We start from the raw sequence: 1,153,433 nt of genomic DNA on the forward strand, positions 1-1,153,433 counted from the left end.
CTTGGATTTGAAGTCTGCTATTCCCAATCTTTCAAACCGCAACAGTGTTATCATACGTGTCCGCCACTGGAGTAAGTGGGATCTTGTCGGGACACCATTCTGCTAATATCACTTGTTTAGCAACTATGATAGACTTATGGACAAAGGCCGTAAAACCCGCCGGGACTGGATGTATAAGTTTCGGGCGCCCCAGTAGTAGCGCAGAATCATATTTCCACTCTGCCTTCCAGGTTTTTGAAATGCAATGAATCAAGTTTGTCCAAAAACGAACTAAGCCCCCACAAGTCCAGAGCATATGTCCCAGTGTGGCTCCAGCTCCTCCACACTTAGGGCACTCCCCCCAGGAGGAGAGTCCCATGTGGAAGGCCCTTCTCGGGGAAATGTATAAACGGAGCGCCACTTTATATTATGTTTCCCAATGCGAGGTTAAAGTAGACTGTTTGCATATCGTTAGGATGTGTGTTTTAAACTGAGAGACCGTCAGATCTATTGGAATGTCCTGCTGCCACATGTCCAACAGTGAAGCATAATCTAGTTCTTCAGCAGTGTCTCTGATATGTCTGTGGTGAAATTTAAGTGGGACCCTTTGTTGTGCCGCCAGAGAGAAGGCCGAAGCCAGCTCCTCCTGAACATCCTCTGCCAGGCCCTCCCACGGCAGGGACTGTACATAGTGTCTCAGCTGGAGGTAGTGGAATTTATCTGTAGGAAGTAATGCAAATTCCTTCTGTAGATCTTGAAACGACCTGAGCCTTCCCTCAGAGGTGATGACGTGATAAATACACCATCCCTTTTTGCCTCCATCGCTGAAACGCTGGGTAAAGCAGGCCAGGCTTGAAATCTGGGTTTCCACATATTGATAGGTACGGAGTGGTTTTTGCCGAGAAATTATGAAGCTTGCAAATCCATTTCCATACTGTTTTTGCTGATCCCATTATTCCGGTTCTTTTCAATATGTAAGGTATCGGGGGACCCTTTGTGTGCAGGTAACTGCTGAAATGAATTTCAGGATATATCTGCAGCTCCATGGACGTGTTCGTGTAGTCTTGGGTGCCTCTAAACCAATCATTTATGTGGCGCATACCACTGGCCACAGTCATGTGCTTAATGTTCAGAAGTCCCAGACCGCCATATTCTTTCGGTATACACAGCGTGGAGTAAGGGAGGCGAGGCTTTTTCTTTTTCCATATAAAAGTCTGCATTATTTTTATCAGCTTCCGCTCATCTGTCCTCTTTAGGTATAGCGGGAGAGTTTGAAATGTGTATAGCCACCTGGGGACTATGACCATGTTGACCAGAGCAATCCGTCCCATCAAGGAAAGCGGTAGTGGTCCCCAAGCTAGCAACTGCTTGCTGGTGTCCCGTAATAACTGCAACACATTCTGTTCGTAGAGCTTGGACAGGTCCATGGGGATAAACACTCCCAGGTATTTCAGAGAGGTCTGTGCCCACTGCAGAGGGAAGATCCCAGGCCATGTTGTGCGCACCTCCGGGAACACTGGGAGGGCTGTAGACTTGTGCAGGCTTAGTCGAAAGCCTGAATATCCCCCATAGTGCTCAATGATCTCTAACAATTTCCCCAAAGTTCTGGAGGGCTCCCTCACTACCACCAACAGGTCATCTGCATAAGCTAAAATCTTTATGGTATGACCCGCCAAAGTAACCCCCTGAAGATCTGGAGCTGCGAGGACCGTCCGTATCAGGGGTTCTAGGGACAGGAGGAACAGCAATGGGGACAAGGGACAGCCCTGCCTTGTACCCCGACCTATCTGGAACTCTGATTCTCTAATGCCATTCATTAGCACTCCCGCTCGGGGTTGATCATAAAGTGTTCTTACAGCTTGCATAAACCATCCCTCCAGGCCCATTACCGTTAATGTTTGAAACATGAAGTCCCACCTGACCCGATCAAAGGCCTTTTCAGCATCTAGGCTCAGGATCAAGGTGGGCACCTCAGCTAGCTGGCTAGACGCTATAGCCAGCAAGGTTTTCCTGACATTGTGAGCTGACTGGCGGCCTCTCACAAACCCCACCTGCTCTGGGCCTATCAACGATGGCAAGCATTGCGCCAGACGCTCTGCCATCATTTTTGCCAGTATCTTTATATCAACATTTAACAGGGATATTGGTCTATAAGATTCTACTTTGTCGAGGGGCTTCCCTGGCTTGGGGATTAATGTTATCAGCGCTGTGTTAGCGTATCTCGGGAAACTTCCCTCCTCAATGACCTCCTGATAGTACTCTAGGAGTGCCGCCAGTGCTTCCCCTGGTAAGATTTTATAGTATTCCCCGGATAGCCCATCCTGGCCTGGCGCTGACCACAATTTTAGAGTTTTAATCCCTTGTTGTAGCTCAGACATTGCTAGGGGTTTGTTTAAGATCTCTAATTGTTCCTCCGTCAGCTTGGGAAGGCCTATCTGCTGTAAATATTCTCGTATTTTTTGTTCATTGGGGGGCGAATTTGCCTGATAAAGGTCTGTAAAGTACTCTGTAAATGCTTGCCCTATCTTTTTGCTGTCTGTGATGAGGTTACCCTTGGGATCTTTAAGTGAGGTCACCGCCCTTGGTGCACCTGCATTTTTTATTAAACGTCCCAGCATTCTACCTGCCCGGTTTCCAAACCTCTGCAGCTTATACTTATAAAACAATGCTGATTTCATTTCCCTCTCATGCAGCAAGCTATTTAATGCTATCTGGGTGGCTTTCAATTTTTCTAGGGTGGCAGGCGTGGGGTGTCGCAAATGTCCTCTTTTGGCCTTTTGCAACTGCCTCTCCAGTAGCAGGATGCTGGCTGCTTTCCTTTTATTTTTTACACTACAGTAGGCTATTATAGCACCTCGTAAAACAGCCTTGGAAGCTGACCAGAACAATTCAGGTTGGGTATCTGCATGGATTTTATTATGCTCTATATACTGTCCCCAGCTTTTCTGTATATGCTCCCGCAAATAGGGGTCAAAGTGTAAATGAGCTGGGTATCCTCCACCCTATCCCCCCTCCTGGGTCTGGCGTGAGTTTGAGGTCTACCCACACTATAGCATGGTCGGATATTACTTCTGGGCCAATGACTGCTGTGTCGACTAGATGAAAAAGAGAGCGGGCTAACATGATATAATCAATCCTGGCAAACGTGCCGTGAGCCCTTGATCTGTGCGTATAATCGCTCTCTCCGGGGTGTAATATCCTCCACGGATCTACCAGATCAAGGGTTCTGTTAAAAGTTTGGAATTCTCGAGCCCGCGTCCCTCGGTACTGAGAAGCTATAGTGTTGGAACAGTCCTGATGGGGGTCTATTACTGCATTAAAGTCTCCCGCTACTATCAGATCTCCTCCCCCACTCTGCAAGCATTTCCCAGTTAAAGCTTTGAAGAACGCGGCATCAAAGTTATTAGGCCCATAAAGGACCAATAACAACAAATCCCTCCTTGACAACCATACTCTTAATAGAATGAAATTTCCTTTGACTCCTTTATCTAGTACTGTGACTTTATACGGCAGTCCTTTTCGAAATAATACAGCGACTCCCCCTTTCCTACCCTGAGGAGGGGCCGCAAACACTTCACTAACCCATAATTTTTGTAATTTAAGGTGTTCTTTGTCAGGTGTGTTTCTTGTAAGCATGCTATGTCAGCTTTATATCTTTTTAGCGTGGTTAGGATCTTAGATCTTTTAATCGGGGAGCTTATACCACCAACATTCCAGGATATTATTCTAGTGGTCATTTTGTCCAATTTCGCTATCCTCATCAATTTTGCCCCTCATTTTTATGGTTCTACTCCCTCTCCAAAGTTTTTCATGGTCCCCCCAGCTCCAGGTTCGCTCACTCCATCTGTCCCCTTTAATATTGGCCCCGTTGTAAACCCTTGTGACCCCGATTTGCCTCCTGCCCAAACTTTTGGTACCTCTGACTTCCTTATTTAACCCATTCTCTAGTCTTTCCCCCCCCCCCCCCCCCCTAATCTCCCCCCTCTCTATCCAACCCTTAGCCATCTGCCGGGCCAAAGCCTGGTTTCGGCTGGAGATCACCTGATTAGCAGGGAGCCCTCTCCCCCATTTAACATGTAATTCCTTACTTACTGTAATTATATTATATTAATACGCTGTCTCACAGCAGGTGCTAAACGTGCCCTCAGTCCTCAGAGATGCCATGTTCCCGCAATCCAACTTTAGCCTCCTCTGGAGTTTTAAACATGCGCCATTGTCCTTGCAGTGAGACTTTCAACAATGCTGGGTATTGGAGTATGAAGCGAGTTTGCTTCTGCGCTAATGCTGCGCATAGTTGATGAAATTTTTTCCGTTGCTCCTGGACCCCGGCGGAGTAATCCTGAAACATGAGGACTGGTCGCCCCTCGTGTTTTAGATCCCCTCTGTGGATCTTAAATCCGTTCAAAACTTCCAATTTGTGGCGATAATTGAGTATCCGTGCCACTATCACTCGTGGCCTCGTCTGGGTATCATTTTTACGTCCCACGCAGTGCGCGCGCTCAAGTACCCAAAGGCCCCAGAGAGTCTGACAGTGCCAGTTCCTTGGTTAACCAGTCCGTGAGCCATGTCACTAAATTTCTATCTGGAATATTCTCCGAGATACCCACAATTCGTATGTTGTTTCTCCGGGAACGATTTTCCAGGTCTTCTAGTTTATCTGTGTGTTCCCGGAGTTGTTGCTTTATTTCACAAATATCTGCGCTGTAACCCTGTGAATCATCTTCTAGGGCCGAGACCCTTGTTGCAAGATCCTCCATGTGAGTCTCCAATCCTTCCAGTTTGGTGTGGTAGGCGTCTATCTTATTCTCTAGAGCGTCCCACTTAGGTTGCCAGGCCTTCGCTACCGCAGTTGTCAGTTGTTCGAGTTGCGATGCTGAGAAAACCCGGTCAGTCTGCAGCGGTTCGCCCGCCATTTTGAACTCCGGGGTAGGCACTTTGTTCTTCTCTTTCTCCTTTTTCCCGGTGCGTAGCGCCATTCCGACTGGGGTTTTATTTATATATTTGTCCATATAGTCTCGCTGTGGCCAGCTGTTGATTTGTAGGCGCTAATGAAGCGATGTAATTGTAATTTCGGGGTGAGGGCCCTCGAGCTGCAGCAAAACACGTCTGCTCAGCTCATTGCACCACGTGATCTCCCATAAGAACTTTTTAAAGGTATAACAGAAGAAAGAAGTTGGTAAAAGAATCAGTTGGACTGTTAGATGATTGAGAGTTGAAAGAGATACTCAGGGAGGATAAGGTCATAGTGGAAAGACTTAAGGGTTCCTTTTACAAACTGGCAGTAGGCTTAATGCAGGCTTACTGTTTCCTAAAACGGAAGTACCACTGGGCTACCACAGCAGCCTGGTGGTAGTTCCCCCCCCCCCCCCCCCCCCCAGCGCACGTCATATTTGATGCTACAAAAATATTTTTATTTTTGTAGCGTCGATGTGTACCTACCTAGTGGTAATTTTATTTATTTATTTATTTATTGCATTTGTACCCCACATTTTCCCACCTATTTGCAGGCTCAATGTGGCTTACAGAGTGTTGTTATGACAAAGTCATGACAGAATAATGGATACAATTGATGGTAAGCTGAAGATGGATGAGGAATTGGAGAATATGGTGTTAGGATAGTTTAGGAGGTGAATTTGTGTCTTTAAGGGTTCTTTTTGTAGGCTCTATTGAAGAGATGTGTCTTCAGAGATTTGCGAAAGTTATTTAGATTATCCATGGTTTTTAGGGCTGGGGGTAACCCTTTTCATATCTGTGTACTTCTGTAGGAGAAGGTAGAGGCCTATGCCTGCTTATATTTAAGTCCTTTACAACTGGGGAAATTCAGGTTGAGGAATTTGCGGGCTGATCTCTTGGTGTTTCTGGGCGGTAGGTCCACAAGGTTAAACATATACAGTGGGGCATCTGCACGGATGATCTTGTGTACGATCATGCAGATCTTGAATTCGATACGTTCCTTGAGTGGAAGCCAGTGAAGTTTCTCTCTTAAGGGTTTCGCACTTTTGTATTTGGTCTTTTCAAATTTTCCAAATTGGGCAGCGCTGCACACTGCTTGGTTAGCGCTGGGTTAGCGTGGGAGCCCTTACTGTCACCTCAATGGGTGGTGGTAAGTGCTCCCCCCCAAAATGGCTGCATGGCAAGTGCTTCACTTGCCGCATGAACATATCCTGAGAAAAACAAAGACCTGCCTTTTACCCACTGCGGTAAAAGGGGTCCTCAGCGTGTGTCAAAAACACATGTGCCTCCTTTTGCCGCAGCTTTGTAAAAGGGGCCCTAAATGAATTCTTTGCTTCAGTCTTCACTGAGGAAGATGTGGGGGAGATACCCATGCTAGAAATGGTATTTAATGGTGGTGTGTCAGAGGAACTGAAGCAAATCTCTGTAAACCTGGAAGATCCAATGGGTAATTTGAAGAATAGCAAATCACCTAGATTGAATGGCATATATCCCAGAGTACTGATAGAACAAAAAAAATGAACTTGCATAGCTTTTATTAGTAATATATAATTTATCTCTAATATCAAGCATGGTACTAGAAGATTGGAGGGTGGTCAATGTAAAGCCAATTTTTTTAAAAAGAAGGTTTCCAGAGGTGACCTCAGAAATTATAAACTGGTGAGCCTGACGTAAATGCCAGGCAAAATGGTAGAAACTATTATAAAGAACAAAATTAGCAGCCCTTTTACAATGCGATGGTAAGCCCAATGCAGGCTTACCACACGCTATCCTAGAACTACCGCTGGCCCAACGCGGCTGCTGGCAGTAAGCCTGGCTCGAGCATGCACCATTTCCAACATGCTGGAAAATATTTTTTTATTTAATAGCACGGTGCTAACCCGGCGGTAATCGGGCATTGCCGTGCATTGACCGGTTACAATCGGGTTACCATAGGAGCCCTTACCGCCACCTCAATAAGTGGCGGTAAGTGCTCCCCCCTCCATGGCTACATGGTAACAGCTATATCCTGTTGCTCTGTAAGGAAACTTTTCCAACTTCTCCTTTCCTTACCTACAGATAGTATACTATCATAAGATTTAAAAGTTACAAGAAAGTCATAGGCGGTCGGTGGCCCAACTGTTTGGGGAGGCTAAAGGGGGTGGGGTTAGGGGTGGGGCTTAAATCCATAATTGTCTGATAACACAGAAAAAAATAAATAAATAAAAATAAAAGTCACAATTAATACCTTTTATTAAATTTAGATATTAGATATGTATCACATGTCAAAGAATAAAGTGGTTGCTCAAAGCATATTCTAAGCACAATCGCTCAACTGCAAAACACTATGCACAACTTTGTGCAAAAACACACTCAGAACCTTACTGTACCATAAATATTACACTGGGCAGAACCTAATACACCAATATACCACCCATACGGAAAATGCAGACCGTCAACAATATGAAAAAAGGGATCATATCATCACAATTCTCATGTAGAGCCACAAAACACCCTAATTCATGTTTAATGTGGGATAAAATGCCATAAATAAGTAAATAAATATAAACTTTTAATGTTGAGCACCTGATTCTCAAAGTGGACATATTCCAAACACTATAATGTTGCCCGGGAGGGAAAGGTTAGGACAGCTGTTGTACTTGGTGATTCGATCATTAGGCATATAGATAGCTGGGTGGCTGGTGGACGTGAGGATCGCCTGGTGACTTGCCTGCCTGGTGCGAAGGTGGCGGACCTCACGTGTCACCTAGATAGGATTCTAGATAGTGCTGGGGAGGAGTCCGCTGTCTTGGTACATGTGGGTACCAATGACATAGGAAAATGTGGGAGAGAGGTTCTGGAAGCAAAATTTAGGCTCTTAGGTAGAAAGCTGAAATCCAGATCCTCCAGGGTAGCATTTTCTGAAATGCTACCTGTGCCACGCGCAGGGCCCAAGAGACAGGCAGAGCTCCAGAGTCTCAATGCGTGGATGAGACGATGGTGCAGGGAGGAGGGCTTTAGATTTGTTAGGAACTGGGCAACATTCTGGGGAAGGGGAGCCTATTCCGAAAGGATGGGCTCCATCTTAACCAGAGTGGGACCAGGCTGCTGGCATCGGCGTTTAAGAAGGAGATAGAGCAGCTTTTAAACTAGAAATGGGGGGAAGGCCGACAGTCGCTCAAAAGAGCATGGTTCGGGATAAGGTATCTTTCAAAGAGATCACCATAACAGGAAGATAGAGTATCCTGATAGTGAGGTTGCAAAAGAGATTGTAGTAGATCGGGTATCTTTAAATAACAATAAAAATCAGACAAAAGATTGCCAATTAATACTGTCAAGTACTAAGCATGATGTACTTAGGAACAACAAACATAGTTTGAAATGTCTATATGCGAATGCCAGGAGCCTAAGAAATAAGATGGGGGAGTTAGAATATATTGCACTAAATGAAAAATTAGATATAATAGGCATCTCTGAGACCTGGTGGAAGGAGGATAACCAGTGGGACACTGTCATACCGGGGTACAAATTATATCGTAGTGATAGGGTGAATCGGATTGGTGGAGGGGTAGCATTGTATATTAACGAGAGCCTTGAATCAAATAGATTGAAAATTCCTGCAGGAAGCAAAACACTCCTTGGAATCACTGTGGATTGAAATTCCATGTGCAAGGGGAAAAGGATAGTGATAGGAGTGTACTAACCGTCCGCCTGGCCAGGACGAACAGACGGATGCGGAAATGTTAAAGGAAATCAGGGACGCAAACAAACTGGCACACAATAATAATGGGGGATTTCAATTACCCGCATATAGACTGGGTTAATGTAACATCTGTACACGCAAGGGACATAAGATTTCTTGATGAAATCAAGGACAGCTTCATGGAACAGCTAGTTCAGGAGCCGACAAGAGAAGGAAAAATACTAGACTTAGTCCTTAGTGGTGCTCATGATCTAGTGCAGGGGGTAACGATACGAGGGCCGCTTGATAACAGTGATCATAATATGATCGGTTTTGATATTGGCATTGAAGGAAGTGAAACTAGGAAATCAAGTACGCTAGCGTTTAACTATAGAAAAGGTGATTACGACAAAATGAGAAAAATGGTGAAAAAAAGACTGAAAGGAGCAGCTCGCAGAGTAAAAAACTTGCATCAGGCGTGGATGCTGTTTAAAAACACCATCCTGGAGGTTCAGGACAAATATATTCCACGTATTAGAAAAAAGGGAAAAAAGACTAAACGTCAGCCGGCGTGGCTAAACAGTAAGATAAAGGAAAGCATTAGAGCCAAAAAACAATCCTGCAGAAAGTGGAGAAGAGAACCAACTGAAAGTAACAGGATAGATCATAAGGAATGCCAAGCCAAATGCAAAGCGGAGATAAGGAGGGGCAAAAAAGGACTTGAGAAGAAATTAGCGTTGGAAGCAAAACTACATAGTAACAAACTTTTTTAGATACATTAAAAGCAGGAAACCGGCCAAAGAGTCGGTTGGGCCGCTGGACGAAAATGGTGTTAAAGGGGCGATCAAGGAGGACAAAGCCGTAGCGGAGAAATTAAATGAATTCTTTGCTTCGGTCTTCACCGAGGAGGATTTGGGGGGGGACACCGGTGCCGGAAAGAATATTTGAAGCGGGGGGAGTCGGAGAAACTAAACAAATTCTCTGTAACCTTGGAGGATGTAATGGGTCAGTTCAGCAAGCTGAAGAGTAGTAAATCACCGGGACCTGATGGTATTCATCCCAGAGTATTAATAGAACTAAAAAATGAACTTGCGGAGCTACTGTTAGAAATATGCAATCTGTCCCTAAAATCGAGTGTAATACCGGAAGACTGGAGCGGTAGCCAATGTTACTCCGATTTTTAAGAAAGGTTCCAGAGGAGATCCGGGAAATTATAGACCGGGGAGTCTGACGTCGGTGCCGGGCAAGATGGTGGAGGCTATTATTAAGAATAAAATTGCAGAGCATATACAAAAACATGGACTGATGAGACAAAGTCAGCACGGATTTAGTGAAGGGGAAAGTCTTGCCTCACCAATCTAATGCATTTTTTTGAGGGGGTAAGCAAACATGTGGACAATGGGGAGCCGGTTGATATTGTATATCTGGATTTTCAGAAGGCGTTTGACAAAGTGCCGCACGAAAGACTCCTGAAGAAATTGCAGAGTCATGGAATCGGAGGTAGGGTATTATTATGGATTAAGAACTGGTTGAAAGATAGGAAGCAGAGAGTAGGATTGCGTGGCCAGTATTCTCAGTGGAGGAGGGTAGTTAGTGGGGTCCCGCAGGGGTCTGTGCTGGGTCCGTTGCTTTTTAATGTATTTATAATGACCTAGAGATGGGAATAACTAGTGAGGTAATTAAATTCGCCGATGACACAAAATTATTCAGGGTCGTCAAGTCGCAGGAGGAATGTGAACGATTACAGGAGGACCTTGCGAGACTGGGAGAATGGGCGTGCAAGTGGCAGATGAAGTTCAATGTTGACAAGTGCAAAGTGATGCATGTGGGTAAGAGGAACCCGAATTATAGCTACGTCTTGCAAGGTTCCGCGTTAGGAGTTACGGATCAAGAAAGGGATCTGGGTGTCGTCGTCGATGATACGCTGAAACCTTCTGCTTAGTGTGCTGCTGCGGCTAGGAAAGCGAATAGAATGTTGGGTGTTATTAGGAAGGGTATGGAGTCCAGGTGTGCGGATGTTATAATGCCGTTGTATCGCTCCATGGTGCGACCGCACCTGGAGTATTGTGTTCAGTACTGGTCTCCGTATCTCAAAAAAGATATAGTAGAATTGGAAAAGGTACAGCGAAGGGCGACGAAAATGATAGTGGGGATGGGACGACTTTCCTATGAAGAGAGGCTGAGAAGGCTAGGGCTTTTCAGCTTGGAGAAGAGAACGGCTGAGGGGAGATATGATAGAAGTGTATAAAATAATGAGTGGAATGGATCGGGTGGATGTGAAGCGACTGTTCACGCTATCCAAAAATACTAGGACTAGAGGGCATGAGTTGAAGCTACAGTGTGGTAAATTTAAAACGAATCGGAGAAAATTTTTCTTCACCCAACGTGTAATTAGACTCTGGAATTCGTTGCCGGAGAACGTGGTACGGGCGGTTAGCTTGACGGAGTTTAAAAAGGGGTTAGATAGATTCCTAAAGGACAAGTCCATAGACCGCTATTAAATGGACTGGAAAAATTCCTCATTTTTAGGTATAACTTGTCTGGAATGTTTTTACGTTTGGGGAGCGTGCCAGGTGCCCTTGACCTGGATTGGCCACTGTCGGTGACAGGATGCTGGGCTAGATGGACCTTTGGTCTTTCCCAGTATGGCACTACTTATGTACTTATAAAATAAAATTATCTTTTCTACCTTTGTTGTCTGGTTGTCCCATTCTGCTGCTGTCTGTTCTCAGTGCAGGTCAGGAAGTCATCCTCCTTAAATATCTCCCTGGCAACCCAGCCAACCCCCCCTCCCTCCCCCTGCTCTCCCAGCAGTAAGGTAAACAAACCATAAACCAATTTCTACAATTGGTTACACAAGGCTAGAGGGCTTTCACTGCAGCTCCTGCTGTGAGGATGGAGGTAAATCAACAATTTAAACCTCTCAGAGCACAGCAGGGGAGGCTTAGCCTGTCCAAGCCTCTTATACCGGGCGCCTATGAAGAAAGTTCATATAATTCTTACCATCTTCTACATGTAAATATGTGTACCTAATATCAAGACCTAAAACTATCCTATCATGTCTAACTATTACAGCAGTAGGTTTTTGTTTGTTTTTCATGTAAGGAGTATGGGGCAGCCCATGAGAGGGTGTGGATAGCTTTTCGCTTATTAAACTGTAGCAGAAGGAAGAGAAGGGCTCTGATCTTCAAAGAGAATGAGCTTTAGTAATATTATGATAGATGCAGAACTAGTAATCTCTTTCAGATGGGAGGTTTGAGAGGGGAGGGGGGCCATGACCTTGATTTTCTGGGAGCCTAGTTTATTGTTGTCAGCATTGTTTTCTGGGGGTGGGGGGGTGTAGACCACTGGGATATTAAGGGGGAGACAACCCCTAATACCACCAGTAGAGCAATGCCCAAAATGAGCAACTTTCTCTAATTTAGACATCCCCAGTAGCAGGTGTAAACCCTGTCATTGATGTTGCTGGACAAACTCCTTAGTCCTGCCAAAACATACCCCATGTCCAAACCACTCCCTGTATATCCCTGGAGTGATTAGTTAAATTTAATTCCCTTAAAAATGTGGAGGTGAATATTTAGCATGTGGTGGTTAGTGTTTGTTTTAAACACCAGCCACCATGGGCTTTTATACCCAATATATTTAGCAAAAGCTGAACTCAGATACCGGTGCTAAATATCATGGTATAATGCGACATTTAGACTAGTACCCAGATAGCTGTTTGGATAAAGATAGGTCTCAGATAACTGCATTGATAAAGGTAAGGCAGCTTTTTTGTCATTGGTGGAGGAGTAGCCTAGTGGTTAGTGCAGCGGACTTTGATCCTGGGGAACTGGTTTCAATTCCCACTGCACCTCCTTGTGAATGTGGGCAAGTCACTTAACCCTCCATTGCCCCGGGTACAAAATAAGTACCTGTATATATTGTGATAAGAGGGTGTCCTATCCGGGGTAGGCCATTAGAGGGCGCTGGTAGGAGAATAGGTGGAGGTCGCTAGGACGGGGAGAGCCTGGGGGATGTCCACAGGTGTAGGAGGTTATGGGCTGGGTCCTGTGTAGCTAATTAACCACTTTATACCCTACCTGAGTTGTGAAAGGGAGGGAAGTGAGCTGGCAGAAGAGGAGAGAGCCCCTGGAAGATACTGGCTAACCCTATGGACTTGTGGTGGATTGTGTGTCCAAAGGAGATCAGCAGGCTGAAAATCCTGGGGTAAGAAGTCCCTAAAGCATTAGTGTTTGACTGTGTGTCCTCAGTACTTATAGGAACTGTGTGTTCAGTGAAAGGACCGTGTGTCCAAAGAAGAAAGGACTGTGTGTCCAGAACTGTGTGTTCAAAGAGGGGTGATTGTGTGTCCAGAACTGTGTGTTCAAAGAGGGGGGGACTGTGTGTCCAGAACTGTGTGTTCAAAGAAGAAAGGACTGTGTGTCTAAAGTACTGAGAGAAGCAGGCTGAAAAGCCTGGGGTTGAGAGTCCCCAAAGTATTGGTGTAGTACTGAGCCCATGTATCTGTGTGGGGAGGCTCAATGTGAAGATCTATGAAAGCATAAAGTGTTAAGCTAGAAGAAGTGTGCCCAGGGGCTGAAATAAAGAGTTGCCTGAGAAATATGCAGTTGGTGAGACCTGTTTAATTTGCTTAGTGAGAACCAGGTCACCCTGAGCGAGAAGGGGTAGCACACTAATTTGCATATGATCTGCATATTGAGAACCAGGTCACCCTGACTGAGAAGGGGGATATCACAATATGTAAACCGCTTTGAATGTAGTTGCAAAATACCACAGAAAGGCGGTATATGAAGTCCAATTTCCCTTTCCCCTTCTATCTTTATTCACAAAGTAATCCAGCTAGTGGACTGCATATTGCTGCTAACTAGGTAACCCTCAGCTCAACCCAGACTCCAACCTCAGACTTCCCTGACACTATATGGAGAGTGCCAAGGTGGTCTGATTGGATTTTAAGGAGCACATTCTCAATTAAATGCTGCAGAGAATTAGGTGTGACCCTATGAATGGATTGATTGATTGATTGATTGATTGATTGATTTATTTATTTATTTATTTATTTATTTATTTATTTATTTATTTATTGCATTTATATCCCACATTTTCCCACCTATTTGCAGGCTCAATGTGGCTTATTTATCTGTGTAAGAGCCTCTCTTACCTGGATAACTCCAGCTGAATATCAGATGCTTATTTTTTTTTAATGTTCTGTCGTAGCAACCTTTAAGAGTTACTTCTATCATTTGTGATAACTACGCTGCCTCTCTCTCCATACATTAAGAAGAAAATCTTAACACAGTGGTTCATGTCATGGGTCATGGTAACATCAAGACTGGATTACTGTATGCTCTCTACATTGGTCTGACTACAAAGGGATTGCATCAGCTCCAACTGATTCAGAATGCTGCAGCAAGACTGGTAGAAGGTTGTAAGTGATGTGACCAGTGCTTTTTTTGTGCCGGTACGCGCCTGTATGGCATGCCGGCACCTTTATTTCCTAGGACCAGCTCATCTGCCTGCCCTTAGCTCCCTGACAGCCCTGCTTCCCGTTCCTGCCACCTGCGTTTACATTTTGTATTTTTTTACCTGAAGTCACAGCGCTAGCGTTAGTGACAGAAAGCAGCAGGCTCGCTTCCTCCAACCTTCCCTTCCCTCTCAGTGTCCCGCCTTCCTCTGACGTATTTTCCTGTTTCTGCAAGGGCAGGACACTGAGACTCGGGAAGGGAAGGCTGGAGGAGGTGAGCCTGCTGCTTTCACTATTGCTGCTGCCGGTGCTGTGACTTCAGGTAAAAATAAAAGATTTAAATGCATCACATGGCGGCAGGAACAGAGAGCAGGGCTGTTGGGGTGCTAAGGGTGGGCAGGTGGGGCTGGGGTTGGTACTGTAACTCGACAGGCTGAAAGGGGGGCAGGTGGAGGCTGGGGTGAGTTACTGGACATGGAGGGGAGGATAGGGGAAAAGGAGAATCGCTGGACATGGATGGGAGGTGAGGGCAGGGGAGAGAGGAGAAATCGCTGGACATAGATGGGAGGAGAGGGCAGAGGAGAATTGCTGCACATGGAGCGGAGGGCAGTGGAGAGAGGAGAATTGCTGGACATGGTTGGGAGGGGAGGATAGGGGCAAAGCAAAATTGCTGGACATAGATGGGAGGGGAGGGCAGAGGAGAATCACTGGACATGGATGGAAAGGGAGGGCAGGGGAGACAGAAGAGTTGCTGAACATGGATGGATGGAGGGAAGGGCAGGAGAAATGCTGGACATGGATGGAGGGGAAGGGAGAGAGGAGAAATGCTGGCCATGGAGTGGAGGGCAGAGAAGAGAGGAGAAGTGTTGGAGGGAAGGAAAGACAGAGGAAGGAGATTAACACGGTTGGAGGGGAATGGAGAGGAGAAATACAGGGCATGGATGGAGGGGAGGGAAGACAGAGGAAGTAGATGCACATGGATGGAGTGGAGGGGAGAGGAGAAATGCTGGACATGGATGGAGGGGAGGAAAGACAGGAGGAGATGCATATGGATGTAGGGGAGAGAGGAGACATTCTGGACATGGATGGAGGGGAGGAGAGAGAGTTGAAATGCTGGACATGGATGAAGGAGAAGAGGAAAAATGCTGGACGTGGATGGAAAGAGGAATGAGATGCATACTGACGAGATGAGGGAAAGGAAAAAGAGGAGAAAAACTGCACATGGATGTAGAAAATAGGCAAGAACTGGATCCACTCTATACCTCCTCCAGTCAAGTCTGGGGAGGACCCAGCTTTTGCCTATGGATGTAGGGCAAGAAATGAAGAAGAAAGGAGGAAAGTAAAGAAATGGAAAGGAAGCCCTGGAAACGGAGTTAAGGGAACAAATAGAGAGCAGCAGAATCAGAGACTGGGACCAATATGATCAGAAAAACAAAGTAACCAGACAACAGAGGTAGAAAAAAATCATTTTATTTTAATTTTAGTGTTTGGAAGATGTCCAGTTTGAGAATTTATATCTGCTGTCTTATTTTTCCCTGGGTATACTGGAGCTGTAACAGCTTATAGAAATCATTTATAATGAAAAAAAAATCACGTTATTTTTTTTCTTCTATACTGATATAGTATTTTCAATGATACTGTTTATATGTGCCACAGTTGGTTTAAGGGGTGTGGCTACCATAGGGATGGAGCCATAGATGGTGACCCCCCACCCATAAAAAAGCACTGGATGTGACCATATCACACTATTTCTGCAATAAATTCACTGGCTACTAGTACAATGCAGAGCTAAATTTAAAACTCTATGTCAGATCTTCAAGGCCCTTAAAGGAAATAGACCAGAGTACATGAAGAACAGGATCTCTCTCTACACACTTCCAGGGTCACTAAGGTCCTCCCAAGGAATATCCCTAACCATACCCTCTCCAAAGGACATCATGCAATGTGATGCCACACCAGTGAGTCTTCTCTGGACTAGCCCCTACACTCTGAAATGCACTACCTGAAAAGCTTCGCTTAACACAAGACTATCTGTATTTCGGGAAGCAGGTGAAAGCTTGGCTCTTCAACCAGGCCTCTAATGGAAGAAGTATTTATTTAATGGGATTTATTAACTGCCTAAGAAGAGATTCACCCGCGTTATTGTATAGATACAGTTTGACATAAAACTTAGAATTTTGTTAACATAACAATAGTAAAATGACCAAAAATAAGCATAAATATAATAAATGAGGTAAACTTGGAAACAGAAAATTGAAAACTAATAATAGGAGTAGCATGAAACAGTATCATAAGTATACACGTTTAACAGCACTTTAGATCATATAACAGAATTATAATAAATGTCAGTACAATAGAAACTATACCATAATAGACAGCATGGAAGAGCATTCAAATAACATAGATATAATACAACACTTACTCCCCTGTAAATTTAGGAGGAGTTCATACTTCCCAAAAGGTATTGTGAAATCAGATATTTGTCTACTTGTGTTAGGTACCCATAGAGTCTCTATTACTCCTTATGGAACTGCATTGGTTCTCTGTAAAAGCCAGAATACAATTTAAGCCATCTTTTTTTCGAAGTCCATCTTAGCCTTCCTTATCAGCCTTCCTTATCAGCGCTTTGCATTTGACTTGACATTCCTTAAGCTGTTTCTTATTATTTTCAGTCGGTTCCTTCTTCCATTTTCTGAAGGATTTTCTTTTAGCTCTAATAGCTTCCTTCACCTCACTTTTTAACCATGTCAGCTGTAGTTCGATCTTCAGTCCTCCTTTTTTAATAAACGGAATATATTTGGCCTGGGCTTCCAGGATGGTGTTATTGAACAGCATCCACGCCTGATGTAATGATTCGATTATTAGGCATGTAGATAGAAGGGTGGCTGGTGGACATGAGGATTGCCTGGTCACTGGCCTGCCTGGTGTGAAGGTAGTGGACCTCACATGTCACCTACATAGGATTTTAGATAGTGCTGGGGAGGAGTCGACTGTCTTGGTACATGTGGGTACCAATGACATAGGAAAATGTGGGAGGGAGGTTCAGGAAGCCAAATTTAGGCTCCTAGGTAGAAAGTTGAAATCCAGATCCTCCAGGGTAGCGCAGAACCCAAGAGATAGGCAGAACTCTGAAGTCTCAGTGCGTGGTTGAAACAATGGTGCAGGGATGAAGGATTTAGATCTGTTAGGAACTGGACAACATTCAGGGGAAGGGAGAGCCTTTTCCGAAAGGATTGGCTCCACCTTAACTGGGATGGAACCAGGCTGCTGGCACTAACATTTAAAAAGGAAATAGAGAAGCTTTTAAACTAAAATGGGGGGGGGGGGGGAGCTGACAGTCACCTAGGAGTGCATGGATCTTTAGAGAATCCCGATAGAGAGGTTTCAATATGCCGGATGTAGATTGGAAGGTTCCGTCTGCCAAATCGGAAAGAAGTAGAGAGATTGTGGATGCTTTCCAAAGTGCTCTGCTCAGACAGATGGTGACGGAACCCACGAGGGAGGGAGCGATGCTGGATCTGGTGCTCACAAATGGGGATAGTGTGTCAAATGTGCGAGTGTGTGCACACCTGGGAAGCAGTGACCATCAAACGGTTTGGTTTGATATAACAGCTGAAGTGGAGGGCGGCCACTCTAAACTCAAAGTCCTGGATTTCAAGCGTGCTGACTTTAGTAAAATGGGGGAATACTTGAGGAAGGAGATGATGGGCTGGGAGGACGAACATGAAGTGGAAGGGCAGTGGTCCAGGCTGAAAGAAGTAATAAATAGGGCCACAGACCTTTATGTAAGGAGAGTAAATAAAAGCAAGAGGAAAAGGAAACTGATATGGTTCTCCAAGCAAGTTGCTGAGAAAATAAAGGCTAAAGAGTTGGCGTTCCAGAAATATAGAAAATCTCAAGAAGAGGAACACGGGGAGGAATACCGGATGAAACTGAAAGAAGCCAAGAGAGAGGTACGTCTGGCGAAGGCGCAAGCAGAAGAACAAATGGCTAGAAATGTAAGGAGGGGCGACAAAAATTTCTTCAGGTATATTAGTGAAAGAAGAATGACAAAAAGGGAATTGTGAGACTAAAAGATACAGCGAACCGCTATGTAGATAATGATGAAGAAAAAGCCAATTTGCTAAATAGATACTTTTGTTCTGTTTTCACTGAAGAAAATCCTGGAGAAGGACCAAGAGGGACTGGCAAAAGTACACCTGAGAATGGAATGGATATAGCACCGTTCACGGAAGAGAGTGTGTATCAACAACTTGGAAAGCTAAAGGTGGACAAAGCCATGGGACCGGACGGGATCCACCCCAGAATATTGAGGTAGCTCAGAGAGGTCCTGGCGGGTCCTCTTAAAGATTTGTTTAATAAATCCTTGGAGACGGGAGAGGTTCCGAGGGACTGGAGAACGGCGGAGGTGGTACCTCTTCACAAAAGTGGTGATAGGGAAGAAGCTGGAAACTACAGGCCGGTAAGCCTCACTTCGGTTATTGGAAAAGTAATGGAAGCCATGCTGAAGGAAAGGATAGTGAATTTCCTAGAAGCCAACAAGCTGAAAGATCCGAGACAACATGGTTTTACCAGAGGGAAATCGTGCCAAACGAATCTCATTGAATTCTTTGATTGGGTAACTGGAGAATTGAATCATCGACGTGCTATAGACGTAATCTACTTAGATTTTAGCAAAGCTTTTGACACGGTTCCTCACAGGAGGCTCTTAAATTAACTAGATGGGCTGAAGATAGGTCCCGAAGTGGTGAACTGGATTAGGAACTGGTTGACGGACAGACGACAGAGGGTGGTGGTAAATGGAGTTCGCTCGGAGGAGGGAAAGGTGAGTAGTGGAATGCCTCAGGGATCGGTGCTGGGGCCGATTCTGTTCAATATATTTGTGAGTGACATTGCCGAAGGGTTAGAAGGTAAAGTTTGCCTATTTGCGGATGATACTAAGATTTGCAACACCCGGGATGGAGTGGAAAGCATGAAAAGGGATCTGAGGAAGCTAGAAGAATGGTCTAAGGTTTGGCAATTAAAATTCAATGCGAAGAAACGCAAAGTGATGCATTTAGGGAGTAGAAACCCACGAGAGACTTATGTGTTAGGCGGTGAGAGTCTGATAGGTACTGAGGGGGAGAGGGATCTTGGGGTGATAGTATCCGAGGATCTGAAGGCGACGAAACAGTGTGACAAGGCGGTGGCCGTAGCGAGAAGGTTGCTAGGCTGTATAGAGAGAGGTGTGATCAGCAGAAGAAAGGAAGTGTTGATGCCCCTGTACAAGTCGTTGGTCAGGCCCCACCTGGAGTATTGTGTTCAGTTTTGGAGGCCGTACCTTGCGAAGGATGTTAAAAAAATGGAAGCGGTGCAAAGAAAAGCTACGAGAATGGTATGGGATTTGCGTTCCAAGACGTATGAACAAAGACTTGCTGACCTGAACATGTATACCCTGGAGGAAAGGAGGAACAGGGGTGATATGATACAGACGTTCAAGTACTTGAAAAGTATTAATCCGCAAAAAAATCTTTTCCGGAGATGGGAAGGCAGTAGAACGAGAGGACATGAAATGAGATTGAAGGGGGGCAGACTCAAAAAAGATGTCAGGAAGTATTTTTTCACGGAGAGGGTGGTGGATGCTTGGAATGCCCTCCCGTGGGAGGTGGTGGAGATGAAAACGATAACGGAATTCAAACATGCGTGGGATATGCATAAAGGAATCCTGTGCAGTAGGAATGGATCCTCAGAAGCTTAGCCGAAATTGGGTGGCAGAGCAGGTGGGGGAAGAGAGGTTGGTGGTTGGGAGGAGAGGATAGTGGAGGGCAGACTTATACGGTCCGTGCCAGAGCCGGTGATGGGAGGTGGGACTGGTGGTTGGGAGGCGGGAAATACTGCTGGGCAGACTTGTACGGTCTGTGCCCTGAAAAAGGCAGGTACAAATCAAGGTAAGGTATACACATATGAGTTTATCTTGTTGGGCAGACTGGATGGACCATGCAGGTCTTTTTCTGCCGTCATCTACTATGTTACTATGATGAAAGAACAAAGGATGCAAATTAACCCATTCTCCGAGGACAAGCAGGCTGCTTGTTCTCACAATTGGGTCGTCGTTGTGCACGACTGCCCAGGAACCAGAAGAAAAATTTTGCCAGCAAAAATGAAGATTTTCGGGAACGTTCCGTTGCGCGAGCAGAATGGACTGCGCATGCGCGAACAGCTTCCCGCCCACCGCATGAGCATGTCTCCTTAGTCTTTTTTTCTCCGCGGTTAGGTGCGGCAGTGTTTTTCGCTCCGCTCGGCCCAGGACGAAGACTTCTCAAACCCTTGTTCGATTCCTTTTTCTTTTATTTTAATATTTAAAAAAAGAAAAATAAATAAAAATAATTAGTTTCCCATAGTTTTCTTAATCCTTTTTTGTCCATTTTAAAGTTTCCTTTCCTTTTCGATGCGGACGACCTTTAGGCCGCTCAGTGGGTTCTCCCTTTTTCTGCCCTTCCTTTTTGGTACAATCGCGCCGTTTGATTTTGCCGAGGCTGTGTTTTCTTCCATGTCACCGAAGACACCCAGTGACTTCAAACATTGTACTCGGTGCAACCAGACCATCTCAGATACCGATACCCACTCTTGGTGTATCCAGTGCCTTGGGCCCAACCACAGCCCAGATGCTTGTAGTCTGTTTCTTCGTATGAAGAAACGGACCCAAGTGTCTCGAGAGGCTCAATGGGAAAAATCATTTTGGAGCCGGGTCCGGTCCTTCGACATTGACATCGGTACCAAGGTCGGTGGCGTCATCGTCAACATCGACAGGAGCATCGACGTCGGGGAGCAAGGTAATGGCTACTGAGAGACCAATTCGCGCTGGGAGCAGTGAGACGTCGAGTGGGTCTCCACCTGTCTTGAGGCCTCCTGCTATGCAGGCCCCCCGGGACCGACTTTCATTCGACCCGGCCCCGAGGAGACGTGAGGATTCCACGTCTTCCTCGTCGGTACCGAGGATGCTCGATGACGGGCGTCGAGCGAAAGCTAAGAAGCACCGTCATCATTCTCCTTCACACGGTACTGGGAGCTCCGGGACATCGAGAGAGTCGGCACCCGAGAAGCGTCGGCGCTGAGAGGACCGCTCCCCCTCGATACAGGAGGTGCCGATGTGTTGGTCTTCTGGCAGCCCGGTACCTGCTCCCGAGCCTCCACGGATTTTGACACCGCCTGTTCCACCGGCCCCACAGTCTTTTCCGATGGCGGTTCTTGACGAGCGTATCCGGGCCTTGTTTCCAGAACTTCTGGAAGGCTTACTGCGACAATCAGTTTCGATGTCGGGGGTGCTTGCACCCCCTGTGCCATCTGTTGTAGCAGTGCCTGGCTCTTTACCTGTGGTGAGGTCTCCAACCCCGATGCCGCCTGCGGCATCTGCCACCCAGGTCAACTTTCCTTCGATGTTGGTGGAGGAAGCTTCGCCACAGTAGGATCGGTCATCGACTTCTCGACATCGCCACGGAGGACATCGTTCCTCGGTGTCGAGACAGGTCCAGTGTCAGAGTACTTTCAATCATGTTGTGTATGACACTAAGCAGGAGCGCTCGTGGGAATCAGAGGAAGATCCCAGGTACTTCTCTTCCGATGAGTCTTTTGGGATTCCCTCTGACCCTTTTCTTCCGCTGGAAAGAGGATTATCTCTACCCGAAAGTCTTTCTTTTTCCTCTTTTGTCCGGGAAATGGCTACGGCTATTCCTTTCCCTGTGGAGGTTGAGGATGAGCCCAGGTCTGACATGTTGGAAGTCCTGGATTATTCTTCTCCACCTAAAGAGACTGTGACAGTCCTTCTCCATAAGGTACTGAAGGAAGTCCTTATAAGAAACTGGTCCGCCCCTTTGTCTGTCCCTGTAGTTCCCAAGAAAGTAGAATCTCAATATCGGATCCACGGTGAACCTGGAATGATGAGGTCCCAATTACCCCACAATTCCATGGTGGTGTATTCCGCTCTCAAGAGAGCCAGGAATACTAGGGACTATGCTTCGGCGCCCCCAGGCAGAGAAGCTAGGACTCTTGACTCTTTTGGGAGAAAGGCATATCAGGCCGCTATGCTCGCGTCCAAGATCCAATCATACCAGCTCTTCACGAGCATACACTTGCGGGACTTGATAAGTCAACTGTCCAGCTTGGTTGATGCAATCCCTGCGGAGTTGGCCGAGCCTTTTCGCCAGGTGGTCAGGCAGCAGAAGGCATGTCACAAGTTCCTGGCCAGGGGTACTTTCGATACTTTTGACGTAACATCCAGGATCGCTGCTCAAGGTATAGTGATGCGCAGACTCTCATGGCTGCATGTCTCTGACCTGGATCATTCGGTCCAGCAGCGGATGGCGGATGTTCCTTGCCGGGGGGACAATCTTTTTGGAGAAAAAGTAGAGGATCTTGTTAACCAGATTAAAAAGCATAATGATGCTATGGATTCTCTCTCCCACTGGGTGCCTTCTGCTACAGCCTCCTCATCTAGGAGGTTTTTTGGAGGGAAGAGAAGTGCTCCCTATTCCTACTCTAGGATTAAATTGGAGGGGGTGTTACGTCTGTGCTTTCCTCGCCCTCTGGTGGCCAGAACGGGTGGCTGCTATGGACCATCACCCGTTCCAGATTTCTGCTTAGTCCGGTCCGGATCTTCCAGGCTGCCAGGTTTGCTTGTGTTGTTTGAGCCTGCACAGCACCCGTAGCTGCCTGGTGACTGCAGCAGCTGAGCCTCAACTGCTTCTTGGCTTATTAGCCATCTTGAAACATTTCTGCTTTGCCTTTGCATCGTCTAAGGCCCTGGTATGTTGGGGTGCTGGTGAACGTCTGCTGTTTCCAGGTTCTAGTTTATTCCTGCCTTGATTCTTGTCTGTTCTTGCTAGTCTGTGGATAGTTAGATTAGATTGTTGTTTGTTTGCTTGTCTTGCTCTGAGTTGTGGTTCTGTGTTTAGTCCTTGTCTATTTGTATTTTACTGGCTGCTAAATGATCAGACAACAAAGGTAGAAAAAAGTATTTTATTCAGAATTTATTAACTGGAATATGTCAGCTTTTGGAAATGTGCATCTGTGATATTTTGCTTGTAAGTTTCAATTTTTCTAGTATTGCTGCATGCTGAGTCTGACTTCTTGAGGTAACTTTCCAGTTTTGCCTTCATATCTGTTGTGTCATGTGTTTTTCATGTGTATTCAAGGTGCAGAATTCTACTAGTGTTTATTTTATTTTATTTATTTTGTTTCATTTGTATCCCACATTTTCCCACCTATTTGCGGGCTCAGTGTGGCTTACAATACGTTGTAGTAATGGAAGTACAATCTGTTACAACATAATTATGGTTACATTGTGAGGAGCTGCGTATGCCTTGTAGCGCTATAGAAATGCTAAGTAGTAGTAGTAGTAGGAGTTAAGTTAAAACAAAGTCCAATTATCGTTAAGGAGAATAGAACAAAACAATGGAAAAGAACAGCTGAACAATAGAATAGTAGCGGATAATAATAGTGTGTAATATTTACAGCCCTTTTTGTTTTTTTTTTTTGTTTCACTAGGTTGTGTACTGGTGTTTTAGAGCCCGGTTTAATTACAGTGCTGCCTTTCCACGCATAAGGTTGTAGCTCGTCCTGTCCTTGGAATTAGTGCTGTTATGGTTTGCTAAGGTTATGAGTGTGTTTTTGCACAAGTTTGTGTATAGTGTTTTGCATTGGAGAGATTGTGTATTGGCCTTACTGAGGTGGCACCAAAACATCAGAAAGGGTTTTAGAGCTTAAATCATGACACACTACCTCTTTGAAGGATCTACATATAGTCGTTAATAAAAGGAGCTCATTCTGAACACTATCCAACCTATAAAAGGGTGTTTTGTGGCTCTATATGAGAATTGTGATATTATGATCCCTTGTTTCATATTGTTGACGGTCTGCATTTTCCATATGGGTGGTATATTGGTGTATTAGGGTCTGCCTAATGCAGTGATGGGCAACCTTTTGAGCTTGGTGTGTCAAAATTCGCCAAAAAACCGAGCATAACTCGGGTGGTGTGTCACTTCGAGAAAAAAACCATAATTTCGCGATATTTATAGTTTAAATAACAAAAATGTATAATTGTAATATAAAACTGTATTTAATAACCAAAAACTAATTATTTAACTTACCTACTTAGTGACTTCTTTGTTCATCTGTCAGTCGGTTTCTTTTGTTGGTCTTGATATTATTTAACTTGTGTGGGGTGCCATGAACTAAGATAAGTGAGGGGGAGGGGGAATTCTTTAACTAATCTGCCTATTAGTGACTTTTTTGTTGCTGAATTTCATGGCTAAATCTTCAATTGAAGGTTGGTATTTTGTACACTTCAAGCCCAAGCAAGCGCTACTAACTTCATCTGTCAATCTGTTTCTTTTGTTGGTTTTGATATTATTTAACGCTGAGAATAAGGTTTCACAAAAGTACGTAGAGGGAAAAAATTGTGAGTAAAGCCATGCTATATTTTTTCAGGGTGCTAAAAGTGTCTGGTAATCGGATCCAGGCACTCCAAATTTCCTGGTAACTCAGATATTCTCTTAATAATTGCATCTTATTCTGCATATCGTGAAATAGAACTGGTGCACATCTTAGGAGAGTTTCTTTAATAAATTCTCCCTCACTGAGTGCTTTTCCATGCTGAGCTATGGAGTGAGCAATGCTCAAACTTGCAGATGTTAAATTTGTAGAACCTTTTACAAATTTAAGGATGGACTTAGATTGGCTCTTATAAAAGTGTAGCTGCCTGGAAATGTATTCCTTCCGTTCATCCTCACTTTTTTTCAAGAGCTGGGAATGATTAGTTTCAAAATGTCTATTTATATTCCACGTTCTGCTTACTACAGTTTCAGTACATAGAACGCAAAATGATTTGCCATTTTTTTCTATAATGCCATACATCTCGGTCCATGTCTCTTGAAAGGGTCGGCTACTGCTACTACCACTTCCTTTACTTAACCTTGGTTTTTTATTTTTTGAGTTCTCCATCAGGGGGGCAGAGACAGAAGATAGAATTATAGATAGCCTGTTAGCCCTAACTAGCCTAACTGACCACCTTATGTAAATTAAGATGGCTGCCGCTATTTCTAATGGCGGGAAACGGCACCCATAGCACCTGCCCTCGCCTCTCCCAGCCTCCCCCTCACCTATCTCAGTAATGGTGGTCAATTACAAATCCACGACACCCCAGAACAGTAGATTGGATGATGGTTGCTGGTAATGGTGATCACAGGGCCCTCAGAGATGCGTCCCCCACGGCATTCCGCTGCTCTCTGCTCCGCCGGCCGGAAGTGAGGAGCCGGGGCAGAGGGAGCAGCAGGGAGGGAGCCAATAGGAGCGCACACGGCACACCCCCAGCGGGTAAACATGCACCGGGTGATTTCGCCGGGGGGGGGAGGTTGCGCTGCACCGGGGGGGAGGGGGGCGCATCGGCGATCCGCCCCGGGTGTCAGCAAGGAACTCCGCTGCTTCTCTGTATGCGGCCACATGCGGCCGCGTGTCACTGAAAATGGCTACGCGTGTCAGTACTGACACGCGTGTCATAGGTTCGCCATCAGGGGCCTAATGTTATGGTACAGTAAGGTGCTGAGTGTGTTTTTTGCACAAATTTGTACATAGTGTTTTACAGTTGAGTGATTGTGGTTAGTATATGCTTTGAGCAACCACTTTATTCTTTGATACATATCTAATATCTAAATTTAATAAAAGGTATTGTGACTATTTTATACATATGATACATATCTAATATCTAAATTTAATAAAAGGTATTAATTGTGACTATTTTATTTTTACTTATTTTTTTCTGTGTTAATTGTGGCTATAAGCTCCGCCCCTGGCTCCACCCTAACCCCGCCCCCTTTAACCTCCCCAAACAGTTGGGCCACCGACCGCCTATGAGTCCCGGCCCTGCCCAGTAAGTCCTGCCGGCCACCTGAAGCCAGAAGCTCAACTTCTGGTGAAAAGTGGCCAGGTGCAGGTGAAGCCTAACTGTTCATTAAAGCTCTGCCTTGTCACTGGTGTGGGGTGGTTTTGCTTGCCGCGGCCGCTCCTCGGCAGTGGCCCAAGGGCTCACAAACCCAGTTTCCTGCTTTGAAAACGTGACAGGGGGGTTGTGCTATATGTTAAAGAGGGAACTGAGCAAACAAAATAAACATTCTACATATAGCAGCATGGAAGGGAAAGAGTGTACTGGTAGGGCTGCATTACCATTCACCAAGACAGAAAGAACAGACAGATAAAAATTTGTTTACAGATATTAGGAAAGCTGGCAAATTGGGCAACATTAAAATAATGGGTGATTTCAATTATCCTAATATTGACTGGATTCATGTTACATCAAGGAGTGCTAGGGAGGTAAAATTTCTAGATGTAATAAATGACTGCTTCTTGAAGCAACTGGTCCAGGAACCAATGAGAAGGGGAGCTATTTTGGATCTAATCCTTAGTGGAATGCAGAGTATAGTATGAGAGATAACCGTGTTGGATCCTCTAAGAAACAGTGATTATAACTTGATAAAATTTGAGCCGATATCTGTAATGAAGTCACTAAGGAAATCTACTGTAGCATCTTTTATTTTTTGAAAGGGTGACTATGACAAAATGAGGAAGATGGTTAAAAAGAAGCTGAAAGGATTGGCCAAAAAGGTTAGGTCTTTAAATAAGGCATGGAAGTTGTTTAAAAATACCATCATGGAAGCCCAGACTAGATATATTCCACATATTAACAAAGGTTTTAAGAAAGAGCAAATGAAAGCCAGTATGGTTAAAAGGTGAGGTGAAAGAGGCTATTAGAGACAAAGGAACATCCTTTAAAAACCGGAAAAGGGAACCAAATGAAAAAATACTAAGCAACATAACCACTGTCAAGCCAGATGCAAAGCATTGATAAAGAAGGATAAAAGAGAATCTGAATAAAAACTTGCTGCGGAGACAAAAACTCTGTAACCCCTAAGGGGTTAAAGAAAAGAATACCTGGGTCCAGTGAGATGCGGGGCCTGGCGTTGGCAACGGGGTTCTTCTGGTGAGGCAGTTGCGGAGTCTCTAGCCGCATTGGAAGCAGCGGCCCGTTTTTGTTTTGTTTAGAGAGTGGGGGGAGCTAAAAATAATCCGGTTCGCGGACATGCTTCGGGGCCGTTGGGAGAAGAGTCGACATCAGCTGTTTGGCGGGAAGGGGCCGTTTTTGTGAGGAACTCGGGGCTGCAGCACCGGAACAGTGTGCATCAGCTGTTCGGCGCTGCAGAGATCGTCGGCATCAGCTGATTTCGAGGTGAGGAGAGACCACGAGAGCTGGGGCTGTTTTCGCGGCCATCGGTGGATGGAGCACAGGCGGGAGAGAGAGCCTGGAAACATAGGAGGAAGCCTGGGCTCTGATTGGCCCTGTGTCGGCGTTTGACGTCGGCGTCTGATGTCAGACGCATGTTTCTGACGCAGGGCCAGGGGATTCCTTGAATTTAAAGGAACCGGCTCAATTTAAGGTGCAGAGCCGGTTCCAGAACAGGAGAGAGTCAGCATGGGACAAAGTTGGAGTTCAGAGAAGTGCTCCGATGCCCTTCTCTGAGATTTTTATTTTTATTTAAATTCGGTGAGCGGGCAGCTGAAGGACACGCGCTGGGAAAGAGGCACGAAGGGGGCAGAAACAGCTGACAGCACGAGCTGGGCGCTGGCTCGCATTGGAACTGCAGGAGGCTCGTGACAGTTAGAAAAAGAAGATTTTCAGGCATTAGGGAAAACAAGGTACTGATATTTATATCTATCTAAAGAGCTGATTATGTATACATGTTTAAAAAGGGTCCATTTTGACTTAGAAATACTGAAATTGAGTACTGAGGGATTTAGAGTGCGGGAGGCTCGTGGCAGGTGCTCGAGCTCAGGCAGTGATCAAAGAAAATTCTAAATGTTGCAGTTGGGAGGTGAGTGTTAAGCTGGACAGACGTGTGTTTAAGGTCTGAGAGCAGCTGTGTGTACAAGAAGTACATTTTCAAACAAATTAAGTTTTATTAAGGGTCACCGAGTGGAGGAAAGTGTGATTGAGGTTAACTATTTTATTTTAACAGCCTTCCGCATGTGTAACAGGCTGATAACGCTGTGTCAGGTGTGATTGAGAGCTGTGTGACAAAGCAGGAAATTATACAGCACAGCACTGCAATCGCACTACTGTAGTTGGTTTGAGGTTGTGATTAAGCTTAAAGTGCTGCACGAGCTGAGACTGGGTATTTCTAAAATGGGTCAGAGAAAATTGTAAAATAATTTCTCTTGAGCCTGATTGGTATTTTGAGGTAATTTTAAATGGGAATACTTCTCTGACGGCAGTGTATGCTGTTGTTACTATAGATTTCAGTGGTGAAGAATTCTGATATTGGAAATTTAATAAAATATATTTTTACCTGATATTTCCTAATGAAATATTTTGTGGGAGGGATAGCATAAGGATTAATAATTATCCATTTTTTTATTGGGGTGAGCTAGTAAGGACAGTACTAAAACCTGAGATATACTAAATTTCTAAGGTGTCTGTATTAAGTAGATTGTAGGGTTTTCCTTCCTTTCATTTATTAAAGTTTAGTGTAGTAGGTTCCTGTTCAGGGGTTCCGGCGACTTCACTTAAACATATGGTACCCAACATTTAAAAGAAAGGAGAAGATAAAGAAGAAAGCAGGAAAAAAAAGTATCCTTTACACCACTGAATGTGCATTGAATAAGGATTCTGCAGAGACTTGATTAAGAGAACTTATACTTACCTTAAAGTAAAGGGGTACCTGAAAGAGAGAAGAAAAAAACACAAAGAATCAATGCTTGAAGGGGGGGGGCATGTTGTAGACAGTATTTTTGTGGGTACATGCATGTTTATATTAGCAGTTGTAGAAATACTTATCTGAGCTGTTACATGTACTGGGGGGGGAGGGGTTGGTTAGCTGAAAATAAAACATTGTCAGATGTAAAGAAAGTGGACTTTCTGTTTACTAGTGTTAAACAAATTAACTTATTGCAAAAGCAGAATGAAGATGTGTAACTGTTTGTTAGTTGCACACTTTCTCTGATAAAGGGATCCTGTGCAAAATTAAAGAAACTATTGTTATGGTTACATTTGTTAAATTGGGAAAAAATAAGAGTTTATTAGTTGAAGAGAGATGGAAACACAGTATTTTTACTGATTAAGGGTAATATCATTCAGTGTGTCTGTGATAATTTCTTCAGTTATTGGGTTCGAAAATTGTGTTAAAGAAACTTTTAACCTATTCCATCTCCATCGTTTTATTTGTATCCCCTCTCCGCTTCTGGGTAAGGTGTTCGTGGTACTCGGTCAGGACTACATTTAAAAACTGAACCAGAACACATTCTGAATTCCATCTCAACCCAGGAGTGGGGGAGGGGCTTACAACTCATACTAACACTTTTTCAGGTATATCAGAAGCAGGAAGTCTGTAAGGGAATCTTTAGGACTGTTAAATCAGGAAGGAGCAAATGAAGCACTCAGGGGGAACAAGGTCATAGCGGAGAGATTGAATGAATTCTTTGCTTTGGTCTTTATGGAAGAAAATGTAAGAGATCTACCTGTACCAGAAATGGTTTTCAGGAGTGACGATGTGGAGGAACTGAAAGACATCGTGGTGAACTTGGAAGACGTACTGAGCCAAATTGATACCCCAGGGTATTGAAAGAAATCAAACATGAAATTGCTGTTGTGCTGCTAGTTAAAATCGTCCATAGTACCTACTACTACTACTTATCATTTCTATAGCGCTACAAGGCATACGCAGCGCTGTACACCATACACAAAAGACAGTCCCTGCTCAAAGAGCTTACATTCTAGATAAGATAGGTAAACCAGACAGAACAATCAAGAGTAAGGGAATAAGAGGTGAGGATAAGGGGACAGGGCAAGTGGAGATAGGAGTCAAAAGCAGTGGTAAAGAGGTGGGTTTTGAGTTTGGACTTGAAAACGGCTAAAGTACCTGAAGACTGGAGGGTGGCCAATGAGATGTTGATATTTAAAAAGGGTTCCAGGGGTGATACAGGAAATTCAAAGCAGTAAGCCTGATTTCAGTGCTGAGCAAAATAGTAGAAACTATTACAAAGAATAAAATTGCAGAACATGGGAAAGAGTCAGCATGGATTTAGCCAAGGGAGGTCTTGCCTTACCAATTTGCTTCATTTTGTAAAGGCGTGAATAAACATGTAGATAAAGATGAATCGGTTGATGTAGTGTGTGTAGATTTTCAGAAAGTTCTTGACAAAGTACTTCATCAGAGACTCCTGGGAAAATTAAGGAGTCATAGGATAGGAGGCAATGTCCTTCTGTGGATTAAGAATTAGTTATTGGTCAGAAAACAGAGGTAGGGTTAAATGGCCATTTTTTCCCAATGGAGGAGAATAATAGTGGAGTGCCGCAGGGATCTGTACTGGGACCAGTGCTATTTAACATATTAGAAATGATCTGGAAATGGGAATGATGAGTGAGATGATTAAATTTGCAGATGGCACAAAACTATTCAAGGTTGCCAAAACGCATGTGGATTGTGAAAATTTCAGAAAGACCTTAGGAAACTGGAAGACTGGACATCCAAATGGCAGATGAAATTTTAATGTGGACAAATTCAAAGTGATGCACATTGGGAAGAATAATCCAAACCATAGTTATCTGATCCTAGGGTCCACTTTAGGAGTCAGCACTCAAGAAAAATCCTAGGTGTAATTGTAGACATTATGCTGAAATCTTCTGCCAAGTGTGCGGTGGTGACCAAAAAAACAAACAGGATGCTAGGAATTATTAGGAGAAGGATGCAAAATGGCAGTAGAGTGGAGGAGTGGCCTAGTGGTTAGGGTGGTGGACTTTGGGCCTGGGGAACTGAGGAACTGAGTTCGATTCCCGGCACAGGCAGCTCCTTGTGACTCTGGGCAAGTCACTTAACCCTCCATTGCCCTATGTAAGCCGCATTGAGCCTGCCATGAATGGGAAAAGCGCGGGGTACAAATGTAACAAAAACAAAATAAGACCAAAAATATTATAATGCCTCTATATCGCTCCATGGTGCGACCGCACCTTGAGTATCGTGTTCGATTCTGGTCACTGTATCTCAAAAAGATATAGCGGAATTAGAAAAGGTTCAAAGAAGAGCAAACAAAATGATAGAGAGGATGGAACTGCTCCCATATGAGGAAAGGCTAAAGAGGTTAGGGTTCTTCAGCTTGGAAAAGAGATGGCTGAGGGGGGTATGATTGAGGTCTACAAAATCCTGAGTGGTGTGGAGCGGATGGAGGTGAATCGATTTTTCATTCATTCAAAATGTACCAGGGGGACACTCAATGAAATTGCATGGAAATATTTTTTAAACAAACAGGAGGAAGTATTTTTTCATTCAAAGAGTAGTTAAGCTCTGGAACTCATTGCCGGAGAATGTAGTAATGGCAGTTAGGGTATCTGGGTTTATAAAAGCTTTGGACAAGTTCCTGGAGGAAATGTCTCTAGTCTGTTATTGAGATGGAAATGTGGGAAGCCACTGCTAGCCCTGGGATTGGTAGTATGGAATAGTGCTACTAATTGGGTTTCTGCCAAGTACTTGTGACCTGAATTGGCCACTGGATACTGGGCTAGATTTCTGACCTAGTATGGCTGTTCTTATGTTCTTATGACGTATGGAGAAATCCCTGAGCATTCAAAAGCAAAGCACATGCTGAACAAAATGCCATTTCATTTAGCACATACTTTGCATGCAAGTCTGCGGACTTACATGCTACTTTCCTGTCATTTTGTTCAGGATGTACTTTGCTTTTGAACGCTCAGGGATTTCCCTGTGCGTCATTTGCATAGTTACAGGACCCCAGAGAGGAAGGCTTTGTAGCTGAAACATGGCCCATGTTGAGACACATGTACTGATGCATCCTGTTTTTATATTGAATAATAAACCTTTTAAATGCTTTTGGTCATCTTATGACTTAGTTCTTTTGGGATCTTCCACCCTCCTCTGGTCATTTTGTTTCATTGTGGAAGTGTTGGTCTCCTTTTCCCTGGCTTTGTTTACATACCAATGTGAACATTGGCAGACACTCACTAAAGTATATTAGATGCCCAAAGGCACACCTGTTTTACCCCACTGCCCATCCCCACTTCCCAGAAGTAGTGCACATACTCCATAGAAAGGTCACCATTCCAGCCTGTCCTCAGCTCATACAACACATGTGCCTATATAATGCATCCCCACACCCTCAGCCCCCCCCCCCCCCCAAAAAAAAAATCTGATTGTTGCCACCTGTCACTGGCTATGTGCGGAGCATTACACAACATATAACAAATAATGCTAAGGCGGCCCATCACCTGAACTCTGTCTCCACCAACTTGTGTTTTGCAGGCGCTTCAGTATCCACCGGAATCTTGAGTTCCAGTGCTGGTACAAGTGCCTCAGGAGAGAAGACCTTGCACAAATCCTGTGCATGAGGGAGTGCTTCAAAGCCCGATGTAAGTACCACTGACATTGCACCCCTATAACAGTTCTATCCTCAATCAAGGCCTGAGTACAGCTACCCCCATTACAGTATGCCCACAACCCCCATATCTACTAGAATGCATTGCAGCCAACCCCCAACCTATGAGAAGACATGGAAAGGAAGGGGGTAGGGGGGAAGCCACTTGGGCAGCATCCTCCAGTGATCAATCGAAAAGTGCCCAGTGTATCACACACCTACCTAGCACACTGCTATGACAGGGGAAATAAGACAGTAACCCCAAATACCCACAGTGAAAATCACACTCATATCATAAGTACATATGTATTGCTATATTGGGACAGACCGAAGGTCCATCAAACCCAGCATCCTGTTTCCAACAGTGGCCAATTCAAGTCACAAGTACTTGGCAAGATCCCAGAACAGTACAATACATTTTATGCTGCTTATTCTAGAAATAAGCAATGGATTTTCCCCAAGCACATTTTAATAACGGTCTATGGACTTTTCCTTTAGGAAGCCATCCAAATATTTTTAAACCCTGCTAGGCTAACTGCTTTTACTACATTCTCTGGCAACGAATTCCAGAGTTTAATTAAACAAGTGAAGAAATATTTTCTCCAATTTGTTTTAAATGTACTACTTTATAGCTTCATTGCGTGCCCTCTAGTCCTAGTATTTTTGGAAACAGTAAACAGGCGATTCATGTCTATCCATTCCCCTCAGCCGTATTTGCTCCAAGCTGAAGAGCCTTAGCTGTTTTATCCTTTCCTCATATGGAAGTTGTCCCATCCGATTTATCATTTTCGTCGCCCTTCTCTGTACCTTTTCTAATTCCACTATCAGGCTCATTTTCGAAAGAGAAGGACGTCCATCTTTCGACATAAATCGGAAGATGGACGTCCTTCTCACAGAGATGTCCAAATCAGTATAATCGAAACCCGATTTTGGATGTCTCCAACTGCAGTCCGTCACAAGGATGTCCAAATTTCAAGGGGGCATGTTGAAGGCGTAGCAAAGGCGGGACTTGGGTGTGCCTAACACTTGGACGGCTTTGACCCATAATCGAAAAAAGCAAGGACGTCCCTGACAAACACGTGGACGTTTTCACCTGGACATGTTTTTTTTACAAATAAGGCACAAAAAGGTGCCCAAAATTACCACATGACCACCGGAGAGAATCGGGGATGACCTCCCGTTACTCCCCCAGTGGTCACTAACCCCCTCCCACCCTCAAAAAAAATCTTTAAAAATATTTCATGCCAACCTCTATACCAGCCTCAGATGTCATACTCAGGTCCATGACAGCACATGAAGGTCCCAGGAGCAGTTTTAGTGGGTTCTGCAGTGCACTTCAGACAGGTGGGCCCAGGCCCATATCCCCCTACCTGCTACATTTGTGGAGGAAACAGCAAGCTCTCCAAAACCCACCACAAACCCATTGTACCCATATATAGGTGCCCCCCTTCAACCGTAAGGGCTATGGTAGTGGTGTACAGTTGGGGGTAGTGGGTTTTGGGGTGGGTTGGGGCTCAGCACACAAGGTAAGGGAGCTATGTACCTTGGAGCATTTTATGAAGTTCACTGCAGTGCCCCCTAGGGTGCCCAGTTGGTGTCCTGGCATGTCAGGGGGCCCAGTGAACTACAAATGCTAGCTCCTTCCACGTCCAAATGGCTTGAATTTGGATGTTTTAGAGATGGACGTCTTTGGTTTCGAAAATCGCCAAAAGTCAAAGACGTCCAAATCTAAGGACAAACAAATCCAAGGACGTCCTTGACATTTTCGAAACGAAAGATGGACGTCCATCTTTTTTCGAAAATGAGCTTTTCCCCGCCTCAAGATTTGGACATTTTACAAAGACATCCAAATCCCAACTTAGACATATCTTTCAAAAGTGCCTCTCTGAGAAACCTGGATTGGCCACTGTTGGAAACAGGATGCTGGGCTTGATGGACCTTTGGTCTGTCCCAGTATGGCAATACCTATGTACTAGTGCTTAATGCTGCTGCTGCTGCTGCTGCTGCTGTGTGTGAGGACCATTTGCTGTTGCTGGGAGAGTGAGTGCTTAGTGCTGCAGCTGTGTTTGTCTGAATTGTTTGTTGGTGGTGGGAAAGTGAGTGTTTTGGGCAGCTGGTGTGTGTCTCATGACTGTGTGCCGGTGCAGGTTCTCATGAAGTGCAGTAGGTGGAGGTGTGCACACTGGTTGCACCTGTGGTGGTGAGACACCTGCATGGCAATCATGCATGCACTGCATACTTTAGTAGCTCATGCCCTGCACCTGTTTCCCAGACCAGAAATACCTTACTATGTTCTGGTTTGACAGGGCTGCCATACAGCACCTCTGTGACCTATCTTCCCCACTACCACCCAGAAACTCCAGAATAAAATGGCTCAGTTCTACACCATAGGCTGCTTCCCCTTGATCACAGCCGTCAACAGCTGCATGCATATTGCACTTAGACCGCCCCCCCCCCCCCCCAGGGCACACAAGGAGACCTATAGGAATAGAAAATCATTTCACTCCATGAGCATGCAGGTCATGTGTGATGCTCAGGGGGACATTGTGAATGTGTGTGCATGCTACCCAGGCTCCACTCATGATGCCTACATCTTCCAGCATTCAGAAATCTACCGCAGGTCTGACTGAGGGGAGATCTCCAGCAGTTGGCTCCTAGGTAGGCAGTACAGAGCTTCCCAAACCCCACATCCCCTCCCCTCCTAACCTTCAATACACTCCCTCTCTCTAGATGCTCCAAGAACCCACAACCATTACCCCACCTCCACAAGGTTACCATACCAGCCAATACACATTTATGTCTGTGATTCTGCTTCCCCCCACAGGTGAAAGAGGGTTACCCCTAGCAAACCTGGCTCATGACTCCCATTAGTCCACCCCAAGATGAGGTGGATGAGAAGTACTACAAGAGGCAAAAGAGCACCTGCACCATCATAGAACAAACCTTTGGTCAGCTCAAGAATCGATTCAGATGTCTGGACTTTCCTGGAGGGGAGCTTCTCTATAGCCATGAAAAGGTTGCCAAATTTTTCATGGCCTGCTGCATAACCTTGCTCTCCGAAAAAGAGGCCCTACCAGAGGAGGGACAGCAACCACAACAACAGCCACCATACCCAGAGGATGTGCTCATTGTGCAGCAGCAGCAGCCAAGAAAGCAAACGGAATGTTAGGAATTATTAGGAAAGGAATGGAAAACAAAACTGAGATTATTATAATGCCTTTTGTATCGCTACATGGTTGGACTACACCTCAAATACTGTGTGCAGAGAAGGGTGATGGAAATGATAAAGGGGATGGGACGACTTCCCTATGAGGAAAGGCTAAAGCAGCTAGGGCTCTTAAGCTTGGAGAAGAGATGGCTGAGGAGAGCTATGATAGAGGTTTATAAAATACTGAGTGGAGTGAAACAGGTAGAAGTGAATCACTTGTTTACTCTTTCCAAAAACACTAGGACTAGGGAGCATGCAAAGAAGCTACTGAATAGTAAATTTAAAATGAATCAGAGAAAATATTTCTTCACTCAATGAGTCATTAAATGCTGGAATTCATTGCCAGAGAATGTGGTAAAAGCAGTTAGCTTAGCAGGGTTTAAAAAGGTTTGGATAATTTCATTAAAAAAATCCATAAGCCATTAAAATAAGATGGGCTTGGGAAAATCCACTGCATATTCTAGGATAAGCAGCATAAAATCTATTTTGCTGTTCTGGGATTAGCCACTGTTGGAAACAGGACACTGAGCTAGATGGACCTTTGGTCTGTCCCAATATGGCAACGCTTATGTACTTATGTGGAGCACCCTCCCCCTCTGTACACAGAGCTGACCAGGAAGAATACTAGCTGGGGGTCTGTGCCAGACAAACTCATTCTCACCAATTTTCAGTAAAGGTAAGTGCACAATTATATGTGTGTGCAGCACCTCTGCAACATCCTCCACCCCCTTCTCCCCCCAGCAACATCCCCATCCCTTTCCCCAGCAAACAACACCCTCCTTTCACCAATACCCTCCTCCCCCACACACACACACACCCTCTCTTCCCAGCACACACTACCAAAACATTGCAATTAGATGACTACATCACTCTTCCCCTCCCCCTCTCTTGTACTCTCTGGGAGCCACCTCTCCTACCCCATCTCTGAGCTGCCGGCAATGGCCCTGGCCTTGCAGAAGCAGAAAGTGTCAAAGTTTTCCCCTGTGGGGCTCCCACTGTCCTTGCAGTCCTGGGCATGCTGTTCAGCAGCTGAAGGGTGCATTGTGTGTGTAAAAGGTTTGCAATTGAGATCAACACATCCTACATAGCTTGCATATTGGTGCAGCTGGCTAGCGGGAGGCAGTGACAGGGACACCTGGGGACAGTTGTTACCCCGAGGACATGTCTGAGGTATGGCTCCAACAAGATGACGTAGCAGGAAACTATAGAGACAATGATATCAGAGGTTGTCTATCTATGGGCACCAGGATGGCTCTCTTGGGGGGCCTTGGGTAAGCAGGCACTGGCTAGGAGGTAGTATGGCACTGTTGCGTGAATGGAGCCATTATTACTGTTTTTATCAGAGACGTGTGTATTTGTGTCCATACCTATGTGCCTTACAGCTGGCTATGAGATGGCAAACAACCCTGTTGAAGCTACCCATCCTTCTGGCCACCTCTGCTGGGACCCCCAGGAGAAAGGCAGTTTCCAGGCATACAGGTGGGAAACCTAGGTTTTGGGGGCATCTACCTGTGGGGTACTCATGCTAGCTGTTTTTGGGCCTTCATTGATTGCAGTGGATGTACATCACCTCATAACTCATGCCCATACTTTGGGGGTAGCTGGAGGGAGGGGAAGTGTACACATAGGTAGGAGTTTCCATAAGGAGGAGTATGGGGGTCCACTATAATGTAGAGATTGCAGAGAACCCAGCTTGGGCCTTGAGAGATGTCTCACAGGACAGTGTCAGGTTTTCAAGGTAGAAACTAGGTTCGTGAGCCCTTGGACCACTGCCGGGGAGCGGCAGTGGCAGGCAAACCACCCCACACCAGAGACAAGGCAGAACTCTGACAGAAACAGCTAGACTTCACCTGCACTTGACCGCCCTTCCCCAGGAGTTGAGCCTCTGGGTGCAGGCGGCCGGCAGGACTTACCAGACAGGGCAGGAACTGGATACCAACTAGGCTGAACAGGGACCAAGGGTCAGAGGGGAAAGGAATATACATGGGCAGCAAGGCAGGAAACAGGGCTAGGACTCACAGACAGACAATACTACACAAGGCAGGAAATGGACAAGCTAAAGGACAGGAACTGAAAGCTGCCAAGCAGCCACTGAAAAACACTGACAGACAAGAGTCAGGACTGAAAGCTGCAGAGCAGCCACTAAGAGAGAGACACAGACAAACAGAAAATAGACCAGGAATACAGACTAGAAACAAGACTAAGAAATAAGCAACAAACCTAAGCTAAACTACACACAGACTAACTAGAACCGGACAAGAACCTCAAACAAGAAACCAGACTAGGCAGAAGTGCAACAAAGCACCAACAAACCAGGGACCTTAGACGATGCAAAGGCCAACACAGAAGTTTCCAGGTGATTAATAAAGCCCATCAGCTCCTGAAGTTCAGCTGCAGGAATCACAAGGCAGCTACGGGTGCTGTTCAAGCACAAACAAGAGAAGCAAGTCTGGCAGCCCGGAAGATCCGGACCGGACTCGGCTGAAGTCTGGAACGGGTGACAGTTCATAGCAGCCACCAGTTCTGGCCACCAGACAACAAGGTGAGCACAGACAAGGAAATGGTCACAAACGTGACAGGACAACATACCAAACTTGGGATCAGACGATGGTATATCCAATGAATGTGGGTTAGGGGGCATGACAGACATATATTTGAGGAGCAGCTGATGTTGTGATGACCCTCTGTGATCAATGTATTATCCTCCTTGATCACTCCTTTGTGTGCCCTGAATTCAGGGGATGTTAAAAAGTGAGGTGAAGGAAGCTATTAGAGTTAAAAGAAAATCCTTCAGAAAATGGAAGAAGGAACCGACTGAAAATAATAAGAAACAGCATAAGGAATGGCAAGTCAAATGCAAAGCGCTGATAAGGAAGGCAAAGAGAGACTTTGAAAAAAGATTGTGTTGGAGGAAAAAACCATATAGTAACATTTTTTTTAGGTACATTAAAAGCAAGAAGCCGGCAAAAAATCAGTTAGACTGCTAGATGACCAAGGGGTAAAGGGGGCACTCAGAGAAGACAAACCCATAGCTAAGAGATTAAATAAATTCTTTGCTTCAGTCTTCACTGAGGAAGATTTGGGAGAGATTCCAGTGCCAGAAATGGTATTCAAAGCTGACGAGTCAGAGAAACTGAAACAAATCTCTATAAACCTGGAGGATATAATGGCACAATTTGACAAATTGAAGAATAACAAATCTCCTGGACCAGATGGTATTCATCCCAGAGTGCTGATAGAATTGAAGTTGCAGAACTATTTTTAGTAATATGTAATTTATCTTTAAAATCATGCATAGTTCCAGAAGATTGGATAGTAGCCAATGTAACACCAATTTTTTATAAAGGTTCCAAAGGAGATCCGGGAAATTATAGACCAGTGAGCCTGATGTCGGTGCCGGGCAAAATGGTAGAGACTTTTATAGAGAACAGAATTACAGAGCATATTCAAAAGCATGGATTAATGAGAAAAAGTCAACATGGATTTAGTGAATGGAAATCTTGACCGATCAATCTATTACATTTCTTTGAAGGGTGAACAAACATGTGGATAAAGATGAGCAGTCGATATTGTGTACCTGGATTTTCAAAAGGCATTTGACAAAGTATCTCATAAAAGACTCCAGAGGAAATTGGAGAGTCATGGGATAGGAGGTAGTATCGTATTGTGGAATAAAAATTGGTTAAAGATAGAAAACATAGAGTAGGGTTAAATGGTCAGTATTCTCAATGGAGAAGGGTAGATAGTGGGGTTCCCCAGAGGTCTGTGCTGAGACCGATGCTTTTTAACATTTTTATAAATGATCTAGAGATGGAATAACTAGTGAGGTAGTTAAATTTGCTGACAACACAAAGTTATTCAAAGTTGTTAAATCACAAGAGGACTGTGAAAAATTACAAGATCTGCGATTCCAAGATGGCGCTCTGAACAGACGCACCTGAGTTTGCTCCTAGAAGTTGTTTTGGTCTTTAGCCTTTTTTTGGTGCCTTCGCTTCGTCGTCATTAATGGAGAAGCGGAGGGGAAAGGTTAAGGAGTACCCCTCGGCTCCTGAAGCCGTGTCATCGCTGAGGCAAACGACCCTTCAATTTTCTAAGAAACAACCGGGTCCTCTGGGTACTTCGACCCCCTCTGCCACTGTCGACACGTTGACGTCGATAGAGAGCGGTGGAATGCATAGCACCGCCTCAGCCTGGGAGTGAGGTCCGTGTGGCAGCCCGAACAGAGACGGATACCGAAGGGGTGCAACCCGACCTGTTTGAGGGGAGGACTGTAGCAGGAGAGAGCGGATCCCAGGTTCGTGAAACACAAATACAAGCAGCCTTAAAGGTATTACCGGAAGACATTGTTTCTAAACTTTCTCGTACTGAGGTCCAATCTCACTCCTCTTTACCAGCAAGTGGTGTGGTTAGACCAGCTATTGTGACGCTTGGGTCACTGTGGGACATGGTTTACAATATTCAATCCTCTATGCAAAATACTTTGAAAGAAAATACTAGTGACATTAAAACTCTTTCTGAGGCTGCTCTGATTCAAGCGCAAGTGCTGCACAGCAATCCTTAAAAATGGAAAATGTGGATAATAAGATTCAAGAAATGGGGACTTTGGAAACTGCTCTGGTTAAGAATAATAATTTCTTACATAAATGGTTGGAACACCTGGAGAACCAGGTTAGAAGACAACCTTAGGTTTCTCAATTTTCCCAAGTCACCACTAATTTCCCCTTTAGAAATGGTGAAAAAATATATGACTGAAATTCTAGGAATGGACAAAGATACATTACCTCCCATCACACGAGCCTATTATATCTGGAATCTTAAGGGGATGGAAGGGACCTCCCCCCCCTGTGATGGGGGAAGGAATGAACCTTACTTCTTTCCTGGAAAGTTCATTGGAAATAATTACTCAGAGGTCAACTATGCTGGTCACTTTTGTGCTGGAGCCAGATCAGAATGCTGTATTAAGACTTTCCCTAAGACACTTAGAAAACCTGTTTTTGGGCTCAAAGATTCGAATTTTCCCTGATCTCTCAAAGCCTACACAGATGCGACGGCAGGGCTTTTTTAGAACTGCGACCCAGAGTTGTGGCATTGGGAGCAAACTTTGTATTACGTTTTCCTTATATTTGTAATGTTTGAGGGTAAGCAATTTCAATTTGTGGAACCTAAACAGCTTAAAGAATTTCTAGATGCTAGAGTTAATGTGAATGTTGTGTGCCCTCCCTAAATTGCAGGCTGGGATCTGAAAACAGAGGTAGCAACTGTAAGCTGTATATTTTTCCTTAATGTCTATTAGATATTTGTAATCTTGGAATCATTTTTTCTTAATTTGTAGACGGAAAGGCCGTATAAATTTTTTTTCCTTAATGTATTTTAGTTTCTTCCTGTAAAATGAATGCCGATTGCATATTCACATTGTTTTGTGATATATTATAAAATATTAATAAAGGAATTTAAAAAAAAAATTCAAGATCTTACAAGACTGGGAAACTGGGCATCCAAATGGCAGATGATGTTGAATATGTGCAAGTTCAAAGTGATGCATGTGGGAAAGAGGAACCCAAATTATAGTTACATAAAGCAAGGTTCCACGTTAGGAGTTACAGACCAGGAAAGGGATCTAGGTGCCATTGTTGATGATACGTTGAAACCCTCTGCTTCTTGTGTGGCTGTGGCTAAGAAAGCATATAGAATGTTAGGTTTTATTAGGAAAGGAATGGAAAACAAAAATTAGGACGTTATAATGCCTTTGTATAGCTCCATGGTGCGACCGCACCTCGAATATATATATATATTTTTACTGTATTTTTTATTGAATTTTTCAACATACAATATGTCAAACCGCCAACTGCATATTTACATATACTTTCTACAGCAATGTGACCCTATCCCCCTCTTTAACCCTCCCTCCCTTCCCCCCCTACCCCGGTGGTGAATGAGCTTGCTCTTTGTATTGTTCATAAAGTGTCCATATTTTGCTAAAGGCCTGCATGGACCCTCTTCGCATGGCTGTGATCTTTGACATTTGGTATAGATGATCCACTTTCCTATTTACCATCTGTATCGAAGGTGGTTCCACTTGCTTCCAAGCTCGAGCCAGCCCAAGTCTTGCCGCCACAAAGTATTGAATCGCCAGCCTGTGTTGCCAGCTAGGAATTGCTGCTGGTCGAAAATGTAAGAGGCAATGCTCTGCTCCCCATGGGTATGTCCTCTGTAAGACTTTATTAACCACCTGCAATACATCTTTCCAGAATCTTTCCACTTTCCCACAAGACCACCACATATGGTAAAATGTGCCCCTGTGGCCACATTCCCGCCAACATTGCCCCGAGACTGTCGGGTACAACTTTTGTAGCCGGTCAGGGGTGTAGTACCACCAATATAACATTTTAAACCCATTTTCATTCACATTTTGTGCTAGAGAAGCTTTAAACAAATATTTGTAATTCCCGTCCATGTTGTTTTAGGGTACGTGGTTTGTAACACCTTCTCCCACTTTGCTTGATATAGTACCTGAGGATCTGTCCGTCCCAGCAGGGCCAGGTATATACGTGTAATCCCTCCCCTTCCACCCCCTCTATTGACTGCTACTTCCAGAGCTGTTTCAGCTAAATCTAGTTCATCCTGTGCCTTCTTCTTAAGGAAGTCGCGCAGGTTGCAATAATATGTTAGGTCTCTTTCCATTAAGCCGTATTCCTCCTGTAGGTCTGTGAAGTGTACCATCTCCCCATCCTTCCATACCTGACCTAATGTGCGCAGCCCTGCTTGAGCCCATCTATCAAATATCTTTTCTGATCTCCCCAGTGGGAATCCTTTCGCCTAGCGAATCGCTGTTTGCCGATAGTATAACCTCTCTGGGGACATGTCTCTCCTTACTAGATACCATGTCCATAGTGGATGTTTCAACCCCATGGGCATCTTTTTGATTATGGGTGTCAGCTCTTCACCCAGTATCCACAGAATTTCCTCTATTTCTTGCCTGCCCAGCCATGCTCTTTCCCAGTGTAGCCATTTCTTAGATGCCCCTGGGGCCCATTCTGCCAAGACTCGTATCTGGGCCGCCTGATAATACAGGTAGAAGTTAGGGACTCCCATACCTCCCCTTTCCCATGTTTGAAACATCATTGTTCGCTTCACTCTTGGTGGACGCTTCCTCCATATGTAGGCGAACATTTTGCGGTTGAGTTTTATAAAGAAGCTATTGGGAAGTGGAATCGGGATAGCCATAAATAAGTAGAGCACTTTTGGGAGCAACATCATCTTAATAGCATGTATGCGCCCTTTCCAAGATATGTTAAGGCCTTCCCACCTATCTAACTCCCTATTCCTCCACTTTCTGGGGGAAATTTGCTGCATATAGTCCCTCCACTTGCGGCGTTATCTGGATACCAAAGTATTTTATAGTTTGTTTCGCCCAGACAAACGGGAACTCTGTCTTAAGGGCTGACAGCTCTGTGGGGGGTATTGTGAGATTGAGAAAGGTTGATTTCTCCAAGTTGGGCTTAAATCTGGACAGTTGCCCAAATTGTGTAAGATGCCCTATTATCCATTTTACCGATGTTTCTGGCTTCGATATTGTCAGCAAAATGTCATCTGCATACAACATAAGTTTATGTTCCCTCCAGCCTCTCACCACTCCTTTTACCTCCTCATCTTTCCGAATCTTACAGACTAGCGGCTCTAGTGAAAGGGCAAAAAGGAGTGGAGATAGTGCACACCCCTGTCTTGTCCCTCGCTGAAGTGTAAAAGTTCTGGTATATGCCCCATTAATCTTTAATGTCGCCAAAGGGCCTTGGTAAAGTAGCCTTAACCATCCCAGAAACCTCCCTTCTATCCCTACCCGCTGTAGAACTGTGAATAAAAATGACGAGTCCACACGGTCAAACACTTTTTCTGCATCAATCGATAACAATATTGCCGGTGTCTGGTCATCTCTCACCTGTTGGATAACATGCATCAGACACCTGATATTGTCAAAGGTTTGGCGTCCTGCTATAAAGCCCGCCTGATCCTCATGTACTATACCCGGTATCTGTTTTTGCAATCTACGGGCCAAACGTTTTGTCAATATCTTATAGTCCACATTCAGGAGTGAGATTGGCCTGTATGAACTACATAGCTGTGGGTTTTTCCCCGGTTTTAATAGTAGGGTTATCGCTGCCAATCTCCATGTGTAGGGCAATTCTTGAGAGTCGGGTAGTGCATTAAATACTTTCAGCAAGAGTGGTGCTAAATATTTGCTAAACAGTTTATAGAATCTGATAGGGAAGCCGTCTGGGCCTGGTGCTTTGCCATTTGTCATATCTGTTATGGCCCACATGACCTCTTCTAGTGTGATGGGGGGCAGACATTTGTTCTGACCCCCCCCTTCCCCACCCGTGGAAGATCCGCTTCGCTCAAGTATTGCTCCATTCCAGCCACCTCTGGAGCTTGTTCTGATTCATAAAGGTGAGTATAATAATCAAGGAACGCTTCATGGACTTGCTCCACCTGTGTGACAATATCCCCTGTTGCTGTTTGTATGCCCCCTGTATGATTTCGCTGAGCTAACTTTTTAAGTTTGCACGCTAGCAGTCTGCCCGCTTTATCTCCAAATTCAAAGCATTCTTGTTGAGTTATTTGCAGTTTGGCGGCCAACTCTGCCAGCTGCAGCTCATTAAGCTTTGATCTCAGCTCATTCATGTTTACCTGTCCCCTATCATCTTTGGGGTTCTTTTTATGTTCCTGGTCTAACCTTAATAGCTCTGCTCTAATGTTGTCTTCCTGTTCCGCACGGGCCTTTGCTAAGTGGGCTCCCAATGAAATTAATTGTCCTCGAAGGACTGCTTTGAGGCCCTCCCACAAAAATTCCGAGGGGGTCTCTCCCACATCATTAAATTCAAGATATTCCTCAATATATTTCTCTATCACTGAGATGTTTTTAATATCTAACAGGATTGCCTCATTTAGCCTCCAGTATCGTATGCCCACTTGTCGGATTCCCATGCGCAATTCTAACACTACTGGGGAGTGATCAGACCAAGTGCGTGGTTCAATATGTATCGCATTCACTTTATTTGCGATTGTCACCTCTCCCATCCACCCATCTATTCTGGAGTATGACCTATATTTAGTGGAGTAATATGTGTAGTCTTTCTCCTCCCCATGCTGAGCCCTCCATAGATCCAGCAATCCCCACCTTGCCAGGAATCCCTTCAGGCCTTTCCTATCAATTTTAGCATACACCGCTTGCCCCGTGGAGTTATCCAAAGGGGGATGAATCGTGACGTTAAAGTCACCTCCCAATAGGAGGTGACCTTGCAGATGGTTTTGCAGGTATTTTTCTAATTTCTCTATAAACATCCCCTGACCTGTATTAGGGGCATACACATTCACAATCATATATTGGACATTGAACAGCGACACTAATAATATCAACAATCACCCTTCTGCATCAGATACTGAGTGGTGAACTTGCCACGGGAGTGATCCTGACAGTGCTATTAGTACCCCTCTCTGTTTCAAATTATCTGCACTTGATGAAAACAATATAGTGGGGTATCGTCTGTGACACACCAGCTTTTCATGACATTTCTTTAGATGTGTCTCTTGTAAGAGCACCATGTCCGCCCGTAGGCACATCATTTCTTTAAATGCTAACTGGCGCTTCACAGGTGAGTTGAGGCCCCGCACATTAAAAATTACACACTTGAACATCTTATCCCCCATTACTACAGGAACCAATTGTTATATATCCACCACCAAACCCTCTTATCCCCTCCCTCCATCCCGCCCCCTCCCTTCCCACCCCAAACCTGTAAGAGCATGCCCCTTTCTCCCTTGGGAGCATGACTCTGATGGTATTGGCTTCCGGTCACGTACTCGCTACCAGCCTGCTCAGTCACTGTCCAGGTGTCTGATGTTGCATCTCTCCCTAGGCAATATTTGTAATCCAAAATGGAATGCTTCATCTTGGGCCTTTTCCGGGAGCTAGCATATGGTCTGATGCCTGTCTGCGCAGCCGTCCTCGCCCCTGTGATACTCGCTGCCACTTCTGCTTGCTTTTCCTCGATGGGCCTGCCACTTGCCATGATGAGTTCGCTGCATCCATCTTTTCCTGCCCCAGAAACTCTTGAGCCTCCTCAAGTGAAGTTACCCGCCGTTGTCTGCCCTCTTTATAAAATATTAGGGCGAACGGGTGCTGCCACTTATATTTGATTCCTTCTTCTCTGAGCTTCTCCATCAATGGGCGTAGCGCTCCATGTCTCTTTAAAGTAGTGGCTGCTAAATCTTGAAACAATTCTATGGGGTACGTCTCCCATGTTATAGGGCTAGCTGCCCTCGCTCGGTGCATAACCTCCTCTTTCACTTTAAACTCCGTAAAGCATGCCACTATGTCTTTAGGCACATTGGCTTTTCTGGATCCTAGTGCCCGATGTGCACGCTCCAGCCGGATTGATTCAGGTGCTATTATGCTTTCTGGGGAGGACAGAAGATGGGCCGCTATAGCCTGCACTACTTTTTTGCAGTTATTGTACTCCAGAATCTCCGGCAGGCCTCGCACCTTGATATTAGACCTTCTGCTCCTATTTTCAAGGTCCTCCACCTTGTCAGTTATGAATCTCCGATCAGCCTGTTGGTCCACCATTTGTTGTTCGATCACTGTCAATATTTCTGCATGCTCCTCCAGGCCAGCTTCCGTCTCATTGGCCCAATTCCCTAGGTCCTTAATCTCTTCTCTTAGATCTGCGCTTAACTGCGCGAAATCTCGCCGCATCTCTTTCATTTCCTTTTTAATCTCCAGGAACCATGTGCTCAGTTGCTCCCACCTATCCGGCGGTATTTCGCTCTCTTCGTTCTGAACCTATGCTCCCTGGCTGCCCGGCGATCACGGCGTGGAGTTCTTCCCCTGCCCGCACAGACAGTTCATAGCACTCAATAATGTCCACTGCTGTATTGTGCTGTATAACGACATCCACTGTGTGATTCTTTGTTAGTCAATTTTCAGCAGCTGCCTCACTAACGTGATGAAGCAGAATTTTTTTCATGTATAATGGTTTGATATTTAAATTTCTAAAGACATTTTAGATAACTAGTACTAGTACATAGGGTGAGTGGTGGTTGAAAGGTGATGAATGAGTGTTTTAATGTTTAAAGTTAATAGCTGGTATAAGGCACAAGTATTTATAATAAAGAGATATTTGCATATATAAGTCGGACTGTTAAGGACAGCAAAGGTATGCACATACACAGATACCTCCAGAAACATCTCCTTCACATACACACCCCTCCCTCCTGCTCTCTCCCCCCTCACCCACAGTACTTAAGACTGTCAGAGCTGGCATGATAGATGAAGGAGGTGAATTCTGTTCACTCTGAAAGTAGAAATAAGAGTGAACAGATCAGTTATAGGTGAGACCTTTTATTTTACTGGACTACTTTATTACATCTAGGACTATCTTCCATGAGGAAAGCCATGTTTATATGTGGAGGGAGGCTGAGATGGTCCAGCTTCAGTAAATGGCACTGAAAATGAGGCACCAGGAAAAATCCGCAATCATAAGTACATAAGTATTGCCACAGTGGGATAGACCGAAGGTCCATCAAGCCCAGCATCCCGTTTCAAGCAGTGGCCAATCCAGGTCACAAGTACCTGGCAAGATCCCAAAACAGTACAATACATTTTATGCTGCTTATTCTAGAAATAAGCAGTGGATTTTCCCCCAAGTCCATTTTAATAATGGTCTATGGACTTTTCCTTTAGGAAGCCAGCCAAATCTTTTTAAAACCCTGCTAGGCTAACTGCTTTTACTACATTCTCTGGCAACGAATTCCAGAGTTTAATTACACATTGAGTGAAGAAATATTTTCTCCAATTCATTTTAAATTTACTACTTTGTAGCTTCATTGCGTGCCCCCTAGTACTAGTATTTTTGGAAAGAGTAAACAAGCGAGTCACATCTACCCGTTCCACTCCATTCATTATTTTATAGACCTCTATCATATCTCCTGTATATTCCTTCCTATGCTAGGCCTGTTACTAAGACCTAGGCCTGAAATTGCTCTGTTTGGTTCTCACATGTTAGCCTAATAACTCAGCATCTTTGTAACAATCAGTGCTTTCTCAGGAGCTTGAGAACAGATACTTTAAAGATGCATATTTGGCTGGAGCTGAGTATGCCTTTCATATAAGCTGGATATAACCTTGGGACATGGTGAGAGACTGAGGAGGATACAGTGAGCCTAAGGAATATTTCAGTCTTGGGGTGAGAGGACACAAGAGTATTGTTATATGTATTTTTTGCTCTGTGACTACAGACACGCAGAACTCATAGCTGATTAGCCAATGGCCACCGATTGTCCATGTGCAAACACGTTGGGAGAGACTGATATGATACAGGAACAATCCATATATGGCATAGGCTATCTAATGATTCTAGTTTATGGGAAATCACATGATTTGGGAGAAATGAAACTTGCAACAGTATATATGTAATGGCTGGGATAGTGTTAGCTATCCATGATGTATTGTAAGCCACATTGAGCCTGCAAAGAGGTGGGAAAATGTGGGATAGAAATGCAATAAATAAATAAATAAATGTATGTTCAGCCTAATCGACCTCCCGCCGAGGAATTCCGTGAAGTCGTCCCGCACCTATCTCAATCTCCACTTTCCCAACTGCAGGAACTTAAGATAGAAGTTGCTCTTTGCCTCGTCTTTTTGCTTCACTTGTCCCCGTTACTGGAACGCTCTACCATCAAAGATAAAAAAGACTTCCGATCACAGCCTGTTCAAGAAATCCTTAAAGACCTACCTGTGTGATTGATCTTACTCCTCTACTGCTTGATCTTCTGCATCCCCTCATTCCCCTCCCCTGTTGATTCCCTCTCTTCCCCTCCTCTACTTTCTACCCTGATTTGCACTTGACTTATTGTGATGTACTTTTCCTTTCATTGTAAGCCACATAGAGCCTACCTTGGTAGGATTATGTGGGATATAAATGTTCACTATAAATAAATAAATAAATATAGTGATTGCGTGTGACTTTGCTGTGTGACAACCTGCTCCAGAGTGAATATTTACTTTGTATTGGCTTAGTGATATATACCAATAAAGCTTTTTACTGGTGCGCCTCTCTTAGTTTCGCTCTTATTTTTTTAGCCCATGGGGCTGAAGTGTTCCCCCCTCCCAAGGGACGGGGGTAATAAAACACATTTTGGCGCCTCCGAACAGGGACATGAGTGCCCCTAATATCCCTTGGATTGCCCCACTAAACTAATCAAAGACATCTGAGCTATTCTTGCAGCAGGACTGTGGAGATTGTTGATAGCACAAAGAAAAAAAAAAAGAGATTTCTCCGGAGCTGATAGTTTGAGGAACCTGCATGCTGTGTTGAAGTTCACCGCAAATGGCTAGGTGGCTGCGGTCACTGGCATAAGCGTGGTGAGCTGTGTGGACGCATTGAAAGCAAAAGTGCACGTATGTTATTTCATGCTGGCTGTTGTATTATTTTTTTAATGTTGATTTTGATGGGGGAAGTTAATTTTTAGTTCTCAACTACTTTCATTGAGAGTAGGAAATAGATAGTGTATTTAAAATTGTGTGCACCAGTAATTCTTTATTGCAGAAAGCTCTTATGTTCTTCCCTTAATGGCTCAGGATATTTATTACTGTTTGTTTTGGAATGAGGTGTGAAAGAGTGCTGGAGTTGTTATGCAGACAGGGAGACTGTTTATCCGAGTTTCTTGTGACGTCATTTAGTTGGGGAAAAGAGAGATTTTTAAAAAAATTGTAAACAGTCTATGTTACTTGATCACCGAGAACTGTTTTGTGTCCTAGCACCTTTGATAAAAGACAGCTGTATTTCTTTTCCTCGCTTCCTGGCAGAGGTGGAGTTAAAGCCTTTTTCTCTCTTTTTTTTTTCCTTTCTGTGGCTATCCTTCATCACTATGTGTGGGCGTGAGTGCAGACTGGTCATTCATTCCTGAACTACATTGTACAAAGACTTTTCCTTTGAAATAAACTGTTTTTCCTGCTTTTTGTTATTTTATTTTAGCTGTGCAGATTTGTTTGCCCATTAATTAAGTCCTGTATGATTTTTTCCTTACTCCCCGTCTTACGGCTGTCCCTATTACGGCTGATTTAATTGCATTTCTATACCTTCCACCTGCATTGTGTTTCAAGGGCCCGAATCACAAAGCAGAAGAGTATTTAAAATGCAATACAATCTTTAATTTCCAAATTATAGGTTATTTCTTGCCTGATCTATATTTTGTAAAGGTCAGCCAGGGATGCAGCTTTGTTTGCTTTATTGCGATTTGTCCTTTTTTACAGCTAAATTTTATTAGATTGGGTTCACAGCTTGCCATTACTTGTTATGCATACTCTGTAGTAGATTTACTGCCAGGCTCATGCTTTCTACCTTTAAATTTAGTTATAACACATGTTTGTCTAATGAAATATTAAATGCAGGGCTGTGCCTAGGGTCTCTGGTGCCCCCCTGCAGACTATCAGTTGGCGCCCCCCCCCCCCCCCCCCGTCTAGCAGAGCAGGAACAGAAGGGAGCAGGCAAGTAAGCCGGACCTCAGGAAAAAATAACACTGTATGTATCCCTCATTGATAAGTCTCTGACTCTAAAGTTTAGCAATTTCATTAAAGCAAAATGTATTTGCATAACACTTCAAAGATTTCCAACTCAAAATAGGAATGCTAATTCAAAATGTGAGCAAGTCCTCTTAGTTTTCCAAAGATTCTTTTTCTAATCTCCTTTGCACCAAAGGATATAATTCAGATCAAACATTTATCTCTGATCAACTATCTCAGATCAAATATTAAGGTTTCCTTGCTTACAGTCACTTAAATCTACCTAGCCTTTATATAGCTTATAGGATTTAAACACTCTTAAACTGAAATTCACCCTTTTCTATTCTTCATAAACTTCAACTAATCCTGAAATATTCAGATCCTTTTCTCACTAGACTCAAACTTCAATCTCCACCAACCTCTTTTCATTCATATTTTCTCATTTACCCACATAATCAGGCACTCTTTTATAATTTCAGTCAACACACACAGGAACTCACAGCTGCATGTCTCTCTTGGCCAAACCAACGGTCAGTTGCTGTCTCACTCTGTTCCCTTCCCGGCAGATTTCTAACAGAAGCTGATTATCCAATCAGAGAGCTCTATTTGAATGCAGATTAACACACAGCCACTGGGAATTTTTAGTCAAAAACACTAGATAAACCCTTCGTTTTTGGACCAAACTTCACACTTTTGATCAGAGCCATAACCTAACATTAAGGCTGTAAACATTCCATCATTTTTATCCATAAATATGCAAATGAGAACCTCCCAAAAACGGACAAATTTGCATACGGACAAAGCAGCATAAGGAGTGTCAAAGCAAATGCAAGGCGCAGATAAAGAAGGCCAAGAGGGATTATGAAAAAAAGATAGCATTAGAGGCAAAAAACATAGTAAAAAATTTTTCGGTATATTAAAAGCAGGAAGCCGGCAAAAGAATCGGTTGGGCCGCTGGGATGACCGAGGGGTAAAAGGGGCGATCAAGGAAGACAAAGACGTAGCGGAGAGACTGAATGAATTCTTTGCTTCGGTCTTCACCGAGGAAGATTTGGGTGGGATACCGGTGTCGGAAATGGTATTTCAAGCGGACGAGTCGGAGAAACTTACTGACTTCACAGTAAACCTGGAGGACGTAAGGGGCAGTTCAGCAACTGAAGAGTAGCAAATCTCCTGGACCGGATGGTATTCATCCTAGAGTACTGATAGAACTGAAAATGAGCTTGCGGAGCTACTGTAGTGATATGCAACTTATCCTTAAAATCGAGCGTGGTACCGGAAGATTGGAGGGTGGCCAATGTAACGCCCATTTTTTAAAAAGGCTCAGGGGAGATCCGGGAAATTATAGACCGGTGAGTCTGACGTCGGTGCCGGGGAAAATGGTAGAGGCTATTATTAAAAACAAAATTACAGAGCACATCCGAGGACATGGATTACTGAGACCGAGTCAGCACGGCTTTTGTGTGGGGAAATCTTGCCTGACCAATTTACTTCAATTCTTTGAAGGAGGTAAACAAACATGTGGACAAAGGGGAGCTGGTTGATATTGTGTATCTGGATTTTCAAAAGGCGTTTGACAAGGTACCTCATGAAAGGCTACAGAGGAAATTGGAGGGTCATGGGATAGGAGGAAATGTCCTATTGTGGATTAAAAACTGGTTGAAGGATAGGAAACAGAGAGTGGGGTTAAATGGGCAGTATTCACAATGGAGAAGGGTAGTTAGTGGGGTTCCTCAGGGGTCTGTGCTAGGACCGCTGCTTTTTAATATATTTTTATAAATGATTTAGAGATGGGAGTAACTAGCGAGGTAATTAAATTTGCTGATGACACAAAGTTATTCAAAGTCATTAACTCGCGACAGGATTGTGAAAAATTACAAGAGGACCTTACGAGACTGGGAGACTGGGCGGCTAAATGGCAGATGACGTTTAATGTGAGCAAGTGCAAGGTGATGCATGTGGGAAAAAAGAACCCGAATTATAGCTACGTCATGCAAGGTTCCACGTTAGGAATTACGGACCAAGAAAGGGATCTGGGTGTCGTCGTCGATAACACGCTGAAACCTTCTGCTCAGTGTGCTGCTGCGGCTAGGAAAGCGAATAGAATGTTGGGTATTATTAGGAAAGGTATGGAAAACAGGTGTGAGGATGTTATAATGCCGTTGTATCGCTCCATGGTGCGACCGCACCTTGAATATTGTGTTCAATTCTGGTCACCGCATCTCAAGAAAGATATAGTAGAATTGGAAAAGGTGCAGCGAAGGGCGACTAAATGATAGTGGGGATGGGACGATTCCCTATGAAGAAAGATTAAGGAGGCTAGGGCTATTCAGCTTGGAGAAGAGACGGCTGAGGGGAGACATGATAGAGGTATATAAAATAATGAGTGGAGTGGAACAGGTGGATGTGAAGCGTCTGTTCACGCTTTCCAAAAATACTAGGACTAGGGGGCATGCGATGAAACTACAGTGTAGTAAATTTAAAACAAATCGGAGAAAATGTTTCTTCACCCAACGTGTAATTAAACTCTGGAATTCATTGCCGGAAAATGTGGTGAAGGCGGTTAGCTTAGCAGAGTTTAAAAAGGGGTTGGACGGTTTCCTAAAGGACAAGTCCATAAACCGCTACGAAACGGACTTGGAAAAATCCAAAATCCCAGGAATAACATGTATAGAATGTTTACGTTTGGGACGCTTGCCAGGTGCCCTTGGCCTGGATTGGCCGCTGTCGTGGACAAGATGCTGGGCTCAATGGACCCTTGGTCTTTTCCCAGTATGGCATTACTTATGTACTTATATGATTTGAACAAATCTGAGCATATGACAACCAAGTACAGACTCCCAGCACCTGAATTCTGCAATTAGATTTAATGCAAATACTTTTAAAACTTATTTTTAGCACTTTTAAATTCAGTTCTCTTTAATTTGAATGCTGTTCAAGCTCTGAAGCTCACCCTGAGTGAGGAATTATCGTCAAACCAAAGCATATATAGCAATCTGGTTGTATTCTCTCAAATAACTTGAAGAGCCTGCCTGCCTCAGTGAATACTGCTACGTTGCTTTCACTTCTGGGTTTACCATGAAAAGGAGGGCAGGGGAGATAGGAGAATCGGAACTCCAGGTAAAATATTTTGCAAGTGAGCGGATGGCAGGGCAGCAGCGCCCCTCAAAGGCAGGTGCCCCCCTGCCTTGCTTACCCTGCTTACCGCATTGGCACGGCCCCTGATTAAATGTGTTTACCTAAATGAGCTTTTACATTATGAAGTTGTTTAGTTTTTATGTGCCTTGCCTGACACTGTTTTGTGCTGCTCTATTGTGCCCTAATTAGTTTAAATTGCCTTCTCTTTCACTGCATAAGAGATAAGATTACCATTATCTGAGTGCAAACTTTCCTACTTTGTTTATATATCTGAATTTGAATCTTTTTATCCAACCTTACAAATATCTCCTTTTTTCCTCCTTATTTCAGCCACCAGAGGGACTACCATGATAAATATTTACAGTTATGTTTTGAATTGTAGGGAGTCTAATTGTGAAGCAAATGGATGAAAATTCCCATTTATTCTTGGGTAATTCTATGTTAAAGGTTACAGAGATGGTAATTCTATGTGAAAGGTTGCAGAGATGTTTACATTGTAAAAGTTGTTAGCAGCTAATGTGCAAGTTGTATGCACTATTTAAAAGTCACATGGCAGAATATCTAGAAAGTGCACTGTATGTTAGAAGGTCTGAGTAAGTAAATATATGTGTGGACGTATGTGTTTGAACAGGGAACTGTATATGAATTATGGTATACTCTTTTGCGATAGGCTACAATGGCATTTGACTTTAATACTTTTATGACCTCATGTTTATAAACACCTATTAAGTTCTCATTGCTCTGCTTTGTTTACTTGTTTTATTGTCTTCCTTCAAAGCACCCTTATTTACTCTAAGTTGGCATCCTTTTGAAGCATGCTGCGAGACTAGTCTCCAAACAGTGACACCTACAGCTGCATTGCTGGAAGGAGAATTTTGTTGGACTCATTAGTGTGATTTAAGACCTGCTCCATTTACTGCATGAACTGTTGAACTTTACCCTAGTAATTACACTGTTGCTCTGATTGCAGGATTTTTGCTTTTATGTAATTTATGTTACATTTTGAGTTATAATGCTTTCTGTCTGCTTACTAGGTGTACACTCATATGTTTATTCCTCTATTCATGTTTCATAATGTTTCTGTTCACATACTAAGCTATGTGCTGTCCATTTCATAGCCAAATGTTTTTGTTTCTAATTTTCTGTTTATGCCCTCTTATCCTTCAACTACTGGATGCTGTCTTCCTTCTTAGGCAGCTCGCCATTTGTAAGTGTGCAGCACTAACTGTCCCTTTCCATGACAGTCTTTTCCAGATGGATAAAGAAATAACCTTCCTGGATCTGGCACTCACCATGACAGATTGTAACAATTTTAACAATCATATTTACAGCATACGGGTTGTCACAATACTCCAGATTTTTCTGTTCATAATGTATGCTCTCTAATAAGTACAATTTTCAGGGACAACAGGTTTGACTCCCTTTGAAATTCTGTTTGTCAGGCAGTATGTAATCCCTCAGTTTGCCTCACTGGAAAAAGAAAAAAGGCTATGAGAAGGCTGAGAAATCACTGGCAACATATATGAAGAAAACATTAACTAACAAAGAAGTTTCTCTGTCTAATGTCATTGCAGTTCAGTTGAAAGATCCTGCACACACATAACTTGGAAGCATCCTATTTACTTTGGACTTTTCTGAATTGAGGCCTTATCAGCTGCTGCTGTGAAGCTGCAAAACCATACTTCCTGCTTCAGATATCTGAAGTCTGCTGCCTGTATGCCGTTTAACAAAACTTGACTCAGCCATACTTTATATGTTGTGATATTGAACACGCCCCCTTCATACTGATCGTTGTCACATTGATGATTGGGGGACTTACGGTTCTACAGTTTTCATTTATTTCATTTTTGTCAATTATTCTCACTGCCTTGCTAACAACAGTTTTGATGATAAAAAGAGGATTTACATTTTGTATTACTCCAACATTTGTGAAAGAAACTGCTATAACCTTTTAACCCTCTCATGTCTGTTTAGAGTTGGGATCCTGGTCCTGATGATAATACTGCCTGGAGTCCTTACCTCAGGTTTCGTATATTGTGTGAACCTTTACTTGACAGTTGGACCACAGGCCCAGGGACTCTTACTTTAGAAACAATCGACCTCTATGGGATTGGTCTACTTAAACTTGAACAGGGAAGCATACCAATACCTAGACCTAACACTGGAGAATTGGTACACTTTGGCTGATCTCATATAAGATACTAGATAGAGATTGGCACCCTTGGTTCTTTTACAGGCAAAGGGGAGATAGTTTTGAGCTGTTTGAAATTGTTCACATACAAACCCACTGGGGGGCCATCCCTTTACCGCTTCTAGTCTGTTTTTCATTTTCTGTTGTTGGTCAGTAGTCTCCACAGATCCTGAACCTATTGAGCTCAGAAAGGTCTAAGCAGGAGACTGGGTCCTAATCACGGTCATCAAGAGGGAAAACTGGGCTTCACCTCGCTGCAAAGGTTCATACCAAGTACTCCTGAGCACCCCACAGCTGTAAAAATAGCTGAACGAAGTACCTGGGTACTCCTATCACACTGCAAGAAGGTGCTGAGATTAAGCAACCAGAGTAGACCAACTTCTCGCAAAGGGTAAGCTCGGCTGCAAAGGGGAGGTGCTTCAATAGGAACCCTTGTCTCAAACCCGGTGAAGAAAACAACAACCCAAGCGAGCATTTAGGGTCAAAATGGAGGCCTTAACACCTGATCCAGATGACCCACGTGAACAATTGACTGAGACAATAGTGTTGAATCCCTTTGGATGACTGGAAAAGAGGAGAGCAATCAGGACCTTGACCGACAGACAGATAACAATCAGGTTGGTCCTAGGAACCATCTGTGGTATCCTTTTTATCATCCTCCTGTGGTTATGCACACAGTCCACAGGACACCAAATCCTGGAGACCAGGAAAGGAATCATTCCCAAGATCACTACAATTGGATGCTGGAGGACTTCACTTAAACGTGACACCAAGTTCCTGCAGCTCGAGTTCTTCACAAAGTTTGAACTACTCCTGTCTATTCTGAAACCTTTCACGTTTGGACTCTTACCACAACATCATCTTTCTTTGAAGGATATTCTTCCTGGAACCATCTATCTGATCTTCGCCCTTAACCTACTGTTTTGTCTGGAACTTGAGAAGGACTTTACATTTTGGACTTTTGCCATAATGAAGTTTTTACCATAATGAAGTATTTGCTTTTTATTCTTACAACTCTTTGCTGTTCCCCTATTCTTGTTGCTCACTCTCCACCCTCTGTTTCTCTTCTTACCATTAATACTACTCCTAATACGTCTGCAGCTTCAAATCACAAAGGGGCATGTCAGGGGCATGTTAAGGGCGGGATCTGAGCATTCCTAACACTTAGAAGTTTTTCAGCCTTAATGGAACAAAACAAAAGTGTCCAGGACTAAAACTAAGATGTTTTAAGCTAGACCTGTTTTTATAATGAATAAGGAACAAAAGGGTGCCCTAAATGACCAGTTGACTACTGGAGGGAGTCAGGAGTGACTCCCCAATACCCCCCCAGTGGTCAGTGACCACTTCCCACCCCCGACAAATGTGAATACAAATATGATTTAGCAGTCTCTATGACAGCCTCAGATGTTAGAGCCAGGTCTATTAGAGCAGCATGCAGGTCCCTGGAGTAGTGTAGTGGTCAGTACAGTGCTGTGCACCATGGAGTCGTGGACTCTGGTCCCTATTTCCCTCTGCCTGTCACATTTGTGGGGGAAACTGTGAGCCCTCCAAAACTCACCAGAAACCCACTGTACCCACATATAGGTGCCCCCTTCACCTATAAGGGTATTGCAGTGGTGTACAATTGTGGGCAGTGGGTTTTGGGGGGCTCATAGTTTCCCTAGTTTTCTACTGTTCTTTCTGAGAAGTTCCAAGAGAAAAGAACATTTTTCTGGTAAGTGAACGCTATTTTTGCTTTGTGCTCTGGGAAACTTAAAGATTGGGGTTTTAAAGGAGGAATTGTAGGTTAGTGTTGGGCAAAATAAAAATATAAAAAGCAAATTTCATCAACTAATCTCCATAGTCTTTTCCACTTAGTTTTAAAAACTTTGTACCACAGCATTAACAGATAGAATCTAACAGGCACTACAGGATCTAGTTTAGTCTTCCCACCCCTAGGACAACTCTTCATTTATAGTCAGTTATTGTAATTAGGGTAACAAGCAAGGAGTTTTAAATACATTTCATTACCATCTAAGAAGGAAACACTAAATAAATCATACAATATACCATATAAACTAAAAGACATAAAATATTAGGCTAATATACTTAATACTGTAGCAAGTTTTAAATTATTGAAAAACTCAAAAACACTAAGATGGAGTCAGCAGTCCAGCAGCGAGAGGGGTGCTATCCAGTCTTTTGCATTGAGTGTCACATGTATGATTATCTCTTAGTTGGTAAGATGTCATATGTGTGTGCCCGATGCAAAAAGCTCCTAGCTCTTAGGGAATGTGTCCATTCTCTTGAGGCTAGAGTAGCAGACTTGGTGGAGCTGAGGAAGACAGAGAGGTACATAGAGGAGACCTACAGGGATGTTGTAGATAGGTCCCACCTCCAGTCTGGTAGCCACTGTGCTACCTTGGAGGAGGGAGGTCTCCTAGAAGGAGAGCATCACCCTGGTGAAGTAGGAAGTACTCCTGTAGCCAGGACCTGCCCACCAGGGGATGTACTATCCTCTTGCACCGAGGATATGTCTCCAAGTGCTGCTCGGGAGGGAAAGGTTAGACAGCTGTTGTGGTTGGTGATTCAGTCATTAGGCATATAGATAGCTGGGTGGCTGGTGGACGTGAGGATCGCCTGGTGACTTGCCTGCCTGGTGCAAGGGTTGCGGACCTCACACGTCACCTAGATAGGATTTTAGATAGTGCTGGGGAAGAGTCGACTGTCTTGGTACATGTGGGTACCAATGACATAGGAAAATGTGGGAGAGAGGTTCTGGAAGCCAAATTTAGGCTCTTAGATAGAAAGCTCAAATCCAGATCCTCTAGGGTAGCATTTTCTGAAATGCTACCTGTTCCACGCGCAGGGCCCAAGAGACAGGCAGAGCTCCGGAGTCCAATGTGTGGATCAGACGATGGTGCAGGGAGGAAGATTGTTAGGAAATAGGCAACCATTCTGGGGAAGGGGGAGCCTATTCCGAAGGATGGGATCCATCTTAACCAGGGTGGGACCAGACTCACTGGCATCAGCATTTAAAAGGAGATAGAGCAGCTTTTAAACTAGAAACGGGGGGGGGGGGGGGGGGGGAGGTGACAGTCGCTCAAAAGCGCATGGTTTGGGATAAGGTATCTTTCAAGATATCACCAAAACAGGGAAGATAGGGTATCCTGATAGTGAGGTTGCAAAAGAGACCATAGTAGATCAGGTGTCCCTAAATAAAAATCAGAGAAAAGATTGCAAATTAGTACTGTCAAGTACTAATCATGATGTAAATAGGAGCAACAAACACAGTTTGAAATGTCTATATGCGAATGCCAGGAGCCTAAGAAATAAGATGGGAGAGTTAGAATATATTGCACTAAATGAAAAATTAGATATAATAGGCATCTCTGAGACCTGGTGGAAGGAGTACTACTACTACTACTATTTAGCATTTCTATAGCGCTACAAGGCGTACGCAGCGCTGCACAAACATAGAAGAAAGACAGTCCCTGCTCAAAGAGCTTACAATCTAATAGACAAAAAATAAATAAAGTAGGCAAATCAAATCAATTAATGTGAACGGGAAGGAAGAGAGGAGGGTAGGTGGAGGCGAGTGGTTACAAGTGGTTACGAGTCAAAAGCAATGTTAAAGAAGATAACCAGTGGGACACTGTCATACCGGGGTACAAATTATATCGTAGTGATAGGGTGGATTGAATTGGTGGAGGGGTAGCATTGTATATTAACGAGAGCCTTGAATCAAATAGATTGAAAATTCTGCAGGAAACAAAACACTTCTTGGAATCACTGTGGATTGAAATTCCATGTGTAAAGGGGAAAAGGATAGTAATAGGAGTGTACTACCGTCCGCCTGGCCAGGATGAACAGATGGATGCAGAAATGTTAAAGGAATTAGGGACGCAAACAAACTGGGCAACACAATAATAATGGTTGATTTCAATTACCCCGATATTGACTGGGTAAATGTAACATTGGGACACGCTAGGGAGGTAAAATTCCTCGATGAAATCAAGGACAGCTTTATGGAGCAGCTGGTACAGGAACCGACGAGAGAAGGAAAAATTCTAGATCTAGTCCTTAGTGGAGTGCATGATCTGGTGCGGGAGGTAATGGTGCTGGGGCCGCTCGATAACAGTGATCATAATATGATCAGATTTGATATTAGCTTTGAAGTAAGTATACAAAGGAAATCAAATACATTAACGTTTAACTTTTAAAAAGGAGACTATGATAAAATGAGAAGAATGGTGAAAAGAAAACTTAGAGGAGTGACTGCGAGGGTCAAAAATTTACATCAGGCGTGGATGCTGTTCAAAAACACCATCCTGGAAGCCCAGGCCAAATATATTCCGCGTATTAAAAAAGGAGGACAGAAGACCAAACGACAGACGGCGTGGTTAAATAGTGAGGTGAAGGAAGATATTAGAGCTAAAAGAAAATCCTTCAGAAAATGGAAGAAGGAACCGACCGAAAATAATAAGAAACGGCATAAGGAATGTCAAGTCAAATGCAAAGCGCTGATAAGGAAAGCTAAGAGGATGGAGGGAGTTCCAAGATGGCTGCTGACTGAGACAGACGTGTTTTAGAGCTCCTCCAGATTTTACTGTTACTCTCTAATTACCTTGTAATGCCGAAGAGAAGGGGCAGAGCTGCTGCTACTGCAGACCAGTAGCAAAGACCTTTGATATCTTCTGGCTTGATTGAATCTTATCTGCAACGAGCTCAGGTTTCGACAGCAGCGTCGGCGAGCAGTTCGCTGGAACAGCCCAGGATAGGAGACCAGGAGCTGAACCTTGAACTGGAAGTTTCTTTGAGCCCTGACGCAAGGACCCCTCCTCCCCAGCCTGTGAGAAGTAGTTCTCCGGTGGCGGCGTCCTTAGCCCTGAAGTGTTACAGGGTGGAACTGGAAGGGAGGCAGTGTTAGCCTTAACGGAGAACGAGGGAGATTTGTCAGCTTCTTCCCTGTTATCTCACACTGCCGGAAAAACACAGGAGGAGTTGCGAGGGACATTAGAAGGTGAGAAACATGTTTCACAGGAAGAGAGTGAGAGCATTGCATTTGCTAAACTTTTTCAGAAACCAGATGAAGTGACGTTGGACAATCTATGGCAGTTGATTGCAGAAATGGGGAAGTTTTTGTGCCCCTAGATGAGGAAAATAAGAAATGAAGTTGTGATATTAGATGGGAAGGTAACAGAAATTGAGAATGAGGTGAAAATAGTTAAAGCAGATTTGGCTAAACAGGAAAAGGATGTTTTAGAGTTGAAATCACAGCAAACAACAATGCTTAAAGACTTGGTTAATTTAAGGAGAAAATCAGAAATGCTGGAAAATACTTCAAAATCTAATAATCTGTGTTTTATAAATTTTCCGCGACAACCACTTATCTCCCCTCGGGAGATGCTAAAAAATTACCTCAGAGAAATTCTAGAGATAGAAGATAAAGATATGCCACCCTTTTCACAGGTTTTTTATATACCCTTTATATTCTGCCCTTCTTGAAATGTCTGATTCAGAACAGATAACACCAACTACTATGTTGGCCACAGTAGCGTTACCTTCGGACAAGATCTGGATTTTAAAGAAGTTTTTTCAGAATAAAGAAAAAACCTTTCGTGGTTTGCAAACTCGTGTTTTTCCAGATCTAGCAAGGGAAAACGCAAAGGCGATGGACAAAAGTTTTTACAGATGAGACAGGAGACACTTCAACTTGGCGCAACTTTTTACCTTAAATATCCTTGTAAATGTTTAATCTCCTATCAAGCCGTGAAATATGTTTATTTTGATCCTGACCAATTGTCATCTTTTTTAACATCTCAGAGAGCTCCTAGTTAAGTAAAGTCGAATAGAAACTCGTCTGTATCTCAAAATTTGATTTATAAAGTTTATTACCTGTTTTCTCCTATTTAGGAATCTTGGACTCCTGTTGTAGACTTTAATGAAGCTATAATATTTAATTTGTGTTATGAATAATCTCTTTAGATTTAATTGTAATAGTGGATTTTTCCTTTACAAGTTTATACTTGTTTACTATGTATACAAACGATAAATAAAATATTAAAAAAAAAAAAAAAAAAAGGAAAGCTAAGAGGGACTTCGAAAAAAAGATTGCGTTGGAGGCAAAAACACATAGTAAATTTTTTTTTTTTTAGGATATTAAAAGCAGGAAGCTGGCAAAGAATCGGTTGGACCGCTAGATGACCGAGGAGATAAAGGGGGGATCAGGGAAGACAAAGCCGTAGCGGAAGAGATTAAATGAATTCTTTGCTTCGGTCTTCACCGAGGAAGATTTGGGTGGGATACCAGTGCCGGAAATGGTATTCGAAGCTGACGAGTCGGAGAAACTTAATGAATTTTCTGTAAACCTGGGAGGATGTAATGGGGCAGTTCTACAAACTGAAGAGTAGCAAATCTCCTGGACCGGATGGTATTCATCCCAGAATACTGATAGAACTGAAAAATGAGCTTGTGGAGCTATTGTTAGAAATATGTAATTTATCCTTAAAATCGAGTGTGGTACCGGAAGATTGGAGGGTGGCCATGTAACGCCGATTTTTAAAAAAGGTTCCAGAGGAGATCCGGGAAATTATAGACCGGTGAGTCTGACGTCGGATCCGGGCAAAATGGTACAGACTGTTATTAAGAACAAAATTACAGAAGCATATTCAAAAGCATGGATTAATGAGAAAAAGTCCACATGGATTTAGTGAGGGAAATCTTGCCTCACCAATCTACTACATTTCTTTGAAGGGTGGAACAAACATGTGGATAAAGGTGAGCCGGTTGATATTGTGTATCTGGATTTTCAGAAGGTATTTGACAAGGTACTTTATGAAAGACTCCAGAGGAAATTGGAGAGTCATGGGATAGGAGGTAGTGTTCTATTGTGGATTAAAACTGGTTAAAGATAGAAAACGGAGAGTAGGGTTAAATGGCCAGTATTCTCAATGGAGAAGGGTAGTTAGTGGGGTTCCCCAGGGCTCTGTGCTGGGACCGCTGCTTTTTAACATATTTATAAATGACCTAGAGATGGAAGTAACTAGTGAGGTAATTAAATTTGCTGATGACACAAAGTTATTCAAAGTCGTTAAATCGCGGGAGGATTGTGAAAAATTACAAGTGGACCTTACGAGACTGGGAGACTGGGCGTCTAAATGGCAGATGATGTTTAATGTGAGCAATGGGAAAGAGGAACCTGAATTATAGCTATGTCATGCAAGGTTCCACGTTAGGAGTCACGGACTAAGAAAGGGATCTAGGTGTCGTCGTTGATACGTTGAAACCTTCTGCTCAGTGTGCTGCTGCGGCTAAGAAAGCAAATAGAATGTTAGTATTATTAGGAAAGGAATGGAAAACAAAAATGAGGATGTTATAATGCCTTTGTATCGCTCCATGGTGCGACTGCACCTCGAATATTGTGTTCAAGTCTGGTCGCCGCATCTCAAAAAACATATAGTGGAATTAGAAAAGGTGCAGAGAAGGGCGACAAAATGATAAAGGGGATGGAAGACTCCCTATGAGGAAAGGCTAAAGCGGCTAGGGCTCTTCAGCTTGAAGAAAAGGCGACTGAGGGGAGGATATGATAGAGGTCTATAAATAATGAGTGGAGTTGAACGGGTAGATGTGAAGCGTCTGTTCACGCTTTCCAAAAATACTAGGACTAGGGGGCATGCGATGAAGTTACAATGTAGTAAATTTAAAACAAATCTGAGAAAATTTTTCTTCACTCAACATGTAATTAAACTCTGGGAATTGTTGCCAGAGATGTGGTAAAGGTGGTTAGCTTAGTGGAGTTTAAAAAAGGTTTGGACGGCTTCCTAAAGGAAAAGTCATAGACCGTTATTAAATGGACTTGGGGAAAATCCACTATTTTCTGGGATAAGCAGTATAAATGTCTTGTACATTTTTGGGATCTTGCCGGGTATTTTGACCTGGATTGGCCACTGTTGGAAACAGGATGCTGGTTCGATGGACCTTTGGTCTTTCCAGTATGGCAATACTTATGTACTTATATACTTAGTATCATATGGTGTCTGCTGCTATACTAGTAACTATTCCTGTATTGTGGTTAACTGTACTGACTTTTTTTTATTTGTCAATTCATCCCTCTCTCCTCTCTTTCTCCTGTCTTTGTAGCTTATTCTCTTATTCGGCTCTTCTATGCATTTCCATTTCTGGAACAGGTCAACACTTAGGTCAAGTATTGTCTTGTGTGACAACTCTTCCTTTTACTTCTTCTCGCCCTGTTTTTCCTTTTATGGATATTTTCTGGCATTGCTCCACACATTTATACCCATCTCTTCCTGGGCATGCTTCTGGTATGTACACTTGATTTTCTATTCCTGCTGCTAGCACTGAACTTGGTGCAGTTTCTTTCTTTACTCCTGGCTTGCAGGCCGCTACTAATGCTAAGTGGTTTCAGAAATTTTGATATTACATGTTGCAATTTATTAATTTAGAATACATCTGCTCATCCTGTTGATTTTTCTGTTGATGCTTGTTCTTCAGGTTTGTGTCCTTGTGTAAGACATATGCCACCATATTTTTCATCATTCATGGACTCTTTTTACTCATGTTACCATACCATTGCTTCATGCTTCCCCTTAGACATATCATTGCTCTCCTGTACCCCATTTTTGTGCTCTTAAATTCTATTTTTTTTTAATCATTAGTTTTTTAGCACAATCATCCCTTGTGACGTTTCTCTCTGAGACACTTCCAGTACTGGCTCTGAGGAACCCAGTCCTCCCCTCCAGTCTTCACCGCTGTGTGTGCTCCTTGTGTATGAAAGGCCTCATGCTACTCGCTTTTCAGCCTTTCAAAAGGGATATGTATATTCCTTTCTATGCTAGGCCTGTTACCAAGACCTATGCCTGACATAGTAACATAGTAGGTGATGGCAGAAAAGACCTGTACGGTCCATCCAGTCTGCCCAACAAGATAAATCATATGCACTACTTTATATGTATACCTGCCTTGATTTGTATCTACCATTTTCAGGGCACAGACCATAGAAGTCTGTCCAGTACTAGCCCCGCCTCCCAACCACAGTGCTGCCACACAATAAGCTTCTGAGGATCCATCCTTCTGAACAGGATTCCTTTATGTTTATCCCATGCATTTTTTAATTCCGTTACCGTTTTCATCTCCACCACCTCCCCACGGGAGGGCATTCCAAGTATCCACCACTCTCTCTGTGAAAAAATACTTCATGACATTTTTCTTGAGTCTGCCCCCCTTCAACCTCATTCAGGTCACTAGTTCTACTGCCTTCCCGTCTCCGGAAAGGTTCGTTGCGGATTAATACCTTTCAATTATTGGAACGTCTGTATCATATCACCCATTTCTCATTTACTCCAGGGTATACATGTTCAGGTTAGCCAGTCCTCTCCTCATATGGTTTGCCATGCAAAAACCCCATACATTTTTTGTAGCTTTTTTTTGACCGCTTCAATTTTTTTTACCTCCTAGCAAGATACGGCCTCCAAAACTGAACACAATACTCCAGGTGGGGCCTCACCAATGACTTGTAGAGGGGCATCAACACCTCCTTTCTTCTGTGCTCACACCTCTCTGAAACAGCCTAGCAAGCTTCTAGCTACGGCCACCGCCTTGTCACACTGTTTCGTCGCCTTCGATCCTCAGATACTATCACCCCAAGATCCCTCTCCCCGTCTGTACATATCAGACCTCTCCCACCTAACACATAGGTCTCCTGTGGAGTCCTAGCCTACTGACTTCACTGTTGCCTGATTAATACTCCACACCTCTGAATCACTGCTAATCTCATGTCCCATTTCCATGCACTATTTCCCGAGTTCAAATGGGATGGAAGCTATTCCAGTCTTCTGCACTGTGTGCCGCAAGTATGATTTATCTGCCTGTTAGGGTGAACATATGTGTGCACCTAGCTCTCAAAGAATAAGCACACTCTGGAAGCTATAATGGCAAATCTGGATTTGTATCTTCTAATTTAATCATAAATTAATGAGCATGTCTGTTGGGCAGACTGGATGGACCGTTCAGGTCTTTATTTGTCGTCATCTGTGTTACTACATAATTGGATTTAGCCCACGTCTTTTCAGTAGTTCAAGGTGAGTTTCATTCAGAGGCAGTAGATAATTCTCTGTCCCCAAAGAGCTTACCATCTAAAGGGCTGCATTAAACATGCACAATAAACTAATGACAAGCAAAATTACCCCAGTATTAAAAAACATGTGCTGACAGAAAAAGCAGTGCACGCCCCTGCGTTAACCTGTCGAGCAGGGACTGTCTCTTCATGTTCAAGTATACAGCACTGCGTACTTCTAGTAGCTCTATAAAATGATAAGTAGTAGCAGTAATAGTAGTTTTTAAATTTGAATACAAATAATTCAGGGCTGTACTGTGCTAAACCCTTCTGAAATTATCACTTGATCTCTGATTTCATGTGGATTCTTTTATTATGTTCAAGCTCAATGCCCATTATTCATATTCTGTTGAATATTTTTCATTATTCATATTCAGCCAAATAGTAAAATATGCTATTCGGTACAGCTCCATTGTTAATTATGTTTTACTGCTCAGATGTGCGCATGGCACTAGCAGTCCTTAGTACAGAACCGGCACCTTCTCTTTTATTTTTTTTTTTTTGAACCATGCTCTCTTCAGGAAAAAGAAAGCAGGCATTAAATCCTCACAGACACCACTGCAAAACAAACTCTTCTGCCCAGTGTGGCAGCAGCAGCCAAAAAAGCAAACAGGATGCTAGGAATTATTAGGAAATTATTATCAGGAAAAACGCAATTCGAAAGCACCAAACCCCTCCGAGAAAAACTGCATTAGCTCCCAATCAAAGAAGTATTGCTTTCAAAATCTGCACTCTGGTTCACAAAATCATCTACGGCGAAGCCCCGGGATACATGACAGACCTCATAGACCTACCAACCAGAAACACAACAAGATCAGCCACGAACATACCTAAATCTCCACTACCCAAACTGCAAAGGACTCAAATACAAATCAAACTTATGCATCCAGCTTTTTCCTACATAAGCACACAACTATGGAACACATTACCAAAAGCCGTGAAAACAACGTATGACCACCTAAACTCCGGAAATCACTAAAAACTAACCTGTTCAAAAAGGCATACCCTACCGACCCAACTTAACGCCTGAACCCTGCAACACAATCGAAACCAAAGAGCGTAATGGACTCAACAACACTCTTCCTTTCTTTCGATTCCCTATTGTGTCTGTACACATGAACCTTATTCTACCTCTACATCACTTTGTAATTGTTCATACCGGAACTGGCGATCGTCATTACCGGTACTATGTCAGCCACACTGAGCTACAAATAGGTGGGAAAATGTGGGATACAAATAACGCCTCTGTATCACTCCATGGTGCGACCTCACCTTGAGTATTACGTTTAGTTCTGGTCACTGTATCTCAAAAAAGATATGTGGAATTAGAAAACGTTCAAATAAGAGCGACCAAATGATAAAGTGGATGGAATTCCTCCTGTATAAGGAAAGGCTAAAGAGGTTAGGGCTCTTCAGCTTGGAAGAGAGACTTCTGAGGGGGGATGTGATTGAGGTCTACAAAATCTTGAGTGGTGTAGAACAGGTAAAATTGAATTGATTTTTCACTCTCAAAAAGTACGAAGATCGTTCAATTAAATTACATGGAAATACTTTTAAAACAAATGGGAAGAAACATTTTTTTCACTCAAAGAATAGTTAAGCTCTGGAACTTGTTGCCCGAGGATGTGGTAACAGCAGTTAGCATATCTGGGTTCAAAAAAAATTTTGGATAAGTCCCTGGAGTAAAAGTCCATAATCTGTTATTAAGACAGACATGAGGAAGCAACTGCTTACCCTGGGATTGGTAGCATGGAATGTTTCTACTATTTGGGTTTCTTCCAGGTACTTGTGACCTGGATTGGCCACTGTTGGAAGCAGGATACTAGGCTAGATGGACCATTGGTCTGACCCAGCATGGCAATTGTCATGTTGTTACGCTTCCTCAGATGTGACACTAAAGCTCCAGAGTTAAGCTCAGCCTTAAATCTTCTGCGTACTTCTCTGCATCAGGGTGGAATAGCTAATAGGTTACCAGTTATTTTAATATACTATGCATTGGTATCTAATGCAAAGCATCGTACTAGGTTAAATTCTGCACAAAACCCTTTTCTGTACTGAGCACCTAAAATATTGTGCACATCTGAGGTATCACGGTGCTAACATAGTAACATAGTAGATGACGGCAGAAAAAGACCTGCACGTTCCATCCAGTCTGCCCAACAAGACAAACTCATATGTGTATACCTTACCTTGATTCGCATCTGTCCCTTCAGGGCACAGACCGTACAAGTCTGCCCAGCACTATCCCCTCCTCTCAACCACCAGCCCCGCCTCCCACCACTGGCTCTGGCACAGACCGTATAAGTCTGCCCACCACTATCCTCGCCTCCCAACCACCAACCCCTCTTCCCCCCACTGGCTCCGCCACCCAATCTCGGCTAAGCTCGACATTGCTCTGTTTGGTTCTCACATGTTAGCCAATAACTCAGCATCTTTGTAACAATCAGTGTTTTCTCAGGAGCTGAGAAAAGATACTTCAAAGATGCACATTGGCTGGAGCTGAGTATGCCTTTCATATAAGCTGGATATAACCTTGGGACATGGTGAGAGACTGAGGAGGATACAGTGAGCTTAAGTAATGTTTCAGTCTTGGGGTGAGAGAACACAAGGGTATTGTTATATGTATTTTTTGCTCTGACTACAGACACGCAGAACTCATAGCTGATTAGCCAATGGCCACCGACTGTCCACGTGCAAACATGTTTGGAGAAACTGATATGATACAGGAACAGTTCATATATGGCATATGGGAAATCACATGATTTGGAAGAAACAAAACTTGCAACAGTATATATGTAATGGCTGGGACAGTGTTAGCTGAGCAGTCTTTGTTATGTAGTGATTGCGTCTAGCTTTGCTGTGTGACAGCCTGCTCCACAGAGAATATTTACTTTGTATTGGCTTAGTGATATATACCAATAAAGCTTTTTACTGGTGCACCTACAACTAAGTCTGATTTTCTCTCTTATTTTTTTAGCCCAAGGGGCTGAAGTGTTCCCCCTTCCCAAGGGACAAGGGATGGGGGTAATAAAACACATTCTCCCCCCAGCCATCTTTTCTCCAAGCTGAAGAGTCCTAGCTGCTTTAGCCTTTCCTCATAGGGAAGTCATCCCATCCCCTTTATCATTTTCGTCACCCTTCTCTGCACCTTTTCTAATTCCACTATATCTTTTTTGAGATGCGGTGACCAGAATTGAACACAATATCCGAGGTGTGGTCGCACCATGGAGCTATACAAAGGCATTATAACGTTCTCATTTTTGTTTTCCATTCCTTTCCTAATAATACCTAACATTCTATTTGCTTTCTTAGCTGCCGCTGCACACTGGCCTGAGGGTTTCAATAATGATGCCTAGATCCCTTTCCTGGTCGGTGACTCCTAATGTGGAACCTTGCATTACATAACTATAATTCGGGTTCCTCTTTCCCACATGCATCACTTTGCACTTGCTCACATTAAACATCATCTGCCATTTAGATGCCCAGTCTCATAAGTTCCTCTTATAATTGTTCACAATCCTCTTGAGATTTAATAACTTTGAATAACTTCATGTCTTCAGCAAATTTAACTACCTCACTAGTTACTCCCATCTCTAGATCATTTATAAATATGTTAAAATCAGTGGTCCCAGCACAGACCCCTGGGGAACCCCACTATCTACCCTTCTCCATTAATAATACTGTCCATTTAACCCTACTCTCTGTTTTCTATCTTTTAACCAGTTTTTAATATACAATCGTGTCCTATTCCATGACTCTCCAATTTCCTTTGGAGTCTTTCATGAGATACTTTGTCAAATGCCTTTTGAAAATGCAGATACACAATATCGACCGGCTCACCTTTATACACGTGTTTGTTCACCCCTTCAAAGAAACGTAATAGATTAGTGAGGCGCTGTGGGCTGAGCACTCTTTATAGAATAGCAGCCAGTGGGATTCTGGCGCCCAACTTTGGGCATGAGGACTTTTAGAAACATATAATGATTTTGTGATGTAGTACTGAAGCCTCCTTGCTCACCTTGTAACCTTGAGTATGGCTCTGACACCACCCATATTACTCGCTTGCCCAGCGCTGAGTTGGAGAAGCACCAGAGAACGACTTGCAGCCTGGGGATGTTTCCACTGCCATTCTTGTGCTTGAAGCAGCTTTCAACTTCTTCTGCTGCCTGCTTCTCCGCATCAGACTGCTTGATCGGTCTCCTCTCATCCTGTTGCCTCTGTCCAATCCACTGTTTTCTCTACAGGCAGCGAAGGAGGGTTCAGCCTACTCGCCCCCAAATATCATCAGAAGTCCTTCCTAACATCATATTTATGGCCCATTTTGGACTTTCTCACCTTTCCTTTCAGTTTCTCTTTTTATCTAATCAATTTCTGTTCTCCCTTCCCTTCTCCCACTGATTCTTCTGCCCTCTTAACTGTCATTGTACTTGATTTCACAGTTCATTGTAAGCTGCTTTAAGTGGTATAAAGTGGGGTATAAATGTTCTGAAATAAATAAATAAATATCGTACGATGTAGTCTCCAGAGTCTGCAGCCCAGGCCTCACTACAGTAGCCATAAGAAAGAGAGACATATCATAGCAGTTCCTGACTTCATTCCTCTACTGATTGTGATTTGCTGGGGAAAATTAATGCCCTTATTCTGGTGATGTTATGGTACCATGGACTGACCTCAGCTTGTCTCGCATGGTCTCTGTGGCATGGCGGATAGGTGCACCCTCTTTTGGTGTCATTTCTCGTGTCTCTGCAAATGAGAAGCACACACCTATCAGCTTTAGGGGTCTAGCATCCCCCCCCAAAATACCACTGCTCAATGCCTGCTAGCCCTCTCCCTCACAATACTCATTCTCTCTCTTTTTTTCCCTTTAAAGGGTCACAAGTATGGCCCAGAAAAGAAGCCACATTTGCCATAGGATTCTCACCTATCAGGGCTAGGCTCCTAACACTGTTCTGGCCAGTGGCGTAGCAAGGGGGGGGGGTACGGGAGGGGTGGTCCGCCCCGGGTGTCAGCTCGGGGGGGGGCGGGGTGCTCCTTGCCAGCTCCCCCCTCGGCGCATCGACACCCCCCAACCAGCTCCCGCACCCTACCTTTAAAAAGAATGTCGGAATCTGAGGCGAGGCGCAGCCCCTCGCGCCTGCCCTGCACGTAAAAGAAATGTGGACCGTCGGGCCTTCCCTCGCTCTATCTGTCCCGCCCTTGCGGAAATAGGAAGTTGCGTCAGCGGAGGGCGGGACAGACAGAGCGAGAGAAGGCCCAACGGTCCACATTTCTTTTACGTGCAGGGCAAGTGCGAGGGGCTGTGCCTCGCCTCAGATTCCGACATTCTTTTTAAAGGTAGGGTGCGGGAGCTGGTGGGGGGAGGGGGGTGTCACTGCACCGAGGGGGGGATGTCATCGTGCTGCACCCGGGGTGGGGTGCAACGGCAAACCACCCCGCCCCGGGTGGCAGCCCCCCCCTGCTATGCCACTGGTTCTGGCTGCTGCTTTTCACCACATCATCCTGTGGGAAACAAAAATATGTCTTGTTACAGTTAGCAGAACAAGTGAAACTTGGTATAAATCCTGGCAGACAAGTTGGGCGTGGATCCCTAGAATTCTGAAACACTGCATACATTGTTTGTGAATGTCACTGTCCTGCCCATGCCCTTCCCATGGCCATGCCCCCTTTAAGGATTTGGGCATTATCTTTATGGAATCATGTGCAACCAGATCCGCACTCAAATCAAAATTAGTGCCAATTAACATCAATAATTGTAAACACCTAATGTTAGTGGCTTGTTATCTAATTTATTTACCTGTGGATCTCAGGATCACGTGCACTTTGGGCACCATTTATAGAATCCAGGGTATGTATCTTTGGGTGTAAAGTGTAAGTATATTTATGTCTGTGCCTTCTATAATCCCTCTATATGCATACATACATAAACAAAACTCACACACATATGTATCTTCCATATACCACACATCACTCCAAACATTCACACACCCCTCTACAGGCATTCATACATCACTTCCACATACACACACAATCCATATATGTTTCTGTTTATTATAAAAACTTAGTATACCGCCTAGCTAACAAAAATCAAGGAGGTTAACAAATTTAATTAGAAAGAACACCATTTAATTAATAGAAAAGACCTCACCACATTCACTCAAAGTATACATAAACATACTCAAGACTATTGCTTTCACAATACAGAAACTTAATAGATTCTAGGCTCCTCCTGTTCTATAAAATTGAATACCTGTCTAAAATAAAGCATTTTTAACATGATCTTAAACTTTAATAAATTCATTTCTATACATATTTCACCACAGTCCATATATACTACTACCTCTTCACATTCCTGGGGTTCTCCATAGTAGCAGCAGGAATCTGAATCTGGAGAGGGCAATTCTATAAAGAGGCATCTATTTCTAAGTGCCAGGAAAGCACCTATCTGGAGCCTATTCTACAAAACAAATTAGGTGCCTACTTTCCTTTATAGAATAAATGCACAGCAGCATAAATACACACATGTAATTTAAGTGCAACCGCCTGGTGTTAATGCTGACAACTTGATTGCTAATAACCACACATAAATTATAGTATTTTATAATTTATGTACATATTCCTGTGCTCCACCCAGATTTTGCACATGTGTATGTCTATGTACTGTTGCATTTAGGCACTCTTTTATACAACAACACATAGCCAGAATACGCACACATGTGCATAAGTACACATATGTGCATATATGCCAGTATTCTGATCATTTATGTATGTTCTTTGCACCTAAATGTTGATACCTTCTTTACAAAATAAACCCCCTTTGTGCCCCAGCATACAGCACTCCGTTCTGGGTCATAGGCCATTCTTATTAAGCAGCAACAACAAAAAGGCACACAATATGTATTGAGGATATTTTAAAACTGAATAACAGAGAGAAGGAAGTGACGTCACGGACCGGGATGGCAGCTTGAACGCGGAGCTCCGTTGGGGCACTATTAAAAGTGAGCAAATCCCGTAGATTTGAGCAGCATCTCGAAGCTTGGATCGCAGGGGAGAGGTCCCAGAGCTATGCCGCCAAAGAAGGGGCTGGAGTGATTCTGTTTCACGACGGAACAAAGCAAAAAAACGCCGGTGGTCTCGGCAGGGCCAAAGTGGAGCGAGTCCAAGATGGTGGCGATTCCAGCTGTAACCGAGGAGCATACTGAAGAAGGACTAGAGGACTCTTGCGAGATTACTAAATCGGTTGTGGTGGATTGGTTTCAGGACTTGAAGGCTGATCTGGCGGGGGTCTGAAAGGATGTCCAAAACGCTCTGACAGAAATTAGGGCTGAAATCCGTGACCTGGGAACACATGTCGGTGAGGTGGAGGAGGGGATGGAGATTCTTAAGCACGACATGGGAAAACTCCATAAAGTAGTGAATGCTGACACAGTGGAAGTGCAACAACTAAAGGAGCAGTTGGAAGATCTAGGTTGCGCCAAAATTATTTGAGATTTAAAGGAATCCCAGACTTGGATATGTTCAGCAACTGTGAAACAGTGATTCGAGAGCTGTGTGGGCACATATTGAATCCCGAGGAAGGGGGTCAATTACCAGACCTCCACATCCAGAGAGCACACAGAGTGGCTGGCCCGCAGCAAGATTCCAACCCAAGGGACATTGTAGTATGTTTCGCTGATTTTCCCACGAAGAAGCAGATATTGTCTAAAGTGAGGCAGCAAAAAGAGATTCTTTGGAAGAACTGCAAGATTGGAGTGTTTCAAGATTTGGCATGGACTACTTTACAAAAGCATCGATCCTTTAGAGAAGTCACGATATTCATGAGGTCAAGGGGATCCGCTACAGGTGGCTATTCCCCTTTGCGATGTGGCTAACGGTGGATGGGAAGTCGTACAACGTAAAGACCCCCGGATGACGCCTAGTCAACATTGTGATCTTTGGGATGTAGAGGTGATCCAGTACAGACGGAGTTACCGGAGACCGCCAAGGAACCCAGAGCGGATTCAGCATGGCAGACAGTGGTGGATCGGGGAAAGAAATCTGATAAGCAGGCTTCCTGAAGGAAAACAGACTTAAGTGGACTGGCGATAGATTGATTAATTCGCTGAGGACATTATGCAGATAAGCAACCATTTAAGGGGGTGCTATGCATAGGGGGTCAGGTGGGGAGAGGGGGGGGGTCAGGCATGGCACCCTGGTGAGAGTGGAGAGCATGTTAGCATGTTAGAACATTGTGAGGGGTGAGCTGAGAGATTGGAGGGATTTTTGGTTGGGAAATATAATTGTGTGGATCTGGGGGTGGAAGGGTGGAGGGATGCTAGATAGGAAGGTAACGGTTAAGTGAATGTAGCGGATTTGGGGGAGTATGGGGCAGGGGCGTAGCCAGACACCCAAATTTGGGTGGGCCTGGGCCCAAGATGGGTGAGCAGAAGAACTCCGCCTTGTCCCACAAGTGATTTCTTGCCTGCATCCATATGGTCTCTCAAACATCCACCCTTCCCTGAATACCTTTTAAACAGCAGATTTTCACCAACAGTGAGCAGCAACTAATACACACTGCTCATGCTGGCCCCACAGCCTTTCCTCTGATGCAACTTCCTGTTTCCGTATAGGCGGAAATACATAAGAGGGAAGGCTGCGGGGCCGGTGCAAACAGTATGTATCAGTCGCTGCTTGCTGCAGGCAAAGATCTGCTATTTAAAAGGTATGCAGGAGGGACAGTTGGGAGTTTTCGGCTGGTGGGGCTTGGGAATCCCTGCCAGCCACATTATAGATGTGTTGCTACTGGGTGGGCCTGAACCCAAAGTGGATGGGCCTGGGCCCACCAGAGCCCACCCTTGGCTACGCCACTGGTATGGGGTGACAGGAGGGCAGGGGATGGGCTGTTGTGAGGCCAAAGCCCGGGAGAGTGTGTTTATTCCTTGTGGGATGGCTGATCTACTGATAGAGAGATTGGCTAAAGGGAGGGGGAGGGTGGGGGAGGATGGGGGAGGGACTGTGGATATGTTAAAGCAAGGGAGAGTGGGTTTGGAGCAGGGGGAGGGATGGGGATTGGCTGGAGATTGGCCGGGGGGGGGAGGGGAAGGGGATGAGGGTGGGGGGAGAGGTTTTACTGGTGGGTACATGGAATGTGAATGGGCTCAATAATCAGGGGAAGCACAATAGAGCATTTAAGGAGTTGAGCAGGCTGAAGTGGGACGTAACATTTTTACATGAAATACATTTAAGACCAAGAGATATTCACATGCTTCGTTGTAGGCCTTTTCCGGAAGTGGTGGTACATCAGGGAGAAGGACCAAAGAGGATGGGGGGAGTGGCCATATTGATAAGACAAAATTGTGGGATTGTGATTAAAAAGGTGTTTTGCGATACTAGTGGGCGCTGTGTGGCCCTTAGAGGGTGGTTGCAGGGCAAGGAGCTGACATTGATCAATATTTATGCACCGAACGTGGGGCAGAAGAAATTCTTTCAAACATTAAAAGGAGAGATTCTGGAATTTGTGGGAGGGCAGGTGGTGGTAGGGGGGGATTTTAGTCTTGCCCAGGATGCAAGGTTAGACCATTCGACAGGAGGAGGGCAGCAGAGTGGTCCTGGGTGGAAGGGGTTGGAAGTGGTGGATTGTTGGAGGTTGCTACATGGGGTGCAGCGGAATTACACCTTTTACTTGCATGCAGCGCAGACCTATTCCCGTATAGATGGGTTGTGGGTGCATCGCAATGGATGACATATGGTGGAGGTGGCTGAGATAGAGACGATTTGTGTTTCTGATCATGCGCCAATGTGGATTAAACTAACTGGGCTGGGTCATTGCAGGCGACAAGGAGTCTGGAGACTTAATGAGTCACTGCTAGGCGATAAGAAAGTGAAGGAAGATATTAAGCTTAATATTCAAGAGTTCCGTCGCTTTAATGATAATGGGGAAGTAACTGACGGGGTGTTATGGGATGCTTTGAAGGTAGTGGTGAGGGGGGCCTTGATTAAATGGGGATTGCGCAAGAAAAGGAAAAAGGACAACACTCGCTAACTTTGCATATGAGGTTATTACACTTAGAAAAATTGCACAAACGAAACCTTACACCACAGATATGGGAAGACCTTAAACAAGTGAGAGGGGAAATAGCACAATTGCAGATGGCAGACGTTGAATTCATGAGAACTAAGCTAAAGCAGCAATATTTTGAGTTTGCTAATAAATCAAGTGCAATGTTAGCCCGTTATTTACAGGCAAGGAGAGGGCGCTCCCTTATCCAAAAGTTGAAAGATGGTGGGGGAGGTTGGCACTATGCTGATTCAGATATTGGAAAATGCTTTGTGCAATATTACCAAGATTTATATAGTGCCTCTGAGGTGCATCGGCTGCAGATATAGCTCGTTATTTGGATCAGGCTCCATTTCAACGATTGGATGAATCTGAAAGGGCTCAGCTTGGGGAACCTATTAGACTAGGGGAGGTACAGGGGTGATAAAAAGGTGGATACTCAGTGAGGTTTTACAAGTGTTTTGTGGCAGAGCTGGGAGATTTATTGGTGTGATTGGGTAATGGTGTTTTGGAGGGCAATGGGCTCCCGGTATCCATGTCTGAGGCTGGGGTAATGGTCCTGCCTAAACTTGGGAAAGACCCCACTGTTTGTGGTTCATATAGACCTAATTCACTTCTGAATGTGGACACAAAGATAGTGGCCAAGATCCTGGCTAACAGATTGGCTAGGGTACTGCCGAAATTGATTCATATAGATCAATCTTAAAAACAAATTACGAATTAATCAACTTCTGTAAATCGCTGAAGACCTATCTATTCAAGAAGGCTTACCACAACGAGCAATAATTTAATGAAAACACAATACCATTCCAACTACATACTTTACACTCTCTCGCTATACCCGTATGCTTAATTCTATATTGCTATCCATGTACTCCATGCAACTCCAATGTATCACTTATTCCAGAATGGCGATTGCCATAACAGAACTTTGTAAGTTAATTCGATATTGTCATCCATGTATTTCATGTACCACCAATTGTTTCACTCTGGAATGGCGAATGCCATAACAGAATATTGTAAGCCACATTGAGCCTGCAAATAGGTGGGAAAATGTGGGATACAAATACAACAAATAAATAAATAAACAAATTTATCCCAAAGAGGCAGGTAGGGGATAACATAAGGCGTACTCTTCATTTAATATGGGAGGCACAAAGATCCCGGTCTAGCACAGCCATGTTAGCCATAGATGCAGAAAAGGCCTTTGACCAGGTCAGTTGGGGGGTTTTGTGAGCAGTGGTGAATCACATGGGCCTTGGAGATAATTTTGGTACCTGGCTGGCAGCCTTATATGCAGATCCGAAGGCATGCCTTAACATTAATGGGGGATATACATCTTTTTTTCCAATTGGTAGGGGGACTAGGCAGGGATGTCCCTTGTCGTCCCTTCTATTTGCACTGTGCATAGAGCCTTTGATACGTCAACATCCAGATTTTTGTGGTATTAGGGTTGGGGGGATGGAACATCGTATTGCGCTGTTTGCGGATGATGTGCTACTTTATGTGGTGGATCTGGAGCAGACGCTACCTACGGTGTTGGAGATCCTTAGGGAATTTGAAAGATATGCTGGTTTAAAGGTTAATATGGATAAAAGTGAGCTATTGGGGATTTCTCTAACCCACATGGAAGACAATAGATTGAGAGCACTGTTTGCTTTCAAATGGGCCAAGAATCACATTCGATATTTGGGGATTCAGATTCCCAGGGATCTGAGAAGGGTGTATAGTTTAAATTATGGGAGGATCGTGGACAAAATTCGGGTGGAGTTATCCCAATGGAAGGGGTTGTGGCTTTCCTGGTGGGGGTGCATGGCAGTGGTGAAGATGAATGTGCTGCCTAGATTGTTATTTCTGTTTCACTCACTGCCAGTGGCGGTTCTGAGACGGACACTTAAACAGCAGGGTTTCTGTCACAGTTTATTTGGGAGGGTAGACATACCCGTTTGGCAGGACGTGTATTGTGGGGGGCTCCTGAGAGGGGGATACAGCGGTGCCCAATATTGAGTGCTATTATTTTGCTGCCCAACTGCGGATGATTATAGACTGGGAGAGGGGAAAACAAAGCCAGCTAGTCATGTGGAGCAGTCCTATAGCCTTCATAGGCCAATGAGTTCCGTACTTGTGGACTACTGAAGGAGTGGGAGTGATTTTGGCTGGGATACAAAATCCATTGTGAGGCAATCTGGTGGAACTGTGGGGAGAAGTGCGGAGGAAATGGGGCCAGACTGAGGGTATCTACACTCGTGTCTTTGCGATGGGAGCCAAATTTGGGGCTGGGAGAGAAAATGCCATATTTCCCCAATCCCTAGGATCTCTTTAAGGTATTTTTAGCATTTTCGAGGGTGATATAAATTTTTGAACAGGAAAATTAATAAAGCGCAAGTTTTTGCTTCTGAATAATTTTCAAAATTTTCAGAATTTCTTCTTAAATACAACAAATCTTTATCATGGTATTTTGGATTTGAACTGTCCTTATGTACGTCTTTTTCTTGCTTCTTCACTTGTTTATCCACAGTTTCCAATTTATTCTCAGTTTCTCTCAAATTTCTTTTCAAGTCAGTTATTTCTTCCGAAATTACTTTAATTTGAGGACAGATATTCTTTGCAAAATCAGCAATTAAAATCCATAAACTATCTAAAGTCACTTCACTCGGTTTTACTAAAGAAAAGGAAAATTAGTTTGGTCGGTACCTGAAGTTGGGTTGTGTGTCTGTCCTTCTCTGATCCGTCAGCAAAAATCCCCCGACTTTGTTCCTTCAGATGGTCCTAGAGGAATTAATATTCTCTCTGCTTTGCTTTCCCACATCATTCTGGACCTCCCGACCTCAAGCTTCTGGATTCTCCGAGCTTGAGGACACCGTAATGGGAGAGCTAGCGCCAAGTGGCTGCGGGGGCGGGGCTCGGGTGTCGGGGCTGAGAGATACTTCCAGCCATAGCTCCTCTCCCGAATCTCCCCTTGTATCGGGTGTGAAGCAAGCAGGCCACCTTCCGACATCGATATTTCCGTGGCCCGCTGCAAAAAAGGTCAAATGGATTCTGGGCGACGCTGGGGGGTAGCGGCAGCGGCCCGACCTCTGCGTTTAGGCATTATTTCCCTGTGGAGTAAGAGCGGCTCACACACATCCATTCCTAGCGGTGGCCATCTTGGGAATCCAGAAATTTTTTTTAAAAACCTTTGTCCTTATCTCCACATTTATCTTTACTTTTAAATAGTAACTGTAGTTCTTTACTAATTTCCATTCTTTGATATTGTACATCATCTTGCCTTTCCCGATGAAAGGCAGTATATTAAATAAAATGAACCATAAATCACAGAATTCTTGCTATGAACTCAGAAGCTTAACATATAAATTGTGCAGTTATTCATTTTGAAAACTGTGTATGTCTACTTGTAAAATACACACTATGAGGGTCTTTTACTAAAGGTTAGCTCGAGTTATCTGCAGCAAGTCCCTTTTTATTCCTATGGGCCCTGCTGCAGATAAGTCGCTAATCTTTAGTAAAAGACCCCCTGTGTAAGATATGTACATATGTGTAGAATAGCTCATAGGTTAATTTCAGCATTTATACATATACTAGTAAAAAAGGCCCGTTTCTGAGAGCAATGAAATGGGCGCTAGCAAGGTATTTGTTTTCCTGTAATGAATGTTTTGAAAGGGATTTTTAGGATAATTGTGATGTGTTGGTAATGAATAATTGATATTTTTGTATTATGTGCAGTGGGTCAGCGTTTGTTGGTTTTTGGGGGGGGGGGGGGGGTTGGCCGTGTTGTTGCTGGCTTGTATTAGTGTGGTGTTGTAGTCTGTTTTTTTTTTTTTGTTTTAAATGTTGGTTTCGGGGGAGGGGGGGGGGTTGGGGGATGTCCCGTGCTGGCAAAGTGGGATGAAGTGGTGTGTGGCTTTGAGGGTGGTTATTGTTACAGGGATGATATAGAGTGAGAGAGAGAGAGATTGAGTGTGCATCTATCCTTGTGCATCTTCTGTGGTTTGGGGGGGAGGGAGGCGTGTTAAAGATCATGTGTGTCACGGAAGCGACATTGTGTGTGTCTGTGTCACAGAGACAGTTTGTGTGTGTGTGTAAGTGACTGAGGGTTGGGGTGATTCGGGAGGTTGGGGGTGAGTATGTTTTTGTGATATTGTGTGTGTCTCACAGTGTGTATTGAACTGATGTTTGGCTTTGAGTGTGCTTATTGTTGAAGGGGTGATATAATATAGAGAGAAAAAGTGAGTGAGTGTGCATGTTGCACATCAGTGTATGTTTGTTTATTTTTTTTAGTGGGGTTTTGGGGTTGGAGGGGGGCGGTGTCTGTGTGTGAGAGTGAAAGATCATGTGTGTCACACAGTGTGTGTGTGTGAGAGAGTGTTGTCTTGTGTGTGTGAGACAGTTGTGTCTGTGTGTGTGTCACAGTGTGTGTGTGTGTGTGAGAGAGAGGGTGTGGGCAGGTCAGGGTGTTTGCGGGGAATGGTGGTGTTTCTGTGGTATTGTGTGTGTGTTTGTGTCTGTCAGTGACGGGGGGGGGGGGGTGTCCGGGGGTTGGTAAAATGTGAGGGTGGTTGGAGGGGGGGTCAGCGTTTGTTGAGGGGTGGAGTGGGTGGTGTCTGTGTTGTTGCTGGCTCTTTTTTTTTTGTGTGCTGGCAAAGTTTGAGGAAGTGTTTTTGAATGAGAGGGTTTTGCAGGGGGTTTGGAGGTGGGTTCTGCGTGTGTTTTTGTTGGGGGGGGGTAGGGGGAGATTCATCTTCATCGTCTGTGTTACGGCGGCCGGCAGCAGCAGTCCAAAGCGTGTAGACTCGGCCCTTTTCTCTCTCATGTCCTGTTTTCACACATGCGGGACCTGAGCTGTGTGAGGAGAGGTGCTGAGCCTGGATGCTTTGGACTGCTGCTGCCATTCGCCATAAACACCGACGATGGAGGGATGGTGCCTGCAAGTGTAAGGAAGGTAGGGACGATGACCCTTGAGCGCGGGGGGAGAGGGTGGGGTCCTCTACATCCGGAGGCGTGTCATGACGGGAGGGCGGAGTGTATGGAGGAATTGAACGCCGATTCGGGAGGGAGGCTGTCGGAGAGGAGGGAGAGGTCCGAAGTCGGAGAGGAGGAGAGGGCGGGGGTCCGAAGTCGGATGAGGGGGCTGTTGCTGGGGACGAGGTCCAGTGGCATCTCGGGAGTGGTGCGAGTGACAGAGCACCGGTGGGGGGGGGGGGCTGTTTTCGAGTGTGTCAGTGAGGTTGGTTTCTGGGCTTTAACGGCACTGTTCTTCATGGCGGTTGTGTGTCGTTGACGTTTGGGCACGCTGTTTGGGTCATCTTGCTTTCTTGTGGTTGGTCAGTGTCGCTTGTGACGTACCAGGAAGTACTGATGTCAATTCATCAGATGGAGAGCACGAATGGCTCAAGGTTTAAGTGCCACGGAGTCAGCTTCAGAACGTTGGAGGTGCTTTTTATTATATAGGATGTACACACATATCCTATACACATAAATGACATGCCTACCCACATTCCACCCAGACTCTGCCTATCAAGGGCATAATCAAAAGAGAAGGACGCCCATCTTCCGACACAAATTGGGAGATGGGCGTCCTTCTCTCAGGGTCGCCCAAATCGGCATAATCGAAAGCCGATTTTGGGCGTCCTCTACTGCTTTCCGTCGTGGGGATGGCCAAAGTTCACGGGGGCGTGTTGGCAGTGTACCGAAGGCGGGACAGGGGCGTGGTTAAGAGATGGGCGTCCTAGGCCGATAATGGAAAACAGAAGGGTGTCCCTGATGAGCATTTGGCTGACTTTACTTGGTCCAATTTTTTTCACAACCAAGCCTCGAAAAGGTGCCTGAACTGACCAGATGACCACTGGAGGGAATCGGGGATGACCTCCCCTTACCCCCCAGTGGTCACCAACCCCCTCCCACCCCCAAAAAAATTTTTTAACATTTTTTGCCAGCCTCTATGCCAGCCTCAAATGTCATACCCAGCTCCATCACAGCAGTATGCAGGTCCCTGGAGCAGTTTTTAGTGGGTACTGCAGTGCACTTCAGGCAGGTGGAACCAGGCCCCCCTCCACCTGTTACACATGGTGGTAAATGTGAGCCCTCCAAAACCCACTGTACCCACATCTAGGTGCCCCCCTTAACTCTTTCAGGGCGATGGTAGTGTTTGTACAGTTGTGGGGTAGTGGGTTTTTTTGTGGGGGGGGGGGGGGGGGGTGGGGGGGCTCAGCACCCAAGGTAAGGGAGCTATGCACCTGGGAGCAATTTCTGAAGTCCACTGCAGTGCCCCCTAGGGTGCCCGGTTGGTGTCCTGGCATTTCAGAGGGACCAGTGCTTTATGAATGCTGGCTCCTCCCACGACCAAATGGCTTGCATTTGGTCATTTTTGAGATGGGCTTCCTCGGTTTCCATTATCAGCGAAAACCGAGGTCGCCCATCTCTAAGGACGACCATCTCAACATTTAGGTCGACCATCTCTAAGGTCAACCTAAATGTTGAGATTTGGGCGTCCCCCACCGTATTATCGAAATGAAAGATGGACGGCCATCTTGTTTCGATAATATGGGATGCCCTGCCCCTTCGTGGGGACATCCTCAGAGATGGGCGTCCCCGTTCGAAAATGCCCCTCCACGTAGCTGCTCAACTGTAAAATGCACACTTTGTAAGATATGCACATATCTACAGAATAGCTGAGGTAAATTTTCAGTATTTATGCACATATATACACATGTGTATACCAGTAATCCACACATAAATGTTAGCCCTAATTTTAATGAATTATCCCCTATATGTGAATTATAGTTACTCTAAAATATAAAGATGTTACTTTAATATAAATGAAGACAGGTGGGATTAATAACTTTATATATTTTGAAATAGAAAAATAATTTAGTATACAGTATTGAAAGTATTTTTAATTTATCGTACATTAAAATAATGAAAGATCCAGAATCAGCAACTGACCCTAATATTTCAGAAACTTTAATGTTTCTAAAATGTGGCTGTTATCTAGAGTGGGGCTTTAGCTTTTCACTGCTCATGGAATACCAGCCACAGCTTGATTTTCCTATTTACCATGTTTGAAATCTCTCACCTGAGACTCTGCTCTGAAGAATTTCCTGCACAAGTGCTGTTGTCTTTGATTCAGTCTGAGATCTAACAATATTTAACTGGTGAAATCATTTTTGCTTTCAGATCTGCGCCTCAAATGTTCTTGAGAGCTAGGAACCTCACAAAGGCTTTATTCATGACATTAAAATCAGTTCCATGGAAACACATCTTGATGACAAAAATATAAAGATTGCGAGGTCACAAGTCATACTTAAGAAGAGGCAGTTGAGGGGAAAAAGTGTTTGTTCAATGAATCATATTAGCTAGTCAGAATACAAAGGAAAGTACAAAAAAAAAACTAATTCCAAAAGTAAATGCCCTTAAATTAGACTTTGAGCTGTGACAATATACTATAGTGACACTCATGGATTTTACTTCTGTTATTTCAATTAAATATCAGAGTATCTGTAGGTGTGATGTTTGTATTTATCTAAAACATCTTTGTTATGGATATTTGAAGTCCCAAGTACTGAGGATATTGGGCAGAAAACGTTTTGTACATTCACCACAGAAAGAACTTTTAATTTCTCTGATTTTCAAAGATCTATCGAGCAAGCTAAATAGATAGAATGTTTTAAAAATGCAATAAAACAATTTTGTAACAAGAAGTTAATGTGAAGATATGTAAAGAGTTTATTTAGGTAATTCAGTGGAACATTACAACACCATATACAGATTCAAATGACCTAATGTTACTCTGTAAATGATGGCAGATAAAGACCAATTGGCCCATCCTATCTGAATACTAGTTTAATTTTTTATGTGTTTTTTAGGACAGAAAAAGTACAGGGAGAGACAGAATTACTAGAAAGTCTTAGTTTCAGGCTGATTAGGATCCTGGGTTGTAATAACTGGAGGTTAATTGCCAGGGCTGCCGAGAGACAGAGCTGGGCACGGGGCAGGGCTGCTGCAGCCCTCCCCTACTTGGGCCGCTGCTGCTGGTCCTCCACTTGGGCTGCTGCCACTACCCCCCACTGGGGCTGCCGCTACTGCCCCCCCCCCCATTGGGGCCACCACAGACTCCCCCCCCCCCCCACTGGGGCCGCTGCTGCCATGACCGCTCCCCCCCCCACTTGAGCCACCACTGCCCCCCCCCAACTCAGGCCTTAGTACATAAGTATTGCCATACTGGGACAGACCAAAGGTGCATTAAGCCCAGCATCCTGTTTCCAACAGTGGCCAATCCAGGTCACAAATACCTGGCAAGATCCCCCAAAAAGTACAAAACATTTTATGCTGCTTATCCCAGAAATAGTGGATTTTCTCCAAGTCCAATTTAATAATGGTCTATGGACTTTTCCTTTAGGAAGCCATCTAAACCTTTTAAAAATTTTGCTAAGCTAACCACCTTTACCACATTTTCTGGCAACGAATTCCAGAGTTCAATTACACATTGAGTGAAGAAACATTTTCTCCAATTCGTTTTAAATTTACTACTTTGTAGCTTCATCGCATGCCCCCTAGTCCTAGGGAGTAAACAAATGATTCACGTCTACCCGTTCCACTCCACTCATTATTTTATAGACCTCTATCATACCCAGGGCTTTTTTTGAGGGGGTACTTGGGGGTACTGAGTACTGGTACCTTTTCCATTGTCTGCTAAAATTGACACATAGACCCCAAGTTTTAATGAAAGAGCTCTGCTTTTACACACCAATTTAATTTTGTCATAGGTTTTGTGACTAGTTGCAGGGGGCCTGGCTATTATGGGATGGGTCCCTCAGTTATCACCCCACTCCTGAGGCCTGCCCTAACATTTGAGTACCGGCACCTTTTTTGCTAGGAAAAATGCACTGATCATATCTCCCCTCAGCCGTCTTTTCTCCAAGCTGAAGAGCCCCAGCTAAAGCCTTTCCTCATAGGGAAGTCGTCCCATCCACTTTATCATTTTCGTCACCCTTCTCTGCACCTTTTCTAATTCCACTATATCTTTTTTGAGATGCAGCGACCAGAATTGAACACAATATTCAAGGTGTGGTCACACCATGGAGTGATACAAAGGCATTATAACGTCCTAATTTTTGTTTTCCATTCCTTTCCTAATAATACCTAACATTCTATTTGCTTTCTTAGCCACCGCAGCACACTGAGCAGAAGGTTTCAACATATCATCAACAACACCAAGGTCCTTTTCTTGGTTGGTGACTCCTAACCTGAAACTTTGCATGATGTAGCCATAATTCGGGTTCCTCTTTCCCTCATGCATCACTTTGCACTTGCTCATATTAAACATCATCTGCCATTTAGATGCCCAGTCTCGTAAGGTCCTCTTGTAATTTTTCACAATCCTCCATGATTTAACTACTTTGAATAATTTGTGTCGTCAGCAAAATTAATTACCTCACTGTTACTCCCATCTCTAGGTCATTATAAAATGTTAAAAAGCAGTGGTTCCTAGCACAGACCCCTGTCACATCCCTCCACTCAGGCCACCACCGCCTCCGCGCCCCTTACCCTCCCCTGTCAGTCACCCTCCTGTTCCTGTGTGTGGGGACCCGGGTTATCGCATTTAATGCAATCACCTGGGCCCCAACATACAGGAGCAGGAGGGAGACAGACCGAGGGAGCCGAACCTTCTGGCTCTGGGCCCCCCTTGGAGCCAGGCCAGGAGCTTGCCCCACCACCTTGGCAGCCCTGTTAATTTCTGCTAAGCAGTGCTGACATGTGAAAAGCATAAATTAGAAGCAGAGCCTGGTCTCCACAGAGAAGGAAGATGAGAACCCAGAGAATTCATAGTGTGAAAGTTACCAGGAAAGCAAAGAATGCTTGATGTGCTTCTGCATGCTTGGTATGAATTATTTTGGTTTAAAGAACCATGTTTTTTTAAAAATAAAGAGATGAAGAATTTTCAAAGACTACTTGAAAGAGAGAAGGGAAAAGAGAAATCTGAAGGTGGGGGGGGGGGGGGGCTGAAGCTGCTGCTGTGGTCTATGCTGTGCATTATTCTAGGTAATCAATACAAATAGACTAAAATAAAACATAGAAAGAATATAAGATGATACCTTTTTATTGGACTAACAATACATTTTTGATTAGCTTTCGAAGGTAGCCCTTCTTCGTCAGGTTAGAAATAAGCAAATGTTGATAAATAACAGTATATATAAGTGAAACATCAAAGCATTTCAGTAACAGGATGGGGGGGGGGGGTAGGTGAGCGACAGGGCGGGCCAGATGGATGAGGGACAGGGAGTAATATGCATGGTGATAGGGTGGACAAAGAAGTAGAAACAGCGCAACAATGATTTTGCTACTTAGGAGAAAAAAATGTGATTTATACTAAATTGAACCGCCGATTCCAAATATGAGCTCCGAATTTACCTAAACACATCTAGATTTTAAGTTATCACATGCAAAGCCTATTCACTTATAATATTAACGCATTATATATTGGAAATATTCCAACGGACATGCCCCGGACCTGTCCAGACGCGCTCAGACAGGTCTATTGGCTGATGTCAGCAGTAAGTATATAAGGCCAGATGGATAGACCCAAATGTGTTAACGAAACGGACAATTTCTGTACAAATATGTGGCAAATACACTGATCAGCGCAAGAATTGACAAAGCGAGTGTGCTTGCTTACAAGTATTACTTTGACTGTCAAATTGGAGATCAAGATAAAAGCTGAGCACCTCATGTTTGTGCACTGTATGTTACTCTGGGCTAACGCAGTGATTGAATGGTAAAGGAAAGGAATGGCTTTTGCAGTGCGATGGTTTGGGCGTGAGCAGAAAAATCACCATTGTGTGGTACTGTTTAAGAGCAGACTCACGTCAGGATACATAATTTGTGATCTGTTTCTCATTGAATATCCGGCGATTTTAGTCATGCAATAATAACAGTCTGAATGGTGATTTTTCTGCTCACGCCAAACCAACGTTCCCAGGAGATAACGGGCTAATTGGAAATACAGAGAATATGTCCTTGGATGAAGTAATCAGGCACTGCTAAGCAGTAATTTTCCTTTCTGTAACCAAGCTGGTTTCTGGTAGTTACCGACGTACTCAGGTCACAGGGTGTAGAATCCATCTTGTTATAAGAATGGTTCAGGCTTGTATAGGCCAAGACCAGCAAAGGTGAGATCTCACATAAATACCCTTACACTCCCAGATATTTCCTCAAGACCATATCCCTTCCATACAATTAGGTACTGAAGTTTGCCGTGCTATCTCCTGGACTTCATAATCCTAGTAAGGGTTCACAGCACAGTAGAAGGGTACAGGCAGACTCTTTCTTTTCCCATTTGTTAATATGGACCTGACAGTTTATACTGGACACGACTGAAGGCCATGTTAAAGGCTGATCAATAGCCTGTCTAGATGTGTAACCAGGCCTCAGAAAGGTTAATAATTAAATGGCGACTTAGAAAAATACTGGAACAGCAATATTGAGTTACTGAAGAAGTGTTAATACCAGTTGCTATGTGAAATGACCTTGTGATATGAAAAACCAAGGAAGTATAGACAGTTTCAGAGTAAAACTTAAATATGTTTTACTGAGAAAGTGATCAATGGACTAGAACGTGTTAAGAGAATAAAAGAGAATAAGGAAGTAGAAAATAGGTAAACAAAACCTGTGGTTGTGTAGTCAAGTGAGAATGACCCTCAGTAATTAGAAGTAGGTCTAATTCTTGTAAATGATAGATGAAGTAAGTGGTAAGATCTAAATATGTCTGCTGATTATGTGGAAATTCAATACTAATATATAGAATAACAGATGGTTTGAAAGAAGAAGTAGAAAATTTCATTTAAGGAAGTAGCAAAAGGCGGAGTTAGTGATGTAAAATGGCAAGTATTCAATAGACTGTAATGGAAAGCTTAAACTATATAAGTTGTAACCAAATCAATAAGAAACAGAGATGTAAGCCTGAGTATTCACGTTCTTGTGACTAGATTACTACTCTCTATGAGAACAAGCTTGAGGCATGTAGTTTGATTGATGCATCAACTTTATGCTGTATTGCCTGATTTGAAATAACCATTGTACTCTTATTTTGGTAAGTGATGGAAATTGTAATGATAAAATTGCTTCTTCTCATACAATCTAACAAACCTTCTGAGTTTGTCTCCTCTCTTTCTTGTAATTATAACCAGTTCTATTTACTTCAGTGGTGGACACTGTTAGTATCAGTAGACATGTGTTAGTAAGATAGAGAGACAGGGGGCTGGGAGTCAGAGTTCTTTACATTTGGTGTAACCCCAACGTATCTTTTTACCCTTTCATATAGTTTAGATGCCGTCCGATTTAGTTCCTGTTTTGGTTGCATTAGTTCTGCACTTGCTACAGTTGATGTGACCCATGTAGTGCATTTGTGGCAAATTTACGATGTGTGCATGTTTCCTTTCTTGCTGCTCTATTAGGGAAATAAATTTGTATTTAACTCCTCCTTTATCTACTCTGAGTTTTCTGCTTACTAAAGCCACTCTGCTTTATAACACAAAAGAAGTACGTCTATTTGTCGGCTGATTAACTGCTGTGCTGGCAGCAGTGGCGTTCCTAGGGGGGCTGGCACCCGGGGCGGATTGCCGATGCGCCCCCCCCGGCAAAAGGACACCCCCACGAAGGAACCCCCCCGGCCTGGTGCACGCCGCCGGGGGGGGGGGTGCGCCTGTCCTCCATTGTTCCATGCTTCTTCTCTGCCCTGGAACAGGAAGTAACCTGTTCCGGGGCAGAGAAGAAGCATGGAACAACGGAGGACAGGCGCGCGCGGCACCCCCCCCCCCAGCGGCGTGCACCCGGGGCGGACCACACCCACCGCCCCCCCCCCCCTAGGAACGCCACTCGCTGGCAGGCTTTTGTTTAACACTGTCACTGTTTTTACTGCGGCTTACTTTGTGTGTTTGGTGTGTGTGAGTGGAGGTGTGGTGCTGCAGATGGAGACTGCATTGCAGGGCAAGGAAAGACATGAAAAAAAGGAGAGAGGTCTCAATAACTAAAGTGTTTAGCTGTTATGTGTGAATGGAGTTTTGCATTGTCATTACATATGAGGAAGTACTGTGCTCTGTGTCGAAGCATTAAATAAATATAACCTTTTGTGTTCCTGTAAAATTGTCTGTACGATTGACCATTATAAGGTTAATGCCGTTTGTTTGAAATATAATGGATTGAATGTTAATTTTAACTTATTTTTGATAATAAGTGAAGGCTCCTGAGTATTGCTGCAATGAAAGGATCTTGTAAATTAACTTTGCTTGCTTCTGTGGTTTACTGTTTACTTCCTGTTGCTTTGAGTGACTGGAGATTGATGTAATGAGGAAAGCATAAAAATCTACTCTATTTAAATGCTGAGATAAGATATAATATGGGACGCATATAAATAGTGGAATTATCACTGCTTTGAACAGAATTGTTGCTATATTTACATCATTTAGGAGTTATGGTTAATTATCCAGATATACTAATGTGAATGACATTTTTTGAAATGTATTTAATTTATACAGGGAAGGAAATAATTTATATAAGAATCACGGCTATCTCAAAAGTGCTTTCCCTTATGCAAATTGCCTGTACTTTATGAATAACAGAGTTCATGCAGAGTACCGGATTTCTTTATGCCATGGTAAAGGAATCTAGGAAAACAGCTGATTATGCTGTTTGTTTGTTTGTTTGTTTTAATAAAAGCCTGTGAATTAGGACAATTTAAGGCTGTGAATATTTATAGACACTGGATAGAGGGGATTTCTAATTTCTATTTAGTTTTTTGTGCACAGTTGTGCAATGTAATTCATGGTGCTTGGAAGCGCATGGAGTAACTGTGACAGAACTGTAGGGGACACTTTTGGGAAGATCTGTGTTGAGGGAAATATGTGGATGGCCATTTTTGCTGAGAGAAGGTTGTGTTGATGGTGGGTAATTGTGATTTGTTGTGGTTTGTTGGTTGCCATTTTGAAGGTAGTGATGGCAGCATGGCATACATGGGATGAATGTTGGAATGTAGATGTGGGTGATGTGGTATGTGTGATGATGGTACAGACAAATGTTGGTATAGACTGTTTAGATGATTATGATATGCAGATTTGGAGAGATGATATATAGTACAGGGAGAGATGAACATTACTGAAAAAGTATTTTCTTTCTGGAAGTAACCTCTTCAGTTTATCAGGACCTTTCAAATTTAGTGTACCCGGCTAGGCTCCTTAAGTAAGGTAGGATTCAAACATCTCACAGAACGTTTTTATTTTGGGAACTGGTTTTTATTGATTTTTCTGCTTTCAAAGAACTGTGTTTTGAATCCTGCTGTGGAGATAAGCCCAAGTTCATAAGTACATAAGTAATGCCATACTGGGAAAAGACCAAGGGTCCATCGAGCTCAGCATCCTGTCCACGACAGCGGCCAATCCAGGCCAAGGGCACCTGGCAAGCTTCCCAAACGTACAAACATTCTATACATGTTATTCCTGGAATTGTGGATTTTTCCCAAGTCCATTTAGTAGCGGTTTATGGACTTGTCCTTTAGGAAACCGTCCAACCCCTTTTTAAACTCTGCTAAGCTAACCGCCTTCACCACTTTCTCCGGCAATGAATTCCAGAGTTTAATTATACGTTGGGTGAAGAAAAATTTTCTCCGATTTGTTTTAAATTTACTACACTGTAGTTTCATTGCAAGCCCCCTAGTCCTAGTATTTTTGGAAAGCGTGAACAGACGCTTCACATCTACCTGTTCCACTCCACTCATTATTTTATATACCTCTATCATGTCTCCCCTCAGCCGTCTCTTCTCCAAGCTGAATAGCCCTAGCCTCCTTAGTCTTTCTTCATAGGGAAGTCGTCCCATCCCCGCTATCATTTTAGTCGCCCTTCTCTGCACCTTTTCCAATTATACTATATCTTTCTTGAGATGCGGCGACCAGAATTGAACACAATACTCAAGGTGCGGTCGCACCATGGAGCGATACAACGGCATTATAACATCCTCATACCTGTTTTCCATACCTTTCCTAATAATACCCAACATTCTATTCGCTTTCCTAGCCGCAGCAGCACACTGAGCAGAAGGTTTCAGTGTATTATCGGCGACGACACCCAGATCCCTTTCTTGGTCCGTAACTCCTAACGTGGAACCTTGCATGACGTAGCTATAATTCGGGTACTTTTTTCCCACATGCATCACCTGCACTTGCTCACATTAAACGTCATCTGCCATTTAGCTGCCCAGTCTCCCAGTCTCGTAAGGTCCTCTTGTAATTTTTCACAGTCCTGTCGCGATTTAACAACTTTGAATAACTTTGTGTCATCAGCAAATTTAATTACCTCGCTAGTTACTCCCATCTCTAAATCATTTATAAATATATTAAAAAGCAGCGGTCCTAGCACAGACCCCTGAGGAACCCCACTAACTACCCTTCTCCATTGTGAATACTGCCCATTTAACCCCACTCTCTGTTTCCTATCCTTCAACCAGTTGTTTTTTTTTTTTTTTAATTAATTTATTTATTTATAAACCTTTTGAGATACATAATATTCAAAACAGAATAATATTACAAATTTGCAAACTTTCTTTCAATAGTAAATACAGATAAAGAAAATTGACAATATACCCATCGTCCACAATAATTAAGAAATGATCCAAGATTCATAGGGAAAAAAAATTTTTTTAGTTGAGCTATCAAAATCAAGCTCAAAAATTCAAATTAAAGCAAGAAACCGCGCTGGGCCCCCATAGATTCACTCCTAAGTGCTATACAGTGTTCATTCGGGTCTAAACTTTCACAATTATACTCTCTTTACTTTTCAAAAAAATATCCAACTGATTAGGTTCAAAAAATTAGTATTGTTTAGTGTGGAATAAAATCCTACACACACATGGAAATTTCAAAAGAAAATTAGCCCCCAGGGCTATAGCCCTTGGGCGCAAAGCAAGAAATAATTTACAACGTTTTTGAGTTTCCCTGGACAAATCCGGGAAAACTCTTATTTTTGAACCTAAAAATAAAGAATTCAAGTGCCTTAAGGATAACCTAAGTACTGCATCTCGATCCAACTCTAGTGCAAAAGTCACTAACAAAGTAGTCCTTTGAGTGACCACCTCCAAAGAAGATTCCAGAAAATCCGTTAAATTCATTGCATTTTGAGGGTCTAAGTTTCCTGGGACTTGCCCAGCAATTTGAATATAATATGCCCTTGTAATTGGTGGCAGTGAATTTTCGGTCATTCCCAGAATATCAACAAGATATTTCTTAAGCATCTGTACAGGAGAAAGAATGGGCGATTTTGGAAAATTAATCATAAGTAGGTTAATTCTTTTGGATTGATTTTCCAGATATTCCATGCGTCTGGAAGCAAAGTTCCTTTCTTTAATTAATGTTTGGTCCACAAGTTGCATTTTTTTCAACTTTTTGAGAGAGAATTTTTACTTCAGTTGCATGAGACTCATTAATTTGAAATTGTTTGAGAGCAGACTGTGCCAAAACTTTAATAGTTTCATTATTCTTTGAAATAACTGATTGTAAGGTAAAGAGGGTTGTGGAGTTCAGTTCCCAAAGTGACTCTAAGGTCACTACAGCTGGTTTCTCAAACTGCCCTACATTAAATACCAGGGGAGCCGCTTGAACTACTTGTTCCAGGATACTCACTGTCGCAGAATCCACAACAGTCGCTGCTTTCTGCTCTGGAATCGCTGGTTGTTCAGGAGATGACCTTTGTGCTGCCGTCGAGTTCCCTCCCTGCTCGCTCCCTTCACCGCTTTGGGCAGAGGCTGCAGGACTCGGATGGAAGCGCTCACTTCCTGGTTGAGGGGGCGCTGCACGAAAGACAGGGCTTAGGGAAGCCCCGTCGACACTGTCGGTTAGCGCCGAGACGCTAGCACCAGCAACAGGGGTAGAAGTCGATGGAGTTCCGGGCGTTATTCCAAAGCGCTCAAGTGTCGGCTGGGAGAGCGGGGGCTTTGCGCCAGGGTCTGAGGGGAAATCCCTGACTTTCCCACGTCGCTTGCCCATCGCAACAACGGGCAAGGTAACTCCCTCCAGCTCTGCTCTAGCGCCACTAGAAACGCGTCCGTAGCGCAGATTCAGACCGTCGCCATCTTGGATGTATGGTTCAACCAGTTTTTAATCCACAATAGGACATTTCCTCCTATCCCATGACCCTCCAATTTCCTCTGTAGCCTTTCATGAGGTACCTTGTCAAACGCCTTTTGGAAATCCAGATACACAATATCAACCGGTTCCCCTTTGTCCACATGTTTGTTTACTCCTTCAAAGAATTGAAGTAAATTGGTCAGGCAAGATTTCCCCACACAAAAGCCGTGTTGACTCGGTCTCAGTAATCCATGTCCTCGGATGTGCTCTGTAATTTTGTTTTTAATAATAGCCTCTACCATTTTCCCCGGCACTGACATCAGACTCACCGGTCTATAATTTCCCGGATCTCCCCTGGAGCCTTTTTTAAAAATCGGTGTTACATTGGCCACCCTCCAATCTTCCGGTACCACGCTCGATTTTAAGGATAAGTTGCATATCACTAGCAGTAGCTCCGCAAGCTCATTTTTCAGTTCTATCAGTACTATAGGATGAATACCATCTAGTCCAGGAGATTTGCTACTTTTCAGTTTGCTGAACTGCCCCATTACATTCTCCAGGTTTACCGTGAAGTCAGTAAGTTTCTCCGACTCTTCCGCTTGAAATACCATTTCCGACACCGGTATCCCACCCAAATGTTCCTCGTGAAGACTGAAGCAAAGAATTCATTTAGTCTCTCCGCTACGTCTTATCTTCCTTGATTGCCCCTTTTACCCCTCGGTCATCCAGCGGCCCAACCGATTCTTTTGCCGGCTTCCTGCTTTTAATATACCGAAAAATTTTTTACTATGTTTTTTTGCCTCTAATGCTATCTTTTTTTCGTAATCCCTCTTGGCCTTCTTTATCTGCGCCTTGCATTTGCATTGACACTCCTTATGCTGCTGCTTGTTATTTTCAGACGGTTCCTTCTTCCATTTTCTGAAGGCGTTTCTTTTAGCCCTAATAGCTTCCTTCACCTCACTTTTCAACCAGGCTGGCTGTCTTTTGGACTTCCGTCTTTCTTTTCTTATTCGCGGAATATGTATGGCCTGGGCCTCCAGGATGGTATTTTTGAACAGCGTCCACGCCTGTTGTACAGTTTTTACTCTCTCAGTTGCCCCCCTAAGTTTTTTTTTACCGTTCTTCTCATTTTATCATAGTCTCCTTTTTAAAGGTTAAACGCTAACGTATTTGACTTTCTGTGTACAGTTTACTTTCAAGGTCGATAATCAAAAACTGATCATATTATGATCACTGTTTCAAGCGCGCCCCAGAACCATAACGTCCCTCACCAGATCATGCGCTCCACTAGAGACCAAGTCTAGAATTTTTCCTTCTCTCGTCGGCTCCTGCACCAGCCGCTCCATAAAGCTGTCCCTTGATTTCGTCAAGGAATTGTTACCTCTGTAAGCGTGTCCCGATGTTACATTTACCCAGTCTATATTGGGATAATTGAAGTCACCCCATTATTATCACATTGGCCCATTTTGTTCGCGTCTCTGATTTCTTTTATCATTTCTGCGTCTACCTGCTCGTCCCTGGCAAGGCGGACGGTAGTACATTCCTATCACTGGTTTTTTTCCCTTTATACATGGAATTTCAACCCACAATGATTCAAAGATGTGACTTGTGTCATGCTGAATTTGTAATCTATCTGAATCAAGGCTCTCGTTAATATACAACTGTCACCCCTCCCACCAGTCCCGGCCCCCTATCACTTACACATATACCTTTGTATCCCCGGTATGAACAGTGTCCCACTGGTTATCCTCCTTCCACCAGGTCTCAGTAATGCCTATTATCTCCACAACATTTTTCATTTTAGTGGCTAGTATTCCAACTCTCCCATCTTATTTCTTAGACTCCTAGCATTTGCAGTATAGACCATTTCGGAGAGTATTGTTATGTTTGTTCCTATTATGCATGCGATGATTAGTACCTCTGACCTAGGATTTGCGCATCTTTTGTTCTGATCTTTAGTTGTATTTAAGGGGCACCTGGCCCTACGGTCTGTTGTGCAACCTCACTATCCAGAAACCCTATCTTCCCGTTTGTGAGGTATCTTTGCAGATACCTTTTCCCGAACCATGCACTTTTGAGCCACAGCCTTCTCACCCATTTCTAGTTTAAAAGCTGCTCTATCTCCTTTTTAAATGCCGACGCCAGCAGCCTGGTCCCACCTGGTTACGGTGGAGCCCATCCTTTCGGAATAGGCTCCCCCTTCCCCAGAAGTTTGCCCACGTTCCTAACCAAATCTAAAACCCCTCCTCCCTGCAACCATGTCTCATCCCCGCATTGAGACTCCGGAGCTCTGCCTGTCTCTTGGGCCCTGCGCATGGAACAGGTAGCATTTCAGAACATGCTACGCTAGAGGATCTGGATTTGAGCTTCTACTAAGAGCCTAAATTTGGCTTCCAGAACCTCTCTCCCACATTTTCCTATGTCATTGGTACCCACATGTACCAGACAGCGGACTCCTCCCCAGCACTATCTAGAATCCTATCTAGGTGACGTGTGAGGTCCGCCACCTTCGCACCAGGCAGGCAAGTCACCAGGTGATCCTCACGTCTACCAGCCACCCAGCTATCTATATGCCTAATGACTGACTCACCAACCACAACAGCTGTCTAACCTATCTCTCCCGGGCAGCACTTGGAGGACATATCCTCGGTGCAAGAGGATAGTACATCCCCTGGTGGGCAGGTCCTGGCTACAGGAGTACTTCCTACTTCACCAGGGTGATGCTTCTCCTTCTAGGAGACCTCCCTCCTCCAAGGTAGCACAAGGGCTACTAGACCTGGAGGTGGGGACTTTTTCTACAATATCACTGTAGGTCTCCTCTAGTACCTCTCTGTCTCCCTCAGCTCCACCAAGTCTGCTACTCTAGCCTCAAGAGAATGGACCACGTTCTCTAAGAGCTAGAGCTCTTTTCATCGGGCGCAAACATACGGACCATTCACCAACTGGGAGATAATCATACATGTGACCTCAATGCAAAAGACGGAATAGCACACCCCTCTCGCTGCTGGACTGCTGGACTCCATCTTAGTTGTTTTGAGTTTTTCAATAATTTAAAACTGCTACAGTATTAAGGATATTAGCCTAATATAAAGTGTCTTTACTTTATATAGTATATTGTATGATTTATTTAGTATTCCCTTCTTAGATGGTAATGAAACTGTATTAAAACTCTGTAAGAGCACTCCTTGCTTGTTACCCTATTACAATAACTGACTATAACTGAGGGAGTTGTCCTAGGGGTGGGAGGGTGGGGTGGAATACTAAATTAGATCCTGCAGTGGCTGTTAGATTCTATCTGTTAATGCTGTGGTCAAAGCTTTAAAACTAAGTGGAAAAGACTATGGAGATTAGCTGTTAAAATTTGCTTTTTAATTTTGCCGAACACTAACCTACAATTCCTCCTTTAAACCCCAATCTTTAAGTTCCCAAAGCACAAGCAAAGTAGCGTTCACTTACCAGAGAAATGTCCTCTTCTCTCAGAACTTCTCAGAAAGGCCTGAACCAAAGGGAGAAAAAGAAAATGACATCAGGCCTCTTATAGGAATAAGTTGTTTTTCTGGGAGAATGATTTTGTTTTTGTTTAGCACTTGTTGTCTTGAATTGATGTTATTTGCTGATGCTGCACTGTTAATCTGTTCAACTGAGTTTCCTCCTGTGTTCTATTTGAAACTGCTATATTCTGCCTGACTTTATAGTTGACACCCCTGAGAAGTGATAAATGTGATGAAAATTTAAACGAACTGGGCTGGTTATTATCAAAGCCCACAGGGAAAAAAGAAAAGGGTTTGGGAAATAAAAGCAAATGTTTGACATTATATACATCTTTTCTTTTAGAAACCCTTTGACAAAAATTCCTATTTGATTGTCAATCATAATCTATTCTAGAGAAACTTGTACAGCTATGTCTTAGTAATTTATAATAATTTTTTAGGATTATACCTTTGTATTATAACCCTCAATATAAAAGGTTATCTAGATTATTAACAGTTATGAGTCCTAATTAGAAAATAGGACATCAATAATAATACCTTAAGCCATCACCAGAATGATATGCTTGAGAAACTTGTAGGAGAAATAAATGGAAAAAAAACCCTGCTAATGCAGACACATTGAAGAAGGACTTGTGGTAAATGTTTTATTCTTTGACTGTATATTTGGTATCCTGAACACACAAAAAACAATGGCGGTCTTTCATCATGGAAAAAGAAGACAAGTTTAAACAGTTTCCCACACTTGCGGAGGCCATTCCTGTTACCTACCAAGCCCTGCCACAGGAGGGGCGGTTAAGTGCTTCAATGTCTGCTTATGGACTGTTTGTAACAAATTTTTACATGAACAACTGATGTCATTTTCTGTTCTTCTTACCTTTGGTAATTTTATCAGTTGATGCTTTGATTTTAATGTCTTGACTTAATACTGTATAGTTTGTACAACCCTGTCTTTTAATATTTGTTGAGGTTTTCCATTCACAGTTTTTTCTATTGGAGGCCAGGACTACATGAAAGTGCCTCAAAGCAAGTCTTCACTGAACTTTAAGCAAAAACGCGAAGAAGACCATGGGTACTGAGGCCCATCATGACTCAGCATGATTTACAACATCAAGATCCCTTCTTCATCAAGTACTTGGAGGAACAAGTGACTGTGGTAGGCTCATCTGCCCTCAGGATCATCCAGCCTACAATTGCTGCCACAGGGTTGCCAGGTGGAAAATTTTTTTCCCACCCAAACCAGCCTAATCCAGCCCAAACCCGCCCAAACTCAAACCCCGCCCCTGACACCCCCACCCCCACGTCATCACCCCCGCCCCCGCCCGTCATCGGCCCCCGCCTCCCCTGTCAGCCCCACCCAAAACATCACTAACCCCGCCCCAAAACGTCACTAACCCGCCCCCGCGGCCGAAAAAACGCCCAAAAAAACGCCCAAAAGACAAAAAAGAAGCCCAAAAAACCGCAACCCCGCCGCGGGCAAAAATTTCCCCGTGGCGGGTCGCGGAAAAACCGCCCACCTGGCAACACTGTTGCTGCACAGTTTTGTGGGACTGAACCTTCCAGGGGCGTAGCTACGGTTGGGCATGGGCCCCACTCATTTTTGGCTCAGCCCACCCAGTCTCAGTGATCACCAATCAGGTGCCAGCTTGCCCTGTACATCACATCGCCGCTGCTCCCAATCGCTTAGCTCAGTCAGTTCAGCTCAGTGGCGTAGCCAGACAGCCAGTTTTGGGTGGGCCTGAGCCCAAAGTGGGTGGGCACAAAATTTTCTCTGCTCCGCCCTACCTCCACCTCAAAATATAAATACTTTAGCTAATGAGGATCCTCAAGCTCAGTCAGCTGAAGACTTTCTCTGAAGGTAGCCAGAACTCTCTTTTACCAAGCTTGGCAGGCAGTAGCAATGACCCTAAGCCACTGATGCCAGCACCCCACACATGCTTAGCTGTCGATGGCTCAAGGATGCTGTTGCCAGAGCTTGGTAGAAGGGAGTTCTGGCCGCCTTTGAAGGAAGTCCTTAGCTGGGGATGCCTGGGAATCCTCACCAGCTATACAGCAAGGGTTAGGACTGTTGTAAGACCTACTTGGCCCAGGTCAGAAATAAAGGAGGGCTCCCCTCCCCGATTCCCTCTCCTCTTTGCCTCCCTTCCAATTTTCCACCTGCCATTACTATCACACCAACAGAACCTCACCAAACACAGACAAGGGATCACAAATTAGAAATAAAAATATTTAGACAAAAATTGAAAAGGAACCCCAAGAAGTTAAACATAGCATACTGCAACACTGGAGACACAAAACATGCATTCCTTTTCTACAGAACACATACAAGACATTTCCTATGCACATTTCCAAAAGCTAACATATTCCATTTAAAACATTTGAATAAATGCTTTGTTTCTACCTTTGTTGTCTGGACATTTATTTTTTCCATCTTGCTGGTTCCAATTTCTCTTTTCTGCTTTCCTCTCTGCCGTCTGCTAATTCTTCTTCAAGTGGCTGTAGTCCATTTGTCTTTTCTCCTCTCTCCTGTCTGTTCCCTCAATATTCTGCCTCTGACATGTTGGTCATTCCTTTGTAGCTTTTTCTGCCTCTCTCTCACCCTTCTTTGTCTCCTTTTACTTTTCAACTACCTCTCAAATTTCCATCTTCTTCTTTCAACCCACTAGCTCTCCCATTCCCCATCTTACTCCTCCCCATCCCTACTTTCTCTTTTATTCTTTAATCTACTCCCCATTACCATATTTCTACCCTCTGTAATCACTATCTCTCATTCATTTCCTTGCCACCCCCTCCTCCCCCTCTTGCCCTCTCCCACGGGGTTCCACCATTCCCATCATCTTCTCCCTCCACCCTTCTAACCAGCATCTGATCCCCTCCCCACCCCACCATGGTAGCCTTATATTTTCCTGCCCCTTCTCTCTTCATTCCTGTTAAATAGTAATAGTAGTAGTCCTCTCCCCCATGGCCCAGCATTTTCCCCCCTCACCACCTACTGTGTACCTCTCATCCACCCCCATGTCTATCTCCCCCTCTCATTCCCACTGTCCAAGTCTCCCCTTCCCATACAGCATATCTACCTTCCTCCCCTCTACCAGCATGTCTAACATTTCTCTCTTCCCTCCACCCCTATGCCCACCATTTTGCCCTCCTCTCCACCCCTATGTTTAACATATTTCCCCCTCTCGCCACCTATCCCCTCTCTATGCAGCATGTCTCCCTCTCCTCCACCTCATATGCAGCCAAGACTTCTCCCTTCCTGACCCCTCCACCCTTTAGTGGATCTCTCCCTTCTTCCCCATGCAGCTTCTCCCCCACCCACCATGCCTCATCATTCCCTCTTCCCTCCTCCCTATGCCAGCATCTTTCCTTCCATCTTCTTCCCTCCCCCCCCACCCCGTACAGCTGCTGTCCCTGTCTTCCATCCCCCATTCCAACATCTTTTCCACATCATCCCCTTGCCCCGTGGCGTGCCACAACTTTCACCCCCATCTTCCCTCACCCTCGCAGGCCCGCCCCAGCAGCGATTCCGATTGCAGGCAGCTCCTTCGGCTCGTACACGCTGCCTGCCGGCTTGCTGCTCAAAATCTCCTTTGCAGCTACTAGCAGCGCTAACCCGAAGCCTCTGAGCCTTCCGGGTTAGTGCTGCTAGTAGCTGCAAGGAGATTGAGCGGCAGCCGGCAGGCAGCGTGTACGAGCCGAAGGAGCTGCCTGCGATCGGAATCGCTGCTGGGCGGGCCTGCGAGGGTGAGGGAAGATGGGGATGAAAGTTGCGGCACGCCACGGGGGAATGGATGATGATGGGACCGGAGCCCTCCGGAATCGCTGTGCTGCTGGGCGGGCCTGACCCCAAATTGGGTGGGCCCAGGCCCACCCGGGTCCACCCGTGGCTATGCCCCTGGTTCAGCTATGTGTAGAAAGTAGTGAAACAAATTTTGTGAGCTGAGCCCTGCAGCTCTGGTGTTTTGTTTTGTTTTTTTTTTAATTTACCAGCACTACAACAGACTTTCAGCAAGCAAAGTAGCAGCCCTCTGCTGCACTGCCCTGTTTGCTAACTTTGCTTTGCTCTGCTCTGGACTCGGGACATCAGGGTCTTTGTTAGTTTGCCTACCCTTGCTGTGCTCTTAAAATTACCTCCATTGGCTGCTCTGCTTCTGTTCCTAATTGGGCAAAAGGTTTAAAAAAAACAGCAATTCCTTTTAGGGTTGTTCGCTCACTGTTTGTTGCTCGATCCTGTACAGCTCAGGTCTCAGCCCCCGTCAGGACCCAAACCTGCTGCAAAGTCAGGGAGTCGGAAGTCCCTGAGCCCGGTGCTGCACTGAACTTAGCAGCTGGGGAAATCTGGGCACTCATTATCCTCCAGCCCCAGGCACCAGGAGTGAGTCAGTAGCCACTGTATCTGCATTGGATTGAAGTCTACTCACCCCATTGCCAACCTCAGCCACTGCTGGGAGCCAACTTGGGCCTTCTCCCCAACACTGAACCACGTGCAACACACTGATGGGGCTGTAGACTTCTCTGAAATCTACAGGACACTTTCTCTGCACTGGACTCGGGTAAAAAAAAAAGAAAGAAAAGAAAAACAGTTTTATATTTAATGGTGGTGGGCTTCTGGGTGCGTGTGGTCTTCACAATGTTCAGTTTAAAGAAAAGCTGTATATTTCCTGTTGGTGGGCTTCTGGGTGGGGGGTGAGCTCTGCAGTGGCCTGGTAAAAAAAAAAAAAAAAAAAAAAAAAAAAAATATATATATATATATATATATATATTTTATGTTGGGCTTCTGGGTGGGGGTGGGTGATTGGGAAGGGAAAAGGGGATGTTAGACTATGGGGGAAGAGAGAGGGAAGGGCAGGACTGTTTCCAGACTATGAGAGTAGATAGAGGTGGGCTGATGCTGAGCTGTGGGGGGGAGGGGGAGAGGAAGGACAGGGCTGATACCGAGCTACAAGGAGGGATGGGGAAAGGGGTAGTCAAGGGTAGGGCTGATGCTGGGATATGAAGGGTAGGGAAGAGCAGGGCTGCAGAGATGCCAAGTTATCCAGTTTTTTTGGAGCAGTCCTGGTTTTGAACTTATATCCCAAACAGTATGGGATTTGTAGTGCCCATTGAGTGCTTCAAGTCCCATAATGCAACAGAATAGAGTGGGCAGAAATGCAGGACAGCCCCAAAATTTCCAGCCTGGAACTGGGTAACTTGGCTGATGCTGGGCTACGGGACAGTTCCTAATTTTTGATCCTTTATTCTGTAACTAGTAAAAAGGCCCGTTTCTGACACAAATGAAACGGGCGCTAGCAAGGTTTTCCTCGGAGTATGTATGTTTGAGAGAGTGTATTTGAGAGTGACTGTGTGTGAGAGAGAGAGTGAATGTGCGAGTGTGTGTGTGTGTGAGAGAGAGAGAGAGAGTGAGTCTGGGTGCGAGTGTGTGTGTGTGTGTGAGAGAGAGAGAGTGAGTCTGGGTGCGAGTGTGTCTGTGTGAGAGAGAGAGTGTATGTGTGAGAATGAGAGTGTGTGCAAGTGCGTATGTGAGACACAGTGTGAGAGAGAGTGTGTTTCACACAGATACAGTGTGTGCGAGAGAGAGAGAGAGAGAGAGTGTGTGTGAGACACAGACTCTCTGTGAGACTGAGTGTATGAGACCAAGAGAGTGTGTGAGTGACTGTGTGACACATAGTGAATGTGATACAGTGTGAGACATTGTGTGAGAGACAGTGTGTGAGAGAGAGAAAGACATTGTGAGAGTGTGTGTGTGACAGAGATACCTGCCCCCCTCTCTGGTGTCAGGCCCCCCCTCCCTCCCTCCCTCCCTCTGGTGTCAGGCCCCCACTCTCTCTCTCGGATGCTGAGCTCTGGCTGTGTTTCACGGAACTGACCAATCCTATTTAATAGAATGCACCTCCAACATTCTGACGCCGGAGAAACCTCATGTGGTTGGTCACTTCTGCTTGTGATGAACCCGGAAGTACATGATGTCAATTCAGGAGATGGATACAGAGAGCAGGAATGCCTCAGCCATGCAGTCAGCTTCAGAATGTTGGAGGTGCGTTTTATTATATAGGATTGGTGAGAGTTGTTCTGTGTTTTGGCATGTGCTTTGTGTGGGGACCTATATCAATCTGACTTGTCTGGCTTTTACAATGGGACATATGTTGCTGTTGTGTATATTCACTGCTGTCTTTTTAAAGGTACTGTTACTGATATTTGTGTGTTCAGAATTGATGGTGTTAAGGTTTGCTACATAGGCTCTAAGAAGCTTCATAAGATTTAATGTTACTTCACAAAGAATCTGGAAGGGATTTTGACAATGTTGCTATTACTGAGGTCCTACCAGAATTTGAATACACTTTTCTTCAGTGGAAAACTGTAAGAGGAAACATCTTAGCTGTGGACTATGACAGATCTGCCAAATATTTTTAGGCCAGTGTCCAATTTGCCATTTTTATCTAAAATTTTAAAATAGGTAGTTTTAACACAGTTTAATCAGGCATTTACATTTGTTATTAAGCAAAGTTTGATGAATATGTGCCATTGCTATAATTATTTTGCAGGATACTGTGATGTGTGTTGAGATGTTTGCCATTATAGTAGACTTATGTCTGGTCAAGTTTAAGTGCTGTTTGTCTAGTAATTGCCTAGAATTGTGGGATAGTGCAGGATAGAAATTTTTTAAATAAATTTAAAATAGTGGTGTTCCATAAGTATATGCGCGGTTTATGTTGACACAGGACAACTGTTGGCCATATTATTTTACTTATCCTTCATCAAGTGCACTCTAAGGCTTATTTTGTAATATCCCATGAAACACTACTCATACCTGTATACATAGTGTCCACCCATATTAGCTCTGGGCCCACCCAAAATGTCAGGTCTGCCTACGCCACTGGAACCTTCAAGTTTGTTTTTCTAGCTTTTGAGGACTTATTCCTATTATTGTTTTAGGAGTTTATTCTTTTCTTTAATACTATACGCATTTTACTGGAAATTAATACTAAGTTTGTGAGGATTAAGAAAAGTGAAAGATCAATGAAAGACATGTGTTTATTGAATGTAGTTCTGAGAAAATTGTGTTTTCATCCTGTCCTAAATCTTATGTTTGTTCCATATTTCATGCTCACTGTATTTTGTGAATAACTGAGTTATAGGACTGATAGGGCACTTTAGTTGTCTTATATATTGTCATGTACTTATGCTAATAAGATTTGTGCTTATATCCTTGGATATTAGTGTAGCATGCTAGGGAAATTCCTTTGCTTAGGGTGGCTGCCTTAGGAACAGTCTTCTGTCTTCCCTATACTTAATAATGTTGTCTCCTTACCTCCTTTATCATTATTATTTAAGCCCAAATGGAGGTATCAAAATTGGAACTAGATTTTTGGAGATACATTAGCTGCTTTTGGCTTTCTAGCTCACTCCTGCATGCTACTTTCATGTTTCAGGGCCCGATTCATGATAGCAGAGGAAGGATGTGATTTAATATAATCTCCAATTTCCAAATTTGCTCAGAAAACTTGCAGAGGACTATCCTGCTTATAATCGAAAGAGAAAAACGCCTATATTGTGACCCAAATCGGGAGATGGGCGTCTTTCTCCTGTGGGCTCCCAAATCGGTATAATCAAAAGCCGATTTTGGGCGTTTCCAACTGCAATTTGTCGCGGAAACGGGTAAAGTTGACGGGGCGTGTCAGAGGCGCGGTGAAGGCGGAACTGGGGCGTGGTTATTGGCCGAGGAGAGATGGTTTTTTTTAACTGATAATCGGAAAAAAAAGGCATTTTTACCACGATTTTGGGTCACTTTTTGTGGACCTTTTTTTTTTTCATGAACAAGTCCCAAAAAAGTGCCCCAACTGACCAGATGACCTCCCCGGACTCCCCCAGTGGTCACTAACCCCCTCCCACCAAAAAAACCCCACTTTAATAACTTTTTCCAGACTGTATGCCAGCCTCAAATGCTGTACCCACCTCCATGACAGCAGAATGTGTTCTATCCTGTGACAGCCTTTCCCTGGTTCTGATGTGGCTCTCGGGTGAGTGTGACACCTTTTCTGTTATGCGCACTGCAGAGTCACATCAGCAATGCATTGTGGTGGGTGTAGGGTATTGTGCTCCGTGATTCACTAGCTTGTGTTACATGCTCACGATGTTGGTAGCTGGTAGGCTCTACTCCATGGTGCTTTTCCCTCTGCTTACTGGGTCAGAGTGTGCCCTGTTTTGTTTCCAGTAGTCCATGAAGTAGTGACCATTTTTGTAAGCCAGTTTTAGATCCCTTTCACTTGTTAGCCACGCTACAGAACTTAGTTCGTACCTTGAATGTGGCTGAAAGAAGGCATTGTACAGCATTCTGCCAGCTCTGACCTATTGCTCATCTCAGTACCAGGGAGACTCGTTGCCAGTGGGGCACAACCTCTGATCTGCAGTTAACTGTGAGTAAGCGTGCTTATTCCAATAAAGGACGTTTTCGGAGAGAGATTAGTCTTCAGGTGTCAACTGGTGTGCCAAGGTTATATAGCAGCAACAAGTCCTAGAGGCCTGCATGTATGCTGGTCCCTGGAGCACTTTTAGTGGGTACCGCAGTGCACTTCAGCCAGGCGGACCCAGGCCCATCCCCCCCTACCTGTAACACTTGTGCTGGTAAATGGGAGGTCTGCAAAACCCATGTACCCACATGTAGGTGCCCCCTGCACCCCTAAGAGCTATGGTAGTGTTGTACATCTGTGGGTAGTGGGTTTTGGGGGAGGGGGGTTGGGGGCTCAGCACCCGTGGTAAGGGAGCTATGCATGTGGGAGCGTTGTCTGAAGTCCACCGCACTGACCTCTAGGGTGCCCAGTTGGTGTCCTGGCATGTCAGGGGGGTGAGTATACTACGAATCGTGGCCCCTCCCACCACCAAATGGCTTAGATTAGGACGTTTTTGAGCTAGGCGTTTTTAGTTTACATTATCGCTTAAAAAAAAACAACACCCAGCTGAAAAAACATCCATTTTTTTTTTTAAATACGGTCTGTCCCGCCTCTTCACGTACCCGTTTTCGGACGTAGACGCCCATGGAGATCGGCGTTCACGTTCGATTATGCCCCTCATATGTTACTGTATTTCTTGCCTGATCTATGTGAATCTTGTAAAGGTCAGCCAAGGGATGCACCCTTTTATATTAATCACAAGTTATGTATGTATAAATGGAGGTAATACCAATCGAGAGGTTTATTGTGATCTACATAACGTCATGCTTCAAGCCCAATTTGAAATACAGGAAGTCCCTCCCCATTCGGTAGTAACGGTAGTCTTCTATACCTCTTTCTGTCATTTTATGAGCATTTAAATTGTTCTAGTGAAGCTAGATTCCGCCTAGACGAGTTTTTAAATTTCTTTAAGTGATTTCGCCTTCAGCGAGAGGATTCCGTCTATGTGAGTATATAAGCAGTCTCTTTTCAAACCTTTCTTTCATCTTCTTTTTGAAAACAAAAGGAGGATGTATGTAATTGAGTTGTTTTCTTTTTATGGGGATTCTAGGGGTTTACAAGTCTTCTTGGATGCAAGAGACTGTAGCCCTTAAGTATTGTGAGTAATGTAAGCTGCGACACCTGTGGGGAAGACCAGTCTGAAGATTTTGTCTATTCTCTGTCGCAGGAGCGTTGGACACATTCGGTGCTTCGATTGGTAAGTTTTACTTTTCTTTATACAAATTTGACTTTTGAGGTATATAATGACTTCCCTCTCTCCTCTTGACACCATCATCAAATTCTTCCCTACTGACAAAATCATTCTTATCCAGATTTGTACCCAGTGGTACAGTAAATGGAATAAAAAGATAATACCCTTGCTTCAATGGATACTGTTATTGACACTGCCTCTGACCCTGTATTTTGGCTGTCAGATACTGCTCCCATTTTATCTAATTCAGATTTGTCCACTACTTTACAATCTTTTGCCACTTAAGCAGAATTGAAACTTTGGAATCAAGCAGGTTGCTCCATTGGTGAACATGGTCTTTGGACACACCCTGCAGGCCAATGATGCATATCACACCAGCATTTATTTTTATTGCTCCATTCACTCCATTATCCTTTACATCTCAGTGCCTCAATTTTATATGACCAATTGTCTTGTAAACTTTGGGTTCCTCAGATGCTTACCATTTGTCATGATACCGTTAAAGCTTGTTACAAATGTTTTTTGAATACTCCCAAAAGAGGTTCCACTGTCCCCGTGGGTTATCTCCCGACTGTGACAGGCCCTAGAATTCACTGGTATTGTGACTTCACTGATATGATCACACCAGTGAAATGTAAAAGGTATTTGCTTGTCTGTATCGATTCTTTTTCTAAATGGGTCAAAGCTTTCCCTTGTACACAAGAAACAGGGCAGGTTATGGCACGTGTTTTATGCAATGAACTTGTTCCCAGATTTGATATACCTTGCATCATTACTACTGACAATGGCACACATTTTGTTAATGAGTTGATTCATACTCTGACTTCTGCATTAGGCATTACTCACAAGACTGTTTGTGTTTACAGGCCTGTGAGTAATGATTTGGTAGAAAGATATAATGGATTACTCAAAACAAAACTGCGCCAACTTTATGGCCAATGGACTTAACTCCTAGCTTGATGCCCTTCCATTAGCACTGCTTACATTGCGAGCTACTCCTTCTGCGTCCCTGAAATTGACTCCATTCCATTATTTAAGGATAATCTTTCAAATTGTCTCCCTGACCGTCATTCTGTGTACAGGGATCAGTTACAAGCTGTTATCACATCTCTGTCTGCCATTTCTAATGATCTGTCAGCCAGAAGGGGGGGGGGGGGGGTACAGACTCAGACAATGATAAGCTCAAATCTTTAAAAAGAGGAGATTTTGTTTATAGAAAATACTATACACACAAAACATGGAAAGACTCTATTTACATAGGACTTTTTTGTATTGAAGCTTTATCCACGGCTGCTGTAAAACTTCAAGACCATTCTTCTTGGGTCCACCTCAAGGACATTCGAGTGTTTCATGACCTTGTCTCTTCTGACAATCCACATTTAACTAGTTCTGCTCCTTCCATAGCTGGAACTAAAACAACTGTCACAGCTGCTGCAACATAGTAACATAGTAGATGATGGCAGAAAAAGACCTGCACGGTCCATCCAGTCTGCCCAACAAGATAAACTCATGTGCTACTTTTTGTGTATACCTTACCTTGATTTGTACCTGTCCTTTTCAGGGCACAGACCGTATAAGTCTGCCCAGCACTATCCCCGCCTCCCAACCACCAGCCCCGCCTCTCACCACCGGTTCTGGCACAGACCGTATAAGTCTGCCCAGCACTATCCCTGCCTCCCAACCACCAGTCCCGCCTCCCACCACCGGCTCTGGCACAGACCGTATAAGTCTGCCCAGCACCATCCCCGCCTCCCGCCACCGGCTCTGCCACCCAATCTCGGATAAGCTTCTGAGGATCCATTCCTTCTGAACAGGATTCCTTTATGTTTATCCCACGTGTGCTTGAATTCCGTTACCATTTTCATTTCCACCACCTCCCGCGGGAGGGCATTCCAAGCATCCACTACTCTCTCTGTGAAATAATACTTCCTGACATTTTTCTTGAGTCTGCCCCCCTTCAATCTCATTTCATGTCCTCTCGTTCTACCGCCTTCGCATCTCCGGAAAAGGTTCATTTGCAGATTAATACCTTTCAAATATTTGAACGTCTGTATCATATCACCCCTGTTTCTCCTTTCCTCCAGAGTATACATGTTCAGGTCAGCAAGTCTCTCCTCATATGTCTTGTAACGCAAATCCCATACCATTCTCGTAGCTTTTCTTTGCACTGCTTCAATTCTTTTTACATTCTTAGGAAGATACAGCCTCCAAAACTGAACACAATACTCTAGGTGGGGCCTCACCAATGATTTATACAGGGGCATCAACACCCCCTTTCTTCTGCTGGTCACACCTCTCTCTATACAGCCTAACAACCTTCTAGCTACGGCCACCACCTTGTCACACTGTTTCATCGCTTTCAAATCCTCAGATACTATCACCCCAAGATCCCTCTCCCCGTCCGTACTTATCAGACTCTCCCTGCCTAACACATACGTCTCCCGTGGATTTCTATTCCCTAAGTGCATCACTTTGCATTTCTTCGCATTGAATTTTAATTGCCAAACCTTAGACCATTCTTCTAGCTTCCGTAGGTCCTTTTCATGTTTTCCACTCCCTCCGGGGTGTCCACTCTGTTACAGATCTTAGTATCATCCGCAAATAGGCAAACTTACCTTCTAACCATTCGGCAATGTCACTCACAATATATTGAACAGAATCGGCCCCAGCACCGATCCATAAGGCACTCCACTGCAACATCTCCGCCTGCAGCCTTATCCAATGACCCTGTTTCATCACAAATTGTAAGCCCTGAAACAGGAACTTCTGCAGTTGCAGTGTTTGACAGAGATAATTCTCTGACTGACACATCAGACTCTGATAATATATCATCAGATTCTGACATTACATTACTTGATAATGATTCCTGAACCTCGGAATAGTCTTTGCTTTATTATACTGCTTGCATATGTTATTATTTTTATCATTGCTTTTATTTTGTTTATAGTTGAAAGACTTCACGACAGGACTACAGTCATCACAAAGCCAATCTGATTGAAGTACAATTGATAATAGACTTATGCTGACTCAAATTTATTTCTAGATTGGGTAAAATACACCACTAAATCTTTACAATTGTCTAATTGCTATGTTTGTACTGCTTCTCGCCCTCAACCTGTAGTGGTTCCTTTTCCTTTGAATTTTCATACTGATTACACTGGTGCCCTCTGCATGGTATATCTACTCCATGGAGAAAAGACTACTAATGCTTCTTGTAAGTCTCTGGCACTAATGTTTCCTGAAATTCCTAAGGATAAAATAAGAGTCCCCAACAGTGTTTCAAATTTCTAATAAACATACGAAGTTTGAACTTTGTATACGAAGAACGAAGGTTACAACTTCCTTTAAAATAGGACAACTGAGTGCTTGCAACCACAGCTTGATTACTAGTGGTACCACGGACTTGTCAGATTTTTCTACTGCTTATGCTGATGTTTGGTGGTACTGTGGAAATAGAACTTCATATTCTACTTTACCTCGTGACTGGGAAGGACAATGTGCAGTTGTTCAATTGGTAATACCATTTACTGTTGCTGCCCTACATAACAACAAAGTTGGTTCCCGAATGAAGAGAGATGCACGTTTTCATTCAGACACTCCTTATGGCTCATTTGATCATCAAGTCTATCTTGATTCTATTGGAGTTCCAAGGGGGGGGGGGGGTCCTAATGAATTTAAGGTCCGCAATCAAATTGCTGCTGGTTTCGAAGCTTTGTTTCCTGCAGTTGAAATTAGTAAGAACGTTGACTGGATTAATTACATTATTACAATCAACAAAGATTTATCAACTATACTAGAGATGCTGTCAGAGAAATTGCCGACCAATTGGATCCCACAAGCCGGATGGCTTGGGAAAATCGCTTAGCTCTGGACATGATACTGGCGAAAGAAAGAGGCATTGTGTCATGATTGGAAGTGGAGACTGTTGTACTTATATTCCTAACAAACACAGCCCCTGATAGAAGCATTACCAAGCTTTAGAAGGACTTACTGCACTTGCTAATGAATTGACTGAGAACTCTGGTATAGATACTACATGGACTGGATGGTTTGAATCTATGATTTAGAAATGGAAAAATATCATTCTGTCTGCTTTGACTGCCATTATTGTTGTAATAGCTATTTTTATGCTTTGTGGATGCTGTATTATTCCATGTACTAATGTTAGGTTTTCAAGGCAGAAACTAGGTTCGTGAGTCCTTGGACCACTGCTGAGCAGCGGCAGTGGCAGGCAAAACCACCCCACACCAGAGACAAGGCAGAACTCTGACAGAAACAGCTAGACTTCACCTGCACTTGACCGCCCTTCCACAGGAGTTGAGCCCCTGGGTGCAGGCGGCCAGCAGGACTTACCGGACAGGGCAGGAACTGGATACCAACTAGGCTGAACAGGGACTGAGGGTCAGAGGGAAAAGGAATATTCATGGGCAGCAAGGCAGGAAACTGGGGCTAGGACTCACAGACAGACAATACTACACAAGGCAGGAAATGGACAAGCTAAAGGACAGGAACTGAAAGCTGCCAAGCAGCCACTGAAAACACTGACAGACAAGAGTCAGGACTGAAAGCTGCAGAGCAGCACTAAGCAAGACACAGGCAGAAAAGAGTCAGACTGAGAGCTGCCACGCAGCCACTAAGAGAGAGACACCGACAAAAAGAAACTAGACCTAGGAATACAGACCAGAAACAAGACTAAGAAATAAGCAATAAATCTAAGCCTAAACTACACACAAAGTAACTAGAACCGGACAAGAACCTCAAACAAGAAACCAGGACTAGGCAGAAGTGCAACAAAGCACCAACAAACCAGGGACCTTAGACGATGCAAAGGCAAACACAGAAGTTTCCAGGTGATTAATAAAGCTCATCAGCTGGTGAAGTTCAGCTGCAGGAATCACAAGGCAGCTGCAGGTGCTGTCCAGGCACAAACAAGAGAAGCAAGTCTGGCAGCCCGGAAGATCCGGACCGGACTGGGCAGAAGCCTGGAACATGTGACACCATAGCAGCCACCGGTTCTGGCCACCAGAGGGCGAGGTGAGCACAGACAAGGAAACAATCACCATCGTGACAACTAGGAGGTTAGTTGAACGTGTTGTCGAGACATCAATTAAGAGAGAACCCCTGGGACAATATGTCATGTATGAAAGAATAATCCATTGCAACTCACCACCACCAGATTTAGACAATGATGATGCTAATAATGATACTGATTCAAATGATACAGCCACTAACAAAACAGTCACCTTTGGTGTTGCTACTAAAACCACGAAAGTGAGGTGTAAGTTGTAAACTGTGGCTTTTCACTAGCGTATATATATATATATATATAAATATATAAAACACTTGCATATATATCACTGTATAATAGATGTCTTACTAAAACCATAATATTCTTTTTCTTCATCAATGTATGCAACCTATAATGGGTTATGGTTACCACATTTAATAATTCTCCCATAAGTTACAGGAAAACAGATGCAACACTTGTAGTCTCACCTGTATCATACCTGTGAAGGCATGACGGTTTGCAATGGCGTTTGCATGCCTTCAAGGGGGGGACTGTTAATATGGACCTGACAGTTTATACTGGACAGGACCTGAAGGCCATGTTAAAGGCTGATCAATAGCCTGTCTAGATGTGTAACCAGGGCCTCAGAAAGGTTAATAATTAAATGGCAACTTAGAAAAATACTGGAACAGCAATATTGAGTTACTGAGGAAGTGTTAATACCAGTTGCTATGTAAAATGACCTTGTGATATGAAAAAACAAGGAAGTATAGACAGTTTCAGAGTAAAACATATTTTTACTGAGAAAGTGAGCAATGGACTAGACCATGTTAAGAGAATAAAAGAGAATAAGGAAGTAGAAAATAGGTAAACAAAACCTGTGGTTGTGTAGGTCAATTGAGAATGACCCTTATTAATTAGAAGTAGGTCTTGCCATGACTCTTGGAGCTTGGTAACTAGAAGCTCCAATATCATGGAGTGTAACCCTGACACACAATCACCCAAAGTCTCTATTATTTTTATGAAGTCTCTTTTATTGAATAAATCATAGATAATTTACTCACAGATAGATGTTCAAAGATGCTGCTTCAGGATACAGAGACTTCTTAATCTGGAGGCTGTGGGAGGTGGAGATCTGAGGAGAGGTAGTTGTATGCGGGGGGGGGGGGGGGGGGGAGGTAGTTGAACAGGTAGAATAGTCCAAAACTAGGTGACTGGAATGTGCAATATCTCATTTGGGAGGAGATATCTTCAGGGTAAAAATCCAGGTTCGTTACTGGGAGTTTCAACAGGACAGAGCTATGTGGCATAGGATGGTGCATGCTCCATGTCTCTGGCTAGATGGTATTAGAAAGCCTCATGGCTGAAAGGACAAAGAGGTGTTGGGGCTTTGCACAGGCTCAGGAGGAGCAGATAGAGGCCAGTGGGAAACAGAGCTGCCATCGGGTAGCAAGGGGTGGTCCTAGAGATAGAAGGAAAGGTCATACCTGGCTGACCTCTCAGGACAGAGATAGTAAGACTGAACAGGAAGTGATAGCAGGAAGACAAAAGAGCCAAGCTCGGCAGAGAGAGAAAGGAGGTCTGGGCAGCCTCACAACCAGTGGTAACAGTTCTTGCACAACCAAGCAAGTGTGGTTGCACTGCCTGTGAACTACATTACTCACAGTGCCTTGCTCATGTATCTTTGCAATGAAAGACTGCAGCAGCGAAAGTCCTTAGAAATGAGAATAACAGTAAAGGCATTACACACATTTCAGGATCACGTTATGAACTAGCGCAAGGCTGTCGGGGAACAGAACAGGTCTACTTCGTTCTTGTAAATAATAGATGAAGTAAGTGGTAAGATCTAAATATGTCTGCTGATTATGTGGAAATTCAATACTAATAAATAGAATAACAGATGGTTGAAAGAAGAAGTAGAAAATATCATTTAAGGAAGTAGCATAAGGCGGAGTTAGTGATGTAAAATGACAAGTACTCAATAGAATGTAATGGATAGCTTAAACTATATAAGTTGTAACCAAATCAATAAGAACAGAGATGTAAGCCTGAGTATTCACGTCTTGTGACCGATTACTAATCTCTATGAGAACAAGCCTGAGGCCTGTATTTTTTTTTGTTACATTTGTACCCCGCACTTTTCCCACTCATGGCAGGCTCAATGCGGCAGGCAATGGAGGATTAAGTGACTTGCCCAGAGTCACAAGGAGCTGCCTGTGCCTGGAATTGAACTCAGTTCCCCAGGACCAAAGTCCACCACCCTAACCACTAGGCCACTAGGCACCAACTTTATGCTGTATTGCCTGATTTGAAATAACCATTGTACTCTTATTTTGGTAAGTGATGGAAATTGTAATAATAAAATTGCTTCTTCTCATACAATCTAACAAACCTTCTGAGTTTGTCTCCTCTCTTTCTTGTAATTTCCAGTTCTATTTTCTTCAGTGGTGGACACTGTAGTATCAGTAGACATGTGTTAGACTGTAAGATAGAGAGACAGGGGGCTGGGAGTAAGAAGTCTTTACATATTCAAAACCAAAGGCTTGAGGAGTGCACTGCAACTGTCCCTACTGCCTTTAAACATGCTGTGGTCACACCTCTCCTTAAGAAGCCTTCACTTGACCCTACTTGTCCCTCTAATTACCGACCCATCTCCTCCTCCCTTTTCTCTCCAAATTACTTGAGCGTGCTGTTCACCACCGCTGCCTGATTTTCTCTCTCACATGCTATTCTTGACCCACTACAATCTGGTTTGCCCTCTCCACTCAACCGAAACTGCTCTTACTAAAGTCTCCAATGACCTATTACTGGCTAAATCCAGAGGCCAATATTCCATCCTCATTCTTCTTGATCTTTCCGCTGCTTTTGACACTGTCGATCACAGCATACTTCTCGATACCCTGTCCTCACTTGGATTCCAGGGCTCTGTCCTTTCCTGGTTCTCTTCCTACCTCTCCCTCGCACCTTTAGTGTTCACTCTGGTGGATCATCTTCTACTTCTATCCCTCTGCCTGTCGGCGTACCTCAGAGTTCTGTTCTTAGTCCCCTCCTCTTTTCTATCTACACTTCTTCCCTTGGTTCATTAATCTCATCCAATGGCTTTTCCTACCATCTCTATGCTGATGACTCCCAAATCTACCTTTCTACCCCTGATATCTCACCTTGCAACCAAACCAAAGTTTCAGCGTACTTGTCTGACATTGCTGTCTGGATGTCTCAACGCCACCTGAAATTAAACATGACCAAACCGAGCTTCTCATTTTTCCCCCCCAAACCACCTCCCCACTCCCCCTGTTTTCTATTTCTGTTGATGGCTCTCTCATTCTCCCTGTCTGCTCAGCTCGAAACCTTGGAGTCATCTTTGACTCTTCTCTCTCCTTCTCTGCTCATATCTAGCAGATCGCCAAGACCTGTCGTTTCTTTCTTTACAACATCCATAAATCCGCCCCTTTCTTTCCGAGCACTCTACCAAAACCCTCATCCACACCCTTGTCACCTCTCGTTTAGACTACTGCAATCTGCTTCTTGCTGGCCTCCTACTTAGTCACCTCTCCCCTCTCCAATCGGTTCAAAACTCTGCTGCCCATCATCTTCCGCCAGGGTCGCTTTACTCATAATTCCCTCTCCTCAAGTCGCTTCACTGGCTCCCTATCCGTTTTCGCATCCTGTTCAAACTTCTTCTACCAACCTATAAATGTACTCACTCTGCTGCTCCCCAGTATCTCTCCACACTCGTCCTTCCCTACACCCCTTCCCGTGCACTCCGCTCCATGGATAAATCCTTCTTATCTGTTCCCTTCTCCACTACTGCCAACTCCAGACTTCGCGCCTTCTATCTCGCTGCACCCTACGCCTGGAATAAACTTCCTGAGCCCCTACGTCTTGCCCCATCCTTAGCCACCTTTAAATCTAGACTGAAAGCCCACCTCTTTAACATTGCTTTTGACTCGTAACCACTTGTAACCACTCACCTCCACCTACCCTCCTCTCCTCCTTCCTGTACACATTAATTGATTTGATTTGCTTACTTTATTTTTTGTCTATTAGATTGTAAGCTCTTTGAGCAGGGACTGTCTTTCTTCTATGTTTGTGCAGCGCTGCGTATGCCTTGTAGCGCTATAGAAATGCTAAATAGTAGTAGTAGTAGAGTGCTATGGGGAGTCTATAATGGACCCGCAGAGTATGAGGGAGCTTCAGCTGGTAAGCCACGGACCCCACCTGGAGAACAATGGGATACATTCCAATGAACCAGGGAGAAAACTTGGTAGAAGGGGACTTAAGGTGAAAGGTTCTGGGTTGATGTTCTACTCCAAAATTGAGGAGCAGGACAGCTCTTCTTATCAGCTTATTTCTTGTATCTCACAGTAGCTTGGGGTAAAAGTTCTTGAGTCTTTTCCCATTGCCTACCAAGGGCTGCAACCATAGCCTCAACGGCAGGAATAGTGGCAGTCAAAGGCAAAGGTACCAGAGGATGCCGTCTGAACAGTATCTGAAAAAGGGAAGATCTGTAGGCTTCGCTTACATGGTTGTTATAGCTAAATTCATCCCAGGGTAGTACATAAGTATTGCCATACTGGAATGACCAAAGGTCCATCAGCCCAGCATCCTGTTTCCAACAGTGGCCAATCCAGGTCACAAATCCCTGGCAAGATCCCATAAAAGTACAAAACATTCTATACTGCTTATCCCAGAAATAAGCAGTGGACTTCCCTCTAGTCCATTTAAGAATGATCTATGGACTTTTTCATTAGGAAGCCGTCCAAACCTTTTTAAAACTCCGTTAAGCTAACCGCCTTTATCACATTCTCTGGCAACGAATTCCAGAGTTTAATCACAAGTTGAGTGAAGAAAAAGTTTCTCCGATTCATTTTAAATTTACTACATTGTAGCTTCATCGCATGCCCCCTAGTCCTAGTATTTTTGGAAAGCGTAAACAGACGCTTCACATCTACCCATTCCACTCCACTCATTATTTATAGACTTCTATCTCCCCTCAGCCACCTTTTCTCCATGCTGAAGAGCCCCAGTCGCTTTAGCCTTTCCTCATAGGGAAGTCGTCTCATCCCCTTTATCATTTTCGTCGCCCTTCTCTGCACCTTTTCTAATTCCACTATATCTTTTTTGAGATGTGATTACCAGAATTGAACACAATATTCGAGGTGCGGTCGCACCATGGAGTGATACAAAGGCATTATAACGTTCTCATTTTTGTTTTCCATTCCTTTCCTAATAATACCTAACATTCTATTTGCTTTCTTAGACGCAGCAGCATACTGACCAGAAGGTTTCAACGTATCATCAACAACGACACCTAGATCCCTTTCTTGGTCTGTGACTCCTAACGTGGAACCTTGCATGACGTAGCTATAATTTGGGTTCCTCTTTCCCACATGCATCACCTTGCACTTGCTCACATTAAACGTCATCTGCCATTTAGACACCCAGTCTCGTAAGGTCCTTTTGTAAATTTTCACAATCATCCCGCGATTTAACGACTTTGAATAACTTTGTGTCATCAGCAAATTTAATTACCTCACTAGTTACTCCCATCTCTAGGTCATTTATATATATATGTTAAAAAGCAGCGGTCCCAGCACAAACCCCTGGGAACCCCACTAACTACCCTTCTCCATTGAGAATACTGACCATTTAACCCTATTCTCTGTTTTCTATCTTTTAACCAGTTTTTAATCTACAATAGAACACTACCTCCTATCCCATGACTTTCCAATTTCCTCTGGAGTCTTTCATGAGGTACTTTGTCAAACACCTTCTGAAAATCCAGATGCACAATATCAACTTGCTCACCTTTATCCACATGTTTGTTCACCCCTTCAAAGAAATGTAGTAGATTGGTGAGGCAAGATTTCCCTTCACTAAATCTATGTTGACTTTGTCTCATTAATCCATACTTTTGAATATGCTCTGTAATTTTGTTCTTTATAATAGTCTCTACCATTTTGCCAGGCACTGATGTCAGACTCACTGGTCTATAAATTCCTGGATCTCCTCTGGAACCTTTTTTAAAAATCGGCGTTACATTGGCCACCCTCCAATCTTCCGATACCACGCTCGATTTTAAGGATAAATTACATATTACTAACAATAGCTCCGCAAGTTCATTTTTCAGTTCTATCAGTACTCTGGGATGAATATCATCCAGTCCAGGAGATTTGCTACTCTTTAGTTTGTAGAACTGCCCCATTACATCTTCTAGGTTTACAGAGAATTCATTAAGTTTCTCCGACTCGTCAGCTTCGAATACCATTTCCGGCACCGGTATCCCACCCAAATCTTCCTCGGTGAAGACCGAAGCAAAGAATTTCATTCAATCTCTACGCTATGGCTTTGTCTACCCTGATTGCCCCTTTTATTCCTCAGTCATCTGGCGGTCCAACCAATTCTTTTGCCAGCTTCCTGCTTTTAATATACCTCAAAAAATTTTTACTATGTGTTTTTGCCTCCAACGCAATCTTTTTTTTTTGAAGTCCCTCTTAGCCTTCCTTATCAGAACTTTGCATTTGACTTGACATTCCTTGTGCTGTTTCTTATTATTTTCAGTCGGTTCCTTCTTCCATTTTCTGAAGGATTTTCTTTTAGCCATAGGCGGTTGGTTTGGGGAGTCTAAAGGGGGAGGGGCAAGGGGCAGAGCTTACATCCATAATTGTCTGACAACACACAGAAAAAAAAAGTAAAAATAAAATAGTCACAATTAATACCTTTTATTAAATTTAGATATTAGATATGTATCATATGTCAAAGAATAAAGTGGTTGCTCAAAGCATATACTAACCACAATCACTCAACTGCAAACCACTATGCACAACTTTGTGCAAAAACACAATCAGAACCTTACTGTACCATAAATATTACACTGGGCAGACCCTAATACACCAATATACCACCAATACGGAAAATGCAGACCGTCATCAGTTTGAAACAAGGGATTTTAATATCACAATTCTCATGTAGAGCCACAAAACACCCTTTTAGGGTGGATAGTGTTCAGAATGAGCTCCTTTTATTAACGACCATATGTAGATCCTTCAAGAGGTAGTGTGTCATGATTTAGGCTCTACACCCTTTCTGATGTTTTGGTGCCACCTCAGTAAGGCCAACACACAATCTCTCCACTGCAAAACACTATACACAAAATTGTGCAAAAACACACTCATAACCTTACCAAACCATAACAGCACTAATTCCAAGGACTGGACGAGCTACAACCTTATGCGTGGAAAGGCAGCACTATAATTGCACCGGGCTCTAAAACACCAGTACACAACCTAGTGAAACAAAAACCCCCAAAACAAACAGGGCTGCAAATACTACACGCTAGCAGAATACTGCATCTTGATCACACATGAAAAACACATGACACAACAGATATGAAGGCAAAATACTGAATTGGAAAGTTACCTCAAGAAGTCAGACTCAGCACGCAGCTATACTAGAAAAATTGAAACTTGCATGCAAAATATCACAGATGCACATTTCCAAAAGCTGACATATAACAATTAATACATTCTGAATAAAAAATGTTTTCTACCTTTGCTGTCTGAGCATTTAGTTTTTCTATTAGCTTTGGTCCCAGTGTCTTTTGTTTTATGCAGTGTCTTCTTTCCATTTGATATTTTTTCTCTCACCATGTCCACCATCCTTCTGTGTCCTTATGTGCCCTGGCTACCATCTGTAGCCCTGTCCCTATCCTTTCTCCAGTTTCAACATCTGCCCTCAAAGTGTTCCAATCCAGTCCTTAAATTCAGCAATTTCCCCTCCATCCATATCCAGCATTTTTCCTCACTCTCCTCCCCTCCATCCATGTGCATCTACTTCCTCTGTCTTCCCTCCCCTCCATCCATGACCAGCATTTCTTCTCTCTCCCTTCCACTCCATCTGTGTGCATCTCCTTCTTTTGTCTTTCCTTTCCTCCATCCTTGTCCAACATTTCTCCTCTATTCCCTGCCCTCCACTCCATCCATGTCCAGCATTTCTACTCCCTTCCCTCCCCTCCATCCATGTGCATCTCCTTCCTGACTTCCCTCCACTCCATCCATGTCCATCAACTCTCCATTCTCCCCTGCCCTCTCCTCCATCCATCCATATCCAGCAAATTTCCTCTCTCCCCTGCCCCCTCCATTCATCCATATCCAGCAATTCTCCTCTCTCCCCTGCCCTCTCCTCCATCCACCCATATCCTGCAAATTTCCTCTCTTCCCTGCCCCCATTCATCCATCCATGTCCAGCAATTCTCCTCTCCTCTGCCCCTCCCCTCCATCCATCCATGTCCAGCAACTCTCCATTCTCTCCTGCCCTCTCCTCCATCCATCCATATCCAGCAAATTTCCTCTCTCTCCCCTGCCCCCTCCATCCATCCATGTCCAGCAATTCTCCTCTCTCCCCTGTCCTCCCCTCCTTTCCTGTCCAGCGATATCTTCTCTCCCCCTCCCCTCCATCCATCCATGGCCAGCAATTCTCCTCTCTCCCCTGCCATCCCTCCTCTCCAGCGATCTTTTCTCCCCCTGCCATCCCCTCCTTTCCAGCGATCTCTTCTCTCCCCCTGCCCTCCCTTCTCTCCATGTCCAGCGATCTGTTCTGTCCCCCTGCCCTCCCCTCCTCTCCTCTCCAGCAATCGGTTCTCTCCCCCTCCCCTCCATGTCCAGTGATTCTTCCTGCCCTTCCTCAGTTCCCCGACAGCCCTCCTCTCTGTTCTTTCCTGCCCCCAAGTGTTTAACCCTACTGTCCATGGCAGCAACGTCAGTAAAGAAGAAGGCACTGCAGACTCGCCTCCAGCTTCTCCATTCCCTCTTCACACAGTGTCCCGCCCTTGCAGAAACAGGAAATGCATCATCGCAGAAGGCGGGACACTGTGTGAAGAGGGAAGGAAGAAGCTGGAGCCGGAGGCGAGCCCGCAGTGCCTACTTCCTCACTGACGTTGCTGCCATGGAAAGTAAAACACACACGCTTGGGGGGGAGGAACGGAGAGGAGGAGGGCCGCCGATCGGGGAGCTGAGTCGGAGGGCTGCCGGTTGGGGAGCTGAGTTGGGATGGAAGGAGCCCTGCGCTTGTGGGGGCAGTAGGGGAAGGTCACGGTTGGGCTGGGCAGGCTTAGCCTCCCCAATCCTCTTATACGGGGCGCCTATGCTTTTAGCTCTAATAGCTTTCTTCACCTCACTTCTTAACCATGCCGGCTGTCGTTTGGTCTTCCGTCCGGAATATATTTGGCCTGGGCTTCCAGGATGGTCTTTTTGAACAGCATCCATGCCTGTTGTAAATTTTTGACCCTCGCAGCCACTCCTCTAAGTTTGTTTTTCACAGTTCTTCTCATTTTAAGCATAAACTCCTTCTTTAAAGTTAAACGCTAATGTATTTGATTTCTATGTATACTTACTTCAAAGCTAATATCAAATCTGATCATATTATGATCACTGTTATCAAGTGGCCCCAGCACCAGATCATGCGCTGCACTAAGGACTAGGTCTAGAATTTTTCCTTCTCTCGGCTCCTGTACCAGCTGCTTCATAAAGCAATCCTTGACTTCATCAAGGAATTTTACCTCCCTAGCGTGCCCCAATGTTACATTTACCCAGTCAATATTGGGGTAATGGAAATTACCCATTGTTATTGTGTTGCCCAGTTTGCGTCCCTAATTTGCTTTAACATTTCTCCATCCATCTGTCCATCCTTGGCAAGTGGACGGTAGTACACGCCTATCACTATCCTTTTCCCCTTTACACATGAAATTTCAATCCATAGTGATTTCAAGAAGTGTTTTGTTTCCTGCATAATTTTTAATCTTTTTGATTCAAGGCCCTCCTTAACATACAGTGCTACCCCTCCACCAATTCAATCCACCCTATCACTACAATATAATTTGTACCCCAGTATGACAGTGTCCCACTGGTTATCCTCCTTCCAACAGGTCTCAGAGATGCCTATTATATCTAATTTTTCATTTAGTGCAATATATTCTAACTCTCCCATCTTATTCTTAGGCTCCTGGCATTCGCATATAGACATTTCAAACTGTTCCTATTTACATCACGCTCAGTACTTGACAGTATTAATTTGCAATCTTTTGTCTGATTTTTATTTTTATTTAAGGACACCTGATCTACTACGGTCTCTTGTGAAACCTATCTATCAGGATACCCTATCTTCCCTGTTTTGGTGATATCTTTGAAAGATACCTTATCCTGAACCATGCACTTTTGAGTCATTTTGTTGCTCTGACTCATGGCTGTATATAAGATCTGACTAACTTGCTCAGTCTGACTGTTGGTTTGAGGATGATAACCAGATGAAAAGTTCAAGTCAGTTCGTAATTAAACTCTGTTATTCGTTGCCAGAGAATATGGTAAATGCAGTTAGCTTAGCAGTGTTTAAAAAGGTTTGGGTAATTTCCTAAAAGAAAAGTCCATAAGCCATTATTAGGACTGACTTGAGAAAATCTACTGCTTATTTCTAGGATAAGCAGCATAAAATCTGTTTTACTGTTCTGGGATTTTGCCAGATATTTGTGACCTGGATTGGCCACTGTTGGAAACATCATACTGGGCTTGATGGACCTTCGGTCTGTCCCAGTATGGCAACATTCAAGTTCTTATGTACATAGACTTTGCCAGAACCTCAAAGTAAACTGGACCCCCTGATCGGATTCACTGGACTCGGGTAACCCATGCAAGCAAAAAACTTCTTTAAAGGAGTGTCAAGCTAAGGCAGGTGCAGATGGTAAACCATGTAATGGAATGAAATAAGCAATCAGTCAATGACCACCCAAATGGTGATAAATCCTTAACAGTCATGAAGGTCTATCACAAAGCTTAGAATTATGCCTTCATCTCAGTACAGCAGGGATGCGGCTGTCAGGATTTTGGCTGGGTCCTGGATAGTCTGCAAGTCAGGATTCTTATCAGTAGGCCAGAAGGATTGAGAGTGGGAATCAGTTCAAACATTCTTCAGTGCCAGATAAAAGACTACCCAGAAATCAAACCCAGTAAAAAACAATGACCATTGAGCATGGATGGGGTTGAGTCTGCGAGCCTCCCGCAGGTAAAGGAGATTCTTGTGGTTGGTGTTCACTGTGAATGGATATCTAGCTCCCTGAAAGAGGTGGCACTACACTTCCAACGCCATCTTAATGGCTAGTAATTCTTGGTTTCCAATAGTACAATTCTTCTCCACAGGTAAAAACTTCTTGGAAAAGAAGGCACAAAGCAGCAACTTACTCTTGGTATCAGACTGAGAAAGGATGGCACCGGCCCCTATGGAAGAAGTATCAACTTCAACAAAGAAAGGTTTTTCTGGATTGGGATGATGGAGCACCAGGTTGGAAGTAAAGGTCTGTTTCAAGCGGTCAAATGCCTTTGTGTCCTCTTCTGCCCATTTCTGGGTGTTGACTTTTTTTCAAGTTAAGGCTTTGAGGGGTATGGTAATGTTTGAATATCCATAGATAAATTGTCAATAGTAATTCATGAATCCTAGAAAATGTTGAAAAGGTTAATCGCCCAATGGGACAAGGCCAATCACAGATGTTGGACAGCTTCGCAGGATCTATTTTAAGGCCTAGATTAAATATAATGTAGCCTATAATGTAGCGTAGAAAAAGCAATTCACTCCGCTTAAATGTGTACTTCTCCAGTTTAGCATACAGGTGATTCTCATGTAGATGTTGGAGGACCTGTTTTACTTGTCCCGATGTTGAGCAAGTGTTTTGGAATAGATCAATATATCATCTAGTTAAACCAGTACACAGCTCTGCAACAGGTCCTGGAAGACATTTATGAAGTTTTGGAAGATGGTTGAGGCATTAGAGATTCCAAAAGGCATGACCAAATATTCATAATGTCCATCTCTAGTGTTAAACGTTGTTTTCCATTTGTCTCCTTCTTGGATGTGAATCAAGTTGTAGGCTCCCTTAAGTACCAATTTAGTGAAGATACAGGCTCCTTGAAGACAAACAGCTTGGATATCAGAGGAAGCGGGTATTTGTTCTTAACAGTGATGGCATTCAATCCTCAATAATCAATGCAGAGGCGTAAGGTACCATCTTTCTTCCCCACAAAGAAGCCAACTCCTGTGGAAGAGGTGGATGGGCGGATGAAGCTCCTCTGTAAATTCTCTGCAATGTAATCAGACATGGCCTGGGTCTCTGGAACAGAAAGCGAGTAAACCCTTCCCCAGGGGTGGCATCGTACCTGACAGATCGATGGAACAGTCGTACTCTTGATGATGGGGAAGTGTTTACGCTTGCTTCTTGGAAAATACGTTGGCATAGGCCACATAGGCCTGAGGCAGGCCATCTGGGATACTTATGTCTGCAGACATCCAAACAACGTTAATGGCAGGTGTTGCTCCAGGCAGTGATTTCACTGATCTGCCAGTCTATTACTGGGTTACGTTTTTGTAGCCATGGTAAACCCAGAATGTTAGAATTTATGAATGTCTGGAGCATGTAGAAGACAATGGTCTCCTTGTGGAGGGCCCCAATTCTCAGGTGTAGGGGTACAGTTTTAGTTTTAAGATGCCCCTGTATACTTTTATACACTGAGGAGACTGAGACAGCCTTGTTTAAGACCAGGGTGGGAATTTTAAAATGTTGGACGAGAGCCTTGTCAATAAAATTCCCTCCTGCTCCAATGAAGGCTTCATGTCTAGCAGTGCTGGTACTAGAATTTGGGTGTGAGGAATCTGGGCAGATGAATATAGCACTGTTTCCCCAGCCAGATCTAGGCCCAAAAGTTTCCCGACTTTTTAGGGCATTTCAGGGCATAATGTCCTGTCTCTCCACAGTAGAGACACAAGTTCAGAGACTTGCATCTTTGCTTTTCTTGTTCTGAAATAGAAGAGCGATCCACCTGAATGGGTTTCCCAGAATCCAGAGGTAAAGTTTCTTTGTTGGGAGGTCGTATAGGATGCTGGAAACTAGGTGCCAGACGGACCATCCTGCAGGAAGATTGTCATTCCTGGGCCCGGATATTTACCTGGTAGCAAAGGCAGATGATGTAATCCGAAGAAGAAGGAAGATCCCATCCTACCAGCTCATTTTTAATTTGAGGTGCTAACCCTTGCTAGAAGACTGCCACAAGACTCTGGTTGTTCCAATTTAACTCCGAGGCCACAAGACTGGATGGCATAACTCCCCAGAGTTTGTGACCCCTGTCTCAATCTAAAAAGTTCAGAAGCTGCAGAGGAAGCCTTCCCATGTTCTTCGAAGACCCTGCAAAATTATTCTAGAAAGCTGATAAGGCTGTTGAGCACTGGGTCAGAGTGGAGTGGCCCATGCCTGTCAGCAAGGAGATGATATAAACCATTTGAGCCCAATCCGAAGGGGAGTCTCTGGCTTAGATTTCTAAAATTAGTAGACATTGGTTGATGAACTCTCTACAGATTTTGGGATTCCCATAGTGTCTAGGGGGGGCCCACCAGGCTGATACCTGAAGAAAGAAGTGGCTGTCGTAACTATTCTGGCCATGGGCATAGTCAGATCTGGAGTTGAGGTGGTCACAACCTGAGGCAACACTGACATCTGTAGCTGGTCCCTATGAATAGACAGGACCTAGGCGAAACCAGACAGCTGCTGAAGCTGAAGGGTCAGTTGCTGGAGAAGCTGCAAGGCTGGTGACTCACCAAAGCTCATGGCCTTTGCAATCTGTCATGACTTGGGGTTGGTGAACCCTTGGGATGCAGTCAAGTTTATGCTGCCCACCCAGCTCAGAGGTCAGGTAGGCCCCAGCTGGCACCAGGTAAGTCACACCCCGGCTAGGATTAGACTGGAAGGTATGCTAGAACTGGAGACTGGAGGATGCATTGGACCAGGGGCGAGGCTACGGGTGGGCCTGGGAATCTCAGCTTAGGCCCACCCAGTTTTCCCTGCTCCTCCAATCAGTGCACAGCCAGCCTTTAGCCTCGCAGCAGACAGGAAAGAGCAGCTCTTCTCTCCTTCCAGCATCGCGGCACCAGCCACCAGGTATTCCCCCCCCCCCCCCCCGAACCTTTCAATCCCCGATCCGCCGATAGCGTCAGCGAGAAAGCAGTACACACGCTGTTTTTAGACCTGCCCGAGAAGCCTTTCTTTCTCCTTCAACTTCCTGTTCCTGTATAGGCGGGAAGTTGTAGGAGAGAGAAGGGCTTCCAGGCAGGGACAGGTCTAAAGCAGTGTTTGTACTGCTTTAATTGAGTGAACAGTTATGGAATGCACTACCGCGCAACTTAAAAGAGATCTACGAACTAACGAACTTCCGCAAACTACTGAAGACCTATCTGTTTAACAAGGCATACCACAAAGATAATCCAATGTGAATATACACAACTCCTCCACATATATTCAGAATTGTCATATAGTATCTACTTCCTATTCCCTTACCCTTAATTGTTCTGTCTGTCTGCTTGTCTTATCTAGATTGTAAGCTCTTTGAGCAGGGCCTGTATTTTTTGTGTATGGTGTACAGCGCTGCGTATGCCTTATAGTGCTATAGAAATTATAAGTAGTAGTAGTAGTAGTATACTACTATCATGTTTTTCTTTTTCATTATCATGTTACCCAAGATCCTTCTGTAACACTAAATGTCTATTTTCTAATATATTTCCACCACTCATGATGTATTGTAAGCCACATTGAGCCTGCAAAGAGGTGGGAAAATGTGGGATACAAATGCAATAAATAAATAAAATATATATATATATATTAACTGCTATTCTGAAAGGGGTCACTGACGTGAAAGAGCACCGCTGTGTAAAGGCTTAACAAACATGAAAAGAAGCATTAGGTTACCATATTTTTATTTAGCTTGGTTTATTGCACAGAAGGGGGATTTCTTGTCCTGTAACTAGTATTTAGAATAGGGGGAACGCCTCACAGTGCACTGCTTGTTCCACTTAGGGTTACCATACGTCCGGATCCGGGCGTCCGGACGGGTTTTGGTCACCCTGCCCATTTGTCCGGATTTCTGGACAAATGGGCGGGCGGGCGGTGGACCTCCCCTCCCCTTACTCACGATCTTCCCTGGTGGTCTAGTGACTTTGGGACAGGAAAGAGCCCCCTTTTTCTTGCCCTGCACGCTGGTCTGCATCCTGCATGCTGCCTGTGACGGTCTCGGTAAGATTCAAAATGGCCGCCGAGAATTGAAGTCTTGCGCGGCCGCTTCAATTCTCGGCGGCCATTTTGAATCTTGCCGAGACCGTCACAGGCAGCATGCCAGCATACAGGATGCAGACAGAGCAGCGCGCAGGGCAGGAAAGAAGGGGCTCTTTCCTGCCCCGAAGAAGTCACTAGACCACCAAGGAAGATAGTGAGTAAGGGGAGAGGTGGTGACGGGGCCGGAGGGAGGGGAGGTGAGGTGAGGGGGTGACTAGGGGGAGGAAAAATGCGACAGGGGGGCGGAGCGAGGTGCAACAAGGGGCGGGGGAGAGAGTGTGAAAGGGGCGGGATGAGGGCGTGAAATGGGGAGGTGCATGGGCGGGGCAAGTGCCCTCTTTTTTTAAGGACAAAAAATGGTAACCCTAGTTCCACTGAAATAGTTTTGCACAGAGAAGAAGCATTATTGTGCACTAAACCCTACATTCAATATATCCAGAACTGAAGGTGAAAGTGCTGTAGCGTGCCTAAGTGCTGGAGGGACTCCCGGACTCCAGGCTGCTTAACCCCTTATTTTTGGATTGTGACTTCAGTACAACTCTCGGTCTGACCACGCAGTGCCTGGTAGCTTTGATTTATTTATTTTCTCCCTTTCTTTTATGACCAATCCATCACATTATTGCAGTTTGATGAAATCCTTTGGGGTCACCATAAAAGACTGAACTTTTGCAGACCAGAGAGGTCAGGTAAACAAAAAGCTGCTGTGCTGTTTTGAGGGTCTGAGCCCCCTGTTTAAGAGCAGCTGGGTAAAAGAATAGTTTTTGTACGTGTTTGCAGTTGAAATCAGTAACCCGAGGAAAAACGAAACTCAAGCCTGTGGCTCTCCAAAGCCTTCAGAAAAATACTTACAAGCAATTAGCACCCTCTTGACCTGTAAAGCTAAACATTAGGATGGTGCATTCAGTTAATCTTACTCTTTCGTAATGGGCTTGGGTCCTAGGTGCAGAGTTTGTTTCAATGGATCCACTGGTCTGAATGGCTGCATGTTAGTCCTTTTTTTTCCCTGATGCAGCATAATTGTACGTGAACTGTAGAATTTGCATATATTTAGCATTTAGAGAAAGTTTACAGTGGTTCGCTGCTTAATTGCCCTTTTCCATGGATGGATTCCACTGTTCCACAGTGCAGCAAATGCCTGGAATCACCCAAAATGTCTTTCCCCACCCGCAGAGGAGGACTTTATATTTCTTTACAGAGATATAATACTTAATTTTCAGTCCTAATAAGAGCTAGGAGTCAGACAGGGGCAGATGGTGGATGGAAGGGGCAGAGATAGAGGGCAGATGTGCATGGAAGGGGCAGGGAGAGAGGGCAGACATTGGATAGAGGGGACAGCAGAGAGGGCAGACACTGGATGGCAGAGAAAGAATGAAGACAAATGCTGGATGGAAGGAAGACAGTGAAAAGAAGGTGAGGAAAGCAGAAACCAGAGACAACAAACTGTAAAAAAATATATATATTTTTTTTTTGCTTTAGGATGAAGTAGTATTGTAGCTGTGTTAAAAAATGTTTATAATAGAACATGTAAATAAGGTAATCTTTTTATTGGACTAATTTTAATACATTTTGACAAACATTCGGAGAACAAAGCCCCCTTCCTCAGGTCAAGATAGGATACTGTAACAGCACTATACTGCATTACCTGAGGAAGAAGGTTTTGGCCTCTGACAGCTAAATGTATTAGTCTAATAAAATGGTATTATTTTATTTTCTATATTTTTTTAATTTCTATTCGTTAATTTGTAAAGTGGTGATTGGTATTTTTTAGTTTTATTCAAATTTACATCTGCTGTCTTTATATTTTGCACAGTGCCTCACTTTGCGTATTGTGTTCAATTCTGGTCGCTATATCTCAAAATAGATATTGTGTTCAGTTTTGAAGGCCGTATCTTGCTAAGGATGTAAAAAGAATTGAAGCGGTGCAAAGAAAAGCTACGAGAATGATATGGAATTTGCGTTACAAGATGTATGAGGAGAGACTTGCTGAACTAAACATGTATACTCTGGAGGAAAGGAGAAACAGGGGTGATATGATACAGACGTTCAAATATTTGAAAGGTATTAATCCGCAAACGAACCTTTTCCGGAGATGGGAAGGCGGTAGAACGAGAGGACATGAAATGAGATTGAAGGGGGGCAGACTCAAGAAAAATGTCAGGAAGTATTTTTTCACGGAGAGAGTAGTGGATGCTTGGAATGCCCTCCTGTGGGAGGTGGTGTAAAAGAAAATGGTAGCGGAATTCAAACATGCGTGGGATAAACATACAGGAGTCCTGTTCAGAAGGAATGGATCCTCAGGAGCTTAGCCGAGATTGGGTGGCAGAGCCGGTGGGGGGAGGCGGGGCTGGTGGTTGGGAGGCGGGGATAGTGCTGGGCAGAGTTATACGGTCTGTGCCAGAGCAGGTGGTGGGAGGCGGAACTGGTGGTTGGGAGGCGGGGATAGTGCTAGGCAGACTTATACGGTCTGTGCCAGAGCCGGTGGTGGGAGGCGGGGCTGGTGGTTGGGAGACGGGGATAGTGCTGGGCAGACTTATATGGTTTGTGCCCTGAAGAGGACAGGTACAAATCAAGGTAGGGTATACACAAAAAGTAGCACATATGAGTTTATCTTGTTGGCCAGACTGGACTATATTACTAGGGGACATTTTCTGTTTCTGTGGTGTTGCATTGTATGCAGAGTCTGGCATCTTGGGGGTTCAGCTTAATTTTTGTCTAAATAGAAAGTTTATGATTACTTATTTTATAGTGGATTAGGGTGTATCTGTGTTTGTGAAAAAGACATGGTTTTCTGTTGGCATTGACTGTGCAGGATCAACGATCTGTACTATTTTGTCTGGTTTCGTTTTACAATAGGTGAATTGATGTTCTAGTGCTCATTGTAGTGTTTAAGATGCTTTCCTTTTCCTTGTGTGACTCGTAGAAATGACTGCTTATAGTATGGTAGAATTGCTCTATAGGTCCTGAGTGTTTTGTATTCTCGGTATGGTGGTTTTAAGGTTTGCAACATAGGTTCCGAATATGTATGTGGTTTATGTTGCTGTAGGACAGCTGTTGGGCAGACTGTTTATTAAAAATTATTTAGGATCCCAAAAAAAAACTACTCACACCTATATATACATAGTGCCCACCCAAAATGTCAGGTCTGGCTACACCACTGATTGGAACTGAAGACTGGAAAATGTACTGGAGCTGGAGACTAGAGGAAAGTGGAACTGAAGACTGGAAGTCATACTGGAGATGGAGACATGAGGAAGCTGGAACTGAAGACTGGAAGCAAGGATGAGGGACAAGGCTGGAGGCAAGGCTGCAACTCACCCCTTGACGATGCTAGATGACCCCACTGCAAAGGCAAGGAGGAAGTGGACCTAAAAAGGGCCCTGGCTTCTGATGTCATCCAGGGGCACCTCCAGATCCTCCTGCTGCTGGTCCAGTAAGAAAAACCTTCTTGTGCATGTGCTCACCTAGGAGCACCGGCATCAGCCAGCAAAGGAACAGCATGTACAAGCGGCAGCAAGCCCCGTGACACCAGGAAAGGTGCTGGAAGTCCTAGAGCGGCACTGTGGAGGGTCGGCTCTTACATCTCCTGGCAAGAGCTGGTATGGTATAGGCACAGCTGCATTGAGGTAGCAGAGGGATCAACTTAGGAGTAACGTCAGGAAGCACTTTTTCACGAAGAGGGTGGTGGATGCCTGGAATGCCCTCCTATGGGAGACAAAAATGGTAACAGAATTCAAAAATGTGTAGGATAAACGCAAAGGATTCCTATTTGGAAAGAGAATGGAATCAAAACAAAATTTAGCAGTGCTTAGACAGTAACTCTAGTAATTAGGAAATAAGGCCAATGCCAGGCAGACTTCTACGGCCTGTGCCCTGATTATGTACAGAGAAATCTGGATGGGCTGGAGTGGTCTTCAATGGCAACTCCAGTAATTGAGAAGTATGTCCAGTGCTAGGCAGACCTCTACATTGTGTGTCTTAAAAATGGCAAGATCAAGAATATATATGTTATATTGCATCATATGCTATGTTTATCTTATTGGGCAGACTGTGTGGACCGTGCAGGTCTTTATCTGCTATCATCTATCATGTTACTATCATCTACACACAACGCATGCATAAATGTGAGCACCTACATAATAGAATGATCCTAAATATGCTTCATTATTCTAATATGCTAATGTCCATGCAAATAAAAGCTAACATATGTAGCAGTCACTATGTAGCATCTGTTTTTTTTAACACAATCACATCTATAAGCATAATTTTCTTTTGAACCTTGTTTCCTTCTAGGAAGGGTAATTTTGAAAAAGTACTTTTACCCATGAAAATTGCCATCCTTTTATTTAATTATGTGGTTTTAGAAGATTGTTCTGGAAAGGCTGTGGTGGTGTCGTCACTAAGTTTATTTACCAAAATCTCAGGGAGGTGTCCTATAATTGAAGAATGCAAAGCTGAAGGTCCTCCTAATCCCCTTACACTGGCCCTGGAATGAAGTTTGGTTGGAGGACTGCATTGAGAAAGAATAATGAGGCTGAGGGGAGCTCTGAGGATGAATGAGGCTAGAGGGGATCACTGGGAAGGCTGAGGAGTAAGCAATAGGTGAGGATAAGAGAGGCCTGGGGAGCACTGTTGGAGGAATTGCAAAGAGACAGAGAATCAGAATCAGAATGTAAAGGTGTGGAGGGATTGAAATGGTAAAATAGAGAATACTAGTTCACTAAGAAGAGTATTTATGATGTATTACTGCCCTCTGTTTATTCTTTTACCGTAAGCCACCCAGACATACGCTTGATGGGCAGGACAGCAAATACTAAATAAACTTGAAACCTGATAAACTTGAGAAGATAGAGGATAGAAAAGCTTAGATACAGCTGAGAGTCAGAAATAGGTGGGAAAATATGAAAGAAGAGACTTGAAGGTGAGATAAAGTAATGGGGAACAGAGAAAAGGTAGGGGATGGAGTGATATATATTAGAGAGGGGAGCTGGAAGAGTTTGAGAGGAAGATAAAAGATGGGCATGATGGGAAGAAGTGAAGAGGCACTGAATAAGAGAAGGATTGATGTATAGAACAGCAAAATGAGCAGGGAGTAAGAGAATATTGGCATGGAAAGTTCGAGAGAGAATGTTGGCAAAGAAGGGTAAAAAGTATTTAGAAGACAGACAAAAAGATTGCTGATGGAAAATTATCCTTAGCCAACAAATGAAGAGAGGTTTGATGTTGTTCGTTACTAGATTATGTATCACTTTACAGCATTAAACAATTTAATTTTTCTCTATAATTTGTAATTAATTCAAGGGGCCTAAGCAATAAAATTCATACTAAAATGTTTTAACCTATGCCCCTCTAAAAGTTTTCATGTGCATATTAAAACCCACTTGACATGTTATATAATACATTTTAACAATGTCACTGTCTTGTGTGGGAATTCTGTGAGCCCTTGGGTCCTGCTGGAGGCGGAGGTAAAGGTAACCGCTAGCCTCCAAAGGACAGCCGAGCAACCCCTAGACTTCACCCGTGGCGACCGCAGTTCACCGGGAGTTGAGCTCCCAGCTGCAGGTGGCCAACGGGACTTCTGGAACCGCAGGGGTTGGCGGACTGGCCAGACAAGAGAGGCAGGAGCAAGCGAGGATAGTCAGGAACAAGCAGTGGTCAGGGCTGGCAGCAAGCGAGGATTATCAGGAACAAGCAGTGGTCAAAGTCAGGCAAAGGTCCAAAATCAGGAACACCTACAAAAGGTCCAAGTGCACTGCAACTACCCAGGAACGGAATAGAAGCTGAAGCACAGAAGGACTGAAGGCAAGGCTTTAAATAGGGAGGCAATCAAAGTCAACCATTCTCAGCTGAATCCAACATGGCTGCCCCCACAGAAGATCTCCAAGGACCAAATATGGGCTTCCTTCCTGTCCTCGTTACTCCAAGATGGCTGGACCCCCTGAGCTAACCAAGATGGCCGCTGCCATTGATTCAACCCAGATGACGGCTGCCAGAACTAGGAAACCGAAACAGACCTTCCTAAGCCTGATCCTTGTCCCTTTCCGATGGAACTGCAGAAGGACCTAGTCAGGAGGAGCGTCAAACAGGTGAAGGACATGACAGTACCCTCCCCGGAAGCCCCCCTCTTCGTCCTGGTCCAGGTTTCAAGGGATACCGGGAGTGGAATTCCCGGACTAGCTCTGGAGCATGTATATTGCTAGCCGGTTCCCAGGAGTTGTCCTCAGGCCCATAGTGCTTCCAGGAGAGCAGGTAGAAGAGTTTCCCCCTCTGCAGTTTGGAATCCATGATCTCCTCCACTTCATATTCGGAATCCGGCTCAGACTCGGGCACCACTGGGTCGCTGGCCTGGGGGTGCCATCTGGACCTCTGGAAGGGTTTTGGTAGCGAGACGTGGAAGTTGTTATGCACCCACAAGGTCTGAGGCAGGCGCAGGCGGTAGGTAACTGCCCCAATCCGGGACTGAACCGCGAGGGGCCCGATGAAGCGGGGAGCGAGTCTTCGGGACGGCAGCCGGAGTCTGAGGTATTTGGTGTTTAACCAGACCTTTTGCCCAGGCTGAAAAAATGGTGCCGCTCGCCTTCGCTGATTTGCGATCACTTTATACTTGGTGGCCGCCTGTTGTAGTTGCTTCTGGACCGACCTCCAGGTCTGCCGCATGTCCGAGAGGGCCTGCTTCAAGTGCGGGATAGGCTGACTCGTGGAGATCGGAGGTGGAAGCCGTGGGTGCCGGCCATATACCACGGAGAATGGTGACTTTTTGGAGGCGGAGTGCATGCTATTGTTGTAAGCTAACTCCGCCCACGGAATGAGCGGAGACCAATTGTCCTGCTTGTCATTAGTGAAGGCTCGGAGGAATCCTTTCAGAGTCTGGTTAATCCTCTCTACCATTCCATTGGTCTGGGGAAGGTAGGCCGAAGAAAAATGCGTAGTTATTCCCAGGGCATCGCACAGTGCCCTCCAGAATCGGGAGGTGAGTTGGGACCCCTGGTCGCTGATAATTCTGAGGGGTAATCCGTGGAGTCAGAAGACATGTTGAATGAAGTGAGAGGCCAAGGTTGCGGATGTAGGCAGCCTTTTCAACGGAACAAATGGGCCATTCGGGAGAAACCGGTCCACGATTACCCAGATCACCGTATGTCCCTGGGAGCGAGGAAGATCTGTGATGAAATCTATGGAGAGCTCCTTCCAGGGACCCTTGGGGACTGGCAAAGGCTGGAGTTCCCCCCATGGTCTTCCTTTCACCGATTTGGTGCGGGCACAGGCGGGACACGACGCGACATACTGGAGCACATCCTGCGTCATGTGAGGCCACCGGTATTGTCGGGCAATTAGGTGCAGCGTCTTGTGAAAGCCAAAGTGTCCCGCGAAGGCCGATGAGTGGGCCCAGTGCATTACCTTCCTTCTATCCTTGAGAGGCACCCGGGCCCTTGCGGGACCCACCGCGGTGGGCATGGCTGGAACACAGTTGGGATTCAACATGGGATGCGCGTCCTCAGGGTCCTCCGGTGTTTCAAAGGCTCTGGAGAGCGCATCTGCATGGATATTGCTTTCGGCTGGCCGGAACACCAGGCGGAATTCAAATCTGGCGAAAAAAAGCGACCAGCGAGCCTGGCGAGGGTTCAATCGCTTAGCCTCTTGCAGGTATAGCAGATTCTTATGGTCCGTAATCACAGTAACCATGTGTTCCGCGCCTTCTAGCAGATACCTCCATTCCTGGAGCACCAGTTTCAGGGCCAGAAGTTCCCGGTCCCCAACGGTGTAATTCCGCTCCGCTGGAGTGAATTTGCAGGAAAAGAAGAAGCACAGGAGTCTCTTCCCGAAAGAGTTGACCTGGGACACGATGGTCCCGGCCCCCATAGCTGAGGCGTCTACCTCCATGATAAACGGCTTACTGGGATCGGGACTCCGGAGGATGGGAGCTGAGAGGAACGCCTTCTTCAAAGTTGCAAAAGCCTCATGCACCTGGGGTGACCACTCTCGGACATCCGCTCCTTTCCGGGTAAGGGCAGTCAAGGGAGCAATGACTAGAGAATAGTGTCAAATAAACTGGCGATAATAGTTTGCGAACCCCAGAAAACGTTGCAATGCCTTGAGGTTCTGGGGTCTGGGCCAGTCCTGGATGGCCTGCAGCTTGTCAGGATCCATTTGGAGACCATGGGTGGATATGATGTAGCCCAGAAAAGGGACCACCGGCTGATGGAAGGCACATTTGCTCAACTTAGCAAACAGCCGGTGTCTCCTCAAACGCTGGAGCACCACGCACACGTGGCCGACGTGTTCCTGAGATGACCTAGAGAAGACCAAGATGTCGTCCAAATAAACGATCACCGAGGAATAGAGAAGGTCCTGGAACACCACGTTAATAAAGTTTTGGAAAACCGCCGGGGTATTACACAGCCCAAAAGGCATAACCAAGTACTCGAAATGCCCTTCGTGAGTGTTGAAGGCGGTCTTCCACTCACCCCCTGTCTAATACGAATGAGATTGTAGGCCCCCCACAAGTCCAACTTGGTGAAGATCCGGGCTCCCTGGAGCCGGTCGAAGAGCTCCGGGATCAGTGGCAGGAGGTATCGATTCTTCACTGTAATTGCGTTGATGCCCCGATAGTCAATGCAGGGTCTGAGTGAGCCATCTTTTTTACTAACAAAAAAGAACCCTGCTCCAGCAGGCCATGAGGATGGGCGGATGAACCCCTTCTGCAGGTTTTCCTGGACATGGGCTTGGATGGCCTTGGACTCGGATCAAGAGAGCATGTATAACCTTCCCCGAGGAGGCATCTGGTCCGGCAGCAGGTTGATGGCACAGTCAAATGCTCGATGTGGCGATAAAGTATCCGCCTCCACTGGGTTAAAGACATCGGCATAGGCCTGATAGTCCTTTGGCAAGGCCGCCTTACAGGGCTGGAACTTTTGGGGAGTTGCCATAAGGACCGGATAGCTAACTGCCGGCCCTCCCAGGCAGTTCTTAATGCAGTGCCTGCCCCAGCGATGGATCTGCCCGCTGGCCCAGTCGATAGAAGGTGTGTGGCGCCGTAACCATGGGAGTCCCAGGACCATGGGGTGAATGGAGTAATGCAGGATCAAAAGCTGGATCTTCTCCCGGTGTCGTTTACCCACCTCCATGTTGAGTGGTGGAGTGATCTGGGTGATAGGGTGAGGTAGTAGCGTACCTTGAATGAAGGTGACCTGCAGAACCGGACTGCACAATTCCGCAGGCTGTCGCCACTGATCAAACAGCTCGGCACTAATAAAATTCCCCCCGCTCCTGAATCAAGCAAGGCCCTGGTGTGGATCATCTTATCTTGCCAGCACAAGGTCACCGGTATGGTAATCAAGTTGTTGGGAAGGGGAGCTGAACGCCCCAAGACCATTCCCCTCACAGGGCCTGGGCGCCGGCGTTCCCGCCGGCTGAGTGGGACAGGCGTGGATGAAGTGGCCGGCCTCTCCGCAGTAGAGGCACAACTTGTTGCGACGTCGGTGAGCCCTTTCAGCGGTGGTCAAGTGATGGCGCCCCAGGACCATGGGTTCTTCCTGCAGACTTCCCCGGGCACTGGTCGATCCCTTAGGCGACAGCACCCGCCTAACACGGCCACTGGATCTCGAGGCTGGGCCGCCTGTTCCTGGGCTGTCTCCTGGAAGCACGTGTCCACCCAAATGCAGAGGGCGATCAAAGCGTCCAGCAATCCTGGGATATCCTGTCCCGCGAGCTCATCCTTGATCCGACCCTGAAGACCCTGCCAGAAGATAGCAGAGAGAGCCTCCTGGTTCCATCGCAGCTCGGTGGCTAGAGTCCGGAACTGGACTGCATACTCGCCCACAGTCCTCTCTCCCTGTTGAATTTGCAGCAACGCCGCTGCGGACGAGGAGGGTCTTCCCGGAACATCAAATACCAGTCGAAACTGGCACTGAAACTCCCCAAAGTCAGATAGAAGAGGGTCCCATTGCTCGAGAAACGGGGACGCCCAGGCCAGGGCCGGTCCAGAGAGGAGAGAAATAAGGAAGAACACCGTCATCCGATCCGAGGGGAACGCCCCCAGCTTCATGTCGAAATACAGGTTGCACTGATTCAGGAACCCCCGGCACTGTGCCGGGGTTCCATCATAACAAGGTGGCTCGGGAAACCGTGGCCCTGCGAATGGACCCCCCGGCCGGGGGGCCGCTGCTGCAGCCTGGGTCTGAGCCTGAACTGTCGTCAGCTGGGAGCAGACATGCTGGAGGGCCCCTGACAGGGTGTTCAGCTGTTCCTGCTGCTGTTGCAGAATCTTTGCCAGATCCCTCAGGTCGGGTTGCGTCGGCGAGCTCATGGTGTTATGACCTGGTGAATGTGAGCCCTTGTGCCCCGACTGAGCACGGCGAAGATGAAGTGGCACCGCACTCGATCAGGCAGCCAGACAACCCCTAGCTTCACCTGGGGAGCGACCACCGTTCCCTGGGAGTTGAGCCCCCAGGTGCAGGCGGCCAGCAGGACTTCTGGAACCGGCGGGGTTGCACAACCGCTGACCAGGCTGGCAGGCAGGCAGACACAGTCCAGGAGCAAAGAGTCAGTGAAGCAGCAAAACAGAGAGCAATCCGAAAGTCTGGGCAGGCAGCAACACAACACATGGTCAGTAAACAATCCAAGGTCAGGAACACAGGAAAACACTGGAACAGATGAAGACCACAACCTCTAAGCGAAGAGAAGCTGAAGCATGGAAGGACTGGAAACAGGGCTTTAAATAGAGCAGGAATTAGGCTCAACCATGAACAGCTGTTCCAAGATGGCTGCCCCCATCAGCAGAGGTGCCTACATCCAAATATGGGCTTCCTTCCTGACCTCGTTACTCCAAGATGGCTGCCCCTTCCTGAGCTAGCCAAGATGGCTGCTGTCCATGATCCAACCTGGATGACGGCTGCTAGGTTAGGAAACAGAAACCAACCCATCCTGGAGAAGTGTAGCAGAGCGTAACAGTACCCCCTCTGGAAAGCTCTCCCCCTCACCGGTTCGGTCTGGGTTTAGCAGGATGATGAGCGTGGAACTCCCGGATCAGATCTGGAGCATGCACATTGTCCGCCGGCTCCCAGGAGTTATCCTCTGGTCCAAAATGCTTCCAGGCGAGGAGATAATACAACTTCCTTCCATGACGCTTGGAATCCAGGATGCGATCCACCTCATACTCTGGATCTGGATCACTCTCAGGCACGACCACCTTCTTGGGTTCAGGATGCCACTTTGACCTGCGGAAAGGTTTCAGGAGGGACACATGAAAAGCATTGTGTACCCGGAGTTGACCGGGTAAGTGTAGTCGGTAAGTCACTGCTCCTATCCTGGATCGTACGGCAAAAGGTCCAATGAACTGGGGAGCAAACTTCAGAGATGGGAGCCGCAGTTTCAGGTATCGGGTGCTCAACCAAACCTTTTCTCCCCGCAGGAATGTGGGAGCCGCTTGTCTTCTATGGTCATAGGTCCCCTTGGCCTTGACCGCGGCTTGTCGTAACTGTTCCTGGACCTTCCTCCAAGCTTCCTGAAAGGAACAGATGGTGGACTGCACCTGAGGTGGAACTTCTGCAGGGGCAATTGGAGGAGGTAGACGCGGGTGGCGTCCCTAGATGGTGCTGAAAGGTGTCGTCCGGGAGGCCGAATGCAGACTGTTATTATAGGCAAACTCAGCCCAGGGTAGCAGCGTAGACCAGTCATCCTGGCACTGGTTAGAGTATGCCCGAAGGAACGCCTTCACCGTCTGGTTGACCCACTCCACCATACCATTGGTCTGGAGGTGATATGCAGACGAGAATAAAGTGGTAACCCCAAAAGCTGAACACAAAGCTTTCCAGAAACGCGAGGTAAACTGCGAGCCTCGGTCACTAATGATCCTCTGAGGCAGTCCATGGAGCCAGAAGATGTGTGTGATGAAGTTTGCAGCCAGGGTAGCGGCAGTGGGTAAAGCCTTCATAGGAATGAAGTGGGCCATCTTGGAGAACCGGTCGATCACCACCCAAATGACCGTGTTGCCCTGCGAGGGTGGCAGGTCGGTGATAAAATCCATGGACAGGTCCTCCCATGGCTGCTGTGGTACCGGCATGGGCTGCATCAGCCCCCACTGCTTTTGATGTGAAGATTTATTTCGGGCGCATACTGGACAGGTAGATACGTATTGTAGAACATCCTGCGCCATCCGGGGCCACCAATACGATCGAGAGATCAGATGTAGGGTCTTGTGGAACCCGAAGTGTCCAGCAAATTCGGAAGCGTGCCCCCAGCGCAGCACCTTCCTACGAAGCCTCACAGGAACGGCCTTCTGGCAGGTGGCACTGGCCCCGGGCATGGAGGGAATGCATGCCGGATTCAACATTGGGTAGGGTTCCTCCTGGTCCTCGGGAGCCTCGAAGCTGCGGGACAGGGCATCTGCCTGGACATTCTTTTCCCCCGGTCTGAAGATCAGATGGAAGTCAAACCGGGCAAAGAACAGAGACCACCGGGCTTGGCGAGGATTCAGTCTGGTAGCATTTTGCAAATAGAGCAGGTTCTTGTGGTCGGTTATTACAGTTACTGGATGTGCTGCTCCCTCTAGTAAGTATTGCCATTCCTCAAAAGCTAGTTTGAGCACCAGAAGCTCCCGATCCCCCACCGTGTAGTTTCGCTCCGCGGGCGTGAACTTCCGGGAGAAGAAGAAGCAGGGATGTTTTTTCCGGATGCCGATGTCTGAGAGAGAACTGCCCCTACTCCCAGGGACGAGGCGTCCACTTCCACCAGGAAAGGCTGAGTAGGATCCGGACTGCGGAGTACCGGGGCAGAGAGGAAGGCCTTCTTCAATGTGGAGAATGCAGAGAAAGCCTCCGGCGTCCAATTCTTTCCATCGGCCCCCTTCCTCGTGAGGGCCGTCAGAGGAGCCGTGATGAGAGAGTAATCCTGGATGAACTGCTGGTAGTAGTTCGCAAACCCCAGGAACCTCTGCAAAGCCCGCAGACCCTGAGGCACGGCCAGTCTCGGATCGCTGTCAATTTACCGGGATCCATCTGTAACCCAGTGGAGGAAATGATATATCCCAGGAAAGGCAAACTCTGTTGGTGGAATGAACATTTCTCCAACTTGGCATACAGCCGATGTTCCCGGAGGCGCTGGAGCACGGTGCGGACGTGAGTAACATGTTGTGACAATGAAGCGGAAAAAATCAGGATGTCGTCCAGATAGACGATCACTGAGGAGTAGAGCAAGTCCTGGAAAATGTAATTCACAAAGTTCTGAAATACTGCAGGGGCATTGCAGAGTCCGAACGGCATCACCCGATATTCAAAGTGTCCTTCGTGGGTGTTGAAAGCCGTCTTCCACTCATCTCCCTCCCGGATCCGTACAAGATTGTAGGCCCCATGCAGGTCCAGCTTGGTGAAGATCTTGGCCCCTTGAAGACGGTCAAACAGCTCCGGGATGAGTGGAAGCGGGTACTGGTTTTTAATGGTAATTTTATTCAATCCTCGGTAATCAATGCAGGGACAAAGTGACCCATCCTTCTTCGAGACGAAGAAAAATCCGGCCCCTGCAGGGGAAGTGGAGGCTCGGATGAACCCCTTGCGAAGATTGTCCTGGATATACTCCCTCATGGCTCGGGACTCCTCCCGGGACAAGGTGTAAAGGCGCCCCCTAGGTGGGTTGGATCCGGGCAGTAGGTCTATGGCGCAGTCGAAAGACCGATGGGGAGGCAGCATGTCAGCCGCCCGAGCACTGAACATGTCACGGAATTCCTGGTAGTTCTCCGGCAGCATGGGCGAACCTTCCTGTGGGGTCTGCAGCTTAGCTGAGCAGAGCGGCAAAGGTGGCTTGACCTGCTGGAGACAGTGCTCGACACATCGGGAACCCCATTTCCCGATCTCCTCGGTGGCCCAGTCGATAACAGGAGTGTGTAGTCGGAGCCAAGGCAGTCCAAGGATCACCGGGTGAATGGCTCGGGCAAGAACCAGGAACTGGATCTTCTCCTGATGTAACGCCCCCACCTGTAGACCCAGGGGCGAGGTGATCCGGGTGATGGTTCGAGGAAGACTATCCCCCTGGATGGAGGTGACCCTGAGCTCCGGTTGACAAGGCACCGTGGAGCCACCTAGCTGCGACAGGAATTCGGCATCGATGAAGTTCCCTCCGGCCACGGAGTCTAGCAAGGCCCTAGTATGAGCCTGGAAACCCTCTCCGAGCAGTATGGGAACAGAGAGCAAGTTGTCCGGAAGGGCAGACAGCCGGCCCAGAGCCACCCCCTTCATAGGGCTCAGGCCGGAGCGTTTCCCGGTCTCCCAGGCTTGTTTGGACAGGAGCCCATGAAGTGTCCGGCCTGCCCACAGTATAGGCATTACCGGTTCTGGAGACGATGGGCCCTCTCCTTTTTGGACAGGCGATACCGCCCCAATACCATGGGTTCCTCCTTGGTTCCTTCCGAACTCTCTTCGAAGGACCGGGGAGTCTCGGGGCGACGGGGAAGGCCTCTGGATCCCTGCGCTGCCGGCTACATGACCCTCTCCTGGGCTCGCTCCTGGAACCGGATATCGATTCTAGTGCAGAGTGCAATAAGGGCGTCCAAAGTAGCGGGACTCTTTCGGCCGGCCAATTCATCTTTTATCTGGCCGTTAAGGCCTCCTGGTTCCACCTGAGTTCCGCAGCCAAGGTACGGAACCGGACAGCATACGCCCTGACCTACCCGGAGCCCTGCTGGATCCGCAGCAGCTCCCCAGAGGCAGAAGAAGGTCGGCCAGGAACGTCGAATACCATCCGGAACTGCCGCAAGAACTCCTCCAGGTTTGCCAGAACCAGACTCCGCTGTTACCATAGCGGGGACGCCCAAGCCAGCGTGGCACCGGAAAGCAGGGAGATGATGTAGGTCACCTTTATTTTGTCAGATGGGAAAGCCTCCTCTTGCAGCTCAAACAGGATCTGACACTGGTTCAGGAACCCCCGGCAAGCTGCGGGAGTACCGTCAAAGCGAGGCGGCTCTGGAAGTCGCAGACGTGCGGCAGAAGTCTCCGCTCTTAGGACTGGAGGAACCGCGGCCGCTTGCCGCTGGAGCCCTGGTAGCTGACTGCAGACCTCCTGCAAGGTACTGGACAGGCGGGTTAGCTGCTCCTGCTGCTGGTGGAGAACCTGAGCCAGGTGAGACAGCTCAGACCTGTCTGGCGAGCTCATGGCTTCGGCTTACTGTTATGACCTGGTGAATGTGAACATTTGTGCCCCGACTAAGCACGGCGAAGATGAAGTGGCACCGCACTCGATCAGGCAGCCAGACAACCCCTAGCTTCACCTGGGGAGCGACCACCGTTCCCTGGGAGTTGAGCCCCCAGGTGCAGGTGGCCAGCAGGACTTCTGGAACCGGCGGGGTTGCACAACCGCTGACCAGGCTGGCAGGCAGGCAGACACAGTCCAGGAGCAAAGAGTCAGTGAAGCAGCAAAACAGAGAGCAATCCGAAAGTCTGGGCAGGCAGCAACACAACGCATAATCAGTAAACAATCCAAGGTCAGGAACACAGGAAAACACTGGAACAGATGAAGACCACAACCTCTAAGCAAATAGAAGCTGAAGCATGGAAGGACTGGAAACAGGGCTTTAAATAGAGCAGGAATTAGGCTCAACCATGAGCAGCTGTTCCAAGATGGCTGCCCCCATCAGCAGAGGTGCCTACATCCAAATATGGGCTTCCTTCCTGACCTCGTTACTCCAAGATGGCTGCCCCCTCCTGAGCTAGCCAAGATGGCTGCTGTCCATGATCCAACCCCGATGACGGCTGCTAGGTTAGGAAACAGAAACCAACCTATCCTGGAGAAGTGTAGCAGAGCGTAACACATGGCTTCGGCTTTCTGTCTTGTGTGGGAATTCTGTGAGCCCTTGGGTCCTGGTGGAGGTAAAGGTAACCGCTGGACTCCAAAGGACAGCTGAACAACCCCTAGACTTCACATGCGGCGACCGCCGTTCACCGGGAGTTGAGCTCCCAGCTGCAGGCGGCCAACGGGACTTCTGGAACCGCAGGGGTTGGTGGACTGGCCAGACGAGAGTGTCATGACTCTTGGGGCTTGGTAATAAGAAGCCCCAATATCATGGAGCATAACCCTGGCGCAGCAATCACCTGAAGTCTCTATTATTTTATAAAGTCTCTTTTATTGAATAAATCACAGATAATTTACTCACAGATAGATGTTCAGGATACAGAGACTTCTTAATCTGGAGGCTGTGGGAGCTGGAGATCTGAAGAGAGGTAGTTGTATTGCAGGGGGAGGGGAAAGTAGTTGAACAGGTAGAAATAGTCCAAAGCTGGGTGACTGCAATGTGCAATATCTCGTTTGGAAGAAGATATTTACAGGGTAAAAAATCCAGGTTCGTTACAGGGAGTGCGAGGACTTAGACGTTACAGGGATTTTCAGCAGGACAGAGCTGTCTGGAGCGAGATGGTGTTGGCTCCATGCCCTGGCTATAATGGAGGAAGAAGCCCCTCGTGGCTGAAAGGACAAAGAAGTGTTGGGGCTTCACACAGGGAGGAGCAGATAGAGACCAATGGGGACAGAGCCTGCTATCGGATAGCAAGGGGTAGTCCTAGAGATAGGAGGGAAAGGTCATACCTGGCTGACCTCTGTGGACAGAATAGTAAGACTGAGCAGGAAGACAAAAGAGCCAAGCTTGGCAGAGAGAGAGGGAGAGAGAGAAGGTCTGAGCAGCCTCACAACCAGTGATAGCAGTTCTTACACAGCCAAACAAATGTGGTTGCACTGCCTGTGAACTACATTACCCACAGTGCATTGCTCATGTATTTTTCCAGTGGGGAAACTGCAGCAATGATAGTCCTTGGGACTGAGAATAACAGTAAAGGCATTACACACATTTTAGGATCACGTTATAAACTAGTGCGAGGCTGTCGGAGGATAGAACAGAGAGAGGCAGGAGCAAGCGAGGATAGGAACAAGCAGTGGTCAGGGCTGGCAGCAAGCGAGGATTATCAGGAACAAGCAGTGGTCAAAGTCAGGCAAAGGTCCAAAATCAGGAACACCTACAAAAGGTCCAAGTGCACTGCAACTACCCAGGAATGGAATAGAAGCCGAAGCACAGAAGGACTGAAGGCAAGGCTTTAAATAGGGAGGCAATCAGAGTCAACCATTCTCAGCTGAATCCAACATGGCTGCCCCCACAGGAGATCTCCAAGGACCAAATATGGTCTTCCTTCCTGTCCTCATTACTCCAACATGGCTGGACCCCCTGAGCTAACCAAGATGGCCGCTGCCATTGATCCAACCCAGATGACGGCTGCCAGAACTAGGAAACCGAAACAGACCTTCCTAAGCCTGATCCTTGTCCCTTTCCGATGGAACTGCGGAAGGACCTAGTCGGGAGGAGCGTCAAACAGGTGAAGGACGTGACAGTCACAAAGTACTGGGGAAACCAGCCTCAGCATTAACACAAAAGTAGTATAACCTCCTTGCTAGCTGCCTATAACCTCCCTCTTCCGCATCCCAAGACTAAGATGAAGGGCAGGTACACCATGATGTAACCCAAAAACAGCCTCCCCCATCTCGCAGGTGGGGGCTCATTGGCACCTTGCCTTCAATCCAGATTCAAAATCAAGATCCAGCAGGTTAGCTCATCTTCTTCCGTCCCCATTCCCACCTGTACACAAGATGAGGAGCCCAATGCCTTTACTTTCCCAGTCATGTTCCCTTTACCCTTTCCATAGTGGCCCAGGTTAGATAAGGGAAACATACGGTGATTCTCTCTTCCATCACATTACCAGCAACTTCTAAAATAACATCAGCTAAGCTTTTGCACCATACCTCATTGCCCCCCCCCCCCCCCAAAGTGGCATGAGAGCTCAGCTGACACCATTTTTGAAAATTCTTGTAAAAGAACATGAAAGAAGCGTGCTCTTTCCTGCTCCATTTGACTTAGGAAACTTTTGAATGGGTAAGAGGGAAGCTTGAGTGGAGCGAGGAAAGGAGCCAGTGTATCATTTACTTTGTATCAGTGGATGGGGGAGGGGTTGGACAGTGACATATTCATGGTGACATATGTTAGAGAGGGGCAGTGGCATGGATGTTGTAGCTACTGAGTCTCCAATGACATAGAAAAATGTGGGAGATAGGTTCTGGAAGCCAGATTTAGGCTCTTAGGTAGAAAGCTCAAATCCAGAACCTCTAGGGCAGCATTTTCTGAAATGCTACCTGTTCCACGCGCAGGGCCCAAGAGACAGGCAGAGCTCCGGAGTCTCAATGCGTGGATGAGACGATGGTGCAGGGAGGAGGGTTTTAGATTTGTTAGGAACTGGGCAACATTCTGGGGAAGGGGGAGCCTATTCCGAAAGGATGGGCTCCACCTTAACCAGGGTGGGACCAGGCTGCTGGCGTCGGCATTTAAAAAGGAGATAGAGCAGCTTTTAAACTAGAAATGGGGAGAAGGCCGACAGTCGCTCAAAAGTGCATGGTTCGGGAAAAGGTATCTTGCAAAGATACCTCACAAAACAGGGAAGATAGGGTATCCTGATAGTGAGATTGCAAAAGAGACCACAGTAGATCAGGTGTCCTTAAATAAAAATAAAAATCAGACAAAATATTGCAAATTAATACTGTCACACATCTTGGAATCCCTATGAATTGAAATTCCACGTGTAAAGGGGAAAAGGATAGTGATAGGACTGTACTACCGTCTACCTGGCAAGGATGAACAGACAGATTTAGAAATCTTATTGGAAATTAGGGAGGCTAACAAACTTGGCAACACAATAATAATGGGTGAGTTCAATTACCCCAATATTGACTGGGTAAATGTAACATCAGGGAATGCTAGGGAGATAAAATTCCTTGACGAAATCAAGAACTGCTTTATGGAGCAGCTGGTACAGGAGCCGAGAAGAGAAGGAAATATTCTAGACCTAGTTCTTAGTGGAGCGCATGATCTGGTGCGGGAAGTAATGGTGATGAGGCTGCTTGATAAAAGTAATCATAATATTTCTTTGAAGGGGTGAACAAACGTGTATAAAGGTGAGCCGGTTGATACTGTGTATCTGGATTTTCAAAAGGCTTTGACAAAATACCTCATGAAAGACTCCAGAGGAAATTGGAGAGTCATGGTATAGGAAGTAGTGTTCTATTGTGGATTAAAAACTGATTAAACGATAGAGTTAGGGTTAAATGGTCAGTATTCTCAATGGAGACGGGTAGATAGAGGGGTTCCCCAGGGATCTGTGTTGGGTCCGCTGTTTTTTAATATATTTATGAATTATCTAGATATGGGACTAACTAGTGAGACAATTGCATTTACTGACGACACAAAGTTATTCAAAATTGTTAAATCGCAAGAGGATTGTGAAAAATTGCAAGATGACCTTACAAGACTGGGAGACTGGGCATCTAAATGCCAGATGATGTTTAATGTGAGCAAGTGCAAAGTGATGCATATGGGAAAGAGGAACCCAAAGTATAGCTACGTGATGCAAGGTTCCAAGTTAGTAGTCACCAATCACGAAAAGGATCTAGGAGTCATCGTTGATGATACATTGAAACCCTCTGCACAGTGTGCTGTGGCAGCAAAGAAAGCAAATAGAATGTTAGGTATTATTAGGAAAGGAATGGAAAATAAAAACAAGGATGTTATAATGCCTTTGTATCGCTTCATGGTGCGACTGCACCTTGAATACTGTGTGCAATTCTGGTCACAGCATCTCAAAAAAGATATAGTGGAATTAGAAAATGTACAGCGAAGAGCAACGAAAATGATAGAGGGGATGAGGAAAGGCTGAAACGGCTTGGCCGCTTCAGCTTGGAGAAAAGACGGCTGAAGGGAGATATGATAGAGATATATAAAATACTGAGTGGAGTAGAACGGATAGACGTGAATTGCTTGTTTACTCTTTCCAAAAATACTAAGACTAGGAGGCATGCAATGAAGCTACAAAATAGTAAATTTAAAACGAATCGGAGAAAATATTTCTTTACTCGACGTGTAATCGACTCTGGAATTCTTGTCAGAGAATGTGGTAAAAGCAGTTAGCTTAGTGGGGTTTAAAAAAGGTTTGGATAGCTTCCTAAAAGGGGAAAAGGAAGTGGGACTTGATGTACCGCCTTTCTGAGGTTTTTGCAACTACATTCAAAGTGGTTTACATATATTCAGGTACTTATTTTGTACCAGGGGCAATGGAGGGTTAAGTGACTTGCCCAGAGTCACAAGGAGCTGCAGTGGGAATCGAACTCAGTTCCCCAGGATCAAAGTCCACTGCACTAACCTCTAGGCTACTCCTCCATGTCCATAAGCCATTATTAAAATAGACTTGGGAAAATCCACTGCTTATTTCTGGGATAAGCAACATAAAATGTATTGTACTGTTTTGGGATCTTGCCAGGTACTTGTGAACTGGATTGGCCACTGTTGGAAACAGGATATTGGGCTTGATGGACCTTTGGTCTGTCCCAGAATGGCAACTCTTATGTACTTATGAGCTCAGCAGCCATTATGGGGCTCTATGAAGAACTCAGGGTCAATCTTGACCCCCTCACAGACAGGTCCCACACTATACCTGGCCTTGTGATACTGCTGAGCGCATTACACTTTTTTGCCTCTGGCTCATTCCAACCATCTACAGCCACAGTCAGTAGGATAGGGTTGTCTTCCTCCTCCAGGTGCTTCCAACAGGTACTGCATGCCATGATGAGCGGGGTTAGGAATTACATCGGCATCCCTAACGATAGGCAACAGTGGCCAGTTGTGAAGGAACACTTCTTTAACATCCATAGGCTACCATAAGTAATGGGTGCAATCAATTGCACCCATGTGGCATCATTCCACCTGGCAACAGAGCACACATTTATTGGAACTGTAAGCACTTCCACTCCCAGGTGGTCTGTGATATCCACATCGGCATCATGGACATGATAGTGAGTTTCCTAGGATGTGCACATGACTGTTACATCCTGCGTCACTCTTGCTTCTTCCGGTCCTTTGAGGAGGCCAGGTACGGCCATCAGAGGCGTTGCCAGGTTTTGATCTCAGGGGGAGCAGACTTTTATAAAATAAGCGCTGGTTGGTGTCAGCTAGACAGCAGTGTCTGTGTTGTTGCTCAAGGACTGTGGCGGGCACTGATTAATACAGGCTGTCTCTGTTGTGTCCTGCCTTCAAGGAAACAGTAAGTTACATCAGGAGGCAGGATGCAGAAGAGGTCCCTGGACTGGCCAGAGCAGGCAACCTGTCTTCTTAACTACAAAGTAAAAATATTCAAATTGTGACCATCACCTCAGGAATAGCACACACATTCCTTCCACTGCTAGACACCTTGTTTAAATCAGATGGGCTTTTGTTTGTGTGGTGACTCTACAGGATGCGGAGACCACTAGTATTCAGGATTTTTATTTTGGTTGACAAGGGCCACCAAAGCCCTTGCCCCAGAGTGGCTGAGCCTACTTTCAAATAGGGCTAGACACTTTGCCATTCAGGTTTTCAGGCTATCCACAATGAATCTGCATGAAAACGAATTGCATGTAATGGAGGAAGTATATGCAAATCAATTTCATGTATATTTAATGTGGATATCCTGAAAACCTGACTGGCAAGGGGGTACTCCAGGGCCAACTTGGGAAACACTGTCCTAGAACACAAAACTTACCACCCCATAACAGCCCTAACCCACCTATGAAAAGACAGTGCTATATATATTAAACTGGGTTCTCGAGCACCAATATACCTACTATTGGGAAACTAGAACAAGCTGCACTGTTACACATTCCTACACAGACACTACGCAGAATTCTTCACCTCAGTCGCACATGCAGAAAATGGACAGACCCTCATCTATATAACATGAGTAGCCATACCGGGTCAGACCAGCATCCTGTTTCCAACAGTGGCAAACCCAGGTCACAAGCACCTGCAGAAACCCCAACTGTGACAACATTTCATCCTACCAATCTAATACAGAATAGGGAGCCACAAAACAACAACAACAAAAGTTGAAATAGAGACCTCCTCCTCTCTGCCCAAGAAAACCAGACTCTATAAACAGTGCAATACTGGTAAAAAGAAACAGAAAAGCATTTTCTCCTGTACTTTGCAAAATAAACATAGAAAAAATATACATTTTACAAAGCAGGTACATCTCAGTCCTTACAAAGTATTAAATAAAAATAATGTTTTTTTCTACCTTTGTTGTTTGGGAATTTGGCTGGTCCCAGTCTTTTTTTCCATGTTCCATGAGTCAGCCTTACAAATTCTTTTCCAGGCTGGCCTTTCCATTTCTTCTCTCACCTCTTGTCTTCTTCCTTTCCTTCTCTATATCTATTTGGCACTGATCTTTCGTTTTATGTCCCCACTATCAAATAGCTATGTATAGAGCTCCCAAGTGATCCAGTTCCAGAAGGGAGATTTTTCAACCAGTCCAAGTGTGAACTCTTATCTCACATTCATGTGGGATTTGCAGTCCCTGATTCTACCCATCAAAATCTGTGCTGCAGTACATCCAAAATGACTTAAGAAAATGCACCCATGTGCAGGGTTGCTAATCTGAAGATATCAGAGATGTGCATTTTCAAATACTGTCATATTCCTAATATCAAATTCAAAATAAAATACCTTTTTCTACTGTTGGAACAATGTATTTTTTTCAATTGCTTTGGTCCCACTGTCTCTTTTCTGTTTTTCTCTGTTTCTTCTGCCTTAACAGGGTTTCCTGCCCACCTGACATTTCTTCTGTCTCCAAGTGCACCATCCTTCTTTCCTCTGCACCACTATTTGTCCTGTCCAGCATCTCCCTTCTGTGTCCCTTGTCCCTACCCTACCCCAAGTTCAGCATCTGCCCTTTCTGTTTCCCCATCTCCCCCCTTTTTCAGCACAAGCCTTCCTGGTCTCCTCATCTCCTCATTTCCCCCTTTTCTAGCATCTGCCCTCTTGGTGTCCCCATTTCTCCCTTTTTCCAGCATTACCCCTGTGTTACCATCTTCCCCCTTTTCCAAAATTACCTCTTTGTCCTCATCTCATCCCTTTTTCACCGTTGTCCCCATATCCCCATTCCCCCTTCCAGTACTTGCCCCTCTGTGTCCCTATCTCCTCCTCCCTTTTTCAGTACTGCCCCTCTGTGTTCCTATCTCCTCCTCCCCTTTCCAATAGTGCCCTCTCTGTGCCCTTATCTCCTCTTCCCCTTTCCAATAGTGCCCTCTCTGTATCCCTATCTCCTCCTCCCCTTTCCAATAGTGCCCTCTCTGTATCCCTATCTCCTCCTCCCTTTTCAAACCAATAGTGCCCTCTCTGTGTCCCTATCTCCTCCTCCCCTTTCCAATAGTGCCCTCTCTGTGTCCCTATCTCCTCCCCCTTTCTAGTAGTGCCCCTCTGTGTCCCTATCCAATCAGTTTTCCCTTCCCAGTGAAGCTGTCATCGCCATACTCTCAAAACAAAGCAAGCAAACCTATGAGCTGCTGCATCCATGTTGTCACTCTTTATTGTTGGTAGCATTTGTATTTAATCTCACTTATATTTTCAAACATGCCAATTTGTGCAGTATATGGATGTGCATAGAAAAAGTGTAATAACGGAACGGAATATAGGTAGAGTAGTAATTTATTGTAAATCGTAATCAGTGTGTCATTTGGAGGGGCTAGTTATAGAGGCACTCTAGCACGTGTTATATTTGTGCAGAGATTTGTTTTTCTCCTGGTAAAGGCCACTAAAACAATATAAGAAAGCCAATGGACTGCATTATGGGCTTATAGCCCATTTAGTTATGTTTAAACAAAAGAGATTTGCATTAAAAAATATTTATTTTTATTTTGACCTATAAAACCACTTGTCCCTGAAACATGCCTAAAAACAGAATAATCCATTTGTGTATCTAAAATGTAAATTCCTACAAATGAGATGACGTGAAAATATGATTCCATGTGCCCCAATGAAAGGCGAGTTTAATTCTACTTCCATTTAATTTCAATATATTCTATCATCTTTATAACACCAGCTTCCCAAGGCACAGTACAACAGTTAAGATGAACTCATCAGGAAACAGGATATCCTCACTGAAATCTTTTGTGTTCATATTATTTTTTGTTGATATCTTATGTATTGTATTAAAATTATTATTTTATTGCATGCATATTTAATCTGAATGTTTTTAACTGATTGATTTGATATTATATTTTATTGTATTATGTTTTTAGATTTGATCTGTTTTTATATGATTTTATTGTGTTTTTAGATATATTTTATTATAAAATACACTATCTGGCTCATTTTCGAAAGAAAAGGGCATCCAAAAAGTGACACAAAAGGCACATGAGCGTCCCCGTGAAAGAAGGTCGCCCAAATGCAATAATCAAAACCAGGCCGTAAGGGCGTCCTCAACGCGAGGACACCCATCTATGGTCGTCCCCACAGGGGGCGTGTTATGGGCGGTGTTACGTGATGTGCGCCCCCAGCGTATAACGGCTTGTGAAATGGTTTCGCATGGGTCTGAACATGAGTGTTCTTAATTAGAACTGAAATAAAAGTGACCAGAGTAAGGGGGAAGTCATCTTTAGACCCATTAGCGATTTTGTGGAGTTGGAGAGTGTGAGAGCGTTGTTGGGAGAGAAAGCTGAATCGTTGTTTGCAGAGAAAGCTGAGAGTTTGTTGAGTACCTGTTACCTTTGTCTGTGTGCTATAGTTGGAACGTTTTCAACCTCACCTGCCTCATTTGTGTTTTACCTCTTCAGCTTTCCCTACCCCTTCTAGCCTCCAAACCTAGACACCACTACTCCTTCCTCTATCTCCCCCATCCCCTCTCCCTATCCCCTCCATTCACTGTCCCCAAGTTCATATTTCATTCCCTTACTTGTTTGTAGTCTCTGTTTGTCTCTTTGTCCTGTGTACTTCTGCAGCGTGTTTGTGAAGACTGTCGTTTACTGCTTGGAGAGTGAGTGGCTAGAGGGTGTGGCAGGAGTAGTTGCAGTGTGGCTCTGCTGTGTGTGACCGCATTGTTTGTCTGTGGTGGGAGAGTGTCAGCTTCTGTTTGTTGCTGCTGTGTTTCACCAAGTTGGTAGGGAGAGGTGAGCACTGGTGGCACTGCATTGCACCTCTAGTGTGGGGAAATGGAGGCACAAAATGCACAAGTGCTTTACATGTTGGAGGAAGAGGGGAGGCACCGCAGGAGGTACGCACGCCCCAAAGTTTTCAGGCCACGAAGCAGTTTCCTAGATTTCACTGACCTCAGTGCCGCTTTGATAGGGTTGCCATTCAGCACCTTTGTGACCAGCTCAAACCCCTCCTGCAGCCCAGGATCCTGTGCACCTAAAGATCACTGCTTCTCTCTCTTTTCTGGCCACTGGGAGTTTCCAGTCTGTCCTAGCTGTGAACACGGGTCTCACCCAGCCTTCCATTTCTAACTGCCTCACCCAGTTCCTTGATGCCTTCCTTACCCACACCTCTGAGTACATCACCTTCCCCACCACCCCCCAGGCCCTGCAGAACAACATGGCTGACTTCTACGCCGTAGCTCGCTTCCCTTCGATCATAGGCGCCATTGACTGCACACGTCACACTCAGACCCCCCCCCTCGGGCATGAGAGGCCACTTATAGGAACAGGAAAGCATTCCACTCCATGAATATGCAAGTTGTGTGTGACACCCAGGGGGAGATTCTAAATGTGTGTGCCCGATACCCAGGTTCCACCCATGATGCCTATATATTGCAGCACTCAGGAATCTTCCGCAGGTTTGACCAAGGGGAGATCACCGGTGGATGGCTCCTAGGTAAGTGCAACATGGATCTGCCCAAACTACACCTCCTCCAACAGGCAGCCCTCAGCACTGTCTCCCTCCAGCTCACTCCACAACCCACTACCACCCCCCCACCTCCACAAGGTACCCGCTCCAAACAATAAACACTCATCTTTCTCATCCTGCTTCTCTCCAAAGGTGACCGAGGCTACCCACAGCAGAGTTGGCTCATAACCCCCATAGTGCACCCACAAACAGGGTCATTGGAGAAATACAACAGTAGACATCGGACCACCCATGGCATAAGTGCCCCGAAGTGCCGTTCTCCCTCCAGCACCGGTGATTCCCATAGTCAGCCTTCTGAAGCATGCATCGTCGGGGCCTCTCCTCAGGCGCATCCCGCCTACTCTGCAACTTCCTGTTTTCCGCAGAGGCGGGATGCGCCTGAGGAGAGGCCCCGACGACGCACGCTGTCAGAAGGCTGACTATGGGAATTGCCGGTGCTGGAGGGAGAATGGCGCTTCTGGGCAGTAAAAGTAACCAGACCACGCAGATGGGGAGAGCGGGCAGAAGAGAGGGAGAAAGATGCAAAACTTGGGAGGGGATGGAGAAGGGAAAGGGAAATGGGACTTGATATACCGCCTTTCTGAGGTTTTTGCAACTACATTCAAAGCGGTTTACATATATACAGATACTTATTTTGTACCAGGGGCAATAGAGGGTTAAGTGACTTGCCCAGAGTCACAAGGAGCTGCAGTGGGAATTGAACTCTGTTCCCCAGGATCAAAGTCCACTGCACTAACCACTAGGCTACTGCCCAAGACCAGAGTAGAAGTGGACCTATCTAGTCCACTGTAAGCAAGGAAGCCAATTTGTAATCTGTTTCCACTTTCTACCCCACTCCTCCCCCACTCAAAACAAAATAAGCAAACTTAAGAGGTGCTGCATCCACCTTGTCATTCTTTAATGTTGCTCCATCTTAAAAGGTGGAGGAGAAAAGAAATAACAATTGACTATCACTAAAACAGCTTCAAAAATGATTGTAGCTGGTAGAAACTGTAATTATAAACTCTATAGTTTGTGCTCATTTTTTTTCAGTGTTCTTATATATAGATGTCCAGATTTCACCAAGGCTATCCTGTTTCCTGATAGGTTCATCTTAACTGTAGTTGTAATCTGCCTTTGGAAGCCTGGTGTTATAAAGGTGATAGAATATACTGAAATTAAATGGAAGTAGAATTAAACTCTCCTTTCATTGTGGCACATGGAATCACATCTTCATCTGTTTTGTAGATGTTTACCTTTTAGATACACAAAGGGATTATTCTGTTTTGAATGTGTTTCAGGGTTGGCCAGTGCAGCTTGGAATCTTGAAGGTAGCGGCAGATTGGCTAAGGGACTTCGGAACTGTCAACAGGGATTCCGTAACCTAGGATACGGAGTCACTGGCAGTTACCAGAAGGAGTTGGGATTGCGGTGAGAGTAGATGTGTGTAGGAGAGGCTGGTGCTATTTGAGAGAAAGAAAGAGAGATAAATGAGAAGGTAGGGTTAAAAAGGGGGTGGATTCTTGGGAAGGAGTAAAAAGAGAGGGAATGAAAGGGGAGGAGGAGTGATTATGGTTCTGTTTTGGTAATAAAGTTTTTTTTAGGTAGTTCAAAGAAATAGGGGTTAGGACTGTATTAGTGATTAATTGGGTTTAGAAGGGTGAGTAGTGCTAGTGGGTTCTGGGTAAGAAATAGATTATATGAAATTATTAGAAGTTAAGAAGTAATGGTAAGGATAGAAGTAAGTGTTTGGGTGATTGGGTTCCTGTACCGCTGAAGGCACTCCTTCATTAGCTCAGGGAACACAAAAATAGTACAGGCTTTTAAAGAAAGGGTGTTCTGATTATTTAATTTTGAGCTAGATCTGGTCCACAGTGTGATAATTAAAGTCACTTTTGCCACCAAGGAGAAGGAAAATTTAATTTATACAGGAAGATAGGGTTTTGCTTCCCTTTTTGTTTATTAAGAGAGGTGAAGGGAGAAGTCAGTCCTGAGAAAAAGTTCGGCAGCGGTGCGTCCAGAAGAAGTTAAAGGGCCCCGACGCAAGAAAGACTTTGTGAATCCGATTAGGAAGTGGAACCTCAGCTAAGTGTTAGCTAATACAGATTAAAGAAAGGAAAAAAACTCATACTTACCTGAACGTAGATAGGAACTCATTTCCTTTGGGAGACAAAAAGGGAAACACAAAGAATCAATTCATTTTTACTAAGATAATTCTGTAAATTGAGTCTGGGATATAGTATAGGAAATAGATGAAAATCTAATACTTATCTGACATTTTTGGTGGAGGTGGTTGCTGATAAAGGGGTTCTGTAAATAAAGAGAAAGGTAATTACAATATTATAAGGATTGTGCTTATTTAGAATGGAATGAAATTAAAATGTTAGCAATTAGAAAGGTTAATTAATACTAATGGTACCATTATATGACAAAAGAATTTACAAGTTTTTTTTATTTGTTTACATTTTTGAGCTAAAGAAACGTTGTTGAGTTCGCTTTAAAAGTCTAGTGTCATTTAAATTCAAGAGTTATCCTAATTTAGTTTTTATTCCTCTCCTGTTCTTTGAGAACAGGAGACGAGGTTAGTGGATTTGTACCCCCTTCCTGTTTGGGTAAAGAGTTCCTGAGGGTGAGTCACGACTATAGACATAATCCTCAGAGAACCTCAGAGAATTGATTACATATTAATATCACAATCCAGGGGCAAGTAGTTTTATAAATCAAAATCAAAATAAATATTTTGTTCCATGCAGATCTCTTTTGTTTAAACATAAATGGGCTATAAGCCCCTAATTCAGTTCACTGGTTTTCTTATATTTTGTTCTTGTGATGACTTATATCATGCCCAAACTGAAAACTCTTATCTCTATCTGGTCGATAATAAAAGGAACACTATCAGGCTTATTTTTGAAAATGATTGCCGGCCATCTTCCGACATAAATCGGGAGATGGCCTGCGATCTTGCAAAAGCAGCGAAATCGGTATAATCGAAAGCGGCATTTTTGACAGCATCGCAGCTTTCCCGTCACCGCGCCGGCAAAAGTTCAAGAGGAAGTGTCGGCGGTGAAGCGAAGGCGGGACATGGGCGGGCATGGGCATGGCTACCAGATGGCCAGCTTTTGCGGATAATGGAGAAAAAAAGCGGCTTTAAGAAAATGTCATACCCAGCTCCCTGACAGCAGTATGCAGGTCCCAGGAGCAGTTGTTAGTGGGTGCAGTGCACTTCAGGCAGGCAGACCCAGGTCCATCTCCCCCTACCTGTTACACTTGTGGTGCTAAGTGGTGAGCCCTACAACCCCCCCCCCCCAAAACCTGTACCCACATATAGGTGCCCCCCTTCGCCCATAAGGGCTATGGTAATGGTGTAGAGTTGTGGGTAGTGGGTTTTGGGGGGCTCAACACCCAAGGTAAGGGAGCTATGGACCTGGGAGCTATTTGTATATATTTTTTTAATTTTTAGAAGTGCCCCCTAGGGTATCCGGTTGGTGTCCTGGCATGTCAGGGGGACCAGTGCACTACAAATGCTGGCTTCTCCCACGACCACATGCCTTGGATTTCGCCGGGTTTGAGATGGCCGGTATTTTCTTCCATTATCGCTGAAAAACAAAACCGGTGATCTCAAACCCGGTGTACTCTGGCATTTGGCCGGGCTAAACCGTATTATAAAAAAAAAAGATGGCCGGCCATCTTTTTCGAAAATACGGTTCCGGCCAGCTGTTGTGCCACCGCCAAAATAGATCGCCGGCGACCTATTTCGCCGGCGACGCTTGATTATGCCCCTCCACCTGCCCTAAAAAGTTGTTTTGTAGCTCTACATGAGCAATTGTGATATTGAATAAATAAGTGTATGTTTGTGCCCCTAGTCATGCATCCTACGTTTATATAATCCTTTCAAGAAATCCAGTTAACTGTTTAACATTAGTGGAACATAGCTACAGAGGCATGGTATGGTTGCATTTTTAATATGGTAATACTAGGGCCCAGCTAAGAAACAGGTTATTTTGAGTTAGTCTTCACTGGCCCAAACTTGCTTTCCTCGTGCCATCACTATCCAGCAGGATAGACAGTGTCTTAAAATGTGGAGGATAAAGGATTTTTTTTAAACAATAAAGAGTGACAACGTGGATGCAGCAGCTCATAGGTTTGCTTGCTTTGTTTTGAGAGTACAGCAATGACAGCTGCGTGGGGAAGGGGAAAGTGAGATTGGCCTAATTGGTTTCAACATTTTGATGTCACTTGGCCTCCTGTCTATTAAACCTCTTTGGAGCTGCCAGAGGATGGACCGTGGGAGCAGGCCAGGGAGATATGTGGCCCCAAGGAGGATGGAGAGCGCTGAAAGAGATGGGGAAGAAGGTTAACATGGGGAGCGAGAAGGGTAAATTCTGGACAGGGAGGGAAAAGGACACAGAGTCAATACTGAACAGAGAGAGGAGAGGGACATTGGAACGCAAAGAGGCAGTGCTGGAAAATTAAGAAATGGGGACACAGGGGCACTACTGAAAAGGGGGGGGGGGGAAGATAGGGGCTCTACTGAAAAGGAGGGGGATAGGGACACAGAGGGGCACTACTGAGAATGGGAGGAGGAGATAGGGACACAGAGGGGCACCACTGGAAGGAGGAATGGAGATATGGGGACAATGGTGAAAAAGGGGTGAGATGGGACAAAGAGGTAATGCTGGAAACGGGAGAAGATGGTAATATAGGGGTAGTGCTGGAAAAAGTACATAAGTAATGCCACACTGGGAAAAGACCAAGGGTCCATCGAGCCCAGTATCCTGTCCACGACAGCGGCCAATCCAGGCCAAGGGCACCTGGCAAGCTTCCCAAACGTACAAACATTCTATACATGTTATTCCCGGAATTGTGGATTTTTCCCAAGTCCATTTAGTAGCGGTTTATGGACTTGTCCTTTAGGAAACCATCTAACCCTCTTTTAAACTCTGCCAAGCTAACCGCCTTCACCACGTTCTCCGGCAACGAATTCCAGAGTTTAATTAAGTGTTGGGTGAAGAAAAGTTTTCTCCAATTTGTTTTAAATTTACTACACTGTAGTTTCATCGCATGACCCCTAGTCCTAGTATTTTTGGAAAGCGTGAACAGACGCTTCACATCCACCTGTTCCACTCCACTCATTATTTTATATACCTCTATCATGTCTCCCCTCAGCCGTCTCTTCTCCAAACTGAAAAGCCCTAGCCTCCTTAGTCTTTCTTCATAGGGGGAAGATGGGGACACAGGACAATGCTAGAAAAAGGGAGAGATGGGGACACCTGGATGGCAGATGCTAGAAAAGGGGGAGATGAGGAGACCAGGTAGGCTTGTGCTGAAAAAAGGGGGGAGATGGGGACACAGAAATGGCAGATGCTGAACTTGAGGGTAGGATAGGGACAAGGGACACAGAAGGGAGATGCTGGACAGGACAAATAGTGGTGCAGAGGAAAGAAGGTTGGTGCACTTGGAGACAGAAGAAATCAGATAGGCAAAAGGCCCTGTACTAGCAGAAGAAACAGAGAAAAACAGAAAAGAGACAGTGGGACCAAAGCAAATGAGAAAATAAAATTTCAAACAACAGTAGAGGGATCCAAGTGCATTTTCTTAAGTCATTTTGGATGTACTGCAGCACAGATTTTGATGGGTAGAATCAGGGACTGCAAATCCCACATGAATGTGAGATAAGAGTTCACACTTGGACTGGTTGAAAAATCTCCCTTCTGGAACTGGATCACTTGGGAGCTCTATACATAGCTATTTGATAGTGGGGACATAAAACGAAAGATCAGTGCCAAATAGATATAGAGAAGGAAAGGAAGAAGACAAGAGGTGAGAGAAGAAATGGAAAGGCCAGCCTGGAAAAGAATTTGTAAGGCTGACTCATGGAATATGGAAAAAAAAGACTGGGACCAGCAAAATTCCCAGACAACAAAGGTAGAAAATTTTATTTAATACATTGTAAAGACTGAGATATACAGTGGGGGAAATAAGTATTTGATCCCTTGCTGATTTTGTAAGTTTGCCCACTGACAAAGACATGAGCAGCCCATAATTGAAGGGTAGGTTATTAGTAACAGTGAGAGATAGCACATCACAAATTAAATCCGGAAAATCACATTGTGGAAAGTATATGAATTTATTTGCATTCTGCAGAGGGAAATAAGTATTTAATCCCTCTGGCAAACAAGACCTAATACTTGGTGGCAAAACCCTTGTTGGCAAGCACAGCGGTCAGACGTCTTCTGTAGTTGATGATGAGGTTTGCACACATGTCAGGAGGAATTTTGGTCCACTCCTCTTTGCAGATCATCTCTAAATCATTAAGAGTTCTGGGCTGTCGCTTGGCAACTCGCAGCTTCAGCTCCCTCCATAAGTTTTCAATGGGATTAAGGTCTGGTGACTGGCTAGGCCACTCCATGACCCTAATGTGCTTCTTCCTGAGCCACTCCTTTGTTGCCTTGGCTGTATGTTTTGGGTCATTGTCGTGCTGGAAGACCCAGCCACGACCCATTTTTAAGGCCCTGGCGGAGGGAAGGAGGTTGTCACTCAGAATTGTACGGTACATGGCCCCATCCATTCTCCCATTGATGCGGTGAAGTAGTCCTGTGCCCTTAGCAGAGAAACACCCCCAAAACATAACATTTCCACCTCCATGCTTGACAGTGGGGACGGTGTTCTTTGGGTCATAGGCAGCATTTCTCTTCCTCCAAACACGGCGAGTTGAGTTCATGCCAAAGAGCTCAATTTTTGTCTCATCTGACCACAGCACCTTCTCCCAATCACTCTCGGCATCATCCAGGTGTTCACTGGCAAACTTCAGACGGGCCGTCACATGTGCCTTCCGGAGCAGGGGGACCTTGCGGGCACTGCAGGATTGCAATCCGTTATGTCGTAATGTGTTACCAATGGTTTTCGTGGTGACAGTGGTCCCAGCTGCCTTGAGATCATTGACAAGTTCCCCCCTTGTAGTTGTAGGCTGATTTCTAACCTTCCTCATGATCAAGGATACCCCACGAGGTGAGACTTTGCGTGGAGCCCCAGATCTTTGTCGATTGACAGTCATTTTGTACTTCTTCCATTTTCTTACTATGGCACCAACAGTTGTCTCCTTCTCGCCCAGCGTCTTACTGATGGTTTTGTAGCCCATTCCAGCCTTGTGCAGGTGTATGATCTTGTCCCTGACATCCTTAGACAGCTCCTTGCTCTTGGCCATTTTGTAGAGGTTAGAGTCTGACTGATTCACTGAGTCTGTGGACAGGTGTCTTTCATACAGGTGACCATTGCCGACAGCTGTCTGTCATGCAGGTAACGAGTTGATTTGGAGCATCTACCTGGTCTGTAGGGGCCAGATCTCTTACTGGTTGGTGGGGGATCAAATACTTATTTCCCTCTGCAGAATGCAAATAAATTCATATACTTTCCACAATGTGATTTTCCGGATTTAATTTGTGATGTGCTATCTCTCACTGTTACCAATAACCTACCCTTCAATTATGGGCTGCTCATGTCTTTGTCAGTGGGCAAACTTACAAAATCAGCAAGGGATCAAATACTTATTTCCCCCACTGTACCTGCTTTGTAAAATGTACAGGAGAAAATGCATTTCTTTTCTACTAGTATTGCACTGTTTATAGAGTCTGGATTCCTTGGACAGAGAGTGGGGGGGGGGGGGGGGTCTCTATTTCAATTCTGTTGTTGGTGGGGGGGGGGGGGGGGGGGTTGGCTCCCCATTCTGTATTAGATTGGTAGAATGGAATGTTGTCACAATTTGGGTTCCTGCCATGTGCTTGTGACCTGGGTTGGCCACTGTTGGAACAGGATTCTGGGCTAGATGGACCTTTGGTCTGACCCAGTATGGCTAGTCTTATGTTTATATAGATGAGGGTCTGTCCATGTTCTGCATGCGTGACTGAGGTGAAGGATTCTGCTAGCATGTAGTGTCTGTGTAGGAATGTGTAACACTGCAGTTTGTTCCAGTTTTCCAATAGTAGGTATATGCTCCACAGTCTAGTGTAATATATATAGCACTCTCTTCTGATAGGTGGGTTAGGGCTGTTATGGTGTGGTAAGTTTTGTGTTCTAGGGCAGTCCTGGAGTACCCCCTTGCCAGTCACCACACAAACAAAAGCCCATCTGATTTAAACAAGGTGTCTAGCAGTGGAATGAATGTGTGTGCTATACCTGAATATTTTTACTTTGTAGTTAAGAAGACAGGTTGCCTGCTCTGGCCAGTCCAGGGACCTCTTCTGCGTCCTGCCTCCTGATGTAACTTACTGTTTTCTTGTAGGCAGGACGCAACAGAGACCGCCTGTATTAATCATTGCCCGCCATAGCACCTGAGCAACAACACAGACACTGCTGTCTAGCTGACACCAACCGGCACCTATTTTATAAAAGTCTGCTCCCCCTGAGATCAGAACCTGGCTACGCCTCTGGTTCCGATGTCTGGACCATTCTGGAGGGGAGCTCCTGTACAGCCCCCAAAAGGTGGCAAAGATATTCCTGGCCTGCTGCATGCTAAATAATTTGGAAATGCGCAGAGGACAGCCACCACAGCAGCAGGCCCCAGATGAACAGGATGAGGAGCCCCCTCCACCTCCCGCCCACAGAGCAGAGTGCACACCAGCTGGGTGTCAGAGCCAGGCAAAGACTGATCGAGACAAGTTTTCTGTGAGAGTAAGTTGGCTTTTATTTATGTTTAAACATTTAAATTTTTATTGGCTTTTCCACATGTATATCATTAGAAACAGGCATGGAACCAACTTCTCAAACAAGCCATGTTACACTCATCTAGATACCTACTGGCCTTCGGCCGATTTTAAACATTTTCTCCCCCCTCCTTCTTATTGTGTAACAATTTTATGGATGACACTGCAATACAACTCATGTCAACCCCTCAACAACATCAGAACTTTGTTACTAACATTTCCAATAACTTGAACAGCGGGCATACACATCAATCAACAATGTGATTACCTAAGACCTCTTACCCCTGCACTCTTATCAAGGACTAGTGCAGTGAACTGATCCCGCACTCTATCCCTGCCCCCCCCCCCCTTGTGTGACCTCTAACCCCCAGCGCACCCAAATCCCTCCCAAGGTCCCTCCCCTCCACTTTATCTCACCCCCTTCCCCCCCATCCTCCTACCCCCAACCCCCCTCCCACCCCCAGACAGCTTCTAAGTCTCCAGCAGTACGATTGAAAGTTAATACTCTAGTAGTGAGGTCTCTTGGTCCCCTGCTCTATACTATACCCAGCCTGTTGATAATAGAACTTCAAGCTCTATGGGCCAGCTTATTAATATATGGTTCCCACACTTGGTAAAATTTTCATTGTATTTTAGGTTTGTAATAAGAGTCTCTCAGCTCTGCCATCAACAGAGCATGCCACCTGTTGCACCACTGCCAAAACGACGGTGCTTCAGTTTTTATCCAGTTTACCAAGATACATTTTTTTCCCATTACACATGCTTTGTATACCAATAAATTATGACAGACAGTACCAGCTCCCAGCAACAAATCCACCCCCAAAAGGGCTGTCTCCGGTGTCAGTGCCACGGTTCTACCCAGGATGTCCCCCAGAAATTTCGCTATCTGCATCCAGTATTCACGGATCCCTTTACAGGCCCACATTGCATGATAATATGTGTACTGAGAATCTCCACACCTACTACATGCAGACGATTCTGCTCTACCCATCTTATGCAGCCTCGACAGTGAAGTATACACTATGGCTTTGCCCCTGCACCCACCATGTGAAATCCTCTTGCAATCCAGTCCCCAACACTCCTATTCTCCCTTCCCGGTTGAAAGTCACCATTACCCTTAATAGGTAAAAGTCTACCAACATGTACCTCAAGGGACCAAAGTTTGTCCCCCCATACCGTCCGCAAGGGACGCACTAAATTACTATTGCGAATGTGTATAGGCAGGCGCAAGGCCGTGGCATGTAAGACATAATTCAAATGTAAGGGTTCCAGCCAAGCTGTTTTCATTCCCACCGGGGTATAACAGGAAGTCCCCATCAACCAATCCCCCAGATATTGTAACAAAAAGGCTCTATTGTACCTCCATAAGATCAAAATACCGAGTCCCCCTCTATGCCACCCATCTAACATATCTTCCATCCTAATTTGTGGCTGTTTCCTATTCCATAGGAATTTGGATAGCAAACCTAACAATTGTTTCCAATCACCTCTAGTGAGGCACAATGGTAAAGTCTGAAAGCAATAAAGCCACTTGGGAAAAATGACCATATTAAACAGTGCTATTCTACCCAACAGCGACACCAGCGTTCCTACCCATCTGTCAAAAAGCAGCCTAGTACTGGAAAACAACTTATCAATGTTCAGTCTATACAACTGTTTCGGATCTGCCGGCAGCTGTATTCCAAGATATTTGAACGTTGCCCTTGCTTTTTTTAATGGGCAGTGTAACTGAGCCCATTCTGCTTCGGAGATATACAGAGTCTGTACCTCTGATTTTTCTAGGTTAATACGAAAGCCCAAGTAATCCCCAAATTCCACAAATATCTCCAGAAGCGCTGTCAGTGAATGCCGAGGGTCCCGTAATATCACCAATACATCATCTGCAAAGGCTGCAATTTTAAATTGTTCTGGCCCCACTACCACTCCCTTCACCTCCTCCATACCCATAAAATCCCTAATCAGCGGGTCCAGTACCAAAGCGAATAGAAGAGGTGATAGAGGGCAGCCCTGTCGCGTGCCTCTTGCTATTGGGAACGAGTCCGAGAAAATCCCATTAATAGCTACTTCTGCCATTGGATCTTTATATAAGGCTTCTATAGCTTCAGTAAAATAACCCCTTATCCCGTATGCTTCCAACGTCGCAAACATGAAATTCCAATGCACACAGTCAAACGCCTTTTCCGCATCGAAGCTCACCATAAGCGAGAGCAATGATGTTCTCTGTATCTCTTCCAATGTTAACAAGATCTTTCTCAGATTTCGTGCGACCGATCGCCCACACACAAATCCTACTTGTGGTTCCGCTACTAACGAGAGTAACACTCTAGCCAGTCTGTTCGCCATTATTTTAGCAATCAATTTTGCCTCAAATGGTAACAGAGATATGGGTCGATAGGAACCCGCTTTATCCGGATCTCTGCCCGGTTTTAACAGTACAATTATCTGAGCTTTCCTCAAAGTTGTCGGCAGTTCCTTTCTCTGTACAGTTGTATTAAAAACTGCAGTCAAACAAGGTGCTATGTCGTTAACCATCATTTTGTAAAATTCTGAGGTATACCCGTCTATCCCTGAGGACTTATGTAGTGGACTATCCTTTATACACCATCTAACTTCATCCTCTGTAATCTCAGCATTAAGCATTTCTAGCTGTTTTTCCCCTATCCGGGGGAGCACCTGTCCTGCCAAATAGGAATCCATTTCAAGACCTGTCTCTTCCTGTGACGAGTACAACTTAGCATAAAAATCTCTAAACACCTTGTTAATATGTGCATTCCTATAGGAATAAGAGCCTTGTTCATTCTGAATCCTATCTACCCATCTACTGCCCCCCGCTTGTTGAACCACCTTTGCCAACATCCTACCCTGTTTATTAGCATGTTTATAGAGTTGGTATCGAAAATATGTCATTGATTTTTGCGTTTTGGCCTGTATCATTTGGTTTAACTCCACTTGTGAGGTCAGCAACTTATTTTTATTCTCCGCTGTCGGTGTACGACCATACACCTGCCTATCTCTTCTCACTCGCCTCTCTAACCGAACCAATTCTGCCTCTTTCGCTCTTTTTTTATGGACCGAATACGAGATAATGTAACCCTCAAGACAGCTTTCGCTGCTTCCCAGAAGAGAACCAGATCCCTATAATAACTGTCTTGATTAAATTCTACATACTCCCCCCATTTTTCCTGTATAAATAAAGGGAATTTAGTATCATAATATAACTCTCTAGGAAATTTCCACCGAAACCCTCCCTTCTCCTCACTACTCCAGTCCAATACTACTCAAATCATCGCATGGTCAGACACTGCAGTGGCACCTATCTCTGCCTGCCCTAAACGAGATATTATATTTCTAGATATTAGTAGATAATCTATACGCAATTGCGTACCATGAGCTCTGGATAGGTGTATAAAATCACGTGTATTAGGATCCAATAGGCGCCATGAATCCACCAATCCCAATGCGGAGCACATCCAGGGTATTCCTCTAGAAAGATTCACTGGAGCCACCCTCCTGGATCCAGTACTGTCCATCAAGGGATCGGATACCAAATTAAAATCCCCCCCTATTATCATTGGAATCTGATCAAAATCATGTATATGCTTACGGATTCCCCGAAAAACTTTTTATTGTATTGGTTAGGCGCATACAGGTTTACTAGAAGTAATGGTTTATTATTCAGGGTGATCTGTTGTATTATATATCTACCTTTTGGGTCTATAACTCTACCATTCAGCTTATATTGAGTCCCTTTTCGGAACTATATTGCTACTCCCGCCTTCTTATTTTGTGCTGGACTCTCAACTAAATCTTTCACCCACCACCTACATAGCTTCTGGTGTTCTTCTCTATTTAAATGAGTTTCTTGTAACATAACAATGTTGGCTTTTTGTCTGTTTAGTGCCTGTAAGAGCTTAGCACGCTTAATTGGTGATGAAACCCCACCTATGTTCCATGATATGACTTTAACCATTACGTAATTCCATCTGTGCTGTGTCCTTTGCTCACTAATGTCAGTTTTCCTGTAGGAGGCATGTCCCAGCTCACCCCTCCTTTTATATATATCCTAAGCTTCCAACGTTCCTCCCAATTTTTTACATGCAATTGTTCCCCGCCGTCTGAGGTGTCTCCCTCCCTCCCACTCCCAACCAAACCACCCCCACCTCCCCCCTGCCTCCCCTGCCCTATCCCATCCCTGTCTCCCCCACAAAACTCCCTGGAACTCCTAATTGAGTTCATCATATATAGGCACCCCACTGTCTCCCCCAAATATTGTTAAGTTAAATCATCTCTTAAACAATCTCTTTGGTACTTGTTCTTGCGATGCACTACTACATAAATATAAATGGGAACAAGTATTTACTCCAGTATGGCAACTGCAATTAGTTATAGAGGAAAAGACTTCAGACTCCCGGTCACAGCTGTTTACGCTCAAAACTAAACTAGCTGACCGCTCTGCTCTGCATGTCTGACATTCAGTTCACGCTGGCGAGAATCCTCATCAGTCATAAAAACCTCTTGCACATCGATCTATCAATTTCATATATTCATTCGATGTGTAACTGTAACTACTCAGATAATACTTAGCTGTGGTTTGTGCTAAGGCAAATCCAACTAGTCCAAGCCCGACGGCGAGCTCCCGCTTCGCTCGTAGCTTCTTAAGGAGCCGGACAAACTAGCCCTTCTCAGCACCTACAACCATATAACAAATCATTAAATCAGTTGTCATCTAATAGAGAAGAGTAAATGAAAAAACTCACATATTCGGGGAACGAAGGAATACCTTCACGGACCACCAGCTTTCAACTGCATGATTACTTCTGCTAAACCGGAAGTATTTATACTACTTCCCGTACATACAACTTCCCAATTAGTAGGGCAAAATTTAAAGGGCAGTACTCTCGCTGTGATCACATGGATCTTAAAGGAACGCTTTCCACTCTACTCTGTTGTTTAAACCTTCTGGCATTAAGGATCTCAATCTGTAGATCCAACGTTGTTCTCTTCGTATTAACTGACGATTACGATCCCCCCCTCTAATGTTTATTGGGATATGATCCAATATTAAACATTTAAGATCTTCAAATTTATGAGAATACTGTACACAATGTTGAACTAGGGGGGCATCCAAACGTGAATATTTCAGATTATGTTTATGATCACTCAATCTATTTTTCAAGGATCGTGTCGTCTTACCTACATATATTTTACGACATGGGCATATCACTATGTATGGATTCACAGTCTGTAGCATATTGTAGGTAATACTCTCGTCCATCTACTGGATTTTGGAACTCTCGTGTCCTTATCATCAGAGGACAAAATATACATTTCGTACATGGTTGATGCCCTGGGTTCCTTTCACTCAGAACTCGAGGTCTGTCTTGTAACATTTCTTTCAAGTTCAATCCTCTAGAATATGCCACTCTGAGTTCTTTTTTATTAAATACAGGATGCAACTGCAAAATCTTCCAATGTTTCTTCATAATTCGAACTGTATTTACTGTGCCTTGCATGAATCTTAGTACACAAGTTTGTAGATGACTAGTATCTTCTTTGTCACGTTTATTAAATAAATGTTCTCTATGATTATATTTAGCCCTAGAGTAAGCCCGTTTAATTAGATGGTGAGGATAGTCTCTAGCTGTAAATTTCTGTTTTATTTGTTTAGCATGAATTTTAAATTCAGACAAATCAGAACAAATTCTGCGTGCTCTTAAAAACTGTGTGAACGGAAGACTTTCCCTAGTACTCTGTGGATGATGACTCGTAAAATGTAACAGCGTGTTACGGTCTATAGGTTTCACGTACATAGAAGTGCTTAATATGCCTTGCTGTTGTATGACCAAAACGTCTAAAAAATTAATTTGAGTGGCCGATTGTTGTTTCGTAAAGCTGATATTTTGATCTCTAGTGTTCAACCAATTATAGAATTGATCTAACTCATCTTGATTTCCATTCCATAAGACAAAAATATCATCAATATATCTATGCCAACTAATGACATGACTTGCCCATGGATTATGATGTAACCATTGATCTTCAAAGTCCATCATGCATAAACATGCTGTAGAAGGGGCACAAGTGGCTCCCATCGCAACTCCTTTCTTTTGTAGATAAAATTGATCTTTAAACAAGAAAAAATTTTTTGTTAAAGCAATCTTTGCTAAACTCATCAAAAATGAAGTAGGAACTTGATGGGGGCGCTGCCTACTCCCTAAACGTTCTTCTAGAATCCTTAAACATTTTGGCAATGGTAATGATGTATAAAGAGATACAATATCAAATGTCACCAGTGTTATTACTTGATTCTTTAAGTCAATAGTATCTAGGATCTTCAAAAAATGTGAACTATCTCTAATATATGTTTCCCCTTGTTGTACTAGAGGCTGTAGATGCCAATCTATAAATCGTGATAATGGTTCTAGTATAGAATCTACTGACGCCACGATGGGTCTACCCTGTGGGGTTGTAAGATTTTTGTGAATCTTCGGGACAGTATAAAAATAAGGAACTAATGGATATTTTTTATTCAAAAATGCAAACTCGTGCTGAGTCAAAAATCCTCTCTCTACATCGATTTTACTGGTGTTGAAGATTAACTCTTGTAAGGCTATCGTTGGATCTTGAGGTAACAACTCATAAGTAGATGAATCTGCTAATTGAGTTAATATTTCAGTTTCACAGTATGTTCTATCTAACACTACCACCGCCCCACCTTTGTCTGCTCTTCTGATAATAATATTTTCATCTGATTGTAATGCTTGAAGTGCTAGCTTTTGACACTTCGTTAAATTATGAGGAGATCTATGCGGATTTGTATATTTTAATACGTCCTCTAAAACCAATTGTTTATAGGCAGCTAACAAGGGGTCTAATGATCCCGGTGGGGACCACATAGATTTATTCTTCAGAATAGATCTATCTACTTGTGATTCTTTATCACTGAAAAATAGCTTCAAATTCAACGTTCTTATGAATCTTTCTATGTCAATCCGAAACTGAAAGAAATCAAAATTTTGCGTTGGGACAAAAGTTAATCCTTTACTTAATACTTCTTTTTCAATATCTGTCAAACATCTAGAAGATAGGTTGAAAATTATATTATCCACTGATCTTGAGAACGTGTTTGTGGTCTGTACTGTTGAAATCCCCTGCGTGTTCTCCCTCTTTGGCGCCTCCTTTGACTTCGTCCTCGCTCTAAAAAATCTTGGCGTGATCTGGATTCTTCATTTGATCCTATAGAAGAGGAAGATCCTAGATACTATTGACTTAAAGAATCAAGTAATAACACTGGTGACATTTGATATTGTATCTCTTTATACATCATTACCATTGCCAAAATGTTTAAGGATTCTAGAAGAACGTTTAGGGAGTAGGCAGCGCCCCCATCAAGTTCCTACTTCATTTTTGATGAGTTTAGCAAAGATTGCTTTAACAAAAAATTTTTTCTTGTTTAAAGATCAATTTTATCTACAAAAGAAAGGAGTTGCGATGGGAGCCACTTGTGCCCCTTCTACAGCATGTTTATGTTCTTTTGAAAAGACTAAGCAGGAATCAGGGTTGCAAATGCAACAAATTCAACAAGAAGTTAAAACCTTAAAAACAATAACTGAATCTTTGACTGTAGATAAAACTATTATACACAAGAAAATAGAACAGTTTGAAAACTTTAATAGACGATTGAATCTGAGATTGTTAAATTTTCCTTGGTTAAAAAACATTGGTTCTACTGAAATGTTTAAAAAATATCTACAAGATGTTTTGCTGTTTCCGGCTTCAGCTATACCCCCTTTAAATAAAACGTATTACTTACCGATACCTGTACAAGCTGAACCTGGGGATAGCGAAGATAGATTGGATCACCTGAAGAGACTACTACCAGATCAACATACTACACAAGAACCTTTAGATATTTCTTTGATACTGGAAACATCATTTTCTGAAATAGAACAGCGTAGAACTCTTTTGGTGTCTTTTGTTTTTGAGCAGGACTTAAATTCAGTATTGAAGTTATATTTCAGAAATTCTTTGAAAATGTTCTGTGGTCAGAGAATTTGGGTATATCCTGATGTCTGTAAAACAACTCAAGATAGGAGGAAAAAATTCCTGACTTTTCGAGAGGAAACCCGAGCTTTGGGGGCAACATTTTTGCTTGCATATCCCTGTAAATGCCTGATTAAATATATGGGTATAAAGTATATATTTTATGACCCAGAACATCTTAAAGCTTTTTTAGAAATGAAAAAGCTAATTGTTAAACCTAAAGAGTAATAAGAATGTTATTATACTGATTATTAGAGATTTAACGGGAATGTTAGGTCAGGCCATATATAGCAGTGCTTTTTTTTTCTTTCTTATTTGGATCTCCTATTGTCCTGATCACCTCCCCCCCTTTTTTGGTATAATTTTGGTTGTGGTCTAAAGAATTGTATAATTTGATATATGAAAAATTTTGTATGGGAAGATTTCATCAAAGAATATGTATTCAAAGATATGCAATGTGTTACAGAAACATGTTAATCGTGTAAAAATATATATGAAAACTTAAATAAAAAAAAAAAAATAATAAAAAAAAAGATCCATGTGATCACAGCGAGAGTACTGCCCTTTAAATTTTGCCCTACTAATTGGGAAGTTGTATGTACGGGAAGTAGTATAAATACTTCCGGTTTAGCAGGAGTAATCATGCAGTTGAAAGCTGGTGGTCCGTGAAGGTATTCCTTCGTTCCCCGAATATGTGAGTTTTTTCATTTACTCTTCTCTATTAGATGACAACTGATTTAATGATTTGTTATATGGTTGTAGGTGCTGAGAAGGGCTAGTTTGTCCGGCTCCTTAAGAAGCTACGAGCGAAGCGGGAGCTCGCCGTCGGGCTTGGACTAGTTGAATTTACCCTAGCACAAACCACAGCTAAGTATTATCTGAGTAGTTACAGTTACACATCGAATGAATATATGAAATTGATAGATCGATGTGCAAGAGGTTTTTATGACTGATGAGGATTCTCGCCAGCGTGAACTGAATGTCAGACACGCAGAGCAGAGCGGTCAGCTAGTTTAGTTTTGAGCGTAAACAGCTGTGACCGGGAGTCTGAAGTCTTTTCCTCTATAACTAATTGCAGTTGCCATACTGGAGTAAATACTTGTTCCCATTTATATTTAAGTTAAATCATCCCAAACAAACTATACTTCTACCTTAACGCCCATATATTGGTCATTAATATGCAGCCTCTGGTTATGGACATTATCAGTCCTACATGCCGCTTCCCACCATATCATAGGCTATACTCTATTATAGACTGAGGAAGCACATCAAATACAGCACTCAATGATGACATTGACCAAAGGCAACCTTCTTCCTCCTGGTATCATTATATTATTCCATATAATCAGTCCAATTACCTTTTTGCTTATGTCACTCTATAAATTCTATAAACTTTTATTTTTTTTTTTCAAAATTGTACCATAACTTTTGATAAACCAAGATCTCACCCTGTAACAGGTATCTTTATTATGAGCTCCCTTCTGTTTGTTATACCTCTCCCCCTTACATTAGTAACAAACAAATCAAATCTCCTGGTATGTGCCAGTTTCTTCGACTGTATCTCCGCAAGGGCAACCGAGGCTCAACAGCTTTGCAACTTCTGAGTCAGAATATCATTATTATACAATTATGACCTTGGTACCTCTTTACCTCATTATGCAACTTTGGTTTCTGTAGGAGCCTTGCCATATTACCCTCATCTACCGGAAATTAAATAAGGTATGTAATCGCGCTATATCATTTTGCTCAAAAAAAAAACTACATTACCACCAAACCTTTTCATATTCAATCCAGTCCAACTGCAAATTACAAGTTAGCCGCTTTTCATCATCTCGTGTTGTAATCAAACTCCCAGCAGACCCACCATATCTCATTCCGCTGCTTTTGGTGGTAAATTCTTGAGAAAGTCTCTAGCTGCTTCCACCGTCTCCAAAGTTTTTTGGTTCCGTTTTGAAAATTTTGAGTTTGGCTGGATATAGTAAAGCAAATTTAAGCTTCCGTTTGTAAAGCTCTGTGCACATGGGCGCAAATGCCCGTCTAGCTGCCGCCAGTGTCATCGAGTAGTCTTGGAAACACATTACTCACTTGCCCTTGTGCTGCAACTGCTTTCCAGATCGTATCGCTTTCATTATTGCCTGTTTATGACCATATTGAAGAATTCGCATGATCACAGCTCTCAGCCAGTCCTCTGCCGCTCTTCTTGGCCCTACCCGATGGGCTCTCTCGATTCTCAAAGGTTCCTTCAACTTAGTAAGCTGCAATTCTTTTGGGAGCCATTGCTCTAAATACTCCACCAGTTCAGAATCCTTAAGGCATTCCGGAAGCCCAATAAGCCGCAAGTTATTGCGTCTCGATCTGTTCTCCAGTTCGTCTATCTTTTGTTCCAGCTCGGTCACTTTAGCCCGCATGGCCTCGTTGGGCCCCGCAGCCTCCGTCATACGATCTTCGATATCACTGATCCTCTGCTGCATATGGTCGAGATCAAGATGAAACCCGTCCAGCCGTTCGTGGGCGGCCTCTGCTTCTTATCTAAGCCTGCAGCTTCTTATCTAAGGCCGCCTCCACTGCTGTTGTGACTTCAGTTGTAAGTTCGGCCGTCCAACATTAAAGTGGAGCAGCGGAATACTTGCGAGAGGGTCGGAAACGGGATAAAAAAGCATAGCGCTCAAAAAGGGTGAGATGGCAACAAAAGCCCCAAAAAAAAAGAAAAGGAGAAGAGCAAGGCCTCTGAATCTAAGATGGTGGATGCACCGGGACAGTTAACTTCTTCGGTGTGTTGACGAAGAAGTTAACTGTCCCGGTGCATCCGCCATCTTAGATTCAGAGGCATTGCTCTTCTCCTTTTCTTTTTTTTTGGGCTTTTGTTGCCATCTCACCCTTTTTGGGCGCTATGCTTTTTTATCCCGTTTCCGACCCTCTCTCAAGTATTCCGCTGCTCCACTTTAACATTGTACACTTTGTTTTGGCATTATTTAGCTTGCTTTTAGGGAAGAAGTGTGGGAGCTCCGCTTTCCAGTGTCTTCACTCCTTCAAGGCACCACGTGATCAGTTGACATTTATTTATATCACACACAGTATTTATACACCACCACCACCCCGTCCCACCACCATCACCCAGCTCTATATATATCCCCCTCCCTCCAACCCTCACCCCCCAGCATGTCCCATCACTTTCCCCGCCCCCTCTCCTGGCCCCGTCCCCTCTCCTGGCCCCGTCCCCTCCTACCCCTCCCACCGTGTCCTTTGCAGATGGTGCTGCAGGGGAACTCTGTTGAGAGTCCTCTGATGAGCTCCCACTCTCCTCCACTGTGTCCATAAGGCAGCCTGCTGCCTCGGCTGCCCTGTGGAAGTCCGGCCACCTTGCGCTCTATAGCTTGCCCTGCAACCTGGGCACAGGACCCAGAAGGGGAGCTGATGTGGTGGCTGCTAGACCAGTGGCTGGTGAGGCTGAGGATCTCAAGCTCCACTTCTTAGCATGTGGTTGCTTTGCAGTGGTGGAAGTCGACGCCAGTTGTTGTTGCTGCATCAGGGCTGTATTAGGTGCTCTCAGGTCACGGTGTAGGCCCTCAATGCTGTGCTCCAGCCGTTGGAGCTGCTGTATCACATCACGTTGGGCCTGTACCGCTTCCCATTGCACCTGGAGCGCTTCTGTTGCACCTGTACCACTTCCCGGTGCGGTTCCAATTTCTGGCACCAGTAGTCTCCCATGTGCACATTCTGGGCCAGCAATTGTGTGGCGAGGCGCAGTAGCTGCCTCCTCTGGCTGGATGGCCTCTGCTGAGGAGGTGCCACCCCTTCTGCATCTTCTGCTTCTTCTTCAGTGCCACCATCAGCAAAGGCTGTGAGTGGTGGAGGGAGAGCCTCTGCTGTGGGTGGTGGAGGGAGAGCCTCTGCTGTGAGTGGTGGAGGGAGAGCCAGCGCTGCTGCTGCTGCTGGGTCCTGTGGTTCCATCCCATGGTCCTGTGTGGTTTCTTGTGCAGGCCCATTGGTTTGGTGTTCTGTGTGCTGGGACTGGTGACCACTAGGGCCAGCTTCTTCCTCCGACTGGCTGTCATCACCTGCATAGCAAAAGGGGAGGAAGTGTGTTGGTCAAAATAACCCACTTTTGTTTTTCAGCATTCATATACATAGCCCCACAGGCAAAGACCCAGCAAAGAGATGGTGAGGAATGGGATTGGCAGGCAAGCCACAGATGTCATTGTTCATGGTACAGAGCTGGAGACAAGGATTGCAGTGTACTACAGAGACTGATGTGCAAGAGAGCCACACAGGCAGATGGGTAGACATAGAACTGTGGAAGGAGTGCAGAGGACACAGTGGCTACAGCACAGAGGTGTGGGAAGGAGATATGCACAGTTTGTGGTGGGGAAGGCCCCCAAAGCTGTGAAACAGTGCTAACCTACACACAGTTTATTTATTTTATTTACATTTTATATTTTAAATATATTATTTCCATATATTATATACATTGCTGGAAACCCTCCCCCTTCCACTGTCCCCCTTCCCCCCCCTTGCTACTCCCTGTGTCATGGTCTGTAATAAAAAAGTGATTTGCTTTGCATGTGGTGGTCCCCCACTTTCTCTACTGAGGAGCACCACACTGTTCCCCGCTTGTGTAAAACAGAGTGTAGTACAGCACAACAGATACCCCAGCTTCCTAATGGTGAACCTACCTGAGCCCTCAGGCTGTGCTGATGTGTCAAGGGACCCAATGCCATGGATCCCCTCCTGGGGCAAGAGCCCATGAATGATGCGCTCGATGGGGGTCAAGTTAGATGCTGGGGGGTTGGCATCAGCCTTCTTCCTGACATCACGCCTCAGCCAGCGCCACTTTCATTTGCAGTCTTCCACATCCCAGTGGAAGACCGCGTTGAGCTGGTCCCTCACTGCCTCCCATTCTCGCTGCTTCGTTGTAGCAGCTAGCCTCTGACCCGTGGGAGCAAAGAGATGCATGCGTCTCCTCTGTATTTCTTGAACCAGCAGTTCAACTTCTGCATCGGTGAAATTACCCTTGCGGGTGGGTGGTTGCTTTGGTGCCATTGTACCAATGCGATGCAAAGAATCGAAAATACAAAGAAGGGCGCTTAAATACGCTCTCAGGGATGCCCATGTGAGAATGAGATTGGTGTCCCTGAGATGGGCGCCCTAATTTTGATTATCGACAAAATCCCTAAACGTTCTCAACTGCTTCGCCGATTTGGGCATCCTAATTTCTATTATAGGTAGGGAACTATGGGCGTCCCCGGCTGCACTGTGTTTTGGGTGTCCTCATTTCGATTAAGGGGTGATAATGATAAATGTCCGCAGCTGCTCTTCCCATTTGGAAGTTTGCATTCCTTTTATTGGTGCCTCTTTAAAACGGCTTTCTCTGTGCTTGCACTTTAGAAGTTTTTTTTTTAATGGGGTGGTATTTCAAAGCGTTTTAGCTCCAGTTATAGTAAACCTTGTTTTTGCCACTGTATGCTTTTGTACACCTGTTTGTTTATGGGTTTTTTTTTGGGGGGGGAGGGGGAACTTTCTTGCCAATTCTTGAAAGATAACTGGTGTGTGGGCTTTGTTTCAGATTGGGTGTTAGCTGATAGCTTTGAATTTTCTACATGTGACCAACTCTCCATTCTCTACCCTCCAGGAGCTCCTTGCTGTGTGTGATGTGCTCCCTCACTGCCCCCCATTCTCTCTCTCTCTCCTTTGTTGAAGCAGGCAGCCTCTGGTCCCTTGGAGCCAACAGATTCTTGCACCACAAGTTCAAGGTAAGCTCATACCTCTCAGCCACCTCTTCCCTTTCTGCATCTTGCAGGACAGCTGGTCAAGAGGATTGCAAGAGACAGCAGTAGACTGTAATACACTGGACTCTGAGAGCCATGATTGTTTCTACCCAATTCATTGTACAGATGTCTTGTTCTCTATTGGACACACTCAGTTGTGGCTGCCTGTGGGGTGGGGGAGGGGAAGAGGCCCTGAGAATGAATGTGTGCATCCCTCATGGTCAAGGGCTCCCCATTCTCTCTCTGTTCTCTGTATTCAAATCTTACCTCTTATGAAGTGCCCACCCATTCTCAAGGTTGTTGGGGGTGGGTGGGGGGAAGCATATATGCACTGAATGTGTTTTCCACATTATTCAACACAGTCCTACAATCCTCTATAGTTATGGAACAACAACATTTCTAAATTCTATCCTGCAAATTAATTTCAAGGTGGCCACAGGTGCATGCCTACCACAGCCTTGAGCCCTTAAGTCATGGTGAGGGAGAGGGGTTCTGGTTACAGTTCCTATTCTAAATTACCTGCAGGTGGCTACAGCCTGGTGCCTATATAATTCCCGTAGCCTGTGTCCTTCTGTATTTGATGTATTATATTGCAATTGTGATGACGTAAACATCCATCTAATGCTTTTACCCTTGTTTTCCCTTTTCTCCTGAGCACTATATACCATTGCTGATACCTTCAATGTGAAAAGATGACCCAGCTGTTTGTATCTCCTTCCTGGCCCTCACCAATGTGGTTTGGTTATGGGTAGAGGTGCCTGGTGGTCAGAGAGCAAACATCGTCTATGCGCTACCTATGGTTATCTGCAAGTTTCTACTTGGCAGATCACTAGTGCTAGACAACATACCTATTATTTACATAACTCTGTGCTGTGGGGCTCTATGATAAGGGGGGAGAGGCTGGATGGGCATACTAGGAGCAGCCTCTGTGCTCTGAAATGCTGCTCGTTAGCCTGCCGCTTTGCCGCCATCTCCAGCCTGATCGCTGACACCTCCTGCAGCAACTGGTTTTGGCTATTCACCAGTTGCTGCAGGAGGCACAGTGCTGGGGATGGGGATGGGGTGGAGAGGGTTGGTGGTGTTGGGCCCTCATCCCCCTCAAGGGGAGGCATGTCATGCCATGGGTCTGCCGCCTGGCGTTGCTGCTGCTGCCTCTGCCTCCTCATGCTGCTGCTTCTGGCGCCCTGTGTATGTAAAAGGATTGTCCTTGAGATCAGCACATTCAACATGACTTGCATAGTGCAGGAGCTGGCTGGCTGGCATAAGGCAGGAATGGGGAAAGGTGGGGTCAGTGGTGAGCCCTGGGCTACACACATGGGATGTGAGATGCATGAGATGACATGGCAGGGACCCCTGGAAGCTGGTCTGAAAAAGGAATACACTGAAGATGTGTTGGCAGGGAACACTTTGAAATCATGCTATGACAGCCACTAAGAGCAAGACATCAGGCAAGAATACCATGGGTTTTTTACAGGCTGCAGCATCTTTACTTTGGTTCGGATCGCACCAGATTTCATGTCCTTCTACTTTATGAGAGTTTCGGAGGAACATCTATATGCATCAATTTGAAGACCCCTGAGGAAGGCCTTTTGGCCAAAACACGGACAGTGTAGGGTCCAAATAAAAACTTCTTTGGTGCTCTTACCATCTGTGGTTTCAGTCTGTTTTTTTTTGGTCGTCTTCCACTTTTTTGTTGTTTTGTGCGTTAAGAATACCATGAAACCATATCCACCCCAGAAAGGGGGATACAGAAGTGAGGCATGTTATCTCATTCATCTCAGAGGAGGTTAGTTGGAAGTTGCAGCCACACTCATGGGAGGGTAACTGCAACCTCAGGCCTTGATCTGGGACAGAGGTGTTATGACTTACTAGTTGCCTATTAGCCACATGGAAACTGATATTGTACACAACATTTACATTAGTAAATACATTTACAAATGAGTACAGGCGCCCTGTTTATAATACTTACGTCGAGCCCTGAGGCGCCGACTCACTGCCCTGATTATGTCAGGGCTCTCTATCTTGGTTCTTCGGAATCTCCGCCGGAGGGACTCGAGGTCCCTCTGAATGCCAAATCTTCTGCAAGATATAAGTTTGTACACCAGGAATCAGGGGATGGCCTTTCTTGCCTTCAGTACACAAATTCATTTGGAAATCAAGCAGGAGATACTCACAACACTGATTGGGGGGGGGGGAGGGGGGACATTACATTGGTACAGATGATGTCATTGAGGTGGACATGAGGACAGAGAGTACTGTTTGTATGCAGTATTGTAGGGATGAGGGAATGTTTTTGCTTTCTAGTACATAGATTCTATTAATGAATGTGCATGTGTACATATCACTGATTACCCTTGAATGCAGACTACAATTTGTGCTTACATTGCTGAGGGAGCTCTTATATGTGTAGCTACAGGAGGGGGCCCTGATAGCTCAGGAGGGGGAGGGGGAGCAAACACTTACCTCTCCAACCTGTCCCTTATCTCAACCCAGGCTTCAATGGAGAGAGTCCTGGGGGGCAGGTGGTGGTGGTGGCGAAAAAGAATGCACCTGTGCTTCAAGCACAGGTGCAGTAGGTACATGGCTTCAGCTTGGCTGAAATTAAGCTCTCTACGCAGCGCCATGTTTCTCAGTGAACAAGCGTTGGAAAGCGTGCATCACCTTATATGGACACCCATGAGTATGGATGTCCTTACATGCACAGCTCCATATATGGATGACCATCCCATATATGGACAGGTCAGTATATGCACGTCTTGGCATCTATAATGGCTCCACACATGGATGGCCGTGACTCATGGACATTCATGGACTGTCGTCACGTGTGCGTGGTCTACGTACGGAGTCTTCCTTATATGGATCATTGTCAGGTTCTAAGGTTCAGAGCCCATGGGGCCGGGCTCTGGAGCAAACGTGAGCCCTTGGGCTGCTGACGAGGAGCGACAGCAACAGGCAAAACCCACCAACCAACGCTGAGCAAGCACACCAGCAGGGACTGCAGGCACCACCCAGCGAGCCGGAACACATGGACTGGAATCCCCCGGACTGGAGGACACAGGACTGGAACACTGGAGTGGAACACTGGACTGGAATCCCCCGGACTGGAACACTGGACTGGAACACACCGGACCGGAACACACTGGACTGGAGCACCCTGGACTGGAGCACCCTGGACTGGTCCGTACAGCTTCACCTGCACTTAGTCACTGCCCCCCAAGGGCTGAGCCCCTGGGTTCGAGTGGCCGGCAGGACTTACCGGATACCGGATGACACAGGGACCAGGACTAGAACAAGCTGGAAACAGCAGTACTCCAAAATCCTAAACTGGCATAAGTGCTCCCAAGCCCTAACCAACAGAAGAACTCCAAACAGAAGCCAACAAAAGTGTTCCCAACAATAAACCCACAAAAGGACTTCCTAAGCCCTATACTAACAGAAGTGCTATCAATAGCACCACTAGGAAAAGCAGGGGAGCCACAGGGAAAGAGCAGGGAACCTAAACACATAAACTAGCACAGGTGCTACTAAGCACCAAGCACAACAGCTCTACAACCCTAAACTAACTACGGTGCTCCTAAGCACCAAACTACCAGCAGAGCTCCTAGCACTAAAAGGGAAGACAGGGGAGCCAAAAGGGAAAAAACAGGGAAGCTAAACACAGAAGACAGCAGTGCTTCCAAAGCACTAAACACAACAGAGCTTCCAAAGCCCCAAACCCAGAAGTGCATCTAAAGCACCAAACCCAGAAGTGCTTCTAAAGCACCAAACACATAAGTGCTACTAAAGCACCAATCACAGAAGTGCTTCCAAAGCACCAAAAGGGAATGCAGGGGAGCCACAAGGGAAAAGCAGGGAAGCTAACACAGATCAAAAGTGCACACTGCACTACCACTAACCTGGACCTAAAGCAAACGACTAAGCAAATGTTGCAAAGGCCCTGAAGGAAAGAACACCACTTCCTTATCAAGGCCCTGCCTGATGATGTCACCACTACCAGACACAGGCAGGTAGCATACTGAAACAGAGCTAGAGCTAACTCAGGCTTAACCCCCACAGCTGCAGTATAGCAGAGCAATTAGAGCCACGCTGAAAGCAACCAGCACACAGAGGCAGCTAGCTCAGGTAACACACACAGCTGCAGTATAGTAAAGCAATTAGACTCATGCTGGGAGCAGCCAGCCCACAGACACAGACCCAGCTCTAGCAGCACAGAAAGAAGAAACAGAAGCCAGCACGGAAGCTGACCACCAGAATAAGGTAAGTCTGGGAGAGGTCACGGCCACAATCGTAACAGCACCTCCCCCTCAAGGCTCCCGTGTCCCCACGGGAGCTCCAGGTTTCCAAAGACAATTCAGGTCTCCATGGGTAACTGTGATGAAATCTACCAATGGGTCTTAAAACATAGACCTGGACTACTGGACAGGAAGTAGCAAGTACATCTGGAACTTGAAAACAGGAGTAGCTCTGGCAGCCACGAGGCTCTTTAGGACAGCTGCTAGGCAGGATCAGAGTTCTGGATGCAACAAGCGGATTCATATTGAAAAGGAACTCTCTCCTGCAGGAATCCACAATTTCCTTGACCTCCTGGCACTCCAATGTAGCAGCAGGAACTGGGCTAGATCCAACACCCATCCTGGCATCTGAAGCCGGACAGGAACTTGAACTGGACTTCAGACTGGACCTCGCCTCTTGGCTAAAGCTGGAACTCAGAAGGAATTCAACATCTTGGCTGAAATGGGGACTTGGAGTAGCCTCAGCCTCTTGCCTGAGAGTGGGACTTGGTCCGGACTCAGCATGTCGACCGGAACTACAACTTGACCCAGACTCAGCATCTTGACCAGGACTGCAACTTGACCCGGACTCAGCATCTTGGCCCGAACTGCAACTTGACCCAGACTCAGCATCTTGGCCGGCACCCCCACTCGATTCAGACTCAGCAGCATCTTTCCTGGACCTGCTGCAACTCGATCCGGACTTGGCATCTTGACCGGAACTACAACTTGACCCGGACTCAGCATCTTGACCAGGACTGCAACTTGACCCGGACTCAGCATCTTGGCCGAAACTGCAACTTGACCCGGACTCAGCATCTTGGCCGGGACCACAACTCGATTCAGACTCAGCAGCATCTTTCCTGGACCTGCTGCAACTCGATCCGGACTTGGCATCTTGACCGGAACTACAACTTGACCCGGACTCAGCATCTTGACCAGGACTGCAACTTGACCCGGACTCAGCATCTTGGCCGAAACTGCAACTTGACCCGGACTCAGCATCTTGGCCGGGACCACAACTCGACCTGGACTCAGCATCTTGTCTGGGACCGCAACTTGACCTGGATTCAGCATCTTGCCTGGACCGTAACTTGACCCGGACTCAGCATCTTGACTGGAACTAGAACTCGGCTTGGACTCATCAGCCTGGCTGGAACTGGAACTCGGAGTGAACTCAGCATCACTGCTGGCACTGGAACTTGGAGTGGACTCCGCATCACGGCTGGCCTCAGCACTCAGTGTAGACTCAGCACTCAGCGTGGACTCAGGATCTCGGCTGGCACTGGAACTTGGAGTGGACTCTGCATCACAGCTGGCCTCAGCACTCGGTGTAGACTCAGCATCACGGCTGGGACTGCCGCTTGACCCAGACTCAGCATCTTGGCCGGGACTGCACCTTGCCCCGGACTCAGCATCTTGGCCGGGACTGCCACTGCTGCAACTCGATCCAGACTCAGCATCTTGGCTGCCACTGCTGCATCTCAATCCGGACTCAGCGTCTTGGCTGCCACTCGATCCAGACTCAGCATCTTGGCTGCCACTGCTGCAACTCGATCCGGACTCCGGATCTTGGCTGGCACTGGAACTTGGCAGCGGCTTGGCTAGCAGGGCCACTCGAACTGGCATCGGAGGCTCTATCAGAAGTGTCCCTTGAACTGGACTCAGGGGCTTAACTGGCTGTGCCACTTGAACTGGGACCGGAGGCTCGGCCAGAAGCGCTGCTCGGACAGGAATCAGAGGCTCAATTAGAAGCATCCCTTGGACTGGACTCAGAGGCTTGACTGGAGGCGCTACTTGAACTGGGATTGGAGGCTCGGTTAGAAGCGCTGCTCGGACAGGCCTCCGAACCTGGTTGGAATTGGGCCTCGGCTTGGACTCAGCATCTGGGCTGGAATGATGGAGCTGGACCCCATCTGGGCGGGTGATCTTGCCGGGCTCAAGGCCTTTGCAATCTGTCAGGTTCTCAGGTTCAGAGCCCGCGGGGCCGGACTCTGGAGCAAACATGAGCCCTTGGGCTGCTGACGAGGAGCGACGGCAACAGGCAAAACCCACCAACCAATGCTGGGCAAGCACACCGGCACTGGCAGGGACTGCAGGCACCACCCTGCGAGCCGGAACACATGGACTGGAATCCCCCGGACTGGAGGACACAGGACTGGAACACTGGATTGGAATCTCCTGGACTGGAACACCCCGGACTGGAACACCCCGGACTGGAACACACTGGACTGGAGCACCCTGGACTGGAGCACACTGGACTGGTCCATACAGCTTCACCTGCACTTAGCCACTGCCCCCCAAGGGTTGAGTCCCTGGGTTCAAGTGGCCGGCAGGACTTACCGGATACCGGATGACACAGGGACCAGGACTAGAACAAGCTGGAAACAGCAGTACTCCAAAATCCTAAACTGGCATAAGTGCTCCCAAGCCCTAACCAACAGAAGAACTCCAAACAGAAGCCAACAAAAGTGTTCCCAACAATAAACCCACAAAAGGACTTCCTAAGCCCTATACTAACAGAAGTGCTACCAATAGCACCACTAGGAAAAGTAGGGGAGCCACAGGGAAAGAGCAGGGAACCTAAACACATAAACTAGCACAGGTGCTCCTATGCACTAAGCACAACAGCTCTACAACCCTAAACTAACTACGGTGCTCCTAAGCACCAAACTACCAGCAGAGCTCCTAGCACTAAAAGGAAAGACAGGGGAGCCAAAAGGGAAAAAACAGGGAAGCTAATCACAGAAGACAGCAGTGCTTCCAAAGCACTAAACACAACAGAGCTTCCAAAGCCCCAAACACAGAAGTGCTTCTAAAGCACCAAACCTAGAAGTGCTTCTAAAGCACCAAACACATAAGTGCTACCAAAGGACCAAAAGGGAAAGCAGGGGAGCCACAAGGGAAAAGCAGGGAAGCTAACACAGGAGTGGAGGAGTGGCCTAGTGGTTAGGGTGGTGGACTTTGGTCCTGGGGAACTAAGGAACTGAGTTCGATTCCCACTTCAGGCACAGGCAGCTCCTTGTGACTCTGGGCAAGTCACTTAACCCTCCATTGCCCCATGTAAGCCGCATTGAGCCTGCCATGAGTGGGAAAGCGCGGGGTACAAATGTAACAAACAAACAACAAACAGATCAAAAGTGCACACTGCACTATCAGTAACCTGGACCTAAAGCAAACGACTAAGCAAATGTTGCAAAGGCCTTGAAGGAAAGAACAGCACTTCCTTATCAAGGCCCTGCCTGATGATGTCACCACTACCAGACACAGGCAGGCAGCATACTGAAACAGAGTTAGAGCTAGAGCTAACTCAGGCTTAACCCCCACAGCTGCAGTATAGCAGAGCAATTAGAGCCACACTGAAAGCAACCAGCACACAGAGGCAGCTAGCTCAGGTAACACACAGCTGCAGTATAGTAAAGCAATTAGACTCATGCTGGGAGCAGCCAGCCCACAGAAACAGAACCAGCTCTAGCAACACAGAAAGAAGAAACAGAAGCCAGCACAGAAGCTGACCACCAGAATAAGGTAAGTCTGGGAGAGGTCACGGCCACAATCGTAACAGCCATTATGAAGTGTGCGAACTTCATATACACACAATAAAATATGTATGTTCCTTTTTTGAGAAACGTTCTAATGCATTTAACCAGATGGACCATTACTACTACTACTTAGCATTTCTATAGCGCTGCCAGGGTTACGCAGCGCTGTACAAGTTTAAACATGGGGAAGGACAGTCCCTGCTCAAGAGAGCTTACAATCTAAAGGTAAAAACTATGTAGTCAGTGTAGGTATCAGGAATGGGAAGGTGGTTAGGCACCAAAAGCAAGGGAGAAGAGATGGGCCTTGAGTAAGGACTTGAAAATGGGCAGGGAGGGCGCATGGCGTATGGGCTCAGGAAGTCTGTTCCAGGCATAAGGTGATGCGAGGCAGAAGGGGCGGAGTCTGGAGTTAGCGGTGGTGGAGAAGGGTACAGAAAGGAGTAATTTGTCCTGAGAGTGGAGGTTACAGGTGGGAACATATGGGGAGAGGAGGGTAGAGAGGTAATGGGGGCTGCAGATTGAGTGCACTTGAAGGTCAATAGGAGAAGCTTGAACTGTATACGGTAGCGGATCGGGAGCCAGTGAAGCGACTTGAGGAGAGGGGTGATATGAGAGTATCGGTTCACGCGGTAGATAAGACGTGCGGCGGAATTTTGGACAGATTGAAGGGGGGATAGGTGGCTAAGCAGGAGGCCAGCGAGGAGAAGGTTGCAATAGTCAAGACGAGAGGTAACGAGCGAGTGGACGAGGGTTCGGGTGGTCTGTTCAGAGAGGAATGGGCGAATTTTGCTAATATTATAGAGGAAGAAGCGACAGGTCTTAGCTGACTGCTGGATATGGGCAGAGAAGGAGAGGGAGGAGTCAAAAATGACTCCGAGATTGTGGGCTGAAGAGACGGGGAGGATGAGGGCATTGTCAACAGAGACAGAAAGTGGGGGAAGAGGAGAAGAGGGTTTGGGTGGAAAGACAAGGAGCTCAGTCTTTGCCATGTTCAGTTTCAGATGCCGGTTGGACATCCAGGCAGCGATGTCTGAAAGGCAGGCCGAAACTTTGACCTGGGTTTCAACTGTGATGTCGGGAGTGGAGAGGTAAAGCTGGGTATCATCAGCATAGAGATGGTACTGGAAACCATGTGATGAGATCAACGAGCCCAGGGAAGAGGTGTATATCGAGAAAAGAAGCGGTCCAAGGACAGATCCTTGAGAGACCCCAACAGAGAGCGGGACGGGGTGGAAGAAGAGCCATTAGAAAATACTCTGAAGGTGCGTTGGGAAAGATATGAGGAGAACCAGGAGAGGACGGAGCCCTGGAACCCAAATGAGGACAGTCCATTGGGAGGAGGTCATTAAACTCAACAAATGTTTAGTCCGTACTGAATTACATTCTCTCACGTTGTTGGAATATTGTCGCAATAAAATGATCCTGAGAGCAGTGGCGTAGCTACGTGGGGCTTGAGGGGGTCTGGGCCCCTGTAGATTTGGCCCTGACCCCCCTGCCGATGATCCCCTTGAACCCCCCTCCCGCCACCAACTCTCCTCTGCTGTCACCGCCCGCCCCGCCGCCGCATCAGATACCTTGTTTGCTGGCGGGGGTCCGTGAACTCCACCAGCCGAAGAGAGTCTTCTTCAGCGCTGGAGTAGTGCCTTCGTTCAAACCCACCTCCCCACTCCCCCTGTTTTCTATTTCTGTTGATGGCTCTCTCATTCTCCCTGTCTGCTCAGCTCGAAACCTTGGAGTCATCTTTGACTCTTCTCTCTCCTTCTCTGCTCATATCTAGCAGATCGCCAAGACCTGTCGTTTCTTTCTTTACAACATCCGTAAAATCCGCCCCTTTCTTTCCGAGCACTCTACCAAAACCCTCATCCACACCCTTGTCACCTCTCGTTTAGACTACTGCAATTAGGACGTCTATCCCGCTCTTATATGGACGTTCTTGGGACGTCCTTTTCAGTATTTTCTTACTTTTGCATCCCATTGTCAGAATGGCACCAAAACAGTCACCCACCCGCAAAAGTAATTTCACTGTGTCCTCTGCACTCCTTCCACAGTTCTGTGTCTACCCACCTGCCTGTCTTCAAGTCTTTGCTTAAAGCCCACCTCTTCAATGCTGCGTTCGGCACCTAACCCTTACCGTTCGGTGAATCCAGACTGCCCCAATTTGACTGCCCCTATCGGACCGACCGTTCACTTGTCTATTAGATTGTAAGCTCTTTGAGCAGGGACTGTCTCTCTTTGTTAAATTGTACAGAGCTGCGTAACCCTAGTAGCGCTCTAGAAATGTTAAGTAGCAGTAGTAGTAGTAGTGAATGACGGCGAAAACGGATGGCTTTTTTCGATGGCCGGCCTCAACTGCACTTTTGTTTTTATTATTGTGGCGGGGGGTGGAATGACTTTTTATAGAGGTTTTTCATCAGTTTTCAATCCTGCGCAGCCCCAACGAGAGGTACAGACCTCTCGTTAGAGTTTCCAGCGTTAAAGCAATCGGAAAAGCTTAGTGCATCTCATTACAATAGGGTTTCTACACAATTTGCTCATCTGCATTCTGTTTTCATTAGCTGCTACTGTCGTCGTAAAATGGCTTTTAGTGCATGCCAGGGTTTACAACTTGCTCATTAATGGCTCGTTATTGGCTCGTTAGGTTTAGTGCATCTGACCCATAGTACACAGGATGTGTTGGCAGACCAGACTCATTGGTCAGCAGCATGTTTGCATTTTGAGTTGTGTCTATGGTTGGATGACCATTTGTTTGGGGGGGAGAGAGGGATAGTGTGTCAAATATCTGAATGGGTGCCCACCTGGGCAGCAGTGACCATCAAACAGTTTGGTTTGATATTACAGCTAAAGTGGAGAGCGGCCACTCAAAACTCAAAGTTCTGGATTTCAAGCGTGCTGACTTTAGTAAAATGGGGGAATACCTGGCTGGGAGGAAATACGAGAAGTGGAAGGACAGTGGTCCAGGCTGAAAGAAGCTATAAATAGGGCCACGAACCTTTATGTAAGGAAAGTAAATAAAAGCAAGAGAAAAAGGAAACCGATATGGTTCTCCAAGCAAGTGGCTGAGAAAATAAAGGCTAAAGAGTTGGCGTTCCAGAAATACACAAAAACTCAAGAAAAGGAACACGAGGAGGAATACAGGATGAAACTGAAAGAAGCCAAGAGAGAGATACGTCTGGCAAAAGTGCAAGCGGAAGAACAAATGGCTAGAAATGTAAGGAGGGGTGATAAAAATTTCTTCAGGTATATAAGTGAAAGGAGAATGACTAAAAAGGGAATTGTGAGACTAAAAGATACTGAGAACCGCTATGTGGATAATGATGAAAAAAAGCAAATTTGCTAAATAGATACTTTTGTTCTGTTTTCAGAGAAGAAAATCCTGGAGAAGGACCGCGATGGACTGCAAAAAGTACAAATGAGATTGAAGTAGATAGAGCACCGTTCACGGAAGAGAGTGTGTATGAACAGCTTGAAAAGCTAAAGGTGGGCAAAGCCATGGGACCGGATGGGATCCACCCCAGGATATTGAGGGAGCTCAGAGAGGTTCTGGCGGGTCTTCTTAAAGATTTGTTTAATATATCCTTGCAGATGGGAGAGGTTCCAAGGGAATGGAGAACGGCGGAGGTGGTCCCTCTTCACAAGAGTGGTGATAGGGAAGAAGCTGGAAACTACAGGCCGGTAAGCCTCACTTAGATTATTGGAAAAGTAATGGAAGCGATGCTGAAGGAAAGGATAGTGAATTTCCTGGAAGCCAATAAGTTGCAAGATCTGAGACAACATGGTTTTACCAAAGGGAAATCGTGCCAAATGAATCTCATTGAGTTCTTTGATTGGGTGACAGGAGAATTGAATCAGGGACGAGCTATGGACGTAATCTACTTAGATTTCAGCAAAGCTTTTGACACGGTTCCCCACAGGAGGCTCTTAAATAAACTGGATGGGCTGAAGATAGGACCCGAAGTGGTGAACTGGATTAGGAACTGGTTGACGGACAGAAGCCAGAGGGTGGTGGTGAATGGAATTCGCTCGGAGGAGGGAAAGGTGAGTAGTGGTGTGCCTCAAGGATCGGTGCTGGGACCGATTCTGTTCAATATATTTGTGAGTGACATTGCCGAAGGGTTAGAAGGTAAAGCTTGCCTATTTGCAGATGATACTAAGATCTGTAACAGAGTGGACATCCGGGAGGGAGTGGAAAACAAGAAAAAGGATCTGAGGAAGCTAGAAGAATGGTCTAAGGTTTGGCAATTAAAATTCAAAGCGAAGAAATGCAAAGTGATGCACTTAGGAAATAGAAATCCTCGGGAGACGTATGTGTTAGGCAGGGAGAATCTGATAGGTACAGACGGGGAGAGGGATCTTGGGGTGATAGTATCTGAGGATCTGAAGGCGATGAAACAGTGTGACAAGGCGGTGGCCGTAGCTAGAAGGTTGTTAGGCTGTATAGAGAGAGGTGTGACCAGCAGAAGAAAGGAGGTGTTGATGCCCCTGTACAAGTCGTTGGTGAGGCCCCACCTAGAGAATTGTGTTCAGTTTTGGAGGCCGTACCTTGCAAAGGATGTAAAAAGAATTGAAGCGGTGCAAAGAAAAGCTATGAGAATGGTAAGGGATTTGCGTTACAAGACGTATGAGGAGAGACTTGATGACCTGAACATGTATACTCTGGAAGAAAGGAGAAACAGGGGTGATATGATACTGACGTTCAAATATTTGAAAAGTATTAATCTGCAAACGAACCTTTTCCGGAGGTGCGAAGGCGGTAGAACGAGATGACATGAAATGAGATTGAAGGGGGGCAGACTCAAGAAAATGTCAGGAAGTATTTTTTCACGGAGAGAGTAGTGGATGCTTGGAATGCCCTCCCGCAGGAGGTGGTGGAAATGAAAACGGTAACAGAATTCAAACACGTGTGGGATAAACATAAAGAAATCCTGTTCAGAAAGAATGGATCCTAAGGAGCTTAGCTGAGATTGGGTGGCAGAGCCGGTGGCGGGAGGTGGGGATAGTGCTGGGCAGACTTATACGGTCTGTGCCAGAGCCGGTGGTGGGAGGCGGGGCTGGTGGTTGGGAGGCGGGGATAGTGCTGGGTAGACTTACACGGTCTGTGCCCTGAAAAGGACAGGTACAAATCAAGGTAAGGTATACACAAAAAGTAGCACATGGACTTGGACAGCAATAGCTGCCTGTCATTATATTTTGCTCTCCGGTACGCATGCTTTAGGACAGACTTCGAATAACCTCTGTCCAAGAGATTTGCCATCAAATCATGAGCTTGATTTTTAAAAGTGGCAAAGTCGGTACAGATGCGTCTCAACCTCAGCATCTGTGAGAAAGGGAGATTGCAATATAATGACAGGCAGCTATTGCTGTCCAAGTCCATGAAACACAAAGCTGAAGACAACACATTTACCATGGTCATGCAATACAATGAACATAGCCCTTTTCTTGCCAACATGATCAAGAATAGATGGGACATTATGAGATCTACACATACATTTGAAAATACCAATCTTCGCATAGCGTTTGCTAGGACCAATAACATCAAAGAAATGATCAGTCCAGCTGATATCAAATCCCACACTAACAAACCAAAAATATTACACTTTAAATGTGGCCATTGTCAAATTTGCAATATCACCAAACAAATTAAACAATTTGTAAATCCTCAAACCAACATAATATACAAGCTAGCGCATTTTTCTAATTGCTCTTCTGATCATGTGATATATTCTCTAAGCTGCCCCTGCAATAAAACATACATCGGGATGACAACGAGACCCTTGAAAGTTAGGATCCTAGAGCATAGATCAAACATTCGGAGGTCTGCAACAAAAGAACCTATAGTGGAACACTGTGTTACTCAGAAGCACAAATTTGAAGACCTGCAATGTTCTGTCATTGATTGGATAGCGCCGTCCAACAGGGGCGGCGATCGTAAACTCAAACTAGCAAGGAGGGAAGCCAGGTGGATCTTTGAATTGGATACTTTAGCACCCAATGGGCTGAACAGCTCCATTGATTGGTTCAATTTTTACTGATGCTTATCACGTCATTTTCACGCAAGTACATCTATCAGCTGTTTGTACGTAAACGCTGAGGCGCCATTTTTAAATTTATGCCTCCAGCTCAAGTATGTCTGTCCGTGGGGTGACTTCCTGAAGGTGTGTTTACCAAAAGATTTCTCGCACATTTACAGGCACCTAATATATATTTTGTCTGTTTCAGATTCTCAGCACTACAAGAGAGCACTCCGTTCCTGATGAAGCCATGTTTCTAGGTGAAACGGTGGTCCCCGTCGAACGGATATAGAAGAGTGCCCGATATAAACCATAAGCTAAGTGCTACTCACTATTTTGTGTGTTGTTGAATATAAAGCACATAAATAATACTACTAAAATTGTGTGCAGAACCTTGAGACTTAAAAAGTAGCCCGGGTTAGTGGAGTTTTTTTGCCCAATGATAGAACCGCTGCGTGAGTTATCTCATAAAACTTTGTATAACCACGCACTAAACCACCAGTATTATACTAGTGGTTTCTGAGGGCTTTTCTCCATCTTACCCAATGAGTATTGCGACCAACAGTTAATTCTGGCTGGAGCTGTTTATTTGATATTAGGTTACACATTTTGCCCCAGCCACGCTGCATTTGTTCTGTGCAGTTATCCATCTGTAAAAGGGCCCCATAGTACATAAATGTGAGGGGGCGTACTCAAGGAAGAAGCATGGGCATATCATGAGTGTTCTGCCTAGCAACACGTGCAACTTATAGAATATTGTCAGTTGTGTGCATTGCAAGGTGAAGTTACACAATTTATACCTGGCATAACTGTTGCGCCTAAGTTTCAGCATGCCAAAGCAGCTTTGCACTATTATTCTATAATGGGTTAGGTGTGCCTTAATGCTGACAAAAAATTGTCATTAAGCGTGCTTCTTCGTAGAAAGTTAATATAGGCACCACTTTATATAATTGGTCCTTTAGCCATTCTCTATAAGGGAGCTATTATGTCCTCTTCATCATTTAAGGGCTCATTTTCAAAGCACTTAGACTAGTTTCACAGGTTACTTTGGGGCTCATTTTCAAAAGAGAAAAACATCCAAAAAGTGGCATAAATCTGCATTTGGACGTTTTTTCTCACAAAAATGTCTAAATTAGTATTTTCGAAAGCAATTTTTAGATGTTTTTCTATGAAGTCCATCAGAAGTGCATTCAAATCACAAGGGGGCATGTCAAGGACATGTTAAGGATGGGATCTGCACATTCCTAACACTTAGACGTTTTTCTGGCATAATGGAGCAAAACAAAAACATCCAGGGATATAAGTTGGACGTTTTTGGTCTAGACCTGTTTTATTAATGACTAAACCACAAAAAAGTGCCCTAAATGACCAGATGACAACTAGAAGGAATCAGGGATGACCTTCCCTTACTTCCCCAGTGGTCACTAACCCACTCCTACCCACCCCCAAAATGTGATTAAAACATTACTTGCCAGCCTCAGATGTTATACTCAGATCCATTAGAGCAGCATGCAGGTCCCTGGTGGGTGCAGTGCACTACACACAGGTGGACCCAGGCCCATACTTCTCCTTACCTGTTACACTTGTAGTAGAAACTGTGAGCCCTCCAAAACTCAACAGAAATCCACTGTACCCACATATAGGTGCTCCCTTCACCCATAAGGGCTATTGTAGTGGTGTACAGTTGGGGTTGGTGGGTTTTGGGGGCTAAGCAGACAAGGGAGCAACCTGGGAGCATGTATTTGAAGTCCACTGCAGTGGCCCCTATGGTGCCCCATTGCTCTCCTGGGATATCTGTGTGACCAGTCTACTAAGAATGCTGAACTTCATCCCATTGGCTTGTGCGTTTTCACTTGGACTTTTTTTTTTAATGGACGAAAAAGAAAAACGTACAGAGCACAAAAACATCTAGCAAATAACTATTTTCGAAAAAAATAATGATAATTTTTTGTGTTTTGAATATGGCTATATTCACTACTTGAATTTTGTTCATTTTTTAGCAAACGTCCAAAGTTGGACTTAGACATCATATCGAAAATGCCCCTCCACGTATCTTTGTAAGTCTAAATGCTTTGAAATTATGCCTTTAAGTCTCCCATGTTTAAAGCAGTTCCACTTACATAGTAGGGCATTGCTTTGTATCTCATGACTTAAATTTCCTAGGGAGTGGAGGAGTGGCCTAGTGGTTAGAGTGGTGGACTTTGGTCCTGGGGAACTGGGTTCGATTCCCACTGCAGGCACAGGCAGCTCCTTGTGACTCTGGGCAAGTCACTTAACCCTCCATTGCCCCAGGTACAAATAAGTACCTGTATATAATATGTAAGCTGCATTTAGCTTGCTATGAGTGGGAAAGCAGGGGGTACAAATGTAATTAAAAAAAATGGCTTCTGAAAATTCAGATACACTATCAGGCTTATTTTCAAAAGTGATCGCCGGCCATCTTCCGACATAAATCGGGAGATGGCCGGCGATCTCTCAAAAGCGGCCAAATCGGTATAATGGAAAGCAGCTTTTTTGACAGCATCGCCGCTTTCCCGTCGCCTCGCAGGCGAAAGTTCAAGGGGGCATGTCGGCGGCGTAGCAAAGACGGGACATGGGCGGGCATGGGCATGGCTACCAGATGACCGGCTTTTGCAGATAATGGAAAAAAAAAGTGGCGTTCATCAGTATTTCGCCAGATTTACTTGGTCCTTTTATTTTCACGACCAAGCCTCAAAAAGGTGCCCCAACTGACCAGATGACCACCGGAAGGAATTGGGGATGACCTCCCCGTACTCCCCCAGTGGTCACCAACCCCCTCCCACACTAAAAAACACAATTATAAACATATTTTGCCAGCCTCTATGCCAGCCTCAAATGCCGTACCCACCTCCATGACAGCAGAATGTGTTCTATCCTCTGACAGCCTTTCCCTGGTTTTGATGTGGCTCTCGGGTGAGTGTGACATCTTTTCTGTTAGGTGCACTGCAGAGTCACATCAGCAATGCATTGTGGTGGGTGTAGGGTAGTGGGCTCTACTCCCATGGTACTTTTCCCCCTGCTAATTGGGTCAGAGTGTGTCCAGTTTTGTTTCCGGTAGTCCATGAGGTAGTGGCCATTTTTGTAAGCCAGTTTGAGATCCCTTTCATGTGTTACCCACGTTAGAGAACTTAGTTATTACCTTGAATGTTGCTGAAAGAGGGCATTATACACCATTCTGCCAGCTCTGACCTACTGCTCATCTCAGTACCAGGGAGACTCTTTGCCAGTGGGGCACAACCTCTTATCTGCAGTTAACTGTGAGTAAACGTGCTTATTCAAATAAAGGACATTTTCAAAGAGATTAGTCTTCAGGTGTCAACTGGTGTGCCAAGGTTATACAGCAGCAACAAGTCCTAGAGGCCTGTGTGTATGCAGGTCCCTGGAGCACTTTTAGTGGGTACTGCAGTGCACTTAAGGCAGGTGGACCCAGGCCCATCCCCCCCCACCTGTAACACTTGTGCTGGTAAATGGGAGCCCTCCAAAACCCACTGTACCCACATGTAGTTGCCCCCTTCACCCCTAAGAGCTATGGTAAGGGTTGTACATTTGTGGGTAGTGGGTTTTTTGGGGGGGGGGGTTGGGGAGCTCAGCACCCAAGTAAGGGAGCTATGCATGTGGGAGCTTTTTCTGAAGTCCACCGCACTGACCCCTAGGGTGCCCAGTTGGTGTCCTGGCATGTCAGGGGGACCAGTGCACTACAAATGCTGGCTCCTCCCACGACCAAATGCCTTGGATTTCGCCGGGTTCGGGATGGCCGGCATTTTTTTCCATTATCGCTGAAATACAAAACCGGCGATCTGAAACCCGGCGAACTCTGGCATTTGGCCGGCCTAAACCGTATTATCGAAAAAAAAGATGGCCGGCCATTTTTTTTCGATAATACGGTTCCGGCCAGCTGCAGCACGACTTATTTTCCGCCAGAATCGTTATGCCCACACTAGCCCACTCCTCAAGTCACTTCACTGGCTCCCTGTCCACTTCCGTATTCAGTTCAAACTCCTCTTGCTGACCTTTAAATGCATCCACTCTATGACCCCTCACTACCTCTCATCTCTCATTTCTCCCTACATTCCTCCCCGTGAACTCCGCTCTCTGAGCAAATCTCTCTTATCGTCCCCCTTCTCCTCTACCGCTAACTCCAGACTTCGTTCCTTTTGTCTTGCGGCACCTTATGCCTAAAACCGACTTCCTGAGCCCATACGTCTAGCTCCATCTCTACCTGTTTTTAAATCTATGCTGAAAACCCACCTTTTCACTACTGCCTTTTGCTCCTAACCCTACTCATTTGCCCTCCTTCACTCCTGTTCCTCTTTACCAATAATTCCCTTGCCTGTAAATGTCTTGTCTGTCTGTTTTTACCTAGATTGTAAGCTCTTTGAGTAGGGACTGTCTCTGTGTGTCTCATGTTCAGCGCTGCGTATGCCTGGTAGCGCTATACAAATGTTAGTAGTAGTAGTAGTAGTCTTTCCTTCCCTCCATCCTTGTCCGACATTTCTCCTCTCTTCCCTGCCCTCCACTCCATCCATGTCCAGATTTCTCCTCTCTTCCATCCCCTCCATCAATGTGCATCTCCTTCCTGTCTTCCCTCCCCTCCATCCATCCATGTCCAGCACTTTCCCTCTTTCTCTCCTACCCTTCCATCCAGTGTCATCCCTCTTTCTCTCTCTATCCTTCCACCCATTACCCTCTCCCAATCCTTCCGTCCATTGTCTCCCTCTCCTTCCATCCATTGTCTCCCTCTATCTCCCCTTCCTTCTAGGCAGTTCTCTCTCTCGACTCTTTTCCATTCAGCAGGTCCTCTCTCTCCCCATCCTTCCAGTGTCTTTCCTCTTTCCCTATCTACCCTTCCATCCAGCATCTTCCCTCTTTCTGCCCCCTCCTAACAGCATTTTCCCTCTTTCTCCCTCCTTTCATTCAGCATTTCTCCATCTGACAGCTAGGGTCTCCCCCAGTTTCTTCCCAGCAGCTTCTCTCTCTCTCCTGCCCATGCCCCCTCTTTCTCTCCCTATCTTTCCACTCATCTCTCTCTGTACCCCTCTTCCATCCAGCATCTTCTCTCTGGCTCTCCCCTGCTCATTTTCATGTCCCCTCTTTCTCTCCCCATCTCTCTCTGACTCTCCCCTGCTCTTTTCCACATCCCTGGCTCTCCCCTGCTCTTTTCCATGTCCCCTCTTTCTCTCCCCATCTCTCTCTGACTCTCCCCTGCTCTTTTCCACATCCTGGCTCTCCCCTGCTCTTTTCCATGGCCCCTCTTTCTCTCCCCATCTCTCTCTGACTCTCCCCTGCTCTTTTCCACATCCCTGGCTCTCCCCTGCTCTTTCCATGGCCCCTCTTTCTCTCCCCATCTCTCTCTGACTCTCCCCTGCTCTTTTCCACATCCCTGGCTCTCCCCTGCTCTTTTCCATGGCCCCTCTTTCTCTCCCCATCTCTCTCTGACTCTCCCCTGCTCTTTTCCACATCCCTGGCTCTCCCCTGCTCTTTTCCATGGCCCCTCTTTCTCTCCCCATCTCTCTCTGACTGTCCCCTGCTCTTTTCCATGTCCCTGGCTCTCCCCTGCTCTTTTCCAAGGCCCCTCTTTCTCTCCCCATCTCTCTCTCTAGCTTTCCCCTGCTCTTTTCCACTCTCTCCCTCTCTCCTCCAGCGTCCTCACTTCCTTACCGCTTCCAGCCATGTTCTCTCCCTCTGGGCCTCTCTACAGCAGCGCTGACATGAAAAAAAAAGAAGTGCAGGGCCGCAGCAACCTTCAGGCATGCGCTGTCGGCTCTGCCGGTCCTCTGCCCCCGGAACGGGAAATTGACGTCAGCGAGGGCAGAGGACGGCAGAGCCGACAGCGCATGCCTGAAGGCTGCTGCGGCCCCGCGCTTCTTTTTGTTCTTATGCTGGCTGTGGAGAGAAGCGGCGGCAGCGGTTCAGTGCGGTGCTTGTTCCTGCCGCCGCTCAACAGAAGTGGCGGCAGCAGAATTCAGCGGGACTCGAGTTGGGGCTACATTTGGAGGAGGAGGCAGGCGGGGAAGGTCACAGCTGGGCTCCTCCCCAAGCCTCTTATACGGGGCGCCTATGGGGGAGTTCCAGGGGCGTGTTCAGGGAGGAACTTGGGTGTTCCTAAGACTTTTTTCAGCCATAATGGAACAAAACAAATCTGTCCAGGACTAAAATTTAGACGTTTTGAGCTAGACCAGTTTTTATTATGAATAAGGCACAAAAAGGTGCCCTAAATAACCAGACAACCACTGGAGGGAATCAGACATGACCTCCCCTTATTCCCCCAGTGGTCACTAACCTCTCCCACCCCCCAGAAATGTGAAGAAAAACATTATTCACCAACCTCTATGCCAGCCTCAGATGTTAGGTCCATTAGAATAGCATGCAGGTCCCTGGAGTAGTCTAGTGTGGGGTGCAGTGCACTGCAGGCAGGTGGACCCAGACTCCTACCTCCCCCTACCTGTTACACTTGTGGAGGAAACTGTGAGCCCTCCAAAACTCACCAGAAACCCACTGTACCCGCATATAGGTGCCCCCTTCACCTGTAAGGGTTACGGTAGTAGTGTACACTTGGGGGTAGTGGGTTTTGGATGAGTTTTGGGGGGCTCAACACACAAGGGAGCAATGGTGAGATGTGTACCTGGGAGCAGTTTATGAAGTCCACTGCAGTGCCCCCTAGGATGCCCTATTGCTGTCCTGGGATGACAGGGGGATCAGTCTACTAAAAATGCTGGCTTCTTCTACATCCCAATGGCTTGATTTTGTGAGTTTTGCACTTGGACGTTCTTTTTTTTTTTTTTTTAAATAGACCAAAAAACAAAACGTCCAAATCAAAAGACGTTGTTTGTAACAGTATTTTCGAAAACAAAAGATAGATTTTTTTTTCTTTTTTGAAAATGACCTTCTTTCCTATTTGGATTTTGGATGTTTTTTGCAAAACGTCCAAAATCGGACTTAGACGTCATATCGAAAATGCCCCTCCACGTAACGTTAGGCTTGCCAGTCTGTAGTTTCTAGGATCTCCTGTGGAGTTCTTTTTTAGGTTGCAATTTCATTTTTCCCTTGTTCTCTCAGAACTCTGAGGACTGTATATCATCTGGTTGTGGTCATTTTATTATGTTGCTCCTGTTTTATAAAGACAACCTTTCCAAATAGCCTGCCTGAAAGCTCCAGCATAAAATTATACCTGCTTTGAGCCAGGAGTAACTTTGTTTGTGTAAGTGCCACTAGAAATTGACATGTGAATATTTTATTAAAATGCACTCATAAGTGTCAATTTTATTTCTGTTCTACCCATTCAATACTTTTGGGAATGCCTGCATGTATATCATATAAAAGCAACTGCTATGATTTCTGAGCACTTCTATGGACATAGATCCGAAGAAATTTTATAAGCACCTACTTCTACATATAAACAATGTTCTACATGCTCAAATCATTTATAAACTTATTCTCTATATTTATGGGAATGATCAAGTTGTGGAAACAAAAATAAACTTACCTGCTTAATTTACTTCCTAAATACAGCTGTTTCGCTTCTCAAAATACTAAGGGATAGGTAAATTGAAATTGTGTAGTAGCGGGTTCAATTCAGTAAGTTATTGAAGACATATTTGTTTGAACATGCATGGGGTTGATGTCAGTATTATTTGGAATATTGTAATTCAGTGTTTGTTATTGTTTGATTGTTTCTTTTATTGTGTATATTGATTTGTGATCCACTTAGTTGTAGACGGACTAGAAAATTTTAAATAAATAAAAATGGATATTAGAAGGAATTTGCACCACTTAAACATTCTACCAATTCATGAAATCTTTATTTTGTATTGAAGCATTTGTGTTTGCTTTCACCAGGTTGAAAAGAGATGTTCCACAGTTTCTTTTGTATTGCTAGTGGAGGAAGGCTCAAAGAATGGAGATATTACAGAAGATTTGTACCAACGGCTCTGCGTGGTATTTGTGCTCTACTCTATTAAGTCTTATATGGCCCATTTGTAGCAACAATTCAGTAGCACTGAAACACCAAATATAAGAGTCATAAAGTCCGAAATCTATTAAGTTTACATTTAGTAGAGAAGTCATAGCTACCCGTTAGTGCTTAGAATTTGATACTATTTAAACATAAATAATATTTTTTAATGTTCACTCAAACAGTTCCAGTGTTACTGGCAGCTGGCAAAAATTCTGATCTTTTTCAAATTGATAGTATCTTTCTCCCTGCCCCATTTTCCCTCATACGGTCAGCCCCACTTTCAATAATACCTGCTCTTTAAAAACCGTAATAATGCAGCAATGTTTGCACTGTCACTTCTGTCCATAAAAGTTTACATTGCTTAAGAAAAACAAATTCTGAATTTCTTGTGAAATTTGCAAAAGATGATTGTATTCCTTTAACATCTTGGGAGTTGTAAGTCAGCCAGTCCTTCTAAAACATATAAGTTAAAAATGTTGAACATTCTGCAATACCCAGTGTTCATTAAAAAAAAAAAAAGCATAGCTGCATAAGTTCACCAAAGCATTACCTTTCTCCACTTTACCCTCTGTTCCAGCATAATCATACCACAACCAGTCAAGACATACTATCTAGAAGGGAGGTATTAGGTTGGATAATAGGGTCTAGGGAATCAATTATCTGAAAAGAAATTCAAGATGTGCAAACAGATGCTGTAGTTGTTTTCTCCATGCCATTTCCTGCAACCACAATTTCTATTTTTTTTTTTTGTTCTGGCTACTTCCACCTTGCTCTGTTATTTGCAGGTGAACACCTCTGTCCGTTCACTACACGTGTTACATTTCACAAAGCAGCACCAGTGAAACTTGCAATTACACTGCCACACTTTGGTGTACTGATGTGTGTTGTAACCTCGTCCACAGCACATCAAATCACAGCCATCAGCGTGAGGGGAAGTGCGATTACACAGTCGCCCTTGGGTTCCCACACTCCCTGTGGCAGAGTCCTCTTCACAGTAGTTTGGGGACCTCTCAATGTACACCAAATCTGTTTCCATGGGTTTCTGATAGGTCCTGGTTTTCTTGATCTTGAGAAATGTAGGCTGACGTAGTCGGCTCGCACGCACCACCTCAACGTGCACTGCTTCATTATATTTTTCTTTTAAAATATATCCGATCTCTCTGAATTTGGGAAGTGTTGTCCAACAGGTCTTGGTTGTGCAAGATCCTGAAACACCATGACATTTGCATTCTAATTTCATTCTTTCTTCAAGAACCTATGGGGCACAAAACAAACAGAATGGGATGTTAGACAAAGCTAATTTCTGAAATATTTTCATTTGCACTTAACAAATCAAACAGAGACAGACTCTGTGGCTAGGTTGAAGAGGGCCATGCAAGAACAATAAACACAAGGCTTATATTCACCATTTATAAAGACAGAGCATATGAAATTAAGGTGATGAGAGTGCTCAACAACTAAGCAATCTGGATGAAACATTTCCCAATTATTTCAATGAGGCCAGTATTTAGAAGAAGAAAACTGGATAGGAGACATTCCCATCCAGTTATCTTCCACTGACCAGGTGATCCCGGGATTTTCAGTGGCAAGTAACCAAAGAGTGAAATTAACAATCAGGGAAGACCACTGCAATTAGTATTAAGGTGGTCCACGGGACAGAGTTGGGGCAGACTGGGAAGTTACCTAGGTACTGTTGATATTCAGTGCTAGCACCTGGAAAACTATCTGGGCAAGTAGGACTGCAGAAATAGCTGTCATAACTTGCCCAGATAACTAGGTACCAGTGCTGAATAACTGCTGACACCCAGATAACTACTGGCGGTAAGGCATGACCTGGATATTCAGTGCCAATGCCAAGATTAGGCCTCACATTGAATATCTGAGTGAAACTCAGCCACCAGCTGAACATCAAGCCCTAAAGAGATCCACTGCTTCCATATATCAAGGGATGTTCACAGGCAAGATGTAATTATATTTTTTTCAGGCTTTTTTGCTGATTGTCAGGTGTTTTTTTTTTTTGGATATTTTGACACATTCATTATAATAGGGAATGTGTAATGCATGTTGAATTGATTTAAAAACACTAACTGAAGAATTAAGGTTCACCAAATTGATTAGTGTGCGTGAAATCAATTTATAATGCACCAAATCTTTTAAGACATACTAATATACTAAATGCACACTAACAAATGCATTTCCCTATTTTTATTTTTGCTGTAAAAAATACTTTTTAAAATCTATAGCAAATTTTGAAAGAGTTATTAAAAGGTTATAATTCCAACCTAATTAAGGCACTCTAATTTAAACGAATAATTGAATGACAGAGTCCTTTGCAATCCTTAAAATGTATTTGCATGTGAGACTGGTCCTTCATTTCAGTTAAAGACAGTGCAACTTGCCTTCTATTGATGGGCTAGATGGACAATTGATCTGACCCAGTATGTCTATTCTTATGTTCTTAGTGTCAGCACATCTGAATCCATACTGACATGAATTAAAGCAGTTTCTTCCAGCCCCACACTGCTTGTTCTACAATTTTCCCCTAAAAAGGGATTTTTGAAACTTGGTGATAGTTTTCTAGTTTGTCCTGATTAAGAGCTTTATTTAATAGGAGTTTGCAGGACATTCTGTAGCAGTACTGCATTTTAAAGAGAGGTGTTCAGTATTTTGATAGCTCATATTCTAAGGCCCCTACTTTCCAGATTATCTGTAATGCCATGGTTGAGGCTAGCATATTTGGTTTGCCTTGCTTTACATTTTCTTGCTGGCTTAGGCTTTCTTTATGAAAATCAATATTTTTGTATCAGGAGTTTGCTGTACCAGAATCCATTGTACAAGAAATAAGACTGCAACTGGATATCCATCAACATCTGCATGAGTCCAACCCACATGTCAAGCACATACCAGTGCAGAGGGGATCACTTATTATATACCTCTACTGGACAACATGAAATTGACAGTTTAGTGTAAGAATTTATTATTTGTGGGCTGATATTCAGTCAATGCATATAGTGCCACTGAAAATGTATGGATAGGGGATTTACCGTATAGTAGCACCCTCACACGGATAAGTCCTTTTGAATATTTGACCTTTGCTGTTTCAGCAACAGCAACAAGTGGAATAAGGTCACTTGTTGCTGTTGCCTGGCTTAAAGCAATATCATTCTATAAAATCACACATTCTTTAACTAGATTTGCAATATCCAACATAATTTCCATTGAAAATTCTTGGCTTCCGTTTGTAGCAGAAGTCTACCATGGATGCAGGTGTTATTTCATGGACAAGGAAAGGGGTATGCATATTAGACATTGTTATATAATTTAAATTTTGAAGTCTAAGGTTAAATTTCTTGATGGGGTGGGGTAAATGTGTATGTCTGTTTAGGGACTAAGGAGACTAGAGATTTTGAAGCCAATACTAAAACCTTGTATGTGTTCAACAGGAGTGCGATCACATAAATTCATTTATTTCCAAGATCACCAGTAGTTCTATGGATAACTTTCCTTCTTTTATTTGGAAAATGGCCAAAAATATGTATACCGCAAATGCGAGTGGTGGAGAACTATCTACAAAATTATATGCATAAGTTGTGTGTGTAAATACTAGTGCACAAACAGCAGGTATAGCTTTATGGGGCTAATTATATAGTCTTTTGCATGTGTATGTGGCTTCTTATGAAATACCAACATCTTAAACTAGATACCTTATCACAGGGATCCATACTGTCTCCCATTTTATTTAATATCTCAACCTCTGGCTGAGCTGTTTCAAAAATTCTATATTTATGCTGATGATCTGTAAGTATTCATATTCATTGAACCAGATCTACCCACAGCCTTGAGTAAACTGACTGGCTGTCTAACTGCAACTCATGAATGAGCAAACAACAACAAACTCTGCCTGAGCCCAAGCAAAACAGAGATTCTTTGGGTACCTAACACAAGTGAACAAATACCTGACTTCAAAATACCTTTTGGGAATTTTGGGATACTGCTAGATTCATCACTCACCCTGATCCCACAAATTCAAACAACCATTAAAAATTCTCTCTTATCACCTGCAGCAGCTACAAAATCTCTGACCACAGTGGTCCAAGTCATGATAAACATCCTGACTAGACTACTGTAATGCCCTGTACACTGGTCAAACCAAAAAGAATTTGCATCTGATCCAACTAATTCAGAATGCTGCAGCACAGCTGATAGAAGGCTGCAAGTGGCGAAACCACATCACACCCTTCCTGCAAAAACTACACTTGCTACCAGTACCTTACAGGGCTAAATTTAAAACTTTATGATTGCTTTTCAAGGACCTCAGACAATATAGGCCAGAGTACTTAAAGAATAAGTTAGCCCTTTACACACCTTTGAGACCTCTAAGGTCCTCTCAAGGAGCATCACTATCTGTACCCTCATCAAAAGAAATTTTAAGATGTGATATCCACTAGCTAGCCTTCTGTTATGGCATCGCCATAACAGAGGAGAAATACAATTGGTGTTACAAAGGGATAATCGAAGGCAGGAGGGTCAGTGAGACATTCTGAATAAAGGAGTGTAAGGGTTGTGTTCTATTCATTATGGATTTTCGTGGTAGGCTTTGTTAAAGAGATAGGTTTTCAAGGCTTTGCGGAAGCTATTTAGTTCGTTGATCGTTATCTGTTGAATCACTTATCTGTTCTATTTCTCCAGCTTTCTTGAATCTTCTTCAGCTCTTTTCCTTTCTTGGTTGTTGGGGCCTTGATTTTCTGCTGGATGCTCTTGAAGAAATTTGTAAACCTGTAGTTTAAAAAAATATAAACCAAAACTGGCTCCCTATCTTTGTGTATGAGATCCCTATTGTTTTCAAGTGTTCCTAAATTTTATTCAGGATCCTTCAAAACTGTGGGCCCTGTTTACTATGGTGCACTAGCACTTTTAGCGTTTGCCAAATGCTAGAGATGCCCATATATTCCTTTGGACATCTCTAGGATTAGCCGTGCTATTTTTTAGTGCACGCTAAAAACTCTAGCGGCTTAGTAAACAGGGTCCTGTGTATTTACTACCTTTAAAGTAATAGATAATCTTATTTGAATCCATATCCAGGAAACTCACTCTGACTAAACTTAGTTATATTAAAGAAGGAAGCTGGCAAAAGAATTGGTTGGGCCGCTGGATGACCGAGGGGTAAAAGGGGCGATCAAGGAAGATAAAGACGTAGTGGAGAGATTGAATGAATACTTTGCTTTGGTCTTCACCGAGGAAGATTTGGGTGGGATACTACTCAATTGCCCTCCCCTTGTCCCTTCCTTCCTTCTCACCCATTACTTCCCTCACCCGTAGCTGTCTTGTCTGTCTGTAAACAGGGTCCTGTGTATTTACTACCTTTAAAGTAATAGATAATCTTATTTGAATCCATATCCAGGAAACTCACTCTGACTAAACTTAGTTATATTAAAAGAAGGAAGCTGGCAAAAGAATTGGTTGGGCCGCTGGATGACCGAGGGGTAAAAGGGGCGATCAAGGAAGATAAAGACGTAGTGGAGAGATTGAATGAATACTTTGCTTTGGTCTTCACCGAGGAAGATTTGGGTGGGATACTACTCAATTGCCCTCCCCTTGTCCCTTCCTTCCTTCTCACCCATTACTTCCCTCACCCGCAGCTGTCTTGTCTGTCTGTATTATTTAGATTGTAAGCTCTTTTGAGCAGGGACTGTCTCTTTGTATCAGGTGTTCAGCGCTGCGTGCGTCTGGTAGCACTATACAAATGCTAATAATAATAATAATACCGGTGTCGGAAATGGTATTTCAAGCGGACGAGTCGGAGAAACTTACTGACTTCACGGTAAACCTGGAGGACGTAATGGGGCAGTTCAGCAAACTGAAGAGTAGAAAATCTCCTGGACCGGATGGTATTCATCCTAGAGTACTGATAGAACTGAAAAATGAGCTTGCAGAGCTACTGTTATCCTTAAAATCGAGCGTGGTACCGGAAGATTGGAGGGTGGCCAATGTAACGCCGATTTTTTAAAAAGGTTCCAGGGGAGATCCGGGAAATTATAGACCAGTGAGTCTGACATCGGTGCCGGGGAAAATGGTAGAGGCTATTATCAAAAACAAAATTACAGAGCACATCCAAGGACATGGATTACTGAGACCAAGTCAGCATGGCTTTTGTGTGGGGAAATCTTGCCTGACCAATTTGCTTCAGTTCTTTGAAGGAGTAAACAAACATGTGGACAAAGGGGAGCCAGTTGATATTGTGTATCTGGATTTTCAAAAGGCGTTTGACACGGTACCTCATGAAAGGCTACAGAGGAAATTGGAGGGTCATAGGATAGGAGGAAATGTCCTATTGTGGATTAAAAACTGGTTGAAGGATAGGAAACAGAGAGTGGGGTTAAATGGGCAGTATTCACAATGGAGAAGGGTAGTTGGTGGGGTTCCTCAGGGGTCTGTGCTAGGACCGCTGCTTTTTAATATATTTATAAATGATTTAGAGATGGGAGTAACTAGCGAGGTAATTAAATTTGCTGATGACGTTAATTCACAACAGGATTGTGAAAAATTACAGAAGGACCTTACGAGACTGGGCGGCTAAATGGCAGATGACATTTAATGTGAGCAAGTGCAAGGTGATGCATGTGGGAAAAAAGAACCCGAAAGCGAATGCTACATACCTGTAGAAGGTATTCTCCGAGGACAGCAGGCTGATTGTTCTCACTGATGGGTGACGTCCACGGCAGCCCCTCCAATTGGAACTTCACTAGCAAAGGCCTTTGCTAGTCCTCGCGCGCCCATGCGCACCGCGCATGTGCGGCCGTCTTCCCGCCCGAACCGGCTCGTGTTCATCAGTCCCATATGTAGCAAACAAAGACAAGGGAAGAGACAACTCCAAAGGGGAGGCGGGCAGGTTTGTGAGAACAATCAGCCTGCTGTCCTCGGAGAATACCTTCTACAGGTATGTAGCATTCGCTTTCTCCAAGGACAAGCAGGCTGCTTGTTCTCACTGATGGGGTATTCCTAGCCCCCAGGCTCACTCAAAACAACAAACATGGTCAATTGGGCCTTGCAACGGCGAGGACATAACTGAGATTGACCTAACAACTTATCCAACTAACTGAGAGTGTAGCCTGGAACAGAATAAACATGGGCCTAGGGGGGTGGAGTTGGATCCTAAACCTCGAACAGATTCTGAAGCACTGACTGCCCGAACCGACTGTCGCGTCGGGTATCCTGCTGCAGGCAGTAATGAGATGTGAATGTGTGGACAGATGACCACGTCGCAGCTTTGCATATCTCTTCAATAGTGGCTGACTTCAAGTGGGCTACCGACGCTGCCATGGCTCTAACATTATGAGCCGTGACATGACCCTCAAGAGCTAGCCCAGCCTGGGCGTAAGTGAAGGAAATGCAATCTGCTAGCCAATTGGATATGGTGCGTTTCCCCACAGCCACTCCCCTCCTGTTGGGATCAAAAGAAACAAACAATTGGGCGGACTGTCTGTTGGGCTGTGTCCGCTCCAGATAGAAGGCCAATACTCTCTTGCAGTCCAATGTGTGCAGCTGACGTTCAGCAGGGCAGGAATGAGGACGGGGAAAGAATGTTGGCAAGACAATTGACTGGTTCAGATGGAACTCCGACACAACCTTTGGCAAGAACTTAGGGTGAGTGCAGAGGACTACTCTGTTATGATGAAATTTGGTGTAAGGAGCCTGGGCTACCAGGGCCTGAAGCTCACTGACTCTACGAGCTGAAGTAACTGCCACCAAGAAAATGACCTTCCAGGTCAAGTACTTCAGATGGCAGGAGTTCAGTGGCTCAAAAGGAGGTTTCATCAGCTGGGTGAGAACGACATTGAGATCCCATGACACTGTAGGAGGTTTGACAGGGGGCTTTGACAAAAGCAAACCTCTCATGAAGCAAACAACTAAAGGCTGTCCTGAGATCGGCTTACCTTCCACACGGTAATGGTATGCACTGATTGCACAAAGGTGAACCCTTACAGAGTTGGTCTTGAGACCAGACTCAGACAAGTGCAGAAGGTATTCAAGCAGGGTCTGTGTAGGACAACAGCGAGGATCTAGGGCCTTGCTGTCACACCAGACGGCAAACCTCCTCCATAGAAAGAAGTAACTCCTCTTAGTGGAATCTTTCCTGGAAGCAAGCAAGATGCGGGAGACACCCTCTGACAGACCCAAAGAGGCAAAGTCTACACTCTCAACATCCAGGCCGTGAGAGCCAGAGACTGGAGGCTGGGATGCAGAAGAGCCCCTTCGTCCTGTGTGATGAGGGTCGGAAAACACTCCAATCTCCACGGTTCTTCGGAGGATAACTCCAGAAGAAGAGGGAACCAGATCTGACGCGGCCAAAAAGGAGCGATCAGAATCATGGTGCCTCGGTCTTGCTTGAGTTTCAACAAAGTCTTCCCCACCAGAGGTATGGGAGGATAAGCATACAGCAGACCTTCCCCCCAGTCCAGGAAGAAGGCATCCGATGCCAGTCTGCCGTGGGCCTGAAGCCTGGAACAGAACTGAGGGACTTTGTGGTTGGCTCGAGATGCAAAGAGATCTACCAAGGGGGTGCCCCACACCTGGAAGATCTGTCGCACTACACGGGAATTGAGCGACCACTCGTGAGGTTGCATAATCTTGCTCAACCTGTCGGCCAGACTGTTGTTTACGCCTGCCAGATAAGTGGCTTGGAGCACCATGCCGTGACGGCGAGCCCAGAGCCACATGCTGACGGCTTCCTGACACAGGGGGCGAGATCCGGTGCCCCCCTCTTGTTGATGTAATACATGGCAACCTGGTTGTCTGTCTGAATTTGGATAATTTGGTGGGACAGCTGATCTCTGAAAGCCTTCAGAGCGTTCCAGACCGCTCGTAACTCCAGGAGATTGATCTGCAGATCGCGTTCCTGGAGGGACCAGCTTCCCTGGGTGTGAAGCCTATCGACATGAGCTCCCCACCCCAGGAGAGACGCATCCGTAGTCAGCACTTTTTGTGGCTGAGGAATTTGGAAAGGACGTCCCAGAGTCAAATTGGACCAAATCGTCCACCAATACAGGGATTTGAGAAAACTCGTGGACAGGTGAATCACGTCTTCTAGATCCCCAGCAGCCTGAAACCACTGGGAAGCTAGGGTCCATTGAGCAGATCGCATGTGAAGGTGGGCCATGGGAGTCACATGAACTGTGGAGGCCATGTGGCCCAGCAATCTCAACATTTACCGAGCTCTGATCTGCTGGGACGCTCACACCCGCGAGACGAGGGACAACAAGTTGTTGGCTCTCGTCTCTGGGAGATAGGCACGAGCCATCCGCGAATCCAGCAGAGCTCCTATGAATTCTAGTCTCTGCACTGGGAGAAGGTGGGACTTTGGATAATTTATCACAAACCCCAGTAGCTCCAGGAGGCGAATAGTCATCTGCATGGACTGTAGAGCTCCTGCCTCGGATGTGTTCTTCACCAGCCAATCGTCGAGATAAGGGAACACATGCACTCCCAGTCTGCGAAGCGCCGCTGCTACTACAGCCAGGCACCGTGAACACTCTGGGCGCAGAGGCGAGCCCAAAGGGTAGCACACAGTACTGGAAGTGACGTGTGCCCAGCTGAAATCGCAGATACTGCCTGTGAGCTGGCAGTATCGGGATGTGCGTGTAGGCGTCCTTCAAGTCCAGAGAGCATAGCCAATCGTTTTCCTGAATCATGGGGAGAAGGGTGCCCAGGGAAAGCATCCTGAACTTTTCCTTGACCAGATATTTGTTCAGGGCCCTTAGGTCTAGGATGGGACGCATCCCCCCTGTTTTCTTTTCCACAAGGAAATACCTGGAATAGAATCCCAGCCCTTCTTGCCCGGAATGCACGGGCTCGACCACATTGGCGCTGAGAAGGGCGGAGAGTTCCTCTGCAAGTACCTGCTTGTGCTGGAAGCTGTAAGACTGAGCTCCCGGTGGGCAATTTGGAGGCTTGGAGGCCAAATTGAGGGTGTATCCTTGCCGGACTATTTGAAGAACCCACTGATCGGAGGTTATGAGAGGCCACCTTTGGTGAAAAACTTTTAACCTCCCCCCGACCGGCAGATCGTCTGGCACTGACACGTTGATGTCGGCTATGCTCTGCTGGAGCCAGTCAAAAGCTCGCCCCTTGCTTTTGCTGGGGAGCCGAGGGGCCTTGCTGAGGCGCAGGCTGCTGACGAGAGCGAGCACGCTGGGGCTTAGCCTGGGCCGCAGGCTGTCGAGAAGGAGGATTGTACCTACGCTTACCAGAAGAGTAGGGAACAGTCTTCCTTCCCCCATAAAAACGTCTACCTGAGGAGGTAGAAGCTGAAGGCTGCCGGCGGGAGAACTTGTCGAAAGCGGTATCCCGCTGGTGGAGCTGCTCTACCACCTGTTTGACCTTCTCTCCAAAAATTATTGTCCGCACGGCAAGGCGAGTCCGCAATCCGCTGCTGGATCCTATTCTCCAGGTCGGAGGCACGCAGCCATGAGAGTCTGCACATCACACCTTGAGCAGCGGCCCTGGACGCAACATCAAAGGTATCATATACCCCTCTGGCCAGGAATTTTCTGCATGCCTTCAGCTGCCTGACCACCTCCTGAAGTGGCTTGGCTTGCTCAGGAGGGAGCTTGTCCACCAAGCCCGCCAACTGCCGCACATTGTTCCGCATGTGTATGCTCGTGTAGAGCTGGTAAGACTGAATTTTGGCCACGAGCATAGAGGAATGGTAGGCCTTCCTCCCAAAGGAGTCTAACGTTCTAGAGTCCTTGCCCGGGGGCGCCGAAGCATGCTCCCTAGAACTCTTAGCCTTCTTTAGGGCCAAATCCACAACTCCAGAGTCGTGAGGCAACTGAGTGCGCATCAGCTCTGGGTCCCCATGGATCCGGTACTGGGACTCGATCTTCTTGGGAATGTGGGGATTACTTAGAGGCTTGGTCCAGTTCGCCAGCAATGTCTTTTTTAGGACATGATGCATGGGTACTGTGGACGCTTCCTTAGGTGGAGAAGGATAGTCCAGGAGCTCAAACATTTCAGCCCTGGGCTCGTCCTCCACAACCACCGGGAAGGGGATGGCCGTAGACATCTCCCGGACAAAAGCCGCAAAAGACAGACTCTCGGGAGGAGAAAGCTGCCTTTCAGGGGAGGGAGTGGGATCAGAAGGAAGGCCATCAGACTCCTCGTCAGAGAAATATCTGATGTCCTCCTCCTCCTCCTCTTCCCACGAGGCCTCACCATCGGTATCAGACACAAGTTCATGAACCTGTGTCTGAAGCCGTGCCCGGCTCGACTCCGTGGAAACACGGCCACGGTGTGAGCGTCGAGAGGTAGACTCCCTCGCCCGCACCGGCGAAGCTCCCTCCACCGACGTCGTCGGGGAGCCTTCCTGGGAGGCGACCGCAGTCGGTACCGCAAGCGGCACCGATGTCGGAGACCTCACCCCGGGCAAGGGGCCAGCCGGTGCCTCACTCGACGGTACCAGTGGCGCAAGCACCCCCAGTACCGGAGGGGAAGGGCGCAACAGCTCTCCCAGGATCTCTGGGAGAACGGCCCGGAGACTCTCGTGCAGGGCGGCTGTGGAGAAAGACATGGAAGTCGATGCAGGTGTCGAAGTCAGAGTCTGTTCCGGGCGTGGAGGCTGTTCCGGGCTGTCCAAGGTGGAGCGCATCGACACCTCCTGAACAGAGGGTGAGCAGTCCTCCTGGTGCCGATGCCTACTGGGTGCCGATTCCCTCGGCGACCCAGAGCTCTCGGTACCGACGCGGGAAGGAGACCGGTGTCGATGCTTCTTTGACTTTTTCAAATGAAGCATGTCACCGGAGCTTCCCGGTACCGACAAGGAGGACATAGAATCCAGCCGTCGCTTCCTCAGGGCCGAGGCCGAAGAAGGTCGGTCTCGGGGGGGCTGTACCGCAGGAGCCCTCAGGGTAGGGGGAGACCCACCCGAAGGCTCACCGCCACCAGCAGGGGAATGGACAGCCCTCACCTGCACTCCAGTCGAAGCACCACCGTCCGACGACATCAGCACTAGTGGAGGTCCCGGTACCACCGACACCGACGCAGCCTTCCAATGTCTCGACCCCGACGATGCAGAGGGTCGATGCCTCGATGCAATCGATACAGTCGCGGCCGAGGGTGGAGGTCTTGACGCTGTTGACGTTGATGCACTCGATACTCCCGGTGCCGATGCCGATGAAGAGCCCGAGAACAACATGTTTCACTGGGCCAATCTCGCTACCTGAGTCCTTTTTTGTAAAAGGGCACAAAGACTACAGGCCTGCGGGCGGTGCCCATCCCCCAGACACTGAAGACACGACGCGTGCCTATCAGTGAGCGAGATTACCCGGGCGCACTGGGTGCACTTCTTGAAGCCGCTGGGAGACTTCGATGACATGGGCGGAAAAATCACGCCGGCGAAATCAAAACTCGTAATTGCGGTAAAGCACCAAAAAGAGAGGGAGAAAAAACTCGACCCGAGGCCTCAAAAGGGCCTACCCCGAAAACGAAAGAAAACTTAACGGGGCAAAAAACTAGAAATACGGGAAGGGGAAAAAGACCGAAAGGCCCTTCTCCGAAATCCCTTACTTTTTTTTTTTGAGAAGCGAAAGTCAAAAGACGCACGAGGGTCAACTTAAGGGGCGCGAACGGCGCAAACACGACCGTACCGAGCGCGGACAAAAGAAGACTGACGAACACGAGCCGGTTCGGGCAGGAAGACGGCCGCTCATGCGCGGGCGAGGACTAGCAAAGGCCTTTGCTAGTGAAGTTCCGATTGGAGGGGCTGCCGTGGACGTCACCCATCAGTGAGAACAAGCAGCCTGCTTGTCCTCGGAGAATTATAGCTACGTCATGCAAGGTTCCACGTTAGGAGTTACGGACCAAGAAAGGGATCTGGGTGTCGTCGTCGATAATACACTGAAACCTTCTGCTCAGTGTGCTGCTGCGGCTAGGAAAGCGAATAGAATGTCGGGTATTATTAGGAAAGGTATGGAAAACAGGTGTGAGGATGTTATAATGCCATTGTATTGCTCCATGGTGTGACTGCACCTTGAGTATTGTGTTCAATTCTGGTCACCGTATCTCAAGAAAGATATAGTACAATTGGAAAAGGTGCAGCGAAGGGCGACTAAAATGATAGCGGGGATGGGACGACTTCCCTATGAAGAAAGACTAAGGAGTCTAGGGCTTTTCAGCTTGGAGAAGAGATGGCTGAGGGGAGACATGATAAAGGTATATAAAATAATGAGTGGAGTGGAACAGGTGGATGTGAAGCGTCTGTTCACGCTTTCCAAAAATACTAGGACTAGGAAGCATGCGATGAAACTACAGTGTAGTAAATTTAAAACAAATTGGAGAAAATCTTTCTTCACCCAACGTATAATTAAACTCTGGAATTCGTTGCCGGAGAACGTGGTGAAGGCGGTTAGCTTGGCAGAGTTTTAAAAGGTGTTAGACGGTTTCCTAAAGGACAAGTCCATAAACCACTACTAAATGGACTTGGGAAAAATCCACAATTCCAGGAATAACATGTATAGAATGTTTGTACGTTTGGGAAGCTTGCCAGGTGCCCTTGGCCTGGATTGGCCGCTGTCGTGGACAGGATGCTGGGCTGAATGGACACTTGGTCTTTTCCCAGTGTGGCATTACTTATGTACTTTAGGATCCTAAAGTTCAGCTAGTCTTCATGGGCTTCTTCTGTGTGCTTCATGCAGGAACCCATTCACACATTACTCTGGCTTACAACAACCACCTCAGAAATTTCTTTACAAATGCCAGCTTTCCTCAAAAACCACTAGTGGAAAGATGTCCACTTATCTGACAACCAGCAGCGCTGCTCTCAAACTTTTCCAGCGTCACTGTCCATTGTCCTCTATTTCTCCAGTGCCTTCACTATACTGGATACTGCCCCACAGCTAAATTCCAAAAAGTGTAATAAAGTCCTCCTACAAGATCGCCTTGTTTCGACATCCACTAATGTTGCTTCAGAAAGAATACCATCTCCACTTGAAATTGTGATCTTGCCTTACCCTGACATAAGATGACTGCAGAGTTCAAAAAGGATGCCAAGAATCCTAAGCATCAATCAACGAACTGATACATTTAAAGGGGCCGTTGTGAGCTAATAAAATGCCTTCCACTCTATTTCTTATTCAACCCCTGTGGCTCCACTGTATCGAGTAAATCCATTGTTCTATTCTCCAAAGAGATTTTTTTATAACCCCTTTCCTCTTACCCTTAGAAACTTGATCTCTGACTATGCATTGCAATTATTAAAACTTATGATTCAATTGTTGGCAATGTTTAACCAACGGAGCTTCAACCTTGATATTAGAAGTGCAATGACCATGTTCAGTAACTCTCGTCTTAAATTTCCTTGTAGTATGTCCTATGTATAAAAAAATCACATGGGCATTTAAATGCATATATAGTACATTAACCAAGTCGTATGTGGTTTGATGTTTCAATTTAAATTCTTTATGTCCTCCTTGCCATATCAGTGTAGAACTCTCTAACGTAACAGAACATATAAACAATGTCCACATTTCCTGTGATACCTTTGAATCGACCAAACGTTCAACTTGCTTAATTTATCCTGCAGATTACAATTGCAAGCATAAGAAACCATTAATTTTTGTTTCTTAAATATTGTATGTGTTTGTAAAATTTTCTGTTTTTTTTATATAATTGAAGTTATAGCTGATGACTGTTTGGTAAAGCTCAAAATACAAGGAAAAACCTGAGATTTTTTTCTAACCCTAGGTTCCAAAAGAAGATCTCTATTTGTTATATAATGCTCTTTTATATGATTTCTTAAATTAATTTCTCCAGGTATCACTTTTCCTAAAATTTAACTTTCAACTTCTCAGAAGATTGATTATATTGTTGGGTAGTGCCACATATTCTCCTATATTTTAAAAATTGTGAAAAGGGACAACTATTCTTAAGATGAACCAGATGCATACTTTTATATGCTAAAAAAACATTTCTATCTGTGGGTTTCGAATAAACTTCCATGCTCAGATAACTGCCTTCTTTTTTAATCCACACATCTAGAAAATTGAAATGTTCATAATAGAGCCGCATTGAACCTGCTATGAGTAGGAAAGTGTGGGGTACAAATGTAACAAAAAAAAAAAATTTACAGTCAAACTTGATGGTAGGATAACATCCATTAAGTTCTTCCACAAATTGGAGTAACTCAGCCAGTAGTATTCCGTAACAAATATGTCATCTATGTAACTCCCCCAGTATACAACTTATTGTACCCTGGTGTGGGATAACCACACCTGATTCACTTGTACCTCATTTGACCACAACACAATCTTGTATTTGTTATCAACCGAAATGGCAAATGCCATTACGGTACTTTGTAAGCCACATTGAGCCTGCAAATAGGTGGGAAAATGTGGGATATAAATGTAACAACAAATAAATAAATTTCCTTTAATATGTTTCTTATACTAAAATTATCCTTTTCACCAAGGTAACCAGAAATAGAGACTTTAAGCTCTTTTATTTATAATTCCTCCTTATTAGTAATCAGAGTTCTTCTAGAGAAAAATATCTGAAAAATGTTAATATTCAGTGAAATCAATTATAATTGTTTAAATTTCTTAAAGCATTTCTTTCCAACTTTCTCAAATTTAAACTTATTAAAATTTCCTCTTACACATCAGTCACACAACCTTCTCCTTCTTCACAGCCCAACTGTTTTCTTCCTCAAACTGTCACCAAGGCACAACTCAAAACAGGTCCCCTCAAGGACTAGTACAGCCAATCAGAATCATGCAATGATATTCTATAGCTGTTCCATGCATGCAGAAATCCAGCACATAATACAGATGTCCCCCAAATCACTAAAATTTCACACAAAAAACTCTTGTTTTAGCTTCTGACCACCTCACATCATGTCCCAGTGATGTCTACATATGAATTATGTAAAAAGCCAGAACGTTTAAGTCCAACATTACCCAAAACGGTTACTAACATTATTCAGAATTTAAGAATGACACCTTTTCCTGGGCAGTGATTCCTAATGTGGAACCTTGCATCACATAATTATGGTTTGGGTTCCTCTTTCCCACATGCATCGCTTTGCACTTATATTAAAAGTTATCTGCCATTTGGATGCCCAATCTTGTAAGGTCCTCTTGCAATTTTTCACAATCCTCTTGTGCTTTAACAATTTTGAATAACTTTGTGTCATCAGCAAATTTAATTCCTTCACTAGTTATTCCCATCTCTAGATCATTTATAAATATGTTTAAAAGCAGTGGTCCCAGCACAGACTCCTGGAAAACCCCACTATCTACCTTTCTCCATTTAACCCTACTCTCTGTTTTCTATCTTTTAACCAGTTTTTAATCAACAATAGGACATTGTCTCCTATCCAATGACTTTCTAATTTCCTCAGGAGTCTTTCATGAGGTACTTTGTGAAATGCCTTTTGAAAATCCAAATGCACAATGTCAACAGGCTTACCTTTATCCACATGCTTATTCACCCCTTCAAGGAAATGTAGTAGATTGGTGAGGCAAGATTTCCCTTGAAAAAATCCATGTTGGCTTTGGGGCTCATTCTCAAAAGAGAAAAAAGTCCAGAAAGTGACATAAATCTGCATTTGGACGTTTTTTCACAAAAACGTCCAAATTGGTATTTTTGAAATCAATTTTTAGATGTTTCTATTAAGTCCATCAGAAGTGCTTTCAAATAAAAAAGGGGCATGTCAGGGGCACCTTAAGGGTGGGATCTGGTTGTTCCTAACACTTGGACGTTTTTCTGGCATAATGGAACAAAACAAAAACAGATAAAATGTAGATATATAAAAACACAATTTATTAAAACAGAACCCTAGAATGTAAGAAACAGATGCAACTAATGGCAAAAAGATTTACAGAGAGAGGATATCCACAAAAATATATAAAAGAAGGAATGACTAGATCTATAAAACATCAAAGGTGTGATCTCCTTCATACAACAAATGATATAAATAAAAATGAGACCCCTCCGAAGGGACACCATCTTGTAGTGGTGGAGGGGCTTCTGTGTTTCAATGACTCAGAGGGCTATGCTGAAGGGTTATCCATGTCAGACAGGCCTCTGAGGAGGAACCAGACAAAGAGTGTCCCAACTTAGGGAGAGTGGAAAGATGGTGACCTGAAGCTCGTACACTCAATGGCCCAGCTGTCCTCTGAAGTTCTGTCTTTGTTTACTTGAAATTTCCTCTCTGCATTTGCAGTTACCTTAACTGAGAGGAAGGAGACAATGGGGGGTCAGCCGCCGATGACCAGCGTTTTGTCCCCTGTGCAGCAAGTTTGGGACCACTGCGCGACGAGCTGCGCACAGATTATTGGGTTGATGAGTCCTTTGATTAGCGCCGGTGAAGGAGTGTCAATGCTCTTGGACCTGGAAACAACTTAATCGCTCCCGAGTCATTTAACCACCATGTCCAAAGGAGTGGAGGAGTGAGTTAGGAGTGTATGCTGAAACGGAAGTCGTTTACAGCTGAACCCATGTCGGCGGTGCCACTCCTAAACTCGTAAGAGCTATCAGCTTGGAGTTTTTGGCTCCCGTGGAGGTTACATTGAATATCATCTGGAAGGCGCTCCAGGACCTAACGGTGGTAGTAAATAATTTTGCTTCAGATATAATCTTATTAGTTAGCCACATGGATAATCGAATCGAATCCTTTGAGAATGAAAAATTGATAAAGCAAATGAAGTGCTACAAGAGTAGGAAACGGTTAAGATTTTGAAAATGACAATAGATCAGAAAAATTTGAACAAAATGAATATTGTTACAGATGATTAATATCGAGATGTTGTTTTCCCAGAGTTCCGGGTATGACTCCTAAAGTTTTTTTTTTCCTCTGAAATGATTCCTCTTAGTATATTAATTCAAAAGGAGTGAAGCCTGTGAAACTGGGATTACCTTAATCAGTGGGAATTGGATTAGAGATGCAAGTGTTTCTATTGTTAAATAATTTCTGGTTTTAAAAGAGAAAAAAATGAAATCAGGTGTATTATTTCCACTAATATTGGACAATAAGTATGTTTCCAACTAAATTAATTGACTGTACACCGTCTTAGGTTTGAAGAAGCCAACCAGACGATCAATGTGGAATAATGATTCAGATAAATAATAACTGGGGTTATTCAGATTAATACCAAGTTTTCTTTGTTTACTGTTGTTTAATTGTCTTGTTTCACTCTCCCTATTTATTTTGTGGTCTAAGAAAGAGAAAGATTGTATATAATCCGTTTATCTAGTTGAGATTATTTTCCTCTAATATTGTATTAATGTACAGTCATCTCTGTATTACTGTTTGCAAGTGACCCTTGTAAAATGAAAAATTATAAATGATTAAAAAAATGAGAAAATTGTGTGCACTTTATTTTTCGATCATATGTCATCAGATTTAATTAGGATATTTAGAAAACATTGGCCATTGGTCAAAAGCATACCATATTTCTCTAATAAGGAGTTATTGATATCATTCAAGAGAAATAAGAATTTGAAAGACTCCCTAGCGCCATCTTCTTTACTGTTACCAAAAAAAATTGACCCAGTATGGGGACATTATCCATGTTTAAATTGTGTCTTTTGCTCAGTTAATTTAAAAACAAAATTCTTCACTCATCCAAAAACAGGAGAGAAATATGAATTGAGCCAATATTCTAACTGTAGGACCCCACAAGTGGTCTATGCAGTTATTTGTCTATGCGGATTGATCTATATTGGAAAAACGATTAGGGCATTCAATTAACGAATTGCAGAACATAAGAGTGCTATCAAAAGGAACATATTAGAGAAACCATTAGTGGAGCATATGTCTATTTTCCAACATGATTTTACAGAATTGAAATTTCTAATATTGCTGAAAGTTAACATATATTGTAGAGGAGGAGATGTGAACAGACAACTTTTACAAATGGAACAAAAATTAATATTTAAATTTAATACAGTTAAGCCTTATGCTGTTTTTCTGTAAGAACCAGTTTTTAAATGAATTAGCATCTCACTATATTCATACACAAAAAATTCTTAGTAAACATTTTTTGATATTTTTAATTGATCTCCATAGATGATTTCTGTTAATTAATATATGGACTTCATCCTTTTAGTATTATCTATTTTATTCTTTTGGCTGCTTCTGGTTTACATTAAATATATTTTTTGGTATCCAGAAGATGGACTGACACATTGGTGAAAACATATTGATGTCACTCATTTAAAGATTTAATATAGGCTTTTTAATCCATTTGTGAATTTTATTCATGAATCAAACTCTGTTTTATATATATATATTTTTAAATTAATTTACAGAAGTAGTAATCCTAATTGTCAATACACTCAATTTTGCACTATGTGGTTTTTGTTATTGGTTGATGACCTCTGACACCGGAAGTAGTGTCTATATAACAGGAAGTGCTAAGCATCTACTTTAGATTGATGACCTTTGACACCGGAAGTAGTGTCTATATAACGGGAAGTACTAAGCATCTACTATAGATTGATTGATGACCTTTGATACCGGAAGTAGTGTCTATATAACAGGAAGTAGTATAGACTCGGTAAAACTATTATCTCAAGCACCACGTTCGGTTTGGTTTGATGCTGGACAAGACAGACGCAGTAAGTTTTTGTTTTAGAATGAACGGTTTTAAAGCAGCTATTTTCACTTGTGCTACATTTTAAGTTGATAGGTTATTATCCCAAGCACCGTGTTGGGTTTGATTATATGTAAAAGACAAAGTAAGTTTTTGTTTTAAAACGAACAGCTCTGAAGTAGTTATTTCCACTGATGTCACATTTTGAGTTGATAAAGGAATTTATATATACTTCTAGATATCTATATGTGGCTATGCAGTCAGACCTTCCTGAAATTTTGAGTGCCTTTGAGTAAAATGTACAATTAACAAATATATATAGAAACGACTTATGTGGAATGGTATGGAATTATGTCCGTTTCTAATTTAAAATATGAAGGTAGTACTATGTCTAGAACTAAAGCCACAGTAGTTTTTATAGGCAGTTATAGGATAATTTTAATAAGAATATAGTGATTTGCTATCTTATATATTTTGTATATTATTTTTCTTATAGGAGGTCTTATTACATGTTTTTGGGTTTTGTAATTTACTGCCCTTTTTTTAGGTATGTATACAATCCATCCACCTCTCTTTTTATATGTTTTAGCTCCAGCTATGTATTTGTCAATTGCTTTTAGATTTTATTTCTTACATTTCTTTTTATTCTTTTTTTTTTTTAAATTCTCTTGATATTATATGTAATTGATTGTCTTGTTTAATATGTTTTATTAAATGTTTGCAACTATACACACACACACACACACACACACACATATATATATATATATATATATATATATATATATATATATATATATATGTGTGTGTGTGTGTGTGTGTATAGTTGCAAACATTTAATAAAACATATTAAACAAGACAATCAATTACATATAATATCATATAATATATATATAATATATATATATATATAATATTTATAAATGTTGAATTTTGTTTTTATTACAATATATATGTTTATATTTTGACCTTATGTTTATGCTACCATTGTATTATTGTTTTATTTTGTAGTTTTACCACTGACGCAGCCTGAGGGCGAAACGTGGCCATGTCGGGTATTGTTTTACATCTGGGGTTCTGTTTTATGTTTTATCATTTTTATTGATGATAAACAAGAAGCACTACATGCAATATCAACAGGAACAATTTTAGCGTCAACAGAACATTCCAGGTAGTTGTCACATGATATAGGGTATCATCAACCTTTTTGTAACATTTCTTCCCCGCTCCCTATCCCCCCCCCTCTCCCCCACCTCTTTATATTGAAATCTGGTTTATTCAGAAGGTCAACCAACAAAATACAATACAACAGTGGCATTTTCTTGCATAACAGTTCACTTTATCCACCCCCCTCTCTTCCTTACTTCCTCTCACCCTCCCTTGTCATCCAACCTCCCCCCACCCTCTACCACCCCCTCCCCTCCCCCGCCCCACACAAGAATGTAATCTGCAGGTGGAAACAAAGACCAATGCCAGGGATCCCTTAGTTTAAAAGTCTACTCCTAGCTGTGGGTTGCAAAGTGTCCCAAAAGTTCGCCCACGTCTTCTGAAGATGTTCCCCTTCCCTGGAGGACATGTCTGAAATTCCACGTCTTTCCAGTTTCAAAATTTCAATCATTTGGGTTCTCCATGCTCCCACAGATGGGCCCTTATGTTCTCGCCAGTGCAACAAAATGGTTCTTTTTCCCATCAGTATGGTTCTCTGCAGGAATGCACAAAAGCCTGGAGGGACTGGTCGTACACATTTGTATTCCCCAAATAGCATCAGTGGCTGTCTTTTGACTGTGCGGCCCCAGTACCGCTGTATCTCTCCAAGAACCTGGGCCCAAAACAGTTCCACACGCGGGCAGGACCAAAACATATGTCCTAACGTGGCTGAGACTTGACTGCACCAAGGGCAGGTATCTGACTCTCCAAAGCCCGCTTTGAAAGCTCGTGCTGGTGAGATGTACAATCTGAGAGTAAATTTGTATTGCATCTCCCAATATCGAGTGAAAACAGACCGTTTCTGTATGGAGGCCAGAAATCTGCACAAAATCTCTTCTGTTACTGCTGGTGTCAAATCTTTGGCCCAGCGTTGTGCTCCATTGCGGAAGTCTATATCTTCAGTCGAGTCTTGTAAAAATCTATGATGAAATTTGAGAGGTATCGAGTTCTGTGCCCCCAGTGTCAATGCTGTGTTCAAAGTATCTTGAACATCTTCACTCAGGTTACTCCAGCCCAATGCTGAGACATAGTGGCATATCTGAAGGTATGCAAAGCGATCCGCCTCTGTGAGTCCAAACTCCCGTTGCAGATCCGCAAAAAGCCGCGCTCTGCCCTCCTCCGACACCAGCTGATAGACATATTGTATCCCAAGCTGCCGCCAGCGATGAAAGGCCACTGAGGAAGATCCCTCTAGAAAGTCTGGGTTGTGAAGCAGCGGCAAGAAAGGGGTAGCCTTCCAATCAAATCTGTGCCGTTTGCAAAGCCACTTCCACGCTGCCCTCGCAGATGCAACTAGTGGGTTCTGATCTTTCCCAGTTCCCAGCCCTCCTCCTAGAGCATGTAACCTCCATCCTAAGTGTACCATGGGGACTAAAGCCCTCTCTAGGTCTATCACCGAAAAGTCCCCTGTCCCCACCAGCCAATCCCTGATGTGTCGCATGGAACACGCTATTGTAAGATGCCGTAAATTGAGCAGCCCCATCCCCCCCTGGGGTCTTGGTTTCTGTATGACATGAATTGGGAGCCTAGGTTTTTTCCCATTCCACAAAAAGGTCTGTATTAAATGATGTAATGTCCGCTTGTCCCCCCTCCGCAAGTATAGTGGCAGCATCTGAAACAAATAAAGCCACTTAGGGGCTATCATCATGTTGAACAGACCTATGCGGCCTGATAGGGATAAAGGGCAGGCTCCCCACAGCTTCAACAATCACCCGGTGCTGGCCAATAATGGTCTTACATTGACCTCATATAATGTTTCCATAGCCCTTGGAATAGTTACCCCTAAATATCGAAGCTGACCATCTGCCCACTGTAGGGGGAAACGGCCTCTCCAATCTGTCGTCAGGGTGTCATCTAGGGCCAATGCCAGTGATTTGGATTGGTTGAGCTTATAGCCCGAAAGCTCACCATATTCCTTAATAATATGCAAAAGGCACCCCAAAGAGGTCTGCAAATCACTCAGGAGCACCATCACATCATCCGCATAAGCAAGCACTTTCAGCTCTCTCCCACTGACCTTAATCCCTTTTATGCTGTCCTGTGCACGAATCCTCGATAGCAGGGGTTCCAGTGTCAACAGAAAAATTAACGGGGATAAGGGGCAACCTTGGCGTGTGCCTCTACCAATGTCAAATCCTGCAGTTTTAACCCCATTGACTCGGATCATAGCTTGCAGATGTGTGTAAAGCGTTTCTATGGCACTGAGGAACCACCCACTTAACCCTATGTTTTTCAAAGTTTCAAACATAAATGGCCACTCCACCTGATCAAATGCGCGTTCTGCGTCTAAACTCACCACCATTCTCTGAGCACCTAGGTGAGGGTTAGACATCATTGCCAGGATCAGTTTACATGTGTTCAACACAGATTGGCGACCTTGGACGAAGCCCACCTGATCCTCTTTGATGATACGCGACATCAGGGGTGCCAACCTCTCTGCCAGTATGTGAGATAGGAGTTTTATCTCAACGTTGATCAGGGAGATAGGCCTATAGGAGTTGGGTTGTAACGGATCTCTATCTTTTTTGGGGATCAAGCTGATTAATGCCGTATTAGCATGAGGTGGGAAACACCCAGCCTCCACCACAGTGTTAAGATACTCTGTCAGCGGCCCTACAATTTGAGTGTTAAGTATTTTATAAAATTCTCCAGACAGGCCATCTGGCCCTGGCGCTGAGTATAACTTCAACGCTCCGATCGCTTTTTGTAACTCTTTGGCCAACACCGGAGCACTGAGGGAGACTAGTTGGGCTGCAGGTATTTTCTCTAACCCTGCTTCCTGCAAGGTACTCCTGTATCACCTCTCGTGTTCCTATACTCTCCTGTTTCCCTTTATACAAGGTGGTGAAGTGTTGATGAAAAGTCTGCGCGATCTCATAGGGGTCATGTGTTATTCCCCCCGCCGGTTTGCAGAGCGCTGTTATGAAGTGAGCTTTTCGTGCGCCTTTCACGAGTCTGGCAACCATCCCTCCCGCCTTGTCTCCATATTTGTGTAACTTATATTTCTTGTACAGGAGGGATTGCGTTGCTCGTTCGTGCAGCAAACTATTAAGTGCTACCCTGGTGGACATGAGTGTTTCAAAATTTGCCCGATTTAGTGCTCTAGCATATGTTTGCCTCGCCACTCGGAGCTGCCGCTCCAGGGCTACAACCCCTTGAGTTCTGGGTTCTGTTTTAATAAATTGTGTTTTTATATATCTACATTTTATCTGCTTTCATATTATTACAATGCTTTTGTAAGCAGATTATTTTTGCCTTTTTTTTGTTTTTACAAAACAAAAACATCCAGGGCTGTAAGTTGGATGTTTTGGTCTAGACCTGTTTTATTAATGAATAAACCACAAAACGTGCCCTAAATGAGCAGATGACCACTGTAGGGAATCAGAGATGACCTCCCCTTACTCCCCCAGTGGTCACTAACCTCCTCCCTCCCCCCCCAAAATATGATTAAAAACATTACTTACTAGCCTGTATGCCATCCTCAGATGTCCAGCATGCAAGTCCCTGAATAGTCTAGTGGTGGGTGCAGTGCACTGAAGGCAGGTGGACCCAGGGCCATACATTCCCCTACTTGTTACACTTGTGGTGGAAACTGTGAGCCATCCAAACCTCACCAGAACGGTAGGTATAGTAATCTAAATAATTCTTATAGGAAAACAACTACCAACAGATTGTTTAGCCAAGGCCCTATGGTGCAGAACTCTGCCCAAGCAAATATTCTGGACTCTGTCTAGGGGAAACTACAAGGACCTTGCTTCTGGCACCTAGCCAGACTTGCCGTTAGAAAACGAAACTAAAGCCAGCTGATATATATTATTTTTATTTATACATAAAAGAAATTATACAAATATATAGAGTAGCTCTGTAGCAAGGCTTAGCAAAATTTAAATAGAATACCTTGTCGCCAATTTGGTACTCTTTGGAGGTAGTCCCTTGATCATAGTAGGCTTTCCTACCTCTAGCACTACTTTCCAAGTTCTTTTGGGCAAAGGCAAAGGCACTTTGCAAATGTTGATGCAAATGGGTGACATACTCATGAGAGGAAGTAGCACTGGACAAGTTCACATCATTAGTCCTGTAAAGCAGTGGTGTAGCTAAGGGTGGGTCTGGGTGGGCACAGGCCCACCCATTCTTGCCTCAGGCCCACCCAGTCAGCAGCCCATAGGGCCTCACTACTCTCTTTCCCTCTATTCCACTCATGGCCTGGCATCTGCCCATCTCTCTCCAGGTGTACCTCAGAGCTACTGCCGGCAGCAATTCCTATAGGCATCCCGTGCCAGCCCTGCAGGCATCTCTCTGTCATGTCCTGCCCTCAATGATGTCACTTCTTGTTTCTTTGCTGGGGACATGGTAGAAGAAGCCTGCAGAGCTGGCGTAATATGCCTATAGGAATTGCGATGGGCAACAGCTCTGAGGTAGAACCGGGGGAGGAGGTTCAGAGAGAAATGGGCAGATGCTGGTTCATTAAAAAAAACCCCCACTATATTGTATGTATGTACAGGGGGGTAAGGGTAGGGGGTGGGAAGGGCCCACCAAGGTTAACTCTGGGCCCACCCAAAATGGCAGGTCTGCCTACGCCCCTGCTGTAAAGCAAATGAATTGGTAACATCATTTCCCTACCTGTCATAATCTCAAAAGGTGACACTCCTGTAGAATGATGGGGTGTGGCACGAATAGCCATGAGGACCAATGGTAACTTCATGTCCCAATCCTTACCTGAAGATGACACACACTTCTTCAGAATGGTGATGATGGAATGGTTAGCTCTTTCCACTTGTCTCGAGGACTGAGGTCGGTAGGCAATGTGCAATTTACTCTTCACGCCTAGCATCTTCCACATATGTTGGATTACTTCTGCAGTAAACTGAGAGCCTTGGTCTGAATCCACTCACATGGGCAGACCCCACCTGCTGAACACATGATTCAGTAGTAAGGTGGCCGGGGTTTCTGCGGTGCAATTGGGTGCAGGTAGGCACTCCACCCACTTGGTGAACAGGCAAGTGACAGTAAGCATATACTTGTTGCCACGGGTGGATCGAACCACAGGTCCAATCCAATCAATCTGGATATCTGACCAGGGCATAGCAATACCCTTCTTCTGGAGTGGTGCTCGATGGGATGGAGACGATGGCTGGAAACGACAACAGGTCAGACAACCTCAAGTATACAGCTGCACATCCTGACGCATGTGGGGCCAATAAGCCACTTGCTTCAAGGTCTCATAGGTGATGCCTTCACCTCGATGTCCGGCACATGGTTCATCATGAGCATGTTGCAACATGATGCCACGATATGCCTGAGGCACAACCCATTGCTCAATGCCATGCTTACTTGTCCGAATAAGCAGGTCCTGATGGATCTGGAACTTCTCTCGGGATATATAGAGTATCCTCAGTTCTTCAGCTTGACACCCCTCTTCTGTCAATGGATGTTCTTGCGGATTCTGGATGTACTCATAAATCCTCCAACTACTGGATCTGATTTCTGAGCCGTGACAAGATCGAATGATGGACTGTCACTACACCACTGGAACACTAGAGTCTCACTAGACTGTTTTGTTTGCCGTCGGGTGACAGCATGAACTCAGACTCTGAGAACTGCCATAATTCTCCTGTGAGCACACCTTCCTTGGCGAGCTGATCTGCCAGGTCGTTCCCTATCTTGTCAGGACTATCAACTTTTGCATGAACCTTGACCTTCTTCCAATAGATGGTCATGTCATGGTCCCGTACCAATTGATCCAAGGCCAGAATCAAATGTCCATGATGTACCGGTTCTCCTTTGGAGTTTAACATGTTGTTCTGCTTCCAGTTGGGTAGATGAGAGACAAAGTTCTGTCTCACATAATCTGAATCTGTACATATGACTAATTCTTGCGTTCCTTTCTGAACTGCAGATTGTACCGCCACCAAAGCTGCAACTATCTCAGCATACTTGTTTGTCTGTGAACCCAAGCTGTGCTTCAAAGTCTCTTCAGGAATGGTTGAATTCCATAACACTCCCACATCTGCAACCAACTCATGGTCTGGGTCACGGCGGTAGGCACAACCATCCACATAGACCTTAGGCACTGTATCACAGATCTTCTCATCATACAGATGGTGTCGATGCGGTTCTTTCTCTTGTGGTGGAACATCTGTTTCAGGAATTCCTGCAAGGGAATCTTGTCCTGCACAGTCATGCAGGTCAGCCATACCTTGGGCTACTACATTACGATGTTTCTGAGCATACCTTACCTCTAAAGGCCATCCTTGCAGAGCTAATGTCCAGGAGACTATCCTGCTGTTGGACACCCAACCGGACTTGATTCGGTCGCTACCCAAGAAACTGATGGGTTGGTGACAAGTCTTCATGATTAGCTTCTTGCCTTGGATATAACTCCGGAAATGTTGCCGAGCCAAACAGTGGACAAAAGCGATTTCTCACAGTCAGAATACTTCTTTTCCACATCGGATAGGCCTTTACTGGCATAGGCCACGGCCCACTTATCAGAATCGTATTTCTGATATAAGACAGCGCTCATGGAGTGCTTGGAGTATCCCAGGTCAACATAGAACTCACGACTCCCCTCAGGGTACACGAGGCATGGAAAGCGGCTAAGCTGATCCCTCAGCTCCTGCATAGCAGATTCCTGCTCTGGACCCCAAGCCCAGGGCGTATCTTTCTTTAATAACTTGACCAATGGTCTGGTAATCTCCGCACACTCATCTATGAACTGTCGGGAGTAATTGCATATTCCCAAAAAGGAACGAAGTTCTGTGAGATTGGTGGGTTGTTTCAGCTGTTGTAAGGCCTGCACTCGCTTCTTCTGAGGTTTCAGACCCTCAGCAGAAATTTCATACCCTAGGTAATTCAGCGATTTCCTGCACCATTGTCCTTTGGCCAGGGTCAATTTAGCTCCAGCATCTGTCAACTGTAAGAAGACATGCTCAATCTCTGCCAAGTATTCTTGAAAAGTAGGACTTTTGATCAGAATATCATCCACATAGCCCACAGTTCCTCGAGCTTCAGCATCTGGAAGTGCTTTGTGTAGGAAGATGTTAAATTCAGCAGGAAAATGAGAAAACCAAAGGGTGTTCTGTTCCACGTATACTGTTTCTTCCCAAATGTAAAAGCCAATTTATACTGATCATGGGGATGGACAGGCACTGTCCAAAACCCTGATGCCAAGTCTAAGCTTGTGAAATACTTAGCCCCTTTGATGGTCGCAAGATTCTGATCTAGAGGAGCCATAGGCCACCTGGACAAAGGTACTTGCTTATTCAGCTGACGGTAATCCAGCGCGATTCTCCAACTGTTGTTCTTTTTCAAGAAGGGCCACAGAGGGGAGTTGTATGTGTTGTTGCATTGCCTAATGTTGCCCTAGGCTGCCAAAGTATCGAGACTCTCTTGCACGGATTCATAGGAAGCCAATGGAATCTTATACTGGCGCACAAAGACAGGCTTGCTATTTGGCTCTGTAGGAACTCTGGTGACATGCAGGTCTGTGAGCCCACAAAAGTCTACAGCAAAAAGGTCCTTGTATTTGTACAGCAACTCAGTCAATTGCATCTTCTCTGTATCAGTCGCACAAGCATCCACCTGTTCCACTTGATCTTTCACCACAGCATCAAACTCTGAGAAAAGCTGGTTCAATGGAATTTCCACTTGCTCTTCAATTTCCTCCTGCAGAGATGAAGTTTCAACAGAATTCACCACTCTAGACCTCTGGGGTAAAGACATCCTCCTAGACAAAATCAAACAGTCATCTTCCAACTGCACTTGTGAACACGTTGCATCATAAGGCCAAACAAACTCAAGAGAGATAAGGCCTCTGGGAGAGGTAAACAGACATTCAGTTGTCTCCCCCCACCGGAAGGTGTTCCAAGAGGAAGGCAGCCTGCCAATAATAGGCAAACTTACCTTGACCTCAGGAAAAGACTCCCACCAGAAATCCAAAAGGGTGGTCTCCTGCAGACACAACCACTTCATCTGACTGCAGATTGGTGACCAACAAGTGAAAAGAAGTACCAGTCACCTCTAAACATGGCAGAACACCGGTAGACAACTCTAGGTCCCGAAAGTGAGAATGCGAGTTGAAGAACACCATTTTGTCCAACAGATGCTGTCCCTGTGCGAGACTAAGCTTGATGGAAAAATCCCTGACTCTTGCCGGAATGGTCACATCTTCAGCACAAACTACCTCACAGACCTGGGGTATGGTCTGTCCAGACTTCAGGCTAACAGGCATAGATTCAGATTCCACTGGGCTGCCATCAAGTCTACTCCACAAGACAAGGTTCACCAGATCCACATAAACTCCCAGTCGCACAAGGCAATCAGAGCCTAGACATAAGGGCTGCTGTAGGCCTTTGACAATAGAGAAGTGGTGGGTGAAAGACTTCTGTCCCACAGTCAAAGGAAGGCTGCACCTTGTCCAGGTACCTGCACAGAAGTGGAGGAACACTTACTGAAGGGAAGTTGCACAGACTTGCGAAGACGATAATACAGAGTGTCATTGATGAAGGAAACATTGCTAGGCAACAGCAAAGTGTACTGAAGTGATTGGATGTCAGCTATCTGGACGGAGATGGTGTAAGCATCCTCCTTCTGGTGAATGTCAGTCAACCTGCATGGATGCGGTGGATCAGGACTGGAAGTGGAAAACGAGGCCTCCTCTGGTATGTCGGGAGCAGCATCTGGCGAGTCACCTGCAGTAGGCGAGTCATTCAAAATAATCTCCAAATTGTCAGCCTGTAGAACAATGTCAGCTATCCGATCTGTCTGGACTCGGATTACTTCACCATGCTGCTCTCCCCCTTCTGGTGAACCATACAACTGGAGCTCCCAAGTATGAGGGTCTGCTGAATTCTGTAAATTAATTTGGATAGGGGTGTCCCTAAGCTCCACGGAGCTGGAACCACCGACTCTGCTCAAGCAGGGCCGGTCCTAGGGTCTCTGGCGCCCTCCTGCAGACTATGAGTTGGCGCCCGCGTGCCCCCCTCTGGCACCCACGCCCCCCAGCATCTCCTTTCTCTCTTCTCCCACCCTGCCCCTGTCCAGCGATTCTCCTTCGTCCCCATCTCCCGCCGCCCTTGGTGCTTTAAATCTTTAATTTACCTCCGTTCCAGCAGCCGCGTCATTTGAAAGCCTTGCCCCATCTCTAGCCTTCCCTCCCTTCGTGAGTTCGTTCTGCAGTCCCGCCCTCGAGGAAATGACGTCAGAAGGTGGGACTGCGGAACGAACTCACGAAGGGAGGGAAGGCTAGAGATGGGGCAAGGCTTTCAAATGACGCGGCTGCTGGAACGGAGGTAAATTAAAGATTTAAAGCACCAAGGGCGGCGCGGTATGGCGCCGCAGTGGCGCCCTTGAAGGCAGGCGCCCCCCTGCGGCGCTTACCCCGTTTACTGGGTTTGACCGGCCCTGTGCTCAAGTGCTTTACTTTCCCATAAGGAATGGGATGGGTGACTTGAGACCAGATAACTTCTTGGACATAATCCAAAATAGGTTGCAATCTCTTCAGAAGATCATTTCCAATCAAGAATTCTTCACCATCACTGGTAGTAATGATGACACGGTGTTTGACAGGCATCTGACCAAGCTGTAAGGAAAGCCAATCCTGTCCCACAGTACCAATGCTCTGATTGCCATAAGCCACCAGTGACAAGTCACAAGGAGTGACATGCAGCCTTCCAACCTCTCCCTAGAAATGCCTCAAGTTTCTGAAACAGGCCCTGGGTAATCAACGTCACCTCTGAGGCTGTATCCAGTAGACCCTGACAGGAAAATTTCTGTTGAATCAACAGATCCATGGTATATCTGTAACCTTTGGGAATAAGTTTACCTAGAAAATACCTGTTTTCCTTACTTTGAGTCCTGTAAAAGAGGCCCTTCCGGGTTCGAGGGCTGGGCATCAGCACTGGGCACGAAGGACTCCTCACTGACGGACATCAGAGTATCCACGTGAACTGTGGACCCAATGGTTGGTGAAGTAGGGGCCGAGTCTAGTCATGCCTGTTCTTCCTCTGAAGAGGACGCAGGCGCCACCTCAATGGCGTAGACACTAGGCCCAGTCACGGTGGTTAGGCCGGGAACTTTGCCCTTATTCTTTTTTTTATTTTTAATTCTTTATTAATATATTTCAATACAACACTAAACAGTGTGAATATGCAATCGGCATTATTTTACAAAAGCAATTATAATACAATAAGGAAAAAAGAATATCTTATCGGCCTATTCGTCCACAAATAACAGATAAAACAAGATCCAAGAATTCACATATCTAGAAATAAATTTTAAAAAGTACAATAACGGTAGCTACCTCAGGTTTCTAGTCCCAGCCTGCTATTTAGGGAGGGCATATAACATTCAAATCAACTTTAGCGTCAAGAAATTCTTTTAATTGTTTCGGGTCTACAAACTGAAACCGTTTGCCCTCAAGCAGTACATTACAAATACAAGGAAAACGTAATACAAAGTTAACTCCCATTGCAAATGCTCTGGGGCGCAGCTCTAAAAAAGCTCTGCGCCTTACTTGAGTAGACTTAGGTCAGGAAAAATACAGGCCTTTGAGCCCAAAAACAGATTTTCTAGGTGTCTTAAGGAAAGTCTTAGTACAGCATTCCGATCTGGCTCCAGCACAAAAGTGACCAGCATAGTTGACCTCTGAGTAATTATTTCCAATAAACTTTCCAGGAATGTGATAAGGTTCATACCTTCCCCCATTACTGGGGGGTTTCCTTTCATACCCTTCGGATTCCAGATGTAATAGGCCCGTGTAATGGGAGGCAGTGAATCTTTATCCATTCCTAGAATGTCAACCATATATTTTTTTACCATTTCCAAAGGAGAAATTAGAGGAGATTTGGGAAAGTTGAGAAACCTCAGGTTAAGTCTTCTAGCCTGGTTCTCCAGGTACTCCAGACGTTTATGTAGGAAATTATTGTCTTTAACCAGTGCAGCTTCCAGACTCCCCCTTTCTTGAAACTCATTATTCACCTGTTCCAATTTCAAGGATTGCTGTGCAGTCACTTGCGCTTGGAGCAGAGCAGCTTCAGAAAGAGTTTTAATATCAACAGTGTTTTCTTTCAAGGTATTCTGCATAGAGGTTTGAATGTTGTACACCATATCCCATAGTGACTCTAATGTCACTATTGCTGGTCTAACCACGCCGGCAGCTGTAGGGAGAGAGAGAGATAGAGCCTCAACACGGGAAAGTCTAGAAATAATATCTTGAGGTAATACCTTTGAAGCTGATTGAATCAATTGTTCTCAAAGCTGAGATCCGCTCTCCGTTGCCACAGTCCTTCCCTCCAACAGATTAGGTTGAACCACTCCGGTTTCCGTTTCTGTTCGGGCTGCTAGCAACTCACTCCCTGGCTGAGGCGGAGCAATTCGTTCCACGGGGCTCAAGGAAGCCCCGTTTACACTCTCTATCGACGCCGATGCGCCGAGAGTTGCAGTAGGGGTCGAAGTTCCCTGAGGACCCTGTTGCTGCTTAGAAAATTGCAGGGTCGTTTGCCTCAACATTGAAGAGGTTTCGGGAACCGAGGGATATTCCTTTACCTTTCCCCTCCGCTTCCCCATCGATAACGAGGCTACAGAGGCACCGATAGAAGCTGAAGACCAAAGCAACCTCTCGGAGCAAACTCAGGTGCGTCCGTTCACAGCGCCATCTTGGATCAATATTGTTACGTTGCCCTTATTCTTTTGGTATGGGCTTCCTCTCTTCTGTGGAGAGGATGTCTGTTGTACAGCTCCAGGATCTGGACTCTGATGTTTCGCCAACAATTGATCAATCTGTGCTTCCAGGGCCCGGATCTTCTCCGCAGCCAACTTCCTCTGATTAAAACGCTTTTTTCAGGTGTTGTTGTTGGCACTCCCGTGCAGTAAGAGGTGCTGTGCCACTGGGCTGGCGAGGTTGGGTACTGCCGACCGGTGACTGTGCAGGAGGACTTGTCGCCTTGTTTTCAAGAGAAAGTGTGGATGTGACAGCACAAACACTAGGTGGAGACCTCGTGGCGCGGCTCATAGAAGCCAATTTGGAAGCAGCCTTAGCGGGCTGCACACGACAGATATCAAAAATCTCATCAGCCTGCTTCAGAAGGCTGGAAAAAGGTTCTTTATGTTTTCCTGCCAAAGAGATTTTCAGTTGGTCAGGCAGACCTTTCAAAAAAAGATTTCTGATTTCACCAAATTCCAGATCTTTTACATCTGGGGTAGCCCCCCCCCCCCCCCGGTAGTAGGCTTGCTTCAGGTGGTAGGCCCATTCACGCAGACTCTCATTGGGACCACAGCACATAGTATAGGCTGCCCATTTCGCCTCCATGGCATCAGCAAACAAACCATAACGCTTCTTTAAAGCTTGTTCCACTGTAAACAGGTCAGGGCAATCATCCAAAATAGCCTGCAAATAAGTCTTGACACTCTTCATCAAATGTCCATTTAAGCAAAGCCATTTTATCCGCATGGACTTGTAAAGTTTGCAAGAGGTCATAAACTGACTGCAGGTGAGCGTGTATTGATATCTTAGAAGTGTTATGATTCTGCCGGTTTGGCAGGGGGAGAGGGGAGACGTCTCTTCTGATTGGCTGCCAGGGTTTGTGCTGATGTCTGTGAGTCTACTTAAGCCTGCGTGTTACTCCCTGCCTTGCTTTGGCGTTACTTACACTCTTGTGGTGACTTGAAAGCCGCAGTTCTTGGTCAGAACGTGCTCTGTGCTCTGACTTTGATCTGAGTTCCCTGTTCAGGGATTTATTTCCTTTCCCTTTGTTTGTGTTAGCTGGGGGCAGTGTGTCTGTGTGTATAATTAGTTCTCTTGCCTCCAACTGGGCTTCCCTTCACTGACTGCAGCTCTCTGTGGGAAGCCAGCTGCTTGTTCCTCAGTGGGGGCTGGGCTTTGTTCAGCTTTCGTTTCTGCTAGGCTGCTTGTCTGAGAGCGTCTTGTCCTCTCCAGTTGTTTGTTTACTTTAAGGATTTCTCTCCCCGTGTGCAGTGAGTAACCCTTTGTGTACCATGTGCTGTGTCCCCGTCTCTTACGGTGTGTTGTTTAGTAGGGCTGTGCTTCCCCAGGAGCTTTCTCGGCTTGTTTGTTGTTATAGGAGCTATCTCTCTCTCTCCCTCGTGTGCTGGCCCTGCTAGCTTAACCCTTTGTGTGCTGTATCTCTGCCTCTGTCTGCTGTGGGAGTAGGCATAGGCTTTTCTGCCTGGGTCTTCCTAACCATTTTGGGGGTTGCTGTGTTAGTTCCCCTGTCCTGCGCTAGTCCCCTGGGTGGGCGTGGCCCGCTCTGGTTCTTTTGTTTCTCCCTCTGCCCTATCGCTGGTGTTCAGCGCGTGTCTGGCATCTTGGGGTCCTGGGGGGCCCTCTGGGTTCTTTCACCCCCCCCTGTGTGTGACTGGGTTCCTGTTCGGCCATGAGGCCCACACGAGTGACTCTGTGTGCATGGGTTCCGGTTCGGCCGCGAGGCCCGCTTGTTTGCCTATTTCCCTTCTTCCTGAGAGACTGGGGGGAGAGGTAGCTTAGGGGTATTGTGTCGCTGGGGGGGGTGTCGGTCTCCCCTTGGCCTGGGTCGGTGCCCTGCTGGCCTCGGCCAGGGCCCAAGGGCTCACGACCAACCCAACGAATTACAGAACGCCAAAGCCATGAGCTCGACCGAACCATCTCCCATGTAGCTGCTCCAGTAGCTGCATGCTCAGCTACAATAGGTATTGGAAGTTGTGAACACGCTGAGACAGCGTGTGGACTCGCTGACCGGCACTGGGGCTGCAGAGGGCCCGTCGGCTCGCACACCGCCGGGTTCTCTCGCATGTGGCCGAGGTATTCGGGTGGCTCAGCCTGCGCGGTATGAGGGCGATAGTAAGACCTGCCGAGGTTTCCTCTATCAGTGCCAAATTGTTTTCGAGTTGCAGGCCTGAGATTTTCCGTCAGATAGGGCGAAGGTGGCATATATCATCTCCCTACTGGCAGGACCTGCTCTGGCCTGGGCCTCTACATTATGGGAGAGGAAGGATCCCCTCCTGGATAACTTGGCAGAGTTTCTGAAGCAATTTCGGCTCATCTTTGAGGAACCTGAGAAGCCCTCCTTGGCGGCGACTCAGCTGTTGAATCTACATCAGGGACAACTCTCTCTGGGCGAGTACGCCATCCAATTTCGGACCCTGGCCGCAGAGCTAGGTTGGGATAATCCAAGCCTTATTGCGGTGTTTTGGCATGGGGTGGCGGCCAACATTAAGGACGAACTCACAGGTCAGGAGCTGCCCTCAGATCTGAACGACCTCATCCGTCTCTGCACCCAGGTGGACTTTCGGTTCCAGGAGCGGGCCTGTGAACGTCGCGCAGGTCAGCAGTGGGGAAGGGCTAACTCAAGAGCTCGCACCGGAGCCCTGCTTCCCAGTTGCTGGATCCGCCCGAGGGGACCGAACCTATGCAGGTTGACCGGACGACGACCCAGGAGAGACAACGGAGACGCTCGAAGGGGCTGTGCCTGCATTGTGGAGTGAAGGGGCACTTTGTCCGTGATTGCCTGAAGAGAAAGAATTTGGGAAACCGGCAGCCCTGATACCGGCTAGGGAGACCGGGTCAGGGCCGAAGTCAGTCTCCCCTTGGACACAGGTTCTGGTTCCAGTTCTACTGGCGATTAAGGATACTCCTTGTTTTGAGGCACTAGTTGACTCGGGTGCGGGAGGCAACTTTATCAGTGCGGACCTGGTGCTGGTTCATCAAATTCCTACTGAGGAGTTACCTCAGTCCATCATGGTCTCAGCGGCTTTGGGACTGGTTTGGGGAGTTCTACGCTCCAGGACCATGCCTATGACTATACGGGTAGGAGTTTTACGCAAAGAACTTATCTCCTTCTACGTCCTTCCGTCAGCCACTGAGGCCATAATCCTGGGATTACCCTGGCTTTGCCTGCACAACCCCTGCATCGATTGGGCCCGGGGTGAACTGTCGGCGGCTTTGGGACTGGTTTGGGGAGTTCTACGCTCCAGGACCGTGCCTATGACCATACAGGTAGGAGTTTTACACAAAGAACTTATCTCCTTCTACGTCCTTCCGTCAGCCACTGAGGCCATAATCCTGGGATTACCCTGGCTTCGCCTGCACAACCCCTGCATCGATTGGGCCCGGGGTGAACTGTCAGCGTGGGGCCCAGGCTGCCAGAAAGTCTGCTTGGACAAGGTCTCGCCAGCACCAGCAACGCTTCCCCTGGAGTGAGCTAATGTCATGTTACCTGGCCCATACCAAGCCTTTGGAGATGTTTTCTCCAAACAACAAGCAGAGATTTTGCCTCCCCATCGCTCTTATGATTGCGCCATAGAGCTATTACCGGGCACCGAACCTCCTCATGGCCACGTATACCCCCTGTCCCGTCCAGAGATGGAAGCCATGTCCCAATACATTCGGGAGAACCTAGCTCGAGGGTTCATCTGGCCCTCTAAATCGCCAGCGGGGGCTGGATTTTTCTTTGTGGAAAAGAAAGACGGGAGGTTGCACCCCTGCATTGATTACAGAGGACTTAATGCCATCACGCGGAAGGACAAGTACCTGCTTCCCTTGATTTCGGAGATGTTTGACCGCCTCCAAGGGGCCCAGATCTTCTCCAAGCTTGATCTCAGGGGGGCCTACAACCTTGTGCGGATTAAGGAGGGGGATGAGTGGAGGAGTGGCCTAGTGGTTAGGGTGGTGGACTTTGGTTCTGGGGAACTGAGGAACTGAGTTCGATTCCCGGCACAGGCAGCTCCTTGTGACTCTGGGCAAGTCACTTAACCCTCCATTGCCCCATGTAAGCTGCATTGAGCCTGCCGTGAGTGGGAAAGCGCGGGGTACAAATGTAACAAAAAAAAAAAAAAAGATGGCGTTTAACACCCGTGACGGGCATTACGAATACCGGGTCATGCCGTTTGGACTAGCTAATGCCCCAGCCGTCTTCCAGGCCTTTATGAATGATATCTTCAGGGATCTCCTGTACAAGTTTGTGATGGTCTACCTGGATGACATCTTAATTTTTTCAAGGGCTGAGGAGGAGCACCAGGAGCATGTGAAGGTCGTATTACAGCAGCTAAGGGAGAACCACCTCTATGTGAAGCTGGAGAAGTGTGAGTACCATCGCTCCGAACTGCTCTTCCTGGGGTACATCATTTCAAACCAGGGGCTGCGTATGGACCCCAGTAAGTTGACAGCCATCCTGCACTGGCAGCAACCCACCGGGAGTGAGGCTCTGCAGCGCTTCTTAGGTTTCATGAACTACTATAGGCAGTTCATTTGGAATTACTCGTCTCTGACGGCTCCCCTTACTGCCTTAACCAAGAAGAATGCTGACGCCCGTGATTGGGCGCCGGAGGTATGTAAGGCCTTTGAGAACCTTAAGCAGGCATTTGTCGGAGCACCAGTGCTACGCCATCCAAATCCGACGAGTAAATTCTTCGTGGAAGTGGACGCCTCATCGGTTGGTGTAGGAGCAGTGCTGTCTCAGGCCCACTCCAGTGGGAAGCTTCTCCCGTGTGCCTTCTTTTCTAGGAAGTATTCTCCCGCTGAGAAGAATTATGCCATCGGGGATCAGGAGCTGTTAGCCATTAAGTTGGCTTTGGAAGAATGGCGTCATCTGCTAGAGGGGCACAGGAGCCCTTCACGGTGTTCACGGACCATAAAAACCTGACTTATTTACGAGAAGCGAGAAGGCTGAATCCTCGCCAGTCCCGGTGGGCACTATTCTTCTCCCGCTTTGATTTCATTCTGACCTATCGTCCAGTGGAGAAGAACATCAAGGCAGACGCCCTCTCCAGGTCCATGGAGGCTGACCTGGAGGAAGAACCCCTGCAGTATGTAATTAAACCTGATGTCATTGTGCCCGCGATGATGCTAGCAGTACCTGCGGGTATGACCTTTGTGCCACCCCGGCTGAGAGAAAGGACACTCCAATGGGGGCATGCCTCTCGAATGGCAGGACATCCCGGGATCCTGGGAACCAAGCGGTTCATCTCCCAGCAGTATTGGTGGCCTTCACTTGATCGGGATGTGCAAGAGTTCATGGCGGCGTGTCCTGAGTGTGCCCAGCATAAAGCTGACCGTCGGAGACCCCAGGGGTTGCTGATGTCTTTACTGGTACCTGAGAGACCATGGACCCACATTGCCATGGACTTTGTTACGGATCTGCCTAACTCTGAAGGGCACACAGTTGTCTGGGTAGTGGTGGACCGGTTTTTTAAAATGGCCCACTTCGTACTCATGCCTGCCCTTCCTTCGGCGGTGAAGCTGCACAGTACTTCATCAGCGCTATTTTTCGTCTCCATGGTCTGCCGGAATCTATTACCTCCGATCGAGGAGTACAGTTTGTCTCAAAGTTCTGGAGAGCCCTGAATTGGGCCTTGAAGTAAAGCTGAACTTTTCATCGGGATATCACCCACAATCCAATGGCCAAACAGAACGCGTTGAACCAATGCTTGAAGCAGTTCCTGCGGATGTATATCAATGAGCACCACAATGACTGGTGTCAGCTGCTGTCTTGGGCAGAATTCGCTCATAACAACCGAGTGAGCTCGGCCACGGGCACTTCGCCCTTTTACATCGTATATGGAAGACATCCGCGGATACCATCCCTCTTGAAAACCAACTCGGATGTCCCGGCAGCAGCTGATGCGGTGACTTCTCTCCAAGCAATTTGGTCGTCAGTTCAGAAAGCGCTGCGAGTGACCTCCGCTTGTATGAAACGCCAAGCGGATAGGTATCGCAGAGTGGAACCGCGCTTCCAGCCTGGCGACTTGGTGTGGTTGTCCACGCTTAATCTTCGTCTGAAGATCCCCTCCTCCCGCTTGGCACCTCGATTTGTGGGCCCATATCCTATTGTGAGGCAAGTGAATCGGGTCTGTTATCAGCTAAAGTTACCCCCTACATTATGTGATTCTGAGAAAAGGGGCTTTGCCTGCGTAGCCTACTAGTCCAGCCGTCTCAGCCTCCCAGGGGGAATACGAAGTCCGGGATGTCTTGGATGCGAGGCGCTTCCGGGGACATCTCCAGTATCTCATTGCGTGGAAGGGATATGGACCGGCAGACAACTCCTGGGAGGAGGCTACTCATGTCCACGCACCAGTCTTAGTCAGACGGTTCCATCGCCTTTTCCCTCACAAGCCTAAACCTCGTGGCCGGGGTAGGGGGGGCCCTTGAAGGGGGGGGTGATGTTATGATTCTGCCGGTTTGGCAGGGAGAGAGGGGACACGTCTCTTCTGATTGGCTGCCAGGGTTTGTGCTGACGTCTGTGAGTCTACTCTCTGCCTTGCTTTGGCGTTACTTACACTCTTGTGGTGACTTGAAAGCCGCAGTTCTTGGTCAGAACGTGCTCTGTGCTCTGACTTTGATCTGAGTTCCCTGTTCAGGGATTTATTTCCTTTCCCTTTGTTTGTGTTAGCTGGGGGCAGTGTGTCTGTGTGTATAATTAGTTCTCTTGCCTCCAGCTGGGCTTCCCTTCACTGACTGCAGCTCTCTGTGGGAAGCCAGCTGCTTGTTCCTCAGTGGGGGCTGGGCTTTGTTCAGCTTTCATTTCTGCTAGGCTGCTTGTCTGAGAGCGTCTTGTCCTCTCCAGTTGTTTGTTTACTCTAAGGATTTCTCGCCCCGTGTGCAGTGAGTAACCCTTTGTGTACCGTGTGCTGTGTCCCCGTCTCTTACGGTGTGTTGTTTAGTAGGGCTGTGTTTCCCCAGGAGCTTTCTCGGCTTGTTTGTTGTTATAGGAGCTCTCTCTCTCTCCCTCGTGTGCTGGCCCTGCTAGCTTAACCCTTTGTGTGCTGTATCTCTGCCTCTGTCTGCTGTGGGAGTAGGCATAGGCTTTTCTGCCTGGGTCTTCCTAACCCTTTTGGGGGTTGCTGTGTTAGTTCCCCTGTCCTGCGCTAGTCCCCTGGGTGGGCGTGGCCCGCTCTGGTTCTATTGCTGGTGTTCAGCGCGTGTCTGGCATCTTGGGGTCCCGGGGGGCCCTCTGGGTTCTTTTACCCCCCCCCCCCCGTGTGTGTCTGGGTTCCTGTTCGGCCGTGAGGCCCACACGAGTGACTCTGTGTGTGTGGGTTCCGGTTTGGCCGTGAGGCCCGCCTGTTTGCCTATTTCCCTTCTTCCTGAGGGACTGGGGGGAGGGGTAGCTTAGGGGTATTGTGCCGCTGGGGGTGTGTGGGGGTGGGTCGGTCTCCCCTTGGCCTGGGTCGGTGCCCTGCTGGCCTCGGCCAGGGCCCAAGGGCTCATGACCAACCCAACGGATTACAGGAAGATTCTTTAAAAGGCTTAATCGTCATGTGAAGTGTCTTCATTATCTGTGAGTGTTGTTCCCTAGATAATGTGGTATCTTTGAGTGTCTGAGTGGAATTCCGCTGCTCACCAGCAGGGGAAGAAAACAGTGGTGCTGGTGTGCTGCTGATGTCATCAGGTAGTGCAGAGGGCTGTGACCTGCCTGGGTAGAGCACAGGCCCACTTGCACTAGTGACATAATTAGGTGGGGCAGGGAGCTGTGGCCTTCCTGGGCGGAGCCCATGACTAATAGAACCAGTGACCTCATCAGGTGGTGCAGAGTACTGTGACCTTCCTGGGCGGTGCACAGGCCCACTTGCACTAGTGACATCATCAGGCGGGGTGTGACCTTCCTGGGCGGAGCCCATGACTAATAGAAGCAGTGACCTCATCAGGTGGTGCAGGGTACTGTGACCTTCCTGGGTGGGGCACATGACTAATAGTGTCAGTGACTTCATCAGGTGGTACAGTGTTCCGTGACCTGACTGGGCGGAGCCTGTGCTCTTGCTTGCTGTCGAAAGCCTCAGGAACTATAGAACTGTACCGGAGAGAAGCTGGCGTAGTGTGATCCCTAGGACAACTTAAAGCTATTAGGCTCCAGCTGCTGATCATATCTTGGGGACCGATCAGGCAATCTGTGCTGTTCCAGCAGAGGGCTGGATGACCTAGAATCATCACTACTTAGCAACTCCATAGGTATGGCAGTGGTGTCATAACCCATGCTACACACCTCTTTTCTCACCGTATCTAAGTCTCCTTTACACTGATTTAATGCCTTTAGACAAGAATCTTTATCCTGCAGAGCTTGGGATAAACGCTGCGAGAGCAATTTATTTTTCTCCCATAAATCAGTCAGTTACAAATTGGCACTGTGCTCTGCCTGATGTGCAGAGCTAAGCCTCCCCTTTTCATGTAGTAACTCTTGGCGCAAAGCAGAAATAGGACCCTCAGATTCCTCTCTCACTTCTTGATAGAGAGCTTGAAACCTAGCTGTGTCTTGTGTCTTCAAACTCAAAGTCTCCCTAACCTCGGCTAACTGTTGATCTTGCGAACACAGAGAGGCATCTTTCTGCTTCATGTCACTCCGCAAGGAGTGGGCATGTCTTTCCCACAGCAATTTTTCATTTATCATTAAGTACAGCACATTCAGAGCATGCCTTGTCATGGGTATTCTCAGAGCCCCCCCCCCCCCCCTCCAGCACTCATTTGAGAGAGTCTGCTTTCCAAAGCTAGTTGTAAATCAAGCCTTTCTCTTTTGAGAGCATCCACATCATCACGCAAGTGCTGGAGCTCCACCTGGAGTGCAGAACGATTACAAGCAGCAGACTCTTTCATTGCCAGTAAGGTACAAGCCAGCTCCACCAGGGCTGTGATAGTAAGCCTAGTGTTGCACTTTAAAACCAGGTTCAACCCAGAAGTGTACACCGCATGACTCTCTGCAGATTCATTCCGAAACAAGGAAAGCAAAGAATCTATAGTATAGTCCGGTATGGACTTAGTTTGTGCTGCAGCTATTAGGACTTCAAAAACAGCTACTTCTAATGCAGTTAGCGTAGTGCTAGTTGACTTATTCTGGCTGAACTGACTGTAAAACAGCTAATGTAAACACAGTTGGCAATAAAATCTTGCTTATCAGCTAAGTCGTAAATCTACCAGTCAGACGCAGTAGTTCTCTGGCAAGAACATTTCAGTGAAAACACAACAAGTTAAATCACAGAAGTACAGATACTATACAGCCTGGCATTTCTCTCTCTAACAGAAAAAAACGGGAATCCGTTTCTCAAATAAATGACATCCCGGACGTAGGTATAGAAATCTAAATAATTCTTATAGGAAAACAACTCCCCACAGATTATTTAGCCAAGGCCCTATGGTGCAGAACTCTGCCCAAGCAAATATTCTGGACTCTGTCTAGGGGAAACTACAAGGATCTTGCTTCTGGCATCTAGCCAGACTTGCCGTTAGAAAATGAAACTAAAGCCAGCTGATATATATTATTTTTATTTATAGATAAAGAAATTATACAAATATATAGAGTAGTTCTGTAGCAAGGCTTAGCAAAATAGAAATATATAACTTGCTGATAATAGAAATACAAAATAGATTCTCACTAGAAAACTAGACAATTGCCCAACCTGATTTGTAACACTGAAACTACAGTTCTTATGTAAATACAGTTAGCAGCTTATTTCCTGACCACGAGTTATGAAGCAACCAATCTTTGCTTAGATAAACACCAATCACTAATCCCAGACTATAGAAAGTAAAATCACTGTATCTCACCATGCTGTCTCTATGGCGGTCTGGATGAGGTATGAGCAGATTTCTTCTTAGACTCGAGAGGTCTCCCCAGCGAGTCTTAGTCTCAGATATAGTGCAGGGTCTCTCTGCAGGAAGCAGGGTCACAGTCACTCCGTGCTGGTACAGCTGAACCAATTGGTTTTTTCACCAGATATACAGTTCACAAGGTTAGAACAACACAGTCTCTTGCTCCCTTCGAGCCATCTAACCGTGCTGGGTTTTTCAGGTCTCTTCTGTCTTCTTGCCAGTTCCAACTCCCTGATGGTCTCCAACTAACTTACTGTCTTCAGTTCCCACTTTCTTAGTACCTCTGCGTCAGGTAACATCAGGGACCCAATCCTGATCCTGTCCAGCTCACTGCATGGGCAAGAAAAGTCCTTTGTTTTGTGACCTTGAAATTGTAACTTTCTGGTCTGCATCTGTTTCTAACCAGGTTTTCTGGAGCCATAGGTCTCACCCCCCTTTCAGCTTCTCAGGGTGATAACAGGGGGTGGTTGTAACACAGAATGTCCTTGGATGGAACATGCCTGCCAGTGATTTTCCACAAGCTGAAAAGCTGGATCTTGCTGACACAGAGATGTTCAGGTCAGAGGTTGTAGCATCCATCTTGTTTGTAACAGGATGCATTAGGCTTGTATGAACCAAGACCAGCTCAGGTGAGATCACAGAACCCCACTGTACCCACATATAGGTGCTCCCTTCATCCATAAGACCTATTGTAGTGGGTTTTGGGGGTACTCAGCCGACAAGATAAGAAAGCAATGGTGAGATGTGTACTTGGGAGCATTTATTTGAAGTCCACTGAAGTGCCCCTAGGGTGGCCAGTCTACTAAGTATGCTGGCTCCTCCTACATCCCAATGGCTTGATTTTGTTAATTTTTCACTTGGACATTTTTTTTTTAAAATAGACCAAAAAGATAAATGCAAAGAGAGAAATCTAGAAAATATTCATTTTTGAAAAATAAAGATAGATATTTTTCTATTTTGAAATGGGTTCACCATTTCAATTTTGGACTTGGACCATATTGAAAATGCCTCTCCACATCTCATTAGTTCCATGAATCCATGCTTATGTATACGCTCTGTAATTTTGTTCTTTATAATAGTCTCTATCATTTTGTATGGCAGTGAAGTCAGGCTCATCGTTCTTTCACGGATCACCTTTAGAACCCTTTTTAAAAATCGCCCACCCTCCAATCTTCCGGTACTATGCTTGATTTTAAAGATAAATTACATATTACTAACAATATCTCTGCAAGTTCATTTTTCAATTCTATCAGTGCTCTAGGATGTATTCCATCCAGTCCAGGCGATTTGCTACTCTCCAATTTGTCAAATTGCCCCATTACATCTTCCATGTTTGCAGAGATTTGTTTCTCTGACACATCAGCATTGAATACCATTTCTGTCACTGGTATCTCTCCCACATCTTCCTCGGTGAAGACCAAAGCAAAGAATTCATGGCCTTGTCTTCACTGATTGCCCCTTTTATCCCTCAGTCATCTTTACATCACCACCACTTTTAGTTTCTTTAGCGTCTTTGCCTGCTTGCGCAGAGGACCATCAGGAGCATCTCTGCCTGTTCTGATTCTTCTTTTTTTTTTCTTTTTTTTTTCTCTGTACATTATTTATTTTTTTCCATATGGTTCTGTCTTGTTCGGTCTTTACACATTTGACATTCTTCCGCCTTGCTCCTATTTATTTATTTTCCCCTCACTGTGTCCTTCACATTGCGGATTTGCTTTGATTAGCCCTTCTCATATATATATATATTTTTTTTTTTTTAATATATTTTAGCACACTTATCAGCTATTATGTTTTTTCATTTTTTATTGTTCAATTTTATTATATATTTCAGCACACCTATCAGCAATTATGTTTTTATTAGGTTTTTAGACCATTTACAACCAATCGCCATTATTTCTGGACTCTCATTTTTTGAAACAAGTACACAGGTCAGCAAAAGCCCTTTTAGATGTAACATCTCCGTGTCACACACACACAAACCTTATTTTTCTACCACATAATCAATCAAGTTTATATTTCATGATAAATTTTAATGTGAAATTTGTTCTCACATCATCACGTTGTCATTTCAGACATTGCTTTATGGTTTTGACACCTTTGGTTACTATGTATCATTTTAATACACTCTAAATTGTGAATGTTTCATTGTAATTGATCAATATCTTTGTGTTGCATATATGTTTTTACTATACAATGTATAATATATACACTCACACTGTATATCATTATTCAATTTCATATGTCTATAAGTTATAAGTTTTAGTTTTATTTTAATTCATAGACCCCTTTGGCCGAAACACAACGTTGTATTGAGTCATTTTGATTTTCAATAAATACTGCTTCACTATAGAACTTCTGTGGTCCTGTCTTTGGATATCCTGGTTTTCATTCCCACTTTCCTCTTTGAGTTTCTCCGTGGGATTTCTTGAGTTCTCTACGCAAGTGGATTTTCTTTGGATACAAATTCATAACAAAAAGAAAAAAGCACAAAAGGGCCTCCAGAATTGGAACGATGACACTATTTTTATTAGAATGACCCAACATGGGCCATGTTTCAGGGCTCAACAGCACCTGTCTCAGGGGTCTGAAGTTGCAGCAGTGCCGGCGGTGGTGGCGCTAGTGAAAGCATAAGTACATAAGTATTGCCATACTGGGAAAGACCAAAGGTCCATCAAGCCCAGCATCCTGTTTCCAACAGTGGCCAATCCAGGTCACAGATACCTGGCAAGATCCCAAAAATGTACAAAACATTTTATACTGCTTATCCCAGAAATAGTGGATTTTCCCCAAGTCCATTTAACAACGGTCTATGGACTTTTCCTTTAGGAAGCCGTCCAAACCTTTTTAAAACTCTGCTAAGCTAACCGCCTTTACCACATTCTCTGGCAACGAATTCCAGAGTTTAATTACATGTTGAGTGAAGAAACATTTTCTCTGATTCGTTTTAAATTTACTACATTGTAGCTTCATTGCATGCCCCCTAGTCCTAGTATTCACATCTACCCATTCAACTCCACTCATTATTTTATAGACCTCTATCATATCTCCCCTCAGCCGCCTTTTCTCCAAGCTGAAGAGCCCTAGCCACTTTAGCCTTTCCTCATAGGGAAGTCGTCCCATCCCCTTTATCATTTTCGTTGCCCTTCTCTGCACCTTTTCTAATTCCACTATATCTTTTTTAAGATGCGGCGACCAGAATTGAACACAATATTCGAGGTGCGGTCGCACCATGGAGCAATACAAAGGCATTATAATATCCTCATTTTTGTTTTCCATTCCTTTCCTAATAATACCTAACATTCTATTTGCTTTCTTAGCTGCAGCAGCACACTGAGCAGAAGGTTTCAACGTATCATCAACGACGACACCTAGATCCCTTTCTTGGTCCGTGACTCCTAACGTGGAACCTTGCATGACATAGCTATAATTCAGGTTCCTCTTTCCCACATGCATCACTTTGCACTTGCTCACATTAAACGTCATCTGCCATTTAGACGCCCAGAGGGGCATAATTGAATGGCGCAGGCCATCTCCAAGGACGGTGCTGCAAAGGGGAGGAGCCAACCGTATTTTCGAAACAAGATGGCCGGCCATCTTTCGTTTCGATAATACGGTCGGAGCCGGCCAAATCAGGGAAGGCCAAAATATAGGAAAAAGGTCGCCATTGGACATTCCATTATCGCGGTTGAATCCGGCCAAATCAGGGGCGGCCAAAGTATACGAAAAATACACGTTACTGTACTTTATACTTCTCAATGTTCCTTATATTTTCCCCAAATCTGGATGTCCGCAACTACCTACACTGTACTTGTGGAATATGCAGCTATGGGAAATGTAAGGAACATAGATATGAAGTTCGCACACTTGATAATGATCCATATAAAGAAAACTTCCATGTAAGGAAAACTCCGCACATAGGCCCCACACGCGTGATGACAGTCCATACACGTCCATGTGTCATGGCCATCCATGTTTGGAGCCATTATAAATGCCAAGACGTGCACGTACTGACCTGTCAGTGGAGGAGTGGCCCAGTGGTTAGGGTGGTGGACTTTGGTCCTGGGGAACTGAGGAACTGAGTTCAATTCCTGGCACAGGCAGCTCCTTGTGACTATGGGCAAGTCACTTAACCCTCCATTGCCCGCCGCATTGAGCCTGCCATGAGTGGGAAAGTGCGGGGTACAAATGTAACAAAAAATAAAAATAAATAAAAATAAAAATATATGGGGTGGCCGTCCATATATGGAGGTGTGCATATAATGACGTCTATCACGCATGGGCGTCCATATAAGGCGCTGCACGTTTTTGCAATGGTTGTTCACTGAGAAACATGGCTCTGAGGAGAGAGCCAAACCTCCGTCGGAGAGAATCTCCTATTAGTACACCTGTGTTTGAAGCACAAGCGTATTCTGTTCTCCCACCACCGCCACCTGCCCCCCAGGACTCTCTGCATCCAAGCCTGGGGCGAGATAAGAGACAGGTTGGAGAGGTAAGTGTTTGCCTCCCCGGCCTATCAGGGCCCCCTCCTGTACTTACACATATAAGAGCTCCCGCAGCAATGTAAGCACAAACTGTAGTCTGCTTTCAAGGGTAATCAATGATATGTGCACATGCACATCCATTAATAGAATCTATGTACTAGAAAGCAAAAACATGCCCACATCCCTACAATACTGCACACAAACGGTAGTCTCTGTCCTCATATGACATCATCTGTACCAATGTAATGTTCCCCCTCCCGCCCATCATCAGTGTTGTGTGTCTCTACAATTTGCCTGCCAAATGAATTTGTGTTGTGAGGGCAAGAAGGGCCATCCCCTGACTCCTGGTGTACAAAATTGTATCTTGGAGAAGTTTTGGCATCAGGAGGGACTTAGAATCCCTGAGGCGGAGGTACTGAGAATGAGGCACAACCCTGAAATAATCAGGGCAGTGAGACGGCGCCTCAGGGCTCAACGTAAGTATTATAAACAGGGCACCTGTACTCATTTGTAAATGTATTTAATAATGCAAATGTCCTGTACAATATCAGTTTCCATGTGGCTAACAGGCAACTAGTAAGTCATAACACCTCTGTCCCAGTTCAAGGCCTGAGGTTGCAGCTACCCTTCCATGAGTGTGGCTGCAACTTCCAACTAACCTCCTCTGAGATGAATGAGATGACATGCCTCACTTCTGTATCCCCCTTTCTGGGGTGGATACTGTTTCATGGTATTCCTGCCTGAGGTCCTACTCTTAGTGGATGTCATTACCTTATATTAAAGTTATGTGCTTCCTCCCCCCCCCCCCCAAAAAAAAAAAACCCACAAACCCAAAATGGTCAGCCAGCCATAGTCACAAATCATAATGCAAACATGCTGCTGAGCAAACATTTTATACAAGTTATTCCTGAAATTGTGGATTTTTCCCAAGTCCATTTAGTAGCGGTCTATTGACTTGTCCTTTAGGAAACCGTCCAACCCCTTTTTACAGGCGGTTAGCTTGGTAGAGTTTAAAAAGGGGCTGGACGGTTTCCTAAGGGACAAGTCCATAGACCGCTACTAAATGGCCTTGGGAAAAATCCACAATTTCGTGAATAACTTGAATAAAATGTTTGTATGTTTGGGTAGCTTGCCAGGTGCCCTTGACCTGGATTGGCCACTGTTGGGACAGGATGCTTGGCTCGATGGACCTTTGGTCTTTTCCCAGTATGGCATTACTTATGTACTTATGAGTGTGGTGTGCCTGTGTACTCTGTGTCAGACCAGCATCCAGGGTTCCCTGTCATGTCATCTCATGCATCTCACACCCCACCCCCACACCTTTCCCCATCCCCCCGCCTAAGGCCAGCCAGCTCCTGCACTATGCAAGCCATGTTGGATGTGCTGATCTCAAAGACAATCCTTTTACATACACAGGGCGCCAGCAGCAGCAGGAGGAGGCGGCCGTGGAGGCCCAGGAGGAGGTCGTGGTGAAGGAGGAGGCCCCACCACTTCCAGCCCTCGCAGCACCTTCCCCCTCGCCAGCCCCATCCCCCTCCACAGCCCCATCTCCCTCCCCAGCCCCATCCCCCTCCACAGCCCCATCTCCCTCCCCAGCCCCATCCCCATCCCCTGCCCCAGCACTGCTCTTCCTGCAGCAACTGGTTGATGAGCAAAACCAGTTGCTGAATATCCAAAATCAGTTGCTACAGGAGGTGTCAGCAATGAGGCAGGAGATGGGGGCAATGTGGCAGGCTGATGAGCAGCAACATAGGGCAGTGAGGCTGCTCCTGGTGCTGCTCATTAGCCTGCTGCACACGGCCATTCAGGGAGGAGGACGTGGCCACCATTAAAGGACATTTGGGGGGGGGGGAATGTAAATAGTTCTGTTTGTTTTATTTTAATACACGTTCCATATTTTTCATATAAAAGGGTGTGTGTCTCTTTGTGCACTACATATTATCAAATGCTGGGGTTGATGTGAGAGGAGGCAGCGGTATGGATTGCATGACAGGTGAACTGTGACAGAGAAACTTTGGGACATATGTGTGATGTGTGGTGATACAGAAGGCCATCTGTTCCTTCCAAACTGCATGGCTGTATGGTAAGGGGGGAGGCTGGGTGGGCGTTTGTGTTGAGGAACAGAAATGCCCATCCAGGCTCTCCCCCCCTTACCATAGAGCTCCACAGCACAGAGTTGTGTAAATAATAGGTATGTTGTCTAGCACTAGTGATCTGCCAAGTAGAAACTTGGAGATAACCATAGGTAGCGCCTAGACGATGTTTGCTCTCTGATCACCAGACACACTTACCCACAACCAAACCACACTGGTGGGGGCCACAAAGGAGCTACAAACAGCTGGGTCATCTTTTCACATTGAACAATGGTATATAGTGCTGAGGAGAAAAGGGAAAACAATGGTAAAAGCATTAGATGGGAGGCTTCCCAGGTGCCCTTGGCCTGGACTGGCCGCTGTCGTGGACAGGATGCTGGGCTCGATGGACCCTTGGTCTTTTCCCAGTGTGGCATTACTTAGATGGACGTTTACTTCATCACAATTGCAAAATCATACATCAGGTACAGAAGGGCACAGGCTAGGGAAATTATATAAGGCACCGGGCTGTAGCCACCTGCAGGTAATTTTGGATTGGAACTGTAACCAGAACCCCTCTCCCTCACAATGACTTAAGGGCTCAAGGCCGTGGTAGGCACGCACATGTGGCCACCTTGAAAATAGTTTGCAGGATAGAATAGAGAAACGTTGTTCCATAACTATGGAGGATTGTAGGACTGTGTTGAATAATGTGGAAAAGACATTCAGGGCATATATGGTTCCCCCCCTCCCCATCCCCACAACCTTGAGAATGGGTGGTCACTTCATAACAGGGGACCACATAAAGAAGAATGGAATCTAGCGGGGAGACACATGCGCTAGAGAAATGCTAAATAGTAGTAGGTGCAAAGCGGGAGAAAAACTACCAGCTGTAGATACCCGTGAACCTGGTGAAAATAGAGGTAAGATTTGAATGCAGAGAACATAGAGCGAATGGGGAACCCTTGACCATGAGGGATGCACACATCCATTCTCAGGGCCTCTCCCCCTCCCCCTCCCCCACCCCCACCCCACAGGCAGCCACAACTGAATGTGTCCAATAGAAAACAAGACATCTGTACAATAAATTGGGTAGAAACAATCATGGCTCTCAGAGTCCAGTATATTACAGTCCACAGCTGTCTCTTGCAATCCTCTTGACCAGCTGTCCTGCAAGATGCGAGAAGTGTTTGTTTAGCACCTACATAGCAGAAAGGGAAGGGGTGGCTGAGAGGTATGAGCTTACCTTGAACTTGTGGTGCAAGAATCTGTTGGCTCCAAGGGACCAGAGGCTGCCTGCTTCAACAAAGGAGAGAGAGAATGGGGGGCAGTGAGGGAGCACATCACAAACAGCAATGAACTCCTGGAGGGTAGAGAATGGAGAGTTGGTCACATGTGGAAAATGCAGAGTATATGCTAAGCTACCAACTAACACCCAATCTGAAACCAAACTCACAAACCAGTTATCTTTCAAGAATTGGCAAAAAAAGTCCCCCCCCCCCACACACACACAAACAAACAAGTGTACACAAGCATACAGTGGGAAAAACAAGGTTTACTATAACTGGAGCTAAAATGCTTTCAAATACCAGCCCATAATGTAATGAAATACCTCTGAAGTGCAAGCACAGAGAAAGCCATTTTAAAGAGGTGCCAATAAAGCCAATGCAAGCTTCCAAATGGGAAGAGCAGCTGCAGATGTTTATCATTATCACCCTTAATTGAAGTGAGGACACCCAAAACACAGAGCAGCTGGGGCCACCCATAGTTCCCAACCTATAATCGAAATTTCCAATGACATCAACCAAAGCCTACAAATCATGCACACATGGGCGGACGCATTCAAGCTGAAACTGAATGCAGAGAAAACCCAATGCCTAGTACTCACCTCACAACACAATACGAACAAATTCACCACCATTGACACACCAAAACTGAATCTTCCAATTTCGGACACCCTAAAAATTCTTGGAGTTACCATCGATCGACACCTAACACTTGAGAGTCACGCGAAAAACACAACCAAGAAGATGTTCCATTCTATGTGGAAATTAAAAAGAGTAAGACCTTTCTTCCCAAGAACCGTCTTCCGCAACCTGGTACAATCAATGGTACTCAGCCACCTAGACTACTGCAACGCACTCTACGCTGGCTGCAAAGAGCAAATAATCAAGAAACTTCAGACAGCTCAGAACACTGTAGTTAGACTCATATTCGGTAAATCAAAATACGAAAGCGCTAAACCCCTACGAAAAAAGATGCACTGGCTGCCACTCAAAGAACGCATTACGTTCAAAATATGCACCCTAGTTCACAAAATTATTCACGGAGATGCACCAGCATACATGACAGACCTGATAGACCTACCACCCAGGAATGCTAAAAAATCATCCCGCACATTCCTTAATCTTCACTTCCCAAACTGTAAAGGTCTCAAATACAAACTAACGCATGCGTCAACCTTTTCCTACCTGAATACACAATTCTGGAATGTGCTACCGCGCAACTTAAAAACGATCTACGAACTAGCTAACTTCTGGATTCTAATGAAGACTCATCTCTTTAACAGGCATACAACAATGATCAACAAATATGAACTCCTGTACACATATCCAGAACTGCCTCCATCTACCTGCCAAAATATTAACATGTTTTTCATTATCATGCTACCCAAGATCCTTTCGCTATTACTAAATGTATATTTTCTTATATATTTCTTATTATGTTTGCTTGTTAAAATACTATCATGCTCCATCATTATCATGTTACCCAAAATCCTTCTGATAACACTAAATGTATACTCTCTCATGTATTTCCACTACTCATGATGTATTGTAAGCCACATTGAGCCTGCAAAGAGGTGGGAAAATGTGGGATACAAATGCAACAAATAATAATAATAATTAAGCCGGCCATCTTTTGTTTCAATAATACGGTCAGGGCCGGCCAAATCTCAGCATTTTGGCCGGCTTTAGAGATGGCCGGCATTGATTTCTGCCAAAAATGGAAACTAATGCCGGCGATCTCAAACCCGGCCAAATGCAAGGTATTTGGTCGTGGGAGGAGCCAGCATTTGTAGTGCACTGGTCCTCCTGACATGCCAGGACACCAACCGGGCACCCTAGGGGGCACCTCTAAAAAGTAAAAAAAAAATTAAAATAATTCCCAGGTGCATAACTCCCTTACCTTGGGTGCTGAGCCCCCCAAATTCCCCCTAAAACCCACTCCCCACAACTCTACACCATTACCATAGCCCTTATGGGTGAAGGTGGGCACCTACATGTGGGTACAGTGGGGTTTGGGGGGTTGGAGGTTTGGAGGGCTCCCATTTACCACCACAAGTGTAACAGGTAGGGGGGGATGAGCCTGGGTCCGCCTGCCTGAAGTGCACTGCACCCACTAAAACTGCTCCAGGGACCTGTATACTGCTGCGATAGACCTGAGTATGACATTTGAGGCTGGCATAGAGGCTGGCTAAAAAAGTTTAAATTGTTTTTTTGAGGGTGGGAGGGGGTTAGTGATCACTGGGGGAGTCAGGGGAGGTGATCCCAGATTCCCTCCGGTGATCATCTGGTCAGTTCAGGCACTCTTTTGGGACTTGGACCTGAAAAAAAAAGGGACCAAGTGAAACCGGCGAAATGCTTGTGAAAGCCAGCTTTCTTTTTTCCATTATCTGGTGAAGCTGGCCATCTCTACGCACGCCCCCGTCCCGCCTTTGCTACCGTGCCGACACGCCCCCTTGAACTTTCGCCGGCCCCGCGACGGAAAGCAGTTGGAGCTGGGCAAAATCGGCTTTCGATTATACCGATTTGGCCAGGTTCATGAGATGGCCGGCCATCTCCCGATTTGTGTCGGAAGATGGCCGGCGATCTCTTTCGAAAATAAGCTGGCCAGTTTCCCGTCTTGTAAGGTCCGCTTGTAATTTTTCACAATCCTCCGGCGATTTAACGACTTTGAATAACTTTGTGTCATCAGCAAATTTAATTACCTCACTAGTTACTCCCATCTCTAGGTCATTTATAAATATGTTAAAAAGCAGCGGTCCCAGCACAGAGCCCTGGGGAACCCCACTAACTACCCTTCTCCATTGAGAATAATGACCATTTAACCCTACTCTCTATTTTCTATCTTTTAACCAGTTTTTAATCCACAATAGAACAGTACCTCCTATCCCATGACTCTCCAATTTCCTCTGGAGTCTTTCATGAGGTACTTTGTCAAACACCTTCTGAAAATCCAGATACACAATATCAACCGGCTCCCCTTTATTCACATGTTTGTTTGTTCACCCCTTCAAAGAAATGTAGTAGATTGGTGAGGCAAGATTTCCCTTCACTAAATCCATGTTGACTTTGTGTCATTAATCCATGCTTTTGAATATGCTCTGTAATTTTGTTCTTAATAATAGTCTCTACCATTTTGCCCAGCACCGACGTCAGACTCACCGGTCTATAATTTCCCGGATGCCCTCTGGAACCTTTTAAAAAATCAGCGTTACATTGGCCACCCTCCAATCTTCCAGTACCACGCTCGATTTTAAGGATAAATTACATATTTCTAATAATAGCTCCGCAAGCTCATTTTTCAGTTCTATCAGTACTCTGGGATGAATACCATCCAGTCCAGGAGATTTGCTACTCTTCAGTTTGTAGAACTGCCCCATTACATCCTCCAGGTTTACAGAGAATTCATTGTTTCTCTGACTCGTCAGCTTCGAATACCATTTCCGGTACCGGTATCCCACCTAAATCTTCCTCTGTGAAGACCGAAGCAAAGAATTCATTTAATCTCTCCACTACGGCTTTGTCTTCCCTGATCACCCTCGGTCATCTAGTGGTCCAACTGATTCTTTTGCTGGCTTCCTGCTTTTAATATACCTAAAAAATCTTTTACTATGTGTTTTTGCCTCCAACGCAATCTTTTTTTCGAAGTCCCTCTTAGCTTTCCATATCAGCATTTTGCATTTGACTTGACATTCCTTATGCCGTTTCTTATTATTTTCAGTCGGTTCCTTCTTCCATTTTCTGAAGGATTTTCTTTTAGCTCTAATAGCTTCCTTCACCTCACTATTTAACCATGCCGGCTGTAGTTTGGTCTTACTACTACTACTTAACATTTCTAGAGCGCTACTAGGGTTACGCAGCACTGTACAATTTAACAAAGAGAGACAGTCCCTGCTCAAAGAGCTTCGGTCCGATAGGGGCAGTCAAATTGGGGCAGTCTGGATTCACTGAACGGTAAGGGTTAGGTGCCGAACGCAGCATTGAAGAGGTGGGCTTTAAGCAAAGACTTGAAGACGGGCAGGGAGGGGGCTTGGCGTAAGTGCTCAGGAAGGTTGTTTCAAGCATAGGGTGAGGCGAGGCAGAATGAGCGGAGCCTGGATTTGGCAGTGGTGGAGAAGGGTACTGAGAGGAGGGATTTATCCTGTGAATGGAGGTTATGGGCGGGAACATAAGGGGAGATGAGGGTAGAAAGATAGTGAGGGGCAGCAGACTGAGTGCATTTGTAGGTAAGAAAGAGAAGCTTGAATGAATGCGGTATCTGATCGGAAACCAGTGAAGTGACCTGAGGAGAGGGGTGATATGAGTATATCGGTTCTGGCGGAATATGAGATGTGCAGCAGAGTTCTGAACAGATTGAAGGGGGGATAGATGGCTAAGTGGGAGGCCGGTGAGGAGTAAGTTGTAGTAGTCCAGGCGAGAGGTAATGAGAGCATGGACGAGAGTTCGGGTGGTGTGTTCAGAGAGGAAAGGGCGAATTTTGCTGATGTTAAAGAGGAAGAAGCGACAGGTCTTGGCTATCTGCTGGATATACGCAGAGAAGGAGAGAGAGGAGTCAAAGATGACTCCGAGGTTGCGCGCAGATGAGACGGGGAGGATGAGGGTGTTATCAACTGAGATAGAAAGTGGAGGAAGAGGAGAAGTGGGTTTTGGTGGAAAGACGATAAGCTCGGTCTTGGACATGTTCAGTTTCAGGTGGCGGTTGGACATCCAGGCAGCAATGTCGGATAAGCAGGCCGATACCATTGCCTGGGTCTCCGCGGTGACGTCTGGTGTGGAGAGATACAGTTGGGTGTCATCAGCATAGAGATGATACTGGAAACCATGAGATGAGATCAGGGAGCCCAGGGAAGAGGTGTAGATTGAGAAGAGAAGGGGTCCAAGGACAGATCCCTGGTCTTCCATCCTCCTTTTTTATATGTGGAATATATTTGGCCTGGGCTTCCAGGATGGTGTTTTTGAACAGCATCCACGCCCAATGTAAATTTTTGACCCTCGCAATCGCTCTAAGTTTTTTTTCCATCGTTCTTCTCATTTTATCATAGTCTCCTTTTTTAAAGTTAAACATTAACGTATTTGATTTCCTATGCATACTTACTTCAAAGCTAATATGAAATCCGATCATATTATGATCACTGTTATCAAGCGGCCCCAGCACCATTACCTCCCACATCAGATCCTGCGCTTCACTAAGGACTAGGTCTAGAATTTTTTCTTCTCTCGTCTAGTCTCGCCTCCTCAAGCCCAAGGCTATACAACTAGCAGAGACCCAAATTATTACCCCAGAAGTAGCACAAATCACCCAATATATGAAAATGAATATCTCCATGTGAGTACATCCTACTTTTGTCTGTAACTGGAACTAGTATGTAAAATGCCCTCGTGAAGGGGCGTATATAGTAAGCTGTGTTAAAATAGCATGCTTCTCTGTTATTTAACCATGAGTTATTCAAAGTAGTATTTACTTGTAGTACCTCAATACTGTGGTTTAATAAATCCTGCATTAGCATCCTCCCCAGGAATGCATGCTGCCATGGCCAGCAAAGATCTCATGTTGCCAGCTGTGGTACCACTTGCTTTCTGGGGGTGGGGGCAGACTGGAATATTTAAAGGGCCAGCATACCTTTTTTTTTTAACCTTTAGGATGCATATTTCCCATTCTACAGTATTACAGTTCCTCTCTTTCCCCGATATAAATAAGGCATTGAGGTCTCATGCCCTAGAAAACTTAACCCAAGTAAACAACATGCATTGATTATTTATATAACAGGCTATTGCTATAGTACAGTTTAGTAAATAGGACCATACAGGTGATTTTTAAATGTCTTCATTTAAAAGTATATAGGGTCAAACAAGTGATGAAAAACAAAATAATGAGAAAGGAACATCTTCGCTATCCTGAGCTTGCCCCAGGCAGTGGCTGAAGCTCTAAACTTATATCATTGTTGTGAGAGAAAAATGGGTTTGTTTCTTTTCAGCTTTATATAGCTAGCAATCAGCCCTATGAAACAAAGGGGTTTCAGTTTTAATGCTGAAACTTTGAATATTTTATGTTTCAACAATTTTATTGATGACTCAAAATAAATACCAAAGACAAGCACCAGAAACTGCAATAATGAAAAAGTGCAAAATCTCCAACATATATATTATTATTATTTATTACATTTGTACCCGCGCTTTCCTACACATGGCAGGCTCAATGTGGCTTACATAGTAACAATATAAAGAATTACAAAGTCATGGAAGAATATACAATTTGTGGTAAACGCAATATTAATGGGTATATATACGATGCTGCTGGTGTGAAATATAAGCTTACATCATCAAAACATTTTTATATTCATCCTCAATCCCATTACCTAGAGCTGCAGTATGACAGAGAAAACAGTAAAGAAAAAATCCTTGCATAGTAAAAATCTCCACCACAATCAAAATCAAAATCCTCCTCCACCAAAATAATTACCTGATGTACAGTCAACACATGCCAGTAAAAGTTCTTCCTAGCACTTCTAGCTGCCAGAACTATTCATAGTTTACAGTATAAGAAAATACTGTATTACCCAAGTAATTGGATAATCCAATTTAAAAAAGAAAACAAAACAAAAACCCTAAAATAATTGCACGTCCATAAAATCAGATTTCATCTTCTTCCAAGCACTCTAAAATCAGCTCAGTGACATTACAAAGAGAAATACAGGGAGTGATTAGATGGAGGGATATTACCAGATCACATTGGCATGCAGGCAAGGGTGTACTTCTGTTGAAAAATACACAGTATTTTGTCCAAACACCCACAGTTGTTGTCTGCAGTCTAATGAAATGATAAAAATAGTTAAAAACTGTCTATCAAAACTATCATCTGCTACCAATTAGCTGAAAAACAAGGCAGGAAAAGGACCAACATTTTCTATATGAATTTACTCACAAAATGCTTTTGAATCTTTACAGAAAAACATGTAGATTAATTACATGTGCTCCTGGATATTGTTGTAGCACTCTTCTGAGTTAAATAATCTGAAGTGGACGTTTCTTTTCTGAGATGGATTAGGAAACTGTCCTTCATAAAACTGATAATTATCCATCTTTTGCTCTTTTAAGAGTGATTTCTTAGGGAGTTTCAATTCTCTAAGGGAACATGATGGCAACAGTCATGGTTAGAGTAGTGGGCTAAGAATCTGGGGGACTGGGTTTGATTCACTTAGGCAAGTTCTTCAACAATGAACAAAACAGATTGTTCCTAGTGGGCTCACAGAGAAAGTACTTGTATATTACATGTAAACCGCCTTGGTTATAACCACAGAAAGGCGGTATTTCAAATACATGACCCTTGCCCCTTAAATTATACCATCGCAAGACTATTCAACACCTAACACAATTCTTATGTTTTAATTCTGTGTTATCTAGGGCTAATTTAGAAATTTTACATGTCTCTAAATTCACTTTTTCTATCAATAATTACAGTAGCTACAGCATGTCATCAACCACAATGACATGCTGTAGCTACTGAACCACACAAGGACTGGCACCGTAAGAATGGAAGTAACAGTAACTTCTATTCTTATGGTGCCAGTCCTTATGTGGTTTATGATCAGACTTGCTAGGAACTCCATATACTCAACATTTTGTCTCCCAAATAGTACTGGAAAATTCAATGGCTGAAAAGTTTGTGCTGATGAAATCATAGTCATATTTCTTTCAGCTTCTGTATTTTCTAATGAAAATGGAAATTACATTGATTTTATGTATACCTCTATGCGTGAAACTCAAAGAATGAGAATGATGTTGAAGTCAACCAATCCAGAAACATGACAGCTAATCTCTCTTCTTGAATGTTAGGCTACACTCCAAATAATGTGGTATTATTTTAAGGAACATGTTAGTCTGATGTAACCTTGTATTAAAAGAAATACACCATGAATGTAACCCAATCTGTTAAACTATTTTTCCCCCTTAAATTAAAGTTCACTTATTATTAATACTATTGTATCCCAAAAGCACCCTTCACCCTTCAGTGATGGCTCTTGCAGACTGTGTAACAGATTTATAGGCAACAGTTATATCAGCTAGAGGCTACCACAAATGTTTTTTCCCTGAATGAAAGAGGGAGAAATTATGTCTTTCCTAATAATTTTCCAGACCATTGGGATTGGTTGCATCCGTCAACCAGCAAACGGAGACGGAGAAACAAAGTGGTTCCTTGTGAGTCGCGCTTCAAGGGTATCACACAGCTATGGAATATTTATCATTTATGGAAACCCTCACAGGATAAGCTGTGGGGGTGATAACATTGACTGAGGCAAAGTCAGTCAAGTACATAAGGGGAAGGGCTGTGGGAAGAAAGGGGGGGAGGGGAAGGGTGGGGGCAGGGCAGGAGGAGGTTAGGCAGGCTGGCAACAGAAAAGGATGAAAAAGGATTGGCTAAAGGAAAAGGGATGGGGATTGGTGGAAACAGGGAGAGGATTAGATAGGGTGAAAGGTTTTGGCGCTCAAGAAAGTATTAGATAGGTGGGTAGGAGAGGGTGAGGGTGGATAGAGGAGAGTTTTGAAGACCCTTCCCAGCCCGCCCGAGGTAGTTGGGGAGCGTGGGGCTATAGGGAAGAGGTTAGGTAGTCAGAGGGGGAGAGGTGGGAGGGGGGGCAGGGCGTTCTTTGGGGGATTGGTAGCAGCTTTTCAAGGGGTGCCTGTATCAGGGGTGAAAAAGGCACCAGAGGTGGTTAAAGGAATATTGGGAAATATATGAAATGGAAAAGAATTCGGGCGCTGCACTGCCACGAGTAAGATGTGGCTTGACGGCACCGTAAGTCACATGGGGAGAAGGGGGATAATGTGGGGGAAAGTGAGCCAGTTTCGTTACCAAATGGCTTAACACTATGGAACCGCTATGGGAAATTTACCTGGTGTTAAAAAAGATTTATATGTTACTAAGATGTTAACTGGCGTTGAGTTATTTATTGATGTTTGGTAAATAAAGCTGCAGCCAAATTTTTATTCCAAAGAAAGTGTTAGTGTGTTATTTGAATATAGTAGCAGTGGTGTGATAAATAGACTGACTGAGGTGCGAATGTCAATGTTATGTTTATTATTTTTACTATACCATAACTTATTGCAAGACAAATCAGAACAGTTCACAAAGTATAATTATACAATAAAACGATAATGAATTAGGTACTCCAAATTAAAATAGGAAAGAAGACCAACATACCTTTCATACAAGAAAACTAAATAATAACATCCCAACCAATCATGTTACCAATCATACCAAACCAAATAAATATTGCAATTTCAAACCTAGTTGCAATGGTTCTATGCAATAAAATTTGAAGGCAGACTAAGTCGTCAGCAAAGATCAAATGTAATTTAAAATAATAAGTCTTTAAAGTGGCATGAAAAAGGGGATAATATTTTTCCAATCTGATTTGTTGTGGCAATGAATTCCTTTGTGCCGGTGACAGGAAATAAAAAGCCGATGCATGAGTAGATTCCCATTTGCATTAGAGGGTGATGGTAGGACCAATCTATTATCGACAAGTGAATGCAGAATGCAGGCTGGTGTATAAGGCATAGTCAGAGCAACAAAATTGGATGGAGTTAGAATATGGAATGTCTTATGTGTCAGGGTTAGAATCTTAGAAAGGAATCCAATAAAATTTATATGGAAATATAATGTTTGATTTTAACAAAATATTTCTAAAAAGCAAGGAAAAGACCTCAAAACACCCAACCGCTTACTTTCAGTTTTCAGCGGCTTTAACTGGGGGCATGGTGTTCATCACTGGTCATAAAAACCTTTGCTTGGAAAGAATTATTTTAACTTTTAATTTATTTCCAAATAGATTTTAACAATTTTGCTCTTTTTACAAGAAAATTTAATCAGTGAAGGTTTTTATGAACTAAAGAAAATTTGAAGTTAGCATTGATATTGTCAATATATTTAAAAAAAAATTTCTTTTAAAATATATGTTCGGTGATCTTACATCTTGGAGTCCTGTATGGTAATCCTCTTACTATTGTCTACTTAAGGGTTAGAATCTTAAACTTAATCAAGAATTCAATGGGCATCCAATGTAAGTGGAGAAGTGGCCTAATGGTTAGTGCAGTGGGCTTTGATCCTAGCAACCTGGGTTCAATTCCCATTGCAGCTTCTTGTGACTTTGGGCCAGTCACTTAACCTTCCATTGCCCCAGGTACAAAAACTTAAATTATGAGCCCTCTAGGGACAGAGAAAGTACTTGCATATAATGTGTACAGCACTGCATATGGCCATAACAAAATTCTGTGTTACCTATTACTATGTAAGCCGCATGAGCCTGCTTTTAGTGGGAAAGTGCGGGATACAAATATATAAATAAATAGTAGCACTATAGAAATAATTAATGGTAGTAAGCATTGAAGAGGAGTAGCCAACTATATTTAGAAGCACAACAGATAATACAGGCTGTGGTGTTCTGATTCAATTTTTAGCCATTTTAAGTTGGTCTTTGTGAAACCAGCCATAAATAATATTACAATAATCATCTCGTGATGGTAATATATATGAATGAGAGAGTACACAATGGATTTAAGTCAAGCATATTTCTGACTGATCGCAGTTGTCAAAGAAAAAAAAGAAAGATTTCTTCAACAACATCTAAATCTGAACACTAAAGAGAGAACAGAATCAATGATAATACCCAAATACCTAAATGAGGCTAAAGGAGTAATATGTCTATCAAATAATGTAGGAACAAGGGATGGCATCGGGCAAGAACCTGTAATTCAGGAGGCTATTGTTTTATCTGGATTTACGACTAGATAATGTTCCTTAAGCCATCCGGCCACCTCCTGGAGACAGGTCTGAACTGAGTAGGGGTCTGTATAATGTATTAATAAAAAATTGACCGTGTAGGAATATGAACTGATTCCAAATGATTGAATAAGCAGTGTCAGGGGACTTACATACAGATTGAACAGTAGCAGAGATAGAACTGATCCTTGTGGAATGCCACATGAAAGAGAATAAGACTGAAAGATAGAACAAAACTGAGAAACCTTAAAAGAGTGAAGGGTAAGAAAAGAAGAAAACCATTTGTAAACCGTGCCAGAAATTTCAAGGGAGTACAAATGTTGCAGCAAGAGATTATGATCAATTAAATCAAACGCTGCAGAAAGATCTAAGAAAATTATCAATGCCATCTGTCCCTGTTCTAAATGGGAGTGCAATTCACTTATGAGGGCTGTTATTACTGTTTATTACTATAACCCAGCCCAGCCTAAAATCAGTTTGACATGGATGCAGTGCATTGATAGATTCTGAAAGAGATTGAAGCTGTTTCCAGAATCTTAGGCACAAATTGAAGATTAGAAACTGACTGATAATTGTTTGGAAAAAGAGGGTCCAGCGATGGACCCTTTTTAAGAATAGGTTTTACCAAAGCTTCTTTCATAGCTACTGGAATATTGCCCTCTTTCAAACTTTTAGCCACCATAGAAAAGAGAGGAGGCACAAGTCCAGTGAAGATACTTTTAGCCAACTGGAAGGGATAGGATCCAACTGACAGTAGTGCTATGCAAGTTTGTTAAAAGCTTTTGAAAAGAACCATAGATGGAAAATAAAAAGAATTCCAAGAGACAGACAGATGAGAAGGGAATGTTGCACGTGACCAGATAATGGAGGGGAAAGCAACCCGGAAATTTTAAATTTTAGAAACAAAAAAGGCAGCAAGAACATTAGAGTTTAGATGAATCGAAGGGGACTTTCCATTTGTTATATTGCCTAATTTGTTTTCATTATCTAACGTTGCCCGCCTATGTCATTACAGATCAGCATGTGATTTAATATGCATGACCCTATTAAGATTCGTGATGTGCTTCATCACATCACTACACTGCAACCGATTTTTTTTTTGTATTTTTTGGTGCTTTTTTCCAATCAGTTCAATTTTTGCTAAGCCGATTGCCTGCGATGCTGTATAGCAGAGCTTTCATTTTTAGATATATCTTCCTACATTTGGGTTTTAAAGATATGTCTTCCTATATTTCAGTTTCTATTCCTTTTTTTGAGTGCATAGATGGTGGTTTTAAGCTTAAAGTATATCATCATATTCAGTGTATGGTTAGTGCGACTTCAGCACTAAACATGGATGTTAGCGAAATTTTCCAAGGGTACTGCATGTAGTTTGAATAAATTTATTTATTTATTATTACATTTGTATCCCGCACTTTCCCACTAAAAGCAGGCTCAATGCGGCTTACATAGTAATAGGTAACACAGAATTTTGTTATGTAAAGTAGGAAAATGAATATAACATAGTAATAGGATGGATGGGCAGTAATAAAGATTGGGTATTTGATTGGGCACTTCTCTATATATGTTCTTCTTTCTTTATATACACTTTGTGCATATATATACATTAAGAGAGTTTGAGTACTTTTTATTTTTACTTTTATTTTTTTATAAGTAATGCACATATACCCACTGCAGGTACATTTATTTGACTGCACACGTTCGAAGCACATACAAGGCTCTTAAAGGAAATGGCCCTGAGTACCTGAAGAATAGGATGACTAAGGTCCTCTCAAGGACTATTACTAACCACACCCTCACCAAAAGACATTTCCACAAGCGAGCCTTCTCTGGAGTAGCCTCCACACTCTGGAATGCACTCCCTGAAAAGCTCCGCTTAACACAAGACTATCTCTCTACTTCAGGAAGCAGGTGAAATCTTGGCTCTTCAACCAGGCCTTTAATGGAAGAAGAAAAAAAAAAGAATGTTCTATGCAATGTGGAGGCTGAAGCATATCAGGCATCTCTTAACTCAGGAGATATTCCGTACCCTTGTTCACTGGCTGGTCCTGTCCCATATAGACTACTGCAGCGGGATCTATGCCGGTTGCTGGGACTATATTCTGAAACAGCTTCAGACGGCTCAAAACACGGCTGCAAGACTTATCCTGGGGAAATCTCACTTTGTTTCTGCTCAGCCACTCCGTATTCAACTACACTGGCTGGCTCCCTGTCAAAGACCGTATTACATTTAAAATCTGTTCACTTACACACAAGGTAATTTATTGTGAAGCCCCTGAATTTATGCTTACTCTAATCGATCTGCCCTCTAGAAATGCCCTACCTCAATCTTCATTACCCCACCTGCAGGCATGTAAAATACAAGACTCTTTATGCTTCGTCCTTCCTCTACATCAGTCCACAATCCTGGAATGTTATGCCACGACAGCTTAAGGAGTCATTGACCATCATCAGTTCAAGAAGACCTTAAAACCTTCTTATTCGCCAAGGCTTATCCCCCTGGCAACTCCTCTGTTTAACCTCTATCTCTTGTTGGCTCTTCACCCCTGTCATTTACCTTTGTCATCCCATGTACCTTCCCCTCCTTCACATTCTGTTTCTGTGCCATCTCTGTATTGAATTGTATCCTCTTGACTTAATGTAAGCCACATTGCGCCTGCTTATATGGAAAATGTGGGGTAAAATGCACCAAATAATAAATAAATAACTTGTTAGTCTCACTCACACACACAAGTAGTGACATGGGCTGCACATACTGCAGCAGGACATGTTTATCCACTCCTACCCTAACCATCTCTCTGACCTAATGTGCACCTTTCTTTAAATTAGTCACCTTATTCTCTAACTCCTCTACCTATCTATACGTTCCATCTTTACTTATACCCTACACTGTCCAATTAAAATGTTCTATTATGTATTGTGTTGACATATACCCTACACTGTCAATTAAAATTATGTATTGTGTTGGCATTGTAAGAAGTATACTATGCCATACTTTGTATTGTTATTTGAATATTTTTACTGCTGCAATTGTCTATTGCTCATGTTTGATTTAGTCTTACTGTACACCGCCTTGACTGAATTCCTTCAAAAAGGCGATAAATACTAATAAATAAATAACACTTTTCTATACATACTTTTATTATATGATCTATATACTTTTCTCTCAACATTATGCCCTAGTTCCGTACCATATACCAAATTTTCTGACACTTTTATCACATGGGTATAGTTATATACCTAGACAGTTTTTGCTGTATGGATTCATCTATTGGTATCAGATCAGGATGGGACGGCTTATACATTAGGCTTATACATTTTTTGTCCTTCCATTTTTTCTAACTACAGTTGATATCTTTAGCACTTTGAAATACTTCCAACTTTCCACAAGTAGCAAAGGTCTCTGGTCTGATCTCCAATGGTATGTGCGATAGATGCATTGTTTATTTTGCACACTTGGCTCATAGTAAGTGTATCACACTCCCACTAGCCCCCTTTATGTTATTTTCATGTGTGAGATGATCCTCTTTCTGCACACAATTGATTATTCTTTATTTCCTACATGAGTAATAGGTAATTGTTTCACTCTTCTATGCTCTTCTTCTCAGGCTGAGCAGTTCTGAGGGCTATTTCTTCTTACGGCTATTCCTTCTCACTTACTGGCCACTTGTGCTTCAGTGCTGATGTGGCAGTAGTTTTTTCTCTTCAGCACATTCCTTGTTGCTGCCTTCCTCTGTTCTTCATCGCACCTTACGAAACTGGAAGACTGGGTATCCAAACTGCAGATGTCGTTTAATGTGAGCAAGTGTAAAATGATGCATGTGGGAAACAGGAACCCAAACTACATGATGCAGGGTTCCACATTAGGAGTCACCGACCAGGAAGGGGATCTAGGCATCATCGTTGATGATACGTTGAAACCCTCTGCTCAGTGTGCTGCTGCGGCTAAGAAAGCAAATAGAATGTTAGGCATTATTAGGAAAGGAATGGAAAACAAAAATGAGGATGTTATAATGCCTTTGTATCGCTCCATGGTGTGACCGCACCTCAAATATTGTGCTCAATTCTGGTCGCCATATCTCAAAAAAGATATAGTAGAATTAGAAAAGGTACAGAGATGGGTGACAAAAATGATAAAGGGGATGTGACGACTTCCCTATGAGGAAAGGCTAAAGTGGCTAGGGTTCTTCAGCTTGGAGAAAAGACAAATGAGGGGAGATTTGATATAGGTCTATAAAATAATGAGTGGAGTGGAATGGGTGGACATGAATCGCTTGTTTACTCTTTCCAAAAATACTAGTACTAGGGGGCACACAATGAAGCTACAAAATAGTAAATTTAAAATGAATAAAAGAAATATTTCTTCACTCAATGGGTAATTAAAATCTGGAATTCATTGCCACAGAATGTAGTAAAAGTGGTTAGCTTAGCGGGGTTTAAAAAAGGTTTGGATGGCTTCCTAAAGGAGAAGTCTATAGACCATTATTAAAATGGACTTGGGGAAAATCCACTGCTTATTTCTAGGATAAGCAGCATAAAATGTATTGTACTGTTTTGGGATATTGCCAGGTATTGTAACCTGGATTGGCCACTGTTGGAAATAGGATGCTGGGCTTGGTGTACCTTCAGTCTGTCCCAGTATGGCAATACTTATATATTTATGTAATGTTGTTCTTCCCAGTTTCTTTTTGCTCTGCCTCTGTAAGGTGGTACGGTGTTAGCGATGCTGTTGGTTATAACTGTTTTGCTTTGACAGTATATACTTTCCACACAGAAATGCTGAAAACATGCCATATAACTGGACGCTGCTGAAGCTATGACATAGAGGTGCATGCTACAGAAAGTGCGATACAGGTCTGGATGGGTGGAGGATCCCGGCAGATGGCAGGTGAGTCACTCCTTCAAAGGAGGCCAACGAGTGGCTCTGAGAAGAGCCCTTGGGGGACAGGCTTGGCAGATCCGGGACCTGGGGTGGATCTGAGAAGAGCCTTTGGGGCAAACCTGGCACTTAAACTGTTCACTAACATTCACCATGAGAAGGGGGATCTAAAGGAGAGGGCAGGCACTCAATACTCGTCCTGGATTTCAAACATGCTGACTTTAGTAAAATGGGGGAATTCCTTTAGAAAGAGCTGATGGGTTGGGAGGACATATGAGAAGTAGAATGGCAGTGGTCCAGGCTGAAAGGAGCTATAAATATGGCTACTAACTTTTATGTAGGGATAGTAAATAAAAGCAAGAGAAAAAGGAAACTGATTTAGTTCTCCAAGCAAGTGGCTGAGAAAATAAAGGCTAAAGAGTTGGCATTCATGAAATACAGAAAAACTCAAAAGAGGAACACAGAGAGGAATACCAGATGAAACTGAAAGAAGCCAAGAGAGATATACAGCTGGTGAAAGCACAAGCGGAAGACCAATTGGCTAGAAATGTAAGGAGGGGAGGCAAGAATTTCTTCAGGTATATTAGTGAAAGGAGGAAGACTAAAATTGAATTGTGAGACTGAAAGATGCTGTGAACTGCTATGTGGATAATGATGAGGAAGAAGCAAACATGCTAAACAAATACTTCTGTTCACGGAAGAAAATCCTGGAGAAAGACCATGATTGACTGGCAAAGGTACATATAAAAGTGGAGTGGATATAGCACCATTCACAGAAGAAAGTGTTTATGGATAACTTGAAAAGTTAAAGGTGGACAAAGCCATGGGACCGGACGGAATCCATCCTAGGATACTGAGGGAGCTCAGAGAGGTTCTGGTGGGTCCTCTTAAAGATTTGTTTAATAAATCCTTGGAGATAGGGGAGGTTCCAAGGGATTTGAGAAGAGTGGATGTGGTCCCTCTTCACAAAAGTGATGACAGAGAAGAAGCTGGAAACTACAGGCCGATAAGCATCACTTTGGTTTTTGGAAAAGTAATTGAAGTTATGCTGAAGGAAAGAATAGTGAATTTCCTGGAATCCAATAGATTACAAGATCTGAGACAACATGGTTTTTACCAAAGGTAAATTGTGCCGAATGAATCTGATTGAATTGTTTGACTGCGTGACCAGAGAATTGGATCAAAGATGTGCGCTAGATGTAATCTACTTACATTTCAGCAAAGCCTGTGACATGGTTCCTCATAGGAGGCTCTTGAATAAACTTGACAGGCTGAAGCTAGGACCCAAAGTGGTGAACTGGATTAGGAACTAGATGCCAGAGGCTGTGATTAATGGAATTCACTCAGAGGAAGGAAAGATGAATAGTTGAGTACCTCAAAATTCTGTTCAATATATTTGTGAATGACATTGCTGAAAGGTTAGAAGGGTTTGCCCTTTTGCAAATGATACCAAGATTTGGAACAGAGTGGAGAACATGAAGAAGGATCTGCAAAAGTTAGAATGGTCTAATGTTTGGCAAATAAAATTCAATGCAAACAAGTGCAGAGTGATGCACTTAGGGAATAGAAATCTAAGGGAGATGTATATGTTGGGCGGTAAGAGGTTGATATGCACAAACAGGGAGAGGGACCTTGAGGATCTGAAGGTGACAAAACAGTGTGACAAGGCGGTGGCTGTAGCCAGAAGGATGCTAGGTGTAACCAGCAGAAGAAAGGAAGTGTTTATGCCCCTGTACAAGTTGTTGGTGGGGTGCCACACAGAGTATTGTGTTCAGTTTTGCAGGCTATTTCTGTTAAGATGTACGAAGATTTGAAGTGGTCTAGAGGAAGGCGACAAAATGATATGGGGATTGTGCCAAAAGATGTATGAGAAGAGACTGGAAGACCTGAATATGTATATCCTAAAGGAGAGACAGGGACGATATGATACAGATGTTTAAATACTTGAAAGGTATTAATATAGAAACAAATATTTTCCAGAGAAGGGAAAATGGTAAAACTAGAGGACATAAACTGAGGCAGTGGTGTTCCTAGGCTGCCTGACACCCGGGGCGGATCGCCAATGCGCCCCCCCCCCCCCCCCGGTGAAATTACACCCTCCCCCCCGGGTGCATTTTTACCTGCTGGGGGGAGGGAGCCTGTCAGCTCCGAGTCCGCTTGTTCCCTGCTGCTCCCTCTGCCCCGGAACAGGAAGTAAATGTGCTAGCTGACAGTGTATAAATGTCAGCTAGCACATTTGCTTATTTCCGATCTGACGAAGAAGGGCAACCTTCGAAAGCTAATCAAGAAATGTATTAAGTTATGTCCAATAAAAAAGGTATCATCTTATTTTCTTTTCCATGTTTTATTTTGTTTGATTTCTATTGATAACCTTAAGAGTGGACTAACACGGCTACCACACTCCTCTACTTAAGAATTTGGTCTGTACATCTTGTAGCTGAAGATCCTGGAAGACATTTTACTATGTTGGAACCCCTGAACTGTGTTCCTAAGTTAATGCCTCTGATAATGGAGTCTCCAAGCAGTAAGAATTTTCTGCTTTTCACCATTCTGTCATTATTTGGGGGATGTTTCTTAGACAAGCTCTAAGGTTCCAGATAGTTTGCCTTATAAGTGGTGCTTAGATGGCAACTCTGGCTGTATCAACTAAGGCCAGTGCCGGGCTGGCTTGTACAGTCTCAGTCCCGCATATAGCAATCCAGTTTTGGATGGGCTGTAGAGAACTTCAACGGAAACTCCGGTAATTTGGAACTTGAGGACAGTGCCGGGCAGACTCTTATGGTCTGTGCCCTGCAAATGACAAGATGGATTGGGATATGCTTTGACTGCAACTCCAGTAGTTGGAACACATGGACAGAGCCGGGCAGACTTCTACGGTCTATATCCCAGAAACAACAAAGACAATGATCAAGTATATAATATCATGTTCATTGTTGATTTAATCTAGAATTGAGAATGAATGTGACTGGTGGGCAGACTGGATGGACCATTCAGGTCTTTATCTGCTGTCACTTACTATATGTTACTATGACATGACCCACCAAGTATCAATCAGCACGAGTTAAGCACTGAGGCTAAATTAAAAAAGAAGCTAAACTTGTTCTATAGTAAACTCCTGCTCAACTAAATCCTGGTAACAGCTGGGTTAAGAGCTATAAGAGAGCGTCAAAGAGGAGCTGCGTGGTCCAGCAACCATCCACTTGGAGACAGAGAACATACCAAACATTTCAGAACTCTGTGATACCCTTGAGGGGTGACTCACAAGGAGCTACTTTTTTTTTTTTTCTGTCTCCATCTGCTGGTTGACAGACACAGCTAATCCCAGTGACCTGGACTGGTCTGGTATGGATGACATGGAAGGAGTGAATAGTTAATGGGAGTAACTGAGGGTAAGCCTTGTTGCTATATAAGTAGGAAATGGGGTACCAGAAAGAACAGCACAAACTTTTAGGGAAAAGCAATTGAATATGTGTGTGTGTGTGTGTGTGCATATGTAAAAGTCCTAAACTGATGGAGGGGCACAATGCCAACCACACCTAATTAGGTGCAATTAATTGCAGAAGGTCTGGCTGATCCAGCCAGCCATAGCCAATATTAACATGGCCTTAAAGGCTATCCTCTTTTATCCTACTTTCTTTTCCCTAGCTTAGGTATTCGAAGCTGACGAGTCGGAGAAACTTAATGAATTCTCTGTAAACCCGGAGGATGTAACAAATCTCCTGGACTGGATGGTATTCATCCCAGAGTACTGATAGAACTGAAAAATGAGCTTGCGGAGCTATTATTAGAAACTAGTAAAAAAGGCCCGTTTCGTAAACAAATGAAACGGGCGCTAGCAAGGCTATAGTGAGAGTGTGTATATGTATGTGTGTCTGTGTGTGTGTGACACAGAGTAAGTGTGTGTGTGTCTCTCTGTGTGAAAGAGAGTGTGCACAGGTAGGGTGAAAATGAAGAGACAGCAGTGAAATTTTACATAGGACAGCTGAACCATTTGAGGCCTGTTTGTGTGTCTGTGTGAGAGAGTGTGTATATGTGTGTGGGTGCGTGTGTGTGTGTGAGATACAGACAGTGTAAGGGTGTGTGTGTGCGTGTGTGTGAAAGGGTAGGGTCTAAATGAAGAGACAGCATTATAATTGTACATAGCACAGCACAAACATTTGAGGCAGTTCTTGCCTTATCTCCCCTGCCGCCCCCTCCATTCCCAACGATTCGTTCCTTGTCCTCCATCCCCTCTGTGTCCCGTGTGTATGTGTGTGTGAGTGAGAGAGAGAGAGAGAGGTGCTAGCAGTCCCTGTGATAGTGGCAGGTCAGTTGCTCATTATAGCCAGTTAAGAGTAAAAGTGTGTGTGTATGTGCTGGTTTTTTCCCTTCCGTCATATGCCCTCCGTGTCCGTTGTTTGTGTGGAGAGCAGAGATCTATATGGTCCTTTTAGCATTGCTATTGACGTCACGTAGCAACTGTTGCTGCTGGTTTTCATTGTTCCGCGATGTGTCTTATGTCACGTTCTATCGCTTAGTAACGGGTTCACGATGCGATTGGTTGAGTGTCATTGCTCCGCCCTCGACATCATGACATTTTACGTGGGGGGTGGGGCCAACACTCATGGGCGAATTCCTGGTTTCACCACCATGCATTTAGAATGTTGGGACTTGTGGAGGCTTCAGAACGTTGGAGATGCGTTTTATATAGAGAGATATGTAATTTATCCTTAAAATCGAGCGTGGTACCGGAAGGTTGGAGGGTGGCCAATGTAACACCAATTTTTTTAAAAGGTTCCAGAGGACATCTGGGAAATTATAGACCGGTGAGTCTGACGTCAGTGCTGGGCAAAATGGTAGAGACTATTATTAAGAACAAAATTACAGAGCATATTCAAAAGCATGGATTAATGACACAAAGTCAACATGGATTTAGTGAAGGGAAATCTTGCCTCACCAATCTACTACATTTCTTTGAAGGGGTGAACAAACATGTGGATCATAGCCGGTGGATATTGTGTATCTGGATTTTCAGAACGCGTTTGACAAAGTACCTCATGAAAGACTCCAGAGGAAATTGGAGAGTCATGGGAGGAGGTAGTGTCCTATTGTGGATTAAAAACTGGTTAAAAGATAGAAAACAGAGAGTAGGGTTAAATGGTCAGTATTCTCAATGAAGAAGGGAAGTTAGTGGGGTTCCCCAGGGCTCTGTGCTGGGACCGCTGCTTTTTAACATATTTATAAATGACCTAGAGATGGGAGTAACTAGTGAGGTAATTAAATTTGCTGATGACACAAAGTTATTCAAAGTCATTAAATCACCGGAGGATTGTAAAAAATTACAAGCGGACCTTACGAGACTGGGAGACGGCGTCTAAATGGCAGATGACGTTTAATGTTATCATTTCTATAGCGCTACTGGACGTACGCAGCGCTGTACACTTGAACATGAAGAGACAGTCCCTGCTCGATAGAGCTTACAATCTAATTAGGACAGACAAACAGGGCAAACAAAAGATAAGGGAATATTAAAGTGAGGATGATAAAATAAGGGTTCTGAACAAATGAACAAGGGTTAGGAGTTAAAAGCAGCATCAAAAAGGTGGGCTTTTAGCTTAGATTTGAAGACGGTCAGAGATGGAGCTTGACGTACCAGCTCAGGAAGTCTATTCCAGGCATATGGTGCAGCAAGATAAAAGGAACGAAGTCGAGTTAGCAGTGGAGGAGAAGGGTGCAGATAAGAGAGATTTACCTAGTGAACAGAGTTCCCGGGGAGGAATGTAGGGAGAGATGAGAGTGGAGAGGTACTGAGGAGTTGCAGAGTGAATGCACTTATAGGTCAATAAGAGGAGTTTGAACTGTATGCAGAAATGGATAGGAAGCTAGTGAAGTGATTTGAGGAGAGGGCTAATATGAGCATAACGACCCTGGTGGAATATTAGTCGTGCAGCAGAATTTTGAACAGATGAGAGGAGAGAGATGGCTAAGTGGGAGACCTGTGAGAAGCAAGTTGCAATAGTCTAAGCAAGAGGTGATAAGAGCGTGGATGAGGGTTCTGCTAGTGTGCTCAGATAGGAAAGGGCGAATTTTGCTGATATTATAGAGAAAGAAACGACAGGTTTTAGCAGTCTGTTGAATATGTGCAGAGAAGGAGAGGGAGGAGTCGACGATGACCCCAAGGTTAAGAGCTGATGAGAGTGTTATCCACAGAAATAGAGAATGGGGGAAGAGGAGAGGTTGGTTTAGGGGAAAAGATAAGAAGCTCAGTCTTGGTCATGTTTAGTTTCAGATGGCGCTGAGACATCCAGGCAGCAATGTCAGACAGGCAGGCTGATACTTTGGCCGGGATTTCGGCTGAGATTTCTGGTGTGGAGAGGTAGATCTGGGAGTCGTCAGCGTAAAGATGATACTGAAAACCATGGGATGAGATCAGAGTACCAAGGGAAGAAGTATAGGCATACCGCCCTCGAAGGCTGAGAGGGAAGCAACGCGAGATCAGAGAAGAAGACGAACCTGCTTGCGCGTGCCCTGCGTTTTCTGCGTGCCTGCATCAATGAGTACCGCTGTCTTCACCGCCGGCCGGTTCGTCAAGACTTGGAGAGGGGAGGGGAGGGTAGGGGAGAGAGGGGACATGCAGGGCAGGGGAGAGAGAGTTGCTGGCATGGAGGGGAGGGCAGGGGAGAGAGGGGAATCGCGACCGGAAATTTAAATGGATGGCAGCGGGACCTGAATAAAAAGGTGCCGGTACGCCGTACCGCCGCGTACCGGCACAAAAAAAGCACTGCTTGCGCCACAAGTTCAAGGTAAGCTCATACTTCTCAGCCATCTCTTCCCTTTCTGCATCTTGCAGGACAGCTGGTCAAGAGGACTGCAAGAGATAGCAGTGGATTCTAATACACTGGACTCTGAGAGCCATGATTCTTTCTACCTAATTTATTGTACAGATGTCTTGTTCTCTATTGGACACACTCAGTTCTGGCTGCCTGTGGGGAGGAGAAGAGGCCCTGAGAATGGATGTGTGCATCCCTCATGGTCAAGGGCTCCCCATTCTCTGTATGTTCTCTGCATTCAAATCTTACCTCTATTTTCACCAGGTTCACGGGTATCCACAGCTGGTAGTTCTTCAAGAGATATGCCCACCCAGCCTCCCCCCACACTTTACCATACAATCATGTAGTTTGGAAGGAACAGGTGGCCTTCTGTATGGCCACACTTATGACACATATGTACCAAAGTTTCTCTGTCACACTTCACCTGTCATGCAACCCAGATTGCTGCCTCCTCTCACATCAATCCCAGCATTTGATAATATGTATTGCACAAAGTAGAGACACACACCCTGTTATATCAAAAAATATCAAACGTGTATTTAACAAAGAAAAATATAACTATTTACTAATATATTTTTGTTTTAAGGTCTCTCAAGGGAGGCCTTGTCCTCCTCCCTGCCTGGCTCTTTGCAGCGGGCTAACGAGCAGCACCAGGAGTGCTGCTCATTAGCCTGCCGCATTGCTGACACCTCCTGCCGCATCACTGACACCTGCAGCAACTGGTTTTGGGAATGCACCGGTTGCTGCAGGAGGTGCAGGGCTGGGGATGGTGTGGAGAGGGCTGGTGGTGTTGGCCCCTCCTCCTCATCCCCCTCAAGGGGAGGCATTTCGTGCCAGGGTTCTGGCCCTTCTGCTGTCTCCTCCTTCTCCTCCTCCACCACCACCACTGGTGCAGGCAGTCCTGCCTCCTCCTGCTCCTCCTGCAAAAGGATTGTCCTTGAGATCAGCACATTCAACAAGGCTTGCATAGTGCAGGAGCTGGCTAGCTGGCTGGCATGAGGCAGGAATGGGGAAAGGTGGGGTCAGTGGTGAGCCCTGGGCTATACACATGGGGTGTGAGATGTATAAGATGACATGACAGGGAACCCTGGAAGCTGGTCTGAAAAAGGAGTACACAAGATGTGTTGGCAGGGCACACTCATTCCTCAGCAGCATGTTAGCATTTTGAGTTGTGACTATGGTTGAATGACCATTTTTTTTTGGGGGGGAGGGAGGAGTGGAAGCACTATTTCTTTACATTACTTTCAAATCATGCTATGACATTCACTAAGAGCAAGAATACCATGAAACAGTATCCACCCCAGAAAGGGTGATACAGAAGTGAGGCATGTCATCTCATTCATCTCAGAGGAGGTTAGTTGGAAGTTACAGCCACACTCATGGGAGGGTAGCTGCAACCTCAGGCCTTGATCTGGGACAGAGGTGTTATGACTTATTTGCCTATTAGCCACATGGAAACTGATATTGTACACAACATTTGCATTATTAAATAAATACATTTACAAATGAGTACAGATGCCCTGTTTACAATACTTACGTCGAGCCCTGAGGCGCCGTTGCAAGCTCCTGATAAGGTTGGGGCTGTTCCACCGTATATGGCGGAATCGGCGTCTCAGGGACTCCAGGTCCCTCCGAATGCCAAAACGTCTGCAAGATACAAGTTTGTACACCAGGAGTCAGGTGATGGCCCTTCTTGCTTTCACAACACAAATTCATTTGGCAGCCAAATTGTAGAGACACACAACACTGATGATTGGGGGGGGGGGGGGGGTAACATTACATTGGTACAGGTGATGTCATTGAGGTGGACATGAGGACAGAGAGTACCATTTGTGTGCAGTATTGTAAGGATGTGGGAATGGTTTTCCTTTCTAGTACATAGATTCTATCAATGAATATGCATGTGTACATATCACTGATTACCCTTGAATTCAGTCTACAGTTAGTGTTTACAATGCTGAGGGAGCTCAAATGTGGTGCTACAGGAGGGGGACCTGATAGCCCAGGAACAGTGGGGGGTGAGAAACATGTCCTTGTTACTGTACTTTGCACTTATGAATGTTCCTTACATTTCCCTTATCTGGGTATCTGCAACTACATGTACTGTACTTGCGGAACAACCAGGTACATCAGTAATAAGGACATCATTCTCGTAGAACTGCTGAAGGATGTTCATATGACAAATGTGGGCAAGTACAGTGAATGTATTTGCTAACCTTTGTATTGGGGATGTCCTTTTGCGGTTCTGGAAGATGGGTGTCCTTTTTTACTATACTTTGGACATCCCTGATTTGGGCGTTTCGCACTGCGATGATGGAATGTCTAAGGATGTACATACTATTTTTGATTATACCTACCTGATTTTGGTCGACTTCACGAGGGCGTCCTAATTCAAACTTGGTTGACCTTTCGAAAATGCCCCTCTATGTGTTCTGTAATTTTATTCCTTATAATAGTTTCCACATTTTACCCAGCACTGAAGTCAGACTTACCGGTCTGTAATTTCCCTGATCACCCCTGGAACCTTTTTTAAAAATAGGGCTACATTGGCCACCTTCCAATCTTCAGGTACAACAGACAATTTTAATGACAGATTACTAAGAACAGATCAGCAATTTCATGTTTGAGTTATTTTAGTACCCTGGGGGTATATACCATCTGGTCCAGGTGATTTATCACTCTTGAACTTGTTGATTTGGCTTAATACATCTTCCAGGTTCACCAAGATTTCTTTTAGTTTCTCTGCATCATCACCATTGAAAACCATTTCTGGTACAGGTAAATCTCTTACATCTACTTCTGTAAGAACCAAAGTAAATAATTCATTCAATCTCTCAGCTATGGCCTTGTTCTCACTGAGTGCCCCTTTTGCTCCTTCATGATCAAACCGTCTCACAGATTCCCTCACAGGCTTTCTGCTTCAGATTTACCTAAAAACTTGTTATTATGAGCTTTTGTCTCTGTGGCAAGGTTTCTTCATAATCTCTTTTAGTCTTCTTTATCGATGCTTTGCATCTAACTTGCCAGTGTTTATGTTCCTTCTTATTTTCTTCATATACTTTTTTCCATTCCTTGAAGGATATTCTTTTGGCTATAATAGCCTCTTTCACTTAATCTTTTCACCACGCTGGCTGTCGTTTGCTCCTCTTTCCACCTTTGTTAATATGTGGAATTCATCTGGTCTGGGCTGGATGGTCATGCCTGATTTAAAGTCCTAACCTTTTTCACCATTTTCCTCATTTTATCGTAGTTGCCATTTTGAAAATTTAATGCTGCTACAGTAGATTTCCTTAGTGACTTCACTCCAGATATCAGCTCACATTTGATCATGTTATGATCAGTATTTCCCAGCGGACCCAACACCGTTACCTCTCATACTATGCCCTACATTCCATTAAAGACTAAATCTGCAATACCTCCTCCTCTTGTCAATTCTTGAACCAGTTTCTCCAAGGAGCAGCCATTTATTACATCTAGGAAATTTACCTCCCTAGCACTCCCTAGTCAATATTGGGGTAATTGAAATCACTGATATCAATATTGGAATTAGTACAATACAAATCAACTATTATCACAAGGAATTTTACCCTAAAAAGGAGATGGTACAAATTGAGATGGAATCAATTTTTAAAGTGTTGGTGGAGATACATAGACAATATTTTCGTCCTCTGGGAAGGTACCCAATGGAATTACAGAAATTTGTGGCATACCTGAATTTGTGTCATGATACTATTAAATTTGAATACAGTAGTAGTTATTCTACCATCTCCTTTTTAGATGTACAAGTGAATATAATTTAGAATAAATTGGAAACATCTGTGTTTGTGAAACCAACTGATAGAAACACAACTTTACATTTTCAGAGTATGCACCCGAGTCATTATAGAACTAATATTCCTTTTGCACAATTTTTGTGGTATCGTAAAATTTGTTCTTCAACAGAGCAATATTTTTATCAGACATCTAATTTACAACAAAAATTAGAAGAAAGAGGATATCCTAAGAACCTAGTTACTAAAGCAAGGACACGGGCATTTTATAACCATAGAGAATGGTTGTTAAACCCCTATGAACATCAAACAGAAGAAGATGAAGTGGTAACATTTGTAACGAAATATAACACACACACAAATAAAATAGTTAAAATAATTAAAAAACATGATTCTACGTTAAGGATTTATCCTTGTTTTTGAAACTTGAGAATTATGTTAGCATATCAACGACAGAGCAATTTAAGCAATTTATTATGTCCAGCAGATACGTGGAATCGACGGAACAATAATGATAATATAAAGGGACATCATAACACGTGGGCAATGCTCGGTGTGTCAAAATATGATAAATGGAGATAATTTCATGGATGTACATACTGGTAGGATGTATGTTCTTAAAGCGCTAACTAATTGTCAGTCTATGAATGTGATCTACCTTTTGAAATGTCCTTGTGATCTATACTACGTGGGACAGACATAGGAGCCAACTTTCCAAATGATTGGGGGTGCTGAATTTTTTTTAACAGGTGGTGCATTCCCCTGCCCCCTCCCTCCCCCTCGCTGCCCCCCCTCCTCCGAGTGCCAGTCCCAACCCCAGCCTGACCTCTTCTCCCACAACAGTCCTCCGCCGGTCCATTCTCGCCTTCCTGCATGCCGCCCAGAATTTTAAAACTCATCTTATCTCGGGGTCCCGGCGGCAGCAGTGAAAGGCGAGCAGGCTCGGTGCTTCAGCCTTCCCTTCTCTCTCAGCTCTGGTCACGCCCTTGCGGAAACAGAAAATGAGAGCTGGACCAGAGCTGAGAGAGAAGGGAAGGCTGAAGCGCCGAGCCTGCTCGCCTTTCACTGCTGCCACCGGGATCCAGAGGTAAGATGAGTTTTAAAATTCTGGGCAGCACGCAGGAAGGCGAGGACGGACCAGTGGAGAACTGAGGGAGAAGAGGGCGGACACCGGGCAGATGGGCTGGCTAGGAAGGGAACTTCCGACTTCTGGCGGGTGCAGAGCTGGTCCTAGGGTTTCTGGTGCCCTCCTGCAGCCTATTAGTCGGTGCCCCTACCCATCCAGGGGTGGAATCACTATGGCTCCGCCCCTACAGTAGTCACACCCCTTTTACCAGCCATGGCGTCATTGAAAATGTTACACCAGTATAGAAGAAAAATAACTTGTGTTTTTTTTGTTTTCATTATAAATAATTTCTGTAAGCTGTTACAGCTCCATTATACTCTAAATGACACAAATCAGATTAGCATATGAGAACAGACAGTCTTGCCAACTCTGAAAAACAATGTGTTAGCAAATCTCAGAATCTAACAAACACATCCCTAGTCAGACACTTGGCCTTGCAGTCACACATGCAGAACAGAGCTAGCCCCTCTTCAAATTCTTCAAAAATTAACCTGAAATGCTAAGAAGTTAGACCCTGCATGCAGCACAATACCAGACAAACAGAAAGAAACACATTGCTATACATTGCAAAATAAGACAGCAGATGTAAATTCTCAAAGTGGACATATTACAAACACTAAAATGAAAATAAAATGATTTTTTTCTACCTTTGTTGTCTGATGACTTTGTTTTCCTGATCATGCTGGCCCAGTATCTGATTCTGCTGCTATCTGTCCTCTTAACTCCGTTTCCAGGGCTTCCTTTCCATTTATTTCTTTACTTTCCTCCTTTCGTCTTCATTTCTTGCTCTATATCCATAAGAAAAAGCTGGGTCCTCCTCTCTCCCCTGCCCCCTCCATGCTCCATCCATCCATATCCAGCAATTCTTCTCTCTCCCTACCCTCCTCTCCATGACAAGCAATTTCTCTTCTCTCCCTGGGCCCTGTTCTCCCATCCATGTCCATCCGTGCTCCTCTGTCCCCTGCCCACCTCCATCCATCTATATCAAGCAATTCTCCTCTCTCCCTGGGCCCTGTCCTCCCATCCATGTCCATCCGTGCTCCTCTGTCCCCTGCCCACCTCCATCCAGCCATATCAAGCAATTTCTCCTCTCTCCATGGGCCCTCTCCTCCCATCCATGCCCATCCGTGCTCCTCTGTCCCCTGCCCACCTCCATCCAGCCATATCAAGCAATTTCTCCTCTCTCCCTGGGCCCTGCCCTCCCATCCATGTCTATCGATGCTCCTCTGTCCCCTGCCCACCTCCATCCATCCATCTCAAGCAATTCTCCTCCCTTCCCTCCCTGTACAGCAATTTCTCAGCTCTCCCTGGGCCCTGCCCTCCCCTCCCATACAGATCCCATCCATCAATGCTTCGCGCCCTACCCGCCCCTCTTCTCTAAATTTTTTAAATTTACCTCCATCGCAGCAGCTGAGCCTGCGCAGCGTCAGTGAAAGCGCTGCCCCCTAGCTCTCCCTTCGCTCGTTCGTTCCTGTCAGTGTCCCGCCTTCTCTGACATCATTTCCGAGAGGGCGGGACACTGACAGGGAATGAACGAGCGAAGCGAAGACTAGCGGGCAGCGCTTTCACTGACGAGTGTTAGCTGCTGCGACGTCAGAGGGGTAAGCGGCGCCCCCCGCCCCCTGCCTGGGCGGGTGAAAACATTGGGGGTGCTCGAGCACCCCACAGCACCTACGGAGTCGGCGCCTATGGGGGACAGATATCCGAATGTTGAAAACACGGTTGATTGAGCATAGACACTGAATACAGGCAAAAAAACTTATGAACCTTTAGTTTCTCATTGCCTATTGAAACAACATGAGTTTTCAGACTTACAATGCATGGTCTTGGAACAGATTCAAGTGACAGAGCGAAGAGGAGATGTCAAGAGAATGTTAAGACAAAAGGGACAGAGATGGATATATTTATTGCAAACAGTAATCCCTAAAGGTCTAAATATAGTGGAAAGCATTTCTCTGAAGGGATTGTTTATTTGTGAAGCTCTAATGCTGATTAAAGTCTTTAATGGTATACGTCAATGAGGAAGTTGGTGGAGATGGAGGAAATGACGTATATATGGTGAAGTGAAGTCTCCCAAAAGCCAAAGACACCAGGAAGAGGCTACTAGCGTGGTGATTCCGAGAAACTTGGGATAGAAATTATGGATGCAGTGTTTAGCCCTTGAAACAGCCCAATAGTGGCGAAACAGGGTTCTCCTGTTGGGCTTTATGGTTAACGTATGCTGTTGAAGATTATGCAGATTGGTTGCACCACTACTATCCAAGTTAAGTAATGAGTTAAGGTTTATTTCACCGGAGGAATGGGCGTTTTATTGAGCCTCTACCATAAGGTATTGTGAAAGGTGTATTTACATATAATTCATGAATAAGAAGAGTGGAGTTTTTTTTGTGAAGACTAGTGATTGAAGAGGAGTACTCTAGATATTGAAAGGTTTTCCTTTAAAGAGACAACTCCATGGTTTCTGAAGTCTTTTTTTCTCCACATTTATATTCATGTAGAATTGTGACTTTATACCTCCAATACTGGGTTTCATAGGGTAGAATTCTTGGTAATTGAAATCATCCATTATTATACTTTTGCCCACTTTGCCAGCTTTCCTAATTTCTATAAACATTTCCTCATCTGTCTGTTTGTTCAGTTCTTCACACATGGAATTTGTATCCTTAAGGATTCCATGCTGCTATCTGTTTCATGTAGAATGTAGAACGTTTATCTTGTTTGTGTGTCCCATGGTCATTTTACTTTTTGAATGAGTGAAAAATCTATTCACTTTTACCCGTACTATACCACTCAGGATTTTATAGACCTCAAGCATATCTTCCTTCAACCGTTTCTTTTCAAAGCTGAAAAGCCGTAACCTCTTTAGCCTTTCCTCACATGAGAGGAGCTCCATCCCCTTTATCATTTTGCTTGCTCTTCTTTGAACCTTTTCTAATTCTGCTATATCTGTTTTGAGATACAGTAACAAGAATTGAATGCAATACTCAGTGTGGTTGCAACATGGAGTGATACAGAGGAATTATAATATTTTTGGTCTTATTTTGCATCTCTTTATTTATAATTCCTAACAACCTGTTTTTAGGCTTCTAGCATTTGTATGTAGTACTACTACAAATGCTCGCAGTCTAAGCAATAAAGTTCATGACCTTCAAGCCCTGATGTTGGAGGCAGGCTTAGACATTGTTGCAATCACGGAGACATGGCTCAATGGTTCCCATGAATGGGATGCAAAAATACCAGGCTATAATCTATTTAGGAAGGATAGAGATGGTCATAAAGGTGGAGGAATAGCTCTGTATGTGTGAAATGATATCACAGCGGCTGAAATGACAGGGGCCTGGGGAAAGGAAGAAGCGATATGGACAATATGTTTTTTCTAGCGAAAAAGGTGCCGGTACTTAAATGCCAATCCACCCTTCAGGGGTGGGGTGATCACTGAGGGACCCACCCCACAATAGCCAGGCCCCCTGCAACCAGTCACAGAATCTATGACAAAGGCAGAATTGGTGTGTAGAGCCTGAGCTCTTTCATTAAAACTTGGGGACCATGGGTCAAATTTAGCAGACAACAGAAAAGGTGCCGGTACTCAGTACCCCCAAGTACCCCCTCAAAAAAAGCCCTGGATCACCTTAAAAAGAGATGATAGAACCTCTGTCCACATGGGTGTTGTCTTCAGACCTCTGACACAATTGGAGGAACTAGATAAAGATCTGATCACAGATATTCAAAAGTTGGGAAAGAAGAGAGAGGTGCTGTTGCTAGGAGATTTCAATCTGCCGGATGTAGATTGCAAGGTTCCATCTGCGGAATCGGAAAGAAGTAGAGAGATCGTGGATGCTTTTCAAAGTGTTCTGCTCAGACAAAAGGTGACAGAACCCACGAGGGAGGGAGCGACACTGGATCTGGTGCTCACAAATGGGGATAGTGTGTCAAATGTCCGAGTGGGTGCCCACCTGGGCAGCAGTGACCATCAAACAGTTTGGTTTGATATGACAGCAGAAGTGGAGGGCAGCCACTCAAAACTCAAAGTCCTGGATTTCAAGCATGCTGACTTTAGTAAAGTGGGGAATACCTGAGGAAGGAGCTCATGGGCTTGGAGGACGAACGAAGTGGCAGGACAGTGGTCCAGGCTGAAAGAAGCTATCAATATGGCCACAAACCTTTATGTAAGGAGAGTAAATAAAAGCAAGAGAAAAAGGAAACTGATATGGTTCTCCAAGCAAGTGGCTGAGAAAATAAAGGCTAAAGAGTTGGCTTTCCTGAAATACAGAAAAGAAGAGGAACACGGATAGGAACACCGGATGAAACTGAAAGAAGCCAAGAAAGAGATACGTCCGGCGAAAGCGCACGCAGAGGAACAAATGGCTAGAAAGGTAAGGAGGGGTGACAAAAATGTCTTCAGGTATATTAGTGAAAGGAGGAAGACTAAAAAGGGAATTGTGAGACTGAAAGATGCTGCGAACCGCTATGTAGATAATGATGAAGAAAAAGCAAATTTGCTAAATAGATACTTTTGTTCTGTTTTCACAGAAGAAAATCCGGGAGAAGGACCACAATTGACTGACAAAAGTACATATGAGAATGGAGTGGATATAGCACTGTTCACGGAAGAGAGTGTGTATGAAGAACTTGAAAATTTAAAGGTGGACAAAGCCATGGGACCGGATGGGATCCACCCTAGGATATTGAGGGAGCTCAGAGAGGTTCTGGCGGGTCCTCTTAAAGATTTGTTCAGTAAATCCTTGGAGACGGAAGAGGTTCCATGGGATTGGAGAACAGCGAATGTGGTCCCTCTTCACAAAAGTGGTGATAGGGAAGAAGCTGGAAACTACAGGCTGGTAAGCCTCACTTCGGTTATTGGAAAAGTAATGGAGTGTGGTAGCCGTGTTAGTCCACTCTTAAGGTTATCAATAGAAATCAAACAAAATAAAACATGGAAAAGAAATAAGATGATACCTTTTTATTGGACATAACTTAATACATTTCTTGATTAGCTTTCGAAGGTTGCCCTTCTTCGTCAGATCTGACAAAGAAGGGCAACCTTCGAAAGTAATCAAGAAATGTATTAAGTTATGTCCAATAAAAAAGGTATCATCTTATTTTCTTTCCATGTTTTATTTTGTTTGATTCTATTGATAACCTGGAAAAGTAATGGAAGCGATGCTGAAGGAAAGGATAGTGAATTTCTTGGAAGCCAAATAATTGGCAAGATCTGAGACAACATGGTTTTACCAAAGGTAAATCGTGCCAACAAATCTCATTGAATTCTTTGTCTGGGTGACCGGAGAATGAATCAGGGACGTGCTATAGACGTAATCTACTTAGATTTCAGCAAAGCTTTTGACACGGTTCCCCACAGGAGGCTCTTAAATAAACTGGACAGGCTGAAGATAGGACCTGAAGTGGTGACCTGGATTAGGAATTGGTTGATGGACAGCCGCCAGAGGTGGTGGTTAATGGAATTTGCTCGGATGAGGGAAGGTGAGTAGTGGAGTGCCTCAGGGATTGGTGCTGGGGTCGATTCTGTTCAATATATTTGTGAGTGACATTGCCGAAGGGTTAGAGGTAAAGTTTGCCTTTTGCGGATGATACTAAGATTTGTAACAGAGTGGACACCCAGGAGGGAGTGGAAAACATGAAAAAGGATCTGCAGAAGCTAGAAGAATGGTCTAAGGTTTGGCAATTAAAATTCAATGCGAAGAAATGCAAAGTGATGCACTTAGGGAGTAGAAATCCACGGGAGACTTATGTGTTAGGCGATGAGAGTCTGATATGTACAGACGGGGAGAGGGATCTTGGGGTAATAGTATCTGAGGATCTGAAGGCTATGAAACAGTGTGACAAGGCGGTGGCCATAGCTAGAAGGTTGCTGGGCTGTATAGAGAGAGGTGTGACCGGCAGAAGAAAGGAGGTGTTGATGCCCCTGTATAAGTCATTGGTGAGGCCCCACCTGGAGTATTTGTGTTCACTTTTGGAGGCCATATCTCGCTAAGGATGTAAAAAGAATGAAGCGGTGCAAAGAAACGCTACAAAAACTGGTATTAGATTTGAGTTACAAGACGTATGAAGAGAGACTTTTGACCTGAAACATGTATACTGTGACAAGGCTACATCCCAGATGGATAGAATGAAGCAGCAAAATCCTAAACTACAGCTACCAGAAGTCATTGGAGGAGGGTAGAGGGTGATCATGAAAGAAGCAAACACATTTCCAGTCCCAGCAGGAGGAGTCCTGGGGATAGGCAAGCTGGCCATATAAGTACATAAGCACTGCCACACTGGGAAAAGACCAAAGGTCCATCAAGCCCAGCACTCTGTCTCTGACAGCGGCCAATCCAGGCCCCAAGAACCTGGCAAAAACCCAAAATTTAATAACGATCAATGGACTTTTCCTTCAGGAATTTGTCCTGACCCCCTTTAAACTCAGCAAGGCCAGCTGCTGTCACTTCCTTCTCCGGCAATGAGTTCCAGAGTCTAACTACACACTGAGTAAAGAAAACTTTTCTCGATTTGTTTTTAAACCTACCACATTCTAATTTCATCTTTTGTCCCCTGGTTCTATTATTGTTAGAAAGCGTAAACAAACGCTTCACATCTGTCCGCTCTATCCCACTCAATTATTTGTTAGACCTCTATCATATCACCCCTCAGCCGCCTTTTCTCCAGGCTAAAGAGTCCTAGTCTTCTTAACCTCTCCTCATAGGGTAGTCGTCCATCCCTTTTATCATTTTTGTCGCCCCTTCTCTACACCTTCTCCAATTCCTTCTATCTTTTTTGAGATGAGGCGACCAGAACTGAACACAGTACTCCAGGTGCGGTCGCACCATGGAGCGATATAATGGCATTATAACATCCTCATGCTTGTTTTCCATCCCTTTTCTAATAATACTCAACATTCTGTTCGCTTTTTTAGCCGCCACAGCACATTGAGCTGAAGATTTCAACGTCCTATCCACGATGACTCCCAGATCCCTTTCTCGGTCCGTAACTCCTAAAGCGGAACCTTGCATGACATAGCTGTAATTCGGGTTCCTCCTTCCCACATGCATCACTTTGCACTTGTCAACGTTGAACTTCATCTGCCATTTGGACGCCCAATCCCCCAGTCTCACGAGGTCTTCTTGTAATCTATCACACTCCTCCCGCGATGAGACGACCCTGGATAACTTTGTATCATCTGCGAATTTAATTACCTCACTAGTTACTCCCATCACAAGGTCATTTATAAATATGTTAAAAAGCAGCGGTCCCAGCACAGACCCCTGAGGGACCCCACTAACTACCCCTCTCCATCGAGAATAATGACCATTCAACCCTACTCTCTGCTTCCTATCTTTTAACCAGCTCTTAATCCATAATAATACACTGCCTCCGATCCCATGACTCTCCAGTTTCCTTTGGAGTCTTTCACGAGGCACTTTGTCAAACGCCTTCTGAAAATCTAGATATACAATATCCACCGGCTCCCCTTTGTCCACATGTTTGTTCACCCTCTCGAAAAAATGCAGTAGATTTGTGAGGCAAGACTTCCCTTCACTAAATCCGTGATGACTTTGTCTCAGTAGCCTATGCTTTTGTTTGTGCTCTGTAATTTTATTCTTAATAATAGCCTCCACCATTTTTCCCAGCACCGACGTCAGACTCACCAGTCTATAATTTCCCGAATCTCCTCTGGAACCCTTTTTAAAACTCGGCGTTACATTGGCCACCCTCCAATCTTCCGGTACCAAACCTGATTTTAGGGATAAATTGCATATTACTAAAGGTGGCTCCACAAGTTCATTTTTCAGCTCTATTAATACTCCTGGGATGAATACCATCTGGTCCCGGTGATTTACTACTTTTCAGTTTGCAGAACTGCCCCATTACGTCCTCCAAGTTCACAAAGAAATCATTTAGTCTTTCTGACTCGTCCGTTTCAAATACCTTTTCCGGCACCGGTATCCCTCCCAAATCCTCCTCAGTGAATACCGAAGCAAAGAATTAATTTAATTTCTCCGCTACAGCTTTGTCTTCCCTGATCGCCCCTTTAACACCACAGTCTTCCAGCGGCCCTACCGATTCTTTAGCCGGCTTCCTGCTTTTAATATACCTAAAAATATTTTTGCTATGTGTTTTCGCTTCTAACGCTAACTTTTTTTCAAAGTCCTTCTTAGCCCTCCTTATCCATATACCGTCTCCGACCACAAGAGGGAGGGAAAATGAAGGAGCCCAGTTCCCCTGGACCCGCAATCAGTATATCATGCAGCCCACCTGTAATAGAGAGGGATGGGGTGAGAAGCAGGATTGGATGGATTGGATGGAAGAGGGGGTTAATCAGGCTAGGCAGGAGGAAGAAACCTCAATGGAATGGGAGCTTGAGAGCACTGAGGAGCGCAGCACCTGAAGGTTTGCAAATCTACATTGTCTTGGAATTTATTTTGATTTAAACCCTGTTTAAATAGAGAAGCCTGTTTTCTTTTGTGGGACCTGTTTGCTTTGGGGAAACCCTGAATGATGGAAAGTTTGCTGGGATAATTACAAACCTGTTTCCCAACTGAAACCTGATTATTTTGAGAAACTCTGTTGAATTTGAAAGGCTTGTTTATGAAGGAGGACTGCCTGGTGGGAAGGGGGAAATCCTGCTTGGGGGCAAGTACTGTTTGTTTGCTACTGACTTTGGCAAAAAGGAGGAATTTCAAAAGGACTATTGCATCCCCCTCAGGGAAGGGGGCAGGTGTACTAAGCAAGGCAGAACAGCCCTGCCTGAGAAGCCCTAACCCAGGGCTCTGGAGTGAAGTTTTAGTCATTAACCTGGAAAATAAAGGAATGTTTTGAAGTATCCACTGGTGGCAGTTTGTGAAGATCTTGCTATTCGCGGGAGGTGGCTTCCTCCCTCATACCGGAGCAGAAGGCCCATTTACAATAGTCTGGAGGAAAGGAGAAACAGGGGTGATATGATACAGATGTTCAAATATTTGAAAGGTATTAATCCACAAACAAACCTTTTCCATAGATGGGAAGGTGGTAGAACTAGACCACATGAAATGAGATTGAAGGGGGGCAGACTCAAGAAAAATGTCAGGAAGTATTTTTTCACGGAGAGAGTAGTGGATACTTGGAATGTCCTCCCGCGGTAGGTGGTAGAGATGAAAATGGTAACGGAATTCAAAAATGCGTGGGATAAACATAAAGGAATCCTGTTCAGAAGGAATAGATCCTCAGAAGCTTAGCGGAGATTGGGTGGCAGAGCCGGTGGTGGGAGGCGGGGCTAGTGGTTGGGAGGAGAGTCTAGTGCTAGGCAGACTTCTACGGTCTGAGCCCGAAAATAGCAGATACAAATCAAAGTCAGGTATACACATAAAGTAGCACGTATGAATTTATCTTGTTGGGCAGACTAGATGGACCGTACAGGTCTTTCTCTGCCGTCATCTACTATGTTACTATGTAATCATTTCTTTAATGCTACTAGATGTACACAACGCTGTACACAGGTACTTTCTTTGTCCCTAAATTGCTTACAATTTAAGTTTTTTGTATCTGGGGCAATGGAGGGTTAAGTTGTGTCCAAGGTCACAAGGAGCTGCAATGGGAATCAAACCCAGGTTGCCCGGATTAAAGCCCACTGTGCTAACCATTAGGCTATTCCTCCACTCAAGCTGGGTTTTTTTCCTTCCATCTACAAGCTGCTTGGAAGTTGATGGATATAGTTTGTTTTCCCATTAAACACTCCTGGTTTTCTTTCACCATTATTGAAACATCTCTATTGGGTTTCCCTAAAGATCCTGTTTCAATAGTATCCTTCAAGGATACTCCACATTGAGCCATGCTCTCTTGGGTGACTGTCAGCGTCCCCTCCGCCCATTTTAGTTTAAAAACTGCTCTCCTTTTTAACTGGTTAAGGTGGAGTCCATCATTTTTGAACAGGCTCCCCCTTTCCCTGAATGTTGCCCCGTTTCTAACAAATCTGAATCCCTCATCCCTGTGCTCATGCCCAGTCCAGGGAGCAGAAACATCAGAGGGGGGAAGATGGAAGGAGAAGGAAGAGCTGTCAGCTGCCTCTCTATCACCGCCTGCGTCAGGGGCTTCATGTGGAGGTTAGCAGCGAGACCAGGTAGCTCTTGGCCATCAGTGCAAGGACAGGTACATGAGAGTCTTATTTTTTCTTTGTTAATTGAGTGCAGAGCAGGCCAAGCATTTATAAAATGGGACATTTTAGTTGTAGCATATGGGCGGGCGCTGCCTCGGGTCTCTTCATGCAGCCAGCTGAAAAGTGCTTCTCCTGCCAGCTGAAAAATGATTCTCCTGTCTCTTTAACACTCTAACACCAGCTGCTGAGAGAGAAATCTATCTTAACACTTCATGGAAACAAATTATTGTGCATGCCACTGAAAAACAACTGATATTTTTTAAAATCAAAATGAGTGTTCCTCAGTTATATGCTATCAGTTAAGGGGCTTTCCCTAAAACCAAGTTCTTACATGATGCTCTCACCAGCTCTGCTCCTCTCAATAAAACATGCATTGCTTAAGGTAGGACACAATCACACCAAGTAATTTTAGTGTTCATTTTGCTTATTTTAGAGAAACTGAACAGCTCAACTAAAGCAATTACTTCAGCAGTGAATATGCTGTAGGATGGAGAATGAATTCTGTATGGTGGAGAGAAAATCTATGCCTTTCCAAAGCATGAGCCTTTCTAGGATTCTTCCAAAGTTTATAATGGCTGCAGTTAAATTTTGGGAAACTTTCTCATGTGGACTGATCCAGTATTCCAGCAGGGGAGGAAAGAAAGAAGGAAGGAAGGAAGGAAGGGGAGAGGAAGTACAGTGTCTACAGTTTTAATAGATGGTAGAGTTCTGAAGGTCAATTTTGACATAAACAAATACACTCTACTGCACTGTCCAAGGTGTGTAGCTAGGCACAAGTGCTTTTCAACTCCTCAAGGTTATTTTTTTTATTCTGACAATGTCAACAAATATTTTCAAAGCCATGTCATACCAAGGACTGTAATATCTGCTTCAGGAATTGTAAAATCACAATCTCCCATTTTTCCCAGTATAACTATATGTCTAGCATGACCTAGTTGCCTGAGAGCCCCTGGCTATGCAACACAGGCAGGGCTTAGCTATTGACTCACAAATGCTTCTCCAGATAGAAGGCAATTTGCAATCTGGCAACTGCAGGAGGCTAAGAGATTTCTCATCAGTGGCAGGCCATGTCCCTACTTTCTTAGCCTCCCCAAGCCTCTTATAGCAGGCGCCTATGGGGCAGGTCCTGGCTTCTATAATGTAAAGGCAGCTATTTCTTTGCTGCTATTTATTTATTTTGACATTTATACCCCATATTGTCCTGAACATGCTCAAGTTCAATGTGACTTACAATAAATAAAACAACAGACAAGGCTTACAATAACATAAGCAACATATCAAGTAAGAGCAGAATAGCACAAATAGATACAAATAAGAACTAAATAATAAACCACTGATGGCCAGTTACAATCTAACACACTCCATCAATGGGTAGAAACCTCTCAAAGAGGTCAGTTTTCAGTCTTTTGTGAAATACCAAGTCATCAAGCTGACTCTTGATTGCCATTGGCAGTGAGTTCTACTCAGTGCTTTTTTTTGTAGAAAAAAAGGTGCCGGTACTCATTATGAGCGGGGTCACCACATATGCCTCCACCCCTAGTATAGCCACACCCACATTGGCCACACCCTTTATACCAGCCATGGCGCATATAAACAGACATCATTGAAAATATTATACTAGTATAGGAGAAAAAAATAACGTGATTTTTTGTCATTATAAATAATTTCTGCAAGCTGTTTTTCTATCCATATTGGTCCCAGTCTCTGATTCTCCTGCTCTCTATCTACATAAGTACATACCGTATTTTTCGGACTATAAGACGCACCGGACCATAAGACGCACCTAGGTTTTAGAGGAGGGAAATAGGAAAATTTTTTTTTTCCTTTTTTCCCTCCTCTAAAACCTAGGTGCTCCGGTGCGTCTTGTCCGAATCCCTCCCTCCGAGTTCAGGATCGCCCTCCCCCCGGCCCTGTCACCACTTCTCCCTACTCACGCGATCTTCCCTGGTGGTCTAGTGACGTCGGGGCAGGAAAGAGCCCCCTCTTTCCTGCCCAGCGCGCTGCTCGCTCTCCATCCTCCTGTATGCATTGCTGCCTGACGGTCTCGGCGAGATTCAAAATGGCCGCCGAGAATTGAAGTCTCGGCGGTCATTTTGAATCTGGCCGAGACCGTCAGGCTGCATACAGGAGGATGGAGAGCAGCGCGCTGGGCAGGAAAGTGGGTGCTCTTTCCTGCCCCGACGTCACTAGACCACCAGGGAAGATTGTGTGAGTAGGGAGAAGTGGTGACAGGGCCGGGGGGGGGGGGGGGGGGGGGGGGCGATCCCGAACTCGGAGGGAGGGAGGGAAATCTCTACCTTCGGACTATAAGACGCACCCCCCATTTTCCTCCCAAATTTGGGGGGAAAAAAAGTGCGTCTTATAGTCCGAAAAATACGGTAAGTAATGCCCACCATGGGAAAGACCAAGGGTTCATCCTGTCCACTGACAGCAGCCAATCCAGGCCAAGGGCACCTGGCGAGCTTCCCAACAGTACAAACATTCTATACGTGTTAACCTCCATTTTCAGGGCTTCCTTTCCATTTATTTCTTTACTTTCCTCCTTTCTTCTTCATTTCTGCGGACCTTGCATGATCTAGCTGTAATTCAGATTCCTCTTACCCACATGCATCAACTTTGCACTTGTCAACATTGACCTTCATCTGCCACTTGGACGCCCAATCCCCCAGTCTCGCGAGGTCCTCCTGAAATCTTTCACCATTCCTCCTGCGACTTGAGACCCTGAATAATTTTGTGTCATCTGCGAATTTAATTACCTCACTAGTTACTCCCATCTCTAGGTCATTTATAAATATGTTAAAAGCAGCGGTCCCAACACAGACCCCTGCAGGACCCCACTAACTACCCTTCTCCCACTGAGAATACTGACCATTCAACCCTACTCTTTGCTTCCTATCTTTCAACCAGCTCTTAAATCCATAGTAATACCCTACCTCCGATCCCATGACTCTCCAGTTTCCTCAGGAGTCTTTCATGAGGCACTTGATCAAACGCCTTTTTGAAATCCGAAACACAATATCCACAGGCTCCCCATTGTCCACATGTTTGTTCACGCCCTCAAAAAAATGCAGTAGATTGGTGAGGCAAGACTTCCCTTCACTAAATCTGTGCTGACTTTTTCTCATCAGCCCATGTTTTTGTACGTGCTCTGCAATTTTATTCTTGAGAATAGCCTCTACCATTTTGCCCGGTACCAACGTCAGACTCACTGGTCTATAATTTCCCGGATCTCCTCTGGAACCCTTTTTAAAAATCGGCGTAACATTGGCTACCCTCCAGTCTTCCGGTACCACACTCGATTTTAGGGATAGATTGCATATTACTAACAGTAGCTCAGTTCTATTAATACTCTGGGATGAATACCATCAGGTCCTGGTGATTTACTACTCTTCAGTTTGCAGAACTGACCCATTACATCCTCCATGTTTACAGAGAATTCGTTTAGTTTCTCCGACTCGCCCGCTTCTAATATGTTTTATGGCACCGGTGTCCCTCCCAAATCCTCCTCGGTGAAGACCGAAGCAAAGAATTCATTTAATTTCTCTGCTACAGCTCGGTCTTCCCTGATCGTGTCTTTTGATTTAGCGTCAGAAGTTTTTCCATCCATGTCTTCTAAGCTACCAGTGGCTTTAATTGCTGTACCTGTACAATCGGACAATCTCTGGCACAGGCACCCATTCTTGGTGTCTGCAGTGTCTAGGGCCTGACCTATAGCCCTGCTAATTGTGTCCCTTGTCTTCGTATGAAGAAAGGATGCAATGTCCGAAAGGTTCATCGATAGAAGATTTTTGGAGCCAAGTCCAGGTCCTCCAGTCGAAGACAGCATGACATCAGGAGCATGTCTTGAGACCCAGAGACACTGGAAGCCAGTAGTGCATTGAGTGGGTCTCCACCCGCCTCATCGCTAACTGCTGGACAGGGACCGGCCAGCATCAGACCCGGACCCCGAGGCAACGTGAGGATTTGATGTTATCCATGTCGGCACTGAGGAAATCTCGACACCAAGCTTCAAGTGAGGCATTAGGAGGATCGCTCCCCCTCATCTAGGAGGTTCCAGCAGGCAGCCGAGATCCAACCTCCCATATTGGCCCCATCTCTTCTGCAGCTTGTCTCGGAGCCAACACTCCAGTCTTTCCCGATGTCGGGCCTCAATAAGCATATCGGGGCCTGCTCTCTGAGCTGCTGGATGGCATCTTGCATGCAGTGTGCATTGGTGTCAGGGGTGCTTGTGCCTACCATACAGACCACTGCGGCCCGGCCTGGCCCTCAGCCGGTGGGTGTGGCCTCCAGCACTGGCACCACCGGCAGCCACAGTATCGACTGCCAACCCAAGCCGGTACCCCCCCCTCGATGCTGGTGGAGGAATCTTCACCAGAGTCGAGGCAGTAGCCAACTCCTCATGCCCCTCTTTGAGGACACAGTTCCTCAAGTGGAGGCAGGCTCGGTCTCATTCCTACCATGAGGAGTTTCTGACTGACACCGATGAGGAATGCTCATGGGAATCAGAGGAGGATCCAAAGGTACTTCTCAGATGAGTCCTATGGAAACCCCTCTAACCCTCCCCTCCACTTGAAAGAAGAAAGTCTCCTCCCAGAGAGTCTTTCATACCCTTCTTTTGTAAAAGAATGCTGAGGCTATTCCATTTCATTTGGAAGTGGAGGATGAGCCCTGGCTAAGAAGCTCAAGATCCTGGACTACATGCCTCCTTCTAGGGAGGCTGTGACTGTCCCTTTCCACAAGGTACTCAAGGAAGACCTTGATAGGAATTGGGAGTCCCCTCTGTTGGTCCTTGTCATGCCCAAGAAGATTGACACTCAGCACCGGATCCATAGTACAGCTGGCTTTGATAGGCCTCAGTTGCCTCACAACTCCGTGGTGGTGGAATCCGCTCTCAAAAGAGCCAGAAGTTATAGAGCCTATGCCTCAGTGCCCCTAGGCAGAAAAGCGAGGACCTTGAACTCTTTTGGGAGGAAGATGTTCCAGGCCTCAATGCTCAGGTTCTGTATACAATCGTACCAGCTCTTTATGAGCATCTATTTGTGGGACTCAGTGCGCAAGTTGATGGACTTGGCAGACTCTCTCCCACCGAAGCAGGCCAAGTAGCAGAAGGTGTGTCAAAAATTCTTGGCCAGGGGTGCCTATCAGGTTCATTTTCGAAAGAGAAGGACACCCATCTTTCGACACAAATCGGAAGATGGGCATCCTTCTAACAGGGTCGCCCAAATCGGCATAATCGAAAGCCGATTTTGGGCGACCCCAACTGCTTTCCGTTGCAGGGACAACCAAAGTTCACTGTTGGGACTTGGGCATGCCTAACACATGGGCATCCTCGACCCATAATGGGGAAAAAAGGGCGTCCCTGATGAGCACTTGGACGACTTTACCTGGTCCTGTGTTTCTTACGACCAAGCCACAAAAAGGTGGCCAAACTGACCAGATGACCACCGGAGAGAACCGGGGATCACTTCCCCTTACTCCCCCAGTGGTCATTAACCCCCTCCCCACCCTAAAAAATCATCTTTAAAAATATTTTGTGCCAGCCTCAAATGTCCTACTAAGGTCCATCACAGCAGTATGCATGTCCCTGGAGCAGTTTTAGTGGGTGCAGTGCACCTCAGGTAGGTGGACCCAGGCCCATCCCTCCCTACCTGTTACACTTGTGGTGGTAAATGTGAGCCCTCCAAAACCCACCAGAAACCCACTGTACACATCTAGGTGCCCCCCTTCACCCATAAGGGCTATGGTAGTGGTGTACAGTTGTGGGTAGTGGGGTTTGGGGGGCTCAGCATACAAGGTAAGGGAGCTACGTACCTGGGAGCAATTTATGAAGTCCACTGCAGTTGCCCCCTAGGGTACCCGGTTGGTGTCCTGGCATGTCAGTGTCATGCCGCTTCGGGTGATCCGGAGTAGTGAGCCCTTGGGCTGCTGCCAGAGACCAGCAACAGCAGGAAAACCACCCAAACTGCTGGAATAGACTTGGCTTGGCAGGACTGGAACCAAATGCCGGAACAGACTTGGCTTGGCAGGACTGGAACCAAATGCCGGAACAGACTTGGCTGGGCAGGACTGGAACCCAATGCTGGAACAGACTGGCTGGGCAGGACTGGAGCCAAATGCTGGAACAGACTTGGCTTGGCTGACAGGATTCAGGATTTTTCAGAGAAGGCAGACACAACGCAGGGTAGGGCAGAAGTAAAGGACAAACAGTGTGATACAACCAGGAAGGGAAGTAAAGCTGAAGACAGACAGAGCAGAGGCACACAGTAAGGAACTGAAACTAAAGACACACAGGGCAGAAACAATAATAAGGAAGCTAGAACTGAAGACAAGCAAGGCAGCTACATACAGTAGGGCAGCTGAAGCTAAAGACACACAGGGCAAATAATAGTAAGGAAGCTAGAGCTGAAGACAAGCAAGGCAGCTACAAACAGTTGGGAACTGAAGCTAAAGACACACAAGAAAAGGACTAGCAGAGCTAGAGCTGCAACAAGCACTCACAGACGAAAGCACATCTGAAGACCTCTGTTGCAAAGGCAAGTCTGACAATTCCCAGGAGCTTAATAAAGGCAATTACAGATGAGGTCACAGGTGAGGCTTGGCAACAGAAACCCCGGGGCAAGTCTGGAGTGCTGGAACATCAGGACCAGAATGGAACCTGGAAGATGTCTGAGAACCAGGAAAAAACAGTCCACCGCAACCACAGGGCCCAGTCACCCGGGGGCAAGGTGAGTATAGGCATGGAATACAGTCAAAATCGTGACAGTCAGCGGGACCAGTGTACTATGAATGCTGGTTCCTCCCATGACCAAAGGGCTTGCATTTGGTTGTTTCTGAGATGGGCGTCCTTGGTTTCCATTATCGCCGAAAATCAGAAACGACCAAGTCTAGAGAGGACCATCTCTAAGGACGACCTAAATGTCAAGATTTGGTCGTCCCAACCGTATTATTGAAATGAAAGATGGACGTCCATCTTGTTTTGATAATACGGGTTTCCCCGCCCCTCCACTGGGATGTTTTGCGAGGACGTCCTCAGCAAAACGTGGGTGTCCCTTTCGATTATGCCCCTCTATGTCACTTTCGATGTGGCTTCCAGGATCTCTGCTGAAAGTATAGCAATGCGCAGTCTCTCTTGGCTGCATGTTTCTGACTTGGAACAGTCATTTCAACAGAGGGATGCCCCATGCTGGGGAGATAACCTTTTTGGAGAAAAGGTTGAGGAGGTAGCTGACCAAATCTAAAAGCATACTGATACCATCTCTTCTCTCTCCCACTGGGCATCTTCTGCACAAGCCTCCTCAGCTAGGAGGTCTTTTGGCAAGTTGAAGAGAGGTGCCTACTACTTACAGAGATGTAGGTACATCACTTCTTCTCACCAGCCTGCTCAGGCTCAACCCCAGCGTGCTCATTTTCATCAACAGTGTGCACCTAAGGCCCCTGCTGCTCCCCAGTCTAAGCAAGGGGCGAGTTTTTGACTGGCTCCAGCAGAGCATAGCCACTGTCAAAGTGTCCTTACCAGATGACCTGCCGGTTGTGGGGAGGCTGAAGTTTTTCCATGATAGTTTGCCTCATATCACCTCTGACCAGTGGGTTCTCGAAATAGTCCATCTTGGATATGCATTAAATTGGTTTCAAAAACCTCCAAATTGCCCACTGAGAGCTCATTACTTCAGCTCTCAGAATGACCAGGTACTTGCAGAGGAACTCTCTTCCTTTCTAAAAGCCCATGTGATCTAACCCGTTCCACCATGGAAAGACGGGCAGGGATTCTATTCCATGTACTTCTTCATGCAAAAGAAGACAGGGGAGATGCATCCCATCCTAGATCAAAGGGCTCTGAACAAATTCCTGGTCAATGGTGGTTTCCCTTGGCACCCTTCTCCCCATGATTCAGAAAAATGATTGCTTTTGCTCTCTGGACTTAAAAGATGCATATACTCACACCCTGATACTTCCAGCCCACCGGAAGTATCTTTGATTTTGGCTAGGAACACATCACTACCAGTACTGCATGTTGCCATTTGGCCTTGCGACAGCTCCTAGGGTCTTTACCAAATATCTAGTGGTAGTCACAGTGTCGTTAAGCAGACTGGGAGTCCATCAGGCTTATTTTCAAAAGAGAAGGGCACCCATCTTCCGACACAAATCGGGAGATGGGCGTCCTTCTCTCAGGGTCACCCAAATCGGCATAATCGAAAGCTGATTTTGGGCATCCCCAACTGTTCCTGTCGCGGGGGATGACCAAAGTTCCAGGGGGCGTGCGGAGGCGGGCGTGCCTAACAGATGGGCGTCCTCGAGCGATAATGGAAAAAAAGAAGGGCGTCCTGACTTGCACTTGGGCGACTTTACTTGGTCTATTTTTTCTTACGGACCAAGCCTCAAAAGGTGCCCGAACTGACCAGATGACCACCGGAGGAATCGGGATGACCTCCCCTGACTCCCCCAGTGGTCACTAACCACCCTCATCCTGAAAAAAAACTACTTTTAAAAACTTTTTTTTGCCAGCCTGAAATGTCATACTCAGGTCCATTGCAGCAGTATGCAGGTCCCTGGGGGGGGGGGGGGGGGAGGTATGTGTGTGTGTCAACAGAGGCATAGTGAAGGCGTGGACGTCCTTCTTTCAAACATTTTGGACGTCCTGAACTGCCCCCCCCCCATAGGGATGGCCAAATTTCAAGGGCGTGGAGTGGAGGAGTGGCCTAGTGGTTAGAGCACTGGTCTTGCAATCCAGAGGTGGCCAGTTCAAATCCCACCGCTGCTACTTGTGATCCAAAATCCAAATAAATAAAGGGAGTGTCAGAGGCATAGCAAAGGCATTGATGTCCTTCTCATAGAAACATCCAGGTATGGACATCCTTGTCACAGAAGCATCCACATTTTGGACGTCCTCAACTGCCGTCGCAGGGATGGAGGCATAGCGAAGGACGTCCTTCACCCATACTCCAAAAAAAAAAAGACGTCCCTGACAAGCACTTGGACGTTTTCACCTGGACTTGTATTTTTCTAAGGTTGTAGATGGAAATTTATTTAAGGTTGCAGACGGCTATTATGCACGCAACTGAAGCATTATGCGTGGCTTCTCTGCACTGGCTTCCCCTCCTTAGGAAGGAAATCGTGTGCACATGAGCTAACAGTGAGCAGCTCATTTGCATGCGATTTCCTTCATGCATGCCCGTCCCTTTCTGAGTCGCTAAGGGATCAGTAAGGGAAGGGCTTTTTCCGTTCAGTTAGTGCATCAGTTAGTCCACTGCAGTGCCCCCTAGGGTGCTCGGTTGGTGTCCTGGCATGTCAGGGGGACCAGTGCACTACGAATGCTGGCTCCTCTCACAACCAAAGGGCTTGCATTTGGTCATTTTTGAGATGGGCGTCCTCAGTTTCCATTATAGCCGAAAACTGGGGACGACCATCTCTAAGGACGACCATCTCTAAGGTTGACCTAAATGTTGAGATTTGGGTGTCCCCGACCGTATTATCAAAACGAAAGATGGACGCCCATCTTGTTTCGATAATATGGGTTCCCTGCCCCTTTGCTGGGACGTCCTGCGAGGTCGCCCTCAGGAAAACTTGGGCGCCCTGTTAGATTATGCCCTTCCATGTGTTTCCTTACCTCGACGATTGGCTGGTGAAGAGCATGTCAGAGGCTGGTGCTCGGGAGTCCATGTGGAGGACTACTTGGGTGCTAGAACTACTAGGGTTCGTTATAAACTACCCCGTCCCATCTTCACCCTGCACAACAATTGGAATTCATTGGAGCCCTGCTCAATACGCAGAAGGTTCGAGTCTTCCTCCCAGGGCCGAGGGCATACACTTTAGTTTCATTGGCCTCTCAGGTTCAAGCCGCTCGACAGATGTTGAGGTTGTTGGGACACATGGCTTCCACAGTTTGTGACATCCATGACGTGTCTTCACATGAGATCAGCCCAATGGACCCTAGCCTCCCTGTGGTACCAGGCTAAGGGAGACCTGAAAGATGATCACTCTCTGCTCTGGTGGACTGTTCAATCAAGTTTGACCCTGGGACTTCCATTCCAAATTCCTCAGCCACAAAGAATGCTGATGACGGATGTATCTCTTCCCAGTTGGGAAGCTCTTGAAGATGGACTTCACACTCAGACAGCATGGTTCCCCCAGGAAACAGATCAATCTTCTGGAGCTTCAGGTGATCTGGAATGCTCTAAAGGCTTTCAGAAATCGGATGTCCAACCAAATTGTACTCATTCAAACAGATAACCAGTTTGCAATGTATTACACCAACAAGCAGCAGGGCACCAGATCATACTCTTTGTGTCAGGAGGCCATCCAGATGTGGCACTGGGCTCCCAAACATGGCAACTAGTGTACCTAAATGTAATTTACCTTATGTTTCTACTGAAAAAAGTGTGAGTAAAATCCAAATAAAAATTAAATAAATAAGTAAATGGTGTTTTTAGAAGCACTATTTATGTTTTAGATATTCATTAACTGGCACTTAGACTGGCCAAAATAGGAATTTTTAAAACTGAAGAATATGCATCTGGCAAGGGGGAATGGTCTGGGTGTGTTCTCAGTGGGCTAAAAATATAGACACACATTCCACATTGCAGAAGGGGAAGGAACGTCCACGTCCATAAAGATCAATGTTGAGAATTGGACCTGAAATATGGAATGTCCAGTAGACCCTTGGTGGAAGGGTCAGTAACTGTTTGCACTTACCCTATGTTCTCTGCAAAACATAATACATGGTAAATACTAACCCTGTGTGATACATGAAAGGTGTATGCCCAGGGCATGTTGAGCCCCCATAATCCCATAGCTCATGGTGGTGACACCATAAAACCATGTCCCCCCCTCCTGACCTCTTTGGCAGGTCCTAAACCCTATCCCCCCCACCCAATAGTTCTGATCTCCTCCCCTATGCCTTCCAATCCCCACTACACTCAACCCCATCCTGGAACAAAGAACAACACCCTTGAACCCTACCATCACCCACCTCCCTCCCAACCTGCTTGGGATTACTTACATGGTAGATGTCCTGTTATAGTTTTCACATGCATCAGTGGTCCTTTTTGTATTGCTGCCTGGGAGGTTCTGGGACTAACTTGGATCCTGGTGCGCCGCAGAGATGCCCAACAGCAGAGAGGAACTGCCGCCACCCGGAGACAATGTAATGGAATATCTACTGTGCAGGTTGATCCCGGTGGGCTGGAGGGGGAGGATGGATTAGGTCTCAAGGGATGCTGAGGTAGGGATATGTGTAGTTAGGATTGGAAGGCAGTGGAGGGGGGGGAGGGGTCGACAGTGATCGGACATAAAGAGGGGATTGTATGACAGTAATATGAACTTGAATGTTGCTATTGCACATTTTAGACATTAATGTGCTGTGCTTGCTGTTTTCCTGTCCATACTTTGGATGGGTTTGTGTCTAAAATGGATGATCATGATGTATGTAGCGGCACACAGACATCCATTTCACCATGCATTTTAGAATGAGCTCTATGCCAGCAGATCCTAATTTAAAATTATAGAGGAACTTCAGATGTTCTGACTTGGATGTCTGATTTCCCACCTAAACGTTCTTTCTAAAATGTCCTCCTGATGGTGCTCATTATTTTAAATGTATTTCATTATAAAATAGGTGCTTCCACTGTACATACCAGAAAATATACATGTATTTCCTTCACCTTTATAGCTATTTTAGAGAAGGCTATGTATTCAGTAACCATTTATAAAATACTCTATGAACTGTGAACATCTAGACTTGGTAAGTGTGCCACCTGTAGGTAAGTACCAAGTCACAAATGACTTATGGGGCCACCACTTGCACAACGATTTCTTAGCAGACTATTAGCAGGATCGATTGTCATTGCTTTTCCCACTCATCTTTACCAACCCTCCACCCCCCCTGGACTAAGGCCAGGTACTCATTTACCATCCAAAACTGGAATGGATGGTGAGTTGGCCAGAGGCATGCATGGTTTTGAACTTAGGTTGTGGGCACAGTAGGCCAACAACCCACCAATTGCACATAATCTGTTTTCCAACTTATACAACCTATATAAAACAGGCTTCACATTTCATTCATTAGAATCTCACTTGCCCCAATTAGAAAATGAATGGAAAGCAGCGGCACTCATAGTGTAAAACTAATATTTAACTTTCTGGGTTAGTATACTGTTGGTATAAAACTAATTTCCAGTTTCAAAATCATCAATTTACTTTTCATGTCATCCTACAGTATTAAGGACAGATACAGTATAGGAGAAAAAGCGCCAACACTGACACATTCTCCCCAATATTCAAAACCATTTAACCGGAGAGGAATGGCACCTGACCAGTTAAATGCTACTTAGCTGGCTGAGCACTAATATTCAGCACAAGATAGCTGGCTAAATATTAGCACAATTTCGGGAATAACATGTATAGAATGTTTGTACGTTTGGGAAGCTGCCAGGTGCCCTTGACCTGGATTGGCTGCTGTCGGGGATAGGATGCTGGGCTTGATGGGCCTTTGGTCTTTTCCCAGTATGGCATTACTTATGTACTTATGATATTCAGTATTTGGCAGGCTATGTTTGGTAGCCAAATATGTGCACACAAATAGGTAGAATATCTTTGACTGATTCCAACTTAACTGGCCAGTGCTGAATATCGGCTTGGCTGGTTAAATTCAAACTGGCCAAAAATAGACCAGATATTCAAGCCGGTAACCAGAAATGGCGCACATTGAATATCCGGGCTCAGCGCCGACCGCTGAAGGTAGCCTGGCTACCTCCTGTGGTCTGAATATCGGGCCCATTGTCTTTTTCTTAGACAGAAAGCACTGGATCAACTTTGGAGCACTTAAAGGATCTTTCATAATTATTGTGCCATGAATTGTTAGTATTCCAAATTAAGAACACACATTTAAAAAAATGTTTAATATATGGTATTGAACTGAGAGTATTCTGGGTGCTGGGCAAAAAGGAAGGTGGTGAAAATATTAGTGTGTTCATCAGCAATAACATGTGTTTGGCTTAGAACAGCTCCTTTTAGCCACACAGGATTCCCATATGCTTTATAGTTGTTATTAGTTTGGAAATATGCATGCAGTCATCACTAGGATGTGTGGTCTGGCAGCCTATTTCTAGAGAAGTGACTAAATAAAAACATTATCAAGAGGAAAAGTGAGATAGAACAGTATTAGAATGACACTAGTCTAATTTACCAAATACTAGGACACAAGAAGATAAACGACTTGCTTAAAAGGTCACACAGAGGAGACTCAGATTTGTAGACTGCAATTTTTACATTTGACCACACCTCCTAATTGTACCAAATGCTGTTCCCCCATCACACCTTATATCATTTCACTCCTGTTCTAGAATACCTTTCTTCCAGCCTCATTGTTGTGCAAGTTCATCAGCCTCCGTGCATTCTTTTTGATTTCTCTGGCATCAACAAACTTCCTGGAGAATTCGATGCCATATCTGATATCCACTGAGCAGCCTCCCCACTTCCAGCCCTCCTCCTGGTTGTAGTAGCCCTGTTTCTCTAGGTCACAGCCACAGTTGCTCAGGTTACCCTGGCTGCAGGCAGAGGTGACAGCATGTGCAACTCCAGCAGCAGTAATGGCATAGGTGAACGCTGCTTCCCTACTTCCTGTGGAGAAAAGCCACAGCTGATGGGTTGGAAAAGGCAATACTCCCTACAGGGAAACATATGAATATAATAAGAGTCACAATAATTTCTCATTACTAATGAACCACATTTCTTCAAAATGGAAGGTCTTTTTTTTTTGGTTTAGAAACAGAGATATATTCTAGGGGAATGCCACATAATGACAGCTTTTATAGAATGGTTTTCATTATTATTTTACATAGTAACATAGTAGATGACGGCAGAAAAAGACCTGCACGGTCCATCCAGTCTGCCCAACAAGATAACTCATATTTGCTACTTTTTGTATATACCCTACTTTGATTTGTACCTGTGCTCTTCAGGGCACAGATTGTATAAGTCTGCCCAGCACTATCCCCACCTCCCAACCACCAGCCGCGCCTCCCAACCACCGGCTCTGGCATAGACCGTACAAGTCTGCCCAGCACTATCCCCGCCTCCCAACCACCAGTCCCGCTTCCCACCACCGGCTCTGGCACAGACCATATAAGTCTGCCCAGCACTATCCAGCCCCGCCTCCCAACCACCAGCCCCGCCTCCCGATCTTGACTAAGCACCTGAGGATCCATTCCTTCGGCACAGGATTCCTTTATGCTTATCCCACGCATGTTTGAATTCCGTTACCGTTTTCATTTCCACCACCTCCCGCGGGAAGGCATTCCAAGCATCCACTACTCTCTCCGTGAAAAAAATGTTAGAACTTTAAAGTTATTAACTATACCTACATGTATGCTAATTTTGATTGTATTTTAACACTGAAAAGTGTTTCAAAGAATAAGAAAATAGTGAGCATAGGAAAAATATTTCATTTTTCACAGTGTGAACTAGGGCTGGACCAAATATTCATATTCAATTTGATTGAACTTCAAACAGTGCCCCAAATACATTATTCGTATTCAACCGAATAGTGATTTAAATTTGAAAACAAATAATCTAGGGCTCTACTGTGCTAAATCCTACTGAAATAAACACTTGATCTCTGGTTTCATGTTGCTTATTTTATTGTTTGATATGTTAAAGCTCAATGCTCATTATTCGTATTTGTATTCAGCCAAATAATATTTTTCATTGTTCTAGTTTGAACTAAATCTGTAAATATTAAGGCAGCTAGAATGTTGCCAGTCCTACCACTGTAGAAAGGAGAGGGAGGTAGTACATGAATATATAAACCCCTTTGAATGTAGTTGCAAAAACCACAGACAGGCGGTATATCAAGTCCCAATTCCCTTTCCCTTTCCATTCATCCTCATTGTAAAGATAGCACCCTCATGGGAGGGCAGTCATCCACATCATTCATCTCCATTGACTTTAGTAATCTCCTCCTCCTAAATCTCATTTTATGTATCATTTACAGCCAAAACATTTAGTTGTATCATTCATTCTCTTATATATCTTCTCTCCCATATCATTCCCTACAAGTAATTTGAATAACATTATGTTTTTGATGACCCTTGTCTCAATTTCTTTCACTTCTATAAAAGACAGGCTCTCACTGACTAAAGTGTGGAAAGGTTTTGCAGTTACCATGTGGTAACTGCCAAAATTAATATACAGTAACTGGAAAACCTCTGAGTTAACTCTTGGGAGTATTTCCAGAATTTTAGAGAGGGCTGCCCTGCAGTTATCACAAAGCAAAGTCACTACCATCCAATAACTGCAAGGCAAATTCTCACCCAGTAATTCTTAGCACCACTCACTGTCACTCCACCACTCCCTGCCCCTCACCCCTCACTGTCACCACTCCCTGCCCCTCACCCCTCACTGTCATTCACCCGCCCCCCAGCCACGCCTCTTCCGCATATAATTCGCAAGGCCAACGTTCTAAGAGGCAGATGCACTAAAGCTTAATGAGCCTTTAATGACCCTCCAACGAGGAAAATTTGATCCGTTGCATGCATCAAAGGGCTTTTACCGAGGAAGCTAGCAGCTAACGAAAACGGAATGGAGATGAGCAATTAGTGTAAAAACCCCATTGAAACGAGATGCACTAACCTTTTTCGATTGCCTTTAAGCAGGAAAAAGGCAGGAAATCTAACGAGAGGTCTGGACCTCTCGTTAGGACAGCTCTGTGCCAGGAAAAATCGTAAAGTGAAACTTTGAGCCAATCCCAGCGCATTAGCAGAGCTAAAAGCGCTGTGATTGATCCAAAGGACGTCAGAAAACACATCAAATAAAAAAAATAAAAAAAGGATCGGGAGGGGGCAAGGGCGCTCATCAGGAGTGTCCTGTATGGACGGCCATCCCCCCTCCCGCTGCTCCCCACTGTCCGCCACTTCCCCCCCCCCCCCCACACGAGAAAGCGAAATTCTAGCAGCCCCGGTTCCCCTCCCTTCCTGTTCTTCTGTTTTGCAAAAGCTAACTCCGCCTCCCATCATTCCTCCACCCCGTGAACCCCCCCGCTGCTCCCCACTTTCCACCGCTTTCCCGCCCACCATGAAAAAGCGAAATTCTAGCAGCCCCGGTCCCCCTCCCTTCCTGTTCTTGTGTTTTGCAAAGCTAACTCCGCCTCCTGTCATTCTTCCGCCCCGTGCCCCGCCCCCACTGCCCCCCGAGGTCGACTACGCCGCTCCCCCCCTCCACCGAGACCCCCCTCCCTATTACCGACCCGAGCAGCGCCTCTCACCTCTTTCTGAAGCACTGCACGGGTAGGAAGATCTGTTGTGTTGGTCGCAGAGTCTCCATGACGTCTCTTCTTCCCTGGCCTAGGCCCCGCCTCCTTCTGACGTACAGGAAGGGAGGGGGACCGGGGCTGCTAGAATTTTGCTTTTTCGGGGGGGGGGGGAAGCGGCGGAAAGTGGGGAGCAGCGGGGGGGGGGGGGGGGCAAGGCCGTCCATACAGGACGCTCCGGACGAGCGCCCTTGCCCCCTCCTGATGCTTTGTTTTTGGATTTTGCTGACCGGGTAGCCACGTGTATGAGTTGTGGCTTTTTTGTTTGTTTGTTTTGACGTTTGCAGCATGCGCAGAGCAGCCAGCAAAACGCTTGGCTGCTCTGCGCATGATTTAGGGGCCGATTACCGATGTGTATTGTGATTCTTTGATACATTGTATGTTTCAATACCGATCTGAGCATGTGTGACTTTTTTTTTTGGTGCATTCTTCGTTTTTTTAAAATCGTTAGGGACTTTAACGATTTTGATTTTTTTACGTTTGGTTGCTGCATCTGCCTCTAAGTGAAGCTGCACTTCCTGAATGTGAGGCGGCATAGATCGGAATATGTCCCCACAAGTGTCCACCCCGCCCTCGCGTCCGAATGTCGTGACATCCACATGACGTCCGAACACCATCGCCGCCCCGCCCTTGCGTCAACACGTCGAGGGCGGCTGAACGCACACTACAAACGCCGCCGTGAGCGCCGCTATGCAGGCAGCCCCTACAAACAACATTGGCGCCCGCCCCGCCCTCGCGTTTACACATCGAAGGCGTGAGAGGACTTCCACAGCCTTCATCTGCGCCTCAGAAGACCGCAACGGTGACAGCGAACAAAATGCAGCGGCGGTAGGTAAACAAGGTGGACTCCTTCCTCCACCACTTCAGACACAACAGACGACATGCTAAGCACGACTGACATCACTCCCCTTCACTCGCGCGCAGGCAGGCAGGCAGGCAGGCAGGCAAGGAAGCAGGGAGGGAAGAGGGGAGGGAGGAGCGACACCCTGCCACACACTCTCATCCACACACACACACAGTCTCTCTCTCTCACAAACACACACTTCCACCTGGGAGGGAGGGAGGGGGGCCACCCTGGCACAAAATCCTCTTCAAGACTTTTATTGCACAAAACAAATACCTTGCTAGCGCCTGTTTCATTGCTCTCAGAAACGGGCCTTTTTTACTAGTTATTCTATAAGATGACACTTAAATGCAATTGTGCATAGTTTGAAGGTGGATATACACATGGACAGAACCTTGGTGGAACGTGAGTAGGGTGCACATTATAGAATACTAAATTTTCTACACTTTTCACCAGCTCTATGGCTCGTATAAGTGTCTGTATCTAAATTATACATGCATATTTGCACTATGTTAGTATTCTATAAAGTACTGTAGACACCTACTTTCTTTTATATAATAGCCTCTAGACTGGTGCCCTCACAGTGCCTAAAAATAGGCACCTGTTTATAAAATTGCCCTCTAAATGTTTTAGGTGCCCATAGGAACTGAATATATGAATAACCCATAATCAACCCCTATAACCAGGCCAGGGCCGCCGAGAGACTGGGCCGGGCCCGGGACAAGGCCGCCCTGGGCCCCCCCCCCCCCCCCGGTCACGGCTGCTCCACCCGCCACCGGGCCGGGCCCCTGCACTATATGTAAATCCTTCAAGAGGTAGTGTGTCATGATTTAGGCTCTACACTTTTTCTGATGTTTTGGTGTTACCTCAATAAGGTCAAAACACAATCTCTCCACTGCAAAACACTATACACAAACTTGTGCAAAACCCACTCATAACCTTACCAACCATAACAGCACTAATTCCAAGGACAGGACGAGCTACAACCTTATGCATGGAAAGGCAGCACTATAATTACACCGGGCTCTAAAACACCAGTACACAACCTAATGAAAAACAAAACAAAAAGGGCTGCAAATACTACACACTAGCAGAATACTGTACCTTATCACACTTGAAAAACACATGGCAACAGATATGACACAAAGAACTAGAAATAAAAAAAAATATGAAGGCAAAATACTGAACTAGAAAGTTACCTGAAGAAGTCAGACTCAGCATGCAGCAATACTAGAAAAATTGAAACTTACATGAAAAACATCACAGATACACATTTCCAAAAGCTGACATAAAAAATTCTGAATAAAATACTTTTTTCTACCTTTGTTGTCTGATCATAGTTTTTCTATTCGCTTTGGTCCCAGTGTCTTCTGTTTATGCAGTGTCTTCTTTCCATTTGATATTTTTTTCTCTCACCATGTCCACCATCCTCCTGTGTCCTTATGCGTCCTGTCTACCATCTGTAGCCCTGTCCCTATCATTCCTCCAGTTTCAGCATCTGCCCTGAAAGTGTTCCGATCCAGCCCTTAAATTCAGCAATTTCCCCTCCATCCACGAGCATTTCTCCTCACTCCCCTCCATCCATGTGCATGTACTTCCTGTCTTCCCTCCCCTCCATCTATGTCCAGCATTTCTCCTCTCTCCCTTTCCCTCCATCTGTGTGCATCTCCTTCCTTTGTCTTTCCATCCCTTCATCCTTGTCCAACATTTCTTCTCTCTTCCTGCCCTCCACTCCATCCATGTCCAGCATTTCTCCTCTCTTCCCTCACCTCCATCCATGTGCATCTCCTTCCTGACTTCCCTCTCCTCCATCCACCCATATCCAGTAAATTTCCTCTCTCCCCTGCCCCTCCAATCATCCATCCATGTTCAGCAATTCTTCTCTCTCCCCTGCCATCCCCTCCTGTCCAGCAATTCTCCTCTCCCCCTGCCCTCCTATTCAGCGATCTCTTCTCTCTCCCCCAGGCCTCTACCCTCTTATCCAGCGATCTCTTCTCTCCCCCCTGCCCTCCCCTCTTGTCCAGCAATCTCTTCTCTCTCCCCCTGCCCTGCCTTCCCCTCTTGTCCAGCAATCTCTTGTCTCCCCTCCTGTCCAGTGATATGTTCTTTCTCCCCCTGCCCTCCCCTCCCTCCGAGATCCAAGGCCCCCCTCCCTCTCTCTGAGATCCAAGCCCTCCCTCCCTCCGAGATCCAAGGCCCCCCTCCCTCCTTCTGAGATCCAAGCCCTCCCTCCCTCCGAGATCCAAGGCCCCCCCTCCCTCCCTCTGAGATTCAAGCCCTCCCTCCCTCCGAGATCCAAGGCCCCCCTCCCTACCTCTGAGATCCAAGCCCTCCCTCCCTCCGAGATCCAAGGCCCCCCTCCCTCTGAGATCCAAGGCCCCCCTCCCTCCCTCAGAGATCCAAGCCCTCCCTTCCTCGGAGATCCAAGACCCCCCTCCCTCCCTCAGAGATCCAAGCCCTCCCTCCCTCAGAGATCCAAGGCCCCCCTCCCTCCCTCTGAGATCCAAGCCCTCCCTTAGAGATCCAAGGCCCCCCTCCTTCCGAGAACAAAGCCCCCCCTCCCTCCGTCCGAATGTCAAAAGCGATCTTCTTACCTCGTGGTTACAGCGCGAGCAGCACACAGTGAAAATCGTGCAGGCTCGCGCTTCAGCCTTCCTTTGTCTGTCTATCAGCTGAGGTCCCGCCCTCATTTCCTGTTTCTGTAAGGGCGGGACCTCAGCTGATAGACAGACAAAGGAAGGCTGAAGCGCGAGCCTGCACGATTCTCCAAAGACAAGCAGGCCAATATTCTCACTGATGGGTGACGTCACGTCGGCCCGGAGGACTTTCCAGCAAAGTCCATGACAAAACTAAAAATGTCCCCCGTCGCGCGGGCGGATGCAGTGCGCATGCGCGCGTCCACTTTCCCGCCCGCCGCGCGGGCACATTCCTCAGTTTTTTCTTCTCCGCGTCTGAGGTGACACGGAGCTCGACTGTTCGTCTTCGTGTTCCTCCTGTGCCCGGAGGTGAAGAAAGAAGAAAAAAGCGAAGTATCCTTTTTTTGTTATCTTAGATTGTTTTCGTTTATTAAGTTTCCTTTATTTTAGTCTGCGATTTTATTTAAATCGCTCGGTCGGGTATTTTTCCCGTCTTTTCTTTTGTTTTCTGTGTCATCTTTTTCTAGACACAATCGCGTCTTTTGATTTGGCAGGGACAATTTTTCCCGAGATGTCAACGAAGACGCCCAGCGGCTTCAAGCCTTGTGCCCGCTGCCATCGGGCCATCTCTGGCACTGATACACACTCGTGGTGTATTCAGTGCCTTGGGCCGGATCATCGCTCGGAGAGTTGTAAATTGTGTCTCGCCATGAAGAAGCGGACACTCCTCTCTCGAGACGCCCAGAGAGAAAAGATTTTTGGGCCCGGTGCTTCGGCGTCGGCGCCGACGTCGACGTCGGCGCCGTCGACGTCGTCTAAGTCGGCGCCCTCCAAACCGGCGCCGGGCAAGTCGGTGCCGGTGAAGTCGGTGCCGTTGAGGATGATGTCTTCGAGGCCGGCGTCGTCGAGGTCGACGTCGAAGGAGGCGTCGGCACCGGGAGACAGGGGACAGGCTGCCATTAGACCCATGCACGCTGGGAGCAGTGATGCATCGAGTGGGTCTCCACCCGCCTCGGCGCCTCCTGCTGTGCAGGCCCCCCGGGACCGTCCTGCGTCGGACCCGGCCCCGAGGAGACGTGTGGATTCCACGTCCTCCTCTCCGGTGCCGAGGAGTCTCGATGACATGCGTCGGGCGAAGGCCAAGAAGCATCGTCGTCGATCTCCTTCGAGACACGGCGCCGGGAGCTCCGGGTCATCGATACACTCGATACCCGAGAAGCGTCGGTGCCGAGAGGATCGCTCTCCCTCTATTACTGAGGTTCCGACGCGTGGGGTCGCTGGCAGCCGAGTCCCCACTCCCCAACCTCAGCAGACTTTGCCTCCGACACCTCAACCGACCCCGCAGCCTTTTCCGACACCAGCTCTGGATGAGAGTATGCAGGCCATGTTCCCATTTTTCATGAACATGATGCAGCAGTGGCTGTCGGCATCGAGGTTGTCGGTGCCGACGGCGTCGACGGGGCCGGTGTCGATGCTTTCAGAGGCACCGGTGCCGACGGCGTCGAAGGTGTCGACATTGCCGATGCCGGATGTTCCTGCATCAGGCCTTCAGCCTGTGGTGAGGTCTGTCTCACCGGTGCCGTCTCCAGTGCCGGTGTCTTTGGCTTCCCGAGTTGACTCTCCCGAGGCATCGGAGCAGGAAGCTTCCCCGGAGCCTCAGGGACCATCAACTTCTCGGCACCATCATAGAGGCCATCAAGCCTCTTCGTCGAGACGGGCTCAGATTCGGGCGGCTCTGTCTGAGCTTTTAGCCCCATCTGATGATACCTCATCCGAGGATGATGAAGGAGTGCATGGGGAGTTCTCTGGCGAGGATTCTCAAGGCATTCCATCTGACTCCACTCCCTCGCCACAGAGGCAGCTGTCTCCTCCCGAGAGCTTGTCTTTTCCATCTTTTGTTCGGGAGATGTCTGAGGCCATCCCCTTCCCCGTGGAAATTGTGGACGAGCCCAGAGCCAAAATGCTTGAGGTTCTGGACTATCCATCTCCACCTTCATCTTCTGCCACAGTTCCTTTTCATGAGACTCTTAAGGAACTTATGCTGAGGAACTGGGAGAAGCCTTTTTCTAGTCCAACCGTCCCTAAAAAAGCTGAGTCCCAATATCGGATCCACGGGGAACCCAGTCTCATGCAGACCCAATTGCCTCATGATTCAGCGGTGGTGGATTCTGCCCTCAGAAGAGCCAAGAGTTCCAGGAATTTCTCCTCGGCGCCCCCGGGGCGAGAATTTGCAACTCTGGACTCTTTTGGGAGGAAGGCGTATCAGGCTGGTCTGCTCGCTTCCAAAATCCAGTCTTACCAACTCTTCACGAGTGTGCATTTACGGAACTCTGTGAGGCAACTTGAGAGTTTAGTAGATACACTCCCTGAGGAGAAAGCTGAACCCTTTCGCCAAGTGATCAGGCAGCAGAAGGCGTGTCGCAAGTTCCTGTCCAGGGGCATTTTTGACACTTGCGATGTGACATCTCGCTTTTCCGCTCAAGGTATAGCGATGCGCAGGCTCTCATGGCTGCGTGCCTCTAACCTGGAGGAACGAACTCAGCGGAAGATAGCAGATATCCCATGCCGGGGGGATCACCTTTTTGGAGAGAAGGTTGAAGAGATGATTGATCATCTCTACCAGCGTGATAACGCTATGGACACTCTCTCCCGCCGGGCGCCTTCTGCAACCACTTCCACGGCTAGGAAGGTTTTTAAGGGGAAAAGAAGTGCTCCCTACGCTTCTAGAAATCGTAGGTACACTCCTTATTCCCGTCAGCCGGTTCAGGCTCGACCCCAGCCCGCTCGCTCTCGTCAGCAGCGGGCACCGAAGCAGCCCCCTGCAGCTCCCCAGCAAAAACCAGGGACGGGTTTTTGACTGGCTCCAGCAGAGCATAGCCGAAGTCAAAGTGCTTGTACCGAACGATCTGCCGGTCGGAGGGAGGTTAAAATTTTTTCACCAAAGGTGGCCTCTCTTAACCTCCGATCGGTGGGTTCTTCAAATAGTCCGGCGCGGGTACACCCTCAATTTGATTTCCAAACCTCCAAATTGCCCACCAAGAGCTCAATCTTTCAGCTCCTGCCACAGGCAGGTACTTGCAGAGGAACTCTCCGCCCTTCTCAGCGCCAATGCGGTCGAGCCCGTACCACCAGGGCAAGAAGGGCTGGGATTCTATTCCAAGTACTTTCTTGTGGAAAAGAAAACAGGGGGGATGCGTCCCATCCTAGACCTAAGGGCCCTGAACAAATATCTGGTCAAAGAAAAGTTCAGGATGCTTTCCCTGGGCACTCTTCTTCCCATGATTCAGAAAAACGATTGGCTATGCTCTCTGGACTTGAAGGATGCTTACACTCACATATCGATACTTCCAGCCCACAGGAAGTATCTTCGATTTCGGCTGGGATCACAGCACTTTCAGTACTGTGTTTTGCCTTTTGGCTTGGCGTCTGCACCCAGGGTTTTTACAAAGTGCCTGGCAGTTGTGGCAGCGTCGCTACGCAGACTGGGAGTGCATGTGTTCCCTTATCTGGACGATTGGCTGGTGAAGAACACCTCCCCGCAAGAAACTTTGCAGTCCATGCGGATGACTATTCAGGTGCTAGAGATGCTGGGCTTTGTCATCAATTACCCCAAGTCCCATCTCGTCCCAGTTCAACAATTGGAATTCATAGGAGCTCTGTTGTGCACACAGACAGCTTGTGCTTATCTCCCAGGACCCAGAGCAGACAGACTTCTGTCTCTGGTTTCCAAAGTACAAGCATCTCAGCAGATCACAGCTCGGCAGATGTTGAGATTGCTTGGCCACATGGCCTCCACAGTTCATGTGACACCCATGGCACGTCTACACATGAGATCGGCTCAATGGACCCTAGCTTCTCAGTGGTTTCAGGCCACAGGGAATCTAGAGGATGTTGTCCGGCTGTCCAATTCCACAATTCCCTCACTTGGTGGACCATTCGATCCAATCTGGTCTTGGGGCGCCCATTCCAAATTCCTCAGCCTCAAAAAGTGCTGACGACGGATGCATCCCTCCTCGGGTGGGGAGCGCATGTAGATGGGCTTCACACTCAAGGAGCTTGGTCTCTTCAGGAGAAGCATCTCCAGATCAATCTCCTGGAATTGCGAGCGATCTGGAACGCTCTGAGGGCCTTCAGAGATCGGCTAGCCAACAAAATTGTTCTCATTCAGACAGACAATCAAGTGGCAATGTATTATACCAACAAGCAAGGTGGGACCGGATCTCGTCCTCTGTGCCAGGAGGCCGTGCAGATGTGGCTATGGGCCTATCAAAACGGAATGTTTCTCCAAGCCACTTATCTAGCCGGTGTAAACAACGGTCTGGCCGACAGGCTGAGCAGAGTTATGCGGCCTCACGAGTGGTCCTTGAACATGACTATTGCCAAAAAGATCTTTCGAGTTTGGGGAACTCCATCGATAGATCTTTTTGCTTCCCAGGACACTCACAAGGTTCCTCAATTCTGTTCCAGACTCCAGGCCCACGGCAGACTAGCGTCGGATGCCTTCCTCCTTTTTTGGGGGACAGGACTCCTGTATGCTTATCCTCCCATCCCTTTAGTGGGGAAGACTCTCCTGAAACTCAAGCAGGACCACGGAACCATGATTCTGATAGCGCCTTTTTGGCCCCGCCAGATATGGTTTCCCCTTCTTCTGGAACTTTCGTCAGAAGAGCCATGGAGATTGGACTGTTTTCCGACCCTCATTACTCAGAACGAGGGGGCGCTTCTGCATCCCAACCTCCGGTCTCTAGCTCTCACGGCCTGGATGTTGTGAGCATAGAGGTTGCCTCCTTTGGTCTCTCTGAGGGTGTCTCCAGAGTTCTGTTTGCTTCCAGGAAAGATTCCACCCATAAGTGTTACTCTTTTAAATGGAGGAGGTTTGCCGTCTGGTGTGACAGCAACGGTCTAGATCCTTTCTCTTGTCCTGCACAGACCTTGCTTGAGTACCTTCTGCACTTATCCGAGTCTGGTCTTAAGACTAACTCGGTCAAGGTTCATCTTAGCGCAATCAGTGCTTATCATTCACATGTTGATGGCTTGCCGATTTCTGAACAGCCTTTAGTCATGCGTTTCATGAGAGGTTTGTTTTTGTCAAAGCCCCCTATCAAACCTCCTCCAGTGCCATGGGATCTCAATGTCGTTCTCACCCAGCTGATGACAACTCCCTTTGAGCCACTGGATTCCTGTCATCTGAAGTACTTGACCTTGAAGGTCATTTTCTTGGTGGCTGTTACTTCAGCTCGTAGGGTCAGTGAGCTTCAAGCCCTGGTAGTTCATGCACCATTCCTTGTCTTTCATCATGACAGAGTAGTCCTCCGCACGCACCCAAGGTTTCTACCGAAGGTGGTGTCGGAGTTCCATCTGAACCAGTCAATTGTCTTGCCAACATTTTCCCCCCCCCCTCACATGAGCCCGGGCGAAAGCAAGTTGCACACTTTGGACTGTAAAAGAGCACTGGCCTGTTACGTGGAGCGGACACGCCCCTTCAGAAAGTCCGCCCATCTGTTTGTTTCTTTTAATCCCAACAAGAGGGGAGTTGCTGTCGGAAAACGCACCATCTCTAATTGGCTAGCAGATTGCATTTCCTTCTCTTACGCCCAAGCTGGGCTGACTTTGGACGGTCATGTCACGGCTCATAATGTTAGAGCCATGGCGGCGTCACTGGCTCATCTAAAGTCAGCCACCATAGAAGAGATTTGCAAAGCTGCGACGTGGGCTTCGATCCACACATTCACATCACATTACTGCCTTCAGCAGCATAGCCGACGCGACAGTCGGTTTGGGCAGTCGGTGCTGCAGAGTCTGTTTGGGGTTTAGAATCCAACTCCACCCCCCTAGGCCCATTTTATTCTGTTCCAGGCTGCACTCTCAGTTAGTTGAATTTGGTTTCAGGTCAATTTTGTTTTGTCCTCGCCGTTGCGGGACCCAATTGACCATTCTTTGTTGTGTTGAGTGAGCCTGGGGGCTAGGGATACCCCATCAGTGAGAATATTGGCCTGCTTGTCTTTGGAGAAAGAGTAGTTACTCACCTGTAACAGGTGTTCTCCGAAGACAGCAGGCAATATATTCTCACAACCCTCCCACCTCCCCTTTGGAGTTGTATTCCTCTAATTCTTGTAATTAACTGAGGAATGTGCCCGCGCGGCGGGCGGGAAAGTGGACGCGCGCATGCGCACTGCATCCGCCCGCGCGACGGGGGACATTTTTAGTTTTGTCATGGACTTTGCTGGAAAGTCCTCCGGGCCGACGTGACGTCACCCATCAGTGAGAATATATTGCCTGCTGTCTTCGGAGAACACCTGTTACAGGTGAGTAACTACTCTTTTTCACTGCGTGCTGCTCGCGCCGTAACCACGAGGTCAGATAAGAACAAGAAGATCGCTTTTGACATGATTCGGATGGAGGGAGGGACAGAAGGTGGGCCCTGAAACTCGACGGATGATGGGTGGGCCCTGGAACTCGGAGGGGAGGGGCGGAGCTATGGGCATGCGGCGTCGGGCCCCCCTGGAGGCCCGGGCCCGGGGACTTTTGGCCCCCCTGTCCCCCCATCTCGGCGGGCCTGACCCAGGCAGAAGGAGGGTGATGACCTTGGCTCCCTCCAACAGCGGTTCACATGCTAGTATGTGAAGCTGTGACTGAACAGCAGGACTAGCAAGTGAAATCAGTTTTTAATTTAGGGGGGAAGTTATCAATGTAGGATACTAATAAATGGTTATTTTAACACAAGTCATGCATAGCATCCCATTTTAAGCATGAGATCCTGTGCTAAAATAGCATGATTGTGGTTTTATTATGAGTCCATAGTTACCTTAGGGGTAATTTTATATGGAATTGCCTAGTTTTAGGTAGTGGGAATGCACATAAATGATGGTATTCTAGGCATTTATGTGTATAAATGCTCACCTATAAAATATCTAGGGAAGTTGGTAATGAAGAATAATGGTGCAAGATCCCAGATCTAGTTTCAACCATGCTGGAAGTACAAAAGTGAGGGAGAACATTGCCATGTCAAAACATCAGGGGGCAATTCTATAACTTGGTGACTTGATTTAGGTGCTATAATGGTGCATGCTTAGCACTCATTCTATAATGTCAAAACCATTATAGAATACTAGAATAAAACCTCATTGGCGCACCAAAATGTAGGTACCCCCACCTATGTGCACCATGCAATATGTGTAACTGGTATTCTGTAAGTTGCACATATCACTTACTGAAATGCCTCTACATTTTGCTGGCATTAGCAGTACAGCTATTAGCAGAAATCCTTATATTTATTCTCTGCTGAAGAAATATTTCAAGTATTTTACAATGTCCTGGGCAAAAGAAAGGTGAGTATAACCACACATTCAAACTAGTTGATTGCGCAATCAGCACATGAATGTCTCTAGTATTTCCTTTTTAGTATAGTCAAGTCTGTTGAGGCAATAGAAATTCTTACATACCTAGCATTGGCAGACAACCTGGTGACAACAAAACAAGAGCTCAAAGAATAATAATCTACTAATAAGGGAAAGGGAAGGGAAATGGGACTTGATATAAGAGCTTAATCCACACAAAACAAACAAAGATAACACTCATTAAATGCTCTTCAGTAGCCAGAGTATGCTCTCCTTGCAAGAACATAACTGCTCTGACAATATTGCTTGTGTTTTATAATTTTCTGTACATCAGGTGTTCTTTCTGCTTTGTAATATTTAATACTATATATCTCATCTGACTAAATATTTCAGGTTATATCAAAATATTAAGGAATGAACCATACACAAGATCCAGCAGGAGCTGCGTTCCTTAATTTTTATATTTATGAAATCTCTCACATATTTTTTGGATACAGCTCATTCATAAAAAGTGATCCATAAAAGTACTACAAAAGCAGCAGTTCATTATAACTGACCAAAGAGATAATTTTAGTGAAATGCTCTTATAGAGGTAAAAAAAAAATGACACCATAATCTAAAGAGAAAGTAACTTAAAAAGTAATGGCATTCATTTCAGAAGCAGTATTCATGTTTTAAATATGGATGTCCTGGCACATAGACATAGAAACCCTCAAAATTCATAAAGCACCATTTTAGAAAAGGCCAGAACAAAACGTATATGCTGGAGGTCCCAGCAGCCAATTTGTCTGAGGATCTAGCGTGGGCAGGAGTGACTGGGGATTGCTCCTGTCCTGGCTAGCCACTACACCACCAACTATATGGTAGGCGTGGAGAACAGGTCTATGGGTGTGTCTGGGAAGGGGCAGACCTATGGGTTGGTCCAGGAGGGAGCTCTTTGGAGGGGGAGGGAGGCTTCTTCTGTTGGGGAGGGGGGCTCTACAGTGAGATCTGAGAGGAGGCTCCTGTGTGTGTGTGTGGGGGGGGGGGCTGGGCTGTTCCTATTTGGGGGCTAGGCCAAGGCGGGGCCAGTTTTGGTTGAAACCAAGCTGTGAATTTTGGCCGCAGATTTGGTTTGGGCTGAGACTGAAAAACCTGTTTTAGGTCAGGCCTCTAGTGCAATGTCCTCAATGTCTATCTTTGATTCTGGGTAGCACATCAATATACAGGCAACACAAGCTAAACGTTGGGACACAGATCACCTATGAAGGATGAATAAATGCTGCTGCAGCATGTCCCTGTGGCTTCTTGAATTGGTGCTGACTAGAGGAAAGCTGATATGAGAATCTGTGAGCCTGATTGCCATCTCTGTCCACCCAGGTCTGTCTGGTGCCATCTGCTTCTCAGTTCCACCTGTGCTACTGGATCTTACTCCACAAACACTCTCCTTGCTACCCGTACCCATACCCACCCAGAAACCCTCTCCATATCCATCCCTGATACTGCCCCATCCCAGCCTCTGTCTCCATCTGACTAGTGTCATGGGTAGACTAGCCTTGGTGCTAATGCTCTCCTTGTATCCCGCTGACGACTTCTGAACAGCACTCTGATCGCCAGCCACCAATTTAATTATGTTTCAAACATTTTATGTTATTTAGAAATAAGCAACATTACATAGAACTTTGAGTCAAATTACTGCTTACAACAATACATTTTAACAGGAACACAGCTTCATCAGACAAGGTAACACAGCAGTACTCTTTCCATACTTTGCAACTACGGGCCTATCTTATCTTTAGCAGTCCCATTAACTCAGCAGTACTCCTTCCAGCAGTCGCTTCCAATGGCCCAATTCCTTCAAACAGCTTTACTCACCAGAGTACTTCTCCTGCACCTCCCAGCCATCGGACTTCTGCACAGGGGCTATCCTCTTTAATGCCCTTCTGGTGGATCTCACCGTTTCCCACCAGCTCAGTACTTCTCTGGCCCCCAAAGGCACTTATTTGGCCCTTTGCCCTGACCTCTGCTTTCCAGGGCTAATGAAGACAGAGGGGGAATGGTCCTACCCTATATTCCTAGTGATATCAAGCCTCTGGGAACCTAGTGAATGTCATCCGGGTGACATAGGAGTTGGTTCAGTTCTTCCTGTGGTGGACAATTCAATCCAATTTGACCAAGGGACTTCCATTCCAAATTCCTCAGCCCCAAAAGGTGCTGACAACGGATGCATCCCATCAAGGGTGGGGAGCTCATTTAGATGGGCTTCACACTCAAGGTGCCTGGTCAGCTCAGGAGACAGATCTTCACATCAACCTTCTGGAGCTATGGGCAATCTGGCTTTTAGAGATCGGCTGTTCAACCAAATTGTACTCATTCGAATGGACAATCATGTTGCACTGTGTTACACCAACAAGCAGGGGGAGGGGGTACTGGATCATACCCTCTGTGTCAGAAGCCGTCTGCCACATACCTGGTGAGCAAATCCAACAGCCTGGCTGACAGACTGAACAGGGTCATTGAACTGCACGAGTGGTCACTCAGCATGAGCATCACCCCCGTGAGATTTTCTGAGTTTAGGGCATCACCTTGGTGGATCTCTTTGCCACTCTGTACATTTATAAAGTCCCTCAGTACTGTTATATCATCAGGGTACATGACAGAATAGTGCTGGATGCCTTACACCTCCATTGCGGAATACATACCTCCCATCCCTCTCGTGGGAAGACTATTATTTTCTTTAGATTTTTCATTCTCTTGCCTTTTTCTTATTTATTCATGTTTCCTTTTTCCATATTTTCTCTCCCCTCTGATTCTAAGTTTTTTTTAAATTTCTGTTATCCATTTTGTTCTCTCAGTATTTTATATTTTTCCATCCTGTAGTAATCTGTCTTTTGCTTACGTTATGGGCTCCATTTCTTTTGTTTTCATTTTTTCCGTGTTTCCCTTTATCTCACCTATATTCTTCCATTTTCCTCGCACTCCCCTCCTGATCTCTCTCACACACACCTGGCTCTATGCCTCCTTCTCCATAATTCCCTCATCCCTTCCTCCACCCTTCCCTTGCATCTCCCCTCCACACCATCCTTTCCTCTCTCCATTTTTGCCCATTCCAATCTTCACTCCATACTCAGCTCTTCTTCCTCCTCTTTCTCTTTCCTCTTCCCTCCATCCTCTCTCCCTTTTCTTCAGCTCTCTATATCATTCATCTCCTCAGACCCTCCCCTCTTATCTCTCCACTACCTCTTTAGCCTCTCCCCCAACACATTTTCTCTCTCTCTCTCCTTTCCCTTCCTCCTCCCAGTAAACTCTCTCCTCCATTCCTCTCAGAGCTCATTAATTCTCTCATCCTTCTGGCATAGATGGAGTGGAGGAGTGGCCTAGTGGTTAGAGCACCAGTCTTGCAATCCAGAGGTGGCTGGTTCAAATCACATTGCTGCGCCTTGTGATCTTGGGCAAGTCACTTAACCCTCCATTGCCTCAGGTACAAACTTAGATTGTGAGCCCTCCTGGGACAGAGAAATATCCAGAGTACTTGAATGTAACTCACCCTGAGCTACTACTGAAAAAGGTGTGAGCAAAATCTAAATAAAATAAATATATGACACCTCTTTAAGTGCAATGCTCTTTCATTATATCCAAGAGTAGTAATTTGTTTTTGTGTTTAGCACCTCCAATCATTTTGAAAAGTTGACATCTATGCTTCCTGGAACAATTTTTCTCCTATCCCCACCAGGACCCCTCTCTTCCCCCAGCTCCCACCAAGAACACTCTCTTTCTCTACTTTGACAGTCACTATGGGAAGTAACACAAAACCTTGCAAATGGACACTCAGAAGCTCACCATACCATACTAACACCAAATCCAAAAAATAAAAACTGCACCTATCCTACATAAGAAAAGTCAAAACTAAATCTATTCTAGAATATCAATTCAGTTTCAGTGAACACACTAAACTGCTACAGAACCTATATCCCTTACCTTGGCTAGATCCAAACTTGATAAGGTCAGGAAAAGGATTCCTCCACAAACAATTTCTCCCTTAACTTTTCTTCAGTAATTAGATTTATTTGATAAATCAATTAATGCAGATAGAATCTGGAATAGGTTCTCCATTCTGGATGGAATAGCAGTTCATCAATGTCTGCATAAATATTCAAAATCTTACTGTTTAGAAGATATCTGTCCAGTAAATTTTATTTTGTTTTTGTATCAACTTTTAGTGGAGATGCTTGAGAGAGGTCAATTTCCTGTGGAAAAAGGATACATTTTACCCACTCTCATTCCCAAAAAATTCCTCTTTGCCATCTAATGTTTTGAATTATAGACCAGTGGCCTCCATACCACTTTTGTTGATGGTGATTGAGGGACTGATGGCACAACGATTGATAAATTATCTGTCCCTTAATGAAGTCTTGCACAAATCTCTTTTTTTTTCTCCATATTTTTATTAAGGTTTTCCAAACATAATACAGAAAAGCAAACAAAAACAACAATCTATGGCAAACAAACAAAAGTAACAATCAGAACAACACCTGGGCACCTGGGGAAAGGAAGAAGCTTTATGGATCGTCCTGGAAAGAGAAGATGGAACCTGTATCCAGACGGGGGTTATCTACAGACCTCCGGCACAAATAGAGAAGCTAGACAAGGATATGATAGAGGACATTCAAAAGATTGGTATGAAAGGGGAGGTGCTACTGTTGGGAGATTTCAACTTGTCTGATGTGGATTGGAATGTCCCGTCTGCGGAATCGGAAAGAAGTAGGGAGATTTTGGATGCCTGTCAAAGTGCCTTGCTCAGACAAATGGTGACGGAACCCACGAGGGAAGGGTCGATGCTGGATTTAGTGCCCACGAAATGAGGAATTGTTTCTATTATCCGGGTGGGTGCCCACCTATGTAATAGTGATCATCACACGATATGGTTTGATATAAGGGCGAAGGCGGAGTGTGGACGCACAAAACTAAAAGTACTGGATTTCAGACATACTGATTTTGATAAAATGGGGGAATACCTGAAAAAGGAGCTGTTGAAGTGGGAAGGCGTAGGAGAAGTGGAACATCAGTGGTCAAAGCTGAAGGCTGCTATAAATATGGCGACTGATCTTTACGCGAGGAAAGTAAACAAAACCAAGAGAAACAGGAAGCCTATATGGTTCTCCAAACAAGTAGCTGAAAAAATAAGAGCAAAAGACACTTTGTTCAAGAAATACAAAAGAACGAAACGAGAGGATCACGGAAAAGATTATCGGATTAAACTCAAAGAAGTGAAGAGGGAAATATGGCTAGCGAAAGCGCGAGTGGAAGAAAAAATAGCTAAAGATGTAAAAAGAGGTGACAAGACCTTTTTCAGATATATTGGAGAAAGGAGAAAAGATAGGAATGGAATTGCGAGACTGAAAGATAATGAGAATGGTTATGTGGAAAGTGAGGAGGATAACGCGAATGTGCTAAACAATTACTTCTCTTCGGTGTTCACGGAGGAAAATCCTGGTGAAGGACCACGGTTGGCTGCTTAAGCAATATTTGGGAATGGAGTGGATACTGTGCTGTTTACGGAAGAAAGAGTTTATAAACAGCTTGAGAATCTGAAGGCAGACAAAGCTTTAGGGCAAGATGGGATACATCCCAGAATACTGAGGGAGCTCAGGGAGGTCCTGGTGGGACCTCTTAAAGATTTATTTAATAGATATTTAGAGACGGGAGAGGTTCCGTGAGATTGTAGACGAGTGGATGTGGTCCCTCTTCACGAAAGTGGAGACAGGGAAGAAGTGGGAAACTACAGACCAGTAAGTCTCACATCGGTGGTAGGAAAAATAATGGAGTCGCTGCTTAAAGAAAGGATAGTTAACTTTCTAGAAGACAACGGGTTACAGGACCTGAGGCAACATGGCGAGATCCAGAAGATACAAGCGAATGAGAAAAGTGGGGTATACTAACACCTCAAGTGACTCCTCCGGGGAAGAAATGCTGACTACTGGCCCGGGACTGAAGACACAAGCCGGGTACCCTAATATGGAGAGTAGAAGCGAGACGACCATCCCCCCCTACACAGTCTTTTTTAGTAGAGGACAACCCACAGCAGGGAGTGCAACCACAGCTGACTATCAGACCAGACAGGGGACGGCGCAAGGGGAGGAATCCACGGGATTAGTGTTCAATCTCTCATCGAAGTACCTCACACCGGCCCAATTAGAAGTCATACAATATGGATTGTCTTTTGTGCCTTCTGCAAAGTATGACGGATTCGCGAACCGCCAATACTTACATAAATTTTTCAGAAAATTATGTCTCCGCACATATGTTGAAGAACCACAACCAACAGTGAACCAGCATGAGCAAGTAACTACGTTTACTAAGAAATATCACATTCCGTCTGTTTGGATGCCGCCGGGCCCTCCCGACCCGGTAGTAGAAACATTCCAAACACTAGTTCTTCATGACATCACTGCATTGGAACAGCATTATCGCTACACACTATTATCATCCAAAAAGCTGATAATGGGGGGGGGGGGGGGGGGGTGGGGGTCATTGTAGTACAGGATGTGGAACAATATAGATTTGAGGCACACCGACAACTGCAAGATGTTAATTTTTATCAAATGTTGAATGAAGATCCTACTATACAGTTTCAGGCTGAGATTAAGGAACTCTTGCAGGCTGCCAACAAAGAGGGCATTATCTCTACAAAAGAGTACCAATATTTATATATGGCACATCCACGGTGCCCACAGATTAGATTTGTGCCCAAAATTCATAAAACACTCGAGAACCCCCCGGGAAGACCTATAGTGGCCAGCATAGGATCCATTAATGAGCCACTGTCTCAATTTTTAGATTTCCACCTACAACCCTGCTTGTTTAAACCCCCGTCATATGTGCGGGACTCCACACACTTCATGTCCATGCTCAACAACTTACCTGGGACTAAAACTTCAATCACACTAGTAACACTGGACGTGAGGTCTTTATATACAGTGATTCCACAACAACAAGCGTTGCACCTGGTAAATGAACATCTACAAATGTGTGATCTATCGTATGAGAAAGTGACTCTACTCAATTCAATAGCGAGACAGGTAATTTTGAAAAACTTTTTCCGATTTGAAGGACAATACTAACTACAAGTATGTGGCGTAGCCATGGGGACCACGGTAGCTCTGACTGTGGCCTGTTTGTACATGGCGAAGTTTGAGAATGAATTTTTATACACGTCCAGATTTGCTAGACAGGTCACTATGTGGAAACGTTTCATAGATGACGTGTTTATGGTGTGGAGTGGCAATGATGAGGAGTTGACACAGTTCTTGATGAACCTTAATTCTAGTGATCCAAATATCTCTTTTGAGCATAAGAAATCTACTACTACTACTACTATTTAGCATTTCTATAGCGCTACAAGGCATACGCAGCGCTGCACAAACACCAGTATCAATTTTTTAGACATGAGGATTGACACATGCCATGGTGAGATGTATACACAAATCTACAGGAAACCTACGGACACTAATGCTATTTTACACTACAACAGTTTCCATCCCAGATCCCAGAAAGAGGGGATCCCCATGGGTCAATTTCTGCGGGTGCGACGAATATGCCATATGAAAGATCTTTATGACCATCATGCCGGAATGCCCCAGAAGAACGCTGAAGAAAGCCAGCAAGAGAGCTCACAATGCTGAACGGAATTGGTTGTTAAATCCCCGTACTGACATACAGGCACGGGATAACATGGTATGCGTCCTGCCCTACTCACCTTTGACTAGCCAGAATAAAAACATCATTAGAAAACATTGGTCTGTTCTACGGCTAAATGATATAACCAACGAAGTGAGTTTCGCCTATAACAGAGCAAGGAACATCGGGGAGTTATTAACTTATGGACGCACCTCTAAGACCGCGGTGAATGTAGGAGGGCATGACAGTTGCTCAAAGTGTGTATATTGTCGTTATGCCTGGAAGACTTCGCCAGTCACACATCCTGTGACAGGGCGCAAGTATACCCTTCGAAACAACACTGATTGTGAGTCCATGCGAGTTATATATGGGATCATATGCCCCTGCACAAAATGGTATATTGGGCAAACATGGCGAAGAATCAAAGATCGGATTGTGGAACACCTAATCAATCTTAGGACCCAGAAGAAAGAAGCTCCGCTAGTGTCCCATTGGGTGGAAATGAATCAGAGTCACACAGACCTCAAATTCACAGTATTAGATCAGATTGCAAAGGGTCTAACAGGTGACATCACATCCATGTTGATTTGGAAAGAACAGCGGTTCATTTATTATTGGCAGACTGTCAGCCCACATCTCTACTATAATAAAAGGCACCGTCAACGTTCTGAAGCTGACTCCGTGGCTTCAAGTGAAGGGTTCGTAAGGATCGTTAGGTTCGTCGCTCTGTCACCATCTCGCTCGGCCCCGCCCTCGCGCCTCTGATAGGTCTGCCGCCCTCGACGTCATCGCGTTTTGACGTCCTCGACGTCATCACATTTTGACGTCGAAGGCGGCGGACCTATCAGAGGCGTGAGGGCAGGGCCGACAGAGATGGTTAAAGAGCGACAAACCTGATGAAAATTACGAACCCGTCACTTGAAGCCACGGAGTCAGCTTCAGAACGTTGCAGATGGGTGGCTGGAGGGGAGGGGAGAGGAGGAAAAGAAAGGGGGCATCTACCCTGGAACTGGGAGGGAGGGAGAGAGGGGGGGCAACGATCCTGGAACTGGGTGGGAGGGTGGGCGACCCCTGCAACTTGGAGAGTGGGCGGCCAGACCCTGGAGGGGGGCCAGGTGCACCCTGAAACTGGGATGGATGGAGGGGGGTGACCCTGAAACTGGGAGGGAGGGGGCCAGACCCACAAAATGGCAGGGATGGGGAGAGGGGGGAAAGACCCTGGAACTGGGTGGGTGGGAGGGAGAGCGGACCCTGGAACTTGGAGGGGTCCGGACCCTGAATCTGGGAGGGAGGGGGCCCCTGGCACACACTCTCATTCTCACATACACACACACACACTCTCTTTGTCACACACACTCACCCTCTGTCACACACACTCACACATTCACTCTTTCTGTATCACACACTCACTCTCACACACTCTGTAAAACACACACACTCCGAGGAAAACCTTGCTAGCGCCCGTTTCATTTGTGTCAGAAATGGGCCTTTTTTCCTAGTGGTCTAAATAAAGAGATAGAATGGGTACTGTGATTTTAAATAAGGGGTGGGGAAGCCACGCCAATATATAAATACAGCGCATGCACCAGCGTCCGTCCGAACGTTGGGCTGAATAATGGCTAGGTCCCAGCACAGGTCAGCTGAAAATTACGACTTTGAAAAGAATGTAGTCTGTTAGTTTATATAATGCTTTATGCAGACATTAAGGACTAAGTGCTCTTTATACTTTTGTGATAGGATAGGCGTTAATGTTATAGGGTCGTCACATATGATTTTATAATTTCAGCTCACGTACAATTCCCCTGAGGACGCACAGCGTGAAACATGCCGAGCATGTAGGGAACCAGGGAATTAAGAACGTCATTCCCATACCAAGGGAACCACGGAATTATGGTTGAATTTTAACGTCACTCCGGATGGGGATCCCCACAGGACAGCAACATCAATAAAACTGAGCAGCACAGACTCTGGAATCAAGCTAAGTAGCAACATTTAGTACATTATTAATTATTAACAACAACAAAGAGATAGGAAGGAAGGAGGTGTGCAATGATGTTTATACTGTATGTGAGTCCTGTGGAAGATACCCCCTCCACTAAGCACAGCATATTTAAAAATAAAAAAAATCAGTTTTGCACAAGAACACTGGGAATAGATATTAGTGGGTTTTAAACAGAAAGGTATAAGGTTTCCTAATATAGGACTTAGAAATAAACGGGTGGAAACCGGACAGTACTCAGCTACCCAGAAAAGAGTGTATTATAGTTAAATTTTAATGCCAAGAAGTGCAGAGTGATGCATTTGGGGTGTAGAAACCCAAAAGAGAGATACCGAATAGGAGGTGAGAGATTAGTAAGCTTGACTCAGGAGAGAGACCTTGGGGTGTTGGTGTCAGAGAATCTGAAGGTGAAGAAACAATGTGACAAGGCGACGGCCGTGGCTAGAAAGATGCCAGGCTGCATAGAGAGGGGTATAACCAGCAGAAGAAAGGCGGTATTGATGCCCCTCTACAAGTCATTAGTGAGGCCCCACTTGGAGTATTGTGTTCAGTCTTTTTTGAGATGTGGTGACCAGAATTGAACACAATATTCGAGGTGCGGTCGCACCATGGACCGATACAAAGGCATTATAATGTCCTCAGTTTTGATTTCCATTCCTTTCCTAATAATACCTAACATTCTATTTGCTTTCTTAGCTGCAGCAGCACATTGAGCAGAGGGTTTCAATGTATCATCAACAATGACGCCGAGATTCCTTTTTTGGTCGGTGACTCGTGGAACCTTGCATTACGTAGCTATAATTCGGGTCCGTCTTTCCCACATGCATCACTTTGCACTTGTTCACATTAAAGGTCATCTGCCATTTAGACACCCAGTCTTCCAGTCTCGTAAGATCTTCTTGTAATTTTTCACAATCCTTTCGCGATTTAACAACTTTGAATAACTTTGTGTCGTCAGCAAATTTAATTACCTCACTAGTTACTCCCATCTCTAGATCATTTATAAATATGTTAAAAAGCAGCAGTCCCAGCACAGACCCCTGGGGAACCCCACTATTTACCCTTCTCCATTGAGAATACTGACCATTTAACCCTACCCTTTGTTTTCTATCCTTTAGCCAGTTTTTAATCCACAATAGGACACTACCTCCTATCCTATGACTCTCCAATTTCTTCTGTAGTCTTTCATGAGATACTTTGTCAAACACCTCTTGAAAATACAGATACACAATATCGACCGGCTCTCCTTTATCCACGTTTGTTCACCCCTTCAAAGAAATGTAATAGATTGGTGAGGCAAGATTTCCCTTCATTAAATCCATGTTGGCTTTGTCTCATTAATCCATGTGCTCATTAATCCATATGCTCTGTAATTTTGTTCTTTATAGTAACCTCTACCATTTGCCCGGCACCGACGTCAGGCTCACCGGTCTATAATTTCCAGGATCCCCTCAGGAACCTTTTTTAAATATTGACTTTCCAAGGGCTACCTCCAATCTTCCGGTACCACACTTGATTTTAAAGATAAATTACATATTACTAACAATAGCTCTGCCAGTTCATTTTTCAATTCTATCAGTATTCTGGAATGAATACCATCCAGTATAGAGATTTGCTGCGCATAAATTTGTCAAATTGCCCCATTACATCATCTAGGTTTATAGAGATTTTACTCAGTTTCTCTAACTCGTCAGCTTTCAATACCATTTCTGGTACCGGTATCTCTCCCAAATCTTCCTCAATGAAGACCAAAGCAAAGAATTCATTTAATCTCTCCACTATGGCTTTGTTTTCCCCGATCACCCCTTTTACCCCTTGGTCATCTAGCGGTCCAATCGATTCTTTAGCTGGCTTCTTGCTTTTAATATACCTAAAAAAAAATGTTAACTATGTGTTTTTGCCTCCAATGCGATCTTTTTTTTTCAAATTCCCTCTTTGCCTTCCTTATCAGCGCTTTGCATTTGACTTGACATTCTTTATGCTACTTCTTATTATTTTCAATCGGTTCCTTTTTCCATTTTCTGAAGGATTTTCTTTTAGCTCTAATAGCTTCCTTCACCTCACTTTTTAACCATGCTGGCTGTCGTTTGGTCTTCCAGCCTCCTTTTTTAATACGTGGAATATATTTGGCCTGGGCTTCCAGGATATTATTTTTAAACAGCATACACGCTTGATGTAAAGTTTTGACCCTCACAGTTGCTCCTCTAAGGTTTTTTTTCACTGTTCTTCTCATTTTATCATTCACCATTCTTCTCATTTTATCATACTCTCCTTTTTGAAAGTTAAACGTATTGTATTGTATTTCCTGTTTATACTTACTCCAAAGCTAATATCAAATCTGATCATATTATGATCACTGTTATCATGCAGCCCCATCTTCCCTGTTTTGGTGATATCTTTAAAAGATACCTTATTCCGAACTGTGTGCTTTTGAGTGACTGTTGGCCTTCCCCCAGTCTCTAGTTTATACGCTGCTCTATCTCCTTTTTAAATGCCAATGCCAGCAGCCTGATCCCACCCTAGTTAAGGTGGAGCCCATCCTTTTGGAATAGGCTCCCCTTTCCCCAGAATGTTGCCCAGTTCCTAACAAATCTAAAACCCTCCTCCCTGCACCATCGTCTCATCCATACATTAAGACTCCGGAGCTCTGCCTGCCTCTTGGGCCCTGCGTGTGGAATGGGTTGCACTTCAGAAAATGCTACCATAGAGGTTCTGGGTTTGAGCTTTCTACCTAAGAGCCCAAATCTGGCTTCCAGAACCTCTCTCCCACATTTTTCTATGTTATTAGTACCCACATGTACCAAGACAGCTTCTCCCCAACACTATCTAACATCCTTAGTGATGCGTGAGGTCCGCCATCTTCACACCAGACAGGCATGTGACTAGGCGATCCTCATGTCCACCAGCCACCCAGCTATCTACATGCCTAATAATCGAATCGCCAACTACAACAGGTGTCCTAACCCTTCCCACCTGCAGACACATCCTCGGTGAGAGAGGATATTGCATTCCTGGTGTGCTGGTCTTGTCTAAAGGCCTACTTCCAGCCTCACCAGGGTGATGCTCTCCTTTTAGAAGGCCTCCCTCCTCCAAGGCAGCACAGGGGCTGCCAGATTGGCAGTGGGACTGCTCTACAATGCCCTTGTATGCCTCCTCTATGTACCTCTCTGTCTCCCTCAGTTCCTCCAATGCTACTCTAGCCTCAAGAGAACGGACTCGTTCTCTGAGAGCTAGGTGCTCTTTGCATAGAGCACATACATATGATATCTCATGAACTGGGAGATAATCACACATGTGACACTCAATGCAAAAGACTGGATAGCACTCATCTTGCTGCTGGACTACTGACTGCATCTTATTTATTTATTTATTTATTGTTCGCTTATATCCCACATTTTCCCACTCATGCAGGCACAATGTGGCTTACAAAACGTTAAATAAAATTACAAAAACAGGAGACTTAGAAAAGTATACAAGGAGTAAGCAGGGGGAAAAGCATCTAACAGGGAGAACTAGCAGGGTAGGGGTCAGGGAGGGTGCATCAGTCAGCGGTATAAAGTGAGCAGTAGGTCTTGGCAAAGAAGTAGGTCTTCAACAACTTCTTGAAGAGGGCGTGGTCCACTTGAGTTTTGAGGTGTTGCAGGAGAGCATTCCAATAGCGGAAGGATGAGGTGAACATCTTCTTGTACTTGACACCCTTACAGTTTGGGAAGTGAAGGTGGAGGTAGGAACGAGCAGCAGGAATGACATTCCTGGGCGGAAGGTCGATCAAGGGGTGCATATACTCCCCATAGATGATTTTATGGGTCAAGGAGCAGAGTTTAAAGGCAATGCACTCCTGTACAGGCAGCCAGTGTAATTTGAAACGCAAGGGTTTGGCATGTGCAAAGCGTCGCTCTCTTAGTATGAGTCTCGCGGCAGTGTTCTGAACTGTTTGGAACTTTTTCAACACTGAGGCCTGGCAGCCCGCATAAATTTCGCTACAATAGTCCAGGTGGGAGAGGACAAGCCAGTGGACAAGTGTGCGGAACAAATCTCTAGTAAGGAAGTATCTTATGCGCTGAAGCCTCCACATGGCGTGAAACATTTATTTGGTGACCAAGTGCACGATTGTCCAGCTGGAGGTGTGTGTCCAGTTGCACTCCTAAAAGCCGCAGGCTTGTGGCAATCAGAAGGGCAGAGCCCATTACTGGGAGCACTGTGTCAATTACTGGGGTGTGGATGGATGAGAGGATGAGACCCTGTGTTTTGTCCTTGTTTAATTTGAAACAGAAGACCTGAGCCCAATGTTCTATGGTGGAGAAGCAGGCATCAATGAGGCAAACAATTTCCGACACGCTGGTGCGAAAGGGGATGTAGACTGTAATATCATCAGCATAGATGAAAGGGTTGAGGTCCAGTTTTGCGAGAGCAGCAGCTAAAGGCATCAACATAATATTGAATAAGGCAGGTGAAAGTGGAGAGCCCTGCGGAACCCCACAGGAGGCCTTCCATGGGTCAGAAGTAACCGAGTTCACTGAGACCTGGTAAGTTCTTGTAGTTACAAAGCCCACAAACCGGTGTAAGACAGGACCTCCTATGCCAAAAGAATCCAGCAGATGAAGCAAGATTTCATGGTCCACCATATCGAAGGCACTAGACATGTCAAATTGAAGCAGTAAAACCTTCCGTCTGATGGATAGCTCTCATTTAAAGTTAGATAAGAGGGTGACCAAGACAGTCTCGGTGCTATATTGAGCTTGGAAACCAGACTGAGAGTGGTGTAGGATATCGAAAGCAGTCAGGAATTCGTTGAGCTGGACGTTGACCATACTCTCCATTAACTTGGTAACTAGGGGTATCGAAGCCACTGGGCGATAGTTAGAGATGACGTCTGGTTTAATCTTTAGGTTCTTCGGAACGGGGGTGAGAAGGATGGCCTGGAGGGAAAGATCCAGTACTTAACATGAAGTTGAGGTGATTAGTCAGATCTTCAACAAAACACTTCGGTGCAACTTTCAGGAGATGAGTCGGACAAACATCCAATCTGCAGGGTTTGTTGGAGAACTTAAGTAAAGCAGTGGATACCTTGTCAAGTGATAGCCGGTTGAAGTTGATCCAAAGGCGATCAGCCGGGCAGACACCTGTTGGCATAGTCAAAGATTCCAGGAAGTCGTCCACATCGGAGAGGCAGCTAACAGTTGAAGACTGTAAGGTCAGGACTTTCTCATTGAAATAAGTTGCAAGTTGGGAAGCAGAAGGGAGATCAGCACTGGAGAATTCTAGAGTACGGGTGCCAAGGAAAGAGTTTATCAACTGGTATATCTTTGTGGTGTCCCGGCCAGCAGACTGTAGTGTAGTGGAAAAGTATTTTCACTTTGCTTGCCGGATGGCATACTTGTACCTGCGGTGACAGCTTTTCCAAGCACCCAGCGCAACATCCGATTTTCGTTCGCGCCAAGTTCTTTCCAGATGTCTTGTCTCTGTTTTTAAGGCTCTGAGATCAGCTGAGAACCAGGGTGTAGAGTTGCGGGTGTAGGAAGTCTTGAGATGGATAGGTGCAATATGATCCAGCACAACCTTGCAGAGGTTTTCCCAGTCAGCGAGATAGGTGGGCGTGGTTGGTTGCAAGTCCATGCCGCAACTGTAAAGGGACTTCCAGAATAGGCTTGGGGGTCAATGACGCCTCTAGTGAAATATTGTCGAATATTGTCTTAGTATTATAGAGTTGTTTAATTAAAACTTCTTAAGGTACTAGTGATATCAGATGAATATAATGATCCTTTTGACTGTTGTAATTTGTAATTCATTTAGGGTTTGCTTCTTAGAAACTAATTAAATATAATTCAAACTCTAATGAAAATTGAAAATTCCCCTCTTGCTGTCTTAATTTGAATAATTGACTATAAATGAAGAGTTGAGCTAGGGGAGGGTGGATGGGGATGAGGACTGATCTGGGCCCTTCTGTGTCTTCTAGAGACTATCTGTTAATGCTGTGGCAGAAACTTCAAGTTTTAAAAACTATGGGGAAATGGGCATGGAGACTAGCTAATAAAGTTTGCTTGCTTTTTTTTTAAAAAATTCTAACTGTGTTTGTCAGTATCCTACAATTCCTCTTTTAAACCCTAATCTTTAAGTTACCAAGCTCAGAATAAAATAATGTCACTTACTGTCAGGTTCTCAAGGGTAGTCTGGAATCGTGAGCCCTTGGGCTGCTGATGAGGAGTGGCAGCAGCAGGCAAAACCCTCCAACCAGGACTGGACCAACAGGACTGGAGTAGAAGCTGTAGGCAGGCGAGGCAGGAATAAGCAGAACCGGAATGGACCTGGTTTGGCAGGGACCAGGAACAATACTTCACCTGCGCTTGACCACCGTTCCCTAGGGGTTGAGCCCCTAGGTGCGGGCAGCCGGCAGGACTTACTGGACCGAGTGGGGAGAAACAAGCTAGACGATACAGGGTCTCAAACAGACAAAATACAGACACAAGATTGGCTAGAACAGGATTCAAGATACAGGGTCTCAAACAGACAGGGATACATACACAAGCTTGGCTAGAACAGGATTCAACATACAGGGTCTCAAACAGACAGGAATACAAGGTTCACAAGCAAAAGGGAAAGGAAGCCAAAAGCAAACAGGGAAGGAGCAATCAGGGCTGGATTCAAGACAGGATTCAGGAGACTCAAACAGGCAAGAAACACAGACTAGGAACACCATGAAACAAGGGAGAAGTGCTAACTGCACAAACACCAACCTGGACCTTTGGCATTGCAAAGGCAAAACAGAAAGTTTCCAGGTGGTTAATAAAGCCCATCAGCAGCTGAGGCTCAGCTATCTCAAGGCAGCTAAGGTTGAGGCTAGCTGCCAAATTTCAAACCAAGTCTGGAGGGCTAGAACATCCGGACTGGACCGGAAAGTCTGGAATGTTTAGGGAGACAGCAAGACAGTCTATGGCAGCCACCGGCTCTGGCCACCAAAGGGCGAGGCGAGCACAACCAAGGAAAACAATCACAATCGTGACACTTACCCACAGAGATGCTGTCTTGGGATCAAGGTGTTTTCTAATTTTACAATATCTGGACCCAAAAAGGATGGTTTATAAAAGGTTTTTAATAGTACTTTTGTATATTTGGCTGCTAGCCACTGGAACAATCTACTAATTGATATTAGATGGCAATCAGATTATAACGTTTTTCAAAAACTATTGAAAACATTTTTATTTAGAAAGTTTTTAAATAAGTAGTGATTGTTTTGTATAGTGTGTATGGATTTTATTATTGTACATAAGTCCTGGAGATGTTCCAGTTTCTCTTATGGTTAGCCACACTGAACTTTGATGGTATGTGAGGGATACAAGTGTCAAGTAATGTTAAAAGATCATCTCCTAGTAAAGAATACAATATAAAATGAAAAACCCATGGACCCAGAATCTGTGAGCAGTGGAACAGTAAAGAAAGAAACAGAAATGCAGTTTCTTCTTTATAGAATAAAATACAAGAAATGCACAGTTTTGAGGCTGACATATTCCATTTTCTAAAAACTAAATATTTTGTGGTTTTTGTCTAATCATTTTTATTTTTCTAATTGGGTTGGTCTTGGTTTCACTTTACCACTTTCTCCTAAGTGCAGGAGTCTGTGCTGCGACCGCTGCTTTTTAACATATTTATAAATGACTAGTAAAAAAGGCCCGTTTCTGACACAAATGAAACGGGCGCTAGCAAGGTTTTCTTCGGAGTATGTATGTTTGGGAGAGTGTATGTGAGAGTGACTGTTTGAGAGTCAGAGTGAAAGTGTGAGTGTGTGAGAGAGAGAGTGAGTCTGGGTGTGAGTGTGTTTGTGAGAGAGTGTGTGTGTGAGAATGAGAGTGTGTGCAAGTGTGTATGTGAGACACAGTGTGATAGAGAGTGTGTGTGTGTGGCCATCCATGCTCCTCTGTCCCCTGCCCCCTCCATTCATCCCTTTCCAGCATTTCCCCTCTTTGCCTGAGGCCTGCCCTGCAATCCATATCCATCCATGGCCATCTGTCCCCTCCATTCATCCCTATCCAGCAATTCCCCTTTCCCTGAGCTCTGCCGTCCCAATCCATGGCCATCCATGTTACTCTGTCACCTGCCCCCTCCATTCATCCCTATCCAGCATTTCCCCTCTCTGCCTGAGGCCTGCCCTGCAATCCATGCTCCTCTGTCCCCTGCCCCCTCCATTCATCCCTTTCCAGCATTTCCCCTCTCTGCCTGAGGCCTGTCCTGCAATCCATATCCATCCATGCCCATCTGTCCCCTTCATTCATCCCTATCCAGCAATATCCCCTTTCCCTGAGCCCTGCCCTCCCAATCCATGGCCATCCATGTTACTCTGTCCCCTGCCCACTCCATTCATCCCTATCCAGCATTTCCCCTCTCTGCCTGAGGCCTGCCCTGCAATCCATGCTCCTCTGTCCCCTGCCCCCTCCATTCATCCCTTTCCAGCATTTCCCCTCTCTGCCTGAGGCCTGTCCTGCAATCCATATCCATCCATGCCCATCTGTCCCCTTCATTCATCCCTATCCAGCAATATCCCCTTTCCCTGAGCCCTGCCCTCCCAATCCATGGCCATCCATGTTACTCTGTCCCCTGCCCACTCCATTCATCCCTTTCCAGCATTTCCCCTCTGTGCCTGAGGCCTGCCCTGCAATCCATATCCATCCATGCCCATCTGTCCCCTCCATTCACCCGTATCCAGCAATTCCCCTTTCCCTGAGCCCTGCCGTCCCAATCCATGGCCATCCATGTTACTCTGTCACCTGCCCCCTCCATTCATCCCTATCCAGCATTTCCCCTCTCTGCCTGAGGCCTGCCCTGCAATCCATGCTCCTCTGTCCCCTGCCACCTCCATTGATCCTTTTCCAGCAAGTCCCCTCTCTCCCTTCCATGACCCCCCCTCGCATCCATGCTCCTCTCTCTCCCATGTCCCAGCCTGGCCCGCCCTCTTCTCCTCCCCCCCTTCGCATCCATGCCCCCCCCCCCTTCGCATCCATGCATTGGGTTTGGTTTTTTTTTTTTTCTTCTTTTAAAATTTACCTCCGTGGCGGTTCCGGCAGCGAAGCGTCAGGGAAGGAGGCGGCGCTCCCGACGTCTAGGTTTCCCTTCGCTGTGTTCCGCCTTCTTTTGACGTCATCCTTGACGTCAGAAGAAGGCGGAACACAGCGAAGGGAAGGGTAGACGCCGAAAGCGCTGCCTCCTTCCCTGACGCTTCGCTGCCGAGCGATGTGATTAGTTGAGTGTCATTGCTCCGCCCTCGACGTCATCACGTTTGACGCGTGGGCGGGGCAGACACAATGGGATCTCACCCCCTTCACTTTTGGCTAAAAGAGGCTTCATGGAACGTTGGAGGTGCGTTTTATATAGAGAGATCTAGAGATGGGAGTAACTAGTGAGGTAATTAAATTTGCTGATGAGTTATTCAAAGTTTTTAAATAGCTAGAGGAATGTGAAAAATTACAAGAGGACCTTACGAGAACGAGACTGAGAGACTGGGCATCTAAATGGCAGATGCCATTTAATGTGAGCAAGTGCAAAGTGATGTATATGGGAAAGAGGATCCCGAATTATAGCTATGCAATGCAAGGTTCCATGTTAGGAATCACTGACCAAGAAAGGGATCTAGGCGTCGTCATTGATGAAAAGTTGAAACCCTGTGCTCAGTGTGCTGCGGCGGCTAAGAAAGCAAATAGAATGTTACGTATTATTAGGAAAGGAATGGAAACAAAAATGAGAACATTATAATACCTTTATTATCGGTCCATGGTGCGACCGCACCTCGAATATTGTGTTCAATTCTGGTTGCCACATCTCAAAAAAAATGTAGAGGGTCATTTTCGAAAGAAACGTCTAAGTCAGAATTTGGATGTTTTACAAAGATGTCCAAATTCCGAAGTGGGGAGAAGGTCATTTTCGAAAAAGATGGACATCCTTCTTTTGTGTTCAAAAATACCATGGACGTTCCGCGATTTGGATGTCTTCGATGTTTGGCCATTTTTGAAAAAAAGACATCCAAGTCTAAAACGTCCAAAGTCAAGCCATTGGAACGTGGGAGGAGCCAGCATTTTTAGTAGACTGGTCCCCCTGACATGCCAGGACAGCAATCGGGCACCCTAGGGGGCATTGCAGTGGACTTAATAAAATGCTCACAGGTACACAGCTCCCTCACCTTGTGTGCCGAGCCCCCCAAACCACACTACCCCCAATTGTGCACCACTACCATAGCCCTTGCAGGTGAAGGGGGCACCTATATGTGGGTACAGTGGGTTTCTGGTGGGTTTTGGAGGGCTCACAGTTTCCTGCATGTGTAACGGGTAGTGGGGGTATGGGCCTGGGTCCACCTGTCTGAAGTGCACTAAACTACTCCAGGGACCTGCATGCTGCTGTCATGGACCGGAGTATGACATCTGAGGCTGGCAAGTAATGTTCTTGAACACAATTTTTTGGGGTGGGAGGGGGTTAGTGACCACTGGGGGAATAAGGGGAGGTCATCCCTGATTCCCTCCAGTGGTCATCTGGTCATTTGGGGCAGCTTTTTGTGCCTCATTTGTAAGAAAAACAGGTCTAGCTCAAAATGTCCAAGTTTTAGTGCTGGACGTTTTTGCTTTGTTCCAATATGGCTCAAAGATGTCCAAGTCTTAGGAACGTCCAAGTCCCACCTTGATCACGCCCCCAATATGCCCCCTTGAGATTTGACCATCCTTCTGACGGTCTTCTAAGAAAGACGTCCAAAATGCGGTTTCGATTATACCGATTTGGACGTTTCTGTGAGATGGACGTCCAAATGCTAATTTATGTAAATTTTTGGATGTCTATCTCTTTCGAAAATGAGCCTGATAGTAGAATTGGAAAAGGCACAGAGAAGGGCAATGATAAAGAAGAGGATGGGATGACTTCCCTATGAGGAAAGGCTGAAGCAGCTAGGGCTCTTCAGCTTGGAGAAATGATGGCTGAGGGGAGATATGATAGAGGTCTATAAAATAATGAGTGGAGTGGAATGGGTAAAATGAATAAGAGATAATATTTCTTCACTCAATGTGTAATTAAACTCTGGAATTCACAGAATGTAGTAAAAGTGGTTAGCTTAGTGGGTTTTAAAAAAAGGTTTGGATGGCTTCCTAAAGGAAATGTCCATAGACCATTATTAAAATGGACTTGGGGAAAATCCTCTACTTGTTTCTAGGATAAGCAGCATAAAATGTTTTGCACTGTTTTGGGATCTTGCCAGGTACTTGTTACCTGGTTTGGCCACTGTTGGAAACAGGATGCTGGGCTTGATGGACCTTCAGTCTGTCTCAGTGTGGCAGTACTTATGTACTTATTAATAACCTGATATCGAAAATGCAGACTCAAGCTTAGTCTGTCTTTCAGTGACAAGCTTATTATTTGCTGATGCTACGACATTGCATATAGATGAAGACTGCTGACAAATGTCCTGATGTGCTAGAATAACAAGGTTGTTATCAGTATCGATATAATGGCCAGAATAGGCAAGGACTCTTGGAATTACCCTTGCAGCTGGGAAGACACTGTGGCTGGCAAATTGCACATCTACTATAATAAAACTCACCCTCAACGTTCTGAAGACAACGTTCTGAAGTCACTCAGTCACTCACTGGAAGGGTTCATGGATTCATGGTGGTGAAGCCAGAACACTGACCATGTCTCTCTGCCCCACCCTCGCATGACGGACCAATCAGAAAAAACACCCTCAACATTCTGAAACACAAAGGACCATCACAACACTGTTCCCAGGCAACACTAGGCAACGTAAGACGGACCAATCAGAGGAAACTACGTGACAATAAGGGAGGAGCATTCCCCAGCAGAATGGCTCATTATCTGTGCAGCACGGAGAGCACAGAACCACCGCTGGAACGAGAGAAGAATATTCCCGCTGTGGGTATGTGCAAAAATAGGCCGGGGGAGAGGGGGGGGGGGGAATTTTTTAAATGCCTAATGCCAGTACTGAAGAGTGCCAGAGGGCCTATAGCACAGACTATATTTGGGATCGCTTGACATGGAGTCAGAGGAGCCGGAAAACAACGTGCCCATCACCATCTGGGACATGGGCGAACAGGACAAGCTGCGGCCCAGCTGGAAGGATTACCCGCGACCCAGCCAGCAGCAAACAGCGACCAAGGAAGGGGGAGGAGTAGGGAAACACGCGGAGCGTGTTTCCCTACTCCTTCCCTGCCTAGGAATCGCTGGAGACTGGCTGCCAAACTAATGAACCAACCGCACACCGACGCACCACCTCCATCATTCGAAAGGCATCCACTCTTTCTTCAACAGAAATGCAAACTAATAATACAAAACAAACAAAGAATACATGGTTTCTCAGGCGGCTGCAGGTAACTCCCCACCCCCTTCCTCTTCCCCTTTTGCCGAAGCGGCCAAGGACGTGCCCAACCATCCCCAACCTCAGGCAAGCTGTCTCCCACCTCGGGGATTCCCCGAGCACCCGGAAAAAGACGGCGCTGATTCCTGCAGCGCATAAATGTTCCAGCATTCCCCTGCAGCCGGTCTGAAATGGACCAAACATACCGGATCACTCCCCGATGGCCCGAGACCGTGCTCTTCTCCCTTCCGCCAACTTAAAACAACCATCCCCGTCCTCAGGCAAGCCGTCACCCACCTCCAGGATGCCCAGAACCCCAGCCCAATGGAAAAAGATGGCGCTGCTTCCAACAGCACATTTCTCTTCCAGCATTCCCCTACAGCAGCCCTGAAATGGCCAAAAAATACCGACAAAGAACGTGCTCCTCAACCTTCCGCCCATCTAAAACAACACTGCTGCCTCAGCACAACACACAAAAAAAAAACATGGAAAAAAAAACAACACTCAACAAAGGCTGACCCCCCCTACAACCACATTTACATTTCACCAACAGAAAGACCCCCCTCCACAAACCTCCTTGATAGACAAAACCACACACACACAACAGAAACACACCCTCAAAGCCACACACCAATCCAACCCACTTTGCAAGCAAAGCACAGCACATCCCCCAACCCCCAAGCAAAAAACAAAACAAAACAAAAAAAGACACACATCAACAACCTGCACACACACCGCACCCTCACACACACACACAAAATAACTCTGTGACACATACACACACACACACAAAAAAAAAACCACATGCTAGCGTCCGTTTTATTGGTTTCGGAAACGGGCCTTTTTTACTAGTTGTTTATAAAACCCTGGCTTCATGTCAATGTGATTTCTTCAATGTGGTGCCAATGAGATAATCAGTTGTCCCTTGAAGCCACAATATTTGGTGTAAACAAAGTTATGTGTGGATCACCCCCAAGGCCAGAATGTATATTATTAGCACAGCTGCAGCCCATGATGTCTGTATAAACAGGGGTTCTTATCTGAGGCAAGGGGCTGCTTTGTTGACATTCCATCCGAGGAGCAGACTGTGCTGAAGCTGATTGAACATCTAAGGAACATGCTGCCACTAGAAGTCTGCATCAGGTTCTATGGGTGCCATGTACTTTTGTATAAGTGCTCTTACTTAGGGGTCTAGCTTAGGGATTTAGGTGTGTTTAATCTGAGCTGTTTCTATGATAAGACTTCCTGTGTCTTTATTCTTGCCTTCCTGGCAAATTATCTTTTACTGCTATTGTAAATAAATGCATACTCTATTGTTATAATACTTAGTTGTGGAGTTAGTTCTTTCTTATTTAGGGCGTAGTGAGCTTGGATCTAAGGGTAAGAGGGAACAAATTTGTTCCTGACATTTCACTCACTGAGGCTGGTATTAACAGAGACCCATTCCTTTTAGAATTTATGCTAAGTGTCAGGTACCCCAATAACACCCCCAAAACGGTTGTATCTGTTTGTGCCCACAAATTGGAGGTTGAAGTGAGCTCTAGATTAGATCTAGATAGGTTAATGACTAACCAACACCCCAGTATTAATTTCTTAGGGTTCTGACCTTCAGCTAACTTTACTTTCATCGTTCAGGTTGTTTTTGCACAGCTACTGGAGGTTTGGAACTCTTCCCTGTCTGTGCTATCTTTGTTTATGCTTAACTGGGAACACAGTTTGTCAACATTCCTACTTTTGCAGGTTTCCTAGATTAGAGGTAGTTGAACACAAGGTAACAACACCAGAGTCTCTCTCTCTGAGTCATCTGTTTTAACAAGGAAATAGAGCAAGAATTACATTTAGCCTGTCCCTTTAAGGAGGATAACACTGTGTGTGGTCTAACAGGAGACACAGAACTAGAGGAGAGTTGTGAACCAAAGCAGCATATTGTGTTAGCTTTTGTTTCCCAGTCAGGATACAGTGCCCTGAACCCAATTGAAAATGGCAGATACAAATCAAGGTAAGGTATACACAAGAAGTAGCACATATGAGTTTATCTTGTTGGGCAGACTAGATGGACCGTGCAGGTCTTTTTCTGCCGTCATCTACTATGTTACTATGTAAGTATAATAACAGAATCACCTCAAATCTCCGCTGGTAGCAACAACAGTGTTGATTTACTGCCTGTGCAGACTGACAGCATTCCTGGACATAAAAGCTCTAGTATAATGTTAAAACAAACTCTGTTGTTATCTAACGCTGACAGGAATAAACACAGAGCTGAGAATGAAAGCCAAGTATATGACCCCCTACTTTCAATGTCATGAATGAGAAAGGGGTAACACTGCTTCTTTGCTTTTATCAGAATATGATTTAATTATGCCAGTCTCTTCCTCAATTAAAGACAGTGAGGGAATGTCAACCACTGTTCTCTCTCTTGAAGGAAGCACTGTTGTTAGCCTGGCTAAACCCAGACAGACAGAAGTTATAACACTGCAGGAGTTAGAGGGAGGAGGGGCTATGCAGCCACCCCATCTGCCCAGTGAGTTGCGGTTGGATATTCAGTACGGTAGCAATTCTGGCTGTGGCAGACACTGAAATAGATTCTGAGGTAGAGAATTTTGTTATTGAAGCCATATACCTTGGTAAATACTAACAACTCTCCCTCTGTGTTGAAAGCTGATTCTATTTCAGAGAGAAATTCTCATGCTGTCCCTTCAGATAATGATGAGAACCTACCTGTTATAAGTAGCCATGGAACCAAAAACATGTATCTCTTTCTTCCAAGGTAAAACTACAAGACATTCAGAGTAAACCCACTAGTCAGACAAATCTGCTTAAATGTTCCTCAGATGGTCACGTCAGAAAAAATAAGCAGAGAAAGGTTAGGAAAAGAAACACACATACCAGAGGTACTGCTGAAAGGTTGTAGACATGGAAAGGTCCAGGTCCTGGCTTTAGCCAGGAAAATGGACATACCAACCACTCCAGACAGGTGGGGAGGGTAGGATTAGAACACTTGTGCCAAGTATTACAAAACTTGGACTCAAGCATGCATGAAAAAGTTAAAAGCTTTATTTTTCATGCTTCTACTGTTTTGTCATTTCTTTGTCTGAAGTAGTGAAACCTGAGCTTGTGAAACCAGGCCTAAATCAGGTGTGGTATTGCAAGAGACCCCAGGATTTTTGATTACCCAGTCCCAGATTGTTACACTAAAAGTTTACATGTGGTTAGACCCCTAACATTTTAATGTCACTACCAAGCTTTCCTCTAATACACAGCAATGGATGAGGGATCATTTGAGTCAAACCACTGCTGATGCTCAGAATATTCTCAGTCAGCTAGTCAAGTTTTTCTGGGTTCATGACCAGGGCACTTGTATTTTCAGTTTTAGGATAATTGTTCAGTTCAGCTGTATCAGCCGCAAATGCAATATCGATCTACAATCTGAAAGGGGTTGTCCAAGATCTACAAGCAGACATGAAGTGTATCAAGTGCCAGGTACAAACACAATAAGAGCATCTGATATCACAAGATCTTGAGTGACACCATCACGGTTGTCAATTTATATGCCCAGCAAATCACACAAAATACCAATGATTTAACTATCATTAAGGGTTTGTTAGATGCGGAGTATGCCTTTGTGCATCTTATAAAGGAACTCACTAATGATTTGTTAAGGGAATTGGATGGTGGCATTGACAACTTCATTAAAGGACAGATACTAACCTATCTGGTGTCCCCAGAAGTCATTAGGGAAGCATTCAACAAGATAACCAAGAGTAATCTTGAACCCATTCAAGCTCAGCTTGCCTATCATCTGGGAACAGCTGTCCCATTATATGTCAACATAGTAAGGATGGAACTTGCCTTAGTGCTAAGTTTGCCTTTTATTTTACCCAATAATGTGTATCAGCTAAAACATGTGCTTAATGTGGGATCTTGGATCAACAATCTATTTGCCAAATTTGATACACCTGAATACTTGGCATACCATCATGACAACCCCCAGCAATACCTGGTATCTAAATTGGAGATGTGTCAGCACACAAAAGGCATTCATTGGCTTTGCCCCAGTAAACCTTTTCTTAAGGACACCACCAAAGCCCTTTGTGGTATATCCTCTGTTCAGGCCAAAATATGATGCATTCTCTGAGACTAATGTGATTGTGGTAAATGATATGTGGTTGGTCAGCACACCAGCAAAAGAACCAGTGTGTGTGTTCTAGCAAAAAAGGTGCCGGTACTCAAATGTCAGGCCACCCTTCAGGGGTGGGGTGATCACTGAGGGACCCACCCCACAATAGCCAGGCCCTCTGCAACCAGTCACAGAATCTATGAAAAGGCAGAATTGGTGTGTAGAGCCTGAGCGCTTTCATTATAACTTGGGGACCATGGGTCAAATTTAGCAGACAATAGAAAAGGTGCCGGTACTCAATACCCCTAAGTACCCCCTCAAAAAAAAGCTCTTAAAGAACTCACAGTTACCATGAGTAAACATGATGTTGATAACTAGAGGCTACTACCTAGTAATGTATGTTATGTCTGTGTACTTAAACATGCTATTGTCAATATAGGGGTGACTTCTTTGTTTTACTTGGACTCCAGTTCAGACTGAAGTGGAAGTACTAAATGCTTACCATGGTTATGCCATAAATTTCATGCATGAGTTACATAACCTCCTAGATCACAAGGACTATCATTCCTGTTAATTCAGAGAGGGCACAAGTTGTGGATTATCATTACAATGCACATGATTATGCTCTGTTGAGTAATGACTTGCTAACCACTTTTATGATTCCACTCTTTGCCAGCCTCTGGATCTTGTTGTTCATGATCATGGCTTATCAGAGAAATCAGATTTCTAGATTGCCTCAGGTCTTTCAGCCAGTGGGTGGATTCCCAGCAAATTTCAGCGGCATAGTGTATAGGATCCATGCAGTTAAATAGCTGCCTGTCTGGATATACAGAGAAATATATCATGCTAGCCTTGGAAAGTGCAGCCTTACTGAGATGTAAGAACAGAGAGAACCTGAAGAGAATATGCAAGTAATCTGATATTTATAATGAAAACAAAAAACAACACAAGTTATTTTTCTTCTATACTGGTGTAATATTTTCAATGATGCCATGGCTAGTAAAAAGGGTGTGGCTACTGTGGGTGTGACTACTGTAGGGCCGGAGCCATAGTGATCCCGCCCCTGGATGGGTAGGGGCGCCGACTAATAGGCTGCAGGAGGGCGCCAGAAATCCTAGCAGCAGCCCTGCTTCATGGTCTCTTAATTCCTATCCTGTGTATGTGTGTGGGGGACCTCCCCTCAAGCTGTCAGGCTCTAGAAGAGATGTCACTGTGTATAGTTCTGGGTATGGACTAAAGAGGAACTGCCTTATCTTTCAGAAACCTGCCCTTTGTGGTGAGGACCTGAGTTTCCTTTTACTGATACACATAATATACCAGTCACAGGTCAATTAATTGAAAGGCATATACTTGTTAAACCATCCCATGTTATGTGGAACCACTAAGGGGAAAATGTTCCATTCTTTTATTAGGGGTGGGCTCTATTGATTTGGTCACCATGTGACCCTTTGTGTGCTCTAGTTATCAACCGTTCCTTCTGCTACTTTCTGAATCCAGCGATCTGAGTTGCTTTGTTCCTGTTCTCTGTATCCAAACGTGTCTCCTTAATTCAGGTTACCACCATGCTCAGGACTTACAGAACATCATTTATTTTTTAGAAATGTCTAGCCTCTAAGCACCAAGCAGACTTTGGGATGAGACTTCCCCATAGAAGTCATTGATCTTGGGAAGAAGGAAATTACTGGTTATCTGCAATATCAGGTGCATATTCATCACTAATTCTGTTCTATTCTGTCTTGTTCCAGGTTACAAACAGAAAGCAAGTAGCATCATCTCATGATTCAGAAGAGGCTTACTAATGATCTTTTCTTTCTTTACAGAGCTTACTGCTTCTCTGGGGGGAAGGAGTGTGAAAAAGTTTACATTACTAATTTACCAATTCTCTTTAATGTTAAAGAGTGTTATGTCTAACACCTCTGGGTGGTCCCATGACTAACCAAGTAATATCCTGTAAATACTGTTATGTTATACTGTTTAGGTCAGTATTATTATCCCTTGTTGGGTTTTGTTAAGTGTACACTGTCCAGCTGGTTGCTGAAGTAGTTTTTAAGCAACATTTTGACCTTCCATATAAAGGAAGTGTTTGTGTCATGGATCCTGACTACAAACTCAAAATCATTTGTGCCAATGGGCATCCCCGTTTTTCATTTTAATTTTCATTGCCATGAGTATGTGATCACTGGTTTTATTATGCTACAGAGGCATAAGGTACCAGTTTCCTTTCTATATTACTCATCTATACCTATTATACAGGTTTAGGGCCCTGTTTACTAAGGTGCGCTACAGTTTTTAGCATGCACTAAAATTAGAATGCGCTAAATGCTGGAGACACCCATATATTACTATGGGTGTCTCTAGCGTTAGCATGTGAGAAAAATACTAGCATACCTACAAGTACACCTAGTTAGGTACATATGCGCTTTTATACCTGTCTTTCTTAGGTATTACACATATACGTTTTTACATTTGATATCTACACTGTTTTTCTTAAAGGATTTTTTTTTATGTGTATGTTTTTTCTTAGGTCACATATATGTATTCAGCATTAGGTAGTAGATTTAATTTACTTTCCTATCACTCATTTGAGTGTTTTTCATATCATAATGTATATGCTTGTTGGTACCAACACTTGTTTCAGCATTTATATTAATACTTACATAATTTCACACTGATTGTGTTAATTCACTGACAATGGTATATATTCTAAATGATACATTCATCTTAAGCTTTTGCTTGTCTTGTTTGTTGTTATTTGATATGATAAGAGAGAAGGTTCTCTCTATTTTTATGGTTTTACTTATAGTACATACATACCTTGTATAGTGCAGTTTTATAAGATAGACCAAGTATTACTATTTTATGCATTGTCATAATACATATTAATTTAAGTTACTACATTCCAATGATGTTTACTGTCATTTTAGTGCAAATAACTGTAGTTTTTTTTTACATGAATAGGTTTTTCCTACACTTCCATAGTATTGTTAGTAGCTTTGCTTGCAATACTTATACACTATTGATATTTTATTGCACATTTTTTGTGTGATTATTACAATATTATTTTCTGTAGTATACTTTTACTCCATGAACTATAAACTGCATGCATTGTCAGAAACTTATAAGAATGAGTGTCTATATTTACTGTGGCATGAACTTTTTAACCCACTGAAAGAAGTGTGTTGTATGCCACACTCAACTTTTGTTACACCTTTGTTTATTCCTGGTTGCAAGTTTTGAGTGCAATGCCCAGCATTCACTGGACTTGGTTTCCAATGGACTGTTTGCACAACCATACACTGCCTGCAGCCCATGCTGTAGACATTAAAGGTGGTCAATCACTCAGTTGTTGCAATGCTGATGTACCTTTTTTTCCATGAACTCGCAAGTCATCTGACTTTTATGGACATTTGGTTATGCATTTCTATGTCATCATCACATACAATTGAATGTGCTTTGCTTCATTGCATAATGCTATATTCAATTATAATATATTTCCATAGTTGTATGCCTATTACTACTTTAAGCTATTGTTTAAAGCTTGGTTATAATGTTATCTGTTTAAAGCGAATGCTACATACCTGTAGAAGGTATTCTCCGAGGACAGCAGGCTGATTGTTCTCACTGATGGGTGACGTCCACGGCAGCCCCTCCAATCGGAAACTTCACTAGCAAAGGCCTTTGCTAGTCCTCGCGCACCCATGCGCACCACGCATGCGCGGCCGTCTTCCCGCCCGAACCGGCTCGTGTTCGTCAGTCCCATATGTAGTAAGACAAAGACAAGGGAAGACACAACTCCAAAGGGGAGGCGGGCGGGTTTGTGAGAACAATCAGCCTGCTGTCCTCGGAGAATACCTTCTACAGGTATGTAGCATTCGCTTTCTCCGAGGACAAGCAGGCTGCTTGTTCTCACTGGTGGGGTATCCCTAGCCCCCAGGCTCACTCAAAACAACAAACATGGTCAATTGGGCCTCGCAACTGCGAGGACGTAACTGAGATTGACCTAACAATTTATCCAACTAACTGAGAGTGTAGCCTGGAACAGAATAAACATGGGCCTAGGGGGGTGGAGTTGGATTCTAAACCCCGAACAGATTCTGAAGCACTGACTGCCCGAACCGACTGTCGCGTCGGGTATCCTGCTGCAGGCAGTAATGAGATGTGAATGTGTGGACAGATGACCACGTCGCAGCTTTGCAGATCTCTTCAATAATGGCTGACTTCAAGTGGGCCACTGACGCAGCCATGGCTCTGACATTGTGAGCCGTGACATGACCCTCAAGAGCCAGCCCAGCCTGGGCGTAAGTGAAGGAAATGCAATCTGCTAGCCAATTGGATATGGTGCGTTTCCCCACAGCCACTCTCCTCCTGTTGGTATCAAAAGAAACAAACAATTGGGCGGACTGTCTGTTGGGCTGTGTCCGCTCCAGATAGAAGGCCAATGCTCTTTTGCAGTCCAATGTGTGCAGCTGACGTTCAGCAGGGCAGGAATGAGGACGGGGCAAAAATGTTGGCAAGACAATTGACTGGTTCAGATGGAACTCTGACACTACCTTCGGCAAGAAATTAGGGTGAGTGCGGAGGACTACTCTATTATGATGAAATTTGGTGTAAGGGGCCTGGGCTACCAGGGCCTGAAGCTCACTGACTCTACGAGCTGAAGTAACTGCCACCAAGGAAATGACCTTCCAGGTCAAGTACTTCAGATGGCAGGAGTTCAGTGGCTCAAAAGGAGGTTTCATCAGCTGGTTGAGAACGACATTGAGATCCCATGACACTGTAGGAGGTTTGACAGGGGGCTTTGACAAAAGCAAACCTCTCATGAAGCGAACAACTAAAGGCTGTCCTGAGATTGGCTTACCTTCCACACGGCAATGGTATGCACTGATTAGACTAAGGTGAACCCTTACAGAGTTGGTCTTGAGACCAGACTCAGACAAGTGCAGAAGGTAGTCAAGCAGGGTCTGTGTAGGACAGGAGCGAGGATCTAGGGCCTTGCTGTCACACCAGACGGCAAACCTCCTCCATAAAGCGAATGCTACATACCTGTAGAAGGTATTCTCCGAGGACAGCAGGCTGATTGTTCTCACTGACGGGTGACGTCCACGGCAGCTCCTCCAATCGGAATCTTCACTAGCAAAGGCCTTTGCTAGTCCTCGCGTGCCCATGCCCACCGCGCATGCGCGGCCGTCTTCCCGCCCGAAACCGGCTCGTGCCGGCCAGTCTCATATGTAGCAAGACAAAGAGAAGGGAAGACACAACTCCAAAGGGGAGGCGGGCGGGTTTGTGAGAACAATCAGCCTGCTGTCCTCGGAGAATACCTTCTACAGGTATGTAGCATTCGCTTTCTCCGAGGACAAGCAGGCTGCTTGTTCTCACTGATGGGGTATCCCTAGCCCCCAGGCTCACTCAAAACAACAACCATAGTCAATTGGGCCTCGCAACGGCGAGGACATAACTGAGATTGACCTAACAATTTATCCAACTAACTGAGAGTGCAGCCTGGAACAGAATAAACATGGGCCTAGGGGGGGTGGAGTTGGATTACAAACCCCGAACAGATTCTGAAGCACTGACTGCCCGAACTGACTGTCGCGTCAGGTATCCTGCTGCAGGCAGTAATGAGATGTGAATGTGTGGACAGATGACCACGTCGCAGCTTTGCAAATCTCTTCAATAGTGGCTGACTTCAAGTGGGCTACCGACGCTGCCATGGCTCTAACATTATGAGCCGTGACATGACCCTCAAGAGCCAGCCCAGCCTGGGCGTAAGTGAAGGAAATGCAACCTGCTAGCCAATTGGATATGGTGCGTTTCCCCACAGCCACTCCCCTCCTGTTGGGATCAAAAGAAACAAACAATTGGGCGGACTGTCTGTTGGGCTGTGTCCGCTCCAGATAGAAGGCCAATGCTCTCTTGCAGTCCAATGTGTGCAGCTGGCGTTCAGCAGGGCAGGAATGAGGACGGGGAAAGAAAGTTGGCAAGACAATTGACTGGTTCAGATGGAACTCCGACACAACCTTTGGCAAGAACTTAGGGTGAGTGCGGAGGACTACTCTGTTGTGATGAAATTTGGTGTAAGGGGTCTGGGCTACCAGGGCCTGAAGCTCACTGACTCTACGAGCTGAAGTAACTGCCACTAAGAAAATGACCTTCCAGGTCAAGTACTTCAGATGGCAGGAGTTCAGTGGCTCAAAAGGAGGTTTCATCAGCTGGGTGAGAACGACATTTAGATCCCATGACACTGTAGGAGGCTTGACGGGGGGCTTTGACAAAAGCAAACCTCTCATGAAGCGAACAACTAAAGGCTCTCCTGAGATCGGCTTACCTTCCACACGGTTATGGTATGCACTGATTGCACTAAGATGAACCCTTACAGAGTTGGTCTTGAGACCAGACTCAGACAAGTGCAGAAGGTATTCAAGCAGGGTCTTTGTAGGACAAGAGCGAGGATCTAGGGCCTTGCTGTCACACCAGACGGCAAACCTCCTCCATAGAAAGAAGTAACTCCTCTTAGTGGAATCTTTCCTGGAAGCAAGCAAGATATGGGAGACACCCTCTGACAGACCCAAAGAGGCAAAGTCTACGCTCTCAACATCCAGGCCGTGAGAGCCAGAGACTGGAGGTTGGGATGCAGAAGCGCCCCTTCGTCCTGTGTGATGAGGGTCGGAAAACACTCCAATCTCCACGGTTCTTCGGAGGACAACTCCAGAAGAAGAGGGAACCAGATCTGACGCAGCCAAAACGGAGCAATCAGAATCATGGTACTACTACTACTATTTAGCATTTCTATAGCGCTACAAGGCATACGCAGCGCTGCACAAACATAGAAGAAAGACAGTCCCTGCTCAAAGAGCTTACAATCTAATAGACAAAAAATAAATAAAGTAAGCAAATCAAATCAATTAATGTGAACGGGAAGGAAGAGAGGAGGGTAGGTGGAGGCGAGTGGTTACAAGTGGTTACGAGTCAAAAGCAATGTTAAAGAGGTGGGCTTTCAGTCTAGATTTAAAGGTGGCCAAGGATGGGGCAAGACGTAGGGGCTCAGGAAGTTTATTCCAGGCATAGGGTGCAGCGAGACAGAAGGCGCGAAGTCTGGAGTTGGCAGTAGTGGAGAAGGGAACAGATAAGAAGGATTTATCCATGGAGCGGAGTGCACGGGAAGGGGTGTAGGGAAGGACGAGTGGAGAGATATTGGGGAGCAGCAGAGTGAATACATTTATAGGTTAGTAGAAGAAGTTTGAACAGGATGCGAAAACGGATAGGGAGCCAGTGAAGGGTCTTGAGGAGAGGGGTAGTATGAGTGAAGCGACCCTGGTGGAAGATGAGACGGGCAGCAGAGTTTTGAACCGACTGGAGAGGGGAGAGGTGACTAAGTGGGAGGCCAGCAAGAAGCAGATTGCAGTAGTCTAAACGAGAGGTGACAAGGGTGTGGATGAGGGTTTTGGTAGAGTGCTCGGAAAGAAAGGGGCGGATTTTACGGATGTTGTAAAGAAAGAAACGACAGGTCTTGGCGGTCTGCTGGATATGAGCAGAGAAGGAGAGAGAAGAGTCAAAGATGACCCCAAGGTTTTGAGCTGAGGAGACAGGGAGAATGAGAGAGCCATCAACAGAAATAGAAAACGGGGGGAGCGGGGAGGTGGGTTTGGGGGGAAAATGAGAAGCTCGGTTTTGGTCATATTTAATTTCAGGTGGCGTTGAGACATCCAGGCAGCAATGTCAGACAAGCACGCTGAAACTTTGGTTTGGATGCAAGGTGAGATATCAGGGGTAGAAAGGTAGATTTGGGAGTCATCAGCATAGAGATGGTAGGAAAAGCCATGGGATGAGATTAATGAACCAAGGGAAGAAGTGTAGATAGAAAAGAGGAGGGGACCAAGAACAGAACCCTGAGGTACGCCGACAGGCAGAGGGATAGAAGTAGAAGAGGATCCATCAGAGTGAACACTAAAGGTGCGGAGGGAGAGGTAGGAAGAGAACCAGGAAAGGACAGAGCCCTGGAATCCAAGTGAGGACAGGGTATCGAGAAGTATGCTGTGATCGACAGTGTCAAAAGCAGCGGAAAGATCAAGAAGAATGAGGATGGAATATTGACCTCTGGATTTAGCCAGTAATAGGTCATTGGAGACTTTAGTAAGCGCAGTTTCGGTTGAGTGGAGAGGGCGAAAACCAGATTGTAGTGGGTCAAGAATAGCATGTGAGGAGAGAAAATCGAGGCAGCGGCGGTGAACAGCACGCTCAAGTAATTTGGAGAGAAAAGGAAGGAGGGAGATGGGTCGGTAATTAGAGGGACAAGTAGGGTCAAGTGAAGGCTTCTTAAGGAGAGGTGTGACCACAGCATGTTTAAAGGCAGCAGGGACAGTCGCAGTGGAAAGTGAGAGGTTGAGAATGTGACAGATAAAAGGAATAAGAGTAGGAGAGATGGCATTAAGAAAGGTGGGTGGGAATGGGATCAGAGGTGCCTCGGTCTTGCTTGAGTTTCAACAAAGTCTTCCCCACCAGAGGTATGGGAGGATAAGCATACAGCAGACCTTCCCCCCAGTCCAGGAGGAAGGCATCCGATGCTAGTCTGCCGTGGGCCTGAAGCCTGGAACAGAACTGAGGGACTTTGTGGTTGGCTCGAGATGCAAAGAGATCTACCAAGGGGGTGCCCCACACCTGGAAGATCTGGCGCACTACTCTGGAGTTGAGCGACCACTCGTGAGGTTGCATAATCCTGCTCAAACTGTCGGCCAGACTGTTGTTTACGCCTGCCAGATATGTGGCTTGGAGCACCATGCCGTGACGGCGAGCCCACAGCCACATGCTGATGGCCTCCTGACACAGGGGGCGAGATCCGGTGCCCCCCTGCTTGTTGATGTAATACATGGCAACCTGGTTGTCTGTCTGAATTTGGATAATTTGGTGGGACAGCTGATCTCTGAAAGCCTTCAGAGCGTTCCAGACCGCTCGTAACTCCAGGAGATTGATCTGCAGATCGCATTCCTGGAGGGACCAACTTCCCTGGGTGTGAAGCCCATCGACATGAGCTCCCCACCCCAGGAGAGACGCATCCGTAGTCAGCACTTTTTGTGGCTGAGGAATTTGGAAAGGACGTCCCAGAGTCAAATTGGACCAAATCGTCCACCAATACAGGGATTTGAGAAAACTCGTGGACAGGTGGATCACGTCTTCTAGATCCCCAGCAGCCTGAAACCACTGGGAAGCTAGGGTCCATTGAGCAGATCGCATGTGAAGGCGGGCCATGGGAGTCACATGAACTGTGGAGGCCATGTGGCCCAACAATCTCAACATCTGCCGAGCTGTGATCTGCTGGGACGCTCGCACCCGAGAGACGAGGGACAACAAGTTGTTGGCTCTCGTCTCTGGAAGATAGGCACGAGCCATCCGAGAATCCAGCAGAGCTCCTATGAATTCGAGCTCTGTACTGGGAGAAGATGGGAGTTTGGATAATTTTTCACAAATCCTAGTAGCTCCAGGAGTCGAATAGTCATCTGCATGGACTGTAGAGCTCCTGCCTCGGAAGTGTTCTTCACCAGCCAATCGTCGAGATAGGGGAACACGTGTACTCCTAGCCTGCGAAGCGCCGCTGCTACTGCAGCCAGGCACTTCGTGAACACTCTGGGCACAGAGGCGAGCCCAAAGGGTAGCACACAGTACTGGAAGTGACGTTTGCCCAGCTGAAATCGCATACTGCCTGTGAGCTGACAGTATCGGGATGTGCATGTAGGCGTCCTTCAAGTCCAGAGAGCATAGCCAGTCGTGTTCCTGAATCATGGGAAAAAGGGTGCCCAGGGAAAGCATCCTGAACTTTTCCTTGACCAGATATTTGTTCAGGGCCCTTAGGTCTAGGATGGGACGCATCCCCCCTGTTTTCTTTTCCACAAGGAAGTACCTGGAATAGAATCCCAGCCCTTCTTGCCCGGATGGCACGGGCTCGATCGCATTGGCGCTGAGAAGTGCGGAGAGTTCCTCTGCAAGTACCTGCTTGTGCTGGAAGCTGTAGGATTGAGCTCCCGGTGGGCAATTTGGAGGTTTCGAGGCCAAATTGAGGGTGTATCCTTGCCGGACTATTTGAAGAACCCAACAGTCGGAGGTTATGAGAGGCCACCTTTGGTGAAAAACTTTTAACCTCCCCCCGACCGGTAGGTCGCCCGGCACTGACACGTTGATGTCGGCTATGCTCTGCTGGAGCCAGTCAAAAGCTCGCCCCTTGCTTTTGCTGGGGAGCCGAGGGGCCTTGCTGAGGTGCACGCTGCTGACGAGAGCGAGCGCGCTGGGGCTTAGCCTGGGCCGCAGGCTGTCGAGAAGGAGGATTGTACCTATGCTTGCCAGAAGAGTAGGGAACAGTCTTCCTTCCCCCATAAAAACGTCTACCTGAGGAGGTAGATGCTGAAGGCTGCCGGCGGGAGAACTTGTCGAAAGTGGTATCCCGCTGATGGAGCTGCTCTACCACCTGTTCGACTGTCTGTCCAAAAATGTTGTCCGCTCGGCAAGGGGAGTCCGCAATCCGCTACTGGATCCTATTCTCCAGGTCGGAGGCACGCAGCCATGAGAGTCAGCGCATCACCACACCTTGAGCAGCGGCCCTGGACGCAACATCAAAGGTATCACATACCCCTCTGGCCAGGAATTTTCTGCATGCCTTCAGCTGCCTGACCACCTCCTGAAATGGCTTGGCTTGCGCAGGAGGGAGCTTGTCCACCAAGCCCGCCAACTGGCGCACATTGTTCCGCATATGTATGCTCATGTAGAGCTGGTAAGACTGGATTTTGGCCACGAGCATAGAAGAATGGTAGGCCTTCCTCCCAAAGGAGTCTAAGGTTCTAGAGTCCTTGCCCGGGGGCGCCGAAGCATGCTCCCTAGAACTCTTAGCCTTCTTTAGGGCCAGATCCACCACAGCAGAGTCGTGAGGCAACTGAGTGCGCATCAGCTCTGGGTCCCCATGGATCCGGTACTGGGACTCGATCTTCTTGGGAATGTGGGGATTACTTAGAGGCTTGGTCCAGTTCGCCAGCAATGTCTTTTTTAGGACATGATACATGGGTACTGTGGACGCTTCCTTAGGTGGAGAAGGATAGTCCAAGAGCTCAAACATTTCAGCCCTGGGCTCATCCTCCACAACCACTGGGAAGGGGATGGCCGTAGACATCTCCCGGACAAAGGCCGCAAAAGACAGACTCTCGGGAGGAGAAAGCTGCCTTTCAGGGGAGGGAGTGGGATCAGAAGGAAGGCCATCAGACTCCTCGTCAGAGAAATATCTGATGTCCTCCTCCTCCTCCCACGAGGCCTCACCATCGGTATCAGACACAAGTTCATGAACCTGTGTCTGAAGCCGTGCCCGGCTCGACTCCGTGGAGCCACGGCGGGAGCGTCGAGAGGTAGACTTCCTCACCAGCACCGGTGAAGCTCCCTTCGCCGACGTCGTCGGGGAGCCTTCCTGGGAGGCGGCCGCAGTCGGTACCACAAGCGGCACCGATGTCAGAGACCTCACCCCGGGCAAGCGGCCAGCCGGCGCCTCCCTCGACGGTACCGGTGGCGCAAGCACCCCCGGTACCGGAGGGGAAGGGCGCAACAGCTCTCCCAGGATCTCTGGGAGAACGGCCCGGAGACTCTCGTGCAAAGCGGCTGTGGAGAAAGACATGGAAGCCGATGCAGGCGTCGAGGTCAGAGTCTGTTCCGGGCGTGGAGGCTGTTCCGGGCTGTCCAAGGTGGAGCGCATCGACACCTCCTGAACAGAGGGTGAGCGGTCCTCCCGGTGCCGATGCCTACTGGGTGCCGACTCCCTCGGCGACCCAGAGCTCTCGGTACCGATGCGGGAAGGAGACCGGTGTCGATGCTTCTTTGATTTTTTCAAACGAAGCATGTCACCGGAGCTTCCCGGTACCGACGAGGAGGACATAGAATCCAGCCGTCGCTTACTCGGGGCCGAGGCCGAAGAAGGTCGGTCTCGGGGGGGGGGGGGCTGTACCGCAGGAGCCCTCAGGGTAGGGGGAGACCCACCCGAAGGCTCACCGCCACCAGCAGGGGAATGGACAGCCCTCACCTGCACTCCAGTTGAAGCACCACCGTCCGACGACATCAGAAACAGTGGAGGTTCTGGTACCACCGACGCCGACGCAGCCTTTCGATGTCTCAGTACCGACGATGCAGAGGGTCGATACCTCGATGCAGTCGATGCCGAGGTCGAAGGTCTTGATGCTGCCGACGTCGATGCACTCGATGACTCCGGTGCTGTTGTCGACGAAGAGCCCAAGAACAGGACGTTCCACTGGGCCAATCTCGCTACCTGAGTCCTCTTCTGTAAAAGGGCGCAAAGACTACAGGCCTGCGGGCGGTGCCCAGCCCCCAGACACTGAAGACACGACGCGTGCCTATCAGTGAGCGAGATTACCCGGGCGCACTGGGTGCACTTCTTGAAGCCGCTGGGAGACTTCGATGACATGGGCGGAAAAATCACGCCGGCGAAATCAAAATTCGTAATGGCGACTAAGGGCACCAAAAATAGGGAGAGAAAAAACCCGTACTGAGGCCTCAAAAAAGGCCTACCCCGAAAGTGAAAGGAAACTTACGTCGGGGAAAAACAAACTGGACACACGGGAAGGGACAAGACCGAAAGGTCTTTTTTTTTTTTTTTTTTTTTAACAAAATCGCGAAGACGCGCGAGGGTCAACTTTGAGGGGTGCGAAACGGCGCAAAACACGACCGTCCCGAGCGTGGACAAAAGAAGACTGATGAACACGAGCCGGTTCGGGCGGGAAGACGGCCGCGCATGCGCGGTGCGCATGGGCGCGCGAGGACTAGCAAAGGCCTTTGCTAGTGAAGTTTCCGATTGGAGGGGCTGCCGTGGACGTCACCCATCAGTGAGAACAAGCAGCCTGCTTGTCCTCGGAGAACTAATTTATTAAGCTTAGATCCATCAATGACGCCAGACTGGTGGAGGGTGGTGGTGGCAGATCAGTGATTTCTGTGCCTTACAAGGCTGCTGTGTACTTCTGGAGATCCCAGAGGATCTCCAGAAGCTGGAGCCATATGTTCTCTGATGCCTAGTGGCTCTTCTGCTGCATGTGCTGCAGCTGATCAGTGCAGTCCTGTTGCAACTGCACCCCCTGACACGGCAGTTCCAATTTTTGCCAGCGGTAATCTGCCAGGTCAAGATTTTTGGCCAGCAGTTTACTGGCCAGACATACCACCTGACACCTCTGTCAGAGGAGCCCCCTCCGGACGGCCTGTGGCTCCTCAATAGCCTTGTCAGTTTCTCTGGCCCCCATCTGCAAATTCTGGTGGGGGGTGGGGGAGAGGTTCCACAACTAATTGACCTGGATGGTGTCATCTGCTTGCAGTTGTTCTCCCCCAGTGCCCTCGTGTGAGGCCACAGCTGCCACTGTTTTGGCATCCTCCTCTTCAGCATGTGGCTGCTGGCTGAGGGTTCCTGGCTTACCATCTGACTCTTTGTCATCACTTGCATAGGGAAAGTGGAGGAAATGCGTTTGTTGCACTACCTAATCTAGCACTGTGCGGCAGCATTCCTGTACATACCCTCCATATGCATTTTCAGATCACAGATGATGAGGATGGTATTGTTTGTGTTTATGGTTACTGCAGTACTTATATACCGCTTTCCAAAGAAAGTCAAAGTGGTTTTCAATATCAATTGGAAACAGAAAAGAACTACAAAATTGATAGTACAAATGGACAATGATAAAAAACCAAACAAAGTAAGTTAGAGAGAGAAAAAAATAAAAATACACAACATAACATACTGTTGCTGCTAAAGCAAGCCAGGGCCAGACACTCCACAGGTCTAAAAAAAAAAAAAAAAAGGCTAATTGGGAAACGCTTGGACAAATAAATGGGCCTTTATAAGTTTCCAGAAATTAAAATAAGAAAGTTCTGAATGAGTTTCCAGGGACAAAGAACCAATGGTCCATCTAGCCCAGTATCCTGTTTTCCAAACAGTGGCCAAGCCAGGTCACAAGTACCTGGGAGAAACCCAAATCATGGCAACACTCCATACTACAAATCCCAGGGCAAGCAGTTGCTTCCCATATCTGTCTCAATAGCAGACTATGGACTTTTCCTCCAGGAATTTGTCCAAACCTTTTTTAAACCCAGATATGCTAACTGCTGTTACCACCTCCTCCGGCAAAGAGTTCCAGAGCTTAACTATTTGTTGAGTGAAAAAATATTTCCTCCTATTTGTTTTTAAAGTATTTTCATGTAACTTCCTTGAGTGTCCCCTAGTCTTTGTACTTTTGGAACGAGTGAAAAAAATCAATTTACTTCTACTCATTCTACACCACTCAGGATGATGTAGACCTCAATCATATCTCCCCTCATCCGTCTCTTTTCCAAGCTGAAGAACCCTAATCTCTTTAGCCTTTCCTCATACGAGAGGAGTTCCATCCCCTTTATCATTTTAGTCACTCTTCTTTGAACCTTTTCTAATTCCGCTATATCTTTTTTGAGATACGGTGACCAGAACTGAATGCAATACTCAAGGTGTGGATGCACCATGGAGCGATACAAAGGCATTACAGTATTTTCGGTCTTATTCACCATCCCTTTCCTAATAATTCCTAGCATCCTATTGTTTTTTTTGGCCGCCACCACCACACACTGAGCAGAAGATTTCAGCATATTATCTACAATGACACCCAGATCTTTTTCTTGAGCACTGACCCCCAAGGTGGACCCTAGCATCAGGTAACTATGATTCGGATTATTCTTTCCTATGTGCATCACCTTGCATTTGTCCATATTAAATTTCATCTGCCATTTGGATGCTCAGTCTTCCAATTTCCTAAGGTCTTCCTGCAATATTTCACAGTCCGCACATGTTTTAACAACCTTGAATAGTTTTGTATCATCTGCAAATTTGATCATCTCACTCGTTCCAATTTCCATATCTTTTATAAATATGTTAAATAGTACCGGTCCCAGTACAGATCCCTGCAGCTCTCCACTGTTCACTGTCCTCCATTGAGAGAAATGACCATTTAACCCTACCCTCTGTTTTATGTTCACTAACCAATTCCTAATCCACACTAGAACATTGCTTCCTATCCCATGACTTTTAATTTTCTCAGGAGTCTCTCATGAGGAACTTTATCAAAAGCTTTCTGAAAATCTAGATGCACTACATCAACCGGCTCACCTTTATCCACATGTTTATTCATGCCTTCAAAGAAATGAAGCAAATTGGTGAGGCAAGATTTCCCTCAGCTGAATCCATGCTGACTCTGTCCCATTAAACCATGTTTGTCTACGTGCTCTATAATTTTATTCTTTATAATAGTTTCCACTATTTTGCCCAGCACTGACGTCAGGCTTACCAGTCTATAATTTCCTGGATCACCCCTAGAACCCTTTATAAAGATCAGTGTCACATTGGCCATCCTCCAATTTTCAGGTACTACAGACAATTTTAACGACAAGTTACACATTACTAACAGCAGATCAGCAATTTCATGCTTGAGTTCTTTGAGTACCCTTGGATGTATGCCATCTGGTCCAGGTGATTTACTACTCTTTAATTTGTCAATTTTGCTCAGTACATCTTCCAGGTTCACCGAGATTTCTTTCAATTCCTCCACATCATCACCATTGAAAACCATTTCCAGTACAGGCAGATTTCTTACATCTTCTTCTGTAAAGACAGAAGCAAAGAATTAATTCATTTTCTCCACTATGGCCTTGTCCTCCTTGAGCGCCCCTTTTGCTCCTTCGTGATCTAACAGTCCCACGAATTCCCTCACAGGCTTTCTGCTTCTGATGTACCTGAAAAAGAGTTCTAGAGAGCAGGTGCTATGTTAAAAAAAAGGCTGAGTATGCGTTATCTCAAGCCCAGTGAGGCACGGGGAGCGGGGGTAGCAAGTTGATGTCCAGAGGAAGAACGGAGTGCATGGATGGGCCTATAGGGAATTATAATGCAAATTAAATAAAGGGGATTACTTGTCACACAGCCCAAATATGTCTGCCTGTATATGCAACATTGCTGGAGCCAAGGGGTATGGTGCACTGTGTACCTCAGAGACCAAGGTGCCAGACGGCCACACAGGCAGGTGGGTAGAGAAAGAAGAATTGTGGAAAGGGTGTGGAGGGCACAAGTACAGGAACCACAGAGGTGTGGAAAGCAAACATATGCACTGGTTGGTGATGGGTCAGGTGAAAGGGGGAAAGAAGGCACCTAAACATGACAGATACAGGGGCCCTCCACCTGCTTAGCTGACTGGCCCCAGACCTGACCACCAGGGCCGCCAAGAGACTGGGCCGGGCCCGGGGCAAGGCCGTCCCCGGGGCCCCGACCCGAGGTCGCCGCTGCCGCTCCCCCCTCCACCCCCCTGAGGTTGCCACTGCTCCCCCCAAGATCGCCACAGCCACTGCTCCCCCCTCCACCCCCCCCCAAGGTCGCCGCTGCTCCCCCCTCCATCCGCCACCTGGCCAGGCCCCCTGCATTGAAATCGCAGTCTCACCTCCATGAAAACAGCACTGCAGGCAGCAAAACGCCTCCCTTCTGCCCTCCTTCTCTCCTTGTGTCCCGCCCTCGCGGAAGTTACGCAAGACAAGGGCGGGGCACAGGGAGGGAAGGAGGGAGATGTTCTGCTGCCTGCAGCGCTGCTTTCACGGAGGTGAGACTGCAATTTCAATGCAGGGGGCAGACGGTCGACGACGGAGGGCGGGTGGGACTGCGGCGCTGGGCCCCCCTTGGAGGCCTGGTCCCGGGGAATTTTGTCCCCCCTGCCCCCCTTCTCAGCGGCTATGCGGACTACTAACCACTACTCCCTGCTGAATTGTTGGGTCATAGCCCCTGATAACCTGCATTTCACCTTGTCCTCTGATGTGCATTCTTACCCCTCCCCCACCTACCTGAGAACATGGGAGTGGTATCAATGAAGCCCCTACACTGTCCCTGCTTGTGGAAGAGAGGGTGACACAGAAAGAACAGACAGCACAGCTTTTTTCTCCCAAATGTACCTGATTCCTCAGGCTGTGCAGAGGTGTCTTGGCTTCAAACACCATGAATACCCTCCTGGAGAAGGAGCCTGTGCACCATGCACTCAAGAGGTGTGAGGTTTGCTGTGACTGCACTTGCCAAGTTTGCCCCAGCCTTGCTCCTCACCTCATGCTTCAGCTGATGCCATTTGTGTTTGTCCTCCACCTCTTAATTGCTGCCACAGGTAGCATTAATACGCTGGCATTTGGCTGCCCACTCTCTCCCCTTGGTATATGCACTGATCTGTTGCACCTTGGGGGCAAAGGGATTGGAATGTCTGGCTGTTATCTCTCTGATGAGCAGTTCAATTTCCCCATCTGAGAAGTTCCCCTTGTGGCTTGGGGTCTGCCATAGTGATTATGGCATGTGGAGGTTGAAAATCCCAAGATAGACAGTTATATAATCCAATGTAGGTGTTTCAGCTGGGGCCAATTTGACGTTTGGAAGATGGACTTTATTATTATTATTATTATGACCCACACATGAAAACATCTTGGGGAGATTGTGTGGGACTTTGTTGTTTGATTATGACACACACATGGAAACGTTTTAAGGAGAATGATGTTTACATCCACTAATTTAGATGCCATTTTTGAACCTCCCCCTTACCTTAACGTTTCCAAGGGAGGAGGTGGCTTATTATCAATTGGGAATCTTCAACACCTGTGAAACTGTTTTGCTCTCATTCTGTCCCCCCCAGAATCAGGAAGCCATGAGTGAGCTGGACTCCACTGTTGCCACTGTCTGTAGGTAAGCAGAGACCCCTGATCCTACCCTTCCCCTTCTGCTAGGGAGCTGACCTGAGACCTGGTCTGCCTTATGCAGTGCTTTTGTGTGCTGGTACGCACCGGTACAGTGTACCGGCACCTTTTTTCTGAGGTCCTGCTCCCGTGCTCCGTTCGTGATTCTTCTCGCTCCCCTACACTGCCCTCCATGCCAGCAATTCTCTCCCCCCTGCCCTCCCCTCTCCAAGTCGCGGCGAACCGATCCGGAAGTAAAGGCAGCAGTGCTGCTCACTGGTTCGCAGGCAGCCAGGTTCGTTTCCTCTCGCGTTGCTTTCCTCTCAGCCTTCAAGGGCGGGACGCGCTGAAAGGGAAGCAACGCGAGAGGAGACGAACCTGCCTGTGAACCAGTGAGCATTGCTGCCTTCACTTCCAGACCCGTTCGCTTCGCTGCGACTTGGAGAGGGGAGGGCAGGGGAGAGAGGGGACATGCTGGACATGGGCAGGGGAGGGCAGGGGAGAAAGAAGAATTGCTGGGCATTGATGAGGGGAGGGCATGGGAGAGAGGGGACATGCCGGGCAGGGCAGGGGAGAGAGAATTGCTGGCATGGAGGGGAGGGCAGGGGAGAGAGGAGAATCACTGGAGATGGAGGGGAGGGCAGGGGGGAGAGGAGACATGCTGGACGAGGGCAGGGGAGAAAGGAGAATTGCTGGGCATGGATGAGGGGAGGGCAGGGGAGAAAGGGGACATGCTGGGCAGGGCAGAGAGAATTGCTGGCATGGAGGGGAGGGCAGGGGAGAGAGGAGAATCACTGGATATGGAGGGGAGGGCAGGGGGAGAGGAGACATGCTGGACGAGGGCAGGGGAGAAAGGAGAATTGCTGGCATGGATGAGGGGAGGGCAGGGGAGAGAGGGGACATGCTGGGCAGAGAGAACTGCTGGCATAGAGGGGAGGGCAGGGGAGAGAGGAGAATCGATGGACATGGAGGGGAGGGCGAGGAGAATCACTGGACATGGGTGAATGGAGGAGAGGGCAGGGAGAGAGAAGAAATGCTGGACATGGAGGGGAGGGCAGGGGGAGAGGAGACATGCTGGGCATGGGCAGGGGTGAAAGGAGAATTGCTGGGCATGGATGATGGGAGGGCACGGAAGGGAGGCGACATGCTGGGCATGGAGGACAGGGGAAGGGAGAGAGAATTGCTGGACATGGATGGGAGGGCAGGGGAGAGAGGAGAATCGCTGGACATAGAGGGGAGGGCAGGGAGAGAGGAGACATGCTGGACATGGGCAGGGGAGAGAGGAGAACCACTGGACATGGGTGGCTGGAGGGGGGCAGGGGGAGAGGAGGGTTTCTGGACATGGGTGGATGGAGGAGAGGTCAGGGAAAGAGAAGAAATGCTGGACATATGAAGAATTGAAAGCTATTGATGATTTAATTTTCACAAATCTCTGAAAACTCATCTCTTCCAAAAGGCCTACAAGGAAAATACATAGCCTACAAACTACCTCAACAAATCACACAATCACTACAGCTCACTTTTAACTTACCCAACACTTCCCGTCTATCCTCCCTTACCCAATCTTTAAACAATAATAATTATATGTTATCATGAAATGACTATGCTTATCTTCTCTTACCAACATTCAAACTATAAGAATTGTACCTGTTATTACAAAATGATCATGTCATAACCACACTCTGTAAGCCACTTTGAGCCTACAAATAGGTGGGAAAAAGTGGGATACAAATGCAATAAATAAATAAATAAGACATGGATGGAGGGGAGGGAAGAGTGAGGAAGGAGATGAGATGAGGGAAAAGGAGGAGAAAAACTGCACATGGATGAAGAAAATAGGCAGAAGCTGGATCCACTGGACAGTCAAGTCTGCGGAGGACCCAGCTTTTACTTATGGATGTAGGGCAAGAAATGAAGAAGAAAGGCGGAAAGTAAAGAAATAAATGGAAAGGAAGCCCTGGAAACGGAGTTAAGAGGACAGATAGCAGCAGAATTGGATACTGGTGCTTGTGCTCACCCATTCCCTGGGTTGAGGGGGGACCATTTTATGTATTGCTTGTCATTTCCTAGAGTTCACTCACCCTTACAGTAATCAGATTTCATGCATTTTTTCCTCTTTCCTGTCCTGCTTCTCATGTTCAGTAGGCCCAAAGGTGGGGCCTCTTATCCTCTACAGGCTCATCTGCATATTCCAGAGGGCGGAGGTGTGGGCTTCTTCAGTAACAGTTTCTGTTCTTCATCCCCTGCAGGTGGCTTCTGCCTGGTGCCTACACTATTCCCCTGCTCTCTTGCCTGCTAGATTTAAGGCTAGTCTTGTCCTTTGGACAAGCTCACCTGCTGGTTACTACCTGACAGATAGCTATTGTGAGAAAACAGACATGGATATAATGGTTCCTTTCCTTCCTCACTTATACAAGCAGTTGTTTGTGCATTGTCCCAAGCCCTCAGCCATGTTGGTTGTGGGTAAGGAAGTATGCAGAACAGAGAGTAAACCATAGTCTAGGCACTGCCTATGCACATCTGCTAGTTGGTACCAGACAGGTGGCTAGTGGGAGACAACATACTTTAACTTTGAGCAGCTCTGTGCAGTGTGTCATAATGGCTTGGGGCTGCAGGGAGAATGGGGGTTAGAGTAGGCAAATTGTGGCCCACATCAGTACATATGGAGGGGCATAATCGAACACGAACGCACATCTCCATGGGCGTTTATTTCCGAGAACGGGTACGTGAAGGGGCGGGACAAACCGTATTTTGGAAAAAAATGGGCGTCCATCTTTTTTCCAATAATACGGTTTGTGCCAGCCAAATACTACTACTGCTACTTAGCATTTCTATAGCGCTGCCAGGGTTACGCAGTGCTGTACAAGTTTAAACATGGGGAAGGACAGTCCCTGCTCAAGAGAGTTTACAATCTGTGCGGATTTGAGCTGGGCGGTATCGTTTTTCAGCGATAATAGAAACCGAAGGCGCACAGCTCAAAAACGAACAAATCCAAGACATTGGGTCATGGGAGGGGCCAGGATTTGTAGTGCACTGGTCCCCCTCACATGCCAGGACACCAACCGGGCACCCCAGGGGGCATCTGTAACAATTAAAAAAAAAAGTTAACTACCTCTGAAGTCCATAGCTCCCTTCCCTTGGGTGCTGAGCCCCCCAAACCCCCCAAAAACCCACTCCCCACAACTCTACACCATTACCATAGCACTTATGGCTGAAGGGGGCACCTAGATGTGGGTACAGTGGGTTTTGGGGGCGGTCTGGAGGGCTCCCATTTACCACCACAAGTGTAACAGGTAGGGGGGGGGGATGGGTCTGGGTCCACCTGCCTGAAGTCCACTGAACCCACTAACAACTGCTCCAGGGACCTGCATACTGCTGTCATGGAACTGGCTATGACATTTCCAGCATACAGGCTGGAAAAAAAAGTTTTTAAAGTTGTTTTTTTTGGGTGGGAGGGGGTTAGTGACCACTGGGGGAGTCAGGGGTAGTCATCCCCGATTTCCTCCGGTGGTCATCTGGTCATTTAGGGCACTTTTTTGGGACTTGTTCGTGAAAAAAAAGGGTAAAAAAAAAAGTGACCCAAATTCATGCTAAAAACGCCTTTTTTTTTTCGATTATCAGCCGAGGACACCCATCTCTCCTCGGCCAATAAACACGCCCCAGTCCCGCCTTCACCACGCCTCCGTCAACTTTGGCCGTTTCTGCGACAGATTGCAGTTGAAGATGCCCAAAATCGCCTTTCAATTATACCGATTTGGGCGCTCACGGGAGAAAGACACCCATCTCCCAATTTGGGTCGAAATATGGGTGTCTTTCTCGTTTGAAAATAGGGTGGATGGTCTCCTATTTGGGGCCAGCAGGACAACTATATACCAAGGGACACCTGATGGGACCTAGGTTCCAGTCTAGAGCATGGAGTTGAACTGAGGGACCAGCATGCCAGATGTCCACCAATGCTTATGTTACGGAGCATGCAGCCCCATCCACCCTAGCTTTCCAACAGACCAGATATCTGATAGCAGCATTGTTTTGGGAGAAGGGCTAGCTAGTGAACCTCCAGGGGACAGATGGCTACTGTTACCCACATTAAGAACAAAAGTGTTGCCATACTGTGATTGGGGATACTGAGAGCCCTTTGCACATTCTCCTTCCCTGTCTGGTAACCCTCCCCTTCCCAAGATTCTGCAGTCTCCCTTTCTCAGGGTTTGCCTAGTAGTGTTGGCAGTACAGCACCTGTCAGCTTTGCATGTTAGGCTACCCGCACATTGTGTACAAAGTACAGAGACAGGGCACTGTATGGCAAAATATCTAAAAATGTTTTATTATTATTGACATTGTCAACAGAACAACTATATTCATGGAGGGAGATAGTCCTTGGCTCTCACTAAGGGTGTGGCCACTCCTGTTGTACTCTCTGTAGCAGAGCTACAATTTGCAGCAGGATTTGCTGCTGTTATGCCAGTTCCTGCATCACGTCTCTGTGCAAGTCAGAGACATGCTGCAGGTGCTGGAGTTGGGGGTCTGGATGGGTAAGCCCCCCCCAAAGGCATGCCCAGATGTGCCTTCCAGCGGAGGGGAAGGGCTGCTGTTCCTCCTCCTCTTCATCCCTCTCCAGAGAGGGAATGTCCCTCCAGGGGTCCTCCCACTCTTCTTCCTCCACCTGGGAGTGGGTGACTGGAACCTCCCAGCCCCCAGGGTCAAGTTCCACTGCCTTCCATGCTTCTTTGGGGGCAGGCTGGTCTGGGGCAAGCTGGGGTGTGGTGGACTAGTCTGGGGCAAGCTGGGATGCAGTAGGCTAATCTGGTCAAGCTGGGGTGCGGCAGACTGGTCCTAGGGAGTCTGGGGTGCAGCAGGCTGGCCCTGGGCCAGCTGGAGGGTGTCCTGTGTGTATAAAAGGTTTGCAATTAAGATCTAGACATCCTACATGGCTTGCATAGTGGTGTAGCTGGCTGTCGGGAGGCAGGGATGGGGAAACATGTGGGCAGTTTTTGTTATCTGGGGGACATGTCTGAGGTGTAGCACCAATGAGATGACACAGCAGGGAACCGTAGAGGGTGGTCTGGTAATGGGAACACAGGATGGGTTGGCACTACGCTGTTGGACAGATGGGGCCACTGTTTCCATTGCTGACAGGGATGTGTGTGTGTGTGCCCATATGTATGTGTCCTAGAGCTAGCTGGAAGATGTCAGGGGATCCAGTGGTATGGGGTGATCATTCTGGTCACCTCTGCTGGGCCCCCCAGGAAAATGGAGTTTATAAGAAGTGAGGGTCAGAAAGGTAAGTCTGTGGGGCATCTAAGTGTGGGGTAGTCATGCAACTGTTTTAAGGGGCTGACAGTAGTGGTTGCATGTTCTCCTTATAAGATCACATAAGTCACCTAGACATAACACGGTCCACGTTTCGGCTGTTATGCCTTCCTCAGGGGTTACAGCTAGATGCAAAAAATGTAAAAAGTAACATACATATATAAATGTGTAAAAAAATGTAAAGATTATATTCAGATCTAAATATGTTATGTAAAATGGTGAATATGTGAACATATGCAAAATTGTGAAAAAATCTCAGACAAAAGAAATGTTATGTGCAATGTAATGGTATAGTGACCTTTATAGAGAAATTAACATACTATGGAAAGAAATCAGCAAGTAAAGAAGAAAGATCATGAGATAGAGAAATATAAAAATAGAGATAGAAATAGAAATTGGAAGACCAATAGAACAGGTTGTGTAGGGAAAATGGAGTATATAAAGTGAGAACTGTAAAAACACCGGGGAAATGGATTGCTGAAGTGAGAAAGATACTGTGAAAATAAACTATACCTCAGGATGTGTGATCATAGGTAACGAGGAGAGAATACTTCATCAGGAGTGTAACGAAAAAACATAATCCTAAACAAGAATATGTTAAATTTTTTTTAAAGACTTAGAACATGCTGAATAAAAATGCAATAAAGAAAAGCTTTTAAAACATATATTAATTGTGATAACAAAATATTTATACATCTAATGAAACCATTCAGAACAAGAGCTATATGTGGGTGACTATTAATCAGACACTGTATATTTTGTATAATGTGTTGATATCTAAATTAAATGAACATCAGTCAAAATGTATAATAAAGTATGCAAGTGATGTTGGGTTGTCCAGAATGGCATAATTGGATGAGAGCACTGTAAATATTAAGAATGTAAAAACTGGAAGACAGTAGAACATGTGTCAAACTATTGTTCTTAGAGAGTCAAACTGGTGTATGAGAAAAAGCTGCCATTGAAGTGCAGCTGTAAGTGAGAACAGTGCAAAAAATAGAACAAAAATTAAGACAAAATTCCTCCAAAAGTACTGGGTATAACTGAACGACCAACAAAAAAGACTCTACAATACAACCAGACTTCCAAATAAAAAATGTGTAAAGAAAGAAGTTTGGCTGTAGTTTAGAGTCCTTTATTTATTCTTCATTTAGATATCAACACATTACACAAAATTTACAGTGACTGATTAATAGTCACCCACATATAGCTCTTGTTTCTCTATACACTCCATTTCCCCTACACAACCTGTTCCATTGGTCTTCCAATTTCTATTTCTACCTCTATTTTTGTATTTCTCTGTCCTGTGCTCTTTCTTCTTTACTTGCTGTTTTCTTTCCATAGTATGTTACTTTCGTCTGTTTGCGATTTGTTTTCACAATTTTGCACATGTTCACTTTTTCACCATTTTGCATCACATATTTAGATTCGTACATAATATTTACATTTTTTACATGTTTATATACAGTGGGGGAAATAAGTATTTGATCCCTTGCTGATTTTGTAAGTTTGCCCACTGACAAAGACATGAGCAGCCCATAATTGAAGGGTAGGTTATTGGTAACAGTGAGAGATAGCACATCACAAATTAAATCCGGAAAATCACATTGTGGAAAGTATATGAATTTATTTGCATTCTGCAGAGGGAAATAAGTATTTGATCCCCCACCAACCAGTAAGAGATCTGGCCCCTACAGACCAGGTAGATGCTCCAAATCAACTCGTTACCTGCATGACAGACAGCTGTCGGCAATGGTCACCTGTATGAAAGACACCTGTCCACAGACTCAGTGAATCAGTCAGACTCTAACCTCTACAAAATGGCCAAGAGCAAGGAGCTGTCTAAGGATGTCAGGGACAAGATCATACACCTGCACAAGGCTGGAATGGGCTACAAACCATCAGTAAGACGCTGGGCGAGAAGGAGACAACTGTTGGTGCCATAGTAAGAAAATGGAAGAAGTACAAAATGACTGTCAATCGACAAGATCTGGGGCTCCACGCAAAATCTCACCTCGTGGGGTATCCTTGATCATGAGGAAGGTTAGAAATCAGCCTACAACTACAAGGGGGGAACTTGTCAATGATCTCAAGGCAGCTGGGACCACTGTCACCATGAAAACCATTGGTAACACATTACGACATAACGGATTGCAATCCTGCAGTGCCCGCAAGGTCCCCCTGCTCCGGAAGGCACATGTGACGGCCCGTCTGAAGTTTGCCAGTGAACACCTGGATGATGCCGAGAGTGATTGGGAGAAGGTGCTGTGGTCAGATGAGACAAAAATTGAGCTCTTTGGCATGAACTCAACTCGCCGTGTTTGGAGGAAGAGAAATGCTGCCTATGACCCAAAGAACACCGTCCCCACTGTCAAGCATGGAGGTGGAAATGTTATGTTTTGGGGGTGTTTCTCTGCTAAGGGCACAGGACTACTTCACCGCATCAATGGGAGAATGGATGGGGCCATGTACCGTACAATTCTGAGTGACAACCTCCTTCCCTCCGCCAGGGCCTTAAAAATGGGTCGTGGCTGGGTCTTCCAGCACGACAATGACCCAAACATACAGCCAAGGCAACAAAGGAGTGGCTCAGGAAGAAGCACATTAGGGTCATGGAGTGGCCTAGCCAGTCACCAGACCTTAATCCCATTGAAAACTTATGGAGGGAGCTGAAGATGCGAGTTGCCAAGCGACAGCCCAGAACTCTTAATGATTTAGAGATGATCTGCAAAGAGGAGTGGACCAAAATTCCTCCTGACATGTGTGCAAACCTCATCATCAACTACAGAAGACGTCTGACCGCTGTGCTTGCCAACAAGGGTTTTGCCACCAAGTATTAGGTCTTGTTTGCCAGAGGGATTAAATACTTATTTCCCTCTGCAGAATGCAAATAAATTCATATACTTTCCACAATGTGATTTTCCGGATTTAATTTGTGATGTGCTATCTCTCACTGTTACCAATAACCTACCCTTCAATTATGGGCTGCTCATGTCTTTGTCAGTGGGCAAACTTACAAAATCAGCAAGGGATCAAATACTTATTTCCCCCACTGTATATACTAGTAAATGAGGCCCGCTTCAGAGACAAATGAAACGGGCGCTAGCAAGGTTTTCCTGGGTGTGTGTTTGCTTGAGAGAGTGTGTGTGAGAGTGACTGTGTGAGTGAGAGAGTGAATGTGCGAGTGTGACAGAGAGAGTGTCTGTGTGACAGAGTGTGTGTGTGAGGCAGAGAGTGTGTGTGTATGTGAGACACAGTGACTGTGAGAGAGTGTTGCACACAGATACACTGTGTGAGAGAGTGTGCGAGAGTATGTGTGCAATTCACAGACTCTCTGTGAGTCCAAGAGAGTGTATTTGAGCGAGTGTGTGAGACCAACTGTGTGACACATAGAGAGTGAATGTGATTCAGTGTGAGACATAGTGTGAGAGACTGTGTGAGAAAGACACTGACTGTGAGAGAGTGTGTGTGTGACAGAGATATCTCCCCCCTCCCTCTGTGGTCTGAGGACCCCCCCCCCCCCCCCCTGTGGTTTCAGGACTCCCTGGCTCTCCCCCCCTCTGCGTGGTTTGCAGCACCGTGCGAGTGTGTGTATGTGAGAGAGAGTGTGTCTGTGAGACAGATAGTGTGTGTGTGTGAGGCAGAGAGTGTGTGCGATTCTGCTGTCTCCCCCTGCCCCCACCCTGCGTTTCTGCTCTCTCTCCTGCCCCCCCACTCACCCAGCAAATCTGTTCTCTTCCCTGCCCTCCCTACAGCCACCCATCAATTCTGCTGTTTCCCTTGCCCCCCCTTCAGCCACCCAGTGATTCTGGTCTGTTCCCTGGCCCCCCCCCCAGTGATTATGCTGTCTCCCCTGCCCCCTTGCAGCCACCCAGCGAATCTGCTCTCTTCCCTGCCCCCCTTGCAGCCACCCAGCGATTGTGCTGTGCCCCTGCCCCCCCATCTTCCTCCTCTGCATCCACCCAGCGATTGTGCTCTCTCCCCTGCCCCCCCCCCTTCAGCCACCTATCGGTTTTCCTCATCTCTCTTCTCTCTATTTAAAACGCACCTCCAGCGTTCTTTTGAAGCTTTCAAAAGTTCCAACGTTTGTGTAGTGGTGTAGATAGATGTCTGCCCCACCCTCGCGTCAAACGTGATGACGTCGAGGGCGTAGCGATACGATTGGTTGAGTGCCATTGCTCCGCTCTCGACATCATCACGTTTGACGCGAGGGCGGGGCAAACACTCATGGGCAAATTTTGATCTACACCACCATGGATTTAGAACGTTGGGACTTGTGGAGGCTTCTTTAGAACGTTGGAGGTGCGTTTTATATAGAGAGATATGTTACTTTTGACATTTTTTCTGTATAGTTGTGATCCCCTGAGGAAGGCATAACAGCTGAAACGTGGACTGTGTTGGGTCCAGCTGACTTATGTGATCTTATAAGGAGAATAAACTTTTCAGAAGATATTGGCCTTCTGTCCATTCTTTGGAACATTCCTCCACTCTGTTTGATTGCTGTGGGAGGATTTTCCTGCCCCGTTTGCTTTTGATGGTGGTGGCTGCATATCAGTCCATAACTTATGGCCATACTTTGGGGGTGCCCGTGGGAGAAAGGAAGTGGGGGTTCCCATGGGGTGAGTGCACTATAATATGGATATTTCAGGGGAAACCCATCTTGGTCCTTGAGTCATATCTCACAGAGCAGCAGCATATGGACCTTTGGAGCTGACAGTGCTCTATCCAATGAGTGTGGGTTAGGGGGGGCATAAGAGACCATCTATTTGAGGGGCACTGAATGTTGTGAGGGCTCTCTGTGGTCAGTGTACCATCCTCCTTGATCACTCTTTTGTCAGAAGCATGTTTGGCTGTGGTACCTGCATGCAAGGGTTGAGGGTTTGATTCCCATTGTAGGTGTTTGTGGTTACTCTTTTATTTCCCCCAGCTGCAATGTGGTAGGTAGGAGTGTGCAACATGGTGAGAGCTTTTGGATTGGAGGCTGGTGACCAAAGTGCTTCCCCCCTCCTCCCTTACCATGTCGTCTCTTAGGTTGGGGGTTCAGTGCAATGCATATGAGGGGTAGCTTCACACTCAGGACTTAATGAGGGACAGAGATGTTATAGGGCTGCTGTGTGTGTGGTACTTACGTTTGGCCCTGAGGCACACTCTCATAGACCTATACCGGTGTCACAGAGAACCTGAAGTGCCTGCAAAACACCAGTTGGTGCAGATAGGGTTCAGGTAATGGGCCATCTTGCCTTCACGTACATAATTCTTTGTAAGGACATGCTGTGCAATGCTCCTCACATGTCCTGGGACAGATTGCAATAGGCATATTGGAGGGGGGCTGAGGAAGTGAGTATGCATTACACGGCACAGGTGGGGTGTGAGCTGAGGTTGGCCTGGAGATAGAGGGTGGCATAGTGGCCTTTGTTGGAGCATGTGACCTATTGCTGGGAGGTGGGGATGGTCATTGGGGTAAATCAAGTGTGCTTTTGGATGACAAGATCTACACGATCAGTGGCTCCCCTGTTAAACTGGTGAATTCATTGAATTATTTAGGCATTATTCTTGATACCCACCTATCTTTCTCACCTCAAATCTCATCTGTAGTCCGTTCCTGTTCACTGTTATCTATTCGATGTCGCTGGCTTTTTCTGGAGGGTGATGCATGTGCAATTCTTCTGCGTGCTCTGGTAATATGAAAACTCGACTATTGTAATATTGTTTATGCTAGCATTCCATCTACCCTAATTAAAAAGTTACAATCTGTTCAAAATACTGCCATTTGTATACTCTCTAGAGTCTGCTGCTATGACCACATCACTCCATTCCTCAAACAACACCACTGGCTTCCAGTTCCTTTGAATACAATACAAAATTTTGACGCTTACAAAGTTCTCTATATTCCTCTGGTTATCTCTAATCCTTGATAGTGCCTCATAGGCCTATCTGCACTCTTCGTTCTGCTATATCTAACCAGCTCTCTATTCCTGTTCTATCACATACAAGACTTCAATCCACTTCGCACTCTACTTTCTTTGCCTTGAGTCCCTCCCTTTGGAATTCGCTGCCTTTTTCACAACCTCACAAACAAATTAAGACTGCCCTAAAAACATAGCTTTTCACCAAGGCCTTTGTGGGTCCTTCTGGTTAGCCCCATGTAGTTGACCTTGACATTACGTATTCTGCAGATTGTGGGGGTTTTTTTCTTTCTTATAAAAAAAATCAGTTACATGTAATTCAGGCATGGGCATTGTTTAAAAATATCATCTTGGAAGCCAGACCAGATGCATTCCACATATTCATAAAGGTGGAAAGAAGAGAAAACGACCGTCAGCATGGTTAAAAGGTGAAGTGAAAGAGGTTATTAGAGACAAAAGAATGTCCTTCAAAGAATGGAAAAAGAACACAAATGAAGAAAATAAGAAACAGCATAATCACTGTCCAGCTAGATGCAAAGCATGATAAAGACGGCTAAAAGAGAATATGAAGAGAAACTTGCCGCAGAGGCAAAAACTCAGAAGCAGAAAGCCTGCGAGTGCATCCAAAAGGCAGATGAAATTTAATGTGGACAAATGCAAAGTGACACACATTGGGAAGAATAATCCGAATCATAGATACCTGATGTTAGGGTCCACCTTGGGGGTCAGCACCCAAGAAAAGATCTAGGTGTCATTGTAGATAATATGCTGAAATCTGCTCAGAGTGCAGCAGCACCCAAAAAAGCAAACAAGATGCTAGGAATTATTATTAGGAAAGGGATGGTGAATATGCCTTGAGTGCTGACTGCCAAGGTGGACCCTAGGGGGCGCCTCATGCTGAGACTCTTGCAGTCAGTCTGAGCTGAGCAGTTGAGGAGGGAGGAGTTTTTATTTTTATTTTGTTACATTTGTACCCCACGCTTTCCCACTCATGGCAGGCTCAATGCGGCTTACATATTATATACAGGTACTTATTTGTACCTGGGGCAATGGAGGGTTAAGTAACCTGCCCAGAGTCACAAGTAGCTGCCTGTGCCTGAAGTGGGAATTGAACTCAGTTCCCCAGGACCAGAGTCCACCACCCTAACCACTAGGCCACTGTTTGTAGGCTCTGAGAATGGAGGTGGAGGAGAGGGAAGCTCAGCCTGTCTCCCAGCTGGGAGACAGGATGGGTCCTGGGGAAAAAGAACTGGCAAGTCCCAGGCTACAAGGCCAGGTAGGACTAGAAAAGAACCCCAGGAAGGGAGGCTGGAGGGCCCAGGCACCTCTGGCTTGAAAGAGAGAGGCCTGGGGAAGGAAGAACAGGATCCAAAAGCCCAAAGTAAGTCCCAGAAGATTCAGGAACAGGTCCAAGAAAAACCTCAGAGGACCCAAGCACAGTTCCAGAAGGCCCTGGAGTTGGAACAGTGGGACTTGCAAGTAAGTCTGCAACAGCAAACAATGACACAAGTGCTGTCATGGCAGCGGGAAGAACAGGGGAACTTTGTGGAGAAAGGCAGAAGGATCCTGTTTGGAGGAGGTGGGGAAGAAGAGGATCCCACTAGAGAAGTGAGAATAATGGAGAAGACTAGTGGGGATTCTGATACTGAATCTGAAGACCTGGAGGAGGTAGGTCATATGTGGCCCAAAGAAGGAGAGAATATGTTCAAAGCTGTTGTAGAAGGAGTCAGAAGACTAATGAGTTTAGAAAAAGCAATGGAAAGTTTGAAAAAGAGACTTAAGAAAGCAGAGTCTATAACAAAATTGGTTCCAAAAGAGTTCCAGAAACAGTATAAAGAAGAGGAAAGAGCTGTGCAGAAAAAGCTGCTGGAAACATAGAAATGGCTGAGGCTCCAGGCAACCCACTGAGGAACGTGTACATTAATAGAGCCAGAATGGCAGCCATGTAAAAAAGAACAGTGGTTTTTAGAACTGAGAAGGCAAGCCAGAATTTCCAGGAGGAAGGAGAGAGGGGAAAGGAACAGAAATGCAAAGGCAGAACAAAAGGTGCAGCATCTGTGGAAAAGCTGACAGAGGTTGTAAAACAGCAATGCACTAAAGAACAACAGCTTGCAAAAGGAACAAAAAAAAAGGGTAAGTAGTAGTAAGTCACAGAGGCAGGCTGTGGAGAGACAGACCAGTCAGATTCCCAGCTGACTGGCCGTAAAACAAAAGACAAAAGAAGGAAAATAGCTTTAAGAGACGTACCCAGAAAAAACAAAAACTGTTTTGCAAGAAAAAGAGGAGAATCAGAGGGTAATGGAAGTGGAGGTGCCCCACAAGCAGGCAGTAGAAACTGTGGAATGGTTGAGCAGTGGAGAATCTTTGTTGGATGGTCTAAAAGGTCTGGAGGAGGCTTGGAAGGAGGAATCCAGACAAGGAAAAGGTACTGAATCAACTGATTTGACAGAGGGAAAGATGAAGCAAGCACAGTGTCTGTCAAGTGTTTTGAATGTAGCTGGAGAAAAAGTTGGAGAAAAAATGGCAGAGGAGAGCGGTGTTTCCCAGCAAGGTGAAGTTTTGTTGAGCAGTGGGGTTTCTCTACTTGCTGGGCTGGAGGAGAACGAAGCACAGCAGTTGGAGCCAGAGGGACATATTGTCAGCTGCAGTGACATCAGACAAAGGAATTCCCAAGCTGTGAAAGTGAAAGTTTACAGTGCTGCTATAAAGGGAATTGGAACCCTTATCCTTGCAGTATGCAGAGGAGGTAGAGACTGGCAGTCTTTTCTGGACAGGTGCAGGTCGGACGGCAGCAGGAGGAGAAGTGAGAGGAGACCCATCGCAGAGGACAGGGGTAGCAGCAGGCATGCTTGCTGGTGATCAAGAGAAAACAAATACAGAGGAAAGCAATCTGAAGTGGAGCAGTGCGGGGAAAGGTACATCTGATCCTGATTGTGGAAGAATGAGGAGTGTTCCAGGAGTCCAGGAGCAGAACAACATGGTGGAGGAGTGTATACTTCACCTGGATACAGGAATGGATTGGGCCAAGCAGGAGAAACCAGGAAAAAGGAAGGAGACAGTCGTCAGTGCTGTGGAATGCTGTGCTTTGGAACAGAGAACTGAGAAATCCCAAGTAAGTTCGGTGGAATGGAGGGCAACAGCTGGTGAAACATCAGATCAGAAAAGGACAGAAATCTGGAGGACTGTAGGAATGGAAGAGATACCAGGAAAAAGGGAGGAGACAGTCAGTGCTGTGGAACGCTGGGTTGCAGGTACTTTGGAGCACAGAACAGTGAAATCCCAAGTAAGTGTGGTGGAATGGAGAACAGCAGATGGTGAAACATCAGATTAGAAGAGGACGGAAACTAGGGGTTCTACAGGAATGGAGGTATATAGAACTGTGACTGAGGGGCATCGGATGGGGGAGGAGGGGAGAGAGGGTGGCAGCAACAGCATGGGGGGCAGTGGGGTGATGCAAATATTATGTGAAGGACAAAATGTGCCAGCGATTTTGGGTGAAAAAGATCAAATGTGTCAGCGTTTTTGTGGGAAGGAGGAGAGGGGGAAGGCGGCAAGAGGGGGAAGCAAGGGAGTTGGTCAGGTTGGGGAAGGAGGAAGGGACTGTTTTTTGCAGAGGTGGTGGGAGGGGGAAATAAGGGGGGTTGGGGGGACGAGGTACACACGAGAATTGGGGAGGGCCTTCAGTTAGACGCCAGAATGTGGTACAGTTATGGTGGGTGGGGGAAGGTGTGATGCCAGGGAGGGAGAGGATTTTGAGTTTGGTTTTGAGCCTTGGTTCTCTCCCGGAAGACCTCTTAGCATGTATACACCCGGTCAATGTGCCTGAATATGATATCATTTTTTTGACGCAGAATGGCATGGAAGTCTTTTGGGAGAAATACGAGGGGGTAAGGAACAAGGGGGAGTGGAAGGGTTTTAGGGTAGCACCAATAAGCACACCAGAACTAGTGGAGGTCACTCTTCTAGTAAGGAATGAGTCAATCCCAGGTGCAGACCTGATGTATTGGTTAGGCAGGCATGTAGATGTTAGGGTCCCATTGAAGAAAATTCCAGACCCTAGTGGGGGGTTGGAGGGCATTGGTAAAGTTAAAGCAAGTTGGAAATATTGTTCAGCACATTCCAGCAGCTGCATTTATTGGTAGAGACCGTATAGTTCAAAACAGAACTAGAGGGTACTCCTTGACCGACTTGAGAAACACAGTTTGCAATCAGTCGCCTCGGAGCAGAACATTCCAAGTACACCTCCAAATACTTGTTGAAGGACACACACCATAGAAGTCCGCCCAGCACTGGCCTCATGTCGCAACTACCGGATTTGCCATCGAAATCCATTCAGGTGTATCCTGATTTATCTTACCATTTACGCGACACAGACCGTAGAAGTCTGTCCAGCACTGGCCTTAGGTCCTCACAGCTGAAGTTTACAGTCTAAGCACCACTTAACACATCAGCATCCATGAGGGCAACATTTTTCAACTGGTGTGTCGCAGCTACTCCCCAGGTGTGCCATGGGAATCCCGTCCACCAAGTCAACACGCATTCGGTTGCCCTCACACACTGAGCACCCATCACACACATTCGGGGACCAGTCTCCTCCCCGTGGTCTGCCATCTGTTCCCCTCTCCTCCCCATCCGTGATCCGGCACCACTCCCCTCAATCTCAATCTCAAACTGCTCCCCCATCCTACCTTTGAACTCATGCGTGAGGTACCCTGCGGCTTTCCTTCTCCATCCAGTGCCCCACCCCTTCAGACACAACTTCTCTTCCTTGACTGCACTGTTTTATTAAAATTCTATTGACTTTGTATTTCAAATTACTATGTAAGCCGCATTGAGCCTGCATTATGTGGGAAAGCGCGGGGTACAAATGTAATAATAATAATAATAATACAATGCTTTTATAAAGTCCAGCCTAGGCAGTGTTTTAAAGTGGATCTTTTAGGCATTACAGCATGTCATGCCCTATGCAGAAATGCACTAAATGTGGTAGCCTGGAGCATGGAACAGAAGACTGAATTTCTATACCCTGTAACCTGTGGGAGGTTAGAACACCCTTTCAGGACGTGTACAGAAGCTTTACACAACAGGCGGAGGGGACAAGAAGGGAAGGAGGGGGAAGGGATGGATCAGGATGGGCAGGACAAGGACAGTGTAGATCAAGGCGGGCAGGAGCAGGGAGGGCTGGAGGGGTCAGGAGGAAGAAAGTATGACAGGAAGGGAAAGAGAGGAGGAGAGAGTCCGAGGAGTTCCAGGGAAGGGAAGGAAGGAAGGAAGAGGGGAACAGCAGGAGACAGGGGAGGACAGGCAGGTAGGGGGGAGGGAGGGAGGAAAGAGAGGAGAAGGGGGTAAGGAGAGAAGAAGAAGGAAGAAGGGAGGGCGTCAGGAGAATAGGGAAGGGTGGGTTCAGGTGAAAAGGGGAAAGAGGGGACAGGGTAGGAGGGTTTGGGAGATTGGGTGAAGGGGAGGTAAGAGAGGGGAAAAGGTTTCAAGTTTTGGAGGTGGTGGAAGTGGGAGAGGAGGGGGAAGATCAAGGAGAAGGGGGAGAGGCAATCAAAGCAGTACGGTTGGTTAGGAAGAAAAAGGGAGGGAAATTAAGGGATATTCCTGTGGTAGAGTTGGAAAGGTTGGGAAGGAGGATCGAGAAGCAGACGAGAAGGTAGGGGGATCTAAAGGGAGGGGAAGGGAGAGAAGGGGAAAGGGGGGTCTGGGGGAGATGGATGGTGGAAGAATCTAAAAAGAAATAGGGAAGAAAGAAAGGGGGGAAGAAGAGGAGCTAGGGGTAGAGGAGGGTTTGGAGTGAGAAGTATTGGTTGAGGAAGAATTTGAAGTTGGACCTGTTGAAATACTCCTAGCAGGGGTATCAGCAAAGAGAGAGTGAGGGATTAAAGGAAGGTGAGGGAGGTCAGAAGAGACAAAGAAAAGTGTGACAATGGCTGTATAGGAATGCATTAAATTTGCCATCCTGAATGTAGCAAGTGTGAAGTCAGGGAGAGCAAGGTTCATGGCCTTCGAGTATATGAAGGAGCAAGAAGAAGTGGACATCTGGTTAATCCAAGAAACCAGGGTGGATTCACTGGTTGCCTTGAATCAGGCAAAAAAAGAGTGGAGGGTAGGACCTTCAGTCTAGTCAATAGCTGGGGAGCCAGGTGGTGGGGTGGCGATTTTATTCAGGGGGTGGGGGTAGATATTCAGAAGGCGATAGAGGTAAGAGTAGGTAGGTGCCTGATTCTGGATGTGGGTATGAAGGACTGGAGTATAAGGATCATTAATACATATGGTCCTCAGAAGAAGTGGGAAAGGAAACAACTGTTTCTTAGGGTACAACCCTTCTTATACACATCCAGTCAGGTAACGAGAGCAGTGGACCGAGCTGGGAGGGTGAATGGGGTGGAGTATGATGGGGTAACGCTAAGGGGGGTGGCAAAGGGAGTGGGTTTGGTAGATGTTTTTATTCAACACTGCCCAGAACAGAGGGGATTTACATATTTTAGGGGTGAACACAAGAGTAGAATAGACAGGATCTTTATGAAAGAAGGAGCTTGTGTGAGGATACCAAACACGTGAGTATGGACCACTTGATGGTGGAAGCCTGTCTGGGGGGACAGCAGCTTATCAAAAAGGGAAGGGCTTGTGGAAGCTAAATGCAAGTTGGTTAAAGAAGGAGGAGGTTTACAAAGCTATGAGGAATTTCTGGAGGACCAAATGTCTATTATGGAAGGCTTTGAGTTTATAGGTGACTGGTGGGAAATATGTAAGAAATGAACACAAAAATGTTTCAAAAAATTAGGGGAAGAATATTAAGGGAGGAGAATGAGATCAAGTGCAGTATTGTGGAGAAAACTGGATAGGATGATTTCTGACCACAAGGACCCAGAACTGATAAAAGAAGTACAAGAGCAGTTAAAAGGCCTGCAGTATGATAGGTGGGAATCTTTGAAAATGGAAAGGAACTACGGGAAGTTTGTTTCTCCAGATCTCTATCAGAGTTGTAAGCAGAAATCCGGGGCGAGCAGGGTTTGGGGCTTCAGGGACAAGGAGGATGTACTCTGGGAGTCTCAGGAAGGGATTCTGCAAGCAGCCAAGGAATTTTATGAGGGTTTTTTTTTCAAGACAGGAAATTCCAAAACTGGTTTGGAAACAATATGTGGCAGAAACACTGCAAGAGGTAAGGATGCAGGTGGAATTGGACATAGCTGCTCCCTGGGAGGTAAGGGAAATAGAAAAAGCAATTGAGGGCCTAGCTAAGAAAAGGACCCCAGGCCCAGACGGATTGCCTACAGAATATTATCAGACTTCTAAAAGACAGCTAGCACCTTTGTTAGTCAAAGTATTTGAGGAGGTAGCAGGGAAAGGGGGAACTCCCCCAGGCTTTGAAGGGGGCTGCATTGATCCTTCTCTCCAAAGGGAAGGATCAAGTGTAGCTGGCCAATTGGAGACCAATAGCATTGCTAAATCTAGACAGGAAAATTATGGCCAAAGTTTTGGCTAAGAGATTGAGGGGAGTGTCTCACTTGCAATGGGGTGCCAGGGAGGGGAGTCTTGGAGGTGGCTGCGACAGTGAGGGAAGGGGTGGAGAGGAGCAAGCTGGAAGAAGAGGGGCGAGTCCTGTTAACTCTTGACCAGGAAAAGGCATTTGATAGGGTGCAGCATGAATACTTATTATGGGAAGTGTTGAAGCAATATGGAATACCATCGCAGTTTATTCATTGGTTGAGGACTTTGTACCAGGGGCTACATGCTCCATGCCGATCAATGGTTGTCTGGGGAAGGAACTTCCAATATCAGCGGGAATACGACAGGGATGCCCACTTAGCCCCCTCCTCTATGTCTTCGCAATCGACCCATTGGTGAGGAGAATGGCGAGGTCCTTGGCAGGAATCAGGTCCTGAGGACAGTGGTTTATGCAGATGATATCACTATATGGGTAGCAAAGAAGAAAGAGGTGGGGAGTCTGAGCTCCAAAATGATAGAATACTGGAATGCATCAGGATCTAAAATGAACAGAGGAAAGTGCCACTCGCTGTGGCTTGGCTCTGAGGAGCACAAGTTCCAGCTGGAGGGGGGGGGGGGGGGGGGGGGGGGGTCCTGACACAGAAGAAAGGGTAAGGGTATTAGGGATTGAATTTCAGAAGGCAGGAGATGATGTGCACAATTGGGAATTGAAGCTAAAAGATGGAAGGTCTGGAGAATTTTCAAGAGAGGATTTGCCTCATGAAGATCTTCCTCCTGCTCATTTTCCTGCACATTAGCTACATTTGGTTGTTGCCAGAGAACCTTTACACAGCAGTACTTAGTATCTTCTTCCAAATGCTGTGGGGAAATTGTTTGAACATGGTGAAAAGGGACGTGATGTACCTTCCAAGGGTAAAAGGTGGCCTGGGGATGGTCAATCCTGTGCTCTTCCTGTTTTTTTTATTTGTCCAATTTAATTTGGGGGCAATATTAAGGCAGAATCCTCCAGGGTAGGGCGTAAAATATGGAAAAGGGGTGGGAGAGGGTCTGGATAAGGTGAAAATGGTGAGGGTCAGTGAAAGGGGTGAATACAAGAAAAAGGAGAGTGGATTATCAGTTAGAGTAGTGAATAGGTGGGGGATCACAGCAGGAGAGGTGGCAGAAGGGGATAGGAAGGCTATGGGGGAAAGAATTTTACATCAGTATTTTTTGTCTAGATTTTAGCCTCAGGGATTGCCCAGGAGCAGTAACGAAGAAGGGTTTGGAACTCTTAAACTTGAACAGGTTGCCACATAAGGTTTTTGATCTCACCTGGCTGGCCTTTCAAGGAAAGCTGTTTGTGAGGGGAAATTTGAAATGCAGGAAGCTGGAGGAAAGAAATTGTCCCAGAGCAGAGTGTGGGCAGAAGACAGAAACAATGGATCACTTTTTGAGGAAATGCCCCTTCAACCAGGAGGTGGGGAAAAAAGTGTCTTGGGAATTCCTAGTTTTCAATCTTTCTCCTATGCAGAATGGGTGCGGGATAGTGCTGGGCAGACTTATACGGTCTGTGCCAGAGCCGGTGGTGGGAGGCGGGGCTGGTGGTTGGGGGGCGGGGATAGTGCTGGGCAGACTTATACGGTCTGTGCCCTGAAAAAGACAGGTACAAATCAAGGTAAGGTTTACACAAAAAGTGGCACATATATCTTGTTGGGCAGACTGGATGGACCATGCAGGTCTTTTTCTGCCGTCATCTACTATATTACTATCCAGCTCATAATCGAAAGTGATCGCCGGCCATTTCCCGACACAAATCGGTAGATGGCCGGCGATCAAGGAAAAGCGGCGAAATCAGTATAATCAAAAGCTGCTTTTTTTTTTACAACATCGCCGCTTTCCCCATTGCCTCGCTGGTGAAAGTTCAAAGGGGCGTGTCAGCGGCGAAGCGAAGGCGGGACATGGGCAGGTATGGGCGTGGCTACCAGATAGCCGGCTTTCGCCGATAATGGAAAAAAAAACGGCGTTAAGCAGTATTTCGCCGGATTTACTTGGTCCTTTTATTTTCACGACCAAGCCTCAAAAAGGTGCCCCAACTCACCAGATGACCACCGGAAGGAAGCGGAGATTACCTCCCTGTACTCCCCCAGTGGTCACTAACCCCCTCCCACCAAAAAACCCCCACTTTAAACACTTTTTTTTCCAGCCTGTATGCCAGCCTCAAATGCCGAACCCATCTCCATGACAGCAGAATGTGTTCTGTCCTTTGACAGCCTTTTCCTGCTTGTGATGTGGCTCTGGGGTGAGTGTGACACCTTTTCTGTTATTTGCACTGCAGAGTCACATCAGCAATGCATTGTCGTGGGTGTAGGTATTGGTAGTTGGTAGGCTCTACCTCCCTGGTGCTTTCCCCCTGCTTACTGGGTCAGTGTGCCCTGTTTTGTTTCCTGTTGTAGTCCATGCGGTAGTGGCCATTTTTGTAAGCCAGTTTTAGTTCCCTCTCCTGTGTTACCCACGTTAGAGAATGTAGTTCTTACCTTGAATGGTGCTGAAAGAGGGCATTGTACACCATTGTGCCAGCTCTGACCTACTGCTCATCTTAGTACCAGGGGGACTCTTTGCCAGTGGGGCACAACCTCTGATCTGCAGTTAACTGTGAGTAAACGTGCTTATTCAAATAAAGGACTTTTTCAAAGAGATTATTAGTCTTCAGGTGTCAACTGGTGTGCCAAAGTTATACAGCAGCAATAAGTTCTAGAGGCTGTATGCAGGTCCCTGGAGCAGTTTTAGTGGGTGCAGTACATTTGAGGGTAGGGGGTTGGGGGGCTCAGCTCCCAAAGTAAGGGAGCTATGCATGTGGGAGCTTTTCTGAAGTCCACCGCAGTGACCCCTAGAGAGCCCGGTTGGTGTCCTGGCATGTCAGGGGGGCCAGTGCACTAAAAATGCTGGCTCCTCCCACGGCCAAATGTCTTGAATTTGGCTGGGGTTTGAGATGGCCGACATAACTTTCCATTATCGCTAAAAAACGACGCCGGCCATCTCAAACCCCGGCCAAATCCAAGGCATTTGGCTGGCCAGAACCGTATTATCGGAACAAAAGATGGCCGGCCATCTTTTTTGAAAATATGGGTCTGGCCAGCTGTTTGCGGTGCCGCAAAAATACATCGCCAGCCATGTATTTCACCGGCGCCGTTCGATTATTCCCCTCCATGTTACTATGGTTGTTATTGAGCAGGACTGTACCAGCATACTGGGATATTATTTGTGATCACTGCTATTTTGAAATACGTCTTGTGGATAGCCAGATATCAATTGACATTACAGAAACGTTTACTGTCAGTGTACACAGTGGTGGGGGATGTGCTGCGGGAGGTTTGGGAGGGGGAGGTGGGAAGGGTATTGGAAACATGTATGTTTTTGTTATTTTAGTGGTTTTTAATTTTCTTTTTGAACTTTTGTATAAAAGTAGGTTTGTTGTAATCAGTGGCGTAGCCAGACCTGAGATTTTGGGTGGGCCCAGAGCTAATATGGGTGGGCACGCACTGTCTATATAAGTTTGAGTAGCGTCTCTTGGGATCCTACAAAATAATGCCTTAGAATTCACTTGATGCCCAACAGCTGCCCTGCATCAGTATAACCACATACATACTTAATGGAAAAATTGATATTTTTAAATATAATTACATTATCCCACAATCTCTCCACTGCAAAATGCTATACACAAACTTGTGCAAAAACACACTCATATCCTTACTAAACCATAACAGCACTAATTCCAAGGACAGGACGAGCTACAACTTTATGCTTGAAAAGGCAGAACTGTAATTACACTAGGCTCTAAAACACCAATACACTACTTCATGAAAAAAAAAGCAAAACAAAAAGGGCTGCAAATACTACATGCTAGCAGAATACTGCACCTTGATCACACAGAAAAACACATGACACAACAGACATGACACAAGGAACTAGAAATCAAAAAATATGAAGGCAAAATACTGAACTGGAAAGTTAACTCAAGAAGTCAGACTCAGCATGCAGCAATACCAGAAAAATTGAAACTTACATGCAAAATATCACAGATTCACATTTCCAAAAGCTGACATATTCCAATTAATAAATTCTGAATAAAATACTTTTTTCTACCTTTGCTGTCTGATCATTTAGTTTTTCTATTCGCTTTGGTCCCAGTGTCTTCTGTTTTATGCAGTGTCTTCTTTCCATCTGATATTTTTTCTCTCACCATGTCCACCATCCTCCTGTGTCCTATGTGTCCTGTCTACCATCTGTAGCCCTGTCCCTATCCTTCCTCGAGTTTCAGTATCTGCCCTCAACGTGTTCCAAACCAGCCCTTAAACTCAGCAGTTTTCCCTCCATCCATATCCAGCATTTCTCCTTACTCCCCTCCATCCATGTGCTTCTACTTCCTCTGTCTTCCCTTCCCTCCATCCTTGTCCAACATTTTTCCTTCTCTTCCCTGCCCTCCACTCCATCCATGTCCAGCATTTCTCCTCTCTTCCCTCCCCTCCATCCATGCGCATCTCCTCCCTGACTTCTCTCCCTTCCCTCCATCCATCCAGCAACTCTCCATTCTCCCCTGCTCTCTCCTCCATCCACCCATATCCAGCAAATGTCCTCTGTCCCCTGCATTCATCCATCCATGTTCAGCAATTCTCCTCTTTCCCCTGCCCTCCGCTCCGTCCAGCAATTCTCCTCTCTCCTCTGCCCTCTCCTCCATCCAACCATACCCAGCCAATTTCCTCTCTCCCCTTTTCCCTCCATCTAGCCATGTCCAGCAATTCTCCTCCTTCCCCTTCCCCTGCCCTCCGCTCCGTCTAGCAACTCTCCATTCTCTCCTGCCCTCTCCTCCAGCCATCCATCTCCAGCCAATTTCCTCTCTCCCCTTTTCCCTCCATCTAGCCATGTCCAGCAATTCTCCTCCTTCCCCTTCCCCTTCCCCTGCCCTCCGCTCCGTCCAGCAACTCTCCATTCTCCCCTGCCTTCTCCTCCATCCATCTCCAGCAAATTTCCTCTCTCTCTTGCCCCCTCCATCAATCCCTGTTGTCCGGCAATTCTCCTCTCTCCCCTGCCCATCCTGTTTATTTCAAACCCCTTCCCCATTCTATCTGGCATCTCCCCTGCCCCCCCCCCTTCAAAAGAACGACAACGTGGATGCAGCAGCTCACAGGTTTGCTTGCCCTGTGTTTTGAGCGAATGGCGATGGCTGCGCGGAGGAGTGGAAACCAAATCGCTTCTTTCTGGCTGGCTCACTTCCACTCTCGAAGTTGCAGCGTAAAAGCAGCAAGCAGCGAGCCAGTCTCGACTCCGTCCTTCGCTTCCTGCCCTCTCTCTGTGCCGTCCCGCCTTCCTCTGATGTCATTTCCTTTCAGGCGGGCGGGACGCTGAGAGGGCAGGAAGCGAATGACGCGGAGTCGAGACTGGCTCGCTGCTTGCTGCTTTTACGCCCGCTGGCCGCTGCGGGCAAAAAAACGAAGTCATCGTCGTGGTAGGTGAGGGTCCCAAAAGACAGGCCGAGATTGGGTGGGCCTGGGCCCACCCAGGCCCACCCGTAGCTAAGCCCCTGGTTGTAATTGGTTGCAAGTTTCTCCAATAAAAACATTCCCCAGCATCAGGTAACTATGATTCAGATTATTCTTTCTAATGTGCATCACCTTGCATTTGTCCACATTAAGTTTCATCTGCCATTTGGATGTCCAGTCTTCCAATTTCCTATGGCCTTCCTTCAATATTTCACAGTCCGTTCGTGTTTTAACAACCTTGAATAGTTTTGCATCATCTGCAAATTTAATCACCTCACTCATTGTTCTGATTTTCATATCATTTACAAATATGTTAAATAGCACTGGTCTCAATACAAATTCCTGTGGCACTCCACTGTTCACCCTCCTTCATTGATAGAAATGACCATTTAATCCTACCCTCTGTTTTCTGTCCAATAGAAAAGTCCATAGTCTGTTGAGGTGGACATGGGGGAAGCCACTTCTTGCCATGGGATTGATAGCATGGAACGTTGCTACTAATTGGGTTTCTGCCAGGTACTTGTGACCTGGATTGGCCACTGTTTGAAGCAGGATACTGGGCTAGATGGACCATTTGTCTGACCCAGTATGGCTGTTCTTATGTTCTTATTTATTTATTGCATTTGTATCCCACATTTTCCAACATATTTGCAGGCGCAATGTGGCTTACAATGCTCCGTTATGGCTTTCGCCATTCCAGAGTAGAAGATAACAATTGGTGTTTCATAAAGATCATGGATGACATAATAGAATTAAGTAAACAGATATAGGAAGAAACAGTTCAGCATTTAAGGTAAAGTGATGATGTGTTACATTTACAGTTCTTGACCGTTGTGGTATGCCCCCCTCCCAAACCTCTCCTGCTCCAAACGTGCCAGAAAAAAACCCTCCCGCAGCACATCCCCCACCACTGTGTACACTTTGATAAAAGGGCCCCTGTATGTCTGTATAGCTGCAACCATCCTAGCTAAAATGAAGATTTACATCTGCTCAGTAGCAGATATAAATATTTGCACATAAAGTACTTGTGAACAAGCATGTACAATACACTTGTAGGACCAGGGCCGGTCTTAAGCAGGGGCGACAGGGGCAGTCGCACAGGGCCCTGTGCTCCTAGGGGCCCCGCATCTCTGGCACGTCTGCCCTCCTTTCTCGGAACGCCTCCCTGCTCCGTACCTTAACGTGCATCCGCATATCAGTAGAGAGCATCGGGCAGCGGCAGCGATTTTCATATTCCGTCAGCTGCCGAGCCCAGAGCCTCCTTGCTGCTGTGTCCTGCCCCCATTTGTGACATTCCTGCTTCTGCATGGGCAGGATGCAGCAGTGAGGAGGCTCTGGGCTCAGCAGCTGATGGGATATGAAAATCTCTGCTACTGTCTGCTGCTCTCTACTGAAACGTGATGGATGCACCTCAAGGTATGGGGTGAGGTGGGGTTCCGAGAGCTGTAAACCTCCTTTTAAACTCTGATAAATTATGGCTTATTGTGGAGGATGCAGGCGTGGGAGATGCAGGAGCGGGCTTGGGCAGGGGGCCCCACTGAACTGGTCTGCACAGGGCCCTGCAATTGCTAAGACCCGTCCTGTGTAGGACTGGATTCTGTAAATGGCAACCAAATCTGGGTGCTGAAAAAAATAAGCACTAAATGCTATTCTATAAAATGTTTTAGGCATCATTTATAAACTAGTGCTTTAACTGGATTGCCTTTATGAGGAGGGAAATGGGTAGGTTATGTGTGAGAAATAGGCATGGACTGCTAATTTCACTTAGCAACTGGTCATTTACTACATGCTATCACTTAAGAGCAAAAATGTAATACTTTTACAGTAGGCATGCACAGGCACAGAGTTAAGGCAAATCGTGGACAGAGTCACAAATATGCATGTACTTTACAAAATACATGCATACACATATAAAGAAACCACTAACATTTGCACCTGCTCTGTACAGTCACTGATGTGCAATCTTCTAGTTATTAAAGATACAATAAAATATGCAGAATCTTTTACCTTCAAGAAGGAAGAATATCCCCAAAACAGCAATCTTAACCCTACCATCAAATTTTACAATCAAGATGCTAATTTATTTAAACTACTTTCTATAACCATGCCCAAAATGGTAAGATGTTAACACAATAAAATAATTATGGGAAAATGAAACAGGAAAGGTATGTAGAAACAGATACATCACAAGCATATAGAAATATACAAATGACCAACTGAGTTTTCAAAAAGTTCCCACATCCTCCCCCCCCCCCCCCCCCCCCCACAACACAGGATAAGGAAAACACTGCATGGAGATGTCTCTGCCAACTTCCAATGCAAAAGTCAGATATTAAGCAGGCAGCTACAGTGGGGGAAATAAGTATTTGATCCCTTGCTGATTTTGTAAGTTTGCCCACTGACAAAGACATGAGCAGCCCATAATTGAAGGGTAGGTTATTGGTAACAGTGAGAGATAGCACATCACAAATTAAATCCGGAAAATCACATTGTGGAAAGTATATGAATTTATTTGCATTCTGCAGAGGGAAATAAGTATTTAATCCCTCTGGCAAACAAGACCTAATACTTGGTGGCAAAACCCTTGTTGGCAAGCACAGCGGTCAGACGTCTTCTTTAGTTGATGATGAGGTTTGCACACATGTCAGGAGGAATTTTGGTCCACTCCTCTTTGCAGATCATCTCTAAATCATTAAGAGTTCTGGGCTGTCGCTTGGCAACTCGCAGCTTCAGCTCCCTCCATAAGTTTTCAATGGGATTAAGGTCTGGTGACTGGCTAGGCCACTCCATGACCCTAATGTGCTTCTTCCTGAGCCACTCCTTTGTTGCCTTGGCTGTATGTTTTGGGTCATTGTCGTGCTGGAAGACCCAGCCACGACCCATTTTTAAGGCCCTGGCGGAGGGAAGGAGGTTGTCACTCAGAATTGTACGGTACATGGCCCCATCCATTCTCCCATTGATGCGGTGAAGTAGTCCTGTGCCCTTAGCAGAGAAACACCCCCAAAACATAACATTTCCACCTCCATGCTTGACAGTGGGGACGGTGTTCTTTGGGTCATAGGCAGCATTTCTCTTCCTCCAAACACGGCGAGTTGAGTTCATGCCAAAGAGCTCAATTTTTGTCTTATCTGACCACAGCACCTTCTCCCAATCACTCTCGGCATCATCCAGGTGTTCACTGGCAAACTTCAGACGGGCCGTCACATGTGCCTTCCGGAGCAGGGGGACCTTGCGGGCACTGCAGGATTGCAATCCGTTATGTCGTAATGTGTTACCAATGGTTTTCGTGGTGACAGTGGTCCCAGCTGCCTTGAGATCATTGACAAGTTCCCCCCTTGTAGTTGTAGGCTGATTTCTAACCTTCCTCATGATCAAGGATACCCCACGAGGTGAGATTTTGCGTGGAGCCCCAGATCTTTGTCGATTGACAGTCATTTTGTACTTCTTCCATTTTCTTACTATGGCACCAACAGTTGTCTCCTTCTCGCCCAGCGTCTTACTGATGGTTTTGTAGCCCATTCCAGCCTTGTGCAGGTGTATGATCTTGTCCCTGACATCCTTAGACAGCTCCTTGCTCTTGGCCATTTTGTAGAGGTTAGAGTCTGACTGATTCACTGAGTCTGTGGACAGGTGTCTTTCATACAGGTGACCATTGCCGACAGCTGTCTGTCATGCAGGTAACGAGTTGATTTGGATCATCTACCTGGTCTGTAGGGGCCAGATCTCTTACTGGTTGGTGGGGGATCAAATACTTATTTCCCTCTGCAGAATGCAAATAAATTCATATACTTTCCACAATGTGATTTTCCGGATTTAATTTGTGATGTGCTATCTCTCACTGTTACCAATAACCTACCCTTCAATTATGGGCTGCTCATGTCTTTGTCAGTGGGCAAACTTACAAAATCAGCAAGGGATCAAATACTTATTTCCCCCACTGTATATACCACATTTGGTAAAGAGGTCCAAAAAGGTTCCCAGATGGAGCAAAAGACTAACAATTCCACCAACTGGCGCTCCATCATGAGCAGAGATATCATATAAGAACGCCAATGTGTTGCAGACTCCTTGGACTACCAGCAGTACAATATTATCTTTTTACCCATAAAAACATCCCTTTGTAAAAATCTTTTATAGCCTTTCGGGGCCAAAGATGTATTGTGGAAACGTGTGAACAAAAGAATTGGGTTATCCAAACAAGTGCAATTTCATGATCTGGAGATCAGAGTAAACATTAGGTTCCAATATCTGTGTATTGGAACTTTCATCCACTCTCTCATTACCTCTCGCCTTGACTACTGCAACCTACTCCTCACTGGCCTCCCACTTAACCATCTATCACCCCTTCAATCCGTTCAGAACTCTGCTGTGCGTCTTATCTTCCGCCTAGACCGATATGCTCATATCACCCCTCTCCTCAAGTCACTTCACTGGCTTCCGATCAGGTACCGCATACAGTTCAAGCTTCTCCTACTAACCTACAAATGCACTCAATCTGCAGCCCCTCACTACCTCTCTACTTTCATCTCCCCTTATGCTCCTACCCTTAACCTCCGCTCACAGGACAAATCCCTCCTCTCAGTACCCTTCTTCACCACCGCCAACTCCAGACTCCGCCCTTTCTGCCTCGCCTCACCCTATGCTTGGAATAAACTCCCTGAGCCCATACGCCAAGCCCCCTCCCTACCCATCTTCAAATCCTTGCTCAAAACCCACCTCTTCAATGTCGCTTTTGGCACCTAACCATTGTACCTCTATCCAGGAAATCTAGACTGCCTCAATCTTGATTGACTGCACTTTTTGTCCTTTAGATTGTAAGCTCCTTTGAGCAGGGACTGTCCTTCTTTGTTAATTGTACAGCGCTGTGCAACCCTGGTAGCGCTTTAGAAATGTTAAATAGTAGTAGTAGTAGTAGTAGTATTTTCAGACAGTGCCAGAACATATGTCCCAGTGAAGCCTCCCTTGAAGAGCATTTTGGACAACAAGTTGAACTGGAAATTCCCACTCTGTGGGCTCTTTTCAGAGCAATATATAACCTCTGAAACACTTTATAATTGGTTTCCCTGACTTTGCCTATACCTGGATTACTCTCTTGACCTGCTGCTTGCCTGCTGACTTTGCCTGTGCCTAGATTACTCTCTTGCCTGTTGTTTGCCTATTGACATTGCCTATACCTAGATTATTTCCTTGCCTGCTGCCTGTCTATTGACTTTGCCTATACCTGGATCGCTCTTTTGCCTGCTGCCTGTCTGGCCGTTACGTTCACCACCCCACTTCCTGCTCCATCTCGTAAGTCCTGCAGGCCACCCACAACTAGGGGCTCAACCTCTGGGGAACGGCAGTCAGTGCAGGTGAAACCTGGGGTTGTCCGGCCACCAAGCAGAACCTGGTCCGAGTACTGGGCTCAGCAGTGCTCTACTTGGTACAAGAACTCATAAGTCTGACAGTAAGCCGAAGCCATGAGTTCGCCGGACAAACCCGACCTGTCTGAGTTGGCCCAGGTTCTTCAGCAGCAACAGGCCCAGCTAAACCATCTGTCCAGAGTTCTACAGGATGTGTGTTCCCAGATGTCAACCCTTCAATCCCAACTACAGCCTCCTACTGCATCGTCTGGATCTGTGTTACCTACTTCAGGGTTGTGGCTTCCTGAGCCTCCCCGGTTCGATGGCACCCCTTCTGCTTGCTGAGGGTTCCTCAACCAATGTCTTATGCTGTTTGAAATGCAACCAGCAAACTTTTCTACGGATAGATTCAAGATAACCTATATCATCTCTATACTCTCCGGATCTGCTTTGTCTTGGGCCTCTCCTCTCTGGGAACAACGGGACCCTTTACTCACTGATCTTGGAGAATTTCTTCGCCGCTTCCGGTTAGTTTTCGATGTGCCGGGACGGCCCTCCTCTGCAGCTGCAGAACTTCTACGAATTCAACAAGACAATTGTTCTGTTGGTGCTTATGCCGTTCGCTTTTGAACCCTAGCTTTAGAGGTAAGATGGAACCAAGAGGCCCTTATGGCCATTTTCTGGCAAGGACTCAATGACCGGATCAAAGATGAACTGGCCGGCCGGGAACTTCCGAATGCTTTGGATGCTCTGATCACCCTCTGTGTCCGTATTGACGTGCAGTTTCAAGAAAGGTCACTGGAACGCTCTACTCAGCGCCGTTCTCAAAGACCATCTCCTTGGACGCCGCACCCTTCTTCTCTCAAAGGTGCAGCAAGCTCTACTTCTGGAGTCCCTGAAGAGCCAATGTTTATCGGATGGCATTGCCTCTCTGAGAACGAGAGGGCACACCGTTGGGACAATTGATTGATTCTGGGGCTGGAGGAAATTTTATTGACGCAAGTCTCCTATTCCAGCTAGGAACTCCCTCGATTGCCTGTAAACTAACGTTACAAGTGACCTCCATTCATGGACTAACACTACCCTACTCTATTACCCATGTCACTCTGCCGTTGCAGATGCAAGTTGGGATTTTACATAAGGAAGAAATTCAGCTTTTGGTTCTTTCCTGGGCCATCCATCCTGTTATTTTGGGCCTGCCCTGGTTATGACAACACTCACCTAATATCAACTGAACCACCAGTGAATTTGGTAGTTGGGGTTCCCAATGTTTTTCTACCTGTCTCATGCCATTGATTCCTTCTCCGAGGACTATTACTGCCTCCCCAGGGCTCTTGCTCCCCTGTGATGCTTCCCTTCCTGTGGAATATCGTGATTTCCAAGATGTCTTCAATGCTCAGGAGGCTGATTCCCTTCCTCCGCATTGTCCTTTTGACTGCCCCTTTGAATTGCTTCTCGGCAAGACTCCACCTCGGGGCTGGCTGTATATTTTCTCCCGGGAGGAATCTACTGTCATGTGGGAGTACATTCTAGAAAACCTCCAAAAGGGCTTCATCAGACCCTCCTCATCTCCAGCGGGGGTAGGTTTCTTTTTTGTGACCAAGAAAGACGGCTCTCTGTGACCCTGTATCGACTACCGGGGTCTTAACCATTAAGAATCAGTACCCGCTTCCCCGTATTCCGGAGCTTTTTGACCGTCTGCAGGTAGCATCTATCTTTGCCAAGCTGGATCTCCGAGGCACCTGCAATTTGGTCCGAATCTGCCACGGGGACAAATGGAAGACCGCTTCTAATACTCATGAAGGACATTTCGAATATCTAGTTATGCCGTTCGGCCTTTGCAATGCACCTGCGTTTTTTCAGGAATTCATAAACTTCATTTTTCAAGATCTTCCGTACTCCTCAGTAATAGATTACCTGGATGATATTCGGTTTTTTTCTGCTTCTGTTGAGGACCACCCTCTTCATGTAAGCACAGTTCTCCAGCACCTCTGGGACTACTGTCTCTTCGCCAAACTAGAGAAGTGCTTGTTTCATCAACGGTCTATTCCATTTTTGGGATATATCGTCTCTTCGGAGGGCCTCCAAATGGACCCCACAAACTCCGAGCTATATGGGATTGACCCATGCCCCAGGGTCTCCGGGCCTTGCAACGATTTTTAGGGTTTGCTAACTACTATCGACAATTCATCCACAATACTCCCTCATCACTGCCCCTCTTACTGCACTGACCAGGAAGGGTGCTGATGTGAAGAACTGGACACCAGAGGACCAAGAAGCCTTTGCCACTTTAAAGCAAGCCTTTCTGTCTGCTCCGAAGTCCGGATATCAAAAGATCATTAATCTTAGAGGTGGATGCCTCTTCTCTGGGGGCAGGGGCCGTTCTGTTTCAAGCCTCAGACTCTGGCAAGTGTCACTCCTGTTTCTTTTTTTTCCAGAACATTTTCTTCGGCAGAGCGTAACTACACTATTGGGGACTGGGAATTGTTAGCCCTTAAATTGGCTCTCCAAGAATATTCAAGCTGATGCCCTATCCAGGGCTTTCAACCCTCCCGAAGAACCTGAGGAATCCTACCCCATGTTTAATCATGCCTTTGTCGCCTCCACCACCGTGGTCACTCCCACAATCACGAAGACTTCTGTACCACTCCAGTCTAGGAAGAAGGTTCTCAAATGGGGACACTCCTCCACGTTTGGATTCCGCAAGACCTTTCACTTGATCTCTCAATATTATTGGTGGCCAAACATGGCGCAGGATGTCTTACAATTTGTTTCCACCTGTCCCATCTGCATCCGAAACAAATCCTCTCCTGTCAAGCCTTGGGGATTTTTACAGCCACTGCCAGTTCCACAGCTGACTTGGCAGGAAGTATCTATGGATTTTGTTACGGATTTAACACCTTCCCAAGGCCACATGGTCATTTGGGTCGTGGTGGACTGATTTTCTCAAATGGCCCTTTTTATTCCCATGAGATCTCCCCCTTTGGCCGCTACTCTTGCCAAGGCTTTCATCCAGCATATTTTCCATTTACATGGCCTCTCTCTCAGAATCATAAGTGATCAGGGATTGCAATTCACTTCTAGGTTCTGGAGAGCTCTGTGTTCTGCTGTTGGCATCACCACCCATTTCTCATCTGCATACCACCCACAGACCAATGGACTGGTGGAACGGGTCAATCAAACTCTCAAGACCTTCCTGAGAATGTACACTAATAACCGACAGGGTAACTGGTCTACATTACTCCCCTGGGCCGAATTCGCCTATAACGGCTTCCACACTGCCTCTCATATGTCACCATTTTTTACGGTGTATGGGCGCCATCCATGACTACCACTTCCAATCCCTCAGACCCAAGCCTCATCTCTGCTCCAGCAGACCCTCACCGATATCTGGGACATTTGGAACAGGGTCCAACAACATCTTCAGCGAGCCGCTGCTAGATACAAGCTTTTCGCAGATCTTAAAAGGCGGGTCTGCTCTGATTTTTCAACCTGGACAAAAAGTTTGGCTTAGTACCAAATACCGGACCTAGGCAGAGGGGGGTCCTTAAGGAGGTGGTACTGTCATGTCCCCTATCTCAATGCACTTGGCATCCTCGGGCTGCGCGGGGTCCCATCGACACGCACACTTGACTGGCACAGCCCTGAGCCATGTGTGTGTAGTTCTTCTCTGGCTGTAGGCTTCATGATTGCTTTGCTTCCATGCAGCTGTGTCTGCTCTCTCTCTGCCTGGCTTCCAGGCTCCATGATTGCTTTGCTTCCATGCACCTGTGTCTTCTCTCTCTCTGCCTGGCTTCCCTTGTTTCTCTATTAATCTTGCGGTTCCTCCTTCCCCTGCTCTTGTCCTATGGCTGTGCTCCTTCTCCCTGCTGGTTCCTGCTGATGTCAGACGCCAGCACTTTATCAGCTGAGCTCTTCCTGGACTCCATGCTTCGGCTTCTACTTTGGTAGGTGTTACTTGCTCAGTAGTGTGCTTCTTCTCTACTTTGTCCCTCATTGCTGACTTTGCCTGTACCTGGATTACTCTCTTGCCTGTTGTTTGCCTATTGACATTGTGCTGGCTAAATTCCTGGTTATTCCTACCCTTTGGCTGTGTTTTCTCTGGGCATCTCTCCCTTCTTTCCTTGTCTATCATTGTCACTGCATTTATATCTTTCCTAAAAAGAAAAAAAGAAAAAAAAAAACTCTTGGCTCTGCAAATAGAGTGATCAGACTGTTTCAATCTGCTCTGCAAATGGTGTGATCTGGTTTAATCTGCTCTGCATATAGTGTGCTCTGACTGTTGTGATTTGACTGTTGTTTCTAACTGGTTTATTGATATCTGTAAATCTGAAAAGGAGATTTCAGATTTCAAAACTGCTAGCAAGTATTAGAACTTTTTTCCTTTCCTGGAGATTGTTTTAAAACCTAACACATTCCACAGGTTTTAAAAGATTAGGAACTAATTAACACCTGTTTGCAGCTGGATTATTATATTCCTATAACTAATTGATTGTACGTGCCTGTTGTCAATCACTGATTTGACTTGTATCTTGGCAAATAAACTCCTCATCCCAAATTATGTTCTGTGGGCTTCACTTAATGATGAAAGGCTGTAAGTATAAATGCTTTTGCTGTATCAGGCTATCTTTCGCTGCATTGTATAACTTGTAATCTAAATCCAGTTTGTCATAAGGCTGGTATCTTTTCCTTAGACCTAACATCTCTCTTAGTGGCAATTCCTTTTAGAACTTTACAACTCCTTGATTACCCCAGTACTAGTGCTATTTAGAGATGGAGTCAGATTTAAGGTCACTCCAGCCTTCTTGGGGGTCTCTGAACCCTAAAATTAAAACATTGGTGACACCGCGTTCGATTTAAACACGACACCAGAATTTTTGTCAAAGTGGGGGTTGATTATAGATCTTGACTAAAATTCTGTTGTTTTATCTTCCAATTGAATGTTGCCCTTACTAGCATAATTTTTGGCTGAATTTGTAAACTGCTGTTTTACTTTTGCTTTCTGGTCTCTTTCTGAAACTGTTTCTGGGACTTTCAGAATTAAGATGCTATATTTGGCAATCTAATCTGTTGCCCGGTTTCGTTAAAACTCAGAGACAGATTTTCTTATGCTGCACGAAACAGCCTGGTAGATCTTATCGTGTTCCACAATGTGGTTATAAAGTTTTAAAAAGTTTGCTTCTTTTTCCCTTAATAGAGGAGTTTTCAATACTAAATCTTATCTCTATTTCTCCTGCGTAGTCCCTTTTTTTTAGATACTTCCTGAGAACACTTCCTCTGTTGCTACAAGGTTTTTCTTACTGTGACATATTTTCTTACACTTCCCCTTTTCTACTGGGGCATTTCCCTCCCCATAGAAACTGTTTCTAAGATGCTCATTATTGCTTGGCAGCAGTTTCCGCTACTTGTTTCCTGTTTCACTGAATCTATTGGCAGTCTGTCAGCCTGAACTTCTGAAGTTGTTTCTTAAGATTAGAGATTTCAATTTGTTTCCACCTGGGGCTTTCTCCTACGTCCCTTACATTCTATTTTTCAAGTGGGTAGAGCCCCTGCCATTGCTGTATGTATTTTATGGTTTCTGCATGTTCGGGATTGCATAAACAATTTGATGATTGCTTTTAACATTTTAACCCTTAGCTGGTGATTGTTTTAGCAGTTTTTTCAGCAGGTGCCTAGCCCGAATATATTATAGTGTTTCAGTCACGAGATTTACCTCCAGCTCCTTTCTCTTTCCGCTATGGGCTCTAGCTAAAATGACTCTTCAAATAAGTCCTGATAAGCCGTCCTTCATATTAAAACTTTCTTCTCTTACTTTCTTTCCTCCGGCACTGCCCCTCCCTTCCTTGATGGTTGTCTGTCTACTTTTATATCCCGCCCACTTCCTCTTCTACAGTATGTCATTTCTCTTTGAGACTTCAATGCTAGAATAGCAGTACTCACTTTTGTATTTAGATTTGTTGCCAAGCTGCAAAACTTTTTTCTTTCCTTATTTATCATAAATAGTTTTCTTCTTTTACTACAGGTATAACTGCATGAATGAATTTATTTGTAGTGTTTGCCCTTGCATTGCAGGCTTCCTTACTGTCAGCTGTTCCGTTCTAATGCTTTTGAATTTCCTTCTCGTGGTTTGTTGAATGGAAAATATATTGTCTAGTGAATGATGAACGTGGAATTTTTCACATTTTTTGTTCTGGCTAATGTGTTCCAACTAATGGCTCCTTTTATGGTTGTACCTTCCCCCATGAGCTTACATATGTTTTGTTTTGCTTTCCAATATTTATTTTCCTTTTCACTCTTTTTACTCTTTCCTGCTTTACTATTTCTGAAGTATGTTTCAGGGACTTCTCCTTAGGACATGCTATGCCCTTATTTTTCCTTTTACCTGTGTCACGCTAGAACCATTGGCTTTAATACCGATGTTTGAGGAATCGCTTATACCCACCTATGGGACTCATATCTGCCCCTTAGGTGGATGATGGTATAAATAGATTTTTAGAAATTGAGCAATATCCCACTTCATTCTTGAAGTGTGCTAGCTCCACAGCTTGACCTTTTGCCCCTTCCGGAGTTAGCTTTGTTCTGATACGCGCTGTGCTATAAGGGGACGCTCAATGCATTAGTTGCCATTTGGACAAGCTGACTAGGGGATTTTAAATTTTTAGACGTATATTTAAGCATCTATTGGGGGGGGTTAGCTACAGTTTGGCGAGTGTATTCCCATTCTCCTAACCGGCGAAGACCCATTAGATCACTGCCCTTCGGTTTTAGGGAACTTATTTTTGCTGTTCTCTGAAATCTTTCAGGGGTTTTAGCTTCCCCCGCTTTTTGGGGTTTCATTATGACGAGTGTAATCCCATATTATGGCGAGTGTAATCCCATGCCAAATTCATGGCGAGTGTAATCCCATGCTTAATTCATGGCGAGTGTAGTCCCATGATCAATTTCTATAGAAGCATACTCTGGAGGGCAGTATTTTTAGAATAGGATACATACGTAAGCTGACACTAGCCAGCTTATTTTCGAAAGAGAAAAACGCCCAAATTCCGACCTAAATCGGGAGATGGACATCTTTCTCTTGTGGGTGCCCAAATCGGTATAATCGAAAGCCGATTTTGGGCGTTTCCAACTGCACTCAGTCGCGGGAACGCATAAAGTTGACGGGGGCGTGTTGGAGGCATGGTGAAAGCGGGACTGGGGCGTGGTTATCGACTGAGGAGAGATGGGCGCGCTCGGTCGATAATCGAAAAAATAAAGGCGTTTTTAGCCAGAATTTAGGACACTTTTTCTGGACCCTGTTTTTTCACGAACAGGTCCCAAAAAAGTGCCCTAAATGACCAGATGACCAACGGAGGGAATCGGGGATGACCTCCCCTGACTCCCCCAGTGGTCACTAACCCCCTCCCACCAAAAAAACCCGAACTTTAAACACTTTTTTTTCCAGCCTCTATGCCAGCTTCAAATATCATCCCTAGCTCCATTACAGCAGTATGCAGGTCCCCCGAGCAAATTTAGTTTAGTTGGTGCTGCCTGGACCCATGCAGAGAGCAAAAATCGGAAGAAAAAAAAACATGCAAGTGCAGTTGGGGACGTCCAAATTAAAATATAGTTAAAGGAAGATTCAAACCAGCCACCTTCTGATTCCCAGGCCAGTGCTCTAAGCACTGCACCACATGAATCAGTTGTTTAGATGTCCTTCCCTTTCCATTAAGTCCCTCCATGTTTCTGTCAGCCAATCACAACTCGTTTAGCTGACATCTCAGGGGGACCAGTACACTACCAATGCTGGCCCCTCCCACGACCAAATGCCTTGGATTTGTTCGTTTTTGAGCTGGGGCGCTTTGGTTTTGATTATTGCTGAAAAACGAAAACGCCTAGCTCAAAAAACGCCCAAATCCTATGCATTTGCCCGGCACAAACCGTATTTTCGAAACTAAAGATAAACGTCCATCTTTTTCGAAAATACAATTCGGCCCGCCCCTTCACGGACCCGTTCTCGGAGATGGATGTTTTTACAAATGGGCGTTCGCGTTCGATTATGCCCCTCCAAGTATTTATTTACTTATACACCCACTTTTCAGGTACATATCTGTTTGCAGTTTTTGTCTTTCTTTCTTTTAATGTCACTAGCGGTTAAAGCGTGGAGCTTTCCGCCAATTAGTAATTTTTATTTTAGGTCCCTACGTTGGGGCACATTAGCAGATGCGTGAGTATGATTGTGTTATGTCTCTGCATGTTTTACTATCAGGATAATCATTGCATGTTTTTGTAACCTGTTAGCACATTATCATTTCTAGGTCTCCCTGCTATATCTGAAGCTGCCTTTTGAACCACTGACCTTGTACCAGGTTCTAGGTCTGGTCAATATATATATATTACTACTCTAGTTCATTTTTCTATAGCAGATTACAGGTCTGAAGCTTATTTGTAGACCACTTGCTCACTAGGTCCCGTCATATCATGTCTTCCTCTCCGGCCCCAACACCAGATACTGGTGATCTGACATCTATTCAGATCTCTGGTAAGGACTTTCTGAAACAGACCTTTCTATTTTGCGGTTGACCCCCCCCCCCTCCCTACGCCACCGAGAGTTCGGAAGGGCGTAGTGATCCCGCCAACTGTCCTCTTTCTCAATTGATTTTCTGCGCTGGAGAGTACATTGCACGAATCGTGAGTATATTTTCATTTATTGCATGTGTTACTATTAAGCTTGCCATTGTATACTTTCATGGCCTGTTGGATTAACTCTAATTTAAATGTTTTATTTTACCAAATTTAGGATTAAGATTTTGTCCTCAATACACAGGGACACCTCTGTATGTGGGACAATAACTGTGTATGTGTATGAGTGTGGTTTTCCTTTTCTATTCTGTCTGTGTGCTGTGACTTGTGATTGGCTACTGGAATATTTATTTTTATGTCTTTTGTTTTGAAACCCTAAACAATTCCTTAACCGTGCACAATTCCAATGATTGGTTTTGAACTACATTTAGAAATATCTTGCTTCCTCTTCTAAGCTTTAAGTTTTCTACTTATCAGGATTAGGTTACTGTTTTAATTTTATGTCTGTATGTTCCTGTGTGTCCTGTGGTAAATGGCATAAACTAAACCAGCTAGTTATTAAGGAATCATTTCTTTAGTTTTAAATTAGTGCTCTAAGGTTACCCCGCGAGATTGCCTATCAACTGCAGTGGTAGTAAATCTCAAAGGAGTGTTTGTTTTTTTTTCCTTTTTTTTCCAGGATTGTATATTATTTCATTTAAGCAATGTTTGTTTGATTTGTGACATGATATTAAATAGATTGTTGTTAATTACTTCCGGTAAATTGCTTTCACTAGAAATGCAAGCACTTTTTAGTTATAGTAGCTATAAATAGATTAAGGGTTTTCGATAATTTATCTTTGTACTCACATCCGGATTCTAAATCTAGATAAGATAGATATACTGGACATACTTGTCATTCTTATTCAGCTATCATATGACAGACTTCTTAGTTAAAGAGATCCACTTATAGATTTAATTTTATAGGTGTGCGTCTGTGTATGTGTTCTTTGAAAATTGCATAATTATTCCAGATATTTACTATGAAAGGTTCTATATTATATGCCATCTAAAACATTGTTTATTTGTGACGTTGTTTAAAATAACTAGTGCTGATGTTCACTTCCTGGCTCTCTATTGGGGATGTGTTCCGTAATAATGAATTAACTGTTTTAATTTTCCTTTTCACGTCTTATCTACTACTTTCAAACTTCCTTCCCTGCCTCTTAAAGATTTATAGTTTTAAGATATATTATTGTATAGAATTCCAGCATTTTTTGTTCTCAAACCCCAAATGGCGCAGTTAAATTTCATTTCCGGATTCCATAATACTACAGTGCCCGCCTTATTACTTTTGCAATAGGGTTTAGAATTTGAATGTGTTAAGCTAAAACGACCAGGACCCTCCGGTCTGGCAAATAGAGATAGTGAATGATACATACCTGTAGCAGGTGTTCTCCGAGGACAGCAGGCTGATTGTTCTCACGACTGGGTTGACGTCCACGGCAGCCCCCACCAACCGGAACAAAAACTTCGCGGGCGGTCCCGCACGCAGGGCACGCCCACCGCGCATGTGCGGCCGTCTTCCCGCCCGTGCGTGACCGTTCCCGCTCAGTTGAATGACAAGCAAAAATGATCAAAACGCAACTCCAAAGGGGAGGAGGGAGGGTAGGTGAGAACAATCAGCCTGCTGTCCTCGGAGAACACCTGCTACAGGTATGTATCATTCACTTTCTCCGAGGACAAGCAGGCTGCTTGTTCTCACGACTGGGGTATCCCTAGCTCTCAGGCTCACTCAAAAGAAGAACCCAGGTCAATTGAACCTCGCAACGGCGAGGGCATAACAGAAATTGACCTACGAAGAACAACTAACTGAGAGTGCAGCCTGACCAGAATAAATTCGGGTCCTGGAGGGTGGAGTTGGATTTACACCCCAAACAGATTCTGCAGCACCGACTGCCCGAACCGACTGTCGCGTCGGGTATCCTGCTGGAGGCAGTAATGTGATGTGAATGTGTGGACAGATGACCACGTCGCAGCCTTGCAAATCTCTTCAATAGTGGCTGACTTCAAGTGAGCCACCGACGCTGCCATGGCTCTGACACTATGAGCCGTGACATGGCCCTCTAGAGTCAGCCCAGCCTGGGCATAAGTGAAGGAAATGCAATCTGCTAGCCAATTGGAGATGGTGCGTTTCCCGACAGCGACCCCTATCCTGTGAGGGTCGAAAGAAACAAACAATTGGGCGGATTGTCTGTGGGGCTGTGTCCGCTCCAAGTAGAAGGCCAATGCTCTCTTGCAGTCCAATGTGTGCAACTGACGTTCAGCAGGGCGGGTATGCAGCCTGGGAAAGAATGTTGGCAAGACAATTGACTGGTTAAGATGGAACTCCGACACCACCTTCGGCAGGAACTTAGGGTGAGTGCGGAGCACTACTCTGTTGTGATGAAATTTGGTATACGGAGCATGAGCTACCAGGGCTTGAAGCTCACTGACCCTACGACCTGAAGTAACTGCCACCAAGAAAATGACCTTCCAGGTCAAGTACTTCAGATGGCAGGAATTCAGTGGCTCAAAAGGAGGTTTCATCAGCTGGGTGAGGACGACGTTGAGATCCCATGACACTGCAGGAAGCTTGACAGGGGGCTTTGACAAAAGCAAGCCTCTCATGAATCGAATGGCTTTACCCTCCACACGATAATGGTAAGCACTAATCATAGTAACATAGTAACATAGTAGATGACGGCAGAAAAAGACCTGCATGGTCCATCCAGTCTGCCCAAGACAAACTCATATGTGTATACCTTACCTTGAATTTGTACCTGTCCTTTTCAGGGCACAGACCATATAAGTCTGCCCAGCAGTATTTCCCGCCTCCCAACCACCAGTCCCGCCTCCCATCACCGGCTCTGGTACAGACCGTATAAGTCTGCCCTCCCCTATCCTCGCGTTCCAACCACCACCCCCTCTTCCCCCCAACTGCTCCGCCACCCAATTTCAGCTAAGCTTCTGAGGATCCATTCCTTCTGCACAGGATTCCTCTATGCATGTCCCACGCATGTTTGAACTCCGTTACTGTTTTCATCTCCACCACCTCCCGCGGGAGGGCATTCCAAGCGTCCACCACCCTCTCCGTGAAGAAATACTTCCTGACATCTTTCCTGAGTCTGCCCCCCTTCAATCTCATTTCATGTCCTCTCGTTCTACCGCCTTCCCATCTCCGGAAAAGATTCGTTTGCGGATTAATACCTTTCAAATATTTGAACGTCTGTATCATATCACCCCTGTTCCTCCTTTCCTCCAGGGTGTACATGTTCAGGTCAGCAAGCCTCTCTTCATACATCTTGGAACGTAAATCCCATACCATCCTCGTAGCTTTTCTTTGCACCGCTTCCATTTTTTTAACATCCTTCGCAAGGTACGGCCTCCAAAACTGAACACAATACTCCAGGTGGGGCCTCACCAACGTCTTATACAGGGGCATTAAAACCTCCTTTCTTCTGCTGGTCACTCCTCTCTCTATACAGCCTAGCAATCTTCTAGCTACTGCCACCGCCTTGTCGCACTGTTTCGTCGCCTTCAGGTCCTCAGATACTATCACCCCAAGATCCCTCTCCCCGTCCGTGCCTATCAGACTCTCCCCGCCTAACACATACGTCTCCCTTGGATTTCTACTCCCTAAGTGCATCATTTTGCATTTCTTCGCATTGAATTTTAATTGCCAAACGTTAGACCATTCTTCTAGCTTCTTCAGATCTTTTTTCATGTTTTCCACACCCTCCGGGGTGTCCACTCTGTTGGAAATCTTGGTGTCATCCGCAAAAAGGCAAACTTTACCTTGTAACCCTTCGGCAATGTCACTCACAAATATATTGAACAGAATGGGCCCCAGCACCGATCCCTGAGGCACTCCACTACTCACCTTTCCTTCCTCCGAGCGAACTCCATTCACCACCACACTCTGGCGTCTGTCCGTCAACCAGTTCCTAATCCAGTTCACCACTTCGGGTCCTATCTTCAGGCCGTCTAGTTTATTTAAGAGCCTCCTGTGGGGAACCGTGTCGAAAGCCTTGCTGAAATCTAAGTAGATGACGTCCATAGCACGTCCTTGATTTAATTCTCCCGTCACCCAGTCAAAGAATTCAATGAGATTCGTTTGGCACGATTTCCCTTTGGTGAAACCATGTTGTCTCGGATCTTGCAACTTATTGGCTTCCAGGAAATTCACTATCCTTTCCTTCAGCATGGCTTCCATTACTTTTCCAATAACCGAAGTGAGGCTTACCGGCCTGTAGTTTCCAGCTTCTTCCCTATCCCCACTTTTGTGAAGAGGGACCACCTCCGCCGTTCTCCAATCCCTCGGAACCTCTCCCGTCTCCAAGGATTTATTAAACAAGTCTTTAAGAGGACCCGCCAGAACCTCTCTGAGCTCCCTCAGTATTCTGGGGTGGATCCCATCCGGCCCCATGGCTTTGTCCACCTTTAGCTTTCCAAGTTGTTGATACACACTCTCTTCCGTGAACGGCGCTCTATCCACCTCATTTTCAGGTGTACTTTTGCCAGTCCCTCTCGGTCCTTCCCCAGGGTTTTCTTCAGTGAAAACAGAACAAAAGTATCTATTTAGCAAATTGGCTTTTTCTTCATCATTTTCTACATAGCGTTTTGTTGTATCTTTTAGTCTCACAATTCCCTTTATAGTCTTTCTCCTTTCACTAATATACCTGTCTCCCCTCCTTACATTTCTAGCCATTTGTTCTTCTGCTTGCGCCTTCGCCAGACGTACCTCTCTCTTGGCTTCTTTCAGTTTCATCCGGTATTCCTCCCCGTGTTCCTCCTCTTGAGATTTTCTATATTTCTAGAACGCTAACTCTTTAATCTTTATTTTCTCAGCCACTTGCTTTGAGAACCATATCGGTTTCCTTTTTCTCTTGCTTTTATTTACTCTCCTTACATAAAGGTCTGTGGCCCTGTTTATTACTTCTTTTAGCCTGGACCACTGTCCTTCCACTTCTCGTATGTCCTCCCAGCCCATCAGCTCCTTCCTCAGGTATTCTCCCATTTTGTTAAAGTCAGCTCGCTTGAAATCCAGGACTTTGAGTTTAGAGTGGCCGCCGTCCACATGAGCCGTTACATCAAAACAAACAGTTTGATGGTCACTGTTTCCCAGGTGCGCAGCCACTCGGACATTTGACACACTATCCCCATTCGTGAGCACCAGATCCAACGTGGCTCCCTCCCTCGTGGGTTCGTTCACCATTTGTCTGAGCAGAGCACTTTGGAAAGCATCCACAATCTCTCTACTTCTTTCCGATTTTGCAGACGGAACCTTCCAATCTACATCCGGCAGATTAAAATCTCCCAACAACAGCACCTCTCTTTTCTTCCCCAACTTTTGAATATCAGCGATCAGATCTTTATCTAGTTCTTCCAATTGTGTCGGGGGTCTATAGACAACACCCACGTGGACCAAGGTTCTATCCTCTCTTTTTAAGGTGATCCATATCGCTTCTTCCTTTCCCCAGTTCCCTGTCATTTCAGTCGCTGGGATATCATTTCTCACATACAGAGCTACTCCTCCACCTATACGTCCCTCTCTATCCTTCCTAAAAAGATTATAGCCTGGTATGTTTACATCCCATTCATGGGAACCATTGAGCCATGTCTCTGTGACTGCAACTATGTCCAAGTCAGACTCCAAACTCAGGGCATGAAGGTCATGAATTTTATTGCTTAGACTGCGAGCATTTGTGGTCATTGCTTTCCATGTACATTTCCTAGTATGTGTTTTGGTTTTAGTGATTTGTGAGGGTGTTTTCTCTTTGGGTACCTTCTCATATTTTTGTTCCCCATTCCTTGCTTTTTCTTTTTATTCCGCTTCAGTTTTATTTTCAGGAACATCACAGTGCTGTAGTGGAGCAAAAGAATTTTGTAGTGGCAACACTTGTGCGGGCGGATGCTTCTGTGTCACATGATGAGTCTGCCTGAGCCTACTGTGAACCATCTGTTCTTATGTGGTTTTATTCTTTGAGGCAGTGGTGAGAAGTTATGATTCTGCACAGTCCTATAAGTTGCTTTAATTGCATCTAATTCTTGCATTACTTTACAGAGCTCTTGTTTTAAAGTAGATAGCTGTAGACAGATAGGACAAGCTTTAAGTCTCCAGATGATTGGCCTTGAAACTAAAGCATCACAATTATTGCAGAGAATAAAAGTCATCCTGATTGGTTGAAATGGGTATGAACAGGTGTACTATGTTGGAGTAATAGCCTGCAAGACTGCCTGTGTATGATTGCGTAAAGTTAATGAGGACTGGTTTGTCTATAAATGAGTGGCAAACCCTGGGGTGGGTGGGTTGTGGGGGGGGGGGGGGGGGGATTATAAGTCCCAAAGTGTCAGCTAAATGCTGCTGTTATCAAGGGAATGCTCTAGTTGAATGGACCCAAATGGTCCAGTCTGAGCAAGAATTTTCACTTGATTTAACTTTTAAAACTGATATTGCTAACTTTCCTTTTCACTAAGTCTAAATATTCCCAATAATTATAGCAGTTCCTCTCTATCAGAGTTTGGCAGGAACAGAAAGAAAGCCAGAAAGAAAGAGAGAGAGGTTTCACAGAGCTAATTAAAATTATTAAGCAATAAGCATTAAAATTTAAAGAGATTATCAGGTAGCTCACCTTAAAAGACCAGCACACTAAGGTGATTCCTTACTGAGTTGGTCTTGAGGCTAGACTCCGATAAGTGCAGAAGGTATTCAAGCAGGTTCTGTGCAGGACAAGAACGAGGTTCTAGGGCCTTGCTCTCACACCAAACGACAAACTTCCTCCACTTGAAAAAGTAACTCTTTTTAGTGGAATCCTTCCTAGAGGCAAGTAAGACACGGGAGACACCCTCAACAGACCCAAAGCAGTGAAGTCTACGCCCTCAACATCCAGGCCCTGAGAGCCAGGGACTGAAGGTTGGGGTGCAGCAACGCTCCGTCGTTCTGCGAAATGAGAGTCGGAAAACACTCCAATCTCCACGGTTCTTCGGAGGACAACTCCAGAAGAAGAGGGAACCAGATCTGACGGGGCCAAAAGGGCGCGATCAGAATCATGGTGCCGCGGTCTTGTTTGAGCTTCAGTAAGGTCTTCCCCACCAAAGGTATGGGAGGATAAGCATACAGGAGGCCGGTCCCCCAATGAAGGAGAAAGGCATCCGACGCTAGCCTGCCGTGTGTCTGAAGTCTGGGAACAGAACAGAGGCAGCTTGTGGTTGGTCCGAGAGGCGAAAAGGTCCCGAGGGGGTGCCCCACTCTCGGAAGATCTTGCGTACCACTCTGGAATTGAGCGACCACTCGTGTGGTTGCATGACTCTGCTCAGTCTGTCGGCCAGACTGTTGTTTACGCCTGCCAGGTATGTGGCTTGGAGGAACATGCCAAACTGGCAAGCCCAACGCCACATCCCCGACGGCTTCCTGACACAGGGGGCGAGATCCGGTGCCCCCCTGCTTGTTGATGTAATACATTGCAACCTGATTGTCTGTCCGAATTTGGATAATTTGACAGGACAGCCGATCTCTGAAAGCCTTCAGTGCGTTCCAGATCGCTCGGAGCTCCAGGAGGTTGATCTGAAGATCCTTTTCCTGGAGGGACCACAGTCCCCGGGTGTGAAGCCCATCGACATGAGCTTCCCCACCCAGGCGAGATGCATCCGTCGTCAGCACTTTCGTGGGCTGTGGAATTTGGAATGGACGTCCCAGGGTCAAATTGGTCCGAATGGTCCACCAGTGCAGTGAAGTGCGGCAACTGGTGGAGAGGCGGATGACATCTTCTAGATTCCCGGTGGCTTGAAACTAGGGTTACCATATGGCTCCAGAAAAAGGAGGACGGCTTGAGCCAGCCGGGTTTTACTTCCATTGCTTTCAATGGAAGTATTTGAGCCGGCCGGATTTTATTTCCATTGCTTTCAAATGGAAAGCAATGGAAGTAAAACCTGGCTGGCTCAATCCGTCCTCCTTTTTCTGGAGCCATATGGTAACCCTACTTGAAACCACTGGGAAGCTAGGGTCCATTGAGCAGATCTCATGTGAAGACGAGCCATGGGAGTCACATGAACTGTGGAGGCCATATGACCCAGAAGTCTCAACATCTGCCGAGCTGTGATCTGCTGAGATGCTCTGGTCTGTGAAGCCAGGGACCGGAGGTTGTTGGCCCTCGCTTCGGGAAGGAAGGCCTGAGCCATCTGAGTATTCAGCAGAGCCCCTATGAATTCCAGAGACTGGGCTGGCTGGAGATGGGACTTTGGGTAATTTATCACAAACCCCAGCAGCTCCAGGAGGCGAATAGTGCATTGCATGGACCGGAGAGCTCCTGCCTCCGAGGTGTTCTTGACCAGCCAATCGTCGAGATATGGGAACACGTGCACTCCCAGCTTGCGTAGATACGCCGCTACCACCACGAGGCACTTTGTAAACACCCGTGGGGCAGAGGCGAGCCCAAAGGGCAGCACACAATACTGAAAATGCCGTGTGCCCAGGCGGAATCTGAAGATACTGTCTGTGAGCTGGCAGTATCGGGATGTGAGTGTATGCGTCCTTTAAATCCAGGGAACATAGCCATCGTTTTCTGAATCATTGGCAGAAGGGTGCCCAAGGAAAGCATCCTGAACTTTTCTTTGACCAGGAATTTGTTTCAGGCCTCTCAGGTCTAGGATGGGACGCATCCCCCTGTTTTCTTTTCCACAAGGAAGTACCTGGAATAGAATCCCTGCCCTTCCTGCCAAGGGTGGTACGGGCTCGGACTGCAATGGCGCTGAGAAGGGCGTAGAGTTTCCTCTGCAAGTACCTGCTTGTGATGGGAGCTGAAGGATTGAGCTCCCGGAGGACATTTGGTGGCAGGGAGGCCAAATTCAGGGTGTCTCCGCACCGCACTATTTGGAGAACCCACTGGTCGGAGGTTATGAGAGGCCACCTTGGTGAAAAAATTTTAACCTCCCTCCGACCGGCCGATCGTCCGGTACGGACCACTTTGAGGGCGGCTATGTTCCCATGGATCCAGTCAAAAGCCCGTCCCCGGCTTTTGCTGTGGAGGCGCAGTGGGCTGCTTAGGCGCACACTGTTGACGAGAACGAGCGACGCTGGGACTGTCCCTGTGCCTGACGAGGCCTTCGGGCCGGCTGGTGTACCTACGCTTGGTAAGGCATAGGGTGCAGCTGCCGGGCCCGGGAAAAACGTCACCTGCTGAGGTGATGCTGAAGGCGCACGGTGGGAGAGCTTGTCGAGGGCGGTTTCCCGCTGTGATGCAGTTGGTCCACCAGCTGCTCGACCTTCTCGCCAAAAATATTATCCCCCCGGCAAGGACGCGGCTAGTCTCTGCTGGGTGCGGTTGTCCAGGTCAGAGGCACGCAGCCATGAGAGCCTGCGCATCACTATACCTTGGGCCGCAGCACGAGATGCCACGTCACAGGTGTCATATATACCCCTGGACAGGAACTTTCTGCACGCCTTCAGCTGCTTGACCACCTCCTGAAACGGCCTGGACTGCTCCGGCGGGAGCTTGTCGACCAGGTCCGCCAGTTGCTTCACATATTCCGCAGTGGATGCTCGTGTAGAGCTGGTAAGACTGGATGCGGGTCACGAGCATGGAAGATTGGTAGGCCTTCCTCCCAAACGAGTCCAGAGTGCGAGACTCCCGCCCGGGGGCCCGAGGCGGTATCCCTCAAACTCCGTGCCCTCATTGAGAGCACAGTCCACGACCACCGAGTCATGAGGCAAATTGGGGCCGCCTTAACTCTGGGTCCGAGTGGATTCTGTATTGGGACTCTGCTTTCTTGGGGATGGTGGGATAGATAGTGTCTCAACCAGTTCCGAAGCAACGTCTCCTTGAGGACATTGTCGCAACGGTACCGTGGAGGACTCTCTAGGTGGTGATGGATAGTCGAGGAACCTTCGAGCATCTCAGCCCTCGGCTCATCCACGGAGACCACGGAAGGGAATGCAGATAGACATATCCCTGACGAAGGAGGCAAAGGAGAGGTCTTCAGGTGGCGAGAGCTTTCTCTGGTGAAGGAGTGGTGTCGGAGGGAAGGCCCACAGACTCCTCTGAGGAGAAATATCTGGGGTCCTCCTCCTCCCCCACGAGGCCTCTTCCTCGGTGTCGGACATGAGCTCGTGCAGCTCAGTCCTCAACCGGGCCCAGCTTGACGTCGAGGCACCGAGGCCTCGGTGGCGTCGTCGAGCGGTGGGACTCCCGCGCCGGCGGGATGAAGCTCCCTCCATCGACGGGGACTCACCTGCGTGGCGGTCGAGACCGGCGCCGCAAGCGGTGTCGGCGTCAAAGGCCTCGGCACCGGGCTAGAGCACGCCGGCGCATCAGCCCTTCCAGGATCCCCGGAAGGATGGCTCGGAGGCACTCGTCCAGGCCCGCTGTCGGGGAAAGGCGAGGGGGCCGGTAGAGGCGTCGGTGCCGGAAGCTGCTCGGGTCCAGGAGACTGCACCGAAGTGCTGGCACCCTGACGTGGCGGTACCTCTACTATAGAGGGGGACCTCTCCTCTCGACGCTGCCGCTTCCTCGGCGTCGACTCATCTCCGGCGCCGGGAGCCAGATGCATCGAGGGCGACCGATGACGGTGCTTCTTCGCCTTCTTGCGGTGCCCGTCATCGGCGCTGGTTGGAATGGAGGAGGAGGAGGTCGATCCCCCTCGGTCCTCGAGGGACCGGGTCCGACAGAGTTCGGTCCCGAGGGCCCTGGGTAGAGGGAGTGACCAGGGCCGATTGCCCACGCGGCCTCTCACCCCTGCCTTCGCCGGGAGACCGGCGGGCCGATGGGACCTGTGCTCCTGGGGTCGATGCCATCGGTGCCGATTTCGTGGACATCGATACCGGTACCGAAGAAACCGGCCGTCGATACCGATGCCATCAAAGTCGACGTCTAGGGGCCGGCACAAGTTCCAAAAAGACGGTCCCGAAGAACTTGCCTCGCTACCTGAGTCCGTTTCCGGAGACCGAGACACAAAGAACACGTCTTGGTATCGTGCTCCGGCCCGAGGCACTGGAGGCACCAAGCGTGGGTGTCGGTCTGCGAGATATGCCGGCCGCACCGACCACACTTCTTAAATCCACTCGTGACCTTCGAGGACATCGACGGAAAAATCGCGTCGGCGAAGTCAAAGTCATCGATGGTGGCGGTGAAAATCACAGCTCGAAAATAAATCGACCGCGCGGAGGCCACAAGGCGCGTAACGCTACGCCCCCGCTAAGAGACGAGGGAAAAACAAAGTTCGCGGTTATTTTTTTTTTTTTTTATAACTAAAGAAAAACGGCGAAAAGCGAAGGATAAGAGGAAAAAAAGAGGAAAATTCGCGGTTAAAGCGCAATCCGGTTTTCCGGGGCTGACAGATGAGAGAGACGAACACGTCTCTCTCCAGCGCGGAAAAGAAAAGACTGCGCGGGAACGGTCCACGCATGGGCGTGAAAGACGGCCGCGCAGCGTGGTGGGCGTTGCCCTGCTGTGCGGGACCGCCGCGAAGTTTTTGTTCCGGTTGGTGGGGGCTGCCGTGGACATCAACCCAGTCGTGAGAACAAGCAGCCTGCTTGTCCTCGGAGAATAACCTTTGCATAACATAACTAAGTGATACACCAGAACTAAAGAAATCAGGTTGCTATTTATTTCACAGCAATGTTCAGATAAGACTTTTTGCATTACAGAGGCTGCAGTACTAGCTACAATTGCCAACTTCCTTTTTATTGAGAACCGTACCTCTGGGAAACAGATAAAGTAATAACCTTCTCCTCTTTCCTCTCCTGAAGTATTAATTCTATGAAGACTAATTACACCAGCATGAAGTTTTAATACGAAACTTAAACTTACAGTTTTTATTTGATGTATAGTCCTATTTTCAGTCACCATAATATCCAATTGCTTGCATGGTGAGCAGTAACTCAATTAGACACAGGAAACACCGTTATTCGTGATTTCCTTAGGACCGAATGACAGAGATTAACCCTGTAGTTCTTATTTTCTCTAAAGTTCATTTTTACAAAAGCTTTGAACTCAGTTATGATACATGAATTCATACGTGTTTCAGATTTTTAATAACTAGATGGGTTACTCTATGATTCTGTGTTATCCTTGCTACTCTTTGTTTAGAATTCAATTTACAATGTAGGCTTATGGTGCATTGGCTGTTCCATTTATCATACTGGTCTATAGGAAATATCCTACTGGTCAATTTGTGGCATTTATTGCATTAATAAAAATTGGTTATTATATCCTTGATTTTGAATTTTACTAAAATGTTTTAAGAAATGCTCCTACTGGTCTCCTGCTTATAAAGCGGCTCCTCCTCTGTATTTAAAATATACTCCAAAGTATGATTAGATTTCTGGGGATATATAAGCTTATTTTGGCTTTTCCTCTGTATCTAATATTGCTCCAATAATTCAGGCCCGAAGTATGCGAGCATTGAGACGGATCAGATTACAATTTAATATAATTTTCATTTTCCAAATTGGCTCTGAAACTAGTACAGAGGACTATAGGTTATTGGTCCTTCTCATTTGACCTATTTAAACCTTGTAAAGGTCACGTGGGAGGCCTCATAGAAATATATAGTTTTTACATTTCTGATATTGGCTTTTCTCTATCTCTCTAAATATCATATTAAAAGCTGTATTTTCCTGGAGCAGTCTCTGACCACAATGTTTCCTCAGACTCTGCTGACTTCCTGTGCCAGCAAACTCTTATCTACAGAGAAAAAATTGTTTTCTACTTGTAACTTGTGATTTTATATGTTGAGACTATGCTCCATATACTGGTGCCCCAAGGAACTAACAGTGCATTAGTGCATTCTTTGACTTTTCTTTCTACTGATCCTGTGCTAAGATTTAACTACTAGGCATTACTTGTATATCAGCTCTATTTATTAAGTCCTGTAGGTTTGACCTGAAGACTGCTAATCCAATTCCTGATCTACCGCCCTCCATTCCAGTTTGGTACTTCTGCTACAACTGACCTCTGACAAGAAAAGACAGCACCAACTTCTCCAATGAGAATTTTCTTTTGTCCAATGATGTCATTAATTTAGACCTTCTTGGTTATGCTCTTAAATATTCTATTGTATTGAATATTTTTGCAGGCTGCGCATCTTTTCCAGAACCTGCATGGCGCTTCACATATGAGCTCTCTATTACAACAGACAGTGACCGTGATTTCAGAAGATACTTCCATCACCTGGACTAGTTATGAGTTTTAAATTTCTGCACATTAGTGTTTTGCTTTGACAATGACTATTTCCTAAGCTACCCTTCTTTCTGAATCATCTAACTCGTAATTCCTGCTGGCCTCCTGCAGCTGAGGGCCCAACCCTGGTGAATGGAAGTCATCGCAGGGAAGATTCCATACCTATGGCGATAGATTGCAACACATTGCCCGTGCCTTTTGACTTTTGTGTGCACCATATTCCTGACCCTCCATATATTCAATAACTTGAACAATCAACATCATCTCCAAATTTTATTTTATTGTTTTTTTTTGGTACCCTTTTCTTTTGTTCCATATACTTAACTATTGTTATTTGATCATCTCTTAGTAGTAATTACCAATCTGTCTTGCACATTATGCAAGCCAGAAGTGGGGATATATTCTGCAAATCCCAATTCCTAGTATTAAGACAATAAATTTTTTTTTTCTCATTTGGGATGGTTCCACTCTGTATGAGATATAAAGGCTGTGTCGCAGAGAAAAAAAAGAGAAAAGCAGAAGTGTATAGGCAGGAAAGAAAGTGTATAGGGGGCTCTGTGGGCTGTCAGTTTTGAAGAACAGTTCAGAAAACACACAAACCAGAATGATTTCAAAGGAGAGATATGGGATTTCCAGTGAACTGCAGTGAATAGGAGCGCAGACAAAGTAGGAACACAAGATCTACAGGTAGGGATGGAGGGAAACATAACGGGGATCAACTTCAACATACACCTAATAGGCAAAAGAGACAGAACAGGTGCATTCACGGGAGGACAGAGAGTTTAGAAAGACAGAGATAGGGCGGCAAATAAATTGAGTAGCAGAGAAAACTTGGTACCTCAAGGAAAGAATCAGTGGAGTGTAGTAAAGAAGACGGCACTTGGACTAACAGGAAGGCTCCAATCACGCATCAATCACACATGTAGAGACACAAAATGTAAGTATAAAGGACAACAGGTAGAAGGACGGCGACAGGAACCCGTCAGAAAAAGGACAGAACAGCGTTAGAGAGAGAGAAAGAGACCAGAAAAAGAACAGAATCCATACAAAGAAAGTGACCACAGATAAAAAAGGAGTAGAACTAAAGACAGAGAGTAGTGTGAGAAGTAGAAAACGCACAACCTCTTAGCACCGTTCAGCGAGGGGCTGGCATAAGACCGGTGGAAAGAATCGTACGTGATATATTCAAACAGCATAAGCGAGATCGCAGTCGCCTGGTCTCGCAGTTATGCGCCATTCATACAGCAATCACACACTTGTGCACAACACGCAAATCAAAAAGGGGCAGAGGAGAAGAAGGAAAAGGAGATGACAGGACACAGAACAGAGAAATAAAAGACATGAAAGAGCCCACAAACGGCTAGGGACATGAACCCAGTAGGACTAAGGTCAAAGACTGGGGACAGAGAGTGAAGGAAAGAAACTGTAAAGGAAGACAGGTCAAAGAGAGAAGATGAAAGAAAATGAGAAGATAGTAAAATCAGTGTAAGGAGATGTAGTAGATCTTGGACGCCCAGAATCTCCCCTCTGCGTCCAAGGACGGACAGCAACAAGGAGTGAAAAGACAGGAAAGCTTGGAAACAGGGAAAAATACCAGCAGTCAGGCTCACCACTGTTTTTAATTACCCCTCTCTAGACCCCCGCAGGACCCTTGCCCACGGAGGTGGAGAGAGGGTTCAGAAGGCTCATAATAAGTCTCCTAAATATGACCTCTGTTTTCTGGCTCCTAATTTCCAAGGACATCCTAGGGCATCTATTCTCCCACATGATGTACTAGAGTTTATGTGATATAAGGTGTGAAATGAAACAGAGAAATTAACACAGAGACTAGAGAATATTGAGATAGAAATAGTCTTTTATTCTCACCAATCAGGACTTCAAGTTGGTACACACATCAGTCAGATTCTGGGTCCAACCGGCCAGAGCTTCGCCTTCTGAGATTCATTGGGGAAAGACTCCGAATTCAACTCAGATTTGCATTTCTTATATACTATTTGGTCCCCATACAAGTCTATGGAGAGGGACTTTTTTATCTTAACCACAGGTCAGGTGTCCACCTGTTTCTTAATCTTTTTCCTGTCTTGTAAACAACTCCTAATATGGTCAACTCCTAATATGGACTGTTCCTAATCTTGTGCAACCATCTCTTCTAAGATGAAGAGATCAGTTCCATATCTTGTGACTCTGGCTGCCATTTTACCTGTATCAGCCTCCATTTTGTGAACTTAACTTTTTAGGATTTTAGCTATTAATTCTTTGTTTTTGGCTTTTGTACTGCTTTTGAATGTCACACTAAATTCTAATAAGGCTTATCAAGCAGCCCTGCTTCTGCAGGTGCTCAGCAACAAGGCCATCATCAGATTTTTAGGCCTAGTCAGTGCTTTTCAGCAGTTTAAGCTATATAACTCGGCCCACCACTATTCCAGTGGATGGGTCTCAAGCTGGGACACATATTAACTTGCTGGAAAAGCAAGTCCTTGCTCAGCCAGTCATAGATTTTTAAACCTAGCTGGTATTTTTACAGCCTGAGTCCTAAAATCTGGCTTTCCACCCTTCCGGTGGGCATCCAGTGAGGGCCTCTTGCTGTACTATAATTATACATTTGGCCTTTTTTTCAGGCCCAAATGATGTTAGATCCCCCAAGGTTGTGGCAATAATCTTTACACCTTGCAATCTACTGGACCACAAGTCTTGGGTCCATGTGAAAGATATACGGGTTTACTCAGCTGTAGAACCAGATGTTACCGGCCCAACCATCTCAAGACCAACCACTTCCTTCAGCTGGTCAGCAGCGACTGTCACTTGTACTGATTCCTTGCCCAAGTCGCTGTGAAAATCCAGCCCTGTTAGATCTTCCAGATCTCCGTCCAGATTCTTCAGTGCTTCCACCACCTCACCATGATCGAGGAAAGAGAATTCAGAACCAACTGATACTTAATTTGAGATTTACTGTTGCTGTTTATGGACATTATAGATTCATATTTTGTTTTATTTTCAGTTTAGCAGTAATCCTGTCTATATATTGAAAAGGTTTTATTTTTATTTTCCTATTATTTCCTTTATTGGTCTTATTGTTTTTCTAAGAGTTTCCCCGTTATTTCTGTTTATGTAATTTAAATTGAAGTTGATATTGCTCAGACACAAGGGTAACATCAAACCCTAATACTGGCTAAGATATCATAATGTAGGTGTAAACCCTGTTAGTATCAACCAGTTATGCATTTGTTAACTTGGTGTAGGCTTACTTAAGTTGCATGTCTTTCTGTAGGTTTGACTAAGCTCCAAGTGGGGTAACGGATATATAAAATGCTTCCCATACTTCCAGGTCATTATGCATATGTCATGATCTATGCATGACCTTTGTTAATATAAAATTTCCTAGGATTGACCATTTTTGCTGTATGAGGCAACCTCATACTTGCTATCCACTTTTTAGTGCTCATGATTGGATGCCAATGATGAGTAATAGTAAGGTCCAGGAATTCCGACCTGTTTAAGGATTCTGAATACCTACAACCTAAAACAGCCTTCAATCAGAATACTAGCCATATATTTGTTGAGCCCATAACAATGCTTAATCAAAACCACTATTCCTTCCCAGAACCACTGAGACAGATACATTAGATTATCTTCACATGCACTATGCTACGATACAATAGAAGCCATAGAAAGACCTGAAAGTGTTTATTAGTATGATCCACCTGAAATTGCTATTACCCACATACCGATACTTCATGGATTTTGTAGATGAACTCATGGATTTGTCCCATTCATAAAACCTTTCTCACTACAGGTTGAGTAAGTCCTCAAGAGGGGTGACATCATGATTGAGGCCCAAGGGGTTGGGTAATATAACCGAATTCCATAGCCCCAAATAATATATCACCTGAGAATAAAGTTCCTATCTTGCACCATACCTTCTAGCAATTTGTAAGACCAAAACTCGCCCTCTCGTTTGATAGCTTGCCACCTTCTGGAATGGATGATGACAAGCTTGACGAGCTTTGTGTCACACCCCCCCCCCCCCCAGATGGGGTGACAAGTGGGAATGTATAATTATGGTACAGCCAGAGACCCCCCACTGGAATGGTGGCGGGCCCAGTCATAGAGCTCAGGCCATTATAGACCTTGGCTGAGTCAGAAATCTGATGGCTGACATAACTGGGAGCTTACTAGAAAAGTATGGCCTAGTTGTAGCCCGGATTGAGGCCTAAATAAGCTAAATTAGGAAAAGTTAGGTCAATAGATATGGAAACAACAATGGAGGATTTCAGCACAAATGGAAGCCGTATCTGTTACAAAGTGGAATTTTCTCTAATGTAAGTTAGAAAAACAAGTTGAGAAATGAGTGAGTCATGCCAGGTGCAAAGAAAATAGGGAACTAGCTGTCCAAGAGGGGAGGGAGACTTTCCTGTGAGCAGGATTGTGGTCAGCCATGGTGTGAGAAAGGAAAGGTGTAGCTGGATGCAGGGTCTTGCTTAAGATTTGTGGTCAAGTGAGCTAAAGACAAAACCATGTTAGCAAGATAGAAGCTACTCATAGCATGAGCCAATCAGTGACAACCATGACATTAGCATAGATCCAATCAGGTATATCTACTGTCATATTATCCATATCCTGAGGGCACCTATAAAAATCAGGGTATTTCCTGGTTTAAGTTAGAGAGAAGGGTTGCCACTCTCTCTCTCCAAGGGAAACCAATGTGTCCAGCAGAATTGACAAATTACCTAATTGCTTTCCCTTGTAAAACCTCTAATTGGTAAAAGAAATGATAAAGATTAGGAACTAATTAACACCTGTGCAGCTGGATTATTATATTCCTATAACTACATAAGTACATAAGTACATAAGTAGTGCCATACTGGGAAAGACCAAGGTCCATCTAGCCCAGCATCCTGTCACCGACAGTGGCCAATCCAGGTCAAGGGCACCTGGCACGCTCCCCCCAACGTAAAAACATTCCAGACAAGTTATACCTAAAAATGCGGAATTTTTCCAAGTCCATTTAATAGCGGTCTATGGACTTGTCCTTTAGGAATCTATCTAACCCCTTTTTAAACTAATTGATTGTACGTGCCTGTTGTCAATCACTGATTTGACTTGTATCTTGGCAAATAAACTCCTCATCCCAAATTATGTTCTGTGGGCTTCACTTAATGATGAAAGGCTGTAAGTATAAATGCTTTTGCTGTATCAGGCTATCTTTCGCTGCATTGTATAACTTGTAATCTAAATCCAGTTTGTCATAAGGCTGGTATCTTTTCCTTAGACCTAACATCTCTCTTAGTGGCAATTCCTTTTAGAACTTTACAACTCCTTGATTACCCCAGTACTAGTGCTATTTAGAGATGGAGTCAGATTTAAGGTCACTCCAGCCTTCTTGGGGGTCTCTGAACCCTAAAATTAAAACACTTTTATTCTCTGTAATAATTCTCTGTAATAATTGTTTCAGTTTCAAGGCCAATTATCTGGAGACTTAAGGCTTGTCCTGTCTGTCATCAGCTTGCTAGTTTAAAACAGGAGCTCAGTAAGGTAAATCAGGAATTAGATGTACTTAAAGCAGCTTCTAAGACTACACAAAACCATACAGCACAAAATCAAGCCAAATTCACACCACTGCCTCCAAGGATAAAACCACCTAGGAATAGATGGTTCACAGTAGGCTCAGGCAGACTTCGCTATGTGACACAGAGGCATCCGCCCTCACAAGTGTTGCCCCTACAGAATTCTTTTGCTCCATTACAGCATGGTGATGATCCTGAAAATAGAACTGATGCAGAAGAGAAAGAAATGAAGTTGGAACAAAAGGATATGAAGGTACCCAAAGAGAAAAGACAACCGCAAATTACAAATGTTGAAGCACATACCAGGAAATGTACATGGAAAGCGATGGCCACAAATGCTCGCAGTCTAAGCAATAAAGTTCATGACCTTCAAGCCCTGATGTTGGAGGCAGACTTAGACATTGTTGCAATCACAGAGACATGGCTAAATGGTTCTCATGAATGGGATGCAAACATACCAGGCTATAATCTATTTAGGAAGGATAGAGAGAGTCGTAAAGGTGGAGGAGTAGCTCTATATGTGAGAAATGATATCACGGCGACCGAAAAGACAGGAACCTGGGGAAAGGAAGAAGCGATATGGATCACCTTAAAAAGAGAGGATAGAACCTCTGTACACGTGGGTGTTGTCTACAGACCTCCGAAACAATTGGAGGAACTAGATAAAGACCTGATCTCAGATATTCAAAAGTTTGGAAAGAAGAGAGAGGTGCTGTTGCTGGGAGATTTCAATCTGCCAGATGTAGATTGGAAGGTTCCGTCTGCGGAATCGGAAAGAAGTAGAGAGATCGTGGATGCTTTCCAAAGCAGTTTGCTCAGACAAATGGTGACAGAACCCACGAGGGAGGGAGCGACGCTAGATCTGGTGCTCACAAATGGGGATAGTGTGTCAAATATCCGAGTGGGTGCCCACCTGGGCAGCAGTGACCATCAAACGGTTTGGTTTGATATTACAGCTAAAGTGGAGAGCGGCCACTCAAAACTCAAAGTTCTGGATTTCAAGCGTGCTGACTTTAGTGAAATGGGGGAATACCTGAGGAAGGAGATGATGGGCTGGGAGGATATACGAGACGTGGAGGGACAGTTGTCCAGGCTGAAAGAAGCTATAAATAGGGCCATGGACCTTTATGTAAGGAAAGTAAATAAAAGCAAGAGAAAAAGGAAACCGATATGGTTCTCCAAGCAAGTGGCTGAGAAAATAAAGGCTAAAGAGTTAGTGTTCCAGAAATACAAAAAAACTCAAGAAAAGGAACACGAGGAGGAATACCGGATGAAACTGAAAGAAGCCAAGAGAGAAATATGTCTGGCGAAAGCGCAAGCGGAAGAACAAATGGCTAGAAATGTAAGAAGGGCTGACAAAAATTTCTTCAGGTATATTAGTGAAAGGAGAATGACTAAAAAGGGAATTGTGAGACTAAAAGATACTGCGAACCGCTATGTGGATAATGATGAAGAAAAAGCAAATTTGCTAAATAGATACTTTTGTTCTGTTTTCACAGAAGAAAATCCTGGAGAAGGACCGCGATGGACTGCAAAAAGCACAAATGAGATTGAAGTGGATAGAGCACCGTTCACGGAAGACAGTGTGTAAGAACAACTTGAAAAAGCTAAAGGTGGACAAAGCCATGGGACCGGATGGGATCCACCCCAGGATATTGAGGGAGCTCAGAGAGGTTCTGGCGGGTCCTCTTAAAGATTTGTTTAATATATCCTTGCAGACGGGAGAGGTTCCGAGGGATTAGAGAATGGCGGAGGTGGTCCCTCTTCACAAAAGTGGGGATAGGGAAGAAGCTGGAAACTACAGGCCGGTAAGCCTCACTTCGGTTATTGGAAAAGTAATGGAAGCGATGCTGAAGGAAAGGATAGTGAATTTCCTGGAAGCCAATAAGTTGCAAGATCCGAGACAACATGGTTTTACCAAAGGGAAATCATGCCAAATGAATCTCATTGAATTCTTTGAATGGGTGACAGGAGAATTGAATCAGGGACGAGCTATGGACGTAATCTACTTAGATTTCAGCATAGCTTTTGACACGGTTCCCCACAGGAGGCTCTTAAATAAACTGGATGGGCTGAAGATAGGACCCGAAGTGGTGAACTGGATTAGGAACTAGTTGACGGACAGAAGCCAAAGGGTGGTGGTGAATGGAATTCGATCGGAGGAGGGAAAGGTGAGTAGTGGTGTGCCTCAAGGATCGGTGCTGGGACCGATTCTGTTCAATATATTTGTGAGTGACATTGCCGAAGGGTTAGAAGGTAAAGTTTGCCTATTTGCAGATGATACTAAGATCTGTAACAGAGTGGACACCCGGGAGGGAGTGGAAAACATGAAAAAGGATCTGAGGAAGCTAGAAGAATGGTCTAAGGTTTGGCAATTAAAATTCAATGCGAAGAAATGCAAAGTGATGCACTTAGGGAATAGAAATCCTCGGGAGACGTATGTGTTAGGCGGGGAGAGTGTGATAGGAACGGACGGGGAGAGGGATCTTGGGGTGATAGTATCTGAGGATCTGAAGGCGACGAAACAGTGTGACAAGGCGGTGGCCGTAGCTAAAAGGTTGTTAGGCTGTATAGAGAGAGATGTGACCAGCAGAAGAAAGGGGGTGTTGATGCCCCTGTATAAGTCGTTGGTGAGGCCCCACCTAGAGTATTGTGTTCAGTTTTGGAGGCCCTACCTTGTGAAGGATGTAAAAAGAATAGAAGCGGTGCAAAGAAAAGCTACGAGAATGGTAAGGGATTTGCGTTACAAGACGTATGAGGAGAGACTTGATGACATGAACATGTATACTCTGGAAGAAAGGAGAAACAGGGGTGATATGATACAGACGTTCAAATATTTGAAAAGTATTAATTCGCAAACAAACCTTTTCCGGAGATGCGGAGGTAGAACGAGATGACATGAAATGAGACTGAAGGGGGGCAGACTCAAGAAAAATGTAAGGAAGTATTTTTTCACAGAGAGAGTAGTGGATGCTTGGAATGCCCTCCCGCGGGAGGTGGTGGAAATGAAAACGGTAACAGAATTCAAGCACGTGTGGGATAAACATAAAGGAATCCTGTTCAGTAGGAATGGATCCTAAGGAGCTTAGCCGAGATTGGGTGGCAGAGCTGGTGGCGGGAGGCGGGGATAGTGCTGGGCAGATTTACACGGTCTGTGCCCTGAAAAGGACAGGTACAAATCAAGGTAAGTTTTACACAAAAAGTAACACATATGAGTTTATCATGTTGGGCAGACTGGATGGACCATGCAGGTCTTTTTCTGCCGTCATCTACTATGTTACTATGTTACTATGTATTGCCTGTACCTGGATTACTCCCCTGCCTGCTGCCTGCCTATTGATTTTGCCTGTACCTGGATCGTTCTCTTGCCTGCTGCCTGTCTGGCCGTTACGTTCACCACTCCGCTTCCTGCTCCGTCTTGTAAGTCCTGCAGGCCGCCCGCACCTGGGGGCTCAACCTCTGGGGAACGGTGGTCAGCACAGGTGAAACTCAGGGTTGTCCGGGCGCCAAGCAGAACCTGGTCTGAGTACCGGGATCAGCAGTGCTCTACTTGGTACAAGAACTTACAAGTCCGACAGAAGCGGAGAATACTTGCCACTACCACAAAGGTCTTTAAAGACCACCACCCACCAGTTTCTACACATTGAGGATTTTTATCTTCACAGACAGAAAACAAGACTCCTGAAGTGTGTGCCGAAATAAGGTACCCTGTTGAGTCATCCTACAATGGGAAAATTAGGTTCCTTTAGTCATAGCAGATGAAGCCATTACGTATGGGTTGTGTCCATCAACCAGCAGGGGGAGATACAGAGCACTCAACTTTTCACAGTGCCTCATGGCCAGCCAGCTCCACTGCCTCTTCAGTATTTGAAGCTTCCAAAGCAGTATGGCAAACCGCAATGGGAATAACATGAACTTTCCTCACAGCGAACGATGGCCCCTTAACAAGGGCATGAACTCAAAAGGAGGGAATGAACACATCCTCCTGGAGGGAATAAACTTGTCCTCCTTATTGTATTACTGGAGGGGATACACGCAACCTCCTGGAGGGAATAAACTCATCCTCCAAAACATAAACTGGAGGGAATGGACTCATCCTCCTATAAGTGAACATGAATCCTGAAGACTGTTTTCCAACTTTCTCCCAAGGAAGGAAATTCAGGAAACAAGAACAGAACCTGAAACAGATTCACAGCATACAGGGAGGGCTCATGGCTTCATCTGCTATGACTAAAGGAAAGAAAATTACCAAGGTAAGAACCTAATTTTCCCTTCCTTGTCATCAAGCAGATGAAGCCATTACGTATGGGATGTAACAAAGCAATCCCTATATAGGGTGGGAACAGGTCACACCACGCGCTAGCACTTGTGTTCCAAAACGCGCATCCCTCCTAGCAGCCACATCCAGCCTGTAATGTCGGGCAAAAGAGAGCTTAGAAGCCCCTGTTGCTGCACTGCATCTTTCAGGTCTAGAGACGTGAGAAACTGTCCTGGCTGTACCGCAGCAATGACGGAGCGCAGGGTTTCCATGTGGAAACATGTTATTCCTGGGAAAAATCCACAATTCCAGGAATAACATGTATAGAATTTTTGTACGTTTGGGAAGCTTGCCAGGTGCCCTTGGCCTGGATTGGCCGCTGTCGTGGACAGGATGCTGGGCTCGATGGACCCTTGGTCTTTTCCCAGTATGGCATTACTTATGTACTTATGTAAATGCCGCACTCTCAGGGACTTGTTTAATTCTTTTAAGTCCAGAATAGGGCGAAAAGACCCACCTTTTCGCGGCACCACAAAGTAGATGGAGTATCGGCCGTAGCTGTGTTCGGCGGGAGGTACCGGGGACACGGCCCCTAACTGAATCAGACCTTGCAAAGTCTCCTCTACTGCCGCCCGTTTGGCGGCAGAACCGCATCAGGACTCCACAAACACGTCTCTTACTGGGGCGTTGAATTCTATTCTGAAGCCATCTCTGATCAGGTCCAGAACCCACTAATCTGAGGAAATATTGGCTCACTCCTCGGCAAAGAGGGAAAGACGTCCTCCGATGACAGGAAGCGAGGAGGGGGCCGGCGCACCATCATTGAGAGGGTCGCCCCTGAACTCCAGGCCTAGAGCCGGTGGCTGCGGAACGCTTGTCCGAGCGAAAGGAGTTCCTCTGCTGAAAAACGGGCACGAGAAGTGAACCCAGCAGAACGCCCCAGGCTCTCCGTCTCTACAGAGGCCGCGCCATGCGGAGAATTCAAAATGGCGTCCGCTGCCAGCTCTGAGTGGGAAGAATCATTGCTCGCCATGCTCGGGCCGGCTCTTACACCTGTACAGCACGATTTACAGAGCCCCGCTGCTGATTTGCGCTTGCCACACCGGGAACAGCGCTTTACATTCTCTGCAGCCATCACCAAAAACGGCGGGAAAATTCAAAATGGCGGTTTCGCGCCAAAAACGCCTCGATCGCGGGCCCACCCTGGAGGAGTTAGAAAACACTCTTACCTCACCGGACCGAGTATCACAGATACGGTCCCATAGAAGAATCTGTTCCATATATATATATTTTTTTAACACTGTGAGGAAAGCAGAGGTAAGAACTCTGGAGGCTCAGATGAGTGGGAAAGGCATGGAAAGGCGAACCAATGTGCCTGCATCCACTGAGTGGGAAAGGACAGGGAAAAGCAAGCTAATATGTCCACATCCATGGGGGCATGGGTAAAGCAGGGAAAGGGCTAACCTATGTGCCTTCAAAGTTGATATTGTGTATCTGGATTTTCAAAAGGCGTTTGACAAGGTACCTCATGAAAGGCTACAGAGGAAATTGGAGGGTCATGGGATAGGAGGAAATGTCCTATTGTGGATTAAAAACTGGTTGAAGGATAGGAAACAGAGAGTGGGGTTAAATGGGCAGTATTCACAATGGAGAAGGGTAGTTAGTGGGGTTCCTCAGGGGTCCGTGCTAGGACCGCTGCTTTTTAATATATTTATACATAAATGATTTAGAGATGGGAGTAACTAGCGAGGTAATTAAATTTGCTGATGACACAAAGTTATTCAAAGTCGTTAAATCGCGACAGGATTGTGAAAAATTACAAGAGGACCTTACGAGACTGGGAGACTGGGCGGCTAAATGGCAGATGATGTTTAATGTGAGCAAGTGCAAGGTGATGCATGTGGGAAAAAAGAACCCGAATTATAGCTACGTCATGCAAGGTTCCACGTTAGGAGTTACGGACCAAGAAAGGGATCTGGGTGTCGTCATCGATAACACACTGAAACCTTCTGCTCAGTGTGCTGCTGCGGCTAAGAAAGCGAATAGAATGCTGGGTATTATTAGGAAAGGTATGGAAAACAGGTGTGAGGATGTTATAATGCCGTTGTATCGCTCCATGGTGCGACCGCACCTTGAGTATTGTGTTCAATTCTGGTCGCCGCATCTCAAGAAAGATATAGTAGAATTGGAAAAGGTGCAGCGAAAGGCGACTAAAATGATAGCGGGGATGGGACGACTTCCCTATGAAGAAAGACTAAGGAGGCTAGGGCTATACAGCTTGGAGAAGAGACGGCTGAGGGGAGACATGATAGAGGTATATAAAATAATGAGTGGAGTGGAACAGGTGGATGTGAAGCTTCTGTTCACGCTTTCCAAAAATACTAGGACTAGGGGGCATGCGATGAAACTACAGTGTAGTAAATTTAAAACAAATCGGAGAAAAGTTTTCTTCACCCAACGTGTAATTAAACTCTGGAATTCGTTGCCGGAGAAAGTGGTGAAGGCGGTTAGCTTAGCAGAGTTTAAAAAGGGGTTGGACGGTTTCCTAAAGGACAAGTCCATAAACCGCTACTAAACGGACTTGGAAAAATCCAAAATTCCAGGAATAACATGTATAGAATGTTTGTACGTTTGGGAAGCTTGCCAGGTGCCCTTGGCCTGGATTGGCCGCTGTCGTGGACAGGATGCTGGGCTCGATGGACCCTTGGTCTTTTCCCAGTATGGCATTACTTATGTATAAAGTGAAGCTGCTATAGCCTCTAACACCCTGGCTAACAACTGGCAAGCCAGGAGCCACCCCCAGGCAGATTTTTGATGGAGCTCGAAGAAGCTGCAGCCACCCTGCTTGGGGAGATAGAGAATACTGAAGAGGCAGTGGAGCTGGCTGGCCATGATGTGAAAAGTTGAGTGCTCTCTATCTCCCCCTGCTGGTTGATGGACACAACCCATACGTAATGGCTTCATCTGCTTGATGACAAGGAAAAAAGCTTTTGATTTACATCTAATGTCTCTGGTCTGTTTTGAAGAGCCTGACTCCATTCCCACTCCTTGCGTTTTCCTGTGACTCTTCCTGGGATTCTGTGTTCTTTCCACTTCCTGTGGTTTTGTTCACAAAGAGATTAATGCCATCTGAGTAGATAAGAGGATGTCTTTAGTGGCTGATGAAGGCTGTGCTAGATAAGCATCCTTAGCCTTAGCGTACTGCTTTTCCAAATGAATAATGCCCTGTGAAATTCACCTGGCTTGGGTTGCAGTGTAAGAAATAATATCCTCATGCAGTACTGTTTTCAGAGCATTCCAATACAACTGTGGATTTGAGACGTTGGGTGTTGAAGGTAGCATATTCGTTCAACAGATAGTCATGGAAATGTTTGTCATGAAATAGATAAGCAGGGAGTCACTAGCTATTGAAAACCACTGGAGAGATTCAGGTCAACATCCAGCCATATCATGGAGTGGTCAGAAATTGAAATAAGGCCAATATCTGCTGATTCAATCTTGGAAAACAGCGTTTGGGAGATAAAGTCCCTGTCTGTGGGGTGTAGTAATCTCTAGGGGTCCTCCAAGACTAAAGAAGTGCAAAAGTAGATGATGCCCTTTGTTGATCCCAGTTCCGCACACGCTGAGGGGGGAAAACGATCCATCTCAGGATTAGCTACCTGGTTGAAATCACCAACCATGAAAAAAGGGATTGTCATATCTGTCAGGGCCACTTTAACCAATTTTTGAAAAAAGGCATGCCAATAAATACTAGGAGAAGAGATTACAAGGAGAGGAAATGCATGCTCCTGAGTTGCAATTTTTAACAAAACGAATCTACCACGTCTTTTATAACCAAGGAGGTCTGGCAATGCAATCCTTTACAGATCAACACTGCCACCCCATCATGCCTACAGGTGGTGGAAGAGTAGAAGGTCTCTCTCACCCAACCCTTACTCAATTTCTGGTGTTCCTGGTGTGTCAAGCAGGTCTCTTGGAGACAAGCAATATCTGCCTTGCATGATTTCAAATGAATTAGAATCTTAGTCTGCTTGACAGAAGAGGACACACCAGAAACATTCCATGATTCAATCCTGGTGGAGTCTATATGCATAGAAAGATGTAAAGTCTACTGTCAGTTCCAGGCACCCAGCCTCGCCTAGAACATGGAGAGAATAACTCAGCCTATACACCATATGTCTAACGCTTAAGATAAATAGATCGTCTCATACAGACAAGAGAGGGACCTTCAGAGCTGCTTCACAGAGACATACCACCTTTCTCATATAGTGAACACACATTTCATCCCCCCAAACCAATTCCAAATGTTCTTGTAAAATGAAAAAACGTTGCACCCTCATAGACCACTTTAAAAAAACACCAGACAATGAAAAAATAACTTTGCCCACCCCCTCCCCACACTCCTCACATTTTGTAGGCCCTGTGTAACACCCTCTGTGCTGTGAAGAGAGTCAAGCCATCACGTTTGTGATGCTAGCTGAGGTTTCTCCCTTATTACAGATTAGATAAATGGATGCAGAATATACACTCCTAAAGGGACACAAATCAGTGTAGAAAGTTGTATTAAAAGGTTATTACGTATAGCTTCATATGATACACCATAGTGTATGAAACCACCCTTAAAGATTCACATAGTTGAATTAGGAAATGTATAGCTTGGGTCTTTACACAGTTTTGCATCCCGATGCTCCCAGGCCACTGAAATAATGCTCTGGTATTGGGATCCTGCAGGTAGCTGAATCCCATGGGAAATTAAGGTGCAGTAAAAGGAGAACTTTTACTGCACCTTGGTGAATCCCCCCCCCCCCCAAAAAAAAAAAAAAATCTACATGTACTGTTTACCTACCTGATTTAAACATGTCCCATGAAATGCTTCTTTTTTTAAAGCGTGCACATTGTGAAAGACTGCATACACTTTTAGCCAATGAGAGGAAAACTATTTTTAGTAAGGACTATCTATCCAGGTAAATGCCTATGAATATTGTCTGTGTAGATATCCTTATTTAGAAAATCTCAGGGCTTGATCAATGGTCTACAGTTTTGTTTTTTTGGAGTTTTTTTTTTTTTTTTAGCAATCATCTGCTTCAGAGATAAAGAAGGCATTTTCAATTCTGACATCTAAATCCAATTTTGGACATTTTGCTGAAAACGTCCAAAAATCAAGTGGTAAACAGTGATTTTCAAATCAGAAAAATGTCTTTTTAAATTCAAAAATGGACATTTGCTAGATATTTTTGTGCTCAGGTGTCTATCTTTTTTTTTTTTTTTGCATGAAGTCTTTATTAACTGTTCAGACATGAAATGAAACATACAAGTCATCTCCAACATCATTCTCTTACTTAAACAAATGTATAATAGTAATATAAGAAGTATACAAACCTTTCCACCCCTAATACAGCTTACTGTAACTTCAAGTCTTTTTTTAGAATATTTCGTATCCCACCACCCTTCCACCCTCCCCAACCCATTATCCTATCCAGGTCACACATTGTTCAAACTGAGCACTGAGAGATGAAAGGTTCCCAGATGATCTCCCATTTACACCTCTGATGTCGACGCTCTGCTAAGAGATGCTCCATTTCACAAATATACTATGTCTTATTGAGCCATTTCACCAGCAAAGGCACGGTGGACTGTTTCCAATTAGAAGCAACTATTACTCGGGCTGCACTCATAGCGTGCCGCACCAGGACGGTGTTAATATGTGTCCCGGCTTGAGACTCATCCACTGGAATAGTGGTGACCCCGACGGGCCACCAAGTGGGTGATCTGGTGCACTGGCGCTACTATACGCACAAGACCTGGCGAGATACCATCTATATTGGGCCCTTCAAGATTGAAGCTCTGTCAGCTACAGCTGCCCAGCTCAAGGACCACTCATCCTAGGTCCATCTGAAAGATATACGAACCTACCCGGATATCGAGTCAGGCCTTCTTGATGTTGCCAGCTCAGCAGCCCCTGGTGAAACCAGCCCCATCACGGACCCCATCTCCACCGCCACTGAGCCCAAGACCTCCGACACCGCACCCAACTCTTCTCAATCACCTTGACCAACCTTCCCCAGAGTCGCAGTTCATTGATCTCTCCGACATCACCATCCAGAAGATCGCAGACACACCTGAGTCACCACCTGAGTCACCACCGCTCCTTTCACCTCAACTTGTACCTGCGCCACATGAGTGGGCCTCCACACCTCCACCTTCCAGTGTTCCAGAATTTCCACTTCCTTACGTAGATCTCCGTATTTGTCTCATCCAAATCCGCAATTTAGCGGCAGAATTGGATTTGGGTGAACCTGAGTCTGTCGAGTATTCTACCCTGCAGAATCTATACCGCAACATCACCGACTTGCTCGACATTTTGCATCTGTATTTCCCGAACCAAGCCAGATAAATGCCATAGCAACCTAAGCCACAGTTCACGCCAGAGGCTATTCCCTTGCAGAAAGTTTTAATCCCATCACCACCTCCTTTGTGCATCCAAGCTGTGGTACCACCACCTCCAGTTTCTCTCGTTGGTGTTGTACTTCGCAAGGAACCAACTGCAGAAGACCTAACTGCCCTCGACAACATCAAGGAACCTGACCCTCCATACATCAATAACTTGAACAATCAACATCATTTCTAAATTTTAATTTTTATTGTTGTTTTTTTTGTACCCTTTTCTTTTGTTCCATATACTTAACCGTTGTTATTTGATCATCTCTTAGTAGTAATTACCAATCTGTCTTGCACATTATGCAAGCCAGAAGTGGGGATATATTCTGCAAATCCCAATGCAAATCCCAATTCCTAATATTAAAACAAAAACAAATTTTTGTTTTGCCCATAGAGAGGGTTGAAGTTGAAGCTCTGACCCCTACCAATCAGGAGATAAATAATTTCATATATATTATTGCTATTTATGTAAATGGCCTTTCATTACTGAACCCTTATGGTTTCCCTTTTGCTTTTGCACTTAATTAGCACTCTCTTCTCCATGTTTACATTGTCTTTCACGTCTCTTGACGTCTATATATTATTTTTGCTTATTCAATTCACGCTGATTATGCCCACCAAGATATAGCAATGTATCATTCAAGCATACAGTCATTTCGCTTATTCTTTTGCCAGCCTCTGACGCTTGATGGACTAATTATGATTGTGCATGCCTAGGATAAAGACATGGAAAGATCCAAGTTTGTACACCGCGAGTACGTCTTCAAGATCTATCCAGGCCCAAATGATGTTCGATCCCCCAAGGTTGTGGCAATAATCTTTACACCTTGCAAACTACTGGACCACAAGTCTTGGGTCCATGTGAAAGATATACGGGTTTACTCAGCCACAGGACCAGATGTTACCAGCCCAATCATCTCAAGACCAGTCACTTCCTTCAACAGACCAGCCGTGACTGTCACTTCTACTAATTCCTCGCCCAGGTCGCTGTGAAAATCCAGCCCTGTTCGTCCAGATTCTTCAGAGCTTCCACCGCTTCAACCACGATCGCCGAATGAGAATTTAGAACCAACAGATACTAAATTTCATATTTTCCGTAGCTATGTATGATTATTATAGACTCATATTTTGTTTTAATACTAGGAATTGGGATTTGCATTGGGATTTGCAGAATATATCCCCACTTCTGGCTTGCATAATGTGCAAGACAGATTGGTAATTACTACTAAGAGATGATCAAATAACAATGGTTAAGTATATGGAACAAAAGAAAAGGGTACCAAAAAAAAACAACAATAAAAATTAAAATTTAGAAATGATGTTGATTGTTCAAGTTATTGATGTATGGAGGGTCAGGAATATGGTGCACAAAAATAGTCAAAAGGCACGGGCAATGCGTTGCAATCTATCGCCAGTAGGTATGGAATCTTCACCTGCGATGACTACCATTCACCAAGGGTTGGGCCCTCAGCTGCAGGAGGCCAGCAGGACTTACGAGTTAGATGATTCAGAAAGAAGGGTAGAGGCCAAAGCTTCTTGCAACTCCAGTAAGTGGAGAGCCTGTCTTTTTCGCTCATGGACCAATTGATGCATCTGTTGAAACTCACACTCAATGATGTCCCGTATCTCACACCGGGTAATGTTGGGGTCTGTGCATCTGTCCGTTAATCTGGCGATTCTTTGCTGCAACATAGCCTTCAGATCAGATACATTATCCGGTAGCTCTTCTTTGCTAGCAGTTGTCTCCTCGGTGAGGGACGTCAAGGGGATTCCTGTATCCATCTGGGAAAGGCAAAACTTAAACAGACCAGTAGTGCAATTTATGTGGTTAATTTATTGAAAGAAGTCATAATGCTAGCGAGAGTCATGGAGAACAAGTGCGTAAATACAAGAATCAGAAAACGAGCAGTCCAGGGGGAGAATTTAGACAAGGGGTTAGGAGGCGGGTCGTGGGTATAAATGGGGGCCAGGAAGGAGGCAGGGTAAGAAACAAAGCATCGAGAATAAAAAATAAAAAAAATTTAGAAAACCACCTGGAAGGGTGTAAGATAAAAACAGGCTTAAAAAAAAGAATGTACTGGGGAAATTAATGTATAACCGAAAAATTCCCAATCAATGTCTCCCTTAGAGAAGAAATATAAGAAAGTCAAAATGGATTTGAATCATTAAATGTATAACAAATATTATACATCTGAATTGCAGCAAGGCATATTCAGATTGCAATGCAAGAAAAAGGTTCCTTGAAAAAGATAAATGGAAGAAAAAAAACATTCAAAAGTGCAGACACCCTTGATTGACCTTCACATAGAGTTCAAGTAACCCTTTTCAACCAGTCAAAGAAGTAGGAAGAAGCATATCGCTTCAAGACAAAACCGCCACGTGACAAGAGTTAGTTGAAGCAAGGTGTTAGTCAAATACACAAAGCATAAATTCCAGGACCGCTGCACACGAATAGTTTACACCAGTTTTTCTCACAATCACTCGCACTGAAAGGCAGAGAGATAGAAAGCGCACTAGTTGGCATTCCAAGGGTCATTGTGATTACCTGTGTTAAATAGAAAGTAATCAGAAAGTGGAGTGCATAATTTTCCTTATTTATGTCTGAAAGCTTCACCAAATCTCTGTTCAAGAATACTACAAAATCTAAGAGCAGCGCAAAATGCTCCCCCGAATGGCCAGTTCAAGGGAATATTTCTCGCATTTATTCTATATAACGGCTAATGGTTATTAAATATTTCTTCTTCCTTAGACAAGGAAATAATGAAAAGCTTTCAGATATCACACACACCATAAAGAGATTTCAAAAATGAAGGCTTTATATTCATGGGAAAAAACTAAAGAAGTGAATGTCACGTCAATTTAAACAGCGCAACAGTCAAAGCAGTAAACATTTTAACAATGAGCAATACACAGCTTTTATTTAAAAGGGATCCCGTATACAGTAAAATGGCATAAATAAGTCAGTTAAGGTATATATAAAAAAAACATAAAATGAACACCCTCTGGGGATCGCTCATCCCTGCAGTTGATAAGATCTCCCCAGGGAAGGTATGCATAAAAGCAAATAAATAACTTGCTGATTCAGTTAGGTCATTTGTATGGTACCATAAATATACACTTGCAATTAAACCTTGAAAAATATAAAATAAAGACTTATGTCACCTGTAATAGGAACAGAAACATCACACCAACACATATACAGAGAAATGTTTTCTGGGCATTAAATGAGGAGCTTAGTAGTATGAGTAACTGTGAGCAACAAAATCAGTCCGGGTTCGGATTACGCCTAGTCATTATGGGGTGGGTAATATTGATCCCTAGGTCTGTGGTCACTGCGGACGGCGTTGATCCGGGTTCCACAAAGGGAACGACCGGCGATCTGGAGGATTTTGGCGGAATTGATTTCTAGGTCTGTTCCGTGGTGGTTGTGGACACTGAGCTGCGTAATGACCATATTGGTCACACCGATAACATAGGACATCAGGATGGCGATCGGGACTAGTCAGAGCACGGCCGTCCTTGCGACGCCTATTATTGTCGGGTGGGCCTCTTTGAGGTTGAGACCGGCGGCCATAATCATCAGGGTAATCATTTCTACGGTCTGGGCGGTCCGTGTTTGGGGTCACCACGTCGGGGTCACCACTGTTAAGATCTCCCTTAGGGAGCCCCCCCCTTGACCCTTGCCGGACACCGGTCTAGAAGGGTGAAGAGGGTCTTTCAGAAGGCTTGGAATATATCCCACCAATAGGACCTCTATTACCTGACTCCTGTCACTTATGGATATCAGTGTGTGAATTCTTTTCCCCATAATGTGTCTGGTGAATGGTATTTAGTGAAGAGTAGATTTATGAAAGAAATTATTCTATCACTGTAGGAAATAAAAGGAGTGAAACTTTGAGTAATACCAAGATACAGCTGAAAGTTCAGATATGTAGAAACTTTTATTTCTTACATCAGTCTGGTACGCTCATCACAGGGTCTTAGGACATCCGTCCGTAGCTTTACATCTCTGGAGAGTTGGGGATCGAATCCAAACTCCTCCCAGATTCACCTTTCCTATATACCCTTTTTCCTCATTATTCACTTCATTAAAACTGTATAATTATATGCAAATCTTGTTTTCTTACAGTAGCTGACCACAAGCTAACCACAAGCTAGATCGGAAGCCCAAATCTCCCCCCCTTACACATTTCCCAATCCTCTGCAATACCTTCTTGCGATAAACAATTTTTTTCCCTCTTTTCCTATCTTCATAGGCATCCATCTTAAAAAAGGATTCCATCTTAGCCTAACCTAACTTGTCAATTCAGGTTATCTAATTCTTCATTTAAGCTTTAAAACTGCATTTGCTTGTTAGGCCAGATCCTGATTTGACTTGCCAACTAGACACTGCTTCAGCAGGTGCCCAGTGTTAAGTCTTATCTCAGTTTTACTGGCCTAGCCAGTGCCTCTCAGGGCCTAGGCTTCATGACAGAGCCCACCACTATTCCAGTGACGGGGGCTCTGGCTACAACATATATTAACAACGGCTTGAGAAGGTGCTAACCCTGGGACCTTTTTGGGAAAAAGGGAAAAAACTGGCGCCCAGCCATTTCTGCAGTCTACAATGTATCATTTTCCAAAAAGCCCAGAGTTTTACACAGGACCACCATATATGACCCATTGTACCAATTTCACCACATTCGCTCCAACACATGCCCGACACTGCTGGGTATATGTGCTGGAGACGAGCAGGTGTTAAGTACCATCTAAATAAAACTTTTACAGCATTTTCCTTAAAGGGCACATAAACAGACACCTTCGCCGAAGCCTTTTCCATTGCCTCCCACTCGTCATCTCTCAACTCCAGATCCAACTCCCGCTGCCATCCTCTCCTGTGAAGAATGTAAATTGGAGATTGTGTACAGAGGTACTTATATAAGCAAGTTATCAGGCCTCTAGTGGTCTTGGAATCCTCGCATAAGTCCTCCAGAAAGGAATTTTCCTGTATGATTGCTGAGCGGACAGATGCTGCACTGAGGGAGTGAGATACCTGGATATATGCATAACTATCCTTTCCTATAGCGGGATACTCCTCCACAAGGGCAGGAAATGTTAACATGGAATCCTCCTCAAACAATTGACCCCAGGTTTTAAGGCCCTCATTGTACCATCACGTGAACACACCCTGCGTGTTGTAGGGGTATTTACCTGAGATCTCACCTTTGCTGGTCTTGGCCTATACAAGCCTGAACCATTCTTATAACAATATGGATTCTGCAGCCTGTGACCTGAATCCATCTGTAACTATCAGAAACCAGTTTGGTTACAGAAAGGAAACTTACTGAGAAACTTACTGAGAAGTTCTGAGAGAAGAGGACATTTCTCTGGTAAGTGAACGCTACTTTGCTGGTGCTTTGGGAACTTAAAGATTGGGTTTAAAGGAGGAATTGTAGGTTAGTGTTAGGCAAACTTAAAAAGCAAATTTCAACAGCTAACAGAAAACAGCTAATCTCCATAGTCTTTTCCACTTAGTTTTAAAAGCCTTGTACCACAGCATTAACAGATAGAATATAACAGCCACTGCAGGATCTAATTTAGTATTAAGGGCAAATAAAGAGAGAGAGAGAGGGGGAAAAGCAAGCAGGGCCTAGTTTAGAGGAATAAAAAGAGAAAGAGAGAGAGAGAGAGAGAAAAGCAAGCACCATTAACTAGTTGCCATAGTGTATAAACCCCTTCCCCACAGTTTTAAACTGAACTTTTCTCTAGAAATAGGCATTTTCCACATAGTTTTAAACTGAAACTTTTCTAGAGGTAGGAACTCCTTTGTTCTAAACAGCAGTTATTTTTCTTTTCCTTGGCTGCTGGAGAGTTTGCTCATCCAGTGACCTAGTTTTAAACTGAAACCTTTTCTAGAGGTAGGAACTCCTTTGTTCTAATCGGCAGTTATTTTTCTTTTCCTTGGCTGCTGGAGAGTTTGCTCATCCAGTGACCTAGTTTTAAACTGAAACCTTTTCTAGAGGTAGGAACTCCTTTGTTCTAAACGGCAGTTATTTTTCTTTTCCTTGGCTGCTGGAGAGTTTGCTCATCCAGTGACCTAGTTTTAAACTGAAACCTTTTCTAGAGGTAGGAACTCCTTTGTTCTAAACGGCAGTTATTTTTCTTTACCTTGGCTGCTGGAGACTTAGCTCATCCAGTGACCTCAATTAAGTGATAATTAAGGTGTGGGGGAAGTAGAATACTTACATAGGTTGCTCAAAAGAGGCCCCTTAGATTCAAAAGTATATAAAGAGGGAAGGTCCCACTGAACTTTCTTTCTGAGAAGTTCTGAGAGAAGAGGACATTTCTCTGGTAAGTGAACGCTACTTTGCTGGTGCTTTGGGAACTTAAAGATTGGGTTTAAAGGAGGAATTGTAGGTTAGTGTTAGGCAAACTTAAAAAGCAAATTTCAACAGCTAACAGAAAACAGCTAATCTCCATAGTCTTTTCCACTTAGTTTTAAAAGCCTTGTACCACAGCATTAACAGATAGAATATAACAGCCACTGCAGGATCTAATTTAGTATTAAGGGCAAATAAAGAGAGAGAGAGAGGGGGAAAAGCAAGCAGGGCCTAGTTTAGAGGAATAAAAAGAGAAAGAGAGAGAGAGAGAGAGAGAGAGAAAAGCAAGCACCATTAACTAGTTGCCATAGTGTATAAACCCCTTCCCCACAGTTTTAAACTGAACTTTTCTCTAGAAATAGGCATTTTCCACATAGTTTTAAACTGAAACTTTTCTAGAGGTAGGAACTCCTTTGTTCTAAACAGCAGTTATTTTTCTTTTCCTTGGCTGCTGGAGAGTTTGCTCATCCAGTGACCTAGTTTTAAACTGAAACCTTTTCTAGAGGTAGGAACTCCTTTGTTCTAATCGGCAGTTATTTTTCTTTTCCTTGGCTGCTGGAGAGTTTGCTCATCCAGTGACCTAGTTTTAAACTGAAACCTTTTCTAGAGGTAGGAACTCCTTTGTTCTAAACGGCAGTTATTTTTCTTTTCCTTGGCTGCTGGAGAGTTTGCTCATCCAGTGACCTAGTTTTAAACTGAAACCTTTTCTAGAGGTAGGAACTCCTTTGTTCTAAACGGCAGTTATTTTTCTTTACCTTGGCTGCTGGAGACTTAGCTCATCCAGTGACCTCAATTAAGTGATAATTAAGGTGTGGGGGAAGTAGAATACTTACATAGGTTGCTCAAAAGAGGCCCCTTAGATTCAAAAGTATATAAAGAGGGAAGGTCCCACTGAACTTTCTTTCTGAGAAGTTCTGAGAGAAGAGGACATTTCTCTGGTAAGTGAACGCTACTTTGCTGGTGCTTTGGGAACTTAAAGATTGGGTTTAAAGGAGGAATTGTAGGTTAGTGTTAGGCAAACTTAAAAAGCAAATTTCAACAGCTAACAGAAAACAGCTAATCTCCATAGTCTTTTCCACTTAGTTTTAAAAGCCTTGTACCACAGCATTAACAGATAGAATATAACAGCCACTGCAGGATCTAATTTAGTATTAAGGGCAAATAAAGAGAGAGAGAGAGGGGGAAAAGCAAGCAGGGCCTAGTTTAGAGGAATAAAAAGAGAAAGAGAGAGAGAGAGAGAGAGAGAGAAAAGCAAGCACCATTAACTAGTTGCCATAGTGTATAAACCCCTTCCCCACAGTTTTAAACTGAACTTTTCTCTAGAAATAGGCATTTTCCACATAGTTTTAAACTGAAACTTTTCTAGAGGTAGGAACTCCTTTGTTCTAAACAGCAGTTATTTTTCTTTTCCTTGGCTGCTGGAGAGTTTGCTCATCCAGTGACCTAGTTTTAAACTGAAACCTTTTCTAGAGGTAGGAACTCCTTTGTTCTAATCGGCAGTTATTTTTCTTTTCCTTGGCTGCTGGAGAGTTTGCTCATCCAGTGACCTAGTTTTAAACTGAAACCTTTTCTAGAGGTAGGAACTCCTTTGTTCTAAACGGCAGTTATTTTTCTTTTCCTTGGCTGCTGGAGAGTTTGCTCATCCAGTGACCTAGTTTTAAACTGAAACCTTTTCTAGAGGTAGGAACTCCTTTGTTCTAAACGGCAGTTATTTTTCTTTACCTTGGCTGCTGGAGACTTAGCTCATCCAGTGACCTCAATTAAGTGATAATTAAGGTGTGGGGGAAGTAGAATACTTACATAGGTTGCTCAAAAGAGGCCCCTTAGATTCAAAAGTATATAAAGAGGGAAGGTCCCACTGAACTTTCTTTCTGAGAAGTTCTGAGAGAAGAGGACATTTCTCTGGTAAGTGAACGCTACTTTGCTGGTGCTTTGGGAACTTAAAGATTGGGTTTAAAGGAGGAATTGTAGGTTAGTGTTAGGCAAACTTAAAAAGCAAATTTCAACAGCTAACAGAAAACAGCTAATCTCCATAGTCTTTTCCACTTAGTTTTAAAAGCCTTGTACCACAGCATTAACAGATAGAATATAACAGCCACTGCAGGATCTAATTTAGTATTAAGGGCAAATAAAGAGAGAGAGAGAGGGGGAAAAGCAAGCAGGGCCTAGTTTAGAGGAATAAAAAGAGAAAGAGAGAGAGAGAGAGAGAGAGAGAAAAGCAAGCACCATTAACTAGTTGCCATAGTGTATAAACCCCTTCCCCACAGTTTTAAACTGAACTTTTCTCTAGAAATAGGCATTTTCCACATAGTTTTAAACTGAAACTTTTCTAGAGGTAGGAACTCCTTTGTTCTAAACAGCAGTTATTTTTCTTTTCCTTGGCTGCTGGAGAGTTTGCTCATCCAGTGACCTAGTTTTAAACTGAAACCTTTTCTAGAGGTAGGAACTCCTTTGTTCTAATCGGCAGTTATTTTTCTTTTCCTTGGCTGCTGGAGAGTTTGCTCATCCAGTGACCTAGTTTTAAACTGAAACCTTTTCTAGAGGTAGGAACTCCTTTGTTCTAAACGGCAGTTATTTTTCTTTTCCTTGGCTGCTGGAGAGTTTGCTCATCCAGTGACCTAGTTTTAAACTGAAACCTTTTCTAGAGGTAGGAACTCCTTTGTTCTAAACGGCAGTTATTTTTCTTTACCTTGGCTGCTGGAGACTTAGCTCATCCAGTGACCTCAATTAAGTGATAATTAAGGTGTGGGGGAAGTAGAATACTTACATAGGTTGCTCAAAAGAGGCCCCTTAGATTCAAAAGTATATAAAGAGGGAAGGTCCCACTGAACTTTCTTTCTGAGAAGTTCTGAGAGAAGAGGACATTTCTCTGGTAAGTGAACGCTACTTTGCTGGTGCTTTGGGAACTTAAAGATTGGGTTTAAAGGAGGAATTGTAGGTTAGTGTTAGGCAAACTTAAAAAGCAAATTTCAACAGCTAACAGAAAACAGCTAATCTCCATAGTCTTTTCCACTTAGTTTTAAAAGCCTTGTACCACAGCATTAACAGATAGAATATAACAGCCACTGCAGGATCTAATTTAGTATTAAGGGCAAATAAAGAGAGAGAGAGAGGGGGAAAAGCAAGCAGGGCCTAGTTTAGAGGAATAAAAAGAGAAAGAGAGAGAGAGAGAGAGAGAGAGAAAAGCAAGCACCATTAACTAGTTGCCATAGTGTATAAACCCCTTCCCCACAGTTTTAAACTGAACTTTTCTCTAGAAATAGGCATTTTCCACATAGTTTTAAACTGAAACTTTTCTAGAGGTAGGAACTCCTTTGTTCTAAACAGCAGTTATTTTTCTTTTCCTTGGCTGCTGGAGAGTTTGCTCATCCAGTGACCTAGTTTTAAACTGAAACCTTTTCTAGAGGTAGGAACTCCTTTGTTCTAATCGGCAGTTATTTTTCTTTTCCTTGGCTGCTGGAGAGTTTGCTCATCCAGTGACCTAGTTTTAAACTGAAACCTTTTCTAGAGGTAGGAACTCCTTTGTTCTAAACGGCAGTTATTTTTCTTTTCCTTGGCTGCTGGAGAGTTTGCTCATCCAGTGACCTAGTTTTAAACTGAAACCTTTTCTAGAGGTAGGAACTCCTTTGTTCTAAACGGCAGTTATTTTTCTTTACCTTGGCTGCTGGAGACTTAGCTCATCCAGTGACCTCAATTAAGTGATAATTAAGGTGTGGGGGAAGTAGAATACTTACATAGGTTGCTCAAAAGAGGCCCCTTAGATTCAAAAGTATATAAAGAGGGAAGGTCCCACTGAACTTTCTTTCTGAGAAGTTCTGAGAGAAGAGGACATTTCTCTGGTAAGTGAACGCTACTTTGCTGGTGCTTTGGGAACTTAAAGATTGGGTTTAAAGGAGGAATTGTAGGTTAGTGTTAGGCAAACTTAAAAAGCAAATTTCAACAGCTAACAGAAAACAGCTAATCTCCATAGTCTTTTCCACTTAGTTTTAAAAGCCTTGTACCACAGCATTAACAGATAGAATATAACAGCCACTGCAGGATCTAATTTAGTATTAAGGGCAAATAAAGAGAGAGAGAGAGGGGGAAAAGCAAGCAGGGCCTAGTTTAGAGGAATAAAAAGAGAAAGAGAGAGAGAGAGAGAGAGAGAGAAAAGCAAGCACCATTAACTAGTTGCCATAGTGTATAAACCCCTTCCCCACAGTTTTAAACTGAACTTTTCTCTAGAAATAGGCATTTTCCACATAGTTTTAAACTGAAACTTTTCTAGAGGTAGGAACTCCTTTGTTCTAAACAGCAGTTATTTTTCTTTTCCTTGGCTGCTGGAGAGTTTGCTCATCCAGTGACCTAGTTTTAAACTGAAACCTTTTCTAGAGGTAGGAACTCCTTTGTTCTAATCGGCAGTTATTTTTCTTTTCCTTGGCTGCTGGAGAGTTTGCTCATCCAGTGACCTAGTTTTAAACTGAAACCTTTTCTAGAGGTAGGAACTCCTTTGTTCTAAACGGCAGTTATTTTTCTTTTCCTTGGCTGCTGGAGAGTTTGCTCATCCAGTGACCTAGTTTTAAACTGAAACCTTTTCTAGAGGTAGGAACTCCTTTGTTCTAAACGGCAGTTATTTTTCTTTACCTTGGCTGCTGGAGACTTAGCTCATCCAGTGACCTCAATTAAGTGATAATTAAGGTGTGGGGGAAGTAGAATACTTACATAGGTTGCTCAAAAGAGGCCCCTTAGATTCAAAAGTATATAAAGAGGGAAGGTCCCACTGAACTTTCTTTCTGAGAAGTTCTGAGAGAAGAGGACATTTCTCTGGTAAGTGAACGCTACTTTGCTGGTGCTTTGGGAACTTAAAGATTGGGTTTAAAGGAGGAATTGTAGGTTAGTGTTAGGCAAACTTAAAAAGCAAATTTCAACAGCTAACAGAAAACAGCTAATCTCCATAGTCTTTTCCACTTAGTTTTAAAAGCCTTGTACCACAGCATTAACAGATAGAATATAACAGCCACTGCAGGATCTAATTTAGTATTAAGGGCAAATAAAGAGAGAGAGAGAGGGGGAAAAGCAAGCAGGGCCTAGTTTAGAGGAATAAAAAGAGAAAGAGAGAGAGAGAGAGAAAAGCAAGCACCATTAACTAGTTGCCATAGTGTATAAACCCCTTCCCCACAGTTTTAAACTGAACTTTTCTCTAGAAATAGGCATTTTCCACATAGTTTTAAACTGAAACTTTTCTAGAGGTAGGAACTCCTTTGTTCTAAACAGCAGTTATTTTTCTTTTCCTTGGCTGCTGGAGAGTTTGCTCATCCAGTGACCTAGTTTTAAACTGAAACCTTTTCTAGAGGTAGGAACTCCTTTGTTCTAATCGGCAGTTATTTTTCTTTTCCTTGGCTGCTGGAGAGTTTGCTCATCCAGTGACCTAGTTTTAAACTGAAACCTTTTCTAGAGGTAGGAACTCCTTTGTTCTAAACGGCAGTTATTTTTCTTTTCCTTGGCTGCTGGAGAGTTTGCTCATCCAGTGACCTAGTTTTAAACTGAAACCTTTTCTAGAGGTAGGAACTCCTTTGTTCTAAACGGCAGTTATTTTTCTTTACCTTGGCTGCTGGAGACTTAGCTCATCCAGTGACCTCAATTAAGTGATAATTAAGGTGTGGGGGAAGTAGAATACTTACATAGGTTGCTCAAAAGAGGCCCCTTAGATTCAAAAGTATATAAAGAGGGAAGGTCCCACTGAACTTTCTTTCTGAGAAGTTCTGAGAGAAGAGGACATTTCTCTGGTAAGTGAACGCTACTTTGCTGGTGCTTTGGGAACTTAAAGATTGGGTTTAAAGGAGGAATTGTAGGTTAGTGTTAGGCAAACTTAAAAAGCAAATTTCAACAGCTAACAGAAAACAGCTAATCTCCATAGTCTTTTCCACTTAGTTTTAAAAGCCTTGTACCACAGCATTAACAGATAGAATATAACAGCCACTGCAGGATCTAATTTAGTATTAAGGGCAAATAAAGAGAGAGAGAGAGGGGGAAAAGCAAGCAGGGCCTAGTTTAGAGGAATAAAAAGAGAAAGAGAGAGAGAGAGAGAAAAGCAAGCACCATTAACTAGTTGCCATAGTGTATAAACCCCTTCCCCACAGTTTTAAACTGAACTTTTCTCTAGAAATAGGCATTTTCCACATAGTTTTAAACTGAAACTTTTCTAGAGGTAGGAACTCCTTTGTTCTAAACAGCAGTTATTTTTCTTTTCCTTGGCTGCTGGAGAGTTTGCTCATCCAGTGACCTAGTTTTAAACTGAAACCTTTTCTAGAGGTAGGAACTCCTTTGTTCTAATCGGCAGTTATTTTTCTTTTCCTTGGCTGCTGGAGAGTTTGCTCATCCAGTGACCTAGTTTTAAACTGAAACCTTTTCTAGAGGTAGGAACTCCTTTGTTCTAAACGGCAGTTATTTTTCTTTTCCTTGGCTGCTGGAGAGTTTGCTCATCCAGTGACCTAGTTTTAAACTGAAACCTTTTCTAGAGGTAGGAACTCCTTTGTTCTAAACGGCAGTTATTTTTCTTTACCTTGGCTGCTGGAGACTTAGCTCATCCAGTGACCTCAATTAAGTGATAATTAAGGTGTGGGGGAAGTAGAATACTTACATAGGTTGCTCAAAAGAGGCCCCTTAGATTCAAAAGTATATAAAGAGGGAAGGTCCCACTGAACTTTCTTTCTGAGAAGTTCTGAGAGAAGAGGACATTTCTCTGGTAAGTGAACGCTACTTTGCTGGTGCTTTGGGAACTTAAAGATTGGGTTTAAAGGAGGAATTGTAGGTTAGTGTTAGGCAAACTTAAAAAGCAAATTTCAACAGCTAACAGAAAACAGCTAATCTCCATAGTCTTTTCCACTTAGTTTTAAAAGCCTTGTACCACAGCATTAACAGATAGAATATAACAGCCACTGCAGGATCTAATTTAGTATTAAGGGCAAATAAAGAGAGAGAGAGAGGGGGAAAAGCAAGCAGGGCCTAGTTTAGAGGAATAAAAAGAGAAAGAGAGAGAGAGAGAGAGAGAGAGAAAAGCAAGCACCATTAACTAGTTGCCATAGTGTATAAACCCCTTCCCCACAGTTTTAAACTGAACTTTTCTCTAGAAATAGGCATTTTCCACATAGTTTTAAACTGAAACTTTTCTAGAGGTAGGAACTCCTTTGTTCTAAACAGCAGTTATTTTTCTTTTCCTTGGCTGCTGGAGAGTTTGCTCATCCAGTGACCTAGTTTTAAACTGAAACCTTTTCTAGAGGTAGGAACTCCTTTGTTCTAATCGGCAGTTATTTTTCTTTTCCTTGGCTGCTGGAGAGTTTGCTCATCCAGTGACCTAGTTTTAAACTGAAACCTTTTCTAGAGGTAGGAACTCCTTTGTTCTAAACGGCAGTTATTTTTCTTTTCCTTGGCTGCTGGAGAGTTTGCTCATCCAGTGACCTAGTTTTAAACTGAAACCTTTTCTAGAGGTAGGAACTCCTTTGTTCTAAACGGCAGTTATTTTTCTTTACCTTGGCTGCTGGAGACTTAGCTCATCCAGTGACCTCAATTAAGTGATAATTAAGGTGTGGGGGAAGTAGAATACTTACATAGGTTGCTCAAAAGAGGCCCCTTAGATTCAAAAGTATATAAAGAGGGAAGGTCCCACTGAACTTTCTTTCTGAGAAGTTCTGAGAGAAGAGGACATTTCTCTGGTAAGTGAACGCTACTTTGCTGGTGCTTTGGGAACTTAAAGATTGGGTTTAAAGGAGGAATTGTAGGTTAGTGTTAGGCAAACTTAAAAAGCAAATTTCAACAGCTAACAGAAAACAGCTAATCTCCATAGTCTTTTCCACTTAGTTTTAAAAGCCTTGTACCACAGCATTAACAGATAGAATATAACAGCCACTGCAGGATCTAATTTAGTATTAAGGGCAAATAAAGAGAGAGAGAGAGGGGGAAAAGCAAGCAGGGCCTAGTTTAGAGGAATAAAAAGAGAAAGAGAGAGAGAGAGAGAAAAGCAAGCACCATTAACTAGTTGCCATAGTGTATAAACCCCTTCCCCACAGTTTTAAACTGAACTTTTCTCTAGAAATAGGCATTTTCCACATAGTTTTAAACTGAAACTTTTCTAGAGGTAGGAACTCCTTTGTTCTAAACAGCAGTTATTTTTCTTTTCCTTGGCTGCTGGAGAGTTTGCTCATCCAGTGACCTAGTTTTAAACTGAAACCTTTTCTAGAGGTAGGAACTCCTTTGTTCTAATCGGCAGTTATTTTTCTTTTCCTTGGCTGCTGGAGAGTTTGCTCATCCAGTGACCTAGTTTTAAACTGAAACCTTTTCTAGAGGTAGGAACTCCTTTGTTCTAAACGGCAGTTATTTTTCTTTTCCTTGGCTGCTGGAGAGTTTGCTCATCCAGTGACCTAGTTTTAAACTGAAACCTTTTCTAGAGGTAGGAACTCCTTTGTTCTAAACGGCAGTTATTTTTCTTTACCTTGGCTGCTGGAGACTTAGCTCATCCAGTGACCTCAATTAAGTGATAATTAAGGTGTGGGGGAAGTAGAATACTTACATAGGTTGCTCAAAAGAGGCCCCTTAGATTCAAAAGTATATAAAGAGGGAAGGTCCCACTGAACTTTCTTTCTGAGAAGTTCTGAGAGAAGAGGACATTTCTCTGGTAAGTGAACGCTACTTTGCTGGTGCTTTGGGAACTTAAAGATTGGGTTTAAAGGAGGAATTGTAGGTTAGTGTTAGGCAAACTTAAAAAGCAAATTTCAACAGCTAACAGAAAACAGCTAATCTCCATAGTCTTTTCCACTTAGTTTTAAAAGCCTTGTACCACAGCATTAACAGATAGAATATAACAGCCACTGCAGGATCTAATTTAGTATTAAGGGCAAATAAAGAGAGAGAGAGAGGGGGAAAAGCAAGCAGGGCCTAGTTTAGAGGAATAAAAAGAGAAAGAGAGAGAGAGAGAGAAAAGCAAGCACCATTAACTAGTTGCCATAGTGTATAAACCCCTTCCCCACAGTTTTAAACTGAACTTTTCTCTAGAAATAGGCATTTTCCACATAGTTTTAAACTGAAACTTTTCTAGAGGTAGGAACTCCTTTGTTCTAAACAGCAGTTATTTTTCTTTTCCTTGGCTGCTGGAGAGTTTGCTCATCCAGTGACCTAGTTTTAAACTGAAACCTTTTCTAGAGGTAGGAACTCCTTTGTTCTAATCGGCAGTTATTTTTCTTTTCCTTGGCTGCTGGAGAGTTTGCTCATCCAGTGACCTAGTTTTAAACTGAAACCTTTTCTAGAGGTAGGAACTCCTTTGTTCTAAACGGCAGTTATTTTTCTTTTCCTTGGCTGCTGGAGAGTTTGCTCATCCAGTGACCTAGTTTTAAACTGAAACCTTTTCTAGAGGTAGGAACTCCTTTGTTCTAAACGGCAGTTATTTTTCTTTACCTTGGCTGCTGGAGACTTAGCTCATCCAGTGACCTCAATTAAGTGATAATTAAGGTGTGGGGGAAGTAGAATACTTACATAGGTTGCTCAAAAGAGGCCCCTTAGATTCAAAAGTATATAAGAGGGAAGGTCCCACTGAACTTTCTTTCTGAGAAGTTCTGAGAGAAGAGGACATTTCTCTGGTAAGTGAACGCTACTTTGCTGGTGCTTTGGGAACTTAAAGATTGGGTTTAAAGGAGGAATTGTAGGTTAGTGTTAGGCAAACTTAAAAAGCAAATTTCAACAGCTAACAGAAAACAGCTAATCTCCATAGTCTTTTCCACTTAGTTTTAAAAGCCTTGTACCACAGCATTAACAGATAGAATATAACAGCCACTGCAGGATCTAATTTAGTATTAAGGGCAAATAAAGAGAGAGAGAGAGGGGGAAAAGCAAGCAGGGCCTAGTTTAGAGGAATAAAAGAGAAAGAGAGAGAGAGAGAGAGAGAGAGAAAAGCAAGCACCATTAACTAGTTGCCATAGTGTATAAACCCCTTCCCCACAGTTTTAAACTGAACTTTTCTCTAGAAATAGGCATTTTCCACATAGTTTTAAACTGAAACTTTTCTAGAGGTAGGAACTCCTTTGTTCTAAACAGCAGTTATTTTTCTTTTCCTTGGCTGCTGGAGAGTTTGCTCATCCAGTGACCTAGTTTTAAACTGAAACCTTTTCTAGAGGTAGGAACTCCTTTGTTCTAATCGGCAGTTATTTTTCTTTTCCTTGGCTGCTGGAGAGTTTGCTCATCCAGTGACCTAGTTTTAAACTGAAACCTTTTCTAGAGGTAGGAACTCCTTTGTTCTAAACGGCAGTTATTTTTCTTTTCCTTGGCTGCTGGAGAGTTTGCTCATCCAGTGACCTAGTTTTAAACTGAAACCTTTTCTAGAGGTAGGAACTCCTTTGTTCTAAACGGCAGTTATTTTTCTTTACCTTGGCTGCTGGAGACTTAGCTCATCCAGTGACCTCAATTAAGTGATAATTAAGGTGTGGGGGAAGTAGAATACTTACATAGGTTGCTCAAAAGAGGCCCCTTAGATTCAAAAGTATATAAAGAGGGAAGGTCCCACTGAACTTTCTTTCTGAGAAGTTCTGAGAGAAGAGGACATTTCTCTGGTAAGTGAACGCTACTTTGCTGGTGCTTTGGGAACTTAAAGATTGGGTTTAAAGGAGGAATTGTAGGTTAGTGTTAGGCAAACTTAAAAAGCAAATTTCAACAGCTAACAGAAAACAGCTAATCTCCATAGTCTTTTCCACTTAGTTTTAAAAGCCTTGTACCACAGCATTAACAGATAGAATATAACAGCCACTGCAGGATCTAATTTAGTATTAAGGGCAAATAAAGAGAGAGAGAGAGGGGGAAAAGCAAGCAGGGCCTAGTTTAGAGGAATAAAAGAGAAAGAGAGAGAGAGAGAGAGAGAGAGAAAAGCAAGCACCATTAACTAGTTGCCATAGTGTATAAACCCCTTCCCCACAGTTTTAAACTGAACTTTTCTCTAGAAATAGGCATTTTCCACATAGTTTTAAACTGAAACTTTTCTAGAGGTAGGAACTCCTTTGTTCTAAACAGCAGTTATTTTTCTTTTCCTTGGCTGCTGGAGAGTTTGCTCATCCAGTGACCTAGTTTTAAACTGAAACCTTTTCTAGAGGTAGGAACTCCTTTGTTCTAATCGGCAGTTATTTTTCTTTTCCTTGGCTGCTGGAGAGTTTGCTCATCCAGTGACCTAGTTTTAAACTGAAACCTTTTCTAGAGGTAGGAACTCCTTTGTTCTAAACGGCAGTTATTTTTCTTTTCCTTGGCTGCTGGAGAGTTTGCTCATCCAGTGACCTAGTTTTAAACTGAAACCTTTTCTAGAGGTAGGAACTCCTTTGTTCTAAACGGCAGTTATTTTTCTTTACCTTGGCTGCTGGAGACTTAGCTCATCCAGTGACCTCAATTAAGTGATAATTAAGGTGTGGGGGAAGTAGAATACTTACATAGGTTGCTCAAAAGAGGCCCCTTAGATTCAAAAGTATATAAAGAGGGAAGGTCCCACTGAACTTTCTTTCTGAGAAGTTCTGAGAGAAGAGGACATTTCTCTGGTAAGTGAACGCTACTTTGCTGGTGCTTTGGGAACTTAAAGATTGGGTTTAAAGGAGGAATTGTAGGTTAGTGTTAGGCAAACTTAAAAAGCAAATTTCAACAGCTAACAGAAAACAGCTAATCTCCATAGTCTTTTCCACTTAGTTTTAAAAGCCTTGTACCACAGCATTAACAGATAGAATATAACAGCCACTGCAGGATCTAATTTAGTATTCCCACCCACCCTCCCCAACACCCACCCACCCCTAGGACAACTCCTCATTTATAGTCAGTTATTGTAATTAGGGTAACAAGCTAGGAGTGCTCTTATAGAGTTTTAAATACATTTCATTACCATCTAAGAAGGAAATACTAAAATCATACAATACACTATATAAAGTAAAAGACACTTTTATATTAGGCTAATATCCTTAATACTGTAGCAAGTTTTAAAATATTAGAAAACTCAAAAACACTAAGATGGAGTCAGCAGTCCAGCAGCGAGAGGGGTGCTATCCAGTCTTTTGCATTGAGTGTCACATGTATGATTATCTCCCAGTTGGTGAGATGTCATATGTTTGCGCCCGATGCAAAGAGCTCCTAGCTCTTAGAGAACATGTCCGTTCTCTTGAGGCTAGAGTAGCAGACTTGGTGGAGCTGAGGGAGACAGAGAGGTACATAGAGGAGACCTACAGGGATGTTGTAGAGAGGTCCCACCTCCAGTCTAGTAGCCCTTGTGCTACCTTGGAGGAGGGAGGTCTCCTAGAAGGAGAGCATCACCCTGGTGAAGTAGGAAGTACTCCTTTAGCCAGGACCTGCCCACCAGGGGATGTACTATCCTCTCGCACTGAGGATATGTCTCCAAGTGCTGCCCGGGAGGGAAAGGTTAGGACAGCTGTTGTAGTTGGTGATTCGATCATTAGGCATATAGATAGCTGGGTGGCTGCTGGACGTGAGGATCGCCTGGTGACTTGCCTGCCTGGTGCGAAGGTGGCGGACCTCACGCGTCACCTAGATAGGATTTTATATAGTGCTGGGGAGGAGTCCGCTGTCTTGGTACATGTGGGTACCAATGACATAGGAAAATGTGGGAGAGAGGTTCTGGAAGCCAAATTTAGGCTCTTAGGTAGAAAGCTCAAATCCAGATCCTCTAGGGTAGCATTTTCTGAAATGCTACCTGTTCCACGTGCAGGGCCCAAGAGACAGGCAGAGCTCCAGAGTCTCAATGCGTGGATGAAACGATGGTGCAGGGAGGAGGGTTTTAGATTTATTAGGAACTGGGCAACATTCTGGGGAAGGGGGAGCCTATTCCGAAAGGATGGGCTCCACCTTAACCAGGGTGGGACCAGGCTGCTGGCGTCGGCATTTAAAAAGGAGATAGAGCAGCTTTTAAACTAGAAATGGGGGGAAGGCCGACAGTCGCTCAAAAGCGCATGGTTCGGGAAAAGGTATCTTGCAAAGATACCTCACAAACAGGGAAGATAGGGTTTCTGGCTAGTGAGGTTGCACAACAGACCGTGGTAGGCCAGGTGCCCTTAAATACAACTAAAGATCAGACAAAAGATGTCAAATCAATAGTGTCAGGTACTAAGCATCATGCAAATAAGAACAACAAACATACTCTGAAATGTCTATATGCAAATGCTAGGAGTCTAAGAAATAAGATGGGAGAGTTGGAATATATTGCACTAAATGAAAAATTAGATATAATAGGCATTACTGAGACCTGGTGGAAGGAGGATAACCAGTGGGACACTGTCATACCGGGGTACAAAGTATATCGTAATGATAGGGTAGACCGGACTGGTGGAGGGGTAGCATTGTATATTAAAGAGAGCCTTGACTCAGATAGATTACAAATTCAGCAGAACACAAATCACACCTTTGAATCACTGTGGGTTGAAATTCCATGTATAAAAGGGAAAAAAATGGTGATAGGAGTGTACTACCGTCTGCCTCGCCAGGATGAGCAGGTAGACACAGAAATGATAAAAGAAATCAGAGACGCGAACAAAATGGGCAATGTGATAATAATGGGTGACTTCAATTATCCAAATATAGACTGGGTAAATGTAACATCGGGACACGCTACAGAGATACAATTCCTTGATGAAATCAAGGACAGCTTTATGGAGCAACTGGTGCAGGAGCCGACGAGAGAAGGAAAAATTCTAGACTTGGTCCTTAGTGGAGCGCATGATCTGGTGAGGGACGTTATGGTACTGGGGCCGCTTGATAACAGTGACCATAATATGATCAGTTTTGACATCAACCTTGAAGTAACTGTACACAGAAAGTCAAATACGTTAGCGTTTAACTTTAAAAAAGGAGACTATGATAAAATGAGAAGAACGGTAAAAAAACTTAGGGGGGCAACTGAGAGAGTAAAAACTGTACAACAGGCGTGGACGCTGTTCAAAAATACCATCCTGGAGGCCCAGGCCATACATATTCCGCGAATTAGAAAAGAAAGACGGAAGTCCAAAAGACACCCGGCCTGGTTGAAAAGTGAGGTGAAGGAAGCTATTAGGGCTAAAAGAAATGCCTTCAGAAAATGGAAGAAGGAACCGTCTGAAAATAACAAGAAACAGCATAAGGAGTGTCAAAGCAAATGCAAGGCGCAAATTAAGAAGGCCAAGAGGGAGTATGAAAAAAAGATAGCATTAGAGGCAAAAAAACATAGTAAAAATTTTTTTCGGTATATTAAAAGCAGGAAGCCGGCAAAAGAATCGGTTGGGCCGCTGGATGAATTCTTTGCTTCGGTCTTCACCGAGGAAGATTTGGGTGGGATACCGGTGTCGGAAATGGTATTTCAAGCGGACGAGTCGGAGAAACTTACTGACTTCACAGTAAACCTGGAGGACGTAAATGGGCAGTTCGGCAAACTAAAGAGTAGCAAATCTCCTGGACCGGATGGTATTCATCCTAGAGTACTGATAGAACTGAAAAATGAGCTTGTGGAGCTACTGCTAGTGATATGCAACTTATCCTTAAAATCGAGCATGGTACCGGAAGATTGGAGGGTGGCCAATGTAACGCCCATTTTTAAAAAAGGCTCCAGGGGAGATGCGGGAAATTATAGACCGGTGAGTCTGACGTCGGTGCCGGGGAAAATGGTAGAGGCTATTATCAAAAACAAAATTACAGAGCACATCCGAGGACATGGATTACTGAGACCAAGTCAGCATGGCTTTTGTGTGGGGAAATCTTGCCTGACCAATTTACTTCAATTCTTTGAAGGAGTGAACAAACATGTGGACAAAGGGGAGTCGGTTGATATTGTGTGTCTGGATTTTCAAAAGGCGTTTGACAAGGTACCTCATGAAAGGCTACAGAGGAAATTGGAGGGTCATGGGATAGGAGGAAATGTCCTATTGTGGATTAAAAACTGGTTGAAGGATAGGAAACAGAGAGTGGGGTTAAATGGGCAGTATTCACAATGGAGAAGGGTAGTTAGTGGGGTTCCTCAGGGGTCCGTGCTAGGACCGCTGCTTTTTAATATATTTATAAATGATTTAGAGATGGGAGTAACTAGCGAGGTAATTAAATTTGCTGATGACACAAAGTTATTCAAAGTCGTTAAATCGCGACAGGATTGTGAAAAATTACAAGAGGACCTTACGAGACTGGGAGACTGGGCGGCTAAATGGCAGATGATGTTTAATGTGAGCAAGTGCAAGGTGATGCATGTGGGAAAAAAGAACCCGAATTATAGCTACGTCATGCAAGGTTCCACGTTAGGAGTTACGGACCAAGAAAGGGATCTGGGTGTCGTTGTCGATAACACACTGAAACCTTCTGCTCAGTGTGTTGCTGCGGCTAAGAAAGCAATAGAATGTTGGGTATTATCAGGAAAGGTATGGAAAACAGGTGTGAGGATGTTATAATGCCGTTGTATCGCTCCATGGTGCGACCGCACCTTGAGTATTGTGTTCAATTCTGGTCTCCGCATCTCAAGAAAGATATAGTAGAATTGGAAAAGGTGCAGCGAAGGGCAACTAAAATGATAGCGGGGATGGGACGACTTCCCTATGAAGAAAGACTAAGGAGGCTAGGGCTATACAGCTTGGAGAAGAGACGGCTGGGGGAGACATGATAGAGGTATATAAAATAATGAGTGGAGTGGAACAGGTGGATGTGAAGCGTCTGTTCACGCTTTCCAAAAATACTAGGACTAGGGGGCATGCGATGAAACTACAGTGTAGTAAATTTAAAACAAATCGGAGAAAGTTTTTCTTCACCCAACGTGTAATTAAACTCTGGAATTCGTTGCCGGAGAAAGTGGTGAAGGCAGTTAGCTTAGCAGAGTTTAAAAAGGGGTTGGACGGTTTCCTAAAGGACAAGTCCATAAACCGCTACTAAACGGACTTGGAAAACTCCAAAGGTTTCCTAAAGGACAAGTCCATAAACCGCTACTAAACGGACTTGGAAAACTCCAAAATTCCAGGAATAACATGTATAGAATGTTTGTACGTTTGGGAAGCTTGCCAGGTGCCCTTGGCCTGGATTGGCCGCTGTCGTGGACAGGATGCTGGGCTCAATGGACCCTTGGTCTTTTCCCAGTATGGCATTACTTATGTACTTATGTACTCTTGCAAGATTACTTCATCCAAGGACACATTCTTGGTTGCCAATTAGCCGTTATCTCCTGGGAATACTGGAGGAGTGAGACACGGTTCCAGGTGCACGTTATCAGACCGAGAGTTTGCATTCCATCTATAATGAAGACGTTCTTCATGGCCTCGAAGCTGGATGGACATTATGTCATCATATGTGATTGGTCCATAGGTATCATCTGACACTTGGATACCTAAGGTTTGGACTGAAGAGGGGAGAGAAGGAAGAACACCAGATGACTGGCAGGTGGATAGAAAGCTCTGAAGAGCCAGAGACTGTTTTCCTAAACCAGTGAACCGTATACCTTGTGACAAACTCACAGGGTTTGCTCAGCTACAACAAGGCCTCATCTACTGACTGTGCCATCTACATACAGATACATAAATCTTGGACCTTATTCCTGGACTGGGAGGTTTGCTGAAACTTTCAGCTAGAGACTCTGAGGAATTCCGCTTCTCTACCATTGGGAGTCTATGACCAGACGGCAGGGTGAGATAAAGGATATATTCCTATGGTCTGGGATAGTTAGTCCTTAGTTGTGTTTTAAATAGATAGGTTTATGTCAGGACTTTGGTCTGTGTGTTTAGCTGCTAACTGTATCCTGCATAAGACAAGTGATAAGTTTCACAATAATCATTAGGAAATCAGTTGTGATTTGTAATCACTTCCTTTAGTTAGTGCATTAGAATAATCAGATGGTAATCTATTTTGGTGATAATCTATTTGTATAGCAAGTATTTTTGTATTTTGCTTGGCACTCTGCTTCAGAACTATTTATATATATTTTTCTTTACATAATATACCCTAATATATTCCACCTGTGGCATGGTTTTGGTTTATTTGCACAGCTAAGCTAGCATGTCATTAGGCCTATAAGAGGTACCCCCTAGACACGAGTTCATGTCATTGCTATCTGGTAATGTTATCCGATAAGTACCTCTAGTAGCTACTGCCCTACAATGTTCCCGGGAGGAAACAAGGGATTGAAAGCTATGGGCGACAGGTGAGATAAGACACAATCCTGATGTGGAAAAAGACTATCCCAGTAGTAGAAAGTAGTATGGATAGACGGGCACAATCCCACCCCCCAGGGATCTATACTTACGCGGAAGCCACATAAGTGCACCTAACAGTCTTAAGCCCAATGAGGATTGTTTCAAGTGGACCCATAGTTTATGAGGGTGTGCATGATACCATTCTAATGCTGCACGCACCTGAGCTGCCCTATAGTACCAATTAATATTAAGGACTCCCAGCCCTTCTTATCTTGATAAAGGAACGAACGCGATAGATGCGGACGTCCACCAGCCCAGATAAAACATACAATACGATCTTGCAAATTGGAATGGAACCTCCTAGGCATCTTCAAGGGGAGCACCTGAAACAGATACAGCAGACGAGGCAAGATGTTCATCCTGACAGTAGCTATTCTTCTAAACCAAGAGAGAGTCAAATCTTCCCACCTTTCCAAGTCTGCAGATAGAGTTTTAACTAGTCCCGTGTAGTTTGCTGAGAATAGGTCAGAGAAGCGAGGAGTCAAAAACACACCCAGATAGCAAATTCCCTTAGTTGCCCAGTGAAATGAGATTTTTAAAGAGGTCACCAGCTCCCCAGGAAGAGTGACGTTTAGAGCCTCAGATTTAGCCATATTGATTTTGAACCCTTACACCACCGAATAGTCGCCAATGATTTGTAAGAGATTGGGAAATATAGTTAAAGGGCAAGTCACTGACAGCAAGACATCGTCAGCAAAAAGAGCCATTTTGTGCTCTCTCCCCGCTAGGCAAACATCAGTGATGTCAGGGCTCAAACGCACCTATGTGGCAAAAGGCTCCATAACCATGGCAAAAAGTAAGGGAGACAAGGGACATCCATGACGAGTTTCTCTGTGCAACATGAACAGTTCCGAATTACCCCTGTTTACTCGCACACAAGCTTTGGGAGAGTAATAAAAAACCTGGATCCAGCTACAAAACAAGGGTCCTATCCCAAAATCTTTCATTACCTGATACATAAAAGGCCAATGGACCCTGTCAAAAGCCTTCTCTGCATCCAAGCTGAGCAGACACATGGGTTTCTGATCTCTTTTAGCTAAATACATTAAATCCACCACTCGCCTAATATTATCCATTGCTTGTCACTGAGGCACAAACCCCACTTGATCTGGATTTATAAGCGACGGCAGGAGGAGAGTCAAACGGTTTGCTAAAACTTTTGCTAAAATCTTAACATCAGCATTCAAGATAGATATCGGCCGGTATGAGGCACATTCAGTGTGGTCTTTATCTGGTTTTGCTATTACTGCAATCCAAGCCTCCATCATTGAGAGGGGTAGGGTTGCTCCGGTTCTGATCCGATTAAGTAAATCGGCAAGAAGTGGAGCCAGATCTGAGGCAAACCTCTTGTAATACTCGTTTGGGAACCCATCTAGACCCGATGACTTATGTGAGGGAAGACTTTTAATGGCCTTTTGTATCTCTAACGGTGTTACCAGTTTTTCCAGGTTTGCCATCTGCGCTGAGGTTAGCAAAGGGAGGTTACAAGATGCCAAGTACTCTGTTATGGCCTCTGGAGTAGGGTGGCTCTCCTGCGAGTACAACTCCTGATAAAACTGCCTAAAACGCTGCCGTATTTACCCCTACCATCTCGGATACGCACTACTGTATGTCAACGTTTTGCTTACGCAACCGTATAGCAAGGATACGCCCCGCTTTGTTAGTAAATTCATAAGAGCAAACATTGTTTCTCGCTTGCAACGTGCTAAGCTGCTCCAAGTAAATTGAGTCTAGTTGAAGCCTTAGACTATGTACCTCTTGCATTGTTTGGGGGGAACCTCTTTTCTTGTGGCTAGCCTCCAAGCGATGAATTTTATCCAAGCAGGTTGCTAGCTGGACCATCTGTAGGCGGGCACGCTTACTAGTGACTTGCAAAAAGTATCCCCTAGATACCGCCTTCATAGCGTCCCAAACCGTACTTAATGGTGGGCTCGAGTCAATATTAATCTCCAAATATTCTTTTAACAATGTCCTTTAGCCCTCCACCACTTTGACATCTTGTAAAACATTAGCATTCAAAGTCCATCTTTTATACTTAGAGGGGCATTTTTGAATGGGGACACCCATCTCTAAGGGCGTCCATGTTTCGTTTCGATAATACAGTCGGGGACGCCCAAATTTCAACATTTAGGTTGACCTGAGAGATGGTCAACCTAAATGTTGAGATGGTCGACCTTAGAGATGGGCGACCTCGGTTTTCGCCGATAATGGAAACCGAGGACGCCCATCTCAAAAATGACCAAATGCAAGGCATTTGGTCGTGGGAGGAGCCAGCATTCGTAGTGCACTGGTCCCCCTCACATGCCAGGACATCAACCGGGCACCCTAGGGGGCATTGCAGTGGACTTCACAAATTGCTCCCAGGTGCATAGCTCCCTTACCTTCGGTGCTGAGCCCCCAAACCCCCCCCCCCCAAACCCCACTCCCCACAACTGTACAACACTACCATAGCCCTTAAAGGGTGAAGGGGGGCACCTACATGTGGATACATTGGGTTTCGGGTTTGGTTTTGGAGGGCTCACATTTACCAGCACAAGTGTAACAGATAGGGGGGGATGGGCCTGGGTCCGCCTGCCTGAAGTGCACTGCACCCAATAAAAATTGCTCCAGGGACCTGCATACTGCTGTGATAGAGCTGGGTATGACATTTGAGGCTGGCATAGAGGCTGGAAAAAATGTTTTTAAATGTTTCTTTTTTGGGTGACCACTGGGGGAGTAAGGGGATGTGATCCCTGATTCCCTCCGGTGGTCATCTGGTCAGTTCGGGCACCTTTTCGAGGCTTGGTCGTGAAAAAAAAGGGACCAAGTAAAGTCGGCCAAATGCTCGTCAGGGACACCCTCTTTTTTACATTTTCGGCCGAGGACGCCCATCTCTTAATCACGCCCCAGTCCCGCCTTCGGTACCCTGCCAACATGCCCCCGGGAACTTTGGTCGTTCCCGCGACGGAAAGCAGTTGAAGATACCCAAAATCGGCTTTTGATTATGCCGATTTGGGCAACCCTGAGAGAAGGACGCCCATCTCCCGATTTGTGTTGGAAGATGGGCGTCCTTCTCTTTTGATTATGCCCCTCTTAACCTCTGTCCTAATAAATAGTAAAGAGACCCATATCGGCGCATGGTCCGATATAGTAATGCTATCAATTCCCGCCTCTGGCCCCCTCTCCACTAGGCTGGTGTCCAAGAAAATATAGTCAATGCGTGAGTATGAATCATGCATAGGAGAGTAATAAGTGTAGTCTTGATCACGCATGTGAGTAAGTAGCCATATGTCCAAGGTTCCCAGTGAATGAGATAAAGAACCCAGTGCTAGCGATTGCTTAGTGTCCACGTTGAGGGAAACCCCTGTACGATCTAGGGTCTGATTCATTACTGCATTGAAATCCCCTCCTTGAATAAATGGGGAAAGAGAATTCCTCACTCGAGCATAGAAGATCTCCTGATGGTTATTTGGAGCATATATTGATGCTAGGGTGATATCTACTTCATCAATGATATTGTGTACAAATAAAAAAATGCCCACCCGGGTCCCTTTTAATCTTAACTACTCGAGCTGGTATTGAAGAATGTATCATCACAGCCACTCCACATTTCTTAGAGGCTTCAACAGACGAGGCAAAACAAGCAGTGGGATAACTGGAGTGAGAGAGAAGCCTTTCATGCACTCTGCGGAGATGCGTCTCCCGCAAGAATAAGATATGTGGTCTAAGCTGTGACAGTTCCTTGAAAAGCTTTTGACGCTTCTGAGGCATATTAAGGCCTTTGACATTATAAGACAGAATCTTTAAATCAGCACTCATCGTTTAGTGGTATTACAAGGCATACATATATTCTCATGCAAATCTAGGAACCTATTCATCTCAACACAGTGTACCTCTCGAGCTGGAATATTACATGTGTTCAAATCCCTGAATTCATCCCCAACCAATACCCTACACTCCCTCCACTCCACCTTGTTCACCAGACAGAGGACAAATGACCCCTGAGTGGGAAGTCAAGGAACTAAGCCACCGCGCACCTGACATCCCAGCCTCACACATCCCCCCCTGCACCCCTTCCGAAATCTACCATCACTGAAACTTCCCCTCCTCCCTCCCCTCTCATACAAACATCCAATCAAACAACTCCAGCCATAACCTCATACAACCACATTCTAGACATCAACAGTCCACTCTCCTACTCATCTCCCCCTGCCACTTCTCTCACATAACTACCCTCCAAGAGCCTCTGCCCTCCCAGACAGTATTCATAACCCAACCACCCATATCAGGACTAATTATAACATAGTTAACCAAATTGTACAGAAGCATATACATGGCCCCACTACTATTAGGAGGAATCAAATTTAGTGGGACTAAAACACCTCCCATCGTTCTTTCTTCAAGGACCACTTCTTCTAAGGTAATATATATTGTTCACTGAGCGACTATCGCAAACCAGTTCAGGTCTCTGCGACTGAAGCTGCTGCTTTCAGTTTTTTCTTTCTGGAGGACTCGGGAACCCTCTGCCATCTTTGATGCTTAGCTGGAGCCAATGCATTCGGAGGCTTAGCTGAGGCCACCATCCCCACAGCGTGCAAGGTCTCCCAGGCTCCTGTCAGGGACTGCACTCGATACTTTACACCTTTCAAAGCAAAGTTCAGTGAAAACGGGAAGCCCCATCTGTATTGCATTTGCTCCTTGTTCAATATGTCTAAGGCCGGTTTCGTCAGGCTTTGTTTGTGCTCGGGTAAGAATAATTTCTTTGTCTGTATATTTGAGAAATCGTGCAATTATGTCTCGCAACGTTTGTTTCAAGCGCTGCCCCAGCGCTCAATGCGCTCTCTCCAGTTCAACCGGGACCGTGCCCGCCTGAGGCCCCATCAAGTTGGCACACAAAGATCTCACTATCGCCAGGACGTCCTCAGTCGACCCCCCCCCCCTCCGGGACGCCCCGAAATTGGAGGTTGTTCAGCGGCCCCTGTTTTCTAAATCGTCCATTTTGTAGGCCAGGTCCGCACTCTTCTTCTCCAGGTCCTGAATGCTGGCAGCGTGTGTGTGAAGTAACTCCACATGTTCATCCAGCTTCAGTTCAACGTCCTGTACCCTTTAGGTCTCAGCTTAACATGTCCATGCGCTCCAAAATCTCCTCTTTGGAAGCTTTAATATCTGCTTGGATTCTGGACAGGAACTTGTGCAATTCACTTGAAATAACCTTTTTAATGGGGGGGCAACCTCGTCTCCGCCAAGGAGAGCGCCAAGTCTGAGTCGGACGGAGAGAGGCATGCTGGTGACACATGGCGGCTCATGACCTTGTTCCCTTCTTGGTCTGGCAGCCGTTCCGTCTTCTTTTTCCGGGCAGAAGAGGCTTTGCTCATGTTTGCAAATGCTCAACAGCTTCACAGGCAGTTATTTAGTGTGTGAAAAGGAGCTGATGGCTTCGGATTCTGCAGTTAAATGGGTGTGAGGAGTGGGAGCAACTAAGCTAGGCTGCCATCTCGCACGGTGACGTCACTTCCTTCTCAGTGCGTCTATCTTTTTGACCATTTTCGATAAAATAGTCCAAAGGAAAAATGCACAGAAACAAGCCATTGGGCTGCATGGGGGGGGGGGGGGGGAGCATTCTTAGTAGACTGGCCACACAGATATCCCTGCAGCACTGTGGGGCACCCTAGGGTGCACTGCAGTGGACTTCACATAAAAGGTCCCAGGTACACTCCTCACCATTACCCCCTTATATTGTATGGTGAGCCCTAAAAAACCCACCAAAAACCTATTGTACTCAAATGTACACCACTACAATAGCTCACACTTTCCACCACAAGTGTAAGAGCTAAAGTGGGTAATGAGCCTGGCTTCCCTTCTCTATAGTGCATTGCACCGGCCAGTAGGCTACTTAAGGGACCTTCTTGTTGCTCAAATAGGCCTGGTCATAACATTTGAAGTCATAGAAGCTGGTACATACTGTTTCTTTCACATCTTTGAGGGGTGGGAGGGGGTCAGTGACCACTGGGGGAGTAAGGTGGAGTCACGACTTAATCCCTACACTCAGTGGTGTGCTGGTAAATTTTTAACAACAGGCTCTCTCCCCTGTCCACCTCTGTGCCCCCCCATCCCCGATAGCCTTCCTTTCCTTCCTCCCATTGTCCTGCCTTTAAATATTTAATTTTAGCTCAAGTCGCACGGCGCACTGAAAGCAGCAGGCTCAGCTCGCCTCCAGCCATCACTTCCTACTCGGTGCCCCGCCCTCGCGGAAACAGGAAATACATCAGAACAAAGAAGCTAAAATATTTAAAGGCAGGGTGGCGGCAGAAAGGAAAGGAAGGCTATCAGGGAGCTGAGGGTGGGCAGGTGAGCCGGCACTGGGAGTCTGTGACCCTGCAGCTCGTGGGGGTGGGGGGAGGAGAGGCAAGCCGACTCGCACTCCGAGAACAACCGGCTCGCAAGATGCCAAAAAATTTAACATCCAGCTCTTGTGAGCTGGTGCGAGCCGGCTCCAGCACACCACAGTGATCATTTAGGGCACCGTAAGTTAGTCATGACTGAAACAGGTCTAGATCAAAATGTCTAACTTGTAGCCCTGGACATTTTTGCATTGTTCTACTATGGCAGAAAAATATCCAAGTTTTAGAAATGCTCAAATCCCACCCCCAACACACCTTTGTGATTTGGATGCACTGCTTACAAACTGCATAGAACAAGTTTTAAAAATAGGTTTCAAAAATAGAGAGTTGGACGTTTTGGCAAAAAAAAAAAAAATCTATCTGCTGCTTTGTGCCACTTTTTGGACGTTTTTCTGTTTCAAAACTGAGACCCAAAATGTGCTATTTGTTATGGACTTTCATGTGCCAAATTCAAATATAACAAATAAAATAGCTGATTATCTACTGTTTCCAAGATATTTAAGTTTTTACATTTTACGTATATGTATATTGTTTAGTTTAGTTTTAATTAAAAAAAAAAAAGTAAACCTAGCTCTTTTCTCCTGTATATAGTTGCTTTACATGGTAATATTTCACTTGTCCTCTTTAAGTAAGACTTTAAAAATCAGCAAAAGGGTTATATAAATTATGTATTTATTTATATATTTTGTTTATTTAGATTTTGCTCACACCTTTTTCAGTAGTAGCTCAAGGTGAGTTACATTCAGATACACTGGATATTTCTCTGTCCCAGGAGGTGTTATGATTCGGGTCAGAACCCCTCTCAAACGTACCTCTTTCCTGGGGGTCAGCTTCTTAGCTGGCTTCTGTTTCTTTTGTCTGTCCTTTCTGAGATGGCTCTGTCTCCCTGTGCTGGCAGCTTCCAGCAGCATGGGGCTAATGGTTTCACTTTACTACAGCTGTGTGTGTGGACGGAGTTAGCTCTAACTCTCTTTGGGTGTACTGGCTTCAAGTGCTTCACGGTGTTGCATTGGTGTGGGTTGGGCCTCTATGGGTTTCAGTGTGCTCTCTGGGTCAGGGTGCTGTTGCCTGGGTCTAGGGAGTGTGACATCATCAGGGAGGGCTTTGATAAGGAAGTGGTGTTGTTTCCTTCAGAGCCTTTGCAACAGTGGTGTTTGCTTTAGGTAGGGTGGTGCAGTGTGCACTTCTGACTTTGTGTCTAGTTTCCCCTGCTTGCTTTTGCTAAGGGCCAGGTTAGTGTTAGTGCAGTGTGCACTGGTGACTGTGTGTTTAGCTTTCCTGCTTTTCCCTTATGGTTCCCCTGCTTTTCCCTCTTGGTTTTGGAAGCATTGCTGTGTGTAGGGCTTTGGAAGCTCTGTTGTTGATAGAAGTACTTCAGGGTTTGGTGGTGTTAGGAACACTGCAGAGTTTGCTGTTAGAAGTACTTCTGGTGTTTGTGCTATTGGGAGCATTGCAGTCTTGCTGTTGGTGTTTGGTGATTTAGAATCACTTTGGCTTATGTGTTAGCTTCCCTGCTTTTTCCTTGTGGCTCCCCTGTCTTCCCTTTTAGTGCTAGGAGCTCTTCTGGTTGCTTGCCAGAGTAGTGCTTAGGAAGCTCCTTGTTAGTTTTGTATCTAGCTTGCTAGAGCAGTGCTTAGGTAGCTTGTTAGTTTTGTGTTTAGCTTGTTAGTGTAGAGCTCTGCTTGTAGCTTGGTGCTTAGTAGCACCTGTGTTAGTTTTGTGTTTAGTTCCCTGCTCTGTTAGTTTAGGGCTTAGGAAGTCCCTTTCTTGAGCAGGGCTTAGGAGCTCCTGTTTAGTATAGGGCTTAGGAAGTCCTTTTGTCAGTTTACTGTTAGGAACACTCCTGCTGGTTTAGGGCTTGGGAGCACGTAGATCAGTTTAGGTTTAGGAGCACTTCTGTTTCCAGTCCTGGTCCCTGTGTCATCCGGTATCCAGTAAGTCCTGCCGGCTACTCGAACCCAGGAGCTCAACTCCTGGGGGGCTTAGTAGCTAAGTGCAGGTGAAGCTGTGTGGACCAGTCCGGTGTGCTCCAGTCCGGTGTCCTCCAGTCCGGGGGATTCCAGTCCAGTGTTCCAGTCCATGTGTTCCGGCTCGCTGGGCGGTGCCTGCAGTCCCTGCCGGTGTCGGTGTGCTTGCCCAGCGTTGGTTGGTGGGTTTTGCCTGCTGCTGTCGCTCCTCGTCAGCAGCCCAAGGGCTCACGTTTGCTCCAGAGCCCAGCCCCGCAGGCTCTGAACCTGAGAACCTGACAGGAGGGCTCACAATCTAAGTTTGTACCTGAGACAATGGAGGGTTAAGTGACTTGCCCAAGATCACAAGGAGCAGCAGAATAAAATTCATTCTGAAACAAAAATCAGCATTTATTGGCACTCAATAAAAGCAAAGGTCTCTTTTAAACTTTGTGCACTTATCTACCAAATATTGTATGGTATGGCCTCTGACTATATGTTATCTCTTGTTGATCTTCCACCAGGTAATGCTGTTCTTGGGGCTACAGATTATCTAGTACTTCGTTATCCAAGCTGTAAGAAAATTGTTTACACAACATTTGTTGCAGCAGATTTGCTTATCAAAGCACAAAATGTTGCTGAAACTGCTATAATTATTGGGAAAATTTTAGATTTATATTACAAAAAGGAAAGTTATATTCTAGGGCAATTTTGAAAGTTAAATCAATTGAAAATTCTTTGATCAGACTGTACCATTTCTGGTCCCATCTAGAGAATTGCCTTGATAACAGCATTTAGCTGACACATTGGGACTTATAAACCCACCCACCCCAGGGTTTTCCACTCATTTATAGACAAACCAAACCTCATTAACTTTACTCCTCAATCATACACAGGCAGTCTTGCAGACTGTTAACCCCAACATAGTACACCTGTTCATACACATTTCAACCAATCAGGATGACTTTTATTCTCTGCAATAATTGTGGTGCTTTAGTTTCAAGGCCAATCATCTGGAGACTTAAAGCTTGTCCTATCTGTCTTCAGCTGTCTAGTTTAAAACAAGAGCTCAGTAAAGTAATGCAAGAATTGGATGCAATTAAAGCAGCTTCTAGGACTGTGCAGAATAATAACTTCTCACCACTGTCTCAAAGAATAAAACCACAAAAGAACAGATGGTTCACAGTAGGCTCAGGCAGACTTCGTCAGGTGACACAGAAGCATCCACCCGCACAAGTGTTGCCACTAAAGAATTCTTTTGCTCCATTACAGCACTGTGATGCTCCTGAAAATAAAACATTACAGCACTGTGATGCTCCTAAAAATAAAACTGAGGCAGAGAAAAAAGCAATAAAGTTGGAACAAAAAGATATGAAGCTACCCAAAGTGAAAAGACACCCCCAAATCACTAATGTTGAAACACATACCAGGAAATATAGATGGAAAGCGATGGCCACAAATGCTCGTAGCCTAAGCAATAAAGTTCATGACCTTCAAGCCCTGATGTTGGAGGCAGACTTAGATGTTGTTGCAATCACAGAGACGTGGCTCAATGGTTCCCATGAATGGGATGCAAACATACCAGGCTATAATCTATTTAGGAAGGATAGAGAGGGTCGAAAAGGTGGAGGAGTAGCTCTGTATGTAAAGAATGATATCATGGCGAACTGAAATGGCAGGGGACCTGGGGAAAGGAAGAAGCGATAGGATCACCTTAAAAAGAGATGATAGAACCTCTGTCCACGTGGGTGTTGTCTACAGATCCCTGACACAATTAGAGGAACTAGATAAAGATCTAATCGCAGATATTCAAAAATTAGGAAAGAAAAAAGAGGTTCTGTTGATGGGAGATTTCAATCTGCCGGATGTAGATTGGAAGGTTCCGTCTGCGAAATCGGAAAGAAGTAGAGAGATCGTGGATGCTTTCCAAAGTGCTGTGCTGAGACAAATTGTGAAGGAACCCACGAGGGAGGGAGCGACGCTGGATCTGGTGCTCACAATGGGGATAGTGTGTCAAATGTCCAAGTGGGTGCACACCTGGGAAGCAGCGACCATCTACGGTTTGGTTTGATATGACGGCTGAGGTGGAGGGTGGCCACTCTAAATTCAAAGTCCTGGATTTCAAGCGTGCTGACTTTAGTAAAATGGGGGAATACCTAAGGAAGGAGCTGATGGGATGGGAGGACGTACAAGAAGTGGAACGGACAGTGGTCCAGCTGAAAGAAGTAATAAATAGGGCCACAGACCTTTATGTAAGGAGAGTAAATAAAAGCAAGAGAAAAAGGAAACCGATATGGTTCTCCAAGCAAGTGGCTGAGAAAATAAAGGCTAAAGAGTTAGCGTTCCAGAAATATAGAAAAACTCAAGAAGAGGAACACGGGGAGGAATACCGGATGAAACTGAAAGAAGCCAAGAGAGAGGTACGTCTGGCGAAGGCGCAAGCAGAAGAACAAATGGCTAGAAATGTAAGGAGGGGAGACAAAAATTTCTTCAGGTATATCAGTGAAAGGAGAATGACTAAAAAGGAAATTGTGAGACTAAAAGATACAGCAAAACGCTATGTAGAAAATGATGAAGAAAAAGCCAATTTGCTAAATAGATACTTTTGTTATGTTTTCACTGAAGAAAATCCTGGCGAAGGACCTCGAGGGACTGGCAAAAGTACACCTGAAAATGGAGTGGATAGAGGCACCGTTCACGGAAGGAGAGTGTGTATCAACAACTTGAAAAGCTAAAGGTGGACAAAGCAATGGGACCGGACGGGATCCACCCCAGGATATTGAGGGAGCTCAGAGAGGTTCTGGCAGGTCCTCTTAAAGATTTGTTTAATAAATCCTTGGAGACGGGAGAGGTTCCGAGGGATTGGAGAACGGCGGATGTGGTCCCTCTTCACAAAAGTGGTGATAGGGAAGAAGCTGGAAACTACAGGCCGGTAAGCCTCACTTCAGTTATTGGAAAAGTAATGGAAGCGATGCTGAAGGAAAGGATAGTGAATTTCCTGGAAGCCAATAAGTTGCAAGATCCGAGACAACATGTTTTACCAGAGGGAAATCGTGCCAAACGAATCTCATTGAATTCTTTGATTGGGTAACTGGAGAATTGATTCATCGACATGCTATAGACGTAATCTACTTAGATTTTAGCAAAGCTTTTGACACGGTTCCCCACAGGAGGCTCTTAAATAAACTCGATGGGCTGAAGATAGGTCCGAGTGGTGAACTGGATTAGGAACTGGTTGACGGACAGACGACAGAGGGTGGTGGTAAATGGAGTTCGCTCGGAGGAGGGAAAGGTGAGTAGTGGAGTGCCTCAGGGATCGGTGCTGGGGCCGATTCTGTTCAATATATTTGTGAGTGACATTGCCGAAGGGTTAGAAGGTAAAGTTTGCCTATTTGCGGATGATACTAAGATTTGCAACAGAGTGGACACCCGGGAGGGAGTGGGAAAGCATGAAAAAGATCTGAGGAAGCTAGAAGAATGGTCTAAGGTTTGGCAATTAAAATTCAATGCGAAGAAATGCAAAGTGATGCACTTAGGGAGTAGAAACCCACGAGAGACGTATGTGTTAGGCGGTGAGAGTCTGATAGGTACTGAGGGGGAGAGGATCTTGGGGTGATAGTATCCGAGGATCTGAAGGCGACGAAACAGTGTGACAAGGCGGTGGCCGTAGCGAGAAGGTTCTAGGCTGTATAGAGAGAGGTGTGATCAGCAGAAGAAAGGAATTGTTGATGCCCCTGTACAAGTCATTGGTGAGGCCCCACCTAGAGTAATTGTGTTCAGTTTTGGAGGCCGTACCTTGCGAAGGATGTTAAAAAATGGAAGCGGTGCAAAGAAAAGCTACGAGAATGGTACGGGATTGTGTTTCGAAGACGTATGAAGAGAGACTTGCTGACCTGAACATGTACACCCTGGAGGAAAGGAGGAACAGGGGTGATATGATACAGACGTTCAAATACTTGAAAGGTATTAATCCGCAAACAAATCTTTCCGGAGATGGGAAGGCGGTATAACGAGAGGACATGAAATGAGATTGAAGGGGGGCAGACTCAGGAAAGATGTCAGGAAGTATTTTTTCACGAGAGAGGGTGGTGGAATGCTTGGAATTCCCTCCCGCGGGAGGTGGTGGAGATGAAAACTGTAACGGAATTCAAACATTCGTGAGATATGCATAAAGGAATCCTGTGCAGAAGGAATGGATCCTCAGAAGCTTAGCCGAAATTGGGTGGCGGAGCAGGTGGGGGGAGAGGGGTTGGTGGTTGGGAGGCAAGGATAGTGGAGGGCAGACTTATACGGTCGTGCCAGAGCCCGGTGATGGGAGGCGGGACTGGTGGTTTGGAGGCGGTTAATACTGCTGGGCAGACTTGTACGGTCTGTGCCCTGAATAAGACAGGTACAAATCAGGTAAGGTATACACATATGAGTTTGTCCTTGTTGGGCAGGACTGGATGGACCGTGCAGGTCTTTTCTGCTGTCATCTACTATGTTACTATGTAACTCCTTGCTGAAGACAGTTAGAGGTCAGTGTGATCACTTGATGTTCCATAAAATGTTAGAAACTATCCTCTTTGGAAAATTTCTAGTTGTGGATACTGATCTCCCTGTTTAGTCCATTATGATTACTTTTTTACTCTACTGAATCTTTGTTTTTATTGTTTTTTCTGTTTCTTTTTATTGCAATGTATTATGTATTGTGTATGATGTGATTTCACCATATTGTTAGCCACATTGAACTCAGGTTGCTGGGATATTACATAGTAACATAGTAGATGACGGCAGAAAAAGACCTGCACGGTCCATCCAGTCTGCTCAAGAAGATAAATTCATATGTGCTACTTTTTTTTATTTGTACTGTCCTCTTCAGTGCACAGACCGTATAAGTCTGGCCAGCCCTATCCCCGCCTCCCAACCACCACCCCGCCTCCCAACCACCAGCTCTGGCATAGACCGTATTAGTCTGCCCAGCACTATCCCTGCCACCCACCACCGGCTCTGGCACAGTCTGCCCAGCACTATCCCCGCCTCCCAACCACCAGCTCTGGCACAGACCGTATAAGTCTGCCCAGCACTATCCCCGCCACCCACCACCGGCTCTGGCACAGACCGTATAAGTCTGCCCAGCACTATCCCCGCCGCCCAACCACCAGCCCCGGCACAGACCGTATAAGTCTGCCCAGCACTAGTCCCCCCTCCCAACCACCACCCCAGCACAGACCGTATATGTCTGCCCATACTAGCTCCGCCTCCCAACCACCAGCTCTGCCACCCATTCTAGGCTAAGCTCCTGAGGATCCCTTTCTTCTGCACAGGATTCCTTTATGTTTATCCCACGCATGTTTGAATTCCGTTACCGTTTTCATCTCCACACACCTTGTGGGACATAACTGTCATAAATAAATAAAAGATCAAATTTTTTAACGCAGACAAATTTTCAACACTCTCCATACCCGCGTGTCTACCTGAACAGGCCTTGCTCTACATAGGGTCACCAGCTGGCTGACCTGGAAGCATTCCCTCTGCCATGTGTCACCCCTCTGTGATGCAACTTTCTATTTCGCTTGGGCAGAACACAGCAGAGGGAAACCATTGGGATCAGTTGCAAGCAGCGTGTGTGGGACTGGTGACCCTATGAAGAGAGAAACCTGTTAAAGTAGACAGGGGAAAGAGAGAGATATACTGGATCTGGAAATTGGCAGGGGGAGAGACGGAACAGGTGGACAGTGGCAGGGAGGGAAGGTTTGATAGAGAGGGAGCAATGCTGGGTGCAGGGGAGGGTGAGAGATAGAGAACTGGTGGACAATAGGAGGTAAGGCAATTACAGCAGTAAAAATATTCAAATAACAATGCAAAGTATAGCATAGTATACTACTTACAATACGTAATAGAACATTTTAATTGTCAGTGAAGGGTATAAGCAAAGATGGAATATATAGATAGGTAAGAGAATAAGAAGAATTAGAAAGTAAGGTGATTAAAGAAAGTTGCACATGAGGTCAGAGAGATGGTTAACATATAGATAGGTAAGAGAGTAAGAGGAGTTAAAAAATAAGGCGACTAATTTAAGAAACGTGCATACATAGGCACCCGGTATAGGGTTTAAATTGTTGATTGCAGCAGCTGCAGTGAAAGTCCGTCTCTAGCCTTCCAGTTGTAGAAAATTGGTGTAATTTGAATTACCTTACTGCTGGGAGAGCAGGGGGGGTTGGCTGGAGGTGTCGGCTGGAGGTGTCCTGGTTGTCAGGGAGATACTTAACTAGGATCATGAATTCCTGCACATGAGCAGTTCACACCAAAGAGACTTGCACTGACCCCTGAAACTTTAAAAGTGCTAAAAATAAGTTTTAAAAGTATTTGCATAAATCTAATTGCAGAATTTAGGTGCTAGGAAGTGAGATTGGTATGCTATGTACTCAAATTTGCTCAAGCCATATGCAAATTAGTCCATTTTTGGGAGGTTCTCATTTGCATATCTATGGGTAAAAATGGTTGGAATGTTTACAGCCTTAATGTAGGGCATGGCTCTGATCAAAAATGTGAAGTTTGATACAAAACGAAGGGTTTATCTAGTGTTTTTGACAAAAATTCCCATTAGAGTGTATGTTGATCTGCAATCAAATAGAGCTCTCTGATGGATGAGCAGCTCCTATTAGAAAATCTGCCCGGTAATAGAGAGATTTGACTGAGACAGGATCTGCATGTTTGAGCTCCGTGTGTAAAAAAGGAAAGAAAGAATTGTTGTTTGATCTAAGTTGACTGAAATTATAAAAGAGTGCCTGATTATGTGGTAAATGAGAAAATATGTGAAAAGAGATTGATGGAAATTTACAAGTTTGAGGTTTCTCTATTGAGAAAAGGATCTGAATATTTCACTTGTAAGCCTTCCCTTCGTTCCCGACAGTGTCCCGCCTTCTTCTGACATCATTTCCTCTTTCCGCGAGGGCGGGACACTGACGGAAATGAAGGGAAGGCTTACAAGGCTAGAGACGGGCTTTCACTGTGGCTGCTGCGACGGAGGCAGGGGAGCGAGAATTGTTGAGGGTGGGTATGGATGGCTGGTGGGGGGGGCAGGGTAGCGAAGAGAATCGCTGGGTGGGGTGGATGGCTGGAGGGGGGCAGGGGAGAGGAGAGAATCACTGGTGGGTGTGGATGGCTGGAGGGGGGGGCAGGGGAGAGGAGAGAATCGCTGGGTGGGTGTGGATGGCTGGAGGGGGGAAGGGGAGAGAATTGCTGGGTGGGTGTGGATGGCTGGAGGGGGGCAGGGGAGAGGAGAGTTGCTGGACATGGATGGAGGAGAGGGAAGGAGAGAGAAGAAATGCTGGACATGGATGGAGGGGAGGGAAGAGTGAGGAAGGAGATGAGATGAGGGAAAAGGAAGAGAGAAAAACTGCACATGGATGAAGAAAATAGGCAGAAGCTGGATCCACTGGACAGTCAAGTCTGCGGAGGACCCAGCTTTTTACTTACGGATGTAGGACAAGAAATGAAGAAGAAAGGCAGAAAGTAAAGAAATAAATGGAAAGAAGCCCCGGAAACGGAGTTAAGAGGACAGATAGCAGCAGAATCGGATACTGGGGCCAGCATGATCAGAAAACAAAGTCACCAGACAACAAAGGTAGAAAAGATAATTTTGTTTTCATTATAGTGTTTGGAATATGTCCACTTTGAGAATCAGGTGCTCAACATTAAAAGTTTATATTTATTTACTGATTTATGGCATTCTAGCCCACATTAAACATGAATTAGGATGTTTTGTGGCTCTACATGAGAATTGTGATATTATGATCCCTTGTTTCATATTGTTGACGGTCTGCATTTTCCGTATGGGTGGTATATTGGTGTATTAGGTTCTGCCCAGTGTAATATTTATGGTACTGTAAGGTTCTGAGTGTGTTTTTGCACAAAGTTGTGCATAGTGTTTTGCAGTTGAGTGATTGTGGTTAGCATATGCTTTGAGCAACCACTTTATTCTTTGACATATGATACATATCTAATATCTACATTTAATAAAAGGTATTAATTGTGACTTTTATTTTTATTTATTTTTTCTGTGTTATCAGACAATTATGGATTTAAGCTCCACCTCTGGCCCCACCCTTAACCCCGCCCCCTTTAGTCTCCCCAAACAGTTGGGCCACCGACCACCTAAGCGTGCATATGAGGTTGGAAAGATGGTTAAATTTTATATCAGCTAAGGTAGGAGTGGATAAACATGTCCTGCTGCAGTACGTGCAGCCCGTGTCACTCCTTGTGTGTGTGTGTGAGTGAGACTAACAAGTTAGTTACTTATTCCTTTAAAGGCCTGGTTGAAGAGCCAAGCTTTCACCTGCTTCCTGAAGTAGAGACAGTCTTCTGTTAAGCTGACCCTTTCAGGCAGTGCATTCCAGAGTGTGGGGGCTACTCCGGAGAGGCTTGTGAGTATCACTCGTGCAATGTCTTTTGAAGAGGGTGTGGTTAGTGATAGTCCCTTGATGAGGACTTTAGTGTCCTTGGCAGTGTGTAGAGGGTCATCCTGCTCTTCAAGTACTCAGGGCAATTTCCTTTAAGGGCCTTGAAGATCAGGCATAGAGTTTAAAATTTAGCCCTGTATTGCACTGGTAGCCAATGAAGGTTTGCAAGAAGGTGTGGTGTGGTCCCGTCACTTGCAACCTTCTACGAGTCTTGCTGCAGCATTCTGAATCAATTGAAGCTATGCAGGCCCTTTGTGGTCAGACCATTATATAGTGCATTACAGTAATCCAGTCTTGACGTTATCATGGTATGTACAACTAGAATAAGATTTACCTTCTCGATGTAAGGAGAGAGGCAGTGTAGCTGTCACATATAGTAGAAGCAGCTCTGGAAGGTTTCTTGGATTTGGGGAATCAGAGTAAGTGTTGAATCTAATTGTATTCCAAGGTTCCTGATTGTGATTTGAGGGGGAGTTCATACTTTCCAAAGAGATTTTGATGTCAGGTATGTATCCACTTGTGTTAGGGACCCAGAGAAGCTCGGTTTTACTTGGGTTCAGGCAAAGTTTGTTGTGTTTAGCCCAGTCTTGAATTGATGTTAAACAGGTAATCAGTTTATTCAAGGCTGTAGGTAAGTCAGGTTCAATGGGTATGAGTAGCTGCATATCATCATGTAGAACTGTATGTCAATTGACCGAATAAGCTCAGCTAGTGACTTGAGGTAGATATTAGATTGTAAGCTCTTTGAGCAGGGACTGTCCTTTCTTCTATGTTTGTGCAGCGCTGCGTACGCCTTGTAGCGCTATAGAAATGCTAAATAGTAGTAGTAGTAGTAGTAGATATTGAACAGAATAAGTGACAGTATCGATCCTTGTGGTACCCCACAGGTCAGTGCCCATAGTGGCGATGAATTGCTGCCAAACATTATGGATTGTTGCCTGTCTAATAGATAGGATTTGAACCAGGCAAGTACTGTTACATTGGTACCTGTTAGTGTTAGCATGATATCATAATCCACAGTGTCAAAAGCTGCCGAGAAATCTAGCAGTACTAACATCGAGGCAAATCCCGTCTCGGTTTCTGTGAAAAATCATCTAGTGGGGATACGAGGACTGTTTCTGTTCATAACCTGGTCTGAATCCAGACTGACATGGATCTAGCCAGTTTCTCTCTTCTAGCCAATCATTAAGTTGAACACAGACTGTTTGTTCTATAAGTTTCCCTAGAAATGGGATGTTGGATACTGGCGAGTAACTTTGAAGTTTGTCCTCGTCAAGGTTGTTTTCCTTTAGCAAATGAACCACTTCCCTTTTTTAATGCTATTGGTAGTTGCCCATTAGAAAGAAAGGCATTCACAATTCGATAATTGGGTGCTAATAATCAATTATCAGCACTAATTGGCATTAATTGAAATTTAAGCATGCATTTTTAGTCATGCAGATCTGCATGTTTATTTTATTTGCAGTTCCGAAAAGGGGGTGCAGTGACAGAAGAGTCATGGGCACATCAGAGGCATTCCGAGAATTTATGCATGCTGCCATAGAATAAGGGGGATCTGCACCTAAGTGGCATGCACCAAATCCCACAGTAGAAAATAATGTTCTATTTTCTATCATGGTGGCGTTCCTGGCAGTAACCAGCAGTGTGTCCACATTGGTATGCATTGCATGGTTAATATGTGGGTAGTACGTGAACTCTTACCACTAGGTCAATGTGTGGTGGTAAGGACTCAGACCGTAAATAGGTGTGCACGCTAGAGTTAATATTAGTGCAGGCCCATTAAAAAATAGTCTTTTTCCTAGCATACGTAAAAATGACCCAGCGCACCTAAAAGACGCACCCACACTATTGTAGTCCACTTTTTACCATAGCTTTGTAAATAGAAATAAATAGAAATAAATCAAAATATAGAAAAAAAAGATGATAATAAGAAGGGTTACCTTCAAAAGCTAATCAAAAGATGTATTGTTAGTCCAATAAAAAAGGTATCATCTTATTTTCTTTTCTATGTTTTGATTTATTTCTATTTATTACCTTTAAAAACTATGCGCGTTGTTATAGAATACACCTGGTCTGCACCTAATTTAGGAGTAGGTATTTACACCAAATTTTACTTGGCATAACTTCCACAACTAAATTTAGTCATGCTTTCGGCTGCTAGATATCCTATATAATGAAAAGCACCTCCAACGTTCTGAAGCTGACTCCGTGGCACTTAAACCTTGAGGCATTCGTGCTCTCCATCTCATGAATTTGTAGCGCCCCCTAGGTATAAAAAGTACTAAAATAAAATAATTTTTATTAACAGAGTTGATATAAATTCAGAATGTGAGGAACTCCATTCACGCTGGCAAAGAAATGTATATCACCACCTTTAACAAGGAAATATGTTTCATTTATTCTGCAACTCACATTTGTTTAACAGTTATGTTTACTTAAGCATTATATGAACAGCTCAAAGTAACTTCTATTTCTGTTTACACTTTTCAACCTTCAGAACCTTACAGAACCTTTAAACGCTTTTACTGAAAGGAATGCAAGAATACAAAGCATTAATTTGTGCACTAGCAAAGGAATTTACTCCCTTCTTAGGGTTTCATGGACTCAAGCTCAAAGATTCCTGAAAACTAAGTTCAGAAATGTTTGGAGACCAGAACCCAATAAAACTCAAACCTCAGCATATCTATATATATAAAAAGGCAACCCAACGTTCTGAAGCCTCCACGGAAGTGAGGCGCCCGAGATATCCGGTGTGCCCTGGAGTGTCTGCACCGCCCCTCGCGTCAAAACGTCATGACGCGTCAAAACGTCATGACGTCGAGGGCGGAGCTATTGACACTCGAGGGCCGAAACGGCCCACAGCGAACAAGGCAAGTAGCTTCGAGGGACGGAGGGAGAGGGCCCCTTGCTAGCGCCCGTTTCATTCCGCTCACAAACGGGCATTTTTTCCTAGTCATTAGATAAGTACTTTACCAGTCCAGGACTTTTTTCTCCTGTTTTAAACCTTAAAAGCAATTTTCCTTTGGTTAAAAAAATTTTTTTTTATCTTCTTTCACAGATAGGGCGAAACAACAACAGGTACCTTTACTGTTTCAGCTGTTCAAAGTTAAAATTATGTGTGCACACAAAAAAAATAGTTCTAGAAAATTATTCAAAAATTCATAAGGTAAATAACTTATCCTCTCCTTCCCGTTTTGATCCGGTAACCTCTTGCTGCTTGAGACTGGATCCCAGGAAACACTGCTGCCACAGGGAAACACTGCCACTCTGGAGGAATCAGCAGCTGCCCCTCAGAATTACTGCTGCAATTCCTAGTAATCTGCTTTGCTGGAGTTGATGCACAGGAACAGGAAAACCTCAACTGTATTGTGACTCTGATACAGGAGTTCTGAAACTAATGCTGGCTAACCCCCAAACTCATGTCCAGTTTCTTTACTTGACCATACCCCTTTGTCCAAGAATCATATGCTATGCTCTAACACTTATTCCTCCCTTTGTAATAATAACTTCGCTGGTAGCTTGAATTTTCCAGCTCATCACCTTCAAAGTGCTCTCTCTGAATTCCAATACTTATTGATGGAAACCTTTCACCCTGCCTTTTCCCAATACAGCTAAACCCCCCTTTCTTTTGGAGTACTGGAGAGTCCCCTTAAAAGTCCCTTCTCCTACCAGTACTGCCTCTGAGTTATCAGCTGACTCTACAGAAAGAAAACTTTTTTTCTCTCAGCATAGAAAAAAAACCTCCCTGTCAGTTCTCTTTCTCCTATCCTTCTACCTGTTTCTCCAAGCCGTAGTCCAGGCAACCAGAATCAGATGACATCATCGGTCCCTTCTGAGCCAATCAACCTCTCCAGCTCTTAAGCTACAGTTTGCGCTGAGAATATGGAATCTGAATTTCCCTGGTGTCAGCTCCATTTTAAAACCATCAGACCCATAGACTTCAATTGAAAAGAAACCTTTCCTAAATATTTTGACATCCGCTCATGTCACACCCCCCTCGCTCGCTGAGCAGGTGTAGCATATCTCTCTCTCTCGGTACCCTGATAACCCTAGAATTTAAAAATACATATTCCACCGACCGCACCGCGTTTCACCCCCCCAAAACTCATAAAATAACTTATAAAATTCTCTGATCACCATCTAATAATTTCCCTAAAATCCCCCTCCATCCTATTCCACCATTAAAATTCCAAAACACCCCCCCCAAAGATGCACAGCCCCCTAAAAGTGCGTATCTCCCTAAAACAATTTAAAAACAATATTTCTTTTGGTCAGATCCCCTTAATTCACCCAAATAGGACCCCCAAATGCCCTTACTAACCAAAAAGGAATTAATTAATTAATCCTCACCAAGGCCCTGTCCAGGCCCCGATTTCATGCCTACTCAGAGCTTCAGAACCTTACTGAGCATGTGCAGAACTTGCCATTACCCAGTAATGCTCTCTGCCTCTCCTTCACTTAAAGCCAGCCAGCCATCCATCAGGGCTGGTCACAAACAACTCCTGCCCCTATAAATCCCATCTCTGCAGCCCTGAGGACCCCTCCAGACCAGCACCCCAAAAGAAAAAGGTAACTTTTGTATTTTGTTTTTAACCATATTACAAATTGACGTCAGTACTTCCTGGTACGTCACAAGAGACACTGACCAACCACATGAAAGCAGCACGAGGCACACCAACGGACTGATGCACACTGCCACAGACCTCCCTCTCCTGTCCAGACACCCGCCCTCTCTTCTCCGACTTCGGACCTCCCCCTCCTCCCCGAACGACTCCCTCCCGAATCGCCATACCGCTACAAAAAAAAAAAAAAAAACAAAGCCGGCACTTACCAGCTGATCTCCACTGCAGCGCAGCACTGACAGCCGGAGCCAAGGGAAATGCTCTGGCTCTGAAAACAACAGCAGTCAATCAGACAGGTAACTCCCTAACTCTCTGCAAATTCTTTGTTTAAAATAAATTTTATGGTTCACAGATTTTTTTTTTCAAAATCAGGAGAGAATGAGAGAGCCAAGCAGAAAGCACAGAATCCTGTCAAATGAGAGTACAGGGTGAGGCAGGGACCTTGCGGTAAGGTATGCCCCCAAAGGTGACTGAGGGAGGGGGGAGGGCGACCCTGGAACTGGGAGGTAGGGAGGCCCTGGAACTGGGAGGGAGGGAGAGGGGGAGGGGGACCCTGGAACTGAGAGGGGGAGGGACGACCCTGGAACTTGGAGGGGGGGGGGGGGAGACCCTGGAACTGGGAGGGAGGCGGGGGCCCTGGCACACACTCTCATTCTCACAGACACACTCACTCTCTCACAGACACACTCGCACCCAGTCTCACTCTTTCTCTGTCACATACACACACTCACAAATTCGCTCTCTCTCTCTCACACAGTCACTCTCACAAACACTCTCTCAAACATACACACTCCGAGGAAAACCTTGCTAGCGCCTGCTTCATTTGTGTCAGAAACGGGCCTTTTTTCCTAGTATTCTATAAACCGCATCTAAAGTATGCCTAAATTTAGCTGTACTTTATAGAATACACCTGGGCATTTTTTTTGTGCCAATTTTTTAGGCGTGATATATAGAATCTAGCCCTAAGCATAGTCTAAAAACAGCACCTAACGTTCAATGCCGTTTATAGAATACTGCTTAGCACATTATTTTTTGGCACCAATTTTCAGCACTACTTATAGACTTTGGTCCTTAGTGTCTACTTGGCACTTCTTGGCTTGTCTCTTGTAGTCATGAAATGGAGCATCTCTTGTCAATGTCTAGCAATAGTCTGAAAACATCTGCACTAACAACATTGCACCTTTCCTGCAGTGTTTTGCTGAAATCACTCTCCATACTTGTCGCTCATTGATCTGCACCTGGGTGTAAAAAAATCTAGATGAGAGTGCAAAAAATGTATCTTTAGTGGAATGCTGCAGCCAAGGCTTTTGTATGCCTTGAGGAGGTTTTCTACCAACTGCTTGTAAATGTCTGCCTTGTTATTTCCAAGAAAATTTGTTGTCACTAAATGGAATGCTTTTTATGACGTCCTTTCCTAGCCACACAGTGCATAATCAAATAGCTTACTTTGGGTATTAAAATTTATTATGGTTAGGATTCTTGCTATCTGATATGGGTCAAATAGTTTTAACACCAATACCTAAGCGGGGCTAGATTTATCTTTATCATCTAATTTTTGCCCAGTCGCAAGTATTCCTCTTTTCACTAAACTTATTGAGTCCTAAGTGAGTCAACAATTTGCCGAGTATCTGGATAAGTTTTCTAGCCTACATTTTTCATAGTTTGAGTTCAGATCAGCTCAAAGTACAGAAACTCTTTTACTAGTTTTAACCTAGTATGCTAAGCAACAACTAAGTTTAGGAAAACAAACCAATTTGACATTCCATATTACTCCAATTTGCCATTTTGGCTTCGTTTGATGCAATCAATCATTCTTTGCTAGTTGAAAGATTAAGTGAGATCGGTCATGTAGGTCCAGTTCTTAACTGGTTTCAAGAGTTCCTGGGTAATCGGAGCTATTGTGTTCAGAAAAATAATTTTTTTTCTCAATATTGTTCTCTGGGCTGTGGTGTGCCTCAAGTCTCATCATTATCACCATTGCTTTTTAACTTTTTTTATGACTTACTTGGAAAATACTAAGTTCAACCTAGATGAGTTGTTACTCTGTTATGCATATGATATCTTGATGTTAATATCTGTGCCTGTAGATCTGAATGACACCTTCAAGAGAGGATCTATGAATGGGATTCAAAAATGGGCTTTGGATAATATGTTAAAAACTTAACTCCAATAAAACTAAAGTTCTATGGTTTAAAAATCCTGAGATTATTATCCCTTATACGATTGAATTACCTGGTGATAAGACTTTGCCAGTTGAGGACAACTCTGGGGTTTTAGGTGTCATTTTGGATTCTTCAATGACTTTTGAGGCACAGGTACATCAACTTTGGAAGAAATCTTTGACAATTATGGTTGATAAGGTCTTACATTGAACAACTTTTTTTTGCTCTATTAGTCCAGATGTTAGTGGACTAACACGGCTACCACACTCCTCTAGTCCAGATGTTAAAATTGCCACATCTCGACTATTTGTCTGTTAAATTATTGAAGAAACTCCAATTAAGCCAGATGCTTAAGACAAGATTTAATTTACATAGACATAACATGAAGAAAGCTGGTGCCAGTCAGGTTCCCACCCCTGTGGGCCAGCACTTTACAAGACCAGAACACTGCACCAGTGATTTCAAAGTAAGAATCCTGAAAGGTAACTTTAAAACAATTCAGGAACGTAAGACCTTTGAAGTCAGAATGATTGAATATTTTGACACCCAACAGACAGGACAACAAGGATCTGGGTTTTCTAGCCCATTATAAACCATAAAGTTGTATTTCTCTGTTTATCACCCTCCTCTCACCTACCCACACCCATCCTGTTAGACTATCAATGAAATGCTTTGATGTCCCCATGCATACCTCCTACCCACCCCCACCCTGCTAGACTGTCAATGAAATGCTTGGATGTTTCACTTATATATACTATCAGCTACCACATTTGCTTATTTCCGATCTGACGAAGAAGGGCAACCTTCGAAAGCTAATCAAGAAATGTATTAAGTTATGTCCAATAAAAAAGGTATCATCTTATTTTCTTTTCCATGTTTTATTCTGTTTGATTTCTATTGATAACATTTAGGAATTATTAGGAAAGGGATAGTGAATAAGACCGAAAATACTATAATGCCTTTGTATCGCTACATGGTACGTGTGCACCTTGAGTATTGTGTTCAGTTCTGGTCACCATACCGCAAAAAAGATATAGCTGAATTAGAAAAGGTTCAAAGAAGATTGAGCAAAATGATAAAGGGAATGGATGTCCTCTTTAAAGATATTCGGAATAATCACGAATATCCTTTAATCTACTGTACTAATTGTAAAACTGAGTATGTTGTATATGTCATCCAGTGCCCATGTTATAAGCTTTATGTGGGCATGACAATCAGATCATTTAAAACCAGGAAGCTCGAACATAAAGCCAACATCAGCAGGAAAAATATGAACGAGCCATTAGTAGAGCACTGCACCAGTATGAAACATTCATTTGAAGATCTCAAGTGCTGTATTTTGGATAAGGTAGAGGGCAGAAATCAGAGAGGAGGTAATAAAAAATTGCTGTTCAAAAGAAGGGAGGCAAAATGGACTTTCAAATTGAGCACATTAGAACCAGAGGGCTTAAACAGCAAAATAGATTGGCATGTATTCTGTTAGCATACACCAAGATCACTGAGCAGACACCATACAGGCATGTGTCTTTAAGAGCAGCTGTTCAGAGTAGCCTATTTAAAGGGAGAAGCCAGCGTGTGATGCGCAGGCACCATTTTGTTTGAAGTTCAACAACTGAAAGTAAGTGAACCAAGGTTAGAGAGAGAAAGCTTAGTTAATAATGTGCTGAGTAATCAAACAAATCTTGTTTCTTGCAGACCTCTGTAAGCCACATTAAACAGCGCACGTTCCTGAAGAAGCCACATGGCTGAAACGGCTGCCCCGTCAGACTTTAAGCTAAGTACTGTTGTTGTTTTTTCCTGGTGCTGATGTATAGAGTCTAATTATAACTTAAGACGTAGATATAGATGTTTTGAGAGACATTTTGAAAGACGATTGAGTTAAATATGTTAAAAAGCAATAAAGCAAATAGAAGGAATTTTTCCCAATGATAGAAACTTAACAATGGCATAAAGTCCAGCCATTGTAAATATAGGATTTGTGCAAATCCAATAGATTTCTGAGGGTTTTCTCCTTGCAAAAGTGAAACATCACGATAGTCTTGATAAATTTATGATTGACTAGTGTTCAAAATTGCTCGTATAGATTTACCTGATTATTACACTAGTCACCTCTGCACAATTTTGCATAGTGTTGTATAGAAGGGTCTCAGACTCTACAATTTTAGAGGTAATTTGTGATACTAGGAACTGAACATAATTTTGGACTTAAGCGTTTGATGTTTGATATGTCTCCTTAAGAAGGGGAGGAGGGGAAGATTGTTTATTCAAAAGTAAAGCAGCTGAGAGCGCTCTAACTCTGAAAGATTGTGTTAAAAAGACCAATCGAAACAGAAAGGAAACGAGACTGTTTTGGTTAAACCAGTGGTTGAATGAACTGATTTGCATAAAGCTCCTCCCAGTTCTTAATGAATGGGGTTTTTTAAAATTCTCTTTCCCAAGAAAGGAGTGGAAGGAGTGAAATGAGCAAATAAGAGGCTTCTGACAAGAGGAGTTTCTTTTGAACCAGAGAGGGAGGAAAGACTGTCTTGTAATTGCTCATCCTGAACCAAAGGGTACCTTCAAGGTTGACTTTGAAAGGAGAATAAAGCACTTGATAGAGAAGTTTTATAGATACTTTTTTGTGGAAGAGTTCAGGTTCCCTAGTGCCTCCTGTTGCGAAGGAGGGAATGCTATGTGGTCACCTCCTGTTGAAAGGGAGGAACAGCCTATTGGAGTTTCTGCCACACTTCCGTGGATGGGGGAAATGTTGTCAGGAGAAACTCAAAACATCATTTCCTGTTGAAAGAGAAGAACGTCACATTGGCCACCTAAAAGTTAAAGAGGTACTAACTGATACTCAGTCTGCTAACTAATTAAGTATGTAGATAAAGCTAGGACAGCCTTTTTTTACTGAACATCACTGCTAACTGGTTAAGTGCTGGCTCCACCCAAGACCCACCCCAAACTAGCCTGACACAAACCAGACAGTGCTGTAGTAGTCAGAGGCAATATTCAGAAGCATTACCCACTTAAGTGCCACTGAATATTAGTGGCTGGCAGCTAAGCAGAGTTTAACAAGCTAGGAACCTCTCAAATTTTGACCTTTCAGTGTCTAAACATGTGAGCTTCTTAGAATCATGCCATCTCAAGACTTTTCTGTTAATATGAAGAGTTAGAACAATCTAATATCTCTCTCTCTCTCTCATTTTGTTTCTGAGGGAGAGACAGAATGGGCTGTTCTAGATCTCTTCTGTAATCTGTGCTATAGGTAACTTATTTTTAGACTACAAATATAGCAGTAAATTGAGTAAGATACATCATGAAAATTATACATGTTCCATAATTCCAGTAAATGTCTACATCTCAATGTATTGTGATTGTGTCTATAATATACAGAATGTTTTGCAATATGCTGTCAGTGCCATAACCACAGTTAGCAAACATTCATATATATATGCAGCTATGGATGCAGAACAACACATTCAGCTTCTTAACTTTATTTTTTTACTGCCTGGCTAGACAATTATGTGAGTAAAAATATAATTAGCATTTGTTTTAGATTAGCTTAGAAAGAGAAATCGCACACAAACTGGGCAGGTGGCACCATAGCACTCCTCTCTCATGCTAAACCAAACACAACATATAATCCTTGCTTAACTGCTTGAAAGTATTAAATGAGACATTCACAAGCCCTTGTTGCTGTGTAGTGATAATGACCCCTTACTTTGTTGCTGTGCAGAGATATGAACCAAGGCCAAAATTCTGCTTGCGCCCAGAAACTAATATCTGGAGCAAGTACTTCAATGAAAAGGAAAATAAATAAAGCCCTGATACTACTCACTTGTAGGAATATGTACTTGGGTGAATAGAGTAACACATGTATGCGATCACCATCCTGCTTATTTTTGAAAGAGAAAAATGCCTATATTTCGACCCAAATCGGGAGATGGGCGTTTTTCTCGCAAAGGCGCCCAAATCGGTATAATCGAAAGCCGATTTTGGGCGTTTCCAACTGTACTCTGTCGCGGAAATGAATAAAGTTGACGGCGGCGTGTTGGAGGCGTGGTGAAGGCGGGACTGGGGCGTGGTTATCAGCCGAGGAGAGATGGGCGTCTTTAGCTGATAATTGAAAAAAAAAAAAAAAGGCGTTTTTGCCACGATTTTGGGACACTTTTTTTGGACCCTTTTTTTTCACGAACTAGTCCCAAAAAAGTGCCCCAACTGCCCAGATGACCACTGGAGGGAATCGGGGATGACCTCCCCGGACTCCCCCAGTGGTCAGTAAACCCCTCCCACCAAAAAAATAACCCACTTTAAAAACTTTTTTTCCAGCCTCTATGCCAGCCTCAAATGCCGTACCCACCTCCATGACAGCAGAATGTGTTCTATCCTGTGACAGTCTTTCCCTGGGTCAGATGTGGCTCTCGGGTGCACTACAGGGTCACATCAGCATTGCATTGTGGTGGGTGTAGGGTATTGGGCTCCGTGATTTCATTAGCTTGTGTTACAGTCTCACGATGTTGGTAGTTGGTAGGCTCTTCTCCCATGGTGCTTTTCCCCCTGCCTGCTGGGTCAGAGTGTGTCCAGTTTTGTTTCCGGTAGTCCATGAGGTAGTGGCCATTTTTGTAAGCCAGTTTTAGATCCCTTCCATGTGTTAGCCACATTAGAGAACTTAGTTCTTACCTTGAATGTGGCTAAAAGAGGGCATTGTACAGCATTCTGCCAGCTCTGACCTACTGCTAATCTCAGTACCAGGGAGACTCGTTGCCAGTGGGGCACAACCTCTGATCTGCAGTTAACTGTGAGTAAACGTGCTTATTTCAACAAAGGACGTTTTCGGAGAGATTAGTCTTCAGGTGTAAACTGGTGTGCCAAAGTTATACAGCAGCAACAAGTCCTAGAGGCCTGCGTGTATGCAGGTCCCTGGAGAACTTTTAGTGGGTACCACAGTGCACTTCAGCCAGGTGGACCCCGGCCCATCCCCCCCCTACCTGTAACACTTGTGCTGGTAAATGGGAGGCCTCCAAAACCCACTGTACCCACATGTAGGTGCCCCCTTCACCCCTAAGAGCTATGGTAGTGTTATACATTTGTGGGTAGTGGGTTTTGTGGGAGGGGGGTTGGGAGCTTTTTCTGAAGTCCACCGCACTGACCTAGGGTGCCCAGTTGGTGTCCTGGCATATCAGGGGGGCCAGTGTACTACGAATCCTGGCCCCTCCCACGACCAAATGGCTCGGATTAGGACGTTTTTGAGCTGGGCGTTTTTAGTTTCCATTATCGCTAAAAAAAAACAAACGCCCAGCTCAAAAACGTCCATTTTTTCAAAAATACGCTTCGGCCCTCCCCTTCACGGACCCGTTCTCGGAGATAAACGCCCATGGAGATAGGCGTTTCCATTCAATTATGCCCCTCTATGCAAACTAACTTTGGAATACTTTGTATAAGCAGCAAAGTGTAAGTGATGCGGCTGTGCTTTTCATTCGTAGTACACCTAGCTGCATGAATGCAATGCTTCTTGCATTAACTGGACCAAACCACAAGGATACACATAAACGTTTCCAACTTGTGAACAAATTACTAGATACTACACCAGTGACTTCTAACAGCACAGATACACCAGCAGCAGACAACCTTGCAAAATACTTCAAAGAGAAAATTATAAAATTATGACTCACGATTCCTGTCAATAACATTGATTATGTAAAACTCCTTGACTGTCTAGACCCAACCCCGGGTGAACACCCAGCTGACAGAACCTGGACCAACTTCGACACACTATCGGATGATTCAATCTCCCAAAAGCTCAAAAGGTTCGCTAAGGCTCACTGCAAATTAGACATATGCCCTAATAACCTTATACAGCTTGCCCCTCAACAATTCATATCAGACCTCACGAAGCACTTGAACTATATACTACAAAATGGACTCTTCCCAAAGGGTAAAGGAAATATTCTACTCACCCCTATACCTAAAGACACAAAGAAAAGTGCAAGTGACTTAACCAACTATAACCAAACTAACAGAAGGTATGGTGACCAAACAGCTCACCAACTACTTAAATAAATTTTCAATACTTCAAGACTCCCAGTCAGGATTTCGGTCTAACCACAGCACTGAAACAGTACTAGTTACTCTCTTGACTAAATTTAAACAAGCTATCGCAACTGGCAATAACATAGAATATTACTACACATCCTAGAATACTTTGGAGTTGGAGGTAACGTTCTTAAGTGGTTTGAAGGCTTCCTGACCACAAGATCATACCAAGTGATATCTAACTCGACTATATCAGCCCCATGGATACCTGAATGTGGAGTCCCTCAAGGATGTCCCTTATCGCCGACCCTCTTCAACCTAATGATGACACCCTTAGCTAGGTTATTATCCAATCAAAACCTCAATCCATACATATACGCGGATGACGTAACGATCTACATCCCGTTCAAACATGATTTAAAGGAAATCACCAATGACATCAACCAAAGCTTCCATATCATGCGTTCGTGGGCGGATGCATTTCATCTGAAACTTAATGCAGAAAAAACACAGTCTTATACTCACCTCACAACATAACACGAGCAAATTCACCACCATAACCACACCAAACTTGTCCCTTCCCGTCTCAGACACCCTGAAAATTCTTGGAGTTACCATTGACTGAAATCTTACTGTCGCGTCCGCTGCTCCCTCCGGCGCCTCCGCCGCAGAGGGCGGCGATTCGGGGGCCGCGGTGGGAAGCCGAGGCCCACCACGGTGATGGCCGCTCAGCCCGGGGCCGAGGCCTGAGGCCGGCGATTGCGGCTGCCGGTCACTCGGTCGCCGGTTGTGGGGGCAGTGTTTGCGCTGGAGGAGGAGGTGGTGCCCGGGCGCGTTGGCCGGCGTCCTCATCTCTCCCGGGCGCGGGGGTTTGGAGCTCCGCCTCTGAGGTGCTGGATTGGGCAGACAGAGCCAATCAGAAGGGCTCTGTCAATAGCCAGGCTCGGGTTGGTTGGCTATACCTGCGGGGGCGGGGCGGCTGATTCTGGGCAGTACTTAAGGAAGAGACTGAGTTAGAACTTTGCTTCAGGTTCTGTTCCCGAGGCCTGTTTCCTGTGGTTCCTGTGTTTCTCTGCGTTCCTTGTTCTTCTGGTTTTGACCTTTGGACTGTTCCTGGTTTTCCCTGCTCGCTGCCTGCCTCGACCTCTTGCCGGATCTTGACTTCGTTGTCTGCTGCCTGCCCTGAACTCTGCCCGTTATCGGATGTTCTCTTTCTCCATCTGCCCTCTGCTCTCCTGGTCCCTGTCCGGGTTAGCTCGGCACCCCGCGGTTCCTGAAGTCCCGTTGACCGCCTGCAGCTGGGGGCTCAACCCTTGGTGAATGGCGGTCGCCGCGGGTGAAGACGGGGTTGCACGGCTGTTCCTTAAGGTCCCTCGGGGCCTTACGGGACCTAAGGGCTCACCGTCCTTGCACACAAGACAGGAACCTGAAACCATGAGCTCGCCTACGCAACCCGATCTACGGGACCTGGCTAAAGTTCTCCAGCAGCAGCAGGAGCAGTTGAACGCCCTGTCAGGGGCCCTACAGAATATATGCTCTCAGCTACCTTCTGTCCAGGTACAGAACCAGGCCGCTGCGGTCCATCAGGTCGCCGCAGCGGCTCCCCGTCCGGGAGGGTCCTTCCAGGGACCTCGGTTCCCTGAGACTGCACGGTTTGATGGTGTTCCTGGAAGCTGCCGGGGATTCCTCGACCAGTGCAATTTATACTTCAAGATGCAACCAGAGGCTTTTGCATCAGACCAGATAAAAGTGGCCTATGTTATTTCCTTGCTTACAGGACGGGCCCTGGCCTGGGCGTCCCCGTTATGTGAACAGCAGGATCCGCTCTTGGACAACTATGTGGAGTTCCAACGCCGCTTCCGCATGGTGTTTGATCTTCCAGGAAGGCCGTCTTCCGCCGCGTCCGAGCTGCTGCGGATTCAACAGGGCGAAGGGACTGTGGCAGACTATGCTATTCGGTTTCGGACTTTGGCAACCGAGTTGCGCTGGAATCAGGAGTCCCTATCTGCAATCTTCCTGGAGGGACTTCAGGATCGAATCAAGGACGAGCTGGCTGGCCGGGAGGTCCCGGGGCAATTGGATGCCCTGATCTCGCTCTGTGTCCGGGTAGATACCCAATTCCAGGAAAGGGCTAGAGCCCGAGCGGACCGGCGGAAGGGATCCGGGGGTGTGTCTCGGTCTAGTCGGTCTAGTCTCCCCGCCGTGGCTCCAGAGAACCCAGGGAGACCTCAGAAGAACCTATGGTTATCGGCCGCCAACGACTGACTCCGTCTGAAAGGACTCAACGTCTTTGGGGCGGTCTTTGCCTGTATTGCGGCGAGGCTGGTCATTTCATTCGCACTTGCCCCACACGACCGGGAAACGCCACTCCCAAGGCGCCCTGAGGGGAGGGGTCTTGGGGCACTCTACTCCCCTACCCGACCATCTGATAACTCTTCCGGTGACTCTGCGGTGGCAGGAGACAATGGTTCACACCCGTGCCCTCTTGGATTCCGGGGCCGGGGAAAATTGTATTTGCCAGGTACTCTTGCGGCAGATGGGATGGCCCACACTGCCCTACCGACCTGCTCTGCAAGTGACATCCATCCAGGGTACAGCGTTACCCCAGCCTATCACGGAGGTGACTCCATTTTTGGGGCTTCAGGTGGGGGAGGATCATTGTGAGGAGGCTCAATTCCTGATCTTACCCCGCACCATTCATCCTGTGGTATTGGGCCTACCCTGGTTACGGCGCCACACTTCTGTAATAGACTGGACTTTAGGGAAGATACAGGCTTGGGGTAGCACCTACACTGAGGCCTGTTTGAAGGGCCGGGAATCCAGCTGTCCCGCGGTAGTAGCCACCCCTAGAGCTGTGTCAGCCTGTCAAGCGGCTCTGCCAGAGGAGTACCGAGAGTTCGCTGATGTGTTTAGTCCCGTGGAAGCGGATGTACTACCGCCTCATCGGTCTTTTGATTGTGCTATTAATTTGATGGCTGACAAAATGCCACCACGGGGCCGCCTCTATACATTGTCCCGGGAGGAATCGAAGGTCATGCAAGCTTATATTCGAGAGAATCTCCAGAAAGGGTTCATCCGTCCCTCCACGTCCCCTGCCGGGGCGGGATTTTTTTTCGTGACCAAGAAAGATGGCTCCTTGAGGCCCTGTATTGACTACCGGGGCCTAAATGCCATCACCGTGAAAGACCGATACCCTCTGCCCCTGATTCCTGAGTTATTTGATCGGCTGCAGGGGGCCCAGATCTTCACCAAGTTGGATCTCCGTGGGGCCTACAACTTGGTCCGTATCCGGCAGGGGGACGAATGGATGACTGCATTTAATACGCATGAAGGACACTTCGAGTACCGAGTGATGCCCTTCGGCCTGTGCAATGCTCCCGCGGTGTTCCAGAGGTTCATAAACTTCGCTCTAGAGGACTTGCTTTACGCTACGGTAATTGTTTACCTGGATGACATCCTGATCTTTTCCAAAGAGCCCCGGGAGCACGTGACCCACGTTCGAACTGTGCTTCAGCGCCTCCAACAATTTCGTCTGTTTGCTAAGCTCAGCAAATGCTCCTTTCATCAGCAGTCCCTGCCTTTTCTGGGACATATTCTGTTACCGGGAGGTCTGCAAATGGATCCAGATAAGCTCCGCGCTATCCGGGAGTGGCCTCAACCCCAGGGCCTGAAGGCGCTGCAACGGTTCCTGGGGTTTGCGAATTACTATCGTCAATTTATTCCTCACTATTCGCAATTGACAGCTCCACTGACAGCGCTCACGAAGAAGCATGCGGATGTCCGGAACTGGCCAGCCGAGGCGCAAGCAGCATTTGACCTACTGAAAAAAGCCTTTGAATCTGCTCCCATCCTTCAGGCCCCAGATCCTGACAAGCCCTTTGTGGTAGAGGTGGACGCTTCCGCTCTGGGTGCCGGGGCAGTCCTCTCGCAAGTTAATGCCAAGGGCCGGCGTCAACCCTGCTTCTTCTTCTCCCGAAAGTTCTCCCCAGCGGAACGCAATTATACTGTGGGAGACAAAGAGCTGCTAGCCTTGAAGTTAGCTCTGCAAGAGTGGAGACATTTGCTGGAGGGGGCGGAGCACCGGTTTATGGTAATTACTGACCATAAGAATCTTTTGTATCTGCAGGAGGCCCAAAAACTGAATCCACGGTAAGCCCGCTGGTCGCTGTTCTTCGCCAGTTCCGGTTTCAACTTGTATTCTGGTCAGCTGCTCAGAATACCCCTGCGGACTCCCTCTCTCGAGCTTTTGAAGCTTCTGAGGACTTTGAAGAGCCTCATCCTATGTTGGACCCAGTCTGTCTCAGTGCGGCCCCGGGGGGGGGGGGGGGGTCACCCCGTTGCGGAAGCTTGTGCCTCCACAGGACCGAGGAAAAGTAATGTGTTGAGGACATTCTTCTGTATGGGCCGGACACTTTGGGTTCCAAAAGACCCTCCGTCTGATTTCTCGACAGTACCAGTGGCCTCATATGAGGCAAGATATCCTTCAGTTTGTCACGACCTGCCCTACCTGTGCCCGGACCAAGTCTGTGGTGGGGCGCCCGTGGGGAGAGCTGCAGCCTTTGCCCGTCCCTGCAGCCCCCTGGGAGGAATTGTCTATGGATTTCATAACGGACCTTCCTCGCTCCCAGGGGCACACCGTGATCTGGGTGGTGGTAGACCGGTTCTCCCGTATGGCACATTTCGTTCCCCTGCCAGGACTTCCGTCGGCAGCACTGTTAGCCCAATAGTTCATCCAACATATTATCCGGCTCCATGGGCTACCAGCCAGGATCATCAGTGACCGTGGAACCCAGTTCACCTCACGATTCTGGAGAGCCCTGTGTTCTGCTCTGGGGATTGCTACTCATTTCTCCTCTGCCTACCATCCGCAGACCAACGGAATGGTTGAACGGATTAACCAAACGTTGAAGGGGTTCTTGCGGGCCTTTGTCAACAAGCGGCAAGACAACTGGGCATCCCTTCTTCCGTGGGCCGAGTTCGCCTATAACCACAGTGAACATTCGGCCTCTGGCCAATCTCCGTTCTTCATGGTATATGGGCAACACCCGCGGCTTCCATCACCCATTCCCTCTGACTCCTCTACGCCCATGGTTACTCGAACCCTGGCGGACCTGCAGGAAGTCTGGAATATGGCCCGAGAGCAACTACAGAGAGTAGCCGCCAAGTACAAGTCGTTTGCTGACCGACACCGGCGTCCCGCCCCGGTATTGCAACCGGGGCAAAAGGTATGGTTAAGCACGAAATACCTAAGGCTCCGGGTACCCTCTCGGAGGTTGGGGCAACGGTACATCGGGCCATTTGCTATCCAGTCTCGGATTGGGGCCGTGACATACCGCCTGCGGCTACCTAGTACTCTACGGATCCATAATGCCTTCCATATTTCTCTGCTGAAGAGTTTCCGGGGGTCCAAATGGCATCCATAGAATAAAGAGTCTGTTGTTCCGGAGGCGGACCCCGATCCCGAATAAGAGGTGGAGGAAATCATGGATTCCAAGAGGCGTCGGGGAAAGCTGCTCTACCTGCTATCATGGAAGCATTTCGGTCCCGAAGACAATTCCTGGGAACCGGCTACCAATGTACATGCCCCGGAGTTGGTAAGGACCTTCCATGAGCGATATCCTCTTAAACCTGGCCCCAAGAGGAGGGGGGCATCCGGGGGGGATACTGTCGCGTCCGCTGCTCCCTCCGGCACCTCTGCCGCGGAGGCGGGAACTGGCGTCCACTGTGGTGAGGGGCGGCGATTCGGGGGCCGCGGTGATGGCCGCTCGGCCCAGGGCCGAGGCCTGAGGCCTGCAATTGCGGCCGCCGGTCTCTCGGTCGCCGGTTGTGGGGGCAGTGTTTGCGCTGGAGGAGGAGGTGGTGCCTGGGCGCGTTGGCCGGCGTCCTCGTCTCTCCCGGGCGCGGGGGTTTGGAGCTCCGCCTCTGAGGTGCTGGATTGGGCAGACAGAGCCAATCAGAAGGGCTCTGTCAATAGCCAGGCTCGGGTTGGTTGGCTATACCTGCGGGGGCGGGGCGGCTGATGCTGGGCAGTACTTAAGGAAGAGACTGAGTTAGAACTTTGCTTCAGGTTCTGTTCCCGAGGCCTGTTTCCTGTGGTTCCTGTGTTTCTCTGCGTTCCTTGTTCTTCTGGTTTTGACCTTTGGATGGTTCCTGGTTTTCCCTGCTCGCTGCCTTCCTTGACCTCTTGCCGGATCTTGACTTCGTTGTCTGCTGCCTGCCCTGAACTCTGCCCGTTATCGGATGTTCTCTTTCTCCATCTGCCCTCTGCTTTCCTGGTCCCTGTCCGGGTCAGCTCGGCACCCCGCGATTCCTGAAGTCCCGTTGACTGCCTGCAGCTGGGGGCTCAACCCTTGGTGAACAGCGGTCGCCGCGGGTGAAGACTTGGGGTTGCACGGCTGTTCCTTAAGGTCCCTCGGGGCCTTACGGGACCTAAGGGCTCACTGTCCTTGCACACAAGACACTTACACTTGAAAGTCACGCGAAAAACACAACCAAGAAAATGTTCCACTCAATGTGGAAACTTAAAAGAGTAAGACCTTTCTTCCCAAGGACCATCTTTCGCAACCTGGTACAGTCAATAGTGCTGAGTCACCTAGATTACTGCAATGCACTCTACGCTGGTTGTAAAGAGCAAGTCATCAAAAAACTTAAAACTGCCCAGAACACAGCAGCCAGACTCATATTTGGAAAAACAAAATTTGAAAGTGCAAAACCCCTGAGAGAAAAGTTACACTGGCTCCCACTTAAAGAACGAATCGCGTTCAAGGTACGCACTCTGGTCCATAAAATCATTCACGGAGATGCCCCCGCTTACATAGTAGATCTGGTAGATTTGCAATCCAGGAACACTAAAAGATCATCCCGCACATTCCTTAATCTTCACTTCCCCAGCTGCAAAGGTCTAAAATATAAACTAACGCATGCGTCAAGCTTTTCTTACATGAGCACGCAGCTTTGGAATGCATTACAGACTAAACTAAAAACTATATACGAATTAACTAACTTTAGAAAATCTCTGAAGACCTACCTCTTCAACAAGGCATACTACAATGATCAATAATTGTAAATGTAACACATCTTCATTTTACCTATATACTAAACTGTTTTCTTCTTATATCTGTTTGTTTAATTTTACTATGACATCCATGTGTCTGTATGTAACACCAATTGCTATCTTCTAATCTGGATTGGTGTATGCCATAACGGTACACTGTAAACCACATTAAGCCTGCAAATAGGTGGGAAAATGTGGGATACAAATGCAACAAATAAATAAAGTATTAAGTGAGCAGCTATTGGTATAACGCTGGTGTGAAATAAGAAATAATCCTGTCACACGCGTAAAAAGAAAGGTTAGCAGAATAAGGGACTAACCTTTAAGGGTCATCACCTTTATGATAACTGTCTTACCTGGCTGCGTGAAAGCAATGCTCCTTGCTTAACTGCGTGAAAGTATGAAATGAGCCATTCACAAAAACTCCATGCTATTGGAGTGACAGAGTGAAATAAATAATCCCGTCGTGCGCGTGAAAAGCAAGGTTAGCCGAATAGGTGTGAAATAGGGTCATCACCTGTATTCAAATAACGAAAGTCCATGCCTGTACCATTGATGCTAACATACGTAAAGTTGCTTACCCTACAAGTTGATGTTTTTTTTAAACTTTGGTAGTGAACTCACAGAGTACCCAAGGGGTAACCTTTATTGAGTTTTACCCTCTCACGCCTGAATGGGCTCCTTCAACGCAGCCTACACTGCCCTGGTACAGTTATCCCTCACGTCCCTGAAAATATCAAATCTCCAAAGCAGGATTATAACACATTGGATTATGCCGTGGTCCTGATCGTGTCTGGCTGGTCAGGATGGGCACGTGTCACAGGCCATTTAAAGTTTTGGGAATAAACCAAAGAGTAGCGGTGAACCACATAACGAATCAAGTGCAGAACAAATTAATATGATATCATGTAGCAATAGATGAGGAGGGTAACTTTGACACAGACCTTGCCCTCATTGGGTCAATTCCCTGGCTTTGTGAATGCTGTGCTGATTCTAGCACTTGTGAGATGTTGCCTGAAGATCCTGGTATCTCAGGAGATTGGGCATCCCAGAGGCAGATGAAATGCATTGTAGAAAAAGTGCAAAGTGAGGCACATTGAGAAAGTCTAATGTAAATCCTATTTATCTGAAGCTAGGGTTCACTGTATGAGTCATAACTCAAGAAAAATTCAAGGAGTCCCTGTGGTAAACAGAGTGGCAGCTAGAAATATGTAGGACAGGATTGCACCATAACACCAAGAATATTAATATGCCTCTGCATTGCTCCATGGTTTGACCTCATCTTGAGTTCAATTTTGGTCGATGTCTATTAAAGAATATAGAGCAATTTGAAACGTTACAAAGTCGCACAGTCAAAACTCCCCCTTGTGAGAAAGTTTTGCAAATCCTGAATGGTGTAGAATGGGCTTAATAAAAATAAAAGGTGTGTGTGTGTGGGGGGGGGGGGGTGCTGTGCTATACTCTGTGAAGAACTCAGTCATATTTGTTCTGTTAAGCTCCTAAGCTTCCCTGTCTCTCAACCTAGGTACTGCAATGTGTATCCAAACATATATGTGTACAACGGGCCATATAGACTGCTGTCTGAGCCCCATACCCCAAAACCGGTGGTCAAGAAGGAACCGTACTTGCACAAGCATCAATGGAAGACTAACTTGAAAATTGGAACGTTAGACTGGGTGTGGCTTCTGGAACCAAGGCTGATGTTTAAGAGCGCCTAACCGGCTCTGCTGTCCTTCGCCAGACAGATATCTGTAAAACATACTAGAGAAAACCGTACATTAGCAACATATACTTTTAAACATGTAAAGCCAAATAGGAATACTCTGAACTAGCATCTTCCTATTTGTGGGCATGTATATACAAGTAACTTTCTTTAATCTATCCTACTTATGAAACGTACTACTAGACCATGAAGAGGAACATTCCTTCAAATGATGAGAGTTTATTTTACATCTAAATCCTTGGTGAACTGTGCACTTCATAAGGATCAAATGATAGGTAGCAATGCCTTGCTACATAGGCGTGTGGGATAGTGAATGTTGTGAGATTCTTCCTTGATCTCCTAATGCCATCTTGAAAAACACAACAATACTGGGAGAGATTATTAAAAGAACTCGGATCATTGGATCTTCAAATTTGTACTAAAAACCTATGCAGATCTATGTAGGACTTCCCTGTCCATACTGCTGTGAGTAGTGAGTATCTGATAAAGTTAAAATAGGTCTAGAACGTCAGTATAATAGACTTTTGAAATATTGCAGTTTTAAATCTAACTTACTAGCAGATTTGTACCACTGTGACCTGGCAGAGAGACTTGTAATATACTGCCCTTTGTATCCTGGCAAATGTAAAATTCTAGCCTGTCTTTTGATCCTGCTCCTTACTATTCAGCTGTGGGAATTAGTCCTGCAGATAGCAGGATGTGGCTCTATATACCACTGATTTTTTTTTCCACTGCCCCGAGTTAAACACAGGGGAGGAAGAATGTCTAAACATTTGAACTGTCCAATGGACATAAGAAAGGAACGAGGCAAGTTGAGGCAAGTCTTCCTCAAATGTTGCTGATGCCACTGCCAAGTCCAATATGGCGGCATCATCCTTAACTGCCGTCACCCGCCAAGGCATGTCGCTGCTGCCCCCAGGCGCAGTCCAAAGATCCATGGCCTGCAGTATTGGCCAACGGTGTTTCACGTGGACACTAGTTATGCATCAAAGGAAATGAGATCTTGGCCCCCTTTTCACTGATTGGTGTTGATGTCAAGGCGCCAGTATGATGAGTGTCGCGCATAGGTTCATCTTTCCATAGCACCGGCACTTGTCCACGGTTCCAATGTGCCAATTTCTCATATAGAGGAAAAAACTGCGGTATGGAAGATTTAAACGGTGCTGACAAACAAAAATGCTGCAAAACACGTGGCACCCCTCAAAACTGGCACGCCCTGCGTTGTAAGCCAATGGCCCCACCTCACCAAAAGCATACGAACAATGAGTGTATCCATGGGAGACGCCCGATCATCATGCATGCTCCAATCTGGGGTGCGCACTGAGCAGCACCAGAAACCCTCACACCCAACCGCAGTGCTACCCACTGGGGTGTGCTTAAATCTGGGGTGTCTCCAAAAATGCGCTGTGAAAACACCATTTTATCTGACCCTGTATGCTCCAACAGTGTGGAAGCTCAGTTTTCTTGCATCTGCATGGTTTTTTAATGGGCCCGGTGAACCGTAGTATGCCAGCTAAGTACTGCTGTAACCTAACTACACAGCGAGCAATTGCAAGCCTGTGAATCTGCCTTTGATATCCATATTACCAGAGAAAAAACCCATACTCACTGTGTTACCTGCCATTTGCAATGAGGAAAACCCTGTGAAGAACTGTGATCGCACGGGTTGGAAGAAGGAGCAATCACCGGGGCACGAAGTGTACCTGCTAGGAAGGTGGACAAAAGCATCAGCAACGACAAGGTAAGTGACAAATTGTAAATATATAGTTACACAGAGAGTAGCGATCTGGAGCAGCTGAGCCGTTGGAGCAGGAAGTAAAATGGCAATTTCTCCTTTGCCAAAGCCACCCCTTACTGCTTCTAGTAGACACCTCCTTTCTCCGCCTCCTGGACTTCCTCTTTGGTTACCTGCTTCCCAATCCTTCCTCTAACCTTGCTACCTCCCTTTTTTCCATTTCTGGTCTAACTTGCCTACTTCCCCCTCCCTCCCAATACCCCTCCTTGGCCGTGCTGGGCCACCGCCCGTTTGTGCTTGTGACCGCCTACACGTCTAGGTCACTGTCCTTAGTTAGTAGACATGATTTTCCACTATAATGTAAAGACATGTTAATTCTTGTTTCAGTTATTTCTCTTTAGATATGACAAAACTAAAAAGTTATTGGTTTATAAAATGTTATTACATTGTTCATTCAAATCAGAGTTCAGATCTGATGGATTATAAGACCCATTTTGTATAGGACGTCTGGGTCAGACAAAGGATCTTCAAGATAAAACATTCAAAATTTCCTGGGTATTTTAGAAAAGACTAGCCTTTTGTAAAGTAGGTTTAATGACATATAGGAGTACACAAGTATTTGTCAGTGGAAACAGCCATTTTATTAAAAAAAGAAGTTTCATTCAGGCTGTAACACATGTAGGTGCAGATTTTACAGTTTGCATGTGTAAGTGCCATTTTTTTAAACTGCACATACAAGAGGAGCCAATTAAGAAAATGTGTTTTAAACTACAAATGTTAGACTTTTGGAGGTTTTCCTGCCCTCCACCAATTTTATGCCCAGAAATTCAATGCTGAGCCATGTCCGGGCTTCATCATTGAATTTCTGGGTTTGCTGAACCAGCTAAAGTATAGTCAGTTGTGTGATATTCAGCACTTAACCAGCTATGGGGCACATTGCATAAAGATAGGACTGACTTTTATATGGTCCTATTTATGCAGTTACCTTGGCCAGTTAAAATGCCAACTGCTGACTGCGCCCAGGAAAACCCCCAAAATAGCTAGCTTTGACAACTATGTTTTAAGCCTATAAAATGTATTGGATATTTTCCTGCATTGATTATGTTCTGAAGTGTATTTCTCCTATTTAGCCAGCAGGTGGTGTTTCTTTGCTGTAAAGCTGTTACAGAGAACTGAGTATTTTTTATTTAGTTTGACACAAACAGGAAGCAAGAAGCAGTATATATTTGTATTCTTATTGACTGGGCTCTGATTGGCCTGCAGTTTTAAATTACCCAGTAGTCATTCCTGGTTGTTGCTTCAGCTCGGGAGGAAAGAGAGACAGATCTCTTTGCTGAGGCTCGGTGAATTATATGTCTTGACCTTCCCAGGTCAGTATATAGATGTTTAGTTAGTGTTATAATTGATCCATATTTCAGTTACCTGTTATTGGTTGCTATTTGCACATTCTTTTGTCCACTGTGGATAATTTGAGAGCGGGAGACAAGCCCAGTGGTGGATGTGACCCAGTCGTTGGGAGGAGAGTGCTAGTGTAGAGCACAAGTGGCAGGTGCAGGCTGACATGAGCTGTGCTGGGGATAGACCCTCTAAGTGGCCACAGGGTAACCTCAGGCAGGTGGCTAGGCATTTTGTGACAGTGCCAACTGGACATTTTCAAGTGCTGCTGAAAATGACCAATGCCCACAACAAACGATTTAACTGGCCAGGAGCTGTTTCTGGCTGGTTAAATAACTTTGAATATTGACCTGTTTTAGGGGGGTTTAAGGTTAGAATGATGGTATGCTCTTAGCTGTTTATCAAGAATAAAGCACCTTGACCTTAAGCACAATTGCCACCTCAGTTGCTCCTGAAAACCCTATTTCAAAACAAGCAGTTGATCATATTATGTGTGATGCTGAGAAGGTATGGGGGCATATTTTGACATATACATATATTCCCTTTCTAAAATGGAGATTATGCATATATTTAAAAAGTTCACCCATACCATGTCAACACTGTATTTGCTTGACATCAGTACATCTTGTAGATGCACAAATGTAAGTAACAGCTTTTCTGAAATCAGCAAATACAAGCATATGTCAATTTATATGTATAAACTACGTTTTTACATGTGTAAATGCTACCTAAGCTTTCTAAAATGACCTTTGTGATCCACTAAATCTTCACTAAATTTGTAATTCTGATTCACTATTGTTTGTTATGGAAAGATCAGCACAATATTCAAAGAGGAGAGGCCTAGTTCCTCTCTACCACCCATATTTAACTGGTCTGGAAAATCCAATTCTACATACCTTCTACTAGGGAATAGCTCTACATGCCTCTCATACCATTTACTTGTATCTCATTCTGCATTTTTTTCTCCAGAGGTCTGATTGATTCATTTGCCATGGTCAAGTGTTTCCTACATGAAAAGGAGCTATGCACTGAAAAAGAGAAGCTGAATAATTTGATCTTGTCTGTTATGTATCACACCATGATATGGGAAATATGTGCCAATTCTTACCATATGAGTTAGACCCAAAGGACTAGATTCTATATATTACGCCTAAGAAACTGGCACTGAAACGAATTATGCCTAGGCATGTTCTGTACAGTATGCCTAAATTTAAGTGTACTTTATTGAATATGCCTAAATTTCTGTATGGTTTATAGAATACACTAAGCACCTATCTGCGTGACTAAATTTAGTCATAGGCAGTTGCGGCAAGTAAAACGTGGTGTAAATACAGGCACCTAAATTATACATGGACTGGGTATATTCTATAACCACATGTATAAATTTTAGAAACACCCATGACCTGCCCATAACCATACCCCCTTTTCAACTATGTGACTTAGAATTTATGTGCATCACGTTATAGACAGTTCTGTGAGTAAATTCTAATTAATGCCAATTAGTGTCAATAATTGATTGTTAAGTGGCAATTATTGGCACTAATTTGTTTATTAGCTAATTAAGTTGTGACCGCAAATCTAGAATATGACTGGATTTGTGCATGCAACTTAAATTGTGCTATATAGAATCCAGGGGAAAACGTGTAGCTATTTCAGTGTACTTTCAAAATACAATTTTCTCCAAGAGTCATAAGTAAATCAAAGCACCTCTAAAGTGAATGAGAAATAGATTTACCACCATCAAAGAAGAGATGCTATACTTAAAGTGATAAACTTGTGGAGCATATTGCCTATGCAACTAAAAATAAATTCAGTAATACACTGGACACATTGTTAGGAGAATATATATTGATGGCTATGATGATATTGTTAGATCCTAGGGAAGAATGATGATCTAGGGACATGCAATAGAGAGGCAAGTGCCACAGAACCAACAAAAAAACCAGAGAAAAGTTTAATTCAGAAGTAGTGCCAAGCAACAAGCATCCAATGAATTGCAATGGTTTATTCAATGAATGAAACCCATAACAAAGGAAATACCCTTGTTAAAGGTATCAATCATTGAATAAAGCATTAGAACTTTGTTGTTTGATGATCTAGGGGCTTCAACTGATTGCCTAAGTAAGGGTCAGGAAAGAATTAATTTTTACTAATGGAGAATTGGGAACACATCATGCACAATCTTTTATTTTCTCAGCCTATTCTGGATTACTTTGTAGGTAAAACTATTGAGCAGTTAGAAGAATATTATTAGATCTGATGGCATTCTTTCATGATAATCAATTGTGTAACTATTAGGAATGTATATGGAGAAATATTTTAGTTTGGTTCTGTTTTAGATCCATGAATTTCCAGATACAGAACAATGTTTTCTACGTTTCCTTTAAAGTCTGTGGGGCAAGCAATTTTCTACTATAGCAGTGGGGTTTCCATCCATTTTTAATTAAATTGGAATGGAGGAGTTAGCCTAGTAGCTATATGGCTGCGTGCAAAGGAAGCCAGTGTTCAAATTCCACCAATGCTCTCTTGCCTCAGATCAATATTCAACTGCCACGGTCAGTAGAGTTTTTAAAACACCAGCTGAGGTAAAACACCACTGGATATTCAGTGCCACTTCCTAGACAGTGGCTGGTGCTGCAAATCCCAAAGGTGTTCTGTGTCAAAACATATGTGTATAATCACAATATTCATTATGCTATCTGGATAACTTGTCTGAATAGCTTAGAACTGCTTTCTATTTGTCTTAATTTATCCGGACAGCTTAATAAATATTGCTACTATCCGGATAAATTCCGGGACCATCCTGGCTCTGACTATGCTCCACCTAGACAGTACCCACCTAGGAGGCTATTCTATAAAAGGGGGCCAATATTTAGACAACATATTTGTGTGGGCAGTGAGCCTATTTTACAAGAATACTTACCCCACAGAATTTGTTACAAATATTGCTTTTCATCCAAGCATCTGTCTAAAGACTGTAAAGCAGCCATCAGGTGTACGGAGTGTGATAGTGACCAGCATGTCAGCGCCTTACACCCTGACAACAGTAAGCCCACTTCTCCAGGAGCCCTAGCCTCAGAGTTAAGTCATGGCAGGGAGAAGGGGGCAGCGCAAGCATTACCACTGAATGTTAGTTCAAACTGTACACAAGTATGCAGATGATGCCACAGTGGAAGGTTATGCACTAAGATATATTTAACTAATGTATATCCAAAAGAGTTCAAATTCTTTTTATTTGAATAAATGCTTAAAAGACAAATCCACCAAAGTGGAGTGCAGTACATAAAATCAAAAAGGAATATGAAAAAGAACACCAATAAAAAACAGGAAAGATTTTGAAAGACAGACCGGGATATTTGAACAGAATGCCATTGAGGACTGAGATAACTGTTCAAGAGACCTTCAAGAAAGTTACATCACAGAACCGGGATAATCTGCTAGAAAGCCCTGGATGTTCTAACAGTGACAGTGTTGGAGAGAGACCCAGAAGTGCCATTAAAGAGAGGCGTAGAGGAGCCTGCTCAAAGTTTGGAGTGACACTTGGAAACTTTGAAATGAGAGGTTTTTTTTTTTTTTTTTCTCTCTTCTTTCTCTCGTCTCTATTTGAAGTTGTTACTGATGTTAACAGAATTAAGTTGATATGTTAAGCGAATTTAAGAGAGAGATATACTGAGAGGGGGGGGGGGGAAAGAAGAATACTTACATGCATCCTAGATTGCAAGAGGGAGAGGGTAGGAGGCTTTATACGTGATGGTCTTATTGCGAGACCTAGACTCCGTAGAAGGGAGGTTGGGATCAAAGGGGGTAGAGGAATGTAGAAGGGGAGAAGCGGGAGGGTTTAGGGGACGGGGAGGATGGGAGACCTGGGGGATACGATTAATTGGACCTAGTAAGGATTTAATATGGCTTAGGATGGAGAGAGAGGAGGGGTGGAGGCTGGGACACCCCTTTTCCTTGAGTAATTGGTATGCATTTCATGAACAGGAAACATATATGATATGGGACCTCTAAAAGTAGTTACATGGAATGTGGGAGGGATCTCGTCCCCTATAAAACGCTCTAAAATTCTGCAACATTTGCAAAGACACAAAGTTGATATAGCCATGCTACAAGAAACCCACTTATCGGCGGGGGAACATGCCAAACTCCGAACTTGGTGGGTGGGGGAATGTGCATTTGCAGCAGCACAGGGGAAGAAAGGAGGGGTCGCCATCTTGTTTCGAAAGGGAATAGCAGACAAAGTTAAAGTGCATTTTACTGATCCTGGGGGTAGATTCATACTTTGTGAGGCTCATATCCAACGCCAGATGGTGCTGTTTGGCAATGTATATGCCCCGAACCAATATGAGAGGAAGTTTTACAAGATGATCACCTCGAAATTATTAATAAATAATTCGTTACCCATAATAACAGGGGGGGATTTCAATATGGTAATGGACCCATTGATGGATTGCACGGGGATTAGGAGGCAAGAGCTTAATCAGGCATCCAGAGGGCTGCCTAATCTTTGCCGACAGATGGGACTGGTAGACGTATGGAGGATACTGAATCCACAGGGGAAAGATTATACACACCTTTCGCGGGCGCACAGCACACAGGCACGGATTGATTATTTGTTGATCTCAGAACAGATATTTAGTTCAGTGACGAAATCGGTTATAGGAGCAGATGTGATATCTGATCATGCCTGGGTGGAGATGATTTGGGCGCCCAATGAGGAGAAGGGAGGGGAAAAGAGATGGGTTTTTCCTGCAGAGTTATACCGAGATCAGAGATTTAAGGCCGTTATACAGCAGAGTTGGCAAGATTATAAAAAACATAATGCAATACATGTGGAAAACCCAGTTTTGTATTGGGAGGCGGCTAAGGCAGTATTTCGGGGAGAAATCATCAGCTACACAGCACATAAACGCAAAACTCAGAATAGAGAGATATTGAGACTAAGTCAATTAGTGTGCAAAGCTCGGAGAAGGTATGGTCAACAAGCCTCCACCGAGAATAGGCAGCATTTAATGCTTTTACAGACGAAATTAAATGAAATACTTCACTATAAAGCTGCGAAATCACAAACATATTACAAATATCAGTTATATAAGCATGGAAACAAGTGCGGTCGTTTAATGGCGCGTTTGATTGCAGCTAAACAGGGCAAAGCTAGGATCTTGACTATGAAGAAGGGACAGGGAGAACAAATTCATACGGATAAGGAAATCAGTGAGAATTTCTATCAATATTACAAAAGGCTATATGAGGCCCCACCTGATGATGGCCTAGAGGGAGATTCATATCTAGATCAGATCAGATTGCCAAAATTATCTCCCCAAGAAGGGCAATGGCTTAACACACTTATCACGCCAGATGAGGTGTACCTGGCGATTAACCAAAGTGAACTGCTTAAGGCGCCGGGAGTAGATGGGTACCGAGCGGAATTCTATAAAATCATGGGAGAAGAAATAACAGAACCCCTGGCCGCAATGTTTAACACTTTAATAGAGAAGGAAAGGATGCCTCCGGATCTAAATACAGCTTGCATTATAGTAATTCCTAAAAAAGGGAAGGATCCGGAGTTAGCTGAGTCATATAGACCTATTTCGCTCCTAAATTATGAAGTGAAACTGATGGCTAAGATTTTAGCAAACCGATTAGCAAGATTTTTGCCGAAACTTATACATGACTCCCAAGTGGGGTTTGTGAGGGGACGGAAAATTACTAGGAATGTCCGTAAGGTCCTGGCATCATTAGAAGCCAGAAATCGAGGGAATAAAAAGTCTTTGTTAATAAGCTTTGATGCTGAAAAAGCCTTTGACAAAGTAAAATGGAAGTTTCTATACGCGGTCCTTCAGAAATATGGAATCACGGACAGATTTTTGTCCGGGATCAAAGCTTTGTATGCAAAACCGAAGGCCAGAATATCAGTCAATGGTATAACAACAAGGGATTTTGAAATAAATCGGGGAACTAGACAAGGTTGTCCTCTATCGCCTCTATTATTTGTATTAACTTTGGATCCTTTGCTGAGAGACATTGAGGAGCAAAAGGCGGTAGCGGGGATATCAATAGGGGGAGAGGCCTTTAAGGTGGCAGCATTTGCCGATGATATTTTGGTCCATTTATCAGACCCCCAGAACTCTCTGGAAGCTTTGCTGGAGATCTTCTCCGAATACGGAGACTATGCGGGCCTTAGTTTAAATTTGGAGAAGTCAGAGGCATTAGCCTCTTCGGAGGAAGTATGGCAACAGTGGAGAGGCGAGTTTCCCTTGAGGAAAGCACAAACTTTTTTCAAATATCTAGGAATACTGATGCCCATAAATCCGGCAAGGCTGTATGACCTTAATATCAATAGGCTGCTGCAGGAAACTCAGAAGGTGTTACAAGGATGGCTGGATCTACCATTATCAATGCCAGGTAGAGTGAACTTGATTAAAATGGTGTTATTCCCCAGGTGGCTTTACGTAATGCAAACCATCCCGATGTGGCTTCGACGAAAAGACTTACAGAACTTCTATAAATTAGCATCAAAGTTTTGCTGGAGGGGCAAAAAACCAAGAATTCGCTTCTCGACTTTAGTAGGTAATTGGAGTCGAGGGGGGGTGGGGATGCCAGATTTAGAACTATACAACCAGGCATGCCAATTGCGTTATCTAGGAGATTGGTGTTTGGAAACACAGCGATACACCCCCACTGTGCTGGAGGCGGCACTCTGGGAACCTTATCAATTATTCTCACTCTTACACCACAAAACAGGTGATTTGCCAGAAGGGCTCAGTAAATGTGTGCTGTTGCGGCCGCTCAGGGAGATGTGGAGAGTGCTTATACGACACCTAGGGGGAGACCCTGAAATAACGGATCTATTAACAATATGTGGGAACTGTGAATTCTTACCAGGCTTGTCGAGCCGACACTTTGTAGTTTGGGCAAGAAGGGATTTCCAACCTGGCACATCTGGTGGATGGAGGTGGGCAGCCCCTTACAGAAGTAGAAATACTGGGGAAAGTGGGTGATTCCTGGGGTAACAGATTTGCTATAAGACAGGTGCGGCACTATATGGCCTCTCTCCCGGGAGACCCTTTGAGAACCCGGATGGGGGATAGGGTAACAAATTTTTTTCACTCTTTGGGTGAAGGTGAACTTACGATATCCCTGCTCTATAAAACAATATCAGGATGGCGACCCCCCAGAGATTATAGGAATCTGAAGAGCGCATGGGAAAAAGAATTAGGGACTAGAGTAGTTTCATGGGACATTACTAAATCGACAGCAAGAATACCTTTGCTAGTAGCTGATGCTCGCTTAAGAGAATGTGCCTATCGTTGTATCCATAGGGGATATATAACTGCTGTCCAACTAGCTCACATGGGAGAGAACCGGAGACCAGTGTGTCTCAAATGCGGAAAAGACCCTGGCACAATGTTACACATGTTTTGGAGATGCCCCGCCTTGAAAAGATTTTGGACACAGGTCCGAAGTTTTTGGAAGGAGCGACTGGGGCTTCGGATTTTGGGGACAGCTGAGCAGTTGATATTGGACATCCCGGGGGCCTTCAGAGGGCAGAATAAATTTGAAACAATATTGCTCAGAAAGATGAGTTTACTAGCCAGGAAATGTATTTTACAGTACTGGACAAGTAAAGATCCTCCAGCATATTGGCACTGGAGGAATCAATTACACCAGATGGCTTCTTGGGAGACTAGAGAATCCCGGCTCTCAAAGCACAAGAGAGTCACGTTCTTGGCTGTTTGGGGCCCTTATCTGAAAAGTCTAAGCCAGAGAGGTCCAAGTTTGCTCTTAAATGAAGGATAAAACCATAGACTACACTGAATAACTCCCAGGTCGAGAGGGGGGTGGGGGGAAGGGAGGGAGAGGGAGGGAGAGGGAGGGGAAGGATAAGTGGGATAAGAGCAATAAACAAAAGGCTGTACCACAAAATGCATAAATGACATATGTTTATTAACGAATGGTTGTATAATTAGCTTGAGATATGTTAAGGGTTAACTGCAGAGCCTTGTGTGGCTGTGTTTATATTTGTTGCAAATCTAATAAAAACCGTTTAAATATATAAAAAAACAGGAAAGAGAAAAATTTCAGATTTAAAGAGCAACTAGAAAATGCAGTAAAGATGCATATCATCATAGATGAGCAGAGTAATCAGTTCCTGGCAAGGACATAATTCTTTGACTTATTTGACATCCTGTGAAGTCGCTATCCCTACAACCTGAAGACCTGTACAGGTATGACAAAGAGGATGGGGAGAAGAGCAAGTGGATATGTGACAGAAGCGATAGATGGCAGCAACAAGACCCATCTACCAACTCTTACTGAGTGTAATCAGATAAGGAGGAAATTCCCACACTGGAGGTTGCGCAACACCACCCTAATTCGCAACATATGGCAGAGTTCTGCAGCCTTTGGACTCAAATGCCGAGATCTTACTCTTGTTGAGATGGGACGTACCAACCAATTCATCAACTCACATCAAAGAACACACGCTAGACATCATCACATACAAATTCGATCCCGACTCAAATCTTATACTAACAGACACAAAATGGACACCCGCACCGTGGTCAGACCACTTTAAAGCAAACATCTCCCTCCAATGGCGAATGAAAGACCTACTTAACAAACAAGAACGAAAAACATACACCACGAGAGGAAACATAGACCCGGTAATATTCTGGCAACAGATCTACCACAACAGATGGACAATAAAAGCAGATACAAACCAATTCCTCCTAGAATGTATCAGGCCTATACCACGATCTGTGAGCCCCTGTGCCAAACAACGTCTGGCAGCCAGACAGTTCTGATCTTACCTGGAGAATCAGGACAGGAACTTCCTAAGGAAGGCAGGACTGGACGCAGGGTGGACAGCAGACAGATGGCAAAAGGCAAGGTCCAGGTCCAAACAAAGGTTCAAGGCAGGCGGCAGGCAAAAGCAAGGTCCAGGTCCAGACAAAGGTTCAAGGCAGGCGGCAGGCAAAAGCAAAGTCCAGGTCCAAACAGAGGTTCAAGGCAGGCGGCAGGCAAAAGCAAAGTCCAGGTCCAAACAGAGGTTCAAGGCAGGCGGCAGGCAAAAGCAAAGTCCAGGTCCAAACAGAGGTTCAAGGCAGGCGGCAGGCAAAAGCAAAGTCCAGGTCCAAACAGAGGTTCAAGGCAGGCGGCAGGCAAAAGCAAAGTCCAGGTCCAAACAAGTTCAAGGCAGGCGGCAGGCAAGAGCAAAGTCCAGGTCCAAACAGAGGTTCAAGGCAGGCGGCAGGCAAGAGCAAAGTCCAGGTCCAAACAGAGGTTCAAGGCAGGCGGCAGGCAAAAGCAAAGTCCAGGTCCAAACAAGTTCAGGCCGGTAAACAATCCAATAACACAGAACTCAGGAATCCACACTAGCAGAAGCCGAAGCAAAGTGTTCTGCCAGCGTCTGTACTTAAATAGCCCCCTCCATCAGGAAGACAACCATCAGCTGTCCGGGGGGTGGAGCCTACAACCAGCCCAAGGGCTCTGGATAGGCTGGTCACAGAGAGAGGGCGGAGTCCAGCCGCGACCAGCCAATCCGGGCCCAGAAGGGGCGTTCCTCATGCTCCTGGGTCCAGCGCCCAGAAGAGACTCTCCAGCTTGTGAGCGCCGGCCATCTTGGCAGCGCCGGCGCTCTCCAGCCGCCACTGATCCATAGCGGCGAACCGGCACCGTCCAGGAGGCAGGCAAGATTCCCCTAACACGCCGCCCGTAGCCAGCGATACCCCGCTCTCTCCTGCTCGCGGAGCGAGGCATCACTGTGGACAGAGCGGCACAGGTAAGGGACGTGACAGTACCCCCCCCCCCCCCCCGTAAGCCCCCTTCTTCCGTCTCGGCCCTGGTTTTTTAGGGTAACGAGAGTGGAACTCGTGCAACAACTCAGGGGCATGGATATTACCAACTGGCTCCCAGGAGTTATCCTCAGGACCAAAGTTCTTCCACGAGATCAAGTAAAATAAGCGTCCTCTTTGGAGTTTAGAATCAAGAATCTCCTTTACCTCAAACTCAGGATCAGGGTCAGAGTCTGGAACCAGAATCTTCTTTGATGCAGGATGCCAGTGGGAAGTCCGAAAAGGCTTAAGCAGAGATACATGGAAAGCATTGTGAATGCGAAGATTACCAGGTAAGTGAAGACGATAGACCACCGTCCCCACTCTAGATTTCACAGAAAATGGACCGATGAAGCGAGGAGCAAACTTAAGGGAGGGAAGACGAAGTTTGAGGTACTTGGTGCTGAGCCATCCTCTCTGTCCCGGCTGGAATACGGGAGCGGCACATCGAAGCCGGTCAGCAAACTGCTTATACCGTGCGGCCGCCCTCCCCAACTGCTGACGAACCGTCCTCCAAGTGGCATGAATGGTGGTGAGGGTAGACCGGATCAGTGGAGAGGCCTCAGTCAAGGGAATCGGAGGTGGAAGACGAGGATGACGTCCAAAAACAGTAAAGAAGGGTGATGTCCGAGAAGCAGAATGGAAGCTATTGTTGTAAGCAAATTCAGCCCAGGGCAGGAGATCAGTCCAATTATCTTGACGAGCATTTGTGAAGGCCCTGAGAAAGGCTTTAAGGGTCTGGTTAGTACGCTCTGCCATGCCGTTGGTCTGTGGATGATAAGCTGAAGAGAAATGTGTGGTAACCCCAAAGGCTGAGCATAAAGATCTCCAAAATCTAGAGGTGAATTGAGAACCTCTATCACTGATGATGCGTTGCGGCAGTCCATGTAACCGAAAATGTGCTGGATAAAATGGGAGGCAAGAGCCGCCGCAGATGGCAGGGACCGCATGGGGACGAAGTGCGCCATGCGGGAAAAACGATCCACCACCACCCAGATGATCGTGTTGCCCTTGGAACAAGGAAGATCAGTTATAAAGTCCATCGAGACCTCCTGCCAAGGTAGCTGGGGTACCGGCAATGGTTGAAGAAGACCCCACGGCTTGCCTGGCAAAGACTTGGTACGGGCACAAGTAGGACATGTAGAGACAAACTGCCGAATCTCCTGAGCCATGTGCGGCCACCAAAAATAGCGGGAAATAAGATAAGTCTTACGAAACCCAAAATGTCCCGAAAAAGCAGCAGAATGACCCCACTGAAGAACCTTGCGACGAGACCGGGCAGGAACAGGAGTCTTAAGGCAGGCGGACGCCCCCACAGTAGGGGAAAGGCAAGCAGGATTGAGCATAGGATAGAGCTCCTCAGGTTCCTCTGGTACATCAAAAGCTCGGGAGAGAGCATCCGCCTGTACATTCTTCTCCGCGGGACGGAACACCAAGTGAAAGGTAAAACGAGCAAAAAACAGTGACCATCGGGCCTGCCGGGGATTCAGGCGTTTGGCATCTTGCAAATAAAGCAGGTTCTTGTGATCAGTAATGACTGTAATAGGGTGAGCAGCCCCCTCCAGCAGGTATCGCCACTCCTGAAAGGCGAGCTTCAGAGCCAGCAGCTCTCTGTCACCGATGGTATAATTACGCTCTGCCGGAGAAAACTTCTTAGAAAAAAAAACCCAAGGATGTCTTTTACCAGAAGAAGCCGTCTGGGACAGCACAGCCCCAACCCCCAAAGCAGAGGCATCCACTTCCACAATGAAAGGCTTCATGACATCAGGCCTACGGAGCACAGATGCAGACAGGAAAGCCGCCTTCAAGGTAGAAAAGGCTTCCAGAGCAGCTGGAGACCAGTGCCGAACATCCGCACCCTTCCGAGTAAGGGCTGTCAAAGGAGCCGTGATGAGAGAATAATGGGGAATGAATTGTCTGTAGTAATTAGCAAATCCAAGGAAACGCTGCAGAGCCCGGAGACCTTGGGGAAGAGGCCAGTCACGGATAGCCTGTAGTTTAGCAGGATCCATTTGTAATCCAACAGCAGAGATAATATGTCCCAAAAAAGGAATAGTGGATTGATGAAACGCACATTTTTCCAATTTGGCAAACAGTCGGTGATCCCGGAGCCGTTGAAGTACTGTGCGCACATGCCTGGGATGATCCTGAGGGGAAGCAGAGAAGATCAGAATATCGTCCAAGTAAACAATGACTGAAGAATAAAGGAGATCTCGAAAAATGAAGTTGATGAAATCTTGAAACACAGCAGGGGCAACAAAGACCAAAAGGCATGACACGATACTCAAAATGGCCTTCATGAGTATTAAACGCAGTCTTCCACTCGTCCCCCTGGTGGATACGAATCAAGTTGTAGGCCCCTCGGAGATCCAATTTAGTAAAAATAACAGCCCCCTGGAGTCGATCAAAAAGCTCCGGGATAAGCGGAAGAGGATAACGGTTCTTGACTGTGATGTTGTTAAGCCCTCGATAGTCAATGCAGGGTCGCAAGGACCCATCCTTCTTGGAGACAAAAAAAAACCCCGCCCCGGCAGGAGAAGAAGAAGGTCGAATGAACCCTTTACGAAGATTCTCCCGAATGTACTCCCGCATGGCTGCAGATTCGTCCTGGGACAGGGCATATAATCTTCCTCTAGGAGGCATCGTGTCTGGCAACAAATCAATGGGACAATCAAAAGGGTGATGGGGCGGGAGGGAATCCGCCTCCCGGGCATCAAAGACATCAGAAAAATCATCATATTCCTTCGGAAGACAGGCCTCACAGGGATGAAGGATTCCTGGTAGAGCTGGCACCTTAGTAGGAGGAGGGTGCACTGGTGTCAGACAGGTCTCAAAACAACGAGTACTCCATTGACTGATCTCTCCCAAAGGCCAGTCTATGCAGGGAGCATGCAGCCGCAACCAGGGCATACCTAAAATTACAGGATGAATGGCTTGAGGTAAAATAAGAAACTGTATTTCCTCATGATGAAGAAGGCCCACCTGCATCCGAAGCGGAAGGGTGAGATGAGTAATCGGCTGGGGAAGAGTAGAACCATGAATGGAAGTCACCTGCAGAGCTGGTTTACAGGGAATAACCGGCCTTCCTAGCCCCTGAAGTAGGCTAGCATCAATAAAGTTGCCCCCTGCTCCTGAATCCAGCAAGGCTAGGGTGTTTATTCTGAATTCTCGCCAAAGTAAGATAATCGGTACTGTCATTAAATTATCCGGAAGGGCTCCTGACTGACCCAAAACCACCCCCTCCACAAGGCTAGGGTCTAAGCATTTCCCGGCTTGTTGGGAAACCCCTTCACAAAATGACCAGGTTTCCCACAATACATGCATAATTTATTATCCCTCCGGTGGGCCCGCTCAACGGCTGACAGTCGGTGCCTGCCAATCACCATAGGTTCTTCAGATCCCTCCGCAGCCGGACCCGCAGCTCCCTGAGGAGAGACCGTACGTTGTCTTTGAGGGGAGATCCTTCGAGACGGACGAGAGGCACCCTGTTCTCGTGCCCGTTCCTGGAAGCGGACATCAATCCGGATACATAGAGAGATTAGAGCGTCCAGAGTACTAGGAATTTCACGGCCGGCTAACTCGTCCTTAATACGCCCACTCAAGCCTTGCCAGAAAATGGCCATAAGAGCCTCTTGATTCCATTTAAGTTCCGCAGCCAGGGTGCGGAATCGAATAGCATAGGCTCCAACCGAGCTGTTTCCTTGCTGAATCTGTAGTAGCTCCCCTGCAGCAGAGGAGGGGCGCCCCGGAACATCAAATACCATGCGGAACCGACGCAGGAATTCTCCTAGTTCTGAGAGGAGAGGATCCTGTTGTTCCCAGAGTGGTGAAGCCCATGCCAAGGCAGGACCGGAGAGTAACGAGATGATGTAGGTAATCTTTAATTTGTCCGTAGGGAAAGAATCAGGTTGCATGTCAAAGAGCATTTGACATTGGTTCAAGAATCCGCGGCATGCGGAAGGTGTACCGTCAAACCGGGGAGGTTCGGGCAAACGAAAGGCAGGTTGAGAGGGAGATGTCCTACTTGCCCCGGAAGACGGTCCTCGCTGCGCTGACATCTGTGAGCACACATCTTGTAGTACCCCAGACAATCTGTTAAGCTGAGCCTGCTGTTGTTGAAGGGCTTGGGCCAAGTCGGTCAGATCAGGCTTATCTGGCGAGCTCATGGCTTCGGCTTTCTATCAGGCCTATACCACGATCTGTGAGCCCCTGTGCCAAACAACGTCTGGCAGCCAGACAGGTCTGATCTTACCTGGAGAATCAGGACAGGAACTTCCTAAGGAAGGCAGGACTGGACGCAGGGTGGACAGCAGACAGATGGCAAAAGGCAAGGTCCAGGTCCAAACAAAGGTTCAAGGCAGGTGGCAGGCAAAAGCAAAGTCCAGGTCCAAACAGAGGTTCAAGGCAGGCGGCAGGCAAAAGCAAAGTCCAGGTCCAAACAGAGGTTCAAGGCAGGCGGCAGGCAAAAGCAAAGTCCAGGTCCAAACAGAGGTTCAAGGCAGGCGGCAGGCAAAAGCAAAGTCCAGGTCCAAACAGAGGTTCAAGGCAGGCGGCAGGCAAAAGCAAAGTCCAGGTCCAAACAGAGGTTCAAGGCAGGCGGCAGGCAAGAGCAAAGTCCAGGTCCAAACAGAGGTTCAAGGCAGGCGGCAGGCAAGAGCAAAGTCCAGGTCCAAACAGAGGTTCAAGGCAGGCGGCAGGCAAAAGCAAAGTCCAGGTCCAAACAAGTTCAAGGCCGGTAAACAATCCAATAACACAGAACTCAGGAATCCACACTAGCAGAAGCCGAAGCAAAGTGTTCTGCCAGCGTCTGTATTTAAATAGCCCCCTCCATCAGGAAGACAACCATCAGCTGCCCGGGGGATGGAGCCTACAACCAGCCCAAGGGCTCTGGATAGGCTGGTCACAGAGAGAGGGCGGAGTCCAGCCGCGACCAGCCAATCCGGGCCCAGAAGGGGCGTTCCCCATGCTCCTGGGTCCAGCGCCCGGAAGAGACTCTCCAGCTTGTGAGCGCCGGCCATCTTGGCAGCGCCGGCGCTCTCCAGCCACCACTGATCCATAGCGGCGAACCGGCACCGTCCAGGAGGCAGGCAAGATTCCCCTAACACGCCGCCCGTAGCCAGCGATACCCCGCTCTCTCCTGCTCGCGGAGCGAGGCATCACTGCGGACAGAGCAGCACAGGTAAGGGACGTGACAGAATGGGACAATAGATGCAGAACAATATTAGACAATATTGCCCCAATCCAAACCAGAACCTCACACAGAAAGAACTCAATACCATGGTTCAATAAAGAACGGAAAAAAATTAAAACACAAGTTAGAAGGTTAGAACGTGCATGGAATAGAAAGAAAGACGACCCCACACTTAACGCCTGGAAACAACTTCAAAGAAAATACAAATATACCATAAGACAAACTAAAAGATTATACTACAAAACTGAAATTGGACCAAACTACAAAGACACACATAAACTCTTCCAACTTGTAAACAAACTACTAGATACTACACCAGTTACAACCAACAGCAAAGATACACCAGTAGCAGACAATCTCGCAAAATTCTTCAAAGAGAAAATCGTACAATTGTGACTTAAGATACCTGTCAGTACCATCGACTACGCCGAACTCCTTGACTGTCTAGACCCGGACCCTGGTATATAGCCAGCAGACAGAACCTGGACCAACTTCGAGACATTATCGGAGGATATCATCTCCCAAACGCTCAAAAGATTTGCCAAATCTCATTGCAAATTAGACATATGTCCAAACAACCTAATGACATCTGCCCCTCAACAATTTATAACAGACATAACGAAACACTTGAACTATGTGTTACAAAATGGACTGTTCCCGAGGAGAAAGGAAACATTTTGCTCACCCCCATACCCAAAGACGCAAAGAAAAGTGCTAGTGAACTAACCAACTACAGGCCAGTAGCATCCATTCCCTTAATAACCAAACTAACGGAAGGGATGGTAACTAAACGACTTACAAATTATTTAAATAAATTCTCAATACTACACGACTCCCAGTCAGGATTTCGGTCTAACCACAGTACTGAAACAGTACTAGTTACTCTCATGACTAAATTCAAACAAATGATTGCAACTGGCAAGAACATACTACTTCTACAATTTGACATGTCTAGCGCCTTCGACATGGTTGATCATGGAATACTATTACATATCCTCGAGTACTTCGGAATTGGAGGCAACATTCTCAATTGTTCAAGGGGTTCCTAACCACACGATCATACCAAATGACATGTAACATGACCACATCAACTACATGGTTATCTGAATGCTGAGTTCCACAGGGATCCCCCCCCTCTCACCGACTCTATTCAACTTAATGATGATACCCTTGGCTAAACTATTATCAAACCAAAACCTCAACCCATACATATACGCAGACGATGTAACGATCTACATCCTATTTAAACAAGACTTAAAGGAAATTTCCAATGACACCAACCAAAGTCTACATATCATGCATTCATGGGCGGATGCATTTAAGCTGAAACTCAATGCAGAAAAAACCCAATGCCTAATACTCACCTCTCAACATAACACGAACAAATTTACCACCATTAACACACCAAAACTGAATCTTCCAATTTCGGACACCCTAAAAATTCTTGGAGTTACCATTGATCGACACCTAACACTTGAGAGCCACGCGAAAAACACAACCAAGAAGATGTTCCACTCAATTTGGAAATTAAAAAGAGTAAGACCTTTCTTCCCAAGGACCGTCTTCTGTGGCTTGGTGCAGTCAATGGTACTCAGTCATCTAGACTATTGCAACACACGCTGGCTGCAAAGAGCAAATAATCAAGAAACTCCAGACAGCCCAGAACACTGCAGCAAGACTCATATTCGGTAAAACAAAATATGAAAGTGTTAAACCCTTACGAGAAAAGCTACACTGGCTCCCACTTAAAGAACGCATCACGTTCAAAATATGCTCCCTAGTTCACAAAATCATTATCGGAGATGCCCCAGCCTACATGTCACACCTGATAGACTTACCACCCAGGAATGCTAAAAAATCATCCTGCATATTCCTTAATCTTCACTTCCCAAACTGCAAAGGTTTAAAATACAAACTAACGCATGCGTCAACCTTTTCCTACTTGAGCACTTAATTCTGAAATGCGTTGCCGCGCAACTTAAAAACGATCTATGAACTAACTAACTTACGCAAACTACTGAAGACCCATTTCTTTAACAAGGCATACCACAAAGAGCAACAAATGTGAACTCCTCCACATATATCCAGAATTGTCTTACAATATCTGCTTGTTTTGCTACTATCATGTTGTCTCACTATCATGTTACCCAAGATCCTTCTGTAATACTAAATGTTTATTTTCTTATATATTTCCACCATTCATGATGCATTGTAAGCCACATTGAGCCTGCAAAGAGGTGGGAAAATGTGGGATACAAATGCAATAAATAAATAAATAAACAAACAAACATTAATTAGAGTTTGTGAGTTTTGTGCAGGTTCACCCAACACCCCATCTGCCTACTGACTCACCTTGGGATGGGTGATGTCTGCCTTGCAAAGGACTAAAATACAAGACAACCCATGCGTCCAACTTCTCTTACATAGGCAAAACATGCTGGATAATGGCCCTGCAGAGCCAGTTCCACCAGTAAAAGGCAATACAGAATGTTGGTACTTACCTACCTCTGGTGTGTGTCACCCACAAGAACCTGGCAAGATCAGGATTATGTTCAATTCCAGTGCTCAATTTCAAAGAATCTCACTCAACAATGTGCTGCTTTCAAAGCCTGACATGATCAACATCCTATTAGGAGTCTTGTTTCACTTCAGAAAGGAACCCATCACCATAACAGCAGATATCCAGTAAATAGAACATAAGAGTAGCCATACTCGGTCAGACCAATGGTCCATCTAGCCCAGTATCCTGTTTTCAAACAGTGCCTAAGCCAGGTCACAAGTACCTGGCAGAAACCCAATTAGTAGCAACATTTCATTCTACCAATCCTGGGGCAAGCAGTTGCTTCCCCATGTCTGTCTCAAAAGCAAACTATGGACTTTTCCTCCAGGAACTTGTCCAAACCTTTTTTTAAACACAGATATGCTAATCGCTGTTACCACATCCTCCGGCAAAGAGTTCCAGAGCTTAACTATTCGTTGTTTTAAAAGTATTTTCATGTAACTTCCTTAAGTGTCTCCTAGTCTTTGTACTTTTGGAATGAGTAAAAAAATTGATTTACTTCTACTCATTCTACACCAGTCAGAATTTTGTAGACCTCAATCATCCCCTCATCCATCTCTTTTCAAAGCTGAAGAGCCCTAACCTCTTTAGCCTTTCCTCATACGAGAGGATTTTCATCCCCTTTAGTATTTTGGTCACTCTTTTTTCAAACCTTTTCTAATTCCACTATATCTTTTTTGAGATATGGCGACCAGAATTGAACGCAATACTCAAGATGCAGTCGCACCATGGAGTGATACAGAAGCATTATAATATTTTCAGTCTTATTTACCATCTCTTTCCTAATAATTCCTAGCATCCTGTTTGCTTTTTTTTGGCCGCCACTGCACATTAAGCAGAAGATTTCAGCATATTATCTACAACAACACCTAGATCTTTTTCTTGAGTGCTGACCCCCAAGGTGGACCCTAGCATTTGGTATCTATGATTCAGATTATTATCACCTTGCATTTGTCCACATTAAATTTAATCTGCCATTTGGATGCCCAGTCTTCCAATTTCATAAGGTCTTCCTGCAATATTTCACAGTCCTCACGTATTTTAACAACTTTGAATAGTTTTATGTCATCTGCAAATTTAATCACCTCACTCATCATCCTGATTTCCATATCATTTATAAACTAGTAAAACATGCCCATTTCAGGCGCAAATGAAACGGGCGCTAGCAAGGTTTTCCTCCCGAACCCCTTCCTCCCTGCTCACCCCTTCGGCGTTGTGAAGGCACTGACCGCCATTGTTGCGGACCTTGTGAACGCACGCTAACGCCACCTTCAATGTGCTGAGTTGTTGGTTGTGAAGCCACTGACGCCATTGCTCCGCCCTCAACGTCATCACGTTTGACACGAGGGCGGGGCCCCAACACAGTGATTTGGGTGGCTTCACCACCACGAACCCTCCGAACCGGAAGGAAGTGCCCGGAGGAACTGACAGTGACGTCAGTGTCCTTAGAACGTTGAGGGTGAGTTTTATTATATAGGATATTTTAAATGGCACCAGTCCCAGTACTGATCCCTGCGGCACTCAACTGTTCACCCTCCTCCACTGAGAGACCATTTAACCCTACCCTCTCTTTTCTGTCCAATAACCAGTTCCCAATCCACACCAGAACCTTGCCTCCTATTCCATGACTCTTTAATTTTCTCAGGAGTCTCTCATGAGGAACTTTATCAAAATCTTTCTGAAAATCTAGATATACTATATCAACTGGCTCATCTTTATCCACTCATTGCCTTCAAAGAAATAAAGCAAATTGGCGAGGCAAGACTTCCCCCTCAGCTAAACTCATGCTGACTCTGTCTCATCCTATATAATAATTTGCACCTCCAATGTTCCATGTCTGGCTGCCTGGGTTTGTAACATCTCCTGACGTCAGCCAGCCTCCAGTGTTCCATTTCCCCTCACTGTAATGACATCAGAGGGCAGAACAGTGAGAGGGAAGGGAACGCTGGAGGCGAGCTGACGTCAGGAGGGAAGTTATGAATGGAACGGAAGCCAGCACCAGCCAGCCAGAGAGCTTTCAGTTACAAATCGAGGGACATTGAGGGGAGGAAGGGGAGGGCAGGGCAGGGCAGAGGAGAATTGGTGGATGGGATGAGAGGACAGTAGAGGAGAGAATCACGGGACATAGATGAGAGGGCAGGGAAGAGGAGAATAGCTGGACATGGAGGGGAGGGGAGGGAAGAATTGCTGGACATGGAGGGGAGGGCAGGGGACAGAGAAAAAAAGCTTACATGACAGCCTTCCTAGGGCCTGTTTCATTGTTGAGGAAACGGGCATGGTTCCACTAGTCCTATATAATAATTTGCACCTCCAACATTCTACGTCTGGATGCCTGGGTTCGTAACATCCATTCCCACTCATTGCCCTGCCCTCGCGTCAAAATGTAATGATGTCAGAGGGCGGAACAATGAGGGGGAAGGGAAACAACAAGGCGAGATGATGTCAGGAGGAGAGAATCACGGGACATCGAGGGGAGGGAGGGAGGGAGGAAGGGGAGGGCAGGGCAGAGGAGAATTGATAGACATGGATGGGATGGGAGGACAGTCATAGGCACCCCGTATAAGAGGTTTGGGGAGGCGAAGCCTCCCCAGCCCAACTGTGACCTTCCCCTGGCTGCTGCCCCCCCAAACACAGGGCTGCCTGGCGCAGCAACGCTGCAGCCAGTCAGCTCGGACGGTCCCTTCGCCCCTTCCTGCTCTCAGCTCCCCGATCGAAGAGAGAAGCTGTGTTGTCTTCTTCACTGCCATCGCTGCGCCTGAAAGTAAAAGGGTTAAACGCATGGGGGGGCGGAAGGAATGGAGAGGAGGGCTGTCAGGGAGCTGAGGGAGGGCAGGGAGAATCGCTGGATATGGATGGGAGGACAGGGGGAGAGAAGAGATGGCTGGAATTGGAGAGGAGAGCAGGGGGAGAAGAGATCGCTGGACAGGAGGGGAAGGCAGGGGGAGATAAAAGATCGCTGGACAAGACAGGAGGAGAGGGCAGGGGAGAGAGCAAATTTGCTGGACATGGATGGATGGAGGAGAGGGCAGGGGAGAATGGAGGGTTGCTGGACATGGATGGATGGATGAGAGGGCAGGGGAGAGAGGAGAATTGCTGGACATGGATGGATGAATGGGGGCAGGGGAGAGATGAAATTTGATTGATATGGGTGGATGGAGGAGAGGGCAGGGGAGAATGGAGAGTTCCTGGACATGGATGGAGGGGAGGGGAGGGCAGTCATGAAGGAGAGATGCACATGGATGGAGGGGAGGGAAGAGAGGAGAAATGCTGGACATGGATGGAGTCTGCATACTCTTTATCTTTTAAAAAATACTATAAATAAAAATTACAAAAAAAGAAAGATTAAAACAAAAAAAAAAACATAGATAAAACAATCCGTATCTCATACTCCTGGAGCATATTACTCATTATACACCCTTCCCAATTATTACTTATCATGACAGAACATTTCTCCTAACAGTTCCCTTAAAACAATAATCGCCATTACATGATAACCTTGCTAGCGCCCATTTCATTTGTGTGAGAAATGGGCCTTTTCTACTAGTTAAACCATAATTGTCTCTGTGTTCTGTAATTTTATTCTTTATAATCCTGGCACCAATGTCAAGCTTACCTGGATCACCCCTAGAACCCTTTTAAAAAAATTGGTGTCACATTGTCCACCCTCCAATCTACACTACAGAAACTAATTGAGATTCCTATGGTACCATGACAACAATATCAACTAGGATATTGTGGAACACAGAATGGGAGTTCACATCTTTGGTAACAGTTCATCATCTGCAGTAGCAACCTAAGGGCTTAGAAGGATAGCCCAAGAAGGAGATAGAGACTATGGCACAGATGCGAGACACTTTATTGAAAGAGACATTTATGTTGACGATAGTTTGAAATCATTACCTACTGTAGGAGAAGCCATTGATTTGCTAAAGAGAACACAAGCAATGCTGGCAGAGACCAATCTGAACCTTAACAGTTCTACACCCTTAGGTCTCATTACATAAAATAGGATCTATGCTAAAATAGCACAAGCTAGTTGTAAAATAACACATCTTAAAGGTAGCCCTCACTGATAACTTACCCCCTCAGTCTGCTAGGTTTAATAATTTGTTCTTACCCTTAATCCATCGTTGGACAACTCATCTACTGCCACAAACTATGCCAGACAGGATAGGCGGAAATTCCATGATTTTGTAACACGCTGGCAATTAACAGATTACTGGCGACGTGAGAACCCTACACAGCGTGCTTACACTCACTTTTCCGCTGTACATCACTCCTCCTCCAGAATAGATATGTGGTTAGGTGACACCTCACTGTTGGGTATAGCTGGGGATCACCATATCATTCAATGCACTTGGTCAGATCATTCCACGGTGCTCTTACAGCTCAAGGGGCAGAGACCTGACAGACGAAAGCATAATTGGCGCTTAGATGACGCCTTGCTGACTGACCCCACTATTATCAATCAATTGGAGCAATACATTAAAGACTATATTTTTTTCAATGACACTGGGGAGGTCTCCCCTACTACTGTTTGGGAGGGTTTTAAAGCAGTTGTACGAGGCCACCTGACAGCTCTGCGGTCCCGGGCGTGGAAGACACGCTGTGCGAAGGAGAACGAACTATGCCAGCAGCTGGCACAGACTGAGGCACTCGCAGCAGGGATCTGATCAGAGCCCTTCGAATCTTAGGCTACGGGTGACTGACCTCTGCAACCAACTGCATGAATTAGAATGAGCAGATGTGGCAGAAAAACTACAGAGAGTACGCCAAACGCACTTCGAATTTGGCAATAAACCTAGCAGGCTTTTGGCCCACAAACTAGCTCAACATGTTAGCAGGAATATGATAGGGGGTCTCCGAGACGCGGGGGAAACTGTGCACTCTGACCCTGAATTTCTTGAATCAGCGAACCTATATAGATCAGAATCTGATGGTGGGAAGGAGGCGGTTGTAAATTTTCTTGCGTGCATTGAACTCCCTAGAATCCCCGAGGCCTCAGCCAACATTCTAGGAGCCCCCATTATGTTAGAACAGGTGGAGCAGACGATTAAAGGATTATCCCCTAATAAGGCCCCGGGACCTGATGGATTTACGAATAAATTCTATAAAATTTTTGGGAAGTTAATAGCCCCCCTTTTACTCAAGGTCTTTAACGAGATAGATGAGACTACTGGTCTGCCGCTGACATGGAACTTGGCGACGATTACGGTCTTGCCTAAACCGGGCAAGGATCCTCAACTATGCAGCTCATATAGGCCTATTTCACTATTAGGAGTGGACTATAAGATATTTTCAAAAATTATGGCCACTATACTGCAGAAATATCTCCCACTGCTCATCCACGAAGACCAGGCAGGTTTTGTGCAAAATCGCCAGACCTTTGATAACATACGGCGCACTTTGCACTTTTTTTTTTTTTGTCTATTAGATTGTAAGCTCTTTGAGCAGGGACTGTCTTTCTTCTATGTTTGTGCAGCGCTGCGTACGCCTTGTAGCGCTATAGAAATGCTAAATAGTAGTAGTAGTAGTAGTAGTGATCCAGGGGGCACAAATAACCAAAACTCCTTTATGTATATTATCCCTAGACGCAGAAAAAGCTTTCGATCGGGTCAGCTGGCCATTTCTTTTTGCAAACTTGGAGAAAGCTGGTATAGGGGGGAGATTTGCAGAGTGGCTGCAAATAATATATAAGACCCCGACAGCAGCGGTACGGATAAACGGACCCTTAACTCGCCCCTTTTCCCTCCATAAAGGTACTAGACAAGGATGCGCACTATCCCCCTTGTTGTTTGCTCTGGTGATGGAGCCTTTAGCAGCCAAAATTAGAGCAAACCCGAGTATTCAGGGTCTGAAAGGAGGGGGGATAGAAACCAAAATCCTCCTGTTTGCAGATGACATCCTGTTAATTCTAAAGGACCCCCTAACAGCCTTTCCGATTATTGGGGAAGAAATCTTAGCTTATGGGGCAGTCTCGGGATTTAAAATCAACTTCAATAAGTCTGAGGCACTAGACATGAATCTACCTAGTGCTCATCTAGAGTTGCTGAAGGAGCAGTTCCCATATAAATGGGCCCGTAAATACATTAGGTACCTAGGGGTCAATATACCTCGTTGATTAGAAGACATTTTTGACACTAACTTTCCTCATAAAGTGCGAGAGATTTTCCAGGAACTAGAGAGATGGGAAGGTCTGACCTTATCCTGGGTGGGTAGGATTAATGCCATTAAGATGATAGTTCTCCCGAAACTGTTATACTTGTTTATGGCCCTGCCTATTGCTATACCAGATATCTTTTTTAGGGGCCTACAGGGTAGAGTGTTTTCATTTATCTGGAGGAGGAGGCCGCCACGGGTTAAACGAGAGGTGATGTACCAATTTAGAGATAGAGGAGGGATGGGGGTTCCCTCTTTCTATACATACTATATTGCTGCACACCTGCGAATTTTGACTATCTGGCTGAAGGACACAGGGAAAATTTGGACATGTATAGAACAGAGCTGGCTGGATCCTTACCCACTCAGAGCAGTACCATGGTTACCGAAACACACACTCAGAGAGCTCATTAAAAGGAGTCCCCCAATTCTTCAGTGGCCATTAAATACTTGGTGTAAGACACAGGAGCATTTTTTTCCAGAGTGGAACTACTTTAAACATACATTTCTTAGATTCGCCCCCCAGTTTAGTCCAGGCGCATTGGACACGGCATACAGAGACTGGGAGGACATGGGTCTTTGTGAACTAGGGCAGATGTGTGAGGAGGGTCAGATCCCTTCCTTCCAAGACCTATGTCAGGAGCATGAGCTTTCTCCTCTGCAAGCCTTTCAATATTACCAGGCACGAGATTTTATTCGTCGCAGAGCCGTGGAGGAGCTTAACTCAACAGAAACACAACTGGAGAGGGGGTTGATGGGTGGTGGAGGAAGGGGGGGGGGGTATTTCTAGAATATACAAAGCGCTGCTGGCCTGTACCCACCCGGTAGAACACTATACACAGAGATGGGAACGAGCACTGGAGAACACTTATGATCCAATACAATGGGGTAGAGCTTTTAGGTCACTGCTCAGAGTGTCGATATCTAGTGCAATGGTAGAAAATGGGCACAAGATATTATATAGCTGGTATTATACGCCCAGCCGCCTGTTTAATATGTTCCACTCGGGATCAGCTTTGTGTTGGCGGGACTGTGGGGAGGAAGGAGATATGCAGCATGTATGGTGGTCTTGTGTACATGCTCACCGGTATTGGGATAGTGGACTTTGTGTATTTGGTAACTGCTACAAAATATCAGATGAAAATGGACTATTCTCTCCTACATTTTCGTCCGCCTGAAGCCAAAAAACATATTCACCAATTTGCCACACAGGTATTTGTTACAGGCAAGCTGGTGTTGGCAGCATCCTGGAAGCGACCTCGGCTACCGGAATTATCAGCCGTGTTGGAAAAACTGAAGTACATCCAACTGAAGTCGAAGCTCACTGCACTACGTAAAGGACATATAACACAACATCAGAAAATATGGGATTTGTATAATACTTGGTCATCTGCTAACGTAAGCCAATAGGGACACAGAGTATTTAGATTAAGGGGGGGGAGGGGATGGGGGGAGGGGAGGGTGGGAGAGTTGGGGGGCTTGGGACATGGTTAGTACTCACTGTTAATAACTATAGTAGTTAAGCTTTCAGAAGTGTTATTCAGTAACATACACCTGATGGTAACATTGTTTTTGATGGTATTGATTATGTATGGCTATGAAAAATGACTAAATAAAAATAAAGCTGAAAAAAAATAATTTGTTCAATACTACAGACTCCAGGGGCGCTAGAGGACCTTGGACTAGATGGACGTGTAGACTGAGAGCTCCCTCTTAGGCCTCGTTAAAATCAAATATTTACTGGTGTCTTTGGCACAATTTTTCACACAACTGCTCAAAGACTTACTGCTAAACATGTCTGCAAGCAAGTCTCACAAACAGGAAACTAGCATGTCTTCTTCCTCGGGAGAAAAAAGGAAGAAATGTGATATACAGTCTCATGAAAAGATGGCACCGAACAGGTCTAACGTGCACCCTTCTGAAGCTGTTTTAGAAGAATTAAAGGCGTTAAGGGATCTCACTGCAAAGCACTTTGAAACAACTTGCAGCTTGAAAAACGATCTCTTGGCACTTACAGTGTCAGTCTCCAAATTTCAAACGAGATTAGAGGCAGTAGAAAAATACTCAGAACAAACTGCCAAAGATTTACACCAACATGTGCACTTAACAACGGACAAACTTCTCTACTTGGAAAAACAGATAGAAGATCTTGTAAACAGAAACAGGAGAATCAATATCTGAATTTTGGGCTTACCAGAACACTCAGAAGGATCTGACTTACCACTGTTTTTAAGCACATGGCTCCTGAAAATCCTGCATTTATCACCTGAAACAGTTCTTGAATTGGAGCGGGCACACAGATCTCTAGGGAAGATTAAGTCCAATGCTAAGACACTGCGCCCTATAGTTGCAAACATTGGAGCCGACTCTGTGGGTGCTGTGGGTGCTTGAGCACCCCCAATATTGAGAAAATTCCTTGTATGTGTCCAGGGAGAGGTAATTTCCATTGGGCTTAGCACCCCCAATAATTTTGAAAAGTTGGCTTCTATGGTTGCAAAACTATTTCGATATCCTCAAGCTCTACTAATTTTGACAGCAGCAAGATCAATTTCATCTCTGATTTTTGAAGGCAGAAGAATAAATATTGTCCCAGATCTGTCGAAAACCACTGCACAGAAACGGAAGCAATTCTTGTCTATGAGAGCACAACTTAAAGAAAAAGGAGTGAGGTTTGGTTTACAATACCCTGCAAGGATGATTATCACATTAAACAACACCACCCCAGTCTGACTCTCCAGAATCTTTACAACTATTCCTAGATAACAGGGACATGGAAGGTATGGCTGGATGAGTTAATACCCATGCAAATACTCTGCTGAGCTGTTTCATGCTCTGGTAGGCCATGTGCTGATGGCTGTTACTCACTGCCATGATAATGAGCCTTTTGCTAGTCACAGTCTTCTTTTTTTTATGCAAATCCTCTTTCATGGTCAAGTGACTTAATGACTTTTGTTATGTTGATTTTCTAGTACTTAAATGGAAATGACTTCAGTGATAGAGTATCGCTATTGACTAGCTTGTTCTTGTTTTTGTATGTTTTCATCTACTTATTACAAAGTTCTAAGTACGGCAAATTTTTATTTTCAAACTATACTAAACTTGTTATTATTATTAGATATATAATCTTAATTATCTATATTAATAAATCCCACCTCGAACATTCTGAAGCTCACTCCAAGGCAGAGAAGCTCACTCCAAGGCAGAGAAGCACAAAAATCCTGTAGTCTTCATAGGCTAGGACCAGTCACCCTCACTCATAGACCTGCCCTCAGCCAAGCCCCATCTGTACATAAAACGCTACCTCAACATTCTGAATACAACCTGCTGAAGCCATCTGCAAAACCCTAAACAGTTCGTAAGTTCATGGTGGTGAAGCCATCCAACTCACCATGTCTCTCTGCCCCGCCCTCAAGGGCGGAACACAGAGAGTAAAGGGATCCATAAAGGCACCCCTACCAACTGGCAACCCCCTCCAACAAACAATGACCCAGGCAGGGGGAGTGTTTCCGTACTCCTCCCCCTGCCTAGGAATCGCTACAGACTGCTGGGAAACTCTCCAACCACACGACCACAAAAGCCACCCACAACCCCCCCACCCACACACAAACACACAAACACACATAAACACACACACAAACACACACACAAACACACGCAAACACACACACGCAAACGCACACAGAAACACACACAAACGCAAACACACACACACAAACGCAAACACACACACATAAACACATAAACACACACACACAAACGCACACAGAAACACACACAAACGCAAACACACACAGAAACACACACAAACGCAAACGCAAACACACACACATAAACACACACAGAAACACAAACATACAAGCACACACACACAAACATACAAACACACACAAACACACACACACACACAAACACACACACACACACAAACAAACACACACACACAAACAGCCTCGACGGTGCACCTCTAAGTGCCCCCCCGCTGCATCGCCACAACAACCCGTGCAACGGGGCATCAGAAAGCCCCTACCCCCTTCCCTCCGTGCCGCATCACCCAACCCCTCCCCCGCCGCTTCACCAAGCCCCTCCCCCCCACATTGACCGCCTCGCCATCCGCGACCGCTAATACAAACTCTGTCCGGCGGCTGCTGCTGCTTCTATTCAGCAGCAGCAGCCCGTACATAAAGAAAACAAACAAACAAAAAAACAACCTCCTAAAACACACCTCCGTGGAGAACCATCTCACATTGGCTGACGTCTCTGCAGCCGCTCCTTCTCTCCCCTCAACGTCAGTGCCCCTGCCGGAAGACCCCGGAGAAACGCCGAGACGTCAGAGGGGAGAGGAGGAGCGCATGCTGAGACTTCAGCCAATGTGAGATGCTTCTCAACGGAGGTGCGTTTTAGGAGGATTTTTTTTGTTTTGTTTTCTTTATGTACGGGCTGCTGCTGCTGAATAGCAGGAGCAGCAGCCGCCGGACACAGTTTGTATTAGCGGTTGCGGGTGGCGAGGGGGTTGATGAGGGGGGAGGGGCTTGGTGATGTGCCACGGTGGGGGGGGGGTGATGCGTGAAGGGGGGACAAGGGGCTTTCTTTGGGTGCTGTGCCGGCTGGGGGGGAAGGGGGGGTCTCGCTGGACATGGGTGGCTGGAAGGAAGCAGGGGGAGGGGAGGGTCGCTGCACATGGGTGGCTGCAGGGGGGGGCAGGGAACAGGGAGATAGGGATGGGGCTCCACATACCACATGGGTGCCTGCAAGGGGGACAGGGGATACAGGACGGACACTGCAGGGCGGGCAGGGGGACAGAAGGGTTGGTGGTCATCAGGGGGGACAGGTGGGTCGATGGACATGGCTGGCCACAGTGGAGGAACAGGGAAAAAGGAGAGGAGTGTCCTCAGACATGGGTGGCTGCACAGGAGAGGAGGGTCGCTGGACATGGGTAGCTGCAGGGGGGCAGGGAGACAGAAGGGTCGCTTGACATGGCTGGCTGCAGGGGGGGACAGGGGAGAGAGGAGGGACGCTGCACATGCGTGCCTGCAGGGGGACAGGAGGGATGCTGAGGGGGGGGGCCTGAGACCACATGGGTGGCTGCAGGGGGAGCAGGGGAGACAGGAAGGACGCAGCAGGGGGAGAGGAGGGTTGATGGGCATGGGTGGCTGCAGGGGATGCTGGACATGGGTGGCTGCAGGGGGAACACGGGGAGAGGAGGGTCGCTGCACATGCCTGGCTGCAAGGGGACAGGGGAGAGGGAGGGGGTGCAGGGGTTCCTCACACCACACACGCAGTCACTCATTCTCTGTCTGCCACATACACTCTCACTCACACACTCACTGTCTTTGTCCCTCTCTCTCACACAGTGTCACACAGAAACACAAACACTGTCTCTCGCACACTCTCTCTCTCGCACAAACACATACACTCTGTCTCTCTCTCTCTCACATTCTCTTTCTGACACACACGCTCCATCTCTCACACACGCTCTTTCTGAAACATACACTCCAAGGAAAATCTTGCTAGCGCCCGTTTCATTTCTAACAGAAACGGGCCTTTTTTACTAGTATTAACTAATAGACACAAAATTCTATTGGGCCTGGGAGTTCTCCTTGTCTGCTGTTCACTTCTAATATACTCTTACACCCACCTATTTTTCTAAAGCTTGAGCTATCTGCTCTGATGGCTTTTTTCTTTAGTTGCATAAATCCAAGCTATATTTTTCTTTCTAATATAATTGCTGGATATAATAATAGCAATATGATGATGTATATATGCCATCCTCCTCTAGGATATACACAATGTTTGAAATGGAAATTGTTTCATATAAGATTTTGCAACACTTATAATGTTTCTTCAGATCTTATCATACTTTCTCAATATGGCTCACAATATAAAAAATGATACTGTATTTCTTGGAATGTGCATGGGCTCCGACACCCAATAAAAAGGAAATAAATATGTTTAGCTCTTAAAAAATGAAAGCACAAATCATGTTTTTACAAGAAACACATCTCCCTGACATGCAGCTTTTCATCAAAACTGGTAATTGGTTAGGTGAATTCTACCAGTCTCCATCTGATGGTAAAAAGGGAGGAGTTGCTATTAGCAGCAGCAAGACTCATCTTTGGGAAAACTAAATACGGAAGCGCCAAACCCCTAAGAGAAAAACTACACTGGCTCCCACTAAAAGAACAAATTGCGTTCAAAGTCTGCACCCTGGTTCACAAAATCATTCACGGGGAAGCCCCGATCTATATGTCAGACCTCATATACCTACGAGGAACACAAAAAGAACAGCACACACATTCCTCAACCTACACTACCCCAGCTGTAAAGGACTTAAATATAAATCCACATATGCTTCCAGTTTCTCCTACATATGCACGAAACTATGGAACGCACTACCGAAGACATTAAGAACAACGCACGACCTAACAATCTTCCGTAAGCTACTGAAAACTGACCTATTCAAGAAGGCATACCTAAATGACCCATCCTAAATACGAAACAACTGACTCTACAACAACTAGACAAAACCGAACTCTCTCCACTCAACTAGTTAACCTCATTGCTATTAACGAAAGCATGCTAAATGGAATACCACTTTATTCCCCATGCTGGAAATGAACTCTTTATAGTTGATTATCCAACCTATGTTTTAAATCACTCTATCATTCAGGAACCTATACATTATACCATAATGCACTCAACTTTACCATGTAAGTAAGTGCCTTAATGTAATACCATCTGTAATCCTCATCCCGGTAATGGCGATCGCCATTACGGCCTAGTGTAAGCCACATTGAGCCTGCAAATTGGTAGGAAAATGTGGGATACAAATGCTACAAATAAATAAAAATAAATAAATTATATTTGATAAAAAATTAACGGCTAATCTTCAAAAGAAACAAAAGATACAGAGGGAAGATGGCTTCTGTTAAATATTGTTGTAAATGGTATAGAACTAAATTTGCTCAATGTTTATGCCCCTAACAAAGATGACCTTTCTTTTTTTCATACAATAACTGAAAAACTGGCAGAAAACCCTCCAGTTCCCATTATCACAGCCGGTGATTTCAATATGCCTCTAGATACATGGTTAGACAGACAATCCAATACAATTTACCATATTCCTAAAGCATACACTGCCTTACTCTCTATGATAAATACATATCATCTGATTGATCCATGGAGACAGTTTCACCCAGATTCCAGAGAATACCCTTTTTTTCTAATCCTCACCATAGTTTTACAAGAATTGATTATTTTTTAATTTCTAATAATTTACTGGAACCAACCATTTCTTCAGACATATCTCCAATTACAATCTCAGATCATGCAGCAATCTCTATTACTCTTCAACTTAATACATCTACCTCATTTAAAAAACCTTTCTGGAGACTTAACAGTCTATTATTAATGGACTAGTAAAAAAGGCCCGTTTCCGTGAGAGATGAAACGGGCCCTAGCAAGGTTTTGTTGTCCTGCGAGCCTCCTGTTCCCCGGGCCCCCCTGCAGCCACCCATGGCCACCGACCCAGCTGTCCCTCAGCCCCCCTCCAGGCACCTGTCCGCTGCTGGCGCTCCGTGATGCGGGTTCCATCGGAAAAATGGCTGCCGAGGGGCAGGGGGAGATGGCTTTTCGTCGAGTGTCAGTGCTCTGCCCTCGTCGTCATCACGTAGTGACGTGAGGGCGGGGCACACACTCATGGGGAAAGCGGATATCTCGACGCCTCAACTTCCGGTGGTGGCTTCATTTAGAACGTTGGGGTTGTGAATTATGTGCGGATGGGGCGTGGCTGAGGGCGGGTCTATGAGTGACAGTGAGTGGTGCATGAGTGAGAGTGAGTGTTGCTGACAGCCTAGCCTACCAACACTGCAGGGCTTCAGTGTTTCCCTCCCACAGAGTGAGCTTCAAAATGTTGCAGGTGAGAATTATTTATGTAGATGATAACTACAAAAGCAGAATTAAAAATGCAATTGTTGATTTTTTTTGCCTATAATCAAGATCCTAACATAAACCAAATCACAATTTGGGAAGCTTTCAAGGCCAGTATAAGAGGAGAATTCATTGCTATCTCTGCACACCAAAATAAAGAAAGATATAAACACCTTACAGAATTGGAGAATGAATTAAAATCACTGGAACAACAATATATTGTTGTTCCTAATCCAAACATTCTCGATTCCATATATCAAACCAAATACAAATATAATAGATTATGGAGTATGGGCAAAAAATGGGTGTCGATATGTGGGACATTTTATTACATCTGTCCTGCTGGAAAATCAGGGTTGTCCACTGCAGCCAGGAATGGAGATGCTCCTGTAACCTTCCCCAGACTTCCTCTCCACCACTCCCAAGCCCTCTGTAACGGCTGTAACAAAAACTGCAGTTCTCCCTTCCTGCCCACCCTCCTGTGTATCAGGTTAAATGCAGAGTGAGGGAGAAGTTCGTCTTGCCAGATGGTTTTCAGTGCGTATCTATCAGTACCCCCATGTAGTTCGTAGATCCACCTAAGTAAGGCTGCCACATTATACAGGCGGAGGTCTGGAAAGTTTAAACCGCCCATAGCTCTGTGTAAGGTTAGCTTGGCAAAGCTGATTCTAGCCCTACGCCCAGCCCAGATAAAAGTGCCTATGACGCCTTTGTAATACAACTCATCCTTTCGTGTAATCCACAGTGGCAACATTTGCAAAGAATACAGTATTTTTGGTAGCATTACCATTTAACGAGGGCTGCTCTGCCCAGTAGGGAAAGCGGCAAATCCTTCCAGCGCTGGCACAACGCCTTAAGGCTGTCCAGCTTATCCTGTACATTCCGCTTGTAAATCTCTCGCATGTCTCTATGTAGGTACACGCCCAAATATTTCAGCGTGCCCCCTGACCATGCTAAGGGAAAATTAGGCAGCTGCCTGCATGCACACGGGGATGACACCGGCAAGGCCTCCGACTTATCGAAGTTGATCCGCAAGCCTGAAAACGATCCGAACTGCACGAGCAAATCTACCAGGTTATGGACACTTGCTGAGGCATTATCTAAATAAATGAGCATGTCATCAGCGAACAAATTAATTTTGACTTCCTGGGACCCCAATCTAATACCTTCTACTGTACTGGTCTGGCGAATTTTAATAGCAAAGGGCTCTAAAGACAGTACAAATAGCATGGGCGAGAGTGGACAGCCCTGCCGCGTGCCCCTTTCCAATGAGAAAGTCTGAGATAATGCCCCATTGATTAGTATCTGGGCTGTAGGATGGCTATATAGAGCTCGGATTCCACCCAAAAATTCTCCCATTATGCCAAATTGAGGTAAGACCCAGAACAAATAATCCCATAAGATCTTATCAAAAGCTTTCTCAGCATCTAAACTTGTAATTATTGCGTCTCCGGGGGCCTTTCCTTTTCTTTGCATAACTGTCAACGCTCTCAAGATGTTAGAGGAGGCATACCTCCCTGGTACAAATCCTGCTTGATCCGTGTGTATTAACTCAGGCAGAACCCTTCCCAGCCTATTCGCCATAATATTTGCAAACAATTTAATATCTTGATTTAAGAGCGAGATTGGTCTATAAGAGCCCAACTTCTCCTCATCCCTGCCAGGTTTAGGAAGCACTACTATATGGGCATGTGTGAGACCTCCTCCCGCCCTTCCGGAAATACATAGGTGATGGCATAACTCTTGAAAAGGGGAGCAGACTTTATTTTCCAGAATCTTATAAAATTCAGGCCCTAACCCATCTGGACCCGGCGCTTTGGCTAGCTTTAAACGTTTAATCGCCTGACTAACCTCTTCTCCCACTACCGGTTCATTCAGTTGGTCTCTCTGCTCATTGGATAGCTGTGGTAGAGAAATATCCTTGAAAAATGCCTCCCTTTGCTCCCTATCTACCTCTCCTTTATTATATAATGCTTTATAAAATCTCACAAACTCCTCTTGTATGCCTTCATTCGTGGACACTACCTCCCCTACAGGCAACTTTATCTTTGTGGTGATCTTCCTTGGGAGCATATATAGAACAAAGAGCTACTCTCTGACCCGCTACCTCTCCCAACCAAATAACATACCGACCTTCCGGATCCTGCACTATCTTATGTGTAGTAACATGGTGCTTTTTATGAAACAGAATGACAACCCCCCGTTGCCTGCTGTTGAAGGACGAGGATACTAATTCTCCCACCCAGCCTCGTTGTAGTTTTCTGTGCTCTTGTTGCATGAGATGTGTCTCCTGCATGAAAAGTACATCAACTTTCATCCTGGCACAATAAGACAAAACCTTAGAGCGTTTAATAGGGGAATGGATACCATCCACATTCAAGGATCCAAATCTCAAACTACCCATGTGGTTTCATGCATCTGGTGGGCTTGCTGACTACCTGAGATCCAAAGGTAGTGTCCCAGCTCACCACCTCCCACTCAAAGAATGGCTTTCTCCTTTTTCCACTCCTGTCTTCACACCAGGCTGTAGTCTCCCCTACTCCAGGAGCCCCCTTCCCTCATCCCCCTATCCCGCCCCCCAAGTCCCCACCCTCTCTCCCACATCCACATCCCGTACACCATTCGCACCCCCCATCCGCTCCCCACCCGCTCTCCCCACTCACACGCACACCCTCCTTCCCTTTACTGCCTCCCCCTTCCCTACCCTTCCCTCCAGAACACCCGGTGTTGCAACCCCTGCCCAAGGAAGCTGCTCCCCCCTCCTTCCTCCTCTCCCCGATCCCCCCTCTGCTGCAGCCATTATGTTATTCATGACCACTGCTTCTTACTACTCCCCCACCCCTTAAACAGGTATACCTTTAGTAATCCCAACCCAGAATATTTCCTCATAAAATACCCGCTATATTGCTGTCTCTTCTTTAGTTTACTACAGCATTACCTGCGAGGCTAAATGAATACAAATATTTAATTATCCGCAGAACTATGCTCAAAAGAAAAAGAGAGAAACAAAAAAAGGGATGCAGACATGTTCTGTGTGGGTGAGCTATGGGTATCCTCCTCAAGCCTACAGCAGTCTTCACTTGCATATCCCCGCAGTCTCCAAAGTAGCAGGCTCAAAGACACAGTCTCAGCTCCGCAGTTATTATGTGAGTTTCTTCCGTCTGCATTACCGCCAAGCCTCAGATGCCTCTTCCTTAACACTCACAATCTCATAACCCTGCTGCATCAGTACCCTCCAGGGGAAGTTGTCCACCGTATGTGAGGAGTGGTCTGGTCACAAAGTCATAAAACAAGCAATGCAGTCCTCGCATTATGGAGCCACGTGCTCATCTCCTGATTCACTTTCCTTAAAACATATCAAATGCTCTGATACACAGTTTTACCCAATGCCGGCTTAAGTCCCCTGGCATGGCCCCAGTTCACTTCAGTCGGTCCACAAACGATTGAAGCTCCTCTGGTTTCTCCATAAACAGGACTTGCCCCTCATGCAGCACTCTCACCTTTGCTGGGTATTGTAGTGAGAACTTGATCCCTTTGTGAAAAAGCTGGGAGCAAAATGGAGACAGGCGCTTTCGGAGCTCCGATACTTTCGGCAAGAAGTCTGGGAATAACAGCACTGCGGTTCTTTTCTGACGATATTTTTCCATCAATCTTGCCTTGTCAGCGTAGTTGAAGATTCGGGCGATCACCAGGCGCGGCCTGCTGTTCTGGTCTTTCAGGGCACCCACTCGATACACCCGTTCCGCCTTCAGTCGCTGTCCCTCCAACTCGTGGCTACCAAAAGAGCTGGGCCTAGTTTCCACTAATTCCCAGATCTCCTTCTCTTTCACAGTCTCTGGCACTCCTACCAACCGAATGTTGTTGCGCCTACTCCTATTTTCCTGGTCCTCTACCCTGTCCTCTAGCACTTTGCATCGTTTTTCCATGACCGCCAGCTGAGCTTCAATTCCACTTACCGCATCTTCTTGGTGAGAGATCCGCTCCTCTGCAAGCTGTATTCGGGTACTCTGTGCCGCCATATTTTCTTTTAAGTCGTCCATAAAGGCAGGCAGCGTGGACAGCTTGTCATCCAGCACTGCAGCCATGTGTTTCATTATTTCTTGGATTGCCGCCGCTTGCAAAGCAACCACCGGAGGATCTGAACTCGCTGTTTCCTCCCCTTCTCCTTTCCAGTCGCCATGTTGATCGTGCTTTGCGATCCGCGCCCTTTCTGTGTTCGCAGGGTCTTTGCCAGCATTACCTGTTTGCCGCTCCACGCCGCTGGATCATCGGCGCTAGCTCTTCCTAACGCAGTCCGCTGACTTTTTCTTATTAATTTAGGGGTTGAATCGGGGCAGAAAGTGCAATAAAATGCCGTTTTATTAGCGTGGCAGAGGAGAGCAAGCCGCGGGAACCGTCCGTCTAGGTTCCTGCCATCACGTGACCCCCCGCCTAGTGCTTGTTCTGACTGTGGTGCTAGCCACACAGGAGTAAAATTATTTACATGTCCTCAATGTGGTAAAAGATTCACAGGTAAGACATCCATCATAGTTCACCAGAGAATCCACACAGGTGTAAAACCATTTACATGTTCTGAGTGTGGTAAAAGCTTCAGAAAGAAGGCATTGCTTGCAGTGCACCAGAGAGTCCACACAGGAGTGAAACCATATATATGTGCAGAGTGTGGTAGAAGCTTCCGCTGGAAGGGAAACCTCACAGTGCACCAGAAAATGCGCACAGGAGTGAAACCATTTACATGTATAGAGTGTAATAAAAGCTTTTGTCAGAAGGCAAACCTCACAGTGCACCAGAGTATACACACAGGAGTAAAATCATTTACATGCTCTGAGTGTGGTAAAAGCTTTGGTTGGAAAGAAAGCCTCACACAGCATCAGAGAATCCACACAGGGATGAAACCATTTACATGCATTGAGGAGGTAAAAGCTTCAGTTGCATTGGGACAGGTAATTAGGGAATGTACACTCTTGCTATGAAGTATGGAAAAATATCACTCTGGTATTTAGATATATGTAATGAGACCTCTTTTTTATCTATAGATCTGAATTCAAAGCCCAAATCTACTGATAAGGCTCAGATGTTATTAAAAAAAAAATAGAAAGCTTGGCATCAGGTAGAATAATGGAAAAGTGACATCCTAGGGAAGCAATAGGGCACCCAAGGGGGCACTGCAGTGGACTTTGTAAAATGTGCCCAGGTACACATCTCACCATTTCACCCTTACTTTGTCTGCTAATCCCCCTAAAACACACCCAAAACCCACTACCCCCAACTGTACAGCACTATCATAGCCCTTATGGGTGAAGGGGGCACCTATATGTGGGTACAGTGGGTTTCTGGTGTGTTTTGGAGGGTTCACAGTTTCCTCCACAAGTGTAACAGGTAGGGGGAGGTAGGAGCTTGGGTCCACCTGTCTGCAGTGCACTGCACCCACCACTAGACTACTCTAGGGACCTGCATGCTATTCTGATGGACATGAGTATAACATCTGAGGGTGGCACAGAAGCTGGCAAGTAATGTTTTTCATCACATTTTTAGGGGTGGAAGGGGGTTAGTGACCACTGGGGGAATAAGGGGAGGGCATTCCTGATTCCCTCCAGTGGTCATCTGGTTATTTAGGGCACCTTTTTGTGCCTTATTCATTATAAAAATAGGTCTAGCTCAAAACGTCTAAGTTTTAGTCCTGGATGGTTTTGTTTTGTTCCATTATGGCTGAAAAACGTCTGTCTTAGGTACACCCAAGTTTCACCCTGAACACGCCCCTGGCACTCCCCATTGAGATTTGGTGAACTTCAGAGAAAAATGTCTAAAAATAGGTTTTGAAAATGCTGATTTGGATGTTTTTGTGAGAAAAACGTCCAAATGCAGACTTATTACACTTTTTGGACGTTTTTCTCTTTTGAAAATGAGTCCAACTGTTACTTATTTGTACTTGGGGCAATGGAGTGTTGAGTGACTTGTCCAAAAAGCAGTGGTCCCAGCACAAACCCTTGGGGAACCCCACTATCTACCCTTCTGCATTGAGAATACTGAATCCTACTCTCTGTTTTCTGTCTTTTATCCTGTTTTAATCCACAATAGAACAGTACCTCCTATCCCATGACTCTCCAATTTCCTCTGTAGTCTTTCATGAGGTACTTGTCAAATGCATTTTGAAAATACAGATACACAGTATCCGGCTGACGTTTATCCACAAGTTTGTTCACCCCTTCAAAGAAATTAGTAGATTGGTGAGGTAAGATTTCCCTTCACCAAATCCATATTGGCTTTGTCTCATCTAATATAATAATTTGCTCCTGCAACGTTCCAATGAGGCTACCTGCGTTTGTAACCATCTCCTGATGTCACTCTCCCGCAGTAGAAGCCTGCTTGCCTGATGTCAGGAGATGGTTACCGCAAGGAGAGACATTGGAACGTTGCAGGAGCAGCTTCAGCCCTTCCTCCACACGCACCAACATCTCCACCCAGGGCCACCAAGAGACTGGGCCGGGCCCAGGGCAAGGCTGCCCCCAGGGCCCCGCCCCTGCCGCCTTCGCTCCCCCTGAGGTTGCCACCGCTCCCCCCCCCACCCCCCCTGAGGTCGCCACAGCCACTGCTCCCCCCTCCACCTTCCCCGAGGTTGCCGCCCAGGCCCAGCCACGTTCCCTCCAGGCCCGCCCACCCAACACAGACCTGCCAAGACTCCCGCGAAATATGCGGCACCAGCTCCAATTTCTGGCCAATGCTGCTTCTCCTGTTGAGCAGCAGCGGCCGCTACAAAAACAAAAAGAGCTATTTAAAGCACCAAAAATGTTTTAAAAAAGCAAGCTGCAGGCAGCCATCAGGCATTGGCTGTCGACTCTGCAGCTGCTCCTCTCGCCTCTCATGTCACTGCCCCTGGAGCAGACCCCAGAGAAGTGCAGCGACGTGCGAGAGGAGTGGCTGCAGAGTCGACAGCCAATGCCTGATGGCTGCCTGCGGTGCTGCGCTTGCTTTTTAAAAACATTTTTGGTGCTTTAAATAGCTCTTTTTGTTTTTGTAGCGGCCGCTGCTGCTCAACAGGAGAATCGGGAGAGGGGGGTAGATGGATGGAAGGATGGGGAGAGAAAGAGGGAAAACAGATGGAAGGATGGGGTGAGAAAGACACAATAGAAGGATGGGGAGAGAAAGGGGGAGATGGATGAATGGATGCAGAGACAAAAGGGAGAGAATGGAAGGATGTGGAGACTGACACTGAACAGAAAAGGGTAGCAAGATAGAGAGACACTGGATAGAAGCAGGGGGAGAGAGACATTAGATGGAATGACCAGGAGAGAGGGTAGATGGGTGGAAGGATGGGGAGAGAAAGAGGGAAGATGCTGGATGGAAGGGTATGGAAAAAAAGGAGACACTGGATGGAAGGATGCAGAAAGAAAGAGGGGAGACATTGGGAGAGGGTCCTGAGACCAGAGAGGGGGAGGGGGTCCTGAGAGGGGGAGTGCAGGGGGTCCTGAGACCAGAGATGGGGGATGGAGACCAGAGGGGAGGGGGGGTCCAGAGACCTGAGAGGGAGGAGAGGGGAGGAGGGAGAGAGGGAGGGGGAGGGGGTCCTCAGATCAGAGAGGGAGGGGGGAGGGGTCCTGAGACCAGAGAGGGAAGGGGGGAGGGGGTCCTCAGATCAGAGAGGGGGGGAGGTATCTCTGTCTCTCACACACACTCTCTCTCTCACACACACTCACGCTCTCTCTCTCACAGTCAGTGAATGTCTTTCGCTCTCTCACTCACACACACTGTCTCTCACACCCTCTATGTCTCACACTGTATCACATTCACTCTCTATGTGTCACACAGTCACTCTCAAACACTCTCTCGATCTCATACACTCTCTTGGTCTCACAGAGAGTCTGTGTATTGCACACATACTCTCACACTCTATCTGTCTCACACACACTCTCTCTCTCACAGACACACTCGCACCCACACTCACTCTCTGTCACACACACACACTCGCACATTCACTCTCTCTCACACACACTCTCTCAAACATACACACTCCTAGGAAAATCTTGCTAGCGCCCATTTCATTTGTGTCAGAAACGGGCCTTTTTTACTAGTTAATCCATGTTTTCGAATTTGCTTTGTAAGTTTGTTCTTTATAATTGTCTCTACCATTTTGCCCAGCACCGACGTCCAGCTCATCAGTCTATAATTTCCCAGATCACCTCAGTGTTACGTTGGGCACCCTCCAATCGGTACCATGCTTGATTTTAAAGATAAATTACATATTACTAAAAATCGGTGTTACATTGGCCACCCTCCAGTCGGTACCATGCTTGATTTTAAAGGTAAATTACGTATTACTAACTGATAGAATTGAAAAATGAACTTGCAGAATAATAGTTCTGCAAGTTCATTTTTCAATTCTATCAGTACTCTGGAATGAATACTATCCAATCCTGGTGATTTGCTACTCTTCAATGTGTCAAATTGCATCATTACAGCTTCTAGGTTTATAGAGATTTAATTTAGTTCCTCTGACTCTTCAGCTTTGAATACCATTTCTGGCACTGGTATCTCTCCCAAATTTTCCTCGATGAAGACCGAGGCAAAGAATTAATTTAATCTCTCAGCTATGGCTTTGTCTTCCCTGAGTGCTCCTTTTAGCCCCCCAGTCATCTAGCGATCCACCTGATTCTTTTGCTAGCTTCTTGCTTTTAATTTACTTTAACAAGTTTTTACTATTGGGCTCATTTTCGAAAGAGAAGGTCGCCCATCTTTCGACACAAATCGGGAGATGGGCGTCCTTCTCCCAGGGTCGCTCAAATCGTCATAATCGAAAGCTGATTTTGGGTGCCCTCAACTGCTTTCCGTCGCGGGGATGACCAAAGTTCCCGGGGGCATGTCGGAAATCCACTGCTTATTTCTAGGATAAGCAACATAAAATATGTTTTACTGTTCTGGGATCTTGCCAGGTACTTGTGACCTGGATAGACCACTGTTGGAAATAGGATGCTGGGCTTGATGGACCTTATGTTCTTACAGAATGCTGTCCCATGGATTCTATATATGGCATTTTGAGTTGTGTGTGCAAATTTGGGCTACACCCAATTTGGGGGTGCAATTTAATTAAATAACAAGCCAATTAATTGGTATTCTAACAAGCAATTAGCACTAATTGGATTTAATTAGCAGTTATGCAGGTAAATTTAGGTGCTGGATCTGTGCCTATATTTTATACGTGAGTTCAAAAAGGGAGTGTGGAAAAGGGCGAATCAGGGGCGTTCCTAGAATTTACGTGTGTAGTCATAGAATAAGGGAGGATGCACACCAATTTAGGTGCAAAGATTTGCAACACATTTCAGTTGGTGAAAGGATTTGCATCCCATTTCATTTGGTGCAAATGGCCATGCCTAAAGTTAGGTGCGATTTCTAACTTTAAGAATGGTTTATAGACTAGTGCTGAGTGTTATTTTTTTCAGCACCGATTTTTTAGGCACCTTATATAGAATCTAGCCCAATATGGGTATCTGTGATATTTAGGGGCTAACACACATGTTTTATAGCTGGTGTAAGTACTTGTGCCTAACATTTAACTGCATATTTAAGTGGTTACAATAGAATTCTATGAAGGAAATTAAGAGCAGCTTTAAAAAAAAAACTTTTATTTATATAGTTTTTTACATTTACATTCCCAACATAAATGTAATGGTAATGTTCAAAAAAAGACAAAATAATAATTGAAAATTATAACCAAGATAATCCATTCCCCTTTAACTTTGTCCACAATTCACGGATCCAGATACTAAGCAAAAACAATAACTAAAAGAAAGGAAAATATGTTACATCATTGGAACATGAAGAGCACTACTAATCCTGCTAATCGACTTACTAGCATATTAACATTTTCTTTACAATTAATAAATTGTAGCAATTTTGGGGGATCAAAGAAAACATAATTATTTGTGTGTAGGGATACAAGGCATCTACGGGAAAATTTCAACTTAAACAATGCTCCTAAGTTGAGAACTCTTGTTTTATATACCAAGAATTCTCTTCTTCTTTTCTGTGTATTCCTTGCCAAATCAGGAAAAATCTGAATCTTACACCCCAAAAAACCTGCATTAGCATGGCAAAAGTAAGTCTGAAAAATGTTATTCCTGTCCACAGGGCCGGTCTTAGCAATTGCGGGGCCCTATGAGGACCAATTTGGTGGGGCCCCACCCTAGCTCCACCCCATTGATAAGATTATTCCATTTTTAGAAAAATTTTTTATTTATGAAATTTCAAATAAAGACAAATGAAGCTAAACTTGTACAAAAAAAAACCTGATTGAAATAATAAGCACAATGCTATCATGAAACCTCCCCTCCCCAGAAATTATTCAGTTCAAGTCCACTACAATTAGTAGTTCCAATTCTCATAACAAAGGAGAATAAAGGAGAAATATTAAGAAAAGATCCAGTACTTTCAAATTCCCCTATTACTCTGTAACCCATCAAACCAGAGAGGCAAGTAGCCACATCAGTTACTAAAATAGTTTGAACTGATTGTACCTACTTTATATCAGATTTTGCTACTTCGTGATTTCCATTCTCAGATTTTAGCTTAGTAATCTTTTCTTCCTGTGATTGCAGTCTAGCTTCCAAATGATTAATTCGAGGTGTCATATCATTAATTACTGGAAGCAGTGTTTTAGCTAAATCTGCTATTGCCATCCAAATTTTTATCAGGAGAAATATCTGCAGATTTATGTGAAAATAACCCAGATATGTTAGAAACAGCCTCTTCCAAGCCAGAAGATCTTACTTGCTCAGCTTCTCCAGCAACTAATGTTGTTGGGCCAAATTCCTGTCAGGGAGGCAGACATTTCCAACCCTTGCACCATCCGCAAGCGTCGTTAGATGAGAGAGACACTTCTCCTGATCTCCTGCCTGCATGGAATCCGATTTCGATTTGGCATAAATGCACAACTGTTGGCGTCAGCAACAATGGCTCACCTCACGTCCTCACCACCTCCGACCAGGCTCCAGCTTTTCCCGCTCAGTGACTCCCGCCCTCGCGTCTGGAAACAGGAAATACATCAGAAGGCGGGACATTGAGCAGGAAGCTGGAGCCTGGAGGTGAGCCGTTGCGCTGCAACTGTCTGTCGTCGCCGTTGGGGGTGGGGCCGTCGCTGCTTGGGCTGGCTCACTGGCATCGCTCAGTTAGTCGCCGGGGTCCGAGGACTTGGGAGCTGACAGTGGGCTCAGCGGGCACAAGCCGGGGGGTGGGCACTGCGCCGGTGGTGGCGGGAGCGGAGCAGCTGAGCCGTGGGAATGGGGATCATCTCAGGTGACTAAGGCGAGCAGCGGCGGAGGTCGGAGCGGAGGCACAAGCGAGGCAGAGTTGAGGCGTGCCACGTGGGGCCCCCTTAGGCGCGGGGCCCTATGCGGCCGCCTTGGTCGCCTCTGCCTAAGACCGACCCTGCCTGTCCATCTCTAAAGCAAAGGTAACCAATAGTGTGGTCCATTCTGTCACCATCTCCAATTAATTTCTAAAAATTCAGTCAGATTTAATTCCGGAGCACTTTGAGGTTGTCCATTAGATATTTTTGAAGCTCCTGTTATGTACTGGGCTCTAGCAATAGGCGGAAAGCCCTCTGCTGGTATTCCCAGTACTTCCCCAAAGTATTTTTTAAACATCTCTAAAGCTGGAATTAACGGCGATTTAAGAAAGTTTATAAACCTCAGATTGTTCCTGCGACTCTGGTTTTCAAGGTATTCAAGCTTACGTGCTTGAATATCCTTCTCCTTAATATAGATGTAACATTTTGAAGTTTGGTAACCACCCCTTCCAACATTGCTAACTTATTTGATTGTTCTTGAAGATTTTCAGATAGATTCCAAGAAGATTGTTTAAGTTCCATTACATCTCCCCGAAGGGAGTTAGAAATAGTTAGAAAAGTAGTGTTTAAACCTTGGATTGCATCCCAAAGCGATTCCAACGTTACCACAGCCAGCCTTACCACTCCTCCGTTTCCTTTAGGAGTATCACTTCGGGCTAAAGATGAGGGATTCTGCTCCTCCGTTGTTATTTTGCTCGGGGTTGAGGCGCTAACGAGTCCCCCTCTCAACAAACGAGGGTTGCATTCCACCAATCACCTCCGTCTGTTGCTTCTCCATCAGCGCCAAGACACATCCAGGTCATGGGGGGGCTGTGTTGGAGGGAGAGCTCAGCGACGCTCCCTCTATGCCATGGTCCATGTCGAAAGACGCGGATCCTGTTGGAGCGGTCATCTGCTCTCCGAGCGCTCTCACCCCGAAGGTCTCTAAGGTAGTCTTGCGCACTGCGGGACCTGTAGCTAGGTTTGGGGAGATAAGAACCTTAGCTTTCCCCTGCCTTTTCCCCATGCTGTTATTCAGGGGAGCTCCTGGTGTCTTTTCCTCTCAGATTCTCGGGAGCTACGAGACGCTCACACAGCTCCATTCGTCATCTTGGATCCAAGAGGAGCTTTTTCAATAAAACATCTAAGTCTGATTTTGGATGTTTTGATAAAAATGTCCAAAAATTGAGTGGTAGACATAGCCATTTTTGAACCTGAAAAAGTAACTTTTTGGTTCGAAAATCACCTTTTTCTACACGTTTTGTTCTCAGTGCATTTTTCTTTTGGAACTATTTTGGAAAAAAAAATGTCCAAGAGAAAGAAGCCCAAAAATCTTCCACTGGGATAGCTGGGGGCCGTCAGTATTAGTAGACAGATATCTTAGCAGATCAGTGGGACAGTCTTGGGGGGGGGGGGGGCACTATAATGGACTTCACATAAAAAATCCCAGGTATACATTTCACCATAGTCCCCTTATATTGGAAGGTGAACCCTCCATGAACAGAGAAAAACCTACTGTACCTTATTGTACACCACTACAATAGCCCTCAAGCTTGCAGGTATCATTTATATTAGGTACAGTAGGTATTTAGTGGATTTTGGAGGGCTCATATGTTCCACTACAAATGTACCAGTTAGAGTGGGATATGGGCTTGGATCCCATCGCTACAGTCCACTGCGCCAACACTAAGCTACTCCTGAGATCTACCTGCTGCTCTAACAAGAAAGGCCATCATATCTGAAGCCTGGAATGTACTGTCACATCTTTGGGGGGAGTAAGGGGATTATGCCTTAATCTGTCCAGTGGTTTTTTTTGTCATTTAGGGCACCTTTTGGTCACTTATTTGTGATTGCAACTGATCTAGCCAAAAACATTTTAATTTTGGCCCTAGACATTTTTGTTTTGTTTTATTATTGCAGAAAAACATCTATCTTTTGGTGCCGCCCATGTCCTGACCAGATCATGCACAAAACACAACCCAACACATCCCCTTGAAATTTGGATAAGATGTGGAGAAAAACCTCTAAAATCATTGTCACAAATCACAACTTGGTTGTTTTTGAGGGAAAAAGGTCCACCTTATGACATTTTGGGGATTTTTTTTTTTTTGCAAATGAGCCCCCAAAATGTCTCTGTTCCTTTATAGAATAGGCTGCTGGCAGGAGCCCAGCCCTCTAAGGAGGCAATTCTATAACAAGGCACCAGCATTTAGGCATTTACTGCAGATAGTGAGCCTATTCTATAAGAAAACTTATCTATGTAAACACTCATGGAAAACTAGCATAAACCTGCATCAGTTCGCCAAACTTTATGGTGCACACATTTATGACAGATCTATATGGCTCACATATATGTTAGCGCCTAAATGTGACCTTTATGGCATAACTTACAATATTCAATAAGTTATATGGGTAAATGTTGGATCACTTATGACCCACTCCTGTCCCTCATCTGTGAATGCTCCCTCTAATAATTTGTGATACTTAAGAGACAAATTGTAAAACAAATCTAGCATTAGTGTTACTGTTATTTGGTTTATCAGTAGAATGTTTTTTATCCAAATTCCTTTACAACCGTGTAAGAAACAACTTCCAGTTTATGCATATCTGGACTATGAAAACATGAGTGTGGTTAAGTGGTACCACAGGATAAGTTATACTACAAAAAGGTGAGTTTTCAGATGAAAATAAAAATGTATGTGAAAAGTGTCTAACAGGATACCAGAAAAGAACATATTCCTACAGTGTCTTCTAACCTTTTCAAGCACAAGATCCACCTACATTAGCAAAATTGTGTGGAATGTCAACCTCCATGAAACAGTGTGGACACGGAGAGGACTCATACGGCTAAAAGAAGAGTGGAAGCACTGAAAGCCCCTCTAAAATAGGGGTAGGCATGTGATCTATCGTATGAGAAAGTGACTCTACTCAATTCAATAGCGAGACAGGTAATTTTGAAAAACGTTTTCCGATTTGAAGGACAATACTAACTACAAGTATGTGGCGTAGCCATGGGGGTGCCACGGTAGCTCTGACTGTGGCCTGTTTGTACATGGCGAAGTTTGAGAATGAATTTTTATACACGTCCAGATTTGCTAGACAGGTCACTATGTGGAAACGTTTCATAGATGACGTGTTTATGGTGTGGAGTGGCAATGATGAGGAGTTGACACAGTTCTTGATGAACCTTAATTCTAGTGATGCAAATATCTCTTTTGAGCATAAGAAATCTACTACTACTACTACTATTTAGCATTTCTATAGCGCTACAAGGCATACGCAGCGCTGCACAAACACCAGTATCAATTTTTTAGACATGAGGATTGACACATGCCATGGTGAGATGTATACACAAATCTACAGGAAACCTACGGACACTAATGCTATTTTACACTACAACAGTTTCCATCCCAGGTCCCAGAAAGAGGGGATCCCCATGGGTCAATTTCTGCGGGTGCGACGAATATGCCATATGAAAGATCTTTATGACCATCATGCCGGAATGCCCCAGAAGAACGCTGAAGAAAGCCATTAGAGGTGGGCAACAATTAAAACTTTAAATCAAAATTAATTACGGTATTAAAAATTGTAATCATTTGAATAGTCATACCTCTGGGCTGGATGCCTTGTTACTACTAAATTCCCACTGCATGGAAATTTTTCAAACTTGCTGAGTATAATGAAAAGGTGCATATACACACTTCCTGCCAACAGCATATTGCTTCCCCTCCCCTCCATACAGGTACCTACCTTTCTCCTCTCCTACTGCATCCTTCCCTGTACATACATCCAAGTGTTTCCCCTTCTGCTATTAAACTTGTTACCGCTAACAAACAGACACCCATTTCTCTCCTCTCCTGCTGCTGACCCCCCCTCCCCGTACACACAGGTCTAGCTTCTGAACCCCCTCCCCCCCCCACACACACACATACATTTATCTTAACATTTGTTTGACTCTTCATAGGTCTCTGTCAGTAAATACCACATGCTACTACCAACTGATGCCGATGCCTTCCATCTGCTACGTTATGGCAAGGTAAAATAGGATAGGCCAGGGAGAGAAAGCAATGCTGGACAACAGACAGGAGTTAAATTTTTTATCATGATTATATCATGTATAGGAGAAGAGAGAAGCTATCATGCTGCTGGCTTAGTTAATTATATTGGCTGCTGCATGTGAATGCCAGAGCTCCTCCACTGCTGCTCAGGATTATGCATTCATTTGAACATGAAATGAAACATGCAATAAAATAGACTATTTCATTTTGTTTTCAAATGAAATAAAAATATTAACAAAATATGTTTCATTTATTTATTTAAGTATCACATATACCGTAATATACTGTCCTTTGGAAGAAAACCCCAACAAAACATTTTACAATACACTGGTTTAGTTCGTAAAGCCAAGTTACTTCCCTGTAGCAGGTGTTCTCCAGGGCCAGCAGGCATATATTCTCGCATATGGGTGACATCATCCATGGAGCCCAGTGCAGACACTGCCATGGTGTACTGTTGCTGAGTGCCTGGAGGGAGAACAATGGTGATCCTTCTTAGGTTTTTTATGCAGCAGGTCACTCAATGCATGTGGCACCATTGAGGAGGAGCTAGAGTTCTTACATGATTGCGGTACAGAGTCCGATGTTGGACATTCTCAATGTTGTGTCAGTGGACCCAATGTAAATACCAGTGTCAATGCAGGTTCCATGTCTATTGCTGAATCTCCTGCCATGCTTGATGCAGAACCACAAAGATTTTCATACTGGATTCTGTGGGCTTTAAGTGTCCTCGTTTGTATGTGCAGATCAGGGGCATAGCCAGACCTCGGTGGGAGGGGGGCCAGAGCCCGAGGTGGAGGGGCACTGTTTAGCCACCTCTCCCCCCCCCCCCCCCGCCGACCCCCCGCCACTTTGGACCCCCCGCCGCCACCGCTACCACCAAAACCCTCCCCCGTTGCTGCCGCCAGGTGTTTGCTGGTGGGGGTCCCCAACTCCCACCAGCCGAAGAGTCTTCTTTAGCGCTGGTTGACTCTGGCGCCTTCGCTGTGTGATGATCTGTTTCGAACTCCTGACATCCTGTACCGTGTATGTCCTGTATGTAGCCCCATGCAGGACGTAAGGCGTCAGAAACAGATTATCACACAACGAAGGCGCTGGAGTCGACCGGCGCTGAAGAAGACTCTTTGGCTGGCAGAGGTTGGGGACCCCCGCCAGCAAACAAGGTACCTGATGCGGCAGTGGGGCTGGAGGGGGGGGAGGTCGGCGGCTGGTGGGCTCAAATGTAGAGGGGGCCAGGGCTTAATCTGTGGGGGCCCATGCCCCCGTGGCCCCACGTAGCTACGCCCCTGGTGCAGACAGAGGGCACACTGTATGCAAAGTCAAAGGCTGAATGGCCCGGGGAGTTCAAGTAGTTCCGTACCCAAAAATGGTCTATGCTTCCTGGCCAAAAGAAGGGCTTAGAGGACTCAAAGTCCGAAAAATGAAAAAATTTGTAGAAAAATCAATAAAATGATTAAAATGAATAATGAAAGAGAAAAATATGAGAAAAAAGTGCCAATAAAGGGAAGGCACCAAAATGAAAAAGTTTGACATGCTGAGGAGAGATTAGAAATCCAACCTTTCTGCTCCATAGAAAATGCTAGACTGCTGGACCTGCACTTGAGCATTGGGCATGAAGCCACCCACGCATGCCCAGTTGGGGCACTGCCTCAAAGTTTTAAAATGACAGTACACTTTGGCAGTGTCTGCACTGGGCTCCATAGATGACATCACCCAAACGTGAGACTATTGCGCCTGCTTGCCCTTGGAGAAAAATAACAAAATATTTTTTTAAAAATCTAATTTAATCTGACATTTATTGACCGCTAATTCCCCCATGGGTCCAAAGTGGTGTTCAAATAATAAAAGGAAAGAACATCACATACAGCATACAAATTAAAATATACAAAATACAAATGTGGAGGGGCATAATCGAAAGGGACGCCCAAGTTTTGTTGAGGACGTCCTCGCAAAACATCCCAATGGGGGGGGGGGGGGGGTCAGGAAAACCTGTAGTATTGAAACAAGATGGACGTCCATCTTTCGTTTCGATAATATGGTCGGGGATGCCCAAATCTTGAAATTTAGGTCGTCCTTAGAGATGGTTGTCCCAAGACTTGGTCGTTTCTGATTTTCGGCGATAATGGAAACCAAGAACGCCCATCTCAGAAACAACCAAATGCAAGCCCTTTGGTAGTGGGAGGAGCCAACATTTCTAATGCACTGGTCCCCCTGACATGCCAGGACACCCACCGGGCACCCTAGGGATCACTGCAGTGGCCTTCATAAAATGCTCCCAGGAACATAGCTCCCTTACCTTGTGTGCTGAGCCCCACAACCCCCCTAAAACCCACTACCCACAACTGTACACCACTACCTTAGCCCTTATGAGTGAAGGGAGGCACCTAGATGTGGGTACAGTGGGTTTCTGGTGGGTTTTGGAGGGCTCGCTGTTTTCTCCACAAATGTAACAGGTAGGGAGGGGGATGGGCCTGCGTCCGCCTGCCTGAAGTGCACTGCACCCACTAAAACTGCTCCAGGGACCTGCATACTGCTGTGATGGACCTGAGTATGACATCTGAGGTTGGCAAAAAATATTTTGAAAGATGTTTTTTGAGGGTGGGAGGGGGTTAGTGACCACTGGGGGAGTAAGGGGAGGTCATCCCCGATTCTCTCCGGTGGCCATCTGGTCATTTCGGCTACCTTTTTGGGCCTTGGTCGTAAGAAAAACAAGACCAGGTAAAGTCATCCAAGTGCTCGTCAGGGACGCCCTTTCTTTTTCCATTATGGGTCAAGTACGGCCATGTGCTAGGCACGCCCAAGTCCTGCCTTCACTACACCTCCAATATTCCCCCTTGAACTTTGGCCGTCCCTGCGGCGGGAAGCAGTTGGGGACGTCCAAAATCGACTTTTGATTATACCGATTTGGACGACCCTGTGAGAAGGACGCCCATCTTCCGATTTGTGTCGAAAGATGGTTGTCCTTCTCTTTTGAAAATGAGCCTGTTAGTGAATTACAAAATACATCACATCTATCAAACTGAATTTACAACCAAATATTCATTAAAGAAGAAAGTTTTGAGATACTTGCATAATGACTCATTGGGTTTCTCAGATCTTAAATTCAATGGCCTAGATTTCCAAAAACAAGCTGCCTGATAAGAATAGGATTGTTCATGGTTTCCTTTAGATGTTGGAAAGATGGATACAAAAGAATATTATTACCCTAAATAGTCTAGAAGGACATAATAAATCATACATATGAACAGAAATTTGACTATGTAAAGATGTAAATACTAAACAAGACATTTTATACATTTTCCTAGCTTTTATTGGCAGCCAATCCAACTCAACCAGCAAAGGGGTAACTCTATCATATCTATTATACCCAAGATCATTCTAGCAGCAGTATTCTGCAATAGTTATAATCTATCTAGTTGTTTTAGGGAGTTCAACATAAGCAGAATTAGAATAATCTAATGGCAACAACATCAAAGATTGAACCATAAGAGCAAAATATTTTTCTGTTTTAAATATGACTGAATTTATCTCAGTTGCCTAAATTTAAAAAAAATATATTTTTTTCACCAAATTATTAATTTGGGGTTTGAATGACAGAAGAGAATAAAAAATTATTCCCAAAACTCAATAAGTATGCACCACTGGAAGAAAATGAGATTGTTCACTAGGAATTGCTAAAGAAGCAGAATCCAATGCATTACCGAACAAAAAAAAAAAAAAACCCTTCTTTTGTTTTAGCATATGTTCAGTTGCCCAAAATCTTATGTTAATAATACAGGTGGAAACTGCAGAATATATATGATCAACAGTATCTGTTGCTGGAAGCTAAATAATCATTGGCGTATGAAAATAGATATGCTCCTTGGACCAAAGTTATCAAATTAAATGTACTCATGATAACGTTGAATAAAACAGGTAAAAGGGATGAACTGTGGGACACCACATACTGGTAGAATACCAAAATATAAAGTGCAGTAATTGCTAGGACAAACAAACGTAGTCTAATACATGAAAACCAGGCTCTAGCCCTGACAGAGGTGTTCTTAGAGAACATTAGTGCTGTTTACAGCTGTCAGGGCTAGAGCCTGGTTTTCATGTATTACACCACATACTGGTGTCCAAGGTTCTGATCTTTCTCCGCGGGAGGTGGTGGAAACGAAAACGGTAACGGAATTCAAACATGCGTGGGATAAACATAAAGGAATCCTGCTCAGAAGGAATGGATCCTAAGGAGCTTAGATGAGATTGGGTGGCAAAGCCGGTGGCGGGAGACGGAGATGGTGCTGGGCAGACTTATACGGTCTGTGCCAGAGCCGATGGTGGGAGGCGGGACTGGTGGTTTGGAGGCGGGGATAGTGCTGGGCAGACTTATACGGTCTGTGCCCGGAAAAGGACAGGTACAAATCAAGGTAAGGTATACACAAAAAGTAGCACATGTGAGTTTATCTTGTTGGGCAGACTGGATGGACCGCGCAGGTCTTTTTCTGCCGTCATCTACTATGTTACTATGTAACTATGATTAGTTAGGAAGTCCATAAACCAGGTTATACCTGGATCAGCAAGCCTAGCAAGCAGAAGTGAATGGTCAACAGTATCAAATTCCCCAGAGTTGTCAAATAAAAGTAGTAAAAACTGAATACCATGACTTAAGGAAGTTCTAATACTAGTTAATAATACAAGAAGTAGAGATTTTGTTCTATGATTACTTCTAAAACCAAATTGGGAAGTGTGAAATACTGAAATGTTATCCAAGAAACAAGTCAGTTTGGTTCCAACAATAGCTTCTACTATTTTTGCAAACAACGGAATACTGGCAACTGGTCTATAACTGAAGGTATAGATATATCCAAGTTATTATATTTAAACAAACATGAGGACAAACAAGTGACCGAAAATTAAGAGAAGACTAAATTAAAGAATGAGTTTTCAAATCCTTGTTAAAGATTTCAAGATTGGGTTCTAGTCGAAGATTTGCTGGATAAAGGTAATAAAAAGCAGGCTCTGGAGTGGAGTCAAGCCTTGTTCTAGACAAAGTGGAATGATCAACCGATTTTGGTTCTGAGATCTCAATGAAGCAAGAGTGCTGAAGAGTGTTGAAGACATTCCTTTTGGCTGGCACAGATCTTCTTCCTTCTGCCTCAGCCTGCCCACCAGAAATAAGAAATTGCGTCAGAGGAAGAAGGCCAGCTGGTCAGACAAACAAGGCTCGTAGTATGCTGGGGGGGGGGGGGGGGGAGTTTGCAGAGTGAAACGTTTCAGGTCCATAGAAGGTGGGAGAGGAAGAGAGAGAGATGTCCAAGATAAGAGGCAGAGCAATGCTGATCCCACTGGTGGGGGGTGCAGGAGGAAGGGAACTCGGGGTAGGAAAAAAAGGCATGGAAAATATGCTGGACCCATGGGGGGGGACGACACATGGCAACAGTGAGGGAAGTGAAGGAAAGTGAAGGGACAATTGTTTGATCCTGGGGGTAGGAGGGACAGCAGGAGTAAGGGCAGAGAGAGGGAGATGCTGGCCACTGGGATGAAGGGGGAGCAGGAAGGAAAGAAAAGAGATAGTGGGCCCTGGGAGTGGGGAGACAGGAGGGTAGGAAGAGAAATGCAGGCCCCTGGGGATGGGGTGATGGGGGAAGGTAAAGAAATGCTATGATGGGGGATGGGAAAAGAGGGAAAGAAGATAGATGCTGGCTCCAAGAGGTAGTGGAGGGAAGATAGAGAGATGCTGGCCCCAGAGGTAGAGGTGGGGGTAGGTGGTGTGGGGGAAAGGAAGAATGAGGGGAGAAGCTGAGAATGGGGAGGGAGGAAAATGATATGGACTCAGAGGAGAGATGATAAACAGGGCAAAAATAAGGACACAGAGAAGGGAAATGCTCAACATAGCAGTAGCATAGGGGCAGGGATACAGAGTGGAGATATTAAATGTCATCTGCCATTTAGATGACCAGTCTCCCAGTCTCGTAAGGTCCGCTTGTAATTTTTCACAATCCTCCTGCGATTTAACAACTTTGAATAATTTTGTATCACCAGCAAATTTAATTACCTCACTAGTTACTCCCATCTCTAGGTCATTTATAAATATGTTAAAAAGCAGCGGTCCCAGCACAGAGCCCTGGGGAACCCCACTAACTACCCTTCTCCATTGAGAATACTGACCATTTAACCCTACTCTCTGTTTTCTATTTTTTAACCAGTTTTTAATCCACAATAGAACACTACCTCCTATCCCATGACTCTCCAATTACCTCTGGAGTCTTTCATGAAGTACTTTGTCAAACGCCTTCTGAAAATCCAGATACACAATATCAACCGACTCCCCTTTATCCACATGTTTGTTCACCCCTTCAAAGAAATGTAGTAGATTGGTGAGGCAAGCTGTAGGTTGTCATCACTTTTGGTGAAAGAGAGGTTGGTTTACCAGGGGATTGGGGTAATGGAAGTTAGGCAAGGAATAATGGTTCATTTCAGTGGCGTAGCCAAAGGGGAATTTGGGCCCCAAAAATTTGCTGGTTTGGCTGGTAGGGGTCCCCAAGCCCCGCCAAGAAAAACTTTCCTGCAACGATATATTCGCCACCACGCTGCCTGCCCTGTTTCCCCTGTCTCGTGTGCATGCTCAGTTTTAATGAAATTGAGCATTTGCAAGCTTTGTGAATGCTCCATTTCACTATAACTGATAATGTGCGCCAGGGCGGGAAAGCAGGGCAGTCAGCGCAGCACTGAGTACTGCAACAGGAAGTCTTCTGCTGGCGGGGCTGGGCCACCTCCGCCAGCCCAGGTATGTGGGGTTGCGGTGGGAAGGCAGGGCAAAATTTCCCCCATATACACACTTTGGACTCAGCCCCCCCCCCATCCCAATCAAGGTCTGACTATGCCTCTGGTTCATAAGAAACTTGAGGTACGTTTTGAGTACTCATTTGTGCTGCCGCCATGAGTGGAAACTCAACCCTGCAACACCATATGTTGGGTATCTGTATGAATGTTTGGAGAGAGGGGGGGTCAGATTTACTCACCTATTAGCTAGTTTGTCACCAACTAGCTGGGTTGGGTAGGCAATGGGCAAGTTGTGATAGGATAAGTAGATTGTAATTGTTAATTTGTTGTGTAGTTTAATACAACTGAGGTCAATGTTTTCTCATATCTGTTTGGTCTTGTTATTTTTGGGGTGTATGGTGTGACCAGGCAAAGTTATAGCGTGAGCGCCAATGTTAACAGTTTTCTCATCTGTTCAAAGTTATTCCTGTTATGTATATGTTTAGCGACTGAATTTGCTACTAAGCAGCAGCCACACTGGCTTCTCATCAGATTCCCCAAGCATTCACAGTTCCTTAATTGATTAATGAAATCTAAAGCAGCATTCTTTCCTACAAGCTCCTACCTCAGTTCAGCACTTGAAAACTAAGCCCAGGCATTCTGTCTCTCTGTTGTTTGTCTTGCTGCTCCCCCTGCTCTCTGAAGACTTAGCTTTTTTGTTTCATTCACCAGCTGAGGCAAAGATAAGGGGTGCGCAAAGCTGAGGTAAAAGAAATTTATAGTATTCTGATATGAAACAATCAGACTCTGGTGCTGTACCCGAAAGTAGGGCACAGAAAACTCGACACAGCTGTGTGTCCACACTAAGGCCTGCGCCAGGAGTGAAGAATACTACAACAGTTCATCCAGTGAGTCAAACAACTTAGTATAAAAAATTCACGAATACACCAAATATAAAGTTACATATAAATATCATAAAAATAAAGTAAAACCAATATACAGTGGGGGAAATAAGTATTTGATCCCTTGCTGATTTTGTAAGTTTGCCCACTGACAAAGACATGAGCAGCCCATAATTGAAGGGTAGGTTATTGGTAACAGTGAGAGATAGCACATCACAAATTAAATCCGGAAAATCACATTGTGGAAAGTATATGAATTTATTTGCATTCTGCAGAGGGAAATAAGTATTTAATCCCTCTGGCAAACAAGACCTAATACTTGGTGGCAAAACCCTTGTTGGCAAGCACAGCGGTCAGACGTCTTCTGTAGTTGATGATGAGGTTTGCACACATGTCAGGAGGAATTTTGGTCCACTCCTCTTTGCAGATCATCTCTAAATCATTAAGAGTTCTGGGCTGTCGCTTGGCAACTCGCAGCTTCAGCTCCCTCCATAAGTTTTCAATGGGATTAAGGTCTGGTGACTGGCTAGGCCACTCCATGACCCTAATGTGCTTCTTCCTGAGCCACTCCTTTGTTGCCTTGGCTGTATGTTTTGGGTCATTGTCGTGCTGGAAGACCCAGCCACGACCCATTTTTAAGGCCCTGGCGGAGGGAAGGAGGTTGTCACTCAGAATTGTACGGTACATGGCCCCATCCATTCTCCCATTGATGCGGTGAAGTAGTCCTGTGCCCTTAGCAGAGAAACACCCCCAAAACATAACATTTCCACCTCCATGCTTGACAGTGGGGACGGTGTTCTTTGGGTCATAGGCAGCATTTCTCTTCCTCCAAACACGGCGAGTTGAGTTCATGCCATAGAGCTCAATTTTTGTCTCATCTGACCACAGCACCTTCTCCCAATCACTCTCGGCATCATCCAGGTGTTCACTGGCAAACTTCAGACGGGCCGTCACATGTGCCTTCCGGAGCAGGTGGACCTTGCGGGCACTGCAGGATTGCAATCCGTTATGTCGTAATGTGTTACCAATGGTTTTCGTGGTGACAGTGGTCCCAGCTGCCTTGAGATCATTGACAAGTTCCCCCCTTGTAGTTGTAGGCTGATTTCTAACCTTCCTCATGATCAAGGATACCCCACGAGGTGAGATTTTGCGTGGAGCCCCAGATCTTTGTCGATTGACAGTCATTTTGTACTTCTTCCATTTTCTTACTATGGCACCAACAGTTGTCTCCTTCTCGCCCAGCGTCTTACTGATGGTTTTGTAGCCCATTCCAGCCTTGTGCAGGTGTATGATCTTGTCCCTGACATCCTTAGACAGCTCCTTGCTCTTGGCCATTTTGTAGAGGTTAGAGTCTGACTGATTCACTGAGTCTGTGGACAGGTGTCTTTCATACAGGTGACCATTGCCGACAGCTGTCTGTCATGCAGGTAACGAGTTGATTTGGAGCATCTACCTGGTCTGTAGGGGCCAGATCTCTTACTGGTTGGTGGGGGATCAAATACTTATTTCCCTCTGCAGAATGCAAATAAATTCATATACTTTCCACAATGTGATTTTCCGGATTTAATTTGTGATGTGCTATCTCTCACTGTTACCAATAACCTACCCTTCAATTATGGGCTGCTCATGTCTTTGTCAGTGGGCAAACTTACAAAATCAGCAAGGGATCAAATACTTATTTCCCCCACTGTAAAGAGATAATAGAAAAACAGTCATATTTAACCACTGAGAAATTGTGTGTGTGTGTGGGGGGGGGGGGCAAGATGGCGGCAGAATAAGTCGCAAGTGAAGCAGCTCTTGTACTTTTTTCTTATTTACCTTGTAAAACTGATTTCCGATGCCTAAAAGAAGAGGCAGGCAGCGCACCAGCCCTCTAGTGCTGCCCATGCCGGTTTTAGGACCTCTTGACCGCTTCATGATACCAGGTGTAATATCGGGAGTCTCTCCTTCGCTGCCGCCTAGTATGGAGAGAGGTCTCTCAATTTTGCGATTTGAAGCAGAAACATCTTGGAGCCCTGAAAAGCGTAATTCTCCCCTGATGCCGGCGAAAACCCCAGAAGCAGCTCAGGAGATTCAGGACGCTCGAACGTCGATGGGGTCTCCTGGAATGGGGGCTGTTGCGCGACTGCAGACGCCGACTATCCCTGCACTGGTTTCAGCAGCAGGACAACAAGGGGAGAGTGTCACTGAAGAAAACCTGGCGACAAGAGAGGGCCGGCTAACGCAGAACTTGATTGAACAAGGCTTACCAAGTAAGTCCCTATTACCTCTAAAACCAAAGGAGATAACGTTAGACTCTATTTGGGAAGCTCTAGTGTGTCTAGAAGCTTCCTTTGCCTCAAAATTCACATTTGTTAATCAACAGATTGAATTCTTGTCTCAAAAACTACCAACTATAGATCAAAGGATGGAAACTTTGAGTAAAAATACAGAAAAATACTATTTAGCTATACAAGGTTGCCAACAGCTGCAAATTAATCTGATTAAGGAAAACCTTCTTTTACAAAATAAGGTGGAAATGCTTGAAAATCATCAACGCTCAAACACACTAAGGCTGTTAAATTTTCCAAAGCAGCCGTTAATATCACCTCTTATTACCTTTAAAAAATATCTCTCAGAGGTCTTAAAAGTACCCGAGCAGTCATTGAGGGGCATAATTGAATGAAAACGCCTATCTCCATGGGCGTTTATCTCCGAGAACGGGTCAGTGAAGGGGTGGACCGAACCGTATTTTCGAAAAAAATAGACGCCCATGTTTTATTCAACAATGTGTGAGCTGGGCGTTTTTGTTTTTCAGCGATAATAGAAAATGAAAGCGCCCAGCTCAAAAACGAATAAATCCAAGACATTTATTCGTGGGAGGGGCCAGGATTCGTAGTGCACTGGTCCCCCTCACATGCCAGGACACCAACCGGGCACCCTAGGGGGCACTTTTACAAAAACAAAAAAAAAGGTCAAAGAGCTCCCAGGTGCATAGCACCCTTCCCTTGTGTGTTGAGCCCCCCAAATCCCCCTCAAAACCCACTGCCCACAAGTCTACACCATTACTATAGCCCTAAGGGGTGAAGGGGGGCACCTACATGTGGGTACAGTGGGTTTGGGGGGGTTGGACGACTAATAAGCATTAAGCAGCACAATTGTAACAGGTAGGGGGGGATGGGCCTGGGTCCACCTGCCTGAAGTCCACTGCACCCCCTAACAACTCCTCCAGTGACCTGCATACTGCTGCCAGGGAGCTGGGTATGACATTTGAGGGTGAAAATAAAAATGTGTGAAACATCATTTTTTTGTGGTGGGAGGGGGTTAGGTACCACTGGGGGAGTCAGGGGAGGTCATCCCCGATTCCCTCCAGTGGTCATCTGGTCATTTAGGGCACTTTTTGGGGCCTTATTCGTGAAAAAACAGGGTCCAGGAAAAGTGTCCTAAATTCTAGCTAAAAACGCATACTTTCTTCCCATTATCGGTGAAATGCGCCCATCTTTGTTCGGCAGATAACCACGCCCCAGTTCCGCCTTCGCCACACCTCTGACACGCCCCCATAAACTTTGTCCGCATCCGCGACGGAGTGCAGTTGAAAACGCCCAAAAATCGGCTTTCGATTATACCGCTTTATTCGTTTTTGTGAGATAAACGTCCATCTCCCGATTTAGGTCGGAACTTGGGCGTTTTTCTCGTTCGATTATAAGCTGGATAGCCTCCTATTTCAAAGATATTCTATATTACACCTTTTTTGAAGAGAGACTCTGAACAAGCAGAAAGAGTAGAGCCCCCAGTAGAAACTGGGGATATAAATTTGACACAAATGATAGAAGATGATATGGCGGGTCTTACAACTGCTACACTCAAAGTTACATTCATCCTACAACCCGACAGAGATTGGATACTGAAGCAATATTTTTTACATAGAGAACAGAATTTCCTAGGACATAAAGTACGAATGTATCCTGATATCTCGAAGGTTACGCAGAAAAAAAGACAAGAATTTCTCAAACTTCGCCCAAAGGCTCAGCATTTGGGCGTGCTATTTTGGTTAAATTTTCCGTGCAAATGTGTTATAAAACTGCATTCTGTTAAATATATATTTTACGATTCTAAACAATTGAACTCTTTTTTGGAATCTAAGTTAGCTAGCTCACTCGTTGCGCCACCAGGACCTGTAATAACTTCTACGCCGTAAAGTTAAAACACTTGGACCTCTTGCTCTACCTGCTTTTTCATTGTTGAAAAATTGTAAATTTCCTGATGTATAGTCATTAACCCCCCCACATTGTGGACTAAAGATGAGAAAGGATCATGATTTGATTTGAGTTAATTAAGATTGTTTTAAATAATTCCTGTATAATTATAACTGACCAATTGTCATCTTTTCTGGTTTCAAGAATTGTACTTGAATGATAATGTAAAATGTGATAAATAAATAATAATAAAAAAAAAAAGAAATTGTGTGTGTGCATATATCTATATCTATCTATCTATATTTCTATCTATCTATATCTATAAACCACATTGAAAAAACAATTACAGACTATTGTAAATAATGTGCTACATTAAAGACTAAGGGCCCTGTTTACTAAGCGGCACAAAGGGTGTGCTAGCATTTTTAGCATGCGCTAATGATTAGCACGTACTAAACGCTAAGTCACCCATAGGACATATGGATGACTCTAGCATTTATCACATGCTAAAAACGCTAGCGCACCTTAGTAAACAGGGCCCTAAAGCAACAATTGCTGGAAATATGAACAAATAAACAGAATGGAAGAGTGGCCTAGTGGTTAGGGTGGTGGACTTTGGTCCTAGGAAACTGAGGAACTGAGTTCAATTCCCACTTCAGGCACAGGCAGCTCCTTGTGACTCTGGGCAAGTCACTTAACCCTCCACTGCCCCATGTAAGCTGCATTGAGCGTACCATGAGTGGGAAAGCACAGGGTACAAATATAACAAAAAAAGATCTATCCAAATCACAGTTGTGACTCTGATAGCCTGAGAGCACCTTGATGAATGAACTAGAGCATCAATAAAATCGCTAAAAACCATAAATGAATGTAGGCAAACTGACTAAAATGTAAAAAAGAAACAAAAAACCCTCCATATGTATATGTCTGACAGAATAGGAAAGAAATGGAAAACAAGCTGTGTATGCGCAGAACTCACTAGAGCATTTATTTTTATTTATTTTCAATATTTATAACCTGTTTTAACCAAAGCAGGTAACAATAAAACATACATAATTAAAACCACATACAAAGTGCTTGGAGTCTCCCTTGTTCCCTGCACAGACACCCTCAACAGGCTTCAGTCTTCCTTTTAGGGTTTAATCAAAAGATAAGTAAAGCATTCCACTGCAGAACACAAACTGGGCTTCCCCAGATACAGTCACTCAACAGCATTCCAGGGTTCGTTTTCTCACACAACCCCAAATTACACTTCAGTCCATACCATACCATCCTCCCAATCCTTTACAAGCAAACGAGAGGGCTCTTTACAGAGCTGAACTTCTGCCATTGCGGCGAAACGGCGATTTTTTCATTACACGCTGGGACTTATCATTTGAAGCCCCATTTTGACTTTCCTGCACAGGCATTGGATTAACTTCAATTACATCTTACTGTGTCCCTTTTTGACCCCTGAGGCAGGCGCTGTTGAGCGCCGAAACACGGCCCATGTCGGGTCATCAATAAAGAATTTTATCTGTCCCAGCCTTGAAGGCCCAGTGTTGCTTTTTTTGTTTGTATACTTTCTGTGTATGCTGTATTACCCTCTCTATTTGTGTTATGCCCCACGAAAATAACAATTATGAAGGAGAGAGAAAAAGAGAAAAGAAGCCTTAGCTTTCTGTTCTGGAAGATACCAAGGGCCTGCTGGGAATAAGCCGCTCTTCTTCCCCATCTCCTCTAGAGTTCAAAAATTGTTCACAAGTTTTTATAGTTCAACACTCAGCTCTCAGTCTCTTCACAAAAAGTTATCCCCTTCAAATGAAAAAAGGAAAGACCCTTCTAGTACTAGGTATTGACTGCCATGGACATTTTTTGATATAGACCATGGGCCTGATAGTTAGACTGCAGGAGTTAGCAGCGAGCTACCATGAGGGGTCGTGGCAGTCATTTTTTAAAATAAATATACACCGGAAGACCACAATATAAGAAAACCAAGTCTACAAATTTACTTCATACTATACCTTGGGTAAACAATATAATTTTTTTCTTTTTATAATGCAATTGTGAAGTGTTTAAATGTGCTCAGACCATACCCATTCCAACCATTATATCCCCAAAGGGAATATGTGGTAGTGTCCAGATGGAACCATCATTGCACATTCAATGTTCCGCCTCCTTACCATGTATGTACATACATCTGAGCTTGCTCTAAGATCTTTATCATATATAATACATTATAACAATGAAGATTCTATATATTCAGTATATTAAAGAAACATATTCAAATTCTCCTAAACAGGATATATAAATATATCTGCTACATACTATTGTACTGAGCTCAGAGGATGCAACCTTCAGATTTAAATATTATAACTTCCTGATATATACATAGGGAGGTACAGTGTGCTTGATAACACTAAATATTTAATTCCCACATACAGTCCCTAAGATTCTCCCAAAACAAATCCTAACCAAATAAGAAGAGAGGTTTTTTAAGCCAACCACTAGGGGCAGAAGCAAGGTGGCTGTGCTTCTGCTCCCACCAACCCTCTGGACCACCAGGTTTACAAGGTATGCCTGGGGGGATCAGGGAGGAGCTACCTCTAGAGCACTGGGGCTAGGGTTGGGGGGGGGTGATATTGCGGGGGGCAGGGCCGCCGAGAGGGGGGGACAGGGGGGACAAAAGTCCCCGGGCCCGGGCCTCCAGGGGGGCCCGACGCCGCATGCCCATAGCTCCGCCCCTCCCCTCCGAGTTCCAGGGCCCGCCTATCATCCGTCGAGTTCCAGGGCCCACCCGTCGTCCGTCCCTTTCACCCGAGTTCCAGGGCCCACCTTCTGTCCCTCCCTCCATCCGATTCCGAATCATGTCAAAAGCGATCGTCTTGTTCTTATCTGACCTCGTGGTTACGGCGCGAGCAGCACGCGGTGAAAATCGTGCAGGCTCGCGCTTCAGCCTTCCTTTGTCTGTCTATCAGCTGAGGTCCCGCCCTCATTTCCTGTTTCTGCAAGGGCGGGACCTCAGCTGATAGACAGACAAAGGAAGGCTGAAGCGCGAGCCTGCACGATTTTCACTGTGTGCTGCTCGCGCTGTAACCACGAGGTAAGAAGATCGCTTTTGACATTCGGACGGAGGGAGGGAGGGGTGGGGGCTTTGTTCTCGGAAGGAGGGGGGCCTTGGATCTCGGAGGGCGGGAGGGGGGCCTTGGATCTCTAAGGGAGGGCATGGATCTCAGAGGGAGGGAGGGGGGCCTTGGATCTCTGAGGGAGGGAGGGAGGGCTTGGATCTCTGAGGGAGGGAGGGAGGGGGTCTTGGATCTCCGAGGGAGGGAGGGCTTGGATCTCTGAGGGAGGGAGGGGGGCCTTGGATCTCTAAGGGAGGGCTTGGATCTCAGAGGGAGAGAGGGGGGGCCTTGGATCTCTGAGGGAGGGAGGGCTTGGATCTCAGAGGGAGGGAGGGGGGTCTTGGATCTCGGAGGGAGGGAGGGCTTGGATCTCAGAGGGAGGGAGGGAGGGGGGGCCTTGGATCTCTGAGGGAGGGAGGGCTTGGATCTCTGAGGGAGGGAGGGAGGGAGGGGGTCTTGGATCTCCGAGGGAGGGAGGGAGGGCTTGGATCTCTGAGGGAGGGAGGGGGGCCTTGGATCTCTAAGGGAGGGCTTGGATCTCAGAGGGAGGGAGGGGGGGCCTTGGATCTCTGAGGGAGGGAGGGCTTGGATCTCAGAGGGAGGGAGGGGGGTCTTGGATCTCGGAGGGAGGGAGGGCTTGGATCTCAGAGGGAGGGAGGGAGGGGGGGCCTTGGATCTCTGAGGGAGGGAGGGCTTGGATCTCAGAGGGAGGGAGGGAGGGAGGGGGTCTTGGATCTCCGAGGGAGGGAGGGAGGGCTTGGATCTCTGAGGGAGGGAGGGGGGCCTTGGATCTCTAAGGGAGGGCTTGGATCTCAGAGGGAGGGAGGGGGGGCCTTGGATCTCTGAGGGAGGGAGGGCTTGGATCTCAGAGGGAGGGAGGGGGGTCTTGGATCTCTGAGGGAGGGAGGGCTTGGATCTCAGAGGGAGGGAGGGGGGCCTTGGATCTCGGAGGGAGGGAGGGGGGCCTTGGATCTTGGAGGGAGGGAGGGCTTGGATCTCAGAGAGAGGGAGGGGGGCCTTGGATCTCGGAGGGAGGGGAGGGCAGGGGGGAGAAAACATATCACTGGACAGGAGGGGAGAGAAGAGATTGCTGGACAAGAGGGGAAGGCAGGGCAGGGGGAGAGAGAAGAGATTGCTGGACAAGAGGGGAGGGCAGGGGGGAGAGAAGAGATCGCTGGATAAGAGGGTAGAGGCATGGGGGAGAGAGAAGAGATTGCTGAATAGGAGGGCAGGGGGAGAGGAGAATTGCTGGACAGGAGGGGATGCCTGGCAGGGGAGAGAGAAGAATTGCTGAACATGGATGGATGATTGGAGGGGCAGGGGAGAGAGGAAATTTACTGGATATGGGTGGATGGAGGAGAGGGAAGTCAGGAAGGAGATGCACATGGATGGAGGTGAGGGAAGAGATGAGAAATGCTGGACATGGATGGAGTGGAGGGCAGGGAAGAGAGAAGAAATGTTGGACAAGGATGAAGGGAAGGAAAGACAAAGGAAGGAGATGCACACAGATGGAGGGAAAAGGAGAGAGGAGAAATGATGGACATAGATGGAGGGGAGGGAAGACAGGAAGTACATGCACATGGATGGAGGGGAGTGAGGAGAAATGCTCATGGATGTAGGGGAAATTGCTGAATTTAAGGGCTGGATCGGAACACTTTCAGGGCAGATGCTGAAACTGGAGGAATGATAGGGACAGGGCTACAGATGGTAGACAGGACGCATAAGGACACAGGAGGATGGTGGACATGGTGAGAGAAAAAAATATCAAATGGAAAGAAGACACTGCATAAAACAGAAGACACTGGGACCAAAGCGAATAGAAAAACTATGATCAGACAACAAAGGTAGAAAAAAGTATTTTATTCAGAATTTTTTATGTCAGCTTTTGGAAATGTGTATCTGTGATGTTTTTCATGTAAGTTTCAATTTTTCTAGTATTGCTGCATGCTGAGTCTGACTTCTTCAGGTAACTTTCTAGTTCAGTATTTTGCCTTCATATTTTTTTTTATTTCTAGTTCTTTGTGTCATATCTGTTGCCATGTGTTTTTCATGTGTGATAAGGTACAGTATTCTGCTAGTGTGTAGTATTTGCAGCCCTTTTTGTTTTGTTTTTCATTAGGTTGTGTACTGGTGTTTTAGAGCCCGGTATAATTATAGTGCTGCCTTTCCATGCATAAGGTTGTAGCTCGTCCTGTCCTTGGAATTAGTGCTGTTATGGTTTGGTAAGGTTATGAGTGGGTTTTTTGCACAAGTTTGTGTATAGTGTTTTGCAGTGGAGAGATTGTGTTTTGACCTTACTGAGGTAGCACCAAAACATCAGAAAAAGTGTAGAGCCTAAATCATGACACACTACCTCTTGAAGGATATACATATAGTGCAGGGGCCCGGCCCGGTGGCGGGTGGAGCAGCCGTGACCTCTGGGGGGGGGGGGGGGGGGCTTAAACTGGTAGGGGTTGGGGGAGGGTAGGAAGAAGGGAAGGAAGGAGGAGGACTGAGTAGAGGATTGTGGAAATTTTAAAAACATTTTTTGAGTTTTGTGTCTAATATTCAGTGCTGGCTTTTGAGCTGTCCTAAATTAAGTCACCTAGCGATGTGGGTGCCAGCACTGAATATTGCCAGCACCTGCATAACCCTGGGCTCCTCCCTAACACTGCCCCCAGTAACACACCTGACCTACTCACTTTTTTTGTGAGTAGTTAGTGGCAATATTCAGTGACACTTTGCCTGGATTAGTACCACTGAATACATAAGTATTGCTATACTGGGACAGACCAAAGGTTCATCAAGCCCAGCATCTTGTTTCCAACAGTGGCCAATCCAGGTCACAAATACCTCGCAAGATCCCTCAAAAAGTACAAACCATTTTATGCTGCTTATCCCAGAAATAGTGGCTATTCCCCAAGTCCAATTTAATAAAGGTCTATGGACTTTTCCTTTAGGGAACCATCCAACCCTTTTTAAAACTAACCGCCTTTATTACATTTTCTGGCAATGAATTCCAGAGTTGAATTACACGTTGAGTGAAGAAATATTTTCTCTGATTCATTTAAAATGTACTACTTTGTAACTTTATCACATGCCCCCTAGTCCTAGTATTCTTGGAAAGCGTAAACAGATGCTTCACGTCTACCCGTTCCACTCCGCTCATTATTTTATAGACCTCTATCATATCTCCCCTCAGTCGTCTTTTCTCAAAGCTGAACAGCCCCAGCCACTATAGCCTTTCCTCACAGGGAAGTCGTCCCATCCCCTTTATCATTTTCGTCACCCTTCTCTGCACCTTTTCTAATTCCACTATATGTTTTTTGAGATGTGGCGACCAGAATTGAACACAATATTCAAGGTGCGGTCACACCATGGAGCGATACAAAGGCATTATAACGTCCTCATTTTTGTTTTCCATTCCTTTCCTAATAATACCTAACATTCTATTGGCGTTCTTAGCTGCCGCAGCACACTGAGCAGAAGGTTTCAACGTACCATCAACGACGACACCTAGATCCCTTTCTTGGTCCGTGACTCCTAACATGGAATCTTGCATGCCGTACCTATAATTCGGGTTCCTCTTTCCCACATGCATCACTTTGCTCACATTAAATGTCATCTGCCATTTAGACGCCAGTCTCCCAGTCTCGTAAGGTCCTCTTGTAAGTTTTCACAATCCTCCCACGATTTAACTACTTTGAATAACTTTGTGTTGTCAGCAAATTTAATTACCTCACTAGTTACCCCCATCTCTGGGTCATTTATAAATATGTTAAAAAGCAGTGGTCCCAGCACAGATCCCTGGGGAACCCCACTAACTACTCTTCTCCATTGAGAATACAGACCATTTAACCCTACTCTCTGTTTTCTATTTTTTAACCAGTTTTTAATCCACAATAGGACACTACCTCCTATCCCATGACTCTCCAATTTCCTCTGGAGACTTTCCTTTGTCAAGCGCCTTCTGAAAATCCAGATACACAATATCAACCCGTCACCTTTATCCACATGTTTCACCCCTTCAAAGAAATGTAATAGATTGGTGAGGCAAGATTTTCCTTCACTAAATCCATGTTGGCTTTGTCTCATTAATCCATGCTTTTGAATATGCTCTGTAATTTTGTTCGTTCTAATACCATTTTGCCCAGCACCAATGTAAGACTCACTGGTCTATAATTTCCCGGATCTCCTCTGGAACCTTTTTAAAAATTTGGTGTTACACTGGCAACCTTCCAATACCATGCTTGATTTTAAGGATAAATTACATATTACTAACAATATTTATTTATTTAGATTTTGCTCACATCTTTTTCAGTAGTAGCTCAAGGTCAGTTACATTTAGGTACTCTGGATATTTCTCTGACTTGCCCAAGGAAGGGTTAAATGACTTGCCCAAGATCACAAGGAGCAGTAGTGGGATTTGAACTGGCCACCTCTGGATTGCAAGATCAGTGCTCTAACCACTAGGCCACTCCTCAGTTGTGCAAGTTCATTTTTCAGTTCTATCAGTACTCTGGGAGGAATATTATCCGGTTCAGGAGATTTGTTACTCTTCAATTTGTCAAATTGCCCCATTACATTCTCTAGATCTATAGAGATTTCATTCATTTTCTCCAACTCATCAGCTTTGAATACCATTTCTGGCATCGGTATCTCTCCCAAATCCTCCTCAATGAAGACCGAAGCAAAGAATTCATTTAATCTCTCCGCTATGGCTTTGTCTTTGTCTTCCCTGATCACCCCTTTTACCCCTCCGTCATCTAGCAGTCCGATTCTTTTGCTGGCTTCCTGCTTTTAATATATCTAAAAAATTTACTATATGTTTTTGCCTCCAATGCAATCTTCTTTCAAAGTCCCTCTTTGCCTTTCTTATCAGTGCTTTGCATTTGACTTGACATTCCTTATGCTGTTTCTTATTATTTTCAGTCAGTTCCTTCTTCCATTTTCTGAAGGATTTTCTTTTAGCTCTAATAGCTTCTTTCACCTCACTTTTTAACCATGCCGTCCTCCTTTTTTAATAAGCAGAATATACTTGGCCTGGGCTTCCAGGATGGTGTTTTTGAACCTCGAAGCAGCTCCTCTTTTTTTTTTTTACTGTTCTTCTCATTTTATCATAGTCTCCTTTTCTAAAGTTAAACACTAATGTATTGGATTTCCTGTGTATACTTACTTCAAAGCTAATATCAAATTTGATCATATTATGATGACTGTTATCAAGTGGCCCCAGCACCATTACCTCCCACACCAGATCATGTGCTCCACTAAGGACTAGGTGTAGAATTTTTCCTTCTCTCGTCGGCTCCTGTACCAGCTGCTCCATAAAGCAGTCCTTGATTTCGACAAGGAATTTTACCTCCCTAGCATGCCCCGGCATTACATGTAACCAGTCAGTATTGGGGTAATTGAAATCACCCATTATTATTGTGTTGCCCAGTTTGTTTATGTCCCTAATTTCCTTTAACATTTCTATATCCGTCTGTTTGGTAGTACACTCCTATCACTATCCTTTTCCCCTTCACACATGGAATATCAATCCATAGGGATTCTAAGATGTGTTTTGTTTCCTGCATAATTTTCAATCTATTTGATTCAAAGCTCTCCTTAACATACAATGCTACCCCTCCACCAATTCGATCCACCCTATCACTACGATATAATTTGTAACCCGTTATGACAGTGTCCCACTGGTTATCCTTCTTCCACCAGGTCTCAGAGATGCCTATTATATCTAATTTTTAATTTAGTGCAATATATTCTAACTCTCCCATCTTATTTCTTAGGCTTCTGGCATTCACATATAGACATTTCAAACTATGTTTTTTGTTCCTATTTACATCATGCTCAGTACTTGACAATATTAATTTGCAATCTTTTGTCTGATTTTTATTTTTATTTAAAGACACCTAATCTACGGTCTCTTTTGCAACCTCACTATCGGGATACCCTATCTTCCCTGTTTTGGTGATACCTTTGAAAGATACCTTATCCCGAACCATGCGCTTTTGAGTTTCTAGTTTAAAAGCTGCTCTATCTCCTTTTTAAATGCCAATGCCAGCAGCCTGGTTTCATCCTGGTTAAGGTGGAGCCCATCCTTTCAGAATAGGCTCCCCCTTCCCCAGAATGTTGCCCAGTTCCTAACATAAACCCTCCTCATAAGTACAAAGGTCCATCAAGCCCAGCATCCTGTTTCCAACAGTGGCCAATCCAGGTCACAAATACCTGGCAAGATCCCAGAAAAGTACAAAACATTTTATACTGCTTATCCCAGAAATAGTGGATTTTCCCCAAGTCCATTTAATAATGGTCTGTGGACTTTTTCTTTAGGAAGCCATCCAAACCTTTTTAAAACTCCGCTAAGCTAACCACCTTTACCACATTCTCTGGTAAGGAATTCCAGAGTTTAATTACATGTTGAGTGAAGAAACATTTTCTCCAATTCGTTTTAAATTTACTACATTGTAGCTTCATCGCATGCCCCGTAGTCCTAGTATTTTTGGAGAGCGTAAACAGACGCTTCACATCCCTACACCATCGTCTCATCCACGCATTGAGAGTCCAGAGCTCTGCCTGTGTCTTGGGCCCTGCGCGTGGAACAAGTAGCATTTAAAAAAATGCTACCCTAGAGGTTCTGGATTTGAGCTTTCTACCTTAGAGCCTAAATTTGGCTCCCAGAACCTCTCTCCCACATTTTCCTATGTCATTGGTACCCACATGTACCAACACAGCCAGCTCCTTCCCAGCACAATCTAAAATTCTATCTGGGTGACGTGTGAGGTCTGCCTTCTGCACACCAGGCAGGCAAGTCACCAGGCGATCCTCACGTCCACCAGTCACCCAGCTTTCTATATGCCTAATGATAGAATCACCAACTATTTATTTACTAGTGAGAAATGCCCGTTTCGGATAAAAATGAAACGGGCACTAGCAAGGTAATCCCCCCCACCATCCTCACTCCCGAGTTCCAGACCCTCCCCCCTCCGTCCCTCCCTTCCGATTGCCACACCCCCCTCGCCCTCCCTCCGTCCCTCAGTCACTTGGTTGCGAGTTTGTGATTAAAGTTCGCAGCGCTCTCCCCGCTGCTGACACTGAATGTGTGGGACTCCCCGCTGCTGTCACAGAATCTGTGGAACTCGTGCGTTGTGCCTTCCCCGACCCGCCGTCTACATCATCGCGTTTTGACGCGAGGGCGGAGGTACAGTGACTGCAGGCCCGCCCCGCCCTCTACGTCATCGCGTTTTGACGCGAGGGCGGAGCTACACTGACTGCAGGCCAAACCGGATATCTCTGGTGCCTCAAGTTTCCGGCTTGAGGCTTCATTGGAACGTTGGAGGTGCCTTTTATATATATAGATTATTTGCAGCATTTGTATCCCCCATTTTCCCACACACTAGCAGGCTCAATGTGGCTTACAAGACACCGTATTGGTGAACGGCAGGTGTTTAACAAATACAATTAGAAATAGCATCAGGGAAGGTAGGGACAAGTGGGTAAAATAAGTGACAAAGAAATAAGAAATAGCAATGTCCATTGAATCAGTGCAGAGTCGAGCCAGCTAAGCAGAAGCAGTAGGGTAGGCCTTACAAAATAGATAGGTCTTTAAATTTCATCTGAATTCTAGATGGTCATGTATCGTTTTCACACTTTTAGGTAATGCATTCCACATCTGCGTACTCAAGTAGGAGAAATTGGAAGCGTAGGACTATAACAGCTGTCCTAACCCTTCCCTCCTGGGCAGTACTTGGAGACATATCCTCAGTGCGAGAGGATAGTACATCCCCTGGTGGGCAGGTCCTGGCTACAGGAGTACTTTCTACTTCACAAGGGTGATGCTCTCCTTCTAGGAGACCTCCCTCCTCCAAGGTAGCACAGGGGCTACCAGACTGGAGGTGGGACGTCTCTACAACATCTATGTAGGTCTCCTCTATGTACCTCTCTGTCTCCCTCAGCTCCACCAAGTCTGCTACTCTAGCCTCAAGAGAATGGACACGTTCTCTGAGAGCTAGGAGCTCTTTGCATCAGGCACACACATATGACATCTTACCAACTGGGCGATAATCATACATGTGACACTCAATGCAAAATACTCGCTGCTGGACTGCTGACTTCATCTTAGTATTTTTGAGTTTTTCAATAATCTAAAACTTGCTAATGTTTTAAGGATATCAGCCTAATAAAAAACATCTTTTAGTTTACATAGTAAATTGTGTGATTTAGTTAGTGTTTCCTTCTTAGATGGTAATGAAATGTATTTAAAACTCTGTAAGAGCACTCCTTGCTTACTACCCTAATTACAATAACTGACTATAAATGAAGAGTTGTCCTAGGGGTGAGCGAATGTTGGGGAGGGTGGACGGGAAGACTAAAGTAGATCCTGCAGTGCCTGCTAGAGGCTATCTGTTATTGCTGTGGTACAAAGTTCAAGTTTTAAAACTAAGGGGAAAAGACTATGGCGATTAGTTGATAAAATTTGCTTTTTTATATTTTTATTCTGCCTATCTGTCTAATCCGCAAGGAAGGTGAGCCCTTAGGTCCCGTAAGGCCCCGAAGGACCTCAAAGGACAGCCGTGCAACCCCAAGTCTTCACCCACGGCGACCGCCGTTCACCAAGGGTTGAGCCCCCAGCTGCAGGCGGTCAACGGGACTTCAGGAGCCGCGGGGTTGACGGACTGACCTGGACTGGAACCAGGATAGAAGCGGGCAGATGGAGTAGAGAGTCCACAAACAGGCAGCAGATCTGGGCAGGCAGCTAACAACGTGGTCAGAGTCAGGCAAGAGGTCAAGGCAGGCAGCTAGCAGAGAAAACCAGGAAACAGTCCAAAACCAGCAACACCAGGAAATCAACGGAACACAGGAACCACGGAGACTGGCCTCGGGTAGCAGAACCTGAAGCAACCTCCTACCTCAGACTCATTCCTTAAATACTGTTCGGCAGTCAGCCGCCCAGCCCCTGTAGACATAGCCGGCCAATCAGAACTTGGTTATCGACGGAACTCTTCTGATTGGCTCTGACCGACCTCCCAGGCGGGTCTATCGTGCTGGCCTTCCAGTCTAACTCCTCTGAGGCGGAGCTTGGGGTTCCCACGCCCAAGAATGAAGGGAACGCCGGCCATCGCGCCTCGGCGCCATTTCCCTTACTGTCGCAAACACAGCCCCCATAGCCAGCGATCGATAGTCCGGCAGCCGCAATCGCCGGCCTCCGGCCTCGGCCCCGGACTGGGCGGCCATCACCCCGGCGAGCCCCGGCTCCCCTCCGTGGCCTCAAGAAGGCCGGCCTTCGTCGAGGAGGACGCCGGCTCCTGCTCCCCGCAGGGGAGCAGCCGGAGGGAGCGACGGATGTGACAGTATCCCCCCCGGATGCCCCCCTCCTCCTAGGTCCAGGTTTCTGAGGATATCGATCATGGAAGGCTCGTACCAACTCAGGGGCATGTACATTGGGAGCCGGTTGTGACACTATCACTAACCTGCAATTCCTCTTTTAAACCTCAATCTTTAAATTCCCAAAGCACACAGCAAAATAGTGTTCACTTACCAGAGAAATGTCCTCGTCTCTCAGAACTTCTCAGAAAGAAAGTTCATTGGGACCTTTCCTCTTTATATAGTTTTGAATCTAAGGAGACCTTTTCAAAACAGGCTCTTTGAGGCTAACTCAGCAACCTATGCAAATATTCTACTTCCTCACACCTTAGTTAACACCTAATTCTCCGAGGACAAGCAGGCTGCTTGTTCTCACTGATGGGTGATGTCCACGGCAGCCCCTCCAATCGGAACTTCACTAGCAAAGGCCTTTGCTAGTTCTCGCGCGCCCATGTGCACCGCGCATGCGCGGCCGTCTTCCCGCCCGAACCGGCTCGTGTTCGTCAGTCTTCTTTTGTCCGCGCTCGGTACGGTCGTGTTTGCGCCATTCGCGCCCCTTAGGTTGACCCTCGTGCGTCTTTTTGACTTTCGCTTCTAAAAAAAAAAGGGATTTCGGAGAAGGGCCTTTCGGTCTTTTTCCCTTTCCCGTATTTCCAGTTTTTTGCCCCGTTAAGTTTTCTTTCGTTTTCGGGGTAGGCCCTTTTGAGGTCTCGGGTCGAGTTTTTTCTCCCTCTCTTTTTGGTGCCTTACCGCAATTACGAGTTTTGATTTCGCCGGCGTGATTTTTCCGCCCATGTCATCGAAGTCTCCCAGCGGCTTCAAGAAGTGCACCCAGTGCGCCCGGGTAATCTCGCTCACTGATAGGCACGCGTCGTGTCTTCAGTGTCTGGGGGCTGGGCACCGCCCGCAGGCCTGTAGTCTTTGCACCCTTTTACAAAAAAGGACTCAGGTAGCGAGATTGGCCCAGTGGAACGTGTTGTTCTCAGGCTCTTCGTCGGCATCTGCACTGGGAGTATCGAGTGCATCGACGTCGACAGTGTCAGGACCTCCGCCCTCGGCCGCGACTGTATCGATTGCATCGAGGCATCGACCCTCTGCATCGTCGGGGCCGAGACATCGGAAGGCTGCGTCGGTGGTACCGGGACCTCCACTAGTGCTGATGTCGTCGGACGGTGGTGCTTCGACTGGAGTGCAGGTGAGGGCTGTCCATTCCCCTGCTGGTGGCGGTGAGCCTTCGGGAGGGTCTCCCCCTACCCTGAGGGCTCCTGCGGTATAGCCCCCCCGAGACCGACCTTCTTCGGCCTCGGCCCCGAGGAAGCGACGGCTGGATTCTACGTCCTCCTCGTCGGTACCGGGAAGCTCCGGTGACGTGCTTCGTTTGAAAAAGTCAAAGAAGCATCGACACCGGTCTCCTTCCCGCGTCGATACCGAGAGCTCTGGGTCGCCGAGGGAGTCGGCACCCAGTAGGCATCGGCACCGGGAGGACCGCTCACCCTCTGTTCAAGAGGTGTCGATGCGCTCCACCTTGGACAGCCCGGAACAGCCTCCACGCCCGGAACAGACTCTGACTTCGACACCTGTATCGGCTTCCATGTCTTTCTCCACAGCCGCTCTGCACGAGAGTCTCCGGGCCGTTCTTTCAGATATCCTGGGAGAGCTGTTGCACCCTTCCCCTCCGGTATCGGGGGTGCTTGCGCCACCGGTACCGTCGAGTGAGGCGCCGGCTGGCCCCTTGCCCGGGGTGAGGTCTCCGACATCGGTGCCGCTTGCGGTACCGACTGCGGTCGCCTCCCAGAAAGGCTCCCCGACAACGTCGGCGGAGGGAGCTTCACCAGTGCGGGCGAGGGAGTCTACCTCTCGACGCTCACACCGTGGCCGTGGTTCCACGGAGTCGAGCCGGGCACGGCTTCAGACACAGGTTCGTGAACTTGTGTCTGATACCGATGGTGAGGCCTCGTGGGAGGAGGAGGAGGACATCAGATATTTCTCTGACGAGGAGTCTGATGGCCTTCCTTCTGATCCCACTCCCTCCCCTGAAAGGCAGCTTTCTCCTCCCGAGAGTCTGTCTTTTGCGGCCTTTGTCCAGGAGATTACGGCCATCCCCTTCCCGGTGGTTGTGGAGGACGAGCCCAGGGCTGAAATGTTTGAGCTCCTGGACTATCCTTCTCCACCTAAGGAAGCGTCCACAGTACCCATGCATCATGTCCTAAAAAAGATATTGCTGGCGAACTGGACCAAGCCTTTAAGTAATCCCCACATTCCCAAGAAGATCGAGTCCCAGTACCGGATCCATGGGGACCCAGAGCTGATGCGCACTCAGTTGCCTCATGACTCTGGAGTTGTGGATTTGGCCCTAAAGAAGGCTAAGAGTTCTAGGGAGCATGCTTCGGCGCCCCTGGGCAAAGACTCTAGAACCTTGGACTCCTTTGGGAGGAAGGCCTACCATTCCTCTATGCTCGTGGCCAAAATTCAGTCTTACCAGCTCTACACGAGCATACACATGTGGAACAATGTGCGGCAGTTGGCGGGCTTGGTGGACAAGCTCCCTCCTGAGCAAGCCAAGCCATTTCAGGAGGTGGTCAGGCAGCTGAAGGCGTGCAGAAAATTCCTGGCCAGAGGGGTGTATGACACCTTTGATGTTGCGTCCAGGGCCGCTGCTCAAGGTGTGGTGATGCACAGACTCTCATGGCTGCGTGCCTCCGACCTGGAGAATAGGATCCAGCAGCGGATTGCGGACTCGCCTTGCTGTGCGGAAAATATTTTTGGAGAGAAGGTCGAACAGGTGGTAGAGCAGCTCCACCAGCGGGATACCGCTTTCGACAAGTTCTCCCGCCGGCAGCCTTCAGCTTCTACCTCCACAGGTAGACGTTTTTATGGGGGAAGGAAGACTGTTCCCTACTCTTCTGGTAAGCGTAGGTACAATCCTCCTTCTCGACAGCCTGCGGCCCAGGCTAAGCCCCAGCGCGCTCGCTCTCGTCAGCAGCGTGCGCCTCAGCAAGGCCCCTCGGCTCCCCAGCAAAAGCAAGGGGCGAGCTTTTGACTGGCTCCAGCAGAGCATAGCCGACATCAACGTGTCAGTGCCAGGCGATCTGCCGGTCGGAGGGAGGTTGAAAGTTTTTCACCAAAGGTGGCCTCTCATAACCTCCGATCAGTGGGTTCTTCAAATAGTCCGGCAAGGATACACCCTCAATTTGGCCTCCAAACCTCCAAATTGTCCACCGGGAGCTCAGTCTTACAGCTTCCAGCACAAGCAGGTACTTGCAGAGGAACTCTCCGCCCTTCTCAGCGCCAATGCGGTCGAGCCCGTGCCATCCGGGCAAGAAGGGCTGGGATTCTATTCCAGGTACTTCCTTGTGGAAAAGAAAACAGGGGGGATGCGTCCCATCCTAGACCTAAGGGCCCTGAACAAATATCTGGTAAAGGAAAAGTTCAGGATGCTTTCCCTGGGCACCCTTCTTCCCATGATTCAGGAAAACGACTGGCTATGCTCTCTGGACTTGAAGGACGCCTACACGCACATCCCGATACTGCCAGCTCACAGACAGTATCTGCGATTTCAGCTGGGCACACGTCACTTCCAGTACTGTGTGCTACCCTTTGGGCTCGCCTCTGCGCCCAGAGTGTTCACGAAGTGTTTGGCTGTAGTAGCAGCGGCGCTTCGCAGGCTGGGAGTGCACGTGTTCCCTTATCCCGACGATTGGCTGGTGAAGAACACATCCGAGGCAGGAGCTCTACAGTCCATGCAGATGACTATTCGCCTCCTGGAACTACTGGGGTTTGTGATAAATTATCCAAAGTACCATCTTCTCCCAGTACAGAGACTAGAATTCATAGGAGCTCTGCTGGATTCTCAGACGGCTCGTGCCTATCTCCCAGAGACGAGAGCCAACAACTTGTTGTCCCTCGTCTCACGGGTGCGAGCGTCCCAGCAGATCACAGCTCGGCAGATGTTGAGATTGCTGGGCCACATGGCCTCCACAGTTCATGTGACTCCCATGGCCCGCCTTCACATGCGATCTGCTCAATGGACCCTAGCTTCCCAGTGGTTTCAGGCTGCTGGGGTTCTAGAAGACGTGATCCACCTGTCCACGAGTTTTCTCAAATCCCTGTATTGGTGGACGATTTGGTCCAATTTGACTCTGGGACGTCCTTTCCAAATTCCTCAGCCACAAAAAGTGCTGACTACGGATGCGTCTCTCCTGGGGTGGGGAGCTCATGTCGATGGGCTTCACACCCAGGGAAGCTGGTCCCTCCAGGAACGCGATCTGCAGATCAATCTCCTGGAGTTACGAGCGGTCTGGAATGCTCTGAAGGCTTTCAGAGATCGGCTGACCCACCAAATTATCCAAATTCAGACAGACATCCAGGTTGCCATGTATTACATCAACAAGCAGGGGGCACCGGATCTCGCCCCCTGTGTCAGGAAGCCGTCAGCATGTGGCTCTGGGCTCGCCGTCACGGCATGGTGCTCCAAGCCACTTATCTGGCAGGCGTAAACAACAGTCTGGCTGACAGGTTGAGCAGGATTATGCAACCTCACGAGTGGTCGCTCATTTCCCGTGTAGTGCGACAGATCTTCCAGGTGTGGGGCACCTCCTTGGTAGATCTCTTTGCATCTCGAGCCAACCACAAAGTCCCTCAGTTCTGTTCCAGGCTTCAGGCCCACGGCAGACTGGCATCGGATGCCTTCCTCCTGGACTGGGGGGAAGGTCTGCTGTATGCTTATCCTCCCATACCTCTGGTGGGGAAGACTTTGTTGAAACTTAAGCAAGACAGAGGCACCATGATTCTGATTGCTCCTTTTTGGCCGCGTCAGATCTGGTTCCTTCTTCTTCTGGAGTTGTCCTCCGAAGAACCGTGGAGATTGGAGTGTTTCCCGACCCTCATCACACAGGACGAAGGGGCGCTTCTGCATCCCAACCTCCAGTCTCTGGCTCTCACGGCCTGGATGTTGAGAGCCTAGACTTTGCCTCTTTGGGTCTGTCAGAGGGTGTCTCCCATATCTTGCTTGCTTCCAGGAAAGATTCCACTAAGAGGAGTTACTTCTTTCTATGGAGGAGGTTTGCCGTCTGGTGTGACAGCAAGGCCCTAGATCCTCGCTCTTGTCCTACACAGACCCTGCTTGAATACCTTCTGCACTTGTCTGAGTCTGGTCTCAAGACCAACTCTGTAAGGGTTCACCTTAGTGCAATCAGTGCATACCATTACCGTGTGGAAGGCAAGCCGATCTCAGGACAGCCTTTAGTTGTTCGCTTCATGAGAGGTTTGCTTTTGTCATAGCCCCCCGTCAAACCTCCTACAGTGTCATGGGATCTCAATGTCGTTCTCACCCAGCTGATGAAACCTCCTTTTGAGCCACTGAACTCCTGCCATCTGAAGTACTTGACCTGGAAGGTCATTTTCTTGGTGGCAGTTACTTCAGCTCGTAGAGTCAGTGAGCTTCAGGCCCTGGTAGCGCAGACCCCTTACACCAAATTTCAACATAACAGAGTAGTCCTCTGCACTCACCCTAAGTTCTTGCCAAAGGTTGTGTCGGAGTTCCATCTGAGCCAGTCAATTGTCTTGCCAACATTCTTTCCCCGTCCTCATTCCTGCCCTGCTGAATGTCAGCTGCACACATTGGACTGCAAGAGAGCATTGGCCTTCTATCTGGAGCAGACACAGCCCAACAGACAGTCCAACCAATTGTTTGTTTCTTTTGATCCCAACAGGAGGGGAGTGGCTGTGGGGAAACGCACCATATCCAATTGGCTAGCAGATTGCATTTCCTTCACTTACGCCCAGGCTGGGCTGGCTCTTGAGGGTCATGTCACGGCTCATAATGTTAGAGCCATGGCAGCGTCGGTAGCCCACTTGAAGTCAGCCACTATTGAAGAGATTTGCAAAGCTGCGACATGGTCATCTGTCCACACATTCACATCTCATTACTGCCTACAGCAGGATACCCGACGCGACAGTCGGTTCGGGCAGTCAGTACTTCAGAATCTGTTCGAGGTTTAGAATCCAACTCCACCCCCCTAGGCCCATGTTTATTCTGTTCCAGGCTACACTCCCAGTTAGTTGGATAAGTTGTTAGGTCAATCTCAGTTATGTCCTCGCCGTTGCGAGGCCCAATTGACCATGTTTGTTGTTTTGAGTGAGCCTGGGGGCTAGGGATACCCCATCAGTGAGAACAAGCAGCCTGCTTGTCCTCGGAGAAAGCGAATGCTACATACCTGTAGAAGGTATTCTCCGAGGACAGCAGGCTGATTGTTCTCACAAACCCGCCCGCCTCCCCTTTGGAGTTGTGTCTTCCCTTGTCTTTCTTTTGCTACATATGGGACTGACGAACACGAGCCGGTTCGGGCGGGAAGACGGCCGCGCATGCGCGGTGCGCATGGGCGCGCGAGGACTAGCAAAGGCCTTTGCTAGTGAAGTTCCGATTGGAGGGGCTGCCGTGGACGTCACCCATCAGTGAGAACAATCAGCCTGCTGTCCTCGGAGAATACCTTCTACAGGTATGTAGCATTCGCTTTGAGGTCACTGGCCGTGCTTCCTCTCCAGCAACCAAAGAACAGAAAATAACTGTCTTTTAGAACAAGATTTGAGCCTTTTAAAGTTTTTGGCTGTTGAATATCAGGGATTAGGTGGCCCCAGGTCCCTTTGAATATCGGCCCATGCATGTTTTGACAAGACATCTTCCATTGCCTGTGTCTTCCTTGCTTTTTATCCTTTTGGAATATATGTGGGCCACAGATTAGGCAGATAGGTGGCCAAATACAGAAGTGGCTTGTGCACCTGCTACATTTAGGCACTTCCCCTTTTATGCCCAAATGTCCATACAGAAAAGACTCTATCCTGTGTTATCAGTGTGCGTAGATGGAGGTGCCCTGTTGTAAAATTTCCCATGTAATGCTGCCCTAATTGTGTCTGGTTAGTTATATGGGTTCTGGTATTGAACATTGGCTGGACCTAGATAACTTTCAGCAGCCCTCAAAGACCTGGATATTCAGTGCTGGTTGACTGAATATGCAGGTCTAATTCAGCTCACAGCAGTTTGGCATTTTAAAAAATGCTGCTGCCCTGGGCTGAATATTGCCCACTGAGCATTCAGGTCTTCAGAAGACAAGAAGCATGAAAAAAATAGAAGCTGTGATTGAAGCAGCTCTTCAATAGACTACTCCTACCAAAACTGTAGTGGAAATAAAAAAGCAAGCAGTCCCACCATTTGATTATACTGCAGAGATCTCTTACCTACTCGAAGTTCTTGTCCAAAGACTGTTCTCTCTCCAAGTGCAGAGCAGTTCCATCTGCCATGCCGGAACTGATACTGACATTCATTGATTCCCATTTGTGCCCCTTCTCCAATCACTATGATGGCATCTGGGCGGCTCTGGCAGATTGCTCGTTGCCGTGGAGCCAACCCTGGTATTTTGTTGCAGATTATGTTTGCTCCCAAAGCTACAACAGATGACAAAGCTCTAAAAAAAAGGATAAAAGGAGACATCAGAACTGGATTGAAATTACAGTCTGATTACATCAGCACGAAGTCAGCAGTGTTTAGAACCCAAGTGATAATCCTGGCTAATGTGCTTGATCTTTAATGTCTATTGTTAAATAGAAATATGGTCTCCAGTGGATGCTGAGCATTAAGAAGGCATTCTATAAAGGGGCATCTATTGGGAGCCTATCTATAAAGGAAAGTAAGATCTTTTCATTTACAGAATAGTAGTATAACCAGGATATGTAAATGCATATCTGTTTAGGCCATAGAGCTGTTACAAATGTTTGCACCTAGATTCAGGAGATGTGCACAATTTATAGAATTCTAGAAGTTATAAGTGTGCACCGCATCTCCTCCCCCCTACAGACTGCACCCATGTGTAACCTACCTGTAAAGTATACACTATTGACGATTGGTGCGTACTGCAGCATTACACATAGTTGGATTATTGTCATTTACATGTATATGTGTTCACATACTTGTGTAAGTGACTAGAATACCAGCATTTGTGTGCATACTTGCCATCAAACTTTAGATGGTTCCTTATAAAATTACTGGGAATCTTCAAACAGCCAAGGGAGCTGCAAACTGCAGGTTCTTTCAACATGCATTCTTTATGCAAATATTTACAGAGGAACCATCTACATTATTTTTCTTTGAAATTAGCAACAACATAGCATCCATGTTTTTTCACCCATTACTTGTGTGAGTGCCAGAGTTAAAGGGAGTGAGGAAGCTGAGGGCAAAAAAGCATGCATCTATTGAAAAATTCAATCAGGCCATTTTATCCAGTCAAATGCCTTAGAAAATTACCCCTCAAACAAATCCACTATTCCATAAATGGACAGGAATGTAGTCAATATATAGAAGTAAGTAGTTTTCAAAATGCTGCTGTTTTTTTTAAGTTTCTATATTAAATTTATTTGTATTCTTAGAAGATAAATAAGTTTGGGGGCACCTATAAAAAAATTCCCAAAATATGCCTATGTATTCTATAAAAGCAACATAAGTGCCTTTGTCCTTTATTTTATCACTCCTGCAAGAACCCCCGATGCAACACACAAATGTACTCCTGTTCCACGGCAAATATAAATGTGTGTATGCACTCTGCATGTTCATGTATGTTTTAAAGAATATGCCCATACTGTACATCGCAACTCTGGCCCTGGAAATGCCTATGTACATATCATGTAAAAGTAGGCACTATTTTTCAGTGTATATATATACCACTGTACAATTTTATAAGACCTATTTTCTGTAAGTATAACAAGCTGTACATGCAAATATGCTTTTTCAAATTACTCTGCTATGTATATTTCGGTGTAATTAAACCACTAACTGACTTCTCTCTCTCCGGGATACCTTTATATTAGAAATGATAACTGATTTATGTGTTTGTAGGAGATAATTTTCTAACTGCATTGATGCAAAGTCTGTGGGTTCTTTTTATCTTGGGAAAACTGTCCATGTACATTTACACTTGTTAATTTCTGTGGGTAATTTTTCTGTGTAAACATATATGCATAATTATAAGTGAAAGCCCATCCAGAGTCTCACCCCAATAATGTGTCTTTCCCCTGTGAGAAATGTTATGCATTTGCTTCCAGATTCTATATAGCACACCTAGATATCTGCACCAAAATTGAAGTGTATTCTATAACAATATGTATAACTTAATTGGTTTAACATGCTAATCAGCGTTGATAACAGCTCTTGACAAGCAATAATGAGCACTAATTAGCAATAATTAGAATTTACACGCACAACTCGCTATGCACATTCTGTAATGCAGTGTACCAAAGTTCAAACATGCACAGGATAAAAAGGGGTATGGTTATAGGCAGGAAAATGGGAATTTCAGGGGTGTTCTGAAATTTATGCACGTTGTTATAGAATATGGCCCAGTGTGCCTAAATCTATATGCCAGGATTTATGCCACGTTTTCATTGGTGTAAATGGAGGCACATAGTTGTAGGTGCTCATAGGCGGTCGGTGGCCCAACTGTTTGGGGAGGCTAAAGGGGGTGGGATTAGGGGCGGGGCTAGGGCAGAGCTTACGTCCATAATTGTCTGACAACACACAGAAAAAAAAATAAGTAAAAATAAAATAGTCACAATTAATACCTTTTATTAAATTTAGATATTAGATATGTATCATATGTCAAAGAATAAAGTGGTTGCTCAAAGCATATACTAACCACAATCGCTCAACTGCAAAACGCTATGCACAAATTTGTGCAAAAACACACTCAGAACCTTACTGTACCATAAATATTACACTGGGCAGACCCTAATACACCAATATACCACCCATACGGAAAATGCAGACTGTCAACAATTTGAAACAAGGGATCATAATATCACAATTCTCATGTAGAGCCACAAAACTCCCTTTTAGGGTGGATAGTGTTCACAATGAGCTCCTTTTATTAACGACCATATATAGATCCTTCAAGAGGTAGTGTGTCATGATTTAGGCTCTACACCCTTTCTGATGTTTTGGTGCCACCTCAGTAAGGCCAACACACAATCTTTCCACTGCAAAACACTATACACAAAATTGTGCAAAAACACACTCATAACTGTCGTGTTCTCAAGGACCTTGGCATTCTGTCAGGCTTCTTCCCGGGGAACCCTGGGTACGTGAGTCCTTGGACCACGGCCGAGGAGCGGCAGTGGCAGGCAAGATCACCTTTGGAGCAGAGAAGAGACAAGGCTGGACTGGAACCCCGGACTGGAGTCCTGCACTGGAACACTCGGGACTGGAACGCACCGGACCGGAACACACTGGAGTAGGCTTCACCTACGCTTAGCTGCCTTTCCCCGAGGGTTGATCCCTCAGGTTCGAGCAGCCAGTAGGGCTTACAGGAAAACCAGAACTGGAATCAGCAACAGGAACAACCGGAGTCAGGATCCAGTGGTGCTCCCAGGTACCTAGGCTAAAGCAAGGCAGACAGGCAGGGAAGAGGACACAGGGGCTATATACAAGCAAAGCTCAAGGGAATGGGAATGACAGCTACGCTTGCCAGAGGAAGGGTTAGACTGGAGCTACAGTAGCTAACAGATAGAAAGGAGAGAAATGGCTGCAGCATCAGCCGCTGACCAACCTTAGACAGGGAGCAGCACCACTGCACAGGGATAACAGAAAGGCTGAAAGCCCACAGAACAATAAACATAGAAGGGCCAGAAGGCCCACAGAGCAATAAACACAGAAGGGCCAGAAGGCCCACAGATGATAGTAACTCGCAAAGCAGAAGGGCTGGAAACCCACAAGAAAAGACAAGGAAAGCTAACTGTGCAAACAGCACACTAACCTCGGGACCTAAGGCACTGCGGAGGCATTGGCAATGCAAAGGCCAAGGCTGCAGTCTCTAAGTGATTAATAAAGCCCTTCAACACCAGAGACACAGCTGCAGCAATCTCTAAGTAACTACGGAGGCTGTTCAGGCACAAACCACAGAGCAGGCAGAAAGCACAGTGAAACACAGAGAGGCTTCCCACACCCAGGTGTAGTGTAGTGAAGCAATTAGAGTCATGCTGGAAGCAGCCAGCACACAGAGAGAGAGAGAGAGAGAGAGAGAGAGAGAGAGAGCTAACCCAGGCAACACCCACAGGTGCAGTATAATGAGACAATTAGTGTCATGCTGCTGGATGCAGCCAGCACAGAGAGCCAGAGCTAGCTCAGAAAGGACAGACAGAAGAAACAGGAGCCAGCTAGGAAGCTGACCCCCAGGAACAAGGTAAGTCTGAGGGTGGTCACGGCCACAGACGTGACAATAACCTTACCAAACCATAATAGCACTAATTCCAAGGACAGGACAAGCTACAACTTTATGCGTGGAAAGGCAGCACTATAATTACACCGGGCTCTAAAACACCAGTACACAACCTAGTGAAACAAAAAAAACAAAACAAAAAGGGCTGCAAATACTACACGCTAGCAGAATACTGCATCTTGATCACACATGAAAAGCACATGACACAACAGATATGAAGGCAAAATACTGAACTGGAAGGTTACCTCAAGAAGTCAGACTCAGCATGCAGCAATACTAGAAAAATTGAATCTTGCATACAAAATATCACAGATGCACATTTCCAAAAGCTGACATATTCCAATTAATAAATTCTGAATAAAAAATGTTTTCTACCTTTGCTGTCTGAGCATTTAGTTTTTCTATTAGCTTTGGTCCCAGTGTCTTCTGTTTTATACAGTGTCTCCTTTCCATTTGATATTTTTTCTCTCACCATGTCCACCATCCTTCTGTGTCCTTATGCGTCCTGTCTACCATCTGTAGCCCTGTCTCTATCCTTTCTCCAGTTTCAACATCTGCCCTCAAAGTATTCCAATCTAGCCCTTAAATTCAGCAATTTCCCCTCCATCCATATTTCTCCTCACTGCCCTCCCCTCCATCCATGTGCATCTACTTCCTCTGACTTCCCTCCCCTCCATCCATGACCAGCATTTATCCTCTCTCCCTTCCACTCTATTTGTGCATCTCCTTCCTGACTTCCCTCCCCTCCATCCATGTCCAACAACTCTCCATTCTCCCCTGCCCTCCCCTCCATCCATCCATCCATCCATATCCAGCAAATTTCCTCTCTCCCCTGCCCCCTCCACCCATCCATCCATATCCAGCAATTCTCCTCTCTTCCCTGCCCTCCCCTCCATCCATGTCCAGGAACTCTCAATTGTCCCCTGCCCTCTCCTTCATCCACCCATATCCAGCAAATTTCCTCTCCCCTACCCCCATTCATCCATCTATGTCCAGCAATTCCCCATGCCCTCCCCTCCCTCCATCCATTCATGTCCAGTAATTCTCCTCTCTCCCCCTGCTCTCCGCTCCATCCATCCATGTCCAGCAATTCTCCTCTCTCCCCTGCCCTCCCCTCCTTTCCTGTCCAGTGATCTCTTCTCTCCCCCTGCCCTCCCCTCCATCCATCCATGGTCATGAATTCTCCTCTCTCCCCTACTCTCCCCTCCTCTCCAGTGATTTCTTCTCTCCCCCTGCCCTCCCCTCCTCTCCATGTCCAGCAATCTCTTCTCTCCCCCTGCCCTCCATGCCCAGCGATTCTCCCTGCCCTTCCTCACCTCCCCGACAGCCCTCCTCTCCGTTCCTTCCTGCCACCCCCCCAAGCGTTTAAACCTAATGTCCGTGGCTACGACGTCATTAAGGAAGAAGGCATTGTGGGCTCGCCTCCGGCTCCAGCTTCTCCCTTCCCTCTTCACACAGTATCCCGTCTTCTGCGATGATGCATTTCCTGTTTACCGAGTCGGAGGGCTGCCGGTCAGGGAGCTGAGCCAGGAGGGAAGGAGCCCTGCGCCTGTGGGGGCAGCAGGGGAAGGTCACAGTTGGGCTGGGGAGGCTATTAGCCTCCCCAAGCCTCTTATACGGGGTGCCTATGTAGGTGCTGATATATCAACTAAGCATATTCTATATACTGTGCCTAAATCTAGCTGCTACTTATAGAATATGCTTAGTTGGCATTGATTTCCTCACCAATTTTTTAGGCGCCATATATAGAATCGTCCCCTTGGAGTGCAATTCCATAAAATACATGCTAACAGGTGCCAATTACTGTATGTGCCTAAATCATTAGAATAATAGCATATGAACACATATATGTGCACGTACATATGTAAAAGCAAAAATTCTGCCTAAGCACTATTCTATAAATACATACATATCTTACATAGCACATTTTTTACAGGTAGGAATTCACATAGGCAGAGTCTGGGTCATGGTCAGGACTAAAACCTGCACACGTAAGTTATTCACTTATCACTGGAACTTAGGCACAAACACACACAGCAGCTCTATGACTAGCATTAAGTGCTTCGACCTAACTCATAGGCACATACATACCCAGTAAGGCTAATGTTCTGTAAAGAAAAGTGGGTACCTCTTTTTAGAATAGTTTCATATTTATAGTCACCCGGTTATAGAATTACCTCTATGGTGGTAATTTTAAAACAGGGCACAAATGTAAAATTTTCAAAAAAGGGCCTATTGATTGCCTACTTTATATGAGGAACATAGGTGCTTATGTACCAATAAGCACTCAGAATCAACCCCAATAGTGCTAAATAAATTTTACCACCTCTGAAAAATGTATAAATGTATGCATATAGTCTATGGATGTGTAAGCTAGTTTTACAAAGTATTCACACACATCAGAAGTCTACCATACACAAATCCTGCCATGTCTGTCTTCAGCTCTTTTCTCAAGATCCAGCCCTATTGACAAGATCCAGGCTTGCCTTCAGTCTGCAGAAGTGCTTTCAACTTTCAGTCCTGTAATCCATGTTCCTGGTCCTAAGGTCACCAGCAGGTTCCACCGAAAATATCCCTGGAAAACCAAATCTCCCACGGGGACCACAGGAGCCTTCAGGGGGAGGTACTGTCATGGTTGTGGCTGTGCCTCGTGTCTACACTCACCTCTCCTTCCAGTGACCAGGCCCTGTGGCTGCTGTGGACTGCCTTTTCCCTGTTTCCCAATCATGTTCCAGAGATCATTCCAGTCCTATTCTGATGTTCCAGCATTCAAGCCTCACTCTGGTGTTCCTGCAGCCAAGCCTCGGTCTGATCTCCCTGCAGCCAAGTCTCATTCTTAGTTGTGACATCATCAGTAAATTCCTTTATAAAGCGCCTTGGAACCTTCCTGCTTTGCCTTTGCAAAAGAGGTCTTCAGATGAGTTCTTGTCTGTGTGTTTGTTGCAGTTCCAGCCCTGCTTGTTCCAGTCCTGTCTGTCTTCAGCTTCAGTCCCAGCCCTGCTTGTTCCAGTCCTGTCTGCCTTCAGCTTCAGTTCCAGCCCTGCTTGTTTCAGTTCTGCCTGTCTTCAGCTTGTTCCAGTCCTGTCTGCCTTCAGCTTCAGTCATTCCAGTCCTGTCTGCCTTCAGCTTCAGTCTAGTCCTGCTTGTTCCAGTCCTGCCTGTCTTCAGCTTCAGTTCCAGTCCTGCTTGTTCCAGTCCTGCATGTCTTCAGCTTCAGTTCCATCCTGCTTGTTCCAGTCCTACCTGCCTTCAGCTACAGTTCCAGTCCTGCTTATTCCAGTTATACCTGTCTTTAGCTACAGTTCCAGTCCTGCTTGTTCCAGTCCAGCCTGTCTTCAGCTTCAGTTCCACTCCTGCTTGTTCCCAGTCCTGTCTTCAGCTTCAGTTCTAGTCCTGCTTGAATCAGTCCTGTCTGTTTTCAGCTTCAATCTTTGGTTGGATGCTTCGCCTGCTGCTGCCTTTCATCAACAGTAGCCCAAAGGCTCACTATCCTTGAATCCGTGACACTAAGTTGATTTTTAAAAGGATTAGATGTCTAAATTTGAGAGTTGGTACCTAGATATTTTAATTTAGAAATGGACCAAGATGCACAAAAATCTTATTTTGGGAATCTGAGTGGAACAGATAGGCCAGATCAAAAACTGCTTTTTAAAGTTTTTAATAGTTTTACATAGGTGTCTACAGTAGTAGATATTTCTGAGTCACTGCAGCTATCCGTGGATGATCTAGAAAGGCATTTTATTGGTAAAGTTGATCTTACTAGGCATCGCTTTTGAATTTATCTGGATAAGTGGATGTAACTGGTCAGTTAGAATGTGGAGATTTGATGGAAGTACTGGTAGATCGGACTTGGTCTTCCTTTTCATTGGTTACTGAGGAAATGGTAGGCTCTTGCTCTTTGTTGAAGGAACTATTATATAAATCAGGTATATTGGATGTTTGCCCTTCATATTTGTTGAAAGATATCCCAACTGAGTTGGTCAAATGGCTTACTATTTTAGTCAATAATGTTTTTATGAGGAGATCTTCTCTTGGTTATTAGGAAATACTATTTTAACACCAATCCCAAAATCTCAGAGTGCGGGCCTGACTATAGTGTCTAATTTCCATCCAGTAGCTAGTATACCTTGGATGGTGAAATTGCTGAAGTTGATTGTGGCATCTCAAATTACATCGTACTTAGATTTCTTCTGTTTGCATAATTTTCTATTTGGTTTTAGGTGAAAGCACAGCACAGAATCTTTGTTATTGACTTTTGTCAAGGATCTGTTAAGCCAGGGAAAACAATCAGTTTTATTACAATTTGACATATCAGGCACATTCGATACAGTTGACCAGACTGAGTTTGGCAATTCAGGTGTAGTTTAGAAATGGTTAGAGGTTTTTTTTTTTTAACACAGGCAATACTTTTTCATTAATATGGAGCCTCCTCGACCTCCTGCACTGCATGGCTCAGAGCCCGGACGTGCAGGGGGAGACAAGGAGTGCCAAGGAAGGTGAAAAGGAGCCCAGTTGTAGAGGTAAAAGTGGAAGGAGGAGTAGAGAATCTGGACAAAGGCTGGGGAGGGGGCCATGAGAGAAACTGGGGAAGAGGCTGGGGAGAGGGCTTGAAAGAAACCACACCTTCCCAATCTTAGACAGCCTGAAAATCCTCAGTGTTACTATTGACCGTAACTTTACACTTGAGAGCCAAGTTAACTCTACAACTAAGAAAATGTTCCACGCAATGTGGAAACTCAAACGAGTGAAACCATTCTTCCCGAGGGAAACATTCCGCAGCTTGATACAATCAATGGTACTAAGCCATGCAGACTACTACAACGAAATCTACGCAGGATGCAAAGAACAACTCATAAAGAAACTTCAGACTGCTCAAAACACAGCAGCCAGGCTTATATTTGGAAAAACGCAAATCGAAAGCGCCAAACCCCTCCGAGAAAAACTACATTGGCTACCAATCAAAGAGTATTGCTTTCAAAATCTGCACCATGGTCCATAAAATTATTGACGACGAAGCTATGGCATACATGACAGACCTCATAGACCTACCAACAAGAAACACAATCAGATCATCATGAACATACCTAAATCTCCACTACCCAAGCTGCAAAGGACTCAAATACAAATCAATCTATGCATCCAGTTTCTCCTACATAAGCACACAGCTGTGGAAAGCACTACTGAAAGCGGGGAAAACAATGTACGAACACCTAAACTTCCAGAAATCACTAAAAACCAACCTGTTCAAAAAGGCATACCCCATCGACCCAACATAAGTGCCTAAACCCTGCAACACAACGATACCAAAGCTTGTAACAGACTATTCATAACTCTTCCTCTCTATGATTCCCAATGTGTCTCTAACACATGATCCTTATCTGACCACAGTAACTCCATATATTTGTTTCTATACTGGAGATGGCGAACGCCTCATTGATACAATGTAAGCCACATTGAGCCTGCAAATAGGTGGGAAAATGTGGGATACAAATGTAACAAATAAAATAAAACTGGGTGAAGGCTGAAGAGGGGTGTATGAGATAATGTGGATGAAGGCTGTGGAGGGGGCATTAGAGAAATGGGGGGAGAGGCTGGAGAGGGGAGCATGAGAGAATATGGATGAAGGCTGGATGCATGCTGTGAATCATCATGATTTATTGTGCAATTAAAGGTTTTAATCACATGATTAATCGTGATTAAAATTTGTAATCATTGCCCAACCCTAGTTTTTGAATTCTCTGGGTTCGGTTCTGGATTCAACAGGGCTGTATGGTTACTCATATGTGAATGACATATTTGAATTGATTCCCATGACTTCAGATTTTTTGACTTTACAGACTGAGATTTCTGTTTGTATTTGTCTTATACATTTGTAGGCTAATCAACATATGTTGAAGCTTAATGCACTGAAGACAAAGCTCTTGTATTTTAGTAATGATTTAACATTAGTTCCAGCTAGAATTACTATATATTCAGGAGAACAATTACAATCTGGTACATCTTCTAGAGTTTTAGATGTAATTTTGGAACTCAGTTATTAATGAAACAGGTGAATCAGTTGTGTAAGAAGATTTTTTTTAATTATGTCAACTGAGAATGATTAGATTTGTTTTATCTCCTGATCATTTTCTAATGATTGTGCAAGTGATCATTTTGTCCCAGTTAGACTATTGTAATGCTTTATATATTGGTTTACATTCTAATTTAGTTAGTAACTTACAACTTTTGTAGAATGTTGCAGTGAAATTAATATTTAATTACTCAAGATTTGATCATGTAACTCCTCTGAAAAGCTTGCACTGACTGCCATTTCATGTTCGCATTGAAATTAAGATTGTACTTTAAAATTTTACATGGTTAATATGTTTTTCTTACTCATTTATTAATTTATCCAGTCTTTGGTGAGAATTATGACTTCTGTTTTACTCTATTATTGGGATTTCCAACAGCAAAGAAAGTATTTTACAAGAGTTTTAGATGGTTCTTTTGTATGTCAATCTAGTAAAATTTGGACTTCACTTCTGGAGCAAGTTTGTACTTTTTCCAGTTACTTTGTGTTTCATAAAGCATTTAAACTCATCTGTTAGATTCTCTAATGAAAGAAGCGGGATATAAATGCCAAGAATAGAATATAATAGCATCCCTAAATTTAGTCATCTAAAATTATAAGGATCATAAATGTAGGTACATAAAATGGGATGGGGACATATCAGCGGAATGAAGTTAGGCATGTGGAGGGTGCCTATAATAGATGCTGGTTATAGCTGCTGTAAATGCCCACACCTACATGTATGCATGAATGCATATAAATTATAGTATTCTATTATTTACACCCATATATATGTGCTTGCCCATTGGCAAATTACATGTCAACAAAGTATGGTAGGTACTTTTCTGCTTCTGCTAGTCAGTATTTTATTATCAGCAGTTTTATTGATGACAATTGAAAGTAAACACATCCAACAAGATGAGTATACAGAGACTCAAATATGAAAATGTACACAGTAAAGACAAAATGATAAAATCTGTCATCAAACTTTAACAATTTTATCCCACCCCACCCCTGTACTTAATGAAAATCAGTTTTATGAATGACAAAATAGTCAGTGCACAAACACCAGGAAGACCAATAAATAGGTCAATAATGAACAACCATAGCATATATGAAGTAAACTAACGTCCCACTCTGCTCAAACTCTCAACGTTAAGAAGCCACCATTCAACAGTAATACACAAGCAAATATTAAACCTTTACCCCTCCCCTCCCTCCCCCCCACCGCCCCTCCCCCCCTCATGTGACAACTAAGGGCCTGTTATATCCTATATAATAAAACGCACCTCCAACATTCTGAAGCTGACTGCATGGCTGAGGCATTCCTGCTCTCTGTGTCCATCTCCAGAATTGACATCATGTACTTCCAGGTTCGTCACAAGCAGAAGTGACCAACCACACAAGGTTTCTCGGCTTCAGAATGTTGGAGGTGCATTCTGTTAAATAGGATTGGTCAGTTCCTTGAAGCACAGCCAGAGCTCAGCGTCCTGCACAGTAACACTCAGACACCAGAGGGGGGGGGGGGCTGACACCAGAGAGAGGGAGGGAGGGGGGCCTGACACCAGAGCGGGGGGAGAGGGAGGTATCTCTGTCACACACACACTCTCTCACACAGTCAATGTCTTTCTCTCACTCTCACACACTGTCTCTCACACACTCTGTCTCACACTGTATCACATTCACTCTGTGTCACACAGTCACTCACACACTCTCTTGGTCTCATACACTCAGTCTCACAGAGAGTCTGTGTCTCACACACACTCTCTCTCTCGCACACACTTTATCTGTGTGAAACACACTCTCTCTCATACTGTATCTCACATACGCACTTGCACACACTCTCATTCTCACACACACACTCTCTCTCACACAAACACACTCACATCCAGACTCACTCTCTCTCTCTCACAAACACACACTCACACATTCACTCTCTCTCTCACAAACAGTCACTTGTGTCAGAAACGGGCCTTTTTTACTAGTAGAGAAATAGTGTCTTCCCATGGAAGAAGTCTCCCAAGAGTCCAGTATTAAAGACAAATTATAAGGGGAGCTCGGACTCTTATAGCCCCCCACTAAGACATAAGGACACTATACCAACATAATAGACATTCAATAACATCCAGTCCCTTACTAACACCTACATCCACCTCATCCAATACCCAACCCTCCACACCCAAATATTTGTTATGGTGCTGAGCAAACTGCACCGAGGCCTGGTTCATTAATAGACTACAAACTCTTGGGGATAACACCATTATATAAGGTTCCCAAATAGACCAAATTTTTTTTCTGCGTTTTGGAGTCAGGCGTGCGCCCCTTGCTTCCATAAGTACCAGGTTATGAAGTGCATTCCTCCAAGACCAGAAGCTGGGAGTGTTATGGTATAAGCCAATCATCAGAATTAAATGTGTAGCATGATGTTGTGTTGGATCAGATACATATATATACACCAATATATTTGTGCAGCTTTTAAAAATATATATTTGACACTGCAGCAGAGATAATAGTTTCATTTCAAGCCCCTCTCTCCCCATCCCTTTTTACGGGAACTTCTGATAGCACGGATAGTTAATTACAAACACTTAACAAAGACAAAAGAGAGATATATAACTCTCTCTGCCCTCCCACCTAAAAAGACTGAACAAAAGGTGGGTACCTGGACGCTCATCAGGACATCTCTGAAAACCAAAGACCCAAGAGACAGAAAGTCTGGAGAACCCATTGAAGACAAAGACTTCAGAAGGGAGACCATAAACAGGACATTTGCTTGTCAAAGGTATACCTGCCCCTTCCATCAGCTTTCAGACATGTGCAGAAGGACTTATAATGTGGTCATGTGAACAGACTACATTAACCATAATGCCTTGCAAAATATCCAGGACATGCACACACCATGCTTCTTTGCTGACATTATAAAAGGCCTGGAAACAGCCCAGCTCGCGCTCTTGGAACCTGCCTCCTCTTGGGACCTGCTGCTCTCTTTGGGGTCTGCTGACGCCTTGCCCCTCAACATGTGCTCATCAATCAGCTGGACCACAGTATGCTTGTAACAAGGACTTGTAAGTTAACCTACCTGCTACTTTGTTCTATTTTATGCACAGATTACCTGTAAAGATCTCTTAAAACCTACCTCTCGTGTGCAATTGTATATTAAATCAATCTTTTTGAAGCTAAAAATATGGTCTCTTTGTGTTCTGAGTATATGGTATCTTTTATATATACTTAATCTATTTAATTTATTGCAATTATCACCTTTGGTGATTGGTGGAGAAATTAATATCCTAAAACTTATAAATACAGCACCTGCTCTTAAATTATAAACAGTGGCGAGTTGCTCTAGAGCTATTTTCCCCAAAATAAAATCATTTCTTGTAACATATTAATTGGTGGAGAACGGGGACAGGTATTCTGTGCGAGTAGAATACGGTAGCAGTGTTCTTAAATTATATTTTTGTATTTTGCTGCTTTATAGAGAACTGAGTATCAGGTTTCATTAATTAAATTTCCGATAGATAAATTGATAAGGTTTTCAGGGCACTACTTAAGATGTTGCGCGTAATGGACATTTGGTCCCTGCCAGCGTGCCAATACTTAAGTACTTACGCAATTATGTACTTTATGTACTGTATAACAAAAATTTTAGGCATGCTCTGGCATAAAATAAAAACTAATTTTGCGGATAATTCTGAGGAAGACATACACACAGAGAAACACACTATTCTAGGTGTACATAACCCCACTTTGCTTAAGCGATGCATAGAACCCTCGGGCCCCAATCCATGGACCCCTAGCGTAGTGGAGGACATTAGTAGCATCTCTGATATGGAGAGCAAATTCAAAAAATATTGTAATTTATATTCAATTAAGGAAGGGAGCAAGAGAATTTCTGCATGCACTTGGTTAATGTGGGCCATGTGTGAGAAAGCCTTAAAAGAGCATGCAGAATTGAACGATAAATTACTAGCTAAAGAGAGAGAATGCAAGCAGGTAAGCACAGAAAAGGATTTCTTGATCACAATGGACTCTTCTAGGCAGCAGATAGAACATCAGCAAGCTCAGGAAAATCAAATGAAAACCCAAATTTTAGCTTTAGAAATGCAAGCAAATCAGGTCCCAGGCCTAAAACAACTAACCAGAGAGCTAATACTGCAGATGTCCCCTATAGGTGAGAATAACACTGAAAAAATACAGGATTCTCATGTGCAGATATCAGCTATCTCAGGCCTTCCATGTGCCCCTCCAAATACAGCTACAGCCATGCCTGTTTCAGCTATGGTAACAGTATCACAGTCCACACCCGTAGCAGGAGGTTCAACTAGAACCACTAGTTCCCAGGCCCCCTCACAGCATCCAAAACCTCAGCACATATATGCACAACCTGTTCTGCAGTCTAATTTAAATGCTCATGATTCAGCTCCTCAACACACAGATGCACCACCTGGGCTGCATTCTGATCTAAGCTCCCATAGAAGGGAACCTCTAATAAAGAAATCAGCTCCTCAGTATGTAGCTACTGAAAACCGCCAGCAAGCATGTGACATTTTAAAATCTCATGGAGCCTTGCAGATATTGCAGATAGCTAACAATAAAAAGAGAAATTTGCCGCCAGATAAACAGAAACCTATAACTGCAGGTCCTACTGGACCAGAAACTGACATTATTCTGTCAGCTCTTCCTGCAATTTAACTCCTAGAAACATGAGGAGACGCATCCAGCCTGGACTGGACTTCTCCACAGCATGACCCACTCTGCAGATGGCAGGGAAATCCAGGTGCTAATTTTTAAAATAGGTTGGACAGGAAAATAGAAAAAGTTTTTGCAATGAACCTTTTGTAACACTGTTAAGGATTTAAAATGTAGCTTCTATTGTTCTAAAGAATTTAAAATGTAGCTTCTATTATTCTTTTGAATGTGTAAGATTTAATAATGTCTCTCTGCAATATTAAGATTTAAAGATGTAGCTTCTATTGTGACTATAGTATGTTTGAGAAATAGATGTACCTATATAATATTGTTTAAGGATTTAGAAATGTCTTTTTTTTTTCTGATGAGTGACTCCCACTGGAGTTGAAACTAAAATACTGGGTAAGAAGTTTTAAAAAGACTGCCTTATAATAGGTAACTCCCGCTGGAGCTGAAACTTAATATTGTGCTTTAATGTGAATTAACAAGATATGCTTATTTTTATAGAAAAGAAACTAAAAGCTTAAGAAAATAAAGCCTGTCTGCACTGCACGCTGCTCGCATACAATGGTCTAAGATTATGGGAAGGAACTGTGAACAAGAGAGGGATCCCACACCAGAACCAGCCATGTGACCTGCTAAAATTAATGTGAAAGTGTTTTTATTTTTCTTGTCTTTTTCAGAGTTCGAGTTCTACTTATGAGATTAATATTTTTATGGTGCTAGTAATTAATATATATATGGCTATCTCAGATACCTGTTCTACATTTTAAAATAGATCTATGCCTCTTCTACATTTTTAAATGAATAGATCTATGCTGTTCTACTTATGAGATAGTAAATGAAACTGCTGTGGTAATCCAAGATGGATGCCACAGATGATGCTTTTGGTGCTTTAATAATTTTGCTAATTGTTGCTTATTTCTAAATGAATGAAACTGCGGTGGTAATCCAAATGGATGCCGCAGGTGATGTTTTTGTGCTTTATTAATTTTGCTAATTGTTGCTTAGTTCTAAATGAATGAAAATGCTTTGGCAAATCCAAGATGGATGCCGCGTACGTTGCTTTTGTGTTTTTGTGTTCTACTTGCATGTTAAGCTCAATCCTGGATCTGGAATGGATGATCGGAGACCTAAAGGCCTAATAGAGTTCCTTGTTTGTTTGTCATGTGGTCTCCATGTTACATGTTTGTGTTATGTTATGGGGTACCCAAGAAACTATACACAGACATTCATAGACCCTCCCTACTAACAGTCCCTCCATTAGTTCACATTGTCCAAGAAAGAAAAAAAAAAAAGAGACCATTTTCACTGGCAGGCGAGCTATAGAAAAGAAAACCATGTTCACTATTATTGAAGCTATGGCTACAGATATATATTAAGTTCTACCAATTGCTATCTAAGGTTATATATTCACATGTGTATATTTGAAATTATGAGCAAAGGTTTCTCTTTACATGATCTATCAGGTACAATCAGTATAGGGAATGTTTCTGACCTTTTTTAGTTTATTATACATCACAGCCAGTACGTGCAAAATGCTCTCTCTGGAATGAAATATTGGCTGTGTGCAAAGCACAATTAACATATCTTTTCTAAATTCTTTACAACATTAAACACATGAGTATTGTCTATTAATTTGCTACATTAAACACTGCTAAAGCAGATAAATATGGTAACCTTTTACCACACTCATTACCCATAAAAGGTTTCTCTCTGAAAAATAAAAAGTTTCTCTCTGAAAGGTAGTTCATGGCACTATACCTTGACTCTGTTTTTGTTTATTTGGTCAATGATTAAGTAAATATTATTGCATAGGATTGATAGGAATAATTGTTTTGTGTGTAATAATAACCTAGGAAATTATTATAATTGCATACATATGTCTTTCTTGTTTCTAATGAAACAGTAGTATAATAGCTCCACATTTACACTCTTGCTTATCACTGCTGTGAATACCTCAGTTAGCCTCTGAGATAGAGAATATAGGGAAATATTAACAGTGTCAGGATTTTCTTTGGAATGTCAAACGCTGAGAATAGTGACTGAATAGATTGTTCCACTCCATTGCGGTGGTATAAATTGGTCAATTGTGCACTCTCATGCTATTGATTTGGCTAGCATACTGGGTAAGATATCCTGTGGCACAAACTTGGGAGCAGCCTATGCCCCTGAGCAGGTGACACAAAAAGAGATGGTCTCTGGAAATAGAGCAAACTGGCACTTCTGTGGCTGAAGTCATATAAAGTGTACTTGCAATCTTATTTTAAACCAGAGCAAAGCCATACTCTGCCACCTGACTGAATGAAAGCCTAATGAAACTGACCACAGAAAACTTAACCCTAGCTACCTAAATGTAAGTCATGAGTAAACAAAAGTAATAATGATGAGTCTTTTTGCTTATAACAGTCATATTCCAGCTAAGTACATATTCCAAGATTCATAGTGATGTGACATAGTAGATGACGGCAGGAAAAGACCTGCACGGTCCAGTCTGTTCAATGTCCACTATTAAAAGATTCACCTCTCCCAATACACATGCCCATGTAAACAGTTCAGTATCTTTGCTACTGTTCTTTTTGAAATTATGCTACTGTACTAGGTTAGAGTTAGAGTTTCTTTTTAGCCTTTAATTTTTATGGTTCCTCGCTCCAATATATTAAAACTTTTTTGTATCTCGGAACCAAGAGAGGGACTGTTATGGTATAAGCCAATCATCAGAATTAAATGTGTAGCATGATGTTGTGTTGGATCAGATACATATATATACACCAATATATTTGTGCAGCTTTTAAAAATATATATTTGACACTGCAGCAGAGAGAATAGTTTCATTTCAAGCCCCTCTCTCCCCATCCCTTTTTCCGGGAACTTCTGATAGCACGGATAGTTCATTACAAACACTTAACAAAGACAAAAGAGAGATATATAACTCTCTCTGCCCTCCCACCTAAAAAGACTGAACAAAAGGTGGGTACCTGGACGCTCATCAGGACATCTCTGAAAACCAAAGACCCAAGAGACAGAAAGTCTGGAGAACCCATTGAAGACAAAGACTTCAGAGGGGAGACCATAAACAGGACATTTGCTTGTCAAAGGTATACCTGCCCCTCCCATCAGCTTTCAGACATGTGCAGAAGGACTTATAATGTGGTCATGTGAACAGACTACATTAACCATAATGTCTTGCAAAATATCCAGGACATGCACACACCATGCTTCTCTGCTAACATTATAAAAGGCCTGGAAACAGCCCAGCTCGCGCTCTTGGAACCTGCCTCCTCTTGGGACCTGCTGCTCTCTTTGGGGTCTGCTGACGCCTTGCCCCTCAACATGTGCTCATCAATCAGCTGGACCACAGTATGCTTGTATCAAGGACTTGTAAGTTAACCTACCTGCTACTTTGTTCTATTTTATGCACAGATTACCTGTAAAGATCTCTTAAAACCTACCTCTCGTGTGCAATTGTATATTAAATCAATCTTTTTGAAGCTAAAAATATGGTCTCTTTGTGTTCTGAGTATATGGTATCTTTTATATATACTTAATCTATTTAATTTATTGCAATTATCACCTTTGGTGATTGGTGGAGAAATTAATATCCTAAAACTTATAAATACAGCACCTGCTCTTAAATTATAAACAGTGGCGAGTTGCTCTAGAGCTATTTTCCCCAAAATAAAATCATTTCTTGTAACAGGAGCAGTGCTCTGCGTCCAGTATTGCAGTATGCACTTCTTCCCCACAACACATGCTTTGTAAACAAATAGGCGTTCACTCTTCGAAAGTGTGGCACAATGTCCCATCTGACCAAGTATTAGGCTGGCAGGCAAGGTGGTTATGCGCTTATGTAACAATTGCTCCCAATATCTAATCAAGTGAGTACAAAATAGTTGTATAGCTGAACAATACCACAATGCATGGACTAAAGTAGCGGTGAGGCAACCACATTTGACACAAAGTTTAGTATCTAAGCTTGCCTAGGGGAAAAATAGGATCTGGTAAGAATCCAAAATTGACATGCTCTATAATTTGCACTATATATATATATACCTTGGCATTATCTGTAGCAGTCATAAAATATCTCCCTCACTCAGAGAGCACCTAATGTCCACCTGCCACCTCAACACCAAGTTGGTGGAATCTTTACCCAAAATGATTAAGGCTAAGGCCTTATGAAGAGTAGCCACCGACATATAGGACTGACTCGTCGGTCTAAAAAATGTTTCCAATAATGAAAATACCCCTGGGGAACAGTTTGACAAACGGATCTTAACATAATGGGAAATCTGTAAATAAGCAAAGACATTCAATGGATGTGAGTGTAAAAGGCTCAACAAATGATCAAGAGATTTCAATGTGCCATCCTCCTGCAACAGATCTGCCACATAAAAAAATGCCTTGAAATTCCCACTTATGAAATATCCCTTTAGTTTGGCTTGGTCGAAAATCTAAATTACCCACAATTGGTAGAAAATCGGTACAACATGGATTTTGTTGCAAGAACTTCAGTAAGAAATTCCAGACTTGTTGCATAGAATATAGGAGGACATGTGTTTTCAGACTTGGAGGCAATTTATGATGAGGGGCATGTAAAAGATAGTGAGGGTGACTCGGCAAAAATAATTCCCTCTCCAGAGACCAACGTATAATAATCAGTTCCAAGAACCCAATCTGCCAGATGACGTAACAAGCATGCCAATTTATAAAGTCTTATGTTAGGCAATCCTAACCACCCCACCCCCCCAGATATCCAATTACCATATAAGCTCTCTAAGGGAAGTTTGGGTTTCCTACCCTCCCCCAACAGAAAAATACCAGAGACCGTCGTAGAATTCTAAGATCTTTTTGCAAGATATAGAGAGGTAGTTGTCTCAGTATGTCTAGCCAATGAGGAAATAGTATCATACAAAGCAAACTGATTCGGCCACTAAGCGATAGAGGCAAAGTCTGCCAAACAAACAACTGTTGCTTGGTTACTTGGATTAAATGGTCAATATTGATTCTATAGAGATTCCGAGAATGACTTGGTAACAAAATGCCCAGACATTGAAAAGTGTCTGAGGCCCACTTTAGGGTAAATGCTCCCACCCATTGCGTACGAACTTCTGGACAAGTTGGTAATCCTTCCGACTTAAGCATGTTAAGGCAAAATCCCGAAAAGGAGTCATACTCGCTGGAGCTCTCCAATAGGATCAGTAAAGGCCTCCCTGGTGAAGACAAGTGCACTAATAAATCATCTACAAAGGCTGATACCTTAAATTCAGAATTCCCCAATTTAATCTCCCATATTTCTGGCTAATTCAAAATTTCCCTGATCAAGGGGTCCAAGGTAAGTGCAGATAATAACGGAGACAGCGGGTACCCTGTCGGGTACCACTAAGTATAGGAAAAGGCTCAGAGACTTGGTCATTAGCCATAACTCTAGCCACTGGATCAGTATATAAGGTCCTAATAGCCTTCGCGAAAAAACCTTCAACACCATAAGTTCGTAACAACACAAATAAAAAATTTCAGGTGACTTTATCAAAGGCCTTTTCTGCATCAAAACTAATCAAACGCGAAGGAGTTTGAGTCTCCTGAACCTTCTCTAGAGTGGCCAGAATGGTACGAATGTTCTTAACCGCTTGCCTCCCTCAAATGTGGAGGAGTGGCCTAGTGGTTAGGGTGGTGGACTTTGGTCCTGAGGAACTGAGTTCGATTCCCACTTCAGGCACAGGCAGCTCCTTGTGACTCTGGGCAAGTCACTTAACCCTCCATTGCCCCAGGTACAAATAAGTACCTGTATACAATATGTAAGCCGCATTGAGCCTGCCATGAGTGGGAAAGCGCGGGCTACAAATGTAACAAAAAAAAAGAATGAACCCTACCTGAGGGTCCGCTATCATTGATGGCAATATATGGGCTAACCTGTTAGCCAGGATCCCTGCCAAAAGTTTTGCCTCAAATCCAATCAAACAGATAGGCTTATAGGACTCAGGTAAGCTAGAATCTTTCCCCAGTTTTGGATACATTACAATTTCCGCTATACGTAGGGAATCAGGCAGATGTTGATCCTCTATTACCCTATTAAATAAATGAGCTAAAAGTGACTGAAGATCCGGTAATAATAATTTATAAAATTCAACTCTGAAGCCATTGTTCCCCGGTGCCTTAAATAGCGCACTTGTTCCTACCGCCCACGCAACTTCATCCATTCCAATGGGTTCACTAAGAGCTACAGACTGAGCAGTGGAAAATCTGGGTAAGTCTAAACTATTTAAATACTGCTAGTCAGTATTTTATAAGAAGTCATTTACGCTTATGAGAAGTGTTGAGAATTATTAAATCAAGTAAATAGAAATGATAATTTTGTATGATTTTTGAATATTATTTAAAATCACTTTTATCCTGATTTTGATTTTAGATTTGAAATCACATATTCAAGTGGTTTTGTATATTTTTCAGTTATTAAATCAAAAATCATTTGCTGATGGATGTTGATTTAATCTTAGGATTCATGGATTTATTATTGTGATGGTTAATAACAGCAGCGAGGTCTAAAGTCGAGCCTATGCCATCAAAGTCCAGAAACCCTATTTATATATTAATTCTTATAATTTGCATGTCCATGCTTATCAATATTGACAGATTAATCTATAATCCTGTCCCGTGACAACTGCATTTAATAGTTATACCTTGCTCTGCTGATTTTTCATTTGAAATCATTTGTTGACTTTGATTTGGAATCACAACTGGCTGACTGATTTTGATTTCAAATTTAATTTGGACAGCAATTTTGATTTGAAATCCATGTCAAAATGATTTTATTCAACATTGCATATAAACAACCCTTATCTGCTGGATTCTATATAGCGTGCCTAGAGATCCGCACCGAAATCCAGGCATATTCTATAATAGTGTGATTAACTTAATTGGCTTAACAAGCTAATCAGCATCGATAATAGCACTTAACAAGCAATAAAGCACACTAAAAGCAATAATGAGCACTAATTGGCAATAATTAGAATTTACACTCACAACTCACTAAGAGGTATGCTTACCAAGGTGTGTTAGCGTTTCTAATGCGCATGTAAAATTAAGGCATGTTAAATGCTAACACGCCTATACATTTCTATGGGAATGTTAGCGTTTAACATGCATAAACCATTTATGTGCATTAAAAATGCTAATGCACCCATAGCACCGCTTAGTAAACATAAGCATAAGCGTACTCTGTAATGAACTGCACCTAAATTCTAATGCATGCAGTTCAAAAGGGGAGCGGCTATGGGCAGGGAAATGGGCATTCTGCTGGTGAAATTTACACATAATTATATGACCCAGTGTGCGTAAATCTATGCACAGGGATTTACACCACATTTTCATTGGTGCAAATGGAGGCACATAGTTTTAAGCACTGGGATATCAACTAAGGATATTCTGTGCTGCCCAGGAGGGAAGGGTTAGGACAGCTATTGTAGTTGATGATTCGATCATTAGGCATATAGATAGCTGGGTGGCTGGTGGACGTGAGGATCGCCTGGTGACTTGCCTGCCTTGTGTGAAGGTGGCAGACCTCACGCGTCACCTAGATAGGATTTTAGATAGTGCTGGGGAGGAGCCTGCTGTCTTGGTACATGTGGGTACCAATGACATAGGAAAATATGGGAGAGAGGTTCTGGAAGTCAAATTTAGGCTCTTAGGTAGAAAGCTCGAATCCAGAACCTCTAGGGTAGCATTTTCTGAAGTGCTACCTGTTCCACGTGCAAGGCCCAAGAGACAAACAGCACTCCAGAGTCTCAATGCTTGGATGAGACGATGGTGCAGGAGGAAGGTTTTAGATTTGTTAGGAACTGGGCAACAATCTGGGGAAGGGGGAGCCTATTCTGAAAAGATGGGCTCCACTTTAACAAGGATGGGACCAGGCTGCTGGTATTGGCATTTAAAAAGGAGTTACAGCAGCTTTTAAACTAGAAACTGGGGGAAGGCTGACAATTGCTCAGAAGCGCATGGTTCAGGATAAGGTATCTTTCAAAGATATCACCAAAACAGGGAAGATAGGGTATCCTGATACTGAGGTTGCAAAAGAGACCATAGTAGATCAGGTGTCCTTAAATAAAAATAAAAATCAGACAAAAGATTGCAAATTAATACTGTCATGTACCGAGCATGATGTAAATAGGAACAACAAACATTTATTTATTTTATTTATTTGTTACATTTGTATCCCACATTTTCCCAATTGTTGGTAGGCTCAATGTGGCTTACATTGTGCTGGAGAGCTGTGTGCAGCCTCCAGAGTAAACAAATACAAGGTGTTTTTGTGGAAGGATAAGGTTCATGTGGTAGGATTGCATAAAGTGATCCTACAATGGGAGAAATTGTGTAAAGACTATGGCGAACTTTAGTGTTGTTGTGTTGCAGAGATCAAGCATTTATGTTGGATCGGTAGGGTAAGCTTTTTTAAACAGGTGGGTTTTAAGTGTTTTTCTGAAGAGTAAGTGGTTCGTGGTTTTCAAGGCTTTTTGTAGTGCGTTCCACAGTTGTGTGCTAATGTAGGAAAAGCTGGATGTGTAGGTTGATTTGTATTTGAGTCCTTTGCAGCTTGGGTAGTGGAGGTTTAGGTACATTCGTGTTGATTCGGATGTGTTTCTGGTTGAAAGGTCTATCAAGTTTGTCATGTATCCTGGTGCTTCACCGTAGATAATTTTGTGAACCATAGTGCAGATTTTGAAGGCAATGCGTTCTTTGATGGGGAGCCAGTGTAGTTTTTCACGTAGGGGTTTTGCGCTTACAAATTGTGTTTTTCTGAGGATGAGTCTTGTTGCCGTGTTTTGAGCGACCTGGAGTTTCTTTAAGGCTTGTTCTTTGCATCCCGCATAAATTCCGTTGCAGTAGTCCGCATGGCTTAGTACCATTGATTGTATCAAGTTTTGAAATGTTTCCCTCGGGAAGAATTGTTTCACATGTTTGAGTTTCCACATTGAGTAGAACATTTTCTTTGTTGTGGATTTTACTTGGCTCTCAAGTGTTAAGTTGCGGTCCAATGTAATGCTGAGGATTTTCAGGCTGTCTGAGACAAGGAGGGTGTGGTCTGGGGTGATGATAGTTGTGGGGTTGTTCTTGATGTGTTGGGAAGAAAGGATGAGACAGTGTGTTTTTTCTTTGTTGAGTTTTAGTTGAAATGCATTTGGCCAGGAGTCCATGGTGTTCAAGCCTTACTTGATTTCGTTGGCGATTTCTGTCAGTGTGGATTTGTAAGGGATGTATATAGTGACATCGTCTGCATAGATGAAAGGGTTAAGGCCTTGGTTGGCTAAGGTCATGGATAGTGGGATCATCATTAGATTGAATAGGACCGGCGATAACGGTGACCCTTGTGGTACTCCACAATCTGCTTTCCACGGTGATGACATGTTTGATTTTGATATTACTTGATATGTTCTTGTGGTTAGGAAATCCTTTATCCAGCTAAGTATGTTGCCAGCAATCGCGAATTTGTCGAGTAGTGTTATTAATATATTATGGTTTACCATGTCGAATGCACTGGACCTGTCGAATTGGAGGAGGAGGATGTTGTGACCTATTGCTATTTTCTGCTTGAATTTGGCTAGCAGAGTGAGTAATACTGTTCTGTACTGTGCAGCGGGTGAAAACCAGACATAGTTTGAAATGTCTGTATGCGAATGCCAGAAGCCCAAGAAATAAGATGGGAGAGTTAGAATATATTGCACTAAATTAAAAATTAGATATAATAGGCATCTCTGAGACCTGGTGGAAGGAGGATAGCTACTACTACTACTACTTATCACTTCTATAGCGCTACAAGGCATACGCAGCATTGTACACAATACACAAAAAGACAGTCCCTGCTCAAAGAGCTTACAATCTAAGTGGGACACTATCATACTGGGGTACAAATTATATCATAGTGATAGGGTGGATCGAATTGGTGGAGAGGTAGCATTGTATATTAAGGAGAGCCTTGAATCAAATAGATTGAAAATTCTGCAGGAAACAAAACACATCTTGGAATCACTATGGATTGATATTCCATGTGTGAAGGGGAAAAGGATAGTACTACCATCTGCCTGCCCAGGATGAACAGATGGATGCAGAAATGTTAAAGGAAATTAGGGATGCAAACAAACTGGGCAACACAATAATAATGGGTGATTTCAATTACCCCGATACTGACTGGGTAAATGTAACATCAGGGCAGGCTAGGGAGGTAAAATTCCTTGACGAAATCAAGGACTGCTTTATGAAGCAGCTGATAAAGTAGCTGACGAGAGAAGGAAAAATTCTAGATCTGGTGTGGGAGGTATTGGTGCTGGGGCCGCTTGATAACAGTGATCATAATATGATCGGATTTGATATTAGCTTTGAAGTAAGTATACATAGGAAATCAAATACATTAACTTTAAAAAGGAGACTATGATAAAATGAGAACAGTGAACAAAAAACTTAGAGGAACGGCTGCAAGGGTCAAACATTTACATCAGGAAGGGGAACTTTAGTGATGAGGAGGTAGAACTCTTCATTGGGGAGATAAATGCAAGGCATCACAATCTCTTTGCCCCCAATGAGCAAAGATTATCTGTTACTACTAAAGAGAGAGAGTGGGCAGCCATCTGTCAGTGGGTGAATGCTTTGTACCACAGCCACCACGAAGTTGAAGACTGTAAACAGAAATGGCAGCAGCTGAAACACCATGTGAAGGCGAAGGCTGGGGAGAACCAGCAGGGGGTGGACACTAGCAACTCAGACCCATGGAGCCACAGGAGGGCATCCATGGGGTGGGAAGGCAGGATATCTCAGACCAGTCTGAGGAGACAAGTATTTTTGGGAGAGGACAGCTGTGCTGTCTGTTTTTTTTTCTGTTCCATACCCTGTTCCTCAAGCATGCACAGTGCATGGAGCCTCACTGATACCACTCCCATGTGTAGTCTTCAGTCAGAGATAGGTGGAGGAGGGAGAAGAAGGCACAACAGAGGACATGTGGAAAGACTGAGTATGAAGGGCCATGTGCAAACAAATGCTCAGGGAGTACAGATTAATGGGCAGGTCTGGGACCTTCCTCCACTCCTGCACCCTGATTTCCAGGGGGTGGCCAAGGCAGCAGGTTGCATTGTTGAGACTAATGAGACTGAGAGCCCCATAGGGGGTGATCAGATACCACCAACTGCTCAGGGACAGGGTGGGAGAAGTTCAGCCAGAGGGGATGGGGAGAGGGAGGTAGAAGTAGGGATTGTTGGCACATTATTGCCTCTCTGTGGTGGGCTGTGCTGGGGAGGGGGAGGGGCGTGATGGGGGTATGTCCATGGAGAGAGTGGTGGTGGGGGGTATAAGGTGGTGCCCCACCCACAGAGCTGACCAGGGTGCCTACCAGATGGGAGTCCAAGCCAGGGAAAGACTCATACAGACCAATTTTTATTGAACGTGCATAGTATGAGTCTTTCCCTGGCTTGGACTCCCATCTGGTAGGCACCCTGGTCAGCTCTGTGGGTGGGGCAGGCAGACTCATCCTCTAGGTCTTCTGCCTGCTGCTGTGGTTGCCCTCCCTCTTCTGGCAGTGCCTGTCTCCTTTGCTATGCCAGCTTGTGCAGCATGCAGAAGCCAAGAAGATCTTTGCTATCTTTTCAGGACTGTAAAGGAGCTCCCCTCTGAACTGGTCGAGATATCAGAAGCAATTATTGAGCTGCCCAAAGGTGTGTTTGATGCTGCTGCATGTGATCCAATGCCTATTATAGTATTCTTCCTCCACCATAGTTTGGGAGTGGATTATTTATTTATTAAGAATTTTATATTCCACACAATCATTAAAGTTCTAGGCGGGTCATGAGCCAGGTTTGCTATGGATATTCTCTGTCACCTGTGGGGGGAAGCAGAATGAGTGATAAGGGTGTGTATTGGCTGGTCTGGTGATCTTGTGGAGGTGGGGTGGTGATTGTGGGGGCACCTAGAGGAAGAGAGTGTGTAGACAGTTTGTGGAAGGAGAAGATATGCAGTTAGAGGATCCCTGTAGCACTTACCTAGGAGCCAGCCACTGGTGATCTCCTCTTGGTCAAACCTCTGGTAGATTCGAGAATGCTGAAGGACGTAGGTATCATGGGTGGAACCTGGGTAGCAGGCACACACATCCACAATCTCCCCCTGGGCATCACATACAACCTGCATATTCATGGAGTGGAAGGATTTTCTGTTTTTATTGTATTTCTATTGCTTTTGTTGTATGTAATTATTTTTTAAATGGTAAACTGCTCCATATTTTATTATGTATTGCGGTATATTAAATTTAATAAACTGTAACTAACTATTGTGGTAAGTGGCCTCACGTACCCAAGGGGATCTGAGTGTGTCTTGTGTGCGGTCGATGATGCCTATAAGGCAGTTGGAAATGGTGGGCTGGGTGAGGCCCGTGTTGATCGCTAGCATGGAATGGAAGTAGACGGTAGCCAGAAAGGCAAGGGAGGCGTGACCTTGAGGTGGACCCGGATGGGATTGTTCCTGCATGTCCTGGACTGGAGATGAGGTTGTAGCTGGTCACAGTGGTGCTGTATGGCAGCCCTGTCAAAGCAGTAGCTAGTAGTGCTGTCCGATTCACTCAAAACGTTTTTGATTCTATTCAAATCAATTCGCTTATATGAATTGATTTTTTGATTTGATTTGAAATGAGTAGATTAGGTGTGTTTTATTTATGTGACTTCAATAGTTTTATTAACAAATTTCACCTTAAGTTTGTCAGCACTTTTCTTCTTGCCACACTGTCCTCTTTTGGGTTCCAGGGCTCTGTCCTCTCCTGGTTCTCCTCTTATCTCTCCCACCGCACCTTCAGAGTACACTCTCATGGCTCTTCCTCCACCCCTATCCTGCTCTCTGTTGGAGTTCCTCAAGGATCTGTCCTTGGACCCCTTCTTTTGCAATCTACACCTCTTCCCTGGGCTCGCTGATCTCATCTCATGGTTTCCAGTACCATCTTTATGCTGATGACACCCAGCTTTACCTCTCCACACCTGACATCACTGCAGAAACCCAGGCCAAAGTATTGGCCTGCTTGTCCGACATTGCTGCCTGGATGTCCAACCGCCACCTGAAGCTGAACATGGCCAAGATCGAGCTTACTGTCTTCCCACCTAAACCCACTTCTCCTCTCCCGCCACTCTCTATCTCAGTTGACAACACCCCCATCGTCCCTGTCTCATCTACCCGCAACCTTGGAGTCATCTTCGACTCCTCCCTCTCCTTCTCTGCGCATATCCAGCAGATAGCCAAGACCTGTCGCTTCTTCCTCTATAACATTAGCAAAATTCGCCCTTTCTGAGCACACCACCCGAACTCTCATCCACTCTCTCATTACCTCTCGCCTTGACTACTGCAACCTACTTCTCACTGGCCTCCCACTTTGCCACCTATCCCCCCTTCAGTCCGTTCAGAACTCTGCTGCACGTCTTATCTTCCGCCTGGACCGATATACTCACATCACGCCTCTCCTCAAATCACTTCACTGGCTTCCGATCAGGTACTGCATACAGTTTAAAACAAATCGGAGAAAATATTTCTTCACCCAACGTGTAATTAAACTCTGGAATTCATTGCCGGAAAATGTGGTGAAGGCGGTTAGCTTAGCAGAGTTTAAAAAGGGGTTGGACGGTTTCCTAAAGGACAAGTCCATAAACCGCTACTAAACGGACTTGGAAAAATCCAAAATCCCAGGAATAACATGTATAGAATGTTTGTACGTTTGGGAAGCTTGCCAGGTGCCCTTGGCCTGGATTGGCCGCTGTCGTGGACAAGATGCTGGGCTCGATGGACCCTTGGTCTTTTCCCAGTATGGCATTACTTATGTACTTATGTACAGTTCAAGCTTCTCCTCCTAACCTACAAATGCACTCATTCTGCAGCCCCTCCCTACCTCTCTACCCTCATCTCCCCGTACGTTCCTACCCGTAACCTCCGCTCTCAAGACAAATCCCTTCTTTCAGTACCCTTCTCCACCACCGCCAACTCCAGGCTCCGCCCTTTCTGCCTCGCCTCACCCCATGCTTGGAATAAACTCCCTGAGCCCATACGCCAGGCCCCTTCCCTGCCCATCTTCAAATCCTTGCTCAAAGCCCATCTCTTCAGTGTCGCCTTGGGCACCTAACCACTATTCAAGAAACCTAGACTACCCCAACTTGTCATTTCGTCCTTTAGATTGTAAGCTCCTTTGAGCAGGGACTCCTCTCTTTTATTAAATTGTACAGCGCTGCATAACCCTAGTAGCGCTATAGAAATGTCAAGTAGTAGTAGTAGTAGTAGCACTCAGCAATTGAACAAGGACTAACTATAATATGAACAACTCTTATTCTGATCATGCAGTAGTCTTACATAATGTGAAAAGCAAAGTTAGGTTGTGTCCTACATCTTCTAGTTTTTATTGAGAAAAATAATTTGTCTGCTTTGGCTGGATTCAGACAACTGCATCTTGCAGCTATAATTTGTCCAGCAGTAGAAAAAATTCTTTTTGATGGCACAGAAGTTGCTGGCATACACAAATACTTCTGTATGCTGATTCAGTAGTGGCAATTTCCCTTGCCTTTGCTGCCAGAAACTAAAAACATTGCTACTACTACTACTTATTATTGCTATAGTGCTACTAGACGTACGCAGCGCTGTACACTTGAACATGAAGAGACAGTCCCTGCTTGACAGAGCTTACAATCTAATTAGGACAGACAAACAGGACAAACAAGAGAAAAGCGAATATTAAAGTGAGGATGATAAAATAAGGGTTCTGAACAAGTGAATAAGGGTTAGGAGTTAAAAGCAGCATCAAAAAGGTGGGCTTTTAGCTTAGATTTGAAGACGGCCAGAGATGGAGCTTGATGTACCGGCTCAGGAAGTCTATTCCAGGCATATGGTGCAGCAAGATAAAAGGAGCGGAGTCTGGAATTAGCAGTGGAGGAGAAGGGTGCAGATAAGAGAGATTTACCCAGTGAACGGAGTTCCCGGGGAGGAATGTAGGGAGAGATGAGAGTGGAGAGGTACTGAGGAGCTGCAGAGTGAATACACTTATAGGGCAATAAGAGGAGTTTGAACTGTATGTGGAAACGGATAGGAAGCCAGTGAAGTGACTTGAGGAGAGGGCTAATATGAGCATAACAACACTGGCAGAATATTAGTCGTGCAGCAGAATTTTGAACAGATTGAAGAGGAGAGAGATGGCTAAGTGGGAGATCTTTGAGAAGCAAGTTGCAATAGTCTAAGCAAGAGGTGATAAGAGCGTGGATGAGGGTTCTGGTAGTGTGCTCAGAAAGGAAAGGGCGAATTTTGGTGATATTATAGAGAATGAAATGACAGGTTTTAGCAGTCTGCTGAATATGTGCAGAGAAGGAGAGGGAGGAGTCGAAGATGACCCCAAGGTTATGAGCTGATGAGACAGGAAGGATGAGAGTGTTATCCACAGAAATAGAGAATGGGGGAAGAGGAGAGGTTGGTTTAGGGGGAAAGATAAGAACCTCAGTCTTGGTCATGTTTAGTTTCAGATGGCGCTGAGACATCCAGGCAGCAATGTCAGACAGGCAAGCTGATACTTTGGCCTGGATTTCGGCTGAGATTTCTGATGTGGAGAGGTAGATCTGGGAGTCATCAGTGTAAAGATGATACTGAAAACCATGGGATGAGATCAGAGTACCAAGGGAAGAAGTATAGATGGAGAAAAGAAGAGGTCCCAGGACAGATCCCTGAGGTACACCAACTGACAGTGGGATAGAAGTAGAGGAGGATCCACTAGAGTATACACTAAAGGTATGCTGGGAGAGATAAGAAGAAAACCAGGAAAGAACAGAGCCCTGAAATCCAAGTGAGGACAGCTTATCAAGGAATAGGCTGTGATCAACAGTTTCAAAAGCAGCAGATAGATCAAGAAGGATGAGGATAGAATAGAGACCTTTGGATCTGACCAGGAACAGATCATTGCAGACTTTTGCAAGCGCTGTTTCAGTTGAATGAAGGGGGCAAAAGCCAGATTGAAGTAGATCAAGAATAGCTTGAGATGAAAGAAAGTCAAGACAACGACGGTGAACAGCACGTTCAAGTATCTTGGATAGGAAAGGGAGGAGGGAGATGGGGCGATAGTTGGAAGGTCAGTTAGGGTCCAATGAAGGTTTTTTAAGGAGTGGTGTGACTACGGCATGTTTGAAGCATAGGCGGTCAGTGGCCCAACTGTTTGGGGAAGCTATTGGGGCGAGGTTTAGCAAGGAAGTGCTCCCGGCAGGGCAGCCACTTCCGCCCCTCATTCGTCTCCAAGGTCGCAATCTCCCTCCCTGCAGTCCCTATAATTAGCATCGCATCTCTATCCCTCTCACTCCCTCCAATGTGCTTTAGATTGCCCATCGCTGCCGGTAGCGGCACACTAACCTTATTACAGCTTGCTTTGGGGCTTCTCAGCCTGACGGAACGACGTGCCCCGCCTCCTCTGACCAGCCTTCCTTATGATACGTCCAGCCCTCGCGGAAGCAGGAAGGCTGGTCAGAGGAGGCGGGGCACGTCATTCTGTCAGGCTGAGAAGCCCCGAAGCAAGCTGTAATAAGGTTAGTGTGCCGCTACCGGCAGCGATGGGCAATCTAAAGCACATTGGAGGGAGTGAGAGGGATAGAGATGCGATGCTAATTATAGGGACTGCAGGGAGGAAGATTGCGACCGATAAACAGTGCATCGGGGGCGTGGGGCCGGGTGGATGAGAGAGAGAGATCAGCTGGGGAGGCTTAGCCTCCCCAAGCCTCTTATACCGGGTGCCTATGGTTTGAAGGCATCAGGAACAGTCGCAGTGGACAGTGAAAGATTGAGGATATGGCAAATAAAAGGGATGACAGTAGGAGAGATAGTGTTAAGTAGATGGGTGGGAATAGGATCAGAGGAACAGGTAGTTAGTTTTGAGGAGGAAAGAAGATGTGTAGTTTCCTCTTCAGTGATTTCAGAAAAGGAAGAAAAGGAGGAAGGGGTTGGAGAGTTGAGAGAATTGACTAAGAGACGGAGAGGTGGTGACCTGGTTGAGAATTCAAGTTTAATCTTGTGAACCTTATCATGAAAGTACTCAGCCAGAGTCTGGGGAGAAAGTGAAAGGGGGGGGGGGGGGTTGGAGGTGAAGGCACTTTGAGGAGAGAATTCAGTGTGGCAAAGAGACGTTGAGGGTTTGAGCCAAGAGAATTTGTCAACTGGATGTAATAGTCCTGTTTGGCAAGTAAAAGAGCAGACTGGAAGGAGGTCAGCAAGAATTTGAAATGTATGAAGTCAGCATGGGCACGGGATTTCAGCCAAAGGCGTTCAGCAGAGCGGGCACAGGAACGTAGGTAGCGGATTCTAGAGGTCAGCCAAAGCTGGGGTTTGGTACGTTTTATAGAAAGGGGAATGGGAGGAGCGAGAGTATCCAGAGCAGAGGAGAGAATAGTATTATAGGAAGAGACAGCCTCATTGACAGACTTGGATAACATAGTGGTAGAGAAGAGATTTGAAACATTGGAGGACAGAGTAGAAGGGTAAATAGCCTGAGGATTCCTAAATGTATTGGTTAAGACTGGACAGGACTGGGGAGGAGGGTGTTTAAGTGTGAAAGTTATCAGATGATGGTCAGAGAGGGGAAGAGTTGAGGCACAGAAACTGGAGAGTGAGCAGTTTGAGAAGAAGATAAGATCAAGACAGTGGCCATTCTGGTGAGTGGGGGCAGTGGAGCACAGTTGAAGATTGAAAGAGTATGTTCAAGAAACTGAGAAGCATAAGAGTCAGAGGGATCATTAGCATGAATGTTAAAATCCCCAAGAATGACAGAAGGAGATGAAGGTTCAAGAAAGAAGGAAAGCCAGGCATCAAAGTCAGTGAGAAAGGAAGAAAGGGACTTAGCATGGGGGTCGATAAATGACTGCTACTCGGAGAGTCAGAGGAGCAAATAGACGGATAGAGTGGACTTCGAAGGAAGAAAAACAGTGAGACTGAGGTGGAAGAAGAGGTTGAAATCTAAAAGAGGGTGAAAGTAGTAGCCTGACACCACCTCCGCAGCCAACTGGGCCAGGAGTATGGGAGAAAAGATAACCTCCATGGCATAGGGCCATGACTGAAGCAGAGTCTCCAGGGTAAAGCCAAGTTTCAGTTAGGGCAAGCAGATAGACAGTACGAGAGATAAAGAGGTCGTGGATATAGGAAAGTTTGTTACAGACAGAGCGGGCATTCCAAAGAGTGCAAGAGAGAGGCAGGGAAAAAGGGGGGGAGGAGAGGAACAGAAATTAGATTGGAGATATCAAGTTGTGACCTTCTCAAATAGGATGAGAGCTGATGTGGAGGACCAGGATTGGGATTAATGTCCCCAGCGGAGAGCAGGAGAAGGAGCAAGAGAGTACGGGAAAGAGTAGGAGAGGTATGATGACAGCGACGAAGGCGAGATATACTCAGATAGAAAGGAGATGGATGAATGGAAGGAAGGAAGGAAATGTTAAGGTTGAGAGCTGAGAAAAAGGAAGAGGAAAAAAGAGATGGTGAGATGATGAATACAGAGGGTGGACAATGTGTTCATGTAGTGTACAGTGGTTTCAGATGGAGAAACAGATTAGGAAGGGTCAGTACCAAGAAGAAAAAGTGTACTGAAGCCATAAGTAATAACTGGAAGAAAAATAAATGTAAAGAGAAAAATGTCCCGGCACGCGGCACCTGGAGCAGAGGCCCTGAGTGGATCGGAGTGGACCTGGGAGTCACCCCAGAGAAGGCTGTAAAGGATATGCAGATGAGCCGCAAGTCCTCCACAGCATCTGAAAGGCAGCCGGTGGTAGAGCTGGGTAGAGCTCAGCCAAGGAAAGGCTTACCAGGGGTTAGACCGAAGCCAGCATTCCTTCCCCTGAGGGTCGCCTGATCCTAGCCAAAAAGCACCTGGAAACCCTGGGCACCTGGAGCGAGGGCCATGGGAAGATCGGGGTAGACCTGGGAGTCACCCCGGATACAGCTGTGAGGATATGCAGAAGGGCTGCAAGTAGGACAACATATGGACAACCAGGCACGTTGCGCTTGATATCTCCTTTCTCTGATGAATCCATTGGATTCTGAATTTGGTCAGATGTTTATTTTGGACAAATCCTGGACACAAAAACAAATCAAGAATATATCCAGAATTTGCTTTGCTTATCTGGCAATACATAAAATGGATTTCTGGTTGAATTAATTAATTAGTGCTATTTGCAACAATAAGTTTACCTTGTTTTTGCTAAAAGACAGGTGCTGTGTCAGAGTTTATACTAGTTTCAGGATATTATCCACAATGAATATGGAGAACACTGAGCTGCCCTCACTTCAGTGGTTAAATGATGGCCAGTAAAACTAGTACTCTAAGACACAGCACCTGATACTGTAATACTGTGCATTTACAGTGTTATTCTTGACTCATTTAACTTTCAGAGAATACCCTTTGCACAAATAACAAGAAACTGAAGAATATAAGGTGGGGAGGGGAGGGAGGGGAGCTGAGAAGCCAGTTCCACACTGGAGTTATCAACCAACGAAAAACATGTTTATAACTACATGTATTTATTGAATTTGATTACCGACTTCTCCCCCCCCCCCCCCTCAAAAAAAAAAAAAGCAATTCAAATATTCAACTACTTTAGTGATAGAAACATAGAAACATGACGGCAGATAAAGGCCATATGGCCCATCCAGTCTGCCCATCCTCTGTAACCCCAACCTCTTCCTTTTCCTAAGCGATCCCACATGCTTATCCCATGTCTTTTTAAATTCTGACACAGTACTGAACTCCACAACCTCCACTGGGAGGCCATTCCATGCCTCCACCACCCTTTCCATGAAATAATACTTTCTTAGATTACTCCTAAGCAGGGGCGTAGCTACAGGTGGGCCTGGGTGGGCCCAGGCCCACCCAATTTCAGCCCAGGCCTACCCAGCGCCAGCGCCAGCTCCCATTGCCGGCTACTGCTGCTTTTCCTGATGAGCAGCAGGGCCGGCGCTACAAAAAGAAGAAGCGCTCAGCTGACTGAGCTGAGCGCCAACGCTAACAACGACTCAACGAGAAAAAATGTTTTTAAAAAAACGCGGCACCGCAGGCAGCCTCGAAGCATTGGCTGCTGGCTTTGCAGGCTCCGCCCGTCTCTTACGTCACTGCCCCTGGAGCGAAGGGGAGAAAGGTGAGAAAAAGATGAAAAGCCATAAGTAGATGAAGGAAATTAAAGAATGGATAGTAAGAATGAATTAAATCTGGACATAGAGAGAGGCAGAAAAATATTGAAGAAAGCAAAGAAAAAGGAGAGAAAAATGACAAATGGCCAGGAAACCCTGGCAGAAGAGTTAAGCGAAAACGAAGGAAAGCAGAATCTAGAAACTGGGAGCAACACAATGAGAAAAAGTAAATGGCCATACAACAAAGGTAAAGAAAATAATTTTATTTTTAATTTAGGATAAAGTAATATGGTGTTAATAAAGTTTCAGAGACCAATACTTCCTTCCTTAGGTCAGGAGAGGATACCATAACAGCATTATACTGACCTGAGGCAGGAGGTTTTGGCCTCTGAAAGCTCACTGAAAAGGATTAGGCTATTAAATAAATTGTCTGAAATCTGATGCACTGAAAAGCAGCACTTTACCCTGTGTGACAAATGCATCTGAGTGTGACTAAATTTTGCTGGGGGGGGGGGGGGGGGGGGGGTAGAGAGAAAATTTTGTGCCCACCCACTTTGGGTTCAGGCCCACCCAAAATTGGCAGTCTGGCTACGCCACTGCTCCTGAGCCTATTACCTCTTAACCTCATCGTATCCCCCTTGTTCCAGAACTTCCCTTCAGTTGATAAAGGCTCACTTCCTGTACTTAATGCCCTTGAGATATTTAAATGTCTCTATCATGTCTCCTCTCTGAGATACTACTGGCAGTCACATTCAGTGCAAGTAGTTTAAAGTTGGGTGAAATTATATCATTCCTCTATGATGCTCATGCTCTATCTACTAGCTGAACTGTGAAATTTAATTTTAAATACAACAATTATGGCAGCTAAAAGAAGCAAGTGCAAACAATCAGTACTGCTCCAATGGGCCTCACAGCCTTCCCTATGGCTTATTCCCATCTCTGCAAAAACAGGAAGTCGCTTCTCTGGGAAGAGTGTGCAGCCGATGTAAGCAGTGTCAATGGCTACCTGTGATCACTGCCAGTAAACAGCTGCAGATTTAAAAGGTACATGGGGGGGGGGGGGGGATCAAACCATCTGGTGTAGAAATAAAATAAATTCAAATGAATTTGCCAAAAACGAATCAGCAAATCAATTTGAATCACAAATTGTACAGCACTAGTACCTAGGGAGGCATTGCTGGTCAGTGAGGTCAAGAAGCATGTGCGGGGATCTGTATACTCTGAGATAGGGGTATGTATATTTTAGGGTGCATTTATTCCTCCCTGAACAGTGGTCAAACCACTAGCCAGAGATGAACAATTCACCCCAGGCTGCTGTCAATCGTTACTGACTCCTTTACCAAGTATATCGGTGAACTAAATCTTGCCAAATAGAAAGACAGATAAGAAATATAGTAACATAGTAGATGACGGCAGAAAAAGACCTGCACGGTCTGCCCAACAAGATAACTCATATTTGCTGCTTTTTGTGTATACCCTACTTTGATTTGTACCTGTGCTCTTCAGGGCACAGACCGAATAAGTCTGCCCAGCACTATCCCCGCCTCCCAACCACCAGCCCCGCCTCCCGATCTTGACTAAGCTCCTGAGGATCCATTCCTTCGGCACAGGATTCCTTTATGCTTATCCCACGCATGTTTGAATTCCGTTACCGTTTTCATTTCCACCACCTCCCGCGGGAGGGCATTCCAAGCATCCACTACTCTCTCCGTGAAAAAATACTTCCTGACATTTTTCTTGAGTCTGCCCCCCTTCAATCTCATTTCATGTCCTCTCGTTCTACGACCTTCCCATCTCCGGAAAAGGTTTGTTTGCGGATTAATACCTTTCAAATATTTGAACATCTGTATCATGTCACCCCTGTTTCTCCTTTCCTCCAGAGTATACATGTTTAGTTCAGCAAGTCTCTCCTCATACGTCTTGTAACGCAAATCCCATACCATTCTCGTAGCTTTTCTTTGCACCGCTTCAATTCTTTTTACATCCTTAACAAGATACTGCCTCCAAAACTGAACACAATACTCCAGGTGGGGCCTCACCAACGACTTATACAGGGGCATCAACACTCCCTTTCTTCTGCTGGTCACACCTCTCTCTATACAGCCTAACAACCTTCTAGCTATGGCCACCGCCTTGTCACACTGTTTCGTCGCCTTCAAATCCTCAGATACTATCACCCCAAGATCCCTCTCTCCGCCCGTACCTATCAGACTCTCCCCGCCTAACACATACGTCTCCCGTGGATTTCTATTCCCTAAATGCATCACTTTGCATTTCTTCGCATTGAATTTTAATTGCCAAACCTTAGACCATTCCTCTAGCTTCCTCAGATCCTTTTTCATGTTTTCCACTCCCTCCCGGGTGTCCACTCTGTTACAGATCTTAGTATCATCCGCAAATAGGCAAACTTTACCTTCTAACCCTTCGGCAATGTCACTCACAAATATATTGAACAGAATCGGCCCCAGCACCAATCCCTGAGGCACTCCACTACTCACCTTTCCTTCCTCCGAGCGAATTCCATTCACCACCACCCTCTGGCGTCTGTCCGTCAACCAGTTCCTAATCCAGTTCACCACTTCAGGTCCTATCTTCAGCCCCTCCAGTTTATTTAAGAGCCTCCTGTGGGGAACCGTGTCAAAAGCTTTGCTGAAATTCAAGTAGATTACGTCCATAGCTCGTCCCTGATTCAATTCTCCTGTCACCCAATCAAAGAACTCAATGAGATTCGTTTGGCACGATTTCCCTTTGGTAAAACCATGTTGTCTCGGATCTTGCAACTTATTGGCTTCCAGAAAATTCACTATCCTTTCTTTCAGCATCGCTTCCATTACTTTTCCAATAACCGAAGTGAGGCTTACCGGCCTGTAGTTTCCAGCTTCTTCCCTATCACCACTTTTGTGAAGAGGGACCACCTCTGCCATTCTCCAATCCCTTGGAGCCTTTCCCGTCTGCAAGGATATATTAAACAAATCTTTAAGAGGACCCGCCAAAACCTCTCTGAGCTCCCTCAATATCCTGGGGTGGATCCCGTCCGGTCCCATGGCTTTGTCCACCTTTAGCTTTTCAGGTTGTTGATGCACACTTTCTTCTGTCAACTTTGCTCTATCCACTTCATTCTCAATTGTATTATTTCCAGTCCATCGCGGTCCTTCTCCAGGATTTTCCTCTGTGAAAACAGAACAAAAGTATCTATTTAGCAAATTTGCTTTTTCTTCATCATTTTCCACATAGCGGTTCGCAGTAACTTTTAGACATTCTCCTTTCACTAATATACCTGAATAAATTTTTGTCACCCCTCCTTACATTTCTAGCCATTTGTTCTTCCGCTTGCGCTTTTGCCAGTCGTATCTCTCTCTTGGCTTCTTTCATTTTCATCCGGTATTCCTCCATGTGTTCCTTTTCTTGAGTTTTTCTGTATTTCTGGAACGCCAACTCTTTAGCCTTTATTTTCTCAACCACTTGCTTGGAGAACCATATCGGTTTCCTTTTTCTCTTGCTTTTATTTACTTTCCTTAAAGAGAATGAAAGGGATATTTTCTTCTATAGTTTATTTACTTGCCAGAGGATTTATAAGACTATAGCCATATTCTTACGGGAGATAAATCCGACAGAGTGACCGGCAGGTCTTACATGTCCTGGATTCTCCATTGCCATATGAGCTGTCAGTCTAAATATCCTTTCGGCTAACAGTAATTTATTAGCTTCAAATCTCGTAAACATGTTTACTTCTAAAATGACCGTTTATTGCATCTCTAACCGCAGATTTCACAAATGCCCCAAAAAGCCCCTGTTTCTCCCTGCACCTGGTCTTCTGACGTCCACACTGGACGTTTAACCACAAACTTCTCATTTCGGCCGGCACCTGGTGTTATTGAACACTTTTTCAGTTAGTTTCATCAGAGCTAAGTTTCAGCAACTGTCAACTTTCACAAACACAGTGTAAAACATCTTTTAATCTTAAGGGTCAGACAGTCAGTTTGATTTCTTTATTCAGGTCTTGGTTATCAAAAGCCTGCTTGACCTAAAATCCCCAAAAGATAAGTATTATACAGGTATCTCCTGCAGGGCCTCTCCTCCATGCTCTCTTCCACCTCCAGCAAAGCGAAAGCCACCAATGCATTCAGCGCCATATCCCACCACCACAGGTGTCACCCACTTACTCCAGAAACACCACTGTGCAAGCCTCCAACTACTTGACCCAGTGAATCCCTCCACCAACAGACAGCACTCGGCACTCACTCTCCCACCACTGGCAAACTGTCCTGACACACACAGCTGCAGCAGAAATCACTCACTCTCCCTACACCAACACACAGCAGACCTGCCAAGTCTCCCGCATTCAGCAGGAGACTCACGCTTTGGCGAGCCATCTTCCGCCCTCCTGCCAAAGCGGGAAAGTCTCTCACTGAGATGGAATCGGTTTTCCCTACTGCCACTGCTGCTGCTGCTGCTCCGTCTCCCAATGCAGCAGCAGCAGAAAAACAACAACACAAAAGTAAACGCGGAGCTGCAGCACTGCCCTCAGGCATGTGCTGTCAGTTCTGCAGGTCTTCACCCCCTGTTGGAACTCGAAGTTAACGTCAGCAAGGGCTGAGGACCAGCAGAGCAAACAGCGCATGCCTGAAGGCTGCTGTGGCCCCGCGTTTGCTTTTTTTTTTTTGTCACGGTTGCTGCAGAGGCTGCATCATGGAGGGAGAAGGGATGAAACATTGAAGCCAATGGTTAGTCTCTGTTTCTCCTTCAACACAAAGTAAGCAAACGGTAACCTCTAAGCTGCTGTATCCACGTTGTCATTCTTATATTGTTGGTATCATTTTTTAAAATTTATTTCACTTATATTTTCAAACTTTTCATAGGTAGAGTAGTCATTTGTTAGAAAGTGTAATCAGTGTATCAATTGGAGGAGCTGGTTATAGGGACACCCTAGCACTGTTATATTTGTGCAGAGATTTTTTTTTCTCAAGGTAATCGGCCTCTAAAACAGACATCATGTTATGAGAATCAGGTGCTCAACATTCAGAGTTTCTATTTATTTATTTACTTAAATAATTTATATCCTGCATTAAACATAAATTGGGTTGAAACCAGGGAGCATTTAAAATCTTTTTTTCCCTATGTCTACATCAAAAGAAATTCAAGATGGCATGAGGTAGTGGGTAGAGCCAAGCTAGAGTGGGTGGAGCCAAGCCAGAGTGGGCTTGGCTGAGGCATGTACTAAAAATCTCCCTCTCAAAAATCGGGACCCCTTGGTAGCTCTGACACAGTCCTGATACCCACACAGCAGGAATACAAAGCACTTGCTCTCCCACCACCTGCAAACAGTCGTCACATAGAGAGATGGTTAGCAACTAAGTATTTGTACTTTGTAACCGTACTTAAGAGCAATTGGCAATACTTTTACTTGTAATGAGTTACATTTTTTGTGCCATACTTTTCATCTGTAACGAGTAACAATTAAGCTGTCCTTTTGTAACGAAGTACAAATGTAGAAAGCATTTTTAAAAAAATTATTTTCTGTACCTTTGCTTCTCCCTCTCTACAGGCAATGTCGGAGCTGATTGGGCCCGAACTGCCGGTCCCAGAAATTGAGTTATCAGATGCAAGCCAGTGTCCGATATCACTTGTCCTATCCTGCTACAGCATCCCCCCCCTGCCCCTAGTATGATTGGCTGAGGAAGTGTAACAACAGCCTCTCACCTACCCAGAGTCCTCCAAGGTGGCCCCTGCTCCTGCCTCCTCCACCTCCCTTCTGCCCCTCCCCCTCTCAGTGTAGTGTGTTATTCATAGATTGTTGTAAACTGCTTATTTTGCCTGTATAGGATTAATTTGTGTTATATCAAAACACCTGGAAATAAATAAATAAAATAATAATCAGCTGCACTGATTGTAGCAAGGAGGACTTGGAGGAAGCGGTACTTACGCACTGAAGTTGTCACATATGCACATTGTGTTCAGTGAAGTCCTGCTCCTGCAGCCTAAGTTGCCAATGCCCCCTCCATTAGTGCTGCTCACTTATCTCCAGCTACCGGGGCTGCAGGACATGGCAGAGATGGGCTGGCACTGCTCTGCAAGTCTGCTCTCAGTCTGCAGGGAAGCCTCCCTTAAATTAAGCCCTCTCTACCCGGGCTGATGTAGGCTCACACTGTCTGACACACACACGGGCCAGCAGCATCAGAGGTCACCTAACACTGGCGCGTACGTGTGGGGACCTCCACGTGCAGCTGAGCAAATTGTCCAGAGAATTCCACGTGCAGCCAGGAAGTAGTAGTAGCATTAGTCACTGCTACTAACTGCTAGCTCTCAGTCTCAGAGTCTTCACTATCTGCTCTGCATTGAGCAGCAGTACTGAGTCAAGTGTATTATTTTTTGCTTCAGTAAGCTAAGCAAGTTAAGCTAAGTTTGTTAAAAAGGTATTTAATTCAAGTTTATAATTTCAATTATTAAGTTTACAAGTTGATATGTACATAATCGCAAAACAGTATTGTTTGTAAACATACCAAATTCTGTGGTTCAGCCTGTTAAGAATACTTTTTATTTGTAATTTTAAAAAATGTAGTTTTAAAAGCTGTACTTTAAAAAAAAAATTTACTTGAGTATTTTTTTGGGGGATAAAACTTTCTACTTTTACTTCACTACTTTTACTTTAAGAATTTTTCACAATCTTCCCCCAATTTAACAACTTTGAATAACTTTGTGTCATCAGCAAATTTAATTACCTCACTAGTTACTCCCATCTCTAGGCCATTTATAAATATGTTAAAAAGCAGCGGTCCCAGCACAGAGCCCTGGAGAACCCCACTAACTACCCTTCTCCATTATATATTCCCTTAGCTTTACAATCATTACAAATATATATATATATATATATTTTTTTTTTTTCAATATTCAGTGTGCTCAGTGTTTTCCTTTCTTGCCATGATCTCCCATGAGGGATAGGTGATAGAACCTGTGGAACCATCATTACACATTAGGTGTTCCTTAATTGTTCACAAAGCATGTACATCTCCAATATATGAAGCTTCTATTGCAAGATCTCCCTGCAAAAATGTTTACACACATCACATATTGTTAATAATAATCATGCAAACTATTGGGATGCCTAAGTTGTGCGTGAATTAATATTCCCTTATTCTAAATTAAACCCTATGCTTGTTCATTACATGTGCTGGTTCACTGATTCACACTTCCCTCATAGGATTCCCCCATCACACAGTGGTTAAACAATAAAAGTGGTAACTATAAATATTTTAACCACTTCCCTGAGTGTTGGTCATTTTCCTTCCTTTCATTCTCCCCTTCACTCTGGCTGAGTTTCGCTAACGCTTTTTAAAAAAAGGAAACTCGAATCTTCCTCTGGTTCAAACAGGAACCTCAAACATATTCCCCCAAGCGGGGAGCTTGGTTCTCTCCAACTGGCAGGAGAGACTTGATGACACTTTCAACAGTCTTAAGGTCAACAGCCCCGGTGGGAGTCCAAACATTACCACACACCAAGTGATGAACTTTGGGTGCATAAATCCAAAAGAGAAATACCAAATAGGAGGGGAGAGATTAGTAAGCTTGACTCAGGAGAGAGACCTTGGGGTGTTGGTGTTAGAGGATGTGAAGGTGAAGAAACAGTGTGACAAGGTGACGGCCATGGCCAGAAGAATGCTAGGTTGCATAGAGAAGGGTATAACCAGCAGAAGAAAGGAGGTGTTGATGCCCCTCTGCAAGTCATTGGTGAGGCCCCACTTGGAGTATTGTGTTCAGTTTTGGAGGCCGTATCTTGCTAAAGATGTAAAAAGACGAAGTAGTGCAAAGAAAAGCTACAAAAATTGTATGGGATTTGCGTTGCAAACCATACGATGAGAGACTTGCCGACCTGATCATGTGTACCTTAGAGGAAAGGAGAAACGGGTGACATGATACAGACGTTCAAATATTTAAAAGGTATTAGTCCACAAACAAACCTTTTCTGGAGACGGGAAGGTGGTAGAACTAGAGGATATGAATTGAGGTTGAAGGGGGGAAGACTCATGAGTAATGTCGGGAAGTATTTTTTCACGGAAAGGGTGGTAGATATGTGGAATGCCCTCCCACAGGAGGTGGTGGAGATGAAAACGGTAATGGAATTTGAACATCCGTGAGATAAACACAAAGGAATCCTGTTTAGAAGGAATGGTTCTACGGAATCTTAGCGGACATTGGGTGGTGACGCTGGAAATTGGGAAGCAAAACTGGTGCTGGGCAGACTTCTATGGTCTACACCCTGATTGTAACTGAATAGCTATGGATGGGCTGGAGTGTAAATTTTAAGGGGCTTCGATGTTAGCTTCAGAACTTTTATTACAAGAACAGTGCTGGGCAGACTTTTACGGTCTGTGCCCTGAGAAAGGCAAGGACAAATCAAACTCAGGTATACATATAAAGTATCACATACCATGTAAAATGAGTTTATCTTGTTGGTCAGACTGGATGGACCGTTCAGGTCTTTATCTGCCATCATTTACTATGTTACTATAATGACCGCCATCACTGCTCACACAGCAGCAACACAGAGCACAGTGACAAACTGGGAGTGGACAAACAAAGGAACAATGAGAGAAACAGGACAAGCAGGTAAAGGGGTGCAATGGGAGGTGTTGGGGTTTGGAAACAAAAAGGGTGTGGTGGGGAAGGGGATGAGGTAAAGAGGCAGGAGCAGGTGCAGATCTGGCTGGGGGTCTGGCAGGGGTGGCAGAGTTTTTGGGAAGGTGAGACGCAGAGGAGACAAGGCAGGAAATGTGAGGGTGCAAGGGTTCAGGCTGGGGAAGACAAACAAAGATAACACAGCTCTCAGCACCTCTCCACTAATTCTCACAAATGCCCACTTCTACCTCTACACTCTCCAACTCAGCTAAATCACAAATGGGTCTAAAGACAAGTTTGCCCTTCCCCTGAATGCTTTTAAAGCAGGTCTAATTGCAGACTTTGTTTTTCCAAACAAGGAAATAATTTTGCAATCCGTTATGATATATGTCCATCATATAAACCACCCACTTAAAGCCCATGAAATGCCCCCTTCAGAGACATTTTGCTGGAGACAAAAAATTTTCACTGTTTGATTATAGGATGTGAATGTTTTTCTCACAGAAAAATGCATATCTGCCTGTTATGTCATTTTTTTAAACATAAGAACATAAGTGTTGCCACACTGGGACAGACCGAAGGTCCGTTAAACCCAATATCCTGTTTCCAACAGTGGCCAATCCAGGCAACAAGTACTTGGCAAGATCCCAAAACAGTAAAATATATTTTATGCTGCTTATCCTAGAAATAAGCAGTGGATTTTCTCCAAGTCCATTTTAATAATGGCTTATAGACTTTTCTTTTAGGAAGTTATCCAAACCTTTTTTAAACCTCAGTAAGCAAACTGCTTTTACTATATTCTCTAGCAACAAATTCCAGAGTTTAATTACATGTTGAGTGAAGAAATATTTTCTCTGATTTGTTTTAAAACTGTGTGCCCCTAGTCTTAGTATTTTTGGAAAGAGTAAACAACAGAGTCACATCCACCCATTCCACTCATTATTTTATAGACTTCTATCTTATCTCCCCTAAGTCGTCTCTTCTCCAAGCTGAAGAGTCCTAGCCGCTTTAGCCTTTCCTCATAGGGAAGTCATCCTATCTCCTTTATCTTTTTTGTCACCTTTTTCTGTACCTTTTCTATTTGTACTATATCTTTTGAGATGTGGTGACCAGAATTGCACACAGTATTTGAAGTACGGTCACACCATGGAGTGATACAAAGGCATTATAACATTCTCATTTTTGTTTTCCATTCCTTTCCTATTAATACCTACTCTCTATTTGCTTTCTTAGCCACTGCTGCACACTGAACAGAGGGTTTCAATGTATCATTAATGATGACACCTAGATTCTTTTTCTGGTCGGTGTCTCCTAATGTGGAACCTTGCATCATGTAGCTGTAGTTTGGGTTGCTCTTTCCCACATGCATCACTTTGCACTTGCTTATATTAAATGCCATCTGCCATTTGGAAGCCCAGTCTCCCAGTCTTGTAAGGTCCTCTTGCATTTTTTTATAATCCTCTTGCAATTTAATAACTTTGAATAACTTTGTGTCATCAGCAAATTTAACTACATCACTAGTTATTCCCATCTCTACATCATTTATAAATATGTTAAAAAGTAGCAGCTCCAGCACAGAACCCCTGCAGAACCTCACTATCTACTCTTCTCCATTGAGAATACTGACCATTTAACCCTACTCTCTGTTTTCTGTCTTTTAAGCAGTTTTTAATCCACAATGGGAAATTACCTCCTATCCCATGACTCTCTAATTTTCTCAGAAGATTTTCATAAGGTAATTTGTCAAATGCCTTTTGAAAATCCAGATACATAATATCAACTGGCTCACCATTATCAGTATGTTTGTTCAACCCTTCAAAAAAATGTAGTAGTTTGGTGAGGCAAGATTTAATTTCACTAAATCCATTGGCTCTGTCTCATTAATCCATGCTTATATATATATGCTCTGTAATTTTGCTCTTTATAATAGTCTCTTCCATTTTGCCTGGCACTGACATCAGGCTCTCCGGTCTATAATTTCCCAGATCACTTATGGAACATTTTTTTTTTTAATTGGTGTTACATTGGCTACCCTCCAATCTTCTGGTACCATGCTTGATTTTAAAGATAAATTATATATTACTAACAATGTTCTGCAAGTTCATTTTTCAATTCTATCAGTACTCTGGAATGTGTACCATCCTGTCCAGTTGATTTGCTACTCTAGAATTTGTCAAATTGCCCATTACATCTTCCAGGTTTACAGAGATTTGATTCAGTTTCTCTGACTTGTCAGCATTGAATACTATTTCTGGCATTGGTATCTCTCCCACATATTCCTCAGTAAAGACCAAATAATTAATTTAATATTTTGAATGTTGCTCACACCTTTTTCAGTAGTAGCTCAAGATGAGTTGCATTTAGGTACTCTGGGCATTTCTCTGTCCCTGGAGGACTCACAATCTAATTTTGTACCTGTGGCAATGGAGAGTTAAGCTACTTGCCCAAGATCACAAGGCATGGCAGTAGGATTTGAACCAGCCACCTCAGGATGTCAAGACTGGTGTTCTAACCACTAGGCTACTGTCACGTCTGTGGCCGTGACCACCCTCATACTTACCCTGTTTCTGGGAGTCAGCGGCTGTGCTGGCTTCTGCTTGTCTCTGTGTCTGTCTCTGTCTTAGTTTCTCTCTGGCTCTGTGTGCTGATTGCCTTACTGGACCTCACCTGTGTGGGCTATGCCTCTTCCAAGATGGCTGCCGCCTCCTCTATGCCAGTATCCAAGATGGCTCCTGCTTGTCCTTCCTGTGGGCTCACTTCCTCTGTATGTCAAGCCTCTGTTTGGAGGCAAGGAACTTCCTGCTTCTGTCCTGCTGGTGGTGACTCATCAGTGAGTTCCTTTATAAGGAGGGCCTGTGCTTGCAGTCAGTGCCTTCGCATGGTGTCATGGTCTGGTGTCATGCCCAGAGGCCTACAGGTTAGTCAGTGTGTTGCTGCGCTGCTTCTAAGCCTGTCTTCTGTGTGGGCTTCTTGCTTTTCTGTTTAGGACCTGTGGGCTGCTTGCCCTTCTGTGTGGGCTGGTGCCCTTCTGTTCCCAGTACCTGTGGGCTGGTTGCCCTTCTGCGTGGGCTGCTATCCCTTCTGCCTTTAGTCTGTGTTTGGAGCCTGCTGTTCAGCCCTGGTTTCCCCGTTTGTGTTTGCAGCCTGCCCTACTCCCTGCTTGTATATTCTGTGTGCACATCCTGAACCTTGTATATCCTGTGTGCACATCCTGGCTGCTAGTCCTTCTGCCTTCGCTGTGGAGGTAGCCTCTGCAGGTCAGCCCGGGTTTCCCCGTCTGTGTTTGCAGCCTGCCCTACTCCCTGCTTGTATATTCTGTGTGCACATCCTGAACCTTGTATATCCTGTGTGCACATTCTGGTCCCTGCTTGTTCGTTCTGAGTCCTGGTTTTGGCTAGCTACTACTACTACTACTATTTAGCATTTCTATAGCGCTACAAGGCATACGCAGCGCTGCACAAACATAGAAGAAAGACAGTCGCTGCTCAAAGAGCTTACAATCTAATAGACAAAAAATAAATAAAGTAAGCAAATCAAATCAATTAATGTGAACGGGAAGGAAGAGAGGAGGGTAGGTGGAGGCGAGTGGTTACAAGTGGTTACGAGTCAAAAGCAACGTTAAAGAGGTGGGCTTTCAGTCTAGATTTAGCTAGGGTTATCCGGCTTTCCGCTCTGCCTAGCTGCCATCTTCCCTGTGTGCACATCCTGAACCTTGTATATCCTGTGTGCACATCCTGGTCCTTGCTTGTTCGTCCTGAGTCCTGGTTTTGGCTAGCTAGTGTTATCCGGCTTTCCGCTTTGCCTAGCTACCTTCTGTCCCATGTGTGTACCTTGTACCTTGCTTGTATATCCTGTGTGCTTATCCGGATCCCTGCTTATGTATCCTGATTCCTGTATCTGTCTAGCTAGCGTGTATCTTCTGGGGGATTTATCCTGTTACCTGCCTCGACCTAGCTAGTGGGTTTGCCCTGTGGGTATTCCCTGTCCCCCTTTTTCCCTGCTTGCATGTCTGCCCTAGTCCCTGCTCCTGATAAGCTTCTGTCTGTCTAGTCTTTCTGGTGTGTCTGGCTTAGCGGCTGCGTGCAGCGCTTAGTGCAGTCTAGTATAGTTTGTTCCCTCGTGTTTCCTAGACCCGGGGTCCGGTCCTCTGGATTCCAGTTCCACCTTGTCCTGCAAGTCCTGCCGGCCACCTGCATGCTGGAGCTCAACTCCAGCGGAACGGTGGCTAAGTGCAGGTGAAGAGGTTCCTGTTCTGCTAGTTCCAGTTGCCTGCTCCCAATCCAGAGGTCCAGTCCGGCCCTTCCGTGTGTTCCGCTCCAGGGTGGTCTTGCCTGCCTCTGTCGCTCCTCGGCAGGGGTCCAAGGACTCACTATTCCCAGTTCCGCCTCAAGGACCTGACAGCATGCCAAGGCCCTCGAGAACTCGACAGCTACTCTGCTATGGTCTTGTTTTCCCTGAGTGCCACCTTTACCCCTCTGTCATCTAGTGGTCCAACTGATTCTTTTGCCAGCTTCTTGCTTCTAATATACCTAAAAAAAAGTTTTTAAGTGTTTGTGCCTTTTCAAGTCTCTCTTTGCCTTCCTTATCAGCGCTGTGCATTTGACTAGCCATTCCTTGTGCTGTTTCCTATTATGTTCAGTGTGATCCTTCTTCCATTTTCTGAAGGATTTTCTGTTAGCTCTAATTGCTTCCTTCTTCATGCTGGCTGTCATTTGGACATTTGGACCTCACTTTTCCTCCATGCTGGCTGTCATTTGGACATTGTTCTTTTTTGAAAATGAACCCTATAGGGTCGTATGAGTCTTTATAAAATAAGTGCCTTCCTGCCCTAATAACCTAGGAGCTTTGCTTTAAAATTATCTTCCATGTTATATTTTGGTTTGTGTTCGCCACTCTGTCAATCATTTATTCATTTATTTTGTTATACTCAAAACACCTATTTCCTAGGACTTTGAGGGAACCAGTTGATTGATTTGTGATCCTAAGGTTTACTTCCTGCCAAGTATTCTTACATGTGGGTGTCATCATCCAACGGATCCCGGTATGGATGCTGAATGGTGAGTTGTAGAAATTTCTGGCAGCGTCTCACCATGCATACGCTGGAGCCATCCTACCTGACGTGCAAGCTAGGGTCCCTCAGTCACTGTAAAAAGCTAAGGAATGCAACTCCAAGCGGAGATGGGAGGGTATGTGAGAATACTTGGCCTACTGTCCTCGGAGAACACCTGCTACAGGTGAGTAACTTTGTTTTCTCAGAGGACAAGCAGGTCATTGTATTCTCACATGCGGGAATCCCTAGCTACCAGGATCACCAAAAACAGCAATGCTGGGACAATAAGGATTTGAAACATCGAGGCCTATACTCAATCAACCTGAAACTATTTGTGTACTAGTTGTGGAGGTGCAGTCTGGAACACAACAAAAGTAGGCCTAGGGGAGTTGATTTGGATTCTAGAAACTGAACAAATTCTGCAGGACTGCCTAACCAAACCGGCTGTCAAGTTGGGTATCCTGCTCAAGGCAGTAATGAGATGTGAATGTGTGGACAGATGCCTGCGTCTCAGCTTTGCAAATTTCATCTATGGAGGTTGACCTCAAGTGAGCTACTGATGTAGCCATGGCTCTGACATTATGTGCCTTTTGACATGACCCTTTAGAGTTAGCCCAGCCTGAGCATAAGCAAAGGAGATGCAATCTGCTAGCCAATTGGAAATTATTTATTTTTATTTATTTGTTACATTTGTATCCCACATTTTCCCAGGCTCAATGTGGCTTACATGGTACCGTATCGGCGTTCGCTAATTCCGGTATGAACTAATACAAGGTGATATTGTGGTAGAATAATGTTCATGTGTGATAGACACATTGGGGGGATCTTAGAGAGGAAGTTATGTCCATTACAAACTTTGGTTACGTTGTGTTGCAGGTATTCAGGCTTTTATGTTGGGTTGGTGGGATATGCCTTTTTGAACAGGGTTGTTTTTAGTGATTTCCGGAAATGTAGGTGATCATACGTTGTTTTTACGACTCTTGGCAGTGCGTTCCATAGTTGTGTGCTTAAATAGGAAAAGCTGGATGCATAAGTTGATTTGTATTGGAGTCCTTTGCAGCTTGGGTAGTGGAGATTTAGGTATGTTTGTGCTGATCCTTTTGTGTTTCTGGTTGGCAGGTCTATTAGGTCTGTCATATATCCCGGGGCTTCGCCATAAATAATTTTATGAACCAGGGTGCAATACATTCTTTGATTGGGAGCCAGTGCAGTTTTTCTCGGAGGGGTTTGGTGCTTTCAAAACGCGTTTTTTCCAAATATAAGCCTGGCTGCTGTGTTTTGAGCGGTCTGAAGTTTCTTTATGATTTGTTCTTTGCATCCCGCATAGATTCCGTTGCAGTAGTCTGCATAGCTTAGTACCATTGATTGTATCAGGTTGCAAAATATTTTCCTCGGGAAGAATGGTTTCACGCGTATGAGTTTCCACATTGAGTGAAACATTTTCTTTATTGTAGATTTCGCTTGGGTCTCTAGTGAGAGGTTCCGGTCGATTGTAACGCCGAGAATTTTCAGGCTGTCTGATATAGGAAGGGTGTAACCTGGGGTGTTTATGTTTGTGGGTTTATATGTATTGTATTGGGATGAGATGATGAGGCAGTGTGTTTTTTCTGTGTTGAGTTTTAGTTGGAATGCATTTGCCCATGAGTCCATGATGTTCAGGCTGAGCTTGATTTTGTTGGTAATTTCTGCCAGATCGTGTTTGTAAGGGATGTATATTGTGACGTCGTCCACATAGATGAATGGGTTAAGGCCTTGTGGATAAGGACTTGGCAAGTGGGGTCATCATAAGGTTGAAAAGGATCTGTGATAGTGGTGATCCTTGAGGTTCTCCGCAGTCTGCCTTCCACGGTGGTGATATGTTTGAGCTTGATTTCACTTGATATATTCTATTGTTTATGAAACCCTTGATCCATTTAAATGTGTTTCCACCAATCCCGAAGTAATCTAGGAGTGTTAGTAGTATTTTATGGTTGACGATGTCGAACGCACTAGACATGTTGAATAGGAGGAGGAGTATGCTTTTACCTGTTGCTATTTCCTGCTTGAATTTAGTTAAGAGAGTAAGTAGTACTGTTTCAGTGCTATATAGGGGGTGAAATCCTGATTGTGATTCATGTAGTATTGTGAATTTGTTTATATAATCATTAAGTTGTTTGATTACCATGCTTTCCATTAATTTGACTATCAGTGGGATAGATGCTACTGGGCGGTAGTTAGTGATGTCATTTGTATTTTTCTTACTATCTTTTGATATTGGGGTGAGTAGGATGTTGCCTTTTCTCTTAGAGAACGGACCTTGTTGAAGCATGTAGTTTAGGTGGGATGTGAGGTCTTGGATTGGCTGCTGTTGTGGACAGGATGCTGGGCTCGATGGACCTTTGGTCTTTTCCCAGTGTGGCATTACTTATGAAGCGGTGTGGGGGGGGGGGATTTTATTAGGTAGCTGGGGCAGGTATCCAATTGGCAGTGAGTGTTGGAGAACCTATTAATCGCCTGGGTAACTGTATTGGTGGTGAGGAGAGTGAGGTTTGACCAAGTTCGGTCCGCTGGGTATTCACCAGGGGTGGGGTCTAGACCATTGATGAAGTTTTCGATATCCGTGTTGCCCTGAGGTAGAGTTTTGCTTAGGTTTGCAATTTTTTCATTGAAGTATTTGGCAAGATTGTCTGCAGATGGGATGTCAGTATTGGTTGTGATGACCGGAGTTATGTCTAGTAGTTTGTTCACGAGTTGGTATAATTTCTTCGTGTCTTTGTAGACCAGGCCTATTTTAGTTTTGTAGTATGACCTTTTGGTCTGTCTTATTGCGTATTTGTATTTTCTTTGTATTTGTTTCTACACGTTGTGTGTTCATTTTTTATTTTTTTTCCATGCTCGTTCGAGTTTCCTGGATTGTGTTTTTAATTTTTTCAGTTCTTCGTTGAACCACGGTAACGTGTTATGTCTGCATGAGGTTCTTGTTCGTAAGGGTGCTATTTCGTCTAATATGCTTCTACATCTTTTATCCCATTCTGAGAGGTAGTATATGGAGTCCGTTTGTGTTGTCCAATCATTATTTTATATCTGTTGCCAGAATGTTTCTGGGTCTATTTGGCCTCTTGTGCTATGGGTTGTGTATTCTCGTATCCGATGAGAACCTCTTTTCCGCCATTTTAGGGATAGGTTTAGTTTGTAATGGTCGGTCCATGGTGCTTCTGTCCATTTAGTTTCTGTTATTATTAGGTTCTGGTCTGTGGACAGTTTGTGTGAGATGAGGCTGAGTGTGTGCCCTTTCGCATGTGTGGCCTTCAGAAAATGGAAGAAGGAACCATCTGAAAATAACAAGAAGCAGCATAAGGAGTGTCAAAGCAAATGCAAGGCACAGATAAGGAAGGCCAAGAGGGATTACGAAAAAAAGATAGCATTAGAGGCAAAAAAAAAAGCAAAAATTTTTTTTGGTATATTAAAAGCAGGAAGCTGGCAAAAGAATCGGTTGGGCCACTGGATGACCGAGGGGGGTAAAAGGGGCGATCAAGGAAGATAAAGACGTAGCGGATAGACTGAATGAATTCTTTGCTTCGGTCTTCACCGAGGAAGATTTGGGTGGGATACCGGTGTCGGAAATGGTATTTCAAGCGGACAAGTCGGAGAAACTTACTGACTTCACGGTAAACCTGGAGGACGTAGTGGGGCAGTTCAACAAACTGAAGAGTAGCAAATCTCCTGGACCGGATGGTATTCATCCTAGAGTACTGATAGAACTGAAAAATGAGCTTGCGGAGCTACTGTTAGTGATATGCAATTTATCCTTAAAATCGAGTGTGGTACCGGAAGATTGGAGGGTGGCCAATGTAACGCCGATTTTTAAAAAAGGTTCCAGGGGAGATCCAGGAAATTATAGACCAGTGAGTCTGACGTCAGTGCCGGGGAAAATGGTAGATGCTATTATCAAAAACAAAATTACACAGCACATCCACGGACATGGATTACTGAGACCAAGTCAGCATGGCTTTTGTGTGGGGAAATCTTGCCTGACCAATTTACTTCAATTCTTTGAAGGAGTAAACAAACATGTGGAGAAAGGGGAGCCGGTTGATATTGTGTATCTGGATTTTCAAAAGGCGTTTGACAAGGTACCTCATGAAAGACTACAGAGGAAATTGGAAGGTCATGGGATAGGAGAAAATGTCCTATTGTGGATTAAAAACTGGTTGAAGGATAGGAAACAGAGAGTGGGGTTAAATGGGCAGTATTCACAATGGAGAAGTGTAGTTAGTGGGGTTCCTCAGGGGTCTGTGCTAGGACTGCTGCTTTTTAAAAATATTTTATTTATAATTTCAAATAATATACTTTACAAGAATTTATTGCTACAGAAAAACAGACAGGAATTATCTTTCAGATAATAACATTGATAAGTAATATGCTGACCATAATTATTTAAATGTCTTCTTTAAATCACAAATAAGAATGGAAGCAAAAGGGGGCTTGTTCAGGAATATTTGGGAAAATTAATACAAAGGGGAAAAAAATACAAAGTACAGACTTTGAATGTAATTCTTAACCCTCTATATTTTACATTTATCCATTGGCTGTAAAGCGTTTAAGCTAATGTTTCCTAGAGTCTATGAATACTCTTAACTGTTCCGGCTGAAAGAAAATATACTTTAGAACACATTTGCACGGATAGTTCAGGAAAAATTAGGCTCCTAGTTCCTGGGCCTCTTTTCTCATACTCAAAAATAGTTTTCTAGTGTCCTGTGTTTGTTTTGTGACAGCTTGAAAAATACGTACAGTTTTCCCATAAAACAAATCATTCATTTTACGAAAATATAATTGTTTTATAGCATCCACACCTTGTTGGAAAACAAATTGCACTAAAAGAGTCATTCTTTCAGAGTGTTCTGATATGGATGCTTCCAGAAGTTCAGATACATTTAAACTCTTATCAGTTACTTTGTTTGCAGATGATTGACTCTCCGAGGGAATTTTATTTTGTATGTAGTAAATTTTATTAATAGGAGGCAAAGATTCTGAAGAATATTTTAGGATCTCGGTAAGATATTTTTTGAAGGCATCAATAGGAGAGACTCCCAATTCTCTCGGAAAGTTCAGAATACGCAAATTAAGTCTCCGATTATAATTCTCTATTTGATCAATCCTTCTTTTAATCATTGTTTTATCCTTTATCATTTCAGAAGATAGTTCTTGTAGCTTTTTAACATCTTGATTAATCTTTGTCGTTTGTTTGTAAATTCTGTTTTTATAGTGGATAAAGATTCAGAAAAAGCAGTCCATATGTTCATATGTTCTCCATATGTTCTCCAACAACACTGTCCAGGAAGCAGCTCTCATTTGCTTCAAATCGATGCTCAGGCTCAAAGACCCTCGCTTCCCTTCAGGATCTGCCTTCCCAGCACTTTCAACCGAGGTCCCTTCGTTACACTCTTCGGTTTCGGAAGGGCCTCTCTGGGTCTGGTGTCCTTCCGGAGGGGGCGGTGGATAAAGTGTCGGGGGCGAAAGAGTGACATTCAGGCCCAAGTCCTCCGGTTTTTCCCCTTCCTGGAGGACAGCGGGGGTCCTCCTGACATTTTGGGTATTACTTCTCGAGGTGTACCTCTCGATCGACTGCTGATGGGGGGGATGAAGACCGGGGTGTTGAGGCTTCCCTTTCTCTTTGTATGCGGCATATGTAAAAAAAAGAATTTTCTTCTACAGCACGGCAATTTCGGGAGGCTCAACACCGATCAGTTACGTGCTGCCATCTTGACACACCCCCAGTACCTCGGACTGCTGCTTTTTAATATATTTATAAATGATTTAGAGATGGGAGTAAATAGCGAGGTAATTAAATTTGCTGATGACACAAAGTTATTCAAAGTCATTAACTCGCGACAGGATTGTGAAAAATTACAGAAGGACCTTACAAGACTGGGAGACTGGGCGGCTAAATGGCAGATGACGCTTAATGTGAGCAAGTGCAAGGTGATGCATGTGGGATGCATGAGTGGAGGAGTGGCCTAGTGGTTATAATGCTGTTGTATCACTCCATGGTGCGACCACACCTTGAGTATTGTGTTCAATTCTGGTCGCGCATCTCAAGAAAGATATAGTAGAATTGGAAAAGGTGCAGCGAAGGGCGACTAAAATGATAGCGGGGATGGGACGACTTCCCTATGAAGAAAGACTAAGGAGGCTAGGGCTTTTCAGCTTGGAGAAGAGACGGCTGAGGGGAGACATGATAGAGGTATATAAAATAATGAGTGGAGTGGAACAGGTGGATGTGAAGCGTCTGTTCACACTTTCCAAAAATACTAGGACTAGGGGGCATGCAGTGAAACTACAGTGTAGTAAATTTAAAACAAATCGGAGAAAATTTTTCTTCACCCGTGACCCAACGCATAATTAAACTCTGGAATTCGTTGCCGGAGAACGTGGTGAAGGCGGTTAGCTTGGCAGAGTTTAAAAAGGGGTTAGACGGTTTCCTAAAGGACAAGTTCATAAACCACTACTAAATGGACTTGGGAAAAATCCACAATTCCAGAAATAACATGTATAGAATGTTTGTACGTTTGGGAAGCTTGGCCTGGATTGGCCGCTGTCGTGGACAGGATGCTGGGCTCGATGGACCCTTGTTCTTTTCCCAGTGTGGCATTACTTATGTATGGTGAATACATTAGTTACTGCAGGCAGGATTGAAGTCGCAGGCAGGATTGAAGTCACAGGGAGCAGGACTGTATAAGACTGGCTGTTACCTCCCTGCCCTTTCTCCGGTTCCCTTGGTAACAAGAAGTGCATGTGGAAGGAGGGAGCAAGCAAAACCAGGGTTACAGTACTGAGGCATAGTAGGTGACCTGGTGAGATTTGCTGCCCCCATGCCGCCCTGTGCTCCGATTCCCTTGGTAACAGGAAGCTCCTGTTGAAAGAGGAAGCAGGACCTGGGTTGATGCAGGATTTGTGAGGGTTTGCAAGGGTAAGGCTTTCTTACAGTGAGTATCAATGACCTATTCTTCTGTAATCTATATTTTTAAATTGTTATGTCAAAGACCCCATCCCCCAACTGGGATCTTCTTCTTTCTAAGGATCGTGGTTTTTTAAAATTATTTTGGACTTTGATTCCCACTGCAGCTCCTTGTAACCCTGGGTATCATTTTCTAGTCTAGCTACAGCAGCTCAGTCCCCACTCCCTTTCTGGCAGGGAGGTCAGTAAAGGGGAGAGGATCAGGGTTGCCATATAAAAAAAAAAAATTCCCACACAAAACAGCCCAAAACCCGCCCAAAAACCGCACACACCCCACCCCTGACGTCATCAACCCCGCCCCTTTCCGTCATCACCCCACCCCCGCCATTATTATCCCCGCCCCTTCCATCATCACCCCCGCCCCTGCCGTCATCAGCTCCACCCCTTCCGTCATCACCCCCGCCCCCGCCGTCATCAGCCCCACCCCTTCCGTCATCACCCCCGCCCCTGCCGTCATCAGCCCCACCCCCACCATCATCGCCCCGCCCAATACGTCAGCAAACCCCGCCCAAAATGTCACAAACCCTGCCTCTGTCGCCATTAGCCCCACCCCCCGTCGGCCGAAAAACCGCCCCAAAACCCGCACAAAAAAACCAAAACCAGCCCAAAAAACCGCAACCCGCCATGGGCAAAAGTTTCCTGTAGCGGGTTGCGGAAAACCACTCAATTGGGCGGGAAAACCGCCCATCTGGCAACTATGGAGAGGATGTTTGTGAAGGGGGAAGAGGGAGTGGAGACAGGGGGACTTGTGAGCCACATTGGACTGAACCTGTTTAGAAATTGTGGGATATAAGAACAAATAAATGGAAATAGAAATGGATCTTTGGTGTGTGTTATTTTTTCATTTGTGATTTATAAGGTAAAATTATGTATAATCATACCTGATAATTTTCTTTCCATTAATCATAGCTGATCAATCCATAGACTGGTGGGTTGTGTCCATCTACCAGCAGGTGGAGATAGAGAGCAAACTTTTGCCTCCCTATATGTGGTCATGTGCTGCCGGAAACTCCTCAGTATGTCGATATCAAAGCTCCATCCGCAGGACTCAGCACTTAGAGAATTACACCCACGAAGGGACACTCTGCCCAGCTCACCACCGCCGAAACGGGGGAGGGGAATTAACCCAGCTCATCCCCACACAAGTGGGGGAGGGGAATCCGTCCAGCTCATCCCCGCGGAGCGGGGGAGGGACACCACACCCGCCGATGCGGGGGGATCTGGCTTATCCTGCAACCGCAACCGCGGGAGGAGCTGACTGACCCTAACACCGCCGAAGCGGGAGGGGTACAAAGCTGCCCTACAGCCGCACGAAGCGGGAGGGAGTGCCGGCAGAATTTATGTCTCAATCCAGCCCCGTAAAACGGAGGGGAGAGGAATGCAGCAGCTCACTGTAACACAAACTCGTCTCAACTCTTGAAGAATCCAAGTGAAAGAACTTGAACACGAAGTCTTTCTGAAATAACTGAAGACTAAACTTGAACCTGAAATGCAACCAGAATAAAAACAGAACAGATATCTGGGAGGGGCTATGGATTGATCAGCTATGATTAATGGAAAGAAAATTATCAGGTATGATTATACATAATTTTACCTTCCATATCATCAAGCTGATCAATCCATAGACTGGTGGGATGTACCGAAGCAGTACTCACCCAGGGCGGGACATTGAAATCCCTGACCTCAACACTGAAGCTCCAAACCGGGCCTCCGCCCGTGCAACCACAGTCAAACGGAAATGCTTGGAGAATGTATGAGCCGAAGCCCAAGTTGCCGCCTTGCATATCTCTTCCAAGGAGACGGATCCGGCCTCTGCCATCGAGGCCGCCTGAGCTCTCGTGGAGTGAGTCTTCAGCTGGATAGGCGGCACCTTCCCCGCGGCCACATAAGCCGCTGCAATGGCTTCCTTGACCCATCTTGCCACTGTAGGCTTAGCAGCCTGCAGACCCTTACGAGGACCTGCAAACAGGACAAACAGATGATCCGATTTCCGGAAATCAATGGTCACTTCCAAGTATCTGAAGATGACTCGTCTCACATCCAGATATTTAAGAGCAGAGTACTCCTCTGGGTAGTCCTCCCTACGAAAGGAAGGGAGACAGAGCTGCTGATTCACATGGAAGCGAGAAACAATCTTGGGCAGGAAGGAAGGCACTGTGCGAATAGTCACTCCTGCCTCAGTGAACTGCAGAAAAGGCTCTCGACATGAGAGCGCCTGGAGCTCGGAAACTCTTCTGGCTGAAGTGATAGCCACCAAAAAGACTGCTTTCAACGTCAGGTCTTTCAGAGATGCCCTCGACAAGGGTTCAAAAGGCGGCTTCTGCAATGCTCTTAGCACCAGGTTGAGATTCCACGCAGGCACCACTGAGTGCAGAGGAGGGCGCAGGTGATTAACTCCCTTGAGAAAGCGCACCACATCTGGCTGCGAAGCCAGGGAAGCACCCTTCAGGCGGCCCCTGAAGCAAGCCAGAGCCGCTACCTGGCCTTTAAGGGAACTGAGCGACAGGCCTTTCTCCAGACCTTCTTGCAGGAACGCCAACACTGAAGAAATTGGAGCAGTGAAGGGAGAAAGTGAGCCTGCTTCACACCATGCTGCAAAGATACGCCAAACCCTGGCGTAAGCAGTAGAAGTAGAGCGCTTCCTCGCTCTCAGCATAGTGGCGATGACCTTGTCTGAGAAGCCCTTCTTCCTCAGACGCTGCCGCTCAATAGCCAGGCTGTAAGACCAAAGGGAGAGGGATCCTCCATCACCACGGGACCCTGATGTAACAGGCCCTGCTCCACTGACAGCCGCAGAGGATCGTCGACTGAGAGCCTGATCAAGTCCGCATACCAGGGACGTCTGGGCCAATCCGGACCCACCAGGATTACCCTGCCGGGATGCTTTGCCACCCGGTCTAGCACCCTGCCCAACATGGGCCAGGGCGGGAACACATAGAGGAGCTCTTGTGTCGGCCACTGTTGGAGAAGAGCATCTACTCCCAGGGATCGAGGGTCCCGTCCTCTGCTGAAAAAGCGCGGCACTTGGCAATTGGCCGATGACGCCATCAGAACTAGGCTCGGCTGGCCCCAGCGCTTCGTGATGTCCAAGAACGCCTGAGCAGATAGTTGCCACTCTCCGGGCTCCAAGGTATGGCGACTGAGAAAGTCCGCCTTGACATTCATGACTCCGGCAATGTGGGCCGCTGAAAGCTGCTCCAGGTTCGCTTCCGCCCACTGGCAAAGACTCATAGCCTCCTTGGCTAGAGGGGCGCTCTTGGTACCTCCCTGGCGGTTGATATAGGCCACAGCCGTGGCATTGTCCGACAGGACCCGTACAGGCTACAACACCAGTACCGGGATGAACTCCAATAACACCAACCGAATGGCTCTTGAGTTCCAGGAGGTTGATAGACCACTTGCCTCTGCAGGGAGACTAGAGCCCCTGCGCTGTCCTTCCCAAGCAGTGGGCTCCCCAGCCCATCAAAGAGGCGTCTGTCGTGACGACAATCCACTCCGGGTCACCAGAGGCAATTCCTGCAGACAACTTGTCTGTCTGCGTCCACCAGCTCAGCGCCTTGCGCACTGCTGGGTCCACGGGAAGGCGCACAGCATAATCCTCCGACATCGGAGTCCAGCGCAGCAGCAGAGATAGCTGTAGTGGTCTCATATGAGCCCTGGCCCAGGGCACTACTTCCATCGTGGCCGTCATAGAGCCCAACAGCTGCACGTAGTCCCAAGCCCGAATAGGAGAGGCTACTAGGAACTAGTCCACCTGAGCCTGAAGCTTGACAATCGATTGTCTGGCAGGAACACTCTGCCCACTTGGGTGTCGAATCGAACTCCCAGATACTCCAGGGACTGAGTCGGGGCAGCTGGCTCTTCTTCCAGTTGATGATCCATCCCAGGGAGCTCACAAGAGCAACTACCCGGTCCATAGCTTTGCCGCACTCTGCATAAGAGGGGGCTCGGATCAACCAGACGTCCAGATAAGGATGGACTTGTACTCCTTCCTTTAGCAGGAAGGCCGCTATGACCCCCATTACTTTGGAAAAGGTCCGCGGAGCAGTAGCCAACCCGAAAGGGAGGGCTCTGAACTGGAAGTGTCGTCTCAGGACTGTAAAACGCAGAAAGCGTTGGAGAGGAGGCCAGATGGGAATATGCAGGTACGCTTCCTTGATGTCCAAGGAAGCCAAGAACTCTCCTGCCTTCACTGCCGCTATAACAGAGCGGAGAGTCTCCATGCGAAAGTGCCTCACTTTCCAGGCCCGATTGACCCCTTTGAGGTCGAGGATAGGCCGGACAGAACCTCCTTTCTTTGGAACCACAAAGTAAATGGCGTAACGTCCCTTGCCAATCTGATTTTTTGGCACCGGAACGACCGCACCCAGGCGGATCAGGTTGTCCAAGGTCTGCTGCACTGCCACAGCTTGACCGGAGACTTGCAGGGAGAGAGTACAAACCCGTCTCTTAAGGGTTGGCAGAACTCTAGCTTGTAGCCGTCTCTGATGACTTCCAGCACCCACGCGTCTGAAGTTATAGTGGTCCACTCGCCCAGAAACGAGGACAGCCGTCCTCCAATCTGCACTGGGGCGTGGACCAAGGCCCCGTCATTGGGCACGAGACCCTGGGGGAGGACCGGAGGGAGCACCTCCGGGACGGCGGTCCTCTGCGAAAGGAATGCTGCTTGGGGAGAAATTCCTCTTGAAGGAAGAGGGGGCAGAGGAACCCGACTTGCCCGGGCTGGTACCGACGGGCTTCCAGCAACCGTCCTCTGGATGGTACCGGGACGAGTACTAACCCGAGCCATGACCTCTGGTAATTTCTTGCCCTTAGACGTGCCGAGATCGGTCACGATTTTGTCCAGCTCGACCCAAAGAGCAGCTGCCTTTAAAAGGCAATCTAGCCAGGTGGGATTTAGAGGCGTGGTCAGCAGACCAATGTTTCCAGCCAAAGCCACCGCCGCGCAGAGACTGTCTGAGCCATGCCTTTAGTTGAGGCTCTCAAGACATCATACAGCAAGTCTGCCAATAGGCTAAGCCCGATTCCAGGGCCGGCCAATCAGCCCTCAAGGAAAGATCCGAGGGGGGAAAGCCCGCTGCACCATAGTCCGGCACGCCCTGGCCACATGGAGCCGCAACTGAGGGCCTGCAAAACTTAAAGCAGCTGCCTCAAAGGACGACCTTAAGGGCCGCCTCCATCTTCTGTCTTGGGCGTCCTTTAGGGCCGTGCCACCGTCCACCAGCAACGCCGTTTTCTTAGTCACCGCAGTGATTAAAGAATCCACGGTAGGGCCACAGATATGCCTCACGTTCACCTCACAGCCAAAGGATGAGGCTGGACATAGCCCTAGCCACTTTAAGGCTCGTTTCCGGACATCCATTGAGCAGCAATTAAGGTGTGCATGGCATCATGCACTGTGAAGGATCTAGGCTGGGGACGCTTCGTCCCCAGCATAATGGCAGAGCCACAGGGGCTAGGGAGAGACGTCCTCCGAGAGGAAATCTTCCAAGTGTCCATGGCCTGTAAAAACAGGTTGGGCAAATCCTCGGGGCTAAAAAGCCGCGCTGCAGAGGGGTCATCCGCTCCATCCGAGCGGGGATCTATCTCCTCCAAGAATCCGCAAAGGACCGTTGGGAGACCTCAGACACGCTGCCCTCATCTACATCGGAGGAGACAAAGTCCTCCAAGGCCTGGAAATCAACCCGAGGGCGTTTACCTCTGGGAACCTCAACCTCTTTATCAGAAGAGGGAGCAGGGGCAGCGTTTTGCATGAGGAAAGCCTGATGCAGCAGCAAAACAAACTCGGGGGAGAAACCCCCCAGACTGTGCACTTCCGCAGCCTGGGCAACAGCCCTAGACGCACTCTCAACCGGCGCTCGCAATAGCGGGGGAGAGACATGCTGCGCATCCAAAATGGTCGTCCGGCCGCGAAACTCCGCGAAGGAGCCGCGCGGGAAGAACGGCGCTTAACTTTAGCCGCTTGTGCCGTCGCCCAAATTAAGGGCGTTCATGGCATTAATGTCTCCAACCTCAAGGGCGGGCCCACGAAGAAGCCGTCCGAGCCGCGTGGCCGGCCAAGATGGCGGAGGCGAGGAGCGGGGGATGGGCGTTTATGGCGGGAAAAACCGCCACGCCGGAGGAACGACCGGGACATACATCGGTCACTAAACTGTCACCCATCAAGGGCGAATCAGGTTGTAAAACCCCCGCATCCCCTCTAGAAGCGCTCCAGCGATCCGGGGAGCGACCCTTTGCGCCCTCGCCCTTCGACGCCATATGCCACGAGGAGAAGAATCGGGGAACCCCCTGCCCGCTATAAAAAGGTAAAATTACCTGCTTGCCGCTCCGAGCTGTAACGAACTGGTGTCCCAGTGAGTAGCTGCAATGAACGTTTAAAGAAACGTCGAATTAAACGCCTTTAAAGACGTTTAAAATTTTTTTTTTTTTTTTTTTTAAACGGAGCCAGCGGGAGGGGGGAAAAGGAGGGACCTGGCACCACCAGGTTTGCACTTGCTCAAAAGAGCCCTCAACCCCAGGCCTCAAAAAAACCTAAGGATTAGGCTTGGAGGCCTAGCCAGAGCTGCGCTGTGTGTGACCACCACCTGCTGAGATAGAGAACATACTGATGGAGTTCCCGGCAGCACATGACCACATATAGGGGAGGCAAAAGTTTGCTCTCTATCTCCACCTGCTGGTGAGATGGACACACCCACCATTCTATGGATTGATCAGCTGATGATATGGAAATGACAGTTGTTATATAATATTGTTCCTTTTGATACTTTAATTAAAAAATTAAATATAAAATCATAACTGTTTGAGGTCTGTGTGGATGGGGACAGAGCTGTATGCATAGACATGGACTCTAGATACCTGTTACAGATGTTGTGTTGGATATTCAGAGCTTTCCGGTAGTTTATTCTGGTACAGATATGTTCTCATCTTAAGCAGTTGTACTAAAGATTTAATTTTTCTTCCACTTTTCTTTTTTGAATTTTCTTTCCTTGCTTGCATGAAGATTTCTATATTTTGATGTAGTGAAAAATGCAGTCAATTAGAGTGAATACAAATTAAATATGTGGTTCAAAGTAAAGCAACATTATTGAGAACCCCTGTGCTATACTGAAGTAATAATATTGACTGTGCTATTCTTCGTTATGCAAAATGCTGTCTGAGAGCTTGAGTATTTTAGTAAATTCTGTTCTGGTGCTGACATTATTATATTCAGGGGCTTGAAATGTTCTTGGTGCTCTAGCTTCTGTTCCCCATGGCAGAATGTTGTGGAGTCAGGACCCTTGTTCTGCTCTGCAGTTTTGACTATTCTGAGTTGTGACTTCTTGGGGTTACTAGTTCAATTTTTGTTTTAATAATTCTATTTCTAATTTGCAAACTGTATTTGGTGAGGCTCTGAGTTTAGTTCCTAATTATGGTTTTTTCAGGACTTCTTAGACATGGATAGATTTTTATTATTTGACTTATTTCAATTGAGGGGGGCTGTGCCAGCTGGTATGAAAGCCTTCCTCAAACATGCAGTACTTGTGGGGGGAGAAAGCAATTTTGGCTTTCCTCAGCTACACTAGCTACTCAGTACTGGAGAGCGTCTCTGATTACTCTGAGTGCGCTGGAGCACAAGGATATTAGGGACTTGGCTTCTGCTTAAGGCGACAGGTTTCTTCAGTTGTGGTCATACTTTAGGGACACTTTAATGCCATTGGCCTGGAGCCATATATTGAATGGCTAAACCACCAGGCAGAACTGCAACTGAATGGTTTTATGTTGGGGAGGGGGGTGAGGGGTTGGATATCTAGGTGGGGATTTTGTTTCTTTTACAGTACTGTTATTATTGATAGTATCTTGTGTTGTCAATTTTTGCATATTACAATAAAAATGATTAAAAAAAAACCCCTAAGTTAGATGGTGACAATGAATTGGTGTGGCTGGCACTAGTTCAGGTAGTAACACAAATAATACCATCAGTGTTAGTTCTAAATCATTGTGCACCAGTATAATGAAGACTATTTGTCCTTTGGATTCATTTCATATGGAGAAGAAGTGCCATGTCATGAGCGTGTTGTTTACAGTGAGAGACTGGCAAACCAAGCTATCGTTCCAAGTAAACTGAAAAGACTTCTTCACACAAAGCATTCATATTTATGTGAGAAACCAGTTGATTATTTTAAAATGATTGTAGCTGATCAAACACATCAGGCTAAACAATTTACCAAAATGACAGCTATTTCTGACAAAGTTCAAGTAACATGCTATTCCATTGCGGAAATCATGGCAATCACATACAATCACTGAGTCAGTAATTTTACCAGGTGCTGTAAAATTGTAAATATAATGTTTGGCGAAACATATAAACAAGAGATCTTGAAAATCCCTAGGTCAGATAACACTTTTAGTCGGCATATATACAACATGTCTGAAGACTCTGAGTCACAAGTGATAGTTAACATTAAAGAAGCCTATTTCTTTGCCATCCAGTTGGACAAATCGACTGATATCACTGGACAAGCTCAACTCCTAACATTTAGTAGGATTGTCTGTTAGGGAGACATCATTGAACAAGTGTTACTTTTGCAAATCACTTCCAGAACAACAAGAGGCCAAGGCCACTTTTGATGGTTGTCAACCATCTATTTCAGTTCTCACAATTTGTCATGGAAATTAGGCATCAGCATCTGCGTGGACGGTGCTCCTTCTATTTTGGGAAGCCTAAGAGGATTCATCACACTGGCCAAACAAAAGAACACTGACATTGGGTTTACACATTTTTTTCCCTCGCAGAGCAAGTCTTCATTTCAAATCAATAGGTAATTGAACTCCAAAAAGTACTGGCTGAGACGGTCAAAATGGTTAACCTCATCATGAGTTTTCAGCACTGTGTTCTGCATGGAAGCTGCTCACACATAACTTCTACTGCGTACGGAAGTGAGATAGCTATCTTGAGAGTGGGTGCTTTCAAGTTGTATGAACTGAGGGAAGAGCTTCTAATTTTTATTTTTCTATCATCTCAGACAGACTGAGCTGGCTGACCTTCTTAGAGATTGAGACCTGGTGCAATAGAGTTGCATTCATAACTGACATTTCCTAGCCTTGAACACTCTTACAAGAGTATGCAGGAAAGAAATGAAAATATTCTTACTTTTACTGACAAAGTTTTCTCCTTTGTGAGTTTATCTTGTTGGGCAGACTGGGTGGACTGTGCAGGTCTTTTTCTGCCGTCATCTACTATGTTACTATCCAGCTTATAATTGAAAAAGAAAAACGCCTATATTGCGACCCAAATCGGGAGATAGACGTTTATCTCACAAAAACGAATGAAGCGGTATAATCGAAAGCCGAATTTGGACGTTTTCAACTGCACTCCGTCGCGGATGCGGACAAAGTTGATGGGGGCGTGTCGAAGGCGTGGTGAAGACAGAACTGGGGCGTGGTTATTGGCCGATCAGAGATGGGCGCCTTTCGCCAATAATGGAAAAAAATATGCGTTTTTATCGAGAATTTAGGGCACTTTTCCTGGACCCTGTTTTTCCACGAATAAGGCCCCAAAAAGTGCCCTAAATGACCAGATGACCACTGGAGGGAATCGGGGATGACCTCCCCTGACTCCCCCAGTGGTCACAAACCCCCTCCCACCACAAAATATGCTGTTTCACAACTTTTTATTTTCACCCTCAAATGTCATACCCACCTCCCTGGCAGCAGTATGCAGGTCACTGGAGCAGTTATTAGGGGGTGCAGTGGACTTCAGGCAGGTGGACCCAGGCCCATCCCCCTCCACCTGTTACACTTGTGCTGGTAAATGGGAGCCCTCTGAACCGCCCCCCAAACCCACTGTACCCACATGTAGGTGCCCCCCTTCACCCCTTAGGGCTATAGTAATGGTGTAGACTTGTGGGCTGTGGGTTTTGAGGGAGATTTGGGGGGCTCAACACCCAAGGGAAGGGTGCTATGCACCTGGGAGCTCTTTTACCTTTTTTTTTGTTTTTGTAAAAGTGCCCCCTAGGGTGCCCGGTTGATGTCCTGGCATGTGAGGGGGACCAGTGCACTACGAATCCTGGCCCCTCCCACGAACAAATGCCTTGGATTTATTCATTTTTGAGCTGGGCGCTTTCATTTTCCATTATCACTGAAAAACAAAAACGCCCAGCTCACAAATTGTCGAATAAAACATGGACGTCTATTTTTTCCGAAAATACGGTTCGGTCCACCCCTTCACGGACCCGTTCTCGGAGATAAACGCCCATGGAGATAGACGTTTTTGTTCAATTATGCCCCTCCATGTTAAGGAAAAACTAACACTGTGGGGAGCCAGAATCAAACAAAGTTGAAATGTTTGAACTGACAAAAAGTTGCAGACTGGACAAAAATCTTGTCAATTTAATTCTACAAAGTTTGTCACTTCTCAGTACAAACATTGAAAAGTATTTCTCATCACTTAATGTATCTTCCTTGGACTGCGTGAGAGATCCGCTTGTGTTAAGTGTATGCAGGTCAGCAGAATTAACTGTTCCAGAAGAAAATGAGCGATGGAAATTAGAAATGATGGAACACTGAAACTGAAACACTCATTAAAAGATATGGCCTCATTCTGGTTGTCTCTCAGAGTGGAATACCCCAACATTACAAAGGTGGAATCAGAAAGAAGTAGAGAGATCATGGATGCCTTTCAAAGTGCTCTGCTTGGACAAATGATGACAGAACCCATGAGGGAAGGAGCAATGCTGAATCTGGTTCTCAGTAGTGATCATCAAACAGTTTGGTTTGATATAATAGCTAAAGTGGAGGGCAGCCACTCAAATAAAGTCCTGGATTTAAAACATGCTGACTTTAGTAAAATGGGGGAGTATCTGAAGAAAGAGCTGACGGACTGGGAAGACATTCAAGAAGTAGAGAGGCAGTGGTCCAGGCTGAAAGGAGCTATAAATATGGACACTGACCTTTATGCAAGGAAAGTAAATAAAAGCAAGAGAAAAAAGAAATCAATATGGTTCTCCAAGCAAGTGGCTGAGAAAATAAAGGCAAAAGAGTTGGTGTTCACAAAATACAGAAAAACTCAAGAAGAGGAACACAGAGAGGAACACTGGATGAAACTGAAAGAAGCCAAAAGAGATATACATCTGGCGAAAGCACAAGCAGAAGAACAAATGGCTGGAAATGTAAGGAGGGGAGATTAATTTTTTCAGGTATATTAGTGAAAGAAGAAAGACTAAAAATGGAATTTGTGAGACTGAAAGATGCTGTGAACCGCTACATAGAGAATGATGAGGAAAAAGCAAATGTGCAAACAAATACTTCAGTTTTGTGTTCACAGAAGAAAATCCTGGAGAAAGACCACAATTGACTGGCAAAAGTAAATATGAGAATGGAGTGGATATAGGACCATTCATGTAAGAAAGTGTTTATGAATAACTTGAAAATCTGAAGGAGGACAAAGCCATGGGACGGGATGGGATCCATCACAGGATATTGAGGGAGCTCAGAGAGGTTTCTGGCAGGTCCTCTTAATGATTTGTTTAATAAATCCTTTGAGACGGGAGAGGTTCCGTGGGATTGAAAAAGAGTGGATGTGGTCCCTCTTCACAAAAGCGGTGACAGAGAAGAAGCTGGAAACTATAGGCCGGTAAGCCTCATTTCGGTTATTGGAAAAATAATGGAAGCGATGCTGAAGAAAGGATAGTGAATTTCCTGGAATCCAATAGGATTCTTTGACTGGGTGACCAGAGAATTGGATCGAGGAAGTACACTAGATGTAATCTACTTAGGTTTCAGCAAAGCCATTGACACAGTTCCTAATAGGAGGATCTTGAATAAACTTGACAGGCTGAAGTTAGGACCCAAAGTGGTGAACTGGATTAGGAACTGGTTGACAGACAGACACCAGAGGGTGGCAGTTAATGGAGAAAAGAAAAGTGAGTAGTGGAGTACCTCAGGGATTGGTGCTGGGGCTGATTCTGTTCAAAATATTTGTGAGTGACATTGCTGAAGGGTTAGAAGCAGTGGTGTGCTGGAGCCGGCTCACACAGGGTCACAAGAGCCGGTTGTTAATTTTTTAAAGATCTTGCGAGCCGGTTGTTCAGCACGGCGAGCCGGCTCCGGTAAACGAGGTAAGCATGGCAAGGGACACCACAAGCCATGCTTACCCCATTTACCTCACCTCCCACCACTGCCTCCGTTTGCCTGCGCCACCCAGCGATTCTCCTCTCTCCCCTGCCCCCCCTCCAGCCACGCATACCCAGCGATTCTCCTCTCCCCTGCCCCCCCTCCAGCCACCCATACCCAGCAATTCTCCTTGCTCCCCTGATTACCTCCGTCGAAGTGGCCATGTCATTGAAAGCCCTGCCTGTCTCTAGCCTTCCCTTCGAGTTCGTTCCCTCAGAGTCCCGCCTTCTGATGTCATTTCCTCTTTCTGCAAGGGCGGGACTCTGAGGGAACGAACTCAAAGGGAAGGCTAGAGATGGGCAGGGCTTTCAATAACGTGGCCGCTTCGAAAGAGGTAATCAAGGGAGAGAGGAGAATCACTGGAGGGGGGCAGGGGAGAGGAGAATCGCTGGGTATGGATGGCTGGAGAGGGAGCAGGGGAGAGAGGAGAATCGCTGGGTATGGGTGGCTGGAGGGGGGCAGGGGAGAGAAGAGAATCACTGGGTATGGGTGGCTGGAGGGGAGGGGAGGTGGAGAGAAGAGAATCGCTGGACATGGGTGGATGGAGGGGAGGGCAGGGGAGAGGAGGGTCGCTGGACATGGGTGGATGGAGGGGAGGGCAGGGGAGAGGAGGGTTACTGGATATGGATGGAGGGGAGGGAAGAGTGAGGAAGGAGATGAGATGAGGGGAAAGGAGGAGAGGAGAAAAACTGCACATGGATGAAGAAAATAGAAGCTGGATCCACTGAACAGTCAAGGCTGCGGAGGACCCAGCTTTTACTTATGGATGTAGGGCAAGAAATGAAGAAGAAAGGCGGAAAGTAAATAAATAAATAGAAAGGAAGCCCTGAAAACAGAGTTAAGAGGACAGATAGCAGCAGAATCGGATACTGGGCCAGCATCACCAGACAACAAAGGTAGAAAAAATTATTTTATTTTTATTATAGTGTTTGGAATATGTCCACTTTGAGAATCAGGTGCCCAACATTAAAAAGTTTATATTTATTTACTTATTTATTTATGGCATTTTATCCTACATTAAACATGAATTAGATTGGAACCTGGGATCATTTAATTTTTTTTTCCTGGAGTAATGCATTGCCCCCCCCCCCCAGGCTCTCTCCCCGGCTATAGCCAGCTCTGCAATTTGGGGGAGCACAGGGTGGATGGGGGAGCGCAGAGGTGGACTGGGGAGAGAGCCTGTTGTTAAACATTTACCAGCACACCACTGGTTACAAGGTAAGGTTTGCCTTTTTGAGGATGATACCAGGATTTGCAACAGAGTGGACACCCCAGAGGGAGTGGAAAACATGAAAAGGATCTGCAAAAGTTAGAAGAATGGTCTAATGTTTGGCAATTAAAATTCAATGCAAACAAGTGCAGAGTGATTTACTTAGGGAGTAGGAATCCAAGGCGGTGAGAGACTGATATGCACAGACAGGGAGACATTGGGGTGATAATATCTGAGGATCTGAAGGTGATGAAACAGTGTGACAAGGTGCTGGCCATATCCAGAAGGATGCTAGGCTGTATAGTGAGAGGCGTAACCAGCAGAAGAAAGGAGGTGTTGATGCCCCTGTACAAGTAATTGGTGAGGTCCCACTGAATTCAATCGGAGAAAGGAAAGGTGAGTAGTGGAGTGCCTCAAGGATCAGTGCTGTGTTCAGTTTTGGAGGCTGTAACGTGTGTGCATGTGTGCATCCCTCATGGTCAAGGGCTCCCCATTCTCTGTATGCTCTCTGCATTCAAATCTTACCTCTATTTTCACCAGGTTAACGGGTATCCACAGCTGGTACTACTACTACTACTACTATTTAGCATTTCTATAGTGCTACAAGGCGTACGCAGCGCTGCACAAACATAGAAGAAAGACAGTCTCTGCTCAAAGAGCTGGTAGTTTTTCTCCCGCTTTGCACCTCATGTGTCTCCCCGCTAGGTTCCATCCTTCTTTATGTGGTGAACCCCAGTCCCGTTTTATGAAGTGCCCACCCATTCTCAAGGTTGCTGGGGGTGGGGAGGAGGGAAGAATATATGCACTCAATGTCTTTTCCACATTATTCAACAGAGTCCTACAATCCTCCCATAGTTATGGAACAACAACAATTTCTAAATTCTATCATGCAAACTATTTTCTAGGTGGCCACAGATGCGTGCCTACCACGGCTTGAGCCCTTAAGTCATGGTGAGGGGAGAGGGGTTCTGGTTAGAGTTCCTATTCTAAATAACCTGCAGGTGGCTACAGCCCGGTGCCTATAAAATTCCCCTTCTGTACCTGATGTATTATATTGCAATTGTAATAAAGTAAACATCCATCTAATGCTTTTACTGTTGTTTTCCCTTTCTCCTCAGCACTATATACCAAAGCTGCATACATTCAAGTGACAAAGATGACCCAGCTTTTGTAGCTCCTTCCTGGCCCTCACCAATGTGGTTTGGTTGTGGGTAAGGATGTCTGCTGATCAGAGAGCAAACATCGTCTATGCGCTATCTATGGTTATCTCCAAGTTTCTACTTGGCAGATCACTAGTGCTAGACAACATACCTATTATTTACACAATTCTGTGCTGTGGGCTCTATGGTACGGAGGGGGAGGCTGGAGGGCATTCTGTTTGGAATGGGCATTTCTGTTCCTCAACAGAAATGCCCACCCAACCTCCCCCTCTTACCATACAGCCATACAGTTTGGAAGAAACAGGTGGCCTTCTGTATGGCCACACTTATGACACATATATACCAAAGTTTCTCTGTCACAGTTGACCTGTCATGCAACCCAGATTGCTGCCTCCTCTCATACCAACCCCAGCATTTGATAATATGTAGTGCACAAAGTAGAGACTCACACCCTGTTATACCAAAAATATGAAACTTATATTTAACAAAACAAAAAATAGAACTATGTACAATTTGTTGTTGTTGTTTTTTTTTTTAACAAAGTTTCTCAAGGGAGGCCTTGTCCTCCTCCCTGCATGGCCCTTTGCAGCAGGCTAACGAGCAGCACAAGGAGCAGCCTCTGTGCCCTGAAGTGCTGCTCGTTAGCCTGCCACATCGCTGACACCTCCTGCAGCAACTGATTTTCAGTATGCACCAGTTGTTGCAGGAGGTGCAGGGCTGGGGCTGGGGATGGGGCTAGTGATGGGGCTGGGGATGGGGCGGGTGATGGTGTGGAGAGGGTGGGTGGTGTTGGGCCCTCATGCCTCTCAAGGGGAGGCATATCGTGCCAGGGGTCCGGCCCTTTTGTTGTCACCGCCTCCTCCTCCTCTTCCTCCACCACTGGTGCTGCCTCAGCCTCCTCCACCTCCTCCTCCTGCTGCTGGTGCCCTGTGTATGTAAAAGGATTGTCCTTGAGATCAGCACATTCAACATGGCTTGCATAGTGCAGGAGCTGGCTGGCTGGCATGAAGCAGGAATGGGGAAAGGTGGGGTCAGTGATGAGCCCTGGGCTAGACACATGGGGTGTGAGATGCATGAGAACCCTGGAAGCTGGTCTGAAAAAGGAGTACACAAGATGTGTTGGCAGAGCACACTCATTCCTCAGCAGCATGTTAGCATTTTGAATTGTGACTATGGTTGGATGACCATTTGGGGGGGGGGAGGGGAGGAGGGGGGGGTGGAAACATTATTTCTTTACATTACTTTCAAATCATGCTATGACATCCACTAAGAGCAGGACATCAGGCAAGAATACCATGAAACAGTATCCACCACAGAAAGGGGAATACAGAAGTGAGGCATGTCATCTCATTCAGGTTAGTTGGAAGTTACAACCACACTCATGGGAGTGTAGCTGCAACCTCAGGCCTTGATCTGGGACAGAGGTGTTATGACTTTACTATCTGCCTATTAGCCACATGGAAACTGAACATGAAATTTGCATTATTAAATAAATACATTTACAAAGGAGTACAGGTGCCCTGTTTATAATACTTACATTGAGCCCTGGGGTGCCGTCATGCGCTCCGGATTATATCGGGGTGGTCCCGCCGTACACGGCGGAACCTTCTCAGGGACTCCAGGTCCCTCCTGATGCCAAAACGTTTGTAAGATACATCCAGGTACGGGAAATACAAGGAAAATTCATAGTGATAAATACAGTAAAAAGGATGTTTTTCACAGAACTGACGAAGGACGTCCCTCTTACAGGCCCACCGTCCTTTGGCGGGCCTAGTAAGATGGACATCCTTCGGTAGTTCTGCAAGAAACACGTTCTTGTTACTGTACTTTGCACTTATGAATGTTCCTTATATTTCCCGTACCTAGATGTCTGCAACTAAGTGCACTGTAATTGTGGAACAACCAGGTACATCAGAGAAGTCCAAAGTATAGTAATAAGGACATCTTTCTCGTAGAACCGCCGAAGGACGTTCATATGACAAATGTTGGCAAGAACAGTGAATGCATTTGCTAACATTTGTATTGGGGACGTCCTTTGGTGGTTCTGGAAGATGGGCGCCCTTTCTTTAATATATTTTGGACGTCCGTGATTTGGGCGTTTTGCTCTGCGATAATGGAATGTCTAAGGATATCCATACTATTTTTCGATTATACCTACCTGATTTTGGACAACTTCGCGAGGACGTCCTAATTCATACTTGGACGACCTTTCGAAAATGCCCCTCCACATTTTTCTTTTGTCATGATTTTGTAACTGAATATTTTCAGACTTTTTAGACTTTTCAAGCCTACTGCTGTCAAGAGATTAATGTATCAATGGTCAAACATGCAGTTAAGATTGAGATTTACAGAGGAGTTGCAAAGTGCAGCTTTTTTACCAATTGTCACAAACAAGTTTTTCAATCATCTATTACTCTATGTTCCAGTGTTTTTCAAAGTATTTGAAAAAGTATTAGGTCAAAGTACTTAAGTATCAAAATATGCAATTATCTTTACTTGTACTTAAGTAAAAGTAAAAAGTACAATAAAAATCACATTAAGAATTTACTTAAGTGAAAGTAAAAAAGTTATTGCCTAATATAACACACTGAGGAGTGGCCTAGTGGTTAGGGTGGTGGACTCTGGTCCTGGGGAACTGAAGAAGTGAGTTTGATTCCCACTTCAGGCACAGGCAGCTCCTTGTGACTCTGGGCAAGTCACTTAACCCTCCATTGCCCCAGGTATAAATAAGTACCTGTATATAATATGTAAGCCACATTGAACCTGCCATGAGTGGGAAAGTGTGGGGTACAAATGTAATAAAAAATAAAAGTACTGCAATGAATGCATCTATTGGTAACATTTTTATCCAAATAACATTACTGCTCTACAATTCAATTCAGTTTGTTTTTAATAAAAATAAATTTTGAAAATGACTGTGCATTTATGAGTTATTAATCCTCCACAGCTGAAAAGGTGTTCAACAACTTCACTAGCAGGATGTGGAGCGTTGACTCCGATAAAAAGTTCCTTCAAATCAGACTAGATTGTGTAGGTGTTGCTATTTGAAACACTTGACTTCCATATAGCAAAGAATACTTTAGCATCGCCGGAAGAGTCCATAGACCATTATTAAATTGGACTTGGGGAAAATCCACTATTTCTAGGATAAGCAGTATAGAATGTTTAGTACTTTTTTGGGATCTTGCCAGGTATTTGTGACCTGGATTGGCCACTGTTGGAAACAGGATGCTGGGCTTGATGAACCTTTGGTCTGTCCCAGTATGGCAATACTTATGTACTTATGTCATTATCATCTGCATTATAAGTAGTGCTGTATAACTCATCATTTGAATCTTCATTATCATAAGACCATAACAATAGTCATACTGGGTCAGTATCCTGCTTCTAACAGTGGCCAATCCAGGTTACAAGTACCTGGCAAAAACCCAGGTAGTAGCAACATTCCATGATACCAATCCCTGGGCAAGCAGTGTCTTCCCCCATGTCCATATGAATAACAGATTATGGACTTTTCTTCCAGGAACTTGTCCAAATCTTTTCTTAAACCTAGATATGCAAACCTCTGTTACCACATCCTTCAACAGTGAATTCCAGAGCTTAAATATCTTTGAGTGAAAAAAATATGTCCTCCTATTTCTTTTTAAAAATATTTCCATGTAATTTCATTGAGTGTTCCCTGGTATTTATAGTTTTTGAAAGAGTGAAAATGCAATTCATTTCTACCCATTCTACACCACTCAGAATTTTATTGACCTCAGTCATATCCCCCCTCAGTCATCTCTTTTCCAAATTGAAGAGCCCTAACTGTTATCATTTTGGTTTTCTTCTTTGAACCTTTTCTAATTCCGCTATAACGTTTCTGAGATACAATGAGCAGAACTGAATGCAATTTCAAGGTGAGGGTGCACCATGGATGTGATACAGAGGCTTTATAATATTCTTGGTATTATTTTGCATCCCTTTCCTATTAAATTTCTAGGTTTTTTTATTTTTTTGCCCACCGCAGCACACTTGGCATATGATTTCAGTGTATTGTCTACAGTAACACCTAGATCTTTTTCTTGATTCTGATTCCTAAGATAACTATGATTTGGATTATTCTTCCCAATGTGCATCACATTAAATTTCATCTGCTATTTGGATGCCCAGTCTTCCAGTTTCCTAAGGTCTTCATGCAATTTTTCATAAATCCGCATGTGTTTTGACAACTTTGAAATGTTTTGTGTCATCTGCAAATTTAATCACCTTACTCATCGTTCTGATTTCCAGATCATTTATAAATATGTTAATCCCTGTGGCACTCCACTATTCACCCTCCTCCACTGAGAAAAATGTCCATTTCAGTCCAATAACCAATACCTAAACAATAGAAGGACATTGCCTCCTATCCCATGACTTGCTGAAAATCCAGATACACTCACATCAACTGTCTCACCTTTATCCACATGTTTATTTATGCCTTCAAAGAAATGAAGCAAATTGGTGAGGCAAGACTTCCCTTGGCTAAACCCATGCTGACTCTGTCCCATTAAACCATAATTGTCTATGTGTTCAGTAATTTAATTCTTTATAATAGATTCCACTATTTTCCCTGGCACTGATGTCAGGCTTACAGGTCTGTAATTTCCCAAATCACCCCTGGAACCCTTTTTAAAAAAATCAGTGTTACATTGGTCACCCTCCAATCTTCAGGTATTATGGATGATTTTAACAACAGATTACAGATCACTAACAAATCAGCAATTTCATGTTTAAGTTATTTCAGTACCTTGGGTGTATGCTATCTGGTTAATTCAATATCTCTGCAATGGCCTTGTCCTCCCTGACTGCCCTCTTGCTCCTTCATGATCTAACAGTCCCATGGATTTGCTCACAGTCTTTCTGCTTCTGACTTACCTGAAAAAGGTGTTACTATGAGTTGTGGTGGTAAATGTGAGCCCTCCAAAACCCACCAGAAACCCACTGTACCCACATCTAGGTGCCCCCCTTCACCCATAAGGGATACTGTAGTGGTGTACAGTTGTGGGTAGTAGGTTTTGGGGGCTCAGCACACAAGGTAAGGGAGCTATGTTCCTGGGAGCAATTTATGAAGTCCACTGCAGTGCCCCCTAGGGTGCCCGGTTGGTGTCCTGGCATGTTAGGGGGACCAGTGCACTAGAAATGCTGGCTCCTCCCACGTCCAAATGACTTGCATTAGGATGTTTTTGAAAGTCAGAAACGTCCATGTCTAGGGACGTCCAAATTTAAGGATTTAGATGTCTCTGATGGTATTTTCAAAATGAAAGATGGACGTCCATCTTGTTTTGAAAATACGGGTTTCCATGGCCCTGGAGTTCGCCGTTTTGCAAGGACGTCCAAATCACAACTTGGATGTCCCTTTTGAAAATGCCCCGTCACGTCAGCTAGATTGTTGACAGCCCATGTATTCACATCCAGCAAATGCTGGAGATGCAACATCTGGTCCTGAAGAATTTATGCATCATGGTTATGCAATTTTGGAGCAGATGTTGCATCACACATTGGTTCTGGTGTTTTGATGACTCCCTTTCAGGATGATGGCATTGCCAGCAGTTGTCGTCTGCTCTGATTCAACCTGTACATCTCGTGACCCAGCCACCTGGGCCACTTGGAATATCATCACACCATCTCTCTGGGGAGCCCTTGTGGTGGTGTTTTGGGAGAGTCAGGCAGAGCTCTGGTGGTATTCTATTACCTTCTTCCTCTTCTATTTCCTCCCCACCTCATATGAGGTCTCTGGCTCAGGTGGAGCAGTGTAGCCAGGCTGGATCCCAGAGGTCCCAGGAGTCATTCCCTCTCTGTGTTGGGTTGTGGAGGAAACATAACACACAAAACCTTACATGAGTTAAGGTACAGATCAGTGTATATCCCTCTGTTACATTTTTTTTCTATACTTGTACTGTATGGAGGGAATTGCATACATATTTGATTTCCAGCACTTCATGTCATACCTCCTAACCTTGCATGCCATAGGAACATTGCTTTATGATGTCCTAATGCCAATACTGTAGATACATATGTTGAAGGGCTTGCTTGCTAGTTAAATTCTCATTCTCAGGGCATCTGCTTTGCTGTGTGGCTAGCCCTCTCTTCCATGGAACTCTCAGCCAAAATGAGGCTGGAAGATGAAGCAGCAAGACTGAAACTGCTATAAAATCTGCCGCTGTTTGCCATTTCTACCTATTTGTTCTGGTACCTCCACCTCGCCTTCATGTCTGCTTATACCTATAGAGGATGGGTGATTGACTATGCCAAGCATTGATAGCACTTGAGTAACACCAGAGGGCAACTACTACTACATGGCTGAAGGGGAGATACAGCCACAGCCTCCAAGGATGTTCATGGAGGAGGTAAGCTTGGGAGAAATATGTGAATGTGTGGAAACCTATGAAGGAGGCAGTGGATCTTAATAGTGCTTACAGAGGTGGGAAGCAGAAATTGAGACAGGAAGCATATTGCCCCCCTCATTCTATAAAAGTTGCCTAAAGTTAGGCACCAATTACATATGTAAGGTATAGAATATTAACCTGTGACTATCACAATTACACGTAAGTGCTAGCCACATGCTCAGCGGTATTCTATAAGTTGCATGCACAAATGGCATAGCATGTAAAAGTAAGGGGGCATTCACAAGAGGAGAAGCATGTGTGTGTCTAAAATTTGTGTGCTTAACTTACAGAATACTGTTAAATGCTGAAATGCTGCATTTATGTGTACCTACTTACACCTGCTATTGACACAGCATAAGTGGATGTGCCTAAATGCTTGCGCAGAACTGCAGACGTGCCAGTATTTTATAAGAAAACTTAACGCGTGTAGGTGTTCTTATAGAATAGGCTCAAAACTCACATAATTTGGGCACCTAAATAGGATGGGCAGCCCAAAATTTGTCATTTTGTTTCATTTCCTGTGTTGTTCACAGCATTGTTCATTTTGTTTTGGTTAGTCATTTTCATTTCAGGAGCAATATCATTAAATTTTGCACTCATTTAAAAAAGTGCACCCTATTTGTAAAGAAGGCACATTCTTTCATATAGAGTGTGCACTCTTCCAATAGTGTGTGTGCACATTCATGATGGTTCACACATGCATGCACTATCAGGAAAGAGTATGCACTCTTTCTGAAAGAATGAGTCCTCTTTGCAAATAGTGCACACTATGATCGTCAAATGAAAAATACAAAATGTCATATCTTTTTCTGATTTGTTTTCATTTGTTAACAACATGCAACAACATAGGATATGCCGTTGATATTTCTCAAGTTGTTGCAAACCCATCCCTAAAATGCAGACAACAGTTGACCCAGAGAAGACAATTTATTTGGTTGGGAGGGAGGAGCACAGATGTCGCATTGTTAGGCTGCAGATCTGTGTGACAGGATGCTGAAAGGTGGTGAAGGAGGAAGAGCATGAGAAGCCTTTTAGAGGGTACCGGTCAGGGAAGTGGAGTGTGGAGGACAAAACTGTTAGGCACAGAAGAAGCTGTGGGGGTTTGAAATGCTGGGCAATAATATCATCTGAGGCCTAAGAAAAAGTTATGGGAAAGGTGGTGGTGATACAGACTGAAGAACAACAGGGCAGGGCATATGATTGGCATTTAGCACCACATCTTCTCACTATCATTTGGCTAATGCCTAAAAGCAGTGTTCTTCAATATGCAAGGCCCGAAGACCTCTGGGGTTGCCCTATCATCATTCTGTTGTTTTTTTTTAACTACTCTCTTCCTCTCTACCCAAACTTGTGACTGAAAGAGGGAAGTGGATTGGGGAAGAGCTGCATGCTTGAAGGACAAGGCATTTCTCAGTAGAAGAAGCAGAAGCAATTAGAAATACCCACTTCCTTAAGGATAACCTCAATTAAAGTTTGAAGGTGAGATAGAAGGGATGGAGTGTCATTGGTCAGCTGTATCACAGCCCCACATGAAAAGATATTTGGCAGCTTTCCTTCAGCTCATCTGGATGCAAAATGGCTCCACCTTAGAAATTAGTGAGGACCACTGGCGAGTGTCATATAGAGGCTAAGGACAGCATGTGACAAATCTGTTGGAGTAAAGAAGAATACATGGATGTGGTGGCTATTCAATGAATATGTAGAAGAGAGATGTGCATTCAGTACTTATTCCTTAGGGATATTATGTAAATTTGATCCCTTGGCAGTCTTCAAGGATTGTGAGTGAGTACCATTGGTATAGCGGTTGCTTACAACAGCCATATATATGAGTGTACAGAGAACCACAACATAAAAAACCTAGCATCCATTGCAAAAGCTTAACCTGATAACTGCAACACCACTCCTTAAATACTCATTGCATAGTTTTCAGGCGTATGTTCCTAAAAACTGGACCTCACAGTAAACAGTGCTATAGCGTACATGACATCCATCTATAATGTTTTAGTGATGTTGCGCTATGTATGGGTTAAGATAGCCAGTTATTGTACATGCTGTAGAGGCCATGAAAGTAAGGGCCATTTTATGTGCCACTAAACAGCTGTTCTGGCCTTTCACTGAAAGTGCATGGAGTGGCAGAGCAGTGGCCTGGGAGCACAGAGGTCCAGTTCTAAGCCCACTGTATCTCCTTGTACTATATGTCAAAGCACCTACCTTCAGTTTGTGGGCTGTGTCCAGGTCCTCAGGGAGTCCCTCAACATAGTCTGGACCCAGCAGCTGTGCCAGCCTCTCCTCCGATGGAGTGAGGGATATGGGTCAGAGTTCACCTTCACCAGTCCTGCTGGCATGGTACTGGATGGATGCAGTGTTATTCCTAAGATTCCCTTTTAGGTCATTATAATAGTGTGTGACCTGTGACACAGAGCAATGGGCAACCCTCAGGCTGCTAATTAATCACACCATGGCCTTCCAGAACACCTTTTTCGCTGCAGCTGACATTTGGTGGTTTTGATGACCAAAAAAGATGTGAGAAATTGGCCAGCATCAACTCTATTAGAAGTCTATTATACTCTGTGTTGAAGCACTGAACCAAATTGTGCTAGGAGTGGCCTAGTGGTTAGGGTGGTGGACTTTGGTCCTGGGGAACTGAGGAACTGAGTTTGATTCCCACTTCAGGCACAGGCAGCTCCTTGTGACCTTGGGCAAGTCACTTAACCCTCCATTGCCCCAGGTACAAATAAGTACCTGTATACAATATATAAGCCCACATTGAGCCTGCCATGAGTAGGAAAGCATGGGGTACAAATGTAACAAAAATAAATACTGATATGTGCACAGTTTTGGACATGTAATTTAGATGGCATATGAGACATCTTCCCTGTCTGATCCTCCCTGCTATTTCCCTTCTGCCTGGTGGAGGTGCTGTACTGCCTGCTTCTGCCTCACTATAGCCCTGGAATAGTGCCTTTCAGTCCCTTTCCTGCGCTGGCTGCTCTCACTCCCTGGGATCCTAGAGTCCCTTCTGTAATGGTTGTGACCTGTCTCATACACACTTCTGGCTTTGTTCCTCTCCAAATCCTCTATCAGGGAATTCCTGGTATGGCTTCTACTGATACAGCCTCTCTGCCTCCATGTCACATCTCCAGATGTATGCCCACACTAAATCACTCTAAGTCACTCACACACAATGCACTCTCAGGCCCACTCACACCAGGCTCACTCCATAGACACCCCTCTCACATTCCAGGGGCTCTTTTACAAAGGCGCAGTAAGGCTACTGTCTGGGTAGCGCATGCCAAATCGGCCCTATTGCTGGGGTAGCAGTACTTCCAAAGTTGGCATGTGCATTTTCCCATGGTAGAAAATAATTTTCTATTTTCTACTGTGGGGGGTATTCCAGACGGTAATCAACAGCACAGCCATATTGCCACATGCTGCCCAATTACCATGGGGTTAGCGCATTAGCCCTTACCACCAAGTGAATAGGAGGCTGTAAGGGTTCATATGTTAAATGGCCACATGCTAATTTTGGACTTATCGCCTGGCCATTATTGTGAAAGTAGAAATTCGAATCTTTGGCTGACACACAAAGAGGTAGCCTGAGCCCGTGGGAAAATGCAGGCCACTTTTTAGCTCACCTTTGTAAAAGGGACCGTAGTGACTCTTCCCACATACAATACAGTTTCTGGATTACTGCTCTCTAATGTGGCCTACCTCCTCCCTTCTCACAGCACAGACATGGCAGCTAACAAAAACTGTCCTTATATAGGAAAAGCTAAGTATATCTTGACACACTCTACATTAATGTGCATTATTGCAAGACCCTATGATATCCCATGCATTGATATTACCATGTGTTAATGCTATATGCTCTTCGTTACCATGGATATGCCCCTATTGCGTGTATACATTTAGCACAACGTCTGTCAACATGTGTTGTTTTTTCCCTTTAATGTGTGGTAAAAAAAACCCTACAGAACATTAGTAAAAAGGGATCCATGGATGACAATAATAAAATAAAAAAAAAGAAAATTAAGCATGACAAATATTAAATATTGATAATTATAAACATATTACCACAGAATAAAAACAATAATAAAAAATAAACTTAAAGAATGTATATTAAATATGTTTATATTTTTTGAGTTGATTAATTGCCAAATCCTGGGAAATCCCAAAGTAATTTACAACATTTCACAAATATATAAAAAGAAAAGAAAATAGAATGCCATTGAATGACAGGATAGATCCCAGGTACACCAGAAAAGAGACATGCCCAAAACTAACTTTAGAAAGCTACAGAGGAAAGCAGAGGTGACTAAAACTTAACAAATAAAAACTGTAACTAACTGTTTTTGCTAAAAAGTTCACCAGAACTAACACATATCAAACATTTTCCTGACCACCACCAGTGTTAAACCCGTAAATTCAATGCCAAACCATATCTGAGCTTCAGCATTCAGTTTCCAGGTTTGCGGAGCTGGCTATATTCTGCACTTTACCAGCTATAGGGAGCCGTATAAAGGGGTCCTTTTACTAAGCTGTGGTAAAAGGGGGCCTGCACTAGTGTCAGCATGTGTTTTTGATGCTCGCTGAGGCCCCCTTTTACTGCAGCAGTTAAAAGACTGTCTATTTTTGGGAAAAAGAAATGGCTGTGTGGTAAGAAATGGCGGTAAGGGCTCCCAAGCTAACCTGGTGGTAATCGATTACTGCCGGTTAAGTTCCAGCTCTGCATATTTTTGTAGTGACGGAAAAGGCGCGCACTAGGGGTGGGAACTACCAACCGACTCTTGCGGTAGCCTGATGGTAGTTCCGTATTGGCACACTGTAAGCCCGCTCTGGGCTTACCGCTGCTTAGTAAAGGGGCCCCAAAGATAGGACTGACTGTAATGCGGTCCTATTTATGCGATGACTTGGGCAGGTTAAGTGCTGAATATCAGTACTTAACCAGCAAGTGGCAACCTCGCCCCTAGAATGCCCGCAAAACAGCTGGTTTTCAGTTCAGCACTAACTGGACATTTTCAGCAGCACTAACCAGTTAAGTGCTACAAAAATTAGCGGTTAGCTCTGAACAGGCGATTTAACTGTACAGGTCTTTTTCTGCCGTCATTTACTATGTTACTATGTTAACTGGCCAGGAACCATTTCTGGCCAGTTAAATCACATTGAATATTTTGGAAGCAGAAGGAAACACTTGCAAGCCCTTGAGCGCTAGTTGTGAGAAACAGCAGACCCAAACATGAAGCACACATTGGCATTCTTGTCTTGTGAATACATTTAAAGTGGCCATGGTTTAAAAAAAACAAACAAAAAAAACACACACACACACACACATTGGTGTCCATTACTGGCATCTAAATATAAACATCCAGAAAAAAAGGCTTATATTGATAATGCAGAAAACAGACGCTAATATTCATTGCCGGAAAATGTGGTGAAGGCGGTTAGCTTAGCAGAGTTTAAAAAGGGGTTGGACGGTTTCCTAAAGGATAAGTCCATAAACCGCTACTAAACGGACTTGGAAAAATCCCAAATCCCAGGAATAACATGTATAGAATGTTTGTACGTTTGGGAAGCTTGCCAGGTGCCCTTGGCCTGGATTGGCCGCTGTCGTGGACAAGATGCTGGGCTCGATGGACCCTTGGTTTTTTCCCAGTATGGCATTACTTATGTACTTATATGTGCTTCACGTTTGGGTTTTACCAGGTGCAAGCACATAGGAGCTGAGTTTACCGCTGAACTCTTCTGTGCATGTGCCAAGCACAATTCTCCTGCTGAACTCCCTAATGCTAAAAGCTATGAGTACACCTATATTTGCATCTCATTAACTTTGAGCATTAGGGCATTGTTCTTCTGTGCTGTTTCAGTGCTATTTTATGATGCTAATAGCACCATAGTTTTGATCATTTGCCCCTTAATGCATTTTAACAGAAGAGCCCCTTTATTTCTAATCTATAGTTGTTTTTGTTTACTTCTACTTTCCTCTGTGGTTCTGGTGATGGTCCTTTTTTGTTTTCATTGAGGCATTGTCCATACTATGTTTTGATAATGTAGCAATTATATGCCCTTGAAGCAAGCAGGAGCACCGAAACATATGTGGGCATATTTACTGTATGAAATTATTGACTGGACATGTTATAAGTTTGAATTGGCTAACTTATCATTAGGCTGTTGTATTTCATTGATTCTAATTTGTTATGGAATAAATATTTTCTTTGGTTTATCTAACCTATTACTCCTCCATTGTTTTTTGCCCATATCTACCCTTTCAGTTGGGTTGGTTTTCTCTTCTTTTGTGTAACATTTTACAGTTTATAGTATATTATTTATAACCAACCTTTGTCTAAGGTGGAGAACAAAGTAACATACATTAAAACCAACAAAGCACAAACCAAACCAAAAATAATAGTAACAAAACAGTCCAAGGGGAGGCATAAGCCTGGCAAAGCAAAAATGCTTCAGTAATTTCTTGAATGACCACAGGTCCCGCTGTTGTTTAATTTACAGCGGCAACTTATTCTACTTCCAGGGACCAGTGTATGAAAAAGCTTTTCCATGTCTGTTCAAGGCTTACTTGCCTTAAGGCAGACATCACAAGTCTACAAGTGTGTGCAGATTGCAAATTTCTTGAGGGTGCATGAGGTTGAAGGCTATTACATAAATAATAAGAGGCATCCTGGTACAAATTTAAATGGACCATCAAAAGTAGCTTAAATGTTATCCGATATGTAAACAGGTAGCCAATATAAAGAAACAAGATGAAGCATCACATGTTCAAATCTAGATAATCCAAACAGAAGTTATACTACAGAATTCTGTACAACTTGCAATGATTGTAGACAAGAGACTGACAGGCCCAAGTATACAATGTTGCAATAATCCAACCCTGTCAACACCAAGATTTGCAAAACATTCCTGAAATTAGACTTAGACAAAAAAGGGCGTAATTTGCTCAACATGTGCAATTTAAAATAAAAATTCCTAATAACTAACTGCAACTGAGGTTGAAAAGACAAATGGGAATCTAAAAGAACGCGCTGTGATTGGCTGAGAGAGACCTGAAAGGGTATAATCAAAAGGGAGGACCAGCCAACTAAGGTGAGCTGTGGCCAAGTGGTTACATTACTGGTCTTGTAATGCAGAGGTGGCCAGTTCAAATCCCACTGTTACTACTAAAAAAAAAAAAGCTATGAACAAGAACAGTTTTGATTTCCCCATTCGGGGAGAAAGACAGCCATCAACAGAAAGACGGCCATTAAGAGAAGTGCAAGTCAGGGACTTTTTAAATTTGTATGAAGTCTTTATTGAACATGTCCACAATTCCGGGAATAACATGTATAGAATGTTTGTACGTTTGGGAAGCTTGCCAGGTGCCCTTGGCTTGGATTGGCCGCTGTCGTGGACAGGATGCTGGGCTCGATGGACCCTTGGTCTTTCCCAGTGTGGCATTATTTATATAATGTACTTATGTCTCAAAACAGTATCACAAAATACAGCACTCCAGAACAAGTAAGTCATAACATAACTGATCAGCAAGATCCTTTTTTTTTTTTTTACGAGCTGGCCGACTGGCTTCCCCTCCTAGGGAAGAAAATTCATGTGCAAATGAGCAGCTCATTTGCATGTGATTTCCTTCATGCATGCCCTTCCCTTACCGATTTGCTAAGGGATCGGTAAGGGAAGGACTCTTCCGTGCAGTTTAGTGCACCTGGCTTTAAATCTGCTCCAGGGACCTGCATACTGTTGTCATGGAGCTGGCTGGCATAGAGGCTGGCAAAAAAATGTTTTAAAGTTTTTTTTTTGGGGTGGGAGGGAGTTGGTGACCACTGGGGGAGTATGGGGAGGTCATCCCCGATTCCTTCCGGTGGTCATCTGGTCAGTTTTGGCACCTTTTTGAGACTTGGTCATGAAAATAAATAGACCAAGTAAAACCGACCAAATGCTCGTCATCACCGGTTTTCTTTTTTCCATTATCAGCTGAAGCTGGCCATCTCATAAGCACGCCCACGTCCTGCCTTTGCTACCCTGCCGACACGCCCCCTTGAAGTTTGGCCGCCTCAGCGACGGAATGCCGGCAAGTGTGTCCAAAAATCGGCTTTCGATTATACCGATTTGGCCGGTTTTAGGAGATGACCGGCCATCTCCCAATTTGTGTCGGAAGATCGCCGGTGATCTCTTCCAAAAATAATCCTGATAGGCTGCTAAATAGTTAACTGGTTAGTGCTGAATATCAGCATAGCCGGTTAACATTTTAGCAGCCAAAATAAACCCAGATATTCAATGCTGGTTGCCGGATATGGCCCGGCATGAAATATCAGCAAATACGCTGCCCGCCACTGGCTGAATACTGAGCCAATGGTATATTCACAAGCACATTGTAAAACTAATTCAATGGGTCATCCCACAATTTAAACAATGAATATAAAAATACAATATTAGGAAACCAGGCATGAGCCTTAAAAATAATAGAAAATTGTATTTTTAGTTTATCTGTAAAATAATTATTAAATAGTAATGATTCTTTTCTATCATGTTTAGTCTTAACATCCATATTTGACAAAAGTTAGTAGTAGGATTATTGGGCAGTTGAGACACTCCTGACACATCCACACAAAGGAGACCAATCCACTTAGGTGACCAAGCTGCAGTAAAAAGACCCCTGCGGTGGCGTGAGCTCATGGGTTTGCTGTGCGCCAAGGCCCCCCTTTTATCACAGTGAGTAAAAGGATGGGTTTTTTAAAACAGAAATGGCCATGCGGTAAGTTAAGCACTTGCCATGTGGCCTTTTACTGAGGGAGTGCTTGCTACCTTCTATTAGGAGGTGATAAGGGCTCCTGCACTAACCCAGTGGTAAAAAAATAAAATTATTTTTTTGAACACCAGAAGTGGCATGTGGCACACACCAGTACTACCACTGGGCATCCACAGTAGGGCCGATTTGCTGTGTACCATTGCCATGGTAACCCTACTGTGGCTTTGTAAAAGGGCCCCATATCGAATGGAAAATTATGTCCACAGCTTTATTATTAGCAATTCTTTGCTACTTCTCAGCACCCAAGTTTTCATGAGTATCTGTTATAATCTTATATCACATTATATCAGTAGCAGTGTGGGGGCTGGAAGGAGGGAAGGAAGCGCTGTAACTCATAAGGTATCATCTTCAAACTTGTAATTCACCACCAGAGCCGTAGCGAGGGGAGCTGACACCCGGAGCGGGTCGCCGCTGCGCACACACCCCCCCCCGGGTGCAGCACGGCGCACCCTCCTCCCGCTGGAGCGCACCCCCCCGGAGCGCATACCTGCGGCGAGGGACGGGCGGCAGGGCCGATCCGCCCCGACTGCACGTTGCTGGGGTGTGTCAGCTCCACGCTGGTTCACTGCTCTCTCTGTCGGGGCAGAGATGGCAGTGCACCAGCACGGAGCCGACACCCCCCAGCGGCGTGCACCTGGGGCGGACCGCCCCCCCCCCCTTCCTACGCCACTGTTCACCACAATCAAACAAAGTCATAGTCCTTCTGGGAGACAGCATCATCCTAGCATTAAGGACATGCACAGGGAAAAAAAATCAGTTTGCCTGTTCCCCCCCCCCCCCCCAATTTTTATTTTAATAAAAAAATCTTTAACTGTAGGTTAGAACTTAAAGTACATTGATTTGTAGGTTAACATGATAAATCAATTTAGTGTACACTTAGGGGGAAGGGCTTAATATTCAGAAGCAGCAGCCAGCATTTCTGTATTTCAAATCTTTTTTATTGAGATTTAAAGAAAACACTAAGAGCTCCTTTTACCAAGCCGCAGCAAAAGAGGGCCTTCACTGACATCAGTGTGTGTTTTTGATAAGCTCCAAGGCCCCCTTCTACCACAGCGGGAAAAAGGTAGGTCTTTCTTTTTCTTATGAAATGGCAATGTGGCAATTGAAGCCCTTGCCACATGGCTATTCTGTGGGGAGCCCTTACTGCCACCCTTTCAGGTGGCGGTAAGGGCTCCTGTTCTAACCCAGCAGTAATCGAGCAGCGTGTGGCACTGCCCGATTACCACTGGGTACACACCGGCGCTACAAAAATAAATATATTTTTGTAGTGCCAGATATGATGGCATGCTGGGGGTGCTGCGGTAGCCCAGCAGTACATCCATTTACCGCCAGTTTGTAAACAGAGCCCTAAAACAGACAGTAAAACAGACAGTAAATCAGGATGAACAGACGGATGCAGAAATGTTAAAGGAAATTAGGGACGCAAACAAACTGGGCAACACAATAATAATGGGTGATTTCAATTACCCCGATATTGACTTGGTAAATGTAACATCGGGGCATGCTAGGGAGGTAAAATTCCTTGATGAAATCAAGGCAGCTTTATGGAGCAGCTGGTAAAGGAGCCGACGAGAGAAGGAAAAATTCTAGACCTAGTCCTTAGTGGAGCACATGATCTGGTGAGGGAGGTAATGGTGCTGGGGCCGTTTGATAACAGTGATCATAATATGATCGGATTTGATATTAGCTTTGAAGTAAGTATACATAGGAAATCAAATATGTTAGCGTTTAACTTTAAAAAGGAGACTATGATAAAATGAGAAGAACGGTGAAAAAAAAAACTCAGAGGAGCGACTGCGAGGATCAAAAATTTACATCAGGCGTGGATGCTGTTCAAAAACACCATCCTGGAAGCCCAGGCCAAATATATTCCACATATTAAAAAAGGAGGATGGAAGACCAAATGACAGCTGGCGTGGTTAAAAAGTGAGGTAAAGGAAGCTATTAGAGCTAAAAGAAAATCCTTCAGAAAATGGAAGAAGGAATCGACTGAAAATAATAAGAAATAGCATAAAGAATGTCAAGCCAAATGCAAAGCGCTGATAAGATTGCGTTGGAGGCAAAAAACACACAGAAACATTTTTTTAAGGTATATTAAAAGCAGGAAGCCGGCAAAAGAATCGGTTGAACCGCTAGATGACCGAGGAATAAAAGGGGCGATCAGGAAAGACAAAGGCATAGCGGAGAGATTAAATGAATTCTTTGCTTTGGTCTTCACCGAGGAAGATTTGGGTGGGATACCGGTGCCAGAAACAGTATTCAAATCTGACGAGTCGGAGAAACTTAATGAATTCTCTGTAAACCTGGAGGATGTAATGGGGGAGTTCTACAAACTGAAGAGTAGCAAATCTCCTGGACTGGATGGTACCCAGAGTACTGATAGAACTGAAAAATGAGCTTGCAGAGCTATTATTAGTAATATGTAATTTATCCTTAAAATCGTGCGTGGTACCGGAAGATTGGAGGGTGGCCAATGTAACGCCGATTTTTAAAAAAGGTTCCACAGGAGATCCGGGAAATTATAGACCGGTGAGTCTGATGTCGATGCCGGGCAAAATGGTAGAGACTATTATTAAGAACTAAATTACAGAGCATATTCAAAAGCATGGACTAATGAGACAAAGTCAACATGGATTTAGTGAAGGGAAATCTTGCCTCACCAATCTACTACATTTCTTTGAAGGGGTGAACAAACATGTGGATAAAGATGAGCCAGTTGATATTGTGTATCTGGATTTTCAGAAGGCGTTTGACAAAGTATCTCATGAAAGACTCCAGAGGAAATTGGAGAGTCATGGGATAGGAGGTAGTGTTCTATTGTGGATTAAAAACTGGTTAAAAGATAGAAAACAGAGAGTAGGGTTAAATGGTCATTATTCTCAATGGAGAAGGGTAGTTAGTGGGGTTCCCCAGGGGTCTGTGCTAGGAGTGCTGCTTTTTAACATATTTATAAATGACCTAGAGATGGGAGTAACTAGTGAGGTAATTAAATTTGCTGATGACACAAAGTTATTCAAAGTCGTTAAATCGCAGGAGGATTGTGAAAAATTACAAGCGGACCTTATGAGACTGGGAGACTGGGCATCTAAATGGCTGATGACGTTTAATGTGAGCAAGTGCAAAGTGATGCATGTGGGAAAGAGGAACCCGAATTATAACTACATCATGCAAGGTTCCACATTAGGAGTCACGGACCAAGAAAGGGATCTAGGTGTCATTGAAACCTTTTGCTCAGTGTGCTGCTGCGGCTAAGAAAACAAATAGAATGTTAGGTATTATTAGGAAAGGAATGGAAAACAAAAATGAGGATGTTATATTGCCTTTGTATCGCTCCATGGTGCGACCGCACCTCAAATATTGTGTTCAATTCTGGTTGCCGTATCTCAAAAAAGATATAGTGGAATTAGAAAAGGTGCAGAGAAGGGCGACGAAAATGATAAAGGGGATGGGACGACTTCCCTATGAGGAAAGGCTAAAGCACCTAGGGCTCTTCAGCTTGGAGAAAAGGCGGCTGAGGGGAGATATGATAGAGGTCTATAAAATAATGAGTTGAGTTGAACGGGTAGATGTGAAGCGTCTGTTTATGCTTTCCAAAAATACTAGGACTATGGGGCACTACCCCCTATCCCATGACTCTCCAATTTCCTCTGGAGTCTTTCATGAGATACTTTGTCAAATGCCTTCTGAAAATCCAGATACACAATATGTAGTAAATTTAAAATGAATCTGAGAAAATTTTCTTCACTCAACGTGTAATTAAACTCGAATTCGTTGCTGGTTAGCTTAGCGGAGTTTTAAAAAGATTTGGATGGCTTCCTAAAGGAAAAGTGTATAGACCGTTATTAAATGAACTTGGGGAAAATCCACTATTTCTGGGATAAGCAGTATAAAATGTTTTGTACATTTTTGGGATCGTGCCAGGTATTTGTGACCTGGATTGGCCACTGTTGGGAACAGGATGCTGCAAATGAACCTTTTCCGGAGGTGCGAAGGCGGTAGAACGAGAGGACATGAAATGAGATTGAAGGGGGGCAGACTCAAGAAAAATGTCAGGAAGTATTTTTTCACGGAGAGAGTATTGGATGCTTGGAATGCCCTCCCGCGGGAGGTGGTGGAAATGAAAACGGTAACAGAATTCAAACACGCGTGGGATAAACATAAAGGAATCCTGTTCAGAAGGAAGGGATCCTAAGGAGCTTAGCCGAGATTGGGTGGCAGAGCCGGTGGCGGGAGGCGGGGATCATGCTGGGCAGACTTATACGGTCTGTGCCAGAGCCAGTGGTGGGAGGCGGGGCTGGTGGTTGGGAGGTGGGGATAGTGCTGGGCAGACTTACACGGTCTGTGCCCTGAAAAGGACAGGTACAAATCAAGGTAAGGTATACACAAAAAGTAGCACATATGAGTTTATCTTGTTGGGCAGACTGGATGGACCATGCAGGTCTTTTTCTGCCGTCATTTACTATGTTACTATGTTACATCCGGCAGATTGAAATCTCCAAGCAACAGCACCTCTCTCTTCTTTCCCAACTTTTGAATATCCGCGATCAGACCTTTATCTAATTCCTCCAGTTGTATCAGAGGTCTGTAGACAACACCCACATGGACAAAGGTTCTAACATCTCTTTTTATCGCTTCTTCCATTCCCCAGACCCCTGTCATTTCAGTCACTGCGATATAATTTCTCACATACAGAGCTACTCCTCCACCTTTATGACCATCTCTATCCTTCCTAAATAGATTATAGCCTGGTATGTTGACATCCCATTCATGGGAACCATTGAGCCACGTCTCCGTGATTGCAACAACGTCCAAGTATGCCTCCAACATCAGGGCTTGAAGATTAACTTTATTTCTTAGACTGCGAACATTTGTGGTCATCGCTTTCCATTTACAATTCCTGGTATGTGTTTCAACATTAGTGATTTGGGGGTGTCTTTTCTCTTTTTGTACCTTCATATCTTTTTGTTCCACCTTCATAGCTTTTTCTTCCGCTGCAGTTCTATTATCAGGAACATCAGAGTGCTGTAATGGAGCATGACTCTCCTATCCCATGACTCTCCAATTTCCTCTGGAGTCTTTCATGAGGTCCTTCTGAAAATCCAGATACACAATATCAACCGGCTCACCTTTATCCACATGTTTGTTCAACTCTTCAAAGAAATGTAGTAGATTGGTGAGACAAGATTTTCCGTCACTAAATCCATGTTGGCTTTGTCTCATTAATCCATGCTTTTGAATATGTTCTCTAATTTTGTTCTTTATAATAGTCTCCACCATTTTGCCTGGCACCAACGTCAGACTCACCGGTCTATAATTTCCCGGATCTCCCCTGGAACCTCTTTTAAAAATCGGTGTTATATTGGCCACCCTCCAATCTTCCTGTACCACGCACGATTTTAAGGATAAATTACATATTATTAATAATAGCTCCACAAGCTCATTTTTCAGTTCTATCAGTACTCTGGGATGAATACCATCCGGCCCAGGAGATTTGCTACTTGTCAGTTTGTACAACTGCCCCATTACATCTTCTAGGTTTATAGAGAATTCATTTAGTTTCTGTGACTCATCTGCTTTGAATACCATTTCTGGCACCCAAATCTTCCTCGGTGAAGACCGAAGCAAAGAATTCATTTAATCTCTCCACTACGCCTTTGTCTTCCCTGATTGCCCCTTTTACTCCTCGGTCATCTAGCTGTCCAACCAATTCTTTTGCCGGCTTCCTGCTTTTAATATACCTAAAAAATTTTTTACTATGTGTTTTTGCCTCCAACGCAATCTTTTTTTCGAATCTAAGAGGACTGCTTCAAACAGACCCTTTCAAGCCAACTCAGTAATCAGGTTGCCCTTAGTAACCTCTGCAAATATTCTATTTCCTCACAACTTAATTAACACCTAATTGAGATCAGTAGCAGTGCTACGTATCCAGCAACCAAAAAAATAAAATAACTGTCTGTTAGAACAAGATTTGAGCCTTCCTATTATACTTTTAAAGTTATTTGGCTATTAAGTTTCTACTTCCGTTTAAAACTATAGGAAAAGGGTTGCACACTATAGAAACTAGTTAATAATGCTTGCTTTTCTCTCTCCCTTCAACCCCAAGACTAAAGTCCTGCAATGTCTGCTAGAGGTTAGTTAATAATGTGTGCTTTCTCTCTCCCTTTCCCTCCCCACACCAAGACTAAATTAGGTCCTGCAGCGCCTGCTAGAGTCTATCTGTTAATGCTGTGGTACAAAGTTCAAGTTTTAAAACTAGGAGGAAAAGAGTATGGAGATTAGTTGATAAAGTTTGCTTTTTTATATTTTTATTCTGCCTATCACTAACCTATAATTCCTCCTTTCACAGAACAATCCTTAGGTTTAATAAAGGCATTCACACCAGCAACAACTGGGAAGGAAAGATTATAGATTAATTGATACTTTCCTGGGTTTTTTTTAAGGAATAATACCCAGAGGTGAAATCACTAATTTTTCAAATGGAAGGCTCGAAAAAGGGCCAGCAATTCTTCCCAGTTAATCTCTTTACATAACTTCTTAATCACAATCTTACTGTGTTTAACTACTGATGATGAATTTCTCACCTTATACACTAATGGAGGCACACAAAAAGAAATTTGAAAACCCTCAGTGAAAACTTCCAGAATCAATCTTGCCTCATCCTGCAAAGGGCAAGATTTCAACCCATCTTTCATAACCAAAACAGAGAGGTGTGGTAGCCGTGTTAGTCCACTCTTAAGGTTATCAATAGAAATCAAACAAAATAAAACATGGAAAAGAAAATAAGATGCTACCTTTTTTATTGGACATAACTTAATACATTTCTTGATTAGCTTTCGAAGGTTGCCCTTCTTTGTCAGATTGGAAATAAGCAAATGTGGTAGCAGATATTATATATAAGTGAAACATCCAAGTATTACTTTGACAGTCTGACAGGGTGGGAGGGTGGGGGTGGGTAGGAGGTATGCATGGGGACATCAAAGCATTTCATTGATATTCTAACAGGATGGGTGTGGGTAGGTGAGAGGAGGGTGATAAACAGAGAAATACAATTTTATGGTTTATAATGGGCTAGAAAACCCAGATCCTTGTTAAGTCCTGTCTGTTGGGTGTCAAAATATTCAATCATTCTGACTTCAAAGGTCTTACGTTCCTGTATTGTTTTAAAGTTACCTTTCAGGATTCTTACTATGAAATCACTGGTGCAGTGTTGTAAAGTGCTGTCCAATAAAAAAGATATCATCTTATTTTCTTTTCCATGTTTTATTTTGTTTGATTTCTATTGATAACCAAAACATTAACTGGAGACAGGACCTTGCAAAACATTTCCAGAGAGCACTGATTTGGGTCCAGAGACTCTGGCAGCTGCAATAATTCTTCCACTACAACAGAAGGCTGGATAACGTCTCCCACATATCGAATATCTGTGTCCAAACGTACAGTACTGTTGAGTGCATTGCCCTGAGTTGAAGTGAAAACAAGCACTACCAACCCTAACCCCTCTGACACCAGCTCCTCCTGATGCACCACCTCCTGACAGACTTGACTGAAAATTTCCCAATGCACTAGGTCCTCCCTGATTTCCAAACCCTCCAAGACTTCCATATGAGGCAAATTGCTGTCCACCAGCCCGAAAGGACTAGGGACAAAATGGAGTCATTTCAGTTAACCATATATCAACATCCCTCAATCCCCATGCATTAGATTTATCCTTCACTACCCGCTTTCTAAAATTAGTGTCATAGTTTAACCATGACCAGCCTCCATATGTTCTATAAGTCCTTAATATCATATCTGAATACTTTAAGAAACAAGGATACAATTCAGGCTTAGCCTCACCTAAAACAGCAGCATAAATGTTAAAACCCAATAACCAGTTATGAATAGACTTTAACCCTCTTCTTTTTCACCTCCTCATTTCCTTCATCATTCTTCTTCAACTCATAATCTTGCTGTTTTGCCAATAAGGGAAACAAATCCACAAAGTTCCCTTTTAAAATTCTTCTTCTAATTTTTAAAAATATATGAGTACTCAAAGGTGCAATTGCACTAAATGTATAACCACTTTTACTCAATTCCTTAAACACATAATTTTCACCTCCCTCCTCGACAACTTTACTTTATCTTTTATTATTTACAAAAAAGCCAACATCAGAGTCACTTCCAGAAGATGAGGAAGAAGTTGATTCCAAAGAGCCTGCTTAGCTAATATAAAAATGGAGGATGGGATATTCCTGCCCATGTTAGACAGATTTATTCTTGTGCAAAGAAATTGCCTAAAGTTTAGCCATCCAATTATTAACCCCACCTGACTGTGTACCACCCATCTTGTCCCAGTCTATATATCTGCACTTGGCCCCTTGGCTACATGGTAAGCTGTGTTGTAGAAAACAGCATCATATCTATGTTATTTGAATGTTCTAATGTGTGCTTATTAAGTGTTTCATTAGTAGTATGCTGGCATTGTATTACATCTCTGTTATTTGAATTTCAGTGCTGCTAAATGTGTATATTTTTGATACTGTAGTCCTATTATTAAGTTTCAATTTGCTGTTTTCAAGTTTACCTCATTTATTGTATTTATGTTTATATTTGTTCATTTTTATTATTGTTATACTGTTAACAAAATTGTAAGTTTTATGCTAAACTGTATCTTCTGCACACCACCTTAGATGACTCTCTTCATAAAGGTGATTACTAAATCTCAATTAAAAAATAAATAGGTAAGCGCATAAAGATAAGACAGAAAAAAAGCTGTCCTAACTTTATGCGTTTAGTTCAACCGGGCACTGGTCTGAATATTGACTGGTATTGTTAAACTCAAATAGTGTCTTGTAGGCCCCCTTTGTGACCCCATACCCCTAAAAGAAAATATAAAGCTGCCCCAGCCCCGCCACCTTCATAGTTTCCCCAGGCCTAACTAGATAGGCCCCTGGTGGTATAGGGAGAAATTGGTCAGGAGTGATGTCTAGATCTCACCCAGTTTCCCATTAGACCACCAGGGACTTCTCCAGATAGGTTCAGGGCGGCCTAGGGAAGTGTATGTGGGCTGGAGGAGCCCACTATTTCCTTGAGGGAGTGGGAAGGGAGATCGGGACAGGGGGGCCACTTGAGCTGTTTTTTTTAATTTATGCATGTCCTAGCTGGGACCTTTGTAAGTTCCTGTAGCTAGGACATCCACAATTAGCCTTGGATATTCAGTGCTGCTGACTGGACATGACCCAGCACTGAAAAATCCAGATTTTTGCCCAAGACAGTCAGCCGGCTAAATATGGGCTGGAAAATGTTTTTTTCTGTTAGTTATTGTTAGGTAAGAACATGCAATGACATAGGATATGCCATTTTGACATTTCCTATGTTATAAATAGCCCATCTCGAGTTATTTTACAAGGAACTTGAGCATATAGGACCGTGTTAAGAACATAAGACCAAAAGTGCTGCCATACTGGGACAGACTGAAGGTTCATCAAGCCCAGTATCTTGTTTTCACCAATGACTAATCCAGGATAAAAGTACTTGGTAAGATCCTAGAACAGTAAAACAGATTTTATGTTGCAGTGAATTTTCCCCAAGTTTATCTTAATAATGGCTCATGGATTTTTCTTTTAAGATTTCTTTGCAAAGCCATGCTAGCGATTCCCGTGCAGCAAATAAGAGGAAACCCATAGGCATTGAATGGGCTTCCTCTCATTCACCAAGCAGGAATCACTAGCATGACTTTGTAAAAGAAGCCCTTATGAAACTATCCAAACCTATTTTGAACCCTGCTAAGCTAACTGCTTTTACCACATTCTCTGGCAACAAATTCCAGAGTTTAATTACACATTGAGTGAAAAAATATTTTCTCTGGTTTATTTTAAACTAGTAAAAAAACCCCGTTTCTGATGCAAATGAAATGGGGGCTAGCAAGGTTTTCTTCAGAGTGTGCATGTGGGAGTGTGTGTCCCTGCCCTCTGCCCTCTGCCCTCTCTCCCTCCCCCTCCCCCCTCCGAGTCCAGTCCTTCAGTGTTTCCTCCTGCTGTTCTGTGTTTTTGTTACAGAGAGAGTGAGAGCATCTCTCTCCCCTCCCTCCTCTGAGTCCTTCACTCTTTCCTGGGATTTCCTGCTGTGCTGTTTTCCTTCACTCATGGGGAAACCGGATATCTCTGGTGCTTCACACTTCCGGCTGGAGGCTTCAGTGGTGCCTTTTATATATATAGATTTACTACTTAGTAGCTTCATTGTATGCCCCCTAGTCCTAGTATTTTTGGAACGAGTAAACAAGCAATTCATGTCTACCCTTTCCACTCCACCCAGTATTTTATATACCTCTATCATATCCAGTAATCCTTGACTTATGTCCCTCTGACTACAAAATCACTCACTGGACTAAAAAGGATAAAAGAGGAGGTGGCATTGCATTAATCTATCGCTCCCATTTCACAATTGAAACCACTGCGGAATCCATCTCGTCCCAACTTGAAATTGCATTGATTAGGATTCATAACAAAGCCCTATTTGACCACCTGAACTGCGTCTTGTTCTATAGACTGCCCAGGAATTGGAACGAATGCCATACTATCTTTACAGACTTTAAATCAAACATGTGTGTATCCAATTCCAACATACTTATACTAGGTGACATTAACCTGCATCTTGAAGATTCAAAATCTTCCTGGGCAAGAGAATGTAAGGATTTTCTCCACTCTTGGGATCTTTTATGGCCCAATTGGCAACCTACCCACGTTAAAGGGCATACACTAGACCTCTGTTCATATAAACTGGCCATAGACCAGAATTTACAGATAACAAACTTTAATTGGTCAGAAATCCCTTGATCCGACAACTATAAACTTAATTTATCCATAATCTGGCAGAGAAAAGGATCACTCAAAACTCAAGAACTTGCAACTTTTAGCTCAAGAGGGCAAATAGATCCAAAGGAGTTTTGGCTACAGATTTATGACAACGAATGGTCAGCCCGTACAGATTCTATTCACTACCTTTCAGATTGGAATGCAAGATGTAGTAGTGTACTAGACGTTTTAGCACCCATTAGAACTAGAATATCAAAAAGATCAAACTCAACACCCTGGTTTAACAATGAACTAAAAAAACTAAAGATGCAAACCAGGAAATTGGAACGTATTTGGAAAAAAGGAAATAGCGAAAACACACTTAAAGAATGGAAACAAGCTCAAAGAAAATATAAATACGCAATCAGAAAGGCCAGAAGGTCCTTTTACAAATCTAAAATAGGTAATGATTACACAGACTTGAAGAAATTATTCCAAGTTGTCAACAAATTACTTGACACCAACCCAATTACTACAACCAGTACGGACATTCCATCCGCTGATAATCTTGCTAAATACTTCAATGAAAAAATATTAGGTTTCAACATTTTTATTGATGACAAACACATTACAAAACATTCGATACCTGGCATGAACAGAAAGGCCAACATCAAAATATCCACAATCAAACTAAATGATAAGATCCTTCATCAAACATTTTACCAATTTTCACTGTGCCCCCCTATCTCCCGCCTCCCCAATGTGCTTAGTTTCAACTGTTTTTCTTGATGGCAATGTCAAATACAAGTGGCTACTTCCTGTTCCGGGGCAGAGGGAGCATGGAAACGAACGACGCTGACCGGCGCGCGGCACCCCCCCCAGCGGCGTACACCCGGGGCGGACCGCCCCCACCACCCCCCCCTTGGTACGCAACTGTCGAATACACAGGGTACACAGTATACGTTTACTTATTACACATAGAATAAACTTTAAGAATAGAGTAATTGCATCATGCCACCCATCATTTAACTTTTTCCATTCCCACCTTCATTCTTTATGATTCAGCTATCTTTTATCAACAGATCCACCCCTCATCCAACTTTGATGAAAAAATATTAAAATTACGCAATTCACTCCCCCAACAGAACTCCGACACTGAACATTTCTTTAATGTCCTTGAGCCCACCTTGGGTGCCTATCCAGCTGATCGTAACTGGACAAACTTTGATTCTCTCACCATTGAATCAGTCACCCAGGTTCTCTAATTCTTATTGCAAATTGAACACTTATCCCAACTATTTACTCAAATCTGCCCCTTATTTAACAGCCCAATTTGACGTCTAGAGCATTTGACATGGTCAACCATGACATTTTACTAAACCTCCTTGATTACTATGGGATTGACGGAAATATACTCAGATGGATTAAAGGTTTCTTATCCTCTAGATCATACCAAGTAAAATCGAATTCAAACATATCATCTTCCTGGAAAGCAGTTTGCGGAGTCCCTCAGGGTTCACCACTATCACCAACACTCTTCAACATAATGATGATTCCACTGGCCAAATCCTTATCCAATTTAGGCCTTAACCCATTTATTTATGCTGATGATGTCACAATTTATATACCTTTCAGACACGATTTGACAGAAATCACCAATACAATTAAGATCGGTTTGAACACAATGGATGCTTGGGCAAACTCATTCCAACTGAAACTAAATTCTGAAAAGACTCATTGTCTTATACTTTATACTTATTGTGTGGAGGAGTGGCCTAGTGGTTAGGGTGGTGGACTTTGGTCCTGAGGAACTGAGTTTGATTCCTGGCACAGGCAGCTCCTTGTGACTCTGAGCAAGTCACTTAACCCTCCATTGCCCCATGTAAGCTGCATTGAGCCTGCCATGAGTGGGAAAGTGTGGGGTACAAATGTAACAAAAAAAAAAAATGAAGCCTTTAACCTTAAACATCCAAAACCACTTTCTCCCAATCTTGGATAGCCTAAAACTGCTTGGCGTCAAGCAATCTGACACTTGAAAGTCAAATAAATTCTACTACAAAGAAAATATTCCACTCAATGTGGAAACTTAAACGTATAAAACATTTCTTCCCACGAGATGTATTTCGCAACCTACTACAATCAATGGTACTAAGCCATTTAGATTATTGCAATGGAATCTATGCAGGCTATAAAGAACAACTAACAAAGAAACTTCAGATTGCACAGAATACAGCAGCCAGGCTGATATTCGGAAAAACAAAATTTGAAAGTGCCAAACCCCTTCGCGAAAAACTGCATTGGCTTCTCACCAAAGAACGTATTGCCTTCAGCTGTCTCTTCTCCAAGCTAAAGAGCCCTAGCCACTTTAACCTTTCCTCATAGGGAAGTCGTCCCCTTTTATCATTTTTATCGCCCTTCTGTGTACCTTTTCTAATTCCACTATATCTTTTCTGAACTGCAGTGACCAGAATTGTACATAGTATTCAAGCTGCGGTCACACCATGGAGCAATACAAAGGCATTCATTTTTGTTTTTCATTTCTTTCCTAATAATTCCTAACATTTGTTTTTGTAAATGCTGCTGCACACTGAGCAAAGGGTTTTAAGGTATCATCATCGATGACATTTAGATCCTTTTCCTGGGTCCCTGCATCACCTAGAACCCTGCATCACCTAGCTATAGTTTGGGTTCCTGTTTCCCACATGCATCACTTTGCACTTGCTCATATTAAACATCATCTGCCAGTTGTATGCCCAGTCTCCCAGTCTCTTAAGGTTCACTTGCAATTTTTCAAATCCTTTTGTAATTCAATAACTTTGAATAACTTTGTGTCATCAGCAAATTTAATTACCTCACTAGTTATTCCCAGCTCTAGATCATTTATAAATATGATAAAAAGCAGCGGTCCCAGCTCAGACCCTTGGGGAACCCTACTATCTACTCATCTCCATTGAGAATACTGACTATTTAATAACTCTTCTCCATTGAGAATACAGTCTCTGTTTTCTCTTTTAACCAGTATTTAATCCACAATAGGGCATTATCTCCTATCCAATGACTTTCTAATTTCCTTAGGAGTTTTTTTTTTTTTTTTGTTACATTTGTACCCCGCACGTTTTCCCACTCATGGCAGGCTCAATGCAGCAGGCAATGGAGGGTTAAGTGACTTGCCCAGAGTCACAAGGAGCTGCCTGTGCTGGGAATCGAACTCAGTTCCTCAGTTCCCCAGGATCAAAGTCCACCACCCTAACCACTAGGCCACTCCTCCACACATGAGGTAGTTTGTCAAATGCCTTTTGAAAATCCAGATACACAATATCGACTGGCTCACCTTTATCCAGATGTTTATTCACCCCTTCAAACAAATGTAGTAAATTGGTGAGGCAAGATTTCCCTTCACTAAATCCATGTTGGCATTGTCTCATTAATCCATGCTCTGCAATTTTGTTCTTTATAACAGTCTATTCCATTTTGCCTGGCACCAATGTTAGGGTCACCAGTCTATAATTTCTTGGGTCACCTTTGGAATCCTTTTTAAAAATTGGCATTGGATTGGCCACCCTCCAATCTTCTGGTACCATGCTTGATTTTAAAGATATTTACATATTACTAAAAATAGCTCTGTAAGTCCATTTTTCAATTCCATCAGTACTCTGGGATGTATATGTTTATTTTGATTTTGACTGATGCCAATTCTGGCAGAACCAAATCTCAGCAATTTACAAAAATTATAAAAGAAGCAGGACAGGAAAGGAACATCACTTAAAATAGGACAGGGCACAATCACTCAAAAGTAATGATATGACCATACTACATTATAGACAATTTATGCATATACCAAGAAACAAAAAAAAAAAATAAAGAAAGAAAGGAAAATTTTATAAAGTTTATCTATTCAAATTCTAATTTTGATTCTGATTGCCATTGCCACAGTAGTCCACAGCGCTAACTCAGATGAATGGCTAGAGTAAAAAGATGTGTGTTCAGGTTAATTTCAAATTGTTTCATGGAAGACTCATATAGCAAATTTAGGGGTAGATTATTCCAACAGTATGGTGCAAGAAAGAAGAAAGCAGAAGATTGTGTAGAAATCAGGTGATAGTTAGATGGAATAGTGGGATCTATTGATGTTTTTTTCAGCACTGGGAGAACTACCACCATTTTCCATGAAGAGGGCAAAGATTCAGGTAACCCCTCTACAATATTGCTCACAAACATCTTGAACAGAACAGGCCCTAGGACTGATCCCTGCGGTATTTCTGGATCTCTGGAAAGGATTATTAAGGGCCAAGTATATTTTAATGAAGCTGAGAATATATTGTGCAGTTTAGAGAGGAGGCTGGTCTTAAGGGTTTATGTGCTTATTCAGGGAGAGGCCACGTCACTCTCTCTCTCTCTCTCTCTCTCTCTCTCTCTCTCTCTTTAGTATAGGGTGTGATTATAATTTGGTTGATGAAGAATTGTTTGGATTATCAGAATCTTCTGGAGTCACAAATCAGGGTGAGTTATGGCTGTAGTTTGTAGCAGATTTTCAATCATCTCCCAAATGAGCAAGACTACATAAAATTATCTCTCCATTGTCACAATGCGCTCAATCATGATAAACCTTTCATTAATTACTGTATGATAAACACACTTATTTCTGTCCAGATCACCACCACAGTCATAATTTTGAGCTTACATAGAGAAACCGCCACTCCCCGTATCTGAATACTTGTGGTATTGTTATTGTGTCTCAGGTGGTTGCAGGACAAAAGATGGGCAGATTTCCTTTTCTCAAAAACAATCAATTCTCTACTTAAAGTAGCACTGAATCCTTGCAGAATTTTACAATAGTGTTCCATAACAAAAGCAAGTTGGATTGAAGCCTCTTGGTATTTGCAAATGTCCTTATTACCAAAATCTCTTTCAGAATCTTGCAGTATATTTTTATCTTTTGATATGAATTTCTGGTTCTGTATATATCTTCATATAGATATTTAACAGTTTTAAAATTCAGTAAAAAAAACAAAACCATGTAGTTACATACTCTCATATAAAAAATTCCCAGTATAATAATGAATTTTCTGTTGCATATTTATTTTAAATGCAACATATTCAGACATGAGTGGAAACTGTTCAAATGTCTGTTATACAGCACTGTGGCAGACTGCAATTCAGTGATTGTTAATAGACATAAAAATAACTGAGAAACAGAAAGCACAGTTTAGAGTTGCTCTAACTAGGTCATTTTCACATTTCCATACTCAGGTTTTTTTTTAGGTGTGGAGGAGTAACCTAGTGGTAGTGCAGCAGACTCTGATCCTGGGAAACTGGGTTCAATTCCCACTGCAGTTCCTGCTGACTCTGGGCAAGTCACTTAACCCTCAATTGCTGCAGGTACAAATAAGTACCTATATATAATATGTAAACTGCTTTGAATGTAGTTGGAAAAAACACAGAAAGGTGGTATATAAGTCCTATTCCCTACTTTCCTAAAGTTTAACTCAAGCCATCTGCAGCAGGGCCCTTGCTGCAGATAACTCATATTAAGCTTTAATAAAAGACCCCCTCATCACATTAATCCTCCTGTGACAACAGATTTTCTAGTCTTGATAATTCATTAGTCCAAACTGAGCAACAGTAAATTCTTTTGACTTGGATCTTAAGAATTTGAACTCAGGTTTGTAGAAGTGATCCCATACAATAATTCACATATCATCCAACCTCTTTTATCCATTTTAGCTTACTTTCTCTGTTGCATTCTCTGTCTTTCTTTTTCCACCTCCCTCCCACACTCTTCTCTTCCAGTCTTTCCTTCCCTCTCTTCCTGTTCCCTCTCTTATAATCTCTCATCCTCCTCTCTCCACTCTACCTTTCTCCACTCTGCTCTCCTTCTCCTTCCCTTTCTTCATTTTTTCTCACAAAGAGCCTCTCATAGAATTTGCCTCCCTCCATCCTCAACCCCCTACAGCCAAATAGGAGGAGACAGCATCATTTTCTGGGGGAATGGTACAGCACCATCACATCTACAAGTCAGTGGAGCTCTACCATGAATAGAGGAAATATAGATGAGAAGTTCTGGTAGCTTTTTCATACATAAAAATGTTGGGGTCCTGTTTACTAAGCTGTGCTGTAGGTGTGCTAGTGTTTTTAGCGCATGCTAATGCCATAGACACCCATGTCTAGCATTAGTGTGCACTAAAGACGCTAGCACACCTTAGTAAATAGGGCCCTTAGAGGTCCTTTGACCAAGCTGTGAGAAAAAGAGCCCTGCACTAGCTGTGGGGCTGTTTTTCCTGCGCGCCAGGACCCTTCTTACCACAGTGGGTAAAAAGCCCCCAGGCACACATGGACATGTGGTAAAAGAACTCTTACCATGTGGTCATATGGTGGGGAGACCTTACTGCCACCCATTCAGGTAGCAATAATGTCTCCCACGCTAACCCAGCGTTAACTGAGCAGTGCACAGTGATGCCTGATTACCGCTGGGTTACCACCACACAAGCCATTTCTGGGGTTTTCGTTTTCCATATTACTGATTAGGGGACAATGCTAAACTCCCAGAGTCATAAATTCACAACCTATTACAAAAAGACTCCAGTATGCTATTAATATCAAAAAGCTTTTTATTGCACTATCGTGTCACTATAAAATATCAGATGTTTTATAGTGACACGATAGTGCAATAAAAAGGTTTTTGATATTAACAGCATACTGGAGTCTTTTTGTAATAGGTTTTCTTTTCCCCCCAGAAATGGAATGTTTGGGGCGGGACTACCACCAGCGGCCGTATTGGGCCAACGGTAGTCCCGGAAGAGCGAGTGGTAAGCCTGCTTACCACCGTTCTGTAAAAGGGCCCCTTGATTTGTTAAGTCCCAATTTCTCTCATGGGCTTTCAGTCTAGAGTTTTCTTCGGTTCTTAACAGACCCCTGTGCAGTATCTGCCTCATTCTGGATTCTGTAAAACTACAAGTACAAGAGGAGCAAGTTAAGGAGATAGATTCTAAACCTGACATTTTTCCCTTTTTGAGGTGGTTTTTAAGGCCAGAGAAATAAGCAAAATTGCCTCCCGGTTAAGTTCCCTCTAAGGGCTGGATTCTCATGATCAAAAATTCTTTGTTGTGTGCAAAGATTTTTGGGTGTTTTTCCCTGTGAGAGATACTTACTATAGAGAATATAAAATAAGAGGAGCAAGGCAGTATTAAAGCATTTTTCCACTTGTACATCAGAGATGTGCATTTTCCAAACCTGACATATTCCAATTTATAAATTCAAAGAAAGATACTTTTTCTACCTTTGTTGTCTGGGCATTTTATTTTTCCATTTGTTTCCCCCTCTGTCTTCTCCCTCTCACCACAGTCCAGCTTCCCCCTCTCACCACAGTCCAGCTTCCCCCTCCCCCTGCATAGCCCAACACTTTCCTTTCCCTCCCCCAGTGGTCCAGCATGTCCTCTATCTTCCCCTTTTGAGTTCCAACATCAACCAGACCCTCTCTTCCCCTGTACTCCAGTGGTCCACTACGTCTCTCTTCTCCTTCCCCAGACAGACCTTCACAGTCATGTCTTCTCCTTCCCCCATGCAGTCCAACATCTTCCTGGTCTGATCTTTCTTCATCCTCCATTCCACAGTTCAGTATCTCCCCCTCTTTCTTCTCCTTACTCCATGCAGTCCAGCATATCCTGTCCCCTTTCCCATAGGAGCCAACTTTTCAAAATTAGTGGGGGTGCTAAGCCCATTGGAAATAACCCCTCTCTGGACACATACAAGGATTTTTCTCAATATTGGGGGTGCTCAAGCACCCACAGCACCCACAGAGTCGGCTCCAATGCCCTTTCCTCCCCTGTCCAGCATTTCATCTTTTGTTTCCCCAGTTCCCTGATCAACACAAAACATCCCTTTGTGCTGTGTGTAGGATCAGAATTCATATCTATTTCTCTGGAGGAGACATGCCATGTCCCCACCCACTCCATAACAGGAAGTCAGTGTCAGAGTGGGCAGGGACATGGTATTTCTCCCACACAGGCATAGAGATAAGTTCTGAGCCCAGCTGCAGCTGTTCTTGCCGGAGCAGGAAGTAGAGACTGAAACTCAGCCCCTGCACCTCTCTCCATGACCACTCTTTGCCCCCGACTATGTTCCCTCCTCTCACCTCCTATAGACCCTCCTAGGTCTACTGTAAAATCCCTTTGAGATTGGAACTGGCATAGGCAGGATCATACCAGTGCATACTGGCTGGAAAAAAGCCCTGATGCTGCCTAAGGGCTATCCCCCGATATTTAAAACCATTTAACTGGCCAGGAGCAGCTCCTAGCTGGTTAAATGGCACTTAGGGCCCCTGTTACCAAGCTGTGGCAAAAGGGGCCTGCGCTGGCATTGGTGTGTATTTTTCACGCACACAGAGCCTCCTTTACCACAGCAGGCAAAAGGGAAGTCTCTCTTTCCTGCAGGAAATGGCCGTGCAGCAAGTAAAGCACTCGCTGCACAGCCAATTCAGGGGGCAGCACTTACTGCCACCCATTGAGGTGGTGTTAGGGGCTCCCGCACTAACCTGGCAGTTACCGATTACCACTGAGTACACCCCTAGCGAGCCATCATATCCAGCGCTACAAAAATAAATACCTAGCAGTAATTGGGCAGTGCCATGTGCTGCCTGGTTACCACTGGGTTAGTGCGGGAGCCCCTACTTCCACCTCAATGAGTGGCGGTAAGGGCTCCCCCTGAAATGGCCACGCGGCAAGTGCTTTACTTGTCGCAGGGCCATTTCCTGCAGGAAAGAGAGAAGTCCCTTTTACCCGCTGCAGTAAAAGGGGACCTCTGCACATGTGAAAAATGCATGCCAACGCCAGCAGTGCCCCCCTTTTGCTGCAGCTTGGTAAAGGGGCCCTAAGTGCCATTTAACCAGCTAGTAGCATGCATTGGGCTTACCGCCGCTTAGTAAAAGGGGCCCTTAACTGGCTATCAGGCAATAATCAGCAGGAGATCATAGGTTATCTCCTGTTGAATATTGCCAGTTAGCGCTTAGCGGATAACCGGCTATATCGCACGATATAACCAGCTATCCGCTAATATTCAATGCATCACCAGCTAAATTTGGTGCCCAAATTAGGCCACCAAAATAGCAGGTATATCTTTGGCCAATTTAAATTTAACCATCCAGTACTGAATATTAGCTTGGCCTGTTAAATTTAAACTGGCCAAAAAACACCCAGATGCTGGTCACCGAAAATGGCCCAGCAATGAATATCTGGGCTGACCGTGGGAGTCAGCCGGGCTCCTTCCTGCGATCTGAATATAGGAGGGCCCTTATGTAACTTTTTATTCACTAATTTCTGTGTTCCAGTTTCTAGTTTTGTTTATTTGTTTATTTATTAGGATTCATTAACCACTTTTATGAAGAGATGTATCCAAGGTGGTGTACAGCAAATACAGCTTAGCATAAAGTTTACCATTTTTTTTAACATGACAATAGTGAAATGATCACATACAAGCATAAATACTATCAGGGGTCCTTTTACAAAGGTGTGCTGAAAAATGGCTTGCGGTAGTGTAGGCGCAGGTTTTGGGTACGTGACGATCCATTTTTCAGCACGCCTGTAAAAAAGGCCTTTTTAAAAATTTTTGCCAAAAATGGACATGCGGCAAAATCAAAATTGTTGTCTATTTTGGGTCTGCGACCTTACCACCAGCCATTGACCTAGCAGTAAAGTCTCACACGGTAACCGGGCGGTAATGACCTGTGCATGTTAAATGCCACTTGGCACATCCGATACATGCTTCTGACAAAAACTATTTTTCAGCCGCGTGTATCGGACACAAGCCAAAAATGAAATTACTGCAAGAGCTAAGCGGTAGCCGGGCGGTAACTCGATTTTGGCGCACGTTGGGCATGCATAGACGCTTACGTGGCTTAGTTAAAGGGCCCCTCAATGAGGTAAACTTGGAGAATGCAAACTGAAACCTGGAAACAATAGTAACATGATATAGAGGGGCTTTAGGTTTGTCAGGTCCTGCGGGAGAAAAGCCCGGACCTGTCAAACCTCTTCTGCAGGCACAATCCTCCCGAAGTCCCTAATGATCAACGCTGACAACATGTCTAAATTTGCATGTTATTAGGGTTTATCATCACAGAGTTCTTTCCCTGCACTGTTCTGGTAGTATTTTGATGGCGCTGTTTGGAACAGCATGAGGAACTGAGCATAGGGGCATGGGTTCTGATTACTAATGTTTTATGCTACTTTGAGCTATAGTTTATTTGTTTGGGGCTAAATATTTATTGTTTTAATAGTTTCAGCCGTCTTTTTATAAAACCTCACATAGAAGGTAACAATTTGATTGGGGGGGGGGGGGAGGGTTCATAATTACATGTTGGATTTTGCTTTCCTGCATGAAAAGTATGTGTCACCTTATAATGTTCTTATTTATATCATTTTTGGTCTAATCAAACTTTAGTTGTTTGCCCATGTAAGAATAGATAGCAGTCATTGCTGTGAGTGATAATAGAGGTCTAACGATCTCTTACACCACTGTTGTTTGTTTGATTAACTTAACTAACAAAGAATCAGATCCAATAAAATTAAAATTTAATGCTGAGTTGAGTAACAAATTTGTTATGTTAAAGAAACAAACTGAATATACATTATTTTTTACAAGGTGGAACAAAATGAAAATCCAAGGCATCTATACAATGCTTACGAATAATCTATTGTACAGCACTGCTCAACAGAGCTTACAATCTAATCAAGACAGACAAACAGGGCAAATAAGAGATAAAGGATTCCAGATAAAAATAGCCCTATATTGGTTAGTCTCTGTTCTTTGGGGTATAGGGTTGTAAATTGTCCCAGATTAGGGAAAAAAGGTGGTAGACTGTATTTAGTATATAAACCTTTTCTAGATGTGAAATTAGTTGACTCCATTTCTGTTCCTGGCTTGGAGATCATGGTTTCCCAAGTTCAGAAAGATTTTCTAGGAGGCTAATTAGGGTTAATTTTGATATATAGACCCTCAAGTAGTTGATCTTTAGTAAAAGATCAGATTTCTGATTTAATTACACAATATTCTACACAATTTTCACATATTCTGTTACTGGGGAATTTGAATTTACATCTTGAGGAAGAATTGTTTTTAGGACTTTACATTTGTTTTTAGGACTTTTAGAGTCTGTACAATATCAGTTTGAGATTAACAGTCCTACACATGAAAAGGGTCATACTTTAGATATAGTTACCACATTATCAAAACATAGGGAGTTTTTTGTATGAGATCAGATATTGTTGCTTCCGGGTCAGACCATTATATTGTTAACTTTACAATTTATTTTCTATTAATTCGAATGATAAAGCCTCAGAAAGTTCAGGATCTATGTCCCCAAAGGAAGATTGAGGAGGGTCAAATTCTGGAGATATGTTCAGGATAATCTAGATTATGGGGCCGTGACATTGGGAGCAATACTTCAGGAGTGGAATAGAAAAATTTCTGATGATTTGCATCAATTTCCAGGATAAAATCAAGAAATTAAGCCAGCTTGGTATTCAGATCATTTAATTGAGTTGAGAAGAACTTTTTGGAAATTGGAAAGGGATTGGGAAAAGTTTTAGGATTTGCAGAAGAAAAGATTATGACAGTCCTCGATTAAAACATCAGTTAGCAGTAATTGAGGCTAAGAGGTTATATTATAAAAAGCTGATCGGAAAAAAAAAACAACTCAAACGTGAAGATGCTTTCTAATATATTTAATAACCTCACTAATACGACAGCGATTACTTCCATACCTGAATACAGCATCCATATGCTGAGGTTGTAGCAAAGTATTTTGTGGATAAGGTGGAGAAAATCAGATTATCTTTCACAGATTCAGATCCAGTTTGTTCTGATACTATAGATATAACCAAAGAAAATTATCTTAGTGATATTTAGTCTACATTTCAAACCATTCAGGACAATGAGGTGTTAGCTAAACTAAGTTTCCTCACTAATAAATCTTGTTTACTTGATCAATATTCTGATAGCAGTTGGACGCAGCTCTGGCGCTCAGTGTTTCAGTGTTCCAGGTCTGCGGCCATCACACAGTCCCTTTATTTTTTTATGCACCAGTCCTTATGGACGCCCCTCAGGTCGCATACCATTAATCCGTCCATTCCCAGTTTATGTTGGTCTTGTCATGCTCAACAGGGCACTATCAGACACCTTGTTTTTGACTGTGTATGCCTTCAATCATTTTGGACTGATGTCTGGTTCACTTTAACAGATATATTTCATTTCCATGGTCCCATGCTGTATAAATATGTGTTGCTCAGAGACCAGTGTTTTCGCTCTTCCTTAAGCCATAATGAATGCTTACTTGTTAATACTTTGCTCACTTTAGCCTTGAAAGTAGTTTTTGGGTACTGGAAGACCCTGGGTCAAGTCACATATCAAGAATTGTGGAATTTGGTATTTCAGACTTATAAATATGATACCTTTCTGGCTAAAAAGTCATGTCGCTATATCACTTATAAGGAGAAGTGGTCTTTGTTATTGTCCTACTTTAGAGATGCTTGATGAGAAGTGTTTTTCTTTTTTCTTTTCTTCCTCTCCACTCTTTCTCTCTTCTGTCCTTTACATGATTTTCGCAATTTGTATGCTGTTGTACTGTTACACTGAATTGTCTTCTGTTAATCTCTTTTAAATTTAATAAAAATACTACGACCAGAAAAAAGTATTCCTAAGGAGGTTGTTGGTTGGTTGTCTGTATTTATTAATCTTCTTTTTAGGGATGGAAGGTTCCTGTCTGAGCTAGGAGAAAACCTATTCCAAAGTCAGAAGGGGCCGACTTGACAGTTCCAACTTTTGCTCTATAGCAAGTATACCTTGGATGACTAAGCTTATTGAATCTCTGGTAGCCACTCAAACCATGGTTTTCCTGGATACATTCCAAGGTTTGCATGATAAACAATATGGCTTCAGACCTATGCATAGTACAGAAGCTCTATTGTTGACTTTAGTATCTAAGGTGAAATTGTTTCCAAGTTAAATATATACCATCTGTTCTTCTTCAATTTGATGTGTCTGGAGCGTTTGACACCATGGACCATACCATATTATTAAGAACGTTGAGTGAGCTTGGAATTTCTGTAGTGGTTTTTGATTGGTTCTAGGGATTTTGAAAAATAGAAGGTATAGTGTCAAAAAGAATAATATTTTTTTTCAAATAGTTGGTCACCTAATTATGGTGTACCATAGGTATCATCTTTGTCACCAATTCTATTTAATATTTTTATGAGCTCTTTGTGGCCTTATATGGGTTCATCTTCATATCATATTTCTTCCTATGCAGACAAAATTTTTATATTGATTCTCATTACTTCTGGACGTGATGAGGGTTATGTTAATACTAGATTGCATCAATAGGACTTATAATTGGGCATCTAATAATTACTTAAAGCTTAATACAACTAAAACTAAATTACTTTATTTTGTTGGATATGCCCAAAACAATTTCTTTAAATTCTGGAGAGATACTCAATTCTGAAACATCTTCAAGGATATTGGGTGTTATACTTGATACACAATTGACTATGGAACATCAGATAAATAGCCTGAGTAAAAAGATATTCTTCTAATTATGTCAGTTGAGGGCAGTGCATTCATATTTCTTTGCATATCAATTTTGTGTCATAGTCAATGATAATCCTCTCTCAGATTTATTACTGTAGTGTTCTGTATGCTGGTATACATCAAAAACTTTCAAATAGGCTCCAGTTGATGCAGAAAACTGCAGCAAAACTGATATATAGACATAGGAAGTATGATCAGGTATCCCCTTTGCTGAGAGAACTTCATTGGTTGCCGGTGAGAGATCAGGTGGATTTTAAGGTGGCTTGTCTGGTTTATAAAATCATTATGGGCTGCTGGCATAGGAGCCAACTTTTCAAAATGATTGAGGATGCTGAATTTTTTTTTTTTTACAGGCAGTGTGTCGTCCCCCCCCCCCCCCATACTTTAAAATTCTGTCTACTGCAGTCTTCACCTGGGCAGTGGCAGCGCCACTCATAGCAGTGGCGTTCCTAGGGGGGGGGGCGGTGGGTGCGGTCCGCCCCGGGTGCACGGCGCTGGGGGGTGCCGCGCACCTGTCCGCTTCGTTCGTTCTGTGCTCCCTCTGCCCCGGAACAGGTTACTTCCTGTTCCGGGGCAGAGGGAGCATGGAAACAAACGAAGTGGACAGGCGCGTGGCACCCCCCCCCAGCGGCGTGCACCCATGGGGGGGGTTCCTTCACCGGGGGGGGGGTGTCCTTTCGCCGGGGGGAGGGTCGCGCTGCACCCGGGGGGCGGGGCGCATCGGCGATCCGCCCCAGGTGTCAGCCCCCCTAGGAATGCCACTGACTCATAAGCTGCCTGCAACCTGCACCAGGACTTCTTCCCTGAACAGTCCCACCCCTCAGTCCCCCTATACTGTGCAAATATAAAGAGATGCAAATTTCAAAAACTGACATATTTCAATCACTATACTATAGGTTCACAAATACAAATAAAACAAAAAATGGAAAATATGATAATATCATTTTTATTGGACTAAATACATTTTTCAATTAGCTTTCAAAGGCCAAAATCTCTTTCCTCAGGTCAGGACAGTATACTGCTGTTATGGTATTCTGTTCTGACACAAGAAAGGAGGGTTTGGTCTCCAAATATTAGTCAAAAATGTTTTAAAATTAGACCAGTCAACATATCACCTTACTTCGAGTATGTTCGGGATAATGTGAGGTATAAATGTCAAAATAAATAAGTAAATAAATAATGAGTTACTTTGCTCAATTTTGTGTCCAAGCAAGACTATTTAAAAGGCAAAGTGCATAAATCACAACAAGCAATCTCTCTTCATCAAAATATTATAGAAAAGGAGGAAAAGACCTCAGGTATCCCACGCCTATCAAAATGAAGAGCTCTTACGGGATTTTACATTTCATTAGTCAAAAACCTCAACAATTTTCCTTTATTGTAAACTCAATTTTTTAAATTTTTATAATTTTTTAAAACTTGTCTGATAAAAATGTAAGTCTACTTCTTTGGCACCTTAATGAGTCAACATTATCAGCATTCAAAAGTCAGCAAATCTATAGCACTTATCTTAGAGCTCAACAGGGCTGCTGTTTCACTTCGTAGCTTCATCAGGAACGATAAAATGCTCTGATTGCATTCATGCTGCTGAGCATGCCCATGGCTACTTTCAATTTGGATAGCGCTTGGCCATTCTAAAAGGAAGCAGTAGCTTGTGTTATGGTACTGGGAACAGCAGAGACTTTTCTACCTATTTGCTCAGAAAATTTATTGAGAAAAACACCGAGATTGTCAGCAACCACCTGACACTAAAGACCTGGCTGCTTCTGCTCACTCTTTGGTGCTGCTTCTGGTGCACCAGCTTTGACTTGTTGCTCTTTGGTGACCCCCTACTGGGCAATTTACTGGCCAGACAGCCAAGCACTATCCAGATTGAAAATAGCCACAGGCATGCTCAACAGTACTAATCATTTCTATAGTGCTACTAGACATACGCAGAGCACTTTATCACACTTTATCACTTTATCGCTTCTGAAGAACCTGCAAGGTGAAACAGCAGCCCCATTGAGCTTTAAGATAAGTGTTGGCTCATTAAAGTGCGAAAGATGTAGGCTTATATTTTTATCACACAAGTTAAAAAATTATACAAATTTAAGAAACTGAGTGTTGTGTAGAGGATTTTGACTGATGAAAGAAAGTGTAACATAGTAACGTGGAGGGACATTTTGAAAGGACGTCCAGCTCATAATGACCAAAACAGACACACATCTCACATATATTTTCCAACAGAAAATACATCTGGATTTCCTGTTCAAGAATATGGATTTCCTGTTCAAGCACCAACATATCGTCACCCTGGAAACCAGACTGCGGAGTACCACAAGGATCCCCACTATACTACTACTACTACTTAACATTTCTAGAGCGCTACTAGGGTTACAAAGCGCTGTACAGTTTAACAAAGGACAGTCCCTGCTCAAAGGAGCTTACAATCTAAAGGACGAAATGTCAAGTTGGGGCAATCTAGATTTCCTGAATAGAGGTATGGTGGTTAGGTGCTGAAGGCGACATTGAAGAGGTGGGCTTTGAGCAAGGATTTGAAGATGGGTAGGGAGGGGGCTTGGCGAATGGGCTCAGGGAGTTTATTCCAAGCATGGGGTGGAGGCCGAGGCAGAAAGGGTGGAGCCTGGAGTTTGGTGGTGGTGGAGAAGGTACTGAAAGGAGGGATTTGTCTTGAGAGCGGACGTTACGGGTAGGAATGTAGGGGGAGATGAGGGTAGAGAAGTAGGGAGGGGCTGCAGATCGAGTGCATTTGTAGGTTAGTAGGAGAAGCTTGAACTGTATGCGGTACCTGATCGGAAGCCAGTGCAGTGACTTGAGGACAGGGGTGATATGAGTATATCGGTCCAGGCAGAAGATAAGACATGCAGCAGAGTTCTGAATGGACTGAAGGGGGGATAGATGGCTAAGTGGGAGGCCAGTGAGGAGTAGGTTGCAGTAGTCAAGGCGAGAGGTAATGAGAGAGTGGATGAGAGTTTGGGTTGTGTGCTCAGAGAGGAAAGGGCGAATTTTGCTAATGTTATAGAGGAAGAAAGCGACAGGTCTTGCTATCTGTTGGATATGCGCAGAGAAGGAGCGGGAGGAGTCGAAGATGACTCCGAGGTTGCGAGCAGATGAGACGGGGAGGATGAGGGTGTTATCGACTGGAGATAGAGAGTGGAGGGAGAGGAATAAGTGGGTTTGGGTGGGAAGACAATAAGCTCGGTCTTTGCCATGTTCAGTTTTAGGTGGCGATTGGACATCCAGGCAGCAATGTCAGATAAGCAGGCCTATACCTTGGCCTGGGTTTCCCGCAGTGATGTCTGGTGTGGAGAGATAAAGCTGGGTGTCGTCGGCATAAAGATGATATTGGAAACCGTAGATGAGATCAGGGAGTCTAGGGAAGAGGTGTAGATTGAAAAAAACGAAGGGGACCAGAACAGATCCCTGAGGAACTCCAACAGAGAGGGGGATGGGGTGGAGGGAAGAACCATGTGAATATACTCTGAAGGTACAGTGGGAGAGATAAGAGGAGAACCAGGAGAGGACAGAGCCCTGGAAACCCAAATGAGGACAGTGTGACAAGAATTAAATTGTGATTGACAGTGTCAAAAGTGGCGGATAGGTCGAGGAGGATGAAGATGAATAGTGGCCTTGTGATTTGGCAAGGAACAGGTCGTTGCAGACTTTAGATAGTGCCGTTTCTGTCGAGTGTAGAGGGTGAAAGCCGGATTGAAGCGGATCGAGGATGGCATGAGAGGAGAGAAAATCAAGGCAACGGCTATGAATGGCGCGTTCAAGTATCTTGGAGAGGAAGGGTAGGAGGGAAATTGGGTGGTAGTTGGAGGGACAGGTAGGGTCCAGTGATGGTTTTTTGAGGAGTGGTGTGACTACAGCCTGCTTGAAAGGTATCAGGGACAGTTGCAGTGGAGAAGAGAGGTTGAGGATATGACAGATGGGGGGGTGACAGTAGGAGAGATGGTGTTGAGTAAATTGGTGGGGATGGGGTCAGAGGAACAGGTGGTGTATTTCAAGGAGGAGAGAAGATGGGCAGTTTCCTCTTCGGTGATATCAGGAAAAGAGGAGAAGGAGGCCTGGGTTGGTTGGTTGAGGGAGTGGGTTAAAGGGTGAAGAGGAAGAGATGGTTTGGTGGTGAATTCGAGGTTGATCTTCTGCACCTTGTCGTGGAAGTAATCAGCCAGTGATTGAGGAGACAGTGAGGGGGGGGGGAGCGGAGGGCACTTTGAGGAGGGAGTTAAGGGTGACGAAGAGACGACGAGGGTTAGAGCTGAGGGAATTAGTCAACTGGGTGTAATAGTCCTGTTTGGCAAAGAATAGGGAGGACTGGAAGGAGAATAGCATGAATTTGTAATGAATGAAATCAGTATGGGTGCAAGATTTCCTCCAGAGGCGTTCAGCCGATCGGGCGCAGGAGCGAAGGTATCGGGTGCAAGGGGTCAGCCAGGGCTGGGGATTAGTATGCCTTGTGGGATGGGAGATGGATGGTGCAAGGGTGTCCAGTGCAGAGGAGAGAGTGGCATTGTAAGTGGAGACAGCCTTGTCGACAGACTCGGAGGACATAACGGAAGGGAGGAGATTAGAGATACTGGAGGATAAGGTGGGAGGGTAGACAGCCTGGAGATTCCTGGAAGTAGTGGTTAGTGTTGGGCGGGACTGAGGGGGAGGGTGCTGAAGTGTGAAGGTGATCAGGTGATGGTCAGAGAGAGGAAGAGCTGAGGCACAGAAATTGGAGGGTGAGCAGGTAGAGGAGAGGACGAGGTCAAGACAGTGGCCAGATTGGTGAGTAGGGGTGGTGGAGCTCAGTTGGAGGTTGAAGGAGGAGGTTAGAGTGAGGAACTGAGAAGCATAAGAGTCGGATGGGTCATCAGTGTGTATGTTAAAGTCTCCAAGAATGAGGGATGGGGATGAGGGCTCAAAGAAAAATGGAGAGCCAGGCATCGAAGTCGGTAAGAAGGAAGGGAGGGACTTATCAGGGGGGTGGTAAATGACTGCAACTTTGAATGGCAGCGGGTAGAATAGACGGATAGAGTGAACTTCAAAGGATGAGAAGCAGTGAGACTGCAGTAGGAGGAGAGGTTGAAAACTGCAGGAGGGTGAAAGTAGTAACCCGACGCCGCCACCGCGGCCAACTGGGCAAGGAGAATGGGAGAAGAGATAACGTCCATGGCATAGGGCCGCGACTGAGGCAGAGTCGTCGGGGGTGAGCCAGGTTTCAGTTAGGGCGAGCAGTTGAAGAGAACGGGAGATGAAGAGATCATGGGTGAAGGAAAGTTTGTTGCAGACCGAGCGGGCATTCCACAGGGCACACGAGAAGGGGAGGGAGGAGGGGGGAGGAGGGGAATAGAGATGAGATGGAGACATCGCGGAAACGTTTGCATGGATTAGATGAAGACGAGGACAGGTGAGGGGGACCTGGGTGGGATTGATGTCTCCTGCGGATAGCAGGAGAAGGAGCAAGAGAGTGCGGAGGAGGGTGGGGGAGGTAGGGGCGACGAAGGCGACGAAGACGGGATGCACTTAGGAGGAATGGGGAAGGGTTCATGGCAGGAACGAGGTGTTGAAGGTTGAAAACTAGGAGAGGAGGAGGACAGTAGAGATGGTGTGGTGGTGGGGGACGGGGGTGGGTAGGGTATTGCAGTAGTGAGCAGGATGGGAGAGGACATGGATGGGCCAGTGGCGTACCAAGGGGGGGGGCGGTGGGGGCGGTCCGCCCCGGGTGCCAGTGGGTGGGGGGTGCTCCGCTCCCGCCACCTCCTGTGGCCGTTCCCGCGGCGCCGCACATTTAAAAAACCAGCGAAGCAGCGTCGCAGGCAGCGCCTCGTGCCCTGCTTGTAAAAAAAAAATCAAATCTCCTTCCTCCTTCTCCTCCTCGTCTTGACGTCTTGACGTCGACTCGGGCCTTCCAATCAAATTGATTGGAAGGCCCGAGTCGACGTCAAGACGAGGAGAAGGAAGGAGATTTGATTTTTTTTTACAAGCAGGGCACGAGGCGCTGCCTGCGACGCTGCTTCGCCGGTTTTAAAACGGGACTGAGGTGGGGAAGGAGAGGTGTGAAAGGGACTCGGGTGGGGGTGTTCAGAGGGGAGAAGGGGACTGGGGTGGGGATCTCAGAGGGGAGAAGGGAAGGGGAGGGAAGGGGAGGGGGAGAAGGGGACTAGGGTGGGGGTGTTCAGAGGGGAGAAGGGACTGGGGTGGGGGTCTCAGACAGGGGAGGGGAGAAGGGGACTGTGGTGGGGGTATCAGACAGGAGAAGGGGAGGGGAGAAGGGGACTGGGGTGGGGTGTTCAGAGGGGAGAAGGGGGCTGGAACTGGGGGCTGAAAAAAGGGGCAGAGAAAGAGAGAGAGGGGGACAGATCCTAGATGGAAGGGGGAGCGAGAGGGAGGGCAGACCCTGGATGGATGGGAGAGGGAGGGGAAATGGTGGATTGAAGGGGCAGAGAGAAAGGGCAGGCAGTGGATGGCAGAGAGAGAGAGAGAGTGTGAAGACAGATGCTGGATGGAAGGAAGACGGTGAAAAGAAGATGAGGAAAGCAGAAACCAGAGACAACAAACTGTAAATAAAATATATTTTTTTATTTTTTTTGCTTTAGGATAAAGTATTGTAGATGTGTTAAATGTTTATAATAGAACATGTAAATAAGGTAATCTTTTTATTGGACTAATTTTAATACATTTTGACTAACATTCGGAGAACAAAACCCCCTTCCTCAGGTCAGGATAGGATACTGTAACAGCACTATACTGTACTGACCCAAGGACGGAGGTTTTGGCCTGTGAAAGCTAAATGTATTAGTCCAATAAAATGGTATTATTTTACTTTCTATATTTGTTTTATTTCTATTTGTTAATTTGTAAAGTGGTGATTGGTACTTGTTAGGTTTTTTTTTTAATTTACATCTGCTGTCTTTATATTTTGCACAGTACTAGGGGACAGTTTCTGTTTCTGTGGTGTTGCATTATATGCAGAGTCTGGCATTGGGGGTTCAGTTTAATTTTTGTCTAAATAGAAAGTTTGATTACTTATTCTATAGTGGATTAGGGTGTATCTGTGTTTGTGAAAAAGACATGGCTTTCAGTTTGCATTGACTGTGCAGGATCTACGATCTGTACTATTCTGTCTGGTTTCGTTTTACAATAGGTGAATTGATGTTCTAGTGCTCACTGTAGTGTTTAAGATGCTTTCCTTTTCCTTGTGTGACTCGTAGAAATGACTGCTTATGGTATGGTAGAATTGCTCTATAGGTCCTGAGTGTTTTGTATTCTCGGCATGCCTAGTACTGGATTTGGGGGGGGGGGGGGGGGGGGGGGGGTTCAAAAATGACCGGCCCCGGGTGTCAACTACCCTAGGTACGCCACTGGGATGGGCAGTGAGTTCATGCGATATACAGCGGTGGAGGGAGGTGGAATAGATTAGGAAGGGACAGGGCAATGAAGAGAATGTGTAAGGGGGCCATAAGTAGTGACTGAGGTGTTTATGGGTGCATATGTAGTGATGGTGGTTTGACAGGCAGATTGGCAGGTGGGAAGGTAGGTAGAGGGGCTGGCAGGCGGGTAGATAGGTTGATGAGGGGCAAGCAGGCAGGTACTGTAAGCACTATAGTAATAGGCAGTATAGTATAAACAATGCAACCTAAGCAGTACAGTATGGGCAGTGCAGTATAAACAATGCAACATAAGCAGTACAGTATAGGCAGTGCAGTATAAGCAATGCAGCATAAGCAGTACAGTATGGGCAGTGTAGTATAAGCAATGCAGCATAAGCAGAACAGTATGGGCAGTGCAGTATGAGCAATGCAGCATAAGCAATAGGCAATGCAATATAAGCAGTGCAGCCTAAGCAGTGAATTAGTGCAAAGTTAAAGTATATGCAGGTCTAGGTTTGCATGCTATCAATTATACTTACGTGGGGGATTTTATTGGCAAGAGTAGACTACTGTGAACATGAGCCTGTCCAGTCCATTATAAGCAAGGAATCCAATTTGCTTGGTCTCTGTTTCCCAAATTCTGTGCTGCCGTCATCCAGTACACTCATAAACAGTGCCTGATTAGGCTGGGGTTGGATGTGAGCCTATCTAGTCCTTTGTGAGCAATGAAGTCGCTCAGCAATCTGGATCACCCCATCTGGCCTCTTTAGCTTTCGTTGAGCCTCCGGTCCAGAGATTTTCGGTTGGATATCTCAGCACCTTCAATCCGTCTGGAGGGCTTGTGGTTCGGTTCTTGGTTCTCAGGTTGCTGTGCGGTGTCTCTCTCTCCGTCAGTCCGCCTATCTCGGTGGTCGGTGTTCCTCCGTTCTCCCGAGCGCCACATGGCCCTGGGTGGTCTGGACGGTCCCTGCGGCTTCCCGGGCCCGTACCGGACGGTCCCTGCGGCGTCCCGGGCCCATACCCAGGAAGCGCCTATCCCCACGGCGGTCCTCCTTGAACGCCATCGGCCGCCGAGCCGATCGATCCCGTCGCTGCCCGATTAGCTCTTTCTGGGACGTGGCAGGCAGACAATCCTGACTAGGCTCGGGGCCCCTCGCTCGTTCGTTTGACTCGAGGCGTCTGCGGCGTCTCCTCTGGTCCGTTCCAGATCGGGTCCCCCAGATCGGCAAGCCTGGGTAATTCGGAGTGAGGGCTTTGATTTAACTCCTGTCCGAACCTTTACGGTCCGGTCAGGGGTATCTGCTGACACCTGAATGGCTCAGGTGAGTCTGTTCACTCTAGGTCTCAGTCGTCAGTGGGTAGATGGGCCGCGTGGTGCGGATAGTTTGTCCGAAACTCGCTGTTTACCTTCTGGATCTTTGGGCCCCGATTGGATCAATTGATTCAGCAAGGATTCGGCGCTGGTTTAGTTCCTTCCCGGCCCGTTCCGGTCCGGTTGGGGACGGCTCAGGTGGTCTGTTCGTTTGGGACCTCTGGAGCTCGTTTGCTGAGCTCCTTACCTGTCAGCCATCTTACCTCTTGACCAATCCTTTTCAGCCTCATGATGGTCCCACTAGCCAAAACCTTATCTACACATGGCCTTAATCCATTCATTTATGCTGATGACGTCACAGTATACATCCCCTACAAACATGATTTAGCAGAAACCACCAATAAAATCAAGCTCAGTTTAAACATCATGAACTCATGGGCAAATGCATTCCAACTAAAAATCAACACAGAAAAAACACACTGTCTCATCATTTCATCCCAATACAATGCATACAAACCCACAAACATTAACACCCCAGGATACACCCTCCCTATTTCAGACAGCCTGAAAATTCTCGGAGTAACAATCGACCATAACCTCCAACTAGAGTCCCAAGCTAAACTCACCATAAAGAAAATGTTTCTCTTAATGTGGAAACTAAAATGTGTGAAACCATTCTTTCCAAGGAAAATATTTCACAACCTTGTACTATCAATGGTGCTAAGCCACGCAGACTATTGTAATGGAATCTATGTGGGATGCAAAGAACAAATCATAAAAAAACTTCAAACCGCCCAAAACACAGCAGCATGGCTTATATATGGAAAAACACGTTCTGACAGTGCCAAACCACTCCGAGAAAAACTGCACTGGCTTCCAATTAAGGAATGTATCGCATTCAAAATCTGTACGACAGTTTACAAAATCATCTACGGCGAGGCACCGGGATACATTACAGACCGCATACCATAAAATCAGCAAGATCATACCTAAACCTCCATTACCCAAGCAGCAAAGGACTCAAATACAAATCCACCTATGCTTCCAGCTCTTCCTACTTGAGCACACAATTGTGGAACGCACTACCAAAAGTAGTAAAAAACACACTCGACCACATGAATTTTCGGAAAGCACTAAAAACAGAACTGTTCAGAAGGGCATACCCCACTGACCCAACATAAAAAACCTGGACATCTGCTACACAACTTAACCAAAGATCGTAATGGACATATCCTAACTCTTCCTTTCCCTCTCTAAGTTCTCCCCATTGTCTTTACCATACATGTATCTCACTCTACCATAATATCACCTTGATATTAATCGTAACTTGTATTTGTTCATACCGAAATCGGTTAACGCCGATTATGGTACCATGTAAGCCACATTGAGCCTGCAAAAATGTGGGAAAATGTGGGATACAAATGCAACAAAATAAATAAAATAAATATGTGAGATGGACATCCGTGTGCTGAGCATGCCCAGCATGAACAGCCATTTTACAAACTGGCAAAAAAGTAGGAATAAGGACATCTGTCTGGCAGCATTCTTAGAAGAATGGCCGCATAGACATACCTGCAGAACAGAAGGGAAGCCTAGTGGTTAGTGCAGTGGACTTTAAATAGTAAACATAGTAAACATAGTAGATGACGGCAGAAAAAGACCTGCACGGTCCATCCAGTCTGCCCAAGAAGATAAATTCATATGTGCTACTTTTTTATTTGTACTGTCCTCTTCAGTGCACAGACCGTATAAGTCTGGCCAGCCCTATCCACGCCTCCCAACCACCAGCTCTGGCACAGACCCTATAAGTCTGCCCAGCACTATCCCCGCCTCCCAACTACCAGTCCCACCTCCCAACCACCAGCCCTAGCACAGACCGTATAAGTCTGCCCAGCACTAGTCCCGCCTCCCAACCACCAGCCCTAGCACAGACTGTATAAGTCTGCCCAGCACTAGCCCCGCCTCCCAACCACCAGCTCTGCCACCCATTCTAGGCTAAGCTAAGCTTCTGAGGATCCCTTCCTTCTGCACAGGATTCCTTTATGTTTATCCCACGTATGTTTGAATTCCGTTACCGTTTTCATCTCCACCACCTCCCGTGGAATGCCCTCCCACGGGATAAACATAAAGGAATCCTGTGCAGAAGGAAGGGATCCTCAGGAGCTTAGCTTAGCCTAGAATGGGTGGCAGAGCTGGTGGTTAGGAGGCGGGGCTAGTGCTGGGCAGACTTATACGGTCTGTGCTGTGCAAGGGACCCACATTCAAATCCCACTTTAACTCTTATTTTGTAATTGTGATCCCTCCAGGGATGGAAAAATACATCTTCTTGTACGTGACAGTACACCACTTCATTAGCTTTCAGGCTTGCATGTGGCTTATATATTTAGGTACAGGATATATTTTTCCCTTTTTCTGGAGGGCTCACAATGAAATAAATAAATAAATAAATAAATAAATAAATAAATAAATAAATAAATAAATAAAAGAGTTAAAGTGGGATTTGAAACTTGGCCCCTTGTTTTAAAGTCCACTGCACTAAACACTAGCTGGCTGATATTCAAAACTATTTAACTAGCCAAGAACGGCTCCTGGCCAGTTAAATAGTGGCCAGTTCGGTGAGTGGGGGTGGTGGAGCTCAGCTGATATTCAGTGGGATATAACCAGTTATCTCCACTGAATATTTGTGCTAACCGGCTATGTGCTATTTAACTGGCCAAGAACAGCTTAAATTGTGCTGAATATCTGCCGGCATGACTTTAGATACTGGATACATCATAGACAATTTGTAGCTTTAAATTCGGATTTGTTTCATGTGTATTTTGTTAAATATCAGTCATAAATAATGAAAATGGTGGTGGTTGCAAACTTTTGGCCATGACTGTATACAGGGCCGGTCTTAGCAAGTGCGGGGCCCTATGCAGACCAATTTGGTGGGGCCCCATCCTAGCCCCGCCCCAGCTCCACCCCATTGATTATTAAATTTTTAGAACATTTTTTATTTATGAAATTTCAAATAAAAACAAATGAAGCTAAATTTGTACAGAAAAACTGATGGAAATAATAAGCACAATGCTATCATGACCCCCCCCCCCTCCCCAGAAATTATTCAGTTCAAGTCTACTACAATTAGTAGTTCCAATTCTCATAACCCCGGGGAGTCAGAGGTGCGGACACACAATCTCTCCACTGCAAAACACTATACACAAACTTGTGCAAAAACACACTCATAACCTTACCAAACCATAATAGCACTAATTCCAAGGACAGGATGAGCTACAACCTTATGCGTGGAAAGGCAGAACTGTAATTACACCAGGCTCTAAAACACCAATACACTACCTCGTGAAAAAACAAAACAAAAAGGGCTGCAAATACTACAAGCTAGCAGGATACTGCACCCTGATCACACATGAAAAACACATGACATAACAAATATGAAGGCAAAATACTGAACTGGAAAGTTACCTCAAGAAGTCATACTCAGCATGCAGCAATACCAGAAAAATTGAAACTTACATGAAAAATATCACAGATGCACATTTCCAAAAGCTGACATATTCCAATTAATAAATTCTGAATAAAATACTTTTTTCTACCTTTGTTGTCTGATTATTTAGTGGAGACCTTACAATGGCCATCGCTCATTCCTAGAAATGACCCTTAAGAAATAGGGATTTGCTGTATACTGGGGACCCAGATTGGCTACTGTCAGTGACATGAAGCTGTGCTTAGTCGACCATGTTTTTTCTTACATTCTTGGGTAGCCACCTTTTCAAGCTCAGGGCCAGCTTGCAGTCTCAAATCTATAGTTTTATGTTTTCGACTTTGCTCCGTGGCTGTCGGTGCATTGCTGCACAATCATCAGAATAACTTTTCACCAAGGCACTGCCACCATTTATCATTATCAATAGACTCAAGGAGTGTACTAAAAATATATGCTCTTCTCAGGTCAGAACCTTTTCAGCAGTAATTCAGTCCCACTGGATGCCAGTGATTACCCACTCTAACATCATAAACATTCTCTCCTTTCATAAGCATCAGGTCCAATATGGCCCCATCCCACTTGAGTTCCATTACCAGGTTCTGGAGCAATTCTCCTTGTAAAGGTTCCAGGCTCTCCCTACTTCAAGATAATACCACAGTAGGGATATACAAATCATCATCCGGCATATTGAAATCAGCTATCAATATTACCTTTCACAGCAATATTGTGCATTTCCTATTGAGATGGTTTCATTAGCATCAATATTTCAGTGCATGAGACATCTCTGATACATTGTAAAATGTTACAGCTTCCCAGGTGAATCTTAATTCATGGAAATGACATTACACATCGTGACTTAGAAAGATCAAAGGTACATGAGTTTGATTAGTGTGTGGAAACTATAGCAATTTGATTCTAGCACAGTATCACACTTGGGAAATGAAATATATGAAACAGGTACAAAAGCAACCTGAGCTAGTAAAGTTAAAAATACAACACAAAACCTGACATATTTAATAAGCTGCTCATTTCACAATTTTTTTCCAGTCTCCAAAACAGTCTGTTTTTCATAAATTGCTTCTTCCTACTTCAGTTGCAGAGTTTGTTGGGGAAGGGAAAGGGAGAATACTTTTGCAATAGTAAGGATGGCTCAGGCTGCTCACTTCCGCTCTAGTCTCCGCCTCCGACCAGACCACGACGCTCCCTGGCTCCAGCTCCTTTACCTGATGGCTGCAGGCTGCTCACCTCCGCTCAGTCCGACCATGCTCTCCAGCTCCTTCCCGCTCAATGATTTCCGCCCGCCCTCACCGGAAACAGGAAGTGTCTGATCATCAGAAGGCAGGACATTGGAAGGCGGAAGGGAAGCTGGGTGAGCGAAGCCATCGTGCTGCCTGTGGGTGCTGCAACTGTCAGTCTGTTGGTTCGGAGCGGGCCGCTGCAAGTTGCTTGCAACTCTGTTGTCGACGTCGTCGTGGGACGGGACTGGGAGGCGGGAGCTGGCGGGGGGAGGGGTGGTGAGCGAGCGAGCGATGATCACGGTCCGGGGAGAAGCGAGCAGCTGCAGCGGGATCGGATTATGAGGGGAGAGGCAGAGTTGAGGCGCGCCACGCGGGGCCCCCCTAAGCGCGGGGCCCTATGCGGCCACCTCGGTCGCCTCTCCCTAAGACCGGCCCTGACTGTATATATCTGACTATATAGGTATAAATATATATTTATGTGTGTATTTCTGTGTGTCAGTGCATGTGTGTTTGTATGTTCATGCATGCTTACATGTTTGTATATATGTGTGTGAATGCTTGCATGTCTGTGTCTATCCCTTTAGGGTGTATTTTTGTTTGTGTGTGTGTAGTTCTCTGTGTGTCTGTGAGCAGGAGAGGATGTAATTGGGGGTAGCGCTGCTTGAAAGGTATAGTTCTTTAATCACTATATTAGTGAATCAGTTAGAACTGTTAGAACTGATTTACCCATAAAAATCCATGAGACATTTTTTTGGGCGGGGGGGGGGGGGAGGGTGATTAATTTGCATTTCCCCTCACCACCACTTGTACAGTATAATACCTTCAAATGTGCAGCACAAGAATTCCCACCTCACCTCCTCTCTTCCTGTGACTTCAAGGGACAATCATAGAACCCTACTACTTGAATTGTATAGTTTTGTTTTTTTAATTGGTTGTTATGGCACTCATTTTCAAAAGAGAAAAACATCTCAAAAGTGGCACAAAGCGACAGATGGATGTGTCTCTCACAAAAATGTCTAAGCAGTGGTGTAACCACGGGGGAGGGGGGCTTGAGTGCCTGGGCCCTCCAACCTGGGTACGTGTCCCCCTCCCCCAAATTGAGGCGCAGTCTGCTGCTTTGGCTGGTGAGAATCCCCAAGCCCCACCAGTGGAAACCCTCCTCTTCACGAAGCCAGGCAGTTGGCAGCATTTTTCCTGGGCCAATGCCACCACACTGACTGAACACCCCCACTCCCCCCCCCCCCCCGTTGTGCACTTGCTTGTTTTTTTGTGAAGCTGAGCATGCATGAGGAAGGCCCTCCTCATACACAAGCACAAAAACTGAGCATGCGCAGGGGGCAGGTCTCCCTCATGCATGCTCACTTTCACGGAAACCAAGCATGTGTGTGTGTGTGTGTGTGGGGGGGGGGTATTGTCCAATGCAGTAGTGGCCTAAGAGAAGTGCCACTAACTGCCTGGCTTTGCAAGGAGGAGAGCTTCTGCTGGCATGGCTTGGGACCCCTGCCAGCCAAATTAGCAGACTGCACCTTAATTTGGGAGGGATGCAGTCCCCCAACCCCTCCCCCCAACATCCTTCTGCCACTTTGTACCAATTTTGAGACATTTTTCTCTTTTGAAAATGAGTGCCATAGCAACCAATAAGAAAATCGTACAATTCAATTGCCCTTTTGTAAGAAAGGCTCCTCTGTGCTTATCCCATGCTTTCTTGTAAAATTTGTCCCATTTGTGATGTAACACCTTACCTGGAACATGGGAATATGCATTTCTGGTTCAATCAGTTTTATTATGTATTTATTTATTTATTTATTTATTTTTAAGTACATTCTGACAAGCAGATAGAGTATTGTTCACAAGCAGGGCCAGAAGTGCCAGAGGCTGCTAGGTAAAATTCCCTCAAGTGTAGGAAAGCTGCTGAGGAGAGCTGTAATCCAATATGGATGTTAGGAAGAACTACAGCTCTCATGAATTCCTGGGACTAAGCCACTGCAAAGCACATGAAAGGGTGGAAACAAGCTAGAGCCAGGTGATCTTGTTAAGAGCAACAGTCTCAAATTAAAGGAGGGAGGTTTATTCTCAAGAACGGAACAGACTTGCTTTTATCAGTGCAAGTGAGCAGGTGTAAATGTATGCACTTATAACATACGATTGCACATCTACTATAATAAAACTCACCCTCAACGTTCTGAGGACACTGACGTCAGTGAAGCCAAGCCCTGACTTCCTTCAAAAAGGTTCGAAGGTTCGTGGTGGTGAAGCCACCAAAATCGCTCCGGGCCCCGCCCTCGAGGGCGGAGCAATGGCAGAACAACGAAAGGGGTTGGCAGGGAGGGAGGGAGGCGGGGTGGAAATCACTCCGGGCCCTGCCCTCGCGTCAGACGTCATGACGTTGGGGGCGGAGCAATGGCAGAACAACGAAGGGGTTGGCCAGGGAGGGAGGGGGGTGGCGACGAAAACCTTGCTAGCGCCCGTTTCATTTGCTCTGAAACGGGCCTCTTTTACTAGTATTTTAATAAAATATGTGTGGAAGTTGTGACTTTGCCCCACAACACAACTGCATTGAATATGCATATAACAGGCATTTTATATATATATATATATATGAAAATGACTTTATAAAATTGCCTCCTTAGAGTGCATTAAATAGCACATACAAACAAGAAATAGATGTGTTATTAACAAAATGCTATTTTGTGGAAGCTTATTCTAAAATGAAATCACATGCAATTAAACCAAATCAAACTGAATAAAATACTAATAAATGAACAGAAATTAAAAAAAAAAAGATTTTCCCTGCACACCTCTTTGAAGGCTTTTCCAGGAATGCATTTTGCTTTTAGTGAAGAAACATTTTCTGCTGTTACTCTTGATTCTACCATACTTTCAGTTCTCAAATCCTAATCTCTTGTTCTAGAATTTTCTTTTCATGGTAAAAAATTTGGCCTCAATATTCAGCTTGTAGTGATCAGCGAATTGAATGGTGCTCACTGTTGCAGGCTGAATATGATCCTGCTATTCAATGCAAGCCTAATCCGGCACTGGCATTGAATATCCAGTTCACAGGCAGGTCTCCAGCAGTTATCAAGGTTCTGGCTGTTATTCAGACCAGTGCCCAGATAACTGCCTCGATAATCAGATACCGCTGGATTCTATATATTGCACCTAGCATTCTGTGCCAAAATTCAAGTGTATTATATAACAACGCATGCAACTTAATTGGCTTATCAAGTCAATCAGCATTTTTAGCAGCACTTAACAAGCAATAATGAGCACTGATTGGCAGTAATTAGAATTTACATGCATAATTTGCTATGTGTATTCTGTATTTCACAGCGCCTAAATTCTAATGTGCAGAGCCAAAAAGGGGTGTGGTTATGGGCGGGGAAATGGGTGTTTTGTGGGCATTCTAAAATTTACACGCACTGTTATAGAATATGCCCCTCTGTGCCTAAATCTAGGTGCCATTATTTATGCCACGTTTCACTTGATGTAAATGTATGCACATAGTTCTAGGCGCTGGGACATCAATTAAGCATTTTCTATATACTGCGCCTAAATCTAAATTAATTCTGTGTGGATTTTTCAGGTGCCATATATACTAAATATCAGTGGCAGAGACAGCCAGCAGGATTTAACTGGCTAGCAGCCTTCCTATTATTTCTTCCTATTGTGACATGATTATTAATATAAAATAAAAAAAGAAAATTTGGTCTAGAGAAGACCACTGGTATACATCTACCAGTGGCTGTAAAACAAAAGGTAAGAGCACCAGAGCCAGCTGGATTGAGCGATAACAGTAAAACAAAACTGTAAAGCAAGCAGCAGCTACTACATGGACTTGGTGGGAAAAGAGGAAACTAAGTACTCGGCAAATTCCATAGGTGTAGGTGACATTGGGGCTGTCCCCCCCCCCCCTGCAAAAAAACGTTATAGATGCTAATGCTGAATTGATTGTGTTCCCCCCATTGCCAATGTGACTTCCTTATACTTTGCCCCCCAATAACTACACATGCAAACTGCACCTATGTTAAATCACACTGAATATTTACCCCTTTGTTTATTGTTCATTATTTATACCCTTTAAGATACAAGAATGTTTCTATCTTATCACCTTGTCTCTTCTATCTGCTATACAAGCCTTTAATACATAGGGTGACTGACTATACACCCATTCTGCACCTGGACTAGCTTGCTATACCCACTGTAACTTAGACCAGTTCCTTATACCTTGATTAACTGTACAAAGAACTTGCCTTTAGTTTAGCCACCCATTTATTTATCCCAACTGACTCTACACTACGCATCTTGTCCCCTATCTATACATCTGCACTTGACCCTTCAGTTAAATGGTAAGCTGTATTGTAAAATAAAAACCATTAGTATCATAGTAATTTTATTTGAATGTTCTAATTGTGTGCTTATTAGATATTCCATCGCTATTATGCTTTCATCATATTATATCTCTGTTATTTGAATTTCAGTACTGTTAAATGTGTATATTTCTGATCCTGTTTCATGGTAGTCCTATTATTAGCAAGCAAACACAGCGAAGGTGACACAAAGAATGATGTGGGAAAACATCCAGTGGACTCAAAGAGTTCACAACAGGAGTTTTATTCAAAAATAAGTGATGGGCTCAACAAAAATCATGTTTCGGCCGCAGGGGCCTGCGTCAGGAGTCCCTAAACAATACAAGATAATATAAACATAACTATCATAAAAACAACAAATAAAAAAACAAATAGAATAATTACACAGTTCAAAAGCTATATAAGCAGTACACAAATCAAAATATTATAAAATGTGATACAACAAAATAATGAATAATATAAAACCAAATAATTAACATAAAAAGTACATAGAAATGCATCTACTATAAAGCATGTAAAGGCTCATAAAAGGGACTTCTAGATAAAACTAAATTGGTTACAGAATAAGACCTATAGAAGTTCACTGGTGTAATATAATACGAACTGTAGACAAAGGTGACATAAAAGAAAAGAAAATTTATCAGAAATAGAGAATGCATAAGTGTAAGCCTAGGGTGAACCAAAATATAATCATCAGTTCATTTTTAGCATATGATTTAAGATATCACAATTTTTTTTTCAAATCAAATCATGTAATTGCAATTGATATAACTGTTTCAGTCAAGCAGAAAAGTTTTCTTTTTAGACTAGTTAAATGATTTGATTTTGATCTTGTGTGGCTAATGTCTACAGAACCTGTACCCCTGATGCAGAGTTATTGCTCAAAACATGATCATGTTGGAAGAGGTATATCATCTTTATTGGAGGAAATATTAAATTATAACAGAAATGGAAGTGTTGAAACTACACACCAACCACTTGCAAGCTAAAATATTAACTACTAACTAAAAATGTTAAAAGTTTTGGAAGTAGTAATAATTGAAAAATAATTTTTTTTTTAGAAAAGAAGGTTTTGTAATATCTCAAATTATATGCTAAAACTGGACTGATGAATATATTTTGGAAGCACTGCTTATGTACAGCATTTTTTACTTCATGTATGATGGTCTTATTTTCATATATACAGATTTAAGATAGTGAATCAGTTAAGGTGTGTTTGATGTTTTGTTTCACAAAAGCAACATGTGCCTATACATCCCCTACAAACACGATCTGGCAGAAATCACCAATGAAATCAAGCTCAGCTTAAACATCATGAACTCATGGGCAAATGCATTCCAACTAAAACTCAACACCGAAAAAACACATTGCCTCATCATCTCATCCCATTACAACCCATTCAAACCCACAAACATCAATACCCCAGGTTGCACCCTCCCATTCTCAGACAGCCTGAAAATTCTTGGAGTAACAATGGACCGGAATCTCTCATTAGAGAACCAAGCAAAATCCACAATAAAGAAAATGTTTTACTCAATGTGGAAATTCAAACGCGTGAAACCATTCTTCCCGAGGGAAATATTTCGCAACCTGATTCAATCGATGGTACTAAGCCACGCAGACTATTGCAATGGAATTCATGTGGGCTGCAAAGAACAAATCATAAAGAAACTTCAGACCGCCCAAAACACAGCAGCCAGGCTTATATTTGGAAAAACACGTTTTGAAAGCGCCAAACCCCTCCGAGAAAAACTGCACTGGCTCCCAATTAAAGAATGTATTGCCTTCAAAATCTGTACAATAGTCCATAAAATTATTTACGGCGAAGCCCCAGGATATATGACAGACCTCATAGACCTGCCAACCAGAAACACTACAAGATCAGCACGATCATACCTAAATCTCCGCTACCCAAGCACGAAAAGTCTCAAATACAAATCAATTTATGGATCCAGCTTTTCCTATCTAAGTGCACAGCTATGGAACACACTGCCAAAAGCAGTAAAAACTACGCTCGACCACCTAAATTTCCAAAAACTACTAAAAACAAACCTGTTCAGAAAGGCATATCCCACCGACCCATCATAAAAACCTGGACACTCATGACACAGCGAAACCAAAGACCTAAAATGGACATTTCTAACTCTTCTTCTTCCTTCTCTATGTTCCCCCATTGTATTTACTATACATGAACCTAATCTACCACAATATCACCTTGTATTTCTTCATACCGGAACTGGCAAACGCAGTAACGGTACCATGTAAGCACATTGAGCCTGCAAATAGGTGGGAAAATGTGGGATACAAATGTAACAAATAAATAAATAAAGTGTGTCCAAATCACAAAGGGGAATGTCTGGGGCACATTGGGGGCAGGATTTGGGCATTCCTAGAACTTGGACGTCCAGGCTAAAAGTTAGATGTTTTGGTCTAGACCTGTTTCAATCATTACTAAGTCCAAAGAGGTGCTTCAAATAACCAAATGTCTACTTGAGAATTTATGGCATGACCCCCCTTACTCCCCCAGTGGTCACTGACCCCCTCCCACCCCACACAGATGTAAAGGAAACAGTACATACCAGGCTCTATGACAGCTTCATATGTTATGGTCAGTCCTATTAGAGCAGCAAGCAGGTCCCTGGAGTAGCCTAGTGGTTGGTGCAGTGCACTGTAGAGAAGAGGACCAAGTTCCATAACCCACTCTAACTGTTACAATTGTGGTGGAAAGTGTGAGTCCTCCAAAACCCACCAAAAACCTACTCTGCCTACATATAGGTGACACTTGCAGGCATAAAGATTATTGTAGATATACTGAGCCAAATTGACACATTAAAGAGTAGGAAATCACCTGGACTGGATGGCATGCAACCAAAGGAACTGAAATAACTCAAACATGAGAAATTGCTGATCTGCTGTTTGTAATCTGTAACCTGTCATTAAAGCCATCAGTAGTACCTGAAGATTAGAGGGTGGTCAGTGTGATGCCAATTTTTTAAAACGGTTCCAGGGGTGATCCGGGTAATTGCAGACCAGTAATCCTGATGCCATTGTTGTGTAAAGGAGTGGAAACTATTATAAAGAATAAAATTACAGAACACATAAACATTGTTTAATAGGACTGGTTCAGCATAGTTTCAGCCAAGGGAAGTCTTGCCTCACCGATTTGCTTCATTTCTTTGAAGGCATGAATAAACATTTGGACAAAGGTGAGTCAGTTGATGTAGTATGTCTAGATTTTCAGAAAGTTTTTCACAAAGGTCCTCATGAGAGTCATGGGATAGGAGGCAATGTTCTGTCATGGATTAGGACCTGGCTAATGGATTGAAAACAGAGGTAGGGTTAAATGGCCATTTCTCTCAATGGAAGAGGGTGAATAGTGGAGTGCCACAGGGATCTGTACTGGGACCGGTGTTATATACTATATTTATAAATGATCTGGAAATTGAAATGATGAGTGAGGTGATTACATTTGCAGATGACACAAAACAATTCAAGGTTGTTAAAACATATGCGGACTGTGAAAACTTGCAGGAAGACCTGAGAAAATTGGAAGACTAGGCATTCAAATGGTCAAAGTGATGCATATTGAGAAGAATAATCCAAATCATAGTTACCTGATGCTAGGGTCCAGTTTGGGGATCAGCACCCAAGAAAAAGATCTAGGTGTCATTGAAGAGAATACACTGAAATTTTCTGCCCAGTGTGCGGTGGCAGCAGAGGCGTAGCCAGGTTTTGATCTCAGGGGGAGCAGACTTTTATAAAATAGGCGCCGGTTGGTGTCAGCTAGACAGCAATGTCTGTGTTGTTGCTCAGGGGCTGTGGCGGGCAATGATTAATACAGGTTGTCTCTGTTGCGTCCTGCCTACAAAGAAACAGTAAGTTACATCAGTAGGCAGGACGCAGAAGAGGTCACTGGACTGGCCAGAGCAGGCAACCTGTCTTCTTAGCTACAAATAAAAATATTCAAATCATGACCATCACCTCAGGAATAGCACACCCAGTCCTTCCACTGCTAGACACCTTGTTTAAATCAGATGGGCTTTTGTTTGTGTGGTGGCTCTACAGGATATGAAGAACACTAGTCTTGAGCATTTTTATCTTGGGTGACCTTTGGTGGCCCTTGCCCCAGAGCCTACTTTCAAATAGGGCTAGACACTTTGTGAAATAACACAAACTCCTGCAAAAAGACACCCACAACCTATACTGAAAACTTACCACACCAAAACAGCCCTAACCCACCTATGAAAAGTCAATGCTATAAATATTACAGTGGGACCTAGAGAAGTGTTTCCCTAGGTGGTCCTGGAGTACCCCCTTGCCAATCAGGTTTTCAGGCTATCCACAATGAATCTGCATGAAAAAGATTTGCATGTAATGGAGGCAGTATATGCAAATCAATGCCATGCATATTTATTGTGGATATCCTGAAAACCAGGGGGTACTCCAGGACTGCCCTAGAACAAAAACTTACCACACCATAACAGCCCTAAACCACCTATCAGAAGACAGTGCTATATTACAATGGGCTCTGGAGTACCAATATACCTACTATTGGGAAACTGGAACAAGTTGCACTGTTACATATTCCTACACAGATACTACATGCTGGCAGAATCCTTCACCTCAGTCACACATGCAGAACATGGACAGACCCTCATCTATCTATATAACATAAGAGTAGCCATACTGGGTCAGACCAATGGTCCATCTAGCCCAGTATCCTGTTTCCAATGTGGCCAACCCAGGTCACAAGCACCTGGCAGAAACCCAAATTGTGACAACATTCCATGCTACCAATCTAATGCAGAATAGAGAGCCACAAAAAAAAAAAACACCAAAAAAACAACAACAAAAATTGAAATAGAGACAAGGAAGCCAGACTCTAAACAGTGCAATACTGGTAATAAAAAAATAGACAGAAATGCATTTTCTCCTTTACTTTGCAAAATAAAAATAAAAAAAATGTACGTTTTACAAAGCAGGTACATCTCAGTGCTTACAAAGTATTAAATAAAAATAATTTTTTCTACCTTTGTTGTCTGGGAATAGTCTTTTTTTCCACGTTCCATGAGTCAGCCTTACAAATTCTTTTCCAGGTTGACCTTTCCATTTCTTCTCTCACCTCTTGTCTTCTTCCTTTCATTCTCTACATCTGTTTGGCACTGATCTTTCGTTTTATGTCCCTACTATCAAATAGCTGTGTATAGTGCTGCCAAGTGATCCAGTTCCAGAAGGGAGATTTTTCAACCAGTCCTAGTGTGAACTCACATCCCAAATTCATGTGGGATTTGCAGTCCCTGATTCTACCCATCAAAATCTGTGCTGCAGTACATCCAAAATGACTTGAGAAAATGCACTCGGACCCCTCTACTAAGTACATAAGTAATGCCACACTGGGGAAAGACCAAGGGTCCATCGAGCCCAGCATCCTGTCCACGACAGCGGCCAATCCAGGCCAAGGACACCTGGCAAGCTTCCCAAACGTGCAAACATTCTATACATGTTAGTCCCGGAATTGTGGATTTTTCCCAAGTCCATTTAGTAGCGGTTTATGGACTTGTCCTTTAGGAAACCGTCTAACCCCTTTTTAAACTCTGCCAAGCTAACCGCCTTCACCACGTTCTCCGGCAACGAATTCCAGAGTTTAATTACGCGTTGAGTGAAGAAACATTTTCTACGATTTGTTTTAAATTTACTACACTGTAGTTTCATCACATGCCTCCTAGTCCTAGTATTTTTGGAAAGCTTGAACAGACGCTTCACATCCACCTGTTCCACTCCACTCATTATTTTATTTACCTCTATCATGTCTCCCCTCAGCCGTCTCTTCTCCAAGCTGAAAAGCCCTAACCTCCTTAGTCTTTCTTCATAGGGAAGTTGTCTCATCCCCGCTATCATTTTAGTCACCATTCGCTGCACCTTTTCCAATTCCACTATATCTTTCTTGAGATGTGGCGACCAGAATTGAACACAATACTCAAGGTGCGGTCGCACCATGGAGCGATATAACGGCATTCTAACATCCTCACACCTGTTTTCCATACGTTTCCTAATAATGCCCAACATTCTATTCGCTTTCCGAGCCGCAGCAGCACACTGAGCAGAAGGTTTCAGCGTATTATCGACGACGACACCCAGATCCCTTTCTTGGTCTGTTGTTTGAACAATTTATTTTCTCATTTGCTTTGGTCCCACTGTCTCTTTTCTGTTTTTCTTCTGCCTTTACAGGGTGTCTTGCCCATCTGACATTTCTTCTGTCTCCAAGTGCACCATCCTTTTTTCCTCTGCACCACTATTTGTCATGTCCAGCATCTCCCTTCTGTGTCCCTTGTGCCTATCCTACCCCCAAGTTCAGCATCTGTCCTGTGTCCCCATCTCCCCCCTTTTTCAGCACAAGCCTACCTGGTCTCATCTCCCACTTTCTAGCATCTGCCGTCCTGGTGTCCCCACCTCTCCCTTTTTCTAACATTGTCCTGTATCCCCATCTTCCCCCTTTTTCCAGCATTACCCCAGTTACCATCTTCCCCCTTTTCCAGCATTACCTCTTTGTCTCCATCTCACCCATTTTCACCATTGTCCCCATATCCCACTTCCAGTGGTGCCCCTCTCTGTCCTTATCTCCTCCTCCCCTTTCCAGTAGTGCCCTCTTTATGTCCCTATCACCTTCCCCTCCCATGTGATAATCTTTCAATAACTGTCTATTCTTATGGCTATGATTTCTGAACATGTGGTATCAATAAAGGACAAACTTTTAAATGCCCAGTTGGGTATATATGCTAATCTCAACTTTGTTAAATGTTTCAGACACATCCATCTATTTATTCCCATAACTAATTTCTATTATTCTGTCTCACTGTATTTTCAAATATAAGCCACACTGAATCTGACTTTGCTTGGGATAATGTGTGATATAAATATAAAAAAATAAATCCTTTATCCTCCACCTTTCAAGACACTACCTACCCTGCTGGATAGTGATGGCACAAGGAAAGCAAAGTTTGATCCAGTGAAGACTAACTCAAAATAACTTATTCCTTAGCTGGGCCCTAGTATTACCATATTCTACTGCAACAATAATTTGTTACGCTGTTTTAGTGATAACTGTTTTTTTTTTACTCCTCCAGCTTCCAGTCCGGTCAATTAAACCTCCCCCCTCCCCTCCGGCAGCTTTCTCCCTTCTCCAGCCCCCCCCCCCCCCCAACGTTGCATCTGTCACCTTTTCTTCTGCCCGTCTGTCTCCCGTCCGCGCGCGCGGTCACTTTGTACTTAACTGAAGCGTTCTCCCTCTGCGTGCAGCACCAGCGATTCAATCAGCCTTCTGCCTGCCAGTGTCGGGGCCTCTCCTCAGGCGCGTCCCGCCTACTGTATTGCAACTTCCTGTTTTCCGCAGAGGTGGGACGCGCCTGAGAAGAGGCCCCGACGCTGGCAGGCAGAAGGCTGATTGAATCGCGCGTGGATGGGAGACAGACGGGCAGAAGAGACTGGAAAGCATTGGCTCGGGAGCAAGGAAGCAGACACACGGGGCGCAGAGGCACCATTTTTTGAAAACAGCTGTTTGGGCTCCCCCTGCGCCCCACCTAGCTACGCTTCTGGGTGGCAGCCAAAAAACAAACAGGTTGTTAGGAATTATTAGGAAAGGGACAGTAAATAAGACTGAAAATACTAGAATGTCTATGTATCACTCCATGGTGTAACCTCATCTTGAGTACTGCGTTCAGTTCTGGTCACTGTATCTCAAAAAAGATATAACAGAATTAGAAAAAGTTCAAAGAAGACTGACCAAAATGATAAAAGTGGATAGAACTCATCTCATATGAGGAAAGACTAAAGAGGTTAGGGTTCTTCATCTTGGAAAACAGACAGCTGAGGGGAGATATGATTGACGTCTACAAAATCCTGAGCGGTGTAGAATGAGTAGAAGTGAATCAATTTTTTACTTTTTTAAAAAGTACAAAGACTAGGGGGCACTCAATGAAGTTACATGAAAATACTTTTAAAATAAATAGGAGGAAATATTTTTTCACTCAATTAATAGTTAAGCTCTGGAACTCTCTGCTGGTTAGTGTATCTGGGTGTAAAAAAGGTTTGGATGGAGGAAAAGTCCATAGTCTGCTATTGCTACTCAATTGGGTTTCTGCCTGGTACTTGAGACCTGGATTGGCCATTGTTGGAAACAGGATACTGGGCTAGGTGGACGATTGGTCTGACCCAGTATGGCTATTCTTATATTCTTAGTGTTGTATAGTTGGGTACAGTAGGTTTTTGTTGGGCTTTGGAGGGCTCACCATACAATATAAGGGGGTAAGGGTGAGCTGTACATCTGGGACCTTTTATATGAAGTCTACTACATTGCTCCCTAGGGTGTCCCACAGCTCTGCTGGGATGTCTGTGTGGCCAGTATACTAAGAATGCTGGCTCCTTCTAGATCTCAATGGCTTGATTTTGTGTTTTTTTTCCACGTGGACCTTTTTTTTCCCCCAAAAATAGTCACAAAAGAAAAATGCAGTAAGCACAAAGGGGTATGTTTACTTAGGTGTGTTAGCGTTTTTAACACACCTGTAAATTTAAGGTGTGTTAAATGCTAATGCGCCTATACATTTCTGTGGGTGTGTTAGCATTTAATGCGCGTAAACTATTTACACATGTTAAAAACGCTAGCGCGCCCATAGCACCGCTTAGTAAACATAGGCGAAAATGTCTAAAAATGTCTAGGAAATGACCATTTTAGACCACTTGATTACATGACTATTATGTTAAAGAGCAGGAGTATATTTAATAACGTAAGTAAAAAAATATATACACACAAAAAATGAGATAAATTTGTATATCAGGTTTTCTTAAAAACATGCAAAACTATAGAAAAGGAATAAAAAGACCAAAGAACAGCTGTGCCTAACTATGCAATCAATGTGATATTCTAAATCAGAGAGTGATCACTGAGAAAGTACAGAAATAGCTAACACACAAACAAACTGTACCAGGATGCCACGCATGCGTAGTGCACTATTTAAAGGATTAAAAAATGCAATTAGGTTTTCATCAAAGAGACAACAAAAATTGTTAAACTTCACTGTACAATAATAAACTAAAAATGGAAAAAGGATGACAGACAGACCAAACAAGTTGTGTCATCATAATTATTTTAAAAAAAGGAAAATAAAATGCAAACAATTTATGCACATGTCCATCCTTTAAAGCAAAATTGCTGCTGCATCAAGGCAATGCCATATTAATAGAACACCACCAAATGCACCAATTGGACTATTGCAACTCTATTTACATTTGTATTACAGAAAATTTACAAACTAAACTTCAGCTTCTACAGAATACAGCTGCAAGAATGATTTTTAAATATAAAAATCATGATAGGATTATACCCAATGATTAGACCTACTACTACTACTATTTTTCATTTCTATAGTGCTACAAGGCATATGCACCGCTGTACACCATACACAAAAATACAGTCCCTGCTCAAAGAGCTTACAATCTAGATAAGACATGTAAACAGACAGAACAATTAAGGGTAAGGGAATAAACAGGCGAGGTAAAAGGACAGGGCAAGTGAGTAGTGGTTAGGAGTCAAAAACAGTGGTAAAGAGGTGAGCTTTAAGTTTGGACTTGAAAATGGCCAAAGACGCACAGGCTCAGGAAGTCTATTCCAGGCATGAGGTGCAGCAAGACACAAGGAACAGAGTCAAGAATTAGCAGTAGAGGAGAAGGGGACAGATAAGAGAGATTTATCTATAGAATGGAGTACCCGAGGGGGGGCGTAGGGAGAGACGAGAGTGGAGAGGTAATGGGGAGCTGCAGAGTGAATACACTTATAGGTCAATAAGAGAAGTTTGAACTGAATACGGAAACGGATAGGGAGTCAGTGAAGTGACTTAAGGAGGGGGCTAATGTGAGCATAGCGACTTTGGCGGAAAATGAGTCACGCAGCAGAGTTTTGGACTGATTGAAGAGGAGAGAGATGGCTAAGAGGGAGGCCGGTGAGAAGCAGGTTACAATAATCATGACGAGAGGTGATAAGAGTGTGGATAAGGGTTCTGGTAGAGTGCTCAGAGATGAAGGGACGGATTTTGCTAATGTTATAAAGAAAGAAACGACAGGTTTTGGTAATCTGTTGAATATGAGCAGAGAAGGAGAGAGAGGAGTCAAAGATGACCCCAAGGTTACGAGCTGAAGGGACAGGGAGAATGAGAGTGCCATCCACAGAAATAGAGAAAGGGGAGAGAGGAGAGGTAGGTTTAGGGGGAAAGATGAGAAGCTCGGTTTTGGCCATGTTAAGTTTTAGATGACGATGGGACATCCAGGCAGCGATGTCAGATAGGCAGGCTGAAACCTTGGTCTGGATGCTGGTTGAGATTTCAGGGGTAGAGAGGTAAATTTAGGAGTCATCAGCATAGAGATGGTATTGAAAGCCATGGGATGATATCAGAGAGCCAAGGGAAGAAGTGTAGATGGAGAACAGGAGAGGACTGAGAACAGAACTCTGAGGTACACCGATTGGTAGAGGGATAGAAATGGAAGAGGATCCACCAGAGTGTACACTAAAGGTGCGAAGCGAGAGGTAGGAGGAGAATTAGGAAAGAACAGAGCCCTGGAATCCAAATGAAGACAGCGTATCAAGAAGTAGGCTGTGATCAACAGTGTGAAAGCAGCGGATAGATCGAGAAGGATGAGGATAGAATAGAGACCTTTGGATTTGATCAGGAACAGGTCGTTGGAAACTTTTGCAAGTGCAGTTTCAATTGAATGAAGAGGGTGAAAGCCAGATTGAAGTGGGTCAAGAACAGCATGCGATAAGAGAAAGTCAAGAAAGCGGCAGTGAACGGCTACGAGAGTATCTCTCCACACTCGTCCTTCCCTACACCCCTTCCCGTGCACTCCACTCCATGGATAAATCCTTCTTATCTGTTCCCTTCTCCACTACTGCCAACTCCAGACTTCGCGCCCTCTGTCTCGCTGCACCCTACGCCTGGAATAAACTTCCTGAGCACCTACATCTTGCCCCATCCTTGGCCACCTTTAAATCTAGACTGAAAGCCCACCTCTTTAACATTGCTTTTGACTCATAGCCACTTGTAACCACTCGCCTCCACCTACCCTCCTCTCTTCCTTCCCGTTGACATTAATTGATTTGATTTGCTTACTTTATTTATTTTTTGTCTATTAGATTGTAAGCTCTTTGAGCAGGGACTGTCTTTCTTCTATGTTTGTGCAGCGCTGCGTATGCCTTGTAGTGCTATAGAAATGCTAAATAGTAGTAGTAGTAGTAGGGACGATTGAAGGCTTCTTCAGGAGCAGTGAGACCACAGCATGTTTGAAGACATCAGGAACAGTCGCAGTGGAAAAAGAGAGATTGAGGATATGACAGATAAAAGGGGTGAGAGTAGGAGAGATAGTGTTAAGAAGGTGGGTAGGAATGGGATCAGAGGAACAGGTAGTTCTTTTTGAGGAGGAGAGAAGATGTTTCTTCATTATTGACCTCAGGAAAGGAGGAAAAGGACTGAGGGGTTGAGGAAATAGGGGAATGGACAAGGGGAGGGACAAGGGGAAGGAGAGGCGGGGGTGGTTTGGTAGAGAATTCAAAATTTATCTTCTGAACCTTGTCGTGGAAAAACTCAGCTAGGGTCTAGGGAGATAGTGAGGGGGAGTATGGGGTGGAGGCACCTTGAGTGTGGCGAAGAGAAGTCGAGGGTTTGAGCCGAGAGAATTAGTCAGCTGGATGTAGTAGTCTTGTTTGGCAAGCAAGACAACAGATTGGAAGGCGGTCAACATGAACTTGAAGTGTGAGAAGTCAGCAAGGGCACGAGATTTCAGCCAGAGGCGTTCGGCAGAACGGGTACAGGAACTTAGGTAGCGGATTTTAGGGGTTACCGGGGCTGGGGTTTGGTACGTCTTTTAGGACGGGGCATGAGAGATGCAAGAATGTCTAAGGCAGAGGATAAAATGGTATTGTAGGAAGAGATGGCATCACTGACAGATTTAGATGGTGTAGTGGTATAGAAGAGGTTCGAGACATTGGAGGATAGGGTAGTAGGGTCAATGGCCTGGAGATTCCTAGATAAATTGGTTAAGATTGGATGCAATTGGGTGGGAGGAAGTTTAAGAGTGAAGGTTATTAGATGATGGTCAGAGAGGGGAAAATTTGAGGTAAAGGAATTGGAGGGAGAGCAGTTATAGGAGAAGATAAGTTCAAGACAGTGACCATTTTGGTGGGTAGGGGAAGTGGAGCATAGTTTAAGATTGAAGGAGGATGTTAAGGTGAGGAACTGGGAAACCTAAGAGTTGGAGGGATCATTGGCATGAATGTTAAAGTCGCCAAGGATGAGGGAGGGGGAGGAAGGATCATGAAAGAAGGAAAGCCAAGCGTCAAAGTCGCTGAGAAAGGATGAAAGGGATTTATCAGGGGGACGATAAATAACTGCTATTCCAAGAGGCAAAGGAGTGAATAGGCGGACGGAGTGGACTTCAATGGAAGAGAAACAGAGAGACTGAGGTGGCAGAAGAGATTGAAATTTGGAAGAGGGTGAAAGTAATAGACCAACACCACCACCGCAGCCAATAGGGCGAGGAGTATGGGAGAAGAGATAACCACCATGGCAGAGGGCTGCGACTGAAGCAGTTTTCAGGGCAGAGCCAAGTCTCAGTTATGGCGAGCAGATGGAGGCTACGAGAGATAAAAAGGTCATGGATATAAGAAAGTTTGTTGCAGATGGAGTGGGCATTCCATAGGGCGCATAAGAAGGGCAGGGAAGAGGGAGGGAGGAGAGGAATAGAGATGAGATTGGAAAGGTCACGGTGCGACCTGCAAGAATAGGATGAGGGTTGGTAAGGGGGACCAGGATTGGGATTGATGTCTCCAGCAGACAGAAGAAGAAGGAGTAAGAGAGTGCGGAGGAGAGTGGGAGAGGAGTGGGGATGAAGGTGATGAAGGCGAGATGAAAGATATAAAGGGGAAGGTGCAATGGAAGGAATGAAATGTTGAAGGCAAAAAGCAAGGAGGGAGGAAGAGGACAAGAGAGAAGGTGAGGTAATAAAATCAACAAGAGGGCAATGTGTAATTGTAGTGTACAGGGGCTTCAGGTGGAGGAGGAGATTGGTGCGTAGGAGTAGATTGGGAAGGACTAGGAGGAGAATGAGAAATGGAGCCATATGTAGTGATTCAGGCAGTCCCAAGTGCTAGGTAAGAGTCATGAAAAGGTGCAGCAAGGGGCAGCAGGGCAGATATGCAGGCTGGAACAGACCTCATTGGCTTCTGGTAAAAGCAAGAATTATTTATAAAATTTCTTACTTTATTTATAAATCTTTTATGGTCAAGTGCCTGACCATTTATGTACCATGCTAAACAGACCATCATCAGTTTATACTTTTGTATCCAGCAACTGAAACTTATTGAATTTCCCTTCAATTAAAGAGTTTCTTTATAAGAAACATTTAGGGATATGTTTACTAAGGTGCATTAGCGATTTTAATGCGCATGTAAATTTAAGGCATTAAAACTGCTAATGCGCCCATAGCACCTCTAGCAGGGGAATTTTTGAAAGAGAAGGGTGCCCATCTTCCGACACAAATTGGGAGATGGGCGTCCTTCTCTCAGGGTCGCCCAAATCAGCATAATTGAAAGCTGATTTTGGACGTCTTCAACTGCTTTCAGTTGCGGGATGACCAAAGTTCATGGGGGCGTGTCGGCACTGTACCAAAGGCAGGACTGGGGCGTGATTAACAGATGGGTGTCCTCGGCTGATAATGGAAAAAAGAAGGGCGTCCCTGACAAGCATTTGGCTGACTTTACTTGGTCCAATTTTTTTCACGACCAAGCCTCGAAAAGGTGCCCGAACTGACCAGATGACCACCGGAGAGAAATGGGGATGACCTCCCCTTACTCCCCCAGTGGTCACCAACCCCCTCCCACCGAAAAAAAAATTAAAAACATTTTTTGCCAGCCTCTATGCCAGCTTCAAGTGTCATACCCAGCTCCATCACAGCAGTATGCAGGTCCCTGGAGCAGTTTTTAGTGGGTGTAGTGCACTTCAGGCCGGCAGACCCAGGCCCATCCCCCCTACCTGTTACACTTGTGCTGGTAAATGTAACCCCTTCAAAACCCACCCGAAACCCACTGTACCCACATGTAGGTACCCCCTTCACCCCTTAGGGCTATGGTAGTGTTGTACAGTTGTGGGGAGTGGGTTTTGGGGGGGGGTTGGGGGGCTCAGCACACAAGGTAAGGGAACTATGTACCAGGGAGCAATTTGTGAAGTCCACTGCAGTGCCCCCTAGGGTGCCCAGTTGGTGTCCTGGCATGTCAGGGGGACCAGTGCAGTATAAATGCTGGCTCCTCCCATGACCAAAGGGCTTGGATTTGATTGTTTTTGAGATGGGCGTCCTCAGTTTCCATTATGGCCGAAAACCGGGGACGACCATGTCTAAGGTCGACCATCTCAACATTTATGTCAACCATCTCTAAGGTTGACCTAAATGTTGAGATTTGGGTGTCCCCGACCGTATTATCGAAATGAAAGATGGACGCCCATCTTGTTTCGATAATACGAGTTTCCCCGCCCCTTCGCTGGGACGTCCTTAGAGATGGGTGCCATTAGAGATGGGCGTCCCCATTGGAAAATGCCCCTCTTAGTAAACATAGGCACTAAATAGTACTTTTCTCTTCCAATCTACAACTATTTGGAATAGTCTCCCACTCAAAGTTAAGTGAAAATATTCTTTCCTTTCGTTTTTGAAAAAAATAGAAGATACTTATTTTTAATAAGTTCTTAATTGAAGACATTTCTTTTCAATAAGTTCTGGATTATGTAAATTATAAGGAAAAATTAATTAATTATCTGATATTTTTCTTGCCTTTACTCCCAAAGGATCAATCCACACAATGAGTTGTCCTCTTAAGCTCCTGTGCTTAGCAATCAAGACAGTATTCAATAACAAAGCAGTGAGTGACTTCCAGAGAAAAAGCTCCAGCCTCTAGATAGAAAAAGAACTGTGAAATAAAGGGCAAAACTCTGCCTTAGAAATAACAGAACCAGAACAATATAAACACACAAAATTACATAGAACCTGGAAAAAATGAACCATCACAGAAGGGCGGACTCTGGACTGATCCTTTGGGACTAAAGGAAAAATAATTATCAGGTAATTAATTTTTCCTTCCATTATGTCCCAAAGATCACTGCAGACAAATGGGATGTACAAAATCAATTGACAGGTGAGGGACTGTGATATCCCTGCGGTGATATCTTGTGGCACGGAAGGAAGCATCTGCTCGAGCAAATACATCCAAATGGTAATGCTTAACAAAGGAATGAGAAGAAGACCACATCGTTGACCAACATATCTCTGTAAATGAAATTGCCCTAGACACTGCCAAAGAAGTCACCAAAGACCTGGTAGAATAAGCCTTGGCATGCATGGGAGTAGATCTACCCCTCAGATTATAAGCTGAAGAAATAGCTTCCTATGATGGAAAATAATAAGAATTGCTTTTTAGTCTTGCTTTTGACCGATAATACATTTTAAAACTTGCTTTTGACTGATAATACACTTTAAAACTCTTATGTTTTTGACTAATAGTAACTTTTCTTGTGAATAAAAAAAACACAGGCTGGAATGTCCTTGGAGCCAGCTTGTTGGGTGGGGGGAGGCAGGATGTGCTTGAAGTTTAGGAGAAAAACCACCTGGCAAGTGTTTTTTTTTTGTCTGAAACCGAGAGCATGTGACTGCATCTTCCGTTCATTTTGGTAATTTTCCTTGGCTCTGAAAACAAGTTTAACTCTCTATAAAGGGGGCCATGCTGCAGCGAAAGCGCGGAGGTCATCTGCAAGCAGACGTGCTGTGCAGAAGCAGAGATCATTGGATCTGTTCCTGTGTTCAGACTTCAAGCTTTTGCTGGATCTGGCTTCCCCAGCTGATGACAAGAGCCTGAAATTCCTGACCAGTGATGCTGTATGTATAAATATATACGTAAATATATATATCCCGGAATGGGATGCAGTACCATATTATATAATAGTCACTGAGTGGTCAAAATGTGCAGGTTTATGTGAGGAGTGGGACTCCTGTTTGAAGGGGTTGGAGACTTTAGATGTGGTTAGATGTATGCAAAAAATTAAGATAGAATGGGGGAAGGAACAATACTCTCTTGGGCGGCATGGATGGATTCTGTTAACCGCCTATCGGAAAATCCATCAGAATCGTGATGAACAGCATAGAAAGATTGCAGAATTAGAGCGAGAAATGTGTGACTTGCGTAGTCAAAATGTAATGCTTAACTTCCAAAATAAATTGTTAGCTGATAAGCTGGATACATATCAGACCATTGCCGAGCGTGCTGCAGTGAGAGTGGCACAGTATAAATATAAAAAGCGGAGAGGGAAAGTTAACAAGAAAAAAGTACATTTATGTATTGCTAAGGCAGGGCTGTCTTTTGACCCTGATTCTTGGGATGGGGACATTTGGGATACCTCAACCTCAGAGTCAAGTGAGGGTCCCGAAGATCTTACATCCCCTCCGGAAGTTATAGGAGGGAAAAAAGCGCACCCCCCATAGAACGGAGGCGCATGGTACAAGATGCTCAGGGAGTGTATCAAAGAAGGGATTTAGTGGAAGATTACACCCAAAATGAAGTTGCTGATTTGATAGAGAGATTTCAGCAGAGACCGGGGGAAACTTTGCTTGCCTGGGTTGTGCGTATTTATGAATTGGGTGCAGCTGACATTAAGTTGGATACAATGGACTGTAAAAAATGTATTACATTAAGTAAAGAAGCCTATGTGCAGGCAGCCTTTCGGGATTTTCAGGGGCGTCCCCCGATAGATGGGAGACCTCATAATAATGACACCACTCTGTTAGAATTGGTAGTGGATGGGTGTAATTGTAAATACCCTACCGAAGCAGACTGGCCTGGGAATGAGCGTCCCTGGTATACTTTAAGGGATTGTGTGCAAAGAATAAAAGAGGAAGGGATGAAAACAGCAATTTTTGTAGGGCAGGCATATACTTTCCCTAAGCATTGTCTGTTAGCGTCCGAAATAAATTGATTAAGACTGCTCCTCCTGCATATAAGCAGGTAGTCATGACCTTGTTAATTAATGAAACAGGGAACCTCATTTGGGATGTGATGGAAAAAGTGCAGCAGTTAGGAGATCTTGGGGAATGGGGCCCAAAAATATTTGATTGGGGATAGAAGGGGGGAAAGGAAGGTGATGGGACTAATCGAGCCTCCAGAAAAGAAATGCTTATTGCTTTGTTGAAGGATGGGATAGCTCGAGAAAAATTGGATGGTATCCCCACATCCGAAATGTGGCAGATGTATAAAAAGAAGGGATTAAATGGGGGCAAAGTAGTATGCAGTCAGCGAGCTCGGGTGAATGCCGACAAATTGGCTCCCCCTCCCCCTTCGGCAGGGACCCCTAATGCTAGTGTTAGTGCTAGTGCACCCCCCCCAGGAAGAAGGAGAATGGCAGCATCTCAAAAAAGCAGGAAAATATGATTGACAGAATGGCCAGGCTTCCACCCACTTAGCGTGCATAGATTTGTAAATATAGAAATTTGTTGGAAAAATAGGTCCTGTCAAAAAGTGCGTGCTGTGGTGGATACTAGAGCTGAGGCCACTTTAATGTATGGGAACCCATGTAAATTTAAGGGTCAGAGAGCTGTTATTACTGGATTGGGGGGGAAACAAATTGAAGCTGTACAGACTTGGGTGACATTAAAAATTGGAAATTTACCTAAAAAAGAATATAAAGCTATGATTGTGCCTGTGCCTGAGTATATATTGGGTATAGACATATTAAAAGGATTGACGTTAGCATTAGAAGATGGGAGATATCAATTTGGAATAAAACCTTACATCCAATCTCGTCCAGTCGCTGTGGGGAAAGTGAAAATGACCCCAATAGAGATTCCCCCAGCCACACGGACTATTCATTTGAAACAGTGTAGAATACCAGGGGGGCATCTTGAGATCAGTCAAACCATAAAAGAGTTAATGGAAAAGGGGGTTATTAAAACTACCACCACTGATTGGAATAATTCGGTCTGGCCAGTCCGAAAAAGTGACGGTTCCTGGCATATGACCGTAGATTATCGAGAACTAAACAAAGTTACACCTTCTTTAACTGCTGCAGTCCCAGATACTATTACTTTGATAGAGAAAATACAGACACATTCTGGCAGATGGTATGCTGTTAATAGATTTGGCCAATTCCTTTTTCACAATACCAATCAATGAGAAATATTGGGATCAATTCGCTTTCAATTGGCAGGGCAGGCAATATACATTCACCCGACTACCACAAGGCTGGATTCATAGACCCACTATCTGTCACCGGACGGTGGCAGATCATTTAGATGAATTTCCTCTAGCTGATCACATGCAAATTGTGCATTATATTGATGATATTATGATTCAAGGGGAAACACAGGAAGACGTTCAGGCTCAGTTGGAGTCGTTAATTATATATTTAAAGGAAAAGGGATGGGAAATAAATCCTGATAAAATAGAAGGGCCATTCCAAACAGTGAAATTTCTAGGTATTCAATGGCATAATGGTTTGAGAGAAATTTTGCCAAAAGCTAAACAGAAAAATTTGGAATTTGTTCCTCCTAGTAATGAAAAGGAGGCACAATGTTTTATTGGATTATTTGGCTTTTGGAGACAACACATACCCCACCTGGGGCAGATTTTAGCACCCTTATATAAAGTGACTAGGAAAAAATATGATTTTGAATGGGGATCAAAAGAACAACAAGCTTTTGAAGCAGCACAGCAGGCAATACAAACTGCCTTAGATTTATGGCCAGTGCAGCCGGGAGAAGTGGACCTCAGTGTCTCAGTGAATGAAAATCATGCTAATTGGAGCCTTTGGCAGAAACAAAAGACCCGGGTGCCATTAGGGTTCTGGAGTCGTAAGCTACCAGAGGCAGGAATTAAATACACTCCTTTTGAAAAACAGCTGCTAGCATGTTATTGGGCTCTGATAGATACCGAGCAGTTAACTATAGGACATGTAGTTGTCCTGAGACCTGAAATACCAATAATGCAATGGATACATAGTTCCCCGAAGACTCATCGAATAGGGCATGCACAGGAAGCCAGTATAATTAAATTGAAATGGTACATCCAGGAGAGAACAAAATCAGGAGTTGGGGGAATTCCCTTATTGCATGAAATAGTGGCAGCCCTTCCAGATACAGGACAAACTGGGCTAGAACCCCTGGAATGGGTGGAGAGCCCAGTTAAGTGGGGAAAAGCCTATGATCAATTAACTGATGAAGAGCAGCGGCATGCCTGGTTTACAGATGGTTCTGCTAAATATGTTGGAGGAAAGAGAATGTGGAAAGCAGTAGCTTACAATCCAAAAATAAAACATTCACTAGATGTAGTGGGGAAGGAGCAAGTAGTCAATATGCAGAGTTGTATGCTGCTTATATGGCTTTGAAAACAGAGAATTTAGGACAATGTTACATTTATACTGACTCGTGGTCTGTGGCAAATGGACTAGCCACGTGGCTACCTACCTGGAATAAGAACAATTGGAAATTAATACCAAAAATTTGTGGGGTAAAGAATCGTGGCAAGACATTTGGAACTATGTGCAAAATACTAATGTCACTGTTTTTCATGTAGCTGCTCATTGTAAGGTTGATACTCTAGAACGCCTTTACAACACAGTGGCTGATGAGCAAAGCAAAATCACACCTCTCAGGGTGGAAACTTTGGAAGAACTGGATAATTGCTCAGGTTTGGCGACATGCGTGCACCATAAATGTGGACATTTGGGAGAAAAAGCCACTTACAGGTGGGCAACAGATCATGGTATTAGTTTAACTATGGATGTTATTAAAACTGTCATTGCTAAATGTCCAGTCTGTCAACATCAGACAAGGCGATCTGTTCCTTACATGACTAAGGGGCAATTACAAAGGGGGAATTTACCTGGACAGATCTGGCAAATGGATTATATAGGACCTTTACCCAACTTACAGGGATGTCAATATGTTTGAACAGCAGTAGATACTTACTCTGGATATCTGGTTGCATATCCTTGCAGATGAGCTACTCAGACTAATACCATTAAAACTTTAGAATTGATATCCCTTTACTATGGTATTCCCCTTCAAATTCAGACAGATAATGGTTCCCATTTTAGAGGTCAATTAGTACAACAATATGCTTCTGACCATAATATATATTGGATTTTTCACATTCCCTATTATCCACAGGCAGCAGGTTTAATTGAACGAATGAATGGTCTGTTGAAACAACAAATACGTAAAATAGGGGGATCATTAAAGAAACGGAAAGCAAATTTAGTAGAGGCCTTTAGAAAATAATCGGCCTATTGGGGAGGCAGAAACACCCCTAATGAGAATGGTTACTCCTAACCTACAAGTCTTGACTACTAAACATGACCAATTAGGATATTGGGAAATTACAGCAGGAGCTATGATGCCCTACAGGGCCACTCCAGGAGCGGCAGGGCTGGACTTATATGCTCTACAAATGGTTAAATTGTTACAAACAGATATTCAAATAATAAATACAGGAATAGGAGTGGCTATTCCAACAGGATATTTTGGGTTAATAGCCCCCCGCTCAAGCCTAGCAGTGAAAGGAATACAGGTCTTAGGAGGGGTGATAGATGCAGACTATCAAGGAGAAGTAAAGGTTATACTTAATAACCAAGGTCCACGTGATGTGTTAATTTAGGCTAATTATAGAATTGCTCAATTACTGATTTTACCTGTGTTACAATCTGGAATTTTGAAGTTGGATCCACCCACTACCTTTACCATACAAGGGGATAAAGGATTTGGATCCACTAACTTGTCTGCAGGTGTGAAGGTGTGGGTCACCCAAGAAAATGGGCCCCCACAGCCTGCTGAAATTATTGCCCAAGGAGCAGACAATACTGTCCTAATTCTCCGATCTGGGCAGGAAAAATGGACTTATGTTCCAGCGAATAAATGTTATCTCAGAGAGTAACTAATCTGTTAACATGTTTCATTCATAGATCCTTGTAAGAATCAGTATAATCCTCCTTCTTATGGTGTTTCTGGGTACTGCCATTACCCCCGGTGGACGACTACATCTGACCACCGAACGACAAGACAAGCTGATTGGGCAATGAAAGAATCAGAGTGAAATGCACAGCTTATCGAGCGTGCCCTGTGGTAACTATTGCTTTCACAGGAACAAAGATACGATTATGGAAAGGAGTTCAGCTATATGAATGAGCTTATGTCCAACCGCAAGATAAACAATTACTTTTTGCTCAAGTTATTAATAACACCCAGATCTGATGTTGTCAATTTAATGACTTGCACAGCTAAATTTCGTTTAAACCAAAGACAGACATTACGACACTGTTGTCCTAAAGCTGCAAGCATTGTGGACATTTATACTACCAATATATTGTTAGCAAATGTTTATACGCTTTTTTGTGTAAATGCTACTCCTATCAAGAACTGTACCTGGTGGATTGATTATGTCACTATACTTGATTCAAATCCAGGGGTACACACCGATAATCTAGTCTGTGTACCTTCTACCTGTATAAATACTGCTATAAACCATCAAAAGAATGTTATTCATTTTAATATTACTTTTCCTCAACTGCCTAAATGTAGAATTAAAGGAGCTTGGTATGATACATTATTGGGAGCTTTTGGTGCAAGTGTAGGCATAATAAATGCTATTGATGCTGAGACTTTAGCTTATAAAGCTAAGCGTATTGGAACTGATATTAATCAGCTTATCACTTTGCAAGCTCAGTGGATGCCCACAGTATTTGAACCACAACAGATGACCTTACAATATGATAAAAGTTTCCTAAATCTTTTCAATTATACTCAAATAGCCCAATTACAAATAAATGTCAATATTACATATTTTATGAATTGGACTACGTGCATATTGCAGCATTTATTTGCCCTTATAGAAAGGAATAAGGCTCAGGATGATTTAATGACTAATTCTGAATATTTGTGGAGGCGGATCTTTCACCGGTGGATTCCTTCCGCAAATTGGATTTTAATAACTCCAAATACTGTAGTATGCACTGACCTCTTTTGTTCTGGGCAAATTGTACACTTTAATGTAACCAAACAACGTGTCTTGTGTAAATTTATAATTTTGCCCATTGCTTTTGTTAATGAATTTTGGTTACCACATTTTTCCGGAAATTATATTGGGACAGAAAATTTTTACTTACAAATTAGAATTTTGTCAACATACCATTAATGGGGCTATTTGTGGCAGGGGCGTAGCCAGCCTTCCGTGGGAGAGGGGTCCAGAGCCCGGGGGGAGGGGGCACATTTTAGCCCTCCCCCCGGCGCCACCCCCCCACCGCCGACATTGCCGCCCCCCTCTCCCGCCGTGAACCCGCCGCCGCTGCAGCCTACCTTTTACTTTTGCTGGCGGGGGATCCCACTCCCCGCCAGCCGACGTCTTCTTCTTAGTCGCTTCCTGCTCTTCAATTTGTTTCCTGACGTGCAGGACGTCAGACTCAGAGAACAGAACTGTTCTCTGAGTCTGACGTCCTGCACGTACAATTACGTGCAGGACGTCAGCAAACAAATTGAAGAGCAGGAAGGACTGAGAAGACGTCGGCTGGCGGGAAGTGGGATCCCCCGCCAGCAAAAGTAAAAGGTAGGCGGCGGCGGGGGCGGGTTCACCGGGAGGGGGGTCCTGGGGTGAATCTGCGGGGGCCCCGGCCCCCTCAGGCCCCACGTAGCTACGCCACTGATTTGTGGACAACATTCTCCTTTATATGAACCGTGTTTATTACAGCATTCTATTGTTTGCCTTTGGACTATACTCCCTGCTAATTTTAGTATGTTTGTTGAAATTAGTGCTCAATACATTTGTTTAGCTTCTTATGATGTTAATGTAACCCATTTACATAATCTATCTTATCCTTTTTCTGGTTGTTTTACCAATGTCACTTTTGTACCTGATATGGAACAACAATTAACCCTATATTGGTATCCACAAGTACTGGACATAGCTGATATTTCATTAAGTTTACAACTCTTGAGAGATGCCATACAAAGTACTGAACGTTTCCAGGAATACTTGCAGAAGCGCAATAAAACTTTACTTCAACACCAGATTGATACAACTCTCGCTGGAGATACGCTTGTGGATATTTCTTCACACTTGCAGAAAGCAACCACCCATAATTGGTGGGACATTTTCTTTGGACATTCACCTTCAGCTACCAAAACATTAAATCTGCTATTTCATCCAATTTTAATTATACTTTGCACAATCATTATTTTAACTATACAGGGCCGTGCCAACATGGTAAGCGAGGTAAGCATGGCAGGAGGGCGCCATCCTCTGGGGGGCGCCCCGCCGCACCATGCTTACCTCGCCCTCTTCTCCCCAGATCCTTTTTCTTTTTTTTTGTTTAAATTTACCTCTGTCCGGCGGCGTAGCGTCAGTGAGAAGGAGGCAGCGCTCCCCCGCCCCGACGTGTCTACTAGTCTTCCCTTCGCTGTGTTCCGCCTTCTTCTGACGTCAGAAATGACATCAGAAGAAGGCAGGACACTTAGCAAAGGGAAGAATACTAGTAGACACGTCGGGGCGGGGGAGCGCCGCCTCCTTCTCACTGACGCTACGCTGCCGCCGGACAGAGGTAAATTTAAACAAAAAAAAAAAGGAAAAGGATCTGGGGAAAAGAGGGCGGGCAGTGTAGTGATTGTTTTCGGGGGGAGCGGCATGGTGCCAACGGGGGGGGGGGGGGCGGCGGCGGCGCGGTGCCAACGTGGGGGTGCCAGAGGCGCCAACTGCAGGGGGGCGCCGGAGACCCTAGGCACAGCCCTGACTATATGGAATTGTTGTCTTATCTATTATATGTGAAAAGTAGCTCATAGTTACTCTATTATACCATTATCATATAAGCAAAATTGAAAAGCAAAGAATGTGATGGAAAATAATAAGAATTGCTTTTCAGTCTTGCTTTTGACCGATTGTACACTTTAAAACTCTTCTGTTTTTGACTAAAAGTAACTTTTCTTGTGAAAAAAAATAGGCTGGAATGTCCTTGGAGCCAGCTTGTGCGAGAGCATGTGACTGCATCTTCTGTTCATTCTGGTAATTTTCCTTGGCTCTGAAAACAAGTTTAACTCTCTATAAAGGGGGCCATGCTGCAGCAAAAGCTCGGAGGTCATCTGCAAGCAGACGTGCTGTGCAGAAGCAGAGATCATTGGATCCGTTCCTGTGTTCAAACTTCAAGCTTTCGCTGGATCTGGCTTCCCCAGCTGATGACAAGAGCCTGAAATTCCTGACCAGTGATGTTGTATGTATAAATATATATGTAAATATCTGTTTGAAAGCTTTTTCTTAGTTAGATGATTTGATCAGTATGTGTGTGTGTGTATATATATATATATATATATATATATATATATATATATATATATATATATAAATCATTGTGTAGTTGGAACAATAATGGTAATATACACTCTCCATTTGAAGTACTAATAAAGAGTTTCATTTACCCAATACGAATTCAAAAGAATCTGTAGTGTTTCATACTCCGAGTAGTCTGTGGTACTTAAGTGAGCAGGTAATTAAGTGAGCAATACCAAAGTAGTACACTTCCTTAGGCCATCAAGCTACTGTTGCTTTGGAGGCTAGCAAACCCTTCCAGGGTCCCACAAAGAGGACAAAAAAATGATCAGATCACCTGAAACCATCGGTAATGGTAAGATAGGACATAAGGATGCACTTCACATCCAACAGTTGCAGAAAAGCATATTCTGCAGAAAAGAAGGAAGAGAAATAGTCTGATTTACATGAAAAGGAGATACAATCTTTGGCAAAAAGGACAGAGCTGTCTGTATGGAAACTCCCAAGTCAGAAAAGCAAAGAAAGGGATCCCTGCAAGAGAGATCTTGAAGATCTGAAACTCTTCGTGCTGACAAAATTGAAACTGGAAATACTGCCTTTAAAGTAAGATCTTTGATAGTTGCTGAATGAAGAGGCTCAAGGGGGGCTGACTGAAGAGCCTTAAGAACTACTTGAAGACTCCACTGAGGACAAATATTGCAGAGAGGGGGATGCAGATGAATGACTCCCTTTAGAAACTGCACTATATCAGGGTGAGCAGCCAACGAGGCATTCTGTATCTTGCCTCTATGACACACCAATGCTGCCAGCTGAACCTTGAATGAATTGAGAGCCAGGGCTTTTTTGAATCCCTCCAGAAGGAAGGATATGATTTGAGACAAGGAAGCATGAAATGGAGAAACACCATTCTGTGCAGACCAGTGTCAGGCCTATACCCCGATATGTGAGCCCCTGTGCCAAACAACGTCTGGCAGCCAGACAGTTCTGACCTTACCTGGAGAGTCAGGACAGGAACTCCCAAAGGAGGGCAGGACGGTACACAGGATGGACAGCAGACAGATGGCCAAAGACAAGGTCCAGGTCCAACCAAAGGTTCAAGGCAGGCAAAGGCTAAGGCAAAGTCCAGGTCCAAGCAGAGGTTCAAGGCAGGCGGCAGGCAAAAGCAAAGTCCAGATCCAAACAGAGGTTCAAGGCAGGCGGCAGGCAAAAGCAAAGTCCAGGTCCAAACAAAGGTTCAAGGCAGGCGGCAGGCAAAAGCAAAGTCCAGGTCCAAACAGAGGTTCAGGGCAGGCGGCAGGCAAAAGCAAAGTCCAGGTCCAAACAGAGGTTCAGGGCAGGCGGCCGGCAAAAGCAAAGTCCAGGTCCAAACAGAGGTTCAAGGCAGGCGGCAGGCAAAAGCAAAGTCCAGGTCCAAACAGAGGTTCAGGGCAGGCGGCAGGCAAAAGCAAAGTCCAGGTCCAAACAGAGGTTCAAGGCAGGCGGCAGGCAAAAGCAAAGTCCAGGTCCAAAACAGGATCACAGCAGGAAAACAATCCAAACACACCGAACTCAGGTATCCACACAAGCAGAAGCCGAAGCAAAGTGTTCTGCCAGCCTCTGCACTTAAATAGCCCCCTCCAACAGGGAGACAACCATCAGCTGTCCGGGAGGTGGAGCCAACAACCAGCCCCAGGGCTCTGGATAGGCTGGTCACAGAGAGAAGGCGGAGTCCAGCCGCGACCAGCCAATCCGGGCCCAGAAGGGGCGTTCTCTATACTCCCGGGTCCCGCACCCGGAAGAGACTCTCTAGCTTGTGAGCGCCGGCCATTTTGGCAGCGCCGGTGCTCTCCGGCCACCACAGCGCTACAGCGGCGAACCGGCACCGTCCAGGAGGCAGGCAAGACTCCCCGACCACGCCGCCCATAGCCAGCGATACCCCGCTCTCTCCTGCTCGTGGAGCGAGGCATCACAGCGGGCAGGACGGCGCAGGTAAGGGACGTGACAACCAGCTCTCAAATGTTCTCCACACTCTAGCATAAGAAGAAGAAGTGGACCGCTTTTAGGCTTGCAGTAAGGTAATAATAACATAATTCGCATAATCCTTATCCCTCAATCACACCCTTTCAAGAGCCATAAGGGATCCTCCATAAGTACAGGACCTTGGTGCAATAAGCCCAACTGTGGAGGAAGAGTCAGCTGAGGAGCAATTTGAAGACGGATGAGGTCCGCATACCAAGGACATCTGGGCCAGTCCGGAGCTCCTGGGATGACGTACATTCCTGTGTAATATCTTTTACATGAGAGACCATGGAGGAAAACATAAAGGAGTCTGCCCAACGTTCAAGACTATAGCACTGCACCCATTATTAGGGAGTCTTTCTCCCTGAAGTGGCTTTAGAATCTGTGTACTTGTGCACTGAGTCTGGATGCCATAAGGTCCAGAACCAGAAGGCCCCACTGTGTGGAAATGAGGTGAAATGTAGTCTTTGACAGCTGCCATTCTCCCAAGTTCAGAGACACTCTGCTGAGGAAATCCATTTGCAAGTTTAGTGAACCTGCTATGTGAGACACTGAAATCATTGGAATGTTCAATTCCACCCACTAAAAAAGAAGATGAGCCTCCTGGGCTACAGATACACTCTTTGTTCCTCCTTGTCTGTTGATATAAGACATGGCTGTGACATTGAGAGCACGCGCACCAGCCTCCCGTGAAGAAGAGGCATAAAGGCTAATAGAGCTCTACAGACGGCTCAAAGTTCCAATATGCTGATGGACCAGGAAGCCTCCACTCTCGACCAGCAGCCTTGTGCAGAGTGGTAGAGGCTGGCATCGGAGCTGAGAATACACCAACTGGGAGTCTGTAAGGGCAGGTAGAAGCTACCAAGTCAAATTCTGTCTAGTTTGAGGCATCCACAGCACCAGCTGATCATAAGTCCCCGAGACCAGAGACCACCGGCTCAACAGGGACAACTGTAGGGGCCACATGTAGAACTTCGCCCAAAGTTGCCACCATAGAACCAAGAACGGAAGTATAATCCCATGCACGCAGGCAGGGAAGAGAGAGAAGCCTGAGAATTTGCTGATGATGCTGAGGCAGGAAACTTTCCCCACCTGGGAACTGAAGCACACTCCCAGAAACTCCAGGGTCTGGGTAGGGGTGAGATGACTATTGCTGTAATTCACCACCCAACCCAGTGCAGAAAGAAGAGGCAGAACTGTCTGTGTACTGCAAAGGCTCTCTTGATAAAAAGATGCCCAAATTAGCCAGTCGTCCAGGTAAGGATGTACCTGGATCCCTTGCCAGTGAAGAAAGGCTACCACCACCACTATAACTTTTGAAAATGTGCAAAAGTGGCAAGGCCAAAAGGCATGGCCTTGAACTGAAAATGATCTCCCAGAATTGCAAACTGGACAATTTCCTGTGAAGAGGCCAAATTGGGATATGAAAATAAGCCTCATTGAAGTCCAATAAGGTGAGAAGCTTGCCTGGCTGGACCAAGGCTATAACAAAATGAAGAGTCTCCATGTGGAAGTGCAGCACTCTGAGAGACTTGTTCACCCCTCTGAGATCCAGAACTGGGGATGATAAAATAGATGGAATATCGACCCATGCTACCTATTGAGGTGGCAGTAAGGGCTCCCACGTTAACCCAGCAATAACCGACAGTGCCAGAAATGTCACGTCCTGGGGCGGAACTACCACCGGCAGCCACATTTGGCTAGCTGTAGTTTCAGGTTGCCATACGCCAAGCCCACAGTGGGCTTGCCATGCTTTAGTTAAAAGGCCCCTTAACCAGTTATTGCTGAATATCAGCTTAACCAATTAAATTGCCGTGGTCAAAAAGGAAACTGAATATTAAAAACCAGTTGCCAGAAACAGCCAACATTGAATATTTGGGTTTAACGTTGATGGTGGACAGTAAAGGTGCTACCCACCACCAGCTGAATATCGAGGGGCAAGTTATAGAATGAGAGGAAATTTTGTCATCGCACTTACTTATAATATGTTTCCAATTTTGTGTGTGTACAACCTGCTTTACGAAATTAATTCCCATGCTTGTACTCAAGTATTTTGTAAAGTATGTGTGTACTTTAACAACTCCACTCTTGCTCCACCAAAACTACATCCCAGGAACGTTTATGTACAGTGGGCATATAAATGTATTCTATCTCGTCAGCATGCACATTTGGCTGTGCAGTTTTTAAGACCCCTTTTCTGCAAGTAAGACATGCTTTATATGTGGGGAAAAAATTATAAAACTACTAAATATTTTTAGATACAACATAGCTCATTGTTCATCTAGGAAAGTTGATTTGCCAGCTTTAAATTTCTATCTCACACACACTCTCTCTTTCACTCTCTGAAAGCCAGGTTAGGGAAAGGTCACAGTTTATAATAGGTCTTATTTCACTGCACCACACACAAAATCAACAATTTAATGCACTCAAAAGAAAAGGATCCTCATGAACAAAGCAATCAAATTAAAGTTTTACCATATTTACATTTTTACTTTTCATAAGCTGATTAAATATGTACTTGATAGTTTATAATGGTCCTGGTTCACTAAGCTTGCATTCCCATAAACAGAGAATGGGAGAAAGCCTTGTTGAATCAGACCCAAGGTGTTGCAATGTGTGGCATTTTCAGCAAGTCAGGAGTACCTTTCTTTGGCCCTTTCTGGCTGTAAGACACAAAGCCACTGGGCATGTAGAGACAATCACTGAGTTTGGCTCTGCTATTTGGCAAATGTTTGCAATATGCAATCTGCTGAGAAAACCTGTGGGCGTCTGACTGTAACCAAGAAGTCAACCTGTCATGCACAGCAAAGAAATACAGAAGTATATAAGTAGAACTGTATTCAAGCTGGTATGTACAAAAATTCCTCAGAAACCTCAGCTACAGCCATTATGGGCTAGATGTTCAAAGCAATTTAAGCACTTGCCCACTTAAACCACATTCAGTGGGCCAGTCCCCAATATTCAGCACCACTTAACCAGGTAGTGCGGCAGAATACCAGCATGATCTGGCCATCCTGAAAATGGGCAGGAGAGGGGCTTTACAGGGGCAGAGTCAGAGATGAGCTCATAGTTATATGAATACCAGCAATATTCAATGTCGATGCCCGCATAGATAAGCAGGCAGATAGGACCACATAAAAAGCAGTCTTTATTATGCCCACTTAGATATGCATTGAATATTGGTCGGCACTTGCATAGCTTCCAGGTACCGGTCTGTACCTTGTACTGTTCCCCCCTTCCAACAGGACCTGACCTCCCCTCATCAGGATCTGATTCCCCCTCCCAATCAGTCACACCTCCCATGTTCCAGTAGCAGACCTGCCAAGTCTCCACTTTGAGTGGGAGACTCCCACTTTGGCAGGTCATTTCCCACACTCCTGCCAAAGTGGGAAATTCTCCCACTCATGTGCTGAGATACTGCACCACCGCACTGCAGCTGCTGCTTCTTCGGGCATGCGCTGTCAGCTCTGCCGGTCCCCTGCCCCCTGGTGACATCAACTTCCCATTCTGGAGCAGAGGACTGGCAGAGCCAACACTGCATGCCTGAAGGCTGCAGCCCCACATTTCCTATTTGTTCTTTTCCCGCGACCACTGCTGTTCATCATTGTGAGAAACAGCAGTGGCCAACCCAGGACAGAAGATGCCATGTAAGATGGGAGGGAAGGGTAGGGAAGGGGGTGTGGAGAAAGAGGCAGGAGATGCTGAATTGAGAGAGGGGAGGAAAAAGATAGAAAAGTGGGGATATGGATGGAAGAGGGGTAGAGAGAGAGGTGATGAGTGGAAAGATGGGGCGAGAAAGAGGGGACATGGATGGGAAAAGGCTAGAGAAGATGCTGGGTAGAAAGATGGGGAGAAAGGGGGATACCCTGGTTGGAAGGATGGAGAGAGAAAGAGATGATTGATGGAAGGAGAGATAGAGAAAGAGGAAATATGCTGAAAGGATGGAGACAGAAACAGGAGAGACTCTGGATGGTAGAATGCAGAGGGAAGACACTGAAAGGATGGAGAGAGAAAAAGGGAAGATTCTAGATGGAAGGATGCATAGAGAAAGAGGAGAGACACTGGAAGGATGGAGAGAGAAAGAAAGAAAGAAAGAGGGGAGACACTGGATGGAAGGGTAGGGAGAGAAAGAAGACACTGGATGGAAGGGTAGGGAGAGAGAGGGAAGACGCTGGTTGGAAGGGTACTGAGAGAAAGAGAGGAAACACTGAATGGAAGGATGCCAAGAGAAAGAGGAGGAGATGCTGGAAGAATGGGGAGAAAGAGAGTAGATGCTGGATGGAAAGGGGTAGAGGATAGAGTTAGTGAAAGACTGGAGAATAAGAGGAAGAAGCATAGGGGAGAACAAGGATGAGGAAAAGATGAAGTACAAAGAGGGAAATTAAAGACTGGATGGTAAGAATGAATTAAATCTGGACAGAGAGGCATAAAAATAAATTGAAGAAAACTGAAAAAACAGGAGGGAGAAAAATGACAAATAGTCAGGAAACCCTGGTAAAAGAGAAGAGAAGATGAAGGAAAGCAGAAACAAGAGAACGGGAGCAACACAACTGGAAAAAGTAAATGGCCAGATAGCAAAGGTAGAGAAAATAATTTTATTATTAATTTAGGATAAAGTAATGTAGCTATGTTAATAAAGGTTAATAAATACAAATACAACACAAAATAGAAAATAAGATGATACCTTTATATTGGACTAATTTCAATACATTTTTGACTAGTCTTCCTCAAGTCCAGGATAGGATTCTATAACAGCAGTGACTTGACCTGAGGCAGGAGGGTTTGGCCTCTGAAAGCTAATGGAAAAAGGAATTAGGCTAGTCCATTAAAAAGCTACCATCTTATTTTCCATTATCAAGTGTCTGAACTGAGCATATGCAGGGGGTCCAGCATCAGCAGCTGAAGCACTCTGCCGGCTGCTGCACTGCTCAAACAGCATGGTAGGGGGCTCATGCAGTGGACCTCTTCAGCTAGCGGGCTTGGGCATCTCTGCCAGCGATTCAACCAGTGCCACAATTTTGAAGTGGGCTTAAGCTCAAAGTGGGGGAGCCGAGACCCCCTTGCGGTTATGCCCCTGGGGGAATAGATGCCAGATAGGGGGTATGAGTGAACTGAAACCCTCCCTCTTACCCCATCCCTGCTGTCACAGGTGTAAATAAAATATTTTCTGCAATGGCCTTGAGATTGAGGTGTGCCAGGGGGGTGGAGCCATGAGGCAGAATGGGTGGGGCCAAGGCAGAGTGGTGCGGGACTGGGGATGTGTACTAAAATCTTCCTTTCAAAAATCAGGACCCCTTGGTAGCTCTGCAGTAGGCCCCCACAGGCCTACCTTAAGTTTCATGGTGGTCTAGTGAAAGATCAAGGCAGGAGCAAACCCTAATCACTCCTGTCTCTAGTGGCTCTGGTGTCAAAATGACTGCCACAACCTCTAGCATTAGAAGTGAAAACAGAAGGAGGCAGCTCAAACTAAATTAAGTAAATGCTGGGGCTTTGCGCTGCTGCTTCATGTACTGCTGGGCTTGCTTTCATTGCTGCTCACCTGCCATCAATCCCTTGGAGCTGCAGCCTGTGGGTTTTGCTGCTCCAGGGATGGATGGGAAAAAAGGTGCTGGTACTGCATACCAGTTGAAAAAAAGGCCCTGCATATTTCTATTTTTAGGTAGGTAGTACATTATGTACCATGTGAGAATCTATCTATGTTCTGAGAGTGTGACCAGGGTCAGGTGTTCTGTTAGCAAGGAGTTCCAGTTTTGAGGTCTGTAATAATCTGGCCTGTTCAGTTTTCCAAATAGGTATATGGATGTTCTAGGGCCCACTACAAAATTTACAGTGCTGCTGTTTTCTACATAAGCTCCTTGAATGAATTAAGGAAATTGGTGCTATTATGGTATGGTAGATTTTTTCTATATTCCCTGAATGATTTTTGTAGATTTTTTTTATTATTTGACAATATGACTGGTACTGAAGAAAGTTTATGTGGCTGTTGTTATTGAGATGACACTAGAATCAGAAATTATTTTTTGTATGTTGAGTTCTGTGAGGAAATGTCTTAGTTCTGCTTTGCACCCATTGTTGGAAGAAGGATTAGTTTGGATGCAGAATATATGTTGAAAAAGATAAAACAAAAACTGCAATACAGTTTAAAAACCAATATAAAATTAGTAATAATAATTCAATTTTGCTGTTATAAACTGTGCTGTGGTTCTCCTTCTTTTTGCACCTTGATGAGTGAGTACCTTGTATATCCTTTGTTTTTTTTACAGAATATATATTAACATGCTGGTCCAGTGTGAAGTCTCTCCTTCCTCACCCATTGGACACATTATCAATGGGGAAGGGGGTCCTTTTTTTTTCTTCCCAGTGGTGTTCCATGGGCGGAACACCGCTGTGCACCTCCCCCCCCCCCCCAGATGCAGTGTCATCCCCCCCACCCCCCCACCCCCGGTGCAGCATCTTTGTCCCTCTGGGTGCAGTGTTCCCCCCCTTGGCGCATCACCTCAAGACACCCCTCCACGGGTGCATTACTATTACCTCCTGGGGTGCTGGGAGCAGCCATGCAGTTGTCGGCTCCAGAGGTTCCCTGCTCCCTCTGCCCCGGAACAGGAAGTAACATCAGAGGGTTCAGTGAACCGCTGGAGCTGACAGCCACATTGCTGCTCCCTGCACTCCCCTGCAGCATGCACCTGGGGCGGACCTCCCCCACCGCCCCAGGTAAGCCGCTGTTTCTTCCCAATTCTCATATCATACTCGCCTCTCTCTAGGAGAATCTTTCACTCTTTACCCCACCAGACGAACAGGACACCCAGTTTGTATATGCTCAGTTCAGGCACTTGAAAATGGGAAAATATGATACCTTTTTATTGGGCTAGCCTAATATTCCTTTTTCCACTGAAAGTGGAGACCCAAAGACTCTACAGGGTGGCAACCTGTTTAATCTACAACTGCTGTACCCCACTTCCAGCATGAGTCAGGACACCCAGGTACTGCTAGAGTGGCAGCCTGCTCAGCCTTGAAAAAAAAAAGTATATATATTGTGAAGGATCCCTCCGCTCTTCTCAGGAAAACTCTGGCCTCCACTTAGGTACAACTCCCTGTAATCCTCCAGATGTACCCTCCGACCTGAGGTATGTCAGCAGTTCTATTCCAGCACAGCTCCCGATATATCCGCCAGGGAAATTATCCCAGCGGTTTCAAGCATGCAATCCCAAAACAAACAGTTTAGAAAAAGTAGTTTTTAATAATGTAGTTCCAAAAGCGAAGCAGTTCAGGAATCTCCACAGCTTCAAAAATGCAGTTCATAAGCCAACAGGACATGAATCTCAGCAGTCTCAATGATGCAATTCAAAATAAGTAATTCCAAAAGCAAAAAACTTCCACAAAGAAAAACAAGCAGTTCAAAGAAAACAAGCACTTCCAAACAGGCAGTTCAAACAAGCAGTTTAGAAATCCCATCAGCAGTTCAGAGGCAGAGAGTTCCCAGGGGTCCCCTCCCTCTTCTGGCCAGCTCTACCTCCTGGCTTCCTCCCACTTGACCTCATCGCTTCCTGGCTCCTCCACGATAGTCACTGCCTTCCCTTGTTTACCAAGACCCTGCACCAAGCGGTAACCTGCTGCAATCTCCATCAGTTCCTCTTGCCTTACTTTCTCCTCCTTTTCTTCCCCCTTCCATTCAATGGGCTCCTCGCCCCAACTATTCACCAGCTGATCCTCCTCCCTCTGATTAGTTCTGCTTAGAGGCTCCTCCTCCATTCCTGGCCTCCCGACTGTGTCTTGGGTTTCACCTTTACCTGCCTTTCGCTTGGGCTCCATCGGGGGCTGCTGGGATAAGAAGTCTTTGATTCTGTTGTAAGACCTCCTCAAGGGCTGCTGAGAATCGTAGTTTTTACCCTGCCCCCAGCCCTCTCGGGAAAATGATCTATGCCTTCTTCTGACATGTGGAACTCCTTGAGCTAAGAATATGGGTTGTCCCCTCCTCTGGGCCTTATCTTCTCCTCCGCCGGTACTCTCTCTCTCTGTTCCCTTATCCCCTTCTTCACAATATACTAGTAAAAAAGGCCCGTTTCTCACACAAATGAAATGGGCACTAGCAAGGTTATCATGTAATGGCGATTATGTTTTTAAGGGAACCGTTAGGAGGCGAGTTGTGTTGCGAATTCCGCACTCGCCCGCTTCCCGCCACCCTGCTGGTTACGATGGAGTGTGAGCGGCGCAGGAGTCTGGATGTCAACGGCCAGTTGTGGTGCATTTCCTGCCTCGTGACCATTCTGAGTTTGACACGGTGCTCATTAACACGTATGGCATATGGGCTCCGAGTTCCATGCCCCCTCCCTCCCTCCCTCTCCTCCCCTTCGAGTTCCAGGCCCGCCGCCTCCCTCTCTCTTTCTTTCTCCCTCTCCTCCGAGTGGCAGCCCAACCTGCGCTGCCCGCCCTCTTCTCCCTGTCTTCCGCCTGCCCCTCACCTTCCTGCATGCCGCCCAGAATTTAAAAGTTCTTACCTCGGGGTCCGGTGCCAGCAGTGAAAGGCGAGCAGGCTTGGTGCTTCAGCCTGCCTTCCCTTCTCTCTCAGCTCTGCCTCGGGTCCCGCCCTTGCAGAAACAGGAAATGAGTGCGGGACCCGAGGCAGAGCTGAGAGAGAAGGGAAGGCAAGCTGAAGCGCCGATCTTGCTTGCCTTTCACTGCTGCCGCTGGACCCCGAGGTAAGAACTTTTCAATTCTGTGCAGCACGCAGGAAGGAGAGGAGCAGGCAAAGGACTGGAAGAAGAAGGCGGCCAGTGCAGGTCGGGCTGGCTAGGAACTTCCGTTCTGGGACTTCAGGCAGGTCAAATATTGGGGGTGCTGGAGCACCCAGAGCACCCACGGAGTCAGCACCTATGCCTCCATGTCCAGCAATTCTTCCCTCCCCTCCATATCCAGCGATTCTCCTCTTCCCTGCCCTGCCATCTGTGTCCCGCAATTCTCTCCTCTACTGTACTCCCATCCCATCCATTCTCCTCTGCCCTGTCCTTCCCTCCCCTCTCCTCTCCTTCCCTTCCTTCCTCCCTCCCTTCGCGATTCTCTCCTCCCCTCGATTTGTACCTGAATGTTCTCTGGCTGGCTGGCACTGGCTTCCTTCCCTCTCACTGTTCCACCCTCTGACGTCATTACATTTTGACGCGAGGGCGGGGCAATGAGTGCTTATGGATGTTACGAACCCAGGCATCCAGACGTACAACGTTGGAGGTGCAAATTATTATATAGGATATATCACCTTTCATAACATATTAATATATAACACTTTTTTCCTTATTTAGTTATTTTTCTCTCCCTTTCTTTTCCCAACTTTTATTCAGCGATGCATCAGCTCAGGCAACATATTATCTTCATACACATCCCCTTTCCACTCGTATGGCCAATCCACCTCCCTCCAGGATTGAAATCCATTTCACTTATATATCTTAATACATTTATTTCCTAACTCAACTCGAAGTTTTATTTTCTCATTTTCTTAATAACCATGGCCTAGACCCAACCAGAAATGTCCTTTTATTTGTTCCCATAGATTTTTATTGCATAAATCCAACCCATCATTTTAAACAGTGAACAGAAAAGTCTTTCATGGATCTGAGTCCTACTCAATATTTAGCTTAGCCATACCATTTGGGGTTGGGTTTTTGAACCATCACCTCACCTCGAAGTGCCCTGGTCACCCTATAATATTTTGGGTGTTGGTATGAATCCATAAACTCAACACAGTGTGTCCGGACAGACCGGCCCCCTGTCCAGTCTGCATATTGGATCAGGATATGTCCCTTCATCCCCGGATCCTCCATTTCAACAGGGTACGTGGGATCTTTCTTTATTCACCAAAAATTCTCTTCCTTGACCTCTTGTTGTGCATCCACAAGGCACATCACATTCTGGGGAACATACGAGTAAGGCAAACCCCACAGGTCTCACACCAGTTTCGTTAGGTAGCGGTCCACTCAGCTCACTTTCGGAAGCTTAATCCCAGCAGCTCTGCCACTGTCAATCCAGATGTCGCTTCCAGGACTTCGGGGTTTAGCTCAGGATGCCCCTCAGAGTCCTCAACATTGGTGGGGATCCATAGGGTCTGGAGGAGATGATCCACCTCAGGACTATGAACCACCCACTCAGAGGCCAGATTGATTGGTATGCTGGCATCCAGCTCTCTAGTGGCTAAACACAAGAAATCCAGCATGGTCGCTGGCACCTGCAAACCTCTTTCTAGGTCCTTTGCCATCTTCCACATGATGCAGGTTTGACAGGGCCATAGGACCTTTGGCAGCTTATTTGGGAGCTCCACTTTCTCCCTCAACAGCATGAACACCAGAGTCACCCTCCTCAGCATCACTGAGGCCTCCTCCCAGGTCTCTAATACCTCCATCTCCACTGGCTGCTGTCATCGCCCCAACCACGGATCCAATCACTCTGAGGCTCCGGACTACTGTTCGATAATGACGAGGAAGTAATGAGAATGCTATCACTTTGTTTTTCTCGCCCAGGATCCCCCAATCTCAGCAGGTGGACACTGGGCCCGTTTTGTCCTTCACCCCAGCCACCTCTTCCAGCAACTTCTGGAGGGGGTTTCTGATGACATCTCCACTCCAGTTGCCGGGCTGATTGGCATTTCAGGCTTAGCCTCGGGATCCTCCCCCAAGGTACCCTGTAGGACTGATCCTCTGACTGAGACCTCTGGTGAATTGGCCCAATCCATGCCCTTCTCCCTCCATAGATGTGTGGGACTCACATTGCCAGATGACCCGCTGCCCCCTCTTTCTTATAGGACCCAGTTCCATAATCCAGGCACCACAATTAAACCAGCACGGGATTGATCCGGTAGGGACAGCTGGAGCACACAATCAGGGGCATTTTCAAAATCGGGAGATGGGCGTCCTTCTCTCAGGGGTCGCCCAAATCGGCATAATTGAAAGCCAATTTTGGGCGTCCTCAACTGCTTTCCATTGCGGGGTCAACCAAAGTTCTCAGGGGCGTGTCGGCAGTGTACCGAAGGCGGGAAGAGGGCATGCTTAAGAGATGGGCGTCCTCAGCTGATACAGGAAAAAAGAAGGGCATCCCTGACAGGCATTTGACCGACTTTACTTGGTCCATTTTTTTTCACGACCAAGCCTCAAAAAGGTGCGTGAACTGACCAGATGACCACCGGAGGGAATTGAGGATGACCTCCCCTGACTCCCCCAGTAGTCACTAACCCCCTCCCACCCTGAAAAAAACAACTTTAAAAACTTTTTTTGCCAGCCTGAAATGCCATACTCAGGTCCATTGCAGCAGTATGCAGGTCCCTGGGAGGGGAGGTATGTATGTGTCAGCAGAGGCATAGCGAAGATGTGGACGTCCTTCTTTCAAACATTTTGGATGTCCTGAACTGGCTCCCCCCCCCCCCCCTCACAAGGACAGCCAAATTTCAAAGCAGTGGAGTAGAGTGGAGTGGAGGAGTGGCCTAGTGGTTAGAGCACTAGTCTTGCAATCCAGAGGTGGCTGGTTCAAATTCTACTGCTGCTACTTGTGATCCAAAATCCAGATAAATAAAGGGGATGTCAGAGGCATAGCAGGCATGGACATCCTTCTCACAGAAACATCACATTTTGGACCTCCTCAACTGGAGGCATAGCGAAGGACGTCCTTCACCCATACTCTAAAAAAAAAAAAAAGAAAAGATGTCCTTGACGAGCACTTGGACGTTTTCACCTGCACTTGTATTTTTCTAAGGTTGTAGATGGCAATTTATTTAAGGATGTAGACAGCTATTATACACGCAGCTTGTCTGCATGTATAAAGCCATCTTTGACATGCACAGAGCAGCCACGCATAATGCTTGGCTGCTCTGCACTGGATTCCCCTCCTTAGGAAGGAAATCGTGTGCAAATGAGCTAACAGCGAGCAGCTCATTTGCATGCACGCTCAGGAAACACTGACACTTCAAGTCCAAAAATCACGTTGGAATCAGCCTTTTATACAACTCAAACTGTTTTCAACTCAACAAAATCAGGAACATCAAAGCATATCAACTCTCCAACCTTGAATGCAAATCCTTTAAAACCACAATCCTTCTGGTATTCCCCCCAGGGGAACTCCTAAATTCTCCTCCCTTGTATATATGTACACTTTTTACAGACTCCTGACCACGTCTATCCCAGACAATTGTGTTCCAAAGGCTGTTCTCCTCTCAGTTTCACAGGTCCTGACCCCTGTGGCCTGACCTCCCTCCAGCAATGATCCGCATTTTGGATCCACCCTGGTCTTGGGATAGGTATTACCTGGCTCTGATCCATGGTTCCTAGGCTGGGTCTCTCTTCTGCCTACCCGTAGCCCCACTACTCTTCAGTTGCTGTTTTGCTGAGCCACAACTCCCCTTTACAGTCAAGGATCACATTTCTCCCAGTTGGAATTCCCCTTTCTCTCCTCCAGATCAGTGGCAGGGGACCATCAAGCAACCAAGGACCCCCCTAAAGGGCATAACCTTAGCTTTATCTCCTTTCAAACTCCCCCCCCCCCCCCCCCCCCCCCCCATCACTCTTCAGTCCCAGGGCACTTTCTCTCTGCATTTTATTTCAAAACTACTCCCCTTAGGCTGGGCTTCTTCCTACCAGTCACTCTCCTCAGTGACTCTCTATGGGGATTTACTCTCTCAGCAATCCAAGAAAACAGGGGAGTGTTTTGGACTGCTAAGTGCTTACACAAATTAATTTTAAAGTCTACTTTTTATGAAAAAGAAAAATAAAGAGAGTTTGATATTATTATTAGTATCCTTAATAATATGATGATTATGTTGCTGTTTATACTGGCTATGCTGAACATGATAGTTATGCTGATGATTACAATAATTACAATATCAATATTCATACTGACCTTATTAATATTCATATCAACCTTATTAATTTTGTATTAACCTTATTCATATTGGGCTACTTTTGGCCACAAATTGGGCTGGAAAATTATTTGCCATCTGGCAACACTGTCCAGCAGGGAAAAGAGGTCCATGACAAAGGAAAGGTGGTTTCCCTAGAGGCCAGTTGGAAGGAAGGAGCCAGTGGGAAGGAAGGGTCGGTTCCCAGATGCCAGAGGGAAGAAAAGGGTTTCACTGGGAAGGAGCCACAACTCCCAGCCTGCCTGAAGGAAAAGGGATTTCCCCAAGGAGCGGAGAGAAGCAGAGCGGCTTGCAGCAGGTGGATCCTAAGGAGGAGCAAAGAGGCTGGTAGTGATAGTGAAAGGCAGGGCCGTGCCAACACGGTAAGCAGGGTAAGCACTGCAGGGGGGCGCCTGCCTTCAAGGGCGCTGCTGCGGTTCTGTGCCACCATACCGCTTGGAGGTTTAAATGTTTAATTTACCTATGTCGCAGCGTTCACATCATTTCAAAACCCTGCCCGTCTCTAGCTTTCCCTCTCTTCATGAATTCATTCCCTCAGAGTCCCGCCCTCGAGGAAATGACGTCAGAAGGCGGGACTCTGAGGCTGAATGAACTCACGAAGAGAGGGAAAGCTAGAGACGGGCAGGGTTTTGAAATGATGTGAACGCTGGGTGGGTGTGGGGGGGGGGGGGGGTGCTCCGCTGGCGCTGCAGTCAGCCCTCGTCTCCTGCCACCTGCCTTTATGTTTCACTCTTTTTTATTGTAACCAACCACAGTAATACAATAAACAATGACTGTCCAACAGTTCAAGCATGCACAGATATGCTCAACCATGAAAATTTTGCCCTTTGTCAAACTAACTCTTATCTGGTTACAGCATTTGCTTATTTCCCCCCTTCCCCCCAACCTGTCAATCCTTAACCCTTCTCACCCCTAACTCTCCAATATAAAGCATAAGAATATAAGCATCATCTCTTCACGCATCAATACAATCAAGGTAGTCTCTAGAGGTTTAACAGGTGACTCCGGGCTGCCGGTGTGAGAGTCTGCCATAAGGGCACCCAGCATCGTTGAAATTTCTTTCCCGCTACCGAGTCTAAAGTGGAATGTTCTTGATGCTCTAGGCGCATTAAGTACAACATTCTGACTCTCCATGACTGCTTAGTAGGCGGTTTCTTTGATATCCACTCTGCCAAAATCACTTGCTTGGCAGAGATGGTTGCTTTTATCACAAATTCCGTATATCCTTTGGGCCTAGGCGTACTCAGTCTAGGGTGCCCGAACAATAGGGCAGCGTCATATGTCCACTTTGAGCCCCATATCTGTGATACATAAGTTAAAATGTCTCTCCAAAATTCCTCTACTGCCCTGCATCTCCAGAACATGTGGCCTAGTGTTGCCCCCTCTCTTCCACACTTGGGGCATGAGCCCCAGGGGGACGCTCCCAAATGAAAAGCTCTACGGGGGGGCAACATACAGTCGCAACACAAATTTGTACTGCACTTCCCACTGACTCGCTGCTTTAGTTAGGCGCCTGATGGATAGAATATGTGTTTTCACTTGTATAGCCGTAATGTCAATCAATAGGTCCTCTTTCCACTGCTCTGCCAGTCGCCGATAATCCACTTCCGCTGCTGTGTCCCGGATGTGTCTGTGGTGATAGGTTAGTGGCACTTCCTGCTGCGCCCCCAGTGAAAATGCTGTCGCCAGCTCTTCTTGCACATCCTCTGCCAGCCATTCCCATGTCAGTGTTCCGATATAATGTTTGAGTTGTAGGTAGTGAAATCTGTCTCGCTCTTCCAGCCCATATTCCCTCTGTAAATCTGGGAACGACTTTATCTTACCCTCTAAGGTAAGTACCTGCAGCAGGTATTCCACCCCCTTTTGTCTCCACCTGTGGAATACCGCATATAGATTTCCAGGTGCAAAGTCCCTGTTTCCACAGATGGACCGGAACAGAGTCACTCTTTCAGAAAATCTGTGTAGCCGGCAGATCCAGGCCCACGTCGCTTTAGCTGTTGACATTATCCCTGAATACTTTAACAGCTCTGGGATGGGGCCTCCTCCCACGTGCAAGTAGTTAGAAAAGTGTATTCGGGGTACTAGTTGTGTCTCCAGTATGGTGCTGGAAAACTCCTCTGTGCCCCGGTACCAGTCATTTATATGGCGCATCCCACATGCCACTGTTAAATGTCTTGCACTTAGTAGTCCAAGGCCCCCATGTTCCACTGGGATTGTTGAAGTGGACAATGGAAGGCGCGCCCTCTTCCCCTGCCAGAGAAATCTCTCTGTAATGTTGGTCAATTTCTTCTCATCTTTCTTTTTCAAGTATAGTGGTATAGTCTGGAATACGTACAACCACTTAGGAATTATACACATATTATAAAGGGCAACCCTTCCCAAAAGCGTAATAGGCAGTGATCTCCATATGCTCAACTTCTCCTCTGTCTCTGTCAATAATCTCCTAACATTCTCTTTATATAAGGCTTCCAAGTTTGCAGGTAGCTGTATGCCTAGGTATATGATTGGATTTTGGGTCCATTGCAAAGGTCGGGGGCCACTCCACCTGCCCACCTCCCCCGCATTAACTGGGAGTATAAATGATTTGTTATAATTTAATCTAAACCCAGAGCAAGTGCCATATCTTTCAATCTCTCTCAGCACTGTTTCTAAGGAGTTGTTAGGGTCTGTCAGTGTCAGTAGCAAATCGTCCGCATCTCAACTCCCTTTATTTCCTCGTTATGGAGCAGGTGTTTTAGTTCTAATGCCAATATGAACAACAGTGGTGAAAGCGGACAACCCTGCCTGGTGCCTCTGCAGATGGGGAACTCTCTCTCTCTCCTGCCTTTGACTATCACACTGGCCTTGGGCTTTGCATAGAGGACCCCGACCGCTCTCGCAAACCAGCCCGTAATGCCTATAGTTGCCAAGACCTGAAATAGGAATTCCCAGCTCACCTGGTCAAAAGCCTTTTCAGCATCGAGGCTAACCACCCAAGCTGGCACCCCCCTCTCTTTACATATTTCCATCGCCAGTAACAATTTCCGAACATTGTGGACTGCTCTTTGTTTTTTTATAAATCCCACCTGCTCGGGTCCGATGATGTCAGGTAAACACAGTGCTAGGCGATCTGCTAAGAATTTTGCTAGGAGCTTTACTTCTACGTTTAATAGTGATATGGGCCTATAAGACCCCGGCTGCTCTGTCGGTTTCCCCACTTTGGGAATTAGCGACACTAAAGCTGTGTTTGCAAAGGCTGGGAAACAGCTGTTGTGAAGCACTTCATCATTGTAACTCAAGAGGTGCACTAATGCTTTGGGAGGTAGCAATTTATAATACTCTCCGGAAAGTCCATCCGGACCTGGGGCCGATCGGAGTTTTAGCGCCTTTACTGCCTTCTGTAGTTCCTTTATTGTCAGTGGGGCATTTAAACTTCCTAATTGATGGTCTGTCAGTCTTGGAAGCTGAGCTTCATCAAGATATTTTGCCACTTCTGTCCCCTGGGTGGTCTGATGTTCCTTATATAGTGTAGCAAAATACTCTGTGAACAGGTGGCCAATTTGCTCATGATCTCGTATTAGGTTCCCTGCTGTGTCCTGTAAGGTGGTCACTGCCCTGGGGCCTCCCTGTGACCGTATTACTCTAGCTAGTAGTCTTCCTGCTTTATTCCCGAATTTATGCAGTCTATACTTATAATACAACGCTGACCTGCCTTCCTTCTCATGCAACAGGGAATTTAGTGCAATTTGTATGGATTTGAGGGCGTCTAGAGTGGCAGGTGACGGCCGTTGTGCATGCACCCTCTGAGCTCTCTTAAGTCTTTTCTCTAATAATAAAATGCCCGCGACCCTGTTTTTGTTGTGTTTACTACAATAGGCAATTATGTCGCCTCTCGGGACCGCTTTGGAAGCTGTCCAGAACAAGGCAGGCTGAGTATGCATATGTATCGCATTATTTTGTTCATAATTCTCCCACTTGGCCACTAGGTGTTTTGCAAATTTTGGGTCTGTATACAAGTAGGCTGGGAATCTCCAACCTCTGTTTCCTTCACGATCTATTTGCATTTCTAGGTCCACCCACACAAAGGTGTGGTCCGAGAGTTCCTCAGGGCCTATGTCCGCTGTCGCCACATGTGTGAACATTGTCCGCTCCACCAATATATAATCTAACCGGGATTGCGTGCCATGGGCTCTAGACCTATGTGTGTATTCACGCTCCATGGGGTGGAGAGCTCTCCAGATGTCTATTAGTTCAAGGTCTCTAATAAAAGGTGTCATGGCCTTTGCTCTTTGTCCAGTGGGGAGGTGTTATTTGAGCAATCTATTTGGGGGTCAACCACTAAGTTGAAGTCCCCCACTACTACCAATTTCTCCCGCCCCTTAGTAACACATTTGCCTCTCAAATTTCTAAGAAAGGCTGGATCATAGTTATTTGGTCCATAGAGGACTACTAGCCTTATCTCCAATCCAGGCATCCATACTTTAATGATAAGATATCTCCCGTCCTACCCAGTAGTTACCTGTGTCACTCTGTATATTAACCCCTTGCGAAACAGTATGGGTATCCAGCTTATAATTGAAAAAGAAAAACGCCTATATTGCGACCCAAATCGGGAGATAGACGTTTATCTCACAAAAACAAATAAAGCGGTATAATCGAAAGCCGAATTTGGACGTTTTCAACTGCACTCCGTCGCGGATGAGGACAAAGTTGATGGGGGCGTGTTGAAGGTGTGGTGAAGGCGGAACTGGGGCGTGGTTATCGGGCGATCAGAGATGGGCGCCTTTCGCCGATAATGGAAGAAAAATATGCGTTTTTAGCGAGAATTTAGGGCACTTTTCCTGGACCCTGTTTTTTCCACGAATAAGGCCCCAAAAAGTGCCCTAAATGACCAGATGACCACTGGAGGGAATCGGGGATGACCTCCCCTGACTCCCCCAGTGGTCACAAACCCCCTCCCACCACAAAATATGCCGTTTCACAACTTTTTATTTTCACCCTCAAATGTCATACCCACCTCCCTGGCAGCAGTATGCAGGCCACTGGAGCAGTTATTAGGGGGTGCAGTGGACTTCAGGCAGGTGGACCCAGGCCTATCCCCCCCCCCACCTGTTACACTTCTGCTGGTAAATGGGAGCCCTCCAAACTGCCCCCCAAACCCACTGTACCCACGTGTAGGTGCCCCCTTCACCCCTTAGGGCTATAGTAATGGTGTAGACTTGTGGGCGGTGGGTTTTGAGGGGGATTTGGGGGGCTCAGCACCCAAGGTAAGGGAGCTATGCACCTGGGAGCTCTTTTACCTTTTTTTTTGTTTTTGTAAAAGTGCCCCCTATGGTGCCCGGTTGGTGTCCTGGCATGTGAGGGGGACCAGTGCACTACGACTCCTGGCCCTTCCCACGAACAAATGCCTTGGATTTATTCGTTTTTGAGCTGGGCGCTTTCATTTTCCATTATCACTGAAAAACAAAAACGCCCAGCTCACAAATTGTTGAATAAAACATGGACGTCTATTTTTTTCGAAAATACGGTTCGGTCCGCCCCTTCACGGACCCGTTCTCGGAGATAAACGCCCATGGAGATAGACGTTTTTGTTCAATTATGCCCCTCAATACCTCCTTTCTTCCCTTGCGCTGGTGTCGAGAAAACCTCCCCCACCCACATCCTCTGTAATTTACTGTGTTCTAGATCATTTAAGTGTGTTTCCTGTAAGCAGGCAATGTCTGTTTTATGTCTCCGCAAAGCTGTTAGGATTTTTGTCCTCTTAATTGGGGAGCTTACCCCCCCTATATTCCATGTTACAATTCTAATTGGCATGTTGAGTATTTACAATAGCTTGTATCAAACGCGTGATGCCTTTCCACTTCCCCCATCCAAGTCTCTTATGCCAAGGTGCGTAGTAACCTAATCGTGCCCTCCCCACTAACCCTTTTACCCATCTATCCCTTTCCCATAACCATAAACACCCAATGTCCATCCTCTAAACCTCGAAGATGGATGTGGAGATCACCTTAGGACGTGAGTCCATGCCCTTCCGCTTACCCGACATTAATGTCTTTCCACTGCTTCCCTGGAGTTTGAGAATCAGCTTTTTTCAAGTAGCTTCCATCAAACCGGCCTCCTGTACTGCCGCTGTTGCTGTAGGTACTGTTTTAAAGGATTTCCATTGATCCTTGATTAAAATTCTCAAGACTGCTGGAAACTTTAGAGAGAATTTTATGTTTTTCTGTACCAGGGCTGAACATAGCGGATGAAATTTGCGTCATTGCTGTTGTACCTCTGCTGAAAAGTCTTGAAATATTAGGATTTTGTTTCCATCATGCATCAAAGTTCCTCTGTGCAATCGGAAGCCTTGTAAGATTTCGTTTTTATGGCGGAAATTAAAGATTCTTGCCATCACCACTCTTGGTCGTGTCTGAGCTTCTGTCTTGCAGCCAACTCTATGGGCCCACTCTATTACGAGGGGGCCTAAGGTGTCTGAGAGCGCAAGCTCCTTTACAAGCCAATTCTCGAGCCAGCAGGTTAGGTTACGCTCTGGGATAGTCTCTGGTAAGCTGACTATTCAGATATTGTTCCTGCGGGAGCGATTTTCTAGCACTTCCAGCTTCTCATGGCTCTCCTTTAATTGTTGTGTAAGGGTCGCGATATCTGGCCCGTACCCACGGCCATCATCTTCTAAGGCCGCCATGCGCGTTTCGAGAAAAGGTGTGAAGCGGTGTGGCAGGCAGCGCCTCACGTCTGCCCTGCTTGTAAACAAAGTAAATCTCCATTCTCCTTCTCCTCGTCATCGTTGGGCCTTCACTCACTGGGTCCCACCCTCCTCTGAGGTAACTTCCTATTTCTGTGAGGGCGGGACCCAGTGAGTGAAGGCCCGACGACGAGGAGGAGAAGGAGAATGGAGATTTACTTCGTTTACAAGCAGGGCAGACGTGAGGCGCTGCCTGCCACGCCGCTTCACACCTTTTTCTTTAAAGGCAGGTGGCAGGAGACGAGGGCTGTCCTCTCTGGACGAAGCTGGTGGTCGAGTCAGGGTTTCAGATGGGAGGAGGGGGGTGGAGAAGGGGGGTGGGGAGGGGGGTTTTAGATGGGAGAAGGGGGGTAGGGAGGGGCTTCTCAGGTGGGAGAAGGGGGGTGGGGGCTTCTCAGATGGGACTGGAGCTGAAACTGGAGGCTGAAAAGGTGGGGCAGGTGGGAGATGTGGGCTGGGGCTAGAACTAGGGGCAGGTGGGATAAGGGGGCTGGAACTGGGGGCTGAAAAAAGGTGCAGAGAGAGGGGACAGATCTTGGATGGATGGATGGATGGATGGTGGGGGGGGGGAGAGAGATAGCAAATGGTGGATTGAAGGGGCAGAGAGAAAGGGCAGACAGTGGATGGAAGGGATAGAAAGGGCAGACAATGAATGGAAGGGGGAGAGAGAGAGGGAAGACGGGCAGATGGTGGATGGAAGGGGTAGAGATAGAGGGCAGATGTGCATGGAAGGGGCAGGGGAGAGAGGAGGGGTGCTGGACATCGATGGAGGGGAGGGAAGGGAAGACAGGAAGGAGATGCACATGGATGAAGGGGAGAAATTCTGGACATGGATGGAGGGGAGGAAAGACAGAGGAAGGTGATGCAGATGGATGGAGGGGAAGGGAGAGAGAAGAAATGATCGACATGGATGGAGGGGATGGAAGAGAGAGGAAGGAGATGAGATGAGAGAAAAGGGAGAAGCTGGATCCACTGGACAGTCAAGTCTGCAGAGGACCCAGCTTTTACTTACGGATGTAAGGCAAGAAATGAAGAAGGAGGAAAGTAAAGAAATAAATGGAAAGGAAGACCTGGAAATGGAGTTAAGAGGACAGATAGCAGCAGAATCAGGTACTGGGCCAGCATGATCAGAAAAACAAACTCACCAGACAACAAAGGTAGAAAAATTCATTTTATTTTCATTATGGTGTTTGGAATATGTCCACTTTGATAATCAGGTGCTCAACATTAAAAGTTTATATTATTTACTTATTTATGGCATTTTATTCTAGACCGGGGGGGGGGGGGGGGGGCGCCACCAGAGACCCTAGGCACGGCCCTGGTGAAAGGGAATAGTTGCAGGTTGAAGTGTGCACCCACAGCTTTCTTAGGAGTCTGGTAAGACAACGGGGAAGGGAGCTGTGCAACTGGCTAACTTGTGTTACCGGTGTAGGGCTTGGAAAGTGTCAGCCCTTCTCAGAAGAATCAGAGCAGTAAACTCTCTGGATTGGAGAGAAAGGTATTGCTGGGAGTCAGAAGCCTGATTAATTGGGGAAAGTCTACACAGTAAAAGGAACTTGGGGGGAAAGGTTTAGAGACTTGCAGGGGGATGATCAGAAGCAAACGCTGGCGCTATAGGCTGCTAGCGCCATACTTAGCGCTGTGTTTGCTACTGCACCATGATCAGAGTCCACGAGTGCGTGAAACAATGCGCTCGAGGGCTCTGAACGCAACTAGCATGCAAAACAGGGCTAAACATATTCATCCCCAATGATCAGCGAGCAGCGCACCAAAGATTGGGTCGCTGGCCGCGGCAAGCCCTACGCCAGCTCCGAGCTGGCATTAGGGTTTGCAGACCATTGGGGAGGAATGGTGAGCCCTGTCCAGCATGCATTTGCATGCTAGCAGGCCCCAATTCCCCCCAACAAAGCAAACCCGAAGAACCCCCCCCCAAATGACAGGGGGCTGGAGGTCCAGCGGCCCTCCGGTCCCTATGACGATCCCCCCCCCACAGGTTCAGGGAGGGCTGGAGATCCAGTGGGTCTCTAGCCCCCCCTAACACCCCTCAGCATTAAAAAAAGTCCCTGGTGGCCCAGTGGGCGACCAAACCCCCCGAGCGACATGGGGGGCTGGAGGTCCGCTGCACCTCCAGTCCCCACGACACCCTCCCCCCCCGACACAGTTCAGGAAAGGGTCCTTGGTGGTCCAGTGTGAATTTTTTTCTAGGATTTTAGATAGAAAACACAGTTTTGAGACCAGACAATAATTAGCTGGAATTGCTGGATCTATTGTTGGTTTCTTTAAAATTGGGTAATCAATATAAATAAAACAAAATAAAACATGGAAAAGAAAATAAGATGATACCTTTTTATTGGACATAATTTAACACATTTCTTGATTAGCTTTCGAAGGTTGTTCTTCTTCGTCAGATCGGAAATAAGCAAATGTTGGTAGATGACAGTATATATGAGCGAAACATCAAAGCATTTCAGTGACAGTCTAACAGGATGGGGGTGGGTAGGTGAGAGTCAGGGAGACAGTAGAGCACTACAATTTACAAAGCAATACAATTTTATGCTTTGTAATGGGCTAGAAAACCCAGATCTTTGTTAAGTCCTGTCTGGTGGGTGTCAAAATATTTATTCATTTTTACTTCAAAGGTCTTACGTTCCTGTATTGCTTTAAAGTTCCCTTTCAGGATCCTTACCATGAAATCACTGGTACGGTGTTCTGGTTTTGTAAAGTGCTGTCCCACAGGCGTGACATCTTTGTTTGTACTGGCATTTTTCATATGATGTCTATGTAAATTAAATCTCTTCTTTAGCATCTGACTTGTTTCTCCAATGTAGCAGCCTTCATCGCACTTTTTACACTGAATGGTATACACCACATTGGAAGATGAGCATGTGAAAGATTCCTTAATGTTGAATATTTTTCCTTTGTGAATGATCGTGGGGTCCTGTGAGATATTTTGGCATAGTTTGCAGCTGAATATATTGCAAGGATGTGTGCCATTCTTTTCTTTTTGAGTCTGTGTTGGGAGCTTACTTCTAATTAGCTTGTATTTTAAGTTGGGTGGCTATCAGAAAGCCAGCACTGGTGGGGATGGGAATATCTCTTTCAGTAATTCATCCTCCTGGAGTAGAGGCTGCAGATCTCTTATGATTTTTCTTAATTTTTCCAGCTCTGGGTTGTATGTCATTATAAGGAGGATTCTGTCTGTGGCTTTTTTTTCTTTGTACTGTAGCAGATTTTCCCTGGGGGTTTTGAGGGAGGAGGCAATATTCTTGGAGATTATTTTGGGGTTGTAGCCTTTTTGTTCGAAGGATGCAGTCAGGGTTTCGAGGTGTCTGTCTCTGTCCCCTGGGTCAGAGCAGATACAGTGGTATCTTGTGGCTTGGCTGTAAATAATGGATCTTTTTGTATGTGAAGGGAGGAAGCTGGAGTTGTGGAGGTAGCTGCATTTGTCTGTGGGTTTCTTGTATATGGCTGTTTGTATACAGCCGTCGCTGATTGAGACTGTGGTGTCCAGGGGTGTAGCCAGACAGCAGATTTTGGGTGGGCCTAGGCAAGAAGTGGGTGGGCACCAAATGTTCTTTCCCCCACCCCCACATCAAAAAAATATCTCAGCTGGTGGGAAAATGCTTCTCTCCAGTCTCCACCTTGGTAGTCTGCAGCAGGCATGCGCTGAAAACTGAGCATGCGAAGGTGCCAGTATTGTGGAGAGCAGCATTTTCATTACCATGTGCTACTGTTGGATGGGCCTGAGCCCTAAGTGGGTGGGCCCTGGCCCACCCAGGCCCACCTGTGGCTACGCCACTGGTGGTGTCCAAAATAATAGACTTTTTCTGGGGAGTAGTCAATTTTAAATCTGATTGTAGAATGGTATGCATTGAAGGAATTGTAAAATTGTTTCAGAGTTTCTTCCCCCCCCCCCCCCCCCAGTCCAAATCATAAAAATGTCATCAATGTACTGGTAGTATTTTAGGGATTTGGTCTGGTATGTATTCAGAAATGTCTCTTCCAGCTCAGCCATAAAGAGGTTGGCATATTGGGGTGCTGTCCTGGTGTCCATCGCAGTGCCCATTATTTGTAGATAGATATCATTGTTAAAGCGGAAATAGTTGTGAGTTAAAATAAATTTGATCAGTTTTTTAATGGTTTCTGGTGAGTATTGATGGTCCAGTGTGGATGTTTTTAGGAATTTCTCACATTCAGCTATGTCATCTGCATGGGAAATGTTGCTGTATAGTGATTCTACATCCATCGTAACCAGAAGGGTGCTTAGTGATAATTGCTTGATATTTTTCAATTTATTCAGAAAGTCTGTGGTGTCTTGTATGAAGCTGTTTGTTTTGTGCACGAGAGGTTTCAGAATTCCCTCTATGAGTCCAGATATTTCCTCCATGAGCGTGCCAATACCCGATATGATTGGTCTGCCAGGGTTTCCAGGTTTGTGGATTTTGGGTAGCATGTAGATTGTGCCCACAGAATGTTGGTTTGGTATGAGTTTCTTCAGATGTGGCTGTACTTGTTTAGGAAATGTTCTGATCAGGTCTATCAGCTGTTTTGTATAATCCTGTGTGGGATCCTCACTTAGTTTCCTGTAGTATGTATTGTCTAAGAGCTGTCTGTGCCCTTCTTCAATGTATTTTTTTGTGTACATAATTACCACTGAGCCACCTTTGTCTGTGGGTTTGATGGTGATGTGTTGGTTAGTTTGCAGAGTTCTTATGGCCGCTCTTTCTGGTGGAGTAAGATTATACAGAATTCTCTTTTGTTTGTTGGAAAGCTGTGATTTTACTCTGCAAAACCAACATCCCCAGACACCTTGGAGACACTTGGATATACATCTGAGGCATATGAAAATCAGAGCCCAAACAAACCAAAAAACACTGATCACACCTTTGGAGATGCAGATCAGATGGGGATAATAAACCTCTCGAACCATCAATTATCACAGCATGACGTCTCTGTACTCTCCAAAGGACTTTCATTTTGCTCATCCAGCAAGCTGGACGAAATCCAATTATACTCAGACCTGAAAGAAGTTTTTAGAAAAATGCGCCTGAAGGCACATTTCCATAACAAAGGGACCCTCAACAGACCGGAATACAGTTTTAAACAAAAGAACACTTTTTTCACCCCACAGGATGGACAAAACTACAAACTGGATAACTACATAGAAAGCTTCAAGCATAGAGTCATCAGCAAATTTAATTACCTCACTAGTTACTCCCATCTCTAGGTCATTTATAAATATGTTAAAAAGCAGCGGTCCCAGCACAGACCCCTGGGGAACCCCACTAACTACCCTTCTCCATTGAGAATACTGACCATTTAACCCTTCTCTCTGTTTTCTATCTTTTAACCAGTTTTTAATCCACAATAGAATACTACATCCTATCCCATGACTCTCCAATTTTCTCTGGAGTCTTTCATGAGGTACTTTGTCAAACTCCTTCTAAAAATCCAGATACACAATATCAACTGGCTCACCTTTATCCACATGTTTGTTCACCCCTTCAAAGAAACGTAGCTGATTAGTGAGGCAAGATTTCCCTTCACTAAATCCATGTTGACTTTGTCTCATTAATCCATGCTTTTGAATATGCTCTGTAATTTTGTTCTTAATAGGCTCTACCATTTTGCCCAGCACTGATGTCAGACTCACCGGTCTATAATTTCCCGGATCTCCTCTGGAACCTTTTTAAAAAATCGGTGTTACATTGGCCACCCTCAAATCTTCCGGTACCACGCTTGATTTTAAGGATAAATTACATATTACTAACAATAGCTCCGCAAGCTCATTTTTCAGTTCTATCAGTACTCTTGGATGAATACCATCTAGTCCAGGAGATTTGCTACTCTTCAGTTTGTAGAACTGCCCCATTACATCTTCCAGGTTTACAGAGAATTCATTAAGTTTCTCCAACTCGTCAGCTTTGAATACCATTTCTGGCACCGGTATCCCACCCAAATCTTACTTTATTTATTTATTTATTGCATTTGTATCCCACATTTTCCCACCTCTTTGCAGGCTCAATGTGGCTTACAATACATCATGAATGGTGGAAATATATAAGAAAATAGACATTTAGTATTACAGAAAGATCTTGGATAGCATGATAATGAAAAACACGATAATAGTATAACAAGCAATATTGCAAGACAATTCTGGATATATGTGTCGGTGAAGACTGAAGCAAAGAATTCATTTAATCTCTCTGCTACGGCTTTGTATTCCCTGATTGCCCCTTTTAGTCCTTGGTCATCTAGCGGTCCAACCGATTCTTTTGCCAGTTTCCTGCTTTTAATATACATAAAAAAATGTTTACTATGTGTTTTTGCCTCCAACGCAATCTTTTTTCGAAGTCCCTCTTAGCCTTCCTTATCAGCGCTTTGCATTTGACTTGACATTCCTTATGCTGTTTCTTATTATTTTCAGTCGGTTCCTTCTTCCATTTTCTGAAGGATTTCCTTTTAGCTCTAATAGCTTCCTTCACCTCACTTTTTAACCATGCCGGCTGTTGTTTGGTCTTCCGTCCTCCTTTTTTAATATGCGGAATATATTTGGCCTGGGCTTCCAGGATGGTGTTTTTGAACAGCATCCACACCTGGTGTAAATTTTTGACCCTTGCAGTTGCTCCTCTAAGTTTTTTTTCACCGTTCTTCTCATTTTATCATAGTCTCCTTTTTGAAAGTTAAACGCTAACATATTTGATTTCCTTTGCATACTTACTTCAAAGCTAATATCAAATCCGCAGTGGTGTACCAAGGGGAGGGGGGGGGGGCGGTCCGCCCTGGGTGCACGCCGCTGGGGGGGGGGGGGGTGCCGCGCGCCTGTCTGCTCCATTCGTTCCGTGCTCCCTCTGCCCCGGAACAGGTTACTTCCTGTTCCGGGGCAGAGGGAGCATGGAACGAGCGAAGCAGACAGGCGCGCGGCACCCCCCAGCAGGTAAAAATGCACCCGGGGGGAGGTGTCCTTTCGCCGGGGGTGGGGGGGGGGTCGCATTGCACCCGGGGGGGGGGGCGCATCGGCGATCCGCCCCAGGGGTCAGCCACCCTAGGAACGCTACTGCAAATCCGATCATATTATGATCACTGTTATCAAGCGGCCCCAGCACCATTACCTCCTGCACCAGATCATGTGCTCCACTAAGGACTAGGTCTAGAATTTTTCCTTCTCTTGTCGGCTCCTGTACCAGTTGCTCCATAAAGCTGTCCTTGATTTCATCAAGGAATTTTACCTCCCCAGCGTGCCCCGATGTTACATTTACTCAGTCAATATTGGGGTAATTGAAATCAACAATCGGTTATAACAAATTCTACTACTTAAAACCCTGTATTGCAGGTGTGATTCAAGCTAAGTCATTATTTAAAGTATATTTCACCGCATTTGTGGCTTAGTAATCAGCCTCTACCTTTTTGTATTGTCAAAGGTGTATGCACAAGTATTTTATGAAGTTTTTTTGTGTGAAGACTAGTGATTGAAGAGAGGAGTTCTCTCAACTTTGAAAGGTGTGCCTTTAAAGAGAATTTTCCTGTGGTTTCTGAAGTCTTTTTTTCTCCACATATTTTCATAAATATACGTGAATTCACACCTGCAATACAGGGTTTTAAGTAGTAGAATTTGTTATAACCGATTGTTGATATATATTCTACTAATCCTTTAACATATATTGGTAATTGAAATCACCCATTATTATTGTGTTACCCAGTTTGTTTGCGTCCCTAATTTCTTTTAACATTTCTGCATCCGTCAGTTCATCCTGGCCAGGCGGACAGTAATACACTCCTATCATTATCCTTTTCCCCTTTACACATGGAATTTCAATCCACAGTGATTCCAAGAAGTGTTTTGTTTCCTGCAGAATTTTCAATCTATTTGATTCAAGGCTCTCGTTAATATACAATGCTACCCCTCCACCAATTCGATCCACCCTATCACTACGATATAATTTGTACCCCAGTATGACAGTGTCCCACTGGTTATCCTCCTTCCACCAGGTCTCAGAGATGCCTATTATATCTAATTTTTCCATTTAGTGCAATATATTCTAACTATCCCATCTTATTTCTTAGGCTCCTGGCATTCACATATAGACATTTCAAAGTATGTTTGTTGTTCCTATTTACATGATGCTTAAGTACAGTATTAATTTGCAATCTTTTGTCTGATTTTTATTTTTATTTAAGGACACCTGATCTACTACGGTCTCTTTTGCAACCTCACTATCAGGATACCGTATCTTCCCTGTTTTGGTGATATCTTTGAAAGATAACTTATCCCGAACCATGCGCTTTTGAGCGACTGTCGGCCTTCCCCACGTTTCTAGTTTAAAAGCTGCTCTATTTCCTTTTTAAATGCCGATGCCAGCAGCCTGTTCCCACCCTGGTTAAGGTGGAGCCCATCCTTTCGGAATAGGCTCCCCGTTCCCCAGAATGTTACCCAGTTCCTAACAAATCTAAAACCCTCCTCCCTGCACCATCATCTCATCCACGCTTTGAGACTCCGGAGCTCTGCCTGTCTCTTGGGCCCTGCACATGGAACGGGTAGCATTTCAGAAAATGCTACCCTAGAGGATCTGGATTTGAGCTTTCTGCCTAAGAGCCTAAATTTCGCTTCCAGAACCTCTCTCCCACATTTTCCTATGTCATTGGTACCCACATGTACCAAGACAGCAAGCTCCTCCCCAGCACTATCTAAAATCCTATGTAGATGACGCGTGAGGTCCGCCACCTTCGCACCAGGCAGGCAAGTCACCAGGCGATCCTCACGTCCAGCAGCCACCCAGCTATCTATATGCCTATTGATCGAATCACCAACTACACCAGCTGTCCTAACCTTTCTCTCCCAGTCAGCACTTGGAGACATATCCTCGGTGCGAGAGGATAGTACATCCCCTGGTGGGCAGGTCCTGGCTAAAGGAGTACTTCCTACTTCACCAGGCTGATGCTGTCCTTCTAGGAGACCTCCCTCCTCCAAGGTAGCACAGGGGCTACCAGACTGGAGGTGGGACTTCTCTACAACATCCCTGTAGGTCTCCTCCATGTACCTCTCTGTCCCCCTCAGCTCCATCAAGTCTGCTACTCTAACCTCAAGAGAACGGACAAGTTTTCTGAGAACTAGGAGCTCTTTGCATCGGGCACACACATATGACATCTCACCAACTGGGAGATAATCATACATGTGACACTCAATGCAAAAGACTAGATAGCACCCCTCTCGCTGTGATAGTGTGACTCTGCGGACAGGTCTGAGCCCTTAGTAAACATAGCCACACAGGGGTTAAAAGTGAAAGAAAAATTTTTGTTTACATGCAGAGAAATATGTAACCTGTTCTCTACACAGGTCAGGAATATTAAACATAAAAAGTCAATTCTTATACTCATAAGCTCTCTCTTCCATCATCTGCTCCTGTAGGCCGATGGCACATGCTCGGTCGCCCCTCAACCAGGCAACGCAACCACCTTCTCTCTTCCTGGTATCCCCATCATTCCAGTTTCAATATTCCACACCGGGCACCACTTGGCCCTGACTTCTGAAGTCACACTGTCAACCAGGTAAACTCAGGAGTGGACTGAGAGTGATCAGGGCCCCTGAGCACTGAAGGTGGTCTGGGCCCTCCGCCTGGCCGCTGCCCGACACTGCCCTGCTGCTGCGCTGCTGTCCCCCCTACCACCACAGCCAACACACCCGCTTCCCCAATCCTACCTGAAGGGCCCTGGTGGTCTAGTGGTCTCTCTGTGTGGGGGAAGCATATTCTTTCCTGCTCGCCTGCTGCTATTCCCCCGCCTGCCGGCGCAGCTATGTTTTCAAAATAGTGGTTGAGACTTCCTGCGGTAGTCTTGCAGGTCTCAACAGTCTCACGAGACTTCTGCAGCGAGTCTTGGCCGCCATTTTTAAAGTACGGCGGTGCCAGAACATGTTTCCCCCCACAGAGGCCACTAGATCACTAGCTACGTGCCTTTAAAGGTAGGACCGGGGAGGGCTGTACTGTGTGGCAGGCATCCGGGCAGAGCCTCTGGGCCCCCTAGAGTCTCTGGGCCCTCATGCACTGCCCGGTTGCCTGAATGGTCAGTACACCCCTGGATAAACTTATCCTACCTCAAATGTACTTCTGCTTCTAACAGAGTAGCACTCTCTGCTAAGACCATTCTTCTTTCCCAAGCTTTTCCTAGGAACTGCAGCCCTGTTTGCCATACCCTTGGAGTCATCTGCACTCAGAGCCTCTCTGATCTATTCAGCCTCAGAACATTTAAACTCCTCCCTGCATTAGCCCTGTCCCTTGACTCAATTGTCCCACCTACCCTAAGGTGTCTTACTCTTAGCATCAGTGAGCTAGTACCCCTGCTGTAAGGTGGCTTAATTGGAATATCAGTGAGGGAGTGCTCTTCATTATACCATCCACTCTCTCACCCATATACACAACATATCCAGCTGGAAAGTTTTTATACTCTCTTTCGCAATGCTTTGAAAACATTTCTTTCAGTTAGCATTCCATAGCTCCTGAGTTTGTTTTTCTTTCAATTTCAGTAGGTTTCTGCAACGGAAGACACTATAATCGGCTCTCAAAGGGCTTTGAGTGCTGATATGATTGATGTGTCTCATTATGAATGAAGCGTTTTTGTCTTCTATCCTATATTTTAATGGAGGTCTTTTATGTTGCTTGTTTTTATTATTGTAAACCAATCTGACTTGCTATGCAAATAGTTTCAGTATAGAAAAAACAATAAATTATAAACAATAAACATGCCTATGGAGGGATACCTGGAAGGAACTTTATGATTGCCCTCATAACTTGAGTGGAATGTGACCCTTTGAGTGCAAAACTCAGTCACAGTCATGGATTTATGACACCAATCATTTGCATACGGTCTAGTTATACAGGATGGAATGATCCAATGAATGGGGTGAGAGAACAGGGAATATGAGGACAGGAGAGGAGAGCAAAACAAAATTGAGAACGTTATAATGTCTCTGTATTGCTCCATGGTGTGACCACACCTCAAATACTGTGTGCAAGTCTGGTCACCGCATCTCAAAAAAGTTGCAGTAGAAACAGAAAGGTACAGAGAAAGGTGATGAAAATGATACAGTGGATGGGACCACTTCACTACAAAATACTGAGTGGAATGGAACTCTTTCCAAAAATATTAGGACTAGGAGACATGCAATGAAGCTACTAAGTAGTAAATTAAAACAAACTGGAGAAAATATTTGCAGGGTTTAAAAAAAGGTTTGAATACTTTCCTAAAAGAAAAGTCCATAAGCCATTATTAAGATGGACATGGGAAAATCCACTGCTTATTTCTAGGATATGCAGCATAAAATCTGTTTTATGTTTGGGGGATATTGCCAGGTACTTCCTGATTGACCACTGTTGGAAACAGGATAAGGGGCTTGAAGGACCTTCGGTCTGTCCCAGTATGGCAATGCTTATGTTCTTATATTATGTTAGGAATGTAAGGCATATTTACTGGTGGCTCACACCATGCAGGTCTAGAAACAGCAACAAACCTTTACAAGTTAGTCTGCTTGTTGCTGTTAGTTGATCCACTTGGCTGCAGATCACTGCCTCTCTGGGTATCTTCACACCATGTAGGGCCTCCTCATCGATGATTTGTAGTCTCTCCTGCTCAGTAAGTGGGTCCCCTTGGGCAGGTTGAGATCTGCCCTTGGTCTTCCTCTTAGCATTACACCTGAGCTCTCATGATTTTATTAAGATCCTTAGCGTTTCTGTTGTTATATAAGATGGGTTTGACCTAGTGGCACAACATCCCAACCCACATCTGCTTGGCCAAATAGGGTCCTGCGGTGCTTGAACACATCTTGCTCCATAACATCTGCTTCTGCTGCACTGAAATTCACCATTCTGGTAAGGTTTATGTCTTGGGAATCATGATTCTCAGTTCAGCAGCACAGGTGTTGAGGCTTCTAAAATGGCTTGATGTTCATCAATATAGCTTCTTCCTTTCCATGAAAAAGGCAGAGTTATTATTGTTGCTGTTTCCATGTGTTTCTTTCCAAAATGACTAGCAGCAGTGGAAACCTATTAAACATATATCTCAGCCATTTTTTGAAAAGGATTTTACACATGTATGTGGCTTGAACATGGTTCTTGCTTATTTTAGACTTCCTATCCACATATATATATGTAGCACACCTGCCAATTGCTGGGTCCTATGCAGCACTGTATGATTTCTACTAGCACCCATCCCACACCAATAAAGACTTTCCAAATGAGATCAATCATCAGTTTGATGATGCTTCTTTTCATGTGTATGTCTCTCATGCATGGCTTGGTGGTGATGCTGCCAAACATGATGGCTGTGGGCAGGGAAGCCCACTCCAGTCAAGGCCAACTGGCAGAGTGATATATGTCAGATGGGGTTTACAAGATGAGCTTACGAGTATTTTGTATCTTTTCCTTAAAAATGCATTAAATGTGACTAACTAGCTAGTTACACACACAGGGACTAATGTCAGCTACACTTACTACAGCAGGACTTGCTTACCACACGTGAGTAACATATGCAAAACTATTTAACTGGCCAAGAGCCATTCCTGGCCAGTTAAATAGCATTTAAGCACCTAACCATGGACATTCAGTGGGAGATAGCCGGTTATCTCCCACTGAATATCCTGGTTAATGGCTAGCCGCTAACTGGCTATATCGCATGACATAGCTGGTTAGATGCAGATATTCAGTGTTAAATCGGCTATATTGAGCAGTCAAAATGGGCTGCTTATATAGCAGGCCTACCTTTGATTACTAAAAAGTTTACCGGTTAACGCTGAATATCAGCATAGTCAATTAACTTTTTAGTGGCAAAATAATCCCGGATATTCAATGCTGGTCACCAGATATGGCTCAGCATTGAATATCCGGGTTTAACACTGGCATTGGATAGCAAATATATTGCCTACTACTGGCTGAAGATTGGGCCCATAGAAACTGACAGCAAAGACCTGTACCATCTACCCAACAGTCATATTCATTATCAATTCATTATTGAACAAATAATCTAATAATATTATTACAACAACAACAACATTTTACTCGTTCCACTATACGATGTCTTCCCCTCTCCCACTGAGATATACAGCACCTGCATTCATAGCATATGTTAATAATGTGGTATAAAATACATATACTTGATCCTGATCTGTCCTTGCCATTATCAGGGCTCATACTGTCACCCGTCTGTGGTAAGACTTAACACAGTATCAAAATGCCTCTGGATTGTAGTCATGCCAGCCGAGGGAACTAACTGTGCTCAGCTCACAAGAGCCAGAGTGAACATAAAATAAAACATCATCCTTAAAAGATAATACCGGATGAATGCATGAAGGTGAATATGAATTCCTGTGAATGGAATCAATTTGATTTACAATAAATCCAGATACTACTCCCTTATATATATAACAATAAATTATTTATTTAAGTGGAATGGAATTATTTGATAGAAAGAAATACGCTTCAGTTAGATTGTACAGGATTAGACCAGTAGAACTGCTGATTCCCTACTGGATCCAGTATACACTCTAATTTCTTTACTAACCAGACATTTAGTTTCATGACCAAGTTACAAGTCAGTATAACACTTCAAAGATTTCCAACTCAAAATAGGAATGTTTCTTAGGTGTATTTCATTTAAACATTTTTATAAGCCTCTTTCCTATAGGGCTTACTTATAAAGTAAGTAACTATCCAAAATCTTTCAAATCTTAGTTCTAATTGGATTTCTCCTTCTTCCTTTAGTTTCAAAATTAAATCTCAGTTCACTTGTGTGGTAAACAGGAGTTTCAGAAAAAGTGTGAATTGTCTCTCTCTCTTCCTCAATTTCCTGTATTAAGTTGTTTACTTTTCTTTCACAGTACTTAGCTGAAGGAAAACTTCCAGTTGCAGACTCAGGGGTAGATGCATCAAACAAACGTAAAAAAAACAGAAACGTTAAAACCTTTACCGAATCTCAAATAACGAAGCATGCTCCAAAAACACAGCGCCAAAAAGTTTGGTGCGGTATTGCAACCCCTGATTCCCGAAACTTTCGCAAACGCTGCCGTAGCAGCGTACGGAACGCATGCGCACTGGTCTATTCGGAAAGCGTGTGTTGTAGGCGTGGCTGTCGCACGCCTGTGATGTCATAGGCGTGCATCGATACTGAATACAGTTTTGTTTTATGGTTCCTGCCGAGTACTAGCGGAGCTGATTTCACGCAGATTTTCCTCAGATACAGATTTTCAATCTGTATGAGACACCTGATAACCTTTAGCAAAACTGTAAGCAGGAAAGAAACTGCATAGAAGATCGGAAACCCGTGCAGACAGCTTGCTGGCTTTTCGAGAAAGCACCGCTGGGAACCGAGGTAAGGTTTCTGAATTGTTGTGTCCAGTTTGCTTCGGATCAGCATCTAAAATAGTTTGATGGAATGATATGATCGCAGAATGTATCTGTGATAACTTTTTTTTTTGTTTGCGCTAACCTTATTTTTTTTTTCTTTCGTCTTTCACAGTGGGTGACCGTTTTTCAAAATCGCGCCTGGGAGCTGTGAACAGTAATAAATTACGGTTCAGACGAAGACGCCTGTTAAGTTGCACTGGAAAAAATTATTGGCACGGGTAAGTGTGAAATGTTGTTAGCAAAAATTCAGCTGTTCATCCCATTTAGCAGTGTTTAACGTCTTTTCCTCTTGGTGTTTTGTTTTAGGTGTTCTTTGTGTGCCACCTTCCTTCTTGCACGTGTTAATATTTTGGTAAGAAGTTCACATGAGCGTATGGTTGTTTACCAATGTGATTTTTATGTCATCCTATTGCTGTTAGGTAGTCCGTGTGTGTGGTGTGTGGCTACCTTTCTGTTGTTTTCACCTTTCTGGTTTCCAGTGTGGCAGGGTGGTGGCGGATTGATATGTGTTCAATTTCTAGGTCTTAACTTCTGCTAAATTTTGTCTGTGGAAGCAATGGAGGATAATGTCTCGTGGCATGAGGACCAGGAGGCAGTTGGCAGTGAGGGGCATGGTAAGCGGAAGCGTGCTCCCAAATTTACGGAAGAAGAGCTGGAGGTGTTGGTTCGTGGTGTATGTGCCGAATTTGGGAGGCTTTTTAAGATGGGCAGGCTGACGGTTGGACAAAAGAACAGGATATGGCGGAACATCGTGGCAGAGGTGAATGCTCTGGGTGTGCGTGTGCGCACTGTACAGCAATGTAAGCACCGTTGGCACGACTTCAGGGGCATGGTCAAAGTGAAGGCACAGCGGAAGTGGGAACATGCAAGGGGTACAGGGGGTGGTCCTCCATGTGATGTGGAGGTGTTCATAGGGGGGGCAGACAACAGGGACGGATCTCCGATGCGCCCTGCCCCCAACGGTGTGCCCCCCCCGGCCCCCCACGAACGGACACCCTCTGTGAATAGGATGACCGCCCCCACCCCCTTGGTACGACACTGTGCGTAGAGCCCTATATACTGCCAACTTACAGATCTGGGAAAGGAGGAACGCTTATTAAAGAGGCGTTGCAGAGTCTCCCAGCCCTTGTCAATCCGCCCAATATTCCTCCTTCTCCCTGCGCGGGGGAAAAGACGCTTTTCATTTACGATGAAAAGTTGAGCGAGCCAGAGGACATCCATATCTGAAAAGTTAGGCTTTCTTCCTCTGGCTGCCATAACTGCTGCACGTACATTTACTGCGTATGTTATGCACGTGCTATATGAACGTGGTTATGACACGTTTTCTATAAGCTTTATTAAAAGCAAAACAATACAGGTGCAACGTGTTTTTGTCCAATCACAGCGCGTCTCGCGTATCGTCTACGCTGCAATTGGTTCTTTTTTGTGTTTCACATTACAGTTCTTTAGCCGGAGAGCCCTAACGACAGGTACAGACCTGTCGTTACATTTCTCGGCGTTGTCTTTCGTTAAACCAATCGGAAAAGGTTAGTGCATGTCATTTGAAAAGGGTTTCTACACTGATTGCTCATCTGCATTCCATTTTCGTTAGCTGCTACGGTCGTCGAAAAATGGGCTTTAGTACATGAAACGGTTGGCGATTTCTTTGCAAAATGGTCGGTAAAGGGTTGTTAAAGTTTTGTGCATCTGCCCCTCAGTCTTTAAGAGATCTCTCCTTTAGAAGTTGTCTCCCATCGATTCTTCTTCCTAAACTTAATCTAAAAATAAAAATAAAAGGAGAAATACTGCCTCCCTGCACTGTGTGAGTCTTTAGATCAGCCTGCTTGAAACTGGAACCTGGAATGAGTGCTAAGCTAAAGAAAATAAAATAATCAAACTTCCTACCCTCTAATTTTCCTGACTCAAATTATTAAACTGAAAATGTATAGCCCTACCTATGGTGTTGGAGAGAAATTCTTCTTCCCTTTTGAAGGTCCTAAAATGGAGGATACACAACTGAATCAAACTCTCTCTCTCTCACTCACACATAGATCCATTCCCCTCTCTACTCAATAAGTTTACTAATCTGGCTAATTCAAAATGTGAGCAAAGTCCTCTTAGTTTCCAAAGATTATTTTTCTAACTTATCTCCTTTTCACCAAAGAATATAATTCAGATCAAACATTTATCTCTGATCAACTATCTCAGATCAAATATTTATTTCAGATCAAATATTAAGGTTTCCTTGCTTACAGGCACTAAATCTATTTAGCTTTTATATAGTTTATAGGATTTAAACACTCTTAAACTGAAATTCACCCTTTTCTATTCTTCATAAACTTCAAGTAATCCTGAAATATTCAGATCCTTTTCTCAGTAGAGAAACCTCAAACTTGTAAATCTCCACCAATCTCTTTTCACTCATATTTTCTCATTTACCACATAATCAGGCACTCTTTTATAATTTCAGTCAACTTAGATCAAACAACAATTCTCTCTTTCAATTCTTACACACCGAGCTCAAAGCTGCATGTCCTCTCAGTCAAATCTTCAGTTGCTCTCTGTTCCCGGGCAGATTTCTAACAGGAGCTGATCATCCAATCAGAGAGCTCTATTTGAATGCAGATTAACATACAGACACTCTAATGGGAATTTTTAGTCTAAAACACTAGATAAACCCTTCGGTTTTGGATCAAACTTCATATTTTTGATCAGAGCCATGCCCTAACATTGAGGCTGTAAACATTCCTATCAATTTTTACCCATAAATATGCAAATGAGAACCTCCCAAAAACGGACTAATTTGCATATGGTTTGAGCAAATTTGAGTACATAGCATACCAATCCCATCTCCTAGCACCTAAATTCTGCAATTAGATTTAATGCAAATACTTTTAAAACTTATATTTAGCACTTTTAAAATCTCAGGTGTCAGTGTAAGTCTCTTTGGTATGAACTGCTCATGTGCAGGAATTCATCCTAGTTAAATATCTCCCTGGCAACCCAGGACACCTCCAGCCAACCTCCCTGCTCTCCTAGCAGTAAGATAATCAAATTAAACCAATTTCTACAACTGGTTACAATACCATAAAAGTTTGCCCGGCTCTGGCCCTATTTCCCAACTATTGAAGTTGCTTTCAAAACCCACTCTAACCCATCCTGATCTGTCCTGCCATATATGGGACACAGACCATAGAAGTTCGACCATCATTGGACTCACTTCCCCACTGCTGGAGTTGCTGTCAAAGGCCATTCCAGCTCATCTTGATCTGTCTTTGCCATATATGGGACACAGATTGTAGAAGTCCATATGGCATTGGCCTCACTCCCCACTGCTGGAGCTGCCATATAAACATCACTCCTGCCATCAGGAGGCGCTGTCAGGTCAGTGCAGGGGGCCTGATACGGAGGAGGGCGGGAGCGGCAGCGGGGATGGGGGGGAGGGGGAGGTTGGTGCGTGCGATGTTCATTTCCAGGCGGCAGCGTCCGACAGTGACTCCGACTCCGTTCCACCCTCTGACGTCATCACATCTTGATGCGAGGGTGGGACAGAGAGGGAAGTCTCTTCTGCGCATTTGCAGGTGAGTCGGTGACATGCCATTTATATGTTTGATACCATTCAAATATTTAAACATCTATATTATATCTCCTCTATCCCTTATTTCCTCTAGGGTATACATATTTAAGTCTTCGTGTTTGTTCTCATACGTCTCTTGATGCAATTCTAATATCATTTTTGTTGCTTTCCTCTGGAGTGCTTCAACTTTGCTTAGCAGGAGTAGGTATGAGGGGCCATGGAGACACATGTTGAAGCTTTCCTTGCCAGGGCCATCCAGATTCTTCCCTAGACTCACTAGCTAGTTACACACACAGTGTGCAGCACCCATTGAAATGTGAGCAGACTGTTTGTGTATAGTAAGCAGTGCTGTACTATGTACTACAAATCCCTGTAATTCTGTAGTTTTTTGTGATTGGCTCTGTCTGAGCACATATTCCCTGCTTCCATAGGTGTAGCTACGGGGGTACAAGGGGGGAACAAATGCCCTCAAATCTTTTTTGCCCCCCTTTGTCACCCCAGTGAAAGCAGCAGCTGCCTGACTAGACCTCGTGGCTCTGTACCGATCTGTCCTCCTCTCATCCTGACTCCTGCCCTGCTCACCCAGCTGCAGGACACACATTTGACAGCAAAAGCTCTCATGGTCTTGCGCTCTCTCCCTCTGTTCCTTAGCAGTGGCAGCGATTACAACAGACTGCCTGTGGCTGACCAGGAAACCTTCTCTCTGCTGCAATCTGCCCCATCTGACACCACTTTCTGTTTCATCCTGGGTGGAATGTGGCAGAAAGAAGGTTTTGGGGTCAGGTGCAGGAATCACTGCCATTGCTGAGGGAGAGAGAGAGGTTGCTCAGGACCATGGGAGTCTGCCTAGCTTACTTTCCAGAGACTAAGGCCAGACAATGGGAGGGAGGAAGGAAAGAGAGGAAGAATTGTTAAACAGGGCGGGGAAGGGAGGTTGAGATACTGCATGGGGTTGGGGGAACAGAGAGGGAAAATGGACAAAGGGGAGTCAGGTGGGAGAGATGTTACATGGGTGGCAAGAGAGGGAGAAATATTAGACATAGTTGTGGGAGGGAAGGAGAGATGCTGCATGGAGGACAAGAGAGTGAGAAATGTTGGCAGTGCAGGGGAGGTAAGGAGAGATGCTGTATGGAGGGGCGAAGAAAGAGAGAAATGTTGAACCTGGGGTACAAGGGAGAGAGAGAAATAGTGGACAAAGAGAGAGAAAAGAGGGGAAAAGAGAGGGAGAGGTGGACATGGGGAGGAGGGGAGAAAAAGAAGATGTTAGGTCCAGGGTCAGAAGGGATTGATGGAGAGGTGCAGGTCAATGGGAGACAGAGAAAGAGGCAGAAATGCTGGAACATGATGGAGAGAAGAGAGAAGGAATAGAAAGAGGCTGGGGGGTGGAGTGTAAGGGTTAGGAACATATTAGGCTACAAGGGTGGGGAGCAGAGGCTGAACTAGAAGTATGAAGGGAGGAAGAGGGTAGGAATGGTAGAACATGTAGGAGAAGTGGGGGGAATGAATGAGAAGAGGATAGTGATTATATTGGGTAGAAATATGATCATGGAGAGTAGATTAAAGATGAAAGGGAATGGAAGGTTGGGGAAAGAGTGAGATGGGGAATGGGAAAGCTATTGGGTGGGAGAAGGAGATTGAAATGTGATAGGTAGCTGAAAAGTAAAAAGAAGGGTGAGAGTAAAAAGAGGGTAAACTTTGAGTGGACAGAGAGGCAGAAAAGAGAGGAAAGAACAAAAAAAAAAAAAAGGAAAGATCATTATATCAGGGTGAAGTGCTGCACATGAAGGGACAAGGGGATTGCTTCACATGAAGGGAAGGATGAGAAGGGGGGATTGCTACACGTGAAGGGAAGAGAAGTGAGGGTAAAATGCAGTACACAAAGGGAAGGGGAGATTGCTTCACTTGAAGGGAAGTATCATGATTGTAGTTGTGACCCCTCTCAGACTCACCTTATTTCTGGCGGTCAGCTTCTGAGCTGGCTTCTGTCTGTTCTTCCTGAGTTAGTTCTGTCTCTGTCTCTGTGTGCTGGCTGCTTCAAGCATGGCTCTGATTACTCCACTATACTGCACCTGTGTGTGTTAAGCCTCTCTGTGCTTCAGTATGCTTTCTGCCTGTGTCTTGGTTTGTGTTCCTCTTGCCCTCTGGTGGCCAGAACTGGTGGCTGCCATAGACTTTCCAGACTTTCTTTCTGGTCCGGTCCGGTCTAGCCCTCCAGACTTAGTTTGAAGTTTGGCAGCTAGCCTCACCCGTTGCTACCTCATGATTGCTGCAGTGAGTTTCAGCTACTGATGGGTTTATTACCACCTGGAAACATTCTGAGTTTGCCTTTGCATCGTCTAATGTCCCTAGTTTGTTGGTGCTTTGTTGCACTTCTGCCTAGTCTGGTTTCTTGTTTAGTTCCTTGTCTGTTTCTAGTTATCTGTGTGTAGTTTAGCTTAGGTTTATTTACTTGTTTCCCTAGTCTTGTTTCTGGTCTGTATTCCTTGTCTAGTTTCTGTTTGTGTCTCTTGCTTAGTGGCTGCTCTGCAGCTTTCAGTCTTGTCTCTTGTCTGTCAGTATTTGTACCCTGTTTTAGTGGCTTCTCTGCAGCTTTCAGTCCTGTCTCTTGTCTGTCAATATTTGTACCCTGTTTCAGTGGCTGCGTGGCAGCTTTCAGTTCTTGTCCTTTAGCTTGTCCATTTCCTGCTTTGTGTAGTATTGTCTGTCTGTGAGTCCTAGTCCAGTTTCCTGCCTTGCTGCCCATGTATATTCCTTTCCTCTCTGACCCTCAGTCCCTGTTCAGCCTAGTTGGTATCCAGTGCCTGCCCTGTCCGGTAAGTCCTGCCGGCCGCCTTCACCCAGGGGCTCAACACTTGGGAAGGGTGGTCAAGCGCAGGTGAAGTCTAGCTGTTTCTGTCAGAGTTCTGCCTTGTCTCTGGTGTGGGGTGGTTTTGCCTGCCACTGCTGCTCCACGGCAGTGGCCCAAGGGCTCACAAATCAAGTTTCTGCCTTGAAAGCCTGACAGGAAGGGATGGGAAGGAGGAAAGCTGTACATGAAGGGAAAGTATCAAAGAGGGGAGAAATGCTGCACATGAAGGGAAGGGATGGGAAGGGGGAAGACCACACAAGAAAGGAAGGGTAGAGAAGCGATGAGAAGAGGAGACTGATGCACGTGAAGGGAAGGGATGGAGAGAAATGCTGCACACGGAGGATAAGAGACATAGAATACTAGACAGATTTGAGAAGGAGGCAGAAAAATGGTAGAAAGCAAAACATGACAGATCAGTGCCAAACGCAGCAAATAGGCAGGAAGTGAAGAAGAAAGGAGGTGAGAAAAGGGGAAAGGGACTGGGACTTGATATACATGACTGCCAGAAACGAATGATTTTGCAAAAGGCTCACTGAATGCCAGGAAATACATGTGCAAGTTTTGGCACATTTAGCAGGAGCAGCCATTTTAGAAAGAGTCACATGGTTTTGAGACTTGCCGACCTGAACACGTATAACTTTGAGGAAAGGAGAAACAGAGGTGACATGATATGGATGTTCAAATATTTGAAAGGTATTAATCCGCAAACAAACCTTTTCCGGAGATGGGAAGGTGGTAGAACTAAAGGACATGAATTGAGGTTGAAGGGGAGCAGACTCAGGAGTAATGTCTAGAAGTATTTTTTTCATGGAAAGGTTGGTAGATACGTGGAATGCCCTCCCGCAGGAGGTGGTGGAGATGAAAACAGTAATGGAATTCAAACATGTGTGGGATAAACACAAAGGAATCCTGTTTAGAAGGAATGGATTTATGGAATCTTAGCAGAGATTGGGTGGTAACGCTGGTAATTGGGAAGCAAAACTAGTGCTGGGCAGACTTCTACGGTCTATGCTCTGATTGTGACTGAATAGATATGGCTTCGATGTTAGCTTTAGAACCTTTATTACAAGAACAGTGCTGGGCAGACTTCTACGTCTGTGCCCTAAGAATGGCAAGGACAAATCAAACTCGGGTATAAATATAAAGTATCACATATCATGTAAAATAAGTTTATCTTGTTGGGCAGACTGGATGGACCATTCGGGTCTTTATCTGCCATCATTTACTATGTTACTATGACCATGTACATGCCAACTGTAAAACCTACACACATAAGTGTTGACTTTTACCAAACTAATGAAGGGTCCAAGTGAAAAAGTTCTTTTAATTTTTTGAGGTGTTATTACTCACCACAGAGCTAAGCACAATTGCTCCTGAGTCACTCACACATACCCCAAGCATAAACGAGCAGTTAGCTGAAACGTCTGCCTCAGAGAGAAATACTTGTATCACCCACAAAACATGCCCACAACACACAAAATAGCTACTAGCATGCATTGGTTATTTTCATGTTTAAATGCCACTATTTATATGGGTAATGATTGTGAAAGGCTTCTAAATGTGAAAAAAAATTGTAGGGCAGAAGGAGTTGACTCTGAAAATATATTCTGGATTCCTTTGAAATGTATGCAATTATTTCAACTTCTAAAATCTTTCAATACTTTAATGCATAGAATATTTTTCCCTCTAGACCCTGATTATAGTCAGTTTGTGATTGGATGCAAAGTTACCATCACATTAGGCTCATTGAATGACAAGGTGAATGCTATCCATCTCAAATATACTGTTGGAGTATATTATAAGAAACAGTCTTGTATAAGGAGGCTAAAAATGTAAACAAAAAGTCATACAAGAAAACTATAAGATTGAAACTGGTTTAATTCTAAACCCTCATGTATCCTTCAAACTTGGTTTTGATTTCCTTCAACCTTTAATCTTCTCCACCCAAACTGTTCACCCAGGTCTAATAGCCATTGTATAGGCTCTGCATATGCTGCTGGATTAGGAGGTCATGGGTTCAGTCTCTGAACATTGCCCATTTACCCTAGTTAACAAATCTACTCAGCTGACAGACAAATCTCTTTGAAATGACCACCCATTTAGAGGGTCAACAGAATCTCACTCATTATGGAATTGCAGCCATGAGAGAGGAATAGACCAAATGCTAATCCCTCCTACTCTTCCCTTACCAGTCACCCAGCAGTTGAAAGATTATAATTTGTATAATTCAACTTAAAGCTATACAGATCCTGCCTCCTTCTTTGCTTTCAGTTCTTCAACTGTTGCAGAATGATTTGCATCACTCAAAAGAAGCTTTTGTTCTTAGTTGCCTGGTTAGGCATCCTGATAGACAATGATCATATTTCACTATTTGTGATTTTAAAAGAAAGTGTAATACTGAAGTGCATTTCATTCACATCTCAGCAAGGAACTTTACCACAGCAAGGGGGTAATTTCATTGCAAAGTGCCTTTATAAAATAGGTTCTTACAATATTTCGTACCTGAGTCGAGGCAGTTTACATACATTATAAAACCAGTAATAAAATTAAAAATGAAAGGAACACCATCAATTAAAAGGACAGAAAAACTACACAAATACTCCAAACAATATTCCAGGAAAATAAGATGATACCCTTTTTATTGGACTAAGAATACATTTTTTGATTAACTTTCAAAGGTAGCCCTTCTTTGTCAGATCAGAAATAAGCAAATGTTGATAGATGACAGTATATATAAGTGAAACATCAAAGCATTTAAGTGACAGTCTAACAGGATGAGGGTGGGTTAGGTGAGGGACAGGGAGGGCCGGGTGGATGAGGGACAGGGAGATATGCATTAGAGAGCTGCACGGGAATGGGGTTCGTGGGAATCCCGCGGAACCCGCGGGATTCCCACAGTGACGGAAGCAGGTCCTGCGGGGTTCCCGTGGGGACGGAAGCAGTTCTGCAGGGTTCCCGTGTGGATGGAAGCAGGTCCTGCGGGGTTCCCGCGGGGATGGAAGCAGTTCTGCGGGTTTCCCATGAAAGTGTAAACTGCACTGCATCAGCCTCTCATCTACCGAGTACCTTGTCTCCTCTTCCTCCTCTTCGCTTTAACAGCGAAAATGTGGAAAGTCTTCCGTTAAGGAGGTGGTAGAGACACAAATGCTTGGTTGAACACAGAGGATCTCTAATTAGAAAATGAAGTTATAAAAATCCTAACCTTAAATGGCTGCATGTGTGTGGATGTGTCAAGTGACGCTTAGATGGCGACTCTGGTTGTGATTAACTAGGGCCGATACCAGGCAGACTTGTATGGTCTATGTCTAATATATGGCAGTCTGGTTTAGGATGGGCTAGAAAGGGCTTAGACAGCAACTTCAGTGGCTGGAACATAAGGACAGTGCTGGACAGATTTTTACGGTCTGTATCCCACAAATGAGAAGACGAATAGACTGGAGTGGGCTTCAGCGAGAACTCCAGCAGCTGGAACATAAGTATAGGGCCAGATAGACTTCTATGGTCTAAGTTCCAGAAACACGAAGAAAAGTATATAATATCACACTCGTTGATTTAATCATGAATTGATAATGAGTGTGACTATTGGGCAGACTGGATGGACTGTTTAGGTCTTTATTTGCTGTCACTTACTATGTTACAATTAATCCTCTTTGCTCCTGGGCTGATGCGCAGACCTCAGCTCTGACACAGGCAAGAGCATCGGATGTCACCTGACCTACTGGCACGTGTATGTGGTGACCTTATGCATGGTGATAAGAGGGTGACAAAGCAGTACAATTTTATGGTTTATAATGGGCTAGAAAATCCAGATCTTTGTTAAGTCCTGTCTGGTGGGTTTCAAAATATTTAATCATTCTGACTTCAAAGGTCTTACATTCCTGTATTGTTTTAAAACCCTTTATTGTCCAATGTTCCCGTAATAAGCCATATGGGAACAGATTGATGGGAACATTGTACACTAAAGGGTTAAGGTTCCCTTTTAGTATTCTCACCATAAAATCATTGGTACAGTGTTTTGGTTTTGTAAAGTGCTGCCTCACAGAGGTGACATCCTGGATGGTACTGGCATTTTTCATATGATGTCTATGTAAATTAAATCTCTTCTTTAGTATCTGACTTGTTTGATATCACCCATTAAGAACATGGGCAGCCAGGATAGTATGGCCTCCCTGAAACTCACACTCTCCTTCATAATCTCTGACAGCTTAAAAATACTCGGCGTCATAATCGACCGCAACCTTACTCTTGAGAGCCAAGTAAACTCCACAAGAAAGAAAATGTTCCATTCCATGTGGAAACTTAAATGCCTAAAACCTTTCTTCCCGAGGGAACCATTTCGTAAATTAATACAATCAATGGTACTAAGCCATGCAGATTACTGCAGCGGAATCTACGCTGGATGTAAAGAACAACTCACAAAGAAACTCCAGACCGCCTAGAACACAGCAGCCAGGCTGATATTCGGTAAAACTCGATTCGAAAGTGCTAAACCCCTCTGAGAAAAACTGCATTGGCTCCCAATTAATGAACGCATTACCTTCAAAATGTGCACCCTGATCCACAAAACTATCTACGGCGCAGTCCCAGGATACATGATAGACCTTATAGATCTACCAAACAGAAACAGAACCGGATCATCTCAAACATACCTAAACCTCCATTACCCAAACTGCAAAGGACTCAAATACAAAGCAACCTATGCATCAAGCTTCTCCTATATAACCACACAACTATGGAATGCACTGCCAAAAGCAGTGAAAACAATCTACTACCACCTAAACTTCAGGAAATCATAAAAAACCTACCTGTTCAAAAAGACCTATCCTACTGACCCTACATAGATGTCTACACTCTGCAACACAGCATACCCAACGATTGTACTGGACATTATATAACCTTCCCTCTTTTCGACCCCCATTGTGACTGATTCAAATGTACTTTTAGTCGACCACAATAGCACCTTGTACTTTTCTCTACCGATCTTGGCAAATGCCTTACGGTACTATCCTGCTTATTTTCGAAAGTCAAAGGCGTCCAAAAAGCGACCCAAAAGGCATATGTGCGTCTCCGTGACCAAAATGCGCCCAAACCTAATAATTGAAACATCATAAGGGGCGTGTCGGGGGTGTGTTAGGGGCAGCGTTACCAGATAGACGTTTCAAACGTATAACGGATAGCGAAATGGTTTGGAATGGCCGAGACATGGGCGTTAGTAGTTGGACCTGAAATAAAAGCGACCAGAGTAAGGGCAAAATCGTCTTTAGACCCATTAGCGATTGTGCGGAGTTGGAGAGTGGTGAGATCGTTGTTGGGAGAGCTGAATTGTTGTTTGGAGAGAAAGCTGAGAGTTTGTTCAGTACCTGTTACCTTTGTCTGTGTGCCCTAGTCCGAACGTTTTCACCCTCACCTGCGTCGTTTGTGTTTTACCTTTTCACCTTTCCCTACTCCTTCCTCTATCTGCCCCATCCCCTATCCCTCTCCATTTACTGTTCCCAAGTTACTATTTGTATTCCCTTACCTCTGTAGTGCTGCAGCTGTGTGTGTGACCACAGTCATTTCCTGTTTGTCGAGTGAGTGGCCAGAGAGAGTGCTTGCAATTGCAGCGTGTTTGTCGGTGGTTGGAGTCAGGTTCTGTTTGTTGTTGTTGTTGTTGAACACTGGTGGGGAAATGGAGGGACTAAATTCACTGGTGGCTTGCATGGTGGAAGAAGAGGACACACACCGCAGGAGCTACTCACAGCCCCGAGTGTTCAGGGCCCACACCACTTTCCTAGACCTCACTGACCAGCAGTGTCTCACAAGGTACCGTTTCGATAGGGCGACCATTCAGCAGCTTTGTGAGCAGCTGCAACCCCTCCTTCAGCCCAGGACCCGTAGGAATAACCCCATCCCTGTCCACCTCAAAGTCACTGCCTCTCTCTCTGTTCTGGCCACTGGGAGTTTCCAGTCTGTACTAGCTGTTAACACAGGTCTCACCCAGGCTTCTATTTCAAACTGTCTCACCCAGTTCCTTGCTGCTTTCCTTACCCACACCTCTCAATACATCACCTTCCCCAGCACCCCCAGGCCCTGCAGAACAACATGGCTGCCTTCTACGCTGTAGCTCACTTCCCCTCAATCATAGGTGTGATAGACTGCACACATGTTGCACTGAGAACCCCCCCCCCCCCCCCCCCCCCCCGGGCACGAGAGGCCACTTACAGAATCTGCAAAGCATTTCACTCCATGAATATGCAAGTGGTGTGTGATACCCAGGGGGAGATCATAGATGTGTGTGCCTGCTACTCAGTGTCCACTCATGATGCGTATATCCTGCAGCACTCGGGCATCTTCCAGAGGTTTGAGCGAGGGGAGTTCCCTGGTGGATGGCTACTAGGTAAGTGCAGCTTGGATCTGCCCAAACTATACCTCCTGCACAACCCACTATAACCCCCACCACCACCACCACAAGGTACCTGCTCCAAACAACACATACTCATCTTTCTCATTCTGCTTCTCCCCAAAGGTGACAGAGGCTACCCACAGAGGATGTGGCTCATGACCCCCGTGGTGAACCCACAACCAGGGTCAGAAGAGACATACAACGCCAGACATTGCAGCACCCGTGGGATCATTGAGCGGATGTTTGGACTACTCAAGAACCGTTTTCGCTGTCTGGACCGGTCTGGAGGGGAGCTCCTCTACAGCCCCCAAAAGGTGGCAAACATCTTCATGGCCTGCTGCATGTTACACAGTTTGGCCCAGCGCAGAGGACAGGCCCTCCCAGAAGAGCCACAGCCACCAGAGGAGCAGGCCCCAGATGAGCCGGATGAGGAGCCCCCTCCACCTCCCGCCCACAGAGCAGAGCTCACTGCTCACCAGCTGGGGATCAGAGCCAGACAAAGACTCATCGAAACAAGTTTTCTGTGAGAGTAAGTGCACATTTATTTCAAACAATCACATCAGTATTTACAGAACACCACCACCACCCCACCCCCCTCCCACCAACCCTCACCCTCCAGCATGTCCCATCACTTTCCCCGTCCCCTCCTACCCCTCCCACGGTGTTCCTTTGCAGCTGGTGCTGCAGAGGAAGTCTGTTCACACTCCTCTGATGTGCTGCTCCCACTGTCCTCCTCTGTATCCACACAGCAGCCTGCTGCCTCGGCTGCCCTGTGGAAGTCCGGCCACCTTGTGGGGCTGCAACCTGTGCACAGGACCCAGAATGGGAGTTGGTGGGGTGGGTGCTGCACCAGTGGCTGGGGAGGCGGATGATCTCAAGATCCTCCTCTTAGCCGGTGGTTGCTGTGCACTGGAGGAAGTGGACACCAGTTCTTGGTGCTGCATCAGGCCTGGAGTTGGTGGTGTGAGGTCAAGGTGCAGGCCCTCGATGCTATGCTCCAGCCGTTGGAGTTGCTGGAGTATAGCATGTTGGGCCTGTACCGCTTCCTGGTGTGCCTCCCTCTGAGCCTGGAGTGCCTCCTGGTGTGCCTCCCTCTGAGCCTGGAGGGCATCCCGCTGCAGCTGTAATTTCTGCTGCTGGTACTCGTGCATGTGCACATTGTGCCACAGCAATTCAGTGGCCATACGCAGTAGTTGCCTCCTCTGGGTGGATGGCCTCTGCCGATGAGGTGGCTCCCTTTCTGCATCTTTATCAGCAAAGGCTACAGGTGGTGCAGGTGGTGGAGGTAGAGCCTCTACTGCTGCTTCTGCAGGTGATGGAGGTAGAGCCTCTACTGGTGTTTCTGCTGCTTCTGCAGGTGGTGGAGGTAGAGCTTCTACTGCTGCTGTACTGCTTTGCTGGGACTGGAGGCCACTAGGGCCAGCCTCATCAGAGTCATCACCTGTATAGCAAAAGGGGAGGAAGTGTGTTGGTGAAAATAACCCACTTTTGTTTTTCAGCATTCATATACATTGCCCCACACTTGATGACCCAGCAAAGAGATGGTGAGGAGGAATGGGATTGGCACCTATGTGAAAGACAGCCACACAGGCAGCTGGGTAGAGGTGGTGGACAGAGAGCCAAGAGAAGGACACCGCTCACAAATTCTGGACAAGCTTTCTGTTGTATATTTGTTTAAGTGAAGGACATTTGTGCATGTCTTCTTTTACTACTGACTTGCTAGACTGCCTAGAACTGCTTTATGAACCAGGTTGCTGGCTCCTTTACTTCAATGCATGTGGGCCAAGTGGCTACAGCACAGAGGTGTGGGAAGGAAATATGCAGACTTTGATGATGGAAAAAGAGGAGGGAGTGGGGAAGGTTCCCCAAGCCGCTGACTGAATGGTCACGGAGGCTAGCAGCTCCGGGGACCCAGGTCGGAAATCGACTGAAGAAAAGGGCCCAAGGAGTGCCATAACCCAGCAGCCGATTGCTGCTGCTACAAACAGAAGCCCTACCAGTGAAAAGATCCAGAGGGATGCATTAAAATCCAAGACGTCCCCGGGACATTTCACCCAGGAGGGCCCACATCTGAGAACCAACCACATCCGCCTGCGACCTCGGGCCAGTGACGCTGACCAGGCCCCGACTACAGCATCCGTCTCATCGGAGGAGCACCGATCGGTGTCTACCCCAGTTCCAGATCGGCGCTGAGAGAGTGGCAGCGGCCTTGGCCTCCGCCCGCGGCTTCAGGTTAGTGGCGCTGGCCGAGCCCCGACCGGTGGCTACCCCCGCTCCGGATCGACGCTGAGAGAGTGGCAGCGGCCTTGGCCTCCGCCCGCAGCCTCAGGTCAGAGGCGTTGGCTGAGCTCCGACTGCAGCAACCAACGCGTCGAGGGAGCGATAGGTGACCAGGTCACAGTTCGGCTCGCAACGTGGCCATGGGAATCGCAGATCAGGTCCACCGGTGCCGTGAGAGTCTCTGAGCCATGTTGGAGGGTCGATCGAGAGTCCCAGCCGACCCTCCCCACGAGAGGGACAACGAGCACCTGGCTAGCCCTAAAAGGATCCGTGGAGGCGTTGACTGACCGGGGCAAGGGATCGGAGATCAGCTAAGACGCCCTGATGACCTTCTCCACAGAGGGGCCGCCGAACACCTCCAGGAGCCGACCAAAACCCCCCCGACTTGGAGATTACCCCTCCCGACTTGATGACACTGCGCTGGCTTCCTTGCTTATAGTGGTCCAAATAGGCTCACTTCCACTATAGTCTACTAAACCTCCTGCAGCAGCTCATAGAGTTACACGATTTGCTTTGAGTGTGCAGGATGATGGCTGCTCAGGAGTAGTAGAAACAGAGACCAACCAAATCGAATCCCTTGCTTGCAGTGGACCAGATGGACTCACTCCCACACCTCTCTATTGCAGTTGCGTATAGGCTTGCATGCTCTGTTTTGAGTGTTCTGAATGTTGGCAGCGCAAGGTCGGGAAACGAATATTAAGCAAATTGGCTTCCTTGATTACTGTGGACAGATCAGGCTCACTTTCTCTCCAGTCTATTAAACCTCCTTCAAATTTGCAAGGAAAGAGGAGTACAGAGAATCGCAGCGTTGTTCCGAAACTGATACTTACAACTCCTGCGGAAATCCATGTTCAGCTGAAACCTGCACAATCAAGCACCGCGAACCATAGCCAACATGAACACCAACAAGTTGCTCATGATAATTTACTTCCTCCCCCTAATCTACCACATATGGACTACTCCCAACATAAACAACAATCTACCTACAGCACACAAACCCTACAGACAACCCATCCACAGCTCACCAGACCAAAAGAATAACAATCAATTAAAAGGAAAAACAAATACATACGGAGATAACCAACAAAAAGGGAAGAAAGGACACAACAAAACCAGATACCAGAAAACAGGTAACTAATAAAAATCAACACATCTATGTCCCAAACTGACCCTTACCACTCAATCCAAATGGGGTATGCAAACGCCAGATCAGTAGTAAATAAAACAGAGATTATAGAAGACTGGATCACTACAGACAATCTTGACCTCCTATTCATCACCGAAACCTGGATCCATGACCTTAAAGACCCCATAATCTTAGATTTATGCCCACCAGGATACAAAATTACCCACTGGACAAGAAACAGAAAAAGAGGAGGAGGAATAGCCATAATATACAAATCCGAGTTCACCATCACAACCACAGCTGAATCCATTTTGCCACAACTCGAAATCGCATCGGTAAGAATCAATCACCCAAATTTACAGGAACACCTTAATGCAGTCCTACAGACCGCCAGGCAACTGACAAGATTCCCAAACACACTTTATGGACTTTATCTCGAACACATGTGTCACTACCTCAAACCTTATCATAATAGGAGATATCAACCTGCACCTTGAAGATCTTACCTCAACAAGCGCCCAAGAATGCAAAGAGTTCCTACAACTATGAGATCTTCACGGACCAAACTCACAACCAACTCACACTAAAGGACACACACTAGACATTATCACACACAAATTCGATCCCGAATCAAACCTTATACTAACAGATACAAAATGGACACCCGCACCATGGTCAGACCACTATAAAGCATACATTTCCCTCCAATGGCGAACGAAAGACACAATTAACAAACAAGAATGAAAACCTACACCACGAGAGGAAAAATAGACCCGGTAATATTCTGGCAACAGATCTACCACAACGGAAGGACAATAAAGGCAGATACAAATCAATTCCTCCTAGAATGGGACGATAGATGCAGATCAATATTAGACAATATTGCCCCAATTCAAACCAGAACCTCACACAGAAAGAACTCAATACCATGGTTCAATGAAGAACTGAAAAAACTTAAAACACAAGTTAGAAGGTTAGAACATGTGTGGGAAAAAAAAGAAAGACGACCCCATACTTAACGCATGGAAACAACTTCAAAGAAAATATAAATATACCATAAGACAAACTAAAAGACTATATTACAAAACTGAAATTGGACCAAACTACAAGGACACACATAAACTCTTCCAACTCGTGAATAAACTACTAGATATCACCCCAGTCACAACCAACAGCAAAGATACACCAGGAGCAGACAATCTCGCGAGATACTTCAATGAGAAAATCGTACAATTGCGACTTAAAATACTACTACTACTGCTTAACATTTCTAGAGCGCTACTAGGGTTACGCAGCGCTGTACAAATTAACGAATAAGGACGGTCCCTGCTCAGAAGAGCTTACAATCTAAAGAACGAAATGTCAAGTTGGGGTATATGAGATTTCCTGAGAAGAGATGTAGTGATTAGGTGCCAAAGGCACCCGTACTCCTTGATTGTCTAGACCCAGACCCTGGTGTATATCCCAGACAGAACCTGGACCAACTTCGAGATATATCGGAGGATCTCATCTCCCAAACGCTCAAAAGATTCGCCAAATCTCATTGCAAATTAGACATATGCCCAAACAACCTTATGACATCTGCCCCTCAACAATTTATAACAGACCTAATGAATCACATGAACTATATGTTACAAAATGGACTTTTCCCGAAGGAGAAAGTACTATTACTACTACTATTTATCATTTCTATAGCGCTACTAAACGTACGCAGCACTGTACACTTGAACATGAAGAGACAGTCCCTGCTCGACAGAGCTTACAATCTAATTAGGACAGACAAACAGGACAAATAAAAGATAAGGAAACATCCTACTCACCCCCATACCCAAAGACGCAAAGAAAAGCGCTAGTGAACTAACCAACTACTGGCCAGTAGCATCCATTCCCTTAATAACCAAACTAACGGAAGGGATGGTGACCAAACAACTCACAAACTATTTAAACAAATTCTCTATACTACACGACTCCCAGTCAGGATTTCGGTCTAACCACAGTACTGAAACAATACTAGTTACTCTCATGAATAAATTCAAACAAATGATTGCAACTGGCAAGAATATACTACTTCTACAATTTGACATGTCTAGCACCTTCGACATGGTTGATCATGGAATACTACTACATATCCTCGAGTCCTTCGGAATTGGAGGCAATGTTCTCAACTGGTTCAAGGGGTTCTTAACCACACGATCATACCAAGTGACATCTAACTCGACTACATCAGCCGCATGGATACCTGAATGTGGAATTCCATAGGGATCCCCCCTCTCACTGACCTTATTCAACTTAATGATGATACCCTTGGCCAAACTACTATCAAACCAAAACCTCAACCCATACAAACAGTGGTGGAAATAAGTATTTGATCCCTTGCTGATTTTGTAAGTTTGCCCACTGACAAAGACATGAGCAGCCCATAATTGAAGGGTAGGTTATTGGTAACAGTGAGAGATAGCACATCACAAATTAAATCCGGAAAATCACATTGTGGAAAGTATATGAATTTATTTGCATTCTGCAGAGGGAAATAAGTATTTAATCCCTCTGGCAAACAAGACCTAATACTTGGTGGCAAAACCCTTGTTGGCAAGCACAGCGGTCAGACGTCTTCTGTAGTTGATGATGAGGTTTGCACACATGTCAGGAGGAATTTTGGTCCACTCCTCTTTGCAGATCATCTCTAAATCATTAAGAGTTCTGGGCTGTCGCTTGGCAACTCGCAGCTTCAGCTCCCTCCATAAGTTTTCAATGGGATTAAGGTCTGGTGACTGGCTAGGCCACTCCATGACCCTAATGTGCTTCTTCCTGAGCCACTCCTTTGTTGCCTTGGCTGTATGTTTTGGGTCATTGTCGTGCTGGAAGACCCAGCCACGACCCATTTTTAAGGCCCTGGCGGAGGGAAGGAGGTTGTCACTCAGAATTGTACGGTACATGGCCCCATCCATTCTCCCATTGATGCGGTGAAGTAGTCCTGTGCCCTTAGCAGAGAAACACCCCCAAAACATAACATTTCCACCTCCATGCTTGACAGTGGGGACGGTGTTCTTTGGGTCATAGGCAGCATTTCTCTTCCTCCAAACACGGCGAGTTGAGTTCATGCCAAAGAGCTCAATTTTTGTCTCATCTGACCACAGCACCTTCTCCCAATCACTCTCGGCATCATCCAGGTGTTCACTGGCAAACTTCAGACGGGCCGTCACATGTGCCTTCCGGAGCAGGGGGACCTTGCGGGCACTGCAGGATTGCAATCCGTTATGTCGTAATGTGTTACCAATGGTTTTCGTGGTGACAGTGGTCCCAGCTGCCTTGAGATCATTGACAAGTTCCCCCCTTGTAGTTGTAGGCTGATTTCTAACCTTCCTCATGATCAAGGATACCCCACGAGGTGAGATTTTGCGTGGAGCCCCAGATCTTTGTCGATTGACAGTCATTTTGTACTTCTTCCATTTTCTTACTATGGCACCAACAGTTGTCTCCTTCTCGCCCAGCGTCTTACTGATGGTTTTGTAGCCCATTCCAGCCTTGTGCAGGTGTATGATCTTGTCCCTGACATCCTTAGACAGCTCCTTGCTCTTGGCCATTTTGTAGAGGTTAGAGTCTGACTGATTCACTGAGTCTGTGGACAGGTGTCTTTCATACAGGTGACCATTGCCAACAGCTGTCTGTCATGCAGGTAACGAGTTGATTTGGAGCATCTACCTGGTCTGTAGGGGCCAGATCTCTTACTGGTTGGTGGGGGATCAAATACTTATTTCCCTCTGCAGAATGCAAATAAATTCATATACTTTCCACAATGTGATTTTCCGGATTTAATTTGTGATGTGCTATCTCTCACTGTTACCAATAACCTACCCTTCAATTATGGGCTGCTCATGTCTTTGTCAGTGGGCAAACTTACAAAATCAGCAAGGGATCAAATACTTATTTCCACCACTGTATACGCAGACGACGTAACGATCTACATCCCATTTAAACAAGATTTAAAGGAAATTTCCAATGACATCAACCAAAGCTCACATATCAAGCATTCATGGGCGGATGCATTTCAGCTGAAACTCAATGCAGAAAAAACCCAATGCCTAATACTCACCTCACAACATAACACGAACAAATTCACCACCATTAACACACCAAAACTGAACCTTCCAATTTCAGACACCCTAAAAATCCTTGGAGTTACCATTGATCGACACCTAACTCTTGAGAGTCAGGCGAAAAACACAACCAAGAAGATGTTCCACTCAATGTGGAAATTAAAAAGAGTAAGACCTTTCTTCCCAAGAACCGTCTTCCGCAACCTTGTACAATCAATGGTACTCAGTCATCTAGACTACTGCAACGCACTCTATGCTGGCTGCAAAGAGCAAATAATCAAGAAACTTCAGACAGCTCAGAACACAGCAGCCAGACTCATATTCGGTAAAACAAAATATGAAAGTGCGAAACCCCTACGAGAAAAGCTGCACTGGCTCTCACTTAAAGAATGCATCACGTTCAAATCATGTATCCTGGTTCACAAAATCATTCATGGAGATGCCCCAGCCTACATGTCAGACCTGATAGACTTACCACCCAGGAATGCTAAAATATCATCCCGCACATTCCTCAATCTTCACTTCCCCAACTGTAAAGGTCTAAAATACAAACTAACGCATGCGTCAACCTTTTCCTACTTCAGCACACAATTCTGGAACGCGCTGCCGCGCAGCTTAAAAACGATCTATGAACTAACTAACTTCCGCAAACTACTGAAGACCCATCTCTTTAACAAGGCATACCACAAAGATCAACAAATATGAACTCATACACATATATCCAGAACTGTATCACAATATTTGCTTGCTACACTACTATCATGTTTTTTTTTATTTATGCGTTTAATAAAATTATACAAGAAACATCCTGTTGAGGAAAGTGTCAGTTAACTAAGTAATTACTTATACTAATAATAAGCAAAATTAAAGTACATACATTTTAGAAAAAATGACACTCAAGTCCATAAATTGAGATCCAAGAATTCGGAAAAAGCATAGGGAGAAAATAAAAGACCATAATAAATTTAGGATAATGCATACTCTGATAAGTGGAGTTATTATCTTATTTATACTTGACGCTTTTCCATTTTCGCTGAGGCTATAAGCGCCGATACATGGGCAGGTTCTGTAAATACATATTTCTTTTCCCTAAGTCTTATTATGCACTTACAGGGGTATCTTTAAAAAAAGGTACCCCCTAAGTGCAGAATTTCAGGCTTAAGAATCAAAAATTGTTTCTTCTGTCTCCTTGTCTCCTTAGAGACATCAGGAAAAAGCAATATCTTAAAACCTAAAAAAGGTTTATCCTTATTACGGAAAAACAAACGGAAAACCCAATGCTTGTCCGGCAATAATGCAACTGTCGCCACCAAAGTAGCTGCAGTTGCCAACTCAGTGTCAGAAGTCTCAAGCAAAAGAGAAACATCTATTGGATTTTCCTTCTCTGAATTAGAGTCCTTCCCTGGTATATACTATACATGTGAGAATGGTGGCAAATTCTGATCAGGTATATTCAAAACATCATGTAAATAACATTTCAACATCTCAAGAGGAGCCACATTTAGCACTCTAGGAAAATTAACAAATCTCAGGTTATGATTTTTGGTATAATTATCAAACGTTTCCATTCTCTGCCTGAGATTCGTCAAGTCTTTTATCATAGTTGATTGTACTGTCTCCAGCTTCACAATTCTTTGATCCGTTTTATCAATTTTATCATTCAAGGCTTTAACTTCTTCCTCTTTTTTTTTTTAAGTAAATTTCTAAAGATTTTACTCTCGGTATGACTTCATTAATCTGTTTTATAAAAGTTTGTCCCAGGGTTGACATTAAGTCCCATAATGCATCCAGTGTCACTTCTTTTAGTTTGATTACTAACTCTGTTGGAAGTTCATACCTTTCAGAGCATTGCCCATGGATCTCGCTTTCTCCCTCAGCTGCTCTTCCCTCATTCCATGGCGAATCAATGGGCAGACTGCCCTCCATTCCTTCCAGAGCTGTTACAAGACCCTCCAACTGACGTTCTCCTGGGTCCATGACTCCCACTTGGGGCGACCCTGTCGGTTCCAAAAGGAAGGAACTAGCACCAACTGGTTGGGGAGGAGGAGTGCGCGCTGTGGGGCTCAAAGTGATGTCAAAGCCGGGGGAAGCAGAAATCTCCCTTTCGCCGGCATTCCCTAACGGAGGTGTTCTGCCATTTTGACCAACTCCCTGTGGTCACACAAAACGATCCATGGGACCAGGTAAGGAGGGAGGTAACGGGGAGGCTCTGACCACAACTTTCCCTCTACGCTTAGGCATTTTAGAATCCGGAGGAGCGTGAGTCACAGCATCTTAACAGAGCACGGCCATCTTGGATCTCCCTACTACTATCATGTTTTATCATTATCATGCCACCCAAGATCCTTATGTGATACTAAATGTATATTTTCTTATATATTTCCACCATTCATGATGTATTGTAAGCCACATTAAGCCTGCAAAGAGGTGGGAAAATGTGGGATACAAATGCAATAAATAAATAAATAAAACACTGGTAACCTACACACACTACTACTACTAATCAAATAGAGCTTACAATCTAATGAAGACAGACAGATAGGACAAGTAAGAGGTAAGGGAATGACTAAGGTGGGGATAGTGAGCAAGTGGGTAGTGGTTAGGAGTTAAAGGCAGCGTCATAAAGGTGGCCTTTTAGTCTACACTTCAACACAGTCAGAGACACACATTGCTGAAACTCCAAACCCCACCTCCCTCCTCCCCCCACCTCCCTCCTCCTGTCCCCCACTTGTTTAACACAGTGTAGTGCAGCACAACAGATACCCCAGCTTCATAATGGTCAACCTACCTGAGCCCTCAGGCTGTCTTGAGGTGTCAAGGGCCCCGATTCCATGGATCCCCTCCTGGGGTAACAGGCCGTGAATCCTGCGCTCCAAGGGGGTGAGGTTACCGGCGTCATCTGCTGGGGGGTTGGCACCAGCCTTCCTCCTCACATCCTGCCTCAGCTTGCGCCACTTGCATTTACAGTCTTCCACGTCTTGCCCACAATGAAAGACTGCATTCAGCTGGTCCCTTACCGCCTCCCATTCCTGCTGCTTTGTAGTGGCAGCGAGCCTCTGGCCTGTGGGAGCAAAGAGATTGCTGTGTCTTCTCTCGATCTCCTGGACCAGTAGCTCTACTTTGCCATCACTAAAATTACCCTTGTGGGTCAGGGGCTGCCGTGGTGCCATGATACGAATAAGTTTCGAAAATACAGAGAAGAATGCTGAAATACTTGCCAGAGACGCCCATGTAGGAATAGGATAGGCGCGCCTGACATGTGCGTACTAATTTTGATTATGCACAAAATCCCTAAACGTCCGCACCTGCTCTAGCGATTTGGGCTGCTTGATTTCGATTATGGGTAGCAAACTATGGGCATACATAGCTGTATACCCTTTATTGATGGCCCTTTACAACGCCAATCTCTGTGCTTGCCCCTTTCCGGTTTTTCTTTACATTATGCGTTGGTATTTCAAAGCGTTTTAGCTTCACTTATAGTAACCTTTGTGTTTGCCACTGTATGCTTTAGTACACCTTTTTATTTTGGGGGTTCTTAATTTTGGCGGTGGCCACCACTTCCGTTTGCACTCTTCCACATCCCTTGAGCTGCTCCCTTACTGTCTCCCATTCTCTGTGCGTGGTTTTAGCAGCCAGTCTGTGGGAGCGAGGAGATTAGTACAATGGCACCAAAGCAAGCGCCCACCGGTAAGGGTCATTTGACTGCTGCAGAAATCGAGTTACTAGTCCTGGAGATAAAAGACACACCAATCATGTACACAATCTTGCAACAGAAGTTCAAGGTAAGCTCATACTTCTCAGCCACCTCTTCTCTTTCTGCTCATGATCAAGGACTCTCCATTCACTGTATGTACTGTGCATTCAACTGTTACCTCTCTTTTCACCAGGTTGCTGTGCAGTGGTTGTAGCAGTGATGGTTGGAGACTATCAGGGCTGTACTGTGTGGTTTTGCCGTAGGTCCTCAATGCTGTGCTCCAGCTGTTGTAGCTGCTGTACTGCTTCCCGGTAGGTTCCATCCTTCTTTATGTGGTGAACCCCAGTCCCCATTTATAAAGTATCCACCCATTCTGAAGTGTGCTGGGAGGGGGAGGGGGGCTTAATATATGCAATGAATGTCTTTACCACATTATCAAACACAATCCTACAATCCTCCATAGTTATGGAACAACAACATTTCTAACATGTAGCCTGCAAACCAGGCTCGGCGGTAGGGGGGCCAGGGCCAGAGTGAGGGGGCACATTATAGCCCCCCTGCCGCTGCCATTACCGACCCCCCTGCCGCCGTCACCTACCTTTGCTGGCGGGGGACCCCAACCCCCCCCCCCCCCGCCAGTCGACGTCCGCTTCCTCCTGCCTTTAAAAATATTCCCTCAGCTGGCGGGGGACCCCAACCCCCGCCAGCTGAGCCGAGGTGTTCAAGTTCTTCTTCGTCCTCCGTGGCGTGCCGTTCATTCAAAGAGCTGAAATCCAGTTTCGGAGTCTGACGTCGCTGCACGTTGTACGTGCAGGACGTCAGACTCACAGACTCTGTTTCTGTGAGTCTGATGTCCTGCACGTACAACGTGCAGCGACGTCAGACTCCGAAACTGGATTGCAGCTCTTTGAATGAACGGCACACCACGGAGGACGAAGAAGAACAGAAGACCCCGCCAGCTGAAGGAATATTTTTAAAGGCAGGAGGAAGCGGACGTCGGCTGGCGGGGGGTTGGGGTCCCCCACCAGCAAAGGTAGGGGGTCCAGGGCAAAATTTGCGGGGGCCCAGGCCCCTGTGGCCCCACGCAGATACGCCCCTGCTGCAAACTAGTTTCAAGGTGGCCACAGGTACTGCCTACTGAGCCCTGAAGTCATGGTGAGGGAGAGGGTTTGTGGTTACAGGTCCCAACCCAAATTACTTGCAGGTGGCTACAGCCTGGTGGCTGCAGTGGCCTAGTGGTTAGCACACCAGCCTTCTAATCCAAAGGTTGCCAGTTCAATTCCCACTGTGGCTCCTTGTGATCTTGGGCAAGTCACTTAACCCTCCATTGCCTCAGGTATAAATTTAGACCCATCCTGGGACAGAGAAATACCCAAAATACCTGAATGTAACTCACCTTGAGCTACTACTGAAAAAAGCGTGAGCAGAATCCAAATAATTAGAAACATATTTATTTATGTCCCCTAGCCTGTGCCCTTGTGTACGTGTTGTATTATATTGCAATTGTGCTGAAGTACCCATCCATGTAATGTTTTTAACACTCTATTCCCTTTTCTCCTCAGCACTATATACCATTGCTGATGCATTGAATGTGAAAAGATGAGACAGCTGTTTGTAGCTCCTTCGTGGCCCCCACCAATGTGGTGTGGTTGTGGGTAAGGGTGTCTGGTGATCAGAGAGCAAACATCATCTATGCGCTACCTAGGGTTATCTGCAAGTTTCTACTTGGCAGATCACAAGTGCTAGACAACAAATCTATTATTTACAGCACTCTGTGCTGTGGGGCTCTATGGTAAGGGGGAGGGAGAGAGGCTGGATGGCCTACTACTACTACTGCTATTTAGCAGCGCTACAAGGCATACGCAGCGCTGCACAAACATAGAAGAAAGACAGTCCCTGCTCAAAGATGGCCATTTGTGTTCCTCAACAGTAATGGCCACACAGCCTCTCCACCCCCCTGCACATACGGCCATGCAGGTTGGAATGAACAGGTGGCCTTCTGTATGGCCACAATTATCACAGATATGCATCAAATTTCTCTTTCACACTTCACATTTCATGCAATGCATATTGCTGTCTCCTCTCACATCAACACCAGCATTTGATAATATGTAATGCACAAGGTACAGACACACACACCCTGTTATATGCAATATAGAAAACATACATTTATTGAAAAATGGGGACACATCCCCCCCCCCAAACCCTGCAAATCCCCACCAACCCTACAAATCCCCCCAACCCCCCAAACCCCCAAAATCTTTCAAGGGCGGCCACGCCCTGTGTGTACTGCCCTTTGTAGCAGGGTAATGAGCAGCACCAGAAGCACCCTCAGTGGCCTGTGGAGCTGCTCATTACCCTGCCTTATGGCTGTGAGCTCCTGCAGCACCTGGTTCTGGCCATCTACCAGCTGCTGCAGGAGGCGCAGGGCTGGAGCTGGCCCAGGGGATGGAGGTGGCCCAGGGGCTGGAGCTGGGCCAGGGGATGGAGCTGTAGGTGGTGAGGGCTTCATCGATGATAAGGACCCCCTCCTCCTCCTCCTGCTGGCCCTCCTCGGCCTCCTCCTCCTCCTGCTGGGCCTCGTCACCTGCCTCCTCCTCCTCCTCCTGCTGGCCCTCCTCGGCCGCCTCCTCAGCCGCCTCCTCCTCATCCTGCTGGCCCTCCTCATCCACCTCCTCCTCCTGCTGCTGCTGGAGCCCTGTTTATGTAAAAGGATTGTAGTTGAGATCAGCACATGCAACATAGCTTGCATAGTGCAGGAGCTGGGTGGCCTGAGGCGGGGGATGGGGAAAGGTGTGGTGAGGCGTGGCCTATACCCATGGGGACTGAGATGCGTCAGATGACATGACAGGGAACCTTGGAAGCTGCTCTGACACAGAACACACAGGACATGTTGGCAGACCACACTCATTGGTGACCAGCATGTTTGCATTATGATATGTGACTAGGGTTTGCTGACCTGTTTTTGTTTTTTGTATTGTTTTTTTTTTTTTTGTGGGGGGGGGGAGGGGGTTTAGCACATAACTTTAATATGAGGCAATGACATCCACTAAAAGTAGGACCTCAGGCAGGACTACCAGGAAACAGTATCCACCCACCCCAGAAAGGGGGATACTAAAGTGAGGCATGTCATCTCATTCATCTCGGAGGAGGTTCGTTGGAAGTTGCAGACACACTCATGGGAGGGCACCTGCAACCTGAGGCCTTGATCTGGGACAGAGGTGTTATGACTTACTAGTTGCCTATTAGCCACATGGAAACTGATATTGTACAGTACATTTGCATTATTCAATAAATACATTTACAAATGAGTACAGGTGTCCTGTTTTTAATACTTACGTCGTGCCCTCAGGTGCCGTCGTACTGCCCTGATGATGTCAGGGTTCTCCCGCCTTACACGGCGGAACCTCCTGCGCAGGGACTCCAAGTCCCTGTGAATGCCAAACCTTCTGCAAGATATAAGTTTGTACAGCAGGAGTCAGGGGATGGCCCTTCTTGCCTTCAGCACATTTCATTTGTAAATCAAATAGCAGAGAGGCACAACAGTGTTGGGGGGTGGGGGACATTCCATTGGTACAGATGATGTCATAGAGGTGGCCATGAGGCCAGAAAGTACCATTTGTATGCATTATTGTAGGGATGTGGGAATGGTGTTCCTTTGTAGTACATACATTTTATTACTGATTGTGCATGTACACATATTACTCATTATCCTTGAATGCAGACTCCAGTTAGTGCTTACATTGATGACGGAGCTCTTATATGTGTAGCTACAGGAGGGGGACCTGATGGGGGGGGGGGGGGGGAACAAACACTTACCTTTCCAGCCTGTCCCTTATGCGGGACCAGGCTCTCATTGCCTGTATCCTGGGGGGCAGGTGGTGGTGGTGGATGAACAGCTGGTGCCGGTGCCTAAGGCACAGCCGCACCAGCAGCAGGCTCTCGGCCTCACTGGAATTGGGCTCTCTACGGAGCTCCTCCATATTTCTCAGTGAATAAGCGTTGGAAAACAAGCGCCTTATATAGACGCCCTTGCGTGACGGACGTTGTTTTGTGCACAGCTCCATATATGGATTACCATCCCATATATGGCCGAGTCAGCACATGGACGCCATCGTAAGCATAGACGTCCCTGACATGCATGAATGGTTGTTATGCGTGCGGGCCCTTGATGTGGAGCTTGCCTTATATAGATCAGTATGAAGAATGCGAACCTTTTCACATTTACACAATATGCATATAGCTGCATGTTCCATAGGTACAGTGCATGCAGTTCCAGACATCCAGATACGGGAAATATGAGGAATATTCGGTGGACCAGCATGATCCTCCTGTATTTTACGCTTATGAACGTTCCTCATATTTCCTGTACCTGGATGTCCAGACCTGCATGCACTGTACTTGCGGAACAACTATGTTCATTCTTTTACTATACTTTCTGATTTGGTCGTTTTCACCTGTGATAATTGAAAGTGTAAGGACGCCCTTTTTACTAACCTTTGTGCACCCCTCATTTGGTCGTTTGGATCTGCGATAATCGAATGTCGAAGAACGTCCATACTATTTTTCGATTATACATGCCTGATTTTGCATGATTTCGTGAGGACGTCCTAATTCGTACTTGGACAACCTTTCGATTATGCTCCTCCACGTAAGCCACATTGAGCCTGCAAATAGGTGGGAAAATGTGGGGTATAAATGTAACAAATAAATAAATAATATCACTTCAACAAATCAATTCAAACCAGGGGAAGACAATTGTAAGTTGCCCATTTCAAAAAGTTGCAAGCCTCAAGGCAGGGTAAATGAAATGGCAGAGCTGGCAAGAAAACACAGGAATTCATTTTGAAACCCTTAGATGTGGATTAGCCATGGATTTTGTTGAGTCCATGGGTTCTAACATACCTGTTGTGCAACTATCCTCTGCGTTTTCAAGGAAATATATGAGGGAAGATTCCTTTCAAAATATGTTTGCAGGCCCTGCATGAGGTTTCAAACAGCCCATTACAAGGATAATTTTATAAAAGCATTTTGCACATATATCTCAGTATACATTCTTAAAATCCGTCTTACAGAATTACCCTATACATGCAAATATGTTCAATAACAGAAACATGTATAATTGTATATGACTTTAGTGTAGGCATGTTTTCGGACACAGTTGGGTAGAGTGCGGGTAAAGTCATGATTTACAGATGTACATTATAAAATGTTTATGCATAAACATATACATATTTATTTATTTATTTATTTGTTTGCTGCATTTGTATCCCACATTTTCCCACCTATTTGCAGGCTCAATGTAGCTTACAATTTAATATGTTACAACGATAATCACATTAATGGAATAAGAATTTCAAAATATTGTTACAGATAAGGTGCGCAAGAATATCATAGCAATTTATGCTTCCAAGCAGGCATAAATATCTACTGCTTCATTTTAAGTGCAATTTCTGTAGGATTTTTGCTGACATTCTTTAAAGACACTTTGATTTTAGTGAAAATACAGTTGAAGAATCCAATTTCTATTTGGTTCCAAGGCAAAAGTCACAATATTGCTTTAAATTATATTATGGACTAAGAGTTTTCCAAAACTCCCTTCAACCCTAGTATTTTATAAAGATGTGAAGGGCAATTCTATAACCTACGTACTCACATTTACATGTATATTACACACATAACTGTTTACAATACTACCATGTATTTGCATATATGTGCACTTAAGTGCGTAAATATTAGTATGGCACCAAAGCATGCACAGGGGTGGAGCATAAATGGGACTAAGTGGGGCTCTCACTTGTGCACACAACTTATATATATTCATCCCAGAGTACTGATAGGATTTAAAAATGAACTTGCAGAACTATTGTTAGTAATATGTAATTTATCTTTAAAATCAAGCATGGTACCGGAAGATTTGAGGGTGGCCAATGTAACGCCAATTTTTTAAAAAGGTTCCAGAGGTGATCCGGGAAATTATAGACCGGTGAGCCTGAAGTTTGTGCTAAGCGAAATGGTAGAGACTATAAAGAACAAAAATACAAAGCATATTCAAAAGCATGGATTAATGAGACAAATCCAGCATGGATTTAGTGAAGGGAAATATTGCCTCACCAATCTATTACATTTCTTTGAAGGGGTGACCAAACATGTGGCTAAAGGCGAGCCGGTTGATATTGTGTGTCTGGTTTTTTAAAAGGTATTTGACATAGTTCTGCATGAAAAACTCCACAAGAAATTAGAGAGTCATGGGATAGAAGGTAGTGTCCTATTGTGGATTAAAAACTGGTTAAAGGATAGGGGGAAAAGAGGAAAAGAACTCCATTAAATGATAGGCAAGCAGGTAGAGAGACATCCAGACTGGACAAAAGGAGTCACAAACCAAACATAGTCCTCATCATTAATTCATCATTCATTCATTCATTCATTCATACAATATTTTATATTCAATTGCTCAGGCAGTCTTGCCCATCACAGGGTTTTTTACCAGGACACTAGCTATCAAAAGTCAATTGAAAGAGATGAGTCTTCAAAGAGAAATTAAAGTGAGTATAGGACTTCTCGAGTCTAAAACACTGCAGAAGAGAATTCTTTAAGGCAGGTGAGAGAAAGAAAAAAAAGCAGAAGATCAAGTAGACTCTCACCTCACCTTAGAAAGGTGGGGCAGGACTATCTGGTTGTCAGCTAGTGACTGGAGAGTACAAGATGGTGTATAAGGAGTAACCAGAGAGGTTAGGTATGGGGGCGGGGGGGGGGGGGGGGGTAGCAGTAGAGAACCTTGTGTGTTGGTGTGAGCACCTTAAATTTGATTTTGTACTCAATAAGGAACCAGTGGAGACGTGTAAGGAGGGGAGTGGCATGTCACAGTGGGTCGCATTGCAGGTGATATGAGCAGCAGTATTTTGTAAGGTCTGAAGGTGCTTGATGTTGGTCTTAGTGATACCTGCATATGTTATGTTGCAATAATTCTAGTGGGTGTTGATATAGGCATAGACAAAGGAGTAAAGTGAGTCAAAATCCATACTGTTTTGGATTGACCGTAGTCTTTACAGAAAGAAAAAAAAACAAATTTTAGCACTTGTGAGTGAAGGAAAGGACTGTCAATAATAATACCCAGATATTTAAATGAAACAGTGTCAATTTGTCTGTCAAACAAAATCGGTTTGATCGATGGTCAAGTCTGTGACCATGGAATCCAGCAAGCCACAGCCTTTTCTGGGTTTAAAATGAGATTATGTTCCTTAAGCCATCACGCAACATCCTGCAGACAGTCGTGAAAAGGTTGGAGATTAATAGTGGCTGGATCCATATAGTAAACTAAAAGGAAATCATCAACGTAAGAGTAGGCGCTGATTCCCAAGGTCTGAATTTACAAAGCTAGCAGACTGATAAACAAATTGAAGAGAGACGAAGACAGAACAGAACCTTGAGGAACCGCACACATGAGAACATGTGAAGAGGAACTGGAAGAAGAGTGGACCACCTTGAATGAACAATATTCTAAAAATGAGGTGAACCATGCAAAAGCTGATCCTGAGATGCCCAAAGTGCTCACTTGTTGAAGAAGAAGGTTGTGATCAATCAGATGAAAAGCAGCAGAGAGGCCTAGAGATATTACCAGTGCAATCTTACCACATTCTAAGTGACAGTGAAGTTCGCTTGAAAATGCTGCAATGACTGTTTTAGTACTGTAGACCTCCCTAGAGACTAGCAGTAAGGGTTAGTACTAAAGGGCATTATTGTGTGCTAACATTCATTATTAACCATAGATCCAAATTTATGCAGTGGGAATTAGGGGTCCTTTCACTAAAAGGTGTTAAATGTTGTAATTAAATCATCTTAATGCAAGAAATTAACATGCAATAAGTGAAAATGTAATGTGACACCTTTTAGGGGGAGTGCCCAGCATTTGTTTTGCAGGTCATGGGTTAAAATATCCATTAGTGCACAATACCCTAGTCACAGTTAGCATGGATGCACTTAGCGCCTCCTTTTTATGAGGTGCTAGGTGGACCCGTGCTAACTGATAACTTGTCAGCACACTGTAGTTGTCATGTGCTAACTGCAATATACTTTCCACACCCATTCACTAACCATGTCCTGCCTAGTACACCCCTAACATAAAATGCCCTTAACATGCGAATTAGCATGTGTTAATTGTAAACATAACACAAAATCAGTTACTGTGTTTGTTCAGTAGCAGTTACCGTACGCTAATTCACAAGTTAAGCCCCGGATTCTATATAGCACGCATAAAGATCCGTGCCAAAATCTAGGTATATTCTATAACAACGTATGTAACTTAATTGTCTTAAGAAGCTAATCAGCATTGATAACAGTACTTAACAAGCAATAATGGAGTGGAGGAGTGGCCTAGTGGTTAGGGTGGTGGACTTTGGTCCTGGGGAACTGAGGAACTGAGTTCAATTCCCGGCACAGGCAGCTCCTTGTGACTCTGGGCAAGTCACTTAACCCTCCATTGCCCGCTGCATTGAGCCTGCCATGAGTGGGAAAGCGCGGGGTACAAATGTAATAAAAAAAAAAAAATAAATAAAATGAGTACTAATTGGTAATAATTAGAATTAATGTGTATAACTTGCTAAGCATATTCTGTAATGAACTGTGCCTAAATTCTAATGTGTGCAGTTCAAAAGGGCTATGGATGGGGCATTTTGTGGGCGTTCCAAAATTTGTGTGTGCAGTTATAGAATATGACCCAGTGTGTGTAAATCTACATGCAGGGATTTATGCCACATTTCTGTTAGTCTAAATGCACGCATGTGGTTTTGGATGCTAGAATTTCTGCCTAAGTGTATTCTATATATTGTGCTTAAATCTAGGCACCGCTTATAGAATACATTTAGACATAAATCTTTACCACATGGATATTTTAGGCACCATATATAGAATTTGGCCCTAAGTGTTTAATGTGTTTTAGTAAAAGGGCCTCTTATTTGCTAATAACACAGTTTAATAGCATTAGTGTGTGCTAATGCTGTAACACATTTTGCTATATCTAACTCTGTAAATGTGGGTAAGAATAGCAAGACCCAGTAACTCCACTTTAACTGCTGCTTATATATATATAAAGAATAGGTGCATATGCCATATTTTATAAAATACAGGAATAAATGCCAATTTCTTCTCTTTCTCCAGGAATACCTAGATGCATATCACCTAAAAGAAGACACTTTCAGGCTTATTTTCGAAAGAGAGGGGCGCCCATCTTTCGACACAAATTGGGAGATGGGCGTCCTTCTCCCAGGGTCGCCCAAATCGGCATAATCGAAATCCGATTTTGGGCGTCCTCAGCTGCTTTCTGTCGCGGGAATGACCTAAGTTCACGGAGCTGTGTCGGAAGCATAGCGAAGGTAGAACTGGGGCGCGCCTAACACATGATCGATAATGGAAAAAAGAAGGGCGTCCCTTTTTTCTTATGACCAAGCCTCAAAAAGGTGCCCGAACTGACCAGATGACCACTGTAGGGAATCGGGGATGACCTCCCCTTACTCCCCCAGTGGTCACTAACCCCCTCCCACCCTAAAAAAAAAATCTTTAAAAATAATTTTTGCCAGCCTCTATGCCAGCCTCAAATGTCATATATATATAATTAAGCAGCAGTTAAAGTGGAGTGTACTGGGTCTTGCTATTCTTACCCACATTTACAGAGTTAGATATAGCAAAATGAGTTACGGCATTAGAACACACTAATGCTATTAAACTATGTTATTAGCAAATAGTGGAAGAGTGGCCTAGTGGTTAGGGTGGTGGACTTTGGTCCTGAGGAACTGAGTTCAATTCCCACTTCAGGCACAGGCAGCTCCTTGTAACTCTGGGCAAGTCACTTAACCCTCCATTGCCCCATGTAAGCCGCATTGAGCCTGCCATGAGTGGGAAAGCGCGGGGTACAAATGTAACAAAAATAAAATACCCAGCTCCCTGACAGCAGTATGCAGGTCCCTGGAGCAGTTTTAGTAGGTGCAGTGCACTTCAGGCAGGCGGACCCAGGCCTATCCCCCCCCTACCTGTTACACTTGTGGTGGTAAATGTGAGCCCTTCAAAACCCACCACAAACCCACTGTACCCACATGTAGGTGCTCCCCTTCACCCCTTAGGGCTATGGTAGTGTTGTACAGTTGTGGGTAGTGGGTTTGGGGGGGGGGGTTGTGGGGTTCAGCACCCAAGGTAAGGGAGCTATGCACCTGGGAGCAATTTGTGAAGTCCACTGCAGTGCCCCCTAGGGTGCCCGGTGGTGGCCTGGCATGTCAGGGGGACCAGTGCACTACGAATGCTGGCTTCTCCCACGACCAAAGGGCTTGGATTTGGTCGTTTCTGAGATGGGCGTCCTTGGTTTCCATTATCGCCGAAAATCGGGGACAACCATCTCTAAGGATGACCATCTCTAAGGTTGACCTCAATTTCGCAATTTGAGCGTCCCCGACCGTATTATCGAAATGAAAGATAGACGCCCCCTCTTGTTTCAATAATACGGGGTTCCCTGCCCTTGGCTGGGACGTCCTGCGAGGACGTCCTCAGCAAAACATGGGTGCCCCTTTTGATTATGCTCCTCTTTGTGCACCTACATTTTAACACATATACACCCCCAAGCAATGTCATAAAAGCCTACTAAAGCATGTAATACACTGCTCTACATACTCAAGCTCCTTATAAAATTATCCCCTTTGTATGTATCCCAGTGATTCAGATATTGCTGTACTATAAAAAGAAACAAAGTGCACTTTATGTTATGTTGGCAATTCTATATATGGGCATCCAGATTCCATGTATACTGTGATAAACACAGGACTGCCCTAGCCTAAGGAGGCCACCAGAGGGTGCTATCCCAGGGAAAAGTCTGGAAAATGCCCTGATCTTGTCCCTAGAGGGAGCCAAAAGAGGTACATCCATGTAATGACCTGAAGGGACAGCTAGGGGGTGCTCATGGTATAGGACTGGCCCTTCCCTGAAGAGGCCACCAGGGGCACCTCTCAGAGTAGGTGAGGGAAAGGTTCTGGGCCTGGACCTTTCTGGAACCAGGGGGAGGGGCCTAAAGAGGTGGGGAGGATTATTAGCCACCCTATAAAGAGCACCCTCCAAGAAGAGAAAGAGGAGAGGAGAGGAGAGGAGAGGAGATGGGGATCTGGAATGCCTGGAAGAGAGCCCTTGGAAGTGGAGAGAGAAGGATCCCTCTAAAAACCAAGAAGGTACTTACCTGGTATACCTTTTGGTAGTAATGGAACTGTGTATTATTGGAAGTTGAATGATATGCTGGAAAAAAGTTGTTCCCCACAACACTGGAGCTAATAAAGGGGATTTGCATCTGGTATAGAGTGAATTTGCATATTGATGAAAGCTGAGAAACCAGGGTTATATTCCCAAGAAGGGTGACAGGGGTACCGGAAAAGTGACCTGTTACCAGAGGATACTGCAGGGAGCCATGTCCATGAATGGGTGGTAAATGAGGGAGTCACCCTGAGTTAAAGGGGAAGGCCAAACATTGAGACCGAGTTTACAGGGTGCCATAGAAGAGTCTTGTTTCTTGTGTTACTCTGTTCATTGATTGAGAAGCTTTATATTTGTTACAAGTTCTGCTTAAAATTCAAAATTAAGGTTGCTTTTAAATAAGTGCTGATCTTTGTTGTTCTAACCATATGTACTGTAATAAGTAGCTTTTTTTTGAAACTGCTATATATCTTATCTGTGTGTCTTGATGAAGTAGGACTTTTAAGCACTACCATTTGGACACCTATACACATTGGCACCAGACTTCTGGGTGCCCAAACAGTGGCACCTAAAAGTCCTGCTTCAGAGGACCTTGAATACCTCCTGATCTTCCTGTTGGCTGAGCCTGCAACAAGAGCTTGAATATTGCCTCTAGCTCTTGCATCATGTGGCCCACACCTTCCATGCTCCTCCCTTGCAGTGCTGATCACTTCTTGGTGCTGTGCTGGTCTGAGCATGATGGGGATCACAGTCACACTCCCTCATTTACAGGTATAAATTTGCAGTATATCAAATGTTGATTAAACTTGGAAACTTGACTTCATGTCCCTTTGGTTGCCAGTACCCAAAAGTCATGAGCACCCAAACAATGGCACCTAAAAGTCACACACCTGTGTCTTGAATTCACTGCAAGTTTCATGGAGCAGGGACTTTCTGTTTGTACGTGTACTAGTACAGTTGTGTATGTCTAGCAGTACACCAGAAATGATTATTCCTGGTAGTAGTTTGAATTTAGATTGATTTGGATTTTAGATTTGTTACCATTTTATTTTTATTTTTTTTATTACATTTGTATCCCACGCTTTCCCACTCATGGCAGGCTCAATGCAGCTTACATGTTGTATACAGGTACTTATTTGTACCTGGGGCAATGGAGGGTTAAGTGAGTTGCCCAGAGTCACAAGGAGCTGCCTGTGCCTGAAGTGGGAATTGAACTCAGTTCTTCAGTTCCCCAGGACCAAAGTCCACCACCCTAACCACTAGGCCACTCCTCCATTTCCAAAACTGAGCTCATGACAAGTTACACTCAGGTCCACAATCTATTTCTCTACCCCTGGGCTTACAATCTAAGGAGTCAATATTCAATGTGATTTGAGTGGGTAGGAGAGACTCCTGCCTACTTAAATCAAGCTGAGTCAGCTATACCCAGACTTTCAGCGGTTCTAAACTGCACAGTGCCACTGAAAACCTAGTGTGGCTGCCACAGCACTATCCAGTTAGTGCTAGGGTGGTCTGGGATTGGAGTAGGGGTCAAACCAGAAGATATGCAGGCACCAGTAATATTCAGTGTCAGTGCTGCAAGCCTTATTTGACAGATAAGACAGCTTATAAAGTAGTTCTATTTTTGCCCAGTTAGGTATGTGGTTGCTGGCACTGAATATAGATCAGCACCAGCATAACTTCCGGGTACATAAGTGTTGCCATACTGGGACAGACCGAAGGTCCATCATGCCCAGCATGCTGTTCCAAACAGTGACCAATCCAAGTTACAGTACCCGGCAAGATCCCAAAACAGAACAATATATTTTATTTATCCTAGAAATAAGCAGTGGAGTTTCCCTAAGTCCATCTTAATAATGGTTTATGGACTCTTAAGAAGTTATCCAAACCTTTTTTAAACCCTGTTAAGCTAACTGCTGAAGACCTGGATTATCAATTCCAGTGCCCATCTTTGAATATCTGCGTCTAAGTCAGCCCATGGCTGTCGGTGGCTTTAAAACTGCTAACCACCGCAGGCTGAACATTGCTCCATAAGGTGTTATTAGTTTGTGGATTTTTGCAGACCTTCAAATTAATTAAAAATGACTTTTACAAGACCATTGGAGTAAAATGGGTCCTGTGGCAGATATATTTGCTAATCTTTAGTAAAAGACCCTCTAAATTATAGGAATATAATCCAGTTTAATAGGCAAACATACAAGACAAATAGCTCAAAGTGTATACAAACCTGATTAGCATTTATGTATTTAATTTACTTACATTATTTATCAACTGTCTTTTCATTCTGTGGAACATACAAGGTGATATACAATTTATGCAAACAATAAAATAATCAAATTCTTAAAAACCTTAAAATAGATACAATAGGTCTGATAATCAGCACTATTTAACTGGCCAGGAATGGTTTCTGGCCAGTTAAATAGTGCTAAACCAGTTATCTCTGCTGAATATTAGCGCTTACCCCCAGATTCTATATAGCATGCTTAGAGATCTGCGCCAAAATTGGTGCTGATTCTATAACAATGTGCATAACACAACAAGCTTAACAAGCTAATGAGCGCTGATAACAGCACTTGATGAGCAATAATGAGTACTAATGGGCACTGATTAGAATTTAAGTGCACAAGTCGCTAAGCATATTCTGTAACAATGTGCACCAAATTTCTAATGTGCGCAGGCAAAAGGGGTGTGATCATGGGTAGGGAAATGCATGTTTCATGGATGTTCCAAAATTTACACACCTAGTTATAGAATATGGCCCAGTGCGCCTATATCTAAGTGCTGGGATTTACACCACATTTTCATTGGTGTAAATGGATGTGCATAAATTTAGGCGCTGAACTATCAACTAAGCATATTCTATAATCGGTGACTAAATCTAGGCATCAATTATAAAATTCACTCAGTCATCACTGATTTCAGCACCGATTTTTTTTGTGTCATATTTAGAATCTCCCCCTTAGCATATAGCGGCTAATCAGCTATATTTTGCAATATAGCCAGCTATCTGTGAATATTCAAGCACTGGCCAGCTAAGTTTAGCAGGAAAATCAGACTTCATAAATAGCACTCCTTTCTTTGCCCGCTATTAACTTAACTGGCCAGAGCTGAAAATTCACATAGCCCAATAAGTTCAAGCCAGCCAAAAAAAAAACCAGGATATTCAATGCCAGTCACTGGAAACGGTCTGGCATTGAATATACAGAGTCAGCGCTGGCAGTGGCAGCTAATCACACTGCCTGCCGCCAGCTGAATATGGGGGGGGGGGGGGGGGGGGGGGAGGGGAGGGCATATGTATAATGTAAAAGTCAACAAAATAAAAAAAAAAAATCACTGAAAATAGGTATGAACCTGCTGTGTAAAGGGCTTCTGTATGATGAAAGAACCAGTTGTCATTAAACTCAAAGTCTATTCCAGCTAAAGGGGTTTTACCACTCACAGCTTAGTTCAAATCTCTGTTATCACTAAGATTTATTTTTTTTAAGCTCATGCCTTCCCATAGTAGTTCAAAGCGAGTTTTGTCTTATTCAGTTCAGATTCAAATATTTTCAGAGCCCTACTGTCCTCACATTTTTACACATTTCAGATTTGCAGCTATTCACATGATTTCAACCTACATTTAAATCAACAATAATTGTATCGGATTTGAGTAAGGTTGATAGCTAACAATTATTATTTAAGTTTCATGAACTATTTGTAGATCTGAGCCATGATGAAAAAGGTTCTTCCATTCCTTGTCAAAAGGCATTGGATTGCTCGTCTATTAATTTGATCTTCTCTTGCACATGGAGTAAATATAATCTGCACAGCCAATACAGAGTCATATATAGAGTTTCAGGGATGGACTAGTCTGTACTGTTCCACAAGTTATGGCATGAAATTAGATATTTTAATAAAAACTCTATAAAAGCAAATAAGCACATAAGCACAATCTAACATATCTCATCAAAATCAGTATTTACTGACCTTACCCCCATATATTCTCGGGAAACTGAATTATATATGAGAATAGAAAGCATATTCTTGGCATGTGACACTAAAAACATTTTGATCCACAGCCCCAACACTGCCCTTGTTCCCTGTGGCTAAATCTGGCTGCCGTGTGGAATTTGCTGAGGGAAGATGATATTCAGCCTGGGAAATTACCTGCATACCTGTAAATGCTTAGCTACTCAAATTCCTTAGTAGATTGTCATCTATAACACATTCTCTTTCTGTAGCTCTTTTTCCCTCCTCTCCTCCAGCTATCTATCTATCTATCTATCTATCTATCTATCTATCTATCTATCTATCTATCTATCTATCTATCTATCTATCTATCTATCTATCATATATTGATGAGACAGAATGCGCACAACATCCAGCACCTCTTAAAGTTTCGTGCAGTTAACTTTTTAAGGAAAGAGCTTTTTTCACACATCTTACACTTCAGAAAGCCGTAACTTCTGGCATAAACATTAAAAAAGACCAGCTTTGTGGCTCGAGCTTGAAGTGTGATACAAGGTACCTAGATTGATACTGCCTATCCAATGAGGTTGATCAGACCTGAGCACAGCACAGAAGTACAATTTTCTGGCCTGGGGAGGAAGGAAGGATAGTTGCTGGTATAGTGGCAGCCCCTACTGGCCAATCATTAAATCTGAGGGCGTACCCCAGACATGACAGTTCAGGGAGAGGCAGGCATGTTAGAGACCATCATGGATACTAGGAGCAACCAGTGGCATAGCCAAGGGTAGGCCCAGGTGGGCCCGGGGCCACCCACTTTGGCCTCGGGCCCACCCAGTAGCAGCACACCTATGATGTGGCTGGCAGGGATCCCCAAGCCCCACCAGCCAAAAACTCCAGACAACTGTCCCTCCTGCATACTTTTTAAATAGCAGATCTTTACCTGCAGCGAGCAGCAACTGATACATAGTGCTCGCACTAGCCCAACAGCCTTTCCTCTGATGTATTCCCTCCTATGCGGAAACAGGAAGTTGCATCAGAGGGAAGGCTGTGGGGCCAACATGAGCAGTGTGTATTCACAGCCAGAGTTTTGTGAAAATCTGGATTTAAAAAGTATGCAGGGGAAGGGGTATGTTTGAGAACCATATGGTATGCAGGTGAGAGAGGGAGAGACCAAATCACTTGTGGGACAAGGTGGAGTTCTTCTGCCCACCTATCTTGGGCCTGGGCCCACCCAAAATTGGGTGTCTGGCTACGCCCCTGGGAGCAACCACTTCTTGGCCCCCCAAAAATCTGCTATATTACATTATATATTCAAATTTTATCATGGGACTAGTAAAAAAGGCCCGTTTCTGACACAAATGAAACAGGCGCTAGCAAGGTTTTCCTTGCAGTGTGTATGTTTGAGAGAGTGTGTGTGAGAGTGAGTGTGTGAGAGAGAGAGAGTGAATGTGCGAGAGTGTGTGTGTGACAGAGAGAGAGTGAGTCTGGGTGCGAGTGTGTGACAGAATGTGTGTGTGAGAGAGAGTGTGTTTCACATAGATACACTGTGTGAGAGAGAGAGTGTGTGTGTGACACAGAGTGAGAGACTATGTGTGCGATACACAGACTCTCTGTGAGAGCGACTGTATGAGACCCAGTGTGTGAGATCGAGAGTGTGTGTGACACCGAGAGTGTGTGAGACTGACTGTGTGACACATAGAGAGTGAATGTGATACAGTGTGAGACATAGTGTGACTGTATGAGAATGAGAGACAGTAACACACTGACTGTGAGAGAGTATGTGTGTGTGACAGAGATAGCTCCCCCTCTCTCTGTGGTCTGTGCACCCCCTCCTCTGGTGTCAGGATCCCCTCCCCCCTCTCAGGTCTGAGGACCCCCTCCTCCCCTCTGTAGCAGAATGTGGATTTTGAGCGTGGGTTAGTTATTGTTTTGTTGGGGAGTGTGTGAGTTGCATGAGCAATCAGTGCTGCCATTTTGGTGTTAGGGGTTTGTCTGGGGGAGGGTACCGTTGTTCCACATAATTGTATGTGTTTCTGTTGTTTGTGGAGGGGTTGGGGGGTCAGAGGGTGTGTGTGGGTGATTGAGCTACATAGGTGTGTGTGTGTGTGTGAGTGAGAGAGATGCTGTCTGTGCATGGCACAGTGTGTGTTTGTGTATGTGTGAGTGAGATAGATGCTTTTGGATGGGAGGGAGGAAGTCTGGTGGAGCTGGGTAACTTGTGTGCTTTCGCTCTGGGGTCTGCCATTGGAACTCAGCCTGTCCTCCTTTATAGCAAGATTTTTTTTGTTCTTTTAAAAAGAAGGGGGCTGGGGGAGGAAGAAGACACTATCATCTCCTATACTTGCTTGACACCCATGTATATATAAATAATTCTGACCTCTAATGTTGTGAAGCTCCAAGTTCACGTGCACTGTTGTTAGTGTTGATGATCGGCATCCGTTAACTTCTGTTTCAACACCACCTGCAACCACTCCTGCTTGCTGCGAAGCTCCGCCTTTCCTAGGCATCTGATTGTTAGCTCTCTGCCCACCGAAGTTGCTGGTGGGCCTCTGTTTGGGCTGTGGCAAACTCACTTTCGAGATCTGACAAAGAAGGGCGGAGTGTGGAGGCGGTCGGTGGTGGGCTGTGACTTGGAATCGGCCCGCGGTGGCAAAATGTTGGGGCTCGTTTGTACAGATTCCTTAGGAGCTATGTGCTGGGGGGAGGGGCTTGGGTGATACGCGGAGGAGGGGGGCACTGACAGCTGATTCCTAGGCAGGGGGAGGAGTAGGGAAACACGCTCTGTGTGTTTCCCTACTCCTCCCCCTGCCTGGCTTGCGGTTTTCTGTGGTTTAGCATTCATCCGACCTTCTTTGCGACTCGTGCCTTGTGCCTTCCCCACCCCACCCTTGACGTCATCGCGTTTTGACGCGAGGGCGGAGCTACACTGCAGCCCATTCGGTGAGTGTCAGTGCTCCGCCCTCAATGTCATAACGTTGTGATGCGAGGGTGGGGCACACACTCATGGGGGAACAGCTATCTACACCACCACGGAAGTTGGAGATTTTGCAGCTTCCGGCTTCATTAGAACGTTGGGGTTGTGAATTATGTCTGGATGGGGAGTGGCTGAGGGCGGGTCTATGAGTGAGAGTGAGTGGTGCTGACAGCCTAGCCTACCAACAGTACAGGGCTTCAGTGTTTCCGTGCCACACAGTGAGCTTCAGAACATTGGAGGTGAGAATTATTTATATAGATATTAGTCCAAGATGAGATGTGCATTTCTTTTTCATCAGATTTTACTCATGTTTAACACGTTTTCATACAATTTTCTTGATGGTGAATATATAGCACATATTGTACTGTAAATTTAACTGTACACAGAGCTACATGTGGAAGGTAATTCTGTAAAAGGTGGCTAGAACCTATTCTGCAAAAGGAAAGTAGGTGCCTAATTTCTATGATAAAGTAATAGCATAGCAGCATGTATAATTAAGGCAGAACCATTTATACCAGTCATAGAGCTGGTGCAAATACTCAAGCCTAGGTTGCTAAAAAAACACGTACATTTTATTTATTTATTTATGTCGATTTATATACCGTATCTTATTGCAACTGCAAAACAGAACGGTTTACATATGTATAAAAACAACTAATGTATACAAATAAACAAACAAAGGAATTCCATTCATGACAGGAAAGCACAGCAAATCAGAATTAACTACATAATAAAAACCAATACAAATTAAAAATCTAATATACAGTTAAACTACCCCTTTTTTTTTTTTTTTACCTTATCTCTTATACTAAATTCTGTTCTACATAGCTTATAAAAAATAAGGTTTTCAAAAGTTTTCGGAAATGGATGTAAGATTTCTCTAATCTGATCTCCTTTGGAAGGCCATTCCAAAGGGAAGGGGACAAATAGAAAAGAGCCGATCTCCGTGTAGATTCCCATCTAGCCTTAGCAAGAGGGGGAATAACTAACCTATTATCTGTTAGCAGTGCTTTTTTTGTAGAAAAAAAGGTGCTGGTACTCATTATGGGCGGGGTCATCACATATGGCTCCACCCCTATGACAGCCACACCCACATTAACCACACCCCCTATACCAGCCATGGCGCATATAAACAGACGTCATTGAAAATATTACAGTACTATAGGAGAAAAAAATAACGTGATTTGCTAAGTAGTAGTAGTAGTATACCCAGTGCAAAATAAGACAGCCAATGTAAATTCTCAAATTGGACATATTACAAACACTAAAATGAAAATAAAATGATTTTTTTCTACCTTTGTTGTCTGGTGACTGTTTTTCTTTCCATATTGGTCCCAGACTGTGATTCTCCTTTCCTTTGTTTTCGCTTAACTCTTCTGTGCCATTTGTCATTTTTTGTCTCCTTTTTCTTTGCTTTCTTCAATAATTTTCAGGCTCTCTCTCTGTCCAGATTTAATTCATTCTTACTATCCATTCTTTAATTTCCTTCATCTACCCGTGGCTTTTCATCTTTTCCTCACCCTTGTTCTCCCCATGCCTCTTCCTCTTATTCTCCAGTCTTTCTCTATTCCCCTTTTCCATCCAGCAGCTCTGCTTTCTCTCCCCATCCTTCCAGTGTCTCCCCTATTTCTTTCTGCATTCTTCCATCCAGCGTCTTCCCTCTTTCTCTCCCTATCCTTCCGTTTTCCCTCTCTCTCTCCCCATCCTTCCATCTGTTTTTCCCTCTCTCCCCATCCTTCCATCTGTTGTTTTCCCTCTTTCTCTTTCTCCCCAATCCTTCCCTCTGTTGGTTTCCCTCTTTCTGTCTCTCCCCAATCTTCCTCTGTTGTTTTCCCTCTTTCTCTCTCCCCAATCCTTTCCTCTGTGGTTTTCCCTCTTTCTCTCTCTCCCCAATCCTTCCTCTGTTGGTTTCCCTCTTTCTCTCTCTCCCCAATCCTTCCTCTGTTTTCCCTTTCTCTCTCTCCCCAATCCTTCCATCTGTTTTTCCCTCTCTCTCCCCATCCTTCCATCTGTTTTTCCCTCTCTCCCCATCCTTCCCTCTGTTGTTTCCCTCTCTCTCCCCAATCCTTCCCTCTGTTGTTTTCCCTCTTTCTCTCTCCCCAATCCTTCCCTCTGTTGTTTTCCCTCTTCTCTCTCTCCCCAATCCTTCCCTCTGTTGGTTTCCCTCTTTCTCTCTCTCCCCAATCCTTCCTCTGTTGGTTTCCCTCTTTCTCTCTCTCCCCAATCCTTCCTCTGTTGGTTTCCCTCTTTCTCTCTCTCCCCCCAATCCTTCCTCTGTTGGTTTCCCTCTTTCTCTCTCTCCCCAATCCTTCCTCTGTTGTTTTCCCTCTCTCTCTCTCCCCAATCCTTCCCTCTGTTGTTTTCCCTCTTTCTCTCTCTCCCCAATCCTTCCCTCTGTTGTTTTCCCTCTTTCTCTCTCCCCAATCCTTTCCTCTGTTGGTTTCCCTCTTTCTCTCTCTCCCCAATCCTTCCTCTGTTGGTTTCCCTCTTTCTCTCTCTCCCCCCAATCCTTCCTCTGTTGTTTTCCCTCTTTCTCTCTCTCCCCCAATCCTTCCCTCTGTTGTTTTCCCTCTTTCTCTCTCTCCCCAATCCTTCCCTCTGTTGTTTTCCCTCTTTCTCTCTCCCCAATCCTTCCATCTGTTTTTCCCTCTCTCTCCCCATCCTTCCATCTGTTTTTCCCCTCTCCCCAATCCTTCCCTCTGTTGTTTTCCCTCTTTCTCTCTCCCCAATCCTTCCATCTGTTTTTTCCCTCTCTCTCCCCATCCTTCCATCTGTTTTTCCCTCTCTCCCCATCCTTCCATCTGTTGTTTTCCCTCTTTCTCTTTCTCCCCAATCCTTCCCTCTGTTGGTTTCCCTCTTTCTGTCTCTCCCCAATCCTTCCCTCTGTTGTTTTCCCTCTTTCTCTCTCCCCAATCCTTTCCTCTGTTGGTTTCCCTCTTTCATTCTCTCTCCACAATCCTTCCTCTGTTGGTTTCCCTCGTTCTCTCTCTCCCCCCAATCCTTCCTCTGTTGTTTTCCCTCTTTCTCTCTCCCCCCAATCCTTCCTCTGTTGTTTTCCCTCTTTCTCTCTCTCCCCAATCCTTCCCTCTGTTGGTTTCCCTCTCCCTGCCAAGTTTCCCGCGAACGGCGCGAAGTCGCGACGCACGCGGCACCAGCCCCTATTTCCGGCCGCTGCTGCTTCTCCTGTTGAGCAGCAGCGGCCACTACACAAAGAAAAAATGTAACCTGGCTGAAACGCGGCACCCCGGCACTGTAGACAGCCATTAGGCATTGGCTGTTGCCCCGCAGCCACTCCTCCTCTTGCCTGTACGTCACTGCCCCTGGAGGAAGACCCCGGAGGAGCGCAGTGACGTAGAGGCAAGAGGCGGAGCGGCTGCGGGGCAACAGCCAATGCCTAATGGCTGTCTACAGTGCCGGGGTGCCGCGTTTCAGCCAGGTTTGAAGTTTTTTTAAAATCTTTTTCTTTGTGTAGCGGCCGCTGCTGCTCAACAGGAGAAGCAGCAGCGGCCGGAAATGGGGGCTGGCACTGCGTCCGTCACGGGGCGGGGGGAGCAAAAAAAAAAAAAGGTGCCGGTACGCCGTACCGTTGCGTACCGGCACAAAAAAAGCACTGTCTGTTAGGGATCTAAGAGTTCGCATAGTGGTGTAAGGAATTGTTAAATTCGATAAGTAACTAGGGTTTAATGTGTAAAAGACCTTGTGAGTCAGAACAAGAGCTTTAAACTTAACTCTTGCTTCGACCGGGAGCCAATGCAGACGATGCAGTAAAAGTGTTACTTTGTCATCCCTCCGAGCCCTGCAGATCATACGCGCTGCTGTGTTTTGAATTCTTTGTAATCGCTTTAAATTGGCTTGAGTAATCCTGGCATATACAATATTACAGTAATCTAAACGTGAAGTAATATACGCAGATGTCAGTGTTTTGAGAGAGTCCTTACTTACTGAATTTCTAACTGACCGAAGCATAGGTACCACAGAAGGACATGTGCCTTGCCCTACTATCCAAGATATTATAGTCTTATCCGGGTTCAATACCAACTGATATGTTGTCAACCAATCTGCCACTTTGTCCAGACATATTTCATATTTGAATCGGAGTAAGATCTATGTTTGATGGTCTAACATAATGAATAAGAAGAAAATCATCTGCATATGAGTAAAAGCCAATACCCATTGTTTGAATGAGGAGCGCCAGGGGACAAATATATAGATTAAACAGTAGTGGAGATAAAACCGAGCCCTGAGGAACTCCACATGATAAGTTGTATGATGTAGAACAAGATTGCTGCTGAACTACTTTAAATGAACGATCCGTAAGAAAGGATATAAACCATTTCATAGTTGTCCCTGAGATACCAATCTCACTCAGTCTGTCAAGAAGTAGGTTATGATTAATTAAGTCAAAAGCCGCAGACAAATCTAATGAAACAACCAGGGCAATATAGCCAAGCTCTAATTTAGTGTGGATTTCACTTAACAATGAGGTCAGAATAGTCTCTGTACTGTGACCCTTCCTAAAACCCGATTGTCTGGGATGTAACACATTTTTAGAGTCTACATAAGTTTGCAACTGTCTAAACACTATTGTCTCTATGACTTTGGATAGAAAAGGAAGATTACAGACTGGTCTATAATTAGTGGGTAATAAGGGATCCAGTGAAGATTTCTTTAGACTAGGTTTTACTAGCGCTTCTTTCAAAATAGTAGGGACTATCCCATCAGAAAGACTCAACATGACAATTGAGTATAAAAACTGTTGGATTTCTAGCATATGTTTTTTCAGCCATGCAGAAGGTATAGGATCCAAAGAACTATAAGTGGGCGATAGACCTGCAACCAAGGTATATAATGATTCAGCAGGCGGAATTTCAAAATCCTGCCAAGGTACAGATGATTGTGAATTTGGGAAACTGTCAGTATGACTTAGCCCTGGTACCCTTGGGAAGCGAGCTCTTAATTTCTCAATTTTGGAGCTAAAGAACTTTGCTAGAGTTTCAGGGGTCAATAGCAGGCGATTCTCTATTTTCATTAGTTATTGTTGTCAAGCATTCCATAATATGAAACAATTTTTTCTGCAAACTGGCTGCTTCTTTTATTTCTTTTGAGAAATATGCAGTTTTAGCATCCTTTAATTGTGTTAGATAATATTTTGTACACTGCACTTTTCTTTTAGTTCTACAGTCTTGTGCTTACGCCATTGGCGTTCAGCTCTACGTATCTGTTGTTTACATAGTTTTAATCCTGGATGGTACCAAGGTTGGGAACGTTTTGTTTTTTTATTAATTATCCTTTCCGGCGCAATATCATCAAGGGCTGCTGAAAGAACTTGGTTCCATATTTTAATTTGGTCATCTATCGGGAGTGTATCAAAGTTTAGTGGGAACTTATCTGCTAAAGAAGGTAAAGTTATCAGGTCAATTTTATGTAAACTAGTTTTAATGTGAGCTGGTTTAGTATTATATAATAACTGTGGTACTAATAAATAAAATTGAAGAAGGTAGTGATCTGACCAAGATACCGGTGTTAGTACAATTTTTGAACATTTTACTTCATCCAGTTTATGTGTCATTACTGTGTGCTTCACCCATGCTCCACTCAAGGGTACACTCACTTTCAAACTATACACCATTGCATTTAAGTGCCATTTTATAGAAAAGCCAGAATATTGGCGTTTACATCAATAATATATATTGATGTAAATGCCGATATTCTGGCTTTTTAAATATTTTTTTCAGTATTTTTGTCATTTACATGCATTCATAACACCAAATATTGGTGCTCTCTTTATAGCATTTACCCCCACTATGTATTGCACATTGAACTGTACTGCATATTCAACTCTGAATCAAAGCCAACTTTGCTGGCAAAAACCAGATAACAAAACCAAGTCAGCTGTGATGTAGTAAACCCAAAGCCACTGCAGTTTTTCTTAGAAGTGGATAGTTTAAACCTGCCTTCTTGGTCTGAAATTTGATTGCTACTGAGTGAGGTCTGTAGTGAACGGCTGATTTTGTGAACTTGTGCAGTTCAAGCCAGCACGTTGTAGTCATCGCTATCCCAGCGCTGGATCCTGTGAGACCACCCGCCCTCGGATCCCTCACAGCTGTCGGTGCACTAACTTCTCAGAGGAGCCCCGCTTTCTCCGCTGCTGAACAGCTGTTGATCGCCGGCATCCGCCTCCCAGAGAGGACTTGTTAACGGAGGAACTGGCGCCGAGCGGTGGCGCCCAAGTCCCTTTCGGCTGACGACTGTAGTAATCCTACCATCCATCCTCACCTGCTTTCCGGAGGCCGATTTGGTCGGTGCAGTTTTTGCTGCAGACAGCGGTTGCCCTCTTTCTGTTGGGGCAGAGCATTTTTCTTTTTTCGATCACGGTGGCGGTTGGGTCAGAGTGGAGCGGCCTTGCCACTAGGGGCTGTTTTCTTCCCGCTGGTGCTTCGACGCTACTGCTGCACCGGTTCAGTTCAGCTCTGCCATACGCCTGCATGGTGAGGGTGGAGATTTGGGTGAGGTCTGCTGCTCGTCCGCTGAGTCCCTCCCACTCAACTCTGACTTTCCAATTGCCATCCCTGGGGAGAGGAATGCAGACTTCCAAGCTGAGTGGACGTTGTGCTAATATTGCTACACTGAATTACTCCACCTTGTAGTCTTGCATTGATCAGCTACCCATAGCAGTTGAACCCAATTTAAAAACCGTTGTTCCTGTGCCATTCAACAGATTGACTGTTGCCCTACTGGATTTTGCCCTGTCTATATCTTGTGACCTACCCATTCGCTCCAGCAATCTATTAAATACCTTTGGGCTTGTTGTCTGGCTGAAATAGCACTTCATCTTTGCTGCCACCTGCAAATAAGCTTGCTTGTCTTTGGATTCTGAGTTGTTTTAGTAGTGCAGTCCCTGCCATGCTCACATCCAAGTTCCTCTCCATTCTCCAGGGCCGTGCCAACATGGTAAGTGGGGTAAGCACCGCAGGGGGGCGCCTGCCTTCAAGGGCGCTGCTGCGGTGCTGTGTCGCCATACCGCTTGGGGGTTTAAATGTTTAATTTACCTCAGTCGCAGCGTTCGCATCATTTCAAAACCCTGCCCGTCTCTAGCTTTCCCTCTCTTCATGAGTTCGTTCCCTCAGAGTCCCGCCCTCGAGGAAATGACGTCAGAAGGCGGGACTCTGAGGCTGAATGAACTCACAAAGAGAGGGAAAGCTAGAGATGGGCAGGGTTTTGAAATGATGCGAACGATGGGTGGGGGGTGCTCCGCTGGCGCTGCAGTCAGCCCTCGTCTCCTGCCACCTGCCTTTAAAGAAAAAGGTATGAAGCGGCGTGGCAGGCAGCGCCTCACGTCTGCCTTGCTTGTAAATGAAGTAAATCTCCATTCTCCTTCTCCTTGTCGTCATCGGGCCTTCACTCACTGGGTCCCACCCTCCTCTGAGGTAACTTCCTATTTCCGCGAGGGCGGGACCCAGTGAGTGAAGGCCCGATGACGAGGAGGAGAATGGAGATTTACTTCATTTACAAGCAGGGCAGACGTGAGGCACTGCCTGCCACGCCGCTTCACACCTTTTTCTTTAAAGGCAGGTGGCAGGAGACGAGGGCTGTCCTCTCTGGACGAAGCTGGTGGTCGAGTCAGGGTTTCAGATGGGAGAAGGGGGGTGGAGAAGGGGGGTGGGGAGGGGGGTTTTAGATGGGAGAAGGGGGTAGGGAGGGGGCTTCTCAGATGGGAGAAGGGGGTGGGGCTTCTCAGATGGGACTGGAGCTGAAACTGGAGGCTGAAAATGGGGGGCAGGTGGGAGATGTGAGCTGGGGCTAGAACTAGGGGCAGGTGGGATAAGGGGGCTGGAACTGGGGGCTGAAAAAAGGTGCAGAGAGAGGGGACAGATCTTGGATGGATGGATGGATGGATGGGGGGAGAGAGAGATAGCAAATGGTGGATTGAAGGGGCAGAGAGAAAGGGCAGACAGTGGATGGAAGGGATAGAAAGGGCAGACAGTGAATGGAAGGGGGAGAGAGAGGGCAGACGGGCAGATGGTGGATGGAAGGGGCAGAGATAGAGGGCTGATGTGCATGGAAGGGGCAGGGGAGAGAGGAGGGGTGCTGGACATGGATGGAGGGGAGGGAAGGGAAGACAGGAAGGAGATGCACATGGATGAAGGGGAGAAATTCTGGACATGGATGGAGGGGAGAGAAGACAGAGGAAGGTGATGCAGATGAATGGAGGGGAAGGGAGAGAGAAGAAATGATCGACATGGATGGAGGGGATGGAAGAGAGAGGAAGGAGATGAGATGAGGGAAAAGGGAGAAAACCTGCACATGGATGGAGAAAATAGGGAGAAGCTGGATCCACTGGACAGTCAAGTTTGCAGAGGACTCAGCTTCTACTTACGGATGTAAGGCAAGAAATGAAGAAGAAAGGAGGAAAGTAAAGAAATAAATGGAAAGGAAGACCTGGAAATGGAGTTAAGAGGACAGATAGCAGCAGAATCAGGTACTGGGCCAGCATGATCAGAAAAACAAAGTCACCAGACAACAAAGGTAGAAAAATTCATTTTATTTTCATAATAGTGTTTGGCATATGTCCACTTTATATTTATTTACTTATTTATGGCATTTTATGCTAGACCGGGGGGAGGGGGGGCACCAACTGATAGTCTGCAGGGGGGCACCAGAGACCCTAGGCACGGCCCTGCCATTCTCTATTTTATCACTCTCATCTGTGCCTCTCTCACTTCACTCATATCTGTCTGCAGTACCATTTCCATACTTATCACCGCTCGGAAAGCATCTAGACTCTCCAATCATCACTCTACGGATACTCTTTCTGGCCACCACTCCAGCGCTTTCCATCAGCTTGCTACGCACCGCAGTTGCACCCCCCAAACAAAGTCACCTTAAGTATATCCTCTGCTCGGAAAGTCATCTGGATCCGTACCTAACCATCAAAGTGGGCTACATCAATGCAAGGTCTGTGGTTAACAAGACGGAAATAATCTCGGACTGGCTCACCACTGATAAACTCGACCTTCTCTTTATCTATGAAACGTGGTTACATGACTCCAAGGACCCTTTTCTCCTAGACCTCTGCCCCCCTGGCTTCAAAATCAAGCACTGGACCAGGCCGGGAAAAAGAGGTGGGGGCCTTGCCGCGATTTATCACTCAGGCCTCCTAGTTGACTCCCTAGCTGAATCCATATCACCCAGTCTCGAAATCGCTTCAATCAAGGTCTACAGCAGATCTCTTCAAGATTGTCTATGTTGTATCCTGTTCTACAGGCCACCAAACAATTGGGTTGTCAGTCAGACCGATTTCATAGACTTTATCTCTATTTCCTGCACCAATTATTCCAACCTCCTTATTCTTGGTGACTTGAATCTCCATTTAGAAAATCAACACTCTCCCAATGCTTGTCAGTGCCTGAGTTTCATCAATCTCCTGGATCTTCATTATCCTGATCTGCATCTGATTTACTCAAAAGGCTACACCCTGGATCTCTTTGCTTACAAGTTCCTCAATGACTCTGTCCTCTGTGTAGCTAATACTGCTTGGTCTGCCGTCCCTTGGACAGATCACTACCAATTGAGGTTTGCCATCCGTTGGTGGTAGACTAGCCATCCACTCCCCGAGGAGCCCACTACTTACTGTACAAGAGGGGAAGTTGACCTGAGATCATTTTGGAAACAAATTTATGGTTTGACTGGCAAGCAAACGCTGACTCCTTTGATTACCTCACTCATTGGGAGAGCAGGTGTCAATACATCTTAGAAGGTCTTGCACCTTTGCAATTTAAATCCTCCTCCCACCGCAAATCTAAAGCTTGGTTTAATCATGACCTTAAAGCACTAAAACAACAAACTAGAAGGCTAGAAAGAGCTTGGTTTAAGTCTAAAAGCGACCACGCCTTATCATCTTGGAAGCTCTCTCATCGCACTTACAAATATGCAATCAAGCAAGCCACAAGAGTTTTCTTCCAGAAAAGAATTCAAACGGTTATGTTGGATGCATGGAAGCTCTACCATCAGCTGAATTCTCTACTTGACACCACCCCAGTTACTTCACCTAGTAATGGCATGCTATCAGCGGCCCAGTTGGCCAACTATTTCAGGGAAAAAATCCTTCTACTTCGGAACTCGCTTCCCCTGAGCTCCACTAGTGTTGATGACTTCCTTATTGGCCTTACGCCCCCACTTGGCCCTTGCCCTGCTGACTGCTATTGGTCCTCCTTTGAGCCGGTCACCACTGAGAAGGTCTCTAAGGCCCTTCTCAAGTTTTCACGAACGCACTGCAAGCTGGATAGCTGCCCTAACTACCTGCTGCAATCGGCGCCGGAATGTTTTGTTGCTGACTTCACATCCTATCTAAACTATATGCTCCAGCACGGGCGCTTCCCTGTTGATCACGGTCACATTCTCCTGACACCAATCCCAAAGGACCTGAAGTGTGTGCCTAGTATTATTTCTAACTACCGCCCTGTCGCTACAATCCCATTACTTGTCAAGACTATGGAAAGCATGGTAAATTCTCAGCTCGCTGCTTATTTGGAAAAATGTTTGATTCTTCATTCCTCCTAATCTGGATTCCAGTCTCATCACAGTACCGAGACAATACTGGTCACTCTCCTATCCAACTTTATGAAGGAACTGTCTTTTGGGAAAAACATCTTGCTTCTTCAATTTGATATGTCAAGTGCGTTCGACATGGTTGACCACAATCTCCTCCTTACATTGCTAGCTGAATATGGTGTTGGAGGTACTGTCTTGGATTGGTTTAGGGAGTTTCTGTCTTGCTGATCCTATCGGGTCAAAGCCCAGTCCACTATTTTGCTATCTTGGAGATCTCACTGTGGAGTTCCACAAGGCTCCCCCCTATCGCCTACCCTATTCAACATCATGATGACTCCACTAGCAGCGGCCCTTTTCAACCATGGCCTGAATCCCTACATCTATGCTGATGATGTGACTATCTACATCCCCTTCCGATCTTCCTTAGCCAAAATCTCAGCAGAAATTCAGAACAGTCTCATCATCATGGTCAATTGGGCTAACACATTTAAGTTTAAGCTTAATAAGGAAAAAATGCATTGCCTCATTCTCTCCTCCCAGTTCAAAAAGTCTATACCAGGCACGGTTGCTGCTCTGGACTTCTCCATCCCTATCACAGCAAGTTTGAAGCTACTTGGAGTTATTCTGGATTCCCACTTGACTCTCGACCTTCAAGTTTTGTCAATTACGAAGCGAATGTTCCTTTCTATGAGGACCCTTAAGTGTATCAAGCAGTACCTACCGTTTGACCTTTTCAGGTCTCTAATCCACTCCCTCATACTGAGCCATTTTGACTACTGCAATGGAATTTACACCAGCTGCAAAGAACATACCTTTAAGAAACTCCAAACAGCGCAGAACACAGCGGCGAGGCTACTATTTGGCAAATCTCATTTTGAGGCAGCAACACCCCTTCGTGAGAAGCTCCACTGGCTCCCGATTAAAGAACATATCGAATTCAAAATCTGTGCCCTTACCCACAAGATTGTATACAGGGACGCTCCAGCTTATATGTACAGCCTGGTTGACCTCCCTCCCAGAAATTTCGAGAAGTCGTTTCGTACCTATCTCAATCTACACTTTCCTAACTGCAGGAACTTAAGAAACAAACTACCCTTTGCCTCCTCTTTTAGCTTTGTGTCCCCGTTACTGGAATGCTCTACCATCAACGTTAGGAGATACAGCCGATCACAGTCTGTTCAAGAAGTCCCTAAAGACCTACCTCTGTGATTGTTCATACTCCTCTGCTGCTTGATCTCTTGCAATCCCGCATTCCTTCTCCTGCTGTTTCCCTCCCTCACCCTCACCCTCATCTGCCTTATTCTCTGTTTTGTACTACAGTTATTATGTAGTTCTTTTCATCAAATGTTGTAAGCCACATAGAGCCTGCCTTGGTGGGATTATGTGGGATATAAATGTTCACAATAAATAAATCCTTTGTGGAAGGCTATGTTTTTCCAATGACTGGAATGGAAACTAAAACAGAGAAGCACAACTTGCCACTGTAAAGTAAAAAAATGAATTTAAATGGAATATGCAACTATCAAAACCACAGATAATACATTTAAAGTGTACTTTATATCAGTGTGCTAGCCAATTATCACAAATAAATTATACTTTCCAGTTATCTGTTCTCTCCAGATACCACACCCTTCTTGAGCTGCATGTGCACTTATTATATTCCTACATCAGACACATTATTTACTAGGGGGGCCTTTTACTAAGCCGCGTAGGCACCTACACATGCCCAACGCATGCCAATTCAGAACTACCGCCCATCTACCGCGTGGCCTGGGCAGTAATTTCATTTTTTATGTGTGTCCAGTATTTTCCAGTGCGCAGTGCTAACCAGGCTGTAATCGGCAGTGTACACATGCTGACGATTACCACCCAGTTAACGCGTGAGACCTTACCGTTAAGTCAATGGCCCAAAATGAACACTCATCAATTTTTATTTTGCTGCACATCCATTTTTGACCAAAAAAACCAAAAGGCCTTTTCTATAGGTGAGTTCAAAAATGGACCTGCGCACATCCAATACATACGTCTACACCAGTGCAGCGCACCTTAGTAAAAGGACCCCTAGATTTTTCTCCTGCATTTTCTCTTTTTCTGTCTTCAGGCCCCAATATCAATCACTAATTTTCAATCCTGGTTGAAGGAGGGAAATTATATAAAGAGACATTGTTAGGTGCCATGTATATACCTATTTGGAGCCTATTCTATTAAGAAAAGTAAGTGCCTGCTTTTCTTTATACTCATTCAGTACTACAATAACCGTGTATATAGGTGCATATATTTTAGGTATGACCATTTGCACCAGCCAAAGAGATGATATAAATGCACACACATTGATTGTGAAGGCAGATATTAGAAACCATGTACAAATCAGAATTGAGCTATCCATGTTGGGATGTGTCAAATTCTGGCAATATTTTAGAAAAGGATTTGCCATGTAGAGCCTTTTGAAAATACATACAATGTAAGTATATGTTCTATGTGCGGCGAGTACAAAAAGATTGTGAGCCCACCAGTGACAGAAAAAAGTACCTGCATATAGTATATGTAAACCACTTTGGTTGTATACATGGAGAGGTGTTTTATCAAATCCATGACCCTTCCCCTTATCACATAAATTTGTTTTTTCCTATTTCAGAATATACACCTGTATATTCTGGTGCATGTCTGCCATTTTAGAAACCTACATATCTGTGCTGCTACAGATCCTAACATCAGTTGCCAGTACCACTTTCGGAGGGGGGAGGAGCAGTAAAAACACTGAGGGTCCGATATTCAAATTGATTTAAGCAGGCAGGAGAGGATCCTGCTCGTTAAATCGCCTGTGGCTGCCTAACCCTCTATATTCAGCAGTACTAAATTGGGCAGTGCTGCTGAATATTGCTTCTGACCACCTATAAACAAAATGGGCAGGTCAGGGGCAGTACAGGGAGAGGAGATGGGGCGGAGCCAACAGTTATGCAGATGCTGGCAATATTCAGTGCCAGCACCTGCATAGCTAAGCAGGCAAATGCATCCAAGTCTTTCTCCTTCTTCCATTCAACCACATACACCCTAAACCCTCCCCCCCCCATCCATCAGAATTATGATGCAGGCTCCAAATTCTTACCAGATACACATATAACATTGACATACCAACTTGCACTTAAAACATGGTAACTAACACAGCACTACTTAAGAAATAACATCATCGAAAGGCTCCCTCGAGATGATAGTCCGTTTGGCAGCACAATACAGGAGAAAAACGAGTAAAATCATAACAGCCTTATTTCAAGGATCAAGTTGGGGATTGCTGAGAAGAGTGGATAAAATGATGTAGTTGCACAGGTTCCACAAACTGATAATATATGTTGTTTTCATGACTTCCAGATAAAACAGTCCATATTGCACACCCGTAGCTTTGAGTTGTGGGCGGAGATCTAGAAATTGTTTGCACCTTTTCACAGTATTGTGGTCAAAGTCGAGCACTATTTTAATCCTTGCACCCTGCCATTGTAAATCTATAGTGCGAGCTCTAGCAAGGATCTCCATGGCTTGCGGGTATCAGAGCACTTTTAGTATAAGAGGACAATTGCCTCTATAATTCTGTGGTCTCTTAGGAATACGGTGCGCTCTTTCTACTTCAAATGATCTCTGAAATTTGAGGTTAAGAAGCTTTGGGATCATATCTTCCACAAACATAATCGGAGACTGACCTTCAATCACTTCAAACAGGTCCAGCACATGCAGGTTATTTCTCCTGCTATGATTGTTCGAGTCTTTGATTGTTCTCTGCAGGTCCTTGATGACTTTCTTCTGCTCATTCCACTGCGGGGCCAAGTTTTCAAGGCCTGAAACATGCTGTTCAAGCTCCATTGTACGTTCTGTGCAGGTTGTGTTCTGAGCAGCAACCGTTTTAAGTCTTACTGCAATTCTGTGATACTCATCACATTTTCACGAAGCATACCTTTAATCTCAGCAAGCTCATTCATCATGGGGTCAAGAAATTCTTGAAGTTCTTGTGGTGATGCTATCTTTAATGGTGTGGGTAAGTCCTGGTTTGGGCATTTGCCGCCACCCTGAGCCCCAAACGCTGTTTGTATCTTTTGTTTCAACCATAGGCGCCCGGTATAAGAGGCTTGGGGAGGCTAAGCCGCAAGCCCCAAGTGTCTCTCTCTCTCTCTTAGTCATCTATCATACCTTGTGGTGTTAGAGCAGCAGTGAAAAGTATTGCAGGCTGCTGGGCTCCGTGCTTTGTTTTGCCTTCTCTCTCTCAGCTCTGGCCCGCCCTCATTTCCTGTTTACGCAAGGGCGGGCCAGAGCTGAGAGAGAGAGAGAAGGCAAAACAAAGCACGGAGCCCAGCAGCCTGCAATGCTTTTCACTGCTGCTCTAACACAACGAGGTATGATAGATGACGTTTAAAATTTGGAGGAAGCCTGGAACTCGAAGGGAGCAAGGGAGGGGGGACCCCGGAACTGTCTGTGAGGGAGGGGGGAGGGGGACCCTGGCAGGGCCGCTGAGAGGGGGGGACAGGGGGGACAAAATTCCCGGGGCCCGGGCCTCCAGGGGGGGGCCCAGCGCTGCAGTCCCACCCGCCACTGCCACCGGGCCCCTTCCACCCGAACCCTCGCCAGCAGAAATTCTGTCTTCTGACTCCGGCATGAGTGGCCCACACAGACGCGCTCCTCTCAGCTGATCTTCGCTGTACTCTGTAGGGCTTCTGTGCGTCTGACGTCCTGCACATGCGTCTATCTTTTTGGACCATTAAAAAAATAAAGGCAAAGTGAAAAACACACAAAATCAAGCCAACGGGATGTAGGAGGAGCCATCATTTTTAGTAGATTGCCACACAGACGGTACACAACTCACCATTAACTTCTTATATTATATGGTGAGCCCTCAAAAACCCACAAAAAACCTACTGTACCCAACTGTACCACTACCCTGCAGAGTACAGCTGAGAGGAGCACGTCTGTGTGGGCCGTCCCCCCCCCCCCCCGGAGTCAGAAGACAGCACTTCTGCTGGCAGGGGTTCGGGTGGAAGGGGCCCGGACCGGTGGCGGAGGCGGGTGGGACTGTGGCGCCGGGCCCCCCTCAGGGGGGGGCGCGGCAACAACCTGGGGGGGTGGCAGTGGGGCGGAGCCCAGGGGCGGCCTTGTCCCAGGCCCGGCCCAGTCTCTCGGCGGCCCTGGACCCTGGAACTGTCTGTGATGGAGGGAGGGAGGGGGACCCTGGAACTGTCTGTGAGGGAAGGGGGAGGGGACCCTGCAACTCTGTGAGGGAGGGAAGGGGGACCCTGCACCTGTTGGGGAGGGAGGGGGGACCTGGAACTGTCTGTGAGGGAGGGGGACCCTGGAACTGTCTCTGAGGGAGGGAGGGGGACCCTGGAACTGTCTGTGATGAGTCTGACTTCTTGAGATAACTTTCCAGTTCAGTATTTTGCCTTCATATCTGTTGTGTCATGTGTTTTTCATGTGTGATCAAGATGCAGTATTCTGCTAGCGTGTAGTATTTGCAGCCCTTTTTGTTTTGTTTTTGTTTTGTTTCACTAGGTTGTGTACTGGTGTTTTAGAGCCAGGTGTAATTATAGTGCTGCCTTTCCATGCATAAGGTTGTAGCTCGTCCTGTCCTTGGAATTAGTGCTGTTATGATTTGGTAAGGTTATGAGTGTGTTTTTGCACAAAGTTGTGCATAGTGTTTTACAGTTGAGCAATTGTGGTTAGTATATGCTTTGAGCAACCACTTTATTCTTTGACATATGATACATATTGTGATAAGGAAGAGGCTGTCCTACCCTGGTTGGGCCCCTAGAGGGCGCAGACCCCCTAAAATGTCCAGGGAGAAGGGCTGGGTGAGTTGCTGAAGGGAGCCAGAAAGGGGAGGTATAGCTGGAGGTCGCTAGGACCGGGGAGTCCTGGAGGTGGAAACAGGTGCAGCAGGTTATGGGCTGGGTCCTGTTTGGTCATTAACCACTTAATACCCCACCAGAGGGTGAGGGGGAGAGAAGAGCTGGCAGCTGAGGAAGAGGGCTGGTAACTGAAGCAGAGGGATCCCCATGAGAAGTACTGGCTGAGCCCTATGGCCTGGTGGTGAAAAGACTGTGTCTAGAACAGTGAAGAGGTACTCTGTGTCCCAGAGGAAGAGACTGTGTGTCTAGAGCTGGGTGCTACAAGGAGGGACTGTGTGTCCAAGGACTGAGTTAGTACTGAGCCCAAATGCCTGTGTGAGGGGGCTCAGGGGGAAGAAATCCATGGATGTTGAACTGTGCAAGAAGAAATGTTTAAAAGGGAAGATTACACTGAGTAGAAAGAAATGAAATGTTTAAGCTGGAAGAACTGTTTAAGCTTGGGAAAATGTGTTAAGCTAAAAGAAGAAATGGTTAAGCTGGAAGAACGGTTTAAGCTTGTGAAAGTGTTTTAAGCTAAAAGAAGTGTGCCCCAGAGGCTGGAATAAAGATGTGTTTGAAAATAGCCTGATTGGTGAGACCTGACTATGCTGACTATGTTTGCTTTTTGAGAAGCAGGTCACCCTGAGCAGAAAAGGGTAGTAGATTAATTTGCATAAAATCTGCATATTGAGAACCAGCTCACCCTGAGTGAAAGAGGGATCTGGGATCCTGAGGTGGGAGCTTCATCATCACAGTAGCCTCATCCTTTTCACAATATCTAATATCTAAATTTAATAAAAGGTATTAATTGTGTTTTATTTTTACTTATTTTTTTTTTTCTGTGTGTTGTCAGACAATTATGGATGTAAGCCCCGCCCCTGGCCCCACCCCTTTATCCTCCCCAGACAATTGGGCCACCGACCGCCTATGGTTTCAACAGTGCCATTTCCAGAGATATTTCTCAGTTGAGATTGAGCTGTTAGCCGAAGGTTTATGAGGTATGTCAGCTGTAATCAATCACAGGGAAAGGAAAGCATGGAGATCAGGCTGCCATCCCATACACTGCAGGCTTCTCCCCCCCCCCCCCCCCCCCCATGGTTGATTTTTTTAAATTTCCTTATTGGCCACATGTTAATTTTCCTATTAGTGTGTGGTCATTAGTGCATGAGCCCCTACTGCCACCTTTTTTGGAAGCTGGTAGGAACTCATGCACTAAACCTGTGCTAATTGGTTAGCGCACAGCAATTCCCATGTGCTAACTGATTAATACAGTACAAGCCTACTCTCCACCCCCAGACCTCCAAACATTACCACAAGAGGCCTCAGCTCATCCCGTCGTAAGCCATTTTTTGCTGTGTTAAGCATATATTAGTGCTTACCACAACATTGTAAAAGGGCCCCTTATAGCCTACATTATCTAGAATTCTATGCTTGTTACAACAAAAACATACATAAAGTCAATAAAAACAGAAACATGACAACATATAATAAAAATAAAGATATTTTTAATTAGATATCAAGAGCATCACACAAAACTTACCAAATTTTTTAAAATGAATCCAAGAAAGACCAATTACCAGTGCTAAAATTGTCTAACCCAATTGAAAAATACAGCAAGGAAAATGTTCCAATCAATGTGGAAACTCAAACGAATAAAACCTTTCTTCCCGAGGGCAGTATTCCGCAACTTAGTACAATCAATGGTACTAAGTCGCCAAGACTATTATAATGCAGCCTACACGGGATGCAAAGAACAAATCATAAAGAAACTCCAAACCACTCAAAACACCGCAGCCAGATTAATATTTAGAAAAACGAAATACGAAAGCGCCAAACCCCTACGCGAAAAACTACATTGGCTCCCGATCAAAGAATGGATTGCCTTCAAAATCTGTACTCTAGTGCATAAAATCATCTATGGTGAGACCCTGGAATACATGATAGACCTCATTGACCTTCCAGCCAGAAACACCACAAGATCAACACGCACATACCTAAACCTACACTACCCAAGCTGCAAAAGAATTAAATACAAATCAACCTATGCATCCAGCTTCTCCTTTACAAGCACGCAACTATGGAACTCACTACCATACACCTTGAAAACAACTCATGACCTGATTGATCCAAGATGGCGGAATGAACCTGACGCTGATCTCCGCGTTCCTTGACTAGCCCTGAGTTTTTTGCTCTTTTTCTTCGTTATGCCGAAACGCAGAGGGAAATCAGCTGCCGCTGTTCCCCCAAGCCGATCTACTACTCAGCTTTCGGGTACATTAGATACCTTTTTGCGGAGATCTGGAGTTCAACAGCGGTCGGAGAATGGCACGCTTGTGACGCCTGGAATAGGTGGAAGTTCCGAGATGCCGCTAGTGCATGACATCTCTCTAAGCCCCGACCAGCGTGCTCGCCCCCCGCAACCCCTGGGCGTCTCTCCCCCGGCGGCGGCGGCGTCTCCCCTGCAAGCCGGAAGTGTTTTCGCAGCGGAGCAATGGGAGAATATAACAATCTCGCCGGAGGATAAGAGTGTGGAAGGGAGTTGTACCCCTTCTTTAGCCCAGGAGTCTATATCCTTGTTTGCAGGAGCTCCTCTGAGACCAACGGGAATGCAACCTGTAAGTACTTCTGATGAAGGGCAGCAGACTTTAAACACTTTAGCGTTTTTAGAAGTCAAACCACCAGAAGTGACCCTGGACAATCTATGGCTTCTGATAGTTAATTTAGGAAAAGTTATATGTCCTCAAGTTCAAGTATTAGAATCTCGAGTAAAGAAATTAGAAGAAACAGTTGTTGCTGCGGAAATTGAAAGAAAGGATATATTAAAAAATGAAAAAAACCAACTGGAACTTACAGGAAAAATACAAGAGACACAAACAACTTTAATTAAAGACTGTATTAACATGAGAAGGAAGATTGAATCTCTGGAGAATTCCCAAAGGGCCAATAATTTGAGGTTCTTAAATTTCCCTAGGGCAATTACGACTGCGCCTAGAGAACTGTTGAAAAAATATTTCAAAGACTCTTTGGGGATGCCGGAGGACTCTCTCCCTCCTTTAATTCAAGTATATTATTTACCAACTAAAGTGCCTAGAAATACTTCAGATCAACCATTAGATGTCTCTGCAGTATTAGAGGCTCCAACTCTCGAATTGGTGTCTCCAGCAACCTTACTGGTAACAGTAGCTTTTCCTCCAGATAAAGCGTGGATTATGAGACAATTCTTTAAAAATAAAGACAAAGAATTTATGGGTTTAAAAATACGTATATTTCCTGTTGTCTCTAAGGAAACACAAAGAAGACGTAGACAATTTTTGCTTTTAAAACCAGGTGTCCTTCAGTTGGGAGCTACCTATTACCTACGTTACCCTTGTAAGTGCATAGTCTGCTACCAGTCAGTGAAGTACGTTTTCTATGAATCCTCACAACTTACAGAATTTCTTGTTGCCAGAAGAGTTTAAGAACTTTAGGGAATATAGAGCTATGATTGAAATAGGAACTCTTTGTTTAGTCAGGTTTAATAATTCTTAATATTGTATTCTTTTTTTTTTTATATTCCACATGTGTAATTCTTGGATCATAAAACTGAGGACTTGAGTGTACTTAAATCTGATAATTTTCAATTGTGAATTAAGGATGTATTTGTTTTTTTTGTTTCTTTTTCCTTGACGAAGTACCTTTTCTGTTCAAGATGTAAAGCTTGATGAATAATGTAAAAACTAAAATAATAAAAAAAAAAAAAAAAAAAAAAAAACAACTCATGACCTATCAAACTTTCGGAAATCACTAAAATTCAAAAAGGCATACCCTGATGACCCAACTTAAATGACTCGATCTCGCAACTCAGTGAAACTAATTGATCACAACTCAACCCTTCCTCCTTATTCCCTGATGTGTTTATTCTACATGAACCTCAACATTGTCACTCTGTATCTGCTATACTGGAAATGGTGATCGCCACCATGGTTATTGTGTAAGCCACATTCAGCCTGCAAATAGGTGGGAAAATGTGGGATACAAATGCAATAAATAAATAATAGAAGCTTAAAGTCTACTACTAATCACTTCTATAGCACTTTAGATATATGCAGTGCTGTACACATAATATGCAGATACTTTCTCTGTAAAAAGATTCCATTGCACTTACCCCCCCCTCCCCCTCCCCCCCCCCCCCCCCCCCCCCCCCCCAGGGATATCCAGTGTTTTTTTTCACAGGTCTACCTTGATAAAGATTTATGGACTTTAAAAAAAGGATTAGACAAATTCCTAGAGGTAAGCACAGCTAAACTAACTGCTTTTACCAAATCCTCTGGTAACAAGTTCCAGAGTTTAATGATAACTTGAGTGAAAAAATATTTTCTTCTATTGGTTATACTGTATAACTTCATAGTGTAGTCCCTATTCTTTGTACTTTCTGAAAGAATAAACTATTGATTTGCATTTATCTGTTCTACTCCACTCAGGATTTTATAGGTCTCTGTCATATTTCCCCTCAGCTCTCCAAGCTGAAGCTCCTTAATCTTTTTGGTCTTTACTCAATTGACAGTTGTCCTATTCCCTTAATCATTCTTTGTACCTTTTTCTAGTTCCACTGTTATCTTTTTTTGAGAAGCACCAAGAAGTTATACAGATGCATTATCATATTTTGTTTTATTCTCTATTCCTTTCCTAGTAATTCCTAACATTCTGTTTTATTTTTTGGTCACAACCACATACTGAGCAGAAGATTTCAACATATTGTCGATAACACCTAGATTTTACTTTCTCAGTTGGTGACTCCTAACGTGGAACATGTAGCTGCAATTCAGTTTATTCTTCCCAATGTGCATCATTGTGTATTTGTCCAGATTAAGAGAGGTAGTTTATTAAGGTATATTATAGTCCTAACATGCACTATTTGCTCCTTAACACGTGTTAGAGGGAAATTATCTTATGTTACATTTCCATAACAGATGTTAAGAATGCAAATGTATGCAGAACGCTTCATTACTATGTAAATTGAATAACAGCTTGCAGTAAGCATTGTATTATTCTTGAAAAAATAACGCCAGCAAAATGCTGGTGTTGTTTTTCCTGGCTGGGGTCATCGGCTATCCAAACTGAAGGTACACCCTCACCCTCTTGATGCCCTCCAGTCATAAAACCCCTGCCCCAATGCTTTCCTAATCACAAACTCCCCTCGCCCTGAATTCCCTCCAGTCAAATTCCTTTCCATCCTAAAGAACTCCTCTTCCCCAAAGGTCCTCCCAGGCCTACTTTGAAAAATCACTATGGTTTAGAGGGGTTAAGACAAAATAGCCATAGTGATCCTTGTGGTACTAGTGCTAGGGGTTAAGCTGCCATATAATTTTGGTATCCTAAATTTGACTGAAAATGTTCCTAAAGTTTTATCTAAAATGTAGACATCTAATTTAGGCACTGAACAATCTTTCAAAATTTACCCCATTGTACCTTCAAGCTCAGATCTCCAGTGATTATTCTGTGCTTCTAACAGTGTACACTAAACTCAGAAACTATTAAAAATAGAAAATTAGGGGCCTTTTTACTAAAGCTTAGTGTGCATTAACTGACATTAGAATGCACTAAATGCTGGGCATCCTATTTTATACCCACGGACCATGTGGCACTTAGCTCATACTAATGTCCATTAGCACGCGCTAAGCTTTAGTAAAAGGGCCTCTTAGTGACTAATGGAATGCCAGCTACTGAAAATGAGCTAATTTATATTTTAGATGGCAGGTTATCTCCTAGCACCTTTCTAGTTCCTTCACTGTGGCCCTTCAGAATGTGGCAGTAATGCTTCCTGGTAAACTATATCCCCCCCCCCCCCCCCCCAATATTCAAAGCTATTTAATTGACCAGAAACAGCCACTGACCAGTTAATTAGCATTTTGGCCCCTGACCACGAATATTCAGCATGAGATAATCAGTTATGTCTGCTGAATATTCATGATCAGTGCCAAAAAGTTAATTGGCTATCCTGCTTATAATCGAACGAGAATAACGCCCAAGTTCCGACCTAAATCGGGAGATGGGCGTTCTTCTCACAAAAACAAATAAAGCGGCATAATCGAAAGCCGAACTTTGGACGCTTTCAACTGCACTCCGTCGCGGATGCGGACAAAGTTGACGGGGGAGTGTCGGAGGCGTGGTGAAGGCGGAACTGGGGCGTGGTTATCACCCGAACAGAGATGGGCGCCCTTCGCCGATAATGGATGCGTTTGTAGCTAGAATTTAGGGCACTTTTCCTGGACCCTGTTTTTTGACGAATAAGGCCCCAAAAAGTGCCCTAAATGACCAGATGACCCCCAGAGGGAGTCGGGGATGACCTCCCCTGACTCCCCCAGTGGTCACTAACCCCCTCCCACCACAACAAATGATGTTTCACAACTTTTTACTTTCACCCTCAAATGTCATACCCTCCTCCCAAGCAGCAGTATGCAGGTCCCTGGAACAGTTGTTAGGGGGTGCAGTGGACGTCAGGCAGGTGGACCCAGGCCCATCCCCCCCCTACCTGTTACAATTGTGCTGCTTAATGCTACTAGTCGTCCAACCCCCCCCCAAACCCCCTGTACCCACATGTAGGTGCCCCCCTTCACCGCTTAGGGCTATAGTACTGGTGTAGACTTGTGGGCAGTGGGTTTTGAGGGGATTTGGGGGGCTCAACACCCAAGGGAAGGGTGCTATGCACCTGGGAGCTCTTTTACCTTTTTTTTTGTTTTTGTAAAAGTGCCCCCTAGGGTGCCCGGTTGGTGTCCTGGCATGTGAGGGGGACCAGTGCACTATGAATCCTGGCCCCTCCCACGAACAAATGCCTTGCATTTATTCGTTTTTGAGCTGGGCGATTTCATTTTCCATTATCGGTGAAAAGCAAAAACGCCCAGCTCACACCTTGGCGAATAAAGCATGGGCGTCTATTTTTTTTAAAAAATACGGTTCACTCCGCCCCTTCACGGACCCGTTCTCGGAGATTAACGCCCATGGAGATAGGCGTTTCTGGTCGATTATGCCCCTCTATATCACACAATAACTGGCAATATTCAGCACTGACCAGCTAAGTCAGCAGGCAAATTGAACTGCATAAATAGCAGCCCGACCTTTGCCTGCTATTAAGTTAACTGTCTGGCACTGAATATTCACTTAGCTGGTTAAGTTAGTGCTGTCCAAAAAAAAACCCTGGATATTCAATGTCAGTCACTGAAAACGGCCCGGCATTGATTATCCAGGAGTCAATGCCGACCATGGCACTTATGTGGGCTGCCTCCTGCTGGCTGAATATCAGCCTCTATGTGTTTTACTATTCTTTTAATATAATTTTACATAATAGAAAATATCTTCTTTTTTTAAATAGAAAGCATGAGAATAGAGTATTTGATTTTACACTATTCAGCACTTTGCCAGTAGATTTCCTGCTCTCCTTTTTCTGTTTCACATATGCATGAATAAACCTCAAGTAATGTCTTTGTGGCTAGGATTCCTTCCACAATAATATCTTCTGTCACTCATCACTTTAATCATTACCTAAGCTGCTTCACAATAGGTACAACATGTGCCAGTAACAATCATTAACGTAAGACCAAATTCTTAATAAGTTCTTGAAACAAGGATAACCAGAGAAGTTAGCCAATGCACAGTAGACATTGTAAACCCCAGATTTCTTGCTATTTGATGCAGAAAAAATTCCAATAAAATTACACTATTAAGACTTAAATTACCACTAAGAAGCTTTTACTGCCTCTGAGCTAAAAACATCTTGAAACAATAAATTCTCTAACAGCAGAACTCATCAATTATGAGATCTGTCCAATGTTTTCTACATTTTTGAATTATTTACAAAGCATATTTTATTGAAAAACAAAACTGTTTGTGTTTGAGCTGTACTTCATTGCCTTGTGGAATACATGCATGGAAAATAAGATTTATTCCTATGTTTTTTGTAGATTAAGGTGCAGTAGTGATAACCTAACTATAACAACAGATGAACTAGTATTACACTTTGAGGAGCACTAACATCTTCAACTCAATAGCAATGTTCATAGAAAATATAAGCTACTGGTAAAAAAGCCCCGTTTCTGATGCAAATGAAACGGGGGCTAGCAATGTTTTCTTCTGTGTGCATGTGGGAGTGTGTGTGTCCCTGCCCTCTGGCCTCTCTCCCCTCCCCCCTCTGAGTCCTTCACTGTTACAGAGCCAGCGATTTGATTTCGTGCTCTGCTGTTTTCCTTCACTGACTGTGTTACAGAGAGGGCGGGGCAGACACTCATAGGGAAACCGGATATCTCGCCCCCTTCACACTTCCGGCTGGAGGCCTCATAGAACGTTGGTTTTGCCTTTTATATAGAGAGATAATGGCCAAGAAAGAATTTAAAGTCCAATTGCTCTGCCCAGCTCTGTTCCTGCTACAGTGCTTTTACTCTGTTTTTATGTTTATTTTGTATGTATTTTATCGTACTTTGCCTAGGTAATAGGTAGGTAAGAATGCTTAAATAGATAAATAAAATATCCATCTAGGAAACATATATGAAGAGGCATTTTCAATATGATGTCTACGTCTGACTTTAGACGTTTTGCTCAAAATGTCTAGAATCCAAATAGCAAATTTGTCATTTTCAAAACAGCAAAACATCTTTTTTTTTTTTTTCAAAAATTGCCAGTTGCTTGATGTTTTTGTGCTCTGTGCATTTATCTTTTTGTTCCATTTTTGAAAAAAAAAAGTCCAAATGAAAAATGCACAAAATCAAGCCATTGGGATGTAGGAGGAGCCAGCATTCTTAGTAGACTGGCCACACAGACATCCCAACAGAGCAGTGGGGCACCCTAGGGAGCACTGCAATGGACTTCACCTAAAAGCTCCCAAGTACAAATCTCACCATTGCTCCCTTATATTGTATAGTGAGCCCTCCAAAACCTACTTGGTAAAAGGACCGCAAAGCTTTTCTGTGCCAAAAACTTGGTGTGGAAGTAGTGCCCAATGTTTGGCACCATATATAGAATTCTCCTGATAGTGTGCACTCTTTCAGAAAGAGTTCACTCTTTTTGCACATATCTTAAGAGTGTGACCTATCTTAAAAGAGTGTGAACTCAACAACTTTGCTCCCATGATGAAAAATGGGCAAATGAAAATGAATAAAATAAACATTTCTAGAAATGACATGGGAAATGATACAAAACAAAACTTTTCTGGTTGCCCATCCCTAATAGACAGCACGGAGGAACATTCAAATACCATAGATATAATACGATGTTAGCATAATACTAGTGAAACATCTAATAGGCACACAGAACCTACCGTACATGTAACAAAGATAGACAGCATGGAAGAACATTCAAATAGCATAGATATAATACTTTGTTAGCATAACACTAATAAAACACCTAATAGGGACACATTAGAACATTCATGTAACAAAGATGCGATGCTAATGTTGTTCTTACAATACAATAAAATATAGCAACATAGAAAAATAAAGGCAGGAGGAAGTGACGTTATTGCTGAGAAATGGCAGCTTGATTCCTCAGAGCGGGAAAATAAATTAATGTCACACCCGACAAACTTGATTGGTACCCTCTTTGTTAACATTAGACTCCTTAAAAGAAATGGCAGCATGGAAAAAAACTGGATACATTTAAGTACACAGCTGAGAAGCGAGTTTGTGGCTCAAGCACAAGGCAGAAGGCAGCGTCAATCCATTCCAAGATGGCAGAGGAGGACACATTCTCGGAACCTGACCACGCGGAGTGCATAGAGTGATGCAGAACTTACCAAATCAGATGTAGCGCGCTGGTTCAAATAATTAAAAGTTGAAATGACTGCGGTCTGGAAAGACATTCAGGCTGCAGTTTCAGAATTGCATGTCGCGGTTATAGAGATCGGGACCCGCCTGGAGCAGACGGAGGAGCGGATGCATAGGAGCCAACTTTTCAAAATTATTGGGGGTGCTAAGTCCAATGAAAATAACCCCTCCTTGGACACATACAAGGAATTTTCTCAATATTGGGGGTGCTCAAGCACCCACAGCACCCACAGAGTCGGCTCCAATGAGCGGATGGACGGTCTTGCAGATGATTTGCAAGCAGAGCTGAAAACAGAACGTAAGACTAGGACTGAATTGCAATTGGTGCTGGAGGATCTGGAGAATAGATCCCGGAATTGCAATTTACGCTTCAAGAGAGTGCCCGAGGAGGCCCTTTATAAGGATAGCGCACAGGTGGTTCAAGAGATTTGCACCTCCATCTTGAACACAGGAGAGAATGTTCCTGGAGATTCAGAGAAGGTTTCCATTACTTTGGATAGAGCCCACAGAAATTTGGGGCCCCAGAGGAGCTCCCTGTCTTGGGACATCATTGCATGCTTAAATGATTACTCTGTGGAGAAGGTATGGAGAAAAGCGAGAACCCTGGGCGACATCACGTAAGGTCAAGGTTTTTCAAGATCTGGCTAAGGCCGCTCTTCAGCGTTGGAGAGATTTGCGTGGTCACTACCTGTTTGCAGCAAGCTGGTCCAAGATACAAGTGGCTTTACCCTTTTGGATTACAATTATCTGTTGGTGTCCAGATGCACAGAGTCCAAACTACAGCAGAGGCTTGGAGAGCCTTCTCGGAGTTGGGCTGCTCAGATCTTCCTGCCTCAGCAAATACGAGCCGGGTCGCGAGCTCACCCCCCTAATTTAAAATCTACGTGGGAGAAGGTCCGTGGGGGTAGGGGCCACCTGCTTTTGGGGGCCTCGGTCAGAGTCGAGCGTGGCCACTTGACTGGCCTTTTGGATTGGCTTGTGCTACATTTCATGTCAGTGAACAAGCTGAGTCATGGAGCCCCGTAGATGGGACAATGATGCTATGAACTTTTGAGGGGGGATTTTTGGTACTTCACTGTATGCAAGGAGAACGAGTGGAATGAAAGAGCATGTGGTATGAAAGATGGCATTTTTGCAAATATATTGTTGAGTTATTTGGGGTTGGGGGGGTGTATTTGCTCCTAGTCAGTGAGTTGGCCTCTGGCGATGGCACACTTCCTTGGGGAGCTAACTGGCCATAAGTGGAGCTGGTCAGTTGATTGGGGATATGGGGGAGGGGTGATGGGTTGCGTTTGCATGTGGGTTCATGGAATGTTAATGGTTTGACTGATCCAGGGAAACGTAGTAGTATTTTCCGGGAGCTGCGTTGTCTCAAATGGGATGTTGTTCTGCTCCAGGAAACTCGTATAAGGAAGAAAGACACACTACTGCTTCGCCAACCTCAGAGGGGTCAAAATGGGGGGATTGGCGATTTGCATAAGATCAGGGATACCCTTCACTAAAGAGAATATATTTCTAGATGACCTTGGGAGATGGTGGTTAAAGGCCGCTTGTATGATCAACCAGTAACCTTTATTTGTATGCTCCAAATGTGGGACAGGGGGAATTTTTTTTGAGTATTTACGGGAGGCTTTTCCTCACTTTGTTTCTGGGAGGGTGATTTTAATTTAACCTTGACACCTTTAGATAATTCCAGGGGGGGGGGGAAGCAGTTTTTTAGCCCATAGAGAGAAATTATTGCATCTGGTAAAAGATTTAGATTTGCTTGATGTATGGAGGCTACAACATCCAGGTCAACGGTCTTACTCCTTTTATTCCCATGCACAACAGACTTTCATGAGAATAGATGCCCTCTGATGCAGCTGATCTTTGTGGGGTCGGGTGCAGGATACATGCTTCTGATCATGCGCCAGTCTGGGTTCATTTGCTTGGTTTACATTCAGAGATACATCACACCTTTTGGAAGCTAAATGAGTCAGTACTGGGAGATGTGAAGGTCTGTCACAAAATACGGGAGGTCATAAACTATGTGGAACTTAATACAGGAGAAGTATCTGATGGTATTCTCTGGGATGCTCTCAAAACAGTAGTACGTGGGGAGCGAGGCTTAAGCGAGAGAAGTATGAAGGAGCTGGAGCGTCACACACAACTTGTGCACTTGGAAACTCTGCACCAGGAGGGGAGAGATACCAAAATTTTATCACAATTGTTAGCCTGTCACCTAGAATTACAAAAGTTTCAGGTAGATCAGATGGAATTTCACAGATGACTAGTCCAAAAGAGGTTCTATGAATTTAGCAACGAGGCAGGAAGAATGCTGGCCCGGCATCTTAGAAAGCACCAGATACAGCATAACATTACTAAAATCAAGGGACCGAGAGATGTTCTTTATTACAAAGATAGGGAGATTAGGGAGGGGGGGGGGGGGGGTCCCATTGTCAAAGATCCAAGAGTATTTAGCTAGTGAAGGGATTAACTGAAGCGGACCGGGATGGGTTGGCAGCACCTATAACTGTTGATGAGATCCTGGGGTTGATCAAAGACCTCAAGGGAGGAAAGGCTCCAGGGGTGGATGACTATTCTGCAAAAGTTTATAAGATTTACTCTATAGAGCTGGCTCTTCTCTTGCGGAGGGTGGGCAATGCTTCTTTTACTGGTCACTCCCTTCCTCCTAGTATGCATGAGGCGGAGATTTCGGTAATTTTAAAACCTGGGAAGGACCCCACAGTGTGTGATTCTTACCGGCTGATTTCCCTACTTAATATTGATGCAAAGAATATGACTGACCGCCTGAGCAGGGGGCTCCCACAGCTCATTCACACAGATCAGTTTGGATTTGTACCTCGCCTTCAAGTAGCTGACCATATTAGGTGAACTTTAAATGTTCTTTGGGAAGCACAGGTGCAAAGGGACCCATTAGCCCTGTTAACAACAGATGCTGAGAAGGCGTTTGATAGGGTCGAGTGGCCCTATTTATGGGAGGTTTTGCGCTTTATGGGTTTCGGTCCTAAATTTCTTGGTTGGTTGCAGTGTCTTTACGAGGCTCCTGTAGCTCGTATTAAATTTAATGGGAGCTATTCCTCACAATTTTCCATTATGCGGGGAACTAGATAGGGATGCCCACTTTCTCCCCTGCTATTTGCATTGTCTATTGAACCCTTTGCTCACCTAGTTAGGTCCTTGTCTGATGTAAAAGCGATTCAGATTGGGGGAGTGGAGCACAAAATAGCTCTGTTTGCAGATGATATCCTGTTTTATGTGAAGGTACCCCACTTAACTTTGTCTATCATCATAAGGGAGCTCAACAGCTTTGGGAAGCTATCAGGATTTAAGGTTAATTATGATAAATCAGAATTTTGGGGTGTTACCATCCCTGAAAAGCAGGAGGAAGAGATGTTACGATCTTTTGCCTTTCGCAGAGTGCAGACTAGTTTTTGTTATTTGGGTATACAGATTCCTAAGGACTTATCTAAGCTCAAAAGTCGCTCAAAAAAAGGGGGGGGCATGTCAAGATGGCGGCACGCAACTGATCGGTGTTGAGCCTCCTGAAATCGCCGTGCTGTAGAAGAAAATTTCTTTTTTATATATGCCGCATACAAAGAGAAAGGGATTAGTCCGGGTGGAAGCCTCAACACCCCGGACTTCATCCCCCCGTCAGCAGTCGATTGTGAGGTACACCTCGAGAAGTAATACCCAAAATGTCGGGAGGAGTCCTGCCGTCCTACAGCAAGGGGAAACGCTGGAGGACTTGGGTCTAAACGTCACTCTCTCGCCCCCGACACTTTATCCACCGCCCCCTCCGGAAGGACGCCCGACCCAGAGAGGCCCTTCCGAAACCGAAGAGTGTAATGAAGGGACCTTGGTTGAAGGTGCTGGGAAGGCAGATCCTGAAGGGAGGCGAGGGCCTTCGAGCCTGAGCATTGATTTGAAGCAAATGAGAGCTGCTTCTGGGACGGTATCGTTGGAGAACAAAACCAGGAGTCCCAGAGACTGGATCACAGTAAAGCTAAAACCAAATTTTATTAATTAGTATATTTGACTCGTATATTTGACTCGACACAACCGTTGTGTTTCGGCCAAAGGGCCTGCATCAGGAGTCTACAAATAAAAACATTAGCTGTCTACCTTTGTATTTAGGTTAGTCCTTTTTCGTATTAATAATTTTTTCTTTACTCATATATTCTTTTCTTTACTTTTTTATTTTTTTATTTACATATTTTTTCTTCCTTTTTTCCTAATTATTTGTTCTTCTTTTTTGTTTTCTCTTCCTTTTTTTCTACTTTTTCTTTTTCTGTTTTATACTGTTGCATAATGTTTCAAGAATTATTTCCCTACTGACACATTTTTCATTTTGTTTTGTTTTATTTGGTTTATTCGTTTTCATAATGTTCCAAGACTTTTTCCCCACTGACATATTTTTCATTTTGTTTTGTTTTATCTGGTTTATTTGTCTTCTTAATTGTTACACATGTATTATTATCATTATGATTTTGCTGTTGTTCTGATCATTTGATATATATTTTGTGTTTGTATTTTTATGAATATTCTACATATTATTATAATGTTTTTATGTTGTTTTATATATACAGTATGTCTTATTTAGATTTATATATCAATTAATTTTTATGTTATGTCAAATGTTTATTTTTACTGTTTTTATTTGTAGACTCCTGATGCAGGCCCTTTGGCCGAAACACAACGGTGGTGTCGAGTCAAATATACGAGTCAAATATACTAATTAATAAAATTTGGTTTTAGCTTTACTGTGATCCAGTCTCTGGGACTCCTGGTTTTGTGCCCACTTTTTTGTTTGTTTTACAAAGTATCCGTGGGTCTTCTTTGAGTTCTCCACGCTTTGTGGATTCTCTATTGACGGTATCGTTGGAGAACATATGGACTGCTCTCCAACAGTTGGCTGCAAACGTCGACAACTCCACAAAAGAAATTTCTACCCTAGTGAGTACTATGAATGCCTTTTCTGAATCTTTATCCACAATAAAAACAGAATTTACAACACAAACGACAAAGATTAATCAAGATGTTAAAAAGTTACAAGAACTGTCTTCTGAAATGATAAAGGATAAAACAATGATTAAAAGAAGGATTGATCAAATAGAGAATTATAATCGGAGACTTAATTTGCGTATTTTGAACTTTCCGAGAGAACTGGGAATCTCTCCTACTGAAGCCTTCAAAAAATATCTTACCGAGATTTTAAAATATTCCCCAGAATCTTTGCCTCCTAACAACAAAATTTATTACATACAAAATAAAATTCCCTTGGAGAGTCAACCATCTGCAAACAAAGTAACTGATAAGAGTTTAAACGTATCTGAACTTTTGGAAGCAACCATGTCAGAACACTCTGAAAGAATGACTCTTTTAGTGCAATTTGTTTTTCAACAAGATGTGGATGCTATAAAACGATTATAGTTTCGTAAAATTAATGATTTGTTTTATGGAAAAACTGTGCGTATTTTTCAAGATGTTACAAAATAAACACAGGACACTAGAAAACTATTTTTGAGTATGAGAAAAGAGGCCCAGGAGTTAGGTGCCTCATTTTTCCTGAACTATCCGTGCAAATGTGTTCTAAAGTATGAAGGTTTAAAGTATATATTTTTTTCAGCCGGAACAGTTAAGAGTATTCATAGACTCTAGGAAACATTAACCTAATACATTTTATAGCCAATGGAAATATAGAGGGTTAAGAATTGCGTGCGAAGTCTGTACTTTGTCATTTTTTTTCCTCTTTAGTAATAATTTTCCCAAATATTCCTGACTAAGCCCCCTTATGCTTTTATTCTTATTTGTGATCTAAAGAAGACATTTAAAAAACTATGATTTGCATATTACTTATTGATGTTATTATCTGTAAGATAATTCCTGTTTGTTTTTCTGTAGCAAGAAATTCTTGTAATAATATATTATTTGAAATTATAAATAAATAAATAAATAAATAAATAAATAAATAAAAAAGTCGCTCAAAAGAGCATGGTTCGGGATAAGGTATCTTGCAAGGATACCTCACAAACAGGGAAGATAGGGTTTCTGGATAGTGAGATTGCACAACAGACCGTGGTAGGCCAGGTGCCCTTAAATACAACAAAAGATCAGACAAAAGATGGCAAATCATTAGTGTCAAGTACTAAACGTCATGCAAATAGGAACAACAAACATACTCTGAAATGTCTATATGCAAATGCTAGGAGTCTAAGAAATAAGATGGGAGAGTTGGAATATATTGCACTAAATGAAAAATTGGATATAATAGGCATTACTGAGACCTGGTGGAAGGAGGATAACCAGTGGGACACTGTCATACCGGGGTACAAAGTATATCATAGTGATAGGGTGGACCGGACTGGTGGAGGAGTAGCATTGTATATTAACGAGAGCCTTGACTCAGATAGATTACAAATTCAGCAGGACACAAATCACACCTTTGAATCATTGTGGGTTGAAATTCCATATATAAAAGGGAAAAGGACGGTGATAGGAGTGTACTACCGTCCGCCTCGCCAGGATGAGCAGGTAGACGCAGAAATGATAAAAGAAATCAGAGATGCAAACAAAATGGGCAATGTGATAATAATGGGTGACTTCAATTATCCAAATATAGACTGGGTAAATGTAACATCAGGATACGCTAGAGAGGTACAATTCCTTGATGAAATCAAGGACAGCATTATGGAGCAGCTAGTGCAGGAGCCGACGAGAGAAGGAAAAATTCTAGACTTGGTCCTTAGTGGAGTGCATGATCTGGTGAGGGACGTTATGGTACTGGGGCCGCTTGATAACAGTGATCATAATATGATCAGTTTTGATATCAACCTTGAAGTAACTATACACAGGAAGTCAAATACATTAGCTTTTAACTTTAAAAAAGGAGACTATGATAAAATGAGCAGAACGGTTAAAAAAAAAACTTAGGGGGGGGCAACTGAGAGGGTAAAAACTGTACAACAGGCATGGACGCTGTTCAAAAATACCATCCTGGAGGCCCAGGCCAAACATATTCCGCGAATTAGGAAAGAAAGATGGAAGTCCAAAAGCCGGCCGGCCGGCGTGGTTGAAAAGTGATGTGAAGGAAGCTATTAGGGCTAAAAGAAATGCCTTCAGAAAATGGAAGAAGGAACCATCTGAAAATAACAAGAAGCAGCATAAGGAGTGTCAAAGCAAATGCAAAGCGCAGATAAAGAAGGCCAAGAGGGATTACGAAAAAAAGACAGCATTAGAGGCAAAAAAAACGTAGCAAATTTTTTTTTCGGTATATTAAAAGCAGGAAGCCGGCAAAAAAATCAGTTGAGCCGCTGGATGACAGAGGGGTAAAAGGGGCGATCAAGGAAGATAAAGACATAGCAGAGAGATTGAATGAATTCTTTGCTTCGGTCTTCACCAAGGAAGATTTGGGTGGGATACCGGTGTCGGAAATGGTATTTCAAGTGGATGAGTCAGAGAAACTTACTGACTTCACGGTAAACCTGGAGGATGTAATGGGGCAGTTCAGCAAACTGAAGAGTAGCAAATCTCCTGGACCGGATGGTATTCATCCTAGAGTACTGATTGAACTGAAAAATGAGCTTCCGGAGCTACTGTTAGTGATATGAAATTTATCCTTAAAATCGATTGGAGGGTAGCCAATGTAATGCCGATTTTTAAAAAAGGTTCCAGGGGAGATCCGGGAAATTATAGACTGGTGAGTCTGACGTCGGTGCCGGGGAAAATGGTAGAGGCTATTATCAAAAACAAAATTACAGAGCACATCCAAGGACAAGCATGGCTTTTGTGTGGGGAAATCTTGCCTGACCAATTTACTTCAATTCTTTGAAGGAGTAAACAAACATGTGGACAAAGGGGAGCTGGTTGATATCATGTATCTGGATTTTCAAAAGGCGTTTGACAAGGTACCTCATGAAAGGCTACAGAGGAAATTTGAGGGTCATGGGATAGGAGGAAATGTCCTATTGTGGATTAAAAACTGGTTGAAGGATAGGAAACAGAGAGTGGGGTTAAATGGGCAGCATTCACAATGGAGAAGGGTAGTTAGTGGGGTTCCTCAGGGGTCTGTGCTAGGACTACTACTACTACTACTATTTAGCATTTCTATAGCGCTACAAGGCGTATGCAGCGCTGCACAAACATAGAAGAAAGAAAGTCCCTGCTCAAAGAGCTTACAATCTAATAGACAAAAAATAAAGTAAGCCAATCAAATCAATTAATGTGTACAGGAAGGAGGAGAGGAGGGTAGGTGGAGGCGAGTGGTTACAAGTGGTTACGAGTCAAAAGCAATGTCAAAGAGGTGTTTCAGTCTAGATTTAAAGGTGGCCAAGGATGGGGCAAGACATAGGGGCTCAGGAAGTTTATTCCAGGCGTAGGGTGCAGCGAGACAGAAGGTGCGAAGTCTGGAGTTGGCAGTAGTGGAGAAGGAAACAGATAAGAAGGATTTATCCATGGAGTGGAGTGCACAGGAAGGGGTGTAGGGAAGGACGAGTGTGGAGAGATACTGGGGAGCAGCAGAGTGAGTACATTTATAGGTTAGTAGAAGAAGTTTGAACAGGATACGAAAACGGATAGGGAGCCAGTGAAGCGACTTGAGGAGAGGGGTAGTATGAGTAAAGCGACCCTGGCAGAAGACAAGACGGGCAGCAGAGTTTTGAACCGATTGGAGAGGGGAGAGGTGACTAAGTGGGAGGCCAGCAAGAAGCAGATTGCAGTAGTCTAAACGAGAGGTGACAAGGGTGTTGATGAGGGTTTTGGTAGAGTGCTCGGAAAGAAAGGGGCGGATTTTACGGATGTTGTAAAGAAAGAAACGACAGGTCTTGGCGATCTGCTGGATATGATCAGAGAAGGAGAGAGAAGAGTCAAAGATGACCCCAAGGTTTCGAGCTGAGGAGACAGAGAGAATGAGAGAGCCATCAACAGAAATAGAAAACGGGGGGAGTTGGGAGGTGGGTTTGGGGGGGAAAATGAGAAGCTCGGGTTTGGTCATGTTTAATTTCAGGTGGCGTTGAGACATCCAGACAGCAATGTCAGACAAGCACGCTGAAACTTTGGTTTGGATGCAAGGTGAGATATCAGGGGTAGAAAGGTAGATTTGGGAGTCATCAGCATAGAGATGGTAGGAAAAGCCATGGGATGAGATTAATGAACCAAGGGAAGAAGTGTAGATAGAAAAGAGGAGGGGACCAAGAACAGAACCCTGAGGTACACCGACAGGCAGAGGGATAGAAGTAGAAGAGGATCGGATCCAAGATGGCCGCTATGCACTTGTGACTAGCTGCATGCTCAGATTCCTCTTACTAACCATGCCTAAACGGAGAGGGAAGTGTACTGCCCGAACTACCCCATTACCTCCTTCTACTCCTGGACCGATGGATCGGTTCGTGAGCCTGCAGGGGACTGCAGTACAGGTCGGAAGCGGACCCTTGACGGGCGCTGCTATTTTGGAGGAGTCGACGGCGTCCCTCGGGTTGGATACAACTCTGAGCCCCGACCATAGAGCTCCGCCCCCGCAACCGCCGACCACAAGCTCGCCACTTCAGGGAGAGCAGGGGCCGGCGCAGGGACGCGCTATGACCCCAATTGCTCTGGGGAATCGATTCCACCTTGATGAGAAAGGACGAGCTGGACCGAATGAAGTAACGGGGGAAAGGGACGACGGAGGAGAGCAAGAGGAGGAACAGGAGGACATAATTCCAGCAGAGTTAACCAACAAGCCAACAGAGGTAACTCTAGATTCCCTTTGGGAATTAATGTCCCAATTGGGGAAATTATTTATTGCCCAAACAACTAAAGGGGCTCAGAAATTAAAATCTTTAGAGCAAAAAGTGGAACAAACTGAAAAATTTCAGCAAGCTTTGGTAACTCGTATGGATAAAGTAGAACAAGAATCAAAAAAGATAGAAAATCTTCAAATGACTATGATAAAAGATATTACTAATTTAAGACTAAAAGTTGAAACGTATGAGAACCATATGAGAAACCTCAACTTGCGATTTGTAAATTTCCCAAGAGTTCAAATGATCCAACCGCATGAAATGTTGAAAAGATATTTGCGGGAAAACTTGGGAATTCCGCAGGAGAATATTCCACCTTTTACTAAAGTTTATTACCTACCCAACAAACAAGTTATTCAGCAAAATCAACAGGAACAGAGACTTGAAAATTTGTCACAATTTCTAGAGACATCAGATACTGAATTAGCCACAGCGGCCACTTTGGTGGCAACTGTGGCTTTACCACATGATAAACAGTGGTTGTTCTCAATGTTTTTTAAGCATAGAGAAACTCTGTTTTTGGGTTTAAAAATTTCCTTGTTTCCTGATCTCTCTAGAGAAACCCAACGTAAACGAAAACAGTTCCTTATTATGAGACCAGCAATTCAACAGTTGGGAGGTGTTTTCTTTCTGAGATATCCATGCAAATGTATTGTTAGGATTGACTCTGTTAAGTATGTCTTTCTAGATCCTTCTCAGCTCTCGGCCTTTATCGCGTCTAAAAGAACTTCTAGTAGCTTTAAAGAAAGTTAGCATTCTCTTCATAAGTGCATGATTTCTTATTTTGTATTTTCCTGAATCTCCTCATAAATTAGAATCTTGGATCCTCTTTATTGTTAGGACTTGAGTATTATATCAGAAATATTCCAGTTGGAAATAATGATCATACCTATTTTTGTATTGTGGATTTTTTTTTTTGTTTCTATGATATAATACTATCCTTCAAGTTGTATCTTGAATAAATGTTTGTAAAATTCATAAATAAATAAATAAATAAATAAAGTAGAAGAGGATCCACCAGAGTGAACACTGAAGGTGCGGAGGGAGAGGTAGGACGAGAACCAGGAAAGGACAGAGTCCTGGAATCCAAGTGAGGATAGAGTATCGATTAGTATGCTGTGATCGACAGTGTCAAAAGCAGCGGAAAGATCAAGAAGAATGAGGATGGAATAGAGACCTCTGGATTTAGCCAGTAATAGGTCATTGGAGACTTTAGTAAGCGCAGTTTCGGTTGAGTGGAGAGGGCGAAAACCAGATTGTAGTGGGGTGAACAGCACGCTCAAGTAATTTGGAGAAAAAGGGAAGGAGGGAGTTGGGTCGGTAATTAGAGGGACAAGTGGGTCGAATGAAGGCTTCTTAAGGAGAGGTATGACCACAGCATGTTTAAAGGCAGCAGGGTCAGTCACAGTGGAAAGTGAGAGGCTGAGAATGTGACAGATAAAAGGAATAAGAGCAGGAGAGATGGCATTAAGAAGGTGGGTGGGAATGGGATCAGAGGAACAGGTGGTACATTTGAGGAAGAAAGGAGAAGTGTAGTTTCCTCAACAGTAACTTCAGGAAAGGAGGAAAGGGAATGAGGGGGGAGGAGAGAGAGGGGAACGGACTGGTGGAGGGAGAGGTGGCGAGGTAGAGAATGCAAGGTTTATCTTTTGAACCTTGTCGTGAAAGAATTCAGCAAGGGTCTGAGGAGATAATGAAGGGGGGGGGGGGGATGGGGGAGGGGGCACCTTGAGGAGAGAGTTCAATGTGGTGAAGAGAAGTCGAGGGTTAGAGCCAAGAGAGTTGGTCAGTTGGATATAATAATCCTGTTTGGCGCGTAAAAGAGCAGATTGGAAGGAGGTCAGCATGAACTTAAAGTGTAAGAAATCAGCAAGGGCCCGAGATTTCCGCCAGAGGCATTCGGCGGATAGGTAGCGGATATTAGAAGTCAGCCAAGGCTGGGGTTTTGTACGCCTTATAGGGCGGGTCACGGGTCATCAAAGGTGCAAGAGTGTCTAAGGCAGAGGATAGAGTATTGTTGTAAGAAGAAACAGCCTCGTTGACAGACGTGGATGGTGCCACAGTAGAGAGGAGGTTAGAAACATGGGAGGATAGAGATGAAGGGTCAACAGTGGCGTAGCCACAGGTGGGCCTGGGTGGGCCAGGGCCCACCCAGTTAGGGCTCAGGCCCACCCAACAGTAGCACACGTTTAGCGGTAGCTGGTGGGGATCCCAAGCTCTGCCAGCTGAAGACTTCCCCCTGATGGTAAAGAAAACGCTATACTCCACGATACCGGCACCTGCGCATGCTCAGTTTTCAGCGCATGCCTGCTACAGACTGCCAGGGTAGAAAGAAGCGTTTTCCCACCAGCTGAGATTTTTTTTGGGTGGTAGGTGAAGGGGAGAACACTTGGGGCCCACCCACTTCTTGCCTAGGCCCACCTAAAATCTGTTGTCTGGCTACGCCCCTGGCGCGTGGCACCCCCCCAGCAGGTAAGGGTGCACCCGGGGGGGGGGGTGTCATTTCGCCGCTGGGGGGGTGCCACACGTCTGTCGGCAATGCTCATTCCCTGCTCTCTCTGCCCTGGAACAGGAAGTAACCCGTTCCGGGGCAGAGGGAGCAGGGAACGAGGGTTGCTGACAGACGCGCGGCACCCCCCCCCCCCCCCCCCAGCAGGTAAAGATGCACCCGGGGGGAGGGGGTGTCTGTCATTTTGCCGTTGGGGGGGGGGGGGGCACGCATTGGCAATCTACCCCGGGTGCCAGCCACCCTAGGAACACCACTGCCTGTAAAAAAAAAAAAAAAAAAATTTTCAACACCGCCAATCATTTTGAAAGGTTGGCTCCTATAACTAAAGCTTTGCCTCTAGGAAAGAGCTCAAAAACAACTTTTACAGCCTTTGGTATGCTCAGTGTCAAGGTTTGGGCTCCTCTTTAAACTTAGGGTGACTTTGCTCAACACCCTCTTTCTGGTTGCTTCTTAGGGAAAGATCTGTCTTTTCTCTCCGGTAATCAATACCTCTGTGTTTCTTTCATCATTCAGGCTTATTTGTGTGGAAAGCATTCTGATTTAGAGGGTTCTAGGGCATATGCAAATTAGGCACCTTTCCATTCTCAGCCTTATGCAAATCCCTTACAAACAGCCTTGGCTAAACACAAATGTAGAGTCTTCCATCCCCTCTTTTCCAGGTCTTTCACTCCTGATCACGGGTTGGACTGAGCTCCTCTTTATAGAGCATGGGGGTCTCAGTCTAATAGCCTCTTCCCCTCAGACAGGACTGTTTCTCACAATCACCTTCTGTCCTCCACCCCATGGCTGTTAGTTAAACTAGTACTGAGTTTAATATGGCTCCATGTTCCTTTCACATTGGAGCCCACAACAAAGATTTCTCCTGATACCTTTTCCATCTTCTAGTATTCAGGTAAGTACCTTAGCTCTTCTTTAAGGATCCTTTCTTTCAGGGACCGAGCCCTGGGGTTTCCAGCCCAACTTGATCCTCTCATTCTTTATGGACCTTCTCTTTGGGGTCAGATCCCCGGGGTTTCAGCCCACCTTGGTCCATTTCCTGGGGGTCTGCTCACGAGTTGCTTGGCATCCTTCTTGGAGGGCCCCTTCCTTTCTCCCCAGCTCCTTCTGGAAGGTGCCTTTTATAGGGCTGCTAATAGCCCACCACACCCCTTCTGGACCCCTCCTCCTAGCTCTGGAAGGGTCCAGAATTTTCTCCTGGGTGCTTTTTCTTAAAGGGGAATCCTCTGCTAGAGCCATCCCCTTCTTAGTAATGGGTAACTTCTGCGCCCATGTCCCTCCCCAGCTATCTGTGTCTGGTCGGACTTTCAGGCAGCCCCTCCTCCCCCCAGGCTTCTACAAAAATCACAGCAGCCCTTCCACTATTAGAATACCCTCTAGTGGCTGCTTCTAGACTAAGCAGGACATAGCTAACTTTGATCACCCTCTAGTGGCCTCCTTCAGGTCATTACGCTGTTGTCACCAGGAGTTGGAGAGAAGAAATATCCAATGATAAAGCACTGAATGGAGACTCAGCACTCTGTGGCTCCACTCCCATAACTTGTCTTTCTGCACATTCCTGGGAGCCTTCCATATCCTCCTCCAAAATCAGCAGAGATGGCAACCCTGGCTAAACTTCTGGGCTCCTCCATGCTGCTCAGTAGCTCCGCTGGAGCAGGCTGAGGGGGTGGAGGAGGTACAGTTCCCCCCAGACTCAGTGGGAAGGGATGAAAATCAGGACAAGTACCTTGGACCCTGCAATGCCATCATCACAGGTCAGCAAATTCTGGTGACCCTCCCTTAAACACTTTCTCCTGGCATGATCTCCTTTCACTAGCCAAAGGAGATGGAGAGCATGCTTCTTCTGTATATGATTTTGCCTATACCAAATTCACTATGAAGTCTGAACCATAGAGGTCCCTTAGTCTCATGGGACTCTTTATGTACATAGTTCAAACTCCAAAATGAATCCACAGGTAAGGAGCAATGATCCTCTGCTGATTGGTAATAAGGGTGTGTAGAGAGATCCTAATAGCTCTTGGGGTGGGGAATAGAGATAAACATAGAAATATAGAAAAATGTAGGTAGATAAAGACCATATGGCCTATCCACTCTGCCCATCCATGCCATCTCCTTTCCCTGTCACTTCCTTAGAGATCCTGTGTACTTCTCCCAAGCTCTCTTAAATTCAGAAACTGTTTTTGTCTCCACCACTTCCATTGGGAGGCCGTTCCACAAATTCATTATCCTTTCTGTGAAGAAGTATTTCCTCAGGTTCTTTCTGAGACTATTCCCTTTCATCTTAATCCTGTTGTAGCATGATATGAGTTTAATTGTCAGTTATTGATTTTGCTGGATCAGATACAAATGTGTGTATATATATATATATATATATATATATATATATATATATATATATATATATATATATAAATACAGCTGCAAAGACTTATTGGGACAGAATCCGATAAACTGGTCTGGCTCTCATCTACCCCCCTTCCCCCCTGGAAAATTACTGATAACAAAAACTAGCTGGGTGGATACCTAAGCCCATCAACACATCTCAAAAGAACAAAACTCTGAAGATGGACAGCAATCACAAAGACTAGAGTTAACCAAAGACAGTGAAACTCCACCTATTCTCAGACAATGACTCAGACTGAAAAGCCCATCTAGCTATCTAATCTGACAAAAGAAGCCCACCTACTCTCTGATTCTCTTGTAATCCGGTCAGATGCCTTATGGATGTGTATCTACCAGCAGATGTCCAGACAGAAAGTCTTATGATGTCATTAGTACAAAATAACAATCCCAAGATTTAATCTCCGGTAAAAGTCAAAATTTCAATTATCCAAAAAGCCAGAGAATCATAGAATGGAGTAAAAAATATATAGATAGAAAAAAATGAACTCGACACTCCCAATATTGAAATTTTTTTTTTAAAGAATTAAATTTTTTTGAAAGTGGAGAGTTCTCAGAGTGTAAACTCACCCAAACGAGACTGCACCAAAGTGTCTTATATCTCTGAGGGTGGACAAGTTTCTCGATCATAGAACTTCTCCACAATTATTTTTTATGTAAGTCAACCACTTACTTGTGCTGCTATCACCAAAAAGCGAAAAACCAAAATTTTAAGAATCTAAAAATTGTCCAAGAGTGTCAGAGTTAATTAATTCTATCTATACCTCCATTCAACCTCATGCATACACATCAAAAATATAAAGCCTCTTTTAGGCTTTCAAATTTCATAATAGCAATAGGGCACTTATTGTTCCGTAACAAGTGGAACCCCGCTTGGATCTTTAATAAATCACTCTAACAAGATCTTCAAAGTTGTACTTCAGCGGGGCAAAATATCACAGTTGCTAGATCCTTGTCTTTTCCAAATGCTTTTGTATTGTATAGGAACAATTCCGACTCTGCAAGGTTTCGTGTAAACTTCCTTAGGAACTCAAATATGATGAAGAATATAATAAAGAAAAGTTCCTGAGGAAGTTTACACGAAACCCTGCAGAGTCGGCCTCTCTATGATTCATTGGGAGCACAGGAGCGCCTCAATGTTAGGAGTTGGAATTGTTCCTATACAATACAAAAGCATTTGGAAAAGACAAGGATCTAGCATCTGTGATATTTTGCCCCGCTGAAGTACAACTTTGAAGATCTTGTTGGGGTGATTTATTAAAGATCCAAGCGGGGTTCCACTTGCTACGGAACAATAAGTGCCCTCTTGCTATTATGAAATTTGAAGGCCTAAAAGAGGCTTTATATTTTTGATGTGTATGCATGAGGTTGAATGGAGGTATAGATAGAATTAATTAACTCTGACACTCTTGGACAATTTTTAGATTCTTAAAATTTTGGTTTTTCACTTTTTGGTGATAGCAGCACAAGTAAGTGGTTGGTTTAGATAAAAAATACTTATGGAGAAGTTCTATGATTGAGAAACTTGTCCACCCTCAGAGATATAAGAGTCTTTGGTGCAGTCTCGTTTGGGTGAGTTTACACTCTGAGAACTCTCCACTTTCAAAAAAATTTAATTCTTTAAAAACCTTTTTCAGTATTGGGAGTGTCGAGTTGATTTTTTTCTATCTATATATTTTTTACTCCATTCTATGATTCTCTGGCTTTTTGGATAATTGACATTATGATGTCATTAAACATGTGACCAGTTACCATGCTCCATCTCAAAACTAGATGAAACCAGTTCTCAGACACCCCACCTGACTTCAGCAAGAAAATATAAAATGCCCAGCTCTCTGGGGATCTGCCTCCTGCCTCTCTGCTGGACTTCACACACACACCCTGATGATTTTCTCCAGGCAACAACAACAACTCTGCAAGAAAAGACTTCTATTTCAGCAAGGATCTCCATCACTCCACCCAGCAGCCTCTATTGAAGTGAGTTACCATTTATAATTCAGACATTTTAATCTTGAAAAGCACATTTCACTTGTGAAAGATTCTTAAAAACTGCCTCTCTCTTGTAACATTATTACATTACCTGTATTGTAAATAAACATTTTAAAGTTAAATATACGGTCTTTATGTTCTGAGCACATGTCCTTAAACCTTGCATTGCAGGTTAATGTAATTCAACAAATATAGTATTTAATTCCCCCTTTACTTACATATTTTTATTCTTATCTTATTACCTTATAGGTAATTGGTGGAGAATAGAACGGATATTATTTAACACTATGCTCCTTGTTTCAGAGCCTCCTTTCAATTGAAAGAGATTTGCTGCCTATGCATTTATGCCATGTAGGTATTTAAATATTTCTATCATATCTCTCCTCTCCCGCCTTTCTTCCAAAGTATTTGTGGAGGGGCATTTTTGATATGACATCCTTGGACATTTTGCTCAAAACGCCAGAATCCGAAAAGCATAAACAACCATTTTCAAAACAGCAAAATGTCTTATCTTTTTTTATTTTTTAAATGCCCATTTGCTAGTTGTTTTTGTGCTCTATATTAACTTTTTGGTCCATTTAAAAAAATGTCCAAGGGGTCACGTGATGCAGTGAGCGGCAGAGGACGTGTCTCACTCTAGCTGCTCAAAGCCTCGCTCGAAATTCAAGCTTTTCGGCTGTCCCCACTCTCGGGAGTAGCTCTCACTGCACAATAACACCTTCCTTAGCGCATGGACAAATATATTACGAGATCCTCGATGGCTCAAGTGGCGAAAAGTGGAAAAAAAGGAGGACAAAACAAAGGTTGGCGAGGCCAATATGGCGGCGGTTTCGCCAGCACCTTCTCCTCCCCGCCCGAGCACGGAGGCGCTCATCCCGGAGCTCACGGAAGCGGTTGTGCGGGCCTTAGCTCCTCAATTTGAACAATTATCAGCGCAAATAGCGGGCATAACAGCAGTGACTTCAGAACTTTCACGCCGCACGGGTGAGTTGGAAGCTCGAGTGGCTGATGTGGAGGAGGGACATCAAGAGCACGCTGGCGAGCTGGAGCGATTGTCCCGCCTGGTACATGACTACTCAGAAAGAATGGAAGACTTGGAGAACCGCTCCAGGCGGGACAACCTTCGTTTTATGGGCTTTGCTGAATCTTTGTCAGACACCAATTTAAAATCCACACTGGAAACCTGGCTACAGGCGACCTTTCCTGAAGCGGGAGAGGGGAGGCCGATCCGACTTGAGCGAGTCCACTGAGTGGGCCCTAGGCCAGTGAGGGAGCCGCGCCCTACAGTGGTCATTGCAAAATTTCATGACTACTCGCAAGAGGCAGCTATCTTAAGAACCTACAAAGGTTGCAGAGACACCATTAAATATGATGGCTCCCTCATTTGTATTTTCCAAGATTACTCAGCAGCCCTAGCGGCACAGCGACGGGCGTTCTTGACAGTCTGTACCTGCCTGGTGGATAAGAAGTGCAGATTTATGTTACAATATCCAGCTACTCTAAAAATCATGGAGAATGGCGTCTGGAAAGCTTTCACCAAACCAGAGGCAGCCTCAGAGTGGCTGAACAGGCAAGCTACGGGACCAGCGGATTAACTAGTGCACTTAACCTGTGGTTTCGTGATGACATGTTGATGACTGCATAAACGCCTGTTGGACTCTACCTGTTGAGAATTACGAGTTACTGTTTGTACTTTACTTGGTAATTGGAGCACTGGTCTAAACACTTGGGCTTTCCCTGGAGAATTGGCACAATATTTGAGACTGGACATACCCAGGTAGTGGCGAGACAATGCCAAGACTAGAACACTAACAGGTGTATACCAGAGACATTTGCTCCTCTCGGGCTCACTGTGTGCCCACCGGGTTAAACCGGAGGCATGGGGGCCTGGGGGGGAGGGGTCTGTTGCCCAGATTGCGGGGTGATTGGAGAGAGTGGAGGAAGGTTCGAATACTGTTTCATGGTAACCATGTTTGACTGAGAGCGAGGCTTTACTGGCACCCATAGACCCCACACCGGACGCAACTTGTCCTAGGTGGCGACTGGTGAGGTAGACCTAGGTTCGGTCATATAGGGAATAGTGTAGGGATGAGGGTTGGGCAAAGTATAGGGGGGGGAGGAGAAGTGGGAGGGAGGGGAGGGGATGGGGAAGGGCCTGTAGTGCGGGGGGGGGGGGGGGAGAAGGGGAAGGATACAAAATTGGACATCACCTAGATTGGACTGTGGAGTTCAGCCGGAAGGAGCCGGTGCCACCTACACTGCGAGGGTCATGGAGAGTGCATATCCTAGGTGAGCTCTGCTGCCATACCGGGGTAGACAAGAATGTGTGTTTACTGAGATATGTTCATATGCCACTTCCGTTACAAATACAGGGCTGTTGGGTGAAGGCTGGGCACCCGGGAGCCTTAAGAATACAAAAATTATCTATTTTGGGTAAATGGATTGGCTGGGATTATGGCTAAACTACCACCCCCCGGTTGCTATCATGGAACGTATCTGGCATTTCCTCTCCAATAAAACGTACAAAAATCTTGACAGTGTTGCAGCGCCACCACGCTGGGATAGCATGCCTTCAAGAAACCAAATTAACGGGCGCAGAGCATCAAAAGCTTAAACAGCGTTGGGTGGGTGAATGCCATTTTGCTTCCTCGGGAAGTAAAAGAGGCGGAGTCGCAATTCTAATACACAAACACCTGCAATGCACCTCAAAGTTAATTTGTAAAGATAGGGACGGCAGATACATACTCCTACACCTAAACATAATGGGGCAGGAAGTTTTTCTTCTCAATGTCTATGGCCCTAATGTATACGATCATTCTTTTTTTCAACATTTAGTTTGGTTAGGAATCCAATATGGGCACACCCCATGGATAGTGGCAGGAGACTTTAATCAAGTCATGGATGGGTTACAAGATCGCTCGGGCCCGACAGCAGGCTCAGCATTTGGGAAAGGTAAAGGATTGGGATATTTGAGTACTGCCCTAGTCCTCATAGACCCCTGGCGGTTAACACATCCTACATCTAAAGATTACACACACTTGTCGAGAGCACATGGTTCATGGTCAAGAATAGATTACATATTGATATCCTCAGCTTTGTTCTCCCAAGTGCCACATGCAGAAATTGGAGTGATGGAGGTCTCAGATCATGCGATGATTTGGATCGAACTGGAGTTCGGGGCAACCAAGTTGCGTCATCATGTCTGGAGGTACCCCAGACACCTGACATATGATACGGCCTTTCAGGATTACCTGAAACAAAGATGGTCTTACTTCTTAGACACAAATGGTGACCATGTACAAGAGGCTAGGTTGTTCTGGGAGATTTCCAAAGTGGTGATTCGCGGGAATATAATTGCCTATTTATGTGCCCGTTCAAAGCGATTGGCAAGAGGAGTGAAACACTTAGAAAACACATATCGAGTTGCGAAGCGGGCACACATAGCTCATCCCTCGGAAGAGACCAAAGAGGTTATGTTGGCCTCTTTGGCAGCCCTCAACACGATGATTCATGAGAAAACAAAGAAACAATTCTTTCATAGATCTTACTCCTTTCACAAACACGGTAATAAATCCGGAAAACTGTTAGCTCGCCTTAACAAAACCTGGGGAGGAAATAGGTTTATCCCAACACTACGGGACACAGGGCAAACAAACGAATAACTCAGAGGAGGTAGTACGATTGTTGGAACGATATTATGCAAACCTGTATGCTGCCCCAGAACAACATTCAGGCCCGTCCATCGAAGATTACTTGGCAGACTCTGGAATGCCACGTTTGAACCCCGAGGTACTAGAGCAATTAAATATGCCAATACGAGCCAAGGAATTACAAAAAGTAGTGAAATCACTTAAACGAGGGTCTGCCCCAGGCCCGGATGGGTTTGGGGCTGAATACTATCAGTTATTATTCCCACAGGTGTGCGGCCCCCTTCTGGACTTCTTTGACAAATCCATTAGATGTGGAGGATTCAGGCGAGAGTCTAATGAAGCCTTGATAACCCTAATTCCAAAAGAAGGCAGACCCCCAGAAAATCCGGGATCTTACAGACCTATATCACTTATAAATGTGGATTTGAAGATTTTAGCGAAGGTTCTCTCTGAGTGTTTGTCCCCTTTAATACCGGGTTTGGTGGGAGAGGGCCAGGTAGGGTTTGTGCGAGGTAGACACCCATGCCATAATGTTAGGAAAGCATGTTTAGCTATTGCACAGAGCCTTACCATGAACGAGCCGTTGTTGCTGGTCAGCCTAGACGCGGAAAAGGCTTTTGATAAGGTGCGCTGGGATTACCTCTTTATCGTTCTCCAATACATTGGTCTACGAGGGTGGGTACTTAATGCTATAGCAACGTTATACGCTAACCCAAAAGCCTCCTTGTTGGTTAATGGTATTAGATCAGACTCCTTTCCCATATCATGTGGCACCAGGCAGGGTTGCCCGCTTTCTCCAATTTTATTCTTGTTATACCTTGAACCCCTGTTGCGCACCATTCAAAGAGATCCAGATATTACAGGGATCAATTTACATACACAGGAACTCAAAACACTAGCCTTTGCAGACGATATACTGGTAACATTGACAAGGCCCCAGTCCTCCCTACCCCACTTGTTTGGTGCTCTTGAAGAGTTCGGCTGCTACTCGGGTCTATCTTTGAATAGGGGCAAATCTGTGGCACTACCAGTTCAGACCTGGATCCGTAGGGCCTGGGAGGGCAACTTTCCGCTGTCCTGGGCAGAGGGCAAATTGAAGTATCTTGGAATATGGCTAACTGCCGACTTGAAATCTTTATATAACCTAAACATAGAACCTCTTAAACTGAAAACTAGACAGACACTACAGACGTGGACATCCCTGCCCCTCTCTCTGTTAGGGCGGATAGCCCTTTATAACATGATTCTAATCCCAAAATGGGTTTATGTGCTGCAGGTGTTGCCCCTGTTCCTTAAGCATAAAGACGACTTGCTGTTGACAAGGGTGGTTACCAAATATCTTTGGAATGGGAAAAAAACCACGATTGCCAGTATCTAAATTATACCTCCCCAGAGTTAAAGGGGGGTTGGGACTTCTAAACCTAAAATTCTTGTCTGTGGCCAGTAATATGCGACACCTCTCAGATTGGTTCCGTAACACGAGTTATTTCTCGTGCACGACAATGGAAACCAAAGTGTTTTCCCCCCGTCATTTCAGTTCATGGCTGCATGCTAAATCAGGGGCAGTAAATACGCCTCAGTACTTCTCATCAGTGGTGTCGCCTTTAAGACAGACTTGGCGTTGGCTAGGCCGTAAATGCGGTTTCCCTACGACCTATACTCCGTTGCTGCCCGTACGAGGCAATGACCACTTCCCCCGGGGAACACAGCCCGTCTCTTTTCAGATTGGGAAGCACATGGAATAAGATACATTCACCAGTTATACTCAGAAGAGGGCACTTTAAAAACTGTGGAGGATCTGGATAGAGAATTTGGTACACTTAGAAGAGATTTCTTTGCCTCCTTTCAATTACGACATTATTTGCAATCCCTGCCACCCGAACACCTGAGTTCACAGATATGGGATAGACTGCTGTCTCTTTTAGCTTTGGATGCTCAGGGGGCCGTCCCCTTAAAATACTATCATTCAGAAATCCGGGAACAACTGGGTGAGAATGATTATGAGCACTTGGCTTTACAATGGAATAAAGACCTACCAGTGAACATTCAGTTTGAGTACTTGAAGGCATGCTTTCTGGACATTCCCAGAATCTCGGAGAGTGTGGCGCTGCAAGAAATGGCGTATAACTTCCTGGCTAGAATGTTTTTTTTCCCCACATAGAGCATGGAGAGCTCATATGGGACAGGAAGACAGATGTCTGAAGTGTGGTCGCTCTCCAGCGGGCCTTGGTCACATGTTTTGGACCTGCCCCAGAATAACCCATTTTTGGGCACGGGTGTGTAATCATGTGTCAGAGTTGTGGAAGCTCACTTGGCGACAGAAACCACACCTATTATTCCATAAATTTCACTTGACCCAAAAACCGTCTAAAGGGCTGCGTCCGTTTCTTAAAAGAACGGTACTATTGGGTAAGAAGGTCATCTTAAATTTATGGATCTCACCAGACTCTCCAACTTTGTCCCACGGGCGAGCGAGAATGATCTTTCTATGTTCTTTGGAACGTAGAGCAGTGGGTGACCTGGCCTCAACCAGAGGGGAGCTATTTTGCTTGACTTGGGCCCCTTTTTGGGACTCATTAACGGAGGTGGCTAGAAGTAGAATTTTGAATTCTTAAGGTTTGGGCCGAGGAGTTGGCCCCAGTGCGGTGGCAGGGAAGGGGAGGGGACATGGTTTTGTGATAAGATGGAGGAGATAACGTATAAGAAAGCAATGGCGATTACCTTTGCCTCTTCAGAACCTCCGTAGCTACGAGTTACAACCCGGGGTACCACCCTGGATGAACAGTTATATCAGCTTGACCTAAAGCACATTCATTCTTTGTACCTTAGATATGACCTTATTGTTGTGTAACCCCTTAAGATGAAGGGCTGATTGGTAACCAACTGACTCCACATCCATAAGTGATCTTTGGGGATGAGATGGGGGGGGATGGGGGATTATAGGGGGGGGAAGGGGGGGTAATAAAAAAAGAAAAACTGTCTAGATGTCAGGTTCTGTCAGGTTCTGAGCCCGCGGGACCGGGCTCTGGAGCAAACGTGAGCCCTTGGGCTGCTGACGAGGAGCGACAGCAGCAGGCAAAACCCACCAACCAACACTGGGTAAGCACAACGGCAGGGACTGCAGGCACTGCCCAGCGAACCGGAACACCTGGACTAGAATCCCCCGGACTGGAGGACACAGGACTGGAACACTGGACTACAATCCCCCGGACTGGAACACACACCGGACCGGAACACACTGGACTGGAGCACACCAGACTGGAACACACACCGGCCCGGAACACTCTGGACTGGAACCCGGACTGGACCTAGGCTTCACCTACACTTGACTGCCTACCCCCTCGGGTTGAGCCTTCAGGTTCTGGCAGCCGGTAGGACTTACAGGGGCAGCAGGAATGAAGATCCAGGGGTGCCCCCTGGCACCTAAGCGATGGCAAGGCAGACAGACAGGGAATGTCCGGGTTCTGGCAGTAGGTAGGTTCAAAGCAATGGTCACAGAAGGGCTGGAAGCCCACAGAGCAATAAACACAAAAGGGCAGGGAACCTACAGAGCAGTAAACACAGAAGGGCTGGAAACCCACTAGCGATAAACACAGAAGGGCTGAAAACCCACAGAAGGGTAGGAGACCCACAGAGCAAATAACTACCGAAGGGCAGGGAACCTACAGAGCAAGAAACACAGAAGGGCAGGAAACCCACAAGCGATAAACACAGAAGGGCTGAAAACCCACAGCGCAATAAATACAGAAGGGCTGAAAACCCACAGAAGGGTAGGAGACCCACAGAGCAAATAACTACCGAAGGGCAGGGAACCTACAGAGCAAGAAACATAGAAGGGCAGGAAACCCACAAGCGATAAACACAGAAGGGCTGAAAACCCACAGCGCAATAAATACAGAAGGGCTGAAAACCCCCAGAAGGGTAGGAGACCCACAGAGCAAATAACTACAGAAGGGCAAGAAGCCCACAGAGCAAAAGACAAGGAAAGCAAAACGGTGCTAACAGCACACTAACCTCGGGACCTAAGGCACTGCGGAGGGAATGGCAATGCAAAAGCCAGGACTGTAGTCTTCAGGTGACTAATAAAGCCCATCAAGACCAGAGCCACAGCTGCAGCAATCACCTTGCAACCAAACAGAGGCTTGACACACAAAGCAGTCATTCCATAGGAAGGAACAGCGGGAGCCATCTTGGAAACTGGCAAGGAGGAAGAGGCGGCAGCCATCTTGGAAGAGGCATAGCCCACACAGGTGAGGTTCAGTAGGGCAATCAGCACACAGAGCCAGAGAGAAACTAAGACAGAGACAGACACAGAGACAAGCAGAAGCCAGCACAGCCACTGACTCCCAGAAACAGGGTAAGTATGAGGGTGGTCACGGCCACAAACGTGACACTAGACTACTAGAGGCTATTGGTTGTCTGTTACATGGTTATTGTTCTTATGTTGTATTTTCTGGTATAGCTCTGTATATTGTATTCTTATTCTTTAATAAACAGATTCAAACATAAAAAAATATCCAAGTGAAAAACAAACAAAATCAAGCCATTAGGATGTAGGCGGAGCCAGCATTCTTAGTAGACTGTCCACACAAACATCTCAGCAGAGCAGTGGGGCACCCTAAGGGGGCATTACAGTGGACTTCACCTAAAGCTCCCAGCTACTCATCTCACTGTTGCTCCCTTATATTCTATAGTGAGCCCTCCAAAGCCCACCAAAAAACTACTGTACCCAACTGTACACTATTACATAGTCCTTATGGCTGCAGGTGTCACCTATATGTGGGTACAATAGCTTTTTGATGGGTTTTGGAGGCTCACTTTTCACCACAAGTGTAATAGAGTGGATTATGGGCCTGGGTCCCCTTTTCCATAGTGCACTGCGCTGACCAGTAGGCTAATCCAGGGACCTCTAATAGGACTGGCTATAATATCTGAGGCTGTCATAGAGACTGGTATATACTATTTCTTTTGCATTTTTTGCGGGGGGGGGGGGGGAGTGGGAGATGGTCAGTGACTACTAGGGGAGTAAGAGGAGGTCATTGCTTTATTCCTCCAGTGATCATCTGGTCATTTAGGGCACTTTTTTGTGGCTTAGTCTTTGTTAAAATGTCTTAGTTTTAGTCCTGGACATTTTCGTTTTGTTCCATTATGGCTGATATTTGGATACACTGCAGACAAACTATATAGAAAAACATCTGGAAAATGGGTTAAGTCTTTCCTCATGTTATCCACATCATTAGGGGTGTCAACCCTAGTGCAGATTTTGCTATCATTCACAAAAAGGCAAACCTTACCAGACAGCCCTTCAGCAATAAAAAAAGAACTAGCTCAAGAACCGAACCTTGTAGCACACCACTGGTAACATCATTTTCCTCAGAATGAGCTCCATTTAACATTACCCTCTGTTGCCTTCCAAGCAATCACCTTCCAACCCAGTCAGTCACTTTAGGGCCTATACTGAGGGCACTCAGTTTATTTATTAGTCATCTATATGGAACCGCGTCAAAGACTTTGCTAAAATCTAAAAACACTACATCTAGCACTCTCCCTTTTTCCAAATCTCTGGTCACCCAGTCAAAGAAATGAACTAGATTTGTCTGACACAACCTGCCTATAGTGAAACAATGTTGCCGCGAATACTGTAATCCATTGGATTCCAAAAACGTTACTATTCTCTGTTTTAAAAACGTTTCCATTAATTTACTTCTCACAGAAGCCAGTCTTACCGGCTTTTAGTTCCCAACCTCTTCCTTACTTCCACTTTTGTGGAGAGGGACCACATCTGCTCTTCTTCGGTCCTCTAGAACCACTTCGGACTCTAGAGAAGCATTGAAAAGGTCAGCCAGCGGAGCCACTAGAACTTCCCTAAGTTCCTGCAGTACCTTCAGATGTATGCCATACGGCCCCATTGTTTTGTCTACCTTTAGTTTAGCCAGCTCCTGGTGAACACAGAGCTATTTGGCATTAACACTGGCATGATTAACATAAGCTCTATTGTACATAAGCTCTATTGTATTAAACTATAATGTTAAACTGATTTCCAGCACATAGTCAGTAAGGAAATATATTGAAATTATCTTGCAATGAACATGAATGCTTATAGCATATTCTATTGGATAAACATTTTTAAAAATAACTATTTCTTGAACAATTCATATCACTCCTATCAGTGACACTGTATATTTTAAAAAATGGCATTTGATATTCTGGAGGTCAGATCTGTTCGTATATTTGTGAGGTATATTGCAGAGATACTGGAAGGAATATTTTATCAAAAGAGCAAAACCCATTGAGCAAGACTGGATCTCAGAGTGATGTCAAAGTAGCGAAACAATTCAAAGTAGTGAAACAATGTGATAGTGTGGTGGCCATCAGGGCCAGGTTTGGGGCCGGGGGGGGGGGGGGGGGGGGGGAGGATCCAACAGCTACAAGGGCTCTGAGGAACGCGTTACTTTTAAAGTTTGCACACTAGTCCATAAGATCATCTACGGCAAAGCCCCAGCGTACATGTCTGATTTAATAGACCTACCACCCAGAAACGCTAAAAGGTCATCCCGAACATACCTCAACCTCCACTTCCCCACTTGCAAGGGCCTGAAATACAAGATGCTACACGCGTCAACCTTTTCCCACATGAGCACGCAGGCCTGGAATACACTACCGCGCAACCTAAGAATGATTAACGAACAAGCTTCCTTCCGAAAACTACTGAAGACGTACCTGTTTGAACAAACTTACGGAAAGAACCAAAACACATAGAGTCCATACTCACTGTTCATCAATGCAACATACATCCACTTCAGATCCCTCATCCCGTAATCAATTGTCCCACTGTCTCCTCCCAATGTTTCTATGTTGATGTCCCATTGTTATATTCCTAATGATAATCGAATGTCTCACACAACTCTGCACAATGTATTCCATATCCAAGTTGTTACAAATGTATTTCTACTATTCATATCTTATTGTAAGCCACACTGAGCCCGCAAAGAGGTGGGAAAATGTGGGATACAAATGCAATAAATAAATAAATAAATAAATAAATAAATAAATAAAGAGCAACAATACCTTTAAGGCTGACAGTGCAGCTCCATACAAGTAGGCAGCCAGCCAGCCACAGACAAAACCTCTCCCTTGGCCATCTCCTAGACTGCCAGTGGATGCAGCAGCTTGCTGTGGTCATTGTCACTAGATATGCTGCTTTCAGACATTCAATGCATTGGTGGGGGGGGGAGGGGGATGTGATAAGAGCTTGAGCTCTGATTTTTTTTCTAATACAGCAGAAGAATGTAAAACAATAATGTCAACACAAGAGATGGAAGACTATAATATCTTGCTTGCCTGTACAGAGCTAAGCCACACTTGTGCTAGAGGCATATCATAGAACCTGGAGTGACTCGGTGGTACTGGTAGTATTTCTAGATTTTTTTATATTGCTGGACCGGAAATATGGAACTCATTGCTACCACATTTGAGAGTAGTTTGGAGCACTGAAAAGTCTTCAAAGAACTTTCTTTCTTTTTTATGCAAAGTACAAAAACATAAACAAGTATTACTCTTAAACAGGCAATAATAGGACTATTGTATCATACAATGAAAAATATTAAGAAAAACAAAAATTGCAAGCATAGATTTTCAAAATAGCCTAGTCCTCTATAAAGGAAACAGAGCTCCAGAAAGGGAGAAAAAATAATTTTAAAACATTTAAGGAAATTACACCTTAAGGAAACAGGAAAACAGATAAACAAAATACTGCTCCAGCAATTCTTTTATGCAGAGACTTCAAAACGGATTACAGAACTGATGTCAGTGGTAAGCTAGACTATTAGAAGAGGGTTCATCTTTGTTACTAAGAAATGTAATCAACTGTTATGGTTAAAAAATATACTTAGCATTATTATACCATCTGATATACATAGAAATTAAAGAAGAAAACAGGTCCCCAACTGAAGAGCCCTGGGATGAAGCAACAAAAACTGCCTCTTTCTCTTCTGACCTTGCCAACATCTGGAAAAACCCATTTTGATGGCCCCAAAAGAATTGTGACCTATACCTAACAAACACCCGTTTACTAACCTGTGCAGCATTGCCGACACAGCCCATTCAAAGTGAATTGTCTGTGTCGGTGCTCTAGTATGGCTTAGTAAACAGGGGGAAAAGTCTTAACTATTACCCCTCTCCATTTCAGTAGCAAAAGTTCCTAACAAGTTGAAATACAGTACAGAAGCAGCATTTACACCACTTGAGACACATTGAAACTGCCAGCTGACAAAAATGTTCCGGGTTCTTAACACAGTTCAGAACACAAAGCCAATCAGGTTTTCAGGATGCCCACAATGAATATGCAAGAGATCAATTTGCATACAATAGAGGTAGGGCATGCAAATCTATCTCATGTGGATATCCTTAAAACAACTGGCTGGGTGTGTCTCAAGGACTGAGTTGAGAATCCCTGCTACAGAGTGATCATTGTCCCGTCAGTGACCAGGAGTAGAAATATAAAATATCTCTACTATAATAAAAAAGCACCTCCAACGTTCTGAAGCTGACTCTGTGGCTTCAATGATAAAGGGTTCGTAAGGTTCGTCTGATTCGTGAATCTGTAACCATCTCTCTCGGCCCCGCCCTTGTGCCTCTGATAGGTCCCCCGCCCTCGACGTCATCACTTTTGACGTCCACGACATCAACACGTTTTGACGTCAAGGGCAGCAGACCTATCAGAGGCGCGAGGGCGGGGCCAACAGACATGGTAACAGACTGACGAATTCAACGAGCCTTACCAACCCTTCACTTCAATGAAGCCACAGAGTCAGCTTCACAACGTAGCAGGTGTGTTTGGTTAAAATACACAGCTCCATTATTTTTCAACTAAACATCGCAGGGTGGCTGGAGGGGGGGGGGAAGAGGGGGGGCAACTACCCTGGAACTGGGAGGGAGAGAGAGGGGGGCAATGACCATGGAACTAGAAAGGGGGCCAGGCAGACCCTGAAACTGGAGGGGGGTGACCCTGAAACTGGGAGAGGGGGGGCAAGGACCCTGGAACTGGGTGGGTGGGAGGGCGGACCCTGGAACTTGGAGGGGGGTGAAACCTGAAACTGGGAGGGAGGGAGGGGGCCCCTGGCAAACACTCTCATTCTCACACACACACACACACACACACACACACACACACACACACACACACACACACACTCACAGCTCCCTAATTTTTCATTTACACATCGCAGGGTGGCTGGAGGGGGGGGGGGAGAAGAGGGAGGGCAACTACCATGGAACTGAGAGGGAGAGAGGGGGGGCAACAACTCTGGAACTGGGTGGGTGGGAGGGAGGCGGACCCAGGAACTTGGAGGGGGGCCAGGTGGACCCAGAAACTGGGAGGGAGGGAGGGGGGACCCAGAAACTGGGAGGGAGGGGGAGAGGGGGGGCAACAACCCTGGAACTGGGTGGGTGGGAGGGAGGGCGGACCCTGGAACTTGGAGGGGGGCGGGCGGACCCTGAAACTGGGAGGGAGGGAGGATGCCCCTGGCACACACTCTCATTCTCACACACACACACACTCTCGCACACAGTCTCACTCTCTCTGTCACACACACTCACACATTCACTCTCTCTCTGTCACACACACTCATACATTCACTCTCACACACACTCTGTAAAACACACACGCTCCAAGGAAAACCTTGCTAGCACCCATTTCATTTGAGTCCGAAACGGGCCTTTTTTCCTAGTTCTGTTCAGAACAAGCAATGATTCCTGGGAATCACCCAAAATTTCCATTATATATTTTATCCATCAACAGGGGCTCTTGGAAAGTTAACAAAGCAAAGATTTTTTATCTTGGATAAATTTTCCAGAGCCTCTAGCTTTTTCTGAATAATTAAATTATCTCTCTATATAATAATTGGTCAATCTGCATCCCTGGATGGCTGGCTGGGTTTGTAACCGTATGCTAATGAGATTACATCAGCTCGCCTCCAGCGTTTCCTTCCCTCTCAGTGTCCCGCCTTCGCGGGAAGAAGAAATGATGTCAGAGGAGGGCGGGACACTGAGAGGGAAGGCAAGGGAAGGCTGGAGGTGACGAGAGCCGAGCCTGCCGCCGCTGCGACCTCAGGTATGGAGGGGAGGGGAGCATCGCTGGACATGGATGAGAGGGGAGGGCAGAAGAGGGCAGGGGAGAATCGCTGGACAGGGAGGGGCGGGCAGGGGAGAATCGCTGGACATGGAGGGGAGGGCAGGGGAGAGAGATGAGAAAATGCTTAGATGACAGCCTTCCTAGGGCCCATTTCATTTGTTCCGAAACTGGCTTTTTTGCTTGTCCTTTAATAAAGGTACTTCCAAGAATCTAAACTGTTCCCTTGGTCTTCTATCAAAATTGCATGTTCAACAACCTTTTCAGAAATTTCATTAACTTGATCTACCACAGATTTAAATTTACCAGAAAGGCCTATTCCCAAATTGTTACTAGCAGACCATAAAGTATCTAAAGTGGCCAATTTTGGACTTGTCTAAGGTCAATAAAGAATATTGCCAAAAGTTCCTACTTTCATCATATTCAAAATTATCCCTTCTTCCAAGGACTTCTGAAAAAAGCTGAGCCAAATCAACACCATTTTGGTCCTCTTCTTCACCCTTTGGAACTTCTAGATTTATAGCTCTGGGTTGTACTGGGGCTCTGCACTCCTCAGGAGTCAATGAGGTTTCAAGAGTAAGGAGAGATGCTGACTCTCTCAGAGCCAAAGCATCTCGCAGAGGCTGCCTAGCCAAGACTTGATCCAGAGCCTGCCATAGTGCACATATTTATCAATCCAGCCAGCCAGCCACTAGAACATGGTGATGTCATCATCTCCCACCCCTATTTCTTCCTGGTAAGACGCTGGGGTTTATGTGTTACCCTGAACTGAGAAAAGCAGCTTTGCTGCCTACCAACTTGTTCCAGTGCTGTAGACTGCCATACCAATTTGTTTTAGAGCTGTGCACTGTTTTTCTGCTTTGTTTCTACACTGTTGTCAGTTCCTCTAACATTGGAGCTGAGGGGGAGGAGTTCCAGGGTGAGAGCCAGCTGATGTCATCACTCCCACCTCTACTTCTTCCTGGTAAGACGTCAGAGGCGGATCACGGCCGACGGCTCTGCGAGCGCCCCTTAGTGAGCCCCTTGGAGAGCCTTTGGAGAGATTTTTGGACTATTCAGGTGTATTCTGATTTTTAGATTGTTAAAACAATGTGTTTTGCTCCAATTCTGGTTCTTTTAGGGCAGGGTCGTTATGGGGTTTGGGTTGGACAAAGCAGAAGGGGGAGAGGGATAAAGTGTTGGTTCCTGTACCGGTCAAAGGGGTGGTTGAGGGGAGGAGAGAGTTGTGGGTGTAATGCTAAACTACAAATAATTCTTATTAATGCTTGGTCTGTTCATAATAAGGTACAACTTGTGTATGATTTATTAGTTGATTCTGGTCTTGCTATTTTATGTATTACTGAAAATTGGTTGTTTGATTCTGATATGGTTCTTGTTACTCAGATGACTCCTCCTGCATATGCTGCTTTGTCATGTCCATGGGGCGGGGGGGGGGGGGGAGCGGGCATGCTGGTGGGGTGTTGGTACTGTTCAGAACATGTTTAAAGTTACAAGTGCTTTCAGGTTTTGAAGTGAGCTCTCCAACTGAATCTTTGTTTTTAGGCTCTTCTGATATTAATTTATTGTTGATTTATGGTCCTCCTGGGACTATGTCGTTGCTTTTCATCGATAATTGAAGCAGTGAGCATGTCTAGGTTGTCTATTAAAAATGCCTTAATTTTAAGGGATGTTGATTTACATGTGGACCAGGTTGATTCTGATCAGATAGTGAAGGATGGTTGCGGAACCTATCCATGTCAGAGGGCACATTTTGGATTTGGTGTTTTTGCATGAGGATGCTTAGTTCTCTGTGAAGTCAGGTTTGGTGGTTTCTGCTGTGCCTTGGTCAGATCATAAACTGTTATCTTGGGAGTTACAGGTAGGGGTCCTGTTGTTACTCATTCCTCAGTATTGAGAATACAGCAGCGGGCTGAGGTTGATCTTCCGGCTTTGTTACATGAGCGGAGTTTAGCAATGGGTGATTTGGGAAATAGGTCTTTGAATGGTGCTGTGGATTGGTGGCATGAATCATTAGAGTTGTCCTTGGATAGGTTAGCTACAGGCATTGCAAGTGGCAGAAAACTCTGCAGCCCGGTTAATTACGTGGGCCAGTAAATTGGAGCATATCACTCCATATTTACAGAAGCTACATTGGTTGCCTATAGTTTGGGTTGAGTTTAAGCTGCTGGTATTTTTAGAGCTTTACATGATGATTTTCCATTGTCCTTGACTCAGAGGTTGTGGGAGTACTGTCCTGTTTGGTTTGTTCAGTCTCAAGATCAAGGGCCCTGTTTACTATGCCGCGCTATAGGTTGTGATAAAGTCACATCCAGGATAGTTGGGTTAAGGCAGCTTCAGTCTGAACTACAAGTCCCAGAAGGCATTGCAGGCAAGGAGCCAGTGGGGTGAGATGAGGAACCCGGACTGGACTTCTAGCTGCAATAGGGGAAGACAAGGGAATAACCTGAAAGGATGTGTAGATTGGCTGCCCCTAGGGGGAAAGAGAGCTAGGAAACCCTGTGTGCAGGAGCTCCTCATTAGTCTAATGCTTAACTCAGCTGGTATGGGTGTGTAGAGAAGCTAATGAAAGGAGAATGATTGGTTGTGAGAGCAGAAGCCAGGGATTGATTAGGCAGGTGGGAAGGAGTCTCAGCAGTTCAGTTCAGGGAGAGCAGCAAGGAAGGTGAGAGGCAGTTGCAGGCTGAAAACCCTTGGGCAGGGAGGTCCCTAAAGTACTGAAGTCTGAGAGGCAGTTGCAGGCTGAAAACCCTTGGGCAGGGAGGTCCCTAAAGTACTAAAATTGGAAGTCTTTGTAGGCTGAAAATCCTTGGGTAAGGAGGAGTCCCTAAAGTATTGACCTTACTAATGAAGCTGTTGCAGGGGGAATCCCTTGGGTGTGAGAAGTCCCTAAAATATGGAACTCATTATGAGGGTGAAGAGAATAGAAAGTATAACTGCTGCTTGGTGATTTACTTATGATGATGAATTGAAGGGGCTGCTGCTGGCTGGAATTGGACTAATGTTTATAGATGCTTAGGATTGAAGGTGAATGCTGCTGTGGGAACTGTGTACTAGAAACCTGCATGGAATAAAGTCCTTGAGTTTGAAGTTACTGGTGGATATCTGTTTCTTCATTGTACCGGGAGCCTGTGGTTAGAGGAGATTGTTCTATCCCTGGCTGCACAAGAGAGGCGCCTGGTTACAAATGGCACTTTCCCAGATGGGACTGAACATGGATCCATGCAAGCAAGCCGGAGAGTCTGGTCATGGTGGCCTGAATGCTTAAATCCTGGATGCCTCAGGTAAGAGGTACCTAGGGGGGGCCAAGGCTGGATAAAGAGAAGTGGGGAAGACCAGGAGTGGACCGGGCTGGCTTGAAAAGGGGGACCAGTGTAAAGATATCGCACTTGGGTCTCTTTCTTTTTTTTTGGCTTTACAGGGTGAAGGTGGTGGTGTCCAGGAGGTTCCTGAAGCCCGTCGAGGGGGCCAACGCTGATAAAGGCGCATTACTCGCCTACCCAGGTAAAGGGTACCTAGGGGGAGGCGAGGGAGGATCCTAACTGTAGAAAGGCTTGGTTGATGTGAATTCGGGTACGATGTTAAGAAGTAGCGCAAGTGTAGGACTGGGGAAACAGGCAGTCCGCACTTGGATTCTTCTCTTCTGTTGCAGGCTGCATCCCATCGGACGGTCGAGGAGGATGCCGGAGCCATGGGAAGGCCGAGATGGGTCAGACCAGAAAGAAAAGTCCAGAGGCCCGAGGGGCCGGAGCCCAAGTCACCCGCAGAAGGAATGGACATGGCAGGGATGGACACCATGATCCAGGTTCTGGGACTTGGAGGAGGACTTTGTCTAAAGACTGGTGGGGCTATGCTTAAGCCTGAAGGGGTGTCTAGGGAAGACGGGACCCCAAGGAGGAGAAAGAAGGTTGAGCCAGTGTGTTACCAATGTGGGGAAATAGGCCATGTTGGAGAGTGGTGTCTGGCAGTATGCAGTTCAGAGGATGAACTGGGAGACTGGGAGGAGGAAAATCCTACAGTCAGTTGGTGGGGGTTAAGTGACATGGCAGGCAAGAGGAAGCCCAAAGGCCATGAGAATCGGGAGGTGGCCCAGTCCTCAGGGGCAGACTTCATGGTTAGGCCAGGAACCCAAGGGGAAAGAGGTGTCTGCAGGGAAGAGGGTCAGGAGGAACCCGCTGCAGGGAAAGCACCCAATGTCCCAGGGAGAGGGGAGGCCACAAACCTAAAAAGTGCCAAGAGGGAGGATGGGTGCCTGGACAAGGAAGGAAAACCCCAGTTGCAGGATAGTGAAAGTCCTGGTAAGAAGGGTAAACCCTCTAGGAAAGGGAAAGAGGGTGTAGGCCCAGGTGAGAACTTCCCAGGTGACAGGATAAAGAGTAGTCCTGATTGTGGAGGGGAAGTCAATGTACACTGTGAGCAGGGGGGGGGGGGGGAGACAGCTGAAGATAAAGTAGGCTGCCCATGCTACGGTGAGGACCGAGCAGTATTACCATGGGGTGGGGAACCAGGGAGCGTTGCCCCAAGGGGGAAATACTGGGAGGCCCAGGAAAAGAATGAGAACCCGCTGTTAAAATCCCTTACAGAGAGTGTCTGGCAGATAGAAGGGGAATTACAGGCCCTATGTAAACTGGGGGAAGCCTATAGGCACCCGGAGCAATGTCTGAGGGAGGTCCTGGAACTAAACAAAGGACTGATGGTAACTTTAGTGGGCCATATACAGCAGCAGCAGGAGGCGTCCCAGAAGGTGATGGAGAATAGTCTGAGGGAAAATGAAAAGAATTGGGTCCTATTCGAGTCAGCTTGTAAGGAAGAGATGGCTGCTTCAAGGCATGCCTTAGAGGCCAACTGGCAGAGTCCCTTAGGCAGAAGGAAGGCTGTGAGGCACTGCTAGCCACGGTTAGGGCTGAGCTGCGCACTGAAGTTAGGCTAAGGGAGGAAAGGAAAGCAGAAGTGTCCTGTCTTACAACTACCCTGAAAGAGACCCAAGCCTTAAATGAGACCCGATTAGCTAAGCTGCAGTCCACACATGAGCAAGAGATAAGGGACCTCACAGACAAGTTGCAACAAGACCAGGAGCAGAGGATAGACCTAGTTAAAGCTGAGTTCCAGAATGCTCGCCAAGAATGGCAAAAAGAGCAGGAGGCTCTAAGGGAAAGTCTGAGAACTTTGCTCAGGTGCTGACCTCTCTGTACCTGAAGCAAACTCCTCCAAAGTATAACAAATTTGGACCTTTTAAATTACAAACTTCTCAACTTGCTGGCTAAGGGCAAATTTGGAAGTTAAATCATTTGAAAATTCTGGTCCCACCCAGAGAATTGCCTTAACAGTAGTTAGCTGGCACTTGGAACTTAATCATTACACAGCAGGAGGTAAGGGTTGAGCTCTGAATAGGGGTCAAACCATTTCTAACTTTGCTCAGGTGCTGACCTCTCTGTACCTGAAGCAAACTCCTCCAAAGTATAACAAATTTGGACCTTTTAAATTCCAAACTTCTCAACTTGCTGGCTAAGCTGAGATTCCTGGTATTCTCTTTAATTTAATGCTTAGTGCTTAATTAATTTTGCCCTGTGAAACCTCTTATTTTCTTTCTTTTTCTCTTCCTACCAAGCTCTGAGAGGGAGGCTGTATTGTATTGGGGCTCTAAAGTGCATTTTACATTGTTGAAACTGATATAATTATTGGGAATATCTGGATTTATATTACAACAAGGAAAGCTTATTTTTTATATTCTAGGGTAAATTTGGAAGTTAAATCATTTGAAAATTCTGGTCCCACCCAGAGAATTGCCTTAACAGTAGTTAGCTGGCACTTGGGACTTATAATCCCACCCACCCCAGGGTTTTCCACTCATTTATAGACAAACCAAACGTCATTCACTTAATCATACACAGGCAGTCTTACAGACTGTTAACCCCAACTAAGTACACCTGTTCATACCCAATTCAAGAAATCAGGATGACTTTTATTCTCTGCAATAATTGTGGTACTTTAGTTTCAAGGCCAATCATCTGGAGACTTAAAGCTTGCCCTATCTGTCTTCAACTATCTAGTTTTAAACAAGAGCTCAGTACAGTAATGCAAGAATTGGATACAATTAAACCAGCTTCTAGGACTGCACAGAGAAATAGCTTCTCACCACTCCCTCAAAGAATAAAACCACATAAGAACAGATGGTTCACAGTAGGCTCTGGCAGACTTCGTCATGTGACACATAAGCATCCACCCGCACAAGTGTTGCCACTAAAGAATTCTTTTGCTCCATTACAGCACTGTAATGCTCCTGAAAATAGAACTGAAGCAGAGGAAAAAGCAATAAAGTTGGAACAAAAAGCCATGAAGGTACCCAAAGTGAAAAGACACCCCCAAATCACTAATGTTAAAACACATACCAAGAAATATAGGTGGAAAGCAATGGCCACAAATGCTCGTAGTCTAAGCAATAAAGTTCATGACCTTCAAGCCCTGATGGTGGAAGCAGACTTAGATGTTGTTGCAATCACAGAGACGTGGCTCAACAGTTCCCATGAGTGGGATGCAAGCATACCAGGCTATAATCTATTTAGGAAGGATAGAGAGGGTCGTAAAGGTGGAGGAGTAGCTCTGTATGTGAGGAATGATATCATGGCGACTGAAATGACAGGGACCTGGGGAAAAGAAGAAGCGATATGGATCACCTTAAAAAGAGAGGATAGAACTTCTGTCCACGTGGGTGTTGTCTACAGACCCCCCACACAATTAGAGGAACTAGATAAAGATCTGATTGCAGATATTCAAAAATTAGGAAAGAAAAAAGAGGTTCTGTTGATGGGAGATTTCAATCTGCCGGATGTAGATTGGAAGGTTCCGTCTGCCAAATCGGAAAGAAGTAGAGAGATCGTAGATGCTTTCCAAAGTGCTCTACTCAGACAGATGGTGACGGAACCCACGAGGGAGGGAGCGATGCTGGATCTGGTGCTCACAAATGGGGATAGTGTGTCAAATGTGCGAGTGTGTGCACATCTGGGAAACAGTGACCATCAAACGGTTTGGTTTGATATAACAGCTGAAGTGGAGGGCGGCCACTCTAAACTCAAAGTCCTGGATTTCAAGCGTGCTGACTTTAGTAAAATGGGGGAATACCTGAGGAAGGAGATGATGGGCTGGGAGGACGAACAGGAAGTGGAAGGGCAGTGGTCCAGGCTGAAAGAAGCAATAAATAGGGCCACAGACCTTTATGTAAGGAGAGTAAATAAAAGCAAGAGGAAAAGGAAACCGATATGGTTCTCCAAGCAAGTGGCTGAGAAAATAAAGGCTAAAGAGTTGGCGTTCCAGAAATATAAAAAATCTCAAGAAGAGGAACACGGGGAGGAATACCGGATGAAACTGAAAGAAGCCAAGAGAGAGGTACGTCTGGCGAAGGCGCAAGCGGAAGAACAAATGGCTAGAAATGTAAGGAGGGGCGACAAAAATTTCTTCAGGTATATTAGTGAAAGAAGAAGGACTAAAAAGGGAATTGTGAGACTAAAAAATACAGCGAACCGCTATGTAGATAATGATGAAGAAAAAGCCAATTTACTAAATAGATACTTTTGTTCGGTTTTCACTGAAGAAAATCCTGGAGAAGGACCGCGAGGGACTGGCAAAAGTACACCTGAGAATGGAATGGATATAGCACTGTTCACGGAAGAGAGTGTGTATCAACAACTTGGAAAGCTAAAGGTGGACAAAGCCATGGGACCGGACGGGATCCACCCCAGAATATTGAGGGAGCTCAGAGAGGTCCTGGCGGGTCCTCTTAAAGATTTGTTTAATAAATCCTTGGAGACTGGAGAGGTTCCGAGAGACTGGAGAACGGCGGAGGTGGTACCTCTTCACAAAAGTGGTGATAGGGAAGAAGCTGGAAACTACAGGCCGGTAAGCCTCACTTCGGTTATTGGAAAAGTAATGGAAGCCATGCTGAAGGAAAGGATAGTGAATTTCCTAGAAGCCAACAAGCTGCAAGATCCGAGACAACATGGTTTTACCAGAGGGAAATCGTGCCAAACGAATCTCATTTAATTCTTTGATTGGGTAACTGGAGAATTGAATCATCGACGTGCTATAGACGTAATTTACTTAGATTTTAGCAAAGCTTTTGACACGGTTCCTCACAGGAGGCTCTTAAATAAACTAGATGGGCTGAAGATAGGTCCCGAAGTGGTGAACTGGATTAGGAATTGGTTGACGGACAGACGACAGAGGGTGGTGGTAAATGGAGTTCGCTCGGAGGAGGGAAAGGTGAGTAGCGGAGTGCTTCAGGGATTGGTGCTGGGGCCGATTCTGTTCAATATATTTGTGAGTGACATTGCCGAAGGGTTAGAAGGTAAAGTTTGCCTATTTGCGGATGATACTAAGATTTGCAACAGAGTGGACGCCCGGGAGGGAGTGGAAAGCATGAAAAGGGATCTGAGGAAGCTAGAAGAATGGTCTGAGGTTTGGCAATTAAAATTCAATGCAAAGAAATGCAAAGTGATGCATTTAGGGAGTAGAAACCCACGAGAGACGTACGTGTTAGGCGGGGAGAGTCTGATAGGTACTGAGGGGGAGAGGGATCTTGGGGTGATAGTATCCGAGGATCTGAAGGTGACAAAACAGTGTGACAGGGCGGTGGCCGTAGCGAGAAGGTTGCTAGGCTGTATAGAGAGAGGTGTGATCAGCAGAAGAAAGGAAGTGTTGATGCCCCTGTACAAGTCGTTGGTGAGGCCCCACCTGGAGTATTGTGTTCAGTTTTGGAGGCCGTACCTTGCGAAGGATGTTAAAAAAATGGAAGCGGTGCAAAGAAAAGCTACGAGAATGGTATGGGATTTGCGTTCCAAGACGTATGACCAAAGACTTGCTGACCTGAACATGTATACCCTGGAGGAAAGGAGGAACAGGGGTGATATGATACAAACGTTCAAATACTTGAAAGGTATTAATCCGCAAAAAAATCTTTTCCAGAGATGGGAAGGCGGTAGAACGAGAGGACATGAAATGAGATTGAAGGGGGGCAGACCCAAAAAGATGTCAGGAAGTATTTTTTCACGGAGAGGGTGGTGGATGCTTGGAATGCCCTCCCGCGGGAGGTGGTGGAGATGAAAACGGTAACGGAATTCAAACATGCGTGAGATATGCATAAAGGAATCCTGTGCAGCAGGAATGGATCCTCAGAAGCTTAGCTGAAATTGGGTGGCAGAGCAGGTGGGGGGAAGAGGGGTTGGTGGTTGGGAGGCTAGGATAGGGGAGGGCAGACTTATACGGTCTGTACCAGAGCCGGTGATGGGAGACGGGACTGGTGGTTGGGAGGCGGGAAATACTGCTGGGCAGACTTATCCGGTCTGTGCCCTGAAAAAGACAGGTACAAATTCAAGATATGAGTTTATCTTGGGCAAACTAAATGGACCATGCAGGTCTTTTTCTGCCATCATCTACTATGTTACTATGAAAGTATAAGGGAACAGCAAGCCTGGATACTACTCCAGAAGCAAAAGGAAAATAAGCTTGTCACCTCTGTAAAGGCAGAATTAGAGGAAGCCAAGCAGGAGGTGAGGCAGAAGGAAGTGGAGTTGGCCAAGAGGCAAGAAAGTGTTAAGGAGATGGGTAAACTACAGCAAACAGCTATAGGAGAGCTGAGGGGGACTTTAACCCAGGTAAAGGCTTGGCTAGGAGTATTAAAGGGCCAACAGGAAAGCCAGCTGAGGGAAGTGCAGCAGGGATATACTGAAGTGGTGGCTCAGTTAACTGTGGCATTGCAGCAGACCCAAGCTGAGGCCAGGGGCCTGGGTGAGCTTAATGAGGAGAAGGTGATCCAGATAGAAAACCTGCACAAGGTATATACCCAAAGGATAGACGGGGTAGTCAGGGAAATGCAGGAAGCCCAGGGAAGGGTAGGATACCTGACCCAGAGGAACCTTGAGTTGGAAACGCAGATAAAGGAGTTGCAACAGGTTCAAGCTCAGGTGGCAGCTGAGTGGGCGGTAGAGAGACAGCAAGCCAAGGAAACCACAGAAAGGGCAGAAAGCTGCCGGGTGGCCCTGGAGGAGAGGTGCAGGGTGTTGACCCTAGCGGTAGATGTCCTCTTCCAGGATGGGCAGAGAAGACTAAAAGAGCTTCAGGAAGCCCAAACCTGCATTGTAGACCTCCAGAAAAAGCTGGAGGGAAAGAAGGACCCAGGAGGGGTTAAAGTAAGTAAACCCTTATCCCTGAGTAATGATCAGGATAGGGAGAGTCAGAAGGGCACTGTTAAAACCCCAGAAAGAGGTAGTGTAAAGGTTAAGGAATTTGAGAAACCCCGGAAGGGCAAGCAGGAAAGGCAATGGAGGGAAAGGCTCAGGCCTCAGAAGAAAAGGCTGATCCTAGGGCCCAGACACCGCACGTTAGAGTCAGGTAAGAAAAGAGCTCCTAGGCAGGGGACACCGGCTCAGGGAGGGTGCCAGGGGGATGCTAGATCACCCAGAGGCTGGGGGGAGCCTTGTACCAAGAGTGGTTATCCTATACCAAAAGGGAGGGATAGGAGACACTTAAAAGTCCCAGGGAAAAAGAGACTTAGGACCCTATACACAACCCACAAATACCAATCAGGGCCTAGTAGGCGAAGAAGTACAGCCCAGGGTTGTAGCCATGAGAGGGGTAGGACTAGGAGTTCCCCTGAGGTGATAAGGGATTAGGCCTGAGGAAAGTACGCCGGAAGCCCATAGTGGTAAAGGGGGTGTACCCATGGGTCAGGAAAGTGAGCGAAGAAATTAGATGCCGAGGCCTAGGGAGGCGTAAAAAGAAAGGAAGAAGGGTTCTGTCTAGAATTGCGAATCCCTGGGTAGGTCCCAAAGGGACTCGCAATTTCTTAAGTGGGGGGGGGGGGGGGGGGTATGTGATAAAGTCACATCCAGGATAGTTGGGTTAAGGCAGCTTCAGTCTGAACTACAAGTCCCAGAAGGCATTGCAGGCAAGGAGCCAGGGGGTGAGATGAGGAACCCCCTAGGGGAAGACAAGGGAATAAGCTGACAGGATGTGTAGATTGGCTGCCCCTAGGGGGAAAGAGAGCTAGGAAACCCTGTGTGCAGGAGCTCCTCATTAGTCTAAGGCTTAACTCAGCTGGTATGGGTGTGTAGAGAAGCTAATGAAAGGAGAATGATTGGTTGTGAGAGCAGAAGCTAGGGATTGATTAGGCAGGTGGGAAGGAGTCTCAGCAGTTCAGTTCAGGGAGAGCAGCAAGGAAGGTGAGAGGCAGTTGCAGGCTGAAAACCCTTGGGCAGGGAGGTCCCTAAAGTACTAGTCTTGGAAGTCTTTGCAGGCTGAAAATACTTGGGTAAGGAGGAGTCCCTAAAGTATTGACCTTACTAGTGAAGCTGTTGCAGGGGGAATCCCTTGGGTGTGAGAAGTCCCTAAAATATGGAACTCATTATGAGGGTGAAGAGAATAGAAAGTATAACTGCTGCTTGGTGATTTACTTATGATGATGAATTGAAGGGGCTGCTGCTAGCTGGAATTGGACTAGTGTTTATAGATGCTTAGGATTGAAGGTGAATGCTGCTGTGGGAACTGTGTACTAGAAACCTGCATGGAATAAAGTCCTTGAGTTTGAAGTTACTGGTGGATATCTGTTTCTTCATTGTACCGGGAGCCTGTGGTTAGAGGAGATTGTTCTATCCCTGGCTGCACAAGAGAGGCGCCTGGTTACAAGGTGCACAAACATTTTAGCGTGCACTAATGCTAGACACCCATATAATTGGTGTCGCTATCGTTAGCGTGCACTAAAAAGTTAGTGCGCCTACAGCGCGGCTTAGTAAGCAGGGCCCTAAGTGTTGTTGCAAGTTCCTTCCCTTCATGATGTTCATTTGCAAACGATTTATTCTCATATTTTCTCTGTTGTTGGCCCCACATTGTGGAATGCTCTTCTGTCTTTGTGTCAAATTTCTTCCTTGCCTTTGTTTAGGAAGCAGTTGAAGACTTTGTTTTAGGTAAGGCTTTTTCTGGGTAGCAGGGAGTTTAGACTGTTTTGATTGTCTGGTGCTAGCTAAATGCAGTTATAGCTATGATTACATTTTTCATTTGTACAATTAGTTTGCATTTTAATTTTAATTTTTTTTATTTTTGAATTTTATATAATTGTAATGTCTATATGTTTTACAATGTTTGTGACTATGATTGTTTGTTTTATTGTAACCCGCTCAGATGTTATGATGAGCGGGCTATAAATTTTGTTAAATATATAAATAACATCTGAAGTGTGGCTCAAAGTGGGCTGAGAGATGTCCTTTCTCTTCTTCCCCATAATGGTGATCCAGGTAAGAATAGCAAATAAATCTCTGTGGCTTACTTTGTTAGCAGTGCTGCCGCATCTTGCTCCTACCAAGATCTTTCTTTTTCAGTAGGGTTTTGGTGATCATTTAGAATGATTATTGTTTTGTCTGCAGATTTGAAAGAAGAATGGGCTTTGTAAATTGGATTTTTTTTATTTTTATGTTTTTAGTTAAGTGAAAGTAGTGTAATCCTGTTTGCTTTTATCTTGTATATTAGTTTGTTTTCATATATTTTATTGTGTGTTCTGTTGTTCCCGGCAAAGAATGGTAGATTGTGCAGTTTATAGGTTTTAAAATAAAATAAAATAAATAAATAAATAAATAAAATATAACTTTTATTAAATGTTTTCAATAATATGTGCGATTACTCCACTATTTGATCTTAAAGAATATTGTATTTAACAGAGACTAAAGTGGAGTTTGAGTGAGTGGCTCAGTTGGGTAGGGGGCAAGAAGGGAGAGAGAGGGAAAAGAGTGAGTGGCTGGGTTGGGTGGGAGACTGGGAGGCAGAGAGAGGGAAAGAGAGTAAGTGGCTGGGTCAGATGGGGGACTAAGAGGGAGGAAGAGGGAAAGAGTGATTGGCTGGGTTGGGCTAGGAACATGAAGGGAGAGGGAAGAGCATGAGTTGTTGGGTTAAGGCAAATAGGAGAAATGCAATTACGCTAACAAATAGATTTATAGCAAATTGGATTTCTGTATACAACATTGCAATTTATTTAGATAAATTTATCCTGTGCCTTTTCATTGATAGTTCAAGGTAAGCTTCGCTCAGATACAGTAGCGCTTAAAATCCAAGGATTCTTGCCTGGCTAAACCCCACTGAGCCAGTCAGCAAAAAGGTTGTCCTAACTTTATGCACCGAGTTAGCCAGACACCGGTTTGGATATCGGCCAGTGTCTGGTCAACTTCTGGGTCAAAGCACTTACCAGGATATTCAGTGCTAGGAGCCGTGCATGACCCAGCCTTGAATATCCGGGGTAAATTCAGTCCACTGCTGCGGGCCTAATATTACCCCCTAAGAAATCAATTCTACTCCATTTAGGCAGCCTTAGGATGTGGTAGGAACCTATTCTACAATGAAGCCCAGGCAACTAGTTCTGTTACAAAATATTAGCATAACCCAGTATCAGTGCAGCTAAATATTTTGGCACCCAGAGTTACAGCATCCATAGAGCTGGCATAAGTGTGGCTATCTACATATGGCAGGGATGTGAGCAACTTAGAGTATTGTGTATGCTATGCTCATAGGTGGGAGCCCCTTGCAAATGCATGCTAAGTAACTAAGCAGGTATTGTAAAACAGCTCTTAGGCACGCTGCTAGTATAGGTATGTTAACATATTAGCATGTAAATTGAAGTTACTCACTTATAGCAGATGTTCTCCAAGTACAGTAGGTCACATCCGGGTGATGTTACCAACAAAGCATGGCACGGAGATAACCCTAAAGTTCTTTAACTTCAGTAAGCTTTTGTCAGAGTCCACCGTGCATGCATACGCCTTCCCATCTGCTGAACTCATGCGGGACCAAAACAGTCTAATGAAAAAGCTGATAGAATACAACTCCTAGGGGAGGAGGGCAAATATGTAAGAACATGTGTTCTGCTGTCCTCTGAGAACATCTGCTACAGGTGCATAACTTTGCTTTCTCCATGGACAAGCAGGACAGCTGGCAGCACTGATATTCAGGTGGCAGTGATGAGCATTTTGCTGACCACCACTGGCTTTAAACCTGGAAGTTCAATGCCAGGACATGTCCAGGCTCCAGCATTGAATTTCTGGGTATAGGGAGCTGGCTAAAACATAGCTGGTTAAGTGCTATATTTTGGCACTTATCCGGCTATGAAGAACTACATAAGGATAGGACTGCATTTTCCCTGGGATTCTATATATTTCGTCAAGATTTCCATGCAGAGGAGGAAGTGACGTCAGTGAGCAGAATGGCTGCCTAAGATTGGAGCTCTGAGCGACCCACGGGGAGAACACGAAATACAGCCCGATTTGGAAGTCCGCGATACAGATATTAAAGTGCAGAAAAGTCAGCGGAGCAGAGAGGGGAGGACGTGAACATGATCGGACTCAGACGAGGTGGATTTTTCGCGATTCACCTACCCCGGCTCGAAGACGGCGTGAACGGGAAACAAAATGGTGGCAGCAACAGGTGATAGTCAGCGGGAATGAGTTGAAAACACTCTCCCTGCAGCAACTACATTCTTGGCAGAAAACCAATCAGAGGGAGTAGATCGAATGGGACCCTAAGCAGAGGAGTGGCCTGATTGGAAGCAGTGGCTACAGGAAATAAAATCGGACTTGAAAGTGATGTGAGGAGACCTGGTGGCTCTTGGTGCTGATCTAAAAGGTGAGATACGAGAATTAGGATCCAGAATTGACGAGGCCGAAACTCGGCTAGACTCGCAAGCGGAGGCAATAGAAGCTATAGACCACCAGGTGGCTGCAGCTCAGACAGCTCAACAACATGTCCTAGATAAAATAGAGGACTTAGAAAACTGCAGCCGCAGATGCAACCTGAGATTTAGAGGGCTGCCAGAAACCCCTGCATGCTTAAACTACTACTATTACTACTACTACTACTACTCATTATTTCTATAGCGCTACTAGACGTAAGCAGCGCTGTACACCTGAACATGAAGCGACAGTCCCTGCTTGACAGAGCTTACAATCTAATTAGGACAGACAAACAGGACAAACAAGAGATAAGGGAATATTAAAGTGAGGATGATAAGAGTTCTGAACAAGTGAATAAGGGTTAGGAGTTAAAAGCAGCATCAAAAAGGTGAACTTTTAGCTTAGATTTTAAGACAGCCAGAGATGGAGCTTGATGTACCGGCTCAGGAAGTCTATTCCAGGCATATGGTGCAGCAAGGTAAAAGGAACAGAGTCTGGAGTTAGCAGTGGAGGAGAAGGGTGCAGATAAGAGAGATTTACCCAGCGAACAGAGTTCCCGGGGAGGAATGTAGGGAGAGATGAGAGTGGAGAGGTACTGAGGAGCTGCAGAGTGAATGCACTTATAAGTCAATAAGAGGAGTTTCAACTGTATGCGGAAACGGATAGGAAGCCAGTGAAGTGACTTGCGGAGAGGGCTAATATGAGCATAACGGCACCGGCGGAATATTAGTCGTGCAGCACAATTTTGAACAGATTGAAGAGGAGAGAGATGGCTAAGTGGGAGACCTATGAGAAGCAAGTTGCAATATTCTAAGCGAGAGGTGATAAGAGTGTGGATGAGGGTTCTGGTAGTGTGCTCAGAAAGGAAAGGGCGAATTTTGCTGATATTATAGAGAAAGAAACTACAGGTTTTAGCAGTCTGCTGAATATGTGCAGAGAAGGAGAGGGAGGAGAGACAGTACAAAAACTAGTGAGCAGCCTACTGGCGACGTGCGGCACAGTGATAGAGCCAACATTGATCCAATTAGAGAGAGCACACCGGGCGCTGGGGTCCCCACGAGCCAACTTATCCAAAGACATTATAGTATGCTTCCGAGACTATAAACTGAAAGAACAAGTGGCAAAAGCGGCACGCCAGACCCCAAACTTTCAATGGGATTCCTACAGAGTGGAGATCTATCAAGACCTAGCTGCCGTCACGCTAAAGCGTAGAGCGGAGCTGAAACGTCACCAAAAGATTACAAGAATTGGGTATCCACTACAAATGGAGGCATCCTTTTTGTGCTAGCCTTCTATAAGGAGGGTAAGATGCAGCAAATAAGATCCCTCATGGAGGCCAGAGAAGTTCTGCCAGAGGAGGGGCCTACAGAGACACCTGCATCTTCTGGAGTGGTAAAGCGGGGCCCACCGCTGGGGACACCATCGAAGTGGCAGCGAGTGGGTAAAGGCCAAAAGTGCCTGCAACGACAACAGTCGACAACCAAGGTGACCTGACTTTCAAAGAGACGGACTAGGAGATGGACTCTCCTTTTTTCTTTTTGCTTACTCCCTCCTGCATGACTGAATGATAAGTCGATCAGTGGAGAAATGACAGAGAGACATTTGATTTGATAATATGCGAGGAGGAGGAACAGGAACATGGTGAGAAAACTCCAGGATGATATATGTTGAGATACTAAATACAAATGTTATACTGTTATATTGTTATTATGAAAGTTTGGCAATGTGTTGGGCAAAGTTTTAAAATATTGAAGAAACCCCGTGGGGGAGTGCGAAGGCAGATATTCAGCTCACACTTCTTCCTTAACTACCCATGATAATTAACATGGGCAGACTTAGAATTGATGGGGAAGGGAGTGAGGGGGGGGAGAGGTTTCTTAGGAAAAGATAGAGAGGGAAACAGGAGAAGATGGAGAGGGGAGATGGGCGATGAGGAATATAACAAAAAAAGAAGCTCGAATCTGCAGAGGCATGGGAGGGAGAGGAAATACAGACCTGAAAGAGCTGAAATTCCAGATAGATCCAAATGGACTTTTCTAAGACATGTCTGACATCAATTTAGTATTGCTAGATGTAAGAGGACTGAATATCCCAAGGAAACGACAGCTTATGTATAGGGAGCTGCTCCGCCTTCGAGCGGATGTGGCCTTGATACAAGAGACCCATTTGCAACCCAGACATGAATATCTTTGTCACCATAAGAAGTTCCCTAATACATATTTTGCATCTAGTGTGGATAATACAAAGACTAAGGGAGTATTGATAGCGTTTACTGGGGCACAGCCATGGAACATCTTAAAGGTTATTAGAGATAGGGGAGGGAGGTACCTGTTAGTGGTTTTCTCTGTAGCAGGATGGGTCTACACAGTAGTAAATGTATATGGACCGAATGCGAATCAGGGAGAATTCTTTTCTGAACTAGATCAGGTAGTTTTGAAACATATTGAGGGTTCCCTAATTGTGGGAGGGGATTTCAATCTTACTTTGCAACCAAACTTAGATAATTCCTTAAACAGTATACAATATGGCCGAAAAGATAGAGCCAAACCTCAAGAATTTATGACACGCTGGCATCTGGTAGATATGTGGCGCCAAGTGAACCCACAGGTGCGCAGCTATACCTATTTTTCCACGGTCCATCACTCCTTCTCTAGGATTGATTTTTGGTTGGGGGAGGCATCTATGCTGGGGCAGGTTATTGCCCCATACGTGGTCAGATCACTCTCCAGTATTGATGAAACTAGCTTTTCCTAAACCAAGAGGAGATAGAGGCAGCTGGAGATTGGATGATGCCCTCTTAAATGGCCCGGCCAATGTGGTTGGCCTAGAAAAACAAATTAAAGATTACATCCAGCTCAATGACAATGGGGAGGTCACGCCTATAGTCCTCTGGGAGGGGTTCAAAACAGTAATGCGAGGCCACCTCATAGCGTTAAAAGTGGATATAAGGAAGTTGCGATCATCCAAAGAGGTGGATCTTAGGCAGCAATTAGAGCAAGAGGAGGCTGGACTCCATCGGGGTGGCCTTGGGCCTACCTCAGGTGCATTAGACCAAATCCACAAACTGCGGACTCAAATATGTGATCTTGAATTTGCAGATCTGTCAGAAAAACTACAAAAGGCTCGTCAAACTCACTATGAGTTTGGAAATAAAGCCAGCAGGCTTAAACAACACACAACTCGCAACATGGTTGTGAGCTTGAGAGAAGAGGGAGGAGGGATCCATACAGAAGCTGAGTACATAGAGTCGGCATTCAAGGAATATGAAAAGCTATATACAAAAGGAGAAGAGGTGTTGACTGATGCCATGGAGAACTACCTGGAGGGTGTAGAGCTCTCCAGGCTGCCTATAAGTGCTGGCCAGGCTCTGTCACACCCCATCGAACTAGAGGAGGTTATTCAAACTATCAAAGAGCTCCCTACAGGGAAAGCCCCAGGGCCTGATGGGTTCACCAATACATTTTATAAGGTATTCGGGAAGCTATTGGCCCCATTGCTATTGGAGGTGTTCAACTCCCTGGAAGGTAGCACAGGGCTCCCCCCCCCCCCCCCCCCACATGGAACTTAGCCAATATAACAGTGATCCCCAAACCAGGTAAAGATCCCCAACTTTGCGGGTCATATAGGCCCATATCTCTCCTAGGGGTAGACTACAAAATTTTTCCAAGATCTTAGCGACCCGAATGCAGAGATACCTGCCCTCCCTGATACATGAAGATCAAGCAGGATTTGTGCAGGGGAGACAGACATTCGACAACATACGAAGAACTTTACATTTGATCTACTATGCACAAGACACGCAATCCCCTTTGTGTATTTTGTCGTTAGACGCTGAGAAGGCATTTGACAGAGTGAGCTGGCCTTTCTTGTTTGCAGTACTATATAAGATGGGATTCTCGGGGCGATTTGTATACTGGCTTCAGTTAATCTACAAGACCCCCATGGCCTCGATTCGGGTAAATGGGAAACTTTCAAAGCCTTTTCAACTATATAGGGGGACCCGGCAAGGGTGTGCGCTCTTAGGGTTACCATTTGTCCGGATTTCCCCGGACATGTCCTCTTTTTGAGGGCGCTGTCGGGAGTCCGGGCGGATTTCTTTGTTTGCTGGCTTTGTCCGGGTTTTCTCCTCCTCCTCCGCTCCTCCTCCTGACTTTCAGTCTCCTCCCCTCGTCCGACGTGCAGCGTCCGTGCGTGATGACGTACACGCCCCAGTCAGCTGATTAATTGATCGATCCGCCCTCCCTCCGTCCTCAGTCCTCCTGCACGCACGAGTCAACTAGTACGTAGTGCCTGCTGCTGCTGCTGCTGCTGCTGCAGCCACGAGGTAAATTTGTTTTTTATCCGAGTTGTGTGGGTCTGGCTGGGGTCGGACGGAGCGAGCCACTTTCTTGATGTAGCTGCTACTTGCTTCACTTGTTGGCAGGCAGTCGCGGTGTGGGGATTCGGGGGGGGGGGGGGGGGGGGGGGGAAGTAATAAAACCGGAGATAGAAGTAATTGTTAAAGTAGAAGAAAACTGGGGCCCGCCTGGGGGGGGAGACCAGAATGGAACTGGCTGGGTAATTCAATTGGTTTCTCTCTCCCCGTTGCTTAAAATAAATCCTCCTGTTCTCGATTTCATTTGGATTATTGGAACAAAGGTGCACAAATGTCGGCCAGCTTCTCTGTGCTATCTTTTTCAACTCAGGGCTTCCTTACTGTTCCTCTCCTCATCTATCTGTACAAGTGGTATCCTCTGTCCCTATCACGCTGGCTGGGTTTTTTTTCTTTTTCTGTTAAACGTTTTATTGCCCAATGTTGTTTCTCTTAATAGTGCCCCGCCCCCCGGCCATGCGGAACTAATCATCTTGTTGTGGGTTGCAGGGTGACTTGTTATTCTGTGTCTCCAGCTTTTAAGTGCTGCTGTCTAACTTGCCTGCCTGCAACGGGAGCGGAATATACAGAAAAAAAGAATAGAAAGGCTACAAAGGTTTGTTCTAACTTCTCTCTTTCTTTCCTTAAAAGACAAGCGTGTTAACTATGGGCTTAAGATACAATATCTTTGTAGATTCTGACATATTTGCAGTGTTGCTTTTTCATAGGTTGGATTGATGCTGTTTGAGTTCTGGTAATGTTTTTAGGTATTATGTGCAAAGCAACTTAAACTTATAAGATAGAATCAAATTAAAAATTATATTCCTTTATAATTTTTATGGTAGAGAGATGTCTGCAGAGGCCCAGCCCTTGTGTACTAGATTTGCAAACCAAAAATCTGGTAACCTTAAGGGAACGTAGAAGCGTGTAATGGGGGGGGGGGGGGGGGGCGAGAGAGCTGGTAAAAGATGGATGGTGGAGAATGCTAATATATTGATATCGGATTGAAGTAGAGAAATTAAAGTAGGTGGGGTTCTGCCTGAGAGGGAGGAGATAGGGGGGTGGGCCTCTATCATACCTCCACTCAGCTGTCTCTTTTCCAAGGTGAAGAGCCCTAGCCTCTTTATCCTTTCTTCATAGGAAGTCGTCATGTTTGCCATTTTCGTCACTCTTCTCTATTCCTTTTCTAATTCCGTTATATAGTTTTTGAGGTATGGTGAACAGAATTGCACTCAGTATTCAAGGTGCAGTCGCACCATGGAGTGATATGCTGGATAAGAAGACAGGATGAAAGTGGAAGAGAGTGAACAGGGAGACAGTGGGAATCCTGGACATACAAGGAATAGATATTACAGTTTTCTTGGTTTGTGTTAAGTAGAGAGGTGTGGTAGCCGTGTTAGTCCACTCTTAAAGGTTATCAATAGAAATCAAACAAAATAAAACATGGAAAAGAAAATAAGATGATACCTTTTTTATTGGACATAACTTAATACATTTCTTGATTAGCTTTCGAAGGTTGCCCTTCTTCGTCAGATCGGAAATAAGCAAATGTGTTTGGTTTGTGTTTACAGAGTTTTCACTGCACTGACCACAGTCATCGAACGTGAGCTACGAACTAGAAATGCCGAAACGAAACTGTTCATTTACTGATGTGATGAAAGCGAAATACCCATGTTTTCGTTCAGGTCGACATGACAGGGAAGCGGAATGCATAACATGTGGTGGTGGGACTTATATTTCTGTTGCGCATAAAGGTACACTTGATTTAGAGGCGCATATCAGAACGTCAAAACATGTTAAGAGTGTTCGGGGAGAAAGCTCATCTATGAAACTTACAGATTTTTTCATAACACCGTGTTCCAAAATTGATGATTCTGTTTCAGCTGTTGAAGGAACATTGGCGTTTCATGCAGTTAAACATCATCATAGCTATAAATCTATGGACTGCAGTTGCAGGTTAATAAAAACAGTATTACCTGACTCCAGCATTGCACGAAAAATATCATGTGCACGAACAAAAACCGAAGCAATTGTTAATAGTGTGCTGGCTCCGCATTCCGTTGATGTGGTTGTAAAAGCACTAAGTTGTGTACGCTTCTGTGGGGTTGCGACAGATGGTAGTAATCATGGATCTCAGAAGTTGTTTCCAATTCTTATTTACTACTTCGATTGGAAAAATGGTGGTTTACAGTCGAAACTCATTGATGTGCATAGCACTCCAGATGAAACTGCAGAAACAATTTCAACGTGCATTAAGAACACCTTGGACAGACATAGCTTATTTCAGAAGTGTATAGCCTTTGCAGGAGATAATTGTAATACAAATTTTGGAGGTGTCCAGCGTAGAGCTACTGGAAAGAATGTGTTTGCAAATTTAAAGAGGATGAAAGGAGAAAGCAGTGGTAATGGTACATTAGTTGGAATTGGTTGTCCAGCACATGTTTTGAATAACTGCATTCAGCATGGCGCTGATACACTTGATGTTGATATTGAGTCAATAGTTTTAAAAATTTACAACTATTTCTCAATCTACACTGTTCGAACTGAACAGTTAAAAGAGTACTGTGAATTTGTTGAAGTGGAATATCGTCAGCTACTTTATCACTGCAAGACTCGATGGCTGTCTTTGTTTCCTAGCATCCATCGCATGTTGCAGATGTTTCCAGCCTTGAAGTCTTTCTTTTTGTCTCAAGAAATGCCACCTGCTGTGATTCGAAATTTCTTTGAAAATGATCTTAGTGAGATTTACCTTTGGCATATGCATTCGCTGATGAATGTGTTCCATTCACACATTGAAAAAATTGAACGTGAAAATAATTCGCTACTGGAGGTTATGAACTGCCTTAAATCTGTCCAGTCTGTTCTCGAATGTCGAGCACAACAGAGTTTCATGTCACTAAAGGTGAAGGAGTTGTTAAAGAAGTTGCATCAAGATGGACAGGATGACCACTGTGAAGCATTTTGTTCACAAGTAGCCTCGTTGTACACCACATGTTTGCAATATCTGGAAATGTGGACCGTGCCACTGGAGGAGTTCACTGTATTTTCATGGATGGCTTTCACTAAAATTCCAAGTTGGGATGAAGTTCTTGCAACTGTGGCATATCTCAAAGAAAAGGAAATAGGCATTGACGATAGCAAATGTTTTGATCAGTTCTGCAACTTGAAGAGATTTGTTGAGTCAAACCAAAATGAAGAGTTTGAAAAGTTATTGTCACATGACAAATGGGTGAAGTACTTCAACAGTTGCAAGACTGAGGAATGTTTCTCAGAACTTCTGATCATTGCAGAGTTTTTCTTTGCGATTCCATCACATAATACTAACACTGAACGAGTTTTTTCCGTAATGCAGAGCCAATGGACAAAGGAGAGAAACAAACTTCTGGTTGAATCTGTAAAGGGAATTCTCTTTGTACACCACAACTTTAAGCATATGACATGCAAAGACTTTCATATGTATATCAAGTGCCAACCAAAGTTGTTGCGGAATATCCGCTCTTCTGATAAGTATTCTAGAGCTCAGAATCAATCAAATTCAGATTCAGAAACCTTTGAAACATAGATTGTCTACTGCTGCTACAGTGTCATGAGAGAGGTTTGCACTGCATGTGGGTATCCTGGAAATCTGGCTGGGGAGCCTCCGGTACCACTGAATGTAAACTTTGCAAATCTCTTTCATGAATATTTATTGTGGGTATCCTGAAAACCTGACTGGCTGGAATGCGGGTGCCTCCAGGAGTATGGACCAGGTTTGGGAACCACTGCAATTCTCTGTTGTACTCAATACAGCCGCTTGTCAACTTTTTGCAGTTTTGCTGCTTTTATAGTTGTAAGAGGTTTTACACTAGATAGTTGGTCTACCTCCATTTTCTTGTGGGCACTATTCCATGGTTGGTTAAATGGTGCCACAATTGTTGTTTCTGTTTGGACTCATTGAATCCTGTGTTAAACATTACTGTTTGTTGTGATTTTAGATGCCAATTAAAGCTGAACCCTTGTGTTTCAACGTTATTGGTCTACCTCCATTTTCTTGCGGGCACTATTCCATGGTTGGTTAAATGGTGCCACAATTGTTGTTTCTGTTTGGACTCATTGAATCCTGTGTTAAACATTACTGTTTGTTGTGATTTTAGATGCCAATTAAAGCTGAACCCTTGTGTTCAAAATTGCTGCTAACAGTTCAAGCGGCAGCTTCATGAGACTTCCATTGAAGTCTTGAATAGGGGGCGGGGCAAGGGGCGGGGCAAGGGGCGGGGCATGGGCGGGATGGGGCGGGGAAGAGGTGTATCAAGGGGGCGGGGCATGTGTCCTCTTTTTTCTTAGGGCAAATATGGTAACCCTATGCGCTCTCCCCCTTACTTTTTGCTATAGTGATGGAGCCTCTTGCAGAGGCGCTTAGGATGCATCCTGAAATTCAAGGGCCACGACTGGGAAATTTAGAAACACGAGCTCTCCTTTTTGTTGATGATATACTACTGATGCTAAGAGATCCCGAGACTTCCTTTCCAAAAATACTCGAGGCGTTTCACGCATATGGAGAGGTGTCGGGTTTGAAGATTAATCTGGATAAATCTGAGGCACTAGATATAAATCTGCCCATTGAACAAAAAATGAGGTTGCAAAACATTTCTCCATTTCGTTGGGCGCTGCGGTATATCCGGTATTTAGGGGTAAATATCCCAAGGCGCATTGAAGAGCTTTTTCAAGTTAATTTTCTGGCATTGGTGCAATGACTGTTCCAAGATCTACACAGATGGGAGGGTTTGACATTGTTATGGATTGGGCGGATTAATGCAGTTAAAATGGTCATACTACCTAGAATCTTGTACCTTTTTATGGCACTACCTATCTCAATCCCAGATAGCTTCCTCCAGGGCCTTCAGAACAAGGTGTTTTCATTCATTTGGAAAAAACGACCCCTGGGTAAGAAGGACAGTAATGTACCAGTCAAAAGACCGGGGAGGAATTGGGGTCCCCTTTTTCTTAAATTACTTTCAGGCAGCACATCTTAGAGTAATTGCAACATGGCTACAAGACACAGGGAAATTATGGAGCAGGGGTGGATGGGATCCTTCCCGCTAAGAGCGATACCCTGGCTGACCAAACAAGACCTAGGAGAGCTAGCTAAAAGAAGCCCATCACCATTGATAGTATCTGAGGACCTGAAGGCGACGAAACAGTGCGACAAGGCGGTGGCCGTAGCTAGAAGATTGCTAGGCTGCTTAGAGAGAGGAGTGACCAGCAGAAGAAAGGAGGTTTTAATGCCCCTGTATAAGACGTTGGTGAGGCCCCACCTGGAGTATTGTGTTCAGTTTTGGAGGCCGTACCTTGCGAAGGATGTTAAAAAAATGGAAGCGGTGCAAAGAAAAGCTACGAGGATGGTATGGGATTTACGTTCCAAGACGTATGAAGAGAGGCTTGCTGACCTGAACATGTACACCCTGGAGGAAAGGAGGAACAGGGGTGATATGATACAGACGTTCAAATATTTGAAAGGTATTAATCCGCAAACAAATCTTTTCCAGAGATGGGAAGGCGGTAGAACGAGAGGACATGAAATGAGATTGAAGGGGGGCAGACTCAGGAAAGATGTCAGGAAGTATTTTTTCATGGAGAGGGTGGTGGACACTTGGAATGCCCTCCCGCGGGAGGTGGTGGAGATGAAAACGGTAACGGAGTTCAAACATGCGTGGGATATGCATAGAGGAATCCTGTGCAGAAGGAATGGATCCTCAGAAGCTTAGCTGAAATTGGGTGGCGGAACAGGTGGGGGGAATAGGGGGTGGTGATTGGGAGGAGAGGATAGGGGAGGGCAGACTTGTACGGTCTGTACCAGAGCCGGTGATGGGAGGAGGGACTGGTGGTTGGGAGGCAGGAAATACTGCTGGGCAGACTTATATGGTCTGTGCCCTGAAAAGGACAGGTACAAATTCAAGGTAAGGTATACACATATGAGTTTGTCTTGGGCAGACTGGATGGACGATGCAGGTCTTTTTCTGCCGTCATCTACTAAGTTACTATGTATGTTACTATGATACGATGGCCCTTGCTTACGTGGGGCACAATTAGAGAGAACTTTCTCCCGGGGTGACTATTCTTTAGACATATGTTCCTTCGCTTTGCTCCCCAGTTTTGGCCGGGTGCACTGGAATGGCCTATTGTACGTGGGAAGACATGGGTCTGTGTGAATTAGAACAAATGTGGGCGGAGGAGTTATGTAATGAATACGGGCTCTCCCCCCGACAAGCTTTCCAATACTACCAAGTGTGAGACTTTATTAAGCGAAGAGCACAGGATGAGCTTAGTTTACCTGAAATTGGGTTGGAACACGCATTGATGAGAGGGGGAGGAAGGGGGAGTATTTCGAGATTATATGAGGCTTTACTCTCACACACCAACCCAATAGAACACTATTTAACGAAGTGGGAAGCGGCTTTGGGGGAGACACACATGTTTCCACAATGGAGAGTAGCATTTAGATCCCTGCTCAGAGTCTTGGTTTCTAGTGCCATGGTTGAAAGTGGACACAAAATATTATACTGTTGGTATTATACCCCCCACCGTATGGTTAAGATGTTCCGAACAGGGTCAGCCCAGTGCTGGCGTCAATGTAATGCAATAGGAGTTATGTTTCATATTTGGTGGGATTGTACACTTGTGCAGAATTACTTGGCAAAGGTAATCACATTTTTGAGTGAGGTGACTGGGACACATTACCCAATGAAAATGGACTATTATTTATTGCATTTTAAACCAGTGGGAATATCAGCCTCCATACATCAATTTGCTGCTCAAGTGTTTGTGGCGAGCAAACTGGTCCTAGCAGCAGCCTGGAAACAGCAAACTCTCCCAGATCTTCAAAGAGTTATACAAAAGGTGGACTATATCTGCTTGATGTCTAAACTTACGGCTCTACGCACAGGACACGTATTACAACATCAGAAAATCTGGAACCTGTACGAACAATGGTTAACCTCACAGAACGCCTCTGATTAGTTGTAATTAGCAATATAAACAAAAAGACTGAGTCGAACTAGCTATTTGAGCGGGAGGGGAAAGGGAAGGGGAGGGCGGGCTGGGAGGGGAGATAAGACAGGGAATGATAAGATTTGAACACATGAATTTGTTACAGATGATCACTGTATTGTTCACTGATGAGTGTATTAGATAAGCTTTTTTGTCACTGAATTTATTACTGAAAATAATTTTTTAAAAATTAAAAAAAAGATTTCCATGCAGAAATTGAAGTGTATTCCATAACAATGTGCATAACTTAATTAGTTAACAAGCTAATCAGCGCTGATAATTGGATGTTAACAACCAATTATCAGCACTAATTGGCATTAATTAGAATATTCTGTAACATGGTGCACATCATCCTCCCAAATGTAAAGGCTTGAAATACAAATCAATGCATGCATCAACCTTTTCCTATCAGGGGCGTAGCTACGGCTGGGCCTGGGTGGGCCCAGGCCCACCCAATCTCGACTTAGGCCCGCCCACCGCCCAGTTTACAGCAGCTGAGTAGCCAGCCACAGTGTTGTCACAGACTTATTTTATTCTGTTGGTCAGCGGCGTGGCACGGCCCGCTCAGCCACCTCCCACCTGCTTTTATCGGCAGCACGAGAGCTCCTCCTCTTCGTCGGCCAGCGCAGCCTCTTATTATCTTGTGCTGTGTGCAGCTAAACACACAGTTTCATGGAGTCGCAGATTCGCGGCTGCTGTTAGCAACCTCTGCTGCACACGCGCGTCACCCCACCACGCTACACTCTCTGCCGTCTTCCTCCTCCTCGGGTCCGGTTGGATCCTGCCCCGCACGGCATGATGGCGCTGCGGCTGCGCCGCATGCAGTGCCGCATGGGAAAGGTCATGGAGCGGCTCCAAATCCACACTGTGCCTGCTTGTTCCCTGCCGGCCGGGTCTGTGATTGTTTTCAGTCAGTTTGTTCAATCACAGTAGCACTCCCCCATGGCACCACTCAGCTACAGAAGCCAGGTAATAAATGCATCTATATCAATTGAGATAAAGATTATCCCTTGTTATATGATGTTTCGTAAGACTTTGGAAATGTACTTGTGTGAAACATAGGTTCTGGGTAAAGTCTGAGGAAGAGGTTTTTTTTTGCTTCTTAGTTTCAAACTGTATTTGAAACTAAGAAACTGGTATGTCCAGCTTCTTTTACTATGTAAATCGTACTGAACTCCTTTGGGGATGTTGCAATTCATAAGAAATAAAGTAAATTAAATTAAATATATTTAAAAAAAATTTTTTACATGTTGTCATGTAGTAGTAATTTTACTATTTTGTACTCAAAATGCTGGTGGTGGTGGGCTTCTGGGTGGGGTAAGCACTTCACTGCCTAGAGCAAAAAATGTATATTTAATGATTAAAATATACCTTTTTTTCGTCCTAGGCAGTGAAGAGCCCACTACCAGCCAGCATACACATAGTGCCCACCCATATTAGCTCTGGGCCCACCCAAAAAGTCAGGTCTGGCTACGCCACTGTTTCCTATACAAGCACACAGCTCTGGAACTCACTGCCACGTAACCTGAAATCGGTCTACGAAATGACCAATTTCCGCAAACTCCTGAAAACCTTATCTCTTTGACAAAATATACAGTATCATAAAAAACAACACGAGTAACTCTACTTTCTTTAAGATATCCAGGAATGTTCTTTAATGTCTTTTGCTTTCACACTATCATGCACCAAATGTCTATGATTTTAACACTATCATGTATTTCACCATCATGTAACCAAAACTTCTGCTAAAACAAATGTATACTCTTTTCTATTTCCAATATTATGTATTTCACCATCATGTACACAAAACTTGCTGTAAAACCAAATGTACATTCTTTTCTATTTCCAGTATCCACGATGAATTGTAAGCCACATTGAGCCTGCAAAGAGGTGGGATAATGTGGGATACAAATGTAATAATAATAATAAGTGTAAGTCGCATGGTTGAAAGTGGGTATGGTTATGGGAGTAGAATGGTTGAGTCATGGGTGTTTCTAAAATCTATGTGCATTGTTATAGAATACACCCACTCCACGCCGTACACCAGGTTTTACTTGGCGTAATTGACCATGACTAAATTTAGTTGCATGGACCAGTGCTTAGAATATTCTATAAACCACATGGAAATTTAGGCTTATTCTATAAAGTACACCTACATTAAAGCATACTTTATAGAATAAGCCTAAGCGAATTTCATTTTGGCCCCAAATTTTAGGCATGATATATAGAATCTAGTCCTTTATGCGGTTATCTTAATCTGCTGCAGAAGAAATTCTCAGGCCTGAACTATGTCTAGCAGGGTTCTTATGAACTCCAGTTGTTTTGTAGGAAGTGTATGGGATTAGGGGGAGTTTATGATGAACTCTAGTAGCTCTAACACCCAAATAGTTCTTTGCATTGGTTCTTGAGCTCCTTCTTTTGACGTACTCTTGACTAGCCACTTGTCCAGATAGAGAAACACGTGCACTCCTAAACTGTGTATCGATGCTGCGACTTCTTTGAGGCACTTTTTGGGTCAATATTCAAAGTGATTTAACCAACTAGGAAATTCTCCTGGTCAGTTAATTCACTTGTGCAGAGCTATCCTCTGATAGCAGAACCTTAACCAGTTAGTGCCACTGAATATCTGCACTGACTGCTAAACTGAAAGCTGGCTATTTTGTGGGCAGTTTGGGGGCAGAGTTATGTGGTTAAGTGCCAATATTCAGTACTTAACTGCCTAACCCCCAATGGGTTGTGTTGGCATTAGCACAAGGCAGCAGCTAGTGTGGCTTAGTAAGTGAAGCAGCCAAATTGGACTGCATAAAACACAGTTCTATCTTTGTGCAGTGTCGCTTAGGTGGTTAAGTGCTGAGTATCGCACTTAACTGCATAACAGATAGCCAGCTGCATAACCCCAGATATTCAATGTCAGTGCCTGGATATAGCTTGGCATTGAATATCCAGTGATAACACTGGCAGTGGCTAAAAAATTGCTCATTGCTGCTAGCTGAAAATCTACTCCTTTGTGAACACCCAGGGAGCAGACACAAAGCCAAAAGACAACACACAATACTGGTAGTAGTGCTCTCCTACTTGTAATCTGAGATTTCCTGCAGTTGGGATGTATTTGAATATGGGTATAGACATCCTTTAAATCCAGAGAGCATAGGCAATTGTTTTCCTGAATCATGGGAATTAAGGTGCCCAGAGCAACCTTCCTGAATTTCTTTTTTAATAGGTATTTGTTCAGGGCCTTTAGGTCTAGGGTGGGACAAAATTCCCCCTGTCTTTTTGGTTACCAGGAAGTATTTTGAGTAAAATCCCTTTTCCTCTTCCCTTGGTGGCACAGGCTTGACCACATTGGCCTGTAAAATGGAAGAAAGATCCTTTATAAGCAATTCACAGTGCTGAGAGCATAACCTTGATGCTCTCAGTGGGAAATTTGGAGGGATTTTTCACCATTGAAGGGTGTAACCCATCCAATTTTAAGAACCCAATGATGTGAGATTACTTTACTTGGAAAAAAATTCAGCCTCCCTCCTAGGCTATCTGGGATAGATACTTTTACTCCAGCTATGCTCTCCTGGAGCCAGTCAAAAGCCTACCCCTTACTTTGACTGGGGTGCCATAAAGTGCTTTGGGATCCCAACTTGTCCTTGTCTTCAAATTCTCTTGTTATCTTCTTTTGTTCATCTGTCTTGACACATCAGCTTTTTCTTTCTTCCAGCTTTGCCTTTTGATACTTATGCTAGCTTAAATCAAATAAAAGGGAAAGAAACTATCTTCTCTCATGTGTGCAGTTCTTTCAGTTCCTGCCTATAGGCTCTTAATTACTATGGAATACCTAAAACAAGGAAATTAAAGGATGATTTAAAATCCCTCTCTAAAAAAGCCTATCTGCCCTTATTACTTTCTCTGCTCTAACTACTAGGGAGAGCTTCTGGCAGGGTCTACAACATTCAAACTAGCATTCAGTCTTCACTCTTATGCAAATAAGTTGCTTATACAAAATGTCCTGGTTTAATTCCTCTCAGAGCAGGATCTGGTCCTCTTTCAGAGTGAACCAGCTATGACTGGAGGTATAACTGCCTCTTCATTGTATCAAATTAAGGTCACTGTATCTAAATTATAGGCTTAAAATCTAAAATAACACCAGCAGTTGCTCTAAAGCAGACTATAGCTCCTGTGTAGCAATAAATCCTTTTGGCATTAAAAAAAACAAACAAACAACCTTTCAAGGCATTCAGGGCCCGATGCACAAAGCTTACCGTGCTGATAAAATTTGCTTTAGACTGGTTGTATTCAGTCTAAAGCAAATGTTATTTAGCCAGTAATGCACAAAGGGCTTTTCCATGACTCTAGCATGTGCCATTAGCAGCTACAAAAAACTCTATGCAAATGCACTACAAGAAGATCATTAGTATTAAAATGAACATTCAAAGTAATGCACAGACAGTTCTGTGCATGGAGCGCCTTAATGTGCAAAATTGTATGGCAGGTCTGGACCTGTAATTAATGGCAGCAGCCTGCTTGCACTGTACAGTAGTGCAAGCAGACTGCCTCCCATAAGGTAGGCACTCAAGTTCATGGATCTCCAACCCCCCAGGACCTTTTGGTATCCCTGGTGGTCCAGTGGACTGCCTCCAGACCCCCCCTGGTGCCCCCTACTCCCCCTGACCCCCAGCTCCTGTCCTCCTTCCTCCATCATTTTCAGGGTATAGTTGGGGGGAGGGGAGGGGGTCACTAGACCAGCAGGGTGATTTTTTTTCAGGGAGTCAGGACATGTGGGGCGGGGGTCTGGGACACGTGTGGGGGGACTAAGGGTTTTTTGCTGGGGGGTCTTGGAGGGGATGAGGAGGGATCAGGGTATCAGGGTCCAGCCCCGCCTCCAGCACCATCCCTGCTGCACAGTCACCTTGACTTCCCAAGAAAGCCAGATTCTATAAGCAGTGAAAATACTGGTAAAAGTAACAGAAATGCATTTTCTTCCATACTCTAAATACAAAATTAGAAAAGATGTATATTTCCTAAAAAGCAAACATCCATGATCAGCATGCCCCCCTTCCCTTCCCTTTCCTTTCCCGTGCTGGATGGGAATCCACAAGCAGCTTGCCTCCTTCTCTCCCTCCTATCCATGTGCAGCTTGTCCCCTTCTCTACCCTCCTATCCACAAGCAGAGCTGCCAATGGGTCCCGATTTATGTGAGGGAGATTTTAGTACATGCCCCCAGCCCTTTTCCATGTCCCCTCTTTCTTACCCCATCTTTCCACTCATCTCTCTGTTTCCCTCTTCCATCCAGTGTCTCCACTCTTATCATTTTCTCCCCTCTGCTCTCTCCATTCAGCACCTCTTGCCTCCCGCTCCCCCTTCCACCCAGTATCCGTTTTCTGGACACTGCTGCTTCTCCTGATGGGCAGCAGCAGCCGCGACAACAACAAAAAACAATCAAACAAAAAATCCTTCAGAAGAGAGGACCGACAGAGACGACAGCGCATGCCTGAAGGCTGCTGCGGCCCCGTGCTTGCTTTTTTAATTGTTTTGCCACCACTGCTGCTCATATGCTCATTATAAGCAGTGCCCCCACCCCCAACAAGGTCTGCCACCATCATTCAAATTTCTGGCATTTGCTGCCAGTTCATTTACTCAACTGACAGCAGATTCTTCACATTTTCCCCATTCTTCACTCCTAATTCTTTTCAACAGACTGCCCCCCAAACAGTAATTCCACTGATTCTCTCTGAACACTATGCAGAGCTCAACTTCCACCACAGTCCTTGCAGCTCAGCCCCTCTTTCATGTGACTAGAAGCTTTCCAATTGACTGAATCCTACTACAGCCTCTGCAGAGGAAGGGGGTTGTAGTGTTTATTTACAATATTTGATTTATCGCCAAAATTAGAATATTAGAATAGCCATACTGGGTCACACCAATGGTCCATCTAGCCCAGTATCCTGTTTCCAACAGTGTCAAATCCAGGTTATAAGTACCTGTCAGAAACCCAAATAGTAGCAACATTCCATGCTACTAATCCCAGAGGAAGTAGTGGCTTCCCCATGTCTCTCTCAATAGCAGCTATTGACCTTTCCTCCAGGAGCTTGTCCAAACCTTTTAAAAACCCAGATATGCTATCTGTTACCACATTCTCTGGCAATGAGTTCCAGAGCTTAACTATTCATTGAGTGAAAAAATATGCCATCCTATTTGTTTAAAAAAGTATTTCCATGTAACTTCATAGAGTATCCCTTTGTACGTTTTGAAAGAGTAAAACAATTGATTAACTTCTACTCATTCTACACCACTCAGATCTCAATCATATCTCTCCCTCAGTCATCTCTTTTCCAAGCTGAAGAGCCCTAACCTCTTTATCCTTTCCTCATATGAGAGGAGTTCCATCCCCTTTATCATTTTGGTTGCTCTTCTTTGACCCTTTTCTAATTCCACTATATCTTTTTTGAGATACAGTGACCAGAACTGAACGCAGTATTTAAGTGAGGTTGCACTATGGAGCAATGCAGAGGCATTATAGTATTCTTGGTCTTACTTACCATCCCATTACTAATATTTTTTAGCATCCTGTTTGCTTTTTTGGTCACCACTGCACACTGAGCAGAAGATTTCAGCGCATTGTCTACAATGAAACCTAGATCTTTTTCATGGGTTCTGAACCCCAAGGTGGACCCTAGCATCAGGAACTATGATTTGGGTTATTCTTCCCAATGTGTATCACTTTGCATTTGTCCACATTAAATTTCATCTGTCATTTGGATGCCCAGTCTTCCAATTTCCTAAGGTCTCCCTGCAATTTTTCACAGTCTGCATATGTTTCAACAACTTTTAATAATTTTGTGTCATCTACAAATTTAATCACCTCACTCATCATTCTGATTTACAGATCATTTATAAATATGTTAAATAGCACTGGTCCTAGTACAGATCCCTGCAGCACTCCACTATTCACCCTCCTCCATTGAGAGAAATAACCATTTAACCCTACCCTCTGTTTTCTGTCCAATAACCAATTCCAAATCCAGAACATAACATTGCTTCCTATCCCATGACTCTATAATGTTCTCAGGAGTCTCTCATTGTTACGTTCCTCACCTGATTCCAGGCCTGCGCGTCTGATTCGCCGGCGAGGTGCGGTCCGGCAGAGCTAGCTGGCTTTTTGATGTTTCCCCAGGATGGGTCTGTTTCAGTTTCCCAAGTCTGGCAGCCATCATCCGGCTTGGAGCACGGGCAGCGGCCATCTTGGCTAGCTCAAGAGGGGGCAGCCATCTTGTATAAACGAGATCAGGAAGGAACTCCATGTTTGGTCTTGGGAGGATCTCCTATGGGGGCAGCCATGTTGGCTTCACCTGAGTTTGGTTTGCTCAGATTGCTCCACTATTTAAAGCACTGCCTCCAGGCCTTCATTGCTTTGGCCTCTTTTGTTCTGAGGAATTGCTGTCGGAGTGCCGTTCACTGACTTCCTTCTATTCCTGTTTTCCTGTGTACCAGACCTTGGCTAGTTTTCTCGGATTTTGCTTGTTTGCTGCCTGCCTTGACTCTGGACTGAATTGACTATTCTTTGCCTGTTGGAGTACTGGTTCTGGACTACGTCTGTTTCCTGCTATCCTGGTCAGTGGCTGTGCAACCCCGCTGGTTCCTGAAGCCCTGGTGGCCCCCTGCAGCTGGGGGCTCAACTCCTGGTGAACGGTGGTCACTTCCCAGGTGAAGCTAGGGGTTGTCTGGCTGCCTGACCGAGTGTGGTATCACTCCATCTCTGCCGTGCTCAGTCGGGGCACAGGGGCTCACTACTACCGGGTCATAACACTCATGAGGAACTTTGTGAAAAACTTTCTGAAAATCTAGATACAGTACATCAACCGGCTCGCCTTTATTGATATGTTTATTCACGCCTTCAAAGTAATGAAGCAAGACTTCCCTTGGCTGAATTCATGCTGACTTTGTCCCATTAAATCATGTTTATCTATGTGTTCCATAATTTTACTCTTTATAATAGTTTCCACTATTTTGCTTGGTTCTGATGTCAGGCTTACCGGTCTGTAATTTTCCGGATCACCCCTGGAACACTTTTTAAAAATTGGTGTTACATTGGCCACCCTCCAATCTTCAGGTACTATGGACGATGTTAATGACAGGTTACAGATTACTAATAGCAGATAAGCAATTTCATGTTTGAGTTCTTTCAGTATACTTGGATGCATGCCATCAGGTCCATATGATTTACTACTCTTTAATTAGTTGATTTGGCTCAGTACGTCTTCCAGGTTCACCAAGATTTCTTTCAGTTCCTCCACATCATAACCCTTGAAAAACCATTTCTGGTAGAGGTAGACCACAGCAAAGAATTCACTCAGTCTCTCCGCTATGGCCTTCTCCTCCCAGAGTGCCTCTTTTGCTCCTTCATGACCTAAAGGTCCCATGGATTCTGTTGCAGGCTTTCTGCTTCTGATGTACCTGAAAAAGTTGTTACTGTGAGTTTTTGCCTCTGTGACATGTTTCTTTTCATATTCTCCTTTAGCCTTCTTTATCAATTTTTTGTGTCTAACTCGCCAATGCTTATGTTATTTCTTATTTTCTTCATTTGGATCCTTTTTCCAAGACAAGGTGATGCACAATTAAAACCAAAATACATAAGAGTGAAAGGAACTCCATTTTCACACAGGAAAGGCTTCACAAACATACTAGAAACAGGGTCAGGGAAAGGGAGGAACGAGTGCAGTCACTGCCACTCACAATAAACTTTCCAGCAATTATAGGGCACCAAATGCCATCAAGAATAAATGAATTTTTAAGCCAGTTTTAAAGTTCTTGCAAGAAAGCTCAGTCCATAACCCCTGGGGCAGCCCATTCACAAGGCAGGGGACAGAAAGAAAAATGCACTGGACCGGATGGATTCCCAGTGGGCTCTGAATAAGGGAGGAAGAACTAGATGATGGTCATTGAGGGAGCGTAGCAGTCAAGCTAGAATGTAAGGTATGGTAAGATTGGAGAGATAGTCAGGGATCCCTTCTTTTAGTGCCCTGAATGTTAGAAGTAGTACTTTGAACTGAATCCTATAAGATACTGGAAGACAATATAATTTCTTAAACAGAGGTATGACATGATTCTAATCAGGGGCGTAGCCAAATCTCGGTGGGAGGGGGGTCCAGAGCCCAAAGTGGGGGAGCACATTTTAGCCCATCTCCCCCAGCCGCCACCCCTACCCCGCCACTTCCGACCCCACCACCACCGCCACAAGGTACCTTTGCTGGTGGAGGTCCCCAACCCCCACCAGCTGAAGCCTTCTTCAGCGCCGGTCTCCGGCCACGTTCGCTGATCTGTGCTTTCTTGAGTCCTGACGTCAGGAGGAAGAAAGCATAGATCAGTGAACTTGGCGCACCTACACGTTCCTTTAAGTGAAACTGAGCATGCTCAGTTTCACTTAAAGGAACATGCAGGACGTCAGGACTCAAGAAAACACAGATCAGTGAATGTGGCGCGCCGAAGATCGGCGTTGAAGAAGGCTTCGGCTGGTGCTGGTTCAGGACCCCCGCCAGCAAAACCAGGAGCCCTGACTAAATCTGGGGGGGAGGCCCAGGCCCCCGTGGCCCCACCTATCTACGCCCCTGATTCTAATGCTTGGCATTGCATAAAAAATGTGCTGCTATATTTTGAAATGTCATTAGTCATTTTATAGCTGACTGGGGAAGTTACATGTAAATTATGTTACAATAATCTGTTCACAAAGTAATAAAAGCATGGTATAGAGTGTGAAGTGCTTCTGAGGTAAGAAAAGGTCTGGAGAGCTGTAGTGGGATAAACTCTGAAAAATATACACACACTTAGCCATTCTTTTGGCTTTGAGACAGGTAGTTTACACATTTTTAGAATCCTGAAAAAATCCAGACAATTGGCAATTCTAGACTCCTGAATCTTGACCACATCTGCCAGGGCCCCATAATCCTTTGGGCCCTAGGCACATTCCTAGTTTGATTATGCCTTAATCCAGCTCTGCTCGTTGCCATGCAGAATCTGATCTAGGTTCCAGAGGAGTATGTGTGTGTGTGTGTGTGGGGGGGGGGGGGGGGGGGGGGGGGGGGGGGGGTCGATGCTCGCATTCTGACAAATAGTTACAGCCCAGATATTCAAGTTCTTGCCATACCTCTGCTATACTTTTCACCTTCTTAGATTTCCTCACCACTGTAATCCATAAAGTGAAATGGAGCATCTAATTATATCTCAGTCTAGCTTTCTGCAATAAAGTACTAACCCTGCAGTCCTTTATTTTGATGCTGTATTATATTCAAGCAAGCTTCAATATTGCCCACTTACAAATCAGTTATAAAATATGTCATTCGTGATAAACTGTTATCAAATGAGGATTATTGTAATGTTGGAGAAAAATCGGATTTTTTTTCTCATTTAGAGGGGCTTAATCGAACGGCGCCAGCCATCTATATGGCCGGCGCCACAAACAGCGGTCCTGAACCATTTCGATAATACGGTTCGGGCTGGCCAAATGTCAGAGATGGCCGGGATTGAGATGGCCGGCATCGATTTTCACCGTTAATGGACACCGAGGCCGGCCATCTCAAACCCGGCTAAATCCAAGGCATTTGGTCGTGGTAGGGGCCAGCATTTGTAGTGCACTGGTCCTCCTGACATGCCAGGACACCAACTGGGCACCCTAGGGGGCACTGCAGTGGACTTCAAAAATTTCTCCCAGGTGCTGAGCCCCCCAAAATCCACCCTAAAACCCACTCCCCACAAATGTACACCACTACCATAGTCCTTAGGGGGTGAAGGGGGGCACCTACATGTGAGTACAGTGGGTTTTGGAGGGGTTTGGAGGGCTCAACACTTACCACCACAAGTGTAACAGGTAGGGGGGAGATGGACCTGGGTCCATCTGCCTGAAGTGCACTGCACCCACTAAAATCTGCTCCAGGGACCTGCATACTGCTGTCATGGAGCTGGGTATGATATTTCAGTCTGGCATAGAGGCTGGCAAAAAAAATGATTTTTTTTTTCTGGGTGGGAGGGGGTTGTTGACCACTGGGGGAGTAAGGGGAGGTCATCCCCGATTCTCTCTGGTGGTCATCTGCTCAGTTGGGGCACTTTTTTGAGACTTGGTCCTAAAAATAAATGGACCAAGTGAAGCCGGCGAAATGCTCCTCAGAGCCGGCCTTCTTTTTTCCATTATTGGCCAAAGCCGGCCATCTCGTAACCTCGCCCCGTCCCGCCTTCCATACCCTACTGAAATGCCCCCTTGAACTTTGGCTGGCCCTGCGACGGAAAGCAGTTGAAGCCAGCAAAAATCGGCTTTCAGTTATACCGATTTCGCCGGCTTCAGGAGATGGCCAGCCATCTCCCGATTTGTGTTGGAAGATGGCTGGCCTTCTTGTTCAAAAATAAGCTGGTTTGTCTTTGGGGTTTTTTGTTTTATTATCTGTTTTGTTTCATTTTTAGTGCAAACTAATTCATTTTATTGTGTAGTTTTCATTAAACCCTCACAGTGAATGTTAAAATTATTTAGCGTGCACTAAAATATTTAGCACACATTAGTAAAAAGAAAGTGCATCTTTATTATCACATAGATTTCAAGAACATAGTAAAGAAATCAAGAAATGTATTCAGTTATGTCCAATAAAAAAGTTATCATCTTATTTTCTTTTCCATGTTTTATTTTGTTTGATTTCTATTGATAACCTTAAGAGTGGACTAACACAGCTACCACACTCCTCTACTTAAGAACATAGTAATAACTGACATTTAATCCATTACAATTTCAAAATTAGCTTTAAGTTTCGATTTGGATGAATTTTAATGGAAGATTAGCAGAATAATAAGAGAAACAATAAAAACAATAAACCATGGCATTGTTTTGCATGTAATTCTAGTTTTTAAGTACCATCACTGATACTGTTATGTATTAGCCATATTTTACAAAAGAAATCCATGCTCTTGTATATTGAATAATGTTCCCATTGAAAGCAGGAATGGTACCTCATAATGAAAAGCATCACACATATATCTGATTTTACAGCTGTTTCATGAAGAAAATAAGAAGCGGCAAAAGGAATGTCAAGTCAGATGCAAAGCGCTGATAAGAAAGGCAAAGAGGGATTTTGAAAGAAAGATAGCGTTAGAGGCAAAAACTGATAGTAAAACATTTTTAGATACATTAAAAGCAGGAAACCGGCAAAAGAATCGGTTGGCCTGCTAGATGACCGGGGTGTAAAAGGGGCGATCAAGGAAGATAAAGAAATAGCAGAAAAACTAAATGAGTTCTTTGCTTCGGTCTTCACCGAGAAAGATTTGGGTGGGATACCGGTGCTGGACAGGGTATTCGAAGCTGAAGAGTCAGAAAAACTTAATGAAATATCTGTAAACCTGGAAGACGTAATGGAGCAGTTCTGCAAACAGAAGAGTAGCAAATCTCCTGGACCGGATGGTATTCACCCCAGGGTACTGATAGAACTAACAAATGAGCTGGCAGAGCTACTGTTATTGATTTGTAATTTATCCTTCAAATCGAGCGTGGTACCGGAAGATTGGAGGGTAGCCAATGTAATGCCGATATTTAAGAAAAAAGTTTCCAGAGGAGACCCAGGAAATTATAGACTGGTGAGTCTGACGTCAGTGCCGGGCAAAATGATAGAGACTATTATCAAGAATAAAATTACAGAGCACGTTCACAAGCATGGACTAATGGGACAAAGTCAAAATGGATTTAGTGAAGGGAAGTCTTGCCTCACCAATCTGCTGCATTTCTTTGAAGAAGTAAACCAACATGTGGACAAAGGTGAGCCAGTTGATATTGTGTATCTAGATTTTCAGAAGGCGTTTGATAAAGTCCCTCATGAAAGAGTACAGAGGAAATTAGAGGGACATGGGATCGTAGGTAGTGTCTTACTGTGGATTAAAAATTGGTTAAAAGATAGGTAACAGAAAGTAGGATTAAAAGGTCAATATTCGCAATGGAGAAGGGTAGTTAGTGGGGTCCCTCAGGGATCTGTGCTGGGACCTCTGCTTTTTAACATATTCATAAATGACCTAGACATGGGGGTTACTAGTGAGGTAATCAAATTTGCTGATGACACAAAGTTATTCAAAGTCGTCAAATCGCGGGACGATTGTGAAAAACTACAAGAGGACCTTACGAGACTGGGAGACTGGACGTCTAAATGGCAGATGACGTTTAATGTGAACAAGTGCAAAGTGATGCATGTGGGAAAGAGGAACCCAAACTATAACTACATCATGCAAGGTTCAGTATTGGGAGTCATGGACCGAGAAAGGGATCTAGGTGTCATCGTTGATACATTGAAAACTTCTGCTCAATGTGCTGCTGCGGCTAAGAAAGCAAATAGAATGTTGGGTATCATTAGGAAAGGGATTGAAAACAAAAATAAGGATATTATTCTGTCATTGTATCGCTCCATGGTGCGACCGCACCTCGAGTATTGTGTTCAATTCTGGTCGCCGCACCTCAAAAAAGATATAGTGGAATTGGAAAAGGTGCAGAGAAGGGAGACAAAGATGATACAGGGGATGGGACGACTTCCCTATGAGGAAAGGCTGAAGAGGCTGGGGCTCTTCAGCTTGGAGAAAAGGTGGCTGAGAGGACATATGATAGAGGTCTATAAGATAATGAGTGGAATGGAATGGGTAGATGTGGAGCGTCTGTTTACGCTTTTCAAAAACACTAGGACAAGGGGGCATATGATGAAGCTGCAGTGTGGTAAATTTAAAATGAATTGGAGGAAATATTTCTTCACTCAACGCGTAGTTAAACTCTGGAATTCTCTGCCGGAAAAAGTGGTTAAGGCGGTTAACTTAGCGGACTTCAAAAAAAGGTTGGACGGCTTCCTGGAGGAAAAGGCCATAAAATGTTACTGAATGGACGAGGGAATAATACACTATTTCTAGGATGAGTGGGACAAATTGCTTGTTCTTTTGGCCACTGTCGGTGACAGGGTGCTGGGCTCGATGGATCCTTGGACTGTCCCAGCATGGCAATGCTTATGTACTTATATGTACTTATGTATTAATCAATATTTTAATTACCTATTTTTCAAATCCCTAGACATCAAGGGGGAAATTTATCAATGTGGGCTACCGTTAAGACATGTTATTTTACTGTTAGCCCCAGTTACTAGGTCTCATTGCATACAGTGGGATCTGTGCAAAATAGCACAAGTTAGTGGTAATATAATACATCTTAACAGTAGCCTGTATTGATAACTATGCCCAAAAACAACATAAAATCAATATTTAAAATGTACAGTATACAAGTGATGATAAAAAAAATAAAGTACAAAAATGTAAATCTAATATAATCAATATAATAGAGGTACAATCAGTACTTCAGATATAATGCAGCCCTGCAAAGAACAGTTTAACAAGACCTAAATATCAAACTCACAACTCAACATAGTTAAGAACAATAAATAACAGCCAAAAAAATCTATACTACACGGAGATCGGCTTTCTTCTACCTGTCCCCTTCTCTTTGGAACGGCCTTCCAAAAGAGATCAGACTAGAGAATTCTTACATCCATTTTTGGAAACTCTTGAAAACTTTTTTCTTTATAAATTATGTAGAACAGAATTTAGAATAAGAGATAAGGCAAAATAAAAGGGTAGCCTCACTGTATATTAAATATAATCCATCTTGGTTTGTACTATGTAGTTAATTCTGATTTGCTGTGCTTTCCTGTCATGAATGGAGTTCCTTGTCTGTCTATTTGTTTATACAAATTGTATTTTTTATATCTGTAAACCGTTCTGGTTTGCAGTAGCAATAAGATACGGTATATAAATTGATATAAATAAATAATAATAATAAAAAGCTAGCAGTAAAAAAACCCTAAATGATAGTCAATAGGTAAAAACAATAATTACAAATCCTAAAATGCAAATTGGAATAGCCATGGTTTTACTAATTTACATAGACATCACATGAACAATACTGGTGCCAGTAGGGTTCCCACACCTGTTGGTCAACATTTTACAGGACCAGGACACTATACCAGTGACTTCACAGTGAGAATCCTGAAAGGTAACTTTAAAACCATACAAGAATGTAAGACCTTTGAAGTCAGAATGATTGAATATTTTAACACCCAACAGAAAGGACTTAACAAGGATCTGGGGTTCCTAGCCCAATATAAACCATAAAGCTGTATGTCTCTGTTGATCACCCCACCCCTCACCTATCCACACCCATCCTGTTAGAATATCAATGATATGCTTTGATGTCCCCATGCATACCTCCTACCCACCCCCACCCTCCCACCCTATCAGACTGTCAAAGTAATACTTGAATGTTTTCACTTATATACACTGTCAGCTAGCACATTTGCTTATTTCCGATCTGACGAAGAAGGGCAACCTTCGAAAGCTAATCAAGAAATGTATTAAGTTATGTCCAATAAAAAAGGTATCATCTTATTTTCTTTTCCATGTTTTATTTTGTTTGATTTCTATTGATAAACTAAACTATTCATAACTATTTTATTAAACAGGGGATCCTTTTACAAAGCCACACTAGCGATTCCTATGCAGCAATGTGATGAAGCATTTGCCGCTTCAGAATCGCTAGTACAGCTTTGTAAAAGAAGCCCCAGATGTCCTTAAGTAAGCACCCCCATCACACACACACACACACACACACACACACAAACTCCAATCATCTGCCAACTGCTCACACACTCATCCCTCACCTACATACCTTCAGTCACCTGACCCCTACTCCCTCCATAGTTGTAACACAGACCCAGAAGAGCATGTTAAAAGATCTGAGAAGATATATATAGAAATAATATTTTAAGTTAGAAAACACAAGGACCCCATGATATTTAGGGGCCCTTTTAAAGAGCGGCAGTAAGCCCAACTCGGGCTTACTGCTCGCTCTTCCGGGACTATCGCCAGCCCAATGCAGCCACTTGCGGTACTCCCACGCTGAGCATGCACCATTTCCAGGGGAAAAAGAAACCCCCCAAAAATGGTTTGCACAGCAGTAACCCAGGGATAATTTGGCATCACCACGCGCCGCCCGGTTACCGTCGGGTTAGCATGGGAGTCCTTATCGCCACCCCAATGGGTGGTGGTAAGGGCTCCCCACTGCATGACCATGCAGTAAGAGTTCTCTTACCGCATGGCCATGTGTATCTGGGGTCTTTTTACCCGCTGTGTTAAAAAGGGCCCTGGCATGCAGGAAAAATGGCCCCCACCACTAGCACAGAGCCCTTTTTCCCGCAGCTTGGTAAAAGGACCCCTTAATTATTTAAGTACTTCAGATCAGATGTAAATGTCTGCACGCACAATTTAGGTGCAATTTCTGCCACTTATGCAAGTAGCTTAAATATAAGTAAGCACTTACTTGCCTTTATAAATTTGCCCTAAAATAGACAACTGAAAACACACTAGGTGCATCCTTGTAAAAATTACCCTCCACAAATAATGTGCAGCCAGTAGAGATCTTTCAAACCTTGTGTGATATGATCAAATGAACTAACCTCCTTAGTTCAAAATACAGCAACCTGCATGCTAACTGTAGCTTCAAAGGTTTTTCAATGCAATTTCATATACAGTAAATTACAATAATCTAAATGTGAGGTCATAAAAACAGTAAGTGAAATGACCATGAAATTTTTATCTAAATAAAATCTTAAATGATGCAGATCATACAACTGAAAAAGCAACTCTCATGACTGCTGCAATTGACAAAGAAGAAACTACCTAGCCAAGTTATTCTTTGGCAGTGTAATCAGGTGAAATTACAACAGTGTAATTTGGAGGTTTCTAATGTTTCCTTAGCTAAAGAACGTCTGATTTCTGTAGATTCAAGTTTAGTTAAAAGCATTAAGAACATAAGTGTTACCTTACTGGTTCAGACCAAGGGTCCATCTAGCCCAGTAAGTACCTGGTAGAAGCCCACACTCAGCTAATTGACAACTTTCATCAAACATTGGTTATAATATAGTTCATCTTCTGCTTTTTGAGTAACATTCCATTCATTCTCTGGTTCCCTTAATTAGCTAATAGTTGGCCTGTCATAGGATTTATTCTTTAGCCCTTAAAACAAAGAGAAAAGTAACAAAGCGCACAAAATATCTGATTCTTTTCATGCTAGTTTGAGGGGGTGTACAGAATACTGCCCAACTGCCTCTACTGTCATTGCCCCGGCTCCTCCTCCACACTCCCACCCCTTCCGGCCACAGTCTGACATCTCCCCCTTCCTTCCCCAACCAGTTCCCCAAATTTGCCTTTTCTTTTCTTGTTTTTCAAAGGGTGGCAGCGATTCCCATGGACTACCCTGCTGCCGGTCCCAGCCCCATCGCTCTACTGCTGCCCACCTCCAAAGAAATAGGAAGTTACATCAGAAAGACGGCCACAGTATAGAGAAGGGGCCGGGATCGGTGGCAAGGCAGCCTATGGGAATCACTGCCACCTTTTGAAAAACAAGAAGAGAAAAGGTAAATACAGGGAAGGAGGTTGAGAAAGGAAGGGCAGGAGCGATGCCACTTCAAAAGAGTGCTGCCTGAGGCCCCCACCTCAGTTGGCCTAATGGTAGGCTACCACTGCCCTCACCCTTAAGGATAGTCTCTCAGATAGCCTGAGACACCATAAACCCATTAGTCTCACCCAGGGAGGAAGTAAGATGGGAGAAGTGGAGCTGAAGGTACAGGAAAAAGGAAGTATAAAAAGTAGGGCTAGAAGGGGGTTAAGGAGACCCAGGGAAGGAAGGGTTAAAGCCCCACCAGTGACAGTGACTTGGCTGAGGTAAGACACTTTTGATGTAAGACTTGTAAGTCTTGCTCTGAGATCTGGCTAGAGCCAAATCTGGAACTCGGAGAAAGAGAAGAAGCTTATAGGTTATGTTTGTGGCATGGCAGCCAACAGCATCAGACTGTGTTTGGGCCCTGTCAGCCACAGGTCCTGGTTAAGACTGTATTTGTTAAACCAAAGAGACTTTTCACCCTGTTCTCCTGGCCCTGTGACATAACAGGCCTGAGGTTTTATGTGAAGAAAGCACTTATTTCAATTTTACACCTTTGTCTGACTGTGTTATTGTGCAGGCCCACCCTCAACCATTGCTTTCAGTATCGCATTTGGTGTCAGAAGTGGGATTTGGAACTTTTCCTGCCCGAGGAAGCCAGATCCCTGACCTCCAGGCTCTGGCTTATCAACGATACTACACCAGTACATTGGGCAAAAGAGGTTAGCCCTGCCCTAGTCAGGGGAGGACATATAGTTAGTGCCAGACAGGCAGGTTTTATTTTTGTTTTCTTCACACAGTGCACATTTCTGGGTGAAGCTGCTACAGCAGAAACACAGAGAAGCTACTCCAGGCCCTAGTAGAAGGCCAGCAGCTGCTGCAGCAAGTAGTACAGAGGCAATGGAAGCATCAGCAAGCTTCCAAAATATCCCTGGAAGCCCAGCAGAGCTTCCTGACCCAGGTGACACAAGCCTTGCAGTCTCCCAGATTGCACCCGCGGTTCTGCTGTTACCGAAGATGGTACCTGAGGATGACCTGGATTATTTCATGACCAGTTTTGAAAGAACTGTCTGTCTTGCTGGTTGGCCAGAAGCATCCTGGACAGCTTATCTGGGGAATTTACTGATGGGTAGCAGCCAGACGACATTCCAAGATATCAACTCCGGTGGGACGGCCAACTATAAAGAAGTAAAGGCCACCATTTTGGAGAGGGCAGGTTGCACCCAAGAGGCCTACTGGCAGCATTTCTGGAAGGGGTCCCTGCAAGTTAAAGAAAACCCCTGGAGTTTCTTCTACTGATTCAAGGAGGTGGCCTGGGGGCAAGACAGACTCAGAGATCACAAGAATCATCATCCTGGAGCAGTTCCTATAAAACAGCAGGTGAGGTGGCACCCTAAATTGACCGCAGAGAGGACTTTAGCAGCAAATACAACCAGAGTCAGAAGTCCTGTGGAAAAAAAAGAAAAACCTGGACCAGATAACCACCCACTAGCCCAGGGTCTCCAAGGAAGGGGTCAGAGTGATGGAAGCCCTTGTCCCATGATCATACCACACATCTTTACCCAGATTAAGGGACCCATACCCCCCATACTTGTTTTAGGTGTGGGGGAAGAGATCATATAACTAGAAATTGCCGGGATCTAGCTGAAGATGACATAGATGTGAATTTGGTAGCCATACACGACTACAATTTAGTGGAAGCTTTCCATCCAGGAAGCTAGAATTGTGTATTATAAGTTGAGCTAGAAGGACAGCCATACCAATCACCAGTGTTGACTCTTGTTCAGAGAGAGATACTCAACTGTCTGCAGTTGAATTATGAGCAGACTGTGACCCTGGCATGTGTACATGATGACCAGAGGCAGTACCCGACAGTTCAAGTATCCTTTAAAACCCCACTAGGGTAAACTCAGCTAGAAGCAACAGGTTTGCCTTGGCTTCTTTACCCGGTAGTTTTGTACTGGGATTTCCCAAATTTCGGTGACATCTGGGCCCAGCTGATCACTGGCCCAAAGAAAGAGAAGTCTTTCCCTGAGATCTTCCCACTGGAGGACTTTTATACTGAAAACCCAAAGTTGCCTAAACCCCACTGCCAGCGGTGGTTAGAGAAACTGCATTGCTCTTTGAATCTAGAAGCTTCAGTGGATCAAGATCCAGAGCTGGGGGAAGATGGTGGTCTGGATACTCCGGACCCTTTAGACAGCCTACCTAAATGAAGTAGTGAGGAAGCTACAGGGAATTTTAAAAGGGCATAGTCAGAGGATGAGTTCCTTAGAGCAGCATGAGCTAGAGTTATTACAGTAAATGGGAATCCCGTGGACAACCAGGACCCCTCTAAGGCAATACTCCTGCATTTTATAAGAATGACTTGTATAGGGTGGCCAGAGGAACCCTGGAGGTTGGAAGAGGTAGAGCAATTGTTAGTTCCTCAGCCCTGTCATTGGCAGGTCATGCAATAAGCCCACAGTCACCTGTTAGAGGTCACCTGGGGGAGGAGAAGACCCGGGATTGGATTTTGGCCCAGTTTTTCTGGCCAGGTATATTCAAGCCAGTTGAGCTTTTTGTTAGTCCTATCCAACCTGCCAGCTGAGTAGTCCTACGAGGATTTCACCTTCCCCACTCATGCTCATGCTCCTTGTCAACACCCCATTCGAGAGAGTAGCAATGATTTTTATGGGACCCTAGAATGCACCACCCTGACAACAAATATATCCTGGTTATTTTTGGATTATGCCACTCGATACCCTGAGGCCATTGTTCTGCGTAATATAAAAATTATCCCGATGGTGAATGCTGTGTGGGAAGTTTTCTCCTGGATGTGGATCCTTGCTGAAATATTGACTGACCATGGCACCACTTTTATGTCCAGAGATATGAAGCAAGTGTGTGCCCTTTTAAAAGTGAAACCATTTATCATCTGCAGACAGATAATCTAGTGGAACGCTTCAACAAGACTCTCAAGCAAAGGCTGAAGAAGTTTGTGGCTGAAGATGGGGAAAAAAATGGAATTCTCTACTACCGTATGTACTGTTTGCAATCTGGGAGGTGCCCAAGGTCTCCTCTCCATTTGAACTGTTAAATGGGAGGAGACCTAGAGGAATCCTGGATGTGGTTCAGGAAGCTTGGGAAAAGGAACACAGCCTGGAAAGGAACTTGGCCAAATATGAGTCAGTGAGGCAGCTAAGTTCTGCTTGGAAAAGGCTTAAGTGGATCAAGCCCAAGCTCACAACCAGAAAGCGGTACAGAGCACCTTCCAGCCAGGAGATAGAGTCTTAATTCTCTTACCCTCCTCAGAGAGTAAACTATTATGCAAGTGGCAAGGTCCATATGAAGTGTGGAAAATATGGAACCCGTTAACTATAAGGTGACCCAACCAGACAAGAGGGACAAGGCAAAGATCTTCCACATTAATTTGTTGAAGTGGGTCCCCATGACCAAAGAGATGACTTTCGACCAGAAATCCAGATAGAGTTTGGGTCCTCGCAGGTTCCATTTGACTGACAGCTCTCCGTCTCACAGAAGGCTGACCTAGAGCAGTAGGTACATCAGAATCAAGATGTATTTTCCGGAGTGCCAGGCTGGACCCATCTTGCAACTCATGACATCCTCACTGCACCAGGAGCGGTAGTGCAGTGGGCTTTGATTCTAGCAACCTGGGTTTAATTCCCACTGCAGCTCCTTGTGACCTTGGGCAAGTCACTTAATCCCCATTGCCCCAGGTACAAAAACTTAGTTTGTGAGCCCTCTGGGGATAGAAAAAGTACTTGCATATATGTACAACACTGCGTACATCTAGTAGCACAATAGAAATGATTAGTAGTAATAGTAGTAATCCCTATGTGATTCCAGAAGCCCAGCAACAAGATGTGGTGAAAGAGGTCACTGAACTGCTGGAACTGGGCATCATCGAGGAGCTGACCAGTAACTGGTCATCTCCTGTTGTGCTAGTGCCAAGGCAGGAAGGGAGTGTCTGGTTTTGTATTGATTTCAAGAAGATGAATGCTGTCTCCAAACTAGAGGCCTATCCAATGCTGAGGGTAGACAAACTCATCGAGTGACTGGGAGGAACCCAATTCATCTGACGTTGGACTTGACTAAGGGATATTGACCTCTCACCCCGGCTGCCAAGGAGAAGACAGCCTTTTCCACGCCCCAGGGTTTGTTTCAGGCCTTCTTGGGGCTCCAGTTACTTTCTGGTGCCTCGTGGATCGCTTACTGAAACCACATGGAGACTATGCGGCTGCTTACCTGGATGACATTCTCATCTACAGTAAGGATTGGAGGACCCATTTCATCCAGGTAGAAGCAGTACTGGATAGTCTATGGACTGCTGGGCTAACAGCAAATCCTAAAATGTGCTTCTTGGGAGGACAAGAAGTCCAATATCTGGGGTACTCAGTAGGGAAAGGTATCTGAGGTCTCACTTGCTCAGATCCGGAAGGTAGAGGCAATCACACAGGTGCCAGTACCCCAGACGAAGAAACAAGTAGAAGCCTTCCTCGGCCTCATTGGTTATTACCACCTGATTTATTCCAGAGTTCATTGAGAAAGCAAAACTGCTATCCAGCCTCCTACAGAAGAAGGTTCTAGAATGGATAGACTGGGATTTGGAAGGCCACATCTAGCTCTTCGGTCCAAAGAGGTACTTTCACTCAGAGCCAGTGTTGGTCAGCCCAAACAGCCCTATGTTGTGCAGACCAATGCGTCAGAGGTTGGTCTCGGGGCCATTCTAGCCCTGGAAGTGGCAGGGAGGCGCACCCAGTGGTCTACATTAGCTGGAAGCTGTTCCCAAGAGAGAATTATGCAGTGATTAAGAAGGAGGCTTTGGCAGTCAACTGAGCATTGGAAACATTCCAATATTATCTATTGGGGAGACACTTCCTGCTTGTCACCGACCATCAACCCCTTCAGTGGATGGCTCAACATAAAGACACAAATGTGCACATCATGTGCTGCTTCCTTAGCCTCCAGCCCTTCAGCTATTGGGTGAGACATTGGGCAGGCCAAGACCATGCCAATGCTAATTTTTTGTCTCAAGAGGTGCTCAAGTGGGCAGGGTTGAGCTGAGGGGGAGGGTATGTGAGGGGGTATACAGAATACTGCCCCTCACCCTTAAGCATAGTCCCTCAGATAGCCTGAGCCACCTTAAACCCATTAGTCCCGCCCAGGAAGGAAGTGAGATGGGAGAAGTGGAGTCAAAGGAACAGGAAAGAGGAAGTATAAAAGATAGGGCCAGAATGGGGTTAAGGAGGCCAAGGGAAGCAAGGGTTGAATCCCCACCACACGCCTCTACGACTTATGCCTAGTGACAATGACTTGGTTGAGGTAAGACACTTTGATTTGAGACTTGTAAACCTTGCCCTGAGTTCTGGCTAGAGCCAGACCTAGGAAAGAGAGAAAGAGAAGACGCTTACAGGCTATGTTTGTGGCAATTTCAGCCAACAGCCTCAGACTGTGCTTGGGAGCTAACATCTCAGTGCAAGAAGGTAGCCTAGTTAGAGCACTGGGCTGAGGATCAGGAAAGTATGTTTCAAATCCTTGCTACTCTTTGTGATCTTGGGCAAGTAACTTAATTCTTCATTGCCTCAGGTACAAACTTAGTCCTTTTACTAAAGCTTAGCATGCACTAAATCCCACGTTGTCCATAGGAACATAACATAGGAAACACAGCATTTAATGTGCACTAATGTCTGTTAATGCACACTAAGCTTTAGTAAAAGGGCCCTTTAAATTGAAAGCCCTCCAGGGGCATGGAAATATCTAGTGTATCTCAATGTAATTCACCCTGAGCTATAGCTAAAAAAGTGTTAACTAAATCCAAATAAATAAACATAACATAATGAAAAACTGATTTATTGAAAGAACAATCTGCTAAATTAATGAAATGAAAATTGTATAGAAACAAAAGCTTTAAAAAACCCCCACAAATGTTCAGGCCAACATCCAGCCAGCAGCAGTCAGCATTTTTTTTAAACGCTGACCATCAGCTAAATTAGCCCTGGCTATTCAGTGCTGAGCCATGTCCAGGCACTGGAACTGAATATCTGGTGCTAACTTAAGCAGGACTGGCTAGTAGAGCTTATGCAGATCCCAGCTGATATTCAAAAGTCATAGCTGCCATTTTGGTGCAGCAGCCACTAGGGGCAAGAGCTAGTGGCCTTTACTCCTGTCCCCACCATCCCCACTGAACCACCAGAGGCCCTAGAAAGGTCTGGGGGGGGGGGGGAGGTCCATTGGGACTAAGGGTGGGAGGGGATATCTTGGTTGCCGGGGGGGGTGGAGAGATGGGGGGAAAGGGATTCAAAGGTAGGCGGCTGTTTCAGGTTGGTTGGGAGGGGAATCAGGACGAGGGGATGTTTGGGGGGTACCAGAAAGGCTGCTGTCTTAAAAAAATTATGTAGGTCCCTGCATAGCTAACCGGATGAATTTAGGACAGCTTTGAAGCTGTCCTAAATTCACCTGTTTAGTTATATGGGTGCCAGTACTGAATATCGCAGGCACCCACATAACTGCAGGCTCCTCCCCAACTCTGCCCCTGATCTGCCCGCTTTAAATATTTGATATTCAGCGACACTGCCCGGTTAAGTGTTGCTGAATATTGGTGGTTGGGCAGCCTCAAGTGATTTAAACCGGCAGGAGCTTCTGTTGCTCACTTAAATCACTTTGAATATCGGGCAAGTTAATTTTATTTAATTCTAATTTCATCTAATCTAATTCAGGCATTTATAGACCACTGATCCCCACAATGGGTCCAAAGTTATATACAAAAGACTAACCAGATATACACTAGGAATTGCCAAATATTGAAAGAAGACAGCAACTAAACAAAGCAAACAAATTTGTCTATTTTCTTCTGCTAAATGCTTATGAAACCAAAAGGCTTTTAACTGCTTCTAAAACAAACAAACAAAAAAAGACTGTTGCTTAACAAATAGGGATAAACCATGCCAAATATGAGCTACTTGAAAGGAAAAGGAATGATCCCAAATTTTCTTAAGATGTACCTCCTTAATTATGGGAAAAGTTAGCAGGCAGCAATATGATATGCAAAAGCTATGGATGGAGGATGGTGTGATAACCAGCGCAGTAAGATGAAATGTAACAAGATCATGTAAGGTTTTAAACACAAAACAGGCCAACTTTCAAAAATATGCAAGCTTGGACAGGAAGCCAATAAATCTGTAATAGAAGTGGAGTGGCCCTGCCATCCCTTTTCAATCTAAAAATCAATCTGGCCACTGTATTTTGCCAGAGTTGAAGCTTCTTGTTCAATATAGTAGAAATTCCTGTATAAACAACATTACAGTAATCAATCTAGGACAATATCAAAGTCTGAATCAACATAGGAAAATGATTTTTGTAAAAGTGAGAATGCTAAATCCTAAACTGTTTAAGCTTAAAAATAAAATAGATATCTGAGTTTCCATTGATAACAAGGTAATCAATAGAAATAAACCAAAATAAAACATGGAAAGGAAAATAAGATGATACCTTTTTATTGGACATAACTTCATACATTTCTTGATTAGCTTTCGAAGGTTGCCCTTCTTCGTCAGATCGGAAATAAGCAAGTATATATAAGTGAAACATCAAAGCATTTCAGTGACAGTCTAACAAGATGGGGGTGGATAGGTGAGAGACAGGGAGATATGCATGGAGACAGGAGGGTGAAAAAGCAGCAGTACAATTTTATGGTTTATAATGGGTTAGAAAACAGGGATCTTTGTTAAGTCCTGTCTGGTGGGTGTCAAAATATTTAATCATTCTAACTTCAAAGGTCTTACGTTCCTATATTGTTTTAAAGTTCCCCTTCAGGATTCTTACCATGAAATCACTGGTACAGTGTTCTGGTTTTGTTAAGTGCTGCCCCACAGGCGTGTCACCTTTATTGGTACTAGCATTTTTCATATGGTGTCCACGTAAGTTAAATCTCTTTTTTACCATCTGACTTGTTTCTCCAATGTAGCAGCCTTCGTTGCATTTTTTACATTGAATGATATATACCACATTGGAAGATGAGCACGTGAAAGATTCCTTAATGTTGAATATTTTTCCTTCATGAATGACAATGGAGTCCTCTGAAATATTTTGGCATAGTTTGCAGCTGGATATATTGCAAGGATGTGTGCCAGTCTTTTCTTTTTGAGTCTGTGTTGGGAGCTTACTTCTAATTAGCTTGTGTTTTAAGTTGGGTGGCTGTCGGAAGGCCAGCACTGATAGGGATGGGAATATCTCTTTCAGTAATTCATCCTCCTTGAGTAGAGGCTGCAGATCCTTTATGATTTTTCTTAATTTTTCCAGCTCTGGGTTGTATGTCACTATAAGGGGGATTCTGTCTGTGGCTTTTTTTTTGTACTGTAGCAGATTTTCCCTGGGGGTTTTGAGGGAGGAGGCAATATTCTTGGAGATTATTTTGGGGTTGTAACCTTTCTGTTCGAAGGATGCAGTCAGGGTTTCGAGGTGTCTGTCTCTGTCCCCTGGGTCAGAGCAGAAACGGTGGTATCTTGTGGCTTGGCTGTAAATAATGGTTCTTTTTGTATGTGAAGGGTGGAAGCTGGAGTTGTGGAGGTAGCTGCATTTGTCTGTGGGTTTCTTGTATATAGATGTTTGTATATAGCCGTCACTGATTGAGACTGTGGTGTCCAAAAAATTGACTTTTTCTGGGGAGTAGTCAGTTTTGAATCTGATTGTAGGATGGTATGTATTGAAGGAATTATAAAATTGTTTCAGAGTTTCTTCCCCCTCAGTCCAAATCATAAAAATGTCATCGATGTACCGGTAGTATTTTAGGGGTTTGGTCTGGTATGTATTCAGAAATGTCTCTTCCAGCTCAGCCATAAAGAGGTTGGCATATTGGGGTGCTGTCCTGGTGCCCATCGCAGTGCCCATTGTTTGTAGATAGATATCATTGTTAAAGCGGAAATAGTTGTGAGTTAAAATAAATGTGATTAGTTTTGTAATGGTTTATGGTGAGTATTGATGGTCCAGTGTGGATGTTTTTAGGAATTTCTCACATGCAGCTATGCCATCTGCATGGGGAATGTTGCTGTATAGTGATTCTACATTCATTGTGACCAGAAGGGTGCTTGGTGGTAATTGCTTGATATTTTCAATTTATTCACAAAGTCTGTGGTGTCTTCTATGAAGCTGTTTGTTTAGTGCACGAGAGGTTTCAGAATTCCCTCTGAGTCCAGATATTTCCTCCATGAGTGTGCCAATACCCGATATGATTGGTCTGCCAGGGTTTCCAGGTTTGTGGATTTTGGGTAGCATGTAGAATGTGCCCACAGAAGGTTGGTTTGGTATGAGTTTCTTCATATGTGGCTGTACTTGTTTAGGAAATGTTTTGATCAGATCTATCAGCTGCTTTGTATAATCCTGTGTGGGATCCTTAGTTAGTTTCTTGAGGATCCCACAAAGGATTATACAACCTTCGAAAGCTAATCAAGAAATGTATTACCTTTTTTTATTAGACATAACTTATCTTATTTTCCTTTCCATGTTTTATTTTGTTTTATTTCTATTGATTACCTTTAAAAGTGGACTAACATGGCTACCACACCTATCTACTCATTGATAACGAGGAATCCAAAATAACTCCCAGTACTTTGGAATTAACCAGAGATCTTACTTGATCTTACTTGTATTCAACTTTAACAGGTGAGCAGACACCCATGCTATCAATACAATTAGATGCATTAGCATAAATCTGATCTGAGTCTTGATAAACTGGAATAAGGATAAAGATAGCAGCAGCATAGGAATGCATGCTTTCTCCCATCTCCAATTTGATAGAACCCAAATAGGTCATGAAGATGTTAAATAGGACTGTGGAAAGTGGGGAACCCTGAGGAACACCACATAACAGTTGGGAAGTGAATGATTGTTCCCCATTTTCATCACATAATATTTCCTTTTAACCAAAATACTGAATCAATCAAGTACCACACCTGATAGTCCAATTTTGCTTAATTTATCCCATAAAAAAAAATGATCGACTGTATTATAAACACCTGACGTCAAGTTATAATCATACTGTCTGACTTCTTAAACTTAGTACATTTTTAACCTCTGAAATCAAAGAAATAAACGATGTTCTAGTTCAATGTAGGCTCCTAACTTCAAACTGTGAGGGATGTAAACTTTCAAACTGATTCAAATAAATAGATAATTATTCTTGAACTATAGATTTAGTTAGTTTCATAAGAAAAGGAATTCTTACAATTGGCCTAAAATTTACCACTTTTGTCATGTTTAAATGTCAGACAAAAAAGCAAACAGGATGCTAGGAATTATTAGGAAAGGGATGGTAAGTAAGACTGAGATTACTATAATACTTCTGCATTGCTTCATGGTGCAACCTCTCCTTGAGTATTGTGTTCAGTTCTGGTCACCGTATCTCAAAAAAGATATAGTGGAATTAGAAAACGGTCAAAGAAGAGCGACCAAAATGATAAAAGGGATGGAACTCCTCTCATAATGAAAGACTAAAGAGGTTAGGGCTATCTTCGGCTTGGAAAAGAGATGGCTGAGTGAAGATATGATTGAGGTCTACAAAATCCTGAGTGGTATAGAATGAGTAGAAGGTGAATCGATTTTTTACTCTTTCAAAAAGTACAAAGACTAGGGGAAACTCAATGAAGTTACATGGAAACACTTTTAAAACAAATAGGAGGAAATATTTTTTCTCTCAACAAATAGTTAAACTCTGGAACTCTTTGCTGGAGGACGTTGTAACAGTGGTTAGCATATCTAGATTTAAAAAAGGGTTTGGACAAGTTGCTGGAGGAAACGTCCACAAACATTGGGAAACCACTGCTTGCCTTGGGATTGGCAGCGTGGAATGTTGCCACTATTTGGGTTTCTGCCAGATACATGTAACCTGGACTGGCCACTTTTGGAATCAGGATACTGAGCTAGATGTACCATTGGTCTGACCCAATATGGCCATTCTTATATTCTTAATTGGTGTCAGATCAATATCTCCCATTGCTGATGACAACAAACCAAGTCTCAAAATACAGTTTACAAATCAAGTAATCCAGATAATAATCTCATGAGGAGGATTATCTAACAGGAAAGTGGAGCAGCTATCAAAAATACAATGAGAATGAGAAAAAGAATGTAGTAACAGAACTAAAAGTGGACCTCAACTTGTCTACTGCTGTGAACTTCAGTATTTGGTGACAGTGAGGGCACAAGTGGACACTGATCAGTGAGTAAGGATTGCTGTGTCAAAAGAACCTTGATACGTTTTTAAAATTATTGGTGTAATTATTGAAATTTTTGTGAATTTGATTACCTATGATTTTACTTTGGTTTAAGGAAGGTGGTGACACATCATAAAATAGCATTTTATAACAAACCAAAACTTATTTTCTCTAATTAATTGAATTAATTTATATTTCTCAAAACTTTTCTTCCATTTCGAGTCTAGGGTCAAAAACATAGGTGCAGGTTGAGGAGGATAAGAGAACAGTGCACCCCCAAATATATAAAAATCTAGTGCTGAATTGGCTTCCTTCACCCCAGCACTAGTGTAACTTCCCTACTCCTTGCCCCCCCTCCACCTCAAACTAAGCAGGGAAACTATATCTGTGGTCAAAAAGGTTAATACATTAGTGATTGTCCAGAGAAAGGCTATCACAATTATGCAGGGTCAACATCTCAAGTCATAATTGATGAGCCATAAAGATCTAAATATATACATTCTATAGGATTGGAAAAATAGGGAAGATCTGATAGAGATATCCTAATATTTCAAATGTATAAATGAGGCACAAAAAGAATGTACTATAAAAGAAATAAAGGTATTAAGGGGCTAAACTCAGGAGTGACATCGGAAAATATTTCTTCTCTGTATAAGAAATATTGACAGAATCTCTGTTACCAAATTGTCTAAACTAATTACAGTAGGGCTATTGGCAGAGGGTAGACAGCGTACTGGAAAGCTGTTCAGATATACCAAAGTGGTCCATTTTTTTAATGACAGTTAAGGAAATGGCAAACAATAAGCTGGCTTCCCTATTTTTCTATTGTAGTTTTATATGTGTTATTAAATTATTGGAGAATAGAATAGCCTCACCTATGATTTCTGTAATACACCAAGACCTAATGGGTTCAAAGTTGAATGGTGACAAATATTAAGGTATAAAGATAAAGAAAAGGTCAAAAGGAGAGAAGTTTATAGCTAGATAGAATTTTCTATTTTTTTTTCTATCAATGGCCATGTTATCATTAGCACATGGCCATTTGTAAAAATTACCAACACCCATTTTGTAGGCAGTAAGGGCCCCTATATTTCCATGCGCTAACCAGTTAGAGCACAGTAATGTATATGCACTAACTGGTTAGCATAGGAATGCCCAGTCTCCACCTCTGACATCCCCCCTCAAAAAATACAAACATTTATTTTGCATGTGCACATTTAAAAATTACCACATGACACTGTAGTGCTTCTCATATAGGGTCATTGTAGAGGCATCTACATGTGTAAATAGTACTATTTACAAATATAAGGGCCCTTTTTCTAAACTGTGCTGAAAGGTGGTCTGTGCTGTGACTAGCACATGGATTTCCTCACATGCTGAGGCCACTTTTAGCATAGCTCTAAAATGGCCGATTTTTCATTTATTCAATTAATGGCCATGCACTAATTTCACAATTAGCACCTGGCTATTAGCATGGGAGCTCTTACTGACACTTATTTACTAGGCAGTAAATGAGCAGGAGTCCTCCAACTGCATTGCTGCCAGTGGAGGTTTGTGCTTCAATATTATGTTTTCATCACTATGGACATGAAGTTGCCCTGGAACGCTGCAGAGCTTGCCTGTGCTCACTACTGAAAATGTGATAGTGAAACAACACCATCCACTGGCAGGACTGTAGGTGGAGGATTCCTGCTGAGCATAGAGGGAACAGTGGCAGTAAGTGCTCCTGCACTAACTATGTACTAATCAGTTGGTGCATGGCAATGTAGCTGTGCTAACCGATTAACACAGGGCATGCCTCCTACACATGCCCCCAGTGCAAAAAATACAAATTATCTTAGTGCATAGGAAGCATGCACAGATGCCAAAATTACCACAGGACACCTGAGTGTGCCCCATGGTAGTGAATTTTTCCACTCAGTAAGCATGCATTAGTGCATGTAAATGGTAACTTCAGACAGCTGCTATTTATTTTTTGTTACATTTGTACCCTGTGCTTTCCCACTCATGGCAGGCTCAATGTGGCTTACATATTGTATGCAGGTACTTATTTGTACCTGGAGCAATGGAGGGTTGAGTCACAAGGAGCTGCCTGTGCCTAAAGTGGGAATTGAACTCACTTCCTCAGGAACAAAGTCCACCACCCTAACCACTGGGCCACTCCTCCACTCCATTTATAAGCCAGGAGGCAGAAATTCAAGAGGGCATGGTCTGGGGCACCTGAACATGTATAGGTGTATTTTCCATTTTACAGTATTAATAAAATTTCGCCATTGACTTTTGCACCAGTTCCAGCTACCAAGACAGAGATAAGTTGTTACTACAACATGTGCAATGGTGAAGATTTAAATTAAATGTACAAAAATCATATGGACTAAATATAAATACTGACTGGAGAGTATTGCTACAAATATTATGGGAGGAAGATATCAACATGGGCTACTGTTAAGACGAGTTGCATAAATGGGACCTGTGCTAAAATAGCATGAGTTTGTTAAAATAACCCATCTTAATGGTAGTCTAAGTTAATAACTTCCCCCTTAAACTTCCTAAAAAAAGAACATGTGATCTAAATAAATAATGCTGATTGTTTCATGAGAGTGTTGGTATGTTATTTAAATACTCAGCTATCTTGTTAAGAGTTTAAGCAACTTAGAGGGGCATAATCGAACGTCGCCGGCCATCTATTTTGGTGGCAGCGCAACAGCTGGCCGTAACCGTATTATCGAAAAAGATGGCCGGCCATCTTTTTTTTAGATAATACGGTTTAGCCCGGCCAAATGCCAGAGTTCGCCGGGTTTGAGATGGCCGGTTTTGTTTTTCAGCGATAACGGAAAAAAATGCCAGCCATCTAAAACCCGGGGAAATCCAAGGCATTTGGTCGTGGGAGGAGCCAGCATTTGTAATGCACTGGACCCCCACACATGCCAGAGCACCCTAGGAGGCACTTCTAAAAATGTTTAAAAAATACAAAAAAAGCTCCCAGGTGCATAGCTCCCTTACCTTGGGTGCTGAGCCCCCCAAATCCCCCCCAAACCCACTCCCCACACCTCTACTCCATTACCATAGCCCTTATGGGTGAAGGGGGGCACTTACATGTGGGTACAGTGGGTGTTGGGGGGGTTTGGAGGGCTCAACACTTAGCACCACAAGTGTAACAGGTAGGGGGGGATGGACCTGGGTCTGCCTGCCTGAAGTACACTGCACCCATTAAAAACTGCTCCAGGGACTTGCATACTGCTGTCAGGGACCTGGGTATGACATTTGAGGCTGGCATACAGGCTGGCAAAAAAGTGCTTTATTTTTATTTTTTTTTGTGTGGGAGGGGGTTGGTGACCACTGGGGGACTACGGGGGGGGGTCATCCCCCATTCCCTCCAGTGGCCATCTGGTCAGTTGGGGCACCTTTTTGAGGCTTGGTCGTGAAAATAAAAGGACCAAGTAAAGCCGGCCAAATACTGCTTAACGCTGCTTTTGTTTTCCATTATCCGCGAAAGCTGGCCATCTGGTAGCCACGCCCATGCCCGCCCATGTCCCGCCTTCGCTTCACCAGCAACACGCCCCTTTGAACTTTCACCGGTGAGGCAATGGGAAAGCGGCGATGCTGTCAAAAAAGCAGCTTTCGATTATACCGATTTTGCCGCTTTTCCGAGATCGCCGGCCATCTCCTGATTTATGTCGGAAGATGGCTGGCGATCACTTTCGAAAATAACCCCGTTAGTGCACAGGAAACATGTGGATGTACTTTATAGCTTTGGGTATTGCACTGGATGTGAAGAATGATTATATAATTTTTTGTACCGCAGAGTTGAATGAAAGCATTGAAGTTGAGAAATGTGAGGCTAAGCAAAGTGCTATAATAACCCGTATGAAGATGGAACGTGAAATGGTAAACCTCTATTGGGTTTAAGATAAGTGCTACCTTTGCTTGGCTGAAAATTTTATAAAAATGTTGAGTTTGACAACTTAAAATATTCAATTTATGAACTATTTTGAAGAAAATAGTTGGATGAAAACATTAATAAAGAAAAATGACTATATTTGGAGGTTTTTGACCAATGAAAGATACTATTCAGCACTACGAGATACTGAGGGTCAGTGAGCTGAAGTCTTTTTCTCTATTAGATACTCACTTGTACAGTTCTTCATCTAGCCTGTCTTGGATGCTTGTATGTCGTTGATACAGGAATCACAAACATAGTAGCATAATAAATGATCGCAGATAAAGACCTGCATGGCCTATCCAGTTTGCCCCACAGTTACATTAATTACTGAACCAAGATAACAAATAGAAATTACTGAACCAAGATCCAATAGTATTATAACAGCATTTTACTCACCAAGTTCCACTTTATGATGTCTTTCCTTCCACCACTGAGATATACATCACCTGCAGGCCTAGCATACAATCTTTAATTGTTTATTGGGGTTTTTTGGTAAATCATTTTCACATGTAAAACACTGATTTATGACATGCTGTATGATATGCTGCTATGTACGTTGTCAATAGGTGTCTTCAGGGGTGGAATCTGAATAGAGCATGGGTGGAATTTGTAAGTGCACATGCAGATTATAAAATAGGCTAATTTACTCATATAGGTTTTAAAAGTTGGCATGGATGTTTACACCAGCTTCAGGGCTGATGTAAATGTCCACGCCTTCAATGTAGACACTATCAGGCTTATTTTCGAAAGAGAAGGGCACCCATCTTTCAACACAAATCAGGAGATGGGCATCCTTCTCTCAGGGTCGCCCAAATTGGCATAATCAAAAGCCGATTTTGGGCGTCCCCAACTGTTTCCCGTTGCAGGGACGACCAAAGTTCTCGAAGGCGTGTCAGAGGCATAGTGAAGGCGGGACTGAGGCGTGCCTAACAGATGGGCGTCCTCAAGTGATAATGGAAAAAAGAAGGGTGTCCATGACGAGCACTTGGCCGACTTTACTTGGTCCATTTTTTGTTACGACCAAGCCTCAAAAAGGTGCCCGAACTGTCCAGATGACCATCGAAGGGAATCAGGGATGACCTCCCCTGACTCCCCCAGTGGTCACTAACCCCCTCCCACCCTCAAAAAAACAACTTAAAAAACTTTTTTTGCCAGCCTGAAATGTCATACTCAGGTCCATTGCAGCAGTATGCTGTGTGTGTGTGTGTCAGCGGAGGCATAGCGAAGGCGTGGACGTCCTTCTTTCAAACATTTTGGATGACCTGAACTGCCCCCCCCCCCCCCCACAGGGACAGCCAAATTTCAAGGGAGTGGAGTGGAGTGGCATGGCATAGCATGGCATGGAGAAGTGGCCTAGTGGTTAGAGCGGTGGTCTTGCAATCTAGAGGTGGCTGGTTCAAATCCCACTGCTGCTACTTGTGATATAAATAAATAAAGGGGGTGTCAGAGGCATAGCAAAGGCATGGACATCCTTCTCACAGAAATCCACATTTTGGACATTCTCAACTGCCCGTCGCAGGGATGGAGGCATAGCGAAGGACATCCTTCACCCATACTCTTAAAAAAAAAAAAAAAGACATCCCTGACGAGCACTTGGATGCTTTCACCTGGACCTCTGTTTTTCTAAGGTTATAGACGGCTATTATACATGCAGCTTGTCTGCATGTATGAAGCTGTCTTTGGCATGTGCAGAACAGCCACGCATAATGCTTGGCTGCTCTACATTGGCTTCCCCTCCTTAGAAAGAAAATTGTGTGCAAATGAGCTAACAGCGAGCAGCTCATTTGCATGCGATTTCCTTCATGCATGCCCGTTCCTTTCCGAATCGCTAAGGGATCGGTAAGGGAAGGGCTTTTTCTGTTCAGTTAGTACATCTGGCTGAAGGTAAGGGAGCTATGTACCTGGAAGCAATTTGTGAAGTCCATTGCAGTGCCCCCTAGGGTGCCCACTTGGTGTCCTGGCATGTCGGGGGGGACCAGTGCACTATGAATGCTGGCTCCTCCCATGACAAAATGGCTTCCTTGCTGGAGCTGTCCTGCGAGGACGTCCCCAGGAAAACTTGGGCGTCCCTTTCGACTATGCCCATCTATCTATCCATAATAGCATCAGCTGTCTTCTACTATAATAAAACGCAGCCTCAACGTTCTGAGGACACTGACGTCACTGAAGTCACTCACACACCGGTTCGTGGTTTCATGGTGGTGAAGCCACACAACATCTTCATGCCCCGCCCTCGCGTCACACGTGATGACATCGAGGGTGCAACACGAAAACAACGCTAATAAACGTACAGGGAGCAGTAGGGAAACACGCGGAGCGTGTTTCCCTACTCCTCCCCTTCCAAAAAATCCCAGCCGCCCAGGACGTCCACATCAACCCGGCCCCTTTCCCCACATAGCCCCGCCCCTTAGAAGTTACCGCCCCGCCCACGGTACCACACTCACCCTCAGCAACGTCCCTCCCCCCCGTTACCTCCCCTCCCCTTCCCTTACGCCTGTCTCCCTGGTGGTCTAGAGGTACCTGTTCGGTGGGGGCAGGAAAGAAAGAGCCCCCTCTTTCCTGCCCGTAGCGGTGGTGGTAGCATCCTTGCTACATCGTGTGGGAGTCCAGCTTTCGGAGTTTCAAAATGGCCGCCGAGAGTTCAAGCTGCATCGCAAGACTTCAACTCTCGGCGGCCATTTTGAAACGCCGAGAGCCGGACTCCCACACGATATAGCAAGGATGCTACCACCACCGCTATGGGCAGGAAAGAGGGGGCTCTTTCTTTCCTGCCCCCACCGAACAGGTACCTCTAGACCACCAGGGAGATACGCGTAAGGGGAGGGGAAGGGAGTCCCCTGCCCACTAGCGCCCGTTTCATCGCCGCCAGAAACGGGCCATTTTTACTAGTGTTTATATATTTTACTATACATTTTTCATCATTCAGTTCAGACCATCTATGGACTGCCCAATATTTCAAAATGCATTAGCAAGTGCTTGATGCCCACACTGTATCAATTAAACTATTTTCTTTTACCTTGCTTTCTTCCCCTTGAATTTCAGAGGAATGCCATCTTTGAAACTGTGACAAAATGACTTCACATGGAATAGAATCTTACTGGCTTATGCAACATATGTGATACCACTAAGAAATCTCATGAGCTAACATGAACCAGGCAGATCAGAAGGCCTGATGTCATCTGTGAGTCATGCACTGCCATGGCTACATCTGTGTTTATAGAAATTCCATGGGAATAACATAAGGAATTTCAAAATAACAACTTAGCAGTAATATTTCAAATGATATTGAGGAAAATCCACTGCTGGTTGTGTAAATGATACATTTTTGTAAGTCATTTGAACTGTGCCTTTAGGTGTTTCATTGTCACTGATCTTTAATGAAAATAGCAAAAACTCAGAGGCACATAAAATAGAGGATGTTGTGATAAGAAGACTTGTGTAATTGTATTCTTACCATCAAATTTAGACCTATCTTAATTGCAGATGCAGATTTGTGAATAAAACCGTGTTATACAGGACAGGTAAATTTTGAATTTAGGCTCACCTCTCCAACGTAATATGGTTATATTCACAAGTTTTATGAAACACTTTAAAAGGGGGTCATAGGATGAAGGAATAAAGGGCACAGTTAGGTGAGAACCTACCCATTGTTGTTGTTTAAACTTTATCAGTTCCAGTTCCTCACCTGGAAACCTGAAGTCTTATTTCCAATGCATTTATACTACTGGAACCTCCTTCAGAAAGTGTTCATGCATAAAATACTGGGAAAAGGAGTTGCGATGAAGGACTCAATTCTATAAATGGCACCCAAATTTGGGCACTGATAAAAATTTGCACTAAGCAATATTTTATAAATGGCGCTCAGAGCTGGGTGCCATTTATAGAATAGTGTTTGGTATGGAATCTGTGTCAAATCTTGGGTACAAGGATTTACACCAAGTAAATCCTGGTTTAAATTCTCACACCTAAATGAGGCATGGATCTCCCTTATTCTATAAAACTGCGCAAATTCCAGGAGTGCCCCTGATCCACCCATCCCTTCCCATGACTGCGCCACCTTTTTGGATCCATGCATAAAATTTATGCACAGATCCTAACTCCTGAAGATGCCAATAATTAATTAATAGTACCCAATTATTGGCGCTAAGTGGCTCATTTATCAATTAAATTGTACATTCAAATTGGGTATGCACCCATATTTACATGTGCAACTTGGAGCACCATATATAGAATTAAGGTGAAAGTGTCTTGTTAACTAATTCTTGTGTTATGAACTGACCTTTTTATTTATAAAATCTTGAGACATTTACTATGGTTGAGTGTCTGTCTTTGAAATTATTTATAATAGTAACATTACTGTGTGTGTGGACAAACCTGTCAAATGTGATTTGGAGGCATTTCATTTTATAGTAAATCTGGGGATTCTATCACAATTTTTAGAATAATCAAATAGGAGCCCTTTTACTAAACTGCGGTAAGCACTAATGCATGCTTATTACAAGGTAAAAGACACTACCGCGGGGCATGCTTAGGCATCCTGCTATAGTTTTGTGTTAAGCGTGTACTGCCCATGTGCTAAAAGTAGAAAATGTTTTTTTAGTGTTGAGGGCAGGTCTGGTGGGTGGAGAATACATTGCTGCATGTGATGCCAGTAAGGACTCACACGCTATAGGGAAAGTAGTGCATGGCTATTAATAGAGAAAATAGGAAATGCAGCCATTTTACAGCCATGCTAAATGTGGCCTTTGTGCAGGAAAAACTCTGTGCAGGACACTTTTTAGCACAGCTTAGTGAAAAGGGCCCCTTAATTAAAAAAAAAAAAACGAATTGGGAATCGGATAAAATAACACTATAGGGTCCTTTTTACTAAGCTGCAGTAAAAATAGGTTTTAGTGCATGCACTAAGGCCATTTTTACCCCAGCTGTAAAACCCCCAATTTTCTATTTTTTTTTTGCTATCAATGGCCAAGTTGTCTTTAGCACATGACCATTTGTAAAAATTACCATGCGAGCACTGACTAACATCTAAGCATTGACCAGTTAGAGCACAGTAATGTAGATGCACTAATTGGTTAGCACAGGAATGCCCAATCTCCACCTCTGACACTACCACTGAACACTGTAGTGCTTCTCATAGTAGCTGCGTTAGGTACATGTTAGCGCTTAATGCAGCTTAGTAAAAGGAGGCCATAATTTATTTAGATTTGTAAATACTATGGTGATTATATGGACCTCTTATATTTCCCTCTCCATTTAATCTCATTTGTTTTTGCACTGCTTGACTGAAATAGCTCTGAGCTATACCTAATATTTCTTCTTGTCCATGTTTGAGTTCCCTTCCTTCTGATAATCCATATGCTCACTCCCCCCCCATATCTCCAAAGATCTTAGGAGCTCATAGCAGAGGCGATTTGCCATACACACACTGGGATTAGAAGAACCCTTTCTGCACACTACCTATGTATTTAGCCACACAGCCACCTATCAGTGTCACTGAATAACAGGCTGCAAACACAGCAAGACAGCTGTGTATTCCTCTGTGTTTCACTCAGCAGCTGCCTTTTTAATATTATTATGCTTCTATTGCTTCTAGGTTAACTTATAATTATGTCACACAGCAAGGAAAACCACTAGCATCTCAGCATCTGGTGTGTGGTTTCAAACTTTTGTTTCAAGATTCAAACTATTTATAGAAGTAAAACTTTTCAGGATAGTAATTTCCTACAGGGTTTTAAGAAAACATGGCTACGTTTATATTGGAAACGAGATTTAATTTATTATAAATGCAATCCTGTGGAAATAAAGCCGGCGTCCTGTTTCATATGCAGATGATTAGCTACCCGTGGACATGTTTTGCATGCAAAAACAAGAGCCTGGACACAAATCTAGCTACTTGCTTTGCTCGCCAGCATCCAACTATTTTAACTCCAAACTGAATTCTAATATTAATTATCTTTTAAAATCAATGGTCAAAGCATTTTCTTAGGCATTCTTGGGATTCAGATGAAGTGTTTCCGGACAATTCACATATTTTGGAAACCAGTTTATTTTTGTCATCTCATAAAAATGGTATTTTAGAACCCTAAAGAGTGCCTAAATTTGTCTATTTGGCACTCCTGTAGGCAGGAGGGGGAGAGGTCATAAACTTTTGAAAGCATCATAAAGTGGTATCACACGCCTAGCATATCGCCATCATGTGTTTTGCAATTTTGCACAGCACGCACAGTTCGGTTAGATTACGGCTTGCCACCTCTCAGTCTACCTCTAAAGAAAAGCTTGGTCGCGAGCCACTTAATTGTTCTTGCAAATATTCAAATAAATGAGATATGAAAATATGCATTCCATATTGTAACTACATAGAAATAAACGCCAATATGTTAAAAGCACACAGTGAGAGTTTTGCTTTAATTATATTCAACTTTACAGCACTTGGATTTAAGTAAATCGACTGTTGTGGCTCTATTCCCACAATCCGTGCAATATGTTACAGCTACACAGATTTTGTTTTATTCATACGTACTATTGGCTCTGTATGTGCTATATGTATTCGTCTCTTCATAGTGTAAGAAGAAATGCAATAACCTCATTAACTCTAGTAGTTCTCTGGGAGAGAACATGGTCTTGCGATTAAGAGATCCGATTGTATTCAGTGGCTAGCCCCTGGGTTCAAGCCCCATAAAACTGGCAAGGAAGCAGCAAATTTCTTGCTAACTAGATGCTTGCTTGCATCAGATCTTCTAGCTGCTGCGCACCGCATTGTCCTACTGTGTTTCCCATGCATGTTGCTTTTCAGTGGAGGAAAAAAACCCCCGGCGATTTCAGTTCTTGTAAATCTACTCTCAGCATGCTTACATTAAATCTTACACTTTTATGGATGTTTGAGGTTGGGATGTGACAAGCTCCCAGCTGGTGGAAATTGTAGCATAAAAAGTGATTAAGGAATAACTTTAAAACAATTACTGGATTTGGATCTTTTAGTCAAAATCTTGCAATAGCCTGCCTGGAAACAGCTCAAGACACCTGAAGTGAAATATAATGCTGGCTAACATTTCTAGGAACATGTGCATTTTTTCAACAATAAAGACGATCACAAGGGTTTCATAGACATCTCCTAATATCATTAAGATGAGATATACGCTTAGTGTTAATGTAGGTGGCTTCTTTTGTTTTCTTTCCTTTTTTTTAAATAAACAGGAAATTTTACGCCATGTTAGTGCAGAGGAAAGGGGGGGGGGGGGCCGGAACACGTGTTAAAACATCACATTCAAAACAATACCTCACTAAAAGTTGTCGGCTACCAACAGGTAAAATGTGTGTCCTGACTAAACCTAGCATGAATTTTTTTTATTTTTATGTTTTAGATTTCATGTTTCTTTCTCTCTCTCTCTCTCTCTCTCTCTCTCTCTCTCTCTCTGGGTGAACAATGCGCGTTAAAGTTACTTCGGGTATTGCATTTAAGAACTTATATTGAAATGCAATACGCGAAGTAACATTAACGCGCATCTTTGCGACTCCTCTAATGACAAGATCTTGCAGTTCTCCAAACCGGATCCGCCTATCCTTATAGTGTTGTTGTTGTTGTTGGTGTAGCAGTGTTCTTATTTTTATTTATTAGAAAAAAAATTACTTATGCATTTTTACTTTTTTTTTTTTTTACCAGTAGCATAATAACCAAGTAGCTCGTGGGATCGTTCAAAACAGTATAAAAATGTGGATCACTTACAGGTAGCTTCCACTGGTAAGGATGAGGAAAATCTGAGGGTAGTACACTGAGAGCAGGACGCTGCGAGATGAAAAAAGGATCATGGCTGAAGCCTGTTCCTGCTCTTGGAGTTTTCTTTCTTGTTCATTCCTTTAATGCCCCACACACTCACACACAAATCGCTCCCTCTTCCTTGGTGCCAGCTCTTTGCCCTTGGCTTCAGTCAAATTTGAAATCTGCTCTTTTGGTTTGGTGGGTTGGCTTTTCGCTTGCTGTTATTACTGGTTAGTATTCTCTTGGTGTTAACGTTGCACTCGGCTTCCAATGCAGAGGTTCAGATGCTGCTATGGGATTTTTTTTTCTGCTGCTGTTGGCTCTGGGATTCCGCCTGTCAGGTCTCAGTGGTTGGAAGTTGTTAGAGTGGGTTCTCTTGTTGGAACGAGGATGGTTTAAGGGATTTAGATACCAGAAAATGCTTCTCTTTCTTTTCTAACTCTCCTGAAATTGCGTGCTGCCATTGGGCAGTCAGATGCTGCAATCCGCCTACATAGTTTTTCAAAAGAAAGGGGATGGATGACAATAGAATGACACTGATCTAGCTAAAGCACTGCATTCAATGTGTTCACTGACTGGTACCTAATACCGTCTTTTGAAATCCCCAATAACTTAATAATAATTATGGCCCTCTACTTTTCTTATGCAACTTTGCAATTAAGTTTAAAAATAGGCTTCCAGATTAATTCGATTCTAAGTGGCACTGATTGATCAAATAATACACCATAAGAAACTTGGCAACTATAAGGAAACTACATTCCATATTAATTAATGTAGATACAAATTTATTCCAGCAATCATAGTTCTAAATATTTACCATCAGTTAGATAGCTCCAAATATCAAAGGAAAATGACACCTACAACGAGCTATGACCCCCCCCCCCCAAAAAAAAAAAATATCCTGGTAATATTTGGGTTTGTGCCAGCAAAATAGCTTCTATAACAAACTGCTAGGATTTGCAATGGGTTTGAAGCTGTTTATAAAGAGAAACCACTGCTTTTCCTGAAAGGTAGAAAGTAACATTTTTAAACACCAATAAATATTATTCCTTCCCTACGTTTTGTTTGGGAGAATTCTTTAAGGGATAGCTTTCCTAGAGCTAAGTTTCTTTACTTTGACGCCTACATATTATCTGCAAAATGTGTCTATCTTCACCCATATACATTACGGTTCTCTATTTTTGCCAACCTGACAAAAATTCCCATTGTACGCTATAGCTTAGTCTATGCTCCATCTACTACAACAAAATGGCATGGATTTTTTTCCATCATGCCATCTGCCCTGTTTAATTGTTGATTGGTTTTGCACAATAAGTGAGCATTAGGATTTTTCTTTATATCCCCCCCCCCCAAACATACACATAGGACCCTGCTTTTTATTTCCTCATCGAACTTCTGTATATGTAGTAGACCGAATCTCTTCTAAAAAGAAATGTTGAAATGCTAAAACTGGATCCTTCAAGTGAAGGTGATGGGATGAGAAAAGCTACGGTAGGCTTAATTTGTAAGTACATAAGGTTTACTTGGGGAGGGGGGAAATCATTGAGACACGATTTGAAATGGCAGGTTGACTATAACAGATAAATCAGAAAAGATAAATCAGAAGAAAATATATGTTTTCTTCAAGCTGATTCAATACTATTTTTTAAATTATTTAGAACTTCTGAATGAATTAAGACTTACCAGTTCGAGATTATAGCCAAATGTACTCATAAAAATAGGGGCCATATTTTGAGCCTCCTAAAATAAATTTAGATATTTATTTTTATTTATTTGACATTTATACCCGACATTATACAATAGTCAATTGTTTCAATGTGGCTTACAATAAAGGTGTAAGGAGACGGATAGGAAGACCTAACAGTGTGTTAAGCAATGTTTGGATTACATGGTGATTCAACTAGGTAATGAGTACATATTGATAGCCTTTACGTATTGATACATATTTATAATGCTCATTTGGGCGAAGCATACTGGTTGCTTAGTTTAGGGTTGTTTGGTTTGCTGGTTCATTTATGTGTATAACTACTCAAGCAATTAAAATGTCTTTTATAATTATTTACTGTACTTACCCCAGTCAGTAATAAATATCAGATCAACTCTTGTTTATTATAACTACTTCCTTTTCCTGAATATTTTGAACCACCGGATGGTTGTTGAAAGCAATCATTAAAGATTTCAACCCAAGTGTTCATTCATTTCTTCAATTTGATAATTTTATTTTATAGGAACATGAGTAAAAATCTGGTTTACACTTCATAATAAAGGGGATAATTATGTTACTGTCTGAATAAGGGAGGAAAATTATATTTAAGTTTTTGGTCAATCTTTAATTGCTAAAACCTTATGATTTTACAAACGTATTGTATTTAACCATATAAAGCAGACACACCAGACAATAAAGACATGGGAGTACCAACTAGAATTCAGATAATTCAGATTAATAAATATAAAAAAAATGCCCTGTAGATTTTAATATATCTGGTCATTTCTGTATCTTACACTTTTTACTAGCGTGCGTTGAATTGATAAATCCTTACATAAGCTACGATGATGTGTATGAGTAGAAGGCATATTACTTTCTATTAACAAATTAAGGCATATGTCCAAATTCTGAGAATCTATGTCAATTGTGAAAAGGTTAACGCTGATTGATATTCTGTTGCCATGCATGCTGTATTTATACCCTGAAGCAAGATACATACGCATTTGTGCTGCTTCTCAGGAGAAACCAATAGCGATTTCTTTAACGAACAGGAGGATAGGGGAATCGAAACCGTCGGCTGTAAATTTCAGGTTATTAAAGGAAGAAACAAGTAGGATTACCGGGTATTCTGTGATGCTTTTGTTAAAAGAGTTGTGACTATTCCATGAGAGGAAAAGATAATCCAAATTATATAGCTATGTAGAAGAAATGTGAACATGTTTCTGCAGCAACCTTTCCTGTGTAGGGTGGCAAACAGGAAATCTGGATCCCTGTGGGGTTACAACACGCTTTTAAAAATAATATTTTTGGAAACCCCAGAGAAATGCCAATCGATTTATTCAGCCTTCTTGTGAGGTCAGATTGGACACATTCCTCTAGATAAATTGAACGATAGATAGATAGATTGATAGATTGATTAATTGATTTTTGTGTGATCTTCACATTACAAAGAAGACTGCAAATCTGTAGGAGGCATATTGCTGTGTGCACTGTGTGAAGAGATGGAAGACCTGGGTGCCACTGAGTTTCCTTCATAACAATTCCTAAATTGCATTTGGAAAATGACCAGATTTGGTTTTAATGCACTGAAGTTATCTTATAATTTTTTGTGCCATCAGTTTCTTTATAGAGAAGAATGTTCAAATCCATATGACCTTTTCATTAATTTTTTGATCTTATCTCCAAATTGTTAAGGGTGCAAAATGCTCACTTTCCACCTAAATGTTAGTTCCTCAGGGGCATTGAGATGCAATGAGGTATCCTGAGATCTCCAGGAAATGGATTCCACTAACTCTTAAACACCCATTTTGGTCATATCCGGACTGGCAATGCGGACACAGTCTATTCAAAGTGAATGGGCTGTGTCGGCATTAGCATACAGCAGCTGCTAGCATGGCTTAGTAAACAATGAGGTTAATGTTAAATGATTTTGTAATAGATTTAGATTTATTATTTATAACCCACCCTTGTCCAGAGCAAGGTACAAAATATACATATCTAAAACACATAAATCACACAGACCTAAAAACAAAACAAAATATTACAAACTCAAACCTACTTCATAGCCCATATGCAGGCAGCAAGAAAGTCTCAAGCATAACCTTAAATTTAACCAACAGTAACATAAAAACCAAACACATCAAGTATGCCTTCAGCTGACGCTTAAACGCCAACAAATGAGTCTCATGTTTCAGTCCAGTTGGCAATTTATTCCATTGGAGAGGCCCTGCAATTGAAAAATTTCCTTTTCTGGACACATCCAGACGAAAGTGGATCAAGGCAGGCACAATTAAATTTCCAGTATTCATTGACCTTAACTGTCTCTGTGGTACATACCGCTGAATAGCATTCTTCAAATACATTGTATGTGTCATGAAACAAAACTTACAAATAAGAATAAACTCAACTTGTAACTTGAGAAGCAATCTCCATAGCACTTCCCTTTAAGAGAGGACAAGATTATGGAGAGACCAGCTCATTTCTGCACTAGATTAGAATTGTAATCTTTGTTTATTCTATATTTTCGATTACCTTAAGGCTGATTTTTTTTTTACCACTGCATTCATTCTAAAATGTTCATGGTGACATTTATTTTGGATGCTAAGATTTTATTTTGGAAGACAGTATGAAAAGAACACAATGAAGTGGCAATTATAGATGATAAACTAGTTCGGTAGTATTACCAGTTACGGCTTCTCGCTTCCTTTTCTATCTCATAGAAAATAGGAGCCCATATATACTTTCACCTAAACTGTATTTATTCTGCCAATCCCACCTCAATGACTACACTTTGCAGAAGCTTAAAAGGGTCTTCTTGCTTTCAATGAGTCTTACGTAAATAACTGTTATACAGACTTGATCAATATTACATTTTAAAATTAAACAGTGGAGCCCCACGGTACTAAACCCTTCATTACCATTTCTCTATTATTAAATTCTGTGAGCATAGTAGCATGGGTATTCACGAGTGGATTTGAACCGGGCTTTCCTAGTTGTCAATCTGGTGCTCTAAACCTACACTCGAGCACCAGATTGACAACTAGGAAAGCCCGGTTCAAATGATCTTGCTGCACCTTGTGATTTTGGGCAATCCTCCATTGCCTCAGGTGCAGACTTTAGCTTGTAAGCCCTCCAGGGACAGGGAACCTACCTAGTGTTCCTAAATCAACCTGGAGGTGTGAGTTGGCATTTTCATAAGCTTAGCTAATGTATTTGCTTCCTTATGTTGAACTTGTGAAAAGCCATGTATTATTACAATTATTTGGGCTTTTTATTCCAAAGAACATTTACTTTGGATTGGAGGATTAGCCTACTGCCATGAGCTGAGATTCTGGGGAACTGGGTTCAATGCTCAATGCAGCTTCAGTGCCCTGATGCTCAAAACTCCAACAGTGTTCTGAATAGCACTGTAACAGCGCAGAAGAACAATGCCCTAATGCTCAGTGCTAATGAGATGCAAATATAGGTGCACTCATAGCAATGAGCATTAGGGACTTCTGCAAGAGGATTGTGCTTTGGCATGAGAGGATTGTGCTTGGCACATGTGCAGAAGAGTTCCGTAGTAAGTTCAGCATCCCGGGAGTGCGCAGATCGAAGGAGGTGGCCCGGACAGCTATCACTGAGGATGCAGTTTCAGGAATGGGGAAAAAGAGGAAAAAGAAAACATCATGTGGGCATAGGCAAGCGGGGGGGGGGGGGGTGCGCAGCCGGTGGAGACGTGGGGGACTGGGCGGGGCCAGCAGGGGAGGCGTTTTCCCGGGCAGGAGCAGTGGGGTCGATAGGAGTCCCAGTGGCCGGCATGAGGAACGGGCTGTACGGTGTCTGGGGAGCGGGCAGGCCGTCGGGGCAGCCAGGATGAGTTGCAGGGAGGCAAGGAATGCTCCAAGGGCCTCAGCGGGGTTTTTCCCAGGAGGGGCCGGGGAGGGAGTCCCATGGGGAGCGGGCAGTGCCACATTTGGGTGGGGTCCGCATCCATGGGGGGCCTGGCCCCCTTGTGGGCTACCCTTGTGAATGGCACCAGCGGCCTACCCTTGGGTTGCTTCCTGGGTGGGCGCGTCTGCAGCAGGAGATGCGGGATGGGCGTTTCTGGCAGGAGGAGGGGCTCTCACCTGGGAGGCGGGGTGGGGCACCAGGTGGGCCGGTCCTGCTGCTTCCCCTGTTTTATATCCGCAGGGACAGAACAACATGGAAGGTGCTGGAACGGGTGTGGCAAGTCGAGAGGAGCGGGAGGCAGAGGAGCTAGCAACTGGATGACGGCGGGTGCACCTTGCTAAGCACAGAGGACCCAGCGCGGCAGGATGGAGTGCAGGAATATGGCCCGGCGGCAGCTCCTGGAATGGCTGTGCCAGGTGCTACAGCGTCTGGAGACGGTAATATAGGGGGCCCTAGTAAGGGGCAGGGGAGGGGGCACGGCGCAAGCGGAGGGGGCGGGGGAAGCGGAGTAGGGACTCTTCCTTCTCTTCTGGTTCCTCCTCTTCTTCCTCTACATCATCTTCCTCCACCTCTCAGGTGGGGGGCTAGACATGGCAGGAAGACACGACGACAGGCGCCGGGGTGGGGGCTAGAGGACCGCCGGCCTTAGTGGCCTTGTCAGAGCTTTGGGAGCAGGTGCCATGTCAGGAGTGGACCTTGCTAAGCACAGAGGACCCAGTGCGGCAGGATGGAGTGCAGGAATATGGCCCGGCGGCAGCTGCTGGAATTGCTGTGCCAGGTGCTACAGCGTCTGGAGACGGTGATAGAGGGGGCCCTAGTGGGGGGCAGGGGAAGGGGCACAGCGCAAGCGGAGGGGGAGGGGGAAGCGGAGTAGGGACTCTTCCTTCTCTTCTGGTTCCTCCTCTTCTTCCTCTACATCATCTTCCTCCACCTCTCAGGCGGGGGGCTGTACACGACAGGAAGGCAAGACGACAGGCGCCGGGGAGGGGGCTAAAGGACCGCCGGCCTTAGTGGCCTTGTCAGAGCTTTGGGAACAGGTGCCATGTTCGTTACGGAAGAGGATCAGGCAAAGTTGGTGCATTGATATATTCTGTTTGTTAGAGGGCAGGAAGAGACGGAAGTGTGCGAAGTGTAGCAAAGATCAGACCGAAGGACCAAAGGAGCGCAAGGTCGCAAAAACGGTGGTCAACTGGATGCGATCCTTTTTGCGTCTGACCAGCATCTGGGGGTGAAGTGATCAGAGTCAGTATGGCATGATGTTGGCATATGCGGATTCCATGTTGGACGCATTCCAGCGCTTCGGGGTTGGGCTTGGCTAAGCTACGACAAAGCCTTTCAAAACAAAATGGAGGAGAACACACACATGACCTTGGGTACACAGGATATCTATCAACCTTTGGTTGGTACACATGGCACCTCGATCTGTGGCGGCGGGGGGAGGGGGGCAGGCAAAGGAGGATTCACTCTGCCCAGCTCGGGCAAGCCCTTTTGTGCCATGGAGAGGGGGGAGGGCAGTGCCATGGGGTCTGTCTGCTGGCGATTTAATAGAGTGGCCTGTCTGTTCCCGGATTGTAAGTTTCGCCACGCGTGTTCCGCGTGCAGGCAAGGACACGCCGCAGTCAAATGTCCGAGGAAGGGAATAGGGGGTGCACCTGCCGTTAAACAGTAGGTGGTTAGAACGGGGGCCCATGCCGGTGAGGGTTGCTGCGATGCTGCCATGGCTCCACCAATACCCGGCAAAATAAGCAGCGGTGACGCTGGAGAAAGGTTTCACAGAAGGGTTCATTATTCCTTACCAGGAGTAGGTAGTGCCTAATTGGGTGCAGAACTCGGTGTCAGTCTTGAGACTGGGGAGGGTAGTGTGAGGCAAACTGGATAAGGAGTTACAGTTGGGCACGGGGGCGGGCCCATTTGTCGGTCGCCCCTTCTCCCCTTTTATGCTGTCCCCGTTGGCAGTGATCCCGAAAAAGCAGACAGGGAAGTTCCGTTTGATACACAACCTGTCCTATCCGTTGGGCAGGTCGGTGAATGCGGGCATTCCCAAAGACTGCTGCTCAGTGCAGTACACCTCGTTTGATTGCGCGGTGCGACTTGTGCGCCAGTGTGGAGTCGGAGCGCAGTTGGCAAAAGTCGATATAGAGGCAGCCTTTAGGTTGTTGTCGGTCCACCCATCTGCCTTTCCGCTGCTAGGGTTTCATTTTGACGGGGCCTTTTATTTCGACCGATGTTTGCCGATGGGGTGCTCTGTGTCATTTGCTTATTTTGAGCATTTCAGCTCCTTCGTGCATTGAGTGACTTTGCAGAGGGTGGGGTTGGACACTCTGGTGCACTATGTGGAAGATTTCCTGTTCATAGGAGCCCGGGATAGTGGAGATTGTGGTAGGTTGTTGGGAGCCTTTTTACAGGTGGTGGCTGACTTTGGCATGCCGTTGGCTTCCAACAAGATGGAGGGCCCTGCGTCGGTCCTGACTTTTTTGGGCATCGAGATCGACACAGTGCGCATGGTGACGTGGTTGCCACAAGAGAAGGTGGTGCAATTGGAGGAGCAGAACTTGGGGGTGTTACAGGTAAAGAAGGCCACACTGGGGGTCATCCAGTCCTTATTTGGGAGTCTAAGTTTTGCTTGTAGGGTCATCCTGATGGGGCATGCCTTTTCACGGCGTCTGGCAGTGGTGACATCTGGGGTAGTGCAACCTCACCATCATGTCCGTTTATCTGCGGGGGTGCGCAGCGATCTGCGGATGTGGTTGGACTTCCTGTCGGCATTTAACAGTACGTTGGCACTGCGGAGTGCAGAGATGTCCAATGTGGATCTTGAGCTGTTTACAGATGCGGTGGGGAGCACGGGTTTTGGAGTCTACTGTGCGGGTGCTTGGTGTGCTTCCCTGTGGCCGGAAAGTTGGATTGAGGCAGGACTTACAAAGAATATCACCTTTTTGGAACTGTTTCCGTTTGTGGTAGCCTGTGAGTTGTGGCCGGGGCAGTTGTGGGATAGGAGTATACTGGTGTGGTGCGACAATCAAGGGGTGGTGGAGGTGGTGAACAAGCAGACGGCGCATTGCTTGATGGTGAACTCCTTGATTCAGGAATTGGTGCTGCGCTGTTTGCGGCTGAACGTACGTCTCAGGGCTAGACGTACCAGGACTGGATAATCAGGTAGCTGATGCGTTGTCTCGATTTCAATTTCAGGCTTTCAGGGCCCTAGCACCAGAAATGGACATGGAAGGGCAGCAGATGCTGGAGCAACTTTGGCAACTCAGAGACCAGAGGTGTGGAAGATGTTGAGGACCTTGGTAGCACCGACAACTTGGTCTGCCTACGTCAGCGGCTATGATCGAGTGTCTAGCTTTCTTCAGAGTGAGGGCTGGTCCGAGGGGCAAGCGGAATGCGGTGAGGCACTAGCTGGCGGGCTTCACGTTTTTCAGCAAGGCTTTTGGATGGGGTCAACCTAGTACCCGTTTCCTAGTGAGCAGTGCCTTAAAAGGCTGGAGCAGAGCAGTTCCGCCAATGGGGGATGCACGTCAGCCGATCACCCACAGCTTGTTAGTGTGAGTGTTGCAAGTAGTTGGAGAGGTGGCTCGGTCGGCTTTCGAAGCCAGGCTATTCCGAGCAACCTTTGCCTTGGCCTTTTATGGGGCTTTTCGGGTGGCGGCGAGGTGGTGGCAAGGCGTGGGTCAGCTGAGGTGTCCTCGGGGCTACTGTACGAAAATGTGCGCATTCAGGACGGTTTGTTCCACATCAAGTTGTTGTGGTCTAAAACAGACCAGAGGGGGATAGGTAGAACGATAGCGTTGAGGGGGGTTCAAGGTATGGACTCCTGTCCAGTGGCTTTGTTGACAGACTACTCAGAGGTCCGGCCCATGGGATCTCCCTCTCTCTTGGTGCATGCCGACGGCGCGGTGCTAACGAGGTACCAATTTGCAGCGGTACTCCGTCGGTGTCTTGGGACGGCAGGGGAGAACCCGAGTCAGTTTGGTACGCATTCCTTCCACATTGGGGTGGCTACAAGTGCCAGTCAAGCGGGCTTGGAAGCGGACACCATTCGCAGTATTGGCAGGTGAGCTCCTGGGGCCTATCTGGGTTACATCCGGCCTTTTTGAGAGGATGGGTTTGGGCGGTGCAATGCCTGGAACTACTGTCTGCTAGGCCTATTCTATAACACTTGTTAGTTGTTTGTTCTTTGATGATCTTGGGGGGTCCATGTTTGGCCCTCCCACTTTTAGATGCTGGTTCGACATATGCAGTGTGGATTGTCAGTCATTCTTTCGTCCACTGGGCTAGAGTCCGAGCGGCGCAACGGCCAGGAGGGGTCCAACGGGGATTGGCATGGCAAGGGATCAGAATATCCTGGTGGGGTGAGCGTAGAATGAGATGGAGTCAGCTCCTGCCGTTACTGTATCGGGTGCAGGATGCGCCCCGGCACTCTCAGATGTTACTTCTCCATTTGGGTGGCAACGATGTGGATGGCTGGACAGGCAAGAGGCTCATCGACACGGTAAAAGAGGACTTGCGACTGGCAATGGCATGGTTCCCTTATACAATGGTGGTGTGTTCAGACATTATTCCCAGACCGGCCTGCCTCCCGGCCTGCAAGTGGCGCCGGGGATTGAGTAAGATCAACCGGCAGGTCAGTGCGTGGATCATGGCAAGGGGGGGGGGGGCCTTCAAATCAGGCACACCTGGGTGGACACTCAATGTGTGGGATTATTTGCAAGGGACTGGGTGCATTTGTCCGATGTGGGCCTGGACTTGTTTTTGTTGGATATTCAGGACTGTCTGGAGAAAAATGGGAGGGACAGGGTCTGAAGGCCGCAGCTTTCTGGGGGGGGAGGAGAGTCCTTGCGGGCACAAGAACCTCCCCCTGTGGCAAAAAGAAGCAATCAAATCCTGAGCTACAGGAGCTATGGCTCATGGGGGCCAAGCCATGGCATGACAGGCGGGTTGGGCGACCCGGAAGATGTGCGGAGGTCTGCACGGATCAGGGCCCTTGCTGTTAAGGCGGGGCCTGGAAGATGCCGAGAAGTGGCCGCTTTGCTAATACGGTGAGCGGCGGGGGGGGGGGGGGGCTGACTGGATGTTAAGCCTGGACATATGTAGCTCAGGGTGGGGGGGGGGGGGTCATGTTATTTCTTCAAGTTAATGAAGTTAAGTACATTTATTTATTGTACATTTATATCCCACATTTTCCCACTCATGCAGGCACAATGTGGCTTATAAAAATTAGGCAGATATACAAACAAGCTGAAAGACAGTGCAGAGGAGACAGAGGATAGATGGTGGGAAAAAAAAATAACTAGCAACAGAAGGCAGAGCAGGGTGGGGATCAGGAGGGGGTTATCATATTGCGGAGTAACCACGGGTGTAGCTTTTAGTAAAGAAGTGGGTTTTCAGCAGCTTCTTGAAAAGGCCGTGGTCCACTTGTGCTTTAAGGTGCTGCGGGAGAGCGTTCCAGGATTTAGGGCCCCAGTAGCGGAAGGAAGAGGTGAAAATCCTTTTGTACTTGACTCCCTTACAAGTTGGGAAGTATAGGTGGAGATACGTCCGTGCAGCAGGCGTGGCCTTCCTGGGAGGAAGGTCGATCAATGGGAGCATGTACTCAGTAGCCAACCCATAGATGATTTTGTGGGTTAAGGAGCAGAGCTTAAAAGTGATGCGCTCCTGTACAGGTAGCCAGTGGAGCCTGAAGCGAAGAGGCTCGGCATGAGCATAACAACGTTCTCCTAGAATCAGTCTCGCAGCAGTGTTCTGGACTGTCTGGAACTTTTTCAGTAAGGAGATCTTGCAGCCTGCATAAATTCCGCTACAGTAATCCAGATGGGAGAGAACCAGCCAGTGCACAAGGGTACGGAATAGGGCTCTGGTAAGGAGGCATCATATGCGTCTTAGCCTCCACATAGCATGAAACATTCGTTTGGAGACCAAATGCATGTTATTATCCAACTGGAGGTGCTTGTCCAGGTGCACTCCTAAGAGTCACAGACTGTTGGAAATTGGGAGAGAGTAGCCCTTTAGTGGCAGCACTGTGTCGATAATCTGGGCATAGGTGGATGAGAGAACGAGACATTGGGTTTTTTCCTTGTTCAATTTAAAGCGAAACACCTGAGCCCAATGCGAAATGGTGGAGAGGCATGAGTCGATGCGATCAGCGATTTCCGATATGGTGGTATGAAAGGGGATGTAGATAGTAATATCGTCTGCATAGATGAAAGGATTTAGGCCTAGTTATGCTAGGGCGGAGGCTAGAGGTGTCAGCATAACATTGAATAAGGATGGTGAAAGGGGGGAGCCCTGAGGTACCCCGCAAGAGGCTTTCCACGGCGAAGAGAATGCGGAGTTCGCTGTGACCTGGTAGGTTCTAGTGGTTAGGAAGCCCTCAAACCAGTGCAGAACAGATCCTCCTACGCCGTAAGAGTCTAGTAAATGTAATAGTAGTTCATGGTCCACCATATCGAAGGCGCTTGACATGTCAAATTGGAGCAGTAGTACCTTCCTTCCGATGGCCAATTCTTGTTTAAAGTTTGAGAGGAGGGTGACTAAAACAGTTTCTGTACTATATTGAGCACGGAAGCCGGACTGTGAGTAGTGAAGGATGCCATGGGCAGCCAGGAAGTCATTGAGCTGAGTGTTCACCATACTCTCCATTAGCTTGGTGAACAAAGGAATTGAAGCCACTGGATGATAGCTAGAGATAACATCTGGCTTTTTCTGTTGGTTCTTCAGTATGGGGGTGAGGAGAATGTTACCATGGCCTGATGGGAAGGAACAAGTGCTTAACATAAAGTTTAGGTAGCAGGTCAGATCTTTGACAAAACACTTCGGGGCGGCTTTTAGAAGATGGGCCGGACAGACATCCAATCTACAATGTTTATTGGAGAACTTTCGTAAAGCAGAGGATACGTTGTCGGGTAATAGATGGTTAAAATCAGTCCAAGTGCGATCAGCCGGGCAGAAATCTGTAGGCTTAACCAAGGAATCCAAGAAGTCATCTACATCCGAAAAACATCTTACAGTGGAAGACCGCAAGGTTGAGATTTTCTCTTTAAAGTAGGTGGCAAGTTGGGTGGCAGACGGAGTGACAGCACTGGGAACTTCCAGTTTGCGGGTATCAAGGAAGGAGCGTAGCAGCTGATACACCTTTTGTATGTCACGGCCATCAGACAGCAAGTTAGAAGAAAAGTAGGAGCGCTTTGCTTGCTGGATTGCATATTTATATTTGCGGTGATAGGTTTTCCAGGCCTCCAGTGTCAGGTCTGTTTTCCGTTTACGCCAAGCTCGTTCTAGTCTTCTCGTCTCAGACTTCAAGGCTCTAAGATCAGCGGAGTACCAGGGAGTTGACTTGCGGATAATAGAAGTTTTAAGATATAAAGGCGCAATGGAATCCAGCACTGACTTGCATTTAGTTTCCCAGTCAGAGAGGTAGGTAGGCGAGTTAGGTAGTAACTCCCTGTTGTTAGTATAGATAGCCTTCCAGAATAGGCAGGGATCAATGGCGCCTCTAGAATAATACTGGAGGATCTTGTGGGTCTTTGGAAGGCCTGAGCGTTGCCAACGCAAGGCTATTATCAAAAACAAAATTACAGAGCACATCCGAGGACATGGATTACTGAGACCAAGTCAGCATGGCTTTTGTGTGGGGAAATCTTGCCTGACCAATTTACTTCAATTCTTTGAAGGAGTGAACAAATATGTGGACAAAGGGGAGTCGGTTGATATTGTGTATCTGGATTTTCAAAAGGCGTTTGACAAGGTACCGCATGAAAGGCTACAGAGGAAATTGGAGGGTCATGGGATAGGAGGAAATGTCCTATTGTGGATTAAAAACTGGTTGAAGGATAGGAAACAGAGAGTGGGGTTAAATGGGCAGTATTCACAATGGAGAAGGGTAGTTAGTGGGGTTCCTCAGGGGTCCGTGCTAGGACCGCTGCTTTTTAATATATTTATAAATGATTTAGAGATGGGAGTAACTAGCGAGGTAATTAAATTTGCTGATGACACAAAGTTATTCAAAGTCGTTAAATCGCGACAGGATTGTGAAAAATTACAAGAGGACCTTACGAGACTGGGAGACTGGGCGGCTAAATGGCAGATTATGTTTAATGTGAGCAAATGCAAGGTGATGCATGTGGGAAAAAAGAACCCGAATTATAGCTACGTCATGCAAGGTTCCACATTAGGAGTTACGGACCAAGAAAGGGATCTGGGTGTCGTCGTCGATAACACACTGAAACCTTCTGCTCAGTGTGCTGCTGCGGCTAAGAAAGCGAATAGAATGTTGGGTATTATCAGGAAAGGTATGGAAAACAGATGTGAGGATGTTATAATGCCGTTGTATCGCTCCATGGTTCGACCACACCTTGAGTATTGTGTTCAATTCTGGTCGCCGCATCTCAAGAAAGATATAGTAGAATTGGAAAAGGTGCAGCGAAGGGCGACTAAAATGATAGCGGGGATGGGACGACTTCCCTATGAAGAAAGATTAAGGAGGCTAGGGCTATATAGCTTGGAGAAGAGACGGCTGAGGGGAGACATGATAGAGGTATATAAAATAATGAGTGGAGTGGAACAGGTGGATGTGAAGCGTCTGTTCACGCTTTCCAAAAATACTAGGACTAGGGGGCATGCGATGAAACTACAGTGTAGTAAATTTAAAACAAATCGGAGAAAATTTTTCTTCACCCAACGTGTAATTAAACTCTGGAATTCGTTGCCGGAGAAAGTGGTGAAGGCAGTTAGCTTAGCAGAGTTTAAAAAGGGGTTGGACGGTTTCCTAAAGGACAAGTCCATAAAACGCTACTAAACGGACTTGGAAAACTCCAAAATTCCAGGAATAACATGTATAGAATGTTTGTATGTTTGGGAAGCTTGCCAGGTGCCCTTGGCCTGGATTGGCCGCTGTCGTGGACAGGATGCTGGGCTCGATGGACCCTTGGTCTTTTCCCAGTATGGCATTACTTATGTACTTATGTAAAACAACTTGTAATGGTCTGACCAGGGAGTATCAACCCAGCCGGCATCGTGCAGGGAAAAAAGTTGTTCGTCCAAAAATGTAAAGGAGAGGAGATCCAAAGAATGCCCTTTACAGTGAATTGGACATGGTTAATAAAGCAAGCTGCGGCCTATATTTACCCAACTCTGGTGTCGGAGGGTTATTGGTGGGGGCAGACAGAGGGAGGGGGAAGGGGAGGGGGGTAAAAGGGGGTCGAACAGGGTCCCAGCTCCAAGGTTTATTATTTTATGCTTATGCTGTAGCCCATTGTCCCTTTCCTAGCAACTGTATTCCCTGTGTCAGGATGGTAAAAAATTGTTTTAAGGAGTTAAATAAAGTGCAAACAGAGGTTAAGGGGGACCTAATATTTTCTGTTTGAGCACAGATAGCCAAGTGTTTTATTAAGTAAGCAATTCCTTTTCTCCCTCCCCCCCCCCCCAACTCACCTCACTTGTACATGTTCCTAAAAATATAAGGCCTTTTTTCAGGTGCGCTGAAAAATGAACCTGCGCGTGTCCAATACACGCATCTACACCAGTGCAGGCCACTTTTCGGCGCACCTTAGTAAAAGGACCCCTCAGTTCCCTGTAACAACTTTAAGCATAAACATGCACCATCTGCTGGCCAAATAGGAGAAATACACTTCAGACAATTAAAACAGGGAAATATCCAAAACAAAGTCAGATAAAAACAATGAAGCTGTGATTTATACAAGAATTATATCAGTATACCCTACCCTAGACCAGGGCCGGTGTCAGGACTGGGCAAACAGCAATTGCCCTGGGCCCCATGTTACTGGGGGCCCCAAACCTGCCTGAAGTTGAAGAGGGACAGCCTGCAAGCCAGCTTTGGGGTCCTCTCCTTAGCATCTGCCCTGGGCCCCATCATGTCTAGCACTGGCCCTGCCCTAGTCACATAGCACCTCTTCAACACCAGATCTCTTGTCACTATACACTTCCCAACTTACTCCATCTTACAGACTTTAGTGGCATTCCCTTATAAATGTACATTTCTCTATTTTACCAGTGCTTCGCTGCTTCTCAACCCACTCCTGGAGTGGAGATTTTTTTTTAAGGATTACCACAATGAATATGCATGAGATAGATCCTAAAAACCTAGGTGTGCCTCCAAAAGATGATTGAGAAGAACTGTTATATTACGTATTATAGGATACTGAACATTTTCACATCTTCAATTGAGATAGGGCAATATGAAAACCACTACATTTGATCCATTAACTGTACTTGATAGGGAAAATGCATTTTATCATACCCATTCTTTGTCTATTTTGCTTAAATAATATTTTCTATCAGCTAAAGGTGCCAACATTTCAAAATGATTGGAAGGTGCCAAACAATACAAATACCCTTCCCCCACTTTAATACAATGAAGGAGCTTACTCAATATTGGGCGTGTGCAGCACCCACTGACACCTACAGAGATGGATCCTACAATCACAGGTTTGTTTGTCTGCCACCTACATATAGAGGCAACAGATATTGTTGTTCATCTTGCCCATGTACTGCAGTACCACACTATGTCTCCAACATCATGTACTGAACCTTATCATTGGATCTTTTTTTCAAATGACATACTCAAAGTGATCAGTATGTTTTCACTCCGAAACCAGTCATCTCTGAGATCCACCACCTGGGTCCAAATTCCTGTATCTTCCTCTCCCACTCTGAGTACTGTAACCCCTCCCTCAGGACAATTGATTATATATCTGGTGTACAAATGGTGAGAAACAGGAGTGGTCGGAGTTTCTGCCCAGTCTGCATTTTCCCCTAGAAATTCCTAGTTTTCCATCATTGAAATAAAAATCCATATATCTCGTTGGAAAGATGTACAACAACAACAAAAAAATCATAATACCAACCAATTCAAGAATCCAGTGAGCTGCATAGGTTAAGATGTTTAAAACGTTTAAATTTCTCCCCAGTTAAAAGTATGGACAAGGTAGGGATAGAAAAACACTCTATGGCCCGGTAGGAGGCAGCGGGCATGAAGCTGGGAGGGCAGGAGGGACTTTGCAAGATCTGCAAGTCTCTGGATATACTTAGCAATTATCTTCATTTTAAGCTTATTGCTGTTTTCCACTTGTATTGATTTAAAGCTCAGAAGTAAAACATCTTCCCAATCCAAGCTCACCCTAAGCATTCTTGGAGAAAAAAAAATCCCCCAGTTATGCAAGACAGATATCATTCTCTAAAGAGTTAGCAGTTAAACAGGTAAGAACTCGGCTGAGCTCAGGAATGTGGAAATACAACTCGCTGTGCTCCAAACACTGATATTAATAAGGGCACACAGGTAAGGGAGAACGGGGAAAAAAGCTTGGCAAATAACTTTCCTATAATTAACATAACGACTCGGATCATTGTGATCAAATAACAAGAAGCAAACATTTGGTCTGCAATAACAGACGAAAAAAGTGACATGCAAATGAAGCAGACTATAGTCGGAGAGCTTCATTTCAGGAGTCTCAGGTCAGGCTCTGACTGCAGCATATCTGTGTTTCAGGGCTGCCGCAATGCGTGAGGTTGACAGACTAGTTGTCAAGTTAATTTCAACAAGTCTGTGTGATGGATAGAAACTCAAATTATGTCTAGGCCTTAAAAAAAAATCCTCTGGGAGTTGAGATCGATTTTTTTCATACTTATTCTATTCTTGAGCTCTTTTCTATTGTCCCATTACTGGAGACTGCACTACATTTTAGATGTGTCAGGGTTTAGAAAATTTGTTTTAAGCAGTTAAAGTGCAGATAGGAATCCTTTTGCACTGTAATCGCGCTCTCTCTCTCTCTCTCTCTGTTATAGTCGAGAATTACTCTGTTTAAAAAATCACTATAGATAGATATAGATGTGCAATGATTATTTAAACCATCGACTTTATAATCGTTCTCACTGTAAGCGGGAAATGGGATATGTCACCCTGGTGGGTCTGAGGTCTGATTTGTAAATATGAACTGTTAGAAAGAGCAAGAGTATGTATGTATCTTTCTGCCTCTGTATTTATTGTGCCTAAGTGTGCCTGTTTGTGTCTGCGTCTTTTTCTATTCACACATAAGCATATAGATCTGCAGTCGGTTGGATAATCTCATACTCACCCTAATTTCACATAGATGACTCCAAAACAGAGAAACACGTAGAAAATCCACTTCCGAAAATTTCTGTGCATGATCTAGGGAATGAACTGAGCCATAAATCTTTTAAAAAAAATGAACTGCTGTTTGTAGATTAAGTTCCACCCAACTACATTCTGTATCAACCCAACAGCGGTTCGCCTGAAAACTATGAAAGTTCACACAACAGTCTGCTCTTCTTATATCCATCAAAAGGCTTTGACATGAAAAACTAAGGGGAGGGGTGAAAAGAACAATGCCCCCCTCCCACAAAAAAAATGCAGACAAAACTGGTGGGTGGTTGAGTTGGAGGCTGAATGAAGTACAGTAGCTCTGATCTTGATCAGCCACCTCACACGAGCTACGTTCAATATGTTTTTACTTGTTCTGGCTTTCTCCAGGTAACACTACGCACGGTATCTGAGACACTACAGGTAGGAGGATCTCTCTCTCTCTCTCTCTCTCTCTCTCTCTCTCTCTCTCTCTCTCTCTCTCTCTCTCTCTCTCTCTCTCTCTCTCTCTCTCTCTCTCTCTCTCTCTCTCTCTCCTCTATCCTCTGCTGAAGTGAAGGTGTAAAAACGAGTTATGCGGATTTCCACGCCTCCATTCGGGAGAGTTTCAGAATTTTCAGGAAGGGAAGTCACAAATCTGTGAGTTATACTTTTGCCAGAAAAACGTAGGTCTACCAGTAATGAAAATAAGGTTACCAAATGCAGACTGCGATAGACTGTAGGTCCACTCACAAATAGGGGGTATGGGGAATCGTAATATTCTCTTTTTGATCGGGATTTTTTGGGTGGGGGGAGGGAACATAGATTCCTTGAGTTTAATACCTGTTAGCTATTTTATAAATTCCTGTTCGCTTATCTTTATGGGGCAGGAACTCCAATCTTTCTCTCTTTTGTATTGTCATTGATACTAAACTCCTTGGTGACGTTGCTTTTGTGTCTTGCGGCTAACATTTGGCCATGGACTAGGAGAGATTCAGCAAAACAGAGCTTCAGATTGTGCATTTTTGTGGAAACACGACAAGGTAATACCTACTGCATCCAATTTTGCCATCATTGTCAGCCTTTCCGATGGTGTCGATTTCTCCACTAATCCAGGGCTAGATCCGAAACCTAATCTATGAACAGGTACTCCAGCGGATAAATAGAAACTCAAATGACTATACACATGCTTAAGAACTCTCAGACACCGCACAAATCGCCTGGCAATATCGACATATCACTTATAAAACAACCAATAAAAATAGTAAACCCATAGTATTTCATCTTGGTATGCCAAAACGTATTCATTGAATTCCATCACCTTTAAGTATTTGTATCATTAATTAATGTATTGAAACATATACCCTCAAAATGATCCAAAGTTCAAAGCAAACCCATCAGCAAATACTAAGTACATAAGTACATAAGTAATGCCATACTGGGAAAAGACCAACGGTCCATCGAGCCCAGCATCCTGTCCACGACAGCGGCCAATCCAGGCCAAGGGCACCTGGCAAGCTTCCCAAACGTACAAACATTCTATACATGTTATTCCCGGAATTGTGGATTTTTCCCAAGTCCATTTAGTAGCGGTTTATGGACTTGTCCTTTAGGAAACCGTCCAACCCCTTTTTAAACTCTGCTAAGCTAACCGCCTTCACCACTTTCTCTGGCAACGAATTCCAGAGTTTAATTATACGTTGGGTGAAGAAACATTTTCTCCGATTTGTTTTAAATTTACTACACTGTAGTTTCATCACATGCCCCCTAGTCCTAGTATTTTTGGAAAGCGTGAACAGACGCTTCACATCCACCTGTTCCACTCCACTCATTATTTTATATACCTCTATCATGTCTCCCCTCAGCCGTCTCTTCTCCAAGCTGAATAGCCCTAGCCTCCTTAATCTTTCTTCATAGGGAAGTCGTCCCATCCCTGCTATCATTTTAGTCGCCCTTCGCTGCACCTTTTCCAATTCTACTATATCTTTCTTGAGATGCAGCGACCAGAATTGAACACAATACTCAAGGTGCGGTCGCACCATGGAGCGATACAACGGCACACCTGTTTTCCATACCTTTCCTAATAATACCCAACATTCTATTCGCTTTCCTAGTTGCAGCAGCACACTGAGCAGAAGGTTTCAGCGTAATATCGACGACGACACCCAGATCCCTTTCTTGGTCTGTAACTCCTAATGTGGAACCTTGCATGACGTAGCTATAATTCGGGTTCTTTTTTCCCACATGCATCACCTTGCACTTGCTCACATTAAACGTCATCTGCCATTTAGCCGCCCAGCCTCCCAGTCTCGTAAGGTCCTCTTGTAATTTTTCACAATCCTGTCGCGATTTAACAACTTTGAATAACTTTGTGTCATCAGCAAATTTAATTACCTCGCTAGTTACTCCCATCTCTAAATCATTTATAAATATATTAAAAAGCAGGTCCTAGCACAGACCCCTGAGGAACCCCACTAACTACCCTTCTCCATTGTGAATACTGACCATTTACTTTCAACTTGGAAGTGTGAAGACACCAATCTGCTTTTTGTTTAATTTTTTTTTTGATTGGAAAAGTCACAACATTTTGGATAAAACCTGCATGTAAGATTCATTTAAGTACAAAGCACAAGTTGTAGAAAGAGGATCATGTGCTTAGAACGAAAATGTGTCTTTGATCTTGGAGGCAAAATGAAGCAGTCCTTCGTCCGTCAGCGACCACCCCTTTTCCACCCATCGATTGAATTGCTTATCTTTATTTCAGGGCTATTCTGCTTTTCTGTCTTTAACTTATGCCTCACGTTTTGCACTGTTGCCACTTTTGATTACTCATTCACTATCTTTCTGAAGGGGGGGTGTCTTAGAAATGTAATTTCTTGTGTTGTTGTAGGGGTTTTTTTAAAAACACATTTTAGAATAGAAAGGTGCGCTACTTGTATTATATTGGCAATCCTATTTCCTCCCATCAGTTGTTTTAGCTACATTTATGGGTTACAAGCAGTGGTGTGCTGGAGCAGGCTCTCACAGGCTCCCAAGAGCCGGTTGTTAAGTTTTTAAGAATTTTGGGAGCCGGTTGTTAAAGTAAGGCCCTCCATGGCTACTTTAACAACTGGCTCCCAAAATGTGGGCATGGGCCCCCTGCTGAATTCTCTTTTACTTTGCTGGTGGGGATGCTGAGCCAAGTAAATAGACTACTGCTGCTCCCCGCTCCTTGTTTCCAGCTCTGGGCAGCAGGCTGAGACTTCTCGAGCATGTGAGAGAAGTTCCAGCATGCTGCTCAGAGCAAGACATTGGGAGTGGTGGCTGCCAGCAAAGGTATGCCTAGCTTGCCCGCACGAAGGGAGGGAGGAGAGAGAGGCAAGTGTTGCTCCCCCCTCCCCGGCCACCCCTGGCCCTTCCAACTGCAGAGCTGGGTACATCCGGAGAAAAAGCCTGTTGTTAAAAATTTACCAGCACACCCCTGGTTACAAGTGGCAAACTTCTGCATGCCAAGGATTCTAGTTTATTTCTTTCATAATACGAGGAGAGAATTAGTGAAATTTCGAATAACTTTCCTTACAAATGTCGGTGGATTTGTGAGAAGACCAAGCTGATTTTGATGATTCTTTTTCCCTTATGTATCTGCTAAGTGACCAATAAATATAAACACTACTTTAATCGAAAGAATTATTATTGTTTTTTGTTTAAAACCCCCCCAAAAGCAGCCCATCTATAATCTCCAAATTCATGGTAAATGTTACTAACCCCCGTTAAGCATTATTTTTAATTTTTTTTCTTCAATATTTTTATTACCTGATTATGCATTAAGGTTGTCCACAGTTCGCTTTTTGTCATGCTGAACATTATTATTTTTTTAATTACCTTTTATCAAACTTCCCTTGTACATGTAAACTTTAGCGCACCTTGTTGTCAAATACATTTGCACATTCCGACGATTGTTTTTTTACGTACTGTGCCTACAGATTTGTTTATGCAAATTCAATTTATGCATTTTACCTTACTAAACCGCGCTTTATAACACAACATGGACAGCAGAATAGAAATGCGCTTTTATGAAGTTTAAATTATGCTCAAATAGAAATGTCTTTGATTTTTATTTTGAATATCATAAAGTACCAGTCGGGTTTTGACGTTTGTTTGCAGTAGGACTTCTAGGTCCACCCTAAAAGAGAGGGAATGAGAAGCTCTCTTTTCCTTGCTTGGGCAGAAAACACGGAAAGCCTAAACAAGTAATTGAATGCTTACCAGTAATTAGCAGGAGCAGAAATTGTGAAGTAGATACCCTGAAAGGATCTTATAGTTACCACACTTCAAACTGTGTGCTGCCCTCTACAGGACACTATCAGCAGTACCGTTCGGCGACAAAAGGCATCAGTAGATACACAGAAATGGTACATCACAGAAAGCATAATCCTTGAATACTGGTGTCTGAGAAAATATCAAATCCTTCCAAACGAATGGAAAAAGAGCCTGAAGAATCAATAAAAGGAATGGACACTATTTCTGTGGAAGTTTTGAGGCAGCTTGAAAATATTTGTCAGTTTTCAAAAAGGGGACACAGGACAATGCTTTTATTTTTAATATACTAATTTACAAACACGTTTAAAATGGTTTTTTTTTCATCACACATTATCATAAATATGTAACCTCAAATGTTATGTGTCACAGAAGATACTCTTCTTCTTTTTTTTTTTAAATTAAAGAGTAGGAACTGTTATTGATCTAGTTTCACTATTCACACTAAACACCCCCTGGTTTTCTTTCCTCTGGCTTCATTCACTATTTCTGTAACTCTGTTCTTTCATTGGAAAACTTCAAATAAATCACTTTATGGTTTTTGATCTCTCCCCGGCCTTTTTTTTATTATCACAGCAATAACATCTCAGCCATTGCAGAGAAAACATATGATGCTGCTATAAAACAAATCCCATGTAAACATTTTTGTATAGAGAGTTCTTAAAAGTCTCTTGCACAACAGAAACTCAAATAAACTACTTCCCCTGCTCTGTTATCCAAAATATTGGGGTAGGGTGTGTGAGGGGGGTAGTGGAGGAGTTTTTCAATTAAGCTCAGAAGACAATCTACAATAGGGAATCCTACTAATAATGCTGGGTCTGTTTACTTCAAAAATTCTCAACAGAAAGGAAAGGGAAAACACAAGCAGAAGACATTTTATTTTAGGTATTGATCAAGTGCAGAGAATTAACAATGCCCTAAAAAATTCAGAAAGGAAATTAACTGAGGATATGAAACTATCACCCCCTTCTCGCCAAGGTAATATATCAGTCAGATATCAGTAGCAAGTTGTGGAAAATAATAGCAAACTTACAAAATCTAACATCAGTAGCTCTGGTAATTATAAGTAATCAGACTAATTATTTAAAGAAAAAGAGAAAAAGGAGGAAGGAAAGTTTATTCCTCACTGTCATGCAAAGGTCACAGAATAGAAAGAGAGAGAAGAGAAAGAAAGGAAGAAAGAATGAATGAATGAAAGATTATTGGCTGTAAAGAGTTAGTTCTTATGGAGGGGGGGGCACCCCTCTCGGGAAATAGGCTGTGGGCAAGGATACAAAACTTTTCTTGCCAGTCGGACTATTTCAGAGTCTCTTTAGATGAGTAGTTATTAATATACCCTTCCCATCACAAAGGACCACCTCATATATCACCCAATCAGCAATCCTGCAAGTACATAGGAGTCCTGTGATAGGGCCTTAGTGTCCTTGCCACACCTTTGCTCAGTAACTTATATTTGTAGCAAAGAGTTGGGATGTTGGGGGCAGTTGGGGGGTCTTGTCAGTTTGTTTGTAACAACACAGCTGGTTGGGATGTCATGGCAATGGTCTTGTTAGTTTGTGGTCAGCCAGAAATTCCTGTCTTGCAACTATCAGTAGAAACTCACAGAAACACACAGAAATAAGCAGACCTAAAAGAAAAGCCCAGAAAATTCCAGAACATCACTACAGAGCAATACTTCCTCAGCTGCAGGTGCATAGTTCCCTGTTCTGATGGTCTCTGCCCTTTGCCCAGATGGTGTTGTAATGGTAGGGGCTTCCAAGCGTTGACCTAAGTGAAGGTGAAGGGGTATTGCTGTATTGCTCTGGTATTGCAGCCTGGTCACTTTAATCACCACAGACTGCTTAGAAAATAAAATACTACACATTCTTTTAGATTTGTATTGGGTAAATAAAAGTCTTTATTTGCACTTTAATTGGAGAGCGTATAAGTCATTATTGTTCCAACTATACAATGATTAAGAAATACACACACTAATTGAGTACATTACTAAAGGAAAGCTATAGGAAAGTAAAATAAGATATATATATATATATATATATATATATATATATATATATATATATATATATATATATTGTAAGGAGGATGTAGAGGGAAAGCAGAGAAGAGCTGACAGGGACAGTAAGCCAAGAAAGGAAGAGCACTCTCTGACGGGAAAAGGGGGTAGGAGACTTGCAAGAAGGGAAGAGAACTACAGAACCCAGCAGCACTTGCAAGGGAGGAGGGAACAAGAGAAACAGCACTACAACTCCCAGCCGGTAGTAAAGTCAGGAGGTGATTGGGAGATGGAGGATAATCAGGTGGAGGAGCAGCACCTGGGAGAGAGGGTGGGGGAAGACTCCATGGAGTGGGAGGAGATTGAATTAGGAGAGAAAAGTGAAAATGTCATGAAGGAGGCTGAGGTGGAGCAAATGGAGTTCTTTTGCTCAGGACAAAGGGAGATGGCAAAGGAAGAGACTGCAGAGGGAAGCCAGAGATGTGGGGCCGCTCAGTGACAATGCCTAGATGCGGTCTGGCTTCATGGAACTGTGGGGATTAATTACCTGAAGGAGGTCAGTCTGAACATTTGTGGGAGGTTGTCAGAGTGTTGGTGTCTGACAAGCGAGGGTGGTGAAAATGCCTCTAACTCCTAGGCAGTAGCAGAGAGGAGCGGAGGAATAGACTGAATCACAGGTTTTCCCAAGTCTTTAGCTAATTCTAAGACTGAACTGTTGTGTGTTTGGTGTGTTTGAAAAGTGCAGCAAAGTGCACGGAGACCAGCAGCTGCGGTACAGTGAACATACCGTTTTTCCCACTGGTACCGTGGTGTAATAAAGTACTCTGCAGGATAAATTTGGTACTGTGAATAATTACTTTTTTGCAAGTGAGCAGAAGCAGTTCCTTTTAGGAGGTGGATTAGCCCCAATTGTGTGGGTGAAGACAGACAGCACGGAGAGGTGCAGGTCGAGAGCGGACAGCACGGAGAGGTGCTTGCTGACAATATATATATATATATATATTACTCACAACATCACTGGTCAGGAATTATATCATTCAGGCCCCTTTCTCATCAGCTGGGAGGACTGTTGCAGCGAAAGGGTGAAGTCTCCATATGACCAGGAACAAGTCTTTTCTGCACGATGCATCCATCCACAGATGAGCCTCAAAGCTCTGCTGCAACAAGCCCCCTTTTTATTAAGCTAAAACTTATCCAGGAATGTACATGAGGATTCAGTCACACACTTTCAGTTCAGCTAAACAAACCACTGGCCAGGTGGCTTATCTCCCGAACCTCAAGCATGCCCCGCCTCCCTCCTGCACAAACTGGCTTCAGAGACATTCCAACCTGAGATGTGCCTTATCTCATACATTGTTCTTGAGATGTGCCTTATCTCATACACTGTTCTTGAGATGTGCTTTACATTCCAGCCTGTTCTTTGAGATATACAAGGAAAGTCACTTTTGGTCAAAGACAGAAGATTTTAAAAATGTATTATCGGTCAAAGCAAGACTGAAAAGCAAGCCTTAATATTTTCCATCACATTCGCTTCTTTGCTTTTCAATTTTACGATAATGGTATAATAGAATAACTATGAGATATTTTCCGCATATAATGAGTAAGATAACAATTCCATATAGTCAAAATAATGATTATACAAAATATGATTAAGATAGGATGAAATAGCACATTTAATGCTTTGGTAGCTAAAGGTGAATCCAGAGAAAATGTCCCACCAATTATGGGCAGTAGCTTTTTGCAAGCATGAAGAAATGTCCACAAGTGTATCTCCAGTGAGAGCTGTATCAATCTGGTGTTGAAGCAAAGTTTTATTGTGCTTCTGCAAATATTGTTGTAAAAGTTCAGTTTTTTTGTATAGCATCTCTCAAAGGCAGTAAACTTAATGAAATGTTGGCTATATTCAATACTTGTGGATACCAATATAGGGTCAATTGTTGCTCCATATCCGGTACAAAGGTACTGTATATAATTGTCCATGCCACCATAAATGAGTGATGTTGGTAAAACAACCAGAAAAAGGATGAGATAGATTATATAAATGGGTTACATTTATTTATTTATTGCATTTTGTCCCACATTTTCTCACCTCTTTGCAGGCTCAATGTGGCTTACATTATTCCGCAATGACAATCGTCATAAACGGTATGAGAAGAACAAAGTAATGTTACAATTAAGGTACTTTAGGTATCAAGAAAATTAGAAATAAAAGAGATAATTAATACCTATCGAATATGCAAAATGTAAGGTAGAGCATAGCATTAAATAATAACATTGACATCATAAGAGACTAAACAAATGTATTGAGCACTAATTTCAATGAACATACTAAAATTAGCAGGGAGTATAGTCCAAGGGCAAACATTAATGGAATGCTGTAATAAACACGGTTCATATAAAGGAGACTGTTGTCCACAAATAGCCCCATTAATGGTATGTTGGCAAAATTCTAAGCTATAAGTAATATTATACAAAACAACTGAAATAACAACTGAAAGAAAAGGACTGAAATACAAAACAACCTACGCATCTGGATTCTCCTACATAAGTGCACAACTATGGAATGGCCTCCCAAAAGCTGTGAAAACAATCCATGACCACTTGAACTTCAGGAAATCACTAAAAACTAATCTCTTCAAAAAGACTTACCCCAATGATCCTACGTAAACCTCTTCACCCAGCAACACAGCATGACTAATGATCATACTGGACAACACACAATCTTCATCCCGTCGACCCTCCACATATACCTCATTCGATCACTACACAACCTTGTATCTGTTATCATCCGACTGGGCAAACGCCTTTGACGGTACTATGTAAGCCACATTGAGCCTGCAAATAGGTGGGAAAATGTGGGGTACAAATGTAACCAATAAATAAAATAAATAAATTATCTGTTCCAATATAATTTCCAGAAAAATGTGGTAACCAAAATTCATTAACAAAAACAATGGGCAGAATTAAAAATTTACACAAGACACGTTGCTCAGTTACATTAAAATGTACAATTTGCCCAGAACAAAAGAGGTCAGTACATACTACAGTATTTGGAATTATTAAAACCCAATTTGTGGAAGGAATCCATCGGTGAAAGATTCGCCTTCACAAATATACAAAATTAGTCATTAAATCATCCTGAGCCTTATTCCTTTGTATAAGGGCAAATAAATGCTGCAATGTGCATGTAGTCCAATTCATAAAATATGTTATATTGACATCTACTTGTAACTGGGCTATTTGAGTATAATTGAAAAGGTTTAGAAAACTTTTATCATATTGTAAAGTCATCTGTTGTGGTTCAAACACCGTTGGCACCCACTGAGCTTGCAAAGTAATAAGCTGATTAATATCAGTTCCAATATGCTTAGCTTTATAAGCTAAAGTCTCAGAATCAATAGCATTTATTACTCCTGCACTTGCACCAAAAGCTCCCAATAATGTGTCATACCAAGCTCATTTAACTGTACATTTGGGCAGTTGAGGAAAAGTAATATTGAAATGAATAACATTCTTCTGATGATTTATAGCAGTATTTATACAAGTAGAAGGTACACGGACTAGGTTGTTAGTGTGTACCCCTGAATATGAGTCGTGGAGGGGCATAATCGAACGTCGCCGGCGATCTATTTTGGCGGCAGCGCAACAGCTGACCAGAACCGTATTATCGAAAAAAATGGCCAGCCATCTTTTTTTTTGATAATATGGTTTAGGCCGGCCAAATGCCAGAGTTCGCCGGGTTTGAGATTGCCGGTTTTGTTTTTCAGCGATAATGGAAAAAAATGCCAGCCATCCCGAACCTGGCGAAATCCAAGGCATTTGGTCGTGGGAGGAGCCAGCATTTTTAGTGCACTGGTCCCCCTGACATGCCAGGACACCAACTGGGCACCCTAGGGGTCAGTGCGGTGGACTTCAGAAAAAGCTCCCACATGCATAGCTCCCTTACTTTGAGCCCCCCAACCCCCCCAAAACCCACTACCCACAAATGTACAACACTACCGTAGCTCTTAGGGGTGAAGGGGGCAACTACATGTGGGTACAGTGGGTTTTGGAGGGCTCCCATTTACCAGCACAAGTGTTACAGGTAGGGGGGATGGGCCTGAGTCCGCCTGCCTTAAGTGCACTGCAGTACCCACTGAAAGTGCTCCAGGGACCTGTATACATGCAGGCCTCTAGGACTTGTTGCTGCTGTATAACCTTGGCACACCAGTTGACACCTGAATACTAATCTCTTTGAAAAAGTCCTTTATTTGAATAAGCACATTTACTCACAGTTAACTGCAGATCAGAGGTTGTGCCCCACTGGCAAAGAGTCTCCCTGGTACTGAGATTAGCAGTAGGTCAGAGCTGGCAGAATGGTGTACAATGCCCTCTTTCAGCAACATTCAAGGTAATAACTAAGTTCTCTAACGTGGGTAACACATGAAAGGGATCTAAAACTGGCTTACAAAAATGGCCACTACCTCATGGACTACCGGAAACAAAACTGGACACACTCTGACCCAGTTAGCAGGAGGAAAAGCACCATGGGAGTAGAGCCCAGTACCCTACACCCACCACAATGCATTGCTGATGTGACTCTGCAGTGCACCTAACAGAAAAGGTGTCACACTTACCCGAGAGCCACATCACAACCAAGGAAAAGCTGTCAGAGGATAGAACACATTCTGCTGTCATGGAGGTGGGTACGGCATTTGAGGCTGGCATAGAGGCTGGCAAAATATGTTTATAATTGTGTTTTTTAGTGTGGGAGGGGGTTGGTGACCACTGGGGGAGTACGGGGAGGTCATCCCCAATTCCTTCCGGTGGTCATCTGGTCAGTTGGGGCACCTTTTTGTGGCTTGGTCGTGAAAATAAAAGGACCAAGTAAACCTGGCGAAATACTGATGAACGCCGGTTTTTTGTTTTCCATTATCCGCGAAAGCCGGCCATCTGGTAGCCACGCCCATGCCTGCCCATGTCCCACCTTTGCTACACTGCCGACACGCCCCCTTGAACTTTCACTGGCGAGACGACGGGAAAGCGGCGATGCTGTCAAAAAAGTCGCTTTCGGTTATACCAATTTGGCCGCTTTTGAGAGATCGCCAGCCATCTCCCAATTTATGTCGGAAGATGGCCGGCGATCACGTTCGAAAATAAGCCTGATAGTAACATAATCAACCCACCAAGTACGGTTCTTGATAGATGTAGCATTTACACAAAAAAGCGTATAGACATTTGCTAATGATACATTAGTAGTATAAATGTCCACAAAGCTTGCAATTTTAGGACAGCATTGTTGTATTGTCTGTCTCTGGTTTGAGCAAAACTTAGCTGTGCAAGTCATATTAAATCGACAACACCAGATCTGGGTGTTATTAGTAACCCGAGCAGAAAGTAATTGTTTATCTTGCGGTTGAACATAAGCTCATTCATATGGCTGAACTCCTTTCCATAATCGTATCTTTGTTCCTGTGAAAACCATAGTTACCACAGAGCATGCTCGATAAGCCGTGCATGTGTAATTGTCTTGTTTTCAGATTTCACTCTGATTCTTCCATTGCCAAATCAACTTGCCTTGTTTTTCAGTGGTAAGATGTAGTCATCCACCCGGGGTAATGGCAATACCCAAAGGTACCATAAGAAGGAGAATTATACTGACTCTTACAAGGATTTATGAATGAAACATGTCAACAGATTAGTTACTCTCTAAGATAACATTTATTTGCTGGAACATACGTCCATTTTTCTCGCCCAGATCGAAGGATCAAGACAGTATTATCTGCCCCTTGGGCAATAATTTCAGCAGGCTGTGGGGGCCCATTTTCTTGGGTAACCTACTACTACTACTTAACATTTCTAGAGTGCTACTAGGGTTACACAGTGCTGTACAGTTTAAACAAAAAGGACAGTCCCTGCTCAAAGGAGCTTACAATCTAAAGTCAAGTTGGGGCAGTCTAGAATTCTTAAATAGAGGTATAGTGGTTAGGTGCCAAAGGCGACATTGAAGAGGTGGGCTTTGAGCAAGGATTTGAAGATGGGCAGGGAGGGGGCCTGGCGTATGGGCTCAGGGAGTTTATTCCAAGCATGGGGTGAGGCGAGGCAGAAAGGGCGAAGCCTGGAGTTGGCAGTGGTGGAGAAGGGTACTGAAAGGAGGGATTTGTCTTGAGAGCGGAGGTTATGGGTAGGAACGTAAGGGGAGATGAGGGTAGAGAGATAGGGAGGGGCTGTAGATCGAGTACATTTGTAGGTTAGAAGGAGAAGCTTGAACTGTATGCGGTACCTGATCGGAAGCCAGTGAAGTGATTTGAGGAGAGGGGTGGTGTGAGTATATCGGTCCAGGTGGAAGATAAGACATGCAGCAGAGTTCTGAACGGACTGAAGGGGGGATAGATGGCAAAGTGGGAGGCCAGTGAGGAGTAGGTTGCAGTAGTCAAGGCGAGAGGTAATGAGAGAGTGAATGAGAGTTCGGGTGATGTGCTCAGAGAGGAAAGGGTGAATTTTGCTGATGTTGTAGAGGAAGAAGCGACAGATCTTGGCTATCTGCTGGATATGCGCAGAGAAGGAGAGGGAGTAGTCGAAGATGACTCCGAGGTTGCGGGCAGATGAGACGGGGACGATGAGGGTGTTATCAACTGAGATAGAGAGTGGAGGGAGAGGAGAAGTGGGTTTGGGTGGGAAGACAATAAGCTGGGTCTTGGCCATGTTCAGTTTCAGGTGGCGGTTGGACATCCAGGCAGCAATGTCGGATAAGCAGGCTGATACTTTGGCCTAGGTTTCCGCGGTGATGACAGGTGTGGAGAGATAAAGCTGGGTGTCACCTTTGCACCTGCAGACAAATTAGGGGATCCAAATCCTTTATCCCCTTGTATGGAAAAAGTGGTGGGCGGATCCATCTTCACAATACCCAATTGTAACACAGGTAAGATCAATAATTGAGCAATTCTATCATTAGCCTGAAGTAACACATCATGTGGACCTTGGTTATTAAGTAAAACCTTTATTTATCCTTGATAGTCTGTATCAATTACCCCTCCCAAAAACTTTATTCCTTTCACTGCCAGGCTTGAGTGGGGGACTATTAACCCAAAATATCCAGTTGGAATAGCCACTCCTATTCCTGTATTTATTATTTGAATATCTCTTTGTAACAATTTAACCATTTGTAGAGTATATAAATCCAGCCCTGCGGCTCCTGGAGTGGCTCTGTAGGGCATCATAACTCCTGCTATAATTTCCCAATATCCTAGTTGGTCATGTTTGGTAGTCAGGACTTGTAGGTTAGGAGTAACCATTCGCATTAGGGGTGTTTCTGCCTCCCTAATAGGCTGATTGTTAAGTATCCTTAAGGTGTCTACTAAATTTATTTTCCAGTTCTTTTAGTGATCCCCCTATTTTACGTATTTGTTGTTTCAACAGACCATTCGTTCAATTAAACCTGCTTCCTATGGATAATAGGGGATATGAAAAATCCAATATATATTATGGTCTGAAGCATATTGTTGTACTACTTGACCCCTAAAATGGGAACCATTGTCTGAATTTGGAGGGGAATACCATAGTAAAGGGATATCAATTCTAAAGTTTTGATGGTATTAGTTTGGGTAGCCCGCCTGCAAGGATATGCAACTAAATATCCAGAATAAGTATCTCTGTGGTACATACATATTGACATCCCTGTGAATTGGGTAAAGGTCCTATAAAATCCATTTGCCAGATCTGTCTAGGTAACTTTCCCCTTTGTAATAGCCCCTTAGTCACGTGGTGAACAGATCGCTTAGTCTAATGTTGACAGACTGGACATTTTGCAATGACAGTTCTAATAACATCCATAATTAAACTAATACCACAATCTGTTGCCCACCTGTAAGTGGCCTTTTTCCCCAAATGTCCACATTTCTGGTGCGCCCATTTCACCAAACCTGAGCAATTATCTGGTTCTTCCAGAGTTTCCACCTCGAGAGGTGTGATTTTGCTTTGTTCATCAGCCACTGTGTTGAAAAGATGTTCTAGGGCAGTGATGGCGAACCTATGGCACGCGTGCCAGAGAGGGCACGCAGAGCCCTCTCCCTTGGCATGCGCACCGTTGCCATCGCTGGTCCGCCCACTCTCCCTCCCAGTTCGGCCCTCCCTCCAACCCAAAGAGCAACAGCCCACCCTCCCGCCTGTCCTCCCTCCCTCCCAGCACCAGGAACCCCCCTCCTCCTAAAATTTAAAAAGCGTACCTCCTCGGAGTCGGGGTAAAGGCGGCGTACGTCGGCAGCGGCAGCGAAGTGCCTGTGCTTCGCTCGATGCGCCTTCAGAGCTTGAGAGACAGGGAAGGCCGAAGGCGCGTCGAGCGAAGCACAGGCACTTCACTGCCGCTGCCGACGCACGCCGCCTTAACCTTAACCCTGACTCCGAGGAGGTACGCTTTTTAAATTTTAGGAGGAGGGGGGTTCCTGGTGCTGGGAGGGAGGGAGGATGGACGGGCGGGCGGCCTGATGCTCGTTGGGTTGGAGGGAGGGCGGAAGGCCGGCCTGGTGCTGTCTGTGTGCTGCTGGGTGGGAGGGAGACCTGATGGTGGGTGCTGGGTGGGAGGGAGGGCTGCTGCTACTGCATGCTGGGTGGGAGGGAGGCCTGATGGTGGGTGCTGGGTGGGAGGGAGGCCTGATGGTGGGTGCTGGGTGGGAGGGAGGCCTGCTGCTGCTGCTGCGTGCTGGGTGGGAGAGAGGCCTGCTGCTGCTGCTGCGTGCTGGGTGGGAGGGAAGCCTGATGGTGGGTGCTAGGTGGGAGGGAGGGCTGCTGCTGCATGCTGGGTGGGAGGGAGGCCTGATGGTGGGTGCTGGGTGGGAGGGAGGCCTGCTGCTGCTGCGTGCTGGGTGGGAGGGAGGCCTGCTGCTGCGTGCTGGGTGGGAGGGAGACCTGATGGTGGGTGCTGGGTGGGAGGGAGGCCTGCTGCTGCATGCTGGGTGGGAGAGAGGCCTGCTGCTGCTGCGTGCTGGGTGGGAGGGAAGCCTGTTGGTGGGTGCTGGGTGGGAGGGAGACCTGATGGTGGGTGCTGGGTGGGAGGGAGACCTGCTGCTGTGTGCTGGGTGGGAGGGAAGCCTGATGGTGGGTGCTGGGTGGGAGGGAGGCCTGCTGCTGCGTGCTGCCGGGTGCTGGGAAGGAGGGCAGGGGGGAGAGGAGGGCTGCTGGACATTTGTGGCTGGAGGGGAGAGGATGGTTGCTTGACATGGATGGAGGGCAAGAAATGAAGAAGAAAGGAGGAAAGTAAAGAAATCAATGGAAAGGAAGCCCTGGAAACGGAGTTAAGAGAACAGATAGAGAGCAGCAGAATCAGCGACTAGAACCAATATGGATAGAAAAACAAAATCACCAGACAACAAAGGTAGGAAAAATCATTTTATTTTCATTTTAGTGTTTGGAATATGTCGAATTGGAGAATTTACATCTGCTGTCTTATTTTGCACTGGGTATACTGGAGCTGTAACAGCTTACAGAAATGATTTATAATGGAAGAAAATCATGTTATTTTTTTCTCTTACACTAGTATAATATTTTCAATGATGTCTGTTTATATGCGCCATGGCTGGTGTAAGGGGTGTGGCTATCATAGGGGTAGAGTCATATGTGGTGACCCCGCCCATAATGAGTACCGGCACTTTGTGATAAATAATTCGGTTTTGGGTTGCTGTTTGGGCACTCGGTCTCTAAAAGGTTCGCCATCACTGTTCTAGGGTATCACCCTTGCAATAAGCATGTACATGAAAAACTAACGTTAGTAGTCTGTACAAAATTCCAAATGTCTTGCCATAATTCTCTACCCCATAAATTTTTGGTATTAATTTTCCAGTTGTTCTTGTACCAGGTAGGTAACCACATGGCTAATCCATTTGCCACAGACCATGAATCAGTATAAATATAACATTGTCCTAGATTTTCAGTTTTCAAAGCCATATAGGCTGTATACAACTCTGCATATTGACTACTTGCTCCTTACCCACTACATTCTAGTGAACATTTTATTTTTGGATTATAAGCTACTGCTTTCCACATTCTGTTTCCTCCAATATATTTAGCAGAACCATCAGTAAACCAAGCATGCTGCTGCTCTTCATTAGTTAATTGATCATAGGCTTTTCCCCACCTAACTGGGCTCTCCACCCGTTCCAAGGGTTCTAGCCCAGTTTGTCATGTGAAGTGTTGCCACTTTTTCATGCAACAAGGGAATTCCCCCAATCCCTGATTTTGTTCTTTCTTGAATATACCATTTCCATTTAATTATACTGGCTTCTTGTACATGCCCTATCCGATGAGTTTTTGGGGAACTATCCTGCTTATAATCGAAACTTTTCGCCGGCAAAATAGCGACATAAAACGGACATAGCCAGCTCTGTTACAGAATGCCGGCCAAATCAAATAATCGATTGCAGGCTGGTACGCCGGCGTAAACTTTACACCGGCCATCTATGGCTGGGGACATACGGGGTGTGTTAGGGGCGGTGTAATGAGATGGCCGGCTGCAACGTATAACGGATTGCGAATGAGTTTCACATGGCCGGTAATAGGGGCAGCACTAGTTAGAGCACAAATAAAAGCGACCAGAATAAGGGGGGAATTGTCTTTAGACCCATTAGCGATTGTGTGGAGTTGGAGCGTGGCAAAATCGTTGTTGGGAGAGCTGAATTGGTGTTTGCAGAGAAAGCTGAGAGTGTGTTGAGTACCTGTTACCTTTGTCTGTGTCCCAATGTTTTCACCCTCACCTGCCTCATTTGTGGTTTACCTTTTCAGCTTTACCCCTTCTACTCCCCAAACCCAGACACCCCTACTCCTTCCTCTATCTCCCCCATCCCCTCTCCCTCTCCTGTCAGTGTCTCCATGTTCATAATTCATTCCCTTACCTGTTTGTAGTCTCTGTTTCTGTCTTTGTCCTGTGTACTGCTGCAGCTGTGTGTGAAGACTGTCGTTTGCTGCTTGGAGAGTGAGTGGCTAGAGGGTGTGGCAGGAGAGATTGTAGTGGGTGTTTGTGGCTGGTGTGAGAGTGAGTGGCAGCTTCTGTTTGTTCCTGCTGTCTTTCACTGGTGTATTGCACCTGTAGTGTGGGGAAATGGAGGCACTAAATGCACAGGTGGCTTGCATGTTGGAAGAAGAGGGGAGGCACCGCAGGAGGTACGCACGCCCCAGAGTGTTCAGGCCCCGTAGCACTTTCCTAGACCTCACTGACCTGCAGTACCTCACTAGGTTCCGGTTTGATAGAGCTGCCATTCAGTACCTTTGTGACCAGCTCCAACCCCTCCTGCAGGCCGGGACCCGTAGGAACAACCCCATCCCTGTGCACCTAAAGATCACTGTTTCTCTCTCTTTTCTGGCCACTGGGAGTTTCCAGTCTGTCCTAGCTGTCAACACGGGTCTCACCCAGCCTTCCATTTCTAACTGCCACACCCAGTTCCTTGTTGCCTTCCTTACCCACACCTCTGAGTGCATCACCTTCCCCACCACCCCCCAGGCCCTGCACAACAACATGGCTGCCTTCTACGCTGTAGCTCACTTCCCCTCAATCATAGGTGTGATAGACTGCTCACATGTCGCACTGAGACCCTCCCCCCCCCCGGGCACGAGAGGCCACCTACAGAAACCGCAAAGCATTTCACTCCATGAACATGCAAGTGGTGTGTGATGCCCAGGGGGAGATCATAGATGTGTGTGCCCGATACCCAGGGTCCACTCATGATGCTTATATCCTGCAGCACTCAGGCATCTTCCAGAGGTTTGAGTGAGGGGAGTTCACTGGTGGATGGCTACTAGGTAAGTGCAGCATGGATCTGGCCAAACGATACCTCCTGCTCAACCCACTATAACCCCCCCCCCCCCCCCCGCCCACCACCACCACCACCACCACCACCCCACTACCACAAGGTACCTGCTCCAAATAACACACACTCATCCTTCTCATTCTGCTTCTTCCCAAAGGTGATAGAGGCTACCCACAGAGGACGTGGCTCATGACCCCCATAATGCACCCACAAAGAAGGTCAGAGGAGAACTACAACAGTAGGCATCGGACCACCCGTGTCATCATAGAGTGCACCTTTGGACTACTAAAGAACAGGTTCCGATGCCTGGACCGTTCTGGAGGGGAGCTCCTCTACAGTCCCCAAAAGGTGGCAAAGATATTCCTGGCCTGCTGCATGCTACATAATTTGGCAAAGCGCCGAGGACAGGCCCTCCCAGAAGAGGTACAGCCACCAGAGCAGCAGGCCCCAGAGGAACAGGATGAGGAGCCCCCTCCACCTCCCACCCACAGAGCAGAGCAGAGTGCATACCAGCTGGGGGTCAGAGCCAGGCAAAGACTCATTGACACGTAAGTGTACATTTATTGATATCACACAGTATTTACACACCAACACCCCCCCCCCTCACCACCAACACCCACTCTGTGCATATACCCCTCCCTCCACCCCTCACCCCCTAGCATGTCCCATCACTTTCCCCGCCCCCTCCCCTGTCCCCTCCTACCCCTCCCTACGTGTTCCTTTGCAGCTGGTGCTGCATGGGAACTCTGTTGAGAGTGCTCCTCTGATGATGAGCTCCCACTCTCCTCCTCTGTGTCAGTGTGCACAAGGCAGCCCGCTGCCTCAGCTGCCCTGGTGAAGTCTGGCCACTTTGAGCTTTGTCCCTTGGCCTGCAACCTTGGCACAGGACCCAGAATGGGAGCTGGTGTGGTGGCTGCTGGACCAGTGGCTGGGGAACGTGAGGATCTCAAGCTCCACTTCTTTGCAGGTGATTCATGTGCATTGGAAGAGGTAGATGCCAGTTGTTGTGGTGGTGGCTGCTGCACAGCTGGAGTAGGTGCTCTGAGGTCACGGTGTAGGCCCTCAATGCTGTGCTGCAGCCGTTGGAGCTGCTGGGTCACAGCACGTTGGGCCTCTACCGCTTCCCCTTGCACCTGGAGCACTTCCCGGTGCACCTGGAGCGCTTCCCGTTGCACCTGGAGCGATTCCCGGTGCACCTGGAGTGCTTGCCGGTGCAGCTCCAATTTCTGGCGCCGGTACTCTTCCATCTGCACATTGTGGCCCAGCAATTGTGTGACCAGGTGCAGTAGCTGCCTCCTCTGGCTGCCTGGCCTCTGCTGAGCAGGTGCCCCCCCTTCTGCATCTTCGGTTTCTTCTTCGCTGCCACCATCAGCACAGTCTGCGGGTGGTGGAGGGATAGCCAGTGCTGCTGCTGTTGGGTCGTGTGGTTCCAAACCATGGTCCTGTGTGGGTTGTTGTGCAGACCTATTGGTTTGCTGCTGTGTGTGGTGGGGCTGTTGGCCACTAGGGCCAGCTTCTTCCTCCCACTGGCTGTCATCACCTGCATAGCAAAAGGGGAAGAAGTGTGTTGGTCAAAATAATCTGCATTTGTTTTTCAGCATTCATATACATAGCCCCACCGGCAAAGATCCAGCAAAGAGATGGTGAGGAATGGGATTGGCAGGCAAGCCACAGAAGCCATTGTACAGAGCTGGAGACAAGGAGTGCAGTGTACTGCAGAGACTGATGTGCAAGATAGCCACACAGGCAGGTGGGTAGACATAGAACTGTGGAAGGAGTGCAGAGGACACAGTGGCTATAGCACAGAGGTGTGGCAAGGAGATATGCAGAGTTTGGTGATGGGGAAGGCAGCCAAAGATGTGAAACAGTGCAAAGCTACACACAGTGTATGTATGTTATTTACATTGTATATATATTATATTATAAATATATTTACATCTATTATATACATTGCTGGAAACCCTCCCCCTCCCCCTCCTGCTCCCCCCTCCTCCCCCTCTGTCATGGCTTGTAATGAATACTGATATGTATTGCAGGCTGTTCTTTTCCCCCTTTCCCTACTGCTGAGGAGCACCACACTGTCCCCGACTTGTGTGAAACAGAGTTTAGTACAGCAGAACACATCCCCCAGCTCCCTAATGGTGAACCTACCTGAGCCCTCAGCCTGTGCTGATGTGTCCAGGGACCCAATGTCATGGATCCCCTCCTGGGGCAAGAGCCCATGAATGATGTGTTCAATGGGGGTGAGGTTAGCAGTGTCATCTGCTGGGGGGTTGGCACCAGCTTTCCTGCGGACATCTTGCCTCAGCCGACGCCACTTTCGCTTGCAGTCTTCCACATCCCGGCCACAGTGGAAGACCGCATTCAGCCTGTCCCTGACTGCTTCCCACTCCCGCTGCTTTGTGGTTGCAGCTAGCCTCTGGCCCGTGGGAGCGAACAGATGCATGTGCCTCCTGTCAATTTCTTCCACCAGCAGGTTTTCTGCATCAGTAAAATTACCCTTGCGGATTGGTGTAGCTTGGGTCCCATTGTAGCACTGCAATGCAGAAGGTTCAAAAATGCTGAGAATGCCGCTTACATACGCTGTTATGGCCGGCGATCGGAGAATGATATGGGCGGGTCTCACATAGCCAGCGTAATTTTGATTATCGTCAAAAGCCCTAACCGGCCGCAGCTGATTTCCCCAGATGGCCAGCCTATTTTCGATAATTAGCAAACCAAATGGCCGCCGTACTTTTGATTATTGATAAGTACGGGTGCTTTCACCTGCACTGTGTTTTCGCTCTGCTCATTTTGATGAAGGGTCATGAACTCACCAGCTGCTGTTCCCATTTGGGAGCTTACATTTCCTTTATTCGACCCTCTTTAAAAGGGCTTTCTGTGTGCTGCACTTTAGAGGTTTTGTTTATATTATGGGGTGGTATTTCAAAGCGTTTTTGCTTCACTTATATTACACCTTCTTTTGGCCACTGTATACTTTTGTATAGCTGTTTGTTGTTTTTGGTTCTTTAGGGGGGGTGAGTTTGTGGCCAGTGTTTGAAAGGGGGGGGGGGGAGGTTGTGGGCACATTTTCAAAGAAAACTGATGTGTGGACTTTGTTTCACACTGGGTGTTAGCTGGTAGCTTAGCATATACTCTGCATTTTCTATATGGGACCAACTCTCCATTCTGTACCCTCCAGGAGCTCCAGCCTCTGGTCCCTTGGAGCCAACAGATTCTTGCACCACAAGTTCAAGGTAAGCTCATACCTCTCAGCCACCTCTTCCCTTTCTGCTATATAGTTGCTAAACAAACACTTCTTGCATCTTGCAGGACAGCTGGTCAAGAGGATTGCAAGAGACAGCAGTGGACTGTAATACAGTGAACTCTGAGAGCCATGATTTGTTCAACTCAATTCATTGTACAGATGTCTTGTTCTCTTTTGGACACACTGAGTTGTGGGTGGCTGTGGGGTGGGGTGGGGTGGGGTTGGGGGAAGGGAGGGAAAGAGGCCCTGAGAATGGATGTGTGCATCCCTCATGGTCAAGGGTTCCCCATTCTCTCTCTGTCTTCACTGCACTCAAATCGTACCTCTATTTTCACCAGGTTCACGGGTATCCATAGCTGGTAGTTTGTGTCCTGCTTTGCCCCTCATGTGTCTCCCTGCTAGGTTCCATCCTTCTTTATGTGGTGAACCCCAGTCCCCTGTTATGAAGTGCCCACCCATTCTCAGGGTTGTTGGGGGTGGGGGTGGGGGTGGGGGTGGGGGGGGGGGGGAGAATGCATACATACATAACAATATATAACAAATCAGTTACCATATATGTTGTTTACTATGCCACTGCTGTATATTATTGCAAAGTTAATTTACTGCTTGCATTGTTTTAGTATATCAATAATACAGTATTCTTGCATCCAGTGGGAACATGTGGGATATAAATGCTTTAATTAAATAAACAAATGAATTAATATGCCCTGAATGTCTTTTCCACATTATTAAACACAGTCCTACAATTGTCCATAATTATGGAACCACAACATTCCTACATTCCAGCCTGCAAACTATTTTCAAGGTGGCCACAGGTACGTGGCTACTGAGCCCTTAAGTCATGGTTACAATTCCTACTCCAAATTATGTGCAGGTGGCTACAGCCTGTTGGCTGGAGTGGCCTAGTGGTTACAGCACCAGTCTTGTAATACAGAGATTGCCAGTTCAAATCCAACTGCTGCTCCTTGTGATCTTGGCCAAGTCACTTAACACTCCATTGCCTCAGGTGCAAACTTACAACCCTCCTGGGACTCAAGAAGCTGTGAACAAACTCACAATCACTACAACAATATACATTTAAATCCTCTAGCCTAGGCCCTTCTGTACCTGTGGTATTGTATTGCAATTGTGAAGAATCAAACATCCATCTAATGCTTTTAACATTGGTTTCCCTTTTCTGTTGAGCACTATATAGCATTGCTCAATGTCAAAAGATGGCCCAGCTCCTTGTAACATCTTTGTGGCCCTACCATTGTGGTTTGATTGTGGGTGAGGGTGTCTGGTGATCAAAGAGCAAAACTTGTCTAGGGGCTACTACTACTACTACTATTTAGCATTTCTATAGGGCTACCTATAGGTATCTCCAAGTTTCTACTTGGCAGTTCACTAGTGCTACACAACTCTGTGGTGTGCAGCTCTATGGTACAGGGGGGGGGGGGGGGGAAGAGGCTGGATGGGCATTTATGTTCCTCACCACAAATTCCCACCCAGCCTCCCCCCTTACCATACAGCCATGCAGTTTGGATGGAACAGGTGGCCTTCTGTATGGCCACACATCACACATATGTACCCAAGTTTCTCTGTCACAGTTCACCTGTCATGCAATCCATATTGCTGCCTTCTCTCATATGAACCCCAGCATTTGATAATATGTAGTGCAGAAAGAGAGAGACACACACATCCTGTTATATCAAAAATATGCAACTTATATTCAAATAATCCAAACCAATACTATTTACAAGTTCCCCCTTCCCCCAAATGTCCTTTATTGACGGCCACGTCTTCCTGGCTGAATGGCCGTGTACAGCAGGCTAATGAGCAGCACCAGGAGCAGCGTCACTGCCCTATGGTGCTGCTCATTAGCCTGCCACATTGCCCCCATCTGCTGCCTCATTGCTGTCACCTCCTGCAGCAATTGGTTTACCCCATCCACCAGTTGCTGCAGGAGGCGCAGTGCTGGGTCAGGGGATGGGGTGAGGGTGGTGATGGGGATGCGGCTGGGGATGGGGTGGGGGTGGGGATGGGGCTGCAGCTAGGGATGGGGGTGGGGATGGTGATGGGGCTGCGGCTAGGGATGGGGGTGGGAGTGGGGATGGGGTGGAAAGGGCAGGGGGTGTGGGCCCTTCATGATCCCCCTCAAGGGGAGGCATGTCTGGCCAGGCCTCCTCCTGCTGGGCCTCCTCCTCCTGGGCTGCCGCCTCCTCCTCCTCCTGGGCTGCCTGCTCCTCCTCCTCCTCCTGGGCCATCTCCTCCTCCTCTTCCTCCTCCTCCTCCGCCGTCTCCTCCTCCTCCTGGGCCATCTCCTCCTCCTCCTCCTGGCCGCCCTCCTCCTCCTCCTCCTGGGCCGCCTCCTCCTGCCGCTGGTGCTCTGTGTATGCAACAGGATTGTGGTTGAGATCAGCACATCCAACATAGCTTACATAGTGCAGGAGCTGGCTCGCCTGAGGCGGGGGATGGGGTGTGAGATGCATGAGATGAGATGACAGGGAACCGTGAATGCTGGTGTGACTGAGTACACAGGCAGACCACACTCATTGCTCAGCAGCATGTTTGCATTATAATTTGTGACTATGGTTGGCTATTTTGGGTTTCTGTTGAATTATTTTGTTTTTTGGGGGGAGGGGGGGACACATAAGTTTAATATGAGGCAATGGCATCCACTAAGAGTAGGACCTCAAGCAGGAATACCATGAAACAGTATCCACCCCAGAAAGAGGGATACAGAAATGAGGCATGCCATCTCATTCATCTCACAGGAGGTTAGTTGGAAGTTGCAGCCATACCTCAGGCCTTGATCTGGGATAGAGGTGTTATGACTTAACTAGTTGCTTATTAGTCACATGGAAACTGATATTGTACAGGACATTTGCAGTATGAAATACATTTACAAAGGAGTACAGGTGCCCTGTTTATAATACTTACGTTGATCCCTGAGGCGCCGTCTCGCCGCCCTAATCATGTGAGGGCTCTGTAGGCGGATGCGGCGGTACTTCCGCCGGAGGGACTCTAAGTCCCTCCTGATGCCAAATCTTCTGCAAGATATAAGTTTGTACACCAGGAGTCAGGGGATGGGCCTTCTTGCCTTCAGCACACAAATTCATTTGTAAATCAAGTAGAAGAGATTCAGAACACTGGGGGGGGGGGGGGGGGGGGGGGGGGGGATGTGAACCGTTTGTGTGCAGTATTGTAGGGATGTGGCAGTGGTTTTAATTTCTACTACCTACATTATATTAATGAATGTGCATGTACACATATCATTGATTACCCTTGAATGCAGACTCCAGTTTGTGCTTACACTACTGAGGGAGCTGTTGTATATGTAGCTAAAGGAGGGGGGGGGGGGGGGCAGGTGGTGGTGGTAGGGGAAGAGCGCATGCCTGTGCTTGACACACAGGTGAACTAGGAGCAAGTTCTCTGCAACAGAGAAGTTGGGCTCCCTTCGCATCGACATATTTGTAAGTGAAAATGGGAACACGTGCGTCGCCTTATATGGCCGGCCATGCGTGATGGCCGCCCTTACACGCAAGGCTCCATATATGGATCGCCATTCCATATATGGATAGGTTAGCACGTGCACGTCTCGCCATATACAATGGCTATGATGCATGGTCGTCTGTGACGCATTCCCGTCATGCCTGTGCAGGGCCTACGTGCGGAGTTGCCCTTATATGGGAGTTTTCATATATGGATCATTATCACAAATGCGAACTTCATACACAATATAATTCCCGTAGCTGCATGTTCCGCAAGTACAGTGCAATTGTGGACATCCAGATACAGGGAAAATTTACGGAACAATGAAAAATATCAAGTACAGTAACGTATTTCTCAAGTACCGTACTCTTAGTATACTTTGGCCAGCCCTGATTTGGCCGGTTTGAACCGCGAAAATCGAATGTTTCATGGAGGCGTTTTTACTATGCTTTGCCCGCATCAAATTTGGCCGGCCTCAATCGCGATAATAGTAAGTTTATGGCCGGCCATATTATTTTCGATTATTCCTGCCTGTTTTCGCCCGCTTATATGAAGCCGGCCAAATTCTGAGTTCGCCGGCGTTTTGATTATGGCCCTCTATGTATCAATTGCATGATTGATATTTCAGGTCTCAGATCAACTGCATGTCCTACAGTTAACTGCTCTGTATCTACCAGAGCCCAATAACATGCTAATAGTTGTTTTTCAAAAGGAGTATATTTAATTCCTGCATCTGGTAACTTGTGACTCCAAAACCCTAATGGCACCCGAGTCTTTTGTTTCTGCCAAAGGCTCCAATTAGCATAATCTTCATTTACTGAGACTCTTAGCTTTACCTCTCCTGGTTGCACTGGCCACAAATCTAAAGCAGTTTGTATTGCCTGCTGTGCTGCTTCAAAAGCCTGTTGTTCTTTTTCTCCCCACTCAAAATCATATTTTTTCCTAGTCACTCTATATAATGGCACTAAAATTTGGCCCAGGTGGGGTATGTGTTGTCTCCAAAAGCCAAATAATCCAATAAAACATTGTGCCTCCTCTTTATTACTAGGAGGAACAAATTCCAAAATTTTCTGTTTAGCTTTTGGCAAAATTTCCCTCAGACCATTATGCCACTGAATGCCTATAAATGTCACTGTTTGGGATGGCCCTTCTATCTTATCAGGATTTATTTCCCATCCCTTGTCCTTTAAATGTACAATTAGTGACTCCAAATGAGTTTGAACATCTTCCTGGGTTTTCCCTTGAATCATAATATCATCAATATAATGTACAATTTGCATATGATCTGCTAGAGGAAATTCATCTAAATGATCTGCCACCGTCCGGTGGCAAATAGTGGGACTATGAATCCAGCCCTGTGGTAATTGGGTGAATGTATATTGCCTGCCCTGCCAATTGAAAGCGAATTGATCCCAATATTTTTCATTGACTGGAATGGGGAAAAAGGCATTAGCCAAATCTATTACAGCATACCATCTGCCAGAATGTGTCTGTATTTTCTCTATCAAAGTAATGGTATCTGGAACTGCAGCAGTTAAGGCGGGTGTAACTTTGTTTAGTTCCCGATAATCTACTGTCATACACCAGGAGCCGTCACTTTTCCTGACTGGCCAGACCTGATAATTCCAATCTGTGGTAGTGGTTTTAATAACCCCCTTCTCCATTAATTCTTTTATGGTTTTACTGATTTCAAGGTGTCCCCTTGGTATCCTATATTGTTTCAAATGAATAACTCTTGTGGCTGTGGGAATCTCTATTGAGGTCATTCTCACTTTTCCAACAGCAATGGGATGAGATTGGATATACGGTTTAACTCCAAATTGATACCTCCCATCTTCTAACGTTAATGACAGTCCCTTTAATATATCTATGTCCAGTATATACTCAGGCACAGGTACAATCATGACTTTGTATTCCCTTTTAGGTAAATTTCCAATTTTTTATTCCACCCAGGTCTGTGCAGCTTCAATTTGTTTTCCTCCCAACCCAGTAATGACAGCTCTCTGACCCTTAAATTTACGTGGATTCCCATATAATAAAGTGGCCTCAGCTCCAGTATCCACTAGAGCATGCACGTTTTGACAGGACCTATTTTTCCAACAAATTTCTATATTTACATGGGGCTGCAAGTCTAAACGCGCTAAGTGGGTAGAAGCCTGGCCATTCTGTCAATCATATTTTCCTGCTTTTTAAAGATGTTGTACTTCTTTCCAGGGATACAAATCCTCATACCCCTGCCATTCCTCTTCCTCTTGTGGGGGCGCGCTAGCACTAACTCTAGCACTAGGGGTTCCGGCCTCGGGGGGAGGAGGAACTGATCTGTCGAAATTTGCCTGAGCTCACTGACTGCATATTACCTTGCCCCCATTTAATCCCCGCTTTTTATACATCTGCCACATTTCGGATGTGGGGATACCATCCAATTTTTCTAGAGGTACCCCATCCTTCAACAAGGCAATAAACATTTCTTTTCTGGAGGCTCGATTAGTCCCGTCACCTTCCTTCCCCCCCTTCTGTCCCCGATCAGATATTTTTGGGCCCCACTCCCCAAGGTCTTCTAATTGCTGCACTTTTTCCATCACGTCCCAAATGGGGTTCCCTGTTTCATTAATTAACAAGGTCATGATTACCTGCTTATATGCAGGAGGAGCAGTCTTAATCAATTTATTTCAGATACTGACAGACAATGCTATCTGAAAAAAAGTATCTGCCTGCCCTACAAAAATTGCTGTTTTTATCCCTTCCTCTTTTATTCTTTGCACACAATCTCCATGGATGCTCATTCCCAGGCCAATCTGCTTCTGTAGGATACTTGCGATTACACCCTTCCACTACTAATTCTAACATAGTGGTATTATTATTATAGGGTCTCCCATCTACTGGGGGACGTCCCTGAAAATCCCCAAAAGCTGCCTGCATATAGGGTTCCTTACTCAATGTAATAAATTTCTTACAATCCATTATATCCAACTTAATATCAGCTGCCCCCAACTCATAAATACACACAACCCAGGCAAGCAAAGCTTCCCCCGATCTTTGTTGAAATCTCTCTATCAAATCAGCAACTTCATTTTGGGTGTAATTTTCCACTACATCCTTTCTTTGATACACTCCCTGGGCATCTTGTATCATGCGCCCCCGTTATATCGGGTCCGCTTTTTTTACCCCTATAACTTTTGGAGGGGATATGAAATCTTTGGGATCCTCACTTGACTCTGAGGTTGAGGTATCCCAAATGTCCCCATCCCAATAATCAGGGTCAAAAGGCAGCCCTGCTTTAGCAATACATAAATGTACTTTCATTTTGTTAACTTTCCGTTTCCGCTTTTTGTATCATGATCAAGGATACCCCACGAGGTGAGATTTTGCGTGGAGCCCCAGATCTTTGTCGATTGACAGTCATTTTGTACTTCTTCCATTTTCTTACTATGGCACCAACAGTTGTCTCCTTCTCTCCCAGCGTCTTACTGATGGTTTTGTAGCCCATTCCAGCCTTGTGCAGGTGTATGATCTTGTCCCTGACATCCTTAGACAGCTCCTTGCTCTTGGCCATTTTGTAGAGGTTAGAGTCTGACTGATTCACTGAGTCTGTGGACAGGTGTCTTTCATACAGGTGACCATTGCCGACAGCTGTCTGTCATGCAGGTAACGAGTTGATTTGGAGCATCTACCTGGTCTGTAGGGGCCAGATCTCTTACTGGTTGGTGGGGGATCAAATACTTATTTCCCTCTGCAGAATGCAAATAAATTCATATACTTTCCACAATGTGATTTTCCGGATTTAATTTGTGATGTGCTATCTCTCACTGTTACCAATAACCTACCCTTCAATATGGGCTGCTCATTCTTTGTCAGTGGGCAAACTTACAAAATCAGCAAGGGATCAAATACTTATTCCCCCACTGTATATATATCTATATAATATATATATATATATATATATATATATATATATATATATATATATATATATACTCACAACATCACTGGTCAGGAATTATATCATTCAGGCCCTTATCACATCAGCTGGGAGAACCGTTGCAGCGAAAGCCCAAAGTCTCCATATGACCAGGAACAAGTCTTTTCTGCATGATGCATCCATCCACAGATGAGCCTCAAAGTTCTGCTGCAACAAACCCCCTTTTTATTAAGCTAAAACTTATCCAGGAATGTACATGAGGATTCAGTCACACGCTCTCAGTTCAGCTAAACAAACCGCTGGCCAGGTGGCTTATCTCCCGAACCTCAAGCATACCCCACCTCCCTCCTGCACAAGCTAGCTTCAGAGACATAAGTACATAAGTAATGCCACACTGGGAAAGACCAAGGGTCCATCGAGCCCAGCATCCTGTCCATGACAGCGCCCAATCCAGGCCAAGGGCACCTGGCAAGCTTCCCAAACATACTGTACAAACATTCTATACATGTTATTCCCGGAATTGTGGATTTTTCCCAAGTCCATTTAGTAGCGGTTTATGGACTTGTCCTTTAGGAAACCGTCTAACCCCCTTTTAAACTCTGCCAAGCTAACCGCCTTCACCACGTTCTCTGGCAATGAATTTCAGAGTTTAATTACGCTTTGGGTGAAGAAAAGTTTTCTCCGATTTGTTTTAAATTTACTACACTGTAGTTTCATCGCATGCTCCCTAGTCCTAGTATTTTTGGAAAGCGTGAACAGATGCTTTACATCCACCTGTTCCACTCCACTCATTATTTTATATACCTCTATCATGTCTCCCCTCAGCTGTCTCTTCTCCAAGCTGAAAAGCCGTAGCCTCCTTAGTCTTTCTTCATAGGGAAGTCATCCCATCCCTGCTATCATTTTAGTCGCCCTTCGCTGCACCTTTTCCAATTCTACTATATCTTTCTTGAGATGCGGCGACCAGAATTGAACACAATACTCAAGGTGCGGTCACACCATGGAGTGATATAACGGCATTATAACATCCTCACACCTGTTTTCCATACCTTTCCTAATAATACCCAATATATTCGCTTTCCGAGCCACAGCAGCACACTGAGCAGAAGGTTTCAGTGTATTATCGACAACGACACCCAGATCCCTTTCTTGGTCCGTAACTCCTAACGTGGAATCTTGCATGACGTAGCTATAATTCGGGTTCTTTTTTCCCACATGCATCACCTTGAACTTGCTCACATTAAACGTCATCTGCCATTTAGCCGCCCAGTCTCCCAGTCTCGTAAGGTCCTTCTGTAATTTTTCACAATCCTGTCGCGAGTAAACAACTTTGAATAACTTTGTGTCATCAGCAAATTTAATTACCTCGCTAGTTACTCCCATCTCTAAATCATTTATAAATATATTAAAAAGCAGCGGTCCTAGCTCAGACCCCTGAGGAACCCCACTAACTACCCTTCTCCATTGTGAATACTGCCCATTTAATCCCACGCCCTGTTTCCTATCCTTCAACCAGTTTTTAATCCACAATAGGACTTTTCCTCCTATCCCATGACCCTCCAATTTCCTCTGTAGCGTTTCATGAGGTACCTTGTCAAACGCCTTTTGAAAATCCAGATATACAATATCAACCGGCTCCCCTTTGTCCACATGTTTGTTTACTCCTTCAAAGAATTAAAGTAAATTGGTCAGACATTCCAACCTGTTCTTGAAATGTGCCTTATCTCATACATTGTTCTTGAGAAGTGCTTTATAAATTGTTCTTGAGTGTAACATAGTAACATAGTAGATGACGGCAGAAAAAGACCTGCACGGTCCATCCAGTCTGCCCAACAAGATAAACTCATATGTGCTACTTTTTGTGTATACCTTACCTTGATTTGTACCTGTCCCTTTCAGGGCACAGACCGTATAAGTCTGCCCAGCACCATCCCCACCTCCCAACCAGCAGTCCCGCCTCCCACCACCGGCTCTGGCACGGACCGTATAAGTCTGCCCAGCACCATACCCGCCTCCCGCCACCGGCTCTGCCACCCAATCTCGGCTAAGCTCCTTAGGATCCATTCCTTCTGAACAGGATTCCTTTATGTTTATCCCACGCATGTTTGAATTCCATTACCGTTTTCATTTCCACCACCTCCCGCGGGAGGGCATTCCAAGCATCCACTACTCTCTCCGTGAAAAAATACTTCCTGACATTTTTCTTGAGTCTGCCCCCCCTTCAATCTCATTTCATGTCCTCTCGTTCTACCGCCTTCGCATCTCCGGAAAAGGTTCGTTTGCGGATTAATACCTTTCAAATATTTGAACGTCTGTATCATATCACCCCTGTTTCTCCTTTCCTCCAGAGTATACATGTTCAGGTCAGCAAGTCTCTCCTCATACATCTTGTAACGCAAATCCCATACAATTCTCGTAGCTTTTCTTTGCACCGCTTCAATTCTTTTTACATTCTTAGCAAGATACGGCCTCCAAAACTGAACACAATACTCCAGGTGGGGCCTCACCAATGATTTATACAGGGGCATCAACACCCCCTTTCTTTGCTGGTCACACCTCTCTCTATACAGCCTAACAACCTTCTAGCTACGGCCACCGCCTTGTCACACTGTTCCGTCGCCTTCAAATCCTCAGATACTATCACCCCAAGATCCCTCTCCCCGTCTGTACTTATCAGACTCTCCCCGCCTAACACATACGTCTCCCGTGGATTTCTATTCCCTAAGTGCATCACTTTGCATTTCTTCGCATTGAATTTTTATTGCCAAACCTTGGACCATTCCTCTAGCTTCCGTAGGTCCTTTCTCATGTTTTCCACTCCCTCCGGGGTGTCCACTCTGTTTGTGCCTTATCTCATACATTGTTCTTGAGATGTGCTTTACATTCCAACCTGTTCTTTGAGATATACAAGGAAAGTCACTTTTGGTCAAAGACAGAAGATTTTAAAAATCTATTATCGGTCAAAGCAAGACTGAAAAGCAATCCTTAATATTTTCCATCACAATTGCTAAACATTCCTACCTTGCCTTGCAATGGGAGCTCAGGAGGAACAGAAGCAACAGTGAATTTTGCTAGAACATCAGGACAGCAGGAACCTCTAGTGCAGTGGCTGGTTTTTCTGCTCCTATGTATCTCTTGTCTCAACCACAATCGATAAGCTTGGAAAAAATATGGAAGGTTATTTCAAATTTAACTAAACTGCTATTTCCTCGTTAATGAATTAACTCAAAAAGTTTAGTTGTTGGAAGAAACTTTGTACAAACTCAGGAGAAGGGTCAATTTAATTTATATAGAAATATAGAAAAATGAAGGTAGACAAAGACAATATCACCTATCTAGTCTGCCCATCTGTGCCAACTACTGTCCCTTCTTTCCCTTAGAGATCCTATGTACTGGTCCCAAGCTTGCTTGAATTCAGATACAGTTTTCACCTTCACCACCTCCACCAAGAGGCAATTCCATGAATTCACCACCCGTTCCATGAAAAAGTATTTCCTCGGGTTACTTTTGAGTCTGTCCCCTTTCACCTTCATCCTGTGTCACTTCATTTCAGAGCTTCCTTTCAATTGAAGGAGGTTTGCCTCCTTTGCATTTATGCCACGGAGGTATTTAAACATATCTACCATAGCGCCTCTCACCTGCCTTTCTTCCAAACTATACATATTGAGATCTTTAAGTCTGTCCCCATATGCTTTATGATGAAGATCACTGACTATTTTAGGATAGCCACCCTCTGGATCAACTCCATCCTGTCTATAGTTTTTTGAAGGTGTCCCCAACATTGTATACAATATTCTAAATGAAGTGTCACAAGAATCTTATACAGGGCCATCATCACCTCCTTTTTCCTACTGGCCATTTCTTTCCCTAGCACCCAAGTACCCTTCTAGCTTTCACTGTCACCTTTTCTACCTGTTTGGTCACCTTACGATCATCACATACAATCACACCCAAGTCCCGTTCCTCTTTTTTGTACAAAAATTCTTCACCTTCTAAACCGTACTGTTCCTTGGGTTTTTGCATCCTAAATGCATGACCCTGCATTTTTTTAGCATTAAATCTTAGCTGCCAAATTCCGGGCCATTCTTCATGTTTCACTAAGTCCTTCTTCATATTATCCACTCCATCAGGGGTGTCTACCCTTTTGCAGATTTTGATATCACCTACAAAGAGGCAAATCTTACCAGCCAGCCTTTCAGCAATATCTTTTTAAAGTGTTTAAAAGAACCAGCCCAAGAACCAAACCTTGCAGCACACCACTGACATCTCTTTCCTCAAAGTGAGCTCCATTTACTACTACCCTCTGTTGCTTTCCACTCAACCAGTTCCTAAACTAGTCAGTCACATTAGGGCCCATACCGAGGGCACTCAGTTTATTTAGTAGTCATCCATGCAGAACCATATCAAAGGCTTTGTTAAAATCTAAATGCACCTAGCTCTCTCCCTTGATCCACCTAGGCAAAGAAATTAATCAGATTTGTCTGACAAGACCTGCCTCTAGTGAAATCATTCTACCTCAGGTCATGTAATCCATTGGATTCTAGAAACTTCATTATTCTCTGTTTTAAAAGCTTTTCCATTAATTTACTCACCACAGAAGTCAGACTTACCACCTGTAGTTACCAACCTCTTTCTTACTTCTGCATTTGTGAAGAGGGACCACATCTGCCTTCTCCAGTCCTCTGGGACCACTTCTGACTTTAGATAAACATTAAAAAGGTCAGCCAGCAGAGCTGCCAGAACTGCTCTAAGTACCCTTGGATGTATGCTTTCTGACCCCATCACTTTGCCTACCTTTCTTAACTGGGAGCAGTCAGTTGTCATAAACCAGATATATGCCCCAGCACTGTCAGATATATAGTATCTGCTTTACAGAGGCCGCCTTCTCCTTGTTCTGAGTGCTGGAAACTACTCTCCCAATGTACAAAGGAGCAGAAGACTTGAAGCAGGTGAAGAGCTCAGAAGGCAGCACACATTCAGATAGCAATACAGTTAGTGATGTCACCCACCAGTATCTGCTTTCCAGAGGCCGCTTTCTCCCTGTTCTGAGTGCTGGAAACTGCTCTCTTTATTTTTGATGAAAAAATAAATTAAATAAGTAAATAAAATACATCTGGTAATTAGAATGTATGTACATTCACACTGCTTGATTCTAGGTATGTTCAGGGACAGGTTTTGGGCAGAGCATGGGTAATGTTATGATTTCTACACATATGTTATAAAACACCCACATATGTGTGTACTTTACTTGCAAAATTTGTGCCTGCACCCGAGCAGATGTAAATGTCCATATCTTCAATCTAGTCACGGTTTCTGCTGCTTTGTCTCTAGTATTTTATAAAGACACAAAGAGGGGCATTTTCGAACGGGGACGACCATCTCTAAGGGCGCCCAACTCTAAGGACGGTGCTGCGAAGGGGCGGGGCAACGCATATTATTGAAATAAGATGGACGTCCATCTTTCGTTTTGAGCCCCACAAACCCTCCCCCCTCAGGTTCTCCATATATATTATGTTCCATGTATGTTACCATGTATGTATGCACCTTAACGCAATACCATTTGGAATTCTGTTACCTGGAAATGGCAACCACCATTACGGCAAATGTAAGCCACATTGAGCCTGCAAATTGGTGGGAAAATGTGGGATACAAATGCTACAAATAATAATAATAATGATAATACAGTCGGGGACGCCCAACTCATGACATTTAGGTCGACCTTAGAGATGATCATCCTCGGTTTTCGGCGATAATGGAAACCAAAGACGTCTATCTCAAAAATGTCCAAATCCAAGCCTTTTGATTGTGGGAGGAGCCAGAATTTGTAGTGCACTGGTCCCCCTGACATGCTAGGACACCAACCGGTGCATAGCTCCCTTACCTTGGGTGCTCAGCCCCACAACCCCCCCCCCCCCCCCTCAGGTTTGCCTGCCTGAAGTACACTGCACCCACTACAACTGCTCCAGGGACCTGTATACTGCTGCGATGGACCTGAGTATGGCATTTGAGGCTGGCATAAAGGCTGGCAAAAAAAGTATTTTTAAACTTGTTTTTTATGTGGGAGGGGGTTAGTGACCATTGGGGGAGTAAAGGGAGGTCATCCCCGATTCCCTCCGGTGGTCATCTGGTCAGTTGGGGCACCTTCTTGAGGCTTGGTTGTGAAAAAAAATGGACCAAGTAAAGTCGGCCAAGTGCTCGTCAGGGATGCCCTTCTTTTTTCTATTACCGGCCGAGGACAACTATCTCCTAATTACGCCACAGTCCTGCCTTCACTACCCTGCCGACACCCCCCCATGAACTTTGGTCATCCCCACGATGGAAAGCAGTCGAGGGTGTCAAAAAATCGGCTTTTGATTATGCCAATTTGGACGGCCTTGCGAGAAGGACTCCCATCTCCCGATTTGCGTCGAAAGATGGGCGTCCTTCTCTTTCGAAATTAAGCATGATAGGGTCCCTTTTACTAAAGTGTGTTAAGCACTTACCCCAAGATTCACTATAGGGCACCCAGATTTGGGTGCCTTATTGATGTTAGTTGACATTAATTAGGATTTGTGCAAGCAACTGGCTGCCCACTATTCTATAACACATTCCGAAAGGTTGTGCACATTGTTACAGAATAATAGGTCAGAACGGCCAACTTTGGTGTCAGCAAGCGAGGAGTGTCAGGAACAAGCAGAGGTCAAACAAGTCAGGTCAATCAGAAGAGATGTCTGGAGACAACGCACGGAAGCTTAAGTCCTCTGAGACGAGAAGCCGAAGCAAAGAGGCAGAGGAACACTGTCCTTAAATAGCCCTTGCAATCAGGGATTCAACTGTCAGCTGAGGCAGGTGGGGACTACCGGGATCGTCATAGGAGTGGCGGCTGTGGGATCCTCTGACCGGAGCCAGGAGGCAGAGTTCGGCTGCACCCAGCCACTCAGGAGATAGAACGGTGAAGCCGCGCCTTCCGAGTATCCGGAAGCGAAGACTGCTAGCGAACGCTGGCACCATCTTCTCTGTCACTGCGGCGCTGCCCCAAATGGCCGGCCATCGTGGCAGGCTTCCAGCGCGGCCGGCGATTGGAGCAGCACTTTCCGGAAGGCCGGCGATGGAGCAGTGGTACCGGAAAGGCCGCGTACCAGAATGGCTGGCAACCCGCGGCCCCAGTCAAAATGGCTGCCCAACGGCCTGAGGACCGGCGCTCACACCCCGGAGCATCATTCCGGCGAGTGGCCTCGGGAACGGCGCTACTAAGCTGAGGGACGTAACAGTATCCCCCCTGAAGCCCCCCTCCTTCTTCGCGGTCCTGGTTTCTGTGGGTAATGGGAGTGAAATTCTTGCACCAATTCTGGAGCGTGAACATTGGCCGCGGGTTCCCACGAATTGTCCTCAGGCCCGAAACGTTTCCATGCCAATAGGTACAACAGCCTTCCCCTCTGCCACTTGGAGTCGATAATCTCCTGGACCTCTTATTCAGGGTCTGGCTCTGAGTCCAGAACATCCGGCTTCTTTCCCCATGGGTGCCACTTGGATCCATGGAACGGCTTTAACAAGGAGACATGGAATGCATTGTGTACCCGTAGGGTCTTTGGCAGATGTAGGTGGTAGGTAACCGTGCCCAGATGAGACTGGACTGGGAAGGGCCCGATGAACCGAGGCACAAGCCTCCTTGAAGGCAGCCAAAGTCTAAGGTAATTGGTGTTTAACCCGACCCTTTGACTGGGTTGGAAAACTGGTGCGGGACGCCGCCGCTGGTCCGCAAACCTCTTGTACTTGTTGGCCACCTGCTGAAGTTGCTCCTGGACCGTTTGTCAAACCTCCCGCATATCCGAAAGAGCCTGCTGTAACTGTGGAAGCGCTTGCTGTGTGGGAATTGGAGGTGGAAGTCGCGGGTGTTGACCATACACCAAAAAGAACGGTGACGTCTGGGAGGCGAAATGCAGGCTATTGTTGTAAGCAAATTCCTCCCACGGAAGGAGTGGTGACCAATTGTCCTGCCGGTCATTAGTGAAGGCTCGGAGGAACCCCTTGAGTGTCTGATTTATCCTCTCCACCATACCATTGGTTTGAGGGTGGTAAGCAGATGAGAAATGCGTAGAGACTCCCAAGGCAGCGCACAACGCTTTCCAGAACCGAGAGGTGAATTGAAACCCTCGGTCACTAATGATTCTGACCGGCAGTCCGTGGAGTCGAAAGATGTGCTGGATAAACTGAGTGGCCAAGGTGGCTGCTGATGGTCTACCACCACCAGGATCACCGTATGCCCCTGGGAGCGAGGAAGGTCCGTGATGAAATCCATGGAGAGCTCCTCCCAGGGGCCCTTGGGGACCGGTAGAGGCTGGAGTTCTCCCCATGGTCTTCCTACCACTGGTTTGGTCCAGGCACAGGTGGGACAAGAGGCAACGTAGTGGAGCACATCCTGAGCCATGCGAGGCACTGGTACTGCCGGGAGATCAGGTGCAGAGTTTTGTGGAAACCAAAATACCCAGCGAAAGCCGAAGAGTGGGCCCAGTGCATTACTTTTCTTCTATCCCTGAGAGGCACAAGGGTCTTCATGGGAACGACGGAGGCCGGCATGGCTGACAGACAGTCGGGATTCAACATGGGATGAGAGTCCTCGGGGTCCTCCGGTGCTTCAAAGGCTCTGGAGAGCACATGTGCTTGGATATTCTTTTTTGGCCGGCCGGAACACAAGGCGGAATTGGAATCTGGCAAAAAATAGCGACCAGCGGGCCTGGCGTGGATTCAATCTCTTAGCCTCTTGTAGGTATAGCAGATTTTTATGGTCAGTAATAACGGTAAACATGTGTTCTGCGCCCCCCAGTAGATACCTCCATTCCTGGAGCGCAAGCTTTAGGGCTAGGAGTTCCCGGTCCCCTATAGTGTAATTCCGCTCTGCGGGAGTGAACTTCTGGGAAAAGAAAAAACACGGGAGTCTCTTCCCAGAAGAGGTAACCTGGGACAGGATGGCCCCGGCTCCCAAGGAGGAGGCATCCACTTCCACAACAAATGGCTTGCTAGGATCGGGACTCCGTAGGATGGGAGCTGAGAGGAACGCCTTCTTCAAGGCTGCGAAAGCCTCATGCGCCTGGGGCGCTACTTTCCTGGTGAGGGCAGTCAAAGGCACGGTGACCAGGGAATAGTGCCAAATGAACTGGCGATAATAGTTTGCGAACCCCAGAAACCGTTGCAAGGCCTTGAGGCCCTGGTGTTTAGGCCAGTCCCGAATGGCCCACAACTTGTTGGGATCCATTTGGAGACCCTGGGCGGAGATGATGTATCCAAGAAACGGGACCACCGGCTGGTGGAAAGCACACTTGCTCAACTTAGCAAACAGCCGGTGTTGCCTCAAGTGCTGGAGCACCATGCACACATGGCTGACGTGTTCCTAAGGTGACTTGGAGAAAATCAAGATATCGTCTAAATAAACGATCACGGAGGAATAGAGGAGATCTTGGAACACAAAGTTGATGAAGTTCTGGAAGACCACCGGGCATTGCACAGACCAAAAGGCATAACCTAGTACTCGAAATGCCCCTCGTGAGTGTTGAAGGCGGTCTTCCACTCATCCCCCTGTCGGATACGGATCAGATTATAGGCCCCCCGCAAGTCCAGCTTGGTGAAGATTCGGGTTCCCTGGAGCCTGTTGAAGAGTTCCGGGATCAGTGGCAGAGGGTAACGATTCTTGACGGTAATAGCATTGAGGCCCCGATAGTCAATGCAGGGTCTGAGTGAGCCATCTTTCTTGCTAACAAAGAAGAACCCTGCTCCAGCAGGAGATGAGGATGGTCGGATGAACCCCTTTTGCAGGTTTTCCTGCATGGCCTTTGACTCTGCCCGAGAGAGAGTGTATAACCTGCCCCGGGGAGGCATTCGGTCCGGCAGCAGATTGATGGCACAGTCAAATGGCCGATGTGGCGGTAAGATGTCTGCCTCCACCGGGTTGAAAACATTGGCGTACGCCTGATATTCCTTGGTCAAGACAGCCTTACAGAGCAGCATCCCGGGAACTGCCATAAGGGCCGGACAACCAGGTTCCAGCCCTCCTAGGCAATCCTCGGTGCAGTGACTACCCCAGCTACAGATCTCCCTGCAGGCCCAATCGATAAGGGGTGTGTGTCGACGTAACCACGGCATTCCCAAGACCAGGGGATGGATGGAGCTGGGCAAAATAAAAAACTGAATCTTCTGCTGGTGTCGCTTACCCACTTCCATGTCCAAAGGCGGTGTAATCTGGGTGATAGGGTGAGGTAGCACCGTGCCCTGGATGGATGTGACCTGCAGCACCGGACTGAATAATTCCGCTGGCTGTCGCCACCGACCAAAAAGCTCAGCACTAATAAAATTCCCCCCTGCCCCCGAATCTAGCAGGGCTCGGGTGTGGATCTTGATCTCCTGCCACCGCAAGGTCACTGGGATGGTAATCAAGTTGTTGGGAGGGGAAGCTGAGCGACCCAAGACCATTCCCCTCACAGGGCCTTGGCACTGGCGTTTCCCACCAGCTGAGTAGGGCAGGGTTGAATAAAGTGACCGGCCTCCCCGCAGTAAAGACACAATTTGTTGCGATGTCGGTGAGCCCTTTCAGTGGCAGTCAAGCGCTGGCGCCCCACGACCATGGGTTCTTCTGGAGGACCTCCCCAAACACTGGTCGGGCCCTTAGGCGACGGCACCCGCCTAGCCCGGCCACCGGATCCCGATGCCCGGCACTGGGACGCCTGCTCCCGGGCTCTCTCCTGAAAACAAGTGTCCACCCGAATGCAGAGGACTATCAAGGCGTCCAGCGATCCCGGGACATCACGTCCTGTCAACTCATCCTTGATCCGGCCCTGAAGTCCCTGCCAGAAGATAGCAGAGAGAGCCTCCTAATTCTCCAGATAACTGAAAAACAGCCAAACACAATCCAAAGGGTTATGTGGAATGAATGTAAAGAAATGAGGAAAGTGGGAAATACCCTCAGAAACCAAGGCTTCTGCCAAGGCCTAATCAACAAGACACTATTGTCTATAAAAGACTTTGTGCCCGTGATCAAGTTTTTTTCATGGGGTAAATATTCCCTACTCCACTCATTCAAAAATGCCCATATAGGAGCATCATGCAAAGTTGCCCATAATAGAGCACAAAATTTTGTATGCAAAAAAACCCATTTTAGAGCACAAATGTTAAAGATAACCGTTACAAAAACAATTCAAGCTACAGCATGGCATGCATCAACTTAGCTCAATAAATGCTGGCTTGACAACCCCACAGTTCAACTGTTGATTTTCAACGGGACCCGATTCATTTCACCCATAGCAGGGCTTCATCAGGAACCACTCAGTTGGATCATACTGACAGGGGTATCGGTCTCAAGCCTCCTGATTCCAGCGAAGCTCGGTGGCCTGGGTTCAAAACCAGACTGCGTACTCTCCCACCGACCCGTCTCCCTGTTGAATTCGCAGCAACTGCACTGCGGACGAGGAGGGTCTTCCTGGAATATCAAATACCAGTCGAAATCGGTGCTGAAATTCCTCAAAGTTGGACAGGAGAGGGTCCTGTTGTTCGCAGAGCGGGGACGCCCAGGCCAGAGCCGGACCGGAGAGAAGAGAAATAATGTAGGACACCTTCATCCGGTCCAAGGGGAACGCCCCCGGCTGCATGTCAAAATACAGGTTGCATTGATGCAAAAAACCCCTGCGAAGGCCCCCCCCCCGGCCAGGGGGCTGCCACCATGGCCTGAGCCTGGGCCTGGGTCTGGACGGTATTCAACTGGGAACAGACGTTCTGAAGGGCCCCTGACAGGGCATTCAGCTGTTCCTGCTGCTGTTGCAGAATCTTCGCCAAATCCCTCAAGTCGGGTTGCGTCGGCGAGCTCATGGCTTCAGCTTACTGTCCTGATTGGAATCCCGTGAGCCCTTGGGTCCTACTGGAGGGCAGAGGTGAAGGTAACCGCAGCCCTACAAAGTACAGCCGAACAACCCCTAGACTTCACCCGCGGAGACCGCCGTTTACCAGGAGTTGAGTTCCCAGCTGCAGGTGGCCAACGGGACTTCTGGAACCGCAGGGGTTGGCCGACTGGCCAAGTGGAGGGAGGACTGGGACCGAGCAGCAGACAGGTGGCAGCAAGCAAGGTGTGTCAGGAACTAGCAGAGGTCAGGGCTGGCAGCAAGCGAGGAGTGTCAGGAACAAGCAGAGGTCAGGGCTGGCAGCAAGCGAGGAGTGTCAGGAACAAGCAGAGGTCAAACAAGTCAGGTCACTCAGAAGAGATGTCTGGAGACAACGCACGGAAGCTTAAGTCCTCTGTGATGAGAAGCCGAAGCAAAGAGGCAGAGGAACACTGTCCTTAAATAGCCCTTGCAATCTGATCTGATTGTCAGCTGAGGCAGGCGGGGACTACCGGGATCGTCATAGGAGTGGCGGCTGTGGGATCCTCTCACCAGAGCCAGGAGACAGAGTCCGGCTGCACCCAGCCACTCAGGAGATAGAACGGTGAAGCCGCGCCTTCCGAGTACCTGGAAGCGAAGACTGCTAGCGAACGCCGGCGCCATCTTCTCTGTCACCGCGGTGCTGCCCCAAATGGCCAGCCATTGGGGCAGGCTTCCAGCGTGGCCGGCGATCAAAGCAGCACTTCCCAGAAGGCTGGCGATGGAGCAGCGGTACCGGAAAGGCCGCGTACTGGAATGGCCGGCGACCCACGGCCCCAGTCAAAATGGCCGCCCAACGGCCCGAGGACCGGCACTCACACCCCAGAGCGTCATTCCGGCGAGTGGCTGTGGGAACGGCACCACTAAAGTGAGGAATGTGACATCTTTTCTCTCTCCTGCATCCATGTCCAGCAACTCCTCTCTCCCTTGCTCTCCTCATCCATATCCAGCAACTCTCTCCCCTGCCCTCCCCCCATCCATGTCCAGCAACTCTCCTGTTTCCCCTCCCTTGCATCCATGTCCAGCAACTCTCCTCTCTCCCCCCTGCCCTCCCCTCTATCCGTCCAGCAACTCTTCTCTCTCCCTTGCCCTCCCCTCCATCCATGTCCAGCAACTCTCCTCTCTCCCCTGCATCCATGTCCAGCAACTGTCCTCTCTTCCCTGCCCTCCCCTCCATCCATGTCAACCAACTCTCCTCTCTCCCCTGCCCTCCCCTCCATCCATGTGCAGCAACTCTCCTCTCTCCCCCGCCCTCCCCTCCATCCATTCATGTCCAGCAACTCTCCTCTCTCCCCTGCCCTTTCCCTCATCCATAGCCAGCAATTCTCCTCTCTCCCCTGCCCTCCCCTCCATGTCTAGCGATTTATCCTTTCTCCCCTCCCTCCCATCCATGTCTAGTGATGCCCCAAACCCCACCTGCCCCCCAAGTTCCAGATACAACCCCCCCCTGCCCGACCTGCACGTCCTCTTCTCCCTCAACAGCCCTCCTTGCCTTCCTGCTGCCCAGCCAGCACTTAAAACTCATTTTACCTGACTGAAGTCGTGACTGCAAAAGAAGCAGAATAGAGCAGGCTTGCCTTCAGCCTTCCCCTTCTCTCTCAGCGTCCCGCCCTCATTTCCTGTTTCCGCAAGGGCGGGACACTGAGAGAGAAGGGGAAGGCTGAAGGCTAGCCTGCTCTATTCTGCTTCTTTTGCAGTCACGACTTCAGTCAGGTAAAATGAGTTTTAAGCGCTGGCTGGGCGGCAGGAAGGCAAGGAGGGCTGTTGAGGGAGAAGAGGGCGGGTAAGTCGGGGTGGGGACGTTGGAACCGGAACTTTGGATGACTGATGGCCGGGAAAATATTGTGGGTGCTCGAGCACCCACAGTACCCATGAAGTTGGCGCCTATGGTTCAGAATCTACCACCCCTCCATCCTATTTGTGTTTGTCTGCAGCAGTCTTACTCCTGACCCTTCAGCTGTAAGCAAAGAACAGAAATATTTGTTAAGCAGTTCTACCTTATCTTTATCAGCTTCTACATATTCCTCCCCTTTGAAGGGGGATGGAATTTGATATACCACCTTTCGTGGTTATAATCAAAGCAGTTTACATATTATATACAGGTACTTATTTGTTCCTGGGGCAATGGAAGGTTACATGACTTGCCCAGATTCACAAGGAGCTGCAGTGGAAATTGAACCAAGTTTTCTTGTTCTTAGAACACTGCACTAACCATTATGCTGCTCCTCCACTTGCAATGCCACTAACATATGTAAAAAAAAAAATGTCTTGCCCCCCCCCCCCCCATTTTACTGAATTGGCTATTTTTTCATCCATTTGAATCTTTGATTTCCTATCAGTTTCTCTTAGTTTTTCCAGGTTTTGTTGCCTCTTTTTGCAATCTCTTGTAGTTTATAAAGGCTAACTTATTTTTCCTTACCTTTTTAGATACTACTGTTGAGAAACAAAGCAGCCTTCTTTTCCTCTAGCATTTATTTATTTTCCTTACAAAAAGGTTTGTTGCACCTTTCAGTTTTGGCCACTACTTTCCTACTTCTTCCAGATGTTCCCATCCAGACAACTCCATGAGGTAACATACATAGTAAATGACGGCAGATAAAGACCTGTACGGTCCATCCAGTCTGCCCAAAAAGATAAACTCATTTTACATGGTATGTGATATTTTATATTTATACCTGAGTTTGATTTGTCCTTGCGTTTCTCAGGGCACAGACCGTAGAAGTCTGCCCAAAGTTCTGAAGCTAACATCGAAGCCCCTTAAAATTTACACTCCAGCCCATCCCTATCTATTCAGTCACGATCAGGGCGTAGACCGTAGAAGTCTGCCCAGCTCCCGTTTTGTTTCCAATTACCGGCGTCACCACCCAATCTCCGCTAAGATTCCACGGAACCATTCCTTCTAAACAGGATTCCTTTGTGTTTATCCCATGCATGTTTGAATTCCATTACTGTTTTCCTCTCCACCACCTCCCGTGGGAGGGCATTCCACATATCCACCACCCTCTCCATGAAAAAATACTTCCTGACATTAGTCCTGAGTCTGCCCCCCTTCAACCTCAATTCATGTCCTCTAGTTCTACTGCCTTCCCGTCTCTGGAAAAGGTTCTTTTGCGGATTAATACCTTTCAAACATTTGAACGTCTGTATCATATCACCCCTGTTTCTCCTTTCCTCCAAGGTATTGTGAGGAATATGAAGGTGAGAGGGAGAATGAAGGCACATGGAGGAACGATGAGGCTCGAGAGGGAGGAAGACTGGGTAGAGAAAGGAAGGAGTCCCCTGGGGGATTAGAGAAAAGGAAAAGACTACAATTCCCAGCAGCCCCTGAGTAGGTCCCATGGTAGAAACAGGGACTTCAATCCCCCAGAGGAGGTCAGGATAAGGGCAAGAGAAGGGAGTTGTAAAAACCTGTCCCAGAGAGCCAGAATGAGGAAAGGAGTTCTGAACCTGCCCAATCAAGCAAATGGAGAGCAGCTGAGCAATGGGTGTGGGGAGGAACCTATGGACTGGCAAGGGGAAGAAAAGGGGGAGGAACTAGAGCAAGAGGGGCCGATAGACATACGCCAAGCCCCCTCCCTGCCCATCTTCAAATCTCTGCTTAAAGCCCACCTCTTCAATGTCGCCTTCGGCACCTAACCTCTACACCTCTACCCAGGAAATCTAGACTGCCCCAGCTTGACATTTCGTTCTTTAGATTGTAAGCTCCTTTGAGCAGGGACCGTCCTTCTTTGTTATTATGTACAGCGCTACGTAACACTAGTAGCGCTCTATAAATGTCAAGTAGTAGTAGTAGTAAGGAAAGGAGGTGAAACAGGAGAGGGCTGCTTGGGAGGAGAGCCTGGTAGAAGAAGGGAAAAGGTGGCTATCCTACGAGGGGAGCTGAGAGAACAGGTTTACCACGGAAGGGTCATGCGGGTGGTGGTCAGGGTATAATGCTGGCCTGGTTGAGGGGGACCCTTGCCACTCTCCCTAGGTTGATTTCTTTTGAAAGGGAGAGAGGATGAGTGGTGGTTTGGGGCATAACTGCTATACATGAACTGCTGGGGAGTTTGAACCCTTTTTGATCTACCGTGTTTGGATAATTACTTTACATAACTGCTATACATGAACTGCTGGGAGTTTGAACCCTTTCTGAACTGCTGTGTTTGGGGAATTGTTTTGCATAACTGCTTACATGAACTGCTGGGGAGTTTGAACCCTTTTTGAGCTACTGTGTTTGGATAATTACTTTGCATAACTGCTATACATGAACTGCTGGGAGTTTGAACCCTTTCTGAACTGCTGTGTTTGGGGAATTGTTTTGCATAACTGCTTACATGAACTGCTGGGGAGTTTGAACCCTTTTTGATCTACCGTGTTTGGATAATTACTTTGCATAACTGCTATACATGAACTGCTGGGAGTTTGAGCCCTTTTGAGCTACTTTGTTTGAAGAATTGCTTTGCATAACTGCTTTATATGAACTGCTGATATTTTGGAACCTTCTGGGTTTTTTTTGTTGTGTTTTGAATACTATGCTGTTGAACTGCTATGCTTCTTGAGAAATGCTGTGGTGGGAACTACCTTTGGAGGAGCAGTTGACACAAAGGGATTACAATGAAGTATAATGATCTGACCTTGTGGATTGCCGTGTGCTCTTTAGCAGTGGATTACAGTACACAGCTCAGCTAAAGGACCGAGGGACTCAAGAGTCTCCCGGTGCAGGAGACTTTTCCAAGAGTCTCCCGGTGGTGGAGACCTTACAGTATATATATTCAGGTCAGAAAGTCTCTCCTCATACAGTTTGCAACACAAATCCCATAACATTTTTGTAGCTTTTCTTTTCACCGCTTCCAGTCTTTTTACATCTTAAGCAAGATACAGCCTCCAAAACTGAACACAATACTCCAAGTGGGGCCTTACCAATGACTTGTAGAGGGACATCAACACCTCCTTTCTTCTGCTGGTTATGCCCCTCTCTACGCAGCCTAGCATCCTTCTGGCCACGGCCATCGCCTTGTCGCATTGATTCTTCACCTTCAGATCCTCCGACACCAACACCCCAAGGTCTCTCTCCTGAGTCGAGCTTACTAATCTCTCCCCTCCTATCTGGTATCTCTCTTTTGGGTTTCTGCACTCCAAGTGCATCACTCTACACTTTTTGGCATTAATTTGTAACTAGGATGCACCACTAGTTAACCATTAGTTAGACAAAAAGCATAGTATTGATGAGTTGAAATGTGTGGTGTTAGTACAAGTAGTGCCATTAGGGCGAGGTGGAGATATGAGTGCTCAGCTGCATAATATAGAGCAACATTATATTTTTGAATGGGCTACGGTGGCCCCAAATGGCCTTAATCTTGAGGTAGAGTGGCTATAGGGTAGCCACATCATGTAAGGGGGAGGAGTTATGATGTATTTAAACTCCTACGTGTGGCCCTTATGGTATAGCAAGGGGAGAGTATAAACTCCTGACTTGGAATGAAGTCCTGATGGTAAGCAGCCAATTTCTAAATGATATGTTATGATTTAAAAGTGTTAGAATGATCAGCATAGATATGCCATTACCTACCTTTGTATGTATACATATTGCAGATTTTGGGTATTGGTTCCTCCTGATGAAGGAAACTTCCGAAATGCGGTCTCGCATAGAGGACCAGGATGAGTCATAAAGAATCCAGAAGATTTTGAAGAACTTTTTGTTCAAGTGAATGTTTATATACAAGGCGCCTTGGTAGCCTTTCCCTGGTTGTGGTGACCCTCATGAACAGGGTTCTCAAGAGAAGGGAATAATGTTTCCATAAATTATGAACTTGTATTCAAAGACTTTGCCTGCGCTGAGTAGCGTATTGAAGAGCAGCAATATGATTACGGAGATTCGGGTATAGCAAATGATTGAAGCATGTGTTTTTGATCTTATGCTGCTTTGTATAAACAAATGAAAGTCTTTGTATTAATTGACTAAAGTGATAATGTGATCATGTAGTGAAGAGAACAGAGTGTTATGAGTGAATGCAGTGAATGACTGTGGGTTCCGAGGATGGAGGTAACATGTAGGTAGATGGGATTTATTTAATAAATAAGTTAAAGAAATTAATGTTGTAAGGAGTATTTTATGAATGAATATATGCACTGAGTTTGTACTCTGGTAACAAGTTTTGGACCCTAGATTGTTATTCTATTAATTTTTAACTGCCAGACCCTCGACCATTCTTCTAATGTTCAGAGATGCCTTCTCATTATTTCTACTCCCTCCAGGGTATCCACTCTATTGGCTATTTCCGTGTCATCCGCAAAAAGGCAAACCTTTCCTTCCAACCCTTCAGCAATATATTCCACATATTTATTAAACAGAATAGACCCCTGCACCGACCCCTGAGGAACTCCACTGCTCACCTTCCTTTCCTCTGAGCGGATTCCATTTACCACCACCCTGTCGGTCAACCAGTTTCTTATCCAGTTCACCACTTTCGGTCCTAAGTTCAACCCTTTCAGCTTATTCATGAGTCTTCTGTGGGGGACCGTATCAAAGGCTTTGCTGAAGTTCAAGTAGATTACATCATGCGCACGTCCCTCATCCAGTTCTTTGGTCACCCAGTCAAAAATGTCAATAAGATTCGTTTGGCAGGATTTTCCTTTGGTAAAGCCATGTTGCCTCGGGTCCTGTAACCTGTCAGTTTCTAGAAAGCTAACTATCCTTTCTTTCAGCAGCGACACCCATTATTTTTCCTACCACCAACGTGAGACTTACCAGTCTGTAGTTTCCCACTTCTTCCCCGTCTCCACTTTTGTGAAGAGGGACCACATCCGCTCATCTCCAATCTCGCGGAACCTCTTCCGTCTCTAAAAATCTATTAAATAAATCTTTAAGAAGTCCTGCCAGGACCTCTCTGAGCTCCTTCAGTATCCTAGGATGTATCCCATCCAGCCCCATAGCTTTGTTCACCTTCAGATTCTCCAACAGTTTATAAACTCTTTCTTCCGTAAACGGCGCAGTATCAACTCCATTCCCAGATGTTCCCTTGGCAGCCAACCGCGGTCCTTCTCCAGGATGTTCCTCTGTGAACACCGAAGAGAAATAATTGTTTAGCATGTTCGCTTTATCTTCATCACTCTCCACATAGCCATTCTCAATATCTTTCAGTCTCGCAATTCCATTCCTATCTCTTCTCCTTTCTCCAATATATCTGAAAAAAGTCTTGTCACCTCTCTTTACATCTTTAGCCATTTTTTCTTCCGCTTGTGCTTTCGCTAGCCGTATTTCCCTCTTCGCTTCTTTCAGTTTAATCCGATAATCTTTTCCGTGATCTTCTCATTGCGTTCTTTTGTATTTCTTGAACAAAGCCTATTTTGCTCTTATTTTTTCAGCTATTTGTTTGGAGAACCATATAGGCTTCCTGCTTCTCCTGTTTTTGTTTACCTTCCTCACAAAAAGATCAGTCACCATATTTATAGCAGCCTTTAGCTTGGACCACTGTTTTTCCACTTCTCCTATGCCAACAGCTCCTTCTTCAGGTATTCCCCCATTTTATCAAAATCAGTATGTCTGAAATCCAGTACTTTGAATTTTGTGAGTCCGCACTCCGCCTTCACCTTATATCAAACCATACGGTGTGATGATCATTATTACATAGGTGGGCACCCACCCGGATATTGGAAACACTACCTCCATTAGTGAGCACTAGATCCAGCATCGACCCTTCCCTCGTAGCTTCCATCACTACTTGTCTGAGCAAGGCACTTTGACAAGCATCCACAATCTCCCTACTTCTTTCCGATTCCGCAGATGGGACGTTCCAATCCATGTCAGACAAACTGAAATCTCCCAACAATAGCACCTCCCCTTCATACCAATCTTTTGAATATCTCCTATCAGATCCTTGTCTAACTTCTCCGTTTGCGCAGGAGGTCTGTAGATAACTCCAGTGTAGATACAGGTTCCGTCTTCTCTTTCTAGGATGATCCATAAAGCTTCTTCTTTTCCCCAGGTTCCCCGCATTTCAGCCGCTCTGATATTCTCTCTCACATACAGAGCCACTCCTCCACCACTGCGGCCCTCTCTATCCTTCCTAAAACGATTATAGCCCAGTACGGTCACATCCCATTCATGAGAATCGTTGAACCAAGTCTCCGTAATAGCAACAATATCCAAGTTTTCTTCACACATCAGGGCTTGCAAGCCTTGAACCTTTTTACTACTACTACTATTTAGCATTTCTATAGCGCTACAAGGCGTACGCAGCGCTGCACAAACATAGAAGAAAGACAGTCCCTGCTCAAAGAGCTTACAATCTAATAGACAAAAAATAAAGTAATCAAATCAATTAATGTGTACAGGAAGGAGGAGAGGAGGGTAGGTGGAGACGAGTGGTTACGAATCAAAAGCAATGTTAAACAGGTGGGCTTTCAGTCTAGATTTAAAGGTGGCCAAGGATGGGGAAAGACGTAGGGGCTCAGGAAGTTTATTCCAGGCATAGGGTGCAGCGAGACAGAAGGCGCAAAGTCTGGGGTTGGCAGTAGTGGAGAAGGGAACAGATAAGAAGGATTTATCCATGGAGCGGAGTGCACGGGAAGGGGTGTAGGGAAGGACGAGTGTGGAGAGATACTGGGGAGCAGCAGAGTGAGTACATTTATAGGTTAGTAGAAGAAGTTTGAACAGGATGCGAAAACGGATAGGGAGCCAGTGAAGGGTTTGAGGAGAGGGGTAGTATGAGTAAAGCGACACTGGCGGAAGACGAGATGGGCAGCAGAGTTTTGAACCTACTGGAGAGGGGAGAGGTGACTAAGTGGGAGGCCAGCAAGAAGCAGATTGCAGTAGTCTAAACAAGAAGTGACAAGGGTATGGGAAAGAAACGACAGGTCTTGGCAATCTGCTGGATATGAGCAGAGAAGGAGAGAGAGACCCTGTTAAGAGAGCTGTGCAGCTAGAAAAAAAAGGGGACAGTGGTTATAGAAGGCTCAAGACTGTTTCTATAAAGTTGAGCCTATTAAGAGGGTTTCTGTCTCAGGAGCGGATGCTCAGAACTCCTGCGCTAAAGCCAACAGCGCAGAATCTATACCGCTGGAACAGCACACAAAACTAGATCACTAATGCTCAAAGGAAATGTATCCAAATTATATGCATGCAGCAAAATCAAAAGCAAAGGGGGGGGGGGGGGGATTATGCTTGTTGCATACACAGAAGAGTTTCATAGTGACCACAGATTTTATGTGCATGTGCCAGACAAACCCAAAAGTGAAGCACAGATCTGCACCACTCTTCTGCTCCTTTAAATGCAAGCTTCTCAATTTTATTTTTACTTGGAAGGCCTATATTTAAGTGCAGAAAACAGGTGCCAATGTGTGCTTCAGGGGCGTAGCCACGGGTGGGCCTGGGTGGGCCCAGGCCCACCCATTTCCCCTCCAGGCCCGCCCATCCGCATTGCTGTCTCCCCTTTGTCCCACGGAGGCAGCGCCCCCCCCCCCCGCCCCGTCCCCCCCCGAAGCTCGGCCGCACCGGCCCCTCCCCGCAAGCAGAACCCTCCCTCGCCGGTCGCACTTAGACTACGAGCATTTGTGCACATAGCTTTCCATGTGCTTAATGAGTTTGGGTATTTTTTTATATTTACATGACCCCCTCTGCCATCATGTTTATTCTGGGGGTGATTTTCCAAAACCCCCTGTTTCCTTTTGTCACCCCCACCCTCTAGTTTAAATGTCTAGAAACATACTGTCTGAATTTCTCCCCAAGGATCCTTTTTCCCATCACAGAAAGATGTAGCCCATCATTACAGTATAGCCTGTTATTTTTCCACGTATTACCCCATTCTCCTATGTATCTAAAACCTTCTTCTTTACACCAAGACTCAAGCCACTTATTGAATTCCTCTGTTTTGTGTAGTCTTTCCTCTCCCTTCCCTAACATAGGAATTACTTCAGAAAAAGCCACAGTCCAAACCAAAAATTTCAGTCCCTCCCCAAACTTCTGGAACGCTCTCTGTGCTGTAAACTTGCTATTGTTGGCCAGGTGAATTACAACATCAGCATTAGAAGCCTCGCTCTCTTTTCAGATCACTTTCAGTATTTGGTCTGTACATCTTGTAGCTGAAGATCCTGGAAGACATTTCACTACCTTGGAACCCCTGAAATGTGCTCCTACGTTAATGCCTCTGATAATGGAGTCTCTGAGCAGTAATTATTTTCTGCTTTTCACAATTCTGTCATTAGTTGGGGCCGGGGGATGTTTCTAGGGTTGTGCTATTTTCATTGCCTCTGTTTCTAGAACACAGGTAACCTCAGTTACCAATCAAACCAAGTCTGAAAATGCCCAGCACAGCTGCCAGCTCACAAGGTAAACTTCTACTACCCAGCTCAAAACAAAATTGCCCCTCCTCCAGAGCTATGAGTCACCAGATGCTATGTAACCAAAATTGATTGAATTAAGTCTCTGGCAGTGTAGATTCAACACACAATTCTAATGAAAACAGACACCAGATTCAATGTCACCAGATTAAATCACAGGTTTAAAACACTTGGCACAGGTTAAAACACAGTTCCAATTGACAAAAATGAGGATGTTATAATGCCTTTGTATTGCTCCATGGTGCAACTGCACCTCGAGTATTGTGTTTAGTTCTGGTCGCCGCATCTCAAAAAAAATATAGCGGAATTAGAAAAGGTGCAGAGAAAGGCGACGAAAATGATAAAGGGGATGGGGCGTCTTCCCTATGAGGAACGGCTAAAGCGGCTAGGGCTCTTCAGCTTGGAGAAAAGGTGGCTGAGGGGAGATATGATAGAGGTCTATAAAATAATGAGTGGAGTTGAATGGGTAGATGTGAAGCGTCTGTTAACACTTTCCAAAAATACTAGGACTAGGGGGCATACGATGAAGCTACAATGTAGTAAATTTAAAATGAATCGGAGAAACTTTTTTATCACGCAACGTGTAATTAAACTCTGGAATTTGTTGCCAGAGAATGTGGTAAAGGTGGTTAGCTTAGCGGAGTTTTAAAAAGATTTGGACGGCTTTTTAAAGGAAAAGTCCATAGACCATTATTAAATGGACTTGGGGAAAATCCACTATTTCTGGGATAAGCAGTATAAAATGTTTTGTACTTTTTTGGGATCTTGCCAGGTATTTGTGACCTGGATTGGCCACTGTTGGAAACAGGATGCTGGGCTTGATGGACCTTTGGTGTTTCCCAGTATGGCAATACTTATGTACTTATGAAAACACCTTTAAACTATTCCAGCATAAAAAGATGAAATCACTAGCACAGATATTCAAAACACAATTCTCTAAAATCCAAGTTAGATTTTTGAAGTCTAAAACCTTCACATTTGAATGAATTCTCTCCACAGCAGTCTTAATATTAAACCACACCATCCGGTGATCACTAGATATCAGATAGTCACCCACTTTAACATCAGAAACACTCCATTTTTAAGCACTAAATCTAGTATGGCCCCATCCCACATGGGTTCCATTACCAACTGCTGGAATAGTTCTCCCTGTGAAAAATCCAGAATCTCCCTATTTCTAGAAGATCCCACTATCCAGCTTATTTTAAAAAGAGAAAGACGTCCATATTTCGACCCAAATCGGGAGCTGGGCGTCTTTCTCCCGTGGGCGCTCAAATCGGTATAATCGAAAGCCGATTTTGGGTGTCTTCAACTGCAATCTGTTGCGGAAACGGCCAAAGTTGACGGGGGCGTGTCAAAGGCGTGGTGAAGGCGGGACTGGGCGTGTTTATCAGCCGAGGAGAGATAGGCGTCCTCGGCCGATAATCAAAAAAAGGCGTTTTTAGCACGAATTTGGGTCACTTTTTTTGGCCCCTTTTTTTTTCACGAACAAGTCCCAAAAAAGTGCCCTAAATGACCAGATGACCACCGGAGGGAATCGGGGATGACCACCCGTGACTCCCCCAGTGGTCACTAACCCCCTCCCACCCCAAAAAAAAAACTTTAAAAACTTTTTTTTTCCAGCCTGTATGCCAGCCTCAAATGTCATACCCAGCTCCATCACAGCAGTATGCAGGTCCCTGGAGCAGTTGTTAGTGGGTGCAGTGGACTTCAACCAGGTGGGCCCAGGCCCATCCCCCCCTACCTGTCACACTTGTGGTGGTAAATGGGAGCGCTCCAAACCGCCCCCAAAACCCACTGTACCCACATCTAGGTGCCCCCCTTCAGCCATAACTGTTATGGTAATGGTGTAGAGTTGTGGGCAATGGGTTTTGGGGGTGATTTGGGGGGCTCATCACCCAAGGGAAGGGAGCTATGGACTTCAAAGGTAGTTAACCTTTTTCTTTTAATTGTTACAAGTGCCCCTAGGGTGCCCGGTTGGCATCCTGGCATGTGAGGGGGGACCAGTGTACTACAAATCCTGGCCCCTCCCATGACCAAATGCCTTGGATTTGTTAGTTTTTGAGCTGGACGCCTTCATTTTCCATTATCGCTGAAAAACGATACCGCCCAGCTCAAATCCGCTCAAATCCGATGCATTTGGCTGGCACAAACCGTATTATCGGAAAAAAGATGGACACCCATTTTTTTCAAAAATACGGTTTGTCCTGCCCTTTCACGTACCCGTTCTCGGAGCCAGACTCCCATGGAGATAGGCGTTCACGTTCGATTATGCCCCTCTATATATCCTAATCAACATCTGGCATATTAATATCACCCATTAGTAGCACTTTCCCTTTCACAGCTATATTTTGAAAATCTGGAGCAGGTGGCGCAGTCTGTTTCTTAACACACTATTGTTAAAGATATTTCAGCAATGAAATTTAAACTGGATAGCCTGGAAAATTCAGCTAAAAATTGTAACTTGCGCCTGTCAATTTCCCAACACTTCCTAAGATATTGACTAAAGATATACTGTTAAGATATCTGACTGAGGTTCTTAGTGTACCTAAAACCAGATATCAATCCTTGGTGAGAGTATACTATTTACCTAATAAAATAACAGGGGCAACTAATACAAGAAGAAGGGAGTCATAGTGTGGAAATTGACAGATTGGATCTTACAAGTTTGCTAGAAGCTTCACCATCAACTCTAGCAGCGACATTCGCTTTTTTTCCTGATAGAGAACGACTTTGTAGATTGTTTTTCAAAAATCGTCAGAAGTTATTTCTAAATCAAAAAGTTTTAATGTTTCCTAATGTGGTGTGAGAAGCTCAGAAGAGGCTGAAGCAGTTTCTTTTGTTTCACCAAGATGTTTTGGGGTTCAGAGCTGTATTTTCCTTAAACTTTTCCTGTAAATATATCATTCATTATCAGTTTGCAAATTATGTTTTCTTTGAACCTGCTCTTCTGGTTGTCTTTTTAGCAAAAAAGAGAATAGAAATACCTCCTGCCTTGCCTGATGATCAAGACTGTCTTGTATGAAAATTAATGTTCATAAGATAAGTATTGTTCAGTGCTCAGTAAGTGTTTTTGCTTTTACTTGATTACAATTATTCCTTTCAGGCTTATTTTTGAAAGAGAAGAGCACTCATCTGCCGACAAAAATCGGGAGATGGGCGTCCTTCTCTCAGGGTCGCCCAAATCGGCATAATTGAAAGCCGATTTTGGGCGTCTTCAACTGCTTTCTGTCGCGAGGACGACCAAAGTTCACGAGGGGGGGGGGGGGGTGTCGGCACCGTAGCGAAGATGGGACTGGGGCATGATTAAGAGATGGGCATCCTTGGCTGATAATGGAAAAAAGAAGGGCGTCCCTGATGCGCATTTGGCTGACTTTACTTAGTCCATTTTTTTCTTGCGGCCAAGCCATGAAAAGGTGCCCGAACTGACCAAATGACCACCAGAGAGAATCAGGGATGACCTCACCTTACTTCACCAGTGGTCACCAACCCCCTCCCACCCTAAAAGAAAACTTAAAAAAAATTTTTTGCCAGCCTCTATGCCAGCCTAAAATGTCATACCCAGCTCCATAACAGCAGTATGTAGGTTCCTGGAGCAGTTTTAGTGGGTGCAGTGCACATCAGGCAGGCGGACCCAGGCCCACCCCCCTACCTGTTACACTTGTGGTGGTAAATATGAGCCCTTCAAAACCCACCTGAAACCCACTGTACCCACATGTAGGTGCCCCCCTTCACTCCTTAGGGCTATGGTAGTGGTGTGTAGTTGTGGGGAGTGGGTTTTGGGGGGCTCAGCACACCCAAGGTGCACCTGGGAGCAATTTGTGTCCACTGCAGTGCCCCCTAGGGTGTCCGGTTGGTGTCCTGGCATGTCAGGAGGACCAGTGCACTACGAATTCTGGCTCCTCCCATGACCAAAGGGCTTGGATTTGGTCATTTTTGAGATGGGCGTCCTCGGTTTCCATTATGGCTGAAAACCGGGGATGACCATCTCTAAGGTTGACCATCTCAACATTTAGGTCGACCATCTCTAAGGTCGACCTAAATGTTGAGATTTGGGCGTCCCCGACCATATTATCGAAACAAGATGGGCATCCATCTTTTGTTTCCCCATCCCTTCACGGGGCCATCCTATGAGGACGCCCTCATGAAAACTTGGGCGCCCCGTTCGATTATGCCCCTCTTTGTCTCCTAATATTCCTTATGGATCCTCATTATAGACTATAGCAATATTGGATTTTGATTATTTTCCTTTTTTTTTTTCTTCCTTTCTTCTGTATCTGGAGGCTTTTCTGTACAAGTTATTTTCTTGGTTGTAAAATTTTAAACACTTGAAAAAAATTCTCTCTATTCTCTTTGCCAGTACAAAGTTTGTTGGTGGCTGTAGCAATGGGCATCTCTGCGCAGTCTGACATCTCTCTTTCCCTCCCCCACCTCTGCATAGTACAGCATCTCTCCCCCCTCCCCCCATAGACAGTCCAGTGTTTACCTCCAGATTCTACATAGTGCGCTTAGATTTAGGTGCTAAAATCAGCGCGGATTCTGTAACACCACATGTGACTTAATTGGCTTAACAAGCTAATGAGCGCTAACAGTGCTTAACAAGCAATAATGAGCACTAATTGGCACTGATTAGAATTTAGGCACACATCTCTCTAAGCGTATTGTGTAATGATGTGCAACAAATTTCTAATGTGCGGAGGCAAAAAGGGGCATGGTTATGGGCAGAGAAATGGACATTTCATGGGCATTCCAAAATTTAGGCATCTATTGAATATGGCCCAGTGCACCTAAATCTACATGCTGAGATTTACACCAGGTTTTCATTGGCATAAATGGATGCGTGCAGATATCGGCGCTGAAATATCAACTAAGCATATTCTATAATCAGTTCCTAAATTTAGGTGCTGATGATAGAATACGCTTAGTCGGCACTGATTTCAACGCCAATTTTTTAGGTGCCATATATAGAATCTCCTCCTTAGCAGTTAAAGAAAGGCCTGCTATTTATGCAACTTATCTTTAACTGCTAAAACTTAGCTGGTTAGCACTGAATATTTGCATTTAACCAGTAAGGTTAGCAGCTAGCTGCTAAGGGCCCGATTCTATATATTGTGATAACCACAGTGTCTGCCCTTACATGAGGAGGCCGCCAGAGGGCGCTCTCCCATTGAAAACCAGGAAAATGCCCATTCTGGCCAGTAGAGAGGGCTCCAGAGAGATAGCTGGGGGAGTGAGAAGAGTCTTCTAGGCCAGATCTTTCTGGAACCAGAGGGGCAAGGTTTCAAGAGGTGGGGAGGTTTAGTGGACACCTCATAAATAGCTTCCTCTCAGTAGAGGAAGGAGTTTTGCCTGAGGGAGAGGAGATGGGAGCCTGGAAGCCTGAACTGTGCATCCAGGGGCTGAGGAGGAAGGACTGTGTGTCCGAGAAGCTGAAGCAGGCTGAAAGTCCTGGAGTAAGGGAAGACCCCAAAGTATGGAGAGAGAACTGGGAAAGGTTTAAAGTGAACAAACAGCCATGGGGTGGAGGATAGGGCCGTAAGGTTAATGTGAATAAAGAAGGTCCTATCCAGGGGAGGAGGCTGTTATACCCTGAGACCCAGGTGTCCCACAGTAAATGGTCTCAGGGGAGTGAATTTGGGGTAACCAAATAATAGTTGGAAAGCAAGGTTCACACTAGACTGGAGCATAATTCCAATAAACTGAATTTACATATGATCAGCTTAATTTGCATATTTCTGTGAACAAAGGGATCCGTGCTATCTTCCAGAGGAGGGTGACCAGGGGGCCCACCAGAAGAACTGGTAAGGTGGGTCGGTTACCAGGAGATACAGCGGGAAGGCCGGGCCAGGACTGAAGGTTAATGCAGAGGTCACCCTGAGGGAAAGGGGAGGACCAAACATAGAGGCCTGAGTCAACGGGGACACAGAGAAGTCTGGTTTCAAGGTGGTTCCCTGAAGCAAAGAGCTGTTGAGGCTGGGCAGGAGCCACTAGATGGCCACTGCACACTGGAGCACCCCTGTGAGTTTACAAATGGCACCTCAGATGGGACTTTATTGAAATAACCACGTGAGGACAAGGACATCAGAGAATTCTTGTTCCCCTTGGCCGTTGAATACAACTGTCTGAAAGCTGAAGCCAAGGGAAGAGCAGAGGGTTGGTTGGACCCAGGCAGTAATTGTATCCCCAGGGAAGTGTGCAAAAAGGCCAACAGACTACAGGCTGGTTCTGGGGGACCAGAAAACAAAGTGAAGCCAAGTGGAAAAGGCATCAGTCTCCAGAAGAGGTCTCCTGTGTGGGGATAGTGGGAGCAGTCAAGTTCCAGAGGCGAGTCGGTGGAGTTCCATGAGGTCTCCTGTGTGGAGATAGAGGGAGCAGTCGCGTTCCGGAGGTGAGTCGGAGGAGTTCCAGAGTCCAGAGACCAGACGAGTGGCCAGAGTGTGGAGGTGGTGTCCGGGAGGTTCCTGAAGCCCGTTGAGGGGGCCAACGCTGACAAAGGCGTATTACTCGCCTACCCAGGTAAAGGGTACCTAGGGGGGTGGCGAGGGAGGATCGAGTAAGCTGAGAGACGAGCAGTTCATGTAAATGATAGAAAGGCTTGTTCTTGTGGAGATTCTGGTACGAGTTTAAGAAGTAGAGCAAGTGTAGGACCAGGGAAAAAGACAGTCCGCACTTGGATATCTCTCTTGTGTTGCAGGCTACATCCCATCAGACGGTCGAGAAGGACGTCGGAGCCATGGGAGGGCGGAGACGGTTCAGACCAAAGAGAAAAGTCCAGAGGCCCGAGGAGCCGGAGCCCAAGTCGCCAGCAGAAGGAATGGACATGGCAGAGTTGGACACCATGATCCAGGTTCTGGGACTTGGAGGGGGACTGTGTTCAGAGACTGTTGGGACTATGCTTAAGCCTGAAGGGGTGTCTGGGGAAGACAGGACCCCGAGGAGAAGAGAAGGGATTGAGCCAGAGTGTGACCAATGTGGGGAAAGGGGCCATGTTGGAGAGTGGTGTCTGGCAGTAGGCAGTTCAGAGGATGAACTGGGAGACTGGGAGGAGATAGGGAATCCTACAGTCGGTTGGTTGGGGTTAAGTGACATGGCAGGCAAGAGGAAGCCCAAAGGCCATGAGAGTCGGGAGGTAACCCATTCCTCAGGGGCAGACTGCATGGGTAGGCCGGGAACCCAAGGGGAAAGAGGTGTCTGCAGGGAAGAGGGTCAGAAGGAACCTGCTGCAGGGAAAGCACCCAATGTCCCAGGGAGAGGGGAGGCCACAAACCGGAAAACTGCCAAGAGGGAGGAGGGGTGCTTGGACAAGGAAGGAAAACCCCAGTTGCAGGATAGTGAAAGTCCTGGTAAGAAGGGTAAACCCTCTAGGAAAGGGAAAGAGGGTGTAGGCCCAGGTGAGAACTTCCCAGGTGACAGGATAAAGAGTAGTCCTGATTGTGGAGGGGAAGACAATGTACACTGTGAGCAGGGGGGTGAGACAGCTGAAGATAAAGTAGGCTGCCCATGCTACGGTGAGGACCGGGCAGTAATTCCATGGGGTGGGGAACCAGGGAGCGTTGCCCCAAGGGAGAAATACTGGGAGGCCCGGGAAAAGAATGAGAACCCGCTGTTAAAATCCCTTACAGAGAGTGTCTGGCAGATAAAAGGGGAATTACAGGCCCTAGGTAAACCGGGGGAAGCCTAACACAATGGGCTGCACCGCTGAGGGAAGGACATATAGAGAGATGTCCTCCCAGTGATCGCCAATCTGTAAGCTCACAGGAATCGTTTGAGTATTTACATATCCTTGAATACTCCCATACACTGAAAAGAGCGGGATGGTCTTAGGTAGTTCTTGTGTTAGAATGTTAAGTTGCTGGACCACAGACGCAGTTATAAAGCTTCCACGCAACTCGGAGTCCAGGAAGACCTCAGTATGCTCTTGCCGTTGACCTAGGTCGAGCACTGCTGTCATTAAAAACTGGGTACGCAGAAGGTTAGAAGATTGGCTTATTACTGTGCCTGCAGTCAGACCTGGCCCCAAGGATCCGGGTTTCTGTGGACAGTTGACCGCGTAGTGTCCTGTCTCACCACAATACAGGCAGAGGTTAAGGGTCCGATGTCTCTGTTTCTCTTGAATCGTGAGAGGGGTATGGCCTAATTGCATGGTTTCCGCTGGAGGTTGAGGGGGTACCTCCCGCGGACGAGGAGTCGGTGGTAAAACTAGAGGGCTAGTGGTCTTAATGCCTATCTTCTCTATGGAACACCATTCTCGGCCACGCTCCTGGAATCGAATATCAATCATAGTACAGATCTTGATTAGCTCGTCCAACCTGGTGCGAAGTTTACGTCCAGCCAGCTCATCCTTAATCTGTGGTGCCAATCCCTGCCAAAAGGTTGCGATTAGACTTTCATTGTTCGAAGCTAACTCAAAAGCCAAGGTGCGGACCCTGATCGCATAGTCCCCCAGGGTCTATATACCTTGCTTGAGTCTCAAGAGTGCAGCAGTTGTGGAAATAACCTTCCTTGGTTCTTCAAAAACTCGTCTAAATTGCTCCAGAAACCCCTGGAGATCATGAAGCACCGGATCGTCCTTCCCCCACAGAGGGGATGCCCAAGCCAATGCTTGACCGGACAACAGAGACATAATGTAAGCTATTCGAGTTCTCTCCGAGGGGAAATCTTGGGACTGGAGCTCAAAGATTATTTCACACTGGTTGAGAAAACCTCTACAGTCTTTGGGATTGCCGTCATATCTAGGTGGTGATTTCAGATGGATCCCTGGCGTGGCCGGAGCTCTTGCTAGTGCTGAACCTGAACTTGAAATGTCTGCTGCAGCCTTTAGAGAGGCCGCCATAAGTCTCTCTAGCTGATCCATATGGGCTCCCAAAGTGTGGAGGATACTGGCATGCTCCTGCAGCGCCTGCATGATGGGTGATCCCTCCAAGCTCATGGCCTTGCAAACTGTCACGTACCTCACGGATCCTCGGGGTTAGTGAGCCCTTGGGCCACAGCCGCGGGGCGGCAGCAGCAGGAGAATCACCCAAACACAGACAAGGCAAACAGACGTACCAGCAAATCCAGGACTGGAACTACCAGGCGGAGACTGCAGCCGAGGCAACTCAAGCTGGAGCAGGCAGGACAGGAATTCAGCCCAAACTTCACCTGTGCTTAGCCACCGTTCCTCAAGAGTTGAGCCCCTGAGTGCAGGTGGCCGACAGGACTTACCAGACAGGGCTGGAAGGCAGAACTGCAGGAAGCAGCAGCCGGCTGGCGAGCAGCAGGAAACTTACAGAAAACACACCGGGGTTCCAGGTAGGCAGCAAGCAGCAGAATAAATCAGAAAACAAGCCGGGTCAGGGTGGGCAGCAGACAAAAGAATAAACCAGAAGACAAGCCGGGTCTGGGCAGGCAGCAGTTAGTAGAGTAAATCAGAAGACAAGCCAGGTCAGAACCTAAATCAGGAAAAACTCAGCAGCACTGCAAACGACTTCCACCAAAGGAAATTCCTCTGAGGACCTCTGTTGCAAGGCAACTAGGAACCTTACCAGGTGGTTAATAAAGGCAGGTCACAAGGGAGTTCACCAGGTATGAGTACTGCTTGGTTCCAAAAAATTCCTAAAACAATCTGGAGAGCTGGAAGATCCGGACCGGACCGGACCGGACCGGACCAGCATATTTTCTGGCACATGGAAAATGGTAAACCATCAATTCGCATCATTCTCCTGGTCTAACCCCTGGGGACCGAGGTGACTGCGAGCCAGGAACCTGGGCACAACCGTGACACCTCCCCACTGCCCCGCCCCTGGCAACCTCTTCTCCAATCGGAAGCAAGAATCAGGCTCAAGGGCTGGCCGACTTCTTTTAAGCCAACCAATTGTTCAGCCGCCGAGACCTCCGGCCAAGAATACTAACCCTCCCTCACCCCCCCCCCCCCCACCCACACACTCTCTCCTTCCTGCCCAGAACCTTCCCGAATGGGCCCAGCCCTCGTTTAACTGGGCCCATCGAGACAAGCTCTCGGGCCTTTCTTTCTATTTTTGTTTCTCCAGTGTTGCAGTATATGCTGATTTTGACTTCTTGGGGCTTCCAGTTCAATTTTTGCTTTCATATTTCTAATTTATGATCACTTGTTCTGGGTTTGGTGAGGGTCTGTGTTTTGCATGTGACAGCATGTTGGTGTTTTAGAACCCTCAATCCCTGTCCAGCAGAGGAACTGGTTCTATTGCATTCTACCAGAGGAGGGCCGAGAGCTCCTCTCGAAGTAGTTTCATTTGGAGGGAGTTGAAACAAGACTCTCTTGGTGGATGTTCGGGAAGTCTTTGTTCCTAACGCAGAGTGTAGCCGTGCCTAATGTTGTGTAGCACCCAACGGTCAGAGGTTCTAAGAGGCCACCTCTGTTGAAAGAGAATGAGCCTCCCTCTGACTGGTAGGTCACTTGGCATGGACAACTGTACGGTGGCAGTGCTCTCTAGGAAGGAGTCAAAAATTGGGTTGTTGTATAGACTGGGAAGGTGTTTGGGATTTTTGACCCCACTGCTGTCTTGGACGTGAACGCTGAGGCGTGGTCCTTTGAGGTTGAGAAGCAGGAGTGTAATGACGCTTAGACATACAAAATACCACAAAGGCACCAGGAGCCTGCAGAAATGGGACACTGTTCTTTATTAATCACTGTCAATATTGACCCGACACGGGCCGTGTTTCGGCGCACAGTGCCTGCATCAGGGGTCTGTATCAAACATATATAAATAAATCAATCAGAATAATAATATTGAAATAGAAACATTACATAAAATAAGGACATGTAGATTTAAATTGTTCAAAGCAATGAATTAAAAACTATTTCAATGTAGAGCACATTAACTTGCCACCCTCTCCTCCCCCTCTTGGCCTCTCCCACTGGGTTCCACCATTCCCATCGTCTTCCTCCCTCCACCCTTCTAACCAGCATCTGATCCCCTCCCCGCTCCACCCTGGTAGCCTTATATTTTCCTGCCCCTAATCTCTTCATTCCTTTCCTCACCCCCATGGCCCAGCATTTCCCCCCCTCACCACCTACTGTGCACCTCTCCCTCCCTCTCATCCACCCCCATGTCTATCTCCCCCTCTCATTCCCATTGCCCACCATCTCTCTCTCCCTCTCCTTTGTGTTCTGGGTCCAACATCTCTCTCCCCTTCCCATACATCATCTCTACCTTCCTCCCCTCTACCATCATGTCTAACATTTCTCCCTTCCCTCCACCCCTATACCCACCATTTCTTTCTCCTCTCCACCCCTATATTCAACATTTCTCCCCCCTCACCACTTATCCCCTCTCTATGCAGCATGTCTCCCTCCCCTCCACCTCATATGCAGCCAAGACTTCTCCCTTCCTCACCCCTCCACCCCTTTGCTGCATCTCTCCCTTCTTCCCCGTGCAGCATCTCCCCCACCCACCATGCTCATCTTTCCATCTTTCCTCCCCCTTGTGCAGCATCTTTCCTTCCATCTTCCCTCCCCCCTGTGCAGCTGCTGTCCCCCGTCTTCCCTCCCCAGTGCAACATCTTTTCCCCATCATCCCTTCCCCCATGCAGCAACTTTCACCCCATTTTCCCTCACCCTCCTTGCAGGCCCGCCCAGCAGCATTGTTCCTTTAGCTCACAGCGATTCCGGTTGCAGGCTCGGCTCGCAGCGATTCCCACACGCTGCCTGCTGGCTGCCGCTCAACAATCTCCTTGCAGCTTCTAAGTGCTAACCCGGAAGCCTCTCCTCTGCCACAACTTCCAGTTTCTGCCGTCAAGATATGGCAGAGGAGAGGCTTCTGGGTTAGCGCTTAGTAGCTGCAAGGAGATTGTTGAGCGGCAGGCAGCAGCATGTGGGAATTGCTGCAAGCCAAGCCTGCGACCAGAATCGCTCTACAGGAACACTGCTGTTGGGCGGGACTGACCCCAAATTGGTGGGCCCAGGCCCACCTGTGGCTACGCCCCTGGTATTAAGGGGGAATAAAAAGAGAGAGTGAGGAAAAAGCAAGCAGGACCTAGTTTAGTATTAAGGGGGCAATAAAAAACAAGAGAGAGAGAGAAAAGAAAGCATCATTAACTGGTTGCCATAAAGGAGCATAATCGAAAAGTCGTCCAAGTACGCATTAAAACGTCCTAACGAAAACGTCCAAAATCAGGCAGGTATAACCGAAGAATAGTATGGACGTTGTTCGGCAATCGATTATTCCCTGTTGCAAGGGAGCAGATGAGGGGTGCATAAAGGGAAGTACAACGGGCGTCCTTACACAATCGATTATTGCATGTGAAAACGACCACATCACAAGTATGGTAAAACACATTGTGCATGTTGTACTTAAGAAATAAGATAGGAGAGTTAGAATATATTGCACTAAATGAAAAATGGGAAATATGAGGATCGGTCAGAAACATCAAATACAGAAGGATCATACTGCTCCACCCAATTCCCCTCATATGTGCCGTATCGGCATGGCCGGAACTGTGTGCACTGTACATACGGAAGATGCAGCTATTTGCATGTGATTGTGTATATGTGAACAGGTTCACATGCTTCATACTCATCTATATAAGGCGAGCTCCGCACGCAGCAAAGACCCGCACGCATGCACGTCAAGGACGTCTATGATGATGATGGCGTCCATATGCTGATAGGGCCTTATATGGGCTGGGATTCCATATTTGGAGCTGTGCATGAAAAGACGTCCGTCACACAACGGCGTCTATATAAGGCGCTTGTTTTCCAACACGTGTTCGCACTGGAAAACATGGAGCATCTGCGACGCGAGCCCAACTACAGTGAGGCTGAGAGCCTCTTCCTCGTGCGTCTGTGCCTTAGGCACAGGCACACATTATTTGTGCACCACCACCACCTGCCCCCCAGGCTACAGGCAATGCGAGCCTGGTCTCGCATAAGGGCGAGGCTGGAAAGGTAGGTGTTTCCCCCCCCCCCCCCCCCCTCCTGTACTTACACATATAACAGCTCCTTCATCAATGTAGCCAGTAACATTGCAATGATAATGAGTAAAATGGGTACATGCAAAATCAGTAATAAAATGTATGTCCTTGAAAGGACGACCATTCCCATATCCCTACAATAATGTATAAAGTTAATTCATAATTTCTTGCATTTGTATCCCACATTTTCCACCTCTTTGCACGGTCAATGTGGCTTACAAGACAGCATGAATAGTGGAAACATTTCTATAAATGTATAGAATACAGAAGGATCTTCATAACATGGTAATGATAACACATATACAGTAGTTTTACATGCATAAACTATTATACATACAAACGGGACTTTCTGGCCTCATGGCCACCTCTATGGCATCAGCTGCATAGGAGCCAACTCGGTGGCTGCTGTGGGTGCTTGAGCACCCCCAATATTGAATAACTTCCTTGTGTGTGTCCAGGGAGGGGTGATCTCCACTGGGGTAGCACCCCCAAATATTTTAATAAGGTGGCTCCTATGAATCTGTACCAATGGAGGTGTTCCCCACCTCCCAACAGTGTAGACCCTCTCTGCTATTTGATTGACAAAGGAATGTGTGTGCAGAGGGCAAGAAGGATCGTCCCCTGACTCCAGCTCTACAAACTTATATCTTACAGACGCTTCGGGGTTCACAGGGACCTGGAGTCCCTGAGGAGGAGGTTCCGCTGTGTGAGGCGGGAGAGCCCGGATCTGATCCGGGCAGTGCGACGGCACCTCAGGTCTCGCCGTAAGTATTCAAACACAGGACACCTGTACTGATTTCTAAATCTATTTATTGACTAATGCAAATGTCCTGTACAATATGCCGGTCCATGTGGCTAATACCCAACTAGTAAGTAATAGCATATCTGTCCCAGATCAAGGATGCAGGTTGCAGGTGCCCTCCCATGACTGAAACTTCCAATGACCATCCCCCCCCCCCCCCCCTGAGATGACATGCTTCACTTTACTATCCCCCTTTCTGGGGTGGGTGGATAGTGTTTCCTGGTGCACCTGCCTGAGCCTCTACCTTTAGTGGATGTCATGGCCTCATATAAAAGTTATGTGCTGAACACCCTTACCACTGCCCCCCCCCCCCCCCCCCACCAAAAAAAATTAACTACACAAACACGTCACCAAACATGCTGGTCACCAATGAGTGTGGTCTGCCAACATGTCCTGTGTCAGAGCTGCTTCCAGGGTTCCCTGTCATGTCATCTGATGCATCTCAGTCCCCATGGGTATAGGCCACGCCTCACCACACCTTTCCCCATCCCCCGCCTCAGGCCAACCAGCTTCTGCACTATGCAAGCCATGTTGCCTGGCCTCATCTCAACCACACTCCTTTTACATACATAGGGCGCCAGCAGCAGCAGGCGGAGGAGGCGGATGAGGAGGGGCACATGGAGGTGGAGGAGCCACCCGAGGAGGAGGAAGAGGTGGCAGGCATGGAGGAGGAGGAGGAGGAGGAGGTGGCAGCAGCTCCAAGGTAAAGTTTGCCTTTTTGCGGATGACACCAAGATTTCCAACAGAGTGGACACCCCGGAGGGTGTGGAAAACATGAAAAAAGATCTGAAGAAGCTAGAAGAATGGTCTAACGTTTGGCAATTAAAATTCAATGCGAAGAAATGCAAAGTGATGCACTTAGGGAGTAGAAATCCAAGGCAGACGTATGTGTTAGGCGGAGAGAGTCTGATAGGCACGGACGGGGAGAGGGATCTTGGGGTGATAGTATCTGAGGACTTGAAGGCGACGAAACAGTGCGACAAGGCGGTGGCAGTAGCTAGAAGATTGCTAGGCTGTATAGAGAGAGGAGTGATCAGCAGAAGAAAGGAGGTTTTAATGCCCCTGTATAAGACGTTGGTGAGGCCCCACCTGGAGTATTGTGTTCAGTTTTGGAGGCCGTATCTTGCGAAGGATGTTAAAAAAATGGAAGCGGTGCAAAGGAAAGCTACGAGGATGGTATGGGATTTACGTTCCAAGACTTATGAAGAGAGGCTTGCCGACCTGAACATGTACACCCTGGAGGAAAGGAGGAACAGGGGTGATATGATACAGACGTTCAAATATTTGAAAGGTATTAATCCGCAAACGAATCTTTTCCGGAGATGGGAAGGCGGTAGAACGAGAGGACATGAAATGAGATTGAAGGGGGGCAGACTCAGGAAAGATGTCAGGAAGTATTTTTTCACGGAGAGGGTGGTGGACGCTTGGAATGCCCTCCCGCGGGAGGTGGTGGAGATGAAAACGGTAACGGAGTTCAAACATGCGTGGGATATGCATAGAGGAATCCTGTGCAGAAGGAATGGATCCTCAGAAGCTTAGCTGAAATTGGGTGGTGGAGCAGTTGGGGGGAAGAGGGGGGTGGTTGGGAGGCGAGGATAGGGGAGGGCAGACTTATACGGTCTGTACCAGAGCCGGTGATGGGAGGCAGGACTGGTGGTTGGGAGGCGGGTAATACTGCTGGGCAGACTTATATGGTCTGTGCCCTGAAAAGGACAGGTACAAATTCAAGGTAATGTATACACATATGAGTTTGTCTTGGGCAGACTGGATGGACCATGCAGGTCTTTTTCTGCCGTCATCTACTATGTTACTATGTTACTATGAGGAGGGGGTCCTCATCATAGATGAGGACATTACAGAGGACCCCTCCACACCTGCACCTCCATCCCGGGAGCCATCTCCATCCCCTGGCCTGTCTCCAGGTCCTGGCCCATCACCTTCACCAGGGCCTGCTCCATCCCCTGCCCCAACTCCATCCCCTGAGCCAGCTCCAGGCCCTGAGCCAGCTCCAGCCCCTGAGCCAGCTCCAGCCCCTGGGCCAGCTCCAGCCCTGCGGCTCCTGCAGCAGCTGGTCGATAGCCAGACCCAGGTGCTGCAGGAGCTCAGAGCCCTAAGGCAGGGTAATGAGCAGCTCCACGGCCTACTCAGGGTGCTGCTGGTGCTGCTCATTACCCTGCTACAGAGGGCTCTGATAAGAGGCCATGGGCGGCCTTCCTAGAAGTTGGGGGGGCAAGGGGGGGGAAAAATGGAACTTTGGGGGGGGGGGATTGTTTGTACTTGGGGTGGGATTAAAAGTTTGGACTTTGGGGGGGTGGGAGTTGTTGGAGGAGGGGGGTTGGGGGGATATGTTGGGGTGTTGGGGGGATATGTTGGGGTGTTGGGGACATTTTGTGGGGGGGAGTGGTTTTGTTGGGGTGGGGGTGGGGGGGGGAATATGTTTGGGGTTTGTAAATAAATATATTTTTTCATATTTTCTCTAACAAGGTGTGTGTGCCTCTACCTTGTGCAGTACATATAACCAAATGGTGCTGTTGATGTGAGAGGAGGCAGCAATATGCATAGCATGAAATGTGAAGTGTCAATGACAAAGTTGATGCATGTATGTGATAATGGTGCCCATTCAGAAGCCCACCTGTTCATTCCAAACTCCATGGCCCTATGTGCAGGGGAGTGGGCAGCAGAGGCTGGATGGCTATTTACTCTTGAGGGACACTAATGTCCGTCCAACCTCTCTCCCTCCCCCTTACCATACAGCCCAACAGCACAGAGTGGCATAATTAATATATTTGTTGTCTAGCACTTGCGATCTGCCAAGTACAAACTTGCACAGAACCCTAGGTTGCACATAGACCATGTTTGCTCTCTGATCACCAGACATCCTTACCCACAACCAAACCACCCTGTTGGGTGGGCCCATGAAGGAGCTACCTGGTTCATCTTTTCACATTCAATGCATCTGCAATGGTATATAGTGCTGAGTGAGGAGAAAAGGGGAAACAATGGGACAACCATTAGATGGAGGCTTACTACATCACAGTTGCAATATAATACATGAGTTACAGAAGGGCACAAATAAATATGGTGTTCATTATCTGGTATTTGCTCACACCTTTTTCTGTAGTTGATCACCATGATCTACATTCTGGGTCTTTCCCTGTCCCAGGAGGACTGTAAGTTTGTACCTGAGACAATGGAGGGTTAAGTGGCTTGCTCTAGCTCTCAAGGCACAGCAGTGGGAATTGAACCAGCAACGCTGTGATTATAAGGCTGGTGATGTAACCACTAGGCCATGGCAGCCACTAGGTTGTAGCTACCTGCAGGTAATTTGGGGTAGGACCTTTAAGCACAAACCCTCTCCCTCACCATGTCTTAAGGGCTCAGTAGGCAGTACTGTGACAGTGCTGTGGCCACCTTGAAACTAGTTTGCAGCCTACATGTTAGAATTGTTGTTCTTCCACAACTAGGGAGGATTGTAGGAGTGTGTTCAATACTGTGTGAAGACATGAATTGCCTGTATTGTTCCCCCTCCCCCTCCTATCAGAAGTGAGAAGGGGTGTCCATTTCATAAATGGGGACTGGGCTTCAGCACATAAACAAAGATTGAACCTACCGGGAACCAATACAGCAGCTTCAACAGCTGGGCCACAGCATTGAGGACCTGGCAGAACCACACAGTACGCGGCTGATGGCCTCCAACCAGTGCACAAGAATCTGTGCTGACCATACAGCTAAGAGTTGACTGCAGACAACATACAATGAATGGACGCTCCTTGATGAGGATGAGCAGAAAGAGAAGAGGTGGCAGAGACATAAGAGCTTACCATGAACGTCTGTTTCAAAAATGTGTAGTGTGCCTTCTATCACTTGGAACTGTAGCTGGACGTCTGCCTCTGTGAAAGGACCCTTGCCGAGGGGTGTTTGATTTGGTGCTATTGTAGCCATTTCGGTGCTCCCACAGACTGCCTGCTACAAGCAGGCAGAGAGAATGGGAGACAGGAAGAGGAGACGTTGTGGGCTGAGCCCACCCACAAAGAACAACCCCCCAAAATACACAGGTGTACCGAAGCATTTCCTGCCAAGCACAAACCTTAATATAAGTGAGGGGAACACGTGTGAAGTAATGTGAATCAGAACTGCCAAAGTCCCAGCGCATTAAATCACGGGTTAAATGGCAATCAAGAAGGGGAAGGCAGGTGTGGACGCCCATAGTTATCTAGCCATAATCGAACTCACACGCTTCGATTCGTTAGCTCAGCTGGGCACGTTTAGGAATTGTGTGTATAATCGAAATAACAGCGCCCATATCAGACACGCCTATCCCCCATCCAACGTGGGCGTTCCAGGCGACGATTTAAACGCCCACTCCCCTGTATTTTTGAAACCCTATTGGTACAATGCCGCCACGCCAGCCCCCAACCCGGAAGGGAAACTTTAGCAATGCTGAGGTGGAGCTCCTGGTGCAGGAGATACAGCAAAGGCACCGCAATCTGTTTGCTCCCACAGGGCAGAGGCTGGCTGCAACCACCAAGCAGCGGGAATGGGAGGCGGTACGAGACAGGCTGAATGCAGTCTTCCACTGTGCAAGGGACGTGGAGGACTGCAAGCGCAAGTGGCGCAAGCTGAGGAGGGATGTGAGGCGCAAGGCTGGTGCCCATCCCCCACCACATGACACTGACAACCTCACCCCCCTGGAGCTCATGGTGCACTCCCTCCTACCCCAGGAGGGCATCCACGGGATCGTGGCCCTTGACACCTTGGCAGAGCCTGAGGGCTCAGGTAGGTTGACTATTATGAGCTTGGGATATCTGTTGTGCTGCACTACACTGTCACGTTATATAAGTTGGGGCCAGGGGGAGGAGGGAGGTGGTGGAGGTGTTTCTCAGGCTGTCTTCATATGTGGAATAAACGCCCACCTTTATGATGGTGTCCTCACCTCCTACCCCCTACTCAGTTGCTTTGTACCCTTACTCTCTATCCCTACTGTGTAGTCATTGGCTTCCCTCTTACTTATCCTGTGTGTGCAGCTTCATTACAGTGTAAGATCTCTGAGTAGTGGTAGTATTCATGTGTGCCATAGGAGCAGACTCTATAGGTGTTTGAGCACCCCCAATATTGAGGAAATAGCATGTATGTGTCCAGGGAGGGCATATTTGCAGTGAGCTTTGCACCCCCAATAATACTTTACACTTAGCTCCTATCCTATGGGTATGTGTAGGTTACTACTGTGGTGGCACACCTTGAGGCCCTTCCTTCCCTACTCCCTCCTAATGTTGTCATCACCAAACTGTGCCTATTTCCTCTGACATCTTTGTGCTCTAATTAGTGTGGGTCACATGCATGCAACTTAAGGAGCCTGTAATGGGGGTCATAAAACAGTCCTAGGCCGTCTAGCAAGTCAGTAGTAACACAAGACATGCTGAAATGTCTTTCACTTTAACAAATATACAACAAACTGCTTGTCCACAAAGTAGTGAGTGGTGTCCTTCTCTTGGCTGTCTGTCCACCAGCTGTACCCAGCTGCCTGTGGGGCTGTCATTAACATGGGTCTCAGACTCATTCCTCCTCACCATGTCTTTGCTGGGTCATGAGGCGTGGGGCAATGTATATGAATGCTGAAAGACAAAAGAGGGTTATTTTCACCAACACACTTCCTCACCCTTGTGCTATACAGGTGATGACTCTGAAGAGGCTGGCCCTAGTGGCCTCCAATCACAACAAAGGCCTACACCAGCAGTCCAGCCTCCACCTCCACCGCCTGCAGCAGTAGCCCAGCCACTACCACCACCACCTGCTCTACCACCACCACCTGCAGCAGCAGTCCAGCCACCACCACCACCACCTGCAGCAGCAGTCCAGCCTCTACCACCACCACCTGCAGCAGCAGTCCAGCCACCACCACCACCACCTGCAGCAGCAGTCCAGCCTCTACCACCACCACCTGTACCACTCCAGCCTCTACCACCTCCACCATCTGCAGCAGCAGAACCAGCACTAGAGGCCCAACCTCCACCAGCACCAGCGGCAGAGCCGGCATCTCCACCACCAGTAGAGTTGTCTGATGTGGAGGATGCCTATAGGGGGCCAGCTCCTCACCAGAGGGTCTCCAGCCAAAGGAGGCAACTACTGCGGCTGGCCACAGATTTGCTGCGGCACAATGTGCGCTTGCGGGAGTACCAGGAGGAAAAATTAGAGCTGCAGCGGGAGGCACTGCAGGCGCAGCGCCAAGCCCACCAGGAACTGCTCCAGGCGCAGCGGCAAGGACACCAGGAGGTGCTCCAGCAACTCCAACAGCTGCAGCACAGCATTGAAGGCCTGCGCCCTCAGGTCACAGCACCTAGTGCAGTGGTGCTGGCGCAGCAAGACCTGCCATCCACTTCCTCCTCCAGTGGGCAGCAACCACCAGCTAAGAGGTGGGCGTTGAGATCGTCCTCCTCCGCAGCCACTAGTGCAGCACCCACCAAACGTGCTCCCATTCTGGGTCCTGTGCCCAGACTAGAGCCAACAAGGTGGCCGGATTTCCGCAGCGCGGCCGAAGCCACAGGCTGCTGTGTGGATATGGAGGAGGACAGTGGGAGCAGCCCATCGGAGGAGTCTGAACAGACTTCCCCTGCAGCACCAGCTGCAAAGGAAGTGCGTGGGAGGGGTAAGAGGGGACTTGGGAGGGGTCGGGGAAAGTGATGGCACATGCTGGAGGGTGAGGGTTGGTGGGTGGTGGTGGTGGTAGAGTGGAGGTGTGATGTTAATAGCAATGTGATTACTACAAATAAAAGTGCACTTACTTTCACACAAAACTTGTTTCAATGAGTCGTTGTCTGGCTCTGACGCCAAGCTGGTACACAGTGAGCTCTGCTCTGTGGGCTGGGGGTGTTGGGGGCTCCTCTTCCTGCTCATCTGGGGCCTCCTCTGGTGGCTGTGGCTCCTCTGGGAGGGCCTGTCCTCTGCGCTGGGCCAAATTGTGCAGCATGCAGCAGGCAACAAACATCTTGGCCACCTTTTCAGGGCTGTAGAGGAGTTCCCCTCCAGACCGGTCTAGACAGCAGAATCTGTTTTTCATGAGGCCAAAGGTGCGCTCAATGATCCCCCGGGTGCTGCGATGCCTCCTGTTGTAGGTTTCTTCTGCCCCTGGTTGTGGATGCACCACGGGGGGTCATGAGCCATGTCCTCTGCGGGTACCCTCGATCACCTTTGGAGAGAAGCAGAGTGAGATACATGAGTGTGTATTGCTTGGAGCAGCTACAGGGGGTGAGGGGGGATTAGGATAGTGGGTTATGGGGTGAGGAGGAGAAAGGCTGGGCGGAGGGTTGCCCAGTGGAGGAGGTATAGTATGGGTCCATCCATGTTGCACTTACCTAGTAGCCATCCACCAGGGAACTCCCGTCGCTCAAACCTGCAGAAGATGCCCGAGTGCTGTAGGATGTAGGCATCGTGGGTGGAACCGTGGTACCTGGCACACACGTCTAATATGTCCCCCTGGGCATCACACACAACTTGCATGTTCATCGAATGAAATGCCTTCCTGTTTCTGTAGGTGGCTTCGTGTGCCCGGGGGGGGGGGGGGGGGGTCTGAGGGCTACGTGTATGCATCAATGACACCTATGACCGAGGGGAATCTAGCAACAGCATAGAAGGCGGCCATGTTGTTGTCCAGGGCCTGGGGGGTGGTGGGGAAAGTGATGTAGTGAGAGGTGTGAGTTAGAAAGGCATCCAGGAACTGGGTGAGACAGTGTGAAATAGAAGCCTAGGTGAGCCCTGTGTTAGCAGCTAGTACAGATTGAAAACTGCCAGTGGCCAGGACAGAGAGAGAGGAAGTGACTTTGAGGTGGACAGGGATGGGGTTATTCCTACGGGTCTGAGGCTGAAGGAGGGGTTTCAGCTGCTCACAAAGCTGCACAATGGTCGCCTTATCAAACCTGAACCTTGTCAGACACTGCTGGTCAGTGAGTTGTAGGAAGGTGGTGCGGGCCCTGAACACTCGGGGTCGTGAATACCTCCTGCGATGTGTGGGCTCTTCGTGTACCATCCCAGCCACCAGTGCATTAAGTGCATCCATATCCCCACCAGTGCAAATATTAGTACTAGTATTAGTAACACAAGAACAGCACACAGATCTGTCACTGCCAGCCACCACGCCCTCTGGCCACTCACTCGCCAAACAGTACAGACAACACAGAGACAGAGGTCAGGGAATACAATATACAAATGGGAACAGTGAATGGAAAGGGGTGGGGAGGGGAAGGGACCAATAGAGCAAGGATGAGGAGTAGGGAAGGGATCAAAGGGTAAGACACAAAAGAGGCAGGTGAGGGTGACAACGTTCTGACAAGGGCAGTCAGATGAACGTAACAGCTACTCCACACACTCAGCTTTCTCTGCAACCACCAATTCAGCTCTCCCAACAACGATCTCGCCACTCTCCAACTCCACACAATCGCTAATGGGTCTAAAGACGAGTTCCCCCTTACTCTGAGCGCTTTTATTTCGGGTCTGAGCATTGACGGCCATGTTCCCGCCCAACGAAAATCATTTCGTTATACGTTATAGACATTCACATCGTTACACCGCCCCTAACACGCCCCGGCACGCCCCTTATTTGGGCGTTTGTATCTGAGCGTACGAGCGAAATGGACGCACTCTTTTTTGTGGTTCCATTATACCGATTTATTCGTTTTTGGGAGATAAACATCTATCTCCCGATTTGGGTCGCCATATAGGCGTTTTTCTCTTTCCATTATAAGCAGGATAGTGTACAAACCCTTTTCCCATAGTTTTAAACTGAAATTTTCTCTAGAAATAGGCATTTTTCCCATAGTTTTAAACTAAAACCTTTTCTAGAGGTAGAAACTAAACAGCCAAAAACTCTTGTTCTAAAAGGCAGTTATTTTCTGTTCCTTGGCTGCTGGAGAGGTAGCTCATCCAGCGACCTCAATTAAGTGTTAATTAAAGTGTGGGGAAGTAGAATACTTGCATAGGTTGCTGAGTCAGCTTCAAAGAGCCTGTTTAAAAAAGGCCCCTTAGATTCAAAATTATATAAAGAGGAAAGGTCCTACTGAACTTTCTTTCTGAGAAGTTCCGAGAAAAGAGGACATTTCTCTGGTAAGTGAACACTATTTTGCTTTGTGCTTTGGGAACTTAAAGATTGGGGTTTAAAGGAGGAATTGTAGGTTAGTGTTAGGCAAAATAAAAATATTAAAAGCAATATTATCAACTAACTAGTAAAAAAGGCCCGTTTCTGGAAGGAATGAAACGGGCGCTAGCAAGGTTTTCCTGGGAGTGTGTATGTTTGAGAGAGAGAGAGAGAGCCAGAGTGAATGTGGGGGTGTGTGACAGAGTGAGACTGTCTGTGTGACAATGTGTGTGTGAGAATGAGAGTGTGTGGCAGGGCCACCTCCCCTGTTCCTAATGCCCCTCACCCCGTTCCCTCCCCTCCTTTTCCTCCTCCTTCCCACACTTTTGGGTTCCTTAAGGCTTTCAAAAGTCTATGTACCCCCGTGGCCCTAATGGCCAGTATCCGGATACCCCACCGCTTTCCTCCTCACCCCTCCCCCAAGATGTAACACTTTCACATCCTTCTTTTTTTTTTTAAAGTGTCCTATCTACCCTGTGTCCAAATGCCCGGCATTCAGATTGTGTTCCTCTCGTAAATTTTCATTTCTTTCATTCATTCAGAACTGCCCCCCCCCCCCCCCCCCCCCCCCCCGAACACTTTCGGTTCCTTCAGTCTTTTAAAACTCTCCTATGTATGTACCCTGTGTGCTAATGGGCAGCATTGAGATTGTTTTCCTGTCCCAAATTTGCATGTCTTTCAGTCATTCACAACTCCCCCACCCCCCCTTCTCCAGTTTAACACTTTCGTTTCCTTCAGTCTTTTAAAACTCTCCTATCTACCCTGTGTCCTAATGGCCAGCATTCAGATTGTTATCCTTTCCCAAATGTTCATGTCTTTCAGTCATTCAGAACTCCCCCCTCCCCCATTTAACACTTTCGGTTCCTTCAGTCTTTTAAAACTGTCCTATCAACCCTGTGTCCTAATGGCCAGCACTCCGATTGTTTTGCTTTGCCAAATTGTCTGTCACTGACGTCACTGACAGTGCGTGCCTGCCTAGCAGACCACTTCCGGCAGGCACGGTCCCAGGCACATTCTGTTGGAGGTGAGAATTATTATATAGGATCTCCATAGGTTTTTCCACTTAGTTTTAAAAACTTTGTACCACAGCATTAACAGATAGAATCTAGCAAGCACAGCGGGATCTAGGTTAGTCTATAAACTAAAAGACACTTTTATATTAGGCTAATATCCTGTAGCAAGTTTTAAATTATTGAAAAACTCAAAAACACTAAGATGAAGTCAGCAGCCCAGCAGCGAGAGGGGTGCCATCCAGTCTTTTGCATTGCATGTCACATGTATGATTATCTCCCAGTTGGTGAGATGTCATATGTGTGTGCCCGATGCAAAGAGCTCCTAGCTCTCAGAGAACGTGCCCATTCTCTTGAGGCTAGAGTAGCAGACTTGGTGGAGCTGAGGGAGACAGAGAGGTACATAGAGGAGACCTACAGGGATATTGTAGAGAAGTCCCACCTCCAGTCTGGTAGCCCCTGTGCTACCTTGGAGGAGGGAGGTCTCCTAGAAGGACAGCATCAACCTGGTGAAGTAGGAAGTACTCCTGTAGCCAGGACCTGCCCACCAGGGGATGTAATATCCTCTTGCACCGAGAATATGTTTCCAAGTGCTGCCCGGGAGGGAAAGGTTAGGACAGCTGTTGTAGTTGGTGATTTGATGATTAGGCATATAGATAGCTGGGTGGCTGGTGGACGTGAGGATCGCATGGTGACTTCCCTGCCTGGTGCAAAGGTGGCGGATCTCACGCGTCACCTAGATAGGATTTTAGATAGTGCTGGGGAGGAGCCAGCTGTCTTGGTACATGTGGGTACCAATGACATAGGAAAATGTGGGCGAGAGGTTCTGGAAGCCAAATTTAGGCTTTTAGGTAGAAAGCTCAATTCCAGATCCTCTAGGGTAGCATTTTCTGAAATGCTACCCGTTCCACGCGCAGGCCCAAGAGACAGGCAGAGCTCTGGAGTCTCAATGTGTGGATGAGACGATGGTGCAGCGAGGAGGGTTTTAGATTTGTTAGAAATTGGACAACATTATGGGGAAGGGGGTGCCTATTCCAAAAGGATGGGCTTCACCTTAACCGGGGTGGGGCCAGGCTGCTGGCATTGGCAATTAAAAAGGAGATAGAGCAGCTTTTAAATTAGAAACAGGGGGAAGGCCGACAGTAGCTCAAAAGCGCATGGTTTGGGACAAAGGCGTAGTTTGACTGTTTCATTTGGGGGGGGGGAAGAATGGGCGGAGCATATTAGCATATCATTTGCATATATACATATGCAAATGAATATGCTAATATGGAGGAAGGAATTGAAATTTACAGGCAAAATATCACAGATGCACATTTCAAAAAGCTGACACATTTCAATTAATAAATTATGAATAAAATACTTTTATCTACCTTTGTTGTCTGATCATTTAGTTTTTCTATTCGCTTTGGTCCCAGTGTCTTCTGTTTTATGCAGTGTCTTCTTTCCAGTAGGCTTCCCTCTGCTCCCCACCCTCCCAGTCCCATCCATCTCTTGCTCCTTCCCTCTGCTCCCCACCCTCCCAGTCCCATCCATCTCTTGCTCCTTCCCTCTGCTCCCCACCCCTCCCAGTCCCATCCATCTCTTGCTCCTTCCCTCTGCTCCCCACCCTCCCAGTCCCATCCATCTCTTGTTGCTTCCCTCTGCTCCCCACCCCTCCCAGTCCCATCCATCTTCTGTTCCTTCCCTCTGCTCACCATCCCTCCGTCCCATCCATCTTCTGCTCCTTCCCTCTGCTGTGCCTGACCTCTCCCAATCCCATCCATCTCCTGGTCCATCCCTCTGCTCGCCACCCCTCCCAGTCCCATCCATCTCTTGCTCCTTCCCTCTGCTCCCCACCCCTCCCAGTCCCAACCATCTCTTGCTCCTTCCCTCTGCTCCCCACCCCTCCCAGTCCCATCCATCTTCTGTTCCTTCCCTCTGCTCACCATCCCTCCGTCCCATCCATCTTCTGCTCCTTCCCTCTGCTGTGCCTGACCTCTCCCAATCCCATCCATCTCCTGGTCCATCCCTCTGCTCCCCACCCCTCCCAGTCCCATCCATCTCTTGCTCCTTCCCTCTGCTCCCCACCCCTCCCAGTACCATCCATCTTCCCTCTGCTCCCCACCCCTCCCAGTTCCATCCATCTTCCTTCTACTGCCCCCCCCCCCCACGAGGTCCAAGATCGTGACTCCGTTTACCCCCTCTCTTCCTCCCTCCCCCCTGCGCAGGCAACAGTCTTCAGCTTTTTCAGCGTTCCTGGCAGCGGTAGTGATGTACACGCTGCCTTCGGTCTGCCTCGGAAGCCTTCTCTTCAAGTTCCTGTTCCCACCTATGCGGGAACAGGAACTTGAAGAGAAGGCTTTGGGGCAGAGCCAAAGGCAGCGTGTACATCGCTACCACTGCCAGGAACGCTGGAAAAGACTGCTGCCTGTGCCGGAGGGAGGGAGGAAGAGAGAGGGGTAGACGGACACGCTCCTCTCCGTCTGCTTGGCTTCCCTGCCCTCTCTGTCTGCATCCCGCCTTCCTCTGACGTCAGAGGAAGGCGGGACGCAGACAGAGAGGGCAGGGAAGCCAAGCGGATGGAGAGGAGCGCGTGCCTGCATGTGTTTTTTTTTAAACTAATGGCGCGGGGGCGCCTCGTCATCGTTTGGGGGGGCATTGCCCCCCCTCGCCCCCCCCCCAGTCTACGCCTATGGTTTGGGATAAGGTATCTTCCAAAGATATCACCAAAACAGGGAAGATAGGGTATCCTGATAGTGAGGTTGCAAAAGAGACCGTAGCAGTGGCGTAGCTACGTGGGGCCTGAGGGGGCCTGGGCCCCCATAGATTTGGCCCTGACCCTCTGCCGACGATCCCCTTTAACCTTCCTCCCGCCGCCGCATCAGATACCTTTTTTGCTGGCAGGGGTCCCCGAACCCCGCCAGCCGAAGAGAGTCTTCTTCAGCGCCGGAGTAGCACCTTCATTCAGACAAAAGATTGCAAATTAATACTGTCAAGTACTGAGCATGATGTAAATAGGAACAACAACATAGTTTGAAATGTCTATATGCGAATGCCAGGAGCCTAAGAAATAAGATGGGAGAGTTAGAATATATTGCACTAAATGAAAAATTAGATATAATAGGCATCTCTGAGACCTGGTGAAAGGAGGATAACCAGTAGGACACTGTCATACCAGGATACAAATTATATCATAGTGATAGGGTGGATCGAATTGGTGGAGGGGTAGCATTGTATATTAACAAGAGCCTTGAATCAAATAGATTGAAAATTCTGCAGGAAACAAAACACTTCTTAGAATCATTGTGGATTGAAATTCCATGTGTAAAGGGGAAAAGTATAGTGATAGGAGTGTTCTACCGACTGCCTGGCCAGGATGAACAGACGGATGCAGAAATGTTAAAGGAAATTAGGGACGCAAACAAACTAGGCAACACAAGAATAATGGGTGATTTCAATTACCCCGATATTGACTGGATAAATGTAACATCAGGGCATGCTAGGGAGGTAAAATTCCTTGATGAAATCAAGGACAGCTTTATGGAGCAGCTGGTACAGGAGCCGACGAGAGAAGGAAAAATTCTAGACCTAGTCCTAGTGGAGCGCATGATCTGGTGTGGGAGGTAATGGTGCTGGGGCCACTTGATAACAGTGATCATAATATGATCGGATTTGATATTAGCTTTGACGTAATTATTCATAGGAAATCAAACACGTTAGTGTTTAACTTTAAAAAAGGAGACTATAATAAAATGAGAAGAACGGTGAAAAAAAAACTTAGAGGAGCGACTGCAAGGGTCAAAAATTTACATCAAGCATGGATGCTGTTCAAAAACACCATCCTGGAAGCCCAGGCCAAATATATTCCGCGTATTAAAAAAGGAGGACGGAAGACCAAACGACAGCCACCGTGGTTAAAAAGTGAGGTGAAGGAAGCTAAAAGAGCTAAAGGAAAATCCTTCAGAAAATGGAAGAAGGAACCAACTGAAAATAATAAGAAACAGCATAAGGAATGTCAAGTCAAATGCAAAGTGCTGATAAGGAAGGCTAAGAGGGACTTCAGAAAAAAGATTGCGTTGGAGGCAAAAACATATAATAAAACTCTTTTTAGGTATATTAAAAGCAGGAAGCCAGCAAAAGAATTGGTTGGACCGCTACATGACCGTGGAGTAAAAGGGGCAATCAGGGAAGACAAAGCTGTAGCAGAGAGATTAAATGAATTCTTTGCTTCGGTCTTCACCGAGGAAGATTTGGGTGGGCTACTGCCGGTGCCGGAAATGGTATTCGAAGCTGACGAGTCGTAGAAAATGAATTCTCTGTAAACCTGGAGGATGTAATGGGGCAGTTCTACAAACTGAAAAAGTAGCAAATCTCCTGGACCGGATGGCATTCATCCCAGAGTACTGATAGAACTAAAAAATGAGCTTACGGAGCTACTGTTAGAAATATGTAATTTATCCTTAAAATCAAGTGTGGTACCGGAAGATTGGAGGGTGGCCAATGTAACGTCGATTTTTAAAAAAGGAGATCCGGGAAATTATAGACCGGTGAGTCTGACGTCAGTGCCGGGCAAAAGGGTAGAGACTATTATTAAGAACAAAATTACAGAACATATTCAAAAGTATGGATTAATGAGACAAAGTCAACATGGATTTAGTGAAGGGAAATCTTGCCTCACCAATCTACTACATTTCTTTGAAGGGGTGAACAAACATGTGGATAAAGGTGAGCCAGTTGATATTGTGTATCTGGATTTTCAGAAGGCGTTTGACAAAGTACCTCATGAAAGACTCCAGAGGAAATTGGAGAGTCATGGGATAGGAGGTAGTGTTCTATTGTGGATTGAAAACTGGTTAAAAGATAGAAAACAGAGAGTAGTGTTAAATGGTCAGTATTCTCAATGGAGAAGGGTAGTTAGTGGGGTTCCCCAGGGGTCTGTGCTTGGACAGCTGCTTTTTAACATATTTATAAATGACCTAGAGATGGGAGTAACTAGTGAGGTAATTACATTTGCTGATGACACAATGTTATTCAAAGTCGTTAAATCACGGGAGGATTGTGAAAAATTACAAGAGGACCTTACGAGACTGGGAGACTGGGCATCTAAATGGAAGATGCCATTTAATGTGAGCAAGTGCAAAGTGATGCATGTGGGAAAGAGGAACCCGAATTATAGCTACGTCATGCAAGGTTCCACATTAGGAGTCACAGACCAAGAAAGGGATCTAGGTGTCGTCGTTGATGGTACATTGAAACCGTCTGCTCAGTGTGCAGCTGCGGCTAAGAAAGCAAATAGAATGTTAGGTATTATTAGGAATTAGGAAAGGAATGGAAAACAAAAATGAGGATGTTATAATGCCTTTGTATCGCTCCATGGTGCGACGGCACCTCAATATTGTGTTCAATTCTGGTCGCCGTATCTCAAAAAAGTGGAATTAGAAAAGGTGCTTAGAAGGGCGACGAAAATGATAAAGGGGATGGGACGACTTCCCTATGAGGAAAGGCTAAAGCAGCTAGGGCTCTTCAGCTTGGAGAAAAGGCGGCTGAGGGGAGATATGAAAGAGGTCTATAAAATAATGAGTGGAGTTGAATGGGTAGATGTGAAGCGTCTGTTTATGCTTTCCAAAAATACTAGGAATAGGGGGCATGCAATGAAGCTACAATGTAATAAATTTAAAACGAATCGGAGAAAAACTTTCTTCACTGAACGTGTAATTAAACTCTGGAATTTGTTGCTAGAGAATTTGGTAAAGGCGGTTAGCTTAGCGGAGTTTAAAAAAGGTTTGGATGGCTTCCTGAAGGAAAAGTCCATAGACTGTTATTAAATGGACTTGGGGGAAAATCCACTATTTCTGGGATAAGCAGTATAAAATGTTTTGTACTTTTTTGGGATCTTTCCAGGTATTTGTGATCTGGATTGGCCACTATTGGAAACAGGATGCTGGGCTTGATGGATCTTTAGTCTTTCCCAGTATGGCAATACTTATGTACTTATGTAGTTATGCAGTTTCAGCCCCTGCCCCTTTTCAGCCCCCAGTTCCAGAACTTGCCCCCTTATCCCAACTACCCTCCTTTTTAGCCCCCAGTTCCAGTCCCCTTCATCCACCTGCCTTGCATTACGGCCCACCTTTTCAGCCCCAGCCCCATGGTATAATCTGCCCCCCTTTTCAGTCCCAGACTCATTCTCCCACTGTCCCTACCCCAGGCATGGCCCCATTCTCCCTCCTGCCCCCTTCTCAGACTCCAGTTCCAGCTCCAGCCCCCTTGTCTCATCTGAGCTGTAACCTAGGGGTTAAAGAAAAGAGAAGGGGAAGGAAAAAGAAGGAACAAAAAATAAATACTTACCTGGGCTTCGGAGGGTCCTGGGGGCTGCTGCTCAGGTTGAGATCACTGGGGGGTGAAGGAGACACCGCAGGAGGAACCCCAGAGAGCGCTGCGGGAGAAAGCGCCACTGTTTTGAGTTGCCTGTGATGTTTGGGCACGTCCTCGGGCATCAGGAGGTGTACGGGTCTTCAGGCAGGCTGTTGAGACCCGATGGAGGGGATGTGGTCAGCGCTGTCGGTGGCGTCGGGCCACACAGGGAAGAAAACTCGGACGGCGCAGTGTGAGAGTCTGGTGGAGGATTGCGACATTCCGGCGCTCCGATGCAGGAGGAAACGGTGTGCCCCGGGCTCCGTGGTGTTCGGCTCCTGTGTGGAGCTGGCGTGAGCTGGTGACTGCGGGCAAGAAGCCTAGTGTTTCCGGCCTTTTCGGACCCGGTTGCGGGTCGAGAGTGAAGGAGCAGTGTGGTCGGGCATTCGCGATTGCAGACGGAAGCGCTGAGGATGGAGGGACTGAGTTTCGGGCTGATCGGGGCCCGGGGTTGTTGGAGGTCTGGGAGAGAAGGAAGAACGAGCAGACGGGAGGGAGGCATGGTGCCGTTTTGTTTTGGAGAGGGGCGGAGTAGTGGAGGACATGCGTGTGTGTGCATGAGAGGGGTTCACGCTCTCATGCACGAATCGGGGCGCGCTGGAGCCTGGGCCTCAATTTTTAACTGGAGCCCCAGAAGAATCGGCCATTTTTGGGGCGTTTTTTTGTTTTGATCCGTTTTTGGAACTGGACCAGCGGGAATCGAACCAGTGGCAGGCGTCGAGTGTGGGGAAAATCTACTTTAAGGTAAGGGGTCGTTTGACCCGAAATTCTTATTACTTAATTTTAAAAATGTGAAAATTGCGTTTTTTATTTTTTAAAATTCAAGGGTGTAAGTTTTTTGAATTTGGTTTTTGGATTTGGTTTCAGGGGATTTTTCTGAATTTTTCTGTCGGGTTAGTTTTTGAATTTAAATATTTTTAGGGGGTGATTTGGAGGGGGCTAGTTTTAAGGGGTTAATTAAGGGTTAAAATTTGTTATTCGACGGGGTAGGTTTAAAAGGAGGTGTGTGAATTTTTGGGATACTTTTTAAAAATTTTTGGGATTTTTGAGGGGGGTTTTTTGGAGAAAATATGGGGACGGACGTAAAAAATAGGTAAATTTGAACAATAAAATTATAGGTCAATGGAGAAAGTAGTGCTTAGTGGTTGGGGTGATTTGGGGAATATTTGGTTGAATTTTGACTTTTTAATTTGGCTTTTAGTAATTTTCCCATTATTTTCTATGGGAAAAAAAATTAAAATGGAGATTCAGTTGTGCTGCCCAGGGTTCCGTTGGTCAGCAGAAAAAACGGAACCTTGGGATGGACAGCTGATTGGCTAGGGGGTCTCCAGAACTCTGGCAGTGGTTCTGTTGCTTAGGCAACGGCGCAGCTGACAGTTAGTCAGAGGAGCTGAAGCTGTCGGACGGAGAGGTTGTGTCCAGCTGGGTGTCTGAGGCTGTGTGAGTGCCTAGTTTTTAAAAGTGCATGAATTAGAGGATAGTGAAAAATAATAAAATATTTGAGTGAGTGAGGAAGGTGTTTGAAGTGAAGGTTACTGAGAATAGTCTTGGAATGTTAAGTGGCAGTTGAGTGATTGAGAGGTATGTTGGATGTACTGAAGTGTTAGGGAATTGCATGTGTGTGCATCTCCAGTGCTCCTCTAGAGTAGGGACTAGTAAAATAAGGGCAGGTTTGGAAAGTTAGGGCAATTTATGTTATTTATTTTTGAAAGTATAACTGGCCACAGTAATTTCAATTGATTGACCCTAGGGAAGCTGTCTATTAGGGGAAAGGGTTTTTCTTCCTTTTAAGTTAATTAAGAGAGGTTTAGGGAGAAGAACAAGGCATCTTGAAAATGAGTGGAGCAGACAACTGGGCTCCTACGCAAGAAAGACTGCAGCTCTACTGTGAAAAATGCCATCTTACGGAGTACAGCTAAGTGATTTGAAAAAAAACCCTTTAAATAACTACACTTACCTGATATTCCTAGGTTCCTTCTGGGAGCCAGAATCCTAGAAGAGACAAAAATAATACAGAAAGAATCAAATTCTTGATTTGAAAAGTAAAAGTTAAACTAATTAGAAGAACTAACTCTAAGTGTTAGAGTTCTAAAGGAAAACAAAAGAAGACACTTATCTGATGAAATTTGTTCTGCTGTTGTTGGAGGTTTAACCTGTAAGAAAAATAGAAACATGTGTTAGAAATATGGCTGTTTATTGAAGGGTTCATACATTATATATTGCTGATAAGAGTATTCATTGCATGTTCATTCTACATAAAGGTGATTGTTTATTTCCAAATAAAGTAACGTGTATATTAATTAACATTTTGTGTTTGGTACCATTGAATTTGGGGGAGACAAACATCTAAATCCTAAAATTAGTTTTTATTCCTCTTCTGGCCTTTGAGACCTGGAGACAAGGTTAGTGGATTGTACACCCTCATGCTTGGGGTTTTACTTGTAGAACCTCACACCGAGAGTTTGGTAAGATCCTGAGGTCCACAGTGAGGGTGCATTACAAAAATTGGCGTAGTTGGCAGGATTTCTTCCCTGAATTTGAGGGTCCCCAAAAGGTTAATTCTGAGAGAGGAGAAAAGAGTAATATTCTGAAGAAATTCTTTGAGACCACTTTTAATAAAGTTTGAAAAAAAAGTTGTGATTTATTTTTGGGGTGACAAGGTATTCTGGGTGTTTGGGTTTTCCTGGAATCTCTGTTTCTGTGGCAACACCCCTATAGTTCCTGTTTCGGAAGTGACCGTAAAATGGAAGGTGAGGCGTCTGGAAGACATGCTGCTGCTGCTCCTGTTCCTCAGATTCACACACATACTGTTATCATCCCGCAAGATCAGAATGTGCCAGATTTTAGTGGATTCCCCAGAGGCCCAGATGATTTGAAGATTGGAGACTGGGTGGATAAGATGAAGTCCAGAATGAGGATAATGCATGTTCTTCCAGAAGATCAAGTGGAAGTGGTGCGTGACCACCTGAAAGGGATTGCCCTTGACACTGTGAGGTTCTACAAGTAAAACCCCAAGCAGGAGGGTGTACAATCCACTAACCTCGTCTCCAGGTCTCAAAGGCCAGAAGAGGAATAAAAACTAATTTTAGGATTTAGATGTTTGTCTCCCTCAAAATTCAATGGCACCAAACACAAAATGTTAATTAATATACACGTTACTTTATTTGGAAATAAACAATTTATGAGTTATGATGTCTAGTTCGTGTCCTTTCTTGTGAGTGGGTTGCATGTTAGGCCAGTGGCTCTCCCAGAGTTGAAGGAATTCCTTGCATTCGTGTACATTGTTTGTGTTATTTTCTTCAAGGTGAAGGTTGATGTCTCCTGCTATGGGAATATTCTGGGAAGACAGACAGATATTTGATATGAAGTCCGTAAGGTGTATCTGAGCATCTTGCCATTTAGCCGGGGGTCTGTAAAATAGGATTATGTTTAGTTGATCATGCAGGTTGGGGTGGTTGATTCTGACTGAGGCTATTTCGAGTTGGGGGAGGATAGATTCAGCTGTTGTTGTAACTGTGAATTGGGATTTATAAATTATAGCTATACCGCCGCCTCTTTTTCCTTTTCTTGTCCAATGGGTAATTTTGTACTCTGGTGGACAAAGCTCTAAGATTATTGGGTCTTTAGCATCATGAATCCAGGTTTCATTAATGAGAAGGAAGTCAAGATGATCTGCCGTTATCCAGTCGGTTATCATTGTGGTTTTTTTTTATTATTGATCTGGCGTTAGTATAACCTATTTGTAATAATCGGTATTGCTCCCTTGGGTTCGGGTTAGTGGTGATTTTTATCAGTTGTCTGTTTTCTTGATGTGTGGGTTTGATATCTTCTTTTTTTGATATCCCTTGTTGGTGTCCATGTGCATTAAGTTTGTCGAGGTCTTTGTTATTTTTTTGGAAGGGCATGATGTGTAAGTGAGTGGAGTGTGACTTGTGAGTTATGAGGTTGTTGTTATCTGTATCGTGGATTGTATATGCGTGTATGAGTAGGGTGAGACAGTAGATAGTTAGGAGTATTTTGCTGGGGTTCATATCAGCATTTAAGACACTACAGCAATTTCTAAAGCAGCAGTATATAGAATATAAAGTACAATATTCGCGATGCACTTACGGCACGATATCTACAACTGGGTCCCTGTGAACAGTACACTTAAAATATGGCAGCAGAATTTAGTTCAGTGTGCACAGTACTTTTAGAGCAGATCGGCATTTAATTCAATAAGGCAGTGCACTTAGAAGCAGTTCAATCTAGGCAGTGTACTCGGCAACAGTTTATGCAGATCTCATGTGCCTTACATTCATAAAAGTAGTTACTTTATATCATTGCTGTGCACGATACAATTAGTGCAAAGCAGCTACTTCCCTTTATCTTACAGTTGAAACAGAGCAGCTCATTTGTCTTGTAATGAAAACAAAGCAAAGCTCTGGTGGAATAGACTAGAATGGAGGTGAGCCTGTCTAGTCCACTCTGGTCTTTTGGTTAATCTCTGTTTCCAATCGCCTAAGCAGACTGGAATGGAGGTGAGCTTGTCTAGTCTACTCTGGTCTTTTGGTTAATCTCTGTTTCCAATCGCCTAGACAGCCGTCATTCCTATACACTCAAATCAAAGCAGACTAATCTCAGAGCTGCTTGATCCACAATGTCGTTCGCCATTGTTGGTCTGTTTGTAACAAGACCAGGCTGCCTCTATTAAGTGGTCATGCCCTAATGTTGTCCTATCCCTCGAGCACCATCCCCATCAGCTCCAGCTCCTCTCTGAATCCGCAGCGATGCTCACCGCTCCTCTCCTCAGCTCGCTTCCTCGGATAGGCGTCCAGTCTGCTGGCAGGCAAGGTGGGAGCCCTGGTTAGCTCTCGGGGACAGTCACTCCTCGACAAGACACCCGCGGGAGACTCCGGTCCTGCCTGTGCATCCCTGTGTTCCACAGGACATGCTTTGAGCAACCACTTCATTCTTTGACATACGATACATATCTAATATCTAAATTTTAATAAAAGGTATTAATTGTGATTATTTTATTTGTACTTATTTTTTTTTCTGTGTGTTGTCAGACAATTATGGATGTAAGCCCTGCCCCTGGCCCCACCCCTAACCTCGCCCCCTTTAGCCTCCTTAAACAGTTGGGCCACCGACCGCCTATGGATTCTATTAACGAATGTGCATGTGCACATATCACTGATTACCCTTGAATGCAGACTACAATTAGTGCTTACATTGCTGAGGGAGGTCTTATATGTGTAGCTACAGGAGGGGGACCTGATAGCCCTGGACCAGTGTGTGTGTGTGTGGGGGGGGGGGGGGGGGAACAAACAGTTACCTTTCCAACCTGTCTCTTATTTGAGTCCAGGCTTGAACACAGACAGTCCTGGGGGGCAGGTGGTGATGGTGCATAAACAAAGTGCGACAGTGCTCCAGACACAGCTGCACCAGAAGCAGGCTTTCAGCTATGCTGAAGTTTGGTGCTCATCGGAGCGCCATATCACTGAATAACCGTTGGAAATTTGAATCACCTTATATGGACGTCCATGTGTGATGGACACCTTATATGCACAGTTCCATATATGGACGGGTCAGCATGTGGATGTCCTGGCCCATATACGATGGGTCCACAAGCGGACAACCATCACGCATGGACGTCCATGACGTGCATGGACCGTCATCATGCATGTGGGGTCTTATATGGATGAGTATGTGTTCATACGTGTGGAGCCTTCCTTACATGGATCATTATCAAATGTGCGAACCTCTTCATATATACAATAAAATATAAATGTTGCTTATATTTCTAGTACCTGGATGTTCTGCAAGTACAGTGAATGTAATTGGGGAACATCCAGGTACATGAAATATAAATAACATTCATAGTGCAAAGTACAGTAAAAAGGACGTGTTTCTTGGAGAACTGCCAAAGGACAACAGTTCTGTAAGATGGACGTCCTTCTACAGTTCTGCAAGAAACACGTCCTTTTTTACTACACTTTGGACGTCCCTGATTTGGACGTTTCGCACTGCGATTTTGGAATGTCTAAGGACACCCATACTATTTTTCGATTATACCTACCTGATTTTGGACGACTTTGTGAGGACGTTCAAATTCAGTCTTGGACGACCTTTCGAAAATGCCCCTCCATGCTTCCCAAGGCAGATTACAACAACATTTAAGATGAACCCATCAGGAAACAGGATATCCTCACTGAAATTTGGCCATCTGTATTGTATACAGTGTATTTATTTAGTTTTTAGTGTAGAAAAATGAGCACAAAATACAGAGTTTAAAATTGCTGTTTCTATCAGCTATAATAATTTTTAAGCTGTTTTAGTGATATTCAATTGTTATTTCATGATATTTATATCTACATATGGGAAGCTTTCAAATACTAGTAACATAGTAACATAGTAGATGACAGCAGAAAAAGACCTGCACGGTCCATCCAGTCTGCCCAACAAGATAAACTCATACGTGCTACTTTTTGTGTATACCCTACCTTGATTTGTACCTGTCCTCTTCAGGACACAGACTGTACAAGTCTGCCCAGCACTATCCCCGCCTCCCAACCACCAGCCCCGCCTCCCACCACTAGCTCTGGCACAGACCGTATAAGTCTGCCCAGCATTTTCCCCGCCTCCCAACCACCAGCCCCGCCTCCCACCACTAGCTCTGGCACAGACCGTATAAGTCTGCCCAGCACTATCCCCGCCTCCCAACCACCAGCCCCGCCTCCCACCACTGGCTCTGCCACCCAATCTCGGCTAAGCTCCTGAGGTTCCATTCCTTCTGAACAGGATTCCTTTATGTTTATCCCACACATGTTTGAATTCCGTTAACGTTTTTAAATAAATTAAAAAGCTGTCCAAGTTTTAGACTTGTTACAGATGGACCAACAATAAAAAAAAAAACAATGTGGATGCAGCAGATCGTAGGTTTGCTTGCTGTGTTTTGAATAAACGGAGATGATGGCTGTGCTGGGAAGGGTAAACTCAGATTATCCTAATTGGCTTCCTTGCTTACAATGGACTAGATAGGTGCACTTCCACTCCTGTTTATTAAACCTCCTTGTGGCACACAGCACTCTGAAATCACAATACACATTTCCACATTCAGCCTATGGCCAATGTTTGCAAAAATAGGCATTATTAGCAAGAAATGTGCTATAGTAGGGGAGACAATAGTATGACAGGGGCGGACTAACAGGGATCTCTGGGCCCCAGGGAGAACAGGATGCAGGGCAGCGCACCGGGCAGGAAAGAGGGGGCTTTTTCCTGCCCTGAAGAGGTCACTAGACCACCAGGGCAGTAGAGTAAGGAAAAGGGAGGGGAGGACACCCTTAGGGGGTGTGATGGGGGGTGAAAGGGGTGGGGCGATATGTGACAGGGGTGGGGCAGGTTGCGAAGGGGCGGTGCAGGGTGTGGTGTGGTGGGACGGGGTGCCAGAGTAGGCCGCCAGTGAATGTATCAATTTGTCTTCTGCATGGCAACTGAGGCTGTGAAGAAAGGGGAGGAGTTTATGAGGAGTGAGATATCAGTGGATGTTGTAGGAAGCTGTCAGAGTGAATTGAGCTTAGTCAAAAAGGAGAACTGTGAAAGTTGAATTCACTGAGGGGAAAATGTAGCAAGCCTCACGGTAGAGCCACAGATGTACTGAAAATACATCAGTAAGTAACGATAGTAACATAGTAAATGACAGCAGATAAAGACCTGTACGGTCCATCCAGTCTGCCCAACAAGATAAAACTCATTTACATGATATGTGATACTTTATATGTATACCCGAGTTTGATTTGTCCTTGCCTTTCTCAGGGCACAGACCGTAGAAGTCTACCCAGCACTGTTCTTGTAAGTACCTCAGTATCTTATAATCAATGAGCATGCAAATTACTGCTACATTAAAAGCTCAGCAGTAATACACTGCTCATTGATAAATTTCACCCTTTCTGTCAGTGCCGGCATTTTCCTCCTTCCTTCCCTCCCAAATATACAATCCTATGTAGAGGCCTCTTTCCTCCCTGACCTGACCCAATACCCCTACCCACAATTTAAAAATTTCCCTGGTAGTCTAGTGCCCCCCCCCCCCCCCACACACACACACATACAACCACACTTACGGCGTTTCCTTGGTAGTCTAGTGACCCACCTCCTCCCTTTCCCAATCCAATATCCTTTCCTCAAAAAAAAAATCTCTAGTGGCTTTCTTCCACCCACAACCCCTCCCCCAGTTCACCTGCTGTACCTAACAGGAGGGGCAGGAGTGATGCCCACCCATTTTTGCCTCGGGCACCATCATCTTGAAAAATGGAGGCCCCTTGGCCTGTGTGGTGCATCCTGGGGATGCACCATGTGGGTCCTGACTGCCATATGTAAAGAGGTTTTAAAAATAAAAGAAAGTTTTAAGGGGCTGTGGAGGTCTCCCGTTGTTGTTGGGACCTATTTTCAAGGTCTGAGGGTAGCTGGGGGCTGGAGGTTGGTCCCGATTCTTTTTGGGCCATTTTTGGCTCAATCTTAGGAGACTAGTGGCTAGTGCTAGGCTCTGGAGGGAGTCTGAGTCTGGAGTGGTGAGAAAACGTGACCAGCCACGAAGGCACACTTGCTGCGAGTGAGGAGAGGCAGGAAACAGCCCAGCAGGGGTCAGGTGATGACAGCCAAGACACTGTTGTCATAGTTACAGCCTTGGAGACAGTTGAGGGCAGTTGAGGATAGGATCTGGTAAGGGGAGGTTGTTTTCAAGGGGTTGGCAGGCCAGAGGAAGTTTACTCTGCCCAGGCTACATTTACAGTGGCAGATCTGCCAAGTCCTGCTTTGGTGGGTCATCTCCCACACTCCTGTCAAAGCGGGAAAATCTCTCGCTGAGATACATTGCTGGGTCATTTTTCCCACACTGCCACTGCCGCTGCTGCTTCTCCCAATGAGCAGCAGCAGCGGCATCAAAACAACAAATAAAAGCAAGCACGGGTCCGCAGCAGCCTTCTGGCATGTGCTGTTGGCTCTGCTGGTCCTCTGCCCCCAAAACAGGAAGTTGATGTCACTGGGGGCAGAGGACCAGCAGAGTCAACACCAGCAGAGTCAACAGCGCATGCCTGAAGGCTGCTGCAGCCCTGCGCTTGCTTTTTGTTGTTGGTTTGCCACTGCTGCTGCTGCTGCTCATTGGGAGAATCAGCAGTGGCCAGGAAACAGATACCGGGGGGGGGGGGGGAGGAGGGAGTCATGGAGAGGGAGACAGGGGGTGCTGAAAGGAGAAAGAAGAGGGGAGAAATGATAGAAGAGTGGGGATGCTGGATGGAAGAGGGGTGCAGATAGAGAGATTAGTGGAAAGATGGGAAGAGAAAGAGGGGAAAAGGCAGGAGATAGAGAAGCTGCTGGGGAGAAGGATGGGGAGAAAGGGGGAGACCCTGGCTGGACAGATGAAGAAAGAGGAGAGGTGCTGGAAGATTGGGGGCAGAAGGAGGGAATACGTTGGATGGAAGGATAGAGAGAAACATAGGAAGGATGAAGAGAGAGAGAGAAGACATGCTGAATGGAAAAAGGTAGAGAGAGAGAGACACTGGATGGAAGGGTTGGGAGAGAGGGTATATGTGGGATGGAAGGATAGGGATAGAAAGAGGGAAGATGCTGGATGGAAGGATAGGGAGAGAGAGGGGAGATCCTGGATAACAGGATGCAGAGAGAAAGGGGAGGCACTGAAAGGATGGGTGGGAGACAGAGGTGGGCACACTGAATGGAAAAAGGTAGAGAGAGAGAGACACTGGATGGAAGGACGGGAAGAGAGAGAGAGTGAGAGAGACACTGGATGGAAGGGTTGGGAGAGAGGGTATATGTGGGATGGAAGGATGGGGATAGAAAGAGGGAAGATGCTGGATGGAAGGATAGGGAGAGAGAGGGGAGATCCTGGATAACAGGATGCAGAGAGAAAGGGGAGACACTGAAAGGATGGGTGGGAGAGAGAGGGGGGCACACTGAATGGAAAGGCTAGAGAGACACTGGCTAGAAAGAAGGGGAGAGAGAGGGAGACACTGGATGGAAGGATTGGGAGAGAGGGTAGATGGGTGGACGGATGAGGAGAGAAAAAGGAAAGATGCTGAATGGAAGGATAGGGAGAGAAAGAGAAGACACTGGGTGGAAGGATAGAGAGATAAAGAGAGGAGATGCAGGATGGAAAGATGCAGAGATAAAGAGGGGGAGACACTGAAATGATGGAGAGAGAAAGAGGGGAGATGCTGGATTGAAGTATAGGGAGAGAAAGAGTGAAGCTGCTGGATGGAAAAGGGGAGAGGATAGAGTTAGTGAAAGACTTGAGAAGAAGAAGGGAAGCATGGGGAGAACAAGGGTGAGGAAAAGATGAAAAGCCATAGATAGATGAAGTAAAAAGAGGGAAATTAAAGACTGGATAATAAGAATGAATTAAACCTGGACACAGAGAGACAGAAAAATAAATAGAAGAAAACAAAGAAAAAAGAGACAAAAATGACAAATGGACAGGAAACACTTGCAAGAGAGTTAAGAGAAGATGAAGTAAAGCAGAAACAAGAGACTGGGACCAACACAATTAGAAAAAGTAAATAGCCAGACTACAAATGTACAGAAAATAATTTTATTTCTAATTTAAGATAAAGTAATGTGGTAGCTGAGTTAATAAAGGTCAATAAATTCAAATACAACACAAAATAGAAAATAAGGTGATACCTTTATATTGGATGGGCAGGACAAATTGCTTGTTCTTTTGGCCACTGTCGGTGACAGGGTGCTGGGCTCGATGGACCCTTGGTCTGTCCCAGCATGGCGATGCTTATGTACTCAGGGCCGAACCAAGGATCTCTGGTGCCCCCCTGCAGACTATCAGTTGGCGCCCCCCCCCCCCCCCCCCCCCCCCGGTTTGGCACAAGATGCAAAGGAAATAGGAGCTGAAAGATGGAGTGCATCTTTGTGGGATTGCTGAACAAATAAAGGGTTTACAACCACTTAGCTTTATGTTTCAACATTTTTATTGATGAGGAAATAAACATGGTATAACAGATACCATAAAATATAAAACTTCAACAGTACAATGGAACAACACATATAAGTATTGAGCAGACCATCATCAAATTTTTATACTTTTCCCCCTCTCCGCTGTGTGTGCCAACCAATATTGGGGATAGTGTGTTTAAACTTCAGACCATGTGTACTTCCAAGGCAACTCACAGTAGGTTAAGGAGCAAACTTCGCCCCCGTGGACTAAGTCCTTGTATATATCGGCCTCATATTGACATGAACTGTTTTTTTCTTTTCGGGGCTCCCTTACAACCACTTAGCTTTTCGTGCTTTCATGTTCACAAAATTAGTAATTAAATCTTTGATATCTAACTGGGCACAGATATCATTCTCAATAGCAATCATGGCAAGGCGAAATACTTGATCGCAAATAATTTTTTATGATTTTTAACCGTGAAAATGATCGCTTACCACTTGCCACACTGACAGGAATTGTCAGCAATATTCTTAGAATGATGCTCACATTTGGGAATGGGAGGCTATTTGATAGAACAAATTTTAGAGTTTCAAAAGGAGTATGAAAATGGCACAATTCGGTCTTAAACAGATCTTTAAAGGCACATAGTTCATCATACAGTTCAGTTCCATTGATGTCCTTATTATCACCATCTGATAAATGAAGTTGCAAATCATTGCAATACTGTTGGAGCTGTTCATGATCTGTTTCGGCAAGTTTATTTATGTTGTACAGCCATTTGAATTGATTGTAGTGTTGTTGTAACTGATCAAATCTTTCACTGAGAGAAGTCATTGCAACATCCAAAATTGTAAAGAATAAATTTACACGAAATTTATTTTCAGGTGATTGAGGCGATTCATCTTCTTGTTCATACTGGAACTGTTTAGTCTTCTTCCTCCGACAGATTTGAGCAGTGGCTTTGAACTCCGGTTCCCCCTCAACGTCATGACAAATTTGACGAGCAGTTTGAAGCAATGACTCATAACTGGAATCAGTACGGTAGTTAGAAATAAACGTTTTTAAGTTGTTAATGGCTGTCAAAGCAGTTGCAACATTTTCACTTTTACTCTGAAGAATCTTACTGACTGGATTGATATGATTCAACAGGTCATGCCACAGGATAAGGGAACACAAGAACTGGAAATCCTTCAACTTGGTGCTCAAAATATGCGCTTCATATTTTGATTCGTTGTCATATTTCTCATCACTAAGAATCTCATACAGAGCATCATAGATTTCTCCAATTTTGTGCCTGAGTGGCTGCAGAGCATCTATGCGACTTTCCCAATGAGTTTCTGAAAGAGGTTTCAATGTCAGAGAGGGAACGTGCTTCCTGAGAACTGCCCAGCGCTTCGTTGATGACGAGAAAAACTTATATAACTCTTGAACTGTTCCAAAGAAGCCAATGGTCTCACGATTTACTTTGGCAGCATCATTTACAACTAAATTCAGGCTGTGAGCTCCACATGGAATGTAGAGGGTTTATGTTTAAAATCAGCCTCTGCAGCCCATTTCTTTTCCCTCTCATATTGGCTCCGTTGTCGTAGCCTTGACCCCTTATATCACCAATATTAAAATTCCAGGTGCGCATTGATTTATAATAGTGTCACACAGACCCTCTCCAGTTGAGTCATGAACTACTAGGAAGCCTAGGAAATGTTCTTCAAAGTCTACATTTCCTTCTTTGCAGTTAACAAAGCGAGTAATAACAGTCATCTGCTCAGTGTGACTGACATCTGGTGTACAGTCCAATATTATAGAATAGTACTTTGCTGTTTTGATTTCAGATAAGATCTTCTCAGTGATAGCATTGCCCAAAAGCATAATAATTTGATTTTATATGCGATTGCTCAAATAATGGATTTTGGATTCCTCTTTTATAGCCCTCCTTATATGTGCTGCCATGACAGAATCAAACTTTCCAAATAGTTCAACCAGTTTAAGAAAGTTGCCATTATTTCTTTCAAACAGCTTTCCAGATGTGCCTCATAGAGCCAGACATTGAGATCCAAGAAATTTGATTATTTCGATGAGCCTTTCAATTACATCTGACCAATGTTTTTTTCTAGCTCATACAGCCTTTGATGCTGTGAATCAAGTGTAGTTTTGTTTTTCAGATTCTTTCTGAAGTCGATCCACATTTTTGAATGTTTCATATGAGCTAGACTTGTTTCATGTGTAAGCAGTGCTTTGGATAAACTCCTCCAGTTGTTGTAGCCAGTCGATATAAAACTATTCGATGATTCACTTGGATCTGTTGCTGAAAACAGTTTGCAGCAGAAACAGAACACGTGATCTGTGGAAACCGAATACAGTAACCATGGTCTTGGTAGAAGTTCACCATTTTTCGGTTGTAGTATATACGCTGAACTTGCGTCCACTAGAGTTTGCGGGATACAAAATGCCCTTTCTTTGAACAGGTCCTGATTCTGTGAGAATAATTCTTATTTTGTCAGTGAGTTTTGGCCATTTTGCTGGATCAGATAGCTCAGGTGCCAATGAATCTGAAGGGCTTGATCCAGAGGTACTTGCACCTGGTTGGGGGTCTTCCTCCTCCTCCTCATCATCATCAGTGAGAGTAAATGAACAGGAATCATCTGATTGTTGGCTGGCAATGACTTTCTTCGATGGGCTTGATCCAGAGGTACTTGCACCTGGTTGGGGGTCTTCCTCCTACTCCTCCTGAGAGTACTCACCAGTCACTTTTAATCGTTTGACAAAGCTATATATTGCTCCTGCTTGCTTCTGGATGGCTTCTTCTTTTGCTGCTTTTCTTTTTCTGTTTTGCCAACCTGACAGTTTCTTTTTAGTTGCCATCACAACCACGACCAGTTTGTGTGAACACTCAAAAGCTCTTTGACTTTATACTAAAAACAAACCAACAACAACAAAAAACATTGTCAGTTTGCAGCATGAATGTGTCTGTATAACACAGAGTGTGTGTGTCTCACAGACAGAGATCGTGTGTGTGTGTGTGTGTGTGTATGTCTGTGTGTGTGTGTGAAAGTGACAAAGGGGGGCGTAATTGTGAGGGTGCGGGAGAGTGTGTGTGTCTCACAGAGATCATGTGTGTGTGTGTGTGTGTGTGTGTGTGTGTGAATGTAAGGGTAGTGGGGTTGTTTTTGACGCCTGGTTGTTGTGTTGTAGCGGATGGTGTAGCGGATGGTGTAGCGGTCAGGTTTCCTCTTACCTCTTGTGCTGTTCTGATGGATGTTCAGAGCGCAGGGCAGGCTGGCAGGATTAGCAGTCTTCCCAATGTGTATCACTTTGCACTTGCCAACATTAAATCTCATCTGCTATTAGGATTCCCAGTCTTCCAACTTCCTAAGGTCTTCCTGCAATTTTTTACAATCTGCATGCATTTTAACAGATTTGAATTGTTTTGTGTCATCTGCAAATTTAATTTCCTCACTCATCATTCCCATTTGCAGATCAGTACAATATAGCACCGGTCCCTTTACAGATCTAGAATAGCACAGCTTTAGAATTTCAATATGACATTTAAATGAATTTTAGTTGGTGCCAGTCAAGTTAGTATTAAGGTGTAAAAGTACCTACATTCAATCTACATATAATAAATATAAAGAGCCTGATTATAACAGGGTGCCTATGTGGAAAATTAAAGAAAAAAGGCTCATATTTATTTCAATTTTCTAAAAGCCAGTTTCTTATACATCTGCACACAGCTACTGAAAACAGATCTTTCCAAGAAGGCATACCATAATCATCCATCTTAAGCACTAAATAATAACACTACACAGGATCTATCCCTCCCCATCTTCAAATCCTTGCTTAAAGCCCACCTCTTCAATGTTGCTTTCGGCACCTAACCATTGGACTAACCAGGAAACCCAGATTGCCCCAATTTGATTGACTGCATTCTTGTCCTTTAGATTGTAAGCTCCTTTGAGCAGGGACTGTCCTTCTTTGTTAACTTGTACAGCGCTACGTAACCCTAGTAGCACTTTAGAAATGTTAAATAGTAGTAGTAGTACTAAACAAAACTGAAAACATATCACATGATTGATTACCCTCCTTGCTACCCCAACACAAAGAAATTTCCTTGCCTTGTTTTTCCTATCTTCCTCTTTGCCTTTCTGTTCCATCAGCTCTTATTTTCCTTTCCTGCCCTTACTCTCCCCTCCTTCGTTCCTCCCTGATTCTAGCTTGTTCTCTCCCCCCCCCCCCCCCCCCCGAAATTCCTCCTTGCCTTGTCTTTCTTTCTTCCCCAGCTGGCCTGGTTGGTTCCAGTTCCCCCAACCTGCAGCCTCAAATGTAACTTTCTTTATTCCCCCCCCTCCCCCCCAACACACAGAAATTTCCTTGCCTTGTTTTTCCTATCTTCCTCTTTGCCTTTCTGTTCCATCAGCTCTTATTTTCCTTTCCTGCCCTTACTCTCCCCTCCTTCGTTCCTCCCTGATTCTAGCTAGCTTGTTCTCTCCCCCCCCCCCCCCAGAAATTCCTCCTTGGCTTGTCTTTCTTTTCTTCCCCAGCTGGCCTGGTTGGTTCCAGTTCCCCCAACCTGCAGCCTCAAATGTAACTTTTTCTTTATCGATAAGTGTAGGCCAGCCAGCCAGCCAGCCATAATGAAAAGTTAACAAGGCGAAACCGTCCTTACCAATACCAATGATGTCCTTGTCCACCAGTCTGACTCTCTCTCAAAAAACAAAATTAATGCGGACTAGCGGAGCGCTGCGGGAGTGGGCAGCAGCAGCAGCTGATCATCCAATGATCCAAGCAGCGGCGCCGGCTCTCCTCTCCCCTCTCACAGTCACAGCACTACTCCAAGTTCCAACGCAGCGTCCTTCGGAGTCGGACTGCCTGCGAGGCTCCAGGCGTGATGATGTCACGCTGGGGCGGTGCTAACTAAGCCTAAACTGATGAACGAGCGCAGCGCATGGGAAGGCAGCATCCAGAGCCAGCAGCGCATGCGCATATAGGCACCAACGCGAGAGAGGTTTGTATTTTTAAATTTTATTAAACACAACACTGACTCAGCTAGCAGCGGCAGTGGCGGCGGCGCCCTTGAAGGTGAGGCGCCCCCCTGCCATGCTTACCCCGCTTACTGGGTTAGCACGGCCCTGTATGTACTTATGTATGTATGACTGACTTTAATACATTTTTGATTAGCTTTCAGAGACCAACAGGTCCTTCCTCAGGTCAGGAGTGGATACCATAACAGCAGTATACTGTCTTGATCTGACCTGACCTGACCTGAGGCAGGACGTTTTGGCCTCTGAAAGCTAATTGAAAAAGGTATTAGGCTAGTACAATAAAAAGGTATCATCTTATTTTCCATTTTCAAGTGCCTGAACTAAGCATATGAGCACACTGCCAACTGCTGCACTGCTCAAACAGCACTGTAGGGGGCTTATGCAGTGGATCTCTTTAACTAGCAGGGCTTGGGCAGCTCCACCAGCAATTCAACCAGTGCCACAATTTTGGAATGGGCTTAAGCTCAAAGTGGGGGTGCCGAGGCCCCCTTGCAGTTATGTCCCTGGTGGGAATAGGTGCTGGATAGGGGGTATAATAGAATGAACTGAAACATCCCTCTTACCCGTCCCTGCTGTCACTGGTGTAAATAAAAGATTTTCTGGAATGGCCGTGAGATTCAGTAGTGCCAGGGGGACAGAGCCATGAGGTAGAGTAGGTGGAGCCAATGCAGAACGGGTGGGGCTGGAGGTGTACTAAAATCTCCCTCTCAAAAATCGAGACCCCTTGGCAGCTCTGCAGTGGCTGGGTTTTAAAGATAATAATTTGGTTATCCTTGGCAGTGACAGGGAGAATTCGCCAGAGCCTTGGAAGACTTTAGGCATTTTTTCCCAAAGGTGGCTGTTGTCATGGGAGGGTCTGAGCATTCTGTATTTGCATGAGAGACCAGATTCCAGTAAAAGTCTGGTTTAAATTTGGGCTTTAAAGCCGGTACAGTTCCCTGTGCTAGGGTAGAATGGCCAGCTGAGTGGGTCTTTACACTAATAGGGACTGGCTGATTAAAGAGATTTAAAGTACTGAATTAGCTTTGAGCAGCTGTATAGCAGAGTTGAACCTGGAGTGGAAGCTTGCCACATAAGTAAATTGGGCTAAACACAAATACTAAACCAGAGTTGCATAACAGGTGGTCTGATAGAGAAGCTCCTGGTAAGAACAGTGGGGTGGGTCCTTATAGGTAGGGATTCTGGCTTATCATTTATTTTACATAGTAACATAGTAGATGACGGCAGAAAAAAGACCTGCACGGTCCATCCAGTCTGCCCAACAAGACAACTCATGTGTGCTACTTTTTGTGTATACCCTACTTTGATTTGTACCTGTGCTCTTCAGGGCACAGACCGTATAAGTCTGCCCAGCACTATCCCCGCCTCCCAACCACCAGCCCCGCCTCCCAACCACCGGCTCTGGCACAGACCGTATAAGTCTGCCCAGCACTATCCCTGCCTCCCAACCTTCAGTCCTGCCTCCCACCACCGGCTCTGGCACAGACCGTATAAGTCTGCCCAGCACTATCCCCGCCTCCCAACCTCCAGCCCCGCCTCCCACTACCGGCTCTGCTATCCAATCTCAGTTAAGCTCCTGAGGATCCATTCCTTCTGAACAGGATTCCTTTATGTTTATCCCACGCATGTTTGAATTCCGTTTTCATCTCCACCACCTCCCGGGGGAGGGCATTCCAAGCATCCACCAGTCTCTCCGTGAAGAAATACTTCCTGACATTTTTCTTGAGTCTGCCCCCCTTCAATCTCATTTTATGTCCTCTCATTCTACCGCCTTCGTATCTCCGGAAAAAGTTCGTTTGCAGATTAATACCTTTCAAATATTTGAACGTCTGTATCATATCACCCCTGTTTCTCCTTTCCTCCAGGCTATACATGTTCAGGTCAGCAAGTCTCTCCTCATACGTCTTGTAACGCAAATCCCATACCATTCTCGTAGCTTTTCTTTGCACCGCTTCGATTCTTTTACATCCTTAGCAAGATATCATTTATTTTGAAATGTTATGGTATAAGCCAATCATCAGAATTAAATGTGTAGCATGGTGTTGTGTTGGATCAGATATATATATTTGACACTGCAGCAGAACTGGCTTTCATTCCAAAAGCCCTCTTCCCTCTCTCTTTGGGGAACATTTAAAAGACATTTAAGAGACAAAGGGTACTGTGCTTCAAAGAGAAATAAAACTCTCTCTGTCCTCCCACCTAAAAAGACTGAACAAAAGCATGACTAAGGTGGATACTTGAAGAATCACATAGACATCTCCACCAGCAGACAGATAGTCTGGAGAAGGCATAACTCCAGCTATTGATAACAAAGACTTCAGAGGGGAAACCATAAACAAGACATTTGCTTGTCAAAGGTATACCTGCCCCTCCCATCAGCTTTCAGACATGTGCAGAAAGGAAGGACTTGTAATGTGTATCTGCTCCAGAGACTGAGCAGGAAGCCTTTTCACATCAAAAGACCATTTGTCAGCAAGATCCAGACAGCAAGTCTTGTGATGTCATAAGACATGAGACCAAGATACCATAATGCCTTGCAAGTTATCCAGTGCAAACCAGGAAGCAGGTGCTGGGACTCTGTGATCATATCCTCCTGCAGCTTGCAATATATAAAAGCAAAAGCTGTTTCCCCAAGATTGAGATTCTCTTCAACTGCAAGCAACTCAGATCCACTCACTGCAGAAGCCCTCCTGTCCTGAACATGTGCTTACTTCATGCTGTTCATACTATGTAACAAGGACTTGTAAGTAACATAACTTTTGATCTAGACGTGCTACTTTACTTTACCTTACTTAAGCACAGATTATCTGTAAAGATCTCTTTAAAAACCTACCTCTCGTGTGCATTTGTATATTAAATCAACCTTTTTGAAGCTAAAAATACGGTCTCTTTGTGTTCTGAGTATATGGTATCTTTTATATATACTTAATTTATTTAATTTATTGCAATTATCACCTTTGGTGATTGGTGGAGAAATTAATATCCTAAAACTTATAAATACAGCGCCTGCTCTTAAATTATAAACAGTAGCGAGTGCTCTAGAGCTCTTTCCCCCAAGTAAATCATTTCTTGTAACAGAAACACAGTTCCACCAAGGTTCCTGTGGGTTAAGGTACACACTAGCACTTCAGAGGGAAACAGTTTTTTATTTGCTTAAAGTTAGGCTAGGCAGGCACCGGAAGCTGACCTGAGTCCAGTACCTGTTCCTGACCAGGAAGTTTGCATCCGGAAGTGAGGAGGTTGGCCAACGCAAGAAAGCCCGTGAAGAGGATACTTTTTCTTTTTGTTCCTTTTGTGCACCCATATTGGGGTTTTTTTTAGGAAATATTTGGGGGGGGGGGGGTCCTCCTGAGTTTTTTTGGGGACAGTGTTTAACATTGAACAGCAGAGTGCTTTAGTTGTTATTCTTGCTGGGACATTTGAACTTTAAAAGGGAAAAGCATACTTGCCTAGGGCTGGCGGGTTTCCTGCTTCAGACACTGTTAGCCTATGAAGAGTGAACAATAAAAGAGTATTCAGACATAAAGCAACTAGTTCAAAAGAGATAAGTTTAGAAGTAAATGTTTAAAAAAGAAGAAAAGAATACTTATCTGACTATAAACTTGAAGATGATTTCTGTGTAGTAGTAAAGTAAATCTGAAAAGGAAAAAACATATGTGAAGCATTGCAGGAGCAAGTCTCTAGTATTTTACAGAAGTTTTATGCAAAATTGTTGCAATAGTTATTTAGGAGTGAATAATTTTGACTGGAAGAGTGTTTTATCGCTACTAGTAATTTGTTTTAAAAAACCTAGAATTTGGTACCTTTTTAATATTTTTCTGTGTAATAAACTCCAAACAACCCTTTTCAATATCTGAAAAGAGTCTGTGTTTGTTCAGTGATTGTTGGTACATGCACAGCGGGACATTAAGGGGGAGATTCTATATATGGCGCCTAAAAAATCGCGCTGAAATCAGTCCTAAGTGTATGCTATAATCGATGCTTATATTTACGTGTGGATTATAGAATATACTTAGTTGATGTTTCAGCACCTAAATCTATGTGCATCCATTTACATCAATGAAAATGTGGCATAAATCGCGGTGCGTAGATTTAGGCGCACTGGGCCATATTCTATAACTAGGCACATAAATTTCAGAACGCCCATTTCCCCGCCTATATCCATGCCCCTTTTTGCCTGCGCATGTTAGAAGTTTGGCACACATCATTATAGAATACGCTAAGCGAGTTGTGCACCTAAATTCTAATCAGTGTCAATTAGTGCTCATTATTGCTTGTTAAGTGCTGATATCTGCGCTCATTAGCTTGTTAAGCTTGTTAAGTTGTGTGCATTGTTATAGAATCCATGCCAATTTTGGCGCAAATCTTTAGGCATGCTGTATAGAATCTGGGGGTAAATGGGTATATTTATAAACATCTGTACCATTCAGGTGGAAATGTACTCAGTCTCAGGGGAGACCATCTTACCCTTAACCACTGTGACTGAGAACCTTATCAGCTGCTGCAATAGAGATTGAATAGTGCTGAAACCAAGGTTGGGTTACACATATAAAAGAAAAAAAATTTATTTGAGGAAAGAGGATTGGTTTGGGGGGGGGGGGGGAAGGGTAAGCCACTAGGCTACTAGGGAAATCTTTTAATAGTGGGTGGGTCAATTAAGGTCAGGATATCAGTGGCTGTGGGAGGTGTCAGTTCAGGTCAGGTCATCAGGGAGAGAGGGAGGAGGATGTTAGACTACCAGAGGGGCCAATGAAGATATCTAGGGAAGAATGGTCAGGTTGGGTGGAAGAGAAGGGGTGCCAGTAGGCACCCACTCCTTTCAACTAACTCTTTTATGCTGCCTTGGACCCTGGCGTCAATTTTCCTATGGTAGTTGTGCAGCCAAAACTTTTTTTTATTGCATGGAGTGCGGTTAGGGTTTCTGCGTAAGTTATCACTCATTGCTACACTGCCATGCAGATAGCTTTCTGCATCAGCCCCTGAGGTTTTTATACTAGTTTTGAGGAACTTCACCCTTTAATACCCTTTATCCTTGGGTGGAGGCATCAGGGTGGCAGATATACAGTATACTGTATAAAGGGAAAACAACAGAGTTGGCCTGGTGGTATCTATTAGGCGAGCCTCCCCCTCCCCCCCCCCAAAAAAAAACAGGGAAAGAATTGATCCAGTTCAGACATTATTAGTCAGTGATGTGCCTGAATATATGGAATCAATTGATACTGAACAGGCTGTAGAGGAATTGAAAATATTGGGGAGAATAAAAGCTAAACTCTATGATGAGGTTCAAGGGAATTTAAAAGATCTCTGTACTTTCTCAGAGAAAATAATTCCTGACAAGCTGCCTCTTACCATTTTTTTAGAAAAGGGAATTTCTGCTCCTATAATTGTTGGGAGGGCAGACACACGGTCCCAGACAGGGCCAGTCCAACCCGGTAAGCGAGGTAAGCATGGCAGGAGGGCGCTGACCTCTGGAGGGCGCCGTCACGCCATGTTTACCCTCGCTGCTTACCTCCGCTCCTGAACCCCGACAGCAGCCCAGCCTTCGGTTTCCTGCTCCAGTACCCATGCCGCTCTGGGGGATTAAAATCTTGTATTTAAATTTACCTCCAACATCGCAGCAGCTGCACAGCATCAGTGAAAGCGCTGCTGCCTGACGTCTCTAGCTTTGCCTTCACTCATTCGTTCCCTCAGTGTCCCGCCTTCTTCTGACATCATTTCCTTGCGAGGGCAGGACACTGAGAGGGAACGAACGAGTGAAGGGAAGGCTGGGAGATGTCGGCAGCAGCGCTTTCACTGACGCTGCGCAGTTGCTGTGACATTGGAGGTAAATTTAAACACAAGATTTAAACCAGAGAAGAGGGCGGGCAGGTGGACATGGGAGCGGGAGGGCAGGGGAGAGAGGAGCATTGATTGATGAACATGGATGGGAGGGCAGGGGCCAGGGAGAGAGGAGAAATTGCTGGACATGGAGGGGAGGGGAGGGAGGCGAATTGCTGGATGTGGATAGATGGAGGAGGAAAGGGGAGAGAGGAGCATCGATGGACAAGGATGGACATGGATGGGAGGCAGGGCCAGGGAGAGAGAATTGCTGGACATGGAGGGGAGGGAAGGGAGGCGAACTGCTGGATGTGGATAGATGGAGGAGGAAAGGGGAGAGAGGAGCATCGATGGACAAGGATGGACATGGATGGGAGGCAGGGCTAGGGAGAGAGGAGAAATTGCTGGACATGGAGGGGAGGGCAGGGGAGAGAGAGGAGAATTGCTGGATATGGATGGATAGATGGATGGAGGGCAGGGGAGTTGGTGGACATGGGTGGATGGAGGGGAGGGAGAGAATTGTTGGACATGGATGGAGGGGAGGGAAGGGAAGACAGGAAAGAGATGCACATGTATGGAGGAGAGAGAGAAAAAATTCTGGACCTGGATGGAGGGGAGGGATGACAGAGGAAGGAGATGCACATGGATGGAGGGGAAGGGAGAGAGAAGAAATGCTGGACATGGATGGAGGGAAGGGAAGAGAGAGGAAGGAGATGAGATGAGGGAAAAGGAAGCGAGGAGAAAAACTGCACATGGATGGAGAAAATAGGCAGAAGCTAGATCCACTGGACAGTCAAGTCTGTGGAGGGCCCAGCTTTTACTTATGGATATAGAGCAAGAAATGAAGAAGAAAGGAAGAAAGGAAATAAATGGAAAGGAAGCCCTGGAAACGGAGTTAAGAGGACAGATAGCAGCAGAATCAGATACTGGGCCAGCATGATCAGAAAAACAAAAGTCACCAGACAACAAAGGTAGAAAAAAATCATTTTATTTTTATTTTAGTGTTTGGAATATGTCCACTTTGAAAATTTACATCTGCTACATCTGCTATCTTATTTTGCAATGTATAGCAATGTGCTTCTTTCTGTTTTTCTGGTATTGTGATGCATGCAGAGTCTAACTTCTTAGGATTTCAGGTTAATTGTTGAAGAATTTGAAGAGGGGCTATCTCTGTTCTGCATGTGTGACTGCAAGGCCAAGTGTCTGAATAGGGATCTGTTTGTTAGATTCAGAGACTTTGCTAACACATTGTTTTTCAGAGTTGGTAAGACTGTCTGCTCTCATAATTCATGGTCTGTATGCTAATTTGGTTTGTGTCATTTTGAGTATAATGGAGCTGTAACAGAAATTATTTATAATGAAAACAAAATAAACCACGTTATTTTTCTTCTATACTGGTGTAATATTTTCAATGATGCCATGGCTAGTAAAAGGGGTGTGACTACTGAAGGGGCGGAGCCATAGTGATCCCGCCCCTGGATGGGTAGGTGTGTTGACTAATAGGCTGCAGGAGGGCGCCAGGAACCCTAGGCTGGCCCTGGCCCCAGATTCCTGTAAATTGGCTGAGTAGGTTGAAAAGTAAGGGTGTGGCAAATTTTTTACCCCAGGGGAGCTCAGCAGTTTCCTGTTTTGACACATTGGTGGATGCAATGAGAAGGGTATTTTAAAAAAGTGTTTACAGCCATAGGATGACACAGTCCATATAAAAGACTGCAAGTATTCTCAGGGATGGAACCCATTTCTCTTGGTGAGGAAAACTTTGAACACTGGATAATTTTAGCTTTACAGATGGTACTAGAATGGCAGTGCTGGGAGGATGAAAAGAAAAAAAAAAAACGGGTGACAGAAAGTCTGAGAACTCCTGCCCTTGATGTGGTAATGTCAATGACTGCAGAAATTACTGGTCTAAATTGGATACATTTGTGGAATAAATATAGAAGTACTAGTAAAAAAAGGCCCGTTTCTCACACAAATGAAACAGGCGCTAGCAAGGTTATCATGTAATGGCGATTATGTTCTTAAGGGAACCGTTAGGAGGCGAGTTGTGGTGCGAGTTCCGCACTTACCCGCTTCCCACCAGCCTGCTGGTTACAATGGAGTTTGAGCGGCGCAGGAGTCTGTACGTCAACGGCCAGTTGTGGCACGAGTTCCTGCATCACGGCCATTCTGAGTTTGACATGGTGCTCATTAATGCGTACAGCGTACGGGCTCCGAGTTCCATGCCCTTCTCCCTCCCTCCTCCCCTCCGAGTTCCAGGCCCCCCTCCTTCCCTCCGAGTTCCAGACCCCCCTCTCTTCCAAGTTCCATGCCCCCTCCCTCTCTCCCTCCCTCTCACCCTCCCTCTCCTCCCCTCCCCTCTGAGTTCCAGGCCCCCCTCTCCTCTTACTGGCCCCCACCCTCCCTCCCTCTCTCTCTCTCCTCCGAGTGGCAGCCCGACCTGCGCTGCCCGCCCTCTTCTCCTAGTCCTCCACCTGCCCCTCGCCTTACTGCGTGCCACCCAGAATTTAAAAGTTCTTACCTCGGGGTCCGGCGGCAGCTGTGAACGGCGAGCAGGCTCGGCGCTTCAGCCTGCCTTCCCTTCTCTCTCAGCTCTGCCTCTGGTCCTGCCCTTGTGGAAACAGGAAATGAGGGCAGGACCAGAGGCAGAGCTGAGAGAGAAAGGAAGGCAGGCTGAAGCACCGAGCCTGCTCATCTTTCACTGCTGCCACCGGACCCCGAGGTAAGAACATTTAAATTCTGTGCGGCATGCAGGAAGGCGAGGGGCAGGTGGAGGACTGGGAGAAGAGGGCGGGCAGCGCAGGTCGGGCTGGCTGGGAACTTCCATTCCAGGACTTCGGGCGGGTCAAATATTGGGGGTGCTGGAGCACCCACAGCACCCAGAGTCGGCGCCTATGCTTCCATGTCCAGTAATTCTTCCCTCCCCTCCATGTCCAGCGATTCTCCTCTTCCCTGCCCTGCTATCCATGTCCCGCGATTCTCTCCTCCCATCCCATCCATTCTCCTCTGCCCTGCCCTCCTTCCCCTTCCCTTCTATCCTTCCCACCCTTCCTCCGCGATTCTCTCCTCCCCTCGATTTGTACCTGAACGTTCTCTGGCTGGCTGGCACTGGCTTCCCTTCCCTCTCACTGTTCCGCTCTCTGACATCATTATGTTTTGACGTGAGGGCGGGGCAATGAGTGCTTATGGATGTTATGAACCCAGGCATCCAGACATAGAATGTTGGAGGTGCAAATTATTATATAGGATATGTTTTGGACCCCATACTTTCTGATGCCAATGTTTGTTTGTGAAGGTGTTGTTAAATAATTGAAAGATATTAATAAAGAGATTGGAGGGAAAAAAAACCCCAAAAAAGATAAATCATGATTGTTATCCAAAACACTCTGCTGGATAAAGCAAAATTTACTCCCCCCCCCCCCCCCCCTTGGAGAAACTACTCCCTATGCCCATATCTTAAGCACTCCCTCCCAGTCCCTATCCTTGCCCTTTCTGACCTTTTCAGTTAGGCCCAGGGGAAACTGGGCCTGCCATGGTCACCCTTTCTCCAGCCAGAGGGTTAGCTCATCCCCCTATCACAGGATGGGCTTCGAACAAGCCGTTGCCCTGAAAAATTAGTTCACACTAGCACCTGTTGTGTGACATTCTAGTAGCCTTAATGATCCTTGGAAAGCCTGATACCTGTTGTGACACCTGAAGGGAAAAAAACTGTGGTGTTGAAATTCAAAGAGCCAGGAGAGGCTCCTGTCTGTTTAAATCGCTCGTTCAGGGCTAACCATAGATATTCAGAAAACAAAGAGCAGGGTTAAATGGTCAGCATTCTCAATGGAGAAGGTGGGGTTCTCCAGGGATCTATGCTGGGACCGCTGCTTTTTAACATATTTATAAACATAGGCGCCGACTCCGTGGGTGCTGTGGGTGCTCGAGCACCCAAAAATTTCACCCACCAGAAGTTTGTTCCCTCCCTCCCTCCGAGTTCCAGGGTTGTCGTCCCTCCCTTCCTCCCTCCCTCCTTTTGAGTTTCAGGCCCCCTCCCTCCGAATTTTAAAAGTCATCTTGACTTACCTCGTCGAGGTTACTGCGGCTGGCAGCAGCGGTAAAAAGTGTGCAGGCTTGGCGCTTACTTCAGTTTTCCCTTCTCTCTCTCTCAGCTCTGGTCCCGCCCTTGCGGAAACAGGAAATGAGAGCGGGGCCAGAGCTGAGAGAGAGAGAGAAAGGAAAATTGAAGTAAGCGCCGAGCCTGCACACTTTTTACCGCTGCTGCCGGCCGCAGTAACCCCGACGAGGTAAGTCAAGATGACTTTTAAAATTCGGTGGGAGGGGGCCCAGAACTCGAAGGGAGGGAGGGAGGAAGAGAGAGACGAAGACCGTGGAATTCGGAGGGAGGAATGACCCTGGAACTTGGAGGGAGGGAGGGAGGAGGGGGACCCTGTGGAACTGAGAGGGAGGGGGGAACGCTGGAACTTGGAGGGGGGACCCTGGAACTGTGAGGGAGGGGGATCCTGGAACTCAGAGGGGGGAGGCCCCTGGAGCTCAGAGGGGGGAACCTGGAACTCAGAGGGGGAGGACCCTGGAACGGGGAGGGAGGGGGCCCTGGAACTGGGAGGGAGAGAGGGGGGACCCTGGACCTCAGAGGGAGGGGGGACCCTGGAACCCGTAGGGAGGGAAGGAGGGGGGACAGTGGAACTCGGAGAGAGGACCCTGGAACTCGGAGAAAGGACCCTGGAACTCATAGGGAGGTGGGACCCTGGAACTCGGAGGGAGGACCCTGGAACTCGGAGGGAGGGACGACCCTGGAACTCAGAGGGATGACCCTGGAACTCAGAGGGAGGGGGAGGGAAAGGAGAGGGGGCCTGGAACAAAGGGAGGTAGGGGGGCCTGGAACTGGGAGGGATGAACTGGGAGGGAGGGGGCATGGAACTCAGAGGGAGGTGGAGGAGGGATGAGGGAGGGGGACAGGGTGAGGGGGGGAAGAGGGGGATGGGAGAGGGAGGGGATGAGGGGGAGGGGGATGGGGGAGAGGGAGGGCGATGAGGGGGAGGGGGGAATGCACCACCTGTAAAAAAAAAATTTCAGCACCCCCAATCATTTTGAAAAGTTGGCTCCTATGTTTATAAATGATCTAGAGATGAGAGTAACTAGTGAGGTTATTAAATTTGTTGATGATATAAAGTTATTCAAAGATATTAAATCCCAAGAGGAGTGTGAAAAGTTACAAGAGGACCTTACGAGACTGGAAAACTGGGCATCCAAATGGCAGATAATGTTTAATGTGAGCAAGTGCAAAGTGATGCATGTGTGAAAGAGGAACCCGAACTACAATTACATGATACAAGGTTTCACATTAGGAGTCAGCGACCCGGAAAGGGATTTAGGTATCATCATTGATGATACACTGAAACTCTCTGCTTATTGTGCGGCGGCGGCTATGAAAGCAACTAGAATGTTAGGTTTTATTAGGAAAACAAAAAAGAGGACATTATAATGCCTTTGTGTCGCTCAATGGTGTGACCGTATTTCCAATACTGTGTGCAATTCTGGTCACCGCATCTCAAAAAAGATATAGGGGCTCATTTTCAAAGCACTTAGACTTACAAAGTTCTATAGGTTACCACGTAACTTTGTAAGTCTAAGTGCTTTGAAAATACAGCTCATAGTGGAATTAGAAAAGGTACAGAGAAGGGCAACAAAAATGATAGAGGGGATGGGACGACTTCCCTATGGGGAAAGGCTAAAGCAGCTAGGGCTCTTCAGCTTGGAGAAAAGACAGCTGAGAGAAGATATGATAAAGGTCTATAAAATAATGAGTGGAATGGAATAGGTAGAAGTGAATTGCTTGTTTACTCTTTCCAAAAATACTAGGACTAGGGGGCATGCAATGAAGCTACAAAGTAGTAAATTTAAAACAAATTGGAGAACATTTTTCTTCACTCAACGTGTAATTAAACTCTGGAATTAGTTGCCAGAGAATGTGGTAAAAGCAGTTAGCTCAGCGGGGTTTTAAAAAGGTTTGGCTAGCTTCCTTAAAGAAAAGTCCATAAGACAATATTAAGATGGGGAAAATCCACTGCTTCTTTCTAGGATAACTCGAAACAGACAAAACAAATTTACTGCAACAAGGATATGTTGACTATTGAAGGTGTCTCATATCGTCACAAAAACCTGTTTATACCAGGGGCGTATCTGGAATCCGGCGGTAGGGGGGGCCACAACCAGAGAGGGGGGGCACATTTTTGCCTCCCCCCCGCCGCCGCCGCCTCTCTCCACCCCCTCCCCGCCGTCAACCCTCCCCCGCTGCTTACTTTTGCTGGCGCCGAGGTCCGACCCGCAATCTCCGTTTTTCGTCTTCCTCCATGGCCATGCTTCCAGGAAGTAACGCTGCAGTGCTGATTCGTTGAATCCAGTTCGACGTCTGACGTCAGACGCCGAACTGGATTCAACGAATCAGCACTGCAGCGTTACTTCCTGGAAGCATGGCCACGGAGGAAGACGAAAAACGGAGATTGCGGGTCGGACCTCGGCGCCAGCAAAAGTAAGCAGCGGGGGAGGGTTGACGGCAGGGAGGGGGGCCAGGGCGAAATCTGCGGGGGCCCAGGCCCCTGTGGCCCCACGCAGATACGCCCCTGGTTTATACCATCTTGCTTTTCAGCTCACAAGCATGTGACAGTTTGTAATCATAGACCACCTCCAGCCAACCAATAGTGCACAATGTCTGTCTTTTGTAGAAGCCTGAGTGTCGAAGTATCTATCTATTTATTCATTCAAGTATTTGTGCCCAGGCTAAGAAATATATTTGTGCACTACTGTTCAAAAATTAAACACTATTGCAATAAATTGTCAAATAATGCAAAAAATCAACTTAACTTGATAGCTCTGAGCAGTATAAGCCGTCTTCTTGGGCTGGAGCTTATCATATTTCAAGGGTTCAATGTATCAGCATACTTAACATCTCCGGTATCGCTGTAAGCCCGACAGGACCCTGTTTCGCGGTCAACTGCTTTTTCAAGGGCATAAACTTCTGAAACACGGAGAATAAGCATTACTATCAATAACCTCACGATTTTAGACTACCTTGTATAAAAAAGCGACAACTGGACTCACTTCAACAGCATTTGATACCGGTAAACAACCAGTCAAAATGGCGTTAGCGTTTTTGTTATAAAGTCTTTAAGCCCCACCTCTTAGAGCAATACGTCATAATCAGCTGTTTCATTAAAAGAAACAGTTCCATTGGAGATGTGCGTTCAGTCCATGAGGCTCTACTGTGTTTAAACGGTAAATCCACTGAGTCTCTTTTTGCAGCAACAATCTGTTGATGTTACCACCTCGGGCATTTGGAATAATGCAATCAATCACCATGCATCTTAGTGACTCGCTGGAATGTTGTTTAATAATGCAATGTTGTACAAGTGGGGCTCCAACATTGTTGGCAGCTATTCTCGATCTATGCTCAACTATTCTAGCATTTAATGACCTATTGGATTTACCAATGTATACCTTGCCACATGGACATATGATGTAATAGATAATGTGTGTTGTGCGGCAGGTAGTTTGATATCTAAGCTGAAAAGTCTGGCCGTTGTGACAAAAATTAGATGTTTCTAAGGATAAAGGACATGTTTTACACCCACTTTTATTGCATTTTTTATGACTACCATGAATGGTAACCTCAGTTGCTGTAGTGGCAGAAAAATCAGCTGGACTTAAGATTTCACTGAGATTCCGTGCTCGAGAGAAAGCCATCCTTAAACGGTAGTTTTCAAAAATGGGATTAACTCGCATAATATCCCAATGTTGTTTGATAATTTGTGATGCTGCTTCCCCTCCTTGTACATATCTCATAATGAAAGTCATAACCAGGTCCTCTTGTGGTTCTGATGTAGTGCTTTGTAATAACAAATCACGGTTTAAATATTTGGCTCTCGTATAAGCTTTTTTCAAAACTGTTTTGGGGTAACTGCGGTGTAGTAATCTTGAGCCAAATGTATGAGCTTGCTGGCAAAAATCAGTTTCATCTGTACAAATCCGTTTAAAACGTAAAAATTGAGAAAAAGGCAAACTTTTCCGAAGAGTTTTCGGGTGACAACTGCCATATTCCAAAATCGTGTTCCTGTCCGTAGATTTAGTATATACCCTAGTTTGAAAACTCTGATCTCTTTGAGTGATTTCAACGTCCAGAAAATGAATCCTGTTGTCGGAGAAGGAAACAGTGAACTGTATACGAGGATGACAACTATTTAACCATTGATGGAAATCTTTTAATTCGCTTGCAGTACCTTTCCATAAGACGAAAATGTCGTCGATGTATCTGCGCCAAATCAATATATTGTGATTAAAAGGGGAGTTGAGCAGCCATTTATTTTCAAACGCTGCCATGTATAAATTGGCTAGGGTCGGGGCGAATGTGGCGCCCATGGCCACCCCAGAGGTCTGCAGATACAAATTGTTGTCAAATTAAAAAAAATTCTTACATAGCGCCAATTTCAACAACGACATCAAAAATTTGGTAGGGACCTCATGTGGTCTCTGTCTGCCCTCTAGCACTAGAAACACCACTTCAATTAGTTCTTCTTGTGGAATCATCGTATATAAGGATTTGATATCCAATGTTGCCATTATACAATGAGAGTGCGGTAGACATACATCACTCAAAATCTGCAAAAAATGGTTGGTATCTTTGATGTATGAGGGGCATTGTTGAACCTTGTCCTTCAGAAATGAATCTAAATAGATGGAAAGAGGCTCCAAAAGCGATCCCCTGGATGAAATGATTGGTCTGCCTGGTGGTTTATTCGGATCTTTGTGAATTTTCGGTAATAAATACATAACCGGTATTAAAGGAGTTTTATTATTCAGAAATTGAAACTCCTTGTTGGTAAGAAAGCCTGATTCTAGGCCCTCCTTGGTGATATCCTGTATCAATAGTTGCAACTGCATAGTGCAATCATGTTGTAATTCAACATAAGCCGTGTGGTCAGAGAGTTGTAAAGCCGCTTCGGCTAGATATTGGGATTTGTTTTGTATAACAACCGCTCCGCCTTTATCAGCCTTCTTGATGATAATGGCAGAACTGTTCTTCAGTTCTTTGAGGGCTCTTCGTTCATTTTTGGACAAATTGTCACGGGCATGTTGCAATTCCTTGCCGAAGAGCTTCTGAACATCGCGTAGAACCATCTGTTTGAAGGCATTCACTATCGGATCTAGAGGGATCGGGGGGGACCATTGCGATTTATTTGAAACTCTCGAACGTGGTTCACAACTGGTGGAGCCAGCAAAATAAATCTTTAATTGTAGGCTCCTGATAAATTTTTCTAGGTCCACACGAAATTGAAAGGGATCAAAGCTGTTCATAGGTACATATAATAATCCCTTAGATAACAGCGACGTTTGAGCCATAGTTAAAGGAGTATCAGAAAGGTTCACCACATTGTCAGCATTCAAAATTGCGACCGCGTTTGTAGTCTGGACCTGGGTTGCCCCCGATATCCCCCTCTGCGTCCTCTCCTGCCACGCGATCTCGCCCCTTGCCTGTTGTCTAAAAAAGTCTCTTGATCACTGCCACTCGACATACTATCAGAAAATTCAAATGTCACTCGCTTGGGCACAGACTCAGTGCTGTTTATGTCAGATCTTGTAGTGTCCTGATTCACACGAATTTTAGTCCAGGGATATATGGTCTGTTTAACGTAATCATTCTTATCTCTGTTCAATTTTTTAATCTTAGATTTCCTCAACTGTTCTTTGAATTGTTCTAGGGATTCCTTCAATAATGACTATTTCTGCTGGAACACATGATCAGAAATACCTTCTTTCAATCGATTTAATTCTCTGTCGAGCATCTCTTTTTCTTGTTGTAAAGTGGTTCTCGATTGTTCAATGATCAACAACATGAGATCTAGTGAGCACTTATTTAAAATCATGTTCCATTTTTGTATAAAGTCATCATGTTCTTTGAAGATTTGCGGTGCCTTGTTAATTCTAAGACCCCAAGGAATTTGTTCTGCCTTACAATATTCAATCAGTGCTGAACTGTTCATTTCTAGCCTCATGGAAGATTTAAAATTGGAAAGCAACGTCTCCCATTCTGTCTCTAAAGTGTCATTGCCGAGAGTGGTAAACATAGGGGAAGAATGTAAAAGTTCTGTTGCTGTATCAGCTGTGAAGCTGTAACCAGTGCGCCAAGAATTACTAGCCATTGCAATGGTCAAAACAATACAAAAATCAAACAAAAAATGGCTCTGCTTTGTCTGTATATATTTGTAAAAATACACAACTCGAAACAGACAAAACAAATTTACTGCAACAAGGATATGTTGACTATTGAAGGTGTCTCATATCGTCACAAAAACCTGTTTATACCATCTTGCTTTTCAGCTCACAAGCATGTGACAGTTTGTAATCATAGACCACCTCCAGCCAACCAATAGTGCACAATGTCTGTCTTTTGTAGAAGCCTGAGTGTCGAAGTATCTATCTATTTATTCATTCAAGTATTTGTGCCCAGGCTAAAAAATATATTTGTGCACTACTGTTCAAAAATTAAACACTATTGCAATAAATTGTCAAATAATGCAAAAAATCAACTTAACTTGATAGCTCTGAGCAGTATAAGCCGTCTTCTTGGGCTGGAGCTTATCATATTTCAAGGGTTCAATGTATCAGCGTACTTAACATCTCCGGTATCGCTGTAAGCCCGACAGGACCCTGTTTCGCGGTCAACTGCTTTTTCAAGGGCATAAACTTCTGAAACACGGAGAATAAGCATTACTATCAACAACCTCATGATTTTAGCCTACCTTGTATAAAAAAGCGACAACTGGACTCACTTCAACAGCATCTGATACCGGTAAACAACCAGTCAAAATGGCGTTAGCATTTTTGTTATAAAGTCTTTAAGCCCCACCTCTTAGAGCAATACGTCATAATCAGCTGTTTCATTAAAAGAAACAGTTCCATTGGAGATGTGCGTTCAGTCCATGAGGCTCTACTGTGTTTAAACGGTAAATCCACTGAGTCTCTTTTTGCAGCAACAATCTGTTGATGTTACCACCTCGGGCATTTGGAATAATGCAATCAATCACCATGCATCTTAGTGACTCGCTGGAATGTTGTTTAATAATGCAATGTTGTACAAGTGGGGCTCCAACATTGTTGGCAGCTATTCTCGATCTATGCTCAACCATTCTAGCATTTAATGACCTATTGGATTTACCAATGTATACCTTGCCACATGGACATATGATGTAATAGATAATGTGTGTTGTGCGGCAGGTAGTTTGATATCTAAGCTGAAAAGTCTGGCCGTTGTGACAAAAATTAGATGTTTCTAAGGATAAAGGACATGTTTTACACCCACTTTTATTGCATTTTTTATGACTACCATGAATGGTAACCTCAGTTGCTGTAGTGGCAGAAAAATCAGCTGGACTTAAGATTTCACTGAGATTCCGTGCTCGAGAGAAAGCCATCCTTAAACGGTAGTTTTCAAAAATGGGATGAACTCGCATAATATCCCAATGTTGTTTGATAATTTGTGATGCTGCTTCCCCTCCTTGTACATATCTCATAATGAAAGTCATAACCAGGTCCTCTTGTGGTTCTGTTGTAGTGCTTTGTAATAACAAATCACGGTTTAAATATTTGGCTCTCGTATAAGCTTTTTTCAAAACTGTTTTGGGGTAACTGCGGTGTAGTAATCTTGAGCCAAATGTATGAGCTTGCTGGCAAAAATCAGTTTCATCTGTACAAATCCGTTTAAAACGTAAAAATTGAGAAAAAGGCAAACTTTTCCGAAGAGTTTTCGGGTGACAACTGCCATATTCCAAAATCGTGTTCCTGTCCGTAGATTTAGTATATACCCTAGTTTGAAAACTCTGATCTCTTTGAGTGATTTCAACGTCCAGAAAATGAATCCTGTTGTCAGAGAAGGAAACAGTGAACTGTATACGAGGATGACAACTATTTAACCATTGATGGAAATCTTTTAATTCGCTTGCAGTACCTTTCCATAAGACGAAAATGTCGTCGATGTATCTGCGCCAAATCAATATATTGTGATTAAAAGGGGAGTTGAGCAGCCATTTATTTTCAAACGCTGCCATGTATAAATTGGCTAGGGTCGGGGCGAATGTGGCGCCCATGGCCACCCCAGAGGTCTGCAAATACAAATTGTTGTCAAATTTTAAAAAATTCTTACATAGCGCCAATTTCAACAACGACATCAAAAATTTGGTAGGGACCTCATGTGGTCTCTGTCTGCCCTCTAGCACTAGAAACACCACTTCAATTAGTTCTTCTTGTGGAATCATCGTATATAAGGATTTGATATCCAATGTTGCCATTATACAATGAGAGTGCGGTAGACATACATCACTCAAAATCTGCAAAAAATGGTTGGTATCTTTGATGTATGAGGGGCATTGTTGAACCTTGTCCTTCAGAAATGAATCTAAATAGATGGAAAGAGGCTCCAAAAGCGATCCCCTGGATGAAATGATTGGTCTGCCTGGTGGTTTATTCGGATCTTTGTGAATTTTCGGTAATAAATACATAACCGGTATTAAAGGAGTTTTATTATTCAGAAATTGAAACTCCTTGTTGGTAAGAAAGCCTGATAGATAGATACTTCGACACTCAGGCTTCTACAAAAGACAGACATTGTGCACTATTGGTTGGCTGGAGGTGGTCTATGATTACAAACTGTCACATGCTTGTGAGCTGAAAAGCAAGATGGTATAAACAGGTTTTTGTGACGATATGAGACACCTTCAATAGTCAACATATCCTTGTTGCAGTAAATTTGTTTTGTCTGTTTCGAGTTGTGTATTTTTACAAATATATACAGACAAAGCAGAGCCATTTTTCGTTTGATCTTTCTAGGATAAGCAGCATAAAATGTATTATACTGTTTTGGGATCTTGCCAGGTGCTTGTAACCTGGATTGGCTACTGTTGGAAACAGGGTGCCGGGCTTGATGGACCTTCGGACTGTCCCAGTATGGCAACACTTATGTATTTATGTACTTATGTACTTATGTTCTTATGGTGATACTGAATATCTGAGTGAAGAGACGGCTGAGGGGAGACATGATAGATGTATATAAAATAATGAGTGGAATGGAACAGGTGGATGTGAAGCGTCTGTTCACGCTTTCCAAAAATACTAGGACTAGGGGGCATGCGATAAAACTATAGTGTAGTAAATTTAAAACAAATCGGAGAAAATATTTCTTCACCCAATGCATAATTAAACTCTGAAATTCGTTGCCGGAGAACGTGGTGAAGGCGGTTAGCTTAGCAGAGTTTAAAAAGGGGTTAGCAGGTTTCCTAAAGGACAAGTCCATAAACCACTACTAAATGGACTTGGGATAAATCCACAATTCCAGGAATAACATGTATAGAATGTTTGTACATTTGGGAAGCTTGCCAGGTGCCCTTGGCCTGGATTGGCCGCTGTCGTGGACAGGATGCTGGGCTTGATGGACCCTTGGTCTTTTCCCAGTGTGGCATTACTTATGTACTTATGAGTGCTCAAAACCAGCTAATTTGTGGGTGGTCTGGGGACAACATTCAGCGCATAACCACATATGGTAACCACATAAACAGGACTACAAAAAGGACCATGCAGTTCACCTTATGTGATTCAGCTAGTGGCCCAGCATTGAATATCTGGGGATAATGTTAGCAGTGGCCAAAAAGAAAAAAAAAATTGCTAACCGCCACCGGCTGAATATTTATCTCTGTGTTCTTAGAAGTTCATGTACAGCCTCATCCTTGGTCCAATAAAGGCAGTGCTTTTTTTGTGCCGGTACGCAACGGTACGGCGTACCGGCACCTTTTTCTCCTCTTCCCCTCCCCTCCCATTATTTCCAGCGATTCTCCGCCTCTCCCCTGCCCTCCCATCGACGTCCAGCGATTTTTCCGTCCCTCCCCTGCCCTCACCTCTCTCATATCCAGCGATTCTTCGTCCCCCAGCGTCCTCCTTCACTGCCTGCCAGCCAGTCGGACTCAGAAGCAAACGGTGCAGGCAGCGATTGGCTGGCAGCGTCGTAGCTTCCCTCTGCAAGTCCCGCCTATGCGTAAACAGGAAGTTGTAGGCGGGACTTGCAGAGGGAAGCTACGACGCTGCCAGCCAATCGCTGCCTGCACCGTTCGCTTCTGAGTCCGACGCTGGCTGGCAGGCAGTGAAAGAGGACGCTGGGGGACGAAGAATCGCTGGATATGAGAGAGGTGAGGGCAGGGGAGGGACGGAAAAATCGCTGGACGTCGATGGGAGGGCAGGGGAGAGGCGGAGAATCGCTGGAAATAATGGGAGGGAAGGGCAGGGGAGAGAGAACTGCTGGAAATCAATGGGATGGGAGGGAAGGGCAGGAGAGAGAGAATTGCTGGACATGGGATGGGAGGGAAGAGCAGGGGAGAGAGAATTGCTGGACATGGGATGGGATGGGAGGGAAGGGCAAGGGAGAGAGAATTGCTGGACATGGGATGGGATGGGAGGGAAGGGCAAGGGAGAGAGAATTGCTGGACATGGGAAGGGCAGGGGAGAGAGAATTGCTGGACATGGGATGGGAGGGAAGAGCAGGGGAGAGAGAATTGCTGGACATGGGAAGGGCAGGGGAGAGAGAATTGCTGGGCATGGGATGGGATGGGAGGGAAGGGCAAGGGAGAGAGAATTGCTGGACATGGGAAGGGCAGGGGAGAGAGAATTGCTGGACATAGGATGGGATGGGAGGGAAGGGCAAGGGAGAGAGAATTGCTGGACATGGGAAGGGCAGGGGAGAGAGAATTGCTGGACATGGGATGGGAAGGAAGAGCAGGGGAGAGAGAATTGCTGGAGATGGGAGGGAAGGGCAAGGGAGAGAGAATTGCTGGACATGGAATGGGAGGGAAGGGCAGGGGAGAGAATTGCTGGACATTGATGGGAGGGCAGGGATGAGATAATTGCTGGACATGGAGGGGAGAGAGGAGAATCGCTGGACGGGGAGGGGAGGACAGGGAAGAGAGAATTGCTGGACATGGAGGGGAGAGAAGAGAATCGCTGGACAGGGAGGGGAGGACAGGGAAGAGAGAATTGCTGGACATGGATGAGAGGGGAGAGAGGAGAAATGCTAGAAATGGATGGAGAGGAGAGCAGGAGATAGAGGAGAATTGCTGGACATGGATGGATGGAGGAGTTGGCTAGGAGAGAGGAGAAATGCTGACTTGGATGTAGGAGAGGGCAGAGAGAATTATTGCTTTATATGGATACAGAGGAGGGAAGAGAGATGAGAAGTGCTGGACATGGATGGAGGGGAGGAGAGAGGAGAAGTGCTGGACAGGAATGGAGGGGAGGAAAGAAAAAAGAAGATGCACATGGATGGAGATGAGGGAAAGGGAAGAGGAGAAAAACTGCACATGGATGGAGAAAATAGGCAAAAGCTGGATCCATGTTATACCTCCTCCAGTCAATTCCATGGAGGAGGACCCAGCTTTTACTTATGGATGCAGGGCAACAAAAGAAGAAGAAAGGAGGAAAGTAAAGAAATAAATGGAAAGGAAGCCCTGGAAACGGAGTTAAGAGAACAGATAGAGAGCAGCAGAATCAGAGACTGGGACCAATATGGATAGAAAAACAAAGTCACCAGACAACAAAGGTAGAAAAAATCATTTTATTTTCATTTTAGTGTTTGGAATTTGTCTTATTTTGCACTGGGTATACTGGAGCTGTAACAGCTTACAGAAATTATTTATAATGAAAAAAAATCACATTATTTTTTCTCCTATACTAGTATATTTTCAATGATGTCTGTTTATATGCGCCATGGCTGGTATAAGGGGTGTGGCCAATGTGGGTGTGGCTATAATAGGGGCGGTGCCATGTGTGGTGACCCCACCCACAATGAGTACCGGCACCTTTTTTTCTACAAAAAAAGCACTGAATAAAGGGTATCATAGCCTGCAAAGAATAATGTTGAAATGCATCCTTAAGCAAATGTGTGTTTAAAAGGAGGGTGATGGCCTGGAAAAGATGGTGCAAATAATATATCTGAGAAAAGTTTGTCCAGTGGAGTAGAACGGGAATACAAAAAAACAGAGGGAACTAAGAGACACTGTTGAATTTATTCTGTCATCCTGTGAATGAGTACAGTTTAACACAGGTGGGTCCAGTTCACTTGGTATATGCTTTTAAGGTAATTGGTATTTGAACTCCTGCTATAGCTGAAAGGAAATCTGCCAGGAAGCCAGAGTGGGTTCAGTAGATTGTGGAATCTACCATCTTAGCCCTGCTGTGCCTATAATACTGATAGGAAGAATTTCTGTGGCAAGGCTGAATTCAGGATGGAACAGCCTGAGAAAATGTTTTGCTGCTGTTAGAAACTGAAGGATATCCAGTCCTCCAGCACTAAGCCTGTTATTTTGAAAGACTTGTCCAGCTGACCTCTATTTTGAAAAAGATGTCAGGATCCTTGTTCTTGCATTGCTTTTTCTCTGTTTGTGGCCCTTTATTGTCTGTCATGTTTCTGCTTTACTCCATATTCCTGTGACATGGTGAAAGAAAAGTTTGAACATGGAAAGCAATATGTATAGATAAAATACAACCCATGATGATGAAAAAAACGTTGTGAAATGTGTCAAAAGAAACTATGGGGCATGCTATATATGTGGCAACTAAGGTGCATGCAATACAATAAAATGGAGAAACCAGTAAAACATAAGTCTAACAAAATACAATGGGAAAAAAAAGAAGATACATGTATACTGTCGTACAACCTAAGTGGCAAAATGGAATAATAATCTGAAATGCCTCACAGAGTGAAAAAGGAGACCTAATGGTGTATTCAGAACTCTGCTGCCCGTCTTATCTTCCGCCTAGACCGATATGCTCATATCACCCCTCTCCTCAAGTCACTTCACTGGCTTCTGATCAGGTACCGCATACAGTTCAAGCTTCTCCTACTAACCTACAAATGCACTCAATCTGCAGCCCCTCATTACCTCTCTACCCTCATCTCCCCTTACGCTCCTACCCGTAACCTCCGCTCACAGGACAAATCCCTCCTCTCAGTACCCTTCTTCACCACCGCCAACTCCAGGCTCCACCCTTCCTACTTCGCCTCACCCTATGCTTGGAATAAACTCCCTGAACCCATACGCCAAGCCCCCTCCCTGCCCATCTTCAAATCCTTGCTCAAAGCCCACCTCTTCAATGTTGCTTTCGGCACCTAACCATTGTACCTCTATCCAGGAAATCTAGACTGCCCCAATTTGATTGACTGCACTTTTTTGTCCTTTAGATTATAAGCTCCTTTGAGCAGGGACTGTCCTTCTTTGTTAGATTGTACAGCGCTGCGTAACCCTGGTAGCGCTTTAGAAATGTTAAATAGTAGTACTAATAGTAGACATGTGAGTTAAACATCTTATTTAGTTGTGCACGGGATATCTAGAAAATTAATTTTAGGTAATGCCATAAAATTGATTTTATGTAGTGCCATGAAATTATAAATGAAGTTACATTGTTGATAAAATTTAGATCTTAATAAAAAAAATAACATAGTCAATAAAGAAATGCAAGTTATCTTGTTCACCTAGAGGTCATGACTACAGAGCGAGCGGAAGAAAAAATGGCTAAAGATGTAAAGAGGTGACAAGACCTTTTTCAGATATATTGGAGAAAGGAGAAAATATATGAATGGAATTGCAAGACTGAAAGATATTGAGAATGGCTAGGGGGAGAGTGATGAAGATAAAGCGAACCTGCTAAACAATTATTTCTCTTCGGTGTTCATGGAGGAAAATCCTGGAGAAGGACCGCGGTTGGCTGCCGAGGGAACATCTGGGAATGGAGAGGATACTGCACCGTTTACGGAAGAAAGAGTTTATAAATAGCTTGAGAATCTGAAGGTGGACAAAGCTATGAGGCCAGAGGGGGTACATCCCAGGATACTGAGGGAGCTCAGAGAGGTCCTGGTGGGACCTCTTAAAGATTTGTTTAATAGAGATGAATGGATGTGGTCCCTCTTCACAAAAGTGGAGACAGGGAAGAAGTGGGAAACTACAGACCGGTAAGTCTCACATTGTTTGGCTTTACCAAAGGAAAATCCTGCCAAACGAATCTGGGACTGGGTGACCAAAGAACTGGATGAAGGACGTGCGCTAGATGTAATCTACTTGGATTTCAGCAAAGCCTTTGATACGGTCCCCCACAGAAGACTCGTGAATAAGTTGAAAGGGTTGAACTTAGAACCGAAACTGGTGAACCGGATAGGAAACTGGTTGACCGACAGATGGCAGAGGGTGGTGGTAAATGGAATCCGCTCGGAGGAAAGGAAGGTGAGCAGTGGAGTTCCTCAGGGGTCGGTGCAGGGGTCTATTCTGTTTAATATATTTGTGGAATACAGTATATTGCTGAAGGGTTGGAAGAAAAGGTTTGCCTTTTTGCGGATGACACGAAAATAGCCAATAGAGTGGATACCCTGGAGGGAGTAGAAACAATGAGAAGGCATCTCTGAACATTAGACGAATAGTCGAGGGTCTGGCAGTTAAAAATTAATTACAATTGTTAATCAATTAGGGTAATGTTCTATAACACGAGTACTGTCTCAATAATTACATTCATTCAGTGTACTCCAAACTGGTATTTAAATCTATTTGGTATTTATTAAACAACATATGTCCACAATCCTTCATAATATCTGTGATATTCACATCCACACGCCAACCATCATTCAAACCGTGTATACCTTATATATAAATACATTTAAATGTGCACATCATATATAAATCAGAAAGCTGACTTTTTGCTCACACGTAGTCCATATCAAGTCTTATATATCAAGATTTCATAAGGCAATGATTGTTCTTCAGAAAACTGCTGCACAATCCACATTCCGATATTTAACACCGTCTTGGTTGTGTTAAACCCATCACTCTCTCACAAATAATATAGGTATACTCCTAGGGGAGAACAATGTTCTGCCTGTGGAAGGCTGTCGAGCAGATACTTGTGCAATAATTCACTCCAGCTGAGTGCCTTTACTCATTCAGGTCCTCAATGCGAGACCGCATTTCGTACTTCCTTCTTCAGGAGGAGCCGTATGTCAGAATCTAACACATCAAAAAAACAGTAAAACAAACGTGAACACATCACTCATTCATAATATCGCATTATCAAATTACCTAACATGTAACCGCATATTTTAGCTGCTTACCATTGGGACTCTATTCCAAGCATGGGCTGCCAAGCATCACCCCCAGACTTCATAAACCACCCTAAAAGACGGCAGGGAATTTATATCATACTAACCCCACCCCCTGGACGTGACGCAAAAACGTGTCACACCCATTCAACCTCAAGGGAAAATGTATTCCACTGGTAAATGTAACGTTGTTCAATATTAAATAATTGAAAGCTGCCATTCCCACCTCTGGCAGTCCCCTCCATCTGCACTAGGACGACACATTTTACATCATCAATATTATGTCCTTTAGCAATCCAATGATTAACCAATGGAGTATCTTGTTTGCTATTCCTGATGTGTTCCGCTAGTCTATTTTTAAGCTTTCTTTTAGTGTGTCCTGTATAATAAATGGAGCAGGGGCAAACAAAGGGAAAGGAAAAGAATCCCTGAACAGGAAAACACAGATCAAAGCCAGAGCACAGCACAACGTACTGGCAGAGACCTGCACCAGCTTTTAGTCACAAAGAAATGTAACGCCAAAGCAGAGAAAGCAGAGACATGCAGGCTAAAGTACTACCCCCTGATGTCAGTACAAACCCTGACAGCCAATCAGGAATGAAGTCCACCCCCTTCCCCTGCCAAACTGGCAGAATCATAACATCACCCCCCCCCAAAAGCCCCCCCTACCCCGGGCACGAGGTTTAGGTTTATGAGGGAAAAGGCGATGGAACCGTCTGATTAAGACCGGAGCGTGTACATGAGTAGCGTCCTCCCAGGAGTTGTCTGCAGGTACATATCCCTTCCACGCAATGAGATACTGAAGATGTCTCCGGAAGCACCGCGCATCCAAGACATCCCAGACCTCATATTCCCCCTGGGGGGTTGATACAGCTGGGCTAGCAGACAAAGCGGGCAAGGAGCCTCTTCTCAGAATTACTGGCTTAAGCAAGGACACATGAAATGTGTTATGTACCTGTAATGTAGGTGGTAACTTTAGCTGATAGCATACACGATTCACCTGTCTCACAATAGGATACGGACCCACAAATCGAGGTGCAAAGCGGGAGGAGGGTATCTTCAAATGAAGATTACGAGTGAACAACCACACCAAGTCACCAGGCTGGAAGCGCGGTTCCACTCTTCGATACTTATCCGCTTGGCGTTTCATACGAGCGGAGGTCACTCGAACGGATGACCAAACCGCTTGGAGAGAAGTCACCGCATCGGCCACTGCTGGGACATCCGAGTTGGTTTTCAAGGGGGGAGGGTATCCGAGGATGTCTTCCATACACGATATAGAAGGGCAAAGTGCCAGTGGCTGAGCTCACTCGGTAGTTATGAGCGAACTCTGCCCACAGAAGCAGCTGACTCCAGTCATTGTGGTGCTCATTGACATACATCCTCAGGAACTGCTTCAGGCATTGATTAATGCGTTCTGTTTGGCCCTATGAAGAAAGACTAAGGAAGCTAGAGCTTTTCAGCTTGGAGAAGAGAAGGCTGAGGGAAGACATGATATAGGTATATAAAATAATGAGTGGAGTGGAACAGGTGGATGTGAAGCGTCTGTTCACGCTTTCCAAAAATACTAGGACTAGGGGGCATGCGATGAAACTACAGTGTAGTAAATTTAAAACAAATCGGAGAAAATGTTTCTTCACCCAACGCATAATTAAACTCTGGAATTCGTTGCCGGAAAACGTGGTGAAGGCGGTTAGCTTAGCAGAGTTTAAAAAGGGGTTAGACGGTTTCCTAAAGGACAAGTCCATTACCCACTACTAAATGGACTTGGGGAAAAATCCACAATTCCAGGAATAACATGTATAGAATGTTTGTACGTTTGGGTAGCTTGCCAGGTGCCCTTGGCCTGGATTGGCCGCTGTCGTGGACAGGATGCTGGGCTTGATGGACCTTTGGTCTTTTCCCAGTGTGGCATTACTTATGTACTTATGTACTTATGACACAGTACACCACACTTTCACTATTGCAATTGGTGTTGTTTTTTAGATAGAAAGGTCTACCAGAACCGGGAATTGCTATCCATGTAGTATCCATGAAATACTTACAATATACACATTTACCGCAAGGGGAATGACGGCCTTGCAATACATGATGCCGTGGTCACTTTAACAGCTCCCCCAGATTCGATTTATGGCGATATGCTATCTTGGGGTGCTCACTGAACATTGGGTGTACCTGCAGCACGTGCCAATATTTGTGTATTATTTGTCCAATTTGGGGAGCGTTCTGAGAGTATGGTAATACGCATGCTGACGGTCTGTCCGTGGGTGTCTGAACTGGAGAAAACAACCAAGGTCTATGTGCATAGCGTGCACGTTTATACGCTCTTCTTATAATGCGCATAGGATATCCCCGCTTTCTGAATCTATCCATCATATCAAGCGCCTGTATTTTGAAGTCGTGAAGAGACGTACATAGCCTCCTAAGCCTCAAAAATTGCCCGACAGGAACACCTGGACATAATGCCTTATGATGGTAACTTGTATAATGTAACAGGGTGTTCCTGTCTGTAGGCTTTCAATAAATCAAAGTTGAAAACTCTCCCTCTTCTGTTCTAACAATTTTTATACCCCAAAATTCAATCTCATATTGTGCTATACGGGAGGTGAACTTGATATGTGAGTCTTCAGAATTGAGGACAGTAGTAAAGCTCTGTAGTTCTTTTTCAGATCCCTGCCATATCATAATGACATCATCTATATACCTCTTCCACAGCAACACATGGTTATACTGGGAAGAGGTATGTACATAATTAATTTCAAAAAGAGTCATGTACAGACATGCTAGGGAGGGCGCGACGGTAGCTCCCATCGCGACCCCCCGCTTCTGAACATAAAACTTTGGCACGTGCTGCAGGTACACTCAGTGTTCAGTGAGCACCCCAAGATAGCATATCGCCGTAAATCAAATCCGGGGGAGCTGTTAAAACGACCGCAGCATCATGTATTGCAAGGCCATCATTCCCCTTGTGGTAAATGTGTATATTGTAATTATTCCATGGATACTACATGGATAGCGATTCCTGGTTCTGGTAGACCTTTCTATCTAAAAAAAAACAACACCAATTGCAATAGTGGAAGTGTGGTGTACTGTGTCATCTGCCCCTGGTGGTGGATAAGGGTTCTGGTAGACTGCTCAGAGATGAGGGGACGGATTTTGCTGATGTTATAAAGAAAGAAATGACAGGTTTTGGCAATCTGCTGAATGTGAGCAGAGAAGGAGCGAGAGAAGATGACCCCAAGGTTACGAGCTGATGAGACAGGGACAATGAGAGTGCTATCCACAGAAATAGAGAAAGGGGGGAGAGGAGAGGTGGGTTTAGGGGGAAAGATGAGAAGCTCAGTTTTGGCCATGTTAAATTTCAGATGACGTTGAGACATCCACGCAGCAATATCAGATAGGCAGGATGAAACCTTGGTCTGGATGCTGGTTGAGACTTCGGAGGTAGAGAGGTAGATCTGGGAGTCGTCAGCGTAGAGATGGTATTGAAAGCCATGGGATGATATCAGAGAGCCAAGGGAAGAAGTGTAGATGGAGAACAGGAGAGGACCAAGAACAGAACCTTGAGGTACACCGATTGGTAGTGGGATAGAAGTGGAAGAGGATCCACCAAAGTGTACACTAAATGTGTGAAGTGAGAGGTAGGAGGAGAACCAGGAAAGAACAGAGCCCTGGAATCCAAGTGAAGACAGCGTATCAAGGAGCAGGCTGTGATCAACAGTGTCAAAAGCGGCGGATAGATCGAGAAGGATGAAGATAGAATAGAGACCTTTGGATTTGGCCAGAAACAGGTCGTTGGAAACTTTTGTAAGTGCAGTTTCAATTGAATGAAGAGGGCGAAAGCCAGATTGGAGTGGGTCAAGAACAGCATGAGATGAAAGAAAATCAAGACAGCGGCGATGAACGGTACATTCAAGTATCTTGGAGAGGAAGGGGAGATGGGTCAATAGTTGGAAGGACAGGTAGGGTCAAGTGAAGGCTTTTTAAGGAGTGGTGTAACCACAGCATGTTTGAAGGCATCAGGAATGGTCACAGTGGAAAGTGAAAGATTGAGGATATGACAGATAAAAGGGGTGAGAGTAGGAGAGATGGTGTTAAGAAGGTGGGTCGGAATGGGATCAGAGGAACAGGTAGTTCGTTTTGAGGAGGAGAGAAGATGAGTTGTTTCTTCATCAGTGACTTCAGAAAAGGAGGAAAAGGACGGGAGGGGCTGGGGAGAGAGGAGAACGGACAAGGGGAGGGACACGGGGAGGGAGAGGTGGGGGTGGCTTGGATGAGAATTCAAGGTTTATCTTCTGAACCTTGTCGTGGAAGAACTCAGCTAGGATCTAAGGAGATAGTGAGGGGGGAGTTAATGAAGGAGGCACCTTGAAGAGAGAATTCAGTGTGGCGAAGAGAAGTCGAGGGTTTGAGCAGAGAGAATTAGTCAGTTGGATGTAATAGTCCTATTTGGCAAGCAAAAGAGCAGATTGGAAGGAGGTCAGCATGAACTTAAAGTGTGTAAAGTCAGCAAGGGCATGAGATTTCAGCCAGAAACGTTCGACGGAGCGGGCACAGGAACGTAGCTAGCACTCTTTTAGATTCTTATTTCTAGAATATGCTATTACAGGCCGCTTAACATGGATGGGTTTCTAAGATATGCCAGTTATTCATAATTGCTTTATTTTATTTTTATTACATTTGTACCCCGCGCTTTCCCACTCATGGCAGGCTCAATGTGGCTTACATAGGGCAATGGAGGGTTAAGTGACTTGCCCAGAATCACAAGGAGCTGCCTGTGCCTGAAGTGGGAATTGAACTCAGTTCCTCAGTTCCCCAGGACCAAAGTCCACCACCCTAACCACTAGGCCACTTTACGGAATTGGTGCAAATCAAGTCGGGCTTTTCTTTATGTTGCTTAGATATTTATTTATTTATTTTAGCACATTTATATCCCACTTTTCCCCACAGGTGTGCAGGCTCAAAGTGGCTTCCAATGTAATGACAGGCTGTCGCCAGATCAGTTGTTAAACATTTACAATCAATGAGATAGGATAGAAGCAGTGGCGTTCCTGGGGGGGGGCTGGCACCCGGGGCAGATCGCCGATGTGCCCTGCCCCCCGGGTGCAGCGCCCCCCCCCCCCGATGCAGCACGGCCCCCCCCCCCAGTGAAAGGACACCCCCGTGAAGGAAATCCCCCCCCCTGCCGGGTGCACGCCGCTGGGGGGGGGGGTGCCGCGCGCCTGTCCTCCATTGTTCCATGCTTCTTCTCTGCCCCGGAACAGGTTACTTCCTGTTCCGGGGCAGAGAAGAAGCATGGAACAACGGAGGACAGGCGTGCGCAGGCACCCCCCCAGCGGCGTGCACCCGGGGCAGACCGCACCCACCGCCCCCCCTAGGAACGCAACTGGATAGAAGGAACAAGGGAAGTAGAAAAGAGGGAAAGGGCAAGAGGGTCTAAAATGGTCCATGAAGATGTTATTAGGAAGGACTGTTATGATGAATCCCAGGAGTAGGCTATCCGAGATAGGCTGGACTGAGGTAGATTCCTGAAGCTGAGATGATTATGAGCAGTGGAACCGCTTTCAACGAGACAGTCTACAATGGAGAGCCGTGGCAGAACCGTCCAGACTAGTTGAGAGAAAGCTTGCCTTTGAGGACAGGAAGCGAGGTGAATCGTCTGGACAGACCATGCCGACCCTGCATGGTGGTGATGAAGCTGTAATCCGCCCCTCCAACCATCCACTGCAGCCCCCATAAGAACCGGCACAGCGGTCCATTCAATCTTCGGCATCTCCAACGACAAACAGCAGATGTGAAAGTGAAAACCAAAAGACAGAAGGAGACGAAACCCCATGAGACGCACTTTCCAAGAGTGCACGATGGCTCTGCTAGTTTCCAATGGCCAGCGATCAAGCTGCGGTCTGAGTGACAGCAGGCACAGAGTATTTCGGGTTGGGGGGAAAGTCGCAGTGCAGACGAAGCAAGCAGCCTGAAGGAACAGACTGATGTGCGGTGGCAGTGGCCCAAACGAGGTTCCTGTAGCAGTTTGGACCCTGCTGGGTGGACCTGGGCAGGACAATGCTCACTGGCACCCATCACCATACCCCCAATACAAACCGCCGATCCTCAGTCAGATGCTGTTGACGAGAGAGGTCGGATGACAGCAAGATGACAGAGAGAGAGGGGAACAGGTGAAAATTGGTGTTCCAAGGAATCCAATGAGGCAGTTTACAGCCAGACAATGGTCCATTGCAATGATGGGCTCAGGAGCTAACGATGGGCTCAGTTAATCATCAGATGGTCACCCCGATGCTGACCACTGTTTTGCGGTGCCTTGTCCCGCTGCTTTAGGGGGAATGACAATCCATCAGTTCACGTCCGAGTTATTAATAACTCACTTCTATCATGTGCTCGCGCTTTATTTAAACCTTTGATAATACAGTCGGAGGGGTAGCCTCTCTTCTTCAACCGTTGTGACATCATATCTGCTTGAAGATCAAAGTCTTCAAAATTTGTGCAAAAGCATTGAAGTCTAAGAAACTGTGAGTAAGGAAGATTCGATTTTAAGCTCTGGTTGTGATAACTTTGAAAGTGACGATAGCGTTCTTATCAGTTGGTTTCTTATATACATTGGTAATAAAGTGGTATGGGGTTTTGATGATAAGTATGTCTAAGTAGGGAATCTGATATTTATCATAATGAATTTCGAAATGCAAGTTCTTATCCTGTCTGTTAAGTCAATCATAAAAGTCCAACAGTCTACTATCTTCCTTTTGTCCTTCATTGTCCTTAAAGAATTTAGGGATGACATATTTGCTTAGTAACTGAAAAGAATAAATGTGCTAGTCGTAACATCTAGGTGAACAAGGTAACTTGCATTTCTTTATTGACTGTGTTATTTTTTTTTATTAAGAACTAAATTTTATCAACAATGTAACTTTTTCATTTATAATTTCATGGCACTACATAAAATCAATTTTCTAGCTATCCTGTGCACAACTAAATAAGATAAGTTTAACTCACATGTCATTTTTTCAATACACCATTAGTTTGCATATAATAATGTCAGTCTCGGCACATTATATAGTTCATCTGATATGACTTCACACCTTTTTTCATATGAAATACTGTCACTTTTAGGTTTACTTTTTGACTTGTTCACATTGCCTTTATTTTTATTTTATTCTACATAAGTAGTTTAAAATGCATTAGTCTCGGCACAAGCGTGTACAATGACATCATCTGCAGCTTGTACGGAGTCATCTTATTTTGTATTTTCCTTTTTTTTGTTTCTTTTTCTTCTTTTTTTTTAAAGTATACCTTTTACTATCCTTCTATTTTCATTAATATTTGACTCTATTTTTCCGTTCGGATTCACGCCACTATTGACGTCACATTCGGTGCCATTATGGTCAGCCTTTCTTATTCTCATGCTTTTGATTTTCAACAACGAGTTTTTTTCTCGGAGTTACTGCTGGCAAGGTAAGATGTGTGTCTTTTCTTTTTTGTTATTGTGGGTTCATTAGTTTCACTTGACGTCTGGTGCCCGCTCTAAGGGCTAGATGCATCAACCAAACGTTAAAAAATCTAAATCGTAAAAGTGCTTAACGAATTTGAAACAATGAAGAATGCACAAAAAAAAAACAGCTCAGAAATGTTCAGTGCGGTATTGAAAAGTACAAAGTATCAAGCGTTCGTAATCCCCGTCGTTAATTTGCCCCTTAAGCATGCGCAGAACAGCCACAAACGTATTAAACCTACGTATGTTGCTTACATCAGACTGGGGCGTGCGAGGGGGGGATCGCAACCTGCAAGCCTTTTAGCTGTCTGATCTAGCAGAAGAGTGCAATTGAAGATAACTCTAAAAAGAAGGACCCTCATAAATCCCCTTTTGTAACAAAAAACCTCTTTGCAGCTTGTTTACAGTACTGGGAAAATTGGCTTCAGGGGATAGCAGAGAGTGTTAATTTTCAAAGCTGTGGGAGAAGGGGAGAGACAGGATTTTTAAGCTGCAGGAAGAAGCAGTATGTTTTGTTTTGTAATGATGCAGGGGAAAGCGGAGAGCCATGTGTTTGTGTTTGTATCTCACTTTTCTTTTTAAACATGCTGGCTTGGATTTTTATGGTGCAGGGGGCAGTGGGGAGAGGATAGCTCAGGCCTTAACGACAGGTCTGAGCGCACGTAAAATTTCTGACGGTAAATGATTCGTTGCAATCGTCGGTATGGTTAGTGCATTCCGAATTGTCCACATTTCAATGGTAGTTTCTCCTTTGCATTCCGTTTTCGTTAGCTGCTTGCTTCATAGGAAAAAGGCCTTTAAAGCATGCAACGGTTAGAAATTTCCTTCGTTAAAAGGTTGTTAGAGGGTCGTTAAGGTTTAGTGCATCTAGCCCTAAGTCTTTTCCCCTTCATATGGCACTTTTCCCTTCAACGTTTTTTTGAAATGATCACCAGTCTTGCCCCTCAGCGTTTTACACTTTGTTTTTCAGGAATCATCTTGTCCACACATTTTACACATTTGGTCCCAGAGCCATACCTGATGCCACTGTTTTGTTAAAATGTTTTTCTTCCACCAGTTCATTGAAACTCAAGGTAATTGCTCGCAAAACTGGAGCGATATATACTGATTTTATAGAATTTACCACATAGTTCATTAAGATGTGCACTCTGAATTTGGGCTGTCAATTAGATTACACAGACTGATTATCCTTAGCTAATCAGATTTTGTTTATTATGATGCACATCCCGGCACAGAACCTTTTATGAATATATTTTCCTATTGTTTCTATTTACACACAGCTTTTGCACCACTCTGGCGCACGGAGCACCCAATATATTATTCTTATTCAATTGTGATAATCAGTAAGTCAATCCTTTTGATTCTTTTATTTCACAACACATTTTATTCTATTATATTTTGGCTCTTCATACAGAACACTTTAAATGCTTTTTTATTCACGATCACAGAGTTCCTACTTTAAAGACATTTTGTTCATATCTTTTCAATTATATATCCGCTCATGGCTGTAGTTATATTATATATTAGCTTGATTAGTTTTATTTTTGAGTTATTATAACTTTGCTATTTAAACATTGATATCATATGATATCCTCCTTATTACAAATAATGTTTTATGATTTTTTGCTGATCTCAATATTCATTTTGAACTATTCACAGGAGTTGTAAATGAAGTATATTTATTTTTGTTATACCTCTTTATTAGATCTATCAAGTGGATGATCTTATTTGACATATAAGGTATTTATATGCTTTTTATTTTCGCACTAATTTTATATTTCTGTATACATATTGTATATCTTTTAAATATTCATATTTTAAAGACATTATCTTTTAAATAGTCAAGTTTTTAAGGTATTATTGTTGTCAAAATTAGAAACTGTGTAAAAGTTTCTTTCTTTTTACTTTTCATTTTACTTGATATTGTGTTGTATATTTGTATTTTTTATATGTTTATTTTAATAGACTCCTGATGCAGGCCTAGCTAGCCAAAACACAGCTGTGTCGAGTCTTGATCATTTTTTAATAAACAGTTTTATTGATTGGAACGTTGTCTACTCATCCTTGAGTCATTTTTGCTGTTTTGCTTTATATTGTGTATCCTGCGGAGATTTGTTTCTTCTGTGTATACATTGTTTTTCAAAATGTGCCACATATAAATTTGCTAGATGAGGGACCATTGAGGCCCCCATAGTAGTCCCCTTGATTTGTTAAAAGAAGACATCCTGAAAACAAAAATACCATCAGCCAGACCATGAAGAGCTCAGCTATCACTCTCAGCAGCAGTCACAAGCACACACACACACACACACACACACACACACACACACACACACACTTAAGAGGACCAACACATACAGGGACACACACAATTCAGACATAAGTGGTTGCAGCTCACTGATAGTGAGACACCCACCCACCCACCCACAAACACAGCAACTTGCACACAGGGATGGTATACAGGATTGGGGGGGACAAGGGAGGGGGAAAGGGACAGCAGAGTATTGATAAGGGAAGAATGGACAGAAGTGGAGGTGGTATAGGTGAGAAGTGAGTAAGCAGGAGCAGCGGGGTCAGTAATCCAAGGATATGGGAATGGGGTAGGGTCAGAGCACACACCAAAATTGCAAAATATCACAAGAAGCACAGACGAGAATGCAAACTCACCCTCTGAGTCCTAAAGATTAACCCACCTGCACTTGAATGCTATTTATGACAAATCAGCATTGACATGAAATGTCATCATGCCACAGCATTTTGCATCAAAAATCAAGCACCATTATATAACAGGCAAGTTCCATACTGAATATTTAAGCACAAATAGGAGCAATATCTGGCAAAAGGAAGGTAACTTTCTTGCTAGGAGAGCTTTGCCTCCTAGTGAGAGAGATAAAAACCATCTACAATATCCTGTATGGGGATACAACCAACAGAACAAATGTCAATGCTCAACTTGCCATCTGGTAGAGCATCTGCCAGAAACTCAATGCAATGTACCAACAAAATGGTGAAGTGAAGGATCTTAAAAAGAAATTGCAGCATATGTGTAGCAAGGCCTGAGATAAAAACAATCTGAGAAAGGTAGAGGGATCTCACAGCACTATAACTCTAACTACCATGGAGAGGGAGGTACTGGTCACAATCAGCCCTGGAACTGTGTCTGATGTAGGAGGCCAGGACATAGCCTGCAGGTGCAGAGTTAAGACTAGACACCAATTCAGGGGCGTAGCCACGGACGGGCCTGGACGGGCCCAGGCCCAGCCACTTTTCCTCCAGGCCCGCCCACCCAACATCCTTTGCTGCTGTCGCTACCTTTTCTCCCGCAGCTCCGGGTACGGCCGTCCGGGAGGCAGCGTTCAGCGTTGCCTACCTGCTCTGAAATAATTCTTCTCCCCAGGCTCCACTGCATCGGTCCCTGCATCCTCTTTTTCACCTGTCGCGCAGTGCTGCCATTCTCACAGGCAGATCTGCTCCCCCCTGCCACGTCCATCTGGCCCTACGTAAACATGAAGTGCATAGAGAGGGCCGGATGGATGCGGCAGGAGGGAGCGGAGCTGCCTGTGTGAATGGCAGCGCTGCGCGATGGGCGAAAAAGAGGATGCAGGGACCAATGCAGTGGAGCCTGGGGAGAAGAATTATTTCAGGACAGGTAGGCAATGCTGAACCCTGCCTTCTGGATGGCCGTAACCGGAGCTGCGGCAGAAAAGGCAGCGTCACAGCAGCGAAGGATGTAGGATGGGCGGGCCTGGAGGGAAAGTGGCTGAGAGCTGCTGGACATGGGAGGGCGAGGAGGAAGGGGCTGGAGAGCTTCTGGACATAGGAGGGAGAGTAGGAAGGGGCTGGAGATCTGCTGGACAAGGGAGGAAGAGGAAGAAGGGACTGGAGGGGAAGGGACAGAGCTGCTGGACATGGGAGTGAGAGGAGGAAGGGGCTGGAGAGCTTCTGGACATGGGAGGGAGAGTAGGAAGGGCCTGGAGATCTGCTGGACAAGGGAGGAAGAGGAAAAAGGGACTGGAGGGTAGGGACAGAGCTACTGGACATGGGAGGGAGAGGAAGAAGGGACTGGAGAGCTGCTGGACAAGGGAAGAAAAGGAGGAGCGGAATGGATGGAAGGGAGAGAGCTCCTGGACATAGGAGGGAGAGGAGGAAGGGGCTGGAGAGCTGCTGGACAAGGGAGGAAGAAGGGACTGGATGGAAGGGAGAGAGCTGCTGGACATGGGCGGAAGAGGAGGAGGGGACTGGATGGAAGAGAGAGAGCTGCTGGACATGGGAGAAAGAGGGGGAGGAGAACTGGAGGGAAGGGAGAGAACTGCTGGTACAGCACAAAGAGGGAGGGAAGGGAAACAGAGATACAAGGAGATGAAGGAAAAGGGAACAAATACTAAACCTACAGCGGGAGGGAGGAAGGAAGGGAGGGCAGGCAGGCAGGGAATCAAGCAACCAAACCAGATGCTGGAAAGGGGAGGGAGTGAGAGGGAGAGAAGCTGGATGGGGTAGGGTCAGAGAGGGTAGAGATATAATGGCACTGGGGACAAAGAGAGGGGAGAAGCTGGACAGAGAAATATAGGGACACAGATTAAGGGAGATACTAAACATGGAGGAAGATAGAGATACAGAGATGGAAGAAGATGGATAGTGGACATGGAGAGAGAGTAGAAATATCAAATGGACATGAGAACTTGGTGAGTGAGTTAAGAGAAGACAGAAGGATGTAGAAACCAGAGCTTGGGACCAACATGACTTGGAAAAATAAAATAAGCAGACCACAAAAGATAGAAAAAAGAATTTTATTTTTCTATTTTGTGATTAGAATATTCAGATTTGAAATGTACATCCTGCCAGAGCTGGTGTTAGAATCTGGCTGGGGCCCAAGGCAGATATTTAGGAGGGGACCCCAAAGCTTACTAACAGGCTGCAGCTGGCCTGGGGTTCTCTGTGGCTAGGGGGCAAACGCAGTTGTCCTAGTTGTACCTCCCCTAACACTGTCTCTTGCATGTGCTATCATATTTTGCACAGTATAGGAAAAAAATGCATCTCTTTGTATTTCTCTGTGCTGTGCTAAATGCGAGGTCTGGCCTCTTGGGATTTTGATTTAATTTGTTTATGGTTTGTGGTCACTTATTCTGTATTTGGCATTTGTGTTCTGTGTGTGTGACCAAAGTATTCAGTTAGCATCAATTTTCTATGTAGTATTCTATAGTACTTTGGCTTGTTCAGTTTTCTTCATAGATGTATTGATATTTTAGGGCCCCACTGTAATATTTAGGGCACATTTGGGGGAAGCATATGTGTGTTGGCGGACAGTGGAGGATGAAGAGTGCACCCTCTTATATTTCCCCTAGCTCTGAATGTGGCCTGCAGCCACTGAGGCCAGCACTGCTACTCCCATTGAAGTTATTGGGAGTAAGGTAGGTATGTGGTAGGAGTAGGGGCATGGGCAGGGCATATCAGGTGGCAGGTGTTTCTCTAGTGCCCATCCATCCAACCTGTTGGCCCACCCCAAAATTGCCTTTTGGCTATGCCACTGGACACCATACATACTATATAACCACTGACTTTCTTCCAGATAGACATTTAGTGGGACTCGTTCAGAGATAACCTTTGGGTACAGGGTAGTCAAGGTTTATTCTCAGCCAAGACAAAAGTCAAGAGATAAAACTTCAAGGCTGCCCTGCGCACCAATAAAACACATTAATATGTGGGACTAATCCTTTACATAACCATCTTGGGGTGTGGAGGACATATGTGGAAGGCAGCAAAAAGAATGTCAGTGCTCCACCAGGCCAGCTGATAAAAGGCCCTGTGAATCACATATCTGTTGGATGTCTCTGCCCGCACTGTCATGTAATTGTTCCACTGGCTGTTCATCCCACTTCCCTATAGCTAATCAGGTATTCACCAGTTTATAGTCACGCCCCCAGGAGCCAGCCACCGCTTACCTTTACCTTTTTCGTTGTAGTCAATGACCTTTACTTCAGGTGTGGCTTTCTTCTGGAGGACAGTCTCATAAATTATAGGGAAATTAAGGAAGGAGAATAAGTTAGGGAATGAGGAAAGTTTAGGGAAGGAATGGGGCAAATTTTAATTTTCTTAAATTACACAAATATTTCTTTTTAAAAAAACAACTTTAAAACACCAAATTATAAGCAAATGTTTTATATTTTTCTTATAGTACCCTGATTGGATCCAGTTTACAAAACTGTATGGCAAATAAGAGAAAGCATGTACAAACAGGAAAAAAAAACTTTATCAGATAAGTAATGTTTTTACACTAACACCCTTTTAATCAAAATTTATTGTTGTCAACCCACCATCTAAATTAGAAATGGTTCCTTGTATTTCCTTTTTGACTTTCAGAATTAATTACTTCTGGAACTTAGTTTATCAAGTAAGTATTATTTTGTGTTTGAATTGTTAGTCCATACATTTAAATGTCCATCTATCACCTCACTTTCTTCTTTTGTATCTTTCTTGTTATTCTTCATTCTTTCTCCTTTCTTTAGTTGAAGCTGTTAGATGTTCTTCCCAAGTTTCTCTGCTCAGGAATTCTACTGCCTGACTTTAACAAATCAACAAGGCAATACCCTAAAGCTATCATAGGAAATTTTTATTATATGCCTAGGCTAACTAAGGAAACAAATGGCTAATTCAAAATTCCCTTCTGACCCTCCCCACAAATATGTTCTCTAATAATAATCATGTACTCACAAGGCACCAGCTACAGACTATTAGTTCAGATCAGGCTCTTGTTAAATACTTTTTCATGTGATGGTCAAAGTAATATTTTCCACATTTGTGCTCTCTGCCACATTATTCAGCAATTTATTATAAACAGGAGCATCTCAAGAGCAGAACCTCACTCTAAACAACTTCCACTAAGTTCTAAATAACCAAGTAACAGCTTTGATGCCAGAGTCAGTATAGTTTGAGAAAAGCACTTGCCAACTCTCTTTCCTTTCCCAGTTAGAACTGTCAAATATATATAGCATGAAGGTAAAACAACTCTCCACTTTCAACTTTAGCTTATTCTAATTCTCTGTTCTTAAAGACATTAATATTTAAATGAAAATGTACATGTATTCACCACTGTATTATACAGTGTTACTGCTGCTGCTGCTTTTTATAACCAATGACAGTGTTATTTGTCTGTACTATAAAGCACAGGCTTTTCTTCAATGACTAGCAGCTTTAAATACCCACACAGGCTTTTCTTCAGTGTCAGGCCTTTAAGTACCCACACTAGAACGGCAATGCTGGTCTCTTTTTCTTCTAAAAACAATTAAAATTCAGCCCCTGTTAAGATTTCTCTAAATCTCTGAGGGAATTTTTCTCTGCCACCTGAAACACTAAGAGGCATATTTTCAAAGCACTTTGGGAGGCTAAGTTCCATAGGTTTCTATGGAACTTTGGGAGGCTAAGTGCTTTGAAAATAAGCCTCTAAGTTTACCTCTCAAATGGCTTTTTTCTCAAATTTGGTCCAAATATAAGAAAAGTTTACTCTGAGTACTTTACTAGATTCAACATCAAACACTCCTGTCCATGAAGTCAAATATCACCGTGGGCTTCTTAACTACTTCAGGTACTCTTGAATGATAGTATCAAAGTTCCTTTAAAATTAAGTTAAAATTCAATTCTCACATACAGCACTCAAGCATACATCCTACTTTAACAAGAATACCCACCCAATTGCCTTCCACAGCCATTTAGAACTCTGCCAAGACTCTGATAAAACCCTGCATATAGCTCTATCAAAGTTCTGGGCACGTGCTACATTTCAAACCCTTTCACCATCGTAATACAACCATTTCAGACACTTTACAGCCAATGCAAATAATAAAGCAACAGTTTCTTTACCTTAGAATGAAGTTTTTCTCTGCAGCACACTCCTTATCTCCAGTGCTCACTTCCACTGCACGGCTCTGCTTGAGCCAGCAGCCATAGGGAGCCCTCTCAAACTGGCTCCTGATGCCGTCTCCATGGCACCACTCCTCCAATCTCATGCCTGCGCCCATCTAATCCAGGTCCGCACTGCATCTAGCTCCAAAATACACAAGAGACTCTTCTTACCACCCCTGACTCTCCCCAGCACAAACCGCCACCACAGATTCCCATTGGAATTGGCCCAGAACTTCAAATCGGGTCAGCTCCAGTCAGGGGCAAAGCCAGACAACAGATTCTGGGTGGGCCTAGGCAAGAAGTGGGTGGGCACTAAGAGTTCTTCACCACCACCAACCCCCCAAAAATATCTCAGCTGGCGAGAAAACACTTCTTTTCACCTTGGCTTACCATCAAAGGGAAGTCTTCAGCTGATAGAGCTTGGGATCTCCACCAGCTACCACTAAACATATGCTACTGTTGGGTGGGACTGAAGAACCCTAAGTGGGTGGGTCTTCCTGTCCCGCAGTACCCACAGCAACATACCAGCCCAAATCTGCCCCTGCCACAGCCTCAATCCAGCATCAGCCTGTAGGGTAAAAATAAGTAATTAGGGCAATACTTTTTCCCTGATAAAACTTATTACAAGGTTTCCGCTCAGTCTAGGGGAAATATTATAAAGAAACCTTGTGCTGGCACCCTGCCAGTGTTTTGTTCTTCGCCAAAAAAAACCCAAAGCCACGTCACAGATGATAATTATATATGTATTACCGGTAGAAAAATAGACACTCTGCAATAGCTTATATGCACTAAAATATCTCTTACTGATAGGCACACTAAAAAAAATATATTGTCTAACTACACTCTGATTATCCTGAGACTACGTACAGTAATGATTAGAGCAGTACAAATGATATCCTAATGATCCTTATGAAAACTTATCACATCTTATGCAAAATACACATTAGCAGCTGTCCCTGACCAAGAGCTGACATAAACCAGTCGTACTTAGATAAAACCATTGCCTAACCCCAGACCAGGAAATATATCACTGTGATCTTACCACGCTGTCCTGATGACAGCTTCGGATAAGACCAGAGCAGAATCTCCCCAGACGCTATCTCAGCTGTCTGTGTCTTATGTAGTGCAGGTCTTTGTCAGCAAACACACAGGTTCCAGTCTCTCCTTTGGTTCTCAGAGCCAATATCTCTGCCACAGGTATTTGCACCAGTTATGCAGGTCACAAGGTTGGTATCATACAGTCTCTAGCTCACCCCGAGCCTTGCTGGATTTCTCAGGTCCTTCACAGGTACTCCTCCGAGGGTCTCCGACTAACTTACTTCTCCCACTCTCCCCGCATTCTTCAGACCTCTCGCTCGGGGGATAGCCTGGACCAATTCTTCTCTCATACAGTACAGTGCATGGGTAAGAAGAGTTCTTTGTTTTGTGACCTTGAAGATGGTAACTTCTGGTGCCATGAGTATGACTCCCTTCCCAGCGTCTCAGAGATAGAAGGGGGATGGTTGGAACACAGAATGTCCTTGGCTTCAGCAAGCCTGTCAGTGATTTTCCACAAGCTGAAGCTGGATCTTGCTGACACAGAGATGTTGCAGCAGCCATCTTATTATACCAAGATGTCATAGGCTTGTATAGGCCAAGACCAGCTTAGGCTAGATCACAGGGAAATACCCCTACAGATTCCCCCCCCCCCCTCCCCTTGGAGATGGAATTTACTACAAAGGAGTAAATGCCTTCTCCAACCTAACTAGCAATATAACTAGACGGGTTGACATCAAGACTCATGGTCAGGACCAAATAAAACAAGAACTGTAAAGGTCAGTAAATCCATACTAACACTCTATTAATGCACTTCATGAATCATGGCTTTATGTTCACACGTAAATTCAAATGCTAAAACAGCAGATCATTAATACAGGAACAAATCATAGGGTGTTAGCAGTTATGTCCTAACGCATGAAAATATAATCAACAATCAATTATCATACTATAAGATGCATGGTAAAAGCATAAGCAAATTAGTCCTTAATATGATAGTAGACTAAAACTGTTGCATCGTGGAGAATTACTCATGGTTGACCTCCACAACGTCTAACAAAGTCACTAATATGAGAATCTTTAGACTGTAAAACGACATAATGTCCAAACCAAAGTCAATAGGATGGACCGTGATGAATGATGAGGTGTAAATGGACAACTTCTCACATCAAGAAGACATCAAACAGGAACAAAATGGTCCACGTAATGGTGATGATGAAGAAAGCATTGGACACAGTTCAAAAAGAAAGTCAATGAAATGTCCCAAAAACAAATAAACACATCCAAAACTTCACTTTCAGGAACACTGGATCGGTTGAAATAAAATAAACCAAACAAATCCCCCCCCCCCCCCCCCCCCAACACAAAGAATGATTCTTGGGCAAAGAAAAACTCCAACATTCATGACTAAACAATGGAAATCATGAGGAACAAGGGGAAGGAATGTTGAAAACCACCAATGGATTAGGAAGTAGGGCGTCAGGAACATCTTGAAGAACGACATCAGGAACGGAAACAGGATCACTCTGTTTGGCAACTGCACCGGATCTTCAAGGTTTTGTTTTTTTTTTCTTTGTAGCTGAAAAACAAAAGAAGACGAAGCTATTCTGCTTCATGGTTAGTTTGAGTCATTTCAATAATGCATGAATCTGGAACAGAATGACTGGGATGACATTGTCTCAGCTGATTGATGTGGACCCATTTAAGGTTATCTTCACCTTGAGAAGTTTTTCTGAGGCGAATTTGGTAAGCCACAGGTGAAGCTTTTTCCACTATAGGGAAAGGACCATGCCAACTGGGCAGAAACGTCTTTTCTTTTACCTTGTTTCTGGCAAAATTGAAATAGAATACCTTGTCGCCAATTTGGTATTCTTTGGAGGTAGTCCCTTGATCATAGTAGGCTTTCCTACCTCTAGCACTACTTTCCAAGTTCTTTTGGGCAAAGGCAAAGGCACTTTGCAAATGCTGCCGCAAATGGGTGACATACTCATGAGAGGAAGTAGCACTGGACAAGTTCACATCATTAGTCCTGTAAAGCAAATGAATTGGTAACATCATTTCCCTACCTGTCATCATCTCAAAGGGTGACACTCCTGTAGACCGATGCACGTATGGCCATGAAGACCAAAGGTAACTTCATGTCCCAATCCTTACCTGAGGAAGACACGTACTTCTTCAGAATGGTGACGATGGTACGATTAGCTCTGCGGTAAACTGAGATCCTTGGTCTGAATCCACTCGCATGGGCAAACCCCACCGGCTGAACACATAATTCAGTAGTAAGGTAGCCGTAGTCTCGGCGGTGCAATTGGGTGCAGGTAGGCACTCCACCCACTTGGTGAACATGCAGGTGACAGTAAGCATGTACTTGTTGCCTTGGGTGGATCGAACCACAGGTCCAACCCAATCAATCTGGATATCTGACCAGGGCATAGCAATACCCTTCTTCCTGAATGGTGCCCGATGGGATGGAGAAGATGGCTGGAACCGACAACAGGTCAGACAACCTCGAGTATAAAGCTTCACATCCTGACGCATATGGAGCCAATAAGCCACTTGCTTCAAGGTCTCATAGGTGATGCCTTCCCCTCTATGTCCTGCACATGGTTCATCATGAGCATGTTGCAACATGATGCCACGATATGTCTGGGGCACAACCAATTGCTCAATGCCATGCTTACTCGTCTGAATAAGCAGGTCCTGTCGGATCTTGAACTTCTCCCTGGATGTATAGAGTATCCTCAGTTCTTCAGATTGACACTCTTCTTCTGTCAATGGATGTTCTTGCGGATTCTAGATGTACTCATAAAATCGTCCAACCACTGGATTCGATTTCTGAGCCATTACAAGATCAAATGATGGGACTTCACTGCACCACTGGAACACGGGAGTCTCATTCGACTGTTTTGTTTGCCGTCGAGTGACAGCATGAACTGCCAATGTCTCAGGTTCTGAGAACCGCCATGGCTCTCCGGTGAGTGCACCTTCCTTGGTGAGTTGGTCTGCTAAGTCGTTCCCTATCTTGTCAGGACTATCAACTTTGGCATGACCCTTAACCTTCTTCCAATAGATGGTCATGTCATGGTCCCATACCAGGCGATCTAAGGCCAGAATCAAACTTCCATGATGTACCGGTTTTCCTTTCGAGTTTAGCATGTTGTTCTGCTTCCAGTTGGGTAGATGAGAGACAAAGTTCTGTCTCACATAATCGGAGTCTGTACAGATGACTAGTTCCCTAATTCCTCTCTGAACGGCAGACTGTACCGCCACCAAAGCTGCAGCAATCTCAGCGTACTGATTTGTCTGTGAACCCAAGCTGTGCTTCAAAGTCTCTTCAGGAACGGTTGGATTCCATACCACTCCCACACCTGCAACCAACTCATGGTCTGTGTCACGGCGGTAGGCACAACCATCCACATAGACTGGGCATGGTAGTACAAATCTTCTCATCATACAGGTGGTGTCGATGAGGTTCTACCTCTGGTGGTGGGATATCTGTTTCAGGATTACCTGCAAAGGAATCATGTCCTGCACAGTCATGCAGGTCAGTCATACCTTGGGCTACTACATTGCGATGTTTTTGAGCATACCTTACCTCTAGTGGCCATCCTTGAAGAGCCAGTGTCCAGGAGACTATCCTGCTGTTGGACACCCGACCAGATTTGATTCGGTCGCTACCCAGGAAACTAACGATTTGATGACAAGTTTCCACAATTAGCTTCTCCCCTTGGATGTAACTCCGGAAATGTTGCAGAGCCCACACTGTGGTCAATAAGGATTTTTCACAGTCTGAATACTTCTTTTCCACTTCGGATAGGCCTTTACTGGCATAGGCCACAACCCGCTTATCAGACTCATATTTCTGATACAAGACAGCACTCATAGAGTGATTGGAGTATCCCAGGTCAACGTAGAACTCACGACCCCCCTCAGGGTACGCGAGGCATGGAAGCGGCTGAGCTGCTCCTTCAGCTCCTGCATAGCAGACTCCTGCTCTGGACTCCAAGTCCAGGGTACATCCTTCTTCAATAACTTGACCAATGGTCGGGTGATCTCCGCATACTCATTTATGAACTGTCTGGAATAATTGCATATTCCCAGAAAGGAACGAAGTTCTGTGAGATTGGTGGGTTGTTTCAGCTGTTGTAAGGCCTGAACTCGCTTCTTCTGAGGTTGCAGACCCTCAGCAGAAATTTCATACCCTAGGTAATTCAGAGATTTCTTGCACTATTGTCCTTTGGCCAATGTCAATTTAGCTCCAGCATTTGTCAACTGTCTGAAAACATGCTCAATCTCTGACAAATGTTCTTGAAAGGTAGGGCTTTTGATCAAAATATCATCCACATAGACTACAGTTCCTCGAGCTTCAGCATCTGGAAGTGCTTTGTGTAGGAAGATGTTGAATTCAGCCAGTGAATTGAGAAAACCAAAGGGAGTTCTGTTCCACGTGTACTGTTTCTTCCCAAAGGTGAAAGCCAGTTTATACTGATCATGTGGATGTACAGGTACGGTCCAAAACCCTGATGCCAAGTCTAAGCTGGTGAAATACTTAGCCCCCTTGATAGTAGCAAGACTGTGATCCAGTGGAGCCATCGGTCACCTGGACAACGGTACTCGCTTATTCAGCTGACGGTAGTTCAGAGCAATTCTCCAGCTGTTGTTCTTTCTTTTTTTTTTTTTATTAACACAGTACAGCAGTGCTCGCATAGACATATCCAAAACTTCCAGTTATGTGTATACAGTAACTCATAAAGATCACATTTTGAAGCTTACAAAGCATCTAACCATAAATCACTGGCCTGGCTCGCACTACACACTGCATTTACTGTTTTATTCCCCTTTCCCAGTCATACTTCACGCTCACCACTTTAACCCACACCATAACTCAACATCTATCCCAAACGCTCCCCTCATACCCTCCCATTCCCTTCCCCCCCCCCCCCTCCCTCATTGCCCTGTAAAGGTAACACTTTTAAACAGGCTGTCCACAGACCATGATATTACCTGGTGGTAAGCTTTGCAGAGGTGGCATAGATACGGCACTCATTCTCACCCACCATTCTCATTTTATTATACCACACTTCTACCGGGGGATGTTCTGGGTGTATCCAAAATTGTAAAATGGTCTTTTTGATCAATAAGAGGGATGTATATATAAATCTCCTATGTGACTTAGGAAGGCCCTGGGCAATCAGAAGGTCTTGGTCTCCCAACAGTAAGGTTGCATAATCCCACTCTATCTGCCTGTTTGTGACTTCTTTAATCACCTGAAATGCTTGGTTCCACAGTGAAAGAGACGGGCATTCTAAAAAAGAGTGAATAAAAGTCCCCCACCCTTTCTGGCATTTGGTGCATTGACCCTCTCCCCAGAGGCCCATGACTGCCCCCTTAGCCTTTGTAATGTATGCTCGGTGCAATATCCTGTATTGAGTTTCTTGCAGGTCTGCTACTTTAACCATGTCATAGATATTGGAGAAAAGCTTACTAAATTCTTTAATAGTGTAGTTTCTATTCAACTCTCTATTCCACTGGTCCATCAATCTTTCCATCCCTCCCAGAGGCCTATGCATCTGCAAGATTTTATACCATGTGGATAGGCTGTTCGCCTTGTACGGTGTACGCAATAGAATCTTGTCCATTGGCCCCCACAGCCATCGATCTCCAAGTGCCCGTTGTAAAGAAGAATAATAATGCCGTACTTGAAGATATTGTAGTAAATGCTTATTGGGGAAGTCCCACCTCTCTTTCAGCTGATCAAATGATTCTAACTGCTCCTGCCCTTGTACCATAAGATGCACCACCATCACACATCCCCTCTCCTTCCACTTGTCAAATATAGAGTATCCTAGGCCTGCCGGGAAATCTGCATTGCCCACCATCCCCAGGAAGGGGGATGCCTCTGGTGCTCGATTCTGATGCCCTCTCCACCAAGCCCACACCCTTCGCAGAGGCTGCAGAAAGGCCAGTCTTCCTGCTGTATCATATATATTACTAGGCCTCATATGTATTAGATTTATGAATGACCATGGGGCACTCCAATCCTCCAGTCCTCCGCTCGGCAAAAACCGGTAAGTACCCGTCATTCCCTCAAAAATAAGTCGCATAAGTGCAGCCACGTTATATAGGCGTAGTTCAGGCAGTGCCAGGCCTCCCACGGTCTTACTCAGAGAGAGCTTCTGGTGCCCTATCCGTGCTCCCCTCCCCTGCCAGATGAAGGAACGTATGATAGATCGGTATAAACGTTCGTCTCTCCGTAACAGCCATATGGGGGCCGCTTGTAAGAGGTATAAGATCTTTGGCAGTAAAACCATTTTAACTAAGGCTATTCTGCCCATCAGAGAAAGCGGCAAGGGCTTCCATCTGTCACACAGCTTCCTGATGTTTTCCAATATATCAACCACATTCTTTTTGTAGAATATCAATGTATTAACACTAAGAAAGATTCCCAGATATCTCATGGCTCCTCGCGCTAGCGGTATTGGCAACCCCGACCAGCCCGGGTCCGCAAAGCTTCCCGATAACGGGAGCACCTCTGATTTTAAACAGTTGACCCGCAGCCCCGACATTTCCCCGAAATTACCTACTATTGCCAGCACCCGGGGGAGGTCTCTAGGCCCATTAGCCAGATATACTAAAATGTCATCTGCAAATAGATTTACTCTAAAGTCCCTTTTGCCCACCCTGATCCCCCGTATGGCCCTAGTTCCCCTAATTTTTATAGCTAACGGTTCTATAGCTAGCAAGAAGAGGAGCGGTGACAAGGGGCATCCTTGCCGGGTTCCCCTTTGTAAGGGGAAGCTCTCTGTAAGTGTGCCATTGAGCAGCAATCTGGCCACAGGGAGGGTATAAAGCGCTTTAATCCAAGATATGTATGCCCCTGTTATGCCATAACGGTTCAGGACCCAGAACAAATACTGCCACGAAATGCTGTCAAACGCTTTTTCCATATCAAGCCCCGCAATAACTTCCAAGCCCCCTCTGCCCCTACATTCCTGTATAGCCAGGAGGGCTCTCATGATATTCATCAAGGCATGCCTTCCCGGGACAAATCCCACTTGGTCCTCATGAACTAAAGAAGAAACCACCCCGTTCATTCGCTGAGCCATTATAGCAGCCAGGATTTTAATATCCTGATTTAGCAATGAAATGGGGCGGTAAGAGCCCACCTGAGTTAAGTCTTTGCCTGGCTTCGGTATTAGTACTATATGGGCCATATTGTTTTGTATAGGTAATTTGTTATCCACTATCCCATTGAACCAAGCTCCCAGGGGGCCCGCCACCAAGTCCGCCATTATTCGGTAATACTCTGGGCCATAGCCATCTGGTCCTGGCGCCTTGGTCAGCTTTAAAGACTTGATGGCTTGTCTGATCTCTTGTTCCACTATAGGACCATTAAGAGTTTGTAGTTGATCAGGTGTAAGTGTAGGTATACAAATATCCTGAAAGAAACCCTCGCATGTTTCGGAGTCAAACCCTCTTGCCCCATATAAGGAGCTGTAGTAGGTGACGAATTGCTTTGTAATATGTTTATCTGTGGTGTGTTCTCTCCCTGCCGCATCCCTGATAGCTGTAATGGTTTGCCTTTTACGGTATGGCCTGACCAGTGCTGCCAGTAGTTTCCCAGCTTTATTCCCCCATTTAAATAGTTTGAATCGTTGGAAGTATATATCCCGTTGCGCCCTCTGATTCAAGATTTCGTCTATTTGGTGTCTAACCTCTAATATGCGTGAGCGATCCCTTGCATTCATAGTACCTATATGTGTTCTTCTCAATTGATGGTATTCATTAGACAGTCTCAGCAAGTCTGCCTCTCTTTCCTTCTTTTTCCCCGCAGTGTAGGCTATTATGTGACCCCTCATCACTGCTTTCGATGTTTCCCAGTACATGCCCACATCTATATCCGCTGTTTGGTTATGTGTTTGATAATCTATCCACTTAGTTCGTAGGTATTCCCTGAATTCTTTGTCATGGTACAATGAAGGATGAAACTTCCACATCCTCTCTCCCCTTCCCCCCGCAAAGGATATCGTCATAGTAACTGCTGAGTGATTGCTAAGGACACAATCCACTATGTGAACATGAGAGGACCTAGAAAGCAGAGATGGTGTTGTGAGCAGATAATCAATCCGGGAGTAGGTGTTATGCGGGTGGGAGTAGAAGGTAAATTTGCTGTCATGTGGGTGCAAAAGCCTCCAAATATTCACAAGCCCTAGCTGGGATGATAAAAAGTTGACCCCTCTGCTCCCCCAGTTCCCTCCCCTGGGTTTACAATCCACCGTCTGGTCAGCTACACAGTTAAAATCTCCCCCCATCACTATGTGACAGTCCGGGAAGGGCACCACTTTAGCCACTAATTCTGAGAAGAATTTGTGGGAGTAAATGTTGGGTCCATAAATGTTACACAGTAGAATACTCTGTCCCCAGAGGTCTCCCAGTACAAGCACATATCTTCCTTCCTTATCCGAGATCACTTTCTGTGTTTTAAAAGGCAGCTGCTTATGTATTAAAATAGCCACCCCCCCCCCCCCCCCCCCCCCCCCCCTTTGCCTAGAGTTGTATGAAGCATATTCTACCTCTCCTACCCAGCTCCTCCGGAGTTTTTGGTGTTCTGTTATGTTTAAGTGTGTCTCCTGGAGGAAAGCTATGTCAGATCTCTCCCTTTTCAGCCAGGAGAGCACTTTGGTTCTCTTAACCGGGGAATGAAGCCCATTTACATTAAGAGTGACCACTTTCAAATTAACCATTGGCACCAGAGTGGAGAGTACTTGTTATCATTATGTTAGTATTCCATTCACTGGCCTCCCAGCTGAGCCAGTGAATTCCCTCTCGCTGTCCCTTCAGAGACCTTCCAATTCTCTCCCACACTCCTCTCCTTCCCCCTCCCCCTTGGATCCCAGCCTGAGTCTTAATTCCATTTTGTGTTCCCTTTACTCCCCCCCTACCCACCCCCATTCCACTCACTTCCACACACCAATCACACACACACTCATTCCCCTCCCCACCCTCACCCCTTCCTCGCTCCCCCCTGCCTCCATCTTCTGTCTTCCCCCTCTCCCTCCCAAAGTACCTCCCCACATCCTTCACCTACCCACAACAGCTTAAAGAGAGAACATCCAACCCCTCCCCCCACCCTAACAAGTTTAATCTATAACAGTACAAAACTATGCTTTTTTTTTTTTCCTTTTTAACTGTGATTATCTCATAACTGTCCAGCAAACGAAACCCCAAAAAGGAAAAACAGAAACATATTCACATAGATGATCTGGCAAACATCTTCTCTCAGGTACTGCACATGGCCCCACTCCGTTTCTCCCAGGGTCTTGAGTATAGGTTGTGCTCTGGCTTCCTGCTATATCAGTAGTCATTGTTCACTTCTTAGCCTCTCGGAGCCAGGCAAAATGTCCACAGTCCCCTTGCCAATATGGAGATCACTCTCTGCAGCAGGCCTCACCATCCCTGTCCACAGCTCTCTGCTATTCTGGTTCTGGGTGTCCTGCAGCCTTCTCCTGATTGCATTTCTCCAAAAAAGCCTTCGCTCCAGCCACATCGTTTATCAGCTGAGTCTTTCCATCCACCCAGACCCGCAGCTTGGCCAGATAAAGCAGCGCGAATCTGACCCCCTTTTTGTAAAGGGCAGTGCAGATAGGCGCCATTGCCTTCCTCATTAGGGCCACACGCGTGGAGTAGTCATTAAATAGCATCAAGCGATGCCCCTCGTAGAGGAGCGCCTCCTTCATTCTTGCTGCTTTTAAAATCCTCTCCTTTGCCTGCCAGTTTATGAAGTGGGCTATTGCCGTCCGGGGTCTTGTATTCCCCTCATCTCGTGCTCCAATGCGGTGTGCTCTATCGCAGCAGAAATAGCCCTCCTGTTCCGCCAGGCCTAGGTGGTTTGGTAGCCATTTTACAAAGAAGTCATACAGGCCTTTGTCGGACACGTTCTCAGGCAGTCCGATCACCCGCAAGTTATTTAGTCGAGCCCGATTTTCTTGCTCTTCTACCTTCTCTTGCAACTCCGTGATGTTTTTTTGGAGAGTGGCGACTTGCGCTGCGACGGCCTGCGCCTCCTCTTCTCTGGCGGAGATCCGGTGTTCCACCTCCGCGAGGCAAGTTGTATGCGAGTCAAACTTCTCATTTATCTCATCTACAGCAGACTGCAATTTGTTTAATTTGTCCTCCAGTGCTGCCAAAACAGAGCGAGAGATCTCCTGCGCCCAGTCTGTTGTTGGAATCGCCAGGGTTGTCTGTTTGGATGATTCCCCCGCCATTTTGTCCATGCGGCAGCTCGTTGGTTTAGACGATTTTTTTGGGGCTCTGGCGGGCATACCTCGCAAGGGACTCCCTCGATCGGCTGCCAAGTTGAGTCCACTTCCCTAACCGCGAATATCCCTACTACTACTACTACTACTACTTAGCATTTCTATAGCGCTGCCAGGGTTACGCAGCGCTGTACAAGTTTAAACACGGGGAGGGACAGTCCCTGCTCAAGAGAGCTTACAATCTAACGGTAACAGACTACGTAGTCAGTGTAGGTAACAGGAATGGGGAAGGTGGTTAGGCGCCAAAAGCAAGGGAGAAGAGATGGGCCTTGAGTAAGGACTTGAAGATGGGCAGGGAGGGCGCATGGCGTAAGGGCTCAGGAAGTCTGTTCCAGGCATAAGGTGCTGCGAGGCAGAAGGGGCGGAGTCTGGAGTTAGCGGTGGTGGAGAAGGGTACAGATAGGAGTGATTTGTCCTGAGAGCGGAGGTTACGGGTGGGAACATACGGGGAGAGGAGGGTAGAGAGGTAATGGGGGGCAGCAGATTGAGTGCACTTGAAGGTCAATAGGAGAAGCTTGAACTGTATACGGTAGTGGATTGGGAGCCAGTGAAGCGACTTGAGGAGAGGGGTGATATGAGAGTATCGGTTCACGCGGTAGATAAGACATGCGGCGGAATTTTGGACAGATTGAAGGGGGGATAGGTGGCTAAGCGGGAGGCCAGCGAGGAGAAGGTTGCAATAGTCAAGACGAGAGGTAACGAGCGAGTGGACGAGGATTCGGGTGGTCTGTTCAGAGAGGAATGGGCGAATTTTGCTAATATTATAGAGGAAGAAGCGACAGGTCTTAGCTGTCTGTTGGATATGGGCAGAGAAGGAGAGGGAGGAATCGAAGATGACTCCGAGATTTCGTGCTGAAGAGACGGGGAGGATGAGGGTGTTGTCAACAGAGACGGAAAGTGGGGGAAGAGGAGAAGAGGGTTTGGGTGGAAAGATAAGGAGCTCAGTCTTTGCCATGTTCAGTTTCAGATGCCGGTTGGACATCCAGGCAGCGATGTCGGAAAGGCAGGCTGAAACTTTGGCCTGGGTTTCAGCTGTGATGTCGGGAGTGGAGAGGTAAATGCGGTGTGCTCTATCGCAGCAGAAATAGCCCTCCTGTTCCGCCAGGCCTAGGTGGTTTGGTAGCCATTTTACAAAGAAGTCATACAGGCCTTTGTCGGACACGTTCTCAGGCAGTCCGATCACCCGCAAGTTATTTCGTCGAGTCCGATTTTCTTGCTCTTCTACCTTCTCTTGCAACTCCGTGATGTTTTTTTGGAGAGTGGCAACTTGCGCTGCGACGGCCTGCGCCTCCTCTTCTCTGGCGGAGATCCGGTGTTCCACCTCCGCGAGGCAAGTTGTATGCGAGTCAAACTTCTCATTTATCTCATCTACAGCAGACTGCAATTTGTTTAATTTGTCCTCCAGTGCTGCCAAAACAGAGCGAGAGATCTCCTGCGCCCAGTCTGTTGTTGGAATTGCCAGGGTTGTCTGTTTGGATGATTCCCCCGCCATTTTGTCCATGCGGCTGCTCGTTGGTTTAGACGATTTTTCGGGGCTCTGGCGGGCATACCTCGCAAGGGACTCCCTCGATCGGCTGCCAAGTTGAGTCCACTTCCTTAACTGCGAATCTCCCCCGAGCCACAACCTGTTAGTCTGGTACTGTTAGCAGATATAGGCAGGTGGATTGCGGAGCCTCTCTTCTTTGCTGCCTTCTAGGTAGCAGGCATCACATGACCCCCTGTTGTTCTTTTTCAAGATGGGCCACAGAGGGGAGTTGTATGTGCTGTTGCATTGCCTAATGATGCCCCTGGCCTCCAAGGTATTGAGAATCTCTTGCACAGATTCATAGGAAGCCAATGGAATCTTATACTGGCGCACAAAAACAGGCTTACTATTTGGTTCTGTAGGCACTCTGGTGATGTGCAGGTCTGTAAGGCCACAGTCATATGAGTCTAAAGCAAAAAGTTCCTTGTATTTGTACAGCAACTCAGTCAACTGCATCTTCTCTGTGTCAGTAGTACAAGCATCACCCTGTTCCCCTTGATCTTTCACCATAGCATCAAACTCTGAGAAAGGTTGGTTGGATGGAATTTCCACTTGATCTTCAATGCCCGCCTGCAGAGATGAGGTTTCAACAGAATTCACCACTCTAGACCTCTGGGGTAGAGACATCCTTCTGGACAAAATCAAGAAGTCGTCTTCCAACTGCACCTGTGAATCCATTGCATCATATGGCCACATGAACTCCAGAGATATGAGGCCTCTGGGAGAGGTAAACAGACTCTCAGTCTCCCCCCCCCCCCCCCCCTGGCAGGTGTTCCAAGAGGAAGGCAGCCTGCCAATAATAGGCAAACTTACCTCAACATCCGGAAAAGACTCTCCCACCAGAAATCCAAAAGGGTCTCCTTTAGACACAACAACTTCATCTGATTGCGGATTGGTGACCAACAAGTGGAAAGGAACATCAGATACCTCCAAACATGGCAGAACACCGATGGACAACCCTAGGTCATGAAAATGAGCATGAGGGTTGAAGTACACCACTTTGTCCAACAGACGCTGTCCCTGAGCCAGACGGAGCTTGATGGAAAAATCCCTCACTCTTGCCGGAATGATCACATCTTTATCACAGACTACTTCACAGACCTCGGGTCTGTCCAGACTTCAGGCTAACAGGCGTTACCTCGGATTCCACGGGGCTGCCATCAAGTCTACTCCACAAGACAAGGTTCACCAGATCCACATAAACTCCCAGTCGCACAAGGCAATCGGAGCCCAGGCATAAGGGCTGTTGTAGGCCTTTCACAATAGAGAAGTGGTGGGTGAACGTCTTCTGTCCCACGGTCAAAGGGAGACTGCACATTCCCACGAGTGTCTTGGCACCTTGTCCAGGTACCTGCACCGAAGTGGAAGAACACTTACTGAAGTGAAGTTGTACAGACTTGCGCAGATGGGAGAACAGAGTGTCGCTGATGAAGGAGACATCGCTAGGCAACAGCAAAGTGGACTGAAGTGTTTGGATGTCAGCTATCTGAACAGGAATGGTGAAAGCATCATCCTTTTGCTGGATGTCAGTCAACCGGCGAGGATGTGGTGTCTCATGACTGGAAGGGGATGCCGTGATCTCTTGAGGTATGTCTGTAGCATCATCTGGAGTGTCATGCGTGGTAGGCAGGTTATTCAAAACAATCTCCAACTTGTCATCATGGATGACGATGTCAGCTATCTGATCTGTCTGGACTTGGATTACTTCAGCATTCTGGACTTCCCCCCCTGGTGCACCACTCAACTGGATCTCCCAGGTGAGAGGGTCTTCTGTAGTCTGGAAATTAATACAACATGGAGAATCCCTAAGCCCCACAGAGCTGGAACCACTGACTCTGCTCATATGCCGTACCTTCCTATACGGAAGGGGACCTGTGACTTGAGCCCAGATGACTTCATGGTGATAATCCAAATCAGGCCGCAATCCTTTTAACAGATCATTGCCAATTAAGAATTCTTCACCAGCACTGGTGGTAATGATGACAGGGTGTTTGATATTCATCTCACCGAGCTGTAAGGAAAGCCAAACCTGTCCCACAGTACCGATGCTCTGGTTTCCATAGGCCATTAGGGATAAATCGCATGGAGTGACACTCAGCACATCCCCCCCCCCCCCTAGAGAGGCCTCAAGTTTCTGAAACAGGCCTTGGGTAATCAAAGTCACCTCTGAGGCTGTATCCAGCAGACCCTGACAGGAAAATGTCTGTTGAATCAACAGCTCCACGATATAGCTGTAACCTTTAGGAGTAAGTTGACCCATAAAGTACCTAGTTTCCTTAATCGAGTCACATAATAGAGGCCCTTCCGGGTTTGAGGGGTGGACATCAGCCTGGGTCACAGGAGACTCATCACTGACAGCTGACACAGCTTCCACCTGCACTGTGGGCATGGATGGTGGTGTAGGTGGATCCAAGCCTAGTCATGCCTGGTCGTCCTCAGGCATGGACAGAGGTTCCACCTCAACGGAGTTGACACTAGGCCCAGTCGTGGTAGGCCCGAAAGGCTTCTCCTTATTCTTCGAAAAGTTGCCTCCTCTAATTTGTGAAGAGGATGGCTGAGGTGCGGTTTCAGAATTTGTTCGTTGTAGTTGCGCCAACAATTGCTCAATCTGTGCTTGCTGCTTTCTGATCTTATCCTGAGGCCGCTGCCTTTTGTTAAAATGCTTCTTATTCAGGTCATGTTGTTGTCCTTCACACGCAGCAGGTTGCGCGGTGCCACCTGGCTGGCGAGGTTGGGTATTGCTAGGCTGTGATTGTGTCGATGGACTTGACACCTTGTTTTCCAGTGCAAGGGTGGAGGTGACTGCACAAACACTGGGTTGAGCCCCCGGGCTGCGATGCTTTGATGCGGATTTGGGTGCCTCCACCATGGGCCGGGCGCGACACATATCAAAAACCTCATCTGCCTGTTTCAGAAGCTTGGAATAAGGTTCTTTCTGTTGTCCCGTCAAGTGAAATCTCACTCGTTCAGGCAGCCCTTTCAGGAAAAGATTTCTGAATTCACCAAATTCAAGATCCTTTGCATCTGGTATGGCCTGCCCCTGGAAAAAAGCTTGCTTCAAGCAAAAGGCCCACTCACGCGGACTCTCCTTGGGACCACAGAGCATATTATAGGCCGCCCATTTTGCTTCCGTGTCATCTGCAAACAGACCATATCGCTTCTTCAAAGCTTGTTCCACAGTAAACAGGTCTGGGCTGTCTTCCACTATAGCCTCCAAGTACACCTGACATTCTTCGTCAAACGTCCACTTAAGTAAAGCCAGCTTATCTGACTCTGCAGTGACCTGTAAAGTCTTAAAGATTTCATGGACTGACCGCAAATGAGCATGTATTGATACCTTGGAAGACTCCTTAAAAGGTTTGATCATAGTGTGAATAGTCTTCATTGTTTGGGAGTGTTGTTCCCTAGACAGTGTTATTTTTAAGTGTCTGGGTGGAATACCGCTGCTCACCAGTAGGGGACGAAAATGGTGGTGCGGGTGTACTGTTGATGCCATCAGGTAGTGCAGAGGGCTGTGACCTCCTTGGGTGTGGCACAGGCCCACTGTTCCTGGTGACATCATCAGGCAGGACAGAAAGCTGTGACCTTCTTGGGAGGAGCATAGTCCCAATGGTACCAGTGACCTCATCAGTAGTTGCATTGTGCTGTGCCCTTCCTGGGAGGAGCATAGGACCAATTGTACCATGACTCTCATCTGTGGGCATAGTATTCCGGGACCTGACTGGTGGGAGTCTCTGATTACTAGTGTCAGTGTCCTCATCAGGGAATACAGTGTTCCGTGACCGGACTGGGCAGAGCCTGTGCTCCGGCATGCAGTCAAAGGTCTGCGGACCAAGAGTACTGTACTGGGGAGGCGCTGTCAACTGAAAAGGATTAGACTCCTGCTCTAATTCATTACAAGGGACCCATTCAGGCAGGCAAAATTGTTCTAGTACAGGGCTGTGTGATCTCATGTCACCCCTATCCTGCAACTCCGTGGGTGTAGCAGTAGCCTCATCCACCAAATCACATACCTCCTTCTGCAACATCTCTAGGTCTCCTTTATGCTGATTGAGTGCTTTTATACACATCTCTTTATCTTGCAAAGCCTGAGATAACTGCAGTGACAGTGTATTATTTTTCTCCCAGGACTCCGCTAGTTCTCCTTCAGCTTTATGCCAAGCCTGCTGAGCAAAGCTATGACTCCCTTTCTCATGTTGTAACTCCCTACGCAAAGCAGAAATCATATCCTGATGCATTTCTCCAGTGCTTTTTTAGTGCCGGTACGCAATGGTACGGCGTACCGGCACCTTTTTTTTTTTTGCTCCCCCCGCCCTGTGACAGACGCAGTGCCAGCCCCCATTTCCGGCCACTGCTGCTTCTCCTGTTGAGCAGCAGCGGCCGCTACACAAAGAAAAAGATTTAAAAAAAACCTTCAAACCTGGCTGAAACGCGGCACCCCGGCACTGTAGACAGCCATTAGGCATTGGCTGTTGCCCCGCAGCCGCTCCTCCTCTTGCCTCTACGTCACTGCGCTCCTCCGGGGTCTTCCTCCAGGGGCAGTGACGTAGAGGCAAGAGGAGGAGCGGCTGCGGGGCAACAGCCAATGCCTAATGGCTGTCTACAGTGCCGGGGTGCCGCGTTTCAGCCAGGTTTCAAATTTTTTTTTTAAATCTTCTTTTTCTTTGTGTAGCGGCCGCTGCTGCTCAACAGGAGAAGCAGCAGCGGCCGGAAATAGGGGCTGGTGCTGCGTGTGTTGCGACTTCGCGCCGTTCGCGGGAAACTTGGCAGGGAGAGGGAAACCAACAGAGGGAAGGATTGGGGAGAGAGAGAAAGAGGGAAACCAACAGAGGGAAGGATTGGGGAGAGAGAGAGAGAGAAAGGGAAAACAACAGAGGGAAGGATTGGGGAGAGAGAGAAAGAGGGAAAACAACAGAGGGAAGGATTGGGGAGAGAGAGGGAAAACAGATGGAAGGATGGGGAGAGAGAGGGAAAAACAGATGGAAGGATGGGGAGAGAGAGGGAAAAACAGATGGAAGGATTGGGGAGAGAGGGGAAAAACAGATGGAAGATTGGGGAGAGAGGGGAAAACGGAAGGATGGGGAGAGAGAGAAAGAGGGAAAACAACAGAGGGAAGGATTGGGTAGAGAGAGGGGAAAACAGATGGAAGGATGGGGAGAGAGAGGGAAAAACAGATGGAAGGATTGGGGAGAGGGGAAAAACAGATGGAAGGATTGGGGAGAGGGGAAAACAGATGGAAGGATGGGGAGAGAGAGGGAAAAACACAGATGGAAGGATTGGGGAGAGAGGGAAAAACAGATAGAAGGATGGGAAAAGAGAGAGGGAAAACAGATGGAAGGATGGGGAGAGAGAGGGGGAAAACAGATGGAAGGATGGGGAGAGAGAGAGAGAGGGAAAAACAGATGGAAGGATGGGGAGAGAGAGAGGGAAAACGGAAGGATAGGGAGAGAAAGAGGGAAGACGCTGGATGGAAGAATGCAGAAAGAAATAGGGGAGACACTGGAAGGATGGGGAGAGAAAGCAGAGCTGCTGGATGGAAAAGGGGAATAGAGAAAGACTGGAGAATAAGAGGAAGGGGCATGGGGAGAACAAGGGTGAGGAAAAGATGAAAAGCTACAGGTAGATGAAGGAAATTAAAGAATGGATAGTAAGAATGAATTAAATCTGGACAGAGAGAGAGCCTGAAAAATATTGAAGAAAGCAAAGAAAAAGGAGACAAAAAATGACAAATGGCACAGAAGAGTTAAGCGAAAACAAAGGAAAGGAGAATCACAGACTGGGACCAATATGGAAAGAAAAACAGTCACCAAACAACAAAGGTAGAAAAAAAATCATTTTATTTTCATTTTAGTGTTTGTAATATGTCCAATTTGAGAATTTACATTGGCTGTCTTATTTTGCACTGGGTATACTACTACTACTACTTAGCAAATCACGTTATTTTTTTCTCCTATAGTACTGTAATATTTTCAATGATGTCTGTTTATATGTGCCATGGCTGGTATAGGGGGTGTGGTTAATGTGGGTGTGGCTATCATAGGGGTGGAGCCATATATGGTGACCCCACCCATAATGAGTACCGGCACCTTTTTTTCTACAAAAAAAGCACTGCATTTCTCTCTCCTCCTGTTGCCGGGAGTGAGTGCGATTTACTTCTTTCATTCGCAAACTTAAAATTCGCATCACCTCCTCTAATTGATATGATTTAGCAGAGAGGGAATCATTTTTCAGCCTCAAATCAGTCTGTAAAGATTGGGCAATCTGCTCCCAATGCAATCTGTCTTTCTCTAAAGTAGCACATTTGTCCTGAAGACCCACACATTTGGCGCATATACCATGATCATGGGAACTCTCAGTCACCCCCCTTCACCAGTTGCCTGTGAAGTTTTGCTCTCAAGAGCCAATTGTAATTCAAGTCTCTCTTTCTTTAGGGCGTCAACTTCAGTCTGCAACTGCTGAATTTCGTTTTGCAATGTAGAGCGATTACAACTTGCACTTTCCATTTTGGCCAGCAGGGTGCATGAGAGCTCCACTAATGCTGGAACAGTCAATCTATGCTTTACCTTCATGATTTGGTTCAAGACTACCTCATATGCTTTGAAACTTTGTGCGTCTTCTTTGCGAAATAAGGACAACATAGACTTCAGAGAGCCCTCCATAAGTGTTTTAGACTGGCCCCCTGCCACCATTGCATCAAACACTGCTACTTCTAGAAGCGAGAGCCTATGGTAGGTGCCGTCATACTGACACTGTACGGACAGGAAAGTGAAAGAAAAAAAAAACAGCTACCAGTTAACACAGCTAGTACAAACACAAAAATAAACCTGGTTCACTGCCAGGTCATAAATCTGGCAAGAGCAACAGATTTACGACTACCAGATAAGCTTCAACAATCTTCAGTGAAAACACAGTAAGAGAATGTAAAAAAAAACAAAGCTCAGACTTGTGCAGCTTAGGATTTTTTTTTTTTTTGAAACAGAGAACAAACTTACGGGTCTAAACTGATCAACTGAATGACATTCCCGGAACGCAAGCCTCCATTTGTAGGGTGAAAATAAGTAATTAGGGCAATAATTTTTCCCTGATAAAACTTATTACAAGGTTTCCGCTCAGTCTAGGGGAAATATTATAAAGAAACCTTGTGCTGGCACCCTGCCAGTGTTTTGTTCTTCGCCAAAAAAAAAACCAAAGCCACGTCACAGATGATAATTATATATGTATTACCGGTAGAAAAATAGACACTCTGCAATAGCTTATATGCACTAAAATATCTCTTACTGATAGGCACACTAAAAAAAAAAATATTGTCTAACTACACTCTGATTATCCTGAGACTACGTACAGTAATGATTAGAACAGTACAAATGATATCCTAATGATCCTTATGAAAACTTATCACATCTTATGCAAAATACACATTAGCAGCTGTCCCTGACCAAGAGCTGACATAAACCAGTCGTACTTAGATAAAATCACTGCCTAACCCCAGACCAGGAAATATATCACTGTGATCTTACCACGTTGTCCTGATGACGGCTTCGGATAAGACCAGAGCAGAATCTCCCCAGATGCTATCTCAGCTGTCTGTGTCTTATGTAGTGCAGGTCTTTGTCAGCAAACACACAGGTTCCAGTCTCTCCTTTGGTTCTCAGAGCCAATATCTCTGCCACAGGTATTTGCACCAGTTATGCAGGTCACAAGGTTGGTATCATACAGTCTCTAGCTCACCCCGAGCCTTGCTGGATTTCTCAGGTCCTTCACAGGTACTCCTTCGAGGGTCTCCGACTAACTTACTTCTCCCACTCTCCCCGCATTCTTCAGACCTCTCGCTCGGGGGATAGCCTGGACCAATTCTTCTCTCATACAGTACAGTGCATGGGTAAGAAGAGTTCTTTGTTTTGTGACCTTGAAGATGGTAACTTCTGGTGCCATGAGTATGACTCCCTTCCCAGCGTCTCAGAGATAGAAGGGGGAATGTTGGAACACAGAATGTCCTTGGCTTCAGCAAGCCTGTCAGTGATTTTCCACAAGCTGAAGCTGGATCTTGCTGACACAGAGATGTTGCAGCAGCCATCTTATTATACCAAGATGTCATAGGCTTGTATAGGCCAAGACCAGCTTAGGCTAGATCACAGGGAAATACCCCTACAAGCCCCAGACCGCAGGTATTTACATTTTTTTTTAAATTAAACTCACTGGGTTACATTGAGGGATAGCCCCCAAAACCATCTTACCTGCTGCCTGGGGGGAGGGAGACACCTTCACTACATGCCACTTCCCAACTCTCTAGGCGTCACTTAGGACCCACTGTGCTAATGACCCCAGCTTGACTCATGGTAGCATGAACAAAAGTGACTAATAGTGATGTTCACATTTAAGGTCCTGTGATCTGTGACACTAGCATGTACAGCAATAGATCAGAAAGATAAAAGTTTCACTGTCATGAAGCAGCTATGCCAACCGCAGTAGATCCTTTACCTGACAGTGAGTCATGTGGTCATATTTATCCAGCATGTCAAATATTTCCATTTCAGTCCTCTTTGGGCCTGGTTACAGCTATGTGGTCACTCCTCCTGCGAATGGCGACCCTGAATAATTTTGTGTCATCTGCAAATTTAATTACCTCACTGGTTACTCCCATCTCTAGCTCATTTATAAATATGTTAAAAAGCAGCGGTCCCAACACAGACCCCTGCGGGACCCCACTAACTACCCTTCTCCACTGAGAATACTGACCATTCAACCCTACTCTTTGCTTCCTATCTTTCAACCAGCTCTTAATCCATAGTAATACCCTACCTCCAATCCCATGACTCTCCAGTTTCCTCAGAAGTCTTTTTTGAGGCACTTTGTCATACGCCTTTTGAAAATTCAGATATACAATATCCACCGGCTCCCCATTGTTATCAAGCGGCCCTTGCACCGTTACCCCCCGCACCAGATCATGAGCTCCAGTAATGACTAAGTCTAGTATTTTTCCTTCTCTTGTGGGCTCCTGAACCAGCTGTTCCATGAAGCCGTCCTTGATTTCATCAAGAAATTTCATCTCCCTAGCGTGTACCGATGTTACATTAACCCAGTCTATATGTGGATAATGAAATCACCCATTTATATTACACTAGCCGTTGAGCCCGTTAAAACGGGCTGGTATTACTATTGGGGTTTTCGGAGGTTGACGCTGGCTCCCCCCCCCCCCCCGTGAGTTCACCGCTACCGCCGCCACTGCCAGCCCTCCACCCGGCCCAGGCCCTCTCTCCGCTACTGATTACTTACATCCATTCGCCAAAACGCAGCACGCACATCAGCTGAGCTGCCATCCGCCTTCCTTCTCTGCCTGTGTCCTGCCCTCGTGTGACGTAACGTCAGCGAGGGCTGGGCACAGGCAGGGAAGGAAAGCGGACGGCAGCTCAGCTGATGTGCGTGCTGCGTTTCGGCAAATGGATGTAAGTAATCAGTAGCGGAGAGAGGGCCTGGGCCGGGTGGAGGGCTGGTGGCGGCGACACCGGGTGGGGGGAGCGGTAGCGGCGACCTCGGGCGGGGGCGGTAGCGACCTCGGCGGCTTTGTGCAGTTTCCTTCTCTGTCCTGTCCCCGTCATCACGTATTGACGCGGGGGCGGGACAGAGAGGAAAGTCTCTACTGCGCATTTGCGAGTGAGTCGGTCACTCACCGTTTATATGTTTGATTGCCCAATTTATTCGCTTCCCTAATTTCCTTTGACATTGCTGCGTCCGTCCGCTCGTCCTGACCAGGCAGATGGTAGTACACTCCTATCACCGTCCTTTTCCCCTTTTCACGTGGAATTTCAATCCACAAAGATTCCAATAGGGGTTTTGTCTCCTGCAATATTTGCAGCCTGAGTCAAGGTTCTCATTTACATACAGTGCTACTCGTCCTCCTATCCTATCCACCCTATCGCTACAATATAATTTGTAGCCAGGCATTACTGTGTCCCATTGGTTATCCTCCCCTCACCAGGTCACAGAGATGCCAACAATATCCAATTTTTCACTGTGTGTAATGTACTCCAGCTTTCCCATCTTATGTCTCAGGCTCCTGGCATTTGTGTATAGACATTTCAATGCATGCTTGTTCCGTTTTATATTACGTTTAATACATGGCATTATTAATGTGTTATCTTCTGTCTGGCCATTATTAATTTTATTTAAGGCCATCTGATCTACTACGATTTCTTTGACATCCTTACTTACAAGTAACCTTTTCTTCCCCGTCTGGGTGATATCCTCAAAAGATACCTTATCCTGAACCATGCGCTTTTGAGTGACTGTCGGCCTTCCCCCCGTTTCTAGTTTAAAAGCTGCTCTATTTCTGTTTTAAAAGTTGACGCCAGCAGCCTGGTCCCACCCTGGTTAAGGTGAAGCCCATCAGATTGGAGTAGGCTCTCCCTTCCCCAGAATGCTGACCAGTTCCTGACAAATCTAAAACCCTGTTCCCCACACCATTGTCTCATCCAGACATTGAGACTCCGGATCTCTGCCTGTTGCTTGGGCCCTGCGTGTGGAACAGCTTATATTCCTTTCCCTTGTAACATAGTTCTCTGCTCCTAAATTCTTCATTGGCTATTCATTTAATATCTCTAACCTATTACAGTGATGGCGAACCTTTCAGAGACCGAGTGCCCAAACAGCAACCCAAAATCTAATTATTTATCGCGAAGTGCCGGTACTCACTATGGGCGTGGTCACCACATATGACTCCACCCCTATGATAGCCACACCCCCTTACACCAGCCATGGCGCATATAAACAGACATCATTGAAAATATTATACTAGTATAGGAGAGAAAAAATAACATGATTTTCTTTCATTATAAATCATTTCTGTAAGTTGTTACAGCTCCAGTATACCCAGTGCAAAATAAGACAGCAGATGTAAATTCTCAAATTGGACATATTCCAAACACTAAAATGAAAATAAAATGATTTTTTCTACCTTTGTTGTCTGGTGATTTTGTTTTTCTATCCATATTGGTCCTAGTCGCTAATTCTGCTGCTCTCTATCTGTTCTCTTAACTCCATTTCCAGGACTTCCTTTCCATTTATTTCTTTACTTTCCTCCTTTCTTCTTCATTTCTTGCCCTCCATCCATGTCCAGCAACCCTCCTCTCCCCTCTTGCCACAAATGTTCAGCCACCCTCCTCTCTCCCCTGCCCTCCCCTCCCGCCACCCTCCTCTCCCCCCTGCCCTCCCAACGGCAGGCCTCCCTCCCAGCCAGCACCAGGCAGGCAGGCAGGCCTCCCTCCCACCCAGCACCAGGTCACCCAGCACCAAGCCTCCCTCCCTCCCAGCATCAGGCACCAGGCCACCCACCCAAGCACCAGGCAGGTCACCCACCCAAGTACCAGGCAGGCCTCCCACCCAAGCACCAGGCAGGCCTCCCTCCCTCCCTCCCATCCACCCAAGCACCAGGCAGGCAGGCAGGCAGGCCTCCCTCCCTCCCACCCACCCAAGCACCAGGCAGGCAGGCAGGCAGGCCTTTCTGATGTTTTGGTGCCACCTCAGTAAGGCCAACACACTATCTCTCCACTGCAAAACACTATACACAAACTTGTGCAAAAACACACTCATAACCTTACCAAACCATAACAGCACTAATTCCAAGGACAGAACGAGCTACAACCTTATGCGAGGAAAGGCAGCACTGTAATTACACTGGGCTCTAAAACACCAGTATACTACCTAGTAAAAAACCCCCAAAAAGGGCTGCAAATACTACACGCTAGCAGAATACTGCACCTTGGTCACCCATGAAAAACACAACACAACAGATATGACACAAGGAACTAGAAATAAAAAAAATATGAAGGCAAAATACTGAACTAGAAAGTTACTTCAAGAAGTCAGACTCAGCATGCAGCAATACTAGAAAAATTGAAACTTACATGCAAAATATCACAGATGCACATTTCCAAAAGCTGACATATTCCAGTTAATAAATTCTGAATAAAATACTTTTTTCTACCTTTGCTGTCTGATTTTATTTTTTTCTATTCGCTTTGGTCCCAGTGTCTTCTTTCCATTTGATATTTTTTCTCTCAACATGTCCACCATCCTCCTGTGTCCTTATGCGTCCTGTCTACCATCTGTAGCCCTGTCCCTATCCTTTCTCCAGTTTCAGCATCTGCCCTCAAAGGGTTGCAATCCAGCCCTTAAATTCAGCAATTTTCCCTCCATCCATATCCAGCATTTCTCCCCTCCCCTCCATCTATGTGCATGTACTTCCTCTGTCTTCCCTCTCCTCCATCCGTGCCCAGCATTTCTCCTCTCTCCCTTCTACTCCATCCGTGTGCATCTCCTTCCTTTGTCTTTCCTTCCCTCCATCCTTGTCCAACATTTCTCCTCTCTTCCCTGCCCTTCACTCCATCCATATCCAGATTTCTCCTCTCTTCCCTCCTCTCCATCCATCCATGTCCAGCACCTTCCCTCTTTCTCTTCTACCCTTCTATCCAGTGTCATCCCTCTTTCTTTCTCTCTCCTTCCTTCTACCCATTACCCTCTCCCAATCCTTCTGTCTATTGTCTCCCTCTCCTTCCATCCATTGTCTCCCTCTATCTCCCCTTCCTTCTAAACAGTTCTCTCTCTCGACCCTTTTCCATTCAGCATGTCCTCTTTATCCCCATACTTCCAGTGTCTTTCCTCTTTCCCTCCCTACCCTTACGTCTAGTGTCTTCCCTCTTTCTGCCCCCTCCTTCCAGCATTTTCACTCTTTCTCCCTCCTTTCATTCAGCATTTCTCCGTCTGACAGCTAGGGTCTCCCACAGTTTCTCCCCAGCAGCTTCTCTCTCTCTCCTGCCCATGTCCCCTCTTTCTCTCCCCATCTTTCCACTAATCTCTCTCTCTCTCTCTGTACCCCTCTTCCATCTAGCATCTTCTCTCTGGCTCTCCCCTGCTCTTTTCCATGGTCCCTCTTTCTCTCCCCATCTCTCTCTGGCTCTTCCCTGCTCTTTTCCATGTCCCTGGCTTTCCCCTGCTCACTTCCATGTCCCCTTTTTCTCTCCCCATCTCTCTCTCTGGCTCTCCCCTGCTCTCTTCCATGTCCCCTCTTTCTCTACCCATCTATCTGGCTCTCCCCTGCTCTCTTCCATGTCCCCTCTTTCTCTCCCCATCTCTCTCTGGCTCTCCCCTGCTCTCTTCCATGTCCCCTCTTTCTCTCCCCATCTCTCTCTGGCTCTCCCCTGCTCTTTTGCATGTCCCTGGCTCTCCCCTGCACTTTTCCACTTTCTCTCTCTCTCCTCCAGTGTCCTCATGCATCTCTCCTCTCCCTCAAGCATCCCACCTTTCTCTTCCCTCCCCTTCTTGCTTCCCTTAGATCTAGACTACCATCAATCTCACTCCTTTCTCCACCCCCTTTTCCCATTCCCATGCCCTGCCATTGCTTTCCTTCCTCCCTCTTCCCCTTAGATGTGGCATCACATCCTCCTCTCTCCACCCCCTTTCCCTTTGGTCTGGCAGCTGGTTGGCATCACTCCCCCCCCCCCCCCCCGGACTAGTGCGGTATCACTCTCTCCCTCTGCTCCTGTCATGTCTTTCAACTTCAAGGCTTCCGGTAGCAGCAGCAGCAGCAATGATGTAAGCGCTGCTTTCAGCCTGCCCCGGAAGCACTCTCTGTACTGCTTCCCGCGTAGGAGGGATGCTGTCCAGAGAAGGCTTCCAGGGCAGGCTGAAAGCAGCACTTACATCATTGCTGATGCTGATGCTGCTACCGGAAGCCTCGAAGTTGAAAGACATGACAGGAGCAGAGGGGGAGAGCGATACCGCACTAGTCGGGGGATGGGGGGGAGGACAGCCCCGCACCGGGGGGGGGGGGGGATAAAGACGGCAGTATCGCACGGTCCACACGCACCAGTCAGGGGGGAGGGAGGGAGATGTTCAAGGCAGCACCCCCTCATGAGCTGCACCTGGGGCGGTACGCCCCCACCGCCCCGCCCTTGCTGCACTTGTGGATGGGGAGGCTTAGCCTCCCCAAGCCTCTTATACAGGGCGTCTATGCCCACATGCTTGATACAGTTGGTAAAAAAATACCACATTGTTGCATGCATTGCAGCTCATTAGTTTCAGTTGATATCATACTTATTCACATCTATATACAAAATCCAGGCTTTCCTTCATTCTTCTCAGCAGGACACAAGGGTTGCAATGTCATTGGGACTCCAAGATATTGAGGACTATGCAAAATACTTGATAAAGTCAGCATATGTTGCCTATGACAGAGCATTTGGAGAAGCAGCAGTGATAATTGCAATAAGAAGAATGGCTGGCTAAAAGCTTCAAGACTGAAAGATGATGTACACGACAGACTGCAGATGCCCCTTGCATCTTATTTGGAGAGAAATCCAAAGAGATGGTCATATCTATTAAGAAGGTAAAATTATGTCTTACCTGATAATGTTTTCTTCCTTTAGCTGCAGCAGATGAATCCATCAACTGGTGGGTTGTTTCCATCTACCAGCAGGTGGAGATAGAGATCACTAACTTAAGTGAGTGGTATTGGATGATCAGCCCCTCTATAGGCTAGTACATGTCTCATCACAAAGCAAAGGTTGGCACAAGAAAACAGGAAACCTTCCTCACCAAAGGAGAGAAACCACAAAATTGTAACAAATTGTATATGAAGTTCTTGTTAAATTTTGAAATCCGTGTACCACATTGTAAGAAACAAAACAAACTGAAATAGACAGGAACAGCAAACACACAGAATGAGTAGAGAAAATGTGACGGTAAGCTAGGGAGAGATACTGGATTCATCTGCTGCAGCTAAAGGAAAGAAAATGATCAGGTAAGACATAATTTTACCTTCCTTAGTGCAGGCAGCAGATGAATCCATCAACTGGTGGGATGTACCAAAGCAGTCTCTAGATAGGGAGGGACACCGTCGCCCCCCTAGCCAAGACTGCCGCTCCAAAGGAAGCATCGGATATGGCCACTACATCCACTCTATAATGCTTGGAAAAGGAGTGTACAGAGGCCCAAGTAGCCACTCAACAAATCTCATCGAAAGACAAGACCAAAGACTCCGCCCACAAAGTCGACTGCATTCTAGTAGAATGCACTTGTAACAGTTCAGGCGCGATCCGTACAGCCAACAAGTATGCAGAGAAAATAGCTTCCTTAAGCCATCTCGCAATAGTAGGTTTAGAAGCCGCTTGACCACAACGGGAACCTGAAAGAAGCACAAACAAATGGTCCATTCTTCGAAAATCATTAGATATCCGCAAGTAGCAGAGGACGCGGCACACATCCAAGAGATGAAGTTTCTGAAAGGTCGCGGGAAAGTCCTCCTCTTGAAAAGAAGGAAGGAAGAAAAAGAGGCTGATTGAGATGAAAAGTCAAGATGACCTTTGGCAAGAAGGAATGCACCGTTCTCAACATGACACCCCCCCCCCCCCCCCCCCCCCCCACTGCTTCCGAGAATTGTAAAAAGGGATCCCGACACGAAAGGACCTGAATCTCAGAGATTCTATACACCAAAGCTATAGCCACCAAAAATACAGTCTTCAGGGTGAGATCTTTATTCGAAGCCCTATGTAATGGCTCAAAAGGAGGGCCTTGCAATGCTCTAAGAACTAAATTGAGATTCCAAGATGGGCAGGGTTGACGTAAAGGTGGGCGGAGATGAAACGCCCCACGCAGGAAGCGTACAACATTTGGATACTCTGCCCTGAAAACATGCTAGGACCACCACCTGAATTCGAAGCAAATTATAGGCTAACCCTTTCTGTAAACCATCTTGCAAAAAAGCCAAGAGGTGAGCCACAGATGCTTGAAAAGGGGACCACACGTTAGCCTCACACCATGCCACAAAAGTGCGCCAAACACGGGCATACACTGTTGAGGTAGACCGTTTATGGCCCTGCAATAAAGTAGCTATGACCACATCAGAATAGCCCTTTTTCCTCAAATGCGCCCATTCAATAGGCCGTAAGACCAAAGCAGTAAGGATCCTCCATGAGGACTGGTCCTCTTGTATGTCCTCCCAGCCCATCAGTTCCTTCCTCAGGTATTCCCCCATTTTACTAAAGTCATCATGCTTGAAATCCAGGACTTTGAGTTTTGGGAAGCCACTCAAAACTCAAAACTCAAAGTCCTGGATTTCAAGCATGCTGACTTTAGTAAAATGGGGGAATACCTGAGGAAGGAACTGATGGGCTTGGAGGACATACGAGAAGTGGAAGGGCCATGGTCCAGGCTGAAAGAAGCTATAAATATGGCCACAAACCTTTATGTAAGGAGAGTAAATAAAAGCAATAGAAAAAGGAAACTGATATGGTTCTCCAAGCAAGTGGCTGAGAAAATAAAGGCTAAAGAGTTGGCGTTCATGAAATACAGAAAAACTCAAGAAGAGGAACACAGAAAGGAATATCGGATGAAACTGAAAGAAACCAAGAGAGAGATACATCTAGAGAAAGAGCAAGTGGAAGAACAAATGATTAGAAATGTAAGGAGGAGCGACAAAAATTTCTTCAGGTTTATTAGTGAAAGGAGAAAGACTAAAAATGGAATTGTGAGACTGAAAAATGCTATGAACTGCTCTGTGGATAATGATGAAGAAAAAGCAAATTTGCTAAACAAATATTTTTGTTTTGTTTTCACTGAAAAAAATCCTGGAGAAGGACCACGATTGACTGGCAATAGTACCTATGAGAATGGAGTGGATATAGCATCGTTCACAGAAGAGAGTGTGTATGAACAACTTGAAAATCTAAAGGTGGACAAAGCCATGGGACCGGACGGGATCCACCCCAGGATATTGAGGGAGCTCAGAGAGGTTCTGGTGGGTCCTCTTAAAGATTTGTTTAATAAATCCTTGGAGATGGGAGAGGTTCTCTTCACAAAAGTGGTGATAGGGAAGAAGCTGGAAATTACAGGCCGGTAAGCCTCACTTCGGTTATTGGAAAAGTAATGGAAGCGATGCTGAAGGAAAGGATAGTGAATTTCCTGGAAGCCAATAAGTTGCAAGATCCGAGACAACATGGTTTTACCAAAGGTAAATCGTGTCAAACGAATCTCATTGAATTCTTTGACTGGGTGACCGGAGAATTGAATCAAGGACGTGCTAAATATGTAATCTATTTAGACTTCAGCAAAGCTTTTGACACGGTTCCCCACAGGAGGCTCTTGAATAAACTTGACAGGATGAAGATAGGACCCAACGTGGTGAACTGGATTAGGAACTGGTTGACGGACAGACACCAGAGGATGGTGGTTAATGGAATTCACTCGGATGAGGGAAAGGTGAGTAGTGGAGTGCCTCAGGGATCGGTGTTGGGGCCAATTCTGTTCAACATATTTGTGAGTGACATCGCCAAAGGGTTAGAAGGTAAAGTTTGCCTTTTTGCAGATGATACCATGATTTGTAACAGACTGTACACCCCAAAGGGAGTGGAAAACATGAAAAAGGATCTGCAGAAGCTAGAAGAATGGTCTGTTTGGCAATTAAAATTCAATTGTTAATCAATTAGGGTAATGTTTTATAACACGATTACTGTCTCAATAATTACATTCATTCAGTGTACTCCAAACTGGTATTTAAATCTATTTGATATTTATTAAACAACGTATGTCCACAATCCTTCATAATATCTGCGCCAATCATCATTCAAACCGCGTATACCTTATATATAAATACATTTAAATGTGCACATCATATATAAATCAGAAAGCTGATCTTTTGCTCACACGTAGTCATAGGCGCCCGGTATAAGAGGCTTGGACAGGCTAAGCCTCCCCTGCTGTGTTTTGAGGGGTTTAAATTGTTGATTTACCTCCATCCTCACAGCAGGAGCTGCAGTGAAAGCCCTCTAGCCTTGTCCAGTTGTAGAAATTGGTTTATGGCTTGTTTACCTTACTGCTGGGAGAGCGGGGGAGGGGGTTGGCTGGAGGTGTCCTGGGTTGCCAGGGAGATATTTAACGAGGATGACTTCCTGACCTGCACTGAGGACTGATAGCAGCAGAATCATACTGGGCCAGCATGATCAGAAAAACTCACCAGACAACAAAGGTAGAAAAGATCATTTTATTTTCATTATAGTGTTTGGAATATGTCCACTTTGAGAATCAGGTGCTCAACATTAAAAGTTTATATTTATTTACTCATTTATGGCATTTTATCCCACATTAAACATGAATTAGGGTGTTTTGTGGCTCTACATGAGAATTGTGATGATATGATCCCTTGTTTCATATTGTTGACGGTCTGCACTTTCCGTATGGGTGGTATATTGGTGTATTAGGTTCTGCCCAGTGTAATATTTATGGTACAGTAAGGTTGTGAGTGTGTTTTTGCACAAAGTTGTGCATAGTGTTTTGCAGTTGAGCGATTGTGCTTAGAATATGCTTTGAGCAACCACTTTATTCTTTGACATATGATACATATCTAAATTTAATAAAAGGTATTAATTGTGATTATTTTTAATTTATTTATTTTTTCTGTGTGTTATCAGACAATTATGTATATAAGCTCTGCCCCTGGCTCCACCCCCTAACCCCACCCACTTTAGCCTCCCCAAACAGTTGGGCCACCGACCGCCTATGCATGTAGTCCATATAAAGTCTTACATATCAAGATTTCATAAGGCAACGATTGTTCTTCAGAAAACTGCTGCACAATCCACATTCCGATATTTAACACCGTCTTGGTTGTGTTAAACTCATCACTCTCTCACAAATAATATAGGTATACTCCTAGGGGAGAACAATGTTCTGCCTGTGGAAGGCTGTCGAGCAGATACTTGTGCAATAATTCACTCCAGCTGAGTGCCTTTACTCATTCAGGTCCTCAATGCGAGACCGCATTTCGTACTTCCTTCTTCAGGAGGAGCCGTATGTCAGAATCTAACACATCACAAAACCAGTAAAACAAACGTGAACACATCACTCATTCATAATATCGCATTATCAAATTACTTAACATGTAACCGCATATTTTAGCTGCTTACCATTGGGACTCTATTCCAAGCATGGGCTGCCAAGCATCACCCCCAGACTTCATAAACCGCTCTGAATTTATATCATACTAACCCCGCTCCCTGGACCTGACGCAAAAACGCGTCACACCAATTCAACCTCACACCTGTTTTCCATACCTTTCCTAATAATACCCAACATTCTATTTGCTTTCCTAGCTGCAGCAGCACACTGAGCAGAAGGTTTCAGTGTATTATCGATGACGACACCCAGATCCCTCTCTTGGTCCGTAACTCCTAACATGGAACCTCGCATGACTTTGCTATAATTTGGGTTCTTTTTTCCCACATGCATCACCTTGTATTTGCTCACATTAAACGTCATCTGCCATTTAGCCACCCAGTCTCCCAGTCTCGAAAGGTCCTTCTGTAATTTTTCACAATCCTGTCACGAGTTAATGACTTTGAATAACTTTGTGTCATCAGTAAATTTAATTACCTCGCTAGTTACTCCCATCTCTAAATCATTTATAAATACATCACTATGGGGGGGACCGAAGAAGAGTCTTAGCCGCAAGTCCTGTCTAGTTGCAAATGGATCGTAGTTAGCAAACGGGACAAAAGAAAGTCCTTTATTTAACACATCCAAATCATCTTGTGATAGTCTGGATGTGGATATATTAATCACGTTTTTGTTTTCTTCATTTTCTTGGACTTGACTGCAATTTTGCCTGGGTCTGCCTTCACTTCGGTTACCCCCTCTTGTGTTTGTCCAGGTAGTCGTAAAAAAGAAGCCGGCAATATATTATCTGTTTCCAGAATACTATTGCCAGTTGTTATATTTTGTTTAGGCTTTTGTAATTTCTCCCATTTATTGTCCTCCTCAGAAGACTCACTGGAGGACAACTTAAAGTTAACCCGTCTGCCCCCCCTCCTCCTCTTATTCTTCGTCCCCTACTCCGTTTGTCCATCCAACTATACACGAAGCCCTTAATATAATCGTATTTGTCACGCATATACTTGGATATTTTTAACTCTCTTTGTTGACCTCTATATTGTTCTATTTTAGAGTAATGGTCATTTAAACATTTCTCAAATGTAGCCTTATCATGACTCGATTTAATGCAAAGAAATGCAAAGTGATGCACTTAGGAAATAGAAATACATGGAAGACGTATGTGTTAGGCAGTGAGAGTCTGATATGTACAGACAGGGAGAGGGATCTTGGGGTGATAGTATCTGAGGATCTGAAGGCGACGAAACAGTGTGACAAGGCGGCGGCCATAGCCAGAAGGTTGCTAGGCTGTATAGAGAGAAGTGTGACCAGCAGAAGAAAGGAGGTGTTGATGCCCCTGTATAAGTCGTTGCTGAGGCCTCACTTGGAGTATTGTGTTCAGTTTTGGAGGCCATATCTTGCTAAGGCTGTAAAAAGAATTGAAGCGGTGCAAAGAAAAGCTACAAAAGTGGCATGGGATTTGTGCTACAAGGAGTATGAGGAGAGACTTGCTGACCTGAACATGTATACCCTAAAGGAAAGGAAAAACAGGGGTGATATGATACAGACGTTCAAATATTTGAAAGGTATTAATCCTCAAACAAACCTTTTTCAGAGATGGGAAGGCGGTAGAACTAGAGGACATGAAATGAGGTTGAAGGGGGGCAGACTCAAGAAAAATGTCAGGAAGTATTTTTTTCACGGAGATAGTGATGGATACTTGGAATGGCGTCCCACGGGAGGTGGTGGAGATGAAAACAGTAACGGAATTAAAAAATGTGTGGGATAAACATAAAGGAATCCTGTTCAGAAGGAATGGATCCTCAGAAGCTTAGCAGAGGTTGGGTGGCAGCACCGGTGGTTAGGAGGTGGGGCTAGTGGTTGGGAGGCGGGGCTAGTGCTTTGGAGGCAGAGCTAGTGCTGGGCAGACTTCTACTGTCTGTGCCCTGAAAATGGTAGATACAAATCAAGGTCAGGTATACATATAAAGTAGCACATATGAGTTTGATCTTGTTGTGCAGACTGGATGGACCATACAGGTCATTCTCTGCTGTCATCTACTATGTTACATCCATTCTATAATGCTTGGAAAAGGAGTGTACGGAGGCCCAAGTAGCCGCTCAACAAATCTCAACGATTAAATAAACTGGGTGCCTTTGTATTGGGTCCTAAAGTGATTGCATGGGTTAAAAACTGGTTAAGTGGAAGGAGATAGAGGGTAATGGTACATGGAACCTGCTCTGAGGAAAATGTTATCAGTGGTGTAACACAGGGATCAGTCCTTGGGCCGGCTCTTTTTAACATCTTTGTGAGTGATATTGGAGAAGAACTGTCTGGTAAAGTTCGTTTCTTTGCAGATGATACCAAACTCTAATAGGGTTGAGACCCCCGAGGGTATGGATAGCATGCAGAGGGATCTGGCAAAACTGGAAGAATGGGCCACTCATTGGCAACTCAGATTTAATGCTAAAAAAAAAGCAGGGTCATGCACTTAAGTTGCAAAAATCCAAGGGAATAGTATGCACGACAGAAGAACGAGACATGGAATCACTTCCCTTTGGAGGTGGTGGAAATGAGGACTGTGTCTGAATCCATGTCACAGGCATGTGGGATCTCTTAGGAGGAGATAGTGGTTGCCTTGGATGGGCAGACTCGATGGGCCATTTGGCTCTTATCTGCTGTCATGTTTCTATGTTTCTATGACATAGAAACATACACCTCCTGGGAGGTCTAATCTCTGCATAATGGGCCGTCATTGATACTGTGTAGCATTAGAGGTGCAACGAAAACCCTCAGAGTGTCCATACCCAATGACACATGCTCACCAAATGTCAACTGATCCTTTGGTCCTATGCACTAATTCGCCCACCCTCAAAACTCCAAAAAAGATCAACCAAAAGGAATCACGAAAAATAGAAGCCTCATAATTAGAGTAAACAACCTCCGGCAACTTAGCAATGACAACAATTCATGAGTAATAGGATGGCAGGAATCCTGCACTGTTGGCTGCACTCTCTCCCAAACCAAAAACATCCTTCAAACTAAGAAGCCATCCACAGGATTCCCCCAACCTTTCGCCTTACATTAGAACAAGAAACCCACCACTGTTTGGACACCGCTCCTTTGCAAAACCCTCTTGACTTACACCAGACAACATAATCGGCCAGGCTCCCATCATCCACCCTAACCCCAGACCAGCTTCTGTCCTTCAAGAAAGCTGCTATCTTAGCATAACCGCATTCAGTTTAAACTTCTCGTACTGACCTTTCAATGCATCCACTCTGCAGCCCCCCATTACCTCTCCGCTCTCATCTCTCCCTACATTCCTCCCCGTGAACTCCGCTCACTGGACAAATCTCTCTTGTTGTCCTCCTTCTCCTCCACTGCTAACTCCAGGCTTCGCTCCTTTTCTCTGGCGGCACCTTATGCCTGGAATAGACTTCCTGGACCTATACGTCTAGCTCTATCTCTACCTATTTTCAAATCTATGCTGAAAACCCACCTTTTCACTGCTGCTTTTGGCTCCTAGCCACAATTGCCCTCCCCTTGTCCCTTCCTCCCTTCTCACCCATTACTTCCCTCACCTGTAACTGTATTGTCTGTCTGTATTATTTAGATTGTAAGCTCTTTTGAGCAGGGACTGTCTCTTTGTATCAGGTGTTCAGCGCTGCGTGCGTCTGGTAGCGCTATACAAATGCTAATAATAATAATAACTGGAGACATAAGCAGCCCAAGTTGCGAGCACCACAGATCAAACTGGTGGAGGGGTAACATTGTATGTTAAAGGAAGGCATTCAATCAAATAAATTGAACATTCAGCAGGAAACAAAACACATCTTAGAATCCCTATGGATTGAAATTCCATGTGTAAAGGGGAAAAGGATAATGATAGGAGTGTACTATTGTCCACCTGGCCAGGATGAACAGACGGATGTAGAAATGTTATCAGAAATTAGGGAGGCTAACAAACAGGGGAACACAATAATAATGGGTGATTTCAATTACTTCGACATTGACTGGAAAATATAACATCAGGGCATACTAGGGAAGTAAAATTTCTTGACGAAATCAAGGACTGCTTTATGGAGCAGCTGGTACAGAAGCCAACAAAAGGAGGAAAAATTCTAGACCTAGTCCTTAGTGGAGTGCATGATCTGGTGTGGGAGGTAATGGTGCTGGGGCCTCTTGATAACAGTGATCATAAAATGATCAGATTTGATATAAAATAATGAGTGGAGTGGAACAGGTGGATGTGAAGCATCTGTTCACGCTTTCCAAAAATACTAGGACTAGGGGGCATGCGATGAAACTACAGTGTAGTAAATTTAAAACAAATCGGAGAACATGTTTCTTCACCCAATGCGTAATTAAACTCTGGAATTCGTTGCCAGAGAACGTGGTGAAGGCGGTTAGCTTGGCAGAGTTTAAAAAGGGGTTAGAAGGTTTCCTAAAGGACAAGTCCATAAACCGCTACTAAATGGACTTGGGAAAAATCCACAATTCCGGGAATAACATGTATAGGATGTTTGTACGTTTGGGAAGCTTGCCAGGTGTCCTTGGCCCAGGATGCTGGGCTCGATGGACCCTTGGTCTTTTCCTAGTGTGGCATTACTTATGTACTTATGTACTTATGATATCAGCATTGTAGTAAATACACACAGGAAATCCAATAAGATAGAATTTAACTTTCAAAAAGGAGACTATAATAAAATGAGAAGAATGGTGAAAAAAAACTTAGAGAAGCAGCTGCGAAAGTCAAAAATTTACATCAGATATGGATGCTGTTCAAAAATACCATTCTGGAAGTCCAGGCCAAATATAGTCCATGTATTAAAAAAGGAGGAAGGAAGTCCAAATGACAGCCGGCATGATTAAAAAGTGAGGTGAAGGAAGCTATTAGAGCTAAAAGAAAATCCTTCAGAAAATGGAAGAAGGGACCGACTGAAAATAATAAGAAACAGTATAAGAAATGGCAAGTCAAATACAAAGCACTGATAAGGAAGACAAAGAGGGACTTTGAATAAAAAGATTGCGTTGGAGGCAAAAACACATAGTAAAATGTTTTTAGGTAAATTAAAAGCAAAAAGCCGGGAAAAGAATTTGTTGGACTGCTAGATGACCGAGGGGTAAAACAGGGAATCAGGGAAGACAAAGCCATAGCAGAGAGATTAAATGAACTCTTTGCTTCAGTCTTCACTAGGAAACTTTGGGAGAGATACCGGTACCAGGAATGGTATTCAAAGCTGACGAGTCACAGAAATTGAATGAAATATGCATAAACCTGGAGGATGTAATGGTGCAATTTGACAAATTGAAGAACAGAAAGTCTCCTGGACCAGATGGTATTCATCCCAAGTACTGACAGAATTGAAAAATGAACTTGTAGAAATGTTGTTAGTAATATGTAATTTATCTTTAAAATCAAGCATGGTACCGGAAGAAGGTGGCCAATGTAACACCGATTTTTTAAAAAGGTTCCAGAGGAGATCGGGGAAATCATAGACCTGTGAGCCTGACGTCAGTGCCGGGCAAAACGGTAGAGACTATTATAAAGAACAAAATTGCAGAGCATATTCAAAAGCATGGATTAATGAGACAAAGCCAACATGGATTTAGTGAAGGGACATCTTGACCCACCAATCTTTTACATTTCTTTGAAGGGGTGAACAAATGTGGATAAAGGTGAGCAGTCGATATTATGTATCTGGATTTTCAAAAGGCGTTTGACAAAGTACCTCATGAAAGACTCCAGAGGAAATTGGAGAGTCATGGGATAGGGGGTAGTGTCCTATCGTGGATTAAAAACTGATTAAAAGATAGATAACAGAGAGTAGGGTTAAATGGTCAGTATTCTCAATGGAGAAGTGTAGATAGTGGGGTTCCCCAGGGGTCTGTGCTGGGACCAATGCTTTTTAACATATTTATAAATGATCTAGAGATGGGAGTAACTAGTGAGGTAATTAAATTTGCTGACGACACAAAGTTATTCAAGGTTGTTAAATTGCGAGAGGATTGTGAAAAATTACAAGACCTTACGAGACTGGGAGACTAGGCATCTAAATGGCAGATGACATTTAATGTAAGCAAGTGCAATGTGATGCATGTGGGAAAGAGGAACCCAAATTATAACTACAAAATGCAAGTTTCCACATTAGGAATCACTGACCAGGAAAGGGATCTAGGCGTCAACGTTGATGATACATTGAAACCCTCTGCTTAGTGTGCGGTGGTAGCTAAGACAGCAAATAGAATGTTAGGTATCATTAGGAAAGGAATGAAAAACAAAAATGAGGACGTTATAATGCCTTTGTTTCACTCTATGGTTTGACCGCACCTTGAATATTGTGTTCAATTCTGGTCACAGCATCTTTAAAAAGATATAGTGGAATTAGAAAACATACGGAGAAGGGTGGCGAAAATGATAGAGGGGATGGGACGACTTCCTTATGGGGAAAAGCTAAAGCAGCTAGGCTCTTCAGCTTGGAGAAAAGACAGCTGAGGGGAGATATGATAGAGGTCTATAAAATAATGAGTGGAGTGGAATGGGTAGACATGAATCACTTGTTTACTCTTTCAAAAAATACTGGGACTAGGGGGCACGGAATGAAGCTACAAAGTAGTAAATTTAAAACTAATCAAAGAAAAGTTTTCTTCACTCAATGTGTAATTGTCCTGGAAAGAGAAGATGGAACCTGTATCCACACAGGGGTTATCTACAGACCTCCGGCACTAATGGAGAAGCTAGACAAGGATCTGATAGAAGATATTGAAAAGATTGGTATGAAAGAGGAGGTGCTATTGGGAGATTTCAACTTGTCTGATGTGGATTGGAACGTCCTGTCTCCAGAATCGGAAAAAAGTAGGGAGATTGTGGACGCCTGTCAAAATGCCTCTCTCAGACAAATGGTGAAGGAAACCCACGAGGGAAGGGACAATGCTGGATCTAGTACTCACGAATGGAGGAAGTGTTTCCAACATCCAGGTGGGTACTCACCTATGTAATAGTGATCATCACATGATATGGTTTGATATAAGGGCAAAGACGGAGTGCGGACGCACAAAACACAAAGTACTGGATTTCAGACATACTGATTTTGATAAAATGGAAAAATACCTGAAGGAGGAGCTGTTGGAGTGGGAAGGCATAGGAGAAGTGGAAAATCAGTGGTCAAAGCTAAAGGCTGCTGTATTATGGCGACTAATCTTTACGCAAGGAAAGTAAACAAAAACAAGAGAAACAGGAAGCCTATATGGTTCTCCAAACAAGTAGCTGAAAAAATAAGAGCAAAAGAGGCTTTGTTTAAGAAATACAAAAGACCGCAATGAGAGGATCACGGAAAAGATTATCGGATTAAACTCAAAGAAGTGAAGAGGAAAATACGGCTAGCAAAAGCGCGAGCAGAAGAAAAAATGGCTAAAGATGTAAAGAGAGGTGACAAGACCTTTTTCAGATATACTGGAGAGAGGAGAAAAGATAGGAATGGAATTGCGAGACTGAAAGATAATAAATATGGTTATGTGGAGAGTGAGGAGTTTAAAGCGAATGTGCTGAACAATTACTTCTCTTCAGTATTCATGGAGAAAAATCCCGGAGAAGGACCACGGTTAGCTGCCAAGAGACTATCTGGGAATGGAGTGAATACTGCGCCGTTTACGGAAGAAAGAGTTTATAAACAGCTGGAGAATCTGAAGGTGGACAAGGATGGGGCCTGATGGGGTATATCCCAGGATACTGAGGGAGCTCAGGGAGGTACTGGCGGGACTTTTTAAAGATTTATTTAATAGATCTTTAGAGACAGGAGAGGTTCCGCAAGATTGGAGATAAGCGGATGTGGTCCCTCTTCACAAAAGTGAAGACAGGGAAGAAGTGTGAAACTACAGACCGGTAAGTCTCACATCAGTGGTAGGAAAAATAATCGAGTCACTGATGAAAGAAAGGATAGTTAACTTGCTAGAAGCCAACGGGTTACAGGACCCGAGGCAACATGGCTTTAGCAAAGGAAAATCCTGCCAAATTAATCTTATTGACTTCCTTGACTGGGTGACCAAACGACATGCGCTAGATGTAATCTACTTGGATTTCACAAAGCCTTTGATATGGTCCCCCACAGAAGACTAGTGAATAAGCTGAAAGGGCTGAACTTAGGACCAAAAGTGGTGAACTGTTGACCGACAGTTGGCAGTGGGTGTTGATGAATGGAATCCATTCGGAGGAAAGGAAGGTGAGCAGTGGAGTTCCTCAGGGGTCAGTGCTGGGGTCTATTCTGATGGGTTGGAAAGAAAAATTTGCCTTTTTACTAAAATGACTACTACGTATCATTTCTATAGCGCTACTAAACGTACGCAGTGCTGTACACTTGAACATGAAGAGACAGTCCCTGCTCGACAGAGCTTACAATCTAATTAGGACAGACAAACAGGACAAATAAGAGATAAGGGAATTACTGCATTGGGGATGATAAAATAAGGGTACTGAACAAGTGAGTAAGGGTTAGGACTTAAAAGTTGTACAGCGCTGCATAACCCTAGTAACGCTCTAGAAATGTTAAGTAGTAGTAGTAGTAAAAGCAGCATCAAAATGGTGAGTAGGGGTACTAGAGCACAGTTGAAGATTGAAAGAAGATGTTAAACTGAGAAGCATAAGAGTCAGAGGAATCATTAGCATGAATGTTAAAATCTCCAAGAATGAGGGAAGGAGATGAAGGTTCAAGAAAGAAGGAAAGCCAGGAGTCAAAGTCAGTGAGAAAGGAAGAAAGGGACTTATCAGGGGGTCAATAAATGACTGCTACTCGGATAGGCAGAGGAGTGAATAGATGGATGGAGTGGACTTCGAAGGAAGAAAAGCAGTGAGACTGAGGTGGACGAAGAGGTTGAAATCTACAAGAGGGTGAAAGCAGTAGGCCGACACCATCTCTGCGACCAACCGGGGCGAGGAGTATGGCAGAAAAGATAACCTCCATGGCATAGGGCCACAACTGAAGTAGAGTCTTCAGGGCAAAGCCATGTTTCAGTTAGGGCAAGCAGATGGAGAGTACAAGAGATAAAGAGGTCGTGGATGTAGGAATGTTTGTTACAGACAGAGCGGGCATTCCACAGAGCGCAAGAGAAAGGCAGGGAAGAAGGGGGGAGGAGAGGAACAGAAATTAGATTGGAGATATCACGGTGTGACCTGCACAAATAGGATGAGAGCTGATGTGGAGGACCAGGATTGGGATTAATGTCCCCAGTGGAGAGCAGGAGAAGGAGCAAGAGAGTACGGAGAAGAGTAGGAGAGGTATGATGACAGCGATGAAGGTGAGATGTACTCAGATAGAAAGGAGATGGTTGAATGGAAGGAAGGAAATGTTGAAGGTTGAGAGCTGAGAAGGAAGAGGGCAAAAGAGATGGTGAGATGATGAAACCAGAGGGTGGGCAATGTGTTCCTGCAGTGTACAGTGGTTTCAGATGGAGAAACAGATTAAGAAGGGACAATACCAAGAAGAGAAAGTGTACTGGAGCCATAAGTAGTAACTGGGAGAAAATATAAATATATAGAGAAAATGCCCTGCCCCGGCACCTTAAGCGGAGGCCCTGAGTGGATCAGAGTGGACCTAGGAGTTACCCCAGAGAAGGCTGTGAGGATATGCAGATGAGCTGCAAGTCCTCCACAGCACCTGAACGGCAGCCGGTGGGAGAGCTGGGCACCTCTCAGCCAAGGAAAGGCTTACCAGGGGTTAGGCCAAAACCAGCATTCCTCCCCCTGAGGGTCATCTGATCTTATTTTTTTTTCTTACATTTGTACCCCGCGCTTTCCCACTCATGGCAGGCTCAATGCGGCTTACATGGGGCAATGGAGGGTTAAGTGACTTGCCCAGAGTCACAAGGAGCTGTCTGTGCCTGAAGTGGGAATCAAACTCAGTTCCTCAGTTCCCCAGGACCAAAGTCCACCACCCTAACCACTAGGCCACTCCTCCACTCTTAGCCAAAAAGCACCTGGAAGTCCTGGGCACCTGGATCGAGGGCCCTGGGAGGATTGGGGTGGACCTGGGAGTCACTCCGGAGAGGGCTGTGAGGATATGCAGAAGAGCGGATGACACAAAGATAACCAATAGAGTGGATACCCTAGAGAGAGTAGAAACAATGAGAAGGGATCTCCAAAAGTTAGAAGAATGGTCGAGGGTCTGGCAGTTAAAATTTAATGTACAATATTACCAATTTGGGTGCCTATACTTCTACTAACTGGTATATAAAAATTCAATAAGATATTCAAGTAATACCAGAGTTATATGCACATTATCTCAGCAAAAAGATGTTTGTTATATAATTTTTTTATATTTTTATTTTGTAGTTTTCAGTAGGTGTTGTTGTGCTTATACCATTTGCCAAGGTAACAGATCAGCACTTCAACTAGAGAACATCACAGTACTGCCCTACCTCCCTTCACCACCCTGTTTGAATGCTGTAAATAATAAAATGCGGGAACAGATTGTAATGTCCACTTATCTCAAATCCTTAAGGTTTTCAATGTGGAAAAGGTAAAAGGTAGAGCCCTCGTGGTGTTGTGTTGCTAGTCACCGTGGCTCTCAATCATTGTGTCTATGCTCTGTGGTTTAAAAACAATTCTGAAGAACGAGCGTCTTTCCCAATGTGAGGCCACGTCTTCAGGGGAATGTATGTTCCATACTCTAAAAATTTTTTTAATGAAATTTTATGTTAAGATTAGAACAATTCATAATGGGTTCAGCTAAACTTTATATGACTATTCTTCTCATGTTAATAAGTAGTTGTTACCTTACAAACTTTTGTCTTCAGATTTGAATATCGGCTCGCTAAAGGGTGGATTTGCCATAAGCTCAGCCCTGCAATCAACAGCGCATACTGCCTGAACGTCAAGGTTTTATTCTATTCACCAGCTGACTGAAATCGGAAATGCCCCTTTCTTAAAGCAACCATTCAGTTTCTTTATTAAGGCCATTGGGATGGACTGTATCCCATTGGTATATAAATCTCTGTTCAATATGAGTGAGTGTTGCAGAAATATCACCCCCCCCCCCCCAGCGCATATGTACTTGAGCCAACACCACATATTTTAAATCCAATACCAGTTGTTGTTGTCCCCAATGGTCAACTAATGGAGCTTCCCTTTTGTTGATACATAGATTACTGATATTATTTTTTAGTGGAATCTGTTCTTACATGGCCCCCTCTGACAATCTAGTATCAGTGAGGGCTGTAATTATGTGGAAATTATTTCTCTGATATACCTACTTACCATAAGAAATATACAATTTGGAAATATGGGGCAAATAGGGTTTTTACCTCCTTACACCCATCCCAGATACAATGGACCAGCCACCTCCGAGATATGGGGTGACAGCAAAGACAGAGGCTATTTTCCTTCCAAAGAGATAGTCTTTATTCCAGCATAGATTATAACAAAGCAATAAGACGATAAGGCAATTAGACAATAAACTAATTAGGCAATAAAACAATTAGACAAAGTAATTGGACAGGGTGATCAGACAAAGTAATCAAGCAAGGTAATCAGAAAACGTAATCAGGCAAAGTAATTAGGGGATTAGGTAAAGTAGTTAGGGAATTAGGTAAAGTAATTAGGAAATTGGGTAAGGAATTAGGTTAAGTAGTTTGGGAATTAGGTAATTAGGGAATTAGGTAAAGTAAGCAGACAGAATAATTAGGTAAAGTAATTAGACAGAGTAACAAATAAAGAAATCAGGCAGTAGCAATTTGTTACGAGAGGGAGAAAGAGACCACCGTGATAAAGAGTCACTTGGTTGGCAATCTCACCCCCTCTAACTAGATACAACACAACCATGCCTTATATACAGTGGATTGAGCATCACTCCACCTCCCATCCAATCTACAAATTGCAATGTCAGCTACTTTCTGTCTCACCCCATTGTTTACATAGAATGAAACACAGTATCTGAATGTTCTGGAACACAGAACACGATATCTGAATGTTTACAAAACACAGCATCTTAAAATAAGTCCAAAGTTATTTTACTGAAGACTGCAGTGCTATTGTGTTACAAGAATTTGCCTAGGACCTGGGTCTTATCATAGTGTTATCTAAGTCCTCAACACTTCTTCCCTCTCAAACTGTAAACATATTCCTTGTCAGCGTAGAATCAGTGGTACCATTTCTGTCAGGGGAGGGGAAGAGCACTCTTTGCTGGTAGAGCAATAATACAGTGAACACAGAAAAAATGCAACTTTCAGGCAGTTTTAAGATTTAAGCCTTTAGCTTTGTAGGTCATGGGTCATGCCTGTCAATAGTCAGAAAAGTGCAAATCAATTCATTCCCCTCTTGATGATTGAGAAATCATCACCTATACAGATAATAATCAGCTGGGTATTCAATCGATGTCCATCGATGAAGTGTACAACAGTTTGAAAAGGAAGGAACCCAAACTAAACCTATCTATGCCTGGGAGTTGAAATAAACTCTAGAAGGATAAACTCATGTAAACAATAAGCGACTAAACCAATAAAAATGCTGAAGATAAATTTAAACATTACATTCAGTCTTACAAAGAGAAGATTTAAAAATTGAGTGAACCATTTACAAAAAATCAACTCTAAATTAAGTGTGAAAGTTGTAGCATGAATGACATGGGAGAATACAGGTCAGAAATAGCAAAATAACATCAGGAAAGCTCACTGGATAAAAAGGCAAAAGAAAATATATAAAAGAAGAAGAATATTTCAACTAAAAGTAGTATGAGCAGAATAAATGTCTTCCTTAAAAACAAAAAAGGAGGTGTACTTGCGTTACAGGCAATAAATGTTCTAATAATAACAAAATTAAGAAAGTTAATAGCAGTAGGTTTACACAGCATTCATGAAGGAAGTATATTTTAGTAGCAAGAAGTTTGAAAATAAGCCTGCGAGCACAGGGAATAATGCAACAGACAATTAAAGCAAAAACCAAAATGACAATCAAAATGACATATGAGAAAAGATTTCTAGTTACCAAAGATTGTATCCCACCAGGTTGTCCAGCTAGTATCAACACCTGAATTGGTAGCTAATTCATTAGCTAAAGCAGAAAGGCCCTGCAATGCCTTCATAACAGAACCATCAGGGTCAGTATTATTAGGAATAAAAGTACAACAATGATTTCTGGATTTAAATTGATCAGGTACCACTATATAGATAGTGTCATCAGGAGAGTTAGGAACGTGTCTTTTGACACGAGATACCTGGTGAGGATAGGCAATTACAATGGATATAACTAATTGAACAAGAGCACATATACCAGACCCAGGGCCGCCGAGAGGGGGGGACAGGGGGGACAAAATTCCCCGGGCCCGGGCCTCTGGGGGGGGGCCCAGTGCCACCGCCGCAGTCTGGCCCGCCTGCCCTACGTTGCTCCCTGGCATTGAACTTAAGCGCCTCACCTTCGAAAGCGCAACAAGCAGCGGCAGAGCACTCCTTCCTTCCGTGTCCCGCCCTCGCCTGACGTAACTTCCGTGAGGGCAGGACATGGACGGAAGGAGTGGTCTGCCGCTGCTTGCTGCGCTTTCGAAGGCGAGGCACTTAAGGTCAGTGCAGAGGGCCCTGGGGTGGAGAGAGGGCCCGGCGGTGGGTGGAGGGGGACCCGGTGACCTCGGGTGGGGGGGGGCCCAGGGGCGGCCTTGTCCCAGGCCTGGCCCAGTCCCTTGGCGGCCCTGACCAGACCATTTGAATGGCAAGATGGGATATAGACAGAGGCGTAGCCAGGTGTTGCTGTCAGAGGGAGTAGACTTTTTTAAATTAGGCGCTGGTCAGTGTCTGACAGGTGGCAGTGCCGGTATTGTTGCTCAGGTGCAGTGACTGTGGCCGGCAATGATTAATACAGGCTGCATCTGCTGCATCCCACCTACAAGGAAACTGGAAGTTACATCAGGAGGCGGTAGGTAGCAAAATCCCAGAACTGACCAGAGCAGGCAGCCTGTCTTAACTGCAAGTAAAATTAATAAAATTGTGACCATCGCCTCAGGAAAACTCCTTTCACCGGTAGAAATTTTGCTTCAATCAGATGGACTTTTGTTTGTGTGATGACTCTACAGGATGTGGAGCCCATTAGTCCTGAGCATTTTTATTTTTGGTGACAAGGGCCACCAAAGGCAGCCCTTGCCCCAGAGCCTACTTTGAAATAGGGCCAGACAGTTAATAACATAAAACCCTGCAAAAAGACACTAAAACCTATACACCATAGCAGTCCTAATCCACCTATGAAAAGCTAGTATTATAAATATTACACTGGGCCCTAGAGCACCTGCTACTGAGGAAACTGGAACAGGCTGGACTGTTACAGATTCTTACACAGACACCACACACTAGCAGAATCCTTCACCTCAGCTGCACATGTAGAATATGGACAGACCCTCACCTGATACAAAATAGGGGACCACAGGAAACATGCAGAAAAAAAATGAAATGGAGACCCCCCCCCTCAAGGAATCTAGACTATAAGCAGGGCAATATTGGTAAAAGAGAAACTGTAAAATGTACAATTTTTTTCTATTTTTATTTTGCAAACTACAGGGGTCAATACATTTCTGTTTTTCTTTTATCAATATTGCCTATAAAGCATCTCCCCTCTGTGCCTCTGTCCCTCCTTTCCCTGCATTCGGGTATTTCTCATCCTCCCTTCCCTTACTCATAGTCTGGTATCTTTTACTCTTCCTTTCTCCCAGGTCTGGTATTTATCATCCTTTCTTCTTCCTCCTTCTCGCTAGTCCTCCAGTGTTTCTATGGCTAACAGCAGCATCAGCAAGTAAAGCAAACTGCCTCTGGCTGGACCCATAAGTGTTTCTTCTGCTGGGTCTCACCTCCTCTGACACAACTTCCTGTGTCAGCATAGGTGGGACACAGCAGAGGGAACGCTTGTGTGGCTAGCCTGAGGCAGTTTGCTTTACTTGCCGATGTTGCTGGCAGGCATAGAAGCACTGGAGGTCCGCCAAGGAGGAAAAGCCAAGCCAGATATAGGACTATGCAGGACAGGGGAAAGAGGGAGAAATGCTGGATCGCGTGTTGTGCCTAGGCCAGTGGTTCTCAATTTTTTTTCAGTCAGGACACACATGATGGATTATGCTTGCATCCCTTACACACTGCACACACAATCCTCATGGACCTTGGTCTGATACAGTACATCAGTTCTTATATATTAAATGTAAACATGCTTTGCGTATACAAAAACCTTATCTCCCCCACAACAGGTGCAGATCATGACTAGCACATTTTCCCATGGAAGTTACCATAAAAAATAATTAAAAAAAATATGATTCTCACATCATCTCAATAATAGTGAAATAAATCTCTCCACTATCAGGCACATTGTGAAATAACACAAAACCTAAAAAAATCCTAACTCGACATACATGTAGCAAATCTGCTATAGAACGGTAGCACTGATTTAAACAAGAATCCTACTTAACTTGCAGCACCACAAATATTTTACGTGGCCCTAGAACACCAATACATCTACTACTGGTAAAACAGAATAAGTGGGACTGCTACAGAGTTGTACGCAGAAACTAATTGCCCACAGAGTACCACACCTTGGTCACATACCAAATACAGAACAAGGGATCACAAATTTAGAAATATAAAGATAAAAATTGAATTGGGAACCCCAAGAATTCAAACTAGGCATGTTCCACCACACAGGAGAAATGAAAACACAAATGTTCTTGTACTGAAAAAAAATTACAAAGACATCAGTGTTGCACATTTTCCAAAGATAACATATTCCAACAAATAAATTCAAAATAAAACACTTTTTTCTACCTTTGTTGTCTGGGTATTTTATTTTTTCAAGCATGTTGGTCACCAGTTTCTTCTTTTGTTTTCCTGTCTTCTGCTCTCTTTCCGTGGGTGCGGTCCATTTGTCCTTTCTCCACTTTCCTCATCTCTTCCCTCACTATATCAGTCTCTGACATTACCTCTTTCTTTATTTTCTCTCACCCTCAGATTTTGTCTTCTCACTCTTCAGTCCTCCACCTATATTTCACTTACCAGTACCTATCTACTTTCCATCTTCTCCTCTCACCCCTTCCCTGGCCTCATATTCCCTTCTCTTTCACCCACTCCCCATTATACAATTCTGTACTTACCATCCTCCTTTTACTCATCTCTCCTTGAGAACTGCCATTGTCTTTCCCCACATTGTTCCAACACGCAAAAAATATCTCCCCTCCCTCTCCCTTACATCCTTGTAGCCCAGCATCTCAATGTTCCCCCAACCCCTCTCTCTCCTATGGTCCAGCATTTCCCTATCCCCTCTACCCCTATGGTTCAGCAATTCCCTGCCGCCTCTCTCCCCCTTTACTCCTTATTGTGCCAGAAGACATGGCTACACAAAAGCCTTTCAGTTGGTATAGGCAGCAAACTGCACACCAGAAGTGAAAGCCTGCTAAGTGTGGTTTACTGTGTATACAATCTGGGAAGGGGCAAGCCATCAGGGTTTGAGTAGCTGCATCTGTGGGTCCAGCATGTCTCCCCTTCTCGTACTCACTTTCTCTCCTCGTCCTATGGCCTGCCATCTTCCTCTTCTCTTCCTTCTTTCCATATTTATAACACCAGGCTTCCCAAGGCAGATTGCAACAGTTAACATGAACCCATCAAGAAACAGGATATCCTCATTGAAATTTGTACATCTGTATTATATAGAACAGTGTAGAAAAATGAGCACAAAATACAGTGTTTATTAGTACTGTTTCTACCAGCTACAATAATTTTTAAGCTGTTTAGTGATATTCAATTGTTATTTCATTATATTTATATCTACATATGGGAAGATTTCAAATAAATTGAAAAAGCTATACAAAAATAAAATAATTTATCCTCCACCTTTTAAGGCACTGCCTATCCAACTAGAACAGCTTTAGACTTTTTACAGGTGGACCATGCATAGGCAGTCCCTTATTTTTAATGATCTTTGGCTGTTGATTTCAATAGCGTTTATTATTGTTTTGGGTCAAAGGTCTAGATAGCCTCCTCTGCTTTATCTAACCTTCTTGCCTTCAACCCCCCTCCCCGAGTCCAGCACCACTTTCAGTTTCCCCCTCTTTATCTCCACCCCCACCTAAATCCAGCACTACTTTGTTTCCTCCTCTCTCTCCCCTCCTCAGTCCTTTACCGCTTGCTTCTCCCTCCAGATTCCTTCTCTCTCTCGTCCCTCACCCCTCCGAAGTCCAGCGCTCCTTTCTGTGATCCCTCGGGACCGTCAAACCGGCTTCGTTTAACAGCCGCTGCACTGCAGCGATAGCACGTTGCCAGAGTCGGCGTCAGATCCTTCCCTACGCGTCTTGCTCTAACTCAGACTGTCACCTCCTGTCTGCGCGAGGGTGGGACTCGTGAGTGACACAAGCAGAGGGAAGGATCTGACCTGATGTCCGGGGCTCAATCAAATAGTAACTTGGCTGTTGCTGCAGGAGATATTAAAAACGAAGTAGGCTTCAGTCTTCTTGAGGTGTCGGGGGGGGGGGGGGTACGATGGAGTTGGAGAAAGCACAATTTTTTTTTAAATCCGTCAGCCCCGCCGGACGCTGGTTCAAAACTCCATAGGCGCCATTTTTTAAATAATCCGTTTGGGGGAGCGACTGCTCCCCCTGCGCCCCCCTAGCTACGCTACTGGATATAGAATCTTGGTCCCGCAATACCACCATACATCAGAACGTGGGATAGAGAGGTTATAGAAATTAAACATTGGGAGGTCAGAAGGGTCAAAAGTAACATTTCCTAGAAAGCGAGAATATGCTTGGGTAGTGTTTCATCACAAGCATATAGAAAAAGTCAGATTAAAACGCACACCAAAAGAAGGAGGAAACAAAGAATTTTTTTTTTTTTACATTTGTACCCCACGCTTTCCCACTCTTGGCAGGCAGGCAATGGAGGGTTAAGTGACTTGCCCAGAGTCACAAGGAGCTGCCTGTGCCAGGAATTGAACTCAGCTTCTCAGGACCAAAGTCCACCACCCTAACCACTAGGCCACTCCTCCCAAAGCTGGATATAAAGAGTGAATAGACTTGCATAAAATTGAAATAGGATGTACAGAAGTAAAAGACAACAACATACATATGCAAGTATTATAATGTTGTTTGAAATTAAAAGGAAAGAAAAATAACCGGGGTGCAGGACGAGGTCTTGTACACATGTAGCAGGCAGAAATTTTAAAGGAAGTAGCAGTGTAGTGTAGTCAGTTTAACCATGTATTGAAAACTTAATATCCAGTCTCTTGGAATATGATATCCTGCTCAGAATTAGCACTATAAATTTGGAGATCATAGTGAAACAGGACAGATGTACATGTGTTCTGTGATATATTTGCGTTCTTGAGTTAGGCTTGTGCATGTAAGGAAATTACAAAGATCGAAGGAAAAGATGATAGGGCAACAATCAGGGAAAATAGAAAGTGGGTAGGAGAGAATGCTATGCCTAAGGGGAAGCATAAAGCCATGGTATGGTATCATGATTAAAAGTGAGTCCATGAACATTTAAACCTATGGTGGCATATGTCTTACACAAGGACACAAACCTGAAAACCAAGCATCAGTAGAAAAAAGATAATAGGAAGAGCATTAGCATACAGAATAGTAAAGTAAGAAATTTCAACAGGTCATATGAAATTTTCTGAAGCCACTTAGCATTAGTTGCGGCTTGCAAGCTAGGAGTAAAGAAAGAAACTGCACCAAGTTTAGTGAAAGAAAATAAACAAAATTCAGCAGGAATAGAAAATCAAGCGTACAGGTTGACAGGTACCAGAAGTATTCCCAAGAAGATACGAGTGTAAATGAGTGGAACAATGCCAGAAAATATCCACAGAAGGAAAAACAGCATGAATAGAAATAAAAGGAATAGCGGTCTCATAAGACAATACTTGACCTAAATGTCGACATGTACCAGAAAAGGAAATACATAGAAGAGCTGAAATAAGAGGATAAACTGCAAAGACATGAGAAAAAGATAGAGGACAATTAATACGACTAATAAAGAATTCAGTACAATTAACTGCAATAGAAGAAGAGTTAACCAGTATAGCAGCAGACAGCATATGTTACGAAGCATTAGAAAACTAGGCAACAGAAGCTATAGATATAGTATGAGTAGTATTAATGCTAAGAAGAGAAACAAAAGGGTGGAGAGTGAGCAAAAATAATAGGAGATAAACAAACAGTTTGTAAGAATAAAAACAAATTCATCATTATGGCAAATACTTCATTATAGTTAAAGTCCAAAATATAAAGTGCAAAATGTAAAGTGCAAAATCCAAACAAAACAGTAGGTGATGGGCGAAGATCAGTTAGATGGTTACAGGAAGAATGTCCTTGAAGGAAAGATGATGTTGGGGTAAGAGTCCAAATGCAAATGGATAGACAGGAGCAGGTCAAACTGGTGAGTGCACACTGTTGTCTCAGTCAATTGTTCATGTGGGTCATCTGGATCAGATGTCAAGGCCTCCATTTCGACCGTAAATTCTTGCTTGGGTTGTTGATTTCTTCATCAGGTTTGAGACGAGGGTTCCTATTGAAGCACCTCTCCTTTGTAGCCGGGCTTACCCTCGCAAGAAGGTGGTCTACTCAGGTTGCCTCAGACCTCTTGATGACCTTGATTAGGACTCAGTCTCTTGCTTGGATTTGTCTGAGCTCAATAGGTTCAGAATCCGTAGACACTACTGATCAATAACAGAAAATAAAAAACAGTCAGAATGGAAGCAGTAAAGGGATGGTAAAGGGATGGTAAAGTAAGATTATAAAACCTGAGGTAAGGACTCCAGGCAGTATTATCAACTCAAAGCAAACATGAGAGGGTTAAAAGGTTATAGCAGTGTGTTCACAAGGATGGGAGTAGTATAAAATATAAATCCTCTTTTTTCAACACAACTGTTGCTAGCAAGATAGTGAGAATAATGACAAAAATGAAAATAAATGAAAAATCTAGAATCAGTAGTAGTATGAAGTATAGCTGAGTTGAGTTTAGTTAAACAACATACGGTTGCAGCTAGGGTTGCACGTGGGAAATGGCCTGCCGCTTCTGGATGAAGTCAACATAAAATAAGAATAGGATGAACCTGTAACATGACTCAAAGGAAAGGTAAGTAAATACAGTATTTTTGATACCACAATAAAAGAAGAGCAATACAGAGAAAACCAAATAGGCAGAAGAAAAATAAGAAAAAGTACATAATTGTTCACTAATAGAAAGCAGTCCAGGAAGTGTCACTTAAAAAACTCATTGCAGTGATAGGCAGACAGTTCAGAGACAGTGGCAGACGTCAGATATCTGTAGCAGGAAGTAAGGTTTTTTTCTCAGCTTCACAGCAACAGCTGATATACTGATCTGGAATGACAGACAGAGAAACTACTTTGTTAGGTAACATTTTCTCAGATATGTTGCCAGTAATTTTTACATACTATCTAACAAACAGAATTGAAAAGGGAGTCAATCCTGTTTTCCCTGGAGCACAGGGCAGACATTATGAACAGAAAAAAACTAGAATATATGATACATGAATGAAGGAATAAGCAGACAGAAAGCATTATAACTGAAAAGATAACATAAATTACTTAAAAGCAAAAATAGCAACAATATAATCACTGGGATAGAGTTCAACAGTTCATGCAGTAGATCAAGTTCCAGACAAAAAAACACAAATTAGAGCAGGTCTGAAATTATACTAATGAGTCCAATGAAATTCTCCTTCCAGCAATGCAGCAGTAGGTGGCACTGTTGGGAGACTAGTCTCGCAGCATGCTTCAAAAGGATGCCAACTAAGAGGCAGATGCACTAAAGCTAAATGAGCCTTTAATGACTCTCCAACGAGGAAAATTTGATCCGTTGCATACATCAAAGGGCTTTTACCGAGGAAGCCAGCAGCTAACGAAAACGGAATGGAGATGAGCAATTAGTGTGAAAACCCCATTGAAACGACATGCACTAACCTTTTCCGATTGCCTTTACGCAGGAAAAAGGCAGGAAAACTAACGAGAGGTCTGGACCACTCGTTAGGTCAGCTCTGTGGCAGGAAAAATCATTAAGAGAAAAAATAAACAAACTTTGAGCCAATCCCAGCGCATTAGCAGAGCTAAAAGCGCTGTGATTGGTTCAAAGGACGTCAGAAAAACAAAAATAAATAAAAATAAAAAAAGGATCGGGAGGGGGCAAGGGCGCTCATCAGGAGCGTCCTGTACGGACGGCCTTGCCCCCCCACCCGCGCTCGCCACTTTCCGCCGCTCCCCCCACCCCGAAAAAGCAAAATGCTAGCTGCCCCGGTCCCCCTCCCTTCCTCACTACTCTGTCACCTCAGCTCCGCCTCCCGACATCCTCCGTCCTGTGCCCCGCCCCCTTTTGGGGTCGTCGCAGCCATTCCCCTCTTCCATCGGGCCCCCCTCCCTCTTACCGGGCCCGTGCAGCGCCTCTCTCCTCTGTCCGAAGGCGCTGCACGGGCAAGAAGAAAGCTGATGGCTGCCTTCGCCCAGCTTCGATGGCGCGTCTTTCTCCTGCTGGGCCCACCCCTGTCCGTACAGGATGCTCCTGATGAGCGCCCTTGCCCCCTCCCGACCCTTTTTTTTTATTTTTATTTTGATTTGGGAGCCATGTGCTTGTGATTTGACTGTGTTTTGACTGTTTGTGGCATGCGCAGAGCAGCTAACATAACGCTTGGCTGCTCTGCGCATGATTTGGGGGCCGATTAACGATGTGTATTGTGATTCTTTGGTACATTGTACGTTTCAATACCGATCTCAGCATGTGTGACTTTTTTTTTTGGTGCATTTTTCGTTATTTTGAAATAGTTAGGGACTTTAACGATTTAGATTTTTTTACGTTTGGTTGCTGCATCTGCCTCTAAGAGTTAATAAGGGTAGGCATGATGTCATGGAAGTCACAGGTCCCAACAAGTGAAACAATCTATTTAATGTCTGACATTTTTAAAAAAGGCGTTAGCACAATACTATTCTCAGGTTTGATACTTTAAGCCAATCTAGTTGAAGTTAATTTGGAATAATAAATCAATTATCATTCTAGCCTATTAAAAAAGAGTGCACCATAATTCATATAAATTTCCATTGATAAACCCTTCAACATACCTCTAACACATACATAAACATGCTCTGACCATCGCAACATACAGTGTATTTTCTAGATATTCTGCCATGTGACTTCTAAACAATATCCAACCAGTACATGGACAGGAACCTACTTTTATAATCTCTCATTTAATTGAACCTTTCTGTAACCTTTCTAATAAAATTACCCAAAAAATGAATGGGAATTTTTCATCTTTCTCTCACAATTAACTTTCTATGATGCGAAACATAAATGTAAATCAGTATGGTAGCTCCCTCTTGTGGCTAAAATAAAAATCAGTTTTAAAATTCAGAGAATATAAAGTTTCTAACAAGGTAGCTCTTTTGCAGTGAAAAAGAAGGCAATTAAAAAAAAAAGACGAAATAGAGCAGCATGAAAGTTCCAGACAAGGGACATGAAAGCTCATTAAGGTACAATGGTCCTGATAGAAAATGGGCCATTTGTAATTGGATCCAGGCTATAGAAATAAATGAAAGGTTGCACATATGTGACATTCTCAATTCTGAAAGCTTTTAACCTCTGGTCAGTTGGTACTATAATAATTCCTAAGCTAATCTGTAGCCTTGAAACAGGAATTTATCTAGCGAAGAAATATACCACAGAGGAATCAAAAGAATTAATGATTAGCTTTCAGGAATCTCTTAAAAGTAAGTGCTCTTAAACAAAGGCAATTATCAGATGCACACACATACTTATGGCATTTTATAGTAAATGTATTATACAGAATGCAGAAGAAGTTTTTTAGAACAAGTAATGGCAAGCTTTGAATTCAATGAAATGAAATGTAGCTGTAAAAAAAAGGTTCAAATTGTAATAAAGCAAACAGTAAAGAAACAGCCTATAATTTTGAAAGTAAAGATTGTATTGCATTCCAAACATTCCTCCGCTCTGTAAATCATGCCCTTGACACACAGCAGTTCAAGGGTAAAATGCAATTTAATCAGCCGTAATAGGGACAGCCGTACTAATCTGCACAGCTGAAAATAAAGTCAAAGAAAAGATCGCTGTAGAAATATCTACATACACATCCACACACAGTGACGCAGGACAGCAAGCAGAAAGAAAAAAAAAAAAAAACCTTTAACTTCACCCTGCCAGTAAAAGAAAATACAGCTGTTTTTAATTAAAAGGGGCTTGGAGACAGAAACCAGTGAACCGTGAGCATTTTATTATTCAGACTGCAATAAAAGAGGAAATCCTTCCTTTCACTACAAAGTGACGTCACAAGAAAACCAGACAGTCTGCACAATAAAGGGAGAAATAATGAGTTTTACAGTATTGCTTATCTGAAAAACCTGCTAGAGACGGGATAAACAACATTCAATACTGGGCATAATTTCTAAAGTAAACATGGTGTTATATACAAGTATATATGGTAAGTTACCAAAATGGTGTCTAATTTCTTGTGTGCATAGCTACTGCAGAAGTGGAAAAGGGAGAAAAAAAAGAAAAGAAAAGGAGGGAGGAAAAAAAACAGCTGCCCTAAATCCAGGCAACCAGCCAGGAATCTAGGAGCTTGCTGTTATCAATAAAGCAAGGACACCAAACAGTTCTGTTTCATTTTGAAAGAATGACTGCACAATTTAATTAAAAGTTTAGCTAGAAACAAATCCATCAAATTGTTTTGATTTAGAGGATTGAGGAGTTGAGCAGAGAGCACATAATCTTTAAATAGGAAGCCTGATGAACTACAGCCATTTTATTTCTTTTTTTAAATTCTTTATTTATCATTTTTAAATTACAAGCTTTCATAACGCTTGAAAAGGAAAGTCAGATATAAATAAAACAATTTTACAGAAAATTTTTTAAATTCCAGAAACATAATTATGCATCCTATATTAGACCACAAATTGGAGGGGAGAAGAGCCATTTTCACACGGGAGATCTATATGCAACAAAAAACTAAAGAAATGCTTAACAGTTTTATCCACTTGTAATCATTCATTTCTCCATAAGGTCAATACTGCTACTATCAACAGGCTTCATGACAATTTTTTCAATTCTATAAATTGCTTCAAATGAACAGGGTTAAAGAAAACATATTTTACACCCAAATATTTTATATTGCATTTACATGGGAAACTTAAATTAAAAGTAGCCCCCAGCGCCAAGGTAGCTTGTCTCAATGCTAGAAAATCTTTTCTCTTGATTTGTGTAGATTTAGTAACGTCTGGGAAAACCCAGATCTTTTGTCCATAAAATGGAAGTTGTAAGTTCCTTAAGGCTAGTTTCCTCACCAGTTCCAAATCCTGCTGGAATACAAATGAGACCAACAATGTTTGCCTATTTGTTATTGAAGACAAAGATGTTTCCAACAGGTCTGAAACATTGAGATCTCCTTGAGGCTGTTGAGAAATTTGTGGAGATCCACTTGGTTTTTTTGTAGGTAGGTAATATATTTTATTAAGAGGAGGTATATTCTCAGAGGTAAATTTTAAATTTTCCATCAAGTATCTCTTAAATATATCCAAGGGGGAATACACCTCAGTACAAGGAAAATTTAACAATCGAAGATTTAATCCTCGGTTGTAGTTTTCAAAGTATTCCAACCTATTATGTATCTGTGTATTGTCCTGAATCAATTTCGATGTTACCTCTTTCATTTTGACAGTGTCAGCCTCTAAAAGATTTACTTTCTCAGTCAACTCGTTACTCATAGTTGCAAATGCAGTTTTTAAATTCTGTAAATTTTCAAATAAATTGTCAATCTTGCCTGTTGAAGTCTTCACAGAGTTGTCCAAACGCTGGAGCACGTCCCATATTGCCTCCAGCGTAACCTTTGCAGTTGGGGCCTTAGATGTTTGGGGCTTCCCTTGCAAGGGCTCAAGGCCCTTCAACTCCGTTGACGTGGGAGATCCAGGAAGTACTCCTATTTGCTGACCCAGTGGCAGATTCGTTTCCCCGACTTCCGAGGTCGACAATTCACCCGCAAATTCGAGTACTACCGGCTGCATAGGCGGGAGTTGCGTCGGGGGAGACAACGATGTGTCAATTCCCTGGATCTCGGCGCCTCCCTGCGTCGAAAGATCAGCGGGACCTCCGGACGCTGTTAAAGTGGATTGCCGCGTAAGGAACAGCTCCATGGACTGCTGGGCGGGTGTTGAAGTTAGGGAGGGCTGGGTCCTCACCCTTACGATCCCTTTTCTCTTGCTATGAGGCATAACAGCCAAAAATGTTTTAGAAGAAATTCTTTCGAAGAAATTTTAGCAAGAGAAATTCTAGATACCAGCAGCGATGGGCTACTCACTAACGCGAGCAGTTGGTGCCGCCGCCATCTTGCTCCCCAGCCATTTTATTTCTACCCAAAGATCAGATAAAGTAACAGAAAAGAGCATGGTAAAAACAGACATGGAAAATACAGTAATCAAAGATATTGCAGCAGGTAACCACTGTGAAGAGTTAAGTCAGGAGAGGCAACTAAATATATTGCTTTGCCCTTAAAATAAATAAATAAATAAATAAAATACCAGCACAAAAAACAGGAACTAATTCGCTTTGATAGCTTTTAAAGTGTGTGCACGGAATGACAACAAAAATGCCCTAAGCTGGCTACATAACACTTAATGGTTTACACTGTCCATATATGTAAAACATTTTGAGCAGCTTTGTAAAAAAGAAAAAAGTTGAGCACTCAAATTCTGCTCAGAAAATATTTAGCAAAAGGGAATCCTCCAGTATTCCCATAAAAAACTGATTTACAATGCATTGTTTTTCTCCTGAATATTTAGACCTATGCTAGCAAAAATTTCTCTAGCAAGGAAGCATAACAAAGACAAAGACATAAATGCAATTTTTGTGAAATAAGAGACAGACAGAGTGGATAAAGGTGATCAGTCTCTATCCACTTGACATACATAGATACAGACAGATACAGACATAGATAGTAAGTTTACAAAAGTATTGGGAGATAATTTTTTTTTTGTTTAAGCACATACAGAGTCGATTCCTGTGTATATGGGGCAATTTCAAATCTTCAATCTAATAGCTACAAATGTTTAAACTAGGTGACATATAACATAGTAGCTAGTATTGTAATTTAGGCAGTATATGAGCTATTTCAATGGGAAACTCGGTATAATTTATAAAATTGGATTGTTTAAGTTTGTGATTTACAGTTAAAATGATAACTGAGCGTGCTAATTAGAGCCTTTGGTAGGAGTAGGGCTAATGCAGTGGTGTACTGGAGCCGGCTCGCAAGAGCTGGTTGTTAAATTTATTGGCATCTTGCGAACCGGTTGTTTACCGAGTGCGAGCCAGCTTGCCTCTCCTCCCCCCACCCTGCGAGCTGCAGGCTCCCCCGCTCCCCAGGTCGTTCATCATCTCCTGTCTGCCCTCAGCTCCCCGATAGCCCTCGTTTCCTTCCTGCTGCCGGCCTGCCTTTAAATAATGTATTTTTCATCGAGTCACGGCGCCGGCATTGAAAGCAGCTGGCTCGGCTCAAGCCTTCCTTTGCATGGTTCCGCCCTCTTCTGATGTATTTCCTGTTTCCGTGAGGGCGGAACCATGCAAGGGAAGGCTTGAGCAGAGCCTGCTGCTTTCAATGCCAGTGCCGGGACTCGAGGAAAAATACAATATTTAAAGGCAGGGCAGCGGCAGGAAGGAAACGAGGGTTATCGGGGAGCTGAGGGCAGACAGGAGATGATGGATGACCTGGGGAGTGGGGGATTGGGAATCGGGGGGGGGGGGCTGGAAGGCAGGAAACATCTGGCGTTGAGTAGGGGAGGGGCTAGAAGGGAGATGGTTGACATGGGCTGCTGGGGGGGGGAGGCTGGAAAGAGATGGTTAACATGGGTGGATGGAGGGGAGGGCGGGGGGAGAAGAGGGTTGCTGGACATGGGTGGATGGAGGGGAGGGGAGAGGAGAGGAGGGTTGCTGGACATGGATGTTGGAGAGGGAAGGGAGAGAGAAGAAATGCTGGACATGGATGGAGGGGAGGGAAGAGTGAGGAAGGAGATGAGATGAGGGAAAAGGAAGAGAGGACAAAAACTGCACATGGATGAAGAAAATAGGCAGAAGCTGGATCCACTGGACAGTCAAGTCTGCGGAGGACCCAGCTTTTACTTACGGATGTAGGGCAAGAAATGAAGAAGAAAGGCGGAAAGTAAAGAAATAAATGGAAAGGAAGCCCTGGAAACGGAGTTAAGAGGACAGATAGCAGCAGAATCGGATACTGGACCAGCATGATCAGAAAAACAAAGTCACCAGACAACAAAAGTAGAAAAAAATCATTTTATTTTCATTATAGTGTTTGGATTATGTCCACTTTGAGAATCAGGTGCTCAACATTAAAAGTTTATATTTATTTATTTATGATATTTTATCCCACTTTAAACATGAAACAGATTGGAACCTGGGATCATTTATTTTTTTTTTCCTGGAGTAATGCATTGCCCCTCCCCCCAGGCTCATTTCCCGGCTATAGCCAGCTCTGCAATTTGGGGGTGGGGATACAGAGGTGGACCGGGGGAGGGGGGGGTGGCGCAGAGGTAAACTGGGAAGAAAGCCTGTTGTTAAACATTTACCAGCACACCACTGGGCTAATGCCACTATTAAGAGAACTCTGGCTGAGGCTTGAACTGGGCTAGAGCTGGTACCGGAATTATTCATTTAAAAGTCTAGGTTAAGTAAAATGAATAAGGTGAGGAGGGAGCCGTAGCCTCGGCTTCCATTGCAGGTGGTGGAGGAGGAAATTCCTTGGTGTGAGGTAAGGAGTTAATGTCATTCTCATGTTGAGAACTAAAACCCATTGGTTTAAAGCCTAAAGGTCTTTCAGGCAGGAGGTACCCCATTTAGGTTTTTTTTCAATATAATTTATAAGTGATTGCAAAAACTATTTATATTTATCTTTTGGTCTAATCATGTCATTGGGTACAAGTATCTTCTAATTGTTTCATCTGAGTAGGGAAATATCTCATAACAATTTCAACAGGTGTGGTCCTAATTTAGAACCTAACAGACTGTCTAAACGACATAGCCAAATATACTTACAAATGGATTTCTGTTAGGTACTCACAGAGGCAATTACAGCTTCCATAAGTACGATATTCAGAGAATCTGCAGCTGAACCTAAATATCGTATTTGCCAAATTATCCTGCACTGATTTCTTTGGCAAAGCAAAAAAAAAAGATCAATCTGTCGAAACAAAAGATCTTTCACACCTTAAATCCACAATATTCAAAGAATTCCAACAGTGGATAAATATCAGTTTCAGAAATCTGACAGCTGAATCCGAAAAAGTATTTGAACCCTGAACTGTTTCTGTAACCTGTCACTGAAACAGAAACTTGAAGAAAAAATTTGGAATTCAAAATAGGCCGTATAATTTGTACCTAGCTAGTAATATATATAAATATCTTTTTCTCTTTCTCTCTCTCGTACTGAGCTCAGATGTACCTAAATTTAGAAATATAACCCTATCTCAGATCTTGTATAAATTTGGCAAAGACACACTTCAAAATTTAGTCCCAGAGGAATTAGCAAAGCATAATAAATTATGACTCCACTTTACATCAATCAAACCCGTGTTCATACTAAATCCTCTGCTACCAAATGTTTTTTAGTGGAGTCTGTTCTTACATGGCCCCCTCTGACAACCTAGTATCAGTGAGGGCTGTAATTATGTGGGAATTATTTCTCTGATATACCTACTTACCATAAGAAATATACAATTCGGAAATATGAGGCAAATAGGGTTTTTACCTCCTTATACCCACCCCAGATACAATGGACCAGCCACCTCCGAGGTATGGGGTGACAGCAAAGACAGAGGCTATTTTCCTTCCAAAGAGATAGTCTTTATTCCAGCATAGATGATAACAAAGCCATTAGACAATAAGGCAATTAGACAATAAACTAATTAAGCAATAAAACAATTAGACAAAGTAATTGGACAGGGTGATCAGACAAAGTAATCAAGCAAGGTAATCAGAAAAAGTAATCAGGCAAAGTAATTGGGGGATTAGGTTAAGTAGTTTGGGAATTAGGTAAAGTAAGTAGACAGAATAATTAGGTAAAGTAATTAGAGTAACAAATAAAGAAATCAGGCAGTAGCAATTTGTTACGAGAGGGAGAAAGAGACCACCGTGATAAAGAGTCACTTGGTTGGCAATCTCACCCCCTCTAACCAGATACAACACAACCGTGCCTTATATACAGTGGATTGAGCATCACTCTCCCTCCCATCCAGTCTACAACTTGCAATGTCAGCTACTTTCTGTCTCATCCCATTGTTTACATAGAATGAAATTATCACTTCTATAGCGCTACAAGGCATACGCAGCGCTGTACACCATACATGAAAAGACAGTCCCTGCTCAAAGAGCTTACAATCTAAATAGGACAGACAGACAGAACAACTAAGAGGTAAGGGAATTAAAGAGGTGGGGATAAAAGGGTACAGGGCGAGTAATGGTTAGGAGTCTCTGAATGTTCTGGAACACAGAACACGATATCTGAATGTTTACAAAACACAGCATCTTAAAATAAGTCCAAAGTTCTTTTACTGAAGACTGTAGTGCTATTTCGTTACAAGAATTTGCCTAGGACCCGGGTCTTATCATAGTGTTATCTAAGTCCTCAACACTTCTTCCCTGTAGACATATTCTTGCGTGTCCTTGTCAATATAGAATCAGCGGTACCATTTCTGTCAGGGGAGGGGAAGAGCACTCTTTGCTGGTACAGTGTGACCTTGTATGTATAGCTCTCAGCAATAATACAGAGAACACAGAAAAAATGCAGCTTTCAGGAAGTTTTAAGATTTAAGCCTTTAGTTTTGTAGGTCATGGGTCATGCCTGTCAATAGTCAGAAAAGTGCAAATCAATTCAATATGCTCACCTATATGCAGCTTAACTTTGCATTTGGTTTGACCGATGTTCCATTTCAAACAAGGACATCTAATCACGGACACTACTTGAGCTGAGTTACAGTCTGTATGCCCTCATAAAAAATATCTAGTACCAGTTTTTGGATTGATAACTGTTCGTGTCACCAAAACATATGGGCAATAAATGCAATTTGTACACCGTGTGTGCCCATCATTGTCAGTCCTTGTATATGGAGTACTATGCCGAAAAATGGATAACATTTCTCCCATATTTTTAGCCCTTTTAAATGAGATTTGAGGTATATTACTTAACTGAGGATATAAATGCAATATGGGCCAATGTTTATGGAAAATCCTAGTCACTTCATGTTCTTGGTTGGAATATGAAAGGACGCAATGAATGTTGTTTCGCTGATTCTCATCTTTTGTACGAGGAGCTAACAGACACTCTCTGTGTGCATTCTGTGCTCTTTTTTTGCGCTTTCCTGATAATTCAAGATGGGTATCCACGTTGTCTAAACTTTTTCGAGATTTGCTGGGCTTGTTATTCAAACATTTTGAGATCACTGCATAATCGCTTAACTCGCAGAAATTGACCACAAGTATTGTGTTCAGTTTTGGAGGCCGTATCTTCCTAAAGATGTAAAAAGACTAGAAGCAGTGCAAAGAAAAGCTACAAAAACGTTATGGGATTTGCATTGCAAACCATATGAGGAGACACTTGCCGACCTGAACATGTATACCTTGGAGGAAAGGAGAAACAGGGGTGACATGATACAGATGTTCAAATATTTGAAAGGTATTGATCCGCAAACAAACCTTTTCCGCAGAAGGAAAGGTGGTAGATCTAGAGGACATGAATTGAGGTTGAAGGGGGGCAGACTCAGGAGTAATGTCAGGAGGTATGTTTTCATGGAAAGGGTGGTAGATACGTGAAATGCCCTCCCGTGGGAGGTAGTGGAGATGAAAACGGTAATGGAATTCAAAAACATGTGGGATAAACACAAAGGAATCCTGTTTAGAAGGAATGGATCTATGGAATGTTAGCGGAGATTGGGTGGCAACGCCAGTAATTGGGAAGCAAAACCAGTGCTGGGCAGACTTCTACGTCTATGCCCAGATTGTAACTGAATAGATATGGATGGGCTGGAGGGTAAATTTTAAGGGATTTCGATGTTAGCTTCAGAACTTTTAGTAGAAGAACAGTGCTGGGCATACTTCTACAGTCTGTGCCCTGAGAATGGCAAGTACAAATGAAACTCAGGTATACATATAAAGTATCACATACCGTATAAAATGAGTTTATCTTGTTGGGCAGACTGGATGGAGCATTCAGGTCTTTATCTGCTGTCATTTACTATGTTAATATGCAATTAAACTCTGGAATTTGTTGCCAGAGAATGTAGTAAAGGCAGTTAGCTTAGCAGAGTTTAAAAAAGGTTTGGATAGCTTCCTAATAGAAAAGTCCATAAGCCATTATTAAAATGAGTTGGGAAAAATCCACTGCTTATTTCTAGGATACACAACTAAATAATAGATGGAGCAAAACCAGCTAAATGTACAATCTATTAATTAATGAAGGGGTGTCTCATACTGTCACTTAGGCACACGGTTCTTATCAAACATCAAGATAAGTTGATTTTTCCTGCACCTAGTTCAAAGCTTTATGTACATTGATAGTGCTTAAAAAAACGAAAAAAAAATTTTTTGAATTATTTCACTGGGACATTAAATATTAGAATGTATTAAGATTTTAAAGAGCACTGATTAAGCAGAGTTATGCACTATCGGAGGTTGGAGGTTGTCTATGATTATAAAATGTCACACAAGTGTATGCTTTGATATAGCACATTACAATAGTGCCTAAGTGACAGTATGAGACACCCCTTCATTAATTAATAGATTATACATTTAGCTGGTTTTGTTCCATCTATTATTTAGTTGTGTATGTTTCAAAAAAATTAGGTTGGAGTGGTGCCATTTTTTCTAGTTTTTGATTATTATTTCTAGGATAAGCAGCACAAAATGTATTGTGGTTTTTTGGGATCTTACCATGTTCTTGTGACCTGAATTGGCCACTGTTGTTGATGCTGGGCTTGAGGGACCTTCGATCTGTCCCAGTATGGAAATATGTATGTACTTACATTTGCACTGTGTGGAAACTTGGGGATCCTTTTACTAAAGGGTTGGTGTGCAGCAACAGGCTTTCCACATGCCAGTCCAGAACTTCCGCAGAAGCCTGGTGGTCATTCCTATCCCCAGCGCACGCCACTTCCATTGCTACAAAAATATTTTCTATTTTTGTAGCATTGGTGCTTACCTTGCGGTAATCAGGCAGTGCTGCACACTGCCCAATTACTGCTGGGCATGCCTTGTAGCGCTATAGAAATGCTAAATAGTAGTAGTAGTAGGGGGGCGAGGGGGGGGGCAATGCCCCCCAAATGCAGAGCTGGCACAGCAGGCAGCTCTCCCTTCATCCTGCCCTCAGCTCCCCGTTCTTTCTCCCCCCCCCCCCCCCGGCGCGTTTTACTTTTTTATTTGCAAAGGCAGCGGCGGCAGTAAAGAAGTAAACACCTCCAGCTTCTCCCTTCCCTCACACAGTTGTCCTGCCTTCGCGGAAACAGGAAATGCATCATGCAGAAGGCGGGACACTGTGAGGAAAGGGAGAAATTTGAGGGAGCCTGCAGTGTTTACTTCTTTACTACTGTTGCTGCCTCTGCAAATAAAAAGGTTAAACTATAAAGTCAGGAATTGGGCACCGGAGGGAGTGGAATGATCGCGTGTTTGGGGGTCAAAGCTACGGACCGGCGAGAGGTCGTCGTTCTGTAGACCACGGCTAATGCTCTGGCCCTGCTGACTTCAGTGATCACATCTCTGCTCAGATCTGGTACAAAATTGCTGAAAGGGATCAAGCACAACAAGGTGACTGACAACTTTGAAGTAAAATCACAGGACAGAAGCGGCGCATGCACTTAACAGGTCTTTACAGAGCACAGCTCTGTTGAAGCATATTTTATGGCACATCACATCACTTGATATTGTTGGTTGCAGTTATCCTAATAATTACAGCAGGCAAGATAAGAAGACAGAGAATTTACAAGCAGAGAAGTGGGTGGGATGAGATTAACAGACTCTGCAAAACCCAATCCTTCTGGGGAGGTGGAAAGGCTGCTGTGCAGCATCAACTACATTATCAGTCTGAAAACAAACATCTTGAAAGAAAGGGAGCAGTTATTGGGTCATTAAAATCTTTATCTCTTACAAAGCAAATGATAGCCAAGCACCCGTAAAAATTAGGCCAGAAGTTCTCCCAAGTGTATTTTAAGCATGGAAAGGGTTAATAAGACTTTCATTCTAAGCAGTGTGTGGAAAGAAGACACTGGGACCAAAGTGAATAGAAAAACGAAATGATCAGACAACAAAGGTAGAAAAAAGTATTTTATTCAGAATTTATTAATTGGAATATGTCAGCTTTTGGAAATGTGCATCTGTGGTATGGGAAAGGGGGTGGGGAAATACTACTGGAGAGGAAGAGGGAGTGCTGGGTAAGGAGGAAGGGAGAAACAACTGGCTTTTTTGGGAATAACCATAATGTATATGTATGAGATATCTCATACATATTCATCATGGTTATTCCCAAAAAAAAGCCAGCTCTTGCTCCCTTCCTTCCTTCCTTCCTCCATATTAGCATAATTTGCATATACATATATGCAAATGAATATGCTAATATGCCCCGCCCCTTCCTTTGCCCCCCCCCCCCCCCAAGTGAAACAGTCAAACTACACCTATGCTGCTGGGTTACTGCAATAGCCTTACCGTGGCAGTAAGTGCTTCCCGAGAAATGGCCGCAGGGCAAGTGGTTCACTTGCTGTAAGACTATTTCTTTTGCAGAAAAAAGACAGCCTTTTACGCTAGCACAGCCCCCCAAAGTCCCCTTGCTAATTTCCAGTAACAGCACAGGCAAGCCTTGAAAACAAGATTTCTTTTGTAGACCGTAAGTCGCTTTTTGTTTTTCTTCTGTCTAAGCCTAAGCACACGCCAGACGTGCATGCACGTCCGTGTACCTACAGGTCTGATTCTTCAGCAAGCAGATGCAGTGGTGGAGCAGAGAGAAAAAGGAAGCCGGCGGGGGCGAGAGAAAGGGTCGCGCATGCTGCCTGGCCTTTTGTTCCAGAAGCGCGTCTTTCTCTACTGCTTCCGCCAGTCCTCTTTGCCAACCCAGAGCCGCCATCTTTGGCAGCCAAAAGTTCAAGTTCAAGAGCGGATTTTCCAGACGAAGTGAAACGAGGTTGAATAATAATAATAATAACCCCACAAAATCTCGCTGTCGCAGTTCTCTGCCTTTTTTCTAAAACTGAAACACGTCCGTACAGTACAATCGACTTTAGAATTTTGTGGTAATATCTAGTTTGAAAAAGACGACTTTTCTTTTCATCTCGTATTTTTTTTTTAAGTGAGGTGATGGCAGGCGCTGGACACAGTGACGCATCGGTTCATTTTACTTCTCAAATTGTATGTCGAATCTAAACGTTTGCTGTTTTCATTTCAATAACTCATACAGGAAGAACCTAACAGTTTGAAACATGAGGGCGGTAGAAGAGCAAACCCATGGTACAGAATTGAACTCCTGACCGCTAGTGAATCAGGTTGCAGCTAAAACTCTAAATAATGGAGTGCACTTTTCTGATCTTAACAAACAACACCCAGAAAAGCCTTTGTCGTTTTTTTAATTATTATTTTTCTCCTTTTTAGTTTTACCTAAAAAGAATCTCAAAACCCCTTCTCCCGCTTCTTTCCCTCTTTTTTTTTTCTTGTTAGGGACAGGGGCGTAGCCAGACAGCAGATTTTGGGTGGGCCTAGGCTAGAAGTGGGTGGGCACCAAGTGTTCTCCCCCTCCCCCCCAAAAAATATCTAAGCTGGTGGAAAAATGTTTCTCTCCACCTTGGCAGTCTGCAGCAGGCATGCGCTGAAAACTGAGCATCCACAGGTGCCAGTAACGTGGAGCACACCATTTTCATTACCATCAAGGGGAAGTCTTCAGTTGGTAGAGCTTGGAATCCCCATCAGCTACTGCTAAACATGTGCTACTGTTGGGTGGGCCTGAGCCCTAAGTGGGTGGGCCCTGGCCCACCCAGGCCCACCTGTGGCTACGCCACTGGTTAGGGAATGATACAACTTCAGTTTAGACAAAGGGATGAGAATCACAACAGAAATCAACAAGCAAGCAAGTTCATTACAGTTGTTCGTTTACATCTCCAACAGTTTAGCGTTGTATTTTGTTTCGTTTTTGAAAAAAAAAATCAAGCTCAATTCAACTGGATGGCGAAAACTCGGTCCCTGCAGAATTTTTACACTCTAATTGCACTAATGTGAGAGAAATATTGCCGGGTCAAAACATTTCAATGCACTCTCTTCCCTTTTCTCGTTGGACAAATAAACTTTGACCACTTAGAGTGGTCCTACAACAGGTTACTTCTAACCGTGCTTTGATTATTACACTAGGGAAGGGGAAAATGATATAAAATTTGTTGTATTTATCACTTAAGTTTGTAAGTTGAATTCTTTGTTCTCGTATCTTCGTGTTTTATGTATTCTATGTGCCCTTTTTTTTTTTTTAATATAAAAGTGAGCCTAATTTGAGTACATGCAAGGGTATATTCCTCCACCCCAGAAGTCAATTCAGTCTTTTAATGATTCCTGCCTTCTTTAAATTAAGCTTCCAAAATAAGCACTTTAAAATATAAAATGGCAAATCCTAACAATTCATTAATCTACATCATGGTGGACAGTAGGCTTATCATTATCCTTTTCACTAATTATATCCTTTTCACTAATTATAATAAACGAGGTTAATTTGAACTGATGCAGAAATCCTGCCTTCATGCTCTAAACAATACTAAACTGTTGCATAGCATCTGTTTAGAAATACAGAGACGGGATTGAATTTATAGTCGAAGGAACAGTTTTTACTTTTTCTTCACATTTAATTTTCTTATTTTAAAAGCTGTAAAACAAAAATGAAAAAAAACTGTCTTTACACTGAACATGGTTGCAAATGGTGGTATTGACAAGCTTTTAGGAGAATTTTGAAACTGAGCATTAATATAAAAAAATGTCAATAGCATCTAGGGTTGTGTGAGCAATTTTCATTAAACTTGCATGTGCTTTACACTTCAGCATTATAAACTTTAGACTATAACATACAGAGAGAGAGAGAGAGAGAGAGAGAGAATAGCGTTGGGCTGCTATCCTTACACAACACAGAACAGTTACTGTGTAATTGGTAATTATTACTTCCCTGTTGACAAACACTGTAATTAAATTTATTTATTTATTTATTTATTTATTTATTTATTTGTAGCATTTGTATCCCACATTTTCCCACCAATTTGCAGGCTCAATGTGGCTTACATTTACCGGGTAATAGAATTACAAGTGGTAATGCGTTAAGTTGCATACATACATGGTAACATACATGTAGCATAACATACGTGGAACAGATCATGGTATAAAAATATATCATGTGCTTATTGGTAAGGAAGAATAAATTATGGTAATACATGAGAGTTCCTGAGTAAGAATTTGGGTTGTATCATACTTTAGGTCATCGGCTATGGAGAGGCCATATTCGACATACAGTTTGAAGTGGTAATGCTTATTCATTAATGGCAAAGAGGTTAATCAGTCAAGTGATAAGATTCCAGTTAAGTCTATGCCATGTAAAGTCTTATTATTTAGTATTTAAGATGGATGTTTATGATATGCCTTCTTGAACAGATCTGTTTTCAGTAGCCTTCGGAAGATAGTTAGGTCTTGCGTTATTTTTATGGCCTTCGGTAGTGCGTTCCATAGCTGCGTGCAGATGTATGAGAAACTGGTCGTGTATGTGGATTTATATTTTAGTCCTTTGCAGTTAGGGTAATGGATGTGGTAAATTCTGTTTTGCATTTGGCATTGCAAAGGTAAGTGGCCAAGAATATGAAACACTATAATGAACATTTTTTTAAACAGCATTAGTGTTAATTGCTATGTTTGGTAAACAGTCTTTTATATTTTCCTATGTTTTGCCTGTAGAATGACATCTCTGATAGAGTCTTCATTTATTTAGATTTTAAGTTTTGAGACTGTATATTGATTTAAAGCACAAACTCGGAGAAATACTTTGTGGTAGCGCCCCTAAACCCTTACAGAAATCTAAGGAAACTAAGATGTACTACAATTATATCTGATATACAGAACTCAATTAACTTCATTATAGAAGTAGATATTTATAGTCATTTTTTTCAGCGTAAATCCCGTGTATGCATTGTGATCTAAAATAAAAACATATTTTAATATTACGTTTATGTGCTTCTTTGAAAAAGTGCCCATACACTAATTGCCAGCATTGAGTTTTTTTTGTGACTTCCATAATTAATAAGATTCAAGATCATTACATAAGAAAAAAAATCATATGAATATGTTCTACATTTTCTAAGTTGTTTTTTAATTTCATATTGATAAATACATGAAATGTGGGGAAATTAATGATATTTTCCAGGTGTAAATTTTGGCCGTCTTAATCTTTCTGGTGGGGGCCTAACCAAATATGAATTAAGTACTTCCAGATTTCAAAATGCTACTTATATTTATTTACTATGTGTATACCTAGGGGGGGATGCACTAAAGTCGTCGTTAGAGCCGTTCCTTACCGAATTCCTTAGCGAATCGGTAGGGAACGGCTATGCATCAAGGAAAGGGAATGCAAATGAGCTATTTGTTGTAGCTCACTTGCATTCTCTATTCCATCGTAAAACTGTCTGCCAATCCGCCGGTCAAGCATGCGCAGAGCAGCAAAGCGTTATGCTGGCTGCTCTGCGCATGCCAAAAAAAATCCAAGTGCTCGTCTTTTTTTTTTTTTTTAACAAAACTATTAGTGGAATTTGAACCCACCACCTCTGGATTACAAGACCGCAGGCACAACTGTACTTACTTGGATGTCCCTCCCTTACTTCCAGGTCTCTGAGCTGAGTGAAGCATGACCAAAAAGGACGTTTTTATTATTGCGGTGGGCCGCACAAAATGGACGTTTTTTTTTTAAGCAAAGCTTTATTACAAAAAATTAAACAGGCTCCGATGCTGCAGGCTCTTTTTTTGACATCCAACCCCGCAATAATAAAAACGTCCTTTTTGGCCGTGCTTCACTCAGCTCAGAGACCTGGAAGTCTCTGAGCCAATCACAGCGTGTTTAGCTGAGCTAAACACGCTGTGATTGGCCGTGCTTCACTCAGCTCAGAGACCTGGAAGTCTCTGGCCATACTTCACTCAGCTGAGAGACCTGGAAGTCTCTGAGCCAATCACAGTGTGTTTACACACTGTGATTGGCTCAGAGACTTCCAGGTCTCTCAGCTAAGTGAAGCATGGCCAAAAAGGACGTTTTTATTATTGCGGGGTTGAATGTCCAAAAAAGAGCCTGCAGCATCGGAGCCTGTTTGATTTTTTTAAATAAACTTTGCTTAAAAAAAAAAAACGTCCTTTTTGTGCCCCCCCCCCCCCCACGCAATAATAAAAACTTCCTTCTTGGCTGTGCTTCACTCAGCTCAGAGACCTGGAAGTAAGGGAGGGACATCCAAGTAAGTACAGTTGTGGCCGAGTGGGTCTTGTAATCCAGAGAATCCACTATAGCACCAGGTTGCTTGAGGTATGTGCCGGAATGGCATCCTGTGGTTCGGTGGAGGAGAAGCAAAGCTTAGATCGCTGTGCATTCCCCCTGCTCCAGTGCAACTCTCTAAACAGGAGAGAAGACAGCAATAGCAGAGAATGGAAGGGAGATGCCAAGGCCGCCACGGGGCCCCTGGGAGCGTGAGGCCCTGTGCGACCGCCCCTGTCCCAGACTACCATAGGGTGCACTCAGGTGTCCTGCGGTACTTTTTGGAACAGCATGCACTTCCCATGCACTAAAAAAATTGAAAATATTTTTTAGCGCTGGGGGTGCCCAGTTCTAATCAGCTAGCTCAGCTGCATTGCTGCGCACTAACTAATTAGCACATAGTTAGTGTGTCAGCCCTTACTGCCGAGTAAATAGGTGGCAGTAAGAGCTCATGTGCTAGTGGCCACTTGCTAATTGGGAAATTAGCATGTGGCCATTAATGGAGGAAATAGAAAATGCATCAATTTTACTGCTGCACTAAAAGTGCCCTCAGAGCATTGGAAAATCAGCATGCAGGCCACTTTTTAGCGCAGCTTAGTAAAATGACCCCTTAGGATTATTTAGCAAAATTCATGTATACTGTGCTTAAGCTCCAAATCCAAATTCTCCACCTTAATAGTTAAATACCTATTTATGAAAACTTAGTATATTCGTGTGTTTTGTTTGTGTGTGTGTGTGTGTGGGGGGGGGGGGGGGGGTTGTACTTTAGCATATAGGAAATATTCATCTCCCATCTGAATTTTAATAACCAAACTCTGTGCCAGATTTCTCCAAGCCCTGCCTGTCTGTTAAAAGCTGTTCTCCAATAACTGAAACTCTCTCTGCATATATTTGCTATTTTGAACAACAAAAAGGAGAAGTGATAGACTAATAATAATTCATAACTTTGAATATAATCGGCTGTACTGAGCTATGAAATCTAGGACCTGCTTAAGGTTTTTATGCCATTTTTTGCCCCTTGAGAAAATGTTTTGCTCAGTCAGGGTTGTGGTTCGTGTATACTAAATACAAATTGTGTCAAATGTAGTATGAATGTTGCCTATAATTAATAAAATGTATTCTTTACAAGGTGGAATCAGTGACAAAGAAACAAAGCGGCACAGTCTGAGTGAATACAAATGGTTTGTGAACTACATATAAATAGTTGCAAATTTGTGAATCATTAACAGCTGTTTAGGACTTCAACAAAAGATATTTATCTGTCCGAACTTAGCAAGCCCTTAACAAGCCATTAACGAGCAAGTAGTAAACCATGGCATGCACTAAACACTTTTTTCCAACGACGGTAGCAGCTAACGAAAACGGAATGTAGATGAGCAAATCGTGTAGAAACCTTATTGTAATGAGATGCACTAACCTTTTCCGATTGCCTTAACGGTGGAAAATCTAACGAGAGGTCTGTACCTCTCGTTGGGGCTGCGCGGGATTGGAAAAATTATTAAAATGTTTAAAAAAAAATCAGGGGGGGCTAAAACGGCCGACTGCCTTAACGCTGGAAAACGGTGGAAAATCTAATAAGAGGTCTGTACCTCTCATTGGGGCTGCGCGGGATTGGAAAAATTATTAAAATGTAAAAAAAAGTCAGGGGGAGCTAAAATGGCCACTCTCGTCCACGCTCTCATTACCTCTCGCCTTGACTACTGCAACTTACTCCTCACCGGCCTCCCACTCAGCCATCTATCCCCCCTTCAATCCGTTCAGAACGCTGCCGCACATCTTATATTCCGCCAGAACCGATATATCACCCCTCTCCTCAAGTCACTTCACTGGCTTCTGATCAGATACCGCATACAATTCAAGCTTCTACTCCTTACCTACAAATGCACCCGGTCTGCGGCTCCTTACTACCTCTCTATCCTCATCTCCCCCTATGTTCCTGCCCGTAACCTCCGCTCTCAGGACAAATCCCTCCTTTCAGTACCCTTCTCCACCACTGCCAACTCCAGGCTCCGCTCATTCTGCCTTGCCTCACCCTATGCCTGGAACAATCTTCCTCAACCCCTACGCCAAGCCCCCTCCCTACCCATCTTCAAATCTATGCTTAAAACTCACCTCTTCAATGCTGCCTTCGGCACCTAACCTTTCGAGAAATATAGTATGCCCTATCAGATTGTCTCTACACTTGTCTTTTAGATTGCACACTTGTCTCTAGATTGTACACCTGTCTTTTGGATTGTAAGCTCCTTGAGCAGGGACTGTCCTTCCATGTTAAATTGTACAGCGCTGCGTAACCCTAGTAGCACTTTAGAAATGTTAAGTAGTAGTAGTAGTAGTAAGTGCTCGTCATGGACGGCCATTATGGCTGTTCTACACTCGAAAAAATGCCCAAGCGCTCATCACTTTATTGATAAATGTTCAATAAAGACTTCATACAACTTAAAAAAGTGAAAAAAAAATCCAAGTGCTCGTCGTCTTTGCTGCCGCTGACCCTCTTGCTGCCACATCGCTTTTTAAAAATGACTGCCGAGACTTCCAGCAGCAGCCTCGTGAGATTTCCGCTGAAGTCTTGCAAGGTCGCAGTTGGAAGTCTCAGCAGCCATTTTAAAGAAGATATGGCAGCAAGAGGGTCAGCAGCAGCAGGCAGGAAAGACTGGGGATCTTTCCTGCCCCTAAGAATCCACTAGACCACCAGGGTGGCTTGAGGTGTGTTCCGGGAGGACCCTCTGCAGATCGGGGGAGCGGGAAGGAGGTCTGGAATATGTGGGAGGAAGGGGAGGATACTGTAAAAAAAAAAAAACAACGCCAAGGTAACTTATGTTTCCCCTTCCTTGCACAGCCAGATCCCAGTGCACTCAAAACAAACAAGCAAACAAACCTATGAGCTGCTGCATCCACATTGTCTTTCTTTATTTTTGGTGGAATTTTTATTTAATCTCACTTAGATTTTTAAACATGCCGTCTTGTGCATACGGATTGAACACAGAGGAAGTATAATAACAGAATAACTTTTTATAGGTAGAGTAGTGATTTGTTATAAATCGTAATCAGTGTGTCATTTGGAGGGGCTAGTTAAAGGAACACCCTAGTACTGTTATATTTGTGCAGAGATTTTTTTCTCCTGGTGAAGGGCTACTAAAGAGACATCATGTTATGAGAATCAGGTGCTCAACAGTTTCCATTTCTCCTGGTAAAGGGCCATTAAAGAGACATCATGTTATGAGAATCAGGTGCTCAACATTCAGAGTTTCTATCGATCTATCTACTTATTTATGGCATTTATATCCCACTAAACATGAATTCTTGAAACCTGGGAGCATTTAAAATATTTTTTTTCCTGTGCCTACAACAAAAGGAAAAAAAGATGGCATGTGGGAACTTGCTCCTTTTGCTTTGTGGAATGCTGTGGTATATCATAAAAATGCACTTGCCTGGAGAACTGAGTTCGATTCCCACTGCAGCTCCTTATGACTCTGGGCAAGTCACTTAACCCTCCATTGCCCCTGGTACAAAAATAAGTACCTGAATATATGTAAACTGCTTTGGATGTAGTTGCAAAAAACCTCAGAAAGGCGGTATATCAAGTCCCATTTCCCTTTCCCTTCCCTTTCACAGAAAAGGTATTGAATAATGAAGGATGGGTTTCCTTCGTGCACAACTGTCCAGAGTCAGTCTAAATGTGCCAGAATTGTCCAGTTCAGCACACTATTAGCAGCCAAGTTCATACAAATTTAATTATGTTCAGTGGAAAATAAATCTGTTGGCTCAGACTGCTTACTATGTGAATATTCAATCACTGTTTCATTATTGCTACCAAGAATTACATATTAGGGGCAATTGTTTAAATTTGTTTATCTGGTCCTTACATGGTTTTGCTTGTTAAACCCAAAGGTGTCCTATGTTAGCATTGTGCTTATTTGAATTAATTTTTCTGTACAAGTTTTGCTTGATTTGTCTTTATTTGAAATAAAAAAAAAATTTAAACCCATCTTGTCAAGAAGGGGTGGGGCTTGATGGGGACAGGGGGCCCCATCAAACTGGTCTGTACAGGGTCCCACAATTGCTAAGACTGTCCCTGTGGTAGTGGATTTTAATCTGCCGTAAGCATGCATTATTGCATACCGCAGCTTAGTACAAGGACCCTAATTGTGTAAATTATATAGAACACAGAGAAAAACTGGTAATTGTCTCCAACATTAATATTTTGGACTTTTGACAACTCTTTCATTTTCATTGTGAAAGGAATTCTGAAGTAAAAAAATTCAAAATAAAAAGATGTCTATAAGTGCATTATATGTACTTCTGTGTACTATGTACTATTTTATAATGTAACCAATTTTGGCAGTCTTGGTCTGTATATCTACAGCACGTGTGCTTCCTTCAGCTCAATGATTTTAAAAGAGGGCTATAAACTGAAACAAAATATTTCTTCACAAGCTATTGCTTACACAGCCACCTTCCTTACAATATACCCTTTTATTTCAGGTAGAATTTTTGATTTATAAATGCTAGATTTTCAACATAATGCTAATTTTAAAGAAATACAATATTTTGGTCATTTGAACATATCAATTTTACAGCATATAGCACAGATTATTAAAACCCAATATTTTTGCATCTCTGCTTAATAATATCATTAGCCTTATACATTATTTTCACATATTTTGGAAGTTTATTGATCTAGAATGTGTTGCTGGGATCTGTTTAATAACTCATAGCAAAGTTAATATCCATACTAGTATGAACAAACTTTTGTACTTTATATGGAATTATATAGAAATCTAGCAACTGCTTTTCTGAGGTAAAGCTGAGATATAGCTTGATAAATATATTTCACATGTACAATACTTAAACATGTTGGAAAGGAAATTTCTACTTGCTAACGTGTGTCTGACCACTAGAGGACATACGGTTCTGTATAATCTTTTGGTTGTATCGCATGAAGAGAATCGTTGTTGCATATTAACTCGTAGATGCCCTAGAATAGTTTTCCAATTTCGTCTAAAAAAAAAAATACTTCGTTTAATCCATTCATTGCATTTTTATTTTTAAATGACTGAACTAGTGGTTCATCCTACAAAGGAGAAAGGCAGATGAGACTACTCTTTCAGTCCGAGTTTCTCAAGTTGTCTGCGAAGATTTAGCCGTTAAAGTTCGTTCTTATAATTATTTTTCAATGGAAGATACTTAACATTTTCTGATTTTAAAAAAATATGACGTAAAAATCCTGTCGCACACAGCGGGATTGCTGCTTTTAATGTGCTTGCTTATTCAATATTTAGACATTTAGCACTTGCTTTGAATTATACTGGGATCTAGCTAACAAGCCATATAAATTTCAAAGCGGCACACTATCATTTTGGTTCTAACTTCAAAATCTGATTTCATATTTGTTTTTATTTATTTATTTTTAAATTTATACCCCGCCCTCCCCCCCAAAAATTGTTTTTACAAGCACTTATAATATATACTTTCTTTTAATTTTGGAAGGTTTGGATGAAAGACCTGTAGAGATCCCTAGTAGTACTCATTTTGAAGTGAAAAAGTTCACTTGACACCTAAGTATTAAGACTACAGGGTATTAGAACTGCACCTATAGCCAAAATTCTTACTCTTAAGAACATTCTTTTTAAATTTTCATATCAAGAGAACTGAACCAAGATACTTTGAAAATATAAAAGACTGGGGCTCATTTGTGAAAGAGAAAAATGTCCAAAAATGGCCCAAAAGGCAGATATCCAAAGTATATAATCAAACAAAAAGAAAAAAAAAACATTTCAAGATGACAGTACATCTAAAACTGAACATTCCCAGACGGGGCGTTTCATAGGTGTGATGTGGGTGTGCCATGGGCAGACTTTAAGAATAGACATTTCCAGACCATAATAGATAGCAAAATGATTTCCTACTAGTGGGATGAAAAACCTCTGCAATTAGACCTGCTTTAAAAGCATTTAGGGTAAGAGCCAACTTTTCTTTTGACTGATTTGTGATTTTGTGGAGATGGAGAGTGGTGAGCTAGGAGTGTTGTTGAGTGTTATCTTACCGTTTGTCTGTTTGCTACAGTCTCAGCCTTGTTCCCTTTACATTTCCTTCCTTGCCTCCTCTGTGGCTCAACTTCTCAGGGCCTCGCCCATACCTGCTAGCCCCCCCCCCCCAGCCACACCCATACCTTCTCCTGTATCTCTCCCTCTTTCCCCACACCCTACATTATACCTCTTAACCTGCTTGTCCTCTTTCTCTCAGTGTACCTCTGTTTGTCCAGTCCCAGTTTGTCACTGTGTTCTGTGCTGCTGCTGCTGCTGCTGCTGCTGCTGTGTGTGTGAAGACTGTTTGTTGGTGGAAGGGGAGTGAGTGATTTGTGTTGCAGCTGTGTGTGAGGACTGAGTGCTGATGTTGGGAGAGTGAGTGCTGGGCATTGTCTGTTGTTGGAGACACTCACTAGACTCACTAGGTGCAGTAGGTAGAGGTTTGCACAACCCTTATTTTGGGGTAAGTCAGTTGCACCTTTGGTGTTTGGAAATGGCCGCACTGCACTGTTGGCTCATGGTTTGATGGAGGTGGAATAGACTTTGGAGAAGAGGCCCCGCAGGAGATACCCCCGTCCCCAGGTATTCAGGCCCTGCACCTGTTTCCTGGACCTCACCAATGCCCAATGCCTCACCAGGTACCAGTGTAACACGGCTACAATCCAGCACCTGTGTGACCATCTCCAACCCCTTCTACAGCCCATGAATCGTAGAAACAATCCAATCCATGTCCACCTGAAGGTCACCGCCTCCATCACTTTTCTGGCCACTGGTAGCATCCAGTTTGTCCTAGCTGTGAACATAGGCCTGATCCAGCCTGCCATTTCCAATTGCCTCACCCAGTTGCATGATGCTTTCCTTACCTACACCTCAGAGTACATCACCTTCCCCACTACCCCCCAGGTCCTGCAGAACAACATGACTCACTTCTGTGGCATAGCTTGCTTCCCCTCAGTCATAGGCACCATCGACTGCACGTCACACTCAGACCCTCCCCCCCCCCCCGGCAGAGGCCACCTATAGGAATAGAAAAGCCTTCCACTCTATGAATATGCAAGTTGAGTGTGACTTCCAGAGGGAGATTGTGCATGTGTGTGTCCGACACCCAAGTTCAACCCATGATGCCTACATACTATAACATTCTGAAATATACTGTAGGTTTGACTGAGGGGAGATCACCGTCAGCTGGCTCCTAGGTAGGCGCAACAGGGATCGCCAACCCCATACCCCTCCTCCCACAAACCTTTAGCACTACCTCCCTTCAGGTGTTTCCACATCCCACAATTCCCACCCCACCTCCACACGGTACCCAGACCAGCCAATTATACCCCTTAACCTGCTTGTCCTCTGTCTCTCAGTGTTCCTCTGTTCAGTCCCATGTCTTTCATTCTGCTTCCCTTCACAGGTGACAGAGATACTCACAGTGGACCTGTCTCATGACCCTGCTAGTGCACCCCCAAAGTGTGGTGAAGGAGGACTACAACAGCAGACATCATACCAAACATGGCATCATAGAGCGCACATTCGGACAGCTCAAGAATGGGTTCCAGTGTCTCAATTGGTCCAGAGGGGAGCTCTTCTATAGCTCTCAAAAGGTTGCCAAGATCTACATGGCCTGCTGCTTGCTTCATGCATGCCTACAGCAGAAGACAGGCCCTTCCAGAGGAACCACAGCAGCAGGCCCAAAATGATGATGAGGAGCCCCCTCCTCCACCCCCCCCCCCTCAAAGCAGAGTAGAGTGCACACCAGCTTGGGGGCCATTTTACAGGCCATTTTTAGTGAAGGTATGTGATATTTATTTTGTGCAACACACCAACCCTACACTCACCATCACACCCCTCTCATCACATCCCATCATCATACACCCCTCCTCCCCACCCCATCACACTACCCCTCCATTACACCCCCCCCCCCCCCATCACAGCCCACCACCGGAAGGCACTATGCCTTTATCCCCCTTCGCCTCCCCTCTGTGAGGCACTTGTCCTCCAACACCCCCTCCAGAAGCTGCTGAGGAGGGGTCCCTCACAGCAGCAACCACATTGTCCCTGTCCTCTTCCCCTGGGGCTTGCATTGCTCTCTGCAGAGGTGTTTGCTGCTTCAGCCACCCTCCTAAAATCTGGCCACCTGGTAGCTGGGGATCAGATGGGGGTGGGCCAGCCTGGGGCACTGGTTCTCCACCAGTGGCTATTGTGTAGGCACGCAGATCCTGGTGGACCCCTAGAAGCTGGCGCCAGATGTTCTCAGGAGGCTGGCAGTACTCCTCCCTCATGAGGTGCTGCTGCTCTGTTGCAGCCTCCTGTGCCCAGCAGAACTCCTCTCACATGAGGTGCTCTCTTGCACCTCCTGTGCCTGGACCCCCCTGAAGCACTATGTTCAACTTCCTTCATGCCTTGGTTCTCAGCTAGTAGTCTTGTGGCCAGCCTTATCACCTGCCACCTGTGCTGGTGAACTCCCCCTCTGTGGGTGGTCTGTAGCTCCTCAGTACCCTCATCAGTCTCCCTGCCCTGGCACATCTACAAATGCTACTGGGGGAGGGAGAGGTCTACATTTGATGGCTCCTCTGTCTGCCCCCCTTCAGATATCTCCTGTGCCACCTGTTTGCCAACAGTGATATCCTGTGCCTCTATATCTCCCACTGGTGGTGCCACTGTTGCTGCTGTCTCTTCCTCCTCCTCCTCATGTGGCTGGCTGGGCTGCTGGCTGCTGGGTCCTGCCTCAGCCTCAAAGTCACTGTTATCACCTGCATATCAAAAGTGGAGAAAATATATTTGTTGCATGACCTAACCTGGCACTACTCTTCCTTTACAGATAGGGTAACCATATTTTGTCCTCTCAAAAAGAGGACACATGTCCCGCCCCCTGCCCTGCCCCGCCCACATCCCGCCCCTTTTACATCCTCACCCTGCCCCCC

General features: G+C 44.9%; 1 protein-coding gene and 1 long non-coding RNA gene across 4 annotated transcripts; both read right to left on the bottom strand.

Moving 5' to 3' along the window:
• Positions 1–70,232: 70,232 nt before the first annotated feature.
• LOC115478030 lies at positions 70,233–70,657 on the bottom strand. Its single transcript, XR_003943416.1, has 3 exons — positions 70,637–70,657; positions 70,386–70,458; positions 70,233–70,260 (listed from the first exon to the last, which is right to left on the bottom strand). It is a non-coding gene; the product is annotated as an uncharacterized LOC115478030 (long non-coding RNA).
• Positions 70,658–196,829: 126,172 nt separating this feature from the next.
• Positions 196,830–936,993, bottom strand: WNT7B (Wnt family member 7B). 3 transcript variants are annotated; one of them, XM_030213972.1, is made up of 4 exons: positions 936,643–936,993; positions 565,881–566,107; positions 297,158–297,429; positions 196,830–197,381 (listed from the first exon to the last, which is right to left on the bottom strand). In XM_030213972.1, the coding sequence occupies exons 1-4, from the start codon at positions 936,711–936,713 to the stop codon at positions 196,902–196,904; spliced, it is 1,050 nt and encodes a 349-aa protein (XP_030069832.1). In that variant the 5' UTR covers positions 936,714–936,993; the 3' UTR covers positions 196,830–196,901. The 3 variants fall into 3 exon arrangements, with proteins under 3 accessions (XP_030069832.1, XP_030069831.1, XP_030069833.1); XM_030213971.1 differs by lacking the exon at positions 936,643–936,993 and adding an exon at positions 918,880–919,312; XM_030213973.1 differs by lacking the exon at positions 936,643–936,993 and adding an exon at positions 641,676–641,711.
• Positions 936,994–1,153,433: the final 216,440 nt, after the last annotated feature.

This window comes from Microcaecilia unicolor, chromosome 9, assembly GCF_901765095.1.
Source record: "Microcaecilia unicolor chromosome 9, aMicUni1.1, whole genome shotgun sequence".
NCBI classification, from domain to species: Eukaryota; Metazoa; Chordata; class Amphibia; order Gymnophiona; family Siphonopidae; genus Microcaecilia; species Microcaecilia unicolor.

Bases quoted from the DNA above. Each gene is read 5' to 3' on its own strand.
- WNT7B (XM_030213971.1), bottom strand. From the start codon at position 918,962: ATGATCCTTTTTTCATCTCGCAGCGTCCTGCTCTCAGTGTACTACCCT. The intron at 566,108-918,879 runs GTAAGTGATCCA...CCTTTTTTTTAG, and splicing joins CTTACCAGTGGAAGCTACCT to AGCTTTGTCATCTGTTGTAG. The intron at 197,382-297,157 runs GTATTCTAGAAC...TGTGCCCCATAG, and splicing joins ACAATGAGGCTGGAAGAAAG to GTTCTTGAAGAAAGAATGAA.